The sequence below is a fragment of the Ambystoma mexicanum genome, chromosome 6q (genome assembly GCF_040938575.1).
Source record: "Ambystoma mexicanum isolate Mex_15411 chromosome 6q, UKY_AmexF1_1, whole genome shotgun sequence".
In the NCBI taxonomy this organism is placed as follows: domain Eukaryota; kingdom Metazoa; phylum Chordata; class Amphibia; order Caudata; family Ambystomatidae; genus Ambystoma; species Ambystoma mexicanum.
Genome location: NC_090937.1, coordinates 120,839,004 through 121,992,436, shown reverse-complemented (window position 1 = coordinate 121,992,436; position 1,153,433 = coordinate 120,839,004). Strand labels below are relative to the sequence as shown.

At 45.5% G+C, this 1,153,433-nt stretch overlaps 2 protein-coding genes across 9 annotated transcripts in view; both read left to right on the top strand.

Annotated features, from left to right (window-relative positions):
• LOC138515816 (melanopsin-like) overlaps window positions 1-22,138 on the top strand; it is an 894,150-nt gene extending 872,012 nt beyond the window's left edge. For both annotated transcript variants that reach the window (XM_069630561.1, XM_069630560.1), the window contains exon 10: window positions 13,121-22,138. In XM_069630561.1, coding sequence (XP_069486662.1) covers window positions 13,121-13,522 — 402 coding nt within the window. In that variant the 3' untranslated portion in view covers window positions 13,523-22,138. The remainder of the gene's footprint in view (window positions 1-13,120) is intronic.
• A 223,973-nt stretch (window positions 22,139-246,111) lies between these two features.
• Window positions 246,112-1,001,884, top strand: PDLIM5 (PDZ and LIM domain 5). 7 transcript variants are annotated; one of them, XM_069630556.1, is made up of 14 exons: window positions 246,130-246,284; window positions 274,568-274,713; window positions 467,771-467,922; window positions 644,394-644,433; window positions 656,893-656,909; window positions 687,802-687,819; window positions 698,041-698,213; window positions 698,799-698,835; window positions 822,757-822,944; window positions 875,483-875,639; window positions 946,458-946,638; window positions 960,080-960,200; window positions 976,075-976,190; window positions 993,098-1,001,884. In XM_069630556.1, exons 2-14 carry the CDS (start codon window positions 274,618-274,620, stop codon window positions 993,185-993,187), a joined length of 1,386 nt encoding a protein of 461 aa, XP_069486657.1. In that variant the 5' UTR covers window positions 246,130-246,284; window positions 274,568-274,617; the 3' UTR covers window positions 993,188-1,001,884. The 7 variants fall into 7 exon arrangements, with proteins under 7 accessions (XP_069486654.1, XP_069486656.1, XP_069486659.1 ...); XM_069630553.1 differs by lacking the exons at window positions 656,893-656,909; window positions 687,802-687,819 and adding an exon at window positions 646,696-647,153 and having other exon boundaries at window positions 246,112-246,284; XM_069630555.1 differs by lacking the exons at window positions 656,893-656,909; window positions 687,802-687,819 and adding an exon at window positions 646,696-647,153 and having other exon boundaries at window positions 246,127-246,284; window positions 822,757-822,938.
• The last annotated feature ends 151,549 nt before the right edge of the window (window positions 1,001,885-1,153,433 follow it).

The window sequence follows — 1,153,433 nt, the reverse complement described above, 5'->3', positions numbered from 1 at the left end:
AGATGGTGCGTGGTAGGATAATGTGTGTTAGTATGGCAGAAAGGAGATGGTGCGTGGTAGGATAATGTGGTTAGTATGGCTGAAAGGAGATGGTGCGTGGTAGGATAATGTGGTTAGTATGGCAGAAAGGAGATGGTGCGTGGTAGGATAATGTGTGTTAGTATGGCAGAATCTTATTCCGCACTATGATTGATTATTCTTCTGTCAAATCTATGTTCTTTTCAGGAAAATTCCTGCAGTTTCGTTAATGGTGCAGGGAAGGCATAAGTGGTGATGCTTATTAAATTGCCCCTGAAACAGGAAATACATTTTTTCCATGGCCACGCCCTCACCGGCCCGTCATCCGACCGGTTGGAGAGGTGGAACTATAATAAATATATTGGAGTGTTTATGCCAACAAGGGGCGTTTCTATTGGAACAGAGAAATGCTGCCAGGGTTCTCAGCAGCCCTCAGAATGGATTGTCTACCCCCCTGTGCCTCCCGCCTAACCTCGGAGAGTAGGTAAGGTGTAGGAGAAAGAGCCACAGGAATGCCGCGGTTCAAAGGGCAGGCCAGTGAGGATCGGGTTCTACTTACTCTGTTCAGCAGAATCCAATCCTGCTGCTGCTCCGCCCACATTCCACTGATTCGCAAACGTGATACTGGACGTGCCAAACCCTTCTGAACAGGTATACTCACTTGCGTGAATATGCCCACCCACGGGAGTGCACTTGGTTGGCCGCAGGGCACAGGTGGAGAATACATTTTTGTCACGTTAGCCCAATGTGAAAAACAATTGGGGCCTTGGCACGTTTGCATTACAGTCTGGGGGCACCGTGAAGTCTTCGGTTTCAAATCCGGTGGATTGAAAATAAATAGAAAAACACTCCCAGAAATAAGCTTCTACTATTTATAAGTAAGTGTTGCCTTTGGATTTAGCGCCACCTACTGGCAGAGTTCAGAAGAAATAATCTATCCAGTAACATTATGGTCGTGGAAAGTAAAAACAGGCTGCAACCTCTCCATGCAATTTGTCCTATCCTGCGAAGAGCTCTTAAAGGAGAAGCTCTGGGGCTTGCTGATGAATAAACTACATGTTCATGCCCTCTGCTTGGTGCCTTGTTGCTGGGTTAAGAAATACTACGATCAATGGCCTCGTTTAGAGTTAAACTGAAAACATGAATAAATGTGAACATGCTGAAATCACACATGTTTACGCATTTACATATCATTAAATGTGTGAAAAGGGCTGAAATGTGTAGTGGTAAATGAGTGTTGGCATTTTACCACTTGCCCAATGAGTGCCGACTGCAGAGCTGGTGCTTGGCAGATCGTCAGATTGCCCATTACTTGACCGATGCATAAAGTAGAAGTTAAGAAATTAAAAATAGCCAGATAATCATGTACACTTTGTATATCAAGAAAAGATATATATGGACTACCTGTGCTAGACCGGGCATTACTGCGAGGTGTCGGGACCCACCCAGGATTTGAGATACTTTCTCTGCGTATCTTATTGTCTTAATCAGAAACATTAAGGGGTGCTTGGGTCATTAGTCATTGCCAACTTATATGTATTGTTTGGACTAAAACAATAATCCTTTGTTTCATTTAGCAAATGTATTCAGTTAAGTCATGCCCAAAAATTAGGCCGTCGTGCTTCGAGCACAGATTTGCTCTTCATCAGGGTTTCTTGGACATCTTAATGGGTTTCCATATTGCTCTGTTTTTTTATTCGTGGGCTCCTTCCTTGGTTACAATAAACCTCAAAGAGTTCTATTGATATCGATGATATCGATTTATGCTGTTGCAATCTGATTGCTCCCCTCTTTGTTATTTAGTGATGGTTCATGGTGAAGAGGGGTATGTAAGATGCCCTGTGATTTGTTAGCCAGTTGGTAGCTGTGGTCCTTGCTGCATTGTGCTGTGAAAACATAAATCGATTTCATGGCTCTTAATGGTTTGCATTGCCCAGGCCCACCAGGCAATGCTTAATTATTACAGCACTTATAAGTAAGAAGAATCTGTCATGAAGCACTATATAAATTGTTTCTATTATGATGTTCTCTTCAAAAATGTGTGGTGTTGTAATCATGCCAGTGTACTGCGGGTTGCCTTGGAACTCACCAGTAAATAAATTACAAAAGTACTCAAAAAAGAAGTGTACGCCAGGTAGGAAGTATTTATTCTGGGCTCAGTTACAGCAGGAAAAGCAAAATTCAAATAGAATGTGGAACGGAACTGCATGAAAATCGCTGCCGAAGTTATGCCCCAGAAATGGAAACTTTTATAATGGTAAAAACGAATTAGCATCAAAACACATTGCAACACTTAGTTGATCCCCCCCAAGTGAAGCTTATTGGAAGGGCTATGTTATCCCCTTGTAGCGGGGCATACATTATCCAAAAATGATTGGGTCCCGCACCACACCGCCTTCAACTCCCGCTATGATGTCACAGTCCAACCCACTGTTCCCACAACATGGTGCCAAAACGTTGAGAGATGTGAGATGAACGGCAGATCTTTATTCATCTGCCACCGGACATCAACACCAGCTTCCCATGAGAACACAACCGATCATGGCAACTACAAGAGCCTTGAACTGTTAGCAAGTTATGGACTTAATGGTGCAGCCTAGGAACTCTTTTAGCCAGCGTCCCATGCTGAGAAGTGCTAAGTGGTGATTTCAGACCACCATGGGCATTTTGAAACCGTCAGTAGACCAGTTTCCAGAACTAATATGCTGAATTATAAAATGAGTGTACAGTTGCTGCCTTTCCCTGGCACCCATGAGCTTCACTTCCTGACCTCAAATGTATCGAGAGCTGTTTAGTTCTTTCTGCAAGAGCCTGAGAATGTGTCGTTTGCGCAACGTGCTGCCAGCAACTGCTGCCGCTAGGCAAATTAATAAAAATGTGAATTTATTTTCTATCTAGAGTGAGCACCCAGTCCTGTTTGCAGTGCCTAAATCTAATGTTATATCCCACATACACACCTGTAATTCAAGCCTTTTTACCTCTAGGTTACTTATTTAAAACACCATTAATAGGGGCATTCTCGGGCCTAATGCATAATCCTATGCGGCCATCACAAAAGCTTCCCTCCCCTTTTAGGGTGCTACACCTGCAGCTGATAAGTTTGCACATGTTTACTGCGCATAACTTGCATTTCCACTACACCAGGATCATGTGTCCAAATATTGAATGCTCTGCTGACAATTCACACTTAAGACCTTTGCTATCTACTTCACTGACAAACTTGTTGCTGCATGACTAGCTGGCAGGCCAAAGTGCTGCCTCGCCAGTCACAGCTTCAGAGCATCTTGGATACCTTGAATGGAGTGGTTGCTGCACCTCTTTACATTTGAGCCACTGGCATTTGTGTATCCAGGTTTATTGTTGATGTTTTGTATGGCACATTGTGATTGATTTATTTGTCCTGTTTTGCTGCGTTTTGGTCTTATATGTGGAACAGTGCCTTCGACATTGGTCATGAGAGGGAGAGACAGAGAGAACGAGAGAGAGATAGAGAGAGAGAGATAGAGAGCGAGAGAGAGAGAGAGATAGAGAGCGAGAGAGAGAGATAGAGAGCGAGAGAGAGAGATAGAGAGCGAGAGAGAGAGAGAGAGAAACCAAGACATTTATGAAAAATGGGCCTAAGCATCAACTTTTGTCCAGTATAGAGTGGCATTATTTCTATGGAGAAGCAAACATATGTATGTTCCTATCAGAAAAGGGAGCTCCCTGCTGAAACAGGATGTTATTTCTGCCACCTGTGAAACAGTGCTTATCTGATGCATTGCACTCCAGTGGAAAGAAATAATATGGTTATTATTAATACTAATAATAATAATTTGCATATATATATATATCACACATTCACTGAAGGGGTATACATACTTAATTTTTATATACTGTAGAACTATTATTATAGAATAGAAAATGGCAAACATGTTAGCATCCTGAGAAGAATGAAACGTTGATTCAACCTTGCAGAAACCTGCAATTCACACGCAAATCTTAGTAACAAGTACTTAACACTCCACGTTAGCTGGCCAACACCTGACGTGCCATAAGAAACACACCCATTGGATACTTCTCACATTGTCCCGTGTGCAGTGAGTAATGCAAAGGTGTGTCTCCACATGCAAAAGGGTTTCCAGTGAGAACATGATGCTGCTCAGTATGCCAGGGTTCTGCGAAGCGTTCCAGGTGCTGCTCAATTCGTCACGCAGCTATTAAATATGTCTTGGTGCTACCCACTGGACGAAAGCGCTGCTTGGCTGTGGTTCAGCTCGATATACCAGGGTGTAGCTCAATAATCCACAGTACAGACAAATATTCCAAAGTGCTGCTCAATATCCGATGGTGCTGCTCGATATGGCAGGATGTAGGTCAATATCCAGAGTAGAGGTAAATATTGCAAAATGCTACTGAATTTCATATGGTGCTACTCAATGTGCCAAGGTGTAGCTCAATATCCAGAGTACAAGTAAATATTCCAAAGTGCTGCTCAATATCCGATGGTGCTGCTTAATATGCCAGGATGTAGCTCATTGTCGAGAGTACAAATACATATTCCAAAGTGCTGCTGAATATGCTATTGTGCTGCTCAATATGTCAGGGTGCAGCTCAATAATGAAGAGTACAGGTACATATTCAAAAATTCTGCTGAATATGCTATGGTGCTGCTCAATATGCTAGGGTATAGCTCAATAATACAGAGTACAGGTACATATTCTAAAATTCTGCTGAATGTCCTCTGGTGCTGCTCAATATGCCAAGGTGCAGCTCAATAATCCAGAGTGCAGGTAAATATTCCAAAGTGCTGCTGAATATCCTATGGTGCTACTCAAAATGCTAGGGTGTAGCTCAATAATCCATAGTCCAGATGCATATTCCAAAGTGCTGTTCAATATGCTATGGAGCTGCTCAATATACACAATCTAATACTGGAAAACAATCTCGACCTCCTCGCCATTACTGAAACGTGGTTACATGACACAGCAGGACCCTCACTGTCCCTCGCCATGCCAGATGGCTACTCTATTCTTAGAGAAGATAGACTATCCAACATAGGAGGTCGAGTTGCAATTATTACCAAGACCTCTGTCCCTATTAGGACCTCCCCCTGCCTCTCTTACCAGGCTATAAAACCCTGCTCGCCAAAATTTTACCTGGCCCCCAAATCACCATGAACATCATCCTGCTCTATCGCCAACCCAGCAACCTTAACACACCTGAAATTGATATCCCATCGCTTATCGCACCAATCCTCGAAGCTAATACTAAGATCCTACTCCTGGGAGACTTCAATTTAGGGTTTAATGACCACTCTGACCAAAAGGCCACAGCCCTCAGTACCACTCTCCTTGAGATGAACCTTAGTCAAGCCGTCACAGTCCCCACACATTCTAAACGAAGGATCCTTGACTGGATCTTGAACTGCAACCTGCCCATCATGATCTCAGCAATTGACCCTCTTTACCAACCCACCAACCCCAATACACCACGCAATAAATATGCCAGGGGCAAGTTCAACAATCTAGAGTACAGGTAAATATTCCAAAAAGCTGCTGAATATCCCATGGTGCTCCTCTCTATGAAAAACTGCTGTTCTATAAATCAGACCACTGACAACAAATCCAGCATGCTGCCCAATATGCCCTGGTACTGGGATCCTCTTTCTTACCTGCTAGCTGTATCCTTGTTCATCCATGTGCCTAGTGCTGCCCGTTGGTGCACACGCTAGGGGCTAGGAAGCTGAGGAGTGTGACATGGGCTCTATTTGACAGTAAAGGCCTGATTTACAAAGTGTTTCCCAATGGGACTGCGCCATTGTAAAACTCTTTGGTAAATCAGACCCTAAATGGTTAAACAAACTTTTTTATAGTTTGTAAGGGCGCTCAGAATAATTACTGGCAATGTTAATTCGCAAAATACCCTTTCACGCGTCATTGCGTTTTTCTTAATACTGCTTGCAGATATCATATTGAAACCGGCCATGGAGAAAGTTAGGAAATAACATATCTAAAACTAAATATACGGTTGTGTACTAAGGCATAATCCTAGATCAGGAGCTGTTAAGAAAATCATGTGTAAATGCTGGTCCAGGAAATGTAGTCAGCTGACAAATAATCACCACTGTTTGCAATCTTGATATTTATATTATGACAGACTTGGAGAAAAGTACAGACTTTCAAACATTTATTTATTTCGTTTATTGGATATTTGTAAGGCGCCTATGCAACACATGGTGTTTCAAGGCACCACAAGATGGGGGGATAAGGGACAAATATAAAAATAATGGTCCTACTAGCCTTTTGACATTCGAATCGTGAAAGTGCAGTAACAAGAAGTGCGAGGGAGAGGGGGTGGAGGAAGAGGCAGCCTGCACGAATACGAAGTTCTAGGGTGGGAAGGGAAGTGCAGGGTAAGAGGAGACAGTGCAAGTGAAAGGGTGGGTGCAGGGGGAAGGGCAACAGGGGATAGGCAAGTGCTAAAGGGAGGCCAAGAGGGAATGTGCCAGGGAAATTGCATGAGGTGCCAGGGGTGAGAGTCCTCATGCGAAGTGCGAGGAGGGGGTGGGATGAAAGGGGGGGGGGGCTGGTGCCCTGTAGAGCTCAGAGGGAGCCAGGCAGCCAGTCACTGCAGGAGACAGGGGTGTTAGCAGGGGAGGGGGAGAAGGAAGGAAGACAAGAAAAGTTGGGTCTTGAGGAGCTTCCAGAACTTAAGGAGATCAGACTCAAGTATGAGAGGGGCAGGAAGACTATTCCAGGGGGAGGAGAGAGATCTTCCCCCCACTCTCTGCTTAGCAAAGCATCTGATCTGTGGAGAGTTGGAGCAAGAAGCTCTAGCAGGGAGGAATTTAGGGAGAGAGTTGAACGTAGCATGGTCCCAGGGCCCAGAAAGATTTGTGGATGATGCAGAGGGTCCTGAATTTGTTCCTAGCAGCAGCCAGGAGCCAGTGGAGAGATGTTAGGGCTGGAGCGATGCCGCGCCTCAGATTGATGCCAAGGATAAGTCTTGCAGTCCTATTATGGATTAGTTGAAGGGGTGAAGGGAGGATAAAGGAAGATTGAGCAAAAGGCTGTTTCAGTAATCCAATCTAGAGAGGACCAGAGCTCTGGAGACATTGGGCCTCATTATAAGGCTGGCGGCCGTGGTATGAACGTTGGCGGTAAGGCCCCGGCACCGTTCATACCGGGCCGCCACATTACGAGGTCTGGATAAGTCTTGCAGTCCTATTCTGGATTAGTACGAGTTCTGCTCGCAGGTTCCTGACAGCCCGCCAGGTCTTACCTGTGCGGCACCCGGAAGCATAACTCGAAATGCTGCCGGCACTGTGCTCCCCACCCCCATTCTGCCCTATGGGAGCCCGGCATTACCGCCTTCTGCGAATGGGCAATTACCGGCCCACTCATCTCGTAATGGGCCGGTTATTGCCCAATCGCGGGCGGCGGTGGCTGTAGCGAGCACAGCGGTAGCCATGCCTGCCATACAGGTAATGCATTGCCGCCATGCTCGTAATGAGGCCCATTGAGTTTCTGAGGAAAGGTGGGGAAAGGGAGACTGCCTCTGAGGGGGTGCAGCTAATAGTTGGCCTTTTTGTCAAGGTGCATGGTGTGAGGAGAGGAGAGATAGGAGTCAAAGATGACATCAAGGTTTTTTGCCTCACGAGGGGGTGAGAGGAGGGGACCCTTAGAGGGCAGCCAGAGGGAAGGAGGGAATAGCGGTCCAATTATAAGAAGGATGTTAGTCATACTGGCATTAAGTCAGAGATCATTGGCAGCACACTATGCCTGAATAGCAGTCAGACAGTCAGGAATGTGAGAGGAGGAAGAGGAGGCAGTAGAGGCAAGCTTGAAGTGAACTGCGTGTCATCTGCATAACACTGGAAGTGAGGAGAGAAGAAGGAGATCAGATGGGCTAGATGGATGAGGTAAATGTTGAAGAGTTACAGCGAGAGGATTGAGCCTTGAGGGACGCTGCAGGTGGCGAGTGTGCTAGGGGAGAGAAAGGGGCCCAGTTGAACCTGGGAAGGATGGTCTGAGAGGAATGAGGTCAACCCGTCAACTGCCAGGCCCATTACCAAGGGTGTCACAGAGCTGATTAGTCAGGATGGCAAGATTTACCATGTCAAAAGCAGAAGAAAGATCCAGAAGGATAATAAGAATGGTTGGAGAGTTGGAATCAAGATTCGAGAGTAAGTCTTCACGGGTGTTCGGTAGAGCAGTTTCCGTGCCTATGGCTGCTCTGAAGCCAGACTGGACGTTGTGGAGAAAATCAATGGATTCCTTGTGTAATGGAGATAGGGCGGTAGTTAGCAGGACAGTAGGGATCGGCAGAGTGCTTTGTGAGGAGCGGAGGCACAAGAGAGTGATTGAGGGGTAGCGGGAAGGAACTAGTGGCAAAAAAGCAATTACAGAAAACAGCCAAGGCTGGTGCAAGGGGGGCAATGGTGTCCTTGATTGTTCTGGAGGAGCAGGGGAGCACCTGTTTGGAGGAGACCTTCACATGAAGGACTGTATAGAGACGTCATCCAGTGATGTGGGCGAGAAAGTGGAGAGTAGGAGGGAAGGAGAAAGGGGAGCCAAGAGAGGCATGAGGGAGGGGAGTAGAGGATAGTGAGGACAGGATGTCCTAAATTCTGGTTAAGAAATGAAAGGCCAATAAGGTAGAGAGGGTCAGGGATGGCAGGAGACAAGTTGAGACTGCAGTAGGATTGGTGAGTTCCTTGCAGATTTTAAACAATTTGCCTTTGTTATTAGCGGTCTCAGAGATGTGGCTTGGATATAGGCCCTCTTCTTCGAGTGGATGGAGAATCTGTAATGCCTTTGAAGCAAGTAGCAGGCGAGTCTGTCAGAGGATGTGCCTGATTCCCACCACTTCCGCTCAGCAACTCTGCATTTGCGTTTCAGAGAGGCTAGGTCAGTGTCATACCAGGTGTTGCACTTGGAGGTAGGCTTCATGCGGATCCTCATGACAGAACCAAGGATGTCCAGGGTGTTGGTGATAGAGGGAGAAAGATTAGCAAGGGCAGAGTCAGTGTGGGAGTCTGTGGTCGGAGTGGGAGGGGGAATGAAAGTGGTGGCAAAAGCAGCAGCTGACACTTGATTCATCGGTTGAATGAAGGAGAAGGAGACTGGCAGTGCAGGCAGAGGCTTAGCCGAGGGACCTAAGAGCTCTAGGTGAGAGGACAGGAGAGCATGGTCAGACCATGAGAGAGGTGTAGTGAGAGGGTTTGGCGATGGGGGTGTCTGCTGAGATGAGAGCATCTAAGGTATATCCTGCTGAGTGCATTGGACTGGAGGGGTGAATGGTGAGGAAAAGAAATTCACAGAGGCTGTGGAAGAGTCCAGTGGCCGAAACAGAAGAGTCAAGGTGAATATTGAAGTTTCAGAGGAGAGTTTTAGAGGTGGAGGCAAACAGAGAGGTCAGACCACTCTGAAAGGAAGAGGGAGATCCGGGCAGGGGTCCTTTCCATATGGTGGCTCGAGTCAACGAGAGGCTTGGAGAAACACCAAGCTTGCAGATGAAGCATTCAAAGGAAGAATAGATCTGGGTGAGAATGATAGTAGCAGGGACCCATTCAGGGAAGAGCAAGGCTAATCTGCCTCCAAACCGGTTAGGCCTGGGTTTGGAGAGGATCTTGTAACCCTCAGGGAGGAGTGTGTCAAAAGGACATGACATTTGTAAATCAGGGTCATGTAAGTTGATAGTGTACGTTAGATGCATATTACAGTGAAAATTACAGTTTCAAGTAAGAATGGGCAAACCGGCCTATCTAAGCAATGGGGATTTGAATCTGCTCTAACGATTCGATCCATTTGGAGATGATCCTTGAAATGGTTTGAAACCTTTGAACCAGAGTTTGAGCTGCTCATATTGATATGAGTATTTGATGATTCAATGCATCCCAAACACTCTATGATAATATTGAATTATTGGATACTCGTGGCTAAGGAAATGATTCAATAGGACCATCATTTCCTGTCTGGAGCTATTCAGCTGCATAAATAGCAGAGAGACAGGCCACCAGGTCTTCAGTGCTTCAGCTATTCATTTAAAAAAAACTGAAATTGGTTCATGGCTGATTATGAGTTTGGTGGAACTTCCAGCGGAAATGCTGCACAACACATTCACGTTTGCTGGCACTCGGTCTGGCCGAATTATCATCAGATTGCAGGTGTTGTCCATAAAACTCCATTGAGATTTTGGAGGAAATACTTATGTGCTAATCCTGCCAGTGGTAATCCTCCACTATTTGGCATTGGAAGGGAGGATATTACTTCAGCACAGGTATCACTTCTACTTTAATACCAATCCTGGAATTTGGCAGTGCAGAAGAAAAGTGGCAGTAATTCCATTACTGACCCAAAATGTCATGGTAACAGAATTATCAACATTGTTTACCATACCGCCAAACCCATAATGAGCCCCAATACTGCTCTGTCACAAGCTGACATTTTTCCTATCCTGTGGTTTAATTTTAAAACATTGCTAAAAAAAGACATTTTTTCTGCTTTCAGTTTTTCTTACTAGGACCAGGGGTGTTGCTATGGCTGGAAAAGATCTTGGGCTATGGTAATGTCAGGACTGTAGCGACTCAGGGCTAGCTGACCTTTTAGTTGTAGCCCCTGAGCCTATAACTGGGGCTGTAACCAAAAGATGCAAGGCTATAGTCCCCTCAGGAACCTTAGTGACGCCTCTGACTAGGAAAAGCCAACTCGACACAGCTCGAATCAATAGTTGCCTATGGTTTGAAGAAAACTAAACAGATTCAAATCAGTATATGTCTATTGTTGAAAAAATCTCAAACACAACACAATGGACGAGTCGAATAGGGAATGGTGCATGTTTTCTCATTTACTTTTTTACAAATATCAATAAATGTAACTCATTTAATTCAGTCATTTTATTATCATCACATCTAAAATATCAAGTTTGTTTTTAAAAAAACATATCACAAAATATTTCTCACCAAAATTCATCTCACTATCAGTCATTCCTACCATTCATTCAATATTTAAAAATGTATAACTCACACCTCACTAGCTGACTCCTTAGTCAGCATTTTGTCTATTTCTTTATGTAAAATGTCCTCTACTTCTGTGGCAGATAGTACTTCCTGTGCCTGAATCAATTACACAGTAAGAAAATAGTCTACATATGTTTCGGTTGACTAGATGGACATCACAAGTTCGTCCTCTTGATGACGCAACCTTCTTCAGGACTCTAATAGGGAATTATTATCATTCCCCTGTAACCACGTAGGGTGAGTTTTACCACTCGAACCTAAGCAAGAGACGGCGTATCTGCTATTTTTGTCTTGTTAGTTTCAATCATTAGTCAAACGAGGAAAGGGTTTCTTCTAGACCTAGTTGACACTCAACACCAGTACTTCAGGACGTAGTGCCATCTAAGCATGTTGTTCCAGACAAGATATTACTTGCTGTTATGCAAGTAATTCAGAACACGATTGCAAACGACCCTCTCTGTTCGTTTCTGATCTGGCTAATCCGCATCCAAAGATGTCCTTAGCTCCGGTCCCCCTCTTTCACTCTGTATCGTTCCTCATCCGTTTGTGAAGAGCGCAACTACCGTCGCACACAAATTAAAATGCTGACTAAGGAGTCAGCTAGGGAGGTGTGAGTTATACATTTTTAAATATTGAATGACTGATAGTGAGTTGAATTTTGGTGAGAAATATTTTGTGATGTTTTTTAAAAAACAAATTTGATATTTTATATGTGTTGATGATAATAAAATGAATATGAATGAAATGAGTTACATTTATTGATATTTGTAAAAAAAGTAAATGTGAAAACGTGCACCATTCCCTATTCGACAGGTCCATTGTGTTATGTTCGAGATTGTCACTAGCCTGGAGGACCAGAGTTTGACCAGGCACCCCTTTATTTATAAATATTGTTGAAAAAAGTAATTAACCTAATTCAAACGTTATTGAGCTATTGGATCAAGCTGATTAGAGACGTGTATGAATCGAATAGGATATTTATTGACTTGGCTCACTTCCACTCTTGAGACATCTCTACGGAGAGTTGTATGGCTATATCCAAATTAAACTATTTTAAAACTGTCATTTGAGTCAAGCACTTTAAGGCTCGTCTATCCCTAGCTTAAACACAACATGGTCAATCTCTATGTGCCAGGGGTGGCATTCCTTGCCGAGATTGCAGGGCCGACGATTACAAGCGATGATAGATATGGCTAAGCCTCATGCATGGACTGTGCCTTCTGCAACCACTGCTACACCATTGAAAGAGGCGAGCTGAGAAGTTTGTTTTCTTTTAGGTGTATCAATGATGGAGAAAAAAATGTATATGTGAATGTGATATCTTGTTGCGATATAGGGTATCGTGTCATGTAAAAAAATCAAATCGGGTGTCAGCCAGAATTATTGTCGTTATTTGTCATTTTGTTTCCTGCTTGCTTAAACTTGGGTAGAACATTGCAGTGAGAGTTTAATCAGTTCTCTCTTTGTCAGGTTGCTGTTCTTGCTTCCAGTTTGCTGGTGACGTGCTGACAATTTCAGACTTTCTTCATTTTCCTGCATAAGTAGTATCTTTTACATTGTAAAAACATCAGAATACAGATTTCCAATGAAACTTTCCATTGAATTTGACCATTTCAGCGTATTGTCTGGTATTTTCATTCGGTCCATTTTGATAGGTTACTGTATATTGTAAGAAAGACAAGGTTTATCACTTTAAAAGTGAAAGTCATGTGTATTTTCTTTTTGGCTTCATTGTCATTTACTCACATATATATTATAAGATTTTTATATAATACTGCATTGCTCCCATTTGGTACCCAATTAAGTGGTATTCAATGTATTACCTTCAGAAGGATGAAGGATTTGAACTTCTGACTGCACTCACTGATCTATCTTTCTGGCTATATATTCAATTAAACGATGGCTTGATCAATCCAGTTAATGGAAAAATGGAGGAAAAAACAGTTCATTTTGTGTTACCCAGACTCCCTAGTCCCGACTATTTTTACATCCAAATAATTACAATGGTGCAGCAAATTTGTTATTTTGATGACATTGTTAATAGGCAGCTTGAGGACGAATGTGCGAAACAAGTCTAAAAAATCTTTTAATTTATTCCAGGGTCTGCCTTCCTTAAGGTACTCCGTGAAGCCACAAAGGACACCTATGCCACTCAACACCCAAGACCTTCTTGTTTCTAGCTCAGTAAATGCAATCTCTTACCCTCTTGGCTTGGAGACTGGAATCAAACAAAGTACCCAAGATATTCAAATGAATAGGAGACTGGCAAGTGAAAGGAACAATAGCCTGGACTGGGTGATCCGTGCCACCATACCGCGCATTGTCATCATCCCTACTTCTGAAACAAACCTCTTTCAAGAACAAGACCATCTTAAAAATGAGGGCGAAGTAGATGAAGATGATGATTCTTTAACATTTCGAGTAAATACCAATTTGTTGGACCTAGAAGGGCTTAGCACATCCACAGATATTCTGAACGCTGTTGAGAAATTGCTTTCTTAGATGTGATAAATCCAACCGTCTTCACATTTCCAAAATTGACTTCTGCTTCAATAATACCTTCACAGATTTTTGAAATATGAAATGTCACGATTACAACGCTTTGTATTTCAGCCACACTTTATTCTCTAATATAAGATATGTTATTGCTTCCAATCAACCGTGTTTCAAGCACAAATAGACTATACACAAAGGCGGAAGTAAAGTTTAACATGTGTACGAGCACTTAATACCATGTTTGGAAATACAAATAAATATGACTGCAGGCGAAAGAGGATATGAAAATGTAATCTTTTGGTGAGTATCTGCATAGCCCATGCAAAAAGGGCATTGCTTCTACCAGTAGCAAGTATTACCCACCACTTCTTACTTAGGAACAAAGATCTTAATTTAAGATTGACCCTGATATAAGTAACACCCTGCCTTGTCTTTGATTTGTAAATTAGACGTGGTTTTGACATCACACATGTATTGAGCTATTAATGAACTTTCCATAATTTGAGGCATTGGAAAAGCCATAACAAGCAAATCCCAGAAGCAAAAGAAAATATGTGTATGCACAGTATGAGATTTCTAATCACAACTAAAAAAAAAATCTGTTTGAGCCTGTCTCTGGTTGTCTTTAGCATCCACACATCGACACTCTAAGGACAATATTGAGAAAAGCAATAGAATGTCAATGTTATGTGAAGGGCACATGATAGAGAAAAGCTTTTACTGCCATCTGAAATATTGTCATTAATAATTATATGTAGTTCTCAATTTCATTGTATTAATTAATGTTTTACGTTAAACCTAGATTTTATTTTCGTAATGTGAACTAATGAAATGTTGTGTCTTCTGTGCAGGGGGACAACACAATGATAGTCTTCCCTAGTCTCGTGTAAGTATCCAGGGACTTTGGTTTGCAAGGTGATAATATGGTGAGACTTATGGAGGGGATATTACCTCTCCACTACCACTTGTACAATGCTATCTCTATGTCACCACTCTTCTAATAGTGGTGTTGCTCAATATACAAGTCTTTCTGTTGAAGTAAGGATGGCTGATTTTCCCACTTCCATGTCTCTATCGGGCAAAGACATAACCATATCTACAAACTTTGCTTCTTTCATTTTTCACCAGGTTCCTTTTTTTATGATATGTGAGAGAAAGAGTGAAACCTGAAATGGTATAGAAGCAACACATTAAGAGATATGAGTGCATACATGCCAAAAAAAATCATCCAAAGGCATAGAAGACCAAACATCAATAATGTTCTTTTTGACTCAAAAATAACTCAGGTAGAAGCAATAAACCAATGAAATTTGATTCCAAAATGTGTGAGCTATCAAGTGACTATATAAATGAGAGGTGTACAATAACGTTTGGCATTAACAAATTTTTTCGGGAAAAAAACACATTCCCAAAGGTTAACAGTGATTTGAACTCAATTGCTTTCAAACTGGCCAGCGTGCAACTCCAAAACAATAACTTTCACAATAAACAGTGAACTTGGCTTGCAATGGTAGACACAGTTCCAACACAAAGAAATGGGATGTTGGGGCTACAACAAGCTTGTCTCGCTCCAGTATAATTTTAATGCCATTGATGTCCGGCTGTGCTCAGGGCTGCTGTCAAACCTGCTGGAAAAAGATGTTTTATTGCCTTCTTTTAGGAATGAATGGGTCAGTTGAAGGATGATGAATGAATGGATGATTGAATGAATCAATCAACCAATGAAATAACTGATATAGCACAGCTTTGCAAACTGAATTACCTCACATTGTTGCCTAAATTGATACCTGCAGCTTGGGCTAGTGTGTGATCATCCAGATAGTGATGATTCTGTGATTCACCGTAGTTTTACCAGCACTTCTGTTTTTCCCGGATGTGTTTGTGGTATACAGTGTTTTCATTGATAAATGTGTAATTGAAAGATGTTTCATAAAAAATGTGTCATTGAAAAAGTTTTTCATCGAAAAAATCTGTCATTGAATTTTTCCTTATCTAAAATAAATATATGTATGTTTGGGTGGGGTAAAGAGGTAAATTTGGAAAACAGGTGTTTGTGGGGGACCCCCTTATAAAATAAAATATTAGTAAATGTTTGGGGTGTTTTAAAGGGCAGAAAATGGAGGGTTGTTCATGTTCAATGATAAGGTTTTCGATGAAACTTCTTTCAATGAAACATTTTTCAATGAAAAGACATGTAAGCATTTTTGTTTAGATAATTCAGATTAAATTATTGTTCAGTCTTTGCCATTCACAAATAAGCACCCATATCTACTCGGACTGATTTTAAGATCAATCACCTGTTTCACAAAATTGTTTTTCAACCTCTTTATTTAGAGATCCTATGGAAATCATATTAAATGTAAGGCAAGGGTACACTGTAAGGCCAGGGGTTGACTTTATAATCTTGACCTGACATTTGTTTTCCTATAGGATTAGTGTACATATCTCTGTTGTCCGAACTCTATCCGGCTCGAGCATTACAGTACCATCTTCGGGTTCTATAAGGTCATTTTCATCCATGGGCCACATTTCATAACCGATCTGAGGAATTATAACCTCATAGTTTCCTATGCAAATCTCCACTATTTAATTGAGGGATTCCTCTGATTTCCTGCCTTTGAAGTACATCTGACTTTATTTTGAGCCATCATCCCAAATTCCAGCATCGGTGTCCAACTTGAGATATGCACTTTGCAAATAGGCCATTTATAGTGGCCAATAGACATTTTCATTAGTACATTAATGTTCATTCACGACTAAACACTATTTCTGAATTAGTTATCTCAAGTTTTTAAACTCTAATACTGCCTCACTTCAATGCACCTGCATTCTGGGTGCATATGTCACTTGCGCATCAGACAATGTATATACTCCAATAAGAGCGTTGTGATAATTCAACGCTATCTCCCACCTGTAAAACTGAAACCATCAGAGAAGAGTATATTAACTAAAGATACTCTTGGGGAAAAGAGGAAAGGCTTCCGAAGAAGTGGTGCCTAAATTGTTTTTGGCAGTTATTCTAAAAGTGTAAACATGTTTCAGATATACTAACGCCAAGCATGGAATATTCAATGTGTAAGCATCCCTTTATCAAAGGCACTTCAGAACTGATTACTGCAATTCTCTATCTTATGTCTTCTGGAGAGGAACAGAGAAGTGTCTCTTTGTGAGACATGCTTGCACACAATACCAACATCTAAACTATATCATTTGAGTCACACAAACCTTCATTCACTTAATTTTTGGCTCTCTTGGATGAATTGCGAAACATGCTGTAAACATGCATGTAAAACCGAAAACCCCTTGAAATTCGCCAGTTATGGCAAGCTAAGCAACCATAACTTGTGCCACCACCGTGCACTGCTAAGACTAACACCCAGGACATCAAAGATGAGATAACAAATGTTATTGATGACATCACTGATTACATCACATGTGAAATACATTTTGATGAAAAGTCCCTACAAGGAGTTGAGTTTATATTGTTGTTAACAAGATGTCAAGGGTGATCAGGAGACCTATCGTGAACTACTTAATCTATTAAATAATGTACTCCTCTAAAATCATTGTATTGGAGTGTTGTTGTTAATACAGAAACCTAATCATATATAAACATAGGCAATGACGGCAGCATGCACCATAGAAGTACACTATTTATAATCTTGTAATTTTGGATAGTACAATAATGAATGCTACTTTATCAGAGTTTTGAGTAATGTTGAACATGTAATAACTAGCTAACAATTCAAGACTTAGAAGACTTGTGCTGGTGCAAACAATACATATGAATAACCACAATGTATACAAATCAGAGGCACATACAGGGAAACTAAAGTAAGGAAGAAAGAAATAGCATCATCAGAAAATGTTAATGACATTAAAGTGTATCTTCATGTCTACAAATGAATTGTATGTTTGAGGCCTGCTCATTTCCCCATGTATGTGCACCATGAGCTGAGACCAAACCTTAAGGAAAGTACTTAGAGAACATATGACAAGGTTAACGTCTCGATATTTTAGCACCTTTTTCAATTTTAATATTCTAACTGTCAGTGAACAAAACCACCTGGCCTATATATGTCAGTGAACAAAAATAAGTGGCCCAGGCATGTGACATCATCAATGACATTTGTGATATCATCTTTGATGTCCTGGGTGTTAGTCTTAGCAGTCCACGGTGGTGGTGCCAGTTATGGTTGCTTAGCGAATTTCAGCGAACGTCCCTTTAACACATATTTTAATTGAATTTCATAGGTTTTTATTAGTTCAACTTAACCATTACGTCCCCGTTACAAAGTTTTTCATTGAATTTCATAGGTTTTTATCAGTGCAACTTAACCATAACGTCCCTTTAACAAAGTTGTTTCACTGAATGTCATGGGTTTTTAGCAGTGCATGCTCTTTTCCTACAACTTACTAATATCAAACTTACCACAATATAGCAACACTTCTGTCCAATTTACAATGTTTCAATTTAAAGCTCTGCCATTTGCCACCTTCTAGCATCATTTTTAACTCTTCTATACACTTTTTGCAACTTTCTCCACTGTTTTTGCATCTGTCGATGTCCGCAAACATCTAATATCATCACAGACCTTCCGGACAGTACCACGTGACCATGCGCTCACACGCAGCATGTTGACGTGTCTGCGAAGGCGTCCGCACTTCGAGATTGGGTCCATGCTTGGAAGACTGTTTGGAACTGCATTTTTTGACTGATCTAGTAACTTTCAAGCTCAAAAAGTACCCTTGCACAGCACCTACACCTATACTTACTCATTATCCATTAACAATCTAGTACAAAGCACATACTTGGAAGAATATTAGTAAAACTGCTATTTCCCTTACAAAAATGGAATCAGATATTGACCTCCTTCCTCCCCAAGAGCCACCACCACCACCAGCTGGAGGAGCTACACAACAGAAAAAGCGCAGTACTTCCAAAGACAATGAAGAGGACCAAGAAGATGAGGTAGAAGACGTGCCTACATCTAGCACCCAGTATCATGGATGTGGCAGTTCTTTATTACTGTTGGAAGTGTTCCAAAGGCTTAAGATACCAAAATGAAATGCACAAAGCGGGAACCCGGGTGCTAAAAAAGATTTCTTCCTACAGCGGGACGCCTGCAGCACCCCGCTGTAGGAAGGAAGGATTTTCCTTCCTACAGCGGGACGCCTTGGGCGTCTCATTGTAGGAAAGACAATCCTTTTCCAAGATTGCCACCATGGAAAGAGAAGGCGGTGCTCCGTACAGAGCCCCTCTTCCCTTTCTATGGGAGCCTGCAGAACCCTATCACCATATTACCACGAGTACATTTTTTTTTCCTTTCAAACCTTTCCTACTTTCGAATAACTTTACCACATAGCCGGTCCCAGGTGTACATGGCAACTTTAACACAATTTTTCATCCGTAACAGGGGATACCAGCCCGACAGCCCAAGTTATCGGCCCAAGCGAAGTGTGTCTGTGTGCGCCCTGATGTCTGTGGGCTTTAGCGTGTTATAAATAAATAAATAAATAAATAATGAGGACTCCGGACCATTATCTTCCTTTGCAGCCCCTGCAACGGGGGATAAAGGCCATTAGCAACCCTGGTTCCCAAAGCGGGAAGCTGGGGTACTAAAAAATAGATTTCTCTTCCTACAGTAGGAAGGAAGGATTTTCCTTCCCACAGCGAAATGCTCTGGCGTCCCGTTGTAGGAAGGACAATCCTTTTCCAAGATGGCCACCATGGAAAGAAAAGGCGTGACTCCATACAGAGCCCCTCTTCCCTTTCTATGCAGAACCCTATGACCATATCACAATGAGCACATTTCTTTCCCTTTCAAACCTATCCTACTTTTGAATAACTTTACCACACAGCCGGTCCCAGGTGGACATGGCCACTTTAACACCATTGTATGTCCCTCGCAGTCATGGCCAGTAGCCAGATTGTCTGTGTCTTGACCTTATGCCATGACTCAGACAATCTGGCTACTGCCCACGGCCACAGGCGATACCTCAGTCACCATATGATATCTGACTATTTTTTGTACCTACATTATGACACTTGTCAAAAAATAAAACACTGGCACATTTGCAAAACCATGCTTTAATGTCCTTGCCAATGCTCCTCACGAGTTTGCTCGAAAACTGCCCAAGTTTTATTTTTTCAAAAGTGTCAAAATGTATGTGCATAGTCATATAACTTAGCCCCCACTTGACAACATCCATTCAGTCTTTACAAAAACATTGAAGGTTGGGTGTATAATCTTTCTCAAAACATTTGTCCACATTCGTCAAATAGCAACAAAGTTATAAGCCATCTAAAAATGTTGAGACACCCCATTTATTTTGCCCCCTCTTGAGAAAATCCCACCAAACTTTAGAAAACCATTTATATCTAGATCCAAAATCATTTTGCCAAATGTTGTGCAGCTTCATCAAATGACACCACATGTATATGCCTTTATACTATTTTAGAACCCCCACTCTAATTGTGCCTCTCTTGACAGAATCCCACAAAACGTTGCAAAACAATTCAGGATTAGGTCTAGAATAAAATTGCAAAATTACATGCAGTTTCATTGAGTCGCGCTAAAGTTATAAGCCATCTAAAAACTGCTTTTCCCCAACCCTGTAATGCAGAAATATGTAGAGATGTCCTAGTACATCTGAAGTATCTGCAGATACCACAGGACTGCCCCAGGACATCTGGAGTGTTCACAGACTGTCGGGGGGTGAAACAACGCATTTGTTGGCTTCTTATGGCCATATCCCATCCCATCCTCACCCCCCCACCTCCCCAGAGATTGTTTGTTGAGTTTGACAAGTGCAATGTTGCTTTTATTTTTGTATGTTTTTGCCACGCTGTCCGTGAACCCCAAAAAAGTCTGCAAATCCAACATGGCGGGCCTTTCGCGGAAACCAGCGCTTTTCACGTTTTCTCACCACCCAGTCAGCGGCTGCGGTCTGATGTCCGCAGACTTTTCTAGGCCGATCAGAGACCAGTCCACGGACCGAACCCAGATGTGAGTCCGCGGACTGGACGTAGATATCACTAATCTTTTTGCATTACATTTTAGTCATTTAAAAAAAAACTACTGGCCGGATTTACACCAAATTAACAAACGCACGCTTTCGGGACCAAGCCGCCGCTCCTGTGAAAATCCATCCAGCGGTTTTGGGCTGTGAGTATCCCCTTATACCTTTGCCCCCCTTCACCAAACCTCACCAAACTCAGAGTGGGCCATATACTTTTTTGTGAAGTTTGGTGAGGATTCGTCCAGGGGGAGCAAAGTTATAAGCCACCCTAAAAGTGCTCTTCCTATAGGTTTAGCAACTTAACCATAACTACATGGCTACTACCGCAGGCCATGTAATATATATATATATATATTCATTATAGTGTGATGGTCGGCGAACTATAGTTAAGGCGAGTATCAAGTTCCATAGGAAACCTGAATATCGAATTGTTAGTAACGTTTGACTTGCATGACGGATTTGGCTGATATCTTGCAAGAAAAGCATTTATCAAGGCCCCCCCCTCAGATTGGAAATTTTGGCAAAGATTCATAAACAAATGAAAAAGTTATTAGGAAAGCAAAAGCACACTGTTTTTGCCCTAGTCCCATTCCTTTTCCCATAGCGAAAAAGTCCACATTTCTGCCCAGGGCAAAAACTGCCGGGAGGAATTTGACCAAATAAGAAACAAATTGGGCACAAAGTGTTGACTCGATTTCCGGGAGGGATCGGGGTTTATCCATCCAGTAGTCTTTAAAATATTTGAGGGGGAAGAGGGTGCACCCTTCTCCAAAAATTATAGCTATATCTCCCATGGTGCTTTGCAGCAGAGAGGCTTGAGGCTTTTCAGAAATGACAAAGCAGACATTTTTTCCCAAAATTCTATTGCTAATAAATTTTGACTTGCTGGATTGATTTGGATATTTTCCGAACTGAATGTTTCTCAGGGCAATGATTTATAAAATCAAAATGTAATTAAGAAAACAAAACACCACCGTTTTCAGCCCATTCATTTCCCATGGAGAAAAGATGACATTCTGAACAGCCGTAGCGAGGAAACCACAGATTTGGACCAAATAAGAAACAGCTTGGGCACAAAGCATTGACTTAATTTCTATGACTGGCTTTAGGTAAATTCCGCCAGGAGTTTTTAAAATATTCGACAGAGAAGGGGTGGCCCCTGCTACATAAAATCTATATATCGGCCTTGGTGCTCTGCAGCAGAGAGGCTGAGCGGGGCTAATATGTTTGTCTTGCTGGAAGAATTTTTATGAAATTTTCAAAACAAAAAGGTTGTCAAGGCACCCCACCCCCCCACCTCCGTCAAACTGGAAATCTTGGGAAAAATTCATTAAATAATGAAAAGGTTATTAAGAAAACATAAAAAATCATTTTTCAGCCTATTCCCATTAATTTAGTCATACTGAAAAAGTGGTGTTTTTGAACAGCCATAGTGTGAAAATAATCGCTTGGCAGATTTGGTCCAAATAAGAAACTATTTGTATACAAAGCATTGACATAATTTCCTTGACTGGTTTGAGGTAAATCCATCAATTAGTTTTTAAAATATTTGACAGACATGGGGTGCCCCCTGTAACTTAAAACATATATATATATATATATATATATATATATATATATATATATATATATATATATATATGTGGCCGTGTAGTTATGGTTAAGTTGCTAATCCCATAGGAAGAGCACTTTTTGGGTGGCTTATAACTTCGCTCCCCCTGGACGAATCCACACCAAACTTTGCAGTATATGGCCCACTCTGAAATTTCTTGCAAAGTTTCGTGAGGTTTGGTCCAGGGGGGGCAAAGTTATGGGGGGTCCCAAAAGTTCTTTTTTTCCCATAGACTGAATGGGGGAAAAATGTGCTCACACCTACAGCCCAAACCGCTGGACAGATTTTCACCAAATTTGCGGCAGCAGCAGCAGCTTGGTCCCGAAAGCATGCGTTTATAAATTTGGTGAAAATCCGTCCAGTAGTTTTTTTAAAACAACCAAAAAGTAGGTCACAAAAAATGAGTGATATCTATGGCCGCTCCGCGGACACACTTCCCTGTTCGCTCCGCGGAGAGGACACCGATTGGTTAATCGCTTGCGTCATGTCCGCGGACATGCGACATGTTGACTGATTGGATGGTGAAGAGCGTGAAATGCATCAGATTTTTGGAAATGCCCACCATCTTGGATTCGCGGGCAGCGGCCAGTGTCCATGGACATTGCGGTAAAAACATATAAAATAACACAATATTGCACTTGTCAAACTTATCAAATAATCGCAGAGAGGTGAGGGGTGATGAGGATGGGATGGGATATGGCTGCAAGAAGCAAAAACACAGGTGTTTTTTGCTGCTAATGTCCGCAAACAGTTTAGATGTTCACGAACAGTCCTGGGAAAGTTCGCGGACACCTCAGCATTACAGAGTTGGTGAAATGCAGTTCTTGGATGGCTTATAACTTTGGCGCCACTTAATGGAACTGCATGAAGTTTTGCATGTATATTTCTGACCTGATTCTGAGTATGCAAAGTTTGGTGGGATTCCGTCATGAGGAGGCAAAATTAGAGGGGGGTCCCAAAATAATGTAAAGGCTTATAAATAAGGTGCCATTTGACGAATCTACACAAAGGTTTGCAAAAAGATTATAAATCTAGATATAGATGTTTTCATAAAGTCTGAATGGATTTAGTCAAGTGGGGTTAGGTTATATGACGATTGTATGTGCATACATTTGACACTTTTGAAAAAATAAAACATGGGTGGCTTTCCAGCAAACTTGCGTAAGGAGCATTGGCAAAGACCTACAAGCATGGTTTTGCAAATGTGCCAGTGTTTTATTATTTGACAAGTGTCATAATGTAGCTACAAAAAATAGCGGTATACCTTTAGTGACTGAGGGGTAGCCTGTGGCCATGGGCAGTGGCCAGATTGTCCAGGTCATGGAATAAGGTCATGATCCGGACAGTCTGTCTACTGGCCATGACCACAAGGGACAAAACATAGAATTAAAGTGGCCATGTCCACCTGGGACCGGTTTTGTGGTAAAGTTATTCAAAATTACGTGATGGTGGCTCTTGGGGAGGAGGGATGGCATTAGCTGATGCCATTTTAAGATAAATAGCAGTTTTGCTAAAAGTATGTACTGTGTGCTAGATTGTGAATGGATAATGAGTAGGAATAGGTGTTGGAGCTGTGCAAGGGAAATTCTTAAGTTGAAAGTTCCTAGATCAGTAGAAAATGCAGTTCTGAACTGTCCACGAAGCAGAGATCTTATCGTGAAGTGCAGATGGGATCTCGGACACGTCATCATGCCACGCGCCAGCGTATGGTCATGTTGCACTGTCCGGAAGGTCCGCTATGTAGTCAGATGTTCGTAGACGTTTACGGATGCAAAACTATTTGAAATAGTTGCAAAAAGTGTATGGAAGTGTTCAAAATTATTCCAGAAGGTGGGAAGAAATGGCAGAGTTTTAAGGTGACACTTTGTAAATTGGACACAAACATTGCTATATTGGGTAAGTATGATATTAGTAAGTTGTAGGAAAATAGCATGAACTGGTAAAAACCTATGAAATTCACTGAAAAAACGTTGTTAAAGGGAAGTTATGGTTAAGTTGCACTAATAAAAACCTATGAAATTCAATGAAAAAACTTTGTTAAAGGGAAGTTATGGTTAAGTTGCACTAATAAAAACCTATGAAATTCAATGAAAAAACGTTGTCAAAGGGACGTTATCGTTAGGTTGCACCAATAGAAACCTATTTGTGATGTCATCTTTGATGTCCTGGGTGTTAGTCTTAGCAGTGCACGGTGGTGGCGCGAGTTATGGTTGCTTAGCTTACCATATACCATAACTGGCAAATTTCAGGAGGTTTTCGATTTACTGAATTTCATAGGTTTTTATTAGTGTAACTTAACCATAATATATATATTCAATGAAAAAACTTTGTTAAGGGGATGTTATGGTTAAGCTGCACTAATAAAAACCTTTGAAATTCACTGACAAAACTTTGTCAAAGGGATATTATGGTTATGTTGGACTAATAAAACCTATGAAATTCAAAGAAAAAACTTGGCACTTCACGATAAGATCCGTCCTTTCCGGACAGTTTGGAACTGCATTTTCTACTGATCTAGGAACTTTCAACTTCAAAATCTCCCTTGCACACCTCCTACACATTTTCGTACTCATTATCCATTTCCAATCTAGTATACAGTACATAATTCGAAGAATTTTATCAAAACTGAAATTTATCTTAAAAATGACACCAGTTATTGCCATCCCTCCTCCCCAAGAGCCAACAACAGCTGAAGGACCATCACAACAAAAAAAGGGCAGTACTTACAAAGACAATGAAGAGGACCAAGAAGATGAGGTAGAGGAAGTGCCTACTTCTAGCACCAAGATCGAATCATGGGTGTGCCAGTTCTTTACTACTTTTGGGAGTGTACCAAAGGCTAAAGCTACCAAAGTGAAATGCACTGAGTACTCAGTCGCAGACTACCTGGACAGTACTCCTATGGGACCACCTCCATGCGCTGCCACACCAAATCCAATGACCGCAAGGCCCTCAAAAAGGTTATTCCTTTCTCAACAAGTAGTAAGCTGTCTTCCTCCACCTCATCTTCCTCAACAAATACTGTAACCACAAATCCTGATGTCTGCGGGCATTGGTGCGTTATAAATAAATAAATAAGGAGGGCTACGGACCATTATCGTCTATTGCAGCCCCTGAAATGGGGGATAATGGCCATTAGCACCCCTGGTTCCCAAAGCAGGAACCCAGAGTGCTAAAACATAGATTTTTCTTCCTACAGCGGGACACCTGCAGCGTCCCGCTGTAGGAAGGAAAATCCTTTTCCAAGACAGCCAACATGGAAAGAGAAGACGGGGCTCCGTACACAGCCCCTCTTCCCTTGCTATGGCAGCCTGCAAAACCCTATGAACATATTACCACAAGCACTTTTTTCCCTTTCAAACCTATCCTACCTTCGAATAACTTTACCACATAGCCGGTCCCAGGTAGACATAGCCACTTTAACACCATTTTCCGTCCCTAGGGGTAATGGCCAGTAGCCAGATTGTCTGCATCATGACCTTATGCCATGACCCAGACAATCTGGCTAGTGCCCACGGCCACAGGCTATACCTCAGTCACGAAAGGTATATGACTATTTTTTGTACCGACATTATTAAACTTGTCAAAAAATAAAACATGGGCACATTTGCAGAACAACACTTTAATGTCCTTGCCAATGCTTCTCCCGAGTTTGCTTGAAATCCGCCCATGTTTTATTTTTTAAAAAGTGTCAAAATGTATGTACATACAATAGTCATATAACTTTGCCCCACTTGACAAAATCCATTCAGTCTTTACACAAACATTGAATGTTGGGTCTATAATCTTTCTCAAAACTTTTGTCCACATTCATCAAATAGCAACCAAGTTATAAGCCATCTAAAAATGTTGAGACCCCCCTCTAATTTCTCCCATCTTAAGAAAATCCCACCAAACTTTAAGAAACCATTAATATCTAGATCCAAAATCGTTTTGCCAAATGTTGTGCAAATTCGTCAAATTACACCACATTTATATGCCTTTACAATATTTTGGAACCCCCTTCTAATTTTGCCCCCTCTTGACAGAATCCCACATAACTTTGCAAAACCATTCAGGATTAGTCCTAGAATAAAACTGCAAAATTACATGCAGTTTCATTGAGTGGCGCAAAGGTTATAAGCCATCCAAAAACTGCTTTCCCCAACCCTGTAATACAGAAATAGGTCCAGATGTCCTAACAGATGTCCTAGGACATCTGAAGTGTCCACAAACACCACAGGACTGCCCCGGGAGATCTGGAGTGTTTGCTGGCTTTGGGGGTGAAACAACCTGTTTTTTGGCTTCTTATAGCCAAATCCAATCCAATCCTCAACTCCCCCCACATCCCCAGAGATTGTTTGTTGCGTTTGACAAGTGAAAAGCTGCTTCTTTTCATGTTTTCACTGCGCTGTTCGCGGACCCCAAAAAAGTCTGTGAATCCAAGATGGCGGGCGTTTCAGGGAAACCCACGCATTCACGTTTCCTCACCACTCAATCAGCGGCCGGGTCCCGATGTCCGCGGACCACGCAAAAGTCAGCTAATTTTTCAGGGGCAATCAGAGGCCAGTCGGTGAACAGTTCAGCCAATCAGAGGCCAGTCCACAGACCGAACAGGGAAGTGAGTCCACGGAGCGCACATAGATATCACTCATTTTTTTGCCTTCCGTTTTGGTCATTTAAAAAAAAACTACTGGACAGATTTACACCAAGCCACCGCTCCTGCGGCATATTTGGTGAAAATCTGTCCAGCGGTTTGGGCCATAGGCATGAGCAAAGTTTTTTTCCCATTATGTCTATGGGAAAAAACAATTTTGGGACCCTCCTATAACTTTGCACCCCCTTGACCAAACCTCACCAAACTTTGCAAAAAAATTCAGAGTGGGCCATATTTTTTTTTTGCAAAGTTTGGTGAGGATTCGTCCAGGGGGAGCGAAGTTATGAGCCGCCCAAAAAATGCTCTTCCTATGGGTTTAGCAACTTAACCATAACTACATGGCCGCTACTGCAGGCCATGTAATATATATATATATATATATATATATATATATATATATATATATATATATATATGTAGGCCTTGGGCCTTGGTGCTTTGCAGCAGAGAGGCGTTTGAGGATGTTCAGAAATAAAAAGCCACAATTTTTTGGGGTCAATTCAAGTGATTCCCGCAATATTACTGAAAGAAGCCCGAAATGAAAGAACTCAAAGTGCTATTTGGAGTAGGAAAAGGGATGCCATCAAACATTCTAATGAACTTCCCGCGCAACATTACAGAGTCTAATAACGTTTGTGACATCAGAAACAGACTCAAAACTCTTCTATTTATGTAGTCACTCATAGGGGAATACTGATTTTTTAAACAACAGCGCTTAGATTGCCTGTCGGAAGGTGCCATTTCAATACCAATAGCAATAGCAATCACATCAAGCTAGAGGTTGGGAAAGAAGACACCAAATGAAGTTGGGAATTTGGTGCCAGTTACGGATGTAACATTTTCAGTTCATCAGGGGAAGACCGTGGAAATCTCACGAGAGTACCACAGCAATGCCACAAGATGCGCTCTGAAATAAATGTGCATCACACAAAGCGATGAGTGATAGTGGGTAATGGAAAAGGGTTGGGGAAGCAATTGAGTGGAGTGCGGGGACCTGGAAAAAGAAATGGGGACACATGCTGAGTGCCTCTGAGGACATGGAAGACTTTATAATTCTGAGAAATGTTTTCTATATCTCAGGAATCGGTGACCCGCAACTCTACCACAGGAATTTACTTTATAGGAAATGATTACTGTGAATTTATCATGGAAATAAGGAGTTAGAAAAAAAAGGTTTAACATCTGCAGTGCCTACCTCTACTGTGCAGGGGGGCAATGGGTTAATCACTCGCATTTCAATCAAGTCCACCTTTACTATGTGCCCTATTACGCAGTGTAGGACCACATTGATGACATCACAGATGACAACACTGGTGTCATCATTAATAACACCATACATGACATCACTGATGAGATTAATAATTATATCATATATGTTATTATTGATTATATAAATTAGAAAATCTTTGTTCACGTCTTTTGATACATAATTTATTTCATAACACTTAACAATAATAGCAACATGGCATGGAACAATACAATGATACAGGAGTATCATATGATTAACTGTAGAGAAGTCATTTGTAGTACATATCAACTTATACAATTTGAAATAAAAATATGTAACAGTATACAAATGGTTTGAATTTAATGTATTAGTAAGCAATTACTCAGTAAAAAAAACTTTAGTGGACATGACATTAAGGTGCTGCTTTAATGAAACAAAACCCCTGAAATTCAACAGGTGCTGGGAGCAACGCCCCCTTAACAATGAGGCCCCCATTCGGTAGCCCCTAAGCACACTGATGACATCACAAATGGCATCACTGATAATATCACATAGGACATTATTTAAGGCATCATGCATGAAATCAATCGTACAACATATGATGCATGCAAGAAAGAGAGGTGCAACATTTACAAAGCGTTTTACTGCATATAAGGGTGGATTCAGGTGCAAAGCTTGGTTGCATTTAAAAATACAGGTAATTTACAACCATGTTATTCTTACACATCAGACTTACTCTGTATTGATTGAGCATTGGCTATGATGAGATACTCTAACCCCTTTTTCACTTTGTTTCTTAAAACAGTCCCAAAGAAGACATGTTAGTACTCCAATTATGACTTTACATCTGTCCACTAAAGAATAAAACATATATAATAAGGGGCAGTCTCAAACCCCAAAGTTATATCACTATATATTGTACCTACATTTTAGCACGTTAAAAAAATAAAACACAGGATGGATTAACACCACATGGGCAAAAGCACGCTTTCGGACCTGGCCAAAGATCCTCACGCAAGTTTGGTGCAAATCCATCCTGAAGTTTGAGCTGTCGCCACAAGCAAAATGTTGTCCCCATTCATGTCTAATGAGATTTTGAATAAATATCCCCCCCCCTACAACTTTTCCCACCCTTGACATAACCACACCAAAGTTTGGTGCAAATCCATCCTGAAGTTTGAGCTGTCGCCACAAGCAAAATGTTGTCCCCATTCATGTCTAATGAGATTTTGAATAAATATTGCCCCCCTACAACTTTTCCCACCCTTGACATAACCACACCAAAGTTTGCATGAGAATTCAAAGTCGTGTATATATTGTTTTTGTGAAGATTCAAGCGTATTGAACGAAAGGCACCAAAATTATAAGCCACCCAAAAATGTCTCTTTACTGACACTGACCCCCTACCACTTATCCTCCGCTAGACAAAACCACACCAAACTTTGTAAAATTATTCTGAGTTAGGTCTACGTTGTTTTTTCCAAGATTCATGAAGATTCGTCAAACAACGCCAAAGTTATATGATGTCCAAAAACTGTTCTTCATCTACCTTGACCCCCCAACAACTTTGCCCCCCCCATTGACAAAACCACACCAAATGCAGAAAACATATTCAAGGTTAGGTCTATATTGTTGTCACAAAGTTTTGTGTGGATTTGAAGCACAGCACCAAATTAATAAACTTGTTTCCGTCTCTGTAATCTATGCATGTATTATATTCAGTGAAAAAACTTTTAGTTTGAAAACAGTTAAGATGAACAATGCATTGCAACAAAACCTTTTAAATTCACTGAAAATAATTTATTTATAGACACATTAATGTAAAAATGTAATGTAGAAAAACCATTGAAATTCTGTAGACAATTCAGGGAAAGGCACCTTAAATACTCTCCACCTGTTGCATGTGTATCACCACAATGATGACATAGGAGATTACTAAGTGCATCATACATGACATCACTGATCACATCACTGATCAAATCACACATGAGATCACTCATTATATATGCTAAAATATTTTGGGGTCACTCTCTTGGTACATATGTTATTGCAGTGTACTTATTAACTATAAGAACATGACAGAGAACAATAGACGGGTACACATGTACTGAGAACTTATTAAAGGATGAAATTTAAAATATAAACATGTCATATTTTAGAAATATCTTTAATTTCTTTTAATAACAGGTCAATTTCATAGAATGTACCTGATTGTGGTAAATGTACTTAGATATTTGTAAGATAATATACTAACATATACAGAAGCAAAGAAATGATAATAAGAATAGATAGACATAGAATCATGTTGAATCCTGAGTGTTAGGGAAATGCTAAATGTACAGAGTTATATATTTTATTGTGCTGATTATAAAAATTGTATATAAACATATTTTTTCTAAATGAGAAGTGTTAAAAAACACATGTAAAACAAATTACATGCACTTATATATTGTGATATATTGTAAGAATTCTAAGCATGGGTCTAAACAACATTATAAATACTACATAATAACATATATACAAAAGCAATGAAACCTAGAAACTGAAGATTTACTTTTAAACATTTAATTAGATTTATGTTACTTTCAGTTATTTATTTTCAATATTAATGTTGACTTTTTTTCCAGTCTAACAGATGACATGCCAAAGGAAATGAATCTTTACATATTATACTATTTTTTGTTGTACTCATCTTTGTATGTACTTCACATTTTGGACCATATGCTAAATTAAAACAATTACAGCAGAACAAAATGTACTTTGAAAATATGTATATATATATTTTATGCAAAAGAAATAGTCTTAAAAGTTGAAAATGTGGAATTAAAGTAATCAGTACTTTTATCAGTCAAGTCATATATGACTATGTCTAATGTCATCAGTGATGTCATATATGATTTAATTAGTGATGTCATCATTGTGGTCTTATGCTGCACAACAGGGGCGAGTAGTTAAGGTGGCTTTGCCTGAACTGTCTGCCGAATTTCAAGGGTTTTGCTACATTAAATGTTCACCTAAACATCTCGCTAAGTTTTTTTTCAGTTAACATAGCATATGTGAGAAAAGTAATACTTCCATTTTTAGAAGTACTTGCATACACTGCATACAGGGCGCATTATCTTTAATGACTTGTCATTTAGTATTTTAGACTCCAAGCACTATAAATATATAGTTGCTAAATACAATGGCCCTCATTACAACCCTGGCGCTAAACCATGGTGCTATTAGCACCATGGTTGGTGCCGGTGTTGTAACGTGTCCGCCATGGTGGGATTGGAAAATATCGCCCCATTCCAAGGTTGGCGGGGCGGTATTTCCCCATTTCACCATGGCCCTTCCCCATTCCCGTTTTCGCCCCATATGGCTCAATAGGACTGGGGAAGGCGCTAGGTACGGTACCGCAAATTGCGGTACCGTAATTAGCACTGAGGTCCCTTTGCAGCACCCTACTTTAACGGCTGGTAAAACCAGCCGTTAAGGTCGGGTCCCGCAAAGGGACCTCGTAATCAGGTGTTAAGGGTTTAACAGCGCCGACAACTTTTACAGCACCGTTAAACCCTTAACGCCAGGGTCGTAATGACCCCCAATGCTTTATTTATGAATATTAAGAACATTAAATGAGCAAAATGTATATCAAAGCTTATGTTGGAAGCATACACCATCCTTTAACCATCTATTACTACATACTTAGATCATCAATGACAACTGCATAATCAAGATGTATACCGATTGTTAATTAAATTCAAGAATATAAACATTGGAATATAAACATCACCCTTTACATTTAAAACATGAATTAAATAAAAATATTCAAGACACAATTCACAAAGATTCGCAGTGGAGCAAATTGTGAGCTGCCCTAAACATCTCAGATTGTTCCTGCTTGTCTATAATGTATTTGAAAAGCCTGAAACTGAAATCGATTTGGAGCTTCATGGAGCACGTTTGAGATGCTCATGTTCAAATTTAATTCACAAAAATGTGTTGAAGGAATCCCAGAGATGCTACATGTGTCTCTAAATGTACTAGATGTTTACATTAAGTTATGTTACTTTTGTTTTATAAGAATGTGCTAAATGCATACCAAGATCATAACCCAGATTAAACCGTATTTAAAGGAGTAGCCTTACTGAGAAACCTAATGAATTTAAATTGTGTGCTTCTGGGAATTGAATATCACTCATGGTAGGTGGATTTCCAGTGTGAGGTGCATATGGCCTCTAAAGTGTATAAACATCTGGTCAGCTACAAGTAGGAGAATGAGGCTGTTACAATCATGGTCATATTCTCGTGGCTAAAAGATGACTATAGCAAGATGGAACGTCATGTGTAGGAATATGTCTTTAATATCAATAAACCTAGCAGAGATGATGAGACAGGTTATAATATTTAATAACGTCTACTGGCCTCCTGTTAAACTATTTAAGAGGGGAGTAATTGACTCTGAAGCATATTGGGGCTGTAAACACTGATAGGGCTCCTTTGAACATATGATGTGGAAGTGCAGTGCATTGAGTACATTTTAGAGGGAAGTAGCTGAGCCAATGAACCAGGTATTGTTATTAGACAGAGATTATGATTTGTGAACCATAATTCTAGGAGAAGATGAACTAGAGGATGTATCTTACCCTCAGAAATGCTTGTTCTTCAGGGCATCTTTGTCAGCTAAAATTATGGTGTTACATGAATGAAAGATAAAGTCCCCTGTTCTGTATAATTATGGAAGGAAGACCTCCATAAAATGTCTTTAGTAAAACGAGTGATATTGCACAAACTTAAGAAGCACAAACCTTTTGAAGCAATTTGGGAGTCATTTCTAGAATTGATCTTAGACAAATCTGTAAAAATGTATTACCTGAATTTGGAGAGGAGCGCGTTTTGTATATATCTGTACATTTGTTTAGTTGTAAATTGATGTCTGTTTATGTATGCCTTAATAAAAATGTATATACAAAGAAAAGGTCACTCATGTAATCCAAGTCGTTTGCTCTTTTTTTGTATGGTCAGCCCCACCCAGGTATTGCGAATGTCCAACATGAAAATGTACGTGAGTATTTTACATATAATGACTTTCAACAGCGATTATAAAAAGATTTGCTTTTTGGATCATTTTGAAAAACCAGCTGATGTTTATTATTTGGTGGTTCAATGAGTCAAGTTATAGATATTTTATCTTGTCAAATCTTAGATAACTCGAAACATGTATAACACTTTAAAACAAATATTAAAAAAGGCCAACACTTTTGGTATTTTTCAAGAGTAGTCATGCTCCCTCACATAATATGTTTTAAAAATTACAACTTTTATAAAGTAAAGTTTTCTACAAACCATCCCAATAAAATGAATTCCAGGTGATGACTATTCTTTACATTTATTTTACAAAGCAAAAAAATAACAAATTACTACTAGTTTGCACTTTTTCTATACAAAAGAGAAAAGGTATCACAAGGTATGTACTTAAATTGAAGGCTTTGTGCCGAAATGCTGTACAGGCACACTCGGCTAAAAACAAAATGATTACACCGGGAGCTACTGAAAAACAGAGAATCTCTCATTACCTCTCAGACACATGATTTAGCAGGCTGAACTGTCTGAGCTAAATCACTTTGTAATGACACAGCTTAAAGGCTAATGTATTTGCACGCAGGAATGGCTGCTTTTAAATCACCTTCAACCAATCATCAACACAACTTTATTTGGAAATTGATTGCATAAAAGCTTGACAATACAAATAGAGAGACATATCAAATAAAGAAAAAGAACTGAGAGCGGAACACATGGTAAATATTCCTTTATACACATAAAAACAATTATTGAACTATTCTCAATAAGAAGTCTTGCTTCCTCCAAGCACTTAATACATAGGTAGAAACTGCATATAAACATCAGTTGTTTTTACATTTTTACAAAGATGCTCTGCAGCGATCATTGACATAACCGTATTGAACAAACAGGCCTTTAAATGTCTTTGTCTTATAACATTATATTGTGGAAAAGGGAAAATGATGCAAAGTTTCTCTCTACAAAGGGCAGAAGGGGCACAAAAGAAAGAAATGTGCACCCCACTTAACAACAACTGTAGCCAAGGGTAAGTTTCCAAGGCACATCTTTAGTAATAAAGTACACTTCCAAGGGTCATCTAAAAAGGGTAAGTATTCTTCCATCATGAATGCATCTTTGCACAACAAATATTCATACCCCATAGATACATTTAGGCACTTGGTAACGTATTCACCCCAAAATATTGTGTGTGAAATCTCAACAATAGTTGTTTTACATGATACATCAGTGGATTCAGGGTTATACCTGAGCTCTTCCAAACCCAGACTGCATACAAGCTCTTTTATATGCCAGAACCACCGAAGAGTAATCACATTGTTTTGAGACAGCATCTCTCTCAGTAGTGCTTTTCAGAATTTTGTGTGGCATTCACCCGACTAAATGCATATCCATATTAAGATAGGCTTCAGAGCAATCAAATCAGATATGCAACGAAGACCCAGTTCCGAATGTGTCACGGAGTTCCCCCCTTCTCACCTGAGACCGATCCTTGCTGGACCCCTTGGGCGGTGCCTTCTTGTGGACAGACCTGGACTTGAATAAGGCTGAGCGAGTCTCTTCCGACTCCAGCGTGCGTTTAAGATTCCGGGATGCAGCAATCTGGGGATCCGGGAAACGAAGAAGGCGTGCTGATGGCGCACGAGTCCAGGAAGCAAGAGGAACAGGGAAAGGGGCAAGGAATGGGAATAGAAAAGCTAGGAGCCAGGAAAGCAATACAGCGAACTACGGAGCACACGTCTGATCGCTACTTGGCAATAGCATTGAGACGCACAGGGCCGCGGGGGTGCGGTCTATTAGTAGAATATGTTACGTCCAACGTATAGACCGCGGAAGGCGTGTCACGCTGGACGGCCATGTTGGGAGTGTCAGGGAATGCAAAGCCCATTGCGATAAGGACCAGGAAGACCAAAAGGGGCGAGTCCTGTGGGTCATGACAGCATGCCTCCTCCGAAAACCTGTTCCTCCAGGTTTGCCTGGGTGTATGAGGTGGTATCTTCTGAGCAGTCGAGGGGTATTCAGATTAGAAAGTGGTTCACAAATTCTTTCGCTGGGGGGATATCCTTTCCATTCAACCAGGTATTGAAGCTGACCCCGTTTATACCTGGAGTCGCATATCCGGGACACTTCATATTCCAGTTGATTGTCCACCACCACAGGAGTGGGTCTGCAGGATTTCCAGAAGGATTGAATGTAAGGTTTCAATAAGGTGGTGTGAAAAACTGGGTGAATCTTTTTCCAGGATTCTGGCAGCTTGAGCCGGTATGAGACTGGGTTTATAATTTCCTTGATGGAAAATGGACCATAATACCGGGGGACCAATTTGTTTGGCCGTAGATGTCGTGGTAGTAATTTCGAGGACAACCAGACTTGATCTCCAACTGAATGAGAAGGCCCGGGTCTTCTTTTGGAATCCGCATATCTCTTGGTCTGTGTTCTGGCCTTCTCTAAGTGCTCTTTGGTCTCCTTATGTATGTTGATGAGTGTTTCAATCCAGGAGTCGACAGTAGGTACCGGTGTGGGTTGTGGAAGAACTGAGGGCAGAACTGATGGATGGAATCCTTGGCTGCAATAAAAGGGACTGGTCTTAACTGCTGAATGATCGGAATTGTTATAGGCGAATTCAGCCACGGGTATCAGGAGTGACCAGTCATCCTGAACCTTAGTGGCAAAACATCGAAGATATTGTTCCAGAGCGTGATTAGCACGTTCTGTGGCCCCGTTGGTTTGAGGGTGATAACCTGATGAAAGAGCGCATTGGATTCCTAATATTTGACAGAGGTGTTTCCAGAATTGCGAGACGTATTGAGGTCCTCGATCAGAAATTATCTTGGAAGGAAGTCCATGAAGGCGGAATATGTGCTCCAGGAAGATTCCAGCCAGTTCAGATGAGGATGGTAGCTTACTGAGGGGTGTGAAATGAGCCATATGCGTGAACAAGTCAATGGTGACCATGATGGTGGTGTACCCTCTGAAAGGCGGTAATTCCACAATGAAGTCTGTCGTGATAAATTCCCATGGCCATGTTGGCAGTGCGGGTTGTAGCAGAAGACCCGCCGGCCTCTTGTTGTCATGTTTATTCTGACTACAGATTGCACAGGCTCTGATGTATAGTTGTATGTCAGTCTTCATTTTAGGCCACCAAAATTGTCTTTGTATGAGGTGGAGGGTGCTGGTGATGCCACGATGTCCGGAGTGAAGGGTATCATGACAGAGGTTTATTATCCTTTGTTGTACCTTTTGTGTAGGAATGAGCAGAGCATTGTCCTTGAACAAATATCCTTCCTTGACTCTCAGGTTCCATTGATTCTTTCTTGAAATATTCTTCCAGAGTTCAGAGGATTGGGTTTGTACTCGGATTTCTTCCAGGAGATTGACTGCTTGAGCTACAAAAATCGTGTGGGGAAACATCTTAGGATAGGCTTTATCTTCGGTAGTTTCATAGTCAGGCCGTCGAGATAAGGCGTCAGCAATCAAGTTTTGTGATCCAGGAACATGAGTGATGTGGAACTGGTACTGGGCAAAGAAGAAGGCCCAACGAGCCTGACAACTGTTCCGGCACTCTAATGACTGTAGAATTTGAAGATTTCGGTGGTCCTTGTGGACCTGGACTAGCTCCCAGGAGTAGATGTCGCCACTCAGTGAAGGCTTGGCGGATGGCTAAAAGTTCTTTTTCCAGGACGGAGTAGTGTGTCTCACTGGGAGTCAGGGTTCGTGAAAGGTAAGCAATGGGGTGTTCTAGTTTATCCTCAAATTCTTGCTTCAACACCGCTCCAATGGCGTAGTTAGAGGCATCCGTTTCCAAAAGGAATGGTCGATCAATGTCGGGTTGGGCCAGAATGGGGGCTTGAGTAAATCTTGTCTTCAAGAGTTGGAATGCCTTATCTTGCGGAATAGACCAGACAAAGGGGGTGTCTTTCTTCAGGAGAGCAACAATCGGTTGAATAATCTCAGAGAAGGTGGGTATAAACTTCCGGTAGAAATTAGCAAGCCCCAGGAAGGATTGAACTTGTTTTACGGACGTGGGAGCAGGCCAGGATAATATAGCCTTTACCTTTGAAGGGTCCATGCCGATTCCCTCTGGAGTAAGGATAAATCCTAGGTAATGAACAGAAGCAACGTGAAACAGACATTTCTCGGGTTTGGACAAGAGTTTATGTTCACTGAGTCATTGTAGTACTGCCTTTACATGCTCTTCATGCTTTAGAAGGTCCTTGGAGTAGATCAAAATGTCATCCAGGTAGACGATGACGAAGAGGAATAGCATGTCAGAGAACACCCTGTCCATAAAACGTTGAAAAACTGCTGGGGCATTAGCTAATCCAAAGGGCATGACCAGATATTCAAAGTGACCAAAGAGTGCTCTGAATGCTGTTTTCCATTTGTCTCCTTCCCGATACGAATTAAATGATAGGCACCACGGAGGTCCAGTTTCGTGAAAATCACAGCGCCTCTGACTGCTTCCAGGATATCCGAGATTAAGGGTAAAAGGTACCGGACCTTGAGGGTGCATTGATTTAATCGATGATAATCGAGGCAGGGTCTGAGTTCCTTAGTGTCCTTCTTAGGAACAAAGAACAATGAAGCTCCGGCTGGAGATTTTGAAGGTCTTACGGTGCCATTCTCAAGGTTGGTATCCTAGTATTCTCGGAGGGCCTTTTTCTCAGGTTCGGAAAGGATGAACATCCTGCCAAAGGGAATCACTGCTGAGGGATCCGTGTCTATGGCGCAGTCTTCAGGCCTGTGAGGGGGTAAGGCCTGGACTATGGCATTTGAGAACACATCAACAAATCCCTGCTAGACCTTAGGAACCTGCACGATATTGGAAACCATGCGAGGTGCTTGATGGTCTATTGGTGGTTCTTTGGAAGGGGTCAAGGAGGGATCCAGGATTAGACAGAGAGACATACAAAACTCTGAGCCGAAGAATAGTGATCCTGCTGTCCAATTGATATACGGATTGTGTTTCTGTAACCAGGGCATGCCCAGTACCATGGGGCAATGAGCTGACTCGATAATGTCGAATCGAATCCGCTCTTGGTGGTGGTTAATTGAAAGCTGGATCTCTTTGGTTTGCAGACTTATGGGCCCTGAAGTGAGGGGTCTTCCATCGATCGCTTCCACCGGCTGCATGATGCTTCGTGTTTCGTATGGGATGTGGTGACTAAAAACCCAATCTTGATCAATGAATATTCCCATAGCCCCGCAGTCTACCAAGGCCAAAACAGGATAGGTCTTATTCCCGGAGGTTGTTAGGAAGGCCTGTAGTATCACTAGATTGTTTTGTCCAGGAGAGTTCAAGGATGGAATTGATGTGGATCAAACATCTTTCTGCCGAAGCCCTGCTCCATCTAGGATCGGGAGTTGGCGTTTCCCGAACGCTGAGGAGGGGCCAGAGGGCATTCTCTAACCAGGTGTTTGTCTGAGGCACAATACATGCACAAACCTGTATTAATCCTTCTCATCCTTTCTTGCGGGGATATGGGTCCATGGAAGGCTCCTATCTGCATGGGTTCTGGTTCGGTGACTGATCCTGGGTTTGTGTCAGATTTGGAGGTACTCTCAACGGACACCTTCGGAGGGTTTCCTCTAGATTTTTTCTTCTCTGACTTCCTTTCCTGGATGCGAAAGTCTTTTTGTATGGCAAGGTCCATAAGAGCCTGGAATAAGTTCGGTCGGGCGACTCTGGCTAACTCATCTTTAATCTCCTCATTTAGTCCTCTCCTGAAAAGGGTAAAACTTGCCTACGGAGACCAATCAGCTTCCTTGACCATTTGCTTGAATCGGGTTACATACATGAGCACATCCTGGGATCCCTGCTGAAAGTCTAAGAGGCGTTCGTGGGCACTAAAGACCTGCTCTGGGCGATCAAACATGGTCTTTAGGGCCCGTGTGAAACCATTGTAGTCATCTAGGAGAGCGTCGCCGGAGTTAACTAGGGGTGTAGCCCAGGTTAAAGCATTTCCGGAAAGGTGAGAGATTATGAAACCCACCTTAGCCCTGGGAGTGGAAAAGTAATAGGGCTTAAATGTACAATGAACCAAACATGAGTCCAGGAATCCATGAAGGGTTTTTGCTGACCCATCGTATTTGTCAACAATGCCGCCCAGTAACACACTTTCTTTTGCGGCTGATTCACGGGATAGAACTAATTGCTTGAGAGCTGCGTTATCCGCCTTTAAATTCTGCACCTTGGTGGTTAATTCTTGCATACCTTGCATCAGGTCCTGGACGGCCGCTTCCATGTCGACTTCGAGTGCAGTCGGTAGGCGTCTCAAACTGTCACGGAGTTCCCCCCTTCTCACCTGAGACCGATCCTTGCTGGACTCCGTGGGCGGTGTCTTCTTGCGGACAGACCTGGACTTGAATAAGGCTGAGCGAGTCTCTTCCGACTCCAGCGTGCGTTTAAGATTCCGGGATGCAGCAATCCGGGGATCCGGGCAACGAAGAAGGCGTGCTGATGGCGCACGAGTCCAGGAAGCAAGAGGAACAGGGAAAAGGGCAAGGAATGGGAGTAGAAAAGCTAGGAACCAGGAAAGCAATACAGCGAACTACGGAGCACATGTCTGATGCTACTTGGCAATAGCATTGAGACGCGCTGAGCCATGGGGGTGCATTCTATTAGTAGAATACGTTACGTCCAACGTATAGACCACAGAAGGAGTGTTACGCTGGACGGCCATGTTGGGAGTGTCAGGGAATGCAAAGCCTGTTGCGATAAGGACCAGGAAGACCAAAAGGGGCGAGTCTTGGGGGTCATGACAGAATGTAGGGGTAGATTGGGAGTCCTAATTGGGAGCCGCAAGAGCATCTTCTTAAATCTCCTTAAAAAAAATGGATTTAGATTATACAGAGAATTTTCCACTGGTCATGACACTGGCGTATTAGAATCCCTCCACAATTGTTATAGAAATTTGATAACCCCACATACATATTTTATATACATGGATAGTACCACCTCTATGTTCAGAAACTATACATTTTCCTTTTTTTACTTCACATGTTAATGTTCAAAGATTTATTTTTCTAAAAACATTCATTAGCCGTTTACACTGTGGTTATGCTTTGGGTACATCATATGCATGCATGTATAGCTGTTCCACACGTGAAAGTCAGACATTGAGCTTTGTTTCGATATCTGTGATGGTGCAAAGGACAAAGGGCAATTAACTCATAGTACAGCAGCATACATGTTACTGCATAAGGCAGGGTTATCATACCAAGAGGAGATGATGCCTCTTGAGTGACCCAGAGGAAAGTACTGGGCAAGAAAGGCAAAGCTTGAAGTGTCTGCCTGAAACACTTGTGGGCACTTAAAAAGAGGAGCCACAGATGTTGGCATGTAAGTTATCACCCTGTCTATACTGTTAATGTTCCCTGGTTACTCCCACTGCTGCCTGTGGCTGACAATGCTGAACACCTCTCCCTGTTTGATTCTGGTGTGTAGGAACAGCATGAATGGAAAATGAGGCATTACTCATACATAATGAAGTCAACAAGACACTACCTTTCTGTGCCTCACCTACTGAAAATCACCAGATGAATAGGCCCCACAGACAACTGTTGCAAACATTGTCAACCTAAAATGAAACTCACAATCATTCACCGTCATCTGCACCTTTCACCGAATCTGCCGGTCTGGTTGATTTGAGTTAGAAAGGGGATTTGCATCACTCCAAATATTTCATGGCAAAAAAGAAGCAATAGCTACAGAAATGCAAAGGAGCATCAGAACATAATTATCCACCATTGTGGCATCAGACAGAAAGAAAATGTAAATCCACCTAAGAGATAGCTGCTTTAGGGACATATTTCAAAAACAACACATTAGAGTGTGTGTGCCTCTGCTTTGGGCGTTATGTATGATAACATTTGTTTAATATTTGGTTACTCAGATTATTGCTTTAACAAACAATTTCCAGTCGCAATGCAATGCATTGCTAAGAACATTTTTAAAAGAACCCTCCCCTCATACCCAAAGCCACTCAGACACGAATGACCAAATCCGGAATCATGTGTAATGGAGATTGTATCTTTAGACCAGTATCTTGTGGTGGATTGGGGTAGGCTATGTGTATATGCGCTGAATGAAAAGGAATTAGGGAATTACCTTTTCTTTACTTTCTATTGTGTTTCTCATGTTTTGTTACTGTTGCTTTTATGCACAGCTTCACTTGAGCCTCTCAAGTGCATAATGAATATGTACAGTAAGCACTATTTTCACAATGGCTAAACCCACTGCGGCAGGATGGACCTTCCTACTATGTGGGAATATGTATTATACATAGTCCAAAAGAAGGTCCTGGGGCAAATGTTACCACGTGTGTCTTCACAATCCTCTTAGAATAGTTTCAACCAAATAATAGCTCATCCAATTGTTTACAAAAATAAAAAATCACTTTATTCTACAATTCAAAAACACTGTTACACAAATATAATAACCATACTTCCCAAAATGGCAATTGTTAAAAGTCCATGAGACAACTTTAAACATCAATTTGTTTGTGTAGAATCGTGTCATACTGACTTGCAAATCAATGAGGGAATGTACATAATTGGTGTGTCAATTGTTTTATATGAATTGAGTTTTTGATATGAATTGATGTTTAACGGTGTCTCATGCACAATTGCAATTTGGGAAGAGTGGTTTGTATTATGTTTGTGTAACATTGTGTTTTTGAATTCTAGAATAAAGTGATTTTGTATTTTTGTAAAGAATTGGAAGAGCTATTATTTGGTTTAAACTCTTCTAAGAGGATTGTGAAGGCACAAGTATTGACATTTGCCCCAGGACCTTCTTTGGTGTATTTATATCTACAGTAAGCATACATTTATTTGATTTAAAGAGAAAGGGGTCTTTAATTCAACTTTCTTTGACAAGATCCCAGATTCAATGCTGAGTTTCAGAACTAATGTTCAGACAGCATTTAATTCCTTGTGCTGTCTTATTTTTGTGTCTAATTTATACAGATAAACATCTTTTTTCCCTTAGGTATACCTAAACATGTGAGCGCTGTCAAGATGAAATTCAAATCCGCATATTATACATATGGTTACATTGGCATCATTCCGTAGGAAGAAGGGTCAAGATCTGCATTTGTGGGTAGATACCGGGAATGTTTAGATTCTTATATTGCTAGAAGACGCATATGGCCCACATGACAGCAGGGACCATCTCCCCGTTGTGTAACATCTTCCATGTACAGGAACACATTTATGTTGCACTTATTTGGCTATATTTACCCCGTCGGTTGATATGATCAGTCATGAGAGGGCCACCTTGACATGGATGTCTCATACTGAAGATGTACGGAATGGGTTTTCCATCACCAACAGCTTACAAAGAAGTAGGTGCCAGAAATCCTAGTTCTCCAGAAAGGATGGATCAATTAAAGATGCAAGCAAGCAGGGCATAATGACATCTTTTGTATTTCGTTTTTCATATTATTGAAATTAGTGTTAATGTATTATTACATGCTGTGAGGGGCCAGAAATGCAAGACAGATGCAAAGGTAATGTTTTCTCAAGGTTTGCAATTCATACAAAGTAAAAAGGGGTTCTGATGAACTCCTAACTTTCCCCCAACCTAACAGAGAGGTCCCTACATAGCAAACTAAAGCTAAAGAAAAATTATCTAGTGTCCAAAATACCTCACTAATACACCCTCACACTAATACATACAATCAAATTATACAATAAAAATATGTCTGACTTCTGGTTAAAAAAAAATAGTTTTGTAATTCAAACTCAAATGTTCTTGCAAGTATTCCTTGTGACCAGGGTTATTTTCCCTTCTCCTGGATCAATTCAGAAATACTCAGATTATAGTTCTGTTTCAACAAAGTTCTGTTCAAGAATTAGAAAAGTATTTTTCAACCACAGAGTCTTTCCTAGAGAAACAACAAATGTTATTTTCACTGCAGCTGGTTGACAATTCAAACAACTCAATGGCCCTCATTACGACCCTGGCGGTAAGGGGTTTACGCCAGCGTTAGCTGCGCCGACCCCTTACCGCCAACTACGAGTTCCCAAAGCGCCATGGTCACTTTTCCGCCCGCTTATTGCGGGCGTAAAAATCCATGGCGCTATGGGACCTTGGTGTTAATTACGCCACCGTAATGTACGGTGGCGTAATTAACGCCTTCCCCACTCCCATTGAGCCCTATGGGGCCGAAATGGGAATGGGGAAGGGTAAATGGGTCAATGGGGACTTACCGCCCCGCCAACCTCGGAATGGGGCGGTAAGTCCGCCATCCGCCATGGCGTAAACGGACTTTACGCCATGGCCGAAAAGTCCGTCGATGGCGGAAAAAATCCGCCAGGGTCGTAATGAGGGCCAATGTCTTTCACTTTAGCATGCTGGGCGGGGGAGCCAGCCAATCATGTGGCTAGGAACACAGGCTGACAATACCAGTGAAAGCCATGTTCTATACTGCCTGACGGACAGCCTACCCACACGTTATCTTCCCCCACCGACCCTGTTTTTTTTTAATCCCTCCCCCCAATTTCACTTACACGTTAGCTGCAGTAGTGAGTCCTGCTGCCGCAGCTCCTGCTGCTCCCGTTCCCGCTCTGGCCGCCATAGAAATTAAAGAGGGGCTCTGCCTTCCTATTCCATGGTGGCCCGGTTGGTACAGTATTTTCTCCCTGTTCACGGAAAGAAAATGTTTCCATTAAAAAAAACATTAGCAGTGCGTAGCATGCTACACAGGTGCTTATGGCAATAAGCCCCTCGTGGCTGGGCCCACCATGTGAGTAGCAGCCCAACACCCTCATTAAGGGACCCTTGCTTCACACAGGCCCTTAACTTGAGCAGCGGGCCTTTACACACCACGTAAGCCCGCCACCTCGGGGCATATCACCTCAATATCTCTTTTGCAAAGAAGACTAACTTTAGCCCCAAAATACTGGTTCCAAAATCAAATGCAATTGTTCTGTTATTATATAACACTTTCTTCAAAAGAAAACATCTACTTGCCAATGTAGCACATCACTCTTTCTCAATAGTTCTTAATGAAAAAGAGCACGTTTGTCGGGATAGCAAAAGCAACTTGTCTTGTTGATTCTACTGCTTGGTAATAAATGATAAAGTACATCAATTCTTTTCCTTCAATAAAAATTCTTTCCAAACCATCATCTTCTTTCCTGGTAAGCTTGCCTGTCAGGATTAACAACTATAAGCCCTTTTCTGGTATACTAGCCTGCCAGGAAGAAAACTCCTACAACTAACCTCAAACTTGATAGTATTATTGGTTCCAATATTCTCCACACCAATCTCTCATGGAAGGAGGTTTAACCAATTGCCTCCTCTTACAGTCTCTTTGCTCTTGACACCTTGTTTTCCAATTTTCCCTAAACAGAGAACAATATGTGCAAGAATTATTCTCAAAGTATTTCTTAATGATTTCTCGACAGCCTTCTGATTGATAGCAGTTTGGGTTACAAGATTCCTCCAATAGAAATCCCAAAAAGGAAGGGATGCGCCCTTGTCACAATCACTTGGGTTCCCCAAAACGAATACACACCAGAGGCAGAAGAGATCTGTGGGGCTGACAAGAGTAAAGAGTGGAAAGTATGTGTCGACAAAGATGGAAGACACACTGGATGCAATTCCACCAGAGCACAGACTGCTCAGCAGAACTGAAATGTTCTTTGCATCAATCATTCCCCAGATCCACGCAACTATATAGGCAGATGTGTATCGGGCAAGCCCAATGGAGACTGCTGTTATATGACCTGGAGTTTAGACGAGCAAGTGAAGTATCACAGTAACTTGGGTGTAGTGGCAAATGTATGGATCCCAAAGTCGCACATGAACAGGGAGAATGGTCAGGGAAGTGTGGTTGATCTATCTACCAGAGGGGGGATTGAAGAGGGAGACCTAAACATGGCCTTTGCTGCACCTATCCCACTCTCATCTCAGAGGCAGACAAAAAGGTATCCATCGTTCCTGGGCTCCTCCTCCCCATCGTTGATGTATTGCAGGTGCGAGAAACACCATTCAATCAAACAACCATTTAGATCCTATCCTGATGACTTTGTTGAAATCCATGGAGCAAGTCAACTGACTGTAACTGCAAAGAAAGCTGATTACGTCACGGCTGACACTACGGCGTGGATGCATGAGACATGACGCACATAGGCATCAGTGCATGAAGTTTCACAGACACTTAGATTCATTGCTGACAGACATGAACAACATACGTATGACTCACTTAGATAGAGGACTAAACACATATGAACTGTTTGCTGATGTTTAACCGCAATTAACATAGACGCCCATGAAAACAAAGATGGAAGCCACAGCCACATTGAAATGAATGGGAAGACATTCGAAGGGATCAAAAAGCACAGAGGGAAACATGACATACTCACTTTGCTGAAACCTGCTGGACAATCTCGAATTGCAGATTCTGTGCACAGCCTTGCCAAGAACACAGAGAGAGGGAAGGTGTCAAGTTAACAGAAGAGATAGGACACCTGCATGTGTAACAAGCTGAAAATCCTCATAAATGCAAGCAAGAGAAATTAAATCTGTGCTCCATAAGCACATGATCTGAGCCTGCAGGACAGAGCCTATTAATTTGTGCCAGGCTAAGGTGGCTGTTTCCATCCAACCGAAGGCAGGTTGATGATACAAAAGTAATGACAGGTTAAAATCCAAATATTCTGTCTCAAGGCCTAGGTGATTGGAGATGGCAACTTGTTGAGAACATGGAGCACCTTCAGGGCTGCTCTCACCACCTTGAATAGTTGCATTTGGCCTATTATCTTTCTAAAGCTCCAAGGCTGAGAAGACCCTCTTTGTCCAATCCCTACCCACCTTACACGTTAAGCTCACACTTTGTTGCACCACCAAGCACAGCACACTAACCTGAAATGTTTGCAATTGTAACATTTAAAGGTGGTCACAGGAGGAGCCACCAGATATGTTTTATCCAATTGCTGTGCTTACCCCCTATGTAATGTATATATAGTCTACCTCACTAACCAATCCAGATCTATGTTAGGTTTTTAGGGTGTATTTTTATTTTATGATGTCACACAGCATCAAAACTGGACGACAGGCTCAAGATCGATGAGAGAATGTTGGAGAATGCTGCATTGTTCATATTTCAATCCCTGATGTTGATTTTTGAATAAACACAGTAAAATATTTGTCGCATGGCTGGACTCTTCCGTTTTTGGTGCAGGGAGATTTATAATAGTTCCCCTGTCTGAATTCACCTGTATGGTAAATGTGTATGTGCTTCTGATAACATCTGAAATACCAAATTCAAATGCAGAACTATCCGATCAAAAGCATAGTTGGTGATAAACTCATCTTGTTCATTATCAGATTCTATATGGGGCAAAGTTTTCATCATCCTCAATAGTGCTAATACGTTATATCTATTCAATATAATTGTTCCTTTCAATATCAGCAGACGCTCCAATAATAAACAGTTTGACCAATACACATGGTCGGGTATACAATTATCGACTGCCAACCTTGCAATAGAACGAGACTCTGCAGAGGACTTTGTTGCGGCCAAGTGTCTTTCCTCCAGTGTGACAAAAGGGACCTCTTCAACATTCGCTAGGTGTAAAGCTCGCTCACCACCAATATGGGAAACTGAGGACAGGACGTTTTAATAGAACCAAGCAACTGCTTCTCTAGGCTCCAAAGTCATGTCCTCTCCGTACGATTGATCCACAGACTACGTAGACGCGTTCAGCAAAGACTCCCTCAGTTCCTCTGGTTCTTCCTCGAAAACTTCAACTTGTTCAGTCAAGGCTTTGTCCTTCATCTGCATCAGCATCAAGTTTTCAATGCACTGCCATAATGGTCCTATATAGCCATAATATGGTACCAGATGGTAAATGGTGATAGTACGTGGTCATTTTATGGCAGCGCTTAGCAAATTTGTATCTAATGCCTATACAAAAGCCAAAACTGTTGTCTTTGCCAGTGCCTGCTTTTAACAGGAATTCAGTTCAAGGACACACATATTGCATATAAATCAAGCGCTGAAGGCACACTTTGTTAAGACATTCGTATTACACCTGATGTGTTTCATAGCAACAATTAAGCCATTTCTAGTTGAAGGATAGCTTAGAAATAGCATTGGCATTACCTTAAAAGCACAGAGCTAGCTCTAAGAGTTCCAAATGTGTGTGTATTTTGGGTGGAGAGGGGCAGATAGTGAGCCTCATTTCAAGTCTGGCAGTCTGGAAATAAGGGTGCCGGTAGCTACATACCGGCACCCTTTCTGAACTGCCAGACTATGAGAATGCCTGCAGGGGCCGGTGTTCCTGGAAGGTCTGACCATTAGCAACAGCGCCATTGCTTCCATGTCCCCATTCCCCTGGAGTCCTATGGGAACTCGAGGGGAATGGGAACTAACAGTTTCCACCACCTGACATCCCGGCCCATCGCCTGCTGTAATATACTGGTGTTACCAGGATGTCAGGCAGCGGAAAACGGTGTTACGAGGTCGGTGGCAAACCCACCGGTAGTACCGGCAGGTTACCGCTGACCTTGTAATGAGGCCCAATGTGTGGGAATGGCCATAGGATCTAGAAGTACATGGGCAGTCATCGGGTGAGTAAAAAGCCATACAATGCCCACAGGCTGTGTCTCTCCTCATACACCATCTCCTATATTCTCTTCACATGCCAATAGCTTTGGCTTAGAAGCAGAGTTCACAGCACCAACCAAGCAAAAATAAAAAATAGCAAAAATAAAAAATAAAATAATAATGTAATCATGTTACTGCTTAATGTTATTTAGTGCAAATCATCACATCCCTGGTTTTCATCGCTAAAGACCACTAGGTGTCACCAGTGAGTCATATGCGCACTAGGTATTGCTGTGCTCCACAGATTGCTATATCAGGTCTTGGTGCAAGTTAGAAACAAACTTAATTCGCACAAAATACTTGACATCTTTCTTCTAGGTGAAGATCTCGGTCCAGCTCTAAAACTCGTGTACGTGCACATAGCTGACTTTGTGATCTCTAAGGGAGATGGGAAAGAATGATCGCCCTCGTTCTAATGAAAGCTTCTTTTCCTGACTGTCTTAACTATTTTAAAACATGTTTATAAAAACAGCATTACAGTATAGCTGTTATTCAGCGTATACATACAGTATTCAAGCATAAACAGCAAAGCTGCCAAGTTTCCCAGTTCCATGCACAATCTTTGAGCCAGTTCTGTGTTTTTTTAGCACTGCATGCAGGGACATGTAGGCCCATCCTTACAATGGGAAAAATTAAACTACAAGTTATAGCATGCAATTGAAGCAAAAAGCAGGACTGGCTGGAGGTGTCACGCATGGAACTGGGAAACTTGGCAGGGAGGTTTGTGTGGCCATCGCACCCATGTCAGCTGCTGGGGTCAATGACTGTGGGTAGGGGGTTGCAGCAGATGGGGGCTTGAGGTGTTAAGCGCTTTGCCCTTGGTAGAAGTCTAGGGCATGCAAGGGCAGGAACAGCACATCAGGCCAGCCTGGGCACGTTAGAGCTTTTTACCCTGTAGGGGGCCAAACCAAGAACGCCCCAGCCGCCCTCGGAAAGCCTTGTGCGGGACCCAGGACATGCCCTACCTACCTCCCCATACGCCTGACTGTTCAGCTGCTATGTTTGGTGGTACTCTCATTCTGCTCTGGCCCTATGGGCCCAGTCCGTTAAGGCCTTTGCTCTGGAATTCCAACAATGGGGGCACCAGACTGTCTTATGGAGACCTGGTAGCTCTCCCCTGGGACTCCACCTGGACCCCAGGTCCCGTCTGGGCCTCAGATGCCAGTCTTGACCTGCAATCAGGCCCGTTGGGCATCACCAGCACTGGAGCATGCTAGACTTCTCAGAGGGTTGGCTCACCCCCTTCCGGGGGCACTGGTCTAGGTGTTGTGAAGGTTTCCGCCACCTGTGCCACACAGCCGCCCCACAGGAAGACACTTCCCATCGAGTATTAAGCTCCCACAAAGTGGGGGTTTATGAAGCCCGGCCGGAGATGAATGTAAGAGTCAGCCGGCCAGTCACGAATCGGCCATCTGGTCTGACCACCCCGTTCAGATGGCCGATTGGGCCCAGCCGAAGGACCAGATGGCCCGGCACAGTCCGCCCCTGAACCCGTGTATCCAACACTAGGCCCTTTAACATGGGTTAGCGCCAAACTCGTAATGAGGCCCACAGTGTCTGTACTGATAATGGGCCAGGGTGTGTGGCTATAGCCCTAGGCATGTCCCTTAAGAGGTGGGAATGGTGAGTGATTGAAAGGGGAAGGTTGCTTAAAGCTGCATGTTGTAGGGAACAAGGACCAACTAAATGTGGTTATTTAAGTGCATTTTCTTTAATTGTGTTTTCATGGGTCTTGATAGTACTGTTCTAAACACAGCAGTGTAGGGTGGAGTGGAAAAAGGAAGGAATAGTGTTTAAATTGTGGGGGGTTGAGAATGGAGTCAGTGTGGAGCACAGGTGCAGTTTGTGTGTTGGAGAGGGAGTAGAAGTAAGCAGAGCGGGGGAACATAGTCTCCACTTTGCCACTGAACATAATGTAGGTCAGAATGTTTACATTTAGTGCAATAAATCCGAAGCAGATTATGTAAGAAGGTCACCCCCACAGGGCTAATGAGGGACCTCTGGTTCCCTCCAATATATGAAAGAGGACACGTTAGTTTTTTAAAAAGAAATCGTGCGGTTCTCTTCCGCTTTGAGTCACGGTTCGTTGCATGGTTCCAAATATAATCAACCTGAATTGTGATACCGGCCTCTTAGCACACCAAGACTACATGGCATAGGCTTGGATTTTAGTTTTGAACACACATGTTAGAAACATACCCCCACGTCCCTCTTACTCATCCCAATCATTACTACGTGAGGGCTCCACGGTCCACCTCACCAGAGGCAACATTTTCAAAGAATGTAACCCTCACACCGAACACTAGTTGGTCCCTGCTGGGCTCACATCAGTGTTTGTCTATCAGTTGATTCAACAGCGGGTTGTGGAAGGCACCTCGCTTGATGGGCTTGTCCGGTGTGAAATGCTAGGCATATTTGTGACTCTCTGGTGCCCAGCCATACTTGGCAGCAGTTTCAGAAGATCACAGAGTGGAGGGACTGTGAGTCAGACTGAGGTGCCACTCCACAGGAGACACTGCAAATCAGCCAAAGGGCTACAGCAGCTCCGAGCATTCTCAAGGATCTTGGATGCGTGGGGCATTCCCTTGACTATTGGAATAGCATACAGGCACAGGAGAACATGGAAGCGGAGTGGACGTCCCAGAGTCTGAGAGAGTCGAATATATTCAGAATTGTTAGAGTGCTCCAGGTGTCTGGACAGAGACTTGGTGGCAATGGGCTTATCAAATTACAGAACCTAAAAAGTGGAAACACAGGAGCGATAAATCCTAATCCTCTTCCACTACTTGTTCCTCCCAGAGGTGCCAGCGCAGAGGAGGAAATCCCACAGAATCAGCAGTTTTCCAAGCCAGACGGGTCAGTTAGAATGACACCCAGAGTGATGTTGACTTTGAGGTAGACACTGAGTCAGTGTTTAGATATAGGGGTCTTGTCAGCAGTGTGTGCAAGTGTCACACTATCCTGGCACCGCCACACCTAGCTGGGTTTTCAAGGCTGAGACAGAATACAGATTCCCCAGGCACCCTATTGAGAAGAACGCTATATTCAAGGAATGGCAATGATCACAACATTAAGGTTGCTGCTATGCATTCTTACCTATAGAAGAACAGTTTGTCTGATTCTTAAGAAGGTAGACTCCTTGTTGCCGAGCCTGGCAGGTCCCACTTCGATGACTACAGTAAAGACGAAACTCAAAGACTCGACTGGCATAATGGTTAATTAGTTTAGACCCACTCACACCTGGCATCCAGAGCCTATGCTGCTTGCACTTCTGGCTTTCTCCTCTCTGATACCAGGCTCTTCTTGAAGCACCAGGGCACGGGAAGAGGGCAATGCTTCAAGCTGATAGCGGCCATATGGAGATAAGCCAAATTCATACCAGACCTGGCTTATGATGGCACCAGGGAGGATCAATGGCATCAGGTGCAATTGTTTATACCCATTGATCATTTCACATTTGCAAATGGCACACCTAGCTCTACTCCGCCCAGAAAGCAATTGCCCTGCACTTTCAGGGTCTGGTGATCTTCTGTGGTGAGATAATATGAACAGGGTCGTCAAGGAGAGGAAGCAGGGGTGCCACTCTACTTTAGGCCCAAGCGGATGCTTAGATCAGTTTTAGGAGTGATGTGAAGAAGATCTCATGTCATGGCACGGTGGTGTGATATACATCGCCAAATGCCGTTAATGAAAGGCTGCACTGCACACGGACGTGAGAATATTCTGGCACACATCACCAGCTTACGTGCCCTGCCCTGTTATGACTGTACCGCATACCTGCCGGACATGGCACATGGGCCAGTGGCCACCAGTGAGGAACACACTACTTTCTAATGTTGGCGATGAGAGAGTCTAACTCACCTGGTACCACTACCTGGCACAAACCATTAACGGTCCTCTCAAGACAGAATGCGTCATCTTCGTCGTCTGATCTTCTCCTGCACGATCTGCCTGAGTACACCACAAAAATGGCACTTTCCATTTCACAAAGTTGGAGACTGGATGGTTGTGGTTCGTTTGCCGACTGGTCATGTGCCCCCCACTGGATCATCAAAAAAAGAAAGAGGGAGGCATTTGACTGGAACTTTTGCTTTTACTCCCATCGGCCCCCAAAACCTACATCAGATGAATAAGTGGGATTTGTGCTGAGAGTTCATTTAGGATACACATTTAAAAACATGACACCATGGGTGACAACGGAAATGCAGGAAACAGACCCATATCTCATCCAAAGCCTGCTACTCTCTCCGCAATGGCTGAATTTGACATCATGGTTGCTCCATCAAGTCAATGGGCCTCATTATAACTGAGGCAGTAGCCGTGCCGGTAAATACTGGCACGGCTGCCGCCGGAGTGATATTTTGACCGACAATGGGCAATTACTGGGGCATTCCAGCCCCGCCGGACCCGGTAATTGCCCATTGCCGGTATTTATTAACGGGCAGACCTCGTAGTTTGCCGGTCCGGTAACAACGGTACCGGAAAGCTTGTAATGAGTCCCAATGTCCTTGGTGGTCTCGGTGGTTGGAGATATTAGAAATTTACTTTGCAGCAATGCAAGAAGACGATGATGCAGCAAACCAACCTTCTCTACTATGCTTGACTTGGCTAGAGTTGCACAGAAATGTCAAAACTCTCCCCATGGCAGAAGGGGCAAACCAGGCAGTGACAACTATTTCAGCCCCATGGGCAATGCAGAATAAGAAAGGTTCCTGATGAGGGATGTCAAACAGAGAGAGGATGAAACACTGTCTGCATTTCACACCAGATCAACACTACTGGTGTTCACCTGCACCATACTCAATGAAGATGAACGGATAGCACCTGTTTTTCTAGGTTGCTTCTCTGTAAAAAGTTGCAAGCTCATATTGCATGAACCTGTCATCTCTCTGACTAAAATCCTAGAATTAGGTTGCGCCTATGAGTTATATACAGAGAGAGCTGCTCGAATGGACAAAACACTTACTTCCCTGAGAATGGAAAAAGTATCCCTGGTGCCAAGGTCAAAGCCCATAGAAACAGCCAAACAAACTAAGTGACACTTAGGAATGAGTCCTACTACTGGCTGCAGCTTTTGTAGGAGAGCGTTACCACAAAATGGCTCATGCCCAGCAGAAGGACAGAACTGGTAAACCCAAGGACTTTGCAAGAATGTGCAGAACTGTACGCCCTGCACTGAATTCCTGTAGTCCAGCCAACCCCTCAAAAGGCATAGCAAAGGTAGCCCAAGTCAACTCTTCTGGGGGTGACCACAATAGCACGCCCCAATCAGAAGAGCAAGGGATTCTCTTCATTTCAGTGGATTTAGGCACAGGACGCAAGCTGAAAAAAACAATCCCAGTGCATGGTGAGCATGCAAGGAAAAACACCCATGTATTAATCGGCACCTGGCCTCTGTGAATGTCAAAATGGCATGGCACACTCTCATTTTCGCTCACAGGACAGCAAGATGACACTAACCCCCACAAAGGCCCAGCTATACACCTTCAGAGAAACAAAACACATCCACATGAAAGGAATATTCATTGAAAAGGTTTTCCATGGATAGAAAAGCATTACCTTGAGGTTTTATGTCACAAAGATCTGTAAAGATACTTTGCTGGGATGCAAAACTGTGGAAGAAGTACAAGTGGTACATTTCGCTTTCAGGTTATACACAGAGAACATGGCCAGCCCCATTAGGCGACACAGTCCATTGTTCAAGGGAGTGGGGCGCCTTAAATGAAAGGCAGTCAGATTGCATTTTGACAGGACCGCACATCTGACTGCACTAAAGCACAGGCGAGGGGAAAGGGGAAGAAGAACAAGTTCATAACAGACTATAGCACCATAGCTGCTCCTCTGACAGCTCTGACATCACCCAAGCAGCATAAGAAGGTTCATTGGAGCGAAGACCGTCAAAGGGCCTTTGATGGCCTGAAGGAAAGTATGTGCAAGGCACCTGTCTTGTGTGCCCCTGACTACAGAAAATTCTTTATTGTGCAAACTGATGCCTGTGACACTGGAAGTGGAGAGTCGTGTCTCAGTTAGATGACATAGGGAGAGCACACACCATAATATTCATCAGTAGGGAACTCAAGGGTTACAAACTTAGGTCTAGACAAGTTAGCACAAAATGACATCATGGAGAGGGTGACTGGACCTATGTCATGGGTATCTCCCATCATGAATGCAACAAGCCAAGAGCAACCAGGGCAAGTATGCATCTGTGTGGATATGCAACCCCCAAGAAGCAGCATTCTTCTAGAAGCTTGCTTTGAAAGCTGGATATAGTCAAGTAGTACTGCACTACAGTCACTACATTTGCTAAGCAAAAAGGCTGTTATCAGTATAAGAGAGAGAGAGTTTTGGAATTGTATTGGCTGTAGAAGTCCTCCAGCAGAAAGTGGTGTGCTGATGGGTCTCACGCACTTCCTCAATGTAAGGGACAATATCCTTGGTTACGGATTTACTGAATCAGAACACATTGGAACATCTAGCTAAGAGAAGTGCTAATTTCTGAAGAGGCAAGTGGAATTTTTCAGGTACATCAAGATTGCTCTCCGATTCCAAAGCAATATGAGACATGTTGCCCCAGAACCCCAAAGTTCTTCAGAGGTACGAAGATTTCTTGGAATGGTCATTTACAGGGCGATTCATGGAATTAATGTGCGCTGAAAATTTCGGCGCAAGCGTGCGAAAACGTGCAATTCGCAGTGAAAGAGCGAAAATCGCAGTGCAAGTGCGAATATCGCAGGGAAACCAGCGCACATCTATTCATGGAAGTCCGTGCGCGAGTAAAATCAGGGATGGACGCTGAAAAAGTGCACGGCGCACGCCGGCGCACAGGTTATCTAAAGGCGTGCGTTAAGGCCACAGCGAAAGCGCACATAGTGCGGCACACATAATAAAAGTAGGCGGAACACGGGGCGTAAAACTCGGAATGGGGAACAACTTGTGAAAATGTGGGCATCACGAGGGAAGTACAGGAGGCAAGTGTGTGGAACGCCCACACGCTTGCCTACAACACGTATTCATGGAATCGAATAGGGCAACCCAGCGCACGGGCAAAGACGTGCACAGACCCAAACCCGTCCGCCACACGAAGGCAGGCGGTAGCGTCCCTGCGCTGGAAAAAAATGTGCGCCAAAATGTGCGCCAACAAAAAGCATGAATACACAGCTCTGATGAATGTCCCATACTGTGGCACCCTAGGACAAATGACGTGCAAAGGGGTACGCGACAAACAGCGACACCCGCTGTGTGAAAAATAGCGTGTGCGTGTATTCCGGGTGTGCATGGGAAGTTTTACATGCGTTCGGGCCTGGGGAAGCGGGGTACGTGTATTACTGGGGTGCACGGGAAGTGTCACACGCGATTGACCTGGGTACGTGTATTTCAGGGGTTCGCGTGAAGTTCTACACGCGATCGGGACTGGGGGAGCGGGGTATGTGTATTACTGGGGTGCACGGGAAGTGTCACACGCGATTGGCCTGGGTACGTGTATTTCAGGGGTTCGCGTGAAGTTTCACACGCGATTGGGCCTGGCCGAGCGGGGTACGTGTATTACTGGAGTGCGCGGGAAGTTTCACACGCTCGCCTACAACACGTATTCATGGAGTCGAACGTGGCTAAGGCATGCGTCCAAAAAGACGGGCCAATCCAGAAACACGTACGCTATCAGGAAGCAGGCGTACGTCGACCCGCGCATCATAAAAGTGCGCGCAAACAACAAACAAGCTCAGACGCCAGGATGAATATACCGTTCCTAGCAGCAGTGGCCGTGGGATACCGCAGGAGGAGGAGGAGGATAGTCAGGGCCAGAAGTTTTACACCAAGAACCAGCCTTTTTGGGATGCCTGATGACCACGTGTATGGGAGGTACAGGTTTCCACCTCACATAATACTCAAAATGGTCAGTGAGTGGGAGGATGACCTCACATCACCCACCCTGTGCTCCCAAGCACTCAGCCCCCTGGAAAAGGTCCTTAATGTACTGCACTTCTTGGCCACTGGATCATTTCAGCGGTCAAGTGCCATAGTGGGGGGGTGTCACAGGCCACGCAGTCACGCTGCCTACGCCAGGTCTTGGCCATCATCACTACACGCCCATCAGTCCGCAGGCACATATACCTGCCCAGAACACCTGCAGAAAGGCAGGCTGCCGCCCAGGATTTCTACGGGGTGGCACGATTCCCCAAAGTGCTAGGTGCCATTGATTGCACCCATGTGGCTCTACATCCCCCCAGGGCATCTGAGAACATCTATAGAAACCGCAAGCACTGGCATTCCATCAACGTCCAGGTAGTATGTGATGCCAAGGGAATCATCACCTCAGTATATGCCAACTATCCAGGGTCCACCCACGACAGTTTCATTTACAGAATGTCAACCCTAAACCGAAACCTAGAAGCTGGGCGGCATGGCGATACATGGCTGCTTGGTGAGTATAAATGCCACTGCATATGCATGAATGTCAGATACTGAGTAATGTCACAACCCCACTAATGATACCCATCACCACCTCCCCAGGGACAGTGCCTACCCTCTGAGCACCCACATGATGACGCCAATTCGGAACCCCACCACACCACCCCAGGTAAGATACAACACAGCCCACATTGCAACCCGGGGCATAGTGGAGCGCACATTCGGAGTGCTCAAGTCACGCTTTCGCTCCCTTGACCGTTCTGGCGGGCACCTGTTATACGCTCCCCCAGTAGTGTGCAGGATCATAGTGGCAGCATGTGTCCAGCACAACGTTGCAACACGCCGGGGCCTGGCTGTGGACATGGTGGTGCCCCCACACCCCCAACCACATGCACGCCTGCTGCGCATGGGAGGGGAAAGGGCACGGGGTGAGGCAGCCCGTACGCAGCTGGTGGATAATTAGTTCACCTAAAATCACACTCCTGTGGAGTGCACACAGCCCTGGCACATACCAGCTGACTATCAATGAGGATGAGTCAAGTGACAGTCACCTGTCACAACCATACCAGCCTGAGATTGTTCACCTGGAAGTGTTCCATTGTGTGCATCCCTACCTACACAAACACCACCAATGCTGTGTCATCAAAAGAAACACTTCTATGCTGATAAAATCATTACCCCCTTGCAAGATACAACATGACAACAGTGCCATGTCACCCAACCACTCTCCCCAGCACCGCCACCCAACACACCATGGCATGTCATGCTATGTGAGAGCAAACAAAGGAATCCCCAAAACATGACACAAGTGTCACAAAGTACAGTGTCCCGAATGGAAACTGGCCACACACAATATGCTCCCATTAATGTAGAACTGACAACAAACATGACCAAATACTTACCACACTACAATGCAGCTACCCAACCCCAAACATAGCATTCACATGACAGTACTAAGTTAAAGGATACGTAGTCTTACAACCTGGTGATACTAGCACATCGACCATCTTCCAACTGTACAGTGTTGGTGCCACGCAAATCTGGAAGTGCACTGCTTACAACATGAACTCCATCTGCAAAGTAGAAGGCCTTGTGAAGACATGAGGAATGAACCTGCAAATTAGGAAGGAGAAATGGATGCACAAGCACACATCAATACACCGTGCAGTGTACAATACTACAACAATATGCACTAGGAATGTATACACAGTATTGACTACAGACTGCCCACACATGTCATGGGAGTCCAACGTCACTGTGTAAGTCACTGTCACTTGGGCACACCCTTTGCAAGCCCATGGAAATGGGAAGCAGGAGGGGTGTGTGTCTCACGAACCCAAGCATCTAACCCAAACTCAGGACAAGCCTGCATGTGCCCAGCCGGAATAGAGTGGATGCCCACAGGAGCCACACAAGGCAACACACTGTAACAAAAAATCAAAAATCAAAATTCAAAAATCAAAAATGGCCATGTGGAGGCCAGAGGGGGTGGGGGAGGTCACCCAGGAGGTCCGAGGAAAGGGTGCACACCAACAGCCACCTGTGTGGATGTTGCGGAAAAAAAACACCTCCATGGGCTCATGGCCTGCACGGCTACGCTATCGTGAGAGATTCAGAATCGCTGTGGTCACTCTCATCACTCTGTGCTGCTGCCGCCAAAGGAGGTGGTGGTGCTGGGGAGGCAGCCCACACAAAGCCCTAGTCTGGTCCTCCATGGCAGCAAGCATGTGGGTGTGGAAGGTCTCGTTCTGGAGGAATATGGTGCAGAGATCCCCATGCACCACCTGAAGTGATGTCCGGACCTCCTCCCGAGTTGCCTGCATCTCTGCTGAGAGTGTACGTGTGACCCGCTCCAGCAGCTGTTCTGTCCTCGTAACAGTGGAAGCCTCAAGGTCCACAAGAGTCTGCCTGAGGTGATGGACTTCTACCCTCAGGGCTTCCATCTGGCCCTGGGACTCTAAAGAAATTGCTTCCCGCAGAGTGTCCAGGGCCGCCCGTCTGTCCCTGTTGGACGCCAACATGTCCTCCCTGAGTTATTGGCAAATGGAGTCTGTTGCCTGTTGTAGTTGTCCCATCTGCCTTTCTGGGGGGACAATGGAAGTGGCCACCCTCTCCATTGCTTGAGCCATCATCTCAGATGATGCTGCCTGTTGGTTTGCCATACCGTATCTGGATTGCTCCCATGCGGTATTGCCTGGTAGCGTACGGCCACCGTGTCGGCGGGCACCACACCTGTCTGGAGCAAGGCGAACTGTGCCTTGCTGTGTCGGCACTGCCTGAGGCTGCAGGACTGCATTCCCCATCTGATCTGCTGGCCCAGGAACAGGATCAGATGTTGCGGAGTGTGGCCCTGCATCCGTAACCACCAAAGGCGGACCTACCAACACTGACATCCCCATAGTGGGCTGTACCCCTGGTGCAGGTTGGTCGTACAGAACAGAATCCCTTCCAGAAACATCTACCTGCGAAGCCACATAGGTCTCATCATCCGAATCAACACCTGAATAGAGGTCTGGGGAGGTGCACCCAGAGACACCCCTGGAGAGAACGGTCTGCAGCAAGAGAGGGTTCTTACCCACCACCACACCCCGTCCCCTGCTGGTGCCCGGTCGTGCCTGAGATCCCTCCTGGGTCTGCACCATGTCCTCACCCTCAACAGCATCAAGTGTGTCATCCCCTGTGAAAACATGAAAGAAAAAAATGGAAACAGGCATTAGCACCATGGCACACAATTAGGCTTGACAAGCTACAGAACCAGTTCTTGATTGACACATGTCCCACATGACTATAACCCTCCCATGCATGCACTGTCACTGAGTTTGAAGGGGAGGAAAATGTCAGACACTGATGACACCAAGATGGAAGAGCAACACATTAGCTGCATGCTGGCTAGCAGTGCCATCACACATTGGCCTGTGAGTGGGATGTACAATCCACATACATGACACATGCCATCACATAGATGGCATGTACCATAGGCATGTCACATATTGTTTGACAATAGGGCTGAGAAATGCGTAGTGAAAGTGTGGGAATTGAAACAATCAGCCTGAATGAACACTGAAAAATACGGAACAATGTTGTTGCAAGATGCCACTTCAAGGGCAACTGCCGTGATGTTGCACAAAATGTCTACTGTGGGCAGAAGGGATACTGTAATACCCAAATCCAGTGGCGCAGAATGTTTTGGATGAGGCACATGGGTGACCCAAACCACTCAGGCACACACACCCTCACCAGGCACTCAATCAGTACCCCTCACACACACAACATACACATGGATCACACACACATGCATGTGCCCTCACCGGACAATGCCTCGTAATCTGGCAGTTCTCCCACACCTTGGATCTGTTCCTCTGTGACGTAGGTCCCAGCAACAGACTCATGTACAGTGAGTTCAATGTCCTCTTGTGGAGACCCACCTCCAGTCACCAGAGTAGCGGCATGACTTGAGGCCAGCTTTTTCTTCGCCCTGCGCTTAAGGTCATTCCAGCGCTTGTCGCACTCACCAGCTGTGCGCCTCACAAATCCAAGGGCACTTATGATGTCCGCGACGGTCTGCCAGTGTGCCTGACGTCGAGCAGGTGTGGTCTTGCACCCTTAAGTGATCAACATTTCGCTGTCATGTGCGGACACATACTGCACAAATGCATCACGTTCGGCATCATTGAAGCTAGGTTTCCTTGGCGTGCCGGACTCTGTAGCCGTGTCTGGGGTATCAGCCTGTACTGGACGAGCACTCTTCCTCTTTCTTTTGGAAGGTGGTGAGGATCCTGAGTGGCCTATGCCGCTCTGGCCACTAGGGGCAGGAGCACCAGTGGACTGGGTAGTTGGAGTGTGGGAATGCACACTGAGCATGGGACTTGGTGCAGGCATTGGCTGAAGTGTGACGTAGTCAGGGGGAACGTTAGCAAGATGCACTGGGACCAACACTGCCCTGGCTGGGAGAGTCAGAGCTGGGGTGGATGGAGCTGCAGCTGCCTCTGCAGCCTCCCCACCCTGCCTACTCGGGGAAGCAGATGACATAGCTGCCCCTGATCCACGTGGCCTGGTGACACCAACTTGCACCGCCACACGTGTGCTAGACTTGGCGTCCTGGAAGTCACCCTGGGAGTCACCCTGTGCCAGGTCAGGTGCCACAATGGGCCGGTCCAAAAAGGGCTGAGCAGAGATGGTGTCAGCCACGTTTCCCTCAACCATGGGGGGGAGGGCATGGGTGTCCCTGACTGGTCCTCCACACATGGGGGGCTAGGAGTACCCTCCAAATCTCGGCCACGTCCCCTCCCGTGCCAACCATGCCCACCTCTTGAGGCTCGGCCACCTTTGCCACCCTTACCGCTTGGTCGCCTCCCAACCATGGCACTGATGTTGTTGTGCATATGGGAGTTGCAGTAAACTATTTTCCTGGGCAATTGGGAGCCAAAGGGGTAGGGTACTAGATGGAATTCATACCCTAGTGCTCTAGCAAGGCTGTATGTGACCCCTGGGGAAAGATGACGGGTCACGCAACGCACAGGCACCCCAAAAACAGAAAATTACGTGCATGCAACCCCTCGCAAACCCTCGTAGACCACGTGCATGGAAAAATGAACCCGCACTACGCTGTGGCACCCAGAAACACAAAAATGAACACACGCGCATCACACGCAGCCTACAATGACCTCTGAAGGGGTACGCGACACACGGGGCAAGCACAGTTGGTAAATACATGCGCGACTCTCCGTCAGCCTGTAAAAAGAGCATGAAAAATACGCACGTGTGCGCGTTGGCAACAACCCTGCCAAAAGAAGAATTGTGCGCTGTCTGAGGAGACAGGACAAAAGAAGAAGTGAACGCTGTTTGAGGAAACAGGCCCAACAGAAAATCAGAACAAAGCTGTCAGAGGTAAAAGGGAGTACGAACTACAAACGCTGTGAAGTAAATCGCGTGTGAACCGACAAGAAGTACAGGATTCACCCACTCGCTCTCCACGAAATGCACATACAAGGAAATGGCGTTCTACACGTACCTTTTAAACATGCCCACACGTCCAGCGTCACTTCTGCGTGTATGCGCTAAGGCCCTATCCTCCAATTACACAAGCTGACACTCTGACGTGCAGTCATAGGAAAACGCCCGCGCACGCATGTCACAGATGCGCATACGCGCTGATGCCCTTTCCACCAATCGCACACTATGACACTCTGACGTGCTTATTCTTTCTACGCGCCATGGAAAACGTCACTTCCGCGTATACACGCTGAGGCCCTATCCTCCAATTACACAAGCTGACACTCTGATGTGCAGTTCTTGGACATGTAACATGCACCCGGGTTCAGGGAAACGCGCGCACGTGCACATCACAGACGCGCTTATGCGCTAAGGGCCTTTGATCCAATGAAATTGTGTACGCGTGCTGACGCGCTTACGCGCTAAGGGCCTTTCCTCGAATTACACTTTGATGTGCAAGATTTTCACGTGCCATATCACTCCGTATCAAGCTGGCCACGCGTTCGCACACGGAAGACCACGCTCCTACCCAGAAGGCCGAATTACTGCCCCCAAGAGCCCCGAGCACGCTCCCACCTGCCATCTGCTGCTGCCTGATTGCCTGCTGCCCACGTGCCCTGCAATTTGCTGCCTGCACGTCAGCCTGGGGTGCTGTTGCTGTGACCTCCCCTGCTGGAACCGAAGACTCCCGACTGCTATTCCATCGCTCCACAGCCCAACCCTAGGACCCAGTTGCCCACCCACACCTGCCTCTGGGGTTGCCATGTCGGGCACTACACCATCTGGCACCACTGGCAACCCCCGGCCAGAGAGGCAGAGGGCCACCAGCTTCACTGCCACCAAAGTTGGTGTCCTGGTGGAGCAAGTCCTGGGGCACTATGATGCCCTCTTCGGAAGGTCGGCCGCCGACAAGGAAGGACGGACTCGGATCTGGACGGACATTGTGACTGCCATCAACGCGGAGGGGGTGGCAGTCCGTGGCTTCCAACATGTCAAGAAGCGCTGGGAGGACTTCAGGTCCAGGACCCTCAACAAGGCCTGGCGCCTCTTGAAGGTAGCGGATGCTAAGGGGCGCCGGGGCCACCTGTCGGAACATCAGATGAGGGTCCTGGAACGCATATGCCCAGCGCTCCACGTCCAGGTCCTGGAGAGGCAGACCCGTCTGGAGTCGAGCGGTAAGTGTACATGCATACTGATTGGAAGCTGTGCGTGTGGTGGTGTGCCAGTAGCGTGCAGGTTGGACATGTGGTTTTGTAGGGCCATGTATGGATGTGTATGTACAGGGCTGTGAGGCTGACACATGCAAGTCCTTTCATGTGTGAGACACATGGATGGTGTATGTGTGGGTAAGCACGCAGGCCAAATGCAGATGTGTGAGCACACATGTTTGGATTACTGTGTATGTAAATTGGCATGGTTGTGGTGTCACACATGGATGTTGGTTCCAGCTGCATGTATCTGCACCGTGTACATGTGCATGTCTGTGTATTTGACATGGGTGCAACAGTGATGCAACATGGATGCATGTGAGACTGATATGTAGAAGACTGATTTCCAGATGTGACATGGATGCCAATCTCATCACTGCGACAGTTGGCAGAGGTGTACACATGCATGTAATTGTGGTGGCTTGTGTGCATGTCTAGTGCACTCCCTGTGTTTCATGTGATGTCTGGCTCACCTTTGGCTGCTCATGCTGTTGTATGTGTATGGATGGTGCTGGCTGTTGCAATATGACTGTGGAATAGCTCGTGTGTGTGAGTTGCAATGACATGTGTGTTGGGGATTGTGATGCCATGTCTGAAGTTTGACAATGCCACTCATGTTCAGCTGTCAGTGTGTATGAGTCCATTGTACAGTGCCCTGATGCCTGTCTCCTATCTCTCCCTGTCTGCAGCGTCAACTGATGAAGAGGGCAGAGAAGGTGCTGTCGAGCACAGCTGCAGGGATCACACCGCCAGCCGGAGACGCAAGGCCCGGCTCCCCTGCCAGGTTGTCATCTCGTCGGGGAATGAGGAGTCCGGTGCCGCGTCCCAGGTCGCAGCTGCCGAGGGGAGGTCCAAGAGGCGGAGTTTGGAGTTGGACACCTCGGCAGCTGTAGGGGAAGCTGAGACCCCACAGGGTCTGACGGAGGAAGATGGCACAGAGTCATCCAGGTTGGTGGGGGGTTTGGTGGAGGAGGAGGCCGTACAAGGGACAGAGACGGGGTCTGGAGGTAGGGATTCCACTGGTGCTAGTGGTGCAGTGCAGGGGCAGGAACAGGAACAGGAGGCAGCACAGGCCACCGCGGATGTGCCTGTGTGTAATCCTGTCCCCGATCCTGTGACTGCATCATCTTGCACCAGCAGGGATACCTACGTCCAGACCCGTTCTCACGGAGGGGATTGGTTTACAACAACTGGCCTTCCTCTCCCTGCGGATGTGGCTATCTGGCACCGGTTTGAGCCTGTCCTGGGTGGGGTGGCGTTGCGTCAACGTGCCATGCGAGATGACCTGCAGTCTTTTCATGATGAGACTGCACGTCTTCTTGCATGGCTCGTTGACTGCGTTTACCCACTGGGACAGCTCACCAGGGCCGGATTCCTCCATTTTCTGGACCTTGTTCCGACCCCCTCCTCAACTGAACTCTCTATGCGCCAGTCGTCCTCCGGGCCATCTTCCCACCCATGTGTCACCTGGGTGCCCTGTGGAGCTGCCTCTGACCCTGCGGCCAGGCAGGTGCAGGACACATCCCTGCCACAGTCGGGAGTCGGACGTCCAGCAGGGGTGGCCACCTCAACAACTGCACCCCAGCTGGAGGAGGATGTGCAGGCAGCAGGAGCCAGGGCACAGGCAGTGGCACAGCAGCAGCAGCAACAAGGTGGGAGCCATGATGGCTAGGGGCCTTCATCATTGGAGGGGCAGGCATCGGCTGGAGGGCAGGAGGACCCTGGACGGGAAGTGTCTTCCGTGTGGCAGCGGTTGGGCCATGCGATAGATGCGGAGCGGCAGCGGGCGGAAGAGGCACGGCTCACGATGGTCAGGGCAGAGAACTCCATGCGTAGGGCCCTGAGGCGGGCCGAGTGCCTCGAGGCCATTCGCGGGGACCTGGAGTTCCAGATGTCATTATCCCTGCGAACCCCCGGGCCATGGAAGAGGACCGCCTCCGGGACATCGAGCAGGCGTTCGATAATGCCCTGGCCCGGAACATCAACATGTGAGCCATTGGACTTGCCCGCTGCCCTTGTAAATAGTTAGTTAGTTAGTATTAGGTTTCCTTTGGTTTTTTCTTTATTTTGGACCACTTGGACAATGGACTACATTTTTGTATATAGTTTTTTTATTAGGTAGTAGTTTTTGGTAGGTTTCATTTATTAACTTGGGCTCATGGACCCTGGATTCTTCAATTGTATATAGTTTTACATTGGATTCATCTTTTCTGATATTTTTTTTATGTTCACCATGGAGCAATGGTTTTTACTTTTTATTTTCCCTTGGATTTGATTTTTTGAACTGTGACTTTGGACATTTCTTTTTGGATTTCTTTTGCTCATCTTTTCTTGATTTTCATTATTTATCAGACATGGACCATTTCTTTTGTTATTCCCATTGTTTTGTGTTTAATTTGATTTACTTTCATGTTGTCTTTAATATATATTTGTTTATACTTCCATTTGTGGTATCATCTCATTGGTTTCATGCATGTCATGATATGGGTTTTGACATTCACTTGCACCCATTGTGTGTGTGACGGACATGTGCTAATTTACATACTTGCCATTGGGGTTGTATCATGTAATTTGCATTTCTATGTGGGTGGCTGCAATACTTGGGTGGGTCTTTGGCATGTGGAGGCTGGCCATAAGGGCCAGGGATCTAGATTGTGATGACGTGTTGGCTGGGGACATGTGTCGGGGCCTGCTGGCAGGTGCCCCGCACTGCTGGGGGTTGGGGGTGCAAGGGGACATGAGTGGGGGCCTGCTAGCAGGTGCCCCGCACTGTTGGGGTGTGGGGGTGCAGGGGACATGTGTGAGGGCCTGTTGGCAGGTGCCCCCCAGTGCTGTGGGGTGGCTGTGCAAGGGGACATGAGTGGGGGCCTGCTGGCAGGTGCCCCGCACTGCTGGGGGGTGGGTGTGCAAGGGGACATGAGTGGGGGCCTGCTGGCAGGTGCTCCTCAGTGCTGGGAGGTGGGGGTGCAAGGGGACATGAGTGGGGGCCTGCTGGCAGGTGCCCCGCACTGCTGGGGGTGGGTGTGCAAGGGGACATGAGTGGGAGCCTGCTGGCAGGTGCCCCTCTGTGCTGGGGGGTGGGGGTGCAAGGGGACATGAGTGGGTGTCTGCTGGCAGGTGCCCTGCACTGCTGTGGGGTGGGGGTGCAAGGGGGTAATGCGTTGGTGATCACTAGTGCAAGGTGACATGTGGCCTGGCTGGGGGGGCATGCCCATGGTGGATGGGCCGCCTGCGGGACATGACCAGGGGTGCAAGGTAGTCCCCTGTGGTGTGGTCTGCCTGCAGGGGCCGTGGAGGGTGTAGAGTTAACACCTGGGAGGACCCACACTGCCAATTCACGTGTAGGTCTCCCCTGCACCCCCGAAATACACGTACCCCACTCGCACAGGGCCTATCGCGTGTGAAACTTGCCCGCACCCCAGTAATACACGTATCCTGCTGAAATCACGTGTGGAACTTCCCGCGCACCCCAGTATTACACATACCATGCTGAAATTGCGTGTACAACTTCCCCGTACCCCAGAAATACACATACCCTGCTGAAATCGTGTGTGGAACATCCCGTGCACCCCTGTAATACACGTACCCTGCTGAAATTCAGTGTTAAACTTCCCCGCACCCCAGAAATACAGGTACCCTGCTGAAATTGCGTGTTAAACTTCCCCGCACCCCAGAAATACACGTACCCTGCTGAAATTGCGTGTGGAACTTCCCGCGCACCCCTGTAATACACGTACCCTGCTGAAATTGCGTGTAGAACTTCCCCGCACCCCCAAAATACACATACCCTGCTGAAATCACATGTGGAACTTCCTGCGCACCCCTGTAATACACGTACCCTGCTGAAATTGCGTGTTAAACTTCCCCGTGCCCCTGAAATACACGTACCCTGCTGAAATCGCGTGTGGAACTTCACGCGCACCCATGTAATACATGTACCCTGCTGAAATCACGTGTAAAACTTCCCCGCACCCCCGAAATATACGTACCCTGCTGAAATCGCATGTAAAACTTCCCCGCACCCCAGAAATACACGTACCCTGCTGAAATCGCGTGTGGAACTTCCCGCGCACCCCTGTAATACACGTACCCTGCTGAAATCGCATGTAGAACTTCCCCGCACCCCAGAAATACACGTAGCCCGCTGAAATCGCGTGTGGAACTTCCCGCGCACCCCTGTAATACACATACCCTGCTGAAATTGCGTGTAAAACTTCCCCGCACCCCAGAAATACACATACCCTGCTGAAATAGTGTGTGGAACTTCCCGCGCACCCCTGTAATACACGTACCCTACTGAAATCGCGTGTAGAACTTCCCCGCACCCCAGAAATACACGTACCCTGCTGAAATCGCGTGTGGAACTTCCTGCGCACCCCTGTAATACACGTACCCTGCTGTAATCGCGTGTAGAACTTCCCCGCACCCGAGAAATACACATACCCTGCTGAAATTGCATGTGGAACTTCCCACGCACCCCAGTAATACACGTTCCCCGCTCGGCGTTTGCTGTTTGCCAGCCCTGTATACTGGTCCAGGGTTAGTGCAGCCCTTTGCGCTGAATTGGGAATTTTGATGGCTTTTCCTTGCGCGAGGGCGTTCTTGAGGGCGTAACTGGCGCTGCTGCAGGGTCGCTGCCCACTCTGCGCCACGGCTGGTTTTGGAGGGTAAAATCCATGAATACGCTGTGCGCGGATATCGATTTTAGCGCACGCGGCTGGCGCAGACATTCGCACGTGCACGCTGCGCCAGCCGCGTGCGCCACTTTTGTGCAAAATTCTATGAATTACCCTCTTAATGTGGCCGTTTCATTAACGGCCTGGGTCCTGTGTCCAAATCATTGAGGAAGCTCACCAAGCATAACATCTCCTGTAAATGGACAGCCATGGTGGAAAAGGTTTTGAAATACATTAAGAAGTCACTAAATGAAAACAATTATAGCATTTTTTGATCCCTCTAGTCCAACCAAAATCATTGTCAATGTGAGCTCATTTGGAAGAGGGCATCCCTGACGCAAAGAGATAACACTAACTCATATGTGAGCTGATCGCTGTCAGGGTCAGAGCAAATGTATTCCCAGATCAAGCGTGAAGCAATGGCAGATCGCAGGGTTGCCATCATTACCATACCTACATGTATGGGAAACTGGTATTTGTGGTACCAGACAACAAGCCCTTTTACCAATTATGTCTGGGGTGGCCCTGTAACCACCCAGAAACATTTGAATGGTGGCTCCTACCCTTACAGGAGTATGATGTGGCACCGACATACCAACCGGGAGGTGACAATCTGGATGACTATTTAGTCCGGCATTCAGTAATCCAGGACACAGATTTCGAAAGCGAGGACTAACTGAAGAGAATATTGGCATGGTCACTGAGGCAGCTGTTCCAGTTTCCAGGACCCTGCAAGAGCTTGCTGAGGCATCAGTGGTGGATGAATGCTTTCAAATGGTTCTTGACGCCATATGTATGGTAGGCTGGAAAGAGATCCCCACCCTTGAATGGTGCCACATGATAGTAGCCAAAGTGATCTTACAGAGCCTGTGGAACATTTGACATGAACTCACCGTATCACCTGAAAGTCTATTGCTACACATACTTTTCCATTGACCCTAATCCCGAGGGTGCTCCCGCTGACCGCTGATGCACACGGGTCATCAGTGGACTGATAAGACAAAGTCAGGGCTCTGTGAGATTTGATTTCCTGATCTAGAATCTCAAGTCGAGGACTTCAGGCAGAAAGAGATTTGGTGCCAGATATCAACTCCTATAGTCTGCCCACTGCCTATACAGTCACAAGAAAGAAGCAAAGCCCATGGATGCACGTGAGCATGGATTTCGAAACAACATTGAACAGCTTTTTCTGGTGATTTTGGATCAGTGGTTACAATATCCTAAAGTGGATTTTGTGAAATCTCTGGCACCCAATGACCTCCTCCTGGCCCTCAAAAGGATTTTCACGACACACGGTCGGCCTGGAGAAGACAATGGCCCCCACGTTTCAATGGAGGGAATTAAAGGACTATTTAACACTGTTAAACTTAAGTCACTCATGCATCATCCCCCTTGTGCTCAATTATGGACAGATGGATGAGCAAGGCAGTTGCTCAGGGCTATTATCTGGAATTTCCTCATGACAGAGAAGTTATGCACCACATGGCCATGTCATGCAACGAAGAAGAAGCCGTTGAAGATGGATCTCGACATAGTCCTGGGAAAGATATTAATTTCTCCCCTCTGGCACACATCATGGCAGAGTAGTACACTCCATCATTTATCTGATTAACAATTGTCTGGGGCCACCACGTGACGAGTGTTGGACTGGAAGTATGTGAAAATAATTAATCACCACAGTCCACTTTTAGATGTTATCCATTTAATGGATTAGAACACGCATGATGAAATGAGAGTACACAGCTGCTCTGTGTTTGTATTTGGATTTATTTCAAAAAGAGGGATATCACTTTTGATCAGAAATGACTTACAATAACACATTTACTTACATGCCAACATTTGGCAGCAACCAGGAGGGACATTCTCTCAGAGAAATGAGGGAATTGAATTTCCCCCTTCGATTGCATTGGGGTTAGAATTATTTTAGCAACCTGGCAGATGTGTACCTGTAGAACCGGATCCATCTGGAACGAACCTGAGCTTTGCTGTTGGGCATTCCTGCTTTCAGTACTATACCTTGCCCTCTTTCCTCAATCTGCCCACACACATTTCCAAAGTTGCTGGCCCCAGTTGACGGAATGGTACTCTAGGAAGCCATTGTCTTATTGTCGTATCTGGACCACTAGATGATAACATCTCAGTCACAGTCATTGATATGTGAGGTGTCTGCCCCCGCACTGGAACATTTTACAAAACATCTAACCCACCTGTCTGACTCCTCCCCTTCCACCCTGTAGGGACTCACCCAACACAAATCCTGTATGATACCAAGTCAAGACAGCCTTCCTAATAGGGAGGGTGGCTCGTAACAACGGTGACAAAGGAGAGCAAAACTAGGAGTAATGAAGATTACCATCCGTAACTGGAGCAATACCCCCACATCCATCTTCCTCATCCCGGTTATTGCTACGCGAGGAATCCCAAAGCTATAGCAGTGGCACCTCAAATCACCAAGACGTGTCACTGGATGACACTGGATGTTTCAAATACCTGCAGAGTCTAGTGCGGATTAACCGGCCCAGCAGTCCTTAGCCATTCGTAATCAGGGCATGACACAGGAGGAACGGAGGGGCAGGGTGATAGAGCAAGGATAGGGTTATAGTCATTGATGGCAAGTGATAGCTGTGTTATTTTTCATGTGTCCACATTAGTTTCCGTGGGAATCTCCTGACCCTTTATCTATGGGCACCATGTGTGTATCTGTGGTTTTCTTTCAAATGTATCTCGCAGTGCATACATTTATCCAGTTCACAACCTTCAAAATAAATTACATCACTTCAATAATTACAACGTTTCAAATGTATCTCCATTGCAAAATACTACTGAACAACTCCTTAAGTGCCTAGGTTAGTAAGTATGGTAAAAATACATGCTGTGGAATAACAGCTCGTGATCTTTATAAAAACATTAAATCGGACGATAGCGTATACATTTTGGGGTCAGAGATGTACATTCAGTTATATGTACTGTATTGTATTGAAACGTATAAAGCGCAACTACAGCACGTAGGCATCTAGGCACAAGCAAACAGCAGAGGTTCATGAGGGGGAAAAAGATCACATAAGCAGAGAAGCTATGTTAAAACAAATAGGTTTTAAGAGCATTGCAAAAAGGCAGATACTCCTCAATTTCCCTAAGGACGAGAGGAAGCCCATTCCACAAAGTGGGAGCCAGGACCGAGTGGAAGCGGCCCTTAGTCGGGCACTTTGGTAACGAGGCACTTTCAGAAGTGCATGGGAGGAAGAACGAAGAGGCCTAACAGGATATCTCTTTTTAGAATCATTTACTCTGTCCCATACACATTGCAGAGTCATTTTGTCTGCTACACTTAATGCCATGATTTTATTACACTGAATATCATATCCACAAAAACATCTATATTGTTGGCATGTTGTGTTTTGACCTTGTAATTAGGGTACAGCACACTGCTCTGTCCTGTCTTCAATCAAAATATTTTACCTTCTTCAGGACATAATAACTTCGGTTTCGGATATCAAATGCATCCCCAGACTAGCGATGTCTTCATCCCCCTAGAAAAAATATCAGAGAAATATGTGTCAATTCAAAGAGCCCACATTTGCAAAAGAAATCGCGTGTCACTTAGCACTGGCAATAACCTGATTCTCTCCATGTTACGACCTCCCACAATTCTTCAGTCACATATGTTAAAGCAAGGGTAAAATAGAACTTCCATTTTCCTCAAAAGTGCTCCTGCGGCTTGAATCATTGAACATACTCTTTAGATTCCTTTATACTGTGCCATAGTTTTCCATAACTCCTCTATTCATAGCTTCTTACTTAAATAAGGCCATCACTGCATTATCAGTTCACAGTCAATTGAAAGTCAAACAAAGTGCATCATTCTCGAGTCCTCCCCTGTTCTCACTTGTTCCAGGCATTACAGAATGTATCTTATAATGCTAAGAACACATTGGGAGTCTGTCCGTTATACAGAAACAATGCGTCGGTCTTCCGTTGCCACTCACATCAGGTCCCTCTGGGCAGTGTCACATCCATCATCTCACTTGAGACGTAGACGTTGGTCGGCTACTTCTTGCCACATGTCTCCTCCTCCTTGTCAGAGTCCAAGTCTAGCAGAGCCAGTTTGCCACACTTGAGATAGAGCACAAACATACGGACATAGTATATCTGAGGAATTCGACCATCCACACGGTGGGTGTGCGCACGCCTGGGCTTTTTAAAAAAGTTTAATTAAATGGAATGATGGTAGACAAACCTCAGGAAAATGTGTGGGTCTAATCTATACTCATTTACCTAAGCTCACAGCATGTTCTGACTTGAGTGTCGTGTAGACCGTTGAGACCTCCGTCCCCAAGTGACGCACAGGGGAACCAAAAGAAACCCGCTGTGCGACCTTTGAGGCCACAGGTGGAAGATGTTACTTCCCGGATCCACTGAACCTCTGGAACACCGATGCTGCTGCAAAAGGAACGAGGTTAAGTACCAGGCAAATACAATATATATCACAAGAACCAAAGGATCTGAATAGACTTACCTATCCGGTGTTTGGAAAACCCGGGAAACCTAGAAGGGAGGTTCAAGACTCAGATGAGAGGTGGTTCCCAGAACAAGAGGGAACGCAGACAAGCGTGGATACAGCATGAGCCACCTGTAGAGCTGAAGGCGTAACTTGAATTCCAAAAAGGGCAATGGCGTTGAAGTTCCAGCAAAGTACCAAGGGATGATCCGAAGGCAGGTGAGGGTCGTGTCGAGATTCAGCAATAGGTAAGCAGTTCCAAGCAAAGGTACAAAAAGGATAATCCGAGGGAGTCCAAGTAAGAGTTCCAAGATCAAGGTAAACCAGTAGAGTTATCAAACGTAGCGCCAAACAGGGTCTGAAGACAGATGAGAAGCGATGAGTGCTCCGTGCATCAGGCTTTATATACTGTGCGCTTCGGGGTCATGTGACGTCCACCAAGGTCACGTGGGAAACGCCTCTCTAAATCACGTGAGCAAATGAACGATCTACGCGGAGGTGTTCCGCCGCCCCTTCTGCTGTATGTTCTCCATGGCAACTGCCAATGCAGGAAGGGCTGCAACCGTGCCCGTAAATTGTACCTGGTACGGAACTTTCGGTCCTTTGGGTAAACCAAATCACATGAGTCTCGAACCCTGGAGGGAATCGTGTGGGAACCTGAGGAAGGTGTTGTGGAGATGTTAGCAGTGTTCTGGTGTGCAGAGGATCGTCTAACACAGCATGACACACACATAGCCCTGTGTACTCTGGGTGGTCACAGCCTACAGGCATAGTCCACCCTGTCATATTTAGTTGGGATATGACAGCGAGGAGTACACAATGCATCTTCAGAAAGGGAAGGACCAAAAGATTCCCCCTGCCATGGCCAGCCTGATTAACAAACAAAGGGTCAGTGGATATTTTGTTGAACTCTGCAGCTGGTGGCAGCAATTAGCATACCAATTAACGGGTACTTCAAACAGGCCCACATAGGGCCTGGCTGCAAAGGTTAACAAAGGAGACAGGAAACCCCAACAACCTTTCATATGTAATTGTGTCAACCTGATGCCAGCTTCCGCCCTCAGTATCGATGACAGTGAACTGTCATGTCTAAGACTGTGTGTTTACAGTAGTCCACCCCAAAGGGAGCCCCATTCAGACAGTAGAAGAATGTGGTTTGCAGGAGCCACAGAGTCTGGTCCTGCCGTAGCTTCAGGGGAGACCTGCCTCTTTCATATATGATGTGATATTTCATTTATAACACGCCTGTACACAAGTGTTTCTAGGCGTGACTAGACAAGGAGGGGGAAACAAAGGGAAGACAAAACAACGATCTTATGAGGCCTTGTGTCATTCATATTGCGCAAATGCAGGGAACCACAGAGAGATCCATTAACCAGACAGACTCTTTGATCCACAACAGACAGGAAGATGGGTGGGACTTTGTATCACATGTTTTCACCCCTTCACCTTTCCTGTTGCAAAGGACTCTGGCTGTGACTTCATGCATACAGGAGATTGTTGGTGAGGGCCCCATGATTGGTTCATTAAGGAAGGCCTAGCAAACACCAATCACTATGGCACATTTGGCTTTCAAAGAGGGCAGGACCCCTCTTCTGGCAGATCACCTGAAGACATCATAAGGAGTAGCAAGAAGAACCCAACCTTGAACACTGGCTGAAGGTACAGTCTTCCTTACATCTTCCACCAGTGAAGGAAGGACAGGATATCCAAAGAGGGAAGCAAGACTCCTCCCCTAAACTTCTTCCAGGGAACAGAGGGAGAAACAGAACTCAGAAGAGCCTCCAGCCACTCCAGAACCAGTGCACAGCCTGCACGCAGTGTACCCTGCGATGATCTGCAGAATGCTTCCTGAATAGGAAGCGACAGAATGTCTCTCGACCTACAACCAAGGACAAGGCAAACCACTCCTCAGCTTTGGGTCATCTACACAAAGGTCGACACAAGCTCAGTGAAGAAGCTGGGAGAAGTGCCTTGACAAGCATCTACATCTGCTTTAAAGGACATTTTCGAGCCAGTTGATTTCCTCGAGCTGTAACCGACTGCAACGCTGACCATTGTTACACCGCATTTGCTTAAAGACATCCGAGACGTCTCGACCAGTGCTTCAGAACCATTGACCAGCACTGAGACAACTATTCCTGTCCCTGAGCCGCTGTGTAGGCCAGCCTGCAGCCGTTCATCCAGCCTTGCCCGCCAAACCGTCTTGCCGCCTGATACCCGCAGCTGACTCCCGTCTTGAGCTCTGCTACAAAAGTCTGCAAAGTGCCCTGAAGTTGATTCGACCATATCAAGGATGAGGAACACATACAGCACAATGTACATTGTTGTTCTGGTCCTTCCCAGAAGGCCCATAGAGACATTTTAAGACCCATTGCTCCCTTTGTGCTGAAGGCCAGAAACCTTAAACTGTTGTGGTTATTAACCATACTGAGTACTCTGCTGTCAGTATCCAGAGTGCATCCCTTTTCCTTCTTTGAAACTGTCTGTCCTCTGAATTCCTTTACAAGGTCGGTTGTATTTTGTAGTCTTGCTGCAACCGTATGTTGTGATATAAATAAAGTAGATATTGTTGATGCAACCTTTACTGGACAGTCCCTTTTATCAATGGGTAGTAATTGTATTTTTGCTGTGTTGCAACTAACCAACGATCCATGATCTTTCAGAGATAAGCCTGCTGTTCCATCTACGTTACCAATATTGGACAAGGAGGTTTATAATTTGTTTGTTATTCCAATCTATTCAGATCCCTTCTGGTGTATTAGAGGTGTGGGGATGATTGATGGTTTAGAAACCGATATTCACCCCTTAACCACACAAAACCCCTTGATTCATCACAGAACACATTAGAGGGATCCCAAGATTTTCCTGTTTCAATCAAGAAGGTAGCATCTCTTTTCTTATTATGGATAGTGTAAGGGTCAGTCTGCCTTTCTTTTAACACTCTGGGCTTTGTGTTTTAATATCCAGGTCCTCCCAGCACTCCAGGTAAATAGGTGCCTTCTGGTCATTGCACACCTTGATCAAGGCCAAGGCTGCTTTAAGAGTGTTGTTTGCTTTTGTCATTCGTTAAGAGGCCCAACAAATAGTCCACCATTTCATGGGTTGGACTGCCTGGGTCTCTTTTCCACCCCCCTTCACTAATGTGAGAAGACGACCAAATAGAAACCAAAGGGACTAGAGCCCATTGCTTTCTGTAATGATTCCCTGTAACCTGTAAGTAAAAAGCCAGTATGGCAGTATAAAATCCCACTTTCTCCACTAGGCTGTTTCATAACACCCACAATTTGTTTTCAACATCTTGTTGAAGCATTTCAAGAGGTGTGGAATGTATAGGCTACTTCACACACTGCCACACTGCCTTTATGTAAGATGACAAACAGTTAGAACAAACCACTGGTCTGGAATTACTTCTTTGGAAAGCCAAACACTTGTGAAGATCCCTATGAGGGCACTAGTAACTGCCCTGGCAGTAATGATCCTTATGGGAACATTCCCATGTAACTGGTTGAATCATCCATGATCACCAAGATGAAACAGTACCCAGAGGTTTTAGGTGGTTCAAGATCACGGACAATGTCAACTCCTACACTGTCATTGGGCCCCCCATACAAACGGCAGGGGACTTTCAACTGACACTTGTACTTTGCAGACAACTGACAAATTGGGCATGTCCTACAGTGACACTCTACCTAAACACCCATTACAAATGGGTACTTTACTCTTCAAAACTTTCCCCACTCTGAGTTTTCCTACCAAAGCATCCCAGATATGACCTGCACTGGAAGAGTGCCTGGCTTAGGGACACCACCAACTTCTGTGTACATCAGACTCAAGGTCTATGAACTTACTGTACACTAGCTTACCATACCAGTAGACTACATGCTTCCCAGGTGTTCCCACTTTAGCAAAGGATGCAACCTGTCCTTAAAGACCCTTAATGGTCATCATATTGCTACTATCACATGACTCTATGCTCCATGTTCCTGATAATAAAAAGTCTAACATTTTACACTGACAGCTGAGGTCTAAATCCCACAGCCTACACAGTCCACCATGAAGGCCCATAAAACGTTTTTCTTTTAAATATGTTCATTAATTTTCTATGCAAACTACCACAATAGCATTTGAGTGACCCAGCATATAAAAATGTTGATTCTGCTTTCAGTTTCTTATTCCTGAGTACCTGATGCTTCTTTGTATCCAAAACTAAGATAGGTGTGCAGGGGTGCACAGCCAGTTCTTAATTTATCTATAATATATAACACATTTCCAGATATCAGTCTCTTGAAATTAAATGAATCTCTACTTGTTGTTTCAGGTGCAGGCGGGCTGAAGTCACAAGGCCACTTGGGACGAGAAATTGTCAAGAAACAGAACTGTGTATTACTACCCAGTAGGCCCAAATGCACTCCTGATTGTGTACAGGACCCAATGTTGATTCATGAATGTTTGAATAAGGCTTTAGCCTATAAAGGCTTAAATTTGTATTTGTACATTCATTCAAATTCTTACTGAATATCAAAGGTTATTTTATAAGCTTTACTGAACAGCGTATCTCATTCAATAGAACCAGTCCCCAACACAAATGTTAGAGAATCTCTTCCCTTTAATTCTCTAATTTTAAACAAAATTAATATAATAAATAACAGATAGCAGATATCAACATGATTCTTCTTTTTGTAACAAAATATCAAAACATCAAACAAGAAGTGAACATAGGAATACAATTGTCTCTTAGAGCAGATAACTCCTTCCAGGGAAACCCTTCAAGGTTGTAACAAGTAACCAATGCGTTTCGGATCAAAGATCCATCTTCAGGGTAGGGGCTTCTCTGTTCCTATACATGCTGAGCTATGAAAAGTAGCAATTTCCTTCATTCTGATCCTGTGGGAAATTCAAACGAACATTCATTGTAATAATGTTTTAAATAGAGAGAGGCTAAAAGTAGGGTAAGGGGAGGCTAATGGTACTAACCTATCCCAGCAGGCTGGTAAGGTCCAGAAAATGACCTATCAATGGAACAAGAGAGGAAAAAATAGCCAAGGTAAGTGTTTTTAGTAATGTAAAGAACTACTCACTCAGAAGTAGCAAAATGTAATGGGAAGTTACATCCCTGCACTCACCCAGTGTTCTGGTGAAGATCACTGGAGACTGGGATGCGGCCACGCACAGTACGGCAGAAACCCTAAAATAAATACTTGATACTCATATTTAGGGACATGAGGCAACCTCATGAAGAATCACAAACCATTAAACATTAATCTCCATTCAATCTAATGAATTTAAATTCGGGCGGTGGACAGTAGTCCATAGAACGCTTGATCATGAAATCTAGAGCCTCACAAATAACGTATATCTCTCATAAGGGCGGCGCACATGGAGAAAGCGCGTGCACAGCCCCATCGGTCTTGATTCCCAAAGGGGACTGAACAAGGACTCACCGAGTTGTGGAGTTTCTCCTCCCGCGCCGACTGCTAGACTGAAAGCAGCACGGTTACGGGTAGCGTCCTAAGTTGACCTGGCAACCCCACGCATGTGCACTGGGGCGGCCGGGCGGAAGCCATCTTGGTGTGGGCCTACGGCCGTAACATAGGTTGTCATGGAGATTAAGAATGCGTGGGAATATCCAATCTGTTCACAATCTCAATGAGCTCAACTAGTGGGGATAATGACCTAGTATACTGTGTGTATATTAATAGAAGGAATGGAAAGTGACAGATGCGCGTGGGGGCACCACCGTGGTTCAAGGGAATCCGCGGGGTGCCCCCACGATGCATCAATTATGTGTTCACTCATAAGGGCTTCTGGAGGGTTGCGCACAGGCCATATCACAAAGATGTGCAGTGCTGGTATATTGGTTGCATGTGTCACTTCATTGGTATACAATCAATTACAGATCACAAGGTACATACATGACGAACTATTATACCCTGCATTGATTCCACCTGGCTAGTGACCTGGCGTCTTGCCAAGTAAAATAACTAGACAAGGCCATATTTTAAGCACAGTGTAACATTAATCAGGCATTGAGCAAGGTGAAGTCGAAATTCGAACCCTCAGATTCTCAAATTCACAGAGCAATAGTTCAAACGGTTATGATTAACATTGCTGCAGTCAGAAGCATAATTTGAATCATGTGATATATATTCCAAAGTCACACAAAACACATTAGGTCAAACTCAGTGTTCATGCCTCGAGGGCTTCATGAGTCCAAAGGTTCGATCCATAGGATCTCCCGCTGTGACAAATTACGTTGTACATCGCCCCCTCTGCTTCCTGCCGTTACCTGCTGTAAGATGACACATTTTAGCTGTGCAACGGTGTGCCGTGCTTCTACAAAGTGGACTGCAACCGGTGAGTTCTGATTTTCTGTCCGAATATTGGACTTGTGCTCAGTCCATCTCGTTTTCGCCTTCCTGGTTGTCCACTCAGAATTGATTATTGGTGGGTTGAGGGAACATTGCAGGGGGAAATTCTAATTTGGGTGCTATCTGTCCTAAATCAAAAAGTGCTCCTATTCTGCTGTGCTGCATATATGCTCCACTAAAAAGTCAAATCCAGTGCATTGCTCACATTCTCATTGTAATTATCGCCCCATTGGTGATTTCTGCCCCATATTAAAAAGTGTGTGATTTCTTTTGAATTTTAAATAAATAAATAAATATTCCATTTGACCAACCAGCCTGGTTCATGGTCCATTGTGACCCGGGGTATTTGAAAAGGGGTGTGATATGAGTGGTGTATCATCTCAAAATTGAATACACATAAATAAGGAGAAAGCACCTCAGTTAGGTGCTACATACTAGGCCGAGACCACGGTGTGCGTGTCACCTGACTGAAATCCTTAACATGGGGGATCAAGAGAGAGTGAAGGTGGAGCGAGAGACACACACAGACAGAAAGAGTAGTGAGGGAGAGGCAAGTAGAGACAGAAGACTAAGCAAAACTATTACATAGAGAGAAGGAGACAGAAAGACTGTGACCCAGGGAGTGATTTTGAATTAGCTCATGTCTATGGTAGTGCCTGATAGAGATTGACCATGACTGATACTGCTTGTGTCTTAGATTATGAATGACCACTGGAAAGCCAAAGCAAAGATGGCCGCCGGTTAAGGGCCATGCCGTCCACGCCTTGTGACCTCCCTTCAACCTCTCGAACCTCTTGAAATGAATGCTTCCTGACAGTAGTCGATAATGAAAACTAAAAACATCAAAGTATCATATGAAGACTATGTGATTGATCTGAATCTTGGAAGGAAAAAATGAGGAGTGGGAGCCATGAAGATATGTGAACAGTGTATCTGTGAAACCATGAGGCAGCAATAAGGAAAATATAGCCTGCTTCATCCCTTACCTCAGTCTTTGCTGTAGACACTCCTGCTAATAATCTTTTGAATTTGCACAAGGGTGGGATAAGAACTACCAGGCAGGGGAATGTGGGTCTCTTTAAATAATTAGTACCACATATACATCATTCTTTTTATGTGACAACTGCTGTACGGTATATTTGTTTTTCTTTTTCCTTCTCATGGGAAATAATGAAAAAATGCAAAAATAGACTATTCCTGAAACTGACTATGACAGATTAGAGGCAATGACTGAAGCTATGACTTCGTTTGTGAGAAGGGCAATGTCTGACAAGGGTTAGGAGTGTGAGGAGGTATAGGACTGTAGCGAGGTATAAGACTGTTATGCAGGGTATGTGACAAGGACTAGGGCTTTCAAGGTATTTAGACAAGAACTAGGACAATGGCGTAAATTGGGATGTGACTAGGACTGCGATAAGGACTGTGAGGAGGGGTGGGAATAGGCGTATCTCTAGAACTGAATGACTACTAGGACTGAAACACTGTGAAGAAGACAAGGACTTTGTCAAGCACAACGACTGTGATGAAGATTAGGAATGGAACCACAACCAGAAATGTGCATAGCACTCGATCAAGGACTGTGATGAGGATTTACATAGACTGTGACTCGCGGGACCAACTGTTCTGTATTTTGCAGGAATGGCCAGATGTTATGGCCCATGTCCCGCGTTCCACACTCACCAAGCCCGGACAGGGAAAAGTCTGGTCTTTGCTTGTCTGCCTAAAGGATTAAAGCAGTCCTGGAGCCCTAAGCTAACAATGTTGTGCGATATTTCCCACTGCTGCTCGCTGTGTCATAGGAGCATTGCAGTAGGAGTGATTAGAGGTTGCGTTCGTAATTCTAGACAGTTCTCTGTGCCGAGTCTCGCTCAAGCCAGGGGCGTTGCTAGATCTGGAAAACATCCAAGACTACGCTAATATTGAGACTGTCAGGACTGGGGGCTAGCTAGCCTTTTTGGTTGTAAACCTTGAGCTTTTATCCGGGGCTATAACCAAATGACCCTGGGCTATAGCCCCCTCAGCCCCTCCTAGCAACGCCTCTGGCCTCCAGCAAGACATCTTTTGCGGGAGTATTGCCCCGTTTTGTTCCGCACATTTCCTGCACTGAATGTAGGACGATTGGTAGCAGCTGAGATGGCTAATGAGAGCACTGATGATTATTGATAATAGACTGGCGCTGTGAGGTGTTAAATTATATAATCGTTTTCTTAATGTTAACAAAACATTTACTGTTCATGCGGCATATGACATTCTATTTGCCTTAGCTCCTAAAACCTGCACAGCGACCCCTGTGCCAAGCAAAGCAGCCAACAGTGCTTGGGGATGGATTGCGTATTTATAGAATGCAATCCTCCCTTGGGGATAGTGTAGTGCCTCGGATTCCAGAGTTTATCTGCCTCCTCGCCTGAACAGTGACATCATTGCTGACTGATCGCACGCTGGAACCAGGTAAAGCCAACGCGACCGCAGAAGCACGCATTGTCCTTCCTCCGTTTCTTCACTTCAAAGGCAAACAAACGTAGAGCGGGGCCCGGCCCGCGCTTTGGCTGCGCGTGTTGAAAATGGTTTCTGTGTGGAATGAGCATTGCCCGGATTAGGGTCGGATGACGAATGTTCTAGAGATAGCAGCATATAAAACATTCTGGCCACCGCAGCGAAGCCGGATCATGCTACAAGGGTGGGGGCGGGTGGAAGCTGGAACGCAAGGTAAAAGTAAATGCCATATTTATACTTAGATTTTGGAGATGAAGCATGGCATGCCGGTTAGGTCACCATGAGGCTTATGTGCACAGTACTGATATCTGCCGCAATTACTTTGTGAATAACTAACCTCCACACTGTGTGTGTTGTAGCCTGTTTTTACTTCTTCTGCACTGCTCCTTAATAACTCTCCTCTTCCTGCCAGCATGCAGACTGCATTATCCTCCACACCACCTGTGGCATTCATTGTGGCACACCCACCCCTTCATGGTGGGACATACCAGATGGAGGGGGGGGGCAATGCACCCTTCTAGTAGAGGCAAGAGTCATGAGGGTGTTCAGCCCCACCCAAAGCGGAAGTGGGAGCTATGTAGAGCATTCTGGGCAGTGGCGTTGGCCAGGAACATCTTTAAAGGTGAGGAGTGAGGAGCGGCTTTGACTGACGCTTTGTAGCTACTTGTTCCTGGGACATCATGTTATCCACAAGTTCTTTGCACTATTGCACCTTTTGGTAAGTCTGTAATGGGAGGACGTCCAGTTGGTAGCAAAGGGTGGGGGGGGCAGATGAATTTCCTAGGGGGATAGAAAGGGTAAATTGCCCCGGTTCCTCACTGTCCATGTGTGAGCAATATCCAATGAAGACACTCTAATTTTAAGCACAATGCTCGATGGCGCTGGGGTTCTGACTGGTGACTAGTGTCTGGTAGTCGGATTTGATGGTGCCCACAAGCTTCAGCCTGAGGGGATAGTACTTCGGCTATAAGGGAATGAAACTGGCAGCCATGAGGAATCCTAAGACTCTGCCCCTTTTCTTGCTGGGGAATCTGTCTCCAAACCTGGGAGGCTGTCCCCACTTTATATTATTGGTTGGATGTGGGTCTGTCCTCACAATTGCACAAACACCAAAGCCATGTGTCCAACTTCAGATGGACGGACTGAATGAATAGGGGATCTCTGTGCACATGTGGGACTCCACCACCAAGAATCCTGGTGTGTGTGTGTGTGTGTGTTATTAAATATTGTCTAAATCATGCATGCATAGTTCTAGACTGGAAATCATTCAAGAACAACACTAGCAATAAAGGTGGGATACTTTATCATAAAAGGGTGCAATCAATGGACGATGGTGCCAACCCAGGCCCACTCCAGATCGATTAGGACATGTTAGTGGCACCCATCCCACCATTTCTACCTCACGAAATACATACATCAAATGTCCCCAGATGGAAGCCTCACATGGCAAGACTCGCCAACTACCTAAAAGAGATCACGCATAGAGATCCTGCAGCAAATCTCTCCATGCTTCTACAGCTAACAGGGGGGCAGGTACATACAATATCCCCAACTCTACTGCAAATGCAGGAGATGATGATGATTATGGTGCAGTTGTGACCGCGCGCAATGTGTACATTCAGCCACAGGTCAATGCAGACTATGAATGGGTTCTAATCAGACAAACTTAACAAAGTGTGTGTGAATCAAATCGACATGTTCCAAGTACTCGTAAGTACCGCTTTTCCATGTCCGTATTAGCTGGACTCTTTCCCTCCCGTTTTGAGGACTTCACAAGTTGAAGAAGCATTATACAGCGTTCTAGCGTTCAGTGAGCACTCTGGTTGTGTTGAGTGCCATTTGTTAACTCCGCCTTGGAGTGTGAGGATTGGCTTGTGTGGGAAATCCCAGGCTGCATTGCTATTTGACTGTATTTCCACACACACAGCGTGCGCGCACATGAGCAAGTACTCGTAAGTACCGCTTTGCCGTGTCTGTATGAGCTGGACTCTTTCCCTCCCGTTTTGTGGACTTCACAAGTTGAAGAAGCATTATACAGGTGATTGACACTTATGAACATTGCAGCTGGACTCTGAAACATTGCTGCTGCTGCTTTTGCTGACGCGTGTTTCCTTTTTTGCTTTCTAGCGTTATAGCGTTCAGTGAGCGCTCTGGTTGTGTTGACTGACATTTTGTTAACTCCGCCTTGAAATGTGAGGATTGGCTCGTGTGGGAAATCCCAGGCTGCATTGCTATTTGACTGTATTTCCACGCGCACAGTGCGCGCGCACACGAGCAAGTACTCGTAAGTACTGCTTTGCCGCTTCGCCGAGGCTGACGAGCGGTCGTGTGAGGGACTTGTGTTTAAAGATCATCGCGTGTTTTATAATCAGGTAAACATCTATAGCATTTCACCATGACTTTCTCCATGTATAATCTAAAATCACATATGCCCCCTATTTCCATAGGAAACAAGCTATGCAATCCTCCTTTCTCCTTTGCTAATGCATGCAGTGTTGTGTCAGAGGACTTGTCAGCTCCCAATCGTGACCGCCAAATGAATACGCTTTACTATTGGCCCAGAGTACAACAAAGAACATGGCGAGTTCTCAGAGTCAGGAGGCGCTTAATCGCGCAGTGGAGTCAACAACCATGATGAACCTCAATGCGCAGGGAATCTCTGATCAGACTATACTTAAATCTCTAAGAGCACATGGGGTCCAATCCAAATGCAATAGACAGCCGATATTATCTCCAATTCCCTATCCGAATGATTGTGGTGATCGCTCTGGCATTTCTATCTATGCCAGCCAGTGCGAATCACCAATATCCATTATGGACGAATTAGCGGCAGTAAAGTCATTAACTGAACAGCTTGCATGCACACTGTCCACCTCTCATTCCTCCTCCTCGTCTTCAGACTCTATCTTACCTTCTTTTGTTATGCCCACACCGCGGATTGCCAATAAGACAAACCAACAGCAAGGTTGCTTCCCTCCCAATTGCTGCACGCCCACACACAATGTAGAAGTAGCGTTGATTGCTATTAACACCTCAGTGGTAACCCTGGTAAAATTGTTTGAGGTACTTGACCACAGGTTAGTGACACAGAATTTGAACTTGTCTAGAATGGCTGTGAAAATTGAGGAGAATCATGTTTTGTTAAATGAGTAAATGTTGAAATGCACCTCGCAAAGTCATATTAATCAAGTTCCTGTACTGCCTGTGTTTGAAGAAATTATTTACCCGATTAATGAAACCACAATGCTGAATAACACCCCTGTGGGAAAGGAGTCTTCATATGTTGATTTGTCTGTACCTTCGGGTGACCCTGATGTGGTAGAAGTGGTTATGTTTGAGGAAGAGTTGGAGAGGCATGTAGCAGGACTTCCTCTCCATAAGAAAAAAAAACGTTAAAAGCCAGATTAAAGGCCCAAGAGCAATAGGGAAAAAGACAAAAAACATGGTGAAACCAAAAGGCCCTAAAAATACTTTAAATGCATTCTTCCAAGCAATTGGTGGTAGTGCCCCGCTGTTGTTAAATCAGAAGAAATTAGCGAAATCTACATCTGGTAATAAAGGGGAAACAGTCCCATGTGTTGCAGCACAATCTGGAAGTGGTCTGACCAAGCCTTTGCCACTCTCTCCAATGCATGTAATAGTAGTCCCCCCATCACATTCTCCTCTGAGTCAATTGATAGACACAATAAATTGTGCCGAAACAGCAACCACCCCTAGTGACCCAACAAGTAATGTAACATCAACAGCACCCCCTTTGGTGCTGATTACGCCAGTGAATACCCAGCCCACTCAAAAAAAAAAAAACAATTTCTTTTAATTCAATAAAGGAAACGACATTGATCATGTTGAATAAACACAATGATGCCACAACAGAAACTATCAAAAACATTATTGAAAAATACCTATTATAGCGTGATCAATCTTCAGTGCTCTCTGTTCCTAGGCTGAACAACATAGAGTCTGAGCAAGCAAAAGCGAAAACTATCCTAGCTTCTAGGACCTGGTGCACTGACGCAATAAGGCAAAAATCAGTAGACGGGCAAACACGTGAATACAGTCAGTCACCCGGAAATGATGATGGTTATGCAGATTACTCAGCATCTAATACTAGAAAAACGACTCAACCTAGGAATAGCAACTCTCACTCGTTTATTTTTAAATTTAGAGAGGGTGGCTATCTGTGGTATGACTTAAACCGACAAAGTGTCTTGAATATCTTCAGTGATGTTCAGACCCTGCATGATATCTCCTCTCAAGACATCGAGCAAATAGAATTTATTGTAGAAAGAAACCAAGCAACAGTCCGCCTATGGATTCCATCAGGTGTAGTAGCCAATTTATTATGGCAGGCAACGATGGAATTGTTTGAACTGGGTTTTTTATTGGCGGAAGACACGGCAAGAATTGGTAACACACATGTCATCACTCAGAAAACAAATATTTACCAACGTAATCATGTTTCCGATACCAGAGAAGCAAATACGCAAATGCTTCCACAGCAGTAACCATTAGTGTCGGCAACATCCAAAGAACTATATATTGCCAGTTGGAATTCAAGGGGCAATTCTCATTTAAAAACTGCCATAGCCTTGTTCCCATATGTGTTTCACATAATTGCTTTACAAGAAACGTGGCTTACAACAATACCATTTTGGGATGGCTATGACATTGTACTTTTGCCTGCTATAGTCACTGGAGGTAGACCGGCTTCTGGCTTGTTAGTGGCGGTGGACTTAAAATCTGGTTCTCCATTGAAAAATGGAGCGACAAAGGTGGTCATATTTTATTAGTGAAAATCAGGTGCAGCTCTCAAACATTTGTTTTGATAAATGTATATCGCAATCCAGCAGCTTTAAATGACGAAGTCTTTTATGCAGGATTGAGTCGTATAATGCATCTGGTACATGTAACCAATGAAATTACACATACTTTTTTACTAGGAGACATCCATCTAGATTGTGTTAATCCAAAACGCCACCTCCAGCAGGCTCAGATCTGGTCTGCCTTCATGGAAGAAAGACAATATATCATGGTGAACGGAGCTATTCAGGGCGATATTCCGGCAAATACCAACTGGTTCCGAAATAACTCAGCAACCACAATTGACTATATTTATGTTGATCAGATTTTGTTTAAATTGTTGCAAATGCTAGAGATCATTGCTCTCCCAATCAGTGATCATAAACTCCTGGCTTTCACCATAACGAATACCCCGCCACAGTCTAGGGTGAATATTCCACGGCAAAATTTAATATTGAATACAGCAAAAAACAGGATAAGATGGACAGCGCCCAAACTCATCTCAGACAGAGACAGTCTGGAGAAGAATGCAGATCTGGTGACGCCCAAATCCTATGTAGAACTATTAGATTGCTATACCAATAGATTAACTGTACTGAAAAATAATTGCCCAAGGCATCAACATACATTTGATACAGAAATAGCAAGAAGAAAAGCAGCATATCGTAAGCAACTTCGAAGTATTATAGCCGCAAGTCTGCCAAACTGCAAAGAAGTCTTGAATAAAGCCAGATGTATATACAAAAATTGGCTAAAATCGCACAAATATCTTATGTTTCAAAACGATGGCGAATGCATGGAACAAGCGATGGCGAATAAAAACTCTGCCGAGATGTGACACTTACTTAACACACACATTTCTGACAACCAGGTAGTTGCACAATTAAATATGATCAGTGAAAATAAGTGGATTGGAATATTTTACCAATCTCTGTAATGAACCAAAATTCACCCCACCTCCAGCCCTCTCTATAGACAATCAAGAATGGAAGATAAACTTTGAACCATCTGATATTTAAGATTTAATTACACATGCCAGTTTATCTAGAGCTTCTGGCCCAGATGGATTGACAAACCACATGTTTAAAGAAAATCCAAGTGAATGGGCTCAAATTCTATACTACATCTTTAAACAAACCATAATTCGACAACAAATCCCAAAGTCATGGAAAACCTCCCTAATTATTCCAATATTTAAAAAAGGTGATCGAATGTCACCTCTAAATTATCGTCCGATTGCGCTGTTAGATGCGCCTGGGAAAATCTTCATTAATTTATTATTAAAAGAGTTCAATGCTTGGACACTTAATAACAATTTGCGTGACCCAAATCAGACTGGGTTTGTGAGAGGGATGGGAACTCATGTCAATCTCATGTGCATAAATGCTATAAAGGCTCAATGTTTTCACACCAAACAACTGCTATATTTGGCGTGTGTCGATTTACATTCCGCCTTTGATTCCATTTCAAGGGTTAAATTGTTCGAGAAGCTAACAAGGGACAAATGTCCACACACCATATATACAATCATCCACGAACTGCATACAAACACTTCTATTCGTGTTAGATTGTCACTGAGTGGTGTATTATCTGAAGAGATAAAAACAGCCCGAGGACTTAAACAGGGCTGTTCGCTAGCCTCGTCTGTATTTAACTACTACATTCATGATCTTAAATACGCATTATGTAAGGTTCAATCGGATTCACCTAAACTTGCGAAGGATCACATAAGACATCTATTATATGCAGATGATCTTGTCCTTCTATCTAAAACACAACTAGGTCTTCAAAAATTACTAACAGCTTTTCAAGAATATATTATCCAAAATGAGGTTAGGATAAATTATGAGAAGACCCAAGTGGTAGTATATTTTGCTTCTAAAGGTGCTCAGAGACAGTTTACATGGGTAGTGAACAAAGTACAACTACAAAAAGTTCCATCATATACCTATCTGGGCACATGCTTTGAAGGAGCTTCGACTAATAAAAAACAAATAAAGTGCATCGAAATGAAAATTAATGCTGCTATATCTCAAACCCATATTATAATGCACAGATACGGTAAATTCTCCCTCAAACCTGCATGGTCTTATTGGAAACAAAAGGCAGTGCCAGCAATTTTATATGGTTTGGAACCCTTCCCAAATTCGGGAAATTTTCAATTTAACAAATGGGAGGCATTATATTGGAGACGTACATTGTATCTGCCAAACTGTGTCCCTAATACATGGATAAGGTACGAATTGGGGTTGCTCTCGCTACAAGCTTTGTATAATTGGAGATGCTGCCTATTGTTTAGAAAGTGTTTAACATCAACCAATGTAAACATCGTATTGAGATCTTTATCAAATTACATGTTTACGTCCAGCCACTCTTTTGTGGTGAAATGGATTGAATATGTATGCAAGATTCTAACGGACACTGATATTAGTATTGAATTATTGGTGTCAAATCCTGATAAAGCAAAAAGGAAACTATATAATCTAGATTGGATTAATACATGTGATAATTGTGCTTTATACAAAGAGGGCAACTCTATTAGATTTCCACCAACAAAAATGGGTATATTATCACCTTATTTATGCAGATCACCATCGCCACAATATAGACAGGCGATAATGAGATTACGTTTCGACTTGTGGCCAGTGAGAGATATCTTGGTGAGACGACATCAATTAGAACCACGGGATAATGTATTCCGATTTTGTAAGGATGCTAAAACACCTGAAACCTTAGAGTATTTAATAACTCAATGTCTGGCACTATACCATCTGAGACAAATTCATTATGACAAACATTGCAAATTCTTGGGCAAAGTCAAATATAGTACCTATTGGGCAATAATACTAAACAATGAAGATCTAGTGTTACAGATTGCAACGGTGAACTTTCTGAATAGTCTACAATTGAAGTTTCCCTCTAAAGACACATTGCCTGACATAGACAAGGAATGAATCCCAACTGATAAAAAATATGAGTTTTAATTGGGATAAAAAGTTAATTGTGACCACTAATGTCGAACAAGAGACTGATTGGCTGAAAGGGGGAATACTATTGACGAGATGTAACACAATGTATAATAAGAAAGATGAAATGAATGACATGTGTATTATGAAGTAATAGGAGAAGAGGGAAAAAAATCTTTAATTTGATTAACAACATTGGTGAGGTACAATACAATGTGTAATGTGAAAGGTCAATATATGAAATGTATGAAAGGTTTTTTATGAAGAAATGATTAGATGTGGAAATGTTTTTATTGTCTTGTATAATATAATTGTATAATCTGGTTTTATTATTGCTGAATAATATTATGTATGGATAAAAAAAATAATATATATTGAAAGGTTGATTAACTTCAACTTAAACAATAACAAAAAACAAAAAAATAGACACGTTCCATGCACAATAGAAGAAGTTAGTGAGCACCTGTACTATGAAAGGCCCCAATGAAGGCATATGGGTGCTGATAATACAGGGATGTAGGCATGCTATGATGCCTCATACTCAGAAAATCCAGGATGTCATTGGTGAACATTATCAAACTAGGAAGTTCACATGAACTGTTGCACAAACAAGGGAGCCCCTTGACTGAGAACAAACACAGCCAAATAACCAGTTCTATGGGTAGATGCCCACTTGGCAGGGTCTAGAACCACGTTTTAGCTCACTGTACTTTTCACAGAGGAGAAATATCCATTTGCATATCAGTCTGGTCCAACCCACTTGGGGAGTCCAGCACCAAAATGCTAGGCAATTCTCCTCTAAACAAGAGTACCAACAGCAACCCTAGAAACGTGTTTCGGACTAGTCAGAGGTGAAGCTCTGCCTCTCTAAGTACAGTGAGCAAGGGGTCCATGTCTGGATTACCCAGCGTAACTCGGGGTAAAACCCTGAGCTCCTAAAAATACACAAAAAGGTCTGGGAGCCCTTCTATCAAGAATAAACACGGCCAAATAACCTGTTCGAACGGGTAGGTGCCCACTTGGTGATAAACAAGTTTCCCTCTCACCTAATGGCCCATGCCAAGTCAGCAGACAGGTTTGTTTGGTTTACAGCAAAATCAATCATTATTCTAAAGTGCGCAGGTAGACTCCCGTCACATTAAGAAGCCATTAACAAATGCATTGGACATGAGAGAAGGATTCAGAGGGTGGTACGTCCGATATAGATGAAGGAGAGGATTTTGAAGAGCATTCAAGGACTAGAAGTGAAAGCGTGACACCAGAAACTCAAGGCCAAGAAACAATTCCAACAAGTGCGATCCTGGCCAAAGCTCAAGCACACCTGAACCAAATGTTATGCTTATGACAATCTAACAACAATTACCCTGCTAGGCACATGTATTGGTAGTCAACTTAATTGCTATATTGCCAAGATGTCGCAACTCATTATTTTCGCCTATAGCATTGTCATATGTGAACTCGAACAACATGCTGGATGTAGTCTCAGCAGTCTTCAGAGGTGTAGGTTGTTTGTGTGGGACGATTATATGCCTCCACATTGACAGCACAATGCAGCCAGTGGAGAAGTTAGAGAAGGAAAGTATTATTGAGAAGGTACATGGGCCAAAACCCTGGCTGTCTGTCACTAAGAGAGTGTCACATAACCCCTAGCATGCATGTCATAACGGATGACCTGCATGAAACTCACCCTAGACATGGGATACCATCAACTCCGGCTTCACCTGGACTCCCGCTGCACTACCAGCTTCTTTACATGTCTTGGCCTATGCAGCTAAGAACAGCCCAACTTATGAGAGTCCTCAGTGGCAACTTGTTTCCAAAATGCTATTTGAGAGCTGACCGTGGACCTCTCCGGAGCAATTGACATCAGAGATATATATTCATCTTCACAGAACTTGAGAAACAACATCACATGAGGCTACTATTCGAACTACTTCTTCTGCAAAATAGCTGATTGACTCTACTTTGAACATAGTGGAAATTTAACAAATAGGAGCTGGAATTCTTTGCCATGTATTCTCTGACCAGGGAGTTTTGTCCGATTTTGAAAAAGGTCCAAGATATCAAGGTAGCTGCCCCACAACATGTACCAGAAGTTCAAGTTTCCGGGTGAAAGTAACATACTGTGGCAGAAGTACCCACAACCTAGCCATGGCCACTACAGCCCTGTGTGACTACTTAGGTAAGACCTGAAATAAAGTAGATGCCCATTCAGGAAACAGCTTTCCAGAACATCAAAGATGCAATGTCCAGTGAAACAGCAAGGGATTCCTTTCTTCCAGAAAGGGACACAGAACTAGTGGTTGATAAAGTCTGTGTGAGCAGGTCGCTGTTATGTCACAAAAACATGATGCACTGGTTCAACCTGTAGCCTGAGCCAACAGGTTTTCTCAGGCAGAGAGACCAGCAAAATTCATTCCATGGGAGGTAGGCACTTTCACCATTACCTCTTTGGACACACCTTCCCACTGGTGACGGAGCACAAACCACTGGTGCCCCTGAGGGCAGAAAATCGAAAAGTGGGCCAAGCAGTGACAGGAGTAACTAGGCCCATTGATTATCTCTCATGGCATCCAAGACCAGCAACCAAGAGAAAATAAAAAGAAGTGGACATAACTGGGGAACACGCCACAATATTTGTGTAAAGCACACCCCTGGTTACATTGTCTCTTCAGCAAATTCTGACTACCATCCAGTGAGATGAGTACTTACAAGTAGCTGTCCAAGCCCAAGTGATAGTTAAGGGGGAAAATATATTGTCAGAAAATATTCAACAAAACCATGACTCCACCAAGACCATTGAAAACCTCATAACAGACAAGAATTATCTGTCTCAATGGAAGGGGTTTTGCTCTGAGACACTCACATTGTTCTACCCCATAGCCTCACTCACCGAGCATTGCAACTTATGTTTGTAGGATACCAAGGCGTTTTAAAGACCAGTGCCAGGATATGACAAAGATATGATTCTCTGGCCGTGTCAAATTTGAAATAGTATGCTACCTTCCATGCCAGCTCACAGAAAGGGTGTGAAGCCTGACCCAATAATCTCAGAACTCCTTATCAACACCACATGGGAAAAGGTTTATTCCTGGATGGATGCCTATCATGGGAGACGAACACGCAAATAATCCTGAAGTACAGCTAGTACCTTTCCCGGCCAAATACAAGGATCAGAAGGAACTGGAACAGGAAAAAGAAATAACAGCAGAGCGGTCACAGAGAGATGGCTCCAAGGAAGGAAGGATACTAAACAGAGGAAACAATGGAGCGTTCTAGCGACGCACCCAACTGTTCTGTTTCCTGACATAAATAGAACACAATCGGAAAGTGAAGTGTGCCATCTTGAGAAAGACTAGAATGTTGTAAGGAGTTTATATGAATGGCGCTGAAGAGGCGCCATCTTGGAAGATGTTGAGAAAGGTGATTATGGTGCTTTCTCCATTTGAGCCACAAGGTTCGAGATGTATCCCTAACAGTATTCCCCCTCTGTGGGGTTATGGGTCCTGGTTTCCAGGGATGAGTGCGATGGAATTTCTTTACAAGTAAAGGGGCATGTACAGAAGAGGCTGGTTCCCAGGTGCGATCAGATGGATCATAGCCTTTCCAATCAATGAGATACTGTAATGAACCTCTAAAGTATCTTGTGTCACAGATCACAGCTACTTCATATTCTGGCCCACATGTGGTATCAATGGCGGGTGGATATTTTGTCTGATTTCTTGTGAAATGATCTGATACGTGAGGTTTTAATTGTGACACGTGAAAAACAGGATGTATCCTGGCCCAAGAAGGTGGTAGTTGAATGCGGTATGCCACACGTCCTACCACCTTGATGATCTTAAAGGGTCTGAAATATTTGGGAGAGAATTTGGAGGGGATCAACCTTTTTGGAAGGAAGCGAGATGATAGCCAAACTAGATCACCTATCTGAAGTGTGAATTCCAGGGATCTTTTTTTGTCGGCTTGTTGTTTAGATTTACGTCTGGTTTCTTGAAGAGTATGTAGGGCATTTGAATGGCCTTGTTGTATTTCAGTTATATGATTATCTACAGACAGTAATTTTGTTAAAAAAAGGACTCTTACCGGTAGCAGAATATATGGCGTTGCTGTAGGCAAATTCAGCATATCGTAATAGGGAACTCCAGTTATCTTAGGCTGCTGAAATAAAACAGCATAGATATTATTCCATAGATTGGTTTAACCTTTCGATTTGGCCATTGGATTGAGGATGGAATCCTGAAGTTAGAGCTTTTTGTATTGCTAATGTTTTACAGAAGATTTTCCAGAAGGTGGAGGTATATTGGGAACCGCGGTCTGATAATATTGTTTTAGGTAGACCGTGTAACCTAAAGATCGTTTGGAGAAAACAGAATGCATGCCATTAGTCCTGCCGTAGGTATCTTTTCCATGGGAATGAAATGTGCAAGTTTGGTCATGGAATCGATAGTGACCATAATGGAATGGCGATATTGTTGGTTGAAGGGGAAGTTCTACAATAAAATCAGTAGAAATACTTTCCCATGCTTGAGACGGCAATGTAGGTTGAACTAGTTTTCCTACGGGGGTCTTCCTAGGAATTTTGGTTTGCAAACATGTCATACAAGAAGACACGTAATCCTTGACATCTGTAGTAATAGAAGGCCACCAGAAATGTTGATCGATTAGTTCTTTCATTGTTTGAATCCCTCTGTGTCCTGCAGACCTATGGTTGTCATAAGACTGCATGGTCGTAGTACCGTAGTACCTCTTGTTGAAGAAGTGGAGTGGGAACATATAGTTGTTGTTTATGGAGGAAGATACCTTCTTCTTCTTCTAAGTTGTATTTCTTGATTTCTTGTTTGGTGGCATCAGTTAAGGGATTACATCAATCCTTGATGGGTTTCTGTAGATTAGAAACAAAATACAAAAATGAAGCGTGAGGTAACAATTTTTCTTTTATCGTTATTCCTTTATCTCCTCCAGAATAACGAGATAAGGCATCCACCATTTGTTTGGTCGATCCAGCAATATAATTAAGTTTCATATCATATGATGAAAAGAAATGGGCCCATCTAGCTTAGTGACTGTTTTGGCACTCAAATTTCTGCAGTACTCTTAGATTGCGGTGATCAGTACGAATAGTGATGGGATGTTGTGATCCCAGTAAGAAGTGTCTCCATTCCTTACATGCCTTCTTTATGGCCAGCAATTCCTTTTCCAGGATGGTGTAATTATATTCCGAGGATGTTAAAGATTTGGACATATAGGCAATAGGATGTTCGATCCCTGTGGGAAACGTCTGTTTTAGGACTGCTCCAATAGCGGAGTATGAAGCGTCTGTTTCCAGAATGAATGGTTTCTTTTGATCAGAAGTCGTAATATGGGGGCAGAAGAGAAGGCTTGTTTTAAAAGATCAAAGCTGTCTTGGTTTGCTGTTGTCCAATGGAATCTTTGTCCCCTTTTGAGCATATTGTTTAAGTGTTTTATCCTTGTAGAAAAGTTAGGAGTGAACTACCTATAAAAGTTAGTGAATCCTAGAAAACGTTGGATGTCTTTAACATTTTGTGGTGTCTTCCATTTCAATACTGCCTTCAATTTGTGGAATCCGTGGCTGCTCCTTCTGCTGATAATACCAACCCTAAATAAGGGATATTGGATTGATGAAAATAACATTTCTCAATCTTGGTGAAGAGATGATTTTTCTTCAGGCACCTTAGCACTTCGGTCACGTGTTGTTTGTGTTCCTCTAGTGTCTTTGAGAAGAACAGGATGCCGTGTAAGTAGACAACTAATGAGTGTAACAACAGATCAGTAAAGAAGTGTGCTACAAATATTTCAAATACCGAAGGAGCTTTTGCCAAGCCAAACAGCATAACACCATATTCGTAAGGTCCGGATGGGGTGCAGAATGCTGTTTTCAATTCATCCCCATTTTTTATTGTTATCAAGTGATACACTCCCTTCAGATCCAACTTGGAGAAGATGGTGCCTCCACGAATGGGTTTTAAAATGTCTAAGATAAGAGGCAAAGGATATCTGTCTTTGAGAGTGATCTTATTTAGTCCTCTGTAGTCGATGCATGTTCACAGTTCTTTACAATACATTTTAGGGATGAAGAACAAGGAAGCCCAAGCCAGACTTTTTGACTCCATTAGAAGACCATGATGTAGATTGGTTTGTAGATGGGTGTGCAATGCTTCTTTTTCTGGTACTTTAGAGTTAGGTAACAGTTCGATTACACAATCATCACCCCTATGGGCTGACAATTCCTTGGATTCTTCATTGGAGACCGCATCCTTGTATTCAAGGGAGGAGATTTAGGTCGGAAATAGAAGTAACAGCAGCGCCAGAACTCTTACCATCCATGTTGGTAAATAAACCCACAGCCCCGAGAGGGAGACAGGAAGAGACGCAGTATTCCGAGCACAAGTAAAGAGTTCCTGCTGTCCAGTTTATACAGGGGTTGTGTTTTCTGAGCCAAGGCAGCCCCAGTATCAATGGGTAATGAGCTGCCTTTATTAGATCAAAAGTTATCTTTTCAGAATGGGAAGAGATGGTCATGGAAAGGAGTGATGTTTGTTCTTGTATGGGTCTGGAGGTAAGAGGAGTTCTGTCCACTCCTTAAACTGGAACTTGTATCTTCTTTGTGATTCAAGGTATAGCATTACTCATTGCCCATTCTGAATCCATAAAAAGACCAGCAGCCCCACAATCCACAGGGTAGGGAACTTTTGTATGGTCTTGTCCGGGAGTTCAAGACTTATTAGTAGTATGACTATAGAATAGTGATCGTATACACAACCTAGAGAACTTCTCAAAGTAGACCCATCCGTGGTTCCCTTCACGGATGGCTGGAGGCGTTTCCTCAGCACCTTGTTGGAGTGATTGTGCAATCTTTCAGGAGATGGTTCTTGGAGCCACAGTACATACAAAGACCCAGAGTTCTTATGTGATTTCTTTCTTCATGAGTAAGTGGTCCACATGCCATTCCTAATAGCATTGGCTCTCCTTCTTCAGATGGTCTTGATACCTTGGGATACTCTACTCATGGGGATTCTAAGATAACTCAGGATGTTCGAATCGTTTTCTTCTCCAGACTCCTTTCTTGAAATCTGTAATACAATTGTAGGACCAGGGAAACCATTTCAGCTAAATTATGGAGATGAGGGATCCTGGATACTTCGTCTTTTAGGTCTTCTTTCAGTCCTCTGCTAAATATAGTGAGCAGGGTGTCATCTGGCCATGCGGTCTATGAGGTGAGCTGTTTAAACTGTGTTATATAATTAAGTATATCCAAATTGCCTTGTCTTAAATCCAAAAGATTTTCCTGTGCTGTAACAACCAATTCACAGCACCCACACATGGTTTGTAAAATATTAAGAAATCCAACACTGGAGTCCAATAGTTGGTTGTTTGTGGTTACAAGTGGTGTTGCCCAGGCAAGGGCATTTCCTGACAAATTTGATATTATAAAATTACTTTTGATCGATCAGTAGGAAAAAATGTGGGTTTTAGAATAAATTGGAACTGGCAAGAATCTATGGCTCTTTTAGCCATTTTGGGTTGCCATCATATTTCCCAGCAACCAAAGAACCCAGAGGAAGTTCGGTATGAGGTGATACCACCTGTGTTAGCATAGTGTTTTCAGTTTTCAAGGTTTGCATTTCAGCGTTTAGGTTTTGAACTGCAGCCACCAATTGCAATTGTTGTTCCATTCTTTTCTTTTTCTTAGGTGTCGCTATCTGGTTATGCAAATCAAACAAAAGAATCACGTTTCAGTATTAAGCAGCAGAGGTTAGATTGCAGTTCCGTAAGGGCGTACCACAAGGTATTCAGAGGCCTGGATAACCAGGACTCTGTGGACCCCGCCGGCAGCGCCCTCGGGAAACCATCATTGGGAAGAAAACCTGGACTGGATGTCAAGGATTTCAAGATATTCGGAAGCAGTCCAGGAATGATAGCAGTGATAATGAGGTGTGATGAAGCAGAGTTCAGCAGGAAGTATTCCAAAAGGTAAGGAGTATCCTAGTAAGTAATAATTAACAGTATGGGTATTTGCTGGACGCAGGATGGAATGGAGAAGGACTCAAGGAAAGTAAGGAGGAAAGGAAAGGGAAGAACAGGATGAAGGATAAAGGGAAAGCACAGAACAGAATAATATATAAGGAAAAGACAGAAAACATGAGAGTAGAGACAGCGCAGAAGAAAGGCACCAGAAACAGAGGAGGGATAGCGCAGCGAAATACAAGGATCAGAAGGAACAGGAGAAAGAAATAACTGCGGAGTGGTCCCAGAGAGATGGCTACAAGGAAGGAAGCATACTAAACAGAGGAAACAATGGAGCGTTGTAGCGACGCACCCGGCTGTTCTTTGTCCTGACATAAATAGAACACAGTCAGAAAGTGAAGTGCGCCATCTTGAGAAAGACTAGACTGCTGTAGGGAGTTTATATGAATGGCGCTGAAGAGGCGTCTTCTTGGGAGATGTTGGGAGGGGTGATTGGGTGATTTCTGCATTTGAGCCACAAGGATCAAGATGTATCCCTAACATATCCACGCTTTGTGTATGAATACATGAATAGTTGCAATGTAAGTGGACGTAGAATACTGCAGTGTAATTTTATGATCCAGGATTTGACCACTTTAGCACTGCAGCAAGTATTTGTGCAGTGCCACAGACACTTTGAAAGTGAATGCTACAAGGCCCTGGCCATTCATGTCTCTGGCAGTAGAGCAGGCTAGCCGCAGCTTTGTACCGCCACATCCCGGGTAGTTAGCAAACTAAAGTGAAAGGGGCTCTTTTTCTGCTGCATGCAGGGAGGACTTTGAGGACCCCCACTAAGACCAAGGATGCACTGCTGAGACACCTTGAAAATCAACTTTATAGAGGGCAGAGAGATCATGGACATGGAAATCCTCTATGCTGCCGATTTCCCACAGCTAATACGCATTTTGTCATCAGGTTCCTGCCTCCCCTCGCGAACATCTGACTCAGTTTCTAGAAACAGTGTTGTTGCACATCCTGCAGACAGACATTAAAGCCTGTTGGACACACTCTTCACTGAGTATGGATTGTTCAACAATGTGTCCGTGCGTACAGCACACATAGTCTGGTCAACAGGTACGTAGATTGTCTCTGCATATCTACTTCTCACATATCAGCTGGGAAGGGATGATTAACCACTGCTGTGTTAGCTCACTAAGCAGTCTGTGTGGCCAGCAAACCATAAAATGGCCCCTTGCTAGCTTAATGCTAACACAAGTAGTGTGCCTGGCTCCAGGAGGAGCCACTCCTAACATAAAAAAAACAACTGGCATTCAGTTAAAAGAAACAGCACCATGTGGCAGCAGACCATGGCAAGACATCTTTGTTTTATCGACAAAGCATGTTGACAGACATCACCAAGTCAGATAATAATGCATTTGTAAATGGCACAAGAGGAGCACGGACAAGAGTGACTGGGGTGTTTTGTGGTGGTGGTGGTGACAGCGAAAGCAGTAGCACTGGTTGCAGAGCACAAGTTATTAATAAACCTCATGATGACATTGGCAAATGGGCGGTGGTCTTTTAGAGGGAGACTGGCAGAACTTCAAGTAGTTACAAATAGCAGTTTCTCACTAAAACATGTTGATACTAGTCCCTACAGTGGAGACACCTGCACATGAAATGTGCAGCCCAATATTGCAGGCAGGATGTGCACATCAGTTCCTCCCACCTCTATACCTGAAATGGAGGTGTAGTAGAAACATCATCCAAAGGGGATGGCAAGGTCACACACCTACCTGGTTTTGCTGGAGCTGTTTGTGCATCTGTAGACTCGCAGGGAACTGTGCTACCCCCTCTGTGTTGAAATACCTTTACCTAACAGATGTGAAGTCCTACACCCGTGGTCTTCATATTTTAGATGGATACCTGGGAATCCTGCTGACCAGTCACACCATATGCATCCACCAATATGAAGACATTACACAACTGTACCTCAGAAAAACACCTTTTGAGATCGCCATCATCTCAAGGTCTTCTTTACCCTGACTCAAATCTGGATGTCCAGTGTATAACTGAAACTGAACCCCACCAATGCCGAATTCCTGCAGAATGTCTGCTCCTCATGATCAACACCGAACAGCTGCACGCTCTGATCTGGCTTGCCACCACGAACTGTGAAGGCTTCAATCCACAGCTGACACCCTCCAGCAGGTCTGAGAAATTCCACATGGAAAGCTAATTACTCTTCAAAACACACAGCAAAGGAAACACTCATACATCATGGTATCAATTGTGCCTCCTTTAGAAAAGCAAGCCGTCCCCGAAAAAGAGCAGCTTCAGGTGCACAGTGCAGGCCCTACCTCATGGAGATGCAGGAAACACCCTGCACACCACCATACCCAACACCACCCTATCGCCTATGATAATGTCCCCTGAAATGCTGCCGGCCATATCAAGGATCTCCACAAATTTCGCCCCATAAAGCCCAACTCATAGAACTTCACTGACTACCCCTACAAGCATTCATCACCTTCAAAGCTAGCTTCTTCGAATGCAAACCTGTCACCATGTATGATTCCTCCTACCTGGCAGATACAGTCACCATTTCTACTGGTCAGCTCATCACCAAAATCCAGGACCTGAGCAGAAGGAATACAAATAAGAAAGTAACAGGAAACAAGCATTCTCTAGCTATGCTCCAAGACTGCGGAACCTTATGCCCATTGACATCTGACTCGCTCCCCCCTCATGCAATTCAAAAACATAATCAGGACCCTCTTCTTCAGAAGCACCTTCTTCATACCCCATAAGATACATCTGCTAGAACCCACTCAGTGCACTGTCCCTCCTGACTACGACTCTTTACAGCCCAACCCACTGTCCCACCCCGACTCCACATCTCAGCGTTGTTATACATTCCCCTGTAAGTGTAAAGGCTTACTATTTCCTGCTTCCCTAATTGTTTACCACTAATAGATTATATCATATGCCTCCCTAGCCAGCTAATGAATGCCTATAACCCCTAACACTGAGGAACAGCACTTTGCTGCTTCCTGAAGCCAGTTCCAAACTCAATGAATACCCAAAATTAAGCAAGTAAATGAATAAATGATGAATGGCAGAATTTCAGGAGGCATCTGTGGAGGTCGATCAGTTGCAGGTGGCATGTGACTGTTAAAGGTGGAAATGTAACTAGGTTTTTGAAGATGCCTCACTGCTATCTTATTCAGTGTGCATGTCTCCCTTTGAACAAGTTTCCACTCTGATAGACGTCTCAGAGCCTCACAAAGGTACATTTCTCAGACTGTATCCATGGCGGTAGGCTCCTTGACTTGTTGGATCCTTGCCAGGAATTCTGTCTGCCCAGCCCCCACCAAAGAACCAAAAGGTTCTGCTCCTCTGCCTGAACTGCCAGTACCACACCCCAGGCCACCCCCCTACCTTTTTCTGAAATACCTCCTCCACATTCTTCTGCAATACCTCCTCCCACTGATACAAATGCTGCTCTAACACCGAAGCGACAACCTCCTTTTTCTACTCCTCCACCTCTTCTTCAGATCCATGCCCTTCATTACCACAGCTTCTGTCACAACCTACGGATCCTATTAGGCTGCCTACCGCATGAATGCCACGGTACCCTTGCAGCCACTGCCACCTCCCCATCACACTTCCTGTTCCTCTGGCGCAGCTGCTAATACTACCGCTTCCTGCCGGCTCTCTGATACGATATCTTACCTCTGGAAAGGTGATCTCTGTCTACCCGGGTTCCAAGCGAACGATAAACCCTGATTAAGGTGTCAAGCCCGGATTACTGCACACAGTACAGCAGTCTACCAAATAAGGAAACTACAGACTTTGACCTGCGCTGTGTAGCTCCTCTGCCATCTCTACCTGAGGCTTCTGTCCCAAACTTTCCTCCGGTGTTTCCTCCATTGAACCAACCACAGCTTTCTCAGTCACAGTCTCTGTCATCACTTGCCCTACCACTCCCACTTGCTCTTAAAGGGACAGTTACAGGCAGTGACAACTAAACTAAACCCCAAGAAAAAAAAGGCTGCGCTTCCCTCCTCGGGCATGAGCATATCAGCTTGATCAGACCTCCAATAAGCTGTCAGCCTCCAAGTCCAAAAGGAAAAGGTCACCGCTGGACCTCCACCCCAGTAGTTTCCAGTCCACAATCTCCACAGAGAGTACTTGTCATCCGCATGTGTAATAGTTTAGCACACGATGCACCCTTTTCCCAGATATGACAGCCTTTGTCTGAGCGAATGACTGCTGGAGAATCCCATTTTTTGTTCCCATTGCAGAAAGGACTCAGGAGAAACGAACCGTACCTCTCCACTCTCTCCACTGTGTGGCGCTAGACCGAAAGAACACAGAACGCTGTGTTTCACATTAAAACATTTCTTTGCAATTATTTTTAACATCTACATGTTCTTTGGTGACTATCCTTGAACACTCATCCTCCTACTGGAGCACATTTTACGATTCACAAAGAAAGCATTTTAGACTATTTCAAACTCCCACACATCAAAGCAAAAGGTGCAATGCCTTTTTGAAGAGAGCTGTTCAGTATGCCACAACATTCCCTGCGCAGCAGTTTTCTCCTACCTGTCACTGGCCAAGGCACAGGCCGCGCACTCACTGAATTTCCTTTCACTGCCCTCCTGGTTCCCCCCTGATGTCCTTCCTCCTGTCTAATTCATTTTCTCCACCCTCTAGCCATACATTTTGTTTTAACATTATGACTAAAGTAGTTTCCAATGGCCGAATGTTTGCTCATTGACCTTTCCTCCATCTTTCCCGGAAACTATGTGTCCCATTGCCCATTTTAAAACAATGGGCCTCATTAGGACCCTGGCGGAGTGGGTTTCCGCCAGCGGTATTCGCGGCGGACCCGTCCGCCCCACTACGAGTTCCCGTAGCGCCATGGCGCCGTTTTCCACCTGGTTTTACCAACACACTGAGCTAACTTCTGAACTATCAATATGCATTAGACCTTTGGCTATTGCACATGATCCACATACTTCCCACAGGAAGGAATGCTACAGGAGTTGTGCAGTTGTGAGCACACTGACTATGTATACCGCAGTGAACACAGACAGCATTGCATGTTGAATTGATCAAGGCAGAACAACCAACAGGCAATAGGTTTAGAGCCTCAGCAGCATTACATCAAATATCCCGATGTCTGCTTTTTAAGTCTGGTGACAAATGGAATCTTACTTATTTAGATCATGCAGCCTTCTGGGGCCCCTCCAAGTTGGGGGCATGGGGCAAGTGCCCCTTTTGCCCTCCCATAAAAACATCTCTGATAGGGTGCCCACTTAAGCAATCGCACAGCCTTACCTGGTCAAAAGTTTTTAAGCGCTACCTGTGGATTTGCACTGAAAAACAGACTTTCCGATGACTGTGATTGAAACTTTTCCTATCGAGCAATCATAACTTAAAATCCCTTAAAAATTATAATGTTCCAATAAGAACATTTAGACCTTCATAATAATTATGTCAAAGACCATCATAGCGTCTAAACCTGAATCTGTTTTATAACAAGAACTGAAGCCATAGAGAGAACACATGGTTGACATGCATGTAGAGCCTGATTACATCATAATGCAATCTGTCATGGTACTACAGCAAACCTTAATAAAACCAGTGACTTTATAGGGCTGACAGTATTTCTGACCAGGGAGAGAATATGTTGAGGAATCTGAGATTAAGTGTTGGAAGACTGGTGTGTCTTTGAAGGAGATTTGACAATAATGTTGCGTAACCCACCTGGGCCTTCTCTACACAACTGAGAAATAAGCTATCTGGTATTAACCCTATGGAAATGTGCACGCCCCAGCACGAAAGTTAGTGCTCTGTGGGGAGTTCCAGACTGTTGTTTGGAAAGGATGCGTTGCAGCAGAAGGTCTGTATTGTTGGCTCTGGGAATCTTTGGCAGCGGTAATGCGGAAAAAGATGGGCTCCCAAGGGTTGGAAGTTAAGTGCATGCAGCCGGTTGTGTAAAGTTCTATATGTACATCTGGAGGAAGCACGCCAAAATGCTGAGCAAATATTTGATAATATATAGCGTGACTAAGAAACATTGAGCTCATAATAGGTTTGGAAATTCAGGCCAAAAGGCAACCCTAAGCCAAATGTATATATTCTAGTGTGGCGGTCGGTGTACTATAGTTAAGGTCTAGGCCTATAGGAAATCTGAAAAAAAAAATTATTGCTAATAACTTTTGACTTACATGACCGATTTGAACGATATTTTCCAAACAACCAGTTTGTCCCGGACAATCGCCCGCCCCCCGGACAATCCCCTACCCCCCCAAACTGAAAATTATGAGACCAATTTGTGAAAAAGTGAAATAGTTATTACGAAAGTAAAAAAACTTTTTTGGCCTACTCCCATTCATTTTCCCATAGAGAAAAAGTCCACATTTGTGCGCACTGAAGCGTAACAATTGCTGGACGGAATTGGAACAAATGAGAAACAACTTGTGCACAAAGCATGGCTCGATATTCCGGCTAGGTTTGGGGTGAATCCATCCAGGAGTTTTAAAAATATGACAGGGAAGGGGCTACCTCTTGCTCCCAGAAAAATATCTATATCTCCCATGGTGCTTTGCAGCAGAGAGGCTTTTCAGAAATGAATAATGTGTTGTGTAATCTAGCATCCGTATATGTGGTGTAAACACAAGAAGATGAATTACAGGATATTTTGTGAACAAGAGTCATCACAGATCTCTTGAGAATGTAATCTTTGTATGTTAGTGGCAATTTAAAAACATCAACCACCGGGACTATAGGGCTGTGAACAGGCACTTAATTATGTTAATATTGAGGTGATAATTCATACAAATGACTATGACTGCCGAGGTTGGCTCATTTAATCATATAGGGTCTTGAATGGTTAAGTAAACATTATAGTATTGCTGGGACAATGTACACATGTGACTATGCCGGCTAAGATTAATGAATTAAGCCACAGTACCTTAAAACATTGAATTTAAGAGCCTTTTGCTATGTTCAGATTAGCTCTTGCTAGTTCAATGTAGGACACTTTGCTAATCTGTTTCTCGTATGCCATGTTGATATCATTACAGAAGTGATATTAGAGCAATAGATCATTAATGAATATGGAATTTACTTTAACAAATAGTGACATACAGAAATAGACTTAGGGCCTCTTTATGACCCTGGCGCTAAGGGATTACCGGTACCGGTAAGGGTACCCGTACCGGTAATCCCTTAGCGCCTGATTACGAGGTCCCTTTGCGGGTTAGAGACTTTAACGCCTGCTTTTTGCAGGCGTTAAAAACCAACCCGCAAAGGGACCTTGGTGCTAAGTACGGTGCTGCAATTTGCGGCACCGTACTTAGCGCCTTCCCCATTCCCATTGAGCCCTATGGGGCAAAAATGGGAATGGGGAAGGGCCATGGCGGCATGGGGAATTACCGCCACGCCAACCTCGGAATGGGGCAGTAATTCCCCATTCCGAGGTTGGCGGAGTCGGTAAGTTACCAGCATGGACCATGGTGCTATTAGCACCATGGTCCAACGCCAGGGTCGTAATGAGGCCCTTAGTCTTTCAAATGTCATGCAAATCTAATTACAACTGAGCCTGATGGGAGCATCACACAGGACATGCGTGTACAAATTAATTCATTAATTAGTGTGTTGATTCGCTTGAGGTGTTTACACTTCTGTAGTGGAATTTCACACAGTTCATTACTGAAGTTGGCTGACTTATTGTTGCAATAGTGATCAAGTGCAACACTTGTTATTTAAAACAGACGAGAGAGAAACGAGGCCGGTTTTTACAATACAGGCATTTGTTATTACAACCGTCTGTTTGATGTTTAGAATTAGAACAATTAAGTATACATGGCTATATATATCCTTTTTTCAGCTCCCGTAATGTGGTATTGATTGTGTTACTTGAAAGATCACACAAGTTAGTGCTTCCCTTTATGAATTTACTGTAGAAAATGAAATATAGGCATAGATTGATGTTTGACTTACTCTTTTTTATTTTTTATCTTTCACTTTATTAGATATTGGAAAGGGATAACATTCACACCTGAAGAAGGGGCATTTGCCCCAAAACGCGTAGCATAGAGTTTATACAGGAGGCTGTGCTCCTTGCTGCAGGTGCTCGCTGCAGATCACCCTATTGACCACACGGCTCTGGTCCTCGCACATGGTCTTCCAAAGGTAAGCCCTTGGTGGGCGGAATGCGGTCTGAATGAAGGTCGCATCCAAATGCAGAATGGAACAATCGCACAGATTCTGTGCATAAATGCTCTTCATTTGGAGTAACATCACTGTTTTGCCATGCTGACACCTTTAATACATGGGGAGAAATATCTTCTCCAAAATGGCCTCATGTCTTACAAGCAATGGAGTGCCTTGTAAGTAAAGCCTGATGCGGGCGTGACTGACTGCCTGAGCATTCGTCCTGCTCTATCAGGGAGCCGGCAGGCGAACACTGGCCCCCTCCAAAAGCCCACGCTCTGGCCCCGGTTCCTCTGATTGCCACTCTCTCCCTCATGGTAGCCAGGAGGCTGGTGCTCCTCACCAGAGATGCTCGGTGCAGATCACACTATTGAGCATGCGGCTCTGGGCACAGCTGATATGTGGTCCTCGCACATGGACTACCAAAGTAAGCCCTTGGTGGGCGGAATGCGGTCTGAATGAAGGACGCATCCAAATTCAGAATGGAACAATCGCACAGATTCTGTGCATACATGCTCTTCATTTGGAGTAATATCACTATTTTTGCCACACTGACACCTTTAATACAGGGGAAAAAATACCTTCTCCAAAATGGCTGCATCTCTTAGAAGCACCGGAGGGCCTGGTAAGTTGAACCTGATGCAGGTGTGATTGATTGCCTGAGCATTTATCCTGGCCTATCAGGGAGCCGGCAGGTGAACACTGGCCCCCTCAAAGGCCCATGCTCAAGGCCGCTGTCTGTCCCCTGTCCCTGCCGGTACATACTCTGGGCCCTACTTACTGGACTGTCTATCCACAAGATCACCTTTCTTTTCTTAAGCTTGCCTGCACTCCGCACCATCAGCTGACACTAGTGGCCTCCCCAGTCCTAGACTCCCTCCCCTGAGATTTTTTGACTTTTCTGCAAGTTGACAACTATGAACGGCCCTATGTGCTACACTGTCTCTATTTTGCCATCACCCACTTCAACCTTCGCATTTTCCTCTGAAATGCCGCGCTATAACCCTGTTGTATATTTAAATACTCTGCATCACACTAATTTGTTTCTGCGTTGCCTGTATGCTACCTTGATAATCACTACTTCCTGTAAATCACCTGACTATGCTACATCCCTACCTTACTCATGTTGCGACAAGGCTGGTCCACTGCAACCACTGCCCCTCGTCCCGTGCTATCGTAAGTATGTCATGCCTCCTACCTTCCACACTGCTCCCACCTGATCTCACTAAAGAGACTGGGCAGCATCAGCTCCTCCATCAGCACCTGACTCTCTCAACCATACCTCCTTACCATCTCAAAACTGCCATCGCCCGATTGAGCTAGCTGGTCCACTACTGCACTCCCCTTTACTAGATTGCCCTTTAGCTTATGCCTTACCCACTTGCAACTGTATGCTTTGATGTCGCTCCCTGTACCATGAGGCGAGGCTTTCCAATTTGTGCACCTAAACATATGTCGATTCTTACCTACTTTCAACTGCATGCTTTGATGTAGCTCTCCGTACCATGAGACGAGGCTTTCCAATTTATGCACTCAAACTTATGTTGATTGTTACCTACTTGCAACTGATATTGATATTTTATTAGTACCGCGCTCATACATAAGTGTTTCAGAGCGCAACAAGGCAAGGGAGGGGAACAAGGAAGAACAAAAACAATGATCTTACTAGGCCCAGTGACATTGAGAATGTGCAAGTGCATGGCAGAGGGAAAGGGAAAAAGTGCACGGAAGGGGGAGAAGTAGAAAGTGCGGAGCAAAGGAAAACAGATAAATAATAAAATAAATAAATAATAAAAGGCAAAAAACAGTGGTAGTGCAGCTAGGAAGTGGCAAGTGCTGGGTTTAAGGCAGCAGACAGGGTGCGTCTGAAAAGTGCAGGAAAAAGGGGGGGCTGTATGGTTACAGACACAGACCCCAGTGTAAGGGATTGCCTAGAGGCAGTGCGGGTGGGTGGCAGGGTGAGCAGATACCTGGGCCCGGAAGACAGATGTTAGGCCAGGTGCATGGTACTGAGAGAGAGAACATCAGCAGGGGAGAGGAGGGGCAAAGGCAGAAGCAAAGAAGAAGGTCTTGAAGTGCTTCCGGAACCAGAGATGGTTCTCCTCAAGTTTCAGATTGGCAGCGAGGGCCCAGCCGAAGATAGAGATCTACCCCAGCTTGTTTCTTTGAAAAACGACTGACACTGAGGGAGTTAGAGGTAGAGGAGCGAAGACCTTGAAAGGGGAGGTATTTACATAGGGATAGCTAAAGGTGTTTTGGACCCATGCCCCAGAAAGCTTTGTGGACAATGCAGACGGTTTTGAATGTAATCCTTGCATCCGCTGGGAGCCAGTGGAGAGAATTCAGGGCTGCAGAGATACGATCCCAGGGCTTGAGGCCAAGGACAACTCTCGCAGTCCTGTTCTGAATGAGTTGCAAGGGGCAGAGGGTAGAGGCTGGTAGATTTAGAAAGAGGCTATTACAATAGTCCAATCTAGAGAGAGCCAGGGCTCATGAGACAGTGAGCTTCTGCGGGAAGGAGAGGAAAGGCAGAGTACCTCTGAGAAGGTGCAGTAGGAAGTTTGACTTTTTAGAGACATTAGAGATGTGGGCGGAGAAGGAAAGTGTGGAATCAAAGATGACCCTGAGGTTCTTATCCTCGCAGGTGGGGGTAGGAGGAGGGCCAAGGGAGGCCAGCCAGAGAGGAAGGGGAAAGGAGGGTGAAGGTGTGCTGATGAGGAGGATCTCCGTCTTGCTGACATTCAGGCAGAGATTGTTGGTGGCACACCAATCCTGAATGGCAGTTAGGCAATCAGAGATGAGAGGAGAAGAGGAGGCTGAGGGAAGCCTGAAAATGAGTTGAGTGTCGTCAGCATAGCACTGGAAATTGGAGCATAAAATGGCAATGCAGTGGGCGAGAGTTGCCAGGTATTGGTTGAAAAGCCAGGGCGAGAGGTTAGATCCCTGAGGAACACCACAGGTAGAAAGGGAGATAGTTAAAAGGAAGGACCCAAGTTGGACCTGAGAGGATCAATCAGAGAGGAAAGAGGTCATCCAGGCCAGAGCCTGATCAGTGATACCCAGGTTGTCACGGAGATGGTTGAGCAGGATGGCATGGTTGACCGTGTCAAAGGCAGAAAAGAGATCGAGTAGGATGAGGACAGAGGGAATGGTAGAGTCAAGGTTGGAAAGCAAATCTTCACAGATGTTCAGGAGAACAGTTTCCATGCTCCTGGCAGCTCTAACGCAAGACTAGACATGGTCGTGGAGACAGCCAACAGAATCAGAATGAAAGTTAAGCTGAGAGATGGCAGCTTTTCCAGGAGTTTGCCTAGAAAATGAGTAATGGAAATTGGGCAATAGTTAGCTGGCCAAGAAGGATCAGCAGTGGGTTTCTTGACAAGACGATGCACAAGAGTGTGCTTCAGAGGGGAGGGGAAGGCTCCTGAGGCAAAGGAGAGGTTGCAGAAATCGGCAAGGGCCGGAGCGAGGGTATCAATGTGGTCGTTGATGGTTTTAGAGGAACAGGGATGAACCTGTTTTAATGAGGCTTTCATAGATCGGACTTGTCTAGCGACCTTGTCAGGGGAGAAAAGAGGAAAGGATGAGAAAGAGGGTGGGGACGTGGCTGAGGACGGTCAGCATTCACAGAAGGAGAGGGGAGAGGAGGGGAAGAGAGGGTGGCCAGGATGTCCTGGGTTGTTGAGATGAAGTGAAAGGCAAGGGCATTGCAAAGAGCCTGGGAGGCAACAGGAGGGGTAGAGACTGTGGCAGGGTTAGCCAGCTCCTTGCAGATTTTAAAGAGTTTGGCCAAGTAGTTAGATGCCGCAGAGACACAGGCTTGGATGTGGGCTCTCTTCTTGGTGTGGACAGAGAGTCATTATTGCCTTTGGAGCAGGCGACAGGCCAGTTTGTCAGAGGATGAAAAAGAAGCCCTCCATTTCCTCTCAGCAACCCTACACTTAAGTTTAAGTCAGATTCATACCAAGAATTGTATTTGGCTTTGGACTTCAATCGGATCCTCATGACAGGGGCAAGGGCATCAAGAGTATCAGAAATAGAAGCGTAGAGCAGGGACAGGGCTGTGTCAGGATGTGAGTCAGCCAGAGGTGGAGGGGGGCGGAGAAGGTGGTGGTGAAAGCCTCTGATGACACACGCTTCATGGGCCGGATGTCCAAGAAGATAGGTGGCAGTGTTGGGGTAGGCCTGGCCTGGGGGAAGAGAGGGAGAGATGAGAGGAGAGGAGGGTGTAATCACTCCAGGAGAGCGCAGTGGTCAGAGGGAGGATGGAGAGGGGGCAGTCAGGGGAGATCAAGACATCAAGTGTGTGTCCTGCAGAGTGAGTGAGGCCAGAGGGGAGGATAGAAAGGGAGAGGATGTTGCTGAGGTCACGGACGAGTACAGAGGATGAACAAGGGGAGTCTAGATGGATATTGAGGTCACCAAGGAGGAGGAGTTGAGTGGTTGAGGCCAGGAGGGAGGAGGAGAAATCCACCATCTAAGAGAGAAATTAGGTGATTTGACCAGGAGGCCTGTAGATAGTAGCCACAGGAGAATGGCTAGCAGAGAGAGAGAGAGAGAGAGAGAGAGAGAGAGAGAGAGAGAGAGAAAGAGAGAGAGAGAGAGAGAGAGAGAGAGAGCCTACAGACAAGGTGTCATGATTCCTGTCGGGCGGCGCTTCTGGGATTTGTGGAGACGCCATTGACGGGTGCCGTTACGTTCGACGGCAGTTGGGAAGCACCGCTGTAGTGTTTTTCCAAGATGGCCGCCGATGTTATTTAGTGTCGGGATCGAGCAGCGTTTCTTCGCGTTGCACCTTCTCTGCTTCTCCCGGCTCGAAGGTTACGCTGTTTTCCCCCGCGTTCTGGCTAGACCCCCCTCCATCGGACCTTCTTTTGTTATTTCCTGCCTGCTCGCTTACCGGTTTCCTGACCGGTCTCTCTGTGATCCCTCCCCTCAGCTTGGCTCCTTTGGTCTCTCCCTCATTGGCGCCTTGGCTTTACCATTCTTTGGTCCTGTGTGCTCCTCTTCATTCCTCTGGATAACCCTGCTTTCTCTCCTGGTGTATTCTCCTCATCCTCGCCTTCTCTGGAGGTGATTCTGCTTACCTGGGTTTTCTCCCCCATTGTTCATCCGTCACTCTCAGCTCTCCAAGTTTGTTACTCCGATCATCGTCAACATCCCAAGACATCACCTCGGACATCTTCCTGTTCTGGACTCTCATCGCAGGGTTTTTTCTGCCGTTGAGGCTTTTTCTCTGTTCAAGAGCCGGCTCCCGGGAGTTCCCGCTGTTCGGTTCCCCAATCACCCGACAGCGTGGCATCCCTGGAAGCTCGCCCCTACTTACGTCAAAGAAAGGAAGGCAAGAAAGACGGCAAGGATCCAGCTCGAAGACGCCCAGGAAGAAGGTCGGTGGCACAAGACTACCCTACGGATACCTCTGGTGAGGAGGAAGGGAGGGAAGCCTTAAAAGACTCTGACAAGCCTGATACAAGGCATTCAAAAGAGGAGTAAGTCTGAGTGGGAATGATTGAAGCAGGAATCCACTCAGGAAAGATCAGGCTAAACCCTCTCCGGACTGAAAGGATCTAGGTGCAGAAAGGATCTTGTAGCCATCAGGGAGGAGAGCATCAAAGCTTGTGACAGTGCTAGCCATGAATCATGTCTCGGTAAGACTGACGACATTGAGGTCAAGTTCTTCAAGGAGATGGCAGATGTCAGAGGAGTGTTTGACAGCAGAGCGAGAGTTGAGAGTGGCAAGATGAAGAAGGTTGCCAGCCTTAAAGGCCTTCCGGTGAGGGGTACAAATCAGAGGTATGCCCTGCAGAGGAGAAGGAGCCTGAGGTGAGGCAGAGGAGGAGGAAAGGGAGGGTAAGGTAGCCAAGGGGGGAGAGGAGGGGACGACAGCAGGAGATGAAAGGAAATTAATGAGGCAAGGGAAGCGCCTATCAAAAAGGAGGAGATAGGCCTGAGGGACTTGGACCATGACGGTGCCATTAAGGTAGACATTAATGATGGCTTTAGAGGAGTCGAAGGAAGCCTTCAGAACTTCCCAGTGAGTGCCACCATTAATGGGAGAGGAGGAGACAGGACAGAGCACAGAGATCATATGACAAGTTTATAGATCTGGCGAAGGAATGACAAAGATGATGTCGATGAGGGTGTGTCTGGAGGAAGTGTTAGAATAGGTATCAGCGATAGCGAGCAGGGCTTGAGGCCAGAATATCCTTTTTGAACTTACAGACATAGTGAGAAGGGAAGGATAGTCAATGGAGTCAATGGAGAAGCAGTTGGAAAGGATAGGTGAAACAGAAAGCGCCTTGGGAGTGGTAGCAAGGAAAAGAGGGAGAAGCAGTGGGGAAGGCGGGTAGGAGTGGAACAAAGTGAGTGGTGCTGTCACTGGGCCGGCAAGTTACAGAGAAGCAACAGTTACAAGCAAAGTGCAGAGCAAGTTAGCAAAGTACAGCAAGATTTGACTTTTAAACCAAAAACCAAAAACAGCAAGATTTGACTTTCCGATTGGGTCCAGATGTTAGCGAAGGGTCTAGATTATTGATTTGATAAAAGAACATTATAATGTATATGCACCAGTAGTGCACCCTATTGAATTCTTATTGTCTTACACATGCCACCTTCTCTATGGCATAAAACACAGCTTCAAGGTAACACACCTTTCCTTTTTGTGATAAAGAGGTAAATGGCACTTGATAAGATTAAGATATACACAAAACACAGTTTTGTTTTTAAAGCGAGTTACACATTACACATGCAGTCCTTTATACGTGTCAATTTCCTCCACACTTGAAAATGCTAGCAGTTTACAATCACACAGACTTTTGAGTATACCTTTTGATGGATAGAACTGTTCTTTCTTCACCCCAAAAGCAATGCAACATTGTTCTGCTATCAGGGTCCCTTACTCACTCTCGAGAAAGAGTGTTTATTTTTCAATGGAGCATAACACTGGGTTAGACTTTTGCCAAGCACTTCTCTCCCAAAACTTCCAAAAACCAGGCATCAGTTATATGCAGCACCCATCTGTTTAAAGACCAGGTCTAGGGAGTGGGAACAATTCAGGAATTTCATTTTGGGCCCTTTGTTTAAAGACAATGTTTAAAGAGTTGGAATTTCATTTTGGGACAAAATCACCTTTTGTTTAAAGGCAAGGTTTGGCAAGTGGTAACAATGATGCATTTTGTCATGGGACAGGAACACCCCTTAGTGTAAAGGCAAGGGTAAAGGAGTGGTGTCAGTTGGGGACTTTCTCTTAGGCCAAGGGAACCCCTGTTCTTTAGAGAAGTATTGAGTTGACAGGAAAAAATAAATGCACCCAATTACTTCAATGATAACTTAACTTTCCGCTAGGAAAGAGGGCAGAGGTTTCAAACTCGCCTGAGCTCCCCCTGCATCATTTGGGAGTTAATTAAATGAAGGTACATTATGGCAAGTCTTCTCTATGGTAGTTCTTTTCCTGTAAAATGTTTGGGCAGCTCTCCCCTTCTCCATAGAGTGAAGTCTTTTAAATGTATTACAATTAGAAGGTGCCAGTTTATTAGTTCTAACTTTTTAATTGGATGATTTTCTCTCTTCCTCCTCCCAGTAGACAACCCCTCTCTGTCGATAGGCACTTGATGTTCTAGGATGAAAGGATGTAAAAAGGTACACCTTCAGTCATTTACATATCTTTACATGTCAGCATTTCGCTCAAAAAGTCCCTACATGGCACATTGTTGTATTTTACCAATAAATGCCTTAAAATATAGATATTAATGTTCCCCTAATTATGACGGATAAGTGGAACTGACTTTCATTTTGGTAAGTTACTGCACGTGCACGCTATGGTTTTTTGCCCTTTATGCAACAATTAACATAGATGGGAATGTGAAATGTCCTAATCAGATATCTAATTTAATAAGCCATAAGCTGTCACAGGTTTCCCACTTTCTCACCTGAGTTCGCTGCTTGCTGGAGTTCTTGGGAGGAGTCTTCTTCCGTACGGTACGGGTCTTGTACAATCCCGGACGGCCGTCTTCGGGTTCCAGCATTCATTCAGCTTCTACGTCAAGGGCCAATTGGAAACTCCAGGAAGTCCAGGATTCGAAGAAGGTGTACTCGGAGGCGGGTAAACGGAGTCCGGTAAGCAAGACAGGATAAGGAGGAAGGAGGATAGTATGAGGAAGCGGGGGGTCTGGGAACCAGGAAACAACAGAGTTCAGCGAAGGCGAACTACGGAGCACACGTCTAGCCACAGCAATCAGTAGCGCTGAGACGCGCAGGGCCGCAGGGACGTGGCTTCTATATATAATGTGCTACGTCGGACGTGAAAGCTGGTAGGCAGCGTTCTGTGTATAATGGCCATGTTGGAAGTACAGCAGAGTGTAAGCCCCAATGTGTCAAGGACCAGGAGGTCCAAAAGGGGCGTGTCCGATGGTTCATTACATAAGCTCCCCAACTTTCAGATTTATAACACTTTCGGGGCAACTAGAAATACCATACAAAATCGTATTCAGATACAAATTACATTAACACCATCACCTTGAAAACAGCTACAAAATTTCATCTGTCTCAACCCTGTATCATAGTCTAAATATTTGTAATATAAGTCAATGGCCACATGATGACTACATATGTTACAGTGTTGTTTTTGATTATTGGTCCCATTTCACAGAAAACTGAACTCTGTGGTTCAGAGCCTCCGCTCTAATCTCTGGGCTCAAAGTTGATTTAGCCTGCAATAAAATGATCAATCGCTCTTGTAAAGTCAAAGCTGAGCTAATGGACACTGCAGAGATTGTATCTCTGTCACCATGTGGTCTCTGATGGCTATGGTACAATCAAATTATATGCGGCTGTATACCGTGCATGAAAATGATATATGGCTGTATACCGTGCATGAAACAATGTCTAAAATCACATTTAACAATCAAAATAACCCCAGGGCACACCACAACTACATATGTCAGTCAGTCAAATCACTTTTATTTGGCACAGAGCCATCCAAGGTTTGCAACATACAGTTCATCAATAAAATGAAATACAAGGGCAGATATATAAAACATAATCATAGAATCATTATACAATTCACAAAACAAACTCATCCATGAATTACCAAGATCCAAAATATTAGATACAAAAGTTGTCACAATACAGGTGAGCATAATAATAATGAGGAGTTCAAAAGCAATTTAACTTTCCTTTCTCCGTACAAATATTTCACGACATAATTACGTATAAAGATATCTACTAGAAAGGATTTGACGACATAAAATATTTCCTAATATTTACATACAAAAATGCCTGCTAAAAGTCCTTAAAATAACCATGAAATCATGAAATAAATAGATGTATGAATGGTTAGCGAACAGCAGAAGGGGACAGATAACTCACAGCCACACACAATATCAGTTTAACACATTCAATTGTCCCTAAATGTACAATAAACATTAACCCAAGTGCCACTATAAAGAACAAGGCAGCAAATGTGCAGAAAGAACCACAGCGACTCTTTTGGTCTTATTAGCCAGGCCCAATGTATACATTTAGATACCCTGCAAAAAATATCCCGCTCCTCCATTCGTCTGCAGAACATCAATGCTTCTGAAATAGTACAGATTGCTTCATTTCTTAGGATTGGCTTTAAGTAGAGGGTTCCTGTCACGCCCTCTCACACGACCTTTCCCTCTTCACACCTCTCCTCCTCAGGCGCCTCGCGCCATAGTATTTCCCATTCGCACCACCAGCAGGGAAAACACGGCAGGCGGAATACCATGTTGGGCGGTTCTGCCTCGTTTCGCCCTTTTCCGCGTTGGCGTCTGCCATGGCGCCTCTTGCACAGCCGGCAACATCAGAATACCAGGAAGTGCCGGCAGCTCCAATCGCTGGCCGCGTTGCGCGCCATGCAACGTACGTGAGCAGTCACGTGATACGTCACGTGATACCACTCGCCCCTTCAAAAGAAGCCGGCAAACAAGACTCTTTGCTTCACAGCTACTTCAACTTCTACGGAGGACTGTCACGCATTACCCTTGCTCTTGTTTGCTTCGACCTTGGAACTCTTTTCGGATTTGCTATTGGATTACCCTTGGATTTTGGCGTGCTCTCTGATTTTCTGGACATCCGACCCCTGTTATACTCTGAACTTGCTCTTGGATTGCCCTTCTGTTTTGCAACCTTCGGATTGCTTCAAGCCTTGGTACATATCTTGCCACACTCCACGAGGTACTGGGAAGGAGTGCCTATTACATCATTCCAGCTTGCCGTGGATTTCCCTGCGTAGGTTTTCTACCTACATTCCATCTCTACTAGGTAAGCTGGTGTCACTGCATCTTGTTTAACCCTTTCTATCTATTGCCCATTGCCATTATAGAGTATATTCCTGATTATAACCTTTTGCCTTACAGCACTCAGGGGTCCTTCCGGCGTTCTCAATACCAGGCTGACGACAACACTCCTTCCTGTGGCCTCAAAGATTGCTCGGGCAGTGTTTATATTCTGCTCGAGCGGTACTTGGGGACAGAGGCATTTTATAACTGCACGACCATCAAGTCGGACCCACCAAGTCAGAACAGACTGTAAAGCCTTATGGTCGTCCAGTTATGGATGTTTCAGCCGGGGACCCTGTGACTGCTTTAATGCAAGCAGTGACATTGCTTAGGACAGATATGGCAGTTGCTACCACTGCCCTCCGCACTGATTTAGCCTCTGCCACCACTGCACTGAACCATCGTCTTGATGCCATGCAAAGCACCCGACATCCCTTACCTGCTGACGCTGAGTTCGGCGATGCTGCCTCATCCCAAAACATCCCCATCACTCCACTCACTTTGCCAGTCCCGTCTATGGTGGTTCAGACTCCATTTCCTCTAGCAGCCCCTGAGAGGTACCAGGGAGATCCCTTGAAATATCGCACTTTTATAAATCAGTGCAAACTACATTTCTTATGCCGACCTCAAGCTTTCTCTGATCCAGTCTCTAAAGCGGCTTTTCTACTCTCCCATTTGTCGGGTGTAGCAGCCACATGGGCTAATCCGTTTTTGGAGAGCAATCATCCCGCTCTGTACGATTTCGAATTATTGACTCAAGAAATGGCTAAGGTTTTTGACACTAGATATAAAGCCCAATCCAGAGACATGGAGCTCTTAGATCTCACTCAAGGTCGATCTACTCTCATTGAGTATATTACCAAGTTTAATCAACTCGCCACCGAGACTTCATGGCCAGAGAATAAGAAGGCAGTGATCTATTATCGGGGTCTGTGTGGTTCCATGAAGGATGCTTTGTCTGTAGTGCCCTCCCTTCCCTCGCTTTATCTTGATCTGGTAGATTTAACCTTGCAAATCGACGCCAGGCGGGCAGAACGTAAGGGGGAAGCAGGGATATCCCAGAGCTCACCTTCAACCTCATCTAGCACCTTACCCGAACCCATGCAGATCGGCGGGGTACGCAGTCCTATTACACATGCCGAACGGGAGCGCAGGAGGGCAGACAACGCTTGCTACTACTGCGGACTCAATGGGCACTTTGTAAAGGAGTGTCCCCGTCGACCAAGAAACAAAGCTCCGGGTTTTCCGAAGACTCGCCCTTGAGATCAGGGGTTGGGGCGAGTCCTATACCTAATACCTCTGATCTTACTTTTGGCCCCGTTCGACCTGTGGTGGTGCAAGCTTCCTTAAACCTAGCTGCAGGAGTTTCCCATGCAATACAAATAGTGATCGACTCTGGTGCTACTGGTTGCTTTATAGATATAGCACTAGCCAGTGCTCTAAACTTACCTCTGGTCCAAAAGAAACACCCCGAACCAGTTCATGCAGTAGATGGAACGTCATTAACCTCTGGGCCGATCTTACACCAGACAGCCCCTTTGGAATTAGTCATACAGGAAGTCCATAGAGAGACCATGACTTTTGACCTCATAGCTACGCCTCAGTTTGGTGTTATCCTGGGCATTCCTTGGCTAAAGAGGCATAATCCTTTGATTAACTGGGGTACAGGTCAGGTACTCTTTGAATCCGAGACATGTCAATACTACTGCCTGCTTGAGACACCTCAGGTTTCCAGTCCCGCAGACATCCTAGGGATAGTCGCTTCATTAGATATAGAAGACAGGTCCGATTCCCCAGACACACACATGATAGGGGCGGTCACAAATAACATACCTCCTGAGTATTATGAATTTCGGGCGGTGTTTGACAAAGGCTCTGCAGAAGGCCTTCCTCCACATCGATCTTACGACTGCCCCATTGATTTACTCCCAGACGCCCCTATCCCAAAGGGGCGGATATACTCCTTAACCCAAACAGAGGAGCGGGTCCTTCAGGATTACATACAGCAGGCTCTGCGTCTAGGTCATGTTCGCCCATCAACTTCTCCAGCTGCAAGTCCCATCTTCTTTGTGCCAAAGAAGGAAGGGGATCTCCGTCCCTGCATTGATTACAGGCGTTTGAACGCCATCACAGTAAAAAACCGCTATCCTATTCCTCTTATTACCCCGTTGTTGGACAGACTTACTCATGCCACAATTTACACCAAATTGGATCTACGGGGTGCATACAATCTCATACGCATACGAGAGGGAGACGAATGGAAGACGGCTTTCTGCTCACGACAAGGGCTGTTTGAGTATACAGTTATGCCGTTTGGTCTCTGTAATGCTCCTGCTACGTTCCAGCGCTTCATGGATGACATATTTGGCGATATCCTGAACACATACGTAGTAGTGTATTTAGATGACATATTGGTCTTCTCTTCCTCTCTCGATGAACACATCAAACACGTCAAGGAAGTGTTGTTACGTCTGCAAGCCAATGCACTTTTCGCGAAACCCGAAAAGTGTATTTTCCATACCAGCCAGGTTGAGTTCTTGGGGTTCCATATCTCTCCTGGAGGCCTCTCCATGAATCAGTCCAAAGTTCGGGCAATAAACGATTGGCCGATTCCGACCACACTCAAGCAATTACAGTCGTTTTTGGGTTTTGCCAACTTTTACAGACGGTTCATAGCTGGGTTTTCTTCTATTGTAACACCACTCACTGCACTCACTAGTCCTTCAGTCCCTTATGTCTGGTCTGAAAAACAACAATATGCTTTCGATTCTCTGAAAACTATGTTTACTACTGCTCCGGTGTTACAACACCCTGACCCTGAACTCCCGTTTGTCCTTGAGGCAGACGCATCCTCTTATGCACTTGGAGCTGTACTGTCCCAGCCATGTCCTGCCACTGGTCGGCTACATCCGGTGGCTTTCCACTCTCGCAAATTCACAACAAGTGAATTACATTACACAGTCACAGAAAAAGAACTATTGGCCATTAAGGACGCCTTACAGACCTGTAGACATCACCTTCTAGGAGCAAAACACCAGACGGTGGTGTTCTCAGACCATAAGAATCTCCAAGACCTTGCCTCCCTGAAATGTACCAATAGTCGACAAGTACGTTGGCATCTTTTCTTTGCCGCGTTCGACTTCGTGGTCAAACATAGACCTGGTGTAGGGCATGGGAAGGCAGACGCCCTGTCTCGTTCTCCTGGGGGGGAAATTCTACCATCCTTCCCTGTAACCTTGTTAAGTGATTCTCACGTAGTATGTGTTTGCACACCATCACCTTCATTGCAGTCCACCATACGACAATGGGTCTCCCGATATCCACAGTCACTAACAGAATGGGATCCCGTTATGCAGGACGGGCTGCCCTTTGTACATGGGAAGCTTTTTCTTCCCACGAGTGAAACCAGGAATTTGGCGTTGGAATGGTCTCATGATGCTGCCATTAATGGTCACCCCGGGCAGCATCGTACCCTGGAATTACTCAAACGATGGTGTTGGTGGCCGGCTATGAAACGAGACGCACAGAATTATGTCAATACCTGTCCCATCTGTGCTCAGGGCAAGTCACGTAGGGGCCGGCCTTTGGGTCTTCTTCTTCCTCTCCCGGTTCCTCCACGTCCCTGGCACACGGTCTCAATGGACTTAATTACTGATTTGCCACGCACACAGGGTTTCGATACTATATGGGTTGTTGTCGACTCCTATACCAAAATGGCTCATTTTGTACCATGTAAGGGAGTACCCTCAGCCCCGGTTTTGGCCAGGCTTTTCTTTAAGTCTGTCTTCTGTCTCTTTGGCCTGCCTCATGTTTTGGTGTCCGATCGAGGCACACAGTTCACCTCTCGTTTCTGGCGGGCCCTCACCTCTCTGTTGGGAATTGATGCTCATTATTCCTCTGCTTACCATCCAGAGAGTGACGGGCAGACTGAGAGGGTTAACCAGTCATTGGAGCAATACCTACATTGCCTAACGTTACAATATCAGGACGCTTGGCTTAATTTATTGCATCTTGCCGAATTTGCTTATAACAACTCTTTGCATTCTGCTACTGGTTTTTCGCCATTCTTCGCTCTCTATGGCCAACATCCTCGTACTCTTCCTCTGCCAGATTACCCCTCTTCTGATAACCCCGCTGCCTCGGCCTGCGCTAGGGATTTAGTGTCAGTACATGCCCAGACTTTGATCCATTTGCGTGAGGCCCAATCTTCCATGAAATCCACAGCTGACAGGAAGAGGGCGGATGCTCCTGCGTACAAGGTGGGGGACAGGGTTTGGCTCTCCACTCGTCATTTACACATTCCTGGTTGTCGCAAGCTTCTCCCTCGCTTTGTGGGTCCTTACAAGGTGGCCAAGGTTCTGAATCCGGTGGCTATGCGTCTGGCGGTACCTCCTGCTTGGCGAATCCACCCAGTTTTCCATGTCTCCCTGCTTAAACCCTGCCCTGGTCCTACCCGAATGGTTGCCCCTCCTGCTCCAGTCTCTGTTTCTTCTCCTGATGTTTATGAGGTCCAGGGAATACTGGGTTCCCGTGTACACAGGGGTGGGCTACAATATCTGGTGGATTGGCGGGGTTATGGCCCTGAAGATCGCTCCTGGGTTGCTGCTCGAGATGTTCATGCTTCTCGCCTGGTGGCCAGGTTTCATCGAGAGCATCCTGCCAGCCCACGCGGTCGTGGGCCTTTGAGGGGGGGCTCTGTCACACCCTCTCACACGACCTTTCCCTCTTCACACCTCTCCTCCTCAGGCGCCTCGCGCCATAGTATTTCCCATTCGCACCACCAGCAGGGAAAACACGGCAGGCGGAATACCATGTTGGGCGGTTCTGCCTCGTTTCGCCCTTTTCCGCGTTGGCGTCTGCCATGGCGCCTCTTGCACAGCCGGCAACGTCAGAATACCAGGAAGTGCCGGCAGCTCCAATCGCTGGCCGCGTTGCGCGCCATGCAACGTACGCGAGCAGTCACGTGATACGTCACGTGATACCACTCGCCCCTTCAAAAGAAGCCGGCAAACAAGACTCTTTGCTTCACAGCTACTTCAACTTCTACGGAGGACTGTCACGCATTACCCTTGCTCTTGTTTGCTTCGACCTTGGAACTCTTTTCGGATTTGCTATTGGATTACCCTTGGATTTTGGCGTGCTCTCTGATTTTCTGGACATCCGACCCCTGTTATACTCTGAACTTGCTCTTGGATTGCCCTTCTGTTTTGCAACCTTCGGATTGCTTCAAGCCTTGGTACATATCTTGCCACACTCCACGAGGTACTGGGAAGGAGTGCCTATTACATCATTCCAGCTTGCCGTGGATTTCCCTGCGTAGGTTTTCTACCTACACTCCATCTCTACTAGGTAAGCTGGTGTCACTGCATCTTGTTTAACCCTTTCTATCTATTGCCCATTGCCATTATAGAGTATATTCCTGATTATAACCTTTTGCCTTACAGCACTCAGGGGTCCTTCCGGCGTTCTCAATACCAGGCTGACGACAACACTCCTTCCTGTGGCCTCAAAGATTGCTCGGGCAGTGTTTATATTCTGCTCGAGCGGTACTTGGGGACGGAGGCATTTTATAACTGCACGACCATCAAGTCGGACCCACCAAGTCAGAACAGTTCCCAGTGCCCTGAGCCAAGGGCAAAACAATACAAAATGTATAGTGGTCTCCTCATTGGAGCTGCAGAGAGGGAAAATGTATATGCCTGCAGTGCCCCAGGATTTAGTAAAGGAGGCCAGCCTGAGAGTAACCAACCTAAAATTAAGATATAATGCATGTGTAAATGGTGGATCAGTCAGATCAAGGTACCCTTCATACCCAAAGTCCTGTTTGCTCCTAAGATTATTTGGGCCTAATTTCAAACTACGGCAGGCATCCTCCACATTGTCTGCTATAAGCAGTGAGTAATTTTTGTACTCGAGTAGACATGGCTTTAGTAATATGCAGAGGACTCAGCAATAGGTTGTGCTCATTCAGGTCACAGAGAATTGTTCTTACATGCACTACCCATGGTAAACCAATGCCTCCTTCCACTCTCATCAAATGGGTCAATGCGTCACAATATATCGCGAGACATGGTGTATACCATAACTGTAACCAGTACCTAACAGGCTTGATGGAGACCACATTACCTATGGGACACAAGTCAGTTTCCATGTAGATTGGTACATTAGGTGCTCCCTGGGACAGGATAAATAGGTTTTCAAACAAGGTAAAAGTTACAACTTGTTTCAGGGATGTCATTTCACCAAAATGCCAGAGGTAGCGTAAGTCACATCACATGACCATTGACCTCCGGTGACATCACAGGAAGTGCTGTCATTTGACCCCACCCCAAAGTGACATCACGGTAAGCAATGGAACACAACCGTTTACCCCTTGACAAAAAAGGAAGTGGCATCACATAGTATTGTTTCTAAGTACACTATGAAAAAGATGGTTACAATATCACTGTAACGTGATATATAGTACATACAAGAATGGATCCCCATATGTATAAGCAGAAAAAAACATGCTGTAAGTGCAACTTGCAAAAAGCAAAATACATATTCCGAAACTGATGCTTATTCTACTCTAAATGCTTTTTGGAGGATTTTGTCTGCATTGTGAATTTGAGGTGTTTAGTAACAGACTAAATCAGGGACTCACCCCCTGAAGTGTGCCTGAAATAAACCTTTAATGAGTCTAGCAATTATTGTTTAGAATTCCAGAAAGAGAAATTATTTGTTATTCCTATTCTTTCTTTTTTAGGGTCACTGCTCAAAGTGTTACACCTGTGGAACACCATTTTTTTAAGAAGCCTGAACAAGAAATCCAGCCACTCTAGAAACAAAGAGGCACATGGCATTGGCCACAGACCAGGAGCTTCCATTTGTAAAATAAAAAACACAATTTTTTCAATTCATGTTTTTTTGTTTTAGTTTTTAGAGGTAGCAAGAGAAACCACGGGGGCAGCAAGGGAGATCTCAGGGGTCGCAAGTGTGACCCCTGGTGACCCCTAAATGACATCCCTGGCTTGTTTCCTATACAACTCCACAGCAGGCCTTACAGCCCCAGTTCTGTGCCGATTAAACAAGGCCCGAGCAGCACCACCGGTCACTAGATAGTCATAGAACTTGACTTGCCTTTGCCCTTTTAGACTACTCCCTGGAACGCACTAATGATCATATTTACATTTACCGATAACTGGGTATGCTTTAAAATCGTTGTGACAAAAATCTTCCCAGTAGCAAAATTGGTCGAAAGTTGGCCAGTTGATCTCTCCCCCTTTTTTTTTAAATAGACACAATTTCAGCGTAGTTGTATTTGTATTTATTTTATTTGTAAAGCGCATCCTTGCCCTGAGGCTTCTGGGCGCATAGTTACAAGAAGGCGGTTACAGGCAGGCATACCATGTTCCCCTCAGGGAGCAGTCTTACAGAACAAGCAATGTAACTTACAGTGATACAACTAGTGACATAGCAAAGCAATTACAAATGTTACTCCAGCGTGTAGCAGAGCCAAGAGCTATGGTAGGGCTGTAAATGATAGAGAGAGAGAGAGAACATACAGAGTTAGGCCAGGGAAGAAGTGCTAGAATGCTGCGGTGGCACCTATGATTATGTATAGGTAGACTCATCAAGCATGTAAAGCCAGCGTTTGGTGTTAGTTTTGAAGGAGAGGAACGTAGGTTCTGACCGGAGTGTGGAGGGGGTGGTGTTCCAGAGTTTGGCTGCGAGGACTGGGAAGCTGGATCTCCCAGCAGACTGTAGCTTAAATCTGGGGTTGGATAGTGTGTTGACATAGGCTGATCTCAGAGGTCTGTGCGCAACATGCTGTGAGACCTGCTGGTCAGATAAGCTGGTGCCAGGTTATTCTGGGCCTTGTAAGTTAAGGCTAAGGTTTTGAGCGAGATTCGCTGCGCGACAGGTAGCCAGTGGAGGTTGCATCTGATGTCTGAAATGTGGGATCTTCTAGGGATGTTAAGGGCAGCCCTGATGGCATTGTTTTGTGTAACCTGTAACATGTCAATGTTTTTTTGGCTAGTCCCTAGGTAGAGGGCATTGCAGTAGTCTATTTTTGCCATGATTCGTGTTCTACCTAAAATGATGCAATTCTCAGTGTTCAGGAAGGGTCTGCAGGCTGTGATGAGTGTACAGGTATAGGCTGAGGCAGATGCTACTGCGTTGGTTTGTCTGGTTAGCGATAGTGTGGCGTTGAGATAAATACCTACAGTTTTGGCAACATTCAACACTTTAATGATGTTGCTGTCTATGGTGAATGATTTATATGCTGGGTCGAGTTTAACTAGTTTGGTGTGCGATCCAAGGATGAGTAGTTCCGTTTTCTCATTGTTGAGGCAAAGCCCGTGATGAGACACCCAAGCCTGGATAAGGTAGATATCATTAAGAGCCTTTGCGTCAAGAGCAAAGTCACCAGAGACAGGGATGAGTATCTGGGTGTCATCAGCATAGTTGGTGTATGAGACACCCAGATAGTCAAGTATATCAAAGAGAGGCTTGGTAAACACATTGTATAATGTGGGAGAGACGCAGGATCCTTGGGGGACTCCGCAAGGGACAAGTGTAGGTTCAGCTGAGGCTAGAGGGGAGAAAACCCTCATGCTTCTGTTTGCTAAGAAGGAACTGATCCAGGACGATGCTGAGTCCGAAAAATGCACAGCAATTTTAAGATGCTAGCAGAGAATTTTATGGTCAACTAAGTCAAATGTTGCTGACAGATCGAGCAAGAAGAGGAGTGCCTACTTGCCCTTATTTTTTAGATCGTCAATTTGAGTTTTTAAGTCAATCAGGGCGGTTTCTGTGCCGTGTCTAGGATGGAAGCCAGATTGACGAAGACCAAGTAAATGGCTTGAATCAAGATAATCCTGAATTTGCAGGTAAGCCGCATGGTCCAGAATTTTTAGAAGGTATGGTTCCGTAGTGATAGGCCTGTAGTTGGCTGGGTTGCTTGGGTCAAGGGAAGGTATTTTGATTAATGGGATAACCCAAGCGTCCTTGAGGTTATCTGGGACAATGCCCAATCTAAAGGAGGCATTTATAAAAGTAGTGATGAATGGTGCAAGGTCATGCACAGCTTCCTTGATGATAGGTGCTGGGCAAGTGTCGCCTTGACAATTTGAATGTTTAAGCTTTTTTATAATATTTTACACTTCCGCAATGGATAGCGGAGAGAAGCTAAAAGGTTTTAGAGGGCGTGTGGGGGCAGGGAGGTTAAGCGGAGGTGTGTTCAGTGAAAGATCAGTTAGGGTGTTCTTTTAGGCATTCATTTCTGTTTGCAGTAGGACAATTTTATCTAACAGTGCCTTTTGAATATTTGAACACCAGGCAGCGTCTAGGGAGCAGGTAACCAATGGGGCAACAGGAGACTCTAGTTCCTTGAGGATTTTAAAGAGTTCCTTCGTGTTAGATTGGGCCTGCGTGATGTGTTTGTTGTAGACATCTTTTTTGGCTGCAAGAATAGCAGCTTTGTAGGTGGAGGATGCCAGGGTAAGGTTGTTTTTGTTGACAAGAGAGGGTATATTTTTCCGTTGGGGCTCAGCCTTTCTTTTTTCAATGCGTAGGTCTCTAAAATGTGGAGTGAACCAGGAGTTCAGATGAGAACGAGGTTTCTGTTTACGCAATTTGAGCAGTGCAATAGTATTGAGGGCTTTGAGCATGGCCTGGTTGTAAATGTCCACTAAGACTGTCGGGTCTGAGTTGGTAGTCGAAGAGGTATTTAGAAGAGGAAGGATGATAGGAAGGAGTTTCCCAGTCGTGATATGCTTTTTATTGCATGTTTGAATGGGCTAGATTTGGTTTGGAGTATTGCGGGCTGGAATTAATAGCAAAGGTTATTTTGTAGTGGTCTGACCACATGCAAGGGCTCACAGAGATCAAGTTAAGTTGAGCGTGGCTCAAGACGCTGCACTATATTCATATTGACGGACACAGAAAAAAGCTTCCATAAGACAGGAGCCCAAATGAATGGTTCATCTTTGAAAATATCAATTGGACCCTGTCTGGCCCGATGTCTTACCCCCTTCTAAGACTTAATGGCAGTAACAATATCGTCCAGACCAAGTATCAACCACTTTCTTCTATCATGGGGTGTGAGCAGACATAATTTAAAAGACCAGAATACACCCCCCCGCCCCCAAAATATAAGGCCGCAAAATGATTTCGCCAAGCATCTGGGGTATCACTACATTGGATATCCTAGTCCCCATTTACCTCAACACAAGAGACCAATTTCCAGAAGGTAAGGCAATCCCCATTGTCATGGGCGGTTGCTAGGCGCTCCCATTCGAGTTTCAGAAATGCATCTTTCTTCCTTTTAGTTATTCTTTTACAGTTAGCCCTGCCAGAGAGAAGGAGCAACTTGTCTACTCATCGGCGCATGGACAAGCTGGGTACCAAGGATTGCTTTGCTTGTATGCATTCCTGGTCAAACCATGCAACCTTTTTAAAAACTTTTTTGTGACTGCTGGCCTACAATATGTGGCAAAAGGAAGAATTCCAGCAAGCACCTTCCCAAACTCCTGGAGGACATCATAATCACGGGTGGCTTGTATGTAGATCTTTTCGATATTTGGGAGAATAGCCTCATATAGACCTGGCTTGATGTCTTGCTCTATACGTTTAGCCCATTTAACAGTCCTGCATGCATGGCCCATGACATGTAGAGTCTGGTTGCGGGGAACAGCCTCACTAGTTGAAGTCAAGTTATACAAGGATGAGAGAGTAATTGTCAAAGGCCTATGCTCAATATCGTAATTATCTACGACCTCAAATTTGACTACCTTTTTCCAATCTCTAGCAGATATAAAAATATAATCAATAAGAATGGAGCCTTAGGATCAAAACATGTATTGCCAGCCGGCTGATCATTACAAATAAACACCCATTGTATGCTCTTAATTCTAGCACATATAAAATGCGAGCTGTTTCAATGGCAAAGCAATGTGTCCTTTTTGGTCGAGCGGCAATTAAAGGCGGGATGTCCCAGGCTTTGTACCGATCCTCCCAGATCCCCTCTCGGTCTATCAGGGGTTCAATTTGAAGATTAAAAGCCCCAGCAACCACTATATGTGCACTATTAGGAACTGCCCCTTCCCAGGAGTGGACGAGTTCCTTGATGCTATTTATGACGGTCATTAAATTTGGCCTATTGTAAACATTAAATAACAACATATAATGGCCATCAGGAGTTGAAGCTACCAATGTTGGAGGTCCACCGCATCAGATGCCCGAGGCACAATATGCTAGTTCAAAATTGGGCCAACCCAAATGACTAAATCAGCACTTGGTCGTCTCCTGGATCCTTTTTGTGCAGGGTTCTGAAAAATATTAATAACGCTGCATTTCTACCTGTTCCGTAGCCCACATTCCTGAAAGAAAATGAGCTGGAAATCCACTATAAAATATACACCAACCCGGGGACGACAAATTCTTAGTAATACTTGCTATGTCCCAGGAGAGTAATTTGCATGATGAAACCGGGACATCCACCCTGCTGCCGTAAATATGTCAAATGACTCTCCCAAGCCCCTTTTCTGTTAGAGGCAAATGGCCACTTCTTGGATCAATGGTAGTAGTGGGAACTAAAGGTGTAATAGCAAAATGCCCTACAGAATCTCCCCTCCCACATACGCTGTTCCCTCTGTGGCTCAGCAGATACTCCTGCAAGGAGCATAGGTTATTAAACTTATCAAGGTTCCTTTGGGGGGATAGGTCTGGTAATCTAAATCCAAAAGCCTATCCACCAATTGCACATTAACGAGGAAGATTTGAACACAATCAAGTATACTATTAGCCATCCTCATTCGCACACATCTAACTATATTCTCCCTAATAATATAAGCACACAACTTCACTAACCTAATCCAATAGGTGCATGTGTTCATCAGGGAGGTTTGCCTTTCAAAAATATTAGTAGACAGCCTAGGGGCACCATACATTGGGCCTCATTACGAGTCTGCCGGGCCTTTCTGGGCCAGCAGACAACAACTCTGCCTGCCGGAGCAGATGCACCCAGCAGGTCTGACCTGCCTGGCGGATTGGCCCCAGTAGGCAGGAGTGCCATGGAAGCACCAACACCACTGACAACGGTGTCAGTGCTTCCATGCATCGTTCCCGTGGAATCCATTAGGAATGAGGACTCCACGGGAATGAGGAACAACATTTTCCGCCGCCTGATCATTTGGAATGTCCCAGTGACATTGGCATCTCAGATGGCAGAAACAGTGTTACGGTGTCAGCTGACACATTTATAGCTTTGGCACCAACGTCAACAAGGCACCCCTTCACTTGGTGGGGATATATTTCAATCATATCACAAGAAGTGGCACTGCTAACAGCGGAACAAACCGTACTAGCTGGAAGGATGTAATTGCTCCCCATTCTTGGCCCGTTCTTTTCTCTACCTCATAGTCCACAAGTTGGTCCTTAGTTTGCTTCATAGTACAGGCAGGACAAAGCACTTGAGCACTATCAATGGGCACCTGATTATCCTGGGCAGGCTCAATGGATTTGCTACTGTCACTCCGATGCAGAACAGACTTAATAAGGTGGTACGCAACTGAGCTAAGTAGGTCACAACAATGTCCACAGAACTTCTTGTGACATAACCACAACCATAAAAATGGAAGAGCTGATGCCGGTGGGGCATTCCGCTTCCCCCTGCTTTGCCTAACACTTGCGGCACCCAACACCATAAACCTGCCCCTTGCACCCCAGGCTTCGCTGCTCCAGGCTGCAGGGTGAGGTTATGTGGTCAGAAGAGAAGCTGGTTAGTGGAAGGTGGAGCTCCTGTAGTCACCCGCCACTACATATATCCAACTGATACAAATCGTTCAAAATCAAACTTTTGCATTTGAAAACATATATTTTTCGTGTTGCAAAACGCTTAGCCGCAACTACAAATGTAGATTCTCTCTTGGCTGGTACCATATTAGTGTCTATAATGGCAACCATATAGCAGCAGATGTAATGCACATGCAAACAGCTCAATAGCCACAATACTTGTGACTGCAGCTAATCCCGGCCCAATGACATTAGCCGTGCAATGATGTTTATGCGGCTACGTATCGCGCCTCCTCATTGGTTCCGCTTGTAGTTGTGAATATGCAAAGTGCTGTGACGTTTATGCGGCTGCTTGTTGGGGGTCTGTCCTTGGGCCCCCCAGGCGTGCCCGTGAGCCCGCAACCCAACAGAGCTCAGACGCACACGTCCGTTAGGTTCGGGCTCCCCGGTCGCTCTCCGGTTCCGGGAACGCCCCGTTTATTTAAGCCGCACGCGGCGACGTGCAACGTCACGCCGCCGCGTGCGCAGCCCTTACGGGGCAACGCCACACTCCTCCTTTTTCAGGAGGACACACAATTACTTTATTAGATAAACACAACATATCACACATCAAACAACTTGCCCATCCTGGACCCAGGCCTCTTTAATGTCAGCCCCCTCACCCCGGATGACTCTCCAACTGTCCCAACACATACTCACTGAGGTAAGCGGGTTTCCCTCGCCCAGTCCTCTGGGGGTACCTCCCGCTCACCTCCGGCACCGACAGTCCGTCAACAGTAGCCTCCCGACACGGAGAGCCCGGGGCACCGAGAGGGGGGCCATCTTCCTCAGGGATCTCGGCAACACCAGGGTCCAGAGGGGGTTCAGTTCTCGAGTCCCCCAGCTTCTTGAAGAAGCTGACGTTGCGGGTGACAGCCGTCCGCCCATCGGAGGCCGTCACCATTGACCCCTTCACAGCGACCACATCCAGGGGCGCCGGTTCATAAGGCAGTGACAACTTCCCGTGAGGATGGCGGTTCCGGATGAGCACCTCATCCCCGGGTTCCAGCCGCTGGGGCCGCAGGCCCCGTCGCACGTTCTCTTGGCTGATCCTGGCCAGTCGGTCGGCCTCCACCTGCTGGTCGTTGATAACCCCAGGCTCTCTCTCCTGTACCTCCGGCAGTAGACCCCGGGGGCATCGCCGGAACAGCACTTCCGCCGGGGCGACACCAGTGGAGGCATGTGGGGTGGTGCGATACACTCGCAGGAATTGATACAAGGCCCGTTGGAGGGGCTGGCCTTGTCCTTGCGCAATCCGAAATGTCTTGTTTAGTGTTCGCATCAGCCTTTCTGCATCGCCGTTGGCCCTCGGCCACAGCGGGGATATCTTTCGATGTTGGACTCCACAGCTGGCCAGGAACTCTGAGAAGCGTTCGCTTTGAAATGGCGACCCATTGTCCGAGCACAGTGTCAGGGGAAACCCATGGGTTGCAAAGATCTTTTCCACGCCGACCACCACATGCTCGAATGCCACCGATTCCACGAACTCCACCTCGGGGTACCGGGAGTACTCATCGACTATGGCCAGAAAATGGGTGCCCACGGACGTGGACCCAAAATCGGCATGTACGACCTCCCAGGGCCTGGTCCCCCGAGGCATTGCCTCGATAGCCGGTTCCCTCTGCACCGGGGAGGCGGCCTGGCACCATACACAGGCCGCCACAAAGTCATCGACCCTTCTCTCTAGCTCCGGGAACCAGACCTTCATCCGCAGCCTCGCCTTCGTCTTGGCAGCACCCTGATGTCCGTGATGGGCCAAAGCGATCACCTCACCCACTTTGGAGTGGGGGACCACTATGCGATCCCCCCGGAGCAGGAGCCCCGACTCAGAGAAGGACAGCTCATCTTTCACCTTCCATAGCTGTTCAAGGGCGGTCTTCGCCTCATGGGTCCGCCCTGCGAGCGCTTCCAGGACGCCCTGCATCGACTGCTTCAGTATCTGGAAGCACCCATCCTCGGCTGCCGCGGCCTCCAGCTCCGACAGGGGCAGTGCATTTGGTGTTGCTCCCTCCACCACCATCCTGACATGGTCGTCCGCTTCTTCTGCACAGGTATCTCCTGCCACTCCCCCACGCACTCCGGGATGCCGGGAAAGGAAGTCCGCTGCATTGTTGGCCCCTGGCCGGTATACCAGCGTGACCCCGTATTCAAGCAATGCGAGCATCCATCTTTCAATTCTGGCCGGGGGCTTAGATGACGAGCCCGCCAGAATCAGGAGCAGGGGTTTATGATCAGTCACCACCGTCACCGGACGTCCCAGCACATATAGCCGAAAATGACGGCATCCCCACAAGACCGCCAGGGCCTCCCTCTCGATCTGGGAGTATCGCTGCTCCGTTTCCGAGAGCGCCTTACTGGCGTATGCAACGGGCCGGAGGTTTCCTTCACGGTCCACCTGGGTCAGGACCGCCCCCAGGCCAAACGGCTCAGACCTCGAGGCCAGGTTTTGAATAAACCGACCACAGTAGGTCACCATGCCCAGAAAACTCCTCACTTCTGACACGGATTCCGGGGGCTGTGCACTCTTAATGTCCTGAACCTTCCGTGGGTCGGGTGACACCCCACCCTCCTTGAACACGAACCCAAAGAATTCTATTGATGGGCGCAGGAATTTGCATTTGTCCCTATGGAGGGTGAGACCCAATGATTGCAGCCTCTCGAAGGTTTTGGCCAGGCGCTTCAGATGGATCACCTCTGTGTTGGCAAACACCAAAATGTCATCACTGATGTTGAGCACCCCTTCAAGATCAGCAAGTGCACCCCGGATAATGTTCTGAAACACTTCGGCAGGCGACGAGACCCCAAAACTCAACCTCTTGTACCTGTAGAGTCCCCGGTGGGTGGTGAAAGTCGTTATATACCGGGACTCAGGATGGAGGACAACTTGATGGTACCCTGCTCTGAGGTCGAGTTTAGAGAAGAACCTGGCCCCCTGTACCTCAGCAATTATGTCATCGATGGTCGGGGTCAGGTGTCGCTCCCTTTTTATGGCCTTGTTGGGCAGCCTCATGTCTACGCAGATGCGAACGGAGTCCGGCTGTTTTGGTTTCCTGGCCACGACAATGGGGGACACCCATGGAGTTGGGCCTTCCACCTTCTCGATGATGTCCAAGGCCACCAGGTTGTCCAGTTCCTTGTCGACTTGCTCTCTCAGATGAAAAGGAACTCTCCGGTGTTTCAGGGCGATAGGTTGTACTGAGTCGTCAATGTGTAGCCGGACTGGATCACCGGTCATTCTCCCAATGCCATTGAACAGGGCTGCGTACTTGTCCAGTAGGTCGTTGATGTCTTCCAGGTATACTGAGTACGCAAAACTCACTATACCGAGCGCCTCCGCAGCCGCGCAGCTTAGCAGGGTGTTATTGCTTATGGGGGTGACGTAGAATCGTGCTCTGATCTTCGATCCTTCATGCTCCACCTTCGCCACGAACACTCCGTCCAGCGGTATGGGCTCGAGTCCACCGAAGGCGAAGATGCGAGCTCTTGGCGCAGCCAGGTTCGGCAATGGGTCAAGAGCGTCATAATGTCCCCTGGCCATAACATTGACCGATGCCCCTGTGTCCACCAGCACGGGGACAGGCGAGTGATTCACCTCCACTACGCATCTTGGCTGCCTCCTGCTTTTGCCTTTTAGGACCCCCATGCTTGAGACGAAGAAGATGTTTTCCTCCTCCTCTGCTTCAGCCTCCTCTGCCTGAGCCTCCTCTTCTGCTTGATCCACCTGGGCCACGTTGGATGGCCGGGTTTGACGCGGAGTCCAGACCCGGGCAGGACCTCTGGGTACCATGACAGGTAGCGCCGACTTGCACACTCTCGCGAAGTGATCCGGCAGGCCACATCGGCCACATGTTCTTCCTGCGGCTGGGCACTCTGTGGGGTGGGGGAGGTCATAGCCACATTTCTGGCATGATTCCCCCGACCTTCCTGCCCTGTCTCGGGGGGCTCCGCCAGGTCTTCTCGTTCCTCTGCCGCCCCGCCACACAGTGCACACCTCTTCGGCTTTGATCGAGCGTGATCCTGCTTCCATCTTGCTCGCCCGTGCCTCAGCCACTTCGTGACATCGACCCAGCTCTAGTATACGGTGCAGAGTGATTCCCGGCTCCCTGAGGACCTGTCTCCTCAGTTTGCCGGAGGAGCATGCCTGGATCAGCATTGTCCGTATCATGTCCTCCGCGTCCCCCCACGCGCACCCTTGGGAGAGGCGGCGTAGGCGGCCGTAAAACGTATCCAAAGTCTCATCCTCCTTCTGCTTGGCCGACAGCATCACGAATCTCTCGAAGTCCACGTTGGCAAGTGGAAGGAAGTGCGCAAGGAGAGCCGCTTTCGCTGCACCATAGGTCTGGTCTGCCGGAGTCAGCGACTCGAAGATCTCCTGAACCGCGGCTCCCGCCGAATACAGCATGGTGGCTACCATGCTGTCATCATCATCCACTCGAGCAGCCCTGAAGTACATGTCCAGGCGGGCCACCCACCTCCTCCATCGGGGCCCCAAACTGGATGGAGGGCCCGTAGGATCGAATTCTGGTATCGGTTGCAGGGCCGCCTGGGCTCTAGCTTGAGCCATGATGGGGCCGACAGGCTGTGCCCCTGGTGGTGCCTGTGGCGGCGGTTGCAGAGCTGCCGGCTGGGCCACCTGACCTTCGTCCTGAGATTCCTCCCCAGGATCCGCGGTGTCGCCGTCCTGTTCACTGTCGGACATGGGACTGAGCGCACAGGCACCCCACTATCAGAGCTGAGGCCGCAACTCAGATTCCCACCACCACCATGCGACCAGATGAAGATGCTGAAAGATGCAGAAGACCTCTGAAACTGCCACCACCTTGTGATGATGAAGAGGATCAAAAGAGTGTCCTGATGATGAAGGGGGCGAGGAAGTGCCTTGTTGCCACCTTGCAGCAAAGCACTGCTGTGTAGAGGTCCCAAAAATTGAGCCACGTGGATGGACTAGGCTAAGCAGGCCCTGCCATTATAGCCCTCGTCCTGGCTAACACTCGACGTAGCGATCCCAAAATTTAATGAAAATTCACAAAATGGGCATGGGCATGTGGATCATGTCCTCAGCACCCACAAGATCCAAAAATTAGACCCGGATCACCTTCTCGGTCCGAACCGGAGCTCCGAGAAGTTCCACGGCCTTGTCTACAAAATGGCCGCCAGCCGCGTGTGCGGTCCGCAGCCACGGCATGAAACGAAACGTCCGTGAACGTTCCGATCGTTTCAGCAAAAATTCCGGACGCCTTTCACCGCCGGGCCCGGGCATCCGACATCACTCGTCGCCACTGTTGGGGGTCTGTCCTTGGGCCCCCCAGGCGTGCCCGTGAGCCCCCAACCCAACAGAGCTCAGACGCACACGTACGTTAGGTTCGGGCTCCCCGGTCGCTCTCCGGTTCCGGGAACGCCCCGTTTATTTAAGCCGCACGCGGCGACGTGCAACGTCACGCCGCCGCGTGCGCAGCCCTTACGGGGCAACGCCACACTGCTTGGTACGGCTCCTGATGGTTTCCGCTCATAGTCACAAATACACCCAGCACTATGACACTTAAGCGGCTAAGCTGTGTGACTACTGATTGTTTGAAGGGCGTTGCTGCGAATACGCAATGTGTGATGACGTTTACGTGGCTCCCCGTTGTGCCACATGATTGGTTTCACTCATAATCGCAAATACGCCAAGCACTATGACGTGTACACGGCTAGTCTACACGTCTTCTGATTGGTCACTGGGCATAACCACGGTTACTCACCACACCAACATGAAACGCATGAGCTTTTCTCATTGCTTTTTATATGTCCACTGAGCAGCATCTCTTCTGTTTAGAACACTCAAAACAACCTATTTTTCCAATCCCTATTTAGCCTATTTTGTTCCCAAACCTCTCTCCTTAGTCTGGTGCTTTGCACATGCTGTCTATTGTTTAGCTTTTTGTTTTCTTTTTTAAAAAACTGTTTTTCTTTTAAGTGGCACTGTCCTTTTTGTCTTGTCTTTTTTGTATAATTTCTATATTTTCCTCTCCGTCCGAGAGTACGAAGTATGTCTGAACACAGTAGCAGCAGCGAGGACTACATCCTGCAAGTGACGGTGCCAGGAGAAGAAGAGGATGTCACCTGGGTCGCCAAGATGTCAGCCTCGCGTAAGAAGAACTGCGACATGCATGAGACCACCAACAGCTGGAGGTACTTCTTGGTGCAGGCGCACTGGTCTCTTTACGGAGGTGGAGGAGGCCCAATGCACCTTCTGCAAAAAAGTCCTTTGACGGGGTCATACACTGCCCCATCCCAGAGCCTGGGCACATCCGTCCTGAACCAACACCTCGTCTGCATGCACTGGGACGACGTAGACAAGCCCTACATTGAGGCATACCATCAGCAGAAGGTGAAGGCGCACAACCTCAAGCGCCATGCCACTGTACCACCAGTATTGCACCCACCTCCTCACCCTCAACATTATTGGTGCCTCGCACATCTCCTCCAGCCACATCTGGGAATCCTGCAGGACCTTCCACCAGCGGACCATCGACGGTTGGAACATCTGTGAGCCAACCTGCTGCTATACTCCCAGCAATCAACGTAAATGAGTGCATGGTATTGTGCCTTGTCGGCCACAACAAGATTGCTGTGGGAGGTGCCACCCTAGACAGGTGGGAAGTGGCTGTAGCTGAACATCACCACAACTGCCACGGCTAGGTATCCTTTTTTTTTAGTGGCAATTTCCTCCTCCATTTTCTGACAAAAATAAATTAAACAAATCAGAAAAATCAACAAAGCTCACAAAAACGATCGTTCCTTTTTTTTACCCCTAGTTATATGTTCCAACCCTACTGTTCTTCCCATCCAAGTTACACCCGCCTCCTTTCACCCCCAAAGCAGCTCTTTTCAGGATCAAACTACTAGTTATAAAAATAGAAATAAAATCACACAGCCTGTATAAATGGACCAATAACCCTTATTTGATCCATTTGATACAATATGTGTCAAAATAGGCTTCCTTTTCCTACTTTTTCACGATAAATGCAGTTATGAAATGCACCCTGCTGTGTAGCTGAGGTTTTTCACCCAAAATTGCAAAAGGGTGCCTATTCCCTGTCTACACAATTGCATGACCCTATTTCACCCACCCTCCCCTCCCCACACCCAAGACACCCTCCCTCCCTTCTTGTCAAGACCCCTGCACGTGCTTATCCATGATATGTTTCCTGTGACACTTTTAATTTCACATATTTGCTGTTATAGCCACGGTTGTACACGTGATTATAGCCGCGAATAGTATAAAATACTTTCGTTTTTTCTTGGAGCTTAGACTCCACATTTTCACTTACCATCCTTTTTACCCCTCCCCACATGTCGCCTTATGTTGTTTTAACCTTTCCACCCCTTCGCTTGTTTGTTTTTAACTTTTTAAATCACAGCTTACTGCGGCTACAACCTAGTGTCATGTATCTGTAGCCATGGCTATGAAAATTTCTTCCACAGCTGCGGGTATTAAAAAATCCTCCATGCCAAACTTCTTAGTTTACTGCGTCCTAGATTCTGCAATTTCACATGATGTCCTCTTTCCCCCTCCTCAGGTCTAGCCTAATGTCATTTCATGCTCCACCGTGCCACCCTCCCCCCCCACCCGCCCTCTCCAAACTGCATTTTTTACACTTTTGTTTTCGGGTAGCTGGAGCTATTTCCCGTTATAACCAGGGCTATCTCTCACATCGAACAAAAGGAAAAATGGCTGATTTTCATTTCTGAAAGGCCTCTATCCTGCACCATGGGAGATTTCTCTATATTTTTGGAGGAAGGGGGCACTCCCTTCTATGTCAAATATTGAAGAAAATACTGGACGCCATAATCCCAGACCCTAAAAGGTTTGCGAGTCAATGCTTCGTGTCCAAGTTGTTTCGGACCTCCTCTAATTCCATCCAGCGGTTTTCCCTGTGGGGTCTTGCAAAAATATACATTTTTAGTTTATGAGAAAATGAGGGAACTAGGCCCTAATTGCTTTTTTTGTTTTCTTAATAACTTTTTTATTTAGTAATTAATCTTTCCCAAATTGTCTAGCGTTGTGGGCCTGTGCATACACAATTGTCTGCAAAATTTCAGCCAAATTCATTGTGGGAGTCAAAATTAGCAATTACTTTATTTGGATTTTTCTATGGCACTCACCGCTCACCTTAGCTATGGTCCGGCGACTACATTCTGAAACTTAACCCTGAATTCTTTAGGGACAAGCATTTTTTCAATTGCCACATATGTGTGTCCTTTCTGCAAACAATCGCAATGTAGGTTGAGTGAGAAGCACCCTGTTTTATCCTGACACTGTACCCCCACCCCGAGCAAATCTGTCATGTCACCACACACAGGCGATCACAGGAGAACAAAAGGGGCATGACATGAGGCTTTCGGGTCAGATCGCAGCCCGGGAGAGCGACTACACCAGCACTGCCTCCTGGTCCTTCTTCTCCATGCAACGAGCCCAAGCCCAGCACTGCAAGATGCGCCACCCTCCAGAACACACCCCACACATTTCTGTCTACTTAGCTTAGTACAGCTTGGACTGCCTGAATAGCAGGATTTATGTAATGTGTGGTAGGTCCTACAACAATGTTTCCTAGGATAATGCCAGTACAAAGTGTCTCATTTGTGCACTTGAAAGAAGTCCTAAAGGATTCACTCTAGATGGTTATGTTGATACATTGTCAGATCACATAACCCCCCATAAAATGAAATTCAGTTCATGCTTCATACCGAAGTCCAGCCTATATGCATGGTACCAGGATCCAAACATCAAACCTTTTGGCTTCCCCAGCCTTGGATATCAATGTACAACCCTCTCAGCGGTGTTACCTCTTCGGGAGCATTTACTTCCCTTTCTCTGCTTGGCTCAGCAGCTGTTGCACTTCTCATTCGGAGATCGGAGATCTGATATCTCTGCTGCGGACTGGTCTCAGCATCCGTTAATGGGCCCCAGACTCACCACCACTTCCATTTGGTCATGCCTCCAGCCGAGATGGTCTCTTTACCGTCTCTGTCTCTCTCTCTTGACTTTGGCTTCCTGGCCGCTCAGGTCACCTGCTTTCTGGCATCTTGCTAGTGATCAGCCTGCTCCCCACGCTACTGCCGTCTCCACTGTCTAGCGTAGCTCTGCCTCTCCAGGACGTCCTCCCATCAGAGGCTGGCCTCTGCTTAGGATTCTCTCTCTTCCATTCCAGGTTCCTTGTCATTTTATTTATGCCATCACAAACAAAAGAGGTGTGTTGTTCCTCTTTGTGAAGCTCAGGAGGGATCCAGCATCACCTGACGTTTCCGGCACCGTGGAAAACCAAGAGACATTGATATCTCAGGCTGGGGAAGCCAAAAGGGTTACAGGAGACAAGGAAACCCGAATGCTGGAAACAGGCAGATGCCCAACCGACGCCCAACTAAACAAAGTCCATCAGAGGGCGAAAGGGTTTTGGATAGTCCTGAAACCAAAGAGATACTGACATCTGAGGCTGGGGAATCCGAAAGGATTACAGGAGCCGAGAAACCCAAAGGCTGAATGCAGGTACGTGCCCCAATCAAAATCCTGCCGGATTAAACATATAAAAGGGCAAGAAAACTGTGAGGAGCACTGGAAATGTAAAACATAACAAGCAAGACTGGGAACCGAGAGTACCTGGAGAGTTCCAGTCATCAAACCCAAGACAAGAACATTATCAAACACCAAGGGCCTCATTACAGGTCGGGCAGTCCGGAAATAACAGTGGCGGTAAACCCGCCGCCACTGTTAATTCCAGACCGCCCGATCTCGAGTCCTGCAGGCGGGAGGTGGCGTTCCCGCCAGGTCTGACCTGGCGGGTTTACCACCGCCCGCCTGCGGGCGGAAGTGGAAACACCAGCACTATCACGAGATGGTGCCGGTGTTTCCATGGTCCCCATTCCCATTGATTCCTATGGGACTCAATGGGAATGGGGATTTACACCATTCCGCCTCCGGAATTCCTGGGTCACTGGGGTTGTAATGCCTCAGTAATTCCGGGAATCACGGAGGCGGAATGGTAATACAAGTCCGGCGGTAACCAGGCGATTTTACTGCCTCGGTTACCGCCGAAATCGTAATGAGGCCCCAAGTCATAAATGGTTGAAAGGTATTAAAAACACTTTCTTCCAAAGTATTGGATGTGTGTGAAGACTTAAGACTTGCATTCAGAACCTGCACAGAGGCTAAAGGACTGCATTGTAATTAATTGAGCAAATCCCAAGGATAGAGGCTATTGTTCTAGTCTATTTTTGTCACGTTTTTCTAAGTGGTAGGGCCTGATAGCAAGTAGGTTTTGGACTATGGACAATTTCTTTCATAGCAGTAGGGCTAGATAGGTGTTTTCTTATCCCTCTGATCCTCTTCTTACTTGTTTCATCATTCCTGACTGCCCATCTGCCATCCAGTCCAGGCGTGCCTCCATTGATATCTGCCTCAATGCCAGCAAGATTGAGATCTTTCCCATTGGGAATTCTGCTCCCTATTTCTTCCATTCTCTCTGGCCACCCTCTATGGGCTCTCCCCCTTCTCCTTCATATGAAGCCAGAAACCTTGGAGTCATCTTCGACTCCTCTCTTTCCTTCCTCCCTCACATCCAGGATCTTGCCACGAAGGCCCACTTTCAACTACACCTCCTCTGGTACTACTGCAACAGCCTCTTCCTTAATCTACCCTCTTCCTCTCTACGTCCCTTCCAGCTTATCCAGAATAGGACTGCAAGACTTATACTTGGCCTAAAGCCCAGGCACTGCATCTCTCCAGCCCTAAAATCTCTCCACTGGCTCCCAGTTGCTGTAAGGATTAAATTCAAATGCCTCTGCATCATCCATAAAGCTGTCTAGCTCTAGGAACCATGCTATCTACAACTGGCTCTCACCAAATACTTTCCCTACAGATCTTTACGCTCCCCTAGCACCAACTCTCTGTATGTCAATCGCTTCTCTAAACAGCAAGCTGGTGGCCGATCTCTTTCCTCGGCTGGCTCCCAACTCTTGAAAGCCTCTTCCTTCCTTCTGTCTTGAGCCGGATCTCCTCAAATTCCAGAAGCTCCTCAAGACTTCCCTTTTCACCTCCTCCTACCCCTTGTTGCTCCCTTGCTATAGCCAACAGTCACTAAGATTGGTGACCAGGGCCCTTATGTATCCTTCTGGGTCCTGGCCTCCCGTCCCCATATTAGCAGTTAACCACTCTTACCAAGTGATCTCTGCCAGCCACTTAACAGCTGCTTGCAAAGTACTCAATAGCACTTCCCTCTGTAGAACCCCTAGCACTTGCCCCCTCCTTCGTCCCTTATCTCTCTCTGCACTTGTATATGCTGACTGCTCACAAGGCCTAGTAGGACCACCTCTTGTTTACACCCTTGAACATGTCACGTCTTAGTTCCTTCTTCTGATTCACTATAGTGTCTTACAAAATCTTGCTTGGATCTCCCCTTCCTTGAGTGATGTCCCTCATCAGATATCCATGTTCTGCAGCAACAGCACAAAACCAGGGAGGGCATCAGGGCATTTCAATCTTTTCATTTGAAAGGGGTCCCAAGGAGGTGCAACTGTCCCAATGTTGCCAGTCAGCAGTCTTATAACACGACAATATATTCCTTTCTATATTACTTTTGTTCTGGGGCATTAAATGTGCACTTTACAGTGCTCACAATACCAGCTATGTTTGCCAGAGCCCTTCCGGCCATCACCCCTCGGGGGACATGGAAGTTATCACCTCATTTCCTTTTAACACTGATTCGTCCACATCCACTTTGCTGACAAAGAAGAATGTATAGCTTTGTGATAATCGGTCGATAATCGGTGGATATTAACCCCAGCTGTATTTTCTTTGTTTTTTTATGATGTATTTACTCCACGGATGCCTCAGACTGTTTCTGCTCTATGCAAGGGGGACCACAACCAAATATGTTGCAATGGGGACCCACGCATCTTCAGCTGGGCCTGCATAGATCTATGACTCATACAAGTGATTTGCACTTGATCGTACCTAGCAGAGCTATTATATTTTGCTACCTTTGATATTCATAGTGCTAACCCTCCCCCGTCCCTTATCTTCCCCCTCACACTAAACAGATCTGAATATACCAAGAACTCTGAATAATTGTCATGCCACTGTCTGCATTGGAACACCACCGGCATCAGAATGCCATTATCGCGCTTTGCCTCACCAAAGATTGCTGTCCCCACAAAGCCTGTACCAAGATGGTGGCTAAGCCCTGACGCGGCGTGATGTCTTCCTGGCTGTTTGGCCACATTGGTCAGCTACGTATCCTCTTACCTTCAATGCCCTGAACCATCACCTGATTCTTCCAGAATAATGCCTCTGCATCCAGTGCCAATCATATATTCTGTTTCCTGGTCTGTCCACTATTACAAGCCTTAACCGCCTGGCAACATTTTCACTATAGACTACACTTCACCACCTTACGGTGTTCAGGGTTTCGCCATCAGGCTTTTCCCCGAGGGACTTACTGCCCCCCCCCCATGTTACCGTGGTTGTGTGCCTTCAGTAGTAGGGTGGCTGATGTGATAGGCGACCCCTTACCTTCACAAATCCTCCATCAAACAGAAAGTAAGAGCACCTTTGCAGCCTTCTAATAACAATGATCACATTTCTGTTGATCTGTTCTGTTGTGTTCCTCTTCCTCATTCATGACTGCCGTCCCTTGGCCTGACCTTCCTTGAAGCACAGCAAAGCAATCACCTTGCAATTGGTGCCTTTTTACACGCCAACAATATATATAAATAATCAAGTAAATTAGACATGTCATGTCAGGTAGATTCGGCGAGTGTGATGAAAAATCAGATGCTTGCCAAATACAGTACAGGGGAGAGCAAAGGCTTCTTTGCACTGTGCCTGAACTTGTACCATAACTATGCCTAATGGTTTTTCAGTCATGAAGGCAAAACAGAAAGAAAGATAATCGTATACCTCCTTTACTTGTATATTTGTAGCATGGCCTGAGGTAGGCTGTACACTTCAGAGATGTGGATCCACAGTGGAAGCTTGTAAAAAACAACAGTGGATTAGGTATCAAAAGAAAAGCTATGACTAAGCAAGACTTTATAAAAAGAAATACTAGCCTTTATTAACATACAGAATCACTCAACCTACTGATGACCCAGCCCTGCATGGGAAAGACGCACAGTAAAACAGGCTGAACATACATCATAGGCAGACAGACGCACTGGAAAATGCACTGCAGGAGGGAATGCAGAAATAGGAAAATAGATCAATGAAAAAGTGAAACACAAAACAAAATGTGTTACTTTGAAATGTCTTTGGGTAAGGTAGGAAAAGGGAACCTAACCAGACTCTTGGGCCCAAGGTAGAGGTAAGGCGGTTAGAGTACCTTGAATGGGGCACCGAATCCACCAGTTCAATTCAATACCTTGTTCTCTTAAGTAGACTCAACTAAGTCAAGCAGGCATTTTGCACTCATTCAGTCAGCAATCTCAATGTGGTGAGCAGCTTGGGGTGCAGAAGGCAACCAGGTGCTTGTAGTATCAGGTGGCTCAATCTGGAATCGGAATGTGGGTCGCTGACTCAAGCAGTCTCACATTATTTTTGTATGAAAGGTTAACGCCTGTGAAGGCAACCAGAATAATTGCAGGGCTCTTAACATGGGAGTCCTGTTTACTAGTTTCTGAGCAGCAGTAAAGATTTCAGTTTTTCTGCCAAATAGCTTCTCTGGCCCTCTGAGGCTGCTTTAAGAAAGACTCTTCAGTCGGTTCTGAAACAACTATGTCTTTTCGCCTCTGCATGGGAATTCAGAGTTGTCAACAGCTCCAACATGTGTTCTCCAGAGTGATAATTAATCAATCCTTGTAGACCTGAATCCTAGCAGGGCATTGGCGTATTTTCAGCCCTTTTCTAGAGCCAATCTTGAACAATTTTTAATGAAATGTGTCTTCCCACTTTTGTTGTCATGCCCATATGCTGAGTCAGCAGAAAGGTGTTTGAGGCAAATTAAGTCATGCAAATAGTGAATCCAAAATGGCAGGACGATTCTTTCTTTGCAACTTGCTCCTGTGTCTGTCTTAGCCATCGCATCTCCTGCCTCCTATAGATGAATTCATCTGTTTTGTAATATATTTCTTTTGGCTGCTGCACCCTGTGAGCAGCTACATTTGAAATGCACTACAGACAACATTTCCCAAACATCCAGTTTTCCTCACAGGGGAGCTGAAGTGTTTGATTCCCACGTGCAGTAAAAAACGATTTCCTGGATGTATTTGGGCCACATGAATTCCGCCTGATAACAGTGGCATCCATTCAAGGAACATATATTGTATCCAAGCAGCTGTGACGATTCCACGGAATTCTTCCCCCCTCCACAAGGGGCGGGGGGACACCGTTTGGGACCAGGGAGGATAGTCCCTTAAGCTTAACAACCGCTAGGGGAGAACGCAAGTGGATCCAACTGGGAGTGACACCCCTCTTGGAATAAGGATGTGAACCGACACCAAAGTCTTGTCACGAACCAATGGGAAGAACGGAATCAAACTCACTAGGAAGAGCGGAATGGATTCAGAGTCACAGTTCTACACCAGCCTAGGAGACCGCCTTCCCAGAGGGATGCCGCAGCAACAAGGAAGGTAGGTGGTGTGCCCAGGAAACTGGGAGGAGGGTGGACAGGCCATACCCCAAATGGGGTGGGACGCCAACAAGCCCAAAAGGGGTTGAGCAGCCAAGTAGCCCAAGCTGCAGCGAGAGGGGATGAGGATACAGATAGCCCAAAAAGGAGCAGGATACCATTTACCCTAAGAGTGGGTGACAATCTAAACAGACCAAGACAGGGCGAGAGACCATATACCTCAATAGGGGGAAATAATCCAGACAGCCCAAGATGGGCACAGAGACAAAATACCCCAAGAGGAGGTGAGAATCCAGATAGCTCAAGATGGGGTAAGAGACCATATATCCCAAGAAGGGATGACAAAGTAAATACCCCTAGAAAGGGCAAGGAACCAGAGATCGCAAGAAGGGGTCTGAGAAATCTAATGCCAAGCCGTGGTGGGAGAAGCCATACCCCATGGCAAGGTGAAACCAACAAGTCTTCCAGGCAAGGAAAAGGAAGGAATACCCCAAGACGGGGATGAGGGGAAATCTATTGTCCGACTGAGTAATCACAAATCGATCCAAATCGGTAGAGACTGTTATCCGAGGAGGAAAAGATATTTGGCAAATCTGAACTGTGCAACACTGAACTTAGGTCTGTACAACAGGGGAGGTGGTTTAGAAGAAAACATAGGGACAATTGGGTGGGGGTCAGTAGCCAGCCACCACTTTCTATTATCAGCAGAATACCCAGACCAGGCTTGGTCAACCTTATGTTTTTCCTTTTTGTTATTGGTGGGGATAAGATTCGGCGTAGACTAAGGTTTTTACAGAGGATCTTTTTTTGTGTTAAAGGGACATCCTGATGAGCACCCTTTATTATTTTCTTTTTAGAGTAGAGAAGAAAACCTATTTTGAGACAGGGACAGAATAGCCTTTATTTCTTTTCTTAAACAATACTTGATAAAACATGACCTCTTGTGCGTCTCCTGAATCCGACTTACCGCACAGCCAATGAGAAGAAATGTGTCTTTGAATGTAACTTAATTTCTTTGCATACCACCATATCCATCTCGAGGAAGATAAGGCTTTACATTTACAGAAATCCAGCCTTGAATTTACAGGAGGATAGTATACTGCCACCAGGTAGTAAAGTCAATTGAAAAGGCCAATGTAAGTTAATATGAAAAACAGTTTAAATCTTTCATCTGCACATTTAAATGTACTTTATTTCTGTGCATAGGACAGATTAATCCTAGAACATTGCAAGTAGGTATGCCAGACAAAACGGTATGCCCATTTAAGGGCATAACGTTAAAACAAATAGAAATTCTTAAAGATATTTGACACATTGTTCTTACCACATTTCACGGGCACATTTACGCTGCTTTGTATAATTCCAGGTTATGTAGCTATGTAGCTTAACATCTGTCGTTATGTTAAATAAACGACGCCCAGCAGAGGGTACATAGCGCGTTTTATGTATGGATGTTTGCGAATCAGATAAGCACCCTAGGGCCTAGCCGGACCACAAGGATAGAAACCACTAACACCATTTTTTAAGGAGCAAAGCACTTACTGGAAGTGAGGCTGAGTAGAAGACCTCACTTTCATCGAGAAGCCATTTACCCAAGCTCTTGAAAAGTAGATGTCTGGGTAGTTTCTCTTGGCAGATGGAAATTGTTAAGACGGATTTCTGAACTCTGTCCTGGTGGCGCAGAAGTTCAGAAGGCCAACCTAATTACTTGGAACAGGGTAACCTCTGGACGAGCCAGACCAATCAATGTAGCGATCGCGGCGGTCAAGACTAGGTCTCAAGAGGGGTGAGGGTGACTGAAAGCCCGCAATGAGCACACAAAGCAAGAGCGCTTACAAACTACTCCAAACAGTTGTTATATCAAAAATAGATACACATTTATTTTAAGGCCTTTAAAACAATGACCGTAGCGAGAAAATACAATATCACAATACTAAACCAACACATACCATATCAACACCATATATATACAAATACGGCAGTCTTAAGCATTAGAGGCACGAAATGTGTAGTCCACCTGCCAGGGAAGGAAAACAGGCAGTGCGATAATGCTTTGGACTCAGTTCGCCTTCAGAGGCACCTAACTAGATGGAAGTCCAAGCCCTGCGAAGAGTGGAGCCTTGTGCTCAAAGTACCTGCCACGCCAGTGCCAACGGGCAAAAGGGGAAGCTCTTCGGAGGAAGTCAGGCAGTTCAGGTTAGTGCACAGCAGAAGGAGAACAGGTTCCGCAACTCAAGCGCAGCCTCCACAGCGGGCAGAAGCAGAGCGCGAGTACGGCCAAAAGGGTGCTGTTTTTACACAGCAGGGAAAAGCAATGGGATACTGCAGGAGGGCGACCAGATCCTAGCTAAACTACTCACCGGTCCCCGAAGCAAGCAGACCCAGGCTTCTCCACGTTAGTTTCAGCAGCTGGCAGGTTCAGAAGAGCAGGGAACGCCTCGTAGTCGTGTAGAGCAAAAAGACGTCCCAATCGACGAAACCAGCACAGTTTGTTGCCGCAGCAGGACAACGGAGCGGCCGTGTGTATTCAAGCCAAATGTACACTCCTCCCTTCAGACCTGGGGACGCCAAGCGTACGAAGCGTGGGAGAGTGACAAGGACTCGAAATACAACACAACCTGGCGGCGGTTACAGAGCAGGACTCCCTTGTAAGCTGGTCAGTCAACTGGATGGCCCAGAGACACTTCCGAAGGCTTACTTGGCAGGAGAGGATGAAGTTGCCGGGAATAGCTGTTCCTGCTATTCCAAAGGTCGAAGCACCAGTACAGGCCTTCTGGTTCGATCCAAGGAGGAAAGGGTTTCACAGGACGACAGCAGTGCAAAGGAGGATTCCTTCAGCGGGTCACCAGCGATTCCTCGGTCCAGCCTCTTGGTTGCAGGATACTTGGCTCCTGTATTCCTTCGTTCGTGAGAACTCAGGAGATCGACATGGTAGTGGTGTTTCCAGCCCCCTCTTATCCACGGTTCCCTTCGCGCCAAAACGGAGGGGAGCCAATGGGAGATCCGCTCATCAACACACATACCATACGTGGACCAATCACGGACCACGGTGGTCCCAGGCATTCACACCACCCTAGACTCTCTGGCACCCAGGATGTGTATTGGGACCAGACATCCCAGCCCACACCCTGGAAGCACACCAAGACATGTAGAAGCCCACGAAAGCAACCACGTTTCGCGGGAAAGTACATGCCCAAATAAGGAAGGCCCCGGGTCGCTCGACCTGGGGAAGGTGAAGGGAGCAAGACGGTCAGTGGACAGGACAAAGGAGCCTCGTGGTCTGGCCATTTTGGGAGCCAGGCCACCATTTTGGGTTCAGTGCGAAAAACGTGCTCAAAACGCCAAAAGGAGCTCAAAATAAACAAAACGATCGCTGCCACCATCCCAGTCCCTGAATGACTTGCACCGATCAAAATACCATCCTAAAAGAGTATCTAGGGCCTGTAGAAGGCTAGAGACCCAAGAGAGCTGTAATTTAGCTTATAGTGCCCTCTTGTGTCATGTTGCGCGAAAGCCGCAACATGATAGAAGAAACTACGGGAAACAGCGTTCCCCGGTACTGACTGTCTTAAGGGCATGTCAGTTTCCCCGTAAGAAAAGGAGCGAAAGCCCAGAGGAGTGCGGCAGAAGGCTGCACTTCTCTGGCAAAGTCAAGAACAAGGTGAAAAACAACAGCAAAAAGTTTAGGGGTTGCCACATGGAAGGAAAATTACCTACAATTACGAAATCTTTCCTAACAGAAATCCATCACAGGGAGGCCTTTAAAGCTGTATTTGTGCCAACAGGCATCATTCTGTGCCTGTGTGTCTGATCATGCAGTATTCTGCACCATTCCTGTATGTGTGTTTTTAATTGTGATTGCATGTTTGCCATTCATAACAGTCTTTCATGACTTGAATCTTTAGGATTCGTCCTTTAGATTCAAGCCAGGCCCACTTGGTGCTCAGAAGCTATCCCACCGCCCACAAAAGGAGGGTGACCACGGGTAAAAATGCTGAAACCAAGCATAGTTCTGCTTAATCCTCGAGAAGAACACTTTATTGTGTACCCCTTTTTATGATCGGGCATGGAAAGTGGTGCTAGGGCAAAGGGGAGGGGACAGTCATCAATTTCAGTGACATCCAGCCCTACATTTCTTCGTGCCTGCAAATGCATAGGACGCAATGCTTCTGTGTTCTTGTCACTTCCCATTTTGGAGTGCCCCTGAAGGAGTTTGAGGGGGGCGGGGGCGTGCCCTGATGGCCTATCTCCCAGCAAGTAAATGTACTTAATTCCTGAGAGCAGGAGCGTGGGCTGCGTATTGGTGCTGCTTTTCCCTTCTCGCCAGCTGGGCCATCTGGGCGTCATGTTCTAAAAGAACTGCTTTCTTAGACTGCGTAAAAGTAGGCTTGCTTGTGTTGCAGGGGTTCCACGACCCAGTAATTAACAGGCAACCTAAACCGCAATCTCAGGTCAATTACTTTTTTTTTAGCAATAACAGATCGTAGTAGTGTATGTTTAACTGAAACCACGTGGGTGTGATTTTTAAAGGAAGGACAACCCCCTGTTCCTACAAAAATGCCCGCTTTCTTGTTGAGAAGATACAATAGAGCCATCATTTCGAAAATGGAGCTATTCTGTTGCAGAGAGATCAGAGAGACAGACCTCTAGGCCAGATCCAGCCCAACTTTTCACCTGGCTGTTTTGCTGCATTTTTCGCTGTGTTGTTTTAGATAAGGCAAGCCTATCATACCCCCACATACCCACACCCTCCCCCACTCCACTTGCTTAGAGATAATTATTTAATATTCCCTTAACTGCCCCATCCCTCAAAATGCAGCAAAATATGCAGCAAAACGTCTGTTTCTCCGAATACGGTGAAACAGCCACGACATGTTGGGAGGGTACCCTGTAGGCCTTGTGTACTTCATCAAAAGCCATCATTTCGCAGCCTTGTTTTCCTGCATATTACACTTTACTCAGAACACTGTTAACTCTTTTGTGCACATACATTTTACTTTTCCATTTAACTTGTTCATATTGTTTTGTAGTACTATCACAATTATTTAGAGGAACACTTTCACTTACAAAATTATATGAAGGCATACTGATATGGTTGTTTCCAGACCAACAACATTAGGAGAATCTTAATACCCAATTGTATTCACTGCATGCAGCTGCAAAAGTTATCTCATGTAGACTCACTGCTGACCTTGCATGTTTTGTTCTGTTATGTTTGTTCTGCTGGTCAAGTGGCACAGCGAGTACAGCCCTCGCTTTGACATCGTACAGAACCTGCTAACACAGTTTCGAATCCCGGCAGGGCCAAACTCAGCCTTTCATCCTTCCAAGGTAGATAAATGAGCACCACACACCCTCAGATACCTGAGGGTTTGTAGCGCTATATAAATGCGAAATTATTATTATATTGTGTACCGCCTTCTTTACCATTGTTGTAGTCTCAGAGCACTGTAGGATGAACACCCTTAGGGACCTTAGTCCAGGTCAGTGGAGAGAGTAGGTGCAGTGGTTGTGTGAGATCAGTAGAATGTGTGCAGTAAGTCCGATTTGACTTGGGGGTAGCTGCATTCTGGCGGTGGGGAAGTTTGTGTATGATATTATGTGTGCAGCTAGGTCGATTTTTCGTGAGGGGTAGCTGCCTTCTAAAGGCTGTTGAGGTGTTCATGCAGGTGTATAAGTATGTGTGCAGCTGGGTCGTATGAATCAATGGGTAAAGCAAGATTCTATTGTTTGTTGGTGCAGAGGAGAGAATTATCATATTGATATTTGTGAGTATCTGTGCAATTGCAGGAAGTCCCCTGTTCCTGATCACCTTCCAGTGCCTGCCGATGTTACTGTATCTCCCTATGTTATTGGTTTGGAGCTTTATTTCTCTGGGAGACATTCTTTGTGTCAGGAGTAGTTTGATCTTTTTATCAAGCTAGAGCATGTCTTTGCTTGCTTGACAATGTCATCAATGTTGAGTTGTCCAATTCCAAACCTTTATTGGGCTAAGCGATTGTAGATCTATGGTCATCGATTCATCTTGTTGAGTCTGCAGTTGCTTATTGGACGACACATTCTGAGTGTGCGGTTACATCCAGTTCTGTTCTATCGGACCTACGAGTACATCCTAGATATGATAACTGGTACTCAATGAGCCTAAAGGTTCAGCATTAGACCAGGCCGTTGAACTGCAGAACATCCAGCCCTTTAAGACGAGGTAGCAAGACTCTGAGGTGAATGGAGATTCAGAGATTACTCAAAACATCCATAGTCAAAACGACTCAGAAAGTAGGCAAAAAGATAACTGTTTTAATGTCAATTATCTAAAACAGGGAGTGCAACGAACGTCATCAGATGTATCATAGCAAGATCTCAACAAACTTCACAAAAAAGCACTCTTTTATACTAAATTCTTATCATAGGTGACGTACAACATGCGTATTACTAACTTCATCCTACGTGGCAAACTAAAAAACCTACTAGCAAGTGTGATTGGGTATAAGGGAATATCTTCGTATGTGTTCCATACTGGTCTAATGGGCATGAAAGAGGTGATAGGTTTCTTAACACCAGGTGGGGCAGCTAAACCCTTCCCTCAAAACAGGTCACTATGAACGTCACTAAATACACAACTTCCCATTGGTTACTTAACTATAGGGCTCTTAATCATGCAGCCCTCTATCATTGGCTGATTTATAACCTCGGTCAGGCCTCCTCCACCCACGCTAGAAGCACGCAGGTCAGACTGCCAAGTGCTTGGCAAGCTGGTCATGACCATAGCTTATCACCAATTAGAACATCATCCATCATCTGCTGTCAATTAGGCTTTTTGAACTTGTCCTTGAAAAAGTTCTCTGCTCCTGCAGAATACAGGGGAGTAGAGATACATTCATTTCTCATGCGTAGATGTGACCATCAGGCTCATCCAACTTCCTCCTTCAATGTGACTTAAGACCACAAAATCGAGCTAAGCCATATTAAAAAGACTATTTTTGAATGAGCCTCTGACATGTTCTTTGTTCTTATTCACGCCTTCAGAACAGGTGGTTAATTCCTTCACATATTGCAACTAATTCCTGTTCCTTCCAGCCGAAACGACCATGGCTTCTTGGTTCATTCAACCTCGCCTTTCTGAAATTCACCTGTAATACATTTGTTTTCTAACTGCAACACATTTGGAAAATAAGGTTTTTCCTTCTTTTGGTCCGGCTCTGCTATAATACATTGTGGAAGACTCCATTCCTTATTCGTACTTTATACCCATATATATATACATTGTCGCTTGCCGCAATCTATTTTACTATAAAGCTAGCCTCATGAAAACTTTGTCTGCTTGCCTTACTTTGCATCTGTACACGTGCAAATTGACTTTAATAATTTCATCGTTTCTTCAGCATAGGCCTATTCATCTTGAGCCCAAGATGTTGCTTATCCTTGATACTTTCATGATGCCTTATAGAATATCCGCATTCTCCTGTCTCTGCATCTCCTCTATGTACGTCAGCTCGACTCTCGCATGAAGTCACCATTCTGCTCTCTACTGCAGTCGTCCTTTTTCTTCTGGGTTTTCATTCAAATAACCATCATACCGTCTTGGATGCAGGTATGGTTTTCTCAACGGGAACCTTGCCTACAGGAGGCTCTTGGGTATGGGCCCTTCCCCTCGTATTGCTTGAGTTTCACACTCTGGTACCCAACATATAGGCAGTATGGGCGAAGTGGTTGAGGTTGGGGTACTTAGCTCCTTCTCTACACTCCCCCTCTGGGCGATTCATCTACCACTCTTCCCTCATCCTTTACATCCAGACATCCTTGTTTGAAGAAATGCTTCTTTGGGACCTATATCCTTATGACCCCCCCTCAGGCATCCAGCTGTCTTTACATGCTCATCCTTATTCCAGGTCATAAACATACACTGTCCACTTGGACTGCAGTAGATTCATCTTCCCACATACTTCCTCTGGTCCTTTGGATACAGGAATTTCGTTCCCTCAGGCGCATAGATACTGGCCTTTACAAAGTCTCTGATTTATTCATCTGTCAAGTCTTTAAATTTCCATCCTGATTAAACATTGATCATGATTTTCATCCCTATGGCTTTCTTTGCTATCTTCCTGCATTGAGAGATTATTATCTTGATCACACAGAATCCTAGCAACACTAATAAGATCAGTGCTCTAAGGAATTTTAACATGTCTGCCATCCATTGCGGAATCCAAGAGAAGAGCGATCCGAACTAACTGTCATCAGCATATCTTCTACATCTATCATCTGGCAGTGCAGTTGTGTCAGCATTCCTATGGCCTCTGTCAAGGTGCCATTCTCATCATCATGCGAATGTATGAATGTGCAGCATGATTCTCCAATTTTTGCACAAACACCTCCATCCATAGCCATAATCATATCCAGGATGTATCTGTTCTGAAGAGTCATTAGTCTTGCAGCTCTCAATTCTTCCTTGATAGCATTGAATCCCTTTATGGTCGTGTTGATCGTCTGCAGCATTTCCCATCTGGTAATTTGCATCCATTTCGTATTTGCTCCAACCTGGATTCTTGGCATAAAGATCATCGTAAATATTGACGAAGTCTGGCTGAACAGTCTGTGCTCATAAGGAATAGAGTTAAAAGCTTCTATTGACTTGGCTAAGAAATAGTTCTCTCTCTTCATTCAATTTATCAGGTCCACAGATCTCTTCTTCCTCAGGTGAGCGTCTGCTTTCGGAAAACTGTCAATGTTGAAATCACTTTTCGGAATCACCAATGCTGGAACATGAACATTCACCAAGGTGCATACTCCTCCCCAGTCTTTGGGTAGCTTCATGTAAGCCTTGGCTCCTCACACCCAATAGTGATCCTTGATCACTGCTGTCCCGATGTTCATATCTGTTGCTTCAAAGATTCGTCTGCATTTCTGATTCTCTCCAATTTTTATGGTGCCATTATTTCTGAAGCACAGCTTCACACTCTTCAAAGGCACTATCATCAAAAATCCTCTTCTGTCTTCGACCCAAGTCAGTAGTTTAGCAACTTTCAGCCACAGTTACTTGCATGCCATTTGTGCATTCCCATTCTACACAGTCGATTCAGGGTGATTAGTTATCATCCAGGCTCTGCATATAACTACTCCTTCTTCCCATCCATCAGGTGATAATACTGATCCCAAGACCTGCATTTGGCCTCTGTATTTCCATATTCAAATGTCTTCAGCAGTCTTTCTTGGACTCTCAAATCTTCTGTTTACCTCCATTTGATCCCTGCTCCTTTCACTCCAGGCTCTTCATACCTGATTACATGATTCTTGGTATGTGCCCTGTTTCTTGTCTTCGTATCCTGGACATAATCATCTTCATCTGGATCTGTTTTTTCAGTTGCCCATTTGAGATAGGCATCTCGACCCATGGACTGGTCTCTTGTACGACAGAATGCAAGATGTGATAGACAATGTGCTGTCGGAACATCTATCTCTATGGCTATAACGATTTTAGACTTTCCCATAATAAAAGGCAGGAGTGCACATACAAAGCATTCCTCCCTTGAGGTCTCCTTCCCATTCTTTCATATGGTGGTATCATATGTTATTCCCCAAATGCGCTGTACTGTCTAGGTAATCATTTACTCATGATCATCCTGTCTAATACTTCTTTTAGGTCTAATTTTTCTCTCATGAGCCTCTGTGATCAAATCATGAAGGATCTCAGTGTATGTTCTTCTTACTGGATCAATGATCATATCATTTATCAGTAAGCTAGGTGATATCTGTGTAGGAGAGAGTTCTAGAAGCCTTTGTCTACTTTGATGCCGTTTCCTGGCAGCAGCAAAAGATGGCCATAGAGATTCTACTAAAGCCTCTGTACATGACCTTTCCTCAAAAGGAAGCCCTGGCTTTCTAATCTCAGGTGTAGCTACCTGCACATGTGCCTTTACAGTAGGGATAATCACATACGTTCTTGGTTGTCTAGTAGTTGCCACACTTTTACCTTCCTTGGGCAGGAAATGAACAGAACCTTTTGCTTTATTGAGATCAAAATAATATGCAGTGTGTACTGTAAGCGGAAGAAGCACCGCTACAAACAAAATGCATGAATAAATCAAATATAACTAGGTCCACTTCTTGCAGTAATGGCCTCTTGCCTATCGTGGTCGTCTGTTGATGTCAGTCACTACATTGGTACTGTTGCTGCCGCCCATTCTTACTCTTTTCATGGGAGGAAAAAATGACATTTATTAGGGTAACATCATAAAGTACTCAGGAAGCTCTTTGTTCTTTTCAACAAGCTCCTCGATCAGCTGGCTAATTACTGGACGATTCACTGGATTTCTGATATACACAAAAGCATCTTCTTTTCTCCATACGTAATGCAGATATTTCTCCAGCAGGTAGTAGAAGACAAAAGAAAGTATGTTCTTTATGTCCACACTCAGAAGCTTCATTCGGGTCTTGGTGTCCTCTCAGAATAACGATTCATCTGTACAACAATGTCTCTTAGGAATTTATTCAGCGATGCATTATTGTCTGGGTCTCTCAGAAAGGTCCGGACATCAGTCGATCGTCCAACGAGATGTGGACATTCCTCTATAAGATAATAGAAGACCATACCAACCAGTCTCTGCACTTTGTCTTCAGATAGGGGCATCTGTACTGTTTTGGAATGATACTCAGGAAGCTGGAGCACTTGCTCTATAATAGCCGCGAGCAGTCTCCTCACAAGTGAGACATTTTTAGAATCTTGCAGAACATTTTGTACCTCAAATGTTCTTCCCACAAGTGAAGGATTAGAGCGCAAAATGAAGACAAATATGGCAAGAACAATCCTGTGTGCATTGTCATTGGGTACCACCATGGGCACCTCCAAAGAGAGTTTCAATGGGAAAAGAATCAGGGTACTGAACACTATCCCAGTCATTGAAAAGGGAAGTTCTTTGAATTTGGCATACCTCTCCTTCTCGATGAAGACGTAAACATGTCTTATTCCAATATCAGCAAGCTCCTATCGCTCAAGAACAAATAATCTTCCTTAACTCTCTTCTTATGTAGCTAAAAAGAAATTCCAGCAACAAGTCATAGTCCACTATACTCCTTTTTAGTTAATTTAGCTGCTTCTGCATCCTTCTTCCTCATCATCGATCTAGTCTGCACATGCTGAGGTTCTTCCCCAATGTTTTCTTTCGTTGGGGGTGCGAGTGACAGGGGTTCTCCAGTTTAGATCTTTGTGTCGCCAAGTGTGCCTTGTACTTTGACTGCAGACGGAGTGACATCTTCCACAATGAAAGGCCTGTTGAAGCGTGGTTCATGCAAATTCCTCGTAAAGTTGCGAATTAGAATTTCATCTCCAGGGAAGAGTTTTGGAAGACACAGTCCTTTAACTCCGACCATTGGATCATCTTCTTCTGCGTTCTGCATTGCCCTACACCCCTGTCACTTGAGCTGATATGAAATAACAGAGATAGTTGCAGTCGCACATCTAAGATACTCCCGTAGCTCCTTTCCTAACCATTCTGCATTTGACTGGGCATCACTTCTAGTTCTAGATGGAGGTATGAGGGGTGTCCTCATTCGCCTCCCTGTCACTATCACATGGGGGTATTATGGTGGTCTGACCCTGGTTGATTTCTCAATGCATACAATGCCAATGGTGGGCAATGCAACCACCCTTTCTTCAGGGTGAGTTTCAATTTGGCTATTCTTTCCTTAAGCACGCCGTTGAGTCGCTCACAGATTCCATTTGCTTGCAGGTGATAAGCAGATGAGAACGTATGTTTTATGCTAAGTAACAAGCTTATCTGCTCAAAAACTTCATTAACAATATGAGGGCCATTATCTGATCTTAATACTTCACGTATTCCCCATCTAAGAAACAATTCCCGTACTAATAATTTAGCAGTGCAGGTGTCTTCTGAGTGAGTCCACGGTCCAGCTTCCATCCACCTCGAAAAGGGACAAACTACTATAATCATATATCGGTATCCATTACAGACTTGCAGCCTGTCGACATAGTTGATATGTAAATGCTGAAAGGGGCCATTAGGCCTCGGAATAACTTCTCTAACTGTGCGCAGTGTGTGTCCAGTGGTGAACTTTTGACATACGATGCAGTTTACAATATAAAATGCAAAGTGTTCTACCAAATTTAGAACAAACCATTCCTCCGCAATAGTTGCAGCGAGGATCTCTCTAATGACGTGTATGCAGGGTAGTGCAGCTGTTCCAACGCTACCCTTAGTAAGGCTACAGACATCACCAGTTTACCCGTGCTGTTCTGTCACCATACTGCTTTGGAAGGGGATAAGGAACACCCCCTTCGAGTCCACAGGTCTTCCTCATCCTGAGGCGCTTCCCCTTGGACCTCCATGAGCTGGTTTCAGACAAATTACTATAACACTCAGACACACTCATCATTACCACCATTTTTTCATTCACATCAGGTACTTCAAAAGCCATTACATCATCTGTGCATGCAATACGTTTAGCTTCCTCATCTGCCATTCGATTTCCATATGGAACAAAAGCTGCTCCCTTAGTGTGCGCAGCACATTTTACCACTGCAATAGCCACTGGGAGTTGCAGCACTTTAATGAGTCTATCCAATAAAGCTGTGTGTTGCACTGGAACGCTGTCTGCTCTGAGGTAGCCCCTCCTTTTCCAATGTGCTAACCCTGCATGAACTGTCAACGTCACATAGGCAGAGTCACTGTACACCGTTACTTCTTGGTCGGCATGTTTCTCGAGCGCATCAATCAGCACCATTAATTCTGCAGCCTGTGCTGAAAAGTGAGACGGTTGTCATACACTTACCAATACTTCAAATTCTCCATTGGCCGTGTGCCTTACCAAAGAGGCACCTGTATATCTTTGCCCATCATTCTGGTTGATACGTGAAGAACCATCAACAAAGAGAATCTCCCCAGTAGCCAATGCATTCTCTTTTATCCTGGGAAGCTCATCATAGAATTCTTCATAATTTGAGCATTCATGGGCCTGTCCACCTTCTGCCAGTGGTTCTGCTACAAACATGGCAGGATTCACTATCTTACATCTAACTACTTTAATTGCTGGATTCGATATGATGACCTTGTATTACCATGCTGGCAGCCTTCTCAATGATGAAAGTGGCAGCTGCCAAAGATTGTTCACATGGAAAATGACCCCTCATTACTGGATCTAAAATTCTACATTAATAAGCCAGGGGCTTGTACCCCAACGTGGTCCTCTGCGTAAGCACAGCTGTCATTACTGTACCATTCGTATGCGAGAATAAAAAGAATTCCTCTGCATAGTTGGGGATCCCTAAAACTGGGGCTGTGCAGATTTCCTTTTTCAACTCATCAAACCCTTCTTCCATTTCCTCAGTTCAGAAAAGTCTTTCCCCTTTCCCTTGTGCCTTCTTTAAAGCTTGCAATAAGGGCCTTATTTATGTACTGTAATCAAAGACCCAAGCTCTGACATAATTACACAATCCCAAAAAAACCTCTGCATGTGCTTTATCGTGTGTGGCTTTGCTGTTTTCAAAATAGGATCAGCCCTTTCTGGAGTAATCTTATTTCTGTCATGTGAGATTAACTGCCCTATATACAGCACTTCCTCCTGACAGTACTGTAATTTCTCCTTGTCTACTTTTATATCCTTTTTCTTCAAGGATAACCATTAGTTGAATTGAATCAGGTCTGCACCCTTCCTCTGTGGGGCTACAGACCAATATGTCATCTATGTACTGCAATACAACACTTTCTAGGTCAATATTGCTCAAGTCCATCTACAGGACTCTATTGAAAATCGACGGAGACTCACAATACCCCTGAGGCAAGCGAGTACTTTTCAGTTTAGTCTGCCTAAAAGTAAATGACGTTAAATCCTGTGAATCTTTATGCAGTGGGATTGAGAAAAATGCATTTTTCAAGTCAATCACAGTGAAATATCGTGCCTCAACAGGGATACTACATAAGATTGTGGCAGGATTAGGAACTAGACGGAACTCAGCCTCTGCAATTTGGTGAATCAGTCTTAAATCTTGAATTAGATGCCATGACCCTCCTTTTGATTTCTTAATCGGATAGACTGCAGTATTACACAGTGACTCTGACGTAAGTAAGATACCTTGTTCCATCATGGCAGATATTGTTTTAAAAATACCTTTGTCCGCCTCTCGAGACATAGGATACTGTCGTGCTCGAGGTAAAATTGCTCCTGATTTCAATTTAATCTTTACTTCTCTAACCCCCTTCAATAGGCCCACGTCATACGGACCTCTGGTCCATAATGAATTTGGCACTTTTGCCATGTCTTCATCAAAATTCTCGGGCCGTTTCCGTACTACCATCATTTTCTGAGGGACCTCTCGTCTGATGGCTTTTACCCAGCAAGTAATATCCAGTTCTATTTCAAATAATACTTCGTCATTGGTCGGGTGATCAGCAAACATATCCTCATCAGTGACATCAGTTAATCTGTAACCTTCTCTTATGGCAATTACTGCGCACCATCATCTGCCTTCATAATCAACTCCATCGAGCATAGCTAGTTCTCCCCGTACTGTAGTCGCTTCAATATCTAAAGGAAAGATTTGTCCTTCCTCTTCATCCATAGGTATCATTAGCCTGAGTAAAAATTCATTAGGAATCTTCAAAGTTTTCCTCACTAATCCTGGCAACCAAGTTAACAAAATGCACACTCCATAGAGAAAAACTTCTGGTTCTGGTGGTATGGCTCGCATGGCCATTCATCCTGTAAATGCCTTAATAATGTCACATACGTTTCAATAATGCATTCCTGGTGTCGAACACACTCTTCCCTCATTAGTGAACTAAATTGTCGTAATCAACTTAGACATTAAATCTCTACCTAAAATATTGACAGGTGTCTGCCTTGAATATAATAATGGTTCAGACATGTCACACTCTCCTATAGAGATTGGCATGTTTTCAGTAAACGGAACTCTACTTGTAGCTCCTGTGAAACCTTAAGTATTCATGGCATTTCCAGACATAGAAAATTTCCCCTCTGGTATACACGAGCGTGTTCCCCCCGTGTCTACTAAAAATGAAAAAGATTTGCCCTCTATTTTGACGTCAGCCCTGGGTTCCTCTTGATGATTAGGTGTCAATGATAGTACTGAACACATCAACCCAGTGAGCTGTCCTATTGTGGATATAGTCTCATCCCTGTACCTGTGAAGGGGTTCCCTTCATTGACAGTGACACCCCCTATCCTAGGAGTCATTAACTGTCCTGTGTATGTGCTCTGCTGTATCTGCATTGGAGACTGCTGCAACTGTCCTTGTGGCGGATTTACTGCTATCTGCTGTGTTTGAAAGCCTTGGTGCACTCTCTGCGCTTGTGGTTGCTGCGCTGTCTGATCCTGAACAAACCCATCTCCATTCTGCTGTGAATATGCACGCGGGTTTGAAGTCCCCCCTCTTGAGAACTGCCCATTTTGCACATACCCCTGACTTCTACAAATGCGCAAGGTGCCCTGACATACCACACATCCAACATATAGGACACACGTCTAACTTGCCCCTCTTGCATGTTTTGGTAAGTATTCTGCACATTTTGAAAACGACCTTGATTATTCTGGAAGTTTCCTTGATTATTCAGGAAGCTCTGCCTCAAAAGCCTCCCCTTCCTCTTGGAATGAATCCATTATTACCTTGGTCGAACTGCCTTTGGTTATTCATTTGTGGCATGTTTGCTACTTGTTGAGAACCTGGTTCGTCCCCACTAGTAAACATTGCCCCTTCAATGGCATATTTAGTTGACTTTTTCTGTACTCATTTTGCTTCTTCACCCTTTATAGCATAGTCCTTCTTTCGGGTTTTCTCTTGCAGAAGCCTACAATAATGCGCAATGGCCAGCTGTAATTCCGACCATGGTTTTTCCCCCATGCTCACTAGCTTCTTGAGCTGTTTCTGTACTGCTTCTGGCAGTGCTTGGCACAATATATGATAAAACACAGGGATAGATTTCCCCCAAGCTTCTCGTGTCTCCAAGGCCCATGCCTCTTGGAAATTCTGAATGTAAACAAGAGGATCATCCCCTTTCTGCATCTTATTCGTCATTGTAGCTTCCATATCGGACGTGTCTGGATATAATACTGTAAGCGCTTTCCAGACTGCTGCCCTACAGTTATTGAACAGTGCTCCATCATGAGCAGTGTTAACTGTAGTAACATCAGAATTCCCTGCTCTCACCCAAACATCAGCTCTTTCTCCAAGAATGGCAATCAGAAGACCCTTAATGTGCCCTATAGCTAACGTGTTTCCTCCAGTCATTTTCTCTAACTCATGTATTCACTTCCTAGCACCAGAAGTTAAACTTGGGAGTTTGCACCTCAAATTATCCTTGTCTATTTGTGGCCACGGTATATACTGTGGCCTGGCCCCACCCTTTTCTAGTAAAGGAAACTTGAGAAATCCCCAACTCGCATTTGTACCCCTCAGTTAATCTTTCCAAAACAGGGACAGTGGTTCCACATTGTCTTCTTCCTGGCAACAATCATAACCTGCTCACATATGGTGGTGAATCCCCCCTCTCACTATGGGAACACCCTCTAGGTCGACCCAGCCGTGTCAAGAACCTTGACACCCGAGAAATATGGAGGCTTGGGTCAGACCATCTAACTTCCTTATCCATAGAAAAACTTCCTTCCGACGTACCTGCATTACCTTCCTTTCCCCCACGGATGACTTCCGCATCGTCATCTGACATCTCCTTTCCCCAACTCGTGTAACATCTTTCCTCTTCGTCTCTATCCAGAGTCAGTCTGTCTACATGAGGTTCCCTCTTCGCCCTCATCTCATGACAGACTTTATCCATTGCGTCCCCAATACTCCTAGAGTCAAACTCGTTCTCCAGATTTACTCCAGATGGACCTGGCAGTGTGGGAAAGAACTATTCTAAATCTTCCCATGAAACAACTGGATCAGGATCCATTATCTCCTTTTCTAGGAGATTAATGTTGCGTTTCATCATCAATTTCTCTAATCTTTCTTGCTTCCTCTCTTGCTTTTGCCTCCTCTTTTCTTTCAGTTCTGCTCTCTGATTCGCCCTTCGTATCTCCTCATCTCTTCACCTGTTTATCTGTTTCTCCCTTAATCTTTGTTCCTCTTGTTCTTCTCTTTTTCTTTCTATCTTTTCTCATTCTGTAATTGCCCTATGTCTGTTGTCATTTTTCCTCTGTTCTTCCGCCTTTTCCCTTTCTCGTTGTTCCTCATCTTGGTACAGTTGTTCCCATCTCTGTCTATCCTTTCTTTTTACACTTTCCTCTATCAGTTGCTCTTGTCTTTCTCTATTTCTTTTATCTTGTTCATCATGATCTTCTCTTTGCCTTTCATCATCGATGCTCTTACCATCGAGTTTGAGCAAAATCAGACCTCCCCTCCATTCATTCTGTAAAAGCGCTACCTCATCAGCCTTATCCTTTTCCCCATTCCATCTTTTTATCTCTCTTCCTATATCTAAGGATGTACTTGATCGATCACTTCTCTCCTTATAGCGTCTCTCCTTGTCCCTTGGGACCTTAGAGATTACATCTCTCTCAATATTTTTCTCCCGGCCCTTGTCGCTGCTTTGCGCAGGCGACTCATATGCCGGGTTACTGTACCCCTCTGCTGCCTTGAGCTCCATTAGTGGGTACAGTCCTTCAACTTTCTTACTATCACCATCTGCTTCGGGTGCGGCGGGTGGAGCAGAAGGCTTGTCACCCCCCTCTGTGCATACAATAAGTATCCTATCTATAGGAGGCACTCTTCTCTCTCCTCCTGGTAAATTTTCCAGAGCTCTAAGGTCGCTAGTCGTTTGTCTAACTTTTTTCCTGTATATGCAGCATGCAAATATGTTGTCATATGCTGCGAAACTGCTTTCGATAATGATCCCCCTTGTGGCCACGGCATAAAAATGTTATCTGCCGTGCCCTTAACCCATTCCGCACTATACTGTCTAAGCTTGGGTGCGTGCTCGGAAGCTGTTTACACAAGTGCGTAAGCGGAGTAATATCCTCCATTGTGGACTCGTCACACTTGACGATCAATACTCACCCGTTACTCTTTGCAATTTTATTTAAACAGATACTTTTTTTAGATAAATAATACAATATGAGCTAGGCACCAATCGTCGCAGGCTGCAAACCCTTTCATTTTAATAATTTTTATTGTTCAAGATACAGATATAATTACATGTGTTAGCACATTACAGACTTTGAGTAGAACTGGTAACCATACAGAATGAACAGAGATAACAGTTTTTAACATGGGAGGATATTAGCTATATCCAAGATATATAAACATTGAATTTGTTTGATGTATAAAGTTGAACAAGAATGAAGTAGAAATTGGAGATAGTGCTAATTAAACCTGCATTAACATAATGCATATCTGTAATGAGTAACTAGTATGGAGATATGAGTAGAGAAATGTGGAGACAAAACAGGGAAACAGACAGCAAACATACTGGAAACAGAAGGGAGCAAGGTGAAGGGGGGAAGATGGGTATAACAGGTTATTTCATAAAACTGATTTTTCTATTGCTGTAATAATTAAAAACAAGCAGTTGTATATTCATATAGTCATTCGGTTAGTAACATAAGTATAGGAATGCATAATCAGGAGCCATGAGCAGTTGCATTGAAACAGTTGAGATAACATGTGAAATAGTACCATTTAGCGTTATATTTAGGAATTGAATTAAGATTTTTAGCCATGCACATTTCCAATTTGTGAGTTTGACATATAGCGTTCCACCATGCTCTGGTAGAGAGCGATCGAACGTCTTTCCAGTTTGCTGTAATACATTTTAAGGCTATGCAGATGAGTAGGTCATATAATCTGACAGAGTTCGGTGGAATATATGTTGTAATGGCCACACTTCCTAAAAATATTCTTACAGGAGAAAACGGTACATCTACGGAAAAGATGCGTTGAATGCATTTCCAAATGTCATACCAAAATTTGACAATATATGAACAATCAAAGAACATATGCATATAAGTAGCAGGAGATAGACCACATGACCAACATTTAGCGTCATTGTTCTGGTTGGCCTTTGCTAATTTAGCCGGAGTAATGAATGCTCTGTGAATAAAGAAATAGTAGTGTTGTGTAATGTTGGCTGAGACAGATACTTGTTTGATTCTAGAAAACAGGCGGAGCCATATGTGGTCTTCAAACTTATATCCTAAGTCAAGTTCCCATTTCAGATGAATTGGGCACATATTAAATGTTGCGGTTAGCATATTATATATTTTTGAGGCTCTGACCTCCCCTGTCATGGTTAGTTGTAGTAGTCTAAAGGTGTCTGGAGAAAGAATCTTATAGGAGCTATGATCTAGTGCATCAAGACATGAGTTGATTAATTTATTGTAAAACTGAAAGTCAGTCTTGGGTATGGTGAACATGGTAGAGAGTTGTTGGAAGGAGAGAATAGAAGGACCATCTATAATGTGTTGGATGAATCTAATTCCTTTTCCAATCCATGCTTTGCGATTAAGGGTCTTTTTATTAATAACTATACTCTTATTATGCCATAGTAAAGGGGATAGGTATTTATTTGGGTTTTTGGTATGGGGGAAGAGAAAGGATTGTAGAGCTGAAACGGATGCTTTGATAGGTTCTGAGATGTTCTTAGAAGTGTATTTAAAGATGTATATATGGTCAGTAATATTGTGTGGATGACCTATATGTTTCTCTATTGTACACCATATAGGGATATTGGCAAATTCGGGATCGGTGAACCATTGGCGAGATTGTTTTATGAGAAATGCAGAGTGGTATAGCTTAAAATCGGGAATTTAACACCACCCATTTCATAGGGTGCTTTGAGTTTGGATAGCGCAATTCTTCTACTTTTTCCTATTCCCCATAGGAAATTTAGTAGTATGGAATATATAGATTTTAAAAAAGTAAGGGATAGAGGGACGGAGAGAAGCTGAAGATAGTAAAGTACAATAGGGGACAGCATCATTTTAATTGTGTCCAAACGCCCCCACCAGGAGAGGTATAGAGGGGACCATTTGGCTGTATGATCTTTCAGGGTATCCAATAGTGTTTTAGTGTTGAGCTTGATGGTTTCTTGAATTGTAGGGGCAAAACGAAGTCCTAAATATTTTATGGATCCACTACACCATTTGAGACCAAAAGATTCGATGTCATGCTTGAGGCAATAGTGATTTAATGGCATAATTTCTGATTTTTGTCTGTTAAGTTTATATCCTGATGCATGGCCGAACTGAGATAGAGTATCTAAGAGGTTTGGTATGTGGAGCTTAGGGTTTTTTATAAGGATAAGAATATTGTCGGCATATGCAGCAATTTTGGTTATTGAGGTGCCTGCTTGAATCCCTGGGATATTTTTGTTTAATCTTATTGATTCCAGCAGCAGTTCAAGTGACAGAATAATTAATAGCGGTGAGAAGGGGCAGCCCTGTCGTGTGCCTCTGAGTAAGGAAAAGAATGAAGATGTTTGTCCATTTAAATAAATAGCGGATTTGGGGGCTGAATATAGAAGTTTTACCAGTGAGATAAATTTCTCACCAAATCCGTGCCAGCGTAGGGATTGGAACATAAAATTCCAATCTACACAGTCAAAAGCTTTTTCCGCGTCCAAAGCAATGGCAGCGTATCCTTGTCTGTCTTTTTTGTCCTTGGCTACTAGAGTAATGGCATTAAGTAGGAGTCTTGCATTTGAGGATATGTTACGTCCTTTTACATAACCTGTTTGGTCCGCTTTTATCAAATTTGGGAGGGAAGATTCAATTCTATTAGCAAGTATTTTAGCAAAAATGTTGCTTTCTATATTAATAAAAGAAATGGGTCGATAGTTGCTGGGGAGGGAAGGGTCTTTGTCAGGTTTAGGGAAAATGATAAATAGAGCTTCTGAAAATGATCCAGAGGAAGATTCTTGCGATATGAAATATGAAAATAGTGTTTTGAGTTTAGGTGTTAATATTTGGGATAAATTGATGTAGAATTAGGTTGATAATCCATCTGGCCCGGGTGCTTCGCCTTTGCCCAGGCTATGAATAGCTTTCATGATCTCTGAGGAGGTAATATCGTTATCAAGGTGAGAAAGGTCTAATCTGGGGTATGAAGTGCGGCTAATATTTTTAAAAAAGGAATCAATTTCATTTTTTGGAATAGATCTTTCTGGTGTGTATAAATCTGTATAAAATTTTCTGAAGCATTCAAGTATTTTGTCAGTGCGGTGATGAGATATACCTAGAGTGTCTTTAATATGTGAAATTTGAACTCTTTCTTTTTTGGTTTTTAAATATGAAGCCAGCATTTTGCCTGCTTTATTTGAAGTTTGGTATATTTTTGTTTTATATTTAAGTATGGTTCCTGCTGCAAGTTCTGTTAGTTCTTTATTAATTTCAAAGCGTAATTTAATAACTTGTCGTAAGTTTGTTGAGTTAGTGTCTGCATAATAGCATTGTTCTGCAAGGGTGAGTTTGGAGTAAAGGTCATCTAGGTGTTTTTTTCTAATTTTCTTGTTCCTACCGGAGAGGGCCATTATGTGACCTCTTAAGACGGCTTTGAATGCATCCCAATTATTGACAACCGAGGTATCACTGTCAAGATTGTTAGCAAAGTATTGTTGGACGAAAGCTTGAACCGATTGATTAAACTGTGGATCATTTAGAAGGAAGTTGTTGAGTTTCCATCTAGTAGCAGTTTTATTCGTCTCTGCAAGGCAGAAGGAAGTAATAACCGGTACATGATCTGATATAATAATATTAGCAATTTTAGAGTCTATAATAGATACAGATAGGGTTTTGATTGCAAAAATATAGTCCAGTCGTGATAGCGTATTATGTGGGGGTGAGTGGAAGGTATAGTCAAGTTGTGTGGGATGGGATAGTCTCCAGGTGTCAATTAATCCTGTCTCTGCTAGGCAATTAGTAAAAGATTTATGAGTTTTATTTGACATGAACATGCAGCTGGATTTTCGGTCTAAAAACGGATCCAGGACCTGATTGACATATCCGCACATTATCAAATTGATGAAGTTATTTTTGAGTATCATTTGTTTGATTGCGGTCCAGAAGGGAGGATCTGGTAGTGTGGGACCATAAACGTTAAGGATAGATACTTGTGTAGAGTCCATTAACAGTTTTACCCAGACCCATCTGCCATTTGTATCTGCATCTTGATCAAGAATTTTGCAGGGTTGTTTTTTACTAATTAGTATAGCCACTCCATTTTTCTTGGAGATAGCAGGACTGGAGATAACCTCTTTGACCCAGAGAGATTTAAGTTTCATAGATTCTTTGTTAGATAAGTATGTTTCTTGTAGGCAAGCTACCGTTGGCTTAAATTTGTTTAAATGAGATATTACTTTGCATCTTTTGATAGGATTTTTACATCCTTTGATATTCCAGGTAATGCACTTGAAGGTCATTTAGTCAGATATATAATGATAAACATGCAACCTATGACTGTGGTATGATAATAGAATCGGATCTTTAGTAGTGTAGATAAAAACGTGTATACCCAAGCAGTGATACATAAGGATAGAACATTGAGGGTTAGGAAGGGGGAAAAGGGGTTTGATCATATTTTGGAAGAATTCAGACAATGTAATACAAAAGGTTATAGAGATCAAACAGGAGATGGGAGAAGGATTCGGGATAAAAGAGATACCAGGGATAGGTAACGCCAACTGGGTCGCCAAAAGGAAAAGAGCGACCATCAGTGGAAGAGGGACACCTGAATGGTACCCACCTCATGTATATAGAGTAATTAGGTTAAAGCTGCATTAGGTAATTGCTAGTATAAATAAACATACAATAAAACATCTTTATCAAGAATTTAGACCAGAATTTCAGGTAGTACTTGATGTTGAGGTACTCGGCGGATTGGAGGTATCCATGCCATCACATTTTAGAGATTGTATGAAGGATCTCAAGTCAGCTGGGTCATCAAATATAGCTATACGACCTTCATGTGTTATCTTGAAGGAGCATGGGTGGTATAAGCCATATCGGATATTTAATTGTTTTAGAGCAGGGCGGAAGGATAGAAAAACCTTTCTTTTCTGAGCCGTGCTTCTGGCTACATCCTGCGAGATATATAGTTTACTGCAATGCCAGATAAGTGATTTACGCTCCCTTGCTGTTGAAACAATGAGTTGTAGTTGAGAATATTCCAATAGGTAGAATATTATTGTTCTAGGCAGCTGGCGAGATGTGGAGGAAGCTGAAGGTTGACCTATTCTATGAGCCCGTTGTATGTTGAATTTTGTGTCCAAGGGCAAATGTAAAATAGCTGGTAAGAATTTTTGTAGGAAGGTAATAGGGTCGGATCCCTCAGCTGCTTCTGTTAAACCTGAAATGCGTAGATTATTGCGCCTACTGCGATTTTCCAAGTCTTCGTTATGCCTTTGGAGGTCTTTAATAGATTTTTCTAACTGTGCTACTTTAGGGGATATATCTTCAAGTACACCAACTCTTTTCTCTACTTCTTCCACTCTGTTATTAACACCCATCCACTTTTCGTCTAGTTGCTGTAGCTTAGTGTTGGGGTTTTCAATGAAGGGTTTGAGTGCCCTAATTTCCGCTTAGATGACTTCAATGGCAGGATCAGAAATTCCTAGTGGGGGTGGTGATTCACTTTTAGGTCTTTTCAGGTTCGTTGTGGAGGAGGTGGTGTCTTTAGCAGAGGATGCATTTTTTTGGTTAGCTTTATTTGCTGCCATCGTTGGAGATTGTAAGGTAGACTTTGTATTTAGAGCCTTTATTGCTGCGTAGAGTTGTAGATGAGTTTGAATATGTCAGCTCAGTGGATAGTTTGCCTTAGTTATATTTCTTCCTTATTTTAAAAAATATAGAGGTTTATTGATTTGTTGATTTGAAGGCTTGAAGGCGTTTGGCAAAAGCTCTTCATGAATATCATTTAAGACGGCCTATAGTATACAATTATTACATCCATATTGTTTGTACTATGTTACTCTTGTGTAAAGAGACCAAAATGGAAACACAGAAGAACAATTAGGCGTATACTACAGAAACTTAAAGTTCTGAATATATCTTACAGGTATAGTTGGTAAAATAAAGGAGTCCAGAAGCTATCTTTCTGTGCAGTGTATAATATGAAGAGGAGTCTCCCAGTCTAGTAATGGAGGTGAGGAGTTTGGGGGCTGGGGAACAATAATCCAGGCTGTGGCGCTTACTGATAAGGATTGTTGAAGTGATTGTGGCAAAAAATTCGAGAATTCTGTTTTTATTTGTAATAATTCTCTGACAATATTCCTCAACTAATTACCTTCTCCCCTTTTTACAATCCCTTCCTCCTCCACTCCTCACCTTTTAGTTTCCTTTCGTTTTGTTCCTCATTTTTGATATTAATTTGTCCTCAGCAATCCTTTGTTCGCTTTAAATATTGCTTCCTCCTTTTCTTTTATCTTTTTTTTTTTTTAAAAGTGCCCTCCAGGTGGCAGTGTCTTCTTAGGCGCCCGTAGTATTAGGCCCAGGCCGGCGCGTCACGTGAAGCGCAACGCCGAGCTTCTCTTCATGCAGGGCGGCGCTTCTCCCACACTTTCTCGGAGTCTTCTATCGGTGCGCGATGCGGCAAGCCGAGCGGCACCTCCAGCTGTTCGGAGCGGCGTTGAAAAACACCCGGTTGTGTTCCGAGCCTCTTCGTGGGATACGCGCAGAAGAAAAGGTAAGTTTTATTTATATATAGCTATGCCTAATGCTTTATTTCATAAAAGTATGAGGCGGAGCAACGCGGTCAGGTGGCCATCTTCTTCGGCGTTAAGCCACGCCCCCCCAGGCTGCAAACCCTTTATATCACATGTATCTTATTTTTAATCTGTTTTCACTAAACACCATCAATTAAATTCTAATAAAAACATAAATAATCAACTTTTTTAACTCTCGTCTTTCCTTTCCACATTTCCCAATTCCTCTATTTTTTCGTCACCATTACACAATCACATAAAACAACAGACAAATGGGCACACTCGGCCGGTCACATATATCAGTCTATATTTCAAGACTCAACCTCTTCACCCCTAAAAAATACTTCGGTTGAGTGTGATCTTCCCTCTTTAAACTGTTCTTTAAAATAAGTTTGTCTCCTACGTCACCTGTAATAGGGCTCTAGGGCATAGATCCTGCTGACGTTCTTTAAAATTAAGGAAACTGGGCATCTCCCACTGTGATGCTCCCCGTCTCACAGGGTTTGTTGCTTGACGCTCATTGTCTCAGGTCAACCTTCTTAAATTACTCAACGCTCTTATTGTCTCGAGTCAATTATACCCATTAAACTCGATGTTCATTGTCTCGAGTTGACCATCCCTACCAACCCACCGTTACTCATTTGTCTCTTCCCTTACTGTCTTCCCTTACTGCCCATTCACACTTTTTGCCAACTCACTCAGTTTGTACTCACTATTTCTGTTATTTCTTTTTCAGCCCTTGACTCTTGGGATCGTCCACCTCTTTTTTTCGCCTCTTCAACCTTTCGCCCAATCAGCTCCCATAGATTCATGGAGGGTTTTTTGACTGAAAACAGGGGACCCGTCTGCCCTAGCTTGCAAGCATTTGTGTTTATTCTAATCGGCCATCTATAGGGAGCCTCACATCCTTTCAGCCGAATGGCAGAGGGCATCCAATATTTCCGGGGAACCTAAAAAGCGTACTACTCTCGATAGACTTTTAACCATCCTCTCTCTGCTACCACGTGAATTGGAGAACTTCCAGCCCTTTAAGATGAGGTAGCAATACTCTGAGATGAATCCGGATGCAGAGATTACTCAAAACATCAATTATCAAAACGACTCAGAAAGTAGACAAAAAGATAACTGTTTTAATGTCAGTTATCTAAAACATGGAGTACAACGAACGTCATCGGACGTATCATAGCAAGATCTCAACGAACTTCACAAAAAAGCACTCTTTTATACTAAATTATCGTCATAGGTGATGTACAACCTGCGCATTACTAACGTCATCCTACATGGCGAACTACAAAACCTACTAGCAGGTGTTATTGGGTCTGAGGGAATATTTCATATATGTTCCATACTAGTCTAATGGCCGTGACTGAGGTGATAGGTTTCTTAACATCAGGTGGGGCAGCTAAGCCCTTCCCTCAAAACAGGTCACTATGAACGTCACTAAATACATGACGTCCCTTTGGTTACTTATAGCTCTTAATCATGCAGCCCTCTATCATTGGCTGATTTCTAACCTCCGTCCGCCCTCCTCCACCCATGCTAGCAGCACGGAGGCCAGACTGTCAGGTGTTTGGCAAGCTGTTCATGACCATAGCTTCTCATCAATTAGAACATCATCCATCATCACCTCAGTGGTCTTCTGTCAATTAGGCCTTTTGAACTTGTCCTTGAAAATGTTCTCTGTTCCTGCAGAATACAGGGGAGTAGAGATACACCATTCCTCGTGCATAGGTGTAACCATCATGCTCGTCCAACTTCCTCCTTCCACATGACTGAAGACCACAAAATCGAGCTAAGGTGTATTAAAAAGATTATTTTCCAATGAGCCTCTGATGTCTTCGTTGTTCTTATTCATGCCTTCAGAACAGGTGGTTCATTCCTTCACAGACTGCAACTAATTCTGGTTCCTTCCAGCCGAAACAACCTTGGTTTATTGGTTCATTCAACCTCGCCTTTCTGAAATTCGCCTGTAACTCATTTGTTTTCTAACTGCGACACATTTGGAAAATAAAGTTTTTTCTTCTTTAGGACTGGCTCTGCTATAACGCGTGGTGGAAGACTCCATTCCTTACTCATTCTTTATACACACACATATATATATGTATATATATATATATATATATATATATAGGCGCTTGCCGCAATCTATTTTAATTACTATAAAGCTAGCCTCATGAAAACTTCATCTGCTTGCGTTACTTTGCATCTGTACACATGCAAATTGACTCTAATAATTTCATCGTTTCTTCAGCATAAGCCTATTCATCTTGAGCCCAAGATGTTGTTTATCTTTGATACTTTCTTGATGCCTTATAGAATATCTGCATTCTCTTGTCTCTGCATCTCCTCTATGTACGTCAGCTTGACTCTCGCATGACGTCACCAATCTGCTCTCTTATGCATTTGTCCTTTTCCTTCTGTGGTTTCATTCAAATAGCCATCATACCGTCTTGGATGCAGGTATGGTTTTCTCAACGGGAACCTTGCCTCCAGGATTCTCTTGGGTATGGGCTCTTACCCTGGTATTGCTCGAGTTTCACACTCTGGTACCCAAGATATATGCAGTATGGGCGAAGTGGTTGAGGTGGGGGTACTTAACTACTTCTCTACACTGTTTTGGTGGTGCTGTGTCTGACTGACATTTTTACATTTTACCAGAGGTTTGAGTGTACCTGGTCTAGTCTGTGATTTGAGCATTGATAACAAGCGGCAGCACATCGATGTCACTCACACAGGCTTGCCTTGCCAGATTCCTCACATGATTTAGGAGCAAATTCCCTTCAAGGTGAAACAAAGTCAGTCCATTTCTAATGCTAGAGCATAAGTGCTAATAGGCCAATTTTTCTGAATTCCGGATATTTGTTTACAGAGAGCGGTTGGTTATTCCGGTCCTAGTTTTTGGTTTAAATTGTGAAATTACACCACATCATTGTCCCTTTTGTGAGAGCTGGGTGTGCGAGAGAGCTCATCTGATAGCAGAGCGTAGTGCATATCTGCAGAAAACAAAGAGCAAGCCCAATCAAAGCTTCAGAACGTAGGTGATACTGGGTCCATGGTAAAGGAATGCCCTGAATAATCTAGCTTCACAGAGACTGACATTGTGTTAATTAGGGAAGATTGCAGACTTCCTTGATGAGATATTAGAATATTTCACTTATTTATATTGAGGCCAATGGCTGACAAATGTATAAAGAGATGTTGATTTAGGGAGATGGGGAAAACAGTCCTGGACTGCATGGGGACCTGTATGTTCTCCTTGTCTGTGTTCACCTAAGGTGCTGCTAATAAAGATTTGGTGAACTAGCCTCACCCAAGATTGAGTGTTGTGTCTCTTCCGTGAGAGAGTTGAGCACTCAGAGGCTCAATATTCCCTATTCTCAATCCCCACAACCACCTTCTTCACTGTACCAACTCTGCATCAAAATGCTCCACCTTCTCCTTCCTTCTCACCAACCTCTTCTTCCCCTCTATTGTGCTTCTACTCCATCCTCTTGTATCTTTTCAGCTTGAACTTGCTCTATCTTTCTCCATTCACTAGGCTCAGCCAAACTTGTGATTCCTGCAATCCACACCCACTCAGTGGGGTCTCTGGGTTTAATAATGCTGTTTCTCCTCCCTTGGGTTTCACTTTTTGTAAATGTATCCTGGCATTCTGGCAGTCTTGGGATATGTTGGCACCTGGCATCATTTTGGGCTGAGTGCACAGGGCCAAGACTTTATCAGGGCTATCCACCATCTTGTATGTCATTCTCCCCTTCACATATCTCTGGCATGCTTCCTGTGGAGGATCCAGGGCTTTTGTTTCCTCCGTGTTTCATTTGCTTTATATGTCATTGTTTACTTGTATTAGATCCTACTTCATGTCATGTTTCTTATAAGTATAGTACCATTCTTTTCAATTGAAGAAATGTGAGGGATGTCTTCGGGCACCTTTAAATGTTTATTATTGATTCATAGACTGACCCTTTTCTAGACATTTCTAATTAATTGTATACATTTGTGTATTTCACAATTTGAGACTGCTTTGTTATTTATTCGTTTTTCTTTTAACAGGCATTTAGTATTTTTTTTAGAGCGTGCTTCTTTTTTAGACATTAGGCTTTTGTGAATTGATTTGATATTCATTGTTGATACATTTTCACAATTAGGTGATATTATTTTACCAGTACGTGTTTTTCACTAATGCTTATATTTCATTGAATTGTTTTTTTCTATACGAGATATTAAATGTGTGCCCATCCTAGATGGTGTTGATAACATTGTGTACAGGGTTGTCACAATGGCATCAGTCTACCAACGGAGGATTTCACATTCCTGTTACTTTTTCTTTCGTACAACAATGGGGCATGCTTTTCAACTGGGCATGATGCGCTGGTGTTTCCGCGCTCAGAGCTGCTGCCAAGAGGTTGCCAAGGGGGGCCATGGCCACCCTTATAAAAAATGCTGCCCCCCGCCACCAGCCCGCCTGCCACTATGTGTTTGTTTTGGTGTGCCACCCCAGTGACCTCATCAGGCCACCCCTATGAAAAATGTGCGCCACTGGCCGCACTTTCCTTTGCACAGTGACATACTTGCACTGTGCTTCCACTTTACTTTTCTGACTTATTCAGTTCAGTAAGCTTTGGTTTACTTTTCTTACACACAAATTATCGAACGTTGCCAATACTTCATGCGACAATAATTACACTGGACTTATGTTTATCTGTTAGATGTTTATGAATGTACTCATATATGTGATCCTGTACAAGTTCGCCTTGCTGATTTGCTTATGGCAGACTTAACTGCATGTGGAGCTCTACTGATTTTTCTGTATGGAATTCGAGTCTTCACTTTTTGGAATCTAATTCTTATTTTTTTCTGTGTTTTTATTTTATCTACAGCATTATTATTTGGACACACTTGTGATTATTATGGTATTTAGTTGGTTCTTGAACCCCGCGATTAATACAATCCTGATATGTTATGATATGATATGGCATTTATAAAGATATAGTGAGTAGGTTAATTTAGGGAGTATTTTTCTTGACAGTGCTATAGTTACTGAGACACCGTTTTTGTTTAGTATGATATCTGCGTAGGTGTATATTAGAATAAGCTGTATGATTGGATAATTCAGCATGTGTTACTTAAAATGTGTATATTTATTTCTGTTTCGAGATATTTTTTTCCCCTGGTGAAGGGATTTCCCTCAAAATGTGTTGAGGACATTAATATACTCTGCATTTTATTGCCAGTATTGTTACTATACTTGTCAGTTATACTTGCATATCTTTAGATGCGAATGACATTTTGTAATTTTATCCTCTTGAAAAGTAAACATTCTTTCTTAAAAGCTACATGATATTTCGTTTTTGGAATACCGATAAGAACTGTTTCTGGGATTTGGCTTAGAGTGTACCGGGTCAGCCCGTCTGAGTTTTGAACAGCTGTTCAGGACTAATACTTATTTGGTATGATGGCCCAGGGCTGATGTATATGCGCTCAGTAGCCAGGACCACATCCCGACGAGGATTTGTTTTCACACTCAAGTGTTGGTTACGTTGGTTAAATTATTGTATTGTTTTATCCCCTGCAATATCATATATCATGCATTTTGACCTGTGGCTGATATTTTGAGTAATGACATTATGTAGAGTATAGAATGTTTATGTTTTTCAAACAATTTGCTAAAGGGATATTTATTTACTGAAACATATCTTCGATGCATTGTTGTGATTCCTTAGTTGTGGTCCATTTGGGAATGATAATTAAATCATCATGAATAGCATTTGAAAACTCATGTTTGTACTTACTACGGTGGAGTTATTAGTGACAGTATTGGAAAGTAGAATAGTGTTCCAGTTAATATCTGGTGAATTCGTGCATGCCTCTAGAGCACACACTGCACTACTCATAAAAACCTGAGCGTGGGAGAATGACTTTCTTTTGATGTTCTCACTTGCTTGAAGTCATGATTGAAGTCAGAAGTGAATGCACCTTACAGGGGTATTGAGTTTTTCCACTGAAGGTGATATGGGAGGTCAGAAGAAGGACGCAGACTCTGATAAGCCATGTCACTGGAGTATTCATTAAATAAAAGGAAAAATGCCTATCTCTTGCAGTGCGAAAGCAGTCTTCATAACACCATGCCAGTTGTCGGCTGAAGGAATTGTTTTGAAGATCTTATGTGAAGCCAAGCCTGCCATGTTGTGTAGACTGTATTTCCTTGATGTGTTGTTTTCTCAGATCGCAAAGAAGAACATTTCAAGTCTTCTTATCCACAGGGTCCTGAATAGGCCCAAGGGTGCATCAGGGTTAGGGCTGGACGATATGGACCAAAAACCATTTCTCAATATTTTTCAGCTGAATGGTGATAAATACGATGTATATGTTGATATTGTTTATGTGGGTTAAATGCTCAGTTGTAAGAAAACTACATGTGAGATGCCAACAGTACTAATACTGAACTGTAAATGCAAAACACAACTCTAAGATTGCCAGTAAACCTCATCCTAAAATTGCAATGTATTAAAAAGAACATCATCTCAACAATAATTTCAATACTAACAAATAAAACGCAAGCAGCATACACATCCCTATATGCACTGAAGTAGGCATTAAGTGACATGTCATATTGATTTGTCATCTTAATTTAATGGGTGACAGATATATACAAATTCAGTAAAAAAAACTTTGTTAAAGGGATGGTATGGTTCCAAGTAAAACCGAAAAAAAACCTGAAATTCGCCAGTTATGGTAAGCTAAGCAACCATAACTCACGCCACCACCTGGCACTGCTAAGACTAACACTCAGGACATCAAAGATGACATCACAAATGTCATTAATGACATCACTGATGACATCACATGTCTGACTCGTTCTTTTTTCCTTTAGTGATATATCTTGGCCCGTAATAGTTAGGAACAAAAAAATTCTAAAAGTACTATATTTGTAGACTTATACTCCAATATGTTCTTACAATAATTCACTTAGGGGCCACTCACAGCATATGAAACATATACATAAGGAAAATACACACTTGAAAGACAGCAATGCTTTCTGTGTATGAAGAGAATCAGTAAGGTTATCAACACTTTCTTATTGTTCTGCTGTTTTTTTATTACTGTACTTTCTCTGGATATGCTCACATTTGTATTCGCATTACTTTCTTTAGGGTGCAGTCACATCATGTGATAGTTATACACAGGGAAGTAGTAGGTTTCAAGCAGAGCAATCATTTATGTGCATAAAGATAATCAGTTAGGTTATGAACACTTTCTAGTTCTACTGCTGCTTTTTTTGTGTACTTCACTTTCCCTTTATATACTCTATTTGTATGTGTTGTTGTCTGTTTGTGTTTTGTGTGCAGTAATGCAACAATGTAGTAAGTTGGTTTGATTGGGTACTTATTAAATGCTTCACAGTATGCAAGACTCTAATAAGAAAGCATTTATCATTTTAGTATTTAACATGGCAAGATTATTAATATTGCATCTCCATCATGCCTGCTGCACACTATGCCTATGTTACTATATGTGTACCTTAGTATATGGGAAACAACTTCATAATAAATGCTATTTGGATTCATGCATTACTTAATGCACTGCATACCTCATGATATTTTTTCCAATGATCCTTGACACTTCTTTATTAACATTGCAATAAGAATCCCTTGTACAGACTTTTCATGAAAGGTAAATGCACATGTGATGTCATCAGTGATGTCATCAATGACATTTGTGATGTCATCTTTGATGTCCTGAGTGTTAGTCTTAACAGTGCACAGTGGTGGTGCGAGTTATGGTTGCTTAGCTTACCATAACTGGCGAATTTCAGGTTTTTTTGGTTTTACTTGGAACCATAACATCCCTTTAACATAGTTTTTTTACTGAATTTCATAGGTTTTTAGTAGCGCAACTTAACCATAACGTCCCTTTGACAAAGTTTTTTACTGAATTTCATAGGGTTTTAGTAGCGCAAATTAACCATAACGTCCCTGACTTTATATACATGTAACATAGAACATACTGAACCCCCAGCTCGTGATGTTGATGTCCGCGGACCGAACGCGGACAACAACACTACCCAAAAACTCAGGGGGCATCTTAAATTCAAGTCATATATCAAGTCATATAAATACTGCACAAGTTCAAAAAGCAATAAGAGATGGAACCTATATATGTAACACACCAACCATCCATTTAAATACCATATGTAGTAAAATGGAATATACCAAAACAAAAAAGATATGCCTCCAACATAATTACCTGACAGAAACTGTGCAGCTAGGAGCAACAGCAGACCTACACAACAGTAAGAACACAACTTACCAGAAGCTAGTAAGTAAACTTCATTTTACTTCTATAGTTCTAAACTTTCTGTATTAGGTACACTAAAAGTAATATTTTTTCTTTTTACACAGAAATGGACAGTACTTTGGAATGGCTTGAAGAAAATTTTCCACATGAGGAAATGACTGAAGATAATGATACTAATGGTAGACACTTCTCTATATAACCAAATTAATAATCATAACTTTATGTGTACTTAACATTTTTATTGTTCTTCACAGACCATACAAACATTGAGAATAATACACCTAAAGACACATTAGAACATAATCTGCACTGCATGGAAGAAAAAATGGACATGCTAATGGAAAGTTTCAATCTTTTGAAACATTTTGTGGAGGACCACAAAAAGAAAAAAAGAAATATCATTGTCCCACATGTACCTGTTCCACGTCTCCATGTCACAGTCAACTATCCCCAAACCTTCCCCACCAAGAAAAACCTTACAATGAGACTTCCATCCCTTCATCTCCTCCCTTCCATCCTCTCCAAAGCCCTAATTTCCCTGTGTTTGTGTCAGTTTCTGTTTCCCCCTCTCTTTCATAAATGTTATATCTGTACATAATAAAATAAATATTAGATGTGTTTTAATTCAGTCCTTTGTGTCTTATTTTTTTTAAAAAGGCAGTTAAGATGTCCGCGGACAGCACAGGTGTCCGGAATGTTCGTAATTAACCAAAATGGGGGTGTCCTAAGGACACTACACCCGTCGGTACTGTCCGCATGCAAGATGGAACTGTTTTAAGAACACACTCGGTGTCCGGAATATCTGCAATTAACCAAAATGGAGGTGTCCTAAGGACACTATACCTGTCCGTAATGTCCGCAGACAAGTTGAAACTGTTCTAAGAACATGTGCGGTGTCTGGGTTGTCCGTAATTAACCAAAATGGGGGTGTCCGTAATTAACCAAAATGGGGGTGTCCTAGGACACTATGCCTGTCCGTAATGTCCGCAGGCAAGTTGAAACTGTTCTAAGAACACACTTTGTGTCCTTAATGTCCGCAATTAACTAAAATGGAGGTATCTTAAGGGCACTATGCCTGTCCGTACTGTACGCAAGCAAAATTGAACTGTTCTTACAACACACACGGTGTCCGTTTTGTCCGCAATTAACCAAAATGAAGGTGTCCTAAGGACACTATTCCTGTCCGTACTGCCTGTAGAACATCTACGCACAGGCGCACCACACCCATAAATCCTAAGAACATCACGCCTGTCTGTAACAGCTCGTCTCACTTGTGTTGCACTTTTAAATAGTTTCAGGACCCGAACACTGTCCGTAGAACACCCACGCGCATGCGCACAACCGTTCCTGCACATTTGGTGTCCTGCGGACACCAGTTCCCTTCGCGGATGTGTTCGCGACGTAATCATGTGACCGCACCCACGCTGAGTGTGTGTCCTGAATTGCCGACGCTGTCCGGGTCCCCGAACATTTTTAAAGTACATTTTCAGGCAGTCCACAGTATTTTATAGTAACAATTTACCATAGCACATGTCCGAGACAATGACCCTGACTTTCTTCATACTTTTTGGGACCTTTTGAGCCTTTTTGGAGTGTTCGATCTGTCTGCGGACAGCGCGGGTGTCTGCGAAGCGCACACCAGCCAGCACACCTATAAAAGGCCACACCACAGAGCTGATCTTCATTGTGCTTCTGGCAATCTCACAGAGCATTATCTACTTTGCTTTGCAATCTGAAACCTAATGGCATCCATGGCTGCTGTTCTTCCACCTGGTGCTACATCTGGATCAGCACCACCCCCACCCCCTCCACCACCACCACCTCCCCAATGGCCTGAAGATGTAGAGGAGGATGAAGAGGATGAAGAGGATGAGGTAGTGTAAGTCCCTACTACCAGCACTCTCTGTGAGTCTTGGGTGTGGCGGTTATTTACCATTCATGGTGATGTACCCAAAGCATGTGCGAGCAAGGTCACCTGCAACCAGTGCAAAATGGTGCTGAGTCGCAGGAGGCCTGGTTCGTACATCTTTGGTATGACATCTATGAAGCGACACCTAAGGTCGTTCCACGGTGGGTCCATTCGCAAGGTTGTACCTTGTGATCAACGTAGTAGGTTGAGTTCCTCTACTACATCCTCCGTTTACTCTCCTCTCACCACAAGAGACACTCCTTTGGGAGAGCGCATCCCTCCAGCTGCCTCACAGGCCATTCACAATGCTGATGACCCTTACCTTTCGAGGGTCACAGTTTTGTGTATGTACTGCGACGCAGTACTCTGCAGGGGGGAGAGACTTTGAAGTGCTTTCGAGACTGCGGTGGAGGAGCACCAGAAGACCTGCTACCTACCTAAGTAAGGCCCACACTACATCTTCCTCTCTCCACCTGCCCTTTCTTATCCCTGTGGTTGCTCTCCCCCTTACCCTCCTTTCCCTTTCTCTCCTAGTGTGTCGTGTGTAAAAAACCAAAAACAAATATAAAACAAAATAAATCCAAAAAAAGGCTCTTTTCAGAGCCGCCTTTCACAGTCTAAAAATAGAAGTGACAAATAAATGGAGCAGGGCCCTGTGCATTTTTTAGAAGTCCACGGACAGTTCGTGGACATCTTAAATTTTGGGGTGCTGGGGGGCGCTGTTGCGCGGCGATCAAGATGGCCGCCTAAACGTGGTGCTCCGGGCCGGCAGAGCGTTCGATCCTGCTCTCTTCTGCCCGACGCCATCTACGGACCTGCCCTCTGCACCCGATCCTGCGGGAACACTTCTACCGCAACCGGACGCGGTTTGCAGCCGCTGCGAGCCCCGCGGACGGAGCTACGCCCTTCTTCCTACCCTGCGGCTGCGGCCTTCCGCCCTCCCCGAACCGCGGCTCCGACAGCGTCGGCCCGCCTTCGACCTGAGGCCGCGGCGCTGCGGGCCGCTTGGGGGAGGGGCGCCCGCCCGGCGAGAGACGCATCAACTTGGTGGCTGCTTGGAGGTAGGGGGAGAGCGGGGAGGGGACTGCACCTGACTACAGCGATTCTGGCGGGCCGGCCCGCATCCTCCATACCCTGCGGGTGCCTCCCGTGTGCCGGCGCTGCGGTCCCCTCCCACCCCCCGGCCTCTCTCTCTACGCTGCTAACTCCTGCGCCCTCCTCCCAGCCCTGCGGCTACGGCCTTCCGCCCTCCTCGACCCGCGGCTCCGACAGCGTCGGCCCTCCTTCGCCCTGGGGCCGCGGCGCTGCGGACCGCTAGGGTGAGGGGCACCTGCCCGGCGAGGGACGCCAGATTGCTGGGTCCGGCTGTGACCAGGCGAGGGACGCCAGATTACTGTGCCTGGCTGTGACCACTTGGACCACCACCTCTTCTCCTGACTGGCGCGGGAGCCGACCTGCCCCGTGCAATTGGTCCGGGCCCCGAGGGGCCACTTCAACTTTGTGGCGGCTTGGGGGTGGGGGGTGCGCGGGGAGGGGACTGCGCCTGACTGCTGTGACTCTGGCGGGTCGGCCCGCACCCATCACACCCTGCGGGTGCCTCCCTAGTACCGGCGCTGCTGTCCCCTCCCGCCCCCCTGCCTCTCTCTTCATGCCGCTGACTCCTGCTGCTTCTACCCAACCACTGTGACCCGCTGGACCGTGCTCCATTTCCCCCCGGGCTGCAGGCGTCCTGGGGCTGAGGCGCTGTTGAACATTCCTTGGAGCTGCCTCCGCTGGACTCCCTGCACCGCGCCCCGGCCACTGTACGCCATTTCACCGGTGCGCGCCTGGGCCTATCACGGCGACATCCACTCTCCTGTCTTAGAGGGGCCACAACCTCCACTCCGGCCTCAAGGTGTGCTCGCTTGTTGCTCTGTGTCTACATTACCCCGGAACACGGATTGGCCCCTATATTCCGGAGGACGCTCCTTGGCACTAATATTTGGCTCTCATCTCTCCCCCTTCTCTTCACCTGACACACTCATAAGACAGGATGACCAAGGGAGGTGCAAGGAAACAGAGCTCCATCAATATGTTTGCGAGAGCTGCGGCAAGGCCACCTGAAGAGGCCTCCGAGTCGGTCTCCGACGCCCCCCTCGACACATCCCCGGATTCCCGAAATATGATTGATCTCATGCGTGAGGGATTTACCGCTCTCCACTCCAAACTTGATGACATGACCGGCACCATATCCTCTATTAAGGCCCACATTGAGAGGACGGATGGCCGTGTGTTAGAGGTCGAGACACGGGTGGGCTCTGCGGAGGATGCGCTGGGGGCTCTTCGCGCCGAGGTCGGCGCTCTCTCCAGCCGAGTCACGGAGGTGGAAAAGAAGAACGAGGATTTGGAATCCCGCTCGAGGCGCAATAATCTCCGCATCATCGGGGTTCCTGAGGACGAAATCCACGAGCCTATGGAAGACTTTGTTCAACGCACACTCCTGTCGCTTCTTGACGAGCCTGAGCTTTCTCCACACTTCGCAATTGAACGGGCCCACCGCGCCCTGGTGGCGAAACCAAGACCTGGTGCCCCTCCTCGACCCATCATAGCCCGCGTACTAAATTACCGCGATCGGGACGCCCTCCTCAGGGCTGCGAGACTCAAAGGTGAGCTACTTCTGGGTGGCGCAAGGATCCACCTCTATCCCGACTTCTCGACTGCGGTCCAGCGGGAACGCAAGACCTTCCAGGCGGTGAAACGCAGGTTGCGAGACCACTCCATAAAATACGCTATGCTCTACCCTGCCAAGCTTCGCATAGAGTACTCCAATCAGGTGCTGTTCTTCACTATCCCGGAAGAGGCTTCCAAGTTCATCGATGAACACTTCCCTGGCTGATCCCCTCCCTCTGATCTCGGCACAGCGGTGATCCTTGGTCCCCGATGGGAGGCGTATGGTCCACTCGCCCCCCCGGAACTGGGACCATGCCAATCCTTTCTCCCGCAACCTGCTTGTTCAGCTCGACCTTGGTGCTCGCCCGCTGTTCCCTTGGCGAGAACTTTGTCTAATATGCATCTCTCATCCGTCACGGGCTTCCCATGCACTATTTGCTCTGCTGCAACCCGGAGCGTTACGGCCAGTCGGGCCTTCAGACCCCCAGGCGATGATGCCTCTGCTTTTGTTTTGTTTACTAAGGGATGGGCTGGTCATCCCTCTGATTGGGAGGGGGGTGTGGGTGGGGGTGGGGTATGTTGGGGTTGTTTGGGTTTTTGTTATTGGAAAAATGGCGATGGCAGCGAAGGCGAACTGTGCTGGGGCATTTGTGATATGCTCCTGTGGAACTGTTAATTTGACCTCTCGGTCCCCGACATTCAGCTTTATTCTTAATACCGCCATACTGTGACTGAGAGTGCCCTGACCTTTATGAGCTGGAATGTGCGAGGTCTGGGGAACTATAGGAAGATGAGACAGCTCCAGCTGCAGGCCGAACGCCACCGATCCAAGATTCTCTTCCTTCAGGAGACTCATGCTCGTTCTATACACTGCATGCGCTTCGCCAAATCCTGGGGTCCTCACCGGTTTTTCACTGATTATTCTTCCCAGAGCCGAGGAGTCATGACCCTCATTCATAGGAGCCTCCACTTTTCCCTCATCTCCTCGAAAATCGACCCCCAGGGTAGATATGTACTTCTTCACGCCATGCTGCACCATAAGGAAGTGATCCTCCTGAATATCTATGGCCCTAACCTTGACGACCCGGAATTTTATGTGCAGGTCACCTCCCTTCTCGATGGCTTCCCCCTTGTTCCAATCCTCTGGGGAGGGGATTTTAACACGATCTTCGATATAGCCCTGGATAGATCGGGCTCCAGGCCCCGTCACCTCTCCAGGGCGGCCTATGCGGCACTTTCCTCCCTTCCCCGTCTGGCCATGGTGGACGCGTGGAGGTTCTTCTACCCGGATTCCCGCATCTACTCCTTTTACTCCTCGGTTCACGACTCCTATTCTCGTATTGATAGGTGGGTGATTTCTAACATACTAGTCAAGAATGTAACACAACTAACGATCCTTCCGAGAACCCTCTCTGACCACTCTCCTGTCACCATTACAGTAGACTGGGGCCCCGATCCCGCCCGCTCCCGACACTGGAAATTAAAACCCCTTTCCCTGCTGGACCCTGAGTTTTGTACCGAACTTGAACTGTCGATTGAGGAGTACTTCGAGACCAATATGGGCTCGGTAACGTCCCACGCAACCCTATGGGAATCATTCAAGGCTTACACTAGAGGGATTGCGCTGTCTAAGGAAAGCTGGGTCCTTAAGTCAATCCGCAGAGACCTCGCCGCCAGCGAATCCAGACTTTCATCTCTGGAAGCCACATGCTCACTACACTCCACTCCGGGCAACCTCGCTAGCATTGGGGAGGAACTGGATAACTTCCGCTCTCTTGCGGACCGCGAGCAGAGGTTCCTCGATAACCCTGGTGTGGCTAGGAGGTACGGGGAGGGGGAACGCCCCGGCCGCTTCCTCGCTAGGTTGATCCGGCGTGAGACGGGGCCCCCGCACATCCTCGGGGTTGAGAGATCTGACGGTTCCATGGCGGTCTCTTCACAAGAGATCAATAGGGAATTCTTCACCTTCTATGAATCTTTGTACTCCAATGCCGATGAAGTCTCGTTGGCGGAGATTGACTCCTTTCTCGATACCCTTCCTCTATCGACCCTATCCCCGGAGGCCGCGGGCTCCCTCGACTCCCCACTCACACGGGAGGAGCTCTCGACCGCAATTGACTCCCTATCCTCGGGCCGCACACCTGGCTCGGACGGTATTCCAGTCGAGTTCTACAAACGCTTCAAGGCACAACTGATTCCCCATTTGCTGGCTCTCTGGGAGGAATCTGTTGGGGCTGGGGCACTTCCTCCTTCTCTCCGTGAAGCCACGATTGCTGTGCTACTTAAACCCGGCAAACCCCCTTCACAGTGCGGCTCGTATCGCCCACTGTCCCTCATAAACTGCGATGTCAAAATATTTGCCAAGGCTCTGGCTCTCCGGCTGGCTCCCCTTCTGCCATCTATTATCCATCCAGATCAGGCCGGTTTTATCCCAGGTCGCTCCACTTCTCTGAACTTGAGGCGGCTATTCAACATTATTGATAGAATCAGCCCCGACACACACGCTGTGGCTGTTGCCCTTGACATGCAAAAGGCATTCGACTCGGTCTCATGGAAGTATTTATGGCGAGTCCTTGAGTGCTGTAAATTCGGCCCCTCTTTTATCTCCTGGATCAGACTGCTTTACTCTGAACCGGTTGCCAGGGTCAGTACGGTGGACCGATACTCTCCCCTTTTCAAGATCGCCAGGGGAACGAGACAGGGATGTCCCTTTTCTCCCCTGATCTTTGCGATAGCAATCGAGCCGTTCGCCGACATGCTCCGCCAACGTCATGCCGACAAGGGTCTCCGCTCCGCGGGACACACAGACATAGTGTCCCTCTATGCAGATGATGCCTTGCTGTTTGTGCGCTCTCCCTCGGCCAACTTACCCCCTATACTTGCAGACATTAGTCGCTTCGGCCGGATCTCTGGCCTTAAAGTGAACTGTTCGAAATCTACCCTTTTTCCGCTCACGGAATGCACCTCTCACTTCCCTGATGCCTTCGGTTTCACTTGGGCTCAAGACACATTTACGTACCTTGGGACGGTGGTGACTCGCCAACACGAGCGGACATTCCACGAAAACTACCAGAAATACCTCACGCACTTGACAGCCAAGATTCAGGTCTGGGACAAGCTCCCAATATCTCTGGCTGGCAGAATTGGCCTGTTGAAGATGGTAGTATTACCCCAACTGCTCTATAGGTTCGCTAATGTTCCCTTATGGCCGGGGGCGGGCTTTTTCCGCGAATTAGACTGCACCGTGAACTCCTTTCTTTGGCACTCGGGTGCGGTTCGTCTTAAAATCGGGACCCTCTCCACCCCCATGTCTTACGGGGGCTTCGGTGCCCCTAACTTTCTTAAATACTGGATGGCGTCACAAATCCAATATACCTCCTATTGGTTTGATACCACGGATCCTGCCCCGCATGTCCGACTTGAGAGGCTCGCAGTAGCTGACCGAGACATCCGCTCCCTGGTGCTACAACCCGCCCCCTTGACTCGGAACTCGCAGAGCCCGGTTACCTGCACAGCCGTTGCACTGGCAAAAACGTGGAGTCTGTTGGGGACTGCCTACGCCTTCCACGGTAATCTTCCACTGTGGAACTTTCTCCCCGGGGTCCCGCGGGTCCCATTGGTAGCAGTGCGCCGATGGGCGGACCTGGGCTTCGAACTGCTACGCGACGTGTTCGACCAGGGTATATTCGTCGAATGGTCTGACCTCCCCCTACCCCTGAGAAGGGGCCAGAGCGTATGGCTCCAATACGCATCCCTTCGAAAGACCCTTAAACGACACTACCAAACATTCCCCGCAATACCGCCTGATGACCCTGCTATTGACGAGCTCACTTCTCCCACCCCTAGGAGGGGCAAGATCTCTAGGCTATACACCATGCTGCAGTCCAGATCGATTCCAGACTTCACCAAACTGAAACTCGCCTGGGAGGCGGACCTTGGTGTGGAGATGTCCGATGATCGTTGGACCCATCTATGCGACCGCACACAACGGGTTTCTTTCAACTCTCGGTTCAAACTTATCCAATTCAAAGTTCTTCACAGATTCCACTATACCCCGATCAGACTACATCGTATGTCGGCCGACTACCCTGCCAACTGCCCCAGATGTGGTCGGGATGAGGCTGACTATATCCATATGATCTGGTCTTGCCCTCGCCTGGCCCAGTTCTGGGAGGCCGTCTGCTCGACTGTATCCACCGTGACGGACCACCCCATTGGTCTCTCCCCGCTGGTATGTCTCTTCCACGATCTCCCGGGCCTCCCCCGAGACTCCAAGAAACTAGCTGGTCTTTGCCTCCTCCTCGCGGTGCGCTCTATCCTGCTCTGTTGGCTTCGCCCCTTCCCTCCTACACATGCCCAATGGTTGAGGGCGGTCACATGGGCCTCTGATGCGGAAGAGGCCTGGTCCCACCTACAACCCACACATTCCAGACCGAGAAATATTTGGCTTCGATTCCGCTCTTATATCTTAGACCTGGCCGTGACTCAGACCTCCCCTCCTTCTCCGGTTTCCCCTGGCCAGCCTGGGTCCTCAGCTCAGTCATAGCTCCCCGATACCCTCTTACAAGATCTCACTGCTTTTTGCTCTTTGATTGTTCGAAATGTGAAGTAACATCTGCATACCAATGCTATGTATACTGTTCTTTTACAATGTTTTGCCTGGCGCTGTTCGCCTGTGTTTTGCTGCCACGCTTATAATAAAAAGAAGTTTAAAAAAAAAAAAAATTTGGGGTGCTACCCTCTCAAAACCATTGCACTTTTTTCTGGGAGGAAGTGGTGGCTCTGAAAAGAACCTTTTGGTGGTGTTTTTTTGTGTTTGAAAAACTTGAAATAGTCAACACCTACTGGATAATGGATGGCTGTAATTCCACAAATGGACGCAATGCATTTTGTACATTTGTCAGAAAAATCTGATTACCAGCATCAGTTAGATGGACTCCATCTCTGCAAAAAATGAATGTGCTACGAAACATAGCATTTTCATTGTGGAAAGAGGACATGCCAACATCTCTTAGAAAGGCACAAACAGCTTTATTAACATACCGCCTCGCTTTCTCCATTTGTGGACCAAATGAAGAAGAACGCAGCCACATTTCTCTCTGCGCAATACGAGAAAAAGTTATTTGGGAATTTGGAAACATGTCCATGACCTTCCCAAGTCCTTCTTTCATCACAAATTGCAAAGAAATTCCTGACACATGTCCTAAACTGTTCCCTCCACAATGAATTATAATTATGTCTGGATGAAGCTTTGTCTCCAAACTAGCACAGAGAGGTACCAAGTGCAACCACTTAATTCCATGCACTCCATGGCAGTGCACTTCCACATGAGGGAATCCAAGATCTGCAGCTACTCCACAGCGTTCGGCATGCACCTCCAACCAATGCATCCATGAGTCTCCCAAAATCCAGATAATCTGTTTTCTGAAACACATAGCCATAGCCAACTGTTCTTCTCTCATGAAAAAGACTTTCTGACAAACTCTCTCCTAACACAACACACCCACTAAACTTTACTGACCAATCCCTTGCTCTGCTCATTCTCATTTGCATGCCTCTCCACCCCAAAATCCCTGTATGTAATACATGGTGTCCGTGGACATATCGTAACTTGGACAGCCCTTCTACCATTTCTACTTCACTCTCTGTGTCATTCCCTCATTGGATATAGCTAACCAGTCACACAACCATCCACCAATCACATCCAAGACCTCTACATCTAACTCCATCATCAGAGTTCAGAAATTCAAATGTACTGTTGATCACTCTGAGTACAAGTCTCATATCATTGGAACGCACCTACTACAATAACTACTCTTCAAGTCTCCAAAATGTCTACTTGCAGCTGCATGCATATGCACATGCATGAATACAAACTACAGGTATGCATATTTTCTGCACAGTACATGTACAACTCTTATTAATGCAGATAAACAGAGTAACTGCCACTTAACCTTTATAGCCTATAAAATGAACTCACTGTCATTGTTTCCATCTGCTATAACAACTGTCACTCCCAAACCTGTCTATCTAAAAAACAATGTACACACACACCTATCTAAAAAATTATAATATTAGAAGATGGAAGAAATAAAATGGAAAAAACTAAGAGGCCGATTCATGGAATAATTAGCGCGGCGCAAGTGGGCAAAAACGTGCGATTCACCGTGGAATAGCGAAAATCGCAGTGCAATTGCGAAAATCGCACGAAAAGCAGCGCACGTCGATTCATGGAAGGCCGTGCGCGAGAAAACCAGCGGATGTGCGATAAAAAAGTGCGCGGCGCACGTTGGCGCACAGGCCATCTAACAGCGTGCGCCAGGTCACAGCGAAAATCGCACAGGCCACAGCGAAATTCGCACATAGCGCGGCGCACGCAACAAAAGTAGGCGGAACACGGGCGTAACACTCGGAATGGGGAACAACTTGCCAAAACGTGGGCGTCACGGGGGAAGTACAGGGCACAAGTGCGCGGAACGCCCACACGCTCGCCTACAACACGTATTCATGGAATAGAATAGGGGAAAAAAGCGCACGCTCAAACCAGCGCACAGGCACAAACACGACCGCCACAAGAAAGCAGGCGGTAGCGTCTCTGCGGCTGTAAGAAATGTGCGCCAAAAGGTGCGCCAACAAATCGCACCTATATACTGCCATGATGAATGTCCCATACTGTGGCCCTCCAGGAAAAATGACGTGCAAAGGGGTACCCACAAACACGGACACCCGCTGACAAAAAATACGTGTGCATGTATACCGGGGTGCGCGGGAAGTCTAACACGCGATTTCAGCAGGGTACGTGCATCACAGGGGTTCGCGTGAAGTTTCACACGCGATCGGGCCTGGGGGAGCGGGCTACGTGTATATCAGGGGTTCGCGTGAAGTTCCTCACGCGATCGGGCCTGGGGGAGCGGGCTACGTGTATTACAGGAGTTCGCGTGATGGGGGAGCGGGCAACGTGTATTACAGGGGTTCGCGTGAAGTTCCTCACGCGATCGGGCCTGGGGGAGCGGGCTACGTGTATTACAGGGGTTCGCGTGAAGTTCCTCACGCGATCGGGCCTGGGGGAGCGGGCTATGTGTATTACAGGGGTGCGCGGGAAGATCCAGGGGTGCGCGGGAAGTTCCACACGCGAGTAGCCTGGGGGCGCGTGTATTCCAGGGGTGCGCGTGAAGTTGCACACGCGAATAGCCTGGGCGCGTGTATTACAGGGGTGCGCGGGAAGTTCCACACGCGAATAGCCTGTGCGCGTGTATTTCAGGGGTGCGCGGGAAGTTCCACACGCGAATAGCCTGGGCGCGTGTATTTCAGGGGTGCGCGGGAAGTTCCACACGCGAATAGCCTGGGCGCGTGTATTTCAGGGGTGCGCGGGAAGTTCCACACGCGAATAGCCTGGGCGCGTGTATTTCAGGGGTGCGCGGGAAGTTCCACACGCGAACAGCCTGGGCGCGTGTATTTCAGGGGTGCGCGGGAAGTTCCACACGCGAACAGCCTGGGCGCGTGTATTTCAGGGGTGCGCGGGAAGTTCCACACGCGAACAGCCTGGGCGCGTGTATTTCAGGGGTGCGCGGGAAGTTCCACACGCGAACAGCCTAGGCGCGTGTATTTCAGGGGTGCGGGGGAAGTTCCACACGCGAATAGGCTGGGGGCGCGTGTATTTCAGGGGTGCGCGGGAAGTTCCACACGCGAATAGCCTGGGCGCGTGTATTTCAGGGGTGCGCGGGAAGTTCCACACGCGAATAGCCTGGGCGCGTGTATTTCAGGGGTGCGCGGGAAGTTCCACACGCGAATAGCCTGGGCGCGTGTATTTCAGGGGTGCGCGGGAAGTTCCACACGCGAATAGCCTAGGCGCGTGTATTTCAGGGGTGCGGGGGAAGTTCCACACGCGAATAGGCTGGGGGCGCGTGTATTTCAGGGGTGCGCGGGAAGTTCCACACGCGAATAGCCTGGGCGCGTGTATTTCAGGGGTGCGCGGGAAGTTCCACACGCGAATAGCCTGGGCGCGTGTATTCCAGGGGTGCGCGGGAAGTTCCACACGCGAATAGCCTGGGCGCGTGTATATCAGGGGTGCGCGGGAAGTTCCACATGTGATTTGACAGTGTGGGTCCTCCCAGGTGTACCCTGTACACCCTCCACGGCCCCTGCAGGCAGCCCACACCACAGGGGACTACCCTGCATCCCTGGTCATGTCCCGCAGGCAGCCCACCCACCATGGGCATGCCCCCCAGCAAAGGCACATGTCTCCTTGAACTAATGAACACCAACTCATGTCCCCTTGCACCCCCACCCCCCAGCACTGTGGGGCACCTGCCAGCAGGCCCCCACCCATGTCCAACTCATGTCCCCCACCACCCCCACCCCCCACCAGTGCAGGGTCACCCTCCACCAGGCCCCCACTCATGTCACCCACCACCCCCACACCCCAGCAGTGCAGGGTCACCCTCCACCAGGCCCCCACTCATGTCTCCCACCACCCCCACCCCCCAGCCACCAGGGGCACCCTCCACCAGGCCCCCACTCATGTCACCCACCACCCCCACACCCCAGCAGTGCAGGGTCACCCTCCACCAGGCCCCCACTCATGTCTACCACCACCCCCAAACCCCAGCCACCAGGGGCACCCTCCACCAGGCCCCCACTCATGTCACCCACCACCCCCACACCCCAGCAGTGCAGGGTCACCCTCCACCAGGCCCCCACTCATGTCACCCACCACCCCCACACCCCAGCAGTGCAGGGTCACCCTCCACCAGGCCCCCACTCATGTCTACCACCACCCCCACCCCCCAGCCACCAGGGTCAGCCTCCACCAGGCCCCCACTCATGTCTCCCACCACCCCCACACCCCAGCCACCAGGGGCACCCTCCACCAGGCCCCCACTCATGTCACCCACCACCCCCACACCCCAGCAGTGCAGGGTCACCCTCCACCAGGCCCCGACTCATGTCACCCACCACCCCCACCCCCCAGCCACCAGGGGCACCCTCCACCAGGCCCCCACTCATGTCTCCCACCACCCCCACCCCCCAGCACTGTGGGGCACCTGCCAGCAGGCCCCCACCCATGTCCAACTCATGTCCCCCACCACCCCCACCCCCCAGCACTGTGGGGCACCTGCCAACAGGCCCCCACCCATGTCCAACTCATGTCTCCCACCACCCCCACCCCCCAGCCACCAGGGTCAGCCTCCACCAGGCCCCCACTCATGTCTCCCACCACCCCCACCCCCCAGCCACCAGGGGCACCCTCCACCAGGCCCCCACTCATGTCTACCACCACCCCCACCCCCCAGCCACCAGGGTCAGCCTCCACCAGGCCCCCACTCATGTCTCCCACCACCCCCACACCCCAGCAGTGCAGGGTCACCCTCCACCAGGCCCCCACTCATGTCTACCACCACCCCCACCCCCCAGCCACCAGTGTCAGCCTCCACCAGGCCCCCACTCATGTCTCCCACCACCCCCACCCCCCAGCCACCAGGGGCACCCTCCACCAGGCCCCCACTCATGTCTACCACCACCCCCACCCCCCAGCCACCAGGGTCAGCCTCCACCAGGCCCCCACTCATGTCTCCCACCACCCCCACACCCCAGCAGTGCAGGGTCACCCTCCACCAGGCCCCCACTCATGTCTACCACCACCCCCACCCCCCAGCCACCAGGGTCAGCCTCCACCAGGCCCCCACTCATGTCTCCCACCACCCCCACCCCCCAGCCACCAGGGGCACCCTCCACCAGGCCCCCATTCATGTCTACCACCACCCCCACCCCCCAGCCACCAAGGTCAGCCTCCACCAGGCCCCCACTCATGTCTCCCACCACCCCCACCCCCCAGCCACCAGGGGCACCCTCCACCAGGCCCCCACTCATGTCTACCACCACCCCCACCCCCCAGCCACCAGGGTCAGCCTCCACCAGGCCCCCACTCATGTCTCCCACCACCCCCACACCCCAGCAGTGCAGGGTCACCCTCCACCAGGCCCCCACTCATGTCTACCACCACCCCCACCCCCCAGCCACCAGGGTCAGCCTCCACCAGGCCCCCACTCATGTCTCCCACCACCCCCACCCCCCAGCCACCAGGGGCACCCTCCACCAGGCCCCCATTCATGTCTACCACCACCCCCACCCCCCAGCCACCAGGGTCAGCCTCCACCAGGCCCCCACTCATGTCTCCCACCACCCCCACCCCCCAGCCACCAGGGGCACCCTCCACCAGGCCCCCACTCATGTCTACCACCACCCCCACCCCCCAGCCACCAGGGTCAGCCTCCACCAGGCCCCCACTCATGTCTCCCACCACCCCCACACCCCAGCAGTGCAGGGTCACCCTCCACCAGGCCCCCACTCATATCACCCACCACCCCCACACCCCAGCAGTGCAGGGTCACCCTCCACCAGGCCCCCACTCATGTCTACCACCACCCCCACCCCCCAGCCACCAGGGTCAGCCTCCACCAGGCCCCCACTCATGTCTCCCACCACCCCCACCCCCCAGCCACCAGGGGCACCCTCCACCAGGCCCTCACTCATGTCACCCACCACCCCCACACCCCAGCAGTGCAGGGTCACCCTCCACCAGGCCCCGACTCATGTCACCCACCACCCCCACCCCCCAGCCACCAGGGGCACCCTCCACCAGGCCCCCACTCATGTCTCCCACCACCCCCACCCCCCAGCACTGTGGGGCACCTGCCAGCAGGCCCCCACCCATGTCCAACTCATGTCCCCCACCACCCCCACCCCCCAGCACTGTGGGGCACCTGCCAGCAGGCCCCCACCCATGTCCAACTCATGTCTCCCACCACCCCCACCCCCCAGCCACCAGGGTCAGCCTCCACCAGGCCCCCACTCATGTCTCCCACCACCCCCACCCCCCAGCCACCAGGGGCACCCTCCACCAGGCCCCCACTCATGTCTCCCACCACCCCCACCCCCCAGCCACCAGGGGCACCCTCCACCAGGCCCTCACTCATGTCACCCACCACCCCCACACCCCAGCAGTGCAGGGTCACCCTCCACCAGGCCCCGACTCATGTCACCCACCACCCCCACCCCCCAGCCACCAGGGGCACCCTCCACCAGGCCCCCACTCATGTCTCCCACCACCCCCACCCCCCAGCACTGTGGGGCACCTGCCAGCAGGCCCCCACCCATGTCCAACTCATGTCCCCCACCACCCCCACCCCCCAGCACTGTGGGGCACCTGCCAGCAGGCCCCCACCCATGTCCAACTCATGTCTCCCACCACCCCCACCCCCCAGCCACCAGGGTCAGCCTCCACCAGGCCCCCACTCATGTCTCCCACCACCCCCACCCCCCAGCCACCAGGGGCACCCTCCACCAGGCCCCCACTCATGTCTACCACCACCCCCACCCCCCAGCCACCAGGGTCAGCCTCCACCAGGCCCCCACTCATGTCTCCCACCACCCCCACACCCCAGCAGTGCAGGGTCACCCTCCACCAGGCCCCCACTCATGTCTACCACCACCCCCACCCCCCAGCCACCAGGGTCAGCCTCCACCAGGCCCCCACTCATGTCTCCCACCACCCCCACCCCCCAGCCACCAGGGGCACCCTCCACCAGGCCCCCACTCATGTCTACCACCACCCCCACCCCCCAGCCACCAGGGTCAGCCTCCACCAGGCCCCCACTCATGTCTCCCACCACCCCCACCCCCCAGCCACCAGGGGCACCCTCCACCAGGCCCCCACTCATGTCTACCACCACCCCCACCCCCCAGCCACCAGGGTCAGCCTCCACCAGGCCCCCACTCATGTCTCCCACCACCCCCACACCCCAGCAGTGCAGGGTCACCCTCCACCAGGCCCCCACTCATGTCTACCACCACCCCCACCCCCCAGCCACCAGGGTCAGCCTCCACCAGGCCCCCACTCATGTCTCCCACCACCCCCACCCCCCAGCCACCAGGGGCACCCTCCACCAGGCCCCCACTCATGTCTACCACCACCCCCAAACCCCAGCCACCAGGGGCACCCTCCACCAGGCCCCCACTCATGTCACCCACCACCCCCACACCCCAGCAGTGCAGGGTCACCCTCCACCAGGCCCCCACTCATGTCACCCACCACCCCACACCCCAGCAGTGCAGGGTCACCCTCCACCAGGCCCCCACTCATGTCTACCACCACCCCCACCCCCCAGCCACCAGGGGCACCCTCCACCAGGCCCCCAATCATGTCACCCACCACCCCCACACCCCAGCAGTGCAGGGTCACCCTCCACCAGGCCCCCACTCATGTCACCCACCACCCCCACACCCCAGCAGTGCAGGGTCACCCTCCACCAGGCCCCCACTCATGTCTACCACCACCCCCACCCCCCAGCCACCAGGGTCAGCCTCCACCAGGCCCCCACTCATGTCACCCACCACCCCCACACCCCAGCAATGCAGGGTCACCCTCCACCAGGCCCCCACTCATGTCACCCACCACCCCCACACCCCAGCAGTGCAGGGTCACCCTCCACCAGGCCCCCACTCATGTCACCCACCACCCCCACACCCCAGCAGTGCAGGGTCATCCTCCACCAGGCCCCCACTCATGTCTACCACCACCCCCACCCCCCCAGCACTGTGGGGCACCTGCCAGCAGGCCCCCACCCATGTCCAATCCATGCCCCCCTGCACCTGGGTCCCAACATTCCCCAATCATGTCCGTAATGCCCATCCTCCCCTGCCAAAAGGCCCAACCAACTATCACACCCACCCACATATCAAAGGCAATTACATGTTACACCCCCAATTTAAATAATGCAATTTAACACATGTCTGTCACACACAATGGCTGCAAGTGAATGACAAAACACCCAACATGACATGCCTGAAAGCAATGAGATGATACGACACATTGAAGATTAAAAAAATAATATGTATTTAACAGCAAGTAGAATGGAAATGAAATAAGAAAAAACACAAAGCAAATCAAACAAAACAAGATGAATGTCCAAGAAAATAATCTGAAAAATTAAAATAAGCCAATGAAGAAGATCATCCTGGGTCCATGAGCCCTACCAAATTAAACCTAACTGACTACTAACTAAAAAGTGAACTATATACAAAAAAGTGGTCCATTGTCCAATCGCAACCAAAAAAAAATCAAAAAAACAAAGGAAACCTAACCCTAACTATACAACTATATACAAAGGCAGCGGGCTATTCGGACGGCTCACTGGTTGTTGTCATGGGCCAGGGCATCATCGAACTCCTGGTCAATGGCTTGGAGGCGGGCATGTTCCCTGGCCCCGAGGTCCCGCAGGGATAACGCAGTGTCAAGCTCAAACTCCCTGCGAAGACCCTCGAGGCACTCAGCCCGCCTCAGCGCCCTCCGCATGGAGTCCTCCGCCCTGACCATCGTGAGCCGTTCCTCCTCTGCCCGCTGCCGCTCCGCACCTATCCGCTGGCACAACCTCTCCCACACGGAAGCCACTCCCATTCCAGGGTTCTCCTGCCCTCCGGCCGATGCCTGCACCCCTGATGTTGATGGCCCCGAGCCATGATGCCTCCCACGTTGAGCCTGCTGCTGCCTCCGACGCAACTGCCTGTGCCAGCACGACGGCATCCAGGCTGATGGAAACCACCGACGCCGTCGTGCACGTGCCCTGCCCGATGATGCCGTCACATCCTCCATCTGCTGGGGTGCAGTTGCTCTGGTGTCCACCCCTGCTGGATCTCTGACTCCCGACTGTGGCAGGGATGGGATCCCCACCGAGCTGGCTGCATTGGTCGGGGCAGGTCCACAGGGGGCCCTGGTGGCATCTGGGCTGGAAGACGGCAAGGAGAACGACTGGTGGATAGCCTGCACAGAGGAGGAGAGGGCCGCCACATTGGCCAACACATGCAGGAAACCCCCGAACATGGCCGATCCCAATTGGGCCACGTCGGCACGGTGCACTTCGTGATGACGTGCGTGCTCCTCCCGGGAAGCACACACGGCATCACGAATCACAGCCGTGCGCATCGCGACCCCAATCAGGACCTTCTCCGCACGGCCAGGGGTTCCCACGTCCGCAGGTGGAGGGGAGTCAGGTGACATGGACATCCCCTCTACCTGCGGACAGGCCTGGGACGGGGCATCCCTGCTGGTGCATGGTGGTGCACTCACAGGGTCAGGGACAGCGACATGCACAGGCCCCTCCACGGTGACCTGTGCTGCCTCCTGCCCCTGGCCCTGGACTGCACCACTTGCACCAGCAGGGATGCCCCCACCAGGCCCCATGTGTGCCCCAGTGGCGGCCTCCTCCTCCTCTGTGCAAACCACCAACCTGGATGGCTCCTCACCGTCTCCCACCGTAGCAGGCCCCTGTGGGGGCTCACCCACCCCTTCCGCAGCAGCCGTGGGGCATCCCCGCCGCCTTGCTCCACAGCGCCGTCTCCGCCCTCTTCTTCACTAGCCGCTGCGTAGAGGGAGACAAAGAACACAAGCATCAGGGCACTGTACAATGGTCCCCTAGACAGGAAGCAATAGCAGATGAGCACCACTGTCAAAGTACACTTCCATCATGTCCCTCCACAACACATGGGTCAGTCAAGGCAAAACACACACAGTAACAGGCATGGTGCATGCCATGGACATTTCCATGCATGTCCAATGGACTCTTGAAACATTCAATGATATGTAACTCACATGCATCATGGCTCATGCCCATCACATGCACACACTTCACCTCAGTCACATCCATCTGGCCCCAAACACACCAAACACAGCGGATACAAGGGTAATTTGGCTGCTTTACTGAATCTCTGCATTGTCACACACATGTGTCATGCATCCATGGCATGCACAAGTCACAGACACGCAGGTCAGGCACACAGACATGGCTACCATATATGTACCTGGCATCAGCACCCATCCCTCACCCCCACCCATGTCCAGGTACAGAGACTGGCATGCTCTCATGTTCAAAATCTGAATAGGGCTCCCCATGCGGCATTTCAACACATGCAACAACCATGTGCATCACACATCACTGGTCGCACATGCATTACCATGATGTCCCTGCACACATACATGCATACATGGCCTATGGCACACATACAGGCAAGTATCATAGAACCAGCACACCGCAACATGCCCTGTCTCACACAGTAATGCATGGACACTTACCGCTCAACTCCAGACGGGCCTCCCTCTCAAGGATCTGGACGTGGAGCGCTGGGCGTACGCGTTCCAGGACCCTCATCTGGATGGAACTCATGCGGCCCCGGCCCCCCTCCACGAGGCGCCGGGCCTTCACAAGGGTCCTGGACCTCAAGTCCTCCCAGCGCTTCTTGATCTTCAGGACGTCGCGGGTTGCCACCCCCTCTGCGTTGATGGCAACCACACAGTCGGCCCAGATCCTCTGCCGTCCTTCCTTGCTGGCGCGGGACGATCCAAAGAGGGCATCATACTGCCCCAGGACATGCTCCACCAGGACACCAACTTCGGTGACAGTGAAGCTGGTGCCCCTCTGCCCCTCTGGCCTGGGGTTGCCACTGGTGCCAGATGTGGAAGTGCCTGACATGGCAACCCCAGAGGCAGGTGTGGGTGGGCAACTGGGTCCTGGGGCTGGGCTGTGGAGAGATGTAATCCCAGTCGGGAGTCTTCAGTTCCAGCAGGGGTGGACACAGCAACTGGACCCCTGCAGATGGCTGATGTGCAGGCACCAAATGGCAGGGCACGGTGGCAGCAGGCAGGCAGGCAGGCAGCAGCAGATGGCACGTGGGAGGCTGCTCGGGGCACTGGGGGGCAGTAACTCGGCCTTCTGGGCAGGAGCGTGGGCTTCCGTGTGTTTTCGCGTGGCCAGCTTGATACGGAGTGATTTGGCACGTGAATATCCTGCACGTCAGCGTGAAATCCGAGGAAAGGCCCTTAGCGCGTAAGCGCGTCAGCACGCATACGCGATTCTATTGGACCAGAGTCCCTCAGCGCGTAAGCGCGTCTGTGACGTGACCCGCACGGGTGTTCCCCACTCAGCACGTGATGACGGGGCACACGTGGAGATACTGCACGTCAGAGTGTCATCGCGTGTAATTGGACAAAAGTGCGCGTACACGCGATTGGCCTATGTACGTGTATTTAATGGGTGCGCGGCCACTTACACACGCAAGTACGTCAGCGAACCTGTATCCCGTGGTGCGTGTGAATTTCCACACGCTATTGGACTGGGAACTGGATTCCAGGGGTGCGCGGGTCACACGCTGTATCCCGTGGTGGGTGTGAATTACCACATGCTATTGGACTGGGAACTGGATTCCAGGGGTGCGCGGGTCACACGCTGTATCTCGTGGTGCGTGTGAATTTCCACACGCTATTGGACTGGGAACTGGATTCCAGGGGTGCGCGGGTCACACGCTGTATCCCGTGGTGCGTGTGAATTTCCACACGCTATTGGACTGGGAACTGGATTCCAGGGGTGCGCGGGTCACACGCTGTATTCCGTGGTGCATGTGAATTTCCACACGCTATTGGACTGGGAACTGGATTCCAGGGGTGCGCGGGTCACACGCTGTATCCCGTGGTGCGTGTGAATTACCACACGCTATTGGACTGGGAACTGGATTCCAGGGGTGCGCGGGTCACACGCTGTATCCCGTGGTGCGTGTGAATTTCCACACGCTATTGGACTGGGAACTGGATTCCAGGGGTGCGCGGGTCACACGCTGTATCCCGTGGTGCGTGTGAATTTCCACACGCTATTGGACTGGGAACTGGATTCCAGGGGTGCGCGGGTCACACGCTCGCCTAGAACACGCGCAAAGCATAAAATTGCGGACTTTAACAATAACAAGCTCAGACGCCAGGATGAACATACCGTTCCTAGCAGCAGTGGCAGTGGGCTACCAAAGGAGGAGGAGGAGGATAGTCAGGGCCAGAATATTCACACCCAGAACCAGCCTTTTCGGGATGCCTGATGACCAGGTGTATGGGAGGTACAGGTTTCCACCACACATCATACTGGACCTGGTGAGTGAGTGGGAGGATGACCTCACATCACCGACCCTGTGCTCCCAAGCACTCAGCCCCCTGGAGAAGGTCCTCAATGTACTGCACTTCTTAGCCACTGGATCATTTCAGCGGACAAATGCCATAGTGGGTGGGGTGTCACAGGCCACCCAGTCACGCTGCCTACACCAGGTCTTGAACATCATGACTGCACGCCCATCAGTCCGCAGGCACATATACCTGCCCAGAACACCTGCAGAAAGGCATGCTGCCGCCCTGGATTTTTACGCAGTGGCACGATTCCCCAAAGTGCTAGGTGCCATCGACTGCACCCATGTGGCTCTACGTCCCCCCAGGGCATCTGAGCACATCTATAGGAACCGCAAGCACTGGCATTCCATCAACGTGCAGGTAGCATGTAATGCCAAGGGAATCATCACCTCAGTATATGCCAACTATCCCGGCTCCACCCACGACAGCTTCATTTACCGAATGTCCACCCTAAGCCGGGACCTAGAAGCTGGGCGGCATGGCGATACATGGCTGCTTGGTGAGTATGTATGCCACTGCACATGCATGCATGTTGGATACTGAGCAAGGTCACAACCTCACCAATGATACCAATCCCCACCTCCACAGGGGACAGTGCCTACCCTCTCAGCCCCCACATGATGACGCCAATTCGGAACCCCACCACGCCACCCCAGGTAAGATATAACACAGCCCACATTACAACCAGGGGCATAGTGGAGCACACATTCGGAGTGCTAAAGTCACGCTTTCGCTCCCTTGACCGTTCTGGCGGGCAGCTGTTATACGCTCCCCCAGTAGTGTGCAGGATCATAGTGGCAGCATGTGTCCTGCACAACGTTGCAACAAGCCGGGGCCTGGCCGTGGACATGGTGGTGGCCCCACATCCCCAACCACATGCACAGCCGCTGCGCATGGGAGGGGAAAGGGCACGGGGGAGGCAGCCCGTACACAGTTAGTGGCTAATTACTTCACATAGAAATCACACCCCTGTGGAGTGCACACTGCCCTGGCACATTCCATCTGACAATCAATGATGACTCAACCTGACACTGATCCTGAATGTCTGTAGAATGAACCGGGAATACCATGTCAGCCTGAGATTGTTCACCTGGAAGTGTCACAATGTGTGCATCCCTACCCACACAGACACCACCAATGCAGTTTTGTGAAGTTACACATTGAAGCAGCTAAAATGAATACCCACTTGCAAAATGCAACAAGAGGACAGTGCCATGTCAGCCAACCCAACCCCAGCACTGCCACACGACACACCGTGCCATGTCATGCTAATTGCAGGTAAACAAAGTAATCCCCACAACATGACATCACTCTCACTATGTACAGTGGCACTATTAGAAACCTGCAACACCTGAAATGCTCACAGCAATGCCGGACCAACAACATACTTGAGCACGTAGTACCATTAACATGACATCACAAATGTTACATATTAGTAGTCTCACCACCTGGAAATGCCTGCACTCCCACCACTACCAACTGTGCAGTGTTGGCGCCATGTAGAGTTGTAGGTGCACTGCTGCCAACATGGTCCCCATCTCCAGACTAGAGGTCCTTGTGTGGACTTGAGGAAGGGACCTGCAAATTGGGAGGTAGACACAGAAGAAGAGTTACACATCAATGCAACATGCAGTGTACAACACAACAGCAATATGCACTATGAATGTATACACAGTATTGACTACAGACTGGCCACACAGCTCATGGGAGTCCAACGTCACTGTGTAATTCACTGTCACTTGGGCACACCCTTTGCAAGCCCATGGAAACGGGAAGCAGGAGGGGTGTGTGTGACGCAAACCCAAGCATCTGAACCAAATACATTACAAGCCTGCATGTGCCCAGCCACAATGCAGCGTATGCCCACAGGAACCACGGAAGCCAACAGATCGAAGCCAACAGATCGAAGCCAACAGATCGAAGCCAACAGATCGTCCCAAAAAAATTGGGAATAAAAGAAATCAAAATAAAAATAAAAATAAGAAACAACCAAAAATGGCCATTGATGGGCCCGGGGGGGTTGGGGAGGCCACCCAGGAGGTCCGAGGACAGGATGCACACCAGAACCCACCTGCGTGGATCCTGGGAAGATAAAACACCTCCATGGGCTCATGGCCCACACGGCTACCCTATTGTGGGAGTATCACTGCTGTCGCTATTATCACCCTGTGCAGCTGCATCCGGAGGTGGTTGCACTATGGGAGGCAGCCCACGCAAGGCCCTAGTCTGCTCCTCCATGGCTGCAAGCATGCGGGTGTGGTAGGTCTGGTTCTGGAGGATGAGTGTGCGGAGGTCCCCATGCAACAACTCACGGGATGCCCGGACCTCCGCCCTCGTTGCCTGCATCTCAGCTGAGAGCGTACGGGTGAGACGCTCCAGCTGCTGTTCTGTCCTTTGGTGTGTTGAAGCCTCAAGCTCAACAAGAGTCGTCCTGAGGTGTAGGAGCTCCTGCCTCAGGGCTTCCCTGTGGCCCTGGGACTCAATGGAGATGGCCTCCTGCAGAGTCGCCAGTGCCGCCCGCCTGTCCCTGTTGGACCCCAACATGTCCTCCCTGTGTGACTGGCAGATGGAGTCGGTTGCCTGCTCTAGTCGCTCCATCAGCCTTTCTGGGGGGACAATGGAAGTGGACACCCTATCCATGGCCTGAGCCATCATCTCGGATGATGCAGCCTGTTGGGTAGCCATACCGTAAATGGATTGCTCCCATGCGGTATTGCCGGGTGGCGTACGGCCACCACGTCGGCGGGCACCACACCTGTCTGGGGCAAGGCGAACTGCGCCTTGCTGTGCCGGCACTGCCTGAGGCTGCAGGACTGCATTCCCCTCTGATCTGCTGGCCCAGGAACAGGATCAGATGTCGCGGAGTGTGACCCTGCATCCGTAACCACCGAAGGCGTAGTTGCCAACACTGACATCCCCATGGAGGGTACTGACCCTGGTGCAGGTGGGTGAGACAGAACAGAATCCCTCCCTGGAACACTCACCTGCGACGGCTCGTAGGTCTCATCCGAATCAACACCTGAGTACAGCTCGGGGGAGGTGCAGCCAGAGACACCCCTTGAGAGCACGACCTGCAGCACTTGTGGGTTCTCCCCCACCACCACACCACGTCCCTCACTGGTGGTTGGTCGGCCCTGGGACACCTCCTGGGTCTGCGCCATCTCCACAACCCCAGCAGTATCAGGTGCGTCTTCCCCTGCAAAGACAAGTAAACAAAGAAATGGAAACAGGCATTAGCACCATGGCACACATTGAGGGCTGAGAAGCAAGAGAACCAGTACTTGATTGACACATGTCCCACATGACTAAAACCCTCCCATGCATGCACCCTCACTGCGTATGAAGTGCAGGCAAATGGCACACACTGATGACACCAAGATGGAAGATGAACACATTTTCTGCATGCTGCCTGGCAGTGGCATCACACATTGGCCTGTGATTGGCAGGTGAAACACACATGCCATCACACAGATGGCATGTACCATTGCTATTGAGTGAAGATGGAGAGGAGGGCAGCACCTATTCATTCAGTCCAGTTCCCGCATGTAATAGCTTTTCTAATTCTAACAGGTCAGATTTTTCACCTGGAGCTGCCAGTCTGAAATGGTCAAATTGCACAGGGACATGTGTGTACAAATGATATCCAGGTAACAAAGTCACTCCACTTTACCATACCCATGTCAGACATGTGACTAGTGGACAGCGACATGCCTAGTGAAAGTGGTGGAATGCAAACAAACTGACTGAATGAACAGTGAAAAAGAAGCAAATATGTTGTGTCAAGGTGACACTTCAAGGGCAACTGGCGTGCAGTTGTGCTAGATGTCTACTGTTGGCAGAAGGGATACTGCTATGGCCAAATGCAGCTGCGCAGGAAGGATTGCATGAAGCACATGGCTGACCCATACGACTCAGGCGCACACACTCTCACCTGGCACCCGAACAGAAGCCCTCACACACACACCATGCACATGGATGACACACACATGCATGTGCACTCACCGGACAATGCCTCGTAATCAGCCAGATCTCCCACGCCTTGGATCTGTTCCTCCGTGACGTAGGTCCCAGCGACTGACTCATGTGGAGTGAGTTCCATGTCTACTACTGGAGACCCACCTCCAGTCACTAGAGTTGTGGCATGACTTGAGGCCAGCTTACTCTTTGCCCTGCGCATTAGGTCATTCCAGCGCTTATAGCAATCATTGGCTGTGCGCCTCACGATTCCAAGGGCACTTACGATGTCCGCAACGGTCTGCCAGTGTGCCTGGCGTTGTGCAGGTGTGGTCTTGGATCCTGCAACAATGACCATCTCGTTGTCAAGTCCGGACACATACTCGACAAGTGCATTCAGTTCGTCATCCGTGAAGCTGGGCTTCCTGGACGGGCCGGACTGTGTAGCCGTGTCTGGGGCATCAGCCTGTGCCGGACGAGCACTCTTCCTCTTGGAAGGTGGTGGTGATCCTGAGTGTCCTGCGCCGCTCTGGACACTAGGGGCAGGAGCCCTGGTGGACTCTGTATCAGGAGTGTGGGATTGCACACTCAGCATGGGAGTTGGTGCAGGCATTGGCTCTAGTGTGATGGTGTCAGGGGGAATGTCAGCAGCATGGACTAGGACCGACACTGTCCTGGCTGGGTGTGTGAGGGCTGGGGTGGATGGAGCCGCAGCTGCCCCTGCAGCCTCTCCGCCCTGCCTCCTTGGTGCAGCAGATGACCTTGCTGCCCCAGATCCACGTGGCATGATGGCATCAACGTGCACCAGCGCATGTGTCATAGCCCTGCTGACCTGGAAGTCAGCCATGGAGTCAGCCAGGTCTGGTGCCACAATGGGCTGGTCCAACAAGGGCTGAGCATGGATGGTGTCAGCCACTTCAGCCTCAACGGGAGGGGGGGAGGGGAGGAGGGGGGGGATGATGGGTGCCCTTGACTGGTCCTCCACACATGGGGGGACAGGCTCACCCTGCAAGTTACGACCACGTCCCCTACCGGATCCACTACGGCCACCACTTGTGGCTCTTCCACCTTTGCCACCCTTACGGAATCCTCGCCTCCCAGCCATGGCACTGATATTAATGTGCGTATGGGAGTGGCTGTAGACAATTGTCCTGGGCAATTGGGGGTCAAAGGGGTTGGGTACCAGATGGTAATTGTACCCTAGTGCTCTAGCACGGCTGATTGTAACCCCTGGGGAAAGATGACGGGTCACGCAACGCACAGGAGGCCCAAAAAAGGGAGATGACGTGCACGCAACCCCTCCTAGACCACGTGTGCAGAAAGAAAAACCTGCACTACGCTGTGGCACCCAGTAACACAAGAATGAACGTATGCGTGTCACACGCAGTCTAGAATGACCTCTGAAGGGGTAGGCTACACACGGGGCAAGCACAGAAGTTGGATACGTGCGTGACTCACCGTCTGCCAGGTAAAAGAGCGTGAAAAATGAGCGCGTTTGGCTGGCTAAACCCCCGCCAAAAGAAGATGTGTACGCTGTCTGAGAAGACAGGACAACAGTAGAAGGGGACACTGTTTGAGGGAACAGGCCCAGGTAAACCAGTAAAAGAGAAAAAAGAGAAAAAGCTGTCAGAGGTAACAGGGAATACGAACTGGAAACGCCGTGAAGTAAATCGCGTGTGAAACGACAAGAAGTACAGAATTCACCCACTCGCTCTCCACGAAAAGCACGTACAAGGAAATGGTGTTCTACATGTACCTTATATACTGGCCCACACGTACAGCGTCACTTACACGGCATGTACGTTCACCAATCACACGCTTTGTCACTCCTGCGTGTAGATCCATTTTCACCAATCACATGCTTTGTCACTTCTGCGTGTAGATCCATTTTCACCAATCACACGCTTTGTCACTTCTGCGTGTAGATCCATTTTCACCAATCACACGCTTTGTCACTTCTGCGTGTAGATCCATTTTCACCAATCACACGCTTTGACACTGGGACGTGTCACGCAACAATTTCCTGCACGTGCAGGTGACTATAGGCGCGCATATGCTGTTGACGGGTTTACGCGCTAAGGGCCTTTGCTGACGTGTGGGATTTCACTCCCTATCAGGCTGTCCACGCGTTCACACACGAGAGACCACGCTCCTGGCCAGGAGGCCAAATTACTGCCCCCCAGAGCCCTGAGCACGCTCCCACCTGCTGCTGCCTGACTGCCTGCTGGCCACGTGCCCCACAGTGCGGGTGGGTGGGGGTGTTGGGAGACATGGGTGGGGGCCTGGTGGAGGGTGCCCCTGCACTGGTGGGGGTGGTGGGAGACATGGGTGGGGGCCTGGTGGAGGCTGCCCCTGGTGGCTGGGGGGGTGGGGGTGGTGGGAGACATAGGTGGGGGCCTGGTGGAGGGTGCCCCTGGTGGCGGGGGGGTGGGGGTGGTGGGAGACATGGGTGGGGGCCTGGTGGAGGCTGCCCCTGCACTGCTGGGGGTTGGGGGTGGTGGGAGGCATGGGTGGGGGCCTGGTGGAGGCTGCCCCTGGTGGCGGGAGGGTGGGGGTGGTGGGAGACATGGGTGGGGGCCTGGTGGAGGCTGCCCCTGCACTGCTGGGGGTTGGGGGTGGTGGGAGGCATGGGTGGGGGCCTGGTGGAGGCTGCCCCTGGTGGCGGGGGGGTGGGGGTGGTGGGAGACATGGGTGGGGGCCTGGTGGAGGCTGCCCCTGGTGGCGGGAGGGTGGGGGTGGTGGGAGACATGGGTGGGGGCCTGGTGGAGGCTGCCCCTGGTGGCGGGGGGGGTGGGGGTGGTGGGAGACATGGGTGGGGGCCTGGTGGAGGGTGCCCCTGGTGGCGGGGGGGTGGGGGTGGTGGGAGACATGGGTGGGGGCCTGGTGGAGGCTGCCCCTGCACTGCTGGGGGTTGGGGGTGGTGGGAGACATGGGTGGGGGCCTGGTGGAGGCTGCCCCTGCACTGCTGGGGGTTGGGGTGGTGGGAGGCATGGGTGGGGGCCTGGTGGAGGCTGCCCCTGGTGGCGGGAGGGTGGGGGTGGTGGGAGACATGGGTGGGGGCCTGGTGGAGGCTGCCCCTGCACTGCTGGGGGTTGGGGGTGGTGGGAGGCATGGGTGGGGGCCTGGTGGAGGCTTCCCCTGGTGGCGGGGGGGTGGGGGTGGTGGGAGACATGGGTGGGGGCCTGGTGGGGGCTGCCCCTGGTGGCGGGAGGGTGGGGGTGGTGGGAGACATGGGTGGGGGCCTGGTGGAGGCTGCCCCTGCACTGCTGGGGGGTGGGGGTGGTGGGAGGCATGGGTGGGGGCCTGGTGGAGGCTGCCCCTGCACTGCTGGGGGTTGGGGGTGGTGGGAGGCATGGGTGGGGGCCTGGTGGAGGCTGCCCCTGGTGGCGGGGGGGTGGGGGTGGTGGGAGACATGGGTGGAGGCCTGGTGGAGGTTGCCCCTGGTGGCGGGAGGGTGGGGGTGGTGGGAGACATGGGTGGGGGCCTGGTGGAGGCTGCCCCTGCACTGCTGGGGGGTGGGGGTGGTGGGAGGCATGGGTGGGGGCCTGGTGGAGGCTGCCCCTGCACTGCTGGGGGTTGGGGGTGGTGGGAGGCATGGGTGGGGGCCTGGTGGAGGCTGCCCCTGGTGGCGGGGGGGTGGGGGTGGTGGGAGACATGGGTGGGGGCCTGGTGGAGGCTGCCCCTGGTGGCGGGGGGGGTGGGGGTGGTGGGAGGCATGGGTGGGGGCCTGGTGGAGGCTGCCCCTGGTGGCGGGAGGGTGGGGGTGGTGGGAGACATGAGTGGGGGCCTGGTGGAGGGTGCCCCTGGATGGTGGGGGCTGGGGGTGGTGGGAGACATGAGTGGGGGCCTGGTGGAGGCTGCCCCTGGTGGCAGGGGGGTGGGGGTGGTGGGAGACATGGGTGGGGGCCTGGTGGAGGGTGCCCCTGGTGGCGGGGGGGTGGGGGTGGTGGGAGACATGCGTGGGGGCCTGGTGGAGGCTGCCCCTGCACTGCTGGGGGTTAGGGGTGGTGGGAGGCATGGGTGGGGGCCTGGTGGAGGCTGCCCCTGGTGGCGGGGGGGTGGGGGTGGTGGGAGACATGGGTGGGGGCCTGGTGGAGGTTGCCCCTGGTGGCGGGAGGGTGGGGGTGGTGGGAGACATGGGTGGGGGCCTGGTGGAGGCTGCCCCTGCACTGCTGGGGGGTGGGGGTGGTGGGAGGCATGGGTGGGGGCCTGGTGGAGGCTGCCCCTGCACTGCTGGGGGTTGGGGGTGGTGGGAGGCATGGGTGGGGGCCTGGTGGAGGCTGCCCCTGGTGGCGGGGGGGTGGGGGTGGTGGGAGACATGGGTGGGGGCCTGGTGGAGGCTGCCCCTGGTGGCGGGGGGGGTGGGGGTGGTGGGAGGCATGGGTGGGGGCCTGGTGGAGGCTGCCCCTGGTGGCGGGAGGGTGGGGGTGGTGGGAGACATGAGTGGGGGCCTGGTGGAGGGTGCCCCTGGATGGTGGGGGCTGGGGGTGGTGGGAGACATGAGTGGGGGCCTGGTGGAGGCTGCCCCTGGTGGCGGGGGGGTGAGGGTGGTGGGAGACATGGGTGGGGGCCTGGTGGAGGGTGCCCCTGGTGGCGGGGGGGTGGGGGTGGTGGGAGACATGGGTGGGGGCCTGGTGGAGGCTGCCCCTGCACTGCTGGGGGTTGGGGGTGGTGGGAGGCATGGGTGGGGGCCTGGTGGAGGCTGCCCCTGCACTGCTGGGGGGTGGGGGTGCAGGGGGACATGAGCAGGTGTGCAGGGTAGTCCCCTGTTTTGTAGGCTGCCTGCAGGGGCCGTGGAGGGTGTACAGGGAACACCTGTGAGGACCCACCCAGCCTAATCGCGTGTGACTTCCCACGCACCCCTGTAATACACGTACCCAGCCAAATCGCGTGTGATGATTCCCACGCACCCCTGTAATACACGTACCCAGCCAAATCGCATGTGATAATTCCTGCGCACCCCTGTAATACACGTACCTTGTCAAATCGCATCCCTGTAATACACGTACCCAGCCGAATCGCGTGTAAAACTTCCCGTGTACCCCTGTAATACACGTACACAGCCAAATCGCATGTGATAATTCCCGCGTACCCCTGTGGTACACGTGCCCTGGCTAATCGCGTGTGAAACTTCCCGCCTACCCCTGTAATACACGTACCCTGGGCAATCTCGTGTTCAACTTCCCGCGTACCCCTGTAATACACGTACCCTGGCTAATCGCATGTAAAACTTCCCGCATACCCCTGTAATACACGTACCCTGGCCAATCGCGTGTTAAACTTCCCGCGTACCCCTGTAATACACGTACCCTGGCTAATCGCGTGTTAAACTTCCCGCGTACCCCTGTAATACACGTACCCTGGCTAATCGCATGTTAAACTTCCCGCATACCCCTGTAATACACGTACCCTGGCCAATCGCGTGTTAAACTTCCCGCGTACCCCTGTAATACACGTACCCTGGCTAATCGCGTGTATAACTTCACGCGTACCCCTGATATGCACGTTACCCGCTTTGCGTTCCTTGTTTGGCAGCCCTGTAAACTGGTCCAGGGTTAGCGCAGCCCTTTGCGATGATTTAGCGATTTTGATGGCTTTTCCTTGCGCGAGGGCGTTCTTGGGGGCGTTACTGGCGCTGCTGCAGGGTCGCTGCGATACTCTGCGCCACGGCTGGTTTGGGAGCCTAAAATCCATGAATACGCTGTGCGCGGAAATCGGTTTTAGCGCACGTGCCTGGCGCAGTCAATCGCACGCGGACACTCTGCGCCAGCCGCTTGCGACACTTTTCTGCGAAATTCTATGAATTACCCTGCTAGTAGTGTTCCATAGAATTAGACACAGCCAGTAAAAGTTCATGCATCTTCACACACTCACATACATAGCCACTATAATTGAAAAGCTCCCAGCTGCAATAACACTACTACCTGTAAATCACATCCTTCTGCTTTATTACCCACAATTTCAAAAATGCACATATTCCATGCTTTTCTATAAAGTTTCTTCCATTTACCTTATAAAAATTACAAAATAAATATATCATTAATTCTTCTTTCTCTTAACATTCTATAACACAGCGTCAAAAAAACAAGTGAATTTTATACACTTAATATTCTACTCATTTGCAAAGCATGTTGAACTAACATAATGTAAATAACATATAAAGGCTGCACATAGTCAAATGAAACTGCATGCATACACTATGTTCAGAAATCAAACACAAATACTACTACAAAGACATACAAATTAACCTCTCAATTAACATCAGTGCTATAAACACACAAAATTACTAACTTCTTTATTTTACAATTGCAGTGAAGACCACTCTCCTGGAAAACAGCAACATCAGAACTACAAACACCAACTCCAAACAAACCTGCTCATTCCACAAAGCAATAGCAAGTACAAGGCCAATACCTGTCTTCACCTGTCCCAGCCTTCCTCGCCATTCGCCCGGACACCCTGCCGGATTCCAGACCAACCACAACGGTAAACGCCACTTCCCTTACGCAGCCCGTGGATAAATTGAACTGCTTTGATTCTTGAAAGGGCTTTGTTACCACAAACTTTCATAATGCCATTTTCGTGCACTCATGCCTGATTGTATGATGTATCTGTGCCCAAAGATACTTCGCCCTGCATATATTGCTCCCCTTGCTCCTAATCCATGCACAGCATCAAGCGCAACTCCACACATACCTCTGTCCTCCCCCCTTCGCAGCCATTCTGTCGACAGCGCCGCCCGTAGGTTTAGATTTGCAACGGTGCATCACTCTCTACTCTAAACACCACTTTACCATCATATTTATGCTCTGCATGCTTGGCCGCACCTACCTCTCTACCCAACCTGTTCTACATGCTCTCCATTGAACTTCTGTATTGCCTTTACGACTAGCCTTACACTATGACACTCGCTAACTCTTGAACCTAGGTGGCTGTACCTATTGTTACCTCGCCTTGCTATGGTCCCCCATGATCAATGTCTTGTGTGTTGCCCGAGATTATAGTCTATAGACCTGAACCATCTGCAGCCACTTATAGGATGCTGCTACGATGCTACTGGCCTGCTATGCATACTCTCCAAGCCGCACTAGGTCAGCCCTCTCTGGGGTTATTTCTTTAATTGACCTTGCCGCAGCAACCTAATTTTGTTGTGCCTTAAGGTCACTTACAGACCATTTCATTTGTGTTGTGCATTAGGTCGCTTACAGACCATTGAATTGTGTTGTGCATTAAGGTTGCTTACAGACCATTTCATTTGTGTTGTGCATTAGGTCGCTTACAGACCATTGAATTGTGTTGTGCATTAAGGTCGCTTACAGACCATTTCAATTGTGTTGTGCATTAAGGTCGCTTACAGACCATTCAATTGCAGGTTAAAATTGCATTTAGGGATATGTTTTTAGTCGCTAAAATGGAACTTAGAACCTTGCTATGTTTTTAGTTGCATTCTATAACTGCATACCTTTAGTGTAAAGCTGAATCTAGCTGTGCCTCGATTCGCATGCCGCAACTCCCTATCTTCAGGTTAATAGCGAAAGCTATATCTAACTGTGCGGCTATCTGCGCACCTGACGTAGTCAGCTAGCATGTACTCTCCAAAATCAAACATACTAAGTATCACTGCACTAGATAGGACAGCTAAGTTACCTCTCTACGCTGCCTCCCTCATCATATTAGTGGTATTATCACTCTCCTCCCTGACCATGCCTATTCCTCAACAAACCATTGGACCTATAGTAAACCAATATCAAGATGACACTACCACATACAGGGCCTGTAGTACCATAGACAGAAACCTCAAACTTCGTGCTCGCTTACCAAAATTGTACAAACTTCCAGCAAACCAAATTGAACCAATCAACTTCCTAAAAATGAACATACTGCCGAAAACCACTGCAGAACACACTAGGAAAGCTCATATCCCTAAAAGACCCACACAAAAATGCTCCAAACCTACCATTATAGCAAGCACCATGCTCACTAAACATCACCTCAATGGTGCACTCATAAATGCTAGGTCCCTAGTCGCTCATGCTACAGAAATCTCAGATATTATTCTCGGACACCACCTAGACTTCCTAGCCATATCAGAATCATGGCTTCATGATGCAGCGGGTCCCGCTCTCTCCTTAGCAGTTCCCGACAATTATACCATCATACGAGCTGACAGACACACCTCCCGAGGCGGGGCTCTGGCCATTATTGCCAAGATCAGTCTCGACATAAGAGTCTCCACATCCCCCATCACAAAATCTTGTGAATGCCTCTCGGTCAAAATGGCCACCGCCAGCTCCCAAACATTAAACATTGGGCCTCATTCCGAGTATGGCGGTAAGGGATAGCGGCCACCGCTAACGAGAGCGGTGGCGGTAATCCCTTACCGCCATACTCCGAGTTCCCTTTGCGCCATGGAGGTTTTAACACCTGCTTTTAGCAGGTGTTAAAAACCATGGCGCTAAGGGACCTTGATGTTAATTACGCCACCGTAATTTACGGTGGCGTAATTAACGCCTTCCCCACTCCCATTATGCCCTATGGGGCAAGAATGGGAATGGGGAAGGGTAAATGGGGATTGGGGAATTACCGCCCCGCCAACCTTGGAATGGGGCGGTAATTCCGCCATCCACCAAGGCGCTGCCGGTCCGGGTACGGCGTCAACCAAGGCGTTAATAGCGCCATTGGTTAGCGCCGTACTCGGAATGAGGCCCATTGTCCTGCTCTACAGACCTCCTGGTCCTATTGGAACCTTTGTTGAGGACCTCTCCACCACCGTGTCCAACAATTTGAAAAACACCTCCCAAACCATAGTGCTAGGAGACCTCAACCTAGGCTACAATGATATTAAAGACACCCAGTCCACAGCCACTACTCTGATCCGAAAAGAGCTGGGCTTTGCCCAAAGAGTCACCTGTCCCACTCATAATAAAGGTCGCATCCTTGACTGGATAGCTGATCACAACTGTGGAGTAACCATTACAGACACTGTTCCCCTGATCTGGACGGACCACTTTCTTCTTCTATTTACAGTAGATACTAACTTAGCCACAGCCAAGCCCTCACCTGCCCCTCCTATACCCACGAGGAACAAAAAGCTAATAACCACGGAAAAATTGTTGCCAATCATACTACCCCAACTAAACTCGCTCCCAGCTAACACGGAGCCTGATATGCTAGTTGATAAATTCAATGAAACTATGAACTCAGCCCTTGATCACATAGCACCGCTCAAATTACGGACTAGTAAACCGAAAAAACATCTCAACTCATGGTTCACCCCCCACCTAAAAAATCTCAGTTTAACCAAAAGAAAACTAGAATCCAAATGGAGACTTACTCCTACAGTTGAAAACAAACTAAACCTTGCAAAGATATCATCCCAATACAAAAAAGACATCCTACTAGCCAAACAGGAAACATACAATACCAGAATATCCCAATCTAAATCAAGTGTCAGAGAACTGTTCAGTATCTTGAAAGAGCTGGAAACACCCATCATTCCCCAAGAAAACTGCACCAAGGACAAAAAATGGTGCTCAGACATTCAATCTGCCCTTATCAACAAAGTAGTCAACTTACAAACCAAAATCGCCCTAAAAAAAGCATCTCTCACACCTCAGGATGCCCTAACTCCAGCACCCCTACTTAAAGCTAAACAAATAACACGTTTCTGCTTCTCCAAGGTTTCTACCATTGAAGTCGAAAAAGTGATCCTGGGACTTAAACCGTCCAACTGTAAAGGTGACCAATGCCCTGCCCAATTAAATAAGGATGCTGCAAGATAATTATCGCCATTCATAGCTAAACTCATCAACTCATCCTTCACTACTGGCATTGTTCCGAAAAATCTTAAAGAGTAGTGGGTCTTGCGACTCCTAAAGAAGCAAACCCTCGACCCTGCGATTCCTACCAATTTTAGGCCTATCACGACTGTGCCCTTTCTTCTAAAAATTTTAGACAAAGTGGCATACATGCAAATACAAATTTTCTTGAATCCAACCACCTGCTCGGAACCCGCCAATCTGGATTCCGTCCCCAGCATGGTACAGAGACTGCCCTTATCGATCTCAAGGCCCAAATAGATCAATGTAGGGACAATGGCCAAGCAGCCTTACTCCTCTTGCTAGACCTCTCAGCACCGTTCGATTTAGTCGACCATACAGTCTTATGCAGCCACCTAGACTCTGCTGCTCACTTCTCTAAAGAGGCCATATTATGGATCAAATCCTTCCTGAATAACCGTACCATGAGGTTTTCTCTCCATCAGCCTCAGCTGACCCGATCCCTATAACGTGCGGTGTACCCCAGGGATCTTGTGTATCACCAACCCTCTATAACATTTTCACAAAGCCGCTCTTTGACGAAATGGATCATCTGGGTATCGCCTACACCAACTATGCAGACGATACCCAGATCCTCCTTCCGCTTTCAGGAGATTACGTCGTGGATCTGGCTTTAGTGAATAAAATTTACAGCATCGTTCAGGCATGGATGGACACACACGGCTTATGCCTGAACAACGACAAAACTGAGCTCATAATCCTAGGCACCCCGACATACATAACTAAACTCAACACTGACTATGCCAGCTTCATTATCGATGGGAACAACATCAAAGTAGCAAAGGAAGTCAAGACCCTAGGCTTTTACCTTGACGCCACCTTAAACTTTGGCAAACAAGTCAACTCCCTAGCCTCTTCCACAGCATATACTTGCAAACTCATTAGAGCCAGCAAGCAATTCCTCTCTACAGACAGCTGCATCACGCTTGCCAGAGCCCTTATTCTGTCCAAATTGGACTACTGTAATGGTCTTTACATTGGGGCTAACAAACAGACTATCCAAAAAATCCAGGTCCTACAGAATAATGCCTTGAGAGCCGCGCTTAAGATCAACAGGAAAGAGCATATCTCCTCTATAAGAAGAGAATATAAATGGACAAAATCCAACTTAAAATTGCCTCCCTTACTCACAAGTGCCTCAATAACATGGCACCACCCTACCTCATGGACAGGCTACACTTAAGAACTTCACTTAGACCAACAAGAATGGTCAATGCAAATTGCCTCTATGTCCCTCGCTTTAAACGTGCCACTATTGGAGGACATAGCTTTGCAGTCAAAGCAGCACAGCTTTGGAACTCCCTACCACATGACATAAGAGAACCCCAGCCCTCTGCGAAATTTAGGCAGAATTTGACCAAGTGACTGAGAGCTAATGACATCTAACTAATCCGACCTGCTTGACCTGACTGTCCCGTCTAGCTTTCCACCTGCATGCCCCAGTTCTGATACCACTTTCTGTATTTTACTCCATTGTATATTACTGTACCTATTCCACTGTATATCACCTCCACATTGTGAATATTCCTGTACTTTGATCACCTCCTGTCTCGACCTTGCTCCAGCCCTGCTCATTCTTGCTTATTGTATACTGCATTATGACCATGCACATGTACCTGTATATATTTTATTTATGGCAGATGGTATTATGTTTATGTAATTGTACCTGTAACAAAGCTGAGCATATTCTTGTCTTGTGCGCCCTGATGCTCCAGGGCCTGGCGCGCCCTACAAATAATAAACTAAACTAAACTAAACTAAATACTACCTTACTTTCTCTGCCTTGTCTTTAAATCTCTCCACAAACTTGCTCCCCCTTATCTCTCCTCTCTCCTCTCTTTCTACACTCCCTCCCACTCCCTTCGCTCTGCTGACCACTTTCTTCTCACTGTTCCTCCTTCCCCTTGTGCCACATCCCATTTCCGCTCCTTCCATCTCCTAGCCCCCCTGCACTGGAACTCCTTACCTCTCTCACTCTGCTCTATTTCTACCATTTCCTGATTCTCCACTTTCCACAAATCTCTCCTTCTTCATTTCCCACCATGAAACCCCTCCTCCCTTCTTGCCCCTCCCCCCTTGCCTTATCTCCTTAATCATCTCACTCCCCTCTCCCTACCCCCATTCTCACCCTTCACCCCATCTGTTTCCCTCCTCCTCCTCTTCCCCACCCCTCCCTCTCTCTCTCACTTCTACTGCTCTACTCTCCTTCTCCCCTTCAGTTCAATGGCTCTACTTACTGTTTTGTTGGTCTGATTCTCAATTGTAAATTGCTTCTACTGTTACTGTTATAATGTTAATTGTTATATGTATCCTGTTGTTGTTAAAATGTGCACCACTTTGGTGTAAAGCACTATATAAACTAAATAAATACTAATAGAAATATTCTTACTGTTACTTAAACACTCTTTGCGGGTGATTCATGTAATTTGTGCACAAAAAAATTAAGATTTGTTCACCATTCTGCACACAAATCGCCATTTATTAAACAGGGATTAGCACGCAGAATGGCACACAAATCCCCATTTTTCGGAGCACAAATAACATAACTCAGTCCCTAGAACATTAGTATCACAAAACAAATAATTGTTTTATTTTTATACCATTTGATTTACTATTAGTGCTTATCCTCACCACTAGCTCACTTTCTACTGTCATCTGAACCGCAGTATAGAAACACACAAATAGAAGAATACCCTTCCCAACTAATTGTAGCTGCCCAATGCACAATCACACACCACCAGATACATCTTTACCATCATACTCAGACATTCATGCATACAGCACACATACATTGCACAACAGCCCAACCCATACCTTCTTTTTTTTGTTTCAACAGACCCCACAGAATGCCTATCAGAAAGCAAGTCTGTAGAAAGCAACGCAGAAATAGAGCAAATGAAAATAAAAATGTCCAAAATAAGCATCCATCTCTAGCAGAGTTTGTACAAAGAGTTCAAACAAAACAGCTAATACAGTCATTTAGCAAAACTAAACAATCTTCCAGTACAGAAACGTTGCCTCCTCTATCAAAATGTAAAAGAAAACAGAAAATGATTGACAAGAATGCAGCTACCAGTACTGCTGAAACTGCTCCTATAAATCTTGATATAGTAGGAAGTAACCATACCAAAAAAAAGTATATTAGCAAAAATGTTCTTCCACAGAGTCCTTCAGAATATTATAAAAACAGGAGACAAATCATGTACAACCCTTAAAAACTACCGTAGAAAAATAATCTTAGAAGCTTTGATAGACAGTGCAAACCTTCTCAAAAGAAAGCTATTTATTTTAGTGCTAAACAGAATGAAACCACCAACAAAACTAAGTACTAAATTACAAAAAAGACTTCTCAATAAACATATGTCAACAAAAATAACTTCTTAAATATCTGTGGAGGTGAATGGAGTCACACCACAAGCACAGAACCATATTTTAATGAAGAAGCATACAAACAAAATCAAACGAACACAATTGCCATATATAGCAGTGGACGGGGTTATGAAAAACTTAATACCATAATGCAACAAGAAATATTACTTACAAAAATATCTCCAGAAAACTCAGTATCAATTCTCCATTCGACTGAACCAGAACGTCCAGTATACAAATGGCCATGCACGTCAATGTGTAACATTGCCAAACGATCTTTCAAATCTTTACGCCAGTTCCTCAATCAACATGTGAAAGGCAAAGACAAAATCAAAATAAAACTTCTGCAAAATATGGATACCTGTCTAGTGCGCAAATACACAGGACTGCAAGGACATTCATTGGCCTGCATTTCAGGACCTATTTGCAAAAGCACCTCCATCATATCAAAATGATATCAACACATCATTCAACTATAAGAAATCTAGTCTATAAACTGTACTATGCTAAAAGTCCTGCTTTAGCACTAGCCAATTTAAATAACAATCTTCTACATGGTACAGCCAAAGACCTACTCGAAGAAATCGATCATATTGACATAAAAGATTTTGGAAGTGAAAGCCAAATACAAAATGCAATAGCTTTACAACAGACTAGCAACAATTCTGCACATGGCAACCTTCTACTACACACATGCAAAAAAGAAATACTAAAATTCAAAAGCACATCCGTTGAAGTACCAAATCATGTGTGTGTGTGTTGCCGTAGAACTTTTTATAAAAGTAACACAAAACTATAGATGTAACATACAAAATAGAAGACAATGAAGATTCCAAATGGTTTGAATTAGCTCTCAACCTTATAGTAGAAAACAAATGCGAAATAACTGACCCCTTAATACTTTGCTGTTACTGTACTACAAAACTTGACAATGACCAAACTCCTTCACGTGCTATCACAAATAATTTGGAATTATTCCCACTACCAAAACCCCTGCAACAACTCAATTTATATGAAAGCATCATAATTCAAACAGTACACCCATTTCAAGCAATAATACGCCTTCAACCAAAAACAGCAACATTACCTCCCTCTGAATTGGTGAAAGGCATTTGTGGCAAAGTTGTGTATTTACCATTAGATCTAAAAGAAAATGTGCACACTCAGGGAGTGCAACGTCCAATAGAGCAAACTTTAAATGTCTTAGTAAATGGTGTACCTACAAAAGACAAAGATATTTGACAACAATTGGTAGACTTACCTAAAGTTAGACGAGCCTTGCAATATCTAAAATACAATAATGAATGCTACAAAGAAATAAATATTGAAGAAAACGTAAGGGAAACAACTGAAATAATTTAAGAGTCACCAGAAACTGGTCAATTTAAACTTCTAGACCCTGCTACAGTATCCAATATTTAAGACCATTATACAATTCATCCATTACACTCTACTGACAGCATAGAAGATGCACAAGAAAAGTACCAAATGTGACAAAAACGAAAGGATCACCAATCAGCATATGGTAAAAAAGTATAGACGTACATGCTTTTCCTCTACTCTTTCCTACTGGCAAAGAAGGAAGGTACGATGATAGATCTATTCAAATAACAGCATCAGAATACCACTTGTTACGGATGTATTCTGAAGGTCTCAGATTTAGACAAAATGTGGAATACATATTCCACCTACTCTTTGAAAGTGAACTAGCAACTCTATGTTATGCACACACATTACAATCAGGAACCCACTTTCAAAATATGTCAGCTACACAATTACTACAGAAAGTGCAAGAAAAAGATGAGGTTTTACAATCAAGTATTACAAATCTATTAGCAAACATGCATGGTACTAAAGAGTACTGGTTCTGACTTCACGGAGATGTACGTTGTATGATAAGAAACCTTGGCCCACCCACTTGGTTTGTTAAATTAAGTTGCACAGAATATGCATGGGAAGATTTACATGATTTCCTACGCATATCAAACAAAAACAAAACAAACATAGATATACTAACACCTGGAGAACGTTGCTCTCCAGATCCTGTTAATGTTTCAAGATATTTCCATCATCGCTTCATTGGTATGCTACACTTTATTTGTAATAAAACTGCTCCTCCCCTCTGAGAAGTGCAACACTTCTTTTGGAGAAAGGATTACCAAGCCAGAGGAGTGCCACATATCCACATGCTTTTATGGATTAAAGATGCTCCTAAATTTGGTCAAGACAGTGATGCCACTGTGTTACAGTTTATCAAGAAATATGTCACTTGTGACATTCCATCAGAAGCAACAAATAGTGATCTTCATGTGCAAATTGTACAATTTCAAAGACAAATGTGCCAAATATTGTTGTCGCAAATACAAAAACCAAGGGAAATACTACATCAAATGCCGCTTTGGTTTCCCCAGACCGGTTACAGAAACAGGTGAAGTGAACAACTTCATGTCTTTAGTTAGACATAGTGTTAAAGGTAAATCACCTAAAAATGCATATTACATAAAAAGAACAGAAGAAGCAAAATATATCAATGATTGCAATGCAATCATTGCCCTATTATGGAATGCAAACATAGATGTGTAGTACATTGCAGACAATTCCACTTCAGTTGCACGATATGTTACAGCCTACTTAACCAAAGCAGAAAAAACAGAGCTTCAAGACCTTTGGAATGACCTGTCATCAGACAAAACACTGTCTCAGAAATTGTACAGCTTGGGCATAAAAATGCTCTCCCATAGAGGGCCTGATCACGACCTCGGCGGTAACGCTAACGCTATTAGCGCGGGATCACGAGTTGGGCGGACTTGGAAGTCCCCATTCTCCATTGAGCCCATTCGGGAATGCCCCACTCCCCATTGGGCTCAATAGGGAAAATTTGCGCTCTTACCGCCGGCGGATTTCCAGCCGGCGGTAATAGCGTGAATTTTCGGTGGATTTCCCCCCAGCCAAGAGTTGGGGTGAAATCCGCCGAAGCCCTGATTCGGCAGACCCTTAAATCCGACGGTAATAGTGCTAGCACCGGATTTAAGGGTTACCACTGAGGTCGTGATCAGGCCCAGAGAATGTGGCTGCTATGAAGCTGCAGATTGTTTAACCAGTACTGCTTTGTATGGAAAAACTGAAAATATAGTATGGCTAAGTCTTGGTCCTGCTAAATCTAGAAAAAGAGTTCTCAAATCATACGACGACATAGAAACAATAGCCAGAAATGATCCCAACAGACAAGACATTTTTAAAAACAATTTACTAAACACATACTACACAAACAGAAGTACAACTTTGGAAACCATGTGTCTATACCACATAGCCCAAAACTTCACATACAAAAATAATATAAAACCCTATGAAAAAAAAGGTAGATACAGAGTGAGAAATTGTGAAGGCAGCTTAGTAAAACTTACCAAGCCAAGTTTAATTCATCATATCAAATTGTCATTAAAAACTCCTCAACATAAAGAACTAGATTACATGTCCCTGCTACGACTCTTTAAACCATGGAGAAAAGAAGAACAGATACTAGATAAATATGACTCCTATGAAGACACTTTCAAAGCAAATGAAAGCACTATAACCGATGTAAACTTTACACAGTACAAAACAATGTTGCACAACGAACAGCAACACGAAGAAGAACTCCAGGCCCAACTAGATAAGGACACTCCCGACAGTAGTCAACCTTCTGTAACCACTGAGACAGCCACTAATAGCAAATAAGGCAGAATTAGCTATGACAGAAGAAGAAAACATCATGTGTCAGTATGAAGATACAGAAGACTTAACTGTACTACAATCAAAACTAAACAATGAGCAGCGTAGCACTTTTCAAGAAGTAACAAAAGAAATTACACATGGTGTACAACATGAAAATAAAGAAAATACCTGCCAAAATTACAAACCTATAGTACTATATGTCAGTGGTGAAGCTGGGTCAGGCAAAACATTCTTAATCCAAATCATCAGCAAGCTCCTTCAACAATTGGCAAACAACAAACTGTCAGCTGTTGTAACTGCCACCAAAGGTTTAGCTGCCTACAACATAGGCGGTGTCACTTTGGACCGATTACTACTCCTGTCAGTAGAACACCAAAACAAATTAGAATATAACAAACTTTCTACAGAAGCTGCAATGGAACTACGCAGAGTGTTAAACAACTGAAAATGCTACTAATAGATGAAGTGAGCATGGTCTCCAACCTAATGTTGGCTTTGATTCACCTCAGATTACAAGAAGTCCTTAAATCAAACTACGAAGAGCTCATTGGAGGAAAACACATAATTGTTTTCGGAGATCTTCAATTGACACCAGTGAAAGGTGAACGTATTTTTAAAACCTTAGGACACAAACTCTGCCGTAAAACTGTTGGCAGCATAGGAAATGTCAACCTTTGGCAACATTTCCAATACAGAGAATTAACAGAAAACATGTGACAGTCTGCAGACCTCACCTACGCCAACATTTTAAAAAGTATTATAGTTGGTGTACTATCTCAAGAAGCACAATCAATATTAAAAACCCAGCACATCCATGCACTTTATGGCCATAACTCATGTGCTACTGATGTCATGGAACAATTAGCACAAAAAAAAAATCAATTTTATGTCCTTCATGCCAACTCTTGCAAGCTGTTCCAAATGTAATGAAACAATGTTGAAAAAAGAAATGCAACCAATAATTGAAATTTCCGCAACAGACAAACTGGACGTACATGGTATGACACTACCCATGTGTCAACAAGCCACAACAAGACTAAATTTCCTTAGAAAATTCAATTTCCAACACAGCTGGTTTGGAGAAAATATTAAAATTATCTTTAAAGTGTAGAGTAATGCTTAAACGTAACCTTGACGTGGAGCAAGGACTAGTTAATGGAGCACTGGGTACAGTTGTTGGCTTTCAAACATACCCACATGACAAAAACATTCAGTTTGTCAACATTCTCTTTAACAAACTTTCATAAGTAAAAAGGATCGGGCGCTCAACAGCTTGATTTCTTCTTTTCAAAGACATGTATGTACGCAGAGAACAATTTTCTCTAACTCTAGCATACACAGTCACCATTCACAAATCACAAGGTCTTACCTTAGATAAAGCATTGATAGATATTGGGAACACAGTCTTCAAAGAAGGCATGAGCTACGTAGCACTATCACGCTTACGTACACTTGATTGTCTATTTCTAATCAACTTTGATGGGCAAAGTAAACGCTGATATTCCTTGCATTTTAGAATACAATAGACTACGTTCACTATACACCCCCATCTAAAAACATATCCTATTCCACAAAAAGCAAAACGTTGTAAAAGAAAACTAGTTCAAACAGAAATACAACAGGATGTCACTACAAATCCTCCAAAGAGATTAAAAGAAACGAATACTTCATTAATTAGTACAACCAAAGAAGAATCTATTACTCAAAGTAACTCAGGTATTTCTTCAAAGAAGCAACACACACTCCAAAAATATGACTTGGACATAGAACTATCTGGTCCATTCAAATTTTCAAATATAACTGGTGTAAATTGCTACACAAATGTAGCAATCAATATTCTATTTCAATTGCCACCCATTATTACAACATTTACTTACACAATACAGACCAATTGTGTTTGCAAATGTTAGTCCTTCATAGAAATGCAACCAACAATCCTGACAACACATACAGTGGTCATGGAATAAGACAAGAATTGGCCTACTGTACGGGAATGGTGAAATTCACTATAAACTCACAAGAAGATCCACAAGAATTTCTAATGTACTTGCCACAAGTAGTGGAAAACAAAAATATACATATAAATGAAACCTTCCAGATTTCATACATGTGGAAACATACATGCACTCTGTGCAACAATATGCAGTATGAACAAATCCTTAATGAACGTTTTGTGTATGTATCCATACCTAACTGTGAATCGGTTCCATTTCAGCAACTTGTACAAAATGCAAACCATGGCAGATTATGTATAACCTGCAATTCAGATAATCGCTCCACCTTACTAATACAAAGACATAGTAAATATGTAATATTAATGCTTCTACGTTACAATGCAGATGGTACCATAAACAACTGCAAGCTGACTGGATTCACACATGGTCAAGTATCGTTTGGTGAGAAAACATTCACAACAATAGGTATTATCTACCACGCAGGAGCCACAACCAATGCAGGTCACTACACTGCATATATAAAAAGAATTGTGGATAGTTCAAATGTAATGATAGTACCATTACTCTAAAGCTAGTAATAACTAATCTGTACTTAATAATTAACAAAACTTCAATTAGAAAAATATAAACAGAATACGCCAACAGGTATCTAACTGCTCCAAGATTTTTCAACAACCAAACAAATAAATCAATACCACTAATAACTAATCTGTGCATAAACATTAATAAAACTTCAATTAAAAAACTATAAAAAGTTAGAATATGCCAACATGTATCTAACTGCCCTACGATTCTATAAAATCCAAACAGATAAATCAATACCAATAAACTATAACAAGAAATAAACAGTTAGAATATGCCAACAGGTATCTAACTGCCCCAAGATTCTGCAACAACCAAACAGACAGATTAACAATTTGAGAATATAAATAAAAATTATAATCAGTTACAAATCAACAACAAGTATCTAACAATGTGCAACAAGCTAACATTAGCCAGAAACAACAAGTAAACACTGAAAACACAAAAATAAATGTACTATACCAAAAGAAAATAAAAGGTATTTTTTTAATCCAACATGGATTTTTTTCCACAGACCCAATGATTTAACAACAAACACAGAAACTGAGCAAATTGCACAGTACACTGGTTTGTAATCTACTAAATAGGAGGGTCGAAATGAATACAAAATGTTGATTATTCAATGTTATAAGTCCTTACAAACTACTGACACTAACATGATCTTTTCTTTTATCACAGAAATTGACAAAAAATATATGTACTCCAATTACCAAACCAAACAGTAAGTATATTATAATAAGTACAACTCATAAATACTGCTCCATAACACAACCATTGAAGCAAACATGTAACCGTACACCACAATGCAAAATGTTTACCTCCATGGATATGTTATACTGCAGTGCTTGTTACCAAACTCTACAATCTTAATGGCATGATGTAGCCAAACTTCACATGCAAACAATACAAATGAAACAGTGCATAAACTATAGATTTGCAAATATTTCATACACATTTGATTCAATGAGTGCGATCTATGGGTGTGATATGCTGCGGTGGTTGTGGCCAGGGCCTAGAGTCTTGGGTGCATGGCCGAACTTTTTAACCATGCAACATGGGCATTTTATATGTCCCCGGACACCTAAAGTATTCTAAAAACAGTTTTATTTTGCTAGTGTACAGTACGGACAGGAATAGTGACCTTAGGACACCCCCGTTAGCCCAATTACAGACATCCCAGACACCGCACATATTCTTAGAACAGTTTCAACTTGCATGCGGATACTACAGACAGGAATAGTGTCCCATTTTGGTATGTGCGGACATCCCAGACACCAGGCCCATTCTTAGAACAGTGTCAACTTGCCTGCGGACAGGACGAACAGGAATAGTGTCCTTCGAACACCCCCATTTACCCAATTACGGACATCCCGGACAGCGCGACTGTCCGCGGACATGACGAACACAACAGGGGTAATAGAACGAAAGTGGTGCCAGGGTAACTGGAAAAACTAGTGAGAATGAGACGGAGGAATTGTAAGTATTAAATCATCATTTTTATTTCATTTTGATTTAAATAAAGGATAAAAATCATTACACATTTTAATATAATCCATAAAAAACATCCTAAAATCATGCATCCATACATTCATTCAAGCTAAATTCACATCTTAGAACAATTCATAATTTTTAAGAGCTTCGACATATACAACATCACTTTGACTGTATCTCTAACAGTTGTTCACTCCAACAAGTATCGACTATAGGTGCCCCAATTTATAAATCACCATTGCCACAAGCGCTTCCGGGTTAACAAATAGTTTCGACTCGACAGATTGTGTGTGTCTTCTTCAGGTAGGTGAACATATACAAATTCTAAAAAAACATAAAAATATCATTAAATTACAATCTTGTATCTATTCTCACTAAGTTTAACAAGCAATTTCTTGGTCTGAATTCGGGGAGCGACCTACGTGGTCTACCTCTTACCCAAAATGTTTCAACCATCTCTGAGGACAACTTTTAAATTCGGTCCAAATATTTTCAGCCTACATTTGTGTAGCAACATTGCAACATCTATACAAGTGTAGCCTGAGTAGTCCGTCCTAACCTCTTCATAATTTAGAGTCAGCAGACGGTTCAAAGCAGTGTGTTTAGAGGAGTAAATCTTCTAAATCAAACATCTTGTTTAATTTGAAAAAATATTAAAAAACATTTTATGCCATATCGCCTTTTAAGCCAACCACTTTCACCATGGTGCAGTTCAGTTCTAGTATGTCCTACTATCTGAAATGGTCCATCATACCTGCAGAATATGATCAGAGCTCCATATAGCTTCTGGTCCAATAATCTCTGGTATTCCTCTATAATTAATTTTACGGGAAAACTATAGAGGAAAAAACAACAAATAAGAGTGAGGAACAGGGATGGAGAAATTAAACGTAATCAATGATGAGCCAAGGGAGGTAAAATACCTTTAATCAAAAAAGGGGGGGCACTTATCCCATATAGTAAGATCATATGCCTTCACTCGGAGCAACAGCTTGTTCCATATATTCAGAATGTAAACAGTAAGTCTCTGTGAGTTGACAAAGAACAGAAAATACGAGCTTTACTGTCTAGAAACTAAAAGAGACCATTGGTGTAAATAAGAAGAGAGACAGAAATATGGCTCACCGAACGTATCTTCTTACAAGTGTAGGGCCCACCTCCCGGTGGAATAAAAATAAAAATAAAGTGTTCTCTTCACTGAGTGTCGTAAGCGCTGTTTCTTTTTCAGAACCTGCACGAATGCCGACAAATGGCAAAGGAAAGAGCGTAAGCCAAACTCGTTTGTACGAAAGGCTCGAAGAGTTATGGGTGCTACTAAGGCTGGCTCCCGCTTACCTTCTATTTTCGTCTAGTCGCGTTATCTCACCAGACCGAGGAAAATAACAGGACGTGGCCATCCGTAATGAGGAAGAGAGAATTCAAAAATGCTGCGGTCTGTCTTTTATTTCAATTGGTCAAAAAAACTTGACACAAAGGAAGGACCCCTAGGGCCTCGGCAAAAGGTGATATATGCCGAGTTCTCAGCCCAGCAATACCTCACGTAGGGAAAGTATAATAATAACTGAAAAAACTAAAGAAAAAGGAAAGGAAAATTTCTAACTCAATTAGAACGTATGAAAAACCAACGTTATATATAACGTGGAAACAGAAGTCCCAGGGGAAATGAGCACTGAAAGTAGTCCCAGGGGTAATGAACACTAAAAAAGGACTACAGCAAAAATCAAAGTGTAGCGTGTGCAAACCCCAACCAACTAGAGATTGATTGTCGACCACAAAGCTTCACTCAACATGGTATGTTGTGAAACCAAAAAAAGAAGAAAAACTGAAAAATAACTGAAAAATAACAGATAGCCTTACTGAAGCAAGCCGCCGGCATCCAACTTAGGTAGGCCTCCATGTATGTACTCCGAGAGGTACTAGTTAAGTCAGGAGACATAAAACAGCATCACGCCTAAGGGAAGGCAGATAAAAACGTTTTTTAATCAAAAAATTCCTTTTGAAAGAAGTATCTCCTATTATATTTAGACAGGATGGAATTCCTAGTGGTCTAACAGGAAGGGGAACACAGGTAAAAATGTGGGATTAGTTCCATTCTTCTTGCTGATTAAGGCCCTTGGCAAAGCTTTGTGTGTGGTATAGCCACCACAGTTCCTTTTGTGACAAACGTACCGCAGTATTAGCAGCATCCGTACCAAAGACCTTTTCCAAATCCCACCATTTAAGAGCATCTTGGCCATGATTCAATTCCAAAAAGTGAGACACCAATGGGGCATTCAATTGTCTGGTTCTAATTTTAGATTTGTGCTCGCCTATACGTAATTTCAATACCCAGGAGGTCTTCCCAATATAAGCCTTTTTACACAGGCATATTATTACATATATTACATTGGAACTAAGGCAGGTGGTATGGTGCCTCAGCGTCCAGTTTCTTCCATGAATGTTAATAATTGAAATAGGCGAAGTACTAGCACAATAACAGCAATTGCCACAAGGGTAATGTCCCAGTACCGGAGGCATTCCCCAGGTAGATGTAATAGTGGATTGTTTTTCTTGTGCCTGATTTCTGTCGGCTTTAGAAACCCAGTTTTTAATATTTATACCTTTTTTAAATGCATGAATCGGTTTGGGTAGGGCCGAAATATAGCTGGAGTAAATGCGAATGGTTGGATATAATTTTCTTAATTCTATGATGTTGAGTATTATAAGTAAGAGCACATACCAATTGGTCCTCACCCAACTTTCTTTCTTTAATTGTCCTTTGTCAGAAGAACCTCCCTTTGTTGGTGTCTAGCTCTTTTTCTCGAGAGTTTTAGCAATTTATTGGGATAGCCTCTTACTTTTAGTCTTTCTTCAATTATCGTAGCTTGTTTTTTAAAATCTTCCACCCTGGTACAGTTTCTTTGAGCCCTTAGGAACAGTCCATAGAGGATATTGGACTTTAACGATTGTGAGTGAAAACTTTGATGATGCAATATGGTATTTCTATCAGACTCCTTTCTGAAAAGATCAACCACGAGTTTGTCTTCATCCACTTTGATCAAGAGGTCTAAGAAAGGGGTCTCCTTATTACTAGTTTGTATGGTGAATTTCAAATTAGGGTTCAAGTTGTTAATCCAATGGAAAAAATCTTTGTACTCGCCCATAGAACTATCCCACATAATGAGTATATCGTCAATATACCGTTTGTATTATTTAAGTGCATATTTGAATTGGATTCTACCAATATGTTAGATTCTTCAAAATCCCACATATACAAAGTGGCATAGTTAGGGGAAAAAGCGTGCCCCCATTTCCGTTCCCTTTATTTGCATATAGCATGTGTTCTTAAATCTAAAGAAATTCCTGGTCAGTACAATTTCCAATAGTTCTACCAAGAATTCACTGGGGACCAAATTGATGTTGGTTCTTGTTTGGAAGAATCTTTTCATAATACCCAGCGAGTCTGCCTAGAGTAATTAAGATGTCTTTGTCTGTATTAAAAGGAAGAGATTCCACCATTCGAATGACATCAGTGGAGTCAGATAAATAGGTAGGGGTATTTTTGGCCAAAGGCTTTAGAAAGAAATCTAAATATTGCCCAATCGGTGTCATGCATGCTGGACGTGGTCCTACCTCCTACGCTCGTAGAACAGCTAGACCGTTCTATTCCAAATGGCGGTTGTTCAATACGTTGCCGGGAAAACGACGTTTGCACTTTTCACGTCGCTAACTTCACGTGTATTCTGCTTCGTCACGTGAACTACGGCATTACGTATATAAGCAGCGTGGAAACTTCACTCGCTGCTTCTGATCGAGTCATTTGGCGTTGTGTAGCTGAACCTCCGATCTGCATCCTTGCAGGTTACTACAGCTACTTTTTGGGCCTTCTATAGCGTGTTTCCCGCCACACGCTGATTCCTGGAGCTGTTTGGTCGCGTGTAAATCCACACGCATACTTTATCTTCAAGCACGGCTGTCCTGGGCTGCGTGAATCCTGTTCGCGTGTAAATCCACACGCATATGTTGTCTTCAAGCGCTGCTGGCCTGGACTGCGTGAATCCTGCTCACGTGTAAATCCACACACACTCTTTGTCTTCAAGCGCTGTTGGCCTGGACTGCGTGAATCCTAATCGCGTGTAAACCCACACGCACACGCTATTTTCTTCGCGGCTGTACAGAACCGCGTGTACTTTGTTTATACCATAAAAAGGGCGCTTTTTCCAACTCCTGCACCTGTGATATTAACAAGGGGATTGATTCATTTCTATACTTTACACTACGTGGGAAGGAAGCTTTTCAAGGATTATTGGAAGGTGACAGTGAACAGTACTTTGGACGCTATCCTGTGGTGTATCAACCCGGTATCTAGCGTGAGCCTCGTTCCGTTCGGGATAAGTCTCCCTTACTAATCTTCCCTTCCTTGTCGTTTGTTCTACCTTGGAATTCCTCAAGAGACTCTGCTGGATTCTTCTGCCCTAGACTTAAGGTCAGTGTGTGCATTCATGTCATTTTCTGTTCCATCATACTCAGGTTGGGGCAGTTATTTATGATACTTTATTTTGTTCTAGGCTGACTTCCTATACCTTACCCACGCCCTTTCCAGTGATCCATCGCTCTGCCTGTTTTACCAGTCAGAGAGTTGTATCATTTGGAAGGTCTTAACTTGACTTCACAACTATCAAAACGTGTGAACAGGGATCCGGAAGACCCTACCACCTGTATCCTTTTGAGTACCGTATCCTTTTCAGTTAATACTTTGGTGCTCTCTGACAAAATCAGAAGCCATGGAGGGTACAGATCCTTTAGCTGTTTTGACTCAGTTGATCAGCGATTTGAGAAATGAAATGGTTACGGCACAGGACATGTTACGGCACCGTATGGACGTTATGCAAGACGCCATGCACGGTAGTCCTCAGGGAGCACAGGTTCCAATGGCCACTGCATCTGGATCTGGGACTATGACACCCCCACAGGAAACTATTAATGTGGTTATGCCCACTCAGTTTCCCTTGGCCCCTCCGGAACGGTTCACTGGTGATCCCAAAACCTATAGGACCTTCGTTAATCAGTGCCGACTCCATTTTCTTTGCCGTCCTACATCTTTTCCTGACCTAACCACAAAAGCAGCATTCGTACTTTCCCATTTAGGGGGCACAGCTGCTGCTTGGGCTAACCCTTTGTTGGAAACAAATAGCCCTTTGTTGTACGACTGTGACGATCTCTTGGCTGCTATGAGTAAAGTCTTTGACATGCGTTATGCTACTCAAGCCATGGATCTGGAGTTACTTAATCTACAACAAGGCAGTCAACCTCTTTTGCCTTACATTGCCCGGTTCAATCAACTAACAGCCGAAACTCAATGGCCTGACAGCAAGAAAACGGCTGTTTTCTACAAGGGTCTTTCAGAAGAACTGAAAGATGCCTTATCTACAGTTCCGGTGGTTCCTACGGGATTCACAGAGTTGCTCGATTTGGTTCTACAAATCGATGCCCGAAGGAATGCTCGGAAAGGAGAGAAAAAGCCCTTCATACAAGCCTCGGTGCGTTCAGAGACACCGGCAGTCCTCTCGAACGACCCCGAACCCATGCAGATTGGCGCCGTGAGAGGCCGGTTGTCCAATGCAGAACGAGAGAACCGAAGAAAGAACCATTTATGTATGTATTGCGGTTCATCCGAGCATTTATTGGCGACATGTCCTAAAAAACCCATCAAGCGTTCGGGAAACGCCAAAACTCGACAATAGCAGGAGTCCCTATGTCGAGTGTTTCATCGGACTCCAGTACCATTCCTAATCACGCACCCGTAATTGTTGAGGTGACGTTACGTTGTGATGAACGTGAATTGGTTTCCAAGGCCATGGTTGATTCCGGAGCCACCAACAATTACATAGACATCACATATGCCAAGAACTGTTCCATACCCCTTGTAAACAAAAACAAACCTGAAACGGTTAATACCGTGGACGGATCTGTGTTGACTTCTGGTATGGTAACCCAGGAGACGGTATCTGTTCAGATGACATTATCGAATAATCATTCGGAAGAAATCGTCTTTGATGTCATAGCTGCTCCACAGTACGAAATCATACTTGGTCTTGCATGGTTAACCCTTCATAATCCCGCCGTTGACTGGGTTTCGGGATTGCTCCAGTATCCTTCGATTCATTGCAACGAACATTGCTTTACGAGTCAGGAGGTGTCAAACAAGCAACACATATTGGCCTCTATGGGGGGAGCTTCAACTATCAGCGTGGTACATCAAAGCGACACTACCATACCATGCGAATACGCTGAGTATGCTGATGTCTTTGATAAAGGCCAGGCAGAACAATTGCCTCCCCATCGACTGTCCTATTGAATTGATTCCTGGTGCCAAAATCCCTACAGGTCGTTTATACTCACTGACCCCAAAAAAAGACGTTGTGTTGAAAGAATACATTGACAAAGCTTTGGCGATGGGTTTCATACGGCCATCACAATCACCTGCTGCGTCTCCCCTATTCTTTGTTCCGAAGAAAGAGGGAGATCTAAGGCCTTGCATTGATTACAGGGCACTTAACGACATCACCATAAAAAAACAATATCCTTTACCACTGATAAACGTTCTATTGGATCAATTAGGTACTTCCAGTTACTTCACCAAATTGGACTTGCGAGGAGCATACAATTTAGTTTGCATTCGTGAAGGCGACGAATGGAAGACCGCGTTCGAGACACGGTATGGTCTTTACGAGAATTTGGTGATGCCTTTTGGTCTGTGCAACGCTCCCGCCACTTTTCAATTCTTCATGAATGATCTATTCAGGGACATAATGGACCAGTTTGTGGTGATTTATCTGGATGACATTCTGATCTATTCATCATCTTTTTCGGAACACGTCAAACACGTTTCTACAGTCCTACAAAGACTCAGGGAGAACCTTCTTTATGTGAAAGCCGAGAAATGCATCTTTCATTCACAGGAAGTGGAATTCCTGGGTTATGACATTACCAATCTAGGTGCTCGAATGAGCCGTTCCAAGGTGAAGGCCATATTGAATTGGCCTATTCCACACAATGTCAAGTCATTACAGTCTTTCTTAGGTTTTGCGAATTTTATCGCAGATTTATTCATTCCTTCTCCAAAACAGTAGCTCCTTTGACGGCTTTAACTAGTTCCAAAGTTCCTTTCTGTTGGAACCAAAATGCCCAAGCATGATTCGAAAAGTTGAAGGAAGCATTTACCACTGCACCCGTGCTTCAACATCCAGATCCAGATCGCCAGTTTATCGTTGAAGCGGATGCATCCATTGTCGCTACTGGAGCGGTACTCTCACAAGTTTGCACAGAAACCAAGGAGGAGCACCCAGTGGCTTTCTTCTCTCGTAAACTTACCCCATATGAACGAAATTACACCGTCACTGAGCGGGAATTGCTGGCTAACAAGGATGCCTTCCGAGAATGGCGTCATCATCTTCTTGGGGCCAAACGTCAGGTGTTGGTGTACTCTGACCATAGAAACCTTCAAGCATTCAAATCTATGAAATGCCTTACGGCCCGACAGGCCAGATGGCATGTCTTTTTTGCCCAATACGATTTCCAGGTCACATATCGTCCTGCCCGAGAACACATTAAGTCGGACGCGTTGTCTCGTATGAGTGAAGAGGCGAAGGAAGAAGCACAAGTACAAAATCAGTTGTTGGCAGATCATGTAATATGTAGTTGTTCTGTTCAACCATCCTTAAAAACCGAAGTACAAGAGTGGGTGAAAAAACATCCACAAGTTATCCAGGATATGAATCTGGACATACATAACGGTTTACCATTCACACAAGGAGTGCTCTACCTACCGACGTCTTCAACGCGGAATAAAGCCCTCAAGTGGAATCATGATTCCTTGATCGCAGCCCATCCTGGACGGAAGAAAACACTAGAGCTGCTCAAAAGATGGTGCTGGTGGCCATCCATGTCAAAAGATGTCATAGATCACGTATCAACTTGTTCTGTATGCATCCAATGTAAAAACACTCCTGGTAAACCAGTGGGCTTACTCCAGTCCCTACCTGTCCCTAACAAACCATGGGACATGATATCTATGGACTTTGTGGTAGAACTCCCACCAAACCAGGAGTACGATACCATATGGGTTGTAGTGGATTATTTCACTAAACTGACTCTTTATATTCCCTGTATTGGTTTACCAACCGCTGCTGTTCTGGCTGACCTATTCATCCAACATATATTTTGTTTCTTTGGTCTACCGTCAGTAATCATTACGGACAGGGGCTCACAGTTTGCGTCACGCTTTTGGAGAGCACTAACATCTGCATTACTGATTGATGATAGAATGTCCAGTGCTTATCACCATCAAACTGAGGGACAGACCGAAAGAGTCAACTGCACTATGGAACAATATCTGCGGTGTCTGTGTCTGCAGTACCAATCGGATTGGCTCACGGTCCTGCCGGCAGCAGAATTCGCCTATAACAACTCCTATCATAGTGCCATAGGCACTTCACCATTCTATGCGCTTTATGGACAACACCCCCAATCAATACCTTTGGATTCCAGCTTGTCTTTGGATACTCCTGCCGCAGGCCGTACTTTTCGTGATCTGAAGAAGTTACAGAGGAAAGTGAAGCAGCAATTGGAGCAGGCTAAAAGACGCAACAAGTTCTATGCCGATGCTCATAGAGTACCCGCACCTGTCTACAAGGCTGGTATGAAAGTATGGCTGTCCACTAAGAACTTGAGAATTCCAGGCAAAAAGAAATTATTGCCTAAATACATTGGTCCGTATGTAGTGCTCCAGGTAATTAATCCGGCTGCTGTCCGTCTGGCTTTGCCACAACGATGGCGAGTGCATCCCGTATTCCACGTGTCACTCATTAAGCCATGTTCTGAAGCTACTAGGTTGCCTGTACAGCCTGTTGCTATTTCTGTGCGGGGTTCAGATGAATACGAGGTACAGGACATACTGGATATGAGACTACGTTCTGGTAGGCCGTTTTATCTGGTGGACTGGAAGGGCTATGGTCCCGAAGATAGGTCCTGGGAAACTCTTTCTAATATTCATGCTCCTGCTTTATTGAAGCGTTTTCACACGAGAAGGGGAGAGGTTGCCCCTTTGGGGGATGGCACTGTCATGCATGCTGGACGTGGTCCTACCTCCTACGCTCGTAGAACAGCTAGACCGTTCTATTCCAAATGGCGGTTGTTCGATACGTTGCCGGGAAAACGACGTTTGCACTTTTCACGTCGCTAACTTCACGTGTATTCTGCTTCGTCACGTGAACTACGGCATTACGTATATAAGCAGCGTGGAAACTTCACTCGCTGCTTCTGATAGAGTCATTTGGCGTTGTGTAGCTGAACCTCCGATCTGCCTCCTTGCAGGTTACTACAGCTACTTTTTGGGCCTTCTGTAGCGTGTTTCCCGCCACACGCTGATTCCTGGAGCTGTTTGGTCGCGTGTAAATCCACACGCATACTTTATCTTCAAGCACGGCTGGCGTGGACTGCGTGAATCCTGCTCGCGTGTAAATCCACACGTGCACGCTATCTTCAAGCACGGCTGTCCTGGGCTGCGTGAATCCTGTTCGCGTGTAAATCCACACGCATACTTTATCTTCAAGCGCTGTTGGCCTGGACTGCGTGAATCCTGCTCGCGTGTAAAATCCACACGCGCACGTTGTCTTCAAACACGGCTATCCTGGGCTGCGTGAATCCTGTTCGCGTGTAAAATCCACACGCGCACGTTGTCTTCAAACACGGCTGTCCTGGGCTGCGTGAATGCTGTTCGCGTGTAAATCCACACGCATATGTTGTCTTCAAGCGCTGCTGGCCTGGACTGCGTGAATCCTGCTCGCGTGTAAATCCACACGCACTCTTTGTCTTCAAGCGCTGTTGGCCTGGACTGCGTGAATCCTAATCGCGTGTAAAACCACACGCACAAGCTATTTTCTTCGCGGCTGTACAGAACCGCGTGTACTTTGTTTATACCATAAAAAGGGCGCTATTTCCAACTCCTGCACCTGTGATATTAACAGGGGGATTGATTCATTTCTATACTTTACACTACGTGGGAAGGAAGCTTTTCAAGGATTATTGGAAGGTGACAGTGAACAGTACTTTGGACGCTATCCTGTGGTGCATCAACCCGGTATCTAGCGTGAGCCTCGTTCCGTTCGGGATAAGTCTCCCTTACTAATCTTCCCTTCCTTGTCGTTTGTTCTACCTTGGAATTCCTCAAGAGACTCTGCTGGATTCTTCTGCCCTAGACTTAAGGTCAGTGTGTGCATTCATGTCATTTTCTGTTCCATCATACTCAGGTTGGGGCAGTTATTTATGATACTTTATTTTGTTCTAGGCTGACTTCCTATACCTTACCCACGCCCTTTCCAGTGATCCATCGCTCTGCCTGTTTTACCAGTCAGAGAGTTGTATCATTTGGAAGGTCTTAACTTGACTTCACAACTATCAAAACGTGTGAACAGGGATCCGGAAGACCCTACCACCTGTATCCTTTTGAGTACCGTATCCTTTTCAGTTAATACTTTGGTGCTCTCTGACAATCGGTTCTAAAACTGATCCGCTCAGGAACAAAATTGGTCGACCTGGGGGTTCACTCATATTTTTATGTATTTTAGGCAACATGTAGATTAAGGGTGTCCTGGTGTTACTGGGAGTGAGAAAACCTAATTCTTTTTGGGTAATAATCGCCCTCTCCAATGCAAATTTTCCCAACCGTTCGATTTCCTTCCGAATGGTATGTGTGGGATCTCCTTGTAGTTTAACATACACTTCCTTGTTGTTAAGCTGTCTCATAACTTCAAGGTCATACTTGACTGCATCCCAAATAACTACTCCCCCTCCCTTATCGGCTTTTTTAATCACTACCGATCTATCTGCTTTCAAATTTTTTAGACATGCCCAATCTTCTTTTGAGAAGTTAAAACATTGTTTTAAGGGTTTAGCTTTGTCTTTCTCTTCTTAGATGGAATTGAAATCACGAAGAACTGCTTTTTCAAATATGACCGTCTCCTTAGAGATCATATTAGAGGAGGGAGTAAACTTGGATGGAGGTTTGAAAGGAGTGTTGGGTATAGCTCTAGAAAGAGACTTCTGCTCAGTACCAAAAAAGTCAGCCGAAGGGAAATGTATCTTCGGTCCGCCCTCCTTCTTGTCTCGAAAAGGTTTCCTAAAGGAGGGGGCCCTATTTGTTGAGGATGAAAAGGGAGTTCCTGGGGTGGGTAAGGGTGCATCTGCCCAGGAGGAGCAAAGCCTGGTTGGTAGAAATATGGTGGATTTTGGAAGAAGGTATTCTGTCTTCCTCTCCTACCTCCTCTCTGATAACCTCTATTCCTTTGCCTGTAATTATGCTGATAGCCTCTTCTCCCTCTTTGGTTGCCATCTCCCTCATTAGATGATGTATCTGAACAAGTCACTTTTTTCCGTGTGGGTGTGCCTGGTACGTTATTATCCGGGTCTCTTCAATATGTGGGTCCCTGGTAATCAGCATTCAAATAGGGATATGCCATTTCTTTCGAAAAGTTTTTAACATCTTTAATAAGTTTTTCCATTTTTTTTGCAGTTGTAGTTTTAATAAATTCAATTACTTGGTTTTCAATAATTTCCAATTTGTCTTTGATATTGGTAATCGTGGTATCTGTTTTGAAAGCCAATTCAGCTTTTTGGATCTCTTCCTCAACAGCCATGCTTTTTTTTCAAGGCTGTGTTTATTGTGAGGAGCATCCAATCTCTGCTACATTTCGTTCCTATACCAGAGAAAGCCTTTTTATATTCTGCATCATCCACAAATAAGCAAGGCTCATTGCAGACGAGTAATCCTGTTGGAATGATATTTTTCTTTAAGTTTTCTGTCAAAAGGTGGCTGTGCATTTCAGTTCTGAACTTCTTCTTTTTGAGGCGCAATATACTGTCACTTGTAATTTTAAGGTAATCTCCAGTGACATTATCCAACTGGAGTTTATCTTTATCGAAAAACAAAGGGATCTTAATCATTTCTGCTAACTGTTCTTCGCTAAAAGAAACTCAATCAGAGGCAGACATGACAAACAGTGCTGGTTGGAAAGGAAGAATAGGAAACAAAGCTTCTGTCAATGAGACAAAGATAAAAGAAAGAAAGTTCTTCTAAGGAACCCGAAGGCACACTCAAAAGGACCTAACTGATAAGTAACTTTTCCCCACACAGCAAAGTGCTGCACAATAATCAAAAAACCCAAAGGGTGGGAACCTCATCTATCACTGGCGCCTTGAGGTAGAACAATATAATAGAACGAAAGTGGTGCCAGGGTAACTGGAAAAACTAGTGAGAACGATACCGAGGGATTGTAAGTATTAAATCATTATTTTTATTTCATTCTGATTTAAATATAAGGATAAAAATCATTACACATTTTAATATAATCCGTAAAAAACATCCTAACATCATGCATCCATACATTCATTCAAGCTAAATTCACATCTTGGACATATACAAAATCACTTTGACTGTATCTCTAACAGTTGTTCACTCCAACAAGTATCTACTACAGGTGCCCCAATCTATAGATTCCTAGTGGTCTAACAGGAAGGGGAACACAGGTAAAAAAAAAGTGGGATTAGTTCCATTCTTCTTGCTGATCTAGACAGTAAAGCTCATATTTTCTGTTCTTTGTCATCTCACACAGACTTACTGTTTCCATTCTGAATATATGGAACAAACTGCCGCTCCGAGTGAAGGCAAATGATCTTGCTATATGGGACAAGTGCCCCCCCTTTTTTGATTAAAGGTATTTTTTACCTCCCTTGGCTCATCATTGATTACGTTTAATTTCTCCATCCCTGTTCCTCACTTTTATTTGTTGTTTTTTCTTCTATAATTTTCCCATGAAATTAATTATAGAGGAATACCAGAGATTATTGGACCAGAAGCTATATGGAGCTCTGATCATATTCTGCAGGTATGATGGGCCATTTCAGATAGTGGGACATACTACAACTGAACTGCACCATGGCGAAAGTGGTTGGCTTAAAGGGCGATATGGCATAAAATGTTTTTTAATATTTTTTCAAATGAAATAATATGTTTGATTTAGAAGATTTACTCCTCTAAACACACTGCTTTGATCAGTCTGCTGACTATAAATTATGAAGAGGTTAGGACGGACTACTCAGGCTACACTTGTATAGATGTTGTATTGTTGCTACACAATGTAGGCTGAAAATATTTGGACCGAATTTAAAAGTTGTCCTCAGAGATGGTTGAATCATTTTGGGTAAGAGGTAGACCACGCAGGTCGCTCCCCGAATTCAGAACAAGAAATTGCTTGTTAAACTAAGTGAGAATAGATATGAGATTGTATTTTAATTATATTTTTATGTTTTTTTAGAATTTTTATATGTTCACCTATCCTGAAGAAGACACACACAATCTGTCGAGTCGAAACTATTTGTTAACCCGGAAGCCCTTGTGTCAATGAAGATCTATAAATTGGGGCACCTATAGTCGATACTTGTTGGAGTGAACAACTGTTAGAGATGCAGTCAAAGTGATTTTTGTATATGTCCAAGCTCTTAAAAATTGTGAATTGTTCTAAGATGTGAATTTAGCTTGAATGAATGAATGGATGCATGATTTTAGGATGTTTTTTACGGATTATATTAAAATGTGTAATGATTTTTATCCTTATATTTAAATCAGAATTAAATAAAAATAATGATTTAATACATACAATCCCTCGGTCTCGTTCTCACTAGTTTTTCCAGTTACTGAAGGTACGCATACATATGTAATGTTGTGCTCACACTTGGAGTTTGTACTAATCACCATATGTGTTAAAAGAATGTACCCTTTGTTAAAAGAAGAGGCCTTCTCTTTATACAGCGACATTTAAGACCTGCTGACCTGGCAAGAACTTGTTTTAACAGAAGAATTGTGTTTGGTCACTGTATGTCGAAGCATGTTGAGCCTGCTAAAACTATCTGCAGATTACGGGTGGGGAAGGAATGAGTAAGCACAGCCTCGTGCACAGAGATAAGGACACAGAAGGGCACGAGAGAGAGCGAATAACAGATAACAGGAAACCAAAATAGCAGATGTTGAACTGTTGACCGTTGATGCAAAGTCATGACTGGGAGGAACCGCCTTGTGGTGGACATAATCTATGTGCAGCAATGTATGACAATGTAAAACAGATGGGTATAAAAGGACCACGATGTGCAGGGCAAAGGGCGGCACTTTGACGACTTGCTTTGCGAGACGGTTGAACTTGTGGCCCATTCGCGAATGCTTGTGTGTTAATAAAGCAATGTTTACTCAACTCTTTTCTGTTTGAGTTTTTATAGGGTCCCTTTTGTACTGGTTTTGGTGACGGCGAGAAATCGCACCCACAATTTTGGTGTCAGGAGTGGGACGCGAAGGAGCGACAGTCCGTCACTGGGTGAGGAACGCCGCGGCGGAACCGGAGAAGGAATTGATCACGGGGCCCCAACAACTGAATCCGCACCTTTGATTGCAACCAACGCGTCATCCTTGTTTTTCCGGCTCCGTTGGCGGTGGAACAGCAGGCTGTCGCCCTTCGGGTCCGGAACACTCTGGCGGGACCCTTAAGATAAGTGGTATGGACGGATGCATGATGGAATAAGGAAATAATGATTCAGGGTTTGTGAAGAGGACGGTGGTAAGTCCGTCTATGAAGAAGTAATGTTGAAATGATGATATGATATGTTAGATACGCCAGGAGGATGTATTATTATTGTTAGCCAATAGGTGCATATTTGGGAAAGGTGAGTGTTTTAGGCAATTGTGGTATACCAACAAAATGGGTCAAGCGGCTTCCAGCAAGAGTGGTATAGGCAAGAGACACTATGCCCCTCTTGAAGGAACCCCTGCATTTGATATGTTGATTAAACATGGATTGAATTCAACATTGTTCTTAAAAGAATGGTCCGAATACACAAAAGATTTGATTGAGCATAAATGGCCAGACACCGGGTCCTTTGATGTGGACCGCATATCCAAAGTAGAAATAGAATTAGTAAAAAGACGGGTTAGACCCGCACAGTTTGAGGCTATACGACTATGGAGGGTAGAAGCAATGCGCAGGCGCAATGCTCAGAATAAACAAAAAGCAAAGGAGCAGAAGAGAACGGTAAATCAAAAATTACATGATCTAGAGATAAAAGAGAAGGGTGAGAGGCTAGATCAGTTGGATAGACATATGATGATTAAGAACAGTGGGGGTATGTATCCTGCCGTGCCGGTGCCTCGATATGAAGATGTGATAGGGCTAGAAGACTGAATTATTGTTTCCAGGAGCTACAGCTCCACCGGCAGACAGTGAGGGTGAAAGGGTGGAATTCCCAATGAAGTATGGAGACCCAGATAGGTTGATAGACCATAGGAGAACGACTACTGTAGAAAAGGATAGAGATGGAGACTTGCAAATCCTTATGACCGGGCTGTATGGCACACCCCTCAATGACAGCCTACGGGACCAATTGGGGCGTTTGACACCTTTGGAGTTTAGGACAGTGGCCACTAAACTATATACCTTTTATGAGGGTAACTGTAAATTGAGAGGACAGAGTACTGCGGATCTGCCCTCAGCATATCAGGACGCTGTCGCGTTACTACCAGTGACTGCGTCCAGTGTTCAGTTATGGGGATGTATGTCCGACATAATAGCGGAAGTCATAAGGGGCGGTGTTGAATGGGAGAAGGAAAAGAGGGCATGGGAAAGAGAGGTGAGGGAAAGAGAGGCTAAACTCAAAGATGCAGACCAGGCGGGCCAAAACGTAGCTAATCGTATGATAGCATCCATACACTCGCAGTCCATGTCCACCCTGGTGAGTTTGATGGAGGGCCTTGGCTAGCCTATACAAGTAAACGTAATTAAATATCTTCTTATTAGGGTGGATGATATAGAAGAGGAAAAGGAGCCTAGGTATGTGTCCCAGTGGAATAGGATTAGGACGGAATTGGATAAGAAACTGCTATCTAATATAAGAGTGGATGATTCAGGGGCGGAAGAATGGAGGATGGCTAAGGTGGAGAAACTATTAAAAGATTATAAAAAAATAAAAGAGAAAGCTCTTAGTCATCAATCCTCTGTTTCGCCACCAGCGCAGGCCCTTGTAAGTGAACAAACAGACATGGAAAAGTTACTATTAATGCCAATGAGAGAGTGCCAACCCACCATAGAGGCAGCCACTGGTAACATGATGCGCACCTATGTGTATGTCCCTTTATCCCGAATTGAATTAATGCATATCACCAAGTCCATCCCCGACCCCCGTATAGACCCGGCAGGATTCTACAAGGAAGTAGGAAAGTTATTCAGACCAGGGTTATTTACCGTAGAGGATGTAGATAACATATTGTTAGCCATTGTCCCAGAAGAAATATGGACCCCCTTTCGTGCCAAAGACAATGAAACAATAAAATGGAAAGATGTAATGGATGCGAGCAAAAATAGAAAACTGCATGAGGAATATCCTGAACCCCTAAGGGGGCATGGCATGGCAGTCCTGAGGGCTCTAGAAAAGGTGTTACCCCCATTTGATGTGAATGTGGAGAAACTGTCCGCTGTGATACAGGGTGCAAGTGAGGAGGTAGCACAGTACTTTCTGCGTTATGAAGCAGCATTCAAAGCGCACAGTGGGCAAGAGATAGGGTCTGAAACGGGCCAACGGTACTTTGCCACAAACTTTGTAGAGGGGCTCCACGGGCCAATTCAGGAGAACATTAGGAGGGCAGAAAGTACATGGATGACTAGGAACCCCCGGGATCTCCTCGAAATGGCTAGGTATTACGAAAGAGGGGAAAGAGTGAAGGGACAACAAAAGGCACGACAAGAGAAGGATTTAAAAACCAAAGTGTTGATGCAACAGTTGCATCAAGGGCCCCAAGGCAGGTATAACTACAATTATAACGGCCCGTCACAGGGCTATAGTAGCAACATGATAGGGGGCCAAGGGACAGGAAGAGGTACAGTGCAAGGAGGTGCGCTATATGGGAGGAGGGATGGGCTACCCCAAGATGTATGTGCCTTCTGCAAGAGACCCGGACACTGGAAATCCCAGTGTCCCCAGAGTGGTGGGAGAGGAAGGGGCGTACGGCCCCCTTCACAGACAACATTTGCCCCAGGAAATAGGACTGGTGGGTACGGCAACCAAGACAATAGAATGTTTAAACCCCCTCAACCCAATGCCTTTGACGGACAAGCAAGAGGGGATGTTCCCTGGCCGGCCCCGCCTCCCCCCAATCTACTGTATCAGCCACAACAAACGACACAAGTACAAGGTGTATGCCAGGGTGAAGAATGTGGAGAAGGGGTATACTATAACGATGATTTTCAGGATAACACAAGCGATATGTCCTGAGGATGCCGGAATGAGATAGCGGGAGTGGTGCAGGTTCCTATAGACCAAAGGGGGCCTTATGCCTCTATTAGGATCGGCCCCCACCGAAACTTGAAATGTCTGGTAGACACGGGAGCTGGAAACAGTTCCGTGAATATCAGAGCCGTCCCCGCTGTCCCATTATCGGATAAAAGCAAGGTATCAGTTGGATTTGGGGGAAATCCAATAAAGACTCCTGTAAGTGAAATAGTAGAAGCGGAACTTCATGGGGTAAAATGGGAGAATGGGTGGCTATTGACCAATCACTGCCCAGAAAACTTGTTAGGTATTGATGCATTAAAAACGCTAGGGGCCACAATATATTGCTCCCCCCAGGGAGTGAGAATGACCATAAGCAAACCTATGAGTATGATAGGAGTAATGCAAACCCTGCCCCCGGAACTCCAAGACATCCCGAATGAACTATGGGCCACTCATGGGAATGATGTAGGAGTGTTGGATGTTTCCCCAGTAGTAATCAAACTAAAGCCTGGTGCCAGGTTGCCCAGGATAAAACAATATCGCATATCACACGAGGGAGAGCAGGCACTATATCAAATAGTACAGGACATGATACGATTAGGGGTGGTAGAGCCAACAAATGATAGCCCTTGTAACTCTCCGATCCTTCCAGTACACAAGAAAGGTGATGAAGCGGTACCCTATCGTTTCATTATTGATTTAAGGGAGATAAACAAAATAGTAGAACCCAGATATCCAGTTGTCCCTAATATTTCAAGTGTACTCACTTTAATTCCCAAAACAGCGAAATGGTTTACGGTAATTGATTTGAAAAATGCCTTCTTCAGCATTCCTATTGCCGAAGAAAGCAGGTACCTGTTTAGTTTCACTCTTCGAGATAGACAGTATCGATTTACTAGAGCCCCGCAGGGATATACAGAAAGTCCCGCCATATTCAGCCAAGCACTAAAAACACAGATGGATAACCTAGCCCTACCCGCTAACACTGCTCTGATACAATATGTTGATGATTTGCTATTATGTGCAGCCACCGAAGAGGAATGCCATTATGTGACCAGATTGGTGCTAATGCACTTAGCAGAGAATAAGCACAAGGTAGCCCTAGCCAAAATGCAGTATGTAAAACAAAAGGTCCATTATTTGGGCTTTGAGCTGTCCGAAGAGGGGCGAACCCTGTCTACTGATCGCATTGCTTTGATACAGTCCATAAAAGGTCCAGACACGGCAAAGGGTCTCCGAAGGGTAATTGGTGTTTTATCCTACTGTAGGCACTGGATTCCTGAATTCTCTGTATTGATCCAGCCCATGCTAAAAGCCTTAAAAGAAGTACAAGAAAACGGCCCATTAGAATGGACACCTGAGATGGAAAAAGCCCTGACAGCTATGAAAGATGTTCTATGCCACGCACCGGCCTTAGGCACACCTGATTATACTAAGAGATTTTGCCTTTTTGTTGATGAACAGGAAGGTTGCGCTGTGTCAGTCTTGACACAGGAACAAGGGGGTAAACAGAGACCATGTGCATATTTTTCTAGCACTCTGGACTCAGTAGCTCGAGGCCTACCCCCATGCATGAGAGCAGTAGCTGCAGCAGCGACAGCCCTAAAACAAAGTGCAGGTATCATCCTAGGGAGTGAAGTAACAGTAAAGGTTCCACATACGGTAGATGTTCTTCTGAATAGAGTGCATACACAGCATTTGACTACAGCTAGACTCACACAGTATGAGATGATCCTGTTTGCCAGTAATGTAAAAATTGAACGGTGTAACACTTTGAATCCAGCGACACTGCTTCCTTTGCCCACCTCACCTGATGACATTAGGCATGATTGTGTGATTCAAATGGAAGAACACACTAAGGGTAGAGCAGACCTGCAAGACACCCCGCTGGTTGATAATGAGGGTATATTATTCTGTGATGGTTCCTGTTTCAAACTGCCAAATGGGGAGACAACAGCAGGGTATGCAGTAACTACAGGGGAACGGTTGATTGAGAGTGGGAAAGTGTGTGAAAAATCGGCCCAGGCAGCAGAATTAATTGCGCTAACGAGAGCATTAGTGTTAAGCAGCGGTATGAAAGTGACAATTTATACTGATTCAGCCTACGCTCATGGGGTGGTTTCCAGTTTTGGTAAACTCTGGGGAGAGCGTGGGTTTTTAACCTCCCAAGGTGATACTATTAAACATGCCCGATTGATTGCTGAATTATTGCAAGCCCTTACGCTGCCCAAAATGGTGGCCGTAGTGAAGTGCTCAGCGCATAAAAAAACACTGGATTATGTCACGCAGGGAAATTCTTTGGCTGACCAGATGGCTAAACTAGCTGCCACAAGGGACACTCGGTGGGAAGCCCGACAGCTCATAGTGGGGAGGGATGTGACTATGGAAGGGACGAAGGAGCGCGTAAAGGAAATCCAAGAAGATGCAACCATTGAAGAAAGACTATCTTGGCACAAGGATGATCAATATGAGGAGACGGTAGATGGGCTATGGGCACATACCAAAACGAACACCTGGGTACTACCTGACGCATACTTACCTGTGATAGTGAGCGTGGCTCATGGTCCAACCCACGTTAACGCAAGAACTATGGAAGAAGTTTTAAGTACTGTGTGGTACAACAAAAGATTGGGAATGTATTGTCGCCAATGGGCAAAACAATGTGAAATATGTGTTTTATATAATGTGGGGAAAGGTGTACCGGCCCCGGCGGGCCACAGTAAGTTACCCACCTGCCCTTTTGAGGTGGTGTATATGGACTTTATACAGCTGGAGCCTGTAAATAAACATTCCTACTGTTTGGTGATGAGATGTGGGTTCTCAGGATGGGTGGAAGCATATCCCCTGCGGGACAATAGTGCCACCTCCACAGCACAATGCATATTGAAACACTGGATGCCCTTGACTGAAATGGCCGGATGCATTGTCTATTGCATTATTGAGTATGCGTACTATGCCTAAGCGTACACATGGTTTATCTCCTTTCGAAATTGTTATGGGGCGCCCACCAAGTATTGGGACCCCCATATCACCTAAGAGATTGTCTGAGCAAGCATGGCCTGCATTACAACAGTACTGTATTGGGTTAACTAATAGACTGATTTCTATTAATGCACAGGTGAACGCAGTAGCTCCATCTCCTCTGATAGGAGAAGGTCACGACGTGCAGCCCGGTGACTGGGTTGTTATAAAAGCCTTCGATCGCACCAGCGGACTGCAACCCAGATGGAGGGGCCGTTTCAGGTGCTCCTCGCAACACAAACTGCGGTAAAAGTTGATGGCAAACCGCACTGGTACCACGTGAATCACGTCAAGAAGACGCTTCCATTACTGATTCCTCCGGAAAAGGGAACCAACCAACCCCAGGTTGCAACAGTACTGCCAGACGCCATTAGTAGGTGTGCCCATCGTCTCCGATCCCGTGACGTGTATGTGCCAAGCAACGTGTAAGGACACTGTTTTGAACTTTGATCATTAGGGAGATGAACATTTGGACTCTCTTGTTGGTTTTAGCAGAATTGTGCCTTACTGAAGACGACGGGCTTGTAGCCTGAAGGGCCTTCGGCGTTCCCCTCCTGGGACAGGCACTACGAGACGTGGGACAGATCGGATGAAGGTTTTCAGTGAGACCTACCACTATTAGAGTAATAAGGACACTGGTGCTTTAAATAGGGGATATTGCTATATCGCTAGGTTGCAACTGATATACGCTGTATACTGAGCCATATACTGAACTATGTCTACACCCGTGTATGCTGGTTTAGTCCCTGAACGGATAAGTGTATGCTCCTCAAACACAGAAGGTAAGAGGAAAATACCAGTTTGTACCACAAGAGGCAAAATTTTGTTTTCTGTATGCACGATAGTAGTACTAATAGCATTTGCCATAATATTCTGGTATCTGGAACATCCATCTAGATATGAATTAAAGAACCTGTTGCCCGAGTCAAATGAAACAGGGAGAACAGATTGGGTCAAGAGCAGGAATCGAGATGCCTATGACCAACACGACCCGGAAGACTATGCTAAAAATGAATACGTGAAGATAATAAACACAACATATGGGGTAGTGAATAAAACTGATTGCTGGATCTGCACCCACATGCCCCGACATAGCTTCCAGCATAACGCGCCTAAATCCAATGGATAAAAGCCATGTACAACAGGAATTTTTTGACATGGGAGGCCTGGAGAAGATTATGGTACATACAGTATGTGATGATGTTGCTTTCCTGCCATCTGCTTATGCTAGGACTGTTTAGATTGATGCTCAAGTGTGAGCAAAGGGTGGATTGAAGGTACGCATACATATGTAATGTTGTGCTCACACTTGGAGTTTGTACTAATCACCATATGTGTTAAAAGAATGTACCCTTTGTTAAAAGAAGAGGCCTTCTCTTTATACAGCGACATTTAAGACCTGCTGACCTGGCAAGAACTTGTTTTAACAGAAGAATTGTGTTTGGTCACTGTATGTCGAAGCATGTTGAGCCTGCTAAAACTATCTGCAGATTACGGGTGGGGAAGGAATGAGTAAGCACAGCCTCGTGCACAGAGATAAGGACACAGAAGGGCACGAGAGAGAGCGAATAACAGATAACAGGAAACCACAATAGCAGATGTTGAACTGTTGACCGTTGATGCAAAGTCATGACTGGGAGGAACCGCCTTGTGGTGGACATAATCTATGTGCAGCAATGTATGACAATGTAAAACAGATGGGTATAAAAGGACCACGATGTGCAGGGCAAAGGGCGGCACTTTGACGACTTGCTTTGCGAGACGGTTGAACTTGTGGCCCATTCGCGAATGCTTGTGTGTTAATAAAGCAATGTTTACTCAACTCTTTTCTGTTTGAGTTTTTATAGGGTCCCTTTTGTACTGGTTTTGGTGACGGCGAGAAATCGCACCCACATTACCCTGGCACCACTTTCGTTCTATTATATTGTTCTACCTCAAGGTGCCAGTGATAGATGAGGTTCCCACCCTTTGGGTTTGTTGAACACAACAGGGGTGCCTGCCACCTAAATAAATACAGTATTTGACCCATCTCTTTCTCCCCTGCCCTCCCCAAACGCTTTTAAACACCAACACACTTGCCAAAGTTGTATTTCTCCACCATTTGTCACTGCGCTGTCCGCGGATCCAAGATGGCGGCGTTTCCAAAAATCAGATGCACTTCATGCTCTTCACCATCCAATCAGCGGACACGTCCCATGTCCGCGGACATGACGCAAGTCGATCAGCCAATCAGGACACTGTGCGCGAAGCAAACAGGGAAGTATGTCCATGGAGCAGACATTGATATGACTAATTTTTTGTGACCTACTTTTTGGTCGTTTTTTAAAAAACTACTGGACGGATTTTCACCAAATTTACAAAAGCGCGCTTTCGAGACCAAGCCGCTGCTCCTGCCACAAATTTCGTGAAAATCCGTTCAGCAGTTTGGCCTGTAGGCGTGAGCAAACTTTTTTCCCCATTCAGTCTATGGGAAAAAAGTTTTGGGACCCCCCCTATAACTTTGCCCTCCCTTGAACAAACCTCACCAAACTTTGCAAAAAAAATCAGTGTGGGCCATATACTTTTTTTTTGCAAAGTTTGGCGTGGATTCGTCCAGGGGAGCGAAGTTATAAGCCACCCAAAAAGTGCTCTTCCTATGGGATTAGCAATTTAACCATAACTACACAGCCACTAATGTGGCTGTGTAATATATACACATATAACTCGATGTGTAAGGTCTAGTACTATATCGCTTTTGCAAATATATCGATATATCTCCAAAACTCAATATATATCGCCCAGCCCTAATCAGGGCCATACAACACCATCTTTCAAATGCGAGATATCAATCCCCAGATCATTGGTGGCCCAGTTTTTCATGGCGAGATGGAAGAGCCTGGCAGAGCCTCAACTTCAATACTCATGATTGCTATTTACTATTATGCCAGCAGTCCAGAAAAGAAGTTTGAATATGTCCAGTGCAGCCACACGAGCACCCTCAGAGGACGTGGGCCACAGGTATGCAAAGTGGACAAACCAGGGAAGCAGGTTGCTGGTCTGCACAAGTGGCTGTTTGCTCAGAGGCTCCAAAAACACAGAGAATGTGGCACTACCCAAAATTATGGCCTCACAAGCTGCACCACAAAGTTATATGGTGTTACCCAGGTGAGGCCCAGCCGCTCGCACAAATTGATTGGGAATCCTCTGTGATGGCCATTTCCCTAAGAGATCAGACAGAATGCTGCTCAACCAGGCAGCGACTGACAGGCACCGCAACACCAATGCAGCCGCCTGCGCTTCTCCTGCAACCTGCCTCTCCTCGCCATTAGTTAGGTGGAGCGCTGGGGGGTCTGCTTCTTAGTGGTGATGGCGCAGTCACAGCGTGATGACTTAGTACTAAATGACAATAAAGAAATGAGAATTAATCTATGCCTCTTTAATACAATGAAGACTATTTTTCTCCGCTTTCTAGGAAAATCCGGAATTTGGTGCAGAGCACGGAACCTTTTTGCAACAGCTATCCAGAAAGGAGGCACTGCCCCTAGAAAATGAAGTCAGGGGCCAGATAGGCCCCAAGCACAGGGGAGGAAAGGGGCCTCTGCCCCCTTACTCGCAGGTGGAGCAGTAGCCACACTTTGCCCTCGTTGTGATTCATCAGCAGAACGCACTTCCCAAATGAGATTGCCACAATGTCAAGGCCGCCTGAGATAAAAACAAGATCGGCTTTTAAGCCATACACATCAACAGCACAGCTGCTACTATGGGGTGACGTAGAATCTAGGAACTACCTGCAAAGTTGAATTATTTGATACTTGAGTGTCAGTCCCGAAAGCAGAAAGCTGCAAGGCAACACAGCAGGTTAGGCGACTGTTGCCGAGATATTGTGTGTTCAACCTACCCGGGACAACCTATACAACTTTAAGGCTATTTTTTTAATTCCTTCTGTAAAATGTGCCCTAAAGGGAACCGTTTTCCACCTGAGAAGCGGCAAAGCTCTGTTGCTTGGTCAAATTCGGAGGGTTGGAGGGGTATTTTTGCCTCGGGAAAATCAAAACTAGAGACTCATGATGGACCACACTAGTTGAATAATGGAGCTCGTGGAATATACCAGAAGCGTTTTGCAACGTTAACGTCAAGATATTTACTGCCCCCGCCCCGCTTTAAACAAATGTGGCAGTGCAGTTCTCGACACAGGGACTGTCACTGCCCTCACCACTAACAAGACACGAAACTTTTGCAGAATTGGAACGCTTCCTCTTGGCAAAAAAAAAAAAATCCTGTTCTGTGCTCCTTCCTAGGCTGCTCTACTGGGAGGGGCAGAGCCAGAGAGCTCGAGAGGCGGAAGTGAATGGCATGTGTGTGTGTGTGTGTGCGCGAGTGAGAGAGCGCGAGCGGGGAGAGGGATATAGAGAGTGTGCAGTCAGAGTCATAACAAAACCGCCCTCCCTAGAAGCCGCTGTCAGAGCTCTTCTGTGCCGCCCTTGCCCCTTGTCTGCGATAAGGTGAGTGAGTGAGTGGGGGCGCTGGGTGGGGACTGACCGGCAACAGGTTGTAGCACGGGCGCTGGCGGCGCGGAAATCTCGCAGCCTGACGCAGCTCAGCGATCCAGGCTTACTTGAGCAAGGAGCTGCTGGTGCGGGGGGACTGGAAGCAGCAGACCGTGGGAGCAGCGGGCATGCTTTAGAAGTCCTGACCCTTTCCACTTCCTGCCGGTGAGCGCTTGCCTGATTGCTTACACTATCTAAGCAGCTCGTTTTGTAACGCTTATTTAACGTACACTAGACCCCTCGCCCTATTTCACTTGATCTTGCATTTCTCCTACTTATTCAGTGAGTTTAGACTGTGACGTTCGCACCAGATTCTTTTCATGCCCTAATGGTCACTTGATTGTTAATGTACACATTAATCTCGCCCCGTGTGAAGCTGTATGTGTCCTGTGTGTAGATGTTTTAGTTGCTGGCAGTGGTTTTTAAGTCTCTGTGCCATTCTAATTTTCCCAGAGGTATGTTTCGATGACAGATTTATGTTTGGATTAGCGCGGCTCACGTTTTGCGGTATTGTGCGCAAGCCTCTTCGGTTCCGTTTTAACCGTTTCCTGTCTGGGACAGCTAGTGCAGTTGCTGTAATTTCGTGGTTGACGCTGTTTACGTTGGCGCTGCTGCCGCACGTCTCGAGCAGAGGGTAGAGCTTTTGGGTGTAGTTGATTGGTGTTCAGTAGTTTCATAAGAGGAAAACCAGGGGCTGGGCATCAGGTGATGGTGTGAGGTGCCCTTCCCTCTGTATGCTGGGAGTGGCACGGCGGGTGTGTTAGCAGGAGAAGAGCCCTGGGGCTGCAGCTGCACTATACGCTTGTTGCAATGTTGGGGCCGTGCCGTGTAGGTTTCTGTACAGTGGTATCCCTCGCTGAAGGCAGTTTTTGAGACTGATATTTTCAGGTGATTTAACACTTTCAGTTAAGATAATCTCTTGTCTTGTTACATTAACAGCATCTATTTGAAGTGCGCTGTCTGCAATGTTTCAGAAAGAAAGTTCGTCTTTCTCCCTGAGCCCACAGCATAAAGTATATGTCAAATACTCCAGTTATGTGGCACGTCGGCTACATATATGGTGTATAGTGTGCACTCTTGACATAATGACTGAGGGGGGGCTACTGCTCCCACCGATCATCACGTGGGCTGCAGGGCAGGATTGCGCCAGTGTGCAGTGGCTGTCCAGTATGCATGCACTCTGGATAAGGCCCACTGTGTGCTAGCAAGGCACCGTAATACTGCCCATATATATGTGTGTATGTGTAAGGCTGTAGCTAATAGTATGCATGTCTGGCGCACACAGTCTTGACATTTCATGTGCATACAATAGACCCTTAGATGTCGCGAGTTGCACAAATTCGCGAGTGCTTCAAAGTTGCTTAGAATTTTCAAAAAGGTCCATTCCTTCTGTGACCTAAGAATAGCACAATATATTGAAGATCTGCTTTCCCGGTGACTTTGCTCTGGTCTTTGGGAGCCATTGAGCAAGTTTTTCGTCTCCCATTTGTTGGGTGTCATGTGAACTTCGGTTCTGAATTTAATTATTTTTTTTAAGGACATTATGGCGATGCAGAAACGGCACTATGGCAACATGGCTTTTTCTTAGACGCTGGACACCACCTGAGTCCCCCCCCCCTTCTCTGGATACCCCCACTCTCAGCAAAGTTTGTGTATCACATGAGAAGAAAGTGGCAAAGCATTCCTGCCCACCTTGGTCTTATTTTACCACACTTATCACAATCGATAGTACAAGGAAACTCCCTGCCCAGAATTAAGTGCCACGAGGCAGCTGATCAGGGCACGCGCCACTAAACACTTCCCAAAAATAAATGTATTGACCACCATTTTCTGCAGTATCAATAACCATGAGATGAGAAGGAGCTCCTAAGTAGCAAAACTAGGGGACCCCTGACCTCAACAAACGATTTGCTGTGCCTTGCTATCCAGTTTTTCTTGGTCTTAAATTGTGTCTGAATGAGTAGCTTGGATTTCTTAATGTGCAAAGGCTGTTCAGACTTCCGAGCGACCGGTGCGGCTTGTCCCTGCTAAACCCAGCCTACATCGCCACAGTGGCTAGCAGTCAAGCTTCCCCCATCATGGTACCAAGACAGTTCATATGGACATCCAAGAGGAACTTCTCAACACTAGGGTTCCAGAAGAACCCTAATCCTACTAAATTGTTCACTTTGGACCTCCTGGATTACGAAATACTCTTGCTCGAAGGAGTTCATATGATAATGTCGTCTGACAAAAATGTTGCTTAAAAATGGCTGTGGTTTGCAGGGGCATTATCGCATTGAACATGCAGGGGACACCCCTGCAACCCCCAAAACCTTTTTTTGTGTTCAAAGGGAGCGGGGGACACCCCCCGCATCCCTCGCTCCCATTGATCCCATATATATAAAGTCGCCACAGCCTTCTCTCGGCGGTCATATGTATGGTGACTATTACTGGATACCCTCGAATGATAGTTTGAATTGGGCAGTAAAGAAACTGCACTGAAGTCGGGTGTTTCTAGGTCGGGGAAAAGATCCTGGGCTATGCTAATGTCGGGACTCTGGGCTAGCTAGCCTTTTGGTTCGTAGCCCCTGAGCTTCCATCTGGGGCTGCAACCATAAGGCCTGGGGCTAGAGCCCCCTCCGGCCCCCAGCCCTCCTTGCGACGCCTCTGCCTGGAGTAATTCAGAGGTTCCTGGGGTCAATGTCAGACTGTGAGACATTCTGTCAACCATCATCACTGTCACATGTGTGGTTCCATGAGGCTCAGCTCTGCCGTCAACGACACACTTTTCAGGATTTTGAGGTTTTCCGGCGATGCCCAGACCCGTCCCAAGTTACCAAAGAAGGGATGTGGTCACCAGCAAGTGGCTGAGAGTCTTGCACAAGAGCAGACCTCAATGAAGCATTATTGACTCTGCCCGTTGCTCCTCCTGCCGAATCGGATAACATTAGGACTCCTAGTGCCGTGCTGTTTGGGGGGGGGAATACCTCTGCACACTCAAGGTTCCTACCTCCCGTCGCTCTCTTTGCGACCATTTGCATGGAACAAGACACTATGCAATACTGGGGCGGGGGGGGTTAATCTGCTTACAGCCTAGTACTGCACTTCAACCTTCATATTCTCTTGATCTCCCCTGTCTTCCTTAAGCACTTTAATGCCACTTCTTGGCCTCTTGAGTGCTTTTAGAAACAAACATTTTCGTTCATATTTTTGCATTAACAATGGATTTTCCACAGCTTTGAAGTTGGGGCAGAAACTGCACATCCACCAGATCCAGACGTATGGATTCGGGGCCTAGCAGTGGAATGTGTGCATTGTACACCAGTAAGCAATACCGGCACACGGCTTTGTTATTGGCTGCTGAGTTCATAAAGATCTACCAGTGTGCACACAGGGGCGTGGCAGTCCTCCTGTGTTCTCCAGACGATTCTGAAGGGAGCATCAGAGTCCTGGCAGCAGAGAACACTCGTAGACAAAAGCGCAAGCGGGCAGGTCCCCTGGCAGGTCCCATACCCGTGACCGCTTCTAGAGGTATGGGAACCTCATGCTTATCCCTGGGGCTGGCAGTAAAGGTGGTGTACCCTGCGAAAGAGATGCAGATTATCGGCGAAGGCTGTGGGTATCTTGCCGACCGTAGGAGAAGCAAAGGAAACCTCTGGTGGTTTGAATGGGTACCTTCCACTCTGCAATCTTCTACAAAGGGAGACTGGAGCCAATTTGCGAAATTGGCTGCTTGGAATAGACTTCTGCTTCTTAAGTGTAGAATGGGGGTGGTGGAGCCCACCCGAAGTTCCCCACGACCCTTTAAGCCTTCCACCTTCCCTAAGTCATTAATTAGCTGAAAGGAGCCCCACCCATTTATGTCAGACAGAGGAATGCCCTAAACGCTCGTGCCATATGACTATGCAGGGTTCGACATTGCGGTTCAATGAGCAGCAGCTAAAACCAGCTCCTGGGTGTCGGGCATCACCCAGTAGGCAGGAGCTACCGCAGGGCAACCAGGAGCTACCAGAGGCTCTCCTTTTAGCATTTTGTTTGAACCATTGTGTTTTAATGTTTGTTAGATGTGTTCTTTTATTTAGTAACATTTTCAAATACTCAGCTAATGTCGCATTTAATTGTTTGGTTAGCGCTAGTCTGCCCTAGTAGCCAGAATTAGCTCCTGGTAGCTGTTTGTTTCAAGCTAACCAGGTTCTGCTATGCTAGAAGCAGGAGCTAAATGTCTCCCAACTCCCCTCAGTTTCCAACCCTGACTATGGGCCTCATTATAAGTTTGCCGGTTCGGGAACAGCGGTACTGGTAAGCTTGCCGGTACCGTAGTTCCCGGACCGGCAAACTATGAGTTGTGCTCATGGGTGCCTTTCTGATCGAAAGGTCGAACCTGGCGGGCAGAGCGGCACCCGTTAGCACAGCATTTTGGATGCACCGGCACCGTTCATAACAGTGCCGGTGCATCCGGCTTCCCCATTCCCATTGAGCCCTATGGGGCTGAGAATGGGGAAGAATCTTTCCCGACGCCAGGTTCGGCAAGGCCGTAATGACCGGGTAATTGCCCGTTTCTGGGCGCTATAAAAAATAACATACCGGCGGCAGCCTCGTAATGAGGCCCTATGTCCGACCGGCAGGTCGTGGCTTTAAATTAGGAAAGGGTTATTCTTCTGAGATCTATATATTAAATACAGCCCTCTGGCATAGTTCTCTGACCTCTTTGAGCCCAGTCACCCCAGCATTTTAGCGCCAGGTTTTTCACTCGGAACCCTAGGCCTGTGCTAGAAAAGTACTACAAGCACTTTCCCTTAGCACTCCAACCGGATCTCCTTGTCCTTCGAGAAGCCCGTCTGGCAAGGGTCACCCCCACAATCTCTCTGGTCTTGGAGGTAAATGTCAATCTGGGAGGAGAGGGTCATGGAACAGAGCTGGCCTGGCTACAGACACTGCAGGGTGTGGGGGGAAGTCGGGAGGGGGGGGTCTTGCATTCTTGTGGCTTCCCTGTTGTATTCATTTGATGGTGCTCCTTGGCGAAGCCCTAACTCGGTGCCATTGCTTTCACTACTTTGCCCCTACTTTTCTTTCAAACGCGACGCTCCTGCGCATTCTTCTGTGCGCCCCCCCCCCTTTTCCTTCTCGACCCTGACTTTTCTTTCACTAAAGTGCATTGTAAAGATCCTGTCTAGCACTATGCAAGAAACCTGCATATAGAAAAGGTTATCCTCATGGGTGTAATTTTAGGGGGGGACAGGGGTGTTTGTCCCCCCAACTTTCATGGAATACCATTTTGTCCCCATTCATTTGGCTGGGGCACCTTTTCTTCAGATGTCATGGCCTCCCCAACATTTTCAGAAAAGTTACTCCACTGGTTATCCTATGAGAACCCGTTTATATTATTTACTCAAGAAATCACAAGCACTGTAGTAGCACGTGCTTTATTAAAGACAATTTGTATTCCTTGGTTTTATATACTAGCTGACTGCCACAGCTACTACTGACTTTAATGTACTATATTTCTGAACACTCGGGTGAATGCGATCGTCGTTTTGTTCAGTTGTTGACACGCGAGTTCTTTTTATTTTTAGGTGCAAACTTTTAGTTAACCGGCTTGATAGAAGGCGCCGAATTAACAGGGAGTTGTTCTACACGGATTTAACGTGACGGGAACTCTGGCGTGTCAGTCAGCACAGCTGCTTCGGTGTTCTGTGGTCGTTGGAGCAATGGACGGCAAAGTGTATGTTGGAGCTCTCGGCGGGTGGGGCAGATTGAGGTGTGTGTGTGAGTTTTCATAATCCGCAGGCGGCTGGGCGTGATCAAACGGGGAAGCTGATCGCAGGACTGTAGTACTCCAGAGCAGTTGTACTTTCTCCTTCATAATAAGTGAAAACATATGCTGATCCAGCGGGATCTCAACATGCTCAGAAGGTTTTAATCCCTAGCGAAACATGGGATTACAATCCTTGGGTGTAGGGATGTGAGTGACTTTTTTTTTTTTGAGTCAACTCTGTGGACCCCTGTTGTCGGAGCCCAAACCAGAATGGTTTCCTTCGGACGATTATAACCTGTCTCGTGGGCTGCTCCCATGGTGATTACTGGTTCATGTTTTCGGGCAAGATAGGACGCATGCTCGCAGCTATGCGACAAGTCTGGAATTTGCTTCCTTTAGTTTTTTTCTTGTGGGTAGAGCCCTGTGTGAAAAGACCACCCAGTCCTGTTTTTTTGTTGTTTGGAATTCTGGTATTTGCAGTTTTTCAAATTTTGTAATGGAGAAGTGAAAAACGACAGGTTCCTGAATCCAAGTTTGATTGCCGCCTTGCACATGGCCACTGTAAACTTGAGAGTTCTGTGTGGGAAGGTGCCATTAGTTCTTGGATATATTTCAGTAAATAGTTTCCACTATCCTGGGTGTGAGAGTGAGGTGTTAACCCCAGATGGCCTGCTGCACACCCCGGGTGGGGGCATGACTTTGTGGTGCGTGTTTCTATTGGATGCTCTATTATCCGTGGGTATCATTGACCGAGAATTACTATCCTGTGTGATAGCGAGGCAAAGATACTCAGTAGACTTGTTCTTAGTACTTTTTTGAGATTTTTTGTGCAGTGATGGTACAGTAACCCACCCTGATCCTCCTAGTCGCATGAGCAATTTGTTGCGACTTGTTTGTAACATAAGCCAGTTTTTGGCAGTCATCCGCTTGCTTGTGAAATATATTTCACTGGTCTATGTTAAAATGGCATATACAAAGGGGCTATTGGATTAAGCCGTCCTGCTGTTTTGAAAGGCTGAAGATGAAAGCGTTTGGAAGATCTCAAAACAAGTGGGGTCCAAAACCAGGTATCAGTCTGGGCAGTCCCCTTTTCAACCGATGATCACTTTGTGGGGGTCGTCCAACTTTCCTGAGTTTTGGGCCTAAAACGAGCCGCCGGGGTCATTGTGAGTGCCACCGGGGTCATTGTGGGTATGCCATTGTGCTCGTCCAGGCCTCCCTCTGGCTGCTGTGCATACAACATGACATTTTGCAGTCATGCATTGTGATGAGTGAGGGTCAGCACAGTGTCTCCTGGGAAGGGCTTATCATTTATATGATATGATAGGTTATTTATAACGCGCTTAATACCCAGAGGTTTCTAAGCGCGGACTCGGGGTTCGAACCTGTGGTGCTCCGCTTCCAAGGTGAGCATGTTGCCCCTGAGCTATCCTCTCGAGCCATTGGCCACTTGTGGACTGAGTCAGGAAATAGATAAGGGATTTTGGGGCTACAAACTCCTGTGCTCCGTCAGGAGTGCAGGTCTGTGGACATGGCCTAGTACCAAGTCTGCATCAAATCTTAAAGACCACAACACGTCCGGTGTTACATGAGTGATCGAAAAAATTGCACTTCTACTTTCGTTTCTAATGTACGCAAAGAGAAGCTTAAACTGAGTGAGGCCCCTTTGGTCCATTGAAGGTCTTATTTTTCTATCAAGTACTTTGTTTGCTTGCGTGATAAAATCGGACTCCTAATAATCGTTTCTGGGCTTGCTGTGAAATCCATAGACTCCATAGTGCTACTGCACACAACCCGCTGAATTATCGCTCAGGCTGCCCTATCCATACAAAAGATAGAGTATCGCGTTGGTTTGCCGACAGTTTTTTTAGAACTCCTTTTTTTTTCCCCAAAAATTACTTTGAAAAAACGACTAGGAATATATGGGAGGTAATTGGTTTGAAGTGGTGGGGCTGGGGGTGGGGAAGGCTATAACAGCAAAGGGAAGGGAGGGCGTGTGGGGGACGACCCCCTAATATAAAGAACACATTTTATGAGTTTAAAAATACTTTGCAAAAAGGGACATAGAACCAGAAGATAGTTGATGCCCTGTAAAATAAATGGTCGTCTCCACTATTTACACATAGCGTATGGGAAGGGGAGTCGCATGTGCGGGGAGAGGGGTATATCAGTAGTTGGAAACGTGTTCTCTATATAGTAGAAGAGCCAGCATTCTGTATTCCAGAGGAAGGTTCACAGTATTAATTTCATAGGATTAAGTAATCGGGCATATATTAAAATTGGAAGATCTCCTGTTCAGACTAGCTGTAGAGCAGCCAGCATCTGGGAAGAACACTCTTTTCGCGTAGAGTTGGATCGTGATATTGCAGGTGTCCGCAGGCACATCAAAGAAGGGGGAAACCACAGGCCAATGGATGAAACTGCTTAGCCTCCCCTCATGTTCCAATAATTTACAAAGCAAGATGAAACGAGAATCCATGACTAGCAAAGTTCAAAGAATCTTCAAATGCAGGGAACTGAGCTCCAGAAGATCTGGAAGGGTTGATGTGCAACAGGGATAAGGAGAACTCAATGCACTTGGAAAAACTGCAGAATCGTCGTCAGACCTATATGCTGTTTTCTACACCGTTAATTGTATTATATGCACTTGTTCCATTCACCCACTCTGCCCGTCCAGACTTGTATCGACCAGAAATTCAAGGGCTCTGAATGACTGTTGTTTTTTTCCCCTTGTTCCCTCCCTCCTTCAGCGCTTTGAAACACTTGCCTTGTGTATAGGCGCTTTACAAATAAACAATACCAGAAAAGAAAGAAATAAGTTGGTTGCATATTGTATAGCAAGGCCGTGAGCAAGCCTTACAAGGGCAGGCATTGTTAACTAGTTGCACTGGAGTAAAGAAAAGCGATGGTGGTTGGTGGGATAGAAGTAGAAGCAAAAACTAAGATGTTTGCAACGTCGGGTCAGATGAACCATTTTGGTTCTATATGGTTTGTGGCAGTGATTGTAGGGGAGAGCCGAAAATCCATTGAATGACAGTGCAGTGAGACAGGACTAGGCACTGGGAGGCTGTGATAGAACTAATGACGTGAGCTCTCTGGCACTGTTCTGTCGCTGTTATGAGGTGTAAGGAAGCGCATGGCTGCAGCGTGCAAGGTGGCCTGTGTGTTGGCCTGTGTGTATACTGGTAGGAGGCGAGTCAGTCAGTTGGGGAACGTGAGGGAGTTTGGGGTTTGTGTAGATTCCGTTTAAGTGGGCTATTAGGCTATACTGAACCATTTGACCAGAGAGTGGCAGTCTTTGTTGTATTGGTGTCCATAGGGATGCAGAGTTCGTACTTTGTGGGATTCTGTTTTATGGCAATAGCAGGAGAGAATGATCTGACTGAGTCTGATCTACCAAAGTTTTCCTGATTTTTGAGTCTTTTATAAAAAACAATATTTGTTTAACTCCAGTAGCCAGTGCTGCAGATGTGGGAGTATTTTACTCCCTATTTTTAAAATTTGAGAGAGAGTAAAATGTATGTGCCATCCCGCCGACGTGTGCAAAAACTGTATGGAAATCATTACTATGCAGCAGGTTTCTGCATTGTGATAGAAAACACCTTTTAATTATAATTATTTCTCTATGGTCTGGCCATTCTATCTCTCCAGTATATATTTAAATGTTGAAAACACAAAACCCTAGCCAATTACATAGTAAAGCAAGCACAAATTGTATTGTGTGTTTTGAGGTTCGATAGAAGAATTGTCTTTTGATGATTAATGAAAGTGTCTGCATTTCCTGGAGCTATTACTACCTAATGGTATGCCAATATTATGATACAACAGTACAGAGAGGCAAGGGCTCTATGCTAAATTCTATATCTAATCTCAAGGCCAAATGGTTATTTATATAGCGCTTTTGGCAAAGCGCTGTACATAGTACATATTTATCACAATTATCACCAAACCGAATTCGGTACTCCTTTATCGACCTTGAAAGGAGGAAAGGCAGAGTTATCCTTCCCGGGATTCCAACCTGCAACCTACAGATCGCAGCAACAAGTGCTCAACCAGCTGAGCTATCTAATTGGCTAACATCCTTCAGAGGTCGGTTAACTGAGTATCGACTGTGGTATAATAATCAAAGTGCCTAGATTTTGGTGGAACTATGTATGAAGCACTAGATGAAGTTAAATACCTATCTGAATTATCACAGGGACAGGTTTTGCAGAGTTTCTATTTCAATTACAAATGTAACTGTCATTTGTTTGTTTTTGAACAGCGCTTGCACCTTCGTAGAGACTCAGGTTCTGGGTGTTTTAATTGTAGTCTTGAAGATTTGAGAGGCTAGAACACCTGTGATTGGTGTAATAACAATCACTCACCCTTGAACAAAGACTCTGCTGCCACTGACCATTTCTAGTAATGTACCCCATTGACTACAAGGTTGAATGTATGTAAACTCGACCATGCATAGTCATCATTTTATACAGTTTTTATAATTAGAGTGCAAATTAAATTATAAGTGTAAAAATGATCTGCCTCCGAATGATTATGTACATAGCACAGGAACGCTGAAAAATACAATTGTGCAATACTGGTTTGCTTTCACTGGAAAAGGCATAATTTGTTACAAACTATTAATTCTCAATTGCAACTTAGTTTTCCATCTTATGAATTTTACAATCCTAAAATGCTAGGAAAATAAATATGCACAGTGCTTCTGTTTGCCACATGAGCAGCAACACAGCAGAAGTTGAATGGAAATAAACCATTCTTTGTATCACAGTGTGCAGTTTCTTATTTCTGAAAGGCTTCAGAGAAATACATTCTGTTTCAGAGGCTTTTATTCATGGCTTGCAATTACATCCATGTAGATAAAAATCAAAAGAAGCCTTCTGGTTTCTGTCAAGTAGCCGGACCTTTGCACTGCCCTATGCTCTAAACTTGTGTGTAAATGTACACAGGAAAATAATAAAGATGTCGTATTTACACGATTTTCATGCGTCAAAAGGCCTAGTACGCACCTTATCTGGAGGCCTGCCAGTAGCTCTTCTGGGTCCTGTAATGAGATGAGGTAAATGGGTACCTCTTGATCATAGTTAGTTTGTAGCATTGAAGCTTGGAACTTCTGCTGATGCTGAATTGTGTGGGCTTGTAGATTCATTGCATTTCCTAGTGGATTTGTTTGCCAGTCGAGATTCAATAGCACAGCCTTTGCAGGCACAGAGAGACGGAGAGGCAGAGGCTTTGTATGTGTCGCACAAGAATGGCAATGCCTAATTCTGCACTGTGCATTAGTCTAATACACAGCTCAGAATAAATGTATTGTAAAACTTAAAAAATAAAAAAACAGGAAGTGGTCAAAGGATTGAGGAGCAGCTTTTCCTTGTTGGTGCCCCATGTAATTAACCTCGATTTGCTTCTCAGAAACTGGCAAGTGTGCCCTTATAAAAAGTTTTCTTAAATCTAGTGTCTGCTCTTAAAAAGTGTTTTCTCTTTAAAACAGAAACATTGTTCCCCTTTAAAATCCGAAAATGCCTAGCTCTCATTGATACCTGGTCAGATCCCTGGTTCAACCGATTATCACCTGATTGGACTTTCCATAGATTCGGCACATTCCAATACATTATGAAGTCTCTAGTCATTTTGTAGTAGATGCTGTTTCCCCAAAGAAATTTCATCTTAATAACAGATAGTCTGATCTCTAGTTCTTTAGAACAAATGTGATCCATGTCATTGGGTGTAAGTCTAGTGTGACAAAGCGCTCTCTGCATGCAAGGCGACTTATTTTTAATAATAATTAAAAAAAACAGTTGCTCCCCCCCCCCACACCCTCCTGATGTCTCTTTAAAACAAATGGAAATGGTTCTACTAATGAGATTCAAGAAAGCAGCCTCTTGTTTTGTAATTTGATTTCTTTAGCGGGTGTGTCCCAAGGTTACACCCAGAGAATCATTGAAACAAACTAATTGCACTATGACTAACAAAAGATTATGTACCATTGCATGGAGCCGTGAGAGCTATACAAAGGGGGCGTTGCACCACATGGAAGCAACGGCAGAGGAAGTCTGGTGAATTGACTGTAAGAATGCTCTGAGCCATTGGAGCGCGCAACCCACTAATGTAGCTAGAAAGCGGAGCATCACCCAGGTTGGATTAATTCCAACTCCTGAAGTGGGTGTTCTGAGGAAAGTCACAGAACCGAGTGAGAAGGGAGACCTGAGAAACAGTGGGGCGAGGACGGACATTAGCCCAGGAGATCAGTCACCTGAGCTATAAGGCATGATGAGAAGCTCCCAGAAGAATCACAAGATATCTTTTATGAGGAGCAGTTAGAGATGTAATCCAGAGGTGAATATGGTGTGTGCCGCAAGCGAGAGGTAGAGAGACGCTGCTGAAGTGAGGGGGAGAGTGCTGTGAGAGCCCAGGCAGTATACGGTGGCTGGAAGTTTACAAACAATATTGAAAGGGGTTGAGGAACACGTACATAGGAAAGGCCAGTTGCAAGAAGTTCCAATGAGATATCCAACCTAACCCTGCATATTGGGGTGCATAGTCAAAGCATCAGAGTGTCTGAGAAAGGTTGTGGGAGAAACCGATCTCTGACACTGCATACAGGGAATAATGGGAGAGGTTCTAAGCATTGGACCAGGGGAGAAAAAGATTGATGATGCAGAAGTATGGAAAAGGTAGCAAAATACCAACCCATCTGTTCAAGACTGTGATCGTGGAGAGGCTGGTGCAGGAAAAAGAGACAAGAATGCAGTATTGAATGTCAAATGAAAGAAAATTCATTTCCTAACTGATATGAGATTTTCACAAACAGGAATTGCATTCTCTCTCCTCTCTTCCATCCATAAGAAAGACACCTTTGTCAAATTAAAATACATTTCTTGAAAATCGGAAATAATGTAGTTCTCATGGGCTTCTTTTGCTGCTTCACCACACTACCCTTGCCCTGGTAGTAATGGCTTATGGCACTGCCCCAGATATGATATTTGAAGTGGGGGTATTTTGCTCTCTATTTTTTAAAGTCGGAAGTAAAATGATTTATTTAGGGAGTAAAAACGTGCGTCCCACTCCCAAAGGGAGTATTTTGTAAGCAAGTAAAGAAAATGCTCTTGGAATATTTCTTTGTACCTTGTTGTTCATGCACATTAAATGATAGTTTGTACTGCTTCAGACCAGGCACTAACAGTAGAAAATTCTTCCTATGGCTGTACATGTACTACTTGTGCAAACATACGAAGGAGCTTTGTGGGTGAAAGCAGGACAACAGGCTTCTCTTTTGGGAGTATTTTTACTCGCCATTTTTATTTTTTGGGAGTGTTGGTCTAATTTCACGGAGTAAAAATGGCTGCTACACCCCTTATCTGCAGGGCTGGATTATAGCATGTGGTTTCACGACTGTACCAGAGGATAATGCTTCTGATAATCTGAAAAAAGCAAAGATATGCAATAAAAGAACGCATCTGTAGTTATTTGGAAAACCCCATTAACCGCTTTATAAAATTAGATTGGACCCTCTGAAAGGACACAAGACCAGATGTTAATACTTCTGCCCAAATCTCCTACTGGCTATCATGTCTTTGGCTATTAAGTTTGAAATGGTGTGGAGCATTGCATGCAGCATTCTAACATCGGTCGCATTGCAAGCTTGACTGATAATTGTTAATCTGGAAAAAAACAAATCATTGATAATGAATTATTAGGCTGGATAGAATTTTGTAATCTTGCATGTAGCACTTTTATATTTGCAATGCTGGTTGAAAATATGTATTTAGAACTCATTGGAACACTTTATGCATACTAAGATTTGAATTCTGGACTGAGCATGTACCAACATATTAGAATGACCAATGGTATTTATTAAGGGACTTATCTTAAATTGAGTCCTTCTTTTTTTCTCCTTTTTGAACAGCAGTAGATTTTTCTTATGCTGCTCTTACCCCCAAACTGCAGTGGGGGCTATTTGGTTGACATGCACTTTATTCTTGCGTATTTAATATGAGCTGTGAATTTATATGCAGTTTTATTATGTATTATGTTTCATGGGTTTTGATATGTGGTTAATAAAATATGCTATGTTTATACTATCCTTGACCTGGCCTAGCCCCTCCTTGGTTTTACTAATTGATGTCTAATTAACCCGCTTGATCCTTCTAGGCGGTTGTACCGTGCGACCCACCCTTTTCTCCCTATCATGTCTTTGCCTGCATGTCGGTGATATGGCTTATTCGTGAATGCCCTTTTCTTCTGTATCAGTCTACCCCAGGTAAAGCATGGGATATGACATTCTGTAGGCGATATCAGCCCATGAAAGAACTAGTAACTGCAGGGGTTTAAGCTTCAACTGTTTGTAGTACTGATCGCTATTGGATTTTAATAAATTTGATACTTTGCTGGATACATGGGAGAAAAGTAGTTGAATACAAATTGGGCTACGACTCTCCAAGTTCATTGGACTAGCTATATTGCAACCATTTGCAACCCTATGTTCATGTTGCAAGTTGGCATGAAATCAACAGTAGTTCATAGTTTTTAACCACTGATCTCTCGGTTCACTGTGATTTCATTGCAGAAATAACAGCGACGTACAATTACAGAGTGCAAAAAGAAATTGCAAGAAAAAATATTGCAATGCCTTTTATAGTGCACATTGTAAAAATACCTAATTTCGGGCAGGAGTGCCAAACACGCCCTTACATCTCCTACTCCTAAACTCTCCTAGTCTCCCTCGCCTCTATCCCAATTTTAACCTAAATCTGTTTATATTGTTACACCTAAAACCCACCCCGATAATGACATTTTCTTTTCTTTACTTCGATATTTTTTGTGCTGTTAGCTATTTTTTACCCGCTCTATTATTTCTTGCAATATTTTTTCATCCTTGTAAATTCATTATTTATTATTTCCTGCAATATTATCACTGGATACCGATGTCTCTGGTTTCCTAGCGCCACAGAGGAAGGAGGTGAATCTGGAGTTGCATTTTGTATTATAAAGCCAATCAGAATGTGGCCTTGAAATATATATATATATATATATATATATATATATATATATATATATATATATATATATATATATACACACCCCATGGGAGCACATCTGTTTTGATGAAATTGATATAGCCGAAGAGAGATATTGGTTTATGTTTTACCTCTTTTACCTTAATGAGAAGAGGTTCAAAATCGAGGACAAAACACCTGCCGGGGTTGGAGGAGAATTCAACTCCTAAATATTCAACATGGTTTCACTTGTAGGAGAATAATGGATAAAATGAGTGGAAGAAAGTGTGCTTTCTCTTTATTAAATATATAGCCTGCCAAGTTCTCAGAAGACTGAACCTTTCAAATGCAGTGATCGTGAGTTTGGGGTTTAAGGTGAGAAGAGCAATGTTACCACAAATAAATCTATCCTTGCAATGTGTGTCTAATCTGTTAAAGCAAAGGGTCATTCCATTGTTGTGAAAGATTAGGGGACTTGTGGGTAGGCAAAAGGAGATAGCCTTGTCTTGCACATTTCCCTTGCACAAAAGCTTCAGACATGTTGGGTTGATGCAAGCAGTGGCTTGTTAGTGCAGTGTGGCAGTAGCTGATTGTCAATTGATGCACCAAAAGGAGTGTCAGCCATTTTGCATGTTCCTGCTGGAGCTTAAGTAGCTCACACATCTGTTGGTCATGCACGTTTTTTTAATTTTTTAAAAAATGTTTTTTTTATTCTCAAACTTCTGAGGAGCAAGAACATGTCCCTCAATAAAATATTTAATTGCTTCCAATATTATGGAAATCTATGTGCTGTCTGTGGACTATTGGAAGATACATTTCCTCTAAGTATCTTAAAACTTTTCTTTGTGTGAAATGTCCATGTTCTCATCTGTCTGAATTTGCGTTCTAGTTTTAATTCTAAAAGAAAAACATTGTGGTTGGTGACTTCATTTGGTAGGATTGTTGACTCGGAATCCTTCGAGAAATTGATTGGCAAAAGCAATTAATTGATGTGACTATATGCCTGATGTGGCCAGGAACATTATTATTCTCTCGGGTCGAAATTAAGATTGGATAAGTAGGAGCTAAAAGCAGCTCCTGGGTATCCGGCACTAACCGGTGAGCAGGAGCTACCGCTGAGGAACCACTAGGTAGTACATAGCGTTCCACTAAACTTCACCATAAGATGCAAACTTAATATTTTGCTTATTTGTTAGGATCCCTTGTGCTTTACATGTCATACTACTGCTTATTTATAGATTGCTCCAAATGAATTCACATTGGTTTGTTTGGCATGTGGAGCCAAACGTAGCTCCTGGTAGCTGTTGGTGCCAGGCTAACCAGGCTTTACTAGGCTACAAGCAGGAGCTAAATAGCTCCCACCTCCCCTCAATTTCGAACCCTGATCTCCACTTTCAGAAGGACGAGCACTCCTCCAGACATTCAGGAGATTAAAGGATTCCATCATGCAGAGAATCCTATCATTAAGTTAAAATTTAGAAACCGAGCGAGGAGTCATGATCATGGGATAATAACTGCTCCCCAGCTATTGCCAGAAGCAAAGGATATCTGTCGGGGAAGGTTAATTTCCAATCGATTGACCTCTGCCGAGGTCTTTAAGGCTATTAGCACATGGAGATTTGCAATCCATGAATACAAAGAGGGAACAATAATGTTTACACATTTTCTTCTTTAATTTGTGGGAGGTGAGCTGAACATGCTTCTTTCTTCTTTTACACAGCTGAAAAGAATTGTTTCTATGCTGCTTGTCAAGCTGATGCTCAATTCGGGATGTTTGGAACAAGGTCTTTACCAGTTTTTATGGAGTGCATTCTGATTGGCTATTGGAAGCCATGTGCTAATAAGAGTTTGTTTCCTTTTCTCTATGCCCACCAATATCCCCAACATCTTCAGATTTCACTCTGTCTAATTGATTCCTTGTATTGCTGCCAAGAGATGTGACTGTCTTGTAGCGATTTTATTTTTTTTTAATTTTTTGTTGTTGTTGCTTGTGAGAGACATTCCTGTCCTTGGTATTGGACTGTTGTTCATTCCTTTGTGTTTGGATACATTGAGCTTGTTGGCCGAGTCAGTACATCTTTGTGCTCTCCCATTAAATTTCTTGTAATTCTTTTCTTGTTCCTTGGCAAGTTTTAGCTTTTAAATCCAGCTACTGCTACTGTCGGATCGGTCAACGATTGAACAAAATGAGTTGCATACATGGAAGAACTTGTCTACACAGTACTACTTGCGTTTCTACCATTCACTTCTCATTTTGGCTATGACTGGATTTGTAATGATTAAATACCTGCCCATCCGTGGTTCTGTATTCATTCTTGAAGTGAGATAAGGGTTGGTTCATGGGTCGGATGGAGTGACCTTATCAACCGAGCATCAGGACCAAGGTGTTGAGCCGCCTTTGACTCTTCACTCTCTTCAGTTAGCTGGGACTGGCTATGAAGGGATCCAGACCAGATTAGCATAGGGATGGTTTCCAGAGATCTGGGGAATTAGTCACGCCAAGAGTGCTAGCTTCAATGTTCCTGGAAGAGAGGCACTTCTCTGCCCTCATCAGTCATTTTGTTAATGTCTGTGCTCTTGGTTACATCCTGTACATTCTGGGGTATCGCCATCAATTTCAGTGCTATGCCTAGAATCCATGAAAATTAAACCTGTTTCTTTTCCCAGGTACATTTTGTTTGGGGTTTCTGCTACACATGTTGAGGAATGTCTTGGATCAAGAATGCTCAAAATGTCGTTCCCTCTTAGTTTTGTATTTGAAGAACTATGACGCGTCTGCTCCTCAAAGCTGTGGCATATGTAACATTTGGACTTTTAGTATTTTGGAAAGTAACTGAGCAATATCCTCTCAGTATTGGTGATTAAAGGTACATCCTCTATTGGCACCATTGTTAAAATGGATAAACTGAGTGAGGAGAGGACTACAGCTCACACATTTCCTCAAAGAGAGAAAAATGGGATGGCACATTTGCAATAGCCAGAAAGAGCATGCATTAATGCCTCTAAGTGGCGTGGCAGTCCCTGATTGTCTAAACTCCTAGCTGGCTGTAGTGCCTGATACAGTTTTGGCCATGCCAAAAACCTCCCTGGAGCCTACCTGTTGACACTAGTGTGCCAACTCCAGCTACCTTCTTTGTGAGGAATTCGACCATCGGCATGGTGAGTGTGCGCTCGCCTGGGCTTTTTTGATGATGAAAATGAATGATGACAGCGCAACCTCAAAATGTGAGGTCATTCTGTATTTTCTCTGCTCACCGCCCGAAACGCATATTCACGTCTACTGCGGGAGGACACAGCCTACAGACACCGTCCTCCCCTGTCATGCTCAGCTGGAATGTGACAGCTACGGGTACATCAAAGCAGCTCGAGAAGGGGGAAGGCACACCTAAAATATCAAAGGCTCTATGGATGTGCCTTCCGAATGTGGTAGTTCGGCTGGTTGCATTGCATACTAATGAGGAATAATTGAGGCAAGCCTGAGAGGCTTGGTCGCAGAACAGACAACGGCAAGGCAGGGCTAACACCCCTTTAGTATGCAATGTGTTTTCTTGAAGTGATCTCCCACCCCTCTCTATGAATGGCATGTCTGGGTCCATTAGTTACCGCAAGTACCCCTGCACAGCAGACCCCTTTCAGCGGGGCGAAGTATGTGAATTGGGGGAGATGGGGAATGTGCTCCCATCACAAGCTTCAAGGGAGACCTGCACTTTGATCAAGAGTCAGAGTGCTCAGTTACCCAGAGAGACACTTGATCTACAACAGACAGGAAGATGGGTGGCGTTTGGGTATATGTTGTCACCCCTTACCTTTCCTGTTGCAGAGCAGTCTGGTCCTGACCTCGTGCATAACAGAAGATGGTTGGTGGGGATCCAGGTCATTGGTTCTTTAAGGTGGGCTTAGACTGCACCAATCACTGGGACCCATTTGGCTTTAAAAGAGGGCTGAACCCCTCACTTAGCAGATCATCCGACGAATTAAAAAGGAGTAAGAAGAATGACTCGTTTGGAGCTGGCTGAAAGTACAGTCTACCTTACATCGTGCGTCAGTGAAGGAAGGCTAGGTGTTCCAAAGGGGAAGCAAGATCCCTCCCCTAAACATCTCCCAGGGAACTGAGGGAGATACCAGACTCAGAGGATCTGTCCAGCAACTCCAGAACCGGTACCCAGCCAGCACACAGCATGCCATCCTAGGTTCTGGCAGCAAGCTTCCTAGGTGGGAAGTGCCAGAGAGTAGCTGAACTAATGACAAGGCTGTTCCCTGCAAACTCTCCTGAGCTTTGGGCCGTCCGCCATTGAAAGCGTGACATCAGCCCTTCGAAGAAGCTAGGAGGAGTGCCACACAAGCATCAACCAGCGTCCATCTTTTAAGGACATTTTCGAGACATTCGAGCCCTCGAACAGCAAACTGCTGCACCGCTGACTGTTGTCACGCCCCAGTCACCAGAGCTGTCCGAGACGCCTTGACCAGTGCTCCAGATCCACCAACGAGCACAGAGACAAAAATTCTTGACCCTGAATCGCCATGTAGGCCAGCCTGCAGCCATCCGTCCAGCCTCGCTCGCCGAACTGCCTGGCGCCCTAGAACCGCCTTGAGCTGTCGATCATCAAGAACTTTTTCAACACCAGGTACATTGTGGTTCTGCCCCCCGCCCCTACCCTCCTGGTCCTTCTCCGAAGGCCCCTACAGACAGTTACGACCCTTTGCCCCATTGATGCTGAAACCAAATAACCTTGGAACAGTAAGACTGATTACTTTACCGCAACTACCCTCCTGTCAGTATGCAGAGTGCATCCCATTCCTTCGTGAAACTCTGTCCTCTCTGTTCTTTTACATGGTGGGTTGTATTTTCTATTGTGATACAACTGTCTGTTTAAGTATATATTTTTACATACAACATTGACTGGATAGTCCCTTTGTCGTTGGGTAATAATTGTATTTTTCACTGTGTTGCAACTAACCAACGATCCACATCTTGCAGAGATAAGCCTGCTGTTCCGAACACGTTACCAAAATTGGACTAGGAGGTTTATAATTCACTTGCATTCCAATCAGTTCAGAACCCTTCTGGTGTACTAGAGGTGTGGGGTTGATTGATGGTTTAGAAACCGATATTCATCCCTGTACCACTGGTGCCCCGGATTCGACACAATCTTTTCTCTTCAACACCCTTTTTATCTGTGCGCCTACCACTCTGCCCTACGTGACTCAGCCAACAGCCCACCACTTCCAGTAGCATCACTAACTTCTTGCCTTGTGCTGGTGGCTCACTAAAACGGCCTGTTCCTGCGTTTTTGCCGGCTTTCCCACGCCTGTCTGCGTTAGTACCCATGAACCGCCTTGTTTTGTGGAACTAATCCATGTATAGAGCCCCTGCTGTGAGCTACACCGGCAGTAATTGCACTTAGTTCATATTAACTTAGGTTTTCCGGCCTTTACCACCCTGTCTAGCCCTTGGGGGTGGGCTATGAAAATACATGACTTTTTGTATTTAATTGTTTTAAAAGATTATTCTGTCCTCGCTTCCCTCTGGCGTAGTATCTTGGGCCGAAGGCCTTTACCTGGCTCAATTTTCATTACAGGTAGCGAAGTGGTGTGGGGATTCATAACTTGAACCCCCCCCCTGATTGAAAAAGGTGGGGGTGGGGCATTTCCTCGGGGACAATTGTCATAATCTTGCCTATTGAAGGCTGCACAAAATATGCATTGGATACGCTGCCGTTTTTTAGGTGCAGCCTTCCACAGTCGGGATTATCACCTTCTGATTTTAAAGCTATTCCTCACTCGCTCTCTGACCCTCCCTTTATGAAACTATGGGAGGAGCGTAAGTGACAAAGAAATGGTGTGTTCTGGTGGGGGTGCAAGAAGAGGGAAGTCTAAGATTTGGAGAGACATGTAACCAAGTGCTGGAGAGCCACAGAGTCTGAGGGAGTCCCAGGAAAGATCAAAGGACCCGAGTGGATAGTAGTACAGGGGAGAGGCGCAGAGGGAAATACGCACAGTAATATTGCCTTACAAACCAGGCGGGGGCCCATTTTCACGGCATAATGAAACGGGCCACCCGCAAATTAGTAATGGCAATATAGTTTGGAGCTATGGTGAAGTGAATATTAGTAGGCTAAACAGTTTAATTGTAAACTTGAATTTGAACAGTTGTAGCATGAACATGGATGAGGTGTAATGTAAAAGTAATTTATGAAATTTTGGCAGTGGTGGACAGTAGAGGTTAGGCGCCCTGACGGGCAGTAGGGTGTGTTATGGGGCTGCAAATGGTAGCAGGTTGTAGTCACCCTGCCAAGGTGCCTACGTCAAAGGAATTGTTAAGAAGGGGTTTGCTACCATTAATTGCGCACACAAACACGGTTATTAAAGCTCATTGAGCATTATTTAATGCAGATCAAAAACAGCCAAAAATTATCCGACACCTGTTTCGAGCTTCAACGCTCTTTTTCCAGGCTTGTTGGTGCTTAAAACTATGAAGTAGTACGATTAGAAAAATTATATATAAGGTGAATTCACCGGCTCCACTATATTGTTGCAGTTGCAATTAACCACAGCGTTTCTGCAAGTAGTGAAAGGGACAGGAGCCTCCTGTCCCTTTAACTACGTGCAGAAATGCACCTTGTATACAATTTTTCTAATCGTACTACTTCATAGTACCTTCACCAGGGGAAAATTGTTCAAATTACAAACACCTCGCCCGCTATAAAAAGTCACTCGACACCTCAATTCGACACATACACACAGCACGCAGCACACAATGTCTTACTCCTTAAGAGTCGGTGGTCACTAGGCAATGGCTAGAGCAAATTTTGCACCCTGTCTTAACTGTATAACCTCATTTATCTGGTGGCAGAACTTTGACTATTGTTCACTATAAAGCTATATCTGGTTTCAGATAGTGATATATGAAGAAATGCAGTTCAAATCGCCAAAATCCAATCTGATGTCATTTATTTCCATTTAATCTCCTGGGCAGAACGATATGTATATTGTTTGGCATGGAGGGTTAACCCAGAACACATGGTATGCCTTGCCCACAATGTGTTATTCTCTTCTGGCAAGCTGTGATACCTTTCCCAGGAGAACAGGACACACCTCCTCTTAGATTGTGGTTAGGGATGGGACCTCTGAAACACCATGGGGAAGTTGCACAGGGAGATAATTAATGGAATCCTTTTGATCTGAGGCAGACTGGATGGGTGAGGACATTGCAGCTGGAGAAGACCTTCACATCGTAGAAGGGGTCGGCTATCTTGGATTTTTCAGGCCCCAATTTCCTTCGGAAGACACTGCCTAACTTTCTGCAAACAAAGCACTCTGGGAGCTGACATCACATGTTCCAAACCTTGTTGAAACAGGAAGGATTAGCCCCTTACGGGGGTGGTGGGGGGGGGGTGGTGGGGGGGGGGGGTGGGGGGGTGTGTGTGTGTGTGTGTGTGTTTTGCAGCTGAAGCTGCATCACTGTATTCCTCACTTCAAGACCCCGTCAAGCCTTTGAGATTGCCGACACGACATCACCTACATTGCCCAAGCATCTTCGAACTGCATTGCTCTGTTCAATCCTGTCAAGGCAGCTTGTCAACTTGAACATGACTTTCCACACCGGAAAGTACCCAGAAACCCGGATCCATGTTATTGAGACCCTGAAAGATGACTGTGTGTGTATGTATTATAGGGCAGTGGTCATGTCCTATAGTTAAGGTGAGTCAGAGATAAATAGGATATCGAAAAAAATGAATCGCTGATAACGTTTGACATGTGTGACGGATTTGGCCAAAATCTTGCAACTATGTCTGGGCCCCACCCCAGACTGGAAAGTTTGGGAAAGATTCTTTAAGTTATTAAGAAAACAAAAAAAAGGCACTTTCGGCGTAGTTCACATTCAGTTTCCCATAGACAAAAAAAGCTCAATTTATGCTCGACCGCACAGCACAGCCAAAACCGCTTGACAGATTTGGACCTTGTGTGGAACAATTTTGGCACAAAGTGTTGGCCCGTGATCCTTTTGTGGTTTGGGGTTATTCCGCCCAGTACTTATTTGACAGAGAAGGGGGTGTCCCCTTCTCAAAAAGAAATAGCTATATCTGCCCTGATACATTGAATATCTGGGTGTGTATAAATGAACAGCAGTTATCTATTTTTTTTTTCTTTTTTTTTTTCTTCTTTCCTCAATACTAGTAATAGCTGCGGGTATACCCCAGGGTATCGCAAAATAACTCAGAAAAAAAGCCATTTGCAGGTCAAAAAATATGAAAACGCTAGAGGTGGGCGGGGAGGTAAGAGCACACCAAGTGACATTTTGTAGTTGCAGAGGTCGTGGAAAGGGTTAGGGGGGGTTGGGGACCAAGTTTGTAACACAAGGATCAATCATTTGTCACATACCCTCGGGTATGACCTGGGGTATTACCCTGGGTACCCGACATTTAACTGATCTAGATTACAGATATGACAATTGTTGTGGGGGAATAGGAGAGGGCCTGCCATCGGGCAGTGGGGGTCGGGGGGGCAGGCACACATGAGGGGTCACTTGGTGAAGGTCTCGCAGGGCAGGGAAGCTTTTATTTTCTGCAGTTTCTTTCCGATAAACGAGCGGTAGAATGACTACAAATAACCAAGGTATCTGTAGTTCATTATAATGCACCCACGGCCATTGAAAAAAAAGATCTAAAACAAAAATTATATATTTTTACAGCTACAGTGACGTCGCAGGTGAGAAATCACTTGCCATGGCCAGTGGCTGTTACTTTTGAAACAAATTGAGAGTAGCCAAGGCCAAAGGCCATGGCTAGTAAGCAGGGAGTGATTTCAAAAATAAAGTGGGCACGGCTGAAGTCCGTGGCCACTGGCCATGGCTGCAGGAAAGGTCCATTGGCACAGAAAAATATATAGAGGCCATGAAAAAACTATGTTATAACAAAACCCTTGAAATTCAAAGAAAACGAAAAGTACAGTTAAGGTGAGTATACTTAATGCAACATAACCATTGAATTTCAGCGCATTGGAAAACTCGGAACCGGCTTAACTCTGTGCATTCCCGCTGCAAAGCCCAGGAGCACATATAAGAGAAGGAATTAGAATGCCATACAAAATGGCATAATGGTGAAATATGGCATTATGGGGGAGATGAATGTGCCAAGATAAGCTGGTCCAAGTTTAATGTGCTGAATTTTAAGGGTTTTGTTGCATTAAGTTTACTCACCTTAACTGCACTTCAACTAAAGTATTTTTTCCTTGAATATATATTCATATATTTACTGAATACGCAACAAAACCCTTAAAATTCAGCGGATGTGGGAAATCATGACCAGATTAACTCGGCACACTCCAATTCCCCCATAATGTCATTTTGTATGTCCTTGTGATCCCTTCTCTTATAATATGTATGTACCCATGGGCTTTGCAACGAGAACGTGCTGAGTTAAGCTGGTCATGACTTCCACATCTGCTGATTTCACTTGTTTTGTTGCGTTAAATCTGCAACTTAACTGCACTTCAACTAAAGTTTACTTGATGCATTTCAAGGGTTTTGTTATACCATAGTTTTTTACGGCCCACTAGCCATGGTCTTCGCCAATGGCAAGTGGCCATGGCCCTTGGCCGTGTTCACTGTAAAAGTTTCCCTCAATATGTTTCTTTTACACCGACAAGGTGGCCCACGGCCTTTGGCCGTGACCACTCTACATGTCTTTAGGGCCCTGCTAGCCAGGGCCATTGGCCCTGGTGGCCGTGCCCAATGTATATTTTAAAACACTAGTGGGCCAGCTACTAGCCATGACGTTGTCCCATGATCAGTGGCCACAGCCTTCAGCCATGTCTACTGTACATGTTCCCCCCCAATATGTTTCTTTTGGACCCACTAGATGGCCACATCCTTCAGCATTGCCCACTATGCATGCAAAGCACCATGGGAGACATCTGTATCATTTTGGGAGAAGAGGGCACCCCCCTACGCCGTCAAATATTTTTTTTTAAAACTACTAACGTCACAGCGCAGTTTCTCAACAAAAATTACAATTGGTAATTTGGTACGATGTGCCGGGGTACTAATGGCAATATGACCCTCGGAGAGGGGCCATTACCAATTGGGTAATCCACCCAGCCTCTTTTAAAGCCCTCTCTTCGCTCAAACTTCTCACTGTGTCCACGGGGGCATTACCCAACCGGTAATGGCCCACCTCCTCGGGTAATATTGCCTAAATAAACAGTTGACATTGGAAATGTTTGGATTTTCAAGTCGTGTCGCATCAGTATACGCTTTTAAGGCATTGGTAAAATTAGGAAAGAAATGGTCTTAGCATTTTTTATTCCAGCTACGGAACACTCTTTTTGGTCGGATGTTGACGTACCAGACAAAGAGTGGGCCATTTAATGTAGTAGTTTCATTATCTTTTCATTGCAACTATGAATATAGTTTATAATTTTAAAAACAATGTTTAAGCAGTGCAGGTTTATGTTTTAATGTAGATCATTGGTTAAAGGCAACCATATTTGAAAGAAGGTCTTGGCTAATAAACCCACCGGACAATACAGTAACTTTTTCTGTATATTCAACAAAGAATTTGGTTGGAATAAAAAAGGAACGCGCTATGAATTTCCATGACATTATTTGCATATTTATTTTGGTCTTCATGAAAACACAGCTGGATTTTTTAAAAATGTTTTTATTCATTAGTTCCATGAAAACCAGCTTTACAAAAATCACATTAGTTTTTATAAATAATGTATTATGTGATTTAGTGGTGTTCTGGCTCTGGGAAACGTATTTGAACCTCACTCAACGAGCATCGTGGAGGGCCTGTTGCAAATACAAGAATGGTGAGTCTCAGTGCACCATGTGGTTACCTATTAGTTCCCTGCTGTCCCAGCTGGGTCTTTAGTTGCGCAATTGTGTATGCAACACATAGCTGTGGTCGTATACACTGTTAAGCCAAAAAAAGTATGATTTTTCTTTTTTATAAATCCTGTAGCAGGCGACTTTCCCTCCTACTAGCTAAGCACAGTACCTTTTTTCTTAGCATAACGGCGATTGTTTTTTTTTATTTTTTAGGACGGAAACGGTTGGAATGACAGTGTGTGCTATGCCGATTTTGGGTTTAGAGGTTAGATATATGCTCAGGCTCTTCTTTGGCACCCACACTTTCTGTTCATATTAGGATGATACACTGTCCTTAGTGACTTGTCCGTGGTACTCAAAAGGGAGATGAAGTTAAGATTTCATAGTCAATTCTGCCAAATAATGTCTCTTAACGATATTTGGCTGTTTCTGTGCTCCCCTTGTTCACCCAGCCATTTCTTAAGCGCAAAGAAACTGATGTGATCTGAAGCGTGATGAAAACATTTGTATGCAATTACGTTATTTTGAGTACGTACTAGATGGGCACTATGTTCTGGACTCCCCTAGCGATTCACTCAGTTTGCTTCATGCCATTGTTAAAAGGTGGTTGCTTATGACTAGCTGCATGGTCACGGGTGAGTAGAGGTGCTGCCCACACCTCTTTTGGGAAGGCAACTTGTCTGTACCCGGTTACCTTGCTTTATTTATAAGATTAATTAATATCTACATAAAAGGTTTTAACTTGAGTGTGGTTTTTATTTATTGTTTACAAGTGGTCAGTCGACAAGTGTTTTGACCCAACAGGGTCCTTATCAAGACTGGTTAGAAGTTCAACTGTCGTGCTGTAAGTCTCCTCCGGATGGTGATGGAGGGTATCAGGTGGCAGGCAGTTCGGTGAGCGAAGCTGGACGGACGGCTGCAGGCTGGCCTATGCAGCGGGTCAGGGGTCAGGATTCGTTGTCTTAGTTCTGGTTGGTGGTTCTGAAGCACTGGTATGCGGCGTAACAGTCAGCAGTGCAGTGGGTTGCAACTAGAGGGGCTTGACTGGCTTGAAAGTGTCATTTAAGGTGGATGTCGGTAGATGCTTGTCGATGCACTCCTCCTAGCTTCTTCCCTGGGCTTGTGTCTTCCTTTATGATGGATGGCCCATGGCTTAGGAGAGTGTTGCAGGAAGCTGCCTTGTCCTTAGTTTGGTTCAGAGACTCTCTAGCATTTCCCACCTAGGAAGCTTGCTGCAGAGCCTGTGGGCTGGCTGGGTACCGGTTCTGGAGCTGCTGGAGGGCCCACTGGACTCTGCATCTCCCACTGTTCCCTTGGAGTTGTTTAGGGGTGGGATATTGCTTCCCTCTGGAGGTCCAGGCATTCCTCCACTGGCGGAAGATGTAAGGCAGACTACCTTCAGCCAGGGTCCAATGATGAGTTCTTCCTTCTGCTTCTGGTGAATCCTTCTGATGATCTGCAAAAAGAGGGGCTTAGCCCTCTTTTAAATCCAATTGGACAACCTGGATTGATGTAGGCTAAGCCTATCTTTAATGAGACGATCCTGGGTCCCCACCAACAATCTCCTGTATGCCGATGTCATAATCTGAGTGCTCTGCATCAGAAAAGGTAAAGGGGTGAAAACATGTAATACTAAATCCCACCCATCTTCTTGTCTGTTGTGGATAAAAGGGGCCCCCTGGTAAATGGAGCTCACTGTGATTCCTGTTTAAAGCGAAGAGTCTCCCTTGAAGCTGGCGAGACCAGACTTCCTGGCTCTCGAACCACATATTCTAACCTTCTGAATGGGGGCCCCCTTCTGGGATGACTACTGTCAACACGCAGTCCCAGACGTGACATTTAACTGTCAATAGATTCTGAGGGCGGAAGCTGGCTTCAGGTTGACAGTGTATACGAAAGGGTGTTGGGGTTTCCTGTCTCCTTTGTTAGCCTCTGCAGCCAGGCCCCTTGAGGGCCAGTTTGAATAAAACTCTTATTGGTATGCGACTGCTGCCATCAGCTATATGGCTCAACAAAAAGGACAAGGCAGATACATGGATCCTTTGTTAGGTAATTAGGCTGGCAATGGCAGGGGGAAGGGTTGGCCCTCCCCCTTCAGGAGATGAATTGTGTACTCCACCTGTCAGATCCCAACTAAATATGACTGGGGGACTGCACCCGTAGGCTGTGTCCACCCAGAGTACACTGTTCTATGTCATGTGGTGAGCATAGGAAAAAAATGTGTGCGGAGTAGCCCCACACATTTTCCAGAGGTTCATCTATCATCATTCAACTTCATTTAAAATATGTAAAAATCCCTGGCGAGCGTGCACCCACCGTGTGGATGGTCGAATTCCGCACACGACGGCAGCAATGTGCACTGCCACAACTATAATCTGGTAAGTAGGGCTGGGGGGGGGTTAAAATTAAGAGGGTAAGGGAAGATGGTGGAGTGGGGGAAGCAGCCATCGGGTTGCTCGGAACGCTTGCTTTTATCCGTAGATTCAGCCCACGATATGAGTAACCTGATTGGTTGCTCTCCTCGCCCTGGGTGCTAATGAAATGTGTGTGTTGTGTGTAGGTTCTTTATTTTTTTATTACGATTGCTCTTTCTAACATCTGATAGTCTGTACATTTTGATCTTCCTGGAATGTGCTTTTCAGGACTAATTTGGATTTGTTTTGATCAACAGGTGTTCATTTGAATTCTGAAGTTAAGTAAAAATTAGTACCTCCGACCATCATGAGCGTGTACAGCATATCACTGCCAGGACCCGGCCCTTTTGGTTTTAGGCTTCAGGGAGGCCGAGATTTCAACACGCCACTGACTATCGCAAGGGTAAGCACATCTTGACACAGACGCCTACTTGATTTGTTTATAACAATTGTTTGTACCAACTGGGACCCTCACTAGGAATGTCTTCCTTTTGGTATTACATGCCCCAGTTCCAAACCATTGACATTTTGTGGTATCCAATATCTGCAGATTGCAAATGTGTTTTTTTGCCTTTAATGCATGTTCAAAATGCAATGGTACAATTTAATGGAATGAATGAACATGCACTAGATACGTTTGGCACATGCAGTAAGTATATTCACTGTTCTTCAAAGGGCACACACACGTTAAATGGCGTTCACTTAAGCAATGTTGAATAGTAAAGGGAAGGGTGAACTTGTGAGGAGGAACATGGGTATGTCACTGTCGATAAAGGTTCAGCCAAGAAAACGCGATAGTGCAAATCGGTTTCTTGCACAGTTATCAGTGATTCTCAGATTAATGTACTTTTCAGGTTTTGCAGCGCTTCATTCAGGCTCTGTGTTGCTTGTGTCTGTCCATTTCACATTCTAAGTGTTTCGGGCCCCTGAGCACCACTGTCGGACTCTAGGCACTTGCTGAAATTTCACAACCCCCTTCTCACATTTTAGGCACTTTCTAAAACGTACCTGGCTGCCTTCTAGGCTTCTGAACACTTTCTAGAACCTCTCGGTTTCTTCTGTGTCTTTCAGGCTTCTCAAGACCAGCCTCTGGCTCTGGGTTCCTCGTCCAGCTTCTCTGCCTACATTTGGGGGTTGGAAGCTGTTGTCTTCATCAGCGTGTCAGTCCAGCATGTCCATGATTCCTTCCCCAAGCTCCAGTCAACAACTCCTTATGTTTCAGAAGTATTTCCGTTCTTATAAACCCTCCGCTTGAACCCTGATTTATATGGTGCTTTCATCCCCTTCATTTGAATTCTATTGGCTCTGGGGGTTGAAGCTCTACCTTTCTTCTCCCATCACAATCTGCTTTCTGGCCCTTGTCGCACTGCCGGGGACGGCGAGATGATAGAAATCAGGCCGACCATCTTGGATTCTTCTACGTAACCCATTTATGGGAGCCACAAGGGATGCGCCTTGGAGATAACATGTCATTAAGCAGTGGTTTCAACTTAACCAACCATTTTATTATCTCGGGATATGTGTTTGTTTACATATTACCACCCCGAAATAAGTCATCCTAGCCCATGTGTCTCACAAAACATCACCTGCCGTACGCGACAAGAGTTGCAGCCTAAATACTGACCTCGGATATCTTACGAGCCGTTACTTTACTTTAAAGATTTATACTGTGCAACCTATGGACACGGAGGCCTATGGGAGCAACGCTTATAAAACACAACCTATGCGATACTGGGGAGAATGCCAACCACAGACTAAACAACACTTTGTGACTATTAAGGGAAGTGTCTTCAATTTCGTTTTAAAGTTTTCAATGACACCCATCTTTCTGAGCTCTCCTGGGAGGGCATTCCAGGCCATGGGAGCGACTGCATAAAAAGCACCCTTTTTCACTTGGGCGAGCAGACACCTAGGCTCTTTCAGCTGGTGTGTATGGTTTGATCGGAGTGTTAGTCACAGACTTCACAGATAAAGCCTTGCTCAGATACGAAGGACCAGTGCCTGTGAGGCTTTTATGCACAATGACCAGAAGGCAGAACTTAATCCTTTCTTCAATGGGTAACCAATGTAGGTCTCTTCTTGTATTTGTTACATGATCTCTTTGTATTTGGTTCCACTGGTCAACTTCAATTCGAACATTGGTTTCTCTAGAGGTCAAGGTCTGCGTGAATGTCAATTGTGTCACAGCCTGGTCAGAATGGACTATCCAGCTATATCTGCAATGGCAGTAAGTGATTACTTGTGAACATTATGATGCAACGGCTACAGATTGCTGGCAGATTTATAGTGCTGATCTTTCTGGCTGGTATCTACCAACATCTGATACCTTGGAACATTGGTGTGGCACAAGAGGATGGAATTGTCAACTGGAACACGTTCCATTGATTTAGTCTGGATCAGATGTATTAAAGACAGAAAGGTGTGCTTTGATGTCCACTCTTTTTATGGGCTTCTGCTTGGCGTGGTCACTAGCTGCACAGACGAACAGCGACCTGATGGCAATTCAAAGAGCAAGCAGACAAAAGGTGACAACATTCAGGGCACTCCTGGCATGAGCCTGACTCACTCTCTTGTATGTAGCCGCACTTTCAGCTGCCACACAGGCTTCCACAAAAACTGTGCAGCACGAAGAAATCAACACTGTGAACAGCGGCATCATCAATCCCCAATGTCTGCCCAAGGGATGTGGGCCAGTATCCCCCTAGCCGCATGGTTTATGCATGATAATCACTTTATAGCCACCCAAGCAAAGGAACAGAAATAAATCCACAATTCTTCTCATTGTCATGCACAGTATTCATCGAGTTACAATCTTCGAAATACATGGTCTTGCAAATGTGAAGTATTGCATGGCTGATAACCAAAATACAATACAGATGAACTCGCATGATGTAGTTCAGACCAGGCTTACCTGACAGCAAGTGCTTGAGGCAATGAGTGGATGTTTGTCTAATCTGGAGGAAATGTTATCCTTTCAAAGAGAAACTCGTATCCCAATAATGGGGTTTTTATTTGCCAGTTGGAACTCATGCCATTCCTACTGGATACCTTGAGGGAGATGAGACGAGGGCGATTTCTCCATTAGGTATCACCAAATCCTGTAAATATCATAAAGATGCTGTGTGGGTGGCGGTTTACTGTAATGAACTTGGCTTGCACAGTTGTAGTTTCATAACGAAAGGAGATATTCCTGCTGCCTGGACATTTAGGACTGACTTGTATCGTAGCCATATTGATTTATATAATGTTGCATTCACTCAATTGGGTGGTAGTGGACGATTTTGCGATTATAGAGCATCTTCAAAGGGATCATGAACCCCTGGTGCTAACATTGGCGCTTGATTGGTCATCATTTGCTATCATTAACTAGAGCAAGGAAACTGTTACTCCACCTTCTTAAAAAATAAAAAAAAAAATACAGGAATGGGAAAAATCATTTTGTGGTCGAGAATTGATGTAACAACTGCAATCTGTCATGCTACATTTTTTTTTCAATGGTGGGTGATCTGGATTCCACTCCTTCATCTCGTACATGCAGCTTTACCCAATCTTGAAACGTATGGCTTTACTACTAGTAGTTAAGGAGAAGCTGGGGAAAGATACCAAATAGTTAGTGCTCAAGCAGTTGATGCAAAAGATGAGTGCTGTTGCTGGCAAATAGTGGCAAAATGGGATGTGGTAGAATAAGGAAAATGAATGGCTCATATCCCCAAGGAGGTATTGTATTCACTTTTCCCAAACAGAGCCCTACCGAAGAAGGAACATGGAGGTGGGGGAGGGGGGGTGATCAACACTGTGGGTTTGCGAGAAGGCAATTTGATTTTAATGAGGAGGTATGGTCACTCATTTTCAATATAAAAACTGATAAGTCTCTCTTGGTCCATATTTAGTACCAGTGAATCTGTTGAAAAGTGAGCTAACTATTTGGGTACTATTTTTATTATAAAGTGTTATTGCCAGACCTGATACCCGGGGTAGAAGGCACTAGTCAGAAATGGTACTTGTCTTCAAAAAGGGTGACCAGGTGAATCTTGCCAACTATTGCCCTGATAATATCGTTACAAAAATGTGAAAGAGTGTTATTGTCTAGGTTGGTAACCTGGGTATCGGAGGAAAATATCCTCGCAAATGCCCAAGCTGGATTTCAGAAGGCAACAGTGAATCCGTTTTTTAAACTGTATTTATTAGCACAGAAGTTTGTGTTTCTGAAGAAAATAGACCTGAATTTTAACAGCCATTGCTGTTTTCCCCGGTGCTTCATTATGTAAAGAGGGATCATGTGGATCCTATGGAGGAACGGGGTTCTTGTGTATCCGTAATTTAGATAAATCATACTATGCTGTGGTGCGGTTTACTGAAGGTGGTGAAAGCACACACTCCTTTTCTTAATTCTGGCATTAGACAGCGGTGCATATTAGCACCCAGTTTGTTCTCACTCTACATAAATCTGATGGCATTCAAAATAAATAGTTTTTAAGCAGATGCCCCATCCTTGTGGGAGAGAAATTGGAACTCCCTCCTCTAATATTTTAATACACAGATTGGACTTCAAAGGCAAATTAACTTGTATAATTCAATATGTAATAGAAAAGGACTGCACATGAATACTAAAAGTACTGTATGACTTTCTATCCCAAAAAGGAAATTGTGTATATATTACACTGACTGATGAAAGGCTAGAAGAGGTGGATTAATTTGATTATTTAGGAACATGCACAGCTCAGAATGGACGTTGAATGGCCCAAATAAAGGGCAACTTGACGTCCCCCATATCCGGGGGAGCAGTAACAGGATTTATGAAAGAAATATGGGGTATGCGAGATACCAGTAGTAACAACTGAACAGCAGAAAATGGTACAATGAAAGGGTTATTATATCAATCCCCTCTACTGTTCCAAATATTCTGCTCCTCTTAATATTGAGTCCTAAAGGTATAAAAGCAGAAGCTAGGATGGACCAATATTCTATTGGGTGAAATTGTTTACTTCGCAGGACTTGTACCTGGGCGGGATTGCCATGAAAGATCTAATACACCACGGGCTAATCCCTCCCCCCCCCATGGCTATCTTTATATTAAACCGATTAGTCTAAATTATTTCTAAATTTAGTTTAAACTACACAATAGCACATACAAGACAAAACTCTAACGTATGCTTATGAAGACTGATGTATAGATAATGGGTGGGTACTTATAATAAGTGCATAGACTCCTATTTTGTTTCCGATTTAAATATTTATCGGAGATTGAGTGCTTTCCTGAGAGAGTTTTGTTTTTAGAAGTTCAGATTAGAGCTACTGCCTTGGGTAAAATGGAGTTATAGCACGTTAGTAGAGAATTGTACATTTTGTCCAGGCATTATTGAGAATTAGTAACCTATAAATAAGTTCACTGTTAGTTCCCATGGAAGATTGATTTTGAGACTCAGGAGCTATATGAAGAACAGAAGCTAATTGATATAAGGTATGGATATTGTGTGTTTAAAAAAAAATGTGTGTGTATTTTATTGGTAGTGTGGAATATCGTCTTTATGGAAGGTGCTGTATTATGCACCAGCACTTCATATCTTTTTAAATATATACAAATACCTGCATGGAAGCAAAGGCTTTAAGCTAGGGACCTTTGGCATTGGGTTTCCTGTTAATGTTTGTTCATCAGAAATTGTAGTTTTATTATATATGTTAAACGGGATTAGATTAATGGTGAAGACGTGCAAGCAGAACACTTGATTCCACTTTCAATTTGATATATTTTAATTTTGTATGAACTAGGGTTGTTAGTCCCATGAAGAAGGATGTTCTGTATAGGGATGACGATGATTGTTGCTTGCAAATTGTGGTGAAGGTACCTTTTATGGATGTGATGTGTACATTTTTTTTTTTTAATGTTGTGATCTATACAGTACACTGCTGCTTTTAATGAACGACAATGATGATTATCCAGAGTTACACAGTACCTCTTCCCTTTGATATTACCTTCAATTTCCTGAGCAACTTTATCTTCTTTCATCCATGGTTTTAGCCATATGAGTTGCTACACACACTTTCCTGTGTTATTTATTTTGGCGTTTTGTCTGAATGCTGCCTCTGCAAAATCTTTGGGAGCATGGTTATGTCAATGTTTAGTTGAAGAACATCATCTAAATCTGATAGGTTACTGATTGTTGCTCTGTAGATTCACTTAATAACAGCCCCCAACTCTGGCACGTTTGGCCTAGGCGTTCTTATAAAGCCTTCTTTTTGAAAATAATGTATGGAGTGGGTCCAGGGGTCCGACCCCAACATCCCATAGCGGTCTCCCTTTCACGCTTACAATACCCACTCCCTCCAATTTATGGTAATTCGGGTAGTTTTTGTGGAAGGCCTTTTTTAAAAAAAGGCTGTTTGCACCCGTTACTATTTTTTATTTTTTATAGCGCTTAAACCCTACGGACATCCTAGTTCTTTAGCCAAAGTGTGATCTCCCACCACATGGTTTTTAATGCATGTTCAGACTTCGTTCAAGTATGCAAGCTCACGGAATTGACCACTGTTGTTCTTACTTGTTCCTTTAACCATGCTGGAGCATATTTGTTCTTTTTTTTTTTTTTTTTTTTAAATGTTCTCCAAAAAATGTAGGAATTCTTTTTGTTGTATTTTTGTCAGTGATATTGAAATGTCACTGCAGTGGGACTTTAGAACTTTGAATAAAATGTTTGAGGTACTGGTGTAGGTCACCAGATGTCCCAGTTTTGCTGGTATTCTCCAGGCGTTTGCCCCTTGGTCCCGGCGTCGCGAGAGTTTTTTTTTTTCAATTTTAAAATCCCGTCCTGGGGTGGGTGGCTATGTCTCGGTTTTTGCCGTGAACCAATTGACAAATCCCGAAATCATGCCTGGTGCTACTTGCTTTTCATGCCCCCTTTTCCTCCCTGGCCTCTCTCTTCCAATGAGAGTTCTGTGCCTTTGAACAAACCCTTGTATTTTGCAATGTAACAGGCAACTGACATAGATGTAGGACTAATTTTAGTCCAAGGTGTGTTTTTAGTCTTTTTTTTTTTTTGTTTTTTGTTTCTCTGCTAAAACTGTAGTCCTGTTTCTTTGTCTAATGGCCATTCTGTGTTATTTTCTTTTTCTTTTTTCTTTATTTTTTTTCTTTTTTTATAGTTTAATTCTGGTCTCCCTATACTATTGTTTGCCATCTCATTCTTGAATTTAGTACATTTTGTGTTTTTGAAATGTATATGTACTATTTCGTTCATTCGTGTTCAGAAAGTATTGTTGCGTTTTACAACTGGTGAGGGATTAAATCGACATAGGCCATTTTAAATTCATATTAGTATCCGGCGAAGGGGGTGTGATGGCCTCCCGTCCAATGGGGAGGCTCAGAACGCGGGAGTGACCAGACTGTAAGCCCGCTGCCCTGATCCTCCTCAGGGCTGGCCGCCGCCATCTCCCCTCGCCAGGGAATGAGATTAGTTCTTCGCTCTGGCCTGTAACTATGGGCCCGAGCAATACCCGAAGTGGTAATATGCCCCCCCCCCCCACTCCCCCTCTGACTCCCCAATTTGTGGCTTATTGCTTAAAGTGTAACATTATCTATACGTACAGATGCCCAGTGCGATGGGTAATTGAACATTGAGGTTCCTGATTATACCTTGAAGCTGTGAAATTCAAACAGATACCAGAGTAAATAAACTAGCATGGTAAACATACAAGTGGGCCAGTAGTGAGGACGTATTTGTTGTTATCTTTACTGCGATAATGGAAATACATGCACCTTTGACACCTCTTTTATAATGGCAACAGTTTTTTTTCTGTAGATGTATCTTTGAAGGGTCATTAGCAGGTATTTTAAACTTGACAAACGAAGTTGAGTCCTATTAGGCAAGTGAAATTCAGTGATGTAACTCATAAGGGATCCCTCTTTTTCTTTTTTACGGTTAAATACAAAGCATGTTACTTTGATGTCTGTGTTTACTTAGAAATTGATAGCCAGTAAGGTTGGGTACTCTAAGCATCGTAGAGAACTTCCACCCCCCCTCCCCATAGTAGGCTCCAGCGCAAACCACGCTGCCGTCTGCCAATTAGGAGAGAGATCACTCAAGTGAACTTACTTTGCTCGCTCCTCCATGCACCTCTCCTCCCTCCCTTCACGGTTACAGCTCAAGTCAAGGACGAAAATGATCTTTGAAAACTACTGCCAATGGGTTTAAAAAACAAATCTGGAAGAATGCAGGCAGAAATGTGTGTCTGAAGATATTACATATAACATTAAAAGGTCTGCCATAATTATATGTGTTAAAGTTTTTTTTTTTATGAATTTTTATTGATTTCCTTCAATAAGTGCAACTCGGTACATGTTAACTTCACAGTACAGTTCAATCACAAGCAAATGTAGTATTCGTAAGGTAATTGTGAATAGAAGACAACAACAGAGATGAAAGGGAAAAAGCTGACACTTGACGAGTGCCTCCACCCCACCCACCGCCCTCGCTCATTACAACTCCAAGAACAAGTCGGACAGAACAGGCAGTGCTTCACTCTGCACCATTTGCACCACATAATGTGCATGGCATAAATCACCTTACAGATTTTCTGCCCACAAATGTGGGTCAATAGACTACCTGGGACAATTTCGTCGGCATTACTTATTACTCGCAATGATGAGCCTGGTCAATTGGTTTTACAGAATCCCAACATGCTGTGTAACATTCTAAGAATGGCAACCATTTCATGCCGATGTTCTTTCTAGATCCCTGCCCTGCCCTGCACAGCGGCTGTGAGGCTTTCCATTTCGTAAATGGCATGTGCTTTAAGTGTTAACATTTTTATTTACTCGGACTGAAAATGAAAGCTATATTCGTGATTTTTGGAAGCCTATTTGGTGGGAAATTGTTTTTGAGAAGGGGATCTATGCATGTGGGAGGCAAAGTAGGCTTGTTTCCAGATTTGCAGTGTAGCAGAGAATGGTTTTGCATTGGGCTACTTCACAGGCAAGCATTTTCTGTGTATAGGAATTCCATTCAGCGTGACCCCTCACTAGCTCTAGGAAGCGGCAGAGGAGATTAGAAGATGTATTTTAGCAGGAGCATCTAAAACCTGAATTTCTCTATCTGGAGCAGGATAGTTCATGGGCTCCGGTTTAGATTAGATTGCGACACAAGGGATGTGATCAGAGTTGGGAGGCAGGAACATAAAACTTGGGGTGGTACTGCACTATAGACTGTTTTTACTTGATTGCCTTCTCGTACTAACCGCTTCAGGCAGAGGGTGACCAAGTGACTTGTCTAAAATCGCATACTTGGTTCGGTCCAGTACTATGTTTTGAACCCAGATGCCTGGATCAAAGACCAGCATCATGAGAAGTATCCCACATCTTTGCTGGTGCTGGTTGGTTTATCTTAACTGGTGGGAATTACAGCTGCCATTTCCATATGGTTTTTCTGTAGCTGCATTTGTGATTTTTAGACCTTGGATTATGTGGGTTGAGCAGAAAAAACGGGGGCCTGCAACGTTTTAAGAATGGCAACTGACACTACCATCTCGTCCAAACATGAAACTGGGGAATCCACTGGCATTTTCTCCAGAGCAATGAGTGGATGTTGCAAAATCTCAAATGCGAGCAGGGAAATGTGGTATAACCATTCAGGTGGAACGGGCTTCATGCGAAGCACTGCGGTAGAGCTGGGAACAAAACGTGGACCGCCCCATGTATTGCAGTGTCCAGTGGATGTAGAAAATACGCCTGAACAATTGGTTGTTTCCAGCCGAGGTCTTGCGAGTGTGCTCAACACGCTGCGGCACTGGCGTGCTCGCCTGCCGTTCTTCTGCTTTACAAACATTGAGAAGTGTTCGGCTGATTTAGGGCTTTTGGACCCTTGTAATATGTTCTGTCCCAAACAGATGTTCGTGCATCGCTGCCCGCTTTTCTAATCCAAAGTTCGTCCCATGGGCTTCAAAAAGACTCAACCGGGTGATTAAAAAAACAGGCACTAATCACTTTTTTTGTTATCTCGCAGAATTCTCGTTTGTAAGCCGTGACCTTGGCTTGGTGCTGCCACGCATGGCATGCTCGCCCCAGAAAGATAAAGAAATGGCACCGCGTGCAAAGTAATTGAGTGCAGACAAATGTGGTGATTATACAAAGATTAAGGAATGAAATCTGGCAAATTAGAGTTTGTGGGGTTTTAACTCATTAGGAGACTTTGTCCATGTTACTTGGGGTTTCCTCTAGAAACAATAGTGCATTTTAAGGAACCAAACGGTCTGATGTAAACCGTGTTTAAATGAGGTGTTTGGTTGCAACAACATATAAATAACGCAAACTAAGTCGCCTACTGGCCACTGCTACTTTACCTCAGGAAGCCCCTTAGCATTTCATCCTCACTAACGCACTTTCAGCCAATGCAGGTGCCCAGGTGAGAAGCCCCGACATCTCTCTGCTGCTGGCAGGTTTGTTTTCAATACATTGCATATGCCCTACTTAAAACTTCAGTGAAACGAATGAGCATTTTTTTCTGAATCAGTTTGAGGATCTCCACTTGCACCCTGCACAATATTGCTTCTTCTGTCAAGGTACATGTATATGATAATGAATGTCCAGTCTGTGTATGTGATGAGTGTAAGTCTCTGTGGGAAATCGCAGACTTCTCACAGACTCGTGATAAACACTGCCTCTGCACAACAGGAAAAACAAGAGCTGGCCATGTGCCGTTCTTAGTAGTTGTGATCCTTGATTCCCAGCCAACTACTCCCCTACCCCTTCACCCCCAAGAAATCCACCCACCTCCCGTACCATCCCCTGCAAAGGTGTGCCTTAAAGTTCAGTAATTCTCAAAATGTAATTTGCTCCAAGTGCGCCAGTTCATGAGTCCAGTTTCATCCCAGGCACACACCCGTGCAGGCTTTGCCCCACGTTCACGCTGGTCATTAACAACATCCCATCAGTTGTTTACAAAGAATTCAAGACGATGTGTATTCTTGTTGTGTTTTCCACTGAGCTTTTATACAGTAACAAGCTACACCATAGTGGCTGTAGTTTGTGTCTCCATAAGGAACATGCTTGATTCCATAAAATCAAAACCTTCCTTTTTGTCTGACAAAAAACAAAGGATACTAGGCGGCTTTCTCTTGCTGACCCTATAATAGGCTGTGCGCAACAGAGAGCCATTTACATTCACAAAGGTACATGCCTTATCCAGTATAGCACATCTAAGACCAGATTGCAGAATCCCCAGGCTGCGCATGGCATAGTACACACCGGCTGTTAACCCCCTCTGCTATGGACACTGCTGCTGTCTCAGTGCTCAGGAGCAGTGCAGCACACATTTCATTATGTTGTCTGTAATGCAACCCCCCCATCACCCAGCCCCCTCCTGTCCTGTCCTGGACTGGACGTTTCTGGTGTCCACCTTTTATCTTTGCAATGTTCACTCTCTGGGTGATCTTTGCATGTGTGCCACCTCCCGAGTAATCCAAAGCATGCTTTCCTATAATCCAAGCATTCCCACCAGCAATCCGATGCCCTCCTTTGCATGGGCCATGCTCCCACGCACATTAGGGCAACACCTCCCACCAGGATGCATGCTTGCAAAAGTAGCAGTCTCTACTTCAGTATTACAGATGGAGCCCCATCCATAATCAGTGACTGCCTCTTGGAATGAAAATGACACAATGAGGACACATGTTTCATGAATAAGACAAAAGTAACTTCGAGTCAACCGGCTTTGGGAGGGCGCTTCCTCTGAGGTGGCTGCTTCTTCACACTAAGGCCCTCAGTAGAAGTGTTGTATTTTGGCTGAAGTATTGCTTCGGTGCTGCTATCAAATGCCCTTCCTGCTCCTGCATGCCCCTGCTCATAACCATCCCAGGATGCCAAGCATCCTTCGTCAATCTGTCTACAATCTTGGCATAACACAGAAGTGGGTATGGAAGCAAAAGGATCAATTTTTCATCTTCAATGCCTCTTGGTGTCTGCCACCAAAGACGACCACATCAACAAAGCAGTTGTACTAACCAAACATTTTGAAATGTCTTTCATCCTAAAATATAATATCCCTTTTAATGTAATGCATATTTTCAGGAAAGAATTGAAAACCTACCTGTTCAGGTGAACCTCTTTGTTTGCTTAAGCTAATACTTAAGATTTGCGCTACCTTGATTACATTCTTCCATCTGCGCCCTGATGCAGGTTCCTGCTGGGTTCCCTTGTGGGATATGTGTGACACAAGTCCTCAAATCAATCCATCATTCACATAGCTGTCTGAAATCTTCTTATCCAGTGATTGGAATGTAGGTACAGACTAGCATAGTAAGAAATGTTTTCATTCCAACTATGCCAGGAAAAATCTCCCAATTAATGTTCTAATAAGAAGACAGTCACCTAAAACCTCTTGCCCAGATGCAAGAAAATGGCCTTGGAAGATTTTCTACAATCTTTTCTCTTTCTTTCTGAATTGTCTTAAAGGTCTAAAAATCTAATGTTAATAATCAACCTTCATAAATTCATGGAATACATAATTACTTATATCGTGCAATATTAAATTGAAATAATTTCTCAAACATTACATAAAAGGCATCCATAAAATATCATGTAAGAATAATATAATTCAGTGTATTTCCAGTTACTTTTCTTCTATAAAACATATTTTCAGATGTTCCCCTTAGCAACCAGGCTCTTCAAAGAAACTGCATACAAGCCCTGTGACCTTCTCCGGCACAGCCCATAATGGGTAGATAAAGGCTGGATGATATTGCTTAAAATTCCCTGCCTTCCATCACGGAACCAGGCAGAAAACCACATGCAATTTGGATTAGGGAACATTTGTATGGAAGGACAATACATGTTAACCGAGGGGTCCTTCATCTAATTCACTGTCATCAGTCTTGGTTTCAAAAGGTTAAACCGGAGACTTGTCATCTGTGACGAGTGCAGCAACATGGCGAACAGAAGGGTGTCAGTCGTTGGGATCTTATTAAAGAAAATACTTTATTAAACAGATGTAACCAAAACAGGGTTTAAAGAATAAAGCAAAGTGTTGAAACTTAAATGATTTAGAAGTCCATCCCTGTGTGAATAACGCAAACTAAAGGTATACTTCTCCTATGAAGCCAAAAAGTGACCCAAAGTACTAAAACCCCTAAAGTAAACTCGCCTCTCACAACTAATCTTTAACTTAAAATAAAGGTTTCCTGAATCAACATTTTCTTGAAAGTGAGTTCTCAGGTTAGCTAGATCAAATGGTGCAATGGAGAATATAAATATGAAGTCCATCATTTGCGTGAAAGGTTTTAGAGAGTAGAATATCCAACTTAAAAGTCCTCCCTAAATGGCAAAGTTGAAAAGAGGTTTTTTTCTCAAGGTTTTCTCCAATAGTGTTTTGCTTTTCTGATACGTGTAAAGACCTCTGTATTACTCGCCCTATTACTCGGACTAAAAGGTCTTGGACGCAGGAAGACAATAACATACTTAGACTAGTAATTAGCAAACAATTGGCTCTTTACAGGCCCTTTATTCTTATTCTATAAACATGCATGCATAATACTATGAAATAAATTCAACTAGTTATACATAGATACATGGACAAGGCCGTTGGGGCAGTCGTAGGTCAAAGCTTCATCTCAGCCACAGCAACACCACCCTGTTCCAAGGAAGGTAGGCAGAGAGAGATTGTGTTAATGGGGTCTGGAGCGTAGCGTCCTCCATCTCGCCGAGACTTCATCACCCATGGTTCAGTTTCTCTGTCACCTCATTGGGATACCTTTTCTTCTTAAGGGGGATGATTTGTGCCCCTCATCGGTTACTGACTGCCCCTGGCCGAAGGACAGACAGCAAGTATTGGAGGCAAGAGTGGAAAAATCCAGCTTTTCTCCTCGTTCCCAGCACCCCTTATCGATGCACGTGCACATCTCGGACTCCCCTCTCGGCGCGGTTTTGAGCGAGCAATGCGAAAACTATTCTACACAGTGAAATCATCTAGTTCACGCTAAAATATTGCAACTGCTGCAGGAATCGTGTCTGCCTCCTAACTGAGCTCGCAGCAACGTAGACTTTCATTGCAGTTTGGGAGTGAATGTGCAAAATGGCTGTGCACCAGCACCATGTTTTGCTAATTTTCACATGCGCACTACAAATCGACAAACAATGGGGCCGCTTATGTGAAGCAATCAAACTGGGACTTGTAGTTGTCTTCTAGGTGCAGGACCTCTTAGGTGAGGGATCAGCTGGGTCCTGTTCTTGGGTTCTCATTATTCGTCCTTTGGATGATTTGTCCCTCTCGAGATGCCACAGCCCACCCCGTCCCTTCAGGAGTCTATTTTCATTACCCTTCTTCTCTCTTTCTTATTTGCCCCCAACGTCCTCCGGGTAACTGGATTGTCGCCCCTTTCCTCTTCAAGGGATCTTTGATTTTTGCCCCTCTTCCACTCAGGGGTCCTGCTTCTGTCCTGGTCCCTTTACCAGGATCTTAGCAAGGTTTTGTAATTACCTCTTTCCAGGCGGGTAAGCTCTTTCACCTTTCTGGCTGTAAAGGTACTCTCCTTCTTCACCCTCGGTTGGTTAGTTTCCTTAGCCTTTTCTTAGGCTTCTCGGACAGGTCAGCTCTTCCAACCTTTTTGGCTTGGGTGGGAATGCATGAGTACGCTCCTTCTTTTCCCTGGGTCAATCTGTTTCCTCCAGGCTCTTCAGACAGCTTCCAGGCAGGCAGTGCTCTAGGGTAGTCCAGGCTCCTTCACTCAGGCAGCAACTCCTCCTTCAGGATACAGCTCCTCTTCATATAGTGGTTTTCTGGTGAGAAGTACACGGAACGGTCCCTGACTGAGACAAGTTCAGAATGAGCTGGCTCTGCTTTTATAGCCAGACTCCTCCTTATCCTGTTGGCTGCTGATGAGTGGAAAGAACCTGCTTACAGGATTGGCAGGCAGACTGTTTCCACTCTAGTCGTCCTCTGTTTAGGCTCTTTCTATTGGCCAGCTGGGCTTCTATCACTTCAATTGTAGATTCACTCTCTTTATTTGCTTTTTGTATTCTTCTTTTATCCTGTGCTCCTTCTTTTTAAATATTATTTGTCTGATCCTTGGGGCAGAGGCTTTCATTGGATTAGTTTAAGTATCTTACATTTCTCTAGGTTTCTCTTTGGGAATGTGAACCTGGGTCTTCCCATAGGCGTCATGGAGTTCCAAACATCCAGGACCTTTCCTGGGGCTGTCAATGGAAAAGACTAGGGTCTTTCCTCTGATGTCCTGCAGTGTTTCTCTGACATCCTCTCCCATCGACTTCCATCACTCAGAGGAGAACGCTGCTGTCCTGGCTCCCGGTGTTCCAGCACAGGCATGCTAATGGTTGAATGCCCATTTGGTCCTCCACGTGTCGGGAGCTGCGTCACTTGGCAGTGCTGTGTTGGTACATTATCCTGACAGGGTAAAGCTTAGTGTTACTACAATCTGCAGCACAGAGAGCACCTTAGGCCGCCCTTGATTAGTTTTGTGTGTTTCGTGTATCCGCTTAGCAGCTCTTTTAGGGAATTCTCTCTGGTAGCGCGTCTTACTTCAGATCAGACGTCAGGCGGCTACTCCCTGTTGTTTGCTACTCCCGGGCAACGTGATTACATTTTCTGGGTTGGATTCGAATCCTCTCAGACATCTAATATGGGCGTCATCTTGTAGAGGCAAGCTCTTATGTTCCACCCACTGGTGAATCTATAATTTACTTCCTTCAAGCATGTGTTGCAGCGAGTTTTAAAGTCTCATGACTTCATTCTTTTTACCATCCAACTCAAAAATTGAATTCCCATAGTGGTCACTGATGAGTTTGAGTATATCCTCACGTTTATCTTGAGTTCATTGTCTTCTACGAGGAAATCCTCAGACTATTTGTATTAGTCCAATCTGTTTCGTGGGGTTCTTTTGTGCGCTCACTTGCACTCCAATAGTGTTTGGCTGGATCCTTGCCGTTTGGTCGAGGAAAAGCTACGGTGCTGTCTTATACGGCATTGCCATGGCATCTGTTCAAATGGCCTTAAACACTACCTGCTGTGTTATTGCTATATGTTGTTCATTAGCTGCCTGGTTTCATGTTACAATCCTGCCTTACCTCTTATAGGCATTCTTAAAGCCTGCATAAGTGTTTAGATGTACTTCGGCTTATCTACAAATCTGCATAAATACGTGGCTCTTCAACAGTTGCATTCGTAAACGGAAAGTAACCAGCATACATGGGTTCAGCATTTTAACATTGTGTTATCGTATCATTTCCCCATCTATGGCAGTACGACTGCAGCATATTTATTTTATTTTCTATTTTAATCAAACAGGTAGTGTATATACATTCAGTCTACCCAGTGGGTACCTCCACTGATTTGCCTCCTGTGTTAAGATCTATGTCTTTATTATCAATGCTTTTCATTTTAGCTCGCCAGCGAACCACGCTTTAGGCAGGGGCTGTCTTTCACAATTTTATCTTGTGCCACTCTGTGTTTTCATTTAGCCCGATATGGTCGCAATCAATTCTTGTTCTTTCTTGAAAAGGTGGTCTTTAGCTGCATTACTGTCTGCTTTTGGTTATTCTGAATAGCACAGACCATTTTATTTCTTCAGTTGTGTCATAGTCTTACAAAATGGTGTACAATTAGGGCCTCTTTCACTTGATTCCGGATGCAGCTCTTATGTTTGCTAATGCTTGTGTTAATTTTTCTTATTGTTATCCCTATGTAGAGCAGTGGACATGGGCACCAGATGGCGTATACTACCATATCGATGTTGCAGTTAGTGATTTGTTGCCACTTTGTCTTCAGACCCATAGCCACCTCTTTTGTTCTTTCTGTGGTTGTCTCTTGTTTTACCAATACGTCTCCTGCCAACTAATTTCATATAACAGTTATAGCAATGTATTGGTTAGTCACATTAGATGTCTCTTTGTACACTTCGATAGAACACCATTTTGCTATTGAAGCAATTGAATACTTATACAAATTTGGTTCTCAAAAAGAACTTCTTGTGAATTTGGAACATGTGATATGAAGCAACATTGCAGTCTTGTATATGTGAAATTAAACGGATATTGGATATTAATGGTAGAATAAGCACTAGGGTACACCAAACGCTAGAAGGATATTAATGGTAGAATAAGAGCAAGAAGGATATAAATGGGAACCTAGGGTATCTTCCTTATTTGGTTCCCTCCTGACATTATGCAAATCAGTCAAATGGAAGACTATTTTTCTGCTAAACATTTTTCTTCACCATCTCTGCTCTCTGTCTGAAGATAAAAGCCACCAGTTGCTAAAATGTGTGCAAATTGGGATATCCTGCTTCCCCTTCCAATTCCTCCCAGGCCTCTAACCAACAAAGGCACATGTTATTCTCGTCCTATTTCCCCTGGAGGATTCTTCCAAAGTGTTTTTTTTTTAATTTTTATTCTTGCTTTCTTGTTAAATGCGCCTCTCGGTATGTGGAATATTTCCAAACGGTTATATGTTCCCTCCTTCCTGGAGGTTTATTGTCTTTCAGATAAGACAGCAATTCTAGACCCATGTTACTTATATACTGTTCCTTTAGCCAATGAAGTTTAAAATGTTACTGTTTTTCCTTCACTTTGTGAATGTGTACTGTGGCCTTTTTTTTACTTGACATTTCACTCTGCAACATCTGATGAAATGTGTGGGACTTTGAAAGCGAAATGCTATGTTCCACCTCTGCATAGTATTTTCAATCAGTCCGATAAAAGGTGTCGAAACGTGCATCTTCTGTGATCTCTTATGCGAAAAGTGTTAAACCATGGTTGACGACAATCTTATGTTGGACCATATTATTAGACTTAATAACGAGTTTATATTTAGTTGTTTTGTTGAGAGCTGTTTAGCCCTCTGCAGGCACTAGGTTGCATTTGCATGGCAGGCGGCGGTTGTAAATGTTGGCGTGCGTTTGCTGGAACGTCGGCCTTGACTTTTTTTTTTACCGATGGCTGTAGCACTGATCGTTTGAATGAGGAAGTAGAGTGACCAGCAGTGTGTCCTTTGTTTGGTCTCTTTGTAGAGTATGGAAGGGTTTAATTTAGTCTCAATATGGGTTGAAGGCTGTGCCTCTGTAGCCCCCCCCCCACCCCTCCCTCCAGTAAGGCTGAGAAATAATGACCAACCGGTGCTTAGAAGAAGGTTAACTATAAGTCCTAAAAGCAGAGGGTGTCAGTCAGCAAATTGACTGGAGGCTTTGGTATGAGTTAGGATTTTGGGGCACGGTCGGGAACTAGCACCAATGGTATTGGTTGACTTTTTCCCCATCGCTCTCCATACAATATCTGCAGTCAAATACTTTAATTTCCGCCCTCCCTCTTCTCCTAATTGATAGATTTACACACGTCCTAGGCTCAAGAGAAATGAGGAGGCCCGTATCCTATAGGGATGTTCAGCTGAAGTTCCAGTGTTTTTGGCCTGACAAGGGCTTTAGCTGTTGCTTAAGGCATGTGTAGAGTGCAAATTGCAGAAGCCCTCTGTTTCATAGCAGAATTTCTGGGCCCCAGCAAGAAGACGTTTCTGTTTTGCTGTGATATCGTAACTGATGAAGATAACAAATGCAATTAAATAGGTTTTCTTAATGACATGCTCATCAATGGTGTAGCCGGTCATTGCACTGATGGTCTGCCGAGTCTTAGCTTGGATTAAATGCAGCTGCAAGTGTTAACTTGTTGTTTAGCACTTCTTGCCATGCAAACTGTTTCATAGAATAGTTTGGGAAGGTTAATATGATAAATGATGGAATAACACTATATGTAGATATGGTGTTTATTTTTTTTTATGGCCAGATTTTAAGTTCACAATAGGGTGACGTGATTAATTCAATGTCCCTGATGTACAGTCCCACCCCACAGTTCTGGGTTAGAAATACATATCATGATTCTTCAAAACTCGAAATGTACTTAAAAGAATTGAGGTCAATCTAAACAAATGTGGTCTCCAACTTTATGCCAGGGGAAAACACCACAATGTTATAGACACAAAAACAATTGGTCCACCAAAACAAAATTTTACCGATTCGTTCATGCGTCTAAAAAATGTCAATTCACACGAGCATTAATTTCCTTAATCAATTCTATATATAATAGGGTGGTGATAGCCGCCCTATAGTTAAGGTGAGTTGGAACCCCTTAAAATTCTATTGTTAAAAACCTTTGATTCGATTAACGGATTTGACCGAAATTACAAAGGAACCCGTGGCCCTCCCAGACTACAAAGTTTCTTAAAGGTACGTTAACTAATAAAGTTATTAAGAAGACAAAAATGTTTTCCAGTTGCGGCCTACTTCCCATACATTTTTCCATAGACAAAGTACATTTTTTCCAAAATGCACAGCCCAAACCGCTCGACGGTTTTGGAGCAGGTTTGAAGCATTAGAGTATCAATTAATAAAATTGATTTTTACTATTAGCATAAACAATCCTACCTACTGATTGAATCTTCAACTTCTTATTTGTTTTGAGGAAGATGCACAGCCTTCCCTGTTTTTTAGAATGTTTTTCACAATGACATTTGGGTACACATCTGCTAATGCCTTTTATAATGATTTTCTTATTGTTTAACAACATATATCATATTACCACTTAGAAGGAAAATCATTCACCCTGGAGTGGGACGCACCCCATTAGAATACTGGTAGACAAAATGCTCTGCATAGTCTGACATCTAGTGGTAGTCCGGGGGATTATTACAAGATTGGTTTTTGAAAGTCGAAAACGGAACTTGACAGGGCGTGTTAGTAATACTATCCCTGTGTGACGTGTACTGTACCCATGGTCCTTCATGCGTTGCAGTCCCTCAGATTTATTTATTTCCGCTGTCGTGGTCGGTGACAAGTTGCAGAGTTCCTTTCCAGGCCGAAAAAAAGCAAAAATCCTTTGTCTCTCAAGACCTCGAGCTCCCAGGATAGGGGTTCCTCTTCCACTGCAGGGATGCTCACAGGGGCAATGCAACACAAAGAGCAGACACCCTCCCATACCACCCCTACCCCTTCAGGTTTCCCAGCCACCTATGAGTGGACCCCTGAACAATTCAACAAAATTATTAAAAGGATGTCATGCTTTGAGTTCATGGATGGGCACACAGAAGAATTTGCATCTCTTAGAGATGCCTACCAATCAGGGGCTGCAATACATCAACCCCCTACCAAAAAGCCACGCCTTGACCCACATCCAAGCACTTCCGCCCTAGACCCCTCCACATTGATTCATCAAGACCCCTCTCAAGACTTGCATGCTATCGATCCCCTCAGGGTCGCAAGACCCTGGCTCTCAGGGAGATCAATACAGTCAGGACCAGTACTACAATGACATCTGTCATTCAGTCTCCCGGCCACCAGGATCAGCCTGTAGCCGATTCACCTGCCGATAATCGGCTCAATACAACCAACTGCCTGCATGTTGTACTACCTCATCCTCCTCCTCCTCGTCTCAGTACCTGGGTGGTTATGGGGATTGGAGCCCATGGATGTTTTTGGACTTTAAACTCTTGTATGTGTTTTCATATAAAGGAACATCAGAAACAAACAAAAGGTGTTATATGTGTTATGGGTGTTTGAGTCAAAGGTGGGGGGGCCTGACCATAATGACAATAGACCATTAAGAACTCTGGTATTAGAGGGTCTTCCTCATGGGGAAAGGAGGGAATACTGCGTCTTTTCCAGTGCAGTCAAAACCTCTCCCCGGTAGTTGTCTCCTGTCATGTGACCCTCCCTCATATAACCGCCCCCAGTGTTGGGATTGGGCAACGTCTGCCCTCCCCTGGCCACATGGGAGGAGGTCATCGCTGGGGAATCTGTGATGACTCCACTGGATTCATCATAATTCACTTTAAGAAAACTATCTGCACTGCATTTTCTTCAATAACTAACCATGCGAAAAGGTTACAAAGACTAAATCTTAGCCATCAAAAAAGAACCAACCGAGTGCTGCTGTTGAGTCCTGTGTGAAATGAGTTTGTGTAGAAGTACTGGTCCTAGTGGATAGGTGCATACTTGTCAACCTCAATTAACGCCTGCCACTTTCTAGCATCCTCATAGCCAATGTTGGTTGATGGGACAAGTAATGAATGTGGATTTAGTCGAAAGTACCCACTCGTTCTCTGAAAAGCAAGCATGCACACCGACATAACACTGTGGCAAAGCCTGTGCTGTTGTGCATGCCTTCAATTCATGTACTTGGCCACTTCTTCCAAAACACAAAATGTACCTTCAACTATACAATCTTTCCCCCATGGGCACATGTACTGTAAGCTCTGCTATTTCCTTAGGAAATGCGAGAAACATGTTGTCTTGCCAAACTTCTCTGCCAGGTTATTATGAAAGTCTATGCAAAAAGGACAAGCATGCTCGTCCTTGGCACTTAGGGGGTTAAAAGCAGGGCACCCTTTTCTTGTGGTGCTGTCATATGACTGACCCTACAATCTTTGAATCTCAAATGAAAAGCAAGGACTTCCCACAAAACATTTATTTTCAATGTGTAACACTTTTAGCTTATGTGTTTTTCATGCATGCGTTTTAAACAGTTTTGTCCTATTTTGGAAAGCACATTGGACTGTGTTTAAAAGGGAGAGGCAGTGGCGGGGGGGGGGGGGGTAAGGGGAATGAAGGTTGGCTGGAATTAAACACCCTTGCTCTTCTCAGTATTAATGCCTCTCCACTGAATGTTCAGTAGATTATATACCATAAGTCATTTAACGCGCCCATGCTCTTGCAGGAGCCGAGCCATGCATCCAGCATCAAAACCTGCCTTTGCCACTGTGTTTGTGTAGGACTTAACCGTGTCGGCTGCATACATCCAGGGACAGGGCTGCTGGAACGTGGGCCCTTCCCTCCCCCCACACAGTTAGACTGTGGATATACCTTAACCCCACTTACCATGTGTATTTTTGCAGCAAAAGGAGCCGAACAAATAAGGTGGCAAAACAAAATTGCTCCGAGAAGTCAGTCAGTGGCCGTGTGGGGCACGGGGATCGTTCTGTGATGACCCTTCTGTCGAGGGGCCATGCACGAGGAAGGCGGGAATTATGCTTTTTTGAGGGAGCAGCGTTGCGCACAAGCTAGCTGACGCACCGGATCACTCAATACCTCATCAGATATGATGGCAACTTGAGCAATTCAGACTGGCTCCACGTCCGTGCTCTGTGCCGGGTGTCTGCCGATTCTTGCTTTAGGCTGTTCAGGCTAGCAAGACAGTGTTGCTTGTTTGCGTTTTTCAGTGCCTTACTCACATCAATTTAACAGGCTGTGGTCTGCTTTTAGGAGACATCTCTAGGGTGGATGAACAGACCGTCTGATGGGCCAGCTGTTACCCATGTCTCTTTTCCCTTTATCTTGCATGTGGGCCCCAACTTGTTTTACTACAGCCGCTGCTTTTTTGTTTGCTTCCATTACTAATCCAGACACCTGCGTGTCTTCATTAATAATGAATGTGTTCTCTTTAAGCTGTAGGGCCAGTGGCGAACCGAGTGGCTCTTGTAAAAGTTAGAATGGCAATGAGGGTGCTGAGCAGGATCATGCCCCTCAGCGGGACGCCTTTTCCCCCTTAGGGCTCCGTACAGCTTAGAGGCTCTGCCAGGGAGCTGACGCGTTGCTCAGTCAACAGAGCCTTACAGTGCCACAGATGGGAGGGATGCGGGGACTATTAGCAGGGACTTTTGTCCCTTAAGAAATGTGCACAGTGTCATCACAAGTGAAAAGGGTGTACTGATGCATACTACTGTGGCTTTAAAACCCAAGGGGGATTTGTTAGGCTCACATTCATCTGCATGATGCTATTGGTGACTTTGCATGCAGGATGGGGAGAAGAAAACTAATGTATTCTATGACGATGTATATATTGTTTAAGTTAATTTATTATGACAGGCTAGTTTTTTTATGTAATGTGGTTTGTTTCCAAGGCATTGCTATAAATAAAGTAGTGTGTAAGCACATAAAATGCAAAGCAAAACCTTAATAAATATCTATGTCAACCAAAGCTGTGTTCATTTGCTTAAATTGACTGCATCCCGGTTTCACCATTTAACCAAAGTGTGTGATCCTGGATAAATCATTTAATCTCAACTGTGTTTTAACTGCAGCTTTGTAAGTTATTAACTTCATAGTGTATGTAACATGCTCTTGTTTAAAAATGACTATTAAGTTGCTCCATATATAATAATAGTGCAATTTCAGTATTTTGAACCACAAAGTTATTTGCCACTTGGCTTACTTATGGCAACTTATTCTAAAGTCACTTCCATGGTGTCTCCAAGTATCAAAGACTAATGATGCTCCTTTGAATGTCCTTTTCTGAGGAGCCGCTTCTGTTGGTGCAATCCATATGCAAATTAGGATGTTTGCATGTATTATGTGTTATTTATTACCTGACTAGACAGGCATTTGGGGGAAGCCAGTCTTGCCCTTTCTTACTGTGGCATGTCTTTTTTTCTGGGCATCCTGTCGGGGACAGCTGTGTTGCCAGGTGCCCCTGCTTGGCCTGGCTGCATGTAGAACAGCTGTCTGGAGCAGGACACGCACAGCAGTATGGTTGTATGCTCCTGCTCAGCACCATCCATGCACAATGGGGGCGTAGCAGGAGCACGCTCTGTGTCCCACTTCAGGCCCAATAAAGGGCAAAGCCAGATGCAGAGCAGGAGCACACAGCTCCATGTCCCACTCTTGTCCGAATGTTGCAGGCAGAGGGTATGGAGTCAAGTCATCATATCTTCTGTTATTTTGCTTGTGCCTGTCGTCTCTCGAGCAAGGAGAGGAGACCTAGATCATGGTGGTGTGTATTCTCTGAGACCCGATTGAACTGTTCTTGGTGTGCGACACATAGACTTGAAGTGATCCTCTCCTCCGCAAGCAGAGCATTCTTGTTCTATGGCTGGGCACGTTCCCTCATGTGGGAAGTCAGACCTGCACCAGAAGCAGTGGCTTCTGTCATCTTTCGGCAAGGTTGGCTGCGTTATGACTTTTTGCACACCTTCTTTGGCTGGCGGTCCAATGTGCAGGTAGTCATGGTCGATGCCTGGAGTTCCAGGGCAGTGTTCGTCCTGGCCAAGTGTGGAATTTCAGCTAGGGGGTGTGGTTTTTGCTGAAGGCCACAGATTCACATCCAGCTATTACCTGCGACTTGAAGGCTTTCCTCATTATTGTACCGGTTGTACTGTGTGTTTCACTTTTGCCCAAAGCCTTGATACAAATGTGTCCATGGTCTCGCCTGGCAGTTGCCTGGTGATATGGAAGACAAGACGTTCGTAGTCGACATTTTTGTGGATAGCAAAGTGTTCACCCAGAATACTTTTCAAGTTCATGTACGTGTATTCAACATCCTCTGGTAGTTCAAATATAATGTCTCATACTTTCGGGCCTGCTGTCAAGGTGAGCAGTCACGTAATGCATTTGTCATCTTGTGGGCCCAGGGTGGCAAGATATTGATTGCACTCCTTGATCCATCAGGACCATCTTGGGCTCAGGTTCATGGTGTCAAATGGGAAGAGCGTGGGTACTGGGAAGGAGTCCCTCACCTGCTGTGCTAATAGCGCTGGTGCAGGGGATGGGTCCTGATCCCCCATCGTGCTGATGCACTACTTTGGTGCATGCTGGCTGACTGCATCTTGTCAGAGACCTCAGCTGTGGGCCTGTGGTAGACCTTCCATGTCCCTTTGGGGTCCTACTTTGCGGAAGCTGTGCGTGTTCAGCAGTCAATGGCACAAGGTTGCAGCTAGGATAGCCCAGGAAGAATATGCAGTCATGACATATTGGTTGAGAAGGACTTAATTAACATGACCATTTTTTATTTTTTTTATTGTTCTCACCTCTGTCCAGTGGGCACGCAGGCTGTGATATTCACATTTATGTAGGGCAGCGTCCCTTAAAACATTGCAGGGCCTGCCTGTAGGGCTTAGTGCTGGGCCTGGAGCAGCCTGTGGTGTGCATCTGCAGCGGGAAGCAGCCAGAGCTTCCTTAACTCAGCGGGTGCTCCGGCAGGAGGGCGGGGCCCTTTCAAGGCAGCAATGTCTTCCCTCGACCTGTAACTATGCCGGGGGCTGCCTCCTATCATGTGGGCTTACCCAAACTGGAGCAAGGCGGGGTGTGGGAATCCCACTAGGCAGGGTCCGGTTCCCGCTCCTGCTGCTTTGCCTTTGGGCGAGCAGCGGGTAACGGCGAGGATGCTGGCAGAACTTCTCACCAGTTGTGTTCTGTCCCCACGCGGCAGCCCGGTACAACACGGGCGCTGCACAAAGTCACAGCCACACAGCTTAAAAATTTGGCAAGACTTCCCTTAATTTAATTCAGGCCCTCCCTCATCCATGATGGTCACATGACCTTAGTGGGTCCCCGTGCCTTCCCCATAACATGTCCATGACGGTGGATGTCACAACGTCAGTATTATTCCCTTATGCAGAGACCTTTCCGGTTCTCAGGAAATGTCACACTTTTTTCTGCTCCACTTTACGACTGCTCAGCGGTTCCAGCGGTCTCTTAAAGTGACAGTCACAAATACGGCAACCTTACCTTCTCTGAGTCCCGTTACTTTCGTGTTATGTTATGTTATTTTGCATTTATATAGCGCCTTATATACCATTGGTATGGTCTGAAGGTGCTGGTAGGTTGAACGCCCTTGGGAACCGAAGTTCAGATCAGTAGAGAGTAGAGGGAGTCAAAAGGTGCGTGTGAGCACCGGGTATGTGTGCAGCTGGTGGGTATTCGTGTAATGGCTGCTTCTTAGCGGTAGGTGTGGTGGGTGAGAGATCAGGAGTATGTGTTTGTTCTGGCAGGATTTATCCAGACCAGATGCGGCTGCGTTAGGCCTGAGGAGAACGCCTGGTTGGGGAGGGGTGTAACCAGCAGTGTTTACTTAGAATGATGTGGAGTGAGTGGCGGATGTTGGTATGGGAACAGTTATACCGAATGGTGTCATAGTATCTCTGTGTTCTAGTTGAGTGGTGACGTAAGCATGGTGGTATGATATGATGGGTTAGATGCTCTTTCAAACGTTCTCTGCATTCCAAGCCATACTATATACGTCACACAATTATATGCGCTCCAGTCCGTTCCAGGCACTCCTATCCTCTCTGTGCACTCCAGTCTGCTCCACACACTCCGGTCCGCTCCACGCACTCATGCATTCCAGCCCGCCCCGCACGCTCCAGTCTGTCCCGCGTACTCCAGTCTGCCCCACGCATGCGCTCTTGTCTGCCCCACGCATGCGCTCTTGTCTGCCCCACGCAAGCACTCCTGTTTGCCCCATGGTCTACGCATTCAGTAGCTCTACTTACTCATCCATTCTACGCACTCGTCAGTACTGGATGCAATCTGTGCTCGTTCGTTCTACGTACTCGTCCATTTTACGCAACCTGTCCATTCACTCTAGGCACTCGTTCGCTCCAGGCACTCCTCCGCTTTATGCCCTCACACGTACTATGCATTCACTTGTTCTATGCACTCGCCCCCCCTCTATGCACTCGCCCCCCCTCTATGCACTCGCCCCCCCCTCTATGCACTCGCCCCCCCCTCTATGCACTCGCCCCCCCCTCTATGCACTCGCCCCCCCCTCTATGCACTCGCCCCCCCTATGCACTCGCCCCCCCTCTATGCACTCGCCCCCCCTCTATGCACTCGCCCCCCCCTCTATGCACTCGCCCCCCCCCTCTATGCACTCGCCCCCCTCTACGCACTCCTTTTTTCATAAGCACTCATTCGCTCATATGCACTCGTCTGTTCTATATATTTGCCGGCCCTACCCATTAGTCTGTTCTATGTAGTCCTCCACTCTACACATTCTTCCGCTCAGCTCATCTATCCTGCTCCGCTCGTTCATTCGTTCCCCGCACTCTGCATGCATTCCCCATTCATCCGTTCTACATGCTTATTGGTTCTACGCACTCACCCGGTCTGTGTAACTCATCCGCTCTAGGCGTTTATCCGCTTTATCCCCTCGCATGCACTACACCTTCATCTGCTCTACGCAATCACCCACCCTACGCAAACTCTTGCTCCCCGCACTCACCCGCTCCCTGTACTCAACAGCTCCCCGCACCCGTCCGCTCCCCGCATCCGGCCACTCCCCGCACTCGTGCTTTTCACGCATTCAACAGCAATATCCTGTTCCATATATTCATCTCAAATACTCATCTGTTTTATACCATCACCCACTCTAGACACTCACCCACTCTAGACACTCACCCGCTCCAGCGATCTACACGCTCTCCGCACTTCCGTACTCATCCGCCATCCACACTCATGCGCTCTACATACTCATCCGCTCTACACGTGCATCCGGTTTACGCTCATCCGTTCTACACATTCATCTGTTTTACGCACTCCTGCGTTCTACTCGCTTCTCTGTATTTACGCATTCATCCGCGCTACACGCTCGTCCGCTCTACACACCAGTCGCTCTACACACTCATCCGCTCAACATGTTCATAATTCTATACACTCATCCGATCTACATACACCTTCGATTTCCACACTCAATCGAACTATATAGTAATCTGTTCATCCACTCATGCATTCGTCCCCTCAGCGCATTCATCTGTTCTACCTGCTTCATCCATTCTAACTATTTCCTCCACGCCATTCACTTCGTTCACTCCTCATGCATTATGTCCATTTCAGGAGTTTAAATCTCTTTACCGTATCCATATGATGTACTCTTATTAACCATTTCATTGCTTTGATCTACTTTATTTGTTTCATTCTGTTTGTCCTTCTAATTTATATTAGGGGTTATTAGCTATCAATTTCTCGCATCAGGTAGTTTGTTGGATTGGTGTCATTGAGATGCTGTTAGTCTGTTTGGGTTAGTTTGGTACGGGTTGGTTTTAGGGGAAGAGCCAGGTTTTCAGCAGTTTGCGGAAAGAAATCCTCAGTTAGGCGGATGTGTGGTGGAAGTGAGTTCCATAGTGTGGGGGCCAAGGCTGAGAATGATGATCCGCCTAACCTGACTGAGTTTGTCTTTGGTATGACTAGGAGGCCGGTTGAGCTTGATCTTAGGGTGCGTGGGGGTGATAGGGTTTTAGCTTGTCTTGAAGATATTGAGGTCCGGTTTTATGCAGTGCTCGATAGGAGATGCATAAGGTTTTGAAAGTCACTCTTCGGGCTACTGGAAGCCAGTGCAGCGTCTTAAGGGCTGGGGAGATGTGGTCTCTTGGGCCGAGCGCAAGTAGCATGGTTAAGAGGTTTCCTTGAAGAGTGTGTGTGTGTGTATATATATATATATATATATATATATATATATATATATATTACCTTACTCACCGTAATCGTATTTCTGATGCTTGTATCTGCTTAGAGTCACATGCTATGCATAGACCGACATCTAGTGGAAGCTGCAGAGTATTACAGTTGTTGTTTTCGAAACTCGAAAAGGGACGCTGACAGGGCGTGCCAGTAATACTATCCCTAGTGTGATGTCCACTGTACCCATGGTCCTTCACACGTCGAGGTCCCTCAGATTGTTTTTTTTCTGCCATTGTCTCAGATTTACCAGATTGGTTTCACTCTGGTGGGGTGATGTTCTGCACCCAAAGAGAACATCTAGCAATGGATTGTGGCCAGGCATAGAATGAAGAAGCTCATGCCAACATGTAAGGCTGAGATTTTCCATCACAAGCCATCCAGCAATGTGTAATTTGGGACATCAGAACAGGGACAAAGGTATGCCCGATATCGCAAGCTCCTTCAATACGGCTATATCCTGGTCTATGCATGGTGCAACAGTCTTGTTCCTTGGACAGTGATCAAAGCACATGACGATAATGTTTTTGAGCATTCAATCCGAGAAAGGCTGGATCCTGGAAACGGGATGGGTTTTGGTTCTTCACCAGTCGGGGTAAAAATGTCAAGTTGCAAGGTACTAGCCAGGCATAAAAACGTCACTCAGCAAAACAGTCCTTATTTGATTCAAGGCTTACAGCGGGCACCATACTACTCGTCTCTCGATTATCAGCATGTGTCTGGGGTGAGGTCACAGTCAGTAGGGATAAGAACCCAATACTAGTAGCCAAAACCATGGAGAATCCATCCCAAATATGGCTAGAAACCCCACTCCCCGCTTTCTCGCATCCTAGGGTGCCCCTCCCCAAGTAGCATCCTCATGGAAACTCAGTTTGGTCTTATGAATACGCTTTTTTCTACGAGCACTAGCAGCTCATACCTCAGATAATCTAATACTGTGTGAAGTAGAAATTTCACACAGTCCCGAATCTGGTCTGCACCATATCCAAGATCTGTCAATAAGAGGAGCAGCTCTAAGATTCTCCACAGGAAAAATGGTCTCCACGTTTAACGGAGTCCCAGCCCTCAGCAGTGATTTGCTGCCTCAGAATGATGTACCTATGTAACCAGTGTGGCGGGTCCGCATTACCCCTGGAAGTTTGGTGGAAAACCCATGGGTAACCATTCCAAATGGATGTACGACTTCACGTTCTTTGTTCTCCTTTACTGATGCCGGCATACATCAACAAACTGTTAAACGTGTTCCCCTCTTGTTCTACCTTTTGGGACTTCCATTGCTTTATGCTTGCAGTGCTTATCAGGCAAGGTTACATGGGGGTGGGGGGGTCGACAACATTATCCCAGCCAGGGACAGCATAAGGGGTTTTCAATATTTTCAAATACAAGGGGCATCGAGCCTCAGAGGGGCACCAGCAACTGCCTCGATGTTGCCAGTCCATAGTCTTATGACACTGCAATATATTCCTTTTTAGATTTTGTTTTGGTGCTTTAATTGTAGTGCGTGCCTTGCAAGCTGCGTTAGCTGGTTCCCACCTGGCCGTTGCGAAGCGTTATCAGCTCGTTGCCTTTTAACACTTGTTCCTCCACATTAGGCCCTTGCTGACAAAGACTGAGGTCTAGCTTTTCAGTTGGCATTTAGTGTTTAGGCTTCTGCTGACTTGCTATCTCGTGATAATCTGTGGCTATTACCCTTATCTTCATCCCCATTATTATGAATACACCCCACAGGTGCCTCAGACTGTTTTCTGCTTTAAACAAGAGGGACACCCAACCATCATTGGGCGAGCACCCATCTTCAGCTTGGCCTGAGGCTAGCTCGTCAATGGTGGACAAGTGGTCCAGGAGTTGCTCGGGCTGTTCCTCATAGGGTCGCTTTTCCTGTTATCGCATGTCTTTCCCATGTGCAACATTGTCTCATGGCATGTCCTGGATGAATTCCCCATATAGAGTGGCCTGGAGAAACTGTTTCCCATCTGCTTTCAGAGCAAGTAAAATACTGCAGTCACATGCCTAAGCGACTTCAGTTTCATCGGGCAATATCACCAGTGCCAACTGGTAGGAAGACATCTTATTGGTGTCTCAGTTTGGGTCACTGTTAGGAGTTGGGTTCTCGACATGGTGCCTGCCCAGGTCTGTTTACACTGCGATCCCTGTCATGAGTCATGAGTCATGACATGGCGGCTCAGAGAGCCAACACTAGCGGATATGCTGCCTTATGCTCTTTCGTTCCCCACTATCAGCCGCCAGGCATCGACTTTCGAAGCGTCACATCGCATTTGTACCTCTAGTTCATTGCCACACCTGTTAGGCACATTTTTTCTTTCCTGAAATGACCTACTGGCCCTTTTTTTCTTCTATTATTTAGTAATTGACTATTTCCAACGCTCTTAATACCCAGAGGTTTCTAAGCGCGGACCCAGGGATCCAACCTGTGTTGCTCCACGCGTTGCCCCTGAGTGACCTCCCGGCCCTAATTATTGCGGATGTGGGGGGATTTCTTTAGTATGAAATGTGTTCGTTTTGTTTGCAGTTTGGCAATCTTTCAGATGGGCTCCTTTCAAGGACACATTTTGAACGGTCTGTTTATTGTATGTGTAAGGGTCTTGTGTAAGGAGTCTGCATTCACTTCCTTACCTCCTCCCTTCCCGGTATGGTGGTGGTCTGCTTCACACAGACGACTACTTTTTAATACATGTGGTTTTTCAGCATCCGTTGTCTGGACCCATTTGAGGCTTGCGTTTTTCCTTTTGCCTTTCATATGACTAGGTGGCAGAAATAGACATGCCAATGACTGTTTAACGGTCCCTTTTTTGCGCCTTTCCCGGTGTTCTATCAGCTTTAAGAACTATAACAGCTGGCGAATTTCTTCCCTTCGGTTTTTCCTCACCCTCGTCTCCTAACCGTGAACAGATCAATGCTGTCTTTCTCGATCCCCATGGCGAGGAGAATATTTTCCCGATCCTGTGTAGGTCCTCTGGATCCAGAAGCAATGGCAGACAGCAATCGGAACATTGTTCCCTATGTTTGTAGGTAAGGATTCACCGAGTATTAGCTTACCACCAATGGATGGGAAGCTTTTCCTAGCCCATGACCATCCCCAGTGCTTAATTTGTAAAAAAATAAGTGCCAGTGCCCAAAAAATATTGGCCCCATAATGCCGGGTGCCGCCATCAGCGCGGGCGCGGCGTCACCCTCAGCCCGGCCGCGCCAGTTCAGTGCTAGACCTACCTAGATTAGCCCACCACCAGCCCATCACACCGCTGCTGCTCCATGTCACATGTTTGGTGCTGCAGCAACTGCTGGCACAGGCTAGTAGTAAATACGCAACTAAGACATGCTCCTCCTGTAACTGCGCCTCGATGCCCCCGGGTGTGTGAGTGCTTTAAAAATGCAAATAAATAAAAAAGCATTCTGTTTCAGTCACTGTTGCACTGTATTTGTCTCTACCCCTTCTGCCCCATCTGACAGTCTGTTAAAATACACCAAGTATTGTTAATCGGTTACCTCCAGGAAGAGCACCCTCCCCTCAGCCCGTTCTTCAGTCACCTCATCCAGGTGTTTTGTGTAATCAATTTACTCTCAAGCCCTTATCAGTCATCACATCTCATAAACGCATCCCCCTTCACCCTTCCTTCAAGCATGAGCATGGTGTTGTATAACTTGGAAAAAGTCATTTCTGCAAGACATTATTGTGAAATCAACGGCATGTGCTACTTTTGCTTTAGGGCCTCTTTCCACCTTATCACATATTAAAAAACTAAATATGTTTTGTCACCCAATATTCGGGAGCAAGAGGAGAATGCATATTCGGATATCTCCTTCCCACTGACATGTTGTTGACATACTTCACTAAACTGCGGGGTGTAACAGACACCCACCTCCCTATCTGAGGATTCCTATCTGAGGATTGCATGTGCTCTCATTCGGAGCACATGCTCGGAGCGTATTGTACCCAGGTTAAGGGGCCAATCTGGTGTATAAACCACACATCAGGCTAGAAAACATGTGCTGGAATTATGTAAAAAAATGACAGCAAAAAACGGTTGAGAATTATTCACGAATACTCATAGTGCTTTTATTTATGACGACAGATTAGTGGGCACGTGCACCATGTTTATCCCCGTCTAGTTTCCATGTGTGTATCTTTAAGCCTGAAATGGCATTTCAGAAGTTCATCTTTGCATGGGCTTTTCTCGCAAATTGCAGCCGGTTCGGTTTCAGCTCAATACGTGCACCGCTCCGGGTACCCTCGCTGAAGCTTGTTTGTGAACTAATGAGGCCGATAACATTAAAAGGAAGAATGGAAACACCCAGGCAAAAATTCACAGTTCATGTTTCGCTTAGATGAATGCTATCCAGGGTCGGACTGGGACATACATTGTCTCGAGTCGGGCTCGGCACCAATGAAAAAGTGGCCACCCGTGCCCCGCCCGGTCCTGGGCTTTGCCCTGCCTTGCCTCAATCACCTAGGCTACCTTCCGTGGGGCCACAAACACCACGGCCATGCTGAGCCTGATGATGACAAAAATAGGTGCGCGGTGCAGCGGCCCCACGGAAGGTAAGATTTTAAAATAAAAAACATATTTGGGCGTCTGGAGCCCATACTTTCGAAGTGATGGGCCACAGCCGCCACTCAAAATAAGCTATTTCTTTTAAAACCTACCTTCCGTGGGGGGGGCCCGGGCCACCAGTCCCATGGAAGGTCAGGTTTTCAAAGAAAAAAGTAAAACATACTTTTGGGCACAATCCACAGGCCAGGCTCAGAAGAACAGCCAATGAAAACTGCACATTCTGTGTTACTATACAGAATGTATCAAATACTGCATAGCAACAACAGAATGGTAGTTTTCATTGGTGTTGTTTGTAACAGTTTGTTGTTCATTGCTATTGCTGGCCCCTCCCAGGCCCAGCCAGCCATGGCCTGCAACCTGCAAACACGAGAGAGATCGAGATCAAAATGACAAATCCCAATGATTTATAATCGAAGCAAAGCGAAGTGGAAGAACAAAGCAATTGCACGTGCGCTGGCCCGCATGAGTTCCGGTGCCCAAAAAAGAGTGCCGGTGTTGGGCACCGGCAACCACCCCCACAAATTAAGCACTGACCATCCCTCTCTTACTGGCTGCCATCCTTAAAGGAAAGGGAGCCCTTTGTGCCATCTCGTGACAGGAAGCGGTATCCCATCTGTGATGCATCTTCCTCCAACACCCTTTTATCTTCATTGTCTGGAAAAATATAGTTCAGTTCCTTTTCCAAATAGCTTCCTGTCTTTGCAAAAATTGCTTGAATATCTCGCATCGGTTATGTGCTTTAAACTAGCAATGTTATCACCACAGTGGGGTAATGTTTTGTTTCCATTGTCGCATATGCTTTGTTCGTCTTTGCTACTAAAGCAGGAGGATGGGCTGCAAGCAGGGGTGTTGCTAGGTCTGGAACAGATCCGAGGATATGCTAATTTTGGGACTGTTGGGTCTCTGGGCTATCTAGCCTTTTTGGTTGTAACCCCTCAGCTTCTATTCGGGGCTACAACCAAAAGACCTGGGGCTATAGCCCCCACAGGCCCCCCCCTTTAGCAATGCCTATGGCTGCAAGCACACTCATATGCGCTTACACCACTCATATCACATATTTCTGTCTGCAACCAATTGTCATTAATAGTGATGATGATACATTGGATTGTTGGGTTCGCAAGCTCCGAGAACATGGGGCAAGAGGAGGCACTTCATTCTCAAACCACTAGGGCAGGAGTCATTTTTCCCCATGGAGATTCTGCAAGGATTGCCATAGGGTGAACATAAAGGGGAGTTGTGATGGAGCGACCTGCTGGCGCGGGGCTTCTGGCTCCTCCTCGGCTGGGCTCAGACTCCGTGAAGTGTTGGCATGTCCACTTCAAAGTGGGAAGTCCGCCTCACTGTCACCTCGGCCTTGATTTGGGGATGAGTGGAAGACAGGCCAAAGCGGTTTGTGGGCGTTGGAGAATTAAGGAATCCTAAAACAATGCTGCAAAGACAGCACAGTAGGTTAGGTGACGGTTGCTGAGAAGTTATGTTAGGCCTGCCAGAAACTGCTGTGGACCTTTCCAATTCCTGCTGCTAAATCTGCTGTAAAATGTGGCGCTTGTTCTCTTTACCTAGCTGACCATGCGTGGAAGGGGCTTGGGTAGCCCTCTTGCTCTGCATACTCTTATGCCGAGATGTACCGTCTTTCAGATCCTGTTTGGTGAAGTGTTGTTGTTTCTGAGCACCAAACGAGAGCAAATGTGACTCATTTCACTGGCATTTTTGTGGAAAGGTCTTTTCGCTATTGTTCTGGGGTCATGACCTTGCATTACTAAGGGGCATGATTTCATGTTTCTCTTCAAATTAATACTGCACATATTTTTTTTTAAAGTGTGTTTTTTTTTCTTTGTTGTTTGGTGCAGCGGTAAAGAAGATCATGCATAATACTTGCTTCTGTCATTGACCGAGAAATGAAAGGCCAGGCCTGGGGGTGGGGCGATGAGGAGGTTCTCAGGTACATGAATCCATGTAGAGTTGCCAGGGGGCCTACAGATTGTCACCCCTGTTGCCCCATCGTGCCATCGTTCATTTTGATAACGGCCCTTCAGTGTAAGTGTGTCCAGTGCAAGAATGTGCCCAGCATGAGCCAGGGAGCAAGGATCTATTTCTCTGGCTCTGTGCACTCCCTTTTCTTGCCGTACCACTCCTCGTGTATGCTCCTCAGACTCTTGCACGCAGATCGCAGCTTCCATCACCACAACGCGTCAACCCATTTTTTGGTATAACATTCAGTGTGTGGTGTTGCACCTTCAAGGGCTTCGGCACGCGGTGGAGTGACGTTGCTCTCAGCCGCATGCCTTTAAATAAAGGGGGCGTGCCCGTACGGTCATTGCGTCCGGGGAGCCCGAACTGAGCAGACGCCTCAGTGTGAATCTGTGACCAGGGGGTCTGAAGGGCTCACTGAAGATCGCTGGGGGTATGGAAAGCCCCACAACACAGTGGAGCATTCGAATATATGTGGGGCCAGGATGAACAGAGGAAGGAGTGCTATCTTACTACCTCGGAGTGAAAATGTGTGCAAACCTTTTGAAATGGAATTAACGGGGAGGTTGGCCGCCTCCCTATTTTTATTTTTATTTTTTTCTCACCAACTGTATGGATACTTGTAAACAGCTGAGTCATGGGAGTACAGTTTCTTCCCTTATTCCAGTCAACTTTTGTATTTGCGTTCTTGATTATCTTGCTGGCCTTTCACAATCAGACAAAAAAGGCCTACATTGCAAATGGCACTGCTGCACAGAGCTCAGAGCTCCAACCGTGGGGCGTTGAAACTGCCCAAGAAACGTAACAGGGTGTGTTCCCATTTGCCAGTACTCGTGTACGCCAGCGCACTGCAGTTGCACAACGGCTTCCTCTGTGCGAGCTAGCGAAGCATGGGCCTGCAGTTATGAACTCACAAAAAAAGAAAAATTAACGAGCAGCCTTGCGCTCGCTCTCGCGCCTGCGACAAAAAAAATAGTACTCCCCAAATATCGGAAAGCAAATATTATGAATTGCTTCCTGCCAAGAGTCTGAGCGCCGAAGTACTTCCCAAGATTCGGAGAACTTCAAAAGCCCTCTCAACAATTTACGTTTCTTGTCCAAGAAATGCTCGCGCGCCACTTCACTTTATGGCGATGTAGCCGTGTGCAGATTAAACGGCGCTCCACAGTAGCGAGCTCGATTACTTTACGTTATGGAGGGTCCATCTGTCAGCCTGAAAATATTACACCGACATTAAAGCGCTGCGGATTGAAGGCAGACCTTGTTATTGCTAAAACTATGCAGCAGTGGTAACCGGCTCTGGCCACTTTGTCTTTTCATGCTAATGTGTCCATTACTCAAAATCCAGGCGCATTGTGCAGGATTAGAAGCGAGCCGGAAAAGTAGTGGCGGGGGAGGTTTTTTTTCTTTTTTGTTTATTTATTTATTTATTTTTTTGGGTGGGGTTCCAATATGGCAAGCAGAATTATTAAAGAGTATTTGTTTTGTGAGTCTTGTAGGCACGTGCCCTAGAAGCCATTCAAAGTTATTTGTGACGGTCCTTTAAGAATCGACCCTTTGGAATGGAGACTTGTAGTTGTCTTTTTTGTTTTTTTTTTTGTGCCTCATTGTTGAGAGGTCCTATTAGATATGTTTTGGGCTTAGAAGGGTAGTCCAGCACATGTCGGGTAACCGAGATCCATAGGGAGGAAGTTGTGCGCCTCAGCACCGCGCACGCTTGTTGCTTTGTAAAAGTTGTGTTTTAATGAAGGTTCAAAACCTGCATCCTGGCCCTGTCACCTTTTTAGAATGAAACCATTGCAACATGCCAACATATTAAGTTACTGATACCACCCCTTCCACTATAAAACAGCCACCCTCCATCATTAGCCAATTGGTCTTCTTTCCTGGACTTCCCTGTCTCCTGCTTCTGCATCCGGCCCCATCACTCCATTTGATGATCTCTGTGGCAAATCTCAGGTTGCCCCCATGAACCTAAGTTCACTAGGAGGCCCGCTGCCCACCCCAGAAATGAGTGCCTGGCATTCTGTTCCTCTGTGCTACCCTTTCTGCCGAGGCTCTGGGTTGTATGCGGCTTCATTTGGTGCAAGCCTAGCTGTGCAGCGACTGGGCACTGTATGAGGGGCTACAGTGATGGGGTACACGAAGATGGATACAGTTACAAGAAACGACCATTGGTACACTAGGAAGGACTTGGAAGAGTGGGTAAACGGAGGGTTATAAGCCTTAGGTACAGGTTGGGGAAGGCAAGGTGGAGCCCGTCTTGATATACCTGTGGATGTGCACCGTTTGAAGCTATATTCTATATTCCACACAGTCTGACCTTCGTATCTGCCCTCCTCAAACGTCTGGGGGAGGGGGGTGGTGGGAGTTGATATCCAGGCGACCATAAGGAAATGCCTTCCCCCCAGATGTTGGGGAAATGAAAAGCATGTTAGCATCCTCCCCGCCACATGTGCACTAAAGGCCTAACATAACCGGCTTCCTCCTGGAATCATATTCACTCCTAACGTCCCTCTCAATCATCCATATGTGAGCACGCTTCAGTCACAACAACCCGCCCAGATTAATGTGCCAACCTTTTACTCCCCGCTCCCATAATATGGGCTCTCTTCTATACTACGCCTCCAAGGTGCGTAGGCCGCCACTTCTGCTGTGCCGGATTACAGCCCTGCGAGAAAACAAAACCAGCAGTGATCCTAATTATAAAGGTGAAACTGGCGCATTACAACATGTATACCTCTTTTGGTAACGTGGGCCGAGAGCAGGCTCTACTCTTCAGGAGGGCAAGGGAGAGGTGAGCTTGTACAGAATCAATTGATGCAATAGTTCTGGGTATCAAAATATAACGTCCAACAAAAGTTCTATAAACATGGGATCTTTCAGCTAAAAGAAATAACCAGAGAAAGCCGAGTTTAAAATAAACTGGGCATTCTGGGTTTGTAGATGGGGATGCTCAGGCAAAGATGTTGGTAGCAAAATGTCAGTTATTTGTATCTTTCAGAAGAGTAGTGAAGGAGGCGTTAGTCACCCACGCTGTTTAAGGCTGGCAGGGCTGATGAGGCCACTACAAACGCCTTTTGGTTTCTTGACGTTGGTCTCGACACAGTCTATCCAGGATTTTGGACATTGAACCGGGAATCCGTGTGCTTTCAGCCCTGCACCAGGGTTACGTTGAGGAGTGGCAGTGTTGGGCTCCAAAGATGCAGCCACAGTTTGTGGGTCAAATGCTGGGGATGGCTGGTGATGGTGTGTTGGCGGTGCTTTAAGTCTCTGTGGCCTTGGTGCACAGAAGCAGAGACTTGCCTTTTTTGCGAGAGGGCTGCACTGGCTCTACATGGGATTGTGGTACTGCAGCAATGATGGCTTCAAGCTCAAAGAAGCTGATAACCAGGCAGGTGGTGTCGAGTTTGGGATACTGAAAGGCTCTGCATGTCTCAGATGTACAGATGGTACAGCTTCAGTGTCGAACAAAACTCAGCGATGTAGAGGTGCGTCGATTTTCGAGATCAGAGATTACACTTGTGGTTCCCTTGCAGTGCCCTGGACATTGAAGGTGCCCAAACAGGTGTTGAGGCATTTTAGAGACCCTGGGAGACCTACGGGTTGCTTCCTTGGTTCTTTGATTGCTGGTAGACCCAGTCTAGTGGTTCAGGGGCAGGGTGAGCCCTTCCGTCTGCCCTCCCAATCAGGAAGGCTGGTAGACAGCACTTGCAGGGTTCTGTTCCCTCCAGTGAACAGGGTCCTGGGTACCAGTGTCTCAATTGCAATAGGTCTGGGTTGTATGCGGTTTCATTTGATGCAAACCTAGCTGTGCAGCAACTGTGCACTGTACAAGGGGGTACAGTGATGGGGAGAATTGATATCCAGGCGACCATAAGGAAATGCCTTCCCCCAGATGTTGGGGGAAATGAAAAGCATGTTGGCATCCTCCCCGTCACATGTACACTAAAGGCCTAACAATCATCCATATGTGAGCACGCTTCAGTCACAACAACCCGCCCAGATTAATACCTACCTGTGCCAAACTTTTACTCCCCGCTCCCATAATATGGGCTCTCTTCTATACTACGCCTCCAAGGTGCGTAGGCCGCCGCTTCTGCTGTGCCGGATTACAGCCCTGCGAGAAAACAAAACCAGCAGTGATCCTAATTATAAAGGTGAAACGGGTGCATTCCATCATGTATACCTCTTTTGGTAACGTGGGCCGAGAATAGGCTGTACTCTTCAGGAGGGAAAGGGGGAGTGTGAGCTTGTACAGAATCAATTGATGCAATAGTTCTTGGATATCAAAATATACCATCCAACAAAGGTTCTATAAACCTGTGATCTTTCAGCTAAAAGAAATATGCACACGACTAATAAAAACACTGTCCCATGCCTCTAAGGGAAAACCCAGAGAAAGCAGAGTTGGCTTCAAGCTCAAAGAAGCTGATAACTAGGCAGGTGGTGTCGAGTTGGGGATACTGGAAGACTGTGCACTTCTCAGATGTGCAGCTTCAGTGTCAACCAAAACTCGGCGATGCAGAGGTGCATCGAGTTTCGAGATCAGAGATTACACTTGTGGTTCCCTTGCAGTGAGCTGGACGTTGAAGGTGCCCAAACAGTTGTTGAGGCATTTCAGATGCCCTGGGAGACCCATGGGTTGCTTCCTAGGTTCTTTGGTTGCTGATAGACCCAGTCTAGGGGTTCAGGGGCAGGGTTGGCCCTTCCGTCGGCCCTTTCCAATCAGGAAGGTTGGTAGACAGCACTTGCAGGGTTCCGTTCCCTCCAGTGAACAGGGTCCTGGGTACCAGTATCTCAATTGCAGTAGGTTTTGTCCAACTAGATGGTATCAACAATAGGCCCCAGGTATGGTTGGTGAGAAACCTTTTCCTCTTCCTTGGAGTACCTGTCTTCACCTCTCTGGCAAAGGATTTTGGAGTATACTCTACTCCTGATTGGGTTCCAGTGATTCCTTTCCAAAAAGTAATTAAAATATGACTCAACTAAGGGGAGCCCCCCACACTCACCCCCTTACATTGGCAAAATGCTACAGTGGATTGGTCCCAAACAAGCCTGTTGAGGGTTACATTCAGGCTGCTGTAATAAGTGTCTTTTGCCTCCTAATGTCATATCCATTGTGCCTTGTCTGCTGGAAGTGGGGAGGACAGGCCATTTGGCAGCCCTAGCAGAATCAAAGCTAGAGAGAACCTTCTGTTGACTGGACCTCTCCTCTGGGCTTCTCTAAGTCCACCCCATTGCTTTGTCTGCCTACATCAAAAGGTCTCCTGTAAATCACACCCTGTAGTGAGAGGAGCATTGTGATGATAGCACTGTCTTTTTGAAGCACAGGTTTCCATGGTACCACCCAGGGAGAATTATTTTTCAAAGGGGGAAGGCGTCAACCCCTCAGTGGGGTCAAAGAGAGGCTTCGTGGGCTGGATCCAACATGGTTGCTGTCAGTATATCCATACTAGGCTGCTAATGCACACGGAGCCCTGTCAGGAATGAACCACTGTTAACTAAGCTGACCATAATTGTTATCAAATGCTGGTGGCTGTATAATTGTGTAATCTCAGCAGTCGCCATATGAAAAGTACACACTTACCGCGTGGCCCTTTCGGCCCCTGCACTCTTCTCCCTGGGCTCTGTCCACATGGCCTCACCTGGCACTTCACCCTCCTCTCCTTTTCCCTGCACTTCTGTTTTTTTCTGCACCATCCGAAATGTCACCAGGACTAGTAGGATCCTTTTTATTATGTCATCCCTGCCCCCCTCCCGTCTTGTTGTGCCTTAAACACCTAGTGTATAGGCGCATTATCAAAACCCAATACATAAAATGTCTTATGTGGAGATATTAACTACCACAAGGCTGCTGGAGTATGCAATTACAATGTTTTGAACCAGAGGTGCAGATGATTTAAAAAGCCACCACTGCTTGTTGGAACTTTGTGTTCCAACAGCTCTGTTCAGGAATGCACATGTGAACTTTGAACCCGCTCTGTTGTCACTGCAGGGTAAATGTTGGAGATGTCGGGCGATGATTGCAGCAAGGCGCATTATACTTTTTGGCATGGAGGATTATGAAAGTGGGGGTCTGGTCAGCAGATCCAACTCTGAAACAGAATTGCACACCTCATTTTGTTAGGAGTAAAAATGTCAGGCTGCAAGCTACGTGCCTGCCTTGAAAAGTAACTTCCCACTCAATGCTCCATATACACACACCACACAGTACCTTACTCACCAAGAGTCAATTACCACCCATGCCTCAGATGGCAAAACACTCTGAGGCTGGTGTTCAAGGGTGTGAGTCGAATTGTGTGGGCCATAAGCTGTTCTCCCTCCCTCTCATTGATCTTTCCCTCCCTCTCCATTAACCTTTCCCTCTTTCCTGTCTCCCTCTCTCCTTCCCTGTCTCCCTCTCTCCTTCCCTGTCTCCCTCTCTCCCCGCCCTCTCTCTCCTCCCTCTCTTTTCCTCCCTCTACCTCTCTCCTCCTCCTCTCCCTTTCTCCTACCCCCCTCCCTACTACCCCCCTCCTCCTATCCCTCTCACCCCCCCTCCCCCCTGCCACTATACCATAGATCAGTGCAGGACTGGGCTTTGTACCTGTGTTGCTCTGCATTGTCTGGCTTCCAAAACAAGCACATTGCCCTGAGCTATCCTCCCAGCCACTACTGACCGGTAACCTCTCTTGCCTATTTCTGTCTTGGGCTACCAATGACTCCCCAAGATGGTGGCACTCTAAACGCCCTCAGAGTTGCTAGCTGTCCGTGGTCTTCTAAGGGAATAGTGGGAGGGCGTGCAGCCTTGTACTTGCTCAGTCGTATACAGGCTAGCACACATACACGCGCTTACCTCTTTCCTTCTCAACACTGGCAGTCTCCCCCTGCTTCTTGCTCAACCCACCATTCTTCTGCCTCGCAGATGCTTCACTCCTCGTGTCCCTAGCCTCCACCCTTTTATAACCCTCCTCCTTCCTGTTACTACTATTCCTCCTCCTCCTCCACCCCTTCTCCTATTACCACTCATCACCATCCTACTACCACTCCCCCTGATGCCTACCTTTCCTTCTCCTCCTACTACTACTACTTCCTCCTGATGGTCTCTTGGCCTTTCACCTCCAACTCCACTGACCTCAACCGGGTAACCAACACTTCCTACTTCCTGTCCCTTGCTTAAATCTCCCTCTCCCTTCTACCTGATTGGTGAGCTCTCCCTAACCAAAACTGTTGTATCTTTTTTTTCTTTTTGTAGGTGTTGTTTGTAGAAGTCATTAACGGGGGACTAAGCCCAACCCCCTTCCTCTGCGTTGGCTCGCTGCATCAGAGAAATGCCGTTTTTGGGAAATTTCTTGTCTCCGTTAGTGTTGGGGATTTGGGACCAAGCATCTTTATGGTGAGCATTTCCCCCACTGAGGTTAGGATTCCCACCTTTATATCTCTGTCTCTTCTCGCTCCCTTGCTCTCCTTCCTGGAAGGGAAAAGAAAAAACGGACTAGTATTTAGTGTTTGGGGGGCGGGGGGTCACTGACAAAGGTCTACAAAATAAACATACTGGCACAATGGTTTGAAGTGGGGATAGGGTCCCTCTTACTTTTTGGCAATCCTCTCCCTCCCCCTTTTGATAAGGCTAGGGTAGTGGTCTTGTCACGCTAGCCAAACACTTGGTTCATCACTCGCCCTCTACCACTCTAATTGATCTTTCATTAGACTGCAGATTATAGACATCACTGGATCTTGTATGTCTGTCCTATTTCTACCTTGCTCCTAGTGTCCTGGTCATTTCCGACCCACCCTTCAATGCTCCAGAAACATCAATGAAAATACTGCCCTAAAAAAACTCTCTTCAAACTTGGACCCTACCACAAGCTCCTTTCACAATGCGTGGATCCACTATCTATGCATAGCACTCTGCTTTCTCCCTTCCTCGCCCACCAGCATTTTTCCATCCACCTTCCTTGCCTTTGCCCCTTTTTCTGCTGCACCCCCCCCCCCATACTGTGGTCGGTGACTGCTGGTTTCAGTACACACAGGGGGTCTATTTTATCAGCGTAGGGCTGGACACAGTTCAGGGAGTGGTGCTTCATCCAGAAGGAGTACACGCCATCAAATGTCCACTATAAATCCTTGAGCTAGTCTTCATCGTTACAACTGCAAGGGGTTCTAGGGCTCATGGTATCCACATAGTCTCTTCGATCTGGGTAAGAGATCGAATTTAATACATCGCTCACCGAATTAAATCTTTATACTTCTAACACTTATTTTGTGTTGGACTCTGGTCCCTCAACTTCGAGAGCCCCTTTTCAGGGCCCACCCGTCGGGACTCCCATCATGACTGATGCTTCTCTGTTTTGTTGCATAGTCCTAGTTTATTGATCGTGCACATACCCTAGCCAGGGTAGGACAGTTCATTATGCACCGTGAACTCATGGATATACTCCTGTTGTTGACTCCTCTTCCCTCCACCACCCCCGCCCACACTCCAGTTCTTTAGGGTGACCGGGTTATTTGTCGTTATTGACCCATCTGCAACTTTCTACTGAGAGCAGCCAAGCTGGCTCATTCCTTAAACTTTCTGCAACTGGCGTTGGAAAAGTGGGAGTGAACAATGCATGGGCAGGAAGACTGCCCTTGCTGAGCAACACCAATCTTCATGCCCTTCTCCCCTGAAGGATTTTCAACACTTGGGAATGCCCCAGACTTCCCAGGGGGATCTCTTCATGGTTCACTTAAGAAGTGAGCACCCCCAAGCAACCTAACCCCCACCCTTTTAATTGAATAACAGAGTCCTGAAGAAGTTCCCAAGCAACTGCAGCTGCTCGATGAGAATTGTACCTTTTCCAGTGATCCGCATTGCGCTGGAGATCTCCTTGGCTTCTCGCACGCTCCAGATCCTGTACTCGACAGGGTTTTCTGTCTAAGGAGCGAAGGACGCAGCCACTCTGGCAATCGCTATATTCGGTAAAAGGCCTAGTTGCTGGTAAACCATCACTGACCTGGCTGATCATTCACCGTAATGGTAGTTGAGTGTCAGAGCGCGAGGCAAATCTGCAGATTGCCAGCACTATAAATCCATCCACATGTATTATTAATACTGTTCACGCTGTGCACATCAGGAGCGAGCTTCCGGGATGACTTATTCAGTTATTGGTAAACAAAAGGTATCTCACATTGCTGTTTTTTTTAAAACATTTTGAACAAGATGCTGGAAAATATTCTTGCTACTGTAATAGTGCACATGTTGTAGACTATAAAGAAATGTAACAAAAATTGGCCACGCAGATTTTGCCGTGGGGCTTCCCGTCTTAAGCAACCCCTTTGCCTGGAGGAAGCCATGATTTGAAAGCTCCTTATATCTTTTTTTTTTACTTAATTTTATTTATAAAGTGCCTGTACAGTAAATGGTGTTTTGAAGGCACCACAAGACGCAAACAAATGGAGCGTGGGGGAAGAGATGAAAAATGACACTAGCGGTCCTACTAGGCCTTGTGCCATTCGGATCATGCAGGCGCAATGGCGTGGGGAGTGTGGTGGAGTGCCGGAATGCGATAATGCTAAGGTGGGAAGGGAAGTGCAGGGCAGAGTGGAGAGCTTGTAAGTGCTGGGGGAGGCGGTAGGGGAAAGGGCCCCAGAGACTATCGAGTGCTACGGGGAGGCCAGGTGGGAAAGTGCCAGGGAGTGAAGGTCCACATGCTAAGTGCGAGGATGGCCTGGGGAGACCACTGAGCCGTTACGCTTGAAGTGATTCAGAACAGTGGACAATATCAAGATGGTGATATTCTACCTGCACCAATTTCGGGTTTCAATTGGGTTTTTAGTACTTTTCCTGACATTTGTGATTAGGCTCCACTTTCGAAGAGCCGAAAATGCCTGCTCGAACAGTTTTCTGTCGTACTGCCCCTTATTCAAGAACTGCGGGTCGCCAAGTATTAAGACCAAAGTGTTGCTGCACTTGCATATTTGGTGCATCGTTTGCATGACTTCCTTCTGCTGGGTGTGGGCTACATACTTACTCTCAAGACCCTCAATTCTGCCTGAGGGCCAAGGGAGGCGTCCCTCCAGATTGCACAGGAGGCATGGGAGGCAACCCTGGATGGAAGAGGGCAGGCTGATCTGCAATGGCTGGTGAGGTCTAAGTAGCAGACCACTAGGCTTTCCCTGCTCAATGGCCCCACCACCCACGCCCTAAAAGGGATCCCCATAGTATCACTCATCAGACCCACGGTGTGACCTATTGGCTCTCACGTGTCCATGGAAAAAGAGGTTTACGAGAACCCGCTCCCACTTTCTAAAATTCTATCATGGTTACTATGCGCCTGGAGTTTCTAGTCCAGTTCATTGAAGCACCCCAACATATGGTATTTTTGCAAATCCTGGCCGGGTCATAGTGGAAGAATCCTGAATAAACGGTCTGAGATAGAACGTGAGTGTTGAGGCCAGACCAATTTGAGTGGGGCGGGGGGGGTTGTCCTACCACACCAATGTCACATGGAGCTCTACACATTGCACACAGGAGCTCCGTTATTTGGTACTATACTAGTGGCTATTGCATAACCAATCCTATGATGGCATGCCTCTTACAAATTCGTGTCCTAGGCATTGGTCATCAGTCACCTCGTCACACGCTTTTAGTTTCCTTACCAGTGGCGTGTCCAGGGTGTGGCCTAGGGTGGCACGTGCGACTGCCCTGGAATCTGATTGGCCACTCCAGGTGCCACCCCATTAACCTAAACTATAATCATTTTGTGTGTGTGCGTGCTTTTACGTCATGCCACACCTGCATAAGTCCTACCCCACTTGGGCCACCCAAGTCAAGAGTCTGGACACGCCACTGTTCCTTACCCGACATAATGCGTTCATGTGTGCTTTACCTGGGCAAAGGAAGTGCGTGCCACCTTCAAGTGGCATGCCCAAGACCGTGAAATCTGTAGAGCATCAGGCCAGCGACTCCCCAGGCCTTCTGTCACGGCAAGGTCCTCTGTGCTTGGGGAGAGACCTTCCTTCGAAGAAAAAGCAGTTAACTTTATGTTGAGGCTTGGGGAATCCATGAAAATGGCCAAAGTTGCCCTTCACGCATAGAACGCCCCACAATCCCACTCAGTTCTGGAGGTTGAATGCACGCCATTTGCATAGGTGCCTCGAGATGGTCAATGTGTTTGATGCATAGGCTTTTGTGATCAATCTTCTGATGAAACCTGCTTTTCTCCGAAGCATTATATGTTTGTGAGGTAAGTGACTGGTGCATAAAGCATAATGATGCTATCTTTGCTAACCCAGGTTTTCTTAGATCCAGGTACGAATTAACTTTTGACTTCAGTATAGAAGATGCATTAAAACAATTGTAGAGCGCAATCTGAGGCACACAGACAGGTTGCTAAGGAGGAGGGTGGGCACATGCCCGTGGGTCAGTACCAGTTGGCATACTGCACAGCTGCTTTTTGCATAAGTACTTTGCACATTAATCACCATCCCATGATGGATCCGGCAGTTTCCTAAGTGGAAACCCAGCCACTAGGCCACACCTCATAGGCTCTAAACATCCTGCCGCTTTACCATATCCAGCACCTCTGACTGCCGTGGGGTGAACCCTACAATCTGTACACATCTACTTTTCTGGAAGAACTGTTTTGGTGCCCACACCTTCCTGTAGTGCGTTTAAAAAAAGAAAACCTGTTTTGTTTCTTTTGGCTATTAAGTTATGCTTTATAAACTGAAACTTGCATTCGAGGACAGCTATGGAGACATGGCATATGCAGAGGGACACAAAGTTTGAAGTTCTTCGGTTATTTACCTACCCACCCGTGGCTTTCCATGGCCATGCTAATCCCCATGGCATTTCCCATCCACTTCCTCCTCTCCCCGCCCAAACCACATCCTCCTGGGGTCTCCTTGAGACAGTTTTATCAAGACTTGCCATCAAACGTTGTGCTCCAGTGCCTGCCCGTGATTTTTCAAAGCAATCTTCTCAGCGTTAATGACTCGATTGGAGTTGTAAACGCGCTAGGGGTGTAAATAAAATGTCTTAACTAGGTCTGCCTTCAGTCACTCGATTTTATAAGCACTAGGCAGGCCCTTCACTGAAGTCCTGTTTAAATAAAGCATTTGAAAAGCCAACAGTTTTGGTTTGTGTATAAGTGTTGGGCATTTGACAGGCACTGCTATTAGATGCCCAGGTACTTGTACCATTGTGCACCTGCTACCACCAGTGGCCAGGTAATACCACTACCGCAGTGTCTGGCAAATGCCTTTCCCATGCCCATACAAAAGCCCATACTGTTAGCATTGCCAATGTTCCTATTGGGGCTCTCCTGCTGGGAGTTCTCGTGTAAGCCACAATTGGAAGTGGGGAGGTTCGGAAGGGATACCTGATCCATTAGCATTATGAATTCTGTACGCACACCTCATGTATATGGTAAGTGTATGTTGGTTGCCCGTGCCCTCTGATCTCCCCCTCTGAAACCAGAATGCCACCGAAGAGGTGGGAGTCGCCTGGTGAAGTGGCACAAACTTTGTCCCAGGGCCGAATCCTAGGCATGTTTCCTATCTTGGCCTTGTGCCACATGCTTCTAGTAGCAAGCACTCGTGTCCGGATGGCGGGCTAGAAGATGTGGCCGCCTGCATGTGCAGAGTTCAGGTTTAAGGGCAAGCAGTCTTTCTGTAGTTACTGAAAGTGCTACAATGTTAGATGGGCCGCTTTTGCCTCGTGCAATGTTGTCCGTCGAAACCTGAAAGGCTGCGATTTCTGCCTTTTTTTCCCCCTTTCTTTTTTTGGTGCCTAGTTTGCTGGATGAGCTATTTGTCGTTTCCCAGGACGTCGTCTATTTTTAGAGGCACTGTACTTTTGAGCTTTACTGATAACCGCATGTGTTGAGAAGGAGGACAGGCCGCTGAAAAGTTTATCTTTCCGTGACCCGGAGGCACAGCCTGATAACATTGTTTGCAAATGATGCATTTTTTTTGTTGGCCCCTTTCCTCCCAGGCCGTGGTAATCGCACTCGCCATGCTCTCTACCAGGCTGCCTGCATCTCCGAACCCTTGTGCGCCAGCGTGTGTGGTTTATTTTGAGTCCTTTGTGGCATTTTTGTGACTACCGTTCCTTTTTGTTTTTTCTGCCCCGCAGTTTATTTGCCTATGTCTAGGCTCGTGTAGCTCGTTTGAATTGTACGTGGAGAATAACCCACACCCTTGTATCGCCCCTCTGCGAGCCTCTCTATCATGTCTGTCTTCCTAAGATACAGCTTTAAGAGAAGGCAGAACGGTGTATACAGCGAGGAACAGCTGCGCGTGCCTGGGGTTGAGCTTCTGGGCCAGGGGAATGCTTTTCTTCTCCTGCATGTAAGGTCAGTGAACCATCTTTCCCCCCCTCATCCTTGAGCTTCGTGGTGCGTTTAATCCATCTTGCCATTTTCCCTTTAGGGAGTAGAATCCTAAACCCTTCAATTCTGCGCTGTAGGAGCGTAGCCCCAGCAAGACTCGGCACGCAGTACCCACCAACCCCACTCTGACAAGTTTCTTTCTAAAAGTAATCCAGATTCCTAATGGATAAACCATTTCCAGGTTAGGGGTAGATTTTTCAGGGGTCTGCAACCTTTGGCTCTCCACATGTTTTGGACTACAACTCCCATCTGCCCTAGCCAGAAGGGTAAAAGGTGATGGGAATTGTAGTTCAAAAAATGTGGAAATGCCCCTCAGAACTCTAGAGCAGACTATACCCTCTGTGTTGATTGCTGTTCCTTCTCAATTGTTATGTCGGACCCAGACCTGTGCCTCTTTGCAGTTTTCTTTTGATGTTCTTGTGGAGCTGCAGCCCAGTGGGTAAAGGGGCCAGGTCCACAGGAAACATTGACAGTAATGGGGCAAAAAAACAACCCTTCTCGCCCCCAAATCCCCTCATGACTATAATTAACCAATCCTTATTAAGAGAAAAATGGGAGCACCTTCAAAACTACACACCTCACATTCAAACTTGACAGGGCGTCCTCCCTCCCTCCCTCCCTCCCTCCAACACCCTCCCAAAAATGTAATGTGATGCCATTGTGTCTTGCACCCACTCTCCTGCCACACTCTCATGTGGAGGCCCTTTGTTTGGTTCAAAGTCGTCTGAGGGGGTGTGACACCATCTGTTGGAAGGTTAAGACGTGGTTCCAACCAAAACGTAAACCAGAATCACTATGGGGTAGCAATGGCAGAGCAGAACTGCCCCTCCTCCTCCCCCAATGCAGGCGAGAAGGCTGATGTATAGGTACACTTGGTCCAATAGATGACACATAAAAGGCATGCTGAAAAATGTACAGCCTTTGGGATGGAATTGCACCAAATGTACTATCAGTTGTATGAGTAGGAAAAAGCAAATGGTACAAAGTGTGTAAAAAATAAAATAAAAAAATAATACAAAAACGGTCATAAATCAGACCCTTTCCACCACTGTGGGTAATGCAAGACATTTTCCTGGTGGCAAACTTGGCATATTATAATGCCAAGAGGAGAGGGAGAAAGGGATTGCTAAACACAGGCGGGTGCATTCCCATAACCTGGAATATCCATGCCAGCACATGTTCCCCACAACCTGTAATATATTTTCTGATGTTTGTTAATCTGCTTAGAATCACATGCTGTGCATAGGTCCGACATCCAGTGGTCACTGCGGAGTATTGCATCTTGTTTTTCGTAGTCGAAAAGGGACGTCGACAAGGCGTGTCTGAAACACTATCCCTATAGTGACGTACGTTGTACCCACAATCCCTCACGCGTCGAGGTCCCTCAGATTGTTTTTTTCCGCCCAGCTACTGGTCGCCTTTACGCGGAGCTCCTCGAGAGACATTGCAGATTTCATCTCCTCGACCTTTGGTCGGTTTTCCTATTTAATATAGAACATATCGATCCCTCCCTCGACGCTGTTGTGAAGCTGTCTCCGCCGAGCAAGATCTTCGACGGAGGGGACGAGCGGAGGAGATCCTTCGGCGTTGCCGAACACGTGGCCTGGCCTCGCAGGCCATATACAGTAGGGAGAGTGGGGGTCGTGGGACATCTCTGGTTCTTTTAAACTGAGAATGCCTTTCCTTTTCACCTTCCTTTCCCTTAGGGTGGTTATCACGATTTATTGCCTCGGCTATGGAGAGGACACCCTTTAGGTTTTGCCCGCATTGCAAGGGCAAGTTTACTTGGAAGGACAAGCATTCACGGTGTAACCGCTGCTTGCCCCTCGATCACAAAGAGGAGGGTTGCACGGCCTGTAGGCTTCTTAAGCCAAAGACTCTAAAAGACCGTAGGGTCAAGAGGTGGGCGGCCTATGCTATGTCAAAGGCCGATGCTTCACCCACCGTTGCTACCTCCGACAGTGACGAGGAACGTGATAACAGGACCTCTGTTACAGAAGTCGAAAACCCCCCTAAAGAGCGCTCACGCGCTTCGTCGTCTGTCCCCGGCCCCGACTGGTTCGGCTCACGCCCTGCTTATGGGGATGAACACCCCGGCGACATTGACGCACACAAGTCCACACATAAGCACACAACCCATGGCTCTTCTTCGTCGAAGGCGAAGAGAGCATCAGCGCCCAAGGAGACGCAGGTTCCACCGGCGGCCTCCTCGGACCGTTCGGGTCCGAAGCCCCTCTCGCAACCGCAGCCACGACCAGCGACTGGGCTTTCGGCAAATAAGGGCGCCGCCCCCAAATCATCAGCCGGCGCGCATCAGCAGAAAGCGCATGCCGCCGTAGAGCGATCGACACCCGTAACGTCAAAACCACAGCCCTCCGCTGACAAACGAGTCGCTGAGAGCTTGGCGAGGATCGTGGTAGCCGACGCCCACAAGCGTACGCCGAAAGACACGTCGAGCGCTACGCAGAGGTCGAAAGACACGCCGAAAAAGCCCAAAGAAAGGCAGGGACTACCCCCTTCAGTCGAAGGGACCCCCGACACACCTGAAGGCTTTTCGGAGGGCGACGGGACACTTTCCTCGACGTTGTGGCAGAGGTCGAGCCGTTTTCAGCTACAAGACACTATTCTTCCCCCGCTACTCCGCTCAGGGGTACCCCATGAAACCATGGAAAGGCTTCATCTCTGCATGGAAAGAATGGAGAGGTTTATGAATACCCAGAACCCTCCCACTCCCAAGAGAACAAGAGAAGGGCCTCAGGAGGACCCCAGGGCAAAAATTTCAAGACAGGACACAGCCTTAGACTTCCATAGTGTGTATGACCTCACTGAAGAGGAACATTACTTGGAGGAGGAGGATGATTTTATGGACGATGAAGAGGGACGGAACCAGGAGGAAGGTCTGGAAGACAGCCCAGACTTGGTAGGAGAAGGCTTCGGAGAAAATCCAGGAGAAGGACCTTGTCACCCCTGGCAATCCCCATCAGTATATTCCGACACTGATGTCCTGAACCTAAACCCTCCTGACAATTCACCTGTTAGAAACACGTCTCCCATTGACGATCAGCCCACATTCAATGCCCTGTTGCGCAGAGCAGCAGCACATTTCGAACTGGACACTGGGGAGCTCTCTCCCGAATTAGACTTTGTAGAAAGAGTAATTAAGGAGAAACCCCCGGTCAGTCAAACCATTCCCCTCCTCGCTTCGGTGAAGAGAAGAATCATCCCCTCGCTGTCCACACCTGCACTAATCAGAGGGGTTAATCCTAGAATTGAAAAACTTTTCACTCCTTCACCCTCAGACCCGCTGTACATCAGAGGACATTCCATCCCGGATTCCCTGGTAGTAACTAATACAAGAAAGAGGGCAGGGGTACCACTTTCCACCAGTGAGGCACCACCTGACAAGGAGGGCAAGAGGTTATATGCCCTCGCAAAAAGAGTTACATCCTCAGCTGCCTTTTCGGCTAGAATTGCGAACAACAATTCTTTGCTCGCTAGCTATGCAGACGCGCAGTGGGCCAAACTGCGCAAAGACGCTGAAGAAGCGCCGGAACCTCTACGTACACGCCTGCTAACAACTATTGGCGAAGGAACCCAGGTCAACCAGAGTATTGTAAAAAACTCTCTAGATGCTGCAGAAACAGCGGGACGTTCCCTGCTTCAGGGAATACTCTTAAAACGCCACGTATGGCTGCGCAACTCGGGGTTCAAACCGGAGACACAGGTGTCTTTAATAAATTAAACCTGTTGAAGACTCTAACCTCTTCGGGAAAGCGGTGGATGAGGCTCTGGAGATGGCTAAAAAAGAGTTCGATACTATCAAAGCTCTTGACCAAATCTCTAAGCCCTCTACCAGACGCGGCTATGGCAACAAACGCTTTTTTCGTGGCACATGCCAACAACAAAACCAGCAGCAACAGCATCCTGCCACCAATTTCCAAACCAATAGTGGCCAGTACAGCCAAAGAGGCCAGCGCCGGGGCAAAGGAAGAGGGCGGGGGTCCACCCCCAGAGGCTCCCAAGCCCCCAACAACACCAAGTGACGCGAAGATTCGCGTCCCCTCCCATGCAACACCGGTCGGGGGCTGGATAACATCCTTTCTTCCAGCATGGGAGGGTATAACGTCAGACCGCTGGGTACTTTCCACCGTAGCCCACGGATACTGCATCGAATTCAACAGTTCCCCAACATTCAAACCCCCGAGGGGACGACGCACGACACCGGAACATCTTGCCATCCTTCTCCAAGAAGTACAACAACTGCTGGAAAAAGGAGCCATAGAGGTCGTGCCTCTATCTCAGGTAACGGAAGGTATTTATTCAGTGTACTTCCTTGTACCCAAAAAGGATCTAACCATGCGCCCTGTATTAGATCTGCGCCCAGCGAACAAGTTTATCAAACCCCAAAAGTTTCGTATGGTGGCCTTACAGGAAGTGATCCCACTGCTATCACAGGGAGATTACATGACAACATTGGACATGAAAGATGCATACTTTCATATTTTAATGTTGCCAGCGCACAGAAAATACCTCAGGTTCATGATAGAGGGCAAACACTACCAGTTCAGAGTGCTACCCTTCGGCATAGCATCGGCACCAAGGGTATTCACGAAAGTGCTGGCAGTGGCAGCGGCCCACCTGCGCAGGTTGTCCATCCCAGTTTACCCTTACCTCGACGACTGGCTCATAACAGGGGATTCTTACGAAACATGCTTCTCCAATACCCAAAAGACTGTAGACCTTTTGTTCCAGTTGGGCTTCTCCATCAACGAAAAGAAGTCCAGCCTAAACCCCAGCCAAATCAAACAATTCCTAGGGGCTCTAATTCAAACAAAGGACGGCCTCGTCTTCCCCTCCAAGGAGAGGGTCCAAAACATGCTGTTTCAGATCCCTCAATATGTGACCGGTCGAGAGTTGACGGTACGCAAAGCAATGCGCTTGCTAGGCATGATGGCGTTGTGTATTTATTTGGTACCTCACGCGCGCCTGCGCATGCGCCCAATGCAGGAGTGGCTCTACAGCCAGTGGTGTCAGGCCAGCGGACTATGGGACGATCTAGTGGTGGTCTCGCAGGCCTTGGTTCTCTCGCTACGGTGGTGGACAAAGGAAAACCTGGGAAAAGGGAAACCCTTTGCCACACCCGCGGCGGAAGCCACTCTAACCACAGACGCATCCCTCACAGGATGGGGGGCTCACCTATCCCATCAGACTGCTCACGGAGTGTGGACTCCGAACGTAGCATCCAAACACATCAATCTACTGGAGCTACTAGCGGTGTTCAAGGCGCTAAAAGCCTTCCAGGAACACCTACAAGGCAGGACAGTGATGGTCCTTACAGACAGCACCACAGCCATGTATTACATCAACAAGCAGGGGGGAACCCACTCTCCAGGACTGTCCAAACTGGCCCAGAATCTATGGAAGTGGGCTCTCAAACAAGACATGTTCTTACTGTCACAACATGTACCAGGGGAACTCAATCTGCTGGCAGACAAACTCAGCAGAGATTTCCCCCTGCCCGAAGAGTATGAATGGCCACTACACGAAGACATCGTCTTCGATGTCTTCACACAATGGGGATTCCCAGAAATAGACCTGTTCGCAACCCTGGGGAACTCACAATGCCTAAGTTATGCCTCCAGGTACCCCAGAACCAATCCAAGGGGAACGGTCTGTCGATACAATGGTCAGGGAAATTTGTTTACGCTTTTCCCCCGACTCCCCTTCTCAACAAAGTGGTGCACAAGATGCACCAGGAACAAGTAACCATGATACTGGTGGCCCCAATGTGGGCCCGACAGCCATGGTTCGCTCACTTGATGGAGATGTCTCTATCTCCCCCAGTGAAACTCCCCTGCCCGTACAACATGCTGTCACAAGACAAGGGCAGGACCCTGCATCCATGCCCCCAGAACATGAACTTAGCAGCTTGGCTCCTGAGATCATAGAATTCGGACATCTACAGCTCCCGCAGAGATGCATGGACATCCTCAAAGAAGCCAGAAAACCTAACACTCACCACTGCTATTCTAGCAAATGGAAGAGGTTTGTCATCTGGTGCAGGGGTAAGAGCATCAACCCTATTGACTGCTCTCCCACACATATTGTTCTATACCTGACCAACCTATTGGATTCAGGTGTAGTGTTCAATTCCATTAAAGTCCACCTAGCAGCACTTTCTGCATACACCACTTCCCAACTCAAGGTGTCGTGGTGGAAGATCCCTGTTATAAAGGCCTTCATGGAGGGAGTAAAGAGAATACACCCCCCGATAGCTGACCCGGCTCCCGGATGGGACCTTAATGTGGTACTTACCAGACTCATGGGTTCACCCTTCGAACCCATGCACAAAGCATCTCTTAAACACCTCACTATTAAAACTGCTTTTTTAATAGCTATCACCTCCATCAGGAGAGTAAGTGAACTTCAGGCTCTTTCTGTTCTAGACCCCTTCGTTACAGTTCACAGAGATAAGGTGGTTCTACGCACTCACCCTAGGTTTGCTCCGACATTCATCTCAAAATTCCACGTAAACCAGTCTATAGAACTACCAGCGTTCTTTCAAAATCCTTCCAACTTGGGAGAAAAAACTCTGCACACACTAGATGTGCGCAGAGCGGTCATGTTCTACATGGAAAGAACCAGACCACTGAGGAAGACTAATCAGTTCTTCGTCTCGGTGGCAGCAGGAAGAGAAGGGGATGCAGTTTCAAAGTCCACTATCTCTAGATCGATTGTTCAATGCATCACTCTCTGCTATACTCTTGCTAAGAGAGAACTGCCCTTTAGGCCAAGAGCACATTCTACCCGAGGCACGGGGGCGTCCATAGCATTCATTGCAAATGTTCCCCTTGAGTCCATCTGCAAAGCGGCTACCTGGAGTTCTGTGCACACCTTTACAAAACACTACTGTCTAGATGCACACTCTAGATCTGACTCCCAGGTGGGACAGGCAGTATTAAGACATCTTTTCTCTACTGTTCCTTCTCATAACCCACCGCCAACTCCGGGTACTGCTCGCTAGTCTATGCACAGCATGTGATTCTAAGCAGATTAACAAACATCAGAAGACAATGCATTACTTACCGTAAAAGCATTTCTGATGGTTGTATCTGCTTAGATTCACATGCGCCCACCCTTCCTCCCCGCTCGGATGGAAGGAACATAGACATCCTTTCCTATATATCTCTCTTTTCTGTACTCACTCACGTCTAGAAGGCTCCCTCAGGGCAGAAAAATACATACAGAGGGACCTCGACGCGTGAGGGATTGTGGGTACAACGCACGTCACTATAGGGATAGTGTTTCAGACACGCCTTGTCGACGTCCCTTTTCGACTACGAAAAACAAAATGCAATACTGCGCAGTGACCACTGGATGTCGGACCTATGCACAGCATGTGAATCTAAGCAGATACAACCATCAGAAATGCTTTTACGGTAAGTAATGCATTGTCATATGACACATGCACGTGAAAGGGAAAACGTTGGACTCATCTAATACGGTACAAAGCGTGACTACATTAGTTAAAACAAATTGCGAAACAGAAATACAGTCTCATTATATACAGTGTCCTGGGACTAGCTGTCTCCCAGTTCACCCCCCAGGTACACTTGGAAACACAGAAGCTGCAGTGATTTATTTCACGATATCCCCTAATAAATCACGGGCATCTTATAAAATTGTTTTTGTCAGTGACGCCCAGCGACCTATGGGGGGTTAGTTTGTAGGCCACACATTTTTAAAAGTTTAGTCAATAGAAAACAACGGGACGAATCCCAAAGGCAAGCTGCAGTTATGAGAAAATACCAGATGAGTACCATTTCTACTCCACAGGTGCAGCCAAAGAAGAAACCAACACCGGAGGGCACCCCCTTGAATATCTCTCCAGCTCGAGACCCTGCCAAGTGGAGCATGGTGGGTGCAAAGCAGGATTCGGACGATGGAAGTCAATGGTGATCTTTACTAGAGTGGGGGTCTGCAAAAACCCCACAACTCCCAGACCCAGGGGACCCGTAACAACCCAAGGAACATAGATGGACTTCAGGACCGTGGCGCAAAAACCCATGGTGTCTGTCATTATGTATTTGGCATAGATTGGGAGGATGGATAGCTCAGGGGCAATGTGTTTATATTGGAAGCAAGACAACACAGCGCAACACAGGTGTGAATCCCGATCCCGTGCTTAGAAACCACTTGATGGTATTAAGCGCGTTATAAATGAACAATTCTAAATAAGAACCCAATGCACAGGGTTTCTTCAACTTGGCTGGCACAAGGTTTGGTTCCGCTAGCTAGGTACTTGTACCCCGGAACGGCAACGGCCCTGACTGATTAAAGGTAGAATAGTGGATCAAGAAGGATGACCCAAAAGACAGAAGTAGCAGCAGAGATGGAGAGGGCACCATAAGGATGAAGCAACCCAACCAACAGGATCAGGCAGCCACAAAGTGCCAAGGGGCAGCCAGCCAACAAATAATATTCCCACAATGGGAACACTAGATGGAGGGGGGCGCAGAACGGGCCCAAGGCAGAGCAGAGTTGTAGTAATGGTAACCCACCACTCATGCAGGCCAGGACGATTCTCCACCTTGAGGTGCTGGTACCATGATATTTCGGTGGGAGGCCAGCATAGCAACAGCCATGGAAACGGCCTTAAGATAGGGCTTGAAATTAAGATTGGATAAGCAGGAGCTAAAAGCAACTCCTTGGTATCCAGCATTAAACAGTGACCAGGAGCTACCGCTGGGGAACAAGGAGCTAGTACCTCCCATCTAACTTCCACATAAGATGGAAACTTATACATTTGTCCATTATTTATGGCCCATGTGCTTTAAATGTTGTATAGATGGGTCCTAATATTTGTTTATAGATTGTCCTAAATGCACAGGGTTAATTTCACATACTTTTGTTTGTTAGATAGCTCCTGGTAGGTATTGGTGTCAAGACACCCAGGCTCTTTTAGGCTACAAAAAGGAGCTCCCAGCTCCCCTCAATTCCGTACCCTGCTAAGATGTGACTGCCGGTCGAGCTTGTGAGGAGGTTGGAGGGCAGAGGGCAAGGAAGAACACGATCTAGGTTTTCAATTAGCTTAAGAAGAAACCCAGAGCAAGGAATAAGGACAAAGGAGCCTGGGTCCAGCCATTACAGCCAAGATGCCATTACATGTCCTGAGATTCAGCAAGCAGTCCATCTGCATAGCCTTCCAGCAATTTGTGTAAGCATCTGCGGAATGCCCAGGATCGCCCCTACATTAACACATTCACTCAGTAGCTGGCATAAGGCAGCCCATAAATGACGCACTAGGCAGACACGCAGGTTTTGTCAGCCAACCCAATCAGGCTGTCCCTAAAAATCATTAAACACTAAGGCACACCCACACAGGGTTTGTATAGGGCATGTTGGGGGCAGAAAATCAGGCAAGCTCATTTTAGACCACTTTAGAGGGTGCACGCCTGGGCTCCAAGTGAGCCCAATTCAGCAAAATGGCCTTTTAAGAACTGCCTTATGGTTCACTCAGATAAAGAGATACCAAACAAAAACAAAATAAGGCATACAAATACATTGGGACCTCATTTGGCCACCGTACTGTCCCATTGGGCTACTAGTGTGGTTAAAAATGACTCCACCCCTGCTGAAGTCCAAACTAAATGACCGCTTCCCCCAGCCTACTCTCCAACACACATGTATAGAATCACCTTGGGGCCAGTATGGGGGGCTTAAAAAGCACAGCTTCCCTGGTAGCTAGATGGGCTATAGGGCAGCACATCACTAAATGTTGCAGGGGGACTTCAGAAGAAATCCCTGTATAATGTACTAAAGTCAAGAAAGTAGGGAGGCCAGCAAAAAGAATTCCAATGTATAGGGGACCCAAATAGTGGGTTCAGAGATATCCGAAGGTGGAATTCTGCCCCAATAGCCCCCATGACCAAAGGAAATCCTAGCTGGACCTTGCACGCCCATGGAACAAGTATATTTGGCCTCTTACCATCATCCCACACCTCACTATATGAAACGAAATGCATTTTTTAAATGTGGTATGTGCCATGAACAGTTGTTGTGACAAACATTGGTCGCACTATTTATCTCGCTGCTGCTGCAGGCGAAAGCACTCACAGCCTGTGTGTGACTTGGAGCAAACTCTAGGATGGACCCATGCTTCATTGCTGGCACGGATGGGCTCAGGCTTCACTGCTGGCACAGTGCAGAAACAGGCTTCACTGCTGGCACGGATGGGCCCAGGCTTCACTGCTGGCACGGGGATGGGCTCAGGCTTTATTGCTGGCACAGTGCAGGAACAGGCTTCACTGCTGGCACGGGGGTGGGCCCAGGCTTCACTGCTGGCACGGGGATGGGTCGAGGCTTCATTGCTGGCACGGCACGGGGATGGGCCCAGGCTTCATTGCTGGCACGGCACGGGGATGGGCCCAGGCTTCACTGCTGGCACGGGGATGGGCCCAGGCTTCATTGCTGGCACGGCACGGGGATGGGCCCAGGCTTCATTGCTGGCACGGCACGGGGATGGGCCCAGGCTTCATTGCTGGCACGGCACGGGGATGGGCCCAGGTTTCACTGCTGGCATGGGGATGGGCCCAGGCTTTATTGCTGGCACCGGGATGGGCCCAGGTTTCACTGCTGGCACGGGGATGTGCCCAGGCTTCACTGCTGGCACGGGGATGGGCCCAGGCTTCACTGCTGGCACGGGGGTGGGCCCAGGCTTCACTGCTGGCACGGGGATGGGCCCAGGCTTCATTGCTGGCACGGCACGGGGATGGGCCCAGGCTTCATTGCTGGCACGGGGATGGGCCCAGGCTTCATTGCTGGCACGGGGATGGGCCCAGGCTTCACTGCTGGCACGGGGATGTGCCCAGGCTTCACTGCTGGCACGGGGATGGGCCCAGGCTTCATTGCTGGCACGGCACGGGGATGGGCCCAGGCTTCATTGCTGGCACGGCACGGGGATGGGCCCAGGCTTCATTGCTGGCACGGGGATGGGCCCAGGTTTCACTGCTGGCACGGGGATGGGCCCAGGCTTCACTGCTGGCACGGGGATGGGCCCAGGCTTCACTGCTGGCACGGGGATGGGCCCAGGCTTCACTGCTGGCACGGGGATGGGCCCAGGCTTCATTGCTGGCACGGCACGGGGATGGGCCCAGGCTTCATTGCTGGCACGGCACGGGGATGGGCCCAGGCTTCATTGCTGGCACGGCACGGGGATGGGCCCAGGTTTCACTGCTGGCACGGGGATGTGCCCAGGCTTCACTGCTGGCACGGGGATGGGCCCAGGCTTCACTGCTGGCACGGGGATGGGCCCAGGCTTCATTGCTGGCACGGGGATGGGCGCAGGCTTCACTGCTGGCACGGGGATGGGCCCAGGTTTCACTGCTGGCACGGGGATGGGCCCAGGTTTCACTGCTGGCACGGGGATGGGCCCAGGCTTCACTGCTGGCACGGGGATGGGCCCAGGCTTCACTGCTGGCACGGGGATGGGCGCAGGCTTCACTGCTGGCACGGGGATGGGCCCAGGCTTCATTGCTGGCACGGCACGGGGATGGGCCCAGGCTTCACTGCTGGCACGGGGATGGGCCCAGGCTTCACTGCTGCCATGGTGCAGGAACAGGCCTGCCTACGGGGCGCCGCAAAAATGCGTATGATTCATATCCAATCACCAGGCTAAATATGCAGATCTGATGATGGTCTGGGAGGAAGGGGTTCCCACACAAGGAAATGTAAGGCAAATGTTTGCTTTGCTTGTTTATGTTGCTTGGAATAGCAGAATGGGGGAAGGGTCGCATTTAGGGGTCACAGAGTGCTCCGGATGGAGTCTCTAGGGCGCTTGCTTCTTGCCTGCCTATATTCGGCGTTGTAGACGAGAAACATGCAGTGCACGCTTGCAATTGGCTTCGGACCAATTATCTGCACGCCAAATATAATGTGTTGTGAACGTGGACCTTTTTCCATTTCACACTCTTGTGGCAACGCCCCGAAGCAGCAAACCTAAATCTATTTGGGGCCACTCAAAAGAACACGGCTGCTGGCGAGTGACGGGTTCCTGCTGGGAAATGCATGTTCTCGTCTTTAGTCCTTCCTAAATATGGGTTGCTGCGAGAACCGGTGAGATTTATGGGATGTAACGTAAGGCTAATTTAATGTAAATGCGTTTTTATCCACAATTAACAATACATTGACAAATCTGCGCTACTTAAGTGAAAGCCTCTGGGAGACCTCATCCAAGGGTCCAATTTCTGGGCGAGGAGGTGGCCCTGATCCGACCCCATGGTGGGCAGTGAGGAAATGGAAAAGAGGCCATGGAATCAAAAGACCAGCCCCGTGGTTGCGGGGTGGGGGGGGGCATGGAGGGGGAAAGGGGCAACAGGGACCCAGAGCCAGCTTAGAGGTGGGGACGAGGAGGCCCAGGACCCTCTGGGGAGTGGCATGTGTTGCCAAGCCAGCTGCCCCAGATTTGGAAAATAGCAGAGAAGACTTATTCCGAACAGGCACAAAAAAAACACATGCCAGGGCCCTGTAGCTGTACAAATCAGCCACCATTTTATCAGGGTTTGGCAAGTGACAAGGAGGGGGAGGGTGGTGTCCAGGGCACCCTGTGGAGAATGCCCTGGTCCGATCGATCAAGCATGAAGATGGTGCGTCACATGGCTCCATGATTCCAGTCAACTGGCTCCATGCCGTGTAATGTATTGTGAGAAGATGCGCCACTAGGGCAGATGTCTCGTGGGTCATCTGGGGACCAGGTAGATGGAATGGTCTGGTCCCCTTCCCTCAGGGGGAAGGTGCTTATCGTCTAAGCCCCTTTTCTTCTGCATCTGTCCGTAACGACTGTCCATGTGGCCAATCTTCTGGGTTTCGGGCCTGTGATGGATTGTGGACATAACAGGGATAGTCCGAAGGGATTGGAGGATCAATTGGGGAACTGGCAGTTGAATGGCCTGGTCCCCTCCACATAAGTAGGCAGGTTCGAGCATAGCACATGGTGCAAATACCTAATTTCTCATCGCAACAACCTCCCAATTTGTAGCCCCTATTAGACATTTTCCAGGATGATGTGTGCGGATTATCGAGCAATACTATTGACCAGGGGCAGAGTTTTCAGGCCTCCAGGTCATGCCAAGCGCCTAAGTCAACCATGCCAACAAATACATACAAGCCCCCTTTGGGAGAGTGTATCAGAAAGTAAAAACTCACACTTAATGGGTTTGATATAAAATTGCATTTTCTGGAGGTGTTCTCGGCCATGAAATTCTACATGTTCTCGCCATAAACCTAAATATGCCCTAAATGTTTAATTACTACAGGACATTGCTATGCCGACCTAAACCACTTAATAGCATTTATTAACTTCTCATCACCTTAACCAACAGACTAAAGCATCCTTTACTGCACATGACCTGATCTTTGCAGCCTACAGGCCTAATGACGCACCTCATTATTTGTCTTGCCTTGCAGTGACCTTGCAAACTATTCCCCCTTTCTGATGGATCAGTCCTCTAGGCCACCCTAGCCCAGTTAAAGGACATGTCTGACCTTCCCCCTCCTCCTGTAAATTGTTAATAGCAAGGTGTTTTGGACTAACGAAACATGTAATGCAAGAGGGGGTCCTTACCGTATGTTTATTAATAATTGGCCAGTGGTGGGAGGGGTGAAAAAATCCCTAGGAGGGCATGGGTTTTCCTACAATGGAACAGGGATTTCCTCTTTGGAACAACCCAAGTTCTGTAAGGGATTTCAATCAGGCACCCACCCAGGTCTCGCCTAGCATGTAGTGCGCAATGAAACCCTTATTTATTTTTGTCTATAAGTTCAATATTCTGAATGATAGACCACACCCGTCTCAAAATACACCCTAGGTCACACTGGATCAGGAATCAGGCTAGTTTGTAAAGGTAAATATTTAATATTCAAATCACACATCAAATATATTATCACCAAGGGGTGACAATACAATTCAGAAAATAAGTAAAGAGATTGAATTCACTTATAATAAAGCAGAGTAGAAAACACAGGAAAAAGTACAGTTTTGGTTTGTGAGCAGATGGCGTTTAGGTTACTATTCCCCCTGCAAAGATTTTTTTTTAATACAAATGAGCAATCCTACACATATGTAAGTAATCAGCAGGTATTCAGGAATGAAAGGCAATGTCTATAGTTTAAAGGCAATCTTCCCTCTCCAAACAAGGGAAAACCATTTTTGGGAAGTGACACTTTTTTAAACTGACAAGTGACAATTGCTTTGTAAAATAATGCAAAAGGGTGCAAAAATTCTAAGGAAAGTAACACTAACGGGTCCTAACACACATGAGCTATAATATAAACAACAGTACACCCTTTCCATCAGGATGAGATGGAAGAAGCACTTTGAAATGGGGAAAAGACACGTGTAAACTTTTGAAAACTGCAAATTTGCAGCAAACTTCTACTATGCAATATTGGAGAAGAACGGGTCAAATAGACTGTTCCGCGATATGGTTTTTAGTTTTGGATGTAGCTAAGGGTCTTCGGTATCAGTGAGAGTTGAAATTTCATTTCTATCTTTTAAAATTGAATAAGTTAGAGGTTTTAGTGAGAGGCGTTTTTGCAAAATAGGCGCGAAAATGGAACAGGAATTCGGTTTTAAAAATGAGTTAAGTTTTATTACACTATATTAATGACTATGAAAAAGAGGTGGCCAGTGCAACCATTCACGTGGTGGATACTCGATTTCGTTCTGGGATTTACTTTAGTTACTCAAAATCACTAAGGAGTTATGGTTTTGTAACACAGATGAGAAAAATCAGCGCAAGAAGGATTCTACAATACTAGGGTCCTGAATTTAAAGATAGGATGGGTTGAGATTGGGATGATACAATGCAGATATACTATGGGTCACTGTTCTTCCTGTTAATACTTACAATACATTGTAATTAAATTGGACCGTCAGCTCTGGTCATTGGGTCGGATCAGGTCTACCGGCAACAGGGCACCTCTGGAGGGATTGGATCAGCGGCGCGGTTCTGGTAAATTTTGGACTGCGCCTCAGACTGGATTTGGATGGGCCCTTCTGGTCACTGGACACGGCAGATAACAGGATGCAAGTTTCAGCAGGCAAGCCTTAATGGTAGGAAGCTAAGCTGAATCAGAATTATTCTTTTAAGTTCTGTATGTTTTGAAATTGGATCTAGCTAGCAAGAGTTCAGCAATGCTAAAGTCTAGATTCTGCAAGGAAATCTGGATCTTCCAAGAAGTCTGGAGTCAGCTACAAGGTGTTGCATGGAAATTTGGATGGGTTCTGGAAACAGTGTGTCCTATGTGTTGTGAAGTTCCTATATTGATACTATCAAATGCCATCACCTAAGTTTATAGTGTGGGCATAATTTCAAAACACGCCCCCATGGCTGTGAGTGGCTGCAGGCGCATGCTTTGTCCTGGTTGGCGGTCTGAACAGAGCTGTCATCTTTAAGATGCGACTTAGGAACTCCCACATTGATTTTGACCACAATTTAGCTTTCCCACAAATACACATTTTTACAACTATGCCCTCTTCTAAAATCAGACACATGCATCACATTTTGTATGGTTTATCCTGGCGTCTAATTCCCATCGCTGTGAGAGCTGTCTTTCTCATTCTACAGATTTTTATCAATTTTAACCATTACAGTTTGGATTAGTGATTTCTAATTCGGTACATCTCTGGGCGCTTATTAGTGTATCATGTACATACAATCTTAGGTTTGCAACATTAATAGTTCTGCTACCATAAGGATTTTTTCGTAACTTTGGTCCTTAACTGGTACAGATTTCATCAATGTCTTAAAAACAAAAGCCTAAAATTAGGGTTATGTCTACTAATTTTCAGATTTATCCCTCTTTAGGTTGCTCAGGTAAAGTTTCAACTTTAATCAGAAAGGATTTCAAAAGTCACAGCAGTTTTTTTTTTTTTTTTCTTGGTACCTCCCCTTCACAAGCAACAGCTGTCCTGTCCTTTGATCAGGGAGGTGTGTCCCCTTCCTGGAGAGTGAAGTATCTTGCCCCTCCCAGCAGAGGTCAATGCCCAGCCTGTCCTTTGTTCTTGGCTCAGCCAGAGACGAATGTCTGATGCTCTCTTTGTTGTCAATATGCGGGAACCATTAGGCAGCCATTAGCCTTCCTGTAGCAATTAAGTGTCAAGCTGAAATGTGAATCTTTCCCAGGCTGGGCTGTTGGATCAGAATTAAATAGTTGAATAGCTCCAGACTGGGTTCCTTTAAATTAAAGTCTTCATTTCACGCATATAAGATATAAGCACAGTTTATAAGGGATTTGGACATTTTAAAAGAATTAGCCCTTCACAAACATGCTTTAAATAGGTGAATTTTGCCATTTTAATCAGGAAACAGAAATATGTTTAAACTGGTTTTGACAGCTAATTTTCTGATGCTGCTGTCATTCAATGAGGCCTGGATTCTTCTGACTGCACTGGATAATCTATGATTTCAGCACACTTTTCCTTTTAATAGTTCACTGGGAAAATGACTGAATTTAGCGCCAAAACTTTGAAGGTTACCATTGATTAGGAATCTGGATTTAAGAGCATATTCGGTTTTTAGCCCACTTTTGTAGCCTTGATTCATGTGACAGGTAACACCCACTGGCATTCTCTCGCAGGGAGTTCTTGCTTTGACATGAACTTTGCCTGTGTGTGGCAGGGTGTGCAGCTCTTTTGTGGTTTATGATCCATGTGCAGTTTTAGCAGATTTGGCACGCACAGGGGTTAGTGCCTCCATTGTTGGCAGATTCTGTCCCCCATTGGCAACGGGATATAGTGTGGCGCATTGGCATGGGTTGAAATATCCCACAGTCCATTGTGTTGGGATGTCAACCTACAAGGTGGAAGGGTCTTTACTCTAAAAATGACACTCTTCTCCCTCAGGTTCTCTGCTCTTATCCCAGTCTCAGGGAAATGGTGCCCAGCACGCTTCATTCTCAATGTTACATTTGCAGGGGTCAATCACCTAGCCTCTTCTTTCTCAAACTCTCACCACTTTATAAGCATTCACCTTTACAGGTAAATAGTGCCTAGCTCTCTATTTGTAATGCAGCCAGCAGCATAGCGCTGGCTAGTTCTTCCTGTACAAGGCGTATAGTGCCCAAATTCACTCAAGGTGTACTCTCGCTACAAGGAGTGCTCTGGCCCTTCTCGCATGTTAGGGATTTCATGCCCTTCATACTGCTATGGGATAATGCCTTTCTCGCTTTTAATAGAGATTGATGGCAGCCTGTATGTTCAGGCTTTCCAGTGTGCCTAGTCCCCAAGGGCTGCCACTCTTTTAGCATCAGCAGCATGGCCAGCCTGCTACATTTGCTCAGGACTTGCTCGGTCTGCGGTCCTGATTCTAGTTCCATTCTGTCGAGCCAGAGTCTGAATTTCTCTCTCCTTCTGTTCTGGTGGCTCTTGAAGGACACCTCTCCTGTAGGCCTGTTCTTTCCTGCCTCACTGTGGCCTTCATATAGGACACTCATTGCCATGCTTTATCTTTCCAATGGAGTACTCTGGTGGTGCTTTTACTGTCCCAGTTTGTATGGAGCCGTCAGATTGGTTGTTTTGTCTAAACATGTGATGTACTCCATTTGGTTCAGGGCCATGCCTTCCCGAACCTAGCTGAGGCATAATATACACCAGCAGCAAGTCCTGCTCCTTTTATCTTGCTCGGCTCTGCCACAGCCTTCTTTCCTTGGCAGCTCTGCCTTGTTTTACCGCTGTATGCACTAGGGCTGTTATTACCAATATTCATTTTATGAGTTTTCTGGGATCCCTGTTTGGATATCGAACCCTGTGACTGTGCCCTGTATTTCGCATTGCTCTCTTGTTTCCTTTGTCCGGACTAGGGGCTGGTATAACGTTTTCCCATTGGATCCCTTCTGTAGTAGGAGATCCTGTGGACTTATTTCCAGACAGTGTCTTCCCTGTCATGGCTCCCTCTTACCACTGGGCAGTTCTAGTAGAATTATCTTTGTGTCCATGAGGCCAAGTAGGGAAGTTAATCCTGGGTCTTGAGGACGCGTAGGAGGGGAGGCCTTGCTTTTATCCTGGAGTGCAAGAATCCACTTGGCTTTTTTGGGATTCTCATTTCCTGGAGGGAATGCACTTATTGTGAATATGTTGCTTGGGAGAGGACACAGCATATCACCCACCTCACTCTGACCCTTCTGAGTCTATAATAATATCTTCGAGATTGGGCATGGCCTTGGACTTAAAGCAGGGACTCTGCAGCAACAACTCTGTACCACCTCATCTACCTCACGGGTCAGGTCAGGCCTGTTTTTCTGGGTTAGAGTTTGCTCCAGGCCTTGGCATGGAGTTTGGTATCTGAATTTGTCACTTCGTATTTGGCCCCAGGAATCTGCTCACTGCCCCGGTCATGCCTGTTGAGCATATACTGCCGGGCCCCAAACACCTGCTGGAAGTAGATGCCTCACTTGGTCCTCAATGGTCCCTTATGGCTCCAAAACGTAGAGGTTGAGGGCAGCAGAGCACTGTGCATGTACCAGTGCGCTACCCCATCCATGTTACCAGCACTCCGCCACGGGAATGTTGCTGTTGGGAATCGGACCTTCCACTCTCCTGGCCAACAATGGGTTGTCCTTTAATGCCATGGCGGTGTTGTGGGAGTTGTATTTTGCTTGTTCTTTTGTATTTTATGCTTTTAAATAATCTGCCTTTTAAGCTTGGCACTGTTAATGTGAATGCTGTAAAGTTGCCTTATTTAGCTGTTTGTTGCTCTGGTAATAAAAAATAAATGTTGAAATGGGTCTGAAAGTCTGGCGTATATGGGATTTCCTTGATACCTGCGTCACAATATAAAAACATTCTCCACAGTGAACGTTTTCTTTCGGGGCAGTCCATAACGCGCACAGTAAAAAACGGAAAACATTCTAAAATGGTGTGTAGATACTTTCAGGGGTGAAGTGATTTCCCATTGCATATCATTCTCCCAGTGAGTTTACCATCTGTCGGCCAATGAGACGGTACCATTGAGTTGTTACTGCTCCTTCACGCACTGCTTTTCCTGCTGTCATTGATTATCCAAGACCACATTGCCATTGGTTTCTGGAAACGGCTCCTCACATTTATCAGAAATCCTCCACGACAACTATAATATTGACAGTTTGTGTAGTCCCCAAACTAAACCGTCTTTTGGAAACCTATATGACCAATATTCTTTCCCTCCACAGTGCCATTGTTTTTTTAAAATCAATATCCGGAATATGAGAGGCCAAGTGGCCGTTGAAATAGGCCCAACCTGGGTCTTGGAGTTTTTGCACTTGCATGCCTGCAGGCAGTGCTCAACCTACTGAACTGTTCTTGTGACTTATGTTAATCCTTCATTGACTTTTTGCTGGAATACCCGTTGCGCGTGCGCGCTGCTCTTGAAACAGCATTCTCCTGTATCTGCTATCCAATGACTGGATTGTGAACAGTCTTTCTAGCTAGCTGAAGTTAAGATCCATGCTGGTACCCATGTCTGAATTTGCTTTGTGCTGCTATTACCATCTATTTAGCATGTCGAAACCGGAATAGCGCCAATTGCTATGGATGTCTGCTATACCCGCACAGTTGCGTTTGTGGGGGCCACTAGTGAAGCCTGATGGCCCAGCCCACTGACGTTAATTATTTCCAGCAAAAATTCCACCAATCAAGTTAGTTCTTTTACCACAGATTTTCCTCAAGAGCCGGTGGCTTGTTTCAAGGCTGCCTTAATCCTTTAAAGCATAGGCATTGTAAGACTTGGACAATAGGCACATTTTGCAACTTTACTTGACTCCTTTTTGTAATTCCTCATTCAATTACCGCTAATGATCAAGAAATGCTTTCTTATGCAGTTTGTACAACCTTTGTCCTTGTACCTCCCGAGAAGAGGGTAAGGTCTACGTGGCACTCAGAAGAACACCTCAGCTGCTTTCCCGTCCAGTGGACTGGTTACATAGAGCACCCAGTGCTTGCACCTATTTCCAGCCAATCCTTCACTATGGGACCATTGGTTTATTTCGTGAAAACAGTATTTATTTCCTTTTTTATGTAAATATTGTATATAGGGCCTGCACAATATCCACACGCATCAACATTGCATATGAAGCAACCTGCCCGTGCTGCAGACATCCTGGAAATTGAAGCCCCGATGATATCATTATTACAATTAAATCCTGACGATTTAATTGTAATAATGATGTTATCATTTTGGATTTTGGAATGCACCAGGAAAAGGTGTGTGTTAGATTGTCAGTGTGTAGAACAACTTTGTTGTAACATGAGCCCACAGTCTGACCCTTTTGTTGCAGTATGTACAGTCCATGAAAGGCAAGGTAAGAGTGGGGATGGCTGAGGACTAACATTCCCCTGGGATAGCAACTTGTAGATTCTTGCTTTCCCACTTCTGTCCTGAAGTCGACTCCCCCCGATCCCTCCCCGGCCCCCCCACTGGCAAACTTTGAAAGGGTGCCCGACAGTACATTGAGACAACATGAGGGTTCATGCAGACGGGGAGCTCGGCTTACTCTTCTTACTTAACGACTGCCCGCATAGCTGGAATAGGAGTGGTGACAGGGAATGAGCGGACAAAGCCTCATTTCATAGAACAATTCTTTTCAGACTTTGAAGTGTTTCGGTTTTATTTTGTTAAGTTGCAACAAATAGGTTATGTTGAACCTGCATCGGGTTTCTGTGTTTAATTTTGTACAAGGTATTTGCATCTGATGGGCGGAATGCCCTTTGAACTCTTTCCACCATTCTAGGCCCTTCTACTTTGAATATAGAAGCCTTCACATTGAATATTTCTTTTGGGCCAGCCCCATTTCAGAAGTAAATGAAATATGTGTGTTTGCTTTACATTGGAAGTTGAGCGCCCGTTCTGTATATTTTGAGTTTAAAAGCTGTTACCCCTCAGACCCTCAAAACAAACATCGCTTTTGGGATGTTACAAGATTGAAGAGTTTGTGGGACATTAGAATGTAAAGATGGGGGTGGGTTGTAGTTGATCTGGTTGTTTGCGCTGATTGGGATAAGATGAGGGGTGGGGGGTATGAGGTGCTCAAGCAAGCCTATCGCCGGCAACTTTTAAAAATTGTAATATGTAAGTGTCATCTGGCATTAAAAGAGGTTCCATGTGTTAAAATCGCAGCAAAAATTGCCATTTACACAAAAAATCACGGCAAAAAGGCTGACACCCAGGCAACCCCCAGACCCATTATACCATTTAAGAGGTGTGGGGGACACCCCTGCTCTCCTTAAATGGTATAATGGGGTACACCTTTACCGGGTCAAACCACACCATTTTTGCCGTGGTGTTTTTGCACAGGTGACATTTTTGCTGCTATTTTATTACTGCATACCTTTTAAAAGATGGTTCATGGCCAATGAAACTCCCGGGAAGATGGATTTGCATGCCCCTTGTGGCATTGTATAACAACACAAGATGGAAGCAATACAAGTTCCCAGATGGTTCTAATCTGACCCACAAAGAGAACAATTGGAAGTCAAGACAAAATCATATAAGAACAGAAGGAAAAAGAGAATTCTGCATCTGCAGTATTTAACCCTAATACTTCAACACATGATTGATGGTCCTGATGAATGCGACCCAGCTCTTGCAGTAACTTGTTGACCACCTATCCAGGCACATCCTATATGTGGTGTGGATGCCTTTCCTGCCAATTATTTCTATTCTTACATGGTATAAAAAAACAAGGGCAGAATAATTGTGTAGTCCCTGCCTGAGTATTCCGTTTTCATCATTACAAGACTGAATTGCAGTAATGGGTCGGGATGGAACAAACATTGCTAATTACTTCTAACAAAAATTGTTCATTTTTGTATTCAAGGGTTTAGTTACTTTCTTATCCATATTAGCAAGGGAAAGATTTCTTTGTTACACTTTATTTATGGAAAGTATAGCGCTTCCGAAAGAGAGAGTTCGGAAGATAGGCACTAGTGGCATTAAAATCGTTCTTGCTCCCTTATTTGATACAAAAAATAAAAATATTCTCAACCCAAACTTTCCATTGAAATGCTTTGGGAAGGAGAATGATCTTTGGTATTTAAATACAGTGAAAATGTATATATTCTTTTTTAGCTGTAAAATGAGTGGGACGTTTTGATTGGACCATCCAACTCCGGATCCCTTGAAATCTATCCAAATGTTGTGGGATGTATTAACCCACTTACTCTCTGCCCTGCGTCATCACCGTGTCCTGGTGGTGCCAGAATCATCAAAATGGGCGCAAAACTCCTATGCGCGCCAAAACCTATGGAATTGCGCTCTACAAAACACAAAAAGATGGCTGCCAAATCTACCATGCATGTTGTCAGTGGTGGAATGGAGAGTGCACTGCTGAAACATGTCATTGGGCTGCCTAACCAGTAAAAATGGAGACTGCATGAAAAGCAGTGTTTACTGAAAAAAATCCGAAATGTTGAATTTTAATCTTTTCTTGGTTGTTGAAAATACAGAATGCTGGTCTAAAACACCCACAAACATCCAACCTTCTTGTTGGGTGTCACATTTTACTGCATTCAAGAAATCATTGTGAAATTGCAATATCCTGGAAAGCTGAATTTATCATCAAAACACCCACAGCACCAGTGTGCTTGCCTGTGGGATTTGTCAAAATTTGGGCACAGTACCAGCGGCTACCTGAATGTCTATTTCAAAAGCCTGCATTAAAACTGTAAACTTGTACCAGTAAGATCTAATGTCTAAAATCTAAGTGACCTGTCATCAAGAGTAACCTAGGTTGCAACTATTTAAACTTCATGATTTTGAGCCTGGAATCAGTGTTCTAGATGTTTGTTTTAAAATTGCAAGTTTATTTTAAACAAAGAAAAATGTAACAAAATGACATTTAAAGTAAGCCGACTCCAAAGCCAAAACCACAAACAACTTCCCCCACAGGGCAAGGCACCCCCCTTCTGCTCTCTAGACCAGGAACTCACATTCATGTGTTGATTAAGAGGGGAGGAGCACTTGGGCTGCTCTGGGAAAGACTCAATGGACTTTCTCTGGCTGAAAGGATTTGCATATTGTAAAGTGTCAAAAATAGCCTCTCCCAGAAGGAAGGGGGCAGATTGCTTCAGACCTGCCAAGAGGAAAAGGAGGCGGGGACAGACAACTTTTGTTGATTCACAATGGACAGAAAGTATATTTCTAAAAAGACTAATAATTTACTGTGGACAATTGTAAAAAATATATAAACCCCGGACTTCTGAACCTAATTTTTTGCTGCACATTTTAAGAGGAGCCAGAACTCTGTGCTATGTTCAGAGAAGTAACTGTAGACATTGTGGTTTTATACCAAATGTAATTATGTCCAAAGTATGAAACTTCACACACTTATGCCCATATGCAATGCACACAGTTGGACAAACTAGATATTGTGTTATGGCCCAAAAGGGCAGAATTCTGTCAAAAGCCAACTCAAGATCCTACAAAGACGTGGCTTGGAAGAGCACTTGCTCCACAAAATATGTGATCTAGATATGTTATTGTTATAAAGTCTGCAAAATTGTAAATATGTATTATACGAAAAGTAGATTTCATGTTCAAAAGGCAAGGGGAGGATTCCCTGACTCATAAAACCACATCATCATGGTGACGCCCTGTTTTCTCATCCAATCAAGGGAGAGGGGAGACTTTAGCCTATAGGCTGCCAATGGGGCGCGCTTAGGATATTCCAGCATACACACCCCTTTACCAAATGCATAAAAAGAGACAGCTGAGGACTTAGAGACACACAGCTCCACCCACCATCCCGATCCAAGGACATCCATCCATACTCCTTGTTCCAGACTCCAGAAACTTTGCAAGCAGAAAGGCTCATTGCACAGCTGAACCACTTTCAGCTGGGCCTTAACTTCCAGAACCCATCCCACAAATTTAAAGGGGAAACAAAAGAAACAGCCAGGCAGTGCTATAACTGCTTGCCTGCCAAAGAATTATCTTCATAACCAACAAGGGCAGATTAAACCCAATCCTGTGCCACACTGTGCTGTGACCAGAGAGCCATTGCAGATCCAGTCCAGTCGTGCTGTGACCAGATAGCTGTGAACCAGAGCCATTACCGTCCAGTCCGGTGTGCCCAGCAGCCTGTCCCAGTCCGGTGTGCCCAGCAGAAATTCTGACCAGAATTTCTGACGGTTCTGTTAAAAACATTTGTAGTGAGTATCCATAGTATAGGATTGTCACTAGCCTATGTACTGTCCCTAGCAATCCCTATATAAACCCATCCTCTACTATATTCAGAACTGCATCGTTAGAGAGTTCAGGCAATACAAAGATATTTCTATCTCATCCCTACTATCTTCCTTCTGTAATAATATTGTAAAACCAATCTATGCGCTGATATATTTCATCTGGAGAAGACAAGCGTCTCGGCAGGCAAAAATCTGATCCAGAGGCGTCCTGGCCTGGTGGCTGTGCTGCCGTGTAGTATTGCTTCTTCATAGTCCATTCCTAGTGTAAAGAAATCCTGGTTGTCTTGTAAAAGCGCATCCTTGTTTTCCAATTTGCCTCTATCTGAAAAAACGACCTCCCTGAAAACGTCCATAACTTCAAATTTAATGCTAGAAATCTCAAATCCTTATAGTTCTCCCGCGATCGCGATTACCGTGCGCAGAAAAGTTTGCTGCGAATTTTCATTTTGGCAAAATCTATAACGTGTAAAACAGCTTTCAATTGCACCCGACCTCAAAATTAACTTTTCACATTGCTCTTTGCTATCAAATCATTGCTAGTGTTTGTTTGTAACGAGATAAAGGGGCTCCCATTAGAATTTCAACAATTTCCGTGATTTAGCCCATGTTAGGTGTGTTTTACCTATTCCATTCAAAGCCAACTTTAAAACCATTTTGACAGTTTGCCAATCAGTTCTGGTTCTCTCTTGCATTTGCTGGGGGGGAATTGGGATTGGTACATTTGCTTGAATTCTGCATTCCTGAAACCTGTTATCTCTCTCTACATAGCATATTGGGGGGTTGAGGGGTGTGCAGGGGGAAGTAGTAACCACATTGCTATTTGATTTGAACACCCCCACAAAAGTATTATTGCTGTGTTGCATTGTTTTTGATCATTATTACTCCTTGTGATTAAAGAGATTGCTTAGTGTGACATCACCCCATTGGTGATTATCGTATCCCCATAAAAAATCGTGTGATTATATTGTGAACTATCTAAATAAATATTTTAACTTTGCAAACCAGCCTGAACCAGAGAGGGGCATGATATAAGTGGTACATCGTTCAGAATAAAACAACTTTTAGACACAAATAAATAAATAAGGATTTCAGTTGTGCATTACACGCTAGGCGTTAACTTAGGTGAAGTGCCGGATGGAAATCATTTACAATGTGCATTAGGTTTCATGTTTGTCTGTTGAGCGGAGTAGCCTGGCCTTATCTCCCACCACATAATGTTCAACCTTGCACCCATTTATAAATACCAGGCTTAGCAGCTTGTTCCCTTTGGTGCCCTTTGTCCCTTGCACGCTGTGTCCTCCATTTGTTGCTTATTCTCTAAAAAAAAAAAACAAATCCGCAGCCATTCTCTAAAAAATAAAAATATTCTCAACCCAAACTTTCCATTGAAATGCTTTGGGAAGGAGAATGATCAAGAAATAAAAAGTCAGCAGCCCTCTTTCTAATTGTATCTCTATGATGCCAGTCACCCCATCAGGTTTGAGTGTCCTTTAGATGAGAAACAGAGGACTCACGTCATTGGGCATCATAGCCTGACCTTTAGCGCCTACCCTGATGTTCTTGCCCTCCCAGAAGCCCCATCTACCTTAGGAAATGAGGGGCGTTTGCCTAGAAATGCCCTCAACACTTCCTTTCTCTCAATGGCTGTAGCTCTGGACTACTAGGTAAATGCATTTGTCAGAGACAGACATGGACGTTAGGGTTAGATGGAGAGCACAGCATGCTGGGACCAGTGTACTTGTGCCCTTTGCTCTCTACTTCTTTACTATGTTCTTGCTACCTGGTACGTCCTATTTCTTTTCACTGTTGCCAACCTTGCCCCCCTCTGCTTTTCACTCTTCCCTTGTGCTTTGAAGTGGCCTACAGTTGCTGTTAAGTGTTATACAAGAAATCTTCATACTTGCGAACATGAGTCAAAAAGATATTTATTAATTTTTATATATAAAGCTGAATGTATGTGTGTGTGTTTTTTTTTCCGGATCTACACACTGTCAAACCCACGTCTACCAAGGGGTCCACGTCTGGATGACCCTAGGTTCCCAAAGAACGGGTCAATGGACAGTGTTTATTCTTGCAGAGGGGCGCCTGTGACTACATTTTGAATATTTCAAGGGCCTTAGGTCTAGTCACCCCAAGTTTCCTAGGGTCATCTAGACGTGGACCCCCTTGCTCACTGTGCTTAGACTCAGAGGCACAGCTCCACCTCACTGATGATGCCCAACAAGGCTGAAACACGTGTATGGGATTGCTGTTGGTACTCTTGTTCAGAAGGGAATTGCCATAGCATTTTGGTGCTGGACTGACCCTGGTCAGGACAAAGACTGATATGCAGGGATATTTCCCATCTGTGAAAAGTACAGTGAGCTAAAGTGTGGCTATGGACTCTCGAGTGGGTAGCTTCCCAAAGGACAGGTCAATGGGCCGTGTTCATTCTCGCAGAGGGGCGCCTATGACAACATTTTGGTTGCCTGTTACTAAAGTTCATTCACAAGAAGAGAGCACAATCAATCTTTCTTGGACATTTTCTCAAATGTGTTGAAGCCTTTAAGTCACTGAAACATGCTGCACAAAAGACGAACATCACTTGGAAAAGCTCCATCTGATGCAAAGCGAAAATCAATATCAAGAGCTTCTGAAAAACAACGAACAGCAGCACGACTTGCCGTCCAGAGGACAAGAGCAACTTCCTACAGGGCACATGAGACACCACTCGATCACGACACGGTGTAACGCCAGTTACCCCCAGCTAGTGGCTTATAAAAACGGACCATGAACATTTTTCCAGTGTCTATTCTGTGGCAAAATGAAGAGAATCAAACGCGTAATTGTTAGCCTCTCATTCACATAATACAAGCAATTTAGTAGAAAGGAATACAAGTTTGTAATGTGGACTTGCAACAATTGAGGATGTTGGTGTTGAATGCATTTGGGTTTTCCTAGAGTCTTTCCATATAGAGACAGCTTTCAGCAGTGCAGAGAGTGCATTAATCATGTGACTAGCTCTGTCTGCCTAACCCATCTGCAACATCTTTTTCTCCCAACAACTATTTAACCAGATTTACCAAGGCATCCTTCATGGCAGCGTCATCCCCGAAGGATGAGAACATGGCCATACCTTTTTGTAGCCAAAGGGCACAACACCCTCCCTCTAACACCATGTATCTTCTACATCTGTAGGACATCCCCACTCGCAACAACCCAGGCCAACAAAACACTTACTGCACCACCGCAAATCATCTTAACCCCATCCCTCTCCTAATCATCTTCACACCACCCCCACTCCACTCTCGCCACATGATGCTTATTAACACTGTCAGCTGTGCTTCATGCCACTGTCACCAAACACATACACGCCTGTCTTTTTCTTTATCACTGAGAAATGATTGTTTCGAGGGGGATTGGGTCCTCCGACGTATTCCATATCTGACATATAATCACCACAGCTGTGCTGCTTCGAAAAATCTTCGGTGTCCTGCGTCGATGATGTCAATACGCCGCCCTCGAGGACCTCCTCCAACGGCCGACGTCACTGGATGTTATAAGTATGACGCACGACGCCCGTAGCCTCTCTTTAGAGTTTCTGTTCTTTCTCGGTTCTTCGGACCTGTTCGTATTGTGAAGTATATTCTTCGTGAAGATGTCTACCTCGTCTTCCACCCCGCGTCCGGGCTTTAAGAAGTGTGGGGACTGTGGGTCCAAGATGTCGGTGATGGACTCGCACAACGCCTACCTCTGGTGCCTCGGGGAGGCCCATGACACGGATGACTGTTTCGACTGCCAGGCGCTCACGTCCAAAGCCTTGTGGGAGTGCAAGAAGAAGTTGTCGGTAGGTAAGGTGTCCAAGCCACAGAAGTCGAGGTCTGCGGGGCTTTCGACGGACGATTCGAGGGGCGACTCTCTACATCGTCGTCGGAAGTCCAGTGGGTCTCGGTCCCGGAGTTGGTCCCGCCACTCCTCTGCCTCTTCGAGGCACTCCCGGAAGTGCCGCCATCTGGCGCTTATCCCACCAAGCATGCGACGCCGGAGGAATGGTCCTCCTTCGGGAAGAAAATGTTGGCGATTCTCGAATCGCAGGGCACTGGTTCGTCCGCACCTCCGAGTGGGGTCAGTCGTGATCGGTCGCTTGGGGCTTGCGTGGTCGGCACGATTCGCGGGAGAAGTCCCGCTCGGAGAAGGGGAATCTTTGTCATGCCCGTTCCAGGTCCCGGTCCTCGATGCGCTTGAGACTGTGTGCACCTGTGGTGTCTTCGAGGAAGATGTTGGCGCCGAGGTCGTTGACAGACTCTCTTGAGGCCCCGCCTCCGAAGAGGTCGTCGACGCCATCGGCGCCCAGGCTGTCGAGGGACACGCTCGGGGCTCCGGCCTCGAGGTCTGTGTCGATGCTGTCGGCGCCGCGTTCGGCATCAACGCCGATTCACTCGACGCCTTTCGACGTGGGTACCCCTGGGCTCAGTGGAACCCCCTAGAAATGCTCTGGCCAAGGTCAAGCATGGCTTTGTTCCACATTCTGTGCCTTCTCACCACCATCTTGAGGTTATTTCAGAGGTGGATGAGGGCTCTGATGATGGCATGGTTCCTGATACGGTGCCAGACGAGATTCTCTCGGGCCATAGCCAAATTGAGGACCTGAGGCAGTCCCTTCACGATGCCAGTGGGCTGGACACCTCTTCGGAGGTGGAGTTTTGTAGGCCTGAGCCTGGCACTCATGCCGACTCCTCATACCAGCGCCTTATGTCTAGGGTCACCAAGTGCTTGGGGTGGTCTGCTCTCCCAGGGGATTTTCTTCAGGATAACCTTACGGATATCCTCGACCCAGGACCAACAACTGACCCGTTACTGCCATTCATATGGTTCTACAGAGGAGGGTGGCGGTGGCTTGGACTGCTCCGGAGAGTCTCCCGGCAGTGGGCAAGTCTTTGCCGCGAAAATACCGCCCAGCCAGTAGCGACCCCTGCTACTTGACCAAGCACCCCACGCCGGAGAGTACGGTGGTGCAGACGGCTATGACCCCGGCAAAGCGGGCGTCGTATCCTACCACCCCTCCTGATGGGGACGACAAGCGTTTTGACGGCTGGGCGAAGAAAGTGTTTTCTTCAGGGGGTATGGCGCTTCAGGCGGCCAACTCCGTATGTGCCTTGTCACGTTTCACGCCCACTCTGTGGAACGGTTTCCTTAGCGGCTGAACATATTCCTGAAGGGGATGAACGGGATGGTTTCCTCGCCATGGTTCAGGATGGCAAGGATGCCATGTGTGAGGCCGTTCAGTCGGGTTTGGACATGGCAGATTGCGTCAGCCGGTCCATGGCGGTGAGCACCGTAATACACAGGTTTGCGTGGTTGCGGAAGTCGGGGTTTGCTCCTGATGTGCAGGCCCGGCTCCTCAACATGCCCTTTGACGGGGAAAATCTTTTTGGCAGCAAGGCTGACGAGAGCCTTGAGAGGTTGCAGACCTCCAAAGCTGCAGCGAAGTCGTTGGGAGCTGCAGTTCGCCAACCTCTGCCTTTTCGTCCTAGGGGACAGCAATGGAGGGGGGTTCCTTTCGTTATTGCTCATCCTTTGGTAAGGCGAGAGGAGCTGCCAGTCAAAGGGGCCACCGTAGGAGTGCCAGAGGTGAAAAACAAGGTACTCGAGGTGCCAAGGCCACTCGGGCTGTTGCCTCTTTGCCCTCAGGCAACCCCACAGCTGCTTCAGCTCAGTCATGAGGCCATGTCCCATGGTTCGCCGGTTGGGGGAAGGTTGGCGCAGCATCTTGTAGAGTGGCGCGCCATTACTTCAGATGTGTGGGTTCTGGAGATCATAACCCACTGCTACTGTCTTCCTTTCCGGCAGAGGCCTCAAGACAATCCACCGGGGAATCTCTCTTTGAAGAGTCCGGATCCGCTCCTTGCGCAGGAAATTCAATCCCTGCTGGTGAAAGGCATCATAGAACTGGTGCCTGTAGCGGAAAGGAACAAGGGATGGCATTCCCCTTATTTTTTGATTTCCAAGAAAGACTGGGGGTTGAGACCCATCATGGACTTGCGCGGTTTGAACAAACTCCTCAGGAAGGACAAGTTCAAGATGGTTACTCTCTCTCAAGTCCTCCAGCCCCTTCAACTTCAGGACTGGTTGGTGACTCTCGACCTCAAGGATGCTTATTTTCATGTGCCAATACATCCCAAGCACAAGAAGTACCTGAGGTTCGCGGTTGGCGACTCACACTTTCAGTTTCGGGTCCTGCCGTTCGGATTGACCTCCGCCCGAGGTTCTTCATCAAGCTCATGGTAGTGGTGGCAGCGTACCTCAGGAAAGGGGGGATTCACGTCTACCCCTACCTGGACGATTGGTTGATCAGGGCGTGCTCTCCCGAGCAAGTCCTGGATCATCTGTCAGTCACCTGCCACTACCTCCACAAGCTGGGCTTCTCCCTCAACTTAAAGAAGTCCCATTTGACGCCAACTCAGAGGCTCCAGTACATCAGAGCAGTGCTCGACACGTCCCTGGGGCAGTGTTTTCCTCCCCAGGTGAGGGCTCATCACATTCAGCAGATGGTGCACAAGTTTCAGCTTGCCCAGAGTCTCCCAGCGTTAGAGTTCTTGTGATTGCTCGGCCTCATGGCATCCTGCATTCTTCTGGTGCCAGAGGCCAGGTTGCGGATGAGATCTTTGCAATGGGCACTCAAGCTCCAGTGGTCTCAGTCCTCCGGCAGGTTGTTGGACCCTGTTCAGGTGCCGTCCTCGGTCACCCAGGAACTTCTGTGGTGGGCTGTCAAAGACAATCTGATGAAGGGGGCTCCATTTTGGCTACCCTGGCTGGAGGTGACGATCGTGACGGACACATCCCTCACGGGATGGGGAGCTCATGCCAACGAGTTGGCAGTCAGCGGTCGTTGGTCTCCGTCGGAGTCCAGACTCCATATCAATCTGTTGGAGCTGAGGGCCGTTGGGCTAGCCCTGAAGGCTTTTCTGCCGACTGTGTGAGGGAGGAATGTCCTGGTCCTGACGGACAACACGGTGGCCATGCACTACCTCAACAAAAAGGCGGGCAGGGTCACTTCCTCTGTGCAGGGAGGCGATGCAGCTCTGGTTCTGGGCAATCCAGCAGGAAGTTCCGATCTCGGCAGTTCATCTGGCCGGAGATGAAAACGAGACAGCGGACACTCTGAGCAGGCAGAGCGCAATCTCTCACGAGTGGGAGTTGGCTCAGGAGATTCTCCTGGAGATCCTTGCCCTTTGGGGGACCCCTCAAGTGGATCTCTTTGCCTCCAGTGTCAACCAAAGTGCGAGAGGTTCTGCTCACGGGAATTTCCTCCAAAAGGAGCCTTAGGAGACACGTTCATGGTGGAGTGGTCATTCCCACTGCTGTACACGTTTCCTCCAGTCCCCGTCATCCCACAAGTACTGCGGAGGTTTGGCTCCCGGATGATCCTCATTGCTCCGGCGTGGGCCCGCAAGACGTGGTACCTGGACCTTCCCGACTTGTCCATCTGCCCTCCACGTCGTGTTCCCTACCGAGACGATCTTCTCTAACGGGAGGGAGGTCAGGTTCTCCATCCAGAGGTCAGATCCCTCAACCTTCACACTTGGTTTCTGAAAGGTTGAGGTATAAGGATTAGGACCTCCCTGAAGACGTGATGGAGGTGTTGCTCTTGGTCAGACGGCCAGCAACAAAGTCCCTGTACCGTTGACGTAAGTTCTGCGACTGGTGCAGGCTTAAGAATGTGTATCCTTTTGCATGTGACATTCCCATGGTTCTGTCTTTTTTGCTTTCTTTGGCCCACAGGGGCTTGCAAGTGGGTACCGTTAAAGGTTACCTGGCGGCGCTGTCCATATTTAAGCGCTCATCTGAAGAGTGTTCCTATTTTAAAATTCCTTTAATTTCTCAGTTTCTGAAAGGGCTCACTAATGTGTTCCCTCCGTCACCTTTCCAGGTGCCCGGTTGGGATTTGAACCTTGTTCTCAAGTTTTTGATGGGTGCTCCGTTTGAGCCTTTGCATTCATGCCCTTTGAGAATGTTAACTCTTAAAACTGCATTTTTGGTTGCGGTCACTTCCGCTCGCAGAGTGAGTGAGTTACAGGCACTTTCAGTTAAGCCACCCTTCACTGTGTTTCATAAGGACAGGGTTGTCCTTAGAGTTTGTCCTTCCTTTCTTCCGAAGGTGGTGTCGGAATTTCATTTAGGCCAGAAGGTTGTTCTTCTGGCGTTTTATCCTCCTCCACATCCTGGTAAGGAAGAGGAGAGGCTCCATAGGCTTGATCCTAGGAGAGCGTTAAGCTTTTATATTTCACGCATGTCCCCGGTCAGAGTGGACGATCGACTGTTCATTGGTTACGCTGGAAAGCGTTTGGGACAGGCTGTGACGAAACAGACTTTGTCTCGCTGGATTATTCTGGCTATTTCTGAGTGTTACCGCTTGGCGGTTAAGGACCCACCGGTTGGCTTGCTGGCCCATTCTACCAGGGGTATGGCTGCCTCTACTGCCCTACAGAGGGGTGTTCCTATTCGTAACATCTGTGATGCAGCCAGCTGGGCTTCGGTACATACCTTTGTACATCACTACTCCCTCGCTTCCATCCGTGGGCAGGATCTGGCCTTTGGCAAGGCGGTCCTTTACTCCGCAATTTGATTGGGCATTCTAAATTTCTGTTTTCTAAATTCTTTTCCCACCTCCTTGCATTGGGACTGCTTTGGGATTCTGTCATAGATATGGAATATGTCTGAGGACCCAATCCCCTCGAAGAACAAGTTACTCTCTTAACTGGTAACGTTCTTTCGATGGGATGGTCCGACGACGTATTCCATATCGCTCCCTCCCTGTCTTCCCCGCTACAGAATTTCTTATGCGATTGCAGCTTCCGCTTCCGCAAGGCTTTGTGTGTCAGACTGGCAGAAGACTGGTGCCACTCGTTCTGGGGAAAAAACTACAACTGAGGTTACGGGCGTCGTGCGTCCTACTTATAACATCCAGTGATGTCGGCCATCGGAGGAGGTCCTTGAGTGCGGCGTATCGACGTCATCAACGCAGGACGCAGACACCGAAGATTTTCTGAAGCAGCACAGCTGTGGTGATTATATGTCATAGATATGGAATAAGTCATCGGACCATCCCATTGAAAGAACGTTACCAAGTAAGAGAGTATCTTGTTCTTCTCACCTCTGCTGACATTTCAGACAGTCTGTTCCCTTCCCGCCACCAGGTTCGCCATCCAACATGATTACAGCAGTGGAAAGGGGGTCGAGGGGCCTTGCATTAATCCACAAATTTGACTGGTCTTGTACTGTACAAAACCATCTGGCAATGGAAGGCATGGAGCTCCTCACAGGCCACTTCCTGCTGTTGCAAAGACTGACCGCCACCTTCCAGCTTTTCTGTTTCTAACCTCTCAAATATGGTACATTCCTCAATGAGATCAACAACCTCCTCATAAGATCATCAATATCACTAAAAAGAAGTGGTGGATCCCTCAACTTCAAGAATCAGTGGATATACAACCTATTGTATTGAACCCTTCTTGTGTTGAGGGCAACTCTGAGCTTAGTCTTATCCACCTCTCAAACATACCTCAACCCTACCCCACTTGACTGCATAGACCACTCTACCATCCTCATCCATCTCACCCATGCAGTCCCTCCTAGCAAGTGCAAGCCCAGTATGTTTCCAAGCCACTCCTTCAAGAACTTTCCCAAAGAAGCTCTCAAACAAAGTGGTGCAACATTGGCCTCAGCCTGTTCAACTTTGGTGCGTTATCCTACTTTCACCCTTTTAACCACAACATGGCGGAGTTGATGAATACACAGCTCTGTGAAGCAGTGTCACCCAAGGAGTAAACCCACAACTCTATGGTATCCTCAGGAACTAACATCAACAAATGTTTAGTTCATTCACTAACAAAATAAAGACATGAAACACAGGTGGACCACCTCACCTTAAAGACCTTCTTTACACAAATACTGGTTACTCTCACTAGAGCCAAAGCCGCACATCACTTCACAGCTTTTTCACCAGCTAATAAGAGCAAAGCCCTATTCCTAGTAGACGAATGCTTCTCCAACCCATTACCCGAACCAGTATTCTCAGGGTCCACTGAAAAAAGTAGCACAATTAATCACGTATTTATTGCTAACATAGGCAAAATCAGACTGCTCATCGATGCATCTCAAACTGTGGCCTCCTCACGCACAATCCCACCCCACGAAACAGAACCAGGACCCTGCTTCAGTCCCCATACTCCTGAGGACCTTGCTGGCATTCTAACATCAGTAAATCCTATGAAACACCTGCTGATATCATAAATTGGACGCAGGGTTTTGCTCTTCCCCACTATACTAAATACCAAAGACCTAGATGAATCAAGGCATCTTTCCAAACAGCCTAAAACCCAGACTAACCCATGAAGTCCCAAAAAAAGACACACTAGAGCCACATACCATTTTCAACTTCTGACTAGCCTTCCAGTCATCAGTAAAATCCTCGAAGGCAGTAGCCAACCAATACCATGATCCAGTCAACCAACAAATAATATTCTGTGACTACCAATCAAGATTCAGACCCAGATGCAGCATGCATACTGCTACTATCCGAGTCATAGGCTATGCCATCCGGATCATGCAAAAACGACAAGCCTGCTTCCTGGTCCTTCTTTACCTCTGATTGTTTCGCATGGTATTCGACACCACAACATGATCTGCCTTCTCATTATGCATGTGGCCCACAGTCGCTATTCTGTTTTGTTAATAGATTTTTATGCAGTGCCAAATCATGACTGCAGCGGTTTTATAGTGCCTACTCTTGTCCATTTAGAGGCGTACTGTGCCCAATCGAGGGGTATCCAGATCTCAGTTGGTTGGAAGAAAGACCATGATCTAGGTGAAGTTTAGCAGCTGGGAGAGCGGGAAATAGATACTTTTAACACAGGGTGGTATGGATGAAGCCGGGAAAGAATATTTTCTGATAGCCTGTTGCATGCGTGCCAGTCTGAAAAAGGGAGGAAGTGGATATTGTCTAAAGTATTGTGATAATTGGGTTGTGGTCCGATGGCAGAAATTTAGAAATGTAAGTTGGTACACTGTATAATATATTGCAATATTTTTGGGAAACTTCAATATTAATTTGATTATTTATTTCATTTTCTGGTTTGTTTGGATTTTGGTGAATTATGTAATTTTTTATTTTTTAGTGCATGTTGATAGTTTTGCCATCTTGCTTTGTTTATTTTTATAATTGCCAGTGTAAGATTTTTGCAAATTGTTTTTTAGAACAGTATTTATGTTTTGTACTATTGCTGTCTTGTGATTTTATTTTTGTTCTGCATTCGAAAATCGTGCGCTTTATTAAACTTGTGTTCTTGCTTTGGTGACTTCTCGCACTCATACAATTACTTCAGCTGGTTTATTTCAACATTTTGTGCCAAATCGTGAGTATTTTACTCTTGTTTAAAGATGGCCACCAAGTTGTGCCACTGATTACATTGCCAGTTGATAGTTGTGGGAGTATTCACCAATAGGTAGAACCATAGAGTTTGTATTCCAACATTAATGAGTTTGTGTTTGATGCATGCTTTGTGTGAACAATTACCCAGTATAGGCACAAAACACATCTTTGTTTCTCCCTCATGGTGGCTGGAAATGCCTCTAATAACACCTTTAAATGGGCTTTTAATACTTAGTCCTCTGTTTTAATTACACATTTCAGCGGTGTGCGATCCTGGCATGTTTTGTGCCATTTTTGGAGTTTTCACACCCTGTAATGTTGTACGCATGAGGGGCTCAACAGTATGCGTAGGCAATCCTTGAAGTTTGTGTCATATTTTCTTCGGGGTGTCTATACTTTGAACCTCTGGTGAAACTCCAGAATCTTAATTATGGGACTGCCAATCCCGAGTAGGGAGGGGTAGTAGTGGGGAGGGTAGAGTAGAGTAGAGGTGGGGAGGGGCAGTCGTAGTGGTGGTAAGGAGCGGGGAGAGCAGTGGTGAGTATGATCGGAGTGTGGTGGTGAGCAGTAAAGCGAGAAAAGGAGAGAGGAACATCTGAGTGATGGGGGGGACGGAGTGTGTGTGTGTGTGAATGAATATATCTGAGTGTATGAAGGCACAACCCTTGAATATATATTTTGGGAAAGTTGAGTAGGATTGGGAAAGTTGAGTAGGAACTCCTAGATCGTACTGTAAGGAAGGCATGGAAGGAAGGAACAGCAAGACATACACAAGTGACCACAGTTCAAGGGTGTTTATTGAACTTCAAAAAGGGTTTGAAAAAAGCCCATATAAATCTACAGATATGAGCAAGCTATGACCAGCAAATAATAACACAGTCCTTGTAGTGTCTTGTCAAAATAAAAGGGCATATACTAATAAACCTATTGCAAATCCTTACCTCTAAATACAAATAGTGTGAGAAACAATGATACGAAAAAGAAAAGTGTTCACACAATGATATGTCAGGATGTTCAGGCCATTGGCCTCCCTTCCCCACTTTTTCAGCACGGGACCAGGCGGTACACGCGAGCTTAGCAGAGTCTCTGGCTTCTCTAGCACGAGGATACAGTTCAAGAATTGGCAAGAATTGGCCTCCATGCCTAAGTCTCTTCACTCAGAGGGCCTGATGCAGAAAACCAATTAAGTTCTTTTCCTTTTCCAGATTTTCACAAGTATTCAATTTCTTATGTGATTCATTGTTCACTTCGGATCCCCCTCAGCCGGGCTCATATCCCTTCAACACAATGTTCGTGCTTTATTTATTCATCAGATTTCTCATTAAGTATTCTTGTTTGGGTGACTCACAGCGGATTCGCCCTCAGTTGGGCTCAGATCTTGGATCTCCCTCGGTCGGGCTCAGATTCCTTTTAACACCATGTTCATAACTTTACACAATCTAGCTTTAACCAAAAGCTTTTAGCTGATCTCCCTCTGCTGGGCTCTGACCAACTTCCTACACGATTTCATCAACTATCGAAGACTTTCGAGTGTGCACAGGGGTTTTGCTTGACCCGTTGCAGGACCACTTCGATTTTACAATTCTTTGTCACATTTGCCACCTTTCAGCTGGATACTTAACAGAGACTTTCGAATGAGCACCCACGTGGTGCTGGACCACTCTGTCTACGGTATTGTATCTTGGCTTCAAAGTTCAAATACTTATCTGCTGGTTTAATCATGCTTGCGTCGCTTGCCACATATGCTTCATACACTATTCTCTATTGTTTTCACTATACAACAGTATAGTGTGTTGCCGCTCGCAACCTTGGCTACAACAGACTGGTCTGGTATCAGTCTCCCAAACTTACCAGCTGTGCTGACTTCACTGGCGCTCCTTTGTTGTAGGAGACAAGGACAGTACCATTGCGGCAGACTATTCTCCCTGCCATGCCTATCAATGCAGGAGAGCAGCCCCGGGTACCCCCGACACACAATGCAGGATTCTTCAGCCTTGATTCCTGGTCTTGCGTTTCTTATTCTTGAAGGTTCATGAAAGCAACAGTCTTTCGATGAAAAGGTCAAGGGCACTTCTAATCCTCTTCGGTCTTGCCGTCTTTCACCTTGTATTAAACTGCCATCTTGGAACTGCTGCTTCCTCATGTACTTTGTCTTGCCCAGAGCGTGCGCTCTGCCTTTTATGCGTGTGGGAAGTATGATGCAAGTCAGGTGTGTGTAATGATCCGTAATTGCCTGACCCTGCCTGACCATTTTATTGGGACATTTTGGGTATACGGCTCAGGTTTTAGTCCGTTTTCCCTCAAAGTGAGCTGTCCATGAAAAAGTGTTTGTGTTGGGAAAGGGGACTGGGTGGGGGTGTATTCCTAAGTATCCTACCTGGTAGGATGGGGGTAAAGGTGTGACAGGGAAGGGGATTCTGCATCTCGCCATTCATTGTGCCACTTCCACTTCCTGAGGACCCATCACCTAGGCGATCCTTCCGCACTGGCCCACCCCGAGGAACTGGATCCAAAAGCGATGGCTGTGTCCTGGCTACCTGGATGACAGATCCCCGGGGACTAGCAGGTGAGATACCTTGAGGTTTCTCGCAGTAACCAGAGGAAGCTTGGATAGATAAGGCATTTGACTTAAGGCCATCACAAGAAGGGAGACAACTTGTAGATAGTGGGGGTTGCCAATCTCTAGAAAGATCCCCGAGTTGTGGAATGGCTGGGTTAGGGCAGGACTGCCAATCGCTAGCTTGAAGTGTGAGGGGCCGTCCTTGGAGCCCATTTCGATCCATAAAAAAATAAACTGTTGAATTGTCTGAGACTTTGTGTGTTCTTGAGGTAATGTGTCATGGTTGAAATCAACAAAGAGAAGTAAAACTGGTTGTAGTAATGAAGCGCCCAGCAAGCAACGGTGTGTTCTGATACAGTTGCATGATTAATGGTTGCAGATTTATTTATTTATAATTCTTCAAATCGGTACACCCCCATGGACCTCAGAGCACCAACAAAACAAGAGGACAGGTCGGTCAGAAGAGACGAGACGAGCAAAGAGAGAGAGAGTAGAACTTAAACAGTACAGTTAAAGTGAAGTGTTTTGATGGCCTTTTTGAAGACCGAAAGCGAGGAGGCTAGTTTACAAGCATTAGGCAGGATATTCCATTCCTGGTGAGCATGCACCTCAAAACCGCTACCTCTGAAACTTTTCATGCGAAAGTGAGGCTGATATAAAAAGAGAGAAATATTAGAGTGCAGGGCTCTGATGGGTTGAACACGAGAAATTCTTCTTTCCAAGTAAAGAGGAGCGGCAGCATTCTGGCGTGTATAGGTCAGGGAGAGTAACTTGTGTCTAAATCTCTGTTCTGACTGGAAGCCATTGTAACTTTTTTTCTGTAGGTAAATACATAATTCCTGGCCAGACTGTATATAGCCGTGACAGGTCAATTTTGCATAGTTTCCAGACGGAAAAGATAAGATTGCGAAAGTCCCGAAAAGCAGAATATTACAATAATCAATCTGCAAATTGCAGTGGCCAGAAGAGACCTTTTTTTAAAGCATAGGTATGGCTTTATTTGATGTAATAACCTGGTGATGTATCCACAAGATGAACGCCCACTAGAGACCTGCTGTTTGATGGATAGTTCAGAGTCCAAAATAACCCAAGAGTTTTAACTGATTTACTGACCGGAATGCTATTACCCGAGATAGAAACATGGGAATAACAGGGGTCCATGTTCTTCAGCCGGGGGCATGTGTCCACAATAAGAAGCTCTGTTTTTTCAGAGTTGAGAGCTAAAGAATTATAGGCCATCCAAGTTTGTATTTTATTATAAGTGCAATTCACCTTATTGAGATCAGGTGGTGTAGGTACCTGTTAGCTCAAAGAGGACCTGGGTGTCATCTGCGTAGTTGGCATATTGGACACCCCGGTCATCAAGAAGATCAAGAAGTGGTCTGATGTATATGTTTAACAGGGTGGGAGACCAGCAAGAACCCTGAGGTACTTCGCACGTAGAGAATAGGAGTGGCTTCGGCATCCTTGAAAGCAACTCTTGAGGCTCTAGAGCTCATAAAGGAAGACATCCAATCGGCCCCTTTACCCGAAATGTTAGCAATGTTGAGCAGCCTTTCATGAAGGAAATTGTGATCTGAGATCAAAGGTCGCAGAGAGGTCCAATAACATATATATAATATATATTATATAATCTAATTGGTTATTACATACATTTATTTTATTTTTATTTATTTTATTTTAATGTGATATAGTTTTATAAACAAAAACTTTACACATAATTCCACATAGTAAACTAAATACATAAATTGGTTATTTTTAACACGCTTAATACCCAGAGGTTCCTAAGCACGGATCCGGGGATCAAACCTGTGTTCTGCATCGTCTTGCTTCTGCGTTGACCCTTAGCTATCCTCCCGAGACATAAGCAAGGCGGTATGGCCCCTCTCTACGATCTTTGAGATGTTGGACTTAAGATCCAACAATGCTGTCTCAGTCCCATGCTGAGTCCTGAAACCAGACTGAGTGCCCAAAAGTTTATTTTCTTCTACAACATTTTGAAGTTGTAGATGGCCAACTCTGTCAAGAATTTTTAATAGCTATAGAACACAGGTTATAGGGCGATAAATAATGTGCAGTGACTATAAAACGTTTTGGGAAGAAGGCATTACTGATGGAATTGTTGAGGATCTAGCAACAGGGAAAACAAGAAAAGTAGGGGGGAGGAAGGCATTCGTTTTCCAGACACAATAAGTATTGTATGTGCTGGTTTTGATTTTGAACAAAGTTTAGAGAAACGTATTGGTGTTTTATGTGGTGCTTCTACAAAGTGTACATCTGTGGGTTTGATTTTGTATGGTAACTTGGACGTTGCAACAGTTGTTGATGGAGCTAGGGTAGTAGTAGTAGTAGTAGTGGTGTTATTACAGAACCTAGGGATACCAGCAACTGGGATGCTTGCACCTGATTTTACATGAATTGGTGTGCATGCAGGTGGTTCAAAGGTGTGTTCACTTGTGATTGGATGTGAAGGATGGATCTGGATCCCTTTCTGGTCTCCCCTTTCCTGTAGCTGGTTGGGTTATTTTCTGCTACTTGTTTCAGTTCTTCTATTTGGTTGGTGTCTTGTCTGTTGTGTTCCTATTGACCACCTTTCTGGAGGTGATGGCTCAGATGTGTGTATGCGGCTCTTTTGGGGGGGGTGTGAGCGTGTTGATGGGCATGTTGGTCTTTGTGTGTGGGGGGGGCATAGGCATGTGAGAGGGGGCCTGTGTTGTGTGAGGGGTCAGAAATGTGAGGTGTACAAATAGAAACACCTTAGTTTCCCTACCCTAACGAGGATTTCCTTACCTATTAAATTAACATGAAAGGAAAACACTCTAAAAACGTTTCTATCCCTCACACTTCTACACATAACAAAACATACAGGTATTAGATGGCTGATCAAAATCAACATTATAATAATTATTGGCAAACACAGCTTTATAACCAAGGTTCCTTGTAATATGGGCCAGTTCCCCTTTCCCCAGGATTAAAGCAGGATCCTTACATCACAGTTCCAGTAAAGAAAGTCTGTTTCAAAATGCACTGCAAAGTTCTCTCCACCCCACAAGATTTCCAATTGGCACTTGGATCAACTGCAACAAAAAGTTCTCTCTCAAGGTAACTGTTCAAAGCGTTCACAATTTACTGCTTCATCAAACCCAAAAGACTTTTTTCTTCCCACTCTTTGATTGGTCAATATCTTTCTCTTCATGTACAATAGGATTTTGTGTCACAGTTCATATAATCGCATTTTAGTGGCCTTGCCACTTTCCACCACAACCGTCAACCAAAAAGCAGTACTTCAATGTCTTCTTACTGGTTCACTAACCTGCCAGGACCAACTACTAAAAAGTGTCTTTCCTGGTATACTAGCTTGCCAGGATAACGCTCCTGCTACTACTACCAGTACTCCGTGGTGAGGTTTACTTCAAACTTCATTAAGGTATTTAACCTTCAACAATATTGAGATTTATAACATTTTTCAAAAGGACATGATGCACATTGATGCCCTTTGTTCCTCTGACTTGTTTGCTGCATGCAATTCAGGTTAATTTGCCAACTTTGAGTTTCTTTTGCTCCACCAATTAACTGTTGATAATATCTTTGATTTAGTTTTTTCTTTCTCTAGGAAAACCTGTTTCCCTCTTATTGCTTATTGTCTCTGTTTGGCTTAGGCAATGCTGGTTCTCTTGATTAAGTATTGCCCTCTCTTTACTTTGGCAATGGTAGTTCTGATCGTTTTCTGGTCTTGTCACCTTCCTTTTGGTTTAGCTAATACTGGTTCTCTTGATCAAGTATTGCCCTCTCTTTACTTTGGCAACAATTAATATGATCTTCGGTTTCACGTTTCTCTTAATGAAAGAATGGTTCTGTACATTAGTTTGGTATTCAAAATCTCTATTTCCAGACAGTGGTCTGTCACTGAGCACGCCGGGGGTCACCAAACTCACTGGTCTTCCGCTGCGCTTCTTTCCAACCCACTGCTGGTTCAACTTCTGCTCTCCGCATCGGGATTTAAATGCCTGACTGCACCGGTCACACTTCCAGTGCGTGCGCCTTCTGTGCAGGGAGTCCGGTTCACTCCTCGCATACCCGGGTGCTTGCCAGCCACTGAAGTACCGCACATAGCTGAGAGCTCCTCTCTCCCATGGGACATCAAGGCCACAACCTTTTTTACTCTCTCCAGGGCCGCAACATTCTAGAAACCTAGCCACGGTCCTAGGGTCTTTTCTCTGATTCTGTTTCTGCTGCTCACACGGCTGATGAGTTCCCATCGTCTGCACCTGAGGGGGCATAAAAAGTTTGCTTGGGTGTGGGCCATTAGACGGTGCATCAGAGTTTTGTGCCTCTGAGCTCTTCTTCCTCATCCTAGTACCCAAAGCATTATGAGACTTGAAGTTCCTAATGTCCTGAGTTATTTTATTCTTATTCAATTCGTTTTTCTTAAAGGTACCTTTCAGAGATGAATTTAAAGGAACTACCGTTTGGTGTTTGGTTCTATATCTTATATCCAAAGGTGACCCTTAACCCTCAGAAATGATGGTATTGATTCTCTGATTGTTGTACACCTCATTCTCCTGCTGACCATAAGGGCCTTCATCACTAATGCCTTGGGTGCTTCTGGGAAGGGGAACCTTACTCTGACAACATGCCATTAGATATTCTGGCATTAGGGAAACTTTCCCCTTCGACGAAGATAAATACTGTGTCTTTCCTAACTGAGTCATATTATTCCCTTGTTGGCCTTCTCCTCCCAGGTAATCCACCGAGCGACTACCACCCCCAGGTTTAGGATCAGATAGCCGCTCCCTTTCCCTGGCCACCCGGGAGCAAACTTTAGGCAGGGATTCCGCAGGATTCATCACAGTGGGCAGGTTGGTGCTATGTGGGCTTGTTTGTGTGTGTGTGTGTGTGTGTGGGTGGGGTTTGTGGGTTTAAGTTGTGCACGTCTGAAAGCGTTGCTTAATGGAGATATTCTCGCAGCAAACCAGGAGGAGGTTGCCTTTACTGCTTTACACCCCAGCCTGGAGTTAGTGGTGATTGGAGGCTGGCAAAGTTGATGGTGGGTTGTATGTCAGTATGTGTTGTGTCTGTGTTGATAAAGAAGGGAGGTGTACAGTGCTCAGTTGCTCCCTAGCAATGCTATATTACCCCAAATACGAATGCCATTGATATTCACATCTTTAACAAGGCGTTTACTCTTTTTGGCTTGTCTGCTCTAGGACACGTTTGCAGTACTGCACAAAGTATAAAAACAACCTTTGGCCCACGTTTGATTGGTGACAAAAAAGGACAACCGTGTGGTCTCCAGAATATTACCAGACGATAAATTCTCTTGTCTGATCATGTATATTTGAATACACTGTAAAAAGGACAGGTTTAAGCGTTATTGTGCACAGCAATCCTTTTGAGTGATAGCCTAGTTCTAATGTTGCTTATCATGCCACCGTAGCCCGAATGAATAAACAACATTAAGGCGTTTAGGTGTCCTTTGCTGCGCAACCACTTATGGATTGCCCAAGATGTAACCGCCCAATGCCATTGAGTGTACATGGGCTTCCAAAGGAAGCACCTCCTTTGTGTGCCCACCAAACAGCTCAACCATTTTCAATGTTCTTGGACATGTTTTCTTTTGTCTGGGGGTTTCCAGCGCTGATGTAGTTTGCGCGATTTGCATCCCTTAGACTGTTGCATGTGCCACGGTATTGGGGGCTCGGGGAGGAGCTCCCTCAAATTGCATGAATGGAGGTGCAAGAGCTTGGAAATGTCTGTTTCTACTGCACTCTGGCCAGCATTTCATATAGAGCTACATTCTAGTAATAGTTTGTTTCTATACATTCCATAACTTGGTGAATAAAGAAATTGTAGCACAAAGAGCAAATATAACCACCCCAGGAACACAGTGTGTCCAAGTTGGGGCTAGTCGGAATTTTTCTGCTAGTTCTTTTTTACACTCTGAAACCTTGACATTTTGTAACGTCAGAGAAGAGCTTTCAGCAGTTGCGAAATCATTTGCAACATGTGATGCGTGAGGACGTCGTGAGAGGCGTGGGGTGCAGAAGGAGGCCAGGTCTGTATGTTTGCATTTATATCCCGAGCCTTGAGATCTGCATTGTGGCTGGTCTATCTTCAGGCCCCGCCTGTCTGAGTTAGTGTCATTGCCCTGTGTCTCAAGAGTATGTTTCATGGTGGGTATTGCTCGCCTTTCAATGGTGAAAAAAGACAGGTTCTATCAGTTGGCTCCTGTACAAGGCTCTCTTGAGTTGCATGCAGACCAACACCCTATTGTGCTCAGCGTTGCGACTGAGGCCAATAGCCTGATATCTATTATGCATGTGGACCCTAGAACATGACACAGGCAGAGAGGCAGGTCACTTGGTCTTTCCTCACGTTCAGTAGCGGCTTGTCCTTTCGTTGGCCAGACGTATTTTGGAACGTGTGACACATTGTCTAGACCGCATACATTTCTCTTGGTTCTACAGTTCTCACATTTGTGTCTCCTTGATCCCTCATGAGCTTTTGAAAGTCCACGAAATATTAAGCCAAGTATCCTGTGTTTTGCTTTCCTCTCCAAGGGGCGTACACATGCTATTGTTTTTGTCCATTGATGTTTTGTGAGTCAGGAAGTTGCACTGCAGGGATACACTAATGTAAAGCATTTAAGAGCGATGTGTTTTGCTGCCTGGTTGCACAATGCTTTTGGGTAACCTGAATCCGCACATACCATGTGTGACCCATTCAGCCATCAGAAATGTATAGTTTTTTAATAAATATCTTTATTGATTTTATACACATAATATCATTATCGCATCATAACCGTATTCAACACATCTTGAACTTCTTAACCCTATTACTTCCCAACTTCCGGGCCCCCTCCCCCAACCCCTCAAAGCCTGTTTGTGGTTTCACAGGATTCCGTTGTAAACTGTAGCACACCCGCTACATGCATATCCCATGCCAACTAGACCAGCCGTTCACTCTGACTATAACATGTTACTGTGAGGGCTATCCACTACTGCATATCAACCCCAGGTTCTAGTTTTTGCTCCCCCAGCGCCTTCTCTCCACACCCCGGTTTCCGCTGTTGCCCATTTCCTCTAGTCCCCCCACCATCTATTAACGCTTTGTCCGCTTTCCACTACATGGCTATGCTGCGCTCCGCCAGCACATATATTAAATCTTTGATGTTGCCTATCGCTTTCTGTTTAGTACCTCTTAAACAGTCCCAACATGCATGCCTCCGGGGATTGTATATCTAGGATAATGTCCCCAGGGACCACCTTGTTCGCGATATGCTCCGAGAATTCCTGTATGCTGCTGCATTCTCAAAACATATCATACCTGCATTTTCCTTTCTGCACTTGGGGCAACCCTGTACACCTGCCACTTTGAACTTGGCAATCGCATCTGGCGTTAGATATGCCCTTTGTGTGATGTAGAACTGAAGCAGCTGTAGCCTGGCATTCCTGGACACTTTTTTATTTTTGGATATTTGTTTTTTAATGATATGAGACTATGTTCCCCCATTATTATCGTCAACAGACCTCCCCAATTCTTTCTCCCACCCAGCTTTACATTTCAATACTTCCCTCGAGTTGTGCTCTATCAAGACCTCATAAAGTCTGGATGTGGCGTGGCCCCCCTTAGAGATGTTAATGATGGTTTCTATTTCCTCCCTTTCTATCATGTCCTCGGTAGCTGTCGGTAACCTTCCCTTTATTGTGCTTAGTATAGCTCCATGTAATAGGAAATGGCCTTCATGTATACCCGTGACTGCTTGTAATTCCCTGAAATCTAGCCACTTGTTTCACCCGCAGATCCCCTATCGTCATAACACAAGCCTCTCAATGTGCCTGCACTCCTGTCCGTAGGCCCCTTTTATCTGTCATTACTGCCGTCAGTGGTATCTGCAGCGATATCGGGTCTTTTATTTCTATTGTCCTACAGGTGCAGTGCCACATCTGGAGTCCTATTGCCACTAGATGTGGGTAGGGACTTAGTTCTTGCGGGGGCCCCATACCAGATCTCTCAGGTTTAACTGTTTTATGGCCAGCTGCAGGAGAGTAGTGTCTGCTTTGGGGTTGTCTGCAAACAAATTTTCAACATACAGTAGCTGGCACGCTAAGAAATGCAATTAAAAAAAATGTGAATCCTCAACCCTCCTTGCGCGTACGATCTTTGTAGTGTGCTAAAAGCAACTCTATGCCTATCCCCCAACCCCCTGCCATTAGAGGCCCCTGCATTCCTTGTCTAGTTCAAGGAAGAATCTCTGTGGTATGTTATATGGTATGTTCCCAAAGCAGTGCATTAGCCTAGGGAGTGCTACAATTTTTCCTATCACCTTCCGTAGTCTATTAGACAATATTGCCGTAAGTATCTTACTGTCTTGGTTTAATGGAGAGAGGTGTCTGTATGATCCGCAATCTGTTGCACTTTTATTTGGTTTGAGTAGCGGAATGATCAAAGCTTCTCTCATACTAATTGGGAGGATCCCTATGTCATATGCTACATTGTATACCCATGCTAGAATTGGCGCTAACATACTGCCAAATTCTTTATAGTATTCCCCTGGTAAGCTATCCGTTCCTGGGGCTTTGCCTGTGGGCCGAGATTTTATCGTGGCTAGCACTTCCTCTGCAGTTATGGGCTCTTCTAGCATGTCCCTCTGCTAGTCATCCAGGAGAGGTAGGGCGAGGTGATCCAGTATGTGTTGTAGCTCCTCATTCCTGGACGCATGAGAGTCCCTGTATAGCTCTTTATAGTATTCCTGAAATGCCAAATTGACCTCCAATTGTGTTTTTACCACTTCGTCCTCTGCCTTTTGAATAGAGTATATTGTAACCTTTTTTATTAGTGCTTCTATACAACCAGGCTAACATTCTGCCGTCTTTGTCTCATTGTGCATGGCTCTGCCCTAGGAATTTGGCATAATTAAGTTTACCCAGCCTGTCCCATTGTGTCAAGCAAGTCTGTCGTAGCCTTATCTCCTCTAGGTGATCTTCCCCTTCACTATTCCTCCTCTCTATTGCTGCGATTTTCGATTCCGTTTCTACTATCTCTGCGATTTTGGCTTTCCTAATCCCCCCGCAGTGGCTATCATCTCACCCCTAATTACTACTTTATACGATTCCCATACTGTGCCCACCTGCTTGACACTTCCCTCATTGACTTCTATAAATTCCACCGTGCGTTTCCTGACATGCTTCCTAAATGCAGTGTCTAATAGCGCTTCACTCCTTAGTCTCCAGCTAGGTATTGGCGGTCTTGGGGCAGCAATCGCCCATTTGGCCAGCAGGGAGGCGTGATCCAAGAGAGTTCTGACTAGGTATTCCACCTCTACAAAAACAGTAATGCGTTCCTCTGATGTGAACAAGGAGTCCAGTCTGGTGTACCCCTTATGTGGGGCAGAATAATGGGAATATTGTCTAACCTCCTTGTGGAGGTGCCACCATATGTCATTAAATTGGAATTGATTTAAGGGAGAGTTTAAGACCTTAGCTGAGGGGTGGCAGGGGGGCTGGTCTTTTGTACTTGGAGTCTGACCCATATATAGTGGCGTTTAGGGTACAGTTGAAATCTCCACCCCGTATCTTGACTCATTCATAAACTATCCCAGCCTCTTGTACAGCGACTTAAAAAATATTGTTGCATCATGGTTGGGTGCGTAGGTATCGACTATGTGTACTTATCTATTTTCAATCATGCCATTGACCATGACCATCCTCCCTTCGTCAGCTTTAGTGTGTAGAACTTTCAGGGGGACTGATGGGGCTATCCAAACTAGGACTCCTTTTGCGTATGCCGAGTAGGTAGAGCCGACCACCCGCCCCATTTTCTGGCCAGGTTTTTCTGTTTGTGTTCGTTCAAAAGAGTCTCCTGCAATATTGCGATCCCCACTTTGTCTTCTCAGGAACTCAATGTTCTCTGGGAGCAATCAACCAAATTAGGGCATACGCTGTCCCCGTGTGTGGACTACATAATCTACTAACAAGCTTACCCCCGCCCCAGCGAACCACTAAACCTAATACAACTTTAACTGTCTAAGCTATTCTGCTTCATTAGACCTAGTCACAGACCAGACTCCTGGTGCCCAACGGGTGGGCACTATTCCGTACCCTTAGAAGCAACTCGGTGTGGGGTAGTTGAAGGGTTAACATGTTACGTTCCCGCTACTAGGTTTCAGTGTCTGTATCGTCATGCTCCTGCTACATTATTTAGTTCAAACGGCTGTGTCAACTCCTCTGGTGGTTAACCCCTCTAGGCTGGTTTACACCATGTTGCGTTTACTGCATACTGGGTTTCTGATAGTATGTTCTTATCTCCTTGTTCTCCTCTGCATCTCCCGACCCAATTCTAGATTCGTAATCCTTATTCCTTCGCTTCCGGGATCTGCGCACTATCCATCCATTCCTGGGCTTCTGTTGGTGTCTCAAAGAAGAGGACCTTGCCATTGTGTAGAATCTTCAATCTGGCCGGGTATATTAGCATGTACTTTAGACCTGCTTTTTTCAGTCTGACTTCGTTGAGATGAATTGAGCTCTCCTCTTTTGCACCTGAACGGTGTAGTTTGGGAATATTGAAATCTTTGCAGAGGCTCTCTGTATGGTCCCCCCAGTCCTGGAAAAGGCGATTATTTTTTCCCTGTGCTTATAATTGAGGACCATGGCGATTATAGACTTGGGTGGGACTCCTGGTGGTGGTCCTCTGGTCAAGGAACAATGCGCCCTCTCAATAGTGAACCCCTGTGTCCGGTCCCTGACCCCAATTTCCTGCAGCAGCAAGTTTCGAGATATGTGGTGGGGGTCTGACCCCTCCATTTCCTCCAGCAGGCCCACAATCCTTATGTTTCGACATGCTCGTCCCTCTGCATCTTCTGCTCTGTCTTCTAGCAACTTCAGTTTCTGCATCAGGAAATCCACGTCTTTGGATGTTTGTGCTCTGACGGTAGTGTTTTCACAGACTTGTTCTTCCATTTATTCTTTGGGGAGCGAGGTGGTTCCTCTCTCGTTGTCACCACTGCTAGTGTTAATTGGGCTTGCCTGTCCTTTTGCAAACGTTTCCATCGTGGCCTGTTTATTGTCTGCCTTGTTGCCTTTGGTAGTCCTCTTGACCTTGTATGCTGTATCAGGGCTTCCAGATCCTCCCTTCTCTTGCTTTTCCACTTCCTTCTCTTCCCACCACCCGCTGCAAATCTCTTGCCTTTCTTATGGTGCTGGTATACTCCCGACCCTGTACCTTCATCAGGGCTAGCCTTGTCTTGCGTGCGTGGGCACTTCCTCTTCTCCGCTTACTGTATAGTTCCTGGCCCTCAGGCCTGTATTGGTAATATCACATTTTCTATTGTGCAAGAAATATCACACTATTCCTCCAGTCAGCCAGTAATAATCTGTCTAGGCCTTTGAGTCTTGCATGCTCTTCGCCAACCTTTGGCAATGAGTGCTGTGCTGCCAGAGCGTCTTTCCTCGCTTGTGCACACTGGCCCTTGAGTGTCAGTGCTATGCCAGCTCCACTGTGGTGTCAATTCATGCCAGGGTGTGTTTTGCCCTCTTAATTGTCCTGTCTAACAAGCACTTGCCGCCTCCAGACTCTTGTAGTACAAGCTTCTGTTATCCCTCCGTTGCCCTGTGTGCCATAGCAACGGGTACCTCTTCGGTCTGCCTGTCGCTGCGTGTGATGGCCCCCAGACCTCTCAGATGGCTGTTAATTGTCTGTTCCTTTTGCTGGGGATCCGGTCGGGTAGCAGCTTCCACCTTATCCTTAGCCCTCACTTCTTGTGGTCGAGCCCAGCGGCTCCATTTACTGTCTTGCGCCCACCCCCTGGGTCTTTATTGGGGATGTGCGTTCCACTTGGCAGCCGCACAATCAATGATCTGAGCCACCCTAGCTCTTCAATTGTTGTTCGCCTGCGTGGGACTATGTAATATCCAAAGTAGTGTCAAGTCCCGCGACTTGGCTGAAGAGAAAGCCGTTTTATGCCATCACCTGGAAGAAAATGACTCTTTAAATGCAAATCTCCAATCAACTGGGACGAGGGGATTGCAGAAGGATAGCGGGCCAAACAAAGCTCAGAGAGAGGAACGCATATGCAGTCAGCAGAGGCATACTGGGAGCATAAGAGCTTGAGGATGCAGATTTGGCAAAAGCCACAGAGCTCGCAACGCTCAGAAGTGCTCTGAACACAGGAAACAAACTCTGCAAGGCCAGCGTGTGGCGTAAGCGAGTCAGTCGAGTGCAGTCCAAAGTGGGATGGTGGTTTGACCACAAGGACGTTGTCGTGGGCAGGCTGCCTGTCTAAACACGCTGACACAGTAACGTGCAGGTATTGGAAAATGATCCAATCTCCCACCGGGAAATGAAAATGCCAAGAAAGAGTGAGGGAACCGCAAGGAGAAAACGCTGGTGGAAGAGAGCCACCAGAGCAAAGGAGAAGGTCCCACATCAGTACAGGCCCCCGTGATGTTCCTGATATAATGATAATAGGGAGAACCGGGTGGCCGAGCGGGGCTCATTATGCAAGCTTAGAGACTTGTTTCAGTACAATTAGCAAAGTCCTAAAACTAAATATGATTAACTTGATCAGTGATTAAAATAAGAAGGATCATAAATAATATTGAGAGAGTGATCAATGGAATGTGGGTCACACTATCCAATTAAGAGGGTGAAACGCCCAGTTACTTAAAGGAAGATTGAAGGGAATGTAACAGAGAAAGAATATTGGAAACTAAAGGGCAGAGAAGCCTCGGAAATAAATGATCTACAAGACAAACTACGGCAAGAAAGGTTGAAGCCTAATTGTAAACCGATAGGAAAAGACACTTTCTACGGTTACCCAGAATATATCAGCACAAGTCAAAAGGATTCGACACAGACCAAAGAAAATAACCATTAAAGAGGAAAGGAAAGCCAAAGGTTTGCAAAGAGAACTACAGGAATTGGTACAGAAAGTAACAAGAAGATTTGAAAATTAAATATTAACAATGCGCAAAGCTTGAAGAAGAAAAGTGCGAGAAGCATCCATCAGGAGAACGGAGTTCTTCTCCTGACCCTATTTTGTTAGAATAGGGGTATTGTCAGTAACATTAGTCTTGCACAGCAGACCTATTCCTTTTGGACTTTTACTGACTAGCACCTTGGTAAATGGGTAGGGAATACCCCACAGTGATGGGGAAAGTTAGGCCTCATTTTTTAATGAACACGTGTTTGAAATGTCCTCCGTATCCGTGTCCTCATTCTGACTCCCCACAAATGCCAGACCATGTTTAAAAAGCCTTTACTAACATTCTAGCCCAGTACCTCTGCCACCTCTTTCAACATTTTGCAAATTTAGAGATGGTTGAAGGGTACTTCAGAGATGCGCAAGTTATTGTCTCACAAAAACCGGTAAGACCATGCAGTCATAAACTGCTACCACATTTTACGTGTTAATTAAGGTTTTAAATATTTTGCCCATATTCTGGCTGGCATATTGGCATTTTCTGTAATATCACCACTCCTCCAATCTGAAAGGAGTTCATTATTGGTAGACTTTTGATGATAAAATGAGGCTCAACTGCCGCATCATTGAAGAACCAGTACCCACGGTCAGTTGTGTCTAATGGCCTTGGACGTGTAGAAAGTCTTGGAGTACTGTGGGCCTTGCTGCTCTGTGTAGCATTAGGGAGTAGTGTGTTACTTTTGATACCTAGTCATAGCCCTTTATGGCAACCTGAGGGCCACAATATATACAATGGACGCACCACTCTGACCTTTGACCTCACACGATGAACCAGGCAAGGCTTTCTATTTCACCAATTTTTTTTTTACTTTAAAGCTTTTGGTATAATCGGACCTAATCAACTCCTGAATGTGATTCTACCCGTAGGAACAGAGTTAACGTTCTTAGTTTATGCAGGTGGTGTACTCCTGTATGTTGAAGACCCACACAACGCCATTACACATATATTGGACACCATTGCTGAGTACCTAAAAGTATCAGTCTACTCCCCTAATCGGTAGGGCTAAAACGAGTCCCATTGCTGACCCAGAACTTTCCAAATTGCTGGGCCAGGAGTATGGGCACTCAACTATATAATTGTTTTGAGTGTACATTTTCTTTTTTGTTTCTGTTTTGATGGACTATCTGGAAGAGTATCTCCCAAATACCACCTGAATCCAGCAGTATCTCTCATGAGGGAATAGGTTTTAAGTCCATGACCATTAAATCACTTTTATCCTGTCCTGAAAAACAATTGACAGTCTTGTATTGCTATAGCCATTAAATCAGTTACAGCAAACCAGAAGAATGCCAGCAAACCTTTAGCACATAGTGTTGGTCTGAGGCAATATTTTACAAGACATGGGATCTCATCCTCCGGATGCAGGTCACGGGGCAGGTAGACCGACAGACGTTTGGTTCTCGAAGGCTAGATGAACAGTACCTATTCATCCAGTTAACCCTTTGCCTTGTTGACAGGTAGGCTTGCTAATCCATTTTTTCCTGCAACCCTTCCTTTCACGCCCCCCCTTGCCGGTATTCATGTAGAATGGTTTCTTCCTGTATTATCATGTAATGGCTTTATGTGAGGCCTTCTCTGCCTGCCCTTAGGCAGGCCTGTGATTAATTGGTGCAATCCAAATCATAGGCGATCCCCGTCTTCTTCTAATTATCCCCTTTATGTACCTTATCTGGCTCCCTGCTATGTTCCCCTCCCTCCCCAAACCCCTCCCACTTCCCCTTTTTACCCATGTGCGCATCAGGCCATGTATTGTGCTTTTATCCATTAAGTTCATTTTTATTGAACATCATAATATAGTTACTTAAACCAGTAAAAGAGCAGTACCAAATTGCCTGCTCCTGCAACCACATATATATCGCATCAGGAATAATCACACACCTAGTTCATTATATGTCGAAAATGACCAGCATATGATCCACTATAAGGAGGGCGTGACTTGGCTAATTCCTGAAAGAGTTTAAAGGTGAATGGTGGCCAGATCCATCTGCAAACAGTGGTCCAAGTGTATGAAAAGAAGTAGTGGACTATGTTCCCTGCTGGCCTGCCCCGGCTCACCACAAACCCCATCGCCACAGCCCCTCCCAAGAGCAACACCAAACCACCAAACAAACACAGCTGCTGTTTAAGGGAATGTTCATTGCAGTGCACTGAAGTGCAAGTTCAAACTTCTTCATACACTTATTTTAAAAGTAAACTATTCCAGGACAGTTTCTTTTAAAAATAGAAGTATAGGAACAGTAAAACCATTTTAAAAAAAAAATAAAAAAAATTTAAGTAGCAGAGCAACGCTCCTGCCCACTTAGGCCACTGTCTGCAAACGTTTGTGCTCCAGTAAGGATGGGTCCACTCGCGTTTCATTCCCTGAGACGAGTTTGCAAGGTGATGCTGCATTTCAAAGGCTGTAGTGAAGACCCTTCCAACTCCATTTACCTGTCACTATGGGACAACCCTGGGCAAAACTGTAAACCTCAGTGCACCCCACCTGTCCTGACGCCACCCACGCTCAAACTGTCTGTCTAAAACCTCCCTTTACTCCTAGTGAGAGAGGGGGTAGGAGGGTGTGTCGGATTAGTCATTGGCCATCCCCACCATACATGCCCATGGCTATGGACCTGCAAGCCCTACACGCTAAAATGATGTGCCTTGCTGAAGCTTTCAACATGCCATCGGGCCACTTAGCAGCTACGTTTCCGGGGGACTCCATGCTCTGTTGTCCTCCCCGGTGGAGCGCCTGTTATTTAGAATGATGGGCTCACTTTCAAGTTCCATGACAACTTTGCTTCTTTAGGAACAGTTCGTATTTTTTAAGTGAAGACTTCTCTTCCTCTTCGGTGTAATTTGTACTGCCTCCTTTTTTGAAAAAAAGGAATAGCAGAGTGCAGCATCAGTTTCCCAGAAGACTGACAATGTATAGCGAAGGTGACTCCTAAAATGAATACAAGATCTTTTAAATGGGTTGACCTGTGTCTACAGCACACTCCTCTGGAAGCCTCGCACTTTCTAGTAAATTCCAAGAATCCAAAGACGGAACTAGACTTGTGTGATTCTACGGTATTGCAGAAATTAAGCTCTAAATGTCTTATTCCAGAGTAACGTACAAACAGCAGCCGGGGGACATCATCACCAATACGTCGCTGGTCTTTTCATGCGTGGATTTCAGCTAGATGGAGGCTGGGGAAGCAAAAGTGGCCCTGGAAATGTTCCTTAAAGTGGCTTCATATTACACTGTGCCAGTGCAGCAAATGAAGCCCAGCCAAACCGTGGGCAACATTGGTGCAGAAGGTCCCTATTAAAGGGCATTTGTCAATGAGTATTTAAATCATGAGGGAAAACTAGCAAACCTGTTGGAACGAGGAGCACCCTACTGAAAGCTTTATAAAAAATAGTTCACTCCATAGAGTTGTAGGGGATTTTTTTTTTTTACAAAGTCAACCATGCACCAAGTACCATACTGTTCATTACTTTCATGCCTAAACATATCCCGCCCCACCTCAGGGAGGCGTGCAGCCCCATGCAGTGGCCTCCAGTTCTACTGTCTGTTCATTCATGCAGTGCTGGATCTCATGGTAACCAAGCGTGCCAAGCTCTCATTGGCCTTTGTAACCAGAGGCAATGCAAACCATCATACAATGGTACACTAAAGTCCAGCTAGGAGAGGGACTCGGCAATGCAGAGAGCGTCCTGAAATTCCATCCATACAGGTATTTTTCGCTGTCACACGAACTTGCTGCGTCTCCAGGAGCAGAGAGTGACCGTCCTTTTCACCCAAGGAATCAACACTGTCAGCAGTTTACAAACTGGCGTGTAGTGTACTTGCTCTCCAGCATAAGCAAATTCCAATGTGGGGGCAGGGCTCCGGGATGGTATGATAACGTGACTGACCTAGCAAGCGAGCTAGTTTTAAGCATCCTTTCTTATGGGCTGCCTTTGTCCCTGTAGGTTGCCCTATTTTCATGCGAAATGGTAGCATTCCGCAAACATGAGCAACCTAAGCAATGCTTTAATGTATTCCTTAGGGGGCGGGTTTGCATGCGGACAAAATAAACACTGAGTGCACACATAACTAAAATCCTCGAATACAAGTAGCTTCATTAAGCCATAGGATGTATATTCTATATTGGCGTTGCCATTCCCAGTTTCACTCAAGGCTTTAGATTAACAAAATGAACCTTGCTTCTCCGACCTCACACAAGCCTTCTTCCTGCCGCTAGCTTGCCTCTTCCGTATCCCTCTCTCAAAGGGCAAGTGAAAGAGACAGCCTACCTTGGGAAGTCAGGTTCTGCCAAAGGATGCTCCCTTCCTTGCCGGGCTTGCAGGGCTCCTTCTTGTGCCCCACTATCTACCGCCAGTCACCTCCCCCCCCTTTGCAGAATGCACCCCTTCCTGCCCATTGGAATGGAGAGTATCTCCAATATTGTAGAAACAAAAAGAAGCCTGCATAACCCGGCCGCTGTAAGCTTCACAGAGGTCTGTTTGTTCGCCAGGCAGCAATCTAAAACATGCACAATACCGTTACGCGAGGCCCATGTTGCAGATGCCAGCCAGGAAATCCCCACACTTCCCTGTAAGGCAGTCCCCTCAATGATTTCAGCTATAGATAAATGGCGTGGGTCCGCACCAATCTTGTAAAGTCAGCTAGCCTGGGGAAATGTTAACATTTCTACTGAAGCTCTAAAACCACGCTGAATCGAATGGGACAGAACGCAGGAGGTCCCGTCAGCGCCACTGCGCCTGTGCTGGCTCGCCTCGCGCATGCCGTAATGCGCGCTCATTTCAACGTGAAGGATTAAAAACTGCTGAGGATTACAGGCCTCATCAGTTTGCTCTGGAGCTTGGCAGAGCAGCGGAAAAAATTGATCCCGATTTAGCGTTGGGCGATTTTCCTCTGTCCGCTCCAGAACTTTCTGTACCAGGTGGGAATGGATCGAATGACAATCACGTCAATATTGCTGTCCTATAAATGGAATCTCTGGCGCGTCAGGACAGAAGCATGCTGATAGAAAGCGGTTCTCGAGCCTCCCTCAAGGCGCCAGTGCAACCTGACCTTTGGAACCCAGCCTATGCAAGCGAATCATCTAGGCCGTCTCCGATTGATGACTGGAGCAGCTGTGTAACCAACCGCTTTCCCACAAATGTAACAATGTACATGCCCATCACTGTATTTAGGGCACGTGAATAATTTCCTACAGCTCTGTTTCAAAATATATTGCCTTCTAAAGGCCCTTCCATACCATCAAAACCAAAACTGCAACAGAAGCCGCACCACAAGACCCTTGAGCTCTCAGTACCATCACAGAGAGGGGCATCCATTACCCCTAGGTGGGACTTTTTTTATATGCTCAAACAGTAAACCTGACTGACGCACGAACAGCAACAAACACCCAACCACACAAGTACTACTAAAACAAAGGCATTCGGGAGGATAGCTCAGGGACAACGTGCTTGACTTGGAAGCAAAACGACACGGAGCACCACAGGTTGCATCCCCTGGTCCACACTTAGAAACCTCTGGGTACTAAGCGCGTTATAAATTACCTATCATATCTATCTATCTTTCTATCTTTCTTCATTTGCAGGGGTTGCAGCACTGAACACATGGATCACAAGTAGTGTAACCTGGGCTGTGATGAATGCCTCAAATGACACTCCTGTTGTGGGTGCATTCTGTGTTTGCTTCACCAATTTGCAACCTGCGGACTCGTACTGAGACCAGTGGCACATCCCACTCTGGTTCTAGTGTTAGTCATATCCAACGTGTCTGCCAGGACACCTCACCCAGGCAGAATGATTTGGATGCAAACTAGGTATCTGCATGTATTGGCTTATTTTATGTCTGTGTATTACTGAGATTTTACCAACACAGAATGATATGCATGGACCTTTTGAACGCCGTACTTAAGCGATGTTTCTGACGTGGTCGAACAACCCTCATTTGTGGGGCTGCGGGGAGTGAATTTCGAGTAGGTGCGAAAAGTAACCAGTATGGAACACTACTTTTTTGCATTATGGTCAACAGGGAAATTAAAAAAAAATAAAAATAACGATTTATAGCGCTCAAGTACACCATATGGCATCTTGGCGCGGGGAATGCACCTAGAAGGCAAACAACCAACCGGTGCTAAAAAAAAAAGACAGGCCTCAAGGAGTGGAGTGATTATTATGCCACTGGTGACGCGGTTGCACAGCGAGTAGAGATGTTGCTAAGGGTGCTGGGAAGGCACAGGCCCAGTATCCTGAGTCCATAGAGGGGGTATTGTGGTAGCGAGGCAGCACTGCGTTTGTGGTCCGAGTGGTGTGCTCTGGGTTTAAAAGATAATTGTTTCACCAAGGTGGGGTTCAGATGGCACAGCGGAATGCTTCATTGACCAGGGTACACAAAATGTAAATGGGTCCTTTTGTGGGAAGCGAGCTGTCAAGGCAGGAGCCTGGGAGTGGAAGAGTTTAAGATGTACGCGAGTAGGTGAATGCTCTTCATTGTGGCAATTTAATTAGTTTGGCGCTTTCTTAAGGAGGAAGCAATGATTATGGTGACCATTTAGGTGGATGTTCATTAATAGTATTACCGAGGATGGAAGGATTGATTGGCCTGGGTGGCTGCACATATTCGTTCATTTGAATAGAATGAGGCGGTGAAGATGGCCAAGTGGTGAATGTAGGCCACTCAAGCCGCCATTACGTTGCATCCCTAGGTTACTGGATCTAGGTGTGAAACGTTCAATACGTCGATCCCTGCTTAAGGATTGGGTACATATAGATAGTAGCGGCTCCAGAGGGCAAATACACATTTAGCAGCAGCGTGGGAGGTGCCAGACATCAGGTGACCCCGAACGTCTGCTTCGTCGGTCAGTAAAAGCCTGCGTTCCATTCTGGCCACCTGTGCCACTCCTGTGGGTCACCATATTCTTTCGCTGCTTGTACTCCTGATCTGCCCCCCACGCACCCTGAGACCATACCTATGTGCCCTCGCATCACTCGGGCCGAAAAAGCCTCAGGCTGATGTGCAGTTAACGCCAAAGCCCACCCCAGAAGGGGGTACGCAGTGCTGCATTGATTATAGAGGGAGTACCATGCTTAATTGTGAAGGGCGAATGCACCCTTAGAGTGTATGATGTTGTCAATAGTAGTAAGGAGGAGAAGGCATTGTCCTTCAGATTGGTGCTTCCACAAATTAACTGCAGTTACTCTCCACGTTCTGACAACTTTGATTAGCTGCTTGCCCAGCAGTGTTTCAATTAATAATATAAATAATCCTCCTCCTTCCTAGTCTCTCGTTTTAAAACGTGTTTTTTTTATCCTCCACACTCTCCCTTTATCACTTCCTGTTCCATCTCAATTTAACCCCATTCCTGCCAAATGTTCTCCTTCAGCAACTACCCTATTGATGATCTGTCCCACCCCTCCCCCAGCAGCAGGTTCTGTTGTCGCTCCGTTCCCCCAGAATGTCACTCTGTCCTTACCAATCACTGATGTCTCGGCTTTTGCTTTGCGCTGTCCCTCTGTCAGCCATAGTGTTTATTTTCTTTTCTCCCTGCATTCACCCGCTGTACCTCTCTCTGCGCCCAACGGTTCTTGCTCTCCACTGTGTGCTCCTGAGCTAGTTGCTCCTCCATATTTGAAGGCGTATGTGCATCGATGTACAGTAAGCAAGCAGTTTTCCCAGTTGGGTATGCGAAAGGAAGCTTGAAAACCTATTTGGTTAGTGGGCGAGGTGGATCATGCCCCGCTTGGGAAACTTTATCCTATGCCAAACAACCGCCACAGACGCGTCTTATTATAGAACATTTTTGTTGGAGCAACATTTTTGAAACGTGGAATTCATTAAGCTGCTACTTTAAATATTGATGACCAGGATTATAAAGTTGTAAAATATTTATCTGGGCTGTCTCCTGAAAGTTGAGTACAATCGTTGGTGGGTTGTATATCCGCTCCATTCAGTTCTGGGTAACCTGCAGGTGTTTGAGTACTATCCGGTTGAATGGAAAGTGAAATGGGGCATTGGTGTTTATGATGGGTATTGTATGACTTGGCAGCAGTGCATTCACGATGGGGTTTGCATAGCAGCCTTAATAACTCTTTCCGAGGCAGGTTCCATTGTGGCAATGATACAGCGTGGCATTTTTCAAGTCTGGTGCAACAGACTTGGAATAGACCTAGGTGGTGGAGTGAGAAGGTTGATGTGTTTGGGAGTAGCAGTTGAGTGGCAGTCATGGGCAAAAATGTAAAGTTGCTAGCTACTAGCCAGCCATAAAAAGTCACTTGCCACCTCGATTCAACATCTACACTCAGCACACCATTTCTTACTTGCCAAGAATCAGTTATGACTAGTTGATGGTAAGCTGTCTGTATGTATAGTATTCAGGTGGCAAGTAAATATTTTCTGGCCGACTAGTAGCTTGCAACTTGCAATTTTGCACCATGGGCACACTAACCCTTTTGCGTGCGCTACAGTGCGTGCTTCCTGAGAATCAATCTGCATATATTTTCACCCCGAATTGTGTACTTGCGGAAGCAATTCATATAAAGCTTTACTTATCCCAAGATGCATAGTTTGTTATACTCCTCACAATCAAAGATATTCAATTCATTCAACATATGAAACTATCTTTGTAAAAAAAAATATTTAAAAGTGTATCTCCATAATCATCATACAAGATTAACTGCAGTTAATTGGAATCTTGTAAAGCGATTGGGACACAAATTACATTATTCAAAAAATCCTTTTTAACAAGCTCTACTGGTCTCTAACACTTGATATAGTGATGCAATCAATTGTCTCACGATCTATAACGTTTTCATACATCCAACTTAGGTGGTCTACAAATGTTCTCTTGTTGCATACTCCAAAAGCATTGGCAGTTCCAGTCCATCTACCCAATTGGAGCAGCTGTAATTTGCCAGAATCATAAACTCATTGACTTAGATAAAACAAATCAATTTGAAAATGTATTTAACAACGTACCTGCATTCTTTCAACACTGTCTTTGTATAGAAGGTAACTTTTGCCGTTTCATTAAATCTAAACACAATGAAAGTTGCTATGTCCTAAACTCTAGTAATTCAAATCCTATTCTTCATATGAGTGGTCTCATACATCATCCATGTCTTCGACCTAATAACAAAATCTTACCTCTGACTTCCTCCAATCTTTAAGTTAGTGGATTAAAAAGGGGTCCATTCACCAGCATTTTCCTTACATGGACAATTGGTCCATCTATAGTAGCCGTTCAAAATTGTTAATTAAAGCCACTGGCATTCCTGTACGCCCCCCAGTGGCCATCTTATAATGGTTAAACTATTTAGAAGGCTTGGAACCGTCTTTTGGGATCATGAGTAACCTCGAATTCAAGACTCTTAACTTCCCTTTAGACTTGATAACTTCTATTTTTGTACACCAAATACAATTCTACTTGAATCTACATGAACATCATTATTCCATATGTCAGTCATGAATTACATAACATTTTGGAAATATCTGATCTCACATCAAACTCAAGTACTCGATATTTTACATTGTTGCAAACCTATCAATAACATCCATGTCGATCTTAATAAATGGATTCTACACCAATGGTAATTAAACAAATGTTCCTGATATTAATCATGTTGGTATGAGTCGGGGACCGTTATAAATAACATCCTAGGTCTCAATCTGTATTTAATCCTTTTGGGTTAGTGATGAGAATTGATGGATTCATTGAATTGGAGCCATAGAGTAATGCGCTATGTTGACCATCTGAATTCTGCTTTAAGGCGTATCCGACACGAGGCGGTAGTGACGCCATGACGTGCCGCTAACGTCATCATGACGTCCCATCGCAGACGTCTAGAAATCATAAGCAGGTAAGAGGTGGTCACAGCAACAGCACGGTCTCCATGGTGACACCATACTCCGGATCTTGTTCAGTGAGCTATTAGGCAACCGGTAAATGGCTGAGCATATACCCTGTTGGGTCAGTAGTAGAAGACTCGGATTTTAGCAGAACATTTACCATATATTTTTACCACTTTTTTTCTTTTTTTCTCCTATTTATTTGTTACATTATTTAGTGACTTTAACAACCACAATCTCGTTGAGAGAAAAACTCAGGTAAAACATCAAGTTTAAATGTGATTGAGAACTCCAAATTTTGAGGTTTTGTGTGAACATATGCATCACATTAGTTTCCTCTGTTTTGTTTGTCTTTCTTCCTTCTCTTTAGTTCTACATGTGTATATGCATAGGATGCAGATAAATTACGAGTACATGATAAACATATATGATTTGTCGTGGTGCATTGTATTGACACTAATAAGATTTTGTTAAATCAATGTTTTTGGTAAATGTAGATTCAAAATGGTACATGAAATTATTGGCATATTCAGGGGCCATCTCAGCTCCCATTGGTGTTCCCGCTATTTGAATATAATCTTCTTTTGAAGCAAAATAAATTGTTGTACAGAATAAGTTTCAAAACAGTTGGTACAAACATTTTATTGGCACCAATTTCCGCAAATTGTAACAGAATCCATTCTAACGAATCCAATCTTTCCCCATGTGGAATTGATGTGTAAAAACTATTCAGATCCAGTTTTACTAGGAGGTCAGTTTCACAATACGCTGATGCTTGTAACTCTTCAAAAACTCTCTAGTATTTTTTAAATGGGCCCTCGTTTGAACAATTCAGGGTTGGAAAATGATATGTAAATATTGGGCCATTTTGCTACAGGAGGCTATAGAATGTGACACGTAAATAGAGCAGTTTTATACTTGTGTTCATCTTTTTGTCTTGCAGGCACTGGTTTCTTTAACAACGTATAAAAACAACAGATTGATTGGCAAATCGTCAGGGCAATTTTTGTGGTAACCTTTACGTTGCGGTGTAATGGCAGCATTTTAAGAACTGCAGAATTTGAATTGCAAGTAGAATTCATTTCCAATACGATCTTTGCCATAAAAGAGAACATGGAAAAAAAGTAATTCTATATGCACAAACATGAAAAATCAAAAAGCACGTTAAATCCACGAATTCCTTAAATGCCTTTTTTCATTTTGAAATGTATATGCATAAAAAGATAATATAGTGCAGGTGCATTTGGCTCTATTCGCATGGTGTTACAAACGAAGTGCCTCACAAGATATATCAAGTTTCAAGCTATAAAGCACTCGTTTATTTGGATTCTCTCTAGTAGAATCATAAACTGGGCATTCCCCAGAACAAGATCTGAGGTTTCAGGCTTGCTCTTGCGGTCTGCAGAGCGCGTTCCCAGAAGCCCAGGGCACAACAGGTCATGCACGCTGTGCTGTGCACCGGGCTTTCGGGTTTGCACTCTGCAGAGTGCATAAGGAACCCGGGAAGCAGGGCGCTGGAGGCCGGAGCCTGCTCCAGGTAAATGGGGGAGGGAGCGGGAGCAGGGTGAGGGGAACGGAGGGCGCTGCATAGCAGGTGGGTGCCCGGGGGGGGGCAGGGGGAGGGGTTGTGGCAGGACACCTCCATCCACCCAACAATGAAGGGGAGAGGGCCACGCATAAGAGGTTGCGCCTTTGGGATTGCGACTTTTTGTGCTGCCGTCAGCGGTGCAACCTTTTTGTGCGCTGCCGTCAGACATGGAACCAAGCAATTCTTTGCTCTTTGTCTCTGCTGTAACCAGTCAATAAAATGTGCTGTGGCCACTAGCCATTGGGGAGTTATAAAACACATATGGCGAGTAGGAAATGATGTGCTTTGTGCACATGGATAATACAAGGGATGAGTTACTATTTTACTTCTAGCTTAGTGGTTTGCAACTTGAAATGTCTACTCCTGCTGTATCCACCCATGGGATCTTTCAAAATAGTCTGTTTCAGCCTCTTTCACTACTGATCTCTGTGGTGTGGCACAGTAGCTTGATTTAAATGTTAAATATGCACAGACAGTCTGGTTATTTTTTAACCTATGGAAGGTTTACCTCACTTCCTTGCCCGCCTCCTGCAGGATGGCATGTTAGTTGACCCTAAGGTACCACTTGGATTATAATGATGCCTCGGCATTCAGGGTGAAAAGATCTTCCTTTGCCTCTTATGCAATGATTGAAAACATCCTAATTCAGCCAGACTCTGCAACAATTAAGGTGGCAAGTACTGAGAAACTTTTAAAGTGAATTGGTTGTGTTCTTTTATGATCAATATTTGGGTTGTATGCGAATTGTTCGAATTGCAATTGACCTTTTCACAAATGACCGAATTGTGAAGGTCAATTGTAACATATGAGGGGGGGAACCCCCCGCAATCCCCCACCCAACGAAAAAAAAACCCTTGTAAACAAACAATTTTGGTAATACCCAATATCTGAGCTGGTAGCAACCCAGTGTTAACTCTGACTTCAGGTCTCTAGCCAAAAGCAGCTTTGTTGTGACAGATATCACCCTTGTCAAGAATACTGAGCCCCCGTTCATTTGCTCCTTATTATGAATTTTGCTTACAACAATTTGGAACTTGTCCATCAGGCCTTTTTAAGATGTCCATTGGAACATTAGTTGCTGGCTGATGGAGCTTACTAATATGTCAATTCTGGCAGGGGAATCCCAGTCCCTGTAAGAATGCCTTAGTTTGACTTATCCTTAACCATGTTAGGTTATCGTCCACACCCAAGCTCCAATCTTTCTTTGGTGGGTAAAATCTTGGGGAAGGTGCCCTTTACCCAACTGTTTTTAATACTGACGGAGGCTAGAGTCTTTCTATCAGCCTGGCTTTAGAGCCAGCCATGGCATAGATCATGGGTTGGTCTGTGTGGCAAATGATTTTCTATTGGCCTTGGTATGTAGTCGTAATCCTGTTGAACCTTTTTAGCAGCCATCCAAACCATGACCGCAACAAGTTGTTGGCCTTGCTTTGAGACCCAAACTGAATTCGCAGATGAGGTGGGAGGTTCTTCATACTAACCTGCTGGCTACACCCCAGCATGAACAAGCAATACCTTTGTCTCACCAGTGGGTCCTGTTCTTTATGGGGCACTTCTGGGTTCAGTGCTTTCTCTATGTTGTTCAATGAGTTGGCAATATAACCCATTTGCATGATCAGCTCTTGATACAGCCATAAAAAGGTTTATAGTGAATATGTCGAATGACATTTTTTCGAATGCCATAATGTCGAAAAAAGGAGTCGATATTTATTTTTGTATTTTTTTATGGGGGAGGTTCCATAACATGGGGGAGGTTCCCCATGTTTTTTTTTTTTATTTACAATTTATTTTTTCTAGCTAAACCAAAAAAACATACAAATGAAAAAAAAATATTCAAATTTTTTCTTTTTCAGCATTATTTTTTTCAACATTATTGCATTCGAAAACATGTTTTCGACATTTTAACTGGATACCCCATAAGAATGGAGGTATATTGGCTGACTTTAAATACAGACAAGACCCCCGTGGGCCAAAACGGTGACTAGTAAGTCATAGTGGGCGTATGCTGCCATTGGCTAAAGAATTCAACCTACGCTTGTTTCCTAGGCATGAAATTTCATGGTATGATCAAACCTTAGGGTATGCTTTCTATTTCAGGACGGTTTGTTACATGCAGGCATTCCTGTCAACAACTATCCTGGAATCAGTTACCCAAATCTTTGTTTTTTTGTTCTGATGAATTTGGGTTGCGGGAATGAGGTATATGCAAAACTCCCTGCATTCAGGAAGTGCAAGCAGACGCTGGTGCGGGATATTCTTGCTTGAATGCTGCAGTGTTTTTTTTTAGTTTTTTTATTTATTTAGCATTTGTAGTGCACATTCAAGACTGTTGCAAACAAGACTGCTGCTATGAGCAGAGAATCTCTGAGAGCAAGGATACCCGGTCTAACCAAAGCGTGGTTAAATCTGTGTCTTAAGTGTCCTTTTAAAGGTGCTACATGTGGAGGAAACTAATATTGAAGGGAAAAGCATTCCCAAGTCCCAGGCCTGCACAGCAGACTCCCTGTCCGCTCTCGTATATTTTGAAAAGAGGATAGACCAGGAGTCGCGGTCAACACAGCACAAGCTCTCATCTGAACGCAGGTCTGGGGTTGGGTCCAATCCCATGCCAGCATTTAAAGACAAGACAACCGATCTTGAAGACATTATGACTCTGGATAGCTAGCCAATGTAGTTCACGGTGCCGAGGGGAGATGGAATCAAATTTACCGATGCTGTACATCAACCTGTATGGCTCAATCAGAATTTGTTGCATTTGAGAAGAGGGGAGGCCAATATAGATCCGGATTCGAAATTGAGTGGAGCTGGGAGCTATTTAGCTGCTGCTTGTAGCCTAGAAGAGCCTTATTATCTGCCACCAACAGCTACCTGGAGCTACTTTTGGCTCCAAAGGCTGATGCCAAACAAACACACCTATGCAGAATTAACGCTCTGCGTTTGCAACTATCTATAAAAATAAATGAGGACACATATGTGACATTTAAAGCATATGGGGTTATAAATAATGGACAAACTCATGTTTGCATCGTATGTGGAAGTTAGGTTTTCAGAACACTATGTACTAGCTCCTTGTTCCGCAGAGGTAGCTCCTGATCCCTCGTTAATGCTGGAAACTGTGGAGGCACTGTTGTGCTGCTGCAAGATGAGAGCTTGCATCCAGCAATCCTAAATATCCTGTGTTATCCTACTCCACCGTGGCTATCGTGAAGTGTAAGCACCAACTTTTGGTTGGCAATAACGTGAGGCCAAACCCCTTTGCTGATTGTTTGGTTGGCACCCTATGATATTTGAGCCCTGCGGCTTCCATCTGAGCCCGGTATCCTGCCTGCGGCATCCGCTCTATCTTGGGAGGGCGCGGGACATGCCCTGGGCTCCTTCATCAGCCCCCGGGAGCTCCGCTTCGGTGCGCACTCCGGCAGAGTAAGATTCGATAGCCAACCACCTGGCTGTGTGAGTAATAACAAGCGGCGCTCAGCTGGTACCCCCCGTGAGTATCGTTGGTGCTTCTCCTCTTGGGCTGCCTGTCGGGAGCTGTCCTGCTTCAGGTTTGGCTGGGCTCAGCAGGGCTGCAGGGATTTGAGCTCCCATGTGTTTCGCTTCTGCGGTCCATCCCACAGTTCAGGCTCTGCTGCTGCCTCGAGCTCTGCGTCTCTCCCCCTCATAGGGCATAACTTACATTTGTATGGCCTGCAACACAGCGTGTTGATCCGTGTGTGGCAGGTGCGCAGGCACAACATCTGCCCACGTGGTGGTCTGGTGGCACCTGGGGCACAAATTTGGCACAGCCTCGACAGCACTGGGACGGATTCCTACACATCCTGCCTGGCTACACCGTTCTTGTTCAGCGGCAGACAGCGGGAGCCCCACCATGTACCTGGAACGCCGCCCCCTCCCCACACATTGGGTGTCCTAGTCACCTGTTGCCTAACCATTGGGGCTTGATACTGCCGCGGCCCGGTCATGTACTGTTGGGGGTGGCGGTGGGAGAGGCACTGCACCCCCAAACCCCCCCCCCCCACCGGCTTGCCCAGCTTACAACAACATCCTGACTGGGGTTACTCCCTGCTCTGAGGCTCCTGCTGTATATCGCCCTCGCCTGCTTGCTTTCCATTCAACAAGATGGGAATAACAAGAGACAAGTTAAAATGGACCAATTAGCATGCCAAGACCTGGCCTCCCCCCTCCATCAGTTACAGCCTCGTGCTACACTGTAATTGATGTGAACACCTTGAATCAAAGTCTGCTCGCTATGAAAAATGGCACTGACAATCTTGGCTCCAAAATCGATACACTAACATTCAAGGTGGAAACCTCAGCCATTCAAAAAGACAAGCTATGTGGCTGCATGACTGAGGCTGAGCAGCGTATTGGGGACAATGAGGACAGAGTAGCATTCTTGCAGAGGGAGGTGGTATTCCTACAAAAATCAGCGTGTTGTGGCCAAAAACGATTCAGAGGGGGGATCGCACAGGAATAATATCTGCATTGTCTACTCAAATTGACTAAATGGAAGTGTTTGTGGAAAAGCTCGAAATGGAAATCCTTGGGCAACCTCCAATATCTAATATGTTCGTAGTCGAAAGGGAGCATGGCTCCCTCACCCCAAAGCCGCCGCCGGGTGTGCCAGAGAGACCCATCATCGCCAGGATACTCCATTATAGAGACAGACACCCTTCTCAGAACTGCAAGGGACGAAGGCGGATTACAATATGGCGCCTCAATCATCACTGTTCCCGGACTTCAGCCCACAGGTTCAGGCTGTTTAAAATAACCTTAGGATGAAAAATCTTAGATATGCTATGTTGTTCCCTGCTTAGCTTTGAATAGTCCACAACCGAAAACCTGGTTTTTCACCCACCCTGCATCCGCGGACTCTTTTAGCTCCGAGATACCCGATCCTACTGAGGCCCAGGGGCACCCTAACTGCTGACCCAAGCCCATGCCCCTCTTGCAATGAGGCCTGTCCTCATCAGGGGTGCAGCTATGTCCGCAATTGGTTGCGTTTCGCCCCACTACTTTCACAGTTCCTGTGCCTTTCCTTGCCATTATAGACCTGATGGGGGGCTAGACTGCTCCACGATCGTGACATTAGTTATGTTGCTGGTCACCCGAGCTGTGCGGCCAGTACCCCATTGGTGCAGTCACTGCGTCTTGTTCCTTATGTGTTTTGGTTTACTTTGGCTGGGTAATATGCCGGTATGTTAGTTTTTCTGACGTGGGTGGGGGAGGTTTATGTTTAAGATGCTTACATGATCATTGTTTCCTGTTACAGAATTGCATGGTGAATGGTTGTGCTGTCTCTCTGGGTATGAAACATTGCGGGATGCCCTGGCCGAGTTTGGGTACCTCACTACTGGTCCTCAATTTAAATGACTATGGGGGTGAATCCCTAAATGTAATGTCTTGGAACATCAGGGAGGTCACCAACGGCACAAACTTTTTATTGGTGGTTTACCAAACCAAGATGCATAAGGTTAATGTTCTGTGTTTACAAGAGACACACCTCCCTGGTGATGGAATGCTCCCATTGGCAAAGGGATGGAGGGGGGGTACATAAATATGAGTCTTCCTACTCGTCACAGTCTAGAGGAGTCGCTATATGCATGCATCAGTCATTGAAATGTTGTTTGCATGACAACATGTGATGTGGAGGGACGCTATTTCTTTCTTGCAGGTGAATGTTTTGGGTTGAAACTTCTCTTTATTAATGGATACGCTCCAAATGTCGACTCACCTGCATTTTTCCAGAACTGTGCAGCCATGTTTCATAAATTCCCTGCATATGAAGTGGTGTAGGTGAGGTACTTTAATTTAGCAATGTCCCTAGACCTGGACCGTTCATTGACAACACAAACTACACTACCTAAAGCAGCCATTACTTGGGGTGATATAGCCAAATCATTTGGTTTGCTAGATATATAGAGATATATGCACCCCAATACAAGGGAGTTCTCATTTTACTCAGGTGCTCATGGTAGTGCCTCCAGGATAGACTAGATCATGCAGACCATCCCCTTGGCTGATGCGACACAACTCAGAATGTTACCAAGGACACTCTCCGACCATTCCCCGATACTGGCTGCCATCTCAATCCCTAATACGGCACCACACACACACCCCATGTTGGCGTTCCCGCCCTTGAGGATGCTGTGTTCCGGGCTGGGATTCAGGGGGATATCCTTGAATATTTTCATACCAACGTAGATTCGGTCCCAGACTATAGAACGATCTGGGAGGCCTTTAAGGTTGCATTTCCAGGGAGGGTGGTGTCCTTAAATCCCTGAGGTTGCCCTGCATCATCTAGGGAAGGAAATTAATGAATTGAAACATAAACAGACTCTGGGTGGGGATCCACAGGTTGAGAAGTTACTGATTGGTAAAAGACTCGAGCATCTCCAGACCGCAAATAGGGAAGACTGATATCTGGGGGACCCAGTTCTAGCGACAAAATACTCAGAAGATGTTAGGCCGACAAAATACTCAGAAGATGTTAGGCCCATCTGTACCGTTGCCTGGGTGATCCGCAGGGGCTGGGGATAGGGAGGGCTATTGGAGGTTGCTGATCCAAATGGGAACCCGGTAAGTGATTCCAATGGCATCAATAAGATATTTTGAGACTATTCTGGTCCGCTATACTCAGCCCAATTAATGGACTCTCTGGAGGAAATTCGATCTTACCTGGGTTGGCTGGACCCCGTGCATATACAGACCTGCTGAACGCTCCCTTTTCTGTGCAGGAAATATGTAAGGCCATTCGGGATCTCCCTAGTGCCAAGGCCCCCCGCCAGGAAGGTATTTCTGCAGAATTCTAGAAGGAATATGCCAATATCCTTGCTCCACACCTTTGCCGATTGTATGAATTCTCCATATCCACAGGCTTGCCTCCTGAATCCACCAGGACGGCAGTAGTCGCACTCCTGCTGAAACCTAATAAGGACCCTCGCTGCTGTGCGTCATATAGGCCCCTGTCACTTATCAATACTTATAATAAAATTCTGGCTAAACTACTGGGTGATCGACTCCTCCGCCATATGGGTGCCTTAGTTCTCCCTGACCAGGCAGGTTTTATCGTGGGCAGATCCACACAAACCAACTTGAGGCATCTATTCTCCCTGATGCATAATATTAAAGACCACAGCCCCATTGTAGAAGCGGCCCTTGATGCTGAAAGTGCCTTTGATTCAGTTGAATGGCCTTTTCTATTTGAAATCCTACGCAGATCCGGTCTAGGTCTCCATTATATTGAATGGATCTGGCTGTTGTACACGGCCCTTTGGGCCACGATTTTTACTAACCAGCTGACCTCTGATAGCATTTTTCCCTCCACAGGTACGAGACAGGTGTGCCACCTCTCTCCTATCATTTTCGCCCCAATGGTCGAATCCCTTGCATGCGCTAAAAGGGAATTTCACTCACATAGGGTTGGTTTGGATCTATTCAACTATTTCAACCATCTCCCTCTATGTGGATGATATGCTACTGCATGTCAAGAACCCCAAACAAAATCTGCAGCCATTAGTACTGGAAATATCATTATTTGGTGGATTCTGTGGAATACATATTAACTGGTCTAAATTGGAATTTCTGCCTCTTACCTCGACGGTACATCCAACGGATGTTGGTACAGATTTCCGTTGATGCCCTGGGGGAATGCAGTATCTAGGTATAGTGGTGTCCACCTCCACATCTAAGCTCTTTGAGGAAAACAATCTGGCAGCCCTGTAGCAGCTGGAACATAAGGTTGGTATCTGGATCTGTCTCCCTCTGTCACATGCTGCACGGCTCGCCTTGGTCAAGATGGTTGTGGTTCCTAAGATGCTCTACATCTTTAATTATGTTTCACTGATACCGCGTTCTAAGTACTGGAAGTGTGCCCAGTCATTGTTGTCTGGATTGGTATATGCTGGGAGATACGCGCGAATTGTGCTGGACACCCTGGAGCTGCCATACACTGCTGGAGGCCTGGATTACCCATACCTATGTGTACTTTCTCACCTGTCTGATCCAGATCTAGTATGCCATTTTGTGGTGGCACTCTTCCGTGGATCTGCCGCACATTAAGCTCAAAAGAGCAACCTCTCGACGAGACGACCTGAAAGGCATGTTTTGGGTAACACCCAGACAAATTCCCAGGGGGGAGATGCAGCCTATTGATGTAACACGCTGGGCATGTCATCAAGCCAGCTCTGGAACTCGAAAGAGAGGTAACTACCATGATGACTTCGCACTGTACTTGGTGCATGCAGTCCTTCAATCATTCTCACTCATGAAGGGGTTTTTAGAACACAATTTGAGAAATTGGATGTCCGCTTCCTGGGTTATATGGTACAGGATGGCAAGTTTATTCAATGGGACATCCTTCAGAGCTGAGACCTCTGGAATGCTGTTTCTATGCTACTATACTTCAGGTTACGAGAAACTCTTCAGGGGTTGTGGGATGAGTTCCTGCTGGCTCCAGTCCCTACACTCTTAGCCCAGATTGTGACCAGTCCGCCCCCCCCCCCACCCACCCCCAAACTCACAGGCATGGTTTCGGCGCTATACAAAATTATCAAATCCTGTCCTGTCTGCAAAGTGTTATTTAGGGCCAGGTGGGATAGGGTTTTGGACATGCCCCCGTCGGAGACCCAATGGCAGGTAATTTGTAGAATGACCCAGAAGATATTCCTGAATTCCAGGTTCCGCATTATACCGTTTAAATTCCTACATCAGTCCTACCACTCCCTTGCACAACTTCATAAATACTACGCTGAGAGATCAGCTACCTGTCCACAATGTGATTTTGACTTGGCAGACTACATGCATATGGTTTGGAATTGTTGTCCTGTACAGTCCTTTTGGGAGGGTGTATACAGAATCATTGGCAAAATGGCCCCAGACAGTCCACGAGATTCCCTGGTGGCTTGGATAATTGCATTTTTTAATATCCCCATTAAAACAAAGAAAAATCTTTGCCAGAGCTTAAAACATGGAAGACAACAGGACCACCTACAGTGAAAGAGTGGATTCACATGCTGAAGATCTGTGAATGCCAGGAATCATCCTATTACTCCTCCCTCCCGGAGTTGGGCCAGTTGACTACTGGAATCCCTTACAGTCATATATCCTTCGGACAGATGACCCTTCCTCACTTTGATTTATTCGGGATGATCTGGCATGATCGGACGATCATAAGGTAAGATGGAAGCTCTATTAATGTTCATTGCAAAACTGCCCTCTGAAGTAATCCCCCCAGTATCATTTATAACAAACCATGCCCTACTAGCACAACCATACAAATCCTATTTTCCCTTCTCCTATATTTTGCTTGAACTTGTATAATATCTGCATATGTACCATCACCTGTTGTTGTGGGGTTTGTTGGGTGGGTTGGGGAGGTAGGATTTGGGAGTAGTAAAGTTGTTGTCATCAACCTATTGTGGAAAAAATTGAATTAAAAAAATAATGATGGATACTATAAGGGTATAGAAAGAGGAGACTGGCACACAGTTGGCATAGGGATTGCTATAGACTTTTTTATTTGGTGTAAAAACAAAGAGAAAACCTTTTCCTATGTATAGGAGGGGTTTCCCTGCCTCAACTAAAGTACTAATGGGTCTGTCAGGATGTCTTAGTAACTTAGAGTCCACTATCATGTGTAAAAATGTCCTTATCTCGGTCCCTTACACTAATAACTAAACTAATAGGTACCATCAAAGTTCTTGGTCCAGGAGAATTGACTCCCTGCCCCGGGACTGGGTGGCACAGTTCTGGTTGCAAGTTCCTTACCAGGGGGAATGACTCCCTGCCCCTGCTTTTAGTGCTTAATAAACAAAAGATTTGCAGATCCTCTAACACTCTGCTTCAGAAGGTTCACTATTTTGTTATCCCAGGGGGAATGACTCCTTTCCCCTGGATCACTGGTTGATTCTCCTAGCGGTTCAACTACCAGGAGAAGGACTCCCTTCTCCTGGCTTTCTTTGGATTTGCTCTCACAGTTCACAATACTAAGGGGGGGATGTCTCCCTTGCGCTGGTGGTCCACCTCCTAACTGGTGAGGACTGGCACTCCTTCAGCGGGGTCTGGTAGGAGTCTGTCTCCTGCTGGCTCCTCTGCTGTTTCAGTGTCTGCAACGTCTCACCTTTCTGCTCCCTTCACCCGGTTTGAACTTTCTGGGTAGCTGACGCAGACTCCTCACTCCCGCTGTAGAAGACGGAGTGCTTCTTCAGTTTCCTTATTATAAGGCTTGTCCTGCCATTGTCTAACATCAGTCCTTGTTGTTGGTGGCTCAGTGGTAATCGTTAGTTCTCTCTTGAGCCACCTCGTCTCAGTATTTTTAGTTTTATCATCTTTCCAGGCACTGCAGCAATACCTGGATCTACTATTAATAGATGGTGAATCTTCAGGTTTTCTGAGGTACACGGAAGTATTGGACCGGGTGCTGGGGACTAAATAGTAAGGAGGTGTGTAAGGAGTTGGGTGAGGGTTGTTATACTGCATTCTTCCTAGATGTGTCCTTATCTGTACTGTAGGTGGGGGCGGGGGCTCTCTCCCCATGAGATCCTCCCACTGAGTAGCACCCCAAGGGGGGACTATAAGGTAGCGGTCTCACCTCCTTTGATCTCATTGCAGGGGCTCCCACTAGGGGAGAAGTGACGACATCTAAGGATTCATCATAATCCAATCTTAAATTCAATCCCTGTGGATTTGGGATAGTCCAGCCAGCATTAAAGGAGGGTGCTGACAATTACTCTGATCACTTTGATTTCCTTAATACTCTTCCTTTTTGGGATACGTGATCAAGCCCTTGTCTGGATTGAATCCTACCCTGCACCTTGCCAATTATTGGTCTCCTGAAGCAGCAACACCTCTCACCTCACTCCTCTGTTTGTGTTCCTGCTCCTCTTTACACTCTACACCTATGCTATTGGGGCACTAATCTCCTCCTCTTTTGGGTTCTCTTACCAACACTGCGGATGATGCCCAAATCATCTTTTTCTCTTTTCCTGAAATCTCCTCTGATCTCTCTATAAAAATGTCCAACGGTCTCTCTGCCATTAAATATGGTATGGCTTTGTGCTCTCTGATGTTGAACTCTACCAAAACAGAGGTGCTCTTCTTCCCTGTCAAAATCTCTCTCTTCTCTTGCTCTGCCTATCTAGTTCCCTCCTGAGACTCTTCCCTACTCTCCTTCAGCTAAAAACCTCTGCGTCATCTATGACCCTTGTCACACCTTCTCTAATTTCAGCTCCAAAACTAGAACAGCAGCTTGCCTCAACCTCCTAAATATTAGGAAAATCGGGCACCTCATTCTTTTCAACATTGCTAAGCATCTCTTAAGCACTCTTGTCTTCTCTAAACTGCAGTACTGTGCCAGCATCATCTCTGGTCTCCAACTATGCTTTCTTTCCTCGCGACAAGATCATGAACTTTGCTACCAGTTCTGTTTTTGAACACTCTCACTTCACGCCTACTTCCTCGTATCGACACCAGGCTGGATGGCTGATGATGCAAAAAAGGGGGTCAGATTTGCATTACTTCTCCTGGTTCACAAATCTATCCACCGTAGAGCACCACTGTATTCTCTATCAAACTCTACAAGCCTTGTCTTATTCTCTGGTCTGCCTCCTCAACTACCCATGTGGCTCCTCGCCCTCCCTGTGATTCCTGTTTTCCACTCTTTCTCTCTTCTTGCTCCACTTGCATGGAATTCTCTTCCCCGGACATCCGAGAAATAGTCCACACAGATTTGTTCAAAACCAAACTAACACTTAACCCATCATGGTCACATCCCGAGCACAGCTGGCCGTACTGCCTAACTGCACACAAAAATGTCCAATGTTGGTTGTCCTTAATCTAGGTGTGTCCACTTATGTATTGTCCCCGGTGACTTTTCCATTTACTTCCCTCCACAACCTGGTCCGAATGTCCCTCAAACTCACCCCACTGTAAGAAGCTCACTGCTTCCCATCAAATATGATTTCCTATCCATTGTACGTTCTTTTGTGAATTAAAGGGCATTGTGCCTCCTATGTGTAAATAAATAGAAATAAATAAATGAATTACTCAATTCAGTTCTCTATGGATAAAGGAAGGGTGTGCTTTGAATGGTGTAGTGTGCAAAAAGGAGGATTTCACAACAGTCCTACTTTGTCTACCAAAGCTTAGTTTGGTTTCTTAAAGTACCCCAGATATATTAATTTCGTTATAATTACCCTGCTGACACAAAAAGATTGGTTGGGTAGGAAGAGGCAGTGTGGCTCCGCTCATGATGTGGTCCGAATAGCAGTACCTCTGTTTTAGAGAAAATTAACTCTCTCTCATCGAAGCACCCACCCAATCCATCCCAGTCGACCTGCCTCCGAAGACTTTGTGAGGTCTGTTGACCTGCTGGAGAATCTGCCATCCACATACAGATAATGGAATCCCAAAAAGTCTAGGAGTTTCAGCAGTGGTTAAAAGTATCAACAGTGGGGAATGCCAGAGTCCACCATCAGTGAATATGATTGGTGTTGAACTAATTGAACCCTCAGTTCACAATAGTTCAGAGGCGCTGAACCAGTCCAAGACAGTAATTTGTACAAAGGCTAACTGGGCTAAAATATTAAGCAATGGTCCATGGTATCAAAGGCCAGAGACCACTCTAAAAGTACGAGAAGAGAGGGGGGGTACAAGAGAACTTTGCCTGCCTGCATGAGGGTCTCCTACCAGAAGGCGAGAAGAGCAGATTCGATGTTTGGAGAGATACCCCTGTTTAAAGGTATTCGCGATACTGTTTGGCAAAGGATTCTGGACCTGGCAATTTCCTCTGAATGGATTTAATCTTTTTATCAAAAAGGCTGTCCGGGATTCAGAGCCCTGGTGATGGCAATACCTTGATACAGAGGGTGGTGCCAAGAAGTCCTGGAAAACCTGAATTGTTTGGGGCTCGTTTGCATTAGGAATTTTAGGCTGGTGAAAGCATGTTTTCCCTCAAGAAGATTAAATGTGCTTTTACATTTTCATTTCTTTTATAAATGGACTGAGTTCCCGGGATTACCTACATTTAAACCCTAGCCGTCAACAATTGTTCTACAGAGCAAGGAATTCATGATGAAACCTTGACACTTTTGGATAAAATTTTAGCTGAAGGTGCAAACAGGATGAGCATCAGTGGCTCTGATAGCGGTATGCAGGGAATCAAATAAAGTGGAACAAGGCATGTTATTATAAAAGCGGGTATTCCTGTCGGAGAAGAGTTCCTTTAAAGTCAGACAGACCTGTATTGTTAGCTCTTTGTGCCTGGAGTAGACCTTGAGTGGGATTCAAAAACCAACACGTATAATTGGACCAAGTCCAGGGAGAGTATTAATATGCATTTCAAGACATGAGGTCTAAACCGGGCCCTTTTGATATGCGGGAGGGGGGGGCGGCGGAGGGGTCGCAGTTCAGGGACAGCCCATCTTTCAGAATCTTCACTGCCTTCCTGTAGTGTTCTATATGAGGTACAAACTGGCCATCATGACTTTGGAAGCTTTGCAGGGAGCCAAAACAATTTCTCTTAATTTCCTGCTGGTTCAGGAGAGAGTGATTACACAGAAACTAAGGACTTAGCAGTGATATCAATGTATTTTCCAACCGTGTGGTGGTTAGTTTATTTTCTAATACTGTTGCGGGGGGTGTGGGGGGCTTGGAATACCCTGCTCATCTGCACTAAGATGCACAACTACATTGTCCCAGACACAACTCATGGCAAGACCCATATTTTATGTTTGGCTATTCCGGAATTTAGTTTTTTTTTTAATCGTTTTTTGTACAGTCTTTGAAGTGTTAATTGTGTACAGTGCTTTAACCTCTTTGTGTTTTTTAACAGTTAAAATGGTACATTTCAATATTATTTGTGGAATTCAGACTTTAACATGATCCTATGTTTCGTTGAGACCGATTGTAGAAAGTGGGGCATATGTTGCTGCCCCATGGATCGACGGGTTTAGGGCACTGCCTCTTTGCCACTCAATGCCGCTCCCATTACTGGAGGTGGGGAAGGACTGTTTCAGGGCCAGGCGGCACACCGTGGTTAATAGGGCACCATGAGGGCTTGGGTACCAAAGAACACGTCAAGCATCATCAACCTTGTGGATGTGCAAAACATAAGTCTGCGTGTCACCAGAGAGCGAGGCATAGGAAGCGGGCATTACATAAACGCCAATAACCACACTACATCATCCAGGGAGCACAGTGGTCACTTGCCCGTTAGAGGCAGTGTGCCCATTTGTTATGATATAGCTTGTGTTTTCCTTTGTGTTTTTCATTTTCAATTTTTGTGCCTGATCTGCCTTTTTGTCTGCTGCCCTCCTGGTAGCTCGAAAAAGAACAGACTTCACACCCAGGCAAATCAGGATTCTGGTCCTATTGTGGCTCAGTCCGCCTCATTCAGGTCATAGAGGAATGTGCCTGTGTGCCGGTTGCTGGCGGCGTCTGTCCATTTTCCTAGATCTCTCAGCAGCTTTCGACACAGTTGATCATGATTCACTACTAAATAGTCTGTCCAACTGCATGAGTTTTGGGTAATTGTGGAGAGGGGGGGGGGTTGGTTTTTGAAGTAGTTTTATCCTTTCTGGAGAGACACTCAACGTTTTGCAGTTGGGTCCTTCCAGATCTACTCCTATTCCTAGGCACTGTGTTGCCCGTGGTATTTAACATGCTAATTGGGCCACCGGGGACTATGGTTGAGGGGGTGAATATGATAGATTATGATAGGTTATTTATAATACCCAGAGGTTTCTAAGCGTGGATTCGGGGATCAAACCCGTGTTGCTCCATGTCATCTTGCTTCCAAGGCGAGCACTTTGCCGCTGAGCTATCCTCCGGTGGGCATTTCCCTCCTCCATTTTGAAGATGACACTCCATTATCATTCCTAGCTGATATCCACCGCATGAGGGGCTGTTTCGGTGCCAGAGAGGACTGAATATCGCCACATTCTTGCAAGTGAAAACCCTCTAAACCTGACATGTACTGATCCATTCAATCTCTTTTTCATCTTCTACAGTTCAACTATCGCTTTCTCCTTTCCCTTTTTTGTGATCAAGACTTGTCTCTGCATTTCGATCAGTAGGATTTATGTTGTGTCCCATATGACACTTTTCCCAACACGTCCTGAAACAACGGCTTGTTTATTTTTTTTTAACTACCTTTTCTACATTTCTACTGTCTTTGGTAGCACAAAATCTAGTTACATCAAGATTGGGCACCGGAAGCTCTTCTGCATGCTCTTCCCGCTGCCCCCTTTAGTTCTATAGAAATCGTATGTTTTGCAGGCCAGTTGGCGGCAGGTACACAGATTATTTTAGCTTCACTGTTTTTGCCATTGCATATCTGTACACAGTTCACATTAGGATGCATGGATTTCAAGGGTCTTGTGCTTGTTAACCCAGTGCATTTGGCCTTGAAACTGGCTGTAGTTGTGGTTCTAGTGCTACTTGGAGTAAAGCCATCGGAAGACTGGATATTTGTTTCATGTGGCCCTCTGGTTGGGGTCATGGTTGAGCTTTTCAAAAATCACTTAATCAGTTTTCACTTGCTTTCCTGTGTTTGGTAAAAAAAATCTGTTATACTTACTTCACATGTTTGTTGGCGCTATAATTCCAATTCTGAATGTTCCTTTTCATTTACATTTTTGTAGTTTAAGTCAATTTTCATTTTTCCTCTTATTATTTTCTCTTTCATTTTAGATGGATTTGTGCTTGTTATTGAAGGATAGTTTTATCTACCGCACCCTGCTGCGTTTCGTTATGGGAGCGCCCTTTTGGCTTACTGCACAAAAACCCAGACTCCTTTAAAAGTGCAAAAGGTTGCTTTAATGTGACAGGCCAAAACTTACAATCAAACGCTTAACTGGCTCCATGGCCTAACAAACTAAAGAAATATTTTAACAACCAATTAAATAAATTAAACATTTTCATTTTCCCCCAACAATTAAATAATTAAATAACCCACCTCCTCAGTACCCTATCCTTTCTGGCCATCTCCTTAACCCTCTCCGGGAACACCTCAGGTCTTCTACCGTCCCCCTATATTTCGCCCCTTTCACCTAACCTTTAAACAATACACCTAAACCCACTTAGACCCCCTTTTTCCTCTAAACTATTACCCTGCTCCCCCTTGCCCCCCACCTTCCCTCGCCTTATTAATATTGGCCCTGCGTTACCCCCCCCTGCACTGGGGGCCCACGTGCACCCCCGTCCATGCACGCCCTTTACTTTATTGCTCCTCCCGCCACTGCACCAGGGGCCAAACCTGCACCCCCGTCCATGCAGTCCCTTCCTTATCACTAATTTTCAAGATCCTTGCGTCCATTACCACCTGTTTCCCACCTGCACCAGGGGCCCTAGTGCAACCCCGTCCATGCAGGCCCCTTTTCTGCCTTACTCCTCTCCACCGCTGCACCAGGGGCCAAACCTGTGCCCCCGTCCATGCAGTCCATTCCACATAAATTCCTCTTCCAGCACCTTGCTTCGTTGCTCCACTTCTTTCCCCCAGCTGCACCAGGGGCCCTAGTGCACCCCCGTCCATGCAGACCCAGCTCATCACTTCCCCTTGCTGCACCAGAGGCGCTCCCGTACCTCCATCCATGCAGCCTGACGCTTACTCACCTTGTCGTGCGGCAAGAGTGAGGGCTTCGCCACGGTCGTCCATGCCCTCCAAACGACGGCCACCACCCCTTAACAATTTCCACAGTTACATCCCCCCCTGCGGCCCTTCCCTACCTACGCTTCTTCCTCCTCACCCTTCTCCTACCCCCTTTAAGTCACCCCCAAAAACCTTTCATCAAACCTTGTGCCCTCCCTCCTTTTACGTTAAACTGAGCCCGACCTACCAGCACACCCCAATTTACCTGGCATGCGGTCCTTCCCCCCCCCCACCCCCCCCACCTCCTTGCCCCGCTCCTCGCCCTGACCCACTGTCCCCTGCCTGAAAACAATCTGTAACCGGATGCCGACCCGCACACTTGCTGCACTCGTGTTTAAATTTGCACATCCACTTCGTGCAGCCTTCTTTATTGAACGCCCAACATGCTGTCGAGGGCTGTCCTCCGCCTCCTCTCCCCGCCCCCTCATAGGCGGGGCGACCAAGAAAGGGCCGGTAAGGCACAGGCAGCCCACTTGCTGTGTGCAATGTCGGGGCAGGCCTCGTTGGAGCCATCCATTGCAGCCAAAGATCCATGTCTATCTCCCCCCAGACCGCCTGACTGTCCTCCGCCATTCTCTCTCTGAATTCCTCATCATAGCATACCCAGGCAAAACCCCCAAAACTCGTGAAAGCCTTCCTAATTACGTCCATATATTTAAGCAGGGCCACGCCACGGGAATTTTTCACAGTACACACTGGCATAAATGATAAACGCTGACGTCCAATTCTCAATAGTCACCGGGACCCTTGGGCGTGAAGCCAGTTCCCTCTCTTCCTCCTTAGACCCCTCCTTTGCTCTCACTTCCCTATGGAGCAACTTAAAGACATCCACAAATTCCCCCGCCTGAATCTTCTCCCTGGTCGCTGCCATCAAGTGCGCCCCCAATGGTTTTGTTATCCCCATGTATGGCAATTTTTTCTCCTTTCTTTTCACTTCACACTCCTTATCTTTTCCGGCTTGCACTTCGAGCACCAATGGCTCCACCACCTTGTCCGTTTGGACCTCCACTGAGCAAATGCTCTTCTCAACCCCCGCGGCTCCAATGGCCTGCACACCAACTTCTTTCCTTACACTTTGCAGTCCAGACCCTTCATCCCCTGTCCCCCTTCTTGCGACCCCTCTCTGCCATGCAGATGACCATTCCCTTTCCCGCTCACCTCTTTCCACACCTGCCGCCTGTGGTCTGGCGTCCACACCGATGCTCCTCCTCTCTTTTCTTAGAGGGCTCCTACTGCGGGGACAAAACATGTCGGCACACTCACCCAGCAAATAGTTCCCCTGACCCCTTCCTCCCCGTCCACTCTGCACTTCCCCTTCCATATCCCACCTCAAGCTTCTTCTCTCCTCCCCCTTTCCCTTTCCGCCCCATAATCTTCCACTTCCCATTGCCCCACATATTCCTCCCATCCCACTTCATCACCCCTTAAATACCATTGCGGATGCGAGCTCATGCCCGAGTTGAGTTGATGATCTTCTTCCGAGCCCGGGGCGTCCGCCCCGCCACTCATTTGACGTCTTCTCGGCGGGGTTGTGGAAACCCCTGCCCGGTCCTCTTCTCTCGGGCGAGGCGTTCCGTCCTCCACCCTGGAATCCTCATTGCTAGGGGCTGTGCTGCGCCCTCTAGGCTCTCCGTGCGCTGACCGAGGAGGGGCCGTACTGAAACCCTCTACCTCCACCTGACCAGCTGGGGCTGCGCAGCGCCCTCCGCCCTCCTTCCTCCTACCCGGGGGGGCCGTTCCGCGCCCCATTCTAACCTTCTCAAAGGACGGTGACCTCTCCCTCCTTCTCCCCCCTGCACTCTTCTGCAGGTATTTACCCCCTTTTCCCCTTTGCCCTGTCACCCCCCTCTGCGCCCCTTCACTGGCTCCACTCTGATTTCTTTGAGCCACCTCCATCTGAGAGTTCCTATCTACCCTAGAACTAATACTCGCTCCCTCCCTCCATGGCTGCCCGCCCAAAATCATTTCTCCCTCTGACGCCCTCCTATCTAACTCCTTCCTCAACTTCCTGCCCCTAGTTTCCCACACCTCCCCGCCGATGGGGTGCAAGCCACCTCTGCCGCGAGAGCCCCAGCTGCCGCTGCTCTACGCTGCGGCCTACCACCACTTATCTCCCCCTCCCCTGTGACCTCACCGCCAGTGACCTCCCCCACTGCCCCCTCTAACTGAGCCCTAGATGCCCTACTAATTATTTCCAAGGCCTCCCTCAGAGCCTTAGCATCAACCAGCCCTCTCTTGCTGGCTCCCTGCCCAACCATTGTGCACTACTAATCTGGTTGTGCACTAAATAAATAAATGTCCCGTGAAAACTTAACCTAGCAGAACCTAAGCCCCCCCCCGGACCTATACCCCTCCAAAGGCCCAGCTAATAAACTGGGAAACGCGTCAACTAGGCGCTTGGGAACACTCAACCTTTAACACCCCTGCCCCACACTATTCTCCAAATTCTAAATAAATCCTGCTATAACCCTCAACACCCCCTACCCCTTCAATTAACCGCCCCCAGGCCCAAGAAAAGCCCCCAAAACCCTCAGCCCAACCAGCAATGAGGCAGAGGAGGGCCCGTGTCACACTGCCCCCTGGTGGATCACGAGATGCACCGCACCGTCAGTAACCAGCAATAATGTACTGTCCCTTTAATGGAACCACACCTCCTCCTCTGGCCCCAGCCTGCTACCGTGCCCCGCGTCAACTCTAAAACCTTCTACTTCACACTAACGGGTGGCCGCCCACACACGAGGAGGGCCCTTAAACAGCGCCGGCGCTGCGTGCACAGTGCCCAGCACACCCTTTCTGGCCACCAAAAACACCCCGCCGGCAAGCGAACGTCAGCGGGATGCGCCCTTCCTCCTACGGCACCCCCAGGCCCTCTGTTCCCCCCAACAACCTAGCCTCGGCCCCACCACGCACCCGCCACTGGGCCCACAGGTAAGCACACGAGGGGTGTCTTATCTACGGCACCCCTCCTACCCTATTACCGAATTCTAAAATATAATATGTATGTGTTTTTTTTTTTTTTTTTTTTTTTCTGCCTACCCGCCCACTCCAAACAATACTCCCTTTCCTACCTCCCTAGCGCGCACCTCCAGGCCCAGCTAATCCCAGGGAAGGCTCGGGAGCAGGCGACAGGACTGATGATCATCAAGTCCTAACCGTCGCCTGCCTCCCGAACCTTCCCTGAGCCCTTAAATACACCCCGGGAGGCGCTCTGCCCCCACGGCCACTCGCTGGCCATGTGCAGCGCCAAAAATTCTCCGGGGGGAAACGCTTCGCGTTCTCCCCGGGGACCCCCTTCTGCCATTTTGTATAAGAGAGCGCTTTAGATGAACTCCTAAATCAAGTTACTTGTTCCGGTTCCGTGCTTGGGCTCACGTTTTACAAAGTCGCAAGAGCAGCTCTTTACGGCAGCCACATAACTGTCTATTCAACGACGTAGAGTTAAGTTTGTGTTGAATACCTACTGTTATGAATATTATTTGAACAACCAATTCAAGCAATACTACATATGTGTACGCGAAAAGGGGGCAGGATTTCACAACAGATGTTAACGTCATGTGTAAAACCTCGGAGCACACAAGCTGGTGTAAGCACTTGCTTATTGTTTTGTACCTGTGTGGTAAATGCTGCTGGTGTTTTTCACTGAGAGCTGTTGGGAACAGAAAAACATACTTTAGTTTAAAGAAACTTCTTTTCACGTGTAAACTGCGAGCTAAAAGTCCAGCCGGCCTCCTTAGCTTGACCACCACTATCTAATTATTGACCTGTTAACTGCCAGGTGTTTCGCTCTTGGCATTGCCGCGGCCTCCCCCATCAACAGCATTACAGCCGGGCACCAGGGAGCTGAAGTGGACGTCGTGGCCCGCAGGTCTGCTAGCAATCAGGAGGCTTCAGATGCACTCTGTGAGAAATGGCGAACAGACTAGACTGGGATTTCTGTGGATGGGAGACTTCAAAGGCTGGGGTCACGCAGACTGCTAGGGCGCGGCTCTTCTTGAATCAGCATATTGCTTTCTGGGGATGTACTGGACATGGCGATTGAGTTAAACTCAATTCACTGTTCTGCTTGCTGCACGCCTGCACTAGTATCGATTTGTATAACATTCCAGACTCTTTGGTAACAGATTTGTACTGGTTAGTTTCGCTCCGTTTAATCTTATGGATATTATACACATTTTAAAAAATACGCGTGTATTGCTTTTATATTGTCCCAGGCATCCCACTGTTGGAGATTAGCAAAAGAGGTTGTCAATGTGTCTCATGGTCATTCCCCAAGCCACCATTTTTTTTAAAACGCTCACACACCCCGCGGGCATCGACTCGCTGCTACAGGAAGGTTTTAGTTGCATAGTTGTTTGTCTTAGTTGCGCATTTATAATGCGCTTAAATACCCAGAGGTTTCTAAGCGCGGACCCGCTTGTGTTGCTTCGTGTCGTCTTGCTTCCAAGGCGAGCACGTTGCCGTTGAGCTATCCTCCCCATCAAATGGGAGGGGGTGTGGGGAAGGTTCCTCTCTGAGCCTTGCTTCCATTTCCGTGGCCGCCATGTTGGGTGAGAATGTGTCGGAAGCGAGTTAAACGCTCACTGCCTTTGGTGGAATATATTGCTATTCGTACCCCAGGACATAAACCCAGGGTGTTAACAGCAATAATCACTGGTTCCATCAGCTCTACCAGGTGGCAGTGTCCTAGGGGCCCCTCATTATTAACTCGTGCCAGTGGCTGTTACCACCTGTTACAGACCAGCTCGCCAGTGATTATTGCTTGATTAAAACCCTCTTAAATATAGTCCCAGTATTTTTTTTACATTCGACATAATTCAGTGATACGAGTGTTTCGCCATAATATAGTGATGGAAATGGACAATGTAAAGGAGGAGACAGAGTTTAGTGATGTGGGTGTGACTGAGCAAAGGTAGAGCAGTACCAAATCTCTTCAAGGACCTGAATCAAGTGCAGCAGCTTGGGGCTCCCTGCAGGGAGAACTGAGTCCTAGCGATTTGCATAAAAGCAAGTAGCATTTTGGGAACATACGAATGGCGACAGAACTGAATATATTTGTCTGTGCTAGTGATTTAAGCATGAAACGATTCTGAGCAAAGAATGCAAACTGGGCTCTCTGCTACTTTCTTTTGTCACAATACTCACTGTAACAGAAACGGGTATGTAAACTAATAGGCATCTACATATTTGCACAGTGCCTGTTTACTACGTAGATGAGGCTTGGGCTGCTTAGCACAGACCTTTTTTAAACTTGCTGTGAGTTATCTGTAGTGCTGCTTATGTCTTACGGAGGAAGTCCTGACAGAATGCTGGGTTAACTATCCTCTGGTTTTGGGTCTCGGGCCTACATTGAATGGGGCACCAAAAGGAGACGTTTTTCTGTACTACAGGTCTGTCGTGTTCCGGCCTAATTCCTCAGCCCCTAAAATACGCGAGTCCTGCTTCTCCTCTGGCTCTCGTTGAAATTGTCTAATGGGATGTCGACCCAAGGGTTTGATGGTCTGCAATGTTTGGATACTGATATTGTTGCTAATTTGTGGGTTGCAGATATACTTTGAATGAATTTAGCTCACTGTCTGTCTTCGGGTGTCACAGTGGCGATTCCATTCATGGGGGGCACCCGGCCGATACCGCATTCTTTATATCCGCACAATAAAGTACAAGGATGTGCGGATAATGGTGCAATTACTTATTGGTATACTTTCCGTTTTTCAGTTGAATCCGATAAACCCCAGAAAACAAAACACTGGGAGAGTAAGAAATGGTCTTCTGTCTGTATAGAATTTAGGTGGCAAATTACTTTTTATGGGTGGCTAGTAGCTTGCAAGGTTTACACCTGCATACAATATAACTTGATGCTACCACTTTTTCACGTGTATGCTTGGCTTCAGTGTGAGGCAAACACATTAGCATGGCGGGATTGGCCAGGCAAGCATTGGAAGCATGGAAAATCTTAATTAACAGAGTCTAGCGTGTCATTCAATTGGCTTTTTTCTCTGGTGGTCCCTTCTGTGCCTTTGGATAGGTTAACGGGCAAGCCTCATTCATTCCAGCTTGGAGGTGTTCCACGCAGCCTTCCTGGCCATAGAAAGAGATGTGGATTAACAGGTTAATGAAGAGATCACAAAGGGCCTGTCCATAAAAGCACTAAATGCAGTTGATCTGCTGCGGCTTGTGGGTTGGCAGTGGGGAGAGTGTGCGAATGCCAAGCTAGCCTAGGGCCATACAAGCATGCATGCATCGTGTGCCCAAAGTGCATAATCTTAGAGTGCCATTTTCCTTTACAGAGTACAAGCCTGCAAGGAATTTATGTTGAATAAAATGCTGTACAAGAATTGGCAGTAAGGTTTTTAGTTGGAGCTCACAGCAAGATTGGGCATGTAACATTTGGCGGGGGAGGGGGGAGCAGTGTAACAAGTATGGTTTTTCTTTGTTCTCTTCAGAGAACGCTTGTCATTCGTAGTTCATATATATGTAGACAAGGACACTTGCCGTTTGCTCAATAAAATGTAACCAAAATATTCCTTGTGCCGTCTGGTCTGCATTGTTTACTGAGTGTGACTATTAGCCAAGCCTGGTGCTAGGGTTTGGGATGCCCTGAGCAGTGGGACGGCCCGCTTAGAGGCAAACTGGGGTCCACTGCGGCTTAGAGTGCTTCTAGAGCACTTCCCTGCCCCCTCTTGCTAGAGGTGCCTTGGCGTCTGACTTCACCTGCGTGGCTTCTCCTTGGTTTAAACCAGAGGTGCACAACTGATTTTGACAGAGGGCCAAAAGTACCTAACATGAGGGCTATAGTGGGCCTAAAAGTGGGCGGGGCGGTAGGCGGGACATGTCAGGAGGCTTTTTCAACCCCCAATTAGCATTAAACACATGGAAAAAGAATATGTTTTTGAGGGTTAACGATTTGTATTGCATTTCAAACTTGCATTTTGTACTACATATTTTCCATTGTTATCATTTATTTCGCTTTAGCTATTGTACATCGTCTGTTTAATTAAATTATATATATTTTATTGACCCTTGATTGGACATTCCGTTATTTTGGACTGCTATAGTTTGCTGTTTGGGTTGCCCAAGAGGAGTATGGCCTTCGTTGAGTCAGGTTTCCTCAAAAAAGCAAAGGATGTACATCTCCTAACTGTGCCTGTTTTAGCTTTATTATTGAGTTCACGCTTGGAGTGCAACACTATGCCCCATGGCTCCCACCCCCAACCAAACAGTATGCCCCATTGCCCCCTGATCCCCAACCAAACACTATGCCCCATGGCCCCCTCACCCCCAACCAAACACTATGCCCCATGGCTCCCACCCCCAACCAAACACTATGCCCCATGGCCCCCTCACCCCCAACCAAACACTATGCCCCATGGCTCCCACCCCCAACCAAACACTATGCCCCATGGCCCCCTCACCACCAACCAAACACTATGGCCCATGGCTCCCACCCCCAACCAAACACTATGCCCCATTGCCCCCTCACCCCAAGCAAAAACTATGCCCCATGGCGCCCTCACCCCCAACCAAACACTATGCCCCATGGCTCCCACCCCCAACCAAACACTATGCCCCATGGCTCCCTCACCCTCAACCAAACACTATGCCCCAAACACACTCAAGCATGCACCCATACAGACTGAACCCCCACCCCCCTACTCAGCACACACACACTCTCAAACATGCACCCATACAGACCCGAACCCCCCACCCCTCAACTCAGCACACACACACTCTCAAGCATGCACCCATACAGACCCAAACCCCCCAACTGAGCACACAAACTCTGAAGCATGCACCCAAACATGCATCTCAACATACACAACACGAACATTAAAAAACAAACATTCATACACATCCGACACGCCCCCCCATCCCCATCTCAACATACACAACACAAACACTCAAAAACAAACATTCATACACATCCGACACCCCCCCCCCCTACCCAACCCATCTCAACATACACAACACAAACATACAGCAGAACAGACCCGACACACAAACACACAGACCACTTACCGGAGATGTGCTGGAAGGCAGGTAAGCTGGAACGCTGGCGAGGTAAGTGGAATCATACAACGGCTGGCGTGGCCAGCAAGGCTGAAATGCCTTCCGGCATCAAGGTATACTGACCACGCCAGCCGTAGTGCTGGCACTCCATTGGTGCAGCACACATGCACTACGTGGATCGTAGGAGTGACATGGTGCGTGTGTGCTGAGCCAATGACAGCCAGTGTTTTGGCCGGCCCGGTAGACAACAAAGACTTTCCTAATGGAGGGCGGCCGATGCTGCTTGCGGGTCGCCCTCCATTAGGAAAGTCTTTGTGCCTCGCGGGCCGGAAAAAACAGCATGGCGGGCCGGATGTTGTGCACCCGTGGTTTAGACTGTTGTCTTCAGACATATTGGTCTGTTTTGAGCTCCGCTACCTCCTCTCCCTCTTCTCCCTTTCAAGAACGTGTTCTCACCAGCCTCTCTGCTCCTTTCATTATGTAATTATAATCCCTGTTTTACAAGAGCTAACTACACTAAGGTCCTGTACTTGTTTAAATGCCAGTGCCACAGTAGGCGTTTTCCCGAAGCGGTTGGATATATCCATCTCTGAGCCAAGAGGGCATTGAGAACGCCTGTGTGCTCTGAACGGTAGTGCTGTAAGTGACGGCACACTGGATGTAAGGCCCTTTCTTCGTGGACATGTGTAATATCGCATCCATCCGGCAGAAAGGATAAAGTGTGTAAACAATGAACCCTATTTATTTAGATCTGTGTGATTGATTATCCTGCCTGTCCGCCCAAAGATGTCTAGTATTTTGAGCAGGCACATCTTGCTCTGTGACATCCTGCAACATATGCCTCTGCATGTTTTATTTACGGTTGCTTAGTGATGTAGAGGTGGGGCGGTGTTTTCAATGGGAGCTGTGTTTGAGCTTGCACATTCCAGTTAATGTCGACGGGCAATATGCGCGTTACATTTTATTTGTTTTAAAGACGCCTTGTATTAATGTTTGAAACGCTGGTATGGAATGCAGTAAAGGTTACCACTTCGGATTGTAACATTTATAGAACTGTCTACAAAATACATTTTATGAGTACAAAACCACTACACACAGTAGATGCTTAATCCGATTTTGATAGCTTTAGTTTGCAGCAACCCGCATATCCCTGCCGTTTTGTGAATACACCCTAGAATACTAGGGATTCTTTTGCTGTCGGAGCTACTTTATTTTTATATTTGGCTGAATAATTCTCTGCTTACACTGGTGTGGGTGTATGATTGCATTTTTGACTTATTTTCCCATTTGTTATGGTTTAAGGTTGTGTGTTCTTTCATGCTAACAACCCAAAATAAAGCAAACCTTCCAATTGCTTTTTGATACAGGCAAGACAACTTAAATTGAGAACAGTGAATTGCTGTTTCGGAGTTTTATAGCCCTAATTCTGTTTCGTTTGCTCTTTTCTAGTCCACCCCCCTTTGTGCTAGTCTGTGATAGCCTCAGGGCATAGGTGATAAACTGCCTGCATGTTTGGACCTACCGATGTGCTGTTTCGCTGGGTGTGGCCATTAGCATTTCAAACTTAAGGAGGCGTGGCAAGGGGATCCCCGGGGGAACACACAAGCCGCCCCCGGTATTTTTGGGCACGGCACAGGCCAGCGTGCCCCCTTACCTGGAGGGTTTAAAAGGGCAGGGAAGGTTCGAGAGCATGCAACGGTTGGTGGCGTTTAACGTGCCCAGACGCTGCCCACGTGCCTTCCCTGCCGGGTGGGCCTTGTTGGTGTTGTGGCAGTTGGTGGTCACAGGGGTGAAGATAGTGGGGGGCTGCTGGTGGCATAAGGGACAGTTCATAACCATTTTTTTAATAATATAGATGTATAAAAAATACATTTTATTTGTGGTGTTGTAAATAAAGCACCACCCCTTGTTATCTGTGTGGGGGAGGGGGGGGGACTGGTCCTTCCAGGTCGCAGGGCTGCTCCTGGCAGCATTTGCCTTCACCGGGTGTTGTGGAAGGCAGGGGGCTTGTAGCGCCATTCAGCTCCTGCTGACTCAGCCTTGGGCAGGCTACATTTCTTAGGTGGATGCCAGGGGTCGGGCACGTGTGAGGCAGGCCCTGGGGGTGGCCTCAGAGCATGCAGCACGTTCATTGGGGTCCAGGGATCTTGCCGGCTGCTTCGGTGCGTGGGGAGTGCAGTGTGCAGTAAGGCCACCATGGGGTAGTGTGGTGCTCGTGCTCAGGATGTCACCAGTTTAGGAACTGCAGGGTCGAGGTGGGGGCCTGGAGAGAACATTCAAAAAACATAAACCACTAGGATAGGAAAATAATAATTGATAATATAATTGAAGTGGTGAGCTTAGGTAGAAGACAGAGTTAGTAGGGTCAACGTGCGGGCGAGCCCTGAGTGGGGTCCCTCTTGTGTAGGGTGCCAGGCCTATTTGGCCATTCGGTAGTGAGTGGGGGGTGGAACTTGGGGGACAGCTGGGGGGGGGGTTAAGATAAAAAAAAGTGATAGTCTAAATAAAAGTAGGGATTATTAGGAAATTTCTTGTGCTAGAGCAGGTCAGGCGGCCAGTGGTTGGGGCCTGCGCAGGTGGGGTGGGGAATCACTGTGATGGGTTAATTTGGGTACTTTAACTGGGGAGGAGTTGGAGACTAGGGATTATGTCTGGAGAATGTGGTGGACGCCCAGGCCTTGTGGGAGGCGCTGAGCATTATCAGCAGGGCGTCTAAAGCCCAGCTACAAGGGGCGGTGCAGGACTTTACAGGGGAGAATGGGCCCGGTGGTGGGAGATCACAGCGCAGAGCGGCTTCGGACTGGGCTCTCACAGTGGTGGTTTCTTGTAGCTCGTTGGCGGGGATAGGAGAGGCTTGGGATAAAGGGTCCAGGAGGACCAGGATGGATATACCTAGGAGGGCAGCGATCAGCAGGGGAGAGGACGGTGGGTTGGGGTGTCAAGGTGGGGGCCTGGAGGCGGGTGTAGGGGGGGTGCGAATAAGAGGGGGGTTGGGGTGGAAAAGGACGTTGGGCATGTCGGTGAGGATGGTAGGGAAAGGACGGATCGAGTGGGGGTGGCGGCAAAGAGGGGCCAAGGTAGGAAATGCCTGCAGGATGGAAGAGGAGGACATTCTCCACAGTAGATGGCGGTGACGGGGGAAGGTACTGGGCGACCTCCCTGCACAACAGGGTTGAACGCGGAAGACCGGGCACGCCCCTCGTGGCAGCATAGGTGGAGGAAGGAGAGGACTTCAGAGCGGTCCCTCAGGTGAGAAGAAGTGGGCAACTTAGAGGGTGCGTTATGGCCCCTAGCACGAGGGAATGCAGGGTGGAGGAGGGTATGCCTTGCAAGAGAGAAGCAGGAAGGGGCTGGTACCACCCCACATCGAAGACAACACCGGAGCATTGCAGTGGACTCCCCGCGTTGGCCCGAGGAGGATCTGCTCGGTCCAAGTGGGCGTACGCAACATGACTGGTATATGGCTGGGGAAGATGAAGAGGGTGAGGAGGATTGGTGGATGTGCGAGGAGAGGGGCCAAGGAGAGTGGGTCAGAAGAGAAGGGGGAAGATGTGGTGAGAGATTTGAAGGAGATGCCGGTTGGGGCTTGGCTTCAGGGTAATGGGAGAATGGGCAGAATGCAGGTAAAATGGGTTGGAGAATCTGCTGATGTTTTTATGTCCCTGCTGTAGGAGCTAGTTGAGGAAAGAAATGAGTAGCGGCATGGAGGCCAGGATGACACGGCTGGGTGCGGACAGGGTGGCAAGAGGTGAGCAGGGAAAGGAATGGTCCGCTGCATGGGCTTGGTTGGGGGCAAAAAAAGGGTGGGTCGGGCCCCCTGCGGTGGGGGAATATAGTGGAGGGTGATGGCTGGGGCCTTGGTGAGGGCAGAAGGGAGAGTTTGAAGTAAACGGATAAGGTCTCAGATCCTGTGATGCAGGTGCTGGTGGAGGGGCCTACTGAAGGTACAGAGGTTTCGCTGGAATGCATACAACTCTCCTCTCTCCAAAAACAACACTAATGAGCACTCTCACAAGCCAGGAGTGTTGCTAGGTCCGGAAAAGATCTGGGGCTATGCTAATGTCGGGACTCTGGGCCAGCTAGCCTCTAGTTGTAGCCCTTGAGCATCTATCCAGGGCTACAACCCAGCAACACCTCTGGCACAAGATAGATCTGTTAGAAAAAAAACTCCTTGCAAAATAATTCATGTGACTTACATGTGACCAGTAATGCACCCAGCCCTGCTTCACCATATGGCCAACTCCCAGCTTCAAAGTTTGCAGTAACCTAACAGGTACAACACCACCTCCTCCAGCATACATTTCTATGACTGTTAACATGGCTCCCATCCACCCCACATCATTAATACTGTATTGGGTCTTAAGTCAAAATCCGAGTTGTCCTCAAAGTAATGAAATATATGTAGCGAATGTATATTTACTTTTATAATTGGTTCTTTAGGTACAGAGATATATCCCCAATCTAATAGCCCTTAACATAGCAATCTCACCTCACAACCTGGGACACGAAACACGCTGTTTTAATCGGAATATTTTGTTTATTTTAAAATCTAGGAAATGCAGGTGATGCCCCCTTACATCCAACTCTGGTGAAGTCCATTTTAAAATACTACAAACATTGACAACAATGTAAATGTATGTACATTATGCCAACTTTTTCTCACTAACATTTTCATTTAACTTAAAATAGTCTACTTTGCATCTTCACACAAACATCCATACACAGAGAAGCACATATGAATGACTATTCAAGCCAATGAGCTCATATACTTTACTGTATGAAGTCACACATTTGTATTGATCGTTTCACTAACATTAAATCAATCTACAGTATCACATAATATATGCCTTGCCACCCAACATTAAAAGGTGAAGCAGTTCTCAGAATGAACTTAAAACCAAAGACGTTTATTTTGTTTTCTCTAAAACGGTTAACAACTATTGGCAGCAGAGAAATGTATTTGCTTTGCAATATGGTTCTCCAATTTGGGGGCTGATTTAAATGTAAAGTGTTGATCTATGATTGATCTATAATAAACTGCTGGTTCCTGGGTTGGGCATAGACACGATTTGATATCCTTTTCAATGATGTTAGATTTTTAGCAAATAATTATAAATGCCTGGTGTACTCTTGCTTTCAGAATGAGCTGGCAGCAGAGCATGTTTTCAAGAACTTTGGTTCAACCTTGCAATACTCCAGTTCCATGTGTGTGTTAAGGAATAGATGCCAATTACGTTGCATGTGGTAGATCCCAGTCAAAGAACTTGTTTTTCCGGTTCCATGTGTTAATAGCCCCGCAAAAATACTGTGAAACAAAAATATCGCCATATTTTTGCGGCGATATTGACCCATGGACCCTGCAATATTTTAAAATGTGCGGGGGCCACCCCTGCAATCCCCACTCCCACAAATTATCCCCCCCAAAAATATCACCTATTGCGAGACAAACAGCCATATGTACGGGGATATTTCTGGTGGGGATATTTTGTAGGGATACCATTTTTCCATGTTTCAGTTTGAGATTTCTAAAGCTTCCAGAGATCTCAACTTGCTGGAGAAAAGATCCATTGGATGTTATACTTGGGTTTTTTGTTTTAATCACAAACCACATACATCTTAAACCATATCGCATTTTTCAGTGAAATACTACTAGACCCCAAAATTGTCTTGATGGGGACCCGAGATTACTTTTAGACTGGACCACCCCCCAAATTTGTTTTAAATGCAACCTGAGATTTAACTTCTAAAGGAAAATGTCTAATGAATCTGGGGTCATATGTACTCAGTTGTTGGTCATTCAATGGCCCAGGACAAGTAAGGACCCTAATTGGCCTTCGGCCACTCCATTAGGTAATGTTTCACTCCGCTATGTGCACCTGATTTCAAACACCATCTCTGGTGATCTGGTCCTGATTTTGGGAAAGGCCTCTGCTTTCAGTCCACCCAGCCTAAGACCTTTTCAAAGTCACCCTCACCCCCATCAGCTATATCCAGTTGGAATCCAAATTTGCTTCGTTCCTATCGGATGGCCACTCTTGGTTCCAATTTGTCAAAAGCTGTCCCTTCGTCTTTTGTGTTTTGAGCTTAAATACCCAGGAAGCTCCACTCACTCGGCATCATTTGACACACTTGAGATTGGACAGGTCCTGCAATAGGTTCCCTTCACGTTCCCACACCCACCAATAACTTCATCTTTGCTACTTTTGACCCGTTGAATTTTGAGGCGTCATAAGGGGATGTGTAGGCTGCAAAATAGCCCTCCTTGACGTGTGAAAAAAGATAATGAAGTGAGAGACTTATTTTTTTTCTTTTAGCCAATTCTCTACAATGACGTGTGATGTTGATGCAAACCCATTCAGATATGCAAGAGTATTCTGAATCGAGATGATGGTGATGTTTCCGCCACTTCTTGCATTATATTGAGTAAAACATGCAAATAACGTATACATAATTTAAATATGCCCTTTCTATATGCAGATGCTCAATGTTTTTCTGCTGAATCTATATCTGTAGTTATTTATTTTTCCAGTGAGCCAAATGCTTCCAAAAGTACAACAGATAAAGTATTTCCAGTTGGTCATGTAGCACAATTTAAAGTTGAGTATTCCTGTACGTGGCGTCTGTGTGTGGTTTACTCATTATCACTAGAAATCGTTTGTTGCTTATGAATGACATTCTGTTGAAAAAAGCACACCTTTGGTAATCCATTAGTCAGATACCAGGTCTATATTGCAAGTTTGTGGGTTCATGTATTGCTTCAAGGCATCCACTTATTTGAAATGCACATGATGTTCGACCAGGCAACCATTAATTCATCTGTTGTCTTTATATTAGCTAAAAAACGAATTCTTTGACCTGAATTTCAAATATAGTGCTTGTATTTAATATTTGTGTAGTTTGGGAAAACTGGCCTCTCGTGCATTGATCTAAGTGGTATGTTAATGGTGGTATGTTAATGGTGGTATGTTAAAGGGGTTGGGAGGTTCTTGTTTTCCTGAGAACTTCACGCATGGTTGTTTTGTACAAACACATGGTTTCAGGTGAATTGGCATTCAGGGTTTAAGTTCACAGAATGTCAATGCAGTATGATAGGTATATTCTGCCAAGTGTAACGGAAAGATTTGCAATTTTAACCGTTTTACTTGGAATAATAATCTGACAATATGTTGGATAATCAACAGTACAATTACTTGTGATGTGATTTGTAATACATGTTCTGATTTCCTCTTCAATTTGATCGGTCATCCTTTACAATGGAATCAAATTACAGAGAGTCTTACCAGTTTCTATTTTTAATGACACACATCTGATTGCGGTTAGGTGGGTACATCTGGAATATGGCATTATTGTACTTTTAGTGTACATTTGTCTGCGGTATGAAGATTGATGCCAATAATATTCTATTCAACTTTCTTCTTAATGCTATTACACACCCATTCAACCCTAAGGCTCCCGCCACATACCTTTCATCTCTGGGTCAGATGTCACTGCATACTATTAAATGCCTGAGTTATTTGCCCGCTTTCTTGCCCTAGTCTAAGATCTATACTGTGGTACGATAGGTAGACCGCTCACAACTCTCAGTGGCTCACTTCAAACCTCTTTTTAACACTTCAGAATTGCAAGCCAAAGTTTCCTCCTAGATTACTATCATTCAATACTCCTTATGGATAAAGACAGGAATGTGACCTTTTTCAAGCTACCCAAAATGCTCTCAGTAGGACAGGGTGTGCCTACACTGCAAAAACACTACATTTTCATCAAAGGATTCTACACAGAATTATATACATTGGAAAACTAGACTGCCTGGTCAAAGCCGAACAATGTGAGCCATTGCTCTTATTGAGTATATAGCAAAGAAAGAAACTTTAATTATAAGCAATAAATGTTACGGACTCCCATCCCAGACCCTAGTGATTAATATAGTAGAGCGAGTGCATCATATAGTACAAACATTTTTTTAATGAAACATTCATGTAATAAAACAGAAGTTACAGAACATGGAACATCACATAAAACCCACTACACATAAAAATATATATTGCACAAATGTCTTATACATAGAAATACATTTACAATAATGAACAACAATTCATCCAAACCACAGAGGGGCCATAATTATTTTTTTATTCACTAGACCCAAATATTATTTTTAACTGCCCGAGATGTTTCACTCCTCACAAATAAGTATAGGGACATTCTTCAGGGGCTAAAAGGGCCACAACTTCTAAAATGATTGATGGGTGGGTCAGCTGGTCTCCACAACGTGACAACCACTCCACAAACTAGAGAAAGGTATGTGGAGATAGAGGGAGTTGCCATTAATTTCTTGAAAAATTCACTTAGTTCATTAATCACAAAAGTCTCTGATTTGCGCCACTAATGGAAACACAATCCAAATTGACAAGTGCATTAATACACCATCTTTACATCCATGTTAGATCAGCAATACCTTTTTCCTATGTTTGGTATTCTTTTTGATGCAAAGATACATTCATGCTCCTTTTAGAGTTGGACTAAAAGTCAGTTATGATAGGGCATCCAAGGATTGCCAACACCACACCACTATGACATACAAGTGTGCACCCTGTGTTAACCCATAACCTCATATTCTCATTGTCACACATAGTAATACCAACATCCTCAACACCGATGTCTAGAAAACCTATCTTTATGGTGGTAGTAAGACTTCTATTTATTAGATCTGTAATTCAACATAACTCTGGTTCTGTTAAGCCAAAGGGGATAGATACATTGTTTTAGATACCAAGCCGTCCAACCATCGCCAAAAAACACACTGCCAGCTAAATTATGAATTAACTTCAGCACCATAGACAAAACATTCCAATGTCAACAGTTCATGCCTGAATAGGGAGCCGTCCCTAAAACCAAAAACTGAAGGCATTAAAAATACACATCTCCCCGTGTACACTGTTTGGCGATTTCACTACTATTCGCCTCAAAATGGTTCAGATGTCAAAATATGAGTTAACGACAGGGTGCACCAAGCTAAAAAAGGCGAAGTGGGAGCCTGTGTACTTCGTAACACTGCGTCATTACGAAACATTTCACTGTCAAGCTGCGTAAATTAACGCTCCAAACACTTCAGAAACCGCCACACCGGCTCTTGGACTAGTATTCCGCTGCTTAGATGTAGTCAGCAAAAAAGCGTATTAGAACTCTCGGTATGGAAAATGGCACTCTTTAGTGCCAATGAGAATTATTTGAACAAAAGCTTCTTCAAATGCTCTAAATAGAAAGCCGACTCCTGCTGTCAGAATGGATTATACCATGGCAAATGAGAGCACAATTTTTCAAAAAGACCTACAAATCACTACAGTCTTACAATTCGGAGACCAGCCTAACCATCCATTGCCTAGTCATTGTGAAAAATCACACATTTATTTTGAATATATTTCCAAAACTTGCCACTCTTATACAGATGATCTTATTCAAAAGCAATAGTGATTTAGCAGTGCTAAACTTCGAAAGTATAATGTTCATTGCATTTGTATGGTATAGATCCTTTTAGCTGATAAAACCATACTGCCCCAAGTAAATGTACAAAATAAATGCTCTGTGAAATGACAATTTACCATCATGCATAGAGGAAGACTGATGGAAAACAAAAATACAGTTTTCAATTTTTTCTACATTACATGTTTTATAGCTCATATCAGGAATACATTACTCAAAAAGCACTGCGCATTGGAATGTCCCCCCAAAAAGGCATTACATTTATCAACACAGACCTACTTGTGTTCGAAAAACATTGTGCCATTCCAGACGCTCATTCAGTCCCAAAACATGACTATTCATTTTGAAAATTATTTTCTGTTCAAAGGTAACAAGTCTTCGGTTCACTATTTCCCTATTGGGACCATTGATTTTCTTTATAATGACCAACTGGATGTCATTGTGTTTGTGACCTTTTTCTAAGAAATGTCTGACTAATGGGGCCTGGAGGATGTTGTTTTTTTATGCAGCTCCTACGTTCAATTAATCTGGTCTCACTTTTTCTATTAGTTTTGCGCATATGCTGTAACCCACAGGGGCAAGTAATCATATAAACTACATTTTCACTACTGCAATTAGTGTGATCCTTGACCCAATTGTCCTTCAAACCTATGTCTGTGTCTTCTGTTCTTGTAGTATATTGACACACTGACCACATGGAAAATGTCCCGTTACCGTTATCATTACCGACAGTGTAGATTGTTGGTCATCCTCACTGGTTTCTCAGTGATATCATTCCGAACAATTTTATTCCTGATATTCTGGCTTTTCATATACGCCACAAGGGGTAAAGATTCATTTTTGGTGGAAATCTTTTTCAAATTTCTGATGATCACAGATTTTATTTTGTATGAAAGATCTGAGAAGTTGTTGACAAAAACCAGACCCGTTTCCCCTTTCTTTCTATGAGGCACATCCTTGAGTAGAGCATCTTGGTTATTATAAGTCCTCTTGGCTGAATTCTTTACCAAATGGGTAGGATACCCTCTCGATAGAGGTTTCTCTGATAGAATTTAGCACTGTCTTCATAGAAGATAGTAACATCCAGAAAGTCGATTTCATCTCTATTGATTTCCTTAGTAAACTTCAAAAAGTTATTCTGGGTATTCAGCCAATTGACAAAACTAGTTGCCGTAGCTTCAGAGCCTTCCCATATGACGAAGATGTCGTCTATATTTCTTAGCCTCTTTTTGATTTGACTCAAAAAAGGGTTGTTGTCCGCATTTATATGATTTGATTTTTCAAAAAATTCCACATATAAATTGGCTAGGTTAGGTGCCATGGCTGCCCCCATGGTGGTACCCTCAACTTGTTGGTAAAATTGGCCTTGGAATTGAAATTGTGCCATTGCTCTTAAACATCAAATCAATTGTTTATTGATATGATATGATATGGCATTTATAACGCGCCTATACACAAGTGTTTCAAGGCGTGGAGAGGCAAGGGGGGGAACAAAGGGAGGACAGACAACGATCCTACTAGGCAAGGTGTCATTCAGATCGCGCATGTGCATGGGAAGGGGGAAAGGAAGAGTGCGCGGGGGGAAGGGAGAGGGGAAAGTGCAGTACATGGGAAGTGGAATAAATAAGATAAATAAAACCCATAAAACAGCCAGCTGGTGGCAAGTGCAAGGAAATTCAGACATAAGTGCTGGAAGGTGGACTGAAGGGATACAGAAAAAAAACAGTCCCCAAGTGCAGGGGTTGCCAGGGAGGCAGTGCAGGTGGGCAGTTGACTGGGCCTGGGCCAGAGATCAGAAAAGGGTGGCCAGGTAACCAGTGCAATTTCAGTCAGGAATTCAGCAAGGGAGGGGAGGAGAGAAAGCAGAAGCAAAGTGGAAGGTTTTGAGGGGTTTCCGGAACCGGAGATGGTTCTCCTCGAGTTTCATGGAGGCAGGAAGGCTGTTCCAGAGAGAGGCCCCTGCCGAAGAGAGTGATCTGCCACCAACTCGTTGCTTAGAGAAGCGACTGACCCTGAGGGAGTTGGAGGCAGATGAGAGAAGAGCTCGAGAAGGAAGATATTTAGGAAGAGCGAGTTGAAGGTATTGCGGCCCCAGACCCAGAAGGCCTTGTGTACAATGCAGAGGGTTTTGAATTTAATCCTCGCAGACAGTGCACAGATTTCAGTCCTGGAGAGAGATTCCAAGCAAAATGCTATTGCAACACTTTAAAACATACAGATACTTAATCAAGTATATGATGGCTATTATACCATGAATAAAGGTAGGATTAAACAATTCAGCAAAACTTTGCTCTATAGGAAAAGCACAGTTAAAACGGAGAAATACCTATTGCAATATGTCTGCTGGATGGTCTACACAAAAAAATATGCATAAGCTGTTTCAAATGTAACTTATTGAAGCTCTGCAGATTGATAGCATTTTAATCCCTTATCTTCCATAGACGAAAGCAGTGATGCAGCTGTTTATTTCTAAGAGATTTATAAAAAGACTAATTCAAAATGTTAAACCATTTTCTTAAGCATTTCCTTAAGCATTTTCGGAAACAAACCCTGGCTACATTACATGTGTCCTGCGGTCAGCTGCAAACTGGACTCATGGTAAAATGCCAAGCCTACATTTTGCATATAGGCTGCGTAATAAAGGATGGTGAGCTGGCTATCTGCTTAAAGTATAACCTAACCGGTTGAGTTCACTGTGCCCAGACTCTGGTGCCCTTTGCATATCAATAGAGGTTACCTGTGCTCGATGATCTTTCCAAAATATCACTGAAAACCACCTTTTCTCCTGAAATGTTGTACCTGGTGACCATTATTGCCTCGCTTCTTAGGTCCGGGTTCTGCAACTTTTGGCTCTCCAGGTGTTTTGGACTGCAACTCCCATTAGCCACAGCAAGTCAATGGTGAGGGATCATGGGAGTCGTAATCCAACACATCTGGAGAGCCAAGGGTTGCAGACCCCTTCCATTGGTTTGGTGCTCTCTTGTTTCCCCTTCTTCCCGGGGTGTTGCTAAGTCTGAAAAAGGTCTGTGCCTACGCTAATGTCTGCACCGTCGGGACTCTGGGGTGGCTAGACCTTTGGTTGTAGCCCCTGGACTTCTATCCAGGGCTACAACCAAAAGACCCGGGGCTATAGCCCCTTCAAGCCCCCCACACCCCTGCCACAACGTCTCTGCCTTCTTCTCACACCCTACCTCGGGCTTTCCAACAGCATCATCTCACTCTGCTCTAAGGAAATGAATACAGCCTCTGCACACTCATTCTCCTTACAACGTAGATAATGTGTTTAACCAATTTGATGACCACTGTAGTGATGCAACACATCCCTATCTTCTCTAAATTGTTATACCACAAAGTATCTGGAGATAGTTGCTCCATATTTTGATATTTAATTAAGTTAGGGTTGTATCCTTTTGTGTAGGAGCATTGGGTACCATGAATGTTTTGAAAAAATGTGTTCCTCACCCATATCGAAAATACTTTTTCATATTATACTTTCATTTGGCAAATGAAATGCTGCCGATTCTGGTGTGGCACCTTAGAAGTTATCTTCTCCATTTTTATAACCAATACAATCGAATTTTATTTTTTCTACCATATATTTCTAGATCTTGATCTTCTGTCAAAAATGTATAACCTAAATTCTTATTAGTCTTCTTTTATATTTTCTTTTAAATGTCATATTGCTCAATTTCAATGTGTGCAACAATGTAGAGTGATCAATCGTATTGCATAGATATGCCACTCATTCAGAAGCGTTTTAATGTCAAAACCAATTATTACATCAAATTATATGTCAAATTTGACGATCGAATACAATTGCCAAACAAAAATCAATATTCTGAAGAAGAAAACTATGTATGTCTGTTGTAGCCAAAACCCATCAATGTTATGATGGGTTTAGAAAATCATGGAAAACCACTTCTTCCTGAAAAGTGAGAATAGAGTAGGTCCTCTGGGCTAAGCCACATAGGATACACGTGCCACAGTTACAACAAGTAGCCACCTTTTTAAGCTCACCTACTGTTCAGAGCCAGTGAGCAATGCATTGTGGGTATGCAAATTAGCTGAAAGGCATGCGTTTTGCTTCCAACAATTGCCTTTGTCTTAAATGGCAGCATTGTTTTATATATATAGCTTTATCAACCTAAAACAGACCTCTCTCAACAATGCTGTCAACCACATCTGCTTTTCCCCACTCATTGGGGATCACCTGTGCTGTTTAGTGGGCTATCCTTGTGTTTGAAACATTTAGGTATGTTTAGCAAACGCCATTAAGGATTTTGTGGTGGGTTTAAAAAAGCATGGACAAAATCCTTCTACTTGATATATTTTTCAAACAACGTTCCTTTCATGTTTCACATTTCTTTCTAGATTAGGGAAAAATGTACCTTTTTTTTGTGCAACCATTCTATTTTTATTATATGGGATTTTGTTCATCACAATACAATAACTGCCAAGTGCATTCTCTGCACTTCAACAAAGAGCTTCAGTGGCATGATTAAGGCAGGACTGGGACAGAGTAAAAGCAAGCTGTAAACGCATAGGCTGTGTATTGCTTGAGGAAAAGAAAATGGTCAGCTGTTTTAAATGTTAGAAGGGGAAGGCGGCTGATCCAGGATGAGGATGGCTTGAGCAACAAATCTTCTACCCTCACTTGTGTTTCTAAAGCTTATTGTTCAAAAAGACCAGCAGTGAGAATAGACTGTGACCGGGATGGCAGTATTGGAACTTCCTTCCCCGGAAGTCAGTGCCAGGGTGATAAAAGACACAGACACAGACACAGACACACACACACACAGACACACACACACACAGACACAGACACACACACACACAGACACACACACATACACACACACAGACACACAGACACACACAGACACACAGACACACACACACACACAGACACACACAGACACACAGACACACAGACAGACACACACACACACACACACACAGACACACAGACACACAGACACACACACACACACACACACACACACACCTCGTCGGAGAGACATGACCTGTATTGGCGGAGTAGGCTGAAAGCATGGAATCCTCACTTTACTGTGGCAGCAATCTGGGGTTGCAGGGAGAGTTTCGGATCCAGAAGTCCTAGATTGAGCAACTGGAAGAGGTGGTGCTAGGGGAGGGCCGAGGGGGCTACAGACCCGTGTCTTATAGTTGTATCCCCAGATATAAGCTCAGCGGCTACAACCAAAAGGCTAGCTAGCATGGAGTCCTGACAGTCCCAATATTCGTGTAGCCCCAGATCTTTTCTAGACCTAGCAACACCCCTGGCAACTGGTGATGGAAACGGGCTGAGTAAAATGAGCCAGATATTTTTGGAATGTTGAGGTGTTTCGTCCGTTGGCGAATAAGTGGGCTATGCAAGCTGGTATAGTCGAAACTTCTCATGTAGCCACAGATTCTTCAGTGCAAGACATTACCCTTGCGTTGCCTGCTGCCATCCCCTTTCTCTGCCACTTCCATTACAAGCAACGCTACTCCACCTGTGCCCACTTAGCTCTGTCATTGCCCCACCACTTCTCCCAGCGCTCAGTGCTTCCTCCTTGCACGTGAAGGTCATGTCAGACATTGGAGACGGTCCTGAAGGCAGCAGCCATTTCCACCCATCCACCCTGGTGGATTCATGTGTTTAAAAAAAAATCACCAGGAGCTAGTTACAAAAATATTGTCACACAGGAAGCATCTACTTTCAGGCCTACACTAAACCCTTCAGGATTCACACCTGCATATTCTTGTGTACCTCTAACATCCACTTACGATCCCCATTTTCCTTACAGAGCCATGCACAAAGAGCCCTCCAAAGTCAGAGAAGGTGCGCTATATAAGACCACTTTACATTAAAATAACACAGGGATGGCAACAATTTCTGGAGGCATTGCCAGGAAACCAGGTGAAGTCTCTCCAACCCTGTACCATAATCATGATGAGCTAGGTGTGCCCAGGGGTTCCATTAAAGTTTCTATGAACATAGGGAACCTGGGGATAGGGAAAAATCTATCCTTTCCAAGTAACCGAATAAGCACACTTCAGGCCATACACATTATCTTCTTATTAGAAGAGAATCAATGGTTACCAATCCTCTTGGTGTGGCATACTTTCCTGCTAGCCAAGATGAACTACTGTGTTTCTCTGTGTGGGTTTACATCAGCTTGATAGGTTTCAATATTAGGAGTTGGTTTTACCTTAGTTTGATTATTCAAGAGGGCTTGATTCAGGCAACGGGTATCCACAGAGCGCTCCGGCATCCCAATTGAACAGTGAGCTCACTGGCAGTGTCCGTGTACCTTGCAGTTCCCAGCTTGTCTGCCACTGCTGTATTCTGAGGAAAGCCACCCACAGGTGCGCTTTCCACTGCGCGACTTCTGCAGCTGAAATCATGAGACCATACGACCCTCTCAGGACTGGCATTAACTTCTTTCACCACTATGGTCCCGGCGTCCTGCTCTGCCACTATTTCTTCTGCTGCCGTGTGGAGAATTCAAATTTCCTCCACACACTAGTACTGCTCGCCTGCTGCTTTGGCCAACTCGCCTTCTTCCAGCCTTATCTAAGTGTATGCACCTGAGGGGGCTTTTTATGCTTCTCAGTCATCCTCAGGTGTGGGTCAATTAATCCTAATGGGCTGCACTCTGCAACCTTGTTCCTCTGCATTCCCCTGCTTTGTCCCAGTACTCCAGGACTTGAAATCCTACCACAAAAACCACTCCTTTTAACATCTTCTGTTCTACCATAAGCAATTAGAAGACTGGGGTCTTGGGGAAAGTTACCTAAGGGGGGTTCTCCCATTCCGCCTGACCTGTTTTCCCCTCCCATGTGATCCTCCCGGCTAACACCTCCCCCAGGGTCAGGCTCAGAAAGTGTCTGCCTTTCCCACGCCACATGAAAGGGTTTCCTGGTCAGATTTCCTTGGTTAATCATCTCTGATTCATCACATAATATTGTCTTCCAACGTGGAATCATGAACCCATGTTTTCATGTTGATGCAGGTGGGCCAAGCATATGTGCTTTGATAACTTCATTGTGGAAGATGTGGACAATACTTGTCCATAGTATAGGGCAAGTACACCCATGTCTTAGCTGCATCCCATTGCATTGCGGGACCCCACCGCGGAAGAAATTCCGGCCACAGCTAACTAAGCTAACTTTGTGACTAGCACAAGTGAATGGTGGTGTAGAAGAAGGCTGATCGAAGGCTCGAATGTGGTCTGCTAGTCATGCATATGACTAGCTTTCACTTCTTCTGGTGTGAAGAACAAGCTGCCATTATGGCCTTCAAATCTTTGTAGCACAAAAGCTCGCCATCTCTAGACTAGACAAATGTGTGGCAAAGGGGCGACTTTGCGTTAATTTGAGGCTGTCGAACGTGATGCATCTTACAATGTGATGGATGTTTTCATTGTATCCCAAGTGGTCGTGACTCGCTGACCACCAGTGTAAGGTTTGAGAAGTTGTGCCCCCTGCTTAAAGATGCACGCCGCTAACGCTGTCCCAGATGTAAGACCAATATTTTTTTTCCATCTGGCTTATCTTTTATAATCTTTTTGGGGGCACATTTACATATTTGGTTATGCTGTTTGTATCATGTACAGTGTTTTGTTACCTCCTTGAGTGGGCATTTTGAACACTTTAAAAATGATTTGAATTTAAATTGAATATGATATATAAACTATGAATGCACTTACATAGCACTGCAAGCATTTTACCCAGATCGTTTGGAAACAGCCACACACATCATCGAAAATGTAAATGCTTCGTGCAGGCGATGCCAGCGAAACCCAGAATCGTGCTACCCAGGTTTTACAAAGTGCTCAATGACCCCTACTCTTTAAAAAAGGGACCTCCTGTTTTTCCAAGTGAATGGAGGAAGTAGTCTTCATTTCTCTATAGTGGTTTGAACCGTAATCTATTCCATCTTTTACAAATGGAGAACTGCTTGCTAGTGTTTCTTCGTTAGATACATTCTAACCTTTCTGAAACCAGGTAAGAGAAGTTCAGCTTCACTGCCGGCAGGGATGATGGAAAGAAAGAATTGAAAATGTTTGCAGGATCATTTTGAGCCAACCCAGTTCTAGCGTTGGGGAAGTTTGTTGTACAAACTGAGTGAGTGAGTGGTGGTTACCATCTGTGTGCCATGGTCAGTGGAAAAATACAGTGGTCTGCCATTTTTGTATATTGGTGCATTATTAAAAAACACAATTGCCACAAGTCGTTTCACCATGCTCGCAGAGGAGAATGGGTAAGGTGCATAGGAAGAGGGGGGACAAGTCAGTACGGAGAACAATCGATTTACAGCATAAATGGTACTGCAATTTCCTAAAAAACCAAAGCACAATAAAGCAAAGAAACAAGGGGGAAGTGCATAAAACAAGTGCTGGTGACTTTCAGAAAGTGCTGGCGACCTTTTTGATCATTCCATCTATTGGGCTGCTCTTGGGGCCATGTTTAGCACAGCAGGATGTTGCCCACACCATAAAGTAGTGAAACTCTTGCGCGGCGCAAGGTTGACTTGCCCTGCACTCTTGAGGGCAGGAATGCCATCTGGGAAGAAGAATCATCTTTGATTGAAGAGGAAATGAGACCGAGTTTTAGAGCATCGATCGATTGTCCGCAAACAAAGGAGAACAGAATGAATACTTCAATTTGTTTTTAGTCTTTCTGTAGGTCTTTTGTATAACTGAATACGCGTAAAAATAATATTGAGTTGTAAAGCTAACGGGCCACTGTGCTAAGCTGCTTAACAAAAGCGATGACGTTAAATTATTTACTGGAGAAAGCGAACCGAGGAGCGATTTGGGCAAGCTAGATAATCTTTATTCAATTTTCAATTTTTTGGGGTACTTTAAAACATTATTTTTAAAATACTATTCAATGCGATGTAATACATAACTGGCATGCAAACATATTGACTGGTCTGGTTATAACATATCTGATATTGTTAAAAAGTACATCAACCCTGCTCTGATGAGGAAGGGGGAGAAAGCTGGTCAGATAGCTCAGGGAGTTAAGCCCTTGTTTCAAAGATCTGTGCACATGTTGCAGATTTGAAGCCTGATGTGTATGGCTCAGGCCTCATCGTAACGAAGCTCAGTGAAGGGAGTACTGTTAAAACTGGTGTCACAGTAAAACCTGTGACACATAGAAATGCGTCTTGACTTCCTCTCAGGCAAGTGGAATACACAGAGTGCAGTCAATAACTACTGATGGACAGGATTCCACACATTGTGACGCTCTAACCTGCATTCAAGCAACAAAAAAGTAAATTTTCAACACAATTTCTTCTATCTTGGGAAATATCTTTTTTTCACTGTACCTTTTGAACATTGCAATCAATTGTCCAGTTTAACACACCTGCGTGACCGCTAAGCCATGGAATAATGCTTTCACTTTAAACTGTTCACTTTTACATTAAACCTGATGCCTGCTCATGTTGAATTGGAAATGTTTTAATCAAGATTACTATTTAAATGTTCACCTTTTATTAAGATGTCCTTTTTCAATATTTTCTCAAAACTAATGAGAGGAAGAGGATTAGCCCTTGCCTATCCAGAGAGCCTTGGGATATCCCAGAAGAACACACCTTCCTATCAAAGTTTTGAAAAATGAGTGTGTAAATGCTACATCAACAATAACCTTTCCATGACAGTTGTTGTGGTCTAGCCATCCTCTGGGTGCCAACCCCTACTTTTCCCAGAAATGGTCAGATCTAATGGCTAGTGTACAAGCCGTCTTGAATACAGTTCTTGTTATTGGGGATATTAACCTTTTGGGCTTCACCAAGCAGATATTCCAAACTCTTCCCCCAAACGTTAAATAATCTGGGGACACCTATACTTGACACACTTATACCTTATGGGTTTCACTTCGGATTCACGGTCACCCTTAGCCATTAGCGGACAATCTTGTATTTCCTTGCCGTGGCCCTGCAAAAGGCTACCCGACTTATTCCTATGTCCACATATTTTAGGTTAGTTTTAGTAGGACTACCTTGCAGGCACGACAGTTTCTGTAACCAATGGTGCCTTAGCAAAAGCATCAACCACAGTATGTAACCCAGCTGTCCGCTCCGATGATAATTACTGTAAATAAGCAAACTACTCCTGCAAACTACTCATGCCATAATTCTGATTCCTTGCGTATGTCACACCTTTGTATTCCATTCACACCTTTTTGTATTCCATTCAATGCCCTGTTTTGTTTTTCCCAAAGCAACCCCGCGTGTTAGCACCTTTATGAATGGGGCTATTGTGCCCTTCACACTAGTGGCTAGGCTTTGGGTTCAAACAAGCCAGGGGCTCCCAGCTCCTGTGGCCCCTTAGGTGTAACACTAGCTGAGAGGCTAGCTTTGCAGTACTTGGCCTTTCTGAACCTCATTACCACCCTTAGTGTTCTGGGAATACTCCTGCTGCCACAGTCCTGCTGCTGTCCTTCTCCTTCTGGTTTCTCCTTTATCTTCTAGTCCTCTTTTGTTTCCTCTCTCTGCGTTACTGCCGGCTCTCCTGCTCCCAGGCCTGCCACCGTGTTTATAGACCATGTTCACTTCCTTACTGTGTTGCTTTTAGTGATTGGACTATAATGATGGTCCTCTTGGCGACTTTTCCGGATATTGGTTTAAGAGGGTGATTTTCCCCTGCTTCCCTAGTCCTCGTTACTCTGAGCTGACATATGGACGGCAACCATCTTTACCCCAGAGGGAAGTCCCACGTTGTCCTTAGCTCTGTGCCTGACCCCCACTTGGTATCCTGGACCATGCTGCTCCTGCTGGTGTCTGCAGTTGTCTTGGTTTCTTTCTGCTGCTGCCCACATCAGCCTTCACATTGCAGGTTAGCGCTCACAGGGAAAGGGCCCACGAGACCGGCCCAAAATGGACCAGCCAAGAGTTGCAGTCTGCTTTCTCTTGTCATTTGCCTCCTTTGCACTGGCTCTCCCACTTCCCGCTCTGCTGCTGGTTTCATCGATAGCATGATCTCTCTCTGGCACTTTCCTACAGGTGGTTTGAGCCCTCATGTGCTCTAGCACCAGATGTACACTGGAGTTGAATAAACAGGGTTCGAAATTGCCAGGCGCTCTGAGCTATTTAGCTCGCGGTTATACCCAAGGGGGAGACTGGTTAGCTTGAAAGCAACAACTACCAGGAGTTACTTTTGACTCCTTTGGCAAGTGGTGCCATGCAACCATAGCTATGTGATATTAACTGTGAATGTTTGGGAATGTATATCGAGGAGAATAAAGAACTCACCTAAGGGACATTTAGAGCATATTGGATAATATAAGATGCATCTTGCACAAAGTTAGATTTTCTGTGCGCTACGTATTAGCTCCTGGTTCCCAACCGGTAGCTCCTGCCTAACTGATTATGCCTGATACCCATGGGCTGCTTTTTGCTCCTCATGAACAAATACCAATTTCAACCCCTGAATAAATACCCTCTATTGCCACAGTATATATAGCCCTGTGTAGTGTGTAGTCGGGAAGCTAGCATCGTGTTAATCTAGGGATGGCTGTCTCTTTAGCGTTGGTGGTGAAATTGTTCAAATCAGGTCAAGGACCCAGTGATGTAGAGTCTCTGCAGCTCCCTCCCTGTACCGCATCCATGTAGCTCATGGCATGGTGCTGGATGGTAGTCTGGCCCTCTCTGGGCTACAGAGACCTCCCCGCCCCCCAGAATCTGATAATGAAGGAGGTGGCCTGACTTTGTCTCAGTGGTCATTGAAAGACCTGAGGCCATTGGATAATCAGCTGAAGTCCGGTAAAAAAGCAACTCATCCTTTGTATTAAATGTAGTATTTTTACATCCATTTTTCTTTCCTGAAGCTTAGGAAGCCAACAGAAAGCCAGTCTGGCCACTGGTGATGCCGAGCTGTGCCTGTGGTCTAATGGGGTATATAATGGGGTATATTTCTACTTCTGAGCAGTTACCTAGTAGAGGAGAAATGCAAATGTTGGGGCATTCTTCCTATTGGGAGCTGAAAGTGGACTGCAGTGCTCATGTGGTATTGAAATGAGGCCGCTCCTAAACACAGCCCTTCTGGGCTATTTGGTCCTTGTTCAGATAGACTCATAGTGAACAAGTTGCTAGAAGTTGCTCTAAGCTTCCACGCCATTTGGGTCTCACCAAACATCTGATGAATTAATGACGTAATATAAAACATTAATTTATAACGCGCTTAATACCCAGAGGTTTCTAAGTGCGGACCCTGGGATCAAACCTGTGTTGCTCGGTGTCGTACTTGCTTCCAAGGTGAGCACGTTGCTGCTGAGCTATCCTCCCGAGAGTAAGGGAGTAGCAGCAACAGCTAGACCAGTTGCCAAATTTGTGCGTGCTTTGCCCATTTTGCGACAACTGTATCCGTTGGAGATTAGCAAAAGAAGTTGGCATGTAGGGCCCTGTGGAAACAACCCCCTGCTTTTCTAAGTGACAGGTCCCCTTTCTGTGAGAAATAACATTACATGCTAAATGACATTATGTGACCATCCGAAAAGTGAGTCCTTGAAATTCCAAAACGCTTCACAGCAGTGACCTGAAAGTGACTTGGCCCAGCCTATGGAATACTCGACCATCCCAGCTGTGAGCGGAGCAGCAGTCCTGCCCCTCCTTTGGCACCGAGTTACACATTCCCCAGTCATGATTGCCTTGTCTATCTTTCCTAACACGCCGTACAGACAAGGGCCTGGGTACCCTTCGGGTTTGCCAGCATAGAAAGAATTGTAACGTAACACAAGTACACACGCACCCTGGGAACCCGAGCATGAGCTTCCCAGGGGTGATGCCAAGGTGTTTGTGTGCTGCAGCTGGTGGCCTGATACAGTCCTTCGCGTTCTCTCCCAATGCCTGGACTCCAACCAGAAGAAAGTGTCACTTCTATTTTTACCTTTTCAGGTTTATTTCTGATGATGAAACGAGCGGTGTTCTTTGGGACGTCAAACAGGACAGTGTGATCCGCCAGCACCTCGGGGAGGGCATTTGAGGGAACCCAATGGGAGGGGGGGGTGCACCTTCGTTTTGGCGCCAGCACAGCTAATAGGCGCGGTTTAAAGTCGAGAGTGGTTTGAGCTCGACGGGGAAGCATGTTGTACGGGCAACTGCATGGTCTTCCCATTCAAACGAAACCCACGATATCCTGACAAGAGCGCGTTCATTCAAAGTTATTTTAAAGTAAAACACTTTCTGCTTGGGTTCCGCACCATTCCTTTAAAATAAAAGGCTTCCTAATTATTAAGGCTCCATGTATTATAGTTCCATTTTATTCATCTATATTTGTTTGCTCTGTAAAAAAATTTGTTGTAGCTGGTATTTCTCCATATTTCTTTACATGAAAAAACCCACGAGCTCTTGGGTGCCTGTAATGGGAAGCTCCTAGAGCGGTGTCCTTGCTGCATACCTGCAGCCATTGAAACAACTTAAAAAGGTTTTATTTTTTATTTAACGTCTTTCTTCTTAAGTTGCTTTTTAACCTGAAATGCATGTTTGGCAACTTTTAAATTGAAGACCCAACCATGGGATTGAATTTCCGTCTTTTTTGGCTTACTGCACAAAAACCCAGACTCATTTAAAAGTGGAAAAGGTCGCTTTAATGTGACAAGCCAAAGCTTGCAATTAGATGCTTACCTGGCTCCATGGCCTTACAAACTAAAGAAATATTTTAAACAACCAATTAACTAATTAAACATTTTCCATTTTTCCCCACTAATTAAATAAAGCCATTTCCTCCCTAACTATCCTTTGGACCCTACCATCTCCTTACCCCTTTTCCAGGCGTCCCGCTTTCTCCCTGGGGCCATGCCCCTTTAGGCTCAATACCTGTTCCCCCGTGGTGGCCCGCTTGTGCAAACAGCGCCACCCCATCCTTTCCCGTGTAATTTCCCCCATTGTGCTTCCCTCCCCCCACATCAAAAGGGGCCATGCCCCCGAAACCCAGAACCACTTCAATACCCCTCAGACTCCTCTCTACATCAATCTCCCCCTTCCTATGACCTGCAGCCAGTCTGACCTGCCACATCAGCAACATAAATTTACATCACAACTTCACTAATGCCCTGACCTGTCACACGAAACTACCAAACCAAGACTCCTTAATAGACCAAAAAACCCCATAAAAACTTGACCTGGCCCGTAAAAAAACCCCCGCAGAAACCCCAAGTACCCTGCCCCCCCCTATTATAAACCAGACCCCTGCCTTAACCAAAAAGAAGGGGTGGGAGGGCGGGACAATCATCAAGTCCAACCGTCGCCTCCCTCCCGAACCTTCCCTGCCCTTAAATACCCTAAAGAGGTGCTCTGTCCCCCACGGCCACTCGCTGGCCGTGGGCAGCGCCAAAAACTTCCCGGGGGGGAAACGCTTCGCGTTCCCCCCGCTGCCCCCCTTTTGGCTTACTGCACAAAAACCCAGACTCATTTAAAAGTGGAAAAGGTCGCTTTAATGTGACAGGCCAAAGCTTACAATTAAACGCTTACCTGGCTCCTTGGCCTTACAAACTAAAGAAATATTTTAAACAAACAATTAAATAATTAAACATTTTCCATTTTTCCCCACAAATTAAATAATTAAATAAAGCCATTTCCTCCCTAACTATCCCTTGGATCCTACCGTCTCCTTACCCCTTTTCCAGGCGTCCCGCTTTCTCCCCGGGGCCATGCCCCTCCAGGCTCAATACCTGTTCCCCCGTGGTGGCCCGCTTGTACAAACAGCGCCACCCCATCCTTTCCTGTGTCATTCCCCCATTGTGCTTCCCTCCCCCCACATCAAAAGGGGCCATGCCCCCGGCACCAGAAAAACCCTCCCCCGAGGTGTTCTTTCTGCCCCACCCCCCTGCCCCCACCAATTTTCCTACCTCCAAATCCTCAACCAATCTCCCAACCAAGAGCTCCAGTCCGCCAGATAAAGATTGTTCCCCAAACCGGAAAGTTTACCCATCCTCTCTAAATCTCATCAATCTTTTCTAAACCATCCCCTTACGGTCCAAAACCTGTACTGACACCGATGTACCACATTCTACCATCTCTGTTTAACCCCTTCCTTGCCCGCACTACCGGACCCTCATTTTTCGCTCCCCTCCGAACTCTCTGTGGCAAACACTTAGTCCCCCCCCTACAGTTGCTTGAGGCCACACTTGTCAGACCCCTAACAAAAACCCCTTTTTATTTTCCTAAGAAGGGCCACACCCGTATCCCTTACCAGCTCATTGTCCCCACCAAGACTAATCCCCCACAACTGGAGGCCTATAGTTTTCCTCCAACCCCGCCAACATAGGAAGCGACTGATCCCAGCCCAGCCCCCCAAACCCGGACCATCTTACCACAACATCTTATAGTTGCACCCCAGCTGCCTGACAACAACCCTTTTCTCAGCTCCTTACCACGCCCACTTAACCTTAGAATGTCCCAAAACCAGATTTTTGACATCTGACCGTACCTCCAGGCCCCTCTGAAAAAGAAATCACAAAATCACTTACAAATCAACAACATCCTAATGAATGCAACACTCCTGCTACCTACTGAAAAATTGTTATAACGACATTCCGTCTGACCCGGTCCCTGGCATACCCTTTGTATCTCCCTTACTCCCAGCGTCCCAACCCATTCACCTACTCCTCTCAATAGCCCAGCCTGCTTCCTTCAGCTGCTGCACCCCTCCTAAAAGAACGAGTTACCAACCTCCTGATCTTTCCTGCACCACTAGTAACACCTTCCTCACTACCCTATACTTTCTGGCCATCTCCTTAACCCTCTCCGGAAACCCCCAAAGTCCTCTCCTACCTGTCCCCCTATATTTCACCCCCTCTCACCTAACCTTTCCACAATAAACCTGAACCCCCTTAGCCCCCCCTTTTTCCCCTGAACTATTACCCTCTTGCTCACACTTGCCCCCAACCTTCCTTCACCGTATTCATTTGGCCCTGCGTTGCCCCCCCTGCACCGGGGGCCCACGTGCACCCCCGTCCATGCAGGCCCTTTACTTTCTTACTCCCCTCGCCACTGCACCCGGGGCCAACCTGCACCCCCGTCCCTGCAGTCCCTTCCATATAACTAATCTTCAAGCTCCCTATGACCATTACCCCTGATTTCCCACCTGCACCAGGGGCCCTAGTTCACCCCTGTCCATGCAGGGCCCTTTTCTTCCTTACTCCTCTCCACCGCTGCACCAGGGGCCAAACCTGCGCCCCCGTCCATGCAGACCATTCCACATAAATTCCTCTTCCAGCACCTTGTTTCCTTCCTTCACTTTTTTCCCCCTGCTGAGCCAGAGGCGCTCCCGCACCTCCGCCAGTGCAGCCCGAAGCTTACTCACCTTGTCATGCGGCAAGCGTGAGGGCTTCGCCACCGTCGTCCATGCCCTCCAAACGACGGCCACCACCCTTTAACCATTTCCACAATTACACCCCACTGCGGCCCTCCCCTACCTTTCGATTCTTCCTCCTCACCCCTCTCCTACCCCCTTTAAACCGTCCCCAAAACCTTCATCAAACCTTGTGCCCCCCCCCACCTCCTTATCTGATAAACTGAGTCTGACCTACCAGCACACCCCAATTCACCAGACATGCGGTACTCCTCCCCCCCCCCACCACCTCCTTGCTCCGCTCCTCGCCCTGACCCACTGTCCTCTGCCTGAAAACAATCCGTAACCGGATGCCGACCCGCACACCTGCTGCATTTGTGTTTAAATTTGCACATCCACCTCGTGCATCCTCCTTTATTGAACGACCAGCATGCTGTTGAGGGCTGTCCTTTGCCTCCTCCCCCTGCCCCCTCATGGGCGGGGCGACCAAGAAAGGGCCGGAAAGGCACAGGCAGCCCACTTGCTGTGTGCAATGTCGGAGCAGGCCTTGTTGGAGCCATCCATTGCAGCCAAAGATCCATGTCTATCTCCCCCATACCGCCTGACTGTCCTCCGCCATTCTCGCTCTGAATTCCTCATCATACCTTACCCAGGCAAAACCCCCAAAGCTCGTGAAAGCCTTCCTAATGACGTCCATGTACTTAAGCAGGGCCACGCAGCGCTCCGGGAATTTTTCACAATAAACACTGGCATAAATGATAAATGCCGACGTCCAATTCTCAATAGTCACCGGGACCCTTGGGCGCGAAGCCAGTTCCCTCTCTTCTTCCTTAGACCCCTCCTTCGCTCGCACTTCCCTATGGAGCAATTTAAAAACATCTACAAATTCCCCCGCCTGAATCTTCTCCTTGGTCGCTGCCATCAAGTGCGCCCCCAACGGTTTTGTTAACCCCATGTATGGCAATTTTTTCCCCTTGCTTTTCACTTCAACCTCCTTTACTTTTTGCAAGCGCTCTTCTCAAACCCCACGGCTCCAATGGCCTGCACACCAACTTCTTTCCCTACCCCTTGCAAACCAGCCCCTTCTTTTCCCGTCACCCCCCTTTCAATCCCTCTCTGCCATGCAGATGACCATTCCCTTTCCCGCTCACCTCTTTCCACGCCGGCCGTCCGCGGTCTGGCGTCCACCCCGATGCTCCTCATCTCTCTTAGAGGGCTCCTGCTGCAGGGACAAAACATGTCAGCAGACTCACCAGGCCAATAGTTCCCCCGACCTCTTGCCCTCTGACCACCCTGCACCTGCTTTCCCAGATCCCACCTCAAACTTCTTCTCTCCTCCCCCCTTTCCCTTACCGCCCTATAACCTTCTACCTCCCATTGCCCCACATAATCCTCCAACCCCACTTCATCGCCCCTTCAATACCATTGCGGCTGTGAGCTCATGCCCGAGTTCCGTTGCTCTTCCTCTTGCGAGCCCGGGGCGTCCGCCCCGCCACTCCTTTGACGTCTTCTCGGCGAGGCCGCGGAAACCCCTGCCTGGTCCTCTTCTCTCGGGCGAGGCGTTCCGTCCTCCACCCAGGAATCCTCATCGCTAGGGGGCGTGCTACACCCTCTAGGCTCTCCTTCCTGTGACTGAGGAGGGGCCGTTCTAAAACCCTCTACCTCCATCTGACCAGTGGGGGCTGCGCCGCGCCCTCCACCCTCACTCCTCCTACCCAGGGGGGGCCGTTCCGTGCCCCACTCTAACCTCCTCAATTGATGGGGACCTTACCCCCCTTTTCCCACCTGCACTCTTCTGCAGGTATTTACCCCCTCCTCCCCTCTGCCCTGTCCCCCTTCTTCCCTCCCCTCGCTGGCCCTACTCCGGTTCATTTGAGCCACCTCCTTTTGAGCACACCCACCTTCCCTAGGGCTATCCTTCACTCCCTCCCTCAATGGCTGCCCCCCTGAAATAATTTCTCCCCCGGACGCCCTCCTGTTTATCTCCCTTCTCAACTTCCTGCCCCTGGATTCCCACACCTCCCCTCTCCCCGCCACGGAGGTGCAAGCCACCACTGCCGCGAGAGCCCCATCTGCCGCTGCTCTACGCTGCGCCTACCGCCACTTATCTCCTCCTCCCCCGTGACCTCTCCACCAGTGACCTCCCCCACTGCCCCCCCCAACTGGGCCCTAGATGCCCTACTAATTATTTCCAAGGCCTCCCTCAGAGCCTTAGCATCCACCAGAGCCTTCTTGCTGACTCCCTGGCCCACCATACTGCACTACTAATCTGGTCGTGCACTACAATATATGTAACCCCTTGAAAATGTTCCTAGCCAAACCTAAGGCCCCCGAGCCAAAACTACCCATGGACCTATACCCCAAATGAACAGCTAACCTGGAACCTAGTAAATCAGCACTTCCCCCACACCAAAACGCTAATATGACTTCCCCAATAACTGCTCCAAATATATCAATTAATGGACAATTTCTCTCTTTTTTTTTTTTAAATTTAATTTCCCTATAATTAACCCCCAAAATTACAGGCCGCGCCCCTGCAACCCCCAAACCCCTTGACCTGGCAATAATGTGCCACCAGCCACAGAAAGCCCCCCCAAAACCAGAGGCCCAACTAACAGGGGTGAGATGCGCCCTTGTCACTGCCCCCTGGCGGCGTGTAAGCCCAACCGCCCCTAAAAACAAAAAAGGACGCGGCCCCTTTAAAGGGAGCACACTGCCCCCTCCGACGCGCGACGGACACCGCGCGCAGCCTACCTCCCACACAGGCGAACCACACGGGCCCGGGAGCTCCCCTCCAACACAAACCCAAGCGCGGGATGGCCCAGAAAACAAGTGCCCACTGAACCCACCCTCACTCCCCCCGGGCCGCGTTCCCCTGCACCCTACCTAAACCCCCCCACTCCCTGCAGCACCGGCCGCGAATGCCACGCCACGCCACGCTGCCCTGCCTCGAAGAAAAAACCCCTGCGCTCGCACACGGACCACGGGAACCAGCGCCTGAAAAGTAAGTGGGGGTACCTTATCTACAGTACCCCCGGCTATAACAACTCTTAAATTAAAAGAATTATTACTATTTTTTTTTTTTGTTATTTTTTAAAATATCTACAACTAACTCTGACTAACCTCACCCAACGTCTAAAACCCTGTCCCCACTCACCTACGCTAACCTGCCGCACCAAAGGCCCAGCTACTCAGGGAAGGCTCGGGAGCAGGCGACAGGACTGACAATCATCAAGTCCAACCGTCGCCTGCCTCCCGAACCTTCCCTGCCCTTAAATACCCTAAAGAGGCACTCTGTCCCCCACGGCCACTCGCTGGCCGTGTGCAGCGCCAAAAACTTCCCCTGGGGGAAACGCTTTGCGTTCCCCCTGGTCCCCGCTTATCAATTTTTTGCAAATAAATACTGAAAGAAAAAAGAGTTGATTTCCATCTGTTTCTCCAGCATGGGGTCTGGTATGGATTCACATGCTCATGAATATTCCCCGTCAGGCTGGGAATCCTTGGTAAAGAAAAAATCAGTATCGGAATCAGTTTCGTTTCTGATCTGTCTTTCTTAGTAGTAACCAATCACTGGTCTCTGGGTCATACTGCCCCCAGCCAATAACTGCCCTCTCCCTAAGCCCCTCCCCTGGCAGCCATCCTCAGATTTTTACCACATGTTCAAGTGTTGGGAGTCCTCATGCTTTAGCTCTCGAGCTTTTACTGCATTTTGCGATTTTTTTTTTTATTTTTTTTTTTTATTTTTTTTTAATTTATTTATTTATTTTTTTTTTTAAAGAGTTTAATCTCATTTTTTCAGTCAATTGAGCCTCAAGCTCCACCGTTTCTACTTCCGATCAACGGGGACCCGTTTCTGAATTTTCTACGCCCTTTAAGGGCAAAGTTTTCGTTGAGTACGCTTCTTGGAGGATTCCAGAAGACCTTGAGGCCTAACCCCTGGACATGGCCCAGGACAAGGGAAGCTCGACGCCCGGATCCAAGCTGTTCAGGAACTGCCCTGGATGCGGATTTCAGAATGTGTTCGAGGACGAGCATTCTAGATGCCTCTACTGCCTTCACGAAGACAAAACGCACGTGGAGAAGGACTGTGCGTTTTGCAAGAACATGTCGGAGCGGACCATGAGGGATCGGCGGATCTGCCTCACCAACTGGCTGGAAGGCAAGAGCCTAGCGGTAGGTGAGAAGAAGAGGTCCGAGTGGTCTTCTAAGTCCTTTGAGGGTGCTCCGGACGACAGGGGCCCAACTGAAGGCTAAGCACTGCGAGTCCGCAGGCACCAGGAGCGCCGAACGGTCGGGCTCCTCGGCTGCCAGGCAGGGCGCTCTTTCACCGACGCCATCAACCACAAGCCAATGCTCTGGCTCGGGGAAGAGAAAGTCGGAGATCCGGGGTAAGCTTCTGGAGAAGCCCCGGTCGATCCAGGCCTCAAGCACGCTAAAAGTCGTGAAGGCCCTGATTTACCCGGCTATGGCCTCTATCAAGGGAGTCGTGGCGGCCCTGACGAAGCCTGTGGAGGCTACCCCAGTGGAGACTACCTCGGGGCCCAGAGTTTCCCTGCCACCGTGGAGCAAATCCTCTTTTCAGCCCATCGATACGACCCCAGTGGAAAAAGAGGGGGGGTGGTGGCCATCATGGATACGGATACAGCCTCTGAGGAGGGGCTGGTTTAAGTCGTGCAAGGCCTCAACAAGAGGTTTGAGGAGGTCCGGTCCTAAGGGAGGAATCCCGGGGAGGCGGACAAAGAAAGCGACGGTGGCACCGACGAGGCACCCAGGGGAGGAGGCGCAACCATCACGCTCGTCGCAGCCAGTGCCCGACAACTCAGTGGCCATTTTGATGGCAATCCAAACATTATGCACGGAGATAAGGACGAGGTTGCCTCTACCCCCAACGGATGACCCAGCAGAACCGGGCCCGTTGGGAAGCCCTCCAAACAAGCTGATGAGTGTTCACCCCCCCCCCCCCGCCCTTCCAGCCCTTGCGGCCCGCTCAGCCTTCATCTCCTTTTCCTGATCCTAGGGATGAAACGGGAACAGATGCAGCCACAACGGGGACGGATGACGACTGTGGTGATGACGGGATGGGCCTTCCATCACCACCCCCTCGGGCCTGCCCGCCTGACGAAATTGGCTCCTTCCACGCCATGATTTCCAGGGCATCCGAGCTTTTCCAGCTCTGCCCCGAAGAACAGAAGAAGGAAGGCTTCCTCTATCAACGGCGTGAGGCCAAGAGGAAGACTGTCCTCGCAGTGCCATTGCTTGACAATATCTGGGGCGAGGGACTTGCTCTCCTGAAGAACCAGCCACGACGCCTGCCAACAGGGATCGGTACGAGAAGAAGTACCGGGTCCCCGATTCCGCCCCTTTGTGCCTCAGGGCGCAGCTGACCCTGGATTCGGTAGTCTCGGTGGCAGCCAAGAAGAAGGCAGAGGGGGACACGGCTTCAACTTCAACCTCCCCACCTGACGGCGAGGGAAAGAGACTGGATGCCATGGGACCACGAGTCATCTCGTCCGCAGCGACGACAATTAAGGCGGCCAACGCCCTAGTGATTGTGGCCCGCTACCACGGAGTTGTGGTACAAGATCGCCCCCCCCCTCCTTGCTGGACTTCCTACTGGACGACAAGAGGGCGGAGGCCCTGGGGATACTACAGGAAGGCGAGGTGGCGTCGAACCACGCCTAACGGTGGCCATGGACATCGCGGACACCGGGTTCCGCCTGTTGGGCAACAGTGTTTGCCTTCGACGGTGAGGATGGCTCAAGGCAACAGATTTCTGCCAGGACGTGCAAACCAGAGTTCTGGCAGCCCTTTGATGGGAACAACCTGTTTGGAAAGACAGTAGATGAGTCACTTCAGACCATCAAGACCGACATGGAGACGGCTCGGGCCTTGGGAGTTTTGCAGCAACGACGGCCGCTCTTTTGGAACTCCGGAGGCAAGCAAGGTGCCTCCAAAGGATTCGGCGGTGGCTCCTCGACGTACCGCCAGGCAGCCCGTTCCTCATCACAAGAGGCCTACAGCAGGCGTGGCAAGTGGGGAGGACCCAGTCGACGTCGCCAAGGAGGCCAGGGTAGCAAGGCCGCCTACAAGCAGGACTGAACTGGCTGTAGCGTCAGGCCCCCACCTGAGCACCCCGGTGGGAGGCAGGCTGGCGAAGTTCGCCAGCGTGTGGGAGTCCATCTCCACCAACCGTTGGGTGCTGGATGCCCTGGCTCACGGCACACTCTCGAATTTCTAAAGAAGTGCCCCTGAATTCCTCCCGTGGCCAGTAAGGAAAATCACATCCCACTATTGCTGTTAGAAGTAAGGGCAATGTTCAAGAAGGGGGCCATCAAGCTCGTCCCGAAGAGGCTCCGGGGCTCCGGAGTATACTCAAGATACTTCCTCGTCAGAAAGAAGACAGGCGGTTGGCGCCCCATCCTGGACCTCCGTCAGTTAAACAAATACATCAAGGCCCAGAAGTTCTGGATGGTCACCTTCCAGCACGTGCTGGGACAGCTGGCGGCAGGCGACTTCCTATCGTCGCTGGACTTGGAGGATGCGTACTTCCACATCCCCATTCTAAAAGGATATCGAAAGTTTCTCAGATTCGTAGTCCGAGGACGGCACTACCAATTCAAAGCCCTGCCATTCAGATTGAAGTCGGCGCCTAGGGTATTTACCAAGTGTCTAGCGCTAGTGGCGGCACGGCTGCGCCTGCAAGGGATCCACGTTTACCCCTACCTGGACGATTGGCTCATCCGAGCAAGGACAAGGGAGCTTGCTGTCGAGCACAAAGCGAAGACCGTCCAACTGTTCACGGACCTGGGATTCTCCAACTTCCCCAAATCCCATCTGGTTCCGTCGCAGGTCGCACCGTTTCTGGGAGCCAAGCTCGATACAGTGGCATGATTGGCATCCCCGTCAGAGGAAACGATGAAGGCCATCCTGGGCAAGGTGCAGCGCCTGCTGGCCACAGACGTGGCCAGGGTGAGGTCCATCAAGTCACTTCTCGGCATGATGTCCTCTTGCATCTACCTGGTGCACCTAGGCAGGCTGCGGATGCGTCCTCTACAGGAGTTCCTCGACGCCCGTTGGATGCAAGCAGCGGGCAGCTTCGAAGACAAGATCCCGCTCAACGAGGTCTTCCACCAAGCAATTCGATGGTGGGGCACCCGAGCACATCTCGCAGGCGGGCAAAGACTTTCAGACCCCAGCACACCAGGAGACGGTGACGACAGATGCCTCCCTGGAGGGCTGGGGAGCTCACACCGGAGATCTTCACGCGAGAGGCCTTTGGCTCCCGAAGGAGAGGTCACTCCACATCAACATCCTGGAGCTCCGAGCAGTGTTCTGGGCTCTCAGGTCATTCCTCCCGTCCCTCAAGGGCAAGGTGCTAAGGATCTTCACTGACAACACCACCACGATGCTCTACTTCTGGAAGCAGGGAGGAACCAGGTCCCCGGCCCTATCCAAGGAGGCCCAGGATCTGTGGCATTGGGCAGTTGCCCAGGGGATGTTTCTGGTGCCCCTCCACCTAGCAGGGATAAAAAACACCATCGCCGACTCGCTGAGCAGGGAGCTGCGCTCATGCCACGAGGACCAAGTTGATCGGCTTTTCCGCCGATGGGGCAAACCCCAGATCGACCTGTTCGCGACGGCGACGAACTCCAAGTGCCAGAGGTTCGCCAGCAGGTTTCCCCAGCCGAGGAGCATGGGCAATGCTTTCTCGTTCCCCTGGGACGGCCTGTTCCTGTATGCGTTCCCTCCTTTGCCCTTGCTACTGCGACTCGTCAACCAGCTCAAGAAGCCCCAGTACAGGATGATCCTCGTTGCACTGGCGTGGCCGAGACAGATCTGGTTCCCGAACCTTCTGGACTTGTCATCACGACCCGGGGTCGCTGAGCTTGCAGGCCTGGCTCCTGCGGCACTAGAGTTTGGAGGGTATGATATCCCGGTGGACTGCAAGGGTGTGCTTGCAAAGGCCAGGGCGTCCTCAACTCTCAAGTGCTATGGACGCAAATGGAAGAGGTGCTCTGTCTGGTGCCGTTCACAGAAGATTAACCCTCTGCGAATTACGGCTCCTCAAGTGCTGCCGTACCTGCTGTCGCTGGCCAAGGCGGGGCTGGCTCATGCCTCCATCAAAATACATCTGGCGGCGATCTCCCGCTACACCAGAACTAGGGGACGACCATCTCTGTGATCTCACCGCCTGGTGAAGGAGTTTATAAAGGGATTGTTCCATTCCCGCTGGTGAAGGCTCTGGCCCCGGCGTGGGAGCTCAACATGGTGCTGACCAGGCTCATGGGGGCGCCTTTCAAGCCTCCTACATTCGGCACCGTTGAAGTTCCTGTCGTGGAAAACTGCATTTCTTGTGGCCATCACCTCCGCACGACGAGTGGAAGAGATCCAGGCCCTACCCTGCAAGCCTCCATACTTGACTTTTCACGAGACAAGGGTGGTGCTGAGGACGCACACCTCCTTCATGCCCAAGGTGCCGTCGGACTTCCATCTCAACGAGCCCTTGGTGTTACCAGTTTTTTTTCGTCGCGGGCCGAGAGGACTTTGCACTCGCTGGATGTAGTTAGAGCGCTGAAGTTCTACGTGGAGCGCACGAAGAGTTTTCGGAAGACATCACAAAGGTTTGTGAACTTTGGACCTGTGAACCATGGGGAAGGCCCTCTCGAAGGCTTCCATTTCCCGATGGCTCTCCGGCTGCATCATGCACGGTCACCGGTGGCAAACCGACCGTTGCCCGGCCTTCCGAGAGCCCATTCGACCAGAGCGATCGCTGCTACCACAACGTTCCTGTCCGGTGTACCCCTGCTGGACATCTGCACGGCTGCTATGTGGAGGTCGACGCACACCTTCACGAGATTCTACTGCGTCGACCGGGATTCCAGGGAGGAGTCCAGGGTCGCCCAGGCAGTGCTGCGCAACACCCTCCCTCCATACCCCTCTGCGGCTCTTGACTTGGTCATACTGCCACTTTACGTGCTACCAAATATGAGGATGGCTGCCAGGGGAGGGGCTTAGGGAGTGGGCAGTCATTGGCTGGGGGCATTATGACCCAGAGACCAGTGATTGGTTACTACTAAGAAAGACCGATCAGAAACGAAACTGATACTGATTTTTTTCCTCACCGAGGATTCCCAGCCTGACGACAGAATATTCATGAGCATGTGAATCCATGCCAGACCCATGCTGGAGAACAGCAGATACAGGTAAGTAACTTGTTCCTTATGTATGAAAATGGAATACAGGGGGCTTGATTCAAAATACGGTATTTGGAGGTAAGTGTCCATAACTGAACCAAAAGTAGAAAAGGATAGGGTGTTGCGATACCTTCCCAACCAATGAATCTTGCTCTGTGGATGCCATGGTAACGGAAAGCAGTCTATTGAATCCCCAGCAGCGTGGAAGAAGAAACCAACAATATGTGGGTATCTGGATAGCATAAACATTGATTTATTTTTAAACCGGTTCCCTTGTCCCACTTTGTAATTTTCATGCCAACGTGTATTTATTTTATTTTGGATTTGTAGAGTGCACTACAGCCCACAGGCATCGAGGCGCTATAGGGAAATTTACGAAGGCTTGCTTGAGGGTTATAGGAAGCGGCCCATGGACAGGTGCTTAAAGACAGTTTGATAGGTTAGAGTTGCTCATAGGTTACATTACATAATACAGTGAGTGCATAGCATAGTGTGGTCAACCCATTCATAATACAGTAGATGGGCGAGGGGATGGTTACATATGAAATACGTAGCTCTTTGGGATGGGCCTTTTCAGACAAACAGCCTAGTTTTTATGGCCTTGCCGAAGACTGCATGAGAGTCGATCGACCTGATCTGGGCTGGGACTGTGTTCCAGAAGGTAGCAGCCATGGTTGGGAAGCTGGACCTCAGTGGCGTAGTCTGGTGTATTAATAGCTTTCAGAACATATTTTGTTGGGGAAATCACGAATATTTGAGTCTTTCACCATCTTGAATAAAACTATTGATCTTGAGTCCACCTAGGAAGGACGTCCACAGGGCACCTTGTTTTGCACTTTGACCTTTAATCCTCATGTTTTCCCTGTGTACATGAGTGAAGGTCCTGTGCTATAGGGGAAAGAAAGCGGTCGTAGATCTTTGGGGCCTATACTGAAAGTTCCAGTTTACGTGTTGAAGGCACATTGACCTGCTCTCTTAGCTCACGCCATGCTGGGAAAGAGGTTTCACCATGTTGTCATATCGTCCCAGTGTTTGGAAGCATCCACAAGCTATACGGTTTCTGTAGCTAATGCACTTTCCAGTTGCAGCACAACCGCCATGGAGGCCATGGGATGCCTGGGCAGAAATGGCCCTTTTTGCAGGTCAACGTCTGGTGACCGCATTACCTGCAGTGGTTGGATGCGCATGGCGTGGATTGTAATTTTTGGGCTGGACAGATGAAAATATTGGGTGGGCCAAGCAATGTGGAGGACCTTGTGGGTCCACACAAAGGGGTCTTCTGGGCAACGGGTGGTCATGTGTAGTACCTTAGCCCTCGGATGGTATCTATAGTGGCGTGGATGCTTTTACTGCAGCTCGGAATAGAAAAGGGCCAAGGGCCGCTCATGATATTGTAGTCATGCATGTAGGACATGGTCTCTTCTGATGGCTTGAAATGCCATACTAAAATCTAGGTCCATGTAGGGTACTAGTTAACAAGCTATTCCTACAATAGTTACATTTCTGCAAGGATCTTGAATTTCATGGCTTGTATAAGAAATGTAGCTAATAGCAGATTTCTGGAAGCCAGCTGTAGCAGGAATTCGCCCATCTGTGTTAATCTGAAGCCTGTAAAGGCAATATCCATTCTAAATGGCTAAAAGCCGCAAAGAGCGTAGTTAAAAAACCGAGTCCGTGTAAGGAAATGTATACACCTATGAACCTGGCAATTAAGAAGAAATGCAACAGCGAGCTTGAATACATTTTGACCTAAAATAATACACCACGAAAAGGGAAGATTTCCCCTGGAAAAGCAAAGCGATTTACAAGACCATCTGTTCCCTAAAGTCGTTTGCACTGCTTGAGCCCATCATTTATTTGGCAACTAAACTCCTGTGTGTTATTTTGTAGTCGAGACGCGAGTATCTGACCTACGTATTCAAAAGCAGGCCCAGTTCTTTTAGCTGGACCTCCTATGGATTAAGCACACATTGACACACTATGTATACAAAAAAATTGCCCATCATTTTACAAAATATCACAGTCGCCATAGACTGAGTGACACATTATATTAAAATTGCCCATCATTTTATCAACTACCAGTCACTAATAGAGTGAGTGACACTGAAGAAAATGGAAAAAAAAGAAGTGGGAGAAGGACCAGAAAGAGAAACCAAACCTCTTGAAATGTGCAAATACACTAAGGTGAGCAGCAGACTCCCAAGTGAGATTCTTCCTTCTGTTTGCAGCCTATGCTGTGCAATGCCGGCATTCCCAGGAATTTTGAGTAATGTACTGACTTCACATATGAAGCATGCATCCCAGCTGCAAAAAACGTGTAACTTGTATACACGTTGAGGTTAACATCAAAGGTTGGTGGGTCTTCTGAGGGTCATAATAGGAAATGAATCCTGCATTGAATAGAACTAGGAAGTCGATATTTTAATGTGAGCTTTTTTCCGGCTGTAGCGTGCCTATAGATTAGATTTTTTATGATTTAGAACTAAACTCATCGGATTGTTTGTTTTTTTCCGTGTCCATAGCAGCATGCTCCCGAACACCTGAAGAACTGATCTCCGCAAAGGCCTCAAGCCGAGCCTTTTACGATTGGGTTAGGCCAGTGGTCTTCAAACTGTGGGCTCGGTATGGTGACCACGTCAAAGAGAAAAAAAAGCTGATATGGCATCTGTGGTGGCCCGGCAACAATATTTTTACGTAAAAGGGGGAGAAAGGGTAGCCTAAAGGTTCTTGAATACCACTGGGTTACGCTTTATCGTCCCCAATTACTAACATCAACTTTGAAGGGCTGTTGGGAGTTGGGATCAGCGCAGGGCCACCAGGGCGACCACCCGGGGGGCCAATAGCCCCCACCACGCCAGCTCGGGGGAGTCTTTTAAGGCTGTCTGTCCCTGGTTGGGATACATTTATCACATGCCTATTACTTTCTCTGTACTGCTTGGCATTATCAGAACACACAGATTGTATCTCACCAATTTTGCAAGTGTGCAGTAGCGTGTTGCCTCGATTATACTTTCCTTCCGCAACACACATATTTCATCATGCTCTTGTCATGGGAGTATAGCTCGAGCAGCAACGTGCTCGCCTTGGAAACAAGACATGAAGCAACACAGGTTCGATCCCCGTTTCCGCGCTTAGAAACCTCTGGTTATTAAGCGCGTTATAAATACACAACTAAGACATATTCCTTTAACAGCGCCTTGATGCCCCCGGGCTGTGTGGGTGCTTGAAAAATGCAAATAAATCTGTTTTTTTTTTAGATGATGATTGTGGGATGGAGGACTTGACTCAAGCCCTGCTTTCTCCCTCTATATTTCTCCGTTTCCCCACCGTCCCAGGCCCCTTGCGTTATCCATCTGGGATGTGCCGCGCCTGCTTGCCTGCCTGTGGCGTCAGAACGTGCCCCGTCTGAGCTGTGCTCAGATTGACTTTGTTGGCTGGCCAGGATGCTGTCTGAGATGTCCTTGGTTACCACCCTGTGTTTGTAAATGTTGCAACCAAAGCATGTTTAGACTCTGCTTCTCCACTGCCGTGGGGGCCAGTCATACGGGAAGTATGCAAGCATGTCGGCGAGGCGGAGCATTGCCTCCCTCCCACGTGGAGCAGGTGGCACAGGCTTAATCCGCCTATTCTTTAGAAAGATTGTCAGTAAGGCTGAGGAAATCATTTCATGTAGATCCAATGTTGATGAGGTTTACTCGTTCAAGCAGCAACCTCTTTCCCGCCAGGACCACGTGCATGCAGTGTGGTTGCTGCACATTACTGCCTGATCATGCCATATGTTGTCCCAGGCAGTGGCGCTTTTGGAGATCCCTTTTACTGTGTTTTTGCACTGCCCCACTGGCACCACTACATGAGACGTGGGAACTCTCATTTGAGTGTGTGGATGGTGGAGGTATATGGTCTTTGCATCTAATGCCTTTTCATCGAATGCATTGCATCGAGGCATTTGCATCGAAAAACAATGCATCAAATGCATTTTTTTGGGTGGTAAAGGGTTAATTTGTATTGTGGTGGGTTTTAAAGGTTAAAAAACAGTAGTTTGGGGGGCACAAATAAAAGAAAAAAAAATGGATTTGATGCACACTTTCGATGCAAATGCTTTAGCTGGAAAGGTATTATATGTAAAGAATTCAATGCAGTGACTATAAACCGATGGTGGAGCCTGAGTTTGCTTTGCCACTATAACTGCAAACAAAAGCAAACCAGGCCATGCCCAAACCAACAATCGGCGCGACGTGCAACTAGTTGCATAGAAATGACAATAATGTGACGCCAATAACCAGTTCATAGGTGTGGAACTGGCATCAACACGGTCTACGTGTTAGTGCAGAAGAAGCCAAAAGCCCATATGCCATTAAAGGGATCCAGCAAAAATATGCAGAACTGTGTAGCTGAAGATTCCACACAAGTAAAATGAGGACAACTCTCCTAATAGAAGTGAACTGGAGAGTGAGGAGCATGTCGCTTTCAGGTGGCAAGTGTAGCATGGGCGCCCTCTCTAAATAACCAGTGCCATGCACACTTACCAAACCTACATCTTTAGAGAGGACAGACCCTCCTTGGCCACATCTCAGTCCATTTAGGAAGCACACTACTTCACTTTCGGCATCCGAATTTTGAATGTTCCCCCATGCTTGACTTGGAGGAGGCATGTCTCTCATTTGGACCAAATATCCCAATGATGACTCCATATTCTCTGTTTTGGAGACTTCGCGCCCTGAAGCGGCTGTTTTTTGGCAGATTATTTTGGTGCTATATGAAACTGCAATTTAATACGATTAAACGTTTGGTGCAATCGTAACAAAGCCCAATTACCGGAAAGGTACTGAGGCAGTCGGGGTAAGCAATTCCGCAGCTCTTCAAAGGTCATCAATAGGCCTCAAGTCTAGAAAAAAGTGTGGGGGGGATCATTACCACGCACAGGGACTGAACGTAGCCTAAAGTGAAATATGCACATTTAATTCAACTGGCCTTTCCTCATAGAAGAACATTCGAAATAGAAATGAGCATCGTCTTTCACAAAATTAATTGATACCCGAGAGGGGGTGGGGGGTGGTAACAGCTAGAGATGATTTTCCTAGAACACTGCTGGCAAAGTGCAAAAGGTGTGCGCCTTTTAACCCAACAATCTATAGTACAATATTCTATGGAAATCAAAATAGCAATACAAGACGTGTGCTTTGAAGACACTTTTATGTGGTTTTGTGGGTTAGGCGGTTCAAATCGTGGTTGGTGAAAACTTGACAAAACAAGCTTTTTTGCATGCTGGCCTCAAAAACATCCAAGGGGGATGGAGTCAGCACTTGGGTGGACGCGGTCAACCCACATGTAATCTCAGTTTGTACTCTGAAAATCGGCACAGGGCCAGGTAGAACATCTTCGGTCCAGCAACTTCTTTTCCCACATCCATGGACCAGGTAACTCATCACAACACATGTGCCCTCTGATCCTTCCCCCTCCTCACCACAACGTTTGGCTTTGAACAATACTGTTTTATAAATCTGACTTGAAAAGTACACTCACAATTGAAGTACTCCAGAAATATAGGAATCCTTTAAAGAAATATGTTCAACAAAAAGAGTGAACATTTTGTGTTATTTTCGCCCCATCTTGAAGACTACAAATACCAGAATGCAAATCCACAAATTATAAAAAATGGCTTGTAGGCTGTCTTTTCAAAACTTAATCATAACAAAAGATGATGTGAAATGGTAACCTTTTTGCATCGTTTGGCAAAGGCATGCTTTATATGATGATAGTAAAATGTGACATTCCCCCCAAAAGAAATGTATTTAAAACCCCAAATGCGGACATATCAATACTATCGAGGTTTTTTGTCAACCTATTTTAATTGTCTTCAAAGAAGACCGATTTGGGCGGCAACTAGTGTTTCTGTATGTGCTTTCAGAATAAAATGCCCATTGCCCAAAACCAAAGGTTCTTAAATAGACCATTACTTTAAACAAAGAGCATGATGATCCCGAACTGTGAGGCCCCACGGGTCTGATGGGCTTCTGTGGAGGTGGGAGGGGGAGGTATTTGTCTCTAGAAGCACATCACAGGGGGATGGGAGCTGATGGCACGTCCTCGCTAATACAGGCACAAGGAAAGCCCTGCGGGCTGCGACTGGAAGCAGCCCAGCCCTCGTTACTTCATATACTCACGGCAGCAGGTAGCTGCAGGGCACCCAAGAGCGCCGGTCCCAGGACGATGGCACAGACTGCCCATCCCTCGTGCCGGCTCTGATGAGACACCTTCCTGAATTTGATACAACCTCAGTGGGCATTTCAGTTGGTAGGTTGCAAATGGTTTCCACTAGATCGTGTTGCAGCATGAACGGTTTTGACATTGGGCTGAGATGAAGACGAGTCATTCTACTTTCTACTTATTAAATATTCCAAATTTTATTTTCTGGCAATTGTGTAGCATATCTGATTATCAAAGTAAAAGTCCTAACGCGCAACCCATAAAGGCCAACAGACATAGCCCCCCTTGCTGTCAAATAGACTTTCTGCTGTTTGGCGCTGGTCACCTGAAAAGCTGCATGTACCAGCATACATTCCAGTTACTATTTCCACTTAATTTCTAATGAATGCTCTTGTTAACTGATGGGTGTCTACACATCTCCTGAATTGCTCTCGAAGATCAAAGGGTGATTCCAGGATCACACAATTTGGGTAATGAGGGGGTATCCAACTTTCCTGTTTCCAAACTCTCCAACTTTTCCCATAGCACTTTTGGTTTTTCTTAGGGTCGTCCCACTCACTGTGATCAGGGGTTTTCTTGATTCTGGTTTCTCTTATGGTTTTCACATTTAACTGCAATAAGGGCGATGAGTGAGATTGCTCCTGTAGTACTCTTGACTTATCTTGGGACTTATCCTAGGACTTTTACGCTCACAGTGACAAGGGAGATTACTCCTATAACGCACTTGGCTTTGCTTATGCTTTTCATAATTACCGTGAAGAGGGAAATGACTCCTGTACCACTCTTGGCTTTTCTTATAGTCTTCACAATTCTCCGGATACCTCCCGGGTCTCCCGCCGCTCCCGTAACATCTGATTCCGTGGTTGCACATCACTGGTTCTCTCTGGGGTCACGGGCTGGCTTTCCTCCTGTCGACTCCTTACGCGTTTCCCTTCCCAACTTCTCGTCTCGTTCTGTGGCTTCTCTGAGCCCTTTGTTTAGTAGTTCCGGCACTGCCATTGGACGGTCCACTTCCTTGAGGTCATGCCACCACGAGGATTATCCCAAGATTCAAGTGAGTCGGCCCTTTGCTAGCTCTTGGATTGCTTCTCCATCAGCTCTACGTCGTCCCCTGGACTGGTGACCAGCTTTCTTTCCGTGAACTTCTGTTCCCCAGGGATGTTTCCTAGGCTTGATGCCGGGTTCTTCCTTCACCGAATCCTTCCTCTGTTTTTGTCTTGTTGGTGGGTCCCTCCCAATGAAGGAACAGAGTCCTTTCTTTGTTTTCAAGGGGTATTTCCATGAGGTATTCTTTATGCCTCCTTAGGGCCAACTCTTCCCAGTACTTGCCATCTTCACTGAAGGAGTGGTTATTACTCGTTCACTCTTCTTCTCAATTCTATTGAGATCCAACCTATTGCCATTCTTCATGTCTTTTTACACTTCCTCTGCTCAGTGGTTTCAGATCTTGGTTGAGCAAAAGACCCCTTACAGTAGTGTAAGTGATTTCAATCCGGCACACACCCAAGTCTCGCCCAGCATGTAGTGCACCAATGAAACCCTTATTTATTTTTATCTATAAATTCAATATTCTGAATGATATACCACTCCTATCACACCCTTCTCCTGAGAACCCCCCCCCCCTGCACCCCTCCCCCTCTACCCCCCCGGTCACACTGAACCAGGAATCAGGCTAGTTTGCAAAGGTAAATATTTATTTATTTAAAATTTAAATCACAATATATTTTAATAGTTAACCATCACAAATGGGGTGACAGAACACTGAATAATATCTTTAATGCATAGGAATCAAGTAACGAGCACAAAAACTAAAGCAGCACAGAAAAGAATACTTTTGGATTGGTTTAGAACAGATAGCACTATGGTTAAGGGTTCCGCCTGCAACACCCCTCAACCCACCAATAGGCAATTTAAATACATGTGAGGAGAGGGCAGGTACTCAGGAATAACACAGATCAAACAGAGATTCACTCCCACCTCCCCCCTTTAAACACAAGAGAAAAACGGAATTGACTTCAACTGTCAGAATGGCTTTGAAATTGGCTGAGCAAAAACACCAAATGTGGTCAAAAATGGTAACTTATTATACATTTCCATGGGAGCTGCTTTGGACAGATGCAAGCAAACACAAGCAATGATTTATTCACAAGGAAACAATTGGGATCTCAAAATCAAAGTGGGAAATAATTTAAAGCTAATTCACACGTGTAAAACGTTTCAAAATGTCAATTCGCGGCAAACTTTTCCTTATGCGATTTTGTGTATAACAGGTCAATCGCACTGTTTCACACTCTAGAGATAGCTAAGGATGTTAGGTACAAGTGGAAGTTGGAATTTCGCTTCTATCTTCAAAACTGAGGGAGTTATGGAGGTTTTAGTGAGAGGTGTTTTTTGAAAATAAAGACACGAGATTTGTACAAGACTTCAGTTTAGAATCGGAAAATATGGCTTATGCTTTCACTCAAGGCTGGAGCGTTTGGCTAGGCATCCAATTTGGGACAAAGTAAGCTCTTAGACTGATTCATGACTTAAGTAACGGATCCCCATCAACTTCCCCGTCGGCACCAGTCTAAAGACTCAGTGGGATTTATCGATCAGAGTTACACAATATGGATGATTATGAAAATGGCGCTTTAGCAACTAGACACAAGAAAATAGCACTATAGATTTTGACACTGTTGCAGGTTATGAAAGTAGGGATAGTTCAGAGATTAGAGTGGAACAAGATGAGCATGGCATACAATAGTTCTCTAGTGTCCTATTAATACTCGCAATCCACTGGGATTTAAGATTTTTGGACGGTCACGGTTCTGGTCAATGGATTGGGTCTATCAAGGAAAGACAGCACATCAGGCACGGGACTGTATCAGCTAGGCTGGTCACCGGACTGCACAGGATCTGCCCTTCTTGTTTCGGGGTATTTCAAATCAGCGGGATAGCGAGTTTATCAGGCAGGCCTTATGGTAGCAAGCCAGATAGTTTCAGGACGCTAGTTTCAGGATGCTTTCCCACACCACAGCGCTCCACTGGGTTGTGAGAATAAATTTGAGGCTTTGCTGAAATTGGTTCTGCTACTGCTTGGCAAGATTCTTGGCATCTGTCTCTGGAAGGATGTTAAAGGCTGGATGTTGAATGCTGGAATCAGAAGAGTCCGTCAGTGATTCCCTATGTGTTGTCAGCTGTCTCTATTTATCCTTTCAAATGACATCACCAAAATGGGTTTATGGGTCGGCTTAACTAACCTCGCCCCTGTGACCTGGGATTGGATCAGGACCTCATCTCTGCCTTGCATCTGAGTGATTGGATCAAGGACGGATGTCACATTTATGGTTTGGCTTTACAGTCCTTAGAAACCTCCCCAGCCACTAGTATCAAAATCTAATTTTGTCCAAAATACATATTTATACATTCTTCTCTAACATTGAGGAACTTTTTTGAGATATCGTAGGCCTGTACCTTCGCGACCAAATCGGGGTTACTTGGTGATTATTAGCCTTTTTAGGGTTTTTGTCTTTTGTGGTTGGTTCTTTGTCGCATGAGTGTTGGTCACTACGGAGACACTGAGTTCCTCTACTCCGTTTGTAAACTGTAGGTAAAGTTGCAACTGTGCCTGCACTTATTTGCGCCAAGATAAATTACTGGTGTATTTCCTTTTGCTGTGAATGACTAATCCAAAAGTTCTGTTGTATTTGATAAAGTTTTTTATTTTGAATTTTCAGCCCCTCTTGGTTGACACGTGTTTCGGCATACAACCTGCGCCTTTTTCAAATCCGGGCCTTTAATGTGTCATTACGGTTCACACAAAAAATAATGTTCTTGTTGTAAACGAAGCACTTTTAGTCTTGGGCTCAATCCCACCTGAAAATTCTGATGCTCGTGCTACAAGCATCGGGTTTCCCATAGCGCGAGCATCAGAATTTTCAGGTGGGATTGAGCCCAAGACTAAAAGTGCTTCATTGACAACAAGAACATTATTTTTTGTGTGAACCGTTGTGATACATTGGTAACCTTTACAAAAATCACACTCAGATTCCATATTTTATATAGTATTTGTTTTTCAAAATTCCGCAGGTGTGAGACCTTGTTTCACCTTTCTGTAGAATTTTGTCCATTTCGCCATGCACACATTTTCCAAACTTTCTGAAAATGTGCACAAATGTGTGTGTTTACCATAGGGATGTGTGTGTAAGGTTTAACAATTCTAGCATTAATACAGTTCACATAAAACCACATATATTGTCATTCCTGTCCAGAATATGTTACACAGTTCCACCGCCTGATGATACGTAAAGCCAAAAATTAGACTAACAAATGTGCCCTTTTTGATATTTTTCACCACTTTGGATAACAAGTTATGAGTCTGTAAAATTGTTCATTTATTTATTCTTAACAGCAAATGGTCCGCCTTTTGTCTCTCCCTGGAGTCGAGGAGCAGCCCCCACCGTTGGGGAATTCCTTCAAGGAGCAGTTTACAACCCCTTCACACATCCTATTTCCTGGCCCGGGGATCTGCCATTGTTCTTTCCCTAGCTGTAGACAAAAGTCTGGCCTAACCCACACTTATCGTATATCAGTGTGTTTCTGCTGAGAGGATTTCCCTCCCCTTGGGGGAAGCCTGTTTTCCCACTTCTTGCAGGCCCAGGCCAATTTATTCTTAATTTCTTAAAATCCAGCAGAAACCAAACTTGTTGCATCAAATTATGTAGATACGTTACTTTCTTAGCTTTAAACCTGTGGGATCAAAAACAACTGAGATCTGTATTCTTTTCCAGCACAATCCTTTTATGTTTGCTAATCCGGCAGACTTTTAGGTTAGATAACTTTGAAGTTTCATCAGGAGAGCTCATCTGACAGGGGCTGTCATTCACAGGTAGCCCAGTGTACTGCACACTGATTTTAACAGGGGCGGTCATTCACAGGCAATCCAGTTTTTCTGAGAAAAAGTTTTGCTCTTCACATTTTAGGACTTTGTACATTCACAATGCTTCATTAGATGAAATGAATTTCAGCGCCAAGCAAGATTTTGAGTGTTGAGAAGTGTTGTGTACAGGCATTTTGTAGTTTTAGCAGCAAAAATAAATGTCATTTTCAGGCACATTTTTGAGTTTCATTTGCAAAGCGCTGCTTCTCCCCCTGCACACTGTTTGCTTGTCATGGAGCCCCCGGAAACATTTTCTGCAGTGTGTGCTCTATTCCACCCCACATGCACCATGGGTGGCAGGTTGTGCATCCATCTTATTGTGTGTTGAAGAATACGGTTTTGGAGGTTTTGGCGCGCACAAGAGTTTTGCCATCATTTTTGCTGTTTCTTGCACCATAAATAGCAGAGTGATGCTGCATAGAATAGCAGAGTGGGTCAATACATCCCACAGTAGCAAACTGCAGTTTCTTCAGGTTGGACTTCTTGTTACATTGAGGGCCCCAGGGCCTCATAGGAAAGAGGATTAGAGAGTTCCTGCATGGAATGGCAGACCCCGTTCCCAAGAGGGGAGCCTCTCCCTGTGAGATCCTGCTTACTGCCACCCATAGGAAGAATTTTGCATAGCAGGCTCACCTCCCTAGCCTAATGGGGAAGGGCTCTCATCTGGGGAGATTCTCTGAAGGAAAAAATGTAAATGCAAGATATCCTTTTTCAGTCAGTCCCCAGTCCCATATAGGTGGTTCCACCTTGAAACAATCCCTCTCCCCGGTATTCTAGGGAGAATATTCTGACCAGGGATTATCCTATTTTCCTATTAGATCGCTAAAACAGGGAAATCCGTACCTATGATTTCTTAACGGAGTCCCAGGACTATGGCTTAGGTCATCACAAGGGTCTAGCCTCTAACAGTTAGTGTAAAGGTGGTCCTAGGGTAGATTTCCTCATCCCTATGTACACTAGTTATTTTTATCGGTTTACCTGGGTTCAAGTTGTATTTTTATATTTGGTCCTACTGGATAGCTATTTGTTTGCTTCTTGAATATACTAAAGTTAATGCGTTAATCCCATTAACCACTACTTCCTCGTGAGTTTTGAAAGGACTGGAAGCCCAGAAACCGGTATCAGTCCCCTTTATATGCTCTTCATTCCCGCTATCTTCGTCTTCCCAGGTTTTAGCAGATATCCAACTTCTCTTCATAGGCTCTTGGCGTTGGCTTTTTGGACAGTGTCGTGCCAAGTGCCCCTTCTCTCCACAGGAGAAGCACGATAGGCTAGAAGGAAAAATGCGTTTTACTTTGTCACTTTCACTCTTGGACACCAAGGTGTCTCTTACAGAAAAGGATCGTTTCTTGGCATCTTTCTTCCCCAAGTCTTTAGGAAAGGATTTCATGTCTCTAGTGTTTTTCCTGGAATACGTTCTTAATGCTAGGCTTTAATTTCTTTGTTGTCTCAGCTCAGCTATGTAAAGCCATGCATGATACACGTTCCTGATAGCAGAGGAGAAAAAACACTGTTGGGAACACAAACTATAAAACGCCTGGAAATGGAAAACACATGTTCTAAAAGTCATTATCTCGTTACTTGTGTACAGACTGATTTATTTTTTGACACAGAATAATGTAGACACATTTCTCAAATACTTTTTCTGGCCAGAACACCCCATTTCATTTGTGGCATTCTTGTCAAAAGAGGACAGAAGGTTCACAGGCATTTGTTTTCCTCAATGAAATGTTGCCAGGAACGTCTTGGCTGAACGAAATATTGGAAACATATGGACATGCACAGCTTGCAGAAGTCCTGAATATCTACAAACAGAAGCTCATACTGATTACAAAAGAATGAACTCCTGAAAACAAAAACGTGCGCACCCAATCTTATCACTGTAGTTCTTTATTATACATGAACCCCGGTTAGATTGTAAAAGAAATTTAGATTGCCCATGAATGGTCTTGGATGAACCTCCTCCTCCACCACCACCCCCCCTCCAACCAAACTCAAGACTAGAGCCGCAAGAACCCTTATGGTCACCAAACCCCTTGCAGAGAATTAGCTGGCCAATCCAACATCCATATTTCCTAGGGAGGGGGTTGTGTCGGTCTGTCTGTATGGCTACAACTACCCTAATGCAAGTAAAACCCTTTCCATATGTACCCACACTAGCCAAGCCTCCTGCTTCTGCCTACCACAAACTTTAACCATACATGCTGTTGGGTGTCCTGACCCACGTTTAAGCTATCATGCCCCAACATTTGGTGCTGTGGGCTTAGAAAATTCAAGATGGCGGAAAACCCACATGTGCGCCGAAATCCAGGAAAGCTGCGCAGTTTGTGCGCACACTAAAATGGTTGCCTCACTTGCCACCCACCAGTGTGAGAATGAAAGGCCGGGTTGCCATGAGGGAAATGGGTTGCCAAAGGAAAAACAGTAGCGCCGGTTAGCTTCAAAGCGCTTTAAAACCACCATTGGACTACCCGCACAGTAGTCTGAAACCATTGGGAATGGAAATGCTGATTGCCAAATGCAACCTAGAATTGTGGGGAATTCATTTCTTAAATCCCAAAAATGGGTGCAGTACCAGTACTCACCACTATCCAAAAGCCGGCGTTTTTAAAACCACTCTGTTTCCCTGAAGGCAAGTCAAATGCCTATTTTCAAACATTGCAATATGTGCAAAATATTTACTGAACACCAGCAGACATTTGGCAGAATGGAGTTTTGTGTGCCTACAAAATCTGGGAAATGAAGATCATAAGACAAGGTTTATAACAAGACTGGCTGAGCTGTGGATTGCAGCAGTTTAAGTTGCACTGGATTTAAAGACACTAAAATCGAAAATGTTTAGATTAAATGAGTGACCTATGTTTGGTATCACATGCCTTTGTAACTGTTGAAATGTCATAGTTTTGCACTTAGACTCAGCATCCTAGCTGCATGTGTAAAATTGCAAGTTAAGTTAAAAAGCAACAAAAAACCTGCCAGTTAGCTGAAGGTCTGGCTTAAGGAACTTGATTTTGCTTGGCAGCTACCCCCATCAGGAGTGAAACTTGAGTCACCACTGTGTTCCCAGGCCAACCTTCCTTTTGCTGCCCACACTAAGGATATGCCATCTATCTGATAATTGAATTACCTGTGCTCTGCAGGAGAGTGAACAAAGCCCTCTTCACTCAGGCAAAGGTTTTATTACGCAGTCGTAAAATGTAGCTTCCTCTTGGCAGGAGCTGGGAGGGGCACTGCCTGTGAGAGCAAGCTGGCTTGGCAGAACTGGATTAACCAGTATTTCTACCTTGTGCTGAGAGAAAACCACACCCCTTTGTAGCCAGAATATTGTTTAGAAAAAGATTAATAACTCATGGTGCGGACATGTGAAAATTTTATAAATGATACCATAATTCTTGTGATTTTTCTGCCCACAGTTTAAGAGGTTTTTAGAACCGGTGGTATGTACAGGGGGGTGTCAGCGGAAAAGTGGATATTACTCTAAATGTGTGCATGTTACAAATCTGAAACTTCATCAGTTAATGTCCCTACTCCCTGCGCACATGTATGTAAAGTTGGGTCCATGTCAGAAATTGAAAAATCAGTTAAAAAGTCCATTATGTGCCATCTCTGAATGCAAGCTCCTAGAAAGAGCAGGTTTGGACAGAGACATGGCTAAATTCAGCCACACCATGTATATGTAATTTCAAGCAACTGTGTAACTGTGAAATATGTCTTTTATTATCAAATATAGAATGTGTGCAATCTGACAAGGGAGTGCCCTCTTGGCAAGCCATAAAATGACATCACTCTGACTCACAGTTCATTCCCCAATCAAGGGGAGGAATGAAAGCTGGACCAATGACAAGTGAGAGGGGCAAGTCTAGTGATGCAACACACACACCCACTCTCAAAAACACATAAAAGCAGAGAGTCAGGACAGATAGGGACCTTCAATTCCATTTGCTGCAACGCACTCTGCCGGAAAAATCCATACTTACCTCCATCAATCTTCAAAGAGCCAACCCTTAGACTCCAAGATAAACAGACTTCAGAACCTTAACCAAAAAGGCCACTGCCAGCAAGAGTATTTGTCAGCAGGCCTCAAAATATTTTTGCAACTGAACTCTTCAGACAGCCGGGTGAGCCGTCTGAATTTTGCCAAGAACTTTTGCAAGAACCCAGTGACAGAGATATCCAAAGAGAAGGTAGGACCCGACCCAGAGAACCGGTGCCTAGCAGAGAGAAAGCAGTGCTGTACCCAGAGAGACCCAGACCAGACTGCTGTGAGCAGTTCCAGAGGCCAGGCGCTGTGAGCAGAACCCGGGAAGACCTGACCAGACTGTTGACCAGATCGTGACAAAGCCGCTTTCCGGTTCAAAATCTCTTGTGAGTACTCAGCAAAACTCAGAACACATCTCTTAGTTAAAATCATATAATTCAATCCATTTTTAATCTAAGTAGAACTGCAGCTTAGCAATTGTGTTATCCTGCCATCATTTTTAAAGCTGAAAAAGTGTGCGTTTAAAATTTGCAAAAACCAAAAACGACCTCTAGTAAATCGGTCATATCTCCGCAACCGTTTGGGCTAGAGACTTGCAGTAACTTTCCTCTGATAGCTTAGAATCGTGGCTTTCCTACGAACCTAGAACCGCATTCCTACCCCCTATAGTTTTACCGCAATCGCGGAACACGCATCCGCGAATTTTGCCGCGATTTGCAAATTTCTTCACGTGTAAAAAGACAGCAGTTTTGCTTTCCAATTGCCAGAAATTCGTTTAACCTGTTAACTATCCCTGCATCATTGCTAGTGTGAGCCTGGACTAATATTAACTAGATACCACTCACCCTGAACCTCTGAAAGGGAATTAAAAGCAAATTTAGCATATTTCTCATCCATTGCTAGCACATATCAAAGCATTTGGGCTTGTGTTTTCAAAACCCCTATCTGTTTTCTGTTGTCTAAGCTTGCTGGGTTGAACTGAATTACATTGATTGCATTTCTTGGAACTGTGTGTTTCCTCCCATTTCCTTGCATTGCATAAAGAGGGGGGGGAGTGAATAGCCAGAGAAAAGTGATTACATTGTTTGGTTGAAATCATATTGAGTATTTTCTGTACTGCATTCATTGAATATTGCATCCACCTGAGCTTACATAAAGCATCCTCTACCACATTATACTTTTGTTCCTATTTACCAGTGTGCTACCTTATCCATTTCATGTCAACTCATTAGTGATTATAAGAAGTGTGCTAGTGCCAGATTCTCCGTTGTTAATCTTTATCATATCAGATTAAGTGTGATATTCAATTATTAATTTATTATAAAGTGTGATATATATATATTTTAAATTATCAAATAAAACTTTTAAACTTGCAAAACAGAACTACTTCTTGGCTCAGTGGGGTCAGGGGGATTCCAAGAGAGGGGTGTTATATAGGGGTAGTCATCCAGAACGCATGAACTGGACATAAAGATATATCAATAAGGGTTTTCATTCAGTATTATAGACTAGGCGTTGACTTAGCTGTAGTGTTGAATTGAATCCTCTTACAATGCCTTGTATAACTTGTGAGGCGAAACTTTCTCGAACACAATCTGAATCAGTGGCAATTTGGGTGGTTAAAAGTTTATCCAAGTAAGTTCACAGAGGCCAAGTCATGACTACACATACAGCCAGGCAACAGTTTGATTTGAGAGGCCCCTAATCACAGCAAGATCACCAGACACAGACCACAGTAATTGGCATGCCCCAGAAATGGTCTTTTTGACTGTTACTAAACTTACTAATTCATTAGGGTCTTGTAACATTTCTATGCTGCAACCATCTAGTACCTGCTGGTACCTCCTGCAAAGTAAGACCTGAAACCTAGGCCTGCATTGAAACTCCCCATACCATCACCACATGATAGTGGAACATGATGTCGGCATGAACTGTTTCGAATACAGCATTTGCAGATTCTACGTATCTCAGCAGTTTTGTAACGCTAAGCCACAGAAGTTGGCTTAGTCACTCTGTGGCGGTCATTGGGGCCAAGCTTCAGTGTAGTCCACTCCCTGCACCATGCAAAGTCGGCTCCCTTATAGTGGAGCACAGGTCTATTCAGTTGTCTAGGAAGATGTAGGGAGGTTGATGGCTTTGTGGCTGTCAACACCCACTCAATAGGATGTGGGATTCTAGGTCTGGCAGTAAAGCTACCTCTTGCAGTGCAGTTTCTCCTCCTTTGCAGGAACATGGATGATTCTAAAAACAAGATTCATGTCTGTCAAAATGAGTTTCCCAGTCCAAGATAGATTTATTCCATTTAGCTTTGGTGACGGTTCAACTTCAAGATTAAATTGTGGGATTCAGCAAAATAAGAGGTGGATCTCGGCACAGTGTGATACATAACGGACAGTGAATATTATTCTGGCATGTTCCGCTGCCTTTTGGTATTGGTTAACACTTGGTTTCATGCTCTTGTCCCTAGTGGTTCTCACTAGCCTGCTGTCTTGTTTGCACTGCAACAAGAGGGATAATGTAAGCTCTCTTGTCTGCTCAGTCAATGAGCCACGACTGAGGTATGAAAGAAACGCCTTAATATTTTGTGAAGAAAAAGGTGATATGCACTTGTCAGAATGCAAGAATCCCAAGAGTGCAGTGCGAAGATCAGCGGCAGAAAGGAGGTAGGAAGAGAGGGGGAGGTGTAGCATAGTCTATACTATAGCACGCAAGCTTAAGCATTCTTGAAAAACACTAAAATACTGAATGGCGAAGAAAGATGTGAGGATGAAGTGCTTTGCCAGAAACCAGCCAACACAATATCACTGAAAGCTTTCTGACTTATGGTTGACCATAAGTAACCCAGGGTAGAATTGCTAAACCATCTCACATGATGATGGACAAAGGGAGGTCTAAACCCAGAAAAAAGGCATACAAATGGAAAGCCGTTTAACAAGGGGTGTCTCCTTCATCGACTTGGCCGGGGTAGTACCGGTTTCTAGAGATGGCTGTGATCAGAGTTTCAAGAATTTGTGCACGCTTTGGCTGGTGTCCTGGTTTGACACTTGGTAAAGGATCTGGAGTGCTAACCCCAGGCTGCATAAGCAAGATCTCCTAAGGTGAGGGGTCTCTTCTGAAATGGTCATGTGAATGATACTGCGATTCGAGGCAGGTCATTTCTTGTGCCCCAGGTTTGGTGGTTCTGGTAGTGGTAATGCCTTCCCAGTATGGGTTGATCTGCTGACGCAGGACCAAAAGGCATGTTCATCCTGCAAGGTCCTCCCTGTTTCTTGGGGAGTGACGCAACTGATGATTCACCCCAATACTTAGATCTTGGTTGTAATTCATGTATCCCGAAAGGCCTCCTTGCCTCACAATCCTGTTACTTTACAGTCTCTTTTGTCTGATTCAGTAACGGATATAAATTGATATTGTTTTTCATATTTTCCAACAATAACTTGTCTGAAGAGACCTTAAGGAATGTTTCTCATCCTCCATCCTATCTAGACTCCATGCAAAACATTTACTACGGGGCACATCTTACCTGGCCACTTCATTCTTTTTCCATGCTCATCAGCTCAGATATTACACTTTACCTCTGGTTGATCTCTGACACTGACCCTCAGCAAGCCACCACTCTCCTCACCTTCATATGCCACCATGAAAGGGGCCCTTGTGCCAAATGTTCAACCTCATGCAGCTGTGCTTCTTCCACTGTGGGTCCCATTCTCGGCTTTCGCTGCCCCTTCTCGGGCTTCTGTTCTGATTGGAAGGCGCCTGGCCGGCTGAACTCACGGTTGGAACCCTTTGTGCACACATGTTATTCTCTACACCTATTGCGTAGCCTACTGTGGTATTACCTGAAAAGACGGAATGGGCCACGTCAAACAGTGTAATCCTGTGCAGCACTGTATACATGATGAACACAGATTGTTTTTCTGAAATATGACCTGCATCTTCTATGCCAGAAAGGGTTTGTGGGCCACTCAAACAATTCTAGCCCCATTCAGAAAATCCACGTCACATACAAAGAGGCATTCAGGGCACACAGTACAGAAGGTTGAATCTGGTTGTGAAAAAGCTGTTCCTAAGCAACGTAATTACAGCCCTGTACGTCCTCATCTGAACTCTTCCGGGTGGTGCACGAGAACAGGGCCCAACCCCAGGCGTGCATCTCCCTACACAAGAACATATTACTGTCTTCCAATGAGATCCCACTGCGTTGACCGGAAGTGACATCGATGTCCAGTCTTGCTCTGAATTGAAGTTTGGGTGTACCCCTTAACCCTTGGTAGTGGTGTCTCATGGGACCAAGCAGTCAAAAGGATGAAGGGGAGGTACACATGAATTTGCTCGTATCACAATGTAGTGGGGGTCTGTGAGGTTAATTGGGTTGATGCCTGGCTCAGGGGACTCCCCATAACGATCATTCATAACATTTCAGGCGGAACTTGAGATTCTAGAGGTGAGGCCACTGTGTGTAGAATGTGCTGTCCCAATAGAGCTGCTTTAAACTTCAGTGGCTGTTTTTCGGTGTTCCATCAAGAGGCAATGCAGACAGTTGGTGCATTCTCGGGAGAATAGCTCGGCGGCAACCTGCTCGCCTTGGAAGCAAGATGACATGGAGCAACACAGGTTCGATCCCCGGGTCCGCGCTTAGAAACCTCTGGTTATTAAGCAGGTTATAAATAACCTATCATATCATTATGGGTTTCCTTGCATAATGCTAATTATTTGACGAAATTGATGATCGTGTGCTTGGAAGTCCCAATCCTGCTACTTCGGTCCTGGGATACTTTGTGACTCATTGATGGGCACAGATTGGGGCTCGGCTACTCTTTTGAAATTGGAACAATTCACTGGCTGTTCCAATGAGACCCTGAATGAATGTGAGACGGCAGGTTCCTGCCAGCAGTATCTTGTGAATGAGAAGCCAGAACGAGAGAAGCGGTGCCTGTTGTGTTCAGTGAAAAATCGAACTCCTTTCCATACCTTGCTTGATGCCCACAATATCCTGGTTAGGTTGCAGCTGTTGCCACCATTGAGGTTCCAATGCACACCAATGGTTTAAACAATTACCATGATCGAGGGCTTTTGCCACCCTGTCCTGCCATAAGATTCAAACTATCCATTCTATCATGGTCGGTTGCCTACTTAGTAGGGCAGATGGGGCAATATAGACTTCTCAGTGGGTGTATGGCCAGGAATGTGTTCTGGTTCTGGTTCTTTTTCTGTGTCTGGCATTGACATGTTGTGTAAGGGAGACAGGTGCTGGGAATTTGGATTGCTATGACCATCGCTGCGAGAACTTCCAGGTGAATGAATGATGGACTGAAAATGTAAACATGCTAGGTGACATTGTGGTCTATTTGAGAATAAAACTGCAATGCTGATGTATGTGAGGGTCACTCTGTATGTAATACCTTCTAGATTGTAGCACTTATCAAACATTACCTGCATCAATCGAACAGTTAAGTCAGGAGTGCAGAGATCTCCCCTGAAATGGCCCAATAGTGAATCAAAAGTTAACAACTGTGTCTGTCAAGCCAACATCCTTGGCCATTTCAAGTACGATGCGTTCTCCACGTGAACCTGTCACTGGCAACATTTAGTTTGACCTTTCACACCAAAGACTGTATTATCGTGGTGCTTAATCAGTAGGTTCTTGTCCAATATGCGTTTCATCAACCTCAAAGTTCAAAAGTGAAGTCACCTCTGCTCGGAGTCGAACCTGTGACCTGCAGGTTGCATAGGTCAGTGAATCAGATTCTGAACCAATTGACCTCCCTTACCAGCTCCATAGCAGCAGCTGTGGTGCTCACCTATCCACCAAGTAGGTTCATTTAATTACATTTTTCCCAAGGAATAATTTTGACTTTTGACACGCGCGACATAGGGATCACCCTTTGTGTGATTGCCTTGAGGTGGTTCCTGGCAGCTGCTTCCCGCAAATGCATTCTGTATATTATGATACTTATCTATATTATGGGGGACTAGGGGAGTGGGAAGCCTAGAGGTTGATGATGATGATGGTGGGTGGAGGTAGTCTGCACCGCTGCAGCACTGTAAATACCTTTGTTAGAGGACTTCTTCGTGATTGCAAAGTCCTTCCGATCTCCTACACCGCAACAACAAAACAAACCACACATAGCCTTGCACAACAGCACATGATGGCTACCGACCGAACATTCATACCTACGCTCAGCGAATGGTGTAAACCGAATTGATAATATACGTGGCAGTGGTATAGATACGGATTAGTGTGCTCTATTCTCCAATCTATATTGGGAATGTAGCAACAAATCACCAGTGAAAATCTCGATAACTGGGAACCACCCATTGGGGTTCCGGAATATATAAGTTTAAGAATGGGTGTTATGAGACTATATTCGCGCTTGATACAGTAATGTTTTGAGATAAAGTATATACAAATCAGTGAGTCCATTAATAGTTAAATTGACTGAATAAAGTCTTGAAATAAACAGTGTCATGAAGTACCATGAATATTGGCTTTTAATTGCTTTCAGAAGAACAGCCGACACGTGTTTCGAACAGCCTGGTCGTTATCAAGGCCTGAAATGAAGTGTGTTATCCTCAATCTCTGGGATCAGTCCGTCCCACTTCTATATTAATGGAGTGTCATTTGGAGATTGCTTGTATCAATACGAAGTGCATTTCCATCACAAAAATAGTAGCAGGTGAAAATCTAAATTGGTGTGCATGTGCACAGCCTTTTAAGTGCTGATTTCTCCTTAAGTTTTTTGGATTCCAAATCTTGAGGCTAATCCAGTGTGCAGGAATATGAGGGGTTAAATCCCCAATGTCGCAGTTCACGCTCGATTCAGTCCGCGAGGACTGAATCGACATGAGGCGCCTCAAGATTTGGAATCCCAAAAATTTATTACGGAGAAATCAGCACTTAAAAGGCTGTGCACATGCACACCAATTCAGATTTTCACCTGCTACTATTTTTGTGATGGAAATGCACTTCGTATTGATACAAGCAATCTCCAAGTGACACTCCATTAAAACAGAAGTTGGACGGACTGATCCCAGAGATTGAGGATAACACACTTCATTTTAGACCTTGATAACGACCAAGCTGGTCGAAACAGGTGTCGGCTGTTCTTCTGAAAGCAATTAAAAGCCAATATTCATCGTACTTGGTGATGCCGTTTATTTCAAAATTGTATTCCATCAATTTAACTATTAATGGACTCAGTGTGATTTGTATATACTTTATCTCAAAACATTACTGTACCAAGCACGAATATAGTCTTGTAACACTCATTCTTAAACGTAAACCGAACTGGACCTGCCAATGGCACATCACAGCTCTCTTGCTATTTTTTCCCGCTCAGTCCTGTCCTACTAACCTACCACCCACACCTTACCTTCTTGCTTTACAGATCCCCCAGAGCGCCAGGGGACCACAGAGATGGTGATAGTGCACAATATAAAAACCTTTTAACATAACATAATAGATGAGGTGTTTTAAGTTTCTCCATTAACAGGTTCTGCAGTGTCGAGCACTGATGGAATGTGAAAATAGTCTTAAACAGCCCCGCCTCCCCAACATACCCCTTCTTGCTTGTTCTGTTAATAGCAAAATGTATTCTGCTGGTACTGTATGCTACTGTTTCCAATTCGAGGAAATTAGGAAATCTGGAGTGCAAAGGGCATTTCATTTTGCTATTCAATATTTTCGTTTCTGATAAATTTTGCAGTTTTTCAGCTGCCTTTTTTTTATGACGTGTTTAACTGTAGAACCTTTTGGTGTCGGCTAATTTCAACAACAATAATAGTTTTGATTAATTGTGTCACTGGAGTTGGTGTATGTCATACACTCGAGCATTACACATTAATAAGCATAGCATTTTATATGTTTTACCCTTGTGCTTTGGCCTGAAGTGCTGTGCTGTTCCTCTGTTTGGGCGAAACACTATTCTTAAATACGGGCCATTGGGAACTAACTATCCCATGTAAATTGCTTAACGTTCTAATGGGAAAAATGTGTCTTGTTAACTGATTTCATATTATTTTGCGTTTTGCAGCTCAATGACGGTGGGAAGGCGGCTCAGGCCCACGTTGGCATTGGGGACAAGGTCCTCACCATTGATGGTATCAGAGTTGATGGGATCACTCACCTGGATGCACAGAACATGATCAGAGCCTGCAGCGGCGCCTTGAACATGACCCTGCAAAAGTGAGTTTTGGCATTTTGAGAAAATTGACAGTGCGGTCCCGCAGTTGTGAGCAGTAGCTAACATGGCATCTTCTCAAACCTCATATGCACATGTGAGCAGAGAGAGGTCATGCTATTGAAGGGGTTAGTAGTGTCTTGTGGTGCGTTGGTTATAGTGGTTGCTATAGGTGCCCGTGTTATGGCTGAGGGCAAGCAATTGACATTAAAATGTAAGCAAATTCACTGAAAGTAGTTGTGTGATTGACTCCACAACGTAAAAGGAGGACTCTCGCAATAAAAGTTGACTACTTTAGACTGACGATTTTTCATTTGGGTTGCCATGGTCTGCACTCGTCTCTGAGGCCCAGTCTCCACTCTCCTGACACATGTCTCTGATGGAAGTCCTTGGGAGAGTGAGATTCTGTGTATAATTGGAAAACTGAATGTCCATTCTCTCACTTCTCACTGGGACATGGATTATGTTTCCCAGAAATCAGCATTTCATTGTAGGTATTAGTAGCTTGTCACCTTGCCCTGAACTTTAAGAATCTTTTTCCCAGCATGTATCTCTCGGTAACAAATGTTTTTTCTTTCTCACAGTTTTTAGCATAAATGACCCCTCGGTATTGTCATGGTGCTCCGGGCCTCATTCCGTGGATGCTGGCGTTCAGCTCTACTCCTTTGTGTTCTCTGGCTCCGATTCATTTTCCTGGCTTGTCTCCCTCCTTTTCCTGGCAAGTCTAGTTGATGGATGTGGGCTTTCCCCCCCTCACCTGTGGTGAGACGTTCACTCACTACGTTTCCACTCATGCCTTGGCTCATTGGAGCAGTTCCATGTGTTTATATCCCCACATAAATATTGCCATACAAAAATATTGCCATATTTCTGCAGCGATATTAAGGCATGGAACCTGCAGGGGGCACCCCTGCAACCCCTGCATTATTTGTAAAGGAACGGGGGACACCCGCACAGCCCCCGCTCCCGAAACCCCCAAAAATATCACCTATGGCCGTTCCAGACGACCAAATATACGGCAATATTTTTGGTGGGGATAATATGTAGTGATACCGTTGGAGCAGGCTACTTTGGTGAGGTTGTGTTCTCTAGCATGGAATACCTCTCCCACTATTTGGTTTTGCAGGACCTAGGACATCAACATGTTTCTGTCTCTCTAAACTCTGCAGATGCCTCATATTGTCATCCTTGATGTTGGCCACCTCGGTATGTGATCTCCAGTGCATGGGTGAGGGCCTCTTCTTTAGATCTGTTCTTATGTCAGCCAACCAGGAAAGAGAGGTTGATGTGTCGCTGCCTCTTTCTCACACTGCTTTCTGAAAACAGTTGGATGGTGATACTGTCCTCCCTCATCAGAGGGCGTGTCATGTGGCTGTGCTGGAGTTAGCCAGGAAATACCTCAGAGGGTGGTCCTGCCTGCCAAGTTCAGACAGTAATGCATCACGTATAGTATGTTACAGTGAAATGTACACACCATTCTCCAAGGTTCTGTACAGAGCAAATAAAGGAAAGGAATGACAGAGGTCATCCGTCTTTCATCAAAGATAAATATTCTCGACAGACGATTGGGTTTGTAGGGAGTCCATACAAAAATATTAGCGCTAGGTTAGAAAAAGATCAGGTAGTTCATGGGGTGGGTAATTTGCATTTTTTGTTGTCTCAAATGGAAGTCCATTACCCTTCATGGCGATGCAAAACAGGTGATATGAAGCAAATGAAGTGCTCCTCGGTGGATAGTAATGTAGTCTTCTTGACTAAACGACAAGTGTGTACCAACTAGAGATGTAGAGTTGCCATAGTCTGGGTGAGAAGCGACTATGGCTAGTAACTGGGACGAAAGCAGGAGAGGGACATTTCTAACAATATGACAATGGCGGAAGCAACTGCCTCAATCTGGGGCATCAGAGCAAAATCCAAGTCGAGGAGGAATTCAATGTTGCGTATAGTGTTTTAAGGCATCCGCTTTCTCAGCCTTCAGATGAAACCAACAGGTTTCCATACAGGCCGCTCGCTATGTGGTGAGGAATGAGCTGCCCATCCAAGTGGATTAGGATCTAGGTATGGGACACATATGTGAAGAAGTGGAACCCATAGGAACTGCTGAAGGGCTGCCAAAGGTCAACCATGGATGTTAATCAACAGATTAGATGCCTGGAGGTATTTGTGGGGCAAAATATGGGGGATGAGTTAAAGCTGGATATGTAAAAGGGCCTGTTGGTGATCGTTTAAAAAGGGTGCCAGCAACGCTTTAATGCCTATGATTTTAAGATGGAGTATTGCATGGTCAGAGGTGTCAAATGAGGCAGAAAATGAGAGAAATATCAGGGTGGGGGCTCTGTCAGTCTGTTGTCGCACAGAGCAGGTCAAAAATAACATGCCACTAGAGAAGAGAACCCCTCTCTTGATGTCAAACTAAACAAATATTGACTGTAATAAATGTGGATACCTGCTGAATAGCCAGTTCTCTCCAATACGTCTGTTGAAATAACAAGGACATGGGTCTGAAGTTCCAAGTGACTGTGGTTCTAAAATTGCCACTTTTTACTCTTTCAATTCCAGAGGTCAACGGGCATGCTGACAACGATCCATTGAGTAGAACACTTAAGTGTGGGGTTCTAGCACTACTCTGAGATTGTAGTGTTCTAGGGGAGCAGGGATCCTGCAGGGAGCCTGCGTTAACCATTGGGGAGAGTGCTTCATCTGGTGACAGAAGGGATTAATGAAAAGACTTCGTTTTTGAATGAGCTCAGTTATGATTGACGTCACCGTTGTTTACCAACACAGTCGTGTGAGCATTGTCGGTATGTTCTGAGACCATCATCCCATTACATATATGTGATACCTGGTGTATAAAGTACTAGGAGAGAAGATGCCTGTATCATTTTTACATTAATTTGAGTGGGATATAAGCTACTTAATCATATGGAACAGATTTTTATAGGTACTGGCATATTTTTCGAAATGTTTAAAGTAATCCTCTTTTTTGGCCAAGTTGATAGAAATGTTATAATTTCTGAATTACTCCGGATATTATTTTGCTTGGACAGGGCAAGATATCCTCCATTTGCTCTGCATCATAGTGCTTTCTCCTTAGATTGACATTTAGAAAAGCATGTTGCTTTATGATGCTTAGTTTTGAAAATTCTGGATTTCCACGGGCCTCAATAGGTCTTTGGGATCAGCCATACCTTCTGCATAAAGCTTCCAGTTACGATTTAAAATTATATCTATTCAATAAGCACAGGTGGTACGGGTTCAATTTGAAAGTTCAGTCCTCCCTAACTAATTATTTCCTGTCCGCATCGTGGTAGGTGTATCGGCCAAGAGATAAGGGCGTTCATGTTTATATTGTCATCGCACAATGTCAAAGATCTGCCATCCATGTCGGGTGGGTGAATGAACAAGATGAGGCGAACCAATTGTTTTTGGGTTGATTATGAGGTTGATATTGTGAGAATGAGCAGAATCATTGGCCAAGACCTAGAAATCGCACAGCACCGAGAGATTGGTCGCGTGATCTGGGATGGTGCTCTATTGATCATGGCATTGATCGATCCACTTGCTGTACTGCAGCTGTATTGTGGTCGTTATCCTGTCACTGCACTGCCTGTCTGGGACCGCCCCTCTACCTCGCCCTCCGTATCTAGAACGTTTCTGCAGGATGGAGAAGCATCACTTTGAGGCAAATATAAATATTTAACGTAAATCGGCTACTGACCCTACTGGGCAATATTGAACAATGTTTAGTGTTTTGATGTAAATGTCATGTGTGAAGTTATGTAAAATGGATGTTGTGCTCAACTGGTGAACCATGGTAATTTGGCAGTCTTGAAGTGGGTTTGCCTTTAACCATTTATTGAACCGGGCAAGGCGGTGTCTTGTCACAAAGACTGCACCGGAAGTGCTGTGGTGAGAACAATTTTCCGTCCTTTGTGACAATGCTTGGTGGCCTATATCCAGTCATAGCCTCTTGTGGATGTATTTCACGGCTTCCCAGAAGCTAAGGAACTGTGCCCTTGTCGTTTTTGGAAGCTAATCGAGTAGCTGCTGACTAGGCGATCAGACGTGTTAAAACAGCTGTTTCAAATATTCTAAAAAGGAATGAAACGTTATAGGCCTTTTGTACATGGACGTACAGTTTTCGAATGACAAGACTTTTGCTAATTATCTTGTGCTATTTCAATCGAGCAAGGCCCTACTGGGAAATCACGTCTAAAGATGTGTTTTTGGAAGGTTTCACATTATGTGCTGTTATGAAAAGCCGTCGTTTTCTTTGGCCAATAAAAACTCCCCTGAACTGTACTTTCCCTACTGCACTGGCAAGATTATTCTGTCTTTGGGGAACAAGTCGCTTTTTGACACGGGCAAAAAGCTGGATGTGTCGCCATAGCAAGGCGTAACTATTGATTACTGCAGCAGTCAACTCTGGCCTGTGTGTGATGCAGTGGTGTGAGATTCTTGCAACAATATGCGTTTTGAAATTTGGTGTAGGAGAAACAAGCTTCCATGTTATGAAATCAAATCTAGTCCTCCTACAACACGTAAATTGGCCATTCGGCCACCACGTAGATGGTTCCACGCGAGCTGAGCTCCACAGAATCCCTGAGCACCTATTGAAGAAAGAATATATTTTGATGGTCTTGGCAAATTGTCTTCCCCTTGCTTTTTCAATCTTGTCTCCAAGTCGGGTGATGTTTTGCAGGCACGAACAAAACAGAGATTTGGGCGTGCCAGGATAAAGTTGTTTAAGTATCGAGCATCATTTTCGTATATTGCTCCAATGAACAGTATTTAGGTTTGGGGCAGGTTGTTTTTATTGTGCGATTTTTGGTTGTTTTCTCCTCATCGCTGGTGTCAAGAATGGATGCTCTCGCATGCATAAGTCAAATCTGCCTTAGTGCTAACTGTGGAGCAGACACATTTTTAGGTCTGGTGGAAGAGATATTCTCTCTGTAAGAGTCAATACCTCTATAAGACCACTTGTGTTCACTTGACCTCCGGAAGGCATTGATATAGGTGCAGTGAATGACTATTTTTTTACCAACAGTTCAGTAGCTAAATTTTGTCGGCATGTACTGTTCCGTTGCCAGCCTCTCTAACGGGCCTCTGTTCTGACTCGATCCATCCTGGTCGGTAGACCGCTTATTGAGGTTTGATTTGTAGAGCTGTATATAGGAAGGGACCTACTGGGATATTGAGTGGTAAACCTTTCTACTCCTCTCATCTTGAGGGATTCTGGTTTATCTACCAGGCTTGGACTGTAAAGTATCTAGAACAATGCCGAAAAAATAGAACTGTTAAATCGGCAGTGGGGAGTTACTTCTCCCAAATCTCCTCACCCTTGTTGTGGGACAGGAGAAGGACGCAGCGTCTTAGAGGATATTTTTAAGCTATTATTATTAAAGAATAAGAATAAGGCCTAACTTTCCTTATTGCTATGTAGCGTTCCCAGCCCAACAAACTAAGGTGCTTGTCTGTCGTCTGTAAATGTTGCAAAGAATCTGTCAACAGTAAAAACTTACCCTATCTGACCCTACCACTATTCTAACAACTGAAGACAGAAGAATGGCTCCCGTCTCTTGGGTTTTGCTTCTTGCAAACTTCTTCTTCCTGGTTCTTCTTAATAGGTGATTTTTAAATAGTCCTCTGTGACTGCTTTAATTCGTTTGTGCAATTGTCTCAGGATCTTAAACTTTTGTTGCTTCTCAAAACCAGGTCTCTTTGACCTTGTACTTGTACTTTGTTCTGTATTAATGATTTCCGTGTGCCTGTTCTCCCCCCCCCCCTTTCTCATTTAAAATAAAGGTATTCTACTTTTGTTAACTTAATTGGGACAAATATGAACAGACCCATAACCATCCTCATTCATTTCTTTCTTTCCATGTTCTACTTTCGTTAACTTGACTGGGACGAGTACGAGTAGTCCCATAATGATAACCCAGCTGCCTCCCTGGTCTCCCGTTTTCCCTGTTACCCGGTATTCTCAGGCATAATGTCGCTGCAGGGCTCTCTTCGCTAGGGGTTGGTTCGGTTCTTAGCCCGCACGGCTTCACTTACTCCGTCAACGTCCCGTAATCAGTGTTCTCCTTCTTGACGAACATCTGGATATCAGGAAGTTAGCAGTTTGAACTGCATAGTGGTTTCGTTGTAGTTTTGGGGGCAGCTTGTCAACCAATGAGATCTCTGTGGTCATGCCACCCGCATCGGTTTCTCGCTTCTCGGTTTACAGGACACAGCACGTCCAGCTCTCTTTTGGTATGTGAGCAGTTTTATAACTCGCAGGCTTTCTCGGTCAGTCTCCTCCCCTCTCCGGTATTATGTTGCTGTGGGACCTCTCTGGCAAATGCTTGTTTCTCTTTCTCCCTCCCCCTCCCTCCCTCCCTCCCTCCCTCCCTCCCTCTATCTCTCCCTCTCCCTGTTGCATCGTCTCTCTTCTCCATCCTACTCGTCCCAGTTAAATGAAGCTTTCCATTTAAATTGACATGCACTGTTTGTTGACAGTAACATATGGTCGTACTCGCTTCACACAAGAGTGGGGTTTCGCTGTCACCCTTACTACAGCTGACTGGGAAGGTTCCTTCTGCTCTCAGTTGGGGGTAGCTCCTGCTTCTTCTCTGTGGGATTGAGAGGCTATTACCTCGTGAAACAGTCCCAGTGAATGCCTTTATTCTCAGTGGGCCATCTGACCTGGAGTTGGGCATCAGATGAAAAATAATTTTTTTAAACCGTCTTAACTCCTTGGCACTAGTTAGGCAGCCATTTTGCTAAAGCGGTCTGTGGTATAAAATAATTTCAATTAGTAATTGATTGTAGGTAAATACACTCAGTATGGCCCAAGATCTTCTGACTGTGTCCCGCTATGAAAACCAGTCTGCTCCACCCGCCACTATTGCAAAGTTATTAAATCGCACAAGAGTGAATGATTTGGGACTAAATGTACAGTCTGCCTCAAAGAAATGCATTGTTGTGTATACATCATTCTCTAGAGGTGACTCCTACATCAACGGCCAATGTTTGAATGTGGCTATTCTAATTTGTATTACGTGCACGTATACTTTTTTTTTTTTTTTTTTTATTTTATTTTGGTTGGCTGAAAGCATTCAACCTTTCAAAAATTTCTTCATTACAAAATACATTAATTTTTTCCAGTTTTACAAATTTACCTGTATCATTTTTACAAAATTTATATCACTTTACCAATTTTTACGCTTGTTCATACTTTCCATAGCCTATATACATGTTTGATTGATTTGATAAATTTTACAGATTTGTTTCAGAAATAATAAACAGTGTTCAGTTCACAAGGATAATTGGCAAATAATGTTAAAAGTTGAGACTCAAATAAATACATAAAAATCACATATATCCTAAAATTTAAAATACATTTGTCAATTGGCTATGGGCGACAAATTGCGTGGTAATATCGTTTTTATAAATTGCGTTAGAGCGATGTTAATAGCAATGCGATTGCTTGTCATTAATATAATCCATATCTCATATGTTGAGCGATCACAGTATAGTTGTAATACATTACAGAAGTAATGTTTTCGTATGTCACTCAAAGCAGGGCAATCCACTACTAGGTGAGCTAAGCACTCTAATTGCATGGCGTTTTTGCAAAAACGGCAAAATGCCTCAGTTTTTGGAATTGCACCTCTTCTCGCTAGAATTTGGTTTGTGGCCTGTAAGTTCAAACGCAATCTTAACATTTCAGAACGAACATGATGTGATGGAGATTTTAAAAGATAATAGGCCATTTGTTTAAACTTCTTGTGAGGAAATAAATTTTGATCGAAATCTACATATTTTTTACATAGCTCTTGGCTTACATTCCAATCATGCCAATACAATCTTTTTTTTGCTAGCACAGGATTTTTAAGTAACAAGTCAATTGATACATTTGCACTGGCTAAAGCATTAATGATTTCACTTGTCCACTTTTTGGGGAATACATCATTGGATTCACAAATATACATTGCAATTGCACCCAACATATTGTTAGTTTGTGTACCCAGAAGACATTTTCGATAAAGATTGCAGAATTTCCAAAGAATTAGACCAAACAAGGAAATACTACCAAGTTCATACCTTAACATACACAAGGGAGTACACACTGGCAAGCACAGAACTGTTTTCCAAAATTTCCCTTCAAGTCGGTCCCAGTAAGTTCTAGATTGAGGTAACAGAGTTTCTGCTCCGTAAGATAAAATCGGAACAGCTTTTTGATTGAAAAAGGTTGCCACATGCATTATAGTGAATTTGCCGTACTTGTATAGGATTATTTTGGCTTGTGAAATCAAGGTCATGACTTTGGCTTTTACATAGTCATCATAAATTTGATTTGACATAAGGCCAGAGAAAGGTAATCCTAGGTATTTATAGCTTGGTACCTTCTGTAAGGGAACTTCACGCAAAAACCACTGACTTCTCACCATTTGTGTGTGCCTTTTTCTTTGGCAAATCACTATCTGAGTTTTATCCACGTTGATAGTTAGATTATTGGTATGAGTGTAAGTATCCAATTTATTCAAAAGGTTCTGTAATCCGCTTGGCGTTTGCGAAATTAGGACAAGATCGTCAGCATACAAGAGCCATGTGATTTTTTGTGCACCTAATTTGGGACAATCTGACAGAACTTTCTCAAAGGATGTCCCAATGTCTAGGATGAAAAGGTTGAAAAGGGTGGACGCCAGAATGCACCCCTGTTTCAATCCTCTCATGGTATTGATGTTTGCAGACAACAACCCATCAAGCGATAGTCTAACTTGCATTGTCGTATTCGAGTGCAATTTCTTGATTATGGTTAACAATGACGATGGGCAGCCATAGTTCTGTAATTTCTGGAATAACAATGATCTATCGACTGAATCAAAAGCTACCCGAAAATCGATAAATGCCATATAGAGGGGTTGATTAAGTTCTGCATATTTAGATTTAAGCATATTTAATGTGATTAGATTCACTGAGGTGCCTAGCCCTGCAACAAAACCAGTCTGAAAAGGGTCTCTTTTAAGCTCATTTAGGGTCCAGTTATTCAATTCTTGCAGAATAATGCGGCTGTAAAGTTTGCCTGGTGCATCTAATAAGGCGATGGGTCTATAGTTCTGTGGGAGAGACCGATCACCTTTTTTATGAATTGGTACTATCAAAGAGTGAGTCCATGTTGCCGGGAGCTCTTGGGATACATTAATATGCTCATATATATGATATAGAATATTTGACCATATTACTGGGTGTTCTTTGAAGATTTTGTTTGATAGTCCGTCTGGGCCGGGCGCCCTAGACTGACTTATTTTATTGATAAAATGTAAGATGTCAGTTTTATCAATCTTAATATGAAACCGTTTAAGAGGAGTAGAACTTACAGGAGGTTTACCGTCAGACGGATTGGCATAGATTTTAGAGAAATAACTAATCCATCTTGCTTCTGGAACACTCTGTGTTTGGCACTTTGTTTGCGTCGGAGAGACAGCGCTGGTCAGGGCTTTCCAGATTTGGGCTGTATTGCTATCACGAGTATTTCGTAACATCATTTCACCATCTTGTTGAAATAATTTACTTCGATGATTCCTCCGCCAATTCCTATATGATGTTTTAATTTGAGTCAGTATTGTAAACCTAATACACAATGGAAGTTTCATGGCTTCTCTTTTTTTAAGGCGAAATTCAGTTTTCTTGCTTTGGATCTCCAGGTCAAATACATGTGATCTTTTAAAGTTGTAGTTTTTCCGTACCCTGTTTTCTGCAAAATGATGTATTATATCATAATAGGGAACTGGGGTAAACGGTATATTATTCCGTGAGTAACGGAAGGCAGCTTGCAGCGTAGTGTTAAGGTCATTTAGTTTGTTTTCAGTCCAAATAATACGATTCAGCTGATTAGAGACTGTTAATTGACCCGAATTCACCATTGTACTACGTTTGGTTCTTGTCACTTTTGAAGCCCATTGTAACATGAGCAATCGATGATCACTATTTGGATTTGTTTCAATATTAAAAGAATGAATTTGTGAGAAAAGTCTGTCATCCACATAAATGTAATCAATTGTGGCTTTTGTGTTGCCCTGTTGCCACGTATGAGTCAACTCACTATTGTCAAATTTACTCTCATTCACCATACAAAATCCTCTCGTCAGCATAAGTTGTTCCCACAGCTTACAATTTGAGTCTCCTGATATGCCCATCGAGGGGAGGCAATGAATATTTAAATCACCAGCAACGACTATATGCTGAATTTCTGGGACAAGCATGGTGAAATCCAACAAGGAAGCAACATCACCCAAGAACTTCCAACTATCAATGCTTTTGTGGTTCCAGTAGAGATTAACTATAGCGTACAAGGTTGAGTCGATTGACATAATAGTCAACTGCGTGAAGGAGTTAGGAATATAGGAGAATATTATACTGATGTTAGCGCTTAATTTAGTTGCTGTGATAAGACCAGCCATCGGACGGCCTCTATTTCCTTGGAGAGCTGGCAAAAAATGAATTTCGTGGTTGTTCCATAAGGGAACCGTGGTTAGCCATGTCTCTTGTAAGAGGATCACATCGTGATTATTTAAGATGTTTTGTGTATTATTAACCAAATGATTAAAACCACGCGTGTTCCATGAGACCAACGAGACAAATCTTTCCTTCTCCACCTTGTGCGCGAGTTAACTCCTGGGATCGCAATTACAGCAGCATTTGGAGGGAGCCTCCGAAGTTACATCGCTATCAATATAAACAGTACCTTTATTAAGTTCCCTTATGGCAGAATCAGTCCACGCTTCAGCACTAAGAGAACCATTAGATGAATTCGTGGGACCCAGAAGTAGTATGAATCCCAGTGACAAAAGTTGGTTTTTAGCTTCCCAGATGAGATTTCTGACGACTCTTGACGTCAACCATAGGCATGCCGTGCTTACTGAGTTGTCATTAAAAAACTCCACCTGTGCTATATCTGCAGAGACAATATCCTGCAGTAGCGGAATATCGGAGAACACCTGTAATATACTTTGTCGATTGAGCACATATTGCGGGTATGGGGCTGGCCGGCATCCCAATACTAATGCAATATTATTATCCTTTGCTATTTTGGATTTCAAAATTGATTTACTTGGTAGTTTATTAGGAGTGTTTTGCGCAACTGTAGGTCTTGGTTTAACTACAGACGAGCGTAAAGTTTTTAGCATAGTAACAATTTCATCATTGTGGGTAGCTAAAGGAGGAGGCGACTCTATTACTTCTGTGTTTTTATCAAGTTTAAATGAGACTGAGGGTTTCAATGATGAGTAATGCGTTTGAAAATTGTCAGCTTTCTGTGGTTCAAGTGAGGGGGCTTTGAGTATCGGTGCTGCAGTAATTCTGCTCATGTAAGCATCAACTTCCTTTCTGATTTCAGCACGACAGCTAATAAGCATGTCTTGTCCATAATCATCTTCATTTACTGAAGATGATTGAGAGGCGCGAGCTACAGTTGTTTTAGATTTATTATTGCATGGAAGTTTAGTTCTATTGGCAGAAGATAGATTCGCATTGGGTTCTGACATTGTCAGTGAGTGATGTATTTTCAGGTCAGCTTGTTCTTGTTCATGGTTGTTAACTGCTTTAATCAAATTGTCTAAGGGCTCATAGGGCGTTGCAGATGTTTGCTCTTTAATTGCAGAGCCCAATTTATTTTTGCGAATTAGGTTCAATTGGGAGTACTTTTTCGTGATAGCACAGGCCGTTTGTTGACTATGTTTGTTTGGAATGGTCAGCCTATTAAAGAATTGTTTTGAACTTGTTGGCGCCTGTACTTCATTTTTTTTAACATTTTTTGTTTTTTTGCCAGTCTCAAGAGTTTTCCTTTTTTGCTGTATTGTTTTCCCAGATGAGTTGGACTTCAAAGTAGGTAGAGTCACTTTTTTGCAAAATATTGTATAGGGCTCTGGCGTTGGTGTGCTGGTAGAGTCACGCTCTATCTCCTTTTCATTAACAACAACAACCTCTCTAATCACCTGTCCTATATACGGCAAAGAACACAATATGCCGGAGTTGTCTATGGTAATTGGGGACAGTTGATTCTCCAATTGAGCAAATGAATTTGATACTGCTGGAGTATTTTCCGATTCATTAGCAGAAATGATAATTGGAGTTATAGCTGATGTCATAGTGGCAACAGTAACCAATTTAGTTGGCATTAAAGGCAATTCAATCGGACTGTTCGACGGGTGATAGGGCACTTTACTTGTCGAGTGTGCAGGTGCTCGCCCTGTTTCTTGCTTAGCCTGCCAAGCTAAAAGAGCTAATAACTGGGCACCTTGTACGTCCAATTTCGTGTTCAATGTGTTGAACAGAGTAGTAATAGTTTGTAACGTTAAATTCATTGCACCTAAGGTTAGTTCAATTATGTTTGGTGCATTTGATGTCGATTGAACCTTTTGCGTAGGTGAGCGCAGCCGCGGTGTGGGAAAAAGAAAGGAGGAGGTAAGATTTGATTTCGTATAGCCCCCGTTTGAGAACAACTTGGGGGAGAAGGAAAGGTTCGCAAGTGACTCTTGTATTGTGAAATCCGAACCGGGAGAAGGTAAGTCAATCACTGCTGCATCCCCCAGTGTTTTGGCTGGGGCCGGACTAGACTTTGTATCAGAAAGTTGCGCCAATGATTCTCCTCTTAAAACTGTACTGTCCGATAAGGAAACATGCAGAGTGGTGCCACAGCCCTGATTGTGGTTTACTGTCTTTGGATCATTAGCGTTTTTTAAGGATGCACTCTGCGTAATACAGTCAGGGTAGAATGAGCGTATATCTGCAGTACATGGATTTTGTTTTCGAGCATTAGTGACCGAAGTCACCGCACGCTTTTTTACTTTGGAGTTCTTTAGCATGTCTGTTTTACCTGTACAAGGAGTTGATACGCATGGCACTGCCCCAGTGGATTTATCAATACCGTTTAGGGACAGCCCTTGGATTGGAGGCATGCCTGTGCGTAGTGTGTACAAATTTCGTTTCATAATGGTGATAATAGTAATAATAATAGGTGATTGCCCGTGCCTATCGAGGTCGTTGAAGAGAAGATTCCGACAGTTTGTACTTCCAGCAATTTGGAGATACGCGGACTTTCTCTCTCTAGGTTACCAGCAATCACAGTTACTGGCGATAGACCCCCGGTCCTCGCTTTGCTCGCGACGCCGCGGCGAAGCGGCAAAGCGGGACTTTCTCGGGACTTCGCCGGTGCGCGCGCGCGGTGCGCGCGCGTTTCCCCTTAAATAGGCACGCCCACACAAGAGGTAGCAAAGCCTAAATATAAAAAACACAGTGTGAAATTAAATATATATATCAAGTTATATTAAGTTAACAACTTAACAACTTAGTCACAAAACTCTGCTAATCCTGAAGTCTTCACCTTATGGGAACTGTAGTTGTTTTCTATAACAATTGTTCACGGAGGTAGCAGGAAAGTAGCAGAGAGCAGCGGCAAAGCGGGACTTTCTCGGGACTTCGCCGGTGCGCGCGCGCGGTGCGCGCGCGTTTCCCCTTAAATAGGCACGCCCACACAAGAGGTAGCAAAGCCTTATGGGAACTGTAGTTGTTTTCTATAACAATTGTTCACGGAGGTAGCAGGAAAGTAGCAGAGAGCAGCGGCAAAGCGGGACTTTCTCGGGACTTCGCCGGTGCGCCGTGCACGTATACGGCAGACCTGCTTCTCGGCTTCAAGTCATCAGGACATCCACAAAACTTAACATAGTATGCACAAAGAATAATCATAGCAGCAAAAACGTTAACATGCTATCAAGTCTGTCCAGTTAGGCTGTAATCAAACTGCAGGTACTAACTGGCTTTGACCTCATAGACCAGACACTGATGGCCTTAATCAGCACTTACTAGAGCAGAGATTTAACTTTAAAAAGCTCAGCCTTGCCAGTCAAGGGTGACTACATACATATGTGGTGGAACTACCCAGTGGTGCAGACACATTGGGAAGAAGTGCTGTCCTGGATTAAGGTGTGGGCGTAGTTGGGAGAACGGTGTCCCCATGGCTCCTCCTCCTTGGGATCGGGGGATTAGGAAACGGGAAGAGACACAGGGTCACATGTTGCAGGTCATGCTGGTGGTAGCCAGGTGTTGTCTAGCCCAGAAATGGAAAAGTCCTAATATGCTCGGGGAGAAAGAATGGGTTCTTAAAGTCCATGCTATTTATGATATGGAATTTTTAATGCACATCATTGATGAAGCCAAAACAGACATTGAAGGATTGTGGCTTCCCTTTTTTGAAAAGTATGGATGCCTGGCATGAGTTGGTGGATACCAGCGGGGATGGGGACCCGATTATGATGGATCCCCAGGAGTCCCAGCTTCTCCGAGAGACATGTGAAGTACATTGGGTATTTTTGGATGGGTAGTATCGAGCCCAAAGCTTGAGTGTGCGAACAATGATGCAATCCTTATTATATTGTGACCACGGGAAGGGATGAGGGGGCAGCATTGGGGGGGGGGAGGGAATTGTTATAATTGTTATTGGGAGAAGGGTTAGGTTGAATGTCGAGCGATGTTATAACCAAAATATTAATGAACTTTGATTCTTAAAAAAAAAAAAAAAGCTCTGCCTTACAGACACACTTTTCTGAGATCGAGACTCATGCACTTTGTCAGTTTGACATGCAAGCCTACCCGAAACTGTTGATCTGCATTAGATGGTTGCCCAAGGGAGTGCTTGACTCGAGACTTGGAGCACATTTGGCCAAAATCTTTGACTATACACAAATCTTTTTTAGTTCAGGAAGGAACCAAAATGGCCTAATGCTACCGCGCATTAATCTTCTTTCTCGGCTCGTCATTGATTGTAAAGTTTCCCTTTAGGAACCTTCCAAAAATGACTCCTCTTTATGCTAGAAACGCTTACCTCCTGTCTTCCGTCTCTCCCTTGACTTTTCAAAAATGGCGCCCTTTGTCTGGCATGGGCTGATCCAGATATCACCAATGGTATCCTGTGATTTCACCAACATTATTTTCAGAGAAGTATTTTATAATGGATCAATTATAACGAAAACACATTGTTTTTTGGGGTAAGGGATTAAAACGGATGGGGAGGGGTTTTGGGCGGGTTAAAAGCATAGGGAAACGAGGGTCTTTGGGGGGAGTGGGAGGAAGGACCCCCAAAATAATTCTTTTTAAAAATGCAATGTGTTTTCATTATAATTGTTTAGTTATAAAGTACCTCTATGAAAATGATTTCGGTAAAACCACATGGAGCCATCACAACACATAAACAGGGCAAACAAGGCTACTGCTTTCAAAGAAACATTGGGTGCCTTCTGCCCAGAAGCAAAGGGATTCCACAATGAGCACCATCAGATCTAACAGCACGTCACTTCCTGTGGCATTATGCACATGATCCCTAGCGAGTAGTTGTGCAGAGTTCTGTGACGTCAGGGCTTCTGCTGATAGCCTAAGTAGTAGCATGCGACTCCCAACTCAACCCAACGTTCTGTCAGCAGTCTTCCGTGCTGCGGAGCTGTGCCAGCATGTACCTGTGTCATTGGAGACGCGAGTATGCCAAGTGTGGCTTTTAATAATGTACACATGATGACAGCACGGTTTGGCATGATACGTTGTGCAAGAACCTTTCAGCATACGGGGATGAGCAACAAGCACGAAGGCGCCAACTTGGTGTGGAGCACATGCCGTTCTTGACGGACGGATATGAATAATTTGTAGGCTCTTCACAATATGCCTACTTGTCAACCCTAGACCTTGTTAAATGTTTGCATAGTTGTACATTGTGCTTTTCGGACCAGTCATTGCACAGCCAAGGAATCCAGTGTAAACATGGCGACTCTTAAACACCATTAATTATCTAATGCAATTTCACCCGGTCAAGAGGAGTGAAGGCTCGCTCGTGGCGAGTAGGAAACGAGGCGCGTTGTGCATGTGGGGAACTGGCATTCATGCCAGGATGAGCGTGACTTTTATACCTGGCCAGTAACTAACATCGAGCATTTGCATTTTAGGCACCTAGTTCAAGAATGTGGCCCCATTTAGTTGACCGTTACCCCTGAACTGTCCTTTACCTCTACTATTCAGGGATGTTTACTTTTAATCCAGACTTTGAGCCAAAACTAAAAATGATCCAACGAATACTCAGTCATGTTGCTTGTCCAGCCTCTGTTGGACTCAAATAATTCTACAGGAAGAGGGCTAGTGCATGCACAAAATAATGTGGGTGTTATTTTGGGTATCAACATACAAGCTTCATACATGGATGGCTCCTGGTGTCTTAGAAATCAAATCCATCCCCCCCCATGTTTCCAATAGTTGGGGCCAACGTGATATGTGTAGAGGACAGTATGGATGCGTCTCTCCTGTCCGGCTGAGTCTGTGTCTGACTAGTTTGTGCCAGGACACGTGTGCATGTTACAAGAAGAATTGTTTGGTAATGGTACTGGTTAATTATTGAGTTTTTTTGTTAAGCAACAGTGTCGTAGCTGTGAATGTTTTTGAAGGGGGATTCGGCAGCTTCAGTGCTAAATGTGGGTGTGGATATATAATAAGAACATTACGCAGTCATTCTGTGTAGTCCTGGTGAAAATAAGGCTCTTGTTGGCTCGGGTAAAGCCTCTAAAGACCGATCCGTTAAAACACGGTGGCAAATAGGGCTTCACTCTGAGTTCATCTGAATTCATAAACAAAAGTCACGATTTTTTATTGTTCGTTTCTCAACAAACAAAAAAAAAGCACATGCCGTCTGTGTTGCAGTGATGGTTCAAAAATGAGAGCCCCAATCGCCCTCCCGCCCACCAGGAACTCTTGCAACGTGGTGACACAGTACATTCCTCTTTTCACTTATTCACTTCGCTGGTTCCCCTTCTGTAGGGTGTGGGCAGGTGCCCCTCGTAGTCTGAGTCAGTTCTGCGTTGTGGCCCGACAATGGAGGAAAGTGTGGTGCGGTCTTAGTCGCTATCATCGTCCTGGCGAGCTTGTGTGGTAAGGTCTGGTGTGTATGGTCCCCAAATATCTTTAGGTCTCGACTGCGGGTGTGCTACTTGTCCATATTCTGTCTCCATTTTGTTACAGTACAAAATATCTGCCCTCCACTGCCCCCATTTGGGAATCTGAGTGCTGCCCCACACCATTGCCACCTGGCACTTGGCTAGGAGTAATAACAGCCCGGTTAGCGTTCTGGCATATTTGGAGATGCGTCTAGTGTGTCCTAACAGTGCAATTAGTGGTGCCTGTTCTACTTCTTCCCCTATTATTTCACCCAGTGTCTCGAATACTTGTGTCCAAAACAGTCTAACCCTTGGGGAGCCCCAAGCCATGTGTAAGAAATCTGTGGGGGACATGGATCATCTTGGGCATTTATCAGAGGTCTTTATGAAGAATTTGTGCAACATTAGTGGTGTGTAGTAGCATTGTTGCAGGTACTTCAAGTGGATCAGCTTCTATCTGGCGTTGAGGGCCACCTTCCTTGTTTCCCTACAGCAATAACCCCACGTCTATTCTGTTATCACCTGCCCCAATGACGGTTCCCAATTTGCTTGGGAGGTGTCTTCCCTCGGGGATCTGGTTTCAATGCACATTTTATGCAGTGTTGACACCAAATTAGTACTTTCATTTCTCGATCATGTGGGCCAATATGGGGGCCATTACGGGTTCAATGGGAAGTTGTGAAAAATCTGCTTCGTGGAGTCCCCCAACCATCCAGCGGTGTTGGTACCCCCTTCCCTACGTTTCGTCTCTTCCATCGCCAAGAAATACCCACCTGGAAATAGGTCCCCAAAGTTGGATATGTTCAGGTGTCGCATTAGGTCGACACATCCTTTTTCGCAAGTCAGCGGTATTCCAGGTATATATGTTACTGGGTGATTCCTCACCTTTTTCCTTGCACTTGATATGGGCCCATGATTTGCAGGTCAACTCGATCATGTTTGGCACTTGCGGGGCACTGTTAGTGGATGTCAGTATAGTCGCCCTTGGGAGATATGGGGCTGCCAGTGCCCTTTCCACCTCGATGTGCCGTGTATCTGTCATATGTATTATCTGTATATTGCGCTGTTTCCTGCACTTCCACGTGATGTTATATTCTGATTAATAAACATTACTTTATATAAACGAATTTAAGCTGTTAATTTTATCTTTTATACAATAATTGTGATCCACTAACGCACGTGAATAAGCCTGGTACACTCTCATTCTGTTTGGTATTCATACCAACAATGGAACTTTGAGGAGCAACTTCCTCTGGGATGCAATGCCAGAGGCTTCTGACCTACAGTACTGGACGCTCCGAAGCAGAATCCCAGTCTTTCTAATTATTGCAAGTTGCATCCAAATGTACACCATTACTGTGGTTCACAGTGGCTTCATTCAGTTTGGCCACCACATGCATTAAAAAAATAAAAATCTGTCTGCATTACCCGAGTATAAGCCGCATTCCAGCCACGGGCAGACAATCTTTGCACTTGCCTATTGACATTATCCCCAAGGGAACATATAATGTATTTGTGCATGAGCAAGGAACATTCCTGCACCATTTACTTTACATCTAGGTTCCAGGCTGTCTTGCGTGTACCTTTTTACACGTCCTACTCTTGGACTAGGCCACTTGTGGCTGTGGCTTTGCAGCCCGATAATGATGGTTCTGGAATTTACCTGTAATACTTTAGACGGCCCTAGATAAATAAGCCTACTTACCTTCCAGTATGTCCTGAGCACGCTCTTGAGGCCCTCTTTCCCCCCCACCCCAAACCCTCACCATATTTTTTTAATGCTATACTGCTTTGGAAACAAGATCTGTATGTAGTCACAACTGTTTTGACAAGCGGTTCTGTTACCCTACGCTTGCTCCGGCTTGCTTTGAAGGTTTGGTATGGTGTGCCATTTTATGTGATCCTACGACCTGTTGCAATTAAGCTGCTAGTACATGTTGTTGAAAGTTGGTTGCGTTAGGATCCATGTGCTTTGTTTGTTTGATCCCAAATGCGTCCGTGCCAAAAATGTTAAATACCAATTGTGCTTTGATATGCAACTTCCTTTTGCTTTTGGTGGGTTCTCCACACTCGCCACCCCCTCACCATTTTCCCCTGACACCACCATCAGCTTGGACTTCCACATCTTCCCTCACTTCTCCTACACCTAACCCTTCTGCACAAGTGTTTTCCTTTCTTACTCCCTTCCCAGTTGCAAGCTGGTAACCAAATTTGCAGTTTTGTTTTAAAGTGAGTTTTGTTAATTTTTGTTCTTGCATATTTGGTTATTTATGACCATTAATTTTGTTTTATTGGACCGCAGTGCTGGTTTTTGTTATACAAGCTGGTCATGTCGTGTTCTTTCCTGATATATTGAGATGCTCTTTCACACGAGTGTCATGTCAGTCTGTGCATTGCAGAGAAGACCTTTTGAAGCAGCCTAAAGGTGACTAGTATCCCTCCAAAAACAGCCAACTAAATACATGGTCCACCTGAGCGGCTCTTGATGCATGGAAATCACCATTACACCTAGAATGCATGTACAGGGGAGGCTTGTAAAATGATGCCCATCCCTGTTGGAACTAAGATCCCCATGCCTCCCTCTTTTAACAAGGTAACTTCCGCCCAGGTCGAAGGGTAGATACGCCTGAATTATGCAGATAGACTCCCAGAACATCTATGCCTCAGTCCGAGTGGTGTCCTGCCTCACATACCACTATAACTATCCCTATAAAGTTCCTACGAGGCCTCGAGAACTTGCAGGAAGCCCAGCCCAGTGCTTTGTTCTCAGAGGAGCCACACAGTTCAAAACCCACCCTCGTTTAAAAGTTTCAATCGCTTCTCCTAGCTTTCCTGCCTACGGTGCCTTGCCTTTAGTGGCTGTTTGGGCTAAGGGAGCAAGTAGAAGGGCTTTGCTCTCCTGTTTTCCCATCCATGGTTTCAGCATGCACAGGCTTGCAGTTGTTTCCTGAAAGCCTGACAATTGCCGAGCCAAAGATGTGCTTGTGCACTCTAACGTTTTGCACTGGAGGACAAGCCGACTCACTCTGAGAATACTATGGTGGTGATTTGGTGAGGTATACTATGTAAAGTGACCTAATTGGAATTTTTCAGGGAGTTATCACAATGGCAACATTTTATTTCTGACATACGATCACTCCTGGCTGCTGCTGTTAAAGAGTTTCCAAATGTACACAAACCCTGGGTTTTGCAGAGACCTTTTGGGGGTCAGAAATAAAAGCCACATACAAAGTTGTCCTGATTTTGCTTAAAGACTTTTATTTAACTGAAATGGGTAGGGGAAATGCCCCTCTGACCGTATTCTGACCCTATTCTAAAGAGCAGTTTCTTTACCTAAAAATCAAAATCTAAGGATATGTCTGTGTCAGGATGTCGGAAATCAAGTGTCCAAAAATTCTATCCTGACCTGCACACTACAAACAAAATAATAAAGTGAGGAGGGAAATGTCTTTAACCTGGTATTGGCAAAAAGTGTTCATAAAGGAAAAATAGAATGGCTCCAAAGTAAATGTTTTCCAAGATGAAAAAAAGACCTTGGCTCCAGAGGGTAATACCTTCCGCTGGATTCTTCAATGGGATGGCAATGTCTCTTGTTTATGTTTATTGAATTTATCTTGTTCTAACAGTTCTATGTGCCTCTTTGGTCCACATCAACCTGTTGCCTAAAAAGCTTTTTTAGCCTTGCAAGCCCTTCTTAAACACAAGTTTCTTCTTTATTTAACAAACACTGTCCTCTCAACATTTCTTGTAGTTTTGCAATATGCCTGATGTACACACCTGCCAGGTCTTTTTGTGAACTTCCAGCTGCCTGCTGTTCTCCCCTGTTGAGACTTCTTATTCACTCGTAACTGCCTGGTATACTTCTCTGCCAAGGCTTCCCCTCTTCTACTTTTAAAACTGCATACATTGATCTTAGGTCAGAATGTCTGTTTCAATGTTCGTTCAAACTTTTCCCCACATTTGCATTTCTGGCACTTGTATGTTATTGGGGTTTGGGTCTACACTCTGCCCTTCTTACTCGCAAACAATCTTCTTATTATTCTGTCTTGGCAGTCTCAGAACATTCAAATTGCCATTGGCGAAGTTTCTGAAATGCCCTGTGGTGCCCACTTGGTTTGGGCTGACTCACTGGCTGCTGCTTGCTTCGCACTCTGGGCTGCTCTGACGTCTCTCCGGTTTCCCTCATGGCTCTGCATTTGCACGCCTGCTTTCCTTCAGGTCCCGGTAAGGATAACCCTGCCTCTTCGAGCTGTCAAGCACCCAGGAACTCTCTCGCAGCTCCTGGTGTCTTCATGGCATGCACTGCTCACACAACGCTACTCTCCTCCTCTGCTGGCGAGCGCCACTGCTGCGCCACACAGGCTCATGCTTCCAGTGTTCGTATGCCTCTGCGGGAGATGCAGTGTCATCTCCTGAAACATTTCTCGTAGTGCAGTGGCCAATGTTTTCACAAAACGACTAGCATGCTCCTTGAGCTTGAGGCTCGTGTTGTCTTGCATCTATTCCTTTATCCTCCTCGCCTCAGTACTTGTGTGGTTGTGGGAGTTGGGAGTCCACTGAGGTTACTTGATGCATAGTATTTGGAGAATCTCTCTCAATGATTCCATATGAAAGAGTTATGATCCTAGTCCACAGGGCTAGGATCAGGTAGCGGCTGCCGTCCCCTAGCCCCATGGGAGGGGGTCAGCGGCGGGGAATCTGTGAGGACTCCATTGGATTCATCACAGACCCCACTCGAAGACTAAATATTACTGGAAGATCAAACAATTCTGTGTTGCAGGTTTGCAACATATCCTGGAATGTGACTACAGATCTATAGTAGCTTGTCCTAACCGCGTGTTCTCCAGCTACATTGTCTTTTACACAGTCTACCCTAAACCAGGCATCACCTGGCCTCCCGGCTTGCCAGTTATGAATCACTATTCAGGAGTTTGCACTGTTGAATAATTTAAATGGTAAGCTGGGGTTAAATGGCTGCCACAATTAACTTGACAGCCGGAGCAAATCTCAAGTACATTACATAGTGTGGTAGGTCAGAAGAAGGAGGCGGACAAAATGGTGGCATTCTTAGAATTCTTTTTATTAAAATAATAAGAAAAAGGCCCATCCGTCCATATCAAAAAGGTTAGCCCTACCGAACATAAAACGAACTATGGGCCTCGTTGTGAGTATGGCAGTCTAAAGTAATGATCAGCTGTCCACCAAAACCTATCCTATTCTAACCCTACCACTACTTAAATACCAAAGGAAAAGAAGGGGGCCCACGAGAATGACTCCCTTCTCCTGGACAGGCTTCTTCCAGCCTTCATAGTCTATTTTCAAATAGTCCTTTGTGAACATGCAAATCAAGTCCTTTCATTTTTTCTTGGGGATTTGTCCACCTCTTCTTCAATAGAGTTCCTTGGTTTCTCACAATAGGGTTTTGACCCTTATCCCTTTTGTATTCTTTCAGTGTCTCTAGATGGTTTTCTGTCTTTGGGTTATACTTAAACCACTCCATGGTCTTAATGAACTGTCTTTCACCCTATTTAAAGTACACAGCCACTGGGACAAGTATGATTAATCTGCTGATGCTCTTATTGCTTTGTTCCCTCTCAGGTGGCCTGCGTCTCAGCTGAGGTTCTTATTGCCATGTTACCCTCCCGGGTGTCCTGCTCACTCGATTTTGATGGATTGGCATCACTGGTTCTTCCTTTGGGGTCCGGCTGCCTTAGTCTCTTCTGCTTGTCCAGCGTGCCTTCTCTCGCCCAGCATCAGTGTGTGGCTATGCAAAGCCTTTCCAGTTGCTGTCTCGCCATAGTTTGAGGACAAGCCGGTCCACCTCTTCAGGGTCACGCTACCGTCTCGTTCTTGGGCATGCAGTTTGGCCTAGTGCCCCCTCGGGGCTTCCGTCTCGTGGTTGCCTGTGTCCTTTCAGCTGATTACTTCCAGTGGCACTCTGGTCTCTCGCAATAGCTAACTTGGAACCTCCTGAGTTCCACCAACACATGCGCTGGTCCTTCTTTTGTTTTGGAGGGGGAAGTACAGGTCTCTCCCCAACATAGAACCATGGCCCTTTGTCTCTCTGTCTCTCTCTCTCTCATGAACATTCTTCCTTACTCGTGCAATCTTCTTAGTCCTAGTATGGTTGGCTTCCAACCCCTGGGTAATCTTTATTTCAGGTATCCTCTTTTTCTCTGTATGTTTGTGTGCTTGTCAAGAGGGGAGTTTCTCATTGTGAGGTCCCTCTTACAGCTACCCCTAGGGGGAATGTTGCATAGCGTGCTTACCTCCCTAGCGTCACAGAGAAGGGCTCCCCTCTGGGGAGAAGTGTAGAGATCCTGTGAATCGTCACAATAGCCACACTCTGTTTTAATAATTAACCCCTCTCCTTCATAAAACGTATTTAAAATATTAAATTACTTTCTTGCAGGTCTAATCTCTCTAGGAGATTGATATATTTTCACGGTTAGGCTCTACATTTTAGACTGAATTCAGACTTTCCTTTCATTATGCTTACTACAGTGGTGTCTGATTCTCGCATCGACCAATACAACTAGCAAATCATGATACGACTGAGACCTGGTTTGCCCATGTTATAAAATTGGACCAAGAATCTTCGTTTTTCAAGACACTATCAAAATGTTTCCTTTTGTGAATGGGATTATGGGTATCATAAATTACCCTCAGAGCAGAGTTCACACACCTTAATCCCCAACAACATTTGGCCCTCTGTATTACGACATTACCTCATAAGTCAACCAATTACACAGAATATTGTTAACCTTTACATCCAGGGGACTGGGATAATCACATTTTATATAATTCGCTCTTTCCCCCCTACCCTGCCTTTTGTTACCAACCGCATTCACCTTGTCATGTGTCGTAATCTCAGACTAGTCCACTTTCTGGAGTTGACTTTTGAGTCTTAGCATTGCTCTTATGGAATTTACTTACAGTACCAAAAATAGACAAGACCGTTATTTTAAGCCTGCATATCTTCCAGGACTGAACAAGCATGCTTTTGAGTCCCTCACAAACCCAACACTATCGCTAACCTAGAATTCTTGCAAAACTGCCATGGAAACCCAAAACCCATACTAACCCAACCCACTTTTCTGGGTTGCATCTCTCTAGAGTCCCTGGAGGATAGCACAGCGGCAACGTTCTCGCCTTGGAAGCAAGACGACACGAAGCAACACAGACAGGTTCGATCCCCGGATCCGATGCTTAGAAACCTCTGGGAATTTATGCGCGTTATAAATACGCAACTAAGAAAAAAAAATTCACAACAAAAACAATTCCTGTAACAGCGCCTAGATGCCCGCGTGCTGTCTGAGCGCTTTAAAAAAATGCAAATAAATAAATAGAGTGGACTAATACGCATCCACACTAGTACCGAGCATTTCCCCTGCCTGACTCCCTGCCAGCATTGCAACCTCCTTCAGAACTTTCCCTCCAACTTGCTTCACTTTTGCCCTCCTTCCATGCAAACTAAGGTCTGGCTTCCCCCAGCTCGAGGCACATTCCACCATGGGCTATAATGAACTACTTGAAACTACTGCGATGGAGATTCCGCACAGTGCAAAAGCTTAGCAACAACTAATTCTATTGCGTAACCTCTCTAGAATAGAGTGCAATTCTTTTAACTAACAGTACACATTTAACCACTGCTGCATCACTTGTCTCTGCGTCCATCCCCGTCTCCATCTGCAACCTCTTTATCTACTTTCCTACCCTCATGACTTTCATTTTTTCACGCTCTTTGCTCCAGAAGCGTACTGTATGGTTTTGATAAAATATGGGGTTTTGTGGACAAGGTGGTGATTCTCTCCAATACAAAAGCATACGGTCATGACATGACAATTCCTTTTGGCTATGCGCACCTGGCGAACAGTTTCAGCAAAATATGAATGCAAATAAGCTAATTAATTAATTTCAACTGGGCTGGCCACACTGTAAAAACCCTTGAGGCCTTAGAAAGGTTATGCAGGAATGCTGGTCTTTAGTTGAGATTTGCCTCTTTGCCTCAAATTTCACTTTTTATGGAGGATGTAGAGACTACAGCTGTCACTGCATGGACAAGACTTTATTTGAAGAACGTCAATAGGCCTATCTTACTAAATGCCCTTTAGTTTGTTATCGATGAATTGCCCACTTTACTGCTATCCTTGCAGCAACTTTTCCAAGTGGGAGAGCGGCTTATTGATTGTGGCCAGACAGAGTGTGCCATATGTGTAAATACATAGAACATCTACTGAATTTACTGACCTTTTGCTGGAGATATTTGTTATAGAACTTCAGCCAAATGTGCACAATAATGACAAAAATAGATGTTTGCTAGAATTCACAGGTATCATCTGATTCCAGAATGTATTCATAACATGTTGATTACAGGGACTTCAAGGAAAATTTGTCTATGGCTGAAGCATGACAAAAAAGTGTGAGCCCTTGTTGCACCCACTTCAAAAGAGCCCACACGGACTTCAAAGAGCCTCATAAAAAACTCTGGTCACAGGCAAGCCCAGGGATACAGATGGCTGTGGGGGAGGAAGCAGCCATCCCATTTGTTGAACAGGAGACACTCCCAATTAATTTAAATGACTATTTTCATTTTTGGCATGTTGCGCAGCAGTCAGACTGAGGATTAAGTTTGTTTTTATGCAATTTTTCATGTAATTTCCAGGCGGTTTTAGGGGTATAAAAGGCACCGCCCTGGGAACTGTAAAGGCCAGTTGGATTAGGTTTCTGGCTGATCTGACCATGTGTCAATTATGAGAGTTGATGAAAAGGTGGAAAACGAAATTAGGAACATGCTTGATAACTTACATATTCATAACTGTTGTACATTTTATGAAAAGGACAAAAATGTGACACATGGCCATGCTACATGGTACGGATTTGCTGATCGGCTTATCTAATTCCCCATGATCAGCTTAAACGGAATATGTTTCATATGGCAGTGGCTAGTACAATTATGAAGTTATGCAACATAACTCATTTTTGACAAAGTTTTAAGGAGAACAAAGGATGATGAGAAATGGAAAAAGACAGGTGGTGCTCCCCTCCCCTAAACCAATCCTGACTGGGGGCGTAGAGAGAGGGAGTAGATTATGGCAGGGTACTCCCTCTAGATGGTAAAATTAGTGACGTCATTTCTGCTATTTAAGGGGGACTGTACTAGGACAGACAGACACAACAACCGGGGAAGACAGAAAAAGGAGGACGGAGGGAAGGCTGCTGAAACTTACCATCTTTGAGAGTGCAGTGACCAGACTCCTTGCTCTTTCTTTCCCAGAGTGTCCTTTGCTTTCCTGAATCTTAAACAAAAGCTTGCTATGTAATTAGCAATAACCCCCACCCTAAATTGCATAAGCCCTTCATTTTTGTAGCAGTGCACCCAATATTTCCCCATTTAAAACCCAAATTGCCAGTGTAGTTCAGTCATCTACCCATAGCAGAATCTCTTGTTTGCCTGTGTATGCTAGCATATCCACATTTTAAAAACAATAACGCATTTGTCTGTGTAAATCCTTAATATTTTTGTAAGTAAATCAATTAATTCCCCCATTGAATTTCACGGATCGGGATTGTTGAAATTCGAAACCAACAGTCTTGTTCCCAGTGTTTTTGTTAATTGTTATAGTCATTAAAGTGTTGCCCCAAAAGAATTCTTCCCTTTATGAGCTAAAAACCAAATTTGCCCATGTATTGTGTGCGTTACCAAAAAAATTTCTATTTGCATCTGTCAGTTTAAACCCCAACTGGGGTCCCTGGGGTCCCTTTGCCTAGAGGTTTACCTGTTATGTGCCTCTGTCATTGTAACTGAAAACCGATTTTCCTACTGCAAGTTACCCCTTTCCCAGAGCCTACCCATCATTGTAAGCCTCGGTGTAAACAAGTTTCCATTTGCCACTGTATTTTCCCTTTGCATTTGCTTTCACCCGAAAACTGATTTTCCTACTTTATTTCCATTTTCCCTGGTGTGCTGATAAGTATTCTCTAACACTTTGCCTATATACTAAGAGTAAGCAATATGAATGTTCTCCTATTCTGTCCCCTAGCAGATGTGAGAAATAGTCAAAACCCATTCTTCTATTTCGCTCCAAAAACGGGTTTCCCCTTTCTTTGCTGGCTTCCCATTTTATGGTGGTGGGCTTCAACCCAAAACCGATTTTCCCTCTATATTCCTACTCCTTGCCACTGTCTTCCATTCAAAGAAATCCGGTCCAATTGATGTTTGGGGGTGAGTGTTGCAGGAAGGAGTGCTTGACTGTAGGTGCTATCACTTTGTGGTAAAGTGTCCTTTTCTGTTCCGCCTTTAAAAAGTTGGAATTAACTGTAATAGTATCTCTTAAACCTGGTTGTGTGTAGAGATTATGGCATGTTGTGCTGCCACAACATTGGTGGCTGTGTAATTGGTTGATTTTCCTGAAGTAATAAATTAATAAACATCTTACTAATACACACCGGCCTGGCTCCTGGTCCATTGTGACACGGGGTGTTTGTGGAGGTTGGGCGCGAGACGGGTTGGAGGCCTACTGAAAAAGAATCTGTAGTATATTAAAAATAGTGTTTTTATTGTGCGCCACATTCAGTGTAGGGGAAGGAGTTCCCTGGCTGGTGTGTGCTGTGTAATAAACTGTGACATCTGAACCTCTCAACATGGCAAAAAGGTCCCTGTGCTTGGGGGGGGACCCACACTCTGCTACTTCTCTTGCAGGGGTTGGAGAGGGCTGACTGAGTGGTTGCGGCAGGCCAAGGTCTGGGTAGACTGGGTAGACCAGGAAGGAAAGCTCCACCCGACCAATTCTGCTTCTGCCCCTTCCATGTTTTTTGCTCCTTTGGGATCCACTGCCTTCACAAATCCTCTGGGTCCTTCCCATCCTTTTGGGCCTTCTTTGGGCCTGTACTCCCTAATCGTGTCATTTGTCCTTCTGACCTCATCCTTCCGTCAATCACACATCCCCCTCAACTTCTCACTATCCACCCACAAACTGCAATCAGATCCTGGGATATGGCGCCCCGGTCATCCCAGGAAAAGTATGCCCTGCTCATCCAGAGATTCCCATGGTGCCAACACCAAGTTGTCTCCTGTTAAATACTTCTTCTGGCTTCCTCTGCCACCTTCCCCAACTCCAAACCTTCCTCCCACTCCTAATAGAGAACTCATCCTCTGCTGTTACCCTTCTCCTCTGTTGTTACTTATTCCTCACTTTATACAATTCCCTCCATTGAGTCTTAAACTCTCCCACCACCAGCCTCTTCCACAGTTGTACCCACTTTAGCTGTCAATCCCCTCCTGGCCTCGCCTGCCTCTGTACTCTACTCGTTATCTCTCCTCCACCCCAGTTCTCCACTGCTTCTGCACCGCTCCGTCCACCATCCACATCCTTGCTCCTGTTGCAAACTCTTTCCTTCTGTTTGCTAAACTGTCTCCTTCCTCCACTGCATTAGCCCCCAAACTGAGATGGGTGGTCTGGCTTTTTATTGTGTTTTGGTTTATTTTATTTTTTGGGTATTTAAAGCGCCTAAACATCAAATGGTGTTTCAAGGTGCCACAAGACAAAAAAAGGAGCAGAGATCCCAATGAGAAGCATCTCTGTCCTCCTCTGAGCTGGTCTACAAAGCAATGGGATGCACATTTTACTGCAGGGGATGTTTCCTCTTTGATTGGCTGTGACATCTGCCTTCCTGTGCTACCCTGGGGCTTGAGCTTAGTGGGGAAAAAGGCATCACAGCTAGTCTGCCCTGCCTCGGTTTGCCTACCTACTGCAGCTCCCACTCGCCGTCTGCTGCTGAAAGGTTTTCTCCCCCTGAAGTTGGGTCTCGTCTCTTGTTTTTAGCACGCCATTCTGGATATTAGCTTTTTCTGGAGAGGGACACAAGTTTGGGGGGTGGGGCGGAGAGAAGTACACGTTCCCGACTTGTTTGGGCAGGTGGTTTGAGCTCCCCCGTACTGTTCCCCTGTTTGTGAGACCAGGATTTATTTTACGAAACCCGGAGAATATGGGAGATCTAGTCCTCCCTTTCATGATAAATGGAATGAAACGGGGGGGTCTGGGTTTGCGGAAGTGTTCCCCTGTGTTTTATTAGCTTACTGATGGGCATGCATCATGGTGGTGTTTCATGTATATCTAGTTGTCTTAACTGGATCCAGTCCATTTTGACCTAATAGGGAATTCTGTGAGTGGTAGTTTTTTCTTCTTATGTTTCCCATAATGGCCTGGTTGACCGAGAGTTCGGTTCTCTCGTGTGGAGCGGTTATCACTCTCAATGACTGACCCTGCCTACCCAAAACATACCCACCTGAGATCTTTCAGCTACCTCTGTGTTTTAAGGAATGCCAATGTTATTTCAAATCGTTCTTTTGAAGGGTAATGGCTTATTTTCACTTGTGATACAGCTCTGTGTGTAATACAAAGGTCTAAACAAATTGTGCCATTAGACACCTTATTTATAAGCAATATATGTGCCCTTGCATCTGCTCCTTGGGCTGAATGCATGTTTGATATTGACCAATCCAATTGTTTTTGGTGCTTGTATGGGCATTGGATTGGCATTTGCTCAGCACTGCCATCACATGCCCAGATACCAACATCATTTACCAGCTGTTGCCTTCTCATGGCCAGACAGTAGTCGTGTGGCTGTGCATGCAAAATGCCTACACAAAAAACAAAACTGTTGGTTTTGCCAATGCTGGTTACCGTCTTTAACGCATAACTCGCGGTGTCTTTCGAGCACTGCCTGTTGGATGTCCTTCAGAGCTGGACCCTGTGCACAGACAGGGTGATGCAATGCTCGGGTAAAGAAGCGCGTCTTTCAGGGATATTGTCTAGCTAACACCCGTCATGTCGGGACAAGCAACAGGTGTGTCTAACTCGTCTCTGCTCATTCCTCCAAATCCACACTTGCATAACTCCTCTAACGTGGGCTTCAGTTGCTAGCAGGCCAGTAACTCCTTTTCGCGATTCGGCTTTCTTCTGCTGCATCCAATTTACCAATTCAACTTCATAAGACTCTCAAAAACAAACGAGTTATATGTTTTGTAGACGCTGCATTACATGCTTTTCTTGTAAATTAAAAAAAAAAAAAGGCGGTCAAGTTTGCAGTTTCTTGTTTCTGGATGTAGCTTGCCACTGAACAAGAGGCTAGCCATTTTCCAGGGTGAAATTACACCCTAGGTACTATGCAGCTGTTTTCACTTTGAACACGTTCAAGATGTATTTCAATGCCAAATCTGCTGAACTCCGTCTGATGACAAAATGCTTTTCACGGTTTATTGCTCAAAACCGGTTCCTTCACAAGTTTAGCTGAAAATCTGCTTTGCTGTAAAATAACGCCAACTGGGATTTTGCTAAACTACTACGGAAAGTACACTTTTAAAGACGCGCTCTCTGACAGATGGCTACTATACATGTCGGTTTTTATACACTTTTATTGAAGCTTCAGCAAGTACAATATTGTTTTTGAAATGGAGATTTACAGCACATAATTGCCAATTTAACTACACAATATTTAGATGCCACTAATAGTAGCACAGTTACCGAGGGCGTCCTGTCATGGGGGAAACCAACCGAAAACGTTTGAAGAAATGAAAAGAACCTTCAGGGCTTTAAGTGGGGTAAGAAATCGAGGGGGGGCCCTCTTTGGGGGCGTGGCCTAAAAAAGCACACAAACCATAAGAAGGTACGCAAATATATAAATGCTTGTAAGCATTTATATATTTGTATGTGTACCTTACTGTGGTTTGTGTGCTAAACATAGAAATCTGTAACATATTTCTGTTTTATAAAATATGGCTTGAAAAGTACACAAACCATAGTAAGGTGCACACACAAATATGTAACATTTATAGATTTGTGTGCGTACCTTATGGTTTCCGTGCTCTTCAAGCCATCCTTTTTTAAACATTTCTGTGTTTATAAAAGATGGCTTGACAAGTACACGGTTCAAGCCATCTTTTATAAAGCTTTGCCGACGGCCGCTTTGTCCGTCGGCAACGCTTTATAAAAGATGGCTTGAACCGTGTACTTTTCAAGCCATCTTTTATAACCACAAAAATCAGCACAGAGTTCCCAGGTTCGCTGAGGGTCAAAGAAGCCTTGGTGACCCGGGGGAAACAAAGGGACAGTAAATTCCTCTGGTGACCCCTCACGCGAGGAGTCACCAGAGGAATTTACAGTTACTTACAGAAGTGCCAGCCGATCACAGCAAAGCTGCGGCTGGCTGGCACTTCTGTCAGTTTGCCTGACTTAATGCGGGCGTATCTCCCGCTTCAGCGGAATAATGTCCCGCCAATTTTGCAAAGGGACCGGGAGCCACTTTTTGGAGACTGCCGGGGCCGGCCCCATCCCCGGCCTACTTAAAGCACAAAGTTTGTGAATGCATGGCTTAATGTAAGTGTGGAAGGGCGATAAGTCTTAAATTTGGACCTCGTCACAACATATCCGAAGAAAAGGAACTGCACGAGAGGCTCTGAAGTGGGCGTTCAGTGATGGTGTTTTGTGTTGGAGAGAGCGCTTCAAGTGGGAAGACCTAAACTCCAAACGCACAAGATGGTGGTTTCTATGTTTATGCATAAGTTATTAGAGCGCTTATATAGCATGCGTTGTAAACATGAATTTACTTCTAACAAGTAGAGGTAATGTTTCAGCCCCTACCCTGCTTTTCTGCATTTCAGGTAGATTTCGCGGGACATTGCGCCCCCCTGATTGGTTGACCTTTTCAGGTGCATTGGGTGGATTTTTCACGTGCAGGTGCGATGCCCACAGTTCTGCCTGCTTCCTGGTCAGCTTATAAGGGTGGTCTATGGGGATGTAGCAGATTTGACAGTGCCGGTCACAGACTCAGTAAGTATGACCTGTAGTTCAGGAACTCTGTGGTGGAACTCGGGTGTCTCACGATCTAGAGTGCCAGGAATAGACTTCTTGAAGTAATGTAGAAACCCCCACTCTTTTGCGTAAGGGCGGTATTCTTCAAGACAAATATTTGACACACTTGATGATATCAGATGGTGAATTACACATTTAAACGTTCAGACATATACTTAGGAAACGTAATGACTCAGAATTCGCTCATGGTTTTGTCTGAAGTCTGTGCTGAACTTGTTTAGGAATGTTCTGTGTTGTTCAGACTTTCAGGGTTTTAGAAACATAACAGTTCAGTTAATTCGAGATTTTAAGAAACACTCTTCATACATACAGTGAGGTAGACAAATAACACGTGAACTTCTGAGAATTAAGCTTTTCTTTGTCTCCATGCAATGGATTTAGATAAAGGCTGGTTATGGATTTTAATATAATTTCCAATCATGCAGCGCTATTAGCTCTTCCATGTTATGGCTTTAAAACTCTATCTATTTTCTGAGCAATTCCAGTTTGGCCTAACCCCAAGCGTATGGTAGTTTTTTCACAAGTGGCAGTGTTGTAAAATATTCTTTCCGAACATACAGGATTGGGCAGAAATCCGTTCTGAACTTCAAGACATTCCCAGCATACATTATGTTGACGAGTAATTCAGACCGTTGTCAGCCTTTTAGACCGCTTTCCCATAATGCAGTGGTTTTAGACCGATGGACTTCAGGACTTACTTTTCTAACATGGCCACCTGCTAAGAACGAATCAATGGAAACCACTCTGGGCTTTGAGAGTTTCTCCCCCTGCTTGCAGCATTCGGTTCCCCATGGCTTGCAAACCCCAACATGCAGCATTTAGGGGTAGCTATAGTCCACTCTTATGGCTTTCTGGACTCTATTCCCAGAATGTACTACTCTACGCACAGTTTTGTAACACTATTCTGGCTTCCAAGTTGTCATGGTGCTTTAGGCAACTCTCCATAGTCAGACAATGCAGCCCTTTTTCTTTTTGTATTGACATTTTTTATTGAACAAAGAATTATCAGAATAAAAGACATAACAAGTTTTAGCATATAAATACAACTTAACCACCCCCACTCACCCAGACAAGAATGGTGGACATAAACGACTGTATTAATCCTGTCAACATATATCATTAACTCATATTTGATCCAGACATTCCTTTTATAACTCGAGAAATAAGTCCTTCTCACTGGGCGGCTTCTTTGTAATCCTTAATCGAGCCTTCTTAAGCTCTGATAGAGCGCCTCGATGCCCGAGGGCTGTAGTGCGCTCTACAAATCCATATAAAAAAATAAACCTCTCCCAAATTTCCTCGGAAAGATTACCTTTATTATTCCTGTAGAATAACACCCTTTTCATTATGGACATCCTCCGTAAGTCCTGAATCCAAGCTGATGACCAAGGTGTTCAATCACTTTTCCATTCACATAAAATAATGTTCTTCGCAGATAACGAAGCCCTGACAAACAAAACCTCTGTAGTAAGACAAATCCGCTATCGCATCCTCCTCACCCAGGGCAATTGTGGTAAAATCGTAGTCAATATCAAGTAGCAGAACTTTGTTCACAGTTAATGCAACCTCTTTCCAGAACACCCTCAAACCACTGCATTCCCACATCACATGTTCAAATGAACCCACTTTGTTTGCCTCTCCAGCACATTTTAGAGTCTATCAAACCCCCTTTCATAAATTTTTTGTGGTGTTCAGTAAACTCTGGTTAATATTTGTTATCCGTCTAACTCGTTCTCCTAGGTTTAGTGAAGTCAAGTTAATATTACTTCATAAACAGTTCCATCTATTTGCACTCATTTCTGAACCTAAGAGTCTGACCATTTGTCTAGCAGAATATCATTTACTTCTTTGTATTCAGCCATATTCTTATAGACTCTTGAAGCTAAGTGTCCTTTCGACTTAAACTCAACCAATCAGCCCAATCTTTAGCGTCTTCAGGGATCTTTGCACCAATAGCCCCCTTCAATCTCCGATAGTCAGCAAATGTGCAGTCTTCCAGGCCCCTTTCAGTTCTCAGACAATTAAAAGACAAACATTTATTATCAGAAAACAGATCGCCTATCGATTGGATATTACTCAAAAACCAATTCAGCCCGATCTGCATTGTCTCATCCAATTTAATCTGCTGGTTCAGCCACAGAGATTTTCTCGAACAGAACACTTCCACTTTAGTCAGTTTTGCCAGACTTTGCCAACATTCCCTCAAGAATCTCATTGGAGAATGCAATTTGCATCTTCTGAGGATAGCATCGCCCTAGGTGACAGTGGTGTACACCTACTTGTTTCAGCTTGAGTCCAAACATCATCTGAGTCCTCAAGAAAAGGAAGCAGATGTCGTGCTCCAAAAAGCCAGGTGGTAGTTCCCGAAGTCTGACACTCCCAAACCTCCTTTCTCCGTTGATAGTTGTAGATTCCATAACTTCCGACGTGGTTGTTTTTTCCGATCCCAGAAGAAAGTCTGAATCATACTCTCAATACTCTTCATATCTATCTTCTGTGCTGTCATAGGGATCATACTCAGGATGAAATTAATGCGAGGAGCCGTAGTCCTCTTAATCACGTTCACTCTACCCCAGAGACTCGTGCCCAATTTGCTCCATCTTAGGAAATTCACTTTCGTGCTCGTATACTCCTCAAATTCACATCCATAATGCGATCAACATCCTTCATCAACCAAACTCCCAAATACTTAATTTTGTAATGAGCACCTGTTTAAACTATAACCACTCACTTGACGATTTAAATATGCTTCTGAAGCCGGCATAGCTTCTGATTTTGACAATACATTTTTTTGCCTGAATGATCATGGAAAGTGTCAATTTGTTGCCTTACCGCAGGGATTGAAGAAACCACACTTTGTACAATTTGCAACATGTCATATGCATACAGCCACATTTTCTGCAATGCCTCCCCAAAATTGCACGAATCTCAGGATCTTTTCTAATTTTCACAGCCAGAGGCTCCATCTCAAGGAAAAACAATAAAGGAGATGGAGGACAGCCTTGTCTCGTGCCTCTTCCAAGCTCGAAACTTGCTGAAGACAGACCATTAGTATTTACACTTGCCGTAGGTTTTGATATAGTAGCTGTATCCAATTAATTTGTTTCTCTCCGAACCCAAAACCTTCCAAAGCTGACATCAGGTACTTCCACTCAATCTAATCAAAAGCTTTTTCTGCATCTCATGACAATATTGCCACGTCTGCTGATAACCTTCGACTTCGACAATTATATTGGCTAACAAAGATTCCAGCCTCATTGCCAAAGCCTTTGCAAATATTTTATTGTCTCTGTTTATTAGGCTTATTGGTCTGTAGCTAGTCCGGTGCAATTGTTGTTTGTCTTTCTTCAGAGTCAATGAAATAACTGCATGTCTCGTGCTCGCTGGAAGTAAACCCTTACTCTTGGATGAGTTCAGCATAGCTAGCATAAGATCAAATACTATATTGGGCATCATGTAGGAGGCAGGAATGGAACACGGGCTTGTGACGGCTTCAGCCCTGCTCCTTATCTTCTGATTGGCTCTAATGGGCCCCTTGGCATAAGCCAAACAGTAAATGTTGGCTTCTAGTTCGGTCACTGCTCCATTTTCCAGAGCAACAGGAGATCCCATCGTGCCAAGTTGAGGCTCAGTCGTGGTGATGGAGCCTCTGCCGATTGTGGCACTGACCCACCTAACACAATATGAGCAGCATCACCGCATCTTGCAGTGGCTTTGTTAATGAGCTGCTACTGAGCATGGTTCATCTCCCACAGCCTGAGTTAAAGGGTATGGGATGGGCAGGAAAACCCGAGACTGGTGAGGAGACCGTAAAGTGGTTCTGCATTTTTTTGTGTATTTGGGCGAGGTGGTTGGGAGGCGTACTTGGAGGCCAGAAATATAATTTGGTGTATGCTAGGGGTGCAGGGTGACGGAAGCAAGGTGTATCCAATTTTATTGTTGGGTTTTGTAACTGTGGGAGGTGGGTAATTGATATTGATTTTTGTAATTTTGTCCATGGTTCTCCCCTGAAAATTCCTCTTCATTTTCTGCCCATGCAGCCATGTTGGGGACTTGAATGATGCAAAGTTGACCTACACGGCATACATTCTCGCTGCGAAGCGATCCCAGAAAGAGTGATTCAAACTTGATGCCTCAGATGACCTCCATTTCAACTCGAGATTCACTCATGTGTTATTGATACCACTTTCTTGTAATTCTAGGTCTTATCCGCTTATGTCGGGCTTCTGATTGGTAGTGACATTTTGTGGTTGTAAACCATCTATCAGTCAGTAATTTAGTGTTAGTGTACTGTGACAGTTAATTGGTCAAAACCCTCGATATCTCTCTTGAATTGGAAAATGCGAGTAGATCTCCTGGGTTCATGAATGGGTTTATTTGGCTTTTATGCAACTTGATTTTTATTCTCAGGAAGCGGCCAGATCTGGAACCAGTTCCTGGAAACGTTATCTGACTAGATCCCACCCACTATTAAGGCCTGGACTCTGGTTTTCTTCAATTGTTATGCCCTTTAAATTATCGGTGTGGGTTTCTGTCCGGTTTATTTTCCAATTTTATAACTGATATTTTTATTTTAAAAGTTTCTTGTGGCTTCTGTTTGTAGCTTTTTTCATTCACAACCCATTTTGGCACATCTTATTAGGAAAGAGTGCATTTTTCATGCGAAGCGTACATTTCTTTGGGCTATGTGCAATATGATAGTACTTTGCATTAAACCGATTTCTTTTACAACCTCCTGCGGCTTATTTCAGAATGGCAATTGTGCTTGCAAGATTGCAAATCACTATTTTTTAAGAAGACGCATACGTTCCATGGGACCTCCAGAGCCATCTTTGCTGAAATGGCTTTTCCGTTTCTGTTCCTTCCTGTTTTCTGTTTACATAATTGTGTGCAAAGTTTTGAGAAATATTGGATGCACCCATAATGCTGGGCAATGTGACATCCATTGGGAGTTCAATGCTGGTTTAGAATGCACAAATCTCAAGGATATCTTTTGCCACCAATTTTGTTTCAGAAGTGTACGCCCTGTACACTGGCATTCATGAAATGGGTTTTCTGCCTGCTCTTTAGATTCATTTAGCTCCCACGATTCCTTTCCTGTTGCTTTTACACTGACCGGAACACCCCACGACCCATGAATGATATATCATGATATGATAGGTTATTTATAACGCGCTTCATACCTAGAGGACCCGGGGATCGAACATGTGTTGGTCCGTGTCGTCTTGCTTCCAAGGCGCGCACGTGCCCCTGAGCTATCCTCCTGAGACAATTGGCTTACTGTGTCAATCCCCCAGCCGCCCGCCTCCCGCCCCCCCTCCCTTTGTTCATCCTTCCCCCTTTTTATGGTCCCACAAAGTAACTGCTTAGTCTTGGCTATTAGGTGGCACTGGAAGCCGAAACTATCGTCATTAAAATAAGAGCTTTAAAATAAGAGCTTCAAATAGGAGCTTTGACTGAGGGTCTGTAATGCTTTTCAGAGAAGGTGACATATGAGGATGGATACATAGGATTTTGCTATTTGGTTATGTGTCACCCATTTAACTCCCATTTCTAAGTCTAATCTATATGCAAAGCATCAGTCTTCTTGGTCGATCTTAGGTCAGAGAGGATTCCAATGTATTATGTCCCCTCCCTTACACTCCATTTTGGTAGATCTCTAAAATCCTCCCAGTTCCACAAATGAACAGCGTTCACACTTTGTCATGGGCTTTCTCACCTGAAGAGTAGCACGCCGATGAGATGATTCTTTTATCAATTGGGCTGTAGTTAAGTGTACTCACTCATTCACAATGAGATGTAATGTCAAATGGTCTTGTGAAGAATATGTCTGCCATTATAGTGGCCTCTTGGCAAATGGCCCTGGAGAAGGAGAGGGATCAGGCTTAGTGGGAGTAGATGGACGTCCGGGTGGGAAATCTGAGGTGTTGATGGAGAGGGTGGGAGGGCAGGCTAGATGTGCTAATGCACTGTTTGCCACTATGATTCTAGGTGGTTTGTGGAGGTGACTGGGTGGATGTGGGATGAGGGGGCTGAATGCACACTATTCACATCTTTATACACCTTCTAGCCAAGTGTCCTGGAGGTGTTTAATGTCCTGTTGTGGGTTCTAGCAGCTGTTAGGCTGCAATGTGCATTGGGGTGCCATTATGTAGTGTAAAATGGTAGGAGGTTGAAAGATTAGATTAGTTGGGCGTGTGTGAGGGGTAGTCGGGGAAGCTATTGAGGTTATGATATGATAGGTTTTTTGTAACGCGCTTAAAACTCAGAGGTTTGTAACTGTGGACCCGGGGATACAACCTGTGTTGCTCTGGTTGCTCTGTGTCGTCGTGCTTCCAAGGCGAGCACGTTGCCCCTCAGAGGCAGGATTAGACAGGTTTGTGTAAGATTGAATGTGCTGTTTTGTGAAGGGGCCAGGTCCTGTAATATTAGTCAAGGCATAAATTAGTTTTCAAAAATTGATTAGCAGAGATTGCTTAGCAACCACACCCATTTGATTAGCAATATTGTACTGATATTTTTAATGTCACCAGAGGTTATTTGCATACAAAACATAAAATGTGCATAAATACAGCATTTTTGTGTACCGCTGAAGTAAGATATTAGTGAGACGAATCAGGCCTTGTAAATTCTTTAAAATTCCACTAGAGGTTAAGTAATTTAGTTTACCTACTTGACTTAAAAGAAATGCACACAACCCATAGCAAAGGGTGACAACAAATGTAAATGCACTTTCTATAAAGTGGTCATTGTCACCACAAACCCACTTTTATGTTTAGCACACTGCTGCCAGCTGTGCACAGTGAAACCTATTTGACCTTTACTGCAAAAAAGTAAATGTCACATAAGTTTCAAATGTCCCCTGCAAACGGTACTCTCCCATCATAAAATCTACTCTGCAATGCAAGTGGACTTTGCGAGCTCTGGCCGAGTGTCTGTAAAATGTAAACTTTTAGCTGCATGAATGAACACAAATAGATATGATAAAAAGGCTCTGAAAACAATTCACCCCCCAAAAAGTCTAGTTGACACTTTGAGATTTTGATACACTAACCTAAGCTTTACTGTGAACCATGGAGACAATGCAGTGTTTTACAGAAAGCAATACTGTAGTTCTGCATTATGCAACAACTTGAATTGTTAGCAATGGAATTGCATGACTGTATTCAATAAAGTTGCATATACTGGTCTTTGCCAAAGAGGATATAGTTAGCTTAATAAAAGTATCATCCCGATTACTTCTGGTTTTCAATTGTTTGAAAAAGAAGAAAAATCTTGGCTAGCACTCCCACACAGGCCTTTGGCTCTTTAGAGTGAAGGAGATGATTACTATTGCACTCTTTTTCCATTAGCCCATTTGAACTTGCAGTGAGAAGAGGGTGGCGAGAGCCAGAGAGGAATTCAGTGTTAGCAGTGCTTTCATTGAACAGGGTAACTTAAATAGCTAACTTTGCTACACAAGTGTCCATTTAATTGCAAATCTACAGAATTGCGTAGCAAATTGCTACGGGACACTGCTTATTTTATGCCTTGTTAGTATTGCTCAGGATGCCAATTTTTTGCTGTCCTTTGTTCCATTGTCTTGATGATTGTGGTAGTTAAAGAGGGTCTTGAGGAATCCTCTTTGGTTGATAAGTTAGGCCAACACAGCATGGTTTCTGTTGGTGGGAGTGCAACAGTTATGTTGTGGTGGAAATGTTAGCTTCACTTCCTGTGACTGATGTGGAGCGCATTGCTGAGAGTAAGCTGGTTGGGGTTATTTCTGTGCTATCCATTTTAGCACATCTGTTCTCCTTGTTAGGTCTTATGGTCTGTTCCATATAGTACTTTGTTACAAAACGATTTGACTGGTCTTAATGAGGTGCATATTTATGCTAATTCCTACTATTTTGTCTGTTGTGGTTTCTTGCTCAGCCAGGCTTTGATTTTTCCTCTGATGGCCAGATGATGATCACTGTGACATTGCGTTCCAAATGTCGGTTGCCAAGAATGGCAAGTATCCTCTTTGATGTTTCCATGTCAAGCATGGGGCTGTTTCTTTGACTGTATGGATGGATTGAAACGTTCTGATTCTGGGCTTCTGCCAACAAAGACGTGGGCGAAACACAGGCTTTTGAAATGGATTTTGCTTTTGGCTTGCAGCCTTTGCAGTGTTTAGGGTGTCGTCTTCAGAAGAATTTAGCTGCTGAGTTTTGCACACTTTGTAGATATTTCAGCACGTATTGCAGAAGGGTTGGGTAGAGGCCGTGGACGCAATCCAGTCTGGCGAGTATTAGTGTGATGCACCAGGTGGATCGTAGTTGAAAGAAGCAGCTTCTCACTATAGCTTTAACTTGGGGTTTGAGACCGAGGGAGCTGTCCATATGGAATCCAGGGCTTTTGACTGTTGCTCTTGGCTGAGGTCCCATGGACAGCAGTGTGTTCAAGAATAACAATTTAAAAGCTGCTCATATTTTAAGCAGTGACCCTGACGCTGACGAAGCGTATATGATTTCAGACTAAGATCTGTTCTCTAATCCAGGGTAGAGCAGGAACATATAATCTGCACAAAAGTAGAATGTTTTTGCATTGTACATTTCACCTTTAAATAAAAGCATATTTACAAGTGTTATTACATTAGTAGCTATAATTCAATTATCACATCCTAGGTTGAAACAATTAAAACAAATGTTTCTAATTGCAGCTCATGCCACATTTTAAAAATAAAATTGATATTGCGATCTCTTTTGGGCATTCCACGGGTGGTATCCATTGAGGCAATTAGATTATAACTGGGTCTCCAGTCCTTAACCTCCCTTTGGAAGGTGGCAGTCTGTTGATTATGGGCACATATTAGATATGGCGACCCAGGTGGTATTTCCTTTATAGGTCACACATTAGAGCATGCACACAACTCGCAGTACCTGGTATAAAGATTTGGAGTCCATGGTGTTTAATTATTTGGGAGAGATTGGTCTAAGCGAGCTCCCAAAAACTGAACTAGATTTTTATCGGTCTGGTTATGTGGAGGAAACTAGAGAGCTTGATCGAATACAATCTTTAGCTCACCTGCTGATACCAGGAAATATGCTAGCTATTCCCACCAAGGCCTTTTTATTTAACCAACCTAAGATATCTGGCATTTATACGATTTATCTTATATGTAAGACTTGAGGTTCTTCCAGTTTTAACTTACACCGGTTCCTGGAAGGGAACGCCCAGAGAAGAACAGCTATGTATGTTGTGTAAAGAGCACGTGGAAACATCACAACATATCCTTACGCTATGTGTGACCTTGAATGCTGGCTTTAGGGGCTATCAATCCGATTAATGTTGGAGTACAATCTACAGTGCAGAGTCGAAGTTAGTTACTGCTGAGGCATTTCATATATGGCAGTTGGCGAAATTCAGACTGAGTAAAATGAAATTAATGCTGTTTTAAATTAATTCTGTTCTTATATACGGAAGGTTTTATCTGGAATTGTATAAATGTAATATATATGGTAGCTGAAGAAAACATTGATGGTGTAAAATGTTAGTAATAGTTTTAAATTACTGTTGGTGTTATATATGGCAAGATCTTTTATTTTGTACAGTGTGTAAAGAGGGTGATGTTATTGACGGATTTAATTGTTTTATTAATTGATGATATGTTTATTTGAAAGTTTTAATCTCTGTGTTAGTGTGGAAGGTTGTTTCAACGATATGCACTTGATAAAGGGAACATAAACAAAAGATATTTTTAAATATATTTAAACTACTACCTAGAAATTCTAGGTATTTATCAACTAATCTAGCACTTGCAAGAGTAGGAAATGTTCAAGAGCATATCGACCGGACACAATTATAATCTAACAATTACAATCTAACATGCAAATTAACACAATAAATGTATCCACCATTGGTGTAGCGGGGGCTCGTGCAGCCCCCACAGTACGGGGGGCCCTGCCCCCAAATATCTGGAGGGGGGCATGAATGTGATGTCACACGTCCAGCATGCAACGTCACACACCCATAAATATTTTAAAATAGCGGCCAGTGTTTGTACGCCGCAGTAATAGACCGAGATACCCAACAGGGCTCTGTGTTCGGATGTACACCCATATTACAGGGATCGAAATTGGGATTTGTTAACCAGGAGCAAAAAGCAGCTAATAGTAGATAGGATAGGAGATAGCACATAGTGTGCAGCAAATATAACTTTGCACCAGATGAAAACTCAAACTTTTTGTCCATTTTATACTATCCAATATGATCTAACTGTCCCTTAGGTGTGTTCTTTATTCTCCTTTTATATACATTGCCAGTTAATATCGCATAGCTAGGCTTGTATGGCACCACTTGCTAGAGGAGTCAGAAATAGCTCCTGGTAGCTGTTGGTTTCAAGCTTACCAGTCTCCCATTGGCTAGAACCAGGAGCTAAATAGCTCACAGCAATTGTGTATGCTGGTTTATAACCCATGTAATCAGGATTCAGATTAACACTTTGGCAGAGGGAGTGATTGAGAAGTGCTGAAAACATGACATTCTGAACCACTTGATAGAAGAGGAATTTTTGTTTGGAATTATTAAGACTACACGTTGCCAAATTTGCCCTGGGGAAGATCTTGTTCAGGTCGAAACACGTGCCAGCTGTTTCTGAACATTACATCTGGAAAATATTTAAATATACTAGGCATTGTGTCTTAATGAGTATCTTTATTAAAACACAGAGGAGACAGAATATGTTTAGGGAGATGAGGAGCGTGCATGTTTCGTAGCTACCCAATGAAATATTACAGTTGTGGTAAATACAATCCATGCATCTTCAGTTCTGTATTTTTATGAGTCACAACTTCAAACACATTCTAAATAGCAGCTGACACTATTGCCTACTGGTGTGAACCCTCACAGAATCCCAGCTTAAAGTCTCCCCCCATGTGGCTAGGGGGAAGGCAGCTGCTACCTGATTCTAAACCTTGGGGTGCTATTAGCCAGGTGTATCACATGGGAGGAGAAGGCACTCAAGGGAATATGAGGACTCAGTCAGGGGAAATGCAGTATTTATCCTCTTCTGAGGGTGAAGGTTCCCTAATCCCTACATTTCTGATGGCTTGCTATCATTGTAAGGCTTCCTCCCCAAGATTACCCCAAGCATAAAGTATGAAAAACCCTATGGTAAACGGGGGAATAAAATATGTAAGAGTCTAGGAATTACTACTACCTCTGATTGTCATAATTCTACATAATGTTTGAATTTTGAAAAAAAAGTGCATTTCTTTAAGAACTCTCCCTAAATATATATCTTATAAATCACCAAAGTAAGTTGAATAACTTTAAAAGGAATACGAACATTAGTGACTTCAAGTCCCATAATGCTCTGAGTCGAGGAAGAAGAGCTCAGATTTACAGAGCTGCAGTATGAAGACTAGCGGTTATAATGACCCACACATGAGCGAAACCTTTAAATATATAAAGCCCCTAAAGGTGCAGACCATTAGCAAGAAGCAGTAGGAGCTGCAGAAGGAAGTGGGCGTCCGAACCCCTGCTGTTGTCAGTGGAACACGGTGCTGAGAGAGTCACAGGAGTCTGTGATCCTGAATGCAGAGAATGCACAGTGGGAGGCTGTGCTGGGACTAGTCTCCAATGTCTGAATCCTTCTCTGGGTGTGGCGTTCACCAGAGTATGCGAGGAGCAAGGAAGTCTCCCTTTCCAGGAGACGAGAGCACCGGGAGTGTGACCGCAGCTGTCAGACACTGACACGATCCTGACGATGCAAGAAGTTAAGGAAGCAGCATTTCCAACAGAAGCGCTTGCAAAGACTGGTGAGTTGGTCTTTGCTTGGTAACCCAAGGATGCTCCACAATAGACCCCTGATTCAAAGAAACCGTTTTGAATACCAAAGCAATTTTGGCATAACTCTCATTCTGGGAGAAACCGAGTGAAGCAATATTGTAACCATCATTGCCAAAGTAAAGAAGCGATAACATTGGAACAAAGTTAATGTAATCTACTAGAAGGGAGAGTACCGAAAAGGGAAGATAGAAACCATCTTTGTCCAAGCCAAAGAAAGGCACTTATCAATAAAAGGAGATACAGACTTCCTAATGATGGATAACCTGAAAAAGAAACATTACCAGCAGCTAATTGACAGTGTAAAAGGAACCTAGAGCTGGCAGGAGAAAAAGCCCTCCTTGTAGAATCATCAAGGCGGAGAGGAATATAACCTGTATTGCAAGAGCCAAACAAATCTGTGGGAAAAACAATGTCAATGTATATTATACCCTTGTGGAAGAAGTTGTGAATCCTGTTGTTGAAAGTCAACGACTTTTTCAAGAAGCAGTTTAATCAAATTCATTTTCCACAATAAGAAACTTAAGTGTGGAATGTTTGAAGTAATCCTCACCACAGAGTACTTGTAGTAGTGGTAGGAGGTTTATCCTGGTAGGTGAGTATACCAGGAAAGGGACTTGTAGTGGTTAATGCTTGCAGGTTAGTGGACCAGGAAGGAGATGGGTACTGCAATGTAGTAGAAGGCTGTGGTGGAAAGAAAGTGGCAAGTCCAATAATGTTTTATGAACTGTGGTAAAATCATCCTGACAAAGTTATTGTTTATGAAGAAGAAATGTCTATGGAATGAGAAGAACCTGGTGTTATATTTGGAGCGATACTTGGCTGTTGAAAAGAATCTTCATGATTTGAACTTTGGTTTGAAATATCCTGAATTAATCCTGGGCGAAGGGGATCCATCCCTGGTTACAAGGATACAGGTTTGCAAAGTCTGCTTGAATATAAAAGTTATTTTATTGTGTTTAAACAGCCATATATCAGTTTAATTCTGTTGTATGTGTAACTGTGAGGGGCAGATACTTTTCCTTTTAGTCTTAATTTGACAGGTAGGGGGGAAACCCTTGTTAGGTTAGGGAGAGAAAGGCGTTTATCTCACTCTTATTTCATAAAATTGCTACTTGTGAGAAAACTCGATCTACTTGTCCGTCTTGCATTTCTGACCCCTCACACTACCTACAACAAACCAAGCATTTTTATCTTACTGAACAGTAACTGTCTGATGGACACAATGTGGTGGTTTCTGAGTGATCCAATTCTCCATGAAGACACTGATAAGAAGCCACATAATGAGTACTGTGCCGTGGAGCAACACAGGCAACCCCATTGGACCATCCACTAATAGCCTGACTTTTATTTTCATTGGGGAGTGACTGTGGTTGCCCCTCAATGAAGGAATTGACTAAGTTTTGTGAGTGGGAAATGTTGAGCTTTCCGGAGGGGAGCAGTGACTGACTTGAGATGTTAACATCAGGGAGAAGAAAGTTTGAAACCCAAGGAGACGACTTCTCGGAAGGTTCATTCTGTCCAGGCAACTTAATGAGTGGTGGGAGAAAGCTCTACACAGAGTGGTTATCATTCTACATGCTTATATGCTTCAGCAAATGTTAAACATATGAAAAATGGGTTCTACGTATTGAACAATTCCCTGAGGAAAAGTGAGTGGACAGCTGCTGCGTGGAACCTCAGAAAATGACTGCTGACTGTGTTCAGACGACTAATTCCAGAAAAAAAGCAATTGGGATTTTGTTGAGGCTGGAGTGTAGTATACCTTGGAGATCCTGCACAAAATAAGTGGCAAAGGGAGTGGGGGGGGGCGAATATGCACATTTTGGGACTGCTGGGCAAGACAACAGTGGACTAATTGTCCCTTGCTATGTAAAACCTCAGATTACTTTAGTCCTTGTGATACAGTTGATAACAATGATACATCGTAATTACCAACTCCTGACAAGGGGACCAAACGTGGATGTAGCAAACGGGGCCACAATGAGGGGGATTCTATGTACTGTAGAAGCTCATTCTGAAGGAGGCAATTAAGCAAAAGGAGGTTTTGTTAGGTAATCGCCCCACCCTAACGTTACCCGTTCTGAGCGTAGAGTTGTTTGCATAGGAAAGAAAACCATTCGGGGTAAAAAAGGAGCTTCAAGCCAAAGCAATTAGGCATTGGTTGGTCACCTGTTGATATGTTCAGTGAGGAATCTTTCTGCTTTGTCCTTCGTTGAAGGCATAAAGGGTGAGCGATGAAGCAAACCTAAAGTCGAATTTGGGGGTCTGCAAAGTTTGACTCCGCAGATGCTTTGGACTATAGCTCCCATCAGCCCTACCAGTGTGCGTCGATGAAGGGATGGGAGGGATTGTGTGAGTCCTAGACCAAAACATCTGCTGAGCCCCACATTGCAGGCCCCTGCTCCAGCTATTTTGCTACTCGCTGTATTAGTGGGAGTTGGCTGGGAGATGGGAAGGGGGTGTACGTGCTCTCTATTGAATAGAACAGAGAGGAAAGGCGGCTGGAAAATCTGGCTCCCATGAGGGTTATTGCAGTTGGTTACATTTCTGTTTTTCTTCCTACTGTACCCTGTCCTCCGGGCGTCCCGTTCTCTCTGTCAGGCTGGACCACTTTGCTTGTTGTGCTGGAGCAATGGACTTGCTGTAAACCATTAGATCAATCTTCATGGAGGGTATTTAATTAGGTGGTAGGCCTGAATCGTTTGTGGGTTTGTTAGAATGTTGACTGATTCAAATTGAGTTGTGCTTTGACTCATAATAGCAACATCATTGTAAATAAAAAATGGAGATGCTGGTTCAGTTTAGTGTTATGGGAGCAATGTGTCAGTTGGATGGGAAACTGATTAGCTACAACTGACCAAACGCATTTAAATCTATACTTCAGATTGAATATTACCATGATGTCCCTAAAAAATCCCATGTCTTGGCATGTACAGAAATTAAGAATTTAACACAGAAAAACGAATTGAACTTCCTCTATTGATTTTATGATTCCAGTGTAATTTAAAAGTACCAACAGATTTGGTTCCTCGGACGCAAACAGCATGGACGCCTAATGGAGCACCACTCTTGGTCGGTCTTGCCCATACATCCTACTACCAATCCCGGTGGGATATGGGAGCAGCCATATAGGATTTCAGCCATTGCCTTCACCAAGAAGGGACTCTAGATTTAAGCCTGCTGGAGGGGTGTTCAGTGCATTGTTTTTTTAATGAAAGGCTGAGGCCCCCAGTCAACATTCGTATTTGGCCAAAAGGATCCTGCTGCGGGTGCTATGCCTTTTTGACTGCCAATATACATTACAGATGCATCAAATCAGCACTTCGTACTCCAAGATTGAAACACGTCACCATAAAAAACTAGATACTTCTCAGTCCTAACCTTGAAAGGGGGAGTGGGCCCAAAACCTTTTTACGGCATCCAGCAAGATTAATTTAAGAGCTATCTGTTCTAAACTAACACTACCATGACCACTTCTGCTCGCACGGTCTCACTCAGTCCACCTGTGGAAACCCATCACAATACCACTGCTTTAAGGTTTTGTATAAATGGTAATTATTTGTGTTACTATTGGCGAAAAACTTATGTTTTTTGTCCTGGGTACTTTTAACCTTGATCAGCAGTGCAGTAGCATTCACCTCTTGCATTTGCTACCCACACAATTTTGTGATATTGCGTGCACAACGGAAGACCGGGGTCACCTGACTGGGGCAGGGACGTTAATAAAGGAATCGCCGGAACTGATTTTCCAGCCCGGGTTTTTGCAACCAATGAGCGTGTTGTGTTTTCTGCTGTGCGCTGCATGCCCAGGCTCGCGCAGGCGTGCTACTGACAGCCCCGACCCTCACTGGTGCAGTGGGCCGGACTGTCAAAGATGGAACAACTTTCTTTGTCACCTCTTTCTGAGGCCGGTTAGTTTAGTCTTGAAGTACACTGCCTTGTCCTCTATTGCTGGGCAACAGAGTAGTGTAGTTTAGATTAATATGAATACTCCACCCTCCTTTCCCACCACCATTTGTAATAGTAGAATCCCGAAAATGCACTGGTACAGCCATCTATATTGGATTACCCAAATTCCTGTGGCATAATCTGATGTAGTTCAACTGTTTCCAGGAGAGGGGACATGCCAAGAGGTAGAAATGAACTCTACACAGTGCGCCTTGGTGCAGTAGATGAGAAAGCCAGTGTGCTTGTGACCACAGGGTTCTCTGTGGTGCCCCATACATGTGAATGCAGTCAATAAAGGCTTGAACAAACCATCCTAATCCCTTTGGTTTCCGTCTCTGAATGGCGCGCCGACATTGCTGCGGCAGTGGAGGCGCTTGGGAAGTCCGTCATCAGTATCTAGGAGCACATCTCATCCAGTGGGTGCGCGCTTTAATTAGCATGGCATTCGCTTACTCTGATTTTGCACGTTTCAGCATCTCGCCACCCGTAACGCTATCCTGCGATTTGATCCACTGGATGGCCTCCAAGTGATGCGCTGGAAACGTGTCAAGTATGACTGGACGCACTGTACGTCCAGGTCCTACATCTGCGTAAGCAGTCACGTCGCAGCTGAAATGCAGACGGTGCTCCTCTTGGCATGTGGTCCGACACCATGTTGGTAACAAAAATATGGATTTTTAGAGCTACGTCTGCACTTTTTGACGAGCCACCTGCATAGTAGTAGCTACGATGGTGCCATAAGGGGCTACGTTCAGACAGTTGGTTGATGTATGGCTAAACAAATGGGTGATTGACCTGTGTTTGCTGAGGACATCGTGGTGTGAGTTTAGGACCCCGAGTAAAGTCTAAATTAAGAAGTAAATCTCATTTCAGTGTGATGCAAAACTCTGTGCTGCTGGATGGCCTTTAGCTAGCAGGGCTTGAGGACAGGGGGTTTAATGCACGCAGTGGCATTACTTCTTACTGCATAAATGTGCATGCATGCCAGGAACATGCTTCAAACCTTCTATGAATTGCTACCTGTTATTGCGTGGACTATTTGGTTAGCAAACCAAAGCATCTGCATTAATAAAGCAACCAAGATTACACAATAATGTAAGATCTTAACTTTTCATTTGCCCCTGGCAAGTCTGTTGGGTTATTTTTAGGGCGTTGTAGTCTGTGAATCCACAAAGAGGTTGGTACTAAGAATGCTACCCGGTCCCCACGGCAGTGGTCTTTGGACGCTCGGACCCTGCGCAGAAGGATTATTGGGTAGTAACCCATTTTCACATTGTGACTTAAAGATAGATACGGTCCCCCGCGAGGTGCAAGTGGGCCCTAGCGCAGAAAAGACTAAGGTAGTAAGTGTGCAACTGACATTTTGAAATGACATTGATTCCTATGGCAAGCCACTATTGCCCACGGACCTTCATTCTGTTGTGTACTGCATTGATTTCAATGGGCTGGAATTTTCAAGTACACCAGCGTTGCTGCCCATCCGCCAGTTGCTGTTTACCAGACCTTTCACTTGTAACAGTTCAACATGTTCTGTTGGGTTATTCTACTCTCAACAATGGGATAAAGTTCCAGGCCTCCTTTCTCCTTCAGGTTAGAGCTAGCCCCCTGTGCCAAACAGCAGGATGTCCATCAGAGACATGCTGCAACTGCATTTATTTAATTGTATGGACACAGAAAACTTTGTGCAATTTCCTTTTTGTTCATTTAATTGTCTCATTTTTGTATTCAAAGCGTTGTTTTAATGTATATCATATAGTTAGCACTCCATTTTCAGTTTAATCTTCCTGTTTTCCCTCCCTTTTACCCTACTAAAGCAGCCCTCCAGCCCCTTTTGCTTTGCAGTTGGTGAGTAGGTGCAAGTGGATCTAGGTCACATGGCCTAAACTCCACCCACCTGTCAATCACTGCTAAACTGTTGGTGCCTTCTTGTTTTGCGCCCTTTTGCCCTACTTAAGCAGCCCTCCAACCTCTTCATTTGCAGTTGGTGAGCAGGTGAAAATGGATCTAGGTTATGTGACCTAAGCCCTGCCCTCTCCTCCCCTCCCCCATGGCACTTCTCGTGTTACCTGCCCTTAACACTTGCACCACATGAATGACAAGGCCTAGTAAGATAGTTTATTTCGTCCTCCCTCTGTCTACCCCTCTTTGACTTGTCACAACTCGAAACACTTGTGTACAGGCGCGTTATAAATGACTTACCATATCATGTGTCCTTTGTCCCACTCGGCTTGTCTACAGAGCCTTCCACTACACTCTCCAGCCCTTGTGCGAGCTCCACTCTTTTACCCACCAATGAGTGCACAGTGCATATAGAAGGGCACAGAGACTGGTCTCATACTTCCACAGGGTCCTTATTCTTCATCGTTGGAAGCCGTGCCTCTTTATAGGTGCTAATGCCAAGAGGCATTTCAGCCCCCAGTTTGTACTGCATGTATGCCACTGGGGTTGTAGTTGCACTCTGCCAGTAAGATGCCCCACTTGGTAAAGGCAACATCTGTATAAAAAGTAAAGCGGAGTCAATGACAAAGGACTTCAACAATTTGTCTACGCGCCGACCATTCTATCCATTAATCCCCGTTGCTGACTTTTTCCTGCGGCGTCTCTTAAATCCGCTCCCCCAATGCACCTAGCTGTCATACCATAACATTTCTACGCAACAGACCATTACTTTCTCCACCCCAAAACCTCACTGCTAAAAGTGAACCTCGGCAGAACAACTCCTACTAGCCTCGTTTCGGGCCGCGCATGCGCATTAGTAATAAAGACGGTCCGTGCGGCAGTTGCTGCCGGGACCCTGGAAAGCACAGACATATGTCTCCTGTCTCAGTGATTGCGTGTGTGCGTGCGAGTACAGGGCAGCCCGAGGCACGGGCTCGCCCATCACATTGGCGACAAGGATGGGATCCAACGAAGGGAGTGGTTTGACACGCGCGAGTGTGTCGATCACCAGCATTTTCTTCATTGCACATCCCGAACCCGACGTGAGCGATGGTGGCCATGTTATTTTCAGTGCATAAGGCAGCAGCGGCCCGCGAGGGCGCTCGTGCAATGCCCACGTGCTAAGGGATAACTAACAACCCCATTTTTTGAACTTCTGCAGTTCTCCAGTCCAGGAGGACTGCAGCGCAGTCTGTGACCAGAGAGTCTTGATGACAGGATGGTCATCTAGGTGTTGAATGACAGCCAGGTGCCTGGGAGGATCATCACTGCAGCAGCGCATCACCACAGCTCATGCATCCAGGTATGTCAACATCTGTCTAAGTCAGGCCTCTAACCCTGTTCTGAGGTGCCTGTGCGACCTGTGAAGATGGCGGACAGTGATGGAGAGGCACCTGCGGCGCAGGTGGTGGTGCGCAGACAACATGGTTCGTTACTACCAATGCAGGAATTTGACACTTCGGGCCCACCTTCAAAATTGGGCCCAAAATGGTTACTGTGGATAAAAAAATTAGACATGTACTTCACAGCGACCGGAGAGACCAACGAGGACGTAAAAAGAGCGACACTGCTCTACTCAGCAGGGATGGACATTCTCTGCATTTGAGTCTCTAAACCTGCAAGTGGTGATGTACGATGCAGTTAAAACGGCCCTTAAGCACTATTTCATTCCGTTATCTAATGTGGACTTCAACAGATTTCTCTTTTGCGGCGAGAAACAGTGTGAGGAGGAATCCCTTGACCAGTTCTGCGCACGTCTGCGGCAGATGGCTGCCACCTGCAGGTGAGACAATGAAGAGGTCATGGTCCACAATCAGGTGATCCAAGGTTGCAGCTCGGGCAAGCTGCGCAGACAGATACTGCGGGACCCAAGTATGACTCTAACTCAAATATTAGATAGTGGTAGAGTATATTAGTTGGCCGAGACGAGAGGTGCGAAGATGGATGCAGCTGTACGCCCTGGCAAGTCGGAAGAGGCGTTAGCAGTCGGGAGGCAAGCTTCGTCAAAAGCTCGCTGGGGCCAGAAGCGCCAGGAGGCAGCTCCAGCGCATGGATCTGCGACTATTTGCCAGTAAAGTGGGTATGATCTGCCTCACTCCGATGACTGTCCCGCCAAATCAAGGGTCTGCGGTAGGTGCAACAGTCCTGGTCACTATGCCAGGATGTGTCGCGCTGCAGCACCGGTGACCACACACCAAGGGACGGCGAGGACAAGCGGAGGGGGGTTTAGGAGGCAACGCAGCATTGCGACACTAGAGCAAGATGCTCAAAGACTCAACATCGGAGAAGAAGAGGAGGAGGAAGAGGAAATCTTCATTTCGAATCTTGCGACAGGAGTACGGAAAAGGACATTCACGGCATCCCCACACAGGTACTGATAGACACAGGGGCCTCTGTTTGTGTGCTTGCCACCGACCACTACAAGGCAATCCCAGGGCCGCCACCGTTGGACGTGTCAAAAGCAAAGATTTTCACTTTTGGGGGCGATACCCCGCTACCCATTCAAGGGGTGTTTGTGGCGCCCGTTACCAAGGGGACCAAGACCATCGAGGCCCGATTCTTCTTCACCGACGTCAGCCCACACTCACTGCTCAGCTGCGCGGCGTCGGAAGCGTTGGACATGGTGCATTTTGCCCTCGAGGTGTACCAGGTGGACATAGATCAACTACTAGTCAAGTTTTCTGGCATTTTTCATGGGGTAGGCAAGTTGAAGGCTCCCCCAGTGCGTCTTCCCTTTGATGATACCATCCGGCCCACCGCCCTCAAACATAGACGAATTCCGTTCCATCTCCGGGAGCAATTTCAGAAGGAACTCCAACTACTAGTCAAAATGGAAATCATAGAGCGGGTGGAGGGAGTGACACCCTGGGTATCGACCATTGTGGTGGCGCCAAAGCCGAAACAGCCAGGTGCTGTCCGCATCTGTGTGGACATGCGTCTCCCGAACGCTGACATAAAACGGGAAAGGCACAGAACACCAACGCTCAATGACATTGTGGGAGAACTACAAGGGGCCAGAGTATTCTCGAAGTTGGATCCGAGGTCGGGCTATCGACAACTAGAGCTTCACCCAGATTTGAGATATATTACGACATTTACCACACACAAGGGCCTCTATCAGTTTAAACGCCTGAGTTTTGGCATTTCATCTGCAGCGGAAGTCTTTCAAAATGCCATCAGGAGAGCGCTGGCTGGCCTGAAAGGGGTACTCAATATGAGTGATGACATTCTGGTTTTTGCTGAGAAGAGACTGGAGTCCACTTTGCGGAGGTTGAGCGAGCTGGGCCTTACCTTGCACTGTGAAAAATGCGACAAGATTGTTTATTTTGGTTTCATCTTCCATGCCAGCGGTGTTTCGCCAGACCCGGAAACAGTCAGTCATCCGCGAGGCGCGGCGCCCCAGTCCCCCACGGAGGTGATAGTTTCCTGGGGATGGTTAACTACTGCGGGTGGTTCATCAGGGGACTGGCGTCCCTGTCCGAGCCTCTCAGAGCACTGACTAAGAATGAGGCCACCTGGGTGTGGGACAAGAGACAGCAGAAGGCCTTCCAGGAGATCAAACGAGTCCTGTCGGATCGTGACACGATGGCATATTTTGACCCCACCGCTGTTCTTATGCAAGCTGACACTAGAGGTAACATGCGCCCCATCGCATATGCGAGTAAGGCTCTCACGGACACGGAGAGATGCTACTCGCAGATCGAGAGGGAGGCGTTGGCCATCATTTGGGGCTGCCGGCATTTTCGTCTGTATATTCTTGGCAAACCTGTAACGGTCGGAACGGACCACAGGCCGCTTCTACCCATCCTAGCGGGTGCGTCGTCAAAGCCCCCCCGCCCCCTCTCGGATAGAGCGCTGGATGTTTGCGCTCATCGAGTACGGGGTCAAGCTGACATACCGACCAGGAACTAATAATCCTGCGGATGACCTCTCCTGCCACCCGAACTACGAGCGGGCAGAGAGTCCCAGGGAGATGGTGGATTGCCAGGAGTTGGTGCACAACATTGTGGAGGGCGCGATGCTTGTGGCGCTGTCCAGGGTAGTCGTGGCCGAGGAATCGTCGGACGAAGTGTTTCGAATCATCCAGGCTGCGGTGAGAAGTGGCGACTGTAAATAAGTGCTACAGAGCAACACCAGGCGCGAAGTGAGGGCTCAGAAGGACCTTCAGGTGCTCTGGAGGGTGAAGGACGAACTCTCGATATCGGACAACGGTCTACTGCTGCGGGGGAGGCAGATTGTCATTCCACAAGCCCTGAAGAATCGCGTCCTAGAACTGGCACATAATGGGATGTCAAGGGGTCGCTAAAACGAAGGCGCGGCTGAGACCCAAAGTATGGTTCCCCGATCTGGAAAGCCTAGTGGAATTGTACGTGAAGAGGTGCCTGCCGTGCCAAGGGGCGAGCCCCGTAGAGTGGGCTCTGCCCATTAGCTCTATGGAAAGGAGTGAGAGTCCGTGGGGCACCGTCCACACCGATTTTGGATCGACGTGGGAGGGGCATGTACTTTTTGGTGGTGGTTGACCAATGGTCGAGGTATCCAGAAGTGGAGGTGGTGGAGTCAACAGCGACCGACCACACCATCAGGGCTTTGGACAAAATGTTCGACTTATGGTTTTCCTGAAATTCTGTGCTCGGACAATGGGCCTCCATTCACGGGGAGCCAGTTTGCGCAGTACTTGAAGGAAAAAGGCATCCAACACCAGAAAGTCTCGCCCCTCTGGCGAATGGCGAAGCAGAAAGACTCATGAGGACCCTTAACAAAGTGTTCAGAATATCGGCAAATGGAGGGGGTGACCTACGGCAGAAATTGGTCGAGTTCTTGAGGGAATACAGAACCACGCCTCACCAGTCCACGGGGGTTGCCCCAGCCGAGGCTTTGTTTAGACGCTGTCCGAGAGGTTTGATCCCGGAGATTGAGGGCCGGGAGCCCGGGGTTATCGACAACGAGAAAGTCCGTGAGGAGCGAGCTGCACGCAACGTGAAGGAGAGTGCGAGGAGGGGTTTGCAAGATAAGGAAGTGGCCGTCGGAGATTCTGTGTTAGTGCGGAATCGCAGACCTGAAGGGAAACTGTCACTACCGTACGAACCCCAGCCGTGGACTGTTACCCATGTCAAGGGGACCATGGTCACTGCAGCCAACGAGCGAGGGACCGTCACCCGCAACCGGTCCTTCTTCAAAAAAGTGGATGTCCCAGGTGCAGAAGCCGATCCAGATGAAGGAGCCTCATTGGAATCTGTAGCCGAAAACCCCGTAGCTGACTTGCCACTGGATGTGCCGCCACGGGCTGACAGCCCCGCTGTGGCCCCACGGAGTAGCAGCAGATATCCGGTGCGACATGATCGCAGACTGCCTGCTCGTCTCAAGGACTACGTCCTGGACTCAGGAGACTGAGCCGACGTCCGAGTCAGGTCAGCGACCCACGTTAGGTCTAGCTATAGTTACCATGTTTAATGTGTTGATGCCAGTTTTGTTTTGGTTAAAGAAAAAAAGGGATGTGACGTCTTACGGTGGAAGTACGCATGCGCGAGCCTCGTTTCAAGCCGCGCATGCGCATTAGTAATAAAGACGGTCCGTGCGGCAGTTGCCGCCGGGACCCTGGAAAGCACAGACGTATGTCTCCTGTCTCAGTGATTGCATGCGCGTGTGTGCGAGTACAGGGCGGCCCGAGGCACGGGCTCGCCCATCACACCTACTACACAAAATAACCAGTGAACTGATATTTCCTCTAAAGATTACAAGTGCAACTCTTCCTGCTTCTTCCCGGGTGTGGATTCCAGCGTTTCAGGAGGGTTTGCTACAGAAATTTCTTTTGTGAAGCAGTTTGCTTTTCTGGTTCATATTTTAAATAAATAAAAGTTTAAACCTAAACTTTGACTTAAAATTCAAGTTACTCTGAGTGGGTTTGAAAAAGTACAGCGCAAAAATAAAACGGGTTGAATCGTCCCAGTTAAAGGTATTTTGGTGCTTCAAAAGCAATGTTTTCATGAAAATATGAAGTGTGAAACCATCGGTGGTAATCGTGCTGTTGCATTGCCGATGAGCCCATCTGTCATGAGGATCACAAGTAATTTCTAGTGAAAGACTGCAATTGTTGTTCACTCCTCTTTCTCCAGTTTGCATCTTAGAGGAAGAAAACACTTGGATTTCAAATCCTCCTACCAAAAGTATACATCCATCTTGTGTCTGGTGTTTCTAGAGCAGACATCAATCCCAAAATAGATGGAAAGCAAATGAGAAAATAGACTGAGATCTCCCCTGACATGAAAGGACTCTGGCACACAGTATGCCAGTCTTGGGGATTATAGTTCGGTCCAATACTAGCCTGCAACCGGGTTTGCACCACACAGCCCAAGATTTCCCATGCCCTCAACCCATATGTCCCTACAATAGTTAGAAACGAAGGAAGAAACCATGTTTCAAAAGTACATTTGAAACCTGCAAGTATAGCATCCACCGTCCTACATATTAAAAAAGAAAACAATATATATATAAAAAAAAAATATAAAATATAAAAAATATAGCGGCCGAGCAGATCTTTTAAAAAGTGGCCACATTGCAATTACATTTGTTGAGAATTCAAGCATTTGTCAGAATCTGTGAGTTAGCAGAAACATCTTAGGAAAGGCTCATCTTTAGGGTTAACGAAGCAGGAGGCACTGTCCACCTGCTGGCAAAGATTCTTAAGTGGTGTGGCAAACCAGAAGCACTCGGACTACAGTGGTTAATGGTTTGAGGATGTTAATTTAAATTGAAAGAAAAATGCCTGTCCATCCCCATCACTATGACGGAAGTGCCCGACATTCGAACACAAAACTAAGGGTGCTCGTCGAAGTCCAAAATAAATAGTTGCGAGTCCAAAACCTAGTTAGCTAACTGGCGCTACCACTTTGGAAAACATGACTAAAAGGAAACAGTGGAGGCCTGCACATCAATCCTGGTATGGCTTCTATCTGGCCCAACTCTCAGTCTCAAAGTTCCTTTAGAATATATGGACCTGATTCACAGAGCATTTTTCAATGGGATTGCGCCATTATAAAAGGCTTCTGTGATCAGGCCCATAGTCTTCACAATCTTCATGTAGAGTTTGTTGGTTAAAAATACAATTATCTTCTGTATGTTTATTTCTTTCCCCTTGGAAAAGAAGGTTTCTTATTTTACTTTTCTCAGGTTTTGTTTCAAGTGTTCAAATCCCTCCAGAATCACTTGAAAGACACTTATCTGTATCCCACCTTCGTGCCACTGGCACCCACCAATGTTATGTGGCTCTTTGTTAGGTGTATTGGTTCTTAATCACATTATTAAACCGCTCGGGTATTGCAGATTCCCATTACCTAATAGGCTTTGCTAGCCTTGTTGCAGAGCATTCAAACTCCATTCACTCTGTTCCGCGTCAAACATCTTCCTGGCGTTCTCTGCCTTGGCATAAAGCACACGTATCCCTTTCACTCCGTTGTACATAGGACTTGTGCCCGTTCAGCTCTCTTAGGCTCTTGTGCTGTTGGTGGCCTTTCCGACCTCAATATAAAATGTTTGCATTTCATTCACTCTGTTTTCGGTGGGCCGTATACCCATTCTGCTCTCATTGACTCTAGTACTGTAGCTGGCTTCTCCCACCTGGATCTACAGTGCTCATCTCTTTCACTTCGTTTTACATGGGGCATGTGCGATTCCCATTCTCTCAGATTCTCCTACCTTTGTCAGTTTTGGCAATCTTGGAAACCAAAGTTCATAACCCTCACTAGCATCCACAATTTTGTAGCGTCTGCTTCCCCGTTGGTAAGCACGGGGACCGGGGCTCCTTTCCTTCCTCCAGGTTTCGGCATTGGTTGCTTGGCGCCAGACCACCACAGCTCTCCCATGGTCATGCTACAAGAGAATATGGTTGACTTCCCTTCATATCGCTTCTCCTGACCTAAGCCTCTTGGTCGGTCACAGCACCCGCCTTTCAGCCTCCAGCTAGCATGTCTTGCTTCTCCAACACTACTACTGGTTCTGCAGATTGGCGTGGCTCTGCCCCTCCAGGACGTTGTCGCTATAGAGGCTCGCCTCTGCATTGCAGTTACTCTTCTCCCTTCATAGTAGTCTCTCCTCCATTCTAAGTCCACCCTGCTCTTATGCACGTTAACCAGATAGTGCAACTTCCATAATCTAGGATGGCTCCAGGTAACTGTTACGGGGATACCGATATCTATGCTTCAAACTAAAACGCCCAATTCATAGGAATACCTAATATAAATACTTCTATATTCCAAGCCTATCAAGCCGATAGTCCTGGTTTTTCACCAGAACCTTTTACCTCGAAGACCGAACGTTCCCTAGACATCGAAAAGGGACTTCTACCTCCGCTCAGGTCCCTGCTGCCATACAAGTGTTACCATTATTCACTGACCACTATCCACCTCCATCCTCCTGCACATGTTACACCCACCATCACACCTCGTTGCTATTTGAGTGCACCACTACATACGTTCTACGTTCGGTGATGCTGCTCTGCCTCTGGCTGTCCATCAACCGCTCATCTCACCCTTCTGGTCCGCGTGGACACCTCGCCCACCGCGAGCGGGATAGTTTTTGAAGGCGGCTCCCAATGACCGCTCTCCGGTTGCACTGGCCGGTTGTGTTGCAATTCTTCAAGGCTCCTGCAGCCTTCCATGTCTGATGGCTAAGAAGGCAGCTTCTTGCCGGGCTGACGTCACAAACGATCTCAGCAATGCCTCCAAATTGTTAGGGTGAACTCCAAGGCAGGCAGAGCCTTTTGGTAGGAGTCCTGGGGTGCTGAAGTCATGGAAGGCTTAACTCATTCCCAGTCCAAAAGAACGTAAGGTCCAGACAAGTAGCAAGGTATAACTGGGGTTTATTACAGCAAACAAATCGCAGGGATCACATGCACAGTGGCGATTCCAGGCACCTCTCTGCGAATTCTGGCTCGCAGGCCAGTTTTGGTAATGAATGGTGTCGCAACTTACATCAAATTCCGGGCCATTCTCCAAAAACCTTACTCCACTCTGGATAGGTTGTTTAGTTGTAGTTCCCCTGTAAGAGCCCATATAGAGGTTAGTTGATTGGACCAGGCCACGTCGAGTGTCAGGCTTGGACCATCCCCGAAAAGTGCTACTTACTAATTGTTACAGTGTGCAGACCCCATGATTGGTTGGTGATCCCAGCTACCCACCCCTAGGGCCATGGATTTTGATTGGTTGAACCTCGGGCCCCCAAGCCAGTGACAAACTCGGGTCCCAGCCTGCAAGACACCTGTTCACGGTGCATGTGCAACTATGTGTCCATGAGGTGCAACTATGTGTCAGCATCATAACTGTGTGGATCATCATTGCTGTGAGCACGCTCCGTTACCAGCGCAGAACTGTAGCTTGAGTGTGACAAACTTGTTGCAACCATCGTCTGGTCCGAAAGATGCTTTGCTCTTCCCAGCCACCAAATCTTGGCTCCTCGTCAGCTCGGCCGGATCATGTGCTTGGAGACCACTTTTGTGAGCTCAGGAGTTCTGAATAATTCTTTATTTTACAGGGAATGGGCTTCTTTGCAGCTCCTGTTACTTCGGTTCAGGTTAAGGAATGTCACTTGCAACATTACGACCTTGGCAGTGGCATTGTTCTCACCGTAGTGATTCTTCTTGTACAGCATTCTGCGTGGCTTCAGGTTTTCCTAAGACGGCTATGGCCTACAAAGATTCCCTAAACCATGGTCCTGCCTCCACTGTATGCGCCTTCCATAGTATCCATAGATTAGTACTTATGGCGGTCAGGTCCCTCGTGTGCACCTGCCATTCCATAGGGTTATTTGCATGTAAGCATCTGCAACCATTTACGTGTGGTTCTTGCATTCCTGCGGCAAGCTAATGGCAAAAAAAATAAAAAAGGTGCAGACAGTATGTACATGTCACTGTCCTCTAACTTATAGAACTGTACAAATGTGTTCTTTGTGTAGTTGGGTGTGTGAGTGCTCGAGTGTGCGGATGGCATGTGTGCTGCATGTCTGACGTAGCTATGTCGTGGTGGTGTCTCTAACGACTTGAGGCATGGCTTCTCAGTGCCTTAGTCGATTCTGTCCATGTAACTGTCTCCGGCTCCCTCTTGTGCATCTTCGTCCACTCTGGGTAGTGTTCGCACAGCTGCTGGGTTGTAGGGTCTGGTAAGAGGGTATCTCTCATGTTAGGTGTCCATTGATGGAGCAGTGGGGATTGGTGTGGGCTCGTACGATCAGCGGTCATATTGTCTTTCGTGCTTCTTCCTGTTTGAGGGTCTTCCAGGATGGGAGGCAGATTCTGGCCTTCCCTCTTCAAAAGACTTTTATTCACATGAAAAGGGGTTGGAAAATGCATCACTGCCCCCAATCTAAGAGGTATTACCCTACCTCAACCAAACCTAAGGGTCTGTCCAGTGTCAAAATGTCCAAAGTAAATGTACTTCCGGTGTCAAAAATCCTATCCTCACCCTCACACTCTAAAACTAAATCTAAGGTGCAAAGGGAATTGTCTCTGCTTCTTGAACTGCACAAATGTTCAAATCTAATACAAAGTTCAAACTTCAACACAAAAGATCCAAATGGTCAATGTTCACAGCCCCAGGGAATGACGCTCTTCCCATGTTTCTCTCTTGGAAATGCAAAGTAATTCAAAAGGACAACTCTTTACTCTTGTTGTAATCCAGTCCTGGGGAAAATGCTCCCTTCCCCGGTTTCCTATCCACATTTAAGATTGATCAAAATCCACATGACATGGGTCTTCTTTGGGATTCTATTTTAACTGTACTGCAGTTTGGGTGTGGGTATACAGACTCACAGGACATATGGTAGACTCACCAGCCAGGTTTTCTTCCTTACTCCAATAACATTCAGAATCCCCAAAGGCATGGGACTTCTTTGGGATTCTTTTTTACAGTTCCTTTTATACACTTGACTTTGCCTGGTGTACTCTCCTGCCAGGACTTTAATGCAATTTCTTTATACAGCAAGTGGTCGGTATTTTTATAAAAAAAGTTCATTCAGCTTGCTTTACAAAAGATACAGTATACTTCCCTGCCAGTTCTTCACAAACAATGTCCCTTTGGTTTCTCTCGTTTTGGTTTTCTCCAAGTTCATATCGTGGGTCTCAGACCCAAGTTCCACCGTCAAGGGCCTTCATTCTCTTGCTGATGGTGCTTAGGTGCCCCATCCCTTTGCCTGGGCTCACGGGTCTGCTTCCTGCACTCCTCCGGCTTTCCTGATTTCACGTCAGGTCGTTTTCTGGCCCTCGCGTCTCTCAGTGCAATGCAAGCACCTCTGACAGTTGTTCGTTCTTCGGTCGGGGTTCCAGCTCCCTTCGCACTCAGAAAGCATAACTTGCTTCCTTGCATCCTGCCCCAAGCGCGCTGCACACTGGGTTCCCTTCTCACCCCTTTCTGCCATTCGGACTTCTGCGACGCTGATGGTACCTCGCTCTGCCTTGCTCTGGAGAACTCCAGGTTTCATTTCCCAGCATGGTTTTGAACCATGCCGAGCAAATTTGATTGTCCCAACAACTAGACCGCTGGTATTGATTTTCTTTAGGAGTAATCCTTACTACTCCTCTCCTGTTCCTTGTCTCAGTTTCTGTCTTGTCATTTTCCATATGATATTGAGGAGGTTGATGATGGTTCTCTTTAGGATTAATTATTACTACTTCTTGCCTGTTCTTCATCCCAGTTTCTGTCATGCTGTTTTCCCTGTGAATTGAGGAATACTGGCTATCAGCTTAGCGAGTGGCTGAGGGAGTTTCTTTAATTATGCCATCAAGGCATATGGAAGCGAGGGAACATCCCCAAAATGAAAGTGGGGGGTTTGTGGCTTCTTCTGACAATGCCATTACATCCCCCCACCCCCGACATCCCCCTGCCCCCATGTGGTCCTCCCTCATATAGCTGCCCCACCTAGTTGGGATCAGGTAGTGGCAGCCGTCCCCTGGCGACATGAGGAGAAGCTATCTCAGGGAAAGGAGTGATGGCACCATCAGATTCATCACAGTGGCAAACAATCGCTGCACGTAGGAGCTTTTCATGTGCTGCCTAATGGAGCCTAGGGTTGCCACAACACCCAGCATTGGTAATAAATGGGTTAATTTCTATAAAATGTTGTGACGAGCACCCTGCAATATGAAGTAAAATAGGGGATTAGAAGTATTTCCTCGACTTCTGACATAGCTGCAGTGCCGCTGTATGCAGGAAAGGTGTGGAAAGCCCCAAAGGGCAGACTATGCAGAGTCCTTGCATGCTGGACCACGAGCCTGTTAATGGCAGCAAGGATGAGGCGCCATAGAAGGGGGACGAAAGCAAGAGGCAGTGTACATACGCCAGATGCTGGGATCACGTAGAGCAGATGGATCTTTTCATGGCTCAAATGGATACCCGAGAGAACAAATTGGCGCGAAACCGCGAGGAATGTCATTAGGACATTCTCTTTTTTTCATTATTTAGTCTAGAATTCTGTCGTGACCTTCATAGCCACCCACAGCACCCACTTGCACTGTCATTTTTGGCTTGTTTTAATTATACCGTTTGTTGTAAAGGGCTGAGAGGATAGCTCAAGTGCAGTGCATTTGTCTTGAAAGCAAGACAACGCAGGGCAGGCCTGTGGTTGGAGGCTTGCTTCCGCCTGGAAGGCTGATATAAAAGCTCAAGTTAGTTATTTTTTAAAACATTTTTTAAAGAACAATTATTCAATTCCTGGTTTCAAATGTTTGGCCCTTTTGGAAAATGCAGAACCAATTTTCCTAATTTTACTCTAGCAGAAACACACCGATAGTAAGTAAGTGTATATCAAGTTGTGACCATGCTTTTTAACGTTGGTGTTATTCAAAAACATGCATTGCCGCACAACACTGTAAATGGAGGGGGAAAAAAACATTTTGGGAATGAATTCACATTTCTGCTGGGGGACTTGCATAAGCACAGACAGGAAATCTAGAGGCTCCATTTTACAGACACTTTGGTCAGTCTTATTTAATTTCCCCCTAAAATGCCTTTGTTTGACAGATGGCGGTAAGATTATTTCAAAGACTTTGAATCTAATTCTAATAATGAAAAGCTGGTTAGTTCATGGTAACATTAAGCACAATAATTGTAGCTTTCCTTTCGGTGGAGGACGAAAGACCCTTTCCACGCACAATCGCACCTAATTTCACATTACGTTATTGGTAGTGGGGAAGCTACAGATGCCAAACCCTCTTGCCAGTCTAATCATATTTCTGTTGTTTACATAGCATATGTTGGGTATCTCTGAATCATACAGCATAATCGCTGCACGCACTGTACAGATGCACATAATTGTATTTTGGACTCATACCATGCAAAGAAAAATTCTTGAATCCCCTGGTGCCCTTCCTTTATATTCCCCAAAGCCGTACCACATGCAATATATTGTAAAGGACCCTTTTCCCCTGCTGCAGGCCTAGAGAGAAACACTTTGTATTTAAATGTTGGCTCGTCCCATGTAAACAGCAGACCGAACTGTAGGGAAAATGTTCGCATTAAATCACCTGTGGTGTGTTTTGATCTATATTCCTAAAGAAAGGTAGAACAATTGAGACCTGTTGAAAGTTTACAGTACATGCGACTTTCTTTGCAGCTTCTTCCGACAGGAACCGAGTTGATTTGTTCTGGCCTGGCTTGTAGGCTTCACTTGCTGAACTAAGGATATCACTTGTTAGACACTTTTCCATGCAAAATATTACAGGAGTTAGAAATTGGAAGAATTTTTAATTTATGTTCACTTTTAAAATTCTGTTCACATTCAATAATCAAAATCAAGGCAGAATTGCCTGGTGTTTCCAAGGAGAGTACCTTCTCCCCGACATAGACTTGTTTTTACAACTTGCATCTCGAGTAACGGCACACTTGGCAGAACTTTTCACTGATCGCGACTGAAGACCGAAGGTCACCATGAACAAGGGGTCTGCCCCTGTGTGCCGTGGCCTACAACCCCCATCAGCAGCACAGCCAGTGGTGGGAGATGATCAGATTCATGGGCCAAAACATCTGGAGAGCAGCAGGTTGCAGACCACTGCCATGAGAGTACCACAGTCATGTCGCGCATCTCACACGAGGAAGTCTAGGTTTTAATTTCAGTACTCAGTTTCCCAGGTCACGTGTATTTCATGTTTAATTGTTTAAAGAAAAATGATTACATTTCATAAAACCTCGACCGACTCATTGAGTGAAAGGGCCTGAATTGTATTGTCATAGCTAGGCAGATGAAACCATGCCTGCCAAGTGTGGCAGAGGCTAGCTCCCTTCTACATGGAGCCACGTGTGGGCCCTTTGCAGTTAGAGGTATTAGGTTAAGCAAGCCTACAGTCTTACTAAACTTGCGCTTGCCCTGCGTCCCAGCAATGGGTATTTCCCATTCCTACTGTTTCTTGTTGCCATCTACTTAACAAGCGATCACTTTGTTGCTGGAAAGTAGTGGCTTGTGCTAGTTTACAAAAAGAGCCCACAGTCATCGTGCATGCTGTCAACTTCATCATTTATACTCTTTGAACTGAATGATCATTAGACACTGGTCAATACTCTTTGCAAACCTCTGACTTGCCAGCATTTATAAGATGTTCTTTCAGTAGGGCCCTACAATGTTTCACTATTGTAGCCCATTTAATACATGCTGACTGCTTTTTCCAAAATATTGGCTATATAACCAAGAATCTCTGACTAACCAGAATCCTCAAAGGGGCCGTGACATTGAGGATTGAGTTTCACTGACACCCTTAAAATAGTTTTCTCTGATGCGTATAGGCCTTTTTGAGGAGAAACCAAGACAGTCATCCTTTGTAAACCATAAGAACATTGAATACCGGCTTCAATCCATACATCTCAGATACATCTCAGATGAGAGAATAATTGGACCCAAGATGGCGGCCACAGGTTTTATAACCTCCTTTTCCCAGATTTTTTAGCGGTCCAGGACATCAAATGCGTTGGAATAAGGGGCAGCTCAAGATCAAAAGACCAATGGGACCAAGGACAGACTGGCACCAATCTGATGAATGCTTGAGAGGTATGAGAAGGGGGCAAGGCACAAACTAGGCTGTGGAGACCTGGAAGAGGTGACGCATAGACAGTACTTCCTGAGGTCTGAGGAGTAGAGTAATGCGAGTGCTCTTTGCTGGACTCTCTTGAAATGATGCAACAAAGAACTCTGGATCTTGGAGAGGTCCTCGATCCGGGAGGCAGGGGTGTGAAATGAGGATTGAGACGGGAAGAGAGAGAGAGAGAGAGCTGATAACGACTGGTGAGAAGTCCACAGAGAACTTCAAAGTACGCTAGAGATCCGGTGGAAACTGTGAAACTGCAGCTATCCTTCAGAGCAAGAGACGGTATGCTGCAAGAGGCATGGACGGCAGCTCAAGCTGTGAGGCTGGCAATACAGAAAGAATGACAAAAAGGAGTCCAGGGACACCGATGATAGATCCTGGAGTTGTGCATCTATTTAACACAGTAAAAGTATAAAGCATCCAAAAGATATTTTGAGAATAAGTCTGCATGCTGTCTTCTGTGAAATGTGGTCAAAGTACCCTGGCATATAAAAGTCTGCGTAGGAGAAAGGGAGGCTTGGCATAGAATATTGGGGAAAGAAATGAGTTTTGCAAAGTATCACTAAGACCCTTTTTTACTACTATTCTGGTGACAATAATAAACGCCATTCTGACAGCGCAATGATTAAACTTGTAGGTAGAAATGACAAGTTCTGAGCATTTCTTTCGCAAGTGTGCCATAGGACAATTCCTATGCATTTTGGAGGTTCTGCAAGTACCATTGTATCATGTAGTATATGTGTGTAACAGCAGTGTTCTAATTTACCTGCAATTTGTGGAGCAAATCTAAAGTAACCCACCTAACAGGGTATTAAAATATTCAAGCTTCAGATGATTTGAGGACGAAACAGTCGCCACTCATTTTTCTTATATGGCATCTGATTTTAGAGTTTTTCGATACTAATATAGCAGCATTTGGCCTAGACCTTTGCCCATAGGTAAAATATGTATAGCTCCACCAAAAAAAAATGGAAGGTGCAGAATTTTGCTGGTCTCCCTGGAGAATTGGGGTGAACCAAAAAGGGTTACTTACATTTTGCAATTTTCGAGGTGAGGCCAGATGCAATGTTATGCTATGACTTGTTAAGTTGACTTATACTGCACACGTTCCCATTAGTATGGTGGTTCTGTAAGAAAGTGGGTTGGGTGGGTTAGTGAGGGGAGAGTGAGTAGGATAAAACGTTGTGCTCTCCTGTTGGTGCTTGTATAACCAGGAGAAACTGGCATCTGTGCGAGTTGGCTTTCTAGGGGTATTTGTATTGTGCGCACTGTTAATGTCTGGAAGGGCAATGTCGGGTGACTGGGATGTTAGTTTGTAGAATTTAACTTTTTATGGTGGTTGTGTATTTGTGTGGGTGAGACTGATCTGTTAAATCGTGCGAGGTATGTGTGTGATATGCTGACGAGGAGCAGGAAGTTGGTGGTTGGTACAGAGTGTTTGTTTTTTCCAGAATTTATACTCTCATTGGATTATCTTGGGTCCTCTGTGATATCGCTGGTAGTGCCCGTTTTATGGTAATCACTGTTGTGTTCCCTAGATTGGCAATTCAATGTGACAATGCGGTTCCTCTGAATTTCCGTTTTCTGTATGGTTTCAATTTGGTGGTTGTCGCTTGATCTTAGGTTAGTAGCAGTTGATCTGGGCTTTGAGAAATTCTGCTCCTTGTAGTGATTTGTGTGCGATGCAGATGGCTTTGAAGTGAATGTTTTTTTTTCTTTCTTTTTTTTTACTGGGAGCCAGTGTAGGCTTCTCATGGCTGGTGTGGTGTGGTCTCTTCAGTTTAGTCTCAAGAGTATCTTTGCTGTAGAATGGATCAACTGGCGTGGCTCTTCTAGTCAGTTAAGTGATTTCATCTTGTTCTCCTCTGCCGACAGCTGTAAAACAGAGTAACATTTTAAGCTTGTAGGTCAAGTACAGATTTCTTGGTACACTTTATTAAAGGGGCTACATAGATATTTTAGAAAATGGGTCAAAGTATGAAGCTCTCGAAGGCTGCACAAACGTCAAACCAGAGTGTGGTTTGGTTTTCCCTGTCCAGACCAACTGTGTCCTATCAAGAAATATAACCATCTCAAAGCTGTCCCATGTACGCCAATACCTTCCTATGAGGACAGTATGGTCCACCAAATCCAATGCTGTGGATTGATTCAACCAAACAAGCAAAGTGCCTGGTTGCGCCACTGAAAAATATCATACCTACATTTTCAATCGGTTCTGTTATCTTGCAGTGGTCTTTGTAGTTGAAACTGTTGTAGGGTGAAATTCACCCTGGTTGGCACGGATTCCCCAATTTGGGATCCTCTGGAGCAATCTCAAATGTCTGGGGTCTGCACCTTCCTCTGCTCTCTCTCTAGTTGTGGAGCTCCTCTGATTTAGCAGTGGCTTGAATCTGAACCCAAACGTTTGGGTTAAAGTATCTTGCAAGTTTATTTTATTTTGTGATTAATACCTCCAGTGAGTTTGCTAGATGTTCGGTGAGATGAGGTCCTTAATGGTCCTATTCTATTTCATATTTGACGGTTCCTGTGCCTCTAGCCGACTTGTAAACCTAACAAATGTTCTTATGATGGATTAATATTGTGAGGAATTCGTCCATCCACATGGTGGGTGTACGCTCGCCTGAGCGGGTTTGAAATGTTTAATTAAATGGAATGATGGTAGACAGTTCACAGGAAAATGTGTGGGGCTAATCCACACACATTTGCCTATGTTTGCACTATGTCACAAGCATAGGCCCCTGTACTCCGGGATGAACACTGCCTACAGGAACATATTCAGTTGGAATGTGACTGCCAAGTAGGGCATGATGTCATCCGAGGAAGGGGTGGAGGAACAAGCTTCCCCCTCTCATGTTCAGCCTGATTAACTGACAAAGGCTCCATGGAAACGCACTGCTCTTGTGTAAGCTCTGCAGCTGACGGCAGTGATTATCTGGCTGCAGAGGATAATAGAGGAGACAGCAAACCCAACAACCTTCCATATGCAACTGTGTCAACCTGAGTGTCAACCTGAAGCCGACTCCCACCTCTTGGTAATGATCGCAGTGAACTGTCATGTCTGGGTCTTCTGTTACAGTAGGCCACCCCGCTAGTGGGATCCCATTCATAAGGTACAAGAATGTGGTTTGCAGTAGCTAGGGTCTGGTCCCTCGGCAGCTTCAAGGGAGACCTGCTGCTTTAACAGGAAACACACAGGGTGGACCATTGAAAAGAGACTCTTTGAACAAAACAGACAGGAAGATGGGTGGGGCTTAGTAGCACAAGGGAGTGAGCCCAGAGCTCTTTCTGTCTGTTTAGAGAAGGGTTCCGCCATATAAGTTCCGAGCACACCTTGTTCCTATTTTCAACCCTTTGCCTTTCCTATTGTAAAGCACTCTGGTTATGACCTCAACAATACAGAAGATTGTTGGCAGGGACCCCAGGATTCGTTCACTACGGTATGCTTACCCTACACCAATCACTTTGGCCTGCTTGACTTTAAAAGAGGGCTGAAGACTTCCCAAGAAGTAGAAAAGAAGAACTCGGCCTTGGCCCCTGGCTGAAGGTACAGAGTGACTTACAGCTTCCGCCAGCGAAGGAAGGTCAGGATATCCAAAGAGGGAAGCAAAATCCCTCCCCTAAACTTCTCCCAGGGAACAAAGAGAGAAAAACACTCTGAGGACCCTCCAGCCACTCCAGAACTGGTACCCAGCCAGCACATAGCGTGGCTCTGTAGCAAGCTCACTGGACAGGGAGTGCCATAAGGTCTATGTACCTGAAACGAAGGACAACGCTGCCGCCTGCAACACACTCCACAACTGTGGCCCATCCGTCTTAAAGGACGACACAAGCCCATTGAAGAAGCTGGGAGAAGTGCCTCAACAAGCATCTACTGTCCCCAAAAGGACATTTTCGAGCCATGTCATGATGCCTACCCCCAAGGAGCCAGACCGGGCCCAGCAACCCCAGAGGCAGACATCATGTTCCCGAGGGAAGTCCCAGCGGCCCCAGGTAGGGGCCCTTTGGACTCAGTCCTGGCGCCTTTGGCACCAGGCTCATGTTGGACAACAGTCCAGGTGCCATAGGCGCCAGGCTCATAAAGGATGACTTTGTGTTAAGAAGTGCTTGGTGTGAACTTACCTGATGCAGACCGTGCTGCAACATCCAGGCCACCTAGAGGCCTGAATGGGACTATTTTACCTATGGAACTACTTTACCACACGGGTGTGGCCGGAGGAAGAATACATACCTTAGAGGAAGAATACATACCTGGAACTACTTTGAAGGCTATTTAAGCCACGCCCAAGCAGCAACTCACGCTTCGCGTTGTTCTGCACCTAGCAGCTGGACGCTCACCGTGTCTGCTCCTGCATCCGGACACCAGCCACGCCCGACAGCATCCTGGAACACCTGTAAAGGGAGAAGAGAGGAGAACAGGAGAAAGAAGAGACATTACCTGCTTAATCCGCATTCCAGAGTCATCTCGCCGACGATCCTAAAGGGAAGACATTCATTTTTAAAAGCACATCGCATAGCTCGCTGCAGCGCAGCATTCCACTCACCTTTACTAGGCGCCTTCTTGCCCTTCAGCGACCATCTGGATCTTCCGCCGCATTTCAGCGCCAAAAGGAGAAAAAGACAAGAACAAAGGTGAGCTAGGGAAGAGAATAAGAAAGGCTTAATTTCCACCATAAGACTTACCTGTTGGGTCAATCCCTCTTCACTTCGGGTCGGCGCCGTTTCTTCGGCATTTCCGAACCCCGGCCCCTAAGGGGAAAAAGACATTAGCATTAGTGAGCGAATGCAAGGACATTAGCGGAACGCTCATCAAAGACTTACCTGATATTTATTGGGACATCTCTTCTCACTTCGGGTCGGCGCCGTATCTTCGGCATTTCCGAACCCCGGCCCCTAAGGGGAAAAAGACACAAGCATTAGTGCATTAATGCAAGAACACTAGAGGAACCACTCATCAAAAACTCACCAGAATTTTCCTTCGACGGTTCCATTCCCTAACTCGGAATCTTCATTCAGCACCTGAAATAGAGAAAACAGACAATGGTTATTTAAAGCTTGAACTTGCAACAGAATTCTTACAATACCTTACCGGAAAAGTCAAGCGAACTTGAACTCTCACCAATCCGAGATCCAGTGAAGTAATTGGATAACAACGCGCCCCTGCATCAGAAGCAGGATGGAGAGCTCGTCCTTTAAGACCCTAAGGTGAGACTTCACGGGGAATCGCAGAAGGGTTTCGTGGAGGGTGAGAAGGGGAGTGGGAGGCCTACGCATTATCCCGCAGATTGTTAATACTCCCTTTTCACACACAGAAGGATATTTCTACGAGCCAGAAAAGCCAGATTTGGGGGTCCGGTCCATTCCATCTTCCAACTGAGTAGAACCCTGACCATTGCCCAGCCGAAGTTACTAAAAGACATCGGAGACGATTCGACCAGTGCTTCAGATGTGCCGATCAGCACTGAGACAATGGATTCCTGACCCTGAGCCGTCGTGTAGGCCAGCCTGCAGCCATTCGTCTAGCTACACTCGCCGAACCGTCTTGCCGCCTGATACCCGCAGCTTAGTCCCCTCTCGAACACTGTCACAGAAGTCTCAAAGCGCCCTGAAGCCGACTTGACCCTGTTGTGCACGATGAACTCCAACAGCAAAAGATACTTTATGGTTCTGTCCCCGTGGTCCTTCCCGTAAGGCCCCTAGAGACATTTTAAGACCCTTGTCCATCTTTGTGCTAAAGCCAAGACACCTTAAAAAACGGTGATGGTTAAAACCATACTGACTACCCTCCTCTCAGAATCCAAAGTACATTTCTTTTTCTTTGAAACTGTCTGTCCTCTGCATTCCTTTACAAAGTGGGTTGTATTTCTTAGTGTTATTAGACTGTCTGTTGTAATAAAGTAGATATTTTGTATACAACCTTGATGGAACTCTCCTTTTATCATTGGGTAATAATTGTATTTCTGCTGTGTTACAACTAACCTATGATCCACGACCTTTCGAGGAGATAAGCCTGCCGTTCCATCCACATTACCAAGATTGGACAAGGTTTATAATTGTAATTGTACGCTTGTTTATTTGAATCTGTTTGGATCCATTCTGGTGTATTAGAGGTGTGGGGGAAACCGATATTCAGCTATGGGCCACTGGTACCTTGGATGTTGGTTTCCGCACAATTTTTGTTAGTACCTTTTTGAGACTTGCCTCCAGTCTCTGTTACAAGCTTTTTCAGATAGTGTGTGCCATGGGGCATCAAGGGTGTTCCGTTTTTATTTAATTGGGTGTAGCTGTTTTAGGATAGTCGCCTTCATGGAATTTGGAGCCAATATGCCCACCTTACCATTCTGGTATTCTTGAACATCCACTTTCATTTTACCCCATTTGGAGGGCAAGTGTTCGATTCGATTTTCAAATGTGGGCCCAGATGTAGGTGTGGAGTGGATAGGGGGGTGGATATGTTCTCTTTATGGTTTGATTGGACTTCTGGGTAATTTCCCAGCACAAAAAAGTTGCACCTTCGATTTTGTCTAGGAAGAAGGTTAGACATTTTTGTGATTACCACCTAAACTCGTTGCTTAAAGGACAACCCACATAGTATAGATGAAACATTTCTAGTTGGCTTATGTTTAGGGCCATTGATGGAAATATCATTAAGTCTTTAAGAATCAAACCACAGACTGCCTCTGGTGTATTTGAAGCAACATCCTCCATCTAAGAATAAAGAAAGCCTGTCTCCTATCTTGGCAATGGTAATCGTGGAACATCAGCTATTGTTTGACATTTGTACTTTAACTAGTCACAGCTCACATGCTGGTTTTTATTTGGGTCATTATAGAATGCTTATCTGGTAGGGCCGCGGCACCTATCACTGCACCCAGTAAAGGTTTAGAGAAAGGTTTGGAAAGGTATTCTTCTGGTAGCATGATGATGGATCAGTGATGCACAAAGTAGATGCAGACCGACTCGTGAGGAAGCTGAATTTAGAGCAACAAAAAAACCACAACTCACATGGTTGTAGCATTTTTTATATTCCAGGATTGTAGCGTTGGACTCACACTAATGAATATTATCAATAAGAAATAACGGAATGACCACATTGTTCCTCTTCATCCCCACACTCCTTATTCCATGAGAATATAGCTTGCAGTTTAAAATCTTTGACCGACCCCTGCGCGGAGCGGGGAGCGGAGTAGTGAGACACTTGTGACGGTGCAATTCGAGTCCAACTATCTTTGGAAAGGTGGATTAAACTCCTAAAGTCCATAAGGGATAACTAGAACTCGGAAGAACCGACCAAAAGGGTGCTAGGCTCTGGATATCACGAGTGTGGCTCCCACTAGTGGTTGCAGGTGTCTCTGTAACCCCAGCTCCTTGTTCAGAATGTCCCTTTTCTTAAGAAGTCCTAGTCTCTCATGAGACACCTTAAGCTATAACTGAAAAAGCCAAAGGATGGCAAACAAGTCTTCAAACCTTGTTCAGAAGTCCTCAGCCAAGCGACTGCCCCTAAACTACAATACATACGTTCAAAGGTTTGAAATGTATGGCTCAGTTAAAACATTCATACAGTCACTATCCTTCCAGCCTGTCCCAGCCTTTGCTTCTACGGTTCCTGTATGAGTTAGTCTCTATTTCTCCTCATATTTTCCGCCTTCACTTGATGTTTTAGCTCTTGTGTAATCTCTTAGTGTCTGTCAAATATCTGTCACCTTCTCCTGTGTGGAAACAGACCCTTGAATGTGATATACTAGTTGAGTATTATGCCTTCTTGCAAAAATAAAACCTTGTACAGGGTTACTTGTTTGTGTTCGGCCCCACTCTCTTTGCATAAATACATTTCCATCTGCTCTCCTCTTGTCAGTACAAACCCCTCTGCAATTCTCCTGGGGTGTTGCGGGTGTTTCCTCTCTCTGTGCAGTCTTCCTTTGGGGCCTTCCCCTTGGACAACTGCCTTTTGTATTTCATATGCCTGCTATATTGTACTCTCTCCTTCGCAGAGTGGCTCAGTGGGTATTTTTTGCACGCTACAGGTCTCTGCTTCACCGCTTTTAAATGCCACTTGATGTCTCTCCCGTTGGACCGGCTTTGATGTATTTGAGCATTTTGTTTTGTCTTCCAAATGTGATGCTAGATTTTAGGTAGATTCATTGTATTGTTTTCTCCTCTCTCCTTTGTCGTCACCCATGGTTTGTTCTGTTAGGCACCATCTTGGTCTCTCCCTTATATTATCTTTCTTGTGTCAACACCTCTTATGTGGTTACTCAAAGTCCCAGTTCTTTTTCCCTCTTTATGCTTTCACCTGCTCTCTAGGTACTTGGCTAGAATCTCTCGTTCACTTCGTTCTGGATTGGTACTCTGTTGCAATTCCCAGCCAAGTTCTGCACTTCCTTTTCTGGCTTCCATGTCACCCTTATCCCCGGTTCTTTACATACTCATATGTAGTATATTTTGTTCTTTCTTCTTCTTGCTGGTGTTCTTGCTGGTGTCCATCTGTCATATTTCTTAGGCCCTCCACTCATAAACTGGCCTTGCAACATTAGGCCGCCTGTGGAGGCATAGTGTGTTGCCTCCAATTCCGAAAAGGTGGAATACTCCCCTGTTAGTGAGCTCACTTTTCCCACATTTGCCACGTAGTAATAAGAAATACCACAATCTCATGGGTGGCCAGAAATTCTGACTACTCTGGTTCCAGTTGTATCAATGAATCTGAATGCGGAATGGCTCCACCTTCCCCTTGATAGCTTGTGGGCACTCTTTCCAGATTTCCACTGCGGTCTCTCTCCAGACTTGTCTTACCCAGAGCCTTTTATGTTCTACCCCCTTGATCCTCAACCCACAATTTGTTACTTTCTTTGAATCTTGAACTTCGGAAGCTGATTGGTTACTTATGTAACCGCTCTGTAGTGTCTTAATGCATTGTTATAGTCGCCATCATGGTTCTTGCTGTTTTACACAAAACTTCTTTAAGCGGTTCCACATCCTCTCCTCTGTGCATGTTTTAGGGTTCTCCTGAGTCTTGGCTCTTCTTTGCCTTAATGCCTCCACGTCTCACAGGGAACATGTGCTAGCATCCATATACTTTGTTGTGACTTAGCAGAGTATCTCAGACTGCATCTATGTTTGGTTGTTCAGCAGAATTAGCATTATTTTACAGGGTGGCTCATGCCATGTACACGGTGATAGGTTGGAATGGACTGTGGGTGAGTGGCATGCTGTCTCCTGCTTCCCATGTTGTTTCCACATTATATATGCTTAATTAGCATGTGGTCTCAAGCTTCTCTCTCTCTATTGACACCCTTTGCTGGGGGTTGATGCATTCCTAGCAGGGTAATTGATCTGCTGGGATCCCACATCAGAATCCCCGCTGGAGCAACATCGAATAATGGCCGAGCTGTCCACATCCCTAATATTCTGCTAGCCTGGTAAGTGAGGATGGGGAGTTCGGAGACCTTGCCACACATTCTATGCCAAGGGTCTGCAACCTGCGGGTCCTGGATGTTTTGGCCTACAATGCCCATGCTCCCTCATTGGCTATGCTGGCTAGGCCTGATGCGAATAGTAGTGAAAAACATCTTCAGAGCCAAAGGTTGCAGATCCCTGCCCTATGCTATTCAAGCATGAGTGGTGCAACAACCATGATGTAAGCAGGTTACAATACGCAACATAGGCAGGACATTGACTGATCAATTAAACCTCTGTCAATGGTCACAGAATAAATGTTACATTTAACCCATATGGTTAACCCAATAAACTGCCCGCCAACAAACAGTCACCAACAGTTTGACGGACATGATTCCAGGTGTCAGACAAGCAAGCAAAGAACTGGTTGAAGACCAACTATTAAATTAATACAAAACCATAGCCACGCCAAAAGAACCCTGATGTAACTTCCGACCAGGCTTCTTCCAACTAAAACTGAGAAGGTAGAAATGTATGCATTGACAAACGCACTCCTCTTTGATAGGAGGAAAGTTGTAGGCCACATGGAAGCGACCATGAGGGACCATTTGGAAAAGACTGATGGCAGAGAAAAGAAAAGTGCATAATCCAAACAAACAATGCTATAGAAAAGAGGGGCTGTTGATTCTGGGAGGCACATATCTGAAACCTCAAAAAGACACAGGATAAGCCTTGCTACACACAACAGCATCAACAAAGCCATCCACACTATTCCACAGACTAGAAAGAAGACTCAAGGCACCGTAACCTCGGAACACAAATATGTAGCTCTATGTGATAAGGCTCCAAAGAGATCTAAGACATAAGGCAGGCATACGTATACGCAGCAGCGCTGTGACCATGGAAACATTTAGCTAACCATGTACACCTCAGTAAAAGAGGCCACAGGTATTCAAGCGCAACCAAACATCTTGCCCGTGGTCCGCTGCAGACATCGCACTGAGGGTAGGGTGATGATTTATTTTCTTACAGGGACTGTGTTGGCATAGTAGGTCAGTACCCCTCAATGAACCTTCCATAGAGAGCTGCCAAAAAGGTCTGGGGGCAGGGACGTGGTGGCGGGACACTCCCTGATCTTGAATGGAGGAGAAGAAAAAGAATCCAGAATTTCAGAAGTCCCATGAATTCCCTGGATACTGGGCCTTAAACGAGTTTTGTATCTATCCCTTCACTCAACCACAAAAGAGGGATAAATAAATGGATGCTTGCCAGATTCAGAGCAGCATCAAGCCTCCAGTGGTGCATCCGAGGGAAAACCTTCAAAGCTGCCCTGATGGGCCAGTGCTGAATACCCAGGGCAGACAGAGGAATTATTGTTCTTTTTAAAAAATGTAATACTAGCTGTATGATTCCCTGGCTCGTCTCGCCAACAAAATTCTTTGGTGGTCCCATGACTAAGAGCCCCACATTTGCCACCGGCGCTTGGAAAAGTGATTGACTGTTTGTGTCACAAATATAAATAAATCAAAAAAGGTCCCCTACAACAGTCATTTCCATTAAAATCCTCCACCTTGTAGGATGCAAGCTGTACTCTGGTCCTCTACTGTTCTCTCTGATGCCTTCAGACCATTCGGGGAAATGGAATGACACGACATAGATTTTAAAGTGATGGAAATTAATAGTAAAGGCCTCACTTTTTCTGGGCAATTAAAGCCCTCTTTCTGGTCTGCGTCGCACACAGAAGTCAATGACGACTGTGTCTGTCTGTGACCTTGGTGGCCTTGCTTTCCAGATGAGAAGTGACCTGCCCCTTTTGGTCCTTTTGTCTAAGGTAGCAGAGTTTCCAGGACAGCCGTCAGGATGTCCACAGTCAGCGCAGAGGCCTGTGAAGAAAATTAAGTTTCATAGACTTGTATAAAATGTCTGTTGCTTGCGTTCTGCACTACGGGGAATACAATCATAGAACCCTAGACTAGGCTGCTTGCATAATGGAACCTTCTGGAAGGCAGAATGGGTGTTTGAGCCAATCCAGCAGGATACTTTTTAGCGCCCTGGAGAAAAGGTTCCAATTGTGAGGGCTGGGGCCACGGATCCTGTTGCTTCTCAAGATTTCACCACTCGCACTATAATGCACCACTGTTCCCACCCCACCCCACCTCCTCATCTCTCTCAACTGTAATCTTGCCTTGATGTTACGGTTGTGCGGTGCCTACGTGTTTAGGATATTTTGTTTGTGCAGCGGGGCAGTTGCGAGAACCTCTGCGGCTGCCGATGTCCTTAGTTTCCCACGGTTTGTTTTTACAAACTAAAGGCAAATGCTACGAATCCTAATCTGCAACAACTGTTGGCTTTGCAGTTTACGAGCTGGAGATGGATATAGACCCTCTCCAGCTGACACAGCCTCCCCGGGAATTAGCTTGCCAGCAGGCAGGGATATCCGCATGGACCTGCAGCAACAATCTGAGGTTTTAGGGATTTCTGTGCAGATTTCTATTGGCTACAAAAGCATCAAAAGTAGCAATGTCCAAGCACCCTCCATGCTCATGTTACAGATTAACGAGATGACAGCGCTATTTATGCCCTCTCATCCTGGCACTGCCCGCTATGAATCATTGACTGCAAAAGACCTAGCTCTTATCTGCCCGTTGGAAATCTTGTGGTCACTTTCTAATTTGGAGTCATGGGTCTGGCAGGATCTAAGCAACTTGTTAGCAGACATTTATGGGTTTCTATTGTCCTTTTGTGTTTATTTTAAGCCGCCCCCACTGAGCATGCCACATGTACCAAACAGGGAGAACAATGTACGTTTGGCTGGGTTTATCATCTGTTCCCAGAATATCTCCAATGCATGCCTTTCCAGAGGGCCATTATCTTCCGTGACATTTTAGCTCCTCTGGCATGTGAGCAAGTACCCTCAGAGGCCAGCTTGGATACAGTATGGGAACAAGGAGGCCTTGAAGGGAAGGCCATCAGCTGTGAATGTCAAACTTGAAAACAAAGCAATATCCACAACTTGATTTGTATTATTTAATATAATACAGCAAAAGAAAGGGGGCCTCATTCCGAGGCTGGAGGTAAGGGTTAACGGTCACTGTTAATGGCAACGGTGACCGTTAACACTTACCACCATATTCCGAGTTCCCTTTTGCGGGTTGGCATTTAACGCCTGCTTTTTGCAGGCGTTAAAAATCCAACCCGCAAAGGGACCTTGGAGTAAATTACGGCACCGTAATTTACCGTGCCGTAATTTACTCCTTCCCCATTCCCATTGAGCCCTATGGGGGCAGGAATGGGGATGGGGAACCGGTATGGTGAATGGGGACTTACCGGTCCCTCCAACCTTGGAATGGACCGGTAATTACTCCATTCACCATGCCGGATATCCATGGAGTAAATAGCTCCATGGTAGCTTACCATGGTGCTCTTTACTCCATGGATAGCTCCAGCCTCGGAATGAGGCCCAGTAAGTTGTATAAAGCGTATATCCATATAGTATAAAAATACATATAATTTACTACAGGCTTTGCTCAATCAGCCAGTAAAAATGTAGCTAACTCATAGCATAATCGTAATAATCAAATAAGTAGAAATTATTCCCTTCGCAATTGTACGCCAAATCACTTCTTTATCATGATCATCCAAGTGTGGTGTATCGTAACCATTCTGTAACTTTCTGGGGTCTAGCAAGAAAATTGCTGATCTTTTACTGTCTGTGCCTTGTCTATATCACAATCTTAAATCTTCAATCGTCATCAGACCTATTGTTCCAGGCACCAATGACCTCCATCATTGGCAGCATGTTAAATTTAAGATGTAAATGGTCCCGTTTTATCATATTATTCGGTTATTGTAGAACTTATGGTGGGAGTTGGAAGGGGCGAGGTACGCATATATTTTCTGGAGTGGCCATTCATAGCCAGTTCAATGAGATTCTGTTCAAATGTTACTTCTGCTAATTATCACAATTTATTAAGCTTACACGCAATGCAGAGCTTTGAAAAAATGAGAAAGGAAGCACTGTAACTGAAAGGGGGAACCCACACAAACAAGGATGTGAAACATGAGAATAGGGAACAATAAAATATGTCTTGTGATAATACCGAAACTCCCCATCTTGGACAGTAGACTCTGTGATATCTAATATGAGGTGTGCCACGGCCACATAGAGGAACATCTGGGACAGCCTTTTGGAATATTTACCATTATGAAGTCCTGATGAAGAGCAAAACTCGTGTCAGCTTGTGGCAGTTGATTAAATACTTGAAACATTAAGATAATAATTGGAGGCTGAGAACTTCTAATAATGGAGTCAGTGTATTTATACAATTGTATCAGTGTAATTTGTGTAAGGTTGGCACAAGTATTACTCAGGAGCTTGTTAGTTTTTGTCACATATCTTAGATAACCAGGGGAGCGTCTCATATCTTGGGTATACTGTGAAACCTTAACATTTCTATTAGGTTGGTGCAGGAAGCTCAAACCTATCTTGTCTGACACACCCCAAATAAGGTGCTGTGCTCTACCCCGCTGACAAAATGACTGGCTGTTGGAGTGGGAAGTATGCCCAACGGAGGTCTCTGCTGGAGGCCTGGCCAGTGTTGCACATGTGCCCTGCGCTTTTTATTTTTCCACTGCGTGTCATGCTCTGGTCCTGCAACCTTCCCAGATGCATCATCTCATAAGTATTTGGGAAAAGGAACTAATGTTTAGGAGCTCAGTAATCGCTACAGTAAGTAACTTTTAACATTGTTGGGATGGGGTTACTATATCTTGAAAAAGTATTAACCTATGCCAAGCTATCGGTTTTTATCAACCCTGGTTTTAGATTCCAGAAGAGTGTTTCTCTCTTTTTGCACTCTTCGGACTAGTCTACAAGGGGATCACCTGGCCTTTAATCATGCTTGCAAATTTAATGGCTCCTGCAAGTAATCTCTTTTTGAATATGTAATTCTAGCAAAGGCATAAACATTGCCCACATTTTGTTTCCTTTTAACACGTTTTTGATGAGTACTGTATTGGAGTGTTGTATTGGCGTCTTTGGGTTCACAATATTGGTAAGTATACAGCGCGCCTACAAATTAAACCTTGAAACTTGAAGTATAAGCACTCATTCCTTATACTACAAATCTCACCATAGTTTAAGTGATAATTAAGGCTGGATGTGTAGAGTTTGTACCTGTCACAAACCTAGAATAGTTGAGATGGGTAGAGAACCTTCTCCAGAATCCTGGAGACAACACACCTCCAATCCACAAGGAATGGTACACAAAACCATCTATAGGTTTGACCTCTGAGAATCCTTCCCCGTAGACAGTAGTGCTACGTGACACACTCTTCCCTTGACTTCAACAGGACAGGAGCTGGATGGGGTGAGAGCAGAGGCAGGCTTTAGTTTGGAGCAGTCAATAAACAATAATTATAGTACCTGAAGTCTTTTTAGCAGTCATGTCTTAACCTGAGTTGCTGTGAGGAACATAGCAACTTAAAACATCAAAAACATGAACAAATATGAAACTAAATAACGCAACAAATGTCGAGATGTCGTCGCTACTTTACTGGGAGAAAACCTTCCCCCATGTGGCCAGGGTGAGGCAGTCGCTGCCTGATCCTCACCCTGGGGGTGGCTATTTAAGGCAGGATCACATGATGGGAGACTACCCTCATGGGAGTGGGGTAGACTCGCAAGATGAGACATGGCATCCCCCTTCTTCAGCACACTCTGGCTTCTGTGCGCAGCTCCACGGCAGCCTTTCCTTCTGAGGATTGTCTGTCCTGCAGAGTCCCACCAACAGGACTCACGGGATCTTGGTCAGTGTCTCGGTGTGTTGGCTTCTCGTGCTCCTGTACGGCGACACTTACCCGGACCCGGCAGCTCCCTTGTGTTTCTGCATTTCACCTTTATACACCTGCGGTCCTTTAATGGGCTGCCAGTGTATTCTATTAATGAATGCTGCCTGGCTCTTATTGCAAGGACATGTCTGACCTTCATGCATCTTCTTCGTCTCAATGCCAAAATGGTGAGAGCAAGTGGTGTCTATTACTCTCAGTTGCTTGTTCCTCGTCTCGGTACTTGAGTGGGGAAAGTGTGTAATGTTCATACTTAACTCTGTTTCTTCCTCGTCTCAGTACTGTCTGGTACCCCAAGAGGGGAATAAAGGGGAATTGTCTTATAATGACCCATAAAGGTCGGGGCAGGGTTAGGTAGGTTGTCACTAGAGAAAAGGGCATACTGTGTTTTGTCCCAAGGTACCGAATTCCAAATCCTTCTCCTCCTCTTTCTAACACGTCTAGGGTGATAACATTTCCTGTCTCAGAGACAAGGGAACATGGTGAACAATATCCCATAACCACTTCTGGGATAGGGGTTCTCTCCTGAAAGGAGGGTGGGGAATACTGGGTCTTACCTAAGGGCATCCCACTTCCAATCCCCAGGGACCCTCCATTCAGGTGGTCCTCCCTCACTTGTCCACCCCCAGGGGTAGGATCCAAAAGCAATGGCCTTTCTCTGGCCACCTGTATAGAAGTTCCAAGAGAGTAGGAGTGGGAATACCCTCCGGTTTCTCGCAGCATACAACCCCTTGTGGAGTTAAACATTGTAGGGGAAGGGAAGACCTCTAGGAATATACAAGCCAGTCGAACTGTAACATATTTTGGGAATTTTGTTGACATCCTGAAACCTTGTCTTCCTGGGAGGAAGACCCAGGAAGAACTTGCCTATTTGAACTGTAGTTGGAACACTCTTCGGAGCTTTGTTTAACACTGGAACTGTCGGCTAAAGAAGACAAGACCCTATGCACATGTTTCTTCTTTTAAAGTGTAAGGGACAGAGTTAGGTTAGACCAAATGGTGGACTTTTATGTTTGACTTTGGACTATCCTAAATTTTAGTTTTGAGGTAGTGAAAACCCTCTTAGTGGTTAGGGATAGTTAGGCCTTTTCCTAACCCCCTATCTTTTCTTTTTGAACCAATAAAAATATTTAGCAAACAAAATATGCCACCTGTGTCTCGTTGCTCTCCTTCTGCACCCTTACAATACCTAATGGGAAAAATATACCAAAAAGGTAAGGATACTTCCAAATTGGCTTCTGGAGACGATGCAAGCTCTTGGCTGCATTAGGACCATTATAAGAATGCCGGGAATCGGTATGAAGCCCTCTTTATACTAAACAAAGAACATAAGTGCCGTCTTAGAAGCCAGCATAGTGCGATGACCCACGGGATAAAGAAAATAACCCTACTGCATGATCATGCACCATGCAGCGTCCTTCTTGCACACCTATCTTCCTGTTAACCAGGATCCAAAACCCTGCAGAATGCTTTGTTCGGCCCCCATCTGTCACAGGAACCAATAAGCTCCAAGGGAAGATGGTGGCTTTGAGGGGTTCCTGTGGCTTGGAACACACGGTAAGCGGGTCCGTAGGCCCCGGATCCCAACAGTACCTTGATGTTTTTATTTCCAATATTTCTAAACTTTACTTTTTGTTAGATTCACCTTAACTTTGTGTTTTAAAAGTTTTCTTTGTATCTAACATATATTTATTTTTTCTTAATGGGCCAGTCACAAGAGAAATTGTCGAACAGCACTAAGACTATGTGCCTCATTCTAACGTTGGCGGTACAGCCGCCAGGATACTGGCAAATGTTAACGTTTCCGGCACCCATTCTGGCGGCATTGCTGCCGGATTACGGGTGCCGGAGTAACGGTGTTAATCCCCATTCATGGAGGGATTTGCCGTTGGTGCCGGTAATGCGGGCTTTTTATGCTGGTAGAGCGCCTGCCTTACCTCCAGCTGCCTCAGGCAAACATGTAGTCGGCCGTCCGGTAAAGTGTCGGTATTCATGCCACTTTTTTACCGGACCGGCCGTCTTGGAACGAGTCCCAATGTGCTCTATGGTAGGGCACCCAAAGGGAACAGCAGTACCAATACCCCACATTGACTGCTAAATGTACAGCTGCTCTGTGTGCCCTCTTTGATCAGAACAGTGGTGCAACATTGCCCTCTGTAAGGAACCCATGGTGGCAACAGTAAAGACAGATAGAAGTGATCACAGTTCAAGGGTGTTTATTGAACTTTATAATGGGTGAGATGAACGTCTAAACCTAAATCTAAGATGGGAGCAAGCTACCACCATCAAATAATAAGGCAGTCCTAGTGGCGTCTTGTCAAAATAAAAAGGGCCTATACTAAAAAACCTAGTGCCAATCCTTACGACTAAGTTATAAAAAGTGTGTGGGATAATGTTCACCAGAAAAGAAAGAAGTGTTCACAAAATAAGTCAGGATGGTTTGGCTGGATCTCTTCACCACTTTTTTAGGATGGGATAAGGCGGGACCCCTGAGTACGATGCACTCCTGGGCCTCTCCAGCACGAGGTTCACATGTCTATTTAACGATACCAGAACCTTTAAGGGTGAAGCCTCTTCCGTCAAAGTCTCTTCCCTTAGAATGCCTGATGGATCAAAACAACAAACAAAAATTCCTTCGATAATCTTGAACCTTGGGCGATTGCTCTTTGCCCCTTGGATCTCCCTCTGCCGGGCTCGGATCCTCCTTGCAACTTGGGCCTCCCTCCGTCGGGTTCACTATGGCCTTTCAAATGCACCTTATAATATTCAAGCGTCTTAATGTCTTTCTAAACAACACTGCGGACAACTCTCGACCGGGTTCACTCTTGTCGACACAATGTTCCTGGGTGTATTACTTTTCACCCAACTCGCAGGTATCCCTCAGCCGGGTTCATGTTTTCCCAAATATGCAGTTGACTCTACTTCATCTCAATGCGGGTATTGCTCTCAGTAGTTTTCCCCTTGGCATCCCTTCATAGGGTTCACATAGCCATCTTTAACGCGGTTCATGAATTTCTAACAGAGCTCATGCTTTGCTCAGTTTGATCAGAAAGCGTTGGTTCCCTTCTTGTAGCTTTATTTTGGCATCCCTCTGTTGGGGTAACACTTGCCTTATTTCACAGTTCACAATCCTCTCAGAAAGCGAGATTCCCTTCCCCTAGCTTTCTCCTGCTAATGGTTCAGACTTTCGATTGTACAAGAGATTTTATATAACCCTTGTATCACCACTCTGACCACTAACACTGCCCTTTCCTAGGGTCTTTTGGTACTTGCAGTTTCACTACACGAGGGCCAGCTAGAGTCCTTCGACTGAGAATTCGTACGGTGCCTGACCACTCTTCAGTTGGCCCTTCTCTGGGCTTTCTCAAAAGTTCAAACATAGAAGTTCTTTGTTCTCAAGTTCTTGCGTTCATCTAATGTTGCCATATCAGTTCAGTTTCCTATCCGCTTCCTCCGACCCACCGACTGTCTTGAGTCCGCTTGACTTGCTTCTGGAGTCAAGGACGGTACCACGGTAGCCAGCATGCCTCTCTGCCTGTGTTATCAATGAGGAGGCCCCCGTGCACCGTTGACATCTGATGCTCCACACGTCCGCTATGTTTCCCGGTCTTGTAATTCCCTTTTCGGAGGCTTTGCGGGTCTGAGTTGAAAAGGGCATGGGCAATTCCCCCTTCGTCATCCCTCCTTGTCTTGCTGCCTTTATCCTCGGTTTGAACTGCTGGTTCGGTGTAGCTGTTGCCTTGTGCGTTCAGCCTTGCTTGTATTGTGCTCTTGTGCTACGCCTTTTATCCCTGTAGGGAAGGAAAAGGGTCGTCGGGTGTGAGCAGTTGTTATCGTCAATTGCCTGACTCTGCCTGACCCTTGTTTTGGGACATGTCAGATAAACGGCTTTAGACTTAGCCCGTTGTCCGTCACGGTGTGAGAAAGTGTTCCTGTTGGAAAAGGGGGGTGGTAGAGTTTCCAAGTATCCTACGGGGTAGGATGAGGGAAAATTGTTATATGGAATTATAGCCCTCATATTGGGGGGGTTGGTAAACTCAGAAGTGTAAGTTTGGCAGGGTTTGTGAAACAAATGGGAATGACCGGGGTTGTTATCATAAAAGCAACAGGGAGGATTTTGTCAACGGTAGTGTTTTGTTAAAGCAAACGGAGTTCGGAAAAGGAGAGGGACGGGAAGAAGAATAACTAGGAGTGTTAAGGTAGGAAACAGGAAAGCAGGGATTCTGGGAGAGGTGGTTTCTGAGTGCAACAGGGTTTTTTCTCCTAGGGATTTACCAGATGAGGTGGGGTTGGTAGATTTTGTAAGAGATATTTCGGGTGGAAGGGAAGTTGATTTAGAATAGCCTATAACGACCTCAGGGGGTAGGGAGGTGGGATGTGTGTGTCTGTCTGTCTGTCTGTCTGTCTGTCTGTCTGTCTGTCTGTCGCAAGTGGCTTTTATGGCTGGCTTGTAGCTTTTAACTTGAAATGTGTATCACTGCCATAGATGGTTTCAAGAATACACCAACGCACAAATATGATTTAAGGGCTTTTATTTTAAAATCAGCAAAGGCCCTAACCCAGGTGACCCTCGACTATGGATGGTACTAGTAATCGGTAAACCCTACTGCCATCTATTTTTTCATGATAAAACAGCTTATCTGTTTAGACTTCTCTGGAACAATCTAGGCAACCCCTATTAGGGGTTCTGGTTGGTTAGTTCCTTTCAATCTCTCCGGGCACTTGCCTAGTATTCCACATCCTTCTACTTCTTTATGTTCTTCTGTCTCTAGCCCTTCTTCACTACTCTCTTCTCTTATCTCAGGCTTTCATTCTCCCTCTAACTGTCCCTCTGCTATTCTGTGTCTATTACTCTCCCCTCCTAAACTGCCACTACTACCCCCCTTCACACCACTGCTACATGTCCTTTCCAGACAACCACTATTATTCTGCCTCCATACCACTACTACTCCCCGCCATCTTCAGTCAGTCCTCTTTTCAGCATCTCAGTGACACTTTCACTCCCTCCCTACCACTTTCACCCACACACCTTATATGCACACCATAGTACTACTGTCTCCCATCAGCCCGTACAACCCACACACCTTACATTATATGGCATTGCTATTGCACCTATACACAGGCGTTTCTATGCACCACAAGACAAGGGAGGGAAGATAGAGGGAAGACGAGACAAACAATCCTACTAGGCCTTGTCATTCGGATTGCGCAAGTGCGACAACGAGAGGTGCAAGGGAGAGGTGAAGGGGAAGTGTGCACAGGGCAGCTGGCTCTGAGTAAGTGCAGCCCGGGGCAGCGCACATGCACACCATTTTACCACTTTCTCCCACCAGCCAGCATCTCGCCTGTATAAATCCAGGTATACTCCCCTACCTGAACAGCGTTTCACAACAAGTGCTTTTGGGGTTAATGTCACTTGGCAAGAGTTTCACAGCAACTTCAAAATATTCAAATTGCAGCTTCAAAACTCCCAACAACTCTTCAGGGAAAACAGGGAAGATTTGCATTGGTGCTCTTTGATACTCTTCCGCAAATAATGCTCCTTTACTTTTGGATTTCTTTTCTCAGAAGGGCAGCCTTTTTGCCACTCTTGTTTCCCCACTTCACAAGTACCCTATCACTGACAGTGGTAGGGCCTTTTAATTCTCCTCCCTTCACTTGGGCAATGTGAATTTATGACAGTTTTCACCATATGTTGTACAAAGTAGGGGTAACAAGTTTCACTGCTCGTGAACCTTCTAGTAACCCCTTTCCATTATTGGCAATGTTCACTAGATTGTAACTGCCTTGGTTTTACTCTTGTCTTGGACAATGTTCGTAGATTTTCACTTTTAACAATGTTGCACCTTTAGATTGGTGGTGTTTCCATGTACTCGCACATAAAAGTTTAGTCTTTTGGCTTTCTTAAAATTGGTTTTGCTGCTTTTCATTACTTTGGTATTGAAGTTCACATTGAGAATTACTTCCGTTCGCATGCGAGTGCTGTTTCTTCTGCTTTTCAATAGCTCGAGATTCAAAAATGCTTTTTGAACTACTTTCATTCACACGCGAGTGTTAATCACTTGCTGAATGCCTGCCTTGCATACGTGAGCGGGGAAGGAGCATTCCGGGGTCACTATCCTGCTGTGAACTCAGTGGCTAAGATGTGTGCTTCTTTTCCTCTGCCGCTTGCAGGACTTCTTTCTGGTGCTCCTCATGACCCGGCAAACGTATTCTTTCAGTCCGCTGCTGCCTGCTCCACCTTCGATTGGAGCTCTCATCATTCCTGATGTTCTCTGATGCGCGCCAGCCACCTGAGAAGGCCTCCAAAAAGGGAAAGCTTCCCTCGCCTTTGCTTCGCACTGCGCAGCCTCTGCCGACTATGCCGGTAGAGGACAAGCATCCCTCTCAAACACTTCTGCTGCGCAGCCTCTGCACTACAGGTTTTGAGAGGCACAGACCCTCTCCGGACTGGCAGCTGATCTCTGCCCAGCAATTGCGCATTGGTCTTCTCTCTCCTCCAGCTTCTGCCTGGGCTGTCTGCATGAACACGCTGCTTCTGCTTCCTGCTGCTCTTCTGCTCTCCTATGGCCTGCACCTGAGGACTCTTTTAAACCTCTCTGCCTCGCTCAGGTGTGGGTCATTTTATAATGATCTGACCACTCCTGTTACACTGCACCTTTTTATTCATCTTCCTCGTACTAGTACTTAGGGGGATTATGGGACTTGAAGTGCTTAATGTCAAAGTTAGGTTTTTGAGCTCGATTGTCTCTTCTAAACCCATAGTTTGTTATAACATTATCAAAGGGTTTGTATTTCCTCCAAGGTCTAGGAGTTTGATTGTTTTTACTCTTATTTACATGTGTATTTTGTGACACCGCGAGATGGTTTTTACAACAAGCCATTCCACACGTTATTACGCAGGCATCCTCCTTAGAGGAAGATGGATACCGTGTCCAATTCCATGGAGTCCTCTCATTCCCCTGAGCCTTTCCCCTCCCATGTGATCCTAACGCATAACACCACCCCCAAGGTCAGCATCAGAAAACATCTGCCTTTCCTTGGCCACTTGGGAGAAGACTTTAGGCAGGGAATTAGTGAGGAGCCAGTAGGATTCATCACAAGGCCTGATGTGGAAAACAGACTTATGGAATGGGAGTTGGTGCGTTTGGGCATCAGGGGGGATACTCTGCAAAACTCTTAATGAATCGCAAAAGTTTGTCACAAATGGGGCTTTAGCCAGCTACTGATCGAATGGCAAAAAAAGTGGATTTTTCACAGAACTGTTTCAGCCTTCTCATTCATCCCACATTTCCTCCTTCTTCGTGGCATACACAATAATTGGCGAGTTAGACTTGAGAACTTCGAGTTTACAGTGCAGGCTGATGGCGCTATACCGCTTCTTCATTGGTGCCAGGGGTGGGCTGGCCTATAGGGTACTCTGGAGATTTCCAGGTAGGCCTCTGCACCGTGGGCCTCCTTTGTTGGATATTTCCAAATGTTCTCATAGGAAAAGGATTGGGCTTGCTACTAATGTGCAATGTGGGGCCACTTTGAACATTATTTTGAAGGCCTCTTTTGGTTCCCAGTCCACCCCTGATTGGTGCTCAGGTCTCTTCAGGCTGCAAACCAAAACAAGCACAGGGCCGGTTTCTATGAAGCCTCAACATAAAATCAGGTCCTCCTTGCGGATCATTTGGCTTTCTTTTGTTGTTTCTGTGGCGGCTTATGGGCAAATGTTTCATGGTTCTTTGACAACTGGTGTTTCATTTTGTTGTTCTTTCTTGTAGCTCTTGGCATTCCTTGTCCTTCCTCGTTCCGGAACGAAGGGAGAGCCGACGCCATATAGACAGTCAAATACAACAGACTATAAGAATTATCCGCACGAACACTGAACATAGCTGAAGGGTTTAAACGCACACCTCGTTTTCATTAGGTTAAAAAAAAACATGTATGCTGGCAAACACGCAGTCCTGTTCATAGGCATTTCCTTTTGTCTACTCCTCGTTTATTAAAAAGAAGAAAAAAACGTCACACAAACGGTTGCCAGATCACTCCACATGCGAGGGGAGGGGTTGGTGGAGCCAACAGGTGGACACAAAACAAATCATCCAGCAACATAAAAGCACTTTATGAAACAACATCTGTGGTACAGTGCAGATAAGGTATGTTGCAGGTGTTCGTAGTCAGCCTAAAAAGCTGCTGGCTGCATGAGCTGGAACAGTAGATAGGTGATTTGTCATCCTGTCTGCCTGATGTGGGAAAATGGCACCATGTGAAGTGGAAATCAGACATGCGGCCTAGGTTGTAATCCTAGCCTTTGCTGGATGGTGTTTGCGCTGGCGCAGAAGGGGCCTCTGCGGTGTGAGAGGCCCTGGGCTGGGCATGGCCTAAAAAAGACCACATAGTAACAATCTGCTTTACCCAAATCCTCAATGTCGAACAAAAGCAGTCAACACAAGTAGTTTCCTGCTCCGCTCAAGCTACACACCCGATTAAAAAAATATATAAAAAAAATATTAAATCCACTTACGGACAGTGCCTTTTAATGCCCATCCTTTTGTTTCAGTGTGCCATTAAGGATGGAAGGATCAATAGTATAAAAAGCCGCTGTCAAATCCAATACAACCAAAATACAGCAATACCCCTAAAATCCTCATAATGTCATCTAAAATCTGCAGGGTTGCAGTTTCAGTACTATGTTCTGGCCTAAAGCCTGATTGAGACAAAGTCAGCAGATCTTTGGATCGAATGAAGATTACCCCTGCATACTGAGCATGGAGTCTTGATTCTTTTAAAGAGACAGAGGCAAGCATTATGCTTTGACTTCTTTATTCTACCTTTCAATAGTTTCAACAAAATAACAGAAAATTACTTTAAAATCTCGAATTTTCTTTTTTTTCTTTAACTACATTTCCCTGTAGGCGCTACATTTCTGTAGTCCATAACACTTCCTGCCTTTGGCTCTCAGTCACTTCCTGTCCTATGCTCCACCTCTTCTTTGGATGCTCTAAACTGCACGATAGACAACTGTAACTTCCACAGCACGCAAAACCAAATATCCATGATAACTCCTTAGGTCATCTGTCTCCTGTAGACTCGAACTGGACCAAAACCGTCCCCTTCTCTCTGACACTGCTGCACCCATGCTCTCCGATCATCCGTTCTTCCGATTGTCTCCTATCAAAGAGAAAGGGTATTGTTGGGGTGGATAATGCATTGCCCTACACATCATAATGGGAAATTGCTGTTAACACACCATTATATCACAGTGCATGCGCCGGAGGGGAAACTAATGCTCGCCTCCATGTCTTTAATAGAATCAAGACTCCCTGTGCAGTAGGCAAGGGTAATCTATATTCTATGTCAAGACCGGAGGCAAGCATTTATGCTTGTTCAAAGCTTCTCACTACCACCTCTGCAACAGACGGCACTTGCTTAAAGTAAAACAATTTGAACATGCTATCGCTAGCCCAGTCTGCAGCTCTCCACATATCCACCAGCGGCAGCCCAGCTGTGAATGCCTTGGGCGCCATAGCTCCTCACTGAATGCACCCCAAATCGGGTAAGGTAAATCCCTGCTTGTTGCATAACCTCGTGGACCCACCTGGCATTAGCCCTTGCTCTATAAGGCTTCCTACACGCAATTAATAATTGTGACACTCCCACTGGGCATAACTCCACTGTCCTGAGCTCGTATTCCCTGACACATGCTGCAACAGAGATTTGGCTGGCATGTTAGATAAAGATGCGAAATCGATGAGGAGTTGGTATTTGTTCTCCTTGTGAGTGTGAATGTAACTCCCTCTGGCCCATATACTTTCTTATCTGTGTCCAGCGCTCTAACGTCTGATACTCGCCTGCACGATACTAGGCACAGCAACATTACTAGTTTCCCTGATAACTGCACTGAGGACAAGTTTTTGTTTGCTGGCCAGCCCATGAGGGATCTTAACTATGTCCACGTCCCACAGCTATGTGTACCTCAAACCCGGCGGGACCCGAAACTAGGCTCCCTTCATGAGTCTTACTACAGCTGGGTGATCTCCCAGCGGCTCTCCGTTCACCTGCTCATGACCTGCTGATATCGCCGACCTGTACACTTCTACGTTCCTGAAGGCCCTCCCCTCCCCTAGGAGGAAAGCTAGAAAATTAAGGACCTCCACTACAGGAGCAGAAACAGAATGAATATCTCTCCACTTGCACGAGGGCTCCCACTTGCTCCAAGCCACGTCGCAGTGCCTCCATGTAGAGGGGGGGCATGACTGTGCAATGAGCTGAGCAGTTTGGCAGTGGCCATCATTCCCTGATTCCCTACATGCCGTGAGGGGGAGGGCACACTTACCTGATGCAGACCTTGCTGCTTCATCCAGGCCCTCTTGAGGCCTGAATGGGACTACTTAACCTGTAGGACTACTTCACCACCCGGGTGTGGTCGGGGAAGGATACATACCTGATTGGTGGAAGGATACATACCAGGAACTTCTTCCAAGGCTATTTAAACCCCACCCGAACAGCCACACATGCTTCGCGTTGTTCTGCACCTAGCAGCTGGACGCTCACCGTGTCAGCTCCTGCATCCTGACTTCAGCCACGCCTGCCAGCACCCTGGAACACCTGCAAGGGGAGAAAGGAAGAGAATAGGAGAAGAAAAGCCCTTACCTGCTAAATCTGCATTCCGGAGTCATTTCTCCAACGGCCCTGAAAAGGAAGACATCATTTTAAAGGCATTTCAACCTCAACCTCAGATGGATCTGGTAAACAAAGAGTTCCAAATTGGCACTGTTTTGCAAGTGAGTTCCTTATACTGAAATTGTAGGGGAAATATCTTCCCTATTCGTAGACATTTTGTTAATAAAATATGGAGCACATTTTTGACGCTTTAGATCCGAAGGTTTTACCTCCAATTCTAATATTGGACTAGCTATGACTATGACTTTGACTAGGAAGAAGAGAACTTTGTTTTGTTTATAGGCCATCCAATGACATGTATATAATAAACCTGTTTGGCTTCTTTAATATTTCTAGCATAGGCTTTCGTTGCAATTTGCAACAATATTAAATTTGCAGATATCGGGTTCGCCCTCCATTTCCGCTCTAACTGTCTGGATGACTGTTTCAGAGAATTTAAATCTTCAGAGAACCATGATGTGGAGATGTATTACGAATTGTTTTGGTCATGACTGGACTAATTTTGTCCATAGAAGTCAAGGTTATGTTATGGAACTTCTGTACGACTTCATCAATTGTAATTCCTGGATCAAGTTCACGAGAATGTAGGATAACCTCTTTTAGAAATTCATGTAGCTAGATAATACAGAAGAGATGTCTTGTTTCCTCTGGCCTAACAATCTAACATGATATCAAACGATAAAATCATATTGTCGGACCAATCCACATCCCAATTCAATATTAACAATTCAGCACTTTGCGGACTAATGAGTGACCTAATCTAAAATGCTTCCTTTAACATGAATTCTATATTCACAATTATGTCGAAGAATGACTGAATCAAGTAACTTAGTGAACATATTAACGTGATTACTTGTCGCATTACTCAGAGTAAGTTGAAATCGCCCATAAACAATTATTGTGGACAGTGGATAGATCGGAAAATACACAATAAAATCCATCAGATCCTGTGTAAAAGCATCAAGATTGCCAGGAGGATGATAAATCACAAATTGTTCAAAACAAGTAGATTGTTTTCTGAAAATGTAAAATTATCTAAGACAATTTGCGAACATTTGAGATAATTCCTCAGAATAGATTAGCCACCCCACCTCCCATTTTATTTGCTCTATCCCCGTGATAAATTGTGTAACCCTCAGGAACTAAAACATCCAACATATGTTTTGAAAAAGGGTTGAACCATGTCTGTGACCACAATCACATCAGCCTGGGAGACCAAAATGTGCTCTGCTATACAATCCTTGATTCTGTTTGTAGCTTCAAATGATATTTACAGTGACCATAATGTCATAGATGGCCACAAAATCAAAGTGCTTTACACTAAGAATTCTGGCATTTATTATAGAATATTCTTCATGAAATGATTTACACTGGCAATGCTGTGGTATATTGTGTGCGCAGCTCCATGCAATTTTTTGAAATGGCAATACTGGCATATGGTGTGAAATCGGGCTTCGTGAAAATGTCGTCAAAGGTTGTAGTGTACTGGTGGTGGCATGGTGTCTAATAGATCTTTTCATGCATTACACTACTGAACCAATTGAAAATTGTACTTCTTTTAAACGCATTTATTTGGAAAAAATAGCATGTAACATGCACCATGCAACAGATTATTTTTAAACTGTTCTCGAGAGAAACATCGGATTTCCTTTATTACTTGGGGTTCTCTTACTATGCATGCTTGTGCTAATTTGAGGCAGATGTTAATCCCTTTGCAATAAAGATATTCGCTGACTACCATTTACAACGGCAGTGGCCTCTCTGGAGCTACTCAACACCCCCTCCTGCAACAAAAGCTCCCTCCGCTACTGCCATGTGCATAATAAGGCTACTGGTCACACATCCATGCGCCTGGAACATTTGAGCGCCAGGGTCCAGGCGCCAGCCCCATGTTTCTATGTTTGGTGTAATATTTGATTTGAAACCTTCTTTTAAATGGTGCAGTCCTCATCATTTCGCTACAGCAGCATGTTCAGCATATGCAGTAGCCATGAGTGGTGGCCCAAGCCAGCCGGGGCATTAGCAGGGCTCGCAGAAGGCCGCCCTTTTTGTGCTACGCCATGTGTGTGTGCGCGCGCGCGCATCAGGAAGCAGTTTTGACCAGGTCTGCTTTCTCCATTCAGCGAGGGGGTATGGCTACTTGGGGGGGTGAAGCAATTTACGTCGCATGGGTAGTCGGTTGGTTTAAAACGCACATTCCACATCGCGATAAAGGATGGCTCCTAAAATCTGTCCTGGTGCAAACAATAGCTCCTAAAATCCAACCAAGAAATGCTCATTGTGAATGACTAACCTCCCAAACCCCGTTTCCTTCATCTGTGCTATATGTAACAGTTATTTTTTCTGACCATGCGAGCCCAGGGGAAAGTAGGGCAATGCACACACGAATATATCTGCCCCTCCTACTCGCGCGCCTTCTGTTGTTCTCTATACACTTTCACTCATGCCTGTCTAGCATAGGCACACATCTTAGCACAGGTTAAGACCTCATTTGTATTTAGTAATGAAGCAATAGTTGAATGTATTAACGTGAACTTAAAGAAAACACCCAGGGCCATATTTTTGTATACAGTGCACCCGTTACTGATATTTTTGTCCAATAAGACCTGGTGCTCGTGCGGGCAGTGAGGGATCCTGCATTTACTCAAATTAGTGTGTTACCAGGCCTTCCGCGGCTTATAATTTTGCAGGTAAATGCAAGGAAGTCCATCCCCAAGACTAAAGCTGTCTTGGGGCGCATCCCTCCCCGTGGTCTGTCTGAGGTGGTTGTTTTTCAGCACTGCTTCAGTCTGAATATGCATCCCAACTGGCGCGTGGATGAGCAGCGCACTGGAAGCGTAATAAGTAGGGAATGCACCTGGGAAACACTAAGCCCCACTATGAAAGATGCCATGAGTGGTTCTGTGGAAGGCTGCAGCTTTCCCCAGGTGGTGAGCATGCAAAGTCTGACTTGCCTATTGAGATCGACTCCTGCTGTTGCACTGAAAGCATCGCTATGAACACCAGGGACGTCTTGCGTTGTGCTCGACACCGAAACCTGTGCTCTGACCCTGCTTGACATGCCTGCCTGCAGCCTTGGAAAGTGTTGTTCTCAGTATACACTTTCTTGGACTCATTACAGTGTAGTTTTAGTTGGAGTGTTTTTTCACTTTCCTTGCTGATTACATTCATTGGGTAAAATTGGGCCCTGGCATTTTAATGCCTGCATTTAATTTTGGAATGCCTGAGGTTATTTTTCCTTTTTTTTTTTCTTTCAATCGCTGATCCTGTTCAACATATGCATGGACTCTGCTGGCACTGGTACCTTGCAGCTATGTCATTGGATTTCAAATGTATGTTCTTGGTATGCAAGGTTAGATTGCCACTAACCACCTCCCATTCTGTACATGGCTCTTGTTGATCCAATGGAACACATCTGAGTGTGATCTGCAGGTCGCAGGTTCGAATCCCGGCAAGGCCAACTCAGCCTTTCATCCTTCCGAGGTCGATAAATGAGTTCCAATTTCGGTTGGGTGATATTGTATGTAAATATGTGCTCTGTAAAGCGCTTTGGATTAAGGCGCTATATAACTAACACATCATTATCATTATGAACTCTGAACTCTACTTTCACCCACAAGTAAAGTACATCAAATATTCTGCCCTTTATCAGTTGAAACTGTTTAGGGAGCTCATCCCTGGCCTTCTGTTCCACAAATAAGAACGGTTTGCTTGCAGTGGGTATATCCTAGCTTGACTACTGCAATAAGATATACGGTAGGCTAGTGGCAAAATTGTGTGTGCATTTCAAATTGCCCAGTACACAATAGCATACTTTTCATCCAAAGTGGATTAACCACACCATTCGGGCCTTGACGCCTTAATAAGGGCTGCCAATGAAACATGTTAATATCAAGATGCTATGCTGGACTCAAAACCTCAGAGGCTAAAACACTCCAAAAAGCACGTAGAATGATCTGGAAAACTGGGGAGTTTGCTGGATGTTGAAAGCTAAACACTTAGGTAGGGAGAGAGTTGTTGTGAAAGTTAAAAAAAAGGAGCCTGTCTCACAAGAGAGGGGATCCAACTGAAAGCTGATATCCATTATCCTTTTCCAAAGGGAGCTAAATGCGGAAGCCTTTCCCAAGAAAAAACAGATTGCTGAACATGAATTTGGGAGATGGGGAACAGACTGAAAGGGAAGAGCTTACCTTGCAGAATTGCCTTGAACTGTTGATGTGCAACCTGTCTTGGGCATGTCCCAAGAATTAAATAAATCCTGAATAGCAGCTGGGTGTACTTTTGGTGAACCCTTTTTACAAGATATATCACTGAAGGGGGACTGGACCTCTAAAGGAAACTTTGTCAAAGTATATTTAAATTAGATGAAAAATAGTGCATGTTCCTTTTGTCTCATTGTAACCAATTAAGCAAAAAGCCCCGAGACAGGGAGAGGAGGGGTGAGTACTGTGTCAGGTAATGCCCCAGAGCCCATAGTTACCTGCTGAGCGGTCTTATTGCTGTTGGTATCCCGGGCCATTAGAACGGGGTACAAATTAGTGTCGCTTGCGATTCTCTCTGGCGTTTCGCACCAACACATTTTTTAAAAATGGCCACGGATTGGGAAATGGAGTTTGTTCTCCCTTTACATGGCCACAATTTTAAAAAGTTTTAAAAAAGTAAACAAAGAATATGGCCACCATGGAACGGGAGTAGGGCCTACAGTAGTCCCTTCTCCCTTTCCATGGTGGCATCTTGTATATCGGGAGCGGCCACGCCAGGGACAGAAGTGTACCTGGCATGTCCGCTACCGTTCAGGACCAGAATGAGAAGGTTAGTGGGGAGGGAGGTAAATCTGAGGCAAAAGGGCTTTGAGGAGGGGGCTGGAGGAGGGAGGAGTGGCACGTACCTTGTTCCCCAGCAGGGCAGATGGCAGCCTCCAGCCATGAGGAGGCTTAGAATGGCAGGATAACCACATGGTAATGTCCCCGTTCCGAGCCTCCCCATTGGCTGAGAGGACAAAGCCACGCCTCTGCTGTGTACTCATTATTAATTAATAGCCTGAGTTTTTGCAGGAGCAAGTTACATCTGGGTTTTCCGAGCATGGTGTACAACACCTCACTGATTTCCAGGGATGGATCAACGTCTTGTTCTGTGAAAAACATTGTTTGGATAAACTAAAACCCCTTAATAGTGTTTTCTATTCCTTAAAGTGGAGTTGGGAGAAGGTTAGTTTCTCCCCTCATTCCTAAGAAAATGCCAATTTAACCCACCGTTAGAATTTGCCCATAGAAGCAGTCCGATGCTGTGAGGTGGTTGCAACATGTGCTTTTGTGCCATATTGACCGATTTTATCAAATGACACCCAAAACGCTAGCTAAATAATTTGGTGCGTGCAGAGTTTGTAGGTCGAATATGGCTTAAAATGATGGCAAGACTGGCACAGCCATTGACCAGTCAGAGGTCGAGCAAATGTGTCCTATTGTTTCGGGAAACAGTAACACCGATTTCGCACCAGGAGGCGATTCACTTGGGGGAGGAGCTACGCAATTGGTCAGTGCTAATAGAAGGTCAAATATAGAGAAATCAAAAGTTGTTATTGTCATTAAATAACATTGTTGCGTTGTGGCTTTTCTTATTGGAAGGTCTGGTCATATACTGGCCAAGCAGTCCTATTCTTTCTGAGGTGGGTCGCATTCTCGTGCAGGCTTTACATTTATACTCTGTGGACTGGTTACCGCCGGCACCTGCTATTTTTCCATTAAACTGGAGACACAGAGGGCTCCATGCGATTAACTCCCTATAAATGAGCCCACGGCATGTGATGTGGGCACACCCCCATGGCAGTGGGATGGATTATAGTGTGATGTGGGCACACCCCCATGGCTGCGGGGTGGATTATAGTGGGCTCACAAGAGTTTATGACCAGATCAACACCTTTCCTAAATGCTGCTTGTATTCTCTGCAGTTTTTAATATGTTAAACCGGTTCAACTTCCAGGGCTGACGGAAAGCATGTACAAGGAACACCAACAGATGTCTTTTTAGAATAGAGAGTCCAGGTTCTTGCTATCCTATGAAAACCCAAATAAGTATCTAACATCCGTCTGGGGAAAAGCCCCTAGAGTTAATTCATATCTGTGCACAGCCTTCCTATGGGGGCGCCCAGAGGGAGCGCAAAGCGTTTCCCCCCGCGGTGATTTTTAACGCTGCACAGGCCAGCGAGCTGGCCTGCGCATAGAGCGTCACCTGGGGGTATTTATATAGTCCGGGAAGGTTCTGGAACAGGCTACGGTTGGACGTGAGTTTGACCCCGCCCTCCCACCCCTTTGGCAACTGGTTAATTTCTAGGGGTGGGGTTCTGGGTAACTTGGTCTCTGGCGGGTTTTCCCCTTTTTCATATTGTGATGGGTATTTAGACTCTGTTTAAGGTCTTTATTGTTTTTTGGGTAGTTTTTGTGTGACATGTAGGGGCATTAGTTTGAAGTTGTGATGTCAAAATTTCTGTTGCTGATGTGGCAGGTCAGACTGGCTGCAGGTCATAGGGAGGTGGTGTTTGGTGTAGAGGGGAGTTTATGGGTTTTGAAGTTGGTTGCCGGGGCATCGCCCTTTTAGATGTGGAGGGAGGGAAGCACAATGGGGGAATGGCGCGGGAAAGGATGGGGGTGGTGCTGTCTGCACAAACGGACTACTCTGGGGGAACAGGTATTGAACCTGGAGGGGCATGGCCCTGGGGAGAAAGCAGGATGCCTTGAGAAGTGGTAAGGAGACATATGGACCAAGGGATAGTTTCGGAGGAAGTGGAACTATTTATTTATTTGTTGGGGGAAAAGGAGAGTGTTGAATTACTAATTGGTTGTTTAAAACATTTTGTTAGTCTGTAAGGCCACGGGAGCCATGTAAGCGGTTATTTGTGAGCTTTGGCCTGTCACATTAAAGCGACCTTTTCCACTATAAGCAAGTCTGGGTTTTTGTGCAGTAAGCCAAAAGTGGGGGTTTTGGTTTATGAACCGATGTGGGAATGGGCTAAGATAGAAGGGAACAATGTGGCTCACAAACGGGTTCACAAGCAGAACTACAGTGTCCCCAGTAAACGCAGTCAGGCACTGTTGACGAGTTGCTGAGGTACGCCAAGCCATCTTTTGACAAGTTGGAAAAGGATGAAATCGGCACAGGGCCGGCCCTGATTCTCCAACAAAGTCTTGGGTTCAGGAACTATTGTCAAACCGATCTCCTAGAAGTTAGTTGAGGTCGCAATTATGCTTGATTGTAGCATTACATGGATATATGATGGGTTATTTATAACATGCTTAATACCCAGAGGTTTCTAAGCACAGACCCGGGGATCGAACCTGTGTTGCTCCGTGTCATCTAGCTTCAAGGCGAGCATGTTGCCCCTGAGCTATCTTCCCAAGACATTGTCAGACCGCAAGGATTTACAACAAATACTTTGCCCTTGCATTGATTTCATGCCCCCGGGTTATTCCTTCTGCGATCGCACAGTCATACGCCTGAGTGAGGTGTATGACTGTGCAATCGCGGAAGACCATGGGCCCGATTTAACAATTTTTTTGTATGGTACAAAGTAACTACTTTTCAGCAACGTGTATTTTTGCAGTGCAAAGTTGGTGCAAGTGGTAATTTCTGCAGTACAAACTGACTTTGCACCGACTTTGCACTGACTTTGCACTGCGTTGAATCGGCCCATGTATGTTTTGCTTCTACTTGTGATTTTTAGTGCAATTTTTATTAAGTGTTCACATTTGTTCATGTTTTTTTACGTACCAGGCTGGCATTCTTTGTCGCGTATTAGTGTGTGAATAAACATATAAATATCCCCATTGGAATGCTGTGTTTGGGCCCCAGGATGGGTTCGGGCGCAGCTCTGGGGTCATCGGGTGCTCGAGTATCACCTTGTTTTGTTCAGGGTTCCTTCACAACCACGTTATCACTGCGTGCCTTAGTGACCGTTCAGTGGAGGGAGATTCTTCTTCGTCTTTGTTTTCAGCTGGGAGGCGTTGCACCGCCGTTACCTAGGGATACCCGCCGCATATGTAGGGACACCCAGTCGGGTGGAAGTGGAAAAAGAAGTAGTGGTAGTCTGGCTGCATCCAAAATGGAGGGATTGGGATGGTCGGACAGCTCGCTGGGGGTGCCGGAGGGGGGATGTCGGGTGGGGGAAGAAGTTGGATTTCAAGGTCTACAGTAATAATGTCCTATAGAGTTTACTTTAAAAAAGCAAATTGCATAAGAAAGGCACATGACCACATGTAATCCTTTTAGCAACATGTAAGCCAGAAGAATATCATGGTGGCTTTAATTTTTACACTCTGAATGATAAACTTTAAGTCCCGGAATGCAAGATAATGCCACCCTGAAAAATCTGGTTACCCCCACTGGACTTTCAGTGATTTAAGACATGGGATAAAAGAAGTAGTGTAATAAAGACAGATAGATATGCAGATCATGTGTCGCAAACTTCCAGCTCGTCGTTGTGCATGATGTTGAAAACATTTGATTAGCTTAAAGCAACTTTATTTTTTGCATATCAAGATAGTAGACATTGTTAGGCAGAAACCTGTGCAGTTCCCTTGGGGACCACTGCAAAAGATTTAGGACTACAGATGTTGGCAGTAAACCCACTTGGTAGCAGTCTGTACCACCCAGATTTACCTGGTACCTGTGGCTGAGCAGTCAGACTTCCCTCAAGAAGAGTTAGGCAGTATGCAAAGTATACACAATAGCACAAGCAAACACTGACCAGAGCTTTCGTATCAAGGTATATAATTATTTATTTAAAAACACACTTATTGAAACACTCCAGCACTATTATTGTAAATCACTCTAAACACATTTACTATTATTATATATACATCCCTTATTCCTTATCAGAGAAGTCTTAGTTAACACCACTTATTTCCAGACAGAGGTGAGCGCTTAACTATAGATGGCACTCCAATAAGTTAACGAAAAAGGGAGGGAAAAAGGCAGAATGTAGGAAAATACACCACACTAATACTTGGGAACTCTTAAGCAAGGCAGGAAAGTCAAAAGTTACTTGTGAGCCAAAGTCCATCGGTCGGCCCACTCTTGGAGAGAGCAGGGCACAAATGCACCCACGATCACACAATGACAACAGGCTTAAAAAGTCTTGCTGGGAGTTCAGAAAGGTTTTAGTTAGGTTTCAGAAAAGCTTAGCCAGGGTGTCCCAGGCTAACCCATGGTCGAAAGCCGGGGGCTAAATCTACCCCGTACAGTCAGTTGCAAGGGAAGCCAGGTGGAACACGGTACCTTATGTGGAAAGGATCCTCCAGCGGGGCAGTTGTTCCTGGCAGCCGTTGCAAGTCGCGTCGTCGTCCAGAGGAAGAGAAGATCTCGACATGGAGGAAAGATGAAGGTCGTTGCACTGCCAGGGAAGAAACCAGCCGCTGAGTTTTCCGGTTAAAGGTACTACCCTTTGATTTGCGGTAGTGGTAAAACGTGGTATCCCGGTTGCAGGGGTGCTTGGCACAGGCAAGGCGGCCACGAGATGCTCCACGAAGCAAAAAAGGAAGCAGACTGGTTATCCCCACCAGTCGAAGGAAGAAAACTCTCTCCGGGCTGGAGATCTCCTCTGTCGTTGGGAAAAGTGGTGAGACGGTTCAGCAGGGCTCCACCGGTGGAGTCGTCGTAGCAGGTCGGCTCTGCTTCTCCCTCGTCTGATTCTTAGGTCTTGTGGCGAATTCTGAAGTTCAAAGCCCTGCTTTTATGCAGAAAACCCCCATTCACTCAGCCTAGCTGTCACTCAAACATGCTAAGTGGTGAGCCGGCCGGCTCACCACTTGGGCCAATCAGGACAGAGTGCGACTTGAGTTGCCTAGGCAACTCAGTCCAGGGTGCCTAAATCCCCCTCCACCCCTCCTTAGTACCCCAGACAGAGTGGCACCACTTTGGAGGGCTTCTGTGGAGAAGCCCGCCAAAAAGTGGAACAAAGAGCTCAACTTGAGTTGGAGTCACAGAAGCGAACACAAACGCCATTTTAGAACCGAGTTCTGGCAAAAAATACCAACCGGAGAATTAATATTAAATAAATAAACCGGCGGTATGTTCGAGGCTATAGGAATTAAATAATTAAAGTTGGTAGCCTCGAACAATGGGAAATCCCATAGGGATATATTCGCGGTCGAATATAAAAAGTAGTATCCACTGCCACCAGCCAAAACTCGATCAGCGGGGACGGAGACGTGCCCCCTCGACTAACAGACCCTGGGGCAATCGAATTGCCCCGGCCAGTACGTCCACAATATGATGGTTTGTACTGGTTCTGTTCAGAATTTGAGACTAGTAAAGTCAATGGTGACTTTACATGCCCTGGGAGACAGTAGTCAGTCCCGGGGTATGGAGTCTATACTGGGGGGTCACTATGACACTCCTGTGTTACTGCACTGAGGGTGCTGTGTAACACACATCACAAAAACACATGAAGCCCAATGGAGTAAAAGACCCCATAGGCCATTAAACACATCTAGAATCAAAGAGACACACTTAAATCATGTCCAAGAGTGAGGGTAAAGGAGCTCACTCTTGGCAGGAGAAAAAAAATAAACCCCCAAAAAAATCCAGCAAAGCTGCTGGGGGACTCACTAGGTTAGGAAATTCAGCCTAAACAGAGAATCCTCCCTAACAGACATCATGCATATAAACAAATCTTTAAAGGGGCGCTTTCTGTTGCTCACTTTAACTATCACAGATTTGCAATGTAACTGGCGCTTTGGGAGACAGAGGGAGACAGAGGTGTCTGTGTCTGTCTGTCTGTGACTTGGGAAACTGGCCTGAGACATTCTATATTTGGCTCAGGAGAAAGACAAAGACGTCCTTCTCGAGCCTTTGAACTAAAGGTACGCTCTGTAAAAATTAAAAACTAGTGGTACGGCATACCAATGATTTATATTACACTTCCATCTCTGTGTCTAGTGCTTCTGAGTAGGGTCAGCAGTAGTTAAGTGTCACGTAATTTACTCATCGTTCATAATCCCCCCCCCCCCAAACCCGTTCAAGACACCCATGTGTGATATCTTTTTTTTGGTGTTGGTGGTGATGAAAACTGTTGTAACATTGATTTTCCCTGTTTTTTTTATGCGGTAATGCAAAACCCCACCTTGAGATTAGAGATTGTCCAACATTTGTGAAAGCAAGAATGAGACGCTTCTTCTCTGCAGGTTACAAGGTCTCCAAGTTAAGTCCTCAAGAGTAAGATCCGCTTCACGTTTTCAGTGTAACCATACAAAATCCGTTTGACTGCCGTAACTCTCCGTTGGGGTTACGCATAGAAGCAGGGTTATCCTGAAAATGTGGTGCCTTTGGGATTCTCAAGGCCCCGACTTGGCGACCCGCTGCTACAGATGCTTGCATTCGCGTGAGCATGCCTGTTCTGCAATGACTAGCCTGTGCCTGTGTGTTCTAAGTGAGGGCCAGACTGTTAGCCATGGGCAACAGGTTGTAGCACTTTAACAGCTAAAATAGTGGCAATGGGGTACTGCAGCACTGCAGTAGGGAGCCCGTTCTCTAGCGCGCCCCCATTCTTGGTCCTATGCACCACCACGAGGCTCCTCTGCAGGTCCCTCCGCGACACTAAAAGAGCACCATCAATGCCATAGGGAGAGGTCCTAGAGCATCATTTGGAAAGCTGTGAAAAGAATGGTGTAGGCTGATCTGTATCCATTGGTAAAAGCCGCCCCGCGCGGGTTATTGGAAGCATTGTCTACTGCGTTTCCATTGGTTTCAGCATCAGGGAAGGCGAGTTGCTGCAGTGAAGGGGGCGGGGTCAGCGCTTTCATGGCCTCCGAATTATAATATCCGGTTTTTTATATATCAGGGCCTGCTGCATTCCTCCCGCTGCCAAGCACTGTAATGCGTTATCTTTGCTCGGATTTTTATGGTGATAAGTTCTCATTACTCAATGTATTGAGTGAGCCGCGTAGATGGAACGGCTGAGCCATCCATGCCTAGATTTAGACTTGCAACCTGCAGACTGTCTGCATATACGGAGTGGCTGCATTTTACGTGGGCTACCCACCAGTTGACAGATTACAGAAACTCTGCACCGGCGCAAGTGCAAAGTTGCACAGTATTTGCACTAGGGCAACGTTTGCCCGAGTGCAAAAAAACACTGGGACATATCAAAAAACCATTACACCTTGACAAGTGCAGTGTGGCATGTTATGAGCACCAGGACAAAAATTGCTGTTGCACAAAAAAAATATACATTTTTCATGTGCTTTCGTACCAGGGCAAACTTTGCACCAGTGCCAATACCGTGCAACTTTGCACTTGCTCTGGTGCAAAGTCTCTGTAATCTGGCTCCTGGGTGGTACCACAAAAAAGAGCCTGCCTCAGGCACCCTGATTGTGGAAGTATGTGTCGTTTGGTTGGGCCGCAGTGTGTCCGCATGCCCTTTAGGAGTGGAGCAAGTTATCCATTGCACTTCCGTTCCCCGTTAATCGTCTCTCGTTGCCGCGTGACGCTGTGACCGCTTCTGTGGCGGCCAGGCTCAGATTGGGTTATCTGCTCTCAGAAGGTCACGCTCTTGGAGTGTTGGCGAGGGAGCATGTATTAGATAATTAATCATTCATTGGACTAGTGTTGAAGCCAGCACCTAAGTGTCACAACGAGCCAGATAAAGGGGTGTTTTCAGGTGACTGCACCTTTTAAAGAACTTTGTGACCCGCTGCCTATGAGGCAAGAGATCTTTATGACCTCTGTTGGCAGGGCTGGAAGTAACTGCCCTGCTGACCTTGCAGTGTAGATGGTGGCGGGGGTACCCTATTCAGGGTCCCCCAGAATGGATTAATATCTGTGTGTGTATGTGTTACTTGAATCTGCGGGGCCCCTGATCACATTTGGTAGTTGGCCCTCTTCATTTTGTTTTGGGTCTTGTCAAGTTGGCTTGGAGAAAGCAGAGGGAGCCCCCCCCCCCCACAAATAGTGGGAGGATCAAAAATGGAATATAAAAACAAAATGCTCTAAATAAGGGTGGGTGGGTGTTGTTGATACACAAGTGAGCAGTGACAAGTGACAACAGGAAGGCTGGAAGTGAAAGTATTTATTGGAGACCTGTTTTTTGGACAAAATTAAGTCTTGCCGGGTTTGAGAAAATGTTTCATTGCCCAAAAGGCTCAACAGCATCCAAAATGGTTCTTCTTAGATTAAGAGAAATAGAGCATCCTGGTTGTTGAATTAGTGTTGTGGAAATCCGGTTTCGGGTTGCAAGTCGCGTTGCTGAAGGCTGGGTGATGCCTCGGATAGTTGGTGATGTGGAACGAGCACCTCTTTTGGGTTTCTTGCCTTTTCTAATTCCTAAGTGGACATGGAACACTTTTTGGCATTGTATTCTACGGGCAGCTCACCAGTTGTACCATGCCAGGTGCGGGTCGCTTAACCAGGCCTTTTTTTATTTTTTTCATTCTACGACCTACTGTTCTGCCTTGAAACAGGAAAAGCAAAGCTACACGTGTGAATGTAAAGAATAAAACCAGGACTGGATCGCCTGTTCACTCCCATCTCTTGACGTTTATCAACTTGAGAACTCTGTGCCCTTGCTGGGTGACCTTCTGTCTCTCTGAATTCCATGTAGGGTTAAGGAATGCTGGGAACGACAGTCTTCAATGCCACAGCATGAGTGCAGTGCCGGCCTGTGAGGCCCTGCACGTGGGTCACAGCAGTACCATAACCCTGGCATCCGTCCATTTGTATCCATACATATACATAGCTCATACCCTTTTCCCCCCAGAAAATGTAGAATGAGACCCATTTGTTTTTTGGCATGAAGAGCCGCAGATTTATTCCACAATGACAGCAAACCAAAACCACACTGCACACATTTGTGGAAACAATTACTCATAAGATGCGGCGACTGCTCCGTGTCCACAATAACCTGCTTCCCCCATTCCTTCCCCAAGCGTCCAGAATAGGCCCAACTCTCCCAACCTTTGCGTCCGAGCCTTTCCTGCCCCTGCAGGCGCTCCTGGGCGGCGAGAGTGCCGTTTCCTTGGGGGAAGCTGAGCCCTAGTTGTTCCTCCCAGACGCCCCTGCCGCTTAGGCTCCCAAGGGGTGCTGGGTCTGAGAAGAGTGAAGAACCTTGTTGCTTTCCCCTGGCTCATCCGGAGTCTGTCTCTTGTGTTTGTCCGGCCAAACACTGCCACACCGCCTGTCGTCCTGCGACGACGACGACCAGGCACTTCTGCTTTTCTTGTCCGTAGGGTTGGTGGGTGGGAAAACGAAAAGCTCCTTCCAAAATCACAGGGCGGGTGTCCTTTGTGGCGGAATGCTGCTTTCCCCGCAGGTGCCACCTGTTATAAAGAGGGCGACCCCTTCCCTTTCTTTTGTTCGCCCTTCGCAGGCTTTACCTGGATTTTGTTGCGCTTCCTTCCTTTCGCGGGCTTTGCCTGCGTTTTGCCGCGCAGAGCAGGTGCCTCCCCCTTCTCCAGCGAGGGGGAGGTCAGGAGAGGGACACTGCCCGGGTTATCGGGGTGCCTCCTCCATTTTGGGTGCCTTCGTCGACACCTTCATAACCCTGGCATCCGTCCATTTGTATCCATACATGTACATAGCTCATACCCTTTTCCCTCCAGAAAATGTAGAATGAGACCTATTTGTTTTTTGGCATAAAGAGCCGCAGATTTATTCCACAATAACAGCAAACCAAAACCACACTGCACACATTTGTGTAAACAATTACTCATAAGATGCGGCGACTGCTCCGTGTCCACAATAACCTGCTTCCCCCATTCCTTCCCCAAGCGGCCAGAATAAGCCCAACTCTCCCAACCTTTGCGTCCGAGCCTCTCCTGCCCCTGCAGGCGCTATTGGGCGGGGAGAGTGCCGTTTCCTTGGGGGGAAGCTGAGCCGTAGTTGTTCCTCCCAGACGCCCCTGCCGCTTAGGCTCCCAAGGGGTGCTGGGTCTGAGAAGAGCGAAGACCCTTCTTGCTTTCCCCTGGCTCATCCTGAGTCTGTCTCCTGTGTTTGTCCGGCCAAACACCGCCACACCACAGGTGGGTTCCCGCCCACCGTGGCTCCCCCGTTCCTCCTACATTTCCAGAATTTTTGTGCAGATATTCCAATAGAACAGATCCATGCCCAAAGGGGTCAGATGCACCCCATCATCGAGAAAATAATCAGGGGATTTTAGATTGATCAGGCTGTGTCTGATCTGGCCAAAGCCCCTGCCCCTACAGAACTTTGCCATTGCACAGTTCAGTTTTCTACTGGATTTTTCTGCTGCTGCATGGTTCTCTGCCCCTCTCCATTCCGGCCTCGGGATGATCTCAGTCCAAACGATTTCTGTCTATCCCAGCTCTCCTGCCAGCTCCTGCAATGAGCACATGATTGCCCGCATCAAGGCCCCCCTCCCCAAGCTTGTCAAATCGTTACCCCCTAAGTGAATAACCAGTATGTCCAGCTTCTGCTCGACCCTCAATAATCTGTACACTTGTTTTTGGAATTGTGCCCACTTCATACCCGGCACCCCGTGCCAATCTATCCTAAATTCGCCCACTGTCAGCTTTTCTTGTTCTTCCATCCAGCTTGCCCCTGCTCTAGACACAAATGAGTGTCCCACCACCCATACCGATCTCCTCCTCCTTTGAGCAGGTGCTGGTGAGAAAAGGACAACAAGAACTTATACCTCACAATTTTTCAGGCCTGATATATCTCTTGAAGCAGTCCGATTTCCACCTCCCAATCTGCTTGATTGTTACTTCCCCCCATGCCGACAGCTGCTGCGGATGTGGCCGCCCCTATCCGGAATGAGTGTGTCCCGAAGACCCCATCAGCCTCCCCAATTCCTTCTAATGCCAACTCCATCACTCTTTTAAACTGGAAGCGACTCATCGCTGAACCATCCTGATGGATGAATAGTGGGGCCTCTTTCTCTGAGGGAGGTCTGAGTTTGAGATAAACCGACACCGCCCTGACTGGGCATATCACGCTCCCTGTGATGAGCTGTAATGACACTGTGCACCCTTAGCCTCCTTGGTCCGTCTTTGAGCTTTTTAACCATAATGTCACCTGAACCTCTGAACAGTGCACATCTTGTATTTGTAAGAATCTCCTCCCCTTTGCACCTTTGTTTTCTGGTATAAGTTCACTTACCCTGAATGACCCAAAGAAGGCTAAGATAAATGCAGCTCTGAATAATGCCGCCTCGTAATCCCCATGGCAGATTTGCCCTAGACAAAGCACCAGTTTCTGGAGTTTGACCACGTCGATGGGCCTCCTTTCATCCCCCCCATATTTTACTTGCCTAGCCCAATCTTTCATCGCCATGCCAATATAATGTTCTTTAGTTGGGTCATTCTCCCCTCTTAGTTTACAGAAGTGAGCAATGGCCGCTAGATGGTGCGCCATCCAGGACCTGGTTTTCCCCTCACGCCTGCCCCAGCCTACAAAGGCCCTTACAGGCAATTCTTGCTGTTCTACCCCCAGTACCTCTTGTTTGAACCTCAGGTACCGCTCCCAGCAAGCCTTATACCTCCTTGTTGTGCCTGGTGCCAGCGCCGTCTGGATGAGAGTACTCAGATTACCTCAATCATGTCCCACCACTGTTTTGAACGGGGACATCACCTTCTCTGCTCCCGGGCAGCTCTCTCGAAATTTCTCCCACTGTAAACGAGAGAGAGCATCAGCTGCCGAGTTTTGAACACCGGGAATGTGCCTGGCTCGCACCTCTATATTCCTTGTCAGCATGCATCTCTGAAGCTCTCTTAGTAAATGTAACACCCCCTTGCCACTGGCAGAGCCCTGATTAATGATCTGCACCACTACGTTTTCGGACAAGAGCATGATTTTACTGTTCGCCAGCTGATTCCCCCCCCCAAAGTTTAAAAGCTACAACAATGGGAAAGAGCTCCAACAGAGTGATGTCCTTGGTGACCCTTTTCTGATGCCATTCCTTCGGCCATGCCATGCCACACCATTTGCTGCCCAGGATTGCCCCGAACCCCAGTGAACCAGATGAGTCTGTGAACAATTTGTGGCTGTCCTCCCCGCTGTCTTTGCTATGCCAAATCAGAACCCTGTTAAAGTCATCCAAGAACGTGTCCCACATGGCCAAATCCTCCTGTACCTCCGCCCCCAGCCAGACGTGCTGTCCTGTATGCTGTAGGCCGACTGTTTTCAGTTCCACGTTCCTCGCAAAAGCCTTGCCCACTGGGAGGACCTTTCCTGCGAAATTGAGGGATCCTGCCAGGACCTGTAGTTCCCTCAGAGTTGCCTTCTTGTTGCCCTTTAAACACCTGATGATCTCTTTCAGTTTTGCCACCTTATCTTGAGGTAGTCTGCATACCCCTTCCACTGAGTCAATCTCTATCCGCAAAAAGGTAAGGCAAGTTACTGGGCCCACAGTTTTCTTTTTGGCTAACGGAAACCCCATCAACTTCATTAGTCTCTGAAATGTACCTATGAGGATCTCACACTCTTTAGACCCTTCCTCCCCAATAAACAGAAAGTCATCCAGGTAAAGGACCATAGCCCCTTCGGGGCATTCCTGTCTTACTGCGAACTCGAGAAATGAACTAAAAGCTTCAAAATAAGCAAAGGAGATGGCGCACCCCATTGGTAAACACTTGTCATAGTTGTAGAGGTTATGTACCTTAAACCCCAATAAATGTTGGCTTTCCGCATGAATAGGAAGCAACCTAAAAGCTGACTCAATTTCAGATTTACCCATAAGAGCTCCTCTGCCTGCTGCCTTTACCACTTGAACTGCATCCTCAAACGAAGTATATTGCACTTTGGACTTTTCTCCGCTAATCCCATCATTGACTGAGTCCCCTTTGGGAAATGAGAGGTGATGGATCAATCGATATTGCCCCTCCTCTTTTTTGGGAACCAACCCTAAAGGTGATACCACTAGGTTTGGCATTGGTGATTGACTGAAGGGTCCCGCCACCCTGCCCAGGGCTACCTCCTTGGCCACCTTCTGTGCCACAACTTCTGGCATCCCTAGCGCTGACCTTAGGTTACGTGTTTCTGTGCCCTTCTTTATTTCCATACATGGGATCTTGAAACCCCACCTGAAACCTTCCCACAACAATCTGGCATCATTACTGTTATGATAAACATTTAACCAAGGAGCCATCGCTTGCAACTTAACTGGGGTTGGTAACCCACTTTTAATCAAACCATTACATTTTTGTTTCAAAACCGTTTTTGCCATTCTGCTTTCCAACTCATTCTTTCTTGATTTTATCCTTCCCCTTCGGACTATTCTTACGCCTCCCGTCGCTAGACGTGGAGCTGCGTTCCTTCCCATGGCCCCCGCTTGGGTGCTTAAAGCGACATGATTTGCCAAAGGGGCAACTTTCCTCTGAATTAACCCTCCAGCAGTCCGCTTGGTCCCCCTGGTAGCTGGATCTGTTGTTCCAGCAGGACGGCCCGCGAAAGGACGCCCTACCCCGGCATGTGAAACCACCCCTATCCCTCCAAACCTGGGGTTTTTCTAACGTGTTTTTTTCACTCCCTTCACCTGTGAGCACCAACTTATCCACAATCCCGCCCACATCCATTTCATCCCAAGCCAGCGCTGACCATACTTTCATTTTTAAACGGAATGCACGTTCATACTGTAGCCAACCTTCGCCACCCCGTTTCAAATAGATATCCTGAATGTAATGACCATATGCCAGCATTGCCAATGCGTCCTGAGGGTATCATTATTGAAGTATTAACAAAAAATGCCTTTAACCAGGTCTGTATGTTAGCCTCTGTTTTGGGTGTTTCTTCATCCCTCTTCTCCTTTTCCTTCTCAGACCATTCCTTCCACCCATTTCCCAATGGCTCCATCCCCACCAATTCAAGGATTTCTATGAATTCTTTCCTCCACACCCTCTCATTGACTGAAACAGGTATGTGCCATGATAATGAATTGACTGCCACCCTGACTGGCGCAAACCCCGGCATTGTCCTCCCGTATGGAGTCATTGTACCCCACACCCCATCTTGGCCGGCCATTGGACTAGGATCTGGCGATACCCCTGTATTAGCCACCCCCTGCCCCCACCATGTGAGCGGCTGAGGTGCACCTCCTGTGGTTAAACCCAACTGCACCCCTGGGCCTCCTCCTATTACCAAACCCGTGCTGGTCATTGGAATGGGCTGTTGTACTTGGGCAGTTTGTAATGCATTGGTGCCTCCATTATCGCCACCAGCCCCTGTGCTGCCCCCTTGGCCCTGTGGCTGGTAAAATGGGCCACCCCCCCCAGTTCTTGGCACCCTGACCCTGCAACCACCCCCAGACATGGTGCCAAACCTCTCTGTTGTAGCACTGCAGACCCACTTCCCATTTGGTTAAATGCATTGATATTCCCGGACAATAACTGACCATTGCCCCCATTACCCCACGCTTGCATACATTGCACCACCATACCTTTCACTGTTTCCATGGATGCGGGACCTTCCTCCCTCGCAGCCACCGGCCTGGTTGCAGACATGCTGGGAGCTCCCTGCCTCCTTGGTGCTTCCACAGGTCCAGGTGCCGGTACGGCCACAGCCTCCTGTGTCCTTCCCTTGTTCCTTGCCCCGGTTACTCTAGCTTTCTTGTTCTTTGCCGCCTGCTCTTTGCTCGCCAAAGCCCTTTGAGTCATAAATCTCCTCCTCTTTCCAGTTGGCTCATCTTCCTCCTCGCGCCCCTCTCCTTCCTGTTCCTGGTTGTCTTCCTCATTTGGAAACATCAATGGTGAATCAGGACACTCGCTTGTCCCTGGCTGCTCTTCATCAGGCTGTGTAGACAGACTCCATCCAATTGCAGCCGTGCTTAGCCACTACCAGTTTGGCCATAGAAATTAAGGCCTCTAGATCCATGCTCTTTAAGCCGGTGTCCGGCGTGTGATGACTTTGGGCGCTGCCTGCTTGCCTGCCTTGCCAGCTGCCCGGGTTATGTGCCCAGCCCCTCGTGACTCCCGCTAATGACGAGAGGGGGGCTTGTCTGTGCGCTGCTGCCCCTGCTGCACACGTGTTCCCCCAGTCTTTCGGGTCTCGTGCTGCTGTGCTGAGCAAAATGTTTTGATTGTCACCTCAAGCGACCTCTGCTGCACAATTCCTCGACCCAACAGTTGTTTTTTCAATCACCGCTCTGTTGTAGTCAGTGAGAGCGGCTCACTGTCGTGCTGCAGTGATGGCCCCTGGCCGCTTCCTCTGCCGCTGCTCTGCTCACCCCTTTGCTGTGCCCCGAAGTCTCTTAACTGTCGAAGGAACCGCTGAGCCTGCCGGAGCGGAGAGCTCGCTCACCGCCGTGATGCCATGATAGACCCTGGCCGCTTCCTCTGTTGCTGTTCCGCTCACCCCTTTGCAGCCCCCCGGTGTCTCTCAGCTGCCAAAGGAAACCGCTGTGCTTGCCGGAGCCAGAGAGCTCGCTCACTGCTTCGCTCGCCCCCAAGCCATGCCCCGGGCTCTCCTCTGTTGAAGGAACATCTGTGCCTGCAAGCGCCGGAGAGCTCCTCGATCGCCCCGCCTTGCTCCGACTCTCCGCGGCTTCTCGCCCTGGGCGCCGAGATCCTTGCTCTAGCCTCGAGTTGACACAGGCTTATTCTTTGGTCCTTCCTCCCGACAGCTCCTTTTCTTACGCAGACAAAAACGAAAAGCTCCTTCCAAAATCACAGGGCGGGTGTCCTTTGCGGCGGGATGCTGCTTTCCCCGTAGATGCCGCCTGTTATAAAGAGGGCGACCCCTCCCCTTTCTTTTGTTCGCCCTTCGCGGGCTTATCCTGGATTTTGCCGCTCTTCCTTCCTTTCGCGGGCTTTGCCTGCATTTTGCCGTACAGAGCGGGTGCCTCCCCCTTCTCCAGCGAGGGGGGGGGGGGGTCAGCAGAGGGACAATGCCCGGGTTATCGGGGTGCCTCATCCATTTTGGGTGCCTTCGACACCTTCAGATTCCCGGCTCTGCTTGCCACTTCCGTAAAATGTCTTACCTGGTGAGTGGTGGCAGATTCGAAAAGTAGGAGAGTCCTGCCGAGCAGCTGCAAACTCTTCCAGTGGTCTCTTCAAGTCTCCTAGTCAGCCTGAGGGCTTGATCTCTGTCTCTCAGTCTTTCTTCTCTCTGCTGTCTGCAGAGGGTGGAAACTAGCTCCCAGCGTCCTCGTCTCGCTCTTCTCTCCTATGTTCTCTCTAAGGGACAGACCCGGGATGGATGTTCAAATCCTAGACCAACCCATAACCCCGCAGCAAACAACCTGAGTGGTAAACGTGATTACATCACCACACACGTGCTAATGTGCGTGCAGACTTCCAAACGTTATTGGCGCAACATGGCCTCGCTGGACGAGCAATGTTTTATTCGTCGGCAGTGGGTACACATGTTATGTGCTGCTGGCGTCTTGGTAGATATTGATGGTTACATTGTTAATGTTTCTTGGGGGTTAGTATTTCATGAGATTCTGTTTATTTAAAAGCTAATAATAAGAGGGTGCTCTGGACCAGAAACATGTCAAGGACATTGAGGGGCGAATTGTAGAATATCGACCTCTATGATAACACATGGAAAATCATGTTGAATAAATACAATTAAATATATCTCTGCAACCACAGTTGTGGATACTTTAGTTGTTGAAACATGATTGTGAGTGTGGCAATGGGTTGCTGTTCACTTCCAACAGATTACCAGCTACCCTGAGGGAACACTCAGCCCCTCCTTTGCATTGTGTAGGGGAGTTACATTTGTTGTTAAAACGTGGGGTAAGAGCAGAGCGTCAACTTGCTTCTTCTGTCCGTGCCACTTCTCACCCAAATGCCGTCAGGACAGTGCCACCACGTATAATGTTTTTTTTAATGAATTTGGAATGATTTCTGAAGGCTTAATGCCCCATGCCTCCCGCTCCTTCGTGCAGTCTGTGTCGTTTGTAATACATGCAAACCATTGACAATTGGGACTGAGCAAGTCCAACAGAGAGCCCATCAGAGGATGTGAATACAATGGCTCTTAACTTTATAACTGGTGTGCTTGGCGACACCTATAAATTAACTTATTTGTCTCAAAGATGTATTGTCTGTGAATTTGTGCTGTTCATCTTCAATTCACACTTTTGTCGCATCTCAATTGAGTATGGCGGTGAAAAGCCAAAACCGCTAAAAAAAAATTCGATATAGAGAAATACTGAAGGACACCATGCGCCAAAGTTAAGTTTCATAGGTAAGTATTTTTAATGATAAATCAACAAAGTGCCCTTTTGATGACACGTGTTTCGGCAGTTTGCCTTTATCAAATCTGGGCTAATTACTTCATATGTTATTTCGAAAACCAACAGATTTTTGTTGTGTTTTATGCATCCATTACATCACACACATCATTTGTGAACAGTACGTTGTGACGTACCAAGTGGAACAACGTGCAGTTAGGTGCATTGCATATAACCAAAACAACATACGTTAAGAAAATCATGCGTCAAATGAAAAAATAATAATAAATTAAGATACAATGAAATAAATTCCAGACATTCAAGGATGGTCTAGAGGAGGATTGTTGGGATTAAAGGAGAAGGAATACAAAAGAAACCAGATGTAAGACACATTTCTTTGCTGTTATCCTTTTCATTTGATAATCTTTCAGTGTCACGGTTACTAGGTAGGTTAACTTGGTAAGCAATTATTGAAATTAGGTGTAATTGGTTAGACATAGTAACAAATGATCGTTTACTTATTTTGGTAAATAACAATAGATCCTCTTGGTACTTGTGGTGTTTAATTAACATAAAGTGTATCCGATTGTCCACGGATTGCTAATTTGTATTATTTGACATTCTATACAGTTGCATAGTTGAATGTTGTTAAAACGTGGGGTAAGAGCAGAGCATCAATTTGCTTCTTCTGTCCCTGCCACCTCTCACCAAGTGCCGTCAGGACAGTGCCACCACGTAGTGTTACTTTTTAAATGAATTACGAGTGATTTCTGAAGGCTTAATGTCCCATGCCTCCCACTCCTTCGTTGAGTCTGTGTCGTTTGTAATACATGCAAAGCATTGACAATTGGGAACCACTAAGTATGTCCCTGAGATTGTCCATCCACTTTGCCAGTCTCTAAGAGGTGATCAGTGTGAAGACCACACTCCAACGGCATTTTTGGAGACCGGTTCAACTTCCTTTCCAACGCCTTCCGGCGCGACCTTCCCGCTTCCCACCAGAGCTGCAGTGCAGCTGGAGGATACCTCCTCTCGGCTATGCCTCTTCCAAATCCAGTCAATGAAGTGAGGGTAGAGGTGCCATTTGGGGGCGTGGCTTGTGTGGGGAACCATACATTCTGAAGCACTTTACAGTCGCACAAAAGGCTGATGTTCAGAGTGGCGGGCAATCAAAGCTCCTATTTTCTGATTTCTTTGCTATACATGGGATAAAGGCCCCAATGAAAAAGTGGCCCACAGTTGCAAAGGACTATTCATTCCTTTTGTGATACTGTTTGAATAGATCCCAAAGGTGAGTTTTTTGATAACGTGATGTGTACACTTTAAAGAATATTTATTCAGCAACACTGGTCATAGCCCCCGGTCGTGTACTGATGACATATCTTGGAAACCAAAACCAAACCAAAAACTCATCAAACTGGCCCACTGGCCCACATTGGCCAGAAAAAGTGGCTCACTTTGACCTGAAAAACTGGGCCACACAAGCAGTTTGTGTTTTTGGTTTGGACATGGGCCTATTGCCCTATAGACAAGTCCGACCCTAGTTACCGTCTGTTATGAGCATATTGCCAGTAGGGATGTAACGGTATAAAGGTATACCTTTTAAAGATACCGTGAACCACTTAATTGAACAATAATAACCATCACATTGTTTATACCGTTATACTGTTCATACCGTTAAGTGTGCTTTTCAATCTGATTTGGAAAGGCTGCAGTAAGCAAGTGCTGCGCAGTCTTGGTCTTGCACTGTTGGATCTGCCGTCTGCCAAGTAGTTTCAGTTGGAGCAGTTTTTAATGCCATTCCATAAACCACACGTGCCTGACACAAAATCAATACGTTAGCAATAGGAAGAATAGATAAGTGCCAAGAAGGAAAAGGGTTTACTTTGGGTTGGCGGCGTTGGGGTTTATATATTTATAATGGATACTATTCTCTAAACATATGACAATGGGGGATGTCCCGGGTTCTATCATTGAATTTACATATAATAAGTCACACTGCGAAATTCCCTAATCTCTGTGGGTAGTCCTTGCTGCCATACCAAAGGGTAACATGTCCGTGATTATTGAACACCTTTTGGTGTGTGTGTGTGTGTGTGTGTGTGTGTGTACACAAGCGTATAATACCATCAGCCTTCATTGATCTGTGGCATGCAGGTTATCAAGATGGCAACCTGTTGATCTTCACCAGTAGCCAGTGGGGGAGCTAAAAGCCTAAATGACCACTTAAAAAAGCTATTCAGTTTGCCTTGCCAGTTGCAGCAGGGTTCCCCCCCTCTCCATACATGTGTTTGGTTGAAGCAAGGGGTGGCATTTCAGTGGAAAGTATGTTGAAAAGCCCAATTCTGGCCCTGGGTGTCTGGTTTTCGTTTTTGATGATAAATCTGACAATTTATGACCTTTTAGAAAATATATGTTAAGATTAGTTAACTCCACCTGCAATACTGCGATAACCATGATATACCGTCATTTGGCAAGAAGGTTATCATACCGTCGTAAAACTAATACCGTGACACCCCTAATTGCCAGCCACAGAGGAGTTGTGTGACCAAATAAAGGATCGAGACTGCAGGCCAAGCTCCTTTTTAAAGTCCCAGAACTCCAAGGTGCCTTGTAATGTCCTTTTTATGTATGGTAAGATATATTTTATTCCTTTATCATCCATGGCCACAGATCATCATTCCCATGAATAACTTGTCTCTTGCATAATATCATGTAGGAGATCTTCCATTTGCTGATCCATATAATCAATAAAGAATCTGTGCGGATTTAAAAGAGCAAAAATGTAGCTCTAAATGTGTTGCAGAAAAACAGTTCAAGAAATTTAATAAAATGTATCAAAAAAAGGTTTCATTTTGTGCTACAAAATAACATGAAGGTTTTTGCTCGCATGTGTTAAACTACAGCAGTGCTTGAATTAAACATTCTACCACAGTTCCTTGTCAGTTAATGGCTGTTAAAGTTTCACAGAAAAATATTTTACAAGCAAGGAATTTGAAAATCTTCTCACTGCTTTAAATTAAGTGCTGCATTGACAGCTGGAAGAATGCTCCTTGCTGGCTGAAGCATCAGGCGTTGTGAAGCGTAATAACTGATTAAAGAGCAGTTGTGATGTCATTTTCTTATTACAGGTCAGGTGTGATGTCACAACTAGCCTGCAATGAGAACATTACTTCCAGGCTGTTATGCAGATATTGCAGGCGGCCATATATTCTATAGCCATTCCAACATGGAAACAATTTTCTGTTCAATATTTGTGACTGATTTCTAAATAGCGTGCATGTGCAAGTCTTCTTCTGGTTCTGTTTTACTGAATGCTTGCTGTCTTTGCAACATCCGGGTCCCACTGCCCCTTGCATGAATTAATGTCCATGCCGCCAGCCCAAGAGTTTTTTTTAAAAAAACTGATAACCTGTATAACAGTTCGGGCATTTTATGCCAACGTTTAAAGCTCGTTCACAGATGTCCTGGGGTGGCCTAGAACCAGTACGTTAGTCACCAGCCATACATAAAGTAACTGCCTGCTGTGAAACCCTGCTTTATAGGGAATGTCGATGATGGCACGACATTCTTAATCTTTTTGGTAAAATCAGCGACGTCCTCTGAATTGTTGTCAGCTTAGTTCCTGGACGATAGGGAAAGGGCATTTGTTTTTTGCTGCCCCCTTCCTGGGTTTTCGATACTGCGTCCTCTTGGATATGCTCTATACCACTTCCCGCTGTGCTGTCTTGCAGCCAGTGGCTGGCTGTTTTTTTCAGTAGCTGACTGGAGGCATATCGCCCGTTCCTGAGCCCCCACTTAGCTCTGCTCCTACAGTGATCAGTGTTTTTCTTCTGCACTTAAGCACCAGATGAACGTGAAATTGCTGCAGGTACAACTGTGTGTGTAGGTCATGTGGGTGGGTGGGGTCGGTGGCAGGGACGTCATTTCACCAAAATGCTAGGGGTAGCAGAAGTGAAATCACATGACCCTTGACCTCTGATGACATCACAGGAAGTGTTTGCCGAGTGTTTGGCAGTGGAGAAGGAGAAGCTCTGTTACCTATACCGTGAAGGAAGAAAGCCCTCTGTTGGAGTCTGTTTTTTGTTTCTACAATTGGAAACCATAAGAACCACTCACAGACGCGGGGCGTAGCGGAGTGTTTGCCAAGTGTTCGCCGATGTGTGAGCAAATGGACCTTGAAACATCAGGAGAAATGCACTCAAGAACACGGAGCAAGGTACGTGCACTTGATGCCTCGGCGGGTAAGCAGCCTTTTATTATAACATTAGTCACAACATCTACTTCATCCACTACAAAGACTGCCATAAAAAGTATTGAAAAACAATGTAAAAACCAACCACAAACTTGTGCTCTAACAAAGTCTGTACGACAATCACAAACAAAATGTTTTCACCTATCTCGCCCAAGGACTGCTCCTCCCCGTTGTTTGGTGCTTGTATGGTGCCTGGTGGGTCGCTGGTAGGTTGTGGGGAGGCGTGTGGCTGCCTCTGTGGCTCCGGTGGCCTCTGTGATGAGGCGCATGGAGCCGCTGTGGTCGGCGACCAGCGTGACCAGCGGGAGGGGAGGCACGATGGAGCCGGGATGACTGGAGCCGTGGAGCTGCCCGCAGATGCTGTGGCGCTGACGAGCGCTGGCGGAGGCTTACTCCCGGCAGCGTGCCGCGGGCGTGAGGGGGTGTATTGTGGGGAGGGTGCGGGTGTCGGGCCACTGTGTTCCGCTGCGGCCTCTTGGCGGGCAGTGGTGCGCGGCCCGGCAGAAGTGATTGCAGAGCTCCATAGAGGCGAGGGGCAGTGTGATCCACTTCCTGATGTGGGTGGAGCCTTGCCCGAGCCTGAGCTGGCTCAGCATCCTGCAGGCGCAGAGAGCAGGATTAACCCCCTGCTGCCTGGAGACGCGGCCAGCAAAGCTGAAGAGTGTATACTCACGGAGAGGCTGAGGCAGACGGGCCTCTGTGGCGAGCTGGACACGGATCTCCAAACGGATTCTGTGACAAATCAGGTCACTACCCACTTATCCTCAATTTCAAATGCAATGCATAAAAGCAAAGTGACCCAAACACAAAATGGAAACGCATACATTGAAGCACTAAAAAAAAATACCAGTACAAAAAACATGAACACTGGCTTAGATGATGGGCAAGGAAAAGGTCTTGAATCATATGGACTACAAAATCTGAGGAAACAGACAAAAAAAGGTGCCATTCTACATCCGAGATTGGCACATTAAGATGGCATTTCAATGGGAAATCCACTCACTTTGAAGCGAATAAAGCCATAAACGACGGCAAAATCCAAATGACTAAAAACAGCCATGAAGGCTTAACTTCAAAAACAGTGCTAAAGGAAAGAAGCACTGTACTGACAGGAAATGCTACTTCAGAAATAACATGATGACTTATTAAATAACACAGCGGAGATCATAGACATACAGAAATCAAATCCAACCCCAGAAAAATCCAATGCTATGAGCGCTAACTCAGAGAAAAGTTTATATGAAACAAGTCGAAAAGAAAGCACATCAAAGCAAAGTGTAGAGGAGGCGCAAAATGAGTCATGGGCTCACAAACATCCCCGAATTCACTCACCTGAGCAAAATTCTCCCACAAATACACCAACTGATTTCCCAGATCCTGTTAGAAAAGCACCCCAGACTATCGATCCAGAAAATCAAAGGCAAAAGTCGTTTGAAGAGGGAGAGATAGACAGCGTGCTGTAGAAATAAAAGCACTACAAGACCAAATCAAAAACTTTTTACCACATACAAAAAAATGGTCCAAAAGAAACCATGTCATCAGATGATAACTCCTCATCTTCATCAGAGTATAGCTCAAATGAGAGCAACAGAAATAAAGGAATAAACCTACAAAGACGCAAAAATGGTACCAATTTTGGAGCAACAAATGAGACTAGGTGGTTAAAAGAGGCACAGGAAGCGATCATATCCTCTGTATCAATAACTATGGCTCCTTTTCTAAAACTGTATGAAAGTCTAAACGAAAACCAACGAGATCAATCGACAATGATTGCCCTAATGAATAGTAAAATGATCTATGTGGAATCAGTCATGGAATCAATCAAAGAAAAGCGAAGCCGAGAGAAAGAAATGGACGGAGTGATCCTAAAAACATTGATTGATTCACTGCAAGATGCAAAAACTGACCAACATCATTTTCTAGAAGGAATTCGAGAAATCATCACGACTTTAGCGCCCCAACCAAAAAGGACTGAATCAGGATTGGATATCATGCAGCCAATTACATGCGAAGATCAAAGAGACATCCAACTTGTCCCATATGTGGTCGAACCTGACCCAACACAGCCCATTGCACATGGAGACCAAGGAGCATCTGCCACTGTGTCATTCAGTGCAAGATTGACTCCTAAACCAACACAAATCGAAAATGGAATTGACCAAAAAACCTTACCTGAGACTTCGAAAAATCGTTGGAAAATGCAGATAAAGCAGTCACACGTGCTTTTCCAATATTTGATTACAACGCAAATAAAAAGTCAGAAGAAGTAAAAATAAACAATGCACAAAAGAAAGGCCATAAAAGTACATGTAAAACAAAAAATGCGATCAATAAAGAAAAGAAAAAGATCTGTGGGTCAAGGAGTTTTTTGCGAAATGTAAAAGTCACAATGGTAGAAGAGCTACTTAGCACCGCTTTTCGCAGTAAACCTGAAGAGACTCCACCACAGTTGATCTCGGAAAAGATCCAGACGGTATCCGTGTCATCCGAAGATTCTAGTTCACACGATGGAAGTCTACAAGAACTTTTGGACTGTTCGGTCTATGATAATGAAAATTCGCAAACAAATGAAACACAGGAAAGGGTGATCATGGATTTCAATATAAACGAAGCCAAAGAAGTATGCATTGATCCCAGGGTGCCAGATGAAGAAGACTTTCTAACCCTAAGTGATAAATTAAAAAAATGCACAGCCAAACATTCTGAAATAAAAGAACTAAAGGAAAGTTCTTTGCATAAAGAAGTGCAATCTACCAACTCGAATAATGTACAACAAAAAGATACAAGAAATGGGACAGGACCACAGAGCGAAAAAACAAGGAAACTTGAGAAACACTGGCCTAAACCACAAATGGATGAAGCAAAAACCGAAACCACTGAAAAATACGGTTGCAATACTAAAATAAAATGGCAAGAAATTCAGATGGGCTGATACTAAACAGATCAGCTGTCATGAAAATTCTACAGTATATCCCACAATTAAAAATAATAAAATCAGAGGAAATACTGTCAGTAAGTTTCCCCGATGAAGCTCGTGTCGATCTAGTTGAAATTGTGACGAATTCGGTGATACTTGCTTCCATCATGCTAGAGGCCCACGAAAACTTCAGAGTACTGGGCTTTAAGATCACAGAACGAGTAGATCTCCAAAACCTCAATGAAGAGCCTGGAACTAGTGGTAAAAACAAAACTGAGCACTTCAACAGAGATTTCTCTGAAGTTGAGGAGATGCAATATAACAAATCGAGAATTGAAAATGGAAAGCCAAACCAGAGAGAGAACTATCATTATGATCAGAGTCATTTGGGCGGAAGCAAAGATCCAATAAGACTGACTTAAGAACCAACGAACAGAATACTGAAGGAAAATGGAAATGAAGATCAAATTCAAAACCATGAAAAAGAACAAAGAACATCTAAATAAAATAAAAATAACCATAAGAAGAAATCAAAAAATGGCTGAATCAACCAACTCACTACAAATAGCAAAAGAGGATCCGAAGTACTGGAATTGCCCAGCTGGTACTCCTGCTATTAAACCAAAAGTGTAGCCATCCAAAAAAGACCAGATCGACCAATGGAAAATAGGAAGCTGGAATACCAGAGGATTTCGCCACCTTTTCAATGACTTCAATCCCTCCTTAAACGAGCTGGACATAATATGCATACAAGAATCTTGGTTAAAAATCGCTCCATTCAAGGAAGGATACATCGTGCTATGCAATTCGGCCAAAGGAGGTTCGCTTGGAAGACCATCTGCAGGTCTTTTAACCCTAATCAAAAATGGGTCTGGAATAATGGTGCTTGAATCTACAAATATTAATCCGTACATACAGGCAACAGTTGTTCAATTTCAGTTGGAAGCTCCAAAAGTCAAACAAACAATGTTAATACTGAATGTCTATTGGAATCCCTTAAAAAATGAAAGCAAACGCTTCATAGATCAAATAATGGAATGCCTGGATGATAAAAGAGAAGCGTTCCAAGATCTAAATATCATCATCTGTGGTGATCTCAATGCAAACTGCTTTGAAGAAAATAAACTAACACAAAGTGATATAAATCAAAAAAATGGTAAAAAAATGCAAACGTGGGAAATCATGGAATGATGAAATGGAAGCAAGGAGATTGCACAGATTAAATGGAAACACAAAGGGAGATATACCGCCAGCAAAGACCTGGTCAAATGGCAATGTGAGCAATACACTCGACTACATGTTTGTCTGTCAACAACTGTTAGCAAAAACTCAGCTTCAGGATATCACCTTCAATTTACAGCGATCATGAACCAATTATCGCTGTATTCTCACATTGGGAGAATAGAACAAATCACACATGGGATGCAAAAATAGAGCTAGAACACGGACTAAACCGCTGAAGGTTGAAAAAAAGTGACTTTGATACTGTATTGGAAAATCTGGAAAAGTGGCAATCCAAAGAAAAAATGCCTGTAGAATACGATACATCACTACAGATATTTAGACCAAGCACCGGAAAACACGCAAAACCAAGGGTCAAAAAATTACATGTATATGATCCAGAAATGGCGACACAAAAGAAGCTAGAAAGGATCTATGCACATTAAAAAATGAAAAGAACAAAGGAATGAAAGAACCGATCCAAAAAAGAAAACAAAAATACAAAATTTGGCAGAAAGCCCACAAATCACAATTGTTACAACAGGATGCAGAAGCCATGCAAAAAGCCATGAATAACACAAACAGCAGGACATTATGGGACCTGCTAAATGATAAACAATCAACAGCGGCGCTCACAAATCCAATATCAGAAATTGTTTGGATGGAGCACTTCGCATAATTGTTCAACGAGATAGAAAAATCGGATACTGAAAATAACACTAATGAAGAGAAAGCAGGACCATGGGATATTTCATTCGATAAGGAGGAGATAAAGTTGCTAATTTTGAGAGCAAGCTCCTCAAGAGCCCCAGGGCCAGATGGTCTATCGAATGCAGGGTTAAAAGAAGACCCAGAGAAATGGGCAATCTTTTGTGAAAGACTGTTCAAGAGAATTGTTAAGCAGGGACAAATACCAAAATCGTGGAAGCTGGCCATTGTCGTCCCAATTTTCAAAAAAGGCAATGGGATGGACCCCAAAAATTATCGGCCAATTGCCCTACTGGATTGTGTTGGGAAAATCTTTGCCACTCTTGCTAAAACAACTGAAAACATGGATCAAAGACTCAAATACATATGACAAAAGACACTCGGGCTTTGTTGAAAATGTGGGGTGTAATTTAAATCTCCTGATACTAGGATTGATGAAAAAAAGAGCCTACACAAATAAACAAAAACTGTATACAGCCAGCATTGATCTGTGCCAAGTCTTTGATAGTGTAAAGAGAAGTCGGCTTTGGGAAAAATTGGCCTCCAAAGGTTGCCCTACAGATCTCCTGAAAGCCATCGAGGAACTGTACGCCAAAACTTCGATAAGAGTCAAATTAGATCAAGGCGGCAACCTCTCAAAGGATATAAAACAACAAAAGGCCTCAAACAAGGATGCCCGTTAGCAGCCACTTTGTTCTGCTTCTACATTGAAGACTTGCATTACTGCCTGGAAAACAGCCGGACCTTTCCACCTAGACTAAATGGCAGACCTGTCAACATCTGCTTTATGCTGATGACCTGATAATATTAGATCACACACAAATTGGTCTACAAAGAGCCTTAAATCAGGTTCAAAAATACATAGAAAAAAATGATCTAGAAATAAATGCAGATAAAACTGAAATACTAATATTCAGTGACAAAAGATGGAAAAAAAGCAAAAACGAAGAATGGAAAGTTAACAAAACGTGGATAAAACCATGCGACGAAATGAGATATCTGGGCTTCCAAGTAAGTGGAATAAAAAATGAATAGCCCTGGAAAAGGATGCTAAAGACAAAAACAAAACAACTAACAGCCCAAGCTAACATCATCAACAAAAGATATGGAAAATTCTCCCTCCGACCGGTGATATTCTACAGGCTCAAAGTAATACCAACACTAACATACAGAGCATAGACTTGTATGAATATCTCAGAGAAGTTCTGGAACACTTTGGAAGGACTCTTCTGGAAAAACATCTTACCGATACTGAAAGCAACACCAATGACGGTAATTGGACATGAACTTGGTTTGACAGCTCTATACGTACACATCCGCTACAATAAGCTGATGTTGTACAGAAAAACAATGAGCAACCTGACGCCTCCCCAATTTGAAATATTTTGTAAAAATAATAACTTCGAAGAAAAATAGTAGAAGACTGGAAAAGAGAAAATGAACATACTCTGACAATCTGCCCTCAAAACCCAAACATTAGCAGAAAATCCAATAGCTGTAAAAAGAGTGCTTTGGGCCGAGGACTGCTCGAACACCGAAATTAAAAGAGCTCTGTCAAAAACTCATACACTCTTGAAAACCAATTGTGGTGTGATGTCCATCATACCGGACTATCTGAGAAAATTCCCAAATTGCAAACAAAGAGATCTGCTACTTCGCTTCAGATTGAATATCCTTCAAAACAAAACAACAAAGGCAAGATACACCAAAGAAAAAATATGCACAAAGTGAAGACTGTGTAAAAGAAGTGAAGAATCACTAAATCACTTAGTGTTATTCTGCACAAAACTAAGAGATCTTCGAAATTTGTATTTAACCAGCAACATTGCTGACCTATGTGGCCTAGACGCAGAGAAATGGTGGAGTCTAATTTATGCTTGCCAAATTCCAAAAATACATTTTGTAACGGTCAAATTTCTAGAAAAAAACCTTAAAAGGCTAGACCATATCGATGAAGAAAATGCATTGTAAATAGTGAATTGATATGGTTAAAAGGATGCATTGTTTTAGTGCTTAGTGTTTATTTTTCACTGTCTAGTTTGGTCTAAACTTATTATCTTTTAAAAACAAAAACTTGTTTTAAGTATTCCGTTTCTAATTCGAATGTTTTTTAAATTCGATTTAGCCTATTAAGGATTTTCTGGTTTTCCCTGCATCTGACCTCTGTTTTTGTACATGCCTGATGCTGATTTCGTTATGATAGATCTCTTTGTGAAACAAAATTGCGACCCCTAAATGACGTCCCTGGTTGGTGGCGTTAGTTGGCATTTCCTTTAAGATTTTGGCAATGGTAGGTGATTAGTAAGAGGAGAGTGTATTAAGGTGTATACCCTGGGGGACACTGGCTGAAAGCACAGGGGCAACTGCTGGTCTTGGAAGCAAGACCACGCAGAGCAACAGAGGTTTGAATCCGGATCTGCGCTTAGACATCAAAATCTGGTATTAAGCGTATTATAAAAAAACAAATAAATTAAATAATAGTGGTTGTTTAAGATGCATTTTTTCACTGTATCTTTCATTCTTTGTAGTATAATTGTAAAACACAGTGGGCGGGGGAGTTGAGGGAAAGGCAGAACCTAGAAATGGGGTTTGTATCGCAGGGTGGAGGAGGTCTTTTGGTGTGTGGTCGGTGGGGAGAATGTGCGAGAGGGAAGAGTTATCGGGGAAAAGTTTCACTACTTTTTAGTTCGGGCTATTGGATTGAGCTTCGGCTACCTATAAGCTGAAACCATTGCTTTAGAGTACAGATGGGGAGAAATATTATGAGGAGGGAGATCCAGCTCGTAGGTGTTTGGTTATTTGCCCACCCATTGACTGGCCATGCACATGCTAATACCTATGGCCATTTCTACGCAGTTCCTGCCGCTCCCTGCCCAAAACACCGCCTCGCTGGAACTCTTTCAGCTCAATTTATTCAAGCCTTACCATCAAACTTTGGACTCAAGTGCCTGCCTGTGGTTTTCAGAGCAGCGTTCTGAAAGTTAATGATTTAATTGGAGCTGTGAACCTGTAATAAAAATGTCTTAACCAGGTGTGCCTTCAGCCACTCGATTTATAAGCACTTTGCATGTCCTTTACTGAAGTCCTGTAAAAAAACGAGCATTGGCAAAGCCAACAGTTTCGGCTTGTGTATAAGTCTTAGGCATTTGCCAGCCACTGCTATTAGATGCCCAGACACTCGCACCATTTTGCGCCCTCTATCATCAATGGAAAGTTAATACAACTAAGGCAGTGCCTGGCAAGGGTGTTTTCCATGCACACACAAAAGCCCAATCTGTTGGAATTGCCAGTGCTTGTTTTTGTGTATACCTTGACCCCTGACGGCCACACATCTATCGAAAGAACGAGCGAGGTGTGTTTACACCGAAGAGTCAGCATGGCATTAGAACTTCCCCGAAGTACTGGAAGTTGGGGAAAAGGTGCAATCTTTTCCAGGGGTCTACTTAAATTCTGAAGACTGGGATGCCGAGTCACGCGTCACCAGCAAGCTGGGCCAGTCGTGCTGCTTGGGGACTGCAGGCATATATGCCTTCGCTAGTAAGGAGGCCCCCGCACCTGTACGCGAGACTCGCCTCCATCGAAGGAACTTCTGAGCTGAGCCAAGAGTTCACGCAATCCAGCATCCATGTCATGTGACTCGCCCGCCGCCACAGAACACAAGTACCGTTGAGCCAGAAGGCAACGGGCCAGGGTTCATGTTCAAAAAGATGTAAGGAAAGATTAAAGAATGTAGGAAAAAGGTAAAACCAAGCCAAAGGAGGCTTTCTGCATTCAATGAGCGTGGCTAGAAATTGTACATCTTACTGTGTGGTCATTATTTAGAGAAGAACAGTCCTTTCATTTTTGTATGCTGCCATTCAGGAATGTAGGTAGCCACATAAACTGTTTGTTCCCCCTCCCCCCAGCCCCCCATTTCATCAGCGAGGCTTACCCCTAATCAAGGGGGTCAGATGTAAACTTCGGCTGTGGGCTGTGGTAGGTTTGGAGCACTTTTTGTTCCCAGGGAAAAAGCGTATTGCCTCGCCTGGAACAGGGCAGCATTCCTCCCTCAGCAAGACTTTCAATTTGAAAGTACACTTTATCGCTGGAAACGTTTTAAGCGTAACTTGGCAGCGGATGAGCCGGCGCGAGGCTATCTTGCTGTCAGCAGCCACAAACGGCTGTAAATCCTTGGCGCGAAACTCGCTGTCTCTTTTATGTGTTACTTTCCCGTAATGAGTGTCGCCATTTCACTGGAATCTCAACTGAATACTCCCGGGCGGCGCCTGGAAACGGGCACTAACCCCGGATGGGCAAACTGCGAGAGAACAATGGCGACTGAAATCAATGGGGTTGGCGAGTGGACGCTGCTACTAGGCCAGTAAAACATGTCACCTAGTGTGCAAGCGAGCAATGACACAAGTCGCGCGTTGAACCTGCAGCAGTCTAATGCACACGTCAATCATGTATGCAGAGCAGGATAGCAGCTATGCAAATCGTGGCGTCATTTTATTGTATTCCCAAATGATGGCGTTCGCCACACAAATGTAAGGACATCGCGAGTCGCCCCATGTCGGGTGAGAGTAGCTCACCCGTTCCTGCTCGTAGTTTTGGCTTGGTGGTGGTGCAGCTGTAAGGGTTGGAAGACAGTGTGGGAATGACAGTGTTGTCTGCTTGTGCCCTCAACTTTGCATTCTTCTTGTTTAGCTGCAAGTGTCCACTTACTCCCCTCCTGCTCTAAATGGCCTACGGTATCATACACTACTGAGCCAGGCCTTCCTTGAGGTGCGCCACATGGAGTTACCATCTCCAGCGGCTCTGCAAGCACTAGGCACCCCTCACTGGCCCCACCAAACTGTCCTAGAGCTCCGCCTTAGTGCCTTCCAGAGCTCTCACTAGCCAAAGGCCACCCTCCACTCACCACCATGTGATCCTCCCCTTTCAATTCCACTACATTAGGAGGATCCTCTTTCTCCGTCCAGGCTTCCACACTCTGGAATGTTCTTCCGCTCAGCATCCGCCGCATAGAGGACCACCTCTCCTTCAGGAAGGCCCTCAAAACCTGGCTTCCCCCAACCCCATGCTACCAGACAAACCATTCCTCACACAACGCTTACCTTCGTGTCACCTAGGCCGTGACACTATTTGCCGCCCCAGGATAGCTCCAGAGCAAGGTTAAGTATAATTCGGAGCAGACCAGATGAACAGACTCCTTGGCCACATCGAAAGAAAAGAACCAACTGGGGGCTCAAAGGCACGTATTATACACCAGGTTGGACTCTAGCCGCCGGTACGGCCTCTCACCCATACGCATTCTCCTCCATACACCAGGCAAAAAAAAATACATCACTGCCATTAGAATGTAGCTCAATCCAACGACAAAAATTTGGTCCAGCTGGACACAAATTGGATCTCGTGCACTTACGCACATGCCTGACCAATTCACAGCAGCCATCCACATGCCTGATCGACGTGGGTAGCTAACTGGGGCCCGGCCATCCCACCCAACTTTCTTTTGGCCAAATGCACACACATTCTAACCTTTCTAACAGTTTACCCTTACCTTGGACTTGGGTCACCCGAGGACGGTCACCCAAAAGGGCATACCAATGGGATAAAGGAGCTTTACAAATGGCTTCCTACTACTACTACTTCACCAGCCACCCTTTCCATCCTCTGCAATGCACGTTCTAACCGACGGCTCACAGCGCTTCCTCCGTGGAGCTGCTTCCCTCACATCTTGCTATTCCTTCTCTGGGAGATCCCCACCCCTGCTCTGTACTGCACAGCGTGTTCTCGTTGGCACTCGTTCACATATGGGCGCTCCATGGAATGTATTTTCTGTATGCAAAATATCAAATGGAACATGGAAGACGACTTATTTTTGGTTCCATGTAATAATGTCCCCACAAAAATGTCTCCTGACAAAAAAGTCAAACATCCCAGCAACCCATCCCCATACATAATATCACTATATAAAATGTCGCCAATGGCTTTTTGCCGGCAACATTATGTATGGGGACATTGTTACCTGGTACCTTGTTTTTGGCGGAATTAAAAGGGCTACAATTTAGTAGTAATTTGGAAACAAATCGGTAGCCTTTCTGCATGACTATACAAGATGACCAAATTAAATTCCAAATCACTGCCCCCAATTATTCAACCAGCCTTTCAATAAGGTCCCCCCCAGCCTTTCCTGTGCCTTCCCTCTAGTCTGACTGTAGTATGGCTTCAGGCATAAACTGCAAGGAGTGCCGCCTGTTTCAAAATGCCCGTAGCTGCATGATGCAGGGCTGCAACAAACCATGACCACCTTACCCCTGCCGTGTTGGGCCCCCCAAATGGGTTAATGGCATAATTGACCGTTTTCAGCTTCAAAAGGTCACGACCGTCAACCTGCAACAAAATAAAGACTTAATTAATCATACCTGCAAATAAAATGTGTGTTTGGGTGTGGTGGCTGTTCGAATAACAGAGATAGCCCGCCATTCATTGCTCTATTCTTATTAACCTTTCAGGACCCTGACGTCAACGGTCCAGAATCCTCTGCTTCCCCCTTGGGTCAATTGTGTCACGTCATACTTTAGTGGGCTTCGCTGCCAACCACCATTTTGCATACTCTGCGCTGTGGGCCCTCTGCCACGTGACTGCTTAACGCCTCCCACAGGACTGGGTCCTTTCTTTAACGTTGTTGTTCACTTATGTGCACCCCTTAAAATGTATGGTCTTTGTGTTTGCCATTTCCACACTGTTTATTTACCAAACTGAACAAGGCAGTCTAGTTATTTTTGGCGGAATTAAAAAGGCAGCAAATTATTAGTTATTTACTACAAGATCAGCAGCCTTTCTGCATGACTGCAGAAGATGACCCACTTAAATTCCAAAGCAACGCCCAGAATGATTTAACCAGCTTTTCCATAAGGTCCCACCCCCTGCCTTTCTTGGGGCTTTCCCTCTATAGTCTGATTGTATGGCCTCAGGCATGAATTGCAAGGAGTGCGGTCTGTTTAAAAATGCCCATAACTGGAATCTGCCAGGCTGCAAGAACCCGTGACCACCTTGCCCTTGCCGTGTTAGCCCTCCAAAGGGGCTAATGACATAATTGGACTTTTTTCATTTCAAAGGGTCATTTTGTCACTGCTTGATCACCCGTGTGACTGCCACAGCAAAAGGGGGTTTATGTCCCTTTGTGGCCCCACCCTAAAATATGCTTTCAATTGCATACCCTCTCAAGCAGGGTGTCCTCCTAGTTTAATGATGAAATATCTGTCCCAATGTTTGACCGATGGCCCCCAACTATGTGACAACACCCCGGCATGCTTGAGTATACCGGGGTGTGAAGTTTAGTAGCATGTTCAAACCTTCCATGTTAACATATGGGAAGGAATGATTGGCTAGCCCCACCATTTTGAAATCCTTTAGCGCTGATTCTAGTCCCACGACCACTGCAATTCCATCCTCAAGCTACACCGAGTGATGGGCTTTGCACGCAGCACTTTGTACATCCCATCTATTTGTTCAACTGGGCACCATCTCGCGCCAAACACTAGTCGAAATGTACAAAAAAGAAATGGTGGAACTACTTTACCTGCCGGCCTTCCCCCATTCTCCACAAACCCCATCACCACGCCCCCCACACAATACAACCCCCCCAAACACATGCACCTGCTATTTAGGGGAACGTTTAGGGTTTTACCTTTTTCCTACACTTTCACTTGAAAACGAAACCATTCTGGAACGGTTTGTTTTTAAAATAAAAGTATAGGAACCGTAAAACTTAATAAAAAAAAAAAGTAGAGGAGCACTGCTCCCAACTGCTCCCGCTCACTTCGACCACGGACGCCAACGAAAATCTTGCTGTGTGGATGACTGCACTATTCCTTCAGCTTCCATCCCTCGCTACCTATCACTTCCCAGCTCTTACAAATCATGTGAACTATTCACATTGCCTTCATTCCTTCTACACTGGAACGCACTAAGGTTTTTTTGTGCCCTCTTCCCTCCCCAACTACCTAGATCTAACCGTGTGCGCCACTGCTTGTCCCCATGTTGGGGAGTTATCGGGTCCTTGGGTACATCTCGGTTTGTTTTAAACCCTACTGGCTACCATTTAGGTCATCTGGCCTCACAGATATTTGCATTTAATAGCCACCCAGGCAAAAAGGTAATGCAGCAACCCCTTCCCCAGGCACCAGTTAATGTATCGTGCACCCTTTTGTAGCCAAAAGACTTAGTACGCAATCCTTGTATAACAGTAACTGCTACTGCACTTTAGCTATTTACTAATGGAAACATTTCCGTTGGCCTTCACAATAATACGCATTGGCAATGAGCTGACATTACAGTTGGAGCACAAAACCTAGTCTTCCCCCATCATGGGCACCTCACAGCCTTTACATGTTTTGAGGGGGCCGGGGGGGGGGGGGGGGTTGTAATTGGCCTGGAGATTCACATTAGTTATGCACTGTGGGGGAATTTACTCTATTATTACTGCTACACTGGAATAATCAGGAGTTCCATTTCGTGCTCATCTCTTTAACAATAAATGGAAGCAATGTTGATACTTGGAGATAATAGATTCTGTATACTGCTAATACTTTGCCAGTCAAACAATACTGAATTCTTTGGCAGGGCACAGAATCTTTCGTTCACAGAACCCCCTTTTTTTGGGTTATCCCATCATTGCCGCCCATAGAAGATTCTCAACTGTGCTTAGACACTGCTACCCCATAACTGAATTGTAGACCCAGTGCGGCAGTAAGATGACTTTTTTCATGTCTCATTTTCCAGTCTGGACGATACTAATACTAATATACAATACATAATTAGGCAAGATGACAACTACTTAAGGCCCACCTTCTGTCTCTGCCTTTGATACTGTAAAATTACATGTATTATATCTAGTTCTCAATTACACCTAGTGGGCCTGATTCATGGCAAAGCCTTCCCCCATTGGCTAATCTCCAGGCTGCACAGAATTTGTAAGCCAGATCGACTCGTATAGCCTGGAAATTGGCAAATGGGGGGGGGGGGAGGGGGGAGTGCCACTTCACTCCCCCGGGACATAATATGTATTATGTGTTTTATGTTATTGTTAGTGTATATTTATGTGTAGTGTGAGAAACCTGATGGTGTCTCACCTGCTAGTCCCTGGGGATATGTCATCCATGTAGCCGGGACAGGGTCATCACTTTTGGATCCAGTTTGTGGGGGTGAACCAGTGTGGCAGGATCACCTGGATGAGGGGTCTTTGGGGAGAGGAAGTGGGAACCCAGATGGTGAGACACGGTATCCCCTTCCCTGGAACACCTTTTCCCCATCCTACCAGGTAGAATACCTAAGAACTCAACCCCCCGACCCCCTTTCCCGACACAAACGTTTTCTCACAGACAGTTCACCATGAGTGACAACTGGCTAACACCAGCGTTGTATACCTGACATGTCCCAATACCATGGTCAGGCAATTACTGATCATTGCACACACACCTGACTTCATCACACTTCCCCACACGGGTAAAAGGCGGAGCACAAAAGCACACTCTGAGCGAGGAACAGCACATGAGAAAACAGCAGTTTCAAGATGGCAATTTAATACAAGGAAAAAGACGGCAAGACCAGACAGTTTTGCAAGGAGAGAAGTACCCTTGACCTTCAAAGACCGTTACTTTCAGGAACCTTGGAAATTAAGAAACCTGAGACCGGGAACTAAAGCTGAACAAACCTACATTGTGCATCGAAGGTACTCTGGGGAGGCAATTGGTACTGTTCTTGGCTCCTACAACAAAGCAGCATCAGTAAAGACAGCACAGCCAGTGAGTTGGAGAGACTGATACCAGACCAGCTTGTATTTGAACCAAGGTTGCAAGCAGCAACGTTGTATGAAGAAATCCAAAGACAACAGTGTGTGAAACACATGTGATGAGCGACACAAATATAATTGGAAACTAAAGGGGTGAATGAACTTTGGGAGGCCAAGTGAGATACCGTAAACAGAGTTGTCTGGCACCACATGGGTGCTCATTCAAAGGTCTCTGTTAGGTATCCAATGAAATGGCGACTGTATTGTGAAACAGAAATTTGTATCGAAGTGGTCCTGTAATGGGTCAAGCTAAATCCTGTGCACATTCGAAAGTCTTCGATAAACCAAGGTCAACTACAATTGGTAAGAGTCCGGCTGAGGGAGACTAATTGAAAGGGGAGGATCTGAGCCCGGCTAAGGGGGATCCGGGGTGGACCGTAATTCACCTGAGAAAAACGAATATTCTCTGAACTTAGTAATAACAGGGATCTGATCCCGGAAGAGGGGGATACGCAGTAACGATCGTAAAACGATCTCAGCCCGGCTGAGGGGATCAGGGTGAAGCACCTAAGTTGAATACTTGAACTGTGTATCTGTATTTTGTGTACATCAGGCCCTCTGAAACAAGAGACTTTGATGAGAAAAGAGACTTGGTCACAGAAGGCCCTGTTGCTGGAAATCGAACTGTATCCTCGTGTCGAAGAAGCAAGAGTGTGTGCTTCGCTCGAGTGAACCGCCTTGCCCCGTGCTGAAAATGTAGGGAAGGGAGACTAACAGCCCAAACATACTGACATATGAACACTTTTTCATGAACACTACCTCACCTTATTTGTGAATTGGTGGTAAGGATTGGCAATAGTTATTTTAGCATAGGTCCTTTTTTACTTTGACAAGATTCCACTAAGACTGCATTATTTATTATTTGATGATCGTAGCTTGCTTATATCTGTAGATCTAGGTTTAGATGGGCGTTTATCTCACCCTTTTGAAAGTTCAATAAACACCCTTGAACTGTGGTCACTTGTCTATCATACTGTTGAAACCATGCCTTCCTTACAGTAGATTCAAGAGCATGTTTAGGGTTTTATAAGAATGTTTAATGCATGGTTTAGTTGAGTAGTGAATTAATTGGTGGAATTTTTACAACGGTATGCAGATAAGGGTGTGTAAGGGATAGAAAGCATTTGTACCATGGTGTGAGGCGGGCAAGGACATTGGTGGCCTTCCAGAGACTGCCTAGTTGGACGGACCACACACACAGGCCATCCTCTGTCCTCTACTAATTGTGATACCAGGTGCAGGGAAGGGGTCTGTTCCATCGGTTCCATCCTATTGGTCTCCCTTTAATCCCCTCGAAGCACGGGTGGGCTGACAGAGCAGATCCTTTAAGAAAGAACTTGCACCACAGGCAAGGGTTTGTGATTGGTAGGGTAGTAATGGTTAATAATAAAAATGTGTTTTTTCAAAATCAAGTAGGGTCCCTGTCAAATCGCTAAAAATTTACTTTGGTGTCTTTTCATCGATTGTATAAGATACAAAATCAGGGTGTGTGATGAATTGAGTAAATGGCCATATAATTTACACTCAGTACTGCAAGTAAATGCCTGAAAAGACACCCAAGTCATGCCAGATTCCTAACAGTGCACAGGAGCATGGTCCAACATGTTTTCACGTTGGCTGGGGCCTAAAATAATTTTGTTTTTCCAGTGTAAGAAGGCATTTTCACACTGGATGTTCCCAGTAAGGAGAGGACATGCAATTGCTGGTTTTACAAATATATGTCCTATGTGAGACCACACTCGTATAGAGTTTGGGCCTCCAAACTCGGGTCCGGGTCCACGGTCCCTGAATTGGGAAATACTGGGCCATTCTGACTTTGGAGGGCCCGGTATTTCCCCATTGAAGGAACCCGGACCATCTCCATTGAGCTCCGATGGGGCTCAATGGGAATGGGGAGCATGCTAACAACAAGCCCGTTGTATCATGCTTGTCCCCTTGCGGGACCCGTAAAGGACGTCTGGTAAAACCAGACGTCCAGAGCGGGTCCCATGAGGGGACCTCGTAATAGGGCGGTACAGGGTTAACGGCTCCGGCACCTTTACTGGCGCTGTTAACCCCCTTACTGCCCTCCTCTTAATGAGGCCCTTTGTTTATAATTCCAGTGATGCTACTGTAAGACAATATATGTCCATGTTGGGTATGCCAATATTCTAATGCAGTCATGCAAATTCAGAAAAATGCCACTAGTCCTGCAGGGCGTGTTCCTTCGTTTACATACTTGGCCTAACGGAAATACACTTGCCCCAGGGTGACTGGTGACAAAATATTTACCAGTGCTTATTTTAAAATGTCATATGTCTCCATAAGCACACTTCATATTTGGTGTAATGCTGTCAAGCACGCACAGTTAAACTTGTATTTGTCATTTACTGCAAAGTGTGTTTGCAGTAAATGAAAATTACGTTTCTAACATCCCCATACTCGCCAGCAATGTTGAGTATCATGCAAATGGTACTCCCCCTTCATAAAAACTACTCTCCAATGCTAGTGGGCTAGTAGATTTTGCGAGAAGTATGAACACATTTAAGCTGACTTTGCCGATAATGCACTTATGCCACAGTAAAAAGACCCGCCCATTCCCTGGCTCCAATAGGTTAATTTCCAGGACCTTGTTCCTCACCCCAAGCTGCTGCAATCGACTGTCCCTCCTCTCCATCGGACTGCCTCATACACACCTACACACACATATATTTATTTGCATTTAATAAGCACACTAAACCCGGAGGCATCAAGGCGCTGATTACAGGGTTACAAATTGAGGCTTAAACGGTTCGAGGTCTCTCAAATTCTTAGTCTTGTTCCGGCAGCTTAGTTGGTAAATGGTAAGGTCTTGAGGTGTTTCCTGAAGGTCCAGTAGGATTGTTCAGATGTAAGGTGAGGGGGAAGAGTGTCTCAATTCTTAGCAGTCCACACAGAGGGAGCCCCCTGATTTGTTTCTTCTGAATCTTGGAATAGTCAATAGGTTTGTGTATGCTAATCGCATGGGTCTGATTGAGTTTGATTTGGAGAGTGTGTGTGATGGCTAGTGACTTAAAGATGTTACGCTCTTGGATAGGAAGCCAGTGAGCATACGAGCATATTTTCTTACTGCTGAGATGTGGCCATGCTTGGAGATGTTGAGAGCTGCTGTTCTTAGGGCATTGTTCTGAATAGTTTGTAGTTTTTTTTAATGTTGAGAGGAAGTCCCAGCATGCAAGGCATAGCAGTAGTCTAACCTGGATCCTATTAGTGCTCCTGCAATGGAGATGCAATTTTCAGCAGTAAGGAATGCTCTACAAGCGTCAATTGATTTGGAGGCGTGGGCGGCAATAGAATTGACATGTCTAGTGAAGGAGAGAGTGGACTCCAGGTAAACACCCAAGGTTTTCACGCTACTTTAGACTTGGATGCATTTGCCCTTGATGGTGCAGGCTTTGTAGGCAAGGCAAAGATTCTTGAGCGTGGAGTGTGATCCTACCAGCAAAATATGTCTTTATCATTAAGACCGAGGTGGTGGGAGGCCATCCAAGTTTGGATGATGTGGCAGATGGTGCAGAGCTTGCGAGGATCAATGTCATAAACCCATGTAAGGGGGAGCAGGACCTGCGTGTCATCTCCGTAGTTCGTGTATGTGATTTCTTTGCTATCAAGGAGGTCAATAGTGGCTTAGTGAACATATTGTAAAGTGTTGGGGCAACCTGATACCTTGCGGGACGTCACACGTGATGGCTGCTGCACTGGTTGAGAACACCCTCATGATTCTCTTGGAAAGGAAGGAAGCTATTCAGGGGATGGCATCAGGTGTGAAATGTGCTCCTGAAGCCAGATGTTGGCATACAATTTGGTTATCCACCAGATCAAAGGCTGCCGACAGGCAAAGTAGCAAGAGGAGTGCTGACTTGCTGACATCTCTGATGACGTCTAGTTGAATCTTTAGTTCCTGCAAGGCCAATTCAGTTCCATGGCCTGGATGGAAGCCAGATTGACGCAATCCCAATAGATTATGTGATTCCAAGAAGCTCTGGATCTGAAGATCTTCAGCCCTGTCAGGGATTTTTAGCAAGAAGGGGGCGGTAATTGGTAGGGATATTGGGATCCAAGGTGAGCTTTTTTAGAAACGGTAGGACCCAGGTGGTGTTGAGGCTAGAGGGTACTGTGCAAGAGGCGAAAGAGTTGTTGATCACGGCTGCAGTGAAAGTGGGCAGATCTTCGGCGCAGTCCTTGATGACAGTTGCTGGACAGATGTCACCCTTGCATCGGGGTGGTTTAAGGACTTTGATTAGAATGGTCTCTAGATTCAAATCCTGTGTTGCTGGATGTAGGGGTCCCAAAGGCATTTTCTTTTCTGATAATCTTCTTTTGGAGTGTGTCCATTTTGTGAAAGAGGGAATTTTGGATATTGCTGCACCAGGTACTATCCTGGATACAGTTGGCGGGCTTGGGGACAGGGTAGTTAAGTTCACGCAAGATGGCAAAAAGTTCTCTTGAACTAGAGTTAGCTTTCTCAATCCTGGAGTTGTAGACAGTTTTTTTTTTTGTTCTCCAGATTAATTGCTTTTTTTGTAGGATTTGGTTGCCAAGGTAAAGTTAGCTTTGTTCAGATCAGTGGGGTGGTGGTCCCATTTGACTTCTGCCTGATGTTTTAAGGAGGCCCAGAGTTTTGAGTTCGGGAGAGAACTAGGAATTGTGATGCTGGATCGCTTTTGTTTTTCTCGAGTGAGGGGAGCTACCATATTGATAGCATAAGTGAGAATGGTGGTGTAACTATCCACTAAAATGGTAGGGTTAGGATCGCCCATCAGGGCATGGACTAGCTCGTTCAGAAGAAACAAGATGCATGCTTTAGAACTACAAGTCAATGAAGTGGGTAGATGGGAGGAGGCTGTAGGTGGAGGGTTTAAAATGGGTAGGGACAAGGAGATGGCAGTCCATGGGCACGGCTGATTGGCAGTGACAGAGGCGCTGCAGTTCAGGTCGGCCAACCAGTCCACGATTCGGCACTTGTTATGTGTAGGGTGGAGAAGTGCTGTACAAAGTGAACTTCTGTGAGTTAGCAAGGGCTATGAGGGTCATTAAGCCCAACGTTAAGGTCACTCATGATCAGTATTTTGGATGTACGTTTGGACTCTGAGAGAAGATGGAGGATGTCTTCATCGAAGGAGAGGATCGGGCCATGGGCTTGGTAGACCAAGTGGGTGGTAACAATTGTAGTGTGTGAGGTGTTGAACTTGATGGTCAAGAGTTTGCAAGTGAGGGGGGAGGCAGTATCAATTTCTCTGAGTGGGAGAGAATTTTGGGCTTACGGGCAACTCTGCCACGCTTGTCATCTACCCTATCTTTGCAAAAGATGGTGTAGTTGGGTGGAATGGCAAGAGAGGGAGGGGTTCCCAAGGCCGCATGAAGCCAGGACTCTGAAATGGCCAGCAAATCCAGGTTGTTACTCATAATAAGATTGGCTATTTCAAGTGGGTAGGCTGCAACAGATCTAGCGTTCTCTAGAGCTCCTTTAAAAAGCATAGTCCTAAGGCCAGAGGTGGGAGTGCGAGTATTTTAGTTGTGTTTTGGCATGTGTAAATGGTGGCATGGCATTGTGTTTTAAGGGTGGTACGTAAGGCACGTGTAGCTCCTTGGTAGGGGGCGTTTACAGATCCAAATTTGTGTCATCTGAGTTGCTGTGTGTTAACAGGAGGGGTCAATCATTAGAGGGTAGCACTACCTCAAGTGAGGTGGGGGAATTGGAGATGAGTAGCTGGTCGTTGGGTGAGGCAATGCCAGTCTTAGCCGGCTCAGGAAGGTCGTTGGGGCTGCGAGACATTGGCGGCTTGGGTATGCTCTTTGGCTTAGGCGCAGTGCTCGAGATCAAGGCAGAGGGTATGTGTTGACTGCAAGGTTTGGGAGTTGGTGAAGAGGTGTTCTGGTGCCATTGCTCATAGTTCAGTCTGACTTGGTCAGCGAGATGGCAATTGTGTCTCAAATTGCATGCTGTGCGGGTTGAGAGGCGTGGAGTCTAATCGACCCTAAGCATGGAACCGAGATGTGAGGCAACAGGTTTTCATGTCCTGTGATGCTGCTTGGAGTGCGAGTGACTGGCAGTGCCATGCAGCGAAAAAGCGTGCAGTTAGAGAGGCGATAACGGCGTGCAGATCCTCTGCAGGCGTGCGTAGTGGATAATGGACATTGTGTGAGCCGTGCTTGGGTGAAAATGTGAACGGGAGGTTTGGATGTCCGAATACTGTTAGTAGGGACCGGGCCCTAACTGTTAGACTGGCATCGGGCAGGGGGGGGAGCGCAGCGTGGCAGGGGGCTACAAGTGTGGGCACAGTCTGAACAGCGAAAATCGAGAGAACGGGGATCGCCGGAGATGGCGGGATGGAGCCTTGGGAAGGCAGGCAATGAGACCTGCACAATTTCGATATGACATTCGATAGACCTACAATTTTATTTGGCACCCTTACCTGCTCCTCTCTGCCTCAGCTCCATACTCTCAGGACCACACAATCATTTGGATTGCCCAAGCATGCACGCTGTAGGCAGAAACCAAGACTTTTGCTCAAGCAACTCTCCCTTACTCCTGGTCTGTAGCGAGTGTGCGTGCAGTGCCAGCCCGACTGCATAAAGCAGGAATGCCCAGGATGGGCTTGCAGTGTCCCAGCAAGGCTGCCTAGCAGAACGTCGCTGCCTTTTACGGCCCTTTGGGCATGCACAACTGGTGCACTCCAAGCCACAGCCAAACCTTCTTCCTCCCACAACATACATGGCCCAACGAGTGCTTAACATCCAGCTGACATATCTGAAAAAGAAATATACTAATCTACCAATAGAATCGTTCTTGTTAATGGAGGCTGTTCCGGGACTTTTTTTTTATTGTCCCTACGGGTCGGCCATGTGTTTGTAAGCATAAATCGGTAGATCGTAGGAAACTTTCCTATGGACCTTACCTGACTTTTCGCCCATTATCGCACTCGAAATCAGCCTCCATTTTGTGATAATCCTATCATTTCGCCCCATCGACCTGGCTCACCTGCCTTTGCGGCACTAAATCAAATCCCCCGCCCCTGAAACAGACTTTAACAAAACATTCATATTCCCCGCCTCTATCCGTGACGTGACTGAGCTGCGTAGGCAAACGCGCCCAGGCGTCTTCTACGCGACTCCACACAGACCCCGGAAATCAACACAGATCAGCTCACAATACAGCGCACCACAATTCGGAATATGAAACTGTACTTTGAAATCAAACCGCAAGATTGTAAATGTGGTAAAGTACATTTATTTGACATCAAATGTTTAGAGAATATTCAGCGATTTGCATTTTTATTTGCTCATGTTCCAAAAAGTTCGTATTGAGGGAAGCGATGTTCGTGTGCAGTACACAGGGAGTTGGTTTACGATAAAAATAAGCTCTTCGGTCGCACTGATAATCGCATGGCTGTTCCAACAACGAGGCACTAGGCCACCACAACGGTAGGTATGTTGCATCTAACCGTTAGTACCGCGTAAGGGCATACTTGTACTTGGCGATCGTCCCATAAAATGGTCAGGGTGGTAACGTTGTTCACGCGGAGAAGCAACTGGCGGCTGTAGAAGCCGTCCGCCGGTGTCTGGTACTCGTGACACAGACAGTAGTGAATGATGTACCTAAAAACATAAAAAATGAAATTAGTCTCACCATCAGATCCTTATTAAAATTATTCATTTCATAGCGAGGACAGCGCTACTGGGTGTACACAAGTGTTTAAAGGCGTGGCGAGGCATGGAGGGGGGGGGGGGGAGTGGAGTACAAGGTAAGTAGCATAAAATAATAAATAAATAGGGCCAGCTGGTGGCAAGTGCAAGGTAAGTGCAGAACAAGTGCTGGGAAGGGGGGGGCTGTAGGATACTGAGACAGTCCCCCAGTGCAGGGGTTGACAGGGAGGCAGTGCAGGTGGAGAGTGGAAGGGCCCAGGACCGAGGTCGCAGACAGTGGACCAGTTGTAGCAGGGGAGAGGGAGAGAGAAAGCAGAAGCAAAGAGGAAGGTTTTGAGGTACTTCAGTAAAAGCAGATGTTTCTCCTCAAGATAGTGCGCGGTAGAAAACAATATGCCACATAGAACGAACAAGTACAACTGAACCCGTCTTTAAAGCCACTGTATAGTAATGAAATTGCGGTATAAACTCATCAAAAGTTACTTACATTATATTTGCATTTTCCATTGTGTCTCTGTGTAGGGCAGACCCGAAACACCACTCCTTCTTTGCCGACGTTACTTCTTCTAATGAACGTGGCTCATCGTTTCGTTTCTGAAATTTTATTCATTATCTTTTCTTAGTCTTTCGGGATGGTCCCGGCCTGTCAAGGTCAAATCACAATAGAACCTTATACTGGGTCGTGGGCCGTTCCGCCACCCGAGCAAAACATCAAAGCAGCTGACCTTCACTTTGAGCGAGCACACATTTCTAGTTTGGGCCTGCAACATGAGGAGACTCGAGAGAACAGACAATCAAATTACAATCATTTAAACCGTGATGTGTATTTCTCAATGAGCTCTGCTTTAGGTGGACATGGAACAGAGGCAATGTTGGGTGGCAATGCAGTTGTCCCCTGCATAGGTTCGTTCACCACTCCATGTATGTGCCTATCGAGGACATCTACGATAAGTCTCTCAATAAACTCATATTGCATATCCTCAAACACTGGTTTGATCACCCATTGTTTACTTCTTTTAGTGAAGGCCTTATTGTAGCGAAGCGTCCCTAAAGTTCCGGTCGTCCTACTTTGTTGACGGCCAACATTATGGTTATGTGCCAAGACCGCTAGAAGAGTCCGATTTATCATGCCTTCCATGCCAAAATGCAATCTTTTGGGCCTGTACTTTAGGCACATATTGTGGAACACCTCCAAATCTCCTGTGTGGCAGAATTCCGTGAGTCCCCTCAAATCTCTTGTTATAGTTTTATCAAATACAATCTTTTCAATGGCCTTGTGAGTGGGTGATGAAGGAATCAACCACTTCTTCTTCCGTGCCTCCTCTGTGGACAAATGGCCATGTTCACATTTGTGGAAATGTTCATTTGTCGACCATCGATGTACGTTGCTACAGTGCAACATTACTGACCGCCATTTTTCCAGTAGAATTTCCAACGACCCTTCACATGTTTTTGAGCTCCACCAAAGATGGTTGCTGATTGACTTGGACCACTGTGAAATACCTTGCATATCTTTTTTTTTTCCTGCAGCCGACAATTTTTTATTGATTGTTTTTGCAAGATGCCATACGTCAAATTGGTGATTTATATTTTTGTACTCTTCTCTCAATGTCTTGGCAATTGAAACGTGTCTGTCCGTGGCTATCAGGTCGATCACCATTCCCCGCGATTGTAGTTCTTGCAATGATGCTACAAAGCCAACTTTCTCCATGGCCACTGAGGATGTACTTTGTGACACCTGCACGACCACCGAACTCACAATTTTCTTACTTTCCATGTCCTGAAAGTGGTAGGTGCAGTACTTGGCTGAAAATCCTGGGCTGTCGCACTGTCCATCACCGGCTAGCCTGAAGCGTTTGCCCGCGAATGTACTTTCCATTGACATTTATTCCATTCTCCAAGCTTCGCTGATGGCTGGAAATAGATAATCGGTTTGGTATTTGTAGAACTGAGTTTTCGCAATGAAATGGATTCCCACAAACTGAAAGAAATACTGTAACTTTTTAAAACTTGAACCACTAAAAAGTGCGGCCGCTGCACAAAGTAGATTGCCTGCTGGCAGTTGCCCCAGCATGGGTTGTGCAGACCATGCGAACGGATGATATTGTGTACAGGTGGCATGTATTTTAAGGTTAGTGCCTCGAATTGCACGAGTCACATTAATCAATGGCTCCCCACATACTTCCCCACCAACCCAATGCCCACATTTCATCATCATAATAATATCCATCAAACAGCTATCGAATACAATGAATTTGGCCTCTTTCCTTATACTGTCACTCTGCATCCCAGCTGGTTCGGCCTGTAACGTTGAGGACATGTCACTCGCATGAAAGGTACAATCTCTGATATCGTCTTCCGCTATGCTGAGTGATATTGATGGTGTTTCATTGTCGTCCATGTCATTCTCTTCCACTGCAACAACTGTTCCTTGTCCGGAGATGGGAGAAAAAAACAATGTCTTCAACTTTCGCGCGCTCTTATTTTTTGCGGGTGTGGATTCTGTGAATTGATCTCCGACTGCATCCAAACTACCAGGAGGACATTCACTATCAATGGCTGGTGGTGGTATAGCTCCGTTGTCAATCACTTCATATTCTTCCCATTGGCACGATGCATCTCCAGTCTCAAGTCCCTGCCAAAAGGTTTGACAAGCAACATCTCTCGTTCGCTTCACTGTCTGTGTAGATCTAGTTCTTACACCCACTCACAACTAGAGGACAGATTAGAAAAGGGATGTTCAGTTTAAACACAACTTACAGTATTGAACTATTGACAGTGAAAGACAACATAATATAGTGAACAGGACACTAACCTGCTTTTGCTTTCTTTTCTTTGAAACTTTCTTGCCTCGAACTTCAACATCTGGACGCTGTTGCTCCGACTCGTGTGTGCATGTCTCCACTTCCTCTCGCGCTGCAACGACTATATTTTCATGATAAGCACATCCATCACTCACTGAGGCTCCATCGACTCCCTGAAACATAGAACTTTCATTAGTATGTATAATAATATTGAAAACACAAAATGTACTTGGGGACCAATACCCATACGTACATCTCAATAGCAAAACACGAATGAACGCATTGTGTAGGACATTCAAACGACAATAGTTCACGCATTGTTGATCTAGTTAGATTGAACTGTCAAGATCCATACCTCGGGCTCCGCATAGACTTCCATTGATGATATTATTGAAGATGACGCTTCAGCAACTCCCTGAAACACAGTAATTGCATTAGTATGGTTTTCTATTTTGTTTAAAAGAACATAAACTTTCTGCAGGCGTCAACGGCTCATCTAAATAGACCTGCACAAATGATCAGTTGTCTAAAATAAATAATGGATATCTAAATATTATTCGATTTGCTCCATCGTTGGAAGTGTCACCACCCAGAGATCTGCATCAACTACTAGGGGTGATGTTCTTGTTGAAGAAGCTCCGTCAGCTCCCTGAAACATAGTACTTGCGTTAATAAAGAAGGAAGTATAGCGGATGTAATCACGTCATTTGATCTCGCATGATTGATCTGTCAGTATCCATACCTCGAAATGCATAAGAACATCAAGGGACGCTGTAACTGCGGTGCACACTTCTGCAAGCTGTTGCGCCGACCCGTAACTGCATGCTCCCCCTTCTTCTTGGACTAATGCTCCATCGACTCCCTGAAACATAGGACTTTCATTAGTAATGAACACAATATTGAAAAAAGAAGACACATAGGAGGGCGACGACAGAAGGACATACCAATGGCTAAAAACGAAAGAAACATTGTGTGTAACAATCACGCTACAAGAATGCAAGATCTGATGATCTCCATCGATGGAACTGTCCGGAAACGTACCTCGAGCATCTGAGTGACATCTACGGTTGTCGTCAATGCGTTGGACTCCTCAGCATCTCCCTGAAAGACAGTACTTGCATTATTTTGGATAACAATAATTATAACTGAAAACAAAGACTAGAGGACGAGTACTGTGGTGTACCATTAGGTAAAATAATTACACGATCAATTAAAACTATTGATTTACATGCCTAAAACAAGTCAGTGTCAGAATAGCTAAGTAAGATTACCCGATAGGCGCTTGAAGTGGCTGATGACTGCAATAACGACACGGATGGAGAATCTTCCGCCTTCATATTGAGTGGATACATAAATGGGGAAATTATTGTTAGCTAATGCTACACACTACCGCAATGCCGAGAGATAAATACGTAAACTTGACTCACCAGTGGAGGGATGTGGACGAATAGAGTGGGAATAGCGGTTGAGAGCAATTTTCGCCTCGCTCGCGGTGTTTTCTTCTTTATTAGCAATGATGTGGAGTACATGTCTGGGCTAAAGTGCCTGCTGCAGATGCGGTATCGATCACCCCTCTTGTCCGCAAAGACTTCTAGGACTCTACTTTCTATCTCAGAGGCTGGATATCCGCAATATCGGACCCATTCTCTTATCTGATCTATTGTCTTAGGGAAAACATGCATTATAGTACCTTCAGATTTGTTATGGGTCTTCGAAGGGCAACCGCCAATGGAACAGGCAGGCATTATGGAAAGTTCTGAAAAGTAAAGATCAACAATTCTCTATGAATACCAATGTGTTAAAACATTAAATGACACATAAAAGGTTCAATGCAAGGCCCGTTTTGGTTCTTGGAACTATACACGTTATTCACATGCGGATAAGTATTTTAATAACTTTCAAAAAATAGAAAAAGTAATTTGACTAAACTCAGAACATGTGACTAGTTCCTTGCATGTACTGTCGTGAACGAAAAGAAAACATGGATGCAATTTGATGACTACTAGCAAATTAAAAAATTGGACGCAAAATGATTATGGTACATGGACTTACCTTGACGAACAAACAGTTAGATGCAGGGATAAGAGTAGTTTCTTGTCATAGAACAGGGAGCAGTTCACAGGTTGCAAACTGACGAGTTTGCTCAAAGTGGTCACGGAAGTTCACAGAGACGAAGAGCAGATAACCAGCACCTTCACGGGTTGACTAGCAAAGCGCAAAGAAGTTCTCATTAGAAATATGAAGTGGGTTATAAAGAATTCGAAACAGGGGTGTGTTTGTGAATGAATGACGTGTATATGTCGTGGCATTATGCGGATTGCAGGGGGGCGTCCAGCGTGAGGGGGGATGCTTGGCAGGAGACACGGGGTCTGGAGGTAGACATGGGAACAACAACCCATGCTCTATAGACCACTTTGAAGTGTACATGGTCTTTGGCACCTCTTGGCCTTTATCGCTCCCTGACAGCTCCACTTGCCAGCAGCGCAAGTACCCTGGTGCGAACTGCCTTTGATAGGGCGGGGGGGTGGATCGGGGCGGTGGTCGTGCAGACAAGACACAGGAAGACTCGTGAATGGAGACACACTTATGTGGATTGCAGGGGGGCGTCCAGCGTGAGGGGGGATGCTTGGCAGGAGACACGGGGTCTGGAGGTAGACATGGGAACAACAACCCATGCTCTATAGACCACTTTGAAGTGTACATGGTCTTTGGCACCTCTTGGCCTTTATCGCTCCCTGACAGCTCCACTTGCCAGCAGCGCAAGTACCCTGGTGCGAACTGCCTTTGATAGGGCGGGGGGTGGATCGGGGCGGTGGTCGTGCAGACAAGACACAGGAAGACTCGTGAATGGAGACACACTTATGTGGATTGCAGGGGGGCGTCCAGCGTGAGGGGGGATGCTTGGCAGGAGACACGGGGTCTGGAGGTAGACATGGGAACAACAACCCATGCTCTATAGACCACTTTGAAGTGTACATGGTCTTTGGCACCTCTTGGCCTTTATCGCTCCCTGACAGCTCCACTTGCCAGCAGCGCAAGTACCCTGGTGCGAACTGCCTTTGATAGGGCGGGGGGTGGATCGGGGCGGTGGTCGTGCAGACAAGACACAGGAAGACTCGTGAATGGAGACACACTTATGTGGATTGCAGGGGGGCGTCCAGCGTGAGGGGGGATGCTTGGCAGGAGACACGGGGTCTGGAGGTAGACATGGGAACAACAACCCATGCTCTATAGACCACTTTGAAGTGTACATGGTCTTTGGCACCTCTTGGCCTTTATCGCTCCCTGACAGCTCCACTTGCCAGCAGCGCAAGTACCCTGGTGCGAACTGCCTTTGATAGGGCGGGGGGGTGGATCGGGGCGGTGGTCGTGCAGACAAGACACAGGAAGACTCGTGAATGGAGACACACTTATGTGGATTGCAGGGGGGAGTCCAGCGTGAGGGGGGATGCTTGGCAGGAGACACGGGGTCTGGAGGTAGACATGGGAACAACAACCCATGCTCTATAGACCACTTTGAAGTGTACATGGTCTTTGGCACCTCTTGGCCTTTATCGCTCCCTGACAGCTCCACTTGCCAGCAGCGCAAGTACCCTGGTGCGAACTGCCTTTGATAGGGCGGGGGGTGGATCGGGGCGGTGGTCGTGCAGACAAGACCCGTTTGCCGCAGGGCCTCACCAAGGAGAGGCCATCTAACTGAATGTAAGAGGATGGCTGCAGGATCTACTACATGGAAGGCAGGGGGGTGAGTTTATAAATACCTCACCCTCCCAGGAGAATATATGGGGGTCATCTCTGTACCCGGTGCCCAAAAAGAGGATTTATTATGATCAACCATATTTATTATTTACCTATAACCATGTTTTGTATCAATAAAATCCAACAGCTTTTTATTGCCAACGCTTGATGCCAACCCACAAAATAATATATGTATGACTGCTGCATATATGGGTTCAACGGTTATGTGGATTGAAGGTGTGTGGCCAGCGTGAGGGAGGATGCTGGCCGGAGACATGTGGTGTGACAAGACAAGGCACTGGAAGGCTATTCAACTGAGACACACTAGATTCATTTAAAAAATCAAAACAACCATTGTTAAAATATATGTTGGGCTTTATTTTAGATTTTAATTAAACATAAATAATAAACATTACACATTGTAAAGTTGAGGTTGCAGCACATCGAGGGAAAATCCGCGGTATTGTCCACTGTCACTGGGGAAATGTTGTCTAATGGCAAGTACCGCACAGGCAGGTATTACTCTCCGAACGCGGTGTCCGAGCCTCCCGTGAAGCCACCAAGTGAAGCAACGATAGGCCACCAGCCTGTACCACCTGTGAAAAAAAAAGATGCAAACTGTATTAAACTGACCAAACTTTCTTATCAATGTCGATTCAGGTAACACATGTCATTTTTCTTAGAAAAAAATTATATCTAGAAAATGCACTATATGGAACCAATTTACATGCGTTCGAATGATATGTAAATGTAATTTTATATGTGGGAGACGACCATGAAATAGTGGTGGCATCACTGACATCACAAACAGAGTATACTTACTCGTTACTCGGATTACGCGGACGAACAGTGCCACGAAGTTCGTGCATAAGCACCATCATCATCCTCAACACTGTCCGTGAGAGGCAGGCTTCCCTGAACTCTGGCAGCTCGGTGATGCATTGCGGACTTTGCTCGCCTTCCTGCAGACTTTGCTCGCTTTCCGAAATGTAGGCCAAGCACCCGGAATTTTCACGGCAGCAGCAGTTCTCCTCCTCAGTTGGCATTAGCTCGCGCCGATTGCACGTGCACCAGGTGGAGACGCCGTCCATGCGACATGGTCCAGGCTCTTCATCCGTTGACTGGTCCTCCCAACTGCCGTCCGAATCCCCACCGTTTTCGCGTGCTTGCCTTTCCAGTAGTTCCTCCTCGGTGTACTCGGGCTCGTACATATACGGCATTATTGTGGCCATTGTGCGGTAAAGATAGTAAAATAATTTACAGAGATGGTACAGGTGTTCACACGGGCTACAAGCGGCGAAGGTAGCTGACCAGAGCACTGAAACGAGTCACAGAATACTCAAAGTAACACAGAGAGAGGAATGGAATCGAAAATCTGCTGCTGTATGTTGTGAAACGGTCTGTTTATACTTATTGGGGAAAGAGGCGTCCTGCCATTTCCATGGCAACACGTCAATAGCTGAGGCGCAGCGATTGTTGACACGAGACGTGCTTGAAATGGGCAGTACGCGTCTGCTGATGTCAGGGGCGGGGGATTTGATTTAGTGCCGCAAAGGCAGGTGAGCCAGGTCGATGGGGCGAAATGATAGGATTATCACAAAATGGAGGCTGATTTCGAGTGCGATAATGGGCGAAAAGTCGGGTAAGGTCCATAGGAAAGTTTCCTACGATCTACCGATTTATGCTTACAAACACATGGCCAACCCGTAGGGACAATAAAAAAAAAAGTCCCGGAACTATCCTTTAACTCTTTCCTCCTACTTAAAACAATGCCTTTTAATAACCAGAGAATACACACACACGGGTTTGGTACAATACTAGCCCTGAAGATGGACTATGCCCGTTGTGCCCTACGCTTTATGAAATGCTCTGCAATTTTATGCTGATTTGCCCTACATATTCACCACCTAGGAAGCATTATATAGTGCCACTTTTGATCAAAGAAAGTGTTTGCCGCTGTCAACCGACTGACATCTTTCTTTTGAGCGCAGCTACAGAGAAAATAGCATGGGCGCTAAATACATTCTCATAGAATGTACTTAAAATTTGGGCGGCCATAATGAGTTAATTGTTAATATTGCTTCTTATTTACATTGATACATTGTATATAAATTGTATGCGCTTTATATTTAACATGACTATGTTTAATTTATGATGAATTACCTTTTGGAATTGATAAACTTGCTTTGACGATTTTATTGTATTGATTATGAGGTTACATTATATTTTTCTCTGGATGTACTTTCATGGGACTTCTTTTCCTGAAAAAAAGTCTGATGAAGTCCCTTAGGTCTCAGTTGCCCAATTGGAGCAGTCCACCATGGCACCGAGCCAAACAACCGGGGCAAACCTAAAGAGGTCCGTGGCATCTTCAGAGGTTCTTGTGCGAATGCATGTTATAAAGACCTGCTCAAGGGCACTCCGGTTATGCTCCAGGAATCGTTTCTAGATTTGTTCTGGTTGAAGGCTTTGAATATCCGGTATTCAACATGTTCATGGGCCTCTCTTCATGTGCTCCGATGCTGATCATTGTGACTCTGTATGTGTACTGGCTGTAATAGCAAGAGGGATGAACAAATAACCGGAGGCTGACGAAATACGCTTCAAACAAGTTTGTTTTATAAGACATTGGTTGGACTGGGTAAACGGATTGGGACTATTGAAAGGAACCGAAAAGGTGAACTATCTGCTTGCTTGTGGATCATAGTTGACAGTTCATCGCTCCCCTTCTTGCAGTCCAAGTGTCAGTCAACGGGTTTTGGCAAGTCCGAGCACTTCTTTCATGGTTGATTTGGGTTTCTCTTTGCTTGAATGGTAGCACGGTTTCTTTCGATGTCGCTGTAACCAGGATGCTAAGCTCTCCTTGAGTGATCTTTCCTTCCTGCTAGATTCAGGGAGGCTGGCTTTAGATCTTGCCACGGTTGGATCACGTACCTCCCAGATCTTTGTAGGTCCAGGAATTGTCACAGTTGTGCAGTGGAATACTGGCACGCGACTCTGTCGCAGTTGTTGACAGTAAAAACTGAACAGGTGCTTCCTCCCTGGTTTCTGTCGCCTCTGATTCCTCAATGCCCATCAAAGTTCTGACCTGCTTCATCTCCCCTTCTAGCATCTCTTCTTCCTTTGCTCTGGGGGATTCTGGCTTTTTACCCCATTAGAATTAATTTTGTGTGCTCTGGTCTCCCTTCTTCCCTCTCTGCCCCTTGTGTTCTGTACCCCGCTCTAGGACTCGCCACTTTGTACCACTTCCTTTATTTTCTCTGTCTATACCTTGGTTCTTCTACCCTTGCCTCTTCTCGCCCACATGGGTATATCTCACTTTACCACTCTCCATTCTCCACTCCAGTAGTGGGCCCCTATGGTGGAAGTCCTTCCCATGTGTCTTGTCACCTGTCCACTTCCTGATCTATGTATGTTGATTTTTACAGCCAAACAAGCAGTGTAGTAATCTGTTTTCTTGCAATGTGTTCGATAATTCCTGTAACCTCCATTCCTCACTTGGATCTTTTTGGACAACTATCTTAATCTAGCTTGCTGGTGATGGTGTCCAAATAGTGGCACTCTACAATGGGATAAGCAGTACATCTTGGTTTTTTGCAGCTTTTCAAGGGAACAAAAAGCCTGCATCGTGCAGTATTTTTTCACAATGTCCGTTTTAAAAAATAATGTGTATACACACTCCTGCATCCAAACCCACCAATAACCTGAAAGGGATTTCTGCCCGCATATCCTGCAAGACTCGGTCAATGTCCTGTAGTCACCTTTGAAGTTCCCATAAAAAGTTGCTTTAATTATACATTAAAAAGCAAACGACTGCTTGCCTTACCGTTATCAACCAAAAGCCACTGCTCCTTAGAGGTTGGTTTTGAAGAGAAGTACACAATGGTACTCGCGTTACTTGGTCACAAGGAGGCCATTTGCAGTCTCATCTGATGACTTGTGGATTTACACCGCACATACTTCTTGACAGTGATAATCCTGCTCTCGCCTTATTCTGACCAAAGCTGGTGTCTCGTAGGAACAAGCGGTACCCAAAACTGGGCCAAATATATTTGGTTTCTTTAAAAATACATATAAATTTGTATATACTTTGATAGAGGTTGAAATATCACACAAATGAGCCACCATTTTATAAGAGCAAATATTCTGATGTTAACCTTTATTAGTTGGGGGTGTTCAACTTTCGTTTTTTCCCCAGAAACGTGATATTGGAAGTGTTTTTGTTAAGTTATTGTTCACATTGTTATAGTAATTTCTTAAGCTCAAATGATTTTGCTTTAAAAGTTGAAACACATGTAGATGTTTTTAAATCGTGGATTTTTAATTTTGAAGTATTTAATAATTCAATTCAACAACCAAAGTAGACTGGGCTAATTCGTTTTTATAAGAGTGTAATCCAGTCATAATTTGGTGCTAGGATATGTTTACTCCCTTATGGGCTGCAAGCGCGCTTTATAAGTGCAAATAAATAAAATAAATAAGGTAGGTGATAAAAACAAACACTGACACTTTTACTGTCAGCAGCAAATACTGCCAACCATTTCAAACGTGTGTTTACTCAATATTTTAGAAATTATGGGAACATTTACAGTTTGTGTAATTTCTAAACCTGAATATCTGCCTAATGCATCAATCCTGATCTGACCTTGTTGCAGTTCCGCATAATGAAGGCACAATGAATATGGTGTGAGCGAATCTGCAACGGTGTGCAAGCCTGAACATTTTTAACATTTTTGCTATGCAAAAATACTCTAACTTCTTATAGTGATCTCACAGAATGAGGGCTGTATTAAACCGGGCCTACTTTCAAAATGATCGAGGTTGACTGATAACACCAGCAGCTGCAGCATCTGCAATGTGATGGCATGGCAGCCACATAAGTGACATGTCCCTTCCTAAAAAAGCCGGTTGAAATCAAAATTATTTCCAATATCCATGCACTGCATAAGGGGTCAGTAATGTGAGGCAGAACACGGTTTGTTGATTTATCAACATACGCCATTTTATTCTTAAAGAAAATATTCAAAATGCCTCTATCCCTACTCTGCTGAGGATTTCCCTGCGTAACCAAAGCTAAGTGGAAACACTCTATAACTGGCCCTCACACTAAGCAACACATATACAAAGAAAATATGTGGCAATACAACATAACATGAACAACGGTTACAGTCTCTGAATAACCTTCTAATGTCCCGGGTGTTTTCCCTTCCCCAGGATTCAAGGTCAATTCTGTTAATGCTCAACCAAAGAAAGACATTTCTAAAATCAGTTCTTGATTTTTCAGTCAATTGAAATGTTTGTTAACCAAAGTTCCAATGATAACACATCTCTTCTCCTTGGTGTAATATCCACTTTCACCAAATAGTACCAATGGTAATCCCAGCCACAATGTTTTGTCACCTCGTCAGCAAGACTTGCCACATATCAACAGAAATGCAACATCCACAACTGCTAGGGATATACATTTCATGGTTAACAGTATCTACTTAGTTACAGTTTTACAATTCACAATGTTATATTTGTCATGATGACCTCTCAGTACTTCTGCTTCCACTCAACAAAATCACCTTTGTCTCATAGTACTCCACTTTGTTTAGACTACAACGTTGCATCCAGTGACAACCATATATACAACCACAGTTTCAGTACTTTGGATTACTACCTCAAAAACTACCTTCAGTGATGTGTACTTTTAGACAGGCTTTAACAAGATGCACTTCAAAGTACTTGAACAACTTCAAGTAGGCAAGGCACTCTTCCTCTGAATAACTCTTCAAAAGGGGTAGCCTTTTTGCCTCTCTTGTTTGTCTGAGAAAGTGACAACCAGGGTCTGGTCTTAGGACGCACTTATCTCTGGCACCACAGGTTGTGTCAACTTCAAAATAGTCTTTACAAGCAGCCAGTTTCCCTTCCCCAGTTTTACCTGCACCTCGGTCGGTTATCAGCCCAAGTAATTGCCCAGAAGTCTTGGTGCCACTCTTAGCTTCAGGTAATGCATGCACACATGTATTTTAACTGTTATTAACTTCACAGCACAATTAGTTTGCTTTTAAACTCTGAGAAAGGCTGGTTTCACTGTTATTATTGGGAGGCTTTTAGCTTAGACAATGCTGGTTCTCCTTCAATAGAAAATATTTAACTTCTTGTAAATGAAAGCTGTGTCACATTAAACAAAATATTAGAGTTCAGTCTTTCTTTAGGAATCACAATTAGGCACACACAACCACTTAATGTAGTTTTCAAGGTTTAAAGACTTGTTTTCAATTGTATTCCCATGTGAAAGTGAAGGATGGAGTTCAATCCTCCTTTGGGAATCACAACTGGGCACACACGACCACTCTTTCATGTAGTTTCTACAAGTTTAAGGTTTCAGCAATTGTTTTGTCATGCTCATGAATTCGGTAATTGTCTTCGCAGCGTTCACTCTTCTTAATTAGTGACACGCGACCACTCCTTTAAATAGTAACAGTTTCTGAAAGATTCACCAATGATTTTAAACAGCGTTAGCTTTGCTACATTTCCATTGTTCCAGTATTTCAGCTTTAACGAACAACTTCTACTTGCTTTGATTCTGAGGCGAGTTAACAGGGTGCTGGATGCTGTTGCCGGCAATGTTCGCGCAAGGTCTTAGAACGCTGTGCTTCACTCACTGGATTCATTGATGCTTGCTCTGCGGGTCGTACTGCTTTCCCGACTTCTGCCTCAACTTCTATTACTACTGGCTTCGTAGGGACCCACACCCTTCTTCTGCAAAGGTGTCTCTGGTCCGGCTACATGTTTCTGTAGCACCCCTCGCTCCTGAGACCCATGACTTCAACTGCTCCTCGTCTGTCTCCTGCACATTTTCTGCACAGCAACCATGGCAATCAGGCTCACATGGGGGAAAGACGGGTTCTCCTTCACGCCTTATGCTGCTCAGCCTCTGCACTTCAGAGTTTGAGGGAATAGAACCCTCTGGGAACAAGCGGATGACCTCTGCTGTCTCCACATTCTGGCGTCCCTATTATTCTTCCACTTCTGATTGGTTTGCCAGCCTCGTGCTTTCTCCCTTCTGCTACGGCTCTCATTCCAGTCACAGTTCCAGCTCCTTCCAATAGCCTGCACCTGAGGGGGGCTTTTATGTCTCCCAGGTTCTCTCGGGTATAGGCTGTTCGGCTCAATTATCTGACTTCTGCAACTGCATTCCTCTTCAGCCCTCTTTCTCGTCCCAGTACGTCTGGGATTATGGGACTTGTAGTCCCCTTCAGCAAAGTTAGTTCTTTTAAGAATTGATTTACTTTGAAGGATAGATTGATTTACCTTCAACTCATCAAAAGATGGACTGTTAGAAATGGTTGTTACAGAGGAAGACATTTGATTATTTTCTTTAGATCATTTTACATTATACTTTAGGGAGTAATGAGGGTATTTATTCTCTAAAGATCCTTCTGTTAACAAGGCTTGCTCAGATTTAACAGAGCTTGTACCCCGGGGTACAGATATTATATGTGGTTAAGTGGCGGTGTGATGACAATATGCCATCACCTGTTTTGGCAACCCAGAAAGTCACTTCCTTTCAGAGGAGAAATACAGCGTTTCCTCCCACGGGATCTCTTCACCACCCTGGACCATGTCTCCTCCCAGGTGATTGTCCTGCAGTACACAGCGCCCAAGGTCCGGATCGGGAAGTGTTTGCCTTTCCCTGGCCACCTGGGAGGAGACTTTAAGCATGGGTTCAGTGAGAGATCCACAGGATTCTTCACAACTGCCTTTTATAAGTACCTGCACCCATTTTCAAAATACTTTTTTACTGCATAACCACATTTGTCTGGTGGCGGCACACTGGTTAAATACAAATATAAATCTATACTTGGTTTGATATAGTGGCAGATGCGGAAGAACACTAAAACCTGCCGAAACCCAATCTGATGTATTGTATTATTACCACTTTGATTTCAGTTGGACCTGCAGGGCAGCCATTTGTGTACTGTCTGGCCTAGAAGTGTCACCCACATCACCGGTGGGTCTTGGCTGGGATGTACTTAGTCCTTGGCTGGGAAGCTGTGATACCTCCCCCCAGGAGACCACCACATACTACTATAAGGGATGGGCGAGAACTGGGAGCTTCGAAGAGGCCTTTGCAACACAATGGGGAAGTCACACAAGGGAGACTACCCGGGGTCAATCTCAATATATTGCATTGCACACAAAAGTAATGTAACTTCCAGTTGAAAGGCACTAGGGCTTATTCACTGTGGGCTTTAAGAAATATGCAATCCCCCTTTTCTCCAAGATGGTCAATGGAAGGTGAACTCTGAAATGGTGCATGTCTCTTGTCTATGAGAATATAAGACAATGTTAATGATGGAATAAAAATGCTGAGTAAGGATTTCATTTTATATTTAATGTTGCTCTACAGTGGGGATTCTGTTTCACAATAACCCCTATAGAATGACATCAGTGTAAGGAGTAATCTGATGGACCACGATAACTCCTCTAGAAGGACATCAGTATAACAGAATCCCCTTGGAAACCTCACTGTAGAGCAACATTAAATATAAAATGAAATCCTTACTCAGCATTTTATTCCATCATTAACATTGTCTTATATGAATATCCACCTTTCCCTCCAGACAACCAACTGGATTTGCATCATGTCAACAAAATCAGTCTGTGACATTTTCTGCAACACAACCTTCCTCTGACTGTCTCTCTGCACATGTCTGCTCATTTTAGCTGCTCGAAAACCTAGCATACACATAGTTTACCCAAAACCCCCACCTGTCAGCCAGCTTGCAATCCAGGTACCTATTCCTCCTGGCATCTGTACCTGAGTGCCCTGAGGGGGCAGAAATGTGAGGCGGACGACTTCGTAAAGATTTCAACTTTAGCCATTGTATTAAATATAAAGGTTGGATAAACGCCTCACTGTCCCTACCATGATGAGGATTTCCTTGCCTAAAATAAACTAAAGGAAACACAAAATGATCTCTGTCCCTCACACTTGTACATTCAATAAAACAATCAGGAATTATATGGCAGTTAAATTCAACAAATATAACTGGTTCTATGTCATTTATTCTATTTTTGCAGGTGGCCTAACCAAAAGACTGTTGTTTTCTGGCCAATTTTAGGCGCCTTACAAAAATAGATAAGATTCCCCTATCCCCCCGAAGCCCTTCCAAAGACCCCCCACCATTACACACACAAACATGTACACCCAAAACACACACAAATGCACACGCACACATGTACTTACCTGTTCTCCTTTGTGGGTGCTTCCGTGTCCTGGCGTGCCTGTCAGCCCATGCACGCACTTGTGTACGTTGCAGGCGCTGACAGTTCGATTTAGAAAGACTGCTCTGTGCGGTCACTGAGCGGTCATTGTAAATCTTAAATTTTTTATTTTGCTTTTGAAAAAATTTGACCTAGTACCATATATATAGCATATGATTGAATTCACAATATTACCAATGTCTCTTTCTATAACCTGGGTGAATTTCCCTTCCCCAGGTCTGAGCAAGGTTTCGCTCCACAGTTCAACATAAATCACAAAACCCTGGTTTGCTATAATGCTCCAACACAGTTCTTGAGGATTCAATCTTGATAACAAAAATGTCTGTCTCAACAATGTATCAAAAATAAATATGTTCGAAATCCTCCTAGAGTAAGAACAGCTTTCACATCTGTCTTCAAATAAACAACAACAATTGTCTTTGTCAAGATGATTTACCTCCACTTTGATATCAAAATAAAAAATAAATAGTAATTACTCCACAGCAGGTTTAATGAGTTGTCTCTGTTAGAACCATAGTTCAGCACTTCAATCAGCTACTACCTGGTTCACACTCATGCCAGGCCTTTTACACCTGCAACTTGCCATACAGGTTTACTCTCCTGCCCGTCCAATGCTTCACAAAGGAACAAAGCGTGCTTCAGTGGTAACTTTCAACTTGGAACAACAATAGGTTCATACGGTTTCATTAGCATCAAACCTTAAACCACGTTCAGGGAAACAAGGAATCACATTAGTGCTCTTTATGACTCCTCTGCAGCTATGCTCCTCTCCCCCTGGATACTCTTCTCCAGAAGGTGCAGCCTATGTGCCACCATTCTTTCCCCTCTACTCCAACAACCAAATAGTGACCGGGATATAGTCTTATTCTGGCTCTGTATTGGCTTTGGCAATGTATGTTTATATCATCTGCTAATCTGTATTTCATACCACATGGACAGCAAGTCTTGCAAATCTTGCGGTTCACAATGTTCCCCTCTTGCCTTGAGCAATGTTTATGTTGGTATTGATGTGTTTTTTAATACTCTTGACTTGAGATTTACTTGTAAGCTTTTGTTTGGACTAACATTTCCCCCCAGGGTTTTTGGGCCTTTCACCAACTCACACGCTTGCTTGCCCAGTCACTTTGGTTCAACAGATATAACTTTCATTGTTTTCTAACGGTTCGGTATTCAAAATCGGCATTTCGGCTTCTTTCACTCGCACAGATGGCATTGGAGTTCTCTAGAGTCACTTGTAAACTGTGAACTCAACGGGTAAATCGCTCCAGCACGCTCCACTTGGTGTTCGCAGGTCTTCTGTTGTGGCTCCTTGCGGTCAGGCAAACGGCCTCCTCTGGTCCACCTCTTCCTATGCCACTCGGAACTGGCGCTTGCTCTATTCCAGTGAGGCTCAAGTGCAACCCAGCCCCCTGAAGCCTTTAAAGAGGGCACACTTCCCTCCCTACTTCCCGCTGTGCAACCTCTGCACAACAAGCCTTCAATGGGTAAGCATGCTTTTCTTAAGCTTCCCACTGTGCAAACTTTGCAACAGGGATAACATGAGGCAAAGACCCTCATGACCCGCCACCGCTCTTGGTTTTATAGTGGTCACAATGCCTTCGCTCGCCTCCAGCTACACTTTCCTTTGCATACACGGCCACGCTGCTTCCTCCTCTGCTGCTGCTCCTGCAGTTCACGCTGTTGTACTGCCTGCACCCGGGGGGAGCTTTTTAAGCCTCAGTCTACCTCATGTGTACGTTGTTTACCCTAATTATCTGACCGCTCCTACAGCAGTATTGCTCTGCATCCCTCTTTCCCAGTACTGAGGGAATTAAAGGACCTGAAGTCCCTGTCGTCAAAGTTAGTTTTCCTTACCTTTTCTACTTTGCAATAAGCCATTAAGAGATTATGGTTTTGGGGAAAATTAAACAAAGGGAGGTTCTCCTTCCTCCTGCTGTCCTGTTCTCCCCCTGCCCTTCCCACATGATCCTTCCGCAGAACACCAACCCCAGGGTCGGGATCAGGAAGCATTTGCCTTTCCCTGGCCACATGAGAAGGGTCGCAGGCCAAGATTCTGGGGGAATCACTACTGATTCATCATTTTGTCCTCCTGAACCTGAGATTCTAGCACCTTCCTAATTACCTCCCACACTTTGAGAAATCTCCCTCTTACCATGAGAAATTGCCAGACAACAGTGCATGTGACTGCTTTTGCACCTTGCATTGTCTCAAGCACAAAGTTGCAGTACAGTTTCCAGTTTCTGTTGGCTGAGTGTCAATGAAAGTAAACACTGTTCAAAATGTCTTTGAGTTGCTCCCAGTTAGGTTCATATAATCAAAATAGAAGTCTGCCGTGGTTTTCAAATGTCAGTTTTAATGAGGTGGTGAAAACAATTGGAAAAATTCAAAGTATTTGTTGACTGCATTCTTGTGACTTGAGAATTTGATTCCTGCTGCCTAATAAGGCAAGGCTGAATGACTAGAATATATCTGCAGTTGCATTAAACGGAGTAAAATGATATTCCTTCAACAACATCAGCATGATGTGTGTTTGTATCTCTGCATTAGGCCACTTGAGGTTTTTATGTCTGAAAGATCGGGACAGAGCGAATGTGGCAGTTACTTTTAATAAAAGCTAGACTGAGGTGGAAGCGTGATCATTTTCAGAGTTGCGTTTGTGGTATACCCGGCACAGCACACATTCCACCCGTTTGTGAACAGCAATATTTTAAAAATTGTAATCCGATTGCCCTACCCACGTTTGGGAGATCAAGGGATTGTGACTGGAAGAATGTTGACCACACCCTTCTGCGTACAGTACTCGACCCAAGGCAACCCCCAGAACTGAACATTTCACAATTGATTCTAGTTTGTAAAATTCATACATAGGTGATTTAAAGCAGGGCTCGAAAAATCCACTAGCCCAGCCGGCAATTGGCGAAGAGTTTATTTTTTTTTTTAAGGGCGAGTACCACTTGCATGGTACAGCGTTCGAAGTTGGGATTGGGTAAGCAGGAGTTAAAAGCAGCTCCTGTGTATCCAGCATGAACCTAATCCCAGGAGCTACTGTTTAGGAACCAGGAGCTAGTGCATAGCATTCCACAAATCTAACTTCCACATAAGATGCAAACATATACTTTTTTTCATTATTTATAACCCTTTATGCTTTAAATTCTTTACAGATGTGTCCTAATGTTTGTTTATAGATTAAACCAAACACACAGAGTTCAAGTCAAAGAGTGTATTTGTTCGGCATCTGTTGGCTTGTGGAGCCAAAAGTAGCTCTTGGTAGCAGTTGCCATCAAGCTAACCAGGCTCTTCTAGGCTACAAGCAGAAGCCAAATAGCTCCCAGTTCCCCTCAATTTCAAACCTTGATGGTATATTCGTCCTTGCTGGCAAGTATTGGGAAGTGTTAAACTTCCATTTGGCATTTACTACAAACAACCTTTGTTTGCAGTAAATGGCAAATACATGTCACTGTGCTTGTCTATCCTTTGGGTGGCAGCATTGCACCAAATATGAAGTTTGTTTATGATGACATGCACCGTTTTACAGATAACTCTGGCAAATATTTTGTCACCTATCACCATGGGGGCGGGTACATTTTTCTTATGTCATGTAAATGAAGGAACTTGGCATGCAGGTCCAGCAGGATTTTAAAGAATTTGCAAGGCCTGTACAGCTTGGCCAGTAGCCCACAGCATCATCAGGCAATGGTGGTGGGGGTGTTGGAGAACATATTTAAAATCCAGTAGTGTAATTTAGGTTACGTGCTACATATCAATAACCCATGTACACAGGAATTTTAATTGCACTGATTGGATTGTACAATGTAGTCTTGTCAAACTCTGCTGTCTACTATAGTCTTTTTAGTTATTCTGGAGAGTCAACCTGAATAGTTTTGATAAGACTAAACAAATGTATGGATGGATTGAAATAAAGGTTTTATACAAAGGAATTTGAGCACTTTGTGCGTATCAGACATTGACCTGTAGGCAGCAGTCTGGGAAATGAGGACTAGTTAAATAGCGTGAGATACAAACTGGAACATATTGTCCATTCTTTGTGGAGCATTATGCTTTGAATGTCTTCTAGATGTGTCCTAATGTTTCTCTTTATGCACATTCTCAACTGACCATCATTAATGCCGAGGGCATGCTGCCTACCGGAGCTCGCTCCGAGGTCATGAGTCAGGGCGTTATGACTACCGACCAGCCGGCTGAGGACTCGGCGCCTACCGGAGTGATCTGAGGTCGACGCTTCTGCTGTAGCCTCCCACGTCCGAGACCTCTCGTGTCTCGGGGTCTTCGCGCCCTCCCACCCAGGGCGTGGCGCAAGGTCCCAAAATAGCAGATAGGCACGTAACTGAGCCTGCTAGTTGAGGGCCCATTTGCATTCGACTCGGGGCCCGCCCGTGCTCTCGCCCATTGAATGGGTCTTCCAAGAAAGTTTCATTCCCCTACTGGAAGCGGCAGCGGACGCTATGGTAAAGGAATCTGGTCTTCTAAGGGGTACATCTACCCACTGCAGCCTTACTGCTACATGCCTCAGGCGCCTCGACCAGGAGTGTTTACTCTGAAGTCTTCATGTTCCTCTCTGATAATGATATCCTTCCTCTCTTTCAGTCTGGGCTTTATGGTTTTCACTCTACCGAAACTGCCCTTCTTTATGTTATAGATTCTCTTTTATCTGCTTGTTACTCTAAACACTAATTTTTACGTATTCTCCTCGAGGTATCCGCTGCTTTCGACACTGTTGACCACTCCCTTCTGTTGGCTTTCTTTTCTTCCTCTGGCTTTACCCGATTGGTTCTTTCCTGGTTTAAATGCACCTGTCCCAATGGACATACATTCTCAGTTTCTTGTGCAGGGGCCTCTTCTGACACGCTTCGACTTATTCAGTGTCCCTCAAGACTCAGCCCTTGCCCCCTTTCTTTTCTCTCTCTATACTTCCCCTTTGGCTAAAGTTACCTGCTCTTTGGTGTCTCCCACCAGTTTTATTCTGACACGCAGCTTTTTCTTTCTTTTTCATTGTTCACTACTGATATTCACACTAAACTTTCCACGGGTCTCCTGGCCATCCAATCTTGGATGTCGGCTCATTTTCTGGCTCTTAATGCTGCTAAAACTGAGGTAATTTTCCTCCCAGCTAACACTATTCCACCTCCTCTATGCCTTTCATTTATTCCATTTCCACCTTCCTAATTATCTATTTCTCTTACAGCTCGTAACCTAGCACTTTATTTTGACTCTGAGCTGTCCTTTAAGCATCCCTAGCAACCTGATGACTAACTGCTCAATGAGATCCCGAGCAATGTCACTGCTGAATACGCTTATTAATTCGCTAATAAGCAACTGCGTGCCTGAAATCCGGAATAACGATTTCCCTAGATCACAACTCCACCCAAACACTCACCTCCCATATCACTATGCTTACTCTCTACTCTACGCCATCACACAGAGTGCAGCTACACCCCTCGATCAATTCGGCCTAGCTGCTCACATACGAACATTACCCCATGATAACCTCATCACTCTAATAAAACTCAGCTATATCCCATGACAAACCGGCCTAGTCGCACACATAAGCGTCCTACAGGCCGAACGCAGCCAAAATCCAGTCTTGGTGCCCACCCGCCAGACTTCACACATTCAACTGATATCAATACCAACACACCTAATGCTAGGATGCAGCTACCATCATGCTACATCAGCTGCACACATAACTGGTGCACCCATGGACCCTACGACACCTTACTCTCGCAACTGACCTGGACTACGGTCCCCAAGGGTGTTCAACCTACCAGCGCTTTGAGGTCATACCAATGATATATAGAGCACTATAGAAATGCCAAATAACATATCTCCTTATCTGCAAGTGCTTGTTGCTTTCATTTTATATATCTGGAAAGCTCTGCCATTCTTAACCTTTGATGCCACCAAGCTCTTGATATTTTCTAAAAATGTCTCTCTCCTTTTTTACTGTTCTTCTGCCCTTTTTGGCCTCCCTCTTACTCGTCTTGCACCTCTTAAATCTATTTTCATTGCCTCTATTCGCTTACTTTTCTTCTAGCCCCTCCAGACTCTTCCCTCTTCACTTTCTACTCTTAGCTGGCTCTCTTTCCAGTCTCGTATCAAATGTAACTTTATATGTCTAGTCTTTAAATCTCTCTATGGTCTTGTGCCCGATTATCTCTCTTTTCTGGTTTCATTCTATATTCCCACTTGCATGCTTTGTTCTTGTTCTCAATTTCTCCTTGTAGTCCCCTGCGTCCCCTCCCCCTGTGCGAAATCACGATTTTGTTCTTTCTCTTTGCTGGCCCCCCTGCATTGGAATGTCCTTCCCCCTTCCCTTCGTTCTATCAGTTTATTCTTTGTTCCTTGATTCTCTCAAGTCTTTCTGATTTATATGGCAGTTAACTGTTAATTCTTACCTATTGTAGCATTTGATCCTATGTACAGCGCTTTGGTGCAAAGCCCTATATAACACTCAAATAAAATACAAAAATATATTTTCATATGTCACCTTATATGTGTCTTGCATCTATTCTGCAGCCTGTATACCTTATCTGTGGCTGCTATTGTTAAAATGTGCCTTATACCTACACTAGACCACAAGTACCCTCATAGAGGATTGTGCCTTTGAAATGTCCAGAAAGGATAAAGGTGATGGGAGGACTTCAGGGTTGTTCCCATGCCAGGGCTGCCCATCAAACTATGGCTTGTGACAGGGATGTTCTGAGCGTGGGGAGCGTGTTCTTGGACCGGATCATTCATTTGGCTTGGACTGGGGGACCACATTTTCGGTGCCCCATGCCCCAAACACCCTTAAAAAGCCTTGAGCAGAAGGGGAGGCCTGTGAAATGCTCCGAACAATAATTCCTTTGTTGTTACTTTCTGCTCTTTGGTGGTTTGCTGTTGTCATGCTAGCTACAGAGGATAACATGTGGGTGGCTCAGTATCCGTATGATAAACAATTGCAGTCCATTCACATTTTGTTGCATCTCCTGAAATACTTCATTCCATGGGTGGTTGAAATCACATTTTGTCATTCCACAGGATATGTGCAAATAAGCATTGGCAATGAAAACAGTTTGGATTTTTGTGTAGGCATGGGAACTTGGCAGGCACAGCTAGGGTGGTATTAACTGGTCATTGACGGTAGCAGGTGCAAAATGGTGCTGGGCATCTAATAGCAGCATCTGGCAAATGGCCAATACATATACACAGGATAAAACTGTTGGCTTTGCCAATGCTTGTTTTTAACAGGACTTCAGTGAAGGGTACGCAGACCTGTTTCTATTACACCCGTGCCTGGTTTACAACTCCAATTAAGCCATTAACTCTCAGAAGACTGCTTAAAAAACACAGTCGGGCACTTTCAGTGCAAAGTTTAATGGTAAGGCTTGAATAAAACGAGCTCAGAGTTCTCATGGGGAGGTATTTTGGGTGGGGAGGGGCAGGATCTTGGTGGGAATGGCCATAGGGATTAGCAAGGCCACTGGCAGCCAATGGGTGGGCAAATAAACAAACAACACCTACAGACTGTGTGTCCCCCTCCTCTCTATCTGTACACAAATGCAATTGTTTCGACTTAAAGGTGTTGCAAGCAAAACCTAATAGCCCAAACTAAACCTCAAGTGCTCTGGGCAGAAGGGCGCCTGAGAGACTCCGAGGTTGGGTTTTGGGCTAGTGTGACTGGGTACCGTGCCGCCTTTACAGCACTGTGGTGGCCACTGCATCCACTGCTGCAAATACATTTAGACCGAATAGTAAGTTCCCAGCTGTTCATGAGGAGATGTATTCACCAGCCCAGGAATAAGGCGGCGGCCGCGTGGTAGTTTGGTGCAGAGCGAATGATGCCTTCCCTTCTGTTAGTTTTGGCTTTTAGCATGTTGCTATAAATTGTCAGGCCAGTTACTAGAAGTGATTTGTGGAGTACCAGAGCGAGCCATTGGTTTGAGGGGCATGCAGTCTGAGTGGGACTATCCGAGCGCTATCATTAACCACTCGGAAATGTCTGCTTTCTGCACCCGCCCGTGTCTCCTGACATTGCCGCACACGGATTATTATTTTTTTTAACTCTTTGCAGTCGTGTTTCCTGACGACTTCATGCTAGTTTTGGGGATGGGGCACGTCGTCTACTCTGGCTGTTTATTTAACAATCCATTTTTTTTCTCTGGAAGTCGGCTCAGGTTTGTTTCACGGGTAATGTGCTGTAACCTATCCTGTTGAAAATGGAAGCACGTGACTGCAACCGGATGCCCCTGGTGACAGTCCACCTGTGAGCATGGAATGAATGAAAGGAAGTGGAAGCGGGAACCTACACATATTGTGTGTGTTCACTTCTAGACGTATGTATCGTTGGCCCTGAATATTTTTTTTTTAAACTTTTTTTTATTAAACCACTTGGTTCACAACATTACACAATTCCTTTGCAATAATAGAACACACAGGCTAATAGTGTGCATGCAGGTACAAGTCTCCACAGGCAATGCAATTAAGGAAACAACACAGCATATTTAGAACCAAGGGTCAAGTCCTAGAAATTAAAGTGGGGGGGGGGACTCATCAACAAACGCAATGGGATGTGACGTTGCCAATGATTAGCATATCAAGGTGAAATATGCACTTTTTATTAAATTGGCTTTGCATAACCACCCAAATTGCACAGGACGAATGGCATTTGCCTTTCATAAAATCTACACAAACAATAAAGCATATTTTCTTCTAATAGTGTTTTTGAACATGTTAAAAAGTGTGCATGTTTTATACTCCAAGAACCAATACAAAGGTTTGCCCTGGAACTTGCAGTACCGAAATGGGACATTTCACCTTTAGTTCTTTATTTTTCATCAGGTTATATAGTGCAGTGGTGAAGTGTCTCGTCTGCCAACCTGTCGACTGCGGTTCGAGACAGAGGATCGGCTTTAATTCATAAATTCTAAGAAAACAAATGTTTCTCATTTTACCTGGGGGGACTGATTCCACCCTTTGAAAAAAGTGCACCCTCGTGTATCCTCGACTTGAGCCCTGTTTAGAACAGTGGTATACATTAGCAGGGGGAGGAGCTCCAGTGAGCAATGTAATGACAATAGAGCAGAAGGATCCGAAGGGTCCCCGTCCATCTGCTGGAGGGTCTTTACCTGTGTGCATCAGATAAGTCTTATAGGGCAGCCATATGACTTTAGGACGGTTCCCAAAGGGCTGGATGCTAACCCACTGTTCCTCCGTGTCACTGGCTCAACGATAACCCTGAGCCATTGGTCAGTTGATGGTACAGTGTATTTCGACCAGTACAGCAGTAGACATCACATAGCAAGGGACACACATACATTCACTAGCTTATCCCTCACTCCCTGGTCTTCAAGGATATGGAATAGGCACTGTAGTGGGGAAGGGGGGGGGTATCATTCAGCTTGACATTGGTCATATCAGTAAGGATAGTGCAAACCTCCCTCCAGTAATCATCTAATTTAGGGCAACTCCACACCATGTGACAGTATCCAGCTCCCTCTCCCCCACACCTAGGATAACAACCCCTAGTTGTTTCGGGGGTAAAAGATTCAGCCTCGCTTGCGTATAATGGTATCTGTGCAGGATTTTGAATTGTATCGAGCGAAATCGGGAGTTAAAGGAGACCCCGCCCCCCCGAGTTTGTACAGACATTTTCCCCCAGGTGTCGATTGTAATTTCAAGATCCATATCTGCTGCCCATTTAGATCGCAACTTTGCCCGGGATGTCGGCGCATAGTCTTGTATTAGCCTGTACAGTGACGAGACTGTGTCTCGGGATCCCGTAGGCCCCCATAATATACCCAAGTAAGAAGTTATTTTCAGGTTACACTGGGAAACCCCTCCATCTGCCTTTAAAGACCCTGCGAACACTGATGTAGTGAAGCCATTGCAAGGATTTATATTGCGTAAGTGTAGGGATGTCGGTAGCAGAGACAACGTTCCCATTCAAAAACATGCGCCCTAGCATGCTAAATCCATCTCAGGTCAAACGACTCTCAGTAACCGCATCTACCCTGGGGAATGCCGGGTCACAGTTCCACAGTGGAAAGTTGCCATGGTAGGGGTGTGCAATTCCCAGCAGCTTCCATATTTTGCATCAGGCCAGTGGAGTGACACTCGTGGGATCATAGGGGCAAGGATCTGTTAACACTGGGGGCACTACTAGAGACCTAATATCTCGCCCACTTGCTGAGTGCGTCTCGATTCAGACATGCGCGTGAAGGTCTCCCAATGCAAACTAAAAAGCTGGATATTGTGCTTGCGCTGCCAACCAATATAACTGAAAATCAAGCACAGAAAATCCCCCTTGCACATAACACCTGGCAAAGGTACCCCTTTTGATATGCACTGCGCTCGAGTGCTACACAAAGGCACTGACAACAGTTGCCAGTTCTCTAGAGACAGTTGCGCCAGGCCATAGTGGTATATTTTGAAAGAATTAAAGAATCTTGGGGAGAATCGTCATTTTGAGCAAGGCAATTTTACCTGCAATGGTCCATGGCAAACGTGCCCAGGTTGTAAGCCTCCGCGAGAGGCGCGCTAAGTAATTGCCTTAGTTACAATCATAGTGTATTATCATGACTAGGTACTGTGACCCCTAAATACTGCACCACTGTCTGTGCCCACATGAAACCCTGTAGATCTCGGGGCTCAGGTGTGGCCTCAGTGAGGTGGGAAAAGCTCGGATTTACTATAGTTCACCTGAAGTCCAGAAAGTTCCCCGAAGGCAATAACGTCACGCGTGATGGTGTGAATGGGTCTGTGTGGCCTTCACATATACTATAGCATTGTTTGCATATAAAGAGATCATATCAGGCTCCCCAGTTAACCGGATGCCCCTATGTCTGTGCCTATGTCTAATAAGGTCTGCCAAGGGTTGTATGACTATAACAAATAAGAGGGGGCACCCTTGCCGATTACCTCTGGCTATGTGAATTGGGTCGGATAGTGGCCCAGTAGTGCTAACTCTAGCAACTGGAGAGATGTAAAGCAGTTGCAAATACAAAATTTAGTTTTGGAAATCTGGTCACCCTACCATCCCCTCCTCTCCTTTGTTCCAGCTCTTCTTTTTTTTTTTCCAAACTTTATTTATATTTTACAATAACCGGTAGGCATGGCTCCAACAGGGAGCTGCTGAATGCAATATCCCACAACAATTCCCCCACCCCACCGCCCCCCATCCCCCGTATCCACAGTATCTTTGAGAGTTTCTACTCATTGCCTTAGTCGCATGGACGTTTTCTCTCCTTGTCTTCCCGCTCCTCCCTCTTACGGACCTGAGTTCTGGGTGTTTGGATTATCAGGGTCCGAAGTAACAGATTTGTTCATCAGGTAGGTGATATATGGTCCCCAGATATCAGGAGGGCGTGCGTGTAAAGGTAGTGTACGAATAAATTCAGTGTCCATATCTTGGCAATAGGTTATATCCTTTTCCCAGTCAGCTACCCTAGGGAGTGGGCCCCTGCCCCACGACATGGCTATTCTCCTTCGTGCTAGCACCATGAGGAGTGCCGCCAGCTTGCGTGACGATGGCTGCAGATGTCTTGTGAGGCCAAGAAGCGGGCCCAGCGGCAGGGGGGTCATCTGCTCTCCTATAATCTCGGATGTTGTTTGTATAACGGTGGACCAGAATTGCTGGATACCGGGGCAGACCCATGCCAGATGAAGAAAGTCGGCGTTGGGACAAACGCATCTCTCACACTGGGCCGACGCCTCTGGGTGGTGCCTGTGTTTTTTGGCGGGTGTGTAATATGTTTGGTGTACAAAATTGAAATGGATCAGTTTGTAGCGAGAATTTAGCGCCACTTTTTGAGTTTGTCGCAGAATGTAGGCCCAGTCTTCCTCACTGATTGGTTCCTGCAAAACCGATTCCCACCTATGTTGCACTTTAGGTAGGAGCTTCCTCGTGTCACTCACCAGGGTTTTGTACAGAGTTGACACCAGTCTGCCCTCTCCCTGTGCTAATATTGTGTTATGTAGCAGCTCCCACGTGGGGGGTTGTTTAGGGAATGAGGGGAATAGCTCCTGCAGGGCGTGACGGAGTCTGAAATAGAGAAAGACGTCCAAGGATGTGTTCCCTCCCTTGTCCTTGGCCATTTGGGTGGTCAGAAAGGTGCCCTCTGGGAAGAGGTCTCCTAGCGTTTTTACTCCTATTTTGTCTACCCATAGCAGGAATACCTTTTCGTTCGTGAGAGGGATACCGGGGATAAATTTTATAGGTAGTATGGGGGAGAATCGTACAGCCACTCCACACGCACTGGCGATCTTCTTCCATATCGCATATGTAGACAGGACCGTGTTCAGTGTCTTATGCGGCACGGGGATGTGGCTGATTATGACTGCGGATAGTAAATCGGGGGAGGCCAGGGCTCTTTCCACTTGCACATGTGGTCTTACATAGTGGATTGAGTACCAGTGGCTCAGGAATTGAGCCTGAGCCGCCCAGTAATATTTCTCTATATCTGGGAGCGCCAGACCTCCCTTCGCTATAGGTAAAGTGAGTGTGTCGTAAGCCACCCGAGCCGGTTTCCCCGCCCATATTAACTCTAGGATCGTGCTCTTGATCTTTGACAGAAAGGACTTGGGGAGAAGTAGCGGGATATTTGTGAAGAGATATAAGAGTTTGGGGAGAATAACCATTTTCGTCAGTGAGGTCCTGCCCCACAGCGTCAATGGGAGTGATTTCCATCTCTGAATACGTTCAAGTAATAGCTGCAGTGCGGTTCCGTAATTATCTCTAAATATCTCGTGATGGTTACGTGACATCTTGATCCCCAAGTAGCGCACTTTTGAGGTTTCCCATTGGAACCCATGGTCGTCGGCGAACTCTGAGGTGCACGGGGTCAGGGGGAATACTATCGATTTGGAGTGGTTGGTTTTGAGCCCTGACATTAACCCGAATTTTATCACCTCTCGCATTACGGGGTTGAGGTTGACTTGGGGGTCGCTAATGAACAGCATGACATCGTCCGCGTATAGGGAGACGATTAGCCTGTGAGGACCCAGTTTTAACCCTCGCTCTAACTGCTCGGCCCGTAGCCTCGAGGCTAGGGGTTCCATCACCAGGGCGAAGATAAGGGCCGAAAGAGGGCAACCCTGTCTCGTCCCGCGTTCCAATGTGATCCCCGACGATTTAGTGTTCCCGAGTGTGATGTACGAGCGTGGATTATTGTAAAGCAGAGCTACTAGCTTCAGGAAGAAGTTGCCCAGACCCATCTGCTTCAGTGTCGCGAACATGAAAGGCCACTCTACAGAGTCAAACGCCTTCTCGGCGTCCAGCAGTACTGCTATCGCCTGCTGTGTCGAGTCTAGGGCCTCGATGACGCCAAACAGCCTCCTTATGCCGAACGTTGTGCTACGCCCCGGGATGAACCCGGCCTGGTCACCCAGCACTAGTGCTGGCATCAGAGGGAGCAGTCTGGCCGCCAGGATTTTGGCCAGGATTTTGTTGTCCAGGTTGATCAGAGAGATCGGTCTATACGAGGCGCAGCTCTCTGTAGGTTTTCCGGGTTTATGCAGCATCATCACGTTGGCTTCACGCGTCGTGGGGGGAAGTGCTCCTCGACCCACCGCCTCTTCGTAGACCTGCAAGAGGAGGGGGGCCACTATGTCCATGTGCGCCTTGTAGAACTCGCCGTTGAGCCCATCGGGGCCGGGTGCTTTGATATTAGGTAGGGATTTGATTGCCATCCGGATTTCTTCCAGTGAGATGGGCGCGTTCAGGGGTTCGCGCAAGTCTTGGCTTACCCAATACAGTTCTGTGTCATTCAGGTATTCTTGTATCGCTTCGGGGTCTGATGTTCCTTTTGAGCTGTACAGGTCTTGATAGAATTCCCGGAAGGTGTTGGAGATCCTCTCCTCCGTGTAGACTATCTGTCCTTGCGCATCTGTGACACATTCAATATGAGGTGGGACTCTGTCTATCGATAGTAGTCGGGCCAGCAGTGCACCTGGTTTTTGCCCCTCACCGTACTGCCTGATCTGCTGTCTACGACCCATGAACTTCAGTTCGCGGTCCGCTGTCTCCTTAAATTTCAAGAGTTCTTGCTTAAGCTTGGCTTGCGTGCATGGATCGGGGGTGTTGAGGAGATTCTGTTCCAATTCCTTTAAACGGTCCTCTATGTTGGACAGTTCCCTTCGGATCATTTTTAGTGTCCGATTTTCTTTGGTCAGGCAGATTCCTCTGACAAAGCACTTGAATGTTTCCCAAATGGTGCCTGCGGAGTCAACCGAGTTTTGGTTGGTGTCTATGAAGGAGAGTATTTCTTGCCGCAGTTCTGCTGCAAACACTGCGTCTGTGAGTGAACCGGGTTTAAACCTCCAGTTGAGGCCTGGCACTGCTGTGCCCGCTAGGGTGGCCTCCAATACCACCATCGAATGGTCGGAATAGGACCTTGGTAGGATCTGGCACGCGTCCCACCTGAAAGGGCTGTGGGAGGACGCCAGGATATAATCGATTCTAGAACTGGTGTTGTGCACAGCTGATCGGAAGGTATAGTCTCTCCTGTCTCGGTTGTGTCTTCTCCACATGTCGGAAAGATTGAAGGCCCGACAAATCTCTCGAACCTGAGTACTTGCTTTGGACGGGTTTCCTGAAGTGTTGTGGGACCTGTCGAGCCTGGGGTCGAGCGCGGTGTTGAGGTCGCCCCCCCACACCACAGTCGACGCGTCGGTCGTGGCTAGATGGGACATTATCCAGTTAAAGTTATCGTGTCCATCTGTGTTTGGAGCGTAAGAGTTGACCACCACCACTTCCTTTCCAGCGATTATTCCTTTCACCAGTAGGGCCCTTCCTTCGGTGTCCTTCTTTGACTCGATGAGGCTGAAATTGGTCCTCTTATCGATCAGGATCGCCACGCCTCTGGCGAACGATGAGTAGGACGAGAAGTACCGGTGGCATCCCCATGATCTGGCCCAGCGCTGTTCCGACGAGGGTAGTAGATGAGTCTCCTGGAGTATCGCTATGTTGATTTTGTGTCTCCGCAGATATTGAAGGATTCTCCTCATTTTCGTAGGCTGGCGATTCTCAACGTTGTCGCTGCCATCTGAACGGATCAGTGTAATCCTGTCGGGCCGGGGCCCGCGGAGTTAGCTGGAGTCGCTTTCGGAGAAGGAGCCAGGAAGACTTGGCGATTTGTAGGTACATAGTTCCTCGCGTGGCTGTCGTGGATCGGGGGTATGTGGGTTGAGGCGGTATTACTGAATTAACTTCCCTCCCATGCACGGGCAACCCCCAACAGGCCCGTGGTAAACAGTCCCATAGTAACGAAACAACTTGCATTGCTGTGCTCGGGGCGCAAGTGGCCCTCCAAGAGAGGGCTAGCTCCCTTCCCCGGATACAATAGTGGTCTGCGGTGGTCTCTCCTTGTCAGCCATGCAGACACTAGCCCTCCCATTAGGTACCTTGTAGGCAAAATTTATGGTGGATTTCTTCTCGGTCTCTCTCCCCTTTGAGGCCTTCCGTTGGAGGAGGCGGGTCTGCAGCCCGAGCGGTCCAGATAATCGCTCGTCTCTTCCGGAGAGTTGAAAAACTGGGTCGTCCCCTCATGTTGGATTCGGAGTTTGGCAGGGTAGAGCATGGCGTATTGTATCTGGTTCTCTTGAAGCCTGCGCTTTACTGCCGTGTACGATCTTCTTTGCGCTTGGACCGCCTGGGAGAAATCCGGGAAAAATTGGATTTTATCACCGTCGTACTGAAGATCGCCTTTCTCCCTGGCCGCCCGTAGGATGGCGTCCCGGTCTTTGTAGTTGAGCACTCTCGCTATGATTGGGCGAGGATTAGCCCCCGGGATCGGTCTGGTGTTGGGAATTCGGTGGGCTCTCTCCACAACAAACAGTTTGGACAGGATGTCTGTGCCGAAAAGGTCTACGCATAACTTCTCAATGTAGTCCTCCATCTTTATGTTGAGTTGTTGTTCCCTAGCTCCAACGATCCTGATGTTGTTGCGTCGGGAGCGGCCCTCCAAGTCTTCATTCTTTGCGTTTACCGCTTTCATTTGCCCTTCTAGGGAGGCCACTCTGGAAGTCAGGGCCGCTGCTCCGTCGTCGAGGTCCGACACCCTCTGCTCGACTGTGTCAAGTCTATCGGCGTGTTTGTCTAACCGGTGCTGGAGCAGATCAACCTTAGAGGAGAGGGTGTCGAGTTTGCTCCCAAGACCGCCAATTCCGGCTTTCAGTTCTAGGAGAATTTCCCTGATGTCGAACCCGTGGGCCTCCTCCTCGTCTTGGATGGGAGATAGCGCTCTGCCATTTGAGGTGGTTGGTTTGGTCACGGAGCTGCCCTCAAAGTTTAGCTTCTTTTGAGCTCTGTCCATTTTCTTTGAGGCCGCCATTGGCGCTTGTGTAGCGGGGGTCCTACAGGGCACCGGAGGTAGGTCCGGGGTCCCGGTTGATCCGCGCCTCCGTTGCGCTATCTCGGATGGGGTTTCTCTCCTGATGTTTCCCTTTGTGATAGGGTATAGTGGAAGCGGGAGTGACGCCGGGTCCAAGCGCTATCTACTGCTGGTTCTCGGCTGGCCCGTACGTTGGGGGTTCACGCGGACCCCGGCTTGCGGTTTCCCGCGCCCCGCGCCTTCACACAGGCTGAAATTCACCCCGGGGAGTATGGACGGGGGCGCACGGGGGCGCGCGTACCTGATCTTCGGGGTTCGTTCAGGACGGCTCCTCCGAGATTCTGCCGGATGTCCCACCGCTTTCGGCCGCTCAGGCCGTCCCCCTCCGGGCCCGCTCTGTCTCCGACTGCCTCGCGTCTAGCCCGCGCCGGCGCTCCACTCGGACCGGGGAGGGGGAGGGTTTCTCGTCGCTGAGGAATCTGGACCCAGCATCCGAATTACGACGAAAGAAGTACTTCGTTTTGTTCAGAATCGCTTTGGCTACAAACTGGGGGTGGCTACATACACAATGCCCAGCGCAGATGCCTCGATTCGTCAGGATTTCTGAGGGAGCTCCGTGGAGCTCACAGGGAGGCCGCCATCTTGGACGGCTCTCTAGCGCCCTCTCTTGTTCCAGCTCTTCTAAAGGTGGAACACATTTTTAGTTGAGAAACAGAAAATCTGTTACAAATGTTTTAGTTCTGCAGAAACGAGAAGCAGAGTGGAATTAAAAGCCACCCAGTTTTCTTCATGCTAATGAATGTGGACTTGATTATTCTAACATCTTGTTTGGTGACCTCCCAATCAAAACATTGAGAAAGCAGCCGCTCCCACCAAACTCTCCTGGCTCCTGTTCTGCTGGGGAGGAATCAGCAGGAACATCCGCGCCCATTGCTTTTATATCCTTCATTTACCATTGGTTTATAGTTATGCGCACCTGCTCACTTCATAGAGCGAAGAGGGCTAATGCACCATGCCACACTTTAATTGTGTTCAATCATTGGGGGTTGCACGACCCTACATGGGTACTGGCACAAGAGATACCAAGGGCACAGTGGTCTCCAAATCCATACCAGCCCTCTCTAGGAAGAGATCGAGCGAGGCGGACCAGGGAAATGTCCATTCAAGTGTATGTGCTCCTCCTTCACCACTGCTGTTTCACAAGTACATCCTGGGGTTCGGATTGGGTTCGCTGATGCAACGTTTCTAGCTTAGTTTGCCATTTCGTTCTTCTTTTCACAACACGGCCATGCCCTGAAGTAGTCGTCCGATGCCATGTTGGCGCTACATGACAATGGAGTATGCCGCTGGGCCATGAAGTGTCTCTTGACTAATGAACTTGCTTAGAAATTGCACATGTTAATCATGGACTCTTCGGTAATGTGATTGAATAGCCAGGAAATCTATACTGATTTCCCATTCATCGCAGCTCTGTCTTCCCAATGCAGGCACATGGGAAGCCATTTTGTGGCACGGTCTGTGCAATACTTTCTTTTCCTTAGTCTTGGTCCCCTTTTCCAGAGATGGAGCTAGGCTTGAAGGAGATCTTTCGAATGATATTTGGGGGTAGTTTGGTGCCAGAGCTGTGCCCCTGCCATGCCAGCTCCTGAATGATTTACTGGGGTTCTTGAGCTAAAGGGGTAACCCTTCCTACTTGTCTGTAGAGCCTAGGGAAACACTTTAGTGAAATATGGCTCTGTGATTTCCCCAATAAAGTGGTAACTTCATGGCATTTCTTTTTTTATTTTGACAAGGGGGGTCCTGCCATAAACTTGTACCACCCCCATATACAAGCTCCTTCCCTTAACAACTCCCTATGCAGCCTACCCCTCTACATATTCTATCTCTTTTACCCCAGCAAAGTAACCTGCCATGAAGTAATTTACCACTCCGTATTTTCAGTCGATGATCCCCCCACCCCTTACATGAAGAGATTAATCACAAAACTTAATGAAGTCCATACCTCCTCCTATTTTGGTCGAGGTATTTTACTCCTGTTTTGGTAGCCATGCACTATGCATAATATTGTGCGCTCATGCTGGGGGTGTTATTTATACTCTGTAGCACAGCATATAAGATGGACACTTATGCAGCGAGTATGGGTAATGTAGTTGCAAACAAGAATTATTTTGGACTGCACTCTTGGCGTTAGTAGGGGGGATATGTGTGCTAGCAAACCCTATGTGGTAGAGGGCTGGGTGCTGATGGCAGTGCACTGCTCTGCTTGAATACACTGCAGCTGTTGCTACCATTAAGGGGGCTAATACAGTGAGGGTCTGCACCGGTTGTATGCCTGCATACACTGCATTCCCAGATCTATATTTACCACACACCTGGGCTGCCCCCGATGGGTCCCTGTGACCTACACATGAGTTGGTTTTTATCCTACTGGGGCTAGCAGAAGTGCTACCTTTAAGTAGAGCTCTTAGTGAACAGGAATATCATCAATGATATGACATTCTTAAGCTTTCATTTCACAAATGTAATTTATTTTTGCACTTCAGTGATCATTTCGGTTGCACTGTGCTAATCCTGGTGTGGTTCATCTCTTCTTTTTAATTGGTTTATTGTACCCCAGTAATAGGTTTCCAACACATTCTGTAAAGTTTTTTTTTTTCTCTTAAAGTTGCCTTTATAATATTACACATCTGGGGATGCAATATTTGGTGTAGGTTAATATCACCAGCCTCAATTATATGGTTGGGAAACTACCTTGTCATTGGCAGCTCAGAGCCTTCACATTGGCTCCTAAAAAAACACTTAATCGGGAGGGTTTCCTAAGTTTATGATCTGTGTAGTCCGAAATAATTTCCTTAGCATTATTGCCTCTTTTTCCTCTGTCCTGTAAAGATTTTTCGATTCCTTTGCAATCTATACATATGATAATTCTATACCTTAAATGAAATGGGATTACCACACCCTCCCTTGATTGGAACACCCCTCAATGTCACTAGTACATTAGATCATTCATGAGAATCCTGAGTGAGGGTTCTGGATCAATAATTGCACCAAACAAATTGCCTGCTTCAGCAGTATATTGGGCACTGTTGGTTGGCTGATGCTTGGAGAACATTAGGTAGAGCACAGTGGAAAAAATCAAAAGGAAGTGTGATTTCTTTGTGTGCCTGATGGTTCCTGTGGTCTGTAATGTCAACTTCGTTTGAGCGGAGGTAAATTGGACAGAGTGGCAGGCCATGCTTGGAGACACAACCCCACACGTTGACTTGTTCCAGGGCTGGTGTCTTCATAATCATGCATGCTTGCAATTTCCACGGGTTAGCGTTGATACCGCTCGTTCCTCCAGAGTCAGGTCCTCTAAGGGCCCTCCCTTTGCACATCATTTCCATACTTCCCTGTACCAGAAGTCCCTATCATAATCGTCCAGAGCAATTTATGTTTGACCCTTGAAGGTCAGGACTTCTATAGAATTCACCCTAAAGTCAGCAGCTTCCCCAAACGCCACTCACCTCCCAGAATGCAGAGAGAGTTTGATTTAAAGTCAAGTAATGGATAGAATCCAATTCGGATGATGGTGAGGTTTCGATCTCGCTAGGATGTCATTCTGCTTAGTGTCACTGGTTTCATTGTCTACATAATCTCCCACAAGTGTCATGGTCTGCACAGACTCACTGGGTTCAGGGTTGGCTAGAATCACAATATCCCTAGGGTCTACATAACATAACATAAATTCTGCTAGGCTCCTAGTCTGTGTGGAATTCCACTAGGAACCTTGATAAACGTGGTGCACTCAGCAGTGTGTGCTTAATAAAGGATCTTTTTCACACCTTCACTCAATCACATGAAGGTCTTTGTAAAGATTGTATGTAATTTCTCTATTTTAATCCTAATTTTTCTCATCTACTCTATCTGACCTTTGTAATCTCCAAATACTAATCATTGTTTTTCAACTTTTATTTTTATGCCATACTCTTGTGATTGGAACTTTTGTGATTGGAACCTTTGATTGTATTTTTTGCAATTCAGCAATTAATGTTTGAATGTAAGTGTGGCCATTGGCGCGTGAGAATTGACTTGTGGCGAGGTAGAAATGTTGCTATTCTTATTTAGTCACCTTCGATCAGTTTGTGAATGTCTCTCTCTGTTACGGAACGAGTATTTCCCTACTGGAGTACAGGGTTGAATAGTGGCTAAAGCACCTACTCAGCTCCACACTACTATTAAACCGGTAGTGATCCCAATCATAAAGGTGAAACAGGAACACCCGACTGGTGTACCTCCTTCACCTTGTGTTAACGTAGGCTGAGGGCAGGCTATATTCTTCAAGACGTTGTGTGAGCAAGCTCAGAAGCAACCAAATCTAATAGTGCTTCACAACCAAAACTCAGGACATCCTGTCCTCACTCTCCTCTATTCCCCTCCTCCACCTGCACGTATGCCTCACCTGACGACTCTTTATCTCTCTCTATCCCTCCTACTCTCCTCCTTCTCACCCACAGCACAGGATGAGGTCACCAAGGCTGTTTGCTCTATGAAAGTCTCCTCCAAACAGGTGCTTCTCTGCTCCTCTAGAACTATCAAGGACAATGTTGCCGCCCTTGCTCCCTCTTTGGCTGAGTTCTGCAATCGCTCTTTTGCCACTCGCTCCTTCTCATTACCTCTCAGGCACTCCCTTGTGCACCCCGCCCCTAAAAAAGCCATCTGCGGACCCTTCCTGCCCAGCCAACTACCACTCTACCTCCACTACCCCCTTCTTGGGCAAACATTTCAAGATGTTGGTCACCCAGGGATCGAACTTGGCGTCGTCTTGCTTCCAAGACAAACGCATTGCCCCTGAGCTATCCTCCCAAGACCACCTGCGCGGCGTACCCCTTGTAAATCTGCCCATAAAGTTACGGTGTTGTATAACATTCGAATCCCCCGTGGCACGACATGCACCATCGCTTACTTAGGATTTTCCCCAGCTGACGCTCAGTACGTGTATAGTTTGTGTGCTTATTTTCTGTTTAGCCATGTAACGTGAGGGCCCTTGCCCAATGCTGTTTGCTAATGTTGATGCTATGTGTCTCCGTAAATGCTGTAGCTGGCAACTTACGTTTTCCGTTTTGTTTTCCAGGGCTTCCATGGCACCCACGCCGCCCAACCCTCCGCAGAAGGTAAGTCCATCGACCCTGGGGAGGGAGGGAGCCAAACTAACATCTACCCCCTCCTTTCAAATCTGTCAGCAAGACTGGCTTCTCTTTCACATTCCAAGAACGTCCTTAGCAAAATTAGATGCGTGGCACGTGCCGGGGGCAAGGGGTGCGGCGCTGGGGGGCGGCTGGAAAGCAAGCACTTTATGTCTTTCTGCAAGTGTCTCCCATGCTGCTGAGGCTGGCACATACTGGGCAATGATGCGTCTCCATACCGCCAGCCCGCCCCCTTCCCCATGACACACCTGTCTCTGCCAAGGTATGTTTAATATCATTATTAAACATATAGATGTATATTGCAGCCTTCTCTTGACTGTAAATAATGAAGCACAATGGCGGCAGTGTGCACAGAAGGGTGAACCAGGTTGGATAGACGCACGCGAGTTCCTGCTGCTTCCATACACCAGTCTGATTCCATGCCCCCTAAAATAGCACTGAAATATCACTGCCTCTTCCAGCACCGATAACACCGCGCTGGCATAGTAGCAGCAATTCCACTCGTATTATTATTGCATATGTACGTCGTTTATAATCCTATTGTACCAAGCCAGTGGTACTTACTTTATCAGCCCTGGGGGCTGAGAGTATAGCCTTAATTTGATTGCAGGCAGCAGGCCGCTCTAAGTAGGAACCCTGGGGCTGAATACCCTGAGCAATAGCCCTGCCAGTTTTACTCTGGCCCAGTGGTATTCAATCGTTTTCATCCAAAGCCCCCTCTTGAGTAAAAATACTGTTTCTGCCCCCACCTAGGGGGTGGTTTCCGTAAATGTCTATGGGGACCCCAGGCTCTTTAAAATATAAGTAGATTTTCTACTGTTTATATCATCTGCCTTCATCCTTTTTTATATTAGTAATTTTAATCACCCCCCCACATCCTTTGGATCCCTTAGGGGGGGGAGGCCCGCATTTCGAAGACCACTGTTCTAGTCGCATCTATGCTGGGGACTCTTGTAACATTCTGGAACTCCCAAACCGCTGGGCTTTCACGCAAGGCTACTTTGGAAGCCTTATGGACTATACTATAGCACGGGGGTCTGGCTAGGCCTGGAAAAGATCCAGGTCTATGCGGGTCTGTCAGGACTCTGGTCTAGCTAGCCTTTTGGTTGTAGCCCCTGAGCTTCTATCCCGGGCTACAACCAAAAGACCCGGGGCTATAGCCCCCTCGGCCCCCCCCCCTCCGCACCCCTAGCAACGCCTCTGCTATAGCACCAGCGTCTAATGGTGAGGGTTACCATAGCTGCCAAGTGGCCAGTGTCTCATGCAAGCTGCCTCGATCCAGTCCTGTTTTTTTTCACTGCATGTCTGGTCTTGGAGTTTTGGTTTTGCCCTTAAAAGTCCCAGCATGCGAATTGAAAAGCCAGGACTGGCTCGCGGGACTGCAGATGACATTGAATCACTTGGCAGCTCTGGGTTAACTGCAGCCTGACTCTACATAAGGAGTCTGATCAACTCAGGCAGTGTCTGTCTACCTGAGCTGATTGCTGTCTTTAATTTTTTAGTATGGCTTTGTTGCTGCTAGCTCGACACATTTTTTTTCTTTTTTAATATCCCCACGCTTTCCCACTCCCCATCCAAAGAAATCGACTGGACAGCTGTCTTTACTCTAACAGACTGTAATAAAAATCTGAAGTTTAGATAACTTGACGGTTCTTCCTGGTTAGGACAGGCACTACTGCTTAATTTAGTTGTCCACACCACTTGTGCACCAGTGCACGGTGCGTGGGATGCACATGGATGTGGTGCTGGTCAAATTCCCAAGATTGTACCAGTAGCTATACCACTCTAGCATCAGGAACCACCAAGGTAGCTGATGCACTCGAATAACTGGTACCCCAAAAAAAGTAGTTTCCAGGCCAGCCTAAGTTCTCCTTCACTTGCTTGCCACCAGTAAAGTGTGAGCCACCAGAACACGATTGAGATCAGACCTGCAAATAGCCCATGTTGACAATGTACGTGCTATTGGGAGTTCTGCTGGGGTTGAAATGCAATGTTAGTGACTGTGATCCTGTGCATGCTGCTGCTACTGCCCCTGATCAAGGTGTGACTGCATGCCGTGTGAATGCATCATTTATTGACACTGCTTGGATGTGAAGCCAACGTTGGATCTGCCAATGTGCTTCTGTGAGCATGGCTTCTTGACACCCCACTCACCTGGCAAACGTATGTTCCACTTATCGCATGTGGTTGGAGTGCTTTCCTTGTTGTCTGTCTTTTTGTTTCACATAGGAGGAGCCTCCGAAGGAAGTGTACAAACCCGTGCCCATTGCGCCTCCTGCTGCCACCGTCCCAAAAATCACCACAACAGCCAGTGTGGCCTACAACAAAGCTCCCCGCCCATTTGGAGCAATGTCTTCTCCGAAGGTCACTTCCATTCCATCACCGTCTTCTGCTTTCACCGCGGCCACTTCCACGTCTGCTTCGCCTCGTGCTTCCCCTCAACCTTCGGCCCTGTCCCTGCTGGGTTCGGTCACCCCGCCGGCTGCACCGGCGGGGCCAACTATTGGCAAGCCCAGAACCGAAGGTGGTTCCCCAGCTTTGGGTGCACCTAAAGCAGCAGTGACACCCCCCTGGCAGCCCACCACATACAGTGCAACCAAAGTGCATTCCAGTGGCAGTGCCCAGGAGGCGGCGGAGGGGCAGCGGCAAGGATTCAAGGAGATTCCGGAAGATAAGCAGCCAAACGGGTAGGTGAAGCGAAGTTGATTTCTTGCACTCGGTGTGACTTTTCTTAGGCACGTGGACTAAGTTGTGTTCAAAGGCAAAACGCATCATGACGAATTGAGCCACTGAAGGCGCCCTGATGCAACTTGGAAAGGGAACCTTTTTTACATTGACCACCCTTTGCTCTCCGGCATCTGCACTAACATCTTGGTGATCCAGAAGGCCATTTTGCCTTGTCTTGGCCGTGCATTAAAACACCAAAACGCACAAGCATTCAGCAGGAGAGCATTGCGTTCACAGTGGGTAGTCATGATGCGTTTGAATTTGATAGCAACCTCCATGGCACAAACCCACACTGTAGCCCAACGCGAAACAAGCAGCAAGAGCCTTTTATGCCAAGTAAGTTGTCAAGACAGAGTCTGATTTGGGGAAATAAGTTTTCGTTTGTACCCCACTTAGTGTTTACGCTTTGTTGGGTTGGAGGGGTGGGGGATGTGGGTGGTCCATGTTGCTGTCTCAACAGTAGAGCACTTTAAACTGTTCTCAAAGTAGTTGTGCCCTATGGATTATGGATGTCTTTGTTTGTTGTTGCTTTGGCTTTTTTCATGTGTCCCATAATACATTTTCTTGCAAAATAATTAGAACATTTAAATATTAAAAAAAAAAAAGAAAGAAATGTATACCCTGGAGGAGCTGACTCTGATATAAGAATGGGGCATGAAGAGAATGCTGGTTGCAGCTATGGGTTATGAACAGGCTTTTCAGTTTAACAGCAGCATTCTACATTGAGTAATTCGTACTTTGAATCCATTTCAGAATATGGGTAAAATCAACCATACTGTTTTTCCGGAATGATGATGCTTTTTTGAAATGTCCAGGTGGCCAATCGGAGCGCTAAAACCTCGAGCGGTGCCCTGCAACCCCAGCTCAATTCCCAACAACTTGTGATTTCTTTTTTTTTAATACTTTGTGTCACTCTCAACAAATGGCTGTTTTGAGAATTTGTCTCTGGGATTCCTTGCATCCTACTGCCAAGATGGCATGTATGTTACATATTCAGTTCGAGCCACGGAGCGTCATTTCTTGCCTCCCCACAGAAGTCTTTTACCACCAAGGTTACGGCTATGGATGTCACGAGAGGGGGGTGACTGGTATTTTCTCGTCCATGGTCAAAGTCGGCCAAAATTCGGGTGGTTCAGAGTTTATCCAAATAATGTTTCCAGGGCTTAGCAGTGACTGCTACTACTATTGCACGTGTGCTTGAATGCTGCAGTGTACTACATCTCGGTTCTCTGGCATGCCTGATCTAACTGCTGCAGAATGCCGCTGCGCGCCTGCACGCCAGCGCCAATTGGTTTGCCTCTATCTCCCTGATTTTTCATTTGGCTGCAGATCCAGCAGCACATCCATTTTTAAGCCCTTTGTGTAATTCATCGGGCCTCGTGGCCACAGGCCTCATTTACTTATCAACAAGCTTCAGAAATATATTCCTCGTCTCCAGATGCCTCCTTCTTTCCTTTGCTAGGTCCACATATTGTGGAAAAGACTTGGAGAGACTGCCTCCTTGGCCGTCACTCCTGAGCTGTTGGATTTGTTCCTTCTTGACATTTGCACTACAACCAATCGCGTCTCTTTTAGACTCCCTCTTAAAGCTTGGCATTCGCCCAGCTGGATTGACAATACACCTCTCCTTGTCTCTTGACGGCTCCCTTCCTGCAGCTGATCGACCAAGAAATCTGTGTATGCGTGCCGTAGGCATCCTCTTAACGAAATATCCAGCAAAGGAGAAACGGCCAGATCATATCTGCAGAAATGGAAAATGTTTGATTCCATTCTCCTATGCCAATCAAGGCATGAATGGAATTATGTAGGCTTTCCTCTATCAACTGTAGTTTGTAGATGGTTATTACTCTGGACAGGACAAGATGGATCAGGACCGGGTCATAAAATTGGAGGTGCTCAGAAGTGTCTCTCGGAGTGGAAGCAGGAACATTCCTGAATTCCAGTAGGCAGGTATAGCCTTGGTTTCTTTCCCGCACCTCATCCTAGCCCCGCGTGCACTCTTGAGTTGAAAGTGCATTGCATGGGTGGAAGTGAGAGAATGAGTAGGCATCGATCTAATCCGTGCGCTGCAGAAGGGATCCACTCTGGCTGAAGAATGCGGCTCGCTTTGGAAAGAACCGGATTTTAAGATGAACAGGTATTTGCCAACAGAAGGGATGGGGACATTGCAAATCTTAACTGTGCATGATGCGGGCCGATTTAGTTTTCAAATGACAATGTCACTATGGCCGCTTCCCTAGCTATGTGTTGGCAGTGCCCTTGTTGATGAGTCACATTGGGCAAATCCAAACCATTTACATTTACAGTAGGAAATGACCGATGAGACCACGCCCAACTCTACTTTTGGTTACTTCCTTTTTGCTTTATAGTACAACACCATGGCCCTCTTGAGCAAATTCAAGGATCCCCCACCATCTGGTTTCATCCTTCCTTCACCTTTGTCGTTTTAACCCCACATCCCAAAAATGCCCAGGCCTCATTCTTTGAAGAACTGTTCCAGCCATCGGGAATGTGCATGGGTTACGTGGGTTTCGACAAGGCCTTTGTGGCCGCATTCTGTCTGCAGCTCCCCTAAAACACGAGCCACAAATATAGTTTTAGTTCACCAGACTGGAAGTATTTGAGGAGATCATGATGGTCTGTTGGTCAACCGTTGGGCCTTACCATGCCCTTTGTCACCACATTTAGTAAAGTTAAGGCCTCTCGTTACCTGGGGTGAATACGACCTCCTCCAGTAAGGGGGCTGGTACATCTCTGGCATATAGTAAGAGAAGAGCTTGGATACATTACTTTGAAGGATGGAATGCCTTTTACGGGACAGACTAATTCTGTTGATGTATTGTTCATTAGCTTTCTAGACCACTCGCACCACTTCATACACTACTGCCATCTGACGAAGGTACTAGGGCAGTCTGCAAATGCTATGTAAATAGATGGTAACCAGCAACATATAGAACACACTTAATGCAAGAATCTGAAACCTAGACCCAAAGAACATTCGCTAAACAAAGGCAAATTTAACAGTTGGCAAAAGTTCTATGTGGGCCTTCTTGATGACGGGAATGAGATTGGGATTGTGCGTTCCACACTGGAGACGGTGCTGGTGTCCCATTGCAATGGACTATTCTCAGCTGGATGCACAACAATGTTTCTTGGAGTAAATTCAGTCTAGCGAGTCCCGAATAAAGGGAAGCTGGTAGAACCTCCGAATATGGAGTAAGTGTGGCCGGTGCAAGAGTGGCGTTGTTCCGAACCAGATGAGGTGTGCAGGGGTTGGGGCTACCTGCGACTGGTTGGAGCTCTGCTGCCGCAAGGACACAAGAATCATCCTTGGGGCGGTCCACTTTCAGGGTGGCACATTAAATTAGTGGTTCTTCAGTTCCCCCAGATCTCCCTAGGTTTAACCCAGAACGAGCAAGTTCTTTAAGACCGAAAAGCACAGCTACAGTGTTGTGGAAAATTCCTTGACCCTACCCTGCAGATGGTTCTGTGCAATTGGATGCGGCTCCAAATCGTAACTAATTCGTTTTGGAGGAATCTGCTGAGCAAGGAGCGGGCTGCACGGTGATGAAATGTTAGGACCAGCTACAGCGCCCTGTATTTAATATATTTAGATTCGGGACATTCGATCTGTTTACAGCGGGCCTACCTAATGCACAACCCAGTCATGGTCATCGCGTGCATCACAAAATAGTCCACAGTCCTACATGTGTATAACTTTCATACATGTGTATGAAACTTTCAAATTGCCATCAAATGTAGTAGCATTTTCCATTCTCAAATTTTCCAGGGCATGACGTGTGAATTGTAAGAAGATGAAATTAGTAGGGTTGCTGCTTCTCTAATGACGTGTAGCCAATGACATGAAAACATAAGAGCTTTGGGGTACTTCTGCCAAGTAATGACCTTTTACCCACTCAACAGCACCCAGATGCCACCGGGTTTGGTGCACTTTATAAATATAAAATAAATAACTAAATAAGAAGAGGGTTGGTGTCCAGACTTTGTCATCTGATGAGCTGGAACCCTCATCCTTCAGCAGTCCTCTCACTGTGTTGCGTTGCACTGTCCGGTCAGATGCCATACACCCAGGACTGGGACGCAGCACAGAATGGGGTTGTCCAGGGCAAAATGTTTGACTAGATGGCGGGAAGTAATTTTTTTTTCTCCAGTTCATCCTTGGCTGCCTTGAAGATACACACTAGGTGTGTGTTCTTGTAGGGTCACTTTGCGAGCACGGTCTTGTGTGTAAGATTGTCCCAAGCAGACACAGAAGTACTCGTGGTTCCATGCACTGATCGACCAACCGCAATCAAACTCTGGTAAAGATGCACACATCGACCAGAACAGGCTTGACACATACAGGCACTTACTGGTGTGTGACGGCACCACATGCATGCACACTCACTCTCAAATGCTCGTAGTTCTGCATTTATAGCAGAAATGTCCTGGTACTTCCAAGAATGTCCCAGGTCCGCAGTACACTAGGGAGATGTCCAGTCATAGCTGCTGTACTCTAGGAAACGCTGTCCATTGGTGAGCAACTGTGCATGCATATAGTCTACATAGCAGGTAGGACTTTAGACCACGTGCCAACATGATAATGCAAACACATCGAACAAAATCATAGTTTTTCAGGGAAAAACCTGAAAGATTACAACATGAAACAGTAGCCATCTATCAAACAGATTCTGATCACCTCTTTAATTTTTCAAAGATAATATATATTTTTTGTATTGGTTATTTGTAATGCGCTTATACAGCAAAATAGTATTTCAAGGCGTATCAAGGCAAGGAGTGGGGGGGGAGGCAGAAAGAGGAAGAACCAAAAACCAAAACATCCTTACTAGGCTTTGAGACATTCAGAACGTGAAGGTGCTATACAATGAAAGAAGGTGAAAGGGGGAGGTAGGAAAGGCTGGGTAGGGCACGCACATTGGTGAGAAAACAAGCCACAAAAAACAAACAGAGCAATCTTAATAGTCCTTGTGGCCATTCGGATTCTATTTTAATATTGTATTTCTTTAACAACTATGCAACTGAAATGAGTAACGAACGAGCAGCAGGGAATGTCTAGCAGGCATGAGCAATGCAGATCTGCTTACAAGGGCAATTAGTTGAGGTAGGAACTCTCCGGTCAGTGGGAGCCAGGACAAATTACAATCCCAAAGTTCAGGAAGGGAACACAAACCACATTGGCAGTGTCCCATATTCCTTTGGAGATGGTCTGCTATCAATAAGAGGCTCGGCCCAGCCCTTGCCGAGACAGGATCCGAGCCGACCCCGCACAGTTGTAGGTTGAGTGGAAAGTCCCATAGTTGCTCCTTAGTGACTCGCATTGCTACAGACTGTCCTTCTAGCCAAGGGCACCAGCTCAGATTGCAATGGAGTCTGGTGGGCATTCTAGCTTTGCTAGTAAGTTGTTTATTCTCTCGCTACCTTAAAACATGCAGGAGTGTGCTCCTTTGCACCACACATACTTGAGAAACAATAGGTCATTGGTACTTGCCTGACATAATTAGGATCACAGCAAAACACAGAAGCGGTGGTTATTAAAGCATATTTCAACTTGATGTGCTACTCTGCCTGCATCTATTTGTTGCATTTTCTAAGGTACACATGGAAAATGTGGATTCCTTCCTAGCATTTTTTAACCACACATGTGCATTTAGCTCCTTTAAAGGGTGGGAAAAGTCTAATTATGTGTTTGGCTGATTGGCTGCACAGCCACCAATTGCCAACTGTCACATACATGGCCGTGTGCTGAAGAGGACAACTGCAGCTTGATCCCATCATGGCTTTTTAAATCAAAACCTTTACATATTTGCAAAGTCATGGGTGGAAATCTAGTCACAATCTAGAAGTGACGGAACCCCTCTCCTTACTCGGTGAAGTCACAGATGGCTCTGCCCGTCCTAGACCAGTTTATTCCCTTTCCACCAAGTAATTTGATCTCCTTATTAAGTCAAGTAAGACCACTGGCTCACCACTCGCCTCTTACCCTTCTTTCCATCCTTACCCCTGAAGTATCTAAGAAGTTGGCAGTCACTCCCACAGTTCCTTGCCATTTAAGGGATGTCCCGATTCTCTCATTTTCAGCCGGGCATCTTCCCTAAGGCCCTAAGAAGAGACATTATTTTAGCTCAATTAAAGAAAACTCAAGCATATCCCACTGACGTAACACAACCTCAACCAATTTCCAATCTTCCATCACCCAATAAATAACTGGAACACGTTGTAATTCATCAGCTCTGATCATTTTTGGTCCAACAAAACATGTTGGATCCAGCCCAGGCAAGATCCCATCGACTCCGTGGCACAGAGTCGATTGAGGTGTCCAGCGTTGATGGCCTCCAATAGAAGTTCACTCTGGCGGTGTTCATGCCATGATCCTTTTAGAACTTTCTGCAGCATTTGAGGTTGTCTACCCTGAAATGTTGCCAAAACAACTGAACAACATTGGGATCAGAAGTCTTGTCCTGGTCTGGATCTGTTCCCTTTTAATCAACAAAGACCACATTCTGACAATGCCCCACTTAAGTGATTTTTCATACCTTTACACTGTGGACACCTTCAGGGCTCCGATAGGTCACTTTCATTGTTAAACATTTATCTGCGAACCCTGATATGCAGTCCTTTTAATATTCAATGTTTCCACTTCACTCATAATGCCATGGGTCTGTTTAAATTAAAATCTCTGCTCTGGCATTGCACCAAAATGTCTTCTCACGCTGCATTGGTTCTCATGGCTCCTGGGTGATATTGACCAAGCTTAAGATTAATGCCTCCAAGACAAAGATTTCAATGATGATTGGCACATAAACTGAGGCACGGCCATTGGAAAACTGGCTACCATCCTTCAGTGTTTCTCCATTGTCACTCTACACGGTCAAGACTTGTGTAGCCTATATGTATGTGTCTTTTAACATTGACATCCCAAATTAACCAGGTTACCAAAACTGGACTCCTCTTAAAAAAAAAAAAAAAAAAAAAAAAAAAAAAAAAAAATTGTTTAAAAATAATATTCTTTAGGTTCTTCAAAAAGGAATATCCCCTGTTCCTTTTTCCCCACTCACTCGTGTAAGCCATTTTTGCCTTGGTCGCTTCACAGATTGACTAGGCAAATAGTATGTTGGCTTCCCTGATTTTTTTTTATTTTTTTATTTTTTTTATTTTTTATTTTTTTTTTTAGCGCCCACAGATATCGGCTCCTAGTCGTCTTGTTTCCTAGAACCTGTTTCTTCAGCCTTGTTGGCTTAAATGGTCTGCGCCCGCATATTCTGTTGCATCATGCTTTCTATGGACAAACCCCTCCTTTCACCTGTCCGAGTTTCCCATTATTGTCCAAATTGCAATTCTCGCTCTTCGCAAGCCCAGCTTCTCTCTTGTATTAAATGTAAATCTAAAAAGTGGAATGCTGAGGCTTTTCTGTTCAAGCGGTAGCTTTCTGCAGTGGTAGTTTTCTGCAGTGCATTGCCCCTTGAGTGTGAGGCTCAGGACCCCCTTTCCTTTCGTGGGAGGCTTAGAACAAATGTTTCAACCTACTTAGTACGTTCAAACTGCATCCAGCCAGCAGTTTTGTTGAGTGTCAATGTCAACACCAAGAGGCTGTGGGCCTATCTGCATTCTACAAATACCTAGAACATCAAGTCAGTCCACTGGTTTAACTAATGCGTTCCGAGCATTTGCTGTTGCGTGTATCCTCCTATATGCAAAGCAGTACATTGCAAAAGGTTACACACATCAGAGTCTGGTGTCCATGCTCCCGGACGCAGGGGGAGTGAAGGTTGTGCCCTTGCAGAATGCAGGGCAGATGTGTGCTGCAGCTGTATAGGCATGTGCTCACTTCCCACTTTTAGCTTCAAAGTGCCTATCCACTGTTGCAATTTCCTAGGCCTATGATTCCAGTAGCAGGCACATGGCGAATGCCTGTCACATGCCTTTACAGAAGCACAAACTATTGGTTTGGTTGATGCTTGTTGTTAAAGTGGAGACTTCCACTCCACCTGTCTTGGCTGACACGCTGGCTTTACATTTTCCAGCCACCTCCACGGTCATTTGAGCAGGTGGGCTGATCTTTGGCTATAGACCCACTGCTGGTGGTCCCGCGGACTAAGTCCTGCCTCTCTGGACAGCTTCTCCCATGAATCTGAGTTTAGACCTTTTTTAAAGAGATGGGAATGACGACAGGGACACAAACTTTAGATGTTATTACATTGGGCAAAGTCTTGGTAACTGACGTCAAAGGAAGTAATACACTATTGTCTTTCATTAAGGGTGCCTCCCCTCATTGCGTTAAGGTCAAATACTCTAGGATTTGAATCATCTTATGATTTCTAAAAGCAAGGCTTTGCCTAAACAATCATAAAGGAAACACAAAGAAAAGATTGACGAAACACACAATGGCACTGGCACCAACCAGAACCAACTAAGTGAAACTCCTACAAGAACAAGAGAGACGACGCTAGGTGGAATAGAACACAAGCGACAAACCCATGAGGACAGAAATGAGCATACATGCCCAACACTACCAACAACCTTACCCAATCAGAAAGGATGTAGGGTACGGCCGTAGCTTACCAGTAAATCGAGCCAAAAAAAACTAGGTTACCGCAAAGACAAACTGGGATAGTTTTTATTTTAGTTATTTATTTATATAGCGCCGACTGCTCGCAAAAATCGGGGCGCATATATAGAGACAAGGACAGACGAGAAATGACAAACTAGTAACGGGACAGGTCAATTGCAGTAGTATTTGGGGCAAGAGGTGATCGTGGAATCTTACCATGGTTTATTTAAAGAGCCTAAAAGGGATAAAAGGGCTGACCGAATACAAAGATGGAAATACGAAAATTGTTAACTCAGCATAAAGACCGAGAGACGAGACATCCTTATCAGGCTGACAATTAAATCACCGAAAGGAAACGACCATCTCTAAACCATGAAGGAGATACAATAGAAATATGTATCTCTCCTAACAGCAAGGATGCGAACCCATCCAAAACTACTACAAACCTCACCGTTCCTCTCACACTCTAACCAAACACAACCACACCTCTTAAAGCCGCAGCAACCTGCACGCACTTCACCACACCTGCAATAACAACCATACCTTGTAGACCCCATACAACAGCAAATGACCGACTCAGAACCGAATAACCCACGAACATGCTCGGCATACAGTGTTAACCGAAGCTGCCAACAGTACATCACAGCTCCCTTGCTCTTCTCCAAACTTTCTCCTACTAACACGGCTAACCTACCCCTTTGTTTCAGATCCACCAGACAACTCCGGGGGTGATAGTGCGCGGTACAAATATCCTTTAACATTAACATTCCGACTTATGATGTCGATTTGTGTTATGCAATCTATTTGTCTGATCAGTCTTATGCAAAAATACTTACTGAGCTGGCTGTAGCTTATGTGAAAGGAAAAAGGAAAAATGTGGGATATTGTTGCCCACCCAAATAATGTGAAACTTTGCATATGAAGGTGCTCGCTGCTTGACAAATATGGGCTTCCCCACCGTGTTAAACCTCTCCGCTCTTGCCTTGGCTAATGTTTGCCTCAGACTTTTATTCAAAGTGAAGTGTTGTATAAAAAATTTTAAAAAATTTTAAAAAAATGTGCCTTCCCAGCAAGGTGGGGTTCATCCTTTGCTATTATGTTAACTTGAAAACTTTCTTCTTGTTTTACAGGTGACACATGCGACAACGTTAGTACCCAAATTACGTTTAAGGAAACCTGGTGATCTCTTGTAGTTATAAAACACGCATGTTTAGCTAGAGCTTGATGACAGCACTATGCGAAAATGCTTTTTGTGTGTTTCCTCCAGGCTGGATCGAATTGTTTGCTTTTGGTTTGCCGTAGAGACCTGCTTTGTGGCATGTCGTGTTTGAAGTTTGTTTGGGGAGTTGTGTTCATGGACCGGGACTTGAATGAAACCCACCCTTAATCGCCATTAGTTGAAGTGGCCGGCATGTCCTATCACACTGCCAGTGATTTAGTCTTGCATGGGCACCTAGCCTTGTTTACCTGTCACTTAGCAAAGTCCTTCTGCACCGGTTATTTCACTGTTCGAGGGATTTTCTTGTGCTGTCCTGTGGGACTGTAGAGGTGTATCTGTTGGGAGGTCATGGTATACCGACAAAGCCGTACACTCAAACCTCTTATCCACCAGTCTTGTTTGAGCCTCCTGGTAACGGAGTGTGCTCTACTTTGTTTATCTTCCGGCTCTGGGTTTCCATTGCCCTTTATTTGATTGTTCCTTTTCTCTTGATCCTTCATAGGATTCCCTGCATGTTTCCTCTTGGATTTTTGATTTCAGGACCTCCTCTTCATGAGCCCAGTTAGCATTTAATGTTTGCTCTGCCCATTGTGTCCCTTCTTGTTTGGACCCACTGCCTAGGGTATATGTAGCCCGTGGCCCCAAGGGGCCCAGCTAGTAGGGGCTACATGCTTGTTCCCTAAGAGAACACCTAGCAATAATGACGTAAACACAAGGGTAATACAACTAATATATTTAGTGTAGTGGGCGGTTCTCTTTTAGTGTGTGTGTTTGGATGAAACATCGAGCCCACCGCTGGGCCGGATGGAATGTTAAAGAAAGAAAGCAAGAGGAAGAGAACAATGAAGCAGAACTTCCTGCCCACAAATGGGTTGGACAGGGGAGAAAAGAATCCAGAGGGGATTTTAAAGAAAAGTGACAGCTAACGAAGACAGTTGGATAAGGGGCAGTGAAAGGAAGAAGCAGAGAACAGAGGGAATAAGACTTACCTCGGTGGGGCTGCTGCCTTGAGCACCCCCCCCTCCCCAGGCACCTGGGCATGGGCCAGTGTATGTAGGAGCCCCCACAGTGATTCACAGGGCCTACCTGCTGACTAAGGCAGTTTGACCAGCCACAGTGCCTGGGAGACTGTCTGCCCAGGGTCCAAAACAGACAGGCCAACGACTATGCAAGGGGCCGGGGTAACTTGCGCAGGGCTTCCTAGCAAAGAACAAGAACAGTCGAGGCTGCGTGAGTGGTCTGGCCCAGTCCAGACTGCTCAGCCATGCCCCAGTCGTTCCACCCCGTGGCCAGCGCGGCAGGCCCCTTTGTATTTCAAGCATGGCCTGTGGGGTGAAGAGCAGTGAATTTTGCTCTGCCCATTGGGGGCTGAGCCGTGGAGTAAAGATACCGGTTGGCTCGCCAGCCAGTCCGGGTGAAGAGGAGGATGTAGGAAGGTTCTGTGCTGCTCTTCTGGGCAGCCTGGGTGGAGAAAAGCCTCAACTGCTTCATATAGCAGCCAAGGGTAAGAGCTGCATGCATGCAGCAGTGTTCATTGGCAGCATCCCAGTTATCATGGGGATGCCACCTGTCTTTTCAAGATGGCTGGAGTACGGCAACGAGCGTGGTGGCATCGCACAGCACGCTGCCCGAAGCAGTAATGGCGGTGTGGCCTGTGGTGGTGACGCTGTGCAGCCCCCATGCCAACCGAGCTTCCCAAAGATTTTAAATAAGCCGTGCGCATGGCGGTGACAGTGGGTGGGCCTCTCAGTCTATGGGTCCCACCCAGAAAATTGAGGAAAGGGCTGCATTACCAGTGGTAAGCACCGGTGGTACCCCTCGCTAACGGGTCCACCCTGAAAGTCGAGGAGGACTACAGGAACGGTGGTGACTGTGGGGGAAAAACCCACGCACACAGTGGGATGCCCCAAAAGAAATTGTTAGAACGTGGGCTGCGTAGCGTGCGCAAGTGGTCCCATGAGGGCCACTCGCAAGACAGAGGCCCCACACATTAGGGAAAAGGTCCTCAGCCAGGAACAGTGCCTGAGCCACCAAAGAGACCTTAAGGTACTGTGTGGTTGGTGACTGAAAGCAGCAGTTACCCCATTGTGACATTGTGATTATATGTTGTATGCATAATATGCATGCATATTTATATTTGTATAATCAAGGCATAAATTAGTTTTCAATAATTGATTAGCAGAGTTTGCTAATTAATTTTTTCATGATTAGCAAACAACCCCATTTGACTAGCAATTTTGTGCTCATGTTTTTAATGCCACCAGAAGATACTTGCACCCAAGATATAAAATGAGCAACAACACAGCCGTTTTGTGTTCCTGCTGAAGACATTAGTGAGAAGTCATGCCTTGCAAATTCTTTAAAATTCCACTAGACCTGCAGGTTGAGGAACTTTGTTTACCCACTCAACTGAAGAGACCTGCACTGGACCCAAGGCAACGGATGACAACCAATTTAAATTCACTTTCTGTAAAATGGTGCATGCCATCACAAACCCACTTTAGTTTGGCACACTGCTGCCACCCAGAGGCCAGCCACATACACAGTTAAACATTTTTTGACATTTACTGCAAACAATGTAAAGTTTATTTAAATGTTCCAACATCCCCTGCAAATGGTACTGGCCCTTCTTAAAATCTACTCGACTATGCAAGTGGGCGAAAATAAGTTGTGAGCCCTGGATGAGTGTCTGGAAATAGGTTAGCTGGATGAATGGACACAAATAAATGGATATGATAAAAGGCTCTGAAAACAGTTTGGCCAGCTCTCTCTACTGCAGGTGCAAATATATAATGCAATCATAATCATAGGGCAAAGTGAGCTCTGGAGGCCAACTACAGTGTACAGTTTTGCAGTGGGTCTTTAGTACAGACTGGATGAAACTATTGATCGATAAATATCAGGTTTGCTTTGGGTACTCATTATGTAAAAGACTAAGCAGTGTGGACGGCGTAGCAGGCAGAGAACTGGTCAAACTAGGGAGAGACTTGTAGTTTGCGGCCATCTCACTTTCAGGGTAGCGGGTATAAAGCTATATGGTAAGATAGAATGTCAAGGAGTATGGGATCAGCTCATGTGTTGAGCACCAGTTGCAAGTGTTATCTAACCACCAGGCCACAGAACTAGGTTTGCCCTCAAAGCATTTGGCTGCGTGGTCATCTACATTTTCAAAAGTGTCCACTCGTCACATGATGCATCTTCCCCACCAAAATGAAATCTAGTTGACACTGAGGTTTGGATAAACTTATCTGTAAAGCATGGAGATGATGCAGTGTTTTACAGTAGCAATACTGTAATTATGCATTGTGTAACCAATTACATTTTTAGAAAAGGAATTGAAAGCCTTTTAAAAAATAAATAACACATACTTGTCTTTGGCAGACAGGATACAGTTAGCTTAATATCAGTATCATCCTGATTATTTCTGGTTTGCAATTATTTGAAAAAGAAAATGTGCGTATCACTCATACACAGGCCTTTTGGCACACGAGTGAAGGGGATGATTACTGCTGCACTCTATCTCCGTTAGCCCCTTTGAACTTGCAGACAACAGAGAATCGAGGGTGGAGAGAGCTCTGAAGGCAAGAGAGGAATGCTCGTTGAGCTGTGCTTTCATTGAACAGGGTAACTTAAATAGCTAGCTTTGCTACACAAGTACCAATTTAATTAGCAAACCTATAGAATTGCATAGCAAATTGCATAGCAGCACTGCTTATTTTATACCTTGTATATATTTAAGGTAGTAGTTAAGTAGAGTGCAATGTGAAGTTTGGGGAAAGCAATAGGGGAAATGTTATGTAGGGGTAAAGGCAAGTAGGATAAGCACATTAAGTATATGTTACGAAATTAAATAGACAAAGGGGGCTAGAGGGGATTTACCCCAGCGTGAAGTAGTGTAGTGTGGCGGCCTGCCTCATGCTGCTTACGAAGATAGGGCCACCCACAGAGGCCATCCTCTGGCCTCAGAATCCATGTCTGTGTTACCGGAGTTTAGATAAGGGTCAAAAGGGTCCCCATGACAACTCTAAGGAAGAATAAGCTAACCTAGCAGGTCCCCATTTAGTTGATGCCAAGCCAAGAGGAATTGTAGGAGAGAGACGAGGGTAAAGGGATTTAAAAGTGAAAGTGTTTCTTTTTATAAAGAGGGATGCTCATTGTATCCCTATAAAATACACTCTGGTGTCTGTGTCCATTGTTAATCTAAGAACTTGGTGTGTAGTCCATCTCCTGATAACAGCGATTTTATTTTAAGGTGCATTGCCGCCTCTGTATTCAGCTGGCCTGTGGATGGGGGTGGGTGTTCCCATGAGGACCGCTTCGGGGAACAGAAGAGTACACCCTTGCATGGACTAGGCCTGGAAAGCCGGGGCTACATATATATTTGTCAATTTCCATCTAAGACAGCCACTTAACATTTTCTTCACCTAAAGGTGCAGCCTTGGTTAGAAAGAAAGTGCTTTTCTTCACTATCCAACTTCCTACAGTGCTCCTTTTCTGGATTACTGGTTACTTAATACAGAGTATCTCCACCTTTGAGAAAGTACCAGGCGTGTCTACAATTGTGTCCCTCTCCTAACAGAGGGCATTGACCATATATGGCTTCTGAGCTTAGTTGGCCTCTTTAGGAGTCTTGATTGATCTGCATGCTTGCCTACAGATAGGACCTCCTTAATGTGGCTTAGCTTTCCCCATGGTGGCTGATGATCCTTCCTAGATCCTTCTGGTTACTCAGCAGGAGAATTAGATGGAGGAACCCATCTTTTGAGCACACTCCTCTGTTATGATAACTGACGTTTTGAGTTTAGACATTTGAGGTGCACAGGGACCCCTCGCCCTTGTCCAGTGAGTCCTGTATGGAATGCGTCCCAGAGAAGTTACCCCAACTAGCTTCATTTGACTACAATCTTTCTTACAAAAATGTTTTTTCCCTTCCTACAAACCAGTATTATCCTGCTGAAAATGGGGCAGCACCTTGGTGATTGAACTTGTAAACATGCATGTGGTAACACACCCCCTCTCACGCAGCATGGGGTGACAACGTTGTGGGTGATCGGCCTGTAACTTGTCTTTCTTTCAGGGAGATTTCTTGAGCAAGTTCGCCTTGTGCCCCCAAGGGTGCACAGGGAATCCCAATATGGTTTTGAATCTTTTAGAAATATGGTGCCTAGAACTGCCCTCCCCTCCAACCCCTTCCCAAGTGTGGATATTAGAAAGGACTATATTGCAAGTGAATTAGAAGATGAAAAGTGTTGTGTTGGGAAAACCTCTTTTATGAAAGTTTGTGGTAATGAGAGTTTGGTCTTTTTTGACAATTGCCCTCATTCAAAAAGTAATGTGACTTTTCCCAGGACTCCGAGCATGCCCATTATCCTAGATACCACATGCTTGCTACAGCAAAAAAACACACCTCAGATGTTTCCTGTGCAATGTGGGCTTTTGCCTTACTATAGAAATGTTCTTTCCTCCCTGTGTTGCCCTAGTTCCCAATCCATACCTTTCATTTATTCACTTGACTGGGTTCCTGCATAGGTAAATATGGACATCACATACATTTCACTGCCTTCCCTCTGCCAGAAGCATGAAAACATGAAGGGATTTTCGATTTGTTAAAAAATGTATGAATATGAACGTTTTCCCTGTCCTGTGATTACTCTGCTTGATTGGTTCTCTCATAAATCCTAAGGAGTAAAGAAAAATCTTTGTTCGGCATGTCAGCTCTTTTGCATACATGAGATGACTTTAAACGAGCTCCGTGTTCAGAAAGAATGCCTATCGACAATGTCCAACTGTCGGGTGAATGGAGTAGGTTCCAACTCTTCTGAAGTCAATGGGCTACTGGATCGTATTTGTCAGACTGATGCTGTCTGTAATGTGATCAATGGCTGTGCAATACTGAGCTTCTTGCTGATGTGGATGGTAGGCTAGTAAGTTGAATTGCTGAGTTAGGCTTTGGCAGACATGCCCATCCTCCCATTTACTGGTGCTCAATTCACATAGGATGATGACGCCACAGTATTGTCGCCACGGTAAGTATTGTGGCGACTGGGAATGAAAAGACTGACCAAGTGGTCCCATGATGTTTGCTATAAACTTTCATTCAACAGAAAATTAAACCTATCTGTCCTTAACTCTAATGGGATTTCCCTACCTAAACAAAAGAAACTCTGTGCTTGTCAGGATGTCAGTGTAAGTCCAAATCGCAAGGCACTATCCCAGTCAAAAAGGCTCCTACGCGATCCCTGCCACAACAATAAACCATAAAGTTCTGGTTCTGCTCGTGACCCAGGAGAATGATTCCCTTCTCCTGGATGTACAGTATTTTTTTTCTCCTCAAAATTAAAGTTACATAAAGGTCTGTGTGTTTTTTTTTGTATCCCAAAAACAAACCAAACAGTTGTACAGATTCCTCATGGGGTTAGGAGAATGACACCCTTTTCCTGGCTTGTTTTTTTATGGTTTTCAGCAAAACATGCAATTCCTCTACAGAGGTTTTGACAGATTTGGCTTTCTTTATATTCCTGATCCAGATCCCACTGGGACGATGAAGATGCTCCCTGAGTTCCCCCTCTCCAGCACTACACTTTTGGGGAGCTGGCCAGGAAATTGTGGTTCAAAGTGATTCATTGATTTCTTTGTTTTTTTCACATTTACTGCCTCCAATATTCTCGGATCCCCGAATGTTACCAGGTTCCTTTCTAAACCAGGAAGGACTCGATTCTCTGCTTTTTGTTAAAAGAGAAGTCAACAATAAAGACAATGATTTTCTTCTTAGTTGTAGTTTTGCCCCCACCTTTCATGCGTTGATAATAAAGAAGTATTTCAATATGTTGGGCGGTCCTTCCTTACTACTCAGCCTGTCAATATATCTCCAATAAGGGACACATCGTTTTCTGGGTAAGGCGTGCAGTAATTCTGATTTCAGACACTAATTTTATGTAGCATGCCATTGTTCTCTTCAATGGTCTAACTGTTGGTCATTATATGCTTTTCCTAATAATAATCTCTGCCTTCTGGTAAAAAGATTGTATTATTTGCAATCACAAAGTGACAGACATTAATTATTTGAAGGGAATTTCATATTCACAGGCAGAAATTAAACTGAACTCTGAAGGATCTCTTCTGTTCTTGTTGAAAACCAAATTCTCGCTTGCAGGAGAGTTGGATAGCTGTTTGCATTGCTGTCATATAGTAAAGGTCGTTTATGAAACACACTTGCCGAAAAACAGTAAATGCATGAGTTGTTCATCTGGGTATTATGTATGAGTGAGCACTGCGATGAGTCAGAAGGAGAACAGGGACTCGCTGAGGACATAGTGTACAATATATTTTTAAAGTAAGACAAGGCCTACCCTTCCCTATCAAGCTGGGTGGTCCCTACCTATCTTACTAACTAATGTCCTTGTCCGTCAGTCGTAAATGTCCAAAGAAATATGTCCACTGCCCAAAAATAACCTAGCTGACCCTTCCAATATGAAAACTAACTCGGATCAGGAGAATGACTGCCTTCTCCTGAGGGTACTTCTAGTGCCAGTCTTTAACACACAATCTGTAAATAGTCTCTCGTGACTTCTTGGATCAATAATCTCGTCACTTCTTCAACTGGGTTCTTGGGTTTTCTCTCCTCTTTTGGTATCCCTTTTGGGGATCTCTTATTAAATCTATGTTCTTGGCTGTGGATCCCAGTATATCCTTGAAAGTTAATATTGTTCTGATGGGCTTTCCCTCCTGAGTAATAACAGTTCAGCTTGTTTTGGTCTACTTGACTTTGCATGCTGCTCAATTGCCTAGTTCCTCTAAGCTCTGGCTCATATCTTCCTCCCTCTTTAGTATTATGATCTTGTATAGAATATAGAGTTACTTTCCCCTTTTCCCAGGGTATTATTATTCCTCTGTTCTTCTCTCTCATTATTCAGCTTGTCAATAATTCCGATTTCAATATTAGGTTAATTGGTTTCCAGGTTAACTCTGTTTCATAGCTCCTACTGAGACGAGTTACCTGTGTTGTATTATGATTCCCTTAGGTCATCCCATGCTTCCCATTCCCCCAGTTACCTTTGTTCTTGAAGGAGAATGTCCTCCGAAGCCTTCTTCCTCGGGTGCGGGTTGGAGCCCTCTCTCTGCTCATGAACCGATGTCGCCTTCTCTTCTTGCGCTCCCTTGTATCCTCGCGGTGTCCTGTGCTCGCTGTGCGACCGGACGCCTGATGACCTTCTGTTGCAGTAGGTATCAGTTTATTGGCCAGCTGTCCACCACGGATTCTCCTTTGTGGTCTCGCCACCACCTTCTCCTGGGCTCTTATCCTGACTGTTTCTCGTGTTTTGGGTCTGCTGTGGCTCTGGCGTCCCGCTGTGTGATATCGAGCGAGTTTGAAATTTGCAGGCTTCCTAGTATCCATCCTCACCAGGTGTTGCACAGCTTGGGGCCTTCCCCGGCTTGCGTATGCTTTCCTCTCTCTCTTCACGCTCGTCTCTCTGAATGCTCATACTCGTCCTAGTGGATTGGGTGTTCTGATTTAAAGGGACATGATCTCTTCCCATAAGATAAGGATATCTATTAGGAGTTACTTTGTCCCAGTTGTGATACACTGTTTGTGGTGGTTTAAAACAGCCCTGTAGGCAACAGTATGTACAGCTTGAGGAGTCCCTCCCGGGAATGGGAGTCCTTGTCCCCTAACGGATCATCTCTCCCTGTGATGTTCCACTTGCCTCAATCCCTAGGGAGGGTATTGCAGAGCGGGCTCTCCTCCCTAGCCTCACAGGGGTGGGAGAATGCTCCCCACTTGAGGAGGGACGGATTCCATTGATTAGTCACAGCACCCAGGTTCATAGCATGGATCTTGCCTAACCATAGATTCTATAATGAAATAGAGCCTGAAGCCAACCCCATTTATAGTGTGTTTCTAAACTCTAATAGAACTGATTTCTAAATGAGACAAATACCTAGATTGCTGTTTAATGAATGTGGACATGGAACTGCTGCAGGTGCACATTCTACCAAAATGATCCGAGAGCCATTCTGCTTGCTTCGATCGTGTGATGAATCTCACTTTCTAAGTCTACGTTGTGAGCATGCTCAGAGCTGTGAGCACCCATCCCGCCCCCCAACACTCCTTCCTCTCTCTGATCTTGGCTCCTTCATCCTTCTCGCCCACCACCTCGCCTCACTTACCTGAATCCTCCACTGCTTCTGCATCACAGGCCACCATGGAAATGGAAGAGGGGAGAGGGGCTAGTTGACACTAGATTTTGGGTCTTTCTGTTGGCCACGTCTTTGGACTTCGCTTTGTAGAATAGCATGTCCCTGGAGGGACAAGGGCTTTAAGAATGCGTTAGAATCTTTTTTGATTTTGAGAAAACGCCATTGGAGGCATTGGGTATATCGGGAATATCCCAGTTTGTGCTGTTCCATCTGACACAGACATCTGTAGGAACATCTGTATTATTTGTAACTCTTTCCCTAGCTTCTATAGGTGTTTGTTCGAACTCCTTTTGCCATACTTAATGCAGAACAAACATACTTGTTTTTTAAAACCTATATTGTATCATTGCCTGACCTTCCACCACTGACTATATAGCACATGCCTCAGTTCTGCTCTGTAGATCAGCTGCCTGCTGGCGGACGGATATGTGTTCCAATTGGTCATTTGTGGCGGCATTCAGGTCTTTTGTGGCATCAGAGGATATGCTTGGAACTCTGATATTGCGAGGACTGCTGGAAGGATCTGGGTTGACACTGCTGCAAGTCCTCAAACTCTGTAAAGGTATTCATTAAAATATGTAGGAGTCTATACCATCCACAGATCAAACTAGCGCTCGCCTTAAAGGAGACCAAAGCCCCTACAGAAATCTCTCATTATCTGCTAGCTGATGTGTCCCAAAAGGGGCACTGAACCTATTGTTTTGCTCTTTTGTGTTTCAGGAAATGTTCCTCAGTGCTAGAGGCTGGAACTTGTACAGCACTGCTTCCTGTTGGCTTACTGAAATGAGGTGTACATAGCTCCAAGCTGCTGCCATTCTGATTTTTAAGATCATGACGAAAAATATATTGTTCATTAAACGTTCATTATAAGGAGCCGTATAGGGGCTTCAAATCCTTGGTTTCAAATGAGGATCTCCTATCTACCTTCAAAAAAATCATGCCCTCCGAAAGCGATCAACCTGGGTTCTACAGCTCTGACTCTCATCACAAGCCCCATCAGTGCTTATCTGTTTGCAGCTCATGTTCCTGACAATCACGATCAGGCAACCATCGCTCCTTTACTGAAAAACCAAACGTCGACCCAAGGCTTCATCCAACTACTCGTCCACCACAGGCCTGCCTCTCCTTACAATGGCATGGCAAATGGAAGGAACCATCCAATTCACTCTACACGGAGTCCACAAAGCGACACAGCTACTCCCAGTCATTCTACTGCTCTGCGTGCAGCATTTCCCACCATCTTCCAAGGTATCATCTTCAACATCGTGTCTGCTGGAGAATGGGCTACAGTACTAACCAAACTCTAAGACTTAATATACAACTTCACCAATCTGGTCAAACTGACGCATGGTGGTCATGCAAGCTTCGGATGCAACGAAATAGGCTGTCCTCTAAAGGACAGATGACTGGGGTTCTCCTGATGGGTCAACGGACCCCTATCCTCTCCCATTCACGTTTTGTGTCTTGCTAGGGTTCCCTCATATCCCAATGGACACATTGCCTGACCTGGACACACTACATTCACCCCTCCAGTAAATACAACCACCAAAATGCTTCCTTTCACCTTCGCTAACAGCAAGGAGTCCTGCCCTTGCTAACTCTCACTCAAAGAGTGACATTGGATATGACGGGGATAATCACAGGACCATATTGGAACACGATCTATTCATGGCCACCTAAAGCGAAATCTCCACACCCTAAATGGATCAGAATAATTCAAACCAGGCTCATTATTGGCCTTAAACGCTGGGATCATGTAACACCAGCTTTCAAGACTCTGCAATAGCTCTCGATGAAAGATCGCACTTATAAACGGTATGCCTCGGCCTTGGCCTCTAGGAACTACACAGCCGGCTTTCCCAGCAAATCCCACCAAGATGATACGGCTGAACAGGCAATCACACAGTTGACGAGAATCCTGGATCCATGCTTGGAAGCCGAACTCTGGCATTAAGCGTATTATACAAAAAACAATAAAAGAAATAAAATATGAGCCTTGCCAAACCTACTCTGCATACACAAAGCCGGACCTAAGATGTTTAGAGGCTGGTTTCTTCATGCACAGGATCCATCTGTCTTGAACGGCATCCCTCAACATGTCAGACTCAGGAGATGATTTCCTAAAGTTCCATAAAAGCCTCAAAGCACTACTCTTCGGTCTACTCTAGAGCCGTCAGCTCTCCTTCTTAGATGTCATCCACTGCTATGGGCCCCCAGACGTTTCTCATACCACACTTTAGACATCTAGAAGGTGAGATGCCTAAGAGCAGCCAGTCACCCCCACCATCTTGCAAGGTAGATGCACAGCTAAAACTGCTCACATCGAAGCATTGACGCCAGCCTCTCAGACACTCTGAGTACTCCGAATGCAGACAACAACTATGCGAATATTCTGACCTTGGAAGCATACGTGGAAAACACAGAAAACATTTCTCTGCGTTCAGCTATTAGCAATCTATTATCTTTGCGACAACCCCCATCCAGTTCAACCAAGTTTGCTATTCCAATGCGCACCTTCATAACGAGAACCTTGTATTTAACTACAACAAACTAAATCACATTTAGTAAACTCTCATTTTTCGTGTATTTGCTTACTAATATTTTTACTTCACCTCCACTACTCCAATTCCCATTTTGGTATTGCAAGTATATGTGCCTTTATAGACGAATAGAGGTCATTATCACCTTTGGTCTCTACCCATTACTTTGCCTGAGACCATAATTTAGGGCGGCAAGTTCATTATCCAACAATAATGACCCCTCGCTTTGCAAGGCTCCTATTAAATGTTCCCACGTGCAAAAGCAGTAGGCCTGACAGCAGCTACCACTATATTGATGTTCTTGATTGCTGGTAACCCTTCCTCCCCTGACAGCATGCTCTGAGTGAGCTATCGGTAGCATCAGCACTTTATGAAAAAGTAGAAACCTTACATTTAATCAAAACATACATATTCCAAATGCATTTCCCTATGCTTAACGTGATCCCAATAGGTTGGAGGTACTGCTAACAAAAGATGTACCATGGTATTGGGGGCACATGCAGGTACATCTGGGATGGGGATGTGGGAAAGGAAAGAGCCTTGGGCATCCCTGGGCATATAGATTATGTATTATGGACATGCCTAATTTATTTCTTCCTGAGGAAAACATGCTACATAGCATTGGCAAACCACCGGCCACTCAGAAATGAGATGTGCTCAGGGGTCTAAAATGCTAAGCTTGTAGCCCTGATACTTGGTTTCCAATTCTTCCTTCAGAACTTGACCCAAAAACCTGTGTTTCTTTATCACTTCATCTTCCTGTGTATCAATTATAAAAACAAAGTAAAACCTGTATAATGCGATGTAAATTATATTGGCCAAATATGCCTGTGAGTGTCACAAGTAAAATGCTGCTGGCGGCATCCCACCCTTGTCCCAGTAGCCTTCATGCAGCAGTGCAGAATGGCAGGTAGTGGTGAAACCAGGAGTTTGGGAGGGTATGCTGCTGTCTGCTCTTTTTGGCCAGCAACATTCAAATGGCACTATACTGACACTGGTGAATATGTAGAAACCAGCCATGCAGTTGTAATATTGTAGTGTTGTACATCTAGGATTGCTAGATTAAGCCTCAAACATATTTTGTATAATTGTGAAATTGAATATGTTCCAGGGGAAAGGAACTGTATTGCAGATTTCCTATCTAGACTGTCTTGTGAGGAGATCATGACTAGTCTAAATACTAAGGGACCGATGGACGATTTTGACAAGCAAGTGTGCAGAATTCTCAAATGTGAATCTGATGTCAAGATATGTGGGGTACTCAAGGCTGTGAGTGTGGAAAAGTGGAGAAAAGAGTGCACAGATGACAAGATGTTGAGTCAAGTAATTGAATGGATAATGAATGGGTGGCCGAGCAAGGTCGATGAGGAGTTCAAAGGTTATGCAGTTGTTAGAGATGAATGAACCATTGAAGGTGAATCTGATATGAGAGGAAGTAAGGCGGTACACCTGAGGTGTTGAAGGAGGAGATCATAAAACTAGCTAATGAAGGGCACCCAGGTCTATCAATAACAAAGAGGAAAATAAGAGAAAAGTTTTGGTGGCAGGCCATTGACACACACGTGGAGAGATGCTTACGTCAATGTGTGGTCTGTAACATTTGTGATAATATGGTTACTAAGAGGTCGCCTTTGACTCCTATTCCTGTTCCAGAAGAAGCATGGAAGGAGTTGGCTGTGGATGTGTTGGGTCCCTGTGAGGAGTTAGGACATGGTAATAGATTTTTGTTGGTGTTAGTGGACAGGTACCCCTAATGGCACGAAGTAGCAGTTATGGCTTCTGTTACGACCAAAAAGGTGATTGAGTTTTTGGAAAAGATATTCAGAAAGTAAGGAGTACCAAGTGTGATTATACGTGACAATGGTTCTCAGTTTTGCAGTAAGGAGTTAATGGATTATGTTGAAAGAATTTGTATTCAGTGGAAATATTCTTCTGTGTACCACCCTGAGAGCAATGGAATGGTTGAAAGGCTGAACAGAGTTATTGGTGATTGCATACAATTGGGGTAGGCTAAAGGATTGGATTAGAGATAAAATCTTAGTGACTTGTGGAGTATAAGAATAACCCCAAACAGTACCACAGGGGTTTCCCCTTTCAGGTTAATGAGGCAGAGAACCAAACAGCAAATTGTGCCTGTTTTGGCTGAATGATAAATTGGGGATACCTGTGGTTGACAAGGATTTGGTGACTAATAGTATTAAGCGTAGTCAGCAAAAACTCGAGGATTACCATAAGAAATTCAAGGGCAATATTATATGGAAGAGGGAGAAGTTTTGTGTAGGAGATTAGTGAAAGTGAAAGGGTAGAACGTGTAAGAAGGGGGGAATCCAAGTTTTCTAAACCTGTAATGATCATTGAATGTTTAAAGAATGCAGTGAGAATTGTGGGTGCAACAGTTTGGAATTCTAATAGTTTTAGGTTGTTGAAGGAAAGGGTGAAAGGAGATGAGAATGTGGTAGTAAGGCAGTGGGATCATTGGGATTATTGAGGTCAGAACAATGAGTTGGGTTCCACTCCAAGGAATTTCAGGCGTTTCAAAAGAAGCTTAAGGTTGTGTATAGTACTGGCTAGGTTCAAAGAATTTGTGGTGTATAAATGAATCTTATGAGTTACTTTCTGATGTCATGTATTCTATTATGTTCTTTTTATTTTTGTATTTTTATTGAATAGAGATGCACCATGTGCAAGCAGGTGTATTACTGTTATTCAGCAAATAATATGACTTGCATATAGTTGCTTATGTTTATGTAAATTGTTGGGGGATAGATTTTGGGTTGTCATGGTTTGTTTGAGGGGAGGGGGATGTGGAGTAATGTAGTGTTGTACTGTGGATTCTATCTGGGTGGAACGTTAGAATGTGGAAGGTAGAAGGTTTGGAGGTTCTAAGTGGGACAGTTGGTCCGAGAGGGTTGGATAGAGACGTTGTAGTTTGGTGCTGTGGGGCTCATTCGTGTGTGTTTGTTACCTGTAAATAAAAGCGTTCTGATTATCCCGGAGAAGTGACATCCATTCCTTCAGTAGCCAACTTTACCAAATCGCATTGTGGCTCCTGTGTTGCCTCTCACGCGCATTCATCCACCCACGATGCTCTCCGCACAGCACTACGTGTTTGCGATGCTCCTGCTACACAAGAATGCGTGTGTTGCACACAACGCGCCTGCTCCTTGAAGCAAGGTCAGCGCCGTTTCAGAAATGATTAAAACAAACACAACCCCTTGCGGCATATGGCGAGACCCTGGAAGACGATTGTTTGACCATTTTCTCTTTATTCATAACATTTTTGTAACGCCCAAACCCAAAGGTATCACTGCGTTTGTACAAGGCAGGCGTGTAACAGAGTAGCATGATCAGGTAGGAAGGGTGGGGGGAGAGGAACAAATAACAATCCTATTTATTAAACAGCCAGGGTTTTAACAGTTCCGTTAAGGTGGTGTAAGAAGGTTCCAGTCGAATGTTTGGCGGAAGCGAGTCCCGCAGTGAGGGGGTCATGGTAGGGGTCAACAGTGTTCATTGCGCCCAATCATTAAAAGGGCAGCCGCTGTTCCCCATTCGCTACTTTACAACAGCCCACTTTTATCGTGTCTTTTTGCTCGATATTGTAAACGTAAAAGAAAATGTCACAGCAAGTATATTTGTGTCACATCGATATATACGAGAGAGTACTCCATTTTTACTTCTGAAACATTTCTTTTAATAAAATTGGTGTCTCGATCGATTGTCGCCTGGTCTGTTTTATAATGTTTGTGCCCCCTTCCAGAGCCGGCCTTAGGGGGGCGACCCGGGCAACTGCCCGTGGCGCCTTGCCCCCACGGTGCCATTTGCCCCGGCCATGCCAGCTCAGGGGAGTCTTTCAAGGGCTCCCCCGAGCTGGCGTTGTGGCAGAAGGCACAACAGGCGGCCTTTTACTGTAAAATGTGCCCGCGGGCACTTTTCAAAGAAAAGGCGCCATTAGCCCCACACCATGCCAGCTCAGGGGAGTCTTTCAAGGGTTCCCCCGAGCTGGTGTAGTGGCAGAAGGCGGGGCAGGCGCCTCATTGTCAGTGAATGAATCCGCGGCGGCCGGCTCATTCAATGGCAATGGGGTGCTAACGCGCCCTATTTAACCTCACCAGAGCGAGGAGGTTAAAAAAATAAGTGTCCCATCCTGGCCCTCCCCCTTCCGCCCCGCCCCCTCTTAACCAGGGGGGCGCAGTGGGCGAGGGGGGGGGGCGCCAATTTGGCCAGGGCGCTGCTGCCCTTAAGGCCAGCCCTGTCCCCTTCTTCTAAACAGAGACGCCTTCCACACTGCAAGGAGGCTGTGAAAATGCGGACTTGAAGACTTGATTGAACACTTACCATATGTTACCATGGTAAGATTTGTCGTCAAACCGGTCGCAGCAAAATGGATCTGACAGCATGTCCTCAGCTGAAAACATAAAACCACAAAACTCTTTGTGAATTACAAACACTCAAGTAATACTAATTTGAAACATAATCAATTCCAGACTGCAGCTTCTGGACCGCAACGCAAATCACTGTATGTTTCATTATGTAGTTTTTGGCGCCACCTGGTGGGCTAATTTAACTAGGTAAAGAACAGTGACTTGCAGTTTTTCAGTTCATTCACTGAGGTGCACGCATTGGAGAGCTGATATGAATTAAGGCAGCACGTCATTTGTGACTCTAATAACCCTTTCTGATCCACATGACTTCTCAGTTTGCTTGCTCTTCGTTACCAATGTATTTTTGGGGGGCTTGAAGGGAAGCATTCCATATTGTCCCACATACTGTGCACACCATCCCTACATTAGAATGCAGCTATCCCCCATGATACATCTGGCCTAGCTGCACACTTACCTAGTACACACACGCACACTATTTATTTCTCTGACCATTTACACTTGCCTGGACTGCGATTTCCGAGGGCGTTCATCCTACACTGCGTTGAGACCATACCAATGGTGAAATGCGCTATACACATTTTTATTAACATAAAATGTACATTGTATATGTGAGCTTTAAATGGAAAAAAGGAAGTGCAGGTACTCCCCAACCTACCAAGCGAACATCATGGCGCAGCAATTTCAGCGCCGGCCGCTGCGGCACATCGGCACGAGTCCCTTTTTGGCACACCCTGGTGTTTGCAGGCAATGCCCAGTCAGACTGAATTATGTGCCAGGGAGCACCCACTTTGGTAAAGAAGTGGATCTGAGATCCTTACACCAAACTTCCAGTTTGTTATGCATTGTGCTAAGAAAGTTTGAATATTGATATTAAATTACTTTCTTTTTTGCATAACAAAACTAGCAGATATATCTGTAAACAAAGCTTTAGAAAAGGAGTTTTATTATTGCTCGCTTTCATTGCCTAGTAAGAGAATCGGCGGGTAACTAGAGCTGTTTGCGAGATTTTAGTCAAAAAGGTTAATCACAAATCAAATTACTTAAACATTTACATATTAGAATAGGCACCGCTAATAACAAACATCTGAAAAACACAATTTCCCAGGCTTTCCAAATCAATCTCTGCTTCATCAAAGGACACCAATGTAACAGGTGAAGCCCATTTAGTGAAAGTTCTGCACCTAGTGTGCTGAGAGGACAGCAGATGCATATTTGCCTCTGTTCTGCAGGTGAGACAGACTCTCACCAACATCCTCTGTTGTTCCCTCTCCGGACCTATAAATTCCTCATACGGTCTCTGTTCTCTCCCTTTTCTCCAACTCTCCCATTAATGGTGGCACCCGGTGGGCGGTCCTCATGGCCTCCTTCCATTCCTCCAAATCCATTTTCAATGTCTATCTAAATGGTACCGTCCTGTCACAGGGCACTCGGCCCAATCGTCTCCTTTTCGATAGGTGTCTCCCGCATCTTATCAACTTCTCCCTTCTTCTGCTACTCCTAACACTTCCCTGGCTCCGCTGCCAGCTCCTTCCTCTGCCGCCTCTCTGGCACCTACCTCCTCCTCCCTGGCCACATGCCACCTCACTCTACTGCCTCTGCCCACTTTCGGGCCCCTCTGCCGCTTCTGCTGTGTGTACCTCACTCCTGTACCCCACTTCGGACGTTTTTCAAATGTGGCAACCTTCTCCACATCGCTACACTAAAGTCTAGCCCTGCTGTCAAACACTCCTCTGACATCTGCAACCTCCTCTAAGACCTTGACCTGGATGTCCTTGCTCTCACCAGAACATGGTTCATGGCCAACTCTGTCACAAGTTTTGACACACTCCTCTCTGAGGGCTACAAGATCCTCTCCAAGCCCAGAACCAACCTGCCCGGAGGTGGAGTGGCCCTGATCTTTCTGGAGTGGGTCCCTGCGTCTGTCATTCCTATGCAGGCCTACTCCTCCATTGAATGCTTGGTCTGCAGGCTCTCCATTTCTCCTGGCCTCTCTGACTGTGGCCTCTATCTACAGACCACCTGGCCAGGTCGCCCTCTTCCTCTCAGAATGGGCTGACCTCTCCTTGCCTCCTAAACTTCTCCTCGGAGAACTCAACATCCACCTGCAGGCCTTTAATCCCTCCTCTGGGCTCTTCCACAACCTTTGTGACTCTCTCCCTTTCCATTCTACCCTTTGTTCCGACACACTCTGCCTGACACTCCTTGGATGTTCTCATCTCCTCAGACATACCCCCACTCTAACCCTCTCACCACTTCTCTCTTGGACTGACCACTTTCTGCTCCCTCCCCACCTGAAACTTCTTGTCCTGCAGGCAAAGCCTACCTCAGCACAGCCCACATTCCTTGTGTCATTCGGCCCCTGAAGCGAGTGTCAGTGAATGCTTTTGCCTCTACCTTCTCTGCTCCTCCTACTCGTGCAGCTGACTCCCACCCAGACATAGCGCTCTCTAACCTGCATCTTAATATCTCCAACACTCTGGACATCCTTGGCCCTGTCCTGAGAATCCCTCAGAAACCTATCTCCAAGTGCAACTTGTGGTAGGACTCGGACCTCGCCGACCTGAAACACAAGTGCATCGTGTCTGAGAGGAAGTGGAGGGCTTCGGGCGCATCCTCTGACAAACTGTCCTGCCGCCTACTCCAAAGGCAATACAGATACTGTCCTCTCCAAGAAGAGGGTCCATATCCAAGCCCACGTCTCTGTGGCCTCTAACACAGCCAACCTCTTTAAAATCTGAAAGGAGCTGGCCAATCCTACTGTAGTCTCCACCTCTCCTGTTCCCTCCCAGGTCCTCTGTTCACCAAAAAAACAGGAAATCCTGCCCTCACTCTCCTCATCCTCTCCCTCTCCCAGGCCCCCTTTTGGCTGCCTCTCCCTCTCCTCTTCCTTTTTACTCCTCCTCTCTGACAACACCTGATGATGTTTGAAGACCAGTCTGATCTATGAAAGTGTCATCCAAACAGGTGATCCCCTGCTCTTCCAGAACCATCAAGGACCACATTGCCATCCTTGCTCCAGCCGTGGCCGATCACTCTTTCACCACTGGATCTTTTCCCTCTCCCCTTAAGCACTCACTTGTGTTGTGCACCCCCTCCTAAAAAAAGTCTTCAGCCGATCCTACCTGTCCAGCAAACGATTGCCCGATTTCTATCACTCCTTTGCTGGGCAAACAACTGGAAAAGCTGACCATCTCCCAGCTTACTCTCCACACTGAATCTGTTAGTTGTCTCCATGACAATCAGTCTGGCTTCAGAGTAGCCAGAGGCATGGAAACTTCTTCTCTTCTGAACACCCGTTATGATTTTCTCTTTAATTTAGACTCCAGCTCTCCCTCCGTCCTCATCCTCCTTCACCTTTCCTCTGCTTTCGACACGGTCAATCATGCCACCCTGATCAATCGACTCTGCAAGAACCTGGGCATCACGGATCAGGCACTAGCGTGACTGACCTCCTTCCTCCTGCACCGACCCACTCAGGTCCAACTTGGTGCCTTGCTCTCCACCACCTCTCTCCACATGTGGTGTACCCCAGGGATCTATCCTTTCACCCTGGCTCTTCAATGTCTGTCTGGCCCCTTTGGCCCAGTTGATCACTCCTTCTCCTCTAACATTCAGTGTTATGCGGGTGACACTGCACTCTTTCAGGCTTCCCTCAGCCTCATTCATGACTGTATCCGCGATTCAGGTTTGGTGCACCTCCATCGATCTCTGCCTTGATGCATCGATCTCTGCCTTGATGCTAGTAAGATGGAGATCCTTCACATTGGGACCCATGCCCCTGCTTTCTCTCTCTCACTCCGGCCACCCTCCTTGGGCTTTCTACCCTTGCCTTCCTGTGAGGCAAAAAACCTTGGTGTCATCTTCGACTCCACTCTTTCCTCACATCACGGACCTTGCCAAAAAGGCCTACTTCCAGCTGCACCTCCTCAGAGGTATTCTACCTTTTCTCACTTCCCGCAGAAGCTCACTGTCTCCAGAGCCCTGGTTCGATCTAGGCTGGACTACTGCAACAGCCTCTTTCTCAATCTGCCTTCATCTACTCTCCGCCCTCTGCAACTAATCCAGAACAGGACTGCAAGAATTGTCCTTGGCCTCAAGCCCAGGGACCATATCTCCCCAGCCCTGAAATCTCTCAACTGGCTCCAGGTGGCTGCACAGATCAAATTCAAGACCCTCTGCATTGTCCATAAGGCTTTCTGGGGCTGGGGTCCGCACTCTCTCTTCCAGAGTATCTTCCTTCTATAGCCCTTCGCTCAGAAACCTCCAATTCTCTGAGGCTCAGCCGCTTCTCCAGGCAGAGAGTGGGGGGTAGATCTCTCTCCTCTGCAGGTGCCTCCCTCTGGAACGGCCTCCCTGCCCCCCCTCAGACTGGAGTCGGACCACCTGAAGTTCCGGAAACAGCTCAAGACCTTACTTTTCTCCTCTTCCTCCTCTCTCTCGCTTCCTTCCTAACGTACCTCTCTGCTGCCCGACGGGTTGCTTGGTACCCTCAGAGTATCACTGGGTATCAGGCTCCTCCATGACCAGTCTTTCTGGCACTGCTTCCTGGCCTACCGCACCCTTAGTGGCTGTAATTGTAAGCCCTACAGCCCCCCTGCCTCTTTGCACTTACTCAGAGCCACGCACTTACTCCAAGGCATGCTTCCCTGATTTGCACTTCCTTCTATCCTCTCCCTTGCACTCCCCCCCTCTCCATGCACCTCTCATTGTCACACTTGAGAAATGCTCTGCAAATCAAGCCCTCTGATTCTTGGAGTGAATCAGAGGCCTCTGATGTCCTGCACGCACTAACAAGGGAGTCTATGTCTCTCAGAGGGAAGCTGAATGAGCGCTTGGTGATCTAATCTGCTCTGTGACCTCTAACTATTAGTGCGCAGAGACCATGCCTGCAACTTTGTGCTTAGGGACTGAGACACCCTCGTTAAAGCACAGCCGTGTGTTGTTGCACTGCAAAGGCTGGCAAAGTACACCACTCTGCCCTGCAACAACTCAGAACAGGACTGCAAGACTTGTCCTTGGCCTCAAACCCAGGGATCATATTTCTCCAGGACTGAAATCTCTGCACTGGCTCTCAGTGGCTGCGAGGATTAAGTTCAAAACTCTCTGCTCTGTCCACAAGGACTTCTGTGGCCTGTGGCCTCAATACCTTCAACTCTCTCTGCCTAAATATCTTCCTTCTCAAGCTCTTCCCTCATCCGCCTCCAACTTCCTCAAGGTCAGTCGCTTCTCCAAGCAACAAGTTGGTGGTAGAGCTCTGTCTTCGACTGGGGCCTCCCTCTGGAACAGCCTCCCTGAAACTTGAGGAGAACCATCTCGGTTCCGGAAACACCTAAAAACCTTCCTCTTTGCTTATGCTTTGCCCTGCTTTCTCCTCTACCCTGCTGTACTCCTGGTTGAAACTGCACTGGTCACCTGGCTACCCTCTGATCTCGGGCCCAGTTTCCCCTGCCCCACCATTTGCACACCTGCACTGCCTCCCTGACAACCTCCACACTTGGGGACTGTTTTCTGTATCCCTACAGCCCCCTACCAGTAGTTGACACCGGATGGCTGCACTTACCCTTGCACTTGCCACCAGCTGGCCGCACCTTTTACTTATTGTTTTTATTTATTATATTTATTTTTACTGTTGATCCCATGTACTTCACTGCCTCCTACCCCACGCGCTTTTCCCCGGCACTTGTGCAATCTCAATGTCACCTGGCCTAGTAAGATCGTTGTACCTGTCTTCCCTCTGTCCCCCTTCCCTTGCCTTGTCGCACCGTGAAACACTTGTGTATAGGCGCATTATAAATGCCATATCATATCACATCACATCACACAGTGTGTGCTACGGCAACGGAGGTTGCAGGGTAGTCTGGATACTCGCTTGCCGCTCCTGCTTTGGTTGCTGGGTACACTGCAGCACAGTTCATCTGGCCCCTATGTCAGCCCTTTGATTGCACGACTCTTGAGGGGCTGAGTGTGGAGCCAGAAAAACATGGTGTTCATGGTGTCAATTTACTTTGTGCACCACCCCCCACACCTGAGTGATAGTCATGTCTTTCCTTCCAGGCCATGGCTGAAGCAGACCGGATCTGAGATCTGTGTAGACATATTTTGCTGGATCTCGGATTCTGCAAAATCTAGCCCAATGACAAGTACTGATTACTGGCCAATCCTGTGCTAGTACACGGCCATTAATGCTACATTAACCTCTCACCTACCAGGAAATAACTTGCTTCCCTTAACAAATAGTGGGAAAAAATTATCCACTAAACCCGTCAAGTTGATTATGAAATTCCAAAGGGCCCTCACAGCAATAATTAAATAAGATCTTCCTTCAATAATCTCATGCAAATGGATTACGCAGGATATTCAGTACACAAATGTTTGTTTACCAAGGAATCTCGTATGTACTGGGTGAAGACCGGTGCACTCTATAAACTGACCCCTCATTGTCTCGACGCACTGGTCATCGTGCTTATCCTGCATATCTTAACTCCCCTCTGAATGGTTGCCTGCCTCTCTAATCTCCCCTGTATCCACAGTGCTTAGCACCATCTCCCTGCAGTTAATAGGATATCACTCAATATATGTTGGCATGTTTGGGCAGCTAGAAGGATCTTCAACTATTCACCCTTATTTTTTTTAAACTTTTTAGCTGCTCAATGTTGACATAACCCATTAAGGCCAGTCTATTTTTAAGTTTAACATACGTTTTTAAGCCAGCAGAAATTCCCAGTCTCCACTGCCCCCAGATGTAGGAGCTGAATCCATGATAATTTATGCCTACTTAAAACTGGAAGAATTTTAAAGAACCTAGTATCTAATCAAATTGCCAAATCCCCACAAAATATCTTGTCTGATAACACAGAAAAAAGGACTGTTAAATACACAAGAAGCATCTGTGCAGATCTACATAATTATTATTGGCTTCCACTCGGCTACTCCTTTTAATATAATAGACCTAATGATAAAGCAGGGAGGGTTGCTGTTCTTTAGGAGTAAGAGCAAGGTGGGGGATCTCTGGGGCTAGTGCAAGGCCTCGGCTATGCAATGTAACCCATAGGGACAGTGTATGGAGGATCCCTAAATTCCCCCTTATGTGCTCTGCCCTCATCCTTTGAAGAAAAAATATAAAGTAGCCCAACAGGAAATGTTGTATGTGAACTGTGGGAGAGATTCCTGCATAACTTTTATTTAGGGTTACAGTTTCAATGGGAAGTAAAACCCTGTGTGAATCGGCCTCAGGAAGGTTCCGCTCGCAGAAGATTTCAACCGGTCTCGTCTTGGACTTCACAAATCCACTAACCTTAAGGATGCATGGGTCATGCCTCTCCTCAAGAAACCTACCTTGGACCCCAACAAGCTGTCGAACTATAGACCAATCACCACGGTACCCTTTCTCCTGAAGATCATTGACAGAGCAGCTTACCTACAAATCCAGTGCCACCTAGAAAACAACAACCTGCTAGGACTACGACAATCTGGATTACGCCCAAGACATGGCACTGGGATGGCCCTCATAGATCTAGTAACCCAAATTGAACAGATTAAAGACTCGGGCAACCTTGTTCTCCTCCTCTTACTAAACCTATCAGCGGCATTTGACCTTGTTGAGCATAAAACCCTCTGTAACCACCTCTCTTCAGCAGCACACTTCTCTAATGATGCCATTGCATGGATTCAATCATCCCTGAACAATAGAACGACCATAGTATTTGCACCTACTGCCACTGCTTCTCCTTCGACAGTCACTTGCGGGGTCCCACAAGGCTCTTGTGTCTCCCCAACACTCTACAACATATTCACAAAACGACTATTCGACATACTTGACCAACTAGGCAGTTCATATACCAACTACGCTGATGACACGCAAGTCCTCATCCACATCACAGGCAACCACGACATAGACACACAATGACTCCATGACATTTATCTCATCATCCAAGCTTGGCTGGCACAACATGGCCTCTGCCTTAACGACGACAAGACTGAGCTTCTCCTAGTAAGCACCCAAGCTAAAATTAACAAACTAGACAACAAATTCAACATCTTCAACATTGACGGCAGTAACATCAATGTCTCGAGACGTCAAAACATTACGTATTTACATCGAGACTACTAGGAAGGCGAATCAATGCCATAGCATCCACCACTGCCTATACATGTAAGCTAATCAATGCTGTAGACCCTTCCTGACACCTGTTAATTGTATCACCCTGGCCAGAGCACTGGTACTAACCAAACTAGACTGTTGCAATGCGCTATACTTAAGCACCAGTCAATATAACTTGCGCAAACTCCAAATCTACCAAAACAATGCACTCAGAACAGCCACCAACTTCCCGAGAAAGCAACACATCTCGGATTTGAGGCGCAATGTTAATTGGCTCTCAATCAAAGAGTTCAGCTTAAGACCCTCACACTCGCACATAAATGTATACACAACCAAGCACGACATACCTCTGCAACAAATTCAACCTGAACACTTCAGCCAGACAAACCAGATCATCGCTATCCAACTACCTGATCATACCTAGGTTTAAACTGCAAAAAGCAGGAGGAAAAAGCTTCCCAGTCCTCGCAGCCAAAACTTGGAACACACTACCACCAAACATTAGACTAGAACCCTCATTAAAAAAATTCCGGAAAGAAGCCAAATCCTGGCTCATGCTGAATGAAAAGTAATCCCGCCGACCCTGGCACACAGCTTACCTCTTGTGAATTCCCTCACGACATTCTAGCACTACTGTGTAAATATTTTATGATGTGTATATGGTGACTATATGACCTTGATAATCCTAGTACCTGCAAAGTGTACAAATGTTGTATATGAATATGACTGCAACTGTAACTCCTGTACCAAGAAATGTGGCCAGTTGCCTTAGGGCTCAGAGCACTATACAAATAAATACAATACAATACAGCGAGCTGTCTGACCTGTGAATCATCAGGGAGGCTGTTCCTCTGGAGTTCTGTGAACTCCTGTGTTTTTGAGTTGGGTCTTTCCTAAATGCCAGTGGGTGCATTAGGCTTTCCTATTCCGCCCTGTCTGTTCTCTCCCATGGTCAGTCCCGTTTCTTGTTTTTTTTACCTTTGCTTTTCATGTGTGGATGTTAGGGTGCGTAGTGCTCTGCATCCTCACTTTGAAACTCTTGGCACAAGTTAAATGTTGGGCTGACAGAAATGTGCAGTCTGGCCACTGCAGCCAGGATTTCCTAATGTGTGGAACAAGAGGGAAATGCATTCAAGAAAACATAGCCTTTTACAGAACATTATGCAACCAGTTGCCAGTAGTTGACACATTGAGGCACTTTTCAAATCTTTACCTGAACTTCGATTCTAGGCCACTCTACTTTTCATTCAAAGCATGTTGGTCACTTCTTTATTTGTCAGACTTAATATCCATCACAAACAGTACTTAAAACCTTTGAAGCACATAGTCCTAGCATTTATAGATTAATAATGATCCACAACTAAACAAGATGAAATGTCTACTCCTTAGGAAACATACGTACGATAACAAACTCTGTTAATTATCCTAAAACAGTCCATTACAAGAAGGGGCACACAACACACAGGGCTTCCCTCGCAATCCTGCTATACTGGCTAGTGGCCACATCGGAAAGGATTTCATTACCCCCCACCTTCCAGATGTAAGTGGTAAAGGCAAAAATCCACACAGAAACTGAGGTGCCATAGTCCCAGATCATAGACTCATGGAGTTGAATAATAGTGTCAAGGACGCAGAGGACTGAGAAAGCTCCATCTGAGAGGACTTTAATGCTCACAGAGTAAAAGGAAATGACTGTTAATTCCTGGGACAGACCATACACGAGTAAAGGCACTCGAGGGTATCACGCCTTCCCCATTTCCCGGTAGTCATGAGGTGGAATGCTAAGGTGTAATTTTACCTGGTGCGTGCACCATATGCCAACTCTCAGGCAAATCTAGGCACTCTCCCACTAAAATGGTGGTGATTTTGTGCAGTATGAAAAAACTATCAACATTACAAGGTACATATTTCAGGCATGGTTCCTATCCTTCAAAACTCTTTGTCAAAGTTCAAATATTACCTGGAGTTAGACCACGAGTCCTTGATTAATTTGACATCCAATGGATAAATAGAGTATGATCATCCCATAAATGTATCCCCAAAAGAGATATGCAGCTCCCAATGTGCCTAAACGAGGGCAGAGATGTAGCACCTCTCTAATGTACACTTATTGCAATCCAATAGGCTGTATACCCCTCAAAAGCCCAAATGCTATCCCGCAAAGGAACAGGCCCCAGTGCCGCGTCCTTTCTGATCTTCAGGCCTAGTCCACCATCACCACCATAATGGTAGAGGAACTTTATAGCATTTTATGACCTTCTGAGCTGCTTCTAGACTTGGTTTGCGCAGTTTGCTGGCATAGTGGGCACCTGCATTGGCCGTAGCCCTATAGGCCTCTACTGGAGCTGAAACAGTCTGGGCCCTGATCCTTGAACTGCAAACAGTAGAAAACCTCTCCTAGTCATTTCCAAGAATCTGGAATTATCCAGGAATCCATAATAGCATTAAGCAAGAGGACCAGGGCCCATGTGCTACTTTCACATTTAAAAAGATTAAACGGTATCCCAGGGACCTTACGTGACATGGGAATGTAACCCTCAGTTACTCTCTAAAGGGTACTTTCAGCTATTTTACCATATGCTCACACTTTTCCCTGCCCTGATTTGTCAGGCCTTTCAGTGAGGGCGTTGGAAGAGCCCAGTAGGCCATACAGGTACATGAGCATTCCCGTGCTGCAGTTTGAATATTACAGCATATCAGGGGGTATGCTCTTTAGTCTTTTAGGTTACTAGTGAGGAAAAGGGTACAGGCCTGGCTGCCGCCTCTAAACCCTGTGAGGCCCTGTTCTGGGCTTTGTCCTTTTTCCTTCTTTTGTGGTCATGGTATTGGTGATGGCTAATTTGATGTACTCGGCCAACGACCTGCTGTGTTCTTAACATTCTTTAATAGTCTGGGTTAAGGATCTTTTCCCCTGTTTGCACTTCTGATCGATAACCACAGGTATCTGCGTAGAGTCATTTAAATTGCCCCATCAGTGATACTTTCAGACATCAATGGGGTGCAAATTTTCACCAATATCTTTTCCACAACTGCACTGTTCCTGTGAGCAGCTCTCCCGGGTCTCAAAGAATTTTCAAATCACCCAAAATAGTCCTATAAAAAGCAGGACCACTAGCTTCACTGCCAATGCTGGGCATTGCAATGGATCTTCAGTGCCTGGCCATGGTCTCTGTAGAGGCTAATTGCCATCCCCTGGGGAATCTCACCATGAGGAAGAGTCGTAGAAATAGGGGATCGTGACCACCTTCAACCATGTTGTCCCGTTTTGAAACTCCCAATCAAGCCCCTTTGTTATAACTCAATTAAACAGTTATCAATTAAAGGCTCCCTGTGGTGAGCCTTAAATGTAGACGCTGCTGGGCAGTGCTCTTCTGCCCTAGCCTTAATGGCATGCACAATGTGTTGTAGGAAAATGTCCACCTCCGCGCCTGCTGGCTTTTCTACTGCATTCCCTACTCCCCTGAGAGCAGCAGATAGGGGAAATGCCCCTGGCTGGATCTGCGGAATATTTCCCCATTAACATCCACACGCGGACCTGAAAAGAACCTCTCTTGGGCCCCACGGAGTGCTCACCAAGAGCTTTTTCCATGGTTTGAGCCAAAATGAGCAAAGTCCTAAATTGCAGGCCTTCCCTACCAGGTTTCCCATTGTAAAGGTTAGAAAATACCCAAAGGACTTTAATATGAAGCGCTTTATAGTGATGGGGGATTTTGGGTCAACTTACTCTATAGTAATTGTCAGTTTTAGAGAAATCCAAAGTAGCACCCCCTCATTTTATGACCCTTCTTAGAGGGGCATTCTGGGATGCCGAATGTAGCATAATCGTCCTTATATATTGGGCATATGGACCATGTTCCTCGGAGGGCAATTATAATATTCCTTCCCAACATAGTTCTGTCAGTCGGCGTCCCCAAGCTGGATGCTGATCTCAATGTTCCAGCTAATTGCAGTCTTTCGATACTAGGTTTAAGGGCAAGAACCTGAACCACCCAAAATGTTTTATCCTTCAGAAATAATGGTCTTAACAATTGGGGTCCTATGAAGGAGGGCATGCTGCTATCATCCCCTACATGCTTCTAGAACATGCCCCACTGCGGCTCAAGAAACAGAACATTTTCTATTTCACAATTCTTGCAGTGCTGTGTTGGGCAGACAGAGAGGCTATAGAGTGCAGTGGGCAGGCGGGGAGGGGACATAAGGGTACTTTGGAGAATGGGCGAGCTGTGCCGTCTCCCAAAGAGTGACCTGTGAATATTGATTTGCCACTAAATGCTTCATTCAGGAATGGTTCAATCTTTGCAGGTCACATTTGGGAATTCAGCTGTGCATAGGATTCGAGCAAGTGAGAAAAGGGCTCCGAAAGAGCAATTTAGGAATTCAGAGAAGAGCTACCTTTTCAGCTCAGATGTGAGGGGATGGGCTGTAATTAAGCTAGCATTTTTTTGGTTCAAATACTCCTTTTAGTGCACCTTTTGTGAGCTTCACTACATTATGTCCTTCCAATTTCTTTGCGATAATCTTTACAATAAGTGAGACCATTCATTTGTTAACGAGTCCTGTCACTCACTATTCTGAAGGTTGGACTCTGAGCAAAATATCCTAGGTCTGCAAAGATGGCAACCTCGTGTCTAGCAAATTTGTACACTCATACTCTGATTTTCTTCAAATTGCCGAAGCTCCGTACCACTGGGTGACCGGAGGAGCTATTGAGACTGTGTTGCAAGGGCGGTAAATTCAGTTTATGCTTCTGGCCACACTGTGACCCCCATCATCTGCTCCTATCCTTCCATTAATGTATCGTTCTCTGGTGAGGACTTAACCTTATGCTGCAGTTGCATTTTTGTTGTGTGCATTAGTTATAACTTGAGGAATGTGTATTTTTCAGTGCAGTTGTTCACAAGACCCGTTCACTTGATTGGGAGATCTGCTGGTGTTGCCTCACCACTGATCCTACCAAATACGGAACCTTTGCCACCTTTCATTGCCCATTCAGTTCTAGCCACATTTGCTCACAGCCGTTAATCCTTAAGGGATAGCCAGTAATCAATGCCATATGCCTTCTAAGCATTTTATCCAAACACAGTAAACCTTACCTTGAAATTCTTAGACCCAGAGTTGGCAAGATGGGTCAGGTTCTTGCTGTGGTACCCAGGTCGGCAAAGGCTCCAAACGCAGCACATGGTCCCAATACAATTCCATTATCACTAGAAGGGGTGTTAATTCTAGATGCCATTAAGAAGTTTCCTACACCGAGGAATTACAGTGACGCTAAAATGAAAAAAACTTAACGCTTATTAGCCTCCTGTTAGGACACAATCGGGGGTTATCCCTGAAGTGTCCTCTTTCCTGAAACACCCAACGAGCATAAACTGAACAGGATTGAAAGTGAATGTCCCATGGCTCCCAGCTCATTCCAGAGATGCTTGAGACAAGCCAACCAACATGCATTAAGATGATCTGGTGTCTCGCTAGCTCACTGCCATCTGAGGGTCCCAAGATGTCATTTATCAGGAGTCATTAATTTTACTACAGTGTTGGACCATAAACGTAGCAGAGATATAGTCATCTGGATGCTCTAAACTCACTCATGTTGTCCCTTCTTGGCCTAAGCCTTTCTCTGGCTCCTCTTCAGAAGACCAACTGTATGTGTATCATCTCACACTTGCTCTTATGCGTTTCATGAGTCCAGTGGCGATGCAAATACTCTAGCTGCTACAGTACTGGGCCCTCCCTCTCCCTGTAATTCTCGCTGTTCCCCCTGATTTAAGATTGCAGTGTTTAGGGCGTACCCTCTTGAGTGTGTGCTCTGCAGGTTACATTTCCGTGTCCTCTGCCATCTACCAGTTTCTGCGTCTCCCATGGAGCAGCGTCTGGAAAAACCCTGACCTTGGCATTTGTTGGTAGATAACCGCACATCTATTCACTGTCTCAATATCACTGGGCCTTTAGTCTAGGCCTGAGAACATTGTGATGGAGCTGAATGATGGTTCAACAACGACCAACTAGTTAGTAGATTTAACTAATGGGCTGGAAAATATAAGTTGACAGGGCTGGGACATGTCTGATCATGTGTGTAAGACCGTTGTAGTGTGAATGCTGGTGTTTATATGAATAGGGAGTCTGTCTAATACATCGACAAACTTGGTCTTGGGTTTATAGAGTATTGTGCTTGCAGACCATACCACGGACGTGATGAACCAAAAATATCTGTTTAGAGCAATATTACTAGTAAAAATTATATAGTCCATGGTTCCACATAATGTGGCCCTCCAGATATTTGGACTACAGCTCCGCTTAGCCCTAACCACCATATTCAGTGGCTACCATGAGAGTTGCAGACCCAAACATCTGGAGGGCTACATAATGAGTGGCCATGATTTAGGGCATGCTTTTCTAACCCCTGATATGGCTATATAGTGTGTACTGCTTTTGAAGGTCAGCATCACATGCTTTTTCGGTTATACACAATCTCTCCTTCGTTTATAAGCTGTAAATGTTAATTCCTCTTTGTTATCTTTCCATCTGCACTTGCTCCTGTCCTCCTCTGGGCTCACATCTCCTCTGCTGGCTTTCCTCTCTGTGATTCTTTCGATGTAAAGGCAAAATCCAGGAAGACGGTAATTGTTACAAAATAATTCAAAATGAATTCTCGTACACTCGCATCAAGTGCTATTCAGTTCTTGTTCTGGAGTTGGTTATTTTTCCACCTGTGTAACAGTGGGATGGCAGTCTGAATAAATGCTTTGCAGTGGTGCGCCCACACACCTGGCTGGTGTGAGTAGGAAGAGGTATCACCTGGGGTGCGCTGTGCTGTTTGTGTGAGAACCTTACATCAGGTCATTACAAGTATGCTCTTGCCGGAACGTGACTTGTCCCCACTATGGGGATTTTTGGGCTTTGTTTCAAAGTGAAAAATCACATGTTTTTTGCTCAATTGAAATGAGGCGGCATGTGGGATTGGTTTAGCAAGTCCATGCTTCTCCATCTTCTCTCTAGCATAAAGACATGCTCTGAACATATTTGTTTACTGAATGCTGGCAAGCACAGACCTCAAGACAGCACCTAATGCAGTCGGCAGTTTCCCCTCCTTTTTGAAAAATGTTAGTGTTTTAACGGTTGGGCCCCACTGGAGCCCAGCTGCATCTCAAAGCGCTAAGCGCTAAGCGCTAGTAATTGACATAGTGAAAAGTCGTATGCCCATATTGGTGGACCGACATCTTTTCATTATATGTATTAGTAGTGCTATCTGTGTTCAAACATTTACCTTTTAAAATCCCCTTTAGCGTTTGAAAAAGCAAACCATTCAAATTGCTCATCCATGTAAATCTTTTTTAGTTTAGGGCTTAGCATTTTTATATTCGTTTTAAAGGGTGCAATAGGCTCGACTAATCTTGGCTTTTAGGCTATGTGTAATAATGTGAATGAAAATGCTTGCCAAACACCAAGCTAGTCAACCCGTTGCACACCCAATTTTGTTGTTCTGGACTCCGGGATTCTAAAATCGGCACCAGAGTTGACGTTGATAAAGAACTCCCTTCAGATATCTTTATTTCCCGAGCCGGAGCCAAATCTCCACTCCGAACGCACTTCCTCAAAAATGCCAACCATTCCATTTCCCTAGGAGGTTGCAAGTCCTGGAGTGTCCCTGTAATGTGGTCCATGTCCTATATCTCCCTCGCCTTCACTGCCCACACTTTTCCACTCGGGAGGGACTCACTTTTTCATCCAATAGCAATGCAAGCCCTGGCTGCCAGGAGATCCAAGTGGGCCATGTGCGTGAGGCGCCTCCATTCTCTGTCCACATCTAAGTTAAACACCAACAAAAAGTTCAAGACTTTGTTTGATCCCCTCTAAGTCTTTGATCCATTGAAGCACCTCTTTCCAGAAACATCTCAACTTCAGGCATGACACCACATGTGCCAATGTGTAGGCTTTTCCCCACATTTTCGCCAACATCCAGGGTTCACCGCAGGGAATATTCTGTGCGGGTGTACTCCGTCATATTGCCGTCGATATAACTGTTTACTTCTGTGCAATTTATATTGGCATGCAATTGAGGATTTATATGCACTAAGACACAACTGCTCCCAAAACTCCCCCTAGAGTTCCATTTCCACATCCCTTTCCCACTTTGTTCCATAGCTCTTCACCCATCCCCCTGAAGCCTTTAAAAGGGATCTATAAATACTGAAAATCGGGCCCTTACTTGTATGACACGTATTGGGGATATTCTCAGTATCCGTTAACTCCCTTTGCAGGCTCGACTTCCACGTACTGGCCATGAGAAACCCCTTCAATTGCCAATACATGAAAGCTGACAGTTTTGCAATGTGTACGTCCTCCTCCAGTACCTCTATTGAGAAACTCTCTCCCCTTCACTGGTTCTCCTACCCTCATCAGACATGCCTCATACCAGCGCTGGAAGCGAGGAGGATCCACTATGTCATCCCCCACCGGAGGGGCCCACAGATGACTCGGGGAAGGCCAAGTAGTGATGTGTTGAATTGCCTTTCGTTTCCCCCAAAAGTCCCAATACTGGCTGAGCACCCTTCTGCATGTGTATTCTCATTGCTACATTCTTTTTCGGGACCCATAACCACTCCCCAACCGTAGCTGGCTGCAACCGCTGGTTTTCCAGCTCTCTTCATTACTTTCCTTATCTCCTCGTAGGTGTGGAACAATAGCCCTAAACTGAGCCGCCCTGTAGTAATTATACATGTCAGGCAGCCCCACTCCACCATTTTTCTTCGGCATGATTAGCATGGCATGTGCCACTCTGTTTCTGACCCTGCTAGAGGAACTGTAGGGTCCTGTGCTTCAGCTCGGTGAACATCTCATCTGGGATTCTGATGGGGAGCATCTGGAACAGGTATAAAACCTTCGGCAACAAGTAGTTTTTATCAGATTTAAGTGCCCCATTCAGGGCATAGTCAATCAGGAGCACTCCTCCAGCCCATAATACTGAGCACTCAGTATAAGGGGTGAGGGTAATTTGCCTCATAACGCTCCTATAAAGTTCTCATCACCGCCACCCCAAAGTATTTAATGCCCTCATGCTTAGTTATCATATTCAACAGCACCAAGTCATCTGTCTGCTCCCCGGTTATCGGGGAAGATAATTGATTTTTCTGCATTTAACTTAAATCTTGATTCCTCTGACAAGGAGAGCTGCTGGGACCGAGATTTTCAGTTTTTGTATGTGGAGAATATCATCAATGTACATCCCCAACTTGGATTCCCTGCCCCCATCTTCAACCCCTTCACCCGTATGTCATTCTGCTTTTTTGCCGCCAGTTGTTCTATAGAAGGAGCAAAGAGCAACAGTGACAAAAGGCAGCCTTGTCTGGTCTCTCTCAGTAGTCTGAAGTGCCGTTATCCCTCTCATAATTCCCGCCCCAAAGCGCAAACAAGAATCCCCAATCCACTCTGTCAAACACATTTTCTGTGTCTAAGGCCAGAAGTACCAGATTGCCCATTGGATTCCATGAGAGTTAATGTTTTCACCAACAGTGTCCGCTCCCTGTTGTCCCAGAGTAAAACCCACCTGGTCTTAGTGTATTAAACGGGGCATCAACGACTCGAGACACGTGGCCAGGATACTGGTGTAGATTTCTCATCTACATTCAGTAAAGACATTGGCCAATGCGATCAGCATCTCGCTGTGTCCCTGCCTCCCTAAGGAATCACCTATATCAATGCTCTACCTATTGAGGTAGGAGTGAGCCCAATCCCCATGATATTGTTAACGAGGTTAACTAAATGCGGATGCAGAGGCCCAGCAAATCGTTTATAAAAACCTATAGTGAACCAGTTTTCGCCAGCGGCCATGCCTGTCGCCAGCCTTTTAATCGGCTTCTGCACCTCTTCTATAGAGATTGGAACATCCATAAATCATGCTTCCTTACTAGACAGGTATGACATGGGCATCCTCTCCAAGTATTGGTCTATCCCTCCTCCCATAACCCCTCAGCCTTTTTGTAGAACTCCTCGTAGTACCTAGAAAAAAACACTGCCTTCCAGTGCATCTTATTTCTTTCCCACATCCTTGTGTATCCTCTCCACCCACCTCTAGCCTTTTGTGCCCTTGATGGTGCAGCCAAGAGCGTGTCGGCTTTATACCCCTTTTCATAACGTTTTTGCTTTAAGAACTGCAGTTTGCTGACTGTCTGCCCCAACTTCAATTATCTCCACTCCAGCCTTTATTGCCTAAGGATTGGCAGGTCCCTTTCGTCCTAGTTAAATCCCTCCATGCAGTCTCCCCCTATAGTTTGGCTATGTCCTTCTGCAGCCTGCTTATGACCATTGCTCATTCTGATTATTTCACACGCTGTTGCTTATTAACAGGCCTCTCAAACTGTATGTGTGTCTACTTCACCCATGTCATTGATTTCAAAATACTCTTGAATCCCCTGATCAAGCTGTTCTGCAAACACTTTGTCTCGCCATATTAAATCATTGCACCTCCGCCTGGAATCTCTACTACTATTGCCTGTCATATAAACATCCAGAAACACTAGGTCATGGTCCGATATCCGACCAGCTACATTTGGCATTGGGTCACATGGAGTTCACACCTCTGATCCATTAGCAAATAATACATTCTAGGATAGGTTTCATGTGGGCACAATCAAAAGTGCAGCCCCTTTTCCGTGGGTGAATAGCCCGCCACACATCTGTCAGCCCTCTTGTCTCCATGATCCACTTGAGTAATAGAATATCTCTTGTATGACTCCCTCAGCGAATGCCTATCCAGGGCCCATCTGCCTATAGACTAAACACACTCCCACCAGCAGAATCTCTCCAGACTTCTCTAAGACCATATCCAAGGCCTGCATACAAAAAGCCAACTGCCCCTGATTCAGCCTGTGAACAGGCTAATACCATTCGCACTCCCCCAATTGTACCCTGTACAATTAGAAGACGCACATCCATCCACTTGGGCACCTTTACATGTTGTAAAGGCAATTGCTTATGGCGCAAGAGCCAGACCCCTCCCTTTTTCACTTCCCCAGACGCCCAGAACACATTCTCCACCATTGCTCTGCTCAGCTGTCGCTCCTCCGCATCCCTTAGTCTTGTCTCCTCTAAACAGTATGTCCAGACCCGCCCTCTGAAACTCACGTGCCACCAGTGACCTCTTTGTGGGTGAATTCAGCCCATTAACATTAAGTGTTCCTACCCTTAGCTGCTCTCCTTTTAAACGCTGTTGCCACATTTGCTACCATAACTTCCTACTGCACTGTGCATGTATGCAACTCACATCTTCATTACCCCTGTGCTGTGACCGTCTCCCAACCTTCTAGCTGCAAAGAACCTCATTGTTCCCCCATTACCTCTAAACTCCCATACCCCACAACCCCACAAAACATTCCCCTGCCCTTTCATTAAAAAAAGCAGAACAACATTGTCCCCGAGACGCCCTCTTTAAAGTTGAGGGCATTTACGGTTCGACTCCCTCCCCATCATTACTTATTCCATCTTTGGTGAACTCAAAGACCGACATCTGACAATTTCTCCTATATCTTCCCCTTTACATGGCCTTTGGATTCAAGGTCCCTTTTTAGGAGACAGAGTGCTCAGCTTCATGAATTTCCTTCCACATGTTCCCTTTTTCTGCAGTGTAGGACCCATCGGCGGCAGACACTGTCCCTTTCCCTCTGTCTGCGCGGGATGGTGATCGGCTGCCAAGTCTGTGAGATGGTTCAGTGCTTGCTTTGCCTCCAAAGCAGCGGTGATTCTGTACTCCTCATTACCATGTTCAAACTGCAAGGAAAATGGATATGCCCGTTGATATGGGATACCCTTATTGGACAGCCACTTTGTCAACTGCCGGCAGTCTCTTCTCCTGGACAATGTAAGGCCTGATCGGTCCTCAAAAATCCAGACCGTCTCCCCTTCATAAGTAATGTCCGACATGGATCTTGCTTCCCCCAGAACCTCTGCTTTCTCTGTGTATTGGTGGAATGAAACTATTATTGAGCGTGGTCCCTTGCCGTGCACCTTCTCTGTGTGCCAGCTCTATCATTACCTTACCCCCTTTCTTCTCAAACAAGCGTTTAACAATCTCCCCTATCTTTCTCTCCACTTCAAGGGGTGATTCTCCATCTTGCTCACTTACGCCTAGGACTCTGTGTTCCCGATTCTCAAGACCATCCAGCTTGAGGAGCAGCCATGCTTCTCTTGCCCCAATCTCTGTGAGCCTTGCATCCATCCTCATCTCTGCAAGATCTGCTTTCAGTTGGTTTTTTTCGAGACCTACTTTATTTTCCAGACTTTACACATCCTCACAAGTCCACTATGGAGGACTGAATGTCACTGCGCAGTGCCTTTATCTCTGATAGGATAACTGTGTCTTGCTTCGCTGCCAAACTGGTTTGCTCTCTATGTTCCATGGGTGCCCCATCTGCGGCCATTTCAGGTTCATTCCTATAATTTTGGGAGGGCAATGATTGGGCAGCCCAGTCCTGGCAACACTCCTTGATCCTGGAACTGTTTTGTCCACTCATTTGGAGCACCTATAAGCTGCTTGTTTCCTTCTTAGGTCTCTATGTATGGAGAATTCTACACACTTCTGGTATGTGCACTCCCTACTTGCCACTCCAGCACTAGCATTATACCCTCCCCCTCCTGGGTCAGTTCCGCCTGTCTCACGCCTACTGTGACGCCACGTCCCTCTCCAGTGTGCTTTCACCTTTCCCATCGATCAGCAACTCACCACGCCCTCCACCAATTATCTCCTCACTGCATTCTGCCACAGTCCCCATATGCTGGATCTTGTTTCAGCTACATGTAGGGAGCCTCTGCCAGGCCACTACGGGCAACCTCTCACTTACCCAGCCGTCTTTCTCACTCCTGCCTGGACCCCGTTCTCCATCCCTTTTTAGGGAACTCTGTTGCCATTATGCTGCTTAGCTCGGCAGGCCCCCGGACCGAGCTCCTGGACCACGGTCCTGCTGCGCTGCACAGATCGAGTTATTTGTATCGCCCACTGAACGAAACAAATCGTATCAAGGCACATTTGTAAATAAGACCAAAATGATTGCTGTGTCATCCGGTTATCAAAATTGTTCCCTAATCCTTAATCTATATTCTTGGGTTTATTTAAACAGGTACATGTTTAGTTTTTTTCAAAATGACATCAGAGTCCAATTTTCTTAACTCCAATGGGAAACTATTCCAAAGTTTTGGGCTGAATACTGGAAATCTACAATTTCCTTTAGACACACATCGCGTTGGGGGACAGACAACAGGTACTTGTCCTCTGATCTTAAGGACTGTGTCGGTTGATGCTGCTTTAGTTTGTCATCAAGATACCTAGGAGCTAAGCTATTCATGCAGTTAAAAATTTTGCATCCAATATTGAACTTAATTCGATACTCTATTGCCAGCCAGTGAATGGACCGGCGCAGATCATTTTTTTTTATACCCCGAATTCTAACCTGACCGCGGCATTCTGTGCTTTTGGTAATCTGAGTATTTGTTTGGCAGAAGCCCCTGTTAATTGACTATTAAAATAGTCTAGCTTGGAATTTACTAGGGCTCCTAGCGACCACTGTGCATGATCTTTTTGGTTGCGTAGGGAAGGGCCTGCCGAAGAAGCCATAGGTTGTAAAAAAACACCTGAACTTTGGCTGAGACATGTCCTTCGCAACTCAGTTCGCCTTACAGACTGCACTTCTGCCTGGGGGCAAGGCCGCATCTGTCAATCATGTCCACGGCCTCACCCTGTTTCACTCTACCCGCAGGCCTCCGCTCTTTTGAATCAGTCTACACTCAACATATCTCCAATAACTGGTTGGCCCTTAACAGGGGATTGCATGGTCCCTTCTAAATTCACCTACTTCGAAGGTGGAACTGTATAGCTCTTTATCCACGCATATGACAGATGGTTGTGGGAGCTCTCATTTATGCAGCCATGTCAGTCCTCTACCCCTAGCGGTCACCTGTTAGTTTGTTTTTTAAAGCTCATCTATTGGTTCCAGTGTTTAATTTTCTAAACAAATCTTAATCTTGTCGCTTATAGTTAATATTTATTTTACATGAGGTGATGGTGACAATGAATGAATCCACTGGTCACAATGCTCTGCACGTTTCAGGTTGTTAAACCCATCTTCAGGAGCTGGAGTTATCACTGGACAGACAAAATACATATATGGAATTCTGGCATTATGTAGGATTAACTAATGCCCAATCTGCTAATTCTCAGATATTGAAAGCATTCTTACATATTTATATTCAATTAAAATTAACCACATAAAAAGGGCATCCTGCAAGGTTTGGCAGTGTGGTAATGCCCCTGTACCAAGATATTCCAAGAATCTTAGCATAGTAAGTAGTGAGGAGTTGCAAGCTCCTGAAGATGGGTTTAATAACCAAACGTGTGTGAGGCTATGTAACCATTGGATCCAGTAAATCAAGCTTTTAGATCATGTTTTTTTGCCGTGGGACTGGGATTCAAACCTGTGACGCTCTGCATTGTCTTGCTTCCAAGACTAACACGTTGCCCCTGAGCTATCCCCCAGTCGACAGTACCACCTAATGAAGAGGAATTCATTGTGAATAACCAGTGAAATGGACTCAATAATATTGTGATTATCAATAGATATAGTGAAAAGACTTCCAACAATCACTGTGAGAGCATTATTTTCACTATATCCTTGGGGCTTTACGAGTAGTTTGGGCTGGACTTTCCTCTTCTGAAATGGCTTGGCAGTCGAAGAACAATGGTGTGGAGGGTTGCCCAGAGCAATGCCAAAGGTTGAGATTAACTATAAACCTTCCAGCCATCACCTCTTGTGTTTTGCTATGATCATGACCAGTAATACTGAGATCCTTCTATTTGGGACCCCTGCTCCCGCTTTCCTTCTCTCTCTCGCCGCCCTGCTTGGGCCCTCTTCCTTCGCCTTCCTGTGAGGCAAAAAACCTTGGTGTCATCTTCGACTCCACTCTCTCCTCTCCAAGAAGGCCCACTACCAGCTGCACCTCCTCTGAGGTATTCTTGCTTTTCTCACTTTCCCCCAGAAGCTCATTTTCTTCAGAGCCCTGGTTCTCTCTAGGCTGGACTACTGCTGCAGCCTCTTCCCCAATCTGCCTTCCTCTGCTCCCCTCCCTCTGCAACTAATCCAGAACAGGACTGCAAGACTTGTCCTTGGCCTCAAGCCCAGGGACCGTATCTCTACAGCCCGAATATCTCCCCACTGGCTCCCAGTGGCTGCAAGGATCAAGTTCAAAACCCTCTGCATCGCCCAAAAGGCTTTCTGGGGCCGGGGCCGCACTACAGCCAACTCTCTCTTCCTAAGCACCTTCCTTCTCAAGCCCTTCACCCAGCCGCCTCCAGCTATCTGAGGGTCATATGCTTCACCATGCAGAGAGTGGGGGATAGATCTCTCTCTCCTTTACAGGTTCCTCCCTCTGGAATGTCCTCTCTGCGCCTCTCAAACTTGAGCCGGACCACCTAACTCAAGATCTTCCATTTCTCTCTCTCTCTCTCTCTCTCTCTCTCTCTCTCTCTCTCTCTCTCTCTCTCTCTCTCTCTCTCTCTCTCTCTCTCTCTCTCTCTCTCTCTCTCTCTCTCTCTCTCTCTCTCTCTCTCTCTCTCTCTCTCTCTCTCTCTCTCTCTCTCTCTCTCTCTCTCTCTCACTCTCTCTCTCTCTCTCTCTCTCACTCTCTCTCTCACACACACTCTCACTCACACTCTCACACACACACACACACACACACACACACACACACTCCCCCTGCCCCTCTCACTCCGCGGCCAGTGGCCCCAGCACTGCCTCCGGGCCTACCGCACACCAATAGGCTGTATCTGGAACCCTACAGTCCCCTGCCTCCTTGCACTTACCCAGAGCTGTGCTGCCCTGGCTGCACCTACTCAGAGCAATGCAGCCCTGATTGCACTTCCCCCTTCGCTCCCCCCAGCACTTTGCATATCACAGTTGCACGATCTGAGTGAAACAAGGCCTAGTAAGGTTTGTTTGTCTTCCCTCTGTTTTCCCTCCCTAGTCTTGTCGCGCCTATAAACACTTGTGTACAGGCGCGTTATAAATGACTTGTATCATATCACCCCGAGTGGGATGGGTATGCTGGGCCTATAGACCGAAGATACTTCTCACTGATGAGGTCCAACAAGGCTAGACATGTCTGGGGATGCCTGTGATCTAGCAGTTTGGGCTGGACCGCCCCTTTTGGGGTGGGACCAAGCCTGATTTACATATGGTCTTTCCCCTTATGCCATGAATTGGAAGGCATTGAACAGTGGTCTGGAGGGTTGCCCAGAGCAATGATTAATTCTAAACCTTCCACTCTTAAATGTACTGAGTAATGTGGGGCTTATTTAAGAAATTATAGTGACTAAGTCTTAAGTATTATTTCATTATCATCCCAAAATGCACTGTAAACTCAACGTAATTACTTTCATAGACCCTACATAACCACTAATTACTCACAAGGGCCAAAAATGTACACACGTTACTTTGCATACATATAGGGTTAAAAAAAGATGTATTGAAAGTCATTCCATAATTCTTAAATGTGATTGTGCCCCAAGTGTTGGAGTACAATGCCGTTGCCTTGACAGTATGGTGGTACAGCACTGTCGTGAAGTTAGGTTCCATTTGGACTCATTTAGTGCACTTTCTCTGCAGTGTTACTTCAAGTTATGGTGTGCTATGTTGTCCCATTGAGCAATGGGGAAAATGTGCAGAACCGCTGGTCTGCGTCCAATGGCTAGCCCAGCTCACTTATTCATAAATACATGTTTTATTGTTGTATCTGTTGATTTTAGTGGGGATTTGAAAGCCAAGTATTCATGTTAATGTATTATTTTGTTCAAACAGCCCACCCCGAAAACATATTGTGGATACCTATACCGATATCTACCACATACCGACTCACACGGAAGACAGCAAAACACGGCTGATGGATCAAACTGAGGACTGGCATCCCAGAACTGGAACCACACAGTCACGCTCTTTCCGCATCCTGGCCCAAATCACCGGAACAGAGAACAGTGAGTAACCTAAGCAGTGCCGTCGGTTGCTGGATGTACACCGTTGTAACTCTTTCCTGGCACAGTCACTTGTCTGTAATGATCCTAACCCAAGCGATATCAATGTTTAATCAGTACCTTGTACTTCGTCAGACAAACGTGCGAGGGACCATAAACAACTAAAATGCCATATTTTTTTTCTACAACTTCATTGTTAAGTAATGCTACCAAGTGAATAGAAAATCGCGTTAACGAGAGACCGAAGGCCTAAAACGACTTGTATCTTTGCATGCTTTAATCGTAATACCCGAGGAGGGTTTGTGCTCACCACCTAACAAAAGAATACACACGGAGTGTGTTGAAAATAAGCCAGTTTAATTAAAGCCAATTAAACACGGATTTTTTATGGACTACTTTGCTCATAAAATTCACTTCTAGAGAAGAATAAGTGGCTGATAAAAAAAAAAAAAACTAGGATAAATCGAGGTGAAAAACTGCCATATTTTTATCGGTTCATAGGGTTTACAACTTTATTTTATTGCTCTTCTCAGTTACTACAAGCATTGAAATTAATCATTTAAAAAATATTCATTTTGGTTCTTTCAGTGGCTGAAACAGAACAGGAAAATTCCAAAAAGACAAAGTAAGTTGACACACTGCGTTTTGTTTTTTCATGCATTGAGCACTTCAGAGTATGTTGGCATGCTGTTTTTTTCATACTGTCAGCTTTGTGCATTTAATATTGGGAATTGATATGCTCAAATCATTTCATGAATGGATTCTTTTGTGCTAATTGAAGTAGACACTTAATCCTCCATCAAGGGATTAATATTGCGTAATGTGCTTGAGGTTGTTTGTGTTTTGCTGTCTTGGTATTCGATTATCTTGCTGTTTACCTTTATTTGTCCGAGATTTTGTGTACATCCCTGCCTCCATTTCACAGAAGTACTCATCCTTTGTGGTTGCACAGGAATTTATTCCATATGTGTAATTTTTCTATAAGAAGGCAACAGGCTTTTCAAGGATGATTAGTTATGCCTTCAAGTGAATCTTCAGTAGACATTCGCATCAGTCTGACTGTGCATGTGGCATCCACATTGCTGGTTACATGCAGCCACTCGTGGAATTCTGATCTGCTCTCAAGTCATCAGAGCTCCTTCTCCTCGGGGGTCCCCATGGGTCCCGACAGTGTGGCACTGTCCTGCTGTTAGACGTTTGTGTTAACCCAATCCATCTTTCTCAGGATTCACTTTCTTAATGTCATATCTGTACTGTTTTTTTATTTTTGACATCATTGTGTATTTACAGATATTTACAATAAACACAAAGCAATATATTGTCAAGCTCAGATGACATACGGACGTTTCATTCCATAGTATACACAGTAACCCCTCCGATTTAAACAATCTAGATCCTCAAACCATGTCCAGATTTTCTCATACAGATCAATCTTCCTTTGTCTGGAGTATATTTGGTCCATTAGATACAGTTTAAGTTCATTAGTCCAGATAACAACCCATTGAGGTTGTAGTTTTCCACCCTCTTAATATCATCCTTTTTACTGCAATTACAGCTCTAAACAACCATTTCTTCTCCGGGTTGGTCAATTCATCCAAAAGAGTATAATTCCCTAATATCAGGGTTTCAAAATCCAACATCCAGTCTTTCCTCAGAACCTTGTTCATTATCCTGCACGCCTCACCCCAGAATATTCTCCCCCTAGCACCGTCACAAATCATGTCTTCCAACGTCCCTTCGAAGTGCCCGCATCCCCAGCGTAACTTCGAATCTCACATACCCAAATCATACAAACAGTTGTCCAGTGTGTTCTATTTAATAGCGTTACTTGCCTTGCATGCTCTCCTCCATTCAGGAACACCAGAGGCATGTTCTTACAAATCCTCTCCCATTTTGCTTCATCCAAACATCTGCGACCCTTTCTCAATCGGTGTTAAATTCCCTTTCCTGGCCTTTAACAAAGTTATAAACCAATAAGGCTGTGAAGGTTCCAGCCTGGACCGTTCTCTAACCGTGTCATGCAAGTAATTCTCACTAATACATTTTGCATTACCAAGGGCCCTCTTTAGTGCACGGTAGTTCTGACTCAAAAATTCCCTTCTTATTTTGCCTTTAGTCTCAATAATGTAGTCCACTCCCCATCTTCTAGCAGATCACCCAACCATTTCACACCTCCTAGAAGCCATGCTGGCTAAAACGGGGTACGTCCATTAAGTTTCACCTTTCTGTTCAACCAGATCAATGTCCTCGAGGATCTCAGTGCATCCAGTCCCAGTGTCTTGGACCATTATACCCTGCACGTTCTTAGAAAGTTCGTTAGAGGCAAAGTTGTTTGCGTAGGGTGTGTTAACCACCCTTCGTTCCAGTGGGCCCACCATAGTGGCTTCCGATCTAGTCTAGTCATCCGGTTCCTCTTCCAAGAAGGGTGTCATGTGATGCACTGTAAATGCAAGTTGATAGGCTGCAAAACTGGGTACGTTCATACTGCCACTCCTTCGCGGTAGCTGTAACATCCATAGTTTCATCATTGGTTTGTTCTCCCAAAGGTAATTCTGCAAAACCCTATCCAGTCTGTCCCAAGTTCCCTTTTTAACATGGAGCGGAAGCATCTCTAGTATGTAAATGATTCTTGGAGCAGCCATCAGCTTGATTGTATTCTGACCTGTTTTTATTTCCGTTGTCCACCTAGTGTTTGATTTCCAAATTCATGTTTTCATCTTGTAATAATCGGGAATCTAATAATTTAGGATGGCTGTAGTAAATGGTTGCAAACACATACTTTCACCAATAGTTGGAAGTGCAGTTTAATAGATGGCAACATGGTTGAAAGAAGAATTTTCAGTAAATGGCGTTGTAGTTGAAAGCCCTTTCATGTACAGCGCAGGAGCTGCTAGCTTGGCATATGTTACATGTTACTCCACTGATAGTGCGTGGTGTTTTATTCATGTTCTTCTCTATCAATTCTACTTGTAGAGATCATAAAACAATAGGGGCCTGCCCCTGTGTTCCTGATAGTAAGGAGTCGGTAGGTGGCAAGTTTGGTGATTATCATGATGAATTGGGTAGAATTGTGCCATGGTGATGTCTTGAAAGATTATCGAGAGTTTGGCTAAAGCAGCATCTGAAGAATCTGGGCAAACCACGGCATTGTGTTATGGAGTATTATTTTCCCAAATAAGTGGTTGCTGATTTAATAGATCCCACAAGTGGAGTCAATTGGTTCTGGTAGAGCAAGTCCCACTTGAAAGGTCTCCGCCTCAGTTTTGAAAATGTGTACGGAGAATTACCCAAGACTTTGAGACACCAAAAAAGCAGTTCAAGAGCCGATGTGGCAAGTATCTGTTTGACAACTGGGAGGATAGCTCAGGGGCAATGGGCTCGCCTTGGAAGGGCTTGTCCGTGCTTAGAAACCTCTTGGTATTAAGAGCGTTATAAATGATCAGTCAAGCCTATCATCATGGCAGTTAAACCAGTATTTCACATTGACACGCTAACATCTGGCTGTTTTGAAAAACCTATGCTTATTGAATTATTTGTTGTGTGTTTGGTTCTTAAAAAAAAAGTTTATATACCTACCTGTAAAAAATATTGTCACTAGACGGAGCCGAAAATGATTGCAGGGATCAAATGAATTCCTCCTGCAAAGAGTACAAGGGCCAATGGCCAAAATGCACAGATTGATTCAGTGTCCCATAACTCCAATCTGGCACTTGTGGGTAACCAGAAGGAGTTGGACTACTTACTGACATGTTCAAAGGTTTTAGTTAAATTAAAAGGAAAACGCCTAGCTATGCCTATCACTATGAGGGAAGTTTGAAGTAAAAAGTCTGTATCGTAACCAAATAACTGGCCCTACCACTTTAGAAAAACAAACAAAAAGGAGGAGACCAGGACAAGGCATTGAGCTGGGACTTCTACCTAGCCCAACATTTGGATTCTTCTTCCAATCAGGTTTTACAAGCTCTTCTTCCTTTTCTCAGGAAGCAGGTTTTTATAAAGTTCCATAAAGTTCAAGGTTTATCAAAAGTTCTTCATAAAGCTTAGCAAAATTCAACACTTTCGTACAATACAGTTCTTGGTCCTCGCTATAGGCTCCAGTATCAACTTTTCACGTATTAACATAAGGTTGACTTTTTCTCTGGAAAAACAATTTTCCCCTTGGTGATGGACAGTAAGCTTGTCTAGCGCTTAGAGTCAAGCCTTACAGTTTTGCCCTCCTTCCAATTCTGTACATATCATCTCGGGTTTCTTTGAATTCTCAGTCCTCCGACCATTTGTCAAGCTTGTGTTAGCAGGCCCTCAGTATGCTGGCTGCCTGTTTGGGTTTTCCAGGTTCCTGTATCCCTTGTGGCTGTCCGCTTCTCCTAGCGGTGTTACCTCTTCGTGAGCAGTCGTTCCCTTTCGTTAAAGTTTCTCAGGGCTCTAGGAAGCCCTAAGGCCTTCTGACAGGCTTGCTTTCTGCATGAAAGGGTTTATCAGACTCCCGTAACCCTCCCGTTTTCCCCAGCCTTGGTTATCAATGCACGTACTTCTAAATTGTGTTCTCTCCTCGGGAGCATTCGCATCCTGCTGTTGCTCGTCTCAGCAGGAAATGCATTTCTCGTGCTCAGCTCAGGGATCCAGGCTCCCTTCTGCAGTCTAGTCTCGTTACCAGGCCCACCACGGCTTCTTTTTTGTCACACCACCAGGCGAGATGGTTCCTTTTCGGTCTGTCTCTTCCTCAACCTTGGCTTCTCGGTCAGTCAAAAGGCCAGCCTTCTAACATCTTATGAGTGCTTCATTCACTCCACGCTACCGCTGACTCTGCAGTCTAGCGTGGCACTGCCCTTCAGCACGTTTTCTTGTCAGAGGCTTCCCTCTGCGTAGGAGTCACTCTCATTGATTCAAAGTTCCACTTTGCTTTATGCTAGTCATCTGAATCAAAAGGGTATGTCCTTCTTGGTGTTCAAGCAAAATTCAGCATTACCTGAAGCTAAAGGGTTTGATGACATGTCAGTATTCGGTGGATTCAAAACAGAAGTTACAACAGACTTTCCAAATCTCATGTAGGCATGTAATGTACGCTGGACTGGAAGTTCGTTATCAGTATTGGAGTCCTTGTCCCCGAGAGCAGTTACTACCATTGAGGATGCACTTTCCCAGACCCTTAGGGCGCGAGAGTTTTGCTGAGCGGGCTCACCTCTCTAGCCTCAAAGGGGGTGTCTCCCCTCTGGGGAGAAAGGACGAATTGTCCAGATTTGTCGCACACTTTTGATTGAATGAGAAGACAACGTTTTAGCTCTTCAAAGATTCATTTCTGAAAGCAGTTGGAGATTATATTTGTATATAGCGCCCAAGCCATGCAAGGGTGTTCTGAGTGCTGAAAATGACAGGTAGAACTGCTCTGCCGCTCGTTGGTGCTGGTTGTTGGCTATGCTTTAGCATTTAGTGATGTAATTTTTAAGGCCCTTGCCCTCTACACAAATGGACAATTCGAATTAACTATGACTAGTCTAATTTCCATACTTGTACCATATTATTTGGTTTTGGTAGTAGAAAAGTCACTTGAACAGATTGCCAGTGAATGTACTAGGCATGATTGGTTGCCTAGGCGTCCATGCTGGGATTGCATCCATATGATTAGCACGGCTCATGTTGTGATTCAGTCTCTTCAAGATGCTGCATGGCCTTTCGGGAGTCACTTTGACGTTTCCACCTCCAATAGTTATGTGAAGTTAGTTACTTCTAGTTGACATAGGTTTAGTCCTGGTCTATCTAGCTTGATTGCCATATCTTAATTGTATCCCATGATTCTCAAATACCCACTTCTAAACTTTTATTATCTTGCTGTTATGTTTTACACACTCAAAAGTACGTTTTAGGCTCCCATATTTAAATATCTTGTTTGGTGCTTTACTGTAAATTTCCCAAACTGTAGCCAAAAAGGATAGTATACATGTGCAAAAATGTGGAAGTCTAAAAGGTGAGCCTGTATTGAAGTAGCTTGCCAAGACGATTGACGTGCAGTCTTAAAAATTCAACCAAATGTGATATATAAATCCTTTCTAGTTTTGAGCACTGAAGCACCAAAACATAGAATTTGATGTAAGATGGACTCCACCAGTATGGCTATTTGTTTATTAATGTACTGAAAAACTAGACCTCACATGTTTTGGTGTCATTTCAACAAAATTCTGCAGTACTGGAAGTTTAATAACGGAATGATGTACCATCTTAATATACTACACAAATAGCTAAACTTTATTTTCTGAAATCAAAATGACTTTTGCTATTTTTAAATTGCACGAGTTTCTGACAATCCACAGGGCTTTCATGTAGCACACACGTGCAGCAGACCCTACTCCTGGTCTTCCTCATCGATACGGATTCCCACTGCTGCAGTTCTGCTTTTTTTAGTCTTCCTAGGTATTGCAGCCCAAATCAAAGCCAACTGTTTGGATATTAGATGTTTAAGTGGTAGTTGCTATTGTGTTCAGGTAGATAATTTTAGCACTCTCTACTGGTTCTGTCAGCAGTCTTAGTGGGGACCAGAGCACACCTTTTGTATGTTATTACAGGCAGCGTTGGATGCCATAGCTAGAATATCAGAACACACATTATTGGTGGTTATGGCACTATCACATGGCTTTCACATGTTTGAATGATAATTACTCTAGATTCTCTGATGGAAACAGGAACTCAGTCCAGGCCAAAACCTTTTCATCTTCCATTTCACCTCCTCTGCCTTCCTCTGTGTCTTCTCCTTCCCCACTAATCATAGCAAGGCTTCCTTGCACAGCAATAAGATGCCCCATAAGGACTTCTGAATGCATGTGTCTTAAGCAACATGTGAACCTGTGGTATGTGTCTGCAAGCTGCAGTAGTTCAAGGAAGCCTGTTATTGCAAGTGTGTCTTGGAGCAGGCATTGAAGTTGGTTCTATAGTTGCATGTTGTTGCTGCTCATATCATCCACCCATGTTCAAGTCCTGGATGGCCTGCCACGATGGTGGTCAAACCTTGTATTTTGCATATCGTGAGGGTGCTGCGAGTGATGCATGGATATTGCACGACTTGGTCTTCATAACATACGTACACCAATGGAATTGAAACCAACTTTATTTATTCTTCCCATTATCCTTTTGTCACTCTTTCCACAGGGAAAAGTCTCCCACGCATGTCATTAGTCCCAAGTACACAAAGTTGCGCGACTGGCACCACGGCGTCTCTGCACGTGTCCTCAATGTGCAGTGATCCTTTCAAAGATGATGACCTCTTCTACCTTTTGACTTCCTATGACTTCTTTGCAAGCTGTGCACTTTGACTTCCCTTTGCAAGACGGCTCATCTCCTTTTCCTCTACTTTTCCTGCAACTACTTACTGCTATGTATAGATTTAGGAGAATTGGATGCATGTTTTAACACAAGTAGCTGATCGATGAAATAAAATTAAAAACCCCAAGCAATAATTAAATTATAAAGATGGTGTTTTAAGATGACTTCATCTTTGTTTTGATATATTGTGTGATGTTTTAGTGGATTTTCAGTAGTGCAAACTGCACAAAAATGAGTGAAGTCTATACAGATGCTTAAATATACCTTTTAAGTTTGTTGTGTTTTTTTGTCTCCAAATTTTTACTATTGTGTGTGGATAGAAAGTTGCAGTTTTTTTTGCAATAGAAATTCAATTTTGCTAATGGGGAGCTGTCTCTGCAGGACCGGCTCAGATCATGGAGCCGTACATGGCCTGCTTGCTGCTGAACGAGCCAACTTGCTGGCAAGTATTCCTGTTGCGTGTCAGACCGAGACTGAGTGCAGGATTTCACCCTGAAGGTGTAGTCCTAAGGGGCCTCCGGTTTGGGATGCGAATGCAGTTAAGATGGAGGGCAGCCACTTGGAGTCTGAGTGCATTTCTTCAAAGGTTGCATAGAAATACTCAAGCAAGGTGGAGTAGATAATAGAAAATAATAAAACTCGGTGCTCTGAGTCATTTCTCCTATAATTCCTCTCTGGGGAGAAAGTTAATTTGACAACCTTGGTGTGAAATGTATTTATTTTGCCTATATGCTAACTTTGGTGTATTACTTTATAATGAGTGAAACAGCTTCATTTCCCAACTCTTCTTCAGTGGGGAATTCATACTTTTCAAGTCAGTGGGTTTTGCCCGGGCAGAAAAATGTATTACGGGAGAAAAGCAAAGCAACACATATTTGATGTGGCTTAGAGATGCCCAATTTACAGGCCCCAGCAATGTTCTCCTTTCGGAGATGGCCTTCCCCATTGCTCCCCATTGAACTCTTTTTGCAAGACCCAAGGGGGATGTCGAACATACCATGTTAACAAAAGTCTTTAGGGAAAAGCTTGTTGTGCAGGATTTGACATTATTACAGTGGACACAACTAAGGAATTCTGTGAGCATTAGTTCTCTTTGTGGTGTTCGAAGTCCTACACATGCTGCAAGTGTACAGCACAAGGAGTGATGTGGTACTATTGCAGATTAGCTGCAATCTGTTTTAGGAGTGTGCAGTAGCAAAAGGCTCATGTTTGGTTCCTTTTGTACATTTTTGTTGACGCTTCAGTCTTTTCACATATAGTTTGCATGCAGCCCTGTAATATATTGTATTATAGTAAGAATACATTAATTAAACTCACGTTCTGAGGTTTAAGCAGATTTTCAATAAAGGTGTGTTTAACTTTGTTGCTTGCTCTTCATTCTGTCTCTTGACATATTTAGGGTTGTTCTCTTTGCAATTATACCTAATTTGTGAAATGAGCTGGTCATTAACGGATAGTTAATGCCCAATATCTTCTACTACATTAAGTCTTCTGAAACTAACAAACGTCTTTGAAATTATTTTTTTTGTTTGACCTATTTAGGCACATTGAGATAGTGGGGTAGGGAGGGCAGCATTTTAAATCCTACCATTAAACAACTGAGGAATGAAGAGGCGTTGTGAAACTGTGTCCCGCACCATGGATTCCTTTGCTGGACAGGGTTGGTCCTGTAGCAGCTCAACCACACCTTCACTTGGCGTGTCCTGTCCTCCATCAAATGCCCTAGAGCCCCTTAACATGGCCAGGGTCGAGTGCCTTTGTTGCTCTGCCTCCTAATCATTCTGAAGGCGTTCATGGGGTATTTGAAGACAAACCTGTTCACTTAAGGTTGCCGGGCACCACCTTGTTTTCGAAGCACCCTGACCCTCTGAATCTTGCCCATTTGGTATCTTTTATTTTTTATTGCATTTCTGTAGGGTGGCCCTGGCCAATAGCGAGGATCGGTCTTGTTCGACCCTAGGTTATTTGGATTTTCAAAGGCAGCCACTGCTCCTCCACCCATGGCTGAAGCTATGTCAGTTGCAAAGTTTGCAGGCAGTACATTCTGAATATGCCTCTTTGGGGGGGGGGCAGCGTAACAGACTATGTGGAAAGTGCAGTGAATGTGTGAGGGGAGGGGTCATTATCTGTCTGGCACCAGTCTGCTCATAGTATTTTGCACAGTGTTGGCTGCTACCCTCCAAAAGATAACACCAGTCCTTTGGACTCCGTCTGTGCAGGTATTGTGGTCTATGCTTAATCGTTCTTCTCCAAATGTTTTCAGATATGCACCTGCAACCACAGTCTCTTAGTGCAACAAATAGCACAGGGAGTGTAATTCTAAAATCCCAGCACCCAATCTGGATCACTGACCCCCAGAATATAATCTCTTGTGTAGGCCAACATTTTACAGATTATAATGGGAGTCAGAAATCTGTGAAAATCACTTGTGCGCCTATCCAGGCCTGCCTTACTTCCTGATGTCCTCTTCTGTCCCGCCTTCCCTCCATCTGACCCTGTGTCATCCATATACGGCCTCCCACTCTCCTCTCCTCTGCTCGTCTCTGCTGTGTCAGCCCCATGCTTTTTCACCTTTTTGTGTTTCATGGACCTGTTGGTGCCGGTCCATACTTTCCCTCAAATAACTGGTGCCTGCCTCGTTATGCTGCCCTTCCCATAGTCCAAATCGAAAAGTAACAACTGATTCCTGCCTCTGCTGTTGGACTTTTGTTGACGCCCACCCTCCTGCTTCTCGGTCTGTTTGTTTTGTCAAGAGTGGTTTCCCATCCCTGCAACCCAGTGATATCATGGCTGCAAACATACCAGGAGTTCTGGGCCCTGATCATACCTCGTAGCCCATAACTCCCAGTATTGCCTGTGCCGTGGGTCATTACCACTTAATTGTGGATACTGTGAATACATTATTAAACCCATAAGGATGAATAAGTAGATGTACCCAATGTACTACAGCGGATATGAAGATGGGTGCAATATCCCTGAGTTCAATGGTCCTCTTGGGGCAGAACAGCTTTTTGATTATTAATATATGTTTTAGATTAATTGTATGGTAGAACATGACCTGACATTTGCCTTCCTTCCTTTAGAGAATGTCTGCGAGCACATGGTGACATCAGGTAAATGCACAAGAGTAGAACATTAACCAGCACCAGTATGAGAATGGCACACCATTTTAAATAAAGCCCACAAATTGCTGCCCGTCGCAGACTTAAAACATTGCAGGATTCTCACATGCATTTCTTGCCACAGTGGGGCTGTTGGCACGGAAGCTCCTGTATTTCAATGTCACACACACACCTTTTAATCCACATTCCTCATACTAAAATTGATAATTGTGGCCTTGCGTTTACATATAATTCAGAATGAGTCGAGTGCTCCTAACAACAAACTTCACCAGTATTTAACTGTATCAGAAAATCTTTCCACGTCTGTTTACCAAATTTGAGGAATGGTTTTTGTGGTGTGCGGCCATGCAACATGTCTTGATTCTAAGGAGTTGACAATCGACTCTCAAAGCTTCTTGCGGACAAGCTGGGCAGGTGAGTTGCCTATAGCCATAAACATGCTCTACACAGTGCTAAAAGAAGAGAGTGGACAAGGGACCTGAAGTGAAGGCCAACCACAAATTGTTGCAGCGGCGTGTGGTAAACCCGTTGCAAAGCTCATAAACGGTTGGAGAGAATTTGAGGCTTTGGCCATCGATGGACCGGGTGAAGACTTGCCGTCTTGATTGGTGTTTGCAAGTGTCTTTGTTAGATTATTGCAACCAAGAACAATGTTTGGAAGGGGTGGTGTTAACTTATATTTATAGCCTTAATTCCTCCTGAACTAGCAATATAATTTGGTGGATTTGAGTTTGTGCGGCCCAGCCAATTAGTGCTTAGAAATGTCTAACGTGTTGGTTATTGCTGTTATTTCATAATAACCTCAAAAGGTCTAGTTATCAGCTTTTTGTGGATGCTCTGGCATTTTATAGTTCGATTCTTTTGTTATGAAGTTGTTGCCTAATAATTTCAGATCTGGTATAGATAGACCTATATCCTTCAGTTGTTGTAGGCTCGGTTTCATCTGCATTAAGCTTTAATATGTCATTAAGATGTAGAGTAGCAAGTCTCTAACAATATGCCTTTTAATGATTCTGCACATGCATTACGATTGGTTGTGCATTATTGGTTGTGCATTATTGTTGTAGAGGACCTCACTATGATGTGCCCTAGACCCAAGACCTAAAGGAATGCAAATGAAGACTTTGTAGTCTGACCCAGCATGAACTATCTTTGCTGAAAAAGTTATAGGAAATGGTGCGACCATACAAAGGCATTGACAAAGAATTTAATGACCAAGTATATATTTATCAACCATGAATTCTAATCTCTCAACAGAAATTATTTAATCCAAAAAGAAAATGGGGCAAAAGCCCTTTGTAACAAGAACCAGTCTGTGTTATGCTTCATCAAAATTGCCCCTTGGAGAAACATTGAAAGATACATTCATCCAAAAGATCAACATATTTTGGGATTGGTTCCTCATTAGCAGAAAATGCTCTCTTGAGTGGAGAAACACGTTGGCAAAAGCTCAGTCCCCATATGCAGACAGGTAAACACGGTCCATATTGCAGAAGGCTTTCTTCGAGGGGATTGGGTCCTCCGACGTATTTCCATATCTTTGACAGTAATCATCACAGCTGTGCTGCTTCGGAAAATTTTCGGCGTCTGCGTCCTGCGTTGATGCGCCGTCCCCGAGGACCTCCTCCGACGGCCGACGTCACCCGATGTGATAAGTAGGACGCACCACGCCCGTAGCCTCAGTTCCGTTTTTTCCGCTAACGTGTTCGCTTCGTGAATCTCGGTATGCCTCGACTCTTTGGAGTCTCTGTTGTATTCTTCTCGGTTCTTTGAACCTGTTCAGTTTTTGTGAAAAGCCTGTTCGTGACGATGTCTACCTCGTCTTCAGCCCCGCCTCCGGGCTTCAAGAAATGCGGGGACTGTGGGTCCAAGATGTCGGTAATGGACTCGCACGACACCTGCCCCTGGTGCCTCGGGGAGGCCAGCGACATGGATGAGTGTGTCGACTGCCAGTCGCTCATGGCCAAGGCCTTGCAGGAGCGCAAGAAGAAGTTGTCGGTAGGTAGGGTGTCTAAGCCCCGGAAGTCGAGGTCTGCGGGTCTTTCGACGGATGATTCGAGAGGCGACTCTCCGCATCATCGTCAGAGGTCCAGTGGGTCTCCTTCCAGGAGTCGGACTCGCCACTCCTCTGCCTCTTCGAGGGATTCCCGGAAGCGCCGGCATCGGTCGCCTTCCCCGTCCTCTTCCGAGGACTTCACCCGTCGGCGGGTCGCTTATCCCACCATGCAAGTGACACCGGAGGAATGGGCTTCCTTCGGGAAGAGTATGTTAGCGATTCTCAAATCGCAGGGCACCGGCCATCCGCGCCTCCGAGTGGGGTCGGTCGTGATCGGTCGAGAGACACCGCTCGCATGCCTTCGGGCTCGGGTGGTCGGCACGTTTCGCGGGAGAGGTCCCGCTTCGACAAGGGTAACAATTCTCGCCATGCCCGTTCCAGGTCCCGGTCCTCGACGCGCTCGAGACCGCGTGATCCTGTGCAGTCTTTGAAGAAGACGTCGACGCCTGTGGCGCCGAGGTCGTCAACGACCTCTCTCGAGGCTCCGCTTTTGAGGGGGTCGTCGACGCTGTCGGCACCTAGGTCATCGAAGGACACGCCCGGAGCTCTGGCTTCGACGCCGCCAATGCTGACGGCGCTGCGGCTGATGTCGACGCCGATTCTCTCGATGCCGACTCGTTCGGCGCCCTCGACGTTTTTCGAGGCGGTGGTGTCGGAGGGGCCCGTGGCATGGGGGTAGCCCCTAGAAAGGCTCTGGCTAAGGTCAGGCATAGCTTTCGTCCCCAGGTGTCTTCCTCTCACCGCCTGGAGTACATTTCAGAGGGTGATGAGGGCTCTGATGAGGGCTTGGTTCCGGTTACGGTGCCAGATGAGATTCTCTTGGGCCATCGCCAATTTGATGACCTAAGGTAGTCACTGCATGATGCCAGTGGACTGGAGACCTCTCCGGAGCCGGAGTTTTGTAGGCTTGAGCCTGGCACTCATGCGGATTCTTCGTACTGGCGCCTTATGTCTCGGGTCACCGAGTACTTGGGATGGTCAGCTCCCCCAGCGGAGTTTGTTGAGTATGATCTCACGGACATCCTCGATCTTGGTCCCCCCCACTGACCCGGTACTGCCGTTTCATATGGCTCTGCAGAGAAGGGTGGCGGTGGCTTGGACTGCTCCGAAGAGTCTCCCGGCAGTGGGCAAGTCTTTGTCGCGAAAATACCGTCCAGCCAGTAGCAACCCCTGCTACTTGTCCAGGCACCCCACTCCGGAGAGTTTGGTGGTGCAGGCGGCTACGGCCCCGGCAAAGCAGGCGTCGTATCCTACCATCCCCCCGGATCGGGACGACAAACGTTTTGATGGCTGGGCGAAGAAAGTGTTTTCTTCGGGGGGTATGGCGCTTCAGGCGGCCAACTCCGTATGTGCCTTGTCTCGTTTCACACACACACTGTGGAACTGTGTTGCATTAGCAGATGAACATATTCCCGAAGTGGACGAACGGCCTGGTTTCCTTGCTATGGTGTGTGAGGACGTTCAGTCGGGTTTGGACATGGCAGATTGTGTCAGCTGGTCCATGGCGGCGAGCACCATAACACGCAGGTTTGTGTGGTTGCGGAAGTCAGGGATCGCTCCTGATGTGCAGTCCCGGCTCCTCAACATGCCCTTTGATGGTGAACATCTTTTTGGCAGCAAGGCTGACAAGAGCCTTGAGAGGTTGCAGACCTCCAAAGCTGCAGCGAAGTCGTTGGGTGCTGCAGTTCGACAACCTCTGCCTTTTCGACCTAGGGGACAACAATGGAGGGGAGGTTCCTTTTGCTATTACTCGTCCTTCAGTAAAGCAAGAGGAGCTGTCAGTCAAAGAGGCCACAGTAAGAGTGCCATAGGTGGAAAACAGGGTACTCGAGGTGCCAAGTCCGCTCGAGCAGTTGCCTCTTTGCCCTCGGGCAACGCCGCAGCCGCTCCCACTCAGTCATGAGGCCATGTCCCATGGTTCGCCGGTTGGGGGAAGGCTGGCGCAGCATCTTGTAGAGTGGCGTGCCATTACTTCAGATGTGTGGGTTCTGGAGATCATAACCCACGGCTACTGTCTTCCTTTTCGGTAGTGGCCTCACGGCAATCCACCTGGGAACCTCTCTTTGAAGAGTCCGGATCCGCTCCTTGCGCAGGAAATTCAAGCCCTGCTGGAGAAGGGCGCCATAGAACTGGTTTCTATGGGTGCTCCATTTGAGCCTTTGCATTCTTGCCCTTTGAGACTGTTAACTCTTAAAACTGTGTTTTTGGTTGTGGTTACTTCCGCTCGCAGAGTCAGTGAGTTACAGGCATTTTCAGTTAAGCCACCCTTCACTGTGTTTCAGAAGGACAGGGTTGTCAGGTAAGAAAGTAACTCGTTCTTCGAGGGGATTGGGTCCTCCGACGTATTCCATATCTATGACAGACTCCCAAAGCAGTACCAGAGCAAGGAGGAGGGAAAGAATTTAGAATCAAAATTTAGAATAGCCAATCAAATAGCAGAGCAAAGGACTGCCTTGCCAAAGGCCAGATCCTGCCCTCGGATGGAATCGAGGGAATAGTGACGTACAAATGTACGTACTGAAGCCCAGGTGGCTGCATCACAGATGTTGCGAATAGGAACACCCCTCTGCAGGGCAGTAGATGCAGCCACACCCCTGGTAGAATGGGCCCGCAAGCCAGCCGGTGGGTCCCTACCCGCCAAGCGGTAACACTCTGAGATGGCTAAAATAATCCAGCGAGACAAAGTCTGTTTCGTCGCAGCTTGCCCCAAACGCTTTCCAGCGTACCCAATAAAGAGTTGATCGTCCACTCTGACCCGGGACATGCGTGAAACATAAAAGCTTAAAGCTCTCCTAGGATCAAGCCTATGGAGCCTCTCCTCTTCCTTACCAGGATGCGGAGGAGGATAGAATGCCGGAAGAACAACCTTCTGGGCCAAATGAAATTCCGTCACTACCTTCGGAAGAAAAGAAGGACAAACTCTAAGGACAACCCTGTCCTTGTGAAATACAGTGAAGGATGGCTGAACTGAAAATGCCTGTAACTCACTCACTCTGCGAGCGGAAGTAACCGCAACTAAAAACACAGTTTTCAGAGTTAACAGCCTCAAAGGGCAAGAATGTAAAGGCTCAAACGGAGCACCCATAAGAAACTTAAGAACAAGGTTTAAACTTTAACTTAAGCCAACGGCAACGGTACAGAGACTTTGTTGCTGGCCTTCGGGCCGAGAGCAACACCTCCATCACGTCTTCAGGGAGGTCCCAATCCTTATACCTCAACCTTTCAGAAGCCAAGCGTGAAGGTTAAGGGATCTGACCTCTGGATGGAGAACCTGACCCCCCTCCCGTGAGAGCAGATTGTCTCGGTAGGGAAGACGACATGGAGGACAGATGGACAAGTCGAGAAGGTCCGGGTACTACGTCCTCCGAGCCCACCCCGGAGCAATGAGGATCATCCGGGAACCGAACTTCCGTAACCTCCGCAGCACTTGCGGGATGATGGGGACTGGAGGAAACACGTACAGCAGCGGGAATGACCACTCCACCACGAACGTGTCTCCTAAGGCTCCTTTTGGAGGAAATTCCCGCGAGCAGAACCTCTCGCACTTCCGGTTGACACTGGAGGCGAAGAGATCCACTTGAGGGGTCCCCCAAAGGGCGAAGATCTCCAGGAGAATCTCCTGAGCCAACTCCCACTCGTGAGAGATCGTGCTCTGCCTGCTCAGAGCGTCCGCCGTCACGTTTTCGTCTCCGGCCAGATGAACTGCCGAGATCGAAACTTCCTGCTGGATGGCCCAGAACTCGAGCTGCATCGCCTCCCTGCACAGAGGAAGTGACCCTGCCCCCCCCCTTTTTGTTGAGGTAGTGCATGGCCACTGTGTTGTCCGTCAGGATCAGGACATGCTTTCCTCGCACAGTCGGCAGAAAAGCCTTCAGGGCTAGCCTGACGGCCCTCAGCTCCAACAGATTGATATGGAGTCTGGACTCCGACGGAGACCAACGACCGCTGACTGTCAGCCCGTTGGCATGAGCTCCCCATCCCGTGAGGGATGCATCCGTCACGATCGTCACCTCCGGCCAGGGAAGCCAAAATGGAGCCCCCTTCATCAAGTTGCCTTCGACGTCCCACCACAGAAGGTCCCGGGCGACCGAGGGCGGCTCCTGAACCGGGTCCGACATCCTGCCGGAGGTCTGCGACCATTGCATCTTGAGTGCCCACTGCAAAGATCTCATCCGCAGGCGAGCCTCTGGCACCAGAAGAATGCAGGATGCCATGAGGCCGAGCAACCTCAAGAACTCGAATGCTGGGAGCGTCTGGGCATGCTGAAACTTGTGTACCATCTGCTGAATGTGAAGAGCCCTCACCTGGGGAGGAAAACACTGCCCCAGGGAAGTGTCGAGCACTGCTCCGATGTACTGGAACCGCTGTGTTGGCGTCAAATGGGACTTCTTTAAATTGAGGGAGAAGCCCAGCCTTTGAAGGGAGTGGCAGGTGACGGACAGATGATCCAGGACTTGCTCTGGAGAGCTCCCCCTGATCAACCAATCGTCCAGGTAGGGGTAGACGTGAATCCCCCCCTTGCCTGAGATGCGCTGCCACCACCACCATGAGCTTGGTGAAAACCCTCGGGGCGGAGGTCAACCCGAACGGCAGGACCCGAAACTGAAAGTGCGAGTCGCCAACCGCGAACCTCAGGTACTTCTTGTGCTTGGGATGGATCGGCACATGGAAGTAAGCATCCTTGAGGTCGAGAGACACCAACCAGTCCTGAAGCTGAAGGGCCTGGAGGACTTGAGAGAGAGAGTAACCATCTTGAACTTGTCCTTCCTGAGGAGTTTATTCAAACCGCGCAAGTCCATGATGGGTCTCAATCCCCCGTCTTTCTTCGAAATCAAAAAATAAGGAGAATACCATCCCTTGTTCCTCTCCGCTACAGGCACCAGCAGGGCTTGAATTTCCTGCGCAAGGAGCGGATCCGGACTCTGCAAAGAGAGGTTCCCCGGTGGATTGTCGCGAGGCCTGTGCCGAAAGGGAAGACAGTAGCCGCGGGTTATGATCTCCAGAACCCACACATCTGAAGTAATGGCACGCCACTCTACAAGATGCTGCGCCAGCCTTCCCCCAACCGGCGAACCATGGGACATGGCCTCATGACTGAGTGGTAGCGGCTGCGGCGTTACCTGAGGACAAAGAGGCAACTGCCCGAGCGGCCTTGGCACCACGGGCACCCTGTCGTCCACCTCTGGTACCCCTGTGTTGGCCTCTTTGACTGCCAGCTCCTCTCGCTTTACTGAAGGACGAGTAATAGCGAAAGGAACCACCCCTCCATTGCTGTCCACTAGGACGAAAAGGCGGAGGTTGGCGAACTGCAGCGCCCAACGACTTTGCTGCAGCTTTTGAGGTCTGCAACCTCTCAAGGCTCTCGTCAGCCTTGCTGCCAAAAAGGTGTTCACTGTCAAAGGGCATGTTGAGGAGCCGGGACTGCACATCAGGAGCAAACCCCGACTTCCGCAACCACGCAAACCTGCGTATCACGGTGCTCGCCGCCATGGACCTGCTGACGCATTCAGCCATGTCCAAACCCGACTGAACGGACTCACACATGGCATCCTTACCATCCTGGACCATAGCAAGGAAACCATCCCGTTCGTCCCCTTCTGGAATATGTTCAGCCGCTAACGCAACACAGTTCCACAGAGTGTGTGTGAAACATGACAAGGCCCAAATGGAGTTGGCCGCCTGAAGCGCCATACCACCAGAAGAAAACACTTTCTTCGCCCAGCCATCAAAACGTTTGTCGTCCCTATCAGGAGGGATGGTAGGGTACGACACCTGCTTTGCCGGGGCCGTGGCCGCCTGCACCACCAAACTCTCCGGAGTGGGGTGCCTGGTCAAGTAGCAGAGGTCGCTACTGGCTGGATGGTATTTTCGCGACAAGGACCTGCCCACCGCCGGGAGACTCTCCGGAGCAGTCCAAGCCGCCGCCACCCTTCTCTGTAGAGCCATATGAAACGGCAGTACCGTGTCAGTTGGGGGACCAACATCAAGGATGTCTGTGAGATCATCCTGCACAAACTCCCCTGGGGGAGCAGACCATCCCAAGTACTCGGAAACCCTAGCCATAAGGCGCCGGTACGAGGAATCGGCATGAGAGCCAGGCTCAGGCCTACAAAACTCCACCTCCGGAGAGGTGTCCAGTCCACTGGCATCATGCAGTGACTGCCTCAAATCGTCAAACTTACTATGGCCCGAGACAATTTCATCTGGAACCTGACTAGGAACCAGGCCATCAGAATCCTCATCCGCCTCCAAAATATATTCCAGGTGGCGAAAAGAAGGCACCCGAGAGTGCTTGCTCTTAACCAGAGCCTTCCTAGGAGTTCCCCTGTGCCACGGGGTACCTCCGACACCCCGGCCTCGAAAGGCGGCGAGCGAATCGGCGCTGGCGTCGAGAGAACAGGCATCGGCGCTGAGAGGATTGGCGTCGACGTCGAGTAAATCGGCGTCGACGTCAGATGCAGCGCCGCCAGCATCGACGGCGTCGACACAGTCCTCGAAGCCAGAGCTCCGAGCGTGTCCTTCGACGACCTGAGCGTCGACGGCTTCGACAACTTCCTCGGAGCCGGAGCTTCAGACGTCTATGTCTTCCTCGAAGACGTCACAGGTGCACACGGTCTTGAACGCATCGAGAACGAGTCCCCTTGTCCGAACGGGACCTCTCCCGTGACTCGTGCTGACCACTCTTGCGAGCGGTGTCTCTCGACCTCTCACGACCGACCCCACTCGGGGGCACGGACGGCTTAGTACCCTGCGATTCGAGAATCGCCAGCATTTTCGTCCCGAAGGAAGCCCATTCCTCCAGCGTCGCACGGCTGGAGGGGTAAGCAACATGCCGGGCAGAGTCCTCAGAAGAGGCAGTCCTTTTATTCCGCAATTTGATTGGGCATGCTAAATTTGTGTTCTAAGACTTGTTCGTGGCGAGGTCTACTTCGTCTTCAACCCCGCGTCCGGGCTTCAAGAAATGCGGGGACTGTGGGTCCAAGATGTCGGTCATGGACTCGCACGACGCCTGCCTCTGGTGCCTCGGGGAGGCCCACGATACGGACGACTGTCGACTGCCAGTCGCTCACGGCAAAGGCCTTGCGGGAACGCAAGAAGAAGCTGTCGGTATGCCGGGTGTCTAAGCCCCAGAAGTCGAGGTCTGCAGGGCTTTCGACGGATGACTCGAGGGGCGACTCTCCGCGTCATCGTCGGAAGTCCAGTGGGGTCTCCTTCCAGGAGTCGGTCTCGCCACTCCTCCGCCTCTTCGAGGCATTCCCGGAAGCGCCGGCATCGGTCGCCTTCCCCGTCCTCTTCCGAGGACTCCGCCCATCGGCGGGTCGCTTGTCCCTCCTTGCAGGTGACACCGGAGGAATGGGCGTCCTTCGGGAAGCAGATGCTAGCGATTCTTGAATCGCAGGGCACCGATCCGTCCGCACCTCCGAGTGGGGTCGGTCGGCACCGATCGAGAGACGCCGCTCGTACGCCTTCGGGCTCGGGTGGTCGGCACGGCTCGCGGGAGAGGTCACGCTCGGACAAGGGTAGCCGTTCTCGCCATGCCCGTTCCAGGTCCCGGTCCTCGACGAGCTCGAGACCGCGTGATCCTGTGCCGTCTTCAAAGAAGACGTTGACGCCTGTGGCGCTGAGGTCGTCGAGACACGCTCGGAGCTCCGGCTTCGAGGCCTGTGTCGATGCTGGCGGCGCTGCAGCTGACGTCGACGCCGATTCGTTCGACGTCAACGCCTTTCGAGGTGGTGGTGTCGGAGGGGCCCCGTGGCACGGGGTTTGCCCCTAGAAAGGCTCTGGCTAAGGTCAGGCACTGCTTTGGTCCCCAGAGGTCTTCCTCTCCCCACCTGGAGTACATTTAAGAGGGTGATGAAGGCTCTGATGACGGCTTGGTTCCGGTTACGGTTCCAGATGAGCTTATCTTGGGCCATAGCCAGTTTGATGACCTGAGGCAGTCACTGCATGATGCCAGTGGACTGGACACCTCTCCGGAGGTGGAGTTTTGTAGGCCGGAGCCTGGCACTCATGCCGATTCTTCATATCGGCGCCTTATGTCTCGGGTCACCGAGTACTTGGGTTGGTCAGCTCCCCCAGGGGAGTTCGTTCAGGATGATCTCACGGACATCCTTGATCTCGGTCCCCCCACTTACCCGGTTTTGCCGTTTCATATGGCTCTGCAGAGAAGGGTGGCGGCGGCTTGGACTGCTCCGGAGAGTCTCCCGGCAGTGGGCAAGTCTTTGTCGCGAAAATACCGTCCAGCCAGTAGCAACCCCTGCTACTTGTTCAGGCACCCCACTCCGGAGAGTTTGGTGGTGCAGGCGGCTACGGCCCCGGCAAGGCAGGCGTCGTATCCTACCATCCCTCCGGATAGGGACGACAAATGTTTTGACGGCTGGGCGAAGAAAGTGTTTTCTTCAGGGGGTATGGCGCTTCAGGCGGCCAACTCCATATGTGCCTTGTCTTGTTTCACACACACTCTGTGGAACTGTGTTGCATTAGCGGCTGAACATATTCCCGAAGGGGACGAACGGGATGGTTTCCTTGCTATGGTTCAGGATGGCAAGGATGCCATGTGTGAGGCCGTTCAGTCGGGTTTGGACTTGGCAGATTGTGTCAGCCGGTCGATGGCGGCGAGCACTGTAATGCGCAGGTTTGCGTGGTTGCGGAAGTCTGGTTTCACTCCTGATGTGCAGTCCCGGCTCCTCAACATGCCCTTTGACGGTGAACACCTTTTTGGCAGCAAGGCTGACAAGAGCCTTGAGAGGTTGCAGACCTCCAAAGCTGCAGCAAAGTCGTTGGGCGCTGCAGTTCGCCAAACTCCGCCTTTTCGTCCTAGTGGACAGCAATGGAGGGGAGGTTCCTTTCGCTATTACTCGTCCTTCAGTAAAGCGAGGGGAGCTAGCAGTCAGAGGCCATCGTAAGAGTGCCAGAGGTGGAAACAAAGGTACTCGAGGTGCCAAGGCCGCAAGCAACGCTGCAGCCGCTACCACTCAGTCATGATTCCAGGTCCCATGGTTCGCCGGTTGGGGGAAGGCTGGCGCTGCATCTTGTAGAGTGGCAAGCCATTACTTCGGATGTGTGGGTTCTGGAGATCATAACCCACGGCTACTGTCTTCCTTTTCGGCAGAGGCCTCACGACAATCCACCAGGGAGCCTCTCTTTGAAGAGTCTGGATCCGCTCCTTGCGCAGGAAATTTAAGCCCTGCTGGAGAAAGGCGCCATAGAACTGGTGCCTGTAGCGGATAGGAACAAGGGATGGTATTCCCCTTATTTTTTGATTTCGAAGAAAGACGGGGGATTGAGACCCATCATGGACTTGCGCGGTTTGAACAAACTCCTCAGGAAGGACAAGTTCAAGATGGTGACTCTTTCTCAAGTCCTCCAGGCCCTTCAACTTCAGGACTGGTTGGTGTCTCTCGACCTCAAGGATGCTTACTTCCATGTGCCGATCCATCCCAAGCACAAGAAGTACCTGAGGTTCGCGGTTGGCGACTCGCACTTTCAGTTTCGGGTCCTGCCGTTCGGATTGACCTCCGCCCCCAGGGTTTTCACCAAGCTCATGGTGGTGGTGGCAGCGCATCTCAGGAAAGGGGGGATTCAAGTCTACCCCTACCTGGACGATTGGTTGATCAGGGGGAGCTCTCCCGAGCAAGTCCTGGATCATCTGTCCATCACCTGCCACTCCCTTCACTGGCTGGGCTTCTACCTCAATTTAAAGAAGTCCCATTTGACACCAACGCAGCGGCTACAGTACATCGGAGCAGTGCTCGACACGTCCCTGGGGCAGTGTTTTCCTCCTCAGGTGAGGGCTCTTCACATTCAGCAGATGGTGAACAAGTTTCAATTTGTCCAGGATCTCCCAGCGTCCGAGTTCTTGAGACTGCTCGGCCTCATGGCATCCTGCATTCTTCTGGTGCCTGAGGCTCGTCTGCGGATGAGATCTTTGCAGTGGGCACTCAAGCTCCAGTGGTCTCAGTCCTCCGGCAGGCTGTCAGACCCTGGTCAGGTGCCGCCCTTGGTAGCCCGGGACCTTCTGTGGTGGGCCGTCAAAGGCAATCTGATGAAGGGGGCCTCATTTTGGCTGCCCTGGCCGGAGGTGACGATTGTGACGGACGCATCCCTCACGGGATGGGGAGCTCATGCCAACGAGTTGGTCTCCGTCGTAGTCCAGACTCATATCAATCTGTTGGAGCTGAGGGCCGTCAGGCTAGCCCTCAAGGCTTTTCTGCCGACTGTGCGTGGAAAGAGTGTCCTGATTCTAACGGACAATACGGTGGCCATGCACTACTTCAACAAAAAGGCGGGGGCAGGGTCACTTCTGCTGTGCAGGGAGGCGATGCAGCCCGAGTTCTGGGCCACCCAGCAGTAAGTTTCGATCTCGGCGGTTCATCTGGCCGGAGACGACAATTAGACGGCGGACGCTCTGAGCAGGCAGAGCACAATCTCTCACGAGTGGGAGCTGGCTCAGGAGATTCTCCTGGAGATCTTCGCCCTTTGGGGGACCCCTCAAGTGGATCTCTTCGCCTCCAGTGTCAACCGGAAGTGCGAAAGGTTTTGCTCGCGGGAATTTCCTCCAAAAGGAGCCTTAGGAGACGCGTTCATGGTGGAGTGGTCATTCCCACTGCTGTACGCGTTTCCTCCAGTCCCCGTCATCCCGCAAGTGCTGCAGAGGTTACGGAGGTTCGGTTCCCGGATGATCCTCATTGCTCCGGCGTGGGCCCGGAGGACGTGGTACCCGGACCTTATAGACTTGTCCATCTGCCCTCTACGTCGTCTTCCCTACCGAGACGATCTGCTCTCACGGGAGGGGGGGTCAGGTTCTCCATCCAGAGGTCAGATCCCTCAATCTTCACGCTAGGCTTCTGAAATGTTGAGGTATAAGGATTGGGACCTCCCTGAAGACGTGATGGAGGTGTTGCTCTCGGCAAGGCGGCCGGCAACTAAGTCTCTGTACCGTTGCCGTTGGAGAAAGTTCTGCCACTGGTGCAGAGTTCAGAATGTGGATCCTTTTGAATGTGACATTCCCATGGTTCTGTCTTTTTTGCTTTCTTTGGCCCACAGGGGCTTGCAAGTGGGGACCATTAAAGGTTACCTGGCGGCGCTGTCCATGTTTAAGCACTCGTCTGAAGAATGTTCCTTTTTTAAGATTCCTTTAATTTCGCAGTTTTTGAAAGGGCTCACTAATGTGTTCCCTCTGACACCTTTTCTGGTGCCAGGTTGGGATTTCAACCTTGTTCTAAAGTTTCTTATGGGTGCTCCGTTTGAGCCTTTACATTCTTGCCCTTTGAGGCTGTTAACTCTGAAAACTGTGTTTTTGGTTGCGGTTACTTCCACTCGCAGAGTGAGTGAGTTACAGGCACTTTCAGTTAAGCCACCCTTCACTGTGTTTCATAAAGACAGGGTTGTCCTTAGAGTTCGTCCTTCTTTTCTTCCGAAGGTGGTTTCGGAATTTCATTTGAGCCAGAGGGTTGTTCTTCCGGCGTTCTATCCTCCTCCACATCCTGGTAAGGAAGAGGAGAGGCTCCATAGGCTTGATCCTAGGAGAGCGTTGAGCTTTTACATTTCACGCATGTCCCGGGTCAGAGTGGACGATCAACTTTTCATTGGTTACTCTGGAAAGCGTTTGGGACAAGCTGTGACGAAACAGACTGTCTCGTTGGATTATTTTAGCTATCTCTGAGTGTTACCGCTTGGCGGGTAAGGATCCTCCGGCTGGCATGCGGGCCCATTCTACCAGGGGAGTGGCTGCGTCTACTGCCCTGCAGAGGGGAGTTCCTATTCGTCACATCTGTGATGCAGCCAGTACATACTTTTGTACGTCACTACTCCCTTGATTCCATCAGAGGGCAAGATCTGGCCTTTGGCAAAGCAGTTCTCTATTCCACAATTTGATTGGGCATGCTAAATTTGTATTCTAAATTCTTTCCCACCTCCTTCCTTGGTACTGCTTTGGGAGTCTGTCATAGATATGGAATACGTCAGAGGACCCAATTCCCTCGAAGAACAAGTTACTTTCTTACCTATTAACGTTCTTTCGATGGGATGGTCCGACGACGTATTCCATATCACTCCCTCCCTGCCTTCCCTGCTGCAGAATTCTTTTTTGCGATTGCAGCTTGCGTTCCGCAAGGCCTTGTGTGTCTGACTGGCAGAAAACTGGTGGCACACATTCTGGGGAAAAAACTATAACTGAGGCTATGGGCGTCGTGCGTCCTACTTATCACATCGGGTGACGTCGGCCGTCGCAGGAGGTCCTCAGAGACGGCGCATCAACGTCATCGACGCAGGACGCAGACGCCAAAGATTTTCCGAAGCAGCACAGCTGTGGACATTACCTGTCATAGATATGGAATACGTCGTCGGACCATCCCATCGAAAGAACGTTACCAGGTAAGAAAGTAACTTGTTCATCTAAAGGAAAACGATCACTTTTTATTGCCTCCATGGATCTATCCATGGCATTTGCCATGGTAGATAGGAATATCTTATGGAAGACCTTGCCAGATCTAGGTATTGATAAAGGCCTACTTGAGCTGTTAATACTCTTATACTCAGGCACAGTGATGAGAGTACACATTAAAAGAGGTCTATTGTCCGATGTTATTCAAACATATAACGGTCTGCGTCAGGGGTGCATGTTAGCAGCAACCCTCTTCAACTTATATGTATCGCAAGCTAGAAAGGGTTTGAATTTGAGTGGTATGATGGCACCAAAGATAAGTGGCATACCAGTTATTGGGTTGCATACGCGGACGACTTTTTGCTGTTTGATCGAACCAAGGTAGGATTGCAAAGATTGATAGTTGCATTTGAAAACTTCATCAAAGAAAGAAAACTCTTGATAAATCCTAGTAAAACAGTGATATTCCATACTGGTGTGTCAACTATTAGACCCGCAACACTTACGTGGACATGCGGTGGGCTAAGATTAAAAAATCAGCCAGGAGATACCTTGGTTACTCATACGCAAGTGCACACTTACGTTGTTTCATGAACAGCCTAAAGGCGAAAGCATATGCCACTGCAAATCAATTATAATCAATAGAAAGGAAATATGGGCGATTTACATTGACACCATGTATACGGTTTTATCATATGAAAGCTATCCAACGTTTGTCTTACGGTTCAGAGTTTTTCCCAAAAGAAATGGCTCCATACTTGAGGAAATCAAAGCATGTGTATGGTGTAGGGTGCTTTATTTTATTCCGAAATTTGTAACAGTGGAGATAAGGTATGAGTTTGGACTGTTTTCATTAAAAAGCATTATGTGGTGGAAGAAGCTATCACAGCTGAGAAAATGTCTGGCAGCAGAAAAAAATGATGTATTATTATTATTTGATGAATGATTTTGAAGGGTCATTTATGGCTTGCCTTAAAGTATGCGATAATATACTATTGGAACTAGGGTTATCCATGCAAATGCTTAAAAAACATTTCTGGTAAGGTCAAAGAGCTGTTTCACAACCCTGTATTCACAACTAATATCGTTTTGTAAATGGCAACCTGTACCTGAAAAATATATGGAAAAATACCCATCTATAATATTTAGGAATGCAACAATGAGATTCAAATGAAATCATGAACATTCGTGCTAAAAAGGATGATGAGCTGAAATATTGCAGGTACTGCAAACTAACTGGTGTGAAGGAATCGCTTATTCATTTGTTATTGGTATGTCCTAGCCTAATGAAGCAGAGGATTGAATAGTTTTCATTATTTGTTAACGCTACTTCCTCTGTGAAATGGGACGTTTAATGGTATGAGATGCTTCACAGTAATTCTGTAGCTCTGAAGATAAGAATTGGTGATATGTAACTTGAAATGAAAATGTATGTGAAATACGCAAGTCTGTATAATACACGAGAAATGGTACAAATGGACGAAGAAATAGTACAGAATTTGTTTTGATATAGTAAGAAAGTGAAGGATAATGTCATGAATGGAAACTTTTTTTTTAATGTATGTATATAAAACGTTTGTAGTATATGTAATTTAAGGTCAATTACTTCAATTTGCTTGATTTGTATTATGAAATATATTATGAAATTTATTGTATTGTAAAAAAAATATTGTTGAAACAAATTTTGTAAAGGTTTAATCAAACCATATACAATAAATAATTAAAAATAGGAACCTTTACTCTTGGAATAGAATATAGCCCCATTTCCATGTGCTGACCAGTTTCCCTGTGATGAACTAGTTTAGACTGCTTTCAATCCAAACGAGGCTCAAGTGGGAAGTAGTTGGGAGTCAAACCTAATCGAAACCCCAAGCAGTGCTTATATCAAAACGTCTCCAGAATGTTCTCCAATTCTTTGTTAACTCATGTTATGTTTACATTTCTGTTGCTTGACAGCTGCTTTCTCCAAAGAAATGTAAATATAAACAATTGTCTAGCAAAATACACATTAATTTAAGTGTTGCATGTGCCCAGTTGAATTTGATTTGTTTTAAGAAAGCAAATCCTGGCTACACTGCTGATCTTGAACTCTGTGATGTCTTGGTTTGTGCCCGCTGTAAGGTGTGTTTGGAGTGTGGTGCAACTGTATGTTTGGGTTTGGTTTACTATGTTCCCACCTCAACTCTCGAATGCTGTGGTTTCTTTAAGAGTTTTATATTTCTCCATATCTCGTTAAAGCACCTTTGCAGATCTCTCGAATGGACTAGATGCTGAGCGGTCTGTGACTCTTGGCACGCAGTCTGTTGCTACTCTGACCTGTGAGGAGACCGCTGTAGCGGAGACTCTCTCCACTCCGTTATCTGCCGTAAGGTCTGTGTGCCCGCTAACTGGTAATTTAGGGTGTCCACCAGTGTCCCCTTACGAGTATACTAACAAACTCTGTGTTTTGTGTCTTCTACAACCACACCTCTGACAAAGAACCGCATGCTTAATCAGAGGCAATAACTCCACGTTTTCCACAAAAAAACTTGCCGTTGCTAAGTTGAAATAGTGTTACACCCTCAAAACAGACTTTCCATTTTGCTGGTCAAAAGCTGTTTTTTATTTTGTTTATTTTTCAGGAGTGGCAATTCCACATATAATTTCACATCTAATATTAGTGTAATCAAAATATATATTCATTGGGCAACTTTACCCGCTCTGCAGCTTTACCATCTTCATATTTTAACTCTCACCTCCCCTGCAAAAATTGGAAGTAAGTGCAGCTGCTCAATACAGTTCGTCAGCTTTTGAAATTAAACAGACATTTTCTTCAGATAATAATCATTTTGTGTTCTTATGTTTTTGCTTCATGCCAGATTCCGCGTGCTTCTAGATGCTGTAATGGCATTTTACACTGTGTGGCATTGGATGGTTTTATTTCATGCCATCGGAAGAAGTCTTGTGTGACTTTGAAAGCCTGTGAACTTTCAGAAACTGTCCTACTTTTAGTGATTTGCTTCTACCCGAAGACCTCAAGGTGTTCACCCTGCTGTCCCCCAAGGCCTATATAGGGAGTCTGGTTGAAAACTAATCCAGCAGCACACTACTATACAAAGACCGAACTGAGGAAGAGGTGATGACTATCTCGCTCAGACTTCAGATTGTTCCACATACACTCCTAGGCGTAGATTGCTACAGGGTATGGCACTTTGCGACTAAGCCACTGCCCTCTTATTTGACAGAGACACAAATTTGCAGTACCTCTGTTGGTCATGTTTTTTATCCCTGCTTCATTTTTGTTTTGTACTCTGTTTCTCCCTCCTCCTGACAACTCAGTTTGACAGCCTTGGTTCAGTGCCGTTTTGAGGAACCCATTCTATTTCGAGTGAGGAATGAACACAGAATATATACAGATAGAAAGATGTAGAACCCTGGGTCATGAATCAGGGGTGTGTAAAAAAAAAAAAAACACAATGTTTTAAAAGGATATGTTTGGGTGCTAAAAGGGATACAAAGTGACCTAACTAGTCTCTAGGGCACAAAGGTGGACTGTGGGGGCAGTTAGCAGTCACTAGTACCTTTTGCGTTTCTTGATGGTTCACCAGAGTCAAACCAGGGTTCTTGGTGCTGTCATGTTGTTCATGTGGTTCGACGAAGTTAGAATTCTGCAGTCGCTTTTTCCTAGATGGTGAATGGTGTCAAACAGGTTATTGTATTTCAAAGGTGAAACTTGAAATGCAGATCGTGGGGGCCGCCAGGGTCTCTTTGACAGTTGGTTGGTTTGTCTGAGAAGATGCTGGTGACTAGATGTGTGGTTATTACTGGATACATTCGATGAAGCATTGGAGGGGCTGTGGGTCGTGGGGGCCACCAGGGTTGGTTCAATGGCTGACTTGACGATGAAGATGCTGGAAACTGGAGTACGTATCCAGTTCAAGCAGTTTCATCTAGTGTTCCAGGGTTGGGGCACCAGGGCTGTTTTGTCTAGCAATGACGATGGACAGTGAAGATGCTGGCGGGTCAAGCAGCAGTTTGAAGGCAGCACATGCAATAAAAAGCTTGCAGTTCGAGCCGAGACAATAACACAGTGGTGCAGTGCTGAACAGTTTTGAACTTGCAGTTTGAGTACAGCAATCAATATTTCTAGACAGGGAGCGAATGTCGAACAGAGGTCAAACAGGAGCTTGACAAGTTCGATGATGATGCTGGCAGAAGTGCTGATTGTGAGGGCTAAATGGGTCAATTCGACGGTCGGTTTGATGGTTAAGAGGCTGCAATGTGCAGTGCGAGTCAAGCGGCTCTGGAGTGGTGATCGAAGGTCACAGCACGATGGTTCCCCCTGGGTCTGGTCGACTGTTCACAAAGTTCAGCAACTAAGATGCTGATGGTTCAAAAAGGGGGTTTGTAGGCAGCCGGTGCAATGATGAGTTGCAAGTTCGAGCCAGGAAAACAATGTGCTCTGCTGCAGACCGGTTCCAGCATGTAGTTCGAAGAGCAGGTGAGTGCCTGTGGTACCTGAGGGAGGTTCCTGATGATTCGATGCAGTCAAACAGGCTCCAATCATGGTTCGAATAGCTTAAACAGTGAACAAAAATAAATCTTGGATGCCTTAACTCTCGGGTTTCTTTGAGTCTCCATCCAGGGACTCCAGGATAAGTTTCAGTCCTTGTACTCATGCTCCCACATACAGGGCAAATGGCCCACAACTGCAGTGTCCTTCGACACGTTGGGTACCATTGTGGGTGGCAGAGAGGCAGGTCTTGTCCTAACAGTGGTTCACCCTCAATGTTCCCTAGGGGACAGAGCTCACCTCTGCTGGGGATAGTCAGTCTTCACCTCACTGTCAGTGGACTTTGGAGAGAGCAACTCTCCCAACTGAGGTCCAATGAATTCTGACTCAGGTTTTTGTTCAAGAGTGAATCCAAGAAAGAGTTGAATACCCCTTCTTTTAAAGCCGCAAGTCCACAGGTGATTGAACTAAAGCTAGACTGCTTTAGGGCTCCAACCCCTATCCTTGGACCAAAGGTACTTTGCCTCCTGACATCAAACCCACAGTGCCTTGTTGTAAAGGAGGTGGAGGGGACAGGAAGGAAAGGTAAGATGCAGAGATAAACAAGATGGTGGACCCTTCCTCCAGCTGTAACAAGGGTCCCTGTCTACATCAACCCCATCCCCTTCCCTTCTCAATAGGATCAACGGTCCCTTTGTTGTGCAGCACCCTGGTGTGAGGCCATGCCTTTTGTAAATGAGTTTGCCATTTGATTCTCGGGAGTAGCTGTCTCTCTGGGGAGGGTTTTACCGTCAGAGGTGTACACTATGCTTTTGGCATGTAACTTTATATTGGCAGATAACCCTTCAAGTGATGGAATTACCATATCATTTTATTTGATAAAAATCAGAAAAGACTTGCCAAATGGGAATCTGTCACACCTTTACAGAGCACACCAGGTGAAGCGTGATCCCGAACGTAAGCCAACAAGATCCGCTGTTTACAGGTGGTAAAAGAAGCAGAAGAAACCAAAAGAAACTCTATTTTAGGTGGATTTAGTTTGAGTGAAAGCAACAACATTGACTCTTCAATGGCAACAAAACCCCTAGACTGGCACTACCACTACAAACCATGCATAACAGCATGCATTTCCACAATTAAAGTATATTCCCAGTCTCCTAATTCTATCATGCTCCAGCTTTATGCAAAGCCAGTTTATTCCCATTTTACACAATCCCAGTATGTCTTTTGATTACACAATTCCAGTATAGTTTTGCAATCCAGTTAGAAAAATCCAACTATACTTCCTGCTTAATGGTGCACATTTCCAGTATACTCCCAGTTTGACAACTCTAGTACCTTCACAGCTTGTACTAGGCTAGCATTTTCCAAATTTCACAATTTCAATATTTCCCATTTTGTTAAATATCCCTGTAAACCAATGTAAAAAATACTTGGCACATTCAAGTTATATAGTTCCAGCACTATTTGCACATTTTTGCACACCCTAGTATATTTCCCCTTTTTTACAATCTCAATCTACTCCCAGTATGCAAAATTACAGTATAGTTCAAGTTTGACAGCCCTAATATACAGAAAAAACGCACCTCGACGCCGGATATCACAGCAAACTGGTTGCTGTTGGAAAAACTCGGCCTATTCAGCTCAAACAAAAGTCATAACACATAGCTACATGCAACAGAAGATAATGATAGTCAGTATTAGGCTTTCAGCACATGGCAATGATTTTGAACTTATAGTTAGGCTTCAACTCTCCAATCTCACACACGAATTGGTGACGGTCAACACTGACCCATTCACCTTCCAGACACTCCCCAGGGGATAACTAGGTGCAGTGGATTGGCAAATTTATGAAGTCTTCTGGTGCTTCCTTTTTAGCTCTGGACAGCATGCTCTGAAAATGATCTTCATCTCCTATCAAAGTGTGAAAATCGAGGGGGAAAAGCATGTTTTTATTTTTTGACCCCCAAATTAAAAACAAATGATATAAAACCCACTGGTTTTAGTAAAATTTAAATAAGCACGATGGCAAAAACATCCACATATGGTTTGTCTTAATCAACTAAAGGTTGGTGTTTGCTTTTTCTAGCTCCACCAAATCATGTCAAAGGAAAAAGGAAACTCACATGCTGGGGTATGGTCCATATTTATCACCATTTGATATATATTGAGCGAGTCCTACTTATGCAAATTGGCATTCATAATTTCTCCCAGTGTAGATTTTAAAATGAAGTCATTTGATTTTTCAGTCGGTAAAGCTCAAGTACTCCTGCATTATCATTTATGAACACCTTCAATATAGATGACATTTCGACTGATTTTGTAGACTGAAATAAAGTGACAGGAACGGAAACCGCATAGCAACGGTATACGTGTCATTATAACCCCGCCCTTTCATCGTGAATTAATTGTACATAAATTTGAAGAATTCTTCATGAACTTGTAATCAAAGCTCCTTTTGACAAAGCACAGCTGCAGATACTTCTGATTTGGCGACCATTGATTCAAATGCATGTCACATGCTTTATATTCTTACAAATTGTGTTGTGCTAAAAAATGGCATGCTCCAGAAACAGTCCATACTAACAAAAGCATGAGTTCAAAGGCATACCATTAAAGGGGGGGTTTATCCTTGCGTGTATTCAAAAGTTGAACAACGTTAAGTAAAGTAGATCAAATGTTGACTCCATGGCATCTATTTTGAGGGCCTGGAGCCGGTGTCTGGTTCTATGAACTTCCGGATTCCAATGGCCCATTCTCTTAAGTGCCGTTGCATGCAGTGTGGCTTGCCATGTCCAGGTTTACTGCAAGTATGGAATCATGAGACATTTCTTGCTGAAATTAAAATAATCCAGAAGTACCCTCCCTGGTAAATTGCTCATGTTCTCCTTGTTCCATTTCTCTTGTAGCCAACAAGTAAACAATATGCATTCTCCAAAAATGGTTTGTGTTGCACCTATCATCCATTTGGTGGGTTCCTAGCTACTCTTCACAAAAAGGGTACTGAGATGGCAGCCAGGCTTAAAGATGATGGTTGATCTTTGAAGAAATAAAAGGTGAATCCTGAATCGGATGCTACTAATGGACATTTTCTATCTTTACACCTCGTAGCTCAACAACAAAGAGGGGGTGATTAGATGTGTTTTCATTCAAGATCCCACCCACATTAATGTTTTTTGTTTTTGCATATTGAATACCAACAGATACTGAGTAAAAATCCCCAGGTTACTTACTGCATACATGCCAAAGAAATGTGATTCTTTTCTTTTAGTAACTTTGAAAGAAGGCATTTTCCACACTTTATGCTGGCTATTGGGGACCAAGGTTTGATGAGTGTAGTTACTGCAAATTGTTGTGTGGAATCATTAAAACGCAACACCTAATTTCCAAAGGTAGACAAGAACACTTCATTCTTTTATTAACTGGGATACTACATTTGTGATATAGTCAGTCAACGTAGGAACTGGTGTGCAGGCCAATCAGCTGCCTTGGAATGGAGTCTGGGCCTGTTTTTAATAGGCCGTGGCCCAAGCTTTCTGTGGCAAGTAGACATTAGGCCTCATTACGAGTCCGGCGGTAACCATGCCTGAAATTCCGGCAGGTTACCGCCGGACTCGTATTAGCATTCCGCCTCCGTGATTCCCGGGGGATTACAACCCCATTGACCTGGGAATTCCGGAGGCGGACTTTGGTAAATCCCCATTCCCATTGAGTCCCACAGGACTCGATGGGGAAGTGGAAACACCGGCACCATCTCGTGATGGTGCCGGTGTTTCCACATCCGCCTGCAGGCGGGTGGTGTTAAACTTGCCAGGTCAGACCTGGTGGGAATGACACCTCCACCTGCAGGACTCGATCACCCGGTATGGAACCAACGGTGGCGGCGGGTTTACCGTCACCGTTATTTCCGTACTGGGTGACTCGTAATGAGGCCCATTGATCCTGGTCACCCGGACCTCGATTGCACCCCCTCCTTTGCCCTCATCACTTATCACAGGCCCTTCTCTTCCCCACCCACTCTGCGATGCCCCCACTTACCTGCCACCAAGATGCAAACCGCACCTCATTCTCCACTCCAAATGAATCCCGGAAATGGAGATGGAACTCTACGAGCTCCCTAAGCATTTTCCATGTTGGCCAACCCATTTCTTTTTCTTTGTTATAAGAAGTGGATTGCATAGCTGTTTCATTTGATATAAAAATGTCCTCCACTTCTCATACTGTTTGCCAGACTCCTAATGATGATAATATAAGGTTCCTGCTATTAACAACCTTTAGCCTTTAGACTGCTGGGCAATTGCTCAAATAGTTTAGCCTTAGGGACCTAAAATGATTACTTCCTTACAAGACATTTTCCCCATTTCCTAGATATAAACCGAATTAGCACCCCGGGAGCTGCTCCCTTGGTTTGAGGGCCCAATCTGGCAATATAGGCCACATTCAGTGACCTGAAGGTTGCTTTTCCATGCATCACACACTGCAGCTCTGGTCCTACGCTGCCCTCCTCGCCTCTGTTGAATATCACCCCTCCCTGCTCACCCACCGGCCAGCACAATTGCCTGTGACCACTCGACTTTACTATCCGACCCTGCCAAGCCCCCTCTGACTTAGCCGCAGCCACATTTGAAAGCAAAGAAGCCTCACCCCTCTCGTGTTTCCATGGCAGCCATCTTATGTTGGCGATGCTTCCCTGTTATGAATGTCTGCAACATCCTTATCACAACATGTATGAACATTGCAGGCGCAATTAGATGTCTGACCGAGGTGCCCTTATTGATGCTGAATCATTCTGTATCTGTTGGTTCTGGGGTGTTGGTGTTAATGGCTATAGTAGGGAGGGTGAGGGCTCACCTGGCCTGCAATAGCCCTAAGCCTTTGGTGAAGGCCTTCATTTCGCTCTCGCCTGTTGTACTGGAGGTCCATTAATGTTTTGGTGAGCCCCTGCTTTGGCTGCCTTTAACACTATGATAATGGTAGGACTAATAATTTATTTGGCCTATTCTACAATTGTCTTAAATTTAATTGGCTGCCACTTCAATCAGAACCTTTAAGATGTTCGACCTACTAAACAGCAAACCGTATTAGGGAAGAAGCTTTATTTTGAGAGAATTTTCAAGTGTTTGCATTGTGTTGTTGAACACTGCAGTGGCTGCAGCAGCTGTCCTACTAACAGCTGAAAAAGTGGGGGTTTAAGGCGGTATCTAAAATGCAGATGATTGGGTTCCAGTTCAAAATCCAGAGGGTCAGATCCATTGTCTGGGGCACCAGATTGAAAACCGTCTGACCCCCGTGGAGGAGTATGTGAATCTGGGTACACCCAGAAAGCCAGTTGGAGTGGATTTCATAGCATGCGTTGTGATTTTTTTTTGGCTTGATAATGATATGAAGCATCTGAGACACACTTGTGATCATGCATAGCACCTTGAAATTGACCAGGTGTTTGCAGGGATTGAAATAAGGAATGGCTGAGCAGGACCCAAAAGGCAGCACCTGTGTTTCCAGCATCACTCGTAAGCAGGAGCTAGCTTTTGGGAATGAGGAGCTAGTATATAGTACGTTACAAACCAACTTCTATATACAGGGCAAACTATAGGCCTATTTCCATGATGTATTACCCATTATGTTTAAAATGTCTTCTAGACGTATTCTAATATTTATTTAGACACATACCCGAACACCCAGAGTTAATGTCCCATAGGCATGCTTCTTTGGCGTCCGCTGACCTAAGGAGTCAAAACTAGCTCCTGGTAGCTGTTGGTGTCAAGATAACTAGGCTTTTCTAGGCTACATGCAAGAGTGAAATCGCTCCCAACTCAAGGAAGTTTTGAATCATGCTTTTGACATCAAGCAAAGTGTAAGGAAAAGCAGGCAGCTGAGATGCAGTATTCTTTCATAATACCAAGGGTAGTTCTACCCACGCATTTTGTGTGAGTCGAGTCTTGGCCAGGGAAGAATGAAGGAAGTGAATAGTTTCACAATCTCCAGACCAGAATTTATAATAGCTGCTAAGACGATGGCTCTCTCTCAACCACCTGGATGAAAGTGAGAAGTAATATAAGAAGTTTGAACTGAGATGCCAAATATGAGGAGATTCATTTTTAGTTTCTGCAGGGTGAGGGACATGTCCGAATCTATTAACACTCTCAAATGTGAACAGTGGCAATGTGTTGTCAAGAAAAGGAGATGTGGAAGATGTGAGAAACCAGAAGGTGTCTCACGTGCCAGTCCCCGTGGTTTCTCCCTCAGGTGGCCAGGTCACAGCCATCGCCTTTTCATCAGACCCTGGGGGTGGACCAGTGCGGGAGCTTCACCTGGGTGAGGTATCTTCACGGGGTGGGACACATGATGGTGAGATGCAGTATCCCCCTTCCTGTAACACCTTTATCCCATCCTACCCAATAGGATATTTAGAAACTCAATCCCCTCAGCCCCCTTTCCCTTCACAAACACTTTCACACGGACATCGCACTCTGGGAGAAAAAAACTCACACCCAAGCATTATACCCGACATGTCCCACTACTATGGTCAGGCAAGGTCAGCCAATTACCGGTAATTGCTCACACTTGACTTCCATTAAACTTCCCCACACGGATAAAAGGCAGAGCACGAGAGCACACTCTTAGCGAGGCAAAGCACACGAAGGAACAGTACTTTCCAGACAGCAGCTGAATGAAGGAAGGAAGACATACAATTAAGAAGGGTACGCAAGGAGGGAGATACCCTTGACCTTTTCAGTGAGAAACCATTACTTTCCGGATTAGAAAGCGAAAGGCCAGGAAACCAGACTAAAGAATCCTGTATTGTGTGTTGGAGATACCCAGGGCCCTCCTGCACGGCTGACCGAGTCGGGAGGAACAGCAGCTGCTGTGGTACCGTCCTTGGCTCCAAGATCAAAATAGTGCCAGAGAGATCAACACAGCCAGTGGGTTGGGGAGACCGGTGCAAGACCGGTCTGTGTTGAAGTCAAGGTTGCAAGCAGCAACATTGTGTAAAGAGTGCAAGAATGAAGATTGAAACACGTGTGATGAAAGACGCGAGGAAAGATTAAGTGCTGATGGATGTTTGAACATTTACTGAGAAAGTTACAATAGCAATGACAGAGTGGTCCGGCACCACAAGGGTGCTACAATGAAGGTCTGTGAAAGGTATGCAGCCACAAATTGGCAGAAACGAAAGTAGAATATTGTCAAGAACAGTGTGTGAAGTGAATTGAAGTGGTCCAGCCGACGGTTTAAGCGAAACCCTTCGCACATTGTCAAGATGAAAATGAGGAAAGATGAAAGTGAGATTACATGGTCTGAGCCCGAATGAGAGAGGCCAAATGTGAGTATTGTGCTTAAGGGGTCTGACCCGGACGAGGGAGACCACTTGTGAACATTGGGATAAAAAAGGGGTCTGAACTTGAAGGAGGGAGACCCATGATGAACACTGGAAGCGAGAACTTGCCAATGTTAAAATCCTGATAAGAAAGGAACTTTGGTTCTAGTTTGTTACGGCAGGCCCTCTGCATTAAGAGACTGTGTTTGGGAAAGCGATTTTGGCATAAGGCCTTGATACCTATGCTTTGAACTGTATGCTTGTGGCAGAGAAGCCAGAGAAGCCAGAGTGTGTGTGAAGCTTGAACGTGCCGCCTTGCTCCGTGCTGAAAACCTGGGGAAGGGAAGCCAACTGCTCAGCTAGTGTGTGCAACAGGTGATGGTGAACTGGCTGTTGCTGTGACATTATTCGATTTGGTTAATGATGTGTTGGGGCTGCAGTAGGAGTGGCCGGTTACATTTAGGCTGCTAAATGCGTTGAAGATTGTAACATGAAAGAAAGATCCAGTCACTCTACTAATCTTGGGTTATAAATTCAAAATCATATCTCTCAATCTGCCAGTATCAATTTCAACATTTTAGAACGTTACCATGAATATTACTAATGTTTATACTATTCTGTGATTTGTCGATCCTTATATCCATCTACTGAAAAACAATTTTTTGGAAATTGTTTTTCAGGAGATGGATATAGTAGATGAGACAATGAACTAAGAGACTGCCTCTTATTTTCTTTTCTTTCATTCCTTTTTTTGTTTTTATTATCCTTCGATGTTCTCAACTGAATAGATTCATACACCTATGAGGAATGCTATTGAACTATTAAACCCTCCTGAGGAACCGCATAAATTGTGGGGAAATGCGTTTCAAGGGAATTGTAATTAAAGAAACTATATTGCAAAGCAATCAAGCAAATATCATTTTGAAAAAATTGTGCATTAAAAACAATTTTGGAGCGCTAGAATTGAGTGACAGACCTTTCATGTTACAACTGCTCAACTACACTGACATATTATTTCTTGAACACTTTTCTTTTTGCATACACTATTTTCCCGCACCAGTTTGTATTTAGAAGTAAGAATTGGCAATAGGTTTATTAGTATATGCCCTTTTATTTTGACAGACTCGACTAGGACTGTTATTATTATTTGATGGTTGTAGCTTGCTCTCATCCTTGGATTTAGGTTTAGATAGGCGCTCAACCAAACCTTTGAAGTTCCATAAACACCCTTCAACTGTTATCATTTGTGTCTGTCTTCACTGTTTGATACCATGCCTTCCTTACAGAGAGAAGGTGGCAATTCCTTGTGATTCTGTAGTGACCTAGGAAGATCAGTTTGGTTTTAGCTTTAATTGAAGCCATTTATTGGCCATCCTGGTTTCAAGACAATGGGCCTCATTACGAGTTTGGCGGTAGCCGCGCCAGTAACAAAGGCACGGCTGCTGCCAAACCCGTGATTTTACGGGCACCCGCAAATGGACAATTACCAGGTCGTGCCGGTTCCCACTACTGGCGCCGTTGTTACTGTACCGCCATACTTATGAGGCCCAATGACATAAATGCAACATATGCTCATGGCCGTTGGAGAAGTGAATACAGCGTCAGGTCTGTCCTGTGTAGGAGTGATGCAAGATGTGTTGGTGCTGGCGGATTTTAAACTAAGCCAATATATAAAGCTTAATATGGCCAGCCACTGGGGGGAGAGATGGATGTCATCATTGGTATGAATTAGTAGTACCCCATGATCGACCATATAAAAAGAAGCTGAGCAGGCAAGCTGCCAAGGAATGGTGGCATTTCCTTCATCAAGGCCACTTGTCCAAATATGCCAGAAGTGCTTTTAATGTATGGGAAGGACGCTTGATGGGTAGTGGTCCAAGATTTGTGGTTAGTGATGAACGGTTTTAACTGGGAGGCGGCAATGCTTTACACTACTTTAGAGACCTGAGGGAGAATGGCTGTGGATCTACAACGACGGTGGGTTCCACAAAATCTAGAGAAGGTTCCCTCAAAGGAGGGCATTTGAGGGCATGTTTGAGCAGTGAGGGAAAGGCTCCTTCAGAGAAAGCAAAATGAATGTTGAAAGCAGATGGAATCTGAGAAATACTTGGTAAAATCCCAGACAAAGAAGCGACGATGGAACTGCACTTTGCAGTAGTTTGATCCAGAAATCTGCCAAAATGCAGATAACAAATTTCATGTAACCCGTTTAATGGAAGCAACAGTATTCTCAGGCTCTTTAAAAAATGTCTTGCCAGAATTTGCAAGGTGAATTTAAATCGTTAAGTACCAGGCATGATTGAAAGGCTGAGGAATGAAGAAAAAGACTGGAGACGAGACGAAAAAAAAAGCAAGGAAAATCTGAAGAGAATAATTAAAATTAACAAGAAATAAAGGATGCAAGAAAGGAGATAAAATGAACAGCAGAAAGCGAGGAGACAAAACAAGGACAGAGATGAGACAAAGAACAGAGTTGAAAAGAAATAGGTTGAGGAAGCAAAGAGAGGAGCGCAAGACAACATAGAAGTGAGGCAACAAGAAAGCAAGATGAGGAAGGGAGCCAGCTACGTCAATGTTCCTTCTTCAATGCTGATAAAAATCTGCTTAGGAGATAAACAAAATGTGTGTAAAGTTTTAGCATCTCTGTAGAAGGGTGGGGGGGGGGTTCCCAGGATGGCTTCCAATAGTTGCAGAATCAAAGTCGAAGGCATGTGATTTGGACATATGTTCTTGTTGTGTATTGTACAATACCGTTTATTCTGTATTTTTTCAATGGATAATGGGCAAAAACCAGAAATCTAAATTATATTTTTCCATTTATAAGTTTGCTTTATAATACCTAAATTTAAATAGGTCTCAGAAATACTATCAATGCCTATAACGTGTTTAGTTCTCATAAACTAGACATCCTGACAATGGTTTCTCTTGCCTATACATTGAATTTCTCAGGATGATGCTCTTGCAATGTTAGGCTCTAATGGTTTCTACTAATAAAAGGGAACACATTATGCAGTACACCTTGAAGTTTAGAGTTGTATAAAAGACAGAGCAGTATTGTTGTGTATGTGATTGTGCAGGTCTGCTTGCCCTGCCTGTTAATCAGATAGGTAGGGTTGGTTCTGTGGGCTAGATTGCCCACTTATGAACCAGAACACTTGATTTTGTACCCTCGCATCACCCCACTTGAACAAACACATACGCTTGCCCAACGAAAGTATCCTCTTTAGATAGAACTGATTGTGTTGTGGCCGCTTTCAGAGTGAATTCCACAACAATGTGGTGATCCACATCTATGGCAACATATCTGGTTAGCAAGTGGACCCCCGACCATGTCTTGGGTATTTAAGTGGGGAAAACAAGGTTTCCTTTTTCAGAACTTAACTGCTTTTTAACCAAAGAGTTTTGGAATTCTGCTCCCTGCAAGCTTATTGCTTACTACCACCTCTTCTGTTTGTCTTCTTCACGTACTTCACTGTCAGAGGAGATGAACAGTTTTAACAGTAACCTAGTGTAACTTCATTTACCTTCCAGCACATTTGGACAAGCCCCGCTAACAAGCACAGCAATTGGGATTTCTCGCTAGCATAGGTGTACTTGCATTATGCTTTGGGCCTATGGCAAGATCACACTCTGCACTTAATAAAGTGTCTTTGTTTTGGTCTCTTTAATGTGATACCGCATACCTTTTCACATATGGTATATCCTTTTTATAGAAGGTGACAAAAAATGAAAAGTTTATTAAACCCATCTGGACCCGGCCATGAGTTCTTTGGCGAAGACTGATGTAGCTGTGTTCCTTGCCTTCTATTGGGCAGGATAACCCCTTGCTCTGTGCTGCACACACCATCATGATGTGATGCACAACTTTCGGGCTAGATGTCTATAAGCAGACACATATCTTTATAGTAGCCTGTGCTATAAGGAATTGCATCAGGTGCTTAATCTGGGGGCCTCTGGGTCTCCACTGATTTATTTGCATCTATTTGAGTGGATCCTCCTTGCCCCACACAATCTCCCACTGCACTGGTGATGCAGACTCAGGGGAGGGGGCGACACATCTGTGCATCTAATGCGCGGGTTGGGTATAAAGCCTGATGCAAGATTTACTCACAAATTGATCTGCTTTATTGAGGCCTTGCATGGTATTGGAGCAGTGTGTTATTGTTTAAGTTAGACATCTTATTAACTATATTGTAGTTATATTGAATATTTAATTCTGCTTTTATTTGTACTGCCTATACTTGTAAGTATGAAAGCACTTTCTTGCGTCAGCATTTGGCACCTCAATCGTCCTATTGTTTTTCTCCAAGACGCAAGCTTTCCAGCGGCTCATCTGCCAGAGTTCCTCTTCATATGTGACTGCCTCACGCTGGTTACCCCTGGTTTAAGTGCCCTGATGACACTGTGGTATTCCAAAAGCATGCCTTAGCCACACCTCTTTGCACCAGTCTACTAGCCGGCCTGAATTTCTGCCTTTGCTGATCTGATTCTGCCCTTCTTGGAGAAGGTACCAGATAATATTGCGGTTACTCACCAGGCACTTTTTTCATTCTTTCCCCTTGATAGTTCCACCTCTGTTCTTTCAAACAATTCAGAATTTCCCAAACCGATAACAAGGATCCTCTATTACCCCCAGCAATAATTGCCCTTTTCCTCCTCTCCCACCTTGCACCTGCAGCAGCCATTTTCTATCACCCCTGCAGGATCTCTGCAGGATCTATTTTAATAAGTACACTGCCTTCTTCTCAGAGCTTTTTTAATACTCAGGATTTCTGTTTCTTTTATAAATTAGATGTTTTTGTTTATCACAACCTGTGATAGATGGTGCCTTCGTCAATCATCTTGTGCCCCCTAGTTTCTCGATGTTGTCCCAGATCTGCTTCTAGGTGCATTTGTATACTCCTCAAAAAACCTTCCCTCTTTAGGCACACTACTAATCAAGTGGGTGCTAATGCCTAATATCTGGTATATCGACCACCATAAGGGATACCTATTTGATCTAGTGAAGGGCAGCCTATCTGCCCTCTTATAATCCACCTAGTGGTCTTTATTTATTTGTACATTGGTACAGCGCACACAGCCCACGGGCACCTCGGCGCTAGGACCAGCGTGATAACAAAGGAGAGGGGAGGGAGCTAGAGGATGGATGTGTCAGTTGAACAGGTAGGTCTTGAGCTTTTTTCTGAATTTGTTGTAGGACAGTTTGTCTTGTAGATGGATAGATAGCTTGTTCCGGAGTGACGGTGCACGGATCAGGAAGCTGGCTCCACCTGCTGTAGACCGCTTGAACGTAGGTGTGATAAGGCAATGATTGTAATAGGATCTAGTTGGTTTTACAGATGAGGTCCTGTTTATTTTTTCCACTAGGTAGCGTGGTGCGACAGGCAGCTGTGTGTGAGGGACAGAATTTTGAAGTTGATTCGGTCCTTGTCTGGTATCCAGTGGGCAGTTTTTCTGTCCTAGCGATGTGGTCTGTTTACACATGTCAAATGCATCCCTGACCGCATTGTTTTGTATTTTTGAAGTTTGTGTAGGTTCTTTTCGGAGGTGCCACAGAGTAGGGATTTGCAGTAGTCTAGTTTCGATCCTATGAGGGCCCGAGCGACTTCCAGATGGTTGGTGGTGAAGAGGAAAGGTTTGCTGGCATTGATAAGTATGGTGGCATAAGCAGGTGATGACGCAATGTGGTTGACCTGGCGGGACATGGTCACAGACGAGTTGAGGTAGACGCAAAGGGTTTTGACTGAGGAGGCGAGAGCAATTGTGTGGCCGTCAATGATGAAAGAATTGAAGCCATGAGGTCGTTTTGCTAGATGGGTGGGTGCCCGCTGAGGAGAAGCTCTGTTTTGTCATCATTGCGGCAGAGGCTGTGCGGCCATCCAGGATTGGATGGCTTTGTAGACCAAATTCTTTTTGAGGGTGTCTTTTGGATGGTCCCCGGTAAGGGGAATGAGAATTTGGGTGTCGTCCATGTGTAAGAGATCCTCTGGTTGTTGAGATGGTCGAACATGGGCTTAGTGTACATGTTGTAGAGAATAGGCGAGACACAGGAGCATTGGGGTACCCCGCAGGATGTGGGTGTTGTTGTGGCCACAGCCATGGCCACAACCTCTCCGGCGAATACTCATGAGGATCTTTCGGCCAAGAATGAGGCAACCCAGTTGCTCACTTCCACGGAGAAGTGAGCCGAGGCTATGAGAGCACGACAGAGGATCTGGTGGTCAACGAGGTCGAACGCTGCTGAGAGGTCAATTAGTAGGAGCAAAGAGAGGGTGCCCTGGTTGTTTGCGTGATCAAGCGGTTTTTTATTGTAGGTCCAAGAGGGCTGTTTTGGTCCTGTGCTTGGCACAAAAGCCTGATTGACGGGCAATCAGACGGGCGAAGAGGCTTGAGAAGACCTGCGGCCAGGTGTAGGACACTTCTCGAGGACACAAAGGAGGACTGGAGGCCTTCAAGGAGGGCACAGCCCCCATCCAGTTGGCATAGGACCAGTGCTTGACTGGTGGATCTAAAACTGTCGGGACAGAGGAAGGACTTGACTTTCCGCAGGAGGGAGATATAATACCAAGCTATCTGTTTTCTTAGCTATGTGTGTATCTTGAAGGAGGTGGTTGTCAATCTGGAAAACTGAGGGACTTTGCGCAAGAGGTGAGCTCAGGTGTCAAGCCATTAGGGTTCATGGTTGATAGCCAGGTCTGAATGGCTGGGTGTTCAGTGTTGTTAATGACGAGTAGGAATTCGGTTTTGGAGGGGTTGAGCTTCAAGTATGCACTGGGCATCCAAGACTGGATCAGCGAGAGGCAGGTTTTGAGCCTGTGGATGTCTTTGATGTAGTCGATCTTGAGGTATAGCTGTGTGTCGGTGGCGTATTGGTGTATATTGTGTGCAGCTAGGAAGGCTCCCAGTTGCTCCATGTATAGATTGAAGATCACTGGGGAGAGGCTGGAACCCTGTGGGACTCCACGTGTGACTGGTAGCATTGGCGATCTAGAGGAGTCCATCTGAACAAACTGCTGCCAGCTGGCAAGGTAGGACTTAAACCAGCATAGGACAAGGTTGCTAATACCCATGCGCCGATGTAGGGTGTCTGTGAGCGCTTGGTGGACTACCGATAGGTTGAGTAGAACCAGGAGGCAGGGGTGGCCGACGTCAAGGATGTTGAGGGTGTCGTTGACCCCCTATATGGTAGGCGTCTCTGTGCTGCATATGGGTCTGAATCCAGATTGGTAGGTTTGGAGGAGATTGTTGGTGTCAAGGTTTTGCTGCAATTGCACAGCTACCACTTTCTCAATTATCTTACCTAGGAAGGGAAGCTGTGTGATGGGACGATAGTTACCTAGGTTGTCGGGATCCAGAGTGGGTTTCTTTAGTAGAGGGAGGATTTGTCCTCTCTGTAGGCCCGATGGGAAGGTGCCTTGAGTTAGGGAGCTGTTGATGATCTCCATGTAGGGAAGGAGAGCTTCTGTGGTGCGGGTTGTAGAGGAGGTCCCAGACATGGCTGCACCCCAGCCCCCCATTCCGAAGTACCAGGAACATACTCGCCAAGGTATGTTACTTATGAGGAACAAATGAACCAAAAGAGAGCAGCTCTAGGACTCTGCCCAGTGCCCATCAGAAGAGCAATACCTGTTGAAGTGCCTATTACCGGACAACCATTGGCAGCTCGGTACCCACTGAAACAACTGTACCAGCAGCTGACACGAACTGAAGACTACTTACAGACAGTCCCTGAAGAGACCCACAGAGCCTTAATGGAAGGCAAATGGTGACGACATAAGAACCCAGACAGACGTACAGATGAACATAAACGACGATCGAAAGATGACCCACAAGGGCAAAATGCAAAGAATAATGATTTAATGGATTTATAAGAAGAAACAACGGTGCAGCACAAAGAACGTAACCATGAAGGAAGGATGAAAATGCGCGACTGGCTAAATGCATGTAAATAAGCTTGGAACGCAAGAAGCAAAGGAAATGGTACTGCTTGCAATGCTTAGTAGAAGAATAGAGCGGCAAGCGCCAATTATATATGTACCTCAATGAAGCACATTATACAAATGCGACTCCATTTTGTAAAGCAGAATTAAGCCCAGGCTGCAACGGGCAAAACAGGCCGAGATTCATATTCCAGCTAACGCCAGAAGGGAAGAGCAGAATCGAAACTCAGTAAGATGTAGATCATGCCTGGGAATTCGGGGTCAACTCCAAGAAAGTAGGAGAGCGGCAGCTTCGAAGAATCGAAACTTCAGAGCATAGCAGCCAGCCAGTGAAGGTCGAGATAAGGAGGCCCCCTGCAGGTGGCGAGGCTAAGTAAGAATCAAATACTTGAAAAGAAGGAAAATGAAGCAGATTCACGGCGAACAGACACATGACTAGCCAAGGGCGAAGAGGTGTCAACGTCTGATGTCACCCAGAACCCGAGGATGCCATAACTTTTCCTGATAAGAAGCTACAGTTTCGAGGCCATCCTCAGCCAACTAATTGACACATAGCCCTAAGGTACTGATTGATGGAAGGGAGGCAGGGTGAATCTTGGGGCACTCCGCATCTGGGTGTCCATTCTGCATGCTGCTAATTAAAGTGGAGATTTATGTCTAGGGGTGTAATTTACCCAATCACAATGGACCAAATAATTTAAGGTCCTATAGCTTGTAGAACCAATTAGACGTCGTACTTGTAGTGACATCTATCACAAGTGATGTAGAGGGATGGGCATAGACGCCCATCCAATAAGATTATCCAATCTTCACGCTCTGTTACCATAAACAGATATAGCACCTATACTTAAGTTACCTTTTCCAACCAATAGAATTGCATGACAAACTTATGAGTGTTACACGTCAATGATGACTAATTTTGGGTATAACTGTTACTGTTTGAATGAAGTTCGTGGAAGTTGAAGCGAGACAGGCGATCGCATCACTGCTGATTTCCATTTGTTTCCCCGTTTTTTGTACTTGTCATTAAACGGACTTCCCTTTGCCAAGCCATTGACTTGTCTTTATTGATTTGTATTGGAGTAAGAGAATCCTGCACCCCATCCTCCACAAGGTGCAGCTATCTCGTCTTAAATGTACTTGAGGATGAGCTCTGATCCCAAGGGCCCATCAGAGGTCGCTCCGCCCTCTTGTACAGGATCTTAATGGATGCTGGGCGGATGTCATCTGTATATGATGTGGCTTTGAGGGCAGCCAGGATATCTACCAGGTCCTCTGTAGCGAGTGTTTTGAATGTTGTCCATGGTGTGGCCATTTCACAGGAAGGGACGGGAGTTGGGTATGTTGATGCAGATGTGGTGTCTATGTGCTGGCGAAACTTGCTGATTTTGTCTTTGAAGAAAGTGTTGATGGCGGTGGATTTTCTGATGGAGTGGGGTTTGGCCGGTTCAGGTAGCAGGTTGACGCAGTGCTTGATTGCTTTGTAGAGGGCTCTGCTTTTGTTGTCGGCTTCTGCTATGGTGTTCTGATAGTAGGACGCCTTGGCAGTGTTGCTTAGTTGTCGTCGGGTTGCTCAGAGTTCCTTGAGGAGCGCCAGGGCAGATGTGGTCCTGTAGCGGCACCAGGTTTTCTCTTGTTTTCTGATGACTCTCTTTTGCTGAAGTTGAGTTCTTGCGTGTACCAGGGTGCTGACGGTTTTTGTTTGCAGGTGCGTTGTTTCAGAGGCATGCGTCGGTCGATGGAGGCTGAGAGGGGTGGCGTTTAGTGCTTCCAGTAGAGTTGCAGTTCAGTTGGAGGTGTTGTCAGGTGAAGGTTGGCGAATTCTTCCATTCGGGCTACCACCGGTCATTTCTTGTAGGACCTGAAGGTTTGTCTGATGGGTTTCTGCTGGGAATGCTTGACTGGTGTGGTGTGCAGGATGTTGAAAGGCATGGCCAGGTGGTCACACCAGCCAAGCGGGAGGGGAGAGCTTTAGTGGATGGAAGGTAGTGCGGTGATGACTAGGTCGAGGATATTACCTTTCTTGTGCATTGTCTCATGTGTTAGGCTGAGGTTGTTTAAGGCCGAAGAGAGCTTCTTCATAGGTTTCATGGCCTTGGGAGGTTCAAGTTGCCTAGCAAGATGATGCTGGTGTGCGGGAGTGACATGGTGGTGACTAGGTCGGTGAAGTCTCTGATAAAGGCGGTGTTGGGTTTGGGTGGTCTGTAGATGGGATCGAAGATTACTCTGTTGCTCGGGGAGAGCGGGAAGTGGCAGCAGAGGACTTTGAAGGAGCCAGTCTTGTCAACGTCAAGTCTGGTGCAGGGCCACTAGGTCTTGTATATGACTGCCCGGCCTCCGCCTGTCTTGTTCGGCTGGTCACTGTTTTGGATGCTGTAGCCTTTGGGGACAAGGACGTCTAGGATGTGGGTGGTGGGTCTCAGTGATGAAGGTGGTGTCAAGGTTGTGTGCAGTGATGAGGTCAGCGATGTCTGCTGCATGGGTGATAGCTGAGTGGACCTTGGCGAGCATCATTTTGGTTGGGGATGGTGAGGAGGTGCTGATGGGCTTTGGGCTGATCTGGGTGAGGTTGCTGTGTTGCGGAGTGCATGCCTTAGTGGAGGGGTGATGTTGAAGTTGGTGTTGCCTGGTGATGGTGGGGATGACCTGTGGGGACAGAGGGAGAAAGTCCATGTAAGCTTGTGCTTACCTATTTCCTGAGCAGGGGTTCATGCTCTAGTCCAAGCAGGAATTGCCTTTCACTTGGATGCGCAGGCGAGAGACGCCCTTGATCTAAGAGTGAAGAGCAGAAAGGAAGAGAGATGGGGCTAAGAAGGTGGGTGGGGCTTGGTCCAGGTGACCCTAGATCCACTTGCACCTGCTCACCAACTGCAAAGAAAAAGAGGCTGGAGGGCTGCTTTAAGTAGGTGGAAAAAAGGTGGCAAAACAGGAAGGCACCAACAGTTTTGCAGTGATTGACAAGTGGGCAGGGCTTAACATGTATTACCATTTTGACAATTACAGTATATTCCCAGTTGCAGTATGCTAGCATATTTCCCGGTATTAGTTGCACATTGCCGAATACGGGTGCACACTCTGTATTTTGTTCTCTGGCACAGTATCCCAGAATACACAATTCCAGTTTCATCTCTGTTCATAATAACCAGCATCTGCAGCACGACTGTAGATTCTCATTCTTTGCGTCTACTGCCATCCAGTGGTTCAATATATAATGTACACATTGGTTTTGACCTCTCATTACATGGGAAGTGCTACTTTAGTTTTTTTCTAGTCCGCCATCCGGGGTGGCTATGTTCTGGGGAACTGGAAGGTAGAAATAAACAATCACGTTCATGAAGATGATCGTTCCGGAGAACGATACATCAATCGCACATGGTGAGGAGCCTATTCTGGTGAATATCCTGTTATATTAAACAATGTTGTCTTTGAAGGGGAATCCATCATAAGACTGTGCGCACACAGCATGCGTACAGGTTATCTTTATCACCCATAAAGAGGTGTCCAACCATTTAGGCAATCGTATGGATAATGTTGTTTATCTATGCATGTGTGTCACACCACTTGGGACTTGCCCTTTGGGTTTGATGATCCAATTATTCCCTATAGATAGCCCAAAGGAGAAGAAAGGATGACTTCCTACTTTTAGCCAAAGATGGAAGCTCCTTTCAATGTCATGGCTTCTTTTGCTCTCTGGTTACAGCTTAACATAAAAAACGCCAATCTCCAGTTATGCGCATGACGTGTAGTGAGGAAGTCCGGGGTGGGGGGAAGTCAAGAAGATTAACTAGGAGCTACTCCAAGGTGGTAAGTGGTGGATTCTGAGGGTCCATCCATATCCCCAAACACACACACAGCGCTTAGACGTTTGCTAGGGTTTGCTATGGAGACAGGTATTTCTCTTTAGTCTTGTATAAAAACAGAGGGTGGGTGAGGCGCGCACTCTGGTTCCCAGTGTTAGATACCTGCTGCAATTCAAGATGCTGTTCTCCTCCAAGCGCTTTCATGTCTCTAACAATCATCAGGGAGGCTGTCTTTTCAGGTGTTCCAAATTTGTCTCAATAGTTCTCAAGGAATTGTGGTAGCTGTAGTCTGTTTAAGGTAACCAGGAACCAACTCCCCTCCAAAAGCACCATTTCTTCCTGGTGTGGGGAGGGGGGAAAACCAATGATGTGGCTCTCCTAGGTAGAGCATGGTGACCCCGGTGCCGCTGCTTCTAACCGCTGCCTCTAAAGCCCAGGACTTCTGAACCAATTTTGTAGAAAAACAGAGGGTGGGTGAGGTGCGCACTCTGGTTCCTGGTGTTAGATACCTGCTGCATTTCAAGTTGCTGTTCTCCTCCACAACACACTCCTACAAAGGTCCACAAATAAGGCGTAACTGTACACACATTTGATGATGGCTGCTTTTAAGTTTAACTATGTAGAGATGGGAGGTAGCTTGAAAGGAAATGCTTGGTTTCCAAAACTTCCTTAGAACATTATTCAATGCTGGATAAATGTACTGTGCAGCCACCCGCGTTCCTGTTAATCAAGGTGGGGGTAGGTGGCACACCTGTTGGAGTGGTGAGAGCAAAGGTTGAAGAGTTTTCGTGGCTCAATTTGGAGGATGATGGCCACTCTGAACACCTGCCAGGTCATGGCAGAGCGCCATACAGGGAGACAACAGGCCATGGCTGGAGTAGGGAAAAGCGGCAAGGGAAGATGATATATGATATGATAGGTTATTTATAATACCCGCAGGTTTATAAGCGCGGACCCCGGGATCGAACCTGTGTTGCTCTGTGTTGTCTTGCTTCCAAGGCGGGCACGTTGCTGCTGAGCTATCCTCCTGAGACAATGATGCGGTACACAGTACCCAGATATGGGAACATGGTCTATTATTGCCTGTGCCAGACCGCTTTCCAAGCATCCTGATTTAGCTGCTACAAATTCCAAGGGTGATCATTTCTTGTAGAATTCTTCTCCTCCCCAAAATATTTTTTTCGTTAGTGCTTTTTTTTTCAAATGAAAATTCGACCCTCAACGGGTGCAATATTTTAATGGCATTATAGCCCGTCTGCCTCTGGCTACACCAGCCGTTTATGCCATGGCACACACATTTATGCGCCAATGAGCAAAAAGAACCATATGCACACTTGAGGGTATCGGGTAATAATGTGCCCTACATAATGTCGCCGGGAAAAGCCATTGGCGTCATTATATATGGTGACATGCTGTATGGGGACGGGTTGCAGGGATGTCCCCTGCATGTTCAATGTAATAATGTCTCTGCAAAAAACTGCGACTTTTTTGTCAGGAGACATTTTTGCGGGGACATTATTACATCGAACCCACTTGAGACTGTGGAACCTCCCATTTGCATTCACCATCTCTACAGGGTTTGCACTGACATGTTCCTCCAATCCCACTGTGCTACAATTCCCCCCTCCACTGTTAGGTGGAAGTGGATTCCATGTTTCTTAAGAGATGCAAGGCTTCCCAGAGGTGTACTTTGCACTGACATTTTAAGTTTCAGTGCAAAACACTGCAATACTTTATTTTGCACTGCCAACACTCTTTGAGATTTCAGAGTACACGTCTCCACATGTGTCCAGCAGTTCAAAACAAACACCTTGTGAAATGCACAGTGCAGCCACGCGCTGTTCAAAACAAAAGCCTTGTTCATGTCAAGGTGCCCAGGCGGAAAGAGGAGGGCAGGGACGTACAGCAATCCTTGCCTTTCTGCGCCCCCCCACCTCCCTTTGTTACGTACCTGCAGCAGCGCCACCCCCCGCGCTCCACCCCCGTTAGGGAGTTTTTAGAAAACATGCAGCCTGATTAGCATATGTTTGGTGAGGAGGAACTATCATCTCCCTTTGTGTCCCTCCTCAGCAAATAGATGATGCGTCGCCTGTGTGCCCCCCCGACTGCTGCCAAGGGCTAGTGCAGGGCTTATGAGACGCAGCGTATCCTGGCTCACTGCCACTTTTTTGGAGACTGTCGGGGCTTGGTCGAGGTAGCCCCACCCCACTTAAAGCCCTGGGACCAGAGCAGAGCAAGAGACTAAACGGCACGAAGGGCACCAATCGGAAGCCTTAGGGGGTAAAAAGGACCCAAGAGGCAGAGGAAGGCTTTGTCGGGACTACTGACCTGGAGGACAGAGGGGAGGGGTCAGAAGGGGAAAGAGCTGTAAGCTCACTGAGGACCTATACCCGACACTGGCAGATGCCTAGAATGCTCTAATCCCCCAGCGGGCGAGATCTCAAACCGTGGCGGAGGCCAGAGACGAAGTATGAAAGCTAAAGCTTCTTATGGTCTTAAAAACGTTGGCCCCAGTATGCAACCCGTGACAATGGTTCCTTGAGTGTTAATTGAAGTCACAGCCGTCTTCCATTTCCCTTCTTGTCTGGCTATCGTTCCTTGGGCTTCCCATTGCAAGGTTAAGATTCAAAGTTGGCAAGGTGCGTGTTGTGGCAAAGGTTTGTGGGGTGGGAGTTTGCTTTTGCAGATATTGTTGCATCCTGAATTTGTCCTGGCTCAATTGTGGGTGTTAAGTGTTGGATTTTTGTAATCAAACTGTTTCAAGCAAAAGACTAACCGCAAAAAAGAGAATCTTGCTTAACCTTGCAGTTGTGCGTCAGTAATGTGAGTTTTTCTAGCCACAGAGTGGAGAACTTTGAAAGCAGGATTAGTTAATTTAGTTCTCCAGCATGGGGTCTGGCATGGATTCACATGCTCATGAATATTCCCCGTCGTCAGGCTGGGAATCCTCGGTAAAGAAAAAAAAAACAGTATCAGTTTCGTTTCTGATCTGTCTTTCGTAGTAATAACCAATCACTGGTCTCTGCGTCATACTGACCACAGCCAATGACTGCCCTCTACCTAAGCATCGCCTCTGGCAGCCATCTTCAGATTTTTACCACACGTTCATGTGTTGGGATCCTCGTGCTATTGCTCTCGAGCGTTAGTGCTATTTTTTCATGTTTTTTCTCAAAAACTTCGTTTTTTACAGTCAAAAGAGCCTCAAGCTCCACCGACTCTCCATCCGATCAACGGGGACCCGTGTCGGATTCGTCTGCGCCCCTCAAGGGTGAAGATTTCGTCGAGCTACGCTTTTGGAGGATTCCAGAAGCTTCTCAGGCCCGGACATGGCCCAGGAGAAGGGAAGCTCGACGCCCGGAAAGCTGTTCAGGGTCTGCCCTGGATGCCAGCTGCAGAACGTCTTTAAGGAGGACGAACACTCCTTTTGTCTCTACTGCTTACATGAGGACAAGACGCACGTGGAGAAGGACTGTGCGTTTTGCGGCAATATGTCGGAGCGGACCATGAAGGACCGCCATCAACGTCTCGCCAACTGGCTGGAAGGGAAGAGCCCGTCAGGCGAGAAGAAGAGGAAGAAATCCGAGCGGTCTTCTAAGACCTTTGAGGACGCCCCGGCGACGGGGGTCCAACACAAGGCCAAGCACCGCGAGTCCGCTGGCACCGGGAGCGCCGAACGGTCTGGCTCTACAGGCACCAGGCAGGGCGCACCCTCCCCGGCACCTTCAGCCACGAGCCAACGCTCTGGGTCGGGTAAGAGGAAGGGCGAGCACCCGGCGAAGCTCCTGGAGAGGCCCCGGTCGAGCTCGAAGGCCCCATCGGAGGGGGAGCGAGGCAGTGTCCCCCCCCTCAAGGATAAGGCGGTGAGCGCACCTAAGGTGGTGAAGGCCTTAATCCATCCGGCCAAGCCCTCTATCGAAACTGTCGCGGCGGCCCTGGCTCAGCCTGTGGAGGCTACACCAGTGGTGGCGACCTCGGGGCTCAGAGTTTCCCTGCCACCTCGGAGGGAGTCCTCTTTTGTGCCCATCGATAGGACCCCCGTGAAATCCCCGGCGGGGAAGAAAAAGGGGGGGCAGGGCGTCGTCGTAGATTCGGCTTCAACCTCGGAGGAAGAGCTGATCGAGGTCTTAAGCCACGGCCTTGGCGTGGAAGAAGACCGGCCCGTCGGGATGGATCCCGACGCAGGTGACGACGACATCGTCGAGGGTGCCGACGGGGCCCCTGATCGCCCGTCGGATTCCCCTCTGCCAGCGCCGCAAGACAACTCGGCGACCATTTTGTTGGCTATACAGTCCTTATGCTCAGAGATAAGGACGAGACTACCGTTGCCGACGGAGGAATCTCTCCCGTCGGGGGATCCTGAACCGGGACCTTCTGGTGTTCCCCCGCCCAAGAAAAGAAGGATTCACCCTCCACCTCCTTTTCAGCCGTCGCGCCCCGTCCAGCCCTCCTCCCCGTCCACCCGAGGGGATGATACGGGGACTGACACGGCAGCGACGGGTACGGACGACGAGGTATACGACGAGGATCTACCGTCGTCACCTCCCACCAGGGCTTCTCCGCCCGACGAGATTGGATCGTTCCACTCCATGATCGCCAGGGCATCCGAGCTTTTCCAACTCTGCCCTGAGGAGAAGAGAAAGGAAGGATTCCTTTACCAACGGCGCGAGGCCAAGAGGAAGACGGTCCTCGCGGTGCCTCTACTGGACGACATTTGGGATGAGGGCCTCGCCCTCCTTAAGAACCCTTCCACGACGCCAGCTAGAAGAGACCGGTACGAGAAGAAGTAGCGGGTCCCGTACGCGGCCCCCTTGTGCCTCCGGACGCAGCCTACCCCGGACTCCGTCGTCTCCGCGGCGGCCAGGAAGAAAGCGGGGGGGGGGTGCGGCCTCCACATCGACTTCCCCACCGGACGGCGAGGGAAAGAAATTGGACGCTATGGGACGCAGGGTCATCTCGTCTGCAGCGACGACGATTAAAGAGGCCAACGCCTTGGGAGCTATGGTACAAACTGGCTCCCCTGCTGGACTTCCTACCGGACGACAAGAGGGCGGATGCCCTGGAGATCCTACAGGAAGGTGAGGTGGCGTCGGACCACGCCATCACTATTGCGACGGACATCGCCGACACTGGGTTTCGCCAGTTGGGCAACGGCGTGTGCCTTAGGCGGCGTGGATGGCTCAAGGCTACGGACTTCCGTCAAGACGTACAGACCAGAGTCCTGGACATGCCGTTCGATGGGAACAACCTGTTTGGGAAAACAGTGGACGATTCCCTTCAGGCCATTAAAGCGGACACTGAGACGGCCCGGGCCCTTGGGGTTCTGCAGCAACGACAAACGCCCTTTCGGAGCAGCGGAGGCAAGGGCGCCTCCAAAGGTTCCGGCGGCGGTTTCTCCACCTACCGTCAAGCGTCCCGCTCGTCGTCTCAGGAGGCCTACAGAGGACGAGGCAAGTCTGGCGGACCCCGCCGTCGTCGCCAAGGAGGTCAAGGCGGCAAAGCCTCGTCGAAACAGGATTGAACCGGCCGTGGGGTCGGGCCCCCACCGAAGCACCCCGGTGGGAGGCCGGCTGGCGAGCTTCGTCAGCGTGTGGGAGTCCATCTCCACCGACCGTTGGGTGCTGGACGCCTTAGCCCGGGGCCACGCGCTCGAGTTTCAAAGAAGGTGCCCGCGCGTCCCCCCCGTGGCCAGGAAAGAGCTTCACGTCCCTCAGCTTCTCCTGGAGGTAAAGGCGATGCTCAGGAAGGGCGCCATCGAACTCGTCCCAAAGAGGGTTCGGGGCTCCGGAGTTTACTCGAGATACTTCCTCGTGAAGAAGAAGACTGGAGGATGGCGCCCCATCCTAGACCTGCGACGTCTGAACAAGTTCATCAAGGCGCAGAAGTTCCGGATGGTCACCCTCCAGCACGTCCTGGGTCAGCTGGAGGAAGGAGAATTCCTGTCGTCGTTGGATTTGGAGGATGCCTACTTCCATATTCCCATCCTAAAGGGGCACCGAAAATTCCTCAGGTTTGTGGTCCAAGGGCGTCACTACCAGTTCAAAGCCCTCCCCTTCGGACTACGGTCGGCACCCAGGGTATTCACCAAGTGCCTTGCACCGGTGGCGGCGCAGCTGCGCCGCGAGGGGATCCACGTCTACCCCTACCTGGACGACTGGCTCATCCGAGCCAAGACGAGGGAGCTCGCCGTGGAGCACACGGCAAGGACCGTCCAACTTCTCACGGACCTGGGATTCTCCGTGAACTACGCCAAGTCCCACCTGGTACCCGCGCAAAACGCACTGTTTCTGGGAGCGAAGCTCAACACAGTGTCCCTTCTGGCCTCCCCGTCGGAGGAAAGGACCAGGTCCATCCTGGGCAAGGTACAGCGGATGTTGGTTTCCGACGCGGCCAAGGTGAGGTCCATCAAGTCCCTCCTCGGAATGATGTCTTCTTGCATCTACCTCATTCCCATGTGCAGGCTCCGGATGCGCCCGTTGCAGGAGTTCCTGGACGCGCGCTGGATCCAAACGACAGGCGGCTTCTAGTAGAGGATCACACTCGACGAGAGTTTCCGCCGAGCGGTCCGGTGGTGGGGCACCCGCGCGCATCTGACGGCGGGCATGGACTTCCAGACCCCAAACCACCAGGAGACAGTGACCACGGATGCCTCCCTGGAAGGGTGGGGAGCGCACACCGAAAATCTGCATGCGAGAGGCCTTTGGCTAAGTCCCTCCATATCAACGTCCTGGAGCTCCGTGCAGTGTTCTGGGCCCTCAGGTCCTTCCTTCCGTCCCTCAAGGGCAAGGTGGTGAGGATCTTCAACGACAACACCACCACCATGTTTTACATCAGGAAACGGGGCGGAACCAGGTCCCCAGCACTGTCCAAGGAGGCGCAGGACCTGTGGCATTGGGCCGTCGCCCAAAGGATGTTTCTGGTGCCGTTTCATCTGGCAGGGATAAAAAACACCATCGCTGACTCACTCAGCAGGGAGCTGCGCTCGTGCCACGAGTGGGAACTACGGCAGGATCTAGTGGATCGCCTCTTCCGACGGTGGGGCACACCCCAGATCGACCTGTTCGCGACGGCGACGAACTCCAAGTGCCGGAGGTTCGCCAGCAGGTTTCCCCAGGCGAGGAGCATGGGCGATGCTTTCTCGTTCCCCTGGGAGGGCCTGTTCCTCTACGCATTCCCTCCTTTGCCACTGCTAATCCGGCTCGTCAACCAGCTTAAGAGGTCACGGTGCAGGATGATCCTCGTCGCACCTGCGTGGCCGAGGCAGATATGGTTCCCGGACCTTCTGGACTTGTCAGCGTCCCCGCCAATCAAGCTGCCGGTGGACGCGGATCTACTCTCCAGGGAAGGAGGCGCCATCCTCCACCACGACCCGAAATCGCTGAACTTGCAGGCCTGGCTCCTGCAGCGCTAGAGTTTGGAGGATACGACATACCGGCCGACTGCAGAGAGGTTCTTGCAAAGGCCAGGGCGTCCTCGACTCTTAAATGCTACGGACACAAATGGAAGAGGTTCTCTGTCTGGTGCCACGCACAGAAGATTAACCCTCTACAGATTACGGCTCCCCAGGTACTGCCGTACCTGCTGACGCTGGCCAAAGCTGGACTGGCACACGCGTCCATCAAGATTCATCTTGCTGCGATCTCCCGATACACCAGAACCACGGGGCGGACGTCCTTGTGGTCTCATCGTCTGGTGAAAGAGTTCATGAAGGGACTGTTCAGATCATTCCCGCCGGTGAAGGCTCCGGCCCCGGCGTGGGAGCTCAACGTGGTGCTGACCAAGCTCATGGGACCTCCGTTTGAGCCTCTGCACTCGGCCCCGTTGAAGTTTCTGTCGTGGAAAACAGCGTTTCTTGTGGCCATCACCTCCGCACTACGGGTGGGAGAGATCCAGGCCCTTTCCTGCAAGGCCCCGTACTTGACTTTTCACGACACAAGGGTAGTGCTCAGGACGCACCCCTCCTTCATGCCCAAGGTACCGTCGGACTTCCATCTCAACGAACCCTTGGTGTTGCCTGTGTTCTTCCCGTCGCCTTTGTCGCCGGCTGAGAGGACTTTGCACTCGCTGGATGTGGCTAGAGCGCTGAAGTTCTACGTGGACCGCACAAAGTGTTTTCGGAAGACGTCACAACTCTTTGTGAACTTTGGACCTGTCAATCAGGGGAAGGCTCTCTCGAAGGCTTCCATTTCCAGATGGCTCTCCGGCTGTATCATGTACTGTCATCGGTTGGCAAACCGACCGCTGCCTGGCCGTCCGAGAGCCCATTCCACCAGAGCGATCGCAGCTACCACGGCGTTCCTTTCTGGTGTGCCCCTGCTGGACATATGTAGGGCTGCTACGTGGAGGTCGACGCACACCTTCACGAAATTCTACTGCGTCGATCGGGATTCCAGGGAGGAGTCCAGGGTCGGCCAAGCAGTGCTGCGCAACCTGTTCGCCTGAGGTGAGCCTGGTGAGGAGGTAAGATGCTTAATGTTGAGTTTGATGTAATGCTTAATGTTGAGCCTTTGCCACCTCCCGTGGTTGTGCATGTGTGTACTGCTATGTATTCTTTATTCATGAGCATGTGAATCCATGCCAGACCCCATGCTGGAGAAGGAACAAGTTACTTACCTGTAACTGTTGTTCTCCAGCATGGGTCTGGCATGGATTCACATGCGAACCCTCCCGCCTACCCCTCTGCGGCTCTTCACTTGGTCATACTGCCACTTCACGTGCTTCCAAATCTGAAGATGGCTGCCAGAGGCGGTGCTTAGGTAGAGGGCAGTCATTGGCTGTGGTCAGTATGACGCAGAGACCAGTGATTGGTTATTACTATGAAAGACAGATCAGAAACGAAACTGATACTGTTTTTTTTTTCTTTACCGAGGATTCCCAGCCTGACGACGGGGAATATTCATGAGCATGTGAATCCATGCCAGACCCATGCTGGAGAACAACAGTTACAGGTAAGTAACTTGTTCCTTCCACAATGAATTTGTGTACCAGTAACGGGAGTGTACCAGTAACAGGAGTTAATATAGTTCCACAATGAAATTCATTGGCTGTAGAATGGGTTAATGGAAAGGTGATTCCTTTGTCTGACAGTTAAAACGAAGTTAATCTAGCTACACTATGAAATTATCTGGCACCCAAAAAAGTGGATTTAGTTTTAAACTGCAATTCTCTTGCACCAGATTAAATGAATCAAATAACAGCTGAGTGACTTACCTTGCAACAAAGGTCTAATCTAATCACAAAGTGAAAATCACTATTAAAATAATTGATTTAGCTATCTGATGACTGTACCAGCAAGTGAAATGAATGAAGCTACACAATGAGATTGTCTGCAGCAAATAGATAATTATGCAATCCCGATTTATCTGGCAGCGAAAGTGTAAACCTTCATAATCACTGACAATTATCTAGAAGGAAAATGTGGTAATAGATTATTCTAGCTTTGCAATGAACATATCTACCACCAAAACCAATTAAATCGAACTACACAGTGAAGTTGCCTGGCAGCAAAATGAGTTAATCTTGCTATAATTAAGTTATCTGGCAGCAATGCCAAAAAAGTCTTGCTTTTAAATTAAGTTTTTTTGGGATCAAATGAAATTAACCTGTGTGGTTAATATTATCTGGCAGCAAAATTAAGTAAATAGATCTCTGCAATGAAATTATCTGGCATAAAAAGTAATTGTAGCTATTGTGACATATCAAGGTAATTTGTCCCTTCTCCCCATGGGGGAGCCCCCCCCCTTTGAGGCTAGGGAGGTGAGCCCGCTCCGCAAGACCCTCCCTAAGTGTCTGGGAAAGTGGGACCTCACTGGGAGATATTCCCCCTTAGGGGACAATAACACCTCTCCCGTGATGGTATACGACTGGCCGAGATGCTTAACGGCAATAAAAACCAAAACAAGGCTAAAGGCAACGTTAACATGCACCATGAGTATCAAATAAAACAAGCTGTCTCTTTAAGGACAAACCTCGACTTTACTGAGTCGAGGGTGTTTAAGGAGGAGGACACACTAAGATTTACAAGCGAGACAATCATACGTAGCATGGGAGGCGGAGTCAACGAGAGACAGAGCCCCACAGTTCAGAATGACTCTGAACTAGAGTATCAGACACTTGGAGGACGGTGTACGAAATCGGCGAGAAACAGAGGGTCTGAGAACCTGGAACCTATTGGTGGCGTGACCGCAAGTAGTTTGTGGTGGGCTGGGAGCCCAACCAACTATGCCACCAACAACCCGCAGAGCAATCCGCAGCAGCACTGGTTGACACCGGACACTGGGGAGACACCGGACCGTAGCAAGAAAGGCAAGCGACAAACTGGTGAAGAGACGCCACCGAATAAGAAAACCAAGAAAGGAATCCAGGCAGGAAGGAAGGTACCAAGCCACCTTAGGCCCTGGAGACATTCCTCCATGAAGAGAGCAGTAATTGGGAGAGCAAGTTTAAAGGGAATTGTTCTATGAGTGGAGAAAGTCATCCCAGTGGAATTGTTGAAAGTTAAACTACAAAGTTGATAAATCTTAACTGTAATATTAGGAGCAACGTCATATGTAAACCTGAGAAAGAGAATATTTATAATCCAAGAAGACCAGCCGGGGAAGTGGGGAGAATATCTCCACATTCAAGAGATAGCAAAAGGAGGGTGCTAAGGAGGGAACACTGTGATTAAGACAACTTGTCACAGTGAAAGGGATGGAAGTATAAACACAACGTTGGGGAATTTAAACGACAGAGGAGAATAAAACAGGTTAAGAAAAGCCTAGAAAATGGGTTCACTCCAATGCAACTAACAGATGCACAGAAAGGGAAGAACCACCTCTGGTGTCCCAGAAGCTACAGTTGGAGTTGGTTAGTGAGAGAATACTAGACAGTAATCATAAAAGAAATGGATCAAATACCCAATAAAAAGCTAAATCAATACCAGAAAAGGGGAGCATTGATTAGTCAGAAGGGATAACACAGGAAAGGTCATACATGTCAAAACACTGGATATAAGGATCAAACAAACTTTATGAAAGAGCCACAGGAAAATATTCCCCCAAGATAAAGGAAGAGTCAAAGGCCTTATTCAAGAATTGCAATCTCTGGTACAGAAGGCGACTAGAGTCTAAATGAAAATAAGATAATGATGGAACAATAAAGTCAAGCAGAACCATGCTACTCCAGGAGAAGGGAGGTTTTCTCCTGACCTTCGTTGTTTTGAATTGTGGCAGGGTCAGATAGGGTTAGTCTTGGACAGATGACTTTCTTTTGATATGGACATTTTTCGGACGACTGACAAGCACCATGGTTAATTATATAGATGGGGAAAACCCCACAGTTATAGGGAGAGATACGCCTTCTTCACATTATTTAATAACCCATTGTAGGAATTGTCTTGAAGTGCTTGTGCACTACTTCTGACCCACCACACTATGCACTAGAATTATGTACTTGCAAGAAGAAATGTAATCTAGCTACTCAATAAAAGTATCTGGCAGCAAAAGATTCATAGCTGTGTAGTGAAATGATCTGTCAGCAAATGTTATGCCAGCTATGCTATGAGATAATGGATCTGCACAATTAAAATAAATCTAGCCACAAAAATGTACCGGGCAGCAAAAGCGTTAATATAGCTGTGCAAGGAAGTTATCTGACAGTGCTAAAAATAGTCTCTTTGGCAACACAATTACATTGATCTAGGTATGCAAAGAGTTTCTGGCAGTAAAATAAATTGTGTTCATAATTTCTAGCAGCAAATGAAATTAATGTAGCTACACAGAGATGATCAAGCATCAAATGATGGGTCTCTATGTAAAATTAAATTGACCAGAGAGAGGTTGAACTAGAAAAAGAATTAAAAGTAATGGTAGTCTACTTTAGGTGGCTGTAATCTGTCTACTGGATACAAAGGGGTTGAAGTCTCCGGGCTTGGGGCGACATGGCAGTCAAGTAAGCCGGCATCACCCTTTGCATGGCACTTCACTGGCTACCTGGACAAGGCTGCTCTATTAGTCTCCAATTTATGCAAAAGGTTCTGGGCCACCTGAACAGAATTAGTCTGTGAGGACAAGGAGCAGTTGGTGGGGCAGGAGGATGGATGGGAGAGGTAGGGTAAGCTGAGAAGCACATAGACATGCTGGAGTTTGGCCCAGAGAGAGTCCTACCAAGGAGGGCCCTTTCATCCTGCAAACAGCTGCAAAATGGCCGGAAGATCACCGAAGCTCAGGAGATGGCCCTTTCTGAATATGGGTCACTGCACTCCTTAGAAACAGCCAAACGGCAATCGGGGTAGTTCGGCAGTGGGAATATTACCAAATGAGGTAGAGGGAGCAGGGAAATGCCTTGAAAATGGTGGATTCTTACCTACCCAAGAGTCCGCTCTGCCCTCAAAATATGGCTGCTTCCTATAGTATTACTGACCATAGTCTTGCATTACTACAAGCTGGTCTATATAAGCAGATCGCAACTCATTGTTGGATTATACGAGCCACCACATTAACCATATGCGAGAGATTTTATCTTTTGGGCAATTTTTATGATTTAAAAGGAACAGCAGCACAAAAGAGGCTTTTGAAGAAGAGGCTACCATTTTGTCTCAGAAACTACGCAAACATGGATATCCTAATAAACGAGTCAAGAAAGCTGACAAGAGGGCTTATAATAACCATAGATAAGATCGTTTGGAAACCAAATCACCCAAGGCCACCGACAATCAGTTGGTATGTGTTTCCACGTTGTCTAATCTGAGTTTGAGTATAAGAAACATCATCAACAAACACTGTAAGGTTCTTGACCGACTGGATCAACATCTAGAGACCCATTTTTGCCTATAAGAAGAGCACATCTATAGGCAATTGTGTTTGTAAAAGTAAACCTCAGATCAAGGCCGCAATGACCCCAACAATCTAGTCAACCTGGGGCCTAAACCCAGTTGTGGGACACTACCCATGCAGGACCTGTAGGGTATGCAAACTTACCAAAAAAATCTAAGAGTACTTGAAAACAAAATTGTTTTTCGAACTCTAACACTGACCATGTAATTTATTTAATAACATGCCTGAGTGGCCTCAAATACACAGGGAATACTAACAGAAAATTGAAGACCAGGATCATTGAACATAAGTTGTCTTAAAAATGAGATCGCATAAGCACCTATGGTGAACCATTTTCTGGCAAAACAACATGGCTGGGAAGAGTTTGAGTGGACAGTGCTTTAAACGATTAAGGGACCAAGTCAACAAGTGAGAGAAGATCAATTATTTAAATGCAAACAGGAATTAACTTTTCTGACAAAGTGATAAGGTGGGACTGAATGAAGCTATTGAATTGCGCACAATCAAATAATGATTGACCCTTTGGGAATAGCCACTGATGCACCCTGAAGCTGTGCCCCCCCCCTAGCATATGGACTGAGAATGGCAGGGCCACTAAATGGATGGCTATTTGGGCTTTTATTATGGGCACAGCAGGAGGTACATTTTTTGTTCCAGAACTCAGGATGCTATAGGTTTGCATAGATTGCTTTCGAGGTCATGTCACACCTAAGCCACTCCTGTTTCCCCTCCTCAACACCTGTTCGTAAAACTCTGGTATACCTAGGTACACAGAACAGCCATCCTAGTGATTTATGTATTCACTTTTGTCTGTTTGTCTTTATTTGTATGTCTCCAACACTGAGGCCGTTTTGTCAGACTGATGAGCTACAAAATATGACGCATAATGGTTTTATGCCCCTCTGTTGTGATTTGTTTCTTTACTAATACGCTCTAGTCAAGTTTCATAGAGAAGCGGATGTAAGATTCACAGATCCATGCTTCCTCATCTATTGAGAATAAGGTTACAGGCCACTCTAAAATAGCCGCTGTGCACACTTAATTCAGTATCTATTAAAGATACTGGTCTCCATGGCGACCAGAACTAACGCTCCAGCAGAACGGGAGATGCAATACAACACACCGCGCTCCATGACAACTAGCGAGGCAGTAAGTTACAGAATTTTAGATGTACACAGCGGTTGTGAGTTGTGGATACCTTTTGAAGGTCTAGAAAGCAACAGGATGGGATTGAGCGATCACCCAGCTTCGCCACAGCTCTCTATGCGCTTACAGCAGCTTCAGATGAGTTGCTTAGCAACTGGGAACGTCAAGTAAAGAACGCTTGCCTAGTTTCGCAACATACAAGTAACTACAGATGAGCATGCCATGAGGAATTGCACCGAGTCCTTTATGTCCCCCGATAGCTTTCGCTATCCAAGACGCTGCAGAAGTTAATGGCACATGAGCAGCTCTGCAGCTAATGATTAAGCAAGTCGCTAAACTACCACTTGCCACTTGTTTTATAACGGAGAGGTAAGCACAGGAAGTCTTACTGTGAGAGTTCAGCACTTCACACTAGTATACCGATATCTGAATACATAAGAATTTCCCTTTTTGTGTTTTAATACTTCAGAGAACAAGAAATACTCGTGGTACTCTCTTGATATGAATTTCACCGGTGAGTTTCTCACACAATGATAACTGGCTATTGCTTATTTTTAAATGAGGCTGTAGCTCACTAAGTGGTATTCCTGCTGATTTACTGTGGCTGATTTGTGAAATGGCCAGCCATAAGAGAGGGCCAGAAGTTAAGGCCTCTACCACTCATCTCTGCCGGTCTCCGCCGGCCATGCAGCGCAATGCCCGATCTCATCCAGCATCACATAGGCATCTGGTGCAGCACCCCCCTTTTGCAATTCAAGGTAAGCCATGCCCGCTTGGAGCGAAGCATGCACTTGCTCATTTTTATTTCCAACACGCTCTCCTGTAACCCCTTGGCTCGACGTCACCCCAACTTGAATGGAATTGCACCGGTCTACAACCCCCCAGAATTTATCGTCTATTAAGGGTAAAATTCCCGTTTTGCACTCACTGATATGTCGCACATATCCACCTCTGTGATTTAAGTAGCGCTTGCCAGTGCCACAACCTTCCCGAATGACATCGATGCTCTACTACCCCTCTATCCCTTATCCCTTGCCTACCTCCCCGTGAACTTGAACCAGATTTCTTATTGAGTGCACCATGAGGATGGGGTTTCCCCAACTGTCCACCTACTTGAGTTGTCCTTGCACTTTTGTTTACCTGCTGTAGCCCCCCGTACCATGAGGTGTGGCTTTGCCAGTCTATGCACCTACCAATTTTGTCTCTTGCATCTATGTCTACCTGATGTAGCACCCCGTACAAAGAGGCAGGGCTTTGCCAGTTTATGCCAGCCTAACAACTTGCATGATGTAACCGTATTCGTGTTCTGCTTTGGAAGAATGACACTTGCACTTTCAGTAACTAGCGCCATGATGTCTGAGGGTTTGGTGCGATGCTATAAATTTAAAAAATAAATAACCCTGATGGGGAGGAAGGATAGCTCAGGGGCAAAGCGTGTGTCTTGGAAGCAAGACAACGTAGCGCAACACCGGTTTGAATCCCAATCCCGCACTTAGAAATAACTTGTTGGAATTAAGCACGTTATAAAAGAACAATTATAATGTTGCGTAGCTCAAGAACAGATATTGATAACAAATGATATGACGTCAGTTGTGCTATCAAAAAAAGATAGAATTTTGGTGGGGGGAATAGCCTTGCAAACCCCTTGAAATGTATTGAAAAAAACTTCAGTTGACAGGGATTTTAAGGTGCTGATGTAATGCAAGAAAACCCCCGAAATTTGGCAGGTGCTGGAAGCTATGCCACCTTCACTGTGAGGCCCACATTGCGTAGCCCATAAGCACTGTAATGACTTCACCAATGACCTTACTGATATCACATATGACATGGCATCATGAGTGACATCACCGGTATAGCTGATCACGCATGCAAGAACGAGAGATGCAACATTTAAAAAGCATGTTTATGCAAGGTAGATTCAGGTGCAAAGGTTAGTTGGAGGTTGCATACCGTTGGACAATCCCAGTACACTTTGTGTACAATCCCATGACATTTCATCACTGTCAATCCCAGTTTTTAAATATATAGCTAATTACCTGGTTAGGATTCCATTTTGAAAACACCTAGTTTATTATCAGGTTGACAATACCAGCCTTTTCCCAGTTTTGCATCATCACCATGGTACATATAAATGCATTGAAGGTAAGAAATGGAGCATGTCTTGATGTGCTGGATCCCAGCCCACTCCGAGTCCTGTTGCAAGCATCAAATGCACAGTTGTTTTAATCTGAATAAGCATGGACAAATATTGCTTGCAAATTAATTTCTACGGAGCCCGACAATTCAATGTGGATAACAAATTGCCAGTCTCAAAAAAATAATGTGGCACAAGAAGTTGTCGTGCAGGTGCGGCACTCTGGGTTGGAATTCTACACTCCCTTTTTCTCTTCACCGTTTGTGTCCCCCGCATTCACCTTGCACACCGTACACTGCGGGCTCTGTCACGTCTGACTGCTGGCTGGGCAAGCCCAGATTTTTCTGTCTGGGCTCTGGGAGTTTACGGTAACACCCAACAGACAATCAAGCCTCCGTACTTCAAGGATTCGCTGGAGCAAAATGGAAGCTGTTCATGCAGCCATATACTGGCTAATTTCGGTGATTCTTTCATGCACTAGGAACTACCCTTGACGGCTGAAGCCTCGTTCTTAGGGGCACAACGCTTTAGGCCATTTCTTCTTGAGCAGCGTCATGCTTTAAGCATGTTCATTGATCCAACAGGCATGCAAGCTATCAGACTAAATCCCTCCCTTCCATCCCCTTTCTCTCCTTTACAAATCTTTCCTGTTTTTTTAATCTCTTCCCCCTTCTTCACCTGTGATGCCTTTTTCTATTCCACTGCAGACCAAGACCTGGATAACCCTTGCAGGAGCTCAAAACACCTCTATCAAGACAAGCCTAAGTGCCGTTTAGACCCCCTACACTGCTGATGCTCAGTATACAAAATGATCAACATACTAGTTGGAAATGATGAAGAAAGAAATGCTTTGAAACAGGGAACCTTAATCATCAGTGATCCTTTAAGAAAGAATAATATCCCATAACCAATGAAAGCAGTTCTTAGAACTATGGTCTGGTTTTAACACCCTGGGCGGGGTCACAATTCACACAACCATGGTGCTTCAAGACCACTAAATTGGGGACTCGTGCAGTATAAAAGCCAAATAACGTAACATAAAACAACTGATCTTAAGTTGTTTTTTTCCTCACTGTAAAGAACCCAGCAGAGTAAATATTCCCCTACTATTTTGCACTTGTAGATTTAATATGGCTTTTGAGACAGTAATTTCACATTAATTATTGGCAAATTGCATGATCTGATTGTTGAGTTCTGCCTTCTTGGGGACACTAAGGGTGCTGGTATTGAGACTAGCTTTTTTGAGCTGCTTGTATTCTCTTTAAAAGGGGACAGTGCAGGAAGAGATTAATCTACAGCCTGGTATTAAACATTGGCACAATCTAGTATTGACCTGAATGACGGCTATTATACCTGATGTAACGTTGGGTGGAGAGTTCCCTATGACAGATTCAAATATGACTGACTATACTTCTTGGAGCGAGTCTATTTGTGCCAATATTAGTCCCTTGAAGTGCTCTTGAATATAATTGGAGTTTCATGAAGAAAATCTATTTTTAAAAGGTTCTGAATTTCTTTAAGATCTGACTGACAGCATTAAATGAGTACAACTGAAAAAAGTGAATTATTCTAAATATTACCTTAGGTCCTGTATAATCTGGGATTCTTGTGGATGTCAGGGTAGTGGTGTTCAGTCTAGGCTGATCTTTTAAAGCAATGGGTTCCAGGAGTGAGCCCAGCCAATTTTGCAGGCCTGTCGGGAATCCAGCCTGGGTGCTGTTTCTCAGAGGTTGCATTATTGTGGAGACCAGGAATGATAGCTGCAAATCGGAACAAAATGGTGGTCCTCTTTTTACTGGCTGCACAAGAAATGGAACAATTATTAAATTTGCATATGGGTCAGATGTGCATTTGCACTTTTTCTCATGCTGGCCTACTTGGAGAAAAATCCCCAAAGAGAATGCCCACGCTCCAGGTGTTCCATTGAAGGGTTTTCTTAATTTTCCTCACAATATTGCACTTTGATTTCACATCACTTATTGTGGCTTCACATGAGCACTTGAATCTGCTAGTAATGTCTTTCCTTCCTGGTGATTTGTAGACCAGACTCTTCCTCCATCAGCTCCCCGATTGCCGAACCTCTTGTACTCAGTCCTTCACCTCTTCCACCTCCACATCCTTCTGGTGGCGTAAATCTCTCAAATTCACCTCATTCAAGGTAACTGAGTTGTTTTGTGTTCTGCATCTCATCTTGCCTGCATGCGTAACTCAGGAGCTTCCAGGAGTACACAGTTCTCAATGGGGCTCTGTGTGTGTGATCGTGTAGGTTGGATGACGCTCTCTGAAGGATGCAAGTCAATAGGAGCATGCTTATGCTGAATTTATATATACTGACTGCAGTGAATTGAAGAGTTAGAATTAGGCCCTGTAAGCCTAATAACTTGCAGATGTAATCATGTAGAACTCAGAAACAACTTAAAGTGGTGGTCATCAGAAGTCTGATTGCTGACCTCTCTGGAGGAGGGAACGGGATGATACAATGCACTGTCTCTTCTTAAGTCCATGCTGTCGAGACCCGAGGGTAAGATGGTTATTCCCCACACTCAGGCATCCAGTGTCTAGAACGGTATTGTGGCTTTCTCCGTCCTGGGGAATCTTGAGACCAGGAAGCATTTGTACAGATTGGCCGCCTTTATTAGGTTGGCTCCAGCATCTAGAGATCTTTGGGAAAATTTAATTTAAATATGAAGGGAATCGTTTCTATAGGTGGCTGTGGTCCGGGTGGATGGCATTGCATGCATTTTCCCTTTTGTTGATACAACTGATTTAATAGTGTGTTTGGTATTTACCGTACTTCTGTGCTAAGCTATGATTGGATGGGTAATGGGACAAACCAGAAAGACTGGTACATTGTCGCCATAACGGAGCAGCTATGCATTATTTTCATTTACTTGTCCATTATGTAAGTGAGATTGGATAAACGTGGCTTGCTCTATCGTTTGGGGGTGAACTGTGCAAACGATGAGAAGTAAACCTGCAATCGCACCTCCTACAAAAATACTATTACAGCCTTTTTCAAATACCTGTGCAACATCTGGTCATGTCTGAAGAAGGCACGGTCTTCTGTGCAGTAATTGTGTTCTTGGACATTTATTTGTATCTTGGTCTGACTAGGGCCCGATGTGCTTGATGAAATCTTGATTTTAATGCCTGTGGCTATTTTTCTTGGCATAATTTTACTGAAATTTATAATTTGTTTTAATGTTTGTGATTTTCTTTATCTTGTGATATATATGGACGCTTGCCTGAAGTAAATCATTTCTGATCAACATGTAGTGGTTATGCGTTTAACCAATCGTATCATTTTTTAGATTTTTCACAAAGGACAGTCTTTAGGTTAGACCAATATTTTTAGTATCAGATATGTAAAAATAGATTTGTTACGAATAAATCCTATATGCAGAGTGCAGTAAGAATGTTTTATTAAATGAAACGCATAGTTATTATATGATCATTTGAATGTAATCAAGTTTCACCATTTCGTAGGTTTGGGTTTGGATTGAGCATTTTCTTTGGATGCTCAACTAAATCAGTGCCCTCAGCTCTCCTGTGTCTACATTTGGGAGATAGTTATATATGGCATTCTTCAGTGGATCACACACATGACACAGTTTGATATTTTTATTTCAGGGCCATGGGGGGTGAATGCGGGGGCCGACAGAATGGATCCAAAGGAATGTAACCATGGGCAGATAACTTCTGTCACAGAAGGGTCGTTTTTTAAAAAGTGCAAATTGCACGCAGGGGATCTTCAACATTGCCACATACGTGTTGTTGGAGCCACTGAATGCAATTTTCAACTTTTGCAAGGCAGAATGGAAAGCTGAAAATTGATTCCAGGAGACCTAGCCTTTACTCTTCAGTTTTACTCTCTGGCTTGTAAAAAAGTAAACACCACCTGGAAATTGCGCTTTTCAGAAAGAGTTTACTAATGGAATCCACATGCTCTTTAGCAGTTGCTAAATCGAAACAGATTCCATAGGGATCCATTCATTTTCATCTTGTATGAAAACCTCATGCAAACATAACATGCACACACAAGATGGAGGAGGAAAGCATGGCAGAGATGTAATCTGCGTTCCATGCCCCTTCTCCAGATTGTGTGCAATCAAAAATGTGCAGGAGACAGAAATGCAGACATAAAAGTATTGCATTATGCTTTTATGCCTCATTTCCTGCCCCTCGCCTTAGAAAATGACCCCCAGAGAGGCTGTTTGGCCCTTTGCATATTACGTGACCTTAGCATGTCTACGGTTTACTCCCAAACTGCTGAGCACTAACTGATCATACAGAAATGGAAATCGAAGAAGGTATGTGCAAATACAGCCTTCTGACAAGACTAGAGACTTTCTCTCCATGTTTGCTTTTATCAATCACAGCAAATGCAAGACCACCTCCCCCCCACCCCCCAAACCTCCCACAGCAGCATCCTTGTGTGGAGAAAGAGAGCGCTTTGTCCCAGGAAATTTGACCAGCAAGGGGCTGTTTCAAATCTAATGCAAGTGTTCCTTGGGGAGCTAGATGTGTGCATTTCGTATGATGAGCCACAGGTTCTGTTGGCGGTAATGGATTGTTTAATCCATGGATTTACAGAGATACCCTCTTCGTTCTAAGAGCTGGTCTGGAAAATATGTAATGAAATGATGTGGATCTCTGTGCATTAAGCCACATGTTCATGTTAGTCTCATTCTGTCACTCTTTAGATCCTCTTTCCCATTACTCTCCAGAGTTACACTTTTGAGTCTTAATTACTAAGAGTTGTTAACTCGATGATTGTGACCGATTGTGATCTAGAGTGATGTGTGGATAAATGATCTTTGTTTCTTTTTCAATGTCTGCTACTTACTCTTCTGCTTTCTTTCACCCTAGAAGACTACTCTTTGAGAATCCCCTGGAAGCCCTGCCAAGGTGTGCTCCACACCCGCCTCCCACCATTCAGGTGCTTAAGGTCGAGAGCCACGTAGCAACTCTATCCAAAATAGCGACTTCCTACACTAGGTAGATTTATTTTGTTCTCTGAGCTCTGTGTTCCAAGTGGCAGTGAGGATTGACTGCACCTCTCCCACCTAAGCCCACTTCACCCTCATGCTTACCAGCTGTCCATGCAAAACCAGGCCCGCTGTAATTTTCTCATCTGCAATTCTATCCGTGCCACCTCCCCCAATGTGGCATCATCAGTCTCCTGCTTCTCTCTGCCTGGAACCCCATGGTCTGGAACCCTCCTCAATCTATCTGTACCTCGCCCATGCTTGGCACCCTTTCACTTCCTCTCCTCCTGTCCTCCTTGCACCCTTCAATGAAGCTTCTATCCTCCTGATTTTAAAATGCCACCAACCTTCACTCGCTTATATCATTCCTCAAGTTCCACCTCTTAAAGGAGCATCCACGCTCTCCCATAGCATAATCCTCCCCCAATGCACCGTACCCACCACCACTGCACTTAAGGTCATTCCCCTGATGTCTCATAGTTGTACTGCTCCATAACCACAGTTACTAAAGGGCCAATAGGAATCTATGATTTTATGTTTACATTCATGTGGGGTCATGGTAACACTGGACAGGTTTCCCTGTCTTAAGGTTTTTAGTTTGCAGCAGATTTCTGTATCCTGGAGAAAATTGCATTGAACACTTAATTTGAACATGTACATTATCACAATTCCTTCGAATTGGAATAGCTTCCTATTGTCATGCGAGCCTTTTTTGATTAAACGAAAATGCAGTAAACCAAGTATTTTCTTACATATTTTTGACGTTTAGCGTATAAATCATAAATGGGCAATTTCACTGTCGAATAAATATTGTTCTGTGTGCCTTTTTGGTGGCTGTAGTTTATACAGGATTCGAATGTTCATAGTATAGCGGTCTGCATTGTACCAGAGTAATAGTGTGCCCGAAAACATTTAACGATGATTATGAGCTCCAGGATTTCCCTGGTTTCTGCGAACACGTGTGTCTGACCGCATGAATAATCGATACTCATTGTCAAATTAAGGTCGCGTAACAAAGTCCCTGAAACTACATTGCTAGTGTCTGGTCCGGATATGCAAAGCATTCTGGCGAATGGAGCCGAGGATCAGGTTTGTGCAGCCAGCAAATGCACAGTAGCTACCCAGACGTCTGAGCCTACCACACCGCCACAGGCCCCTGTAATGTCTCCAGTGCTGCAGGAGGAGCCCATAGTTCTCACGCTCCCGCCTTCGGACAGGTATGTTCCCATCTCTGGATCGCTACTAAATCCCACAGATGTGCATGCTCCCATGCATGAACAAGCCATTTTTTATCACGTCACTTACTCTGTGTATTTCACTGCCACTGTGGAAATCCACACAGTTAAACAGTGTCTGATCGAAAGGTCCATCTCTGGTGGGCACCAGGATTTTGCAACCTAGTATTGGCAGAGCTAGGAGGAGTCAAGCCAAACATTAACAGTGAGGATCCAAAATATAAACTCCTACCAGTCCTTGCCCTATATAGAGACAGACTGAAAACTGGAAAAAGATAGATTTAGGTTTTTCTGTGTGCATTTTTTTATATTCTGTCCTTTGCTTGATTCCTACATTTTTATTATTTGTATTATTATTATGGTTTTTTATTGCGCATGGACCTAGATTTGGGAAGCGATGGAGCACTTCACAAGCCATAGGGGGAAGTACACAGTGAGGAAAGTAGAGCTACAAGGGAACTGGGGGAAAACGGGAGGGGTGGTGGGCAGCTGGCTGCAGGGAATCTACAAGCAACCAGAGGAGCAATAATGGGAGGGGGGCAGATCAGGCAGTATCAGGTTAGGTGGGGAGTGGATGGTATGTGGACCTAGGCAGTAGAGAGGAGCATTATTTAAAGAGAAAGGTCTTGAGCTCCATGGTTCATGCAACACAGAACCTGGATTAATCAGTGTGTGGCCTGTAGTTATCTGTTTGTCCACCTTCTTGAAAGCCCCCACCCAGTGTCAGTTGCCGACTCCTGTTAACTAATTTGTGGACGATACCGCTGTACCACCCCATGAGGGAGATATTTGACCTGCCTACTAGCATCAAAATCCCTTGATTTTGCTTTCTCACTCGGGGTAGATGTGGCAATGAACTGGTACTGGGTTTTCTAAGGAAATTTTGACCCAGTTCTGGGCCAATTCTGCACTCTTCTTATTGTCCTTCTTACCAAAGGAAGCACAATGGCATCGGACAAGTTGCTCACAACAGAGGACAGTCTGGAACATCAGCTATGGGGAGCAGACAGTTCTGCTGCTTATCCTAATTCTTCCCCACTCTCGGCAGGTATTCCAGGCCTGCTAGGACACTAACCCCACCCAAATGAGAAAAACTGTAATTGAGAAATTATTCAGGAATTATACCATTTTGGCTTCTGGTCTCTTTCTGGCTTTGTTCCCCTTCAGAAAGATATTCATTGTCCCAGAATGGGTCCAAGATGCCCGCACCAGGACAGGATGAATCGTATAACAACCACATGTACGGAGGTCGAGGTGTTTCACATCCATTGGCCTTTTTATTGACTGTGCCATCACCTGCTGGTATATGAAATCACAAATTGGTTTTAGAAATAGATGAACCCTTCTGGGGACCTCTGACTGGAAAGTCCAAATGGCAAGTAAGTTGCATGGAGTATCCTCATCTCCTCGAGGTCCATCATCTAAAATGCGTGCTTTGCAATAGAGACCTTCATCCCAAGAGTTTTCCAATCTTTACTTAAAGAAAACAACCCTGAAGATTTTAAAAGGAATCTCCTTAGTCAGACTGCCTTTTGGGTATGTAGCATTCCAGCAGTCTACCTAAAAAGGCATCCTCGCAAATGCAAAACGTCTATGATGGGTCACCTGCAAGAAGACAATGTGAAGACTGCCAAACACTTAAAACAATTGCATAGTGCAGCATAATTGATGCAGGTGTTTGAGTCAACACCATACTGTGTTTCTCATCTCTTCAGGGTGCAAGCTCTTACCGTAAGTCTCATGCCAAACATTTGTTGTAGTGACTCAAACACCTGCGCCAATTGTGCTGCACAAAGGAATCGTTTTAAGTGTTTGGCGGTCTTCACATTGTCTTCTTGCAATTGGCCTATCGTACAGGTGATACGTGATCTGCACAATAATCGGTAGGTCCCTGAAGACCACGATCACCCTCCCCTCACAAATGCATCTCTTTTGATAACCATGACAAGCATCTGTCTTGACAACCATGTTTCTAGTATGTCTTCCATGTTTATTAATGCACTGAACCTGGGTTGGTTTACATCCTGTGTGGCTGAATGTGCAATTGTTTTTCTCTGCATCACCTTGGATCCCTGCACAGTAATAGATGGGTGTTGTTGACCTTTGACACTTCGCCTACACTACTTCAGACAACACTGCAGCTATCACACTATCACCACTCATCCTGCAGCTCTCTGTTCTCGCAAGGTGCACCACTACATCTGGGCACCCACTCATTACACTAAAACCACTACGTATTGGTTTACTTTACATTCACACTGCCTCTCCATTTTACCCTCTCTGGCTGTGTACCCGCTAGCATTGTTCTTGTTTTCCCCCGTGCCCTCTTTGCCCTCAGCCCTTCCCACCTTTTCAGCAGATATCCAGTAGTGGACTAGCCTGCAGGCAAATTCGCACTACTAACAAAAGTTAACTAACAAAAGTTATAGATAAATATGTTTTGTTATGTTAAACTACGGTTTCAAATTCTTCCCTCCAGGCTGGACCCACATGCCTGGAAAGAGCGCTTTACTCACTGAGCTATCTTGCAATCTTTGTACATACAAAGCCACACAGAGATTTGCTGGCCATAACATTATTTAATGATTCGTTCATTCAGTGCAATGTTAAGTGCGAGCCAGATCATCGGGCTGCTCTGGATTTATTCTGTTATCTGAATAGTAACAACGTCTGCAAGTTGAAGCACTTTCACAACAGAAATTGACTTGTAAAGGGATGGGCTGAAAGTCCAGTGGTATTAGGTTTGAAATCAAGATTCAATGAGGAGCTAAAACCGACCCTGGGTGTTGGGCACCACCCAGTAAGCAGGAGCTACCACTGGGAACCCATGAGCGAGTACACGGCACACAGCAAATCTAACTTCCCATGAGATGCAAACTATTTTTGCCCATTATTATTAAATGTTTCCTAATTCTTCTTTATTTACATTCTCAAACACTCAAGGTTAGCATCACGTGTGCATGTTAGTAAGGCACCAGTTGGCCTAGGGAGCCAAAAGTAGCTCCTGGTAACTCCGGTTGTAAGCCACTCGCGCTCTCCGAGGCTAGAAGCAGGAGATGAATAGCTTCCAGCTCTTAGAAATGTTCAACCCTAGAGTAGGGATTGGTTGGAAGAACGGGGCCCATTCATGTGCTAATGGCATTTCCGACCTTGGAGTGAGTAATTAAAGAATGTAACCATATATTCCCCTTATCATGCAGCTCACCTGTGACTTTTGCCCATTGCTCGGGCGAGGACCCAATAGCAAGAGTTAACCGTGTAGGCAGCCAGTAACGCAACTTTAATTGGTGATTTCTGCAAATGCAGTTGAGAACGGCACTAGCATGTGTGATCATTATTGTCCCATTTCATGATTGCATTCACCCTGCTTTGTTTTTGCTGATTTCTGGACAGACCTGTCTGCGTGCCTCCTTATGGAGAGAAGGCAAGTTCTCGCTTTGAGATATCAAGCTGCCAGAATCAATCTTCTGGATCTCGTTCCAGGTAACGCCATGCAAACGGCGGGGGGCTTCTATTCCTGATTCTGAGATTCATTACAGCACAGTATACCAATGTCCAGTCCAATATTGGGGAGCAAGAGCATAGCAAAGTTACAATAAATATGCTAATAATGCACATGTGCAAGAACGTTCCGCCCAGCCGGTTACTAGGGGGGGTGTGTGTGTGTGTGTGTGTGTGTGTGTGTGTGTACCGCAGTGTTCGTCCTGGTGTACACACAACGAACACAAGATTTGAATTCGATTTTACATTGATTATCATTTTAAAAAATGTGGGGGGGTACTGATGCATATAGAAGTATTATTAATAGTATTGTATTGTCTTTTAATTCAGTTGAATGTGCAACATATCTTTGTGGCCAGGATTGCATCATAGTCTAGTTGTACCCTTTTGCTCCTAGCAGTAAGGTGGGCGCGTATGATGGCATTGAGTATATGACTAGTCATAAAAACCACACTGACGGTATAAAGGAAAACAAAATTTGTATTGCCTTTTAATGCAATCCGGTAAAAGAGCGGCATTGTTAACGCAGAGGCAACGTGCACCTTTGTGCCAAACTAAACCAGGACTCCTGCAGTGGCAATCTTCAATGATGAAATTCTTCCTTTACTGAGCCTGATGGCCAAGTAAAGGAAGGATTTCACACACTTGGGCTTATATGGTCCGGCATGAAAGGAATGCATGCACTGGGAGATAGATGTACGGATAAAATATATTGTAACGTCAATTTAGCCGGATCAATTTTAAATGTTGGGCTTTTTATTGGCAGTAAATGTGCTCTTTATGGTTGGGCAATTTTAGATCTCGTGTGCTATTCTGAAACCACAAATCATAAACTTCAAAGAACCTTCAAGTTTAATTGAACAGTATTTTATTCCCTTTTCCTTCATCAACCAAATTCTTTCTGTGTAAGCTTCTACAGTCAACTGTGCCTTTTGGAAAATCCACTGGATAGCTTGCCAAAATCTGCTCCTGTCCCTCCCCCTGACGTTTCCTTTTCAAATTGGAGTCCAGTGGACAGGGCAAAAGCTGTTGCTGCTGTCTCGACTGCTGTTGTTGCCCAAGCCAGGTAGTAATCAATAAAGTTGTGTGCATGGTTTAAGTGTTCACATTTAAAGGACCAACGTGGTTTTAAATGCACCAGTAGCCGTTTTCCATTGATTGCAAATGATGCCAGCAGAATGGTTTCTCTATGGACAATGTTCTATATTGTGCAGCCAGAAAAAGTATCTGAACATGTGTAATCTCAAACTTAAACATAAAGTTGGTCAACACGTTTGCTGCAGTACGAATGCGTGTGTTGTTCACAATGCAGGTCAACAAGACACACACACCTGAGAGTCAATTATAGGGTGTGTAAATGTAGTGGTGTTTAAAGGTGGAGGCCACTGAAGATTGAGGACCTCCGCCTTTCCACTACTGTGGGGTAGGGCATTCTTGAATTATGGAGTCGTGAGTGTCGTGGTGGGAGACAAAGTGTGGGTAGCACGTTCATTCTGTTGCCATGACAACCACCCGCAGGGTCAAAGCAGGTCCACTGATTTGTATTCCCATTTATTTCATATCAGTCACTCTGTTCCTCTGTCAGGTGTGTGACGATTTTCGGTGTTTTTTTGGTGCTCCCATGAGACCCCAATTATGCCATTAGAAATGTCTTGACCATATGAGCGTTCCATATAGGGGTTAATCATTTGAAAATGCTGCTTGCTGTTCAGCAATTGTTCTAGTGTAGCTGGGTTGGCGATGGCTGGTTTAATCAATTTTCCGTTTATTTGTAATTTGTGCAAGTTTGACTTGATTTTGTATTTCAAAATGCCTCTGGTGTATATTGGTGCATGTGCAGGCATCATGATTGTCTGTGTTTTGACTTGTTGTAGCTTCCTCAGAACACATGGGCGTTTTATGTTTTTGCACAGTGGGTGTGGGGTTGATGAGTGATGTGATTTGCACTGCCTCCCCTCTCCTTTCCTTTATCAATCAAGCCACCTCATGCTAAGGTTTTGGAAAAGCTTATTATGCATATTACATATGTGTAGGGAAATAAAACTAGGCCTAATTGTGAATATAGAACTATTGTTCTGGCTTTTCCTTCTTACGAGCTGTCTTTGACCACTTGCTTAGGCTCTCTGACCCTTCCTTATATCGTGCTCTCCTGGACGCGCTTCTGATAACACCCATCACTAAACCGCCTATACCATATCGGATGGCTTCAAGAAAGTCCACAAGTGCTCTGCATGGACAGGGTGCTTTCAGGTGAGAAATGCAAAGCGTGAGTTAATTGCAAGTGTGTGGCACATTTAATGGTTGATAGATTTTAGCTCAACTAACATATCCTTGCACATCTAAGATATATTCTGATTAATATATTAATCTTTGGGCTGCTTATCAGGTTGGCACCCGATATCATGTCCCTTTAATATACAGTCAGCTTTCTTAAAACTCTAATTTATTTAAATTGAGGAATTCAATATGGTGCCCAGTGTTTATGCAGGGGAAAGTCCCCACAGTGTTACAAAGTAACAAACACCTTGTCTACAGAAAACTATAACCGACCTGCATGAATCTCACGATTTCTCTTAATTTCCATGATCACTTCTGTATATATCTTTAAGTTCTGAATAACACTAGACTTTCTAGTTGTACTTCTGCTTATCGGTCAGTAGCTTCAAATCCTTGACTTCACAAAAACATCTCTAAATTACACATAGTCAAATTTTCAAATGAATGAAAGAATGTTGCTCTCCCCAATAACACCAGCAATGTATGCAATTCGAGAACTGTTGCATGTCTTCGTTCCCCCTGTCGATCCGGAGCTGTGGGACAGTGCAGCTTAAAATATAACTTGCATTGAAATTCTGCAACTTTTGGTTTCGGTAAGCGTGTTATCAATTCAGAATGCCCAGCATTTCAGTCCCACCCCCCCGCACCCAAATAACCTGCAGGAATGCTTTTAGAATGTTATTACATAGCTATAGGTGTCCTTTCCCTCTCACTTCACTTGTAAAGTCCCACTGTGCATTTTTAAGAATGGCGTGTTCATAGGATTTACATTAACACTCAGAATAGAAATGACTCCTTTAAGCTTTCTCTCATGAATAGCCATGGCCTTCACCGAATACACGTGATAAAACATCTCTTCATTGGGTTCTGCTCTGGGTGTCATCATATCACAGCCCAATGTGAACTATTTCTGTTAAAACACTTTGGATACAATTTAATGATGTGAAGATTTTTCAAGAGCGCTGTGCCGAATGTACAGAAGTGCTATCTGCCATTGTGCACACAACTCAAACAGGTATTTTAAGTTGGTTTGTATTTACATCTCACTTAATTTTACATGTAGTGTGGTTGCAACGTGTATTTCCCATTTAAATCAATGTATTTTGAGTGCACCTTCCCAGACCGCCCCCACGCCTTTCAGGGAGTTGGTTAAAAAGTACTTGATGCACCTAAGACATCTTAAACCATACATTGAGGAATTGACCTATCCATTGAGGATATACAACTTAAAACTAGAGATTTTGATATTAGTAACAATATGGACAGCATGATTACGATTACATTATATGCTGATTGCAGAAAGCATGGATTTTGATATAACCTACAATGTTCATATTTAACCAAATTATATTCAACACAAATGTGAAGATTCATTATCTACCTTGGACTTAATATTCTGCATACTATTGAACACAATGGTCGGTGGGAAAAATTGCCTCGAAATGAGAGGATCTGTCAATTATGTAAGTCGGTAGTCTGCTCGTCACCTCACTCAATGCATTAAACTGAAACCTTATCTGAAAAGTTACTGTAACTTTGTTACCAGCTTTGATTCAATAGTAAGTGATCCGTTTTGGAGTAACATATATGGGGCAGAGTCCATTGTGATCTCTGGCGCTGCATTCCATGTTTGGAGGGAAGCCTTTCTACAGATTACAAAATCTTTGAACATACCATCCGAGTGATCCTAACTCTTTAGTGATAATTAATAGGATATGAATATGTACTACCTGATTGTATGCCAATTTTATATATTCCCTGTTTTATCTAAATGTACTTATACAGACTTGTTTATTAACACTTTTAATCGTATATTGCGTCTATGTAACTATGTTTATTGTTAACATTAAATACATTTGGGTAGAAGGTTCGTTTATAACCAATAATCACAATAAAAAAAAAGTACTTGGAGAGCATATTTCATTTATTTTTGGGAAATCTCATACTTGCATTTTATTAATCTTTGGAGGCATCGTGCCAGGAGAAACCCTTCTCTGTTCCCAGGGGAATCTCCATCATGTTCCCTTCTACAGGTTCCCTTGTGGAAAGGACTCATCAAATTGAGCAGGAACCTTCTCTTTGCAGCCCTTAAGTAGGTCTAACTCTTTAATCCATTCAACAGGAATAGGTGTTTTCTTTCCTGCAGCTTTTCCCCAGTGTCATAAGGTTCTCCTTTGTGCTACCACTATATCTAGAGTGTCCTTAATTCCCACCTTACGTCAAGTGTGGTGGATCAGTAGGAGGACGCGGGCAATGTGGTGACATTTCCAATATGTTTTAAAAAAAATAGGAATAAGGCGTACCTTTCCCTTGCACTGTGAGGGGTTCCCTACATATATAAATAACTAAGGTGCTCCTCAATCGTGAGGACATGCCCAAATGACAAAGTCCACTGTCCAGAACTCTAACCCTGACAAAGCACCAAAAGAGATTTCCTACCACCAAAAGTAATAATTTAATTTCTACTTATAAAGTATTTAAGGTGGACCTACTTCCACAACAACTAGAAGCGACTGATAGCATACGACAAAATTCATGGCTTACACTAATATTTTGTTGGACGAATCAAAGAACTTTTTTTTATAGACTTTCTTTTTTTTTTTTTTTAACAAATTCTCATTATTATAGAGAAACTCATTTGTATAGAAAGAACAACATCAAAACACAGCCACACATGTGAGACACTGGCGGACAAACTCATGTTACATATAAGGAAACCTACACTCCATTTTTACAGTCTAGTGATCAAGATACAATACAAATTTGCAAGTTAATTGAAAAATAGTCCATGGTCAACACTCTAACCCTAGCTGACCCTACCAGTAATCTAACAAACTAAGGTCAGAAGAATGACTCTCTTCTCCTGATGGTGTACTGGTCTTGTTTATAGAGTTCCTCTTAATATCCAATTTTCAGATAGTCTCTGGTCACCTTCTGTACCAACTCTTTTAACTCTCTCGCAAGGGTTTTGCTTTTCCCCTTTCTTTGTGGACTGTCCTCTACAAATCCTTTTTTGAACTTGGTTTGATCCTTTGATCCAGGCTATTGGCTCTTGGGTATTCTTGTAAGTTATACTCAATTAGGTGGGGTAATTATTGTTCTCCCTTCTCAGCTGTGATGTTTCCTGTGTATCTTTTTTTTATCTTCTAGGCTTCTCTTCATTGCATTTTCTCTCTTCCCATGGTAGTGTGCCCCCAGTTTTAATGTACCTTTTCCATGGTGTGCTTGGGGTTCTCCTTCACTTATTATTATAGTTCAAGTTCATACATTTTATATTCAGCATTTTGTCAGTCTTACTGGGATGAGTTTCCTTCAATTTTATAAGCAGGTTTTTGTCAATTTTACTGCAACGAGTTTCTCCCAATTTATCACAAGTTCCCTGTGGCATCCCGGTCCTGCCATTCTCCCCATTACCTCTATCCTTACAGGGGAATGTCTACATGGCCTGCAGTCACTCGCGAATGTTCTTTTCCTTCCACTTGTCGGCATCCTCTCACCGGCGTCCTTTTATCGTTCCGCTCGATTTCCCGGTGTTTCTTCTGCTACCTGGATGGGCTGCTGCACTCTCAACTGGGTGGTGTCGGCATTGTTGATGGGGCCGCCGGCCCACCATGAAGTCACTGTGGTCACGCCACCACTGGCACTGGGTTCTCCTTCTCCCGGTCGCTCTCCACCTGCACACACTGCTTTTCCAGCATCTGTCTCTCAAGTTCGGAGTCGATGTGAACTATGCAGACTCTGCTTTGCTCCTGCTGGCATATGCCTCTCTCTCCTTTTCCTTCATTTGGCATGTCCTCTCTCTTCAACCTCCTCGTCGTGGTCCATTGGAGGTTTTCTCTTAAAGCGACAGAGCCTCTCTTGATGAAAATGGCATACTTTATTCTCGTCTTCAGCCACTGTTCTGAAGATGGTTGTGCTTTGCATATCTGATCGTCCCATGTATGCCAGCACAGGGAATGGTTTAGAGGGTTCCTCAGCAGAACAGGAGTGTTTGTCCCCTAAGGGGGAGTCTCTCCCAGTGAGGCCCCTCTTGCCCAGACTCCTAGGGAGGATCTTGCAGAGTGGAGGTGCCCCCTTGGGGAGAAGGGACAAATTCCCTCGATTCGTCACATACCCTTCGCTTTAAGTTTGTGGCTTTCCCCATCTCCTTTTTGAAGAAAACTATTTTTTCCAGTACTTGAGGTTGTGGTTTCTTTCTCTGAGGATCTGGAGATTTGGTTTGTCCGCAGACCCCTAGAGAGGCCAATGGAGTGTTCCCATGATTGTAAAGAATAATACACAGGCTTTGTGCCCTGGGTCATCGGGCATGTTAGAAGCCCTCCAAAGGTTGGAAAGTGGATGCATTCCTTCGAGGATTGCCAGCCTGCCGACTGGGAATATTATGTGAATCCATGCCAGACCCAATAGTTACAGGTAAGTCACTTAAAACATATCTCAGGAAGGTTCAAAGTGTTTCAAGTAAAACATCCTAATTTCTCATTGGAACTGGGTCCTGGTCCTTCCTGGCAGCTTTACATAATGAAATCAAATGAAAGGGAAGTACTGCGTGTCATGAATGAACAAAAAATTCCAAGAATAATGTCCCCTACTATTCTTTTCACGGTTTCAGTCCACAAGCAAATTCTCCATCTCAAGTAATCTCTTGCATTAAGTTCTTGTGCAGCTAACAGAACATGGGGAGGAGGTGTACTCATGGGGAGGAGGTGTACTCCTCATCTCGAATCAAGTCTGCAATCAGATCAGCCAGATGGTTATTCTGTGACTGGTATCACATTGGAGCTGGCTTTAAACCAAGGACCAGAGTCAAAGGAAGACAGGAGGCCAATGTAGTCTCTGTGGGGGTTCTTCTGAGTCTCTCTCTGCCTCCCTTTTTAGGCTCATCTCTCTAGCCCAAGCCTCACTGTCTCACCTGAAGCCTTTACCTGAGTGTCTCTCATTTAGTGTGTCTCCTTTTTTAAGCTGTTCTGACTCTGGCATATTCTTTGCAGTTCAGCCACAGGCTTGTTCTTCCACCCATGTTACACACCCCATAAGGTTTGGGGTACGTGGCTCCCTCACTCTCCTCACCTCAGCTATTCTTTCTGCCTCCTCTACTCCAGTTCATTTCTTCAACTTCTACTCAAATACAGTATGATCCTTGATTCTTCAGTCCAAGAGTAGAACACTATCTTTGTCACCACATGATAAAAACGAATCCTAAGTGGGAGTCAACGGAACCCAGAATAGAGCACCATCAAGGACTTCCTTTCTCACATGTCTTGCCCTATAACAGCCTCAATGGTTGTCCCACACTGCCCACTTCCTACTTGTGCGACAAGGGAGTATCTGGAGAGTGTTGGCAGTCGGCAGGAGAGACTGCTTATTCGCATTTGAAACTGGGGTGTTCCACATTGGCTAATGAGCCTTACTGCTGCCCTCAGCTGGGAAAGCTATTTAATCCAGCCTCTCGTGCGTCAGGGTGTGCATCAAGGGAGTGTCTCGAGTGTCAGCAGTCTGCGGTTGGCGTTAGGCAGATAGCACAGGAAATTGACTACCAGGCTCCTTGATGTGAACAAGCTATCCAAATTGCCTCAGAACAGGAAAACGGTGGGTGCTTTTTATTGATTTCAATTCCTATGTATGGGAAAACATGCTGCAATTTTAACTGAAGTCGCTGTGGTTTGGAATTGTAGAGCATGGCAGACAGTAATTTAATGCGCCAGTCTAATCAAGCTGCTAATCAAGCTGAGGAGCTAAAGAATTGTGACCATAAAAAAATAGAAAGCTATGCTGCTTATTATCTTTGTCGAGCATATCTGAGTGAAAACCATCACGACTCTCGGAGGGAAGCTACTCGCTTGCAGTTCTATAGTGAGTTATAACTGTGTAATTTTGGCATCAATTAATAAATATCCCATTGCATGGTTTGCTTTTTTCAATTGTAAGATAAAACGTGATACCCGCGGCTTTACAAAATTACCAGCTGCACAGCACAGTGACAACGGCCTGCAATAGGGTCTTAATAACAAACACACTAAAATAACGATAAGCTGCAAAGAAAAGGAGCAACGGTTGCCGGCATACAATTTATTTGGGAGGAGAGAGGTGCCTCTGCGACTGGACAGGAAAAGATCACTGCCTTTTTAAAACCAAGAGTAGATCCGCTTGGGGTCCTAATAATTCTGCCACTTTCTCAACTGCAGAAAATATGCCATTATCAGACATTCTGACCCCCGCCCCTCACTGAAATTTAAGATTCTGAACCAATCGATAATTCATTATTGAATTTGTGCTTGGGCCTTCAAAGTGAATCTAACGGAACGTCTGGAACTGAACAAATGGAGAGAACCTCTAATCATATTACTATGGGGATGGCATCTATTGACCTCCATGCCACTAATTTGGTCAGATCTCCAGACCCGGCAAAGATAGCAGCTATTGTATATGCATCATCACTAGCAAATAATTCCTCTTATTCAACCACAGACTCTTCTGATGATGAAAAACACAAAGATCCAGAATATTTAAGAATTTTAAAAGCTCTTTTTACTATTTGTAATTCAGTGTTTAAGGAACAACAGATTTTAAAGCGGGGTTTGCAAAATTGGTTGATGTGATTCTTCAAAACGTCCATAGTAAAACTAACAACGCAAACCTAACCCCGGATAATATAGGGGAAGATTTTGGGCAATGCCGTATTGAAGACAACACACCCGGGCACCCCAGGAAAGTGAACACAGAAAATTATGCTGTTTTAACTATAAATATGGACAATTCCTCACTCTGCCACGATTCTGCACACAATCCAAGAAAGAAGGACTTGAAGACTGCTACCCAATCACAGGGTGGGGGGGGGTAAAAAAAAACTCAAACAAAAGATATTTAAAGTGACTTCTAAGGTAGCCCAATATCTTGCAGTGATATCACATAGAAATGTGGTATGTAAAGAAATCGAGAACCAGTACAAATTGATGGGAGAAAAAACGAGAAACAAATAAATATGAAGGGCTCACTAGAAATTATCTTACTTAATAAACCAGGTGACTGAGTGCTAACCTGTTCAAGAAAAACCAGGACAACTCATTACAACACGAAGAACTAAGCTCAGATATTGAATCAGTAGAGGCTTATACAGTTGTAGACATGGAAACAATAAAGCCCTCAACATCTAGAGGTAATAAGGGCCCAGCACAGAATGAACCCTTAATTGACATCTTAAAAAATAAGTTTGAATACGAAAAAATGACCGACTCTTATGCAACCTCAAGTAGCCCGTTTTTTAACCGGAAGCATTTGTTTGTAATAACCCACCAAATACCAAAATTAGATATGATTTCTTCGAGTGATATTAGGCTTGTAGAATTACCATCTTTACCCCAAATGCAAATTGATCAGTCATTCACTTGGTTTCCCCCATTATCACTGAGCTTATTTTATCTTGCTTTAGCGGTTTTCTTGAAATGGGCTACAAATTTGAGTCAAAGAGGAAATACATAAGAGTGTTTAACTCGGCTTCTGAAGATTCTGAAGGTGCAAATGCTGAGTTTGATTCTTTGGTCAATAACATCATAAATGCTTTAAAAACAAAAATTAAAACATCAGCTGTGAAAAACAAAATTTCACACACAAGAGGATAGCTTGGATGATGTTTCTTGACCAAAGATATTGATTAATGAACAAATCACATTTATATCTTGGAATACCAGAGGATTTAAATCATACTCTGCTAATCCTATAGGGCTATCATTTCTTTTAGAGGCAGATCTATTTGCATTACAAGAAATGTGGTTAGCACACAAGTTTATCTTAGATGGTTATTTAATTATACAGAGGGATGCCTGTCGAAATATTGAATTGAAGACCTTTTGGAGGTTTCATTATAGGAGCTTGAAGTAAATTGCCATTATTAGAATATGATCCGTTGTGTAAGTACCCCTATCTTATGACTGCCAGAATTGTGTTGTCAGTGAATGGAGTGAACCAGCGGGTACTTCTCGTAAATGTATACAATCCTCCAGGTGATGTTTTCACTTGTGTGTTTATAAAAGAGATGGACAGCTTTCAACAGGACAAAAAGAAATTCTAATGCATTGTACATAATGATGGGTGATTTAAATAAGTTTTGAATTTATGACAAGGGAGGAACTTGCTGACCTCCAGTTGGTGACAAAACGACTCGCTGCATGTGCCATTGATTATTTTGAAGAAAATCTATCGAAATTTGATTCTTGGATGTCCTTGATTAATATTCACTGCTTATTGCAATTATATTCTTACAGTAGTGCCCTACGTTCTACTCCATACACTTGGTCTAATGTTTCGGCCTTTGCATGGCTCAACTCTGTATTGTTTCCTGATGATGATTTTGAATTGATTGGTTGCCTCTCAATTGTTCCCACATCTGTGAGCGACCACGTTCTAACACAATTTACGTTGGAGAGTAGTACAAAGAAAAGTGAAGAACTAATTGGTAACAGAGTTTTCCACAACTCGGGTACTAAAATAAGATGGAATAAGTGCAATATAAAAAATAAGTAACATCTACTCCCGCAAAGTTTGTCGGAAAGATCCCACGATTAAGAGCTGGGATATAAGGGATTATGAGAATGCTCTTGGGGAGGCAAAACTTTAAATTGAAGCAATACAAAAAAGTCTCAAAACCACACAGAGGAATACAAAATATTGGAGTATTGAATTGGGTGGGGGGGGGGGCGGTTAGATGTGTGTATATGTCTTGTCTAAGTGTCTTTTGTGTTTTTGTATATAATGTATGTACTTGTATTAATCTTTTGTCATTTTTTAGTGAGATAGTCAGAATATATTAGTTTGGAAATTGTTAATTTACTACTGTTTCTGTTTTATCTATACACGTTTACATTGATATAGTCTATTCATACTCTGATTATTAGATTGTAAAATAGAAGTGTTCCTTTCTATTTTGATACGTTGTAAACTTTGAAAATGAAGTTTAAAAAAATATGACTTAAATATTGTGTAAGAAAACAGCTAAAAACGATATAAAAAATTTAACAAGGAAAAAGAGAATATAGCAGCCTACAGAATGCCATAAAGCTTAAAACAGGGTACAAAAATGACATTAAGCGATACATGGGATCTGACAAAACAGTGTTTTTGGTACACAATGTACTCCATAATACAGACTCTTGAGTATTCATGAACTTATACAAAACACATTTGCAGGTTAATCTAGATCAATAAGAAATAAATGGTAAATCACATCGATAAATGATACTATAGATACCAAAGAGAGCTGAAGTTTAAGGATGACACCTTGTATTCTGTGAATACTGATAAATTGAAATTCTCAGTTAAAGATTTGGTATTGCTGTTAGCAAAAATAAAACCTTCTTGTGCTCCAGATCCATACGGGATCCCTAATTTGATCACTAAAAATGATGTAAAAAGTAGGGCTCTTTTGTCGGATAAATTGTTCCCAACCATTCAAAGTAAAGGAATCATCCGTAAGAGTTGGAAGGCCTCTATATTAATTCCTATCTTCAGAAAAGGCTTGAGAGATAATCCCCAGAACTATCGCCTATTAGCAATGGTGGATGCTGTCTCTAAAGTCTGTTCCTAGTTATTATTGCAAGAATTAAATGATTGGATAAAAAGAGTAATCATTTAGGAAATTAACAATCTGGGTTTAGAAAAGGGATTTAGTACCATAGCCAACGTGTGGACCCTTTAGTATTTAATTTGGGTCACCCTGAAGAACAAAGGCACACTTAATATCTGCTTTGTAGATTATAAAGCGGCCTTCGATACAGTAGACCGCAATATATTTTGGGCTAAATTGAAGAAATGGAATCTCAATCCTATGATTTTACACTTAAGAACTGTACTCTGACACAGAAGTTCAATTAAGATTAAACCAAGAGGGACTATTAAGTCAAAAGATTCTAACTAATTACGGGTTTAAGCAAGACTGCCCATTAAGCCCTATCTTAAATAACCTTTGTGTCTGACATTGGAAGTGTTTTAGACGGGTATCACAACTATCCTGCTCGGGTTGGAGGTCAACATGATTTGCCTACGCGGATGACCTCTTATAGACAAAACTGAGTTAGGATTGCAATGTACTATCGATGCTCTCCACATATATTCACTGGAAAATGGTCTTGTGTTTAATCTCTGAAAAACAAAAATATTGAAAATTGGTTTGAAACGGAAAAGACGACCTACATTTGTTTGGAAACTTGACAGACCATTGAGATAGTCAACTTGTACATCTACCTAGGGGTTTATATTTCTAATTCTATTAGACTGTCTGACTTAGAAAACAGTATTTGCTTGAAAGTTGAAAAAAGTGCAATGCCATCCGTAATTTCGTTAGATAAAGGTGGACTGTCTATTGAGGGCATGTTGAAACTATACAAGACTAGCCTAGTCCCCAGTATATTATTTGGCTTGGAAATCTTCACACATTTAGAAAGTAAATGGTTGAAAAAACTGGAAGGCAGACTTTGGCAAAGCATTCTGGGTTTATTTAGTTCTCCATCTCTAGAATAATATATTGTGTACTGGGGATAACATCGCTAAGCACTCAAAAAATAATGTCCGCTGGATTTCTTGTGTGAAAATTTTACCTCAAGAAAATAATGGATTATTGTTGCCCAGTTTTGCTGAGTTATTGACACAACATCCTCGTACTAAAGCTTTGGAAGAATGGAAAATGGACGCTACCTTGTTCTTTGAAGAGATTGGATCTGTTATAGATAAGAATGTTAATATATCATTAGTCGAAACAAAGATAAAAAGATTGGCCAAAATATGGGACAGAAACAAAAAAGAAATACAAGCATTATATAATGCAAAGCTTTCCAGTGCATACACCCTGTTCCTATCTTTAGAACTTATATAATGACAAGGTGCGAAGATTTATAATACAATTGAGATTAGAACTTCTACCTACCCTCTCCAGTTTAGGTGCATGGATGCATATCCCCTATCGGGAACAACTGTGTCGCATTTGTAATAAGGAGGGTGAAACCCAGAGACATGGTTTTACAAATTGTGAAAAAATACAAGAGTTTTATGTTAAATCTTATCATAATCTAAGATTTGAATTCAGACATTTTAAATCAGACCAATATTCTGGTGGCAGCACGATTTTACATTTTACTGTGTTATCATATTTGGCTCAAAATTCTGGACTGATTGGGCTAGGAAAGTGGTGATACAATTGTAGGCTGAATCAAGTAAACACTTTATATTCTGAGGCAATGATGATTGTAAACTCTTTTTTATAGCTATATAGTGGAAATTATATAATGTATATTTATGAAGTTATTATGAATTAGTAGTTGAAATAATATTGTGACGTGTAATGAATTATTTCTTTTATATGTAGTGTAAGGTTTATGTAGCAAAACAACGCTATAAATAAAAAAATAAAAAAATAGTATCCTGGTTTTTTAAACTGGTCCCTGTATCTTGTTTGTTTTTATTATGTCATTTTGTGCACTGTTCTTTTCTTTTCATGTATTGTAAAGCAAGACTTGCTAACACTTGAGGGTTATTGAAGAGGTTGTCGCAGAGGAAGTGCACAAACTCTTCAATATTAAGTAGGCCAGTGGTTCTGTCACACTGGGTGTCAATCTGAATGGTATGATGTGGACTCACCCAAAATGATATGATAGTGTGTGGACTCACCCAAAATGATATGAATAATTTAACAGGTCACCAGTGCAAAATATCAGTGACCTGTGAAATTTGTTGGGCACATTTTTATGGTGTGAATTAGCACCATTCACACCCATTGCTCTACGTGGCCTCCTTTAACAACCCCAGAACACCCCAAGACATGATTTAAATATTTATACACACGTTTGGACCTTTATTTCTATTTCCACCATCCCAGGTGATGAACTTTTCTGGACACATCCCTGGAAAAGTTCTAAATGTTTCTGGGATTCTAACCACCTCAATTCGAGTGGTTGGAGTTTGGCCTGGACTGGTTCACCCACTCCTGATCTAGGGCTAAGCTCCACAACCCCCTGAATAATAATGCAATAATTTCCATTACAATTGATGATATAGCCATTCTTCTCATTTGTATTGATTGTGGCTTTGCAGGGTCAGACTGGGGCATACAATTGTCCCGCAATTGCAAATGGCAATTCATTTCTTTTGTGACACTGTTTATAACAAGAGCTCAACCTTGGTTACTATTCAAAGTGTGGTGCAAATTGTGCATTTTAAAGAATATTTATTCAGCAACACTGGTCATAACTACTAGACGCAGAGTGAAGTAACTCATAAAACTGGCCCACATTGGCCAAAAAAGTGGCCCACGTTGACCCAAAAAAGAGCCCTACACTAGAATTTTATGTTTTTGGTACAGCCCTGGGCCTATTGCCCTATAGGCCAGTCCGAGCCTGTAGCTGTGTCAAAACTTGAGTGGTGTAAGGAAGGCATGGTATCAACAGTAAGACAAACAAGTGACCAAACGTCAAGGGTGTTTATTGAACTTTAAAAGGGGTTGAAAAACACCTATCTAATCCTAAATCTACCGATGGGAGCAAACTACGAACATCAAATAACGCAGTCCTAGTAGTGTCTTGTTAAAATAAAAGGGCCTATACTTATAAACCTATTGCCAATCCTTATCTCTAAATACAAATAGTGTGGGAAAGAATGTTCTGAAAAAGAAAAGTGTTCACAAAATATGTCAGGATGTTCAGGCCTTTGGCCTCCCTTTCCCATGTTTTCAGCACAGGATAAATCAGTACATTCGAGCTTAGCACAGTCTCCGCCTTCTCTAGCACGAGGATACAGTTCAATCATTAGCAACAGGGCATTCTGTGCCCAAGTCGCTTTGTCTTTCAAAGTCGGTTCATTCAGAGGGCCTGATACGACAGATAAGCAATCGGGCACAGATCAACTTCATATACTTTTTCATCAATTATCGAAGACTTTGAATGTGCGCAGGATTTTGCTTGACCCGTTGCAGGACCTCTTCAATTTCACAATTCTTTATCACTTTTCACATTTGCCACCTTTCAGCTGGATACCTAACAGAAACTTTCGAATGAGCACCCACGTGGTACCGGACTACTCTGTCTACTGTATCGTATCTTGGCTTCAAAGTTCAATCACTCGTTTCTGTTTCATTATCTTCGTGTCGTTTGCCACAGACGCTGTTCTCTTCAATTTTCACTATACAATGTTGCCGCTTTCAACCTTGGCTTCAACACAGACCGGTCTGGTATCAGTCTCCCCAACTCACTGACTGTGCTGACTTCACTGGCGGTGCTTTGTTGTAGGATCCAAGGACAGTACCACAGCTGCAAACTATTCTCCCCACCTTGACTATCGAAGTGGGAGAGCCCCTGGTACCTCCAACACACAATACAGGATTCTTCAGCCTTGATTCCTGGTCTTAGGTTTCTTATTCTCGAAGGTTCATGAAAGTAGCAGTCTTTCGTTCCAAAGGTCAAGGGTACTTCCCTCCTTGCAATCCTCTTCGGTCTTGCTGTCTTTCGCCTTGTATTAAACTGGCATTTTGGAACTGCTGCTTCCTCGTGTGCTTTGCCTCGCTCAGAGTGTACTTTTGTGCTCTGCCTTTTATTCGTGTGGGGAAGTGTGATGGAAGTCAGTTGTGTAATTATCAGTAATTGCCTGACCATTGTATTGGGGCATGCCAGGTATACAGTTCGAATGTTAGTCGGTTTTCTACCACAGTGAGCTGTCTGTGAGAAAGTGCTTGTGTTGGAAAAGGGGGCGGGGGGTTGAGTTCCCACTTCCACATCCCGCAGACCCCTCACCCAGGTGATCCTCCTGCACTGGTCCACCGCCAGGAACTGAATCTAAAAGCGATGACTGTGTCCTGGCCACCTAGAGGACCGATCCCTGGGGACTAGCGGGTAAGACTCCTTCAGATTTCTCGAAATATCTACTGCTCTTTTAATGGGCAGAGAAGCCTAACCATACACTGTAGCTTGAGGCTCTTTCCAAGGCAGCCATCTGTTAAGGGTTAGGCTGTGTCGGGGCACGTTATTGTCTGTCAGCAGCAGAAATTCAGACATCACAAGCAATTGTGTAGGCAGTGCCTGGAATGTGAACCGGAGATAAATTGCACTTTGTTTAGTTGGGGGAGCAAGACACTGCTAATTTCCTCGCTGATGAGGACGAATTTGTTACAGCCATTTTCGGGGTCGTTCTCTATCAACAAATCATGTTGTGGGACTTTCTCGCTGGGACACTTCACACTGAAAATCCATCTTTTCGCTCTGCTGAAATGAGTGCAAAGTACTGGTATCCCTGGCGTTTTGCGCACCCCAGCTAATTCAGCGGTTGGAATACGCCCCTGGGATAAAATGCGCAGTGTGATTATGTTGCATCCCTTTTCCAGAGTACTGTGTAATAGTCTGACCCACATTTTTGTTGGATATTAATTTAGAATGTTTGTGAGCGCGTTTGCTCGTTTAAGATATGGTGGCTTGACAAAAGCACACACTTCATTTAGAAAGATTTGTATGAAGGTTAACTGGACTGTTTGGTTGATATTGCATTATCACTCTACTATTTGTGTTCTGTTATCACATCACTGCCACAATAATTTTACTGTATCAGCATTTGCTGCTTCTTTGTTAGGATGGGACGTAGTAATGGTGAGTTGCTTTTGAGCGCAAAGAGGTGTGGGGATGGGTGGGGAAGGCAGGGTTTGGAAAGCAGGTTGTGACCATGGGGTTTTCAGTGGAGGGAAATATATGCATTTTTCAAAGCTGTGCAGAGTGTAGTCTTCCAGTTTAAATTCAATACCGTTTTGCATCAGTGTTCCGGAAGAATTTGGCTGCCGATGGTTTAATGATGGACCTAGATCGAAGTACAGGGCATGTGTGTTTAATGGGGAATTCTTGTTAAAAGTTGGGTCTTTTAGGACCTTCTTGAATTTTTAGTGGTATTCTATAAAGGTCTTCAGGTAAATTGTTCCACAATTGTATGATAGTTTGCTATGTTTTGCTGCTATAATCTTCCTGAAGTTTGATGGGTTTAGCCTGTCACCTTACAAGATGTGTTGCTCTTTGGACCTCAGACCTCGGCAAACCCACAGGCTTTCAAGAGCTTGTGTAACTGGGTTTTCATTTTTTCTCATTTTGGCGTTCTACGATCTGGTTTCAACACAAACTCTGATTATGATCCTGGTTCATCCCTCACTCAGATTTTCAGCAAGCCCTCATGGTTTGGGTACTCAATGGACCTTTCTTGGACAACTTTTCCATGACTTTCCTGGCTTATGTTTCCATGGCAAGTGTTATTTCTTTCCTTGGCGGGCCTTCCAGGGATTATGGCACCTAGCTAGCCACTATCGGTCTTGCTCTTACTCGCTAGGCTTTGGCCCCGGTCAACACGGCCCTTCCCCTCTCTAAGGCTTGCTGTTTTCTTGCACCCCAGTTCAAGCGCAACTGTTCTCATAACCCGTCACTAGCTTTTGGCCTGACCAGTGCATCTCCTCTTTTTGAGACTCAGTCCCATTTCACCTCAGTCTGCTGCCTCTCCCTGCCTGTGCTGTTCTCCTCCTTCCTCGTATGGTGTCCCTGTTCCTTCTCCTTCCCCCTCCATCATTGCTCCTAAAGTGTCAACTTCTCCATGCCACTGATGTGCTCAACCTTACTCCTCCAATGTCACTTTTCCTTCTCCGCCCACGTCCCTCCTAAAACGCCAACCTCTCACAATGTATCATCCTTCCTTTCTGATAGTTCCTTCCAACAGGATTTTCCCCTCAATTCTTTCCTCTTTTCTCCACCTTCTTAGTCTTTCCCTTCTCCAAAGCCTTCCTCTCCCTTTCCTTTGTGTCCACCCTCCCCTCCCCTGCTCTTTTCATTGCTCTTGCCTCATCCCCAAACTCCCAACATCCAAGTATGAGAGGTTGCGATGGATGTGGTTGCAACGCATGTGTAGGCTCATTAGTCTTTCTTTCTTTCTTATTGGGCATGTGTGCTACACGCCGTCTCCAACCCAAGTTCTTCCACCTTTGGGAGTCTGCCAGCCATGAAAGCATAGACCTAATAGAATAGGTTTCTTAATTTCCAGTGAGGACCACCGCTTCGGAACTGCTAATAAGAAATTGATCACTCATTTCATTTACATTTCTGTAACTGGCTCCTTTCCAAATTATGTATCCAACACGGCTAATAATATGTTAACCTCCTTGGGCTTGCGGCATAGCGTCAGTATTGTCGCAGTCGTGTGCAGCTGCCTTCATAATTGTAATGGCTTCTAGGTCAGCTGCTCCAGTCGAGTAGTGACCATCTTCAACGGATAAATGTGTTGGCCTTTCCCTTCACTGGGACAGGGAAGCAAGACCACGCAAGTCTCTCCCTAGTTGCCCCTGTACAACTGTGAGGTTCCGCTCCCTGCATTGCCTCTGTGCCTTTTTGTTGGTTCAAACCTCCTTTTATTTTCCTCTGCTAAGCTGATTCTTTTATTTTATTGGTGCCATCTTTCTGTTAGACGAGCAAAGTAGCCAATGCCTTCTTGGCTATTGGAGCCTGTTGTGGAATTTAAGATTCTGAAAAACAATCAACCAATTTTCAAATCCAGTACAAATGTTCTATCAATGTATTGATACAGTGCTGTTTCATCAGCACAATATGATCCTAGCACAAGGCCATTGCTCTGGAATGGGCCAGCACAATCTTACCTGGTGTAATGAAGGATGTTTTAGGACACTGTATGATTGCGTTGTGTGGCTGTGTCATAGGCTTGGAAACCTCCTCCAGTCTGGGTCTTGGTTTGATTGGGGAGTTCTGTAAGATAAGCCTTGTGCGTGTGCCTTAGCGGAGTGGGGTAAATGGGGTAATCCTCATATAACAACCCCCCTGCACCCTGTGATTTAAGCATGTTACCTGAGAGCACAGAGAAATGGAAGGGTGCTATAAGACCAGTGGCCAGATGAATGGCTGAATGATATGCCTTCATTTACTTGGAAAGATGACATCTGAAACATAAGAACACAACCAGTGTGCTAAGGAGCTGTATATGTGACCCAGTGATCATCTGCTAGAGACCCTCCAAAACGCCAACGGTTTTTGACACTCACAATTGGGGTGCTCCCATTGACAAGATAGCCAGTGAATATAAAGCTTTTTGTGCCACTTTTATGGCCATCGTAGTAGTAACCAGCCTATTCTACTCCAATTTTGTGCTCCTCGTGTCTGCGGTCGCTCTCTGCGCTGTCTCACTCAGTCTCTTTTCTTGTTGATTTGAGAGTCAAGTCATCAGATGCGGGTTTGCTAAATCCATTTGAGACGTTCATGACAACTGTGTGACTAGAGGGAAAAATCTGATATCTTAAGTGGGGGAGCTGTACTGTGTTTTTATATTGCAAAAGTAACCATTTTTAAAAAAGAAATTATTTAATTATACCAAATATTTGTTTTTTAAAGGAGTTTACAATCTTCTTTTCTAATCACTTCCGTTATATATATTTTAGTCATAATAAGAATGTCACACTTGTCTTACTGAGCAAAGCATACTATCAAAATATAGAAACAACATATGATTTCTTTTCGTCTGATGCGAGTTATCATTTCAGCAGGCAGAGTCTGGTGCACTCCTATTGTACTCAGTTAACACCAGGGTAGGTTCCAGGATATTTTGCATTTTATCAAAGAGCATCTTGGAAACTTAAGAATGACCACAAATGTTTTATATTTGACAAATGTATTTATTTGTTGTGCATTTATTAGGAGCTTATACAGCAAGTCAATTCTGTTTCAAAGCTCTGTGATAAAAGGGTTGTCTGATGAATCGCTAGTTACATAATGCACACTAGGCTTGGTGCTTTTTTCATTTTTCACAGCATTCGCCCGAACATTGAAATGTGTTTAACATTGAACCATAGGCACTGATTTAGACCGCATCAGAATTTGGCTGCGGGTATAGAAAGCCTGAGGTCTGTTGTCGAAAAAATAAAATCTTTCCTTTCCCTGCACAGAATGTTAGTCTAGTACTAGGGGGGGACGGATGGCTTTGCACATCCCCCATTTCCGAAGGCACGGGTATCCTAAGAGAATGATATATAGCAATATAGTATAGGATCTGTGATTTGGCACCCTGGATCTCTGTGGCAATTTGCCTGATGGAGCCTCTGTTATTTCTAGGTTATCCTTCGTAATTGTAATTTTTGAGTTTGTGGGAGTACACCATCGTGACCGATCCTTGCTCTCATGTTTGCTGTCTTTGTCTTTTTTGGCATGATTGTGCTTTTTTGGTATGATTCTCAGTGCAGCAAGCTCAAATTGCTTAAGTTACCAGGTTATTCTACATGTTGGCAGAGCTGGACTAAGCAGTCAAACATGTTGATGTCAGTGATTCTTATTACTATTTTAATGCCCCCCTCGACTATGCAGATGGTGTCCATTATGGTGAATTATTTTTCAACAATATCAATTCAGTTCTCCTCAAAGCATGTTCTGATTTTCCATGTGTAGGCACAAATGATGTTCTCCATTTCGAGACCTAAGCACACTTTGAAAGGACCCCAATGATAAGTGCTAGAGATGTCTGTAATATTATTATTATTTGCACTTATAATGCGCTGGAGCCCACAGGCATCAGGGCGCAAGAAGATTGGACTGTGTGAGGTGTCAAAAGACTGATGGCAGAGAAAGGGAGGTTATCCAAAAACAATGGTTTTCACTCCCTTCCTAAACTTCAAAAGGTCTGTTTCGGCACGTGAGAGTTTGGAAAGTTTATTCCACAAGGAGGCAGCCTGGGAAAGAAAATACCTGCCCATCCCTCTAACCCGCTTGCTGATTGGAACTAGGAGACAAATACCATCACTTGACCTAGTAAGCCTAATCTGGTTATGGATTTTAACATATTCTTTAAGATAACTTGGAGCTTTCCCGTAAAGACATTTATGCACTATTGTCAGCGCCTTGAATTGGATGCGAGCTTCCACTGGGAGCCATTGAAGATTCCTCCTGTGAGAGCATATAGGTTAATGTCTGGGTATGCTCTTAACAATTCGTACTGCATCGTTTTGTAAGACCTGAAATTGTCTAAGGCTGTTTCTGCTAGCCCTTAACATTAGGGCATTGCAATAATCTAGCCGGGGCATCACAAGCACACGTACCAAAGTGGCGCAATTTGCTTCTGACAAATATGGCTTAAATAGCCTTAAAAGTCATAGTATATACTGTGCCTTATTTACTATACTTTCAGTATTTGCATTAATATTCAGTGATGACTCAAAAATCACTCCCAATGTTCTGACTTTATCCACAGTTTCAATAGCATGGCTTTCAACGCAAAACATGGCATATTGTGGATCCAACTTAGATCTTGACTGTGTTGAACCAAAGAGCATCAACTCTGTTTTATTTGCATTTAGACACAATCCATTGTTAGCCATCTGTTGTTGGGTGACAAAGTAAACTTTGTTAATTAGGTCGGTATACTCTGTATACTTGCCGCTTAATTCAAAGACGTCCTGGATGTCATCAGCATAATTGGTGAAATGAACACCCAGCCCATCCAGGAGATCACAAATCGAGCGCCAATATACATTAAAAAGGGAAGGAGACATGCGGGCACCCTAAGGTACACCCCATTTCATAGGTTCCTCGGATGACCATGCATTAGCCCATGCTATTTTAGACATGCAACCTGTCAAAAAAGACCTGATCCAGGCCAAGGCATTGCCTGATATTCCTGTGTTTCTCAGCCTATCTAACAGTTTATCATGATCGACAAGGTCAAAGGCTGCTGATAAATCCAACACCAGCAGCCCGGCCTTGCCTTCATCCATGATCTGGAGCATCTCTGACTTCATGTTCAGCAAAGCACTCTGTGCCGTGATTGGCCTGAAAGCCTGATTGTCTGTAGTGAAGGGCCAGGTTTCTAAAAATTCTTGAGTTGCAGTGTGGCCACTTCATTCAAAATCTTCAAAAAGAACGGGGCACTAGAAATTGGCCTGAAATTAGACTAAGCGTTTTAATCTAGGCCGGGTTTTTTTAATGGTGGGGTCACAGATACCTTCTTCAAGGCTCCAGGGACACAACCATCCCTAACACTGGCTTCAATGAGATGGACGATAAAAGGGAGGAATGCTATTTTATTGTTCAAAATGACTTTAGATGGGAGAATTTCTCCTACACAAGAGGTAGGCCTCATATTAGTCATGATGTTAATGAACGCATTCTCCGTTGTACTCCTAAATTCAAACCCTGGGGGAGTAAGTTGATCCATATCATCAGCGGAAGGAGTACCGTTGGTATATTCCATTCCACCCAAAGTGATCTCGATTTTCGTTTGTGCTGCTGATATTTTATCTGCCAATGCTGCCTGAATATTTTCACAGTCAGCATTGGTAGGAGTAATCTGCTGTAGCATGGATGACGTTTTTTCCCTAAGAATCTGGAAAAAGAATCTTGGAATTGTTATCTGCCTGAAAAATCTGATTGTCCAAGAAAGACTTTTTGTCAATAACGTTAATAGAACACCAAGACTCACGATAACCATTCAAGCACACCCGTAATGTAGTGCCCAATGTAGTCAACGCTGGGAAGTGTAACGCTTGCCAGTTCCAACGGCATGTATCATGGTCTTTTTGGAATTTTAACAGAGATATTCTTGATTGTTTTGACACTCTTGTTGTGCGGCCCACCACTCTCCTGCTGGGATCTATGGTGGTTTTTAGGTATCTTAGTTGTTTGGGTTGATTTGATCTTCTGCAACACTTTGGTTTCAAGGTTGGAACCACCTTAGAAGAAGAGCTGACTATCCTCCCAGGCTTGAAGCAGCGGCAGATGAAGCTGTGAGACCACTCGCATGTTTGATCCTGCTTGTCGGAGTTCTTGAGCTTAGTGATAACGCTGATGATCCCTTTTCCATTTCATATATCGATTATTCATCCTCGCTCAGGGGATCCTTTCTGAGATTTGCTGCCAAAAATCATGGATGTTGCCTGATATCTTCTAGGTCTTGGCACAAACTAATACTTTTCCAAGGACTCTGATGTTGCATTGGAAGTGTGCCTAAGACGGCAAACAACCGTAAATCTTAATAAGCTGTATGTTGTCCATTTACGTGGTATTTTATTGAGCCACATATGATAACTCCCTGCTGGGCATATCTGATCTGTCAGATGCACTTCAGTGGGACTTGGGTGTTCTTTCACAATGCTTCTCTGCAACCTTACAAAGGTTTGAAAGCGCTTGTGTTGATATATGGTGCTTCTCGACAGGAACAAAGCAGGTTTTGCAGGCACAGCAAGGTATGCCTTCATTTTGACTAGTATTTTTGGAATGCAGAACTTAAATGTGAATGAGACCTCGGCCTTTCTGAGACACACATGTCCTAAATTACATTTGATCTGCTTCTCAATTGGACAGTTTGAGAAATTACTATTTGTGTCTTCCTTCTATGGAGGCTTAACCCAGACCTATGAGCACCACACACCGTGGGTAACAATAAGCAGCGCTCAGATGCCTGAGTGTTCGTAGCACTATATAAATGAAAATAATTATTGTAATTCTGGTGCCAGGTGCTCGGGCATCAGGAATGGTGACTGAAGGTTGTCTTGTTGATGAGATGGATCTCGAATTTTAGAGAAACTTGAGAAATGGCCAGCATCATTAGTTTCAAGGGTGATCTGGTGCAGTGGAGCATGGTGCCCCCTCTACCCCCCCATACATGTGTGGAATCCACCTACTTCTGCAAGGTATTGTTTTATCTTGTTTACTTTGCCTGTATCTTGGAGTCAATGTGTTGTGTGGCAAGGGTCTTTTGGAATGTTGTCCTTGATTTGATCCGTGTGTAAAAAAAACTTGCAATCAGGGTGAGAGATCCTCAGACAAACTATCAAGTTTTGAAGCTATTTTATTTTGCCTTCAAAACGATTTTGCACAGATGAATATATTTAAACATTTACAAGACTTTCGCTAAGCACGAAAGTTTTTAGGACAGGCATTTCTTTTTCAGTGGAAATACAGGTAAGCATCATCCTCATTTCTTGTTTGAGGAACAGTTTCCACGGTGGTGCACAAGTATACAGTACAGGTGATTGGTAGCTTAGGATTAGACCAAGTGTGACCCAGGACTGTGGTAGGTCCGGGGGTGCTAAACACAAAAGTGTACACAACACTTATCTACAAACACATATATACAGGGGTTGTGCTGCAGGACATTGACACGGAAGTGTTTCGGCCAAACAGGGCTTGGTAAGGGCCCGAGGTGGTGGTGGCGGCCTTCATCAGGATAGTTGCTTGATAGTGGTGCTGTCCGTATGGGTATCTGTGGGGGAAGGGATAGTTGTCAGGATCCCGGGGCGTTATTGGTTAATTTAAATGGGCATATCAGGACTCTGCCAGGCGCCCTTTATATTGTCTTTTCCTTGATTTGATCCTACACAAGAGTTAGATTTCCTATTTTTATTTGACCACTTTCGAGCAGTGGAAGTTAATGCACAAAATTAGAAAACGGACATCACATGCAGGGGGAATTAATTGCAGCCAAATGTGAGGAACGGGTTTAGGGTTACAAATTCTGTAATGGTTGACTTGAAGGCCACATTAGGCCACAGAAGTTTTATGTGCTTTGTTATCTTGGAGTAACAGTTCAGCACAGGTGAATGTTAGGGCAGTGTGACCATCTGGGTTGGTTGACCGTTCAGGGATGATTAAACCTGGGTGTATGTAACTGTGTAAGGAGGTTGACTGTGTGATGTGGGAAACCCTGCAAGTTGTTTAACAGTTAAGACTGAGCTACAATTTCGGATGGGAAATATTTTGCATGGTTTTATGCACAGCAAACCGTAAAGAAGGTTGTAGAGGTAATGTGATTTGGCATGGCGTGGCCAAGAGTGGAGTTGAAATGGGAGAGTTTTGGCATAATCCCCCAGACTGTCTCCAACGCACCAGTTTTCTACCTTCTAATTGTTTAATCTCTGCATAGACCTCCACATCTGCTGTTGTATGGTTTTGGTTCAGGCTAATTGCAGATTTGCAGTCCTCCCTCTTGAAATGCTTGGAGTCAACAGCTGCTCTTGCCCATGACATCAGACCGCTGAGTCTGAATGCTACACTACCCCGGCCTTTGCTTAATCTTCTGCTACACCAAAAGGTCAAACAGACTAATTGTGCAATGGCCTTGCTTTTCCTGTGAAATCTTTTGCGAAGTCAAATTTTAAGCATAGTCAGTTTATAAGAGGATGCAAGCTGCAAAAGGAAGATTTGGCTAGTCAGCAGTTTGGCAGAGATGTCTACAGTCATTGATTTGGGGGTGCATGTATGCAAAGTGCATACCTTGATCCACGACTACTCTCCTCATCAAAATGTGAGGATAACCCATGGTCAATCACTGAGGGGCAGTGATAGGAAGAGGGCTGCAAGGCACCTAGGTTTTCCCCTCACATGCTCACGCCTCTCACCTAGGTCCCCATGTTTAGACCCTAAGGAAGAGTATTAGGGACACCAATTTGAAGACTTGCCTCTTCTCTATCTCTGAGTTGACTCGCTTAGTCCTTGCTGTTCCCACCATCACAGATATGGGAGCCAGTGATGACGGTTTCTGGCAATTGTGAAAGCGAGTGCAGCAGTGTGGCTGACTTAGTAGTCTGTTTGATTTCAGTGGAAATAATCACATGTCTGGAAACACCGGCGCAGACTGTGTTAGCCAGACAGGACCACCCAAACTTTGCTTCTCCATGTAGTCTTCCTCTCGTCAACATCAGTATCCTCCCAGCATGCAGCATAATGGAGCTGATAGCCGGATTGCAGGAGGGGTGCAGCCCACTACGAGTTGCCAGACGCTTCTGTTCCCTACTTCAGTCCCAGTTACTGGGCAGAAGAGTGCTCTCCCTTTTGGGCATCCAGTTAAGTAGTTGTTGATGGTCGCCTTGATATAGATTTGCACACCCTTAGAGGCAATCTCGCAATTCTTTAAAGAGATATAGTAGATTGGAAACTAAAGGAACCAAGTCCACACAACACCCTACATCATGTGCACTTAGAGGTTTTGTTTGTAACAGAAAAAAGAATAAAGATTTATTTATACACACGCGCACACTCGCGTACATACAGGCAGTGTTGTAAGCAGCTGCGTTAAAGTAGTGGAGACTAATCCAGACCAGTATGGATTTTCGGCAAAGGCATCATGAAGAAGGACACAGATAACAGTTCAAAACAAACACTTTTATTAACTCAAATGTCACGATGGAAAAAGGCCTAATTTTGCCCTATGCTAAGGTGGAATTTGCCTACCTAAATAAAACTAAGGAAATTCTGAGTCATATAGTTCAACTGAAGAATCTGTCTGCATCCAAAACCTATACATGTCCTCACAACTAATCTTTACATGTGTAGGGATGTCAGCAACCCGAAAAAACAGTGTCCAACCCAATGTTTTAAGGCTCTTCCAGCTCACAGCTTCCTTTCAGCTCTCTTCCCCAAGTATAAAAAACAGTTTTAGCAAAAGTCTCAAAGTTGCCTTTCTTGAGTTCAGAATAATGTAGTTTTAACCAGTACTCGGGGTTCCCTTCCCAAAGTTCCAAATAACACAAATCCAAGCACCAATGAATCTTGAGACTTTGTCCTCGGGTCGATAAATGATTCAAGTCTTAGGGTTTCCTTCTCCAAGATTTGAGTTTCAACAGCACAACAAGTAGAAATGGTTCCAGCTTCGGGGTTCTCTTTCCCAAGACTTTTCAGCAACACAAAAATATCTTTGGTCTTTGTAAAGGTCGTTGCCACTCGTGTGACTTCCCTTTAGGGTTGATGGTTCATATATAAATTGTAATTATATCACAAAAACACCTTCCAAGTCTTGATTAGTTCTTCAAATGTAATTCTATGTGATATGCAGTTTTTTTTTTTTGACACTTAGATTTTAAATTTAAGTTGAGTTCAACACTTTTTAGTCTCACTTGATTTTAATGTTCTGTTTTACTTCTGAACTTCATATGTGATTTACTCTTTAGTGAGGGTTTCACTCAGTTTGGCATTCAATGAATGTTGAACTCTACTTGATAAGGTCTCATTCAGTTTAGTATTCAATAGACACGTGTTACATGGTTAAAAATCATGTGCTCCATTGAATGAATAGGCTGTCCTCTGCGTGAGGACTCAGTACTCTGAAATAGGGAGGGCTGGAGGGCCCAGTCTCTCCTTTTGGTTCACAGTAAAGAGTCATCACACATCACAAAGCCTCATTTAAAAGGCTTCATGCTGCATGATGACTCTTTACTCGGAAACAAAAGGAGAGACTGGGCCATCCAGCACAGAGTTCGTAGTCATCTGGTAGCCTTGTAGCCGAACCCAGGGTTACACTAGCTGTCTGCAAATATCAGTACTTCCAAAGTGATGACACCTGCAGGCAGTCCGTGTAACTGTGCAGCGCTACCGATACATGGCTGCACGCGGTATCAGGATGGCTTGGGTTTGGGCTAGTCTGGGTGGGCCCCGGCAGGGGTCTGGCTCAGGAGCTCTTGCTGGAGACTGCTGGGGCTTGTCCCCAGTTAGCCCTGGCCCATTTAAAGCCCTGGCTGCACCCATCACAGCCTGGTAGAACAAGCAGTGAACTAAGGTTCCCATACTAGGTGTCAAAAACATTCAAGCTACCTGGTTGCTTAAATGAGAATGACGTGTCTAGTGCACATTAAATGTTTGTAGGAGCTATATCATTAGTTCACAAATGTCCATATATTTCTGATTCTTATATGAATGCAGGTATGTGCCTTTGTATATGTGTATAGTGGTGATCGCAAGAAAGATGCCAATAGGAGCCTGACGTTACCACATCAGAACATGAGTCCATACTTAATGAGTTACATTGAAAGGACCTTTCACTGTGAAGACTTGTTTGCTTTAAATTTCAAAAACTGCAGCCAACTAAGAGCCTGCGTGCCAAAGTCCACACGAGATAATCCATTCCTCAAAACATTATTGTGGGAAAGCATGTTGCCGTTAGATTATTTCAGATGCCTAATGACCAAGGCTGTAGTGTTTGCTTGGAGATTTTGGACCCTTCTTGGTTTCTAAATTGCATTCCTGCTTTTTCTGGTCACACCTAGTCAGCAGAAATTACTGCGGCGAGTATCCGCAATGCACTCAATTGCAAGGAACACAACTGGAATCACCAGCTGGACAGGTGGCAGCCAACTGTTAAAGTGAGAAGCTTGGGCCTGCCAAATGAAATCCTCAATTTATCAAATAAACACATAATTATCGCCACAGGCTCTGCAGGAAGTGTCCTGCCGCCCCAAAAATGTGACACTGCTCCAACAAGCCCCAAGTCTTGCATCGAACATACCTAAATAATTACCATATCATTCCTGAACTTTCTGTGAACATTGGCAACAAACCTCACTGACTAAGTATTCAGAGGTTTCCTAGTTCTAAGTGTTAATTAAGACCACTGGTGACACCACTGGTAAGACCATAATTCTCTGCTAATGATGTGCTGACCTGAATATTTGTATGGGTGCTACAGTAAGGGGATTACGTCTGTTTGGTACAAGAAAAGGTGCACATTTTGTGTAGGCATTTCAAGTCCTCTTGGATTCTCTTACCCCACACGTCTGGGGATCTCCGGTTTCCCAAGTAATGACGAGAAACCTTCTTTGCCAGTGGTATTCAAAGTTTTATTTCCAAGCCCCCCCTTGAAAAAAAAAATATATTGTTGCCAAGCCCCCATTGAGTAAAAATATTGTTGCTGAGTCCACCAGATGACTCCTATTTTCGATTTAAAAGCAGTTGGTGTACTCCCTTCTTGTAAAGCCTTGAGCCCCCCCCCCCAAGCACTCTTTGCACCTCCCTAGGGGAGTCAGCCACACAGTTCGAAAATCAGTGTACTATGCCGAGGCTTGGGGCAACTAATGTTTGAGATCTGTCAGAAAAGCATGTTTGTGGACTGTGACAAATCAACTTCCGGAGCACCAGTGGTCCAGGAAGGAATATCAGTTTCTAAAATAGTACACCAGAAGGGATCCAAACAGAATGAAAACACAAGCAAATTATAAACCTCCTTGTACAATTTTGGTAGCGTGGATCATAGCTTAGTTGCAACACAGCGAAAATACAATTACCCAATGATAAAAGTGACTGTCCAGTCAAGCTTGTATAATATCTACTTTATTTTTTATCACAACAGATCGTTCTAGCAAGACTGCGAAATACAACCCACACTGTAAAGGAATGCAGAGGACTGACCATTTCAAAGAAGGACAAGGAATGCACTCTGTGTACTGACAGGAGGGTGGTCGGTATGGTAAATAACTGCAACAGTTCAAGGATACTTGGCTTGAGCATAAAGAGAGCAATGGGTCTTAAAATGTCTCTAGAGACCTTCGGAGAAGGACCAGGGGGACAGAACCAGAATGTACCTTGTGCGAGTTATTGATGCTTGACAGGGTTGAGTCGGTTTCAGGGCGCTTTATAGCTTCTGTGTCAGAGTTCGAGACATGAGACTGCTGTGGGCATAGAGCAGCGCGCAAGGCTGGATGAACGGCTGCATGCTAAACCTATACGCCTGCAGGCTGGCCTGGCAGCAGCTCGGGGGTCAGGAATTGTCTCAGTGCTGGTCAGCAGTTCTGAAGCACTGGTAGAGGTGTCTTGGACGGCTTTATGCGACTGCGGCCTAACAGTCAGCGATGCAGTCGGATGCAGCTCGAGGGGCTCGACTGGCTCGAAAATGTCCTTTAAGGCAGATGTCTGTCAATGCTTATCTATGCACTTCTAGCTTCTTCACTGGCCTTGTCATCCTTTTAAGGTGGATGCCCCAAAGCTGAGTGTGGATCATGAAGCTGCTTTGTCCTTGGTTTAGGTTACAGAGACACTCTGGCATTTCCCACCTAGAAAGCTTGCTGCAGAGCCGAGCAGGGCATGCTGTGCGCTGGCTGGGTACTAGTTCTTGAGCTGCTGGAGGGTCCTCTTGATTCTGTATCTTCCTCTGTCCCCTAGGGGATGTTTAGGGCAGGGATATTGATTCCCTCTTGGATGTCTTGGCCTTCCAGACGGAAGATGTAAGGCGGACTGTACCTTCAGCCAGAGTCTAATGAGGAGTTCTTCCTTCTGGTGAAGTCTTCAGATGATCTGGCCAAAGATGGGCTTGGCCCTCTATTCAAGCCAAACGGACCACAGGGATTGGTGCTGGCTAAGCCTACCTTAATGAGCCAATGCTGGGTCCCCAACAACAATTTCCTTTATGCTTGAGGTCATAACTAGAGTGCTTTGCAACAGAAAAGGTAAAAGGGTGAAAACATGTAATACTAAGTCCCACCCTTCTTCCTGTCTGTTGTGGATCAAAGGGACTCTCTGGTTAATGTAGCTCTCTGTAGTTCCTGACTAAAGTGGCAGGTCTCTCTTAAAATATCAGCGAGACAAGACTTTCTGGCTCCGTCAAATACATACTCGTACCCTCTGAATGGGGTCTTCCTGTGGGGATGACTTCTGTAAACACACAGTCCCATAAATGACATTTCACTGTCAATCGATACTGAGGGAAGGAGCTGGCATTAGGTTGACAGTTGCATGTGAAAGGTTGTTTGGGTTTCCGGTCTCCTTTGTTAGCCTCTGTGTCGAAGCCCCATGTGAGCCTGTTTGAATTACTTTCTGTTTAGCATGCAAAGTGCTGACACGAACTACAGGGCCCAATAAAAGGACATGGTGGTTCCATGGAACCTTTGTTCGTAAATAAGGCTGGCCATGGCCGGGGGAGATTTGGCCCTCTCCACTTCTGGAGATTCATTGTGTGCTCCTCCTGTCATATCCCAACTAAATATGACAGGGGGGACTGCGCCTGTGGGCTGTCTCCACCCTGAGTACAGGGGTCTATGCGTATATTCAGTGAGTATAGGAAATTCTGTGCGGATGAGCCCCACACATTTTCTGGAGGTTGATCTCCCATCATTCAATTTCATTTAAAATTTCAAAAAAGCCCAGGCGAGCGCACTACCACTGTGCGAATGGTCGAATTCCTCACATGGATTTAGCAATTCTGTTCACTGGTTTCACACGCTGTTTGTTTTTGTCTTACAGTGGCACCCTCGGTACCATTGTATGCAAATTGTTGTATGCCTTATATACATTGATGAGGTGGTAAAATCTGGACTCGGCATGTACTGTAATGAGGGAACTCTTATATTCCTTTCTTTGCTCGTTAGATGATATGTAATATTAACACTTGACCTTTTGCAAAGAACTATTTATATTCTGTTTGGCTTAAATGTATCTCTATAACAAAGCCACAGTGAGAAATGCATTTGCGATCAAATTCTCCACATAAGTGTATAAAATCACTTTTGCGAAGTCCATAAATTGACAAGGAAAGGCAGTCAATTATTGCCTTTTCAGGAAATTGAAATCCTTTGTGCAAAGGCCTGTATCTTCCCAGAGACAGTCACCCTTTTTTTGTTTTTGCGATTAGGTAGCACTAAAAGCTCTGCCTATAAGCCAAGGCGGTTTTTATGGGAAGTGAAGAGAGGGGAGACGAGAGAGGTGGGGAAGGCCAACACAGTATGTGGGGATTGTTTGCTTATTTTTCTTCATTATTATTTTTTATTTTTCCATTTAATTTTTTAGCAAGGAAAAATAAAAAAAGACCAACTCATCAACCATTCCATTCCAGTCCTAATTTCCGTCAAACAGTTCTTTAAAAAATGTCACCACTGCAGTCACGTATTTTGGATTGCTTCCATTCATCAAACGACTCCACCATTCTTCAAAGTCCAGCATCGGATAGTTTGATGTCAAAACTCCCAGATGTTTCGTTCTACACAGCAAATGGTTAACAGACTCTACAACTGATTCCTCTTGGCAAAAGCGACAGGTGTTTGTTTGCGATAACCATCTCACTTCCAAGATCTCATTTGTTGGGAGAAGGTTCAAACATGCTCTTATATAGTAGTCCCGAAACCCTCTGTTCAGAAAACAATTTAGATAGTTTGGTAAAGTATTAACTTTCCGATGTTCTGCTGCTAGGTGTGTTAACTGGTATCGGGCGGCTGAGTCCGCCGTTAATATCCAATGGGATTCCTTCAGTTTCTTATTTGCATAGGGTTATTCATCAGCTCTTCTCTTGAACCTCCGATTTCTTCCAATGTTTTGTGGATTTTCTTGGACCAGTTAGTCAACATTGGGCAAGATAATGAGTTAATTTCCTGGCACATTAAGTCCAGAATCAATGGTCGTGAGATGATGGTACATTTCCTGTAGAGCATTAGATTGCTCCATTTTTACAGTATATTTTAAGGACGGAAGACAAAGCTAACGACGAAGCGTCTGTATTGCAATAGATAATGGTAGGCCTAATACTGTCTTCCAAAATAGGCCCTCTAACTGGGGCCAGGCCTTCTCCGGCATTTGGAACAGTACCTCTACACCATATGTCAATGATGTGATCACCATCACTTTGTAGAATGTTAATACTGCAGGAATTGAGAACCAACCAAACTTATTATTTAGGGTCTTTGTTTGACTTGCAAATGCCTTTGTTCTCTCTCCATCATTGCTTGTGAATCACTAAGCCACACCCCTAGATATTTCAATGCGCTCATTTGTTCGATCTTCTCGCCATCCAGACTCCATGAGAACCGATTCTTGCCTTTATTTGAGTTCCCAAATCTCAGTATCTTTGTTTTATCTTTATTTCTAAACAATTCGACTTGATGTACTGATGGAGAGCATCCAGCTGATGTTGTAGGTCCATTGGTGTTTGGTCTATTAGGACCACATCGTCTCTGTAAAGTAGACGTGATAGCCGGCTCTCCCCCACCTTCACAGGAAAATATCTGATCTTTAGGACTGAATGCTTCATGTCTGCAAGAAAGAAATTAAACCATGCTGCAGCAATTGGGCAGCCTTTCTTTTCTCCCATGAAAGTTGGGATTTCGTCTGACAAAATGCCAGAGCGGTCCAACCGAGCTCTCATAGAGGTGTCGGAATGCAATGCCACTATTGGACCCATCAAGGCCTCAGGACATTGCTGAACTTTGAGTTTTCCCATAATTTATGGTGGTTTATTTGATCAAAGGCTTGAACTAGGTAAACGAAGGCCATAAAGATCTTGGTCTTCTTTTCTTGTGTTCGGCTCTTCAACATGTTGAGTATCATAATATTCACTGATGTCCCGATACCTTTAACAAACCCTGTTTGAAATGGCTCATTACAACCTGTTTTATGGCACCAGCCTTGAAAGTGGTTTAGGATCGTGGAGCTGAAGATTTTTCCGATTACATCCAAAAGGTCGATGGATCGATCATTTTTGAGGTTTTCCCTTTCACCATTTTTGAATAATTTAACCACGGTTGTTGACCTCTATGATGGTGGTATTTGTTGTAATCTGGTGACCTGATCGAAGAGGTAGTATACAAATCTGGTCCAAGCCTCAGGATGTTCCTTTAACATTGTTAGTGAGGCCATCTGAGCCTTGCGCTCGTGAGCTATTGATCTTCAAAATACGCTCTTTTATGTTATCTATATTGCAAGTGAATATCCATGAACCAGTTGTTTTAGCTCTAGCAAGAGGTTTTGTTGTGGTCATTTCCTCCGCATACATGTTGGTGAAAGGTTGAATCCAGTACTGCTCACTTATTGGATTTATCTGCTCTATTCCAGATGAGTTTCCCATCGTCTTTAACAGGGCCCAGAAATTCTCGCTTTTCTTACTGTCAAGAGCCTTTAACATTAATTCTGCATCCTGCTTGTACATTAGATGTTTTTGCAAGTGTAGCCATTGGGTGTATTTTATTCTTTCCCCACAAGCATTTTCTACATCATTAGGAAGGTTCGTGTTTTTTCTCCACTCTTGTGAGCTTCCTGACTAGTTTCCTTCATTCAACTAGAGCTATGTTAAACGTGTGGGAGTTCATTTTGGCCTGATGACCTGTCCTTATTGATTTGACGCAGAATTGTTCCAGCAGGGTTGTATAATCTACCTTGGACCCTGAGTTTTCGATGTTATTATTTGAAAGTTTCAATCTTGTCCCCTTGTAAAAGCTGACAGTCGTAGGCATCTTTTGACGCTCATTTTTTATGCAGATAGTCCATTCCAAATACAATATATGATGATCACTATTCTGTGTCTTGACTACTTGAATTGCGTGATCAGCTTTTGGAGGTCTCTAAGTATAGATGTAATCCATTATCGAAGAGGGCTCTCCATTTTCACAAGTTGCTTGTGGCGGGATGTCTCCCTTGATGTTACTTTTCATCATATGCATATCTTTTTCTCTAATCAAGGATCTCCATTTAACACCACTTGCCGCTAGTTTTGTTTCATATGTATTCCCCTGTAATAGTGTTTTATACTTTATACAAGGTGTATGTAGGTCACCACAGATAATCACATGTTGAGCTTGTTGAATAATATGTGTCATCGATCAGATCGGAGACCCGGTCAATAAAAAGATCTGTGGAGGACGTGGTCGGATTGCAGTCAAGGTTAATTACTGTTTTACTGGCTCTTTTTTCACCTGTGATTTATCCAGGATCTCCCATTTGCTTATTTACACATGGTGGAATGATGCCATAGAAGTGCATATGGTATTTATGATTGTAGTACAATTGAGGATACTGCTTATGAAATCTGTAGTTCCATACGTAGAGACTTCATCAGAATTAATTTGATATGTGATGTCATCAGTGATGTCATCAATGGCATTTGTGAAGTCATCTTTGATGTCCTGGGTGTTAGCCTTGGCAGTGCATGGTGGTGGTGCGTGTTATGGTTGCTTAGCTTACCATGGCTGGCAAATTTCGAGGGGGGTTTTCAGATTTTACTTGTAACCATAGTATTCCTTTTTAACTATGTTTTTTCACCTGCATATATATACTCTGCACTATAGTTGAGTATCAAGATAAATAGGAAACATGGAAAATTAATTGCTAACAACCTTTGACTCGAATGACCGATTTAGTTTAAAGTTTGCAAACAAAATGTTTGTCTGGGGTCCCCCAGTCTGGATATTTTGAGGAAAATCTGTTGCAAAAAGAAAAAAGTGTATTGAGAATGTCCTACGCTGTTTCAGCCTACTCCCCATTCATTTTCCCATAGAGAAAGTCAACATGTTGCTCCAGCCACATCCCTTTTTTTTATTCGCATCAATAACTTAAAGGGGCCATACATGATTAACTCTCAACATATGTCTATTGTACTTCAATGGTAAAATTGTTTTTAACACTTTTTTTGTATTGCTGTCCCATGAATCAGATTGCATACAGGTTTATATAAACACATTTGATTTGTTGTAGTTTTAGGATTTTTTTATATCTAGTACAAAGCAGTCAAAAGTGTATGGTTGTTTTGTTGCAGAGGTTGCAGACTGGGCAAGTAGCAATGTTAAGATCACTCTGCACTGCACTATAGTTACTGTGCATGACATGAGCCATAGGAAATCTGAAAATTCTATTGCTAATAACATTTGACTTGCATGACGGATTTTCCTGCCATTTGCCAAACAAAGTTTCGGGCCTCATATTCCTTGTCATTTGTTCTAGATTCCTTTATCCTTCTTTGGCAGCATTGCTGAAGTGCCCCGGTGTCCCAGTTCCCCATTGTAGGACTCACCAGCTTCTTGTGGCGTTCTTCGGTTCTTCTTTGGTAAACAGGAAGTGGTGTGGTGTCCTATCTCCACCTCGCAGGCTCGTCGGCTTAGTCTAGCGGCTTCCACGTCCTTTAAAGCACCCGTTTGCCTCCTGAGCCTCTGTCTTTGGACAGCATTGAGGCTGCTCCCAGGTTCTCGTGCCGCGAGAAAGTCTCTTCTCTGCTTCCTCCCGCAGTTTCCACACAGCGAACTGGTTCTCGCAATCCTCCGACTTCTGTCTTCTCCCTGAGCCACCTGGCTCCACAGACTTCTTGGCTCATCGCTCCCTTGGTCAACACTGAGAGGGCGAAATATCCCCAAAGAACGTCTCTACCATGTCAGCTGGTTAGCGATTTTGAATGTTCTTGCACATATTGTGCGCATGCAACCACTGGAGTGCACCTTGTGCAAATCGCCTATGCCTATCCTCATTACTCCATTCATCTTTCGAGTCGCAGTACTTTCACATGCATGAAAATGGTAGTTAATTCTTGGTGACTTATGTATAGAACATAGTAACGTATTCTCAGTAGCTTCCATGGGTGCTTGAAGGGAGGGGGATTGGAAGGGGTATCCCTAGAAGGAAAATGAGGATGCCATGTCCGTCTGTTGATGTCCAACACCCCCGACAAAAGTCGCCTCCCCCATGTGATGCACCCTCATATAGCTGCCCCCAGGGTCAGGATCAGGTAGCTGCTGCTGTCCCCTGACCACATGGGGAGGGGCTACCGGTAGGAAAGGCGTGAAGACCTCATCCGAATCATCACATCAGGAACACAAGACTTTAGCGGGCTTCATGAATCTGACTTAAATAATTTACTGAGTCATTTTCTTAATCAATCATAGGCATATACTATACTCCGAAAGATATGAGGCATTTTAAATACACTTCTATGATTACTCATATCTAAGCAGCAGCACAGTTTACTTCAATGTTAACATTGCCGCTTATCAAACATTGTGTATGTTTAAATAGAACCATTTCAAAAACCTTCCAAAACACCTGGTTTTCTCCAGTATTAAGACAAGTACGGTATCGGAGACACATTTCTTGAACACTTGAGATTTAGAAACATATTTTCATTCTATTTAGCTCCCCTGTATTATTGTGCGGTTCTCAATGTATTGGCTATGTGCAGGTCATTTAAATGTCGTCGAGAACAAGTGCCATATAAATCATACAGGTTTGGATTAGGAAAATAAAACTTGCATGGATTGTGCACGCTTCTCTGAACAAGTGTTTGTTGTCTTCTCAAAGTATGTATGTGCACCTTTGTCTGAACAGGTTTATGTAACTTTCAATATCTATGTGCACGTAGTTTTCAGTCTGTGTGAAGCTTTCAGTTTATTTGTGTATACCTTTCAGTCTATATGTGTGTTTTCAATAAACATGCGGTTTTGGGCAGGAGATGTACTGTTATTCAGTAACATGTATCATTCTCAACACTTTGCATGATCTTCTATGAATAGAATGAATTCACTTTGCTGTTTTCGGTTGACTGAACATCTTTCATCATTAGACTCACACCGGCTGCAAATTTGCATATCAACACATTAGTCAATCGTGTGTCATGTGTACACTAGGGCCTGTGTGATCCGTTGTCCACATGAGCCAAGGATTCTATTTATTGACGCTTAATTTTACAAAAGGAATGTGCTTTCAAGCGCACACGATACTTTCAGTTTTAAGTTGAGCCTCTCAATACAAAAATGTATTGAGATTTAAGGAAATGACATTGCACTTCATGCTTAGTTTAAATGGGCGACAAAAGGCATTTTACTTAATACTGCACCTGTGTCTTTACCAAATTATCATTCCATTTGATTCCCATTCCTCTATTCTTGGTATTTTACCATGGGAAGCACTATGGGCAATCTGTTGTTATATTGTGTGTTACATTTTAAAGGTGGCTTCTCATTTTGGGGACACTGCTTAGACCCTCAATCTGGAGCTGCTGTTTTATCAAGATCCCTTTTGTGCTTCCTGTCTGTAACCCAGTTTCTAAAATGGGCTGATCACCTCTCTCTGGAAGGGCTTCAGTCTCCAGCCGGCCTAGGATAGTCAGCCCCCGCCTTCCAATTGAATACTTCAATTTTCTTCATTAGTACCTGCCCGGTGGGGGTGGCAGTCAATGAGGAGGCTCGGAACAGGGGTATTACCACACAATCCCACCGCCCCGAGCCGCCTCGGGGCTGGAGACTGCGGTCTTCCTCGCCAATCTGCAAAACGCTGCCATGGAACGGAGGAACGTACTATGTGTAGTCCCTTTGCTCGTTGTATGGCGGCCATTTTGTTAACTTTTTTCCCCATTTTTTACTGGCCGCCATGGAACGGGAAAACAGACTCCCTTTCTCCTTCCTTGATGGCCATTTTCTTTTTATTCAGTTGTGAAACGCTGGAGCGTTTTGCAAAGGAAAGAAATTGCTTTTAGTGCCCAGGTTTTACGGGCCAGGGTACTAATAGCAATAAACCCCTCGTCGGGAGGAGAGGGGACTGCAAGTTCAGGTAATGCCCTGTGGCATTTGTTTATTGCCTTCCCTTCTCTCTGACCTATAACTATGGCCCATGGGGCATTTCCTGAACTGTTAGTTAACACCCGCCCCTGCTTCTGGCTTATTGCATAAATATTCATTTTTCCACAATACTCCTCCATCTGTGAGCAAGCTTCTATCTTTTCAGGTCTTCCAGAGATCTTGTGACTGAGGTGTGCTGCTTCTACCACTTGCAGAACCTAGAAGAGCAGTGTAAAGTCGCTCATAATGTAAAATGACAATTTCATTTTTGTAGCACAACTAATGATTAAAAGGTGACCGTTCAATAAAATAAGAGTTATTATATTTTGAAATATAGAAGGAACAAATTCAACACATTAAATGTTGCTGTCCATTGTGCATTTGCAGAGAAGGTTTTTTGCCATTCATCTTAATTTTTTTATATTGCACCTGAGGCGATTTTTATATAGCTTGGCAGATGACCTTTTTTGCTACAAACTACAATTTGTTTTAAATTGGTATGATCTTCCTTTCTAAAGATCTGAAATGATTACATTTTGGATTTCAAAGGCACACACATTTTTCTTCAGTTTGACAAGAATGATGAGACGAATAAATGCGATTTTGGCCTGCAGATGGTGTACGTGGGAAAGGGGCTTGCTTCCATTTTACTGACATAGGAAGCTCATCATGACTTTGATTTTTAAACTGGTTCTTAATGTCTAGAGCCTGGCGGAAAAAAACCATTTGAATAATCTTTCCAGGCTTGTGATTTGCACTTGAACACAATAACCGCTTTGGCTCGTGATCACAGTATTATGACAACAATTTCTAAGGTGGGGGCTGTTGGTGTGAGGTGAATTTAGTTACTTGTGCAGGCATGTTCAATTTTGAGGTGAATAATATACAATTTTATTCGGAGTTAAATGAAATGTATAGCGACATACAATGGAACTTTTTGTAATGTCTCATTACACTTTGCATTATTTTAGTGAACATGAAACATATGCAAAATACAATTATTTTATACAAAATTTCCAGTATTTATGGCACACGTGGATTTTTCTTCTATACTGGGGATCCAGAAACACATCACTTGTGATGAAATCCTCGAATTGACCCATTAGATGTTAAAGCTCTGACTATATATCCTTAGGCCTGCTAAATTCTCTTGGGTGGTAAACACACTCTGTCTTGTGTTGCAGTTCCAACTTTAATGTGCATTTCTCTCATGTTCTTAACAATGACAGTAAACCATATTGAAAAGGGCCTTCAGAAATGGTCACAGTCTGTGAAAGTTTCTTTTACTTTGTTTAAAAATATTTTTTGATGTGCACACGTTTATTTGCCCATCGCATTTACAGGGGCACACTTCATCATGCAAGACAGGAAATCGCCTACACAAAAATAACTCTTTTTCGGCAAAGCCTCCTCTGCTCTTTCAGATAAACGCCATGTCTTTAGTTCACATTAGGCATTTTTCCTTTGGGTCTAAAGTTGTGCCAAAAACAATAGCTGGCAGTCAATTTGGGTAACTGTACGACTGATGGCAAAGATTGGTAAATGGCACAAGTCCCTTGCACATTATGAATAACGCGAGTGTCTTGTCATATGTAAGTTGGTTGATGAAGTCAATATCTGGCATATCATGCGAGTACTTGACTATGTCATGGCTGTACCTGTGAATGCCTGGCAACACAGAATTTACATGCACTACACAAAGCCCAAAAGCCAAGTCTATTTGCGGTGTCCTCCCCAATCACCTAATTCATTTTCTAGAGTGTTTCGCCTGTAGTGGTGTCAAGAGGGTGTACAATGCCCTTGATTCCTTTGGTGAGTGTTCAGCAAGCGTCTGAGCTTTTTGTAATCTACTTCACCCTATACTGGGTACTCTAATTCACCTCAGGAAACTCTGCCAAGAGGTGATGTGCAGAGGAGGGGGGATTGAGCCTTCACCATGCTCTCTGTAATGGTAATGTACCTCACACGTTTGGGGGGCAAATGGCCTGCATATCGGTTGTGATGATTTGCCATCTGGCAAGGATGTGAAAGCCCTGTTTTTTTTGTTTTGTATGAAGTAATACAATTATGTGGATAATTCCATCTCTGAATGAAAGGGAAATCTGCTGATCATATTCCCCTGTCATAAGCTCCATGCCAAAAGCATAGTGTGTACTTGTTCCATGCCGCATCAGTATACTGGTGATCAGCACCTGCTCTACCACTGTCAGTGCAGGTTGAGGTCACAGGACCCCTCTTGACAGCTGCTGTGACATCAACGTCTCTGCAGAGCAGTAGCTGCATTTATAGTATGCCCCCTGTTCCAAAAATCCTAGAATTATGGATCTACCTCCTAGTGGCAGATTCATCTTCAAACATAAGTCATACCGGAGTTAGGGTATGGTTGATGAATCCCATAATTATTATAGCCACATCCAGTTTGATTTCACACGTTAGCCCTGTGGGCTCTGGTCAGCTGTGGAAGGATTTTGTGTGTTCCTCCCAGACAAGGCCCACCACTGTCCACTGACCGGACTGTTGCCTTGGAAGATTGATTCTTTTTGTTTCTTTGTAAGGGCAGATAACACCATTTTGCCCAGGACTGCCACTCAACAGAACGCTGACCTGGGAAAAGAAACCAAGAGGCACGCCCATTCCCAGAGAGCCAGGCCTCGCATCAAGGCGATGCATTTCTTAAGGCTTTTAATCCTATTGAGAAGGATGGCGGGAGGAGTTGGGGGAGCCAGAGAGGGATCTGTGCCGTTGTGGGAGGGTTCTGCCATCTTGGCTTGATAGTCTCGACCTCTTTCTCTCCTTCCCGTCCCCTCCACTTCCTCTGGAGCAAAGCACTTTGGGTGTGACATAATAAGGGTGAAGTCCACACATTTCAAGATTGGGGATTGGACCGCCAAAGCAGGCTAGCTTTAGTCCAATCACCTCGAGACTGCTGCCTATAAAAGAAGGGGTCTCCCACCACTTTTTTGAATCATCTTCGGAATCATCTTGAAGCATCTTTGGATCATCACTTGTGTGAAGATTTTACTGCCCCTGCTGAGAGAGCAGCCCTTTATAAAGTCCTCCAGTTGTTAGGCGGAGTCAGGTGTTCCAAGGCAGAGACCAGCTCTGTCCCCCTAACCATCCGCAAGGACCACTGGAGGTGATCTGCTGGCACAGGACCTGCCTCTCTGCCAGCCACTGCGGTACCCTGGACCTCACCATGTTGGAAGATGCCTGGAGTTCTGTGCCTTCCTCCCCCATGTTTGGAAGCATGAGAAAAGGACTCATCTTGTCCTTGAGCCCCTGATTGACTCGCAGCATCCTCAGATCCAAGACCGCTGAGATCCTAGTGTTTTTCACTGTTGAACTGCTTGGAGCGTGTTTCAAGATCTGTTGAACACATTTGAACCAGCAGAGCCCTCAATTGCTGCCTTTTGTTCTCTCCCTATCTTCACACAGCCCCAAGAAGTATGGTTTGGCACTGCTGAGCCACCCAGAACTGCAAAGATGACGCTGTTGACAGCTAACTGACCCCTTGGTCCATTTTTGGGCCCTAGAGACTGGTTAGGTTATTTTTAACCATTTCTGCTCACAAGTACATATCCCTTTTCAAGAATATTGTTGCTTTTGCGTGCCTTTCTCCACTGATTCATTACACACAGAACTGCATCAACTATCTTTGCTTATTTTGTGTTCTTTCATTAGGGGTGTGTTTTGTGTGCGGTTTTTCTAATTCGTTATTATTGTACATCGTGTGTTTTATTAAAGTGTATACATTTTTAAAGGCCCTTGATTGGACATTCCTTTATTTTGGACTGTTTTATTTTGCTGTTTAGGGTTCTACTGAACCACATTCACACCCCTCGTAAGAGTCTATAGCCTTCCCTTGGCCACATTACCATAAAAGGCAAAGGAGGTAGATCTCTTGACTGTGCCTGTTTTACCTTTGTGTGTTGGCTCCAGGTTTGTAGAAGGCTGAGGGCTAAGTGGGTTTTTAGCCACTACTCATCCTTGTAATCCTGCAAGACAGAAGTCCATTCGTCACACTGGTGCTCTCCAGTACCCTCCACTCATAGCATGTTGCCTGTGGACGGATGCAGTCGAAGGTGCCTCAAAACATTCCTGTCATTTGTGGCATTTTATGTCATGTTGTTAGTGATGTCATAACTTGTCATTTGTGAAATTATATGCGACTTTAACAATACAGTCATGACTTGCACAAGGAGGAACTTCTTAACTGGGGTGGGGGTGAAGAGGTTTTTATGTTTACTTTAACATGTAATCTTAATACCGAGGGTAGGGTTTTTAATTTTCGTAGGACTAGACCAAATTCTGAATTCAGGAACATTTAATTTCAATATGTTCCTTTTACTGTGTTAAACAACACATGCCTAACGTGTTCTAAATAACATGGAAAAAAAGCATAGTTCAACACTTTGCTAACTTAAATATATCCCGTGGATATATGTGCATATATTTATAAGTGTACTGCGTTCCACTGACTCTCCTATTGCTACTTCAATGTGTGAAAGCTTGTCTGAGAGCAAGCAACCATAACCAGTACATCGCCTTGGCAGGGAGCAGATTCGTTTTTCTTGGCATAGCCACCATACACAATTTGGTCTGAAAAATGAATTTTAAATGAAACAACATACCTGTTGTAAATGTATGTGTGATTATAATTGCACTGGTTCATTACTGGTGTGGTTCTCAAAAACTAGTTTTGCCCACGATGCTGTTCAATAGTAGGGCAATTGTGGAGTAAATCCCTTATTTTTTTTACTCTCAAAATCATGCTAAAAATAAATCACTTTTATGTAATATAGAAAAACCCTTACAGGGCATGCAATACCACCCTCCGTTCCCATTCTGTTTCTGAAAGAACAGTACCCTGTGCATGCAAGGCCATGTGGAAAAGGTCAAAACTGATGCCATAATTAGTGTATTTTCTGTGCAGGTTTTACTCCCATTTTACAATTGTTTGATTTTCATTTGATAGATTGGGGCAGTCCGGCATCTAGTGAAATGTCCATATCCTTTGTGCAGTGTATTGCAGCCTGTGACTCGCCAAATGTTTTGGCCGACAAGTCCCTTGATCCCTTATTGTAGGCTATTATGGCGAGCCAAAGGTTGAAACCCACACTAATGGCAATTGTCAAGCCATTCTACCTTCCCACACCTCCTTGTATCAATAATATCCCAAATGTTTGGGTTTGTAGCTCAAAAGATGGGATAAGACCACACGTGCAGCAGTGCCTCAACCTCGCTCATCATGGGGAAAACTGTAAGTGAAGACATGATAGTGTGGTAAATGATGGATAATGTGCCTAGCTTCCAGATATCTGCTCTTATTCCGTTTAAGGAATATTGGGATTTCCCCCAGTATTCCCCACAAGAAGACTTCAGGGGAAAAAATACAAGCAAAGTTATCACTACCTACCTGAATGGGTGAGATAATGTAGGTCATGGGATTGCGTCAAAATTTTGCCATGCCACGTTTTGTTTTTCTAAAAATCTTTTGCTTCCAAATGTTTGGGGATGGAAATCCAATTTCTCATTGACATGGGAATCCCATCTGTGGAGAAAAAAAAACAGGTTTTTGATTTTTGGATAGTTCTTCGGAATCCAAAATGATATTCAGTTTGTTGCATTCACGATTACATTGTGATGACGGGCCTTCTGTCCATAATTGTGGAATAGCGTGCAGGGATAGTGTTTTTCATGGTGATATTCAGCTGGTGTGGTCCGTGCTGAAAAGAAAAGTCTGGAATCATGACAAAGGGTTCAGGAGGATTTGGAACATCAGCAAAAGGCTTAGGAGTCATTCAATTGCAAGGAGAAGGTTCAAAGAGAGGGACAAAGCCACATGGTGTGGGGTCGTTTAATGGCTGATACAGTGTGCCATGTAAAATGGGAGGATAGCTCAGGGGCAACGTGCTCGCTTTAGAAGCAAGACGACAGACACAGAGCAACACAGGTTCGATCCCCGGGTCCGCTCTTAGAAACCTCTCGGTATTAAGCACATTATAAATAACCAAGCATATCATTTCATAAACCACCAATTCTATATCTGCAGCAGCAAGGATTAAGGATAACCCCCATAGTTAAGAAGATTGAAGAAATGCAGGGAGGAGTGAGTGCTAATCCCATGAGAATTGCAAATCGCTGCTGGCAAGCAAATAAGCTGGAGCGAGTACTGACGCAGAAATCCAAGACCGATTGCAAACCCGGTGACTGAGTGCGACAAAGGGCAAGCTATGAGCATGCTTCATAGGGTAGAGTTCAGGGACTACAGCAAGGCCTAGAAGCAGAGGGGAAGTAACAAGGGCCAAACCCTCATGCTACTAGCCATATTGATTAGACTCCCTGCATGCTGGAGCGTAGGGACTGAGGTCCTACACCACATCAAGAAACATAGGTTGAAGGGGCATTCTGAAACTTTCAGTGCCCTTTCCTCGAGTGGACTGAGAAATAACCATCAGTAAAAAGAGTGCATGCTGGAGTTGGCAGAGAGTCCCTTGAGGCTTCGAGAAGCGGACAATAAAGAAACCCGCTGCATAATCAAATTGGGAGTTCACACTGCTAAACACTTGCAGAAAGATGCATTTTAGCCCAATTTCACAAGTGCATATTAGAGCCATAAGCCATGAGACATATAGTAAAATGATTATCTGCAAAGTAAATATTCCAGAAAAACCAAAGTGTGCTTGTACTAATTGGTACTTTATGTTCCTACTACTTATAATACCCCAAGGTCTGGAGTGCAAAGTGCAAATTTCAAGTTTTCCTCCCATTTGTCCGAAAATCACCCTGAAGACCATTTAAAAGCAACATGCAGCAAACCACATGATGTCTCATGTTAGTGCGTTGCTAATGGTGTACACTTGATCCCACATGTTAAGGTTCACACAGGTTGCACGACGTAAAGGGGTCCAAAGTGGCATTGAAAATATACATTTTTTTTTATTTCGCATTTATCTAGTTTTTGTTGTTTCATAGCACTGTAAATAATAGGTATTACCCAGTTTTAGGGTACTCAATGTCTCCTCAGAATGGAATGCTCGGTGCTCCACACAGGGATTCCAATTTTGAAGGTCAATGGTTGAATGCCAATCTTTTTAGCAAGCATTTACCCCACTAAAATCGCTGCAGCCCGGAAAAAATTATTTCACCCACTTTCAAGGTGTTACCAGTTGGAAATGCTTTTTGTATGGGAACCAGGAATGGGACTGACAAAGTCCCCCGCCTTATAATGGAGTTGTTGAGCTGTTTGCCATAAGTATTGGGGGCAATCGACAGGGATCACAATTAAGATTGGATAATCGGGCGATAAAAGCAGCTCCTGCATATTCTGCATTTACCAGTGACTGGGAGCTACCACTGGGGAACAAGGCGTTTGTAGCATTCCACAAATCTAACTTCCACATAAGATGCAAATCTATCCTTTGTTCCATAAGTTATGACCCCCCTTATGCTTTAAATGTTGTATAGATGTACCCTAATGTTTATTTATAGATTGTCCCAAATGCACATTCTTTTTATATTCACAAGGTGTTTGTTCAGTATCAGTTGTCCCGGGGAACCGCAAGTTGCTCCTGGTAGCTGGTGGTGTCGAGCTATCCAGGCTCTTCTAGACTGCAAGCAGGAGCTAAATTGCACCCAGCTCCCCTCAATTAAAACCCTTCATCAACTGTGGTTTGAGGCTGGGCCTGGAGGCAGTATATGGGGGAATCCCACCAAGCCCCAGCTCTGTGGCAGAGGACTGTTGCGGGGTATGCGCCAGCGCCTTTAAGGGATGTCCGAAAAAATAACTTGTCTCGCTGCTCTAAAGTCGTCTGTGTTAACATGGTGTACAAGGAGCATTGGGAGGCTTACTTTTATCAAAAGATTACCTGTGCCTGATTCAGTGGCACACATGTGGGTAGATGCTGCAGCAGAAAACCCTTGAATGCCTTTCTGCGTAGGTTGTACAACTGGCAGCAGACAGACCTGACTTCAAGCTAGTGGACACGCCTTTTTGAGAGCTTGGTTTACATCCTGTTGCTGTCCCTTGTGGCGGCACGGACATCGGGTGCACTAAAGTGTAGTTGGCCCACAAACCAATCTCAAATCCATTCTCACCCACACGTGAACTCGCTTACGGTGAGCGTGGCCCATTGAGAGGGTCAGTAAAAGCCACATAAATGCGCCTTCTGGGTGGGTATGTGGAGCTGGTGACTGGAGCATGTTGTTTGCAGAAGTGGGGGGGACATAAGGCTGGTTGGGAGCAGGGAAGAGGAAGAGCGAATACCAGAAGGAATGTTGCTGGGAATAAGGAGCAGATTAGAAGAAACAAGACCATTGTAGGTTGTCAGGCAGAAAGAGGAGTTTAGAGTTGGGGGGCAGGGGGTGGTAATGCTAGGATCCTGGAACTTGGATATGTATGCAGTGAGTGAGTATCAGCTGAGAAAGCCATAATAGCAATTCCCTGGTGTAAATCCAGGAGGGTTCGCCAGTCCATACCCAGCCCACACATCAACCCCTTGTGAGGGCTAGTGTGCAAGTGTACATGGAGCTGGAGAATCCTAAGAGGGATATATTGCTCAGTGTAGTAAGACTCGAATTTCTAGTCTACAGATAAATGAAAATATAGCTTTATCTGTACTATTTGGGACGAGAAGCCGAATAACCGAGCTTGTGGCACAAAGAGACAAGAAGCAAGTGTCAGGGCAATGTATAAACCCCAGGACATTCAGTGACTATGAATCCATTAACCTCTCAGGAAGGAATCTTGGATTGATGCTCATTAAACCAGTAACTGTGTTGTGCCCAAAGGAGAAGCCATGCAAAAAAACAAGGGGGGGGTCCTGAGAAAGTCCCTCTGTTATGAGAGCCTTCCCCGGATTCTTTAGCTCACTATCGTTCACAGAGGAGAAGTGTCCAATACATATCGGTCTTTGTCCTGCCCTGGGGCAGTCCAGCACCGAAATGCTAGGCAATTCTCCTCTGAACAAGAGTACCAAGAGCAACCCCAGACACGTGTTTCAGTCTGGTTGGACCTCATCAGTAGGGTGGATCTGTCTCTCTAAGAATAGTGAGCAAGAGCTAATGTCTGGCACAGGGACTCCCTGAACTCCACCCCCTCTCCCCCCCCTTGATAATGTGCAATGGAGAAGCCATCCAGATGTTATAAAACATTGTTTTGGGTTGCTTTCTGATACTTCTTTGTCTCAACCTTTTAGATAGCCATTATAAACCTTACTTGGATTCTAGATCTCTAGGTCTGCCTGTTTATCCTACTTGACTTTGTTAACAACATAGGATTGCTTGTTTTTCAACATATGAAATGTACGTAAATGCAAGATGTAGTATCTCTGTGTATACATTTGACTTGATAAAAACATGGAGCCCACTTAACCCGGTCATCAATATAGACGGCCTATATGCTTAGATTTTTTGGGATCGGTTTGGGGGGGGAATAGTAGCAAATGTCAGGCTATGTATGAACGTATTTAGGTGATTTATCCGGTGCAAACCTAGCTTGAAATCATCAGAGCACCGACAATGCTCCCATACTAAAATCACCGTTTCAGAAATCTAGAGACTCCAAATAGTCTGTGCTGTAATGCATTTGCATAATCTTTTTATCATGGTGACTTTGGGTGGGGGTTGCCTTTTTTCCTCTGAATGATTTCTTAATTTGCAAGGTTTGAAACTTGCAGAGCAACACGTAAAAATGATGCCACCCACACGCCTCAGATGTGAGAAAATGTTTGCTGTAGGCCAGACTAGATTCTGTGTCTCCCAGTTTTGTTCCCTACTAAATCGCAATGACACCTGAAATGAATTGTTAAATATGATTTGGACACTTTCATACTGTTTATGGTGTTTTATTGTTTTGTCAGGATGGCTGTGGTTTTAGTGTGCCCCCACATTGTACATGCATTCTTGTCGTCGTCTTAAGTTTTTCCCCAGGTGACTCTTCTCCCTGGTCCGGGCCTCCGCTGTCTCTTTTCCCTCAGTTAAGGTCTTACTCTCCTCCTCTTCCATTGGCCTCTTCTGAAGTGCCCTTTTCCTGTGCTAAATATTCTGCATGCTCGTTCTTGGTCTTATGCTGGACCAGGATTTAGATCTTCTCTTTCAGTCCTTTCTTCGACTAGGTCTTCCGTCTATCTCATTTCCATCTTTGGTTTTTCTGGGGGACAGAGTATCTTGCTCGCCACCTTCTCCTATTGGGATAAGCTGCCCTCCTTACCCTCCTCTACATCAGATGTTTCTAACACTGTGACTCTAGCTGAGTCTCATTAGCTTCTCCCTGAGTGTCTAGGAAAGGACACCTGGCCTGGCTGAGCATGCTCCGTGCCACGGATGGTTTATAATTCTATATGCATGCAGGTAGTCCTTTATTAGGACAGTCACCGTTTTGGATTGCTTTCATGTGAAGATTGGCTAGATGCTGGGTTGGAGGTGATTTTTTTCCCCTTTCTGCCTTCCGCCTGGAGTTCGATTCACCTATCCCCTTTACATAGCAAATCGGTGAGTGCTGTGTGTACATTGCCTGGCTGACCTCCATGGCTGAAACCCCATTTCTCCTATGATCTGCTTTAATTGAGCGTTTCATTGATTCTGATGCAGGGCTGGTTACTGGAGACTTGTCTCTCCTTCCCGCGCTCCCTGCTCTTAGTTGTCATAGAAACATGACAATGCCTCTCTTCGGATCCCCCTTTAATGTGGCGTCTTCTGTGTCCGTTTGCTGTACTGTGAAGAGATGCATTTCTCCCTGTCCATCTGAGCATCTAAGGGGATGGGTGTAAAGGTCACCCACATAGGTCCTCCTCAGGATTGGAAGTTTTTTATTTCAGTGGCTTGTTTATGCATTCTCCATAATCTTCCTCATCTGGAATCCAGACTTAAGTCTGATGGATCTGCTCTGGGTCTTCTCTCTGAGACAGGAGAGTTCTGGGAGATGCATTCCTTATTTAATTGGTACTTCCCATTGGTCTGGGCAACTTGTCTTTGAGATATGGCTTGAAGGGTCTTTTCTGTCTTGGGGGGGGGGGGGCGGGGGATGCCAAGGTTCATGTGACTGTGACAGCAAGGTTGCTGTCTCACACCGAGATGGGCTGAATACAGGATCCCTTTTTGACAAAATCCATTAGCACTTGCTCTGGCTTTGGCCGTGAGTCAGGCGTTCCAGAATCCAGGCATTATTTTCAGATGAAAGCTCACATTCAGAGCAGTCTGAGATGTAAACACACAAACACACACTCCCTACAGGCTCTGGCTGTTCCTTCTCTACACTGCTCCTCTGGCACTGCCCAGCCTCTCCACACACACCCTCACCAACAGTAGGAAAGCGGTTGTATACGAATTGATAGTTTTACAACTGCTCGAATGACCATTGACCTTTTCACAATTGACCGAATTGTGAAGGTCAATTGTACCATATATGTGGGGGGAAACCCCCCACAACCTCCCACCCAACGCCAAACCCCCCAAACCCATATATATAATACCAGGAAAGCCATACCAACTTCCTGCAGCCTCCGGACCTCTTGCTTCAGTTGGGCTGCTACGCCATTAACAGCTGGTGAGGAACACCACTGAGGCGTTTATATTCACTAAATAACTGTGGTATTTATTGAGTAATTGGCTTCCATTGCATGACTGTTTGCACTTCCTGATTTGCCAAGAGGAACTGAGGTGTGCGACCTATGTAGGTCTTGTGTTCCTGGTTGTGGCAGAATTCCCCTGGGGCCCTTAATGCTGCTCTTCATGAACCAGCAGAAGGCGAAGCATTGATCCAAGTCCTGCCTGCCTCCTAGAATGTCAGAGTCCTAATCATGGTTCATCAGCCATTTTATAAAATGTGTATAAGGTTTCCAACTGAGTAAAGTGGTACATTTTTGAATGACCTGAAACTCCATAACCGTATTGAGACACTGAGCATACACATATTAACTATTTCGATTTGTTCCCCTGCGAATCTTGGATTTTAACAAAATGGTTGTTTCTCCTTGTCTATGAACAGTGATTCCCTCGAGCCAGCAATTTCTTCTGCTTATGCGGCGGCCTCTGCCAGAAGTATGTCAAAAGGCCCTGAAAATTCTGGCAAGCCCGCTGTTGCCCACATAGCATCGTCTGCATCCACTAAACCGAGCGGGCCCTCCGGAGCGGTAAAGTCTACAGGATGGCAGTCAAACAGTCAAGCAGGTACAGGTAAGGGCAATGTGCATTTCTTTTCTTCAAACAGAGCGCTGGGGGAGGAGCCTGTGAAGTTTGAATGTGAGTGTTATTTGAAAATTCAATGACAAACCTCAATTATCAGAGGCGCCACCAAGGGGGGGCCACGGCCACCCTTATAAAATGCTGCCCCCCCTCCCAACCTCCCGACTGGCTCACCTGCCTCTTATGAATGCAACTTCGTGTGCCGCCCCAAGATTTCTAGTGACCTCATCAGGCCACCCCTATGAAAAATGTCTGGGGGCGCCACTGGTTATTGGCTACTGTTATTTGGCCACCGCTTGCCACTGGTTGACAGCCACTTCTAGATAAATAAATGCATCTGAATACCCCAAATGAACATTTTTTGAATCCTCTTGGCACTGATGGAGTTTCTAAATACAATTGCATTACACCCCCAAGAGCATTGAATACACACTGTTTTATTGCAATTGCTGTTTTCTTAGATGAAGAGTTGAGTAGATGCAGCACCGAGTGGCTTCAGTTATTAAGTTTGTTTCTGGAATTGCCTAACTTTTACCTCTACTTACTTCCTAGAGTCACTGAAATTCACGTTTTTGTTCAATTTTTCACCAAACTATTTGATTGATTACGAACTGCTTGGGTCTGCACAGTTTGAATCCCAGTGCTGTTTGGAATTGGTGGATACAGAGCTCTCTACACATTGTTGCCCCTCCCACCAAACTGTCATACTGCCACTCCACTGGTGGTTGGTGTGAAGACATCTGATTACTTCACTCTGTCTCAAGGCCCTCCATTGGTTGTCTTTTGAATCACGTGTTCACTTCAAAGTCTCCTGTGTAGCTTTTAATGCAATCTGGTGGCAGCAACCAGAATATCTTTCAAAGAAACTGTCTGTTAGGCCATCTCGGAGGTTTGAAGTAAATGGTTGGCCCACATGGATATTCCCAAACTGAAGAGAAAACCTGGCCTCGTATTCTCCTTGAATTTGGAATTCCCTCCCTGTTGCTTTATCTTTTGCTCTTCGCACTAACTTAGTCCTTTCTTTTTTTTCTAAATAAAGTCTTCCTTGAGTGTCGTATGCAAGATTATTGGGACCGAGTTTATTTTTTTTTAATGTATTTTTAGTACTTTTTTATTGTGAAAGACTAAATTTACTTTTAGCCAGGTAGTCTCTGGATGAAATACTAAAGCAAATGTTTGCAGTAAAATGAAATTACACGGTTCCCATGTCACCATGTCAGTGTGTCTCATGGGGTCTGCCCCAGTGCCTCTCTGCTCCAGTTTCTTCTATTCACCATTAGAGCGACCAGAAACTGGAGCCTGAGGGGGGATCAGCAAGTACTTCCTGGGTATCTAATATATTAGTACATTTAAGGTTCCACTTGCCCCAACCCAGAACCTCCCTTGTTGGACTTTAACACACCAATGACCTCTGTAATAGAGGTCAGTAATGTGAGTTTTTTTATTTTGACTATCCGGTGATAAGTATGGAATTGGAGAATAAAGTTTAGCATGAACATTCTGAATGTTTGCAAGCAAGCTGCATATGCCGAGTGTGCATTTCTGCGTTCTATGTCCTACGCTATGGACGTATCATCACAGGACCTGTTGAGCCACAGTATTCCATATATGACTCCTTGGATGGTGGTTCAACCTGATTATATTAATCAACTGATCACCCTTCCTACTACCTCCCAGAACCCAGTTTTAGGTGTTCAGTTGTTCTGTAAATGTATGTTTTGTATGGAAATAAAATATCTGTGTCCGGGGTTGCTCTCCTTACTCCAACCGGTGCTTCTGTAGCCGGTGGAGAAACATTTTGTTGCAGTGGTTGATGAAATTCTGTGGACTGCTATTCCAGGTGCTACAGCACACAGCTCCAAATCTTAGGGGAGGAATGCGAATGGGCCTGTGGATAGAACGCAGAACCAACAAACTACGGGATTCCAGGGAGGAGTGTCCAGACTTGATTGTCGTGAAGATTAGAGAGACCTCCGTCCACAAGTACCACACAGGGGGAAAGTAACACCACTCTCTGTGCAATCCTTGAGGCCACAGGTGGGAGATGCTGGAAGCCCAGAACCACGGAACACTGGAAACCCCAAAGCCGCTGTAAAGCAAAATGCCTGATTAGCTCCAAACAATCACAGTAACCGATCCAATATACATGAAGGGTTGTGATTGGCTTACCTAGCACGGCAGTGATGTTGCTGCTAACCACACTGGGCTTAGGGAGTGGGTCCGTGGGGGACACGTGAGCAGCACCCCAGATGGAGGCAAGGGTGAGTTGGGAGTGCTCACCGCGGTGTGTAGCAGACACTGACTGGCCCACCTATAGATGACGTTGGAGGAAACAAGGAGGTCCGTGAAACAATCCTGAAGTCTGTCAATGACAACTAGAGAGTGGATTCAGAACGCCAAAACATCAGCGATAATCGAAAGAAGTCCGTGTTGCAATTCCGAGGTCGAGGTCCGTGAAGCAAGATCAAACAGTAATCGCCGTACATGGTTCCAAGGAAACAGCTGTGAAGCAAGGAGCATAGGTCGAGTCATTGGTTAAATACAGATCACTTCCTTGTCACGTGACCCGCAGCAGTACCCCGTGATCGAGAACCAACTGTTGTGTGATACGGACGCGATCGTTTGCGAATGCCTACCCCAATGCGCCAAGGCAACTGCCACTGTAAGAAGCGGTGCAATTGGGACTGCGGAAAGCACCTGCAGCACCTTGAACTGGTGAAGCGTCCCACAGGGAAACGTGGAACCAGCCGCTCAAGTGACCCTCGCCCTATGTGAGTAGTAGAGGAGGGAGAAGCGGGGCGTGGGAGCGTATGGGGCACTTAGATGTGTGGTGCATGACGGGAGGGAGCGGGACATGTGTAGGTGTGTGGTGCATGACAGGAGGGAGCATGACAAGGAGCCCATGGTAGGCTAGGCAGTTCTATCTAACATGGTTGCGTGTGGTGTCTCTTGGGGTAAGTGTTCCTCCAAGGAGCTTGCCTCCGCACATTAGGGTTATGTGGTACTGCTTTGTAATCTATTTAGACAGCATCTGAATCTAGGAAAAAACAATGCTGGAGAAGGAATAAGTTACTTACCTGTAACTCCTGTTCCTCCAGCATTGGTATCTTTTATAGATTCACATGCAGTCCTCCCGCCTACCTTGCTTATGGCTCTTCTTGGTCCGTATTGCCACCTTACGTGCGCCATTCCAAATCTGAAGATGGCCTCCAGGGATGGAGCTAAGGGAGCCCTTCCCATTGGCTGTGGGCAGTATGTCTCAAAACGACTAATAGAGCATTAAAGTGACAGCAGATTTAATTAAAAAACAGATTTAATTAAAAAAAAAAAATGAACTGCTCTTTGTTACTGAGGATTCCCAGCCGGACAACGGGGAATATTCATACTGCATGTGAATCTATGAAATATATCAATGCTGTAGAACTGAAGTTATTTTAATTATTTTTATTTTGTGAACATAAGGATAGCAGAGAGGCATGCGCGGGTCTTTGAAGCCAGGCCCCGCAGAGCAACAGAAGTTCTTGTCCCAGATCTGCACTTCGAATCCGAGCTCAGGTACGGTATTAGGCACGTTTTAAGAAAAAACAATTCAAATAAATAGAACAGGAGTTAAGGTAAAGTACCTTATTCCTTATTTGGAATGAGGACATTGTATAAGGGCTATGGAGCAGTGTTTTGCTGACATCCTAGCGAAACATGTAGGCCAGGTACCACAGGGAAAGCTAAGAGCACGGCCTGACCACTTTAGTTTGAACGTGCAGCATACCCAGCTGGCAGAAAATAAGCAGCGTGGAGGGACGCATTCGCCACTCGGAATCACGGTGATATAGTGCTTTCCTCCAGCATCAAAACTGACCTGAAAAAAATGTCAATTGCAGACCCAGTATGTGAACGTATTCAAACCAAAGCTTTCCAGGACACAGAATCTCCGGAATCTTGGTTGAAGCATGCCATTTTCTAAATTGGCAGGGGTCAACGGTTTGTTTAAAGTGTGTCAACCACTTTCTTTTCATTGTTTCAGGGAACAAAGCTCTTAATTTCCTGTGAACATTACATGACAGATTGCGAAATACTGCCTTTTTCTAAAAAGCCTTCCATGAAATAACTACTCCCGTTGTAGTTTATCTTTTTGAATAAAGCCTACCCTGGGCGGGAGCAGGTGTGCGGTAGGATGTCAATAAAAGTAGGGGTTTATGCTTCGTGAATTCATGTGTCTAATCGATTTGGGGGTTTCTGATTGACTTGCAGTACGTAAACCGCTTATTTCATATTGACGTGAATAAGGATATATTGACACGTGACACCTAGTCACATTCGACGCTGTTTCGCAGTACCCAAAAGATGGCGATATCGAAGTGTTTTAGTTTGTTATCCGTTTTAGTAGCAGGCAACTCATTGTAAAAGAATCTGGCCGTTTTTAGAAGGTGACAAACACTTTTTTTTCTGACCTCGTGCTTTAATGGCGTCTTTCCAAGGGTATGTTTAGCACAAGAAACTATCTGGGACGTTGCAATAGCGTTAGCGTTAAGTTGAATGTAAATAAAGGGACTGAACATATACATTTGTTGTTCTGGCTGGCTATTTATTTGTGGCTCGTCTGCTTCCTTGCCATCTTGACAGCATTTGGTGCACTTTCCTGAAATTGTTTGCTTCACTCCCACATGGATCACGCACCTGTAAGTTGTAGATTTAAGTGTGGGGAATTCATTGGGAATTGTTTGTGACTACACATGTTATTCATGACAGGGCCGGTGTTCCACATTTGCCGTTCTCTGCCGCAGCACCCGCCTTCGTGCAGTGTTTGGAACTCCAGTTTTGCCGATTTGTTAGCAGCTTACGTACATATTAAAGCACTGTTTGGGTATATTGGGCAGCGCTTGGCATATGATGGAAGCACCTTGCATATAGGGCTAAGCCTTCCATATAGGGATCATGTGGCCTGCTAGTTCCCCATTTGCTAAGAATTGCCATTTTTTACCAACTTGCGCTATTTGGAGTGCAGAGGAGCTGTACACTCCCCTTCATGGTAGTACCTGGCCAGAAGGTAACAACGGGCAGATGGAGTGAGTGCTTGGACATATGATTACAGTGTTAGGCAAATGTCTGTCTAATGTCTATACAAGACCCACAAAAAGTGCCATTCCACCCCTCCCCCCATCTAAGGTCACTTAATTGCTTTGGTCTACACGTTGTTCCTGTTATCATATTGGAAATAAAACTCCTGAGCCTCCCTTTCCTTCAGACATGTACTGTGCGCGCTGGTTAACTAGCTGCCAATCTGTGGATTCTTATTGTCATTATGAATCAGCGCAGAACTGTTCAAGAGCGATAATTCTCCAAGACCATCTTTTTAGGGTTGGCTTTGATAATAGAGACCTTGCTTCCCACCACTCCACCCTCTCTGCACAAGAGATGCCATACTCTTTCCTTGAGGTCCATTATTGGTGAGATCTAATGATCTAACCCTGGGCTCTGCAGATGGTTTGGACAACAACTCCCAACAGGCATAGCCAATGGTAAGGGAGCCTCGGAGCTATAGTCCAAAACCTATTAAGAGAAATATGTTGCAGTCCCCTGATCTAACCCATTGATTCGTCTACCGTCATTCCCAACTCTAAGCACCTAATATGCAATGCTAAATGCCCAACGAGAGCAGCCCAAAGGGCTAGATCCACTCCCCATTTGGCCTCCCTCCATTTTGTGAAAGTAACGCCCACCCACACATTCTCATGTACCCACATACATCGCGTAACTATCCCTTAAATCCCTCTTCTTGCATACTGTGTCCCTACTCAAGCAGGTCGCTATCCACGGAATAATATTGCAGATTTCTTTCTCTTCTATTCAACAAGCAGTCCAAATATACTCCGGGAACATTCTACTATACCAGCAGTCGCCAAATCTAGTGCTCGAGACCGAACTCTGTTCCATGCTTTCACTATATTCAATCAAACTACATTGGAATACAGTGAATACAAATTAGTTACTACATGGTCAGTGGTTATCCTGAAAGCCTGGTGGGGTTGAAGCTCTCGAGAACCAGCCATGACGATCCCTGCTCTCCAGCGTGTAATGGTATATGGGGTGAAGGCATCAGAGTTGTGCAAATAAAAGCACAGTGTTGTGGCCTCACAAGCACCCCTTCAGATAAGCAGCGTTTTAGCCACTTTGACGCTGTAAACAAGCATGTACTCCCAACAAAGAAACCACACTTCCAATTAAAAAAGAAACCTTGAAACCATGGAAACCTGGTAGCCTGGGCCCAGGGTCTAGGAACACAGCTACACAGATATGTTCAGAGCAGTGGTGCCAGCAGAGCATTGGCCAAATGGAGACACTCTAACATTATTGCTGCGTTATCTGAAGAGGATATTTGTGGTAAAACACACGTTACTTTTCATGAACTACTAGGTGAAAAGAAGTAAAGATAACCCAAGGTATTGGTTTTAGAATTAAAATATATTTTTTAATTGCGTAAAAATGCCCCATTGATAAGGGGGAATTAACTTTTTACTTAACAAAAAAAATGTGCAGCCAATTTCTACAAATAGGGAGTAAAATATTCTCACATCAAAATCTTATCTAGAACCTTACTCGCAAATGATGTCCACATTGACAGCAAAGGCTCACCTTTCCTGCTCACCTATAGCTGTCCCCATGCCCCCAACATTCCTATGGTCTCCCCCCGTTTCACTTTGTTTAGCCAACTCCTAGAACCGTCTCTTGTGTGTGGACCTTTAACATCTTTCCTCTAAATACTTATCCCTGAAATACATTGCCTTGCTACCATCCAGAGATGTCGTTAAGGGGTCAGGAGGGGAGGAAGGCTGGAGGGGGGCTATAGTCCCTGATCTTTTGGTTGTAGCCTCGGATAGAATCTCAGGGGCTACAACCAAAGGCTACCTAGTCCCGACATTAGCGAGCACCAGATCACTCTTCATGTGTGATCAGCCCTACGGCACGCCTCTGTATTCTCTGCAAGAGTCATGCTTTTTTGCCAACTCTGCCATGCAACCGTTGAATGCATCATAGAATATCAGACAGGCAATCAGTCATTGTGGTGCTCCATCTGCTCACTTCTTTTTGCTTCCAATAATCTATATTTACAAGCACATCTTCTCTTTGTGAATAAAACGCATCCAATTATCCACTCTGCTTACCAAACTAGCTCCCTTATGCAGTAGTGTATTTAGGCTTTCTGCTGAGCTATGCCCAAAAAAGTGCATGCCCCACCCCTCCCACCCTTCCACTTTACTCCACCTCTGCCAGACTCTGCCCCTTCGCCAGATTCAGCCTCTTCAATAAACTGTCTACATTGCCCAAACTACGCCCCTTCAGCCCCCATTTGGTCCCCCTTTCTGGCTCCCTAACATTATAAGGATGTTTTAAGGTTGCAGGGATTGGAAAGGTATTGCTTCCTCTCTATTAATTCGAGTCTGTCATCTTCTATGTTATGTTAGTTGAAAGAGTGTTTTCAGATCTCTGCTGTCCAGGATCTGTAGAAGGCAGTGTTCTCTACAGTTCAGTACACTAGCTGTAATTGTTACGGCTAATTGCTTTTGATTAGTTCTGAAAACACTCTTTAAGAGGAAGAACAATAAGCTCTCTGCCAACTGGGCACAAGCGAGAGAAGGTTGGAATGAGGAATTTCGGTTTCAATGCCAATATCTGGTTTCTCCCACAATTGTCTTCTGTCACTCTGAGCCTATGGACTCCAGAGTGTCCATGGACTCCACGGTGCCCAAAATATAATCCCAACAGGTTTGTTGCTCCACAGTGGGTTTGTGAATGTAAGAGGAAGACCACATTCCAGTCATATTACAGGCATGCTCAAAAGTATAGTTGTCAAAAATGCACTTAGCAAATCAGTGGTAATGTGGGTCGCTACTAAGAAAACAAATTAGTCAATATGAAGAAAATAAATGCATACAATTCAGCTTTTGAGAGGTTTTGGTTGCTGCACAATACCCCAAAGGATCTGAAATTCCCCAGTGAAGGTTACCTGTAACACCTTCACCCTGAGCCCAGTACAATGCTGATGACATCACAGATGGCATTGCAAACGAGTACACATTAATGGCATCACTTATGACATATGTTATGAGAACATTAAAGAAAACAGTGATAACATTGAGCATGTGTCTCATTTGACATGGCTTTCTGAGGAAATGTATCCTCCAGTTTATTTTTCCGTTAGGTGGTAGAGTCCAAGAAATCGATTTACACACTCAGTTATCGGTCTCCTGCTTGTTAGACTACTTACTCACAGTTAGCCACTTTATTAACCATTCACATTTTGGCACATTTGTCTACACACTGGTGCACTTTTGCGTGGACTAAGATATTGCCTTGTACACCCGGCCACACAACAATGTGCACAAAATCGCCCTGTTACAGTCATTCAAAAACACATGGTTACGAACCATTCGCCAATGCCTTCATTCGAAGTCACATCGTCTGTGGTACTCACTGTCAAGCTCCCTGTTCTGACCAACTCGCCTCCCTACGAACTCATCCACTCACCTAGTCAATCGATAGACTTGCTTTCACACGCATCACCTTATATCATGGTGCAGTAAGTTTTATTAATAACCGAGACTTGAACTGTTGAGCAATATAATTATACAGTAATGAAACAAATTGAGAACTATGCTCCTCCTCTTTGAAGTCATTTATGATATCACTGGTGATGTGATTCATCAGGACTCAAAATGTGCACTCGTCACTAGCCCTTGGATAATTGTAATTGACTCTTGGCAAGTATGAAATGGTGTGCTCAGTGTATGTGTAGAATTGAAGTGGCGAGTGACTTTTTATGGCTGGCAAGTAGCATGCAACATTAATTTGTTACCCTATAATTTATCATTCCATTAGTTTGGTCATTAATTATGTCATTGGTGATGTCAGGAGTGAGGATACTAGCAGTACACTGTGGGTGGGGCATGAGGGAGCAAAGGTTGTTTGACTAATCTGAACTAGAGACTTGGAAGCTGTTTAGATTTTGTGCAAAAATCTAAGTTTTGAACTAGTGTTGGCATCAAAAGGAATGTTTAAAATAAAAGCAGATACATGTTTCATTATGGATTCAGGGGATCAGTCCATAGACATATTTACAACAAGGCTGACTAGGCCCAGACCTAGGGTGGCAGATTGCTAGAGGAGCGGCATTTTATTGCAGTTTATTTTCAATTTACTGGTTGTCATTTTTTAAATATAAAGCCAATTTCGTTTCTCCAAGTCTGGCTGATCCACAACACTGCAAGTCATTCTGAACTGTTAGAAGTCATTGCGCTCTGACAGCTAAAGTTTTTGATGACCAAACTTGTATATATGCTTGATATTTGCAAAAGCTTTACTTTTAGGGTGACATATATATATATATACACATATGAAAATATAAAGGTAATAAAAAAATAAAAAAGCAAACTCATACCAAACCAGCGTGCTTTAGGTGTTAAGTGATTTAGTCATACAACTCTCACAGACCTTTGACAGATATAAAGCTCTGTGGTCATTCCTATCCTCCCAAACTGCTCCTTCATATGTAAAATAGCCAAAACCTCATCGGTTTTATTGGTGTTCTTTATTTAGAGTTCTTTCTAATTACTACACAAATACACTGAAGCAATCACCATTATATTAAAATACATGCCATGTATTTTTTAAACCATTGCAAAAATGTGGGTTTTCCCTTCAGAAAAGTAAAGGTTAAAAATGAAGCCTCATTTTACAATATTAAACACATGCCTATGCTTAAGTCAATCCGAGAGCTCCCAAAGGTGGCTCTAAAATGATATTCAGAAGCAACCACTAATTTCACTCCTCGGCCCCACATTTCAGAGGTCTGTGGCCGCCCAAAAGATACAAGCATGAAATAGATCATAGAGAAAATGGCGAAGAGTAAATCTGAATGTGAAAGTACATCAAGAAACATTGGACAGGATACCCAAAACCATAGAAAGGTGAGAACAAAAACTGTGTGCTAAAGGTGGACACTGTTTCACAGCTGTAAAGGTGTCCAGTAAAGATAGCCATTCAGCCATCTTTAAAGAAGCTGCTCAGTGCTAAGCAGTCAAATGTCATCCCTGCTGGATTTATCATGCGTCTTTGATGGCATTCTGCTGCACGGTCAGTACTACCAATAGAACCAACTGCAAAGTATGTCACAATTCATAACGGTGATGCTAATAAGTAATCTTCACAATAATCAGATTTTAAATACAAGGTAGGACCTTTTACTGTAAACAGTACTTCAAACAACATCAGGACATCTATATCTATAGCTACACATCTCAAAATGTTCTTATGTATTGTACAGTCCAACCAACTCTACAGAGTTAACAAACATTTTAAATTCCCTTAGAAGCAAGCTGGCAAAGCCCATAGCCTAAACCACACCCACAAAGGTAATATTGTGCTGAACGCCTGATCCATTGCTCAATTTTACTCTTGAAGTGTTGCTTATTTTTAACAATTGCACAAACGGCAATGATTCAAACAGTACGTACCACTTCATTTGTTATAGAAGGTGCTTGCATTGTGCAGCTACGAGGAATGCTGTTGCTTGCCACACATGAATGTTCAGGGTCACCCTTTTCCATTACTCCACCATAAGAAGCACAGCCAAAGATTCCAAGAACCTTCTCCAGCTGTCTTTACTCTCATGAGGTGTTTATGCCAGGCGGAGTTTACAAATTTCACTTGTGATTTTGCAATATTTTAATGGTGTTCCAGGCCAAGGGATTGGGGGCAAATCGGCTGCAGCAGGTAACTTGCCTTCTTTCTGTTTTCCCACTTTTAACACCAGAGATGTAAGCATGAGAAGGGGGTTGGGTTATTTTTATTCAACATTTTTATAAGATTTGCTTCTACCACTTGCATATATTTCATATGTAAACTTTACCATTTGGCAAGACCGGGTATGGCAATTTAGTTATGTTGCATTAATATTACAGACCTTGATAATCAAATTAATCCACAAGGAAGTCACTATCACCTGATTACCGTAGTGTTGTTCCTCTGACCCTAAATTGCAAACAATGATAATATTTTGCAAAACGACCTACACTATGGGTAATCGGGTGATAGTGACTTGATTGTGGATTAATTTCACTATCAGTGTTTTGTACCATCAGATGTGGAACACCGATGTAAATGTTTTAAAAAATGTGTTTATGAAACTTTTAAAAAAAAGTAATTGCATTGTTATATTGAATAATATGTTTTGATGTTTGAATTAGATGGATGTATACACAATATCCTGTTAGCTGCTGCATGTATTACTATCTGATATTCAGTCCTTATATGTTGTAGTCATGCAATTAAGCCCAACAGCCTTAGCGCACATCAGGCAATTGAAGCCAACGGCTTACACCTGAAGCCAACTGCCATACATGTGAGGTATAAAAGGCTGCAGCAGGAGAGGAGGAAGGCGCTGGAACTGGAGTTGGAAGGTTGGCAGCAGAAGCAGTAGTAGAAGAGTGCAAGGCTGGCAATTCAAAAAGAAGTGTGATCACAGAAAGGATGCCTGAGCGTGGAGACATCAGATTTCACTTACAAGTTCTGAGAGGGTCCTGTGGTCTCAAACCCTCCATTGCAGTGGTTGCAGTGATGAAGACTTGCTGTGAATGGAACTTTCCCCATGTGCCCCAAGTAGCTGTGATTGCAGAGCCGTGACCGTGCTGAAGCCTGAGACCCGTAGCAGGAGGCAAGCCAAGGGACTGAGAAGTGTCGGAGACTTCAACTAGTGTGGCCAGACCGGTGACACCCATGATGCAGAAGGGTGTGGGTCCCAAGGGTGCCCGAAGTAATAGCAGTTGAAGTCGGTAAAGTGAAGCAGCCCAGACCTGGACCTGGTGAGCGAAGCTCAGCGTTCAGGTTCACTCGGCAAGCTTTGCCGATAACTCTTAACAACTGAAAAGTAACTTGCATAAGGTTGAAAACAAGTATAAACTGTTTGTCGTTGTGGAATTTCCTTTTAATAATGGAAATGTAACACGTGCACTATTGGTGAGAGCAAAAGTGCTTGCGTAAGAAGAAAAGCCTATCATTTGCATTGTCAAGCAATTCACTGATGTTGCAGTGGTTGCGTGTCTCTCATTAAAGGGCAACGCCTGTTATAAACCATTCCAAAAACATAACGTTGACTTCTACAAGTGTCACAAGAAATGCAGCATCAAAGGAAGGTTGCGTGTGGCCTTTTGTATTTCCTTAAAGGAGTCTGAAACCGTCTCTGTGATATGGAACATAAATACAATCACTGGCATCTGTTTAAAATTAAAAATCTATCTGAAAGAGTGGTCATGTATACTTGAAACTGTTTTTCCTTTGGAGACTGAGCCTTGTAGTATTCAGAACATTCATTCTTTAAGTTCAGAAGTTGTATTGAGTAGAAGAACAAGCATTATCCAAGCCAAGAGGCAATCTCTTTTCATAGTGAACCCAGTCCTATTAAGAACTATCCATCTTGTTTACGAGGATGTTAAAGGTCCAGTGTCCACTGATACAAGTGTGACATTGTTAAACGAAGCTGTAAGAGTGGCAACACAGCTTCAGCCTAGTAACTGGAACCAAGATGGTGCGAACAAAGCTTCGGAAGAGAGATTGGTGCTTGTGAAAGAGTCATGCAGAGGAAGATAATCTGTAATGCTGAAGACTGTTGTTGAGAGAAAGCCAGTCTTGGAGCAGAGGCAGGTTATACTTGTGCCATTAAGGCAGGCAGAAGAGGCAACGAGGATGCCCTTTTCTTGAGTATAAGAAAGAAGAGTGCTGTGCCTACATGTAGAGATCGAAAAGTCTTGTCTTTATATGCCTAATAATTATGAAGTACAAAATTGTATAAGAAGCAGAAGTACCTGAACTGTGGTGCTGGATAAACTGTCAGTGGATGCCACATTGAAGTTGGTTGAAGTAGTAGTAAACTGTGGAACAAAGGAGACTGTTCCCATGGTAACAGTAGTAGAAGGGTGGTTGTCAAGAGGAAAGCAACAACCCAAAAATAATCCTGATATTTATACCAAATGTACTGCAGGAGTCTTAATCAATTGTCATGAAAAAGTTGTTAACCTAATCTTTGAACTGTGGCTATTGATCTTGGAAAGAGGACGTCCAGGATTACCATTGGTGCTATTTTCTTGGCTAGACTTGGAAGGGGATCTTTTCAATTGAAAGCAGAAGGATAGTTACCAGTGGATTCTTTTTAATGAACTTGTGCATTGACTTGCAACTTATAAGAACTGGTTTAAGACTTTTCTTTTTCTTTGAACATTTGGAGAATTGACTTTGAAAAACCCTGGGGAAAGGGATTTACCCGTGAAGGTCATCCAAAATACTGTTTATTCTTTTATGTTGTTTATGATTTCCTTTGAATGTTTTGTTGTTTAGTGTGAGGGCCAGTTTGTGTATGTTGGAGAATTCCCGACCTGGTCTAAAGGCTAAGCGAATAACTCCTGATTGATTAGGATTAGCGAGGATTTTTTTTGCCAATTTGTTTCTTAATAAAATGTCTAATTCTGAGGAAAATGCATGCAGTTGTCCGCCTCACATTACTGAACCCTCACAATTACCAGTTCAAAGCTCTGCTCTTCGGCCTAAAATCTTCTCCAAGAGTTTTCCCAAAATGGATACTTCTGGTAGCTACCCATCTCTGATGTGCAGGCATTTACGTTTATCCATACATGGATGATTGTCCGATACTCACCCCCTCTCAGCCGCTAGTCCTGTAGCACACCGATGAGATTATCTGATGCCTGACATCTCTGGGATTCTCCATCAACTTTAAAAAGTCATGCATATTGCCATCTCAGAATGCTCTGTTCCTCGGCTCACACCTGGGCACACTGCATTGTGTAATGATTCCATCATTGAAAAGGGTCCAAGCCATTCTGCACAAGGTACAGCAACTAGCTACCAAGAGTTTGCACCATCAAGTCGCTTCTGGGCATGTCTTCCTGCGTTTCTGTAGTACCTCACTACAGGCTGCATATGAGACCGCTTTAGATGTTCCTAGATGACAGGTAGAAACATGTTATTAGATCACCAGGGTTTTCTTTGCAGAGTTTTTTTTGCTGAACATTTTCGGCTGAAAAATGTATTTTTTTAATATATACCCCCACCCCTCTTTCCTGTTATATAGTCCCTAATACACCCCGCCCTACCACTGATATCCCCTTACAAACCCAACCCCCATATTTTCCGATTTGCTTTGCTGGCAAAAAACTCAGTGAAAAAAGCCAGGCGATGTGATACCATCTTACCCCCCAGCACTCACCAGTTGTAGGCGTCTGCCTCCGGTAGTCCTTGCTGCTTGCTTCCTTTCCTCTGGCTGCTGCTTCGGATTCTGCAAGCCCTGCTCGCATGGGATCAGCTTGGCTGTTGTAGGCAGCTTCACTGCCTCTGCAAGGCCGGACATGGCATCCTCTCTGTTCGTGCCTCGTCGCACGCAGCTCCTTTTGCTCCCACTTCACAGGGGAGGCTTCCCTCTGCACACAGGAGGCTTCCCTTGTTCTGGGGATGTCGGCCGGCGTCCCGTCTCGTCCTTGGGTCCCACCCGAGCTGCCTCTGGATTCCCTAGGTATTTTGATCTCGGCCCAAGTTCCCCAGGTCTCTCTCTCAGCGCTTCACAGCTTTGCCTTTTATACACCTTTGGTTCATTAATTGGCTGCAGGTGTATTCCATTATTCAATTCTGCCTGACTCTGATTAAGAGGATATGCCTAACCTTCTTACCTTGCATGCATCTTCTCTGTCCCAGTACCTAAATGGTGAAAGTGAATGGTGTTCATTACTCTGTTGCTTCTTCCTTGTCTCAGTACTGTCAGATGTCCCATCAGGGGAAAGAAGGGGAGTTGACCTACAATCACCCATAAAGGTCAAGGGAAGGTTAAGTTGGTTGTCATTAGGATAAGGGGATACCATGTCTCACCTAAAGGCACCCCCCTCTCCATCCCCAAGGACACTCCACCCAGGTGATCCTCCCTTGCTTGCCAAGTACAGGGTCAGGATCTAAAAGTGATGACCTTTCCTTGGCCACCTGTGTAGAGGATCCAAGGGGGTAAGCGTGAGTAGACCGTCAGGTTTCTCACAACACGCATCCATGAAAATCCACTTGGCTGCCATCTCTCATTGTACTTGCACAATGGCAAGGCCTTCTCTGGTCTCATCGACTGGTTAAAGAATTCCTCAAGGGCTTATTTCAGACTTTCCCTCCAGTAAAGGAGCCTGCCCCAGCTTGGCAGCTGAATGTAGTACTCTCCAAATTAATGGGTTGCCCTTTGAGCCTCTGCACCAAGCTCCTCTGAAGTTTTGTTCATGGAAGACTGCCTTTCTAGTGGCTATTACTTCTGCAAGACGTGTCAGAGAGTTACAAGCTTTCTGCTGTAAGCCACCCGATTTTAACGTTCCATCAGTCTACGGTGGTGTTAATTTATTCTAAAGATACTGTCAGCTTTTCTTCTCAATGAACCTCTGGTCCTAGCTGTGTTTGTTGTCTCTCCTTTTTGTGGCATTTGGACCTGTTGATAAAGGGAAGGCCTTGTCGAACGCTTCCATTTCCATGTGGCTCTCTGGCTTCATTTCCCATTGTCATCGGCTCGCAAACAGGCTGCTGCCACCTAAAACGCATTCCACCAGAGCCTTGGCCTCTACTACACCGTTCCTGTCTGGTGTTCCTTTGTGTAACATCTTCAAGGCTGCTACGTGGAGGTCTACCTACACCGTCTCAAGATTTTACTGTGTTCACACAGATCCTATGTCTGACAAGCAGTGCTTCACAACCTATTTATCTGAGGTGATGCTTTCAGAGGTGAGTGCCATTGCTTCTGTAGAGCTGTACTGCCTCCCATTGGTTGTGATGTATACACTGCTGTGTAATCGTATTCATGAGTATGTGAATCCATGAAAGATCCTATGCTGGAGAAGTAATAAGTTACTTAGCTGTAACTCCTTTTCTCCAGCATGGTTATCTTTCATGGATTCACTTGCAACCCACTCTCCTACCCCTCTATGGGTCTTCTTGGTTCATACTGCCACATTTTAATGTGCTTCCAAATCTGAAGATGGCCACCAGGGGTGGGGCTAGGGAGGACAAATGCTATTGGCTGGAGCAGTATGACAATATGCTATATAAGTGACAAGCAGTTTTTTAAGCTTCAAACCTAAACTGATTTAATATTAATGTGGATTCTGTGATTCATTTTGCAGAGTCATCACTGAATCCCAGCCTAAAGTCTCCTCTCATGTGGCCTGGCGAAGGCAGCCACTACCTGATCCTGACCCTGTAGGTAGTATTCTGAGGGTGGATCACATGGAAGGAGTTGGCTGCTGGTGAAGGTGGTGACTCCTACGTGAGAAACACAGTACTCTTCTCATAATAGTGAAGAAGAAACTATAGTTCCAGAGTTTCTGATGGCCTGCTGCCATTATATGGAACCCTTTAACTATGAGGTCTTGAAATTCACTTATGTTGAACTTTTTAAGTAGAATTGTCTTTATTCTTCACACATGTATAAACCCTCTAAAAATGATGTAACATCTTCTAGTGATGATACCTGTTGCATAGATAAAAAATGTGCAACAGAACTTAAAAAATGGGGTAATCCTTGGGCCTTCAAATCCCAGAAGACTCTAAGTACTGGGACGAAGTGGAGGAGTGAAGAGTTAATGAGGATCAACAAAATGGCCAGTAGTGATGTGCAGTCTAGTGGTTGTCCCTTGAATCAACAACACAGGACATTTAATTGCAAGCAACATCTGCAGGCAGGAGAGGAAGAGAAACGAGAATGAGAAGGAGAAAGTGAAGGAGAAGCCAGGTCGAGCTGCAGAGTGCACCCAGCAGGAAGCAGAGTTTCTGAGAGAGGCAGACGTGCAGGAGTGCACCAGACTGCAGAGGTGAGGTGCTCCCGGACTGCCTTCTATCACCCCAATGTACCGGAGTGGCGGGAGACCCGAGGTTATCGGGCTCCAGTGAAGGCCAGCAGAGGCGTCAGCAACTGCAGACAGGTTGTCAACACCATTGCCTCGACCAAGCGTTACCCATTCAGGCGAGGGAGCGGGAAATGAGCAGAGAACCTGAAAGGGGGACAGATCGTTTACGGCTGTCATACCCATAGCAGAACTCTGCCATTACCACAAGCCACGAGTCGGAGACGCCAAGAGAAACCGGTGAGTTAGCCATTTAATAGTGGTGACCCTGGGGCATTCCAACAGGTGCGTGGACAAGAAAGTAGATGTTTTGAATACCGACCAAATAGAATTAAAGAGAGAGCAAGAGTGCAGATATGGTGCAATTCTCCTGACATGAGATGTCAGTTGGGGGGAAACCTGCGACAAGCATTGCCAAGAAACACTGTGCGTCATCCTCCTTACCTCATTGTTGTGGACAAAGGCTGCAATGTCCTCTGCCACCCCTGAAACCACCCATACCTTGTGCTGGGTTGGATTTGTAATGTAAGTGCCAATGTTTGCAACTTCATGTCTTTAATTCGTTTTCTAGATCAGCACACAATTCCACGCATAATTACTTTTTGTACAAAATAAACACATTAGCAAATTTAAAATTTGCATAACTTTGTAAGTTGCAATGCTAAATGCCGCAATCTTTTGCATTTAAACATCTGATGCTCCGTTTTGTTAGTCTGAAAGGCAAAGTAGTGGCAATTTTGTGAATGTGACCAGCACCTACACCCCTATTGGAAATAATCTGAATTTAAATGATTGTTTTAGTAGGCCGAGCAGTAAGAACATTAGCAATTGGATTATGTACGTTTACATAAAACAATATTTCTTTACTAAAGCTTTCTACCATACTCAAAAATGTACACTTTAAATAAATGTAACAGCCAAGATGTTAGTTCAGGGATGAATATTGGTTTTTAAACTATCAATCAGCCCCACACCTATAGTACACCAGAAGGGATTGGAAACGCAAGCAAATTATAAACCTCCTTGTCCAAATTTGATAACGTGGATGGAACGGCAGGCCTATCTCCGAAAAGGTCTTGGATTGTTGTGTAGTTGTAGCACGGCGAAACTACAATTATTACCAATGATGAAAGGGACTGTCCTGTCAAGGTTTTATAAAAATATCTACTCGATTATTATCACAACAGACCGTTCTAGCACACTACAAAATACAACCCACCCTGTAAAGGAACGCCGAGGACAGACTGTTTCAAAGAAGGAAAAGGGGTGCACTCTGGATACTGACAAGGAGGGTAGCTAAAGTATTTAATCACAATAGTTTAAGGATACTTGGTTTCCACACAAAGGGAGCAATGGGTCATAAAATGGCACTAGGGGCCTTCGGAGAAGGACCAGGGGGAAAGAACCGCAATGTATCTTGTGCTTGTGAAGTTCTTGTTGCTCGACAGTCGAGTCGGTTTCAGTGCGCCCTTGCAGTTTCTGCAACAGAAGACCGCTCCGGGTATCAGGCGGCAGGCAGTTGGGCCAGCAAGGCTGAACGGACGGCTGCAGGCTGTCCTACACAGGGGCTCGGGGTCAGGAATCTTTGTCTCAGTTCTGGTTGGTGGGTCTGAAGCACTTGTCCAGGCATCTCGGATGGTGTGAGCGACTGTGGTGTAACGGCAGTCAGCGGTGCAGTCGGTTGAAGCTCGAGGGGCTCAACTGGATCGAAAATGCCCTTTATGGCAGACGTCAGTGGATGCTTTTCGATGCACTCCTACTAGCATCTTCACTGGGCTTGTGTCGTCCTTTAAGGCGGACGGCCCAAAGCTGAGGAGAGTGTTGCAGGCAGATGCATTGTCCAGAGTTTGGTTCAGCAACTCTCTGGCACTTCCACCAGGAAGCTTGCTGCAAAGCCTAGCAGGGCAGGCTGTGTGCTAGCTGGGTACCGGTCCTAGAGATGCTGGAGGGTACTTTGGATCCACTATCTTGCTCTATGCCCTGGGAGATGTTTAGCAGAGGGATCCTGCTTCCCTCTTGGAGCTATTGGTCTTCCTTCACTGGCAGAAGATGTAAGGCAGACTGTACCTTCAGCCAGGTTGCAATTCTGAGGTCGTCTTGCTACTCCTTGCAAAGTCTTCAGATGATCTGACCAAAAGAGGGGCTCAGCCCTCTTTTAAAGCCAAATGGGTTACAATGATTGGTGTAGGCCAAGTCTACCTTAATGAACTAATCCTGGGTCCCCACCAACAAACTCCTGTATGCCTGAGGTCATAGCCAGAGTGCTTTGCAACAAAAAAGGTAAAAGTGTGAAACCATGTAATACTAAGTGCCACCCAACTTCCAGTCTATCATGGATAAAGGATCTTGCTGGTTAATTGAGCTCTGTGTGGTTCCTGATTGAAGAGGCATGTCTCCTTTGAAGCTGCAGTGAGAACAGACTTTCTATCTCCTGCAAACCACATTCTCGTACCTTCTGAATGGGGTGTTCCTGCAGGGGTGTCCTACTGTAAACGCATAGTCCCAGACATGACAGCTCACTGTCATTGGTACTTAGCAGCGGGAGCTGGCTTCAGGTTGACAGGATGCATATTAAATGGTGTTGGAGTTTCCAGTCTCTGTTGTTTATCCTCTGCAGCCTGGCCCGCTGAGGGCCTGTTTGAATGAAACTTTGTTTAGTATAAAAAGCTTCCACCAGCAGCAGAGCTTAAACAAAGGGAAAGGGTGGATTCATTGAGCCTTTGTTAGTAAATTAGGTTGGCCATGGCAGGGGGAAAGTTTCGCCCTCCCTCTTCTGAGATGCCTTGATGTACTCTTGGCTGTCCTATCCCAACTAAATATGGTTGGGGTAGGTGGCATCTATAAGCTGTGTCCACCCAGAGTACAAGAGTCTATGTGTATGTCATGCGGTGAGCATAAGAAAATATTGTCCGATTAGCCCCACACATTTTCCGATGGTTCATCTACCATCATTCAATTTCTTTAAGAAGTTCAAAAAACCAAGGCCAGCGCACATCCAATGTGCAGATGGTATAATTCCTCACAATGTCATAATCTTGGTGCAAGAATTTTAAAATGCAAGTCACTGCTGCTGCCCTCCCTTCCTTCCAAATTTGGTGAGGTTATGCCCAACATGGCTCCACTTTGTGCACATTCGCTGGGGGTGCCTGACTCAGTTTCTTAGAACTGCCTTATCACATTAGTGCTTTGTGTAACTGGCACCAGCCATTTGGGATCTTGTAGTCTACATTTGACACTGGTTCAGGAAAACTGGTGCTATCTATTAGAAGGGGAAAAGGCCTCATTTTTGTTAAGAATCAATTATGGACATGTGGGGACGCTATGCTATTTTCTATGTACAGTGAAGCTAAAAAAACCTATTTCAACTGATACAGCTCATTTTTTATTAAGGATGCTTTAGAGGTTGTTTACAGAAATAGGCCACTAGTGTTTTTAATACTATTTAAGGATGTATCTCCTTTAATTTTATGAATTGATATGTCTGGAAGTTTTTAAATGTTGCTGTTTCACACAAATACTACTTTCCACTCCCCATTTCTTTGACTTTAGATGTCGGGATAATATCAGTATTTTGCTAAAACATTGTGGGAAATAAACCTAAAAATTTTCCCACTCCACTCAATGACTGGAAATCAAAAGCTAAAATTCAGAATTTGGTATTTTTCACTGGAAAGTACAATAAGCTAATTTACATTCCTATTTGAATAAAACAACACATTTGTTTCTTTTTAAATTGAAAGCATTCTTTAAGTATTATTTTTGTTTAATGGCGCAGTCTTCTCTTAGGCAGGTGGTATGGGTGTTTGTTTGGCATATTGTGCTTTAGGTCTCACTTCACAAATCATGGCAGGCCTGAAGCAAAATGCCTTTCTGCTTCCTCAAGGCATGGGGTAGGCTGAGCATTCCCCACCTCACTTTTACTCACTGAAACTTGGCTCATAAAATGTTTCCCTGGTGGAAACTTCTTCTGGCAAATAGATTGGTTTGGGGTAAACATGGTCAGGAAGGAAAGGAAACCTGGCCGTGCCTTGCGCGCAACCTGTCATTTCATTATCCCATATGGTTTTCCTTAGAGCCGCCCGCCTGACATTACTTTGGAACGCACACAAGGTAATTCTGGAAGTTTATGCACCCATTTCCTCTACCGTCGAATGCTTTCATTTGAATACAAATCTAGATGCTGCTTTGTCTCTCGCTCCCGTTTATTTTTAAATTTGTGAGATGAATTTAAAAGAAATTGCTTTTCGGAGCATGTGCAAGAAAAGTACAATATTTGTAGGTGTGATTGAAATTTCCTAATAAACATACATTTCAAAGCTGAGCTCGTGGATTTGGATGGGTTTTGCTCCTTAAAATAACAGTACTGGAATTGCAATGCACCTCTTCAACTGTAATTTCAGGTTCCCTTTCCACTTGGTAGAAATGAGATCCTTGTGCTGCAAAGTGGTGAGGAGATTTGAACCCCTGCTTTAGCATACCAAGACGTGCTTTTGCTCTTGAATAGCTTAAGTCTGGAGCTTTGTGCTGCAATCTTTTTCAGCCGTGGCAGTGTAGGCTGGCATTGTTTTTATTTTTTTGTCTTTATCTATTTCCTGCGTGAAACTGTTGACCGGTCCGTGATAGAATGTGGCTTCAGAAGCCATTTTGTACATTGAGGGGATCCCAAACTTAGAAGGCCAGAATCAATTGCATAGGATTGCAACCCCTTCAGCTTGATCCAGTTCTGCTGGCTGAGTTGTCTATGGAAGTATGTTTTTTCTTAAAATAGGTTACTTTATTTGTTTGGCAGTGATGGTGGGAAGACCAACCTACCTCTCTAGCTGGAGAACATTAGGTTTCACATGGTTCACAAAGCACTCGCTGTGGAGAAGTTTAGAGGTTAAACATTCCACAGGCAAATAGAGAAAAAACATGCAAGCTGACTTTCTCTCATCGTCCCTCCTTCCGCGTTTGAGGCATTTCTTACTAAGCTTTCATGTAGAACTGAAGACATTGTTGCTTAGGCAATATTGTGGAATGTCTTCAGTTTACTGGATAATCAGGAAAATGGAGTGTTGGCTGAAAGTTTTTCAGATGGGGAATGTATTACTGCTCCTAGACATGTATGATTTCAAAAGTGATATTGTTATTGAATTGTAAGATATGGTAATTGATATATAGTTTTGATCCTATTTTAGGGACTTGCTTGTTTCTTGGTGAGCCAAGTTTGCTGTACATAAAACGTTTAAATAAAATAAATAACTGCAGGCTTAATTGGGAATCCCCATAACTAAAAAAATCCTTTGTAGAGGACTGCTATCTGCTGAGGAACCTGAAGGTGTCTCACTCGCTATTCCCTGGGGAACTGTCATCCAGGTGGCCAGTATACGGCCATAGCTATTGGATCCAGTTCCAAGGGGTGGACCAGTAAGGTAGGATCACCTGAATGAGGGGGTCTTCGGGGAGTGGAAGTGGGACACCATAGGGTGAGACGCGGTATCCCCTTCCTTTATGACACCTTTTCCACATCCTGCCAAATAGGATATTTAGAAACTCTACCCCCGCCCCCTTTATCAGCACAAACCCTTTCTCACACCGTGATCGACAATAGACTAAGACCAGAGCTGTTTACCTGAAATGTCCCAACACAAGGGTGACATGTCCCAAAACAAGGGTCAGGCAGAGTCGGGCAATTGTTGACAACTACACACACACACCTGACCGCCCTTTCCATTTCTCATAGGGATAAAAGGCAGATCACGAGAGTACACTTTGAGCAAGGCAAATGCATGAGGAAGCAGCTATTCCACGACGTTAGTTCAAACGGAGGGGAAAGGCAGCGAGACCTGATAGGAAGTAAAGGAGGGAGTTGCCCTTGCCCTGCGAAGCGTCAGATAAAGAAAACTCAAGACAGGGAATCGCAGCTAGCGAACGGTGTTACTGATGTCAGTGGTACATGGAACCCTCCTGCTCTGATAGCTAGGGCGGGGAGACACGGTTGCCATAGTGGTACCGTCCTTGACTCCAGCTGCAAAAGAAACGCCAATGAGTTCAGCACAGCCAGTGAGTCGGAGGAGCCTTATAGGGGACCGGACTGTGTAAAACTCAAAGTTGCAGTGGCAAAAATTAAGATCAATATTAGACAGAGGTGTTTTGTTGTGAACGAACTTGGTACCAGAGATAGTGATCCGGCCCCACGTGGGCGCTTATTCGAAGGTCTCTAGCTGGTACCCCTCTCCTGAACAAAGAGAATGTGGAGCTGCAAAAGTATTAACACTACAAATAGCAAGAGGCCATAGGGAAGGTCGGCGTGAGGTGTCAAGGTGGTCATACAGGGGTGAAGCCAAACCCCTTGTACAATCAAAATAGCCTCCGTCTCAATGACAAAAAGACAGAGATTCTCATTGTGGGCTCACAAGCCAAAATAAACGCCTTCCAGCCAGACTATGCCACTATCAACCTAGACGGCACCATCATCCCAGTACTCAAATATGTAAAAACACTAGGAGTATATCTAGACTCTAAACTTTCCTTGACCAAACACATCAGGGCTCTCTCTTCCTCTAGGGCCTACACCTCTAAGCTTCTCACTCAGCTGCCAATTCCTGACACCCTCCAACTGGATCACATTAGCCAGGGCCTTGATTCTATCAAGACTCGACTACTGCAGCGTACTATTTCTAGGCATTACGGCCACTAACCTCAACAAATTGCAATTGATCCAAAATAAAGCCCTCAGGGAAGCCCTTTGAATAAGAAAATCTGAGCACATATCGAAAACCAGAAGAGAGCACCATTGGCTCCCTATCAAAGATAGAATCTTATTCAAAACGTTGTGCACCACTTTCAAATGCCTACATGAAAATGCGCCCATCTACTTAAACCATGTAATAACAAAAAAAGCGAGCACCAGATCCCCACATTAAAAAGACTAGAGCAGGAGGCGCTAGTTTTCAGTACTTAGCCCCCAAACACTGGAACATTCTGCCGCTCCCCATAAAAAATGAGACGACTCTCAATGGATTAAAAAATCTGTTGAAAACTTGGCTATTTAATCAATAGTAATATCATAGCCATTACAACCTGATGTAAATATATCTTCCCCTGCGTATATGTTAATGTCATGAATATATGTCCTCTGTACTTTTCATGTATCTGTCCTGCCAATCTTTATTGGCCAATGCAATGCATTGTAATGTATTCTTTCTCAAGCTGTCTGTAACCTCGCCATGATACCTAAGGGTCTGGGCGAGTAACAAATGTAATAAATGAATAAATAAATCAAAAGTCCTTGACACAGTGTGGAAGTTTTGACATTTTGTGAAATTGTGAACCTGACTGAGGCAGTTGTGAAACAAGCATTTACGCTACGCTGAGGGGGAACGCTGTGCAAACTGTAATTTTGGGAAGCTTTGCTTGCCCTAACAGAGTGACCCGGCGAGACGTGATCGCCCTTCGGAAGTCTGTTTAAAATTGCCAAGTGCTCTGGAAAGTCTGAGCATGACGAATGGAGGCTGACAATTGAGAGAAGGATCAGAGCCCGGCTGAGGGGGATCCAAGGGTGAAGGGTAATCACCCAACATGAAGATTACCAGAGGGACTTTTGTTTTGTTGTTTTTGCATAACAGGCCATCTGACGCAAGATACATTGTATGAAAAGAGACTTGGGCACAGAAGGCCCTGCTATAGAGGAAAGGAACTGTAAGCTTGTGCCAGAACAGCCCAGGAGTGTCCCATGCTAAAAATGTGTGTAAGGGAGACCCTGAACATAACATCCTGACTTATCATTTTGTGAACACTTTTTTCTTTTCTTGTGAACATTATCCAACACTATTTTATAGCATAGCGGTAAGGATTGGCAATATTCTTTTTTTAGTAAAGGCCCTTTTTATTTGACTAGACTCTACTAGGACTGTATTATTTGATGGCCGTAGCTTGCTCCCATCTTAGACTTCGGTTTAGATTAGATGTTTATCTTGCCCATTACACAGTTTAATAAACACCCTTGAACTGTGATCACTTGTGTCTGTCTTACTTTGATACCATGCCTTCCTGACAGCTGTAACGAGCACAATTTGGTCTTCGACTAGAGTACAGAGCCGATCAATGCAGGGAGGAGTTGGATGGAGGTGGAACTTGGCACTGACAGGTTACACTCTCTGTGGCCTTCAATACCATCGTCCATCACATCCTCCTAACCAGCTGGAGTCACAATGCTTTCAGGGTACAGTCCTGAACATGATTTTTCTTTCCCCACTAACTGGTTTGAGGGGGGTAGCATGGTGTGTTTGCCTCTGATTAAAAACCCCTCCCCTGTGGGGTTCTGCATGAAACATTTTTTATCATCCACTGGCCGACTTAATGTGACAAAGCAGTCTTTTATTTTCTATCTATGCAGATGAAACAAACATTTAGCAAACTTAACAGGAATCGGGACCTCACCTCCCATACTGCAAGCGACTGTCTATCATAGATATACAGTGGATGGATTGGTTATAATTCCCTTAAGATCAGCCCTACTAAAACGGAGGTGCTAATGGTTAATGCAGCTGCAAGCCCCTGAAATACTCTTTTGCCTTGACAGTCTTGTCCCTTTTCCTGTTCTGGTCCCCTTGATTAGAAACCTGGGGGCCATTATGAACGTTAAACTTATTCTGTGCCAACACGTGTCTGCAGTCTCTAGGAACTGTTTCTATTACCTAAAAGACTCAAATCGTGTATCCGATTTCTTCCCAGAATAAGGGATTGCGGTCAATGCCTTCATCTCCACTCAGTTCATTTTCAGCAACAGTATATATCTGCGGCTTCTGTTTAGCTCCTGTTTCTACTACAGAGAGTCCAGAATGTGATTCCAAGACCTCTGGTCCGATTCTGCAGACTTGGTGAAATTTCACCAGCCCTGGCTTCTCTGCACTGGCTATCAGTTAAGTTGCTACTCCTCTTCGAATCCATGCGTCTAATGCACAAGTTATTGCACCATCAAAAAATGTGGTTTGTCAAATAAGATTTGCTGTTAATGTCCCGTGTGGGCCCTTCACTCGCAATCTGCATGTCATACCCCTGCATACTGGAAAGAGACCTTTAGGCTGCTCGTTTGTTGCCTTAGCCTCTAAAGCTGTGGAATGAACTCCTGTCCACGCTGCAGCCTGTCTCATTCATCCACAAAAAAAAGACCTTCCTTTCCAAAAATACCTTAACCCCATTCTGGTTCCCATTTGTCAGACTGCCGAGCCTATGCCATATATTATACTCTATAGCTCTAAGATTCACTAGTGGTGAATGTTTTGACTTAAGAAAACCCCCACACCTTACATAACAGGGTTCCCTCATGAGGTGTGCAGTATGGGTGAAGTCTTTAATTGCACCCTCCACCTGAGGGTGTACCTTCTGGAGAGTCGTGACTCTAGGATCCTCCTGCTCCCCCTTGAAATGTGTACCCTTAGAGGTTTGCTGTGCTCCCCCCACTCTCGATTATTTCTCAGGCTTTGATAATAAGAGCACGGGCAAGCAAAGTTTCCCATTTGTAGCGGGACATGCCCCCTGACTAATGAGGCAACACAACTTCATGAATGCTTAGCTGTAACGGTAGAGTGGCCCCGTCTATAGTACCAAAGTGCGCTCCTTGAAGAGCAGCCAGCACCACGTCCTGTTTGCCAGGGCGTTTTAAATTACAATGAGGCCCCTGGTCAGCACAGCAAAAGAACACTGTGGATACTTGGGAATATGGGGAAAGGTGTTTAGTTTTATTGTATTTTTGTATTTGTAAAGCGCCTAGCAGCCCAGAGGCATTGAGGTGCTGTTTCAAGAAAGTGTCTTAGTTACAGGAAGTGGGGTCCATGCAAAGGTTAAAGGTTACAGTAGTCCATACCAAGGTTACAGTAGTCGAGTGCCTTACATGTTGGCATGACGAGCAAGGATATATGAAGAATATATACATGTAGTAAAGTCCATTGTAGCATTTTTACACGAACAGCATGGTTTTTATTGCTTTTCTGAAGACTGTGTGGGATTCAATGCCTCTGATAGAAGGGGGTAACAGGTTCCAGTTGGTAGCTGCTAGGGCTGGGAAGCTAGAGCCGCCTGATCTATTCCTGAGGCTTTTGGGAATGGTTAGTCGGTTGTTGTGGCTGGATCTGGTGGGCCTGATTGAGGGGGGGGGGGGCGCAGAGAATCTTCGCACAAGGTAGCCAGGTGCTGTGTCATAGCGACATTTGTGGGTAAGTGCCAGGGACTTAAAGAGGATACGGTCTTTGACGGGTAACCAGTGGACAGATTTCCTGGTGGACGAGATGTGGTCTCTCTTTGAGACCCTGATGGCTACTCTCGGGGCATTGTTCTGCACCGTTTGAAGTTTCTTGATGTTCCTTGCTGAAGTGCCCAGTAGGAGTGCGTTGTAATAGTCTAGGCGAGATCCTATGATTGCTCTGGCGATGTTGAGGGAATATTTTTGCATTAGAAAGGGCCTGGCGGCAGTGATAAGTTTCGAGTGGTAGGCTGCTGCTGATGAAATTGCATTCACCTGTCTGGTCATGGTGAAGTTTGAGTCCAGGTATACTCCCAGAGTTTTGACTGATTGGGATACCGGGATGCAGGAGTTGTCAATGAGAAAGGAGTCATATTGGGATCCCATTTTTTTTGATTGTGACCGAGACCCGATGATAAGTTCTGTCTTTTCACTCTTAAAACGGAGCCAGTTTTCAGCCCTCCATGTCTGGATGGTGGTGTAGATGGAATTGAGCGTTTTTTGGTCGGCCTCGTAATCGCCCGTAAGGGGGATGAGGACGTGCGCATCGTCCGCGTAATTGGTGTACGTGATGCCCATTGAATCGAGGTATTTGAATAGTGACCTTATGAATAGGTTGTACAGGGTGGGTGAGATGCAAGACCCTTGCGGGACCCCACACTTAATTAGATGAGGTTGGGCGCAAGCTTGGTCTGAAAAGACTTTCATTGCTCTACCACTGAGGAAGGATGCGATCCACGCAGTGGCATTCGCTGAGAAGTTGCCAGCCGTTGAGGTGGTGGCATAGGGTGTCGTGGTCAACCAAGTCGAAGGCCGCAGAGAGGTCAAGGAGTAGTAGGAGGGCCAGTTTGCCTACATCTGATGTCATCAATTTGGTTCTTGAGATCCAATAATGCGGTTTCGAGGGGATTGTGTCCTCCGACGTATTCCACATCTGTGACAGTAATGACCACAGCTGTGCTGCCTCGGAATTTTTTTTGGCTTAGGCGTCTTGCGTCGATGACGCTGATACGCTGTCCTCGAGGGCCTCTGTCGAGGGTCGACGTCAACGGATGCTTTATCTAGGACGCACGGCACCCGTAGCCTCAGTTCCGTTTTTTCAGCGAACGTGTTCGCTTCGGAATCTCGGCGCGCTCTGTTCTTCTACTTCGTTTGTGAAAATGTCTTCCTCTTCTTCTCCCCCGAAGTCGGGCTTCAAAAAGTGTCGGGACTGTGGTGCCAAAATGTTCATTACGGACCCGCACGACGTCTGCCTATGATGCCTCGCCGAGAGCCACTCCACCGATGACTGCCAGTCCCTGACATCAAAGGCCTTGTGGGAGCGGAAGAAGAAATTGTCGGTATGTAGGGTTTCTAAACCCCGTAAATTGAAATCTGCTGGGCTTTCGACCGACGACTCGAGGGCCGACTCTAAGTCCAGGGGGTCTCGGAGTAAGTCCCGCCATTCCTCTGCCTCTTCTAGACATTCTCAGAAGCGCCGTCACCGGTCGCCTTCCCTGTCCTCATCAGAGGACTGTGCCAGACAGCGGCTGGCTTGTCCCACCAAGCATTCATCGCTGGCCGAATGGGACTCATTCCGCCAGCGGATGATGGTGATTTTCAAATTGCAGGGCACCGTTCGGTCCGCGCCGTCGAGAGAAGCCAGCAAGGAATGAGCTAGAGCCACCGCTCGCACGCCTTCAGGCTCGGCCGGTCGGCGCCATCATCGGGAGCCGTCGAGGTCCCGATCGGACAAGGTTGTTCGCCGTAGCCGTTCCAGGTCCAGGTGCCGGTCCTCGACGCCGTTGAGACAGTCGGAGCCTGTGAGGCCTTCTATGTCTCGCCATGTCCGTCGAGGGACTCTCTCAAGGCTCGGGCTTCGAAGAAGTAATCGACGCCATCGGCACCGAGGCCATCGAAGGAGGCTATCAGGGCTCCGGCCTCGAAGCCATTGTCGAAGTCATTGGCACCCTCGACTTCTTTTGAGGAGGATTTACCGGAGGTGCACCGGAGGGCTGTGGAAACTCTGAGGAAGGCTCTCAGTAAATCAGTGAGGCCTGTGTTTGAGCCCTTCTCTGGTCATCCCCGCAGGATGGATTTGTTCCAACCTTTGGATTACATTTCAGAGGTGGAAGAAGGGTTGGATGAGCAGGGGGTTGTTCCTCCTGAGGTTCCTGATGACCTGTTGTCTGGTCACAGCCAAATGGAAGACCTACATCAGTCCTTACATGATGCCAGTGGTCTTGACACCGCTCTGGAGGTTGAGTTTGGCAGGCCTGAGCCTTATACACATGCCGAGTCCTCGTATAGGCGTCTCATGTCTAGGGTGACTGAGTACTTGGGGTGGTCTGCTCCCCCTGTTGATTTTCTGCAGGATGATCTGACAGACATCCTGGACCAAGGTCCACTCACTGACCCGGTATTGCCATTTCATATGGCCTTGCTAAGAAGGGTGGCGGCGGCTTGGACTGCTCCGGAGAGTCTCCCGGCAGTGGGTAAGTCGCTTCCTAAAAAATACCATCCAGCCAGTGGTGACTCCTACTACTTGTCTACGCACCCCACTCCGGAGAGTTTGGTGGTGCAGGCGGCTACGGCCCCAGCGAAGCAGGCTGCATACCCTACCATCCCTTTTGATAGGGACAACAAGCGCCGTTTGTGCCTTAGCAAGATTCACTCACACTCTGTGGAATTGTGCATCTTTGGTGGCTGAACATATTCCCGAAGGGGAGGAACGGGATGGCTTTCTAGCCCTCGTGCAAGATGGCAAGGATGCCGTGTGTGAATCCGTTCAGTCGGGTCTGGACGTGGCACACTGTGTCAGCCGGTCCATGGCAGCGAGCACCGTGATGCGCAGGTTTGCGTGGTTGCGGAAGTCAGGGTTTGCTCCTGATGTGCAGTCCCGGCTTCTCAACATGCCCTTTGATGGTGTCCATATTTTTGGAAGCAAGGCTGACGATAGCCTTGAGAGGTTGCAGACCTCCAAAGCTGCAGCAAAGTCGTTGAGTGCTGCAGTACATCAACCTCTGCCTTTTCATCCTAGGGGACAGCAATGGAGGGGAGGTTCCTTTCGATACTACTCTTCCTTTGGTAGATCGAGGGGAGCTGCCAGTCAAAGGGGCCAACGTAGGAGTACCAGAGGTGGAAAACAAGGTACTCGAGGTGCCAAAGCCGCTCGGGCAGTTGCCTCCTTTCCCTCAGGCACTGCCGCAGCCGCTTCCGCTCAGTCATGAGGCCATGGCCCATGGTTCGCTGGCTGGGGGAAGGCTGGCACAGCATCTTGTAGAATGGCGTGTCATTACTTCAGATGTGTTGGTTCTGGAGATCATAGCCCACGGCTACTGTCTTCCTTTCCGGCAGAGGCCTCACGACAATCCACTGGGGAAGCTCTTTGAAGCGTCCGGATCCGCTCCTTGTGCAGGAAATCCTATCCCTACTGGAGAAAGGCGCCATAGAACTGGTGCCTGTAGCGGAGAGGAACAAGGGATGGTATTTCCCATATTTTTTGATCCCGAAAAAAGACTGAGGATTGAGACCCATCATGGACTTGCGTGGTTTGAACAAGCTCCTCAGGAAGGTCAGGTTCAAGATGGTCACTCTTTCTCAAGTCCTCCAGGCCCTTCAACTTCAGGATTGGTTGGTGTCTCTCGACCTCAAGGATGCTTACTTTCATGTGCCGATTCATCCCAAGCACAGAAAGTATCTGAGGTTCGCGGTTGGCGACTCGCATTTTCAGTTTCGGTTCCTGCCGTTCGGTTTGACCTCTGCCCCGAGGGTCTTCACGAAGCTGATGATGGTGGTGGTGGCAGCTTTTCTCAGGAAAGTGGGATTCACGTCTACCCCTACCTGGATGATTGGTTGATCAAGGCACACTCTCCCGAGCAAGCCCTGGATGATCTGTCTGTCACCTGTCACTCCCTTCACAAGCTGGGCTTCTCCCTCAATTTAAAGAAGTCCCATTTGACACCTACCCAACGGCTCCAGTACATCAGCGCAGTGTTCGACACATCCCTGGAGCAGTGTTCGCCTCCCTAGGTGAGGGCTCATTACATTCTGCAGATGGTGGACAAGTTTCAACATGCCCAGAGTCTCCCAGCATTCGAGTTCTTGATGTTGCTCGGTCCCATGGCATCCTGAATTCTACTGGTGCCAGAGACCAGGCTCCGGATGAGATCTCTGCAGTGGGCTCTCAAGATGCAGTGGTCGCAGTTCTCCGGCAGGATGTCAGATCCCGTTCAGGTGCCGCCCTCGGTAGCCCAGGATCTTCTGTGGTGGGCTGTCGAAGGCAATCTGATGAGGTTAGCACCATTTTGCCTACCCTGGCCGGAGGTGACGATTGTGACGGACGCATCCCTCATGGGATGAGGAGCTCATGCCAACGAGTTGACAGCAGTCGTTGGTCTCCGTCGGAGTCCAGACTCCACATCAATCTTTTAGAGCTGCGGGCTGTCAGGCTAGCCCTGAAGGCTTTTCTGCCGTCTGTGCGGGGGAAGAGTGTCCTGATTATGACGGACGATACAGTGGCCATGCACTACCTCAACAAAAAAGGGGGGGCATGGTCACTCCCACTGTGCAGAGAGGCGATGCAGCTCTGGTTCTGGGCCATCCAGCAGGAAATTTCGATCTCAGCAGTTCATCTGGCCAGAGATGAAAACGCGGTGCCGGACGCTCTGAGCAGGCAGAGCACGGTCTCTCACGAGTGGGAGCTGGCTCAGGAAGTTCTTTTGGAGATCTTCGCCCTTTGGGGAACCCCACAAGTGGATCTCTTCGCCACCAGTGTCAACCGGAAGTGCAAAAGATTTTGCTAGCAGGAATTTCCTCCAAGAGGAGCCTTGGGGTGACGCATTCGTAGTGGAGTGGTCCTTCCCTCTGCTGTACGTCTTTCCTCCAGACCCCGTCATTCCACAAGTGTTGCAGAGGTTACGGAGGTTCGGTTCCCAAATGAACCTCATTGCTCCGACATGGGCCAAGAGAGCGTGGTACCCGCACCTTCTCGACATGTCCATCTGCCCTACACGCCGTCTTCCCTATTGAGATGATCAGCTCTCACGGGAGATGGGTCGGGTTCTCCATCCAGAGGTCAAGTTTCTCAGCCTTCATGCTTGGTATCTGAAAGGGGGAGGTATAAGGATTGGGACCTCCCTGAAGACGTGATGGAGGTGTTGCTTTCGGCCAGAAGGCCTGCAACAAAATCCCTGTACCATTGCCGTTGGAGAAAGTTCTGCGACTAGTGCAGGGTACAGAATGTGGATCCTTTTCAGTGTTCCATTCCTGTGGTTCTGTCTTTTTTGCTTTAGACAGCCCACAAGGGCCTGCAAGTGGGTACCATTAAGGGTTACCTGGCGGCGCTGGCAATATTTAAGCGCTCGTTTGATGAGTGTTCTTATTTTAAGATTCCTTTTGATTTGTCAGTTTCTAAAAGGGCTAGCTAATGTGTTTCCACCGTCACCTTTCCAGGTGCCGGGATGGGATTTGAACTTGGTTTTTGAGTTCCTAATGGGAGCTCCGTTTGAGCCCTTACATTCTTGTCCGTTGAGACGGTTGTCCTTTAAGACTGTATTCTTAGTTGCGGTCACTTCCGCTCGCAGAGTGAGTGAGTTGCAGGCACTTTCCGCCAAGCTACCTTTCACGGTGTTCCATAAGGACAGGGTTGTCCTTCAGGTTCGTCCTTCTTTTCTTCCGAAGGTTGTCACAATTTCATTTGAGCCAGAAGGTGATTCTTCCGGTGTTTTATCCTCCTCCGCATCCTGGTAAGGAAGAGGAGAGGCTCCATAGATTGGATCCTAGGAGAGCTTTGAGTTTCTATCTCTCACGGATGTCCCGGGTCAGAGTGGACGATCAGCTCTTTGATACGCTGGAAGGCGTTTAGGTCAAGCTGTTTCCAAGCAGACTTTGTCCAGATGGATATTTTTGACGATCTCTGAATGTTACCATTTGGCGGGTAAGGACCCTCCAGTGGGCTTACAGGCTCATTCTACTAGGGTGGTGGCTGCCTCCACTGCTCTACAGAGGGGTGTTCCCATTCGTAATATTTGTGAAGCAGCCACATGGGCCTCTGTCCATACTTTTGTAAGACACTATTCCCTGGACTCCATCCATGGGCAAGATTTGGCCTTTGGTAAGGTGGTCCACTATTCAGCAATTTGATTGGGCATTCTAAAATTCGAAATTCTTTTTCCCACCTCCAGACGTTGGTACTGCTTTGGGAGTCTGTCATAGATGTGGAATACGTCAGAGGACACAATCCCCTCAAAGAACAACTTACTTTCTTACCTGGTAACGTTCTTTCGATGGGATGTTCCTCCGACGTATTCCACATCGAACCCTCCTAGCCTGCCCCTCTACAGAATTTCTTATGCGATTGCAGCTTCCGTTTCCGCAAGACTTTCTGTAGTCATACTGGCAGAAGATTGGTGCCTCACATTCTGGGGAAAAAACTGAGGCTACGGGTCGCCGTGTGTCCTAGATATAACATCCGGTGATGTCGACCCTCGACGCAGGCCCTCGAGGACAGCGTATCAACGTCATTGACGCAGGACACCTACGCCGAAAATTTTTCCGAGGCAGCACAGCTGTGATCATTACTGTCATAGATGTGGAATACGTCAGAGGAACATCCCAACGAAAGAACGTTACCAGGTAAGAAAGTAACTTGTTCTTCTGTACCATGGTTGGGGCGAAAGCCAGACTGTCGGTGGCCAAGCAGATGATGAGCTTCTAGGTATTTCTGGACTTGGAGGTATGCCGCTTTTTCCAGAATCTTCAGAAGGAAGGGAACCGTCGTTATGGGCCTGTAGTTCCCTGTTGACTTTGGATCTAGTTTAGGTTTCTTCAACAGTGGGCGCACCCAAGCTGCTTTGACGCAGGAGGGCACTAGGTTTGAGTTGAAAGAAGTGTTGATGAAGGCAGTGAAGAACGGTTATGACATTAAAAAACATTACAAACAAGCAACTGAAACAGCAGGTCCTGCAAGCGACTAAAGTCTGCAGTAGCATCTTAACGTAGCTAGTTGTCAAAATAAAGTTTAGACTAAGTTCACAGGAAAAGAAATATGATTGTGATAGATTTATATTTAGTTTAAAGTTTTTATATTAACCCACAAGTTGTCACATAGTGTACCTCAACTAATAATGGATTTAATTGTAGATTGTCATTTCTTGCTTGTATCATGCTAATAGATGGGGCTTGGTTCTCTGCATCTGTGTGTGTTACACTGTATAGTACAGTAGCAGAGCAGTGTCGTGTCTGATAAATATTTAGCTTTTCTCCAGCATGGGGTCTTGCATGGATTCACATGCTCAAAAATATTTCCTGTCATCAGGCTGGGAATCGTCGGTAAATTTAAAGCAGTTTAACTTTAAACTAAAAAACTGCTTGTTTCCTCTATAGCCGATCAGTGTCACTTTGGGTCATGCTGCCCCAGCCAATGGCACTCTTCCTCATAAGCTCCACCGCTGGTGGCCATCTTCAGATTTTGACTGGACGTTTCTCGTGTTGGGAGTCCTTGTGCTTCGTTCCTTGAAATTCATTCACTTTTAGCTCTTTTTTGACTGTTTTTGAGAAATTCCTTCATCTCTTAATTGTCTACCGTCACAATGTGACTTCCGGTGGCTGGGTCCCTTTGCCGGAGAAGATAGTCCATCGTCTGATCTCCAGCCCTTGGCGCCACAGGCCCAGGCTTGGGCTCTGCTCTAACACCATGGCGGATGCTACGTAGAAAAGTCTTTTCAGGTCCTGTGAAACTGTGGCCTGAAGAATATCTTTGAGGATCGCCACCTAGGGGGCATTTATTGTCTTCATCCCAACCACGATACAGACAGATGTCCAATTTTCCAGTCTTTTTCCTTGAAGAGCCAGAAGGTTCGTCATTGGAGGTTGGTGGCATGGATCGAAGAAGGGAAGGCCTGTAACAAGCCCTCTGGGCATAGTTATCCCTCTTCTTCTTCCATGGTGCCTCCAGACCAGGAGGGTAAGAATCTAGATGCTACAAGAAAGTACATTATCACTTTGGCAGCTTCAACAATCAAGGCTGCCAACACCCTTGCCATCCTGTCAATGTACAACTGGGAGTTATGGTATGAGATGGAGCCCATCCTCGACTTCCTCCCTAATAAGCAGTCCAAAGCCTTGGCCCTGTACCAGGAAGCATAGGTGGCTTCCGACCATACCATCACCGTCGCTTTCGCCATCGCAGACTCCTGCTTTCGACAGATGGGGAACTGTGTGGCCCTCCATCACCAGGGTTTGGGTCAGAGCCACCAACCTCCTCACAGATGTGCAGACCAAGGTAGTTGGCATGCACTTCATTGGCGACAACCTGTTTGACAAGGCAGTCGATGAAACACTTCAGGCTATAAAGACTGACATACAGCACGTTCTCTGGGCACTGTGAGAAATCAGAAGGTGTCACCAGTTAGTCCCTGCAGATCACTCTCTCAGGTGGCCAGGGCATGGCCATCGCCTTTGGATCCAGACCCTGGGGGTATTCCATTGCGGGAGGATCACCTGGGTGAGAGCACCTCGGGCAGTGAGAGTGGGACACAGGATGGTGAGACGCGGTATCCCCCTTCCGCTACCCCCCCCCCCTCTTTTCCTGCATGAACACTTTTACACAGACAGCCCACTCTGGGAGAAAACTGACTCACACCCGAGCCATGAACCTGACATGTCCCAATACTATGGTCAGGCAATTATCGACAACCACTCACACCTGACTTTCATTACACATCGCCACACGGATAAAAGGCATAGAACGAGAGCACACTCTGAGCGAGGCAAAACACATAGAGGTACAGCATTTTCGAGTTGGAAGCTGAACAAAGGGAGAATGACGTGAGGTACGAGAGGTTCATTAGAGGGGCAACACCCTTGACCTTGTTGACAGGAAACCGTTACTTTAAAGAAACCTTCAAGGCAGAATGCATAAGACCAGGAAAGGTTGAAAAATCCTGCATTGTGTGTCGAAGATAACGAGGATCGTCCTGCATTACTGACCAAGGCGGGGAGAAGCTGCAGATGCTGTGGTATCATCCCTGGCTCCAAGAACAAAGAAACGACTGAGAACACCACAGCCGGTGAGTTGGGGAGACAGATGCCAGACCTGTCCTGTGTAGAAGTCAAGGTTGAAATCGTCAACATTGTAAAAAGAGCTCTGCATCGAACTTTGTTAAATGTGTGTGATGAAAGACGCTAGTGAAGCTAAATTGCTGGTGAATATTTGAACATCAAAAGGAAAGATACAATACCATGAAAGAGTAGTCCGGCACTGTGAATGTGCTCAGTTGAAGGTCTCTGTACCATATCATGACAATAGAAACAAAAGTAGAAGATTGATGTGAAGTGTAAATTCTGTGAAGTGAATCGAAGTGGTCCTGCGACAGTTTAAGCAAAAGCCATTGCACATTCAAAAGTCTGCAATTCTGGTATCAAAAGGGATCTGAGCCCAGCTGACGGGGACCCATGGTCCGAACCCAAAGGACAGACCAGTCTTGAATTTGTGAAAGTGAAAGCCCTGACAAAGGAAAGGAACTTTTGTGGGTTTTTTTTGTTACATCAGGCCCTCTGCAATAAGAGACTGTCATTGTGAGAGTGATTTTGCCGGAAGGCCCTGACGCCTGTGTGTTGAACTGTTACCTTGTGGCCAATATGCCAGACTGAGTGCAAAGCCCGCACGTGCTGCCTTGCCTCGTGCTTAAAATGTGGGGCATAGAAGCCAACTGCTCAACTATCCTGACATATCATTTCTTGAACACTTTTCTTTTACATACATTGTTATCCCACACTATTTTGTATTTAGAAGTAAGGATTGGCAATAGGTTTTTTTGTATAGGCCCTTTTATTTTGACAGACTCCACTAGGACTGCGTTATTATTTGATGGTCGTAGCTTGCTCCCATCTTTAGATTTAGGTTTTGATAGGCATTCTACCAACCAATTGAAGTTCAATAAACACCCTTGAACTGTGATCACTTGTGTCTGTCTTCAGGGTTTTTTTACCATGCCTTCCTTACAGCACTCTTCAGCAGAGGCGGCCGTCCTTTTGTTCCTCTAAGGGGAGAGTCTCTAGGTCTTCAGAGTTTCACTGCCCCTATCGTCGGCCCTCCCGCTCTACCACCCTGGAGGCTTATAGAGGATGTTCCAAGGCCAATGGCAGTGGCTCACAGCATCATCCTTGCCCCATCCATGACACAGATGCCGAAGCAGGCCTGAACTGGCCCAGGACCTGCGCCCCCACTTCTGCACCCGAGTGGAGGGTGACTATCCAACTTTGTCGATCAGTGGCAAAAGATCTCCACGGACAACTGGGTGCTTGATGTCCTTCAGCAGGGGCATGTTTTGGAATTTCAGGACAGATGCCCTTGCATTCCTCCTGTCACGAGACAAGAATGGCACGTGGCACATCTGCTAAAGGAGATTCAAGCCATACTAGGTAAAGGGCAATAGAACCAGTCCCTCAGCGGCTCTTGAATCCCAAATGTTCAGGATGGTCATGTTGCAGAACGCACTCGACCAACTGGAGGAAGGGGATTTCCTGGTGACCCTTGACCTGGAATATGCCTACTTCCTCTTCCCCATTCATCGCAAACACGGGAAATTCCTATGGTTTGTCTTTCAGGGGTGACATTACCAGTTCAAGGCCTTGTCCTTTGACGTAAAATGGGCCCCAAGAGTATTCGTCAAATGCCTGGCTCTGGTGGCAGTGCATTTGCGCCACAAAGGAATCCACGTGTAACCTTACCTGAACGATTGCCTTATCCGGTCCCGTCTGCTGGCAACCCAGCACACTGCGGAGACCATCCAACTTCTGGCTTCACTCGAATTCTCAACCAACTATCCAAAGTCCTGCGTAGTGCCATTGCAGGACTTGCTGTTCCTCGGTGCCCGGCTCAACACAGTCTTGTATCTGGCAACTCCCTCAGAAGAGAGGGTGAAGGCGATCCTTGGAAAGGTCCAACAACTATCGACCGCTTCCGTGGCAGCTTTCCAGTCCATCTAGAACCCTACTGGGGATAATGTCTTCCTGCATCCATGTGGTCGCTCTCTGCAGGCTGTAGATGAGACCCCTTCAATAATTTCTGGATGCCAGGTGGGAACAAGTCACTGGCACATCGACAGACAAGATTGCCCTCAATCAGACATTTTGTTAAGCCCTGCAATGTTGATCAGTTCGTCCACACGTCTCGCAGCACGCTCCCTTTCAGATCCCTCCATATCAGGCTACAGTCAAGACCGGTGTGCCTCTCTGGAGTGTTGGGGAGCCCACACAGGTCATTCTCACGCCAGAGACCTTTGGCTCCCAGAGGAAAAGGGATTGCACATCAATGTCCTCACCTGCAGGCAGCCTTCTGGACCCTCAACTGTTTTCAGCTTCGGCTCCAGGGAAAGGTGTTGCAGCGCTTCACGGACAACACCATCACCATGTTTTACATCAGGAAACACTGCGGGACACGCTCCCCGCACTCTCCCTGGAAGCACAAAATCTGTGGCGTCAGGCCGTTTCTCAATGCATGTTCCACGTCCCGTTTCACCTGGCAGGAATCAAGAACACCATTGCAGACTCTCTCAGCAGGGAGTTGCGGTCCTGCCATGAATGGGAGCTTCGCAAGCACAAGTGTCTCGTCTCTTCAACGAGTGGGGTCTCCATCAGATCGACCTCTTTGTGATAGTGCCAACGACAAGTGTTCGAAGTTTACCACCAGATAGCCTTAGCAAAGGAGTCTTGTGATGCCTTCTCGTTCCAGTCGGTGGGCCTCTTCCTGTATGTTTTCCCTCCAATTCCACTGTTGCTATGCGTGATCAACACAGACGTAGCCACTGCAAGGTCCTCATTGCACCAGCATGGCCCAGACAGATCTGGTACTCAGACCGTCTCTAACTGTCGGTGGTCGCGGCCATCAAACTGCTTCCAATTCCCAACCTCATCTCCAGAGAAAGAAGGTCAGTACTGCACCACAAACCAGTGCCTCTGAACTTCACGGCCTGGCTCCTGCAGTCTTTGGATATGGACATTATTTGCTGCCTTTAGAATGCAAAAAGCACCTAGCTAAAGTCAGGGGCCCCCTCTACATTGACTTGCTGCAAGCACAAGTGGAATCGCTTAAGTGTTGTGCTGACCACGGAAGACTTCACTGATGCGCATAACTGCTCTATAGCTTCTACGGTACCTGCTCTTTTTCGCCAAGGCTGGCCTCACCCACGCCTCTATCAAGGTCCACCTGGCTGCCATATCATGTTCCACACGGACCCCAGGCAAGCTCTCCCTGTGGTCACACAGGCTCATTAAGGAGTTTCTCGAGGTCCTCTTCAGAACATTCCCTCTGGTGAAGACCCCAGCGCCGGCATGGGAGCTCAACATGGTACTGTCTAAACTGATGGGGCCTCCGCTTTGAACCAGTGCCTCAAGCCCCATTGAATTTTCTGTTGTGGAAGACTGCCTTCTTGGTGGCAATCACCTCAGCCAGGCGGGTCAGGGAGATAATGGCCCTTTCTTGTAAGCCTCTGTATTTGTTCTTCCATGCCACTTGAGTGGTTCTACAAACTAAGTATATAAACAAACGCGGGTTGCTTTGACAGTAGGATGAAGTCAAACAGACCATCCTGAAGCAGCTCTAATTGATGAATACCTTTTTAAAACATATAGGGATGCACCAGTATTACTGAACCTTGCTCAATCAAAGGATTATACTTTTTCGTTGGTAAACTCGGGGATATTAATATGAACCCCATGGGCACCAGCTGATTGGGGTATTGGCGCAATATGCAGCGATTAATGAGAATATTTAGCACTAATAGGATGGGTCGAGATCACAAGAATTATTGCAGTAGAGGAGTGGTGTCACCCAGTCTTTAGCTTGGTGCTATCCCAATGTTTGTTAGCAGAAAATTAGGGACCAGGTCCTTTTATGTATATTTTTAAATAAGATGAGGAGAGAATAAACTGAATTGCAACAAGGTGAGAGCTCAACCTTAACTAATCATTAAGGGGTAAGTCTCCGTTTACAATAATAACAAAGCAGTCATTGAGGAATTTGAGAAAAATATTATGTACAACCCCATTTATGTTTAAATTATTGCAGCTCTCCATGAAAACATATGATGCGTTTTTATTAATCCATAACTCGAGACGTTTTGCAAAATTAGAAAATGATTAGGGGTGTGTTACCATTTCACAATCTACCGAATTATCTGTAGCTAGAATGGCAAAATGTGTGTGTCTTTTAGAAGCAGAATCTTCGGTTTACCACCATTATAAAAAACCTGGACCCGACGGTCAGGATGCACCGATACGAATGTAGGGGTTAGTGACCAATGTTAATGAATCGCACCCATTCTGTGTATATTAACCAACAGTAGGGTAAATACTAAACAACCACACAAAGGGTGACCTAGTTGGGTATCAACAACCTTATTTGCACAAAGACAATGGGTCAAATATGGAGAATTTACTGTGAGCCAAGGATCAACACTAACATTGTGAGGTGGAATACAGGCACACCGCATGGGTATCTATTTGCTTGGATTGCACAATCACTTATTGGTTAGTTGTGCACTTGGGTTGCCTCATCACTGTCTCTATACAAGGTAATAAGAGTGACAGCAGCATCAATGGCTATTAGATGATGAAGGGCAAATCACTTTCATTTCCGACAGGTTTTAATCATGTTTTGAAAATAAAATTCTTTTTTTTTCCTCCTGTGTTGTCTTTCTTTTGTCTGCTCTTGTCATGGTTCGATATCTTTTACCATTTGTAACTCAGTAATGAGGAATATATGAATGCACTATCATAGGGATTTAATATTGTGTAATGCTAATATTGTATAATGCTCTCCAACTTATTTAAGCTATTCTATTTACCCAGTCTTCCTTTTCTCTCCTACCGTCTATCCATTCTTCAGTCTCTGGTGGCCCCTCCTCAACATCGCTAATCCTTCTCGTCCCTTCTTTGCGACACTGCCTTTTCCACTTTTCAATGGTGCCCTTGTCTTTTAGGATTTCTACAATCTTATTGTGCGACCTCTGATCTGTATACTCAGTCTCCATCCTCTGTACCCCTTTATTTACCCATTTGGGCACCACTGCATTGCCCTCTCCTTCATTCCTTTGGACACTGTTGCACTGTCCCACTTTCTTCACCCCTTTTAGCACTAGAAATGCTGTCCTCTCCTTTGTCCCATTGGGCAGTGTTGTCAATGACCCACTGTCCTTGCCCTTTTCAGCCCTACTAATACTGTCTTCTTTGACCACTGCTCTTCCAGTCCTTAACATCAGCTTCCGTTTTCTTTGCAGCTTAGTTTGATCTTTTGAGGCTCTCCTCCATCTACCAGGTCCCAGTGTATCCCATCCTCGTGGACGTCTCCTCCAGATACCTAGGTTCTGCTTACACTCTAGGTCCCAGTATCCACGTGTAGAACCAAAGAAGGGGGTGGGGGGTCTAACACCTAAATCTTCCCTTAGTCATCATGATACCACATTATGATTCAGGTGAATTTGTTTTGCAAAGTGACTGGACCGAGATAGCTCCGTAGGAACTCCTGTGCTCTGGAATGAGGAGTTGTAAGTATTTCTTTAGAGTTGATACATTCGTGGTCCTTTCTCTTGATTCTTAGAGAGGCTCAATCTGTGGCCTGGTTTGCGATTCTTAGTTCCTCGCTTCTTTCTGTATGCCAGGGCACAGAGCAATAGCCTACCGGTGTCAGTGGTGAAACGTTATTACCCCACTTTCATCAAGGCTGTTTCAGACTAGCACTGGATAATGTGCTGTCTTCTTATTTTGTTTCAGTATGACTGACTGTTATCAGGAGGCCCCACCCTTATGGATGGATTTTCCCCATACATTCTAGGGCCGCCTTTTCTCTGTCCTTTAGCCTTAAACAGCTCCTGCCTGCAATCCACAGTTCTTACTCCAAAAACCCATACTGACAGACTGGTAATGTGCTCTTGGAGCTCTCTGTTCCTGGCTCACAGCCTCTGTGGTGAGAGAGACTTCTGGTGAATAAACTGGAATGGTAATTGGTTTTTGTGCTCTCCCTAATGGGATGGCTCACAGCCCTGAAATGCAGCTCCGGAATGGTTCGTTTTCCCCTTACTTTGTCCTCTTGCTTCCTGTCAGACCCTGGCCCTTCCTTGCGATCTGGGCTAAAGGAACACTGCTGTCTCCTGTCAGGCAGCTGGTGTAAAGATGGGGACCGGGCTTCACCCATAATTATGATTTCCAGTTCTCATTTATGACTTAGGGTTGGCTAGTCAATCCTCTTTCGTGTTCGTTTTCTGGTTGTCATGCCTTAACCCTGCCTGGGTGAAGACTCCCTTAGTCGATCTGTTCTTAACTCTAGGGGATTGGAGGCATTATGTGCTGCCTGGCGTTGTTCTCTCTGTACTGCAGTTTACCCTATAGATTTAGAAGTGATTCCTGTACAAGTGTGAGGGGAGTCGAGCAGGCAGGCACTTCATGTTGGGGCCACTGTTCAATCACTTAAGGGCTACATTACTTAAAGGGACTCATCCCTAGTTGGTGCCATTGTGATTGTCCACTGCCCTGAGATGGGAACTAAATGTGTGCGACCAGCGGACCCTCCCCAAACCTATCATCTGCTAGCTTTAGGAGACGTCCATCCCCATTTGTCATTACACGATCTTCAGAATGAATAAGGGGACTTTGTACCATTCTAAAACTGAAGATGAAAGAAGAGAAGATGCAGTCTGCTGTGCTGTCTAAATTGCAAAGTGTGGAACCAGGAAACAATAGCTAAATCCCAGCTTTCCAATTCGAGCCTGCGTGAATGACTATACTTCCTTATGCCTTATTGTCCTTACATAACAAAATTGGGATCACCTTGCAGTGAGTTAAGCTCTGCGTTTGCAATAGAGAAATTCTCACTTGCATGTTTACTAGTAAGTAGTGTTGCTCCATAGGTTATTTTAATGTTAACCATGTATCCGGTTCGCACTGTAAGCTGAATTGTGCTTTTACTCATTCATGGCAACATCACTTGTGAGCCATGGCTCATTCACTGAAAAGTTAAATATATTGCAACAATTATTGGCACAGATATATTAATTGTATGTATAATTATATAGACACATGTCCTTTCCTTTGGCCTTTGTGCCCCAGAAATGTCACCCTCACTTTGCTCCCCATCACTGGGCAGGAGACATTCATCACTTCCAAGATACAAATACTACTCGCCCTTGCCAAAGAGCCTGCTTCCTCACACAGGGCAACACTCACCACAGGTCCCACTACAAAAGTGGCCCTGATGTGGGTGCCGGGCACAGGTGTGCATGCGTGGACTTGTACAAACCCAGAACCCAAAATGGAGGACCAATATTTAAAGCTGCGTTCAAACGCTGCATGGACCTGGCGCCAGGACATATGCTACACCGAAGGGGAAAGCAATTCCACCATAAGCAATCGCATTCTAGCAATAAGATATACCCAGATCATCCACAGTGCAGTAGTCACTAGTGCATACAATTGAGAGATTCCAGGAAGGGTTGGGGCCAGCATTTGTAGGTAGAAGTTTGTGGCTGGAGTTTGGAACAAGTTGGCAATTTCTGAAGAAGGCCATGGAAGGAGTAAGGAGAGAGACGCCCAAGAGCAGAGAAGGCAGGAGAAAAGATGTGGAGAATAGACAAGAGGAGGCTGCAGGGATTGAGTCATCCAGAGGCTGCAGGATGAGGACATCTGGATGGGGAAGACATCCAAAGGCTACAGGTGGAAGACAACATCTGCTAGATGAAAAGAAATTCTACCCTCCCTCCACCAAAAGTCCTGTGCTATTTTGTAAAAATGCTTTGCCAATGCATCCTCGCGTTCTGCAGTTCTCCACTGCTCTCAAAGTAGGCTTGCTCACTAAGCAATTATATAAATCAAGTGGAGGTAGAAGAAAATCGTCAGGAGGAGGTTGAAAGTTAGGAGGCAGAGCAAAGGAGTAGCCAGATGGTTGCTAGCAAGAGTAGGAACGAACAAGAGGATGCGCTTGGCTCCAGATAGTGGTTAGCGATGAGACACCCATCAGAAAGTGTAGGTGGAGGAATGACCATGTGGCCTCGCATTGAGGAGGATTAGGACCAGAGAAGGATTAGGTAGGTTGTGCAGAGGGATACAATCGGGACCAATGGGAGGGAGGTGATGGGAGCCCTATTAAGCTCCTCTGTGGAACCTGAGGCAGACACATTTAAGTTCACTGTCCCAAAGTGAATAACTCTGGCTCATGGCATAGTTCCAGCAACATCTACTGGACATGCAGGAAGGGTCAGAGGTGATGAAATCCCGCCACCACCAGTAGATGGTGCACCAGACGCGCTTTGGAACGAGAATCCCAGAGATTAGTGTCAATTAGATGACCAAACATCTTGTGACCCAGCACTGCTGGAACTGATGGTCAGAGACTGGCCAGTTTTTTTTTTAATTAGACCTAGAATAGAATCTTTTTGTGCTTAAATAAAACCGGGTTTTACCTGATAGTGTGTTTGACCTTTTTGTAGACCTTGCTCGGCTGTATGACAATGCGTGCTCATGCAAACAAACTTTTTTAAAACTATGGTGATGTGCTATCAACAGCAACAACAAAAAAAAGATTTGATGAGTAGCCATAGTCCACTGAACAAACTGTATCTCTGTACAGCCTTTCTGGAGCTGAATGGAAGGAAAAGCTAAGTTTAACTCCCTTAACTCCCACTCCCTGATTATGTACCGGATTGTTGTGTCGGAGCTGGGCCTGTATTCATGTTCCTATTGGCCGCCAGAGGGCGCTTCTGTGTTGAAGGGAAGTGAAGCCACATCTCTCTATTTCACTTAACCAACGCAGGAACAAGATGGCTGCGCACTGTAGGCCCATATCTGATGCTCAAGATCATTAAGCACGGACAGTTGTCATTTATTGTTCATATGGTCCAGTCAGGCGTTCATTGGACAAAAGAACGTTTCAGGTAAAGGATCGGGAGAGCCGATAGTCCCACATCCTATGGAAACCTCTTATTGCACATGAAGAGAAAATCTGTATTTTAGACTAAGGCTAAAGCAATGTAAGGGCGATGTTGGGCTGAGTTTTTAAATGATAATTTAGAGGGAGTGGTTAAAAAGCAAAGATGTCGGACTGAAGGGGTTCACACTTGTGTATGGGTCATCAATCCTACCGCAAAGTTCCAGGAAAGTTGACTCGAAAGACGGTTACCGACGATAAAGCCAAACGCAGAGTAAATGAAATATATAGCTGCCCGAGACGTTATAATTATTATGAATAATAATGGAAATAAGAAATGTTGACACTTGCAGATACTTTTCCTTTTGTTTTCTTATGCTGCTCTGGCGTAAAGGTTTAGATAGCTTTCAGTGTAAAGCGCTCGTTCCCAGACATTATTCTGCCTACAGGACACAGGTTTGAGTTCTGTCTGGGCCAACTCACGCCCTCCCGTTTTTCAGGAGAAGACATTGAGAATTGCTGAAATGGGCACTAATGTAACGTATCATTTTAGATGGAACACTTGAACAAGTGGTGTCATGTCACATGTGATGCCTTAAGACATTCCTGGCTTTTTTTCTATCGCAACTTTATCGGACAGAACATGTAAGGCCACAGCTCGAATGGTCAAAGCACCATAGTGTTGTTGCCTAAAATCTAGGACGTGCTCGATGGTGCCTATGACACGTGCCCGTTTCCAAGTACTACAGGTGAGACATTTTATTTTCCCAGCAACATTTTGCTCCTCGAGAGCTTTATCCGCTTGAAAAATACGGACTAATTGAGCCATTTAAAAGCAGTGCATTTTATGCCCCGAATCATATGTAGTATCAGAATTTTATATAGTGCTTCTAAGCACTGTAAAAATAGCTATGTTTTTTAGTTTTTCCCAGACTTTCGCCGACCCTCTTGTTAAAGTGCAGGCTTAAAGAGCACCTAGCCCATGAGCTAGCCACCCATTCATAGAAGTGAAGCATTGCTGGAAATGAAAATAATGTCCTGTCCCGTAGGATCCCACCAGGGGAAAGGACGGCAGAGGCATAGAGGTGGTCGTTCTCACTCTGTCCAATACAAATGATTGCCCCTCAGAAGATCAGGCATGCACACCTGCAAAATAGCACAGTAGAGGAGCGTGTCCTTTAATGTTGCTGGCAAAGTATGAAAGGTGCAAACCTCTCAAACTTTAGAAGATGCATTTCAATACTTACTGCACAATCCTAAGGAGCAATTTCACAGGTATTGCAATCAGACCTTCGTGTGGCCTTGTGGGTAAGTGTCTCATAACATTTCCTAAACACCTGGGTTCAAATGGCGGCTTCAACACTGTTTTTGGGCTTACTGCACAAAAATCCAGACTGGCTTAAAAGTGGAAAAGGTCGCTTTAATGTGACAGTCCAAAGCTCACAAATAAACGCTAACCTGGCTCCTGGCCTTACAGACTAAAATTAGCCGCTTTAACAATTTGCCAAAACATTAAATAAATAAATAACTCTTTAAACCCCCAACAATTAAATAAATAACCACAACTTCCTCCCTAACTATCCTCAAGTCCTTACCATCCCCTTACCATCTACTCAAGCCTTTGTTCCCGCTTTCTGCCATCATCTCCCCCGGGGCCATGCTCCTCCATCTTCAAAACCTGCTCCCCTCTCTGCAGCCCCGGGGTAGCCCATTCGTGCAAACAGCACCACCCCCATCCTTACCCGCGCTATTCCCCCATTGCTTGCCTCCCCACTCATCCAAAGGGGCCATGCCCCCCGGCACCAGAAAAAACCCTCCCCAGAGGTGTTCTTTTCTGCCCCACTACTGAATTGCGTATTACTTCCAACTCTTCACCATGTCCTCTACCAGCAACGTCAAATCCAAAAGGTAGTAGCTATTTCCATAAACTGACAGGTGAACCCCATCTTCCCTAAAAACCTCAAAGTTCTCGTATACAATCTCCTTGTGCTCCAGAACTCTCACTGCTGCCAAACCACAAAACTATTTCCCTGTTAATTTTCTTCCTTGTTCGCTCTACCGCGCCCTCCGTTACAGCACCCCTCCACACTCTCCTCGGCAACAACTTAGTCCATATCAAACTTACCTTAGGCCATATTTCCCTAAGCCACGCCAGTTCCCTTTTCATCTTCTTCAACAGAGCTACTCCTGTATCCCGCACCAAATCGTTCTCCCCAGCGTGTATGTTCAACCCATCCGGGACCCCAAAACGCTCCTTCATTCCCGCCAGCATGGGCATCATTTGATCCCAGCGCAACCCCCCAAGACCCGACCATCTCACAATCCCTACTTGATAGCTGCAACCCAACTGCATGCTAAAAATCCTCTTCTCCGCCTCTCTACCCGCCCACTTCACAATTGAATGCCTGACAATCCATATTTGCCGCATCTGTCCCGGCCTCCTCACCGTCTCTGAAAAAGAAATCACATTGTCACTTCACAAACCCAAACCCCTTCACCCCCCCATCCACGAACCCGCTGCCCCTTCTCAACCAGCCCCTTTCCCCAGCTCCCTAATATATCCCTTGTACTTCCCAGACCTCCACCTGCCCAAACTCTTAACCGCATCCTCTGATAATCCCAAACGATTACCCTCAGAAGCCACACCCATTCTGAATGAATGCGTCCCGAATTCCTCAGGTTTCTCCGCCACTACCGGCAATGCCTTCCTCAGTACCCCCAGGACCTGTGCTGACGACACCCTTGATCCCCCTTCATGTCGGAAGACCATCCCCGAACTTCCTCCAGATAGTTCCTTCAATGCCAAACCTGCCCTTACTGGGCACAGCTCCTTACTTCCCCACCCCAGCGACACCCAGTCTTTGACCTCCCAATCCTAATATCCACCCCCAAATCAGAGAAATGGATATCTTCCCACTGCAACCCACCAGCTCACTCCTTTACTCCCACAAGCTCCGATACTCGAAATGCCCCGAAAAACAACCACGTAAAGCAGACTTGAAAAATAACTCTCTCCTGGGCCAACCAGCAGACTTTTTCCAAGGCCCTGCACAAGCTGACCAACAGGGTCACCTATACCGGTCGTCTGCAATCCTTCTCCCTTGCCCATCCCTCTAACATCCTACTCGCCATCTCTCCGCCATTAGGTGGGAATCCCCAAAACCACTTGCCATAGAAAGCTATTCCCGCTAATTTTCCTGCTATGGTCGCCTTCGACCAACCCTTGTCCATACACCACAAAATAAACTTGACCACATCATCTCGTCTGTGTTCCTCAGCATCCTCCCTACCCTTCCCGCTACGCGCCCCCCCCTTTATGAATTCTTCCCATGCCCTCCTGTACGCTGCCCTAGATGCCGGAGCCAGTGAGCCCTCCACTAACGACAGAGCTCTCAACTTCCTAGCTTCCACAGCTCCTCTGGAATCTGCTGCCCAATCTGGTCTGCTCCAGGTGCCAATCCAGAGAATCATAGAAGTGAAGCATTGCTGGAAATGAAAATAATGTCCTGTCCCGTAGGATCCCACCAGGGGAAAGGACGGCAGAGGCATAGAGGTGGTCGTTCTCACTCTGTCCAATACAAATGTTTGCCCCTCAGAAGATCAGGCATGCACACCTGCAAAATAGCACAGTAGAAACATGGAATCTCTGCCATTGAAAACGGGATAATGCATCAGCGATGCCATTATCCTTACCCGGCACGTGCGTTGCCCTGAACAGCACATTACATTACATGCATCGCAGCACAAACTCTCATCAGCCTTGCCACTCTCTGGTCCCTTGCCGACTGCCTGTTGACAACATTGACCATGCACTCGTCCACATTAAAATTCACCTTCCTATTCGCAAACTCCCTGCCCCACAATTCCAACGCCACCAACAAAGAAAAAAACTCAAGGAATGCTATACTTCTTCCCTCTTCCAACCACGGTGGCAGCCACCTCTCTGCACACCATCTGGCCTGCCAGAAAACTCTGAAACTCCCCGCACCTGCTGCATTCGAAAATATCTGCACCTCCCAATTTACAGGATCCACTTGCAGCCACATGGACACCCCATTGAAACCTTCCAAGAAACGCAACCAAATCCTACAATCCTCCCGCACCGCCCCTGAGACTCTCACCCGATGTGGGCATTTAGCTCCCGCCATGGCCCGCGACATGCTCCTACAAAAGGTACGACCCGGATCCACCACCCTACATGCAAAATTCAAATGCCCTATCAACCGCAGCATCTCCAGCAAGGTCATCTTCCGCGCCACCACCACCTTCTCCAGCAAAACCACTAAACGACTCACCTTGTCGTGCGGCAAGCATGATGTCATGGTCCTGGAATCCAGCTCAATCCCCAAAAAGGTAAAAACCACAGCCGGCCCTTCCGTCTTATCCTCAGCCAAAGGCACCCCCAACTCCTGCATCAATACCTGGAAAGACTGTAGCATGTTCCTGCACTCCGATTCATCCTCCGCCCCTCCAATGAACAAAAAATCATCCAGGTAGTGCAAAACCCCTTCTCACCCGAAATAAGCGTAAAAGCCGACTGCAAGAATGAATTAAAACGTTCAAACAACGCACAGGATATCGCACACCCCATCGGTAGAGCCTTTTCCATGTAAATGCGATCTTCAGATTGCATCCCCAGCAACCAAAAATCCTCTGGGTGCACCGGCAGCAACCTGAACGCTGCCTTGATGTCACACTTGGCCAAAAATGCTCTGCGACCCACCTTCCTTATCAATTCCACTGCCTGATCCACGCTCGCATATGACACCCCACAATCCTCCGGGGCAATAAAATCATTGGCGGACAAGCCCTCTGGCCAAGATAAATGATGAAACAGTCTGCATTCCCCTGGCACCTTCTTGGGCACTACCCCCAACGGGGATATCACCAAATCGCCTGGCAGATCTACAAATGGACCTACCACCCTCCCTGCCTCCACTTCCTTGAGCAACTTCGACTGAACCACCTACCCATTCGCTTTGGCTGATTTCAAATTTTCCGCCCATCTACGCACCCTCGGCCCTTGGTACCCCAGCCTGAATCCCTCCCGAAAACAGTCTCCCAGGATCTTTGACCCCTCCCTGTCTGGATAAAAATTGAGCCACCTCTCCAGAACTTTAACTGGAGTAAAAGCTTTTCCCCAGAAACCCCCGCCCCGCTCCCCGCCCCTGATCCCCCTGCTGAAAGCACTGTGTGACCGGGTGCCGACCTGCACATCTGATGCATTCGTGTCTGAACCTGCACACTGTTCTCGTGCAGCCCTCCTTATTGAAGCCCCAACACACTGCTGACCCCTGCCTCCTACCCCACCCCCTGATGGGCGGGGCAACCAAGAAAGGGCCGGTAAGGCCCAGGTAAGCCACTTGCCGTGTGCACCGTCAGCGCAGGCCTTGTCGGTGCCATCCATTGTAGCCAGAGGTCCATGTCTATCTCCCCCCAAACCGCTTGGCTGTCCTCCGCCAATCTTGCCCTAAATTCCTCGTATCGCACCTACGCGAAACCTCCATAGCTCGTAAAAGCCTTCCTAATCACATCCATATACTTCCACAGTGCTACACACCTCTCTGGAAATTTCTCGCAATACACACTGGCATATATGATAAACGCTGACGTCCAATTCTCTATGGTCACTGGTACTTTCAGATGCAACGCTAACTCCCTCTCCTCTTCCTTGGAGCCCTCCTTGGCCCTGATCTCCCTGTGTAACAGCTTGAAAACGTCCACAAATTCACCCACCCAGATCTTATCCTTTGTAGATGCCTTCAAGTGCACTCTCAATGGCTTAGTGATGCCCAAATAGGACAACTTTTTCTTTTCCTTTACCCTCTCCCTCCTTTTCTTTTGTTACCTGAACCTCAGTTGCCCCGGGCTCAGTCGCCCTGTCAGCCTGGACCTCCACCAAGGACACTTTCTTCTCCTCTCCCACTGTTCCCACAGCCTGCATGCCCACCTCTCTCATCGCCCTTTGCACCAGTATCCCTTCCCCGTTTGGCCCCAACCTCCCAATCCCTCTTCGCCATGCCGCTGACCATTCCCTCCCCTGCTCACCTCGCTCTGCCACTCTGCCGCCCGTCTGCAGTCTTGCCTCAACTCCAACGCTCCGTGTCTCCCTCCTCTATGGGCTCCTGCTGCGAGAAGAAAACATGTCAACCCTCTCCCGATATTTGCCCAAATCCCTCCCTTGCTGAATTCCTTGCCCTACTTCATCCACCTCAAACCTTAACCCAAAGCCTCTTTCCTTCCTCTTAGCCCCACCAAACCCCTCCTCCAACCATTGACCCACATACTCATCAACCCCTTCATCATCCCCCACGTCATACCAGGGCTGTTGCGAGCACATGCTCGGGCTGGGCAACTCCTCCTCTTCTGAACTCAGGGCGTCCGCCCTGCCGCTCCTTCTCGTTCTCTGCGGGGCCGTAGCAACCCCTGCTTGTTCTTCTCTTCTTGGACGAGGGGTCCTCACCTCCACCCGATGCTCCTCCTAGCTAGGGGCCATGGTGCGCCCTCTATGCTGCTCTCTGATAACCTGTTGAGGGGCCGTTCTTAAGCCCTCTCCTGGCTGCTCCTGCAGAACCGTGGGGGCGGCCCCAAGACCTCCAACCGATGCCCTCCTCACTGGGCAGGTCATTCCACACCTCTCCCTCTCCTTGTTGCTCTCCGGCGACCGCTCCCTCCTTCTACCCCTGACGCTCTTCTGCAAATACTTGCAGCCCCTATCTCTCCGCCCTAATGCCCCCTCTGCCCTCCAGCAGCCCTGCTCTCCTCTTCCACCCACCAGCACCCTTGTGTACATACCCCTCTACACCTTCCTGTCCTGCAACTTCCTCCCCCGAAACCCTCCTCGATCTATTCCCTTCTTCCCTGCACCTCTTTGATGCTCTCCTGGAGATCTCCCTCCTGCTCCGCCTACCCCCACAACTCCCACACCCCCCCTTCCGCGCCGCAGGTCTGCATGCTACCACCGCAGCCAGTGCGCCGTCCGCCGCCGCTCGCCACTGCGTCCTTCTCCCCTCCCCCTCATCCCCCCAGTAACTTCCACCACTGCCCCCTACAACTGTGTTTTGCAAGCCCTGCTGATAATCGCAAGGGCCTCCCTCAATGCCCTGGCATCAACCAATCCCTTGGTCTCCTGCTCCCGAACCTTCCCTGCCCCTTAATTACCCCCCCTGCGGCGCGCTATGCCCAGGGCCCCCCTAAAGCATCCCCGAGCACACTGAAAGTTGCAGGGCGTAGTGTGTGTTAGGCAAAGATTTGGGTTTTCCTGAGCTGAGATTGGGGGAGGAAACTTGTTGACAAATCCGGGAAAATCCAGGCCAATTCCAGCACTTAAGAGAATGAGAAAAATAAAAACGACGTGTAATAAAAAACAGACTGGCAATCTGATGGTGTTGTGTGTATGATGCAGTATTGCTGTGAAATGCATTTTATCACTGTTTCTGCTTTACAATTTAAAAGATTTAAGGCCAGACGTTTCTTCTTTGTACTCTAGCTCCTGCAGTTGGACGAGTATCAAGCGGTCCCGCGCCAAGCCGAAAGCCCGGGGTGCAGCCTCCGCTTACAGAGCAAGACACACTGGTTCAGAAGGCCGAGCATATCCCAGCTGGAACACGCACACCGATGTGTGCCCACTGCAACCTAGTCATAAGGTTGGTAGCTTTCTCTTTTCAATTGTTTTTGTCAGAGGGCCGTTTAGTGCCAAATACACCACTTTGTTAGCCTACACCTTGTTGAAAGAGCATCTGTCTTCTACAGCACTGCCTCATAGCTCTCAACCATTTGTGTTGCAAAGGCGGGAGAAATCACCCGATTTTGTTTTTGGTGGGTGAGACGCCCATTGGAATGAATGGGCGTACAGGAGGCTTGGCGGGTGAGTCAGCCCTTTACAAGGCGGTTGACACCCACCAAAAGGGTGTGAGTTGAGAGCTATGCTGCCTTTTTCTAGTTTACAGCACTGAATTGTGGGCAGTCTGGAACTCTTTGAGCGCCGGTTGGAAAGGTATCGCCTGCACGCTTCTGTTTCCGCTTCATCGGTGGTTCCTAGGCCAGGAAATGAGCATCCACACCTTGCTTTGGCTTGTCTAATCAGAGGTGGTCCCTGAAATTGACTCAACTTCAAATAACTCATCTCGTCCTCGTTGATTCCAAGCCCAGGAATACTTTACTGGGTGCATTATCACACGGACATTCCATTGCGACTCCTCTTTGTGGCGTTTTGCATGCTTTGTCTGTTCCTCTTGTCTATGGAGAAAAGACTAAAGTTATATATGTGCCTGGCTTCTAATGTCTATTTGAATCTCCCTCCCACAGGCATATTTGCTTGGGGAAGGATAAGGAGCAAAAACCCTTCAATTTCTCTGTAACCCATTTACTGTGCTTAAAATGTATATATAGATGTGAACAAATGGCCCAAGGTTGCCTCTTTTAGGCAATGCATTAACACATGCAAATGTTTTAGTTAATTAGATTTGTTCAAAAAAGGCTTAATATGAGGATGAAGCGAAGGAGGCTTTTGATGTTGCCCTATGACAGAAATTGTCTGGCTGATACTGGATTGGCACTGTTAATTGAGATATGAATGACCAAGCTGGGACACAGTGCCCGATCTTGCCCTATCTTGGCACCATTGACCGATGTACTACGCATGGGCCTCAATGCATGGCCTTGGACATCCGGTCACCCACTATTTTTTTTTTTCAGCAACAAATTCTGCATTGCTTAGGCAGGTAGCTTGTTTTCTTCAGATTGTCTGCCAACCTAGAAATTAACTATACATTTTAAATGTTCATAGTGGTTAGGGCACCATTCGGCACCTGAGCTCCGCTGCAATCTGCTATTCTTTCACAGTGTTCCCCGCTGCACTTAAGCAAAACACCGATGCAAAACAGATATTCTTTCACATTGGAGCACATGACCCAGTGTGCACCTTCTGCAACCTGTTTGCACTTCACAGGGTGCACAACAAGACCTAGTATAATCTGGCCCACAGGAGATTTACCTTCCAAACAGAATGAATAAAAACAAAGCGCAATGACACACCACATTTTTGAGAGGTGGTTTTGCGTTTAAATTCTTTCCAATCTTAAATTTATCCTCCCAGAGGAAAATTGGTTGAGTATCTTTTGCAATTTCTGAGTTTATTTCTAGAGATTTCTGCCATGGGTCTGTGTCGGAGCCTAGTACTATTATCAGGACCATATTGATGGGTCTTGAGGACCGGATGGATGACATTTGAATGCTTATTAATATACCCGAGGACTATGCTGTCCTGGGTTTTGTGCATCAGGTGAAGTGCCTTGAAGGTGAAACTGCTCTGCAGAGGGGGACATCGTAGACTCCTTGGCTAAGGAGACAGGGATTGATCATTTTCTAGTGCAGATCTGGTAGCTAGCTACGTTTTGCACACACTGGAGTCAGTCTCTGGAGATTGTAGAGAGTGAAGACTGGGTACAGGTCTTTGTCATAGTCCAAACGAGTGACTAGCACTCCAACCATAGTAGGTCAGTTGTTCTAAGGAACGAATGGGAGTTTTTCTGTCAAGAATCTTAGTTGGTGGAAGAGATTTATTTGTGTATTACTCTGCTCTCCTGCGGGTTTACACTAGGGTCTGCATTACATATGATCCCTAGGGTCCTCACTTTCCTTTGTCCTTTCACAGAGAAGAGGGAGTATGGGTAGAGTGAGTTTTATTTAGGTGTTTAGCTGTCAGGCCTGGCATTTCACTAAATAAATCTTACATTCCCCAGTTGGGAGAGAGACTTAGTGATATGTGTGCACACAATAGACTACTTTCTGTACTGGTATCATGCACACGTGGTAGCTTTTGATGCCAATAAATCTAGAAAGGAGTTGGGGGACATCTAAAAGAGAACACTTTTCTTGACACATACAGTTGGTCTTGGTCTGCCACTGATGTTACAGCTGCAAGAATACCACTGAACAGTTATCTTTGTTTGGTTTTGCTGATCAAGGGCCAGATTACAGGAACTTTGACCCGCTGCAATTGCAGAGTTTGCACGGTATTAGCACTAGGGCAAAGTTTACCTTATTTTTTTAAAACACTGGGACACATTAAAACACTCTTGCACCTCGACAAGTGCAGTTTGACATATTAAAAGCACTAAAATTGCCATAGTGCTAAAATGATACATTTTTTATGAATTTTTGCATCAGGGCAAACTTTGCCCTGGTGCAAAAATGTAGTGAAAATACATCTGTTTTGCACTAGGACAATTTTATCCCTGATGCTTTTAATATGCCAAACTGCACTTGCTGAGGTGCAATGTTTTTAATGTGCCCAGTGTTTTTTAAAAATAGGGCAAACTTTACCCTAGTGCTAATACCGTGCAAACTTTGCACTTGCACCGGTGCAAACTTTCTGTAATCTGGCATCAAGTGTTCACTACTTGCCTCATTTGAGACCACTGAGTGTTATCACTTTTATCAATGTCAATACTTCTAAATGGTGTAGTCATTCGACACATGGCTAAAGTACACCAAAAGAAGACACTTTTGCATCTGAGAGCCATTTGCTTTGTGTAGACATTACACTTGTCATTATGTGCAAGTAATCATATAGCTGCTGCCTATGAATTCTGGAGGTGCAGGTAAAGAATCCATTGTCCCTGGGATCCTGTGCCAGTCGAAGCTGGTAGACAATTTAAGCAGGCACTTTGTGCAAGCATGGGGCATGGTCATGGTCCAGGCATTGGCCAATGTACTATACAGTTTGTATTCTGTAAGCACACAGAATTGTGACTGGAGGAGGAACTCTTAAATATGTGTATTTTGGGATACCACACATCTTTACCTTTCACTGCAACTCTGTGTCTTCTTGTTTTTGTACTAGATAATGCCAAACAATCCTATTGTTATATGGCACGTTTTGTAATGTTATTTAATTACATTAGGATGTTTCTTTTAAATTGGAGAGGCTTTATTTTAGTTTTCACTTTTAGCAACAACCCAAAAACCAGTTTATACAATAAAAGTTGATAATTGGCGATTAGAAAGAAAACTCCTCCCACCTTCTCACCCCCTCTATACAGATGTAAATGCAATGTGTTTCTTCGAATATCAACAATTCAAAGTTCTTCAGTTCAAAACAATTGCCTAACAGATCTTTTATGACTCACAACTGAACAATTGAAGCTCCAAATCAGAATATTGTTACTCTCATATGCTGGATGCTGCAAAGTCCACATCAGACCTCAAGGAGGAGGAGTTGTCGAGGCAGCTCGTGGGTTGAGGTTGTGTGGGGTCCAACGCCCCATGCCGCTATTATAGACCATAGGAGACCAGAAATGGCTGAGGCTACGGTGGCTTCCTGAAGCACAATCACTGTGGATCAAGTCTGAGTAGGGCAGGGGGTGTAAAGGTCTTGAGAGCAGAGGGATCCAGTCCCAGGCCTTTTTATCCTGGGATTGCAGGAAACAGCTGATTTTATGAAGCCAACATTGTCCATCTATCTGTTGTCAGCATAGACTAAGAATTAAACATAAAGTAGACTTAGTTTAAACAAATCTGGATGGTGGGGCATGCCAGCCATGCTTCCACACTCCTGCAAGACTATGCTTTAATGTGATGCACAGTGAAAAAGTAGCTAGGCTGTCAATGAAGTAAAACGGAACACATTCCCTCTGCGAGCCATTCGTTTAGCAATACCTAACATTTAATTTTCAGATGATGGACACACCGCTGGACACTACAAGGCCAACACTGCAAAATGGTTTCCTCTCCAACAATTGGACAGAGGCTGCTTTGGTTGTCCTTTAAATGACATGAGGTTGTAGCTATGCTACAGCTCTACTTGCTTGTACCTTTGTGATGTTTTCTGGAAATCGGATATACAAGACCGAGAATAAGGCTATTCTTTTGACCGCGCCCGAGGCCACCAGTTTAATTTCAACAAAATTGAGCCGTGGCCAAAGTTCATAAACCGGTTCTGCATAGCAGACGTGATACTGAGGAGAGTCGCTGGACTGATCCGAGGATGGGGAAAATGATCATCCGTAGAGATGCTTGGAACAAAACCTGCTCAGCCCAGCTGAGCGCAGACACAGACACAGGACACACGATTACAGCATTCAAAATACATGAGGCCGATAGATACCAGAAAACATTTGTTCTGCACTCGGGTTAACTAGAGAACATAAAGAACTAGGATATGGTTAACGACAGATGGATGCAAATCAAAACTCGGCGTGAATTTGTTTTGAACATGTCTTTGGTTGAGGAACAGTAGAACAGATGTTTATCATTTATTTTCCTTCTGAGCATGTCCATTGTGGAACAGTGTACTGTTGTGTCAATAGTTTATTCTTCTGTCAAAGCGAGCAGTTGCTTTATTTGAAGGTCATAGGTAGGGTTATTTCATTTTTCAGGGCCTAGAATGTCCCCAGTGCAGTCCTCAGACCTAGGTCTATAAAGCTTAAGTAGTACACCAAAGGCTGACATGAATGTAATGTATAGGTTGTTTTAAGATAAAATGTAACTCATGTGAAATAGAAGAATATGACTGCAGTGAATTCCCAAAATAGCCTTGAAATGTTGAATAGACAATTTCTCCATGTACACTGGAGAAAATAAAATACTAAATTAGTGGCTAAGGAGTAGCATGGAAGAGGAGACACTATATTCAACCTGGATTATGGGCCAAGTGTGCCCTTAAAAGGGACATCCTGACCTCCAAGCAGCCATCCAATTACATTTTTTTTCAAGAAGCTTCTTGCAGTTAATTTTGAGTTAGTGTCTGTGTTGCTTTTGTTACTTTTCCTTTTCTGCTATAAACTTGCTTCCTATAAGTCTATGCAAAAGGGGAGCCTGATGTCTGTAATGGAACATGCAATGTCTAATTGTTTGAGTCCGGGTGGCATTGTCATAAAATCAAGTTTAAAGTGAATGGTACGTACAGGAGGGAATTAGTGTTGTGTTTCTTACCTCTATTTTCAGACACCCGCAGTTATTCTCATTACTGCATTGTTTTGAAACGCAGAGCACTGGTTTGGTCTTTCCAACAGAACTGCGAATAGAAGACTGATTTAGCAATCTCCTCCTTTCCATCTGCGATCATGCGACTATTCACATTTCTTGGTTTCTATGAAAAAGTTGATGCCTACGGAATTGTGCCAGATTATAAATCCACAAAGATTTTTCTGCCTGCAATGGGCAGATTAAAGTCACTCCACATACACATGGACCTACTCATTCAAATGGATGGCTTCCTTACTCAGTCCGAAATTAAATATCACAAGACGTGTGCCATCTCAGAATATATGTTGCCCTTGTGAGTGAAGTCACTTATAACAAAGCCAAGTAGAGGCAGAAGCGTGCAAGCACACCTTTTTCATTCAACTAATTTTTCCAAACTGAAACTTACCTATTGGCATTTAAGTTTTGTCATATCTGCTGTCCTGTTTTAATCTAAATTCTCTACACCTGAGCAATATCCCCCAGTCATAAATAAGATGCCCCTAAGCCAGTTTCTTCAATCCACCAAATGGGTCACTTTGTCTCTCTGCAGGAGAGTTTTGATGCTCTGGTTCATTCTTCGTCCGACAAATCACAGTCTCCTGAATATACCTTTAAAGTGTTGCCGACCTGTACCAGATTTTAAACTGGTTTGCCTTTTTTTCGTAAAAATGATGCATTCCTAATAAGTTTCTTGCCTCCTCACCGGTCATCATGAAGCCCTTCACTCTCGTTATCTTTTTAGGTTCAGTGTTAAATGGGGGCTTCGGTTTGAGTCGCTGGTTGTTGTGCCAGTACAGGGTAACCTGTTAAGGCTGTCTTCCAGGCTTAGCTCTTTTCATTTGCATAGTGTTCCATATTTTCCCGAGCTTATGTGTCCTTTTCTCTGAGTTGTCGATCATCCTTGTGTTCTTTGTCTGCTGCACTCTGAGGAAGAGAAGTGTGTATTTGTCTTCCGGACGTTTGTTCTGATTGGCTGTTGTTGGTAGTGCTGTTAGTCTCACAGTAACTTGTGGCTCGTCAGTTATGTTATTGGGCGTGTGGCAAATCTTCAGTGTTCATTTCAAATTTCCCATGCTTGGGGAGCAGAAGAATGTGACACGTTTGGGTTGCGTACCCGTATACTCCGCAAATAAACTAATTTCCTGACTGGTGAAAAGCAGGCCGTCGTCTGATTTGACGTACTCCATATGCAGTGAGTGCTGGTATCACTGATGATTGCAGCAGTGATGGATTAGCTGCAGATCTGGACTATTCATCTAACATGTCCATGACACATGAGCCTGAATGGATCAAGCCAAAGAATTCAGTGGCAGCCTCTTCCCATATACCTTGGGGTGGGGTATTCATTTGGCATGGTTCTGAAAATGTGTGGGGTTTTAAATGTTTAGGCATTGAAAGTGCTCTCAGTAACAAAGTCAATTCTTTGGAACGATACCTTTTTTTTTTGTCATAGTAGTCTCTTCGTGGACACTTTGCCTCTGTGTCTGCGGGCCAGAGCCAATATACATTAATATAGTGATGATGGAATGACTACCTTCTTCTCTTTCAATAACATTTAAGAGTCAGATATTGATGGTTTTGTTTTTGTTGCTAATACTATTGTTCACAGACAGTGTTGATCCACATCTACATTGTTTTAGCAAGACATTTTGCATGCTTCTATCCACCATGCTCTGTTTAGATGTCTTCCACAGACAGCAAACCAGGTGTGACTTGCTGTTTGATGTAGTTGATGCTGCAGACTGCTTTAGACTGCTGAATCGTCTGTTGGAGGTAGGGGGCGGAGAGATAAAAATTCAGCTGGGGTGGCCTTTGTTCCTGCTTTATGATGTTGTAACTAATCTTGCAGTCTAGGTGCCCATCAGTCTATTCTTGGAGGCATGTGTGCTGTGGGTTTGCTGTATAGAGTAATATGTGCTTTGTGACCACTGTGAGGGATTACCCGCAGAAAAACATGTAATGGTGTTCACAAAATGGCTAGACTTTATTTCTTGGCTTGCGAGTAGGCTTGTTCTGTTGGTGTTAAGCTTATGTTGGCATACTATAACCCTGGGCGATTTGGTCATGTCCATACTGTGCAAAAGCTGCACTCGGCCTCACTGGACTAGGCTACGATCAAAGTAAGCTATACGTATGGAGGAGGCAATGCACTGGCTGATGTCATCAAATGCCTTTTGACAGTGAATTCTTGCCCTTGATTGGTTGGGGCACTGATCGGAGCAAAGTCCTGAATATAGCTTGTGAAATAGCTACCCATACCCAGGAGTGAATCGACTGTTGTTGGAGTTTGAGGCCAACGTTTGCTTGATCTAGTTCTATTCTATTCCTTTAATGAGTATAGTAATGGTGTCCTGGAGCCATATAGGAGTCTTGGAGGGCTCATCATTTGTGCATTTTCAGTTTCTCCTCTTTCTTTGACTCTGGGTCATGTCTATTAAAAATTTTAATTGGTAATTAAGGTGCACAATTTCAAGTTGTAAGCTACTAACCAGCCAAAAACTAATTCACCACCTCAATTCCATTCATACAAAAAGCACACCATTTCTTACTTGCCAAGAGTCAATTATCACTAGCTAGTGGCAAGTGCACACTTTGCACCCTGGTAATAGTATGGAACCATGCTCATTTGACAGGTTATTCCAAGAACAAATTCTAGCCCTTCTTTCTGCCTCTATTCAATCTGGTGTCCGCATCACTTGGAGAGGTAGACTTAGACCTGAGATTGTAGTTTTTGCCATGAATTGAGCCAGGCTTTCGCTCCAGTGAGGTGAGTCGTGTCATCGTACGGACGTCCCTGTGCTTCTGTTTGATTAGCGTCTTGTTTCTTTTTTACTTTGTGCATGTATCTTTATGAGGAAAGCTTTTCATTTAGTGATAAGGTTCAAGGGCTAGAAGCACGATGGGCAGTATAATTTGCGATTGTTTTTGTATAGCGCTTATACACAAGTGAAGTGCTTCAAAGCACTTCAACGTGGGACGGGAACAAGGGATAACAGTCGTCAATTCTTAGGCCTTGAAGATTCCGAATGGACTAATAACGATAACTAGCATACTAGGCACAGAGGCATATCTACTAGTACGTGCTTGACAAAGGGTGAGGGAGAAAAGAAAAGAGGAGGGGGGCAAACACATCATGAACAACAAACTACAGTGCTGGTCTGGCGTACAATTTAGATTGGAAGTTGGTCATCCAATTCGTGAGTATTTCGAGCATGACCGAGACTCTGGGTAGGTGGAGACACGAGGATTGGACAGACACAAGGATTGGACAGACAGACTTGCTGGGCCTAGAACATTCAAGGTTGAGTAAGTGTGCAGAAGCAGGAAGTGCGAGGGAGGGGGATTGGGAGAAGGGCGCCCAGTCCAGCAAGGGCAGAGGTTAAGTGCAAAGTGGTTGCCCCAATAGTGGGGCATATTGCAGTAGCACAGAGACAAGTGCAGAGGCCCGAAGGCAATTGCAGGACTGGTGGGGGAGCCTGGGACCGCTGAGGTTCGGCAGGTGCACCAGGTGACTGGTCAGCTAACTATGCAGGGGGGATGAGAAGGAGGGAGTGAAAGAAGCAGAAAAGAGGGGGTTAGCAGGAGAGTGGGAGAGAGAAAGAGAAGAGGAAAGTCTTGAGCTTTCGGAACTTGAGGTCCGGCTCAAGACAAAGAGAGGTAGGCTGTTTCAGAAGGAGGCACCTGCAGAAGATAGGAATCTACCCCCAAATCTCTGTTTGGAGAAACAGCTCACCCGCAGGGAGTTGGAGGAGGCCGAGTGAAGGGCTCTAGATGGAGAGTATTTGGTAAGAGAGCAGTGTAGATAATAGGATCCCAGGCCCCAGAACGCCTCGTGGACTATGCAGAGGGTCTTGAACATGATCCGTGCAGCCACAGGGAGCCAGTGGAGATATTTCAGCACTGGAGAGATGCAGTTTCTGGGCTTGAGGCCAAGGATAAGTCTTGTGGTTGTCTTCTGTATAAGTTGAAGAGGTCGGAGAGTAGAAGTAGACAATTGAGAAAGAGACTGTTAAAGTAGTCAAGTCTGGAGAGAACCAGGTGCTGGGGAGGGTGAGCCTCTGGGGGAAGGTGAGACAAGGCGGAATACCTTTTAGGAGGGGAATCTGGTAGTGGGACTTTTTGGACATGTCTGAGATGTGAGAAGAGAAGGAGAGAGTAGAGTCAAGAGTGCTTCAGAGAAGTGGGGAAGACTCCAGTGGCAGAGGAGATGTTGCATAGGTCTGCCAAGGCTGGAGCTAGGGAGTCAATGTTGTCCTTGTTGTGCAACAGTCTTATCGTCTGGTATGTGCTCTCATTTGGAAAATCGTAGCTGCACCTGTAGTATGTTTTTCAGGTCTTGCCTTGTGTCGGTATTGTCATTTGATATAGTGGCATTGGTGGTGTTGACGTGACTTTTCTACTCGGCGATAGCCTCTTCATGTAAATTAATTGTCATGGCAGTTTGAGCAATAATTGATATTTTATCTAACGCAAACTTTTTTGTAGTAACATTATGTTGAATATTGTTGGCTCACAACCCACAATCACTTGGGACTAGATACATTGCACCTGATGAGGAACAAAACGAGCATCTGTGAGTTGGCAGATGAGGATGACACACTGTTCCAAATGTGCCCACAGACATATGAAGTTGTCATTCGTTTCTCTTTATGGTAGTATGAAACCAGTTGTCCGAAATCAGTGTGTTTATGTGGAACAAAATAACCATTTATGCTCTTCTTCAGGTCCTCAAACCTAGCAATTTGTTCCCAGGCAGCTCATAAATTGTTTTGAACTGACGACCTACTAACAGCATTAATGATCCCCTTTTGCGTCTGTCATCTTGTGTGTCAAGGATGTATATGAAAGTCCCACATCCATCTCACCCACCTGGTGCCTAGGCTCGTGGTGTTGGAAATGTCAAAAGGTGGAAGCGCTTCCACTAAAAACGTGTCAATATTGAAGGCACGCCCTTGCATGCTCACACCAGAAAAAAATACAGCCCGCTAGGGAAAAAGGCCCAAGACACGCTTGGAGGGATAGCAAGTATTTTTTTCTACAAAATAGAAGTGTGCCAACTCTGCTGCCGTCGAACGTTCAGAGCTCCGTAGACATGTACGGCACATTATAAGCACAAAAGATATCACTAATGATGCCATGACATATAGTACAATTCTACAATACGGTTTGAAGGAGCCCCATACATGTAGGGCCTGCTCCATATGGGATGCCAGGCCATTGGTCCGTCTTCATCTGTCCATCTTCGTCCACGTGGGCGTCACTGAGCTAGTCATCCATGGTGAAGTTGGCCTAACAATTAATTAGCTACTTGCACAATGTTATTTTATTGTTGTAACAATGCACCTGGCAGATGCACGATGGGCTCGGGAGGAGTGCTGAGGGCACACTAAATCGCATGCTTCACTCGCTCCCAGACAGATCAGCAACTCCCAAGTTCCACCCACCTTTGTTTTAGGCTATAATTGTGATGCTACCCTGCACCTCACTGCTCAAATCACGTGACCCAATTCTGAAGGCACGAAAGCTTTGCCTTCTGATTTTAGTGATCGATCAAGGGGTGTAAAAATCTTATTGTCGGTGGTCTGGGTTTGGATGGTGCTGTGGCATGCTGGCTGGGGTCATGGGATGAAAGCATGGCAAATTTGTATTTTTCATGTGGGGATTGTTTGGGGCAGGAGGGCCTTGCTATCTGTTCCATGGGGTGGTACTACCAAGAGGCGCTCTTCTCCCTTCTCATGACCTTGCAGGGCCCATTCTTTCCCAGGCGCAAGGGTCTGTCACTTTTGGGACAATGGAGGATGTTGTGGACCTCTGAAAGTGGGCCAGGGTGGAAGTGGTTCTCGCGCTCATGCAAGGGGTCTAATACGAATACACAAAATGCTGTTTGCTGCACTTGGGCACAACTTCTACAATGACTACCGCTTGCCAAGATGTCGTTCACAGCTGCATCTACCATATAGCTTGTAATGCATGCACTAAGGTGATCGTGCATGCCCTTCTATGTGAACTCCCCCAAACCCCCCACAGCCTGGATGTGCTCTCGCTATCGGCTAGACGGGGTGGGGAGACGCTCTCTGCATCCCTACAGTATTTAATGGATGGAGTAGCCTGTGAAGTCGCTTGGCCATTTGATAACCGTGACATAATGGCTTTGAGGAGTTGGTGAATGTGCTCATACAAATCTAATTAGTGAGTGCATGGCAATTAATATGAAGGGCATTGAACGTTGTCACCCCCTGTAGGCGGCTCAAGAGATTGATTTCTGGTGTTGGGAACACTTATTACAATGGTGGTGGGAGACCGGACCGCTCTATTAATTAGCTTTTGAGGCACACAGGGTCTTGAGGGGCACTGGTGCTGCGAGGAGGGGACCCGCAAAAGGTGGAGGTCCACGGTTTCAGAGCTGGCAATGACACATTGCATCAAGACTGGTACCATGAGAGTGAAGTGAAATAGACTTACAAAAAGCACAAAGCGGCACAAGCGTGTCTTCTTTATTCAACACATTTTTCTCCTCAAACTGATCTTTCTACACTGCCGTTACATCATATCCTGCTGTTATTACTTAATCCAAGTTCTTCCCACCTAACGACTTGGTTGCGCAGTACAGGACACTAGAGTAATGTTTCTTTTGTATACACAGTGGAGGTAGTCTAGTCCAAGGAGGCCGGATGCATAAAATGGTTGTATGCGGTCATTCACGGAGTGGATTTGTAGGTAGACTGGGACGGTCCTTTCATCTGTGCAAGGTTAACAATTTGAGCACAATTAAATATACTGGTGTTACAAAATGATGAAATGGCAAAAACTGCTACCAATTAATGTTGTGGGGTGGGGGGCGACCCCACTCCTAATACTTTACCGGCCCCCCCTAAGTGTGGGTGATGCCAAAATATTATTTTGATTTCCGGAAGAACCCAGATTGTTGTATATTGTAGCGGCTTTATCAACTGAAATGATACCAGGGAAAACGTATTTGTACACCAGGTGAGTTGAGCTTTCATGCAGCCACAGCTGTTAGCACTGGAAATACGGTGTTACCATACATTGGACAACTCTACAGGGGATAAACACATTAAGAGTTGTTGGTGTTCTGTGCTCGTCTTACCCCTTGGAATAATGTGTCTGGGAGTGCAGCGGTAGGGGCACTCTAAAGGTACTACAACAATTTACAGTGAAGCAAAACTCTTCTATAACTCTGGCCATTACCATGAAAGTTCATCCATTTTAGAGATGGGTTGGCGAAATTAAAGCACAGACCAAATTTCCTCTTTTGTAGAAAGTTGAAATATGAAGTCTTTGTGGTCATTGATGAATTTCCATTGACCACAAAATAGCTGTGCTTTGAGACTCTTGACGAAATTGTGTGCTTAATGTTTTGCACGTGCCTAGCCCATACCAGGAACTAGTTAATGCCTTAAATTGTTATGTTCTGATTCATCTGATTTTCACATATTTCTTTTGGCACAACATAGGGGTACCATGGGTTTGAGGGTGAGAAGTCCGTTTCTGCCACCACTGTGCATTTTTCTCCACATGGATATTTTTGTAAGCTTCCACTCCATCATAGTGGAACATAGCTGTAACCCTCCTGGGGCACAGCCACCCAACCGCATTCATCTCCAATAATCACTACTCGACTTCACAACACATACTGCTAATAGAATGCAGCGGAGTCCCACAAACAAATGAGGTCCACCTTGATTCGCCTACTCTCCTAACAGTCTATAACAGCACCTTTCCATTATCCAGATCTCCATGGGTCACTATCAGGGACTTGGCCTCCCCTACTTACCTTTGTGCTGGCTAAAAATGCACACACGCATTCTAGAATTCTCCTCCACGTCTGAAATCTCTGACCTCCCAGGGCGTTCACCCCACAGCGCTTTGAGGCATACCAATGGCAATATGTGCTATAAAAATGCCATAGAACATTATATTGAGTTCAATAGGCAAAGTTTCCTAATATAACTAAAAGAATCAGTAATCTAGCACCGCTTGTTTGAATAAAATAATGCATCATAAACTCCATCACCTGATCCCGCTCTTTCAAGCGAAGACATCAATCATTTTCTGTCCTAATTGCGCTGTAAACCCTTCTGGTTAAGATGGTTTTTCGAAATTAAGTGTTTTTTTGATAATAAGATACACAAAAAACCAATTACCTAGCTGCTGAACCTTATTCCAGTGATTAAGTTGTTCTGTTCTAATTGTGCATTTTACAGTCCTGCTGAGGTCATGCCTCCGAGTAATCTGCAACTTAATCTAATATAGTCAGCAATTCAATCTGATGATGTATAGTCACGGTTTCATAAGTGACCGGCTGCGCAGTGCAGCAGACCAGGTTTTTTTTTTTCATGCAGAGAATACCCGCTACTAATCAGTGTAAAATGCCAGCAGCAAGCACAGAAGAGCATTTTTTTTTTCAAATCAATGATCACTTGTTTTTGCTTTAATTACAGCATATGTACTTATTTGCAGCCTTTCGTTAGGGTCGGTTGAATCAAACTGAATTTCATTACAAACCTTTTTTTTTGTTGGCAAAACAAACTGTAGGCGAGGGCAGTAGATCATTCATTGTGATTTTGTCTTTATCATTTTTTTAAATGATAAAAGCAGTATGTCTGGAAATGTTCAACCCTTTCAGAATAAACAGACTCCAGTCCTATAATATGTGGGGGGTACGGGGCAGGAATGTTGGATAGTGGCCCGAAAAAGTATCTTTTTTTTTTTTTTACCCAATGATGTTTTGCCGAGCTGAAATCACTGGATACCTTCAGAAAGCGTTGCTTTCTATGTAAGTGCCACATTACCTACAGTCTCCAGGAAAGAAGGCCATGCGTATTAGAAGCGGCCTCTGGGATTGAACGTTTTCAAGGACTTCTGTAACTTGGTAATTGTCACCCTACACCAGGCTGCTGCGCTGGCTGTCCCCTTGGAGGACCGATCATGGGTCTGCGTTTCCTCGCACCGCCATCAATTATGCATTTTGGTTAAAGTATCAAGGATGGGGGTTTTTGTAACTCCTTCGTGCTATATTGTTGATGGTGGTCCGAGTGCAAATTGTACAGTTTGCCCTTATGAATCTAGCCCCTTTTATCATGTTTTCTGCACTCCAAATGTATTGCTATCAGGTTGGGCTGCCCTCCTAAAGATATTGAACACTCCTATCAGCCCCAGGAGAGTGGTGTTCCCTGCCTTCTAAACCACGTGGTTGGTCTTCAGGTTTTTGCATTGAACAGAGCCACATCTGTATGTTTATTTATAGCACCTTCTGCTGACTCCTGTAAAATAAGAGCATTGATTTTAAATCTAAATTCTATTGGTGAAAAATGTATTTGGTCACAGTGTTAATGGGAGCATTCATCATAGTTATGCCAAACCTAACAATTGCCCTGTTTCCCAAAATTAAATGCATCTCCTACTCTGTGCCACTTTAGCTGGCCTTGTTTGTGTGGTCTCACTCTGTAGTCCCATGAAACTACAATGTACCCAGTGAATGGGCACACTCTTTGTGGGTTAAGGAAACCATGATTGAACATAGGACTCCTAACTCTCCACTTCAATTTTTCAATCTAAACATATAAAAAGAGAGATAAAATTAGGTGTTGAAATGGTAAATAGAATGGTATGGAACTGGCAAAGTTCTAGCCAAGCTATTCCAGAGCTCCCAATCGCAAATATGCCAACCTGTGGTGTATAAGAACAAACGGCTTCAGAAAGCCAAAAATACAGTGCACCGCCAACACCATTGATGTGTATGCTTTTTGCATGGCTATATTAGCTGATTCAAGTTGTTGCTTTATCGCAATACAATCAGCACTATCATTTTTAACTCTACATTGTCTGCGTTCTTCAGTATGAGTGATTGCTATTGATGCTTCAAGAAGCGGTCCCTCTCCTGCGGGCCCTCACATGGAAGGGGTTGAGAATTTGAATGGACCCCTTCACCACAAACCTGGGCAGGTGTTTACATGGGTCTATGAGGAGGGAGACAAACCTTCCAAGCCACAAGTAGCAGGCATGGGACTTCCAGAAGAAGTTGTGGTCAAGGCTTGTAAAATGTGAAACTCCTCTCGTGTCACACAGACGTCAGAAAGAGAATCAGCCTCTTTTCCTTTGCTTCACAGCCTGTCCACATAGCAATCAGTCTTTATTTTCCTTCAGACTGGGCCATTGAAAGCACAGAAAGAGGGGAGGATATGTAAGAAATCGAAATCTCAGGAACCAACCCTTTTGCCCACTATCCTTCTGCCTATACTAGGCGAACCCTGTACTTGCATCTCCTTTTTCCTGTCAAGCCAGAATTTGCAATAGTGTGCAGCAATACTTCTCCAGCATGGGGTCTGGCATGGATTTACATGCTAATGAATATTCCCTGTCATCAGGCTTGGAATCCTCTGTGAAAGAAAACTGTTTCACTTTCACTTTAAAACTGTATTTCTCCTCTGAACCAATCACTACCATCTATTTCTTAGCTCAAGGGGGTGTTTCCCTTTTCCCCTTGATTTCCACACATTCGAAAGGTTCTTTACTTTCCTATTTCTTATATATTTGCCGCTCAGTCTCCCTTTTGTGATCAGTTCGCCTATTATTTTATACTACTGGGACTTTCTTGGCTGTATCCTATGTTGCTTCCATTAAAGTGGTATGGTTCCATTTCCCTTGGATTTCACTGAAGTTATTCTCTGTCACAATTCTCTTTCCCAGCTGAGTGAACTCTTCTTCCCCAGGTTTAAACGTGGTTCTGCTTCATAGTTCGAGAAAAGAAAACAAGGAAATCATGCTTTGCAACACAGTTCAATGCAACTTCAATTTGTCAACAGAAAGTTCCAACACAGAAGATATAAGGCTCTTCGTCTTCCTCTTCCTTGAGCAGGTTCTCAGTTCATCAATAGCAACAATAATTGTCTTGGTCAGCGCGATTGGCTACAAATGGTACATTCTTAAGAAATATCGCTTCTTTGTAACGGCTTCACACAGTTCTTCCTTTAGCGCCACATAAATGTTCTCTGTCAGGACCACCTCCTAGCACTTCAACTTCCTTTTTTTTAAATTATTTTTTTTATTATGGTTAACAAATTGCAAACTTTTACATACTTTATCATATATCCACATTCTCTTCTCCACAATACAAAAATAGCAAAACCCTAAATCCAATATATCACATTGCATATCCATATATTCAATTTAATCCACCTCTTTCAAAATGTTCTACACATTTCATTACTGTTAAAATCAAGCTTACCTTCCACCCCAATATATAATCTTTCCCACCATTCCTTTGCTGTTAATGAGTATGTTCTAAATGCCCCCCAAAATAGTGAGTTCTCATTTCGGTCAGTGTTTTGCAGGTAGTTACTAAATGAAACAGACTCCAGAAACAAATAGTTCCCACAATATCGACAGTGCGAATCACCCTCCACGATCTGTTTTCTAACTAGTTGAACTTCTCTTGTTGGGAGGATATTAAGATGGCAGCGCATAAACAGATTTCCATGATGGACTGACGGGAACCTTTGAAGGTACATAGGGATTTGGCTTAAACCCCTACATTCCCCTGCCGATGGTAGTGTCAGTCTCTCTTGCCTCCACAGTAGAGATCCAGTCTAGATACTGGAGTTTTATTTTTACCTTAACTGGGTTTTAAATAAGTAGGTCATTTGGAATGTTACACACAGATAATTTTCAAATGTATCCTTTCATGCCATCAATCCCTTCTCAGGTCACTTTGCCTCATTGTATTGGTTTAGGATATTAAAGGGAGGTGGGCTATCTAGGCCAATGCTTTTCCTATACAAGGAAATAGTTTTCCATGCTGCTATCGATTCTAAAGATTGTAGCCCCAACCCAAATCTAATGGCTGCTATCGATAGTGAGTTTGTGAGCCTAAGAATCTTCCTCCAAAAGAGCCCCTCTAGCCCACCCCATGCTTTCCATGACAGGTTCAGCATGGTTTCAGCTCCACAGGTTATGATTTGTGTCACCTTTTTGTTTTGTAGAAGGTGATTAGAGGGATAGCGGAGTACGCCCCATACCTCCTATGTAGCGCTGCTCCCTGAGCTGTTAGTCGTCCCATTTTCAATCTTAGCGAAACAAGGTGTGCACTCTCATCCAACTTCTTAATTATTACCCCCAAATAAGTCATAAATTCCACCATCACCAATCTTTCTCCATTCACCATCCATGAATACAACCCTTTATGCTTCCTGTGAGCTGATGACATAACCAGGAATTTAGATTTTGTCCCATTCATCCTCAGGCCATTCTCTTAAGTATAGCATGAAGGCATTTATCCTGCACTGAAGACCAATCAGGGTTTGGTCAATAAAGACCAGGTCATCGGCGTACAGGACCCACAGCATTTCATAGGCATTTATTTTAGGTGGAAAGGCCCGAACACTTACTTGGCAGTCCCCTAAAGCTGACATGTAAAGATTGAATAATATTGGGGCCAGAGAGCAGCTCTCTTTCAGCCCCCTATAGGTGGACATTTTCCTAGAGAGTGCTCCATTTGATGTTCGCACTTGGATCAATGTATCCGTATATAGTGCTTGTATTTCCTCAATCAAGGCAGGCAGACAATTCCAGTCCTCTCATTTATTCCACAGCCACTCCCGACTGACTCTATCAAAGGCCTGCTCCAGGTCCATGAAAGCCAGAAAGGTGTTTGTCCCGGTGTTTGTTGCGGATTCCAAGGACCTCAGCTTAAATAGATTCAGCAGGAACCGGTTAAGTGAAGTGTCCACTCCCTTCACAAAGCCTGTCTGGCAGGGGTGAAGACGGCCTGAGACCGCTGCCAATGCATTTAGGTCTCTTAGCAAGATTGAGTCAAAGAGATTGCCCAAAGTATCAAGGGGGGCCATCGGGCAATAGTTCTTTGGTTCGCCTTGATCAACCTTCTTGAAAATTGATACCACGAGCGCCTCCCTCCAAGTTGAAGTTATCTGTTTTGTAGTCTTAATCTGATTAAAAAGCTTGACCACAAAATCCGCCCAGGCATCCGGGTTTCCGTTGAGCACATAATTCACTATACCGTCATGGCCAGTTGCTCTAGACAAACTCAACTTCCACCTGGTCTACTTCCATGCCAGGCCCACAACCTCAGTTCACACCTGGTTTACTCCCATGCCAGTCCTACCTCTTCAAAAGTTTGCCATCTGGGTATACTGCACTGCCCGTACAACCTTTCACAGCAAGTGCTTGTGAGGTTAAGATCAACTGACAAGAGGTTCACAACAACTTCACAGTATTCAACAAATTGCAGCTTCAAAACATTCAACAACTCTTCAGGGAAAACAAGATTTACATTGGTGCTCTTTCACACTCCTCTGCAAATGATGCCCCTCTCCATCTGGATCTCTTTTCCCAGAAGGGCAGCCTTTTTTGCCACTCTTGTTTCCCCACTAAACAAGTAACCAGAGATTGACAGGGATAGGGTCCCTTGGTTTTGGCAATGTGTGTTTATTCTTACTTTTAGCATATGTTGTACAACATATGGGCAACATGTTTCAGAGCATATAGGCCTTGCATTAGCCCCCTCGTGGTGTTGGCAATATTTGCTAGATTGGATTTTCCTTGGTCTTAGTCTCTCTTGGCTTGGGCAATGCTTGCCGGTATTAACTAAGTTGTCCCCTCGGGTTACTGGGTTTTCCAGACTTACACTTTTAAGGTTACAGTCATTTGGCTTTGTTACAATATGTTTTTGTTGCTTTTCCCTAGCTCGTTATTCAAAATAAACCTGGGAATCACTTTCACTGATATGCGAGTGCTGCTTCGCAATAGTTTGGTATACAAAATTGTTCTCTGAACTAATTTTACTTCTTCGTGATCGTTCCTTACTCGCCGAAAACCTGCTTCAGACACGCGAGCAGGTGCAGAGCGATCCGGGGTCACTAAGAGCTTGTGAACTCAACGTGTAAGACGTGTGCCTCCATTCCCCTTGCAGGACTTCTGCTGCTGTGACTACTCGCGACCCGACAAACTGCTACTGTTAGTCTGCCTTCGCCCACACCACCTACAATTGGAGCTCCTCCTGAGGCCCTCTTGTGCACACCAGCCACGAAAGACGGCCTTGAGGCCCGTGTGCATGCCAGCCACCTGAAACAGCCTCCTGCTTGCTTTGCGCTGCGCAGCCTCTGCCGAACAGTTGGGGGGGGGGGGGGGGGCAACCCTTCCTCCGGCACGCTTCCCACCCTCTCAAGACCGGCAGCTGATATCTGCCAAATAGTGGTCCGGGTGTCTTCTCTCTCCTCCAGCTTCTGCCAGGCTGCCAGCACAAACCACGCTGCTTCTTGCTTCATCTGCTCTTTAACAACCCCTCCTCCTCAATGGCCTGCACCTGAGGGGACCTTTTAAGCCTCTCTGTCTCCCTCAGGTGTGTGTCATCTGCATTAATGAGCTGACCACTCCTGCAACATTATACCTCTTGAGTCCTCTTCTTTGTCCCAGTACTTGGGGAATTTTGGGACTGTCCCTAATGGAAAAATCTGTTTTTTGAGTTTGTTTTTTTACTTTTAAACCCCAGTTTGTTCCTTACAATATTATTTAAAGGAACATCATACGGATTAGTCATTAGCCTTGATTGAAAAGGGAAACGCACATTTTTGAAGCCGTTGTTATTCACAAATTTCCTTTCACTGCACCTTTGGTTGTTAGAGATGTCTTTAGCTTTACAGGTCTCCCGATTTTTAGAAAGGTTTAGATTTTTCCCAAGGCATTGGAATTTATGGTTGTTTTCACCCCTATTTATTTATATGTGTATCTTGTGGAACAGCAAGAAGGTTGTTACAACAAGCCATAATATACTTTGGCATTGCAAAGCCATCCTTACTAGCGGAAGACAAAAGCTGCGTCTCATCCCACTGAGTCCTCTCATTCCCCTGGGTCTTTTCTCCTCCGAGGTGATCCTTCCGCAGAACACCACCCCTATGGTCAGGATCAGACAGCGTCTGCCTTTCTCTGGCCACCTGGGAGGAGACTTTAGGCATTGAATTAGTGAAGAGTCCGTAGGATTCATCACAGTACAAACACCCTTGATTCATCACAGTACACAAACCAGCTACACCGTCTTTCCATTGTAAAATGTAGCCTGGAGTATCTGGGCATTATGCACCATGCTTCTTTCATAGGGTCAGGTGCCCGCATGTCTATTCAAATTGTCTGAATTCCAGCAGTCCCTCTCAAATTCAAAAAAGCATGTGGTCATCATTAGTACATCTCTGGAAGATGCCATGCTTTCAGGAAAAGCCTTTCAAGCCCATCATATATTGCTTAAACTTAAAGTTCGAGAAAAATGATCAATTGATATTTTGCAAGAGCTTGGGATCTGTATCTCAGTGATAGTGATGCACAGTTCAAATGTAGTCTTGGCGCTTCTCTAGGACTGGATGTTGGGGCTTTTTGCAAGCTATTAGAGGTATAAGATGTGACAATTCTGAGGATGTCGTCCCTTCTCCCCGATTACTGCGACGAAGGTGATGGAGAGTGTGAGGATCACTCGGAGAAGCAGAATTGGTGGTCTAGCTTCTCACGAGATGTCATTTGCCCAAATGAACACACCAAACCAGCAGGTTGGTCCAAAAGGAGCTCAGCTGGGAGACAGAGTGAACAAGCCTCCGAGAAGGAACTGCCAGAGCCGTGCACCGGGGGGGGGGCTGCGAAAACCAATAATGGGAGCCGTGAACCAAGGGAAGGAGAGCTTGAACATACTCCAAGCAGGAAGGACTACTCGAATTGCTGCCAAGATGTGCATGTGGCCATTCCAGGCTCTGGCGAACCACCTGCGAGGAAGGACGCACCGCCGGGCAGAGACAAACACCTGCAGAGCTGCTGCAGACTCCACCATTCACCAAGAAACCATGCAGCTGCTGGGGAAACACCTTACCTACCAAGAGGAAGGAAACTGGTACACTGGTTACCCAGCAGGCCATACAGGTGAGGGAAAGGAACGGGGTAAACACAGATATGGAAACAAAAGTATAAAAGGGTCTGGTACCCCAGGAATCAACAAGAGTGGAAGAGTGAACCGAACAGATATGACAACCAACTCTGAGACTGGGACCTGCACCCACATGAGCCCTGAAGCTATATTATTTTGGCAGGAGAGTGAACCAAGCTATATTTTGCCAGTCAAGGACCCACACCCATGTGAGACATTGAGAGAAAAATAAAAGGGTCTGGAACCCATATAAAAGAGTCCATGAGAGGACATTAGCCTGGCAGGATGGTGAACCAAGCTATAGTGCGAGTTTGGGACCTGCACCCACATGAGCCCTGAGAGGATATTAGTTTGGCAGGAGAGTGAATCAAGCTATATTGCGAGTGAAGGACCTGCGCCAATGTGAGACATTGAGAGAAAGAATAAAAGGAACCCTAGACTGTATCAAGTTGGTAGGATAAAGAACTGTAACTCCAAGCAACATATCCCTGTGAAGTGTCCTCTGATGTTTGCCTAAGAGGATGAAAGGGCTCACAAGCCCAAAAAGGAAGGAAAGTGAGACCAGCAGAAATCAAGGGGAAAGGAAGTCTGCCGTAGTTTTTAGTCTTCGATTTATGAACATTGTTTTTGGTTCATCACCTTTTTGCCGGAGGGACTGGAAACTTGTATGTTTATTTGAACTACCATGAACACTCTCTACTTTGGGAAGAGATCCTCCTTGCACAGTTGGTTTAAGTTGTTAGTGTTAGGGACAGAAGTAGGCTTTTGGAGACATGACAGAGACAGACGTTATACTTTTGGACATTTGTTGGATATTTTCACTAGTTTTCTTTGAGGCAGGGAAACCCCTCTTGGCTCTAGGGATAGCAAGGCCTTTTTTCCAACCCTTTCTTGGTTAATAAAAGTCTATACCCAAAAACATGCCACCATTGTGTTGTGTCCATGCCTTACTTCTGCACCCTTACAAAGAGCAGACATCTATTCCTACAAGGGAACTCCTGTATGTTCCCATGTAGTTTTCATCATATTAGGCCACACGTGTGCTTGTAGAAAGACAATCAATTGTTTGGAAGTGACCATATTGGGCAAGGAATTCATATAATAAGGACCAGCCCACCTATCATCAGTAATGCCCTATACAAAAATCTTTATGATGGCACCATTGTTTTTGGCTTGCACCAGTTTGTCATCACCAATGGGGCTATCATGTGCTTAGGCCATAAATATTTCCATTAATTCCCAGAAATGTATGCGCCTGGCATCAACTAATCTCCCCACAAAGTGAGACCCAACGATGAGATTGGTTGGAAGATTTCCAGGAAATTAAGTCAAGGAGGCTCATATTACTGCCCGTTCTTTAATGCTAGTTCTAATGGCAGCATGAGCAAATGAAGGGTCGCAATATAATAGATTTAGTATGGAATCTTGAATACGGAATAAGCAAAGCCCAAGCTGCTTATGCTCTGACGAACAGGAACAACTTCTAAATGAATCCCGCAGCCCACAGGCTAGTCCAAAGATGGCCGATGTCTTACAGAGCTGAACATGAAAACACAAAAGTGACTATAGCACAGCGAGAAGGGGAAAAGAACAAAGTCTTAACCATCAAACAAAGAAAAGATAACTGTCTGTATGCAGCATTGCACGATAAGAACGACTAATCACACTGATGCATAGTTCCTACATTAACTACATTTTTTTGAAAGAGTTGCTTTGTTGATCAAATAATCAACAACTATTAAGAGAAAAATGTAGGGAGGAAATAATATAATTGTTTCTCAATAAAAATATTGATATTCGGATTACACCCTGGTGTGGGGATTCTCATTTTTTTCCCACGAGTGGGACGGGTATGCCTTGTGCCTGCTGGGCCTAGAGACCCACGCTACTCCTCACTGATGAGGTCGAAACAAGTTGGGGGATGATTGTGGTCTCATGCAGAAGGGATGTGACCAATCAGTTCGGGCTCGACTGTCCCATTTGGGTTGGAACCACGCCTGATTTGCATATGCACTTTCCCCTTTTGTAATGGCTTGGCAGGTGAAGAACAACGATTGCCCAGGGTAATGCCAGAGGTTAATTCTAAACCTTTCAGCCATCACCCCTTTTGTTTTGCAATCCTCATTTTGATCCAGCTTGGAGGGTAGCATTATTTCAAGTTTGAATGGCCTAATGCATTTGAAAGGATGAAGGTTATTCAAGCCTTAAACAAAAGGTGGGAAAATTTGTGTCATTTGAAAAAATCAGCAGCCTACATGATGGCCTCAAGTCGCCTTCCTAAAAATCGGGCCTTAGCTCCATTGCCCTTTTGGTGTAACCCTCCAAAAAACTCCATATCTGCTATATGAATGAACAAACTAACTCATCTCTCCAAGGCATAACAGCTTTTGAAAAGAGACCAACATATGATATGAAAACCACTGGAACTTTGTTTCCGGCTCATAATCCTTTGGCCACAAAACCACGTGGCCACGAGCGGAAAACAGCCTTGAACACCCGTGGAGACAAATACCGGTGGGGTTTAATATCCAGCAATTCTCACGATACAGCCAACCAGCAGGAAGTTTGAAACAGTAAGTGCCCACTGATTATCACCTCATTGTCTTTTAACACTGGTTCCTCCACATCAGTCCCTTGCTGGCAAAGAATGTATAACTTTTCAGTGGGCTTTTATGTTTTCAGCTCTCTGCTGGCTGGTCATCTCGGGATAATCGCGGCTATTAACACCAGGGTGTATTTCTCTGCATTAAATGTGCGCTTTGCAGTTACAAGCTTCATTTGCTGGAGCCCTTCACATAGTCCCTTCCAAGTGACGGCCTGAAGGGCTCCAGCAAATGTAGCTTGTAACATGAGCGCTTCAAAGTGCATTTAAAGCCCCAGAACAAAAATAATATAGAAAGGAATCTATTGCTGTATTATAGACTGCTGACTGGCAACATGGGAACAGTTAGTGGGCCCCCCCTGAGGCTCGAGGCCCCTTTTATTGAAAAGGTTGAAAGGCCCTAATGCCGTCCCTGTGCCCTGGCCTGTTCTTTGCCCCAATTCGACCTAGCTTTTATGTTGAGTATTATTGTTAGGATGTCCGGGTTTTCTTCGAGTTACCCATGACAAGTAACGTACGACCGGTGCATGTAAACCGGGCTCCCCAGGAGCGGACATCTGCTGCTGCTCTTTGTGACGGTCGCCTGGTAGACGAGGCGGTGCTGACACTGGGAAGCAAGCCCTTTGTTGCACTTGAGCTCTTCTATTGGCCCTCTCGGCTTCTGAAAGGAGTACTCGTGTAAAGTGTTGCTTGTACAGAGGATTGCAGTAGCAGGTGCGGCAGGTGTCTGTGCCATTAATCCATCTAGCTTGGTGATCGCAGCAAAGCTAGACTGTTTTTTTTTAAAGCTGAGAAGCAGTTTTCCGCGAGGCTCATGGCCTTGTACACACTGGAACTTAACCAAGTGCAACCTTTTCAGGACTGCGCTCATGAGTTCTGCTTTCTGCGTGTGCATTTATCTGGTTTCAATAACAGGGAGCTCTCCTGTTCTCATAAATGTGTGCTTCCTGCGCAGTGACATTGAGTAGCCCTACTGCTCCAAGCTTCCTGCAGCTAATTTAAACGGAATGTTTCCTTAAGCCTTTCTAGACACTTGTCCAAAGCAAATTTTGCATTAGTGAAATGGAAATCTTTTTTTATTTTTTTTATTTGGTTTAGTTGCAACGCAACTTTTCAAATATTTATACACACGTAAAAGAGCATCATCCATATATATCCATGGAAATCAAGGGTTCGGTCATGGCATAATATTTCTGAACTTCGATACCTCCGTTTTCTCGCTTGAAAGAAACATTCTGCGTTACACTGTAATACTCTGATGGTTCTGAAAGGTAAAAAGAGTATTTCAATAGACAACGTTTTGGCAGCTTCTTAAGCCTTATCAACTGCACTAATGTGCTTTACAGTACAGCAGGCTATAGGCTTTAAATTGGGTAAATACGCACTTAACAATTCATTATGCAGGGATGGAAATAAAGATTTGAGTAACAACTAAAACAGCTCCTTGGTATCTGGCATCAAATAGTCACTGTGTTCCTTTGTGCTTCAAATGTCTCCTGGAGGTTTCCTAATGCTGCTCTATACAAATTTCTAAGCACACAAAGTTGATGTCATATAGGTGTGTTTTGTATGCACCATCTGGCATTGGGATTCAAAAGTAGCTTCCGGTATTGGATTGTGTCCAGCTAATGCAGCTCTTGTCGGTCACAAGTAGGACCTAAACGGCTCCCAGCAGTTTCGACCCTGACTGTCTGGGCTTAAAGGACATGGAGAGACTCTACTCTTGAAGGTTACGCTCGCTCCCATTCTAGTATAGACCATTCCTGGGTGACGGTTCCCCTATGAACACTGAATCACATGATTTCAGGGCATTCTACCAGAAAGTTCATCTGAGTTCAACATAGTGAGGTTTAAAGGGGCATGTGTGGATGTTTCTGTCTCAGGCAACTTTCAGAGAAGCGTGCAGTGCCTGCAGACTGGGAGCAGGCTTAGGAAAAGTAGGAAAGTGCTTATAAACTGGAGTTACAATTGTTAAAGGGGAGGTTCACTCGAAAATATTATTGTCTCAAAAGGTGGGCTATAATAAATATACACAAAAAATATTTTTAAAGAAAGGTCCTATGTAAAATTTTGTGCAAATGAGGCTCAAAGTAAAACATTTCAAGCACTATGAGGCATCCATTTTGTGAAAGGAATGAGCCTCCTCTGTTCATGTTAAGCTCTGCTCTGGTGGCAATAATGAAGCAAAAAAAACCTACTGGAAAGTTTTGCCCTCTGTTGCCAGAGAGCAGAGCTTAACATGAAGAGAGGAGGCTGCTTTGACTTTCATTTTATGTTTTCTGTGCTCCCCAAGTCCACGGAAGCACAGGAAACGTAAAAGGAAAGGCACAGCAATTCTAAATACTTTGCCTGCCGCCAGCAGAGTTTTCATAATTGCTGCAACTTTCTTTTCTAGTTTCCCGAGCATGGGAAACTGAAAACTAAAGTTGCAGCAATTATGAATACGCGGCCAGCAATGTATTCATAATTGCCTGGACTTACTTTTTAAGTCTCCCGGGCTCCCCCATTGTCGAGGGAGCCCGGAAGACTTAAAAACAAAGCCACGGCAATCATAAATACAACGTCGTTGTATTTATAATTGCCAGAACCTTCGCTTTAAGTATCCCGGGCTACCCCTGCTCGAGGGAGCTCAGGAGACTTGAAACGAAAGCCACGGAAATCATAAATACAACAACTTTGTATTTATAATTGCCTGGACTTTTGCTTTAAGTTTCACAGGCTCCCCCAGCTCAGCGGAGCATGGGAAAGCTGGAAAAATAACAGCACAAAGCACTCACTAGCAGTACTCGGGAGGAAGGAGCCTGACAGCATTCTCTACTCTCCGGCTGTAATAAGCAAAACCTACCAGTAGGTGGCTTTTGCTTCATTATTGCCGTGGGAGCAGAGCTTAACACGAGCACAGGAGGCTCATTCATTTCACAAAATGGATGCCTCCTTTTGCTTGACATTTTTAACTTTGAGCCTCATTTGCTCAAAATTTTACATAAGAACTTTATTTCAAAATATTTGTTGTATATATTTTCTACTATGGCCCATCTTTTGTGAGAGTAACTTTTTTGAGTGAACTTCCCCTTTAAGAAATATGAGGGGTAAGCGATATTGACATCTTGGAGAGCTGGATATAGGGTAGGTTTTGTTTCCTTTTGTTCAGTCTTTGTTTTGTGACACATTCAGTGATTTTAAAGTGGGCGACCAACATAAGTGCTCCCATGTGAGACTATGGAGCGGGAATTCCCAAGAGTGGGAGGAACCCAGATGATGGTGAGTGACATGTCTATGTTCTTTTGATTTTATGTGACTGGAAAAAACATCATTGATTCTAGGATACAGGAGAAACCAGGCGTTCAGTATCTTTTAAGTGGCTGAGGCCTGGCAAGAGAAAACAACCTGCTTCCAGCATGCACTTCTCACTAGGTAGGGGGCGCAGCAGAGATTTATTGGGGGAATCTTGTGTGAGACACATGTAGCTGAGATTAAGCAAGGTGGGAGATACCATCCAGTAACGGTCTCCTGAAGAAAGTGAACACCACATGAGTCAATGGGGGGCTCCGAGGTGGAAGATGAGCAGAGAATCCCGGGCGTAGCTTGTGCGAGACACCTCACATGAGCTATGTTATGTCATTAACCTTTTATAGGGGGCGTGGCCTGGAGCTCATGGCGAGTGGAAGCTGAGTCGCCGTGCTCCGGCCGAGGCGCCGTTTCCAGATCCTTTTGCCTACTTAAAATCGCACCTGGGATAAAAAGAATCGGTTCCGAGGAGAGGGGAACCGAGCCCGGACACGCTGCAGGGGTCTTCCCCTGGATCCGGGCCCCCGAGCCCAAGGATTCGGCCCGATAACGGGCCCCCCCCCCCCTGGCGGGACCCAAGATGGCGGCCATCTTACGAAACTAATGTCGCAGGAGAACTTGCAGCCAAACCGACCTATTAACCTTTGCTGCGACTGCATCGGGGGTGAGGAGCCTCTACCTCTATCCGGCCCTGCTGAGCTGAACTAACCAGACCCCCTGGCCGGGGAAACCAAACCGGGGCTCAGACCCTCACCACCGAGCACGGCCCCGGCCATCGACAACAGACGACGGTGGCGGTGGGGAAAGCGCCGGGCATGAGCGCGAACGACCTGACAAATACCCCACTGTACACCCTCTTGAAAACTTGAGCCTCGACCACCCTGCTTCCGACAAATAACCCCGGCGCCTGTCTCCACACGATCGAGTGACGCCAAAATGGCGTCCAGGAACAAGACAAAGGCAACCACCATGGACTCCTACGTGTCCGCTAAAGCGAAGACTCCCCTGCAGCCAACCGCTTCCACTCCTGAATCCCCCCGAGCGCAACCAACAGGTTCCCCAGAAAACCAAGCACAAGTTCTGGAGGCGATTGAGTCATTGCGTGCGTTCATAGACATGAGAATTGGGGAGTTCAAATCTGAGCTGCAGCTGGTGCGCCAGGACGCCCGCAACTTGACGGAAAGGTTGACCTCCGCCGAATCCACCATTAAAGAGACGTCGGGAGACACAAAGGAGCTGAAGGCCAAGGTGACGGACCTAGAACGGAAGGTACTCTCACTTGAAGCCAGGGCCGAAGAGGCCGAGGGCCGAGCCAGACGCGCTAACATCCGAATACTGGGGGTACCGGAGGGAAGCGAGGGCCCGGATCCGACGGCCTATGTGGAATCCCTGATACAACAGGAGGTGGGCGCAGGAAAGCTGACGCAGGGATTCTCGATCGAAAGGGCGCACAGATCGCTGCAGAAGAAACCCCCGCCGGGCTCGCGCCCTCGCCCTATAATTGCTAAAGTTCTGAACTTCCGAGATAGGGAGATTATCCTCCGACACTCCAGAGAGGAGGGCCCTATCGAACGCAACGACTCCAAGATCACGATCTACCCTGATTACACCCCGAAAGTCCAACGGGAGAGGAATTCATTCGTCCCGATCAAGGCTCGGCTCAGACAACTGGACCTAAAATATATGTTGCTCTACCCCTCCAGACTAAAAGTGATCCACAAGGGCAGGGCGATCTTCTTGGAATCCCCGGCAGCGGCGACCATGTGGCTAGAGGACAACAATCTGGCAGCGGACAATGACTCTCAACTTTCCGCAAATTGATGAACCCCCTCGCCCGATGTGAGGATGTCATATACTCAACTAGGACGTTGGGCACTCGACCTAAGAAGAAGGTAACATCACTCAACAGTTTGCAAAGATGAAACGGCCCTCGCTCGGCCCCCGCCAGGCACAGGGCCCCACCCCCCACGAACAGAACAGGTCAGGCCAGTTGCCTGCCCGACCTTCCTCGTGCCCGATACCCGGATGGGTCCAGACGGTACGAGAGCGCCTGAGCACCCGCAAGACCTTGTCGTTGCTGGGCGCACCAGTTTTAGTTTTGTTATTTGTTTTTGTTTATACCACAGCCCTCAGACTACTAATGAAGCAGAAAAATGGGCCCGGAGGCTCTTGGGGGCGGTGGATGGGACATCGCCAGACCCTGAGGGGGACAATGTACCGCCCGGAGGCGCGGGAGGCGCAGAAGATGAGGCTGAAACAATAACTCTATGGCGTCCCAAATCAAGGTGATGACGTGGAATGTGAGGGGCATGGGCACGTACATGAGGAGGAATCGGATCCACTCCTATCTGCGTAGGAAAAAGATATCAATAGCAATGCTCCAAGAAACCCACCTCACGGACGAAGCAACGGCCAAACTCTCCGATAAGTGGGGAGGTACTGGGAAAGGGGCGCCTTATTCCAAATTCGCCAGAGGAGTGTTCACGTGGGTGAGCCCAACTGTTCCCTTCCACCTGTAGGGCCACGAAGCCGATAAGGAGGGCAGATATCTAATAATATGGGGCACCATCGACTCCATACCGGTGTGCCTGGTGAACTCATATTTCCCGCAACAAGGAATACCCTCACACCTCGCAATGCTCACTGCCAAAATCATTCTCAGGAGAGAGAGCGCTTTCATATGGGGTGGCGACTTCAACTCGGTCAGGAATGGCGCTCTGGACAGGTCGGACCCCCCCCGTTCCCCGAACAACCTCGCGTCTAACGCGCTGAACACGGCAATAGAACAGCTCGATCTGGTGGATATTTGGAGGGAACAACACCCCATCGAGAGGAGCTACTCCTATTACTCGGCCCCCCACAAGGTCCACACGAGAATAGACTATCTGTTCATTGATCGTGCGCTGGCTCAGCAGGTGGACGACACACTTTACCTAGGTAGAACCATATCGGATCACTCGCCACTGACCATGCAATGGATCCCTAGAGGACCCAGGCCACCAATCCCGCTATGGAGAATGCCACCCGCAGCACTCATGGACCACGCATTCAGGGAAGAACTGGGTACCAAACTCGAAGATTATCTCGACATTAATACAGGTTCAGTGTCACGCTGGAGCACACTCTGGGAGGCCATGAAGGTTGTCACAAGAGGCGAAGTTATATCAGGTGCCGGTGGTATTCGCAAGCTACTGAAACTGAAACTGGAGAAACTGGAAGACAGGATCACCCACCTTGAATCCGAACTCAACAATGCACCCGACGCCGAAACAGAGCTGAAGGACATCCGGGAGGAGTGCCTATTGGCATGGAACAGACTGTCCAAATTCGACTACGCGACCTACATAGCCAGAACTCACAAAGAAGCGGATAAGCCTGGTAGAATGCTTGCCTGGCTGTGTCGGCGCGAGTTTCCAAGACACCGCCCAACCGAAATAACGGATGAAAGGGGGACGACTCATCGGACGCAACGAGATATCAACCAAGCTTTTGCGGCCTTCTACTCCAGGTTGTACGCCCATGACGCCAAAATACCAGTGGACGACATCAGGACCACACTGGCCGAGATTGAGCTCCCAAGTTTGACGGAGGCCCAGAGAGAGTCATTGGATGCAGAGATCACCGCTGAGGACGTGACATATGCGATTCAGTCGCTGACCACTTGTAAAACCCCCGGGAGCGATGGACTCCCGCCCGAATTCTACAAAGCCTACGCTGCGACCCTTGCCCCGACACTCCACAGGGTCTACATGGAGGCATTTGAAACCGGGACCTTACCTGACTCCATGAAAGAGACAATTATCATCCCTATACTTAAACCTAACAAACCCGCCAACAACTGCGAGTCATATCGCCCGATTGCCATGCTGAACTATGACTGCAAAATTCTGACCACAATCTTAGCTAAGAGGCTGGCAAGGGTGATTGGAACCTTGATCCATGAAGACCAGAATGGCTTTGTGCCAGGCCGCAACACCACTGCGAACCTGAGGAGGCTCCAACATATCATGGCGGAGACCCACGACCGAGATGAAGACCTCGCTATACTCTCTCTGGACGCCATAAAAGCTTTTGATTCCATCTTTTGGGAGTGGTTAATTGAAGTACTAAAGGAATTCGGCTTTGGAGCGAGCTTCTTGAGGTGGATCGAGGTACTGTACAACACCCCGACAGCGAGGGTGAAGACTGGAACGACGATGTCTCAGGCCTGGCCGATACAGCGCGGCACCCGACAAGGATGCCCACTATCCCCAATGTTATATATACTGGGCCTGGAGCCAGTGGCTGCATACTTCAGGGCACAACATTTTGACGCGGGCATCGGGCTGGGCAGGGACCATGCCATAATATCCATGTATGCGGATGATGTCCTCCTGTACTTGAATAACCCCCGGCTCAACGCACACGTCGCGCTCGATATCCTCGACAACTACTCCCGATACTCCGGAATAACATTCAGCAAATTGAAGTCTTGTGCGTTTCCGCTGGCGAGACTTAGGGGCCTGGCTGAGTCAGACCTCCCAGACGTCGGGATACGATGGCAACTAGAACACTTTAAATACCTGGGAATTGACGTGTGCCATACCCCAGCTCTCACACATGACCATAACACGGAAAAAGCTGTTAGGACCCTTCGCAAATCCATGAACTTTTGGTCGAAGCTACCACTGGCGGTAATGGGCAGAGCCGCAATAGTCAAAATGATAATTCTCCCCCGCCTCTTGTACCACTTCACGAACGTATGCTTTTACATCAGGCCGCCTTTCTTCAAAAAATTGGACTCTCTCATCAAGGACTTCATATGGGGGTCCTCCAGACACAAGATCTCCCTCCCCACACTCACGCTCCCGCACAAAGAAGGTGGGATACAACTGCCGGATCTACAAAGGTACTATCTGGCCGCACAGCTCAGTCACACAACGAAATGGCTTTCTGATGAACCTTCGTCGGAAACGAAGCTCCTCCGTAACCCGACTTCTAAGCTGTTCCCCAGGGAGATGCTTTGGAACCCGTTGAAACAAGCTTCAGGAGTCCCCATGATTGTCACCTTGGGCCGGCAGGTGTGGGCCAGAACCGGCTTTCTCCGACACCTGGAGCACCCCTACAATCCCAGTGCCCCCATCCTGGCTGACGTGTGCAAGACCCGCGCAGACTTAGCGACAGCGAGACAATGGGAGAGAGCTGGAATCTACACATGGGGGGATCTGTTCGAAGACGGCATGTTCAGAGAACTCGATTCCCTACAAGCCAATGAAGGCATTTCAAACGCCCAGTTCTTGTGGTACCATCGCCTCAAGCGAACGGCAAAGGCACAATGGCCCGTTTGGCCGGAGGAACCCCCACCGGACCCCCTTCTCCAGGAGATGTACGACCTAGCAGACGGCTGGAGACCGGTCTCCCGCTTATATGCCAAGCTGAACGACAGACCCAACCCAAAAAGCACGCCCCTGAGACAAAAATGGGAATCCGACCTGGGGGTCCCGCTCACCGACGGCGAATGGGAGCGAATACTTCTATACCCCAAAGAGGTGTCGAGGAATACCAGATTTAAACAAGTCCAGTTAAATGTCCTATACCGGACATACATGACTCCGCTAAGAGTTGCAACCTTCAACAATCGAGCACTTCCGCACTGCCCCTGGTGCGGTAACGACAAGGCGGACTTGATCCATATGTTTTGGACCTGCACCAAGACTGCGCACTTCTGGTCCATGGTGGAATGTACATGCACTGAGGCGGGGCTCACAAGATACGAGTGGAGCCCAAAAGAATGCTTGCTGGGAGCCCATCCCAGACCCAGCAAACATAAGCATCAGGTCAAACTAATGGACCTTGCTTGCATCCTTGCGAAGAGGTCCGTGGCGATGGCATGGAAATCCCCAAGGGGCCCTAGACACGGACGTTGGCTCAAAGACCTGGAAAAGTGGACGGAGGCGGAGACTAGGGCCTGGCAGGATGGCATCCGCTCGAACGATGACGATTCCAACGAAGCTCTGGACTCATGGAAGGCCCTGGTGCGTGACATTCAATTCGCCTCCGACCACAAACCCCCCTGAATTTTCGCTCCTAACAGAATACCGCCTGTGACTGGTTTCTAAGAATGGCCAACACCATACCCAGCCCCCCACGACCACGGACTTGCTGCACACCGAACCCCCCCCCCCCCCCCCTTCGCCCCCCACCACGGACGATACATTGCTCTATGAAGGCTGTGGAAGTTAAGTAGTTAATTAGTTAATTTGTTTTCAGTTGATTGTTAAGTCACTGTTTGTTGTTTGTTTCGCACTTTTACAAATTCCAAAAAAATGCTTTTAAAAAAAAAAATTAACCTTTTATAAAGCGCAACGCGCCTGTAGGCCTCAAAGTACCGGAACCTGAGATGTAAAATCCAAAGAATCGTCTGAACACAAGTCATGAGTTTATCACAGAGATGGCTGCAGCGGGTAAAACATTATTCTAATCATTATAGTAAAAAAAAAAGTTTATATGCCTTTTTTAACCCTGGGAAAGAAGACTTATTGTGGAGAGGTACGGGCAGAGCATTCCACATGGTTGGAGCCTAGACAGAAACATATCGACCACCAAAATTCTTGAGTTTGAACCGTGGAACAAAGATGATCTGCTGACTTAAGAGTATGAGAGACAGTGACCTTAGACAGCTGATTGGAAAGATAGCAAGGGGCTTGATTATTCTGGCATTTATGTGTTACTTTAAGAATCTTATGAGAACTGCGATGATGTATGGGTAACCACTGAAGGTCTTGTCTGGATTGAGTTGCATGATCATGCAGGCCCAGATTACAGATGGTCCTGACTGCATTATTTTGTATTACTTGAAGACTGAATGTTCTTCTTGGAAACACCAACTAGCAGACCATTACAGTAATCAAGACGTGAACTGATGAGCGCAGTTGTTAAAGAAGCATTTTTCTCAGAGGATAAATAAGGTTGGATTTGCCTTAGCAAACTGTGTAAGTACAGGAAGATTTGATGTGGGCAACATATTGGTTTGTGGTTCAGCCAGTGTCTAGAATAACAAATAACGGTTTTACGTAGGTGTTAACTGGGATAGGACAATTGGAAATATTAAAATGGAAGTACCGTGCATCAGGTTTTTGGATTCTCTGGGACAAGCCTACCACCATAAGCTATGTTTTATCACAATCCAGGGCCAGTGCGTTCAGTGACATACATTTTTGGATCCTATCAAAGATGTTATTGATGGAAGAGGAATCGGTAGTATAGTCTCCGTCAAGTTCCATGACCAACTGAGTATCGTCTGCCTAATTAGTGTACACTATACTATCAGTATCAAGCATGTAGAACATTGGGCGGGTATAGATATTAAATAAGGTGGGCGAAAGACATGCGCCTTGTGGTACTCCACAGGTAAGGGGTTCCTCAGGAGCCTTACTATTCCCAATGGCCACGCGTGCTGTTTTTGGGGCTGCCAGGTGTTAACAGGCTCAGAGTAGTTCACCAGAGCTCTCATCCTGTCAAGTAGGAGTAAGTGATCTACCAAATCGAACACAGCTGAGAAGTCCAACAGGATCAGGAGTACAAGCTTGCCCCTTTCGGCTATTTCACTCAAGATGGTGTGTAAATCGATTAAGACGGTTTCTGTACCATGCTTGGCTCGAAACCCTGATTGACTAGGACTGAGTAGTTTGTAATGCTCAATATGATTTTGAAGCTGCAAATATGATGCCTTGTCAAAGATCTTAAGGAGAAACAGCAACTTGTATTTCGGACTATAACTATTAACGTTCCAGGATCCAAAGTATGCTTCTTCAAAATGGGTGTTATACAGACCTCCTTTAAGGAGGACGGGGCATAAGAAGTGTTGAGAGGAATTGATCATTTTAGATATAAAATGGGCAAAAAGATCTAACGAGTTTTGTATTAAATGAGACTGGCAGATGCCCAAGGGGTTTGATGTCGCGTTAAGTTCTAAAATTATTTTATTAATGGAATTTTGTATTTGTACAATAAAAATTAATATAAACACAAGCAATCTGTCTTATCAACCAAGGTGAAGCAAATGGGATTTGAATGACGTACGGGCACAAGGAGGACATGAAACTACCTGAAGAAATTGAGGAGAACGACGAAGAGAACAGTGGTGGGTGTAGAATGAAACCAAGGAAGAGAGGTAGTCGGGTGCAAGACCATAAAGAGATTTGAATACAAGACATAGAAAGTTACATTTATGTTGAGATTGGAAAGATAACCAACCAAGAAAAGAAGACAGTCACGAAAAGCAAGAAGACAAAGAAGATGAATGGAAGTATTAAAAACAGATTTCAGAGGAGCAAATCAAGTAAGTGCAAGGCCAAAGAGAGCAGTGGAGCAGTGGAAAAGTCATGAGAAAATATACATTTCGAGGGGATTGGGTCCTCCGACGTATTCCATATCTATGACAGTAATCACCACAGCTGTGCTGCTTCGGAACATTTTCAGATTCTGCGTCCTGCATCGATGACGTCGATGCACTGTCCTCGAGGGCCTCCGTCGAGCCTATGTCACCGGATGTTATAAGTAGGACGCACGACACCCATAGCCTAAGTTCAATTTTTTCCACGAACGTGTTTGCTTCGGAGATCTCGGCACGCCTCGGTTCTACTGAATCCTGTTCTTTCGGTTCTTCGAACCTGCTCGTTTGTGTATTGTAATGATGTCTTTGGCTTCTTCCACCCCGCGGTCGGGTTTTAAGAAGTGTCAGATGTGCGGGTCCAAGATGTCGTTGACGGACACGCACAACGCTTGCCTCTGGGCCCTCGGGGAGGACCACGATACGGATGACTGTCGACTGCCAGTCGCTTACATCGAAGGCCTTGCAGGAGAGTAAGAAGAAGCTGTCGGTGGGTAAGGTGGCCAAGCCCCGGAAGTCACGATCCACTGGACTTTCGATGGACGATTCGAGGGGTGACTCTCCGCATCATCGTCGTGAGTCCGGGGGGGTCTCGGTCTAGGAGTCTGTCTCGCCATTCCTCTGCCTCTTTGAGGCACTCACGGAAGCGCCGTCACAGGTCGCCTTCCCCGTCTTCCTCCGAGGACTCCGCCCGTCGGCAGGTTGCTTGTCCCAACAAGCATTCCACTCCTGAGGAATGGGATTCCTTCCGAAAGGAGATGATGGTGATTTTTCAATCGCAGAGCTCTGGTCCGTCCACGCCGTTGAATGACGCCGGCCATGACCATGCTAGAGACACCGGTGGTATGCCTTCAGGCTCGAGCGGTTGTCGTGACCACCGGGCGCCTTCGAGGTCCCGGTCGGACAAGGATGGTCGCTCTAGACATGCCCGTTCGAGGTCCCGGTCCTCGCCGTCCTCGAGAGAGCGTGAGCCTGTGAAGTCTTCGAGGAAGACATTGACGACTGCGGCGCCAAGTTCGTCGAGGGACTCTCTCTCTCTCTCTCTCTCTCTCTCTCTCTCGAGGCTCCGCCTCCGAGGAAGTCTACGCCATCAGCGCCTAGGCTGTCGAAGGACACTCTTGGGGCTCCACCCTCAAGGCCTGTGTCGATGCCATCGAAGTTGTCGGCGCCTCGCTAGACGTCGACACCGATTCCGTCGAGGCTGCTTTGTCGGAGGTAACCCGTGGCACGGTGGAACCCCCCAGAAAGGCTCTGGCCAAGGCTAAGAATGTCTTTGTCCCTTTTTCTGTGCCCTCTTTCTGCCCTCTGGATTTTATTTCTGAGGGGGATGAGGGATCTGAGGAAGGTTTTGTGCCTGAGGAGGTGCCTGACGAGATTTTGTCTGGTCACAGCCAGATTGAAGACCTGCGTCAGTCACTGCACGACACCAGTGGTCTGGACACCTCTCCGGAGGTGGAGTTCTGTCTGCCTGAGCCTGGCGCCCATGCCGAGTCCTAGTACCGGTGCCTTATGTCTAGGGTCACGGACTACTTGGGGTGGTATGCGCCACCTGTGGAATTTCTGCAGGATGACCTGACAGACATCCTCGACCAAGGTCCTCCAACTGACCCGGTACTGCCATTCCATATGGCTTTGCAAAGAAGGGTGGCTGCGGCTTGGACTGCTCCGGAGAGTCTCCCGGCAGTGAGCAAGTCTTTGCTGTGAAAATACCGTCCAGCCAATAGAGACCCCTGCTACTTGACCACGCACCCCACTCCAGAGAGTTTGGTGGTGCAGGCGGCCACGGCCCCAGCAAAGCAGGCGTCGTACCCTACCATTCCTCCTGATAGGGACGACAAGCGTTTTGATGGCTGGGCAAAGAAAGTGTTTTCTTCAGGGGGTATGGCTTTACAGGCAGCCAACTCCATGTGTGCCTTGTCACGTTTCACGCACTCTGTGGAACTGTATTTCATTGGCAGCGTAACATATTCCTGAAGGGGAGGAACGGGATGGTTTTCTTGCTATTGTACATGATGGCAAGAATGCCATGTGTGAGGCCGTTCAGTTGGGTTTGGACATGGCAGATTGGGTCTGCCGGTCCATGGCGGCGAGCACCATTATACGCAGATTTGCATGGTTGTGGAAGTCAGGGTTTGCTACTGATGTGCAGGCCCGGCTCCTCAACATGCCCTTTGGTGGTGAACATCTTTTTGGCAGCAGGGCTGACGAGAGCCTTGAGAGGTTGCAGACCTCCAAAGCTGCAACGAAGTCGTTGAGCGCTGCAGTTCGCCAACCTCTGACTTTTCGTCCTAGGGGACAGCAATGGAGGGGAGTTCTTTTCGATATTACTCATCCTTTAGTAAATCGAGAGGAGCTGCAAGTCAAAGGGGACACCTAGGAGTGCCAGAGGTGGAAAGCCGGGTACTTGAGGTGCCAAGGCCACTAGGGCAGTTGCCTCTTTGCTCTCAGGCACTGCCGCAGCTGCTTCAGCTCAGTCATGAGGCCATGTCCCATGGTTCGCCGGTTGGGGGAAGGCTGGCACAGCATCTTGTAGAGTGGCATGCCATTACTTCAGATGTGTGGGTTCTGGAGATCACAGCCCACAGCTACTGTCTTCCTTTCCCGGCAGAGGCCTCATGACAGTTCACCAGGGAATCTCTTTGAAGAGTCTGGATCCACTCCTTGCACAGGAAATTCAATCCCTGCTGGAGAAAGGCGCCATAGAACTGGTGCCTGTAGCGGAGAGGAACAAGGGGATGGTATTCCCCTTATTTTTTGATTTCGCAGAAAGACGGGGGATTGAGACCCATCATGGACTTGCGTGGTTTGAACAAGCTCCTCAGGAAGGACAAGTTCAAGATGGTTACTCTTTCTCAAGTCCTCCAGGCCCTTCAACTTCAGGACTGTTTGGTGTCTCTCGACCTCAAGGATGCTTATTTTCATGTGCCGATCCATCCAAAGCACAAGAAGTACCTGAGGTTTGCGGTTGGCGACTCTCACTTTCAGTTTCGGGACCTACCGTTCAGATTGACCTCTGCCCCGAGGGTATTCACCAAGCTCATGGTGATGGTGGCAGCATATCTCCGGAAAGGGGGGATTCACGTCTACCCCTACCTGGACGATTGCTTTATCAGGGCACGCTCTCCCGAGCAAGTCCTGGATCATCTGTCCGTCACCTGCCACTCCCTTCACAGGCTGGGCTTCTCCCTCAACTTGAAGTCCCATTTGACGCCAACCCATTGGCTCTAGTACATCAGAGCAGTGCTTGACACTTCCCTGGGGCAGTGTTTTCCTCCCCAGGTGAGGGCTCATCACATTCAGCAGATGGTGCACAAGTTTCAACACGCCCAGAGTCTCCCGGTGTTAGAGTTCTTGAGGTTGCTCGGCCTCATGGCATCCTGCATTCTTCTGGTGCCGGAGGCCAGGTTGCGGATGAGATCTCTGCAGTGGGCCCTCAAGATGCAGTGGTCGCAGTCCTGGCCGGAGATGACGATCAATCCGGACACATCCCTCACGTGATGGGGAGCTCATGCCAACGAGTTGACAGTCAGCGGTCGTTGGTCTCTGTCGGAGTCCAGACTCCATATCAATCACTTGGATCTGCGGGCCGTCAGGCTTGCCCTGAAGGCTTTTCTGCCGACTGTGCAAGGAAGGAATGTCCTGATTCTGACGGACAACACATTGGCCATGCACTACCTCAACAAAAAGGGGGGCGGGGGGGTCACTTCCTCTGTGCAGGGAGGCGATACAGCTTTGGTTCTGGGCCATCCAGCAGGAAGTTTCGATCTCGGCAGTTCATCTGGCCGGAGACGAAAACGAGATGGCAGAGAGCGATCTCTCACAAGTGGGAGCTGGCTCAGGAGATTCTCCTGGAGATCTTCGCCCTTTGGGGGACCCCTCAGGTGGATCTCTTCGCCTCCAGTGTCAACCGGAAGTGCGAAAGGTTCTGCTCACAGGAATTTCCTCCAAAAGGAGCCTTAGGAGACGCATCCTTGGTGGAGTGGTCCTTCCCACTGCTGTACGTGTTTCCTCCAGTCCCCGTCATCCCGCAAGTGCTGCAGAGGTTAGAGGTTTGGTTCCCGGATGATCCTCATTGCTCCGGCTTGGGCTCGGAGGACGTGGTACCCGGACCTTCTCGACTTGTCCATCTACCCTCCACGTCGTCTTCCCTACCAAGACGACCTGCTCTCACGGGAGGGGGGGGTCAGGTTCTCCATCCAGAGGTCAGATCCCTCAACCTTCATGCTTGGCTTCTGAAAGGTTGAGGTATATGGATTGGGACCTCCCTGAAGACGTGACGGAGGTGTTGCTTTCAGCCAGACGGCAGGCAACAAAGTCCCTGTACCGTTGCCGTTGGAGAAAGTTCTGCGACTGGTGCAGGGTTAAGAATGTGGATCCTTTTTCATGTGATATTCCTTTAGTTCTGTCTTTTTTGCTTTCGTTGGCCCACAGGGGCCTGCAAGTGGGTACTGTTAAACGTTACCTGGCGGCGCGCTCTATATTTAAGCGCTCGTCTGAGGAGTGTTCTTATTTTAAAATTCCTTTAATTTCTCAGTTTCTCAAAGGACTCACTAATGTGTTTCCGCCGGCACCTTTCCAGGTGCCTGGTTGGGATTTGAACCTTGTTCTGAAATTCCTTATGGGTGCTCCGTTTTAGCCCTTAAATTCTTGTCCTTTGAAGCTGTTAACCCTTAAGACTGTGTTTTTAGTTGCGGTCACTTCCGCTCGCAGAGTGAGTGAGTTGCAGGCACTTTCACTTAAGCCACCCTTCACTGTGTTTTATAAGGACAGGGTTGTCCTTGGAGTTCGTCCTTCCTTTCTTCCGAAGGTGGTGTTGGAATTTCATTTAAGCCAGAAGGTTATTCTTCCGGCATTTTATCCTCCTCCACTACCTGGTAAGGAAGAGGAGAGGCTCCATAGGTTGGATCCTAGGAGAGCTTTAAGTTTCTACATTTCTCGCATGTCCCGGGTCAGAGTGGACGCTCAGCTCCTTATTGGTTACGCTGAAAGGCGTTAGGGACAAGCTGTGACTAATCAGACTTTGCCTAGATGGATTATCTTGGCAATTTCTGAATGTTACCGCTTGGCGGGTAAGGACCCTCCGGTAGGCTTACGGGCCCATTCTGCCCTGCAGAGGGGTGCTCCTATTCGTAACATCTGTGATGCAGCCACTTGGGCTTCAGTCCATACTTTTGTACGTCACTACTCCCTCGATTCTATCCATGGGCAGGATCTGGCCTTTGGCGAGGCAGTACTTTACTCTGCAATTTGATTGGGCATTCTAAATTTCTATATTCTAAATTCTTTTCCCTCCTCCATATGTTGGTACTGCTTTGGGAGTCTGTCATAGATATGGAATACGTCGGAGGACCCAATCCCCTCGAAGAACAAGTTACTCTCTTACCTGGTAACGTTCTTTTGATGGGATGGTCCGACGACGTATTCCATATCGCTCCCTCCCTACCTGCCCTGCTACAGAATTTCTTATGCGATTGCAGCTTATGTTTCCGCAAGGGTTTCTGTGGTCATACTGGCAGTGGTTTGGTGCCACACGTTCTGGGGGAAAAAACTACAACTGAGGCTACGGGCGTCGTGTGTCTTACTTATAACATCCGGTGACGTTGGCTCAACGGAGGCCCTCGAGGACAGCGTATCGAGGTCATCGACGCAGGACGCAGACGTCAAAAATTTTCCAAAGCAGCACAGCTGTGGTGATTACTGTCATAGATATGGAATATGTCGTCAGACCATGCCATCGAAAGAACGTTACCAGGTAAGAGAGTAACTTGTTCTTCTCCAGCATGGGGTCTGTGATGGATTCACATGCTCATGAATATTCCCCGTCGTCTGGCCAGGAATCCTTGGTAAAAGAAAAAAGTTTAATTTTCACTTACAAACTGTCTTTCTCCTTTAAATCAATCACAGAGCTCTGGGTCATACTGCCCTTCCCCCTCAGCCAATGACTGCCCTCCCGCTAAGCCCCTTCTCTGGCAGCCATCTTCAGATTTGGTAAGCACATACAGTGGCAGTATGACAAAGAAGAGCCGCACAGGGGTAGGAGGGAGGGTTTGCATGTGACTCCATGCCAGACCCATGCTGGAGAACAATAGTTACAGGTAAGTAACTTGTTCCTTCTCCAGCATGGGGTCTGGCATGGATTCAGATGCTCATGAATAAAGAATACATAGCAGTACAACATTACACAGCCACGGGAGGTGGCAATGCTCAACAGAAGCAACTACTCTTACCTCCGGAACAGGCTCCTCTTCAAGCAAACAGGTTACGTAACAGTGCTTAGCCGACCCTGGACTCCATCTGGAATCTGTCGATGCAGTAGAATCTTGTGAAGGTGCATGTGGACCTCCACATAGCAGCTCTGCATATGTCCAGCTGGGGCACACCAGACAGGACGCCGTCATCGCAGTGATCGCTCTGGTGCAATGGGCTCTCGGACGGCTGGCCGGCAGCGGTTGGTTTGCCAACCAATGACAATTTGTGATACAGCCGGAGAGCCACCTGGAGATGGAATCCTTGGACAAGGCCCTCCCATGGTTCACACAACCAAAATTCACGAATAGTTGAGACTTCTTCTTTGTGTGTGCCACATAGAACTTCAGAGCACAAGCCACATCCATCGAGTCCAAAGTCCTTTCAGCTGGAGATGGAGGTTTCGGAAAGAACACAGGCAACAGCAAAGGCTCGTTGAGGTGGAATTCCGACTGAGCCTTTGGCATGAAAGAGGGGTGCGTCCGCAGCACCACCCCTGTGTCATGAAAAGTCAGATAAGGCTGCTTGCAGGACAGAGCCTGGATCACACCCACCCTCCTGGCAGAGGTGATGGCCCCGACGAATGCCGTTTTCCATGAGAGGAACTTGAGAGGGGCCTGATGCATAGGCTCGCATGGGGACCCCATGAGCCTTGTCAGTACCATATGTTCGCACACCGGGGCTGGAGCCTTCACCGGTGGGAACGATCGAAACAGTCCTTTGAGGAGCTCCTTGGCGAGACAGTGGGACCACAGAGAAGACCGTCCCGGAGACCTGGTGTAGCAGGAGAAAATGGCCGCCAGATGCACCTTTATAGAGGCGTGCGCCAGCTCTGCCTTGGCCAAGGACAGCAAGTACAGAAGAATCTGAGGGGTTGTGACCCTCAGAGGGTTGATCTGCGACTGGCACCGCGTAGCGAAACGCTTCCACTTGTGACCGTAGCACTTAAGAGTTGATGATGCTCTGGCCCTGGCAAGGACCTCCCTGCAGTCCGCCGATAACCCGTACCCTCCAAAACTCTAAGGCTGCAGGAGCCAAGCCTTCAGGTTCAGCGATCCTGGGTCGTAATGCAGGATTGCGCCTCCTTCTCTGGTGAGCAGATCCGCGACCACTGGCAGCTTGACTGGATGCTGTAGAACAATAGTTGCAGTTAAGTAACTTGTTCCATTTTAGTGGCTTCAAAAGTCAGAAAGGGACAATTTTTCCAAATATTATATGAATGGAAGTGGAAGGCGCACAAGGACAAGGTATTATGGTGCTTAAAGGATAAAGCAGAATCAAAATAGAGCCCCAGATTGCAAGCAGTAGGGGAAATAGGAAGTTGAGATGGGGGAAACAAAATAAAGGAGGGTGATATGGGTGTAGGAACAGTGTTGGCAGGAAAGAAAAGAACCTCACTTTTGACAGCATTGAGTGCAAGATAATGAGTGGACATCCAAGATTTAATATCTAATAGACAAGTGGACAATCTGTGGTGGATATCTGAGGAAAAAGAAGAAAGACAGGAAAAGCTGAGTATCCTCAGCATAAAAATGTTGTGATAGACCAAACGAAGACATAACCTCAGCGAGACGAGAACTGTAAAGAGAAAACAAGGAAGGACCCAAACCATACCCTTGAGGATTGCTGTGGGCAAGCAGGAGGGTGTCCAATGATTATCCGGTCTAAGAAACAGAATATTTTTTCTTGGGACAGGTATGACCTGAACCAAGAAAGGACAGACCCAGTAAAACCAAAGGATGAAAGAGAAGCCAATAGAAGAGTGATCGACAGTATCAAACGCAGCAGAACGGTCTTAACAAAATAAGAAGAGAATTGTTTAGAATAACGTTCCGTGAGTAAAGAATTCAGAACTGAAAGAAGAGCAGAAACTAGAGAAGGATAGACTTTGGGAATGAGCACCCAAGGAATACGATCAGTTAGAGAGAAAGTCGGATGAGCTTCAGCCAACAGGGGAGAAGGTTTAGCCAGGCATGATATCAGCAGTAAGACGGACACAAGTGACCACATTGCAACAGTGTTCATGAACTTTCACAAGGGTGAGATAAAAGCCTATCTAAAACTAAATCTAAACACCCCACCCTGTCTAACCAATCTGCATACTTCTCCCATCATACCCTCTAAGATTCCTGCCTCAACTCCACCAAACGCACCTACTTCTCTGATCTCCTCCAGTCTCAGTCGTCCCACCCTTGCCGCATCTTTCAAATTGCCTCTCCTCTTTCTGCCACTGATTTTGCCTCGTTCTTTTCTAATAAAGTCCTCAATCTCCACCATACTATCCTCTCCCCCCTCATACTATCCTCTTCCATGTCCCCTTTCACTCCTGTCACTCATTCTGAAATTTCCCTCCTTCTAACCAAAACTCATCCTACTGCTTCTCCCGCTGACCCCATTCCTACCCCCCTGATCCCTAAAATCTACCCTCTCCTTATACCCTATCTCACCTCCTTTAACATCTGCCTCTCGACTTCCTCTTTTCCTACTCCTTTTAAACATGCAACTTTTATCCCTATTCTCAAAAAACCTTCTACTAATCGCCATCTTGCATCCAACTATCGCCCCATCTCTCTCCTTCCCTTCCTCTCAAACTTGTCGAACGCATTCTCTATTCTCAACTCTCTTCCTTCATCTCTAACCATTCCCTCCTTCCTTCTACACAATCCGGCTTCCGCCCTCTACACTCCACTGAAACAGCCCTCATCTCTGTTCTTCACTCTCTCCTTTCTGTACGCTACTCTAAGCACTCCTCTATTCCTATTCTCCTTGATCTCTCCGCTGCTTTTGATACTGTTGACCATCCTGTTCTCCTCAACTCCCTCTCCTCATTTGGCCTCAATGACTCTGTCCTCAACTGGCTCTCCTTATCTTTCTAACCGCACCTTTTCTGTCTCCTGGGGTGGCTCCACCTCTCCCATATATCCTCTCAACCATGGAGTCCCCCAAGGTTCTGTCCTTGGCCTTTCTTTCTTTTCTCACTCTATACTTCTTTCTTAGCTCCTATCATCTCCTCATTTGGTATCACGCACCATTTCTACGCTGATGATACCCAGCTTTTCCTCTCCTGATCCTCCTATTCCCCTGACATTCACAATAAGCTCTCTTCTTGCCTTTCTGCTATTAAATCCTGGATGTCCTCTCACTTCCTTACTCTTAATGCTGAAAAAACTGAACTCCTTTTCTTCCCTGCCAACAGTCTTCCTCCTCCCTCCCCTCCCCCTTTCATTATCTTCCCCCCTCCCAACTCTCCTTCTCTCCCCATGCCCGTAACCTTGGTCTTCATATTGACCCTCACCTCTCCCTATCATCACATTTCTCTTACTGCCAAGTCTTGTCGCTTTCACCTTTATAACATTTTTAAAATTCGACCTCTCCTAACCTTTCATGCTACTAAACACTTAATTACCTCCCTCATCTTCTCCAGACTTTTCTACTGTTCCTCCCTTTTCTTTGGACTCCTCTCACCTCTCCCCACTAAAATCTGTCTACCACTCTGCCATCCGCTCCCTCTTCCTTCTCTCACCTTTTCATTCCATCTCCTCTTCTCTCTCCTCTATAGGCTGGCTTTCTTTTCACTCCCAGCTAAAATTCAAGTTCCTCTGTCTTGTCTTCAAATCCCTCCATGGTCTTGCCTCCCCCACCTTTCCTCCTTCTTACTTTCTACTTCTCATTCTCTTTGCTCTGCTGATCTTTTCCTACTCTCTCCTCCTCCACCTCCCTGCGCTCCCTCCCGCTCTTTGCTCCGTTCCACTGGAACTGCCTCCCATACCCAATCCGCTCTTCTCCCTCCTACCGTTCCTTTCGCTCTTCTCCAAAATCTTATCTTTTCCATTCCCCCAACACCTCTCAATTCCTCTCCTACTTCTTCCACCGCCCATGCCTCACCTCTTACTCCTTTACCTCTATATCCTCTCCTTCCTCTCTACTCCCTTCTACCCTTCCTCCTGCTCTTATCTAGTCTTCTTCCCTCTCTTCTTCCTCGCATCCTCTCGCCTCCCTTCTTACTTTTGTTTCTACATCCACTCATACCTCCCATTCCCTCTCACTCCTCTGTCCCTCTCCACTCCCTCCTTACCTTAGCAATAATGTAAATTGTTCCTTGTACTGTTTTTTTTTTTGTTTTTTTTTTAACTTGCTTTTAATCGGAAAGAAATTTAACGATTTTTACAAGAACCCTTCTTCTTCTACAGATGTGCCAAGGTGCTTTTCACGGTCGTTTTTATGATGACACTTCTGAGGTCGTAGTCGATTTCCGCCTTCTCTCTCGGGAATTACGCTGTTATTTAATTGTTCCTCGTGTTTCGCTTTCAATGGGCGATTTCACTGTCCCGGCCACCTCTGCTGTTTTCATATGGGCCTGTGTATTGGGAATCTTTTCGAAAGCAAGGTCTATCAATTTTACTGCCGCTATGGTCCATCTCGTTGTTTCTCCTGAGATTAATCTATTCCAGACCGCCTCTTCATCTAGCATCGTCGCCCCTTGCAGACATGATTGTAGATATCTGTCTCTATTTGTGCTGGTTTTTGGGCATCTTATGACTAGATGTTGCAGTGTTTCCACTTCTTCTTTATTTTTGCATAGGCGGCAACTGTTATCCATTTTTGATGATCTAATGGCTAGGATTTGGTGGGTCATCAGCAGGTTTAATCTTGCCTTCAAAAATGTGCTCCTCATCTTCTTATTCGGAAACTTTTTGCAGTAACTCAGCGGCTCTTTCACCCTATTAAACGTCGGTGGAAGGTGGGTGACTAGCTTATTTGCTCTCGTTGTGTCTACAGTGTGGATCCAATCCATGAGTTCAATTTTTATCTTTACTCGATCTGGATTTTTTTTGAGCTCTTCTTCTGTGCATGATATTTCGTTTAGTGTTTCTTGTATTGTTGTTGCCCAATTGTTGAGCGCTTTGCAGGTGCCCATTTTCAATTCTTCTGCTATCACCGCACATATTGGTAATGAATCGGCCATTATGATTTTTCTATAAAGTCTCAGCTTGCTTTGCTTTACTGATGTAGCTAACGAGACCAGGCCCAATTCCCTTCTAATTGCGGGCATGGAGGTTGATTGGGTAGGCCTAATACTGCCTTCCACACGTGACCTTCCAATTTTTGCCATATTGCGTTCGGTAAGTTGAGGGCGGCTTCCATTCCATAGGTGATAGAAGGCACAACCTTTGCCTTGTAAAATTTTATTGCTGGAACAATGGAAAATTTCCCAAATTTTTTGTCAACCAGTCTAGTTTGTGCCGTGAGTCTTTTGACCTTGTCCCATAACTGATCTTGTATTGCGTTGTCGCCTGCTGATCTGTCCAAGGTTACCCCTAGGTATTTGAACTTGTCGACTACTTCCAATTTGGCGTTCTCCAAATGCCAATTTGGCTGCTTTGTATTTTTATTTGCGATTTTTTTCAAAGACCATCACTTTAGTTTTTGTTGTGTTGATTTCCAAATGATTTGTTGACATATAGTTTGCCAGATTGTTCAGTTTTCGTTGCAGCCCAATTGGTGTTTGGTCGATAATGATGGCGTCGTCTGCGTACCATAGTCTTGGTATCATTTCATTTCCAATTTTTGGTGGGAAAGCTCTTATTTTTTTTTCTTCGATCTGGTAGTCCCCCAAGAAAGCAATGAACAGGGCTGGAGCTAATGGGCAGCCCTGTTTTACACCTCGCTGGATTGCAATCTCTTCCGACAAGATGCCTTGTTTATTCAGTTTTACTCTGATTTTTGTGTTTTCATGAAGCGCTTTTATTGGGGCCATGATGGACGTTGGGCATTCCCACTTGCTCAGTTTTAGCCATAGTTTTTCTCGATCAATTTTATCAAAAGCTTTTGATAGATCTACGAATGCCAGGTAGATTTTTGGGGCACCTTCTTTTACTTTCGCTTTCAAGATCTGTATGATCAATATATTTATTGTCGTGCCTCCCTTCTTCTGAAATCCTGTCTGAAAAATGTCGAAGCAGGGTGCAGTCTTTGCCCATGTCCCAAAGTGGGTCAACAGCTGGGTTGCGTAGATTTTGCCCACAATGTCTAACAGTGCTATGGGCCTATAGCTTTCAGGGTCTTCTCTTTCGCCTTTTTTGTACACTGGCACAATTATGGCCTTTAGCCATGTTTACGGCACCATTTTTGTCTGGGCACAGTGTGAGAAGATTTTACTTATTAGCACTGCCCAAGCGTTCGCCGATTGCTTTAGGTCGATATTTGACAACCCGTCCGGTCCTGGGGCCCTTGATGTTTTTAAGTTTTTGATGGTTTTTTTCAATGTCTGTGGTGTTAGCCACGTTCACCCAAATGGCTGTCATGTCTGGTAATCCTTTAGTTGTTGGCGTTTTCGGTCGCTCAAATTGTGTCGTTAGATATGATTTCCAACTTGACTCAGGGACTTGATTTGTCAGTTCCGGTGGCTTCGAGGGATTTGTTGCTTTGATTATTCTCCAGAAATCACTTGTTTTCTTTGAGCCAAGGCTTTTCAACATTTTTTCCGCATCTTGTTGGTACATCCATAATCTATGTTGCTTTAGCCAATGATTATATTTCTTAGCCTCCCTCTGCCAGTTTTCCCAGTCTTCCTGCTGGTCTCTTTTTATTGCAATTTTTCTTAACCTCCTCACCACTTTTCTTCTTTCAACCACAAGTTTGTCATATGTGTGCAATGCATTAGATGTTTTCTTCTGTTGACTCCTCGCTGGTTTTTTGTATGGTATTAGCAATGGTATGTAGTTCGGTCGAGTTTGTGGTGCTTTTTCTTGGGCTTCCTCTGGGAGTCTATATCTTGCTGTTATCGTTTTTACATCTTCTTCTGTTAGACGAATTCTAGATTGCTGGTTGTTTATTTCAAGGTTGTGTTTGTACATATGATTTTCTGTTTGTGATCCTGTCCATTTGCATGTCAGCAGATTGTGATCACTGTGTGTGGTTCTTTGAACTTTGTATTCTTCAATTCTAGGTAGGAATTCTGTCGACACAAAGATGTAATCTAGGGTAGCTTTTGCATTCACACTCTCCCAAGTTGGGATGTTCTTTTGTTTCGGAAATAGAGCTGCGATGTTATGAAAATTTCTTGGTTTAATCAGGGTCTCCCATGCGGCACCTCTCTCGCGGGTCGTGTCTTGACACTTTCCCAACTTTGTTTCTTTGTTCCCCTCCCTGCAATCGGCGTTTAGGTCACCACATATGATGATGTCCGCATTCATGTGTACTGTTTTGATTTCGTCTATCACCTCTGCCATTTTTGCGCAGTACGTTTTGTTTGTCATCTTTTGGGGGTTCCAATACGTGTTTATTATGATGACTTGGTTGCCATTTCTCTTGCTATTTGATTTTCCTTCGTCGGTCCATGTCGTCAGTATTACTAGCATCTCATATGATTCATGTAATTTTATCGGTGTTGCCAGGCCTACTCCCATTTTCGTTGCTGTCAACAGACCGGAGGATGGTCGGCCTAACAAGCCCTTGCTTGCAGGTGCTATTTCCACTACGTAGCCGTCTAGGCCGGGTTTTTCTTGTAGCCAAGTTTCTTGTAGACATATGATGTCTAGTGCGCCTAGGTCCACGTCGCCCGGTCTGGTTAAATGCATGTATCCTCTTGTGTTCCATGACCGCAGGATGAAACATTTCTTGCTTTCTTTTTGGTCACCACTACTTTGTTCATCCCCCATAGGTGCCGGTGACCACGTTAATTGCTAGTTTTCTGTTTTGCCCATTAAGGCTGCTTTTAGCCATGCTAGCGGTCCCGTGTTTATTGACATCTCCTTTGTTTGTCTCGGAGGTGATTTCTTTGCTCTCTCGTTTCTACTGTGGCGGCCAGTTCTCTCTGGGCTAAAATGTCTATGTGCGCGTCTTTGTTCCACTCTCTGGTGTAGGTTATGATGTACTGAGCCCGTGTCCTGGTGCTCCGTCCTTGACTGCGTGTTTTGTTGTTGTTTTTCGTCCTTATGGTATCTTCGGTTCTCTTTTCTGTCTTCCGTTCGTCCATACTCCAATTCCCAATCGATACCCCTTTCTTCTCTGTTTTCCTAGTCTGTTAGATCGATACCGCTCTTCTGTCCGTGAAGTAAAATGGTATGGCCTTCTTTCTTTTTCATCGTACTTAGGGTCTTTCTTTTCTTTTTGTGTTTCTCTTTTTATTTCTGTCAACCCAAACCCATTTTGGAACATTTCAGTAGCTGCGTTTACTTCCGTTTCTTGCCGGATTGGTTCTTTCACGTGGATGTATGCCTTTGCGATCTTTCCTCTATGATAAGGCTCTACTAACGTAATATCTTCTGTTTTTATCATTTTCAGCGCGTTCATTTTGCTCATTAATTTCAAAATCGTCTTCCTATTTAGGATCATGTATCCGCTTTTTGGGTCTAATTGCTCAAGTTTGAGTATACGTTCTTGTTTTTCAGCTTTCGACATGCCAGTTTTTTTGTTATTCTCTGGACTTATTATCACCTGTTTTCGGTGTGTTGTTAACCGCTCACTTATTCTTTGCTCTTTTGAGGGCTTTCGTTCTTCTTCTCTGTTCTTTTTTTGTGTCTCCCTTTCTCTCCTCATTTGGGTCTCACTTGCCTCTGGACTTCTTTTTGGTGTTTGGGGTTTCATGTTTTGTCTAATTTCTATTTCTTTCTCTTCTTCTTTTTGCTTTTGTGTTTGCTGATCTGTGTTCACCTCCATCACAGAGTTGTTGGAGGCGGTCTCCCAATGCTGGGACAAATTCATCAAATCTGTGTCGCTCATCAAATCTTTGACCGAGAAGGGGGAGCTGCTCGTTTTGTCTCTTTTCCTTTCTCTCTGACTTTTTTCTGAACTTTCCTCTCTGATTTTTTCTTTTTTTATTTCTTTTAGTTTTTCTGCTTCCTGCTTCTCCACCTTCTCTGTCGTCGGATCTTTGTCAGCCTTGTCATTTTTTTTTAGTTTCAATATCACTGGAACTTTTTTCTGGGGGTGATTTTAGAGTCCCGATTTGATTGGGTATGTTTGTGGGGGTTTGGACCTTTCCTCCATCACTTCCTTTATCTCATGGTCTTCTTTGTGTCTATCTGTTGTTACCGCATTTTTACTTTCCCACTCTGATTTTTTTTTTGGTTTTCTGGTCCTCCTCCTTTGTCCCCCTTTTTAAGCACTCAATTTGTTTCTTTAAATCCTCCAATTCTTTTTCCCACCCTTTCTTGTAGGCGTCATTTCTTTCTTCTACAGCTGTGATGTATCCTTCTATATGTGTGATTTTCGTGGACATAGAGGCCAGAATTGATGTGTTATCTTGTATTCCTTCTTTTATTGTTTCATATAGTTTGCAATATGGCACCAGTGCTATCGTTATTGCAGACATGATTGTTAGTAGGTCCAGTTTTTTACTTGGGGACTCCTTTTGTATCGGCGTGTCTAATTCACTCATCCTTCTGTTTTTCGGCGATTTTGGTGTACTGGCTATTTTCCCTGGCGTTGCCATTTTTTTCTGTGAATAGGCTATCGCTTAACCTGGTTCTGTGTGATTTTTCCTCCAACCTTATACACTTAGGTTTTTCTTTCTGTGTTTCTCTTTGTTGGTTCTCTCTATGTAGATTCTCTTACTTTCTCCGGGGTACGAAGTAGCTGGTCTGAATTCGGGTGTGCTTTTGCCCCATCTGGGCAGTCCACATTTTGTCGTTGATCTTTTGGTTGGAGCACCCTCTCCCGGGCCAGGGCCTGTCTTTGGTTGTCGTCTTCAAGCGTTACGATATTTCCCCCTCCTTCAGAGGGCTCCTCCTGATGTTTTTTTAAGGTACTTTGCTTCCGTCTTTCTTCTCTTTCTTCTATTTGTCGCCGGATTGCTTTTGCCGCATTCTTTTTTTCTTGCAGGAGCTGCGACAGACCTGTAGCTGGCGGTCCTTCTAGCCCCAAGGTGACCCCGGGGGTCTGTTGGCTGTCCCCTCCGGAATTTACCTCGACCGCTTCCAGCAGTTCTGCATCAGATAGATCGTTTTCCGGGTCTAATTTTCGTTTCTGCTGGTTAAAGAAAAATGCTTTCAATGTTCCTGACAAGGATACTGGCAATGTTCCTTTTTGCATTCCCTCAATTTTTTTTTGCGAGTTCTTTTTTATATTTTCTAATGTCGTTTTCGTTTTTCCTAGCTGTTCACATCCTCTTTCTTTAGTGTTCTTTGTTGTTTTCATTTCGTTCGTCTTTTCTTGTTTTTTTCTTTGCGTTGTTGGTTTATTGGTAGTTATCCTTTTTTTCTGTTTTGCTTTTAAGGCTTTTTTCTCCTGTCCTGTTTCCGAGTCTGACATCCCCGTTTCACTTTCACTCCAACTTTCTTCTGTGCTGCTTTCTTTCCCTTCGTTACTGATCGATTTGTTAATTGGCACTTGTGTCCGATTGTCTTCCCTTTGTTTTGTCTCTTCTCCTATTACATTCTCACTTATGCCCAATTCCTCGTCAGTGTCAACAGACCCTGGTTTCCTGTGTACACTTACTTGTACGCCTGTTTTGGGAACCTTCTCTATTGGCCAGTTTAGCCTTCTTCCTTCCTCATTTTCTTGTGGTAAACTGTCCAACTCCACACTTTCCCTTTCTTGAGTGGTGGTCAGCTTATTAGCCTGGCTCTTTGCCAATTCCGCTATCTGCGTCCCTTTAGTGTTTTCGTTTGGACTGTCTGTTTGACCTCGAACTTTCTCACGGCGTTTCTCTAGACCACTTCTCTCCATGTTTCCCATCCGCGTGGGGCTCCTCCCAGCCCGCCCTGGGTCAGGCGAGGCAGGCAGGGCTGGCTGTCCTGCTCCACGGTTTGTTGTCTTTTTCGATGATTTCTTCTCCCTTCGTTCCCTCCTGTCCTCTGCGTCACAGCGCTCCTGCTCAGGGTCCGTCAGTGGCTGCCCTCCGGCTGCCATTTCCTGAAACCCACTCGCCTTAAGAGCGGTGTGCAGGGCACTGTGACCGGTGACCGGTAGGTCTTGCTTTCTTTCACCGCTTAGGTTTATTTGCGAGACTTGTGGTTCTGTTGTTACTTGTGCGTCTTTCTCCTCTGGTTCGCAGGCGCACGACGCTGTCGTCTTGCCCACCTCTCTGAGCTCGTTGTTCATACTGTTGTAACGAGACCTCGGCATATGTAGCTCTTTTTTTTCTTCGTGGGCGGTTTCTTCACTGGGAAGCGTCTTAGATTTCAGCCGCCTGGCTGGTGATTTCATGCTCCTTAGACGCCGTTTGCTGTTGTCAGTGTCTGAATCAGCTCCCACCTTGTCCGTTTTTTCATTTTTACTATTTTTTCGCCCTTGCTGTAACGGTGGTCTCTCATATTTCTGGGCTGCGTCCATATTGCGTCTGCCTCTGCCCTCGCGGGCTCCCGCGGACTCCAGCAGACTCAACTCTCCTCACCCAACTCCGCTCACCGCTCCGCTCTGGTGCAGGGTTTTTAAGCCCTCACACACGCTGTAGTCGACAGGGGAGAGAGACTCCAGCAGACTCAACTCTCCTCACCCAACTCCGCTCGGTGTACTGTTTTCGAGTTGTGATTCAATTGCCCTTTTATGCTTGTTGTATTTCTTCTTGTTCTCATGTAAAGCACTTTGGATTAAAGTGCTATATAAATTCAATAACATAGAAATACAAATCTACAGATGGGAGCAAGCTATGACCATCAAATAGTAATAATGCAGTCCTAGTGGAGTCTTGTCAACATAAAAGGGCCTACACAAAAAAGAAACGATTGCCAATCCTTACTACTAATTTACAAATAATGTGGGGTGATGTTCATGAAAAAGAAAGAGGTGTTCATAAAATGATAAGTGAGGATGTTCAGGCCATCAGCCTCCCTTTCCCACGTTTTCAACGCTGGACAAGGCAGTTCACTTGAGCAAAGCACACAATCTGGCTTCTGCGGCACAAGATACAGTTCCATTTACACAGTTCAAGACCTTCTGTCTCCAAGTCTCTTTACTACTTCCAAGTCTCTTGACGCAGGGGCCTGCTTTATCAAAAACAACACACACACGTTATTTTCCTTTCTCTAGTATTCAATTAGGGTGTTCACCTTAGATGCCCCTCAGCCAGGCTCAGATAGTCTTCAATTTCAAAACAAATGTTCAACGTTGGGTCCCCCTCTTCCGGGTTCAGATCCTTTTCATGCAAGGTTTAATTAGTCCCCTCAACCAGGTTCGGACCAATTTGCACTTACTTTAAACTATTGAAGACTTTCGAATGTGCACAGGGTTTAGCTTTACCCAGTGCATGACCACTTCGATCTCAACATTCTTTTTTCTCACATTGAGCTCAACGTTGGATACCTAACAGACTTTTGACTGAGCACCCATGTGGCACCGGACCACTCTGTGTAGGGTATCTTTTCTTAGCTTCCTAAAGTTCAGTTGTAAAGTTCAAATCATATCCCTGTCACTCTTTACAAACGCTTCACACACTGTTCTCTTTGTACTATGTTGCCGCTTGCAACCTTCGTTCAAAACACTAGCTGCTTTGGTATCAGTCTCTCTGACTCACCAGCTCTGCTGTCTTTTCTGACGCTGCTTTTTTGTAGGAGCCAAGGACAGTACCACAGCGGCAATCCCTCCTCCCCGCCTTGGATATCGACGTGGGAGAGCCCCGGGTACTTCCGACACACTGTGCAGATTTGATCAGCCTTAGTTCCTGGTCTTCGGTTTCTTACTTTCTAAGGCTCATGAAAGTAACGGTTTTTAGAGGTCACGGGTGCTTCTCTCCTTGCGACTGTCTGGTCCCGCTGTCTTTCTTCTTGTACTAACCTGACATTTTGCAACTGCTGTTTCCTCGTGCGGTTTGCCTCGCTCCGAATGTGCTTTCGTGCTCTGCCTTTTATGTGGGGAAGTGTGATGGAAGTCAGGTGTGTGTAATAAACCATAATTGCCTGACATCGCCTGGCCATGTTGTTGGGAGATGTCATGTATAGGGCTCTGGTGTTAGTCCATGGTCGCTCACAGTCATCTGTCCATGTGAAAGTGTTTGTGTCAGAAGGGAGGGGTTGGGGGGGGGGGTTGAATTTCTAGGTATCCTACCTGGTAGGATGGGGAAAATGTGTTATTGGGAAGGGAATATCGCGTCTCACCCTCCGGTGTCCCACTTCCACTCCCCAAGCAACCCCCATCCAGGTGATCCTCCCACACTGGTCCAACCCCAGGCTCCAAAGGCGATGGCTGTGTCCTGGCCACTTGGATGACAGATCTGCGGGGACTATCGGAAGAGACACCTTCAGGTTTCCCACAGAAGTCTCCTCATTGGAAGTGGGAACGAAACAAGAAATAGAAGCTGTAGGAGCTAAGATAGGAAAAGCAGGTGGTAACAGTGAACAGGAAGCTTCAATGTCAGAGCGAAGAGAAGCCTCCTTTGAAGAAAAGAATAGATCCAAGTCAAATGCTGAAAGAGTACAGCTGGCAGAGTAATCAGGAGTAGGAGAAAGAAGATGTGAAAGGATTTGGAAAAGACATCTAGGATAGGTTGATTGTGTATGTAAGAGATCAGAGAAATATGAGTGTTTAGCAGAAAGTAGACAGTCATTGCAAAGAGCATGATAAGAAGAGTATGAGATATAATCAGCCGCAGACTTCTATTGAAGCCAGTGTCTTTCAAGATGGCGAAGGACATGGCACATAGAACAAAGATGGATAGAAAGCCAAGGTTGAAAGGATTTAAGAGGGATAGAAGGGTGAGGTAGGGTAAAGCATATCTAAAGGGGAAGATAGGGAAGAGACAAGAGGTGAGGCAGCCTTGTCATCAGACAAAGCTGCAAAAGAAGAATGAGAAGGCAGGGCAGAAATACAGGAAGAAACACAAAGTACAGTTTTGAAACTGTGAATTTTTCCGATAGAATGGTCGAGTTGGAGTTGAAGATGAAGGGTGAGTAGAAAGTACAGGAAAGATTGCTACATAGAGAAGTTGATCCAAAAGATAAACAGGAAGTGATAAAAACAGACAAAGTGGACAAATGAGACAAAAATAAGATCGAGACAAGATCCAGCAATATGAGGAGGGGTAGAAGGAGGACAAAGGAAATAAGAATCAAGGAATGGAAGCCATGGAAGAGTAGAATGAACAGAAGAAAGATGTAGATTGATGTCACCCAAAAGTTTAAGAAGAGTAGCAGAGGGAAGGAAAATAGAAAGAAGAGTATCAGTGACTTCACAGAAAGAGCCTACCGGTCCAGGAGGACGATAAATAAGCAGGAACAAAATAGGATAAAGTTTAGAAAAAAATGTAAATGAAAAGGTAGGAAGAGATGAGGTTGAAGGGGGTTAAAGGAAGAACGATATAAAATGCTGATACTCCCTTCCCGGGCTGAGGGACGTGGGGTATGACTAAAGGAAGTCTGAGAAGTCGTCAAAGAAGCAGGACCACTACTACAGAGGGGGGGGAGGGAGTTCAATTGTGCAACATCATTGCAAGTGATTAATCTGTCATGAGCAATCTATATCATTCTGGCATGGAACTAATATATTTTCCTGCATTTTTAGAATGCTAAATTGGTGATTTCGTATTTTATTGAAAACCCCCTGACATCATGAATCACTAATTTGGACAAAATTACTTTGTTCTTTCTTGCCTTCAAGTTCCCTCAGAACTTCGAACAGTTCCTTTGTGTCTGACTTGGGATGGCCAATTCTGGTTTCAAAGTATTATTTTGTTTTAAGTGTTCCAGCTTTATTTTTGACTTATGACTCAGAGCATGGGATGTTCCTCCAGCTCCTCTCGGGATCTTTTTTGTTTCCTGGAATCTTAACAGGTCATCATTAAATATAGCATGTGAAGTATGGGAATAACTTTCTTCCTTTTCACTTGAAGTGGAGCAAGTGTGTTAATGGCCAAAGATGTACTGTTGAAGAATTGTTAGATTTATGGTGGTAGGAGATCCAATTCAGTGAGCGAACCAACAGGTTTGCACCAAATTTCTGGAGCACTGCAAAGCACCACAGTCAGGGGAAGAGGGGAAGTGTGCTGTTTGTGGTCTTTTTGCATCAGCACTTGTGCCCAAATTGCATGTGGTCAATTGGAGAACTAATCTCATGTTGTACGCACCCATTCACAAGTCACTATGGAATACAAGTACCTGTACATGCACATCTATAGCACCACGAAGAGGATCCATCGACTTCTGACAGAGGAGGTTAGACTTCCAGTTCATCCACTACCTCAAGGTCAGAAAGGGGAGAGATCAGACACAAGGTGTAGTTTAACATTAGGAGGTGATGAACATTCCCGGATGTTCTCCTGCACCACCATCCACTAACACGTTCCAAAATAATAACTGGGTTGCACAGAAGGTTTATTTATTAACAAAAAGGAAATCATGTAACCATTATCAAGAAAATATGTCACACTTCTAATAATTACAATCGCAATGATAACAAATTAACATGCTAGTCACTGCAGTTTCTAATGATAGTTATCGAGATAAAGACCTTTGTAACCTGCACATCACCATAGGTATCACTACATTTAATTCACCCTGAGCGACATGCACCATGGATTGAATGTTTGATAATCCAGGAGGAATCTTTCATTTGGGAAAAACAACAAAGTTGTTAAAATATCCCTGCCTATCCCATTCTCTCTACTGGCCCGTTATTGAAAATAGATACCACCTCCCTTACTCAATACACAGGTCATAATTTCCTCATCATTTTAAAAACTTAATTGCAACAACTACTGGACCTTCATGTATGTAAATGGCTCATGGAAAGGAAAAAGGTATGAATAACATGTATGTAGGCTAAATTCCCTTCAATAATGTTCCTATTTTGTTATCAGCTAAATGCGTACCTTTCTCACTTTCAATGGGAAACTTTAAACAGCGAGAGAATGGGTAGCAAATAATTACTCTTTCTCCTTTGTCCTGAACAACTTGACTTTAACAACCGTATTCTACTTGATGGCGTATCCAGGAAGTGACTTTAATTACTTTTTGTCTAGGTATCTACACAGTGAGATGCTCTGTGCTCTCCTGTGCTTGTACCTTGCACAGAAAGAGTCGCAGGATCTCCCCACATACAGACCATAGGTACTATTTGGTTGATCTTTAATTCCAGAAGCACATTCGCTTATGAAATATTTACTTATTTCCCACAATGTACAGTCAATTTCTATACCCCCGCACCTCAGTACTGTGATGAATCAGATGTGATCTTCCCAAAGACCCTGGCCTGTGACCCTTTTCATGTGGCCAGGAAAAGGCAGACACTTCCTGATCCTGTCCATATGGGGGTGGTCTCGGGAGGATCACATGGGAGGGGACTCGGGTTAGGAGAATTGGGAGAACCCCCTTAACAACTTCCCTAATAATCCCGTTGTCCTAATGGCCTATTGCAAAATCGAAACTTTTGATAAAAAGGTGACTAAAAACCGTACAAACTTCAAGTCCCTACAGTGACCTACATCTGAGAGGGAATTTAGATTTAAATCCTCTTCAGGTGCAGATCAAGAGTAGCAGTAGGAGAAGTAGTGGCCAGCAGCAGTGGGAGCAACAGAAGCTGAGGAGTGAAGACGGCAGAGCTTCTGCTGTGTTTGCAGCTGATTGAGGAGCCGAGAGGGTCGTAGCAGCAGGGGACCTGACGAGAAGTTGCCGCGCAGCAGAAAGTGGTACTGCAACAAGTTGCCCTTTGTGGGAGAAAGAAGCTTCACTCACTCTGTGTCGGAGTCCGCTGTCTGGCGTGTACTGCTGTACTCCCAGGGAGCAAGGCAGGCTCCTTTTCTGAAAGGTGTGAGTCGCGAGAGTACAACAGAGCTGTTAACATCTCCAGTCCTGACAAGAGAAGAAGTTACAGCAGTAGCACATCAACCCGACGCGCAGAGAGTGAGACCAGTGTGTTTGCCTGTGTGGTGACCCCGGGGTCGTTCCGCGATAGACGCTGGCTGCTAGCAAGCTTTACACATACCGAACTAACAGAAGGTATTTTTGGCGCAATACCTATACTGAGAAAAAGCAAGAAAAGACAATTTGCTACTATCATTGACAAAGTAAAGAGGGAACAATATTCCAAGACTTTAACCAGCATTGCCAAAGCCAAAGAGGTGTGATTTGCACATAACAAAGAAGACCGCTTTCTTAATGAGAAATACTTGAATAAGGGACCTTGCCAGCAGATATCTGGTGTGATAATAGAAACTAAGAAGTGGCAGAAGAGACAACCTCTTTGAGGAAAGTGTCAAGGTGGAGAGGACTGTTACCTGCATTGCATGTGGCAAACCAATCCGTGGAACAAACCGCATTAATGGGTGTTGTAGTCTTATTGAAGAAGCTGTGAATTTCAATGTTGTTGAAAGTCCGACTTTATTTGATGTTTGAAGTAAACTATACCAGAGTACTTCTAGTAGTGTTAGGAGGTTTATCCTAACGAGTATTCCTGGAAAGGGATTGTTGGTGGTAGTCCTGGCAGGTTAGTGGACCAGGAAGAAGATATTGAAGTACTGCCTTGTGATTAAAAGGTTGTGGTGGAAGGAAAGTGGCAAAGACCACTAATATGTTTGAACTGTGGTAAAACCATCCTGACTAAAACATTGTTGTTTATAAAGAAGAAATGTGAAGTAGTTGTCTGTTTCAAAGAAGGGAAGTATATTAAAAAATTCACTGGAAAAGTGAAGACCAAGACCTTTTGGTGTTTCAGACAAGAGCATGTTGAAAACGTTATTCTGAAGAGTGATGAATCTTGTTTAATCATAAGGCAATGCAAGTGCCAAGTGAAACCTTCAAGAAGGAAAGAAATTGGGTGTTTTAAGCCAAATTTGGCTATTGACAGTAATTTTTTGTTGCTCTTGAAGCAGAACTGGATTATCCAAAAGAACTTGACTAATTGGAACTTTTATTTAGAAAAATCCTGCTTTAATCCTGGGGAAGGGGACCCGACCCTGATTATAAGGATACTTGGATATAAAAGCTATGTTTGAGCATAACTGTTATTTTGTTGAATTTGAATAACCATCTGATTACCTGAATGATTTTGTTGTCTGTATAAGTGCGAGAGACAGATTCCTTTTGATGTTCCTTTAGTCGTAGTATTATAGGCAGTGAAATCCTTGATAGTTTAGGGAAAGTGAGAAGTTTGTCACACCCTTATAAGTTCATAAAATGGCTTCTTGTGAAAAAACTTTATCAAGTTGACTGCCTTGCATTTATGACCCCTCACATTACTTGCAAATAACAGGGCCAGGATTTAATCTAAATATCTTTATGGTATCGCTCCCCTCAGGTTTGTTTTCACTTTAGAATAAACTCGCATATGAATTTCAATGGGCTATATAACACAGAGGTGGGAACCCTCTTAAGGACTGGTTCAATTTCCCCCTCTAGGAACAGTTAAGTAAGATGGGATCAGCTCTCATCCACAATCTGTCTGCCATTTCTTCCACTGAATAAGGCCTGTGGCTTTAACTCCTGTTAGGCCTCACTTTCAGTCTCTACTTGTAATCCATAAATGGATCCAAAAGGAGAGCAAACTATCCTTACTGTCATCCATTCTTTTTTTCTCTTCAGTCAGTGAGTGAGCAAGTGAGTTTGTCAGTCTTTTGAGTGAGCATGTGTTGAACCTTATATAGAACAATAACCTCGCCTTTCTGAGGTGCGTATACTTTCCCCAAACGAATTGGTATATGTATGTGATTGGACAGTGTTCCAAAAGTCACCTCACAATAGACCTACTCCTCCACAGTCATCGGGCATATTAATGAAGAGGGCAGATTGACGGGATTAACTTTTACACCCATCTTCCTGCCCATTTAATGTCATGTAATGTCATTCTTATATAATGACTTGCACACATATGCCTACTTTACTAATTTTCTCACCAGATTCCTCTCTGGAACAAGTCAATTGATGCAATTCTCATCATAATAGCAGAGATAATTGTGGAGTTATAGATTTTCCCATTTAACTCGCTTCTAAATTTATATTTAAATTATTTTCTCATCTCAAAGTGAGAGGCTCCTCCCTGGGGATGCTATGACATATCATTCACTAGTGTGTGCCAATTCTTTGCAACAAAATATAAATACGCCTAATTTGTCTAAATAAAACTCACATTAGCACAATTGTTTTGGTATCCCTAAATCGATTGCAAACTGAACATTTCACAACAAGAATTACGTTTATAGAAGGTTCTGGTCAAGAATGATGTTAATATTAATGGGTCTTGTACCGAGCACTGTCGCGACTTGCGTGGTCTCTTGGTGCTCTGGTGGATCGGCAGTGCAAGGAGGGTTGGTTAGTGGGGTTGAGAGGGAGAAGAGTAAGAGACTTTGATCTGCTGTTAGTAGCTTCAGTCCGGAGAAACTGGTCACTGAGCGTCGATGCGTTTTTGGTTGGTAGCTGTCATGTGGTGGTCAGTCGTGATTGTGTATGGTTTGTTTTCATGTCTGGTGTTTTGAAGTGCCTGTGGTTTATGGTGGACATTAATGGTATGGTTGTGTTTATTGCAGGTGGGTATACAGAAAGGTGAGTTTTTAGTATGATTAGTTAGTGGCAATACATTTCCTACATCTAACATTTCATCTATATGCAATATATTTTCCACCCACAACCGTTCATTCTCGTGCGATGCATTTATCACTCTCCAGCAATTTATCCAGGTGAGACACGGTTTCTGCCCCCAACCAAACCCCCTAAATGCCTTGCATCTCTCTTCCCCCGGCAGTAAGTGCGACACATCTCCCACCCATGTCTGTTCATCCAAGTGAGACTCACTTCCGACTCCACCCAGTTGCAATTTGTCTCCAACAGCGTATCCACGTGTGACGCATCTCCCATCCCCCAAAATCATCCCGGTACGACACACTCCTCAGCCTTATATATAATCCATCTGGATGGATAACACAATTAGGCACAATTCAAAGCAAGGTATGACTACCGTACACAATTAGGCATAATTAAAGGCAAGGTATGGCTATGTTACACAACTAGGGCAATTGCAAAATCTGGGTGATAATTAGGCATAAACTGACACCGAATGTGGGGGAGGAGGTTCTGTGGGATGCATTCCTCAGGCCTCTTAAATACAGATGAGTTATCAAGGACAGATGGGTAAACATCAACTGCACAAATGCTTCAATGTATCTGTGGCAAGGGGAGATGACCCAGTACAGTATTGGTACAGCAAGAAGGCCCATCTAACCAGCAACACTTGTGCAAGTGGCTGTTGAATTGCTAAATTGACCCCCTACTCATGTGCATTGGAGAAACTTTTTGGGAATATGGCATCCATCATCAGGAGGGAGAAGCCTCTCAGTACCACTTTGCTGAACAGTTGAGATTCATAAAAGTGAACAAGCACTTTATTGTGGCAGACTGTGGAATGACATCTACCCCTAGGCAACATACCAACTTGGATGGTGACAATGACTAGTTACCTGGGACATGTCAGGCAGCCAAGAGTGGAGCAGGTTGATTTCATGGTACAACATGTTTGACTGTGTATTCTTCTTTTCATTGTGTGGCTCTTGTAAAATGACAGCATCAGTTTTGTAAAAATTGCAAATGCAATTATACACAAATAAAATAAATAAAAAAAATGTCATGGTACATGTGGTTGGGAAATGGCTGTAGTAGTAACACAGTGGCCATAACAATTTGCTGGCTTGCTCTTGATATGCCATTACCTTTTATGCAGGTACTGTTTCTGAGTCATAATATTGCCACAACAGGCCACTCCCTTATTTATTTAATCACTCCAACAGAGCACAGCCACCGCCTAAATTTCACCAGCTCTGCCACAAAGTGCAGCCATCCCCTCAAGTGCACAGGCTGGATGACGGGCTGTCTGTCTGACGAAGAATTGCCATTCACATGTTTGTAGAGCTATCCCGAGAGGACAGTCCCTTCCAATGATTGTCTCACCCACCACCATACTGTCATTTCGTGGGAGGAAAAAATGGGATTGAAACATATGCCCCTCCACAGCAGCCTCAGTTGCTGTAGAGTTGGGACAAATCCACTTTCAGAGCACCAGTAGTCCAGGGAAACCATCAATAAACCCCACACCTCTAGTACACAAGAAGGCCTCCAAACAGATTGGAAACACAAGTCAATTATAACCTCCTTGTCCAATTTTGGTAACGTGGACGAAAGGGCAGACTTGTCTCTGCAAGGTCGTGGATTGTTTAGTTGCAACACTGCAAAAATACAATTATTACCCAATGATAAAAGGTACAGTCCAGTCAAGGTTGTATAAAAATATATACTTTATTATTATCACAAAAGACAGTTCTAGCACACTACGAAATACAACACACCCTGTCAAGGATTGCAGAAGACCAACTGTTTCAAAGAAGGAAAAGGGATGCACTCTGGATCCTGACTGGAGGGTAGCCGGTATAGTAATTAATCACAGTAGTTCAAGGATATTTGGTTTCAACACAAAGGGAGCAATGGGTCATAAAATGTCATTAGGGGCCTTCGGAGAAGGACCAGGGGAACAAAACCACAATGTACCTTGTGCAGTCAATGTTCTTGGTGCTCAACAGGGTCAAGCCGGTTTCAGGTCGCTTGGCAGCTTCTGCTACAGAGTTCAAGCCGGGAGACAGCTGCGGGTATCAGGAGGCAACCGAGGCTAGACGGACGGCTGCAGGCTGGCCTACATGGCAGCTCGGGGTCAGGAATAGTCTCAGTGCTGGTTGGCGGTTCTGAAACACTGGTCGAGGCATCTCAGACGGCTATAGCGACTGTGGCATAACAGTCAGCAGTGTAGTCGCTTTCAGCTTGAGGGGTTCGACTGGCTGGAAAATTTCGTTTAAGGCAGACGTTGGTAGATGCTTGTCGATGCACTTCTAGCTTCTACACTGGGCTTGTGTCGTCCTTTAAGGCGGCCCATACCTTAGGAGAATGTTGCGGGCAGATGCCTTGTCCTTGGTTTGGTTCAGAGACTCTCTGGCACTTCTCACTTAGGAGCTTTCTGCAGAGCCTAGCAGGGCACGCTGTGTGCTGGCTGGGTACCGGTTCTGGATTTGCTGGAGGGTCTTCTGAATTCAGTACCTCCTGTTACCTGGGAGATGTTTAGGGGAGGGATCTTGCTTCCCTCTTGGATGGCCTGGCCTTCGTTCACTGGCAGGAGATGTAAGGCAGACTCTACCCTTAGCCATGGTCGGTGCTGAATTCTTCTGGTTACTCCTTGCAAAGTCTTCACCTGCCCAAAAGAGGGGCTCAACCCTTTTTTTAAAAAAGACAAATGGACCACAGGGATTGGTGTAGGCAAAGCCTACCTTAATGAACCATTCCTGGGTCCCCACCGACAATCTCCAGTTTGAATGAGGTCATAACCAGAGTGTTTTGCAACCAAAAAGGTAAGGGGCTGAACACATGTAATACGAAGTCCCACCCTTCTTCCTGTCGGTTGTGGATCAAAAGGGTGTCTCTGGTCAATGGTGCTCTGTGGTTCCTGACTTTCTAGCGCCATCAATCCACATACTCATACCTTCTGAATGGGGTCCCCCTGCAGGGATGACTACTGTAATACACGTAGTCTCAGACATGACATTTCAAACTCCATTGATACGAAGTGCGGGAGCTGGCTTCAGGTTGACACAGTGCCTATCAAAGGCTGTTTGGGTTTCCTGTTTCCTTTGTTACCCGCTACAGCCAGGCCCATGTGAGCTTGTTTGAAGTACACTCTTTGTATGTCAATTGCTGCCATCATCTGCAGGGATCACAAAAGGACAGGGTGGATCCATGGAGCCATTGTTAGTTAATTAGGCTGGCCATGGCAAGAGGAAGGTTTGGCCCTCCCCTTTCTGAGAGGCAGTGTGTACTCCATCTGTCAAATCTCAACTAAATATGACAGGGCGGACTGTGTCCAGCCAGAGTATACAAGTATATGTGTATGTCGCGCAGTGAGCATAACAAAATGTGTGCGGTTTAGCCCCACACATTTTCCAGAGGTTGATAGGACATCATTTGATTTCATATAAAATTTCAAAAAATCCCAGGTGAGCACACACCCACCGTGTGGATGATCGAATTCCTTAGAGAAGTCACGTTCCGCCGGCTGAGAGGCACCAGGCAGTGCAAGCAGTATGTGCCTGCATGCTTAGTTAGCTGGTTCTGTTGATTATGCCAAAATAAATGTGATGCAAGTAGGCAAGTAGCACACTAACTGCCCTTTGGTATTGAAGTATATATGACCACACAGACGTGCTGTTGCCCACAGTTTGTGACACTGGCACGAACGAGGACAGTGCTCCACTCCTGCATTGGTGGTGGGGGGTGCTAGCACCCACATAATCACCACTGCTGGAGGAGGTGTGGTGGCAGCTGGGTCACCGGTGGGAACGATGGTGGTGTGAGACTGACTCAGCCTATACCTCTTTGTGCCACCGGTGAATGACCCCTGACTGTTCTTGCCATATATTTTCTCTTGTAGAAGACTGCACACTCGTCACCCCTGTGCACCTCTGGGGGCAGGTTGAAGTAACCACATGTTCAGGAAGGCTGTTTGAAGAGGTAAAAGTATTTGCTGCCTGTGCCTGCCTTGCCACCTCTGAAATGGCAGGTGTATAGTAAGGCTTTGCTGGGTCCTCCTGTTTCGCCACAGGAATGAACACCACCTCTTGGAGCACCTCTACTGGCTGATCTACCCCCAAGGCTCTTCCCTGACTTGATGCTCTCCAAGGGTCTCCCCCCTCATTTGCACCCTCATCAAGACCACTGCTTCCTCTGCAATGTACCAGAATCATCTCTGAAATTTGGTGCAGTGTACTTGCGCACTGCCCCCCTCCAACCACACTGGGGAACATGTTCATTTCTTTCTCCTAACATGCTATCTATGTCAGACCTTTGTGATCCACCAGTGGGCCTACCGGCACTGCCTATGTGGTCAAGGTATCCCATGATGCCCCTGCCTCCTCTTGAACAACTCCTCCTTATGTTAAATGCCATGCTTCAGTCTCCTCTTCCAATTCGGAAGCCTGGCAATGCTGCGTGGCTTGTACCTACGCCAACAAACAGCACAAGGTTCCCATCCTCCTCGTCTATCAGAAGAATCCTCCCCTTCCTGCAGTCAGGAATTGTTCCACCGCCGCTACCACCTCCCCCTCTTCTCCCACCTACCCCTCACTTTCACAGACCCTTGGCATGCCATTTCACTCATCTGTGATTGCGAATAAAAATTAGAAGAGTACCAGAATAGAGTACCAGAGAATGTGCACCAAAAACACCCTCAGAACCCATGGAACACCCATAAAACAAACTTCACCCAAGCAAGGAACAAGAAACTACTCAAAACAGCTTTTCACTACTCCAAATAAAATACAGGCGCATGCAACAATGACACACTAACACAGAAAACGTTTGTGAAGATGGCAACATGATGTTTGGTTCTCAATGTAAATGTTGTCCGTGTTTGTCTTCTTGAATGGGTTGTATTGTGTGGACTTTGAGAAAAAGATCTGTAAAATGTAAATCCATTTTATTATGATTACTTCTTATTTTGTAGTTTAGAAAACAAGGTGCTTGACGAAGCTTATTAGGAAGTGACATGGGAGTGGCTGAATTCTCTTTTGAATAATCTAAAGCAAAGTCAGCAGACTAAAGGTTCTGAGGCAGCATGCGAAAGACGAGTTTAGAGAGATTGGCTGTGCCGTCTGTTACCATAAAGCATACGCAGATGTGTGGAAGTCATGTAAACAATTCCGCTTGTTGACGTTTTACAAGACTTTAACTTATTGCTCATCCCCGATGAAAGCCACGGAAAACAGAAAAAATGCGAATAAAAGAACCATGTTTGGCAGGGATTTGATTTTCAGAAACATGTATACAATGTGTGTGCTTTGATTCCATCAGGCAACTTGGATATCTAAATTAACTAGTGCTGTATGTAATAGAATAAGCATTTATACTGCACCAGTTACCGCTGTACGTGTGCCGCAACCGAATGGGAGCTGCATACCAGATACAAAGCCAGCAGCGCATTTTCTCCCAGAATTGAGTGACCATATGTTACAACTAAAAAAGGAGAATTTAGTAACCTTCATATGAAGGCTAGAGAATGGGGACATCGGAGGCACAGCACAGCACTGACAAATTTGACCGGCCTGTATGGCTAAACTTGGGGATTGCACAGTGACCGATTGAACTGTTTTTTTTAAATTTAGCAGATTTGGTGTACCTGAACTCTTGGACTACAGTTTTTGGTTTATTGCAGCAATTTCAGGAGTAGCATGTGTGTATGGTGTAACGGTTTCCTGGGAGATGTTGGGGCCTTTGTCTGCCAAGCACTTTGTTGCATTTATGATTAATTCTAATGATAGCAATTGTTAGGAAAGGTTTTATTTTTGTTGCTTACCCCCATAGATTTCTATGGGATGCCCTTTCTTTTTGCATTGAAACTTGTCCTAAATTTTCACAGCTAAGTAAAGCCTTTTGCTTTATTTCCCTTGCTCCGATTTTCATTCTTATGGGGAAACTGATCAGCACCTTATACTGTCAGTACTGAGAGACTGTTTCTTTTTGTGAAGGTCTTGGTATTGTTAAAATCATCAAATTAACAAGGAGGGCTCCTGGGAGTCTCTCTGCCAGACATTAGTCCTAGTTACAAGATCCTTACCCAGATTCTTTAGCTCACTATCGTTCACAGAGGAGAAATATCCAAAACATATTAGTCTTTGTCCTGCCCTGGGGCAATGCAGCACCAAAATGTTAGGCAATTCACCTCTGAACAAGATTACCAACAGCAACCCCAGACACGTGTTTCGGTCTGGTTGGACCTCATCAGTAGAGTGGAGCTGTGCCTCTCTAAGAATAGTGAGCAAGGGGTCCACGTCTCACCCTAAGTTACAAGGGGAATCCAGATGTGGACCCCTTGCTGACTATTATTAGAGAGGCACAGATCCACCCTACTGATGAGGTCCAACCAGACCAAATCATGTGTCTTGGGTTGCTGTTGGTACTCTTGTTCAGAGGAGAACTGCCTAGCATTTCGGTGCTGGACTGCCCTAGGGCAGTACAAAGACTGATATATTTTGGATATTTCACCTCTGTTAACGATAGTGTGCTAAAAAAATTTGGTACGGTTCTCGTAGCCGGGACTAATGTCCGGCAGAGGGACTCCCAGGACCCACCTTGTTTTTGGTACTGTTATAATTGCACACATCACCTTACAGTGAAGAGCATGGTTTGTCCTTTGGCCATATTGTTCTTCAGCCTACTTCCTGCCTTATCAGGTCAGGAAATTCCATATATGAAATGCCTTTTCCCCAGGAAAGCTGCTGCTTCTGTGAGCAAAGAGGCGGTTTGTGTGTGAGCCCAGTATAGGCGCTGGGACTGTCTGGTGCCATTACACATTTGGGTGATTGAATGTCTGGTGCTGGGTAGATGTTGTGGCAGTGGCTATCCATAACTGGATAGCCACTTCCTGTTTTACAGGTGCAGATCCGTACCATTGGTTGGGCTTAGGCATGCTCCTTAGTCCAAATTTTGGATAAAAAGGAGGACTGCTGCATCCATTTGCTAGAACATCGTTGGAGCCAAAACCTCTACGAAGAAGTGCAGTCTGCTGATGGCCTACTAACGGCCCCTGAAACTGACCATCAACTCCTGTGCTGTCCTGCTCCTTTTTCTGAATCCCTAGAAGGCACTTTTTTGGGGGCTTTGACCCCTGGACCAATGGAACAAACCGTCTTGACCCCTGCTTGAGGGTCTTAGCCTTTCTACAGCTATCACCATTCCAAGTGCATCCTTGTAACCTGTGTAACAAGATGCCTGCTCATGCATTTTCAACCTTTTTACATCAACATAAGTTGTGCCTTTCCTGTTCCTTTGTTTGTCCATTGAAGATCGCCTGTCACTGTCTGACGGTGACTCTGATTGCAATTTGTCTCTTTTGCATCCAAGAAGTGCCCTGTGGCCATCTGCACTGCAGAAGTCTGCATCTTTTTCTTGCCTGCGTGTTCTGCTCAGTGGTTTGGAACCGATTCCTAAGTACCGCTAACAACCAAAACTAAATCCGCAATGAAAAGTGACCCCTGAACGCTGAACCCCGGTGCCTTACTCGACCAGACTAAGCACAGAAAAGTGTGTCCACAATGGAATCCAGAACACAGAGTGGTTTCTGGAGACATCTGATTCAGGGCAGCAGGTTAACATGTCTGTTTCTGTCCCCCCTCTCCTCTATAGGGTTATATGGGCATACAGTCATGTCCCTAAATCACTCTTTGGGAGGCCTGATCAAGGATCCCTTCATAGGTCTATCCTAAGGACTGGGATTTAGTGTGTTTACTTACCTGAATTTTAACCTTTTGACTCTTATTAAACCTAACTACTAGCATCACAAATCTCTACATAAACCTGCCTCTGAAGTATTTACTTTTGAACTGGTGACATCTGGGCACAAGGCTCCAAACTATCTTAGGGCTGTAAGAGTTAGGATAGCTGTTCTATGATTATCCTGAATGGTTCTTTCTATTTCTGCTGCTTTCGAGTGCTCACCTGTGTTTGTTTATTAGTGTTGCTGTGACAATATTTGACTAAAGGTTTTACTTCTTTGGTGTGTATTTTAAAGTCCTAATAAACTGTTGTATATGTTTATACTTGCCAGTATAAATGGAATTATTGATGTTGCTCTGTGTGGATTCCTTGTCCCCATAGACCACTCACACCACCATAGAGGCAGGGGATCAACACTATGTCTGTGAGACAGGCCCCAAAGGTGGCATAGGGTGGTTCCTCCAGGTCTCCCACCCATTCTCTGCTATGTGTGTAGAAGAATTGACCTGGCCATTAAAACCCACATTTTCTCCAAAGACTAACATTACTGAAGGTACATGCTTGCAGCGTGCCACTCGTGGGAACGTCCTTGCAGGAGTCTGTGACCTTCCTGTCATTTACACTGAAGCATGGTTGTCCAACTGGAGAATGTTCGTAACTTGCATGAGCTGAACACCACAAGCCCTGCGTGTGCCTTTCTTTGGGGGCCCTCCAAGCACAGGGGAGAATCTAAGAAATTGACAGTTTACAGGGAGGGACTGCCGGCCATCTGCAAGGATTGCCCCTGCTAAACCGACAGTCACAATATTTTCTAAATGGCAAAAACTCTATATTGAAAGCACAGAATGGGGGTGGGTTTGAAGCCTGCACATATAAGATCCATCTGTGAATATGCTTGTACCATTTGTACACATTGCACCGCTCGTAGAATCATTGGTCTAGCCCAACTTACTTACAATAAGGAGACCACAGCAGATAGGTAGGTGGGAGATAGGAGTCACTTCAGAGGCAGGGTAGAGGATGGTGATACAATGAGGAGGTAGGGTAGTGAAAAAGAGGATTGGAGAATGTGGACCAGTTAGATCTAAAAGCTATTGTAGTGGAACGGAGAGAGAGGCACAGAAGTTGCGGGATGGGGAAAGAAGAGCAGAGATGGTGGGGAAGAACAGATGAAGTGGAAAGGGAAGAGGTAGAGGAAGTGGTGAGGAAAAATAGAACATATCGGAGTAGAAAGGAGATGCAAAGAGACAAGACCACAGTAGGAGAGAGAAGGGGGATTTCATCTACGTCGGTGCGTAAATGCCTGAAGGGGTTGTTGACACTGTTTAAAGGGGCACAAACATATGAGAAGGAAGTAACCACAATGAGGGAGGCTGGCCTAAGAGATGATTTGCCTGCATCCTGTATTTTCCCAATGTCCGGCTTCGTTCTTAGCAGTAGCCTGAAATGAATTCACCCAATAGCAGGGAATTGTTCTTATAACACCTGGTTCCAAAACCTATTCTTGTAAGTGGAACATTTGCCTATTTAGCAGAAGCTTGTCAGGACAAAGGGGCATTTTGTGGAAAACTGGGACCACCCCCTTGAACCAAATGGCCGCCTTACCTGCCATAAGGGTGTCAGCAAGTCATCTACGGATTCAACAGGAATGATTTTGCCAGTGTGGCAAGCAGTAATGGAGGTTTTGCCCCACTGGCAAGTGTACTGTTAAAACCAGTGTTAACTAACCCTCTTTTTGACACATCTGACATTGTGTAGTTTATCAACTTTAGCCTGTGTTATGGTACTGTATACCAAAGCATTGATCACATGTTGCTAATTGTATTTGATCATCCTAGCTTAATGTATATCATGAATTCAGTGTTTTATTTGTTCTTTTAACAGAGGGCCTTTTCTCCTGGCTTTGGGCAAGTCCTGGCATCCTGAAGAGTTTAACTGCGCTCATTGCAAGAAGTCTATGGCGGAGTCTGGCTTTGTGGTAGAGAAAGGCTCCCTTTATTGTGATCTCTGCTACGGAAAGTTCTTTGCTCCTGAATGTTCCCGGTGCCATAGGAAGATACTTGGAGTAAGTGACGTACTGTGGTCTTCACTGCTAGCGCCAGAGAGTATTTAACCAATTATGCATCTGTTCATTTTTCTGAAAAGATGCTTGGCAGCATCGATTGTATTGAGTTCAGTTTTAAATTCTTTCAGAAAGTCCTTGGCTAACAATTTTTACTTTTGGCTTTCTGAAAATGTACATGGATTTTCTATATTGTATCCACTGTAAAAAGGAACACCATGTGATTGTGTATACCAAATTCGTATTGTGTAGATGTTTAAATGAAATTATGATTATTTTGTCTAGCGAAAGACTTGTGTGCACAAATACAAAAAGAGATCAGAGGAGCAATTACAGACACCTGGATTCGGCCCCACAAGAAGTTACGGATAATCAAATACTAAAGAATGCAAGTGTCACTCGGCTAACCCTCCTTATATCCGGACATCTCAGTCCACAGACCAAATAGGTACTGAGTCAAAGATATTTCATAATCAATATGTACATTTATTAGACAAAAGCAGATTCAATCAATACATTTTAAAACCACAAGACATTATACATCTCTAAAATCTCACAAACCTAGTGCATAAAATACAAAACCCTAAAGCACCCTCCCTATACAAATCTGAAAGGCTTGTGTGCACCACAGCGTTTTGTAGTGCTGCTAATTGGTAAATTGTCTAATGTTGCCTTGCATATGTTGCTCCATACATCCACAGTGCTCAAATGACACCATTCAACTCAAGAATGCTTAGGGAAACGATCTGAAAAGTATAAGATGGTACAACATCTACCAACACCCATCTGAGCACAAGTCCTATAGCATGCAATATGTGCAGAGCACTTACTTTCCTTCATATTATTCCAACTTGTTGAAATTAAATCTACATGCATACACATTATGAATGCCGATAATGAGGCTTAAAAAATTATTCAACACTAAATATGAAACCAACGTTGTTCAAACCTTAACTCGCCCTCTATTTTGGATTGATGTTTGTGTGAATGTGTTCATAGTAATTCTGTTCAGTTGTTATGCTGGTGTTCTGTGTTCTGCAAAGAAACCATGGTATAAACAGTAAGACGACAGACACAAGTGATCACAGTTCAAGGGTGTTTATTGACTTCAACAAGGGTTTGATGAACACCCATCTAATCCTAAATCTACAAATGGGAGCAAGCTACGACCATGAAATAATAACACAGTTCCAGTAGTGTTTTGACAAAATAAAAGGTTCTATACTGAAAAAAAAAACTATTGCTAATCCTTACCTCTAAATACAAATAGTGTGGAGGTAGTGTTTATGAAAAAGAAAAGTGTTGACACAAATTATATGTCAGGCTGTTCAAGCTGTTGGCCTCCCTTCCCAACGTTTTCAGCACGGGACAAGGCGGTTCACTTGCGAGTAGCACAATCTCTGGTTTCTTAGGCATGAGGATACAGTTCAATCACTAGCATCAGGGCCCTCTGTGCCAAAGTCTCTTTACCTGTCAAAGTCTCTTGATTCAGAGTGCCTGATGAAACAAAACGTTTTTCTCCTCTTAAAAGTACTCAATTCAGGTGATTCACTATTAACCCTGGATCCCCCTCAGCCGGGCTCAGATCCCTTTCATGCACAATTAGTCTCCCTCAGCTGGGTTCGGACCAATTTCAGTTAACATCAACTATCAAAGACCTTTGAATGTGCACACGGTTTGGCTAGACCTGTTGCAGGACCACTTTGATTAAACAATTCCTTTTTAAATCAACACCTTTCAGTTGGATACCTAGCAGAGACCTTGAAATGAGCACCCACATGGTACCGGACCAATTTGTTTACGGCATCTGTCTTGGTTTAAAAAGTTCAGTCACTCATCTGCTGTTTTAATTATATTTGCATCGCTTGTCACATATGCTTCACACACTGTTCTCTTCAGTTTTCTCTATACAATGTTGCCGCTTGCATCCTTTGTTCAACACAGCTCAGCCTTGCACAAGTTCTCTCAACTCTCCAGCTGCCTGGAGATAAGTCTCCCTTGCCATGCCACAGCCCCTGTCTCGCTCTGAATCGGCATCTTGGCGTCATGTACTTCTCCGGTCTCTCAGGGCTTCTTTTATGCACTCTGGCTTTCCGGGTCCTCTGTGATCCCGACTTCTTCCCAAAAGTTCGTGGGGTTCTCCCTCAGCTTTGCTCGGAAGCCTCTCATTTTTCAAAAAGAACCCGTTTTGGACTTCCAGTCCCAGAATGCATTGTGGTGTGTTTAGCTCCTACTTCACAGCTCCCCTTTGCGAGCTGCAGGAGTTTCAATGGAGATGTATATTGAGGTCAGGGTCTCACTGCCTGCCCCTCGGAGACCTTGGCTCACCTTGGCTTAGGGGCAGAGCTCTTTTGTGGCACCGCCAGGAGACTCCATTCGCCGCTGGTTTTGCCTCCTGGTGGTACAATTCCCTCTCCACACTGCAGCCTCCCCTGTGTTCAAAGGTCCAGTGTCTGGGCGGTTTCTTCCTCCTCCCAGGGCTCCCAGATTCTCTACAGCTCACTTGGTCTTCCGTAGGCTTCTCGGCACATGCCAGCATCCCCAGCTCACTCAAAATGCTGTTTCTGGCTGCAGCTTTTATACTCCCAGCTAGAGTTGATTGGAGTCAGGTGTGAGTAGTTGTCCCTCCCTGCTCGACTCTGCCTGAACTCATTATCGGGACAACATGGAGACTGCCCATAGGAATCCATTGCCCATTGATTCCTATCGGTAATCCTTGTGACTCCCGTCTGCTTCTTCTTGTTCCGAGTCCTTGGGTATTTCAATAGGGAAATAGTATTATGGGAATTGTGGTGTTATACAAAAAAAGTATAAAGATGTTGTAGATTTCTGTAAGGAAAATGGGTTTGAATGTAGGGTTGTTGAAAAGTGGTGTTTGTGGAAAGAGGGGTAAAACTTATGTTGGAATTTAGGGATGGTCTTTGTTTTCCCTGATGGTTTTGACTTTTCCGTACAGAAAGATAATGGGGTATGATGACTCTGTTTACAATATCCCATGACAACTGAGGGGTTGTCGTGTATGGGTGTATCAGAACGGGAGGAATACCATGTCTTGCCCAAGAACGTGTCTCCCATAAACCCCAAGGTCCGCCAGCCCAGGTGATCCTCGCTCGTCCGCCCCCAGTGTTGGGATCCAAGAGCGATGGCCCTCCCTTTGCCACCTGTACAAAGGATACCCGGGAATAACCTGGGAGAAACACCTCCGGTTTCTCACAGTACTTGTAACAAAGTTACTTTTATCCTAAATATATGATTCTCTTAGTACATCTGTGGATTCAAAACTGAGCATGTACACAGCCATCCTTACCCATAGACCCAGCTTAAGTTCTGTTCAGGGAACAGAAACATTATTTCCTCATACCGTGTGTGCCTCCAACGAGTGACTGATACTGTAAATATTCGATCCTCGCATGTACATCCTGAGGCTGTCCACATCAGTATATGTTGTTCAATGTTGGAAACATTATGTCAGGGTGTGTGATGTGAAAAATGAACCGAGCACCAATGATTAGTGATTCAAGCATGTAGCCCTTTTATCGCATGCACATTTGTCAACCTTTGAGATCTGTGGTCAGCAGGCTGAATCCCTTGTTAATTCATTATCACCTGCCGCTTTCACATAGGGGTATGTTTTTAAATGGCGTACACTAGTCTGCCCATCTTGGATGGATCAAATTTGATCTGAAAATAATGTACGTGCTTATCATAGGATTTGATCATGTGCTTCGCTGAGTAGCGTTATGATTATATCTACGACACATACTTGAAGTGGCCATTAGAAATGCGCATTGTATAATTTTAAAATGATATAAATAGCCAGTTTACAATGTTGGCAGTTTCATTTTCTTTTTTTTGTATTTTTAAAAGCTGCTTTTCTAGAAAGCACTCACCCGCCTAAGATCCCCACCCCCTCACAGCTGCGAGCAACAGCTGTGGTTTCTCTAGAAAACAGGCAACCTGACAACACGACTCTTGCCCACATTGAAAGAAACAGACAGGCTTAAACAGAGCGGTATAGTGAGACACAGTGACCAAGTGTAAGGGCTATATCATTGTATGTTATCCTGGGGTATAGCTAGTTTTGTTATGTTCATTGTTTAATAATTGTTATAACCCAACGTTGACCTTCCCAACATTTAGAATGAACTTTTTACAGCTAGTAACATCCATGCAGCTCACTCGTGTGTCCTGTGGTTTGCAGTGTAGATGGTCAGTTTCAAGTCCTTCATGTGGCCTGAAATCGGCAGCAAGAGGCTTCCTTGTGGTTTTGCCCCCTGCTGGAGGGGATCCTCCATAACAGAAGAATATTTCTACATCCTTACCTGAACAAGTAGCTAATCCTTTATCTCGGGAGGACAGCTCAGGGGCAACGTTCTCGCCTAGGAAGCAAGACGACACAGAGCAACACAGGTTTGATCCCAGACAACACAGGTTCGATCCCCGGGTCGCGCTTAAAAACCTCTGGGTATTAAGTGCGTTATAAATAACCTATCATACCTAAGCTCCATCCAGGGATCATGGTACACAAGACTATTTAAATGGCAGTGTGTGTGTTTAAAAGGTACTTCATGTTTGCAATGTTTTTTGGTTTGTTGGTGTTGTAAACTATACATATGTGCTAATGGAAAATGAGTTGCGGTTTTAGGAATTAGTAGCTCCAATCTTTGTGTCCGGCTAACTACTGAACTTTAAGAAGTCTTCTCTGATGGACCTTGGAATTCACATGAGGGATTTTCAACGTGGAGAGGTCCTAGTCTTTCCTCCCTGCCACTGCTGGTTGAGACACTTTTGGCCCAGGAGGGGCCCTCTGTCCTGCAATGACTCTCGTGCAGGGCAGCTCGCTGCTGCGTTCCGTCATTTCTTGTGCAAGGTGCCCCCTCTGGCCCTTGTTGGTTCCTCTCCTATACTACTGGGATGGCTCATTGTGTAAGGGATGGGATGGGAAAGATTAGGAGTCAGTGTCATGGGATTCCTGGTAGGTAATCTAGGTATTTCTTGTAACATTTGTATCATGTTTTCACTCAGTCCCTACTGTTTATGTATGGGGCACTACTGGATGTTTAGTGTGGCAGATCCCGGTGTGTTTTGCAGCATAGTTTTAATTCCATGGTACATGTTACATTTTGATTTGTCCCTGCAAGTCCACTGTGCATGACTGAAAAAGGGGTGCGTTTATATATTTGTGTGTGGCTTTTGGTGTCTGTTGATGACTTTGTACCTATCGCACATATCTGGAAATATATTGGATACCTTCTTGGTTTTAAGAAGAGAATTTACCGAGTTTAGATGATACGATTTTGAAATTTGTTTGTGGCATTCAATACTTCATTCTCTATGAGAAACTTTGCAAAAATGGGCATGAGTATTGGATGTGCCTGGACCAGTGGCCTACCAAATATGGTGAACTTTCATGGATAGGACGTTCCTATAAAAGCCTTGATGAAACCTCAACTTTACTGCTGCTGTATACATTAGGTGGGCAGTGTAGTGTCAGGCTTATGCTTATATTACACAGCCTGCGGTAGCGGCCGTGTAGTTATGGTTAAGTTGCTCAACCCATTGGAAGAGCATTATTTGGGCAGGTTATAACATTGGCCTCCATGGTCGAATCCTCATGAAACTTTGCAGAAAAAGTACCTGGCCCTGTTCGACTGATTCTGCAAAGTTTTGTGACGTTTCGTACCAGGGGGAGATGGAAGGGGGGGGTCTGGAGGGGGCAAAGTTATAGGGGTCCCAAAATGTGTGGTTTTTCCCCTAGACGAAATGGGAAAAAATGTTGCTCACGCCTACAGCCCAAACCGCTGGATGGATTTTCACCACTGCGGCGGCGGCCTGGTTCGAAAAGCGTGCTGATATCTGGGTTCTGTCTGCAGACTCACTTCTCTGTTCGGTCCACCGACGGACCTCTGATTGGCCCAGAGGGTGGCGTGCCCGCAATAGGATGCTGAAAATCGTGAGGTGCGTCCTTTTTTTTTTGGTAACACCTACCATTTTGGATCTGCGGACAGCTGTCACTGTCCACGAATACCGCCGTAAAAACATATTGAAAAACAAAACATTGCACTTGTCAAACTAATGAAACCATCTCTGGGGAGGTGAGGGTGATGAGGAGGGGATGGGAGATGCCCATAAAAAGCCCAAAAAGCAGGTGTTTTCTCATCTCCGACGTCCGCGCACAGTCCGGATGTCCGGGGCAGTTCTGTAATGTTCATGAACATCTGAGATGTTCGGGGACATCCATACCTATTTCTGCATTATAGGGATGGTGAAAAGCAGTTTTTGGATGGCTTATAACTTTGGCGCCACTCAATGAAACTGCATGAAATTGTGGGATTTCATTCTAGACCTGGCCCTCAATGGTTCTGCAAAGTGTGGTGCTGTTTTGTGAAGAGGGAAAACAATCAGAGAGGGGGTCCCAAAATATTGTAAAGGCTTATATATGTGGTGCCATTTGACGAATCTGCACAAAGGTTTGCAAAGAGATTATAGACCCAACCTTGAATGTTCGTGCAAAAACTGAATGGATTTTGTCAAGTGAGAGCTAAGTTATGAGTATTTTATGTGTGTACATTTTGACACTAATAAAACCTGGGCGGATTTGCAGCAAACCCATGCAAAGATCATTGGAAAGGACCTGAAACCATGGTTTTGCAAATATCTGTTACATTTTTTTGAAAAAGTGTCATAATGTAGGTACAATAAATAGTAAAATACCTTTGGTGACTGAGGTATTGCCTGGTTATTTTGAACCAGCAATGGGGTTAAAGTGGGCATGGCCACCAGGGACCGGCTATGTGGTAATGTTTTTCAAAATCGGTATAGGTTTGAATGGGAAAAGAAAATCTGCTTGTGGGTACAGGTTGAAGCGCTGGATGGGATTAGCAAATATGCACAAGGAGGGTCAGCAAGAACTTCAAAACATGGTTTTTCAAATATGTCCTCTGTTTTATTTTTTTTGAAGGTGTGAAAATGTAAGTACACCACACAGTGATATAACATTGGTGTCTTGGCAATGGGCCTGGCCATCAGCAAGGAAACATGTGTACTGTAATTTGTTTATTGGGGCATGCGGCATGGCCTAAGAGGTAGGTTTGAATGGGAAAAAATATTTTGCTTGCGGTTACAGCCTGTAGTGGTGGATTAGATTACAACAAACGTGCGCAAAGAGCATTAGCAAGGACCTGAAAGCATATTTTTGGAAATATGTCTTGTCTTGGTGTCTGGGTAGTGGGCCTGGCCCTCGGCAAACGCAAATGTGTACTCTGGTTTGCTTATTGGGGAATGCGGCATAGCCGAAGCCCGTGCCCCATGGATTTGGAGACTGGCCATGGCTGTAAGCCATGCACACTGGCCATTGGTTACATTCTTGGGGTATAGTGGACATTGAGTTAGGATGCAGGGTAGGTGCAGTGAATAATAGGGGTGGTTTGGTTGGGCTGGGGACATGGTTGAGCCTTATGCCATAGGCAATTTAACAATGATTTGCATCCCCAGCATGCGCTGCTGATAACGACAGACATAAGTATATGTTGCAAAAATGTTTCTCGAAGGAGATTTATAGTTCTTTGATATATATATGAAAAGAGGAATTATTAATAACTTATATACAGTGATGTCACACCACGAAACATTTTCACTTATAAAATCCTATTAAATTGACAGTAAATACTTTGTTAAAGGGAGGTTACAGTTAAGATACATCCCAACCTTGGGACTCCTCTGCTCCAGTAGTTAGCCAGTGGCGTTCCCACCTTGGCATTTCCTACCTGGTTTCTCATGAGCACTTGCCCATCCGTACGGCCCCTTCCATTTATGCACTTCTCTCACTGCGCAATACATATGTACTGCACTGTCTCACAGAAACCTGGCTGGTGCCTAGCTCGGCGCCAACTTTGGTTCAAGCCATACCTTCTGATTACCGTATTATTCACCATGACCGCCCGCCCCACAGCATGGATGTGGGGTGGCTGCCATCTTTCGTGCTGATTATGTCACTACTCCGCTACCTTGTCCCCACAAGCTCAACATGGAAGCTCTGTTTTTTAGATGTGTTGTGTCACCCTCATGTATTATCCACTTTCTGCTCACATACTGTCCTCCTGGAACTATAGGGCATTTTGGGAAATTTCTGATAGAGTTGGTAGCTAATTTGAATTTACAATACACTAACTTAGTAATACTAGGTGATCTCAATCTCTGCTTTAACCTGCCCAGATTGAGTGAGTTGTGCTCTTTTTTTGATAGTTTGTCTGACCTTGACGAACTGGTTCAAGGTCCTACTCCTGTCCATGATAACACTCTTGATTTGGTATTCTCAAAGGACTCACTGCTATGCCCTGAGCTTATAGAACCTGTTGTATGGTCCGACCATCATTTAGTGACCTGCTTATTTAAATTGGTGAGTCCCCTTACTAAGCTCTTACCCCCAAAAATCGTACTATGCCCCTGGCGCATGGTTGATACGAAAGTACTCAGTGCTCAAATAACTGCCAACTGTACCCCTTTAAGGCTGCTATCGTTGAGTTCTCTTTCTCAGACATTTCTAGATGCTGCAGATGTTTGTGCCCCGCTGAAACTGGTTCAGAGCCGCAGGAATCCATCCCAACCCTGGTTCTCTGAACAACTTAAAGCCGCCCGCCTGAAGTAAAGGCAGGCGGAACGTAAATGGTGCAAGAATAATGACCACAATCTGAGAGAATTATAGAAGTCCCTTCTCTCAATCTACCCTTCTGAAAAAGTCCTCACTCGACCCTACGATCTCTGCTAATTTTCGCCTGATTTCGCTGCTCCCTTTTCTTTCTAAGCTATTGGAATCATTAATCCCCCCTACTATCTTCCTTTTTGGATTCTTCAAATGTCTTTAATTCCACACAGGCAGGGTTCAGACTTGGTAGAGGCACTGAAAGCGTGCTTGTGTCCGTGCAGGATGAGCTGTCTAGGCAGGTTGACGCAGGCGGGATTGGAGCACTGATTCTGTTGGATCTTTCAGCCGCATTTGACACGGTTGACCACCCCATCCTGTTGTCCCGCCTAGAACAGATCGGAATATCTGGCCAGGTTCTTGCTTGGTTTACTTCTTTTCTTTCAGAACGCACTCAGACTCTTGCCATGCCTCCGTTCCTTTCTTCCCCTTGTTTTCTCACCTGTGGTGTCCCGCAAGGCTCATCACTGTCCGTGATCTTGTTTAATATTTACATCTGGGCGCTGGTATGCCTCATCCACGCCTTCGGCCTCAATTGCTATTCGTACACCGACAACACCCAAATCCTGATCCGTTTGGATCAGGATCAAGCTGAGGTGTTGTTGTGCCTCCGTGACTGTTTGGGGGCCATCGGCGATTGGATGGACCAGAACTGGCTCAAGCTCAACAGTGACAAGACCGAGGTGCTGGTGGTGGGCTGCCCCCTGGATCCCTCATTGTGGACCTCTGCCTTTTGGCCCTCCTCTCTGCGTCCCCTCCCCAGCCCAGTGAGTAAAGTGAAAAACCTGGACGTTATCCTCTCTGCCTCCCTCTCCATGTCAGATCAAGTAACGGCTGTTTGCCAAGCAGGATATTACCAACTCTGGGTTTTGAAGAAGGTTCTACCTCTGATACCCAAACCTATGCTCCCTCCGGTAGTCGCAGCACTAGTACTTTCCCGCTTAGATTACTGCAATTCGCTGTATCTGTCGCAGTCAACGGTTATAGCGCATACAGAATCTGGCGGCTAGGCTGGCGACGGGCACCCCGTATAGAGTCCATATTACCCCGATATTGCACTCACTTCATTGGCTGCCAGTCTGCCAGCATGTCCGCTTCAAGGCCCTGTGCATAGTCCATCGGGCCATCCACGGTCAAGGGGCCGAGTTTCTGAAGGACAAATTCTCCCGTTATCTTCCAGAGCACGACCTATGCTCTTCCACTGCGGACCTTCTTCTAGTCCCAAGATATCATCGTGCCAGAATCGGTGGCAGGGCCTTTTCCATAGCTGCGGCCACCCTTAGGAATGGTCTCTCCTCCGCAATGAGAAAAACTCCCAATCATCTCGCTTTTAGAAGAACGCTTAAGACCACTCTCTTCTAGCACTTACTCTGTGTCTGTGTTAATTGGTCAGTCCTTCCTCTGCAGCACCATGCCGCCTTCGGGCGACGGTGCGCTTTATAATTGCAGATAACATAACATATGTGCATTTATAGGAGCACTGTGTATAATTTTTTTGTATAAGTAAGGGACATGCAGATTCAAAATATGTGTAGAAGATTAAGTGGCAGTTAGTGTGTAGCACTTCGGAAGTACTGACACCTGCAAGCAGCCTGTGTAACCATGCAGCACTTGGGCTACATCGGCTGCCTGATGTCTCTGTACTCAGAAACAGGAGAAGGGCTGGACTGCCCAGCTGTCCTTTTGTTTCCAAGTAAATAGTCATCACGCAGCATGAAGCCAATCGGCTTCATGCAGCTTGATGACTTTAATTGAAAACTAAAGGAGAGGTGGGCAGTCCAGCCCTCGTCCTGTTCTGAGTACAGAGACATCAGCACCAGGTTGACCTTTCATTCAAGGAGCTGTTAGTTAAAGTGTTGCCTACCACCGGCTCCTTTAATTAAAGGACTGCCTGCTGTGTGTGAGCTGGGGCACACTGGTGTCACACCTTTTGTGCGCCTAGCCCCTTCTTTTGTTTAAGAGGTGGGGCTGGGCGCATCAAAGGTAATAATGCCAGCACACGCCAGCTCTACTTCTATTATCAGCACTCCCCAACCTTAGGCCCCTCTCCCTCGATTTCTAATCCCACCTAATGCACTGGTCCATGGACATCGTAGTAAAAACATATTAAAAAGCACAACATTACACTTGTCAAACTAATGAAACAATCTCTGGGGAATGGTGATGGTGATGAGGATGGGATGGGATATGTCCATAAAACACCAAAAATAGGGTGATTTTTCATATCTGATGCTCAGCGACATTACTGTGATGTTCTCGAACTTGACACATTTTCAGGAACATCAATGCATATTTCTGTATTTCATGGTCAGTGAAGAGCACTTGCTGGATGGTTTAACTTTAGCACCATTCAATAAAACTGCATGTAATTTTGTAATGTAATTGTTGACCCAAGTTTGAATGTTTTTGCCAGGTTTGGTGCAGTTTTGCCAAGAGGGGGCAAATTGATTGAACTGCTTATAAATATGGTGCCATTTGACATATCTGCATACAAGTTTGGAAAAAAAATGATAAACCAAACCTTCAATGTTTCTGCAAAGTTTTGTGGGATTTTGTGAATAGGGGTCAAAATTATAGGAGGGTTCCCAACATTTTTAGATGACTTATATCTTTGGTGCCTTTTGATGAGTCTTCCCAAGTGTGCAAAAAGATCATAGACCCAACTTTGAAGGTTTTTGCAGAGTTTAAATGGATTTTGACAAGTGAGGGCTAAGTTATTTCACTATATTTTGTACCTACATTTTTACACTTCTCCAAAAATAAAAGACAGACCTGAAGGCATTCTTTTGCAAATATGCCAGTCTCTTATTTTTTGAAAAGTGTCAAAATGTAGATACAAAAAATTGGGATGACTTTTGATACTTAGGCATAGAAATCTGGCCACTGGCCATGGCTACCTGGGATTGGCTGTGTGGTAAAAAAATGTGCATCGGTATAGGCTTCAATGGGGAAAACAAATTCTAGGAATGGGATTAAAGTGGGCATGGCCATGAGGGACTGGCTATGGCCATGAGGGACTGTCTATGGCCATGAGGGGCTGGCTATGTGGCTAAATGTTCAAAAACGTGAATAGGCTTGAATGCCGAAAATCCTGTGAACATCAATTGGGTTGTCTACTCTGATTTGCTTATTGGTGCCGGTGGCACATGCCCCATGGATTGTGGAGACTGGCTATGGCTGCATAACATGAGCACTAGCCATTGCCACATTATGGGTGTATAGTGGACACTGGACCAGGAGGCAGGCTAGGTGTAGTGGACAGCAAGGGTGGGTTGGTGGGGCTGGGGCCATGGTCGAGCCTCATGCCCTAGGCAATTCCATCATGACTTGTAGCCCCAGCATGCGCTGCTGAAAACACACATCGGTATGCATTGCAAACCGTTTTATTAAGGAGGTGTACAGTTACTTCATATATGTTAAGAGAAATTATAAACAACTCATATACAGTGCTGTAACATCATGAAACATTTCCACTTATAAATAACATTGAAATTCATTAAAAACACGTTGTTAAATGGTCATTATAGTTAATTTGCACTAAGCAAAACCCATGAAATTCACTGAAAAAAAACGGTTAAATGTACGTTATGGTTAAATGCACGGATAACCAGCTATCCAATTCAGTGAAAAAACCTTTGTTAAAGAGACGTTATGGTTAAATAAAAAAATACAAGAAATACGCCAGTTAGCGTTTGCTATGCAACCATAACTAGCGCCACCACCATGCACTTCAAAGACTAACACACAGGACTTCAAAGATGACATCTCAAATGACATCAATGATGATATTACTGTGTAACAATGCAAATGGAAGGTCTGCTTAATGGGTACCGCTTAGTGTAATTTACCACATATTAAAGGCGATCACTAGCCCTATAATGAACTACTCCATGTCACATAAAAGGTGCTTATTGAAAAAAACGTTGTACTGATATTTTATGTGAATACAGCAGTCAAATTATACATAAAGAGAAACAATGAATGCAGAATGGATTATAGATCTTCTAAAGTATTCTCAGGATGGTATGCTAACGTAGTACAATGATAAGTCGAAGCATATCAGATTCTTGAGAATGTATTATCTGCCTGGGACCAGTTTCTTGTTTCATGTATGTTCTTTAGGACCTCAGGGCAAATCTAGGGAAAAGAACTTCACAATATAGTACAAGTTCTACATGCACAATAACTTTACAGTATGTGTATCTTGGTTTAAATGTAGTATAGCTACATGAAGTCCTGAGCTTAAAATGAATACGTCACTGAACAAAAACAACCACCCCAGATATGTGATGTCGTCAGTGATGTCATTGATGATGCCATCTTTGATGTCCTGGTTATTCGTCTTTCCAGTGCATGGCGGTGGCGCCAGTTATGGTTGCATAGCAAACCATAACTGCCTTTTTTCTTGGGTTTTCCGATTTTACTTTGTAACCATAAAATGCCATTAACAAAGATTGTTTCACTGAATTCCATGGGTATTTATCAGCACAACTTAACCATAATGTCCCTTCAACTACAGTTTGTACACACACACATTTTAAAATGAGAAGTCGGCAAGACTGAAGTTGTGTCAATTATTAATAGGTTTCTCGTATGGCAGTGCCGGGGGATCGAGCTAACAAAAGCATTTTATTTTCTTTTTTTGCATTATGGCATGTTAAGTATAAAACACGATAAACCCCAGTTCACCAGTCATACTGAAAATCATGTATTGATCTGTCCTCCCTCTCTCTTTTTCAACAGGAAGTTATCAATGCTTTGAAGCAAACTTGGCACGTTACCTGTTTTGTGTGTGTTGCGTGTAATCAATCGATTCACAATAATACTTTCCACCTGGAAGATGGCGATCCCTACTGCGAGACAGGTGAGCTGGGATATCCCACAGAGAATGCTGCTGTTTTCACCCTCTGCTGAACCTCTGTCAAACCCGTTGGTTTCCCAAAGCAGTCTAGTATTATGTGCTGTGAAATTGAGCTGATTGGTTCATTTTTAACCTCGAAATTCTCCATCTCAAATCTTGACTTTAACGACATTCACAGCCAAATGGCCACATGATCCTGTAGCCAGATTTCAAATGTTTGTACTTTCTTGCGCCAACTGGCCATTCAAGTATTCAAACTAGGCACAACTACCAGGGAGTTAAGGGTGTCCTGACCCCCCAAAAATATGTAATACACCCTTTGCCTCCCTAACCAAATATTCCACAGCACCATAGATATTACACGGCCTGCATTAGCGGCCATGTAGTTATGGTTAAGTTGGTCATCTAATAGGAACAGCACTTTTTGGACGGCTTATAACTTCGCTCCCTCAGGACGAATCCTCACCAAACTCAGCAAAACAAAGTATATGGCCCACTCTGATTTTTGTTTTGCAAAGTTTGGTGAGATTTGGTCCAGGGGGGGGCAAAGTTATAGTGGGGGGGTCCCAAAATTATTTTTTTTTCCCATAGACCTAATGGGAAAAAACTTTTCTCACGCCTACATCCCAAACCGCTAGACAGATTTTCACCAAATTTGCAGCAGGAGCGGCGGCTTGGTCCCGAAGGCGTGCTTTTGTTAATTTGGTGTATTTTTTTTAAATGACCAAAACGTGAGGCAAAAAAATGTGTGATATCTATGCCCGCTCCGCCGACTCACTTCCCTGTTTGGTCCGCGGACTGGCCTCTGATTGGCTGTACTGTCTGCTGACTAGCCTCCGATTGGCCAGAAAATTTGCTGACTTTTGCGTGGTCCGCGGACATCGGAACACGGCCACCGATTGCCTGGTGAGAAAACGTGAAATGCATCGTTTTTCCTGAAGTTCCTGCCACCTTGGATTCGCAGACTTTTTTGGGGTCCGCGGACAGCGCAGTGAAAACATTTTTAAAAAAGCAGCATTTCACTTGTCAAACTCAACAATCAATCTCTGGGGACGAGGGGGGTGTGAGGATTGGATTCCATATGGACATAAGAAGCCAAAAAATGGGTTGTTTCACCCCCCAAAAGTCCGCGAACACCCCAGATGTCCTGGGGCAGTGCTGTGGATGGCTTATAACTTTTGCGCCATCCAATGAAGCTACAATTCTATTCTGAAACTAATCCTGAATGATTTTGCAAAGTTTTGTGGGATTCTGTCAAGAGGGGGCAAAATTAGAGGGGGGGGTCCCAAAATATTGTAAAGGCATATAAATGTGGTGTCATTTGACGAATCTGCACAACATTTGGCAAGACGATTTTGGATCTAGATATAAATGGTTTTCTAAAGTTTGGTGGGATTTTCTCAAGCGGGGGCGAAATTAGAGGGGGGGGGCTTTAACATTTTTAGATGGCTTATAACTTTGTTGCTATTTGACGAATGTGGACAAACGTTTTGAGAAATTTATAGACCCAACCTACAATGTTTGTGTAAAGACTAAATGGATTTTGTCAAGTGGGGGCTAAGTTATATGACTATTGTATGTACATACATTTTGACACTTTTTAAAAAATAAACGATGGGCGGATTTCGAGCAAACTCGTGAGGAGTATTGGCAAGGACATTAAAGCATGGTTTCGCAAATGCGCCTGTGTTTTATTTTTTTACAAGTGTAATGTAGGTACAAAAAATAGTCGTAAACCTTCGGTGACTGAGGTATAGCCTGTGGCTGTGGGCAGTAGCCAGATTGTCTGGGTCATGGCATAAGGTCATGACGTGGACAATCTGGCCACTGGCCATGACCGCTAGGGACGCAAAATGGTGTTAAAGTGGCTATGTCTACCTGGGACCAGCTATGTGGTAAAGTTATTTGAAGGTAGGATAGGTTTGAAAGGGAAAAAAAGTGCTTGTGGTAATATGTTCATAGGGTTTTGCAGGCTGCCATGGCAAGGAAAGAGGGGCTGTGTACGGAGCCCTGCCTTCTCTTTCCATGTTGGCTGTCTTGGAAAAGGTTTTTCCTTCCTACAGCGGGAAACTACAGGCGTCCCGCTGTAGGAAGAACAATCCTTCCTCCCGCTATAGGAAGACAAATCTGTTTTAGCACCCTGGGTTCCCTCTTTGGGAATATCAAGGATATTTGTGATGTCATCTTTGATGTCCTGGGTGTTAGTCTTAGCAGTGCACGGTGGTGGCGCGAGTTATGGTTGCTTAGCTTACCATAACTGGCGAATTTCAGGGGTTTTTCGATTTTACTTATAACCATAATGTCCTTTTAACAACGTTTTTTTACTGAATTTCTTAGGTTTTTCTTAGTGCAACTTAACCATAACGTTTCCTTAACGTTTTTTCATTGAATATATATATATTCAGTAAAAAACTTTGTTAAAGGGACGTTATGGTTAAGTTGTGCTACTAAAAACCTATGAAATTCAGTGAAAAAACTTTGTTAAAGGGACGTTATGGTTCCAAGTAAAACCGAAAAACCCTTGAAATTCGCCAGTTATGGTAAGCTAAGCAACCATAACTCGCGCCACCACCGTGCACTGCTAAGCCTAACACCCAGGACATGCCTTCCCGGTAACAAAGATGCATTTTTCTCTGGTCCGCATGGTTTCTATGTTCTCCTTTCCGTACCACTATTCACTTCGGGCTTCCCCAGGCTTCTATGGTCTACTCAGACGCTGTGATGTCTCTGCAGCCTCTGGCCTCCTGCATTCGTTGGTTTCCTCCAAGACCACACGGGACGCCTTACTCCCATAACCGGACCTCTGCTTTAGCAGCCTTCAGGTAGGTCTTCCCCCTTAAGGCCTGCGAGGAACGCCATTGCTGCTTATCCGGCGTCCGGTCTGCAGCAATTCTGTCTCTCGCTGCTCCGCTCCCCCGCTCATGGCTCCTCCAGGGCCAGATTGCCAACATTGGTAGTCAGTTTTGTCTTTTTGGACTTGCTTTTGCGCTAGCTTTCTCTGGAGCACTACACCACTCGCTTACGATTCTGTCGTAGATCTTCATAGCACTGCACCTCTTCCTCGTCTCGGTACTTGCAAGACAAGGTTCCCTAGGATAACCCCTGCTCTTCCTCGTCTCAGTACTTCGCAAGACTTCTGCCTTGCAGACATACATGGAAGTCGGGGATAAGGTGCTAGGGTTTGTAGGTGATGATGGAGTGTGGGTTGAGGATGGGAATACTGTGTTCTCCCCAGATATCCTCCCCTGTCCCCAGAGGGGGAGTATTTTCCCATTCGATCCTCTCGCTGAGCATCAACCCCAGGAGGATTATCGGGTAGCGGCCTCACCCACCTGATCTCATGGGAACGGGCTCCCCTTGTGGAGGAGCGACATCTCTCGGTTCGTAACACTACTGTTTATTTCATGTGTTAATCTATTCATAGTCACCTGCTGCTGCTGATCTTGTATCATTTACAATGCTAGTCCACGCTCAGGTGCCACCTGCCCCAGCATGAAATGTTGCCTATGCCACTGGCATACATATAATAATGTTGATGCACATTGATAGCTGGTATGTATGAGTACAAGTGGTCATTCATTGCCCCCTAGTTACTACAATAAGTGAAAGAAATAAGGTTTGATTAAAAAAGTAGTTGTGTCTCTCACCCAGTGCGGCGTGCAGAGCACCCTGCAGCTGCTTGATAATCATGCTCTTGCATATGCTTGATGTCTACTGAATGTCGTTTTATCACAATGCTCTCAGAAAGGAAAGTCAGATTAAGATTTGAATGCCTTTGTCATGTCCCACAAACACAAGAATGGCTAATGGTGCTCACCCCTGCCACCTGATGGGATGTCAGGGATTGCAAAATCTACTAGCCCATTAGCATTGGCGAGTAGTTTTTATGAAGGGCGAGTATGATTTGCACGATCCTCGACCCTGCTGGCAAATATGATGATGTTGCAAACTTATTTGTCATTTATTGCAAGCACACTTTGTTTGCAGTAAATGGCAAATAGAAGTTTCACTGTGCACGCTTGACTGCATTGCACCAAATATGATATTATATATGATATTTTATTTATATCACGCTCATACACAAGTGTTTCAGAGCGCAACCAAGCAAAGGCAGGGGAACAGGGAGAACGAAAATACGATCTTACTAGGCCCAGTGACTTTAAGAACACGCAAGTGCAAGGAAAAGGGAGAAAGAGGGAAAGTGCATTGAGGGGTAGAAGTGGAAAGTGCGGACAGAAGAGAGAACAGAATAGATAATATGTGGGATAAATAAATGAAGACAAAAGGTAGTGCAGCCAGACATGTGGCAAGTGCATGATTAGTCAGAAAGGGTATATCTGATAAGTGCAGAGGAAGAGTGGGGGACTGTATGGTACAGATACAGATCCAATGCCAGGGGTGGCCCAGAGGAAGTTCAGGAGGGAGACAGAGCGCGCAGGTACCTGGGTCCGGAGGACAGAGGGTGGCCAAGTGCACAATGCCAAGCGAGAGAAACAGATTAGCAGGGGAGAAGAGGGGCAAAGGCAGAAGCGAAGACAAAGGTCTTTAGGTGCTTCCGGAACCAGAGATGGTTCTCCTCATGTTTCAGGGTGATCGGGAGGCTTTTCCAAAGGGAGGCCCCAGCCGAAGACGGAAATCTGCCACCAGCTCGTTTCTTTGTTGGCATTTAGACAAAGATCGTTGGCAGCACACCAATTTTGAATGGCGGGTAGGCAGTCATAGATGAAGGAAGGCGAGGAGGTGGCTGAAGGAAGCCTGAAAATGATTTGGGTGTCATCAGCATAGCACTGGAAATTTGAGCAGAAAATGGAAATTCAGCAGGCGAGATTTGCCAGGTAATGGTTGAAAAGCCAGGGCGAGAGGTTAGACCCCTGGAGAACACCACAGGTAGAGAGGGATATAGTGGATAGGAAGGACCCGAGTGTTACCTGGGAGGGTCGGTCAGAAAGGAAAGAGGTCAGCCAGGCCAGAGCCTGATCGGTGATACCCAGGTTGTCACAGAGACGATTGAGTAGGATGGTATGGTTGACCGTGTCGAAAGCAGAAAAGAGATCAAGAAGGATGAGGACGGAGGGAATGTTCGAGTCAAGGTTAGAGAGCAGGTCCTAACGGATGTTCAGGAGAGCAGTTTCCTGGATTCTAGCAGCTCTGAATCCAGATTTTGATGGAGAGAGCCAACACAGTCAGAAAGAAGGTTAAGCTGGGAGATGGCCAATTTTTGCAGCAGCTTCCCCAAAAAGGCAGCAATGGAAATTGGGCAGTAGCTAGCTGGTCAAGAGGATATGACGTGTGGTTCTGGCAACATGCACCATTTTACAAAAAGCACTGGTAAATATTTTGTCACTAGTCACCTTGGGGCAAGTGCATTTCTCTTAGGTCGAGTATGTAAACTAAAAAATTTGCCCTGCAGGTCTCGTGGGATTTTAAAGAATTTGCAAGGCCTGGATGTTCATAAGGTCAGTATGTGTGTCCTTGAGTCAGAGTATTGGGGACAACGCGCATGCACCAACACTTTACGGGCCTTCCGGAAGATTGTCAGCTCACTACAAGAGGGTTCTTTCCTGTGAAATCCACGCTTCCCTACAATGTTGCTGCTTATAGTGACGCAGGCTGCACTTCTCGCCTGTCTACCAGTGATTCTGCAGAATCCTCCTAGACATTGGTTCCACGGGATCTCGCTGATGTTAGCAGGTGCTTCCTCTCTTCTTTGCTCCACACGCACTCTGCATCATGGTCCTCATCGGTCTGTGGCCTCTGTTGTCTGGGAATCTCATCATCCTGCCTCAACAGCCTTGGTCTCTGCCATGGAATAATTTGCAGCACCTGTAGAAAATGGGCCAACTACTGCAGGAACTTGTATCCTCAGTTCATAGAAGAACACTTAATTTACGTCATGAACCCTGTCAAAAGGAAGATTTCCCATTGATCAGCCACTTGTTTGCCTTAATGATAATAAGCAAATTGCCTAAACATGTCATTTAAAAAAAAAAAAACAATCCGGCAAACTCTGTCAACATTTTATTACCCGTTCAAAAGCAAAAGTTTGCTAGGATACTCAAGTACTGAGATTATAGTGGTGCCATAATGCTTGTGTCCCCAACTGTCTGGGTAATGGTTCTGCAAGTGTCAGGATAATATAGTCAACAGAGGTCTGAATGATATGCACAAACAGTCCCCGGATAATAGGAGAGAAGAAGGGACAGTCTCTAGGAAAAAGCACAGTTCTCCTTTTTGAGCCAAAGATTTCCTCAAAATAATAGTCATTCTCACCAAAGTTCCAGCAAATAGTTCAAAATTATCCAATACGACCAATAGTTGCAAACCAAAATGCTCTGAATTTCCATCAACCAAACACAAAGCAAAGGTCGGCACACTACTGTATTTTCTACACAGGGTCTCGGTGGGAGCCATCGCCAACAATAACAAAGAAAAAGAACCCCTGTAATGTTGCAGTAAATTCCAAGAACTAAAATAAAAGTATATACAGTGCTGTGAAATCACATATTCTAATTGTGGAGCCCACGTCCGACAGAGTAATGACGTTTACTAAGGCACCACCTGCTGGATTTGTCCAAATGAATTTTTGCCTAAAACAATTTCTAATACATTTCTGATAAATCTATACTCCACTGCTATGCTTTGCCACGGGTATGGCCTTTGACATTGCCCAGAGAAAACCCAAGCCACCTTCTATGGTGACTGAGAATGTGTTTACCTGTTGAATGGCATGTGCCACTGCCATGTCCTGGGCACCCCAAAGCCATTGAACACTGGCCAGGAACTGTGGCTCTGTACAGGGGCCTCTTTGCCTGAGGGCATGCCTGAAGGCCATTGCCCAGGCCACCCAAAGTTGCCAGGGACTGTTGTAATGCAAGTACTCCCTTTTTTCTGTACATGGCCATCAGCCATACTCTTGGCTTTCCCCAGCCTACACAAAGTAGCCACTCGCCATGGCATACATTCATTTTGCCTATGGTATGCATTTTGCCCATGCCCTGGATAACTTCAAGCCACCCTAAGTAGCAAATTACCACTTTACATGGCGCTTGAGACTACCCATTCTCTGTAGATGCCCAAGCCACCCAAAGTAACCACTGACTTGGGTGTCCCCTTCATCAATATCCTGGGTTTGGGCAAGCCACTTGAATGGCTGGGGCCATTGCCTGCAGGCATTGTCCATTTTGCATCTAGCATAGCCCTTCAGCTTTCCACAGGACCCTCCAAGCCACCTGATATGGCTATTGCACCATCTGTCCATAGCTTTTGACCATGCCCTGGGCCACCACAAGACACCAGACATTGGCCTGCAGCCTTTTCCAGCGCTCAAATTTGCTTGAGGCATGGCCTTCAGCCATGTAACGGGCCCTGTCCATTCATGCAAAGAATGGGCCACGACTTAAATCCATACCCTACAGGACCACTCATATAGGTGACTGGGCCAGGCCATTGGCACCACCAATTTGCACCCATTGTGGTTTCATGGGCCAGTGGCTATGGCTGGAGTCCATAATCCATTGCCATTAGCCACTTTGCCTGGGGCTTGGCCAACACTCGCGTCCCTCCCAAAACTCCAGCGGTAGCCAGTGGTTTTGCCCAGTGGATACCTTTTCCCCATTAATGGTCTTCTAACCACCAACATCCGCATAAACCTGGTCCGCAGGCTAACAGCTGGGTCGTAGGGCCTCCGTCTGGGCCTTTGGCCAAGCTCTGTGTGCCTCAGTAGCCATGGTTGGAGATCGCTTTACCTGGAGACCAGACAGCTAGTTAACAATTCTATCTCAATGGCTCCATCACTGACCTTTTGTGTGTTTCAATCTTTCTTTAGCACCAAATGATCATGCATCCCATTTCACAGCTCTTCTCGACTCTGACTTTAATATTACGAGATCACAGGGGCCCATTTAAAACATGACCACTAAGTTGGAGGGCAAGGATTTTCCAATTGGTGAATGATTGACTGTTGGATGAATGACTTTGGCGCACAGATTCTGTAGAGTTTTGTTTTCAAGGCACTATGCAGAGGGCACTTTGAAAATTTCAACAAAATATTGTAGGTTGATTATTTTACAGAGGGTGTTTGACATCAAAGTGCCGGGCGTACATTTGTCTGCATGCAGACAGAGCCTCCTGTCCCATTAGCCACACGCCAGTGGTGACTAGCATAAGACTTGAGCCGCAAGCACTTTAAATGGTCAGTTAGTGGCAAATAAGCACTTTGAGCAAATTTGAGTGGTGCAGGTACTGGGAAACCCTTTTGGATATGCAAAGAGTTGATGATTCTTGTCCATAGTGAATTGGCTTGCAGGGGATAGAGGAGATAATGGTAGGATTGAAAAAGGAAAGGCTGCCACCACGATTCCATGCATTATTCTAGCAGATGATGTTGGTGTGGGCGGTTCTTTTGCAGATCCTTTTATTGTCTCAAGTCATGACGTCTAAGTGATTTTGGAGAAAACGCTTATGTGCTGATTGCTGTAGTCTCGGGCTCGGTCCATCCCTGGCAGGATGCATTGAAATCTGCAAAGCCAGAATGTTCTTTACTTAAGTTAAAGTGCTGGACATGTTAATGCAATAGCCCTTTCTTTCAAAGTGCCCATTTATCTTGACTTGCTGTGCTGTTCCTGCGCGGCCGTGGGATGGGCGGGCAGTGAGCAAATGAAATATGGGCTGATTACACAAAGAGCACAATATCCTCCTGTTCACTGAACATAACAGGTGTATTTGTGAAGCGCATGTTCTCCCCCAAATGGGCATCTTGACGCTAATAACAGATGTTTATCATTACCCAACTTAATGGTACTCGTTTTATCGACCTCAGAAGCATGAAGGGCTGAGTGGACCTCGCCAGTGGTCTTAGTGTACGAAAAGAAGTTGTTGAATCTAAGTTCCCTATCAACCTGCACCCGCTCCCCACAAACCCCATCACCATACCCCCTTGCATGCGCAATCCAAACCCCCAAATAAACACACCTGCTATTTAAGGGAATGTTCCGTGCAGTGCACTGAAGTGCAAGCTTAAACTTCTTCCTACAGTTTTATTTTAAAACAAAACCATTCCACAACGGTTTCTTTTAAAAATAAAAGTATAGGAACAGTGACACTTAAAAATAAAAAGTATAGGTGCACCACTCCCGACCGCTCCCCCCCCACCCCCACTTCGACCCCTGTCTGTGACTGAGGTCAAACACAGACACCTGTACTGGATGCATTAGTCCACTGAGCCACAGACCCTACTGGTTCGTCTAGAGAGGCACCATAGAGACTGAATTGCAGAGAGCTACTTTATCTGCATTAGCTGTTTGCGTGAGGACAAAGCAAGTAGGGTCTATAGACTAAAACTCGTCCTCATGGTACAATGGCAGGAGGATGGGGAATAGGTACCGACTTACCCACTCCATTTAGAAGTGCCTTGATTCAGACTCAGTAATGCATAGCTGAGTTATCCATCCCACCACTGCATGGGCCCATTAACACTCCTGGGCTCTGATTGACCTAATGTGATGGGATGCAGAGTAGATGGCTCTACCAAAGGAACCTCCTTTCGGTTTAGGCCCCAGCTTTAAAATCATTCCAGTCGCTATATTTTTATTTTGTATTTTATTTTACATTTATTAAGTGCTTTACAAGAAAGCGCTGTACAATATCACTCTATGGTACAATTAAAAAAATAACATTTTATGAAATTATGAGAACAATAAGAGTGGAGAAGATGGTTCTTAAGAGCAGAACGAAACATTGAATAAGAAGACAAAGAACTAAGAGAAAAAGGAAGGGCGTTCCAATGCAAAGGTGCAAGGAAAAAGAACAAAAACGAGATTGAGCACAAGGAGAGCTAGTGGCAGTTAAGAGAAAAAGAGATTGAGAACGCAGTGTGTGAAGAGAGATGAAAAGAAATTAGCAATGAAAGATATACTGGAGCAAGACCATGAAGAGATTTAAAAGCCATACAAAGGAAGTTAAATTTAAGACGAGAGTGAAAAGATAGTCAACCAAGAGAAAGCAACAACGAAGAAATAGTCTTGAGGTGATGGAGAACATAACAGACGAACAGAAGAATTGAAAATGGATTTAAGAGAAGCCAGACATGAAGCAGGAAGTCCAAAGAGAGTGCAAGACCAGTAAAACAGACGAGAAAAAGTCAAAAGTTTAGTGGCATAAAAAGAAAAAAAAGGCCTTGCCTTACGAATATTAAAAAAGATTAAAGCGACATGAACGTGAAGGTAAAGAAATATGGTAAGAAAAAAAGAGGACACTATTGAAATAAAGACCTAAATTATGAGTGGTGCAAGAAATAGGAAGTAGAGAAGGAGGAAAAGAAATTGGGGCAGGGGGAGAAGGAGGGTGTGAGAGTTCCGCAATGCGAGGCAGACAATGTTTGGATGATAGTTCAAAATATGCCATTTTATTAAATTATAAATGTTATGAAATGCCTCACTGTACCTACTCTAATGAGGATTTGCCTGCATATCAAAACTAAAGGGGTAACACTCTTAACATGTCTGGCCCCCACACTTTAACACCAAATATACAAAGAAAATATATGGCAATTCAAATAACATCAACAATGATAGTCAGTTTCCTGATAACCTCTTAGTAACCTGGCTGAGCTTTCCATTCCCAGGATCCAAGGTAAATTCAACTTGAATGTTCAACAAAAGAAACCAGGACATCCATATGTCATGCAGTCTCAATCCAGTTTTTGATGGTTTCAAGGTCAATGTAGAGTCTTGTTAACCAAATTTCCAATAACAAAGCGTCTCCTCTTGGTGATGACTTTCCACTTCACCAAAATAGCATCAATGTCCCCCAGCCACAATGCTTTGCAACAACTTTCAGTTGTCCAAGGAGAATTACCACAGTTAAAAGGAAAGACAACTTCTGTAAATGTTAGTGAAACACAGCGCTTGGTTGACAGTTAATGCCTCTCTTTACAAGATTAGAAGTCACAGTAGGTATATCTGTCAGGATGAATTTACAGCACTTTTACTTCCACAACTTCAATTTATACAAGAATTTACCATGAGGGCATACTCCTTGGCCTCACAGTATTCCACCTTCATTTGTTCTAATGAAGTCTCACATGTACTGACAACCAAATACACCACCACAGCTTCAGTACTTTCTGAAACCACCACAGCTTCAGTACTCAACACCTTCAATTAGGCAAGGTACTCTTCCACCTAATATCCCTTTACCAAACCGGCAGGCTCTTTGCCGCTCTTGCCTATCTGCAACCAACAACAACCTAGAATTGCTAATAGGACACATGTCTCTCTTCCTTCTATGGTCTTTGGCAATGTAGGTTGTATCTATTTCAAAGAATGTCCATATAAGTATCAAGTTTCCCTTCCCCCAAACCTTGCCTTTATCCCTCAGCCTACTGTTAGCCAGAATGATTGCCCAGAAACCCTGTTGCCACTCTCTTGGCTTCAGGTAATTGTATGTATTTTATTGTTTATAGCGCAAACCTGGCCCATAGGCAGCAGAGAGCTTTATAGAGTTCAGGAGAAGCCAGACGCTAGCATCGAGCTTGCGTTTTAACAGTAATGCAGTACTGTGGGGTATTGTCAGAGTTTCAGTCCTACTGGAGGAAGTGATGAAACAGCCACGTCTAATCGATTTAGCTAACCTGATTGATGGAAGGGGCAGTACGAGTCTCCAGGGGGAGTGAGTTCAAGGGGGATGGGGCATAGCAGGAAAAGAACCACTTTCTAGTCCTTTCCTTACGGGTAAAGCATGGACTCTAAACTTTTGATGGCCGAGCTACGGGAGGCACGGGAACCTACTGAGATACAGAGTGTGGCTGCCGGATAAGATGGGGTTCCGTTAGAGACCACTTTGTATGTGATGAACGTGGTTTTAAAGAGAATCCTTGCATGGACGGGGAGCCAGTAGTGATCACTTAGGATGGGGGTGATGTAGTCGAAAGGGGAGCCTGGTACGTGACTCGGAGCCCAGCGAGGAGGGAGTTACCCCCCTCAATGACCAGTGCCTGGACTGCTGTACAGAAGTTAGCGGGGGGATGAAGGGTCTGAGAGCCAGGCGGTTTGGGCTTTCTTGGCTACATGTTTTTGGAGTGAGAGACCACTATCAACAATGAAGCCAGCTTGGGGGTGAATCCATCTAGGCTCATGATGTTGCACCAGTTTTGGACAATCTGTTTGGAGGGAAAGGGGGGTGATGAGGACAAGTTTTGGTGAGGTTGAGTTTTAGGTAGACGGATGACATCCTGGTCTGGATGGTGTCCAAGCAGCAGCGGAAACAAGAGAAGTCTTGAAGGCCAGTAACCTTAAGGTACAGCTGCATGTCATCAACGTACTAGTGGATGGAACTGCAGGGGTCATTTAAGAGGTTTCCGAGGGGTTCCATATAAAGGTTGAAGATGATGGGTGAGAGAATGGAGCTCAGTGGTATGCCGCAAGGTAATGGTAAGTGTTTACACCTGAACTGCCCCATTTGGACGGCTTGAAATTTGTTGGCGAGGTATGAGGAGAACCAGTCAAGTACTTTTCCTGTGTGGCCCATTCTCGTGGCGAGGATCAAGATGAGCGTGGGATGGTCAGCCATGTCGAACGCTGCTGAAAGGTCGAGGAGGCAGGAGTCACCTGAACTGTGGCAGTTTTTATGCTACATTTGGGGCTGAACCCTGATCGATAGTCATGCAGGATGCGGAGTTGGTCGATTTTGTCCAGCAATTGATTATCTACAGCTTTTTGATTTTTTTTTAATGAGTTTCACCAATTAAAGAGATGCTCATGATGGGTCTCTAGTTTGCTAGGTTGTCCGGATCAAGTGAGTGCATTTTCAAGAGGGGGCGAATCAGCCCTGTTTTTAGAGAATCAGGGAAGGAGCTTTCAACAAGAGATGCATTGATGATATAAAGGAGGGTGTTGAGGGCACAACCTTGGAGCTGTTTGATAATGGAGGCTGGCAGCAGATAGTCCTAGTAGGCTGTGGGTTTGAGGGACACGAGGGTGTCGGCGATGTCCTTAATGGTGAGAGGGGTAAAGTCTGACCAAGGGGGAAAGTTCCCAGTGCAGGGTGAGCATTGGCTCCTTGGAGGCCATTGTGGAGTCGATAAAATTCCTGAGTTTGGCAGTTTTGTCAAGCAAGAAGCTGTTAACGCTATCGCATTTCTCCTCCGATGTCAAAGAGGGTTCTACTCCTGTTGGGGGAACCCTCAATTGTGGTGGCATAATAAGCACATTTTGCGTCAGTTATCTGCTTTTTGCGCAAGGTTTGCAGGGTTTTGAATGAGGAGCGCTCCTCTGGATGTCAGTGTTTATGCCACTGTTTTGCCAACAGCCTGATTGCCCTTTTGTTGGCCCGAGGTCAGGAGTGTACCAGGGGGCAGATGCTCTGGCCTTGACCATGTGGTTTTTAGTGGGGCATGGGTGATAACCAGGTTAGTGACTGCAAAAGAGTAGGCTTCAAGGAGGTCCGAAGCATGTCTGGTGGAGAGGACGCTGGCCAGAGCTGGCTCAAGGAGATCCACAGGTAAGTGTTTCAAGGCGCAGCGGGTGATCGCAGGGCGTTTAGCCTGTCCCTTATGGGGCTGTTCGTAGTGTTGCAGTGATGGAGGGATGGCCAGGAGTTCTGACCAATTGTGTGGGATGGGGTCAGCACAAGAGAGGAGAGCCACAGGGGTAAACACAAGGTTGAACATGTACCCTCCTGTGTGGGTTGGAGAGAGGATGATTTGTTGGAGGTTGCATGAGTAGCTAGTACGTAGAGTGGGTGGCATAGGTGTTTAGAGGGTGGTGTCTCTGGGATGTTGAAGTCCCTAAGGAGGATGTTGCTAGCATGTGCGATTGATGCTGAGGAGATGAGGTTGGTGAGGTCCTCTGAGTCCTTGTGGGACATGGGGAATCTGCATGACAGGGATTCAAATTAAACAGATGGTGTGGATGGCAGGACCGTGCAGGGCCAGTCTGACTTATGGATGGCAGCGACCCCATCACCTGTCTTTCCTTGCTGGTCAGTATGTTGAACACTATCTGGGTGGTAGGAGAACGTTGAGGTGGTGCTGGGAGGAGGGGGTAAGCCATGTTTCTGTGATGATCACACCAAGGTTACTCATTAGATCTGTGATGTCGGTGGTATGGGCTGCGGCCGACCCGGCGTTTACCACGATGATGGGCCGGGAGCGCATGATGTGAGGGTGGTGGTGTGGGAGATGCGGTACAGTGATGTGGGTTGGATATGGTTGCCACTACTGGCTGCCTAGTGCCCATTGGAGCACAGGCCTTGTAGATTGAGGGAATAGGTTGCGGACAGAAGAGACACATTGTGACGTCTATTGGAGGATTTGAGGGGCAGCGTGGTTGACCCTGAGTCCTGCCAGGCACAAACAGGCAGTGTCCTTGTCCTCATACATCCTTAGCCGAGGAAGCCCGGTGCTGAGTACGCCTAGGTGAGACCGAGTATATAGAAGGGAGCCTTGGGGGCCGAGGCGGGGAGGCCTCCTTATATAGGAAAAAGCACCAAAACCAGAAGCTTACCAGTGATTGACAGGTGGTAGGAGGCCTAATCCTGGCTCAGCTCGGTTACTGGTCTCTGTGGGGGTCATACGCCTCCTTTTCTGCAGTATCGTATGGACAACACTTCCCCAGTCTGGGTTCCCAATCGCTTTCACGTGTTCACTCTGTTACTTTGCTCCCATCTCTCTATGTTCCACAGCCCCGGTTTACTCCCCTGCCAGGGTATGTGTTTGTCACTGGTTTCTGTAGGGATCGTGCCCCCCCCCCGTCATAATTTGGGTATGTATAATCTCCACGGGTCTGAGACCCCCTTCACTTGTTTGATTACAATGGTATCTCTCCTCACTCTGTCTACAGTCCATTCTCAGGCTCACTCTCCTGCCACTACTATGGATGTTCTTCACATCAACACACTTTTTACTTTCCCCTATTCCTGTGCGGGGTATCGTTGTCTGCACTGGGTCCCAGGCCCTCTCTTCTGCACCTATCCAATGAATCATAAAGGATCAAAACACAATAAAGTAAGAGAAAATAGCATGTGCGAAAGAATGTGAAAATGTGTAAGAACAGAGGGCAAAAGAAGAAAAATGTACAATGAAATTATAAAACAAGCTTCCTATACTGTTCAATTGGGTTCTGAAACAGATACCCTCCTCTTGAATCACAGTCTAGCATGGTGTCGCAGATTCCTTATCAACCACAAAGACCAAATGCATGCTGTTGTCAACCATGATCACACATTGGCAAACCTCCTTGAAAACAAAAAGGAGAACAACAATCAGAAATCAAATAATTTGCAGTCTACTGGGTGAGACAATATACAATTCTAATTATTGTCTTCCATCCATTATAATCTTGAGCACTAAAGTTCCTAGTTTCAACTAATGGCCTGGATGGGGCTAGTTTTCCTCAGGACTAATTTCCTGTTTTTCCATTGAATCAAGAGTGTGCACTGTCTTCTGTTGGTGTCCGAAGATCACCTGCAGAGCCGAGCTAGGTGGACACAATGGTCCTGGTTAAAGATGAAGACCACTGGTACCTGGGCTGCCTATAGAGGGAGACCCGACAGCGCTACACTGTACAATGCTTGCGTTTTTGTATACGTCACATATTCCGAATGAAGAAATAATAGGGGAAAGAGGAGAAATATAGAGCAACACACTGGCAAATTCGAGTAAAGCCAGTTCCATAATTGAAGGGAAGACTTCTGCTTCTGTAACAATGGAATTAGAAACTTGTTGTGGGCTAGTTTTTAAACCTCCCATTTTGAACCAATTGAATTATTTAAACAATGGGGTTGTGGTGTCGGGGATAGATGTAATTATGCCACATTTGCAAACAATTTGGAAAAGAATATTATAGTCCTAACTATCTTTTTTTTTTTCCGCCCAAAATAGATTACTATTCTCTGTTCGGAACCATGTGCCGTGGATGTGAATTTCCCATAGAAGCTGGGGATAGATTTCTACAAGCTCTGGGCAGCACCTGGCATGACACCTGTTTTGTGTGCGCTGTAAGTAATATCTGTATTCGCTTTGTTGTACCAGAAGACATTTCTTGATGTTTAGATTTTAGGCAGAGTGATATAGTAGAACTAATAAACAAGACATCATCTCCCGAGCGGCTGGTCCAAATGGCTTGACCTTTCAGGTTTTGAAGGGTAATACAGATCTCCTGTCATGGCTGTTGCACAGTTATATGATATGATATGGCATTTGTAACACGCCTATACACAAGTGTTTCAAGGCGCGACAAGGCAGGGAGGGGGGATAAAGGGAAGACAGACAACAATCTTACTAGGCCAGGTGTCATTCAGATGGCGCAAGTGCATGGGAAGAGGGGAAGGGAAAGTGCAAGGAGAAAGGGAGTGGGTAAAGTGCAGTACAGGGGTAGTAGAATAACAAGATAAATAATAAAGAGCCAACTGGTGGCAAGTGCAATGTAAATGCAGGCAAATGCTGGGAAGGGGGCTGTAGGGATACAGAGACAGTCCCGCAGTGCAGGGGTTGCCAGGGAGGCAGTGCAAGGGGGCAAGTGGCTGGGCCAGGGACCCAGATCAGTGAGAGTGGTCCAGTGCAGATTCAGTCAGGAATTTAGCAGGGGAGAGAAAGCAGAAGCAAAGAGGAAGGTTTTGAGGTGCTTCCAGAACCTGAGATGGTTCTCCTCAAGTTTCAGGGAGGCAGGAAGGCTGTTCCAGAGGGAGCCCCCTGCCGCGGCGAGAGATCTACCCCCAACTCGTTGCTTGGAGAAGCGGCTGACACTGAGGGAGTTGGAGGCGGATGAGCGAAGAGGTCGAGAAGGAAGATATTTAGGAAGAGAGATTTAAAGGTATTTTGGCCCCAGGCCCCAGAAGGCCTTGTGGACAATGCAGAGGGTTTTTAACTTAATCCTCGCAGCCACTGGGAGCCAGTGCAGGGATTTCAGTCCTGGAGAGATACTGTCCCTTATTTAGAGACATTTTGTAGACATAGTATATTCTTCCTCTTGGAAAACCTTAATAATTATTGCGATTTATGAGAGGGGTCATCGAACGGTACCTACAAGTTACCGACCGATCACCCTTTTGGATGTCGAGAGAAAACATTTTGCAAAACTTTTGCCAAATGATTTGGAAAATTGGGCTACGCGAAGTAAATTCTTAGCATAACAGCAAACAGGCTTTCGTAAAGGCCTCTCGACAACACTAAATGGTCTAATCTCGCCGACCTTTAGTGATAATTTGTGAGTAAACAGGAGAAGAGTACTTTTTCGGGGCATAGCTAGATCTATCAAGTGCTTTTGACCTGGTCAACAGGGATCAACTATGGCATAATTAGAAAGCTAGGGAATTCCTAAATCTCTTCTGTCCATGTTAGCCACGTTACATGAGAACAACACGGTAAGAATTAGATTGGATGCCGAAGGCTCACTCTCGATGTAAGAGTTGAGAGGGGAGTCGGGCAGGGTTGTATGGTGGCACTTTCTTTATTTAATCATTATATGGCTGACATGGGGAGGGAGATTATATCCGCTGCCTTAGCTAGTCCAAAACTCAGGCGTAATCCAATTAAATGGCTGGCATATGCGGAGGATATCATCCTCTTGGACAGCACAGAAGTAGGTTTGCAGCGTCTGCTAAGTGCATATAGAACAATATATACAATTAAATGATCTTTCTATCAACCCAGCAAAGGCTGTGACAAGTTGGAGGAGGGGCCGTTTGTCACTCTCATTTCCCTCTGCCTGACACTTGGCGAGTCTCGGGAGAGGCTTGGGTGGGTTTAGCCCCAAACATGCTTTCCTGGGTTGTGTGCTTTCCTGGGATCCCTTGGCTCCCACAGTAAGTTAGTTCCTGTTTTGAACCACCTCATTGTACACATTTGTGGTTTGCTTATTCCCTTCTACGAGCACCCATATTCTCCAAGCAATGTTAGAGCGGCTACTGTTTCGCTGTTCAAGACCCCATCCGTTGGAAAAACTTCCTTCCCACCTTTGGCACGAAAACAAGTACATGTGCTTCTGATGTTCCCTCAAGATCTTGCTTTTCTCACAGGAATTTGAATGTTCTGCTCCCACCTCTGACTGTCTCTTCTTGGATCTTGCGCTCTGAATCTATCATCTTATTGAATGTGCAGCCTAAATAAATAAAGGCCAAGTCCTCTTTACACACAGATACCTTATGTGACAAATTCCGCTGCCTATATGCAGCGGACTGTCACAGGCAGGCTTCCCAAACCTTCCAGAAGCCCCTCAGTTAAAAGCAAATGCACCTAAATGATGGACACACTCTGATGCTCTCTCCAACCAGACTCAAGTAATCACTGCAGGAAGTAAAGCCTTGCTGAGAAGGAAACACATTTGTGAAATTTGAAATTCCTCAGCAAGCAGGATATTTCTTTTTTCAACAACAATACAGAGGGAATTATTTTTGATTATGGGTCATACTCTCGCAAACTGTAGAACTCCCACAGATACAAAGGTGTGTGCAAACAATGGGAAATTGACTTGTGTTGTCTTCACAAGGGAGAAAATAAACAAATACTATTCTCCAGCTAGCTATCGCTGAGCTTATAAAGTTGCAAATCCTCCACTACTAAGGAATTAAAAGTACAGTGGAAAGCTTCACAAGCTTACCACAGGGTTTATTTACAAGCTGAAAGTGAGCAGTGGGACTCAAGTTAAAGGAGGTAATTGCAGGCACGGTTTCAAGGGGAAGTGAATGAGGCTTCAGACATGTCCTGGGCCTCGCTGGAATCCAAGATGACGGCAGGCCTTAATATAACCAAAAGCCAATCCAATCTCAACTCACTTGACCCCCAGACCACTGCCCAATGCCATGATAGCTGTTGGGGAGATTTCTAATTTCTTTGCTTCATCCTCTCTACTAGTGAGACCCCCAGCACTGTTTGCTGGACTTCTGGACCTTTTTCTGAAATCCTAAATGAGTGGAGCCTTTTTCCACTCATTCATTCTAATGGCTCTTTCTTTTGGAACTCTATTCTTTGTATTCTACCTGTCCTATTGAGTCTTTTATTCCTCAATAACTCTTAAAGGCATCTGAATTTTACTATTGCAGCACACAGCTCCTTATGGGCAGTGTTGTCGAAGCCCTTAAGGTCCTTTTTTGAGATTATTTTCTTTATCCTAGAGTAACTACAGTTCTCCAGCATTGGATGTTTCATGGATTCACATGCTGTGAATATTCTCTGCCGACAGGCTGGGAATCCTTTGTACATTTTTATAATAGCTTATAATTGAACTTTTAAGCTCACTTTAGTATCCCATATGTCCATTTGGATCCATTCTGCCTCAGCCAATTGGATGTCGAGTGATTAGCCCCAACCAGGAGGTCATCTTCAGATCCTAACCGCACATCGTGCTGAGAAGTCCTCGAGGCTTTCTCGCCTGGAGAAAAAAGGCCAGAATCCAGAAATACTTTTCAATAGCTTTGGAACTTTATGCCAGAATCCAGAAATACTTTAGATCTATGCAGATAAGTGCTTTTTCTTTTAAAATTATGGGAGAAAAACATAGTCATCTGTCAAGAATGTGTATGAGGGAGGCGGGCATTCTGAATGCATATATTGTGTCTATCCAAATCACTTTCGGAAAGACTGAAATGTATTCCACCTTTAGCACAAAAACCCTCAGACAGAAAAAGAATAATGACCCTTTAGCTTAATGAAGGAAGATACCCCCCTTCAGAGGCTGAGTCCCTTAGTAGTGTGGTGGAGGACAGAACAGACAGGCCTAAAACACATAAGCGGACTAGATCAGAAGAGAGAATGTCTTATTCGTCTTTTAAAAGAAAAAAGGAAGGAAAAACGAAAAAATCCTTTGACGACTTAGCAGACGATGGATCCTCCGAGGCCGAAAACCTTGTTGACGCCATCATCATCGACAGCCATAAAAGCATTGTCGTAGACCTTGTCGACAGGAAACAACTAAAACCTTCGGGTCAATGACATCTGCGTGCCTGTCGATGGCAACCATACCCATAAAGACCTTGTTGTCGCCAGTGGCGACAACGTTAACAACGATGATGCCATCCACGGAAAGCAAGACTACATTGAAGACAACATTGAAGGTACACGGAAAGTCATCAACGCCATTTCTTTTGGCAGGGTCAACTGGGGGGTGGAGGGGGAATTGGAGAGTCCACAGGCACTCAGAAAATCTCAAGACTAAGGAAAACTGAAGTAAACTTAAAAAAACTAAACACAAACATAAATCTGGGGGGAAACGGATGAAGAGGAATAAGTGCCAATAGATGACTCTAAACCAGTACAACAGGGCCGTATAGTTATTAAGCTGCGTCTCAGACCCTTGCAGTCACCCAATGCCATGGAACACCAGGCCATCATATCAGGAAGTGGGGAACCATCACCACCTCACTCACCCAAAGGAGTTTCAGATCAGCCCATATCACCCAAGGGTCTAGCCCTATCCCCAATCTCGTTGATTCTACCAGATCAGGGACTGGAACACCATATTGATTCGGATCTTGAGCAGTGATACTCACCCCAGTGCTTGGAGAAAGACCAGTATTCAACACGGGGGGCACCCATGAGACCAAGGCTGCAAGAGTTAATGGAACCTACGTTGCCGAGGCCCCCCCACCCTCCTTGGCACACCCCCATCCAACAATACCTTTGCTCAACTCGCAGTGTCTGTTTTCAGTACAAGTCTTGTCTACTCTCCAATCTCTGCTTCAGCAACTGGATACTAGTCTACCAGTGGGCACAGTTCAGCCACCGGTACCCAATGAGGCACCAGGCCCCTGAGGGAGCCCCACAGGCCTAGCAAAATAACTCAACGAGAGCAAGTGGGTGATCCTAAAAGCAATACGCCTACCAGGCCTACAGTCTCACCACAAAGAGAGCCTCCTATCAAACCTATGTGGTACACCAGACTAAACAGAACCAACAGCCCTGTCGGAACACGAGGAACTTCCCCAATGCTGCAACATTCTCTATGCAGTCATGGTTCTAAACCAAGTCTCAGAAGAACCGTCGTGTCTGCACCACCCGATGACATAACTGCGTTCCACAATATGGTCCAAAAGGCATGTGAGGAATTTGGCCTAGTATCCTCTGAGCAGAGAAAGGTTGTTTCCTTTTTGAATTGATGCACACGCACAGAAAGGCAGGAATGTCCACTCCCATTCTAGACCATGTATGGGAAGGAGGACTGTTGCTCATGAAAAAACCCTTCTCAGAGCCAGCATGAAATTAAGCTTGGAAAAGCAATTTAAGGCAACAGAGGTGTCCCCGGAATGCCTTGTCTCAACCAACCCCCAACTCAGTAGTGTCAGCGGCGGCATGCAGAAAATCAAACGCTCAGGGTCAGAAATGCAAAGTGCCAGCTGACAATGACAGCAGGAAACTGGACGCATTTGGCAAGAACATTTTGGCCACAGGAGCAACAACATTTAAAGTGGCAAATTCACTGGCAGTAATCTCGACCTAAGACTGCGAGATGTGGAACCTGATGTCCCCACTGTTAGAGTACTTTCCAGAATATAAAAGTAAATAGACCCTGGACATCCTGCAACAAAAAGATGCTTTTAATCATGCGATCAACATCGCAGTCGACATAGCGGAAACAGGCTTTAAATAGATCAGCAATGGTGTCATGCTGCGAAGACCGGTATGGTTAAAGTGCACAGATTTCAGAGCGGACGTTCAATCAAAGGTGCTCTACATGCCCTTCGAGGGAGAGGAGCTTTTTGTCCCAAAAATATGACGCCCTTAAAGCAATAAAAACAGACACAGAATACAGCAAGGTCGCTTACCACCCTGACTATAAAATGTACTTTTCGTTCCTTCTGGGAAGTCTCGGGTTGCTCCACAGCGACTAATAAAGGCGGAAAAGTGTACCAACGAGGAGCCTCTTATTCACAAACTTACTACAAGTGATATCGTAGAGCGTACCTATGCAAACAAAAGGACTACAAACGATCCGCAATAAGGCTTCAGATGACATCCGCCCCAGGGGCTGGCAATAAAAACAAGCCTGACTTTCATCGACCACAGACACCCACTGTCGAACTGCAGTACCATCTGCAGCATTGGCAGATCAGTGTTGGACATCATACAGAAAGGACACATAATTGAATTACACGGAATCCCCCTTCCGATGCCTCCAATATTTCAACACCAACCACACTTAAACATTTTGATAGCAGAGTGGAGAAACTGCTCATAAAACATGCAATCGAAAAAGTCACAGAACATCAAAGGGGCAAGTGCATCTACTCCAGGTTCTTCGTAGTCCAAAAACTGGATGAGTCATGGCAACCAATCATAGACTTAAAAAGTCTAAACAGGCACTTCAAGAAAGTTCAAAATGGTCACCTTAACAGAGGTCATTACATCAATACGGGAAAAAGCCTTCCTAGCGTCTCTGGATCTCAAAGATGCATATTTCACATTCCCATTCGAAAGGGCCACAGAAAGTTTCTAAGATTTGGGGTGGATACGAATCACTATCAATTCAGAGACCTCTAGTTTGGGCTTCGCTCAGCCCCGAAAACATTCACCAGATTTTATTTATTTATTAGTATAGTTGTATTTTAGTTTTAGAACCTTAACAACTGTATCAACAAATCACTCATCAATGCAACAACAAAGTCCATATTACTCAAACATTCATCACAAGTAATCAACATACAAAATACATCAGTATCGGTTTAACTAATTTTGTTAAATTCCTATATACATATTTCATTAATATATATATTAAAAACAAAACAATGCATAATAAAATCTTTCATTCCTAATAAAATTCATTGTTCCAGAATATCTCATAACCTGGTCATGATTAAAAAGAAACCAATTGTCATTCACATAATAATGTATTTAAATAGTCACAATTGGATGTTCTTACTTTGTGGTGTTGTCATTTCTGCCACAGACCAGATCTTATAAAGTGCAACATGCAATGAATTAATTGGAGAATTGAAACAGAAATGCCAAAAATGAATAGACGCTATAGTGGAATGACAATGCACAAATAGGTCATACAAATTACAGTACCATTTCATCAACCTGGGGCATTCTGTAAGAATATGTCTCACTACCGGGGCTAGGCATTCACCAAATGTCTAGCCCAGGTAGCCACGTCGTTTAGGAAAAGAGGATACCTGGCGGCGAAATGGCAATCCAAGAGGTGTCCAACACCCTCTCAGTCCTCGGGTTCACAATACATTTAAGCAAATCTTGCTTCAAGCCATCAAACACGCTAGTGTTACTAGGGGCAACGTTCAACACCATTGAGTGCTGGGTACGCCCCTCAGTAGAGAGAGCAGCGTCAATACTTAGTCTAATCACGAAATTCTACCCAGGCACCAGAATCTCAGTCAGAACGTTCATGCAACTACTGGGCACCATGTCATTGTGCATCCCACTGATGCAACATTGCAGGTTACAAATGAGAAAGCTACAAGAATTTCTAGCGGATGGATGGTCCCAGCTAACAGTCATGGAGCGACAAGTGGATGGTAACAAAGACGCTCTCAGACAATTTGCAGTGGTGGCCAATGTTCCCTCTAATTATTTTTCCCTTAGTGCGGAAATGCTTAGCTTTCGTGCACAGCTTATTTTCCATGTGCGCAACTAAATTACGAGGTAAGCTACTTTGAGAGCATGCCTAGTTGGTGAGCTACCATCTCTAAAGAGTTTGGCATGGAATTTCTCCTTCCCAACCACTGCAATTCTTTAAAAGTCAGTGTAAAAGGTGCATCTTGAAACACTTTTTTCCAACATTTAGGCTTAAAAAAAATATTTTATGTGGTTATAAGGATAGCTCATCAACCCGAACTATCCCTAGGAGAGAGCACATCTCTCAGGCTAGAAAAGATGCACACTGGCTCCCGATCAAAGAGCGCATATTGTTTAAGGCTCTCGCCATCAAACACAGATGCCTCTCTATCTGCCCCCTCCTACCTTGTGGAATGAATTCATCAGGTGCCCTCTCACAGACCAAAACGAGACTAATACTCTCACCTACTCTCAGTCCCCACGTTCAATAGAGCCAAAGCCGGCGGCACCAGCTTCGAAGTGCTAGCCCCAAAAGCTCAGAACGCACAGCCACTCACACTAAGAAAGGAAAGCTCTCTCATGGCGTTCAGAAAGGCTCTAAAAACCAAGTTATTCAACTAGACTGTACCTAATGATGTTCCCCTGTAAACACAGAACATTCATACCATATTATCGTTGAACCCCTTCAATATTGTTCTGAAGAATATGTTTTAAGCTGTATCCAAGTGAATGTACTGTAACAGCGCCACGATGCCTCAGGGCCGTTGTGCGCTTTATACATTTAAAATAAATAAACCAGTCCAAAACTTCAAGATATGCCATAGTTCCTTAGCAAAATTACTCATGTGCAGAGAAAACATGTGTATGCACAAAAAAGCTTTGTATGGTCCGGTTGAACAATAGGTTTAGTTGTGGCTATTCATTTGTCGACACTGCTTAGAGACGGTGCAGAAGTGTGTAAAATACACATGTTTATTAAAAAAAAGCAAATATCACTTATCACTGATGTGGCTGTCAAAAAATTCAGGCAGGATATCATTTTTCCAAATGAAATAATGGCAACTAAAACGAATGTGTCAGAAAACATGCAAAAAGGAATTCAAGTGCCACTTTAATGAAGTAATTCAAGGGCCAGGATAACATGCCTCAAATTGTGGGCAAGGACGATAATTGCATTTGAATAACAGAATATGATGATAAGAATTCCTGTGCCTCTGCTTGCTATCCACATTACGTAGTTCTGTGTGTTGTAACATTTGCTCAAAACCAGCCTTACAGCTAAGAGGCATATACAAGATCCATTGTTACACCCTAAAAAACGGAAAATGCGTCCAACAAAAACGGAAAACCATGAACATGTAGAAACGTACCCTTGCTTCTACCCACAAAGTTCCACTGATATTTTTTTGAATCAGTAACCTGCAGAGCAGTGGCATTGGTAGAAACTCAAATAATACTAGTGCCCAATCTCAAGAGGAATTTTAAGGGCAAAGAACATATTTCGATAAACATGAAATATCCCTGCTTGCAAAGCTAATTACTTTCTTACTCCATGAAAAATAATTTAATTCGGAGTAGGTAGTCACATATTGGTGCCCTCCTTGTAAGCCTGACATAGGAAGTGATGTGACAGAATATATAATACAGCTTAGTTTTGCCCACCATTTTCACCACAGCCTAGACCGAATTCCTACTTAATGAGGTTTCGTCTGAAACACCGTTGAAGAAAATCATACATTTGCCTTTTAGGTCAATAGCAATGTTCATAGGTACAACAGATTGAGTGCTTTCTTCTTTATATAGGGACCCCTCTTATGAAATTCACTATTATCAGATGGACAAGATACATGGGGATGCCAGAGGCAATAAATGCAAACACATTATTATATTGAAATGCCCTCAGCAGCTGAGCAGAGAAAGAAACCGAAGGCACAGTTTCCTGGACAGTTACTGGCGAATCCTATCCTTCAGAAAACAAACACATGACTTCACTTTACTGCCCTACAAAAACGTCTGTTTTGTTTTTTCAATGTTGCTGATTTGTTTTTCACCACAAAGGAGTGTTCTCCTGTGTCTTTCCATCTGTACCCCACTCCGGCGCCTGTCCTAACCTCCAAAACCAGTTGTCGGGGGCTCTGTAAAAAGTGGGGGATTGTAGGAGTAAAACACTAACTGTGATATTTGCATACCCACGATACTTTGTAATGCATAACATGTTTAACACCTGACTATGATATTATGTGCAGTTTAAGAAAATGTCATGAATCTTTAAGTGCACAACTACTATAAAGTGTATACAAGATTGTTTGCAACATATCCCACCTTTAAATTGTTGGGTAGGATTACATAAATGCTCAGTGAAACTGTTTTTGTATAGCAGTGAGTTGATCTCTGCCCCATGGAACTTTGAATACATGGAAAGGTGGCAGATTGTGTGAAAAGCATTCTAGTAATCTGAATTTCCGTTGCCCTAATGCTATATACGAATAACGGCCGGCGTAGTCCATACCCACTATCCCTTGCAGGCCAGGTAAATGATATTGCAATGTTGCTCTTTGCTTATAAAGTAGACATGACATTTGCCTACTCAAAATCCTTACAGGGAATATTAATATTTGAGTTTTACAATGTATTAACTTGCAAGGAGGGCCACTTCAAAGTGCCTGTTTGATTTATGTACGAAGAGTAGGAATCATGGGATGAGGTTAAACATTCAAGTAGCCTGGGTACTTGCGCTCAGTAACTGATATTTGAGCTGACAGTTGGGCTACACGGTCTGGGTGACACTTTTGCTAAGGCGCCATAAGTAACAGAGATTCTTGTTCTTAAACTTCATTCATATTAGAAACATAAAACAAGTGGATGCAGGTACAAGTTTGGTAACCATTTGCAGAGCCATGGTTATCTGGTAATATCTGAATGAGGTCTGGGGCGGAAGTTCGAGTCATAAGGTATAAGTGTGATAGTCAAGTGTAGGAGCCATGGGTGAGGAGAGAAGATACTGTGGTTAATGTGTGTAGACATCTCTTAATTATATCTTCTGTTGTTGCAGTAACTTTTTCATATGTGTTTTTAATCAATTGTGGATGTATTGTACTTTTAGGGTTTGGGGCTTTTTAAGGTCAAGCTTGCATAGTAGCGCAATGTAAATAGGCTAGACCAGAATATTAATACTAGTTCATATAATTTAGCTTCATTTTGAGAGATCAAATATTAGGTACATGCTGTGCCTTTGGGAATTAAGTCTTTTTGAATAGGTGGGAATTATTTGTGTGCGCTGCTGAAATTCCCCAGAAGGAAGTTGGGCAAGCGCACATGCGCACGGTTTAGAGAGAACATTGGTGGTGGCTCACACCATCTCACTTTACAAAGGGAGTCCCGTTCAGGGATCCGCCATTTCAGGAACTGATCACGGATGCCTCACTGATAGGATGGGGTGCTCATGCAAACCAGCTATCAATAAAGGGACGTTGGTTCCCGGACGAAACACAACTCCACATCAACATCTTAGAACTGAAGGTAGTAGCAACTGCCCATTGCTGGTTCCAGCCATTGCTCCAGAACAAAGGCGTAAGAGTGTTCAAAGGCAACATGACCACAATGTATTATGTGTGAAAACAAGGAAGCACAAGGTCAAGGGCACTTTCGAGGGAAGTCCAGCGGTTATGGCATTGGGCCATCAACAACTTGCAATTGCAGGCATTCCACCTAATGGGGAAGGAAAATGTGACGGCAGATCAACTGAGCAGAGCCAACGACCTGTCACATGAATGGCAACTGGGGAACAGGAAAATCAAACAAATATTCACCAAATGGGGAACACCGGCCATCATTCTGTTCGCCACGTGGGAGAACAAGAAATAGAGCAGATATCCTCACCACCAATCCCTGGCTGACGCGTTGGAAATTTCATGGGAAGGAATCTTTGCCTATGCGCCCCCGCCCCACCAACATCAGTGATAGGCAAGGTCCTACAAATTATTATGAAATACAACTGCACGGTCATTCTTTTAACACCAGCATGGTTGACACAACAGTGGTTCTTGGAGCTTCTTCCCCTATCCCAGGACCGTCCAATCCCTCTGGGGCAGGACCCTGACCTGCTATCCATCTGCAAACAGCAGGTGCTCTATCACAACCCAGGGACCTTCAACTTAAAGGCCTGGCTCCTGAGTGCAACGAGTTTGGACAAATCCCACTCACACAGGAATGCAGAAACATCGTAAAGGCAGTCAGAGCAGACTCCACAAACAGATCCTATGTGTACAAGTGGAATCACTTTTGCAATTGGTGCTTCCAACAACAGTTAGATCCATTAAAACTAGACCCTCACCAAATTAGCAAAACATGGTTTGTCACACTCATTCATCAAAGTACATCTAGCGGCGGTCTCTAGACACACTAGGAAGCAAGGAAAAAGCTCCTATATTTGGGCCCGCATAGAAAAACACTTCATGAGAGACCTATTACGCACTTACCCACCTCAAAAGAAAGTTCCATCTCAGTGGAGCCTGAATACTGTGTTATCAGCACTGATTAAACATCTGTTCAAACCTATGGCGACTACTGTAAGGAAGGCATGGTATCAACAGTAAGACAGGCACAAGTGAACGCAGTTCAAGGATGTTTATTTAACTTTTTCAAGGGTTTGATAAATGCCCATCTAACCTAAATCTAAGATTGGAGCAAGCTACGACCATCAGAAATAAAGAAGGCAGTCCGAGTGGAGTCGCGCAACATAAAAAGGGCCTATAAAAAAAACTATTGCCAATCCTTACTACTAATTTACGAATAGTGTGGGGTGAAGTTCATGAAAAAGAAAGATGTGTTCATAAAATTACAAATCAGGATGATTGGGCCGTTGGCCTCTCTTCCCCACGTTTTCAGCATGGGGCAAGGTGGGTCACTCGAGCAAAGCACACACTCTGGCACAGCCGTACGAGGATACAATTCAATTTCCACAATTCAGGACCTTCTGTGTCCATGTCTTTATCCTGGTAAGTCTCTTGACTCAGAGGGCCTGCTGTACAAAATAATAAGAAAGCATTCCTTTTGCTCTTTCTGTATTCAAGTAAGGTGTTCACCCTGGATCCTCCGCTGCCATGCTCAGATCCTTTTTAACTGAAAGGTTACACGTTGGATCCTCCTCTGCCGGGCACTTTCACACCAATGGCCGAGAGTTCTTTCATGAGTGACTCACGGTCCACCCCGTATCCCCCTCAGGCGGGCTCAGGTCCTTTTCTCTTGGTGAATTAGTCTCCCTCAACTGGGCTCCAACCAATTGCAATGTACTTTAAACTATCGAAGACTTTCGAATGTGCAGAGGATTTAGCAAGACCCGTTGCATGACCACTTTGATCTCGGTATTCCTTTCTCTCACACTCCGCATCAGTTGGATACCTAACAGAGAACTTCGAATGAGCACCCCGGTGGCGCTGGACCACTCTGTCTATGGTATCTTGGATTGCCTCCCAAAGTTCAATCACAAAGTACAATTACTTCTTTGGTTCCAATTATACTTGTGTCGCTCATCGCCAACACCTCGCACACTGTTCTCTTCGTACAATGTTGCTGCTTGCAACCATGGTTCAAAACACACGCCAGTTTGCTATCAGTCTCTCCGATTCGCCGGCTGTTTTGTCTTTTCTGACGCCGTTTTCTTGTAGGAACCAAGGACAGTACCACAGCAGCAATCGCTCCTCCCCGCCTTTGTTATTGGTGCAGGAGAGCCCCGGGTACCTCCGACACACTGTGCAGGTTTGATCAGCCTTAGTTCCTGGTATTTGTTTTCTTACTTTCCAAGGTTCACGAAAGTAATGGTCTTTAGAGGTAACAGTACTTCCCTCCTTGTGACTCTCTGTGGTCTCACTATCTTCCTCCTTGTGTAAAACTGTCATCTTGGAACTGATCTCTTCCTATGTCCCTGCCTACAGGAGCAGTCCATAATGCGCCAATACTCTTGCAGTTCAGGAAAGAACTCAAGACCTTACTCTTCAGGCAATACATAGGTGCAACCTACACTCCTTGTTTTCCTAGATCAGATCTTGCCTCCATGGCTTTAGCATCCCATATATTGTAATCCCCCCACACCCTTATCCTTAATTCACATGTTACCCTCAACCACATGCACACACTCTTGCTATCTAGCTGGGTTTGCTCTTTATAAAACCCCAAATATAATATTGTAAAAATACAAAATAGGAGTAATGTGGGTCTTGCTCTCATTTCTGGTCAGTCACCCTTTTGACACTATGGCAGAATATTTTATTTCCGTTGTCTTGCACTGACACATACCAGTGCTTAAGAGGAGGTGGATTCATGACATGCCTATGGTAAATAACTTGCACTGAATTGAACTCTTGTGTAGATTGTGTGATGATCTGTAGTCTTGGGATGGGAAAATTAACCACTGATCAGAGTTATAGTTACTTAAAACGTTGTCTAGCTCAGTGTATTAAAACCATACAGACAGTACAAACACAGAGGGAAACAAAAAAAGAAAAACAAAAACAGAAGAAATACAAAATCAAGTCAACACTTAACAAAATGGAGGTTTAACAGAAATGCCACTCCACATATTTGGAACTGCAAAACCAGTTTAATTTCTAAACCCTCCCACCCAAAACCCTTGTTGCCTCATTTCTTGTGGGAAATAACGAGAATTGTATGCGACTTAAAACTTTCAGAAATGCCTAGATCATATGTATCCAACATATTCCTCTTAAATTAGAAAAAAAGAGGGTCTATAAATAATTCAGCACACTTACTATACAGTTGAGCGGAATTATTCATGCAACACTACAAATGCACTTTGGATTTAAATGCAAATAACTTCTTTGCTTCTGTCAAAAACTGTGCATTTGGGCCTTGCAGCGGACAACATTTTTTTTTTTTGTTTTAACCTTGCTTAATGTCCCTCTGTGTTTAACATATGGCGACATGCCTTTTTCCTAAAATAAGCGTGAGCCTTTGGATTGCAGTGTCAGATTTAGATTTCTCATTTCGTTTTATAATGCTTTTTGACAAAAGATATAATAAAAGCAACAATTAACTCAATACATTTAAATATTGCGGAAAGGACAAATAAAAATATATAATTAAAAGGCCATTAAAATCTATTCAATAAAACAATTCATTAAACAGTAAGACAATTCATAAAATGTGTAGCCCAACATCATTATCAGTTTCAGATGTCTAATATTTAAGGAAACCCAACCTGCCAAAGTTTTTCAGTGCAGCAATATTGTTGGGCTTGAATTTAAATAGTATTAATTTCCCCTATTTTATGTTTATTAATGGTACAGTGAGGAATTTGCATCCGACCCATATTGAAAAATTCATGATTGTATTTTCCTCGTAGAAAACGATCTACACAGCATCCAGTTTCCATTCTTTCTATTCAAGAAAGCTTTGCTCTCTACATGTTTGAAATCAGAGAGCAAGGCGTTCTAATCTGCATAAATTAGATTCTCAAAAGTCACCTGTCGTTCTTAAATACAAATAGATGTATCTAATAAAATGGAGGTTAAGTTAACAAAAATGATTGTACACTGCTACTAAGCAAAGATACCATTGATACTATTGAAGAAATAGAGAGCTTTCAAATGCCTATTCATTGTAGTCAGATCAGGGGACTTAAAAGTGCATGCAGTGCACAACACTTACATGCTTTTCTACTTCAGTTTACTGAATCTCACTGGATTTAGTATTAACGACTTCAGCCTAACGTCACTGGTATTTTCTGAGCATTTTATTCTGGTGTTCAGAGTCATCAGGAAGCATGCTGCATTTGGCAAAGTGCTACTTTGGAACCATCTTGGATTGGAATGCTAACAGTTTTGGCATTGAAGGCCCAATATGGTTTTTAGTGATTCCCTCGAAAATAAAGGGTCGACTTGCAAAAGCATCGACTACAGTGGGATGCCGAAGCATCGACAACCTATATTTTATATGTAAAAGTGCAATTCCATCGAAACCAGTCCATCGACAATATACTTGGACTGGTTTCAATGGAAATGCACTTTTGCATGTAAAAAGTAGCATTTCCATGCTTTTTTCCTAACTTTAAAACGTTACATGGCGCTGTCCAGTGCGGAAATTTCAGCACTGCCAGCCCTGTGTAACGTTTTAATTTTTTTTTATATTGGGGGGCGGGGTACCCCCCTAACCCCAGCCCCAACCCTAACCCTAATTTAACCCTTAATCTAACCCTAACCCTAGCCCCAACCCTTACCCTAATGTAACCCTTAATCTAGCCCTAACCCTAGCCCCAACCCTAACCCTAATCTAACCCTAACCTTAACATTACATTTCGACTAAACCATCGAATTTTATTAAACTAAATGGCCATTCGATGGAATGAAATTTTAATGGAAAAAATTAGATGGTTTGGTGTTAGATGGAATGACCGGATACCACCAATATGATGCCCCTATGGCACCCACGCAGGCTGCCATCTAGAACTGCCTTACTGTTAAGTTGGCCCTCTGAGTCACTGCATGCAATGTTGTATTTAGGAATATGAAGCGTACAATTGAATACACATGGGTATGTATTAATTCAAAGTTTTAAACTGCTGTATTCATTATTTACAAATAGTTAAGTTTATTTTATAAGGTGAACCACTCATTTTCATTCTGTTTAATTGAAAGCCGTTTCGTTTTATGCTAAATTGTACTTTTCTGATATGTACATGAGACTCCACTAAAATGTGGAAGTTTATGAACTCTTGTATTTTCTAATACAATGAATGGTTTCCTGCAATTTGATTAAAGTTGTCGCCTGGTTGCAGAGCCACACATTTGCTAGATAAGTCTTCAAGCCCTTTTTCCTGTGAGAAAACATTTTATGTGTGCTATTTAATGCCAATAAAGATGTGGTAAATCTTTTAAAAAATTGGCAATTATGTTAAGAACCGCAAAGTCTCAATCAGCTTTTGAGCCCCACAGGCAAAGCTCTGCGCTGCTTTGGCAACTCCCACTACGGCCCCCACTGCGTTTCCATGAAATTGGGAGTGACTGAAGCATCAAGGCAAGTTACAAAATGGTTGCTCCCTTTGTTGTGGATTGCAGATAATTAAAGAAAGCTACGTGTCTGGGTGATTTTCAAAAGTAAGATCGCTTACGTGCAGATGTTACACTCCAAATGGGCCTATTCATTTGCTGTTTCACTAAACTTGAAAATCAGCCTAGTTATTTTCTCTCCTGCTTTCTTGAATTTTTCACATGCAGGGTTTGAAACATTCCTTCAATATTTCCAGGTGGAAAACTTAGTTTAAAATAAGCATTTGATGTTTGGTCATGTTAATGTGGGTCTTTTGAATTGCATTAGCACTTCTTTTTAGAATGTAAAAATCAAATGCATCCTCATGTTCAAATTGTGGTATTTGTGCTCTTTCCAGGTGTGTTGTGAGAGCTTGGAGGGGCAAACATTCTTCTCCAAAAAGGATAAGCCGCTGTGCAAGAAGCACGCCCATTCCGTGAACATGTGATCAGCTGCACCTGTCACTAGGCACGCGGCGAAGAACCGACTGCTGGAGGCCAGATGGGTGCAAGAGGAATTCCATGGGAGTCATCAGCTGTTTAGATATAATGCACTGTAGACTATTCAAATATTTAAATAGATTTCTGAAAGAACAACAGTTGTAGGGTTGAGTGTTGGCTTTTTACATTTTCTACAATTTAGCATTGCATGGTTGTTTCTCGTCAAGCATACTGGTAAACAGGGAGCTTTTATTTTAAGTTATGGAAGTGTGACATTTTTCTGTGCTTGTACCAGCACTAATAGAGTTGTATAAGGAACACATGGTTTAACGTTGAATGTTGAAGTGACTACAAATTACCCACACTGAATGGTGCATTTTCCTGCTACCTTGCCACATGCAACACTTGGACATGTCCAGGTGGATGACTGTTTTTTGTTTCACACCTTTTAAAAAGCTTTGCTCCAAGACGGTTTTGGAAAAATCATTATGCCTGATGGTCCCTCTTTTCAAAGCACATGTGATCATGAATTTGAATCTATAAGAAAAGAGTTCATGAATGTACTTGCTCATGTGAACTTTGAACCTCAAGTGTTTAGAGTAGGTTACAAAGTCCAATGGGACGGTACAAACTGATGGTCTGAAAAGAAGAACAGAACAAAAAGAACAATTACATTCATCGTGTTTGATTAGTAGGTGACATTGTACCTAGTAGTTGTGAAAAATCACGTATCGTGGGCAAATGAAATGTAAACTCTGACACACATTAGGCTTGGTCCTACAAAAGAAGAGATGTGAACCTGTGCTTCCGTTTACTCCCTTATCCCAAGAACTACCTGTATCACTACTGAGTTGCACCCAAACAATCAACGGTTCTTGAAGGATTTCCAGCACCGGCCAAGTGGATGCTTCCCAATGGTTGGCCCATACATATGGCATTCTGAGTTTTGATGCCAAGAATTGTAAATGTGTGGGTTTGCAACAATACCCAGCAAATGCCCACTGCAGGTGAATATTTCAGAGACTATCTATGGTTTCAGTTAGGCCACATCTATCGCATTGGGAAGATAGCTTTGGGAGCTTGTCATCGCTGTGTAACTCCTGTCCCTTTTAGAATTCTCCTTCAGAAGACTGATGCCTTTTTATAATGTGCTTGAATGCCAGTCCCTACCCTCGCTCACTACTACTTTGGTTAGCATCTGCCTTCGCATGACAGCATTATTAAAAATGTTTTTTTTTCCTTTTGGCATATGGTTTATTTTTTTGTAAAGTACCTCTGTTGAATTAGGACAAGATTGATTATGGCTTTTTGGAGTGATGAGGAAACTGTTTAGTGTTTCATCTCCCCCCATGCTAGGAAATGGTACAGCTGACTCCTCTCTAATCCAGGTTTCTGTCCCCAGTGAAAAGTGCTGGTCTGTTCTTTCTGCACGAAAAATCTTGAGCCATCTTGAATGATGCTGCAACATCCGGCTAAGATGGTTCTTTTTCATGACACACTCGCACCATACAGCAACTAGTTAATACTGAACCCAGCTAAATTCAGAAGAGCAAGTTAACATATAGACCGCAAACCCCATTTTGTTATTAGTGGTAGTATTGACCATTCTTCAGTTTTGAAATATTGAAAGTAGATCTCAATGTACGTCTTCTGTATGGTTATTTAGTATAATTTTACTTGGCCGTAGAGACAAATAAGTTACCTTAGCTAGTTTAGGAAAGCCCAGACGACCAACAACCTATAAAAGGCACTTGGTAGGTAGCTCAGTGAAAACTACTGATGCTATAAAAATTGCTTAACCATAAGTGACATGATGTTAACTGTTGCACAAGGCCATGGTTGCAACCAATATTAGTATGTGAAAGAGAGGCATTTTACTTTGACACATATTTCTATAAGCATGTGGGTTGACAAACATTGTGTGTACTCCTACCCAACTAATGTTTTTCATCAGCTGTAGGTGGTTAGATGCTAGCACTAAATATTCACATGCATCTTTTATATCCTCACCTATCAAGGTATCCTCATTGATACCTTGAAACCCCTGCTAAAGATGGCATACCACCACACCACCTTCGTCAACTTCACTCATGTTTACCTGTTATTTCTCAGTCACTTGATGTGATGAATTGCCATTGTTCAAGGGTGTGAAAGCCATGACGTTTTTGATTTGTATTAAATAATAAAATAATTCAGGTAATTCCATCTCTGAAAGGGCAATCTGCTGTTCAGATTCCCCTTTCATGGGCTTCATGCAAAATGCATAGTATTATCTGTGACCTGCTGCATCAGTGTCCTGATTTACAGTGCTTGCTCGACCAGTGGCTCAGGAAGGTTCCGAGGTCACAGCTGCCCATTTGACAGCTGTAGTGAAGGCCAAGTCTCTACAGCACAGGGGTTGCATTCAACTCTCTTCCTAAATATCTTCCTTCCCGAGCCCTTCGCTCTTCCGTCTCCAACTCCCTCAGGGTCAGCCACCTCTCGAAGCTATGAGCTGGGGGTAGATCTCTCTCCGCGGCAGGGGCCTCACTCTGGAACAGCCTGCCTGCCCCCCTGAAACTTGAGGAGAACCATCTCCGGTTCCAGAAGCACCTCAAAACCTTCCTCTTTGCTTCTGCTTTCTCTCTCCCTCTCCCCTGCTAATTCTTCGGTGAAACTGCACTGAATCTGCAACTGCGCCACTCTCACCGACCCCGGTCCTGGGCCCAGCCAATCTCCACTTGCACTGCCTCCCTGCCAACCCCTGCACTGCGGGACTGTCTCTGTATCCCTACAGCCCCCCCCTTCCCAGCACTTGTCTGCACTTACCTTGCACTTGCCACCAGCTGGCCCTCTTTATTTATTTATTTTATTTTATTCTACTTACCTTGTACTGCACTCCCCCCCCTTCCCCATGCACTTTCTCCCTTCGCCCTACCCCTGTACTTGCGCAATCTGAATGACACCTGGCCTATTAGGATCGCTGTCTGTCTTCCCCTTGTTCCCCCCTCCCTGTCTTGTCGCGCCTTGAAACACTTGTGTATAGGCGCGTTACAAATGCCACATCATATCATAAGATATGTGCTATTGTACCAAATCTATAATGACCATAAATAGCCATGATGGTGGGAGAATAAACTATTAAGATTAAGGCATCGTGCATGGCCCTACTTCTGATCATTACAGCTGCATTAAATTGATGTTGCACATGTGTCATCCTTGTGGGCCCACCCCTGTCCACTGACAGGACTGCAGCCTTGGGGGGATTGTTTTTGTTCCTTCGAAAGGACAGGTTAACGCCTTTTTCCTGAGGACAACCAATCCATAAGACCTTGGCCCAAGAACAGGAATCAAAGGGAGCACCCATTCACAAAGAGCGAGGCCTCACACCACGGGGGGCTGGATTTCTGAAGGCCATTGTTTCTATTGGGAAAGGGGGTGGAGTTTGTTTAGGCAGCGAGACCTGTACAGTTTCGGGAGGGTTCTGCCATCTTGATTCTCTGCCTCTTTCAATTTCCTGTCCCCTCCACTTCCTCTGGGGCAAAGCACTTTGGGTGTTACATCATAAGGGCAAAATCCTAAGATTTCAAGAGCAGGGATTGGACAACTAAAGCAGGCTAGCTTTAGTCCGATCACCTGGGGACGTTTACCTATTAAAAAAAGGTGTCTCCCACTGGGAATTATCTTGAAGCATCTTTGTATCATCCCCTGAGTAGATTCTTCTGGATCCTGCTGAGAGAGCAGTCCTCTTTAAAGTCCTTCAGTTGTGGGGTGAAGGGAGGTGTTCCAAGGGAGAGACAAGCTCTTTCCCCTAACCATCCCCATGGTCCATTGGGGATGAACTCTGCTGCTGAACCATAAGCCTGCCTCTCTGCAGGCACCTTTTTTCCTAGGACCTCACTGTGCTGCAGGTCCCCTGAAGGTGTGTGCCAGCCTCCCGCGAGTGCGGGAGCCTGAGAAACTGACTGACATTGGCCCGTGTAACCCAGGAGTGGGACTTGCAGCACCTGGAAGGCAGAACAGCCAATATCCCTGTTGTTGATGACCCGCTCCGAACCATGATTTGAGCACACCTAAACGCTGAGCGATCCAGCAGGACCTTTTAATGCTCCCCTTTGGCTTCCGTTATTCTCAGAACCAGTGTTTGACCCAGTTCACTGCTACACCGTGCCAGCAAAAGAACATTGTTGTCGCAACTCTGACTACAAAGTACCACTGCCTTGCCTTTCTTGAGTCGCTGTCCGAAAACTCCAGCTTCTTCATCGCCGATCCTGTGCATCTATCGACGCGACCCTGGTGTTCCACCGAACCGCAACTTCAAAGCATTCACATCCAACTGATTCGACTGCGCATCTTGGTACCAGCTCAATGGCCGTCTATCTTTCATTGCCGAATCAGACCTGGTAATCACCCGGTCCGCACAGCTCAAGTAGACGCTTCGACAGCACATCTCCCCTTCCGTTCAACCCCATCTCGATGCTAGCTTGCCCTTGGACCATCATGACTGCGGCATCTGCATTCCGAGCCGACACCACAGTGGACACCAAGAAGCCTGGTTCAATGCTGTTGAACCCTCTAGACATTTGCATAAGGTATTGTTTACTGATATCTGCTTCCCCATGGTCCAACTTTGGGCAATAGAGACTGGCTAGGTCACGTTATCCCTCTTTGCAACTTGACAAAATTCCTTTTGAACATTGTGGTATTTTTTAATGCCTTTCTCCCCGTGTCTCATCACCCAGAGCGCTGCATTTATTCTATCTGTGCATATTCAGTGTTTTCTACAACAGGGCCAGGGTTTTTCAGTGTTTTCTAGTTAGTTACTATTGGACATGGTGTGTTTAATTAAAGTATATCTTTTTCTAGACCCTTGATTGAACATTCCTTTATTTTGGACTGGTATACTTTGCTGTTTGGGTTGCTACTGAACCACATTCACACCCCTCTTAAGAGTACAGCCTTCTCTTGACCCATTTTACTACAAAAGGCGAAGGAGGTTTATCTCTTGTGTACCTTTACGATTGTGTTGGCTGATGTAGCCTCTACTCACCCTTGTACTCCTGCAGGCCAGAAGTCAATTCATCACACTTGCCCATGATGTACGTTTCCCATTTTTCATTCACTTTCCTCATCACCTCTCACTATGGTTCCTCTACTCTGGCCACTGCTCTATTTCTCCTCCAAAATACCCATTCTGAATGTGCTCACTCATAACTCAGCCCACACTAAAAGCACTTCCCCACTGCCTCTAATACAGCAAGTCGCTAGCCATCACCCCTTCGCTCTCCCAGTCACTTATCTACTCTGAAGCGATCAGGCAGACTACTGATTAGCACCCTCAAAACTCCAAATTCGTTTCAGCACTTGGCCCCTCACTTCTGCACACCACTCGTTCGCTGCCTTTTGCGTGGCAACTTTGGTTCCATGTGTTTATAACGACAACCAAAATAATGACATACATTTTCAGTGACACTTTAATAAAGAATTTGTGTTCTCTTTTGTAATTTGGGGGTCCCCACCCAAGCCCCCCGTTTCTACTGCTTTTTTACCCTCCCCCAACTACCACCACCCCTTTAATCCCTTGCCCCACCCACATATATACTTTTACTAAACAATTGGACTTTTTTGTCATTATTCAGGTGTCACTGAAAATGTCTTATTTATTTTTCGTAACACTGCATACCGGCAACTTATAACGATTTCCTAAACAAAACTAGTATTTAGTCGGACCACACCAAATATCCTGGTCATATCCACTGAAAAGTAATCATACGTTATCCTCTGGAAGCCAGTTCAAATCCAGATAATAGCTTTTTAGATACAGAAGTTTCAGTTGAGTTCCTGCATCCCCTGAAGGCCCAGAATGGTGAGATAAAAAAAGATTGTTTCCCAGTGTCCCCAGTAGTTGGAGGGACACAACGTACTGCACCAGCTCTCATATTAAGATCGTCTTAATAAAAACCCTCGGGCAACATGAGCCCACTTTTTAAGGAGTTTATTTACCTGCAAAGGCATGCAGAGTTCAACAAAACCGTTCCCAATATGAAGTAATGTACCAGCACCAACAATGATGGAATCCCTAAAATGTGTGTAATAGCTCAATGTTGGTGCTCCTTGCCCCGCTCTCCGGCATGCTCACTGTGCCATGCATGTGGAAGCCTTCACATACTGGATGGAAAAATAGGCACTTTTCATGAAGCAAACGAAATCGCAGGCCTTGCTTTCATGGCCATCCTCCATTTCCTTCTTGGTTTATGAAAAACAAGCACAAGCATTGGGGTCACAGAATGTATAAATGTAGGTGGTATCCCTATTATTTTTGTAATTATTTTTTTAATTAAATTTCCCAATTACCACTGCAATGCCATCATTTTGCAAAACAGGTTGATAGCTCAATTTCTGAAGATCTGGAGTGGTCCCAACGGTCAATGATTAATTTGTCCAATTACAAAGCACACGCTAGATTGCCTGCCCTTGTATCTTTCTCCCCAGGTAAGACAGGAACTATAAGCATCATAAATTACATGGTTGTAAAGGGATCCGGGTCGAGTTTAAGCCCTAAACGGCTCCCTATAAACCATGGAAACCACACCACTACCCATTTGGTCAAGTGGGGTTGGGTCAGATTTGAAATAAAGACTGAAGTATGTGTTAGAGCAGTATGTCTTGAAACTGTGGTGACACCATATTGTGGAGAGTGCTTCCAAAAGATGAATCCCACTGCTGCCACTTGCATTCCAAAGGTGCCCATTCCATTATGAGTGCTTCAGACGTGGATCATAGGAGTTGAAGTATTGGGGCATACCAGATCTTTTTCCTGATCCCGGAAAATGTGTAATCTATTCACAACTGCTGCGCACAAACATGCAACAGAATTGTCTCACCCACACATCTGCTGTCGTTTCCCCCTCATGCATGGTGTAGAACTTGGCTGAAACCAATGGGGCGAGGATATCCATTAGCACAGGACCTTGGAGATTCAAAACGTTCTACGTATGAATTTTACTGACATATGCTGTGGACCTGGCAAAGGACGTGGTCTTACAGTGGTAAGCCCTTTAAATTCTGGTTATGTTATGATAGGTTATTTATAACGTGCTTAATATCCAGAGCTTTCTAAGCGCGGACACGGGAATCGAACCTGTGTTGCTCTGTGTCATTTTGCTTCCAAGGCGAGCATGTTGCCCCTGAGCTATCCTCCCGAGACACATACTAAGGGCTTGATTCACTAAGTTTTGAAATTAAGAAAATCGGAGCTGCCAGTGAGATTCTCAGATTTGCTCCTGCTACCTTGTGCCTGTTTAACAAATCCTGAAACTGTATCATGTCTAAGATGCCCTGAAGCAAATCATTAAGAAACACGTTTGCATGTTATCATCTCAGTGATGCGCTAGACAGCTCTAGATTTGCTCCAGTTTAGCCATTATGAATTGGGTTTGGATTTACATGTGCAAATCAGAGAGGCTTACTGGCATCCAATTTGCTCAAGTGCACATATTTAAGAATCTGTTCCGAAATAATCTTTTCTCTGAAATAAGGATTGTGTAAGATTACGTTTGTGTGCATGGAGTTTTTCCTATTGTACAGGTTAGTCTGGCCACTGCCCCATTCCTCTACTTTACACCCTTCCTGCAGGCAACAATCACACTACGGTTGCATACGACTGTGATGAATGATTGGGACTTTGCTTGGTTTGCTCGGTCAAAGGCCACAAGTCTTTGGTAACGCCAAACCTCCTTACTGCATGTGTTGTGCACTATTTGGAATTAAAGGTATTTTTTAGTATACATCATTTCTGGATTCTGGATTGGGCAGTGCAGCCAGTCAAATACAATAGGTAGACTTCAGGACCATGGCAGCCATTTTCTTGAGTGTCTTTTAGGCAAAATGAAAATAGTCACTTACCTCCTGCTTGTAAGGGCCAGCGCAAGCAGCACGATGCACAGCTCTTTTACTGCATTTCATGAGCAACCAGGCAATCAAGACAAGAACACTATGGAGATGAAAACAAAAAACACAAGCACATAACAGAAAAGATATAAGGTGGCTACAACAAGCACAAGACGTTGTTCATGCCATGGGCCTTTGCATCAACGCCACCTTGTCGGCTATACTGTTTATCACGTTGTAAGTTGAATATATGCACAAAAGAGATCTGGCATATTTTTTTCCTTCAAGAAGCTTCACTTAAATGTAAAATGTGACATTTTTATAAAGCTTTTGAATGCTTATTTTGCTTGCAAATATCTGAGCATACCGCTAAGGGTTATTTTTGGTTGGCTTTAAACATAAATGCATGCTTTTGTGAAATCCCAGGAACCGTAGGTTAACTCGCCTCTGAGATTCAGAGAGGAGGGACAGCGTTTGTGCCACGGTTAGGCGCCATATCCTGTGGCCGCTGACGAATGTTAACACCGTGACGAGCTCTCTGATGGTGGCCTTGCAAATCTCTTGGCAGAACTCTCTAGAGCGTGTTTGTTTTGCCTGGCAAAGGAAAAGAAAGCAGTATTTCGCATTGATTGTATTTTCAATACAAGGTCTCATTCTTCTGTTTTTCAAATCTGTTTTCCAATTTGTAACATGAAAATATCTTTCTCTGGTGATGGGGTTAGTCTTGCATAAAAAAGGTTGTATACACTCTGCCTGTCCTCGAATGAAATGTATGTGAAAATCATTGCTATCCTGTGCAGCAATTCTCAATAAATGGCTTTGTCGTGAGGATAGTTGTTCTGACTGGACTGGTTTTAATTTTCTGACTGCCATAACCTTTGCAATGGCTGGTAAACCCTGGTACACACATTTCCAGCAAAGGGTTTTTTATTTGACTACAGCCGGAACAGTTTCTAGGCAGTAGGGTGCCCAGGGCAAATTATTATTTATTTTAATTAGTCAGACAACTTTTTAGAATTCATTAATATTGCATACTAGCTGATAAAGCCGGCGTTGCTCTGGCTATCGTTCCCTCATTGGTAATGGTAACTGCAAAATGTGCTGCAGATTGAAACGGTGTGGAATTGTATAAGGAATAACACTTCACCAATCAGGGAAAGGGGTGGGGTGTCCAAATGTCATCTAGCCAGTATTGTCCGGAGGGTCCTAACAGGTGACTGTGCAAAATATGGTACAGATTGGTGAAACGGTGTGCAACTGTATAAGGAACGTACCCAAAGGCACAAACCCACACCCAAATTTGCACTTTTGCTGAAATCTGGGGAAAGAGGTGGGATGTCCAATTGTCATGTAGCCAATAATGTCCGGACCGTCCTAACAGGTGACTGTGCAGAATTTGTTGCAGATTGGTGAAACGGTGTGGAATTGTATAGGGAACATACACAAAGCCACAAACCCACACATTTTCACGTTTATATATACAGATAGGCACATATATATATATATACACTTATACATATTTCTTAACCCCGTTACAAGTCCTAACATCATCATAACCATTCAAATCCTGAGAGTAAAATACTATTTCTCATTGTGTGTAATCATCATTGGATCTTTAGTGTTCAGTCGATTAGCCAAAAAATAGAAAATAATAAATATCAATAATATTTGTAAAAGTACACAATTCATACGCTGGCAATACTCTGGTACCATGTACAAATCAGCAAGTAGGTAAAGTGCAGTTAAGTATATCAGTGCACAGATGTTTATGTGCAAACAAGCAATGTACAAGTAAGTAAACATCAATAATATTAATACAAGTACACCATTCAGACTACACTAGTAATGCTCGAGAACCATGTGCACTTTATGCAAGTAGGTAAGTAAAGTGCAATTGAGGTATGTGCACTGATATGTGCAAACAAGCAATATACAAGTAAATAAGAATCGATGTTCAGCTAGTATACGTGCGTACATTTATATGCTAAAGATAGTGCAAATAAGCTTATGTATATAAGTAATCCTGCAGTCACAAAAGCTATTGCTGTTCAGCATGTAGGCAATTTTACTCCAATACCCATTAGCTTTCCTATTTGGACCCAGACCCAGTAGAGTATAATATGTACAGAGACCGAGTGAGAATTTAAACAGTAGGTCCAGAAGTCATCAGATTTTTTAGGGGCTGATTCATGGAATTTGTGCGCCAAAAAACGGTGATTTGTGCGCCATTCTGCTCGCAAATCCCCATTTGTTAAACAGGGATTTGCGGGTAGAATGGCACACAAATCACAATTTATTGGCGCACAAATTCCATGTATCACCCCCATAGAGTCCTAGTCGCTTGCAAGGCTCTCATAAACACACATGTAAAAGGCACCCAAAGTCGTACACTCTGTAAATAGATGTTTTGCGGTTTCCAAAGAACCATGAAATTTACAGACACAAGGGTTTCTTTCATCTGGAGGTAATATCCACTGAGAACACAATACTGATGATAATGGGAGTTGGTTTGTTCATAAACACAATAAAAGCATACGTATTTCAGGGTTGGGACTCTGAATAATATACAGGTGTGGTCTCTTGAACTCCTGGACCACTCTAGACGCATGTCGATAAGTGGAAATGTGGTCGTAGTTTTTATTCCAATCCCACAAATCGTATTTTGCCTTAAATTCCTTCCCTCTCCAAAAACAGATTTCTTTCAGCCTTACATCTTTTGTTTGATATATATGTACTATATTCTATATAATCGAAATAATCCACAAACGCGTTTTATTCCAGTGGCTTAAATGAGAGAGGTGGCCCTAGTACGTACTTTTTACAATTCTGGGTCACTCTTTTCAACAAGTGTGATCCTTGGCAAATAACCTTTTTGGGTAAAAAGCTTTTCACTATTTGCGAGAATGCCGATATGTGTTGGTTAGGTGGTGATAGGTGGAAAGACTGTCATGCTGTGTTGGGGGATAGCATAATGAATGGTCACCTTTATGCTGAATGTTAACGGTGCACCGTCCTCATCCATTGCAAAGCCTTGAATGCACTCACTCGGCTCTTCCACCTCTCCTGCCCCATTGTCCTTTGGCTCTTTTCAGATAGCCTGCGGTGACAAATCCTGTGGATCCCTCGCTGAACCCCTGCCTAAAGTCTCTTCCCAGGTGGCCATGAGAAGGCAGACGCTTCGTGATCCCAATCCTGGGCGTGGTGTACTGCGAGAAGATCACTTGGGTGGAGACAAGGCGTACAGTGGTGAGATTCCATTGGATAAGACACAGTACTTTTCGTCTGAAAGGGAGATCTTTTCCACTATGTCAAAAGAGAATACGCCTTATTGTCATTTGAATATCTCTCAACCTCATATTAATTCTAAGGTTTTGAACCCAAAGGTTGTAACATAACACACTACACCTAAAGAAATACCCTTTTTGGTATCTAAAACTAAATGCCCCTCTTGAATCCCAAGGGTGCACTATAAAGGATTGTGAAAATGTGGTCTTCTCTAAACCGTCTTGCTCTGTAAAAGTTAAAACTCATAGCCCCTCTATTAAAAGTATTAACGGAATTAAATCTACCCTTATAAAGAATCAAGAGGTGGACAAACCTAACTTTATTTAAAAGAACTACGTGTCCCAGAATCAGAGAAACTGAGACGAGGAAGAGGGCTGAAGAGGCATGTAGATGTAGTTCGGCAACTAAGCTTAGTAGCCGTTGCATGAGTCATGCAAATGTAGCTAATGGCTCACACCTGAGGCCTATTGTCAAAACTGTGAGGCATGGTATAAAAGGCCCCAGCAGGAAAGGAGAGGGAGAGGGAGAAGGAGCTGAAGTTGGAAGGCTGGCAGAGGGCGAAGTATGATGCTGGCAAGTGACGAGGAAGTGGGAGCACAGAAGGGATGCCGAAACGTGGAGACAGCAGATTTCACCTGCAAGTTCCGAGAGGGATCTGTTTCAAAAAACCTGTATCGCAGAGGCTTTGCAGAGGAAGACATGTTGGAAGTGAAGTTTTCCGCATGTGAGCCGTTTTGCTGTGATTGTAGAGCTGTGACTGTGCAGGAGCCTATGGCCAGAAGCAGAAAGGCAAGCAAAGGGTCACAGGAGTGAGACTCCCAACTAAAGTGTCAGGACAGGAGATACCCCTGCTGGAGAGTGGTGTGGGTCCCAACTGAGCCCGAAGTAGTAGCACAGGTCGGGAAGGAGAGCACCCGCAGTGTCCCTGAAGCCGGTGAGTGAAGCGCAGCTTTAAGGTTCACTCAGTAAGCCTTGCCGATAACTGTAACCAGCTCCGAAATAACTTGTTTAAAGTTTAAAGCAAGTAGAAGGTGTTTGATATCCTTAAACTGTCTGTTAACAATGAAAATGTTGCACTTGTGCTTATTCTCAAAGCTGCAAGGTTTGCGTAAGAAATGAAAGCTGTTACATCCATTGTTTAACCTTTTTTTGAATAAAGGAGTTGTTGTGTGTCCTTAATCCTGAAGAAGGAATGCTCGTTAATTCCATTCCAAATATCTAACATTGTTGTGCCAAAGGAAGGTCGCAGGTGACAAGTTGGGTTTCTCTAAGGAAGTCAGAAGTTGCCTCCTTTAACGATACACAGGAATACAATATTGTTAATCACTTTAAATTTAAAAAATCTACCGAAAAGAGTGGTTGTGTGTGCCCAATAATGTTTTCACTTTGAAGAATGAATGTGTATTGTATCCATAATTGATATTCTATTCCCAAGCCAAGAGGCGAACCCTTTGCATAGTGAAGTAGTCTTGTTTAAAGGTATCCACCTACTCTATGAAGTTGCCAACAGTCAAGTGACCTAAGATACTAGTGTTGCATTGTTACCTGAAGCAGAAAGAGTGACACTATGGCTTCTGGGTAATTACTTGAGCAGGAAAGGTACGAGTAAAGCTTGGGAAGGGGAGCTGGGTGCTTGTAAAGAACATTCAGAAGTAGACTATAACCCGTGATGCTAAAGACTGCTGAAGTTGAAAGGAAGTGAGTTGGATGGGCAGAAGCAGGGTATACTTGGGGCAGTTTGACAGACGGAAGAGGCAAAGAGGCTGCCCCCTTTTAGAAATTAATTCAAGGGAAGAGTGCCTTGCCTACCTGAAGAGGTCGTAGTGTCTTGTCAGACTGTGCATGATATATTCAGAAGTACAAAGCAGTGGTAGAAGTACCTGAACTGTGTTGGTATACAAAGTTGTCGGTGGATGTCACATTGGAGTGGTTTGAAGGAGTGGCATGCTGTGGAACGAAGGTGACTGTTCTTACAGTAACAACAGTAGAAGGGTGGTCGTTCAAGAAGGACGCAGCAACCCAAGAGAAGCATGCTGGCAAATAAACCAAATGTACTGGAGAAGTTCTAACCAATTGTAAAGTTGTTGCTGGAGAAGTCCTGAAAGTAAACCTTACATATTCTTTTGGACTGTAATAAATGTATCACCTAAACCAGGAATACCATTGGTGCTATTTTCGTTGTTGGAATTGGAAGGGGATTTTTGTAAGTGAACTCAAAGAATTGTTACCAGTGGATTTTTGTTTGGTGACCTTTTGGTTTGGCTTGGAACTGATAAGAACTGGTTCAAGCCGTTTCTTTTCCTTTGAACATTTGGAAGTTGACTTTAAAACCTGGGGAAAGGATCTTACCCAGGACCGGTGAAGGTCATCCAGATATTGTTTAATACTATTTATTATCTTGTGTTGCCTTTTAATATTCTTTGTATGTTTGTTGATTAGAGTGAGGGCCAATTTATCTATGCTAGAGATTTTTCTCCTATCCTTTAGACAAAGTAGGGAATTCCTCAGTAGAGTAGTGCAAGGAAGGATTTTCTTGAAAATGTTTACTTTAAAAAAAAATGTAACATTTTAAGAAAACTACAAGCAGTTCCCTGCCTCGCATTACTGACACCTCACACTGCTTACTCCTCGAGAGCGATTAAAATAGCAGCAGGGCAGACTAAAGCTGCATCCTCATTTAAAACCTTTGTACAGCACAGCAGCAAGACGGTTTTCTTGCAGTTTTGAATGCATTGTCGCGTTGTGCTGATATCTATGCTGTCAGAATTAATATCCCTGCAGAGCAATCTGTGGGAGGATGATGCTCCATTGTGGGAATGCAGGAATGGGACTCTCCTTTGCTGAAAACTACCACCTGTTCTGGGAGACTTGATGGGTCCTTTTCTCTTTCTTTTCGCCCCTTCTGTTTCTCATAACTTTCTTTCTGTGTTCTCATTTCAACCCTTTATACTTTGCTTTCTAGTTCTTTAGTTCTTTGCCTTTCCTTTTCCCGTAAATGACCTCATCTTTTTGTCCTTTGTCGCCCTAAGCTTCTGCCTCTCACTTTCGCCTCCTGCGTCTTTACCGTTCTTTTTTTTCTCAAGTTATTTATCTGTCTGGCATTTTAGATCTCCAGTCTTACCCCAGATTAAGGGCGTCTAGGCTGACCGAGGAGCCAATGTTTGTGTGATAGGCTGTGATAAATAAAGGCAAAAGGGCCATTATGTAAATGATGCTGCTGTTAATGGAAACAGTGCCTGCTGCCCCCAAAGGTCCTGCGTCCCTAGCTTCCCTTTCTCCACCTCAAGAAACTGCAATGACTACCTTTAAATGTGCACACATTTTCAGAGGTCTGATAACTGCAGTCTGTCTGGTCAGCCTTTAGGAGTCCAATTTAGAGGAATTGTCTGTTGATCAAACCCCAACTGATGCATTCTTTTACCGCCAAAATGTAGATAGTGGCTTCAGGACAGGCAATATGTGTGGGTGTAGGAGGGGTGCTAATAGGGATCAGTGGGTGGATTGCATGTATTCACATTATGTTGCAAAATAATCGACCAGTTAAAGTCGAGCAAAAGACCTACTTCGCTTCGATATAAAGATGGTCAACAAAATGGCGACTGCTTCGATTGGTTCTTTTCAAAGAGCCTAAATCTTGCGTACAGCAACCTTTGCAAAACATTTGAATTGAGTTTTATTCAGTGATCAAACGTCAATTCAGTGTGATTCTGCATTTGCAACATTGATCACACCACATAAGTTAACCCTATGTTTCAGAATATCAAAACTGACTTAGTTCTAGAACTTTCTTTGGAAGTTGTGCATGGTGCAGAAGCACTATTATGCTGCTCTGGCCACTAAGGTCCCACCCTTTATTACAAAACACTTTGGGGTAATTCCCACTGTATGCAGGTCACAGGATGCAACAAGGCAAGTGCTTCTTCTTTCCTGCGACCAGTATGGCGTGCATGCAGGGCCAATGATTGATAGAGGGGGGCCTATATATAGTGGCCAGGGATTGTATTTCTAGGTGTCTGGTGCATGTCTGACATCTAGATTAGCTATGGCAGCCTGAAAGTAAGTGGGTGGACGGTGGATAATGCATCAACAGGCCTTACCTAAAAGGTTCGAAGAACTGGATTTAAATTTACAGTACTATGTTTGTGGGACTGTAACACCAGAGCAGAACTTGAAATGCCCCTTGCACAATAGTTCCCTCACTGCCTTGGCCAGCTATATATTCAGTAAACAGTTACCTTGATTTAGCTCATACGGGAGTGGCTTCCTGTTTAACTGCGCTCTCATTACTGCAACTGGCCTTTCACACTCTGACAGGGTCTCCACACGCACAAGTATTTCCCTACCCACTATTCGCTTGGTTGCGCATCCTGTTTTGGATCCGCACCAAGAGTTGCGTGTTCACTGAGTGCTAAAAGAGCAGAGGTCTGTGGCGTTTCAGACTTCTGTGGAGGTTTTCCACGGTCTACCAGACCCTGCAGGCTATTGAAAGCTTTATAGATTGGGTGTGGAAAGGCAAACCCACCGGATTGTGTCCAGGTGTCAGTTTGTACAGACCTGGCCTTCAGGAACCATGAAGAAAGCACACCAAAGCCAGTGAACTAAAAAGGGTTATGATTGAAACAATCAAATTCTCTTTCACAATCCTCACCTCGATGCAGAAAGGATTTTCTTAGTAGTGAAGGAGATAGGTGAGCAGCTCTTCAATGCAGAAGAACTATAGAGAAGGGAAAACAAGCTAGTACATGTTAGATAAAGAATGTGAAGTTTTCCCTTTCCTTGATCTCCCTTTTGATATTTGTATTACCTGATAGAATGGACAGTTCGCTGTGGAAGGAGACCCCACAGTACTGCAGCCGCAATAGTGGGTTGAGAATCAAAGGAAGAAACTCCTAAGGAAACCTGCATTAATAGTCCACAACACAGTTTGAAACAGGAATTATTGTGTAATGGTAACGGATTCAATTCTTTGCAGGAGGCGTGAATCACAAAGTCACAAGACGATAGTTATCAGCATGAATAACTAAGGTGAGGATATACTAATTACCTAATACGACTGAGACTCAGAAGGATCGGAAACACTGATGGAGTCCTGAACGCTGGCGTGTGCGAAGTTCAATCCAGGAGCATCAGGTACTGGAACAAGCAACAGCCCCCTGTTGCTTGCGCGAATACAAGACGTGCAATTTTGAATTCGACAGAAAGTAATAGGCGTTTCCTGTTTTACTTTCGGTTATGTCACAAGTAGACCGGAAATATTTAAAGGATAGTTCCGGGACTTTTTTTTATTGTCCCTACGTTTCGGCCATATGTTTTTAAGCATAAATCGGTAGATTGTAGAAAACTTTGCTATGGACCTTACCCGACTTTTCGTCCATTAACGCACTCGAAATCAGCCGCCATTTTCTGATAATCCTATCATTTCCCCCCATCGACCTGGCTCACCTGCTTTTGCGGCACTAAATCAAATCCCCCGCCCCTGAAACAGACTTTATCAAAACATTCATATTCCCCGCCTCTATCCGTGACGTGACTGTGCTGCGTAGGCAAACGCGCCCAGGCGTCTTCTACGCGACTCCACACAGAACCCGGAAACCAACACAGATCAGCTCACAACACAGCGCGCCACAATTCGGAATATGAAACTGTACTTTTAAATCAAACCGCAAGATTGTAAATTTGGTAAAGTACATTTATTTGACATCAAATGTTTAGAGAATATTCAGCGATTTGCATTTATATTTGCTCACGTTCCAAAAAGTTCGTTTTGAGGCACGCGATGTTCCTTTGCTGTACACAGGGTCTTAGATCATCTCACAATACAGCGCCACAAGTCGGAATATGAAACTGTGGTTTAAAAGCAAACGGCAAGATTGTACATTTGGCAAAGTACATTTATTGGACATCAAATGTTTAGAGAATATTCAGCGATTTGCATTTTTCTTTGCTCTCGATCCAAAATAGTTCGTCTTGAGGCAAGCGATGTTCGTGTGCAGTACACAGGGTGTTGGTTTACGATAAAATAAGCTCTTCGGTCGCACTGATAATCGCATGGCTGTTCCAACAACGAGGCACTAGGCCACCACAACGGTCTGTATGTTGCATCTAGCCGTTAGTACCGCGTAAGGGCATACTTGTACTTGGCGATCGTCCCATAAAATGGTCAGGGTGGTAACGTTGTTCACGCGGAGAAGCAACTGGCGGTTGTAAAAGCCATCCGCCGGTGTCTTGTACTCGTGACACATACAATAATGAAGGATGTACCTGTTTTAAAAACATAAAAAATGAAATTAGTCTCACCATCAGATCTTTATTAAAATTATTCATTTTATATATTAGGTCGGGAAATTATTTCATAGCTAGGACAGTGCAACTGGGTATTATACGTCAAGGGGGGGCTGTAGGATACTGAGACAGTCCCCCAGTGCAGGGGTTGACAGGGAGGCAGTGCAGGTGGAGAGTGGAAGGGCCCAGGACCGAGGTCGCAGACAGTGGACCAGTTGTAGCAGGGGAGAGGGAGAGAGAAAGCAGAAGCAAAGAGGAAGGTTTTGAGGTGCTTCCGTAAAAGGAGATGGTTCTCCTCAAGATAGTGCGCGGTACAAAACAATATGCCACATAGAACGAACAAGTACAACTTAACCCGTCTTTAAAGCTACTGTATAGTAATTAAATTGCGGTATAAACTCATCTAAAGAGTTACTTACATTATATTTGCATTTTCCATTGTGTCTGTGCGTAGGGCAGCCCCGAAATACCACTCCTTCTATGCCGACGTTATTTCTTCTAATGAACGAACATTAAATGGCTTTCGTTTCTGAAATTATATTCATTATCGTTTCTTACGTTATTGCCCCACACCCCCAAAAAGAAGTCTTTCGGGATGGTCCCGGCCTGTCAAGGTCAAATAACAATAGAACCTTATACTTAGTCGTGGGCCATTCCGGCACCCGAGCAAAAAATCAAAGCAGCTGACCTTCACTTTGAACGAGCACACATTCCTAGTTAGCTACATTCAGTGTAAGGCCATCTCACAAGACTCAAAGAGCAATCACTTTTATTTACACAATACATAGCTACACATATTCAATGGGCCTGCGACATGAGGAGACTCGAGAGAACAGACAATCAAATTACAATCATTTAAACCGTGATGTGTATTTCTCAATGAGCTCTGCTTTAGGTGGACATGGAACAGAGGCAATGTTGGGTGGCAATGCAGTTGTCCCCTGCACAGGTTCGTTCACAACTCCATGTATGTGCCTATCTAGGACATCAACAATAAGTCTCTCAATAAACTCATATTGCATATCCTCAAACACTGGTTTGATCACCCATTGTTTACTTCTTTTAGTGAAGGCCTTATTGTAGCGAAGCGTCCCTAAAGTTCCGGTCGTCCTACTTTGTTGACAGCCAACATTATGGTTATGTTCCAAGACCGCTAGAAGAGTCCGATTTATCATGCCCTCCATGCCAAAATGCAATCGTTTTGGCCTGTACTTTAGGCACATATTGTGGAACACCTCCAAATCTCCTGTGTGGCAGAATTCCGTGAGTCCCCTCAAATCTCTTGTTATAGTTTTATCAAATACAATCTTTTCAATGGCTTTGTGAGTGGGTGATGAAGGAATCAACCACTTCTTCTTCCGTGCCTCCTCTGTGGACAAATGGCCATGTTCACAATTGTGGAAATGTTGGTTTGTGGTCCAGCGGTGAACGTTGCTACAGTGTAGCATTACTGACCGCCATTTTTCCAGTAGAATTTCCAATGACCCTCCACATGTTTTTGAGCTCCACCAAAGATGGTTGCTGATTGACTTGGACCACTGTGAAATACCTTGCATATCTTTTTTTTTACCTGCAGCCGACATTTTTTTATTGATTGTTTTTGCAAGATGCCAAACGTCAAATTGGTGATTTATATTTTTGTACTCTTCTCTCATTGTCTTGGCAATTGAAACGTGTCTGTCCGTGGCTATCAGGTCGATCACCATTCCCCGCGATTGTAGTTCTTGCAATGATGCTACAAAGCCAACTTTCTCCATGGCCACTGAGGATGTACTTTGTGACACCTGCACGACCACCGAACTCACAATTTTCTTACTTTCCATGTCCTGAAAGTGGTAGGTGCAGTACTTGGCTGAAAATCCTGGGCTGTCGCACTGTCCATCACCGGCTAGCCTGAACCGTTTGCCCGCGAATGTACTATCAATAGACATTTTTTCCAATCTCCAAGCTTTGCTAATGGCTGGAAATAGATAATCGGTTTGGTATTTGTAGAACTGAGTTTTCGCAATGAAATGGATTCCCACAAACTGAAATAAAGACTCTAACTTTTTAAAACTTGAACCACTAAAAAGTGCAGCCGCTGCACAAAGTAGATTGCCTGCTGGCAGTTGCCCCAGCATGGGTTGTGCAGACCATGAGAAAGGATGATATTTTGTACAGGTGGCATGTATTTTAAGGTTAGTGCCTCGAATTGCACGAGTCACATTAATCAATGGCTCCCCACATACTTCCCCACCAACCGAATGCCCCATTTCATACGAATAATATCAATCAAACAACTGTCGAATACAATGAATTTGGCCTCTTTCCTTATACTGTCACTCTGCATACCAGCTGGTTCGGCCTGTAACGTTGAGGACATGTCACTCACATGAAAGGTAGAATCTCTGATATCGTCTTCCGCTATGTTCAGTGATATTGTTGGTGTTTCATTGTCGTCCACTTCATTCTCTTCCATTGCAACATCTGTTCCTTCTCCGGCGATGGGTGAATAAAACAATTTCTTCAACTTTCTCGCGGTCTTAGTTTTTGCGGGTGTGGATTCTGTGAATTGATCTCCGACTGCATCCGAACTACCAGGAGGACATTCACTATCAATGGCTGGTGGTGGTATAGCTCCGTTGTCAATCACTTCATATTCTTCCCATTGGCACGATGCATCTCCAGTCTCAAGTCCCTGCCAAAAGGTTTGACAAGCAACATCTCTCGTTCGTTTCACTGTCTGTGTAGATCTAGTTCGTACACCCACTCGCAACTAGAGGACAGATTGGAAAAGGGATGTTCAGTTTAAACACAACTTACAGTATTGAACTATTAACAGTGAAAAACAACATAATATAGTGACCAGGACACTAACCTTCTTTTGCTTTCTTTTCTTTGAAACTTTCTTGCCTTGAACTTCAACATCAGGACGCTGTTGCTCCGACTCGTGTGTGCAGGTCTCCACTTCCTCTTGCGCTGCAACGACTATATTTTCATGATAAGCACATCCATCACGCACTGACGCTCCATCGACTCCCTGAAACATAGAACTTTCATTAGTATGTATAATAATATTGAAAACACAAAATGTACTTGGGGACCAATACCCACGTACATCTCAATAGCAAAACACGAATGAACGCTTTGTGTAGAACATTCAAACGACAATTATTCACGCATTGTTGATCTAGTTAGATGGAACTGTCAAGATCCATACCTCGGGCTCCTCATAGACTTCCATTGATGATATTATTGAAGATGATGCTTCAGTAACTCCCTGAAACACAGTAATTGCATTAGTATGGTTTTCTATTTTGTTAAAAAGAACATAACCTTTGTGCAGGCGTCAACGGCTCATCTAAATAGACCTACACAAATGATCAGTTGTCTAAAATAAATAATGGATATCTAAATATGATTCGATTTGCTCGATCGTTGGAAGTGTCACCACCCAGAGATCTGCATCAACTACTAGGGGTGATGTTCTTGTAGAAGAAGCTCCGTCATCTCCCTGAAACATAGTACTTGCATTAATAAAGAAGGAAGTATAGCGGATGTAATCACGTCATATGATTTCGCTTGATCGAACTGTCAGTATCCATACCTCGAAATGCATAAGAACATCAAGGGACGATGTAACTGCGGTGCCCACTTCTGCAAGCTGTTGCGCCTACCCGTAACTGCATGCTCCCCCTTCTTCTTGGACTAATGCTCCATCGACTGCCTGAAAGATAGGGCTTTCATTAGTAATGAACACAATATTGAAAAAAGAAGACACATAGGAGGGCGACGACAGAAGGACATATCAATGGCTAAAAACGAAAGAAACATTGTGTGTAACAATCACGCTACAAGAATGCAAGATCTGATGATCTCCATCGATGGAACTGTCCGGAAACGTACCTCGAGCATCTGAGTGACATCAACGGTTGTCGTCAATGCGTTGGACTCCTCAGCATCTCCCTGAAAGACAGTACTTGCATTATTTTGGATAACAATAATTATAACTGAAAACAAAGACTAGAGGACGAGTACAAGGGTGTACCATTAGGTAAAATAATTACACGATAAATTAAAACTATTGATTTACATGCCTAAAACAAGTGAGTGGCAGAATAGCTAAGTAAGATTACCCGATAGGCGCTTGAAGTGGCTGATGACTGCAATAACGACACGGATGGAGAATCTTCCGCCTTCATATTGAGTGGATACATAAATGGGGAAATTATTGTTAGCTAATGCTACACACTACCGCAAGGCCGAGAGATAAATACGTAAACTTGACTCACCAGTGGAGGGATGTGGACGAATAGAGTGGGAATAGCGGTTGAGAGCAATTTTCGCTTCGCTCGCGGTGTGTTCTTCTTTATTAGCAATGATGTGGAGTACATGTCTGAGCTAAAGTGCCTGCTGCAGATGCGGTATCGATCACCCCTCTTGTCCGCAAAGACTTCTAGGACTCTACTTTCAAGCTCAGACGGTGGATATCCGCAATATCGGACCCATTCTCTTATCTGATCTATTGTCTTAGGGAAAACATGCATTATAGTTCCTTCAGATTTTTTATGGGTCTTCGAAGGGCAACCGCCAATGGAACAGGCAGGCATTGTGGAAAGTTCTGAAAAGTAAAGATCAACAATTCTATATGAATACCAATGTGTTAAAAAATTAAATGACACATAAAAGGTTCAATGCAAGGTTCGTTTTGGTTCTTGGAACTATACACGTTATTCACATGCGGATAAGTATTTGAATAACTTTAAAAAAATAGAAAAATAATTTGACTCAACTCAGAACATGTGACTAGTTCCTTGCATGTACTGTCTTGAACGAAAAGAAATTGGACGCAAAATGATTATGGTACATGGCCTTACCTTGACGAACAAACAGTTAGATGCAGGAATCAGAGTAGTTTCTTGTCGTAGAACAGGGAGCAGTTCACAGGTTGCAAACTGACGAGTTTCCTCGAAGTGGTCACGGAAGTTCACAGAGACGAAGAGCAGATAACCAGCACCTTCACGGGTTGACTAGCAAAGCGCAAAGAAGTTCTCATTAGAAATAAGAAGTGGGTTATAAAGAATTCGAAACAGGGGTGTGTTTGTGAATGAATGACGTGTATATGTTGTGGCATTATGCGGTTTGCAGGGGGGCGTCCAGCGTGAGGGGGGATGCTTGGCAGGAGACACGGGGTCTGGAGGTAGACATGGGAACAACAACCCATGCTCTATAGACCACTTTGAAGTGTACATGGTCTTTGGCACCTCTTGGCCTTTATCGCTCCCTGACAGCTCCACTTGCCAGCACAAGTACCCCGGTGCGAACTGCCTTTGATAGGGCGGGGGGTGGATTGGGGCGGTGGTCGTGCAGACAAGACACAGGAAGACTCGTGAATGGAGACACACTTATGTGGATTGCAGGGGGGCGTCCAGCGTGAGGGGGATGCTTGGCAGGAGACACGGGGTCTGGAGGTAGACATGGGAACAACAACCCATGCTCTATAGACCACTTTGAAGTGTACATGGTCTTTGGCACCTCTTGGCCTTTATCGCTCCCTGACAGCTCCACTTGCCAGCGCAAGTACCCCGGTGCGAACTGCCTTTGATAGGGCGGGGGTCGTGCAGACAAGACTCGTTTGCTGCAGGGCCTCACCAAGGAGAGGCCATCTAACTGCATGTAAGAGGCAGGCTGCAGGATCTAGTACATGGAAGGCAGGGGGGTGAGTTTATAAATACCTCACCCTCCCAGGAGAATATATGGGTGCAGTTCACCCTGGAGACCCTGGATGCCTAGGCAGTTAGTCAGCAGCAGGCTGGCCTGTGGTGGCAAGGCGGCATGGGCCAGAGGGGGGTCATCTCTGTACCCGGTGCCCAAAAGGATGATTTATTATGATCAACCATATTGATTATTTACCTATAACCATGTTTTGTATCAATAAAATCCAACGGCCTTTTATTGCCAACGCTTGAACAAAGTGGTGTGGTAAGTATTTTTGGGGGAGGAGGCAAGGCCGGGAGGCTTGATGCCAACCCGCAAAATAACATATGTATGTCTGCTGCATATGGGTTCAACGGTTATGTGGATTGAAGGTGGGCGGCCAGCGTGAGGGAGGATGCTGGCCGGAGACATGTGGTGTGACAAGACAAGGCACAGGAAGACTATTCAATGGAGACACACTAGATTCATTTAAAAAATCAAAACAACCATTGTTAAAATATATGTTGGGTTTTATTTTAGATCTTAATTTCAATTGAACATAAATAATAAACTTTACACATTGTAAAGTTCCGGTTGCAGCACATCCAGGGAAAATCCGCGGTATTGTCCACTGTCGCTGGGGAAATGTTGTCTAATGGCAAGTACCGCACAGGCAGGTGTTACTCTCCGAACGCGGTGTCTGAGCATCCCGTGAAGCCACCAAGTGAAGCAACGATAGGCCACCAGCCTGTACCACCTGTGAAAAAGAAAGATGCAAACTGTATTAAAATGACAAAACTTTCTTATCACTGTCGATTCAGGTAAAAAATGTCATTCTGCTTTGAAAAAAATTCTATCTAGAAAATGCACACTATGGAACCAATTTACATGCATTCGAATGATATGGAGATGTAGTTTTATATGTGGGAGACGACCATGAAATAGTAGTGGCATCACTGACATCACAACCAAAATATACTTACTCGTTACTCGGATTACGCGGACGAACAGTGCCGCGAAGTTCGTGCATAAGCACCACCACCATCATCATCCTCAACACGGTCCGTGAGAGGCAGGCTTCCCTGAACTCTGGCAGCTCGGTGATGCATTGCGGACTTGGCTCGCCTTCCGAAATGTAGGCCAAGCACCCGGAATTTTCACGGCAGCAGCAGTTCTCCTCCTCAGTTGGCATTAGCTCGCACCGATTGCACGTGCACCAGGTGGAGACGCCGCCCATGCGACATGGTCCAGGCTCTTCATCCGTTGACTGGTCCTCCCAACTGCCGTCCGAATCCCCATCGTTTTCGCGTGCTTGCCTTTCCAGTAGTTCTTCCTCGGTGTACTCGGGCTCGTACATATACGGCATTATTGTAGCCGTTGTGTGGTAAAGAAAGTAAAATAATTTACAGAGATGGTACAGGTGTTCACAAGGCCTAGAAGCGGCGAAGGTAGCTGACCAGAGCACAGAAACGAGTCACAGAATACTCAAAGTAACACAGAGAGAGTAATGGAATCGAAAATCTGCTGCTGTGTGTTGTGAAACGGTGTGTTTATACTTATTGAGGAAAGAGGCGTCCTGCCATTTCCATGGCGACACTTCATTAGCTGAGGCGCAGCGATTGTTGACACGAAACGTGCTTTGGCGTTGGGAAATGGGCGGTACGCGTCTGCTGATGTCAGGCTCAGGGGCGGGGGATTTGATTTAGTGCCGCAAAAGCAGGTGAGCCAGGTCGATGGGGGGAAATGATAGGATTATCAGAAAATGGCGGCTGATTTCGAGTGAGTTAATGGACGAAAAGTCGGGTAAGGTCCATAGCAAAGTTTTCTACGATCTACCGATTTATGCTTAAAAACACATGGCCGAACCGTAGGGACAATAAAAAAAAAAGTCCCGGAACTATCCTTTAAGCTGCCATGGTTAAGTGGTGCATGCGCCTCTCTATGGGAGACTATCAGGGATTGTATCTCTGAGTCCATAAGGACCGCCATATTTGCCCTGGTAACAGATGGCTGGAAACCTTGTTGGAGGACTTGAAGGTGTTCTTGTGCTGCTGGTACTGGAGTGGAGTCCATTGTTTTCATATGAAACGGAGAGGCATGGTATCCATATGTTAGGTGGAATGGAGTGTCAGCTAATGAGACATGATGCAAATCATTAAAGGCAAACTCTGTTAATGGTAACGGAGAAACCCAATTGTCATTGTATAGAGAGGCATAACAACGTAGGTATTGACCTATCACCTGGTTCACTCTTTCTGTCTGACCACTCTGTGGATGATAGGCAAAAGAAAAATGTAGTTCGATTTCTAAAGGTCGAATGATCTCTCTCCAAAACTGAGACGCAAATTGGGTTCCTCTATCTGAAACTATAGTGTTAGGCAGACCATATGGTCTGAATACATGTTGGATAAAGAGTTGGGCCAAGGCATCGGCTGATGGTAGTTTTGGCAATGCCACAAAATGGGCCATTTTAGTGAATCTGTCCACAATAGTCAAAATCATGGTTTGTCCTTGTACCATGGGAAGATCAGTGGTAAAATCTATCGAACAGTCCTTCCAACCCATGGTCTGTTGGTGATAACGTTTTGACCAGGAACAAACACCACATCCCTGAATATAATCTCTAACATTGTGAGCCCAATTCATCCACCAAGCATACCTCGCTACCGTTTTTCTGGTCTTAAGGATACCAAAATGACCTGCACTGGGATTGTTTTGACACCATTGAAGAAAGCAAGCTTGAATAGGTTTTGTGGGTAACCATAGTCTTTTTCGTGTTTGTGCTTTTCATTTTGTTTGACATCTTCTAAGAATCGTCTTTTCATGAGGGTTGTATAGGCAAGACAAAGATGCCGTTTATACCCTTCCATTGTAGATCAAAGAGTAGCCAGGATTTGTGACTGGTCGATGAAAGGAAGTCTTATTGTTTTTTCTTGAGCTAGAGGATCTTGTTGGGACTGGGCATCTGCCTTGGTATTTTGAGCACCCGGGGTATAAGTAACCTTGAAGTTGAACTCTGAGAAAAAATTGATACATCTGTTTTGTTGTTGGTTGATGGAACGTGTTGTGCGTTAAAACTCAATTTTTCTATGATCTGTGATGACAAGGATGTACTGCCCCTTCGATATCGTGTCTATAGACGGTAAAGGCTTCTTTGATAGCCAATAGTTCCTTATCAAAGATGCTGCCATTTTTTTCTGCATCACTAAGCTACCTGGAATGATATGCCAAAGGATGTTTGAGTTTGGACCGTGAGTCATCCTGCGATAATACTGCCCCTACAGCATAATCGGAGGCATCAGCTTCTACTATAAAAGAAGTTTTTAATTGGGGATCCTTAGTACGGGGGCTGTAGTGAATTTCAATTTCAGCAATCAAAGGCTTCTTGAGTCTGTTGATTCTGTTCAAATTTGTGTCCTTTACGTAGTAATGCTGTTAATGGCACCAGAATCTGGAAGTAATGTGGGATGAATCGCTGGCGAAAATTAGCGAAACCAAGAAATCTCTGAAGACTCTTAACAGAAGTATGAACAGGCCAGTCTAAGACTGCATCTATCTTTCTTGGATCCATCTCAATGCATCCAGGTGATAGAATGTAACCCAAATACGCTACTTTTTGTTGATGAAAAATGCATTTAGAATCTTTGGCGTAAAGATGGTGTTTCCTGAGCCGTGACAGGACTTCTCTTACATGGGTGATATGTTTTTATTTTGAAGAGGACAAAATCAAAATGTCATTTAGATAGATGACTACATAGACGTCTAGAATGTCTGCGGCAAGGGCACTGCATAATCCAAAGTGCATGACAAGGTATTCGTAGTGCCCATATCTGGTTCTGAAGGAAGTCTTCCATTCATCCTCTTTCGCTATCCTAACCAGATTATAGTCTCCCTTTAAATCCAATTTGGTGTATATAGTACTGTCGTGCCTAGTCCAAAAGGAATTGAATGAGTGGTAAAGGATACCTATTCTTTATTGTGATTTTCATTCAACTCTCTGTAGTCTATACAGGGAATAAGTTCGATCTCGTCCTTTTTGGGTATAAATAAAATGGGTGCCCCTGCTGGAGAAGTAGAATGTCTGATGAATCCTCTCTCAAGATTTTCCTTAATGTACTGTTGCAAGATAACGTTTTTCTTTTTAGTAAAGGGGTAGATTCTTGCATATGGTATTTGGGCTTCAGGTATCAATTTAATTTGGCAATCATATTGTCGGTGTGGTGGCAGTTTGTTGATGTTGGTGGGGTCAACTACATCTGTGTAATCCTGATACTCAAGAGGGAGTCCAGGGGGTTGTGCAGAAGCAATTCTTGATGGCTTTGCGGAGTGTGTACCGTTGTCGATTTGTGGAATCTGGCAAGTTGGAGAACCTCCTGATGCCATGAATGTTGATTTTATTTGTTTCCAGTCAAACAGGGGTTATGGAAGAAATCAGAAGGTTAGCCAAGGTATTGACAGGATCATTTGGAAATGAGGGGTGGTTATGACATCGAATTGGATGTGTTCTTGATGTTTTAGAGTGGAAATCATGGTCAACAGAATGTTTGTTGCGTGATGGGTCCAGAAGTTAGATTTGAGCCATCTACAGTTGTGATGGGTTCGCTTTGTTTCTTCTTGATTAATGGAATGCTTAGTTATTGAGTGAACATGGCAGCAATAAAGTTGCCTGTGGCTCTGCTATCAATCATGGCTCATACATCTACCCATTCTCTGGTAGGGTCTTTGATAGTGATCATGATAATAAAAGGTGGATTTAAAGGATCTTCTGAGGCTTTCATAGTAGAGGACACCTGTTGATTGCTCGTCAATTTCTCGCCTCTCATGGACGTGCACTGCCGTTGTCCGCCCTCAGAATAGGTCTCTTCGGGCAGGTCTTTACTGAGTGGTCATGGCTGCCACAATAGAAGCACAGATTTCCTCGCCGCCTTCTTTCTCTTTCTTCCGGAGTGTCAGGACCTTGGGTGCTCCCAAGTTGCATGGGTTCACATTCTGCTGCTGCTGCTGCTGCTGGAGGAAGAGGCTCCTGTTCTAATGGGAATGAATTCCGTTTCCATTCAGAACGTCAGCGTTCACCCTTGCAGTCCTGCCATCATTGGTCTAATATCACCATAAGGGTGATGCATTCAATTAAATTGACGGGTGGTGTAACAATCTGGTGGAGGGCGTCTTTAAGGTCGTCTCTTATTCCCCTTTGAAAGAGTGTCAGTTGTATGTCTTCAGGCCAAGTGGTTTCTGATGCTAGATTTCGGAATTGTGTAATGTACCACAAGAAGTCCCTATTTCCTTGTTGTAGTTCTATGAATTTGTTTATGATTGATTGGGTGACTACTGTCTGGCAAACATGGTCTGAAAGGCCTCACAAAAGTAATGTTTTTATTTTTTGGATTTGTAGAACGCACTACAGCCCGCAGGCATCGAGGCACTATTCCAGGAGCAAGTGAGTAGGCTTCATTCAGGGTTACAAGTGAATGCGGCCCAACAGTAAGTTACTTGGTTATAGTTGCTTGGTTACAGTTAAGGAGCATTAGTGGTTGGCAGTTCTGATACAGACAATGCAGTAATTCAAGCCAGTAGTCATACAATTTCATGGGGTATCGGAGATTATATAAGGACGGCAGCCGCCCCAATGAGCCAAAACAGATATGCACATGGGCGTGTGAGGAGTATGGTCATACAAATAGCATAGTTTTAATTGCTTTGCGGAAGGAAAGATGAGAGTTAATTATCCTGATGTGGTGGGGGAGGGAGATCCAATGCATGGCGAATAGTCAGGGAAACTGGTGCCACGAGCACGTACTCTGCGAGTCTTGGGGACAGAGATCATGAGGGAATAGGCCAATCTAATAGACCTGGCAGAGGAAGGTTTGGTGATTCTTTGGACCAAATAGGGTGGTGCGAGGTCATGAACACATTTGTGTGTCAGGGTGAGGGCTTTGAAAACAATCCTTTCTTTGACCGGCAGCCAATCAACCCGTCTCCTAGCCTCAGAGATGTGGTCTCTTTTAGAAATGCCTGTAGCAGCTCTAAGGGCGTTATTTTGAACTATTCGAAGTTCAGCAATGTTCTTGCAAGAGGTCCCTACAAATAGGGCATTGCTGTAATCCAATCTTGAGCCAATAATTGCCGTGGCAATGGTGAGACAATTCGGTTTGGACAAGAAAGGTCTGGCTGCGTTGAGCAATTTATAGTAGTAGGCAGAGGAGGCGGCAATGGCATTGATCTGCCTATTCATGATGAGGTTGGAGGCGAGGTGGACACCCAAGGTTTTAACTGATTGGCACACAGTGTTAGGGATATTATCAATAATGAAGGAGTTGTATTGCTTGTCCAGTTTACCCAAGTGGCAGGAGATCCAATTAGCAGAAGCTCGGGTTTCTCACCGTTAAGGCATAACCAGTTTTCTGCAATCCAGGATTGTATCGTTGAGTAAATGGAGTTGAGGGTGTTCAGGTCTGACAAATCATCCGAGAGGGGGAGAAGCACCTGGATGTCATCAGCATAATTGGTAAATGAGATGCCCACTGCATCCAGAATGTTGAACAGGGGCCTTGTGAAAAGATTGTAAAGGGTGGGTGCAATGCAGGAACCCTGTGGGACTCCACATTTGATAAAACTAGGATTGGCACAGGACGAGTCCGAGAAGACCTTCATAGCTCTGTCCTGTAGAAATGAAGTGGTCCAATCACAGGCCCTCGGGGAGAAGTGGGCCACAGTGGAGAGATGGTTGCAGAGGGTCGTGTGATCCACCAGATCAAAGGCTGCAGATAAATCAAGGAGCAGAAGGAGTGAAGGTGTGCCTGCATCTCTGAGGTCATCCATTTGATTTTTAAGGCCTAGAAGGGCCGTTTCAGTGCCGTGTCATGGCATGAACCCGGATTGCTGCAGACCAAGAAGGTGGTTGTCTTCAAGGAATTTCTGGACTTGCAGGTAGGCTGCTATGTCCAAAATTGTCACCAGGAAAGGGACAGTGCTGATGGGGCTATAGTTCCCTGGGGATTCTGGATCAAGGGAGGGTTTCTTAAGGAGCGGTCATACCAAGGCTTCCTTGAGTCCAGTTGGGACATGGCCAGATTGGAACGAGGCATTGATGAATGCCGTGATGAAGGGGGTGAGGGTGGGGGCGCAGTCTTCAATGAGTTGTGCAGGGCATGCATCCCTTTTACAATTGGAAGGTTTAATGGATTTGAGGAGGGCGATGACTTCGGGTTGACTCATGTCCTTAAATTCAAATGTGGGGAATGGAACAGTTAGTTGCAGGGGATAAGTTACTGTGATTAGTAGCCATAAGGAGGGTGAGTGCTTTTTGGTGGGAAAGGATTTTGGTTTGCAAGGTGTCAAGCTTATGAAGCATTGCGGATTGAATGGAGTTGCACCAGTTTTCATCCTTCACAAGAGTAGGAGGCGGGGTTGATGGATTTTCTAACTCTCCGAAGATGGTAAAGATTTCTCTTGTACCAGATTTAGCGTTAGCTATTCGCGTGTTGAAGGATGCAGCTTTGGCCTTAATTAAGGCAGTTTTATACTCTTTAAGCTGCTTTCATGGTGTTATTGGGTGTTTTCCAGGATGAAAGCACTGCCCTTTTCTTGGAGCGTAGCTCAAGAAGCTCCTGAGTGAACCAGGCATTTGAGTGCTTTACTCTCTGCTTTTGTTAGGGTTGGAGGCACAATGGCTTCAACGACTTGGGTGATGGCCGGTTTGAATGTGCTAGTGAGAATTTCATGGTCCTTGGAGAAGGGGTACATGAGGTCAGGCACCGTAAGGTAAGGAGTGATGGTCTCCTTGGTGAGCTGCCAAGCGCTTCTAAAAAGTGCCGCCAGCAGAGGGATCGTCATCTTAGTGTCCTTTGGAGGTGTTATGGTCGAATTTAATGCAATGGTGGTCAGACCAGGGAATGGGGGGGATATCCTTGATTAGCACCGAGCAATTGTGGTAGGACACCCAATCCAATGTACGACCTTTAGTATGGGTGGGTTTAGAGATGGCTTGAGTAAAGCCTAGAGTGGAAAGGGCTTTATTCAGGGCAGTGGCGTGGGCGTCGTTGGGTCATTAAGGCCTAGATTAAGGTCTCCCCGGAGCATGACTTGGGATGTTTTTTTCAGGTTGTCGGAGAGCGAGTGAATCAGGGCTTCTTGGAAATCGGTTACTGGGCCAGGAAGGCGATAGACAACATGTCTAGAGATGGTACAGTTAGGGGATAGCCTAATTTTAAGCAGAAGGTGATTGCAATTAAGACTAGGTTCCCCTTCAATCTTACTAACAGAGACTCCCTAGCAATTACAGCTGCCCCTCTGTGCGGAGTGGTCTTGCCAGAAGAGGGCAAGGGCGGGGCCAGAGGTTTTGTTGAGCCAGGTTTTGCTCATTGCCAGGAAGTCAGTGTTGTCCCTGGTGATAAGGTCATGCACATCTAAGGCATGTGCTGGTATGGAGCGGGCATTGACCAAGGTAGATTTCAGTGGGGAGGCTAGTGGAGAACCCCCTGCAGACGTAGGATGGGAGATGGCCATCACGGGATCCTTAGTCTTGGTTAGGCTAACAGTAGGTGAGGCAATGGCAGTATAGGGAAGGTGTCGTACCTGGATGGCGGGCCCTGGCGCAACAGCAATGGTGGCTATACAAGGCACATATGATAAGCGGGTGGCAGGCAGTGGCGCATCAACAGTGTTATCACAGGGCACATATGGAATATGGGAGGCAGGTAGTGGCGCAACAACAGTATTGATAGCATTATGGGGTAGATGTGGTACATAGCATGCAGGCGGTGGCAAATCCGAGGACACAGGCAGTATAATATAGGGGACAGTGGGCAGGAGTAAGTTGGTATCTGCAGACATAATAGTGGAAGCGCCGATGCTGAACGGATTGGTCAAGCATACGTCTTGGCTGATAGGCTTTAGTATCACCAGGGCAGTAAGAATACCTTTGTGGTTCGGTGTGTAGTTCAGTTCATTTGCAGCCTGAGATGGCAAGGTTGTAGCTTTGGTGTGCCTAGAGACGTCCAATGGCGGTAGTGGCAGTTCGATCCTGAGTCGAGTGTCAGGCTGTTGCCAAGTGGTGGGAGGAATCAGGGCTGTACCCACAGACAGCTGCAGGGGGTTGGGCAGTGCCATAGGAAACAGAGGGGTAGGAGGATCCAGAGTAGATGCAGCGGAGCAGGGCAGAGCTGCATCACAGATGGGGGTGAGTGACGGTGGAATACTGGCATTGGAGGGAGGGGCGGGTAACATAACAGAAGGTGGATGGGTTCAGAGGTAGAGTAATATAAAGGCAAGGTGTGTGCGTCTGGATCCTAAGCGGGCATTTCTTGTGCGCAGATGCGGAGTAAAGGTGCGGGGGGAGCAAAGAGGAAACGTGGGCGAAGGCGCTGGTTCCTAGTGGATGGTGTCACAGAGGTAAGTAGCTGCGGCATCATTGCGTCAGTCACATCAGGGAATGGACTGATGATTGTAGCAGTGGGCAGACGTGTCGCTGCAGGACCCTTACCTTGGGTTTGGTGTGTGTGTTAGGGCGTCCCACGGCATCGAGCAGTGAAGATCTGCAGAGAGGGAGCGAGGCCTTGTCTCCAGGCCTTTGCTACACGGCTTTGCTTCCAGGCGCACCGCCCCTCTATTTAAGGCAGGAGGGGAGGGACGGGAAGCGCAGCTGAGCCTATCACGGCTCGGAAACATGGCATGTTGCTTACTGGTTACCATGGTGGCATCGGGGCCATTTTGGTGCTTTCCTCCGCCTTGTGGTGTACAGGTCCCTCTGCGTCAATCCTCTTCGGGCACTCTGGTGCCGCAAACGTAATGGGGGCAGCTGTTGTTGCAGGAACAGCTGATGATTCATGCAGCTGGGTAGTCCCTCGCAGCGGAGCTGCAGGGAGAGAGCAAGGCCTTGTCTCCAGGCCTTCATATCACTATTGAATAGGGTCATTTGTGTCTACATAGCCCATGATAGTGCAGTTTTTTCCAGGTTCAGACGTGTGAACAACATTTTTGCTTGGTCTGAGGCATATAATGCCAGACGATTTAGGAAATGTATTTTGCACTGTGTGGAAAATGCCTTAAAATCTTTGGGATCTCCCCAGTACTTGACAGGCATGGGGGCGTGTCACGTTCGAACCTAATTCCACCCCAGGGTTTGGTAGAGTAGCTGGGTTTAACACTGCTCTCAGAGGTACTAGATGTCTTTTGTCAACTAGTTGTAGTACCCCAAGGGTTGCTGATTGGCAGACTACTATATTTCATGGAATCTACTTTATTTTGTAACAGTGATGGTTTGAAAGGGAACAGCGCTCTGTTGGTGGGAGGTATTTACTTCCACCGGCAGTTCAGACATGGACAGGTCTCCATGGTTCAAGAAGGTATAAAGGTATTGTATTCTGTCAGGAGTTCGTACAAACCTCTCCTTCAGGAACCATGAAGAAAGCACACTGAAGCCAGTAAAATAAAAAGAGTTATGATGGAAACAATCAAATTCCCTTTTGCAATGCTCACCTCGATGCAGAAAGGATTTTCGTAGGGGTGAAGGAGATAGGTGAGCAGCTCTTCGATGCAGAAGAACTATAGAGAAGGGAAACAAGGTAGTACATGTTAGATAAAGAATGTGAAGTTTTCCCTTTCCTTGATCTCCCTTTTGATATCTTTATTACTTGATAGAATGGTCAGTTTGCTGGAGAAGGAGACCCCACAGTACTGCACACGCAATACCGGGTTGAGAAGAAACGGAAAGCACTCCTAAGGAATCCTGCGTTAATAGTCCACAACGTGGTTTGAAAGCAGGAAGATTGTGCACTGGTAACGGATTCAATTTCGTGCAGGAGGCATGAATCAAAGTCACTACATGATAGTTCTCAGCATGAAGAACTAAGGTAAAGATATACTATTACCTAACACTGCTGAGAATCGGAAGGATCGGAAATGCTGATGGAGTCCTGAACGCTGGCGTATGCGAAGTTCAGTCCAGGAGGATCGGGTACTGGAATAAGCAACGGTCCCCTGTTGCTAACACAAATACAAGACACGCAGTTCTGAATTTGATTGAAAGAAATGGGCGTTTCCTGTTTTACTTCCGGTTATGTCATAAGTGGACTGGAAATATCTAGGCCGCCATTGTTCAGTGGTGCGCCTTTCTATGAGAGACGATCAGAGGTTGTAACTCCGAGTCCATAAGGGCTGCCATATTCGCCCTGATGGCTGGTAGCGGGACGTCTTCTAGTGGAAGGTTGCCCTAACTTACCTTACACCAGGAATCCTATGATGGCTGGGTAAACTCAGAGCCTGGCTCTTCTGTGGCCTGTGTGTCCCGGTCAGTTTTGGGGGCTGTACCACCCATTAGGACCTTACTCCTGAATGTCTTTCAACAGTGAAGAATTGTTTTTTTCCTTCATGAATTGATTTGCATCTCAAATAACCCTTAGGTTTGACGGAGACCTGGTTTGCGGACCACTCCATGTCTGCACTTAATCTCTACATTGTGATGGAATACTGTGAAGGAGGAGACCTGACTGGTTTAATTGACAAACATTCAAGACAGTGATGTTTTTTTACTGAAGAGATTATTCTGCGTATTGTTGCCCAGCTAACTTCGGCATTGAAAGACTGCCATAGGCTGAGTACTGGGGGAAACCTTGTACTTCACTGCAATTTGAAGTCAGCTTATATTTTTCTGGATGCAAATTACAGTGTCAAACTTGGGGATTTTGGATTGATTCGGATATTGCACCAAAACAGCTGTGCACAAACCTACCCTGGAACTCTGTGTTACATGTCACCGGAACTTCCTACAATGAGAAGTCGGATATCTGGTCCCTAAGATGTTTGGTGCATGGGATGTGTGTGCTATTTATTTTTAAATTTCTTTATTGGCACTTTGTCATAGTTACATAGCATATCTGGTAGTTTTATTCGTAAGAACTTGAGAAAAAAAAAAGAAAGAAATAAAAATGAACTCGAAAGAAAACATAAACAACATTAACTGTCCCCATACATTGTCTGTATATTCCGATGTAATTATTTTCGGTTCGGGGGGATTGTTCGGGAGCAGGGGGGGGGGGATAGAGGGAGGCCTCGGCCCTTGTCCAGGGGTGTTCCGGCGTAGGAGCCACCTTGGATGGCGGGTCATTGTGGCGTTCAGGCGGAGGCATTCATCAGGGCATGTCATCTGAGGGGTGGAACATGCTCCATGTTAGTTCTTTCCAGGCGTCCAATGCCTCGCTTGTGCTATCTACAGATCTGGCAATGCGGTCTTCCCAGGCTTTAGTTTCTGCGCCCACCCAGCGTTCCAGTTCTCTGTACCATGCGTTGTACTGTGGGCCAGCGGACTGTTTCCAGGGCATTGCAATTGTCCTCTTAGTTAGCACACACGCTATCTCCATGAGTTTCATTGTATGTTTTGATTTAGCCAGCCTGGGGTAGGTTCCTAGTAGACATTCACTAGGGGACCATTCGTATCGTGTCACGCCTTCCCTCTTGCATGCCTGCTCCACACCCGCCCAGAGGCTCTGCACTTTTGTACATTTCCATAACATGTGAAACAGGTCTGCATCATCCATTTATTTATTTTACATTTATAAAGCGCTCACACAGCCCGCAGGCATCGAGGCGCTGTTACAGGAATTGTTTTTTTTTTTTGTTTTTCTTAGTTGCGTAATTGTGTGTTTTTTTTTTTTTTCTTAGTTACGTATTTATAACGCGCTTAAACACCCAGAGGTTTCTAAGCGCGGACCCGGGGATCGAACCTGTTGTTGCTTCGTGTCGTCTTGCTTCCAAGACGCGCACGCGGCCGCTGATCTATCCTCCCGGGACCATGTTGCACCAGACGCAGTTGGGTAGTGTCTGCATGTTAAATTTCGCTATTCTGTGTGGGGTTAAGTACGTGCGGTATAATACATTCAGCTGTATAAGGCAGAACCTGGAATTCCTGGATATTTCTTTGGGGTAAATAAGCAACTTGTCCCATTCTTTGTCAGTCAGTGCCGTCCCCAGGTCTTCTTCCCACCTAGCTCGCGGTGTGGCGCTGCGAGGATTCGGGATGTCGCTTAGTTGGCCGTATATTTGGGATACTGGTCTCCCTCCCTCCCCGAGGTTATACAACAGTGTCACGAGGGGGTCTGCCTCTGGCTCCTCAGGCCAGGTCTCCCACTTACCCCGTGCTGTCCTGCAGATTCTTTGGTACCACAAGAACTGGCCGCTAGGCAGGTCATCCTCTTCTTGTATTGTAGCGAACTCTCGGAAAGTGCCCCCTTGCATACAGGTCTCCCCAGGTATAAACACTGCCTCTTTCCCAGAGCCTAATATTCTTCAGATCTGCACTAGTTTTGCATAGGGCTGCGATCAGTGGGATTTCTGGTGAGTATGGGTCCTTCACGTGTAAGAGTGTTTTGGACCTGTTCCATATTTTCCTGCCCAGTTCAACGAGTAAAGGCTCCTCCCTTAGGATTTGTCGGGGCGCCCATATTAGTTCCTTTAGTTGTATTGGGAAGACCAGTTGGCGCAGTAGGGTTGTTTCCGACGTGGTGTCGTCCGCCAGCCACTTAGTTATAAAACGAAGTTGTGCCGCTAAATAATATTTCTCCAGGTTTGGAAGCTGTATTCCTCCCTGTCTAAATGGAAGGACTAGTGTAGAGAGTGCTAGTCTGTGCCTGTTTTCCGCCATAGGAATTCTCGAAGCAGTGTGTCGAGCAGGCAAAAGAAGGGGGCATTGATGTAGTAGTGCACATTTTGGAACCCGTATAGAAATCTACGTAGGACAATTATTTTAATGATTGATGCCCTGCCCATCATGGATAGGGGGGAAGCTTAGACCAGAAGCCTATAGATTTGCGCAGGATGGGAAGCGCTGCCCTGGTGTTGTGCTCGTACATTAGCGTGGGGATGTGCATGATGTTAATCCCGAGATATCCCAACAAGTTAGTTTGCCACTGTAGTCCTACCGCGGGGGAGGTCTTCTGCGCTCCTTCCTCTCAGGTCTGCTAGGGGGAACAGGCAGGATTTTTGCCTGCTAAACTGTATACCAGAGACCTTGGAGTAGTTGTCCAGGATCTCCAGCATGGTTGGTACATTCAAATGTGGGTCCCTGACATACAAGAGAACATCATCAGCATACAGGGAGATTACATGGTCCAGCCCCCCCACCCGTATGCCCGCATCAAATAATTGCTTCCTGAAGAAAATGGCGATGGGTTCTAACCCCAATATATAAAGCATGGGTGATAGAGGGCAGCCCTGTCTGGTTCCCCTTCCTATGTCCCATGCTGCAGACACGCACCTCCCAGACTTCACCCGCGCTCTTGGTTTAGTGTACAGCACTTTCACCCATCTAATGAACCTTTGTCAGAGCCCAAACCTTTTAAGGACCATTGTCAGCCATTCCCAATAAATAGAATCAAATTCCTTAATGGCGTCCAAAGACAATAATGTGTACAAGCCTTTTTTCTGATTGGTCTGGTCTATTATGTGTTGAAGCCTGCGTAGGTTCAAGGTGGTGTTGCGGCCTGGTACAAAGCCATTTTGGTCAGTGTGCACTATTTCGCCTATGACTCCGGACAGCCTCTTGGCCAGTATTGTGGTAAGAATTTTTACATCGTAGTTTAGCATTGCGAGAGGGCGATATGAGCCACACTCATCCGCAGGCTTGTTGGGTATGAGGATTGGGACCACAAGAGTTTCTCTCATGCTTTCAGGCAAGACTCCTTGCTCTAGAGCCTCTTGAAAGACCTTGTGTAATATGGGCATCAGGGCTGATTCATAGGTTTTGTAAAATTCCAAGGGCAGCCTTTCACTGTCAGGTGCCTTACATGTAGCTAGGGATTTGATTGCATCTGTTATGTCTTCTGTGGTTATCAGCTTCCAGTGCTTCGGGTGTGTGTGGGGGACAGTCTAGCCAGTCCTATCTCATCCAGTGTGTTTGTGATCTCCTCCAGGGGAACCTGGTCTTCGTGGGAGTACAGCTGAGCGTAAAAGTGCCTGAAGGCATCGTTAATGCTCGGCTGCGTTTGGTGCAAGGTGCCATTCTCGTCTTTTAGTGCGGTGGATAGGTGTCTAGGGTGTTCTTTCTTGCAGAGCCAGGCCAGCATGTAGCTGGGTTTGTCTGCTTCAGCATGTGCCCTAGTGGTTCTGGTGGTGTAGTCGAATTGGGCGAGTTTGCCCCAGTCCTCCATGCATTCCTCTCTGAGCGTTCTAAGGGCATCTTCCCCTTGTGTGCTGCCCGGGGAGGAGGGATGGACTCTAGCCTCTTCCTTCTCTTGGCTCTCCAGTTCTGACTTTAACAGCCTTCGTCTTTCGCTATAATCGCTCCTCGCATAACCACCTTCAGAGCATCCCACACCGTGCTCACCTTGTCAACGCTTCCCATATTTGTGTCTATGTAGTTCTCTATAGAGTCTCGGAGTTCTTCTCTGAACGCCTGGTCCTTCAAGGCTTCTATTGGAATTCTCCACATGGGAATGAGGGTTCTGGGGCCAGTGTTTTTCCACTCCACCAGCAGGGGTGAGTGGTCTGAGATAGTTCTCCCCAGGTATTGCGCCTTTTCTATTTGAAATACATGTTCCCTTCCGACAAAAATATATTCTAGTCTGGTATAGAGACCATGTGGGGATGAAAAATAAGAATATCCTCTTTTCCCCCGGGTGTAGTTCTCGGCCGCTGTCCGCCAATGCCAGGCGTTCAAGCATGGAGCGCAGTGCTGTTGTGGCCGCTGTCGGGCCGTTTGTGGGGGGTGTGGACCTGCCCAGATTTGGGTTGTTAACTCAATTAAAGTCTCCCCCCCAAACAAAGATGCCATTTCTGTGCTGTGTAATTTTCGCATACATTGAGTTCAGGTGGGCTGGGATATTGGTGTTGGGGAAATACGAATTCACAATGCATACCTCTGTTTGTTCGATGTGGCCCCATAGTATCACAAACCTGCCCTCCGGGTCTTTTTCTGACTTAGTTAATCGGAAGGGGAGGTGGGGATTAATCCAAGTGAACACCCCTTTGCGTACCTGGAATAGGTGGCTCCGAACCCTTGTCCGCCCCAGTGGTCTTGCAGTTTGGTCACAGACTCCTCTGTGCAGTGGGTCTCCTGTAGCAGGGCTATGCCAAACTTTTTCCTTTGAAGATATGACTTGATTCAATTTCTGCAGAGGTAGGGGCCCAGTCTTCGCACATTCCACGTCAGCACGTTGATCCCTGTTGCCATGCTGTTTCAGGGGGTGGTTTCTGGGTTCTTTTTGCCCCCCTGCCATTAATTTTCACTGCGGTCTTTGAGCGGGGCCTCTCATGGTGCTGCCCCCTCAAGCCCACTCCCTCTTCCGACCCCCCGAGGGTCTCCGCATTGTTATTTGGAGACTTCTCAACAGTGTTGACCTTCATTCCGGTGAATGACGAAACAAGACTGAATAACAAAGAACTTCCTCTAGCAGTTGCTTTTAACTGGCAACGCTCAGAGGCTCCCGTGTCGTCTGGATCATTCCAGGTCATTAGGCGCGGGTGTTGTGTCAGCATCTGGCCTGCACAGGTTCTGGGGGGGTGGATTGTAGTGAGCTGCATGTGTGATTCCTGGGGCTCCTTCTGGAGTAGTTAACAGCATTGTCACAGCAGTTTGGTTATGTGTTACCTTGTGTTCTCATCTTCATTTGCAGCTAATATTGTTGCATCAGTAGTCGGACTTGGTTGACTTGCGTCATGCACACATGCATTATCGTATGTAGGTTTGGGTGCATTTTGCTTCTTTTTCATCTGGCGTCCATTCGCAGCGTGGGTTCCTCTTCTCCGGCTAGGTTGTTATGTTCCAGCCACATATTCGCTGCCGCTGGGGTCTCCAGAAAGATCGCCTTTCCATTGTAGATAACCTTCAGGCGGGAAGGGTAAAGCAACATATATTTAAGGTTGAGTTTTCGCAATCTCGCCTTCACTGGCACAAAAGAATTCCTTGTGCGTTGCACTGTAGGGGTGTAATCCAGGTATTTTACTATCTTGGAGTTGTTTCGTGTGATCGCTCCTCCCTCCCTTCAGTACTTCAGTGTCGTTTCTCTGTCGCAAAAGTTTAAGATTTTTGCAATTATTGGGCGTGGGTGTGATCCTGGCGGGGGCCGTTTTTGCAGAGATCTTTGGGGCCGTTATTTGGAGAATCCCTGGGTGAGTTTTCCAGCCCCAATTTCCTGTAGGCGCAAGGTCTCCACGAAGTCTGTTGGGTTCGATCCCTCCATATCTTCTGGTATTCCAAGTATTCGTATATTGCTGCGGCGGGCGCACCCCCCCGCTTCTTCGGATCGTGCTTCTAGCTGTGCCACCTTCATCTCGAGCTTTTGGACCTTCGCTTGCAGGAGGGAGGTGGTCTCGACGTTGCTCTGCAGACCAGCTTCTGCTGTGGTTACCCTCTCTGTCAGGTTGCGAGCATCCTAACGCATCAGCTGTATGTCTGACTTGACCTCCTCAATTTGGGTGTCGATGAACGACCTGAGCGCTGCTATGGCTTGGAGTACTTGTGTATCCTTGAGATCTTCATCAGGAGCGATTGGTCCTTCGTCCGTGGCGGCTTCATGCTGTGATTGTTGCTTGGGCCTTGCCACTGCGAATGAATCCATTATAGACGATTTAGGCTTGTTTCTGCGGAGGAGGACATTTTTAATGTGGTTCCACGAGTTGTTGTGGTGGCGTTGTCCTGGGTGAGGGACTGCTGCTATTTGGTCAGTTGTACAGGGCCCAGGCGGGGCTTCTCCCTGTTTTAGGCAAGCTTTGGCACTTACATGCGGAATTGTGGTGCTTTTCGTGGTGGCGTTATCTGGGATGCATGTCCTGGGGCCGTCTCCGGAGTTGAATCCTAAGTGTGGTGTGTTGCCGTCTCAGGCGTGCTCCAATTCCAACAGTGCACCCCAGGTTTTTGTGCAGCAGTGTTCCTGCAGGCCCTGTGGGTCCTCCCCTTCTCTCTCAGGGTCCGGGGCTTTGGTGAGAGTTCCAGGCGCCAGGGCCTTGTGTCTAATGCTAGTGTTATGTGGTAGAGGGCCCAGCAGTGCGCCTCTGCGTGCTGTCTGTTGGTATTTGTAGATGGGTCTGAGTATGGTCTCAGATGTGGTCCCGTGCCCGCTCCAGGGTCTGGATTTTCATTGAGTGCTGTGCCCTCTTAGGCCATGTTACGGCGTGCCTGGCCGTGGGTGTCAATACGATTTCGGACTGCTGGTGTCCCCCGAATGCTCCTCCTCGTTCTCGGTACGGGCAAGGGGCCTCGGTGCAGGCAGGTTATCTCCCCTCATGGCAGGTCTTCTCTGGGCCCCCCGATGGGTCCCAACTGCACGCCGCTCTCCCTGGTCTGTGCTAGATTGCCCACTGCTAAAATGTCTCTGGCCGGTGGCGGCGTGGGTCGCATCGCGGGCCGGGGCTCCTGCTTGCTGTTAGTTTAACCACCTGCTTTCGGGGCCGCTTCCCTGTCGGTGCCCCTCGAACCCCGTGCTCCCAGGTACACGGTGTGCCTCTTGTCACTGAGCATGTCCTCACCGTTGGTCACCGCTCAGTCTCCTGCTGTCCTCGAGCAGCTGCGCCCGTCCCGCCTGGTATCACAGGTGTATCGGAATTTCGTGCATCTGCCGGCCAAATGTCTTCTCCCTTTCGGTCAGGGCGGCCACTTGCTCCTCGGATCAGATTGTGGTTCCTCTCGCACTCTGGCAGTCAGCCTTGCTGGGTACTCCTGCAGCTAGTTGTCTCTGCTGCGTCAGCCCCGGAGTCCTTCGCCGCTATGGTCGGGCCGCTGTGTAATGTCCTCCAGGAGCACGACAAGCAGTACAGGCTGGACCCACAGAGTTTGGCGGCGCCGTCGTCGGCTCTCAGCGCTCCGCTGGGGCGCTCCGTTTCCGATGCGCCCTTCCCCCTTCGCTCTTCAGGCTGCTGCTCTGGTCGCCATCTTGCATGCCTGGGGTTCCGCTTTCTGAGGCTTCGCTTCATATGAAGCCAGCTCCGATTTTCACAGTTTCTGCGGTCGCGGTGTGCAGAAGCGCCTCTGCTGCTATCTAGTAGCATTTGTAGGGCTCAATGTTAAGTAAAGCTGCAATTATCAAGGATCGTAATAGGATCCGGACGGAGCTCCTCCGAGGCTTGCTTTCACTCCATGAGCTCAGGCCACGCTCCCCCGGGATGTGTTTGCTATCGAGACCTTTTGATGGGGCCAAACATCAAAGAATTGTCAGAAAAGATAAAAGAAGCGAGGTTCAAATCAATACCAAGTCGTTACTCCACTGAATTGCACATAGTAGTTGGGAGGATGCTACAAATACTGTATCCTCTTAGGCCTTTGGTTGATGATATTCTGAAAAAAACGCTGTTATCCCGCTGGAGTGGCAAAAGACACAAGATTACTGAGCGGCCCAGATGCAAGATTCATAGCCCTGGCTCATGCCCAAACTCTGATCCAGTCCAAAAGGCCCAACCCTTTAAGGCAGAAGAACCTTTACACAAGAAATGTTTGCCAGTGGACAACTGGTGCAAACGAAACTTTTTGAAGAAATGGCCAGAGCGGAGGCAGCTGTAAAGTACAAGGTGCAACCGGAAAGCTGTCAATGCTGTCATCGCTGTCACACTTCTTTGAGGAAGCATTGTGCCGTAGAATATCGCAAATATTGACCCTGATGGTTTTCGGATCTCTGATCGCCTCAGACAAAAAAGGTGAATTTTCTTCTTTATTTAAACTCTTTTTGCTGCATATATGTGGTGGAGACCCATGCAGTCCCTAAACCCCTGCCCTCCACCCCCAAACATGCAACATTTTAAATTCTGCGTTTTCTTCCTCTGCATTTTCATCTTAGTTTTTTTTGGTACACTATCATAAAATTATGATTTCGCTTTACCTGGCTACTCAGCTCTTGTCTCAAATTGTCCATCTGAGTGGGGGAGTTGGCATTATTTACAGGGACTGCGTTGATATATCTTCTAAATGTTCTCCTGGTGTCGATGCTGCAGAGCTTCATGTTAAATGTGTCTACAACTCTGTCTCCTCTTTAGATTAGCTGATTGTCTATCATCCACTGGCTACTAATTCCAAATTTCAGGTACATTTCAGTGACTTAGTATCTCAACCTCTTCCTTTTTGCTCACATCTACTAATCGTGGGTGATTTTAACTTTTGGGTTAAAGAGGTTAAGAATGGGGCAGCAATGTGTTTCGTGCACTCCCTATCCGTCCTGGGCCTGAATCAATGGGTGAATTTTATTACACATAGACCTGGCCACACAATAGGTTGTATTTTTGTTAATACAACTTGGTACAACTTGGGTCCTTCCAATCTTCTATCTCCCTCTCCACATGTGGTGTTCCCCAGGGGTCTATCCTCTCGCCCTGGCTTTTCAACCAATACCTGGCAACTCTTGCTTACTGCATCTCAATGTTCTGCTCAACTTTCCAGTGCTATGCTGACGACACCCAACTCATTTTCATGCTCCCTTCAGCCTCCTCCTCTCCCTCCCTCATCTCCGATTGTCTAATCGCGATTCAAAATTGGTGTGCTGCCAATGATCTATGTCTAAATGCCAACAAGACGGAGATCCTCCTTATTGGTACACCATCTCCATCCTTTCCTCTCACTCTGGCCGGCCTCCCTTGGCCCTCCTCCCACCCCCACTTGCGCAGCTAAGAACCTTGGGGTTATCTTTGACTCTACACTTTCCTTCTCCGCACACATCTCTGATGTCTCCAAAAAATCTAACTTTTTACTTCACCTCCTTAGAGGTACTCTACCTTTCCTCTCCTTCCCTCAAAAGCTCACTGTCTCCCAAGCTCTGGTTCTTTCCAGACTGGATTACTGTAACAGCCTCTTCCTGAATCTACCTGCCTCTACTCTCCGCCCTCTACAACTAATCCAGAACAGGACTGCAAGACTTGTGTTTGGCCTCAAGCCCTGGGATCGTATCTCTCGAGCCTTGAAATCCCTTCATTGGCTCCCAGTGGATGCAAGGATTACATTTTAAAACCCTCTGCATTGTCCACAAGGCTTTCTGGGGCCTGGGTCCAAAATACCTTCAACTATCCCTCCGTAAATACCTCCCCTCTCAAGCCCTTCGCTCCTCTACTTCTAACTCCTTCTGGGTTAGTCGTTTTGCAAAAAAACGAGCTGGGGTTAGATCCCTGTATTCGGCTGGTGCCTCCCTTTGGAACAGCTTCCCGGCCACCTTGAAACTTGAGAAAAAAACATCTTTGGTTCTAGAAACTTCTCAAGACCCTCCTCTTTGCCTCTGCCCCCCTTCTCCCCTGTTGATCTGTTTCTTCTCATGGCATTGTGCACCTGGCCACCCTCTGTTCTTTCAGGCCCAGGTATCTGCTCACACTCCTGCACTGCTTCCAGGACACCATCTGCACTAGGGTTCTGTATCTGTACCCATATAGCCCCCCTCCCACGTTTCTTCTACACTTATCAGATATACTTTTCTGACTAACTTTCACCTGCCACTTGCTGGCTGCACTCCCATGGTTTAAGGCCCTTATTATTTATTCTATTTAATATTTATTTGTTTTCTCTCCTCTGCTTCGCACTTTCCACCCCCCCTTCCTTGCACTTTTCCCCCATTTTCCTTTCCCATGCACTTGCACTTTCTTAAATGTCACTGGGCCTAGTAAGATCGCTGTTTTTTTCTCTCCCTTGTTCGTCTCCCTTCTTGCCTGGTCGCGCTCTGAAACACGTGTACGAGCGCGATCTAAATAAAATATTATTTCATTTCAATACTAATGTGAAATTTGGTAAACCCATTCTCCCCCGCTGGATCATGTGGGGATTCCTTTTAGCATCTTTCTGGATTGAATCGTTTTGTCTCATCTAATTGGAGTATGGTTTTTAATAAATGAGATGATATCAACCTTAATTGCCTGGCCCCACTCCTGAATGGGGTGGAGCTACAGAACCTAGTCTTGAGTCTGACCAGATCTTGCATACATTTTATTCTAACATCTCCTTTGGAGTTGGATCCCTGGCTCCAGTAATTAATAGAAGGCCAGGGAAAAAGCATGGCGGTATAATGTCTAGTTCTCTGGGGGTCGCTGAGAGGAAAGGAGCCCGTTAAGGCAGTCTGTGCGTGGAGGAAGAATTATGATTAAGCAGGATTATAAATGGAACCTACATTCCTACATGAACATGCTGAGTCAATCAATGAGATGCTACTACTCCTGCATTCTTTCTAGCCCTAAAATCACTGAAGAACTTTTCAAAGTGTTAATCAAACTACTTTCCCCATTAGCAGCTAATAGAAGCCGCCTCATATCCTCCCAGATCTGAATAGGGGGTTTCAACACATGGGATGATGGTACATCAGAGACTGGTTTGCAACCCAAAGATTTTAGAAGGGAAGCTGTGTTTCCCTTGTTTGATTTTATTTCTGAGTCTTATCTATTGGAGGTGGAGTGCCCAGCATCCTTCAGGATTTCCATTTGACCCCTGTCCGGCTAGGATACTAAAGAATGTGAGAAACTTGATAGCCTCAGATCTTTACCTTTTAATCAATTGTTCCTTTACCTCCAGAGTGGTACCATATCACCTGAAAACACCCTCACCCGACCCTTCTCAACTCTCTAACTACCGCCCAATCTTGTTCCTTCCTTACCCCTGTAAGTTGATGGAGGTGGTTGGAGCAACACAACTTCAGCCATTTGTGGAAACCCATGGTTTATTACACCAGGCTCAAGTTTGCTTTAGACCAGACTGTAGTACTGGTTGATGGGTGGGTTCAGGGGGTCATAATTCTTTTGGACTGCTCTGCTGCCTTTCATACAGTCTATCATGCACTTTTATTAGCAGGACTGTGCATTGGGCATTAGAGATAAAGCCTTGGCGTGGCTGTCCTCATTTCTTAGTAATAGAGTGCAGCAAGTGGTTCTTCTTCTTTTTGAATCACCGGCTAAACTTATCCTTTGTGGCACACCTCAGGGTTCAGCCTTAAGCCCCCTCTTGCTCAATCTTTATATGAAACCACTGGCAGGCCTTATGAGATTGTTCAACGTTAAGTTTGATGTTTATGCAGATGACACTCAACTAATTTTCCATGTTGAGCTGGCGGGTGGTTGCACAGGCGATATGAAGGTCTGTTTGGGGAAAAATTGGTGGTGGTATGTCTGACAACCACCTGAAATTGAATGCTAAAAAATTGAAATTCTGTTATGCCAAGAGCCAATGGGAGCTCCTTTTTCGCTGGAAGGTTTGGGAGAATGTCCTTCCCCCATTTCAAAGGTAAGGAACCGTGGTGTGTGGCTGGACTCTTCCCTTTCTCTTGAGTCAGTTTGCCTCTATGGTTAGATTCTGCTTCTTCCATTTATGTTCTTTGAAGAGACTTTTGGAATATTTCGCTTTCCAGCAAAAGATTCAAGTACTGAATGCATTTCACTCCAGCAGACTCGACTACAGCAATGCAGTGCATCTGGTTGTGCCAAACGGACCCTGCTTCACCTGCCACTGATTCAAAATGCAACTGCAAGGCCCCTTCTTCATCTAGGGTGCAGAGACCATATTTCATCCTAGCTTCGGACTTTACACTGGCTCCCAGTTGAGCAGCGGGTGAAATTTAAGGCACTTTGCCTTATGCATAAGGTCTTTTATGAAACTGCCCCCCTCTATTTCAGATCCAGATTTCTACTGTATATCCCATCTAGAGCAATGCCATCATCTTCTGCAGGGCTCTTTGGGACACAGAGATTCAGATATGAGAGATGGTGTGGGCACTCTTTCAATAGCCGCACTACTAAATTGTGGAATCAACTCCCTCTGGACTCAGGTCCGATTAGCGATCATCTTAAGTTCAGACGTGGAGTGAAGGCCCTCCTGTTTCTCCAGTCATTTCCTTGCAGGGTAGGCCTCCCTTGGATTTGATCCATCACCTGAGCTTTCTAGCGCCGTTATGCCTTGACAGACAAGATATGTGTTGTGCTTTATAAGTCTCACTACCATACCATACCTAGCAAGCCCAAGTTAAGGAATGCAACTGCCACGCTGCCTAACAAGTCGTTTATACATATGCTTTTATGTGGAATATCAAATGGCATTAATGCATGCAGGCAGTTTCAAATTGTATATCGGTCCCATGCAAAATGCATGTGTTTTTTCCATTTGAGAGCACACTTGGCACATTCTGGAAGAAAACATCTTTTAACAAGCACTGGCAATGCCAACAGTTTGGGCTTTTGTGTGTGCATGGGAAAGGCATTTGCCAGGCAAAGACAAAGTGTTATTAACTGGCCATTGATGTTAGCAGGGCAAAATGGTGTGAGTACCCGGCAACTTCTTTATACTTTTACACAAGCCACATATTGGCTTTGCCAATGCTCGTTTTTAACAGGACTTCAGTGAAGGACTCTCAGGGTGCTTATAAATAGATTGGCTGAAGGCAGGCGTGGTATAGAAATGTTTACTCCACCGGTAGTGGGTTCACAACTCAAATTAAGTCATTAACTCTGACTGCTTTGAAAAAACACTGGTAGGCACTTCAATTGCAAAGTTTGATGGCAAGGCTTATTTAAAGCGTCATTCAGAGTTTCAATGAGGAAGTGTTCTGGGCGGGGAGTGGTAGCAACTGGATAAGAATGGTCATAGGGCTTAGCTTGGCCACGGGAAGTTAATGGGTGGGCAAATAGCCAAAAAACACCTACAAAGCTGTGTCCCTCCTCATCTGCCATTTCTCCACATCTGTACTCTAATGCAATAGTTTAGGCTTTAAAGCCCAAACTAAAAATGGAATGCGCTCTTACGAGAGAGCCCCCAGGCCAACTCTCCTCCTTTGTAGAGGACATATCGCTATTACTGACCACTAATACCAAACCTTGCTCACAAACACTCCTCCTTGGAGACCTCAACCTGGGTCTATATGACACCAATGATAATAACGGTATGATGATTAGCAACAGCATAGCAGACCTAGGGCTCACCCAACGCTTGACACAAGCCACCCATTCTAAAGGTAGACAACTAGATTTGAAGTCCGATTGCAACTGCAACACTACCATCACCTCAAACCATCCTCTTACCTGGACTTACATCACGCTATCCTCTTCTCTATTCCCAGAGATTCCCCCTCCAACTAGGAGAAAACCATTGCCCCTCCAAGACTAGCAAGAAACTTGCGCACCATAACAGCCCCTAAACTACTCCCACTTCTTCAACCAATCCTGCATAGGGATACTACCATCGAAACTAATGATGACCCTACCTACCTGGTAAACCTCTACAACACCACCATCCTAAATGCCATAGACCAACTAGCACCACAGAAGGCTCGTAAAGCCAAACCTGTGGCCCACCTAAACACCTTGTTTACCCCACAATTGAGGACACTCCGAAAAAACAAAAGAGCAGCTGAAACAAACTGGAGAATCGCCCCCACGGCCCCTAACAAAGAAAACTTCCTAGCAGCCTCTACCTTATACAAATCTTCTATCTTCCTAGCCAAATCTGACTCCTACAATAACTGCATCCAGAATGCTGAATCCAACACTAAGGAACTATTCCGCATTCTTAGACAGCTTGAATCACCCACACAACCCCCTAATACCTGCATCAAGGACACCTCTTGGTGCCAAAACATTCAAAAAGCATTATCAGACAAAATTGAGCACCTACAAAAGAAAATTGAAACAAAAAAGCCAACCTAACCCAAAATCTTCTTGGTCACTCATCAGTGACCCCACCCCCTCTCCAACCTAACTTATTCAAATTCTCTTACTCAGTGCCAAAGAAGTAGAAGAAATAATACTAAACCTCAAGCCATCTAGATGCATGGGCAATATCTGCCCTGCTCCCATCATAAAAGAAACAGTGAAGGGGATTGCCCCATTCATTACCACGCTGATCATTGCCTCTTTCGAAACCAATGAAATCCCTACTAACCTGAAGGATGCATGGATCATGCCTCTCCTTAAGAAACCATCCCTTGATCCCACCAACCCTTCCAACTATAGACCAATCACCACGCTACCCTTCCTCCTGAAGATCATTGACAGAGCAGCTTACCTACAAATCCAGCACCCTCTGGAAAGCAACAATCTACTAGGGCTATGACAGTCCAGATTCTGACCTAGACACAGCACAGAAACTGCTCCGATAGATCTAGTAACCCAAACTGAGAACATTAAAGACTCAGGCAACCTTGCCCTCCTTCTCTTATTAGACCTATCAGCGTCGTTTGACCTTGTCGACCATAACATTCTCTGCAAACACCTCCACCGCAGCTCACTCCTCCAATGATGCCATCGCTTGCATCCAATCATTTCTGAGCAATAGAACAACCAGAGTATTTGCACCATCGGCCTCTGCACCTTCCTTGACTGTCACATGTGGGGTCCCACAAGGCTCATGTGTCTCCCCCACGCTCTACAATATCTTCACCAAACCACTATTTGACAAACTCTACCAACTGGGCACATCCTACACTAATTACGTTGACAACACACACATTCTCATACACATCACAGGTAACCACGATTCTGACTCACGACTCAACGACATCTACCTGATCATCCAAGCCTGGATGGCACAACACGGTCTATGCCTCAATGACAAGTTTGAACGTCTCCTAGTGGGAACCCAAGCCAGACTCCACAAATTGGACAACAAATTCAACACCTCTAATATTGACAGCAATGACATCAAAGTCTCTAAAGACGTCAAAACATTAGGTATGTACATTGATGCCACCCTCTTGCTAGGTAAACAAATCAACAACAGAGCGTCTAACACTGCCTACACTTGTAAGCTTATTAATGCCTGCAGACCATTCTTGTCGACAGAAAATTGCATCACCCTGGCCAGAGCACTGGTACTTACCGAACTGGACTATTGCAATGCGCTATATCTAGGCACCAGTCAACACAAACTTCACAAATTACACATTTTTCAAAATAATGCACTTAGGGCAGCCACCAATTTCCCAGAAAACTGCACATCTAAGATCTGAGACGCAAGGTCCAGTGGTTCTCTATCAACCACAGAATTTAATTCAAGACCCCTCTCCATAGTACACAAATGTATACACAACCAAGCACTGGCGGAAGAATACCTCTCTGACAAATTCAAACTCAACACTTCAGCTAGAGCCTCCCACTCCAACATCCTCACAGTACCTAGGTACAAACTGGAAAAAGCAGGGGGCAGAAGCTTCCCAGTCCTCGCTGCCAAAACTTGGAACACACTACCGCCCAACATCAGGCTAGAACCTTCCATTCATAAATTCCGCAATGTGGCCAAAACCTGGCTCACTCTGACCGAAAACTAAGCCACAACAGCTAAACTTGTGCTATACACTCTCATAGCTGATCATGTTATCTTTGTACAGACGCCTGTGTTCTAGGCTATCTATGTAAATTCCTATGTAAATTCTTTTATGATATGTAATGTGCCTTCCGCTGATCTCTCATGCATGTAATGTTGATGCCCAATGCCTTTAACTGTATATAACATATTTGTGCCTGTACCTAAGAAATGTGCCCAGTTGCCTTGGGGCTCGGCACGCTATATAATTAAAATACAATGCAATGACATTTTACCCTGGAATCACACTCGGCTCAGGGTTCTAAAAAAGGGAACCCGTGTTTGGCCATTGCAGTACCACTGCAGCCACTGTCTATTCTCATTGTAATGAGGGTTGTCTGTTGATTGATGATTTACCAGTCTGCTATGGGCTTCAGGTGAGCACCATGTGACACATACCACCGTCTTTGCTTCATGCATTTTCAGCTATTACATTGTTGCTGTGCGAGCCATTAGTTCCTTGTTGGAAGGCTCTGCTATGACAGAGGATAATGGGATGTATAATCAACTGCTGTGACATCATGGGTTTGTTTCAAATTCGGGTGTGTGCCACCTCTTGTCTTCCCGATATCCTTTCGATCCCGTTGGTGGAATGTGTCCTCGAAGTGGATATCTCTCTTCTGATTCGCTAGGCATGTACCTCAATTCAATCATTTACTTCCTCTAACTTCCCTTCCTTGGTGGCATTATGTCAGCCAGAGTGTCCAATCTCTGATGGTTTCAGCATGATGGGACCAAGGCTACTGCAGAGGGCATTTGAAAAAATAGTTTATTAGAAGTGTAGACTGTAAGAGACTTGGCAAACCTAAGAGAAGGAGTAATTAACTTTGAACCGCAAAGCCTTAAGTGAAATGCAACAGTAATCGCTTGCCCGAATGTGACACTTTCATGAAAGATTATTGGCTTCCATCAGCCTCCGTGTCAGAAAACGTTGCACATGTGCGGTGTGAAATCGGAGACCTGCCATTCATTCATTAAGGAGCAGTGACTCCAACACTAAATAATTCCCCATTCATGTCTCCATGTGAAAACAAAGTATCTGTTTTGCTGCACTGCTGGGGTACAAAGCAGCCCACAAACAGACTACCAGGTTGTCCCTCTACCCCATCTCCAACAGATGGATAAAATATAGTTTTGAGGCAGAAAAAGAAATTAAATTAGCCTTTTAGGTTCCCTTTCTCAGGGCATCAGTATGTTGTGTGAGGTCAGACGAGTTCTTACTTATGTCAGAAACACGTATGGTCTAATTTATAATTAGTGGTCTGGAGTTAATTAGGGGGAATTACTAGGAATAGTTTGTCCCATGGAAATGTATTTCTGGAACACTCTTCACTGAAGACAGAAGAGGAGTCACAGAGTGCAGCTCCCATTCAGAAGCAACTAATTGGCAAGGTGCGAAAATTCCTAAGAGTGTTTAAGGAAAAGCAATGGGGAAATATAGTCTTGTTTAGTGGGAGGGGAGTGAATGGTGTTTGAGGAAGGGCTGTTCGTAGTCAGCAGAAGGCAAATAAACTTGAATGCAAAAGCTTGGTTTAAGCGCAGAGTGTGCCATTTAATAAGCAGTTTTCTGTGTTCATGGACTAACCAAATGGCAGCGCTCTGGAGCAAAACCCACACTAGTAGTGAAGATAACTCTAAGAATGTGATCTGGTGTCTAGAGCTGAAAACTCCAAAATTAAGATTCTATAAGTAGCTCTTGGAAAATCTGTAAGTTTGTTATGAAATAAGAATTTGGGTTGTTTGACTGTAACCGAAAATGTTGTGGTTCATGTGACAGTAGCTAACTTGACCGTTATGGTCAAACAACCCATACACTATAAATACACCCCCTGTCCTCCCTTACTTCACTTTTGGTGGCACACCTCGCTGGGTGCCGCTGACTTCCCTGATTCCCTGCGACACCGGTTCCCTTCACGTACGTGCTTGTGAACCGGTGCTGCAGGGTCCTTTCCTTTTTTTAAAACACCCCCCTGCAACCAATTCCCATTGTAGCGAACAAGGGAGAGCAGGGGACACCGCTGCAATGAATGAAATGGAAAAGGGGTTTGGAGATCGCATATGAAATATTGAATATAGAACAAATTGTCAAGAACGTAATGAGATTTGAATGCCGAATAACGGAGAGAGATCACGCAAATTAAACAAAGTGATATGCATTTGCAAATAAAGGGAATCGGCACTTGCAAACAATGTGAAACAAAGGAAAACACTATTTGATAGTGTGGAAGCAAGATGGTTACCAGGAGAAATACCGCAAATGAAAGGGTGCAAGAGTCACATGTTAAAGGCAAGAAACTGCTAAACTGAGCCAGAAGTGTATTTGGACTTGTGATATAGATGCAGAATGGAAACCTGTGTTGCCAAGAAAGTCCTCTGAGAAAGAATGAACGGTGGTAAAGTGCAATGGGTTATCGGTTGTGCGACCTGTGATGAGTGGACAGTGTGGTGTGACAACTGCACCTACACTGAGGAGCCCTTATTTGGAGGAAACCAAGAGAAGTCTAGAGGCTGAAGCTGATGGGCCTAAGACTGTTCAAGTGACAAAACAAGAAGGCAAACTTAACAAGAGAAAGTGACTGTGGATGTGGAACTGTGTTGAACTTGGGGAAGGGAACCCTGGGGCTATTTTGTTGGAACTGTGTCAAACTTTGGGAAGAAAGTGAAGAACAAACCAGGAGCTAGAAGAAGCTCAGAACTTTACTTTGAACACTGTTTCTTTGGTTACTGGCATCCTTACACATTGTTTAGCTTTAGTTGTGAGGGCAAGTATAGATTTTGGACACTGACAGACTTTTAAGTTGAACTTACTGACTGTTTGGCTCGAGGGAAATCCCTCATGCCAAAAATCCCTCATGCCCAAAAAACGGAGAAGTCCAGACACGTGAAAAATTGCTGCTTATTAGTCCAATCAGGGATACGCACATAGATTCTACAGCAACAAATGCACTCTCGGCTCATTACAGGCAGGCGGTGAGTTTTTAAACTGCTGTCACCTCACAACCAAAAGATACATTCCTCACTCTTAAGCGAAATGGGATTGGGTGAACAGTATAGGCATAATTACAGTCTATAGGGGACAGATAATTTGATTGGTCTGGCTAGATCTGGTAGCTCCGCCTGGCACAGCCCCCCTCAAATCCCCCCGGTCAGTGCCATTCTTGTCATTTTATGAAATGTCAGTCTATAGGAGACTGGTTATCCCTCCCTTGCTGTAGAAAGAGCACAAATGCTCACAATTTCTGAATTACACAACTGTCAGCTTTTACTTAGGCTTCCAGCTCAAGAGAGAGAATGAAACCAGCTAGGCTCATATCACTCATTTTGTTTTTAAATTACACACTTTTTATTTGTTCTGTACATGAATAGCCTCGTGAACGGCTTAACCAATCGACATAAAACATTCATGTACATAATCACATAGTACTAAGATGACATATACAATGATTACAAAACAAAACTCTGCTCATGTAGCAGTTCTACACACAACATTACTTGTTACTGGGGGTTAGTATATAGGTGATATTATGCCATGTTTATAGACACTTTGGGGGAAAATGAAAAGTCTCTTTCATTATCAAGAGCACAGCATGAATGAAACTCCACAGCATTCTTATCCAGATTGTTGATGCATGTTTCGGCTCTTAACTCGTGTTGCACTGTACCCACGTGTACACGATATACAATTTATAGAGCCATCTTCAGGACATACTTTTGAAGCAGGATAAATCAGATGGTGACCCCATTGTTCACATGACCTACAATACTTAATGAACAATTCCAAAGATTGGTTTCAGAATTCTAGTTTCAAAATTCTCTTGTTACATTATTTACGTCTGCTTGTGCTATAGTCATTCAAAGAAAAAGTGGTAACTTTAGTTAAGATAGGCAAAGTAGGGAACTTGCAACAGCAATTATTTCCGGTCACAAAATACTCAGGCGCCCAATTTCTTCTCAGTCGAGCAATCAATTTGCTTCAGTTCAGGGGAAAAACAAAGACTTAAATTGGTCTCATTCCTCCTGTCCGCGTGCTTAGCTTTCTACTGTATTACATTAGTTTAAAAACACAATAAAGCTTATAAACGGTTAGCAAAAATCGAATATTTCCTACCCATAGTCTTGACTCTGGGTATTTCAAATTATTTGGGTTATTCGTGCATCGTGTTAGTGAGTATTGATATCAATTCAGCTTCCACTCTGTATGGAATAAACAGATAGAGAGCTGGGCTTATCTTGTCAAGGTGACCTGATCTACCATATGCCGGTGTGTCAATAAAAACATACAGGCTTGTCATTTCATAATGTTGTTTTTAGAAGTCTTGAGAAAATTAGGTCGCTGCACTTGGAAAAATATCTGTGCGCTCACTGTTCTATAATAGAGCATATATCTGGCATCACGTCACCCCACGGTGAGCCGTGTATTGTACTGAAATGACAAAGTTCCAATTGTATTGGGAAGGACCAGGGGACGCTTACTGCATTGTTTGGCTGTGTTGATACCAAATCGTAGTCCGACCGTGATAAAAGTTGAACTGTGGACGTGGCAAGAAAACACATCTCAGTGTACATGTGACCTAGGCAACGGCAACACCAAGCCTCGTTATGAAATCAAGGCTTCGAAGTCAATGCGCATCAGGTGTGCAGATGTTGCCAAGGAGATGTGACTACTGTGTTGTAGCTGCATCCAGTGCGCTTCAGTATATTGTGACTACCATACTAATGTATAAGTGTATGGATGCAACCCACCCTCGTTTGTATATATGGGTGTAGTGCCCTCAAAGTGTACAGACTCACAAAACGGACATCCGGCCTTCTCTGTATTGGTCACTGTCAGTGGGATGTCTTAGAAGGAGGTGTGATCCTCGTATGGTGGTCCAGGACAATGCCGGATTAACACTTTCAAAACTGTTTGTCTTGCCTGCCTCTTGTGCACGAACAGTGCCCATTCTACACTGGTGTTCAAAGCGTGGGTCACTGTATTCAACTTAAAAATCCATTTCTGTTCTGCTCTCCCAAGTTGGGGAATCTCTGTCGCCACCTCTTGGTGTTGGTTCAACAATCTGGATAATGAACCATAACATGTCCGTAGGTTAATGTTTTTTTTTATTGAAGTGTGCTACCATGGGTTTGTCGTTTACCCTGTTTTTAAGACCAGAACGATGCTCACAGATCCTTTGTCTCACTTCTCTTTTTGTTTTCCCGATTTGTAGGAGGTTACATGGACATTTTATTCCATAGATGGCCCACTTACTTTTACAGTTTGTAAACGTTTTCAATTGCCACATGTGTCCGTTCAGGTCTACTTCTTTCATATTTTGTGTGAGTGGGCATAGAGAGCACCCACCAGACCTGTAGTGCCCGACCAGTCGCAGTAGAGACCATAAAGTCTGTTGTTCAGTGATGTTTTTCTTCGGATCATTGGAAGTGTGTACTAGGATCTCTTTTAAATTCCTCTGTGTATCGAAACCTGGGCTTAACTGGTGTGAAGTTTTCCGTGTGTAACATTTTCCAGTACTTCAGAATGGTTCTCTGCAAGTTGTTACTTATAGGGCTGAAGGTTGTGATACATGTAATTTTCTTATCTAGTGTGGACTTTTCACGGGGGGGTTAAACAGTCGGTCCTGGATGTAGGCTTTGCTCATTTCCGGGCATTATGGACTACTTTAGGTCGATATCCCCTTTGTTTTAATCTAGAACCAGCTCTATGCTTTGGTTCTCGAACTCCTCGTTAGAACTGCAATTTCTTCTGACTCGCAGGGAATGGACTACTGGAAGGTTGTTTCTTAGGCTCAGTAGGTGAAAATGATCAAATTGAAGCAAAGTGTTCTTGTCAGTTCCTTTTCGGAATAGCAAGGTCGCCAGAGTCCCAGTGGGAGATTTGATGATCAGCAAATGAAGAAAAGCCATTTATTTGTCACTATTCATAGTGAATTCAATGTTGGAGTCTTGCATATTCAGCCAGCTGAAGAAATTGTCTAGGCTTGTCTTGCTCCCTGACCAGATCATGAACACATTGTCAATGTATCTGTGCCATGATTTGATCTGTGTGGTAAACAGATTGCCATTGTGGTGTATTGTCATTGATTCAAAATGGTCCATGTACAGTTTAGCTATTTATGGAGCAAATGTTAAGCCCATACTTGTCCCATGCTTCTGATTATAAATGGAGCCATTGAAAATAAAGTAGTTCTCTGTGAGTGCCAGTCGGATACACTCCAGAATTAAATCAGTGGGGACCTTGATAGTTGGTCGGCGTTCCAATTATTTTTTCATGATGTTGACACTGTGGAAGTGAATCTGACTGTACAAATTTAACTACGACCCCTTCAATACCAGGCCCTTCGTCGATGCAAACACCACACCGTTTTTTTTTTCCAAGGACTGGGCCGATGAGGCAGATCGCAACGGTTCGGGGCACCGTGGATGCAAGCCTGCCAGTGGAATCCAACACAACAGAATCTGTAATCCCCATTTTCAATCTCACGAACCATCCTCTATCTGCCCAAGAAACCAGACTCTTAAGTAAAGGTCTGAGCTTTCTCCCTAGCACCGGAGCCGATGAATTTGAAACTGAGATTGAACTGAGAAAGTGCTTTAGGACAATACGCCTTAAATATTGTTTTGCTCAGACTCCACAACAAAGTCGATCTAATGAAAGTAACCAATCTTTGGAATTGTTCATTATGTATTGTAGGTCATGTGAACAGTAGGGTCACCATCTGATTTATTCCGCTTCAAAAGTAGTTCTATGTCCTGAAGATGGCTCTAGAAATAGTATATGGTGTACATGTGGGTACGGTGCAACACGAGTTAAGAGCCGAAACATGTGTCGACATTATGGATAAGAAAGCTGTGGCGTTTCACTTATCCTGTGCTCTTGATAATGCAAGAGACTTTTCATTGTTCCCAAAGTGTCTAAAATCACCTATATACTAACCCCCCAGTCACAAGTAATGTGTGTAGAACTGCTAGATGAGCAGAGTTTTGAAATGATTGATTATGTCCTCTTAGTACTGTGTGAGTATGTACATGAATGTGTTAGGTTGATTGGTTAAGGCATTCGCGAGGCTCTTGATGTACAGAACAAATAAAAATGGTGTTATTTTAATAAAAAAATAAAGGTTTCACTCTGTCTCTTGAGTTGGAAGCCCAAGTAAAAGCTGACAGTTGTGTAATTCAGAAATTGTGAGCATTTGTGCTCTTTCTACAGTCTCGTATAGACGGATATTTGTTTAACCTCTTCCACATTTGAGTGTGGTCCCCCGACAAAAAATAAACTAGTGGAAGTACCCAATTTTTGTACAGTTTAGGAAAACTACCAGCATGTGAGCTACATTGATGGGAGGGGAAGGTGAGCTCAGAGCACTGCCTGCTTCCCACTATTGTTTCACCCATCTGACTTCCCAGACCTTGAACAAGGACACTGCATTCTCCATCTTCATATTGTGTTGCATTTGTTTAATCTTTTGTCTTCAATTTGATGGGAACAACCTTATCTGTCTGAATGGGCCTTGTAGGGGAGGACTGGTCCAAGACGACCCCCCTCGCCTGCACTTTCTCCCCAGGTGAGGACTATGGCTCTCTTGGACGTCTCCTCATGCCACCCGGGCCCAGGTGGTGGAGGGCTCACCCACTGGAGACATTGCCCGCACGTATTAATTGCCCACACGTATTAAGATTTAGCTAGGCCTAGACACCATTTTTGTCTGGTAAAGATGGTGCGAGCTCAGCGCGCTGTAGCGCGGCCCCCACCCTTGGAGGGTTTCAGTCATCCTTGTTGCCGCAGCACCCTGGTAGATCCGCTGCGAGCCCGTTCCCACGAACCAGAAGGACATGAGCCAGTGCAATGCACTAACATTGTAACAGTCACCTTCAGCAGTGTATCGTATCATCGCTCCCAGCATGACCCGGCCAGCAGGCCTAGGCAAAATAAAATGAACAGTAAAATGGTCGTCACAGGCCTGACAATCCTTGTATATTAATGTTTAAACTACTTGCAAAGGATGCTTTCCTCTCATAAAATCCCTTATATTATAAAAGCCTGTAAGATATATAATTAAAAGAGATCATGCCCCCATGATATAAGCAATGATGAGCATATACCATTGCAGTTGGATGCTAATAATAAAGGAACGCACCAAGAATCTATTTGTTACGTGTATTACTGAGAAACTTACACCCCATGGGCTCGCGCCATAACTGAACTAATGCTGCTAGAATACACGAGAAAACGAATGTAACCAGACTGTGGAACTCATGTGAAGGATGCGCAAGAAATGCACTAGTTATGTGTGTATGTCTAAGCTTCTTATGTGCCACCACCGTCACGTACAGTGGCGAGTCATTTCCTATGTATTCCACCAACCCGACTACTACCTCACTTACTGCAAATATATATATGCATATAATTAAATACTGTAGTTGTTAAAACATAGTGTACGAATACGGTGTTCAGACTGGGTATAATCGAGACACATCCAGCAAAGTTGAAATGCATGTTTTAAAAGGATTTGAATAAGTATTATAGAATGTTCAAATGTTTGATGTTTTTACCTATCTCAGCAACACACGAGGGAGATACCTTTGTGAAATACTTGCAAGGCCATTCCCCCTCCCTCCCTATGAAGGCTGCCAAAGGCATGAGAGCAGAGACCGCGCCGCGCTGCTTTACCTCCCCCAACCAGACTGGAGCCGCTTCAAAGATTTGTAACCCCCTCTGTAGCACCCAAGGCCACCACCCGCCACCTGCATTATTTACAGCACAGCAGTAAACCTCTGCCTGAACATACGCGCCCCCTCGTAAACCTCACAACCCACCGGACCACCTCAGACTTATGGCCCTATGCAATAAAGACACCCAACACTTTGACAACACACAGCGGAACATCCATAACAACTTCTAACAAGGCAGAAAGACATGTACCGCCCGTGCCAGGCCCTGAACCTTAGCCCCTCGACCTATGGCCCCGGTCAACAGGACACTGGTAACCATGCCCTGACGTATTACCTCCAGTCCCCTCACAAGGTGCATTCCTCCTGTGTTGCATTAACCTGTTGTCTAACCTATTGTAAGATTTACTGAAGAAGATAATGCTAAAAATGCTCGAATGACTGCGGTGTGCATGGCATAGGGCTAATAAGTCAGGAAGAGACATTCATCTCTGCCACTGGCCACGATGGCCCCACAACACCGCCTGGATGAACTCCGCCACCCGGCCAGGCCCAGCCCAACCCACGAGGCTGCCCAATGACGTCTTCCAGCCAAAGCCAACCACATCACAGCAGCACCTATAGTTAGTCGTCGCCACCCAATCCCCATGAATTTGTGCCCCCTATAGTGTGTAGGTTCTTATGACGTTTTTTGTAAATATATACGCCTGTCTTTGCTATTGTCAGACAGAGCGCTCTCGGAGTTTGCAGAGTTCTTTGCATGCCCTATTCTGATTGATAAACTCCCATTTACGCTCACCCACACTCTGTCTTGGCCTTATTCCCATTTTGGGAGAGTCTTTCATTGTCTCTCATTGCGGGGAGGATCGTGCTGTTTGGGGACGCTTGCCTTCAGCCTTTACACCAGCTCCAGGTCACGTGTTCAGGGAAGGTAAACATTATTTTCTCTGCTGGCATTTATGAGGGATTTCTGCCTTTTTGTCCTTGCATGTGCTGAATCTTTTTAGCTGACTCATGCTCTCACCAGCATCCTTGGCAGGACTGGACATGCTGCCAGGTCTGCTTTGACTCAGAAAAGTCAGTGTATCAGGCCTCAATCCTGTGTTGGTTGCATGTGTTAAAATTGTGGCAAAACATGCTGTTTAAACAATAAATTGCGGCAAAAGGGCCATGGTTTGCCACTGCAATCCATGTAATGGATTCGGGGGACACCCCCACAACCTCTGGAACCATTATACCATTTAAGGGGAGCGGGAAATATCCCTGCAACACCCGCTCGCTCCCCTTAAATGGTATAATGGGTACACCTTTACCGGGTCAAACCACATCACTTTTTGCCGCAATTTGTCTTGCAGGCAACTTTTTTGCTGCAATTTTATTACTGCACACCCCTGTGTTTTGAGCTTTCTCAATTATTTTCAATGCAGCTGTGGTTTCCATTTTGCTTTCATGGCTGTTCATGGTAGTTGCTTTTTCGGTGTCAGCAAGCAGTTAATGTGTGTTGTTTTGAACCTGGCTAATGTCTCTACGGGTGTGTTCAGCTATATTGCCTTTTCAGGATTACTTTGGTGATGTCATTGTAAGCGATATTCAATCAACACTACAGCTAAGTCAATGCCTAGTCTGTGATGCTGAGGAAAACCCTTATTGATTTATTTTTATATTCAGTTCAGTACTGACAACCCTTGTATAACACCCCCCTCTTAGAATACCCCTGACCCCCCTGAGCCAAGAAGTAGGTTTGTTTTGCAAATTAAAAGGCTTATTTGAAAAATTAAACAATATATATATATATCACACTTTTATAATAAATTAATATCTGATAGTACACTGATACATATGATGTGGATCCACAATGGGTAATGTTACAGAGGTACACTTGATTACTTAGGAGTAGTATAGAGGATGAGGTAGCTGAGAGTGCTTTTATGGCTTCAAGGACAATGCAATGATGAATGAAATGCAGTTCAGAAAATAACTTGATATGGCTTCAACAAAAGGCAAGGTAATCACTTTTCCTTGACAATTCACTCCCCCCTATGCAATACAAGAAATGGAAGGAGAGCACACAGTCTTCAAGAATCCCAACAAATCACACTTTATAATGCAATACACAGTTCCAGTTCCCCCAGCAAGCTTAGAGAAAACAGGGATGAGTTTTAAACACAGGCAAATTACTTTAATATGGTTTGCAAGGAAGTGAAAAGGTGCTAAAATTGCTTTTAATTCCCTCTAGAGGTTCAGGGTAGGTGATGGCTACTTTATATTAGTTCAGGCTCACTTTAACAATGCTCTATGAGTTATTACCAAGTTGCAAATGGATTTTAACAAAAGAAAGAATGGAGCTGCTATTTTGACAAGTGGAGAAATTGAGCCAAAATCGCAAATCACAGTAAATTTCGCGAGTGCGTGAATCGCGATTGCGGAAAAAGTATAAGGAGTAGGAAGTCGGTTCTAGGCTTGTTGGAAAGCTTAGATTCTAAGTTAAATCTCGTTCCTAGCCCAAACGGTTCCAGAGATACGGACGATTAAATAAAGGTAGTTTTTCGGATTTAAAGTAAACTCAAAATGACAGGTGACAGCTTGCAGCTGCAGAATTGACAGGTGACAGTTTTGCAGCTTTAAAAATGACAGATGACACGATTTCTAGGAGGCAGTTCAAAATAGTTTTGATTAGATTATTTTAACTAAGAGATTGGTTCTGCTAGGTACTCACAATATAAATTTGAACTAGGCCTCGTCACGGATCTGGTCAACATGTCCGGCTGTGGTTCTGTCTGCTCGGCGGGTCAATCAGGCACCTGTTCCGGTTCTGCTCACAGCGATCTGGGTCAGCTCTGCTCTGCTGGTCTAGCCTCTATGGATTCTGGATGTAACACTGCTTTCTGGGTACTGCTACTGGTTCTTGCAAAAATTCTCTGCAAAACTTCAAACAGCTTGCCCGGCTGTTGAATAGTTTGGTTAGTTTTGAGGCCTGCTGAAGAGGATTCAGCTGGTGGATTCAGACCTCTCTGCTACAAATTCTGGAGTTAATTACTGCTACAGGTTCTGGAGATTGATGGATTTGAAGTCTGGATCTCTGGATGTGAAGTCGTCGGTCAGCATGCTCCACAGCAATTGGAATTGAATCTCTCTACCTGTCCCAGCAGTCTTTTTATGTGTTTTGGAAAGTGGGTGTGTGCGTTGGTCATAACTAAACCTGCCCCTCTCACTTATCATTGGCCAATTCCTCCTCTCTCCCTTGATTGGGGGAAGGAAATGTGAGTCAGAGTGATGCTGTAGGTTTTATGGTCAGAGGAACCTCCCCTTGTCATATTGCACACATCTATTTCTGACCCAAATACATATTTATCTATGTACCATTTTTCAAATATTATAGGTCCAGTTAACATATTTTCTGTAGCACCAAACCATCTGATCCCTGTCTTTGTACGATGTCGTGTCCACTGATGACAGAATTCTCCCCTTTTCATCCAGATAATGACCTCTAAACCTTTCCAGATTTTACACCAGGGATATGGGTTACAGATGATAAAGTGTCAGATTTTTAACATGCATACATTTGAAGTGAGACCCTATTTTCCGCTAGCAACCCCCCAGAATACACCACAGGGTCCTAACGCCTCTCAAAATGTTCACAAAAAAATCACAAAAATAATGATATTACTTATATAATTCTGACAAGTCCGCCCTATGAGTTATCTATCTTTTTAAAATTATGCTCTGGTCAAAAAAGGGTGTGGCTTCCCACATCACAGGGTGGAATAACTGGTTTATCCACTTCCCCCAAGCCAGCTTGTTCACAGAGGCACAGCTGCCCCACAGTTTCTCCCAAGAGGAAGCTATTTTATGACGCCCCCAATATAACATTTGCCTGAGTCCAGGACAGGCCTTTGTTAAACTCCCTGTAGTCCCCAGCTGCTCCACCCCTAATCTAATCAGAGAGGTGACAACTCCTTTTGGCAAGGGGAAGAGTGGCTGTTGATCCAGTTTCAACTCCTGTCGGGGGTAGTTGTCAGGCAGAATTCAGTTTCATTAAGCCAGGTTTCAGCTAAATGTCACTTTATGTTCCCAGTTTAAATCACTTAAAATTTTTACATATACATTAAATAATTACTTCCTTCAAGTCATTTCAGAATATAGTTTTACATTATATCCACCTCTTAGCAAGTCTTTCCTTGGTCTGGTTTTGTTTCATTTGTTCAGTTTTACACAAAAGTCTGGTGGTTTTAAAACGCCGGCTTTCTGATAGTGGTGAGTACTGGTAGTGCAGCCATTTTTGGGATTAAGAAAATGAATTCCCCACAGTTCTGAATTGCCTTTTCGCAATCAGCATTGCCATTCCCAATGGTTTCAGGCTACTGTGTGTGTAGCCCAATGGTGGTTTTAGGCAGTGCCCTCCTGTGCTCACAACATAGGCAAAAATGGGTGGCAGCCTATTCTTCGTGTTTTCCCTGTGCATTCTCTCGGGAGTTCTGGCCATCATGATGTTTTCCATGCCAGTACTGCACAGTTTTATGATGGGGCTTGGATGCATGGGTAAAAACATCCCAAAAGCCCCCCCTCTTGCGATGGCCATTCTGTCCTTTCGCTGATGGAACTCGCAAGATCTGTGATGTTCGCCTCCTCTTCTTCCAATTCCATAAATGGCACATTTCAGCATCTTTTCCTCCCTCCAGTCGATCAATCAGTTCTCCTTGCTGGTCCTGATGGGAGGATTGGGCGGTACCCAGGGCCCCTCGGGTCTCTGCTCCCGGTCCCCGGTCGTCCTCCTTGGTCAGTCTCCATGGTTTCATCTCTCCTAGGATGATAAAGCAAAGCGGCAATACCTATTCGTAGACATTTCTTCACCACTATTAATGGTGTGGCGAACATATACATTTTATGAATCAGAAGTTATGAACATATACATTTTCTTTTTTTTATATTAGGAGACAAGAACATATATATATATATATGGATCACAGAATTTTATATGCTATATGTGGAATATTTTAGGGTTGGAACTAAATTACTCCTCCAATTGTTGCAGAGTGTGCCTGGGATGGCAACACTTTAGCTGATTTATATGTACCCACTTGTCTTCCCCTTCCGCCAGACTGCCTTTGGGGATGCAGATCTTATAGGCAACAGGGGAGATCTTGTTTATAATTTCAAACGGTCCCTTCCATGTAGGCAAACATTTTCTCTGTTTGGCCTGGTTTCTTTGGAAATTGTATAGATAGACCCGATCACCCACCTTATATTCCTTCCGGGTGGTCTTCAGGTGTTTCCTTAAATTCTCCACATACTCATGAGTTGTGGAGGCATTTATCAGTGTCTGCTCTTGGGTCCTGTAGAGCAAATGCTGGGGAAGCACCATCTTGCGTCCCGTCATCAACTCAAATAGTGACATTTTGGTTGCAGATGAAGGGGTAGATCTGATGGCTATTAGGACCAGAGGTAATCGGATATCCCAACTTGGCCCAGAATCTGCCACAAACTTTTTTAAGATGCTCACAATGGTTCGGTTGTAACTCTACTGCCCCAGAAGAAGCTGGCCGGTAAGCAATATGTAGCTTTCTTTTGACCCCCAGTATCTCCCACATCTTTGTCATTACTTCACTGGTGAAGTGGCTACCTCTGTCTGACTCAATCCTTTGAGGTAGACCAAAACGGGAAAATATGTGGTTAATCATCAGGGCAGCTGCAGTTTCTGCCTTGCAATTTGGGGCTGGGAGACATTCCACCCACTTGGTAAACAAGCATGTGACGGTCAACATGTACTTATTTCCCCTAGCGGAGCTAATCACGGGGCCTACAAAGTCGATTTGTAAATCTGACCATGGGAGTGTCATTCCCCTCTTTTGGAGAGGCGCCCGGTGTGTGAGGGATGATGGCTGAAATTGTGCACACACAAGACACCCCTTCAAGTATTGGTCGAGGTCCTGCCCCACGTGTGGCCAGTATGCAACCTCTCTTAAGATTTCCAGTGTTGTGTGAAACCCCCTATGACCGGCGGTGGCCGCATCATGGGCGTGACTTAACATCAGGCTTCAGAATGAGGTAGGAACCACCCACTGATCATGGCCAGCTTGGGATTTCTTTACCAACAAACCGTCTTGGATTCGGAACATTTTTGGACTTTTCATCAACACTCTTAGGTCCTCTTTCCCAATGTAATCTGTGTCCGTCAGGGGAAAGTTCTCAGGGTCCTCAAGGTGTTGGTAAAACTTACCAATGATTGGATCCCCCTTCTGAGCTGTAATAAAATCAGCATCAGGGGTCTCCTTGCTCCATTGGGCAGTTGAAAGATCATTGTGAGCATTTGTCTGGGACCTAGTGATCGCAGTGACCTGGATTTCCCCCAACAGGAACTCTATTTCTATTAGATCCCCTTGGATGGCCCCGGTTTTGGCCAGCTGATCAGCTAAGTCATTTCCAGTTTTGTCTGGTCCCTCTACTTTGGAATGACCCTTGATCATTTTCCAGTAGATGGTCATCCCATTCGATGTGACCAGATCATCAATATTTTGGATTAACTTCCCATGTTTCAGGGGTTTGTTATTGGCACATAACATGCCTCTGGTTTTCCAATTAACCAGGTGCTCAACGAACCCGTTCCGTACATAATCCGAATCTGTGATTATGACCAGTTCGTGGAGTTGATGTTGGACAGCAGTGAGGATGGCCTGATGCACAGCCATCAATTCTGCCACCTGACTACTTCGGGGACCAATTTTTTATCCAGCGGAGGGTTCTGGAAACTCCTTCACCCATGCATTCCCTACGCCGGCCACCAGTTCTTCTTCCTCCTTCTTGTTGTCAACATGGTAAGATCATCCACCCACATAGACAGTGGGCATTCCCTCACACTTGTATTCTTCAAAGACTTTGTGTGGGGAATTAAGGTATGCCTCCATGTTGTCCTTGATTTTTAGACTTTCGTCCTCGAGACAGTTTTCTCTGGCACAATCATGCAAGTCAGCCAGACCTTGCACGAGGGGACTCTTCTTGTTTTGGCCATATCTGACCTCTACAGGAAAGCCTTGCATTGACAGAATCCAGGAAGTAATTCGGGAATTACTCACATTTCCGGCCCGGATTCTGTCACTTTGGAGGTATTGCAGAGGCTGGTGTGGAGTCTCCACTATGATGTGTTCCCCCTGGATAAACGGGCGGTAATTCTTCAATGCCCACACCGTTGCCAGGAGTGCCTTCTCACAATCGTTGAATTTTTCCTCCACAGAGGATAAAGTTTTGCTCGCATAGGAGATGACTTTATTGACCTTGTCATGCTTTTGGTATAATACTGCCGTCAAGCACGTATTAGAGAACCCCGTCTCCAGGAAGAACTCCTTGTTTCTGACAGGGTAAGCTAGGCAAGGCGCTTGTGAGAGGCTTCTTTTGAGTTGTCTTACCGCCTCGGATTGTTCTGGACCCCATTCCCACTTGATTCCCCCCTTCAAGAGATGAATCAGGGGTCTAGTGATCTCTGCGTAGCCTTCAATGAACTTTCTGCTGTAATTAGTCAGTCCAAGGAGGCTCCTTAGTTCCCGCAGAGTTGTGGGGTCTTTCAGTTTCTGGAGTGCTTCCACTTTCTTTTCTTGGGGACAGAGACCCTGAGGAGTAATCTCATGCCCCAAGAAATTAACACGGGTTCTACACCACTGTGCTTTCTGAACGGAAAGTTTTGCTCCGGCGGCCCTCAACTGTGTCACAACATAACGGATCTCCGCTATGTGTTCTTCCACAGATGAACTTTTGATGAGGACATCATCTACATAAGCCAGGTTACCCCTCGCACCCAGGTCGGGCATGGCCTTATGTAGGAAAATGTTGAATTCATTGCCGGAGTTGAGGTATCTGAAGGGAGTCCGGGTCCATGTGTACTGCTGGCCCCCAAAGGTAAAAGCCAGTTTGTATTGGTCCTCCCTACTGACAGGCACGGTCCAGTATCTATTGGTCAGGTCTATTGCTGTGAATACCTGTGACCCCTGAATCTGGGCCAGCCCTTGGTCAATGTAGGGCAGAGGCCATCGGGAAGTATGGACCCGTTTGTTGAGCTCCCCAAGGTCGGCGCAGAGTCTCCACTGGCCGTTTGGCTTCAATATTCCCAGCACCAGATTATTGAAAGTGCTGTGGACTGGACGGATTATTCCCCGGGACTCAAGGTTCTTAATTATTTCAGTAAGGGACTCGATGGATGCGAGAGGCAAGCGATATTGCTTCACAAACACTGGAGTCATTCCAGGGTCCGTGGGAATTGTTGTGGTGTGGATGTCGGTGCAACCACAGTCATATGAGTCTACCGCAAAGAGATCTTGGAAATCCAAGAAAACTTGTTTCAACTTTTGCTTCTGTTCCAGAGTCACACAGGCATCAGCTAGGTTGACTCTCTCTTCCACCATCTGCCTGAAGCCTGGAAAGACTTCTGGTTTGGCTATCTCAGCGGCCTCCTCCAGTTGGGTGGAGAAGTCCCTGGTCAGAGTGCTGATTTGGACTGGATGCTTCAGGTGGGAAAGGCAGCCCTCATGGACCTGGAAAATCACCTCATCCCTCCTGAAGTCACAAGTCACATCTTCCTTACCATAAGGGCAAGAAGTGTACACCAGGAAGTCCCCCCCCATGCCGGGTGAAAATCCTGTCTGGTGTTGTATTGTCCTCACTGTCACTGTCAAAACAGTCCTTGGGGATTGGTCCTAACAGTTCATTTCCTAAATCAATGGAGAAATGTCGGTCATCAATCGCCATTCCAATAATGGTGCCTGCGGCTAGAGTAATACTCTTTAAGTCACTGTTATCCACCTCTATTGGAATGGTGTCATGTTCTATGTTGACTAATGGTGTTGGGTTTACCCCTAACCCTTGCTGTTGGAGAGAAGCATTTAGATGGATATAAGCATCAGGGTTTTTCAATTTTTGTTCTCTTGACTTTCACTCCCCGGGAGAATTGTCGGGTCCTTTCCGGGATGGTGACTTCCTCTTTAAGCTGAATTTCAACTGCATAAGGTAGCAATTGAGCTGACCTAAATGCTTTTTCTTGATCATCAAAGCCCATGGGATTATCCACTAATCGGGACCAAGCTTTGAAGTTTATTAGGTCCAAACTAATGGCAAATCGAATTAGAATGTCACTGCCTAAGTAAAAGGCGGCAGTGACGTCTCGCACGACCCAACAATTATGGACTATGCTCTTGTTGCCAATGGAGATTTTGAGCATACACCTGCTTGGCAGGAGATGTTTGGAATTAGGTGCTTCCAGGTCCATTTCCCATTTGTCTATCAGTTTGAATGTGGGAATGGCTGGATCTTTTGGGAGTTGGCTGAACATGGCTTCGCTGATGAAGCTCTTACCGTTGTTCACACACACTCGAGCGAGAAAAGAGTCCTTCCCATCATTTAACTGAACAGGGATGAACAACTGCTCTCCAATTTGCTGAATATCAGCCAGGCTCTGAGCTGATTTCACATCTTTCCGGACTATAGGAGTGGGAGTTTCTGATTGTGGATTAGTAAAGAATTTCAGGGTGTTTCCTTCCAGTGTGGAATACCACCTTAAACTGGAAGGAAGGTTGATTTTCAGAAATAGAGAGGACCCCCCATCAACAGTCTGTTGTCCTACTGCTATTACTGTCACGTCTGGAATCTGGTTGTTCTGGAAGTGAAATTCTACTTGGTCAGATTTTTGTTCAACCATGTGGCAGGTGGCGTTTAAACTACCATGGTTGACACTCTGTTTTAATTTTATTGGTCGGCTAGTCTGGGTCTATTAGGGGTGACAACCTTCTCAGGAGGTCATTCCCTAGTAAACAAGGGGTGCCCTCTGGAGTCACTACTATGACCGGGTGTTTCACCTTGTGTCGCCCAATTTTGATGTCCAAATCTGCAGTCCCCTCGACAGGAATTTCCTTCCCGTCAAAGTTCTGCAGTTGTCCAGGAAGAGAGGTGAGAGGAATACGGTAATTCTCCCCCCTTCCTGCATTTAGTTCCTCAAAGGCCCTTTTGGACAGAAGGGTAGCTTGGGATCCAGTGTCCACCAGTGCCAAAATTGTACCCTGCCCCTGTACTTGTACCGGGGCACAGTATCTTTCCTCCTTCTCCTCAAGGGGGCACAGATAATGCACATTTTTGGACAACTGGTGGGCTAACTTTCTGGTTTTGGACATTGCTAGCGAAGAGATTTGGGCAGAAAAAGTTAGCAACTGGAGATCAGGGCCATTGTGGGTTCCCCTGGTTCCGGTTCTGGGCCGCCCGCCCTTTTTGGAGGCAGTCATCAGGATGGGTTTGACCCTTGGGATTTTGGTATTGTCGGTTCTGGGATGAGATGATGGGCGGCGGGAGCTCAGTCTCCACATCTCCCCAGTCTGGATTGGAATCCCTTGGGACCCATTTTTCCTTGGGAGGAGTTCCCCCATCTCTGAAGGAGAAGATCCTTTTCCCGGGATCTTCTGAGGATCCCGCTCCCTCAAATTGGAAGACCTGTACCTCCTCCACAAAGTGGGTCTGTTTGGGTCCTTTGTTTCTCCTACCCCCCCCCCCCCTCTGCTCCTTGGGAGGCAGGCTTTCAGGGGCAGGAGATTTTGTTTCCGGTTCCTGGTTTTCCAGGGGCTGTTTACAAGTTGGGAAGGAGGCTTCCTCCAAGGCTTTAAACCCCCCTTCCCCTTGTGCCTCCTCCCTGGGAACCGGTGGGTTATCGTGGTGCTGCCCCCGTCATTGTTCTGGAGCACCAGGTCCAGAGTTTGGGGCATTCTGCGGTGGCATGCTCATCTGAGGGTTCTGTTGAGCCCTCAGTATGTGACCCCGATCCCGTGCCATATTTTGGACCTGGCGCTCAAGTTGTGAAGCCCGGCTGCGTAAAGGGCGACTGCTAAAACTCTGCTGTTTGGCTGTGCTGCGTCAAGCAACTTTGTTCTTCATTTCTACTTCATCAGACCTGAATCCACCTCAGTGAGTTCCCCCCTCGCACCCCCCGCCTTGTGAGAGGTGAGAGGCTGGTTGCGAGTGTGTGAGAGAACCGCTGCAATGCTGTGACGCGGGCTGAAGCCCCGCCCACTTTTCGGTGCCGCCCACTCCAGGAAGTAAGGATTGAAAAGAGAATCCCAGCGACCCTTGCGGCGTGAAGCCCGGCTGCGTAAAGGGCGACTGCTAAAACTCTGCTGTTTGGCTGTGCTGCGTCAAGCAACTTTGTTCTTCATTTCTACTTCATCAGACCTGAATCCACCTCAGTGAGTTCCCCCCTCGCACCGCCTGCCTTGTGAGAGGTGAGAGGCTGGTTGCGAGTGTGTGAGAGAACCGCTGCAACGCTGTGACGCGGGCTGAAGCCCCACCCACTTTTCGGTGCCACCCACTCCAGGAAGTAAGGATTGAAAAGAGAATCCCAGCGACCCTTGCGGCGTGAAGCCCGGCTGCGTAAAGGGTGACTGCTAAAACTCTGCTGTTTGGCTGTGCTGCGTCAAGCAACTTTGTTCTTCATTTCTACTTCATCAGACCTGAATCCACCTCAGTGAGTTCCCCCCTCGCACCCACCGCCTTGTGAGAGGTGAGAGGCTGGTTGCGAGTGTGTGAGAGAACCGCTGCAACGCTGTGACGCGGGCTGAAGCCCCGCCCACTTTTCGGTGCCGCCCACTCCAGGAAGTAAGGATTGAAAAGAGAATCCCAGCGACCCTTGCGGCGTGAAGCCCGGCTGCGTAAAGGGCGACTGCTAAAACTCTGCTGTTTGGCTGTGCTGCGTCAAGCAACTTTGTTCTTCATTTCTACTTCATCAGACCTGAATCCACCTCAGTGAGTTCCCCCCTCGCACCCCCCGCCTTGTGAGAGGTGAGAGGCTGGTTGCGAGTGTGTGAGAGAACCGCTGCAACGCTGTGACGCGGGCTGAAGCCCCGCCCACTTTTCGGTGCCGCCCACTCCAGGAAGTAAGGATTGAAAAGAGAATCCCAGCGACCCTTGCGGCGTGAAGCCCGGCTGCGTAAAGGGCGACTGCTAAAACTCTGCTGTTTGGCTGTGCTGCGTCAAGCAACTTTGTTCTTCATTTCTACTTCATCAGACCTGAATCCACCTCAGAGAGTTCCCCCCTCGCACCGCCCGCCTTGTGAGAGGTGAGAGGCTGGTTGCGAGTGTGTGAGAGAACCGCTGCAACGCTGTGACGCGGGCTGAAGCCCCACCCACTTTTCGGTGCCACCCACTCCAGGAAGTAAGGATTGAAAAGAGAATCCCAGCGACCCTTGCGGCGTGAAGCCCGGCTGCGTAAAGGGCGACTGCTAAAACTCTGCTGTTTGGCTGTGCTGCGTCAAGCAACTTTGTTCTTCATTTCTACTTCATCAGACCTGAATCCACCTCAGTGAGTTCCCCCCTCGCACCCACCGCCTTGTGAGAGGTGAGAGGCTGGTTGCGAGTGTGTGAGAGAACCGCTGCAACGCTATGACGCGGGCTGAAGCCCCGCCCACTTTTCGGTGCCGCCCACTCCAGGAAGTAAGGATTGAAAAGAGAATCCCAGCGACCCTTGCGGCGTGAAGCCCGGCTGCGTAAAGGGCGACTGCTAAAACTCTGCTGTTTGGCTGTGCTGCGTCAAGCAACTTTGTTCTTCATTTCTACTTCATCAGACCTGAATCCACCTCAGTGAGTTCCCCCCTCGCACCCCCCGCCTTGTGAGAGGTGAGAGGCTGGTTGCGAGTGTGTGAGAGAACCGCTGCAACGCTGTGACGTGGGCTGAAGCCCCGCCCACTTTTCGGTGCCGCCCACTCCAGGAAGTAAGGATTGAAAAGAGAATCCCAGCGACCCTTGCGGCGTGAAGCCCGGCTGCGTAAAGGGCGACTGCTAAAACTCTGCTGTTTGGCTGTGCTGCGTCAAGCAACTTTGTTCTTCATATCTACTTCATCAGACCTGACTCCACCTCAGTGAGTTCCCCCCTCGCACCCCCCGCCTTGTGAGAGGTGAGAGGCTGGTTGCGAGTGTGTGAGAGAACCGCTGCAACGCTGTGACGCGGGCTGAAGCCCCGCCCACTTTTCGGTGCCGCCCACTCCAGGAAGTAAGGATTGAAAAGAGAATCCCAGCGACCCTTACGGCGTGAAGCCCGGCTGCGTAAAGGGCGACTGCTAAAACTCTGCTGTTTGGCTGTGCTGCGTCAAGCAACTTTGTTCTTCATTTCTACTTCATCAGACCAGAATCCACCTCAGTGAGTTCCCCCCTCGCACCGCCCGCCTTGTGAGAGGTGAGAGGCTGGTTGCGAGTGTGTGAGAGAACCGCTGCAACGCTGTGACGCGGGCTGAAGCCCCGCCCACTTTTCGGTGCCGCCCACTCCAGGAAGTAAGGATTGAAAAGAGAATCCCAGCGACCCTTGCGGCGTGAAGCCCGGCTGCGTAAAGGGCGACTGCTAAAACTCTGCTGTTTGGCTGTGCTGCGTCAAGCAACTTTGTTCTTCATTTCTACTTCATCAGACCTGAATCCACCTCAGTGAGTTCCCCCCTCGCACCCCCCGCCTTGTGAGAGGTGAGAGGCTGGTTGCGAGTGTGTGTGAGAACCGCTGCAACGCTGTGACGCGGGCTGAAGCCCCGCCCACTTTTCGGTGCCGCCCACTCCAGGAAGTAAGGATTGAAAAGAGAATCCCAGCGACCCTTGCGGTGTGAAGCCCGGCTGCGTAAAGGGCGACTGCTAAAACTCTGCTGTTTGGCTGTGCTGCGTCAAGCAACTTTGTTCTTCATTTCTACTTCATCAGACCTGAATCCACCTCAGTGAGTTCCCCCCTCGCACCCCCCGCCTTGTGAGAGGTGAGAGGCTGGTTGCGAGTGTGTGAGAGAACCGCTGCAACGCTGTGACGCGGGCTGAAGCCCCGCCCACTTTTCGGTGCCGCCCACTCCAGGAAGTAAGGATTGAAAAGAGAATCCCAGCGACCCTTGCGGCGTGAAGCCCGGCTGCGTAAAGGGCGACTGCTAAAACTCTGCTGTTTGGCTGTGCTGCGTCAAGCAACTTTGTTCTTCATTTCTACTTCATCAGACCTGAATCCACCTCAGTGAGTTCCCCCCTCGCACCCCCCGCCTTGTGAGAGGTGAGAGGCTGGTTGCGAGTGTGTGAGAGAACCGCTGCAACGCTGTGACGCGGGCTGAAGCCCCGCCCACTTTTCGGTGCCGCCCACTCCAGGAAGTAAGGATTGAAAAGAGAATCCCAGCGACCCTTGCGGCGTGAAGCCCGGCTGCGTAAAGGGCGACTGCTAAAACTCTGCTGTTTGGCTGTGCTGCGTCAAGCAACTTTGTTCTTCATTTCTACTTCATCAGACCTGAATCCACCTCAGTGAGTTCCCCCCTCGCAACCCCCGCCTTGTGAGAGGTGAGAGGCTGGTTGCGAGTGTGTGAGAGAACCGCTGCAACGCTGTGACGCGGGCTGAAGCCCCGCCCACTTTTCGGTGCCGCCCACTCCAGGAAGTAAGGATTGAAAAGAGAATCCCAGCGACCCTTGCGGCATGAAGCCCGGCTGCGTAAAGGGCGACTGCTAAAACTCTGCTGTTTGGCTGTGCTGCGTCAAGCAACTTTGTTCTTCATTTCTACTTCATCAGACCTGAATCCACCTCAGTGAGTTCCCCCCTCGCACCCCCCGCCTTGTGAGAGGTGAGAGGCTGGTTGCGAGTGTGTGTGAGAACCGCTGCAACGCTGTGACGCGGGCTGAAGCCCCGCCCACTTTTCGGTGCCGCCCACTCCAGGAAGTAAGGATTGAAAAGAGAATCCCAGCGACCCTTGCGGCGTGAAGCCCGGCTGCGTAAAGGGCGACTGCTAAAACTCTGCTGTTTGGCTGTGCTGCGTCAAGCAACTTTGTTCTTCATTTCTACTTCATCAGACCTGAATCCACCTCAGTGAGTTCCCCCCTCGCACCCCCCGCCTTGTGAGAGGTGAGAGGCTGGTTGCGAGTGTGTGAGAGAACCGCTGCAACGCTGTGACGCGGGCTGAAGCCCCGCCCACTTTTCAGTGCCGCCCACTCCAGGAAGTAAGGATTGAAAAGAGAATCCCAGCGACCCTTGCGGCGTGAAGCCCGGCTGCGTAAAGGGCGACTGCTAAAACTCTGCTGTTTGGCTGTGCTGCGTCAAGCAACTTTGTTCTTCATTTCTACTTCATCAGACCTGAATCCACCTCAGTGAGTTCCCCCCTCGCACCCCCCGCCTTGTGAGAGGTGAGAGGCTGGTTGCGAGTGTGTGAGAGAACCGCTGCAACGCTGTGACGCGGGCTGAAGCCCCGCCCACTTTTCGGTGCCGCCCACTCCAGGAAGTAAGGATTGAAAAGAGAATCCCAGCGACCCTTGCGGCGTGAAGCCCGGCTGCGTAAAGGGCGACTGCTAAAACTCTGCTGTTTGGCTGTGCTGCGTCAAGCAACTTTGTTCTTCATTTCTACTTCATCAGACCTGAATCCACCTCAGTGAGTTCCCCCCTCGCAAACCCCGCCTTGTGAGAGGTGAGAGGCTGGTTGCGAGTGTGTGAGAGAACCGCTGCAACGCTGTGACGCGGGCTGAAGCCCCGCCCACTTTTCGGTGCCACCCACTCCAGGAAGTAAGGATTGAAAAGAGAATCCCAGCGACCCTTGCGGCGTGAAGCCCGGCTGCGTAAAGGGCGACTGCTAAAACTCTGCTGTTTGGCTGTGCTGCGTCAAGCAACTTTGTTCTTCATTTCTACTTCATCAGACCTGAATCCACCTCAGTGAGTTCCCCCCTCGCACCGCCCGCCTTGTGAGAGGTGAGAGGCTGGTTGCGAGTGTGTGAGAGAACCGCTGCAACGCTGTGACGCGGGCTGAAGCCCCGCCCACTTTTCGGTGCCGCCCACTCCAGGAAGTAAGGATTGAAAAGAGAATCCCAGCGGCGTGAAGCCCGGCTGCGTAAAGGGCGACTGCTAAAACTCTGCTGTTTGGCTGTTTGCTGCTTTACTGCTGCTTCTGTTGGAGTGACATAAATAATGACTCTACGAGCAGAAGGTCCGCAAACTCGAAAGAAAACTACACTACAACGCCGTTCGACAAATCCCTGGTCGATGATGAAAAGTGCTGCTGGGGCCAAGGTAAGCAAATCAACAGGACGTGTGTTACTGGCTATAAACAAATCACAAACACTAGCAAGTCCAATAATGACTGGGGCCAGTAAATCATTATTATCTTCTACATTTTCGTGCTCTGACGAGCCAATCACATCTGAAGATGCGCCAAATTTGTTAGGGCAGTCTGATATTCAATTAGATGCCCTTCAATCCTCACAAGTTAATCAAGTGTTAACTTGCTCCTATGCTTCTAAACCCACTGGTAATCCATTTCCTATTGATGTCTCATGTGACTGTGAGCATGTTAGCACCCCTGCCTCTTTTGTATTCAAAATAACAAAAGCTGATCAGTCACAATCAGCTCATACTGCATCTACCACTCCGGCCTCTTTGTCAGACACAAGTTCTACACCTTCTTCTCAACCGACGACAAGGGTTTCGGCGACCCTCTCATCTCTCAAGTCTGGTAAATCAATGAACGACGCTGACCCTTGGAATGATAAAGAACCCCTCTCAAATCTGGTGTCCGATGAGGAATTGCTAAAAATCTCTAATCCAGACTTGGAACATCCATTGACAAAAATCTCGCTTTCAAATCACGCCGTGGGCAACAAACCATCACAAACACCCACAAACGCACAAACTTTAAATGTATTTGTCACAACTCCTACACATCAGGAAAATATCCTTAGCGGTCTGAAAGTCAAGTCAATTCATCCTCAGTCTTCAGGAATCACTCTTGATTGTCCAGACTTTGAGAACAACAGTGGTTTAGCCTGCCAAGCGCCGGAGGCAAGCCTCTCTTCCACGTTAATCATTAACGATCAACAACATGGAAAAAACATTGAAAATACCTTTCATCCTTCAGTACCGCCTCTCAACCCACTATCTACACATTTAGTGCGTAGTGCAGTTGCGCGTGCCAGTCGCTTACAAAGAGTAGCTGAGCTAAAGAGGAAAAGCCCTTACATCAAACTTCCTCTACCGGGACATTCCACTCAGAATGTAAGTACTCCGCATTCTATGAATATCCATCCTTGCGAGGAAGCCCACTCTTTGAACCCTGTGAAAAAATGTGGAACAACTAAACCACAATACAACCTAGACAACTCAAACTGTTCTTCGTCTTTTCATGAATTCGAACCACAAGCATATGGGATTTCATCTGAAGCCCTCACCCAGATTCATAACAATGTACTGGCTGCTTCAGCCATTGCTCTAGCTCCATTCACAAAAATCTTCGAATCCCTCATTGGAACAATTTGCGACCAAGGTACTGCTATATCCAACCTCATGTCTAAAATTGACAAGCTAGAACACTTTTCGAGTTTTCTTCAAGACCAAATGACAATGCCGAAACTGCCACGAGATGGCAGGACAGGCTGAGTGATCTTGCTGCTAGGCATCATTGCCAAAACGACGCTCTAATGGAGGGCCTTTTAGATTCAGTGAAGTGGATGCGGAAGATTGCACCCACCCAAGTTCCTGATCCTTCAGTGACTCGACACATGTCACCTGAAACTGTTTATTCTATTCCAACCAGAGCTTCAGTGACAGCTTCAATTGAACCCACACAATCTGGCCCTGTATCGAGCTTGCCATCTTCCACTCATGATGCTCTAAAGACAACTTCGACTATTCAGGACCCAGGTCTGCATGTGAATAACATCGCACCACCAGTAATTTCAACAGGCAAAATAGAATAGACTCAACTCAAACTGCTATCGCAGTAAACTCATTTAACATCTTCAAGGGTTCAACAAAAACTATTACCACTACGACAGAAAGCAAACTGAAAAAGCCAAGCAGAAAACAAGTACAGCTACCAAATAAAACCAAAAGTACTCTATCGAAACAATCACAACAAAAGACGAATAAATTTGTAAGAAATCTTACTACTCCAAAGAAGTTAAGCCTGTTTTCAAGACCATCTTTTACTGTACCAGCCAAAAGCACTGGTGACAACAAGCAACAAACTCCATCATGTACTAAACTGAGCCAGCCAAAGTTCGCGGTAAAACGTAGGCGGATTGACTTGAGTCCTTCGTCCTCTGAACCTGGCTCCTCAGCCTCCTTAATTGACCTATGTAACTTATCAACTTACTCGGATGATCTTGGAAATTCTACCTTTACTTCTGAAGAAGACCAAATTGCCAAATCATCTGATGACCTCTTAAGGAGAATTAAAGAGGCAGACAAATGCCCAAAGCCACTACAAGTAAATTCAGTTGTTAATCATCTTACCTCTGCTCCAAAAAAGGCCCAGCAACAATCGTTAAGTGCAAGGCTAAATCCCAAACAAACATCAAATCAATTAAAATTGCACTTACCTCCAACTAAACGAATCTCAGGCCCTGGAAACTCTGAATCCGGAAAATATAAGTGGAAACTCTGTCTCCAAAATGTTCATTCAGATGGAAACGAAGTCAATTTAAACCGAAGAAACATTTTAAAACTGCTCGCATGTATTCCACCGTTGCGTGCCATTTCATCTGATATCAAAATTGTGGAATATGTATCTGAAACAGCTTCTGATCAAGTTCTACTGCACATTGCTTCTGCAGCAGTAAAAAATATGTTACTTCAAGCAAATGAAGACCTTTTGGTGTACGGCTTTGACCTCACTCTTGAACCATCTGCTCTGGGTACAATTTCGTCATCTGCTACTAAGTTGGCCCATGAGGCAAAACGCGGAGCTGCTGCGTGTGCAGCCCTACGTCAGTCTTTAGTCTCCTCTCCTGACATTTTAGACGCTGCCATGCATCAGTCTTTTGAAAGAAGAGCTACCAAGTCCAAAAGATATCCACAAGGCCCACGTAAATAACAACGACAACAAACTACCAAGCAGGAGCTAATCTTACTGTCATGGAATACCAGAGGATTTAAACATCTATTTAACACATTCCAGGAATCCCTGGAAAAAGTCTTTATTATATGCTTACAAGAAACGTGGCTACGCGATCCACCTACCTGCGACGGCTTTGTCATTCTAATAAATCCAGCTAAAAAGAATTCTAAAGGAAGACCATTTGCAGGTTTAATAACTCATCTGAAAATCGGGAATCAGTGGAAGCTGGTCAAATCCACGAACCCTAAACCGTTTGTGCAAAGCACCTTAATCAAATTCCCATTAAAAACCACGGTCTCTAATCTTTTGATCATAAATGGATATTGGAATCCCGCTATGATTTCATCGACAGCCTTCATTCAGTCTGTTCTGAACGAAATTGATCATACTTTTTTAAAGTACGAAAATGTTTCAGTAATAATATGTGGGGATCTAAACTGCAGCTGGTTTAAATTTGATCCATCTTCCAAATTAAATGTTCGGGCTGCCAGATTGTGATGTCATTTCGAGGGGACAACAATGGGCGAAAGATCGTCTAGATCGTAATTGTTACATGTTGATATGGAACAATTCGGGGCGACTCTGATGCAAATCCCACATGGCTGAGTATGAATCGGAAAAACACGTTGGATTACATCTGGGCCTCGTTTGATGTACTCGAAAAAGCAAACTACTTAAATGTGCTGCCAACGACATTGAGTGATCACGACTTGTTGCGACTAGTCTGGTGTGAGGACCTTGGTAACTTTCCAGAAAAACACCCAGTTCCACTTCAATCAAACGCTGCAGGAAATAGATTGAGAGTAAGTGGTCCAAAGATCACCCACTTGAGCCTGAGCTTGCATACACTTCAGACAGTAGAATATACTCCACTCTTGACAGACTTCATCCAGATAAATCTTAACTCAAGAGTTGTTGGAACAACCCCGAAACATCTATATAGTCCAGAAATAGCAGAGGCAAAAAAATTACTGAGAAGAGACGTCAAGTTGATTAAAAGAACACAATGTGATCAAACCTCCAAGGTTATAGAGGTAAAGAGGCGACGGCAAGTCTACCGCAATTGGCTAAGATCACACTTTATAATAATCGATCAAGGACGAGCGGAAACCATGTTAAAACTACTGGCTCAGAGAAATATCCGTGACATCTGGGCTATCTTAAATAAAGGTTGCTCGAAATCTAACTCATCAATTTTCAATGAAATATCAAGCAAAAAATGGCAAGACCATTTTACTACAATACATGTAGACTCTGTATCAGAATTCTCTATACCTTCTACTACATCTAACTCCAGTTGGAGTATTATACCTTCATGCGATGAGATTGAGCTCGCAATTTCTAAGCTCAACAACTCCAGAGCTGCTGGCCCTGATCAAATTTCAAACTTGACGCTTAAAAAGCACAGAAAACACTGGGCCGTATTCATTCATGAACTCTTTTCTCAGATTGCACTCTGTAAGAAGATCCCTTCTTCATGGTCCAAGGCCATAGTGGTCCCAATTTACAAGAAGGGCTGTCGGGCTGATCCGGTGAACTATCGCCCGATCGCCCTTCTGGACACAATTGGCAAGATCTTCTGATCCTTTTTGCGTCAACAACTGGTAAATTGGGCTATCTCATCTGGCAAATTTGGCCTTCGTCAAACAGGTTTCACCAAAAACGTGGGAACTGACGTAAATCTCACACTTCTGTCGCTCCTGAAACTGTCAGCAATGGAGGCGAAAAAAAAAATCTTTTTCGCATTTATCGATCTCCGTCAAGCCTTTGATGTTATCAATCGAGCTAAATTGTGGGAAAAATTACATCTGTGGGAGTGCCCGAACCATCTGCTAGAACCCATCATCGCCCTGCACTCGAACACTTCAATTCAAATCAGAATCAACTCACAAGGGGACCTCACAGACTCAATAAGAACGTTTAGAGGCGTCAAGCAAGGATGCCCACTTGCAGCAGACCTCTTTAAACTCTTTATTGCTGATCTTCCAGATTGGTTAAAATCTGCCCACTGCTTTCCCCCGAAACTCAATGGTCAGATCATAAACCATCTGGTGTACGCTGATGATATAGTGCTGGTAGACCAGACACAAATTGGCCTTCAACATCTTCTTTCTCGCCTGAAAGAGTATCTATCTGCAAATGAGCTGACTATACATACTGAGAAAACAAAGATCTTGTGTATTGGTCGATCCATGACAAAAAAAGATAAAGCATTCCGATGGCACATAGATGAAAAAGTACCTGAGGTTGTTCAGTCGATCCGTTACTTAGGCGTCATGGTCAATGACTCACTTTCAGAGACTGCTTGGATTGAAGACCTGACAGCCAAAACAAAGATCTTAAGCCTTCAAGCGGCCAAAATCAATGCCGACTACGGGAAATTCTCCATCATCCCGGTCATAATGTTTTATTTACAAAAAGTCGTCCCAACAATCACCTTTGGGAGTGAAGCTGCGCTGAATATTAACTATGATGTTTGGAGTCGACTCGAAGGAAAGTTTTGGAGACGGGCACTGAATCTTCCAAACTACATTCCAATATCAGCATTAAGATATGAACTAGCCTTAAACTCTATCTATATGTCAATAGTTACGAAATCCCTATCACTTTTGCGTAAGATACATCTTGGCTCCTCTACTTCTACTTCTGCTTATAACATACTTCAACCAAGCAAAGATGCGACAGAAAATGTGCTGATTAATGCATGGAGGAGCAAGTTAAATCGAATCATAATTGAAGTAGGCACATCCGAGGAAGAGCTAATCCAACGTCCCCAACATGCCAAAAAGAAACTAGCAATTTGGGATTGGATTATAACCTGCAATAACCGTTCAGCTCTTAAATCCACGCTACCTCCTTCGAGAAGCATAGTCAAGCTTCATTGTCAACCAAAATTTCTCACGCACTGCCCTTCGCGTCATCATAGGGCACAATTTCTGAAGCTCCGTCTAAATGCTCTACATACCAACGAGATGCTCTGGATGCGTAGGAACAAAGATTCAATCGATAATAAATGCCGCTTCTGTAATACATCAGCAATCGAGTCCTTAAAACATTTAGCAGTAGTATGTCCCTCGCTAACCAACTTACGCGAAATACATCTAAAGGATTTCAAATCACTAACTAACGAGGAAGAAGACTGGTGGGACTATGCTGTGGCAGGACACAACATCAAGTTGTCCTGTAATTTAATTAATTTCTTCGATGAAATTTTAAATTCAGCGCCCACATGTCAGATGACCTAGGCAACCGGATAACTGTTTGATTATAAAGTGGAATTATTAACCATAGCATTGGCAAAGTCTAATGAAAAAATGAAACGTGCGAAAGAAACGAGCATTTTATCCTTTCTTCTGCCTTAATGAAATGTAACAAAAACATGATATATTATATCAAGTTGAAGTTTTATAATAAAAAAAAAAAAAAAAAAGAAAACCGCTCAGGCTGAAAAGGGGCTCTATTTTCTCCCCTGGGCTGATCCCGGGAAGGGTAGCTATCCCTTCTCTGGTAGTACCCCTGGTTGGGAAGATTTTGGTACCCCTCCACCCTTGGCCTCCCCGCTCCCGGATTAGGTTGTCTGGGCTCAGGGAATTGGTGAAAGAAGGATGGATGATTTTGGGGCTGGAAATTGGGTGGATACCTAGGGGAAAAGTTCTGCCCAGGATTTGGTGAATTTCTGCCCTCCTGGGGGAAGTTAGGATGGAAGTTCCCCGGGTCAGGTGCTGGGCTGGATCCCCCCCCTTGGGCTGGAGGAGTCCACACATAACCCAGGATTGGTCGGTTTCCCTTGTAGCGGGGACTTACATAGTCAGGGGAGCGGGGGACCCCATTTGTGGGACTACCTCCTCGACTCCCTGTCTGTGACTGGCCCGAGGGCCTTCTGGGCTGTGAATTATTTGGTGCAGGCAGGTTTTTAGGCCCCCCATCTCCAAATCTAAAATGGGGGCAACCTTTACCTCTGCCACGTTGGCAGCAGCAGGGGTGCTGTTGGTATTGGGGTTTTTCGGCGCATTATTTTTATTTTCGATGGGCTTCTGCACCTCATAGATCCGGGTAGCCTGTTCAATGACCCAGTCTAAAGATCTTTTCTCATGAAAATCTCTCACGAGCTGGGTCATTATGTATTTGGGTAAGGCATGGAAAAACGTATTGATACATTCTCTGCTATCCTTGCGCACCCTTCTGGTGGTCTGCGCAAAAGCACGCTTTAATTCTTGCACAAACTCTCGTGGGGCCTGATCCTCCCCACATTGCAAATTGTAGGCTGCCTTGCGAGCCTCTTGAGGATTTCTGTGCACAGAAAAATGTTTCAAGATGGCCGCCCTGTATGTGGACCACCTTGAATGGTTTTGATCCTCCAGCCCCGCAAAGAAACTGAAGTATTCTGGTGAGAAGGTCCACTTTACATATTGAATACAGCTTTGGCTGTCCTTCAAATGGAAAGTCTCCATCATTTGCTCATAGAGCTCCAAGTGTTCCCAAACAGAATAATTGGCGTTCTTATGATAAGGCGTGATGACACTCCTTTTTGCCTTTATTTGTTTCAATGGGTCCTTAAGCAAGACCCTTTTGCCTTATTGGCCTTTTTGGTTCGGGTAACCCTGGTCCATTCATCCTCCGACTCGGAAGCGCTGCTCCCAGAGGTGCCCGTTTGATCTTCCAGGTTTTCCCGGATTCTGCGAGCCTGGGAATGGCTGACAGAATGTGGGGACCTGGTCTCCTGTGTCCTGTAATGCTCAGAGGAGTCTTCAGACCCCTCCTTGCTGCCAGGATTTGATGGGTACCCCCCCACTGACCTAACTGGGCAGAGGTTTTCAGGATGCCCTTAATGGGCCTACTCTCCTGGGGTTCCCCATTAAATTGCACTGTGCTTGGGTGCCCATACCCGGATGCCCGCCCATCCATTCCTGGGAGGTACTGGCCTATGAGCCCCATACTTAGCTGGATAGTAATCTGCCATCTCCGTGGCCCTGGGCTCATGTGCGCGAGGGGACATGGGGGTGGCAGAGTCCAGGGACTGGGAGAGATGAAGGCCTCTGGTACCAGGGCTCCTGAGGTTATGCTCAGGCATTTCCCTTTCCCAGCGCACCTCGTCTCTATCAGCCCCTGCTCCCTGTTGCAATGCAAGAGCCTGCGCTTTCAGTTCCTCAGTTAAGGCCTTGCTAGACTCTATCAGTCTCTCCTGCATCGCTACCTGTTGCTGGAGCCTATCATTGTGCTGACAGAGAGCCTCATTTTCTCTCTGTGCCTCCTCATTGGTCCTGGAGTACTGGGCCAGTCTCTGCTGCAGGAGGGTTACCTCCTGAGCTGTGTTCCTATTGGCCTGCTCCTTTCTTGCCAGAGCATCCTCCACCCTCCTGGTGTGCTCTAACAAGTTCTGGTGTTCTTTTTGGAGGTCACCCAGTCCCTGGAGGGCCAGGTGATTTTCTTTCATTTTCCTTTTTAAGTGGCAGACTTCCTGGCCTAAGGTATCCCTTTCCTGACTAAGAGCCTGCATCTGTGCCGCCAGATCGTCCCTTTGCCTTTGGAAGGCACCAGCTTTCTGGCGCTCCTGGTCAAACTCTGCCTGGGTATCCGGGTCTTTCAAAATCAGTTTATTGCTCTCTGCCTTCTCCCTATCTAGGTGGCTTTTCAGGGTGACTACCTGCTTGGCACATGCCCTATTGAAATCTAATTGTTGCTCCAGATTTTTCTGGCTCTGCAGTAGGGAGTCCAAACCTTCTTGGTACTCCTTCTGCAAGGCCAGAAATCTGGTATCCTGGTCCGCCTTTTCCTGTTGCAGCACATCCATATCCTCCTTTATTTTAGTGATGTACTGTCTGCTGTCCTTTTCTGACGCCTTGCTCCTGAGCAGCCTCTGTTCAGAAGAGTCCAGATCAGATTGGGCCTTCTCTAACGCCATCTGTTGCCTATTTGCCAGATCTTGGCATTCAGCACATTTTTCCTGCATGGCTCCCATATATAGATACAAATATGCCGCTATCCTGGCAATCTTATTATGTTCATCTTTGTCTTTAGGGGCCATATATAGTTCACTCAGGGCCACATGTAGGGGACCCTGATCTCCCCAAATATCTGACCCTGTTTCAGTGATCTGTTGCGCGATTGCCTGCAACCAGACTGTTTGGTCCTGATGAGTCCACTCACCTCTCACAAATAGCTTATGTAAGAAGTGCTCTCTGGCTATTTTCATACCTACCAAGGTCGTCATTCTGGAATTTGAGTTCCTTCCTGACTTACAGAAGTTTGTATTTTATTTTGCAAAACAGACCTTTTCCTTAGAGGGTTCCTTTGAGGGATGCTTTCACAGTGTAAAACAGCGTGGTGATCTAACCGGATATGTGTATCTGGTCAGTTGGCACACTGTATTAATCTGCACAAGTGGTAAATCTAACCCAGAATATCCCGGCTCCGAGCCCCCACTTTTGTAAGCGATATTCAATCAACACTACAGCTAAATCAATGCCTAGTCTGGGATGCTGAGGAAAACCCTTATTGATTTATTTTTATATTCAGTTCAGTACTCTGGATGACAACCCTTGTATAACACCCCCCTCTTAGAATACCCCTGACCCCCCTGAGCCAAGAAGTAGGTTTGTTTTGCAAATTAAAAGGTTTATTTGAAAAATGAAACAATATATATATATATATATATCACACTTTTATAATAAATTAATATCTGATGGTACACTGAGACATATGATGTGGATCCACAATGGGTAATGTTACAGAGGTACACTTGATTACTTAGGAGTAGTATAGAGGATGAGATAGCTGAGAGTGCTTTCATGGCTTCAAGGACAATGCAATGATGAATGAAATGCAGTACAGAAAATAACTTGATATGGCTTCAACAAAAGGCAAGGTAATCACTTTTCCTTGACAATTCACTCCCCCCTATGCAATACAAGAAATGGAAGGAGAGCACACAGTCTTCAAGAATCCCAACAAATCACACTTAATAATGCAATACACAGTTCCAGTTCCCCCAGCAAGCTTAGAGAAAACAGGGATGAGTTTTAAACACAGGCAAATTACTTTAATGTGGTTTGCAAGGAAGTGAAAAGGTGCTAAAATTGCTTTTAATTCCCTCTAGAGGTTCAGGGTAGGTGATGGCTACTTTATATTAGTTCAGGCTCACTTTAACAATGCTCTATGAGTTATTACCAAGTTGCAAATGGATTTTAACAAAGAATGGAGCTGCTATTTTGACAAGTGGAGAAATTGAGCCAAAATCGCAAATTGTGGTAAATTTCGCGAGTGCGTGAATCGCGATTGCAGAAAAAGTATAAGGAGTTCTAGGCTTGTTGGAAAGCTTAGATTCTAAGCATTCAGAAGAAAGTTAAATCGAGTTCCTAGCCCAAACGGTCCCAGAGATACGGACGATTAAACAAAGGTAGTTTTTCGGATTTAAAGTAAACTCAAAATGACAGGTGACAGCTTGCAGCTGCAGAATTGACAGGTGACAGTTGTGCAGCTTTAAAAATGACAGATGACACGGTTTCTAGGAGGCAGTTCTACTTAGGTTAAAATAGTTTGGATTAGATTATTTTAACTAAGAGATTGGTTCTGCACAGTTCTGCTAGGTACTCCCAATATAAATTTGAACTAGGCCTCATCACGGATCTGGTCAACACATCCGGCTGCGGTTCTGTCTGCTCGGCGGGTCAATCAGGCACCGGTTCTGCTCACAGCGATCTGGGTCAGCTCTGCTCTGCTGGTCTAGCCTCTATGGATTCTGGATGTAACACTGCTTTCTGGGTACTGCTACCGGTTCTTGCAAAAATTCTCGGCAAAACTTCAAACAGCTCGCCCGGCTGTTGAATAGTTTGGTTAGTTTTGAGGCCGGCTGAAGAGGATTCAGCTGGTGGATTCAGGCCTCTCTGCTACAAATTCTGGAGTTAATTTCTGCTACAGGTTCTGGAGATTGATGGATTTGAAGTCTGGATCTCTGGATGTGAAGTAGTCGGTCAGCATGCTCCGCAGCAAATGGAATTGAATCTCTCTACCTGTCCCAGCAGTCTCTTTTTATGTGTTTTGGAAAGTGGGTGTGTGCGTTGGTCATAACTAAACCTGCCCCTCTCACTTATCATTGGCCAATTCCTCCTCTCTCCCTTGATTGGGGGAAGGAAATGTGAGTCAGAGTGATGCTGTAGATTTTATGGTCAGAGGAAACTCTCCTTGTCAGATTGCACACAAATCTATTTCTGACCCAAATACATATTTATCTATGCACCATTTTTCTAATATTATAGGTCCAGTTAACATATTTTCTGTAGCACCAAACCATCCGATCCCTGTCTTTATACAATGTCGTGTCCACTGATGACAGAATGCTCCCCTTTTCATCCAGATAACGACCTCTAAACCTTTCCAGATTTTACACACATGTGCACCAGGGATATGGGTTACAGATGATAAAGTGTCAGATTTTTAACATGCATATATTTGGAGTGAGACCCTATTTTCCGCTAGCAACCCCCCAGAATACACCACAGGGTCCTAACCCCTCTCAAAATGTTCACAGAAAAATCACAAAAATAATGATATTACTTATATAATTCCGACAAGTCTGCACTATGAGTTATCTATCTTTTTAAAATTATTCTCTGGTCAAAAAGGGGTGTGGCTTCCCACATCACAGGGTGGAATAACTGGTTTATCCACTTCCCCCAAGCCAGCTTGTTCACAGAGGCACAGCTGCCCCCCAGTTTCTCCCAAGAGGAAGCTATTTTACGACGCCCCCAATATAACATTTGCCTGAGTCCAGGACAGGCCTTTGTTCAACTCCCTGTAGTCCCAGCTGCTCCACCCTAATCTAATCAGAGAGGTGACCACTCCTTTTGGCAAGGGGAAGAGTGGCTGTTGATCCAGTTTCAACTCCTGTCGGGGGTAGTTGTCAGGCAGAATTCAGTTTCATTAAGCCAGGTTTCAGCTAAATGTCACTTTTTGTTCCCAGTTTAAATCACTTACAATTTTTACATATACATTAAATAATTACTTCCTTCAAGTAATTTCAGAATATAGTTTTACATTATATCCACCTCTTAGCAAGTCTTTCCTTGGTCTGGTTTTGTTTCATTTGCTCAGTTTTACACAAAAGTCTGGTGGTTTTAAAACGCTGGCTTTCTGATAGTGGTGAGTACTGGTAATGCAACCATTTTTGGGATTAAGAAAATGAATTCCCCACAGTTCTGAATTGCCTTTTCGCAATCAGCATTGCCATTCCCAATGGTTTCAGGCTACTGTGTGTGTAGCCCAATGGTGGTTTTAGGCAGTGCCCTCCTGTGCTCACAACATAGGCAAAAATGGGTGGCAGCCTATTCTTCATGTTTTCCCTGTGCACTCTCTGGGGAGTTCTGGCCATCATGATGTTTTCAATGCCAGTAGTGCACAGTTTTATGGTAGGGCTTGGATGCATGGGTAAAAACATCCCACATCATCCAGGTATGGTCTGTGGGGCTGCTTCAATAGGTGGCATCCGTCATCTTGAGGGTATGCTGGGTGGGGTTTGGGACCCCCTCAACAGTCCCCCCTCTGGCCAGCCACCGAGCCTGGACCACAAACTCAAAGCCCCTCCTCACAGATAGGTTTCTTGTTTTTTCGCACCTTTGTCACCCCCCCTCAGGTCGCTTCAGCTCCTTCTGGGTTGGTTTGTGTTTCAGTTCATTTCCTTTTCTTCACCCTGCTCGGCTTCAGCACCCTCTTCTTCCTCCGCTGTGCATCCAGTTCGGGGTATCCATTCACTTCTGTGTCTTTCTGGGGCACCATCAAGGCTGGTGTGCTCAATGGCATTATGGTACATTTTCTTTTTCATTTGGGTGGCACCTGCTTCTGATCTTCGGGCCCAGTGTTGCTCTGCAGATATTGTTGCCTCTTCTTGTGCCATGTACCCTTGGAACACGTCTGCGCCCTCTTTTCTCTCCACTTTTACTTAATCTTCATTCTGGCAACATGATGGTGTTATTCTTGATGGCATTCTGGACAGTGGCCTGCCTTGTTTTCTACCTGTGTAAGCAGCTTGAACTTCTTGCCACTTCTTGATGTATCTGTCCTTTTCTGTCTGCACCATCTCCACTGGAACTGCCAGGAGCACCATCCTCATTGGAACTGCCCGGAGCACTTGTGCTATGCATCCCTTCAGCCGTCCACCCATTCTTCTCTTGCAAACTCTTGTCCATATATGGGTAGCTGGTGTTTCTTGCACATTCGGGCATTCCTCCCACTTCTGTTCTTGGACCCTTCAGGCACTGCAGCTCCTCTTGTGTTGCACTTCCTTTGTTTGGGCCTTTCGGTATGTATTGTCAAGTCATCTGCATTCAAGCAATCCTTTATCATTGTCCATGCTTTCATGTAATTGTCCTCATGGGGTAATTTCTCCTGTGTCTTTATCGTAGTGTAGCCTGCTGCCTCTGGAACCCCCATAGAAATCTTGAAGTTGCACATGGCCTAGGAAGTGGGAGGGTTTGCATGGCAGCTTTTCCCTGAAAGTTCCCTCCCCACATTGGTCACGTGCTCATACTGTATATCATTAGTATATCATTAGGGGTCTGGCCCAAATTGGTCACACAAATATATATATATATCACTTTTAATCTTTTTTTCTCTTTTAAATGAACAATAATCTATTAAAGCTACTTCATTTCTTCAGGTTGTTAGTAATGGGTAAAGTCTTTACTTCATTTAAATACAGAAAATAACTATGTTTATGTTTCCCTGTTACTTTTCTAGGGGGGGGCAGAAGTAGAGCCAGCAGAGTACAAAACAATCAGAGCCACAAACTTTTCCAGCCGTGCAATTCCACATGTTGCAAATGTGTAATCTCCCAGCTACCAAAAATTGTATTTATTTGATGCACAACGGGTGACCCTTGCCACCCTGAGCAGGGAAGGCCACTTAAGTGACGCTCCAGCATTCCCAGTGGGACCCATCATTCAATTTGTAATAAAAACATTTTTCCCCTCTTCCTTTTAACAGTTGCCACCCCCAAATTCACATTGTTTTAGGTTCCTGTCCACTTTGTCCTTTGCTTGGGCACCATGTTTACTACAAACTGTTCCATGTCTAAGAACCTTAAGCCCAAATACCAGGAACTAAGACAGTCATTGCATGGGGAGAGTGTTAATGGTAAGAGGAAACAGAGTGGTTGGGGAGCACACAATCAGAGGACTTTTCTTGTGTCCCAGTCGGTGACATCTGGGCATTAGACTGGGTCCCACAGGCCCCTCTGGCGATAAGCCATATCCTTTATCTTTTTTTTGCTCATGGGATCGTGTGCTAGTGTCATCAGCTGGGCATTCCTTTTACCTGAAACAGAGAAAACCGGGTGAGTTTCTAGAAATGTATATACATTTTCTTTATTATACCTGATACTTCCCTAAATGCTTACAACTAACTCCTTTTATCCTCCTATTTTCCCCATCTCCTTCATGCTTTATATGCCTGCTACCCACCTCACTTTTATTCCAGATGTCATTTATAATTTTGGTGCTCTCCTCATTTCCCTGAAGCATTCACTGTCCCATTTTTCCTTCTTGACCACAAGCGAGAGAGAAAGAAAAGAACACAACAAAAACGACAACAACATAGTCCTTTTCCAAATGGGAACAAAAGGCATAATAAAGTAATGGACAGAACGGTACTCCCCTTTTGATGACCTCTCTTTTTTCCTGCAAGTGGTGCCTTGGGCTTGCTGCTGTGTCATTTCTTCCTGTGATGAGCTAGTGACGTGTGTGCTGTGGGCCAATATGATGGTGATTTTCTGTCTCCTGAAATGTCTACAATGTCCTTTTCCCCTTAACGCTGGACTTGTCTTTAGAGTTGCTGTTTGTTGCCAGGCCTGCATGAGCTGTCTTTTCCTTGGCATTTCTCCCTTTGTCCATCTTCTTTGTGCTGTGGCATTCCTGGAAATTAATGCTGCAACCTCCCTAACCTGTCTTGACGCTGAGACAAGTACAGGTGATGTGTTAGTGCGTGCAGGTGTGAGATATATGTACACAAGTTTGCCTAGCATCTCTTGCACATGCATTTCTGCTTCTTTTCAATAGAAGGTTACACATCTGAAATAAAAATCACATTTCCAATCATGAAAAAACTGTTACACATAAACATTACACTTCAAATAACCAAAGCCCTTTACATCCTCATCCAAGTTTACCTATTCAAATGGTGTACATCTCATAATAAAGTATACTTTTCTCCTTGCTGAGAGCAGTCTTCCCAGTGCCATGCTTCATCTGTACCTCTTGTCCTGTACAAAAAGATACTCTTCACTGAAACCCTTTCTAGATCTCCCTCATCTTCTACCTGTTACTTACCTGCGTCCCCTTCTCTTCACCTAGATATCCATATGGGAACTACCACACTCCTTTCACCTCCCCCAGTACTTACCTGACATCTATTCACATACTCTTCTCTTCTACAAGTACCTACCTCTTCAAGTGTTGCTCCTTCTCTTTGCATTGCTACATTGCCCCCAACGATGCTACACAAAATGTCATCTCTTAATCCATGAAACATTGAAACTTCCATTAATAATATGCTAAATGTGTTACTTATCTTAATATGCTCATTCAATACTTGCCGGGCATTCCTATTTTACACATTGTGCTTTCCTCTGTAGCCCCTCCTTCCTGGCCTTTATCTTGTGTCCAGTTAAACACCTTATGTTTTTCACTAGGTCTGCTATTATTCTTCTGATGCAATAATAACGTCTGCCATGGTTGCCCCCTTTCCCTCTCAGCCAAAAAAGAAAACTTGAAAAAAAACTCCTGCTAAAACACAGCTTTGGTCCCTCTGAGCAATATACTATGTCCTCTCTTCCCATGCCTCAAAACTAGTTCCCTTCAATGTGTAACTATCGTGTCTGCTGCCAGCTCGCAGCATAATTAATTTTAATGTCAAATCCCCCCTTCTCTGGGTTTGTTCTTGTATTGAACACTCATTCACGTGGTATGAACTCGCCCACAGCTGTCCACTGAGTTTTCCTGCCCTTTCATCAAAAGCTGTCTCTCTTCTGCCTCACCCCCTCATCCTTATCTCGTGTGAGTGCAGTCACTCTCCGCCTCTCACCATTGCATCTCTGAAGCTTGCTCATAGATATTTGTCAATTTCTCCTTCTCTGTGTGTGCTCTTCCTTTGAACAAAACTGCTGTTAGCATCGTGACAATATGCCTTTCATTTCTGCCGGTCATATCTGCTGTGTGTGCGTTTACCGTGAAAAACCTTCCCATTCTACTGGCATGCTCTTGTGCCTTTCCTAGTTCTAGTGTGCTAACATGAATGATGTAAATAAAGATGACAGTGTTGCCCTAAAAAGGGGTCCCCCCCTCAACGTGATATCCTCCCTGTTCTATGCGTGTGTATCTGCATTGCCTCGGTGCCTGCAGTTGCCTTATCTGTCTGAGATGTGTGTTAAATTCACGGCGAATGCGCCGGACACTGTGATCTGGCATCTACCGTTCATGTGGTTATGCACTGTACTGTGAAAGGTGTCCCCGATATCCCCCTCCCAAGTCTGGCCAACCTCCCCTTATCTTTTGTGGTCTTTTCCTCCTTGCATGCTTGAAAAATGTCATCTTCCTCCCACTTTTCGCTCCAGTGCCCAGCTAAAATATGTCAGTTTTATATCTGTAGCTTCGTAATCCCTATAATTTTCGCATTCTGCGTCATTGCAGCCCTGTCTTAACCCTTGAGAATTTATGTCTTCCTATGTGTGTGTGGAAACATTCAATTGCCTGCCCCTGATCGCAAAATGCATTTGAACCTTCCAGTGCTATCTTTCTCCATAAAAAAGAAAGCAGTACTCCCCTTGTCTTTGTATGCCTGACCCATGTATACTTTAAAGTGTTCTACTCATTGCTAGTAACAAGTGCTTGGGGGAAAAAGCCAAACGTTTCACTGCAGTGCCTGAAAGAATGCTCTTTAAAACCCTCTGACAAAGTGTCAACCTTAAAACAGCAAAGCTGCTCTGGCAGCCCAAATACATGTTTTGATAACCCAAACAAGGTCTGCACATACGTTTATCCTATCACCCTTAACCCATTCTCCTTTCACTGTCCCTTCCCCATTACAACAACCCTCATGTTAAATTCCTTCATAATAAAATATCCACCCTGCTTGTTCCCACCAAACCATTTCCATTGTCAAAATAACATTCTTACCCATATATTTTATAAACCTTTTAATACAAGTAACCAACCAAATAAGTCCTTACTCTAGGGTAGCATTAACACACTTTTGGGGCAATTAAGGTCCAACCATTAATATTCATATTTTCCATAACAGGTCCTGTCCCTTGTTCAATTGCCACTGCCAACCAAAAGCTGCTTTATTCCTTGTATAAAGTGTTGGCTCTATATTCACATATCATTTGTAATTCCCAACCCATTCTTATACCGTCCTAGATACAAACACTAGTGTTCATTATTTAGAGGGCCAAAAAACACACAAAACGTAATGCCTTATCAATATGGTTTATAAGATAAAGCTTTACAAATTCAACTACACTTGCAGTAATAAACAGTTAAAAAACATAAAACATGCTTGCACTGTTATTCATTTTCCCAATATAAATGTGCAATCCTGCGTGTCAAACGCCTCAATGACAAATAAGGTCACTCCACAGCCCTCTTCTTTTCTGCTCCCCAAATCACATTGCACAAACCCCTATGCTCTGACCCAGCCATTTAAATGCCATGTTTGCCAAAAAAATCCCATCCATTTTACAATGCCTAAATTCCCCAATGCAGAAAGTCACATTATTCTAGGTCGCCATGCAATGAAAGTTGACTCCATGTATTCCTATGTTGGAATTCCTACACCTGCTGTTTTTCACATACTCCTTTCAGCCAAAAAACATTGTTTCTTCGTGTGCTTGTTCCATGCATCACACTTCAATTGCCTAGCACAACTCTTAATATCATTTTCCCTTTGCTTCATTTTATGTCATGCTGCACAAAACATGTGTTGCGAACTCAGCTGCATGCCCCATAGCTTTTCATGCTACATAAGCCAGCTTCACCTAATTGAGTTTTCCTCCACCTCCTTTCACTGCTGGCCCCTGGCCAACACCCGTTGGCAAGAGTATACTCTTCGAAACTCTTATAAATCTATGTAGTAGTTATCCACCTTTCTAAAGATAGCGCAAGCTGAGCAGTCCATTTAACCACAGAGAGCAGAATATCTTATGCTGCCACGGCAAAAGAAAACACTATTACAATTTTTCTGACCACATAACACACAATTTTATGCATTCCTCTCCACAAACACCACTATTAAAATACACTCGGCGCACACAACAAATACAATAAACACACATATATCACAAGTTACTTTCACTTTAAACTTCACCCTAGGCCAGTCCATCATTCTTCCACATGATTCTCAAATCCACTCCAATAATGTCACATTTTTCTCATTTCATTTTTAAAAAATCTTTTTTATTTTGCAATACTGAAACCCCTCAATATGTTTTCGACCAAACCCGTGCTCCACTATGGAACACGATACATTTCTCAAATACATAAATGTTATACCATTTCTCCCCACATAACAAATCCTCCTCGCTCTCCACCACCCTCGTTGTGTTCTCTGCCCCCAAAGGCAAATACACAATTTTCCATGTGCTCCATGGAGCCAATTCAAGCGCCAATCTACCAAAATATATTCTGCCACCTTCTAAGCGCTTTAAGTCCTATTCAATAAGTTCATCTGTGACATCACAAACCCTACAGCAAGAGAGAAAAATAGTGAACAGCTTCCCCTCCAATACAAGTCCGCTTTAAACACTGCCCCAAACACAGTGACACACGTAACACTACATAGGTAACAGAAATCCATGGCTACATTAGTAACAGAAATCCATGGCCTGCCTATCCTCAGAACAGGGTATCCCAATAATTCTCTTGTGGTCCTCTTTTATCTACTTTGTCATCTGTAGAGGTCTACCTTTGCGTGGTCATCGCCGCAGCTAGGAAACAACTGAGAGACTCGCCTTCCATGATGTGAGCTAGCTATCTCTGCCAACCCTACTCACGGCTATCATCATCCATGAAAACATGCTAAAACTCGCATCTCAAAGGTATCCCAATAATCTGATATTTACATACTTTGTCATCTGTTCTCTTAAATCAATTGCCTAAGCTGACTGGCCAAACTGATCACCTAAGACCAAATGCTCCCTAACAAAACAGAAAAAAATTAACAACATTCCAAATAAAATGAAAATCTTAACACAAACATCAAGTGCAACCTGTCCAAACCCACCCCTATTTCCTATATTACACTCCATAATCAGCTGACAAAAGAACTAACAATCAGCCAACAGGTACCAATACAGCATTGCTGTTTATTTTTTCTCAGGTATAGCACTATGTTAGAATCACAATATTACAAATTCGTATGTGGTAAAACGGATGTATTCTATTTATTTTGTAGAAATCGCCCTGATAATGGACAATGGTCCGAAATGCATTAGCGGTGTTGGTCTCTGAACTCTTACTAGAGCAAAAGATGAATATAAGGATTTTTTTTTAATCTTAAACATTTGTTTTCTGGAAATTAATTGTTTCACATACAAAATGTACATCAATTGTGAGCATAAATTCCAGATCGTTTTATTTTCTACCCCCTTTGGCGTCACCAGGTCTGGTAACTGTTTCACCAGACAACTCTTTTCAAAAGAACTAACAAACCCATAGCTGTTGCCTTCCCCCCTGTATTTATCAGATCCCTGGGCTCATACTTGCAACTCTGCTGGTCTGCTGCAGCTCTCGGACCCCCAGTGATTCCCAAAGCCCTACTTTATGCTCTCCATAGCAGGCAGGAATGCAGGAGAGTTGGGGAGAAACTTGGGTTGCTGCTGAAAGCATGAACAACCATTTCTCTGCTACCATTTGAAGCGTAGTTAGAAAAACAGAGTTTGGCTCGAGGGAAATCTCCTCATGCCTAAAAAACGGAGGAGTCCAGAAATGTGAAAAAATGTCTGCTTTATTAGTCCCTGTAGGGATACACACACAGATTCTATAGCTCCAAATGTATTCTCAGCTCATTACAGGTGGGCAGTGAGTTTTTAAACGGTTGTTGTTTAGACAAGGCATACAACTTAAATGACTGACCTGTCAGCAACGGTGATCAGAATGTGAGGTACTGCCCTGAGATCCTTATCTCCCTGAATGCGAAAAGCAGGGTGACGATCTCGGGGGAAATCCTCTGTAGAAGAAAACCCTGTTGGTCCGGAAGATTGACAGTCATAGCTGGCCGACTCAGATGTGATGTTATCATCAGTTCATCTGTCAGCGGGGATCTGTTAACAGCCTCAGTAACTGGAAGTGTCTGAGACTTTACGCAGAAACACTGTAGCAACGAGAAGCCAAAGAGAATGAAACTGAGGTAAGGTTGAGAGAGAGCGCCTCGGGTGGTCGGGCGGGACCCGCTAAGTATGCAGTAAGAATAGAAGACCAGCCTACCCGCGTCGGGCACGGATGGTAAGTCAGGAGCTCGGGAAAGGGTAAGCATTTCTTTCTTCTCAGGGACGCGTGGACAAGGCCTTGAAGGAAAACGCAGAGCAATGTAAAGTAGAACAATGAGCAAATACATACATAAGAACTCATAAATGATAGAGAAAAGTGAAAGCCAAGATGTAAACAAATTTACAAGTGTCTTACCAAGAAAGTAGCAATGCGCTGTTGTCCATGGCAATGACTCACTTGTAGCCTTTCCCCATTCCGGTACCAATGCTGACGGAGGAGCGGTGATGACGAGAGACACTGTCACTGCTGCATCTGGATCGGTACTTCGAGCCGGTGGCGCCATGTTGAATGAGGGGGGTGCAGGCGATGTAATGCATCTGGCACCACCAATGCCACACAGAATGTTGGTGAAACGGGATGCAGCAGCTTTGACCTCACAACTAAAAGATGCATTCCTCGCACTTAGGCAAAATGGGATTAGGTGAACAGTATAGGCATAATTACAGTGTATAGGGGACAGATAATTTGATTGGTCTGGCTCGATCTGGTTGCTCTACCTGGCATCACCCCTGGGCCAGTGTAAGCTTTGTCAGTTTAGGAAATGTACCAGCATGTGAACAAAATGATTTTCTTTGCTGGCATATATGCAGGATTTCTGCCTTTTTGTCCTTGCAGGTGCTGTGTTTTTTCAGCTAACTCAAGCTCTCTTCCCAGCGTCATTGGCAGGGCTGGACATGCTGCCAGACCTGCTTTGCGTTTCTCAGAAAATGCAGTGTATCAGGCCTCAGCGCTGTGTTTTGAGCTTTCCCAATTCTTTTCAATGCAGCTGTGGTTTCCATTTTGCTTTCATGGATGTTCATGGGAATTGCTTTTTCGGTGCGGGCAAGCGGTTCATGTGTATTTTGCACCTGGCTAATGGCTTTGCGGGTGTGTTCGGCCATGTTGCCTTTTTATGATTCGTTTGGTGAAATCTGTGGGGTTGCTTCAGTTGGTGGCATCCATTATCTTGGGGGTATGCTGGGGTTTGCGGGGTTTGGGACCCCCTCAACACCATGGTAAGAGACATCATTCTACTTTCTTCCTTCCCCGCTTTCAATATTGTACAGTATCCCATCACTATATTCAGTGCACACATGCGTACTAGTAGCACCAACAACAAAGGCACTGCTACTTAAAATATTTTACCCAACCAAGTAGGCACCCATGAGAACATCAGATGATACCAGTCCTCATCCAGTGTTAAGCAGATGACACGCAGCTCTCCTTCCTCCTTTCTCCTCCCTGATTGTTTGACTGCTATTCAGTCATGGTGCACAGCCAATGATTTCTGCCTTAATGCCAGTGAGACTGAGATCCTTTTCATTGGGACCCCAGTTCCCGCCTTCCCTGCCTCCCTCTGGCTGCCCTATGTAGGTCCCCTCACCCTCTTGTAAGGAAAAACAGTTTGGTGTCATCTTTGATATTTCTCTCTCCTTCTCTCCTCACATCACAGACCTTGCCAAGAAGGCCCACTATCAGCTGCACCCCCTCAGAGGTATTCTCCCTTTCCTCACCTTCCCCCGGAACCTCCATGTATCCAGAGCTCTGGTCTTCTCTAGGCTTGACTTTTGTAACAGCCTCTTCCTTCATCCTTCCTTTGTCCCCTTCAACTCATCCAGAATAGGACTGCAAGACTTATTCTTGGCCTCAAGCCCAGGGACCACATATCTCTAGCCCCAATATCTGTCCACTGGCTCCCGGTTGCTGCTAGAATCAAATTCAAAACCCTCTGCATCATCCACAAGGCTTTCTGGGGCCCGGGACCCCGCTACATCTAACTCTCGCTCCCTAAATACATTCCTGCAAGAGCCCTTCGGTCTGCTAGCTCCATCTTTCTGCAGATCAGACTTTTCTCTTAGCAAAGAGTGGAGGGTAGATATCTCCAATCCACAGGAGCCTCCCTCTGGAATGGTGAAGACTGTCCTTTTCTCCTCCTCCTTCACTCTTCCCCTCCCCTGTTAACACCTGGTTCTGTCTCAATGACTGGCTGCCTGGTTCCATATGAGTACTACAGGGTGAAAGGCCCCCCACCCAGTACACCCCCCCTTCCATGCACTTACCTGCATCCCTGGCACTTGCCCTCTGGCCTCCCCTTGTCACTTGCAACGTGCCTTTTCACCCTTTCCCCTTCCACCTTGCACTTTGTTCGTGCACAGACCTGCGCCCCCCCCTCGCACTTCTTGTACTGCACTTGCATGATCCAAATGTCACAAGGCCTAGTAGAACTGTTATTTTATCTTTCTCCCTTGTCCCCCACCACCATTTTCTTTTCTTGAAACACCATTTTGTATAGGCGCCTTACCAATATCCAATAAATAAATAAATAAAATAAATGTACTAACTTGGTGGACTCTTTTTCTGTGTGTGTGCTGGGTATGCAAAGCAAATATAGCTTAAATTAAACAGCCATTCTGCTCATCGTTTGCAGGTGTTAGGGTGCAGCAACTTGCCCCACTTTTTGCACACACACCTCCATCCATAGCAGTGAGCAGATCTAGCATATATCTGTTCTGTAGAGCAGTTAGTCTGACAGCCCGTAATTCTTCTTTGATAGTGTTCCGACATTTTTCTGTGGCATTTGCCAATTGCATCAACTCACAGCTGGTGATTATGAGCCATTTCGCATTTGCTGTGGCCTGTATCACAGGGGCCAGCAGGAATGCTAAGAATGCAACTGCCTTATTAAACAGCCTGTACTTTGTAGGTATTGCCGCCAATCTGTCTGTGAAATCTTGTGAGAAATAATTATCTTAAACCTTTGTAGGCCCAAACTCTTACGAGGTCTTTTCTTATTGGCTAGATTTACTACTACAGAATGTTCATCAGAGGCCACAGCATGGCTCTGGGGAACTTCAGGTGCTGGTAAGTGCAAGTGGTACTGCAGCAGAAGATGCATACATGCTCTGGTCCCACAAGACCAATAATGGTTCATCAACACTGCAGAACCCGTTTGCATCTTTGTCAAATCCATTGTTCTTTTGCATCCCGTATTTTTCCCTATATGAACTGTGCCGTTATTTCTAAAACATAACACAGTGCCTTAATTTTCTGTATATTCAATGGCTCTTTATCACCATCAATCCAGGTGCACAAATTAGCACAATCAGCAAGACATGTCCTTTTCAGAAATGTAACGGTTTCTTCTGCTAGCCCAACAATTACTTTTGTGAGGCAACTCTTCACTTCATATGTCCAACCTGATATTGCAAAAACTCTACCCATTATGCACATCTGTGGCCTGTGTGAGGAACCTGAGGGCATCCTCAAATCAACTCCCCCTGGATTTTCTTCTCAGGATGCCAGAGAAAGGTAGGTGTGGAGCTGCGTGGGAGGATCACCTGGGTGGAGGGACCTAGGGAAGTGGGTACAAAATGTCTTTAGTTGAGACATGCTATTCCCCTTTCCCTTGTCAGAATATTCCCTACCTTTATATGTGGTTAGTCATTTCCTTTCTTTCACTCATGCACACCACTTTGGTACTGAGACGAGTAAGAGGACTGCAAGGGAATACCATTGCAAGAGGCATGTCCAGCAAATAGGATTAACTATGGTCAGGCAATTGGACTTGCACCTGAAACCAGTTAACTGGCCACGGGTGCATACAAGGAGGGACTTCCTGGAGAAGGAGAGAAACCTGCTTGGACGACAGGACACGGCTAACATTGGAGCAGGCTGGAGAAGGGCTGGCAGGAAGGACGTTGGTTGCTGCAGAGGAGTGAAAGTGACACCGGGGCCCGAACGGGCTGTGAGGGGGTTGAGAGACCAGCAGCCTCTGTTGCCTTGTGCCCACAGCAGGAGCTGGAGGACATGGACGGCTCCCTAACATTACTGCCCACTGGTAGTGTCCAAGAGGGAAGAGCAGAACTACCTACAACAAGCAGAGCGGTTCAAAGAAGGCAGTCGCTGATCGCTGTGCTCCCGAAAAGTGTACGGGATGCGAAAGGAAGCCAGAACGAAGAGAGATGATGCCCAGAGGAGCGACCACATACCGGTGAATGGAATAAAGGGAACATTCATACCGGGGCGCTCGTAGGAATGGAAACGGGCATATGTTAATGCCGAACAAAGCAAAACCTGTGACAATTGGTTGTGGAACACAGTGAGGGTTTTTTGAATATCAAGCAAGCTGCAAGTTGTTGTGAATTCATTTAAAGATGAAACCAGTCATATTGAATACTGAACTAAAATAAAGTTATTATGAATATGTGAACAAAGTGGAAAAACAAGTAAAGAGCACTAAAAATGAAATGAACATTAAGGGTCAAGATGACAAGCAAGTAATGAGCACTTACGGATTTGGTGAAAGTAAATTGGTGAAGAGGATGAACACCACAGAGTGAGTTGTGTGGAAAACATGTTGCGGCAAAGCCAATAGACTGCCAATGATAATCTGAATTGTCTGTAAACTCGTGAGACAGTGCCAGAGAGAAACCTTGCGTTATCAAGAAAACCCAAAGAATACAGAAGGATAATAGAGTGTCAAGAGTAATCTGTTGCATGACTTGCAATGAGTGGACAGTGTGGTCTGTAAACTACGCCTAGGCCCAAGGGTTATCGGTTGCGTGACCTGTAATGGGTGGAGTGTGATATCCGACAACTACACCTAGACCGAAGGGTTATCGGTTGCGTGACCAGTAATGAGTGGACCGCATGGTCCAACAACTACACCAAGAACGAGCGACCCATGCGTGGAAAGAACCAAGGAAGATAAAGATAAAGAAACTGTTATTGACAACAGGATTGCTGAGATGAATGAGAAAGAATGCAATCTGTATAAAATATTGAAAAGCTTGAAGGATTGCAAAGCTGAACTGTTTTTTTTTTTTTTTTTTTTAAACCAAGAGATGTCAACTAAAAAAAAGGGTTTGAAGCTTGTTGGAAGCTGGAAGAGTTAACATCTTGGGGAAGGAAACCCCCAAGACCTTGTGTAACTATTTTGAACATGGGGAAAGGAATCTGGAAAGTAAGCCCGGAGTTGGAAGAAGCTCAGAATTTTATTTGGAATAACACTGTTTCTTTTGCTGCTGACATCCCTACACATGGTTTATCTTTAGTTATGAGGGCAAGTATAGGTTTTGGACACAGATTATCCTTAGTTTCTTCAAGTAGTGTGAAAAACCTGAGGGTGTTCTCTCGAGTAGAGCCCAGGAATCCCTTAATCAGGTGGCCAGTACACAGCCATCGCTGTTGGATCCAGTTACTGGGGGTGGACCAGTGGGGAATGATCACCTGGATGGGGGAGGGCAGGGTAATGCTCAGGGAATATCCCCAGGTGAGACACAGTATTGTACTGGGAAAGGAGAGGAGGACGGTATACCCAAGGCTTTTTTAGGCTATAGTACATTCACACACCTTCCTCCCGCTCAATCTATTTCACCCAAAGCTGCCCCCCCTCCGTATGGAACAAATCCCCTCGGATTCCACATCTTGTGGAATTTAAAAACCATCTCTCTCAGAATCCCTGATCTCCTGTTCCCTATTCAAATACTCCCAATCAATATCCTTCCCGTCCCTCTGATTATTATTTCCCACACCCCAATTTGCCCAAGCAAAATACTACAGTCCCCACAATCACCTTTGTTCTGTTCTCCTTCCCGGTTCTTCCTGTCCATTTCACAAACCTTCCCTATTCCGTCTTGAAGGATACTTTGACACTCCAACCCCTTTTCGATGAAAAGACTATAATTTCTGATAGCAACAATTTTCCCTGATGTAGAAAATGTCAGACTGGTAATGTTAGACCTGTGTACCTGGCAGGTCCCAACCCGAGGGTCAGGCAATTAACTTGAACCACACAGACCTGACGGTCTTTCCTATTCCCCACAAGGATAAAAGGTGGAGCAGAAGAGTGCAGTATGAGCAAGACTAATACAACAGACAGCATATCAAGACGGCTACCACGCAGCAGTTCAAGAGAAGGAGAAAGGCATCGGGAAGTGAGAGGGTGGTGAGGAGAAAAGTGACCCTGCCCTTTTTGTCCCAGACCCACGGAACCTTCATGGAGGGGAATATAAGACCGCGAACAATAGCACAAATGTCATGCTGCAGATGTCAATGCTAAACGGGGCAAGCTTATGATGATAAGGCAGAGCAGAGAAAACTCCCGCGCCCATGGTCCCGGCCTTGACCCCAAAGGAGCCAAAAGTCAAGCGGTGCATCAAAGCCAGCAAGTCAAGGGGAGAATCGATAATCACTGGGCTGTGTTGAGTGAGAATCGCTAAGTGGCAAGTTTTGAACCAAGGCTAATGAACTTTAAAGGAACTTTTATTTTGTTGTTAAAACCCATCACGCCCGAAGGCAAGAGACTTTCAGAGGAAACAATACTTGGCCATCGACAGTCCTGAGAACTACTATTGGAACTGTCGTCTTGTGCTGGAGAAGCTCGAGACTGTACTGTGCTCCACCAACTTCCCCTTTGCCCCGAGCTCAAAACGTTGGGAAGGGAGACCTAAGCTACCGCCTCCTGACTTATCATTTGAGAACACTTCTTTCTTTCTTGAAACTTAACCCACACACCCATTGTATTTAGTGTAAGGAATTTGCAATAGGTTTACTTAGTATAGGCACTTTTATTTGACTTTGACATCACTAGGACTGCCTTATTTTCGTTTGATGGTCGACACCTGTCCCCATCTTAGATTTTGTTTTAGATTAGGCATTTTCCCAACCTACACATCATTTTCATTGTTCAATAAACACCCCTGAACTGTGATCTTCTGTCGGTCTTACTTGTGTCACCATGAGTCACTTACAGTAGGGAAATCCCACTTTAGCATAAAAGTTAGGCCTTACTCCTTCCTTACAAACTTGAGAATAAAACATTTTATTTAGAACATTCAATCTGTTGTCTGTGTCTTGCTTCATGATGCCTTCACACCTGGTCTAGCAACATTCAATCACTGCTCCTGTGATATTAGTACAGTTTGTTTGCTTTGTGTCGTTGACAAGTCTCTCCTCTATATGGACCATACAAGGTATATTTAACTACTGTGTTTTTGTCGTTCTCACATTCAATGTGCCGCCATTCCTTAATATAATTATCTACAAATGTGTGCGAATGATCACTACTATCTACCCATTTAATATAGGCCAAGTGGCCTTGGAACAGACCTCATGTCTTTCAAAATGTGAGATGGACCATGCAGTGTGTCATGTCAACCAGTACGTCCTGTGCTACAAACAACCTGGGGGCATGCATGGCAAAAGGAAAGAGAGAGAAAACATTAAAAGCCTCATTCAATCTCTCTCCCCACCAAGTTAAAATACCCAGCGGCTCACTTCTTGCATGCGCCATCACAAACAACTATTTGGGATAGAATAACTTCCTATTAATCCACTCTTGTATGCACAGGGACTAGCCACCTTTACCTGATCTCACTTTTCATTACTTTAGTTCACTACTTAGACTATTGACATTGGGATCATAAGATATTCTCATATAGGATAGAAATGCGGTAAGCCATCTGACGAAGCTCATCACTCCAGCTCACCACTTAGACCAAGCCCATTTACACTGGGACCATAAACCACTATTGTGTAGGAGACACATGTCCCAAGTCATCAGACGCAGTACCAAGGAGCGACAGGATTCACTTGCATTCCCTGTTGTTTAGTAATAGACTCACAATGACTATAACCCTAATCGTATGTTCTTATTTGTCTCCCTCTCTCGCTCTCTCTCTTTGGACTCTTTCTCTCATCTTCCCGGCCCCCTTTTTTTCAAATAACAATAACTACTCCAACAGTATGTTTATTTTACTTTATAGGGTTTTTTTACCTTGAGAAAGCCCGAATGGGTGAAACTGATGGCCAAACAGTTGGCAGTTCCTTCGTTTTCTACTAATCTTAGTAGTCCTTTGTAAACTGTGCTATTTTTATATTTAATTGACCTTTCAAGTTTCACAAGTCACTTGCACTCATTTTCTTTTAGTGAAAGTGTTAGTATTTGTGAATTAAAACCAGTCACATGAGTCTATGTTGCCAATAAACTTGACAAAAAATCTTGCTTCACAATATCTTGTGTTTTGGAGTGCCTGCGTGGGGGGAACCTTTTCATGAGTTCTTATGGGTTTGGGATTCGGTGCCTTTATCGATACATGACAAACTGATTGGCCCGGATGTGGATTATGTGGGGATAGTGGCAGTACTAATCAAATGACAATGTTTTTGTGATCCTTTAGAAAATTATACTGTATGTTGATTGTAGGTGGTAAATCACTGAAACACCACGTTGTACAGAGTAGTGGCACACATTTGCAGAAAAGGTTGGTACCAGCTGGGATTTATTTACGGGCACACTGTTCATCTACATTTTATAATACAAAAGTACTTTGTTTGTCTATGTTAATTGTGATGTGGTATGATTGAGGTGCACATGAGGATGACTGTTTGGAATTGAAAGTCTAGTTGATGGATCCATAGCTACAGGTGATGTACCTTGCAGTGTTTTAAGAGCATCAATCTGCTAAATACATGAATGGTGTTTACTGTTTGCATTTCTTTGCACTTTTTAAAAGCACTTTGTCTAATTTTTATTAGAATCATTTTGCACATGCTATAAACAAAACAATCAATTAAGTTCCATAGGTTCAGGTCTGTGAGCACTACATTTGTGATTCAAATCATCAAGTATAATGTGACCCAGAAATGTAAAAATTGTGCTTTGGGCTCTCCTACCTTGTTGTTTGACTTGAGTCCCACTGAGCCCCGATGCAAAAATTGTCTATGTGGGTTGACCTCCCATTTGTGTGTTTTATGTAAGGAATTGGACACGTGGAGTGAATTGTACTGCGCCACCAAACAGGGTGACTAAGACGCTCTCCAGGCTTATATCCAATCTGCTACTTATTGATGTATGGTGACTAAAGCATGGGTCGGAGCGCTGCAACTTCTATTACTCTGGAGTCCGTGGCTCCTTTTCACATATTGATTATGCATTCTGTAGGGAAGAAGAGGCTAAGTTGGTTGTGCGTGAAGAATTGCTGGACATGCCATCTGATCATACACCACTTTTTGGGGAAATATCGAAGCAGCTCCAGGTGGCCTCTATTCTGATGTGAATGTTCAATAACACTTTGCTGCTGGACACTGCATTTAGGTCTTCTTTTAAAAATTAGATTATTCAGTTTCTTCAGAGTAACATAGTGGTTGTAAGGGGTCAGAAATGAGAGGCGGCCATAAAGTTGTAATGTTTTCAACATCAGACATCGTTATTAAACCAAAAGGTTTGGATGAAAGCCTTTCTATCCCTATCCTAAAAAGATTTTCCCTATCCAAGAAACTAAAACTAAAGATCAGTCTGTGTCTCGTCGTCATACATACAAACTGTCCTTGTGTCCAAAAACATACTACTCTGCTCACACTCAAGATTAATGCTAACAGTGCAAGGAAATGTATCTGGCTTATATCTGACATGTGTTCACAACTGAATCCAAAAGAAACAATCTTTTCCAAGGATGAATCCTTGGGTCCAGAGGGTGATTTCCCTTTCTCTACATTATTTAAGTATGGTCAGAAAAGTGTGTCTTTCAAATAATAGTTCCTTAAGAAGAGCATTCATGCCTCTTTCAAACAAAAGCTTCTCAATGATGGAAAAGTGTCTCTTTAAAATAAGATTCACATGGATGGCAAAAGTATCTCTGGTGTACTTCTTTACCATGTTCTTTGTAAAACAAATACATTTCTTTATACAATGTTACTGGACCTCCTGATGTACACCCCTGCCAGGAATCCCTTTCTGGGTTTTACAGATCCCCTGGTATCTCCTGTCAGGTATCTTGCCTCCTAATGTTCACTGTCTGGTGTACTCCTTTCACCAGGACTTCTTTCTGAGTTCACTGTCTTTTAATTCAACACAGTTGTAATACTTCACTGTGTTTCTACTTCATTGGCTGGAGGCACTACTTGTTCCAACTTTCCCCACACTGACATCTCGGGTATGGGGATTAGTTCAAGTTCTGCCTTTTTATATCTTCAATATTATTCCTCTGCTTTGGGTAATGCTTGCTCCAACTTTCCCCACCTTGATATTCCATGTATGGGGAACTGTTCAAATTTTGTCTTTTTACTTCACTTGCTCGGTATTCAAAATAGTTCCTTAATTTCCTCCCATGCCTCTTGGTATGCCCCATGGTCTCCAATATCTCTGGGTGAGTCTTCACCAGTGTACTGAAGTGTTCACGAGCCGTGGGATGCTGCTTTGGCGGAGCTCGCAATCGTGGACGGTCTGCCCAGGACAGCAGGCCTCCTTTCAGCTCTACGGGCAGCTCCATGCTCACTCGCCTGCACAGCCACTGTCTCTGCACAACCGTGTTCCCAGCATCTTCGTTGTTGCTGCCGGTCTTCCCATGATTCTTCCTGGTGCTTTCAGCTTCCCCATTAGCCTTACGCCACACCAGTATGTAACACCTGCGAGCAGCAGTATTAAAGTGCCTGCTTCCTCCAGAACGGTCCTTCTCCGCACTGCGTCTTGCTTCAGCTCTGCTTCTCTTGTCTCCGTGCCTGCTTCCTTCTCCCCCAGCTACCTTGTTGTGAAAGCAGCTGCCATTTTTAAATGTCCCGCTCACTGGTACCTCCTCAAAGCAACTAGTCTGCAGGTTTGTGTTTCTTTTGATCCTCATTAACTCCTCGTCTCAGTACTTCATGCTTTCTGGGAGTGGGGCTTTGTAGAATGTCTGTGACTTTCACTGTGCTATTCAGGATTTCTGGTGAAAGAACCATCAGAGACCGGAGATGTTAAAGGAGTGTTATGTGTGACTTGACTGAATTCTAGGTGTCAAAGGGTTTGCTTTTAAGGGGTGGTGGGGAATACTGTGTCTCTCCCAATGGAGTCTCCAGCTTCTCCGGGCAGTCGATTCCCCCCACATGATCCTCCCTCATAGTAGCACCCCTAGGGTCAAGATCTGGTAGCGGCTGGCCATGTGGGAGGAGATCATCGCCGGGGAATCCGTGATGACTCAGTAGGGTCCACTGACCATCGGTGTACTGAGTGGGAGATGCTGAAGGTATTTATCAGAGGCCTCTTTCTTCTAGTGTGGGGATACGGAGAGCGCTCACTGGTACTGTCCAGAGGCTGGAAGGAGACATGGTTGGGTCAGAGGGACAAGAAGGTATGGGGAGGATGTGCTGACTTCCAAGAATCAGGTGGGGAGAGATTTGATGGGGCAGGTCAACTTTTTGCATGGTTGGTGAAGAAAGAAGTGGGCAAGCAGTTATGTGATGGGATAAGGGTTGTGAATGGCAGCATGTTGGTTGATCAGGAGGATATTTGGAGGGAGTTTAGGGAATTTTATGAGAATTTGTACTCTAGAAGGGATGGCTTTTCTTTGGATTGGGCTGTCAGATGTTTTGATGAGGCTTGATTGAACAGACTGGTAGCACACAGGGATGAATTTGGAGCCCCTATAGGGCTTCAGGGTGTGGTGGGTGCAATTGACAGATAGGAATTGTGTAAGACTATAGGAATTGATGACCTAACAGTGGATGTTTACAGGGTGTTTAAGGACCTTCTTTCTTCAAAGCTTCTGAAGGTTTGTTTGGAAGCGTTTGCCTTGGGTAGGTATCTAAGTTCTTCAGTGGAGGCCTTGATGGTAGTCCTGACTAAAACAGGCAGGGCTGGAGCAGATTGCGGGTCCTATAGACCTATGTCCATGATCAATGTGAATATAAAAATTATGTGTACTATACTGGCTCACCGCCTTCGACGGGTGGTCCAGGATCTTGTACTCCTGGACAAGACTGGATTCATCCCAGGCAGGAGCACTGCTCATAATCTCAGGGAGCTTTTCCTTATCCTTGATAAGTTCAGGGACTCTCCGGATGAGGTGACAATAGTTATTTTGGACTCCTAGAAGGTATTTTACTCTATTTGTTGAGAGTTTAAAAAGCTGATGTTGGAAATTATGGGATTTTGTTCTTGATTTATGGGATGCGTTAAGTTGTTATATGAAGGGTCTACTTCTAGGGTGCATGTGAATGGGCTTGCATCCTCAACATAGCCATGCAGTGGGAACACGCTCCAGGGCTGTCCTCTGTTGCCCTTGATATTTGCGCTGCATCTTAGGATGGAAACTCTGAGAGATGGTTTTAAGTATCTTGGGATCAAGGTGGGAGTTGTTTGGAATCGGGTATATCAATGCAATGTGGAAGATGGTATTACAGCTTTCAGTAAATCGACTGATTTAGGGGTGACATTCCCTTTGTCTGTTGTAGGGAAAGTGCCACTTGTAAAAAAAATTATAACTTTACTGTGTCTGCTGTATGGTTTTTCCGACCATGCCCATTCCTCTACCGAGTGACTTTTTTCAGAACATCAATATGCAAATCCCAGCGGTGTGGGTGCACCTGACATTCGATTGCACTAGTGGGCAGCTAACCTTCAGCACATGATGGATTAGTTTATGTACCCTCAGGCTGAGGCGGTCACTAACATGATTACCTTTGAATGTAGGCCACTCTAACTGTTTGAGGTAATTGGGGCCCGGGAGGAGGGATTCGGGCTATGTCCTTCTCTGGTGACATCATTGATATGAATATGGAAACAAGCGACCAAGGGGAGGGACAGAAATTACCTTTTTTTTTTATCTGAAATTAATCTTTCTTGTGGTAGGTTGCACCAAACTCTCACCTGACCGCAATGTACCAGCAACTCAGGAAAAATACGATAGAATCAATACATTTCTATTGAAAAATTAGACACAATCCAAGAGACCATCAAATCGCCCTCTCTCAGCATTTGCGTTCCCTAAACCCTGGCATGCACAGTGCCCCTCTGGACCAAATTCTCTCTTGTCCCGGATCTCCTAAAAATTATTGCCTCCCTCAAACATCACTCTGATGATAAAATCCAGTCCTCCATTATCAAACAATTGATGGGCCCGATGCTCAATGCGCTCCTGAGCATCATCAATGCCTCGCTCACAGAAGGGTCATTCACGGACACTGTCAAGACTGGTCTCATATGAGCTCTTTTGGAAAATAAACAACCCTAGATCCTGACTACCTGGTTGACTACCGGCTCATTACGAACTTCCCACATATTGGCAAAATCTTGGAATAAGTATTTGCATCACAATTACTCATCAGAATCGAAAAACTCTGCCTCCTAAATGACCATCACTCAGGCTTCTGCTCCAAATGTAGCATTGAGATAGCCACCATGCAGCATAAGGGCGACTCGTGCTTCCTCGTTGTCCTCGACTTCTCAGCTGTATTAGATGCAGTTGACCACCACATCCTTCTATCCCTCCTTGCTGACAGAATGGGATTCTCTGGTACTGTCCTGAATTGGTTTACCTCCTACCTCTCAGGCAGACACCAGGCTGTCCAGATGAACTTGTTGCATTCTAACTGACTCCAGGTCTCCTGTGGAGTCCCCCCAATTATCCATCCTCTCACCAATCCTGTTTAACCTTTACATGGAGCCTCTGGTCACTCTCCTCATAGATCCCAATATTGCCATCCATCAATACGCGGATGATACTCAGTTGTATATGAGAGTAAATAGCTCACAGGACATAATCTGTCCGTATCACTACATGATATCCAAAACAAAAATATTTCCGTAGATATGGCGTTTGGTTTGCCATAGGCAATATTTTTGTTGGGGATATTATGTGGGAGCAGGGGTTGCGGGGGTGTCCCCCTTACATTAAAAAATGATGCAGGGGTCCGGGGGTGTCCCCCGCAGGGTCCATGTGTGAATTTCACTGCAAAAATATGGCGATATTTTTGCATCGCAATATTTTCGCAGTGGAGCCAATCAGTCTCTGTGATTACCTAGCCATCACCCAGACCAGGATGTTGACCGCCAACCTCAACCTCAACCTCAACCCATCCAAGACTCAATGATATGCACCTAGAAAGATTTGATTTAAAACTCTCAGATTCTGCGAAATCCTTAGGCTTAACCATTGATAGCATCCTTCCAGAAACCCAAGAAACAGCCTGGCTCAGAATTTCTAAGCTTTGAAAAATTAAACTCTTCATCCGACCGCAAAATTTCCAGACAGTAGTGCAGGCCTAGGTGATCTTGTACATTGATGGGGGAAATGCTCTCCTGACATGGCTCCCAGCTGTTAACTTAGATCCCCTAAAACAGCCCACCATGCTGTATCACACCTTATTACCGGAGCGCAGAAATTTGATTGAATTACCTCAACACTACATGAACTACACTGGCTTCCACTTCAAGCCAAGATACTGATCAAGGCTGCATGCATCTTCTACTAAGCAGTCATGAGTAGTTCACCAGCGTGCCTGCCGTCTAGCTCCACACATCTGGTGGCACATGCGCCTCACACAGCAAATCGACCTACTGACTTGAATCGCAACTCATCCGCAAAGAGAGGACCAGCAAACAATCCTCCTCTTGTCATGCACCCACCCTCTGGAACTCAATCCCAGTGTCTGCTCGGAATTCCCCCACAATTCTTCAATTTTGCAAATTAATCAAAATATAGCACTTTTTACAACACCTGACCAAGGACTAATTCCACTTTCACACATTCCTATGAACATACTTCACAGTACTGTGCTACTGTTAAAAGATGCCATTTCAAAAGCTGGCTACCCACACTCTGTACAGCACTCCTCTGCTCTTAAGCTAGGTCTGCACTTTAAACAAAAAAATTAAAATAAAATTGGTTAGGGTATTAAGTGGGTAAGTGGATGGTCAAGAGTGTTGCCCGGATAGGATGGTGGGGTCGGATTGAGGATATGGGATGTAGGTCCACCACGTATTTAGCTTTGAGAAGCTCTTCCCAGAGTATGACTAAGGCTTCCAGTTTTTAATTTTTACTGATTTGTACACATATACAGAGAGAAATCAATCTGCTTTCTGTTTGTATTTATTTATAAAAATTGAATTAAAAAACAGAAAAACAGGTCTTTCTGTCTGGTTCTCTATGGTGTCAATCATACATTTCAGGCCAATCTCATTGCAGGTATACGAAATAAACATGATGATGAGGAAATTCTCTTCACATCTTTCATGGACACCAAAATTCACATAAAGCACTTATATTCCTTTCAGGTGATGTAAGCATGTCTGCCCTCATTCTTTAATAATTCTGCACAGTCCTCATTTATTTGTGCAGTGTTTAATCTTCATTTACGTCTTCTAACTGCATCAGGTAATCGAGATGCCCCTAGAGAAACAGATCATGACCTGAATGAGCTATTCCTCCCAAACTAATATTAGTAACTTTCAGAGGCAAGTTTATTTCAGTTTTTAAATAAAAGTCTATGCACGAAAATCTCAAAAGCTCAGGAGGAATAAACATAGGAATAGAGGAGGATTGAATAGCTTCCAAATATCGACAACACATAAATACATTTTCATTTTATTTCAAGTTTTTCTCCCATTTATTTATATCAGCAGTTGGAATTTAATTCATCCAGAAATTTGTCCTGAACAATGTTAAATTCACCTTCTATATTTAGCCCAGCTGAGCCTGAATCCAGGCTCTGCACCATATCAATCACAAATTAGTCTACCCTTGCATTAGGGCCAAACCTGGCCAGGATATAGAAGACAGCCTCTGCATCCAATCTTAGAACAAGCGTCAGACCATCTTCATCTCCGGCGCTGCCCAATATTTGACATCTATGCCTCTCATCAATCAGAATTGTCATTCCCTCAGATTTGGTGGTAAAAGCCTTGTTGATCACGCCACAAACTCATAAATGCTTGCCGGTTTCAGTATATATAAGATGATCTTCTGAAAAAAGAGTCATCATTTTTATTTTAATTGACCTTTTTTTTCTTTTTGAGTCATTGAAAACATTCAGAGAAAAATGCATAACACAACTAGTACTGAGCAAACATGTTCAGTGCTTTGCTAATTGCAGAATTATAGGTGCATTTGTGTTCTCATAGTTTTTTGGAAATGTTCTAGAGATTCATCCAGGGAAGTTTGAGGTCAGCAGGAGGTCAGAATAAGGGCATTCAAAGGGAGAGCAGAATGCTGCCACCCTCCTAAAGGGCCCTGTTCCACCACCATAGTGGATGGAGCCTGGCCGAATAAGTTGAACATTCTTTTTCTATTTTCAGCACTATTGTGCTGTGGAAAAAAGCATGTATTTTCTTGGGGTGCTGGTGGAGGGGAGGGAGAGACCATGGGAAGCAGGAGGGGCAATTGGAGGCATAGCGATGCTTTCAGCACCTTCAGAATGCTCATCTGCAACCCCCAAAATGTAACACACGCATGCTCTCAGGAATTGGACCTTTTGACTATGTGTCCTTTGAATATTATTGGGGCACTTTTGGGGAAGTTCCTGAAGCATTACGCACTCCACAAATGAATACAGTCAATGTCTAGTTACTACACTTACGGGGCTGTACACTGAGTATACCAGAGAGCCGAGGTTCGTGCTACACAATCACTGCTCAGCAGAGTACCCAGGGCCCAACGAACCCGCCCCCACTAAATTGCAGTGGACTTAGCCAAGAGCAAGTTAGAACAGTCCTTTATTTTCCATTACAGACCGGGATCATACAGCAACACAATTCTCCAGCAATCACAGCTCCTGAGCCTGTGTCAGACATTTTTGTTAGCAAATTGGAACCATTCCCCAAAAAACCTACCATCCCATACTACTGGGGTTGGTGGTGCCTATAGATGGTACTTATAGAGGTTAGCTGACTGGTCATTGCATGTCGGGTGATCTCGCTTGGGACTTCTCCAAAAACTATCTATTACATTGTTGCAGGGTTGCAGGGTTGCAGGACTACCTTTGGCCCTTGCCCTTTGTCATCCACCCCTGGATTTGTGTACGCTGATGGGCTGGAGCGGGTTTCCTCAGGCCTGGGAACCTGCTCTGTTCTCAGCGCCCTGTGTACCTTCTCAAGGTGATGAGAAAGACTGTCTCCCCATTGTTGCCAGTGGTATATCCACCTAGCCTGATAGAGTGCTTGCAGGTTGCAACATTGTTAGACAAACCATGTATCTGTTCTTGTCTTCTTCACTGGGAACTGCTCCTCTTGCCACCGCAGGTAAATGGCTATTGTCCGCTTGGCCACACCACGTGGGTGAGGACCGCAAAACTGAGTTTTCTGGTCTGCAATTACTGAGGATTTATTCTGCTATTTTGAAAGTAGCTCCTTGTCTGTGGAGCCAGGAATGTTCTGCTGGCCTCTGACCACCTTGGGTGCGAGCACCACTTCTGATAAGCGTGCTGTAAAATCTGTTTTCCTTCGTCCCTTATTATGAGGCCTTTGGCTTCATGTAACTCTACCATAGATATGCTATGATTCCTACATGTCTCTTTTGTACTATTTTCCTTACGGCTTAGTGGTACTTGGCTCTTCCAGGCTCCTTATATGATCCTGTAGTTCATATGGTTAGTTGCAATAAGCGGCTGCAAGCTTGCGCAGCATTTCTTGCTTTCTTGCGTTTCTGTGTTTGGCTAATGAAAGAAAATAAGAAAGATTTTCAACAGTATGTGCATGTATCTGTCCTCTATCTATGGAACTTTGTATGCATGTTCTTCGTGTGTGCACGTGTGTGTCTGTAACTTCGTGCAGGGATGCGAGTTTGCTTTGTGGCTAACATTACTATGTCATGGTGTGTCTAATGACGTCAGCACAGCTGGATATTTATCATAAGACAACCAGGTCCAGTGTTGAGGCACCTGTATCCGCGGAGACGTCAGCTGGATAAGCTTTGAACGGTTTTCTAAGAGTATCTGCTCACATATTTAGAATTTAGTGGCCCTCCAGGGGGCTGGCCAAACAGTGACTGTCATCCCTCATTTCTTAGTCTTTGGGCTGTCCTGCATATAGGGGTCACATGGGGCATTCCAGGGACCCTCTCTTCAGGGCAAAGATACACAATGTTTGGGAGACTGCATCAAACATGGCCAGGCTGAACACCAAAATGCCTCTGCCCATCTGGCGTAAAGTGAGTGGGGACCCGAGAAGGAAATGATATTTCATGCATCACAAAAGAGAATGATTTCTTACTTTCTGCCAAAACAGAGTGTGGCCATTCTCTTAAAACATTTAAATGCCAAATCTGGAATCTGAAATATGTTCCTTTCTTTTTTGGCTAACCTGTGCTGGGAGATTTTGGGAACCACTTACAGGATCTTGTTTGCTCAAGACACAGATGATGCACAGATCACTTGTAGCTGCAAGCAATACAGCAGGGATTCGGGGAGCCCCACCTGCAGGACGGTGCACTAGTCCAGGTGAAACCTAAAATGACAACTACTAGAATACCCCAATGTTTAAGGGAGAGCACGTGCTTAGTCAGCTGCAGATTGCAGAAGCAGGGTTTGAAAGTTGTGGCAATGTGAGCTTCCAGTCTCATTCTGGAGTGGAATATTACTCCAAGGTTTTTCTGCTTTGTTGGCAAATATATATATTTTGCCAAAGAAGCTGGTGAGTGGTTATACATATCCATTGTATTGCATGTACGTAATAACAAGATGATCTCTTGTCTTTGACTGAGATCCAGCCAACTCACTGCCACCCATTGCTTAACCCTTTGACTGCCATGTGAATGCTTTCCTTTTGAAGCGGGGAAGTATATTAGGAAGTCATAAGTGCAATTGAGTTAGCTTGAGCTCAAGAAATCCGAAATACAACTATCCTCCACGTATGAATGACACACTGACAGGACATCTTAGATAGTGCAAAATAATGGAATGATATACACACGAAAGACGAGGAAGGCACACTGAAAGGTACGCAAAAAAACAAACAAAAAAAAAACAATTCCTGTAACAGCGCCTCGATACCCGCAGGCTGTGTGAGCGCTTTAAAAAAAATGTGCAAATAAAGCTCTACCCTCGGAGAGAATTATCCTAGCTGGCAACAATGGGAGATTTGGTTCAGCAAAGATGAAAACAAGGACATTGAAACAAGTTAACCACTCTCTTGTCTGGCCACTGAAACAGCATGCCATGGTGCACAGAGTCAAAAGACGTTCATAGGTCTGAGAGAGTAAGCATAGCTGCCCTGCCCTCCTTCACAGTCTCCAGCCTTTCAGCCCATACTAGAATTGTGGTCTGTCTTATGAAGTAAGAGTTGAAACCAGACTTGGGGGGTGGGGGGGAAGGCTAGTAAGGTGAGATGATCAAGATGTATTTGCAATTGCAAAGTTACTAATTGTTCCAAAGGTTTAACTATCAAGGTCACCATTTGTAATGGGTCAAAATCTGCATGGAATATTGGAGTCCAATGAAGATTTCTTAGGAAGGTGGGGTATTAGACCCTTATGAAGGTGTCCAGGGATGTTCTTCCTAAAAGGAAGTATTCGCAGTCCAAGCAAAAATGGGTACAAAGATAGCAGGGCGCTGTTTAATTTGACTGGGGCTGATAGGAAGGAAAACATCAGAAGGTTTGCATTTGTTAATGCAAGCCTCCAGTTTGTCAGACGCGGGGGTAAATGGGAAGTGAGAGGGTGAGGGTGGATACTAGCTTGGAAGGCTGAAGTGGTTTCCAATCATAGCAGGATGGTGCCTGCTGTCTCGTGAGCCTCTGGCAAGTGGGCCATTAAGAACAGACCAGGTATTGGTAATCCCGTGGATCTAGTTAGTCAGTCGCAGCAATCCTCAGCCAATTGGAGTGAGTTGTCCCAACAGTTGAGATCATCTCCCAGGGTTTGGTAGTGAGAGGTTTCGCAAGTTGTGGATTTAGAGAATTTAACACCAGATCAAAATATTGTTAGCCTTTTGATTGCATGGGTTCAGACTGTCAGCATGGATTCAAAGATAGCTTTTTCACAGGGCGTCATGCTAGTAAGAAAAACAGATTTATCCCCAAGTTCTCCGTTTTTTCTCCACCCAGCCTCCCTTCTTCTGGCAACTTGTTTAAGCTTCTCACCTTCCAAATAGAACCATGAGGTTTGGTGGTTTTTCCAAAGGATATTCCTTTGGGAGTTATTACGCAGGTGAGATCTTGCATCTGGGCGGAGGAGAAATGAGACTGCAATACAACCTGAACAACAACAACAACAACACTAATAATAGAAGTATGATAACTTCCTCAATAGGACTGCCCTTCTCTTTTAAGGCTGACTGAAGGGATGGGATAGATATGTGGATGGAGGCTCTAAAGAAGTGAAAAAGATGAGGGGTAATGGTCCGATTTCACGCTGGATGAATTTTGGTCACATTGGATGTGGTACCGCTACAAAAAAGGCTAAAGTATATGACTACATTGATATAACACAAATACAAAATATGCAGCTAGATTAGCATGCGTACCGTTGCTTGCCATGGAAAAAATGAAATCCAGTTTACAGTGCAACAAATTGAGAAATGCCTTGCATCAATCCTACATTTAAATTGAGCATTTACAAAATATATAAATTGTAGCAACAATTGGATTGAAAACATTTAATTTCAATTTAAAAAAGCCCTGAATCCAGCTTAAAAAGGCAACAGTGAGTCATTTTGATTGGGTTCCATGTGCTACAAAGGTGTGAAAGTCTTCAATGTGTCTTTGGTCCCTCTAGGTCGTTTGCTTTAACCTCCCTCTGTCTACCCTTCCTTGTCTTGTCACGCCAAGAAACACTTGTGTACAGGCGTGATAAATGACTTGTATCATATAATTTGTTTATATCCAATACCCCTACCAAATCTATGTTAATACATTGCAGCCATCAAATTCATGCATTTGCTTCTTTTTTCAATGAATGTAGGACAAGATCCCTCCCCTCCTGTGTTTTATAAATGCCCCTTCCCTTTAGTGCCCCTATGCCACTTGCTCCATGAAAAATAGAAAAAATTAAGCAAGTACGCTGATGCAAAGATATGTCACCCTTACGCCTGACCATGTGCCCACTCCCAGCACGGTGCAATAACTAAATGCAAAAGGCTTCCCCCAATTCTGCCAAAAGTTTTCCCTGGTTAACCTGATGAAATGCTGTCACCAATTCGAAAGTGCAAAAAAGTTAATTGCCCTCATTTGCTTCAGCGTTTTTCACAAGAGATCTCATGTAAAAGGATTATATTTAAGCAACAAGCTTTGAGATGAGGGGGCATTGCCATTTCAGGTAACGCTCTGGGGCCTGTCTTAATGCCCTTGCTTCGCTTGGGCCTGTAACTATGGGCCCGGGGCATTACTGAATTGGTAATAAACCCACAGAGAAGGCACTATTGCTATTAGTACCCCGGCCTGTTGGACTATGGTACTAATAGTGTATTTTTTCAGTTGTTAAATGCTTAGGCGTTTAGCAACTGAAAAAAGACAAAAATGATGGCTGCCATGGAACGAATGCATAGTCCTTTCTCCCTTTCCATGGTGGCCATTCAAACATGTAGAAAAAAACAAAGAAGATGGCTGCCATGGAAAGGGAGAAGGGACTACACGTTGGCCATTCGAAAATCTGTCGTGCATATAAAGGCTTTGTCAGGCAGGTAACAACATGGTGAGGGCCGAAGAGATTGCTTGTTACAAGCTTATTGTCCCTCGCCCTGCACTAATTGGAAATAAGCTCCCTCAATTTCCAAATGACATCCACAATAAATTTGACTCCAGCCCTAACCAGTAAGGTGATCGTAAAATAATCAGCCAAACATACATTTCGAGATATAAATAGATAATTCCTTTTATGAGATTGAACCAGATAAGCACTAGGAGGAGGACCATAATCCCTTGAATATCAACTCCCACAGCAGTTTCAGGTGTTTGATTTGAGGATGGATAACATCTTCATTTTTACTATTACTTTTTTCATTTGGTTTCACAAAAGGATACTCTTAGGTTTATTACATAAATTGGGTAGCATGACTCGCAAAATATCAAAACCATGTTGTTATCAGACAAGATCACCGCAATAGTATCAGCTGGTAAACATATTTTCCTCAGCTATGCTCATTTTGCCCACTAGATGTTAGTTTGTCATCAATTCATTCAATAGCTCTTCAAAAGAGCTTCCAGTCTCTGTTCAAGCAAAACATGGATGTCTAACAATAAATGCAGAAGTTTGCACATTTTATCATGCTAAACTGCTCCTCTGGTAAGCAAGAATGACCTTTTCGAACCCTAAAATTACATTTTCCTTTCTCCCAAGAGAAAATGGCAGAACAATGGCCTGGTACTATGGTACTGTCCCACACATGAATAAAAAGCAACACTAAAGTAAAAATGGAGCAAACTCATACTATATAATGAAAGACCAGATGTGCGTTTGTCCGAAACAGTCCTGCCCGCTTCACCTGCTATCACCGCTAGAGGGAGATGTTGCCTTACGCATACAACAATAAGACTTCAAGTTCATCTTCCAGGTGAACAAAATGTGTATTTCATCGGTGATAACATACAATTAGCTGCCGAAGAGTCCCAAGACAGGTATCCCACTTTAACAGCATACTTCAAGTTGCATACACTAAGAAAATATATACATTTAAAAAAAAAGATATAAACAGAAATTCATTTTCTTAAGCACTATTTCTCTAACAAAAATAATTACTTTGTTTTGTATGTACGTATGTATTATGTAATTATTCATTGTAATATTTCTTGGTATGTATTTTTAGATCAATAATATTCTTCATGTACGTTTTAAACTTTATTTGACTTCAATTTACTTTATTTTATGATCTCATGTCTACTTCAAATCATGCTGCATGTGAATTGTATTACTTTGACATCCCTCAACATTATATAGTTGAGTCCAAAACATGTAAGTGGAATTCAAGACAATGAGGAGCAGATGTAACAATTCGACCGCATGTATTATGTTGAACTTTCAATGGATTCTGTGAGATTTTGTTTGAGGTTACTACTCGTCCACGTAAAAGGAGCAAAATCCTTTACACATTCTTTTTTCTATTAAAATAAAAAATACACCACATCTTATATTTACACTATGAAAATGTCTTCCTTTATGCACATTAGCCCCTGTACACAGGCTTTTCCACTAGTATAGCTATACTGATTCTAGAGCCTCAGTATAGCCTGCAGGCCAGTTCTTCTGAGGCAAACATTTAAATGACCCATGGCCAAGCCTCGCACTTCAGTAAAATATGTTTTCCTCTTTTATTTGGATATCATCATGACATCCTAAAATATGTTTGTGTAGGGAGAAAGAGCATTGCTGCTTCATCCACAGCAATGAGTGCATCTACGTGTCACATGCTTTCATGTTGGACTATCTTGGGTGCATGTTGCTAGATGTGGCTTTAAGGAGATGTGCATATGGTGCTATGGGCACATCTGGCCAGGTGGCCTCTCCATGGCCATGCTTGCCGGATACACTTGGGTCACTGCTTCATTGCGATGGTGATGTGAGATGAATTATTGTCATGTGCAAGTGGCCACTGGAGGATTCTTGCAGGGCAGTGGAGGAGACTGAATCTCGGATGAGGGAATCCCTGCAAGTCCTCTAGGAAACAACAGAGGCACGCCTGTCCGAGGCAGAGGTGAAGGGTGATTCAGCCTTGGCTGAGGCATTGTCCGAGATCTCCATGAACCAGCCCGCTGACTCATATATGTAGTTTACCAGTTGTAAGTTTCCTTTATTTAATCTTTCTTTATTCCTGGACAATTATTCCCTCTCCATGTTTGTACATAGTTTGTCTTTAATACACTTTTAATTCAAGATTCAACCACATGTTTCCCGTTTCTTTGTCCATGTGCACCTTTTGTTTGAACATGATCTCTGAGTAATCATGTCCTAACGCAATCGTGTGGGTTTCGGGCACACTCTATGGGTCATGTTGTTACTGAGCTGATTGATGGGGGACGTGTGTGCATGCTTCCAGTGTGTGTGATGTTCAGTATGTTGCATTCATGGTCGATGTGCATATTTAATCAATTGTACTATATGTGGTCTACTGTAGATGTGGGGAGCTGACATGTTTTGGGAATCAAGTGTTTTACATCTTTGTCATGCACATGTGTTGCTTGCCTACTTCTGCGCTTTGCAGTACAGGGATGTTGGTCAATGATGTACATGAAGGAAATGTGTATGCTAATTGTGCTGTGACTAGCTAAACTGATAAGGGGGTGGAAGGATAGCTCAGGCACAATGCATTAGTCGTGGAAGCAAGACAACGTGGCGCAACACAGATTCAAATCCTGATCCCGTACTTAGAAACCACTCACTGGTATTAAGCGCGTTATGAAAGAACAATTATTATACGTTTTAAATTGAGTTTTGAAATGTGATACTGCTGAAAGAAAGTCAGTGGGCCTCATTATAAGGCTGGCGCTCCCGTAATGAAGGGGGCCGGTACGGGACTGGCCCCCTTCATTACGGGAGCGCCGATTACGAGCTTCCCATCGTGGGACCCGGGTCGCACGCCTTGTAAAACCAGGTGTGCTTTCCGGGTCCCGCGAGGGGAAGAGGGAGGCAATAAAGGGCCAGATGTAATCTGCCCGTTATTACCTCCCTCCCCATTCCCATTGAGCCCTATGGGGGCTCCATGGCTACCTCCATTCTCGTAATGAGGCCCAGTCTGTTTTATATTACCACTGTGATTCTGGTACGGATTTGGTATTATGACAATGGGATGACTTTCTTGTATGTTTTTATCTCAATTTCATGGTTTGAATACCAAAATAAATTGCGCTTACTACTACTACATGGTGTGCATGGGTGTTTGATACACCCATGCTGTGGTTGACATGGCATTACATTTGTGAAAATATTCAAGGGTGTGGAGTAATGTTGTGGGTTGTTTGCCGTAGGCATGGTGGTATTACTTTGACTGTGTTTCACGTGTAGGGGAGGGACCATCAGAAGGCTAGGGGCAGAACGGGACAGTTTTCTGATGCCATTCCTTGCGCCGTGACACTCAGTTTCTGTGTCAGTGTCCAAGTGTTGGTTTAGTATGTTTTTGACTGTGTGTCGGATGGTGTCACTGTGAGGATGCATTTGGCGATTAGTGAGATAATTCATGATGGTGTTTGAGTTCTCCTATTGGGGATGGGTCGTTATTACTTCATGTGTCTTATCAGATGTTCCACTGGGGAGAGATGTTTGTTGTGTCTGGTGACAGCTCATTAACCTCTGCCCATTCACTACTCGAGGTTCAGATTATTGTAAACTGTGTTCCTTTCTGGTCCACGGATGTTTGTATGTCCCTTTTGGTACGTGCTTGTCCATGTGGATGTGCTCACACTTTGTCTACAGGTATGGGTTATTGGCATTAGGGATGGTGAGAAGGGATGTGTCCTCACTCTAGATCACTGGGCTACAGATAACACATGCAGACTTTCTCACCTGTACATCAAGGGACAAAAGTGTAGCTGCAGGGACACTGCAGGGTAGCTGTTGGCTGTGGTGCAGCTGAGTGTGATCCAACAGGGAGCCACGGAAGGGGTTGCTTTCCTGGATTCAATGTCACTGCTTCCAGGTGTTCATGTTGGAGGAGGATGTCTTTCAGGTGTAACTCATGGTGGACACAGGCCAGAGGAGTTGAGGTAGGTAAAGCTCCACATTGAACTGGGATGAGGGCGGACTTTGTGTGCTGCCTTGAGTTAGGAGGTTGGGGCATTGATCACTGGGGATACTCGGATGAGGGCAGGCTTGTGGGTGCTGCCTTAATTTAGGGGGATGGGGCGCTGATCGGTTGAGGTATTGGGATGAAGGCAGACTTGTGGGTGCTGCTTTGAGTTAAGGGGTTGAGGGCGCTAAACACTGGGGGTACTTGAATGAGGCCAGGCCTGTGGATGCTACCTTGAGCAGGGTGTTGTGGCACAGATTAGAGGGGGTACTGTAACAAAGTGCTGCCTAAAGTTAGGGGGTTGGGGCGCAGATTAGTGGGAGAACTGGGACGAGAACTTGTCAGTCACAGGAGAGGAGTGGAAGTAATGGTGGTTGCTGGTAAGTAAGCCTTGATTACTTTTTACATGGGTCTGGTGCAAAAGGTTTTCGACAGCGCTATGTTCTGTTTGCCATGGGGGATTGTTATGGGCCTTCCAGATGCTACTCATTTTTCTTTGCACTGCTGGCTTCTGCATGCATTTGAGCTGTTTATTTCATTCGCCGGATGTTCTTGCTCACGCTAACTACTTAGAGCGGCCGTAGCGCCTTTTTTCGTGAATTAGTCCCCATGTCGGCTTTAAAAATATTCACAGATGCAAACGTCTGACAATCCCATGATATTTCCACTTTTATCAGTGTCTGTATGTACTGATTTACTCTTCAGTATACTTCCTGTTTGACATAACATGTTTGATCCCAGTTTAAATCAAGTCGACACTCCAATTTGATCACCCCTGTATAAAACATCCAAATTATTTCCACAGCCGTTTGAAAACTATCCAAAATGAGGCTGTTAGGCTTACTTGCAATTTACCTACGATTTTTTGCGGTCTCTACTACTCGCTGAACCTTGCGCTGGCTTCCTATATCCCAACTGATTATTTTTAAGATTCAGTCTGATTTGTAAATGTATCCACGGGTTGGCACCAGAATATTTTACACAGAAAAGTAATCCCTACCGTCGTATACATTCTGCTGCCAAACGATGCCTATTACAAATCCCATCCTCTCGCTGTGTCTAACCAGAGGAGATGGCTGATTCTCTGCGATTGCCCCTCGTTTCTGGAACAACCTTCCGCTTTATCTTCGCTCTTCAAATTCTTGTGACATTCCATAAAGACCTGAAAACGTATCTACTTGCCCTGTTTCAGAAAAAAAAATCAGCACCTTATTAAATAGTTTTTTTTTTCTTCTCCCTTTCATTCCATCTGTGCCCAGATGCAGTCATAAGTGCTCGGTAGCTCGGTACCATCTTATATGCTCCACAAATTGATCATAATCATATACGATTTTCATCATCCAAACTTTGTCAATAACAATATATCCCCATTTTGGAAATTCCAATGTAGTCCTACTTTGACAAGCCTATTTCTTATGTTGGCATGTTTCCAGTTTGTGATCCCAGTACACGCCCTTTTAACAATTACAACATATTCCAAGATCCAGTATGCTAGCATGTTCCATTTTTTATACAATAACCGATATTAGTTTACGATTTTTAGAAGCTGGTTTGACACGGTGCATTTGGCTGTCTGGCTCAGTATCCCAGTGCACACAATTCCAGTTTAATTTGCGCATAAGTTTTTGCAGAAACAATCTTTTGTAGAGTGTCACGGTTTGCTTATGCTGCCATCTAGTGGATCAATACATGATGTACACACTGGTTTGGAACTCCCATGACACTCCTCCGGGAAACGCTGCTTTTGTTTTGGGGAGCTGCAGGGAAGAAGAGAAAAATCACATTTATGAAAATGATCTTTCTTGATGCCATTTGATCCTAAACAATATTGTCTTGGGAAGGGAACCCGCCGTACGCCTCGCCTTGTATGGTTATGCTCCACTATAGTCAAAAAGGTGTCCAGTGGCCGGCAATAACATGGTGAGATGTAATGACTCGTGCCAACGCAGAGAAGATTTCCCTTTGAAGACTGGGGTGTGAAACCCACAATAATGCAACTGTTTCTTTGCGAGCACCCCTATATTTACAGTACTACAGAGTATGCGCATACATGTTATGTTATTTATAGGGCTGGGAGAACCAGCTCTACAAAAATGTAAGGCTATCGAAACTATTGGGGTTCGACTCGGTTCAAAATATATTCAAGCCATTTGGAGCTGAGGCTCAAACTGGTTCAATCCTTTTGAACCAGAATTCGATCCGCTCGTATAGATAGCAGTATATGACTGTTCGATTTTACTTGAATACAGTTGGGCAGCTAGGATACTGGACACATTCCTAGAATTCACTATTAATGGTGGCTAAGGAATTAAACACAATAGGCACATACAAATAAGCGCAAATGAAAAAAGCGCAGAGGATGGTCTTTTTTTTATTTGCATTCATTTTAGAAATGCAGAGATTATCTTACCCACAAAGCTGAGCTCTGAATTTCGAGGGGGGTGACGAGTGTGAGTATTCCCTTCGTTATTGTTACACTCACGAAGCGCTGGTCCCTTTGGTCTAGAAGCCGGCTCTGCGGTTCCGTTCGGAATGGTACCTCCAAGATGGTGGATCGCAGTACGAACGGTTCCGCTATTGCCGTTCCAGTCCTCTCACGTTCGCCAGAGGTACGGCGTACCGCTCACGTGACTCTTCATAGGCCATGGAGACTTCCAGCTCTTCGCGTCGCTACTGTGCTAGCGGATGCTCCGTGAGTTCGCAACTAGGCAATCTCAATCCTTCGTAAAGCCTCTACCTCTACCATTACTAACCCCTCTTCTCTTGACCTTCCAGATCCTCTATCCAGCATTCTTGGCAGATACATATTCCCCGGATTCATCTAGCGTCTCATTCTGAAACGCTGCCTCAGAGTTCTCGAGTTACTGCATTCTGGGTATTAACAAAAACTCTCGTCCAAGTCCCTTCCTTCTTCGAGTATTTTAGGATCTGATTCTACTTACCTTTACTTTCTTCTTACAGACTAGTGTTCCAGTTACCACTCTCTGTGTCCCGTATTCTCGGCTTCTCTCCTGGTATTTCTAATCCGGCTGGTTAAGAGGTCAGGGAAATCAGTCTCCTGCCTGTTTTTACCCATTTCCCTTCCTGTACTGCTACTATTCATCTCTTCGCTTCTCATCTCTCCCCTCTCCAGAAGCAGTCTTCCGATACTCAACGCCATGATCGAATAGGAGTCATCAGCCTGCGAACCACACTCAAACCACACTCCAATCTTCGGATCCTGCGCTCGACCAGGGTTTTCTTCCCCAGAGGGTTTCCCTGACTGGTGCGTACCTCTCACGCTGAGTTTCCCTACCGGTTGAGAGGTTGACGCATTGGTCGGGGAGATTCTTGAGCTCAGCATTTGCTTTCCAGTTGAACATATCAGTCTGCTCAGGTAAGACCTCCAAACCTATTCAATCGGGAGTTATTGTAACTAGCCTAAGGTTCTAGTATTGCATAACAGTTAGCGACGCCCAAAATAAAAATATAAAATAAGGCTACGGCAGACTGTGATTCAATGGAACAGCAAATGCAACAACTAATTGCCGCCATGCAATCAATGTCCCTAGAGATACAAGCTCTTAAACAGGATAATGCCCAATTACGACAACAGGTTACTCGTGCCTTCTCAGACTCTCCTCCAGTATGTTTGAATACAGGCAAGTTTGACGGAGACCCACACAAACTCAAGGAGTTTCTTGATAGCTGCACTGTGCAATTTACCTTCAAGTCCCGCTTCTTTCCAACAGACAAAGATAAGATTGGCTTTGTGATTTCTCATTTGGCCGGACCTGCTTTGGCCTGGGCTACACCTTTAGTGACCTCTAATAATGTGATCTTGGACTCTTATTCTGCTTTCACCAACAGTTTGAAAGCAATGTTTAGTAGACAAGAGATCTCGGTATCCACGCAAGAAAGACTGTTAGATCTTAGACAAGGTAACAAAGACCTACTTACCTATATCACTCTCTTCAAACAGCTTTCCTCTGAGTCAGGATGGCCAGACGATGGGTTGCTCACCTTATTCCGACGAGGACTTTCAGACGAATTAAAGGATGAGGTAGCTAAGGTTCCGCGTCCGGCAAATCTAGCGGATATGATCACACTCATCATGCAAATCGATTACCGCTTACATGAACGTTCTTTTGAAAAGAAGAAAACTAGAGGCATACGATCTCAACTCGATTATCCCCCCGTAACAAATAAAGCTATCACTTCAGACGAGCCTATGCAAATAGGAACAGTGAGAGGGCCCCTATCGATAGGTGAGAAAGAGAGAAGGAAGAGTATGGGACTATGCATGTATTGCGGAGCTTCGTCTCATAAGTTACGAGATTGTCCTTTAGTTCCCCCCCGACGCACTCCAGCCAAGGGGTCGGGAAACTTCAAAGCCCTACCGCAGGGGGAACAACGGTAGGGGCGCAAGATTCTGATTCCCCGAAGAGAATCCCTGTAAATCTGGACTCAGTAGCAACCACTCAAAACATGGTTATTATTTCTGTTACTCTTGTTTTTCACACTCAGATGGTACAGAACATACCTGCTCTGATAGATTGCGGTGCTGCAGGGAATTTCATTGATGACCAATGGGCCAATAAACATGGAATTAACTGTATACCCAAAGCGATGGTCACTCCTATTCAAGGAGTGGACGGACATCCACTAAGTTCTGGTCCTATCCGAGAACAGACAGAACCTGTTGTCTGTCAAATTGCCTCTCATAAAGAGACCTTATCTTTCGATTTAATCAAGGCAGCCCATTTCCCCATTATATTGGGTCTCCCCTGGTTAAGGAGACATAACCCCTTTATAAATTGGACAGCAGGTACTCTTTTCCTCGGCTCGGAATACTGTGTCAGCCATTGTTTAGCCAAGGAATCAGTTGGCATCTACATCCCGACTGAAAACTCGATCCCTTCACCAGTATCCTCAATAAACAACTTGGAGATTGTTCCGGAATGCTATTCTAAGTATCAGTCTGTCTTTTCCAATCCCCAGTTCCCTACTCTACCGCCTCATAGAAGAGATGACTGTCACATTGAACTTCTTCCGGACAAACCTATCCCGTTTGGGAGGATGTATGTCCTTTCCCAACAAGAAAAGGTAGTCCTCAAAGAATATCTCCAAACCAATTTAAGGAACGGGCTCATTACTGAGTCGGTTTCCCCGGCCGGAGCCTCTCTCTTCTTCATTCCAAAGAAGGAGACTAATGAACTTCGACCTTGTATTGACTACAGGGGTCTTAACAAAATCACAGTGGCAGATAAATATCCTATGCCTTTAATCCCTGACATCTTGGAGGCAGTCCGAGGAGCTTCCTTTTATACTAAACTGGACCTTCGCGGAGCATACCATCTCATCCGGATTGCCCCTGGAGACGAATGGAAGACAGCATTTCGAACCCCATTTGGGCATTTTGAGTATCACGTCATGCCTTTTGGATTGGTGAACGCACCTGCTGTGTTCCAGCGTTTCATGGACCATCTGTTCGCAGATATTCTATTCCATTTTGTAATCATCTACTTAGACGACATCTTAGTATACTCCTACTCTCAAGAAGAACACCTGATACATGTAGAAACTGTACTCAAACGACTGCAGTCAAATCAGCTGTACTGTAAAGCATCTAAATGTGAATTTCACCAAAGACAGGTAACCTATCTCGGGTTTGTGATGTCAGCCCAAGGCATTTCCATGGATCCAAAAAAGATCTCCGCTGTGGTTGATTGGCCCATACCTTCTAACGTTAAGGAGATCCAACGGTTTTTAGGTTTTGCTAATTTCTATAGGAAATTCATCCCTAACTTTTCGGATATTATTCTGCCCCTGACTCGACTGTTAAAGAAGGGAATTCCGTTTGTTTGGGATAAATCCACCGATTCTGCATTTCAAACACTTAAATCCTTGTTCACTTCTGCATCCTGTTTGATTACCCCCGACCAGAATAAACAGTTTTTTGTGGAAACTGATGCATCTCATCATGCTCTGGGCGCGGTCTTACTCCAACAAACCGACCAAAGAGATGAAAGACCAGTTGCATATCTTTCTAAAACCTTCAATGCTTCGGAACAGAACTACTCTGTGCTCGAAAAAGAATTGTTGGCTATAAAAAGGGCGTTTGAAGAGTGGAGACACTTGTTACTAGGTTCACCCTTTCCTGTAGTGGTACGAACAGATCATCAAAATCTCAGGGTCCTACAGAATGCACATACAACCAACAGCCGACAAGCACGTTGGGCGTATTTCTTCCTTCCATTCCGGATCGAATTCACTATTCTTCCAGGAAAACAAAACCAGAGGGCGGATGCTCTCTCTCGTAAGGACGTTCCTGTCTCCCAATTCAGCTCTGAACAATTGTTCCCCAAAGCAAGATTCATCGCTGTCATCACCGACTTCTTAAGCGAATTGAGGACTGCATCGGTTTCTAACCTTGACGCCTGCAAGAAGACAGCCAGTACTTACCATCTTTCCCAGGACGATTCCTTTTTCTTTCACAAATCGCAAGTCTTCATCCCTACTTCAGAGTTGCAGCATGAAGTATTACGAATGTGTCACGACTCTCGGGCCGCTGGGCATCGAGGCGTTCAAGGCACTTTGAACCTAGTGCTAAGATATTTTTGGTGGCCGGAAGTCCACAAGGATGTACAGGACTATGTAGCAGCCTGCATCGTTTGTTCCCAATCCAAGAATCCCAGAACTCCACCTTTGGGGCTGCTCACCCGGATGCCGATTCCAGAGAAACCTTGGCAAGTGATCTCTACCGACTTTATAGTAGATCTTCCTCCCTCACGCAACAAGACCGCCATAATGGTCACCATTGATTATCTTACGAAATTGGCACATTTCACTCCCATGAACAAGCTGCCTGGGGCTGGGGAAATGTCTAAGATTTTCCTTTCTGAAATTTTCTCCAGACATGGCCTACCGGACACAGTGGTCTCCGATAGGGGCCCTCAATACACCTCCAAGTTTTGGGAAAAGGTTTGCCAAGTCTTAGAAATCAAGCGGGCTCTCAGCTCGGGATATCACCCACAGACGAACGGACAGACGGAACGCCTTAACCAAACCTTGGAGGCCTATCTACGGTGTTTCACATCAGCCGCCCAAGACAATTGGTTGGACTTGTTGCCTTTAGCCGAATTTGCATATAACAATGCCCTTCATTCGGCCCTTCATACTAGCCCTTTCCATTGTACTTATGGATTCCATCCTTCCTTTGTTCCTTCTGTCCCTTTATCCCCTTCTAGTTGTCCAGGAGTGGATGGCCTTATTTCCGAAATACAAGAAGGACATAAATCGGCTAGAGTCTCATTACGAATGGCTCAAGATAGGGCCAAGCGGACTGCTGATAAACATCGCCAAGACGTCCCACCTTTGAGCCCGGGAGATACTGTTTGGTTGGCTTCTCGCTTTCTTCCCCGGCATCTGGTCCCTTCCAAGTTATCCCCTAGGTTCTTCGGTCCATTCAGGATCTTATCGATGGTGGGTTCTGCGGCAGTCAAGCTCGATTTGCCCTCGTCATGGTCCCGGATTCATCCTGTTTTTCACCTCTCCCAGATTCGGTTGACAGTACCGGATCGATTTCACCGGTCGGATTGTACCCCTCCTCCTCCTATCTCTACCGATACTGGTCCAGAATATGAAGTCGCCAGTATCTGTGATTCCCGTTATCGGAGGGGGAGGCTACAGTTCTTGGTGGACTGGAAGGGGTACTCCCCTGCAGAAAGAACGTGGGAGCCGGCCTCTGGAGTTCATGCTCCACGTCTGGTCCGACGATTCTTTAGGTTGCATCCAGGGAAACCAGGGTCGCCCCCCAGGAGAAGGGGGCATACTGTTACACTCACGAAGCGCTGGTCCCTTTGGTCTAGAAGCCGGCTCTGCGGTTCCGTTCGGAATGGTACCTCCAAGATGGTGGATCGCAGTACGAACGGTTCCGCTATTGCCGTTCCAGTCCTCTCACGTTCGCCAGAGGTACGGCGTACCGCTCACGTGACTCTTCATAGGCCATGGAGACTTCCAGCTCTTCGCGTCGCTACTGTGCTAGCGGATGCTCCGTGAGTTCGCAACTAGGCAATCTCAATCCTTCGTAAAGCCTCTACCTCTACCATTACTAACCCCTCTTCTCTTGACCTTCCAGATCCTCTATCCAGCATTCTTGGCAGATACATATTCCCCGGATTCATCTAGCGTCTCATTCTGAAACGCTGCCTCAGAGTTCTCGAGTTACTGCATTCTGGGTATTAACAAAAACTCTCGTCCAAGTCCCTTCCTTCTTCGAGTATTTTAGGATCTGATTCTACTTACCTTTACTTTCTTCTTACAGACTAGTGTTCCAGTTACCACTCTCTGTGTCCCGTATTCTCGGCTTCTCTCCTGGTATTTCTAATCCGGCTGGTTAAGAGGTCAGGGAAATCAGTCTCCTGCCTGTTTTTACCCATTTCCCTTCCTGTACTGCTACTATTCATCTCTTCGCTTCTCATCTCTCCCCTCTCCAGAAGCAGTCTTCCGATACTCAACGCCATGATCGAATAGGAGTCATCAGCCTGCGAACCACACTCAAACCACACTCCAATCTTCGGATCCTGCGCTCGACCAGGGTTTTCTTCCCCAGAGGGTTTCCCTGACTGGTGCGTACCTCTCACGCTGAGTTTCCCTACCGGTTGAGAGGTTGACGCATTGGTCGGGGAGATTCTTGAGCTCAGCATTTGCTTTCCAGTTGAACATATCAGTCTGCTCAGGTAAGACCTCCAAACCTATTCAATCGGGAGTTATTGTAACTAGCCTAAGGTTCTAGTATTGCATAACAGTTATTGCCAGTTTCCCTCTCAGGTCTCGCCCTTTCCCGGTCACCTTTTTGCCTTGGGGAATGTGTCATTGGGTGGGTTTTTAAGATGGTAACTACTTCCGTGATTGTCAGGTTGGCTTCTCTGTTCTCCGTTTCCTCTTCTTTATGCACGCTCTGCTGTGCCTTCTGGCAAGTGGTGGTGGCACTGGGGTGTGGGGGCGGGTTTATGCCCACGCCTGGGCCAGTTTTGAAAAAAAAAAGGATTTTTTTTTTTTTTTGGGATGCTTCAGTGAATTGGACACTGGGCTTGCATTCACATTAATTTGACAATATGGATCTATACACACAGATATTAATGATACATATGGTGATCCATTCTTGTATGAAATGTATATCACATTAGTGAAATCATAACCATATTTTTCGTAGTGTACTTAGGAACAATGCTATTTGAAAGGTCGTGGTTCACCTCTTTCCGGGATGTCACTTTGGAGTGGGGTCCAATGATATCACTTCCGGTGATGTCATCAGAGGTCAAGGATCGTGAGGCGAGGGGTGCACCACTTTTTTGAGGCGAGGGGTGGGCCACTTTCTTTTGTGTGTCCGGGCCTATTTCTTGTCCCAGTCCCACCCTGGGTGTCGGCATAGTTCATGGACTTCCAAGTCCACCTACTCTCGGACACGCCACTTCTTACTCCGTTGCTCTTCAGACCTTCCAGACCTTCGTCTTGTTTTGCTTCGCATTGCAACTGGTGGGGACTTGCACGCCATTTCCCTTCCTGGCTCAGCAGCCGCGCGTCCCTTTCTCCTTCAGATTTACTTGTCCAGCTGATTTGAAACTCTCAGGCTTCTCTCTTTCTCAGGTCTCCCCCTCCTAGATTTACGACACAGCCGTGGGACTTCCCTGGCATAGTGCGCTAGTCCTTCTTCTTTGTTCTACATGCTTCAGTAGTTATCTTCATCCCAGTACCACAATAGTATTCTTTTTCAGGTTTACTCACAGGTTCTATGTAACAATAACAAATGTCCGCTTGTTCTTCATGTTTTCTTCTAGCAGATGTTACCAATGGATTATAGGTAAGAGAGTTAAGGAGTTCCTCTTCGGAACGGGAGTCCTTATCCCCAAGGGGGAAGACTCACTCAGTGAGGTCCTGCTTGCCTGTACCCCTACGGAGGGCAAAGCGTAGAGGGCTCACCTCCCTAGCCTCACAGGGAAATGCTCCCCTCTGGTAAGAAGAGACTGAGTCCTGCTATTCATCACAAGGGACAGGGAGGTTTTTTCATCATTTGCTCTGATTAATCTGTACAAAAGTGATTTTGTACCAACACACTACTGCAAAGAAGACATTTTGTATCAGTCGCTCTGTGCAAACTTCAGTGCTAATTTGCCCAGCACCAGGGTAAGGATTTCTGTCAAAAGACCACTTCATGTAATCCAGCTATAGGGCACTGCCCAGGGGAGGCACGCAATGGTCCAAGGAAATATAGCCATGGCCAGATAACTTCTATCACAGAATGGTCAATTTCTTAAACGCACAAATTACAACATTGCCACATGCATGCTGTTGGATCCCCTGAATGCAATTTACATTTTTGCAAGGCATAGCACACGACTTGAAATTAAAACCAGGCGACATTGTCTTAACTCTTCAGTTTTACTCTATATTGTAAAAAAAAAAGTAAAAGCCATCTGGAAATTGCGCTTTGCAGAAAAAGTTTACTAATGGATTCCAATGGAATCCACCTGCTTTTTAGCAATTGCTTAATCAAAACAGATTTCATAGGGATACATTTGTTTTAAACTTGCATTAAAACCTCATGCAAGCAAAAACAAAGTGTACACACGAGATGACGGAGGAAAGCATGGCAGAGATGTAAACTCTGTTGAGTGCCCCTTTCCACTTTGAACGCAATCGAAAATGGACTGGAGCCAGAAATGCAGGTGTAAAATCATACACTGCTACAACAAAAGAGTATCCCGAAATTAAATTAGAAACCATAGGGTAATGTTTCGGGAAGGAGAATAAAGCATTTAAACCAATGTAACCCAATAGGTCTTCCTCTATCGTTGCGGGTCTGACTCGGGTAAGGCCAAGCGATCCCTTTTTTGCCCAATTACTCCTCTAGTTATGTCTCCAATCCCCTCTGCAGCCCTTCATGCTCTACTTCCTCGCCACCCCTTTTCCTGCCCAGGTTCCACCCCCACACACCCAACAGCGTTGATTGGCTGCCTGGCCCTTCCCCTATACAGGAAGCTATAGTATAGATGCTACATGACCACCAACTCAGCCTCTTTAAGCTTTCAGGGTTGAGCTGTCCATGGTCTGCATTGGGTAAAGCCCAGCAACCACCTTTTTGCCCCATAGCACCTTTAGCCATGTCTCCAATCTCCCCCTATGGGCCTTGCAGCTTGCCTTCCTCACATCCCCTTTTCCTGCCCAGCTCCCGCCCCCACCCAAGCTAATTGGCTGTCTGGCCTTTCCCCTATCCAGGAAGCGGTATAGATTCTGCATGACTGCCAACTCAGCCTCTTTAAGCTTCCAGGGTTGAGCTGGGCATGGTCTGCCTCAGGTAAGGCCCAGCAACCTCCTTTTTCCCCCCATAGCACCTTTACCCGTGTATCCAATCCCCCCTGCAGCCCTTGCCACTTGTGTTCCTTGCTTCCCCCCTCCCCTAACTAGCTCCTACCCCAGCCTGTGCTGATTGGCTGTCTGGCTCTTCCCTTATCCAGGAAACAATGTAGATGCTGTGTGACCTCCAACTTGACCTCTTTAAGCTTCCAGGGTCGCGCTTGACATGGTTTCCCCCAGGTAAGGCCCAGCTACCCCTTTTTTTGTATCATAGCACCTTTTAGTTTTGTTTCAACCCCCTCCTGCAGCCCTTTCATCTTGCCTTCCTTGCCTCCACCCCCCTTGCCCAGCCCCCTGGTTATTGTCTGGATGGCCCTTCCCCTTCCAGGAAGTCGTACAGCTGCTGCATGACCCGTAATGTGAACTCTTTTTAAGCTTCCTGGGTCAGGCTGGACATGGCCTCCCTCAGGTAAAGCCCCTTTTTTGCCCCATAGCACCTTTAGTTATGTCTCCAATCCCCTCTGCAGCCCTTGCTGCTTGCCTTCCTTGCCTCCCCCTCCCAGCCCAGATCCCTCCCCCCCAACCATGCTGATTGGCTGACTATTATCCAGGAGCACCTCTTCACCGGCAGAACTAGGGCAGCCTTGCCTGGGAAGCCAAGGCTAAGGGCCACAAGGCAAGGATCAGCTCCAAACTAAGCAGCTCAACCCCATGTTGGCCCGTGTTTGCCTGGGGTACCTGCCGCAGTCTACCAGTAGGTACGTGTGGTGTGTGCGGGGCGTACAACCATTACTGTACTCCAGTAAAACCCCTCCACTCTTATTAACTAATACCATAGAGCTACATGCATTTAGCGGACTTGTGTAAGGCAGCCATCTGCTGCATTTGGCCTAACTATGTGGGGCAGACATATTCTGCATTTAGTCTATTCATGGAAGGTAGCCAAGTGCTGCATTTGGTCTGGTTGTGTGGGGGGGGCAACATTCTGCATTTATGAACTGCAAAGACTAGCCAGGCGTCGCACTTGGATTGAATTGTGAAAGATTAGGCATGGATCTCACTTACATTGTGAACATTAGCCATCCATCATAGTTAGATACATTGTGAAATTAACCATACGCCTTCTCAAACTCTGACCTAGACACATCCAGACCTCTACAGCATGACAAACCACACAGATTTCACAACACCCTGACAAGGAAACAAACCATACACAATCTCACCTCAACACATGATGCATACCAACCAAAAACGCACCTTCGCTCAGTGACCAGTTTCTCTGAACTGAATCTGTCAACAGCACATCACCACAGCGCCAAGAGACCACAGAGGTGGCAACAGTGTATGGTACAAGAACCTTTAACATAACATAACTTCCAGTGGTGTACAAAAATAGTTTGATTTAAAGTAATATAAAAAATATATTTTATTATGCAATACTTCAATAAAATCATCACAATTCTTTTTTAAAGAATATACATTTCTTTTTTCCTTTTTATATAAAAGAATACACAAAAATGTCACCTGGTATATATATATATATTATATTAATCGAACCTTAAACATAGGGTATCCAATATTTCTTTATACATCTAGACTATCAGAATTCACCCTACTTCTCATTACTCAAGATCTAATTCTGATATCTAGAGTATTTTAGTACCACTTAACATGTTATTTATGTTCTATTTGAAATGCAACCAAAGTGTGACATTAAATCTCAAGCCTCAACATGTTTCGGTTCCTCTATTTGGATCTTGAACCTCCATCAGGAGTTTCAATTCTTCAACATGCAAAATTATAAAATGTCAAATATTTCAACCCAACAAGACACCCCGTGACTTGTCGAACACCAATTGACAACACAAAAACACTAGAATCCACAAAATATTTCTCTCATCTGGAAGGACCTGCAAAATTACATATTTTCCATTAATCATTTTAAATATGATAAAATCCTTTACATAGGCACGGAACATCATAGCTATTGATATCTCACGCACTGCTTCTTTAGAGTTCCATGGAACACTTCTTTTTTTAGGCCACGTAAATTGGCACCTACATTCTAAACATTATTTAAAAAAACGATAAGTCAGTGCTGAACTCTTTGTATCTCATCTCACACCTGGTGCTCCCCAAAAACACCAAACAGATGTACAAAAAGTAGCTGATTCGTCTGCATGTCAACAATGCAAGTTTAACTTGTAGAGCCAGAAAAGCAGGTGTAAAAGCATTACATTCTGCTTTTAAGACTCCATTTCCTGCCCCTCCCATTAGAAAATGACAACTGGAGAGACCTTGCTACCATGTCTACAGTTTACTCATTGAATCTCTAGGTGACTGCTACTGATTGACATAGATATGGAAATCAAAGAAGCTAGGGGTAAGTACAACTTTCTGATAAGACTAGAGACTTCCTCTCCATGTCTGCTTCTATCAAACAGAGCAAATGCAATTCTCCCCCCCCCCTCACAACTGGACAGCAACTTCATTGGGCGGAAAACAAGAGAACTTTATTCTAGGGAATTTGTCGATCAGCCATGGGCTGTTGCCAATCTGACATGTGTGTTCTGTCAGAGGCTAGATGTGTGCAGTTCTTGTTACGAGCTACAGGTTCCACTCTGGGTCATGACGATAATGGGATTGTTCATGTTTAATCCATAGTTGTTCCCAGATACTTTCTTCTATTAAGAATCTGTGGAATGGAATGAGGAGGATCTCAGTGCATTAAGGCACATGTTGGGTCTCATTCTGTTTCTCTCATTACTGTGCAGGGTTACACTTTTGAGTCTAATTGCAAAGAGTTGTTTACTCAATGATTGTGACTGATGGTGATCTGCAATGATGTGTAGATGAGTTATCTACATGTTTCTTTTTCAATGTCTGCAATTTGCTCCACGTTTCCATGCTTAACTATTGTTCTGTTGTCAAGCATTCCTCTGATATCTGCCACCTCCTTGAATTCCTGGATCTCGATGTCCTAGCCCCTACTGAGACATGGTTTAAGGACAGCTTGGCACGCCTCTCCCTGAAGGCTACAAGAACCTCTCCGAGTCCAGCCCCAACAGGCATTCCTGTGTGGATCTCTGTTTCCAACATTCCCACTCAGGTCTATTCTGCCTTTGAGTGCCTGGTCTACATGCGCTCTCTCTCTCTCTCCTGTCTCCTCTCTTACTATGGCCACTTTCTATCGGCCCCCGGGCCAGTCCACCATCTTCCTCTCTGAATGGGCTGACCTGGCCTCTTCCCTCCTTTCCTCCCCCTCACCCCCAACTCCGCCTGCTGGGGGATCTTAACATCTATCTTGATTCTCCTGACTCTTCAGGTCCTTTCCGCAAACTATGTAACACTCTTGCTCCATTTTACCTTCTGATCCGACGCACACCACTGGTCACACCTTAGATGCTCTTATCTCTACAGATTTCCCTCTATCAATCCCTCTCACTACCTGACTCACCTGGACTGATCAGTCTCTTCTCTCTTCCCACATGATGCTCTCTTCTCCTTTAGCACTGGCACACCCTTCACTTCCTCCCACCTTCAACGTCATCCGACCCATGAAAAGGGTGACAGCGGCTGCCTTTGCCTCCACCCACTCTCCTCCTTATACCCCAGCGGTGGACTCCCACCATGACACAGCTCTCTCTAACCTTCACACTTTCCATTTCCAACACTCTTGACATTCTTGCCCCTGTCATGAGTGTCCGCCTGAAGCCTTCTGGAAAGTGCCACTCTTGGTATGACTCCGAGCCTGCTGCCCTTAAACGAAAGTGCAGAGCAGCGGAACAGAAATGGGGATCTTCCGGTGCACCATATGATAAACTGGCCTGCTGCCTTCTTCAGAGGCAATATAGACTCTGCATCTGCTCCAAGAAAAGAGTCTCTTTTCAAGCCTGCATCTTAGTGGCATCTAACATGGCTGACCTCTTCAAAGTCTGCGAGGAACTAGTCCATCCTATTGCAACCTCTTCCTCTACTGCACCCACCCAGGGCCTTTCCTCGACCCTGGCTACACATTTCACTGCCAAAACACAAGACATCCTGTCCTCTTTCTACCCCGCACCTTTGCCTGCACCCACATCTCTTGTTCCCCCTTCAGCCACACCCACTTCTCTCCTCCCTCTCCCCTGTCACGCCAGAGGAGGTCTCCAGACAAGTCCAGTCGATGAAAGCTCCTCCAAGCAGGTTGACCCATGCCCTCCAAAAACCACCATGGACAACGTTAATTCTCTTGCTCCAGCCTTGGCTGACCTCTGCAACCTCTCCCTCACCTGTGGAATTTCCCCCACTTCTCTCAAGCAGTCTCTTGTGCACCCCCTGCTCAAAAAACCTTCTACTGACCCTTCTCTCCAGGCAAACCATTGCCTGATCTCCATTACTCCTTTCCTGGGCAAACTCCTGGAGAAATTAGCTATCTCGCAGTTTACCCTCCACATTGAGTCTGTTGGTTGTCTCCACAACCATCAGTCTGGCTTCAGAGCATCCAGAGGCACGAAACTGCTCTTCTGAACACCAGTGAAGACCTGCTCTCAAATCTTGACTCCAACTCCTTCTGTCCTCATTCTTCTGGACCTCACATCTGCCTACGCCATGGTAAATCACAACATCCTGATCTCCCATCTACGTGATGAGCATGGTCATCACAGATCTGGCCCTGGCTGGCTTGCCTCCTTTCTCTCTGACCGTCCTTCCCAGTGGAACATGGGTCCTTTCTCTCATCTATCACTCTCTCTACATGTGGTGCTCCCAGGGATCTAATCTATCCCTGGTTCTTCAATGTCTACATGGCCCCTCTCGCCCACAGGATCTCTACCTTCACCTCTAACATTCAGTGTTATGTGGATGACACACAGCTCTCTTTCAGGCTACCTTTGGCCTCCTCCTCCTCCTCGCTCATTCCAGTCTGTCCGCAATTCAGTCTTGGTGTGCTGCTAATGATCTCTGCCTCATTGCCAGTAAGACAGATGGTGTCCTCATTGGGACCCCTGCTCCCTCTTTCCCACTTTACCTCTGGCCGGCCTCCCCTGGCACTGCGCACCCTCCTGCTAGTGAGGCAAAAAATCTGGGGGTCATTTCCAACTCCACTCTCTCCTTCTCCTTTCATGTCTGGGACATCTCCAAAAAATCCCAATACCAGCTGCACCCCCTCAGAGGTATTTCATCTTTTTTCACTTTCCCCCAAAGGCTCACCATCTCCAGAGCCCTGGTTCGCTCTACGCTGGACTACTGCAACAGCCTCTTTCTCAATCTTCCTACTTCTACTCTCTGTCCTCTACAACTCATCCAGAACAGAACCGCAAGACGTATCCTCGGCCTGAAGCCCAGCGACTGCATCTCTCTGGTGCTGAAATCCCTCAACTGGCTCCCCGTGGCTACAAGGATCTAATTCAAGACCCTCTGCATAGTCAACAATCTACAATGCTCTCTTCCTAAATACTCTCCCACTAGAGCCCTCCGCTCGTCGTCCTCCAACTTTTTATGGGTGAGCTGTTTCTCAAAACAGAGATTTGGGGGTAGATCTCTATCCTCTTCAGGTGCCTTCCTCTGGAATAGCCTTCCTGCCTCTCTCTGTCTTGAGCCAGAGATCCTTAAGTTCCAGTAACTACTCAAGATCTTCCTCTTCTCGTCCTCTTTCTGTCTCCCTCTCCCTTGCTAACCTCCTTTCTTTTTCTCTCCTGCCTCCCTCCTCCTCCTCCTGCTCTTCCCCAACTCTGTTTAGTTTTTGTTGACTGGTCACCTGGTTCACCTCCAGAACCTCACAGATCCCGGGCTTCCCAGCCAGTTTTTAGCACTCGTCCGCAATCATCATTTCTGTAATAACTTAGTAGTTTTCCTGCTCCTGCTCCTTATCTCTCCCTGGTCTATGTCCTGCTCTACCCCTCTCAACTCCCACCAGGGCAAGATCACGTGCCAGCTATGCATTCCTTGTAAATAATGTTGTAAGACACCTGACACAGGACTGCCCAGCCTACTTTCTGATTGTAAATGTCTCTGCTTGAATCACTTGTCCTCCTCAATAAAAATAAAATAAGCATAACCCAGTAAGCACATTGGTGACACTTCAAACTTTGTTTGTTTGGTGATGGACTCTCCTCTGCAGAAGACAGTTGGCAAAAGGCCCAATAGGAATCTATGATTTTAAGTTTACATTCATGCGGGTGCATGGTAATTCCCCGTCCCCACGTTTTTAGTCTTTAGGTCATAAAAGTTTCTATGGCCTAGCATTCATAGCAGATTGTGTGGCCAGACATCATAATTACTGGAAGTGGAGACCACTGCATTATGGGAAAGATTGTATTCAACTCTTATTTTGCACATTGCTTCGATTTGGAATAGTTTTCTATTGTCATGCAAGCCGTTACTAATTAAACAAAAATGCAGTAAATGAGTTCCTCCTTACAATCATTTTATGCTGTAGCGTAAAAATCATTATTGGGAAATTGCGCAGTCAAATAAATATTGTACAGTTTGTGAATTTTTGGTTGCTGCAGTTTTATGAATGCTTAGAAGTTGTATAGTTTAGCAGGCCGCATAGTAGCAGTTTACTACAGCATGTTTGAAATCATGTTGCGATTGTAATGTACTCCGATTTCCCTGGTTTCTGGGAACATGTGTGTGTCTGATTGATTGCATAAATAATCATTACTCATTGTCAAATGAAGGTCACTTAAAGTACCTGACTATGCATTGCTAGTGTCAGGTAAGGATATGCAAAGCATTCTGGCAAATGGAACAGAGGTCCAGGTTTGTGCATCCCAAAAATGCACAGTGGATGCACAGACCCCTAAGCCAACTACACCGCCACGGGCATCAGTAATGCCTGCAGAGTAGTGGGAGGAGCCCAAAGCATTGGAGCTTCAGCCTTCACACAGGTATGCTACTACTTCTGGAATGCCCACATTCATGCACACTACCATATATGGCAACTTAAATTTCATTTCCTCAGTCTAGTCTTTAAATCTCTCCATGATCTGGCTCCCCCTTATCTCTCCTCTCTTTCTATAATCTCTCCCGCTCCCTCCGTTCAGCTGACCACTTCCTTCTCACCGTCCCCCATTCCCCTCCTCCCGTTTCCGCTCCTTTCAGCTCCTAGCCCCCCTGCACTGGAAATCCTTACCTCGCTCAATCCGATCTATACATACCTTTTCCTCCTTCTGCACTTCCCTGAAATCTCTCCTTCTCCATTCCCCACCATGAAATCTTCCCCACCTCTCATTCTCTCCCCTTCCCTCGAATCTTCCCTTTTTTCCTCTCTTCCCTCCCCTTCCCCTTATTCTCCCTCATTTTCACCCTTGTACCGCTCCTGTTTTCCCTCCTCCTTCCTTCCTCACCCCTTCCCTCACAGATTAATTGCTCTACCTACTGTTTTTATTGGTTCGATTCATGATTGTAAATTGCTTACTGTTCTTGTTCTAATGTTCTATGTATTCTGTTGTTATAATGTAAAGCTCTTTGGATGAAAGCACTATATAAACACAATAAATAGAAATACAAATATATGGACCTGCTAGTTTATGTCACATGTCACTTACTCAGTGTATTGCACTGCCACTGTGGAAATGGACCACTCAGTAAAATGGTGCCTGATTGATAGGTCAAGCCAAACCTTCACAATGCAGATCCAAAACATACACTTGTAACTCTGTTCGCACTACAAGCAGAAATACCAGAAAAGCTATTTTTAAATTCTCCTGTGAGACTGGGAAAGCTATATTTAAGTGTTCCTGTGTGTATTGTTATATTGTGTACTTTACTTGATTCCTGTATCATTATTATTTTTATTGTTAGTAGCATTTGGGTATTTATTTGGCGTGGACCTAGCTTTGGGAAGCAAAGGCGCACTGTGCAAGTCACAGGGGGTAGTACACAGTGAGGAAAGCAGAGATACAAGGGAGCAGGTAGTTAACAACAAGGCACGGAGGAGGAAACAGTGGGGAGCAGATCACCCAGTTTCAGGTTAGGTGGGGAGTGGACAGTGTGTGGACCCATCTGTTAGGGAAGAGAAGGATCTGGGACTCCGTCCTGAAAAGCAGAAGAGAAGGAGCAAGTCTTGGTTTGATAGGGAAGAGGGTCCCGAGTCTGGGGGAGTGAAACACTTTTGTATAGGTGCGTTATAAATGCCATATCAAATATATATCATATATCATATCATATACCAATGGGGGCTAGAGAGAGGACCCCTGCCATCTCATCTGGTGTATGGAGCCATCATTTGTTTGCATAAATGTTATGCACTAAAAACTTGACATTCCCCCACTTGAATTTTCTGCAAGGTTTGAGGGCTCACCAGAATAAAGTACTCCACACTCATTCACTTTCTTCACGCTTGTGGAAAGGCTACATTTAATTTCTTATTTATTTCACCTCCCCTGTCTTTCTTTTTACTTTTTGTAAATGCTTAGTTATCTCCCATTCAATATAAAAATGAATACAATGTAGCATGTATTCTGTGAGCCCAGAAGTGCCCGATTTTTCCAAGTCTTTCAGGGAAAGTACTAGTCCTTGCAGCCTCCTCCGTATGTAGTAAGTTGTGACCCTACCATTTAGTGGCCAGTGTCGTGTGAAAATGCAGATCTAGCGTTCCACAGGGGGCGGAAGTACAAGTTACGAAAAGTATTTTAGCAATGTCACGGAACCGGGTAGTGATGCAGTGGTCACGTGGTTGGGTGAAGTCACTGCGTAATTAAAATATACATACACACATCAGGGAGCTGTTACGTTGGGGGCTCTGTAGAAAAACACATGTGTAGAGGAGTCGTTCTAGAGGACACCTGGGTCAGTACACCTATAGTGTTAGGTAAAAGGGCAGGTAGGTGGTGCTTGGTTTTATTATGTAGGGTGAACTGTATTAAGTAGCATTGTTAGTTGCTGCATGGAGCAAGAGGATGGCCATATTGGAGGCAGTCAGTGTTGAAAATTGCAGAGTATCATGGTTTAACTAAACGATGCAGTATTTGTTCAATTGAATTTTATTTTCACTGTTGGGCAGAAGAGTTCATGGAGTAAAGGTCAGAATCGAAAAGAGATGCCAAATGGGGTCCAATTAATTGTTGCCAGGGAGTTTTTTTCTCATGGGCATGATGTTGCTCTCAGACCGCAGGTGCCTTTCCAGATGATAAACAAATGAATACACAGTGACCGTGAAGGAGACTCTACAATGCATGAGGGGGCTCAAATCACAGCAATGCCAAAATATAGCACTAAGAGGGAAGCAACAGCACCCCCGTTAACCACAGGGCATTTGGATCAGGAATAAGTGTGTGGTTGAATAAATAAATAGAAGGGATTCATTTCTAGCAAAGGGCAGCACACGAGTTTATTTATGCAGCTGTTCATTTTGAGAAGATAACTAGAAGGTTGGGTCCAGAATTGGCACATGTATCAACACAGGGGGAACAGAGTGAGCAGGTGCAGGGGGCAAGGGACGAGAGGAGACAATCAGGAGAAGGGGATTGTGTGTTTGAAGGTCTGTAACATACATTTGCCCTGGCAGCTTTCCACGCATAATATCATTGGTTGGATTTGGTGAGATGCTACTGCCTGTTCTTGTCTCCAGCATAGTGGTACAATTAGCATCAAGCATTTTATCATCTTGCTCTATGAACAATGCCAGCCAATCATTATGCCAGGTTTTGTGCTGACCAGCAGAATATGTTGTCACCAAAGGGCAGTATTTCTTAAGGGTGTGAAAAGTGAAACCTCCAGTTGGATCGTTTAATGTGTAGGGTTGTTTAGGGGGTCAGTGATGAGCAGCCAAACAACATGTTAGAATTATACACATTGTTGCAATTGTAGAAATTTTAGTTTGTGTTTGTCTGCTTTAAAAGGTGCTGCCTTGAAGTGGCAATTTGGGAAAATGATTTCCCGTTCAGTTCCACAGAGCTGTCTGTTTTTTCTCCCAGCTGTTTTTGTTTAATAAAACTTGTATTTTTCCCTGAAACTCGTACACTCCATTTTTTTTAAAACTAATTTTGGATTATTTCTTTGGAATCATTGGGGGACTGCACCTTTACATTTGGAGGCCTTAGCGACATTTCCAGTTCTGGGTGAGGTGTGTGGCAGGGGGCCCCCAGCCTCACCCGGAAATGGAAATGTTGCAGGGGCCTAAATAAAAATGAGAAAATGGCATCTCTTTCGATTCTGACCTTTACTGTATGAACTCTTCTGCCCAACAGTGAAAATAACATTATTTTTTACTTATTGACTAGATGTTAACACGATCCTCTCTACCCCATTGGATGCTTAATTTTTTTAAGGACCTGGGCTGCGATTATTATCAACAAGGCTTGAGTATGCCTCGCCCGTTGGAGTAGCGAGACAGATACTTTTTACTCCATGACAACAGGGATGACGTTAAGAATTACAGGTCACAGTTGCTTTCTGCTGTCTTATACCAACCTACTATATTCTCAGTGCACAGTTTTGTATTTATAAAAGACTTAGCAGTGTTGTTACTCGCTCTATCTATTAGTGTGAACTTTGTATATGCAAAACCCTCCACTGTTTTGATATTGACTTATTACATTTTTTCTGCAAGGTTTTGTGCAAGAAAAAGTTAACACTCATTACTTGACATTGCATTACAGCTGTTTTGGAGGTGTGTATTACAGAAAATTAGGCGATAATGAGGAAAAAGGACAGGGTGGAACACTAAAAGAACCAAGGTCATAGCGGCACCTCTGATCTTTACACACAGGAGGGGCAGCATGAGCCGGGCATTGGCTCTGCCGCTACCTCTCTCCCCTGTTGTTGATCTGAGTGACCCACATGTTGGCATGGATAAGTACAAGGATAAGGGGAAAAGAGGAGGGAAAATAAAAGACCATTTTGATCTGATTGCAAAGAACAAAAGCAATGATCCCCTACCGCCTGAAAATGATGACCTGGATAACCTTCCAGAAACTATACAAAAACGAATCATAGGCACCGCAAATGCAGAGCCATCCAATGTGAATATGGAAGCCTTGAAATTGTTTTTTTTGATTCACCCCATATTTTTTGGGAGGGAGAAGTCTACTTTTTAGCATTGTCGGATCATCTGCACGATGCACAGGATGATAATTCTGGCTCAGGCGCAAGCATGCGCTAAGTCTTCTTTTTGGTCAGAGTCCAAGCCCATCTTTTTGGCTATTCAGAATTTGTGTGCAAGCATGTGCTGTGAGCTGAAAAATAGAACAGGCTTCCTAAACACTACTTCAACGACTGTCCTCGTTGGAAAAGATGGTTGTGGACTATCGGTCTGAGGGTCTTATGAATGGCTGCTGTACGAATGAATTGGGAAGTAAGTTACTGCTTGAGAGGTCCAGGGTGGGGGCTGCTGGGGTTGACTTGAGTGATCCGGATGCTCCTTTGAATCAGGAAAACAAATCTACACTCATAGAACGTGTAGCTAGGTTTGGAAAAAAGCAAGAGTATCAGAAGCAGTAAAATACCAGTGCAAAAAACCCAACAAAAAATAAAAATCTGAATAAATCCCCCAGGAAGTATTTGCATAAAGTGGCTATTACAGAAGAGTCTGTGAATGGGTCCTCTGAGGACGACAACGATATACAGTTGGTATTGGAGGAAAATGCTCAATTGTCATTGGAAGATAAAAGGGGTAGTCGTTCCGTTCTATTGGAGGATGATTCTTCAGCCATTATGATGGGAACAGAAAGGGAAAAGGGGCAAAGAGACATTTATGAATCATCTACTGTTGGGTTGAATGATGCTATGAAACACAAAGGGTTAAATAAGGGACAGAAATCTGTTAATTCTCCAGCCTTTGAATAAGGACAAACCTAAGTGGGGCTGCCAAGAAAGCCAGACGGACTCTACCATTAAGGGTGGAAAGTCTAATCAGGAATGTGGGGCTCCTCACTTTTTAATCAAGGGGTGAAGGGTGGCCTGCAGGAATCCTGTAGTGAGAGACAGGAGTCATAGCAAATAATTGTACAGGATACGATTAAGGAACAACATAGGCTGGAGACTCTGAACCTAGCCTCAACTGAGAGAACTATTAGAGTGATCATCGTGAATATATTGCATCAAGAAAGAGAGCTCAAAACAATCGTTGCAGGGCAGGAAACCTACACAGAGTAGTAGGGAGCCTTCCCATGCTCTGGTGCTTAAAATCAGCCAGACAGAGGGATGGCGGCCCAGAGCTCCCAAACGATTGTAGGGACCCTCTCTGCGCAATACCCCAAGAAACATCACAGGCTAACCAAAGGCTGCACGCCCACAGCGATAACACGTGAGAGGACATTTAGAGAGACCACTCAGTCCCCTGGGAAAACATTAACTAGAGGTGAGAGACAATTATTATCTCAGATCTTCCCTTCAGGGCTCCAGAGGGAAACCAGAAAAATATCTCCCAGCCTAATGAGCGGAGTCTGTCGTAAAAACTACATGTTTGACAGAGGTGCCCAGGCTCTTTGAATAGAATGCGCGTTTTGGCTCTTTTTAATGAGGTTCCTGCTCTTCGCTTGATTACCACAAAGGACATTAAATTGGTGGATTTTAATCATCCCTCAAGATACAATCAAGTTAGGTTGGTAATCCCATTCTGTACGGTATACGAGCTATTATTAAACTGGGCTATGATCTCTCTCCCTATGAAGTAAGTTGGCCTGTAAATGAAGCCCACCAGCTTCATCAGGTGGGGTGGGGGGGTTCTATCAGTGAGGGCCATGAGAAGATCGGTAAACATAGTGAATATTCTTCCGGTAAAGATATGTCTGGTGTAGATAAAGGCGAATGGCGCTGGCTAGCATTGACCTTGAGAGAAGCAATCATACAACTTAAAGATATTAAGGGGCAGCTTTAGCAAAGGGGCCCCCCCCTCTCTTGTATCTCCTGGAACGTAATGAGAGGATTTTTCGCCGTCCGACGGAAGCCACAATTTGCTATTTTTTGCCAACCGTCGCTATTATTTTTTTTCCAGAAACCTGGCTATTAACCACCCCCGTCTTTGATGGGCTTACAGTTGACTCTGAGCCGGCTGTGCAAGGGTGCAGGGGCGACCGGCTGGAGGACTGATAGCTGTGATCCGTAATGGGATCGGGTATAGTATTTTCAAACAATGTATGATCCATAAGGGGGTGCTAGCTGTCGCTATTAATAAAGAGGCACATTTTATTGGTAAATATTTACTGGAGTCCACTTATGGATATAAACCAGACTATGGAGAAACATCACACACTATTTGAAGACTGGTTTATCTCATTCCCGGGAGGACAGGTCATTGTGGCTGGGGACTTATCACTCACGGAATTGACTGGCATAGAAATGTGGATGGTTGGGGGCTCAATGTGTTACATTAGTTATTGGAGGATAAAGTAAAGTCTAGCTCAACCTGGAATGGGAGGAATCAGCCATTGATTATATCTTTGTAACCAGAGCGCTATTGGATGTATGCACTCAATTTGAAATGGTTTCCAATCAATCCAGTGACCATAGTATGTTAGTTTCGATATTCGCATGGAGTGGACCTGCATACCTTCTGCCAAGACAATCAAATTTCTTTATCAGTAAACACGAATTGAAACAGACAGTTGGCATCAGGGTAAAATCGAGCGATTTAACATGGTGATGGTGCAAGATTTTGGGTACTGTTCATATGAATCTAAGTTATTGATATATTCTGCTATGTCTTTCAATCAACATCTTGATGTTGCAGTTGAGTCATTGTACAAGGGCTGTTAGAGGAATTTGCCCAAGATACACCATAATCATACATTTGCTGCTCAACTTTGTATTCTCAAAAGGCCTACACGTCAAATCATACGGCAGCTAAAAGGGTCTTCTTTTTATAAGAATGAGATCATCTCTAGGACCAGCAAAACGTGAAAAATCAATAAAAATTGTATCAACATAGGTTTCATCAACAGGATGGAGAGGAAATTATGGCTGCACTGAAAAAGGGTAATTCTAGACATGCCTGGTCTTTGATGAATGGACTAGAGCTGAGCCAAATGGTAGCTCAAGGCAATCCTGTTCCCATAGATACATGGACCTCCAATTATACCGAGCGTTATGGTAAGGAGGGCCCAATGATTCAGGCTATCCAGCCCCTGTGAATGGCTGGATCCTGGAATTTACTATAGATGATATCGAAAGACTTATTATTAAGGCAAGACCTTCTTGGGCGGGAGGACCTAACCATCTAGCTAATATCTTTAAGAACGATGTCGTGCTCTGGGCCGACATTTTGTATATCTTGTTCAGAGACATTATCGCCACCACGTCCTCTACCTCCTCAAGGAAAACAGCACATGTCATTCCTATTCATAAAAAGGTGGACAAGATGTCTCTATTAATTTATCAACCCATTACAATCCTGGATGCTGACTCTAAAATGTTTGCTTCCTTGATCTGGAGAAAATGGAGGAATGGTGTGCCTCAAGAAATATGTTGCATATGTTTCAAGTTGGTTTTAGAAAACAGATAGGGACTGATTGTGATTTCTTTTTTAATGTCTTGTATTCAAAACTTATCCTGGAAAGAAGATTCTTTACACATATATGCTGCTTACATGGATTTATCTATGACCTTTCATTTGGTTGATCAGGCTATTTTGTGGGCTAAATTGGATAAACTTAGCCCACCGAAAGGTCTGCTGAGCATCCTTATCCACTTAACACAAAGGAACCCTGGTCCAAGTGTGATTAAATAACGAAGGAGCAATGTCCCAATTAATCCCAACTTGTAATAGGCTTAGTCAGTGGTGCATTTTGGTCCCTTGCCTTTTTAATCTTTTTGTGATTGATGTTGGAGGATTCTTATCTAAAACCTCCCAAAAGTGTGGAGCTCTGTGTTTCGTGGACAGCTTATGCTGATGATTTTGTTTTATTTGATTGCACTTCAGTTGGTTTACAGAGATTCATTGATACTTGTACTCATTTTATTACTGAAAATAAGTTGAGGATTAATCCCCAAAAAACTGTGGTTTTAAAATTCTGGAAACTGAAAAAGAAAAACACTTTCTCATGGTTTATAAATCATTCTGAGTTATTGTTCAGAGATGGCATGTTGTAGGTGGGTTGTCCTATTGTTTCTCATCCCTCCAAAGTTTTCTAGCAGAACTTTTTAAAACAAAAAGCAACTATGTTAGCCGCCCAAATGTGCAAGGTAGATAGAAAATGCAGTACATTCTCTTTATTGCCGGTCCTGAAATTCTACCTAGGAAAGGTTATTCTGAAGTGTATATATGGTTTGGAAACCTTTCCAGGGTGGCTGCTTAGAGAGCCGAGTTCCTATGAATCATTGATATGGCGAAATGTTTTGTATTTTTTACCCCATAGTACTTTGATTTCAGCAATACGATTTTAACTGGGTTTATCGTTCAATCTTTGCAGTATGGTGGGAACAACTAGCACTATATAACAAATTCCAGACTTCCCATAAACAGACCTTACATAGTGAATTTGGGAAATTGGGTGTGCATAAAGAGTGCTCCATAAGTGCATTTATCACCCACTGTTCCCAGATGTTACCTAACTGTTACGCTCACCTGGCTCCCACAGGGGCGTCGATCGGACCTGGACAGCTGCAACCTCCTCCAACGTGAAGCGTAGCGCAGAGATGACAGACTGGACTGGACCGCCTAATCTCGTCTGCTTGACCCGTAGAAGTATTCTCCTGCAAGTGGAGAAAGGGATTTAGCCACCCGTGGATTTTAGTAATGGCACCCCACTGTTCTCCCCACTAATCACCACTGATATTCACTTTCTGTAAGCTCACCTTTTGTTTGTAAATGATGAGCTCTCCATACTGCGTGAAATGCAGGGGTGCGTAGATACCAGTTACTTCACTGGTTTGAAGGCGTTGGAAGAGCTCCGGATGAATATTGACTCAGAGGTTCCAGGCGAGAACCCATAAGTATAAAGTTCAAAGAGTTCAATATGTCGATGTTCACTCTTGTACATTCCTTTCTTGTGTTGCAGCTGGGTCCAAAGGAAGATTGTCTTGTGGCAGCTGATGGTGTTCAGGTAAGAGTCTGTATTACCCAACACTGTCCGGCAAAAGATGCGTGTGTTTAAATTGCTTGTTTCTCTCCCCTTACAGGTGTGGCGTAAGAAGTTGCGGTTTGTTACAGAATAATGCCTCTGGTTGTTAATCGGGTAAGTCTATGGTGGAGAGGTTGTATTTGTTCACTCTCTCGGCTCACCTTATGTTTCTTTTGTCCCCTAGATGGTGGAATTCAGCGGAAAAATGCTGTGAGGACTGGTGAGTATGGTGCAGCGTTGCAGCTGGCGATGCGACGCGTGTAGAATAATGTCTTTTTCAGTTAGAAGACGTGATGATCCGGAATTCAGGTAAGGATTGAAATAATATCTGTTTTCTAAACTTTCCTTCTTCTTTCTTCTATTGCTAGGACCTCTGGATTTGAGATGGGCGTGGCTGAAGACTGGATGCTGACTGCAGGCACGGTGAGCTGGATGCAGAAAAACGCGAAGCATGTGCTGCTGTTCGGGCGTGGTTTAAATAGCCTCCAAAGTAGTTCCAGGTAAGAAGTCCCTAGGACCACACCCGAGTAAAAAATAGTCCCTGTAGTAAAATAGTCCCATCCAGGCCTCACGTTGGCTTGGATTCATTTGCAGCATGGTCTGCATGAGGTGAGTAAAGTCTGAGCCTTGCACCTATGGCGCCAGGACTGATTTCTATTATGAGCCTGGCGCCTAAGGCACCAGGACTGAACCCAGACAGCCCCCAGCTGGGGCTGCTGGGGTTTTATTAAATATCTGGATGCCTGCTCCTGGGGCTGATGGGTTTGATCCGGATGCCCGGGGGTAGGCATCATGACACTAACCTGGATTTATCTTTGGAATCCTTAGCTACTAATCCGGACAAAGTAAAGAAAATGTTACGATTCTCATCAGGGCTCACAACAGACAACTGAACAATAGGAAACATTATGTCTAAATTGGACAGCAAACCCAGTTTAGAAGCAGAACTCCCCACTTTCGAGCCAGTGGTGAGTGACTCCACAGATGACGACGATTGTCAAGTAGAGGAGACTGAAGGGGAGAAGTCGGCATCAGGGGATATGTTACTTTGAGGCGATGAGAGAGAGCGAGACGGACGCCGAGATGGGTCCAAACGACTTAAGAAATGGCAGCACAGAATAGTGGTAGCAATTAATGCAAAGGCGGGCAGTACTTCACACACTAAAAAGCAGTTCCCCGGTATTACAGAATTTTTGAGGGGGAACACAGTTTGTACCATGGGCAAATATGGATAAGGAAAATGTAATTAACAGCTTGCCATCCCCCACAGCATGAGCAGGCAAATGGATATATACCCTCAAGAAAGAGACAGCAGGGGTCACCTTGGTTATAGGTGATATGAAAAGCTTATTCACCTCTTTAATGGGTGAGCAGGCCGACGGAATTTGGATATGGGCAGGAAATTATGGGGTAATGTTGAGAAGTAAATTCCATGGTGGCGCGCCATTCATTGACTGTCGAGCATGGAAAGTGTTAAAGCATACGTAGCCAGACACCTGAAACATGCAGGGATATATACCCAAGCACCTGAGACATGCACTATGAGAGCAGATGAGGACCCTGCATCATACATACAGAAGATACAGGAAATGTGGAGATTGGAGATGCAACAGCTATCGGATACATATTATTCAGGGGTCTCCCCACAGACATGCAGGTAGAGTTGGGGAAGGTGGTAGGAATTGAGACAAAAATACAGGCCGCAATACAAGCACACATTGTCCATTTTAGAGTGATGCAGGGAAAGGAGACAAAGACTGTAGAGCATGCACTAAAGTCAGAAGCAAAACTAGTACAAGAGAAATTAGCTAAATTCAACAGACGGGGCAGTTTTTGCGAACACTGCTCCAGGGCAAGCCGAGATCAGCGCTGTAAACGGAGGGGGGACAACAACCTTGCTTTTTACAACAAGAAGGGAATTATCCAGAGGGGGGGTATGTCCAGCAGGGAGGTTATTACCCACAAGGGTACTAACAGCAAGGGGGTATGGGTCACAGTGGGGTATATCCTGCAAGGAGGGTATTTCCCACAAGCAAGGGGGACTTTCAGAGAGGGAGGGGATTTGGATATGAAGGGGCAAGACCCAGGTTTGGAGGTCTGTGTTTTATCTGTGGGAAGGTGGGACACTTTACATGAGAATATAGGAGCACTACCATATGGCCATGGTGGACCCCCAGCATATCGGATAATCACCTATGCCCCTCCACAGATGCACCCTTTCCTACGTAAATACAGCCATAGATACAATAGATGCAACCTCCACACCCACAGATGCAGCCCTGCAGACACAAGTACCATTTCCTGCACATGCTTCACACACAACACAGCAGTTTCCCCTAGTAACACAAGGTCGGCAAAGCAATATACAGCACAAACAGTTGCCTCAATACCCACAACCGAATGCCCTCCAAGCACAATCACAAACACCGGCCCTGCCATGGGACAATAATTTGTTACTCCAGATTGCCGTACCACACTACATAGTAGCGACATTGTTCGGGGAAAGCCCTTTCACTTTCCCAGGGGCATTGTGGACATTGCAATAGGAATGCCCACACACAGCTCTGACGTGCCCAGTCCTTCCAGTAACTGCAGACCCAGAAGAGGAACCAGAGGTTGCAATGAAAATGGACAACAAGGAATTTTCATTTTTCGTCGACATGGGAGCTACCAAGTCCTGTATTAGGGCGGGAAGGTTTCCCCTGTCAGACAAAGTAATGAACATTCAGGCATACTCTGAGGCTGATGATTTACCTCGTATCATAGGCACACACGAAACTTTAGTGCCCTTGCTGTACTCATGAGAAACGCCAATCAACATACATAGCTGAGATATCATGAGCAAACTAAACATGACCATTTTGTTTTCAGAAAAAGGTATTGTGTGTTCCACTCCAGGCATTTATTACACATGGGTTGTAGCACTGATGCAAGCAATCTGCGCACAGAGCACTTTGTGAGGTATACCACTCTACTCGTAGTTATTCCTTTATGGAGCAGAGGTATTGTTAGGATTAGTGCCCAGGATTAAGGACCAAACATTTCGATTACTCGCCAAATTCATATTCAGACCAGCAGTGTACAAAGAAGTAGCACACTGGACCACTATCATCGTCCAATTAGAAGCAGCACTCACAAAGTGAGACATGGTGATTTTGCAGTGCACAGACGATGAGGGTACTGAATGACACACTGGGCCTCATTACAAGTCAGCCGGTCCGGAAACAACGGTGGCGGTAAATCCGCCGCCACCATTTCTTTTTTCTGGACCAGCTGATTCCGAGTCCTGTAGGTGGGAGATGTAACTCCCGCCAATCTGACCTGGTAGAAGTAACACCACCCGCCTACAGGCGGACATGGAAACATCGGCTCTGTCATAGACGGAACTAGTGTTTCCATGGTCCCCATCCCCATGGAGTCCTATAGGACACCATGGGAATGGGGCTTTACAGAATTCCACCTCCAGAATTACCGGGTCACTTGGTTTGTAATGCCCCGGTGATTCTGGCAATCACGGAGGCGGAATGGAATTACCGGTCCGGCGGCAGCCTGCCTGTTTTTCCGGCACGACTACTGCCAGACTCGTAATGAGGCCCACTGTTTTATGCATTGACCGAACATTACGTTTACAGATTTGATGGATGAACAGGTCTTTACTGATGACCATGATGCTGGGGAAGGGGTTTTACAAATATGCATACCATGTCAGTTGGTTGTAGAACACAGAAAGGTTCCCCAGAAAATATTTATCACAAAGGCATTATCAGCACCCTTACAAAAAGATTTAAAGAAGGTGCGCAAAGAAATATAGGCCAGCTGCCCCCATGATGTCGGGCAGCTGAAGGGAATGGGGGTGGTGCCCATTAGGCTGAACCAAGGCGATATTTTGCCATGTGTGAAACAGTACCTTCTGTCACAGTAAGCAGATAAGGGAATTTATGAAACCATCTTGGCTCTGTAGTGACAAGGAATTATTAGGATATATGAATCCCCATGTAAGACAGCCATATACCCTGTACTATAAACAAAGTGAAATGAGGGTCTTGGGGCATGACTCAGGACCGCTGCCCTTTTAATAACATTGTGAAGGCAGAGTTTCTGGTGGTACCGGATCCAGCCACCATCTTGTGCAACATTTCCACAGGAGCAACGTACTTCACAGGAATCTGTGTGATTACTGCAACCATTTTACTGCAAACCCCTAAATTTTTTTTATTTCAACCCCCTTTTGACCCAATATATATGTGGGGAGTCACCCCGCCAGAGCCCTCCCTACATCTGTTTTATACTATACCCATCCCCCACATATATATGGGGTGTAAAAGCGGTCGAAATAAAAAAAGTCAATATTTTAGATGGGCGCAGTAAAATGGTCGCAGTAATGGAGTGATACCCTTCACAGTATTAGATTTAAAACATGCATTTTTCTCAATTCCGTTGCACCCAGACTCAGAGTATCTAATAGTGTTTACTTACCACTTGACCAGGTTCCAACACCCTCATTTATCGCAAGGGCACTGCAAATCCCCAAGTATTTTCAAAAGAGTACTACAAATGGATTTAGGTAACTTGCAGACATCTAGCACAGTGATTCAATACATTGATCTCTTAGTGTGCAGGACCACTAAAGAGCAGGATTCAGTAACCCTACTGACACTATTGGCTGACAAGTGGTACAAGGTTGACGGGGAGAAATTGCAGTACTGACAAAACGAAGTTGTGTATGTAAGACAGATAATATCCTTGGATAGGAGGAGGGTTACCCATGAAAAGGTGGCTGCCATACACAACTCACCACAACCTCGCACAGTTAAAGAAATGCAGTGATTTCAGGGACTGTGCAATTACTGCAGGTCCTGGATCTTTGATTACTCCACCTACATCAGGCCCCTGTTCCAGGGGTTGAAGGTAGCACAGAAAGGAAAGGGCCCAAATTGGACAGCAGAAAGGATCTATTCAGTCCAACTATTAACAAATATACTCAGCAATGCACCTGTTTTAGCAACTCCAGACAATACAAACATGTTTTTTCTTTTCTCCAATTCTAATGGTCGGGTGATGATGGCTGTTCTCACCCAGAAATAATCACAAGGGCACAAGCCATTGCCTTATTATAGTGGTCATTTAGACCCAGAAATGCAAGTATATTTTGCATGTGAACGGGCACTTGGAGCAGCAATGTTTGCAATGCAGGAATCATTCATGATTACTATGGGCTGTCCAGTGATGCTCGAGCATGCAGTATTGCAAATACATCTACCCCCACCACCCAATGATCTTCGGGGTATGAGGTAAAACTGTCAATCATTCCATTAATACAGTGAGATGACACGTTGTTAACCCAGCTACGTTACTCACTGAGCCAGTGCAGGAAGGGGACTATGTACACGATTGTACTACCTACCAGGACACATTCGGAAATATCAGCACAGTTCAAGAAGATCCCTTAGAGGAAGGGCAGTTACTTTTCGTTGACGCGTCACAATTATCAATCAGAACTCTGGTTATCGGCACACGAGGAAAGCAGTGGTGCTGCATTAAGAGGAGGAGTTTGAGGTCATGTCAAAATTAAGATTGCCCCCTACACTATTCTGCACAAGCAGCAGAACTGGTGGCATTAATAACAGCAATAGAAATGTCAAAGGTATGGTGTGTTACCATTTATTCAGCTTGAGCATCTGTCACACCCACAGTGCACTCAGGGTTGTTGAGATGGAAGAGGAGAGGGTTCAGGAAAAGTGATGGCACACCAGTGCAACATGCAGATTTACTTTCCAGATTAATAGAGGTGCTGCCCCTTCCCTCAGCATTAGCAATTGTAAAATGCCCAGCACACACCAAAGGTACAGACTTAATTTCCTCTGCAATGATGCAGCTGATACAGCAGCTAAAGAAGTATCATATTTACCACATGCCACAGAACAAGTTCCCATGTTCACAAACATTTCAAGACAACAGGTACCTCCCACAGACCCTTATAATGCTCTGCCCAGTGACCCAGATAAAAGAGCTACTGGGACATGCTCTGCAGCAAGAACAGGACCTATGTACGAAGAGAGGGTGCTCCCTATCACCCACAGATTTAATATGGAGACAGAACAGTACAGAGAAGCCCGAAATGCCCCAGGAGTGGCTTGCCCTTGCCCTGGATTAACTGTATTACCCAGCACACACATCCAAAGAGTATATCGCAGCACACCTCCAGGAACACTGGTTTATTCCAAATTTACAGGAGCACGTGGCAACATTAATCAACATTTGTGTGACCTGCCAGCAGTATACCACCAGGCACACATTTAAAACAATATAAACAACCCTGCAATGCCTCTTAGGGCCGTTACAACATCTACATATTGACGTTTGTAGATATGAATACCAGGTGTGAAAAACCTTAAGGCATCTCCCTGACTAGTCCCCGGGGAAATGTCATCCAGGTGGCCAGGACATGGCCATCACTATTGTATCCAGTTCCTGGTAGGATCATTAGTAGGAAGTGGTACTGATTTAGATGTGGCACAGAACATTTATATGACGGTGATTAAAGGTTATAGAGGTCTTGGCATCTGAACTCCTTGTGGGCAGCGATAGGGGCGAGCATCACACTGACACTGATTGCATGTGGTATAACCACATGAGTGCAGTGGGAAGAGAAAGGGAAAATGGCATGTGCTATGTCTGTTCCCTCATATCACATGCGACAAGCACGCCTATGTTATTTATCCCTCAGGAAGTGCCAACACAGACAGCGCACTGTTTTATTCATCTGACTTTGAGCCACGTTTGGGTGCTGTTCCAGGGACACGTGGACCAAGTACAATGGGTAGAGGAGGGAAATGTCATTGATGAGTATAACTACATTAAGCTAAAAAAGATGGCAGAAACAGAGAAAACAAAAATGTGGTATTGCATAATGAGACAAAGGGGTCAAGAAGGGGGAGCTCTCATTCAGCATACAGCACACACTGTCCTATGTGAACGAGACAGTGCAGGTACTGCCATGGTGCAGAAATAGGCCACAAATGCATTTTGAGGGTGCAGTGTTCTATAATGATGAATGGGTGGAATGGTTGGTAGGATGTAGGGCAGAAGGATTGGTGTTTTTATTTGGAAGAAGTACCAGTCAACATGAACAACACTTATTGTAGTATTAAGGATAGTAATGTTAAGGCACTGACCTGGATAGTTGAAAATATGCAACCAGTACAAATAAAGGCACTCAAACACTTTTCTTTATATTTCAGATCAAAAGAGAGTACCGTTCTGGGCAGTAATAAGGAATGTAAGAGAATAATGGAACTTAAGAGCCTGCAAGCAGGCACAGCGACCCTGATAGATTTCTTGTGGACCTGCGGCACCCAAGCGTACACCCATCTTCCACCATGCTGACGCAGACTGTGTTCTCTGGTCACCCTGCATTTTACCAGTTTCCGAGCATCCTGCTCTTCGGGAAATGTCTCCAACACGCACTAAAATGTCCCTGAATTTGACTTTGAATGTGAAGTTGCATAGGTGGCACAGAGACAACAATTATTGGTCACCACAAGTCAGTGAATAGATTGGCAGCAAAGTGGCCATCTTTTTTATGGTGCTTCTTGCGCCGAGCATACAGACTCATGAAGGAGATAGGGAGGAGGAGGGGTTATCAGTAAATTCATTACCTGAAGGGTGAAGTGCGAAGGTGCAGATCGAGCATGCCACAGGGGGGCACAACTACAAGTTACAAAAAGTATTTTTGTGAGGCCGTAGGCCCCGGTAGAGATGCAGTGGTCATGCAGTTGGGTGATGTCACAGTGTTATTAGAATATACATATAGTTGCACCTCACATCGGGGAGCTGTTAGGTTGTGGGCTGTGTAGAAAAACACACATATACAGGGGTAGTTTTAGAGGGAACTTGGGACAGTACACCTATAGTATTCGGTAAAAGGGTAAGTAGGTGGTGCTTGGTTTTATTATATAGGGTGTACTGTATTAAGTAGCATTGTTAGTTGCTGCAGGGAGCAAGAGGACAGCATATTGTAACCCGATAGTGTTGAAAATTGCAGTGTCATGGTTTAGATAAAGGCCACAGTATTGTTTATTTGAATTTTATTTTCACTGTTGGGCAGAGGAGCTCATGAAGCGAAGGTCAGAATGGAAAGAGATGCCAAACGGGGTCCAATTAATTGTTGCAAGAGAGCATTTTCTCATGGGCATGAAGTTGCTCTCAGACCTCGGGTGCCTTCCCAGACGATAAACAAATGAATACACAATGATTGAGAAGGGCACAGTATGATGCACAATGGGGCTCAAATTGTAGCGATGCCAAAATATAGCACTAGGAGGGGAAACACAGGGCCCCCATTGACCACAGGGCATTTGGATCACGAATACAAATTTGTGGTAGAACAAATGAATAGAAGGAATGAATTTCTAGCGGCAGGGTCGCACACACGTTTTTGTATACAGTTGTTCATCATGAGAAGATAACTAGGAGGTTTGACCCAGAGTTGGCATATGTATCAACATGAGGGATACAGAGCAAGCAGGTGCGTGCAGGGGGCAAGGAATGAGACAAGCCAAGCAGAAGAAGAGGAATGTGTGTTTAAAGGACTGCAACATACATTTGCCTTGGCTGCTTTCCACACATAATATCATTGGTCGGTTTTGGTGAGATACTACTGCCTATGCTGCTTCCAGTATAGTAGCCCGATTAGCATCAAGCATTTGATCACCATGCACTATGAAGGGTGCCAGCCAATCAGTATGCCGAATTTTGTGCTGACCAGCAGAGTATGTTGTCAAGAAGTCGTATTTCTTATGGGTGTGAAAAGTGAAACCTCCAATTGGATTGTTTAATGTATATGGTTGTTTAGGGGGTCGATGATGAGCAGCCAATCAACATGTTAGAATTATATCAATTGTTGAAATTGTAGCCATTTTTCATTTTTGCGGTTTCCCGCTTTAATAGGTGTAGCCCTGGAAGCGGTAATTTGAGAAAATGGTTTCCAGTTCAGTTCCACAGAGCTGTCTATTTTTTCTCCCAGCGTTTTGCTTTAATAATACTTAATTCTTTTACTAGTTTTTGATTATTTCTTTGTTTACTTGGGGGACTGCATCTTTACAGTTGGAAACTGTGCTCGACCTACAGGGGACGTGTGTTGGGCGTTACTTGTATCTTCTTTCTACTTAACTCTTGCATGCCTACTGTTTTGCACTCCTGAATACAGTGTGAAGTTGTACTAGAGCCAAACTATCAATTAGGTAATGTGCAGAGTGCTTTTACATTTTTTGAGTCCTCCAGATTCCCCTTTTTAAAATACTCTATACAATTATATTATTTAAATTTGTATTTTTCAGCTGGTTCATGCAGCAGAGACCCTGAATTAATCAGTGTGTGACCTGTAGTTGTCAGTATTTGTCTACCATATTGAAAGCCCACACCCCAATGCCAATTACTGGCTTCTGTTAACTGATTGGTGGTTGAGACCTCTGCAATCAGATCACCAAATGAGCAAGCGGTTTGACCTGAATAGCTCCAAAACCAATTGATTTTTCTTCCTCACACAGGAGTTAAGATGACCATGAAGTGGTACTGTTTACCAACGGTTTGGTTGCCCCCACCATTTTGTGGAAAGGTCGGTGCTCTTCTCCTTGCTTTATTCACCAAAAGAATTACAATGGAATCAGGAATGTTGCTCACAAAAGAGGCAAATTGAGGGAGTTCTGCTACAGTCACTGTGAAATTCTGCCATTCATACTAATTTTGGCACCAGCTCTGCAGGTATTCCAGGCCTGCAAGGCACATAACGGAACCCCCAATAAACTCAACTGGAATTGAGGGATTATGCAGAAATAATAAAATGCAACCTTCTGGTCACCTGTGTATGGCGTGGCCGAGTTCCTCTAGCAGTCACCCTGATTATTCGCAGAGAACACTTGGGCCCCTCAGAAATTCCCAGTCCCAAAAACTGAGGACTCAGCCCTTGGGCAAAGTCACTGCTGTTTATTAGCATATAAACATAACAGGAACGACACCAGAAAAACAAGGTTCATCTAGAGTTCTCAGCTTGTACGCCTATGTCACCCGGTTTTATTCTGTTGTGACGTCACAAATCCAGGTTCCCTCCCGGAACCCTATCAGACACGTACATTGGTCAGTTTGGGTAAGGTTACATATAGAACTTCCATAGGTTAGTCTTCTAATTGGCTGGCCATATCGAGTGGCTCCTCCTAGGAACACTTCTGCTGCACCCGTCTACAATGTTGCAGGGTCTCCGCAAAACCATTGGCCCATGCAGCAAATTATTTCTCTGTGAGAGAGGTGAATTTGGATTGGGCAGAATGTGTCCTCTCATCCCTGGGACCCTAGACAGTTCTCAGACTGAATGTACCTCTTCAAGGTAATGAGAAAGAACATAGAGGTGCGAAGCGTTCCCTAATGTTGCTATTCTCTGATCACCCAAGCCTGTAAGAATGCAGTCAATTAATGAAACATGGGCAACACTTGTATCTTCTTCTCTCTGGTTCTCTGGAAACGGTGTTCTCGGTCTGGGTCACGTGTGTGAGCCACCTGTGCAGCCTGAATTTCTGCAGGTGGCTCACTATTGCGGTAGCTGGAAGTTTCCTTCTTCCCCTTCGTCCTTGGCTGGATGTCCTGTTTCTGCTCGCCTCAAGCTGCAGCAATCGTGTCAGCTTGTCTGTGCAGTAGAATCTGTCTCTCCTTTCTTTTTCGTTTCAGAGGCCTACAACTTCCGTAGAATTCTTTATGGCTTCTCCATGTTAGTAGCAGTTAAGCATGTGCAAGCTAAATATATGAATTCTGTGCATCTTGCGGTTACAGCTTTGGCAGAAGATCTGAATATAGAGATATGTATGTGTGTTCGTCCCCTGCCTAAGTGGGTCATTAATGGATGAATATGTACTTCATGTATAAAACATGGCTACATCGTGATGTCAGTGATGACGTCATTGGCTTCTGATTTTCCATTCAGTCGACCTGATCGATTGATGTCAATTCCATGTCGTCCAAATCATCGATTGGGTATGGTCTGAATGTTTGTCTAAGAGAATACAATTTTTCGCATCTGCGATACATCGATGATTGTGGTGATGGTCCTAAGAGGGAGGCCCATCTATCGTTTCTCTGTCTTCGTGTCGAGAGTCATGCAGGGGCATGAGAGTCAGATTTTGCCCCTCATCAACACTCTCTCTGACTTTGTTCCCCTCCACAAGGATTGGCTCTTGTCCCAGAATGGACCCAAGATTCCTGCCCAATGACAGGTTCAAATAATAAAATCACCAAAGGTATCGACATTGAGGCATTTCACAACCATTACCCTTTCCATTTGGTGTACCTTCACCGATCACTATATCAAATCACTCGTCAATTGATTTTAGAAATAGGCCTTTCAGGGGACCTGTGACCAGAGAGCCCAAGGGGCAAGTGAGACATATGGATTATCATTCATGTCTCCTCAATGTCCCTTGTCTGTAAGGAAGGCTGTGCAGTAGAGAGTTATGTTCTTACCTGTGACCTTCATCCCAAGGTTATAGAGTTTGTCGATCTTTTTTTGGAGATTCTTGGAAGATTCTCCTTAGTCAAAGCTTAGCTGCCCACTGGATCTTGCATCAGGCTAGAAATCTGCATAAAGGCATCTTCACAAAATCAAGTCATGTTGGATAGCCGGCCAACAGCACGAAGACCATGTGGAGATTACCGAATCCTAAAAGGGATTCCCTAGTACAGCCTAATTGAGCCAGGTGTTTCTGTCACAAGAACACAACATTGACAAGAGGCTTTAAGCAAAAGCTTGCACCCTGAAGGGATAGGAAGCACAACACTGTGATACAGGATCTGTGGATTGGGACCCAGCAGGTCACTCTGCTCTTCAACCACACCAACAACAAGCAGGTCTTTGAAGAGTGAGGGTCAACCTTCTCTCAAAAAGGCATCTGTCTTGAGAAGACACTTTGTTTCTCTTAAGTCTTCCATGCTACTTAGTGCCAGTAACAGAGGCATAGACAGGGTAGGGCTTGAGCAGGCAAGGCCCAGCTAAAATCTGTGAATGCCCACTCAGCAGCACTGTGTGGGCATTTACAGATGTTAATGTCACTGTGGTGGGCCCATCTACATTAGCTTCAGGCCCCATTTGTTAGACAACCCTTGCTACACCTCTGGCCGTTAAATTAGACTAGTCCAGA

Excerpts from the sequence above, each read along its gene's own strand:
- PDLIM5 (XM_069630553.1), top strand. The coding sequence starts at position 274,618 with ATGAGCGTGTACAGCATATCACTGCCAGGACCCGGCCCTTTTGGTTTT. Across the intron at positions 698,836-822,756 it reads GAAAATTCCAAAAAGACAAA|TGATTCCCTCGAGCCAGCAA; the intron begins GTAAGTTGACAC and ends GTCTATGAACAG. Across the intron at positions 946,639-960,079 it reads GCCATAGGAAGATACTTGGA|GAAGTTATCAATGCTTTGAA; the intron begins GTAAGTGACGTA and ends CTTTTTCAACAG.